Source organism: Pleurodeles waltl, chromosome 6, assembly GCF_031143425.1.
Source record: "Pleurodeles waltl isolate 20211129_DDA chromosome 6, aPleWal1.hap1.20221129, whole genome shotgun sequence".
NCBI lineage: Eukaryota > Metazoa > Chordata > Amphibia > Caudata > Salamandridae > Pleurodeles > Pleurodeles waltl.
Genome location: NC_090445.1, coordinates 1,640,426,509 through 1,641,579,941, shown reverse-complemented (window position 1 = coordinate 1,641,579,941; position 1,153,433 = coordinate 1,640,426,509). Strand labels below are relative to the sequence as shown.

The following is a 1,153,433-nucleotide window of genomic DNA, read 5'->3' as shown; positions in this document are numbered from 1 at the left end:
ATCATACCTGCATCCACATGTGTGCATTCGGCAGTGACATACGAGTACAGAAAGAGGCTGGAGTGGACACAGTGTTTGGACAGCATGTTTTCAAGTACTTAATTAAAGTTTTCCTCGACACCTGCCGACAGGTCAGCAGACATGCGTTAAAGTAGGGACTCACTGGAGTCCTGGCTTGTCTCTTGGTTAAACCAGAAGAATAACGCAGCCCCAAGTGCTGCGGACCAGTAGTGAGTGAAGAAAACATAGTCCCTGCCAGTAAGTGCTGATAAAAAGCACAATCTTAGCCACTAGAGAATTTACTTCTGTGCATTTACAAAGTAGCATGTTCTAAAGGCATCTGAATTAAAAATATATATATAGTAAGGATAGTATTGTGTTTAGTTAAAGATGCTCTACTCATCATATTCCCGTGGAAGATGCATGCCTCAGCGCTGACCAGAAAGCGCAGGTATATGGGCGATATGGGCGATAGGTCCAAACTGATGGGAAGACCTTACTATCGACCTAATCTTGATAATTGTCTGATCTCTAATTATACATGCTTAACAATAAAGGGGTGTAGAGTCTTATGACGGAAGGTGCTAGCAGGATATATCTCTGACGGGCGGAAAGGCACGAGTACATGTGAGCTAAACTGATTTCTCTCTCTCCCTTTTCATTCAAGGTAGTGATAAATAAGAAAAGCTATATAAAAATCTCTTTGCCAATGTCAGGTTTCATCTTTGGCACAGGCTGCCTCTGCAGGTTAAGTAGTGATGGCTGAGAACTCCATAACTGTTTGGGGGGAAATTCCAGTCCCTCTTTAAGCATGGTTACTTTTGACAAATTGGTGCTACTGAAACTGACAGTTATCTCAGTTGTAAAGAAAACACGTTCTGAGGGTACAATGACTGCAGGACAGGAATCACATATTATTGTTAGTTTGCTGAGTTCTGTCCAGTCAGTTTTCCCTGCCAGTATATCATTGGCTCTCGAACAAGTGGGTGTGTTTCCTTTCATGTATGTCTGTACAATATTCTCTTATGTGATTTTTGACATTATAGCTGATTGAGTTTCCTCCCAAGTTTGAGATTGTTGCCAGTCATGTCCCTGAGGTAAAATTGTCAAAAATGGATCATACTTAGATGAAGACGATGCTGGCATTGATTTAGATCAGGATATTGACAGTGCTTAGTCGGAATGTCAGCTGCTAGTGTCTCTGGGAATCTCACTGTTACGGGCAGGTGATGTTTGCTGCCCGGGCAAGAGTGTGATTCTACTGATGCAGCTATTGCTCGCTGTATGGGTCGACGAAGAGGGCACTGGTTCTACAAGTTGGAGTGTTTCATTTTCAGCACTTATGACAGACCACCTAATTAACCTATTGAGATTATGTTCTGACAAGACCATGAAAGAAAACAGCTCAAGTTGGATAAGAAGCATGATTTGTCCCTAGACACAGGAGTGTTCTGTCGACAAAATTTCAACTTCGTAATCCTTGTTGTCTCCAAGTGTTTCCCAGTGTACACAAAGGCCATATTGATACTTTTTTAGAGCCGCATTTGCGTCATTTATTGTATTTTGTAATTTTGCGCTGATTTGGCGTCAAAAAATGACGCAAATGCGGCGCTAAAAAAGTATAATTATGGGCCCAAGTGTTCTTAGGCACTTTCATTATCCCCCTGCTGACATAGTGACAAACTCAAAGGGTAAAAGAAGAACATATAATTTTCAACAAACATGCTGGGGATGTAGATCATGAAATGCCAGCAGATTAGCACCAATTTACTGCATTGGTGAAAATACGACAAGCTTATTGAACACCTTTAAGGGTTTCCAGCTATAAATGAATAGCTAAATGAACACCAGTCCTGCAACAGATGTCATGGGTTGCTGCATCCTTTTTGACAAAGCCCTGCTCAATGAGGTTTGTGCAATAAACATCCTCATGTGTCCACTAGCTGATACGGCACGGACAGTGTTACTGCCATTGTCTATAAAACATAGGGGCATATTTAAGAGCCCCTAGTGCCACCTTAGCGCTGTCATAGAGTCATTCTTTTTATGCTAAGGTGGTGCTAGATTGGCTTTTCTGCCATGACAAATTTACAAAGTGAAGTGGTGGGAGGCATGCATTGCACCACTTTGTAACCCCTTGCACCACATTATGCCTGCATCAGGCATAATGAATGCAAGAGGGATGTTCCGGCAATAGGAGGCCCTCAAAAATGGCACAGTGAAATTTAAAAGGTTTCACTGCGCTTTATTTGGTGTCATTTTAACGCATACTCAGAGCATAAATTAAAATGACACTCCCATATAAACCTATGGACCTCCTTGCACTTTGCTGCACTAGCGTCAAAATATTTGCCCCTACTGTAGCAAAGCGCTACAATAGCGTCAAAAATGTTGATGCTATTGTGCTAATAATCGTCATGGTGTGCAACCATGGTGTTGTTAGGTGCCAGTGGGAGGGGGGGGTGCAAGAAAAGTGGCGCATCACAGCTGATGTGCCACTTTTTCTTAAATATGGGCCATAGTTCCAAGCCACTGTGAAAATGCAAGATTTCAATTCTGTGTGCTTTCTCCATGCTAAGCTTTGTGATTGCTGCATGCTGACAAATATCTTCCATGGCAGTGCAATGTTGTTGCCTGAGAGTAGGTCACCTTAAAAGTGAAACAATGGACGTTGATGTGTATGTTGAAGGTGTAACATGCCTGTTGTCAGGAGAATGGGTTTGCATGACCATTTTCATCAGTGCTCTTACAACCAAGGCAGGCCTTGTCCTATGACGTTTTACTATAGCAAATGTGAGAAATAGGTCTGGCTCATAACTTTCCAATTTTGAGTGTCTGCTAGCCTAATGACATGGTATTTATTAACTTTTCATTAACTGTATTCAAATAATTTGCCCAAGAAAGGTTTGCCAACATTTGAACAAATGGAATCCTTGGGAAGAAGCACAGTACAAACTAAGTGCAAAGACTCTTTACACACAGTGAATCCCCAGCCCCTCCGTTTTCAAATAGTCAACATAATTTCCAACTGCAGAAGGATTCTGTGTTCAGTGGAAGCCTAATTAACTCACATTACATCATGTATGGGTGCTTAATAATATTCCTAAAATAAATGTATAATACATTTGAAACCAAGCGTACAATGTATTTAACATACAACGCACTAAAGAAGAAAATTAAAGTACAAAATTGGAAAGACTAACTTCACAACTGCCCATCATGGATTCACTATGTGAAAAAACATTGGGTTTGTGCAATGCTTCTTATTATTATTATTTTGTTGCTTGTGCTCCAACTAATTTCAGTGAACACTGGGTGCTAGAGCAGGCACTGTGGATGAAAAAGCTGAACTAAAATCTGCCCTGATCTACATTTTCCATAAATGTCTATGTTTGCCTTTCAAGGAGAGTACTTAGCTCCTTGTGCCAAGATGGTTGCTGGCTTCCAACAATGCACTGAAGCATGGACAGTGGTCCACCCTGCACTGTGTTTATGACTCTTAAGAATGTAAAAGAAATCTGAAACCTGCCATATGTTCTTTCTAGCCGTGACTGAATTTAGTGCTTTTGTGATGCCATCCTTAGTGACAGTGGGCCTAAACGAACAACAAAAATAGACTCACCTTAATGCACCCAGACCAGACTGGTTTCATACCTCAATGACATATAGAGGACAACAAAATAAAATGTCCTGCATATTTGGGATGAAACACCCATAAATAGTCTTTTATGTAGTTCCCATACAAATAACAGCCAAAATGAGGACTTCTCCTTTGAAAGTGCAGTTTTGATTGCAATTTACCAACTAAAGACAGGAAACCTGGTGGATTGTAGTCCACAAAACACCTGAGCATTACATGAGGATGGGGCATTTTAGGCAACAACCAGTCCAGTGAGACCCACTGGTATATTTTCTGTTAATGGGTTCCAAATACTATTTATCAAGAATAGAGAAACTCAAGAACACAATAGGAATAACGTTTTTATGATACAAATCATGTGTTTACTTGTAACTATAAAAATGAATAAAAAAATGGCAATGAAAAAAATAATAAAGAAAATATTAGAAAGAATTGTAACCGTATTTCAGAATGTCACTTTATGTAAAACACAGAAGCAGTCTCTGTTCTCCAACCCTCCCTTCTTGCATTTAGTCAAGCTGTCTTTGTGCCAAAATGGCCTGTATGAATTTCTAAGGTGGCTTCTCAACTGCATACGTCAGTGGAGCAATAGAAGTGTGTTATGTATGAAGAAGGTCATTGTCTATCTCTGCATTCAATAGCTGTGGTGTCTCCAGCAATCCCATAAGGTCAGGCTGGCTCCAAGGTGCCTGCCTGTGGCTTTCACAAAGGATGTTTACAGCTTCTGCTTGTGAAATCTCAGTCTTCCAGGAAGATTAAGATTCCTCTCTTCTTTATACTCTTTATACCCAGGTTAAATATACTTTTCTAATTATTTTGAAAAGGTCAGGCCTCGCATCTTTGAAAGATGTCAAATTGAAAAATCAACAAGTTAGTCTTGTTGAACCTTCACTTAATTCTTTAAAAACCTTCTAAATCAAGTGAATATATATGTTAATAATTGATACACTATCATATCTCTACTAAAGCAAATATTATACATGTGCAAACAATACTAAATATAGTACACATTATAAATGAGATGTTCACTCTAAATAAATTACAATATGAAAGGCAATGGGGAACATAATCAATTCTAATATATATATATATATATATATATATATATATATATATATATATATATATGGACATTGGGAGATGAAAAATCTTGGCAAACATCCCTTATGACTAATTTGACTATACTTCTTGGTGCAAAAGCCAAAACTGAATCCAAAAAAGAATAAAAAATAAAAAATCTGGTTTAAAATGGCTATGCAGGCAAACAGCAGCAGGTTATGTTTGTCTGAGTTTGTATCATTCGGAAAACAGATGGAAACTCTCAAACTTGTAGCTTCAGATAGCAAATTCTTAGATGGAGATAATGGGGGTCATTACGACCCTGGTGGAAGGCAGAGAACCGGCGGTAAGACCGCCAACAGGCTGGCGTTCTTACCTTGTGGAATTATGACCATGGCGGTTACCACCATGGTCATCCGCCGGTTCTCTGTTCCGCCCGCCAGGGTCTTCCGCACGGCGGTCTTGTAAAAAGACCGCCGAGGTTGTAATGACCCCCGATGGGTTTTTTTCAAGACTCATTCGTAACAGAAAAGTAGGAAATGGTAGAGGTAAAGTGCAGTGATATTGGTACTCACAACCACTGAGGAAGATATACATAGGATGTGATTAGAGATGTTGAAATTGCTAATGAATACAGCATCAGGGGTGGCACAGCTGTAGCTGTTGAAATGCTCCTTGAGGCAATGCTAAAGGTTTCTGCGAATTGTGAGATTGTTTGACCCATTTATGTCAGCTCAGGTGAAGACTCAGACACAGCAGCCTTTGATGATGAGTAACAAAATGTTCAGGATCACAGTTTGAAAAACAATTCAAGCATTGAAACACAGATCTCACCAGAGCAGGTTGAAGTATATAAAACAAAATCAAGTGCACAGTTAGCTCAACAAGCAATTCTCATATGACATATAATGCAATACCTTTCCAGCACTGATATCAGTTGGATAGGGTGCGTTAGCATTCATGTTGACTTATATTTCTTTACAAGGATAAATAAACATTGCCTGCCCCATAGTTTATATACCACCAAACATGTCTAAAAACAAAGAACCTAAATAGGAAGGGATGAATCCAATAACTGTTTCAAAGCCAGTCAGCAAGCCAGATCCAGTGTTTTTTTTAATGAGTGATGCTGATTGTGTTTGAGACATGAAACACAGTATGCAGAATGTGTTGCCATCCACTCAGGCTCCCCCACGGACCCCTGCCCCCATCATGTTTTCAACTCAGCCAACGCCACCATCGCCCCCGAACTCCGCAAGATCATCAACCTCTCCTTCACTTCTGCCACCTTCCCGGACAGCTGGAAACACGCAGAAATCCAACCCCTCCTCAAAAAACCCAAGGCTGACCCCAACGACCTCAAAAACTTCCGTCCGATCTCTCTCCTCCCTTTTCCAGCGAAAGTCATCGAGAAGATCACCAACACCCAGCTCACCCACTTCCTCGAAGACAATTCCATCCTGGACCCCTCACAATCCGGATTCAGACGAAACCACAGCACTGAGACTGCCCTCCTCGCCGCCACAGATGACATCAGACATCAAATGGACAACGGCGAAACCTCAGCCCTCATCCTCCTCGACCTATCAGCCGCCTTTGACACCGTCTGCCACCGCACCCTACTGACCCGCCTCCAGGAAGCCGGCATCCAAGATAAAGCCCTCCACTGGATCTCATCCTTCCTCTCCGACAGAACGCAGAGAGTCCGTCTCTCCCCTTTCCGCTCCAAAGCCACCAACCTCATCTGCGGCGTCCCCCAAGGATCCTCCCTCAGCCCTACGTTGTTCAACGTCTACATGGCCCCCCTCGCTCAACTGGCCCGCCAACATCATCTCAGCATCATCTCCTACGCCGACGATACCCAGCTCGTCCTCTCCCTGACCAAAGACCCGCTCACCGCCAAAACAAACCTCCACGAGGGACTAAAATCCATCGCCGATTGGATGAACAACAGTCGCCTGAAACTCAACTCCGACAAGACGGAAGTCCTCATCCTCGGACGCACTCCCTCGGCCTGGGACGACTCATGGTGGCCCTCCGTCCTCGGACCCCCACCCACCCCTGCCAGCCACGCAAGAAACCTCGGCTTCATCCTGGACTCCGCCCTCACCATGTCCAAACAGGTCAGCGCCGTCTCCTCCTCCTGTTTCAACACCCTTCGAATGCTCCGCAGAATCTTCAAATGGATTCCAACAGAAACCAGAAAGACGGTGACCCAGGCCCTCGTCAGCAGCAGACTTGACTACGGCAACGCACTCTACACAGGCATCCCAACCAAAGACATCAAACGACTCCAACGTATCCAAAATGCCTCCGCCCGACTGATCCTCAACATACCCCGCCGAAGCCACATCTCCCCCCACCTAAAGGAACTCCACTGGCTCCCGGTAGACAAGAGGATCACCTTTAAACTCCTGACCCACGCTCACAAGGCACTTCACAACACCGGACCCTCCTACCTCAACACCAGACTTAACTTCTACACTCCAACGCGTCAACTCCGATCCGCCAACCTCGCCCTCGTACCCCGAATCCAGCGCAAGACATCCGGCGGCAGATCCTTCTCCTTCCTCGCCGCCAAGACCTGGAACTCTCTCCCCACATCTCTCCGCCAGACCCAGGACCTCCTCGCATTCAGAAGGCTTCTCAAGACCTGGCTCTTCGACCACTAAATCAGCAGCGCTCCCCCCCCCCCCCCCCCCTCAGCGCCTCGAAACCCTGACGGGTACATAGCGCGCTTTATAAATTTTATGATTGATTGATTGATTGATTGATTGAAAATTGGGTTTGTAAATGTTCCCGGATCTCGGACTCAAAATGGGAATGGGACATTTGAAGGCCAAAGATTTCAGCTGCAGAAGTTAAAGCTATCTCTTTCACAGTTAAAACTGCAATATGCTTGTTTAATTTATCAAAGAACATATTTATTATCTACTTTTGGCCATGCAGCACTTTCAAAAACTTTCATCTGGGAGGATAAAATGTAGCACCATAGCAATTCTAATACTTTCTAGAACAGTTAAAACATATAATTAACCCTGGGCCAACCCACAGTACGATTCATTTGTTCGAGTTATGTAGGATCCATTACTAAAAACTGTGTACTAAGACAGAATGAAAGAGCAAGGTGCTGCAAGGAGTGTAAAAGCAAGGCTGGGTGGCAAATGATTACATACACCATGTATGGTAAAAGAATCATAAAGAAGCAAGTGTCTTAGAGTATTAGTGCACTAAGATGATGGAACTTCAATGGGAATTTCCAGTGTGTCATAGAAATGTGTTGTGCATGATTTCATACCATCCGAACGATGTATGTTTCTGACAGTCATAGAAATGAAATGCAATGATAGGCAGATAAATTACTCCATGCTAGAGACACAATCTGTGGATCTTCATCAACAAAAAAAGAAGTTCTCTGTTTGGTTAAGAGAATATTGTGCTGTGCTTCTTTTTTTAGAGATTGTTATCTGTCTCAAAATAAGACTGTATGGGAGAAAGAAAGTAGACTTGTTTATAATTGACTATGTTGCCTAAGGGACTTAAGTTTTTGTAGTAACCAACTCAATTATGTCAGCGACTGCATTTGAGCTTGCCTATGTTGCAAATAATTAAAATTTTCCTCAAAAGATATATAGCATACAAGTTGATAAAAGAGATTGTGTGTATGCTTTATAAATAGTCTGGAAGCCATTGTCAATAACTTTGAAAAGGGTTTGTATTATTTCCCCATCAACTTCCCCAATTCTTTCTGTAGCTTCTCTTTGAGAGTATGCCTGTTTTTCTTTGCTAGCCCCTTTAATCATAGCTACAAAACTTTGATTCTTTACTGGGTGCAGTCCCAAGAAGAAACTACTTAAATCCATATTTCACTGAGCTTTGACAAATGTATCTTTACAGTACTCAAATTAGGTTTGGCCAGTCATCTTTGGCACAACTTCCCTAGACTAGAAGTATTTATAGTCATAGGGGAATATGTGTTATACCCCTGACCTGGTCTACTTGCTAATGGACCAGTCACTTTAGACAGAAAACTGTACATACATACATTATCAGTATCTGTTGAACTTAAGTATAAATTTAAACCAAGCAGTGTTAAATTGAATGTTCCATCCTCCATCAATTCATTCAAATGAGTGATGTTTTTACCTTAATTTCTCTATTTTCAAAGTGTAATGTGTGTCAAATTAATGTCAGCAACTGATGATGTGCTTGAATTTCTAAGAAATGCAAAACTCTTGCAGGTTGATTGCTGCACCGTCTTATTTATAAATTATATTTAACTAGAAATCATGAGACTGCATTTGTTGAAGCAGCAATTGTTGATATGGTAGCAGCAGGTTTGCTTGTTATAGATGATGCTTGCACCAAGTCTTGATCATTACTTGAAGTAATTGGTACCAGATGTAAAGCTGAAGACACAGAAGACTGATCAGCTCTGGAATGGGGCCAATTATTTAAATGCAGCTGTACTCTTCTTGGGGTAACTCCAGAATATAGAAAGGATGTACTTGACTAATCAAGAGTCCCTTTGGCATCGAAATGGGTAAGGTGAAGAGAATCAGCCACACAATGCTTTGATTTGATCGATTGATACCTTTCTGTTTTTCCTTTTCACTAGGAAGTGGTGGCAAGATTACAGTGTGTATGCCTCCTACCCCAGTACCTGGACCAGGTGGTCTGTAAGATGGTCCGAAGACTTGCCTGTCAGGGATCAATTCCTGAACTAGCTCTCCCACTCTGGGGGGCCACCCATCAGCAGCTATATCTTCAGTGGTGCCAAATTCCCTCTTTTCTAGAGTGTCTCGGATTTCTTGAGTATTCTGTAATAAATCTTGAAACAGGATAAGATAAATTTATTTGTGACTCTGCCCCCCTTCCAGGAAGACCAGGAGCTGGGACATACTTCAGGGTGCTGTTTGATTCTGGATGGAAAGGGTGCTAGCATAGAAGTCATACCTCCAATGCAGACATGGCATCCATTAACATGTTAGTGGCAGACGCAGAACTAGTGTCTGAATAAAAGGTATTGGTTGCTTCCATTCCTACTATGAACTGAAAGTCTTTAATGACTGCTCTAGCAGCAGTAGTCTTTTGTGGCTAAACCCAAAGGAATCTAGAACAGAAATCAACCACAACTACTATGTCCTTATATCGCTTGGCTATCAGTAATGGATAAATATGATTGAAAAACACAATTCCAAACAGTATGTTGGGTATTGTGAGTGGAGCAGGTACTAGTCTTACTGCAGTTAAAGTCTTTGGCACAGATTTATGAAAAGTGGCGCTGCACGTAGTGCAGCACCACTTTACTTGCACCCCTTAGCGCCCCCCCTAACGCCACCATGTGTACGCCGTATTTAAAATACGGCACACCATGGCGGTAGTCAGGGTGACTAACATCATAATTTTCTACGCTAGTCCGGTGCTTTGCAGACCTAGTGTCAAAAATGTTGCCCTAATCCTGCAAAGCACCCAGAGGCCCATTGAACACAATGGCAGCCTCCTTTTAATGCCTGCATTTAGCAGGCATTAAAAAATGCTTATAAAAATGGTGCAAAGGAATCTCATAGATTTCTTTACGCCATTTTTACGGCCCCCTAGCGTCAGAACACCCCCCTTGCATACATTGTGTCTGGCGCAGACACAATGTGGCGCAAGGGGTTTCAAAGTGGTGCAACGCAAGCATCACGTCTCGGTTCGCTGCAAACTACTTTTATTTCTCCTTTTCCTTTCTTCTTTGCTTTTGTGCTGAATTATACATTGTAAATCTGGGCCTTGGAATCTGATTACTGGTGCTCAGTGAGAGCCATAGATAACTATTTAATCGCTGCACCGATGCTTGTTGAGATACTTGATGTCCTCCATCTTCACAACTCATGATGCATAGAAGACATTGGATTATGATGCAGCAAGGCTATCAACCAGTTTTGGGAGGAATATATACAAAAGTACTATTGTCTAGTTACCTACAGAAAGGAGAGTCACCACTAGTTATGTACTAAAAATTACTGCATGAAATAAAGACAAGTGCTTGTGATGACTAGTCCGTAAACAGGAGTGGGAGACACTGGTCTACTGCAAAGGGGTATGTGTCTATACAATGCATGTCTTCACCACACATGCCTTTATCACACCAGTGCCTTTATCATGCATGCCTTTACCATGCTAAGTATTATAAGGTAAGTAAAACCCCTATATTTATGTATGTATGTATGCATATGTATATCACCATGGATTACCTATATCTTGGATTGTATTTCCATAGAAAAAGCATCTTTTGTTTTCCTAATAACATTTGCGCCATTTGACGAATCTTTACAAAACTTTCCCAATTTTTTTTTTCCACCTAAGCTCCTTCCAGGAACATTTTGGGATGATCCATCAAGCGAAGCTTAGTAAAAAGGAGTGAGTCCAAAAACGAGTTTTCCCCACCCACTCACTTTTCCATAGGAAATTTAGACAAAGCTACAGCCAAAATGGCTGAACGGATTACACCAAATTTGGCAGAAAGCTAGATGTTGGTCTGAAAAACATGCATTTTGTGATGTTGTGTAAACCTGTTCAGTAGAAGTAGAGAAATGAATGGTCAAACACATTATATATTTCATGCCATGAAGGATCCGCAGGGCCAACAGATCACAAAATGAGATCTGATTGGCTGCCACCACATCAACAACGATGTGGAGACAGCCACCTTCGGACTTGGGATGTCCAGACTCCTGGAAAAAGTGATATCGTCAATGATGTCATTTAAGATCTAATCAGTGATGTCATAGAACATGTTATGAGTGATGAGATATGCAAGATTATCATAAGGCCTGTGAATGTACTCACTACAGTGATGCCTCATTTCTTAAAACTCTAAAAATCACAATCTTTGCCTTGCATTAGTGTACATTAGACATTTTTTCTTTCGTGCAATTGTTTTGAAACGCATTGTAATTTCAATTGCGGTGCAGCCACTTTCCTGGGATTCTGTCTATCCATTTTCTGACTGCTCAGTGGGCACAACAGCACGAGGTGTTGTTTTCCGTCTGTCTAGCAATTCTATAGACATAAAACAGTAGATATTCACTGTATCAAGATAACATTATAAATTAGGTCCTGTAGTGTTTATTTTTAGAGAGGAGGGTTCCGAGAGCAGACAGTGAGCATTGCGAGGTGCTGTGTCCCATGCGGGTGGCAGTGTTGCCGCCAGCTCGATTGCAAGCTTGCAACAATGCTGCTGCCACTTTCCCGCTGGGAAGACGGGCAGAAACCTTGGTTTACCCCCGTCAGTCCAGCGAGAAAGTTGTAATGTTTTTGCTCCTGTGCTGAATTTTGTTTTTGCTGGCTTGAGGAATCTGGACATTTTACCACTGCTGACCAGTGCTAAAGTGAAAGTGCTCCCTATCTAACTTGTATTGGTGATTGGTTTATCCATTGTTGGCTTATTTGATTGGCTAATAAGTCCGTAGTATAGTGCACCATGTGCCCAGGGCCTGTAAATCAAATGCTACTAGTGGGTCTGTAGCACTGCTTGTGCCACCCATAGGAGTAGCACTGTAAATTTGTCTCAGACCTGCCACTGCAGTGTGTGTGTGTGTGTGTGTGTGTGTATGTGTGTGCGTGTGTGTCCTAAAGGAGGCCAGGCTGCAATGTATTTAAAAGGTAGGACATGTACTGGTGTATTGTACATGTCCTGGTAGTGAAATACTGCTAAATTCGTTTTTCACCATTGCAAGGCCTATCTCTCCTATAGGGTAACATGTGGATCGCCCTGAAATATCTTTTAAGTTTAATTTCCCATTGGGAGCAGATCGATTTGTGGAGTGTGGGGTCTCTGAACTCACAATCTAAAAATATATATTTTGGTGAAGTTGGTTTTTGAATTGTAGGTTCGCCAATGCCACTGTTTGTGGATTTACTGTAGGCAGGCACACAAAGGAAGCTGAGGTGTGCCCTGCATATCCTGATGGCCTATCACCATGCTGATGGGTCATCCTGAGCTAGTAGGGTGGGAGGAGCTGACACTTGCACCTGAATAGGGATGTGACTGTCCTCACACAAAGCAGTCTCCAACCCCCCCAGAGTGTGTCTGGAGACAGGGCAGGAAAAGCAGGGTCTTGTGCACTACAAAGACTTTTCTTTTAAGTTTGTCTACTTCAAAGACAGAAATGGGTATTAGTACCCCACAAAGTTAGAATCCTTCTAGAGTGAGGACATTCTTCCAGGAAGAAGAGCTGGATGCTGTAGGAGGGACTGCCACTCTGCTTGCCACTTGCTTCTTCTGTCCTGGGAGTAAAAGGACTGAACTCTTTCTACATTCTACTTTCCAAGGTTCTCCAAGGGCTCCTGTTATCTCTATCTCTGTTATCTGTCATCTCCTGTTAAGATGTCTCAGGGACATCAAAGACTTCATTTACTAGTGCCTGGGCTCTTCTGCTGAGAGTCCTGACTTGTCAAGTGGTGCCATCTCCAGTACCTGGGCCCTTGGAAGTGGAAGCTGGTGACCTGAAGGAGAAAATCCACGTATTGACGTGCCTCAACAGAAAAATTGATGCAGCACTTTTCCTGCAGCTGAAGAATTGATGCACGCTGGTCTCGGAGCAGAAGAATTGTCGCAGCGTCTGTTTCAGCGTGGATCTATCAACGCAGCATGTCTGGATTTTCCTCGCATCGTCCCTGGGTGTCATTTTCTCATTGACCCCACACCGCAGTAAGGAACCAATGCATTACCTTTTCTGCAAGGAAAGAATCAACTCATCGCCTCATCTGAGAGCTACGAATCAACACATTGCCTCCCCTGCCAGTGAGAAACTGAAACATCGACTCTCCTGCGAGGAAAGAATCAGCACCTCATCTCCCCTGTGGCCCGCATTGTCTTTGTTTTTGATTCATCTCAGGTACTTTATGTTAAAAAGATACACCCTTTGATTCCTATGAGTTGACTCATTTAAAATTCTAGAAAGTGCTATCTTGACTTGTTTATGTTGTATTTTTGTCATTTTGGTCTTGGTTTACTCAGATAAATATTGGCTATTTTGCTAAACTGGTGTGGAGTATGTTTGTGGTGTTTTCACTATGTTCTACTTTTGGAAAGGTAGCCATGTCAGAAGATGTTTTGGAGGAACAAACAAAGCCCATACAGGGCACAATTAGGTTATGTATTGCGAGAACTGTGTTTGATTCACAACAGTTTAATTCTCTTTTAAGTGTTTTACATTTGTGTTGTCACCAGATGATAATATGATTGGCCTATTATAGGCCGGACATGTTTGCCTATTTTTCTCGAGAGTACCTTTTTATTACTGTAAAGTATTTACTGGGTAAGGGGATTTTGATTGTTGAATTCAACTGAATGTATAGTATACTGGGATGAATTAATGCGTTGGAGTAAAATGAAATATCTTAATACGAATGTTTATCTTTGTTGACATGACAGCCATGTAATGGAGCACTTAATTATGTGATTATTTTCTTTCCTTGATTTCTTGGACTCATATGCTTACTTTATAATTTGAACTGTTACCATAATCAGTATGATCTAAGTATGTTATGAGGTAAATGCTGTTTATTTAGGAAACTCAATGTGTGTGTTATGGATTTGCGTACCTACAAATATGGTTGCCGTGGATGAACTGTGACAGCTTCAGTCCTCTCTTTGTTTTCATGATAGGGTATGTGTAAGCTTCCAATGATATTGTAGCAAGGTATTGAAATCATGTCCACCTCTTTGCTTCAAAAGCATTTACAAAGGCTCATAGCCGAAACACTGTTGTTTGCTGTTATAATTAGATGTAATGAATTCTGACCATGCGAGTGCCAGCTACTTTATTTTTTGAATTACAGATACATATATGTATATTTCACTGAAAAAAAACCTTTAAAAGTTACTGAAAAAAAAACTAAGGTAAAGTAACTTTATAGTTATGTGAATATGTTAGAGACAACATTAATGTTTTGAAAATGAAAGTTGACGACTTGTGTTCATCATGTTCCACACAAGTTTTCTGGTACTGCAGAAAAGGTTTCCAGCAGGGCAAATATTCAACATTCTATATACTAAGAATTGTAAGCAGACCTGAGTTATTACACTGAATCATCTCAGCATGACAATTTCTACTTAGCACAGAAGACTGTGTGTACCAGGTACATGTACATGTACTGGTGTTGCTTCAGAATATGAGCCATCTGTAAAATATACACCACAGTATGAAGGCTGCATGTAGTGTGATCATAAGCATCTTCATACCTTGGTTATTTGAAGTGAATAGTCACTCTTTGGACAAGTTTTGCAGAGTGTACACTGTTGTTAGTAGATACTTTATAATATTCTGTGGTGTATTTCTCATTAGAGTTTCACAGGCAAACAGAAAAACACTGCCAGACTCTCTCCATAGAGTAAACAGTGTTAACAGTACCTACTTTTCTACTCACACGTAATTTCTCACTGTCGGTTCAGTGACTGTCAGGGGTTAGATACAGGTAAATACTGTCCATAGTAGGGCATTATTAATGTAACAGGGCTTCAGTATCTGGAGGAACTTGTTTTTCCCAGATTGAACACAGTGTGCAAGATCAGTTACCGTATCATCCGTGGTTCATAGTCAACATGAATTTCGCTACCTATGAAGTGTATGGTAGAGGGTCAATGCTACACAACACAAGTTTGCTCTGCCCATCCAAAGCACTTTCATTTTTAATAAGAGGGGATGAGGGCTTCTAGTCCTCCACACTGAGCTTTATTAGGCCCTGGGGACCACTACTGAAATTAAAGGGGAGGGGGCCACTCAGCCCCCTCTCCTCAAACCTTTTCTGGAACTGTGGACCCCATCCCCTGGGGCCCACAGTTTGTTTTTTTACAGTGGGTGCCGTGGGGCTCACACAGGACACCAACCATATACTCGTTGGGGACTGCAGGGGGAGCCCCAAGGCCTCTTCGGCCCCAGCCAGCTCCACACATGCAGTTGGAGCCAACATTACTACCAACTGCATGGAGCGGCTGTTAATGCTGCTCCCTTCAGGTGGGAGCATTATCTTGATTTGTTTCCCTGCCCACATAAGGGAAACAAATCAAAAGTCTGGTGGGAGAACATTCAAAGCTTCAGCCTGCTGGGAGCAGACTTAGAGCCTAATTATGAGTTTGGCAGACCGAGGATGGTCAGACAGCCATCAGGCTGGCGGAGAGGACCGCCAAATTATGACTTTGGCGGTGATGCAAACAGAATATAGCCAAAGCACCACCGGCACGGCCAATGCGGTCACACCGCCGCACACAACTAAAGGCACCAGCAGGCCGGCGGAGAGCAAGATTCTGTCGGATTTATTACAAGGTTAGACACCGCCAACATTTCTGCTGCGATCGGACCACCACGGAAATCCAGGTGGAAACTAACAAGATAAAAGGAGACACTTACCTCTAGCAAGCCGTATGCGTCTGGAGCCGCCAAGGTGTCATCCAGCTGCTCCTGCTTGCCGAAAGTCAACAGAACCTGCGCCGCCGATGACGACAGCAACCCTAAGTACACACACCTGATACAGTTGTATATTGTGACAATTTTGTACAGTTACATAACATACCATAAGGAGGGGGCTGCGGAGACAACACTTACATGTAACAGTACAATGACACAAGCACTCACATACAACAACAAAGACACCCACACATACACAGCACACATACTGCAGCCAGCACACACACACACACCACAAGTCAAGAACACACTTATGCATGACAGTACAGCACAGGCCCAGTCTCACACACTCCCACTCAACATACCAACTCATCACAACAACACCACAACAGCAACATCGTAAACACTTTGTCAAGCACTCAAAACCGGCACTGGCCAGGGATTCATCACACATACAACACAATGTACAACCAACAGGGAATGAACACACACAATTATACAATCATACAACTTAGCAATCAACACACATATAATAGCATGCACAATAAATGCACACTCACATAGTCAAAGCACACAAAGCCACACACCACAACAACAAACACATTTCAACACAAACACCACACAATACCATCACTACAACTTATCTGCAGCATAGAAATGCTCATCACACAACACACACCCTATCCCTGGGGGGACAAAAGCAATGCACACACCCTCACATACCGCCCAAACATTACACGAAACACAAGCATCACATACATACAAATACTCACCCACAACCGATGTCAGACAGGAACAACTCAAACCTAGGAAAGGAAAAGCAGGACAAAGATGTAACCAGTAAACCAACAACTGGTTGGTCTGCATATACCGTAATTAATATGACTAATAAAAGCTCAAGGCCATTGGCCAGTCCCATATAATTACAAAGTTGTGCGCCAAAGGCACCATATGGTGCCCCAACTTGACTCCTAACTGCCAAGTAACTTCCACAGGTAGGGGTAACAAGGGGGCAAGCAGGCACCTCAGGGATGATCGATGACCTGGATGGGGTAGTGGTGGGGGGGTTGGGCTTAGGTCTGGGAGAGGTGGTGGGCTTTGGCTTGGGAGAGAGGGTTGGTTTTAGCTAGGGGGAGGGTTGGGTCATCTTGGGAGAGGTCAACTTTTTAGCGGGGGCAGGGGATGGGTACTGGCAAGGGGGCAGGGAAGGCCTTGGAGGTGGATGAGATGGCCTCGGCGAGGGAACCTGATCATCTAGGAGTGTCACAGTGGGAAGAGTAGGGAAAAGGTCAAACTTCAACAGGAAAGATTTTTTGCACACACAGGAACGATCATAACTAAAGGGTTTGGGTGTGGAGGGAGAGGGAGTGGTAGTCTGAGGTATTTGTGTGTGGAGGTCTTGGGTGCATGTTTGTGGGAGGTATGCTTGTGAGTGTCTTATGGGTGGGTGAGTGTTGATGTTTATGTGTCTTGGGCTGAGGGGTGGTGGAGGTTCTGGGGGATGCCGTGGTTGATGGGTGGCTATCTGTTGGAGTGGTGACTGTAGGTATGGTGGATGTGCTGCATGTAGGCATGTCTGTGGTGTCTGCGGGTGTGGTAACTGGGGTGGATGTCTGAGGGTCTGCTGGGGTAGGATGGGTGTGGTGGCTGGATAACTGAATGTTGGTGTGGTGCCTGCAGGTGTATCAGGTGTTCTGTCTGTGATGCTGGGGGTGGTGAGGGTGTTGGGACAGGTAGTGACTGATGCTGTGTGTGCAGGTGTATGTTGCTTGTGTGTATGCCGGCGGTGTGTCTTGTGGTGCTTGTGTCTGTCTGCGCTACCCTTGAATGGTGAGGTGGATGCATGCCTGTCTGTTTGTGTGCTTTGGCTGGGTCAAGGAAGGGGATATTGGGATTAGGTAGAGGAAGGTGGAGGGGGGACGGTAGACAAAGGGTGACTGGCTCCGTCAATGTGGAGGCCAGAGCCTGAAATGATCGTTGAAGGTCAGCCAGTGCACAGTGAATGCCCTCCAGGAACGCATTACTCTACTGTATCTGAGTTGCCAGTCCCTGGATGGCATTCACGATGGTCAACTGACCCACAAAGATTGACTTCAGGAGGACAATAGCCTCCTCACCGAGGGCAGCAGGGCCAACAAGGGCTGTGGCAGACGTGCCTGCGGCAAAGGAGACACCCACCCTCTGGGGTGAGCGGGCACGGCCAACTGGGTGGGGAGCTACAGGGAGGGTGGTGATCAAAAGAGGGGTGGCAGACAGGGATGGTCCACCACTGCCAGGAAGCATCCACTGGAGGAGGATTCCGAAGATGATAAACTGGATCCAGTCACCCTGTGGCACTCCACTCGTCCTCCAGGCCACTGGGTCCCTCGATGTCAGTGTCCTCATGACTGGAGGTCCTATGGGCAGAAGCTTCCCCACCCGTCTGTGCCCCGTGTCCCACACTTGCTGATGGTGATGCTGGGAAACAGAAAGTAAGGTAGGGTCATCACATTATTTACATACCACTTACATCACATTGTACACATCGCTAACATCACATCACATCACATCTAGTTGTACAACACCCCCAGGTTGTACCAGTTTAGTGCCAACGTCATTTCACAACAAGATAAAATGTACATCCCTCAATCATGACATAGTCACAGACCTGCTAAGCTACCTATCTCACACCTACAATAACATGATATCAGCAGAGCTATCACACTAACCATTCCACGCAAGGTGACTTGTCCACATGATACAGGATCCCTATTCTCAGCAATATAGACAACCTACAACCAAGCTATGGGAAATAGATGTAACATAGATTTCCACATATCACATACACAAACTAAACACATACCAACAAATTGGCCTGATGTCATGTATCAGGTAAGGAAACACAAGCCATGCCCACCTCATGTCACTAAGTACACAACGTTCACAATAGAAATGTGCAAACATCCAACTACTCTAATTGGCATAACCAAATGTTAGAAGATGAAAGAGTTAGAACACATGTCACCTACACATGTACCAATAGTGATGTAGGAAAGGATTATACATACTTTGTGGATCAAGTCATGTAAGTCATTGTCCTCCTGAAAACAAAGTATAGCACTCATATAAGGGCCTAATAAGCACAGAACATTTACTCACATACAACCACAGGTAGTATATCTACTATTTCAAGACAATGGACGCCTGTCATGTGCATGAAGGGGACTTACAGTACAACAAATTATGCAATTGTTCCATCAATTGCCCAATGTCTGAGTGGCAACCTCACTAATCACTAAACACACATCAGACATGACTAGCCTTACATCTGTTTGGGGAAAATTTCAGAGAGACAAACCACATTTGAGGCTACCATGACCGGTACACCCACCATGATGCAAGCCAAATGCCTGAATACACATACCATACCACTCTCATGTGCATGTCATCTACCACACCTGGACCACAATGGTGTCAGTGCAAACAATAGGTTTCCATACAACAAGGACTCAAAACATATCGAAAGTAGCAACAGAAAGAATGTTAAAAACTCTTTTCAATGTTGATTCATGACGTAACCTTCCTATGTAGACACAATTTTGGCAATAAAATTGATTGTAACTGTCAAGAATATGTCTTGGCCAATTTATCATGCCTACAACACTATGGCTAAGGAAATAGCTGTGTAGCCACCTCCCACCTACAGAACATAAACATGGTACTAACATTCATAGCCCTGACAGTAATGTATGTGATCCAATATTCTAGCAATACCTCCATGGTTTCCAACATGTAGGATGTCCACTCAGATGACCCATTACACAGGCCTATGTACATCCCTCACTTACCAAGGGTGTTCACCTTGTAACAGGTCTGAATAAGTCATGCAAGTATGGCATGTGAAATGTCAGATGGACATCACAGCCTCACATGTTGCGGTCACTCATCAGAAACCTTTTGAATAGTTGGAATCACTTCAAATTGTCAGACTCTATGTTGCACATAGATATGGATCAAGGAATATTGGAATTGACAGAGGGCGAAGACCAGGACAACTTACCATCATGATATTGGGAGTATTGACCTGTAGGTGGAAAGTAACAACCACCAGGGTATAAAAAGCTGTATAGTGGTACACATATTTGACACAGTCACATGTGCATCATCATATGCTTCTGTACAGAGAGGACAACATAGAAGAGTAAAATGTCCCTATACAAATTAGAATGTGCACACCTGTGTACCAATGTTGGGGAATGTACATCAATGTGTTCCTTCAAAATCCTTGACCCTTTGCGCTTACCACATTATCACAGCCTCACATAATACGCGAACCTGATAAAGAGATGAAAATGTGGCAATTCTGTACTTGATGAATTATGAGATGGCAGTCACGTCCGCCACGTAAAAGAGCGTCACCGCCAGTGGCCATCGCCATTGGCCCAAGAGACCCAAAGGCAGCATGTGTTCCAAAGGCAATGTCCATCAGGGTTCTATCTGCCCACCGCCATGACGACTTCTGCTGGCGGAATTAGGTCAGTTCCTAATGTCCAGTACAATAGGTCAGGCAGCTGCCATTTTAAGGCTCATATATGAACGAAAAAATTATTCTAAAGTTGCGTCACAAGCTGTGGAACCTTTCTATGACATTGTGTTCACTGCTGGCTTTGAGCAAACATGTAGCAATGTGCAAGAATTATGTAGGATGTCAAATTGATGTGTTTTAAGAATTGTAACTGTAGTAGCATAGTCAGCAGAGTAATTATAATCTGACATGTGGTATGTGTGTCCCATATATGGGCTACATGTTACTAATGTTAATGCCACATAAAATGTAAGTGGCATGCTTTCCCATTTCTAACATATGATAAAGGAAAGGGGATGTGAATGCAGTAATAAGCCTTTATTTGGCCAGGTATGTTCAGTGTACAAAGTTACAACTGCTTTATGTGACATTTTAGAGCACATATGTAACATAGGTATGATCATACTTATGATGTTCAGAATGAGTGATACACAAACATTCTGGTTTTCTCCCACATAGTCACACTGGTGTTGGACCTGGCCCTTTTTTACAGGGTGATCCCTAAACGTTTTGCCTTCCTCCTCCTATTTATTCTCACCTCTTGTTCTTGTCTCTAGGACTCTGAGCACCTTATTACTGCCGATCAGTGCTAAAGTGCAGGTGCGCTCCCTTCTAAAGTTGGGATGATTGGCTTACACCTAACTGGCACATTTAATTTACCTGTAAGTCCCTTGTACAGTGGTATTTCTATACCCATGGCCTGTAAATTAAATGCCTCTAGTGGACCTGCAGCGCTGCTTGCACCACCCACAGAAGTAGGCTTTCACACTTGTCACAGGGCTTCTAGCGCAGGGCGTGCGGGCGCAGTTTACTGCCCCAGGGACCGGGCATCTAAAGTTACTTGGCTGGCCTGGAACTCTTCTTGCACAACATGTAAGTCACCCCTAATGTAGGCCCTAGTTAGCCCTATAGGTAGGATGCTATGCATGTAGAAGGCAGAACATGTGCCTCGTTGTGTGGCCTGTCCTGGTAGTGACAAACAGCCTATATGATTTCTCACTGCTGTGAAGGCTGCCTTGCTCATAGGATTGTATTGGAAATGCCCTGCCTTATGTCCAGGGGGTATTGTCTGAATATGAGGGGCAGCGTAGGCATGTTTGGTGTGGTTGTGATGGTAGTGAGAAACACTGCTTACTGGTGCAGGTGGATTTTTTATAACCATTATAGAAATGCAACTTCTAGAAAGTCGGCATTACTCTGTGCTTATGACTCTGGTGTTTTGCAGCTTCACTCCAATCCACATCTGGGGCAGAGTGACAGCTGGGCTTTGTGCATACTTTTTAGACAGCCTGTACAAAGAGAGGGTGGAGGTGTCACAGAGGTGCATCTGCATATTGAATGATCTTCCTGGGCTGAGAGGAGAGGCTGTGCACACCTGCATTTGTAAAGGCTATGCCCTGACCACACACAAAGTGTTTGTTTACCCCCCACTGAAGTCTGGAGCCTGTGCTGGAGGGGAGAGGGGACACTCCTAGAACCAGTTAAGACTTGTTGGAACTTCTTCTCACCCCCCTTTTGTAAAGCTTGTACAAAATGAGTATAGGTACAGGGGGTTTTACCTGGACACAGGATGCTGCTGGAGGGACTCACCAGGAACCGCCTTAGACTGCTGCTGTTTTGCTGACCTGTAACCTGCTGGGTCACTAGGAGGAATTGCCACTGACTGCAACTCTTTGTGCTGGCCTGCTTGCTTGGACCCTGCTGCCCTGTGCCCCATCTGCTGTCTCCAGGAGCAGGTTGGTTTGCCCCTCTGTCCCCCCTGCAGCTCCTCATGCCTTGCAGCACTGGATAGCACTGCCACTGATTGTAGCCATAGCACAGGCAGAGCGCTTTGATTGCTGTGCCTTTCAGCGCGTGGAGAGCGTTTTGTGCCTCAGTATTAGGGAGCGCAGGACGAGAGATCACCAGTGGCTGCTTGTTTGCCCCTTTGGTGCAGGGAAATCCGTCCCCTGGTGTGTGGTCACTGCGGCGACCCGGGCAGATCATGAGGAGCTGCAGGTCAAGGTGTACTCGCTAAGATGCCACCTGGGCACGGGAGCACTTGGAACAGTGCCCCCGGGACACCTGCATGAACTGCTTTTAGGTGCCTCTGCCACAGCTCCAGTCTCTAGAGAAGTGGGTCTCTCCCTGTGTGGGATACCCGTCAACGAGGGCCTCCTGACCACTGACGATACTTGGGCCCTCCTGGGCAATGACTCTGGCGGTGGTCTCTGGACCAGTGACGACAGTGCTGGCGGTTGTGTCTCGACCGCCGGAAATGATGGCGCACTTCTCCACTGTGAAACTCACAACAGGCTGGCCAGACTTTCCCTGGCCCTTCCCCACCTTTGGTGGAGTCACAGCTGACTCTCCAATCCCCTTGGAACCCATGTGAGTTGTTTTCCCACCAGGAGTCTTCACACGGTCCCGTCGTCCACTCTCCAATTTTAGAGCCTTTACAGGGGGTGGGCTGCCAGTGCCTTGGCTCTGGGTCATACTGCCTGCCCTGGTGGCTGGTGCACTCCACAAACCTTGAACAGGCACCACTGGTATTGGAGGCTTTTTGGCTGAGGCACTACGACGGGACTGATGAATTGGAGGGGGGGAGCAAAAAGGTCAACTTTACAGAGGGACAGTTTCTGACGAACACTGGGATGGGTAGTTGGAGGGGGCCTGGGAGTGGAGGAAGAGGAGGTGGTTGTCGGAGGTGTCACTTTAGGTGTTTTAGGTGCAGGTACTGGAGGCTGTCGTGAGGTGGATGGATGTTGGGTGAGTGATTGCCGGCGGTTGTGTACTTTGGGAGGGGGCGTCACAGACACACTGGGAGAGGACACAGGGGACGTGTAAATGGGAGTGGAGGTGGTGAGTGCAGGTGAGCGGCTTGTGGTGCTGGGTCTCCTTGTGCGATTCATGGTGCCTGTAGATGTGGTGCATGCAGGTGTGTGTGTAGATGAGACTGAGAGGGAGGAGGGAGAAGAGGAGGAGGGGGACACAGTGGAGGCAGTGGATGTTGCTGTGTCTGTACGTGGGTGAGGCTTGCGTGAGTGCCTTTGGGTTGTGTGGTGCCAATGTTTGCTTGAGCTACCTGTGTGTGCTGACTTGTGTGCATGCTGGTCTGTAGGTGCGCTTGGGATAGGCTGGGGTACAGGAGATTGGGTCTGGGTGGAGGAGGTTGGAGGGGGAGGCTAGACACAGGGACAATGGCTGCCATCAGTGCTGAGGCCAGAGATTGCAGGGTTTGCTGAAGGACAGCCTGACCAGAATAAATGCCCTCCAGGAATGCATTACCGTGTTGCAACTCTTGTTCTACACCCTGGATGGCATTCACAATGGTAGACTGTCCAACAGTGAGTGACCTGAGGAGGTCAATGGCCTCCTCACTGAGGGCAGCAGGGATGACTGGGGCAGGGCCTGAGGTGCCTGGGGTGAAGGTGATGCCCACCCTCCTGGGTGAGCGGGCACGGGGCGAACGCTGAGGGGCTGCTGGGAGGGCGGTGCTGGTAGGGGAGGTGGCGGCTGTACCTGTAGAAGATGGTGCCGCCACCACAAGGGAGCCCCCATCGGCGGACGAGTCCGTGTCGCTGCTTGGTGATCCGACGTGAAGCTCCCCTCGCCCTCCGTTCCACTGGTGCATTCAGAGTCTGTGGTGTGGCCCTCCATGGCCATGTGGGATGTAGCTCCCTCGTCCTCCGGTGCCACTGTACCTCCGCCTGATGATGCTGATGTACAAAAGGACAGGGAGAGCAGAAAAAGGGGGGGAGACAGAAGAAAGAGAGTTTTAGTGCATGGCATACCGCTACCGTTGGTGGACAAGACAGACACAGCAGCCCCCTGCATTACGCCGTGCTCCTGCCCTCTGCACATGCAATTCCTGGGATATGGCCTACATGGCAATGGTGGACATCTGCGCACATGGATGCCACAGGGGCAACTATACCTCGACTTGGCACTCTGCTGAGGTGGGGTAGAGTGCCACATGGCCTACATTACGGAGGGGCCTTGCCTACCGAACTCACCCTTGCCTAGGGACACCCACAGCCCACCTCCCCCACCCACACACCTCCACTGTGCGCAATGTCCGCAGAATGAGGTTGTACTCATCCCCTTGTGTCTGCTGTGATGCCCTCAAGCGCCCATCCAAGTCCAGGTAGGCCACCGCCAGGATCCAGAACATCAGGGGGGTCATGGTGCGACGGGCACCCCTCCCACGTTGGGAGGCCATCCCCAGCTGAGCCTCTGGCGTCTTCTTGCTGCAGGGGCGAATGTCCTCCCATCTCTTACGGCAGTGGGTGCCTCGTCTCTGGTGGGCCCCCAGGGTCCGGACCTCCTTGGCGATGGCACGCCAAATGTCCCTCTTCTGGTGGGCGCTGACCTACATGACATGCACAAGGAAAGAGGAACAGTCATTAACAACTGCACCGTCATTCTGAGTGGCCCCCTCCCTACTCTGGCCATGTGGCCCATTCATTCCCATGCATTAATGTACTATGAACTCTGCCCCCTTCCCTCTTCCAACCAGCCCTCTCCACCCAGGCCTAGCCCATACCACGTGCTCCCTGTGTACTAACCTGTTGGTCTGGAGGACCGTAGAGTAGCGTGTACTGGGGGAGGACCCCGTCTACCAGTTTCTCCAACTCCTGTGCAGTGAAGGCAGGGGCCCTTCCCCCAGACGCAGCAGCCATCGTCACTTCCAGACCGAGGTCACAGCAGCACTTGCAGTGTAGGTCCTCTCCTGTCGAAGGTCAGGTATCTAGTGATTGAACAGATAGAAAATGGCGGTGACGTCCGCGGTGGTGACGTCCGCGGAGGTGCACATCATCACCGCCGGCGCACCTGTTCATTGGCTCCTGGGACCCATAGGGTCCAAAGTTAACCAATGCAGCATTGCGCCGCGGTCTACGACCGCCTGCCGCGACGGTGTGCAACGCCAGCCCAGTTACCCCACAATCTCATTGTCCCAGTTTAGAGGTCAGGCAGCCGCCATTTCAGGGGCCCACATGGCTTAATTTACCTCTGCGTCACACATAGCTAGGCCTACACTCAACACACATACAGGAAGGGTTCTGTGAGTGGTGTAGTCTTGTGTGTAACTGTGGGTACATACCTGGAGGAATAATGACTGATTCTTCGCTGTTGTCCTTCATAGGCACCGTCAGCTGGGACAGTTGAGAAGATGGCGGAATCCTCCGGTGTACCGACCGCTGGTGGACCTGTTGACAATGGAAGAGCGACATGTCATCGTCACCTACCGGTTTGACCGTGCCACAATCCAGGAACTATGTACTCAGTTGGAGCCATCCGACTGGAATCCCCCCTGACGTGCAGGTGCTGTCAGTGCTCCATTTCCTTGCAAGTGGGTCTTTTCAGACAACAGTGGCCATGGCATCAGGGATGTCCCAGCCTATGTTTTCTAACGTGTTGTCCAGAGTGCTGTCTGCCCTGCTGAAACACGTACGGAGATACATCATTTTCCCTGAGGTGGCAGATTTGCCTACAGTGAAAGGTGACTTCTATGCCCTTGGACATATCCCCAACGTCATAGGTGCCATTGATGGCACCCATGTAGCTCTCGTCCCCCCCAGAGGAGTGAACAGGTGTATAGGAACTGGAAGAGTTATCATTCAATGAATGTCCAGATGGTATGTTTGGCAGACCAGTACATCTCGCAGGTAAATGCTATGTTCCCTGGCTCAGTGCATGACTCCTACATCCTGCGAAATAGCAGCATCCCTGATATGATGGGTCAACTACAGAGGCACCGTGTATGGCTATTGGGGGACTCTGGTTACCCCAACCTTTCCTGGCTATTGACCCCAGTGAGGAATCCCAGGACCAGGGCAGAGGAACGCTACAATGAGGCCCATGGGCGGACTAGGAGGGTGATCGAACGCACCTTCGTCCTCCTGAAGGCCAGGTTCAGGTGCCTCCATATGACAGGTGGATCCCTATTCTACTCACCGAAGAAGGTGTGCGAGATCATCATTGCCTGCTCCATGCTCCATAATTTGGCTTTGCGACGCCAGGTGCCTTTTCTGCAGGAGGATGATCCAGATGACGGTGTTGTTGCAGCTGTGGAGCCTGTGGAGCCTGTGGACAGTGATGAGGAGGAAGCTGAGGAAGAAGACAACAACAACAGGGAGTCAGTCATACAGCAATATTTCCAGTGACACACAGGTGAGAAAATTTTCATGTTTAACATTACATTAACTTTCACACGTCTACCTCTATCCGGTTTGTCGATGGTAACTGAGTTGTACCTTTCCATTACGGTTTCACAGGTGTGGTTACCAACGTGTCATCTGCTTGCATCCTTCAAGGACTTGTGATGTGTGACATAGGTATGTTAGCCTTACAATGGGAAACGCATTATGACACTGTCATTGATAATACATAATTAGTAAATCACAGACTGACTCAAGATTGTTTTGTGTTTCAAGGGTGTTTATTGAAGTGCTGAGAAATGTGAGGGGGTTGTAAAAAGAGGATGGGTGATGGCTTAGGAATGTCCATGGCAGAGTCCAGTCTATTAGTCTCACAGATGCACTGCCCATCTGGGCATAGGAAGTGGCGCTGGGGCAGTTTAAGTATGGACAGGGTAATAAGGTGGTACAGTGGGAGGACAAACAGGGTGGTCTCATTTCCTGGCGGGGGTCTTGCCATCTTGCTCTGTCCTGTTCCTGGATCTCAGGGACCGCTTCCGTGGTGGTTGTCTGTCTGCAGGGGGTGGGGTGCTGGTGTGTTGGTCCTGTGGCGGGGCGTCCTGTCCACTAGTGCCGGCGGAGGTGGTGGGCAGTTCATCGTCCTGGCTAGTGTCAGGGGCCCCTTGGAGTGCCACGGTGTCCCTCATGGTGTTCTGTATGTCCTTCAGCATCCCTACGATGGTGCCCAAGGTGGAGCTGATGGTCCTGAGCTCCTCCCTGAACCCCAAATACTGTTCCTCCTGCAGGCGCAGGGTCTCCTGAAACTTGGCCAGGACCGTCGCCATTGTCTCCTGGAAGTGGTGGTAGGTTCCATGATGGAGGAGAGGGCCTTGTGGAGAGTGGGTTCCCTTGGCCTGTCCGCCCCCTGTCACACAGCAGCCCTCCCAGTTCCCCTGTGTTCCTCTGCCTCCGTCCCCTGGACCGTGTGCCCACTACCACTGCCCCCAGGTCCCTGTTGTTGTTTGGGTGGTGGGTTATCCTGGGTTCCCTGTAGTGGTGGACACACCGCTGATTGACCTGTCCTGGGTAGGGAGGTTTGGGCCCGCTGGGTGGGTGCTGGTGTTACCAGAGGGTGGAAGGTCAGTGTTGGGCTGTGCCTGTGCAAGGGGAACCGACTGTCCCGAGGCCCACGATGGTCCGGGCTGGTCATCAGGATCCAGTAGGGCAGAGCTGCTATCGTCACTGTGGGCCTCTTCTGGGGGTGGAGTGGTGTTGTCTGGACCCTCTGGTGTGGTGACGGTCCTTCGGGTTCCTGCAGGGGCATAAGAGCATGATTATTGCATGTGTGTGTGATGGTGTGCAATGGGTGGGTGTCTGTGTACCCCAGTGCAAGCATTCCTGTGTGGGGGCTTGTGTGATGATGGTTAGGGGATTGTTCTGGGTATGTGCAGTGAGCATGCGTTAGTGAGGGGTGACCATGCTTAGTTGTGTCATGCAGGGCTTGGTGTTGGGATGTGTGGTTTGTGTTATTAGTACATTAGTGAGGAGTTGGAGTGATATGGGAGGGGGTGAGGGTGGGGGGGTGTGAGAGCATGCAGGTAGGGTGGAGGATATGATAGTTAAGATTTGACTTACCAGTGTCCCATCCTCCATCGACTCCTCCGAGGCCCTCTGGATGCATGATGGTCAAGACTTGCTCCTCCCATGTTGTTAGTTGTGGGGAAGGAGGTGGGGGTCCGCCGCCAGTCTGCTGCACCGCGATGTTGTACCTGGAGACCGTTGAACGCACCTTCCCCCGTAGGTCGTTCCACCTCTTCCTGATGTCCTCCCTATTTCTTGGGTGCTGTCCCACGGCGTTGACCCTGTCCACTATTCTGCGCCATAACTCCATCTTCCTGGCTATTGATGTGTGCTGTACCTGTGAGCCAAATAGCTGTGGCTCTACCCGGATGATTTCCTCCACCATGACCCTGAGCTCCTCCTCGGAGAAGCGGGGGTGTCTTTGGCGTGACATGGGTTGGTGTGTGTGGGGTGGTGTATGTGGTGATGAGTGTGGTGATGTGTAGTGGTGTTTGGTGCGTGGATGTTGTGTGGGTGATGGTGTTGTGTGCCTCTGTGTGATGGGGTTGTCTATTCTGTGCTCTCTCTCTGGCCTTCGTTCGTGATTTTTCGGTCGTAGGGGTTTGCGGGTGATGTGGGTGTGTGTTTTATATTGTATTGGGTGTGTGGGAGTGGTGTGTGTATGTGTATAAGGTGTGTGTATTTTGAATTGTCCAATGTGGCGGTGTGTTGGAGATGTGTGTGTATTTTGAGCGCGGCGGTGTGTACCGCCAATGGAATACCACGGTTGAAAGACCGCCGCGTGGATTCGTGGGTCGTAATAGCATGGGCGTGTTTCTGTTGGCGTGGAGGTGGAGGTTTTGTTTTCGGCAGTTTATCACTGACCTTTGGTGTGGCGGAGTTGTGTGGGTGTCTGAATTTCAGCAGATTCCGAGCTGTGTGTCATAATAGCTGTGGAGGAATTTCGCGGCCGCGGCGGGGTATTGGTGGTCTTCTGCACGGCGGTAAGCGCCTTTTACCGCCAATTTTGTAATGACCCCCATGGTGTTGTTTTTCCTTTGTGGTGTATATTTTGCGTCGCATGTGTTGTGTGTGTTGCGCAATCGCTTTACACATTGCCTCTGGAATAGGCCTAACTGCTCGTGCCAAGCTATCAAGGGGGTGAGCAGGGGTTATCCTGGGTGTATAACTCCCTCACCCTGACTAGAGTGGATGGGTTCTGCCTGGCTTAGGTGCATAACCTAGCCAACCAGAAACCTCATTTCTAACACCTGGCATGAGAAGAGTGAGAGAACCTCCAGTGTACCATCCACTAGCACTCCTGCAGACCATGGAGGAGCGACGTGATTCATATCTACTGCCTAGATAGGCATACAATCATGGAACTCTGTCGTCAGTTGGAGCCAGATATGATGCCTGCCATTCGTAATCCCCATAGCATACCAGCCACAGTACAAGTTATGTCAGTGCTGAACTTACTGTCCACGGGCTCCTTTCAAAATACAGTGGCCCTAAATGCAGGGATGTCTCAATCTATGTTCAGTCTGGTCTTGAAGGGTGTACTGTCTGCATTGTTGAAACACCTGCACAGCTACTTCAGATTTTCACAACGTGAAGATTTGGCCCATATAAAGTCTGATTTTTATGCTTTAGGACATATTCCACATGTGTTTGGAGCTATAGATGGCATCCATGTAGCCTTGGTTCCCCCAAAAGCCAATGAACAGGTGTATAGGAAGAGGAAAAACTTCCTCTCCATCAATGTCCAAGTGGTCTGTTTGGCTGACCTCTACATTTCACAGGTTTGTGCAAGGTACCTGGGGGCAGTCCATGATTCCTTCGCCATGTGTAACAGCAATATCCCACTGCTGATGACACGACAACAACACACGCTGGTTGGTAAGTGACATATGTCATGTTTGTCTGTTACTTTTATCTGTAAACTAATGTGTGGATGTCTGTTACTTATGTTTGCCTTTTTAAACTCTTCTTTGCAGGGGACTTCGGTTACCAAAACCCTCCCTGGTTGTTGACACCAGTGAGGGACCCAACCATGCAAGGGTAAGTCAGCTTCATTGAGGTCCACAGAAGGACAAGGCGTGTCGTAGAGCCAACTTCTGGGCTCCTTAATGCAAGATTCCGTAGCATTGATATGTCTGGGGGAGCCCTACTCTACTCACCCACCAAAGTGTGTCAAATTACTGTTGCCTGCTGCATGCTCCACACCCTCGCCCTGAGACGTCAAATCCCATTCATACCAGATGAGGGGGAGCCAGCAGATGTGCCAAGTGAGGATGAGAATGATGAGGAAGAAGCTGGAGATATCAGGGTAGATCTCATCAATCAGTACTTCACCTGACTTTCAGTATGTGATGATACGTAATTTAAGTTACTCAGTGGGGTACTGGTGGGGTTGGAGATGCGTGATAAGGATCTTAGTATAACCATAAGACAGGTCATAAGTAGCTTCAAAACACATAATTCTGATGTACATGCAGAATGTTACATGTAGTAGTGTGCACGTTTTTGATCACCAGAGTCTTATTTTCTCACAATGCATAGTCAGAGTCACCATTGTACATGGGAACTGGCTGTATGATGTTTTAGTTTCAATGAAGCCCAACCCATTATGTTTAACATTTATAATTTGCAGATTACTTCACAAGCTTATCCTCATTTGGCAACATCTAACAGTGTCACAGGCAGGTGGAATTTGCAGACTGACAAGTGAAGTGAACATGGATTGTTCCAGGTACTGTCAGGCATGCGATTTGTGGTGTGCGAGTTCCATGCCCAGACTGTCAGGACAGTGGGATGGTAGTGTCCTATTCCACTCAATAGACCTGTATGGCATTGGAGGTTTGTTCAATGGTGCCATGTGTATGCTAATTTGTCTCTCACACGTCATCCTGTGCTAGCCATACCCTCAAACATCAGAATGGCTTGTATTGGTAATACGTAATTTGTATGTAGCTGTCACTGTGTTTCCTCACTGCAGGCCACTGTGGATGTGTATCAAGACTGACATAGGTGAGTGGCATGCCTACTGATACCTGACCATTGTAAGTGGAAAGTTCCATGACTGGGGGCATTTGTACTGACCTTTGTCTGTATCATGGTGTATGGGCAATTGGGAGCTATGGTATGGGTATGTGATAAGGCTTTAGCTGATGATACATTAAAACAATATTGGGATACTGAAAGACTGACAAGTCCATAACTTCAGGAGTCTGTGGGGTGGTAGTGTATGACACCTATGTTGATACACTGAAGTAAGCAGCAATATTTCACTGGGTGGTCATTGGCATTCTCCCAACCTGTATGTGAGAAAGGTCAATGAAAGTGATTAGAGTAATGTCTATCATTATTATTAAATGCAAAATCTACCCAGATTTAACAGTATATATCAGATGGAACATTACATTTGAGAGAAACTTCTTTGTGCCTGAGGTATTATAGATAACAGTAAAATATGGTTGATAAGTGACTCTCACACATGATCTGTGGTTAAGTAGTATTTATTGTGGAGTGCACAACAAAATTAGTGATTAATTTATATATAACAGAAAGGAAACAGTGAAGGGTTCTGTCACGGTGGATGAAATCATCAGGGTAGGTGCTACAACTTTTGGAGATACAAGCCCAGTGTTCTTGTACCGTAGGAACATGGTGATATGTTTCAGAAAAGCCAACAGAGTGTATCTGTGCCACATAAGGGGTACCAATCAGTAGAGGTTCACTTTCTGGCAGTGGTTTTGGTCTTGGCATCTGCTCCTCCAGCTACAGAAGCAGGGGTATCTGAGGCATGTCCTTCCCCTGGCAGGGCCTCCATTCCACTAGCAGCCACAGATGTCTAAGGGGTTGATGTCTCATTGCTAGTGGAAGGGACCAGCTGGTGAGTACAAAACCTACTTAGTGTGGTATTCATGTCTCTCAGCACCTCTGCAATGAAAGCCAAGTGGTCATTTTGGGCCTGCCACTGCTGCATGACGTCCTGGTGGTTGTCCCTCTGCAGGTGCTTTATCTTCCCCATCATGATAAGTACCTGGCCCATCATGCCTTGGGAATGTTGGTAAGGTCCCAAGCCATGTGAGATGGTGTCCTGGCCAGTTGTATCCCTAGGAGCTTCCAACCTTTGGCCCACGCCATCCCTCCTATGCACCCTACCCCCAAGTGCATGTGCCCCTTGGACAGTTTGCCCACTCCCACTGGTGCCAGGTCCATCATTGACTGGGTTAACGACAGGAGTCTCAGGTACCTGTCCTCAGGGGCACAAGATGGTAGACACTGTCCTTGGAACACAGGTTTTGGGGCATATAGGTTGCCTGTGATGTTGATGCAACAGGGCTGAGAAGAATCAATGTGGACAGGGTGAGGCTCACAGTTGTTGACTGACCAGGTGTCCCCGATGGGTCAGCTTCGTCCTCAATGTCCACAGATGTCCACAACATCTAGGGGTGTATTCCTCACTGAGGCTTCATTCAGAGGGATAGTGGCAGTCTCGGGTGTCCTTTCCATGGTGACATTGGATAGGTTACCTGTCGGAGAAGTAGAACACACATTTGCTGTCAGTATTGCAACAAGTGTTGTCAAAGTCTGACCACAAGATATGCTATGTGACAGGCACACAAGACCTTTAATTTATCCCCTGATATGACAATGATGCCTGCTCCTACATCTAGGTTAGGCCTATATGGGACACAGAGATCTCAAATTGCTACAGGATGTTGGAGCATCTTGGTTGGTAGATGACTGTTCATTGTCTCATATCTTGTCTGATTGATAACTTGATATTTTGAAGTGATCTCCAAGTTAGGTGTATAGCATCATTGACCCAACTAGCAGCTGCACAATGTACTATAGTAACAGAGCTGGCCCAAAGTAAAGGTATAACCATTATTCCTAGACCTCTATATGGGTGTACTCCGAGTATATCCAGCTTCCTATATTGGTGTCTCCCCATGGTGAGTACATGACATTGTCTGGATGGTGATTTAAAGGTCAGTTTAGTAGGGAACACAGCTGTAGCTGTGTGTTGCTTTTAATAGTACTGGGAGATGGCCATAGCATTGCTGTCATTGTCATGGACTGTACAATAGTGGAAGAGACAGGTGGGTTTTTTGATTGTTAGTTTCACATGCAAGGCTATTTAACTTGTAGCACAAAGTTCTGTTATCCTTAATGGTAGTACAGTGCATGCTGGGAGTTGTAGTGCTGTCAGTATCTGTACTGCCAATGTCATACACAGACAGTGTGCCCCCAGGTGAGTTTAGTTGACATGTGGTATGCCAGAGAGGAGTATTTGGACACAGGAGTGGTGAGTGGGTTGACTGTTAAGGTGGCCAAAGGTGATCAGTGAGCATGCAGGGCATAGCAGTTTGGTGACCTTTGTTGTATTGTGACTTACCCGACTCCACTCCCCCAGGTATTCCTGTCAAGCCCCCAGGATGCAGGATGTCCAAGACCTTCTCCTCCCATGATGTGAATTGTGGGGGAGGAGGTGGGGCCCACCGCCAGTCTTGTGGACTGCCAGCTGGTGCCTGGCGGCCATGGAACGCACCGTCCCCCTGAGGCTGTTCCACCTCTTTCTGATGTCCTCGCTTATGCGTGGGCAGCTGCCTACAGAACTGACCCTGTTGACTATTATTTGTCACAGCTCCATTTTCCTGGCTATAGATGTTTGCTGGACTTGTGCTCCAAATAGTTGTGGCTCTACTCTGATGATTTCGTCCACCATGACCCTCAATTCATCCTCTGTGAAACGGGGATGTTTTTACGGGGACATGGTAGTGGTGGACAAGACGGTGAGGAAGAATAAAATAATTAGGTAAATCAAAGGTGATGAGGTATGGGTGCTGTAATGTGAGTTGTTGACCGGTAGTGTTGAATGTGTGGGGTATTCATTTATGTGTTGGGTGTGTTGTGCAGGTGTGGGATGAGTCCTATGTGAAGCGTGTAGGGGTGCATATTCTATGGTTGATAAATATTTTTGTGTAGCCTCTATCTCGAGTTGTATGATGTTCTGGTTACAAGGAATTATGGGGTGTGAAGGAGTGTGTTTCATCGTGCAGTGTGTGGGTGTGTCAGGTGTCTGGATGTGTGTCAGGTGTGGGGTTTTCAAACTATCTAATGTGGTGTGGTGTGGTGTGGTGTATTACTGAAGTGACTGCCGACCGCCGCAGTTCGCACCACCATTGGTCTTCCACCGCGGAAGAACTGATATCGTGATTTGTGGGTCGTAATAGGATCTGAGGTTTTTTGGTGGGATGGCGGTGCTGGTGTGGGGACCGCCTCTATCTCACCCTCCCGTGTCCTGGCGGTTTCTGAATTTTGGCTGTCTTTGCTGTGTAACTCGTAATACGTTGGTCAGTATAACCGCCAACATGGCGGTCTTTTGGCAGCCGCCAAATTTGTAATGAAGCCCTTTATGTTTGCTCTTGCTTGGTGGAAGATTAAAAAATGCTCCTGCCAAGTCGGAGCAAACACAGGTTCCCCTGCCTGTGCTGGTGAAGTCAGGGAAAACGCTATGTCGCTGGTGTGGGCTCTCCGGGACACAGCTAGTGAGCTGGCCTGGAAGGATGGGGTGCCTGGGGCCAATTAAGGCTCAGGAAGGGAGCTGTATGTCCTCCCCTCCCTATTTTGAGAAATTGTTGCCCTGGGGTCGGCTCCCTGTGGCCTTTAGAGACTCAGGGAAGGGGGGCCACGCAGCACTTCTCTCCATTCTTAAAAATGTTGACCCTTGGGGTGGGCTGTGATGGTTCAGGGAGGGGGCACATGACCCCCCAATTGAGAAATTTTAGCCCCGGGGTGAGCTCCCTGGAATCTCTGATGGATCAGGGAGTGGCCCAGCCTCCCTCCCCATATTGATTAATTTTGGACCTGGGGATGGGCCCCCCGGGGTCTTTCATGGCTTGGGAGGGGGACACATGTCCCCCCTCCCCATATGCAAATTTGGCCCCGGTGGTGGGCTCCCTGGGGCATGTAAAGGCAAGAGGAGGGTGGCACCCTCCCATTAATAAAACAAAGCTGCCCCAGCCGCCACTTCTTTTTTTTTTTTTTTTACAATCATGCAGGATCGCAGCAATTTTTGTCAATTTATGTTTGGTCTTGGCCCCAGGTGGTTCCCTCCAGGTCTCCCCATAGGACCTATAGGATCAGAGTATACCTACCCTTTTTTTTCATTTGTTCAGGACAGAGGACTAAGGGTCTCATTCCGAGTCTGGTGCCAGACTTGTGGTGAGGAGACCGCTGCGGAGCTGGCGGTCTCCCCACCAGCCCCCCTACAAGGTTTCCACTGGTCTGATCAGCAGAAACCTTGGTGGAAACTGTGCATTGGAATTGGTCTCTGCTGTACATGGAGCTGAGGCAAATGCCGTCACACGGGGGCAGCACCCTCAGAATGCACACTGCCTGGGCATGGGTGAAGCAGTAACCCCCATAGCCCTTTGCACTGGCTTACCGCAAGCCTTTCCATGCCGGGCAGACTGCCATGGAAAGGCTGGCAGTAAGTAGAGTTGTAATCAGCCAGGTGGCGCTGAACTCAGCGGCGCCCTGGCTGAGTACAACTCAGACTGTCGTCGGATCGTCGGGAACCCTGAGTTCTGTTATGGCTGCCAGCAAAATTTGTCTCCTGATGCTGGCAGCCAATTAGAGCGCTCCCTTCCGCGGGAGTCTGACTCCTGCAAACTGAGATGGCCCAATGGAAGTAAAGCTACCTGACCCAATCAGAATGCTCCATTTTTTAACTTGCGCTCCTGCAAGAGTCTCTCGACTCTCTTGCGGATCTAACCATCCAGATGTAGACATATTTTTGACTTTTTTTTTATAAACTTTTTTTTATTGAGTTTAGAAAACATAACCAACAAAAACAATGCAGTGCAGTGTGTATCAATGCAAGATATTGCAGAATCTATTTTATCACATTCCTATAGAACGGAGCAAGCATACCATCTGAAACAAGAATCTGTGGCACCTACTGCTGCAGGAATTACCCTCCACCTTCCCACCGAAGGAGGATCCACATGAAATAAGGCCGTGCATATCTCATGAATCACATAATTACAACCTCAACACAGCTGGCCGTCACTTCTCTAATCAAAGCAAGGTGCACTTAATCAATAATCATCATCATCCGTGCTCCCCTCTGCACTTATTTTTTCTACACCAGTGAACCGTTCCAATAATGTCCCCCATGCAATCACATCCGTTAGTGACCCACCCTCTCTACGTGTCATCCGCATATATTGTTCTTCAGCAGCACTCCATTCCATTAAGTCTCAGATCCAGCAAGGGATGGAGGGGCTTCGATCGCTGATCCAACCAATGGCCACCCCTAAAAGACATGTCACAGGTGTTACTTCTAGCCCCAGACCGGTTACCTCCTCTACTCTCCCAACTAACTCCCGCCAGTATCAATGCACCATCTTACAGGACCAAGCCAAGTATAAAAAGAAAGCATTTAACACGCCACATCTGGGACACCGCGCCACTCTTGCTGGGTCAATCTTATTAAGATTATCAGATGTGATGTATGTCCTAGCACAAAGTTGAAGTGTAATAGTTTGAATCTGTTGTTGCAGGACACCTTACGCACCAGTGACAGCGCCATTGCCCACTCCACATCCTCCATAAGATCCCCCAGTTCACGCTCCCAGGCCCTGTGCGCAACACTCACAGCACCCGGTTGATCCTCCCGGAGAGCATTGTAAAACCGAGTGATCAAATGGGTCTCCTCACCCCAATTCAGCAACCCACTCAACACCGTTGATGCCTGAGGGGCCACCGGGAAACCTCACCAAGTCTCCCTAGCCACACTCTCCATTTTGGCATATTGCAAGAACTGACCTGGGCCCAATCTGAACGTGTCCTGTGCATCCGGGAATAAGATGAACTCTTCATTGGGGTATAAGTCCCCCGCCACTTCACATCCTCCCAACCTCTAACCTTCCATTGACACAAAGTCGTCCATATCCCTGAAGGGGGCTAAGTCCCAGATCTTTAATTCTCTATCAAACGGTTCATGTTGAAGAACTTTCTTGACAGCCTGCTCCCATATCCAGGCAGTAGTCTTGACCAGATATGGAACTTCTGACTCAGACCGGCCGCCCGACATCAATAGATGTCCCACCCAGCATTCCTACAAACAGTCTCTTATCCCAATTGTACGACACAGGCATCCACTTTGCAGCATGTTGTAAGTGTGCTACATAATAATGATATTTAATGTTAGGAATAGCCAATACTCCCGCTTCCATATCCCTCTGCAGCGTCGACAATGCCACCCTACTGCGCCGCCCAGCCCACACCAGCGAGATCAACAAGCTGGCAATTAAAAAGCCGAGCAGATAGTGGACACAGGGAGTTCTGAACCAGGTAAAGACACCGTCTTGGCCACAGCCACCCTCCCCATCACCAAAAGAGGTAGTCTGTTCCAAAACAAAACTGAGCGCTTAAGGCCAGTCACCACTTGTTCCACGTTATACTTTTCATGCGCCGCCACAGTATGAGTTACCCAAATATCTAAAGCTCCCACCGGAGCCCCACCCACCGTAACTGCTCCCGGGGGGCACCACAGAGAGAACCCAACGGGAACAGAAGTGACTTCTTCCTATTCACCTGAAGACCGGACGCAGCCCCAAAAGCCTCCAACAGCTGCAACAAGACCGAAACACTGGGCTCACGAAGATATACCAAAGCATTGTCTGCATATAGGGAAACAATGTGGGTGGTCCGCCCCACCCTGATACCCCAAGGCTCCAGTTCCTCTCTCAGCCAGATCGCCAGTGGCTCCACCGCCAAGGCAAAAAGGAGAGGTGAAAGCGGACAACCCCACCTAGTTCCCCTGCCAATCTTTCAGGATTCTGAGAGTTCTCCCCCCCCCCACCCGAACACGCGCGGAGGGAACAGTATATAGCAACTTCACCCATACACAAAATTGTGGGCCAAACCCCATACCTCGCAACACCACTGAAAGGTAGCCTCATTCGACCGTGTCGAAGGCCTTCTCCAGATCCAATTACACTAGTGCCAGTTCCTCCTCCTTACCCTCAGTTTCATGCAGCACATATGCCAGGCGACGTAAGTTATTATTAGTGCTACGACCAGGAATAAAACTACATTGATAATCATGCACCAAGCTCTGGATCACTCTTCGAAGCAGAGTGGCCAATATCTTGCAAAGGATCTTCACATCACTATTCAGCATAGTAAGCGGGCGATAGGAGGAGGGATCACCAGGATCCCACTCAGGTTTAAGCATCAAACAGACATTGCCTTGACGCATGGTTTCTGGCAATATGCCCAGCTGCTGCGCCTCCCCAAACACAACAATTTCTCACGCGGGAGAAGGGGAAATGCTTGATATAGCTCAATCAGGAACCCATCTCCCCCCGGTGACCTAGATTTCATCATTGCTTCCACCGCCTCACTCACTTCTTATACAGTTATCACAGCCTCACTCCAGCTCTAATCGCGGGAGCTGCATGAGCTGCAAAAATCCCCCCAACTTCTCATCTGAGACTAAAGCCCAAGCCCTCGACACTTGCTGCAGATGTTCCACCAGTACCTGAAGGATATCCTTGCGCTTGGCAATCGTCTCACCTTTGACTTCCCTGATATGCAGGATGGGAGGATTCTCTGCTTCACGTTTTAGGATCCACACCAATAATCTACCAGATTTATCCCCCTCCCTGTGCAAGCGCTCTCTATATGCTCTAAGTGTTATCTTACTTAGTGTGTCCCAACAGTTGTTCACCATCTTGTACAGCCGAAGTTGCTCCCTCTCAATCACCCGTGTTGTTGGTGTCTGGCCCTGCAGGACCGCCAACTTGTCCTCCCACTCAGAGAGTTCCTTCTCCATTTGTTTACGCACCCCACATGCTGTATCTATGCACACCCCTCTCACTACAGCCTTCCGTGCCTCCCAATCCGTGCCTCTAGAATCCGTAGTGGACCAATTCAGGTCCATGTAGTCTTTAATGGCAACCGCCACCTTATCACTACACCCAGCATCTGTCAAAAAAACGCAGGCACATGCCAACTACACATTACCCAGTGCTATCAGCTCCCCACTGCAACTGCATCAACACTGGTGCATGATTAGAGAGAAACCTGCCCAGATGTCTAATGTCCAGAATCTGTGAGGAGGTCAGTCCCCCCAAGAGGAACCGATCCAGCCGTCTGTACGTGTTATGTGTCTTAGAATGACAGGTATACTCCTTGCTCTCTAGGTGTAGTTCCCTCTATGTATCCCATAGCCCTAAATTGCGCATTACCTCAGTGAGAGACCTTATCATCAGGAGCTTAGGGCTACATCTATCAAAGTTCGGATTTGCGACTCAGAAATTGCGAGTCAGAGCGACTCGCAATTTGCGAGTTGCAAATCCGAATGTAGTATAGTGTCATTGACACTAATAGCAATTTGCAAGGGGGGTCGCAAATTTCCACCCCATGATTATTCATGAGGGAGGTCGCAATTTGCGACCCCCTTGGGAATGGCGGCCCTCAAAGGGCTTTTAAATAAAGCAGTTTTTTTTAAATGCAGCCTGATTTCCTTAAAGGAAAACAAGATGCATTTCAAAAACAAAAAAATAAACGTTTTTGTTTTCAGTTACATTTACAAAGGGGAAGGGGACCCCTTCCCGTTTGCGAATGGGTTAGCACCAGTGTGATTGTTTTGCGACCACATTCTCGGTCACAAAACAATCATACATGGGACTGCAATTAGGAAGGAAACACCCGATCCTAATTGCGAGTCGCAATCCTGTTTTGAGATTCGGTAAAAAGTTTACTGAATCGCAAAACTGGGTTTGAACATGGGGAAGTGCATTTTGCACGTCACAAACAGCCCGATTCGCTGTTTGCGATGTGCAAAAAACTTCTGACATGTGGCCCTTAGTCCCTAATCTAAGCGGGAGACGATCCTTCTCGCCATCCAAGATACAATTGGAATCGCCGGCCAATATGATTGGTGCGTCCACCCCGTCCCCCATAACCTCAGGCATACTATCATAATAGGAGTAATCATCCTCGTTGGGCGCATAAATGTTCAGAATAATGATGGGCGCTTCATCTAAGATGCCCTGAACAAGTACATATCTCCCCTCAACATCAGCTTCACTGTATACAAGGGTGAAGGGGATCCCAGGGACGACCCATATTGTCACCCCTTTTGGATAAGAGGAGAAGGATTAAGAGAACATTCGCCCGCCATTTCTTTGCTAGCTTTTGAGTTCCCTCCTCAGTCATATGCGTTTCTTGGAGTCAGACTATTTGAACTTTATGACGCTTCAAAAAGGAATGCACCCTGTAACGTGTAGTGTAATTCTTCAGTCCCCTGACGTTCCACGTCAGTATGTTAATCCATCGACACATGCCAAGACTTCATTGCCTTCCGTTCCCACTGGCCCTCCAACCCTCACCTCCTTCCCTGGGAGATAAAGCAGGATGAGTGCCCGTTGCACCTCTCACATACAGACATGCACTGCTGTTGCAAACTGCAAACATTTGTAAACCTGACCAACCAGATAACCCAACTCCCCATTACCCACCCCGGATGAACAGTATAACAAACACATCAACCATACGGTAGATCCATATTTGTGAATGCTGCCAGCACAACAGCCTAATCCCCAACTCCCCAGCTATGAGTTCCTACCACAACTGTGGAGTAACCACCCGCCATCCCGAATGCAATATTCTTATGGTTGAATACCTACCAGCAGGAATTAATACACATTTTTTGTCCCCACCCCCTTGTACAACCCACTTGCAAATTAAAAGTCAAGTAGTACCCCCTCAAGCACCTGATTTACATCACCATACCCCCCACATACAATCCAGGTGCCACCCGCAGAACCACAGGCCCCCCATCAGTCAAGCATGGTAACGGCCTTTCGGCATGAGGAACAAAGTCAAGTTTTCGCAGGCCTCTTCTCTGCCCCCTGATCCAACATTCCCATCGGCCCATCAGCCAGTTCAGGGGTTACCACTGCTATTGTCCCATCTTGTTGAATCTCAACTCTATTAGCAATATCAATGTCCACCACCTGTTCCGCTAGGCCCTCCATCTGTCTCTCTCCGCGAGTTCTCCAGTCCGATCTGGCCACACCAGAGGCTCGATGGACCTCAAAAGGGCTCCTCAGCAGACACCGGCGTGCTCAGAACATCCTCGGGCCCCCCCAAATAGAGTCTGGCACTGTGGGAGAGGCTCCAGGCGCAACCAGTCCACGCATCCCCGGAGAGTCCCATGCAGCGGGTCCAAGACTACTCCACTCGTTAGGCCCTCAACCAGGCCATGGCTTCCACGCCAGCAGCCAGCACCTCGCATCAGGGCCCACAGCCTTCCCAATCCTGGATGCACCTCAGTCCATTCAGCCGCTTCAGGACGTTCATCCACTGTCCCCACTCAGCCGGTCCACTGCCCACTGCCTGGCCCATGCTCCTCACCGTCTCGCCAGGCCGGCCTCCAGACCAGCCCGGGCTATCTGCTGGCTCCCAATCGCGTGGGCCAGATTACTGCCCTGACCCCAAATTTAGTGGCCGGGGCCGCCCAAGCTGCAGGGGCCCGCAAACCAATGGGCCATCAGGCACACAACTCCGCCACAGGGGCTGTCCGCCTGTCCGCACACTCCAGCTCCCCTGCAGCAAGCCCGACGGGGCTGCCGCGCCTGTGCCTCCGCGCAGCCCAGGCACACTCCATGCAGCACTTGCGGCCCCAAATCCAGCGATCCAGAACACCACAATGGGCTTGCAAGGTGCCAATAAGTCTGGGCACTGTCCCCTGCTGAAGGGGGGGGCTATAGTCGCAGGCACCCAGGATTGCATTTTGGGACCCACCTTTATTCTCTGCCCCTATTTGACAGATCATCCCTAAACTTACCATGCAGTCACTAGTCAAAAAGTAGCAAATTTTGTAAAGTTTTCTGGAGATATGTCTAACAGGGCAAAAGCTATTTGCAACACAAAAAAATGCTTTTCCTATGGAACCACTGACCTAACTATAATGACGCAGAGAGACAGAGATAGATTAAAGTAATGTAATAGTTGGGTAAAAATTTCAGTGATAACGCAACATTTTAAACTAAAAAAAAACACTGAAATTCAAATGTATCTAGTAACTATAGCTCATGTCCTAAAGTAGCTTGTGCCCCCGCCATACACAGTGTTGTCATCAACTATGTCATTTCAGATGTTGCAGTCATGTTATCAGTGATGACATAGATCATGTCATGAGTGTTGTAACATGTGGAGTAATTAGCAGTGAAGGGGTTGTCCCCCCCCCTTGCACCTCAGGGGTTACTCCCTGCATTTAAAAGTACTAGGATCGTGCTAAAAATTGCTCTTCACAAACTTACAAATGTAAATCTCCCCCTTTCCTATCTTTTCTATGGGGAGATCCTCACATTTGCAAGTTTACTACTTAGTAGAAAATGTGGGATGGGCCAGGGAGCGTGATTGAAAAATGGGGCATACATACTACTAAATAACTGGGGTTTAGGGTGCAGTAAGAAAGGGTTAAAGGGTGGTTAAGGAGGAAATTAAGGAGCGAGAGACATCCACCCAAAAAAGAGTAAACACATTGTTATTTACAAACTGCTCTTCTAAATATACTACAGCAAAAAGTTAACCAAAACAGTAGTGAATGTACTTCGTCACAGGGCTGGGTAAGTCAAGCACAGAGCTGGAGTAAGTTCCACACATGGCTATCCACTGATACTGCAATACCTTTCCAAAGAAATCAATGCAGGCAGGGACTTAAAATAAATCCCCATAAAAATAAAGTTAAAATAAATTATTCAAACAATTTAAAAAAATTGTTTAATTTGATCCTAGAAGAAATCTAAAAATACAACATAAGAAATATTTAATTTTAAAATATTTTAATAAACTGTTTGAATTTATAAATTAATGTGGGATAAATTTTTATCAAAATATAATTGCATTTAATTATTCTATATCACATTTTAATACGTTTTCATATAATATATATATATATATATATATATATATATATATATATATATTTTTTTTTTTTTAAGTTTAATCATTTTTTTTTTACTTTTCCCTATGATTACTTTTGAGAGATTGCCACTACTGGGGAAGAAATCTTCCTATGGTAAAGTATTGTGAAAATGTTAAGAGTTTCTTGGTTTCCTAAAAATGTTAAAAAGTAAAAATATTTTTTATGTTAAAAAATGTAGGTAAGTTAATTATGGATGAGAAATTCCATTGGAAACGTAGAGTGAAACCTTACAAAAAGTAAAAATATTTCATTTTACATATTAATGCAGGGTAATTATACATATATATATATATTTATTTAAAATGAAGTGTAAAACACAATAGTTAATCAATGTAAATATATTACTTAATTTAAAAAAAGTATAGATTTATTAAAAATCACACCTAAAGTAAAATGTTTACATCTACTAGTTATGTAGTAAAAATTACGAACAATTACGTATAGATTTCATTTAGATTAATTACTTTATTTAAAAAAAATCTTATTTATTTGTAAATAAAAAAGTTTAAGATTTTATAATTAAGGAATATTAATTTTAAAATATATATATAAATATATATATTTGTTTAACGTTCAATCAAAATGATATATTTTTTAAAAAAGTCACAATAAATTATTTTAATTTAACATTATTTTCTATGGGGTTCTTTTTTAAGTCCCTGCATCCATTATATTGTATGGGAGGGTGTTGTAGTATCAGTGGTTGGTCATGTGGGTTTATGTACTTACTACTACTCCTTTTTGGCCGTAGTAACTTTACATTCGCAAGTCTACACTTTTGAGTATTTTTACACGCTTGAATAATGATATTCAAAAGTAGTAAAGTTACTCCAAAAGTGTGAGTAAACTTTACTTGTATAAACCTTTACCTTTGTGAATCGGTCCCTAGGTATTTGAGAACTGGAGAGAATTGTCTGTTTGAGACAACATGATAATCCTTGCCATCTATACTGGTGCCATATAGAGTCTTTTATTCATTGGAAATTATATTCTTTCCTTACTAAAGAATAGTTAATTTGGGTTCAGAGTGAAATAGAAGTAACAATGCTTTGACCCTTATGGGTGAGTATTTATGACTTGTCTGTTGACTGCGAGTGCACTAACATAGAATATATCTGAAAACACCTGCAAAGTAACACAAATGGAATGTAAATAGATTTAACTAGTCTGATATGTCGTCCAAGCATTTAAGAAATTATAACAATACAAATATATTATTGAAATGAATACAAATAGATTTTCTCGTCTGCTGTATTGAAGCAAATGTAATAAAAAATAATTTACTTAAATAATGTGGTGTCGCTATGCTGAAATTACATATTTTTTTTATGTGTTCTAGCAGTGAGACCAAATGTTTGGGCTAGTACGTCATTCTTGATTATGGCTCTTACAAATAACTACCTGGATCGAAATGTCATCACTTTGGGCCTCATTTTAAGTTTGGCGGACAGGAAAGCCTATCCACCAAACTCCCAACATTGTGGCCACCACCATATAGTGGCGAACATCCGCCGGACCTATTAGGTGTTTTTCGCTAGGCTGACGGGCCAAAACAGAGGTTTCCACCTGTCAGCCTAGCGGGATACAGGCGGCAGCATTTTCTCCGGCTCGAAATCGAGCCGGCACCAATGCTGTCACCTGCAGAATGCTCCAGCACCCTTGCAATGTTCACTGTCTGCAGGCACAGTGGAATCTCTTGGATTCCACTGTGCCATTTTTGTGGTCCCCCTAATGGGGGAACCCCCCCCCATGAATACATTATGCCTGTCGCAGGCTTAATGTGGCGCAAGGGGTTACAAAGTGACGCAATGCATGCATTGCACCACTTTGTAAATATGGCGTGGTGAATTTGGACTTATTGGGCCACAATAGCGTCATAAAAAATTACACTAATGTGGCGCTTGGAGGCACTAGGCCCTCATAAATCTGGGCCTAAATAGTTTACTTTTCTAGATGTAGAATTACTCCTGGCACCCGCTTAGTTAAGATCTCCTCAAGAGAGGAAGATAGAGAAGTGCAATCAGGGATTGATTCATACTTTTTGTTTTTAGCATGCCTAAGTTGCCTCATGCACGTTAATATTCATAATATTCCCACGTGCAACATACGCATGCTCACATTGCACATGGACAAGGTGTTTATGTCCCTTCCACAAATGTGCTGCATGAAAGTATAGATTCGAAAGTTCTCATGGAAGTGCTAGGAGAGTGGTGAAGGAAATGGAATGCAAGTGAACTGTAAACCTGTGCCGCAGTAAGGTTACAGACATTTACCCATGTGCATATCTAAACTTAGCCGTGAGTGAGCGAGGTGCAACCAATGAGACAAACCACCAATAGGTGCCCTGCACCACAACTGTGTGTAGGAAGGAAAGACATTTTGTGGAATAGCATACATCAGGCAGAGGACACATATATATTTTTCAAATGCACTATTTTATGGCAATGTCGTGTAAGGGGAGCAGTGGAGGATAGGAAACCAGAGTACGGTGCAAGTGACATCTCAGAAATGATGACTTTCTGTAGGGATACGCCCGTGTGTGGATGTTGCTTTTTATATTGAAGTAATGACCCATGGTGGTGCTGCCATTTCTATAAAGGGCAATTACATTATTTAGGTGTCAAAAAATAAAACAGCTACCATCTTGGTATCCGTAGACGTCTCAAGAATGAGTCTAAAAATATGGCCTATATTTTATAAAGACTTCGGGCCTCATTTAGAATTTGGCGGTCGGGCCTGCTTTAGAGTTTGGAGGATGGGTTACTCCGTGACAAACGTAATGGATATCCGACCCGCTGTATTATGATTTCCATAGGACATAATGGAATCGTAATGGGCGGACGGAATATCCATCACGTTTGTCACGGAGTAATCCCCTCTGCAAACTGTAAATCAGGCCCTCCATCATCTAACTGCATTATTAAAGGAAATATGGCATTGGGAAACCTACAAGCTACCGTACCAATCACACATGCAGGGGAGAAAAAGGCAATGCATTTATATCATGAAAGGCAGAGTAAGCATATAAATCCAATACAATTTACAGTAAGATACACTTGCTGGATCCCAGCCCAAAATAGAATCGTACAAATAATGACGTCATTCGATGACACATTTTAATTTAAGAGATCTTTTCTGAAACCTTTGAAGTATGTATGCAGCTCAGTGTGTTCATATTACTTGCAACTTTAGGTAAATGCTAATATTATTTGAATCTAAATACATATGACACCTCATGTGACAGCTGATAAGCTTGCATGTTGCAGAGCAGATCAATAGAGGCTTTTAAGTTAGCAATGTTTGAAGTCAAAGGAACAATTCCAGAGATTTCTTTGGGGCTGCTGAGCCACTTCCCAGAGTGCTGAAAAATCAAGCACAGTCATAAATACTTCAGCAATGGTTCAACATCGCCACTGAAATCTAATCCAGTAGTGACAGCTTCCTTTCCAGAACATGGAGGGACAAGCAAAACAAGACCCTCATTAGCAACAGTGGACTGTGCACTCTTGTAAGAAAAATAAAATAAACAAGATGGCGGGTGCTGCTTTGGAATGCATAATGGTAATGCATTTTAATTGTGCGTTCCAAAAGAGTGCCAGGCATCCTATAAGCCAATCTTCTCGAATAGTAATATAGAGTAGAGAAAGTAGTGTAATGGCTAGAGAAGCTGACCTTGAAGCAGGGGAACAGGGCTCGGACTCGGCTAGGCTCAAGATCCTATGATTCTGGGCAAATCCCTTATATATAATCTTTCTGTGAATGTGTGAATCCATCTATCTCTACTGGAACTGGTGCTTGTGTAAAGCGCTCGGATCCCACTAAAATAGAATGAACAGTGGAGGAGATGGTAAACAATCCCAAGCAAAAAACAAGCACAGCAAGCGCTATGGAGGCAAAACATAAAAAAGTTCCACAAAAGCAGATGAAAACAGTATTTGGGCCATTTGACACTGACAAGAGAAACACACAAGGAACAACAGGAAATAGCCTACAGCCAATAGAAACAGAGGAAAAGTAAGTGACAACCACACAAACCAATGAAAAGTAAGGGCAGGCTGTAGGCCTCTTTAAAGATTTATATTAAATACAATAAATTTCACAAGCACAGCTCAAGCGCTATGCAGGCAAAACCTGAAAAGCAGTTAGCGAATTCTCACAATAATCCCACCCTCAGAGAGGGATAAAGCAGCCAAGCTCTCATTGAAGAAAAAAAGGGTGGCTGTGGCATGTGCGGCCTGTATGGTCTCTGAAAACAAAATCTATAAATTGTGAGACAAGGTAAGCATACTACTTTACTGTCTAGCCGAAAAGAAATTGAGGCCAGGATTGTCCCATCAGTACCAGGCCGTGGAGGAAAATTAATAGCAGACGCTACTGCAATAGCAGAAACGTTTAGGGGCATATATTTATGGGAAAGTGGCGCAGTGCAGTTCAGCAAGTCACATTGCTGTACTACATCACTGGGAAAGGGCAGGAATGCACTGTATTTAAAGCAACTAACACATTCCTGATTTTCCCTCCTGCACTGATGCACAATGGGCTGCCTAGCTCAATGCAGACACCCTTGCACCAAGGCATAGGATTTTGGTGTATTCTCAGGTTTACAAATTCTTGTAAATCTGGGAATGCATCAAAAATCATGGGAGTTGTATGGGAACACCATGCAACGCCCATGGTACACCTTCCCAGAGCAGAGTAACACAATGCAGCAATTTGTGTTGCGTTGCGTTGCATTACTCCAGATTATTGGAGGCATTCAGAGCCATGCAAAGTGGCTTTGCCTAGCTTCAAAATCCTGACTTAAGGGCTGTGCCATTCTTGCATTATGTTGCAACCCGGGTCATAAATATAGGCCTTAGTTGCTATGTAAGGTTATATAGAAAACAATCCCCGCCCTGGGCCAAAGATGAGAACCTCACCATGCGTGCATTGGCACTAGATGACCAACCGGATCTCCCCATACCTGCTGAGCAGATTCAACAGATTCAACAAGCCAGTATAAAAATCCCATCAGGAAAGACTTCTGGCCCAAATGTAGTCCGACTGAATTTTTTTAAAAATATGCCTTACTTTTAAAGCCACCTCTCTGGAGGAGATCCTAAAACCCGATGAACCACCAAATGAACACTCATCTCATTGTCCTATTATCGTGTTGATTAAAATTGATGCTACTTGCCAAAAAATTGTCTATTGTAATGTGAAAACTACACCATAGTGATCTAAATGGGGTTTTGTCTAATTGGAGCTCCTGCCATTTTTGGAGGCATTTTCACATGGAACTGGTGAGAAAGGATGAACTAATGGAAATGTGTGCATTAATACTGGTGGATTTTGATAGCCCTTTGATAGTGTCCACTGACATCATGTACCAGCTTCTTAAAAAATGTACTTAAGCCCATTTCTTACACAAAAGTATGTCTCAGTTCGCAGTGAGTGCAGGTTAGAATTAAGGGAGTCTTTTCTACCCCTTTTCCTTAAGAGAGGAGCACTGTTAGACCTGACAGCCTTAGGGTGGTCACCCCTAACTTTTTGCCTGCCTCCCTCCACTTTAGAGATACTGTTTTTGCTGGTTTTTAGACTCTGCGCACTTTACCGCTAACCAGTGCTAAAGTGCATATGCTCTCTCCCTTTAAACATGGTAACATTGGATCACACCTAAATGGACTATTTAATTTACTTATAAGTACCTAGTAGAGTGCACTATATGTGCCCAGGGCCTGTAGATTAAAAGCTACGAGTGGGCCTGCAGCACTGATTTGCCACCCACTTCAGTAGCCCCTTAACCTTGTCTCAGGCCTGCCATTGCAAGGCCTGCGTCTGCAGTTCCAAGCCACTCTTTGAAGTCTCCCCCATTTCAAAGGCACATTTGGGTATAAAAACAGAGCCTCTGCCCTACCACCTCAGACACTTTATGGAGAAGATACCTGAACCAGAACCTGCACCCTGACAAGAAGAACTGCCTGGCTGCCTGAAGGACTCACCTAACTGCTTTCTGAAGAGGACTGCTGCCTTGCTGTTGCCCTGCTGTCTTGCTGCTCTCTTGCTCTGCTGCAGAAGTGCTCTCCAAGGGCTTGGATAGAGCTTGCCCCCTGTTCCCTGAAGTCTCAGGACCAAAAAGACTTCTCTCCTGCAGCTGAAATCCCCGTGCAGCGAAAATTCGACACACCGCCTGCCAAAAACAACACACAGCCTGCTCGTGGTGAAAATTTCACCGCACGCCGAGTCCGGAACGACGCAGCCAGACTTCGCAACAGAAGATCGACGCAGCGCCAGCGACGTGACCGGTACTTCAACGCACAGCCCTACTGTATCGACGCAAGCCAACTCAGAACGATGACACCCGTCTTACTGAGAGGAATTGACGCAGCACCTGCCGTGCGGAAGAAAATTCCACACATCGCCTACCGGAATCGACGCAGCCGCTGTGACTTTGCTCCGCAAGCCCAGGATTCCCTTTGTTTTTGCAATTGTCCCCAGGGCGTCTGAAAACCCCACAACCCAAAGAGGATCCAAGTCCATGCACCGGAAACCAACGTAACGTCTTTCCTGCATGAAAAATAACGATGTAAGTCTGTGTGCGAAGGGGTGAAACTGACGAAGCAAAAACAACAAGTGATGGACGGAATGCTGAACATTGTCAAACACTCACCCCCAGTCATAGATCTGGGTTTAATCCATCGTTCTTTTGCTCACCAAGCCACCCCAGTTTGGACCCAGCCATATGCAAATCAGTCTTGACCCTGTTCCTCATGGGAACAGTCCAGACCGAACTGCCAAGCCAGGTCCTCACTGGACCGGAAACAAGCATCCTGGGACCGGTTTCGGGGTTTCACCCCTCATCAGCCAGGCTAGCTTGAATCCAGTGGCATGGGAAGCACGGGACCCACGTCTGGGCATACCCTTCCCACTTAGGGTGACAAAGCAAAAACAACAAGTGATGGACGGAATGCTGAACATTGTCAAACACTCACCCCCAGTCATAGATCTGGGTTTAATCCATCGTTCTTTTGCTCACCATGCCACCCCAGTTTGGACCCAGCCATATGCAAATCAGTCTTGACCCTGTTCCTCATGGGAACAGTCCAGACCGAACTGCCAAGCCAGGTCCTCACTGGACCGGAAACAAGCATCCTGGGACCGGTTTCGGGGTTTCACCCCTCATCAGCCAGGCTAGCTTGAATCCAGTGGCATGGGAAGCACGGGACCCACGTCTGGGCATACCCTTCCCACTTAGGGTGACAAAGCAAAAACAACAAGTGATGGACGGAATGCTGAACATTGTCAAACACTCACCCCCAGTCATAGATCTGGGTTTAATCCATCGTTCTTTTGCTCACCATGCCACCCCAGTTTGGACCCAGCCATATGCAAATCAGTCTTGACCCTGTTCCTCATGGGAACAGTCCAGACCGAACTGCCAAGCCAGGTCCTCAATGGACCGGAAACAAGCATCCTGGGACCGGTTTCGGGGTTTCACCCCTCATCAGCCAGGCTAGCTTGAATCCAGTGGCATGGGAAGCACGGGACCCACGTCTGGGCATACCCTTCCCACTTAGGGTGACAAAGCAAAAACAACAAGTGATGGACGGAATGCTGAACATTGTCAAACACTCACTGAAACTGAAGCACACTCACCGTTTTCCACGCATCTCCTCCTCTGCGGTCCCTTACGAGGATTTTTCAACACAAACCAGGTACTTTGCCCTGCAAGAGACACTTGTTGTTTCTAGGAGAACTTAAGACACTTTTTATTGCTTTTACAGTAATCTTTTAACTCCAAAGACACTTGATATCACTTTCAGTGATATCCCTACATTTGCTTATTTCATCTTTAATCGTTTTGACCTGCATTTACCCAGATAAATATTATATATTTTTCTAAACACTGTGTGGTGTATTTTTGTGGTGTTATATTGTGATATTGTATGATTTATTTCACAAATACTTTACACATTGCCTTCTAAGTTAAGCCTGACTGCTCAGTGCCAAGCTACCAGAGGGTGGGCACAGGATAACTTGGATTGTGTGTGACTTACCCTGACTAGAGTGAGGGTCCTTGCTTGGACAGGGGTAACGTGACTGCCAACCAAAGACCCCATTTCTAACAAGCACCCATCAGGGCTGCTTTCCCTCCCCCTTCTATCTGAGTTAGTTATGGAACCCCTCACAGAATGAGTAAAAAGAATCACCCAGGTAAAAGAATTTTGCTGGAGGAGTTGGCACTAGGACCCTCTGTGCTGATGATATGCTGCTGGTTGTGCAATTGCCAGGCAGTAGAATCAACAGACTAATATGGCTCCCGGTTTTGTGGTATTTATATTTGTAACATTTCCGTCTTTATTTATCCATATTTTCTTTTGGGCATCCTATTGGTATTTATCCATATTTGTTTTGTATCTTGAGAATAAATGGAGTAAAAAATTGTATATTTCCACATTTATTTCACTGAATAACATGCACTCATACTTTCATGCCTGTTGCTTCTTAGCAAATTAAGAATCAAAATATAGCAAACCATTACACCCACAGGTAAATATCAGCATCATACTACAAATATATGTTAACATGTGCCTGAATTTAGGGAAATCGCAACCTGTATTTTTTTTTTAACTCCCTATGCTATCTATCTGCTCAGCTGTCGTGAAAGTCACTCACAAGAAGCACAATTTTCAGTATTTTTCTGCTTCTAAAAATATGTACATAAAACATTTTGTTTTCTGTCTGTATTTACCTGTAAAAATCAGTAAAAACTGAAAACTGGAAGCCTTAATCATAATCAACATATGTTCCAGTAAAGGGAACCCCCTGAATACCCAACTACATATAGCAAGGGATCATTTCAAATATCTGAGAATGCAAGTAACAAGAGCCCACTGATGTTCCAGAATATAAATATTGCCCCATTGCTTCAATGCACAAGGCGGGATTTGGAGGATTGGATTTCCCTCCTATCTATAATAGGAGGGGAAACACTTTTTAAAATGTCTCATTACTCCATTTTCTATATAGCGCTAAAACTACCCTCATCCAATTCTACTCCAATTTTTACTGACCTGTAATCCTCAATTAATAAATTCTCATGGGCCAGCAGCCCCAAGAGAGTTTCCTTTCTAAGATGTGTAGAAGCCCCATATGATTGATGATTAGGAATAGAGACATCTGTTGGCAATACTGGGTTTCCTAGTTAATTTCTATTTCTGCATTAGACATGATCCTACAGTAAGTCCAGAATTAGATCTTGTAGAGATTCCCAACTTAGTCTCCTTACTATATGGAAGAGCTATCCCACACACAATTCCAGCTTTCACTAGGATAACTTCTCATGTGCCACCATAATGCCCTAAAATAATGAATGGCAAAGCACACTGACAAACTAAACCACATTATGGCATAACAGATGTCTCTCTCATACAGTGAAACTGAGCAGTAGGGCAAGGAATATATGAGCCTCCAGTCATATTATATCATTCAAACAATTCTCCACAGAATTTTCATCACACAAAACACAATACATCATACTTTATTTGAGCTGTGCCCTTCAACCCTACAAGAATAAATTAGAAGCTGTTAGAAGCTTAATCCTTTAGAACCGAAGTTGATAATAGGGCATTTCTATAATCTACAGATCCTTAGCATTAAACATACTAGATCCCTCAAAGATCTATGTTAGAACTGTCAGCCTCAGGGTGATCTTCCCCCAAATGTTTTGCCTGCTTGCCTCAAATTTTGTTGATTCATTTTTGTTGGCAGTCAGGCTAAACTTAGGGCAATGAGTGAAACATATGTGTAGCACTAAAACAGTAACAAAGTCAAAACACAACACAGTAAATGTCCCAAATTGATTTAGGAAAATAGAGTAAATTTCAATAAATAAAAAGACACCAAAATTCTTGAAATCCAATTAGGGATGTTCTGGAGATATGATTGTTTAAAATTTGTAAGTAAAAATAGCACCAGAAACTTTTAAGTGCCAACCGTGGTCACATGGTCACGGGTGCCAAGAACCTAGGCATGATTTGAAGGAGACTGTGATGGAGCATGGGTCACATACAGAAACCAGGTTAGACCTAGTCGGAGGATTTACCTTGGGAAGTAGTCTTAAAAAAAGTCAAGGATGTTCAGCAAGGCAAGGCATCAGGCTGTAGCCTAAAAAGGCTCCTCAATTTCAGATAGCAGTTGAACATGGTCATGGTGAAGCCGTTGGCTTTGGTGGGAAAAGCTCAGAGAAATCCAAACTTCGCACGCAGGGAAGTCCTTTCACCTTTTGGATATCTTTGGTGTCTTCACACAGTTAAGATTTCTACGTTGCCCTTTGTCACTTTTTGGGGGCTCGTAATCCTTTAGTGGGGCTAGACTGCAGGCTGTAGCCGAAGAGCGATCGAAGAAGCCAGATACTTTTTTATCGAGATCCCACGGAACAGGATACACTACTATGAAAAGTCTTCAAGTACAAGGAACCTAAATGTTCAGCCTAGCGGCAACGTACCTCATGCCAATTGGCTTAGTAGGTTTTTCCTGGTCCTGCAGAAACAATGAAACTGAAAAAGGTTCTAAAGCTTAGGTTTCTAAGGTGATTGGAGAAGTCCAGCCAGACACTGCAAAGGGTTCCAGGAATTCAGGAACAGCACTTCGGGGTCAGGACTCCAGCAGAGACCAACATTGGGGTTCAAGGCAGGTCCAGTTGATACTGGGTAGATGTTAATTTGCAGGAAAAAGCGTCTTGTAGCATGTTCTGTCAATGTAGCAGTATTAGGAGGCCAGTCTTCTTATTCTTGGAGTCCACTTCTTTGTCCTGGATACAAGAGGAAGGAGGTCAAGTTCTTAATGGCTCTTCAGGTCACAGACATAGATCCTTTTCTGTATTGCCTCAGGTCCAAGTAGTGTTCTGAAGAGGGTGCCTGAGAATGCTACATTTATCTCCGGTACTAACTTGTGGGTAGGTGACTCTAGGCTCCTCCCTAACCAATGGCATAAACGTTCTCAGGGGTAACTATACTTACTATGCAGAAGTTCCTCTCTGCCCTACTGAAGATAATCCCACAGTGCCCTTCAGTCCTAAAATCCAAATTGGTGAAGCCCTTCTTCCTTTGTGTGGAACCCGTGTGCTAGGTTAATGAGCAGCCCCCTCATCTCTGGTGTCTCTACACCAGTTCTGGGGACAGCTCCTCTACTTTGTGGAGTAGTGCCTGCTTCGTTAGGGGAACACCTGAAGGGTACCAATAGGTGTAATATGATATCTTCTTGTGATAGGGAAGGACCCTCTGAAGAAAATTAGGTTCCTGGGCACATTCCAAATGGTCATCTCGTCAGTGGAAAAAGATTTCCCCCACACCGAGGACTTTGTCTCTGCTTTGAAAGCAGATTTCACATCTCATTCAGGGCCAATCACTCAGAGTGCTACAGCTGAAGGATAATGCAAATTAGGATGCAGAAGCTTTTGACAAGTAAAAGGTAACTTTCTAAAAGTTACTTTTTTCTTAATATTTATTACAAATCCAACCTCATCATTAAGTTGAGTTTTTAATAAATATTAAAAATAGTTGTAGAATCTGAATTCTAGCAGGACACTACCCTATGACAGTCGAATTAGCATTTCATATTGTTTTCCTGTGTGTCCCTGTAGGTCAGCCAGCCTTCCCCGTATGAAAACAGCTTTTGGGTGCTGGTAACTGTAAGGACATATTATCATTATTTTCTAAATGTCCTACGTTTAAATATCATGCATCCTGTAGTGTGGGCTACAAGGCCTCTTAGTAATGGCTTGGTACATTTTTTAAAAGAAGACATTGGCCTGTCAAAAAGGGTTTAATTTGATGAGCCGAATTGCAGTTTTAACAGTTACAATCACTGCCACTGCAGTGGATTACACATGAGGTGATACAGTCCACCAGTGGCATTAAAATTCCAAGCCCACAGTACTCTTTGTAATTTATAGGAAAGTTAAATATACCAATTTAGAGTATGCCAATTCAGCCATGTTAAAAAGAGGGAGCACAAGCACTTTAGTACTGGTTAGCAGGAGTAAAGCACATACTTTTCTACAGCTAGAAACACAAATATAGCCCAGCAACGGTGAAAAATCCAGGGCAACCAATCAGAAACGGAGGATATTCTACATTTAGATTTAATACAAAGGACACCTCATGATTATTTATTTTACCAATTACAGAATACCCCAACTGTTTATGATTGTAATGTTGAAAAATATAAAAAGCAATTACAAGATGTAATTAAAAAAAAGAAAAATAGTTGCACGTTTTGGAAGCTAAAATCACCTGACCTCTTTATGCAGTGGTTAATTTGTGAAAGAATGAGTGCTGATGCCCAAAATGCTGCTCAGACGCCCACAGCCAGTGCAATGAATGTTAGTGTGCCGAATACCAAGGCTGGATTCCCTAGTAGAAATAGCTGACATGACTGCTTTACTGCCATGTTCGAGGTCTGGGGCCTGTTGGGCTATTGTATCCCAAAAAATAACCCAACACTAAAGGGCCCCCTAGAATCTGTTTCCACCTCATCAGCCACCATGTACTCAATGTGCTCAGTCCTGGCCTCATTAGCCCCCTCATTAGTCCTGCTAATATCTGTAATGTCTGTGAGGGGCTCAGAGACCAAACCCTCCGTCTGCCCTTCATCATTAACCAGCAGTACAGAAGTTGCAATAGGAACAATACCTTTGTGAGATGCTGCTACACTGTTACCTTGCTTCACAGTTGAGAGTTCACATGCAACATTATTGTCAATTGTTTCCGCCAGTGCAGGAGCCAGTAAAATAGGAGAATCATCCCCAGCGCTGACTACGGCCATTAATGCCTTGGTAACTGGTGATTCATTACATGGTCCCTGATGATTGTTCCTGCATTCCTGGAGCAGGCTTCCTGCCATGCCCGACACGAGAAACTTCAAGATTGGACATCCAACTTAGGGGACTAAGGGGGTCATTCTGACCGCCCAAACACCGCCCCGCGGTCAAATGACCGCGGGGAGCATTCCAACTTTCCCGCTGGGCCGACGGGCGATCTTCAAAAGATCGCCCGCTGGCCCAGCGGGAAAGCCCCAGCAAAGATGAAGCCGTCTCCATTCGGATTTGCTGGGGTGCGACGGGTGCAGTTGCATCCGTCGCGATTTTCAGTGTCTGCCAAGCTGCAGGATCCCAGACGTCTCCTGCAGCCTCGGACGACTGCCCACTTGGGATGATGTCCATGTCGGCTGTGGTGGCACAGTCTGAGTACGTCACGGGGCAGGTGGCGGTGGTTGCAGAGGTGTCAGCGGCAGACATGCTGGTGGTGGTGCATGTATCAGCACCTGTGGAGGGAGGCACCAGGACGTCTCCTGCAGCCTCGGACGGCTGCCCACTGGGGATGATGCTGGGGACTGGAGCAGAGGCAGCAGAGGTGCAGGTGGGCGTACAGGTGGCGGTGGTTGCAGCGGTGTCCACTGTAGTACAGGTTGCTGTTCTGACCTTCAGAAGGGGTGTCACCAGTCCCTCACCCCGAGGCTCCGTGCCCTGAGCTGACTTCCCTTTAGCCTTGTGTCCCTTCCCCACCTTGGAAGTCGCTGCTGGGACCTTGGCACTGTCCTCTTTTGTCTTGGAGGAGGCCTTGCTGCTTGGTTGGTGCGGCTTGTCCTTACGGCATGTTGTCCCCTTCTTCACCTTGGTATGTGGCAGAATAAGGTGATCCTTGGCCTCATTAGGTGGCGCACTGGCAGCCCTGATAGGTGCCGCCCGCGATGTTATAGGACTTGCAGGGACCACAGTGCTGGAGGATTTGGTGGCTGAGGTGCTGGGTTGGGATCTGGACATCCTGGCCCTAGGGTAAGGACGGGGGGGAAGGTATAGGGAAGAGGTAAAAGTTAGCGAGGAAAAGTTTTTTAGATACACTGGGACAGGAAGATGAAGGGGGTTTGGGAGTGGAGGATGAGGTAGTGGTTGTAGGAGGTGTACATCTGCTGAATTTGGGTGAGGGTGCATGGGCTGGAGGCTGTTGTGAGGTGAATGGCTGTTGAGTGGGTGTGTGCCGGCGTTTGTGTCGTTTGAGAGGAGGGCTCACAGACACACTGGGAGAGGACACAGGGAACGTGTGAATGGTAGTGGGGGTGGTGAGTGCACGTGAGCGGTGTGTGGTGATGGGCGTGCTGGTGATGGAGGTAGTGGCTGAGGATGTAGTGCATGCAGGTGTGAGTGGAGATGAGACTGGGAGGGAGGAGGAGGACATGGACGAGGGGGACACAGTGGAGGCAGGGGATGTTGGTGTGTCTGCTTGGGTATGGTGCTTGTGTGAGTGCCTGTGGGATGTGTGGTGCTTATGTTTGCCATGTCCACTCGTGTGTTGATGAGTGTGCATGCTGGTCTGATGGTGTGCTTGGGATAGACTGAGGTACAGGGGATTGGGTCTGAATAGTGGAAGTTTGAGGGGGAGGCTGGACACAGGGACAATGGCTGCCATCAGTGCTGAGGACAGAGCCTGAAATGCTCTCTGTTGGGCTGCCACGCCAGAAAGAATGCCCTCCAGGTATGCATTTGTTTGCTGCAAATGCCTCTTGACACCCTGGATGACATTCAAAATGGTTGATTGCCCAACAGTGAGGGATCTCAGGAGGTCAATAGCCTCCTCACTGCGGGCAGCAGGGCTGACTGGGGCAGGGCCTGAGGTGCCTGGGACGAATGAGATGCCCACCCTCCTGGGTGAGCAGGCGCGGGAAACTCGATTAGGGGCTGCTGGGAGGGCGGTGTTGGTAGGGGGGGTGGTGGCTTTACCTGTTGCTGCAGTGGGCACAGAGGAGCCTGCCACCACAAGGGAGCTCCCATCAGAGGAGGAGTCGCTGTTGCTGGTGTCTCCTCCCATCCCCGTCGTGGAGCTCCCCTCACCCTCCGTCCCCTGGTGCCTTCAGACTCCGTACATTCACCCTCCAGGGCCATGTGGGTTGCAGCTCCCTCTTGTTCCGGTGCCACTGCTCCTCCGCCAGATGATGCTAATGCACACAAGGACAGGGTGACAAAACAAAAAGGTGGGAAAGACAGAGGAGAGACATGGTCAATGCCTGCAACAACAACACCGTTGGCGGACACAACACACAGGGAGCAGCCCTATGCACTAGGCCATGCACTCACAGTTCAGGGGAAAATCACATGCACATGGTGAACTGTGCCTATACCCATTTGATGCACACCTGCAACCCACAGGAGCCTGACTAGGTGTAGAGGGCCACTACCACTTTTGGGGTTGGACTGGCACTGAGGCTGCCTAACAATGGATCTACCCTGGCATGCTTGCCCTGCCCTAGGGGAACCCGCAGCCCCCTTCCCACACCCAGAAACATCATAAAGCACACAGAGTCAGCTGCATGAGACAGTACTCACCCCCTTGTGGCTGCTGTGATGCCCTCAAGCGCCCATCCAACTCCGGATATGCCACCACCAGGATCCGGTACATCAGAGGGGTCATGAATGGACGGGCACCCCTTCCACGTTGAGAGGCCATCCCCAGCTGGGCACCCTCCATCTTCTTGGTCCAGCGGCGCAGGTCCTCCCATCTTTTGCGGCAGTGGGTGCTCCGTCCATGGTAGACCTCCAGGGTCCGCACTTTCTTGGCGATGGCAGGCCAAATACCCTTCTTCTGGTGGGTGCTGACCTAGAGGAAATGTAAAGTAGGAAGGGATTTTACTCCCCCATCCGGTTATTCTTACTCATTGGCCACAACCACCCACCCTAGCCCACAAACACTCACCATCCTCATATGCTGGCCTCTGCCCACCCCCCGACCTGTATCTTTCATCGACGCCACTCCATACATTCATGTCCCAACCTTCATGCTCACAGTGTACTCACCTGTTTGTCTGGTGGACCGTAGAGTTGCGCGTACTGGGGGAGGACCCCATCCACCAGTTTGTCCAATCCTCCGCAGTGAAGGCAGGGGCCCTTTCCCCAGACACTGTAGCCACTGTCGCTTCCAGACTCAGGTCACAGCAGCACTTGCAGTGTAGGTCGTCTCCTGTTGAAAGTCAGGTTTCAAGTGAGTAAACAGATAGAAAATGGCGGTAACGTCCGCGGCGGTGCGTACCGTCACCGCCAACGTACATCGTCATTGGCTCCTGGAACCCATAGGGCCCAATGATAACCAATGCTGAATTGCGCCACGGTCTTCGTCCGCCTACTGCGATGGTGTACAATGCCAGCGCAGTTACCTCATTTCCCCTTGTCCCTCCTTACAGCAGCCATTTCAGGTGGCCACATGGCAGGCCAACTAAATGCGTCACAGCAGTTTTGTGCAAGAATACGGACATACAGCGCTAAACACAGATTACATCACATTTGTTCTAAACACCCTTGTGAAACCTATGTGGTGTATGACCCTCTGCTCACCCTTCTCCTCCATAGGCCACGTCCGCTGGGGCAGATGATGAGATGGCGTCATCCTCCGGTATACAGACCCCTGGTGGACCTGTCAACAATGGAAGACAGACACATCATCATCACCCACAGACTTGATTGTGCCACAATTCATGAACTATGTGCCCAGTTGGAGCCAGACCTGATGTCAGCTATCCGCCATCCCACAGGAATCCCCCCTCTAGTGCATGACCTGTCAGTACTCCATTTCCTGGCCAGTGGGTCCTTTCAAACAACAGTGGCCATGGCATCAGGGATGTCACAGCCAATGTTCTCTAATGTGTTGTCCAGAGTGTTGTCTGCCCTGCTGAAACACATGCACAGCTACATCGAATTTCCCCAGGTGGAGGATTTGCCCACAGTGAAAGGTGACTTCTATGCCCTGGGACATATCCTCAACATCATTGGTGCCACTGATGGCACACATGTGGCATTTGCCCCCCTCCCCGCAGAAATGAACAGGTGTACAGAAACCGCAAAAGCTACCTTTCTATGAATGTGCAGATGGTGTGTTTGGCAGACCAGTACATCTCCCATGTGAATGCCAAGTACCCTGGCTCAGTGCATGACGCTTACCTTTTGAGGAATAGCTTATGTGATGGGGCAACTCCAGAGGCACTGTGTGTGGCTAATAGGTGAGCCCAAGGTCCCAACACAGATTACATAGGTGTCTGGCTATGGTAGAGTTCCTAATGGTTGGTGTATGTCTCACAGTTGTCCCTCTGTATTTGCAGGTGACTCTGGTTACCCCAACCTGTCATGGCTACTGACGCCAGTGAGGAATCCCAGGACAAGGGCAGAGGAACGCTACAATGAGGCACAGGGGAGGACTAGGAGGATAATTGAGCGTACTTTAAGCCTCCTGAAGGCCAGGTTCAGATGCCTCCATCTGACAAGTGGCTCCCTATACTACTCACCGAAGAAGGTGTGCCAGATCATCGTGGCATGCTGTATGTCGCACAACCTGGCTTTGTGACACCAGGTGCCTTTTCTGCAGCAGGATGGGCCTGATGTTGGTCTTGTGGCAGCTGTGGAGCCTGTGGACAGTGAAGAAGAGGAGGCAGAAGAAGAAGATATTGACAACCGAAACAATATCATCATGCAATACTTCCAGTGAGACACAGGTAAGAGACTGGCACTGCTCCTCTCATATCAGTCTACTGTAGGACATTGCATGATTCTGCCTTTTTGCCTCTGTGTATTGTCCCTGACAGTTCACTTTGGCTTTCCATTTTACAGATCTGTGTACCACTTTCTGCCTTCTGCCATGTTTACTGCTGCCCAACAACTGTCTAACATTGTTATGTGAAAATGAACATTGACATTGCTATTTTTCTGAAAGTTTGCAATAACACATTTGTGAAAGTACAGACTGACTCCAGATTGATTTGTGATTCAAGGGTGTTTATTTCTGTGCTAATAAGTGGAGGGGGCTGTTCAATGGGCTGGGGTGATGGTGGAGGAATGTCCATGGTGGAGTCCAGTCTATTGGCATCACAGGTGCATTGTCCAAGGGGGCATAGGAAGTGGAGTAATGGCAGTTGAAGGTGGACAGGGAAACAGACTGGGACAGAAGGGTGACTATGAGGAGAGTCCTATTTCCTGGCGGGGGTCTTGGCAATGTTCTCTGTCTTGTGCCTGGATCCCAGGGAGCGTTTGCGGGGTGGTTCTCCTTCTGCAGGGGGTGGGGTGCTGGTGACCTGTTGGTCCTGTGGCGGGACCTCCTGTCCACTAGCGCCGGCAGAGGTGGGGGGCTGTTCATCGTTCAGGCTAGTGTCAGGGGCTCGTTGGTGTGCCACTGTGTCCCTCTTTGTGTTGGCCATGTCTGCCAGCACCCCTGCAATGGTGACCAGGGTGTTGTTAATGGACTTCAAGTCCTCCCTGATCCCCAGGTAGTGTTCCTCCTGCAGCCGCTGGGTCTCCTGAAACTTGGCCAGTACCGTGCCCATGGTCTCCTGGGAATTATGGTATGCTCCCATGATGTTTGAGAGTGCCTCGTGGAAAGTGGGTTCCCTGGGCCTGTCCTCCCCCTGTTGCACAGCAGTCCTCCCAGCTTCCCTGTTATCCTGTGCCTCTGTCCCCTGAACCATGTGCCCACTGCCACTGACCCCAGGTCCCTGATTGTCTTGGGTTAGTGGGTTTGCCTGGGGCCCCTGTAGTGGTGGACACACTGCTGATTGACGTGTCCTGGGGACAGTGGCATGGGCCCGCTGGGTGGGTGCTGTGGTGGTGTTTCCTGAGGGAGGAGGTTCTGTGGTTGTTTGTTACAGTGGCAGGGGAACGGACTGTCCCGAGGTCCCTGATGGGCCGGGCTGGTCATCTTCATCCAGGCGTGCAGAGCTGCTGTCGTCACTGTGGGCCTCTTCTGTGGGGGGACTGGATATGGCTGGCACCTCCTGTCCGGTGACGTTGGGTAGGGGTCCTGTTGGGGGGTAAATGCATAGTTATTGTATCTGTGTGTGCCCTCTTGTCCTATGTGTGAGTTACCCTCCACTCCTGTGGTTGGCTTATTGTCTTTGGCCTTGTGTAATTGTTAATTTTGGGGCCTGAGTGAGTATCTGTACTGGACACGCTTTGGTGATGGGTGTCCATGCATTGGTGTGACATGCAGGGATTGGGATGTGTAGGTTGTGATAGTGGGGTATCTGTGGGGTGTTGGGGTGATGGGTGTGAGGGTAGAGGTAGGAGTTTGTGATGGCATGCAGGTAGGGTGGGGGGATATAGTAGTAAAGATCTGACTTACCAGAGTCCAGTCCTCCTGCCACTCCTGCGAGGCCCTCAGGATGCATGATTGCCAAGACTTGCTCCTCCCATGTTGTTAGTTGTGGGGGAGGAGGTAGGGGTCCACCGCCAGTCCTCTGTCCTGCTACCTGGTGTCTGGATACCACTGAACGCACCTTCCCCCGTAGGTCGTGCCACCTCTTCCTGATGTCATCCCGTGTTCTTGGATGCTGCCCCACTGCATTGACCCTGTTGACAATTCTCTGCCATAGCTCCATCTTCCTTGCAATGGATGTCAGCTGCACCTGTGATCCGAATAGCTGTGGCTCTACCCGGATGATTTCCTCCACCATGACCCTGAGCTCCTCCTCAGAAAACCTGGGGTGTCTTTGAGGTGCCATGATGTGGTGTGGGTGATGTGTGAGGTGCTGTCTGTTGTGATGTGTGGGGGGATGTGTTGGGGTGTGTTGTTTGAGGTGCATGGATGTTGTATGAGTGATGCTGTGTGTGCCTGTGGATGCTGGTGTTGTGTTTGCTATTCTCCCTCTGTGGGCTTCTTCCAAACAGGTCGTTGTAAGGGGTTGTACTGGATTGGGTGTGTGGTGTGTGTATGCGTGTCAGGTGTGTGTATTTTTAATTGTCCAATGTGGTTGTGTTTTGTAAGTGTGTGTGTATTTTGAGTGCATCGGTGTGTACCGCCAATGGATTACCGCGCTTGAATGACAGCTGCGTTGATTCGTGGGTCGTGATAGTGTGGGCGTAGTTCTGTTGGCGTGATGATGTAGGTTTTGCTATCGCCAGTTTATCACTGACCTTTGGTGTGGCAGACTTGTGTGGGTGTCTGTTTTGTGGCGGATTACGAGATGTGGACGGCCGTCAGCACGGCAGTAAGTGGGATTTACCGCCAGGGTTGTAATGAGGGCCATAGTATGGGAAAATTGTGCCAGCAATGGTTAAAATCATCCTCACTAGATGCGGTTAGAGAACACCTCAGTCTCCTGACTAACACCACTGATTTACAAGATTTCCTGTTAGGCCCCAGAACACCACGTAGGAAGCGTTTCTTATAAGCAGTATATAATGAAATTTGGAAACTTTCCCAACAAGATGCTGCTGCCCGGTTAAGCCAAATAGATCAGGAAAATCTAAAAAAGGCATTAGCTGTTGTGGATAATAGGATTAACACCTTGTCCGACCGCATATATACCATAAATAATATCGGCTCTTCTGCTATAAACATTATACAATCAGATATGTCTTCTTTACACCATGGACAGAGTCAGATCCGGTCCATTATGCAGTTGGGTTGGACGCTTCAAACATAGAAGGCCAGTCGCGTTCCCTGGCAGCATGTCAGTGCAAGGGAGATATTTTCTTCCTTTAATTTAACGCAACAACAACAACTAATGGCTAAGAAGGAAGCGACTTATGTCATGCTTAACATCGAGAAATTAGAAAAGTTGCTTTTTACTGTGGCCAAAATACCATCTGCTGAGTGGTTAATACATGGGGTTATTAATCTGCCTATTTCAACACTTCAATTCACCTCCTGTTTAAAACACATTCCGGTAGGCAGATATGAAAAGCTAGGAGATAGTTACATTCATGAGGTGTGGGAGCTTCCCTTCTCGTACAAATGCTTCAGTGGCATAAAAGAAGTCTTTCTTAGCGGTAGTGAATGCGAGACTTCAGTCAGCCATTCAATGGTTTGTAAACAGCTGTCCTTGCATGGGGCGTGTAACGCCTCTGCTGCAAACTTGGCTTGTTATCTGAAGGGAGTTGCAGTCCCCTTGATTAGACCTACCTTCTAGGTGCTTTTAAACGCCAGCTACATCCTCCTCAATGGTGAAGACTGGTGTGGCATGCAGGCTGGAATAGTTTATGTTGTTTCGGTCTCTAAGGTTGTTACATGCTGCAGGAACATACTCTTTCCCCCCACTAAAATTAGGGAGGTAGCTGATATTTGGCCTCACATTTCTACTTCAAACGTGAATTTTGATAAGTTAAGCAGACTCAAGGTTTTACTGTTTCAAAAGCATGTGGCCCTTACATCTGCACGCAAGACCTATGCACTTCAAGTGGCAAGATCATCGTCAGAAATACAGTCCCTGTTAAATACAAACTTTCTGCAACACTTTGGTGAACTCGTGGGACGAAGATTCAATGCGTCCAGTACAACTGGAATCGTGCATTTTTCAAAGCTGTTGGTTCTGGTTTCATTCACGCATTCTCCTCCGTATTCGGTTTGATACCTTCAGCTATCCACTCAATTATCGGTAGTATTTTCGGGGGATTTCTGATAACTTTGGCTTTATTCGCTGGCATCCTGCTGTTGCTGTTGTTCATGCGCAATGGCTGTCCCGCCACAACGAGGAGAAATGACGGCGCTCCCATCAGCGCAGCTGTGTCGTGAGCATATGATGCAGTATTTTGGAGCAACACTCCTGGAGCAATTGGAGTGTGGCTGGTCTTTGTCATTCAGACCGGTTCTGCATTGTGTGAAGCCCGTGTTTCGGTGCCTCTGGTGCTCTTTCTAACATGCACTGGAGATCTACCTTTCACTGCGGCGCCTTCCTGCAGTAGACGCTGATCTGTTGATGTTCTCGCTGAGGGTTCATCACCAGACATGCGCATTAAGGTTGCGTTTGCTATGTGAAGCTGATTATGAGTTACCCTTCCTGGAGGAAGTTGTTGACAACTCATCAATGGGCACACCACGGGATGCCGCCTTTTTAGCAATAACATTTTAGCTTTGGCTTTGAACCACTTTTAACCAACAAGGGGAGGGTGTTGTTTAGCCATTTTAGTTATAGCTCCATGCACGTTATTTTAACACACTAGACATCTGTGCACTTTAACCTAGATATATTTTATTCAGCGTCGTATTTCTATTTTTACAATAACCATTTTTACGGTCTTGATTTATTTTCATCTATCTAACTGTTTTTGCCTAGCCCAGCACTCTGTTCTCAAACAAGACATTCTTGATCACTCTGTGCTTCATTCAAGGCTACAGTTCAGTACATTGCCGGTGAATGTGGTAGAAATTTAGCCTCCAACATTCATAGAAAATACACATCCTTACGTAGGGACAGTTTCTCAGAACATCAGCTGTGTTGTTATATAAATACTTCCTTGTCCCTTACACGTTAGAGGGAGATTCCAGACAGGTAACCATGACTGTATGCTGATTGCTGAATGCTTCGCTACAGATGCTAACGCAGACCACAGGCCTTTGCTCAGGTATGGGGGTTGATGTCTTCCCAGGGGAACCTGAAAGGCAGAATTAGAGCTTAACATGCTTTGCTCAAATTACAACCTAGATAGGAAATAGTCCATCGATCCTAGTGACAATATGATAGCGTTGTTTTTATGCTTCACTCTTCTCGTCACAATTTTAATACTGTCATGTTGTATCGTCCTGGTTATTGCAGCTCACGCTTTGCTATTTAAGATGCAGTTGTTTTATTCAACTCATTATTGAAACATATACTGCCTCTGTTTGTCGTATATATATGAGACTGAATTGTAAATGAGAGAACCGGATGCGACCTGAGTGACCACGACTTCCCTGAGAAGCCTAGTATGTCATGCGCTCGGCTGCCCAATCATCACTATCCTCGGGTAGAGATGAGGCACTGCTAGTTAGCCGGAGCAAACACCGGATTTAGAGTGACAGGTGTCATCCGCAGTGGGTTAGACTCAGTCTCCCTCACCACGGACGATCCTACTGCTCAAAAATCCAGTAGTCTCATTAGAATAATGAGAGCCTACGCAGCACATCTATTCTAGCTTCCCCCAATATTCATCTGACCCACCGTGCCAAAGTTGCCACAGAGACTAGACCAAACGTCTTCTGTAAAGAAATTAGCAAATGCCCATGTGTATCTCTTCGAATCTCATGGGTGCACTCTTCATAAGCTTTCAAACATTTGACAATACATAGTTTCTGATGGTGAGGAAAAGCTGGATAAGTAACACATCTAGAAGCTGTCTTTGTATGACTTTGGATAGTAAAAGAAGCGTCCAAAGGAGTAAATACTTTACCTGCTAAATCCAGTGCACGAACATCTGAGACTCGTCGACATGACAGTAAACAAAGTAAAATAGTTAATTTTGCTGAGAGTTGTTTACGCGAAAGGTCTTCGTTACAAGGCCATGCTCTCAAAAACCGTAAGAATAGATCTACATCCCATAATGAGGAGTATCTGGGTTGAGGAGGCTTAACCATTCTAATACCACGCATCTATTTACATATTAAGTGGTGTTCGCCTACCGGTTTCCCTTCTAGATGAGGATGACCCACTGAAATTGCTGATCTAAAATTGTTAATGGTTCTGTAAGCCAAACCTTGTGATGCTAGGTCTGAAAGAAAATTAACCATCATACTAATCTTCGTTCCCAAGGGATCAACACATTGTTCACTACACCAATGAACACATCTTCTCCATGAAACCTCATATCTTTTGTAAGTGGAAGGGGCCCAAGACTGGGATAAGAAAAACAACGCTTCATCTGAAACTCCAGGCACTTGCCATCGTCTCTGGAAATCCTCCACTCCATAAGCGATAACTGCCCCATTAGCATCAGAGGATGCAGAGATCCCACTGGGTCTAGCAATAGACCCGGATCCCTCACGATCACAATTGGTTGTGCACACGACTTTGACATCGCAACTGGGAACCATGGTTGAGCGTTCCAAATGGGCGTCACCAAAATTTATTCCGCCTTCTGTCTCCTCACCTGAGAGAGTACTCTCTGGATAATGGAAATTGGGGGAAACACATAAAGCATCTCTCTCTCCCATGATTGCAGGAAGGCGTCCGTCCCCAATGCTAGAGGATCCGGTCTCCAACTGTAAAAATCGAGTCAGTTGAGTATTCAGTCTCGAGGCAAACAGATCTATCGAACAAGGGCCCCACTCAAGATTCAGCTTTTGAAACACTAGAGGGCTGAGTTTCCAATCGTTGACATCCCTGAGGAAACAGGAGTTCCAATCCACTACCAGATTGGCACGACCCGGAATATACTCCACCGTCACTGAAATGTAATGCTGGAGGCAAAACTGCCAGAATTCCTTCGCAATCTCCACCAGAAAACGAGATCTGGTCCCTCATAGGCGATTTATATACTGAACCACTGAAATGTTGTCCATGCACAGAAGAATGCAACATTTCGCTTGTCGAGGAGAAAGGGAGCGGGTCGCGAACAGTCCCATTAATAGTTCGAGACAGTTGATATGGAGTTTCAACTCCTCTGGAGACCACCGGCCTCCTGTCTGAATTGAACCACAATGAGCTCTCCAGCCCCATCAGCTGACATCTGACTCTATAATCATCTCTGGGACTGATGCAAAAATGGCTCTGCCGTTCCACGCATCCATGTGTGCCAGCCACCAACCGATCTGGCTTCCTCCGACAGTCTAATCTGGTCTGCATAGGATAAGCCCTTGCGAAGATGCATGATTTTCAGTCGTTGGAAGGCTCGGTAATGAAGAAGCCCCGGAAAAATCACCTGAATAGATGAGGCTAATAGACTCACCAAGCATGCTAGGGTTTTCAACTCCTCTTTGCGGGGGCAATAACAATTGGGCATTGACAGAATCTAGCTGAAAGCCTAAGAATCCTATGACTCTGGAAGGGGTCAATTAACCGATTTGTTTGAGTTGATAAGGAACCCTAGATCCTGCAGAAAGTGTACAGTTCAAGACAGATGTAACAAGACTGACTCTTCTGTTTGAGCCATGATCAGAATGTCGTCGAGATATATAATGAGGTGAACGCCTCTTTCTCTGAGGAACTGCACCAACGATCTTAATAGCTTGGTGAAACACCAGGGTGTGGAAGAAAGACCGAAAGGGAGAACGGCAAATTTGCACCATTGATCTTGCCAATGGAATTGGAGATATTGACGGTGTGGCTCGAGCATAGGCACTGTAAGATATGCGTCTTTGAGATCTAGTCACGCTAGATAGTCTCCTTCCTGAAGAAGATCTCTTAAGAGATGGATACCCTCCATCTTGAAATGACGGTAGACCACCCACAAGTTGAATTCCTTCAGAATTAGTTCAAGACGTGAATCCCCGCCTTTTTTCTGTACTAGGAAAATAGAACTGACAAACCTGGAAGGGTGGGGTCTCGTTCTGATGATGTCCCGTTTCTGTAGAAGGTTTTCTACCTCTCTGTCCATGAAAGTGTTCTCTAGCTTGAAAAAATGAATGGGTCAAGGAAGGGAGCTCTGGTGAGGGGAGGCGTAAAACTCAAATTTGTATCCCTGGACTGGCTGCAGAACCCAAGGGTCTTGGGAAATGTGTTCCCAAGCCATAATGTTTTCCTTCAATTTCCCCCCCGGAAAAAATTCTGTGAATGAATAATTCTCACCTGTAGATGTCCCTTCTAGGGCGTTGAAACCACCTTGGCTGTTTCTCAACCCAGAACCTCAGCCTCTCCGGGCTCTAGTAGAGTAGAATCCGGACCTGAAGTAAGAACATAGGCCTTGTTGATTGTAACCCCCAAAGGTCTGGTAGAATCTGCGGCCTGACGCTCAACCTTGTAACGTCCAGCCCTGATAAAAAAGCCCCTGTTGAACATCTTCTTCATCAAAGACTGGGCCTTGTCTAAAGCGGAAAATGTAGCTACATACTTACCCAAATCCTAGATGAATTTGTCACCAAAGAGCAAACCATTCACCAAAGAACCTGCCTCATTAGGGAATTATTCCACTAGCTTAGGATCAATGTGCATCAAGAAAAATCGCCTGCTCTCAGTAGAGATAGCGTAATTTGCGTTACCCAAAAGACAGACAGCTCGCTGAGCCAATTCGAACATAGTTTGGGGATCCAGAGGAGTATTGGATTCCTTAGACTGGAAAGCAAGCTCTAAAATCTTTGTGAGTGGGCCAGATATATCTAAATGTTTATCCTGACAGCTTTTTCAGGCCCGGTCTAAACCCTTTTTAGGGTCCTTAGAAAATCTTATAATGAAAGTCGCCATGCTTGGATCTGGATCAGGTGTATCTGCCACTTTGCCCAACAACGAGGGTTGAGGGCATTCAGAGCGCAGGATATTGCGCATGTCACGGTCAAAGACCTTTCTAAGACGGTCTTGCACATAATGTGCTACTTATGCACATGGAATCCACTCCGTGGAGCCTGGGCGAATAATGTTTTTGGGATCAAAGGATAAGGTGCGGGGAACCTGGTCACCTTCTAGTAGGTTGTGAGACTCACTCTTGCGCTTGCCTGACATCTTAGGTTTGTCATGTTCCTGGTCAGAACTTGATGAATGTGAGATTGAAGAGGGAACCCCTTCTTTCTAAATAGAAGATTCCATACTGGTCTCTGGGACCTCCAATGCATATTGACGCCCATTTGGAAATGCATATTCATGGTCCTTTTTAATGGAAGCAACCACTTGCGCTAGGATTTCTGCAGATGAGGCTGGTCCTCTTGAGGCTCGTCAGGCAAAGCCCACATCAGAAGTCTGGCCATGCTTGGAACCAGAGTCAGGGAGAGAGCACCCTCTCAATTCACGTTGGCCAAATCTTACAAGTGGCTGAGTAAAGGATTTCAATGCTTTGATAAGAGCCTGATTTACTGAGTCCTGGACATGATATCCCAGGGCTTCAACCAATCTCTCCGCCATATGATGCTCATCAGCTGTTTCAGAATAATCCTGAAAATATTCATCCTCCTCGGCGTAGTACGCCATGATTTTGATCAGGATGAGTAAAGGAGTTCATAATTGGGGGGTGAAGCCTCAGCAGGAAGAAGCTCAGAAAGTGAGTTAAACGACTGTGAGGCTCCCACATCAGTGCTTTCCCTTAGTCACACGTTCGCCACTCAGATGCCAAAATCAACTTCTGGATGTGGGTAGCGGGATGCAGTGGTGTAAGCAGTTGGATAATAGCAGTGGCGTCATCAGCCCACCATCTTCCTTTCCCTTGCACACAGCAGTAAAGCAGTCATGTCACTCGCTTCTACTAGGGAATTTACCAGTGTGTGCAGTATAGCAAGCAATGAGGAAGCACAGGCTGGAGCCCAGAAATTCAGTGACATGCCTAGTGGGATACTCTCCCCAGTGAAGGGGCCACAGGGGAGATGGGGCAAGTTGATGGTTTGGAAGGGCCGAGGCAACATGAGGATGAATGCAGGTATTCAAGGCAGCACTCGATATTGCAAGCCCCCGCAAGCACCAAAATCATCTCTAAAGGCTTATAGAGCTGGGCTGCTCCGGGGGGGTGTGGGGGGCAAAAACCTTGGCTTCACAGTTGTCTGCCCCCTACACAATGGACCAATCTGTAAGGAGGGCAGAGACTCAGTCACCTCCACCTCCCAGAGGCCACACAATGCTCCAGCACCCCTCATGGTAGTACCTCTTTAACTCCTGGTAGGAGCCCATCCCAGAGAGAAGTTCTGGATCTCTCTGGTACTAATTTAACAGGGCACTCTGAGCCTGGAGAATCAGCTAACAGCCCTGTACCGGCGGGGGTGCCGGAGGTATCACAGGCTGATATACTACCGTTTACGCAGATCCAGCAATCAAACGCACTGCAGTACTATGCCCAGGTCCAATCAGATAACCAGGCACTGCGACTATCCCTGGAGGAGGTGGTCGGAAAGGTAACAGTACTTGCTACAGAAGTCGCTGAGCTTCAGCAGAGGGTGACTGGGGATGAAGGAGTGGGAATAGCTGCAGTCAGGAGTCAGGAGAGTCGCCTGGTGCTGCTTCAATCTAAAGTCAAAGATCTGGAAAACTGCCAGCTCATAATAACCTGAGGGTCTTTGGGGTGCCTGAAGGAAGAGAGGGGGTGACCCATGGAAGTTCATTGTGAGATTGTTTGACAAGGCATTTCTGGAAATGGCTGATTGGGACATGGATTCCCAAATTCAGCACGCACATCGCCTGCCCATCACCTAGAACCACCCCAATGCTAACCAAAGGCATCCTCGGCCGTTTTTGATATGTGTGGGCAATTGCCTATTAAGGCAGGTGATCTCTCCCTAAAGCCCGTACTACAGCACCGTCACTGTTGACTTGATGTCTCAGTTTGTGCAATCAGACTTCTGCAAGCATACTATGGAATGTCGTTGGAAACTGCAACAAATGATAGATCCCTTGAAAGCTGCTAGGGCGCAGGTGTTGCTTCAGGAACCAGCCAGGTTGAAGATTACCAAGGATGGCGGAGCACAGGTCTGCCTCTCTGAGTCAGATGCAGCACAAGTACTCAGCCAAATGAAGGGATCATCCCTATATACTTGATTTCAAAGAATAATGTTTGGAATACTGCTTATGTCAAGACATTGTTAACTATAATATATATGCCTGATATATGCTAGTTTATACTAAGGTTTCCCCACTAAATTTCTTCTCTCAATTCTTTTTCCATTTTTGTACTCTTGTGTCTTCAGAGGTGTAGGGTGGGAGGAAGGGGGTCCCGGAGCTGAGACTTCACAGTACTGTCACATCAGGTAACAGCTTAGGGGAGGGAGGATTCCTTTCTGTAGGATGGGGGGCGGGCGTGCAGTCCATAAGCTGCCTACTGATTGGTAGTGGGCTCAGTAGGTCAGAGGGTAAAAGCAGTCACAATGATCACCTTCAATTTTGTTTTTTGTCAGTATGTGGGAAGTGACTTAGGAGTGGCTACACTGAACACTTATGATATATGGTCAAATTATGTGCTGGGAAGTGGATGGTCTGACAAGCTGTCAAGCAACAAGTGTGAGAAGAGATAATGTTCTACAAGCTGCAATTACTGGGCCCGATTCACAAAGGTAAACTTAGACCAAAAGTTTACGATTATACCAAAAGTCTAAACTTTGACCTAAAGTCTAACTTTACACGTAGAAAAATCAGACTTCAGTCTAAGTTTAGACATTTGGTCTAAGGGGCAGATTTATACTTTTTCACGCAAAACTGCATTAGCGAAGTTTGGCGTGAAAAAGTATAGCGCCGGCTGGCACTATTCCAAGACGCCAGCCGGGTGCCATATTTATGGAATGGCGCTTGCCGGCGCTAATGCCCTGTTACCGTCCTTGAAAGGACGCTAACAGGGCTGGGGAGGCGTTGGGAGAACCGGGGCTTGTGTGCTGAATTATGGCACTGCACTGTTTAGAGGCAAAAGAATTGCATCTAAGCAGTGTAGCGCCATTTTCTGGCGCACAACCCCCATGGACATGGCTCCTGTCTTACTAAACACAGGAACCATGCCCACCCCTGTGGAGGGGGCTCCAAGACAGGGCCCACGAGCGTTGTTGGGGGAAAAAAAAAAAAAATGCTCACCGGACTTACCTGGGATGGGTCCCCCATCCTTAGGTGTCCACCTGGTGTGGGTGTCCCTGTGGCCAAGGAAGGGCACCTGTGGGCAATTTCCATGGTCTCTGACCATGGAACTATGCCTTCAGGCCCCCTTACGCCTGCCCATACCCAGGCGTTAAATAATGGGACCAAGCAAGCTTAGCGCCATTATTTAAGGCCCCCATCCCCCCGTGCTGGATTTTAGCACGAGGTAGGTAGAAAATTATTTTATTAGTTAATAAAAACCATTAAAAAAAAAGAAAGGAATGCATTGGGAAGATACATCAGATACTTCCAAAGAGTGACCTAAGACAAATGTACAATAAAATATAGACAACATTAAAAATGAATAATAAAACTAGAGTGGACCCCTCTTGGTAATAATGGGGGTGCCCAAATGCAATTAGGCCCCAAAAACCTATAATGTTTGGGCAGGCAGATGAAATGAACTGAACTAACACTGGACAGGGCAGCCTGTTAACCAGACGATGGCTTCAGGATGTGCCGTGCCCCTAAATCCCCGATAGCTGGTATCCACGGGGGGAGTTCTAGTATTATGGGACTGGACAATTGCCTTTTACTAAACTGAATTTGCTGGGACCACCAGGGCTGTGAAAATTCTCAGAAACTGGATTAGTCTGGTATTCAGTTTCCCATTGCTTGGGTCAAGGGCTGTTATAACGGCCGACCTGCATGACCGGACTCCTAAGATGTTGAATTAATTCCTCAGCAGTTCCCTTCTCTGGCGTCCCATGACGGGCAGATGCAAACCACATAGATTAGGGTCTCCCTGGTCTGATGACAGTCTGCAAAACTGTGTTTGCCATCCTGGCTCTCTTTTCCATTTTGGAAGGAAGTCCAGAGTTGGTAGATCTCCCAACCTCATCCGTAGGAGGGCCAGCCTGGTTTCCCGTGGTAATGTGGTGGATAGGATACGAGGTTCATTATCCCGCACATATAAATTAAGGACTAGACATCCATGGGAACGGTTTGATAGCGCCTCCATATCTTCTAGTTGGGTTAAGATCTTAGCCGATTTGTTGGCTCCTTTTCTGAAGGCTAGTGCTGATAATGTGCTATCCCACAAAAAACCCAGTTTAAGCTGGGCAATGCTTTTTTCCTAGTGGTCCTTAAAATTATTGTTACCCCTCACAAGGGTAATTTCGTGCCAGACTAGGTTTGCTAAAGACCACATGTGCACGGATTAGAGTTTAAAGCAGCCGTTCGCAAAAGCTGCTGACCTTGCCAATGATTGCTTTGTTAGGGAAAACTCCAGCCTGACCTGTGCCGGAGATGCCGATCTAGGTAACTGGAGGACTTGCTTATGGGATTTCTCTAATAACTGGTCCAGTGTGGCCTCCTCCGCCCCACTCATTATTTCAGTCCCATATGCAAGGGTTGGCAATAATTTTGCTCGCATGATCATGGTCGTTGGTTTTAGGGGCCGCCCAAAGGTGGGTTTTGCCGGAATACCAAAAGCCCGGTTTAGAGCTTGTGCCTTCTCTCTTATTGCTTCTTTGTGCACTGAGAATGTGCCCCTGGAGTCAAACCTGACCCCTAAATATGTGTATACCGCTACCTCCTCAATGTACTGCCCATTTAACAGCCACTTACGGCGTGAGGTTGGTTTACAGCTAAGGGGGATTACTTCCCATAGTTAATTTCTAAGTCGTTGGCTAGCGCATAACCGCCTAGGCAGTTCAGGAGTTTCTGTAAGCCTACCCTGGTGTTGCTAAGCAGCAGCAGGTCATCTGCGTAGAGTAGTTGAGACACTTGACGACCCCCTCAGCATGGTGGATGGGCTGACTGCTCATCCAATGCTTGGGATAGGTCTGATATATACAGATTAAAGAGAAGCGGTGCTAATACACAACCCTGTTTCAGGCCAACAGTTGTTTTGACGGGCCAAGAAAAAAACGAGCCGTCCCCCAGTTTGATTTTAACCCAGGTGTCAGAGTAGAGCATGATAGCATTTAATAAATTTGTCTGCAGCCCCCACTGCTGTAATTTTAGCCATAATTTTTCTCTAGGGACGCAATCAAATGCAGCGTTAAAGTCCATAAAGCACATATAAAGGGGAGTCCCTGTGGCCCTTGCCCTATTCATTACCAGGCTTAAAGCCATAAGATTTGTCAGCGTGCCCTGTTTTTTTGTAAAGGCAGTTTGATTAATCAGGACCCTCCCCTTTTCCATGGCCCACCATTCTAAATGCTGCAGGATGCCTATTGAGAAATATTTCAGGTCTTCGTCTAGAAGAGCAATTAAGCGGTAGTTGGAAGGTAGGGAGGCCTTCCCTCCCTTGTAAATGGGGTGAATTATCGAGCACTTCCAACTAACTGGAACAGAGCCTGTTGTTAAAATATGATTGAACAATATGGCAAAAAAGGTCACCCATTTTGCTGCCTGACTTTAATTAGGACCTGAGGAAGGCCATTGGGTCCAGGCGCACAGTCTTGGTGTGATTTTTCTATTATCTTAGGTATTTCCGAAAGACTGAATGCGATGAGCTCCTCCTGTTCCCTGCTGACCTTGGTTACCTCCCAGAGGGAGATGTTGGCTTCTGTCGCAGATTTTTCTTTAAAGTGGGTTCTCAAATAACCCACTCATGCCTCCTCCGTCACATTTGCATTGTTCTCAGCTTTGGGACCTTTCTCGATATTATTGATCAGGCTCCAGAACCGGTTCGAGTTTGCCAGTGTTGCTGCATAGTGAAGTTTTGCCCATAATGTTTCCTGCTTTGTTCGTCTAAAAAGCCATGTAGCCCACTTTAGCAGTTTCCTTTCTTGCCGTAGGGTTTCTAACATTAGTTCATCGGTCGGATGTCTCTGTGACAGTCTTAAGAGCCTTCTTACTTCCGCTTTCCTCCTTCATATTGTCTGTGGCATAAGTGTGGTCTTTCTATGCCCCATTTTAACAGTTTTAAATTTTCTGAACAAAGATTCCCGTTAAGGAATTTTGCTTCTTCTTGAGTGGACCCCTGGCTCCAAATCGTGATTATTTGCGGATTGTGACCGCTTTCTGTATGGGCTTGGATTCTAAAGTTTCTCACAAATCTGAATAGGAGGGAGTTTACCAGGATGTAGCCCAAGTGTGAGATAGCCCTTTCAGTGGCTCTTGTCCAGGCCGGGGATATATCAGACGGGAGCCGCCCGTTTAGTGCAAAGAGGCCTGCTAGCTCACAGCTCTTGAATATAGTCTTTTCTGGATGGAAACACCTACCTTGCATCTCATTGACGCAAGGTAGGTTTTCCCCTCCAGAAAACAACATTAAATCCATAACTAGCGCCTAAGTATAAATATGGAGTTAGGTTTGCGCTGAATTAGAGTTAAAAAAAATGACACTAATTCAGCGCCAACCGAGTACAAATATGCCCCTCAGTTTAGACCAAAAGCTAAACTTAGACCAGAAGTCTAACTTTACTATTAGTAAAGTTAGACTTTTGGTCTAATTTTAGACCAAAAGTATAAATTTACACCAAAGATCTAACTTTACTAACAGTAAAGTTAGACTTTTAGTCTATGTTTACAGTGCTGGTCTAAACATAGACTTTTGGTCAAAGTTTTCTTTTGTGAATCGGGCCCAATGTGTTTAACTGAGACTCACTTTGCACATAAAGATCACTCATTGCAGAAACATCTGGGCTACAATACTCTCATCAGCACTTCACAACCTGTCTTTATTCAGGGGGTAGCAGAGGCTAAGGTACTTTAAAACTTCAGTTGATGCAAGGGGGAGGTGGGCGATTGCCCAGGTTTTGGCATATGGCTGAAAGTGGGCTATTTGTGTAGTGTTCTGCCCAGACTCTGATGATCTGGGGATTTTTGATCTGCTCTGTTTAGTACTGCTAGACTGAGAGGGGGATCTAATTTTGATGGGTGATTTTAATTGTGTGATAGACTACGGGATAGATTCTACTAATGGCCATGCACACCGACATGTGGCTAAAGCAAAAGCATCCATTCTGGAAGTTGCCCGCTTACACGGACTGATCGATGTGTGGAGGGCTCTACATTCCTTAAGCCCAGGGTACAGCTTCTATTTCTCGCCTCATAAATAATATTCAAGGATAGATATGATTTTTGCAGGGGCACAGTTAATATAAAATGCTGAGATTAAGGTATGTCCTAAGATTGCCCCTGATCATAATCCAGTCCTTCTCACACTCTGGGTACCCAGGGAAAGCCGTCATTTTACGTATCCCTATCAAATCCTTGTTAACTCTGATGATCAAATCTATATGTCAGGGCTAATGCAGGAGGGAATAAGGTTGAATACTGGAACAGCCCCACCACAGATGGTTTGGGATGCTATGAAAGCATTTATATGTGGATTCATTCTGCAGTTTATTCTTAACAGGAGTAGGGAAATGAAAGAGGGGGTAAATCAGCTGCATCAGAGCGTATGGGAACCAGAGAATTGGCATCCTGGGGCAATTTCAGCTGGAGATCCTGGGGAGCAAGCTTTATACCTGGAGTTAATCGAGAGCTGCTGTGTTTTAGATTGAGGGCTCAGGGAAAAGGTGGTCACTAGTTATACCAAAAACAAAGTACTTGAGCATGAATATGGTGAGACTGTTGGGCATGTGCTAGCGCATCAAAGGTACTATCGCAGAGAAGTTTACACTTTTCTACCAGGACCTTTATAGCCATCCCCAATCATTCAATCAGTCTGATCTAGTGGAATACTTCCAGGGTTTGTAGACTGAAACATCTCGAACACTAAGGTAATGGCCCTATATATGGGCATATCTGTGTCTGAACTATAGGATACTATTGAGGCTTTGTCTTCTGGAAAAGCTGTCAAAGATGACACTAACCCTCTCGAACTTTATAAACATTTAGTGATTTTATGGTGCCAGAATTGATAAAACTACTAGAGCATATATACAGAGGGGGAGAGATATACCCTACCTAGAATCACACCAACATTGCGCCTGGAGGACAGGTGCACCTATCGACCTATCTCTTTAATAAACTCAGACGCAAAAATATTTGCAAAGATATTTTCTACCCAACTGGCTTGCTAATGCCGTATCTGGTCTTGCCTCTACAGCATTGTTTGGTCCTGGGAAGAAACACAACTAGTCATACTAATTCGGCAGTCGCAGTGTTTGATGTAGCAGAGAGGACAGGTATAAGGATGGGCAAGATTTTATTAGATGCCAAGAAGGCTTTTGACTGGGTGGTGTGGGAATGCCTATGGGTAACGAATGGGGGAGTCCTTGATTTTGAGGGCCGATTCTTTAAGTGGATACAATCCCTTTACAAGAACTCAATGGCTAAACTAGTTTATGGAGGGAGTTGCTCTTCACCATTTAAGATCCTTAGGGGCACTCGACAAGGGTGCCTGCTCCCCTCACGCCGCTTTTCCTTGTATATTAAGTCCCTCCTTTTACATCAGGGGATACTGCCAGTGAGATCTAATGGCTGCAAGCTTAAAATCGCTGCCAATGCGGAGGATGTTGCTGTTTTCTCAGTAGACCCACTGGCGGCTATCAAACATGTGACAGATAAGGCCAATAGGTAAAACGCATTTTCAGCTTAATTTTAAGCCAGTGGATGGAATTCCCGGGGTGGGTTCAACCTCTACTTATTTGGGAGTCAGGATTAGCAGTCCAGTTGATGATATCTTTAAACTGAAATATGAGCCCTTACTCCATACTGTCACTGTTAAATTACGCCTTTGGAACCAGCTTATTATCATAATAGGGTGCTGTAACTTTATTAAAATGAATATCCTCCCAAAATTTCTGTACTTATTCCAAGCTATTCCAGTTCGAGTCCTGGATTCTTTTTTTAGGCGTCTTGAGTACGTTATAGGCAGTTTCACATGGGGGAATCAATCACTTGGTATTTGTACGCACAGCTTGCCTTTTGGGCAGGTATCCAGGTGTATGCTGCTTGTGTTATTTGAGATCCAGGTCTTCAGCCCCTTTCTGAAGTGGGTCAGTGATGATGGGGTGCAGAGGTGAAGGGGAGAGGGTTCCAGGCTTTGGGGACGAGGTGGGAGAAGGAGCCTCCTCCTGTGCGATAGCGGCGTATTCGAGGGATTTTTGCGAGGGCAAGGCGTGTGGAGTGGAGGTTCCTGGGAGGCTGGTGGAGGTTCAGGTGGTAGTTGAGGTAGGAGGGTCCTAGGCTGTGTAGGGCTTTGTAGGCATGGGTTAGGAGCTTGAATAGGCATTTCTTGTGGATCGGGAGCCAGTGGTGGTCCTTCAGGTGTTGGGTGATGTGGGTTCTCTTAGATAAGTTGAGGATTAGTCTGGCTGCAGCGTGCTGGGCTGTTAGGAGTCTCTGTGGTGTTGGTGCCTGTGTAGAGTACCTTGCCATAGTCTAGCAGGTTGTTTCACTCCAGGTGTTTGGTGAATTGGAGATTAACGGCCTTCTCCAGCACCTTGGCGGGAAATGAGAGCAGGGAGATGGGGTGGTAGTTTTGCAACTCATTGGGGTCTGCTGAGGGTTTCTTCAGGAGGCTTCTGAATTCGGCGTGTTTCCAGGCTTCGGGGTAAGTGGCTGTGGTGAGTGATGTGTTGATGATGGTTGTGAGCTGGTGACTGATCTTGTCTCTTCCGAGGTTGAAAATTCTGTGGGGGCAAGGATCGCAGGGTGATCCATAGAAGATGGAGCTCATGATGTTAGACGTGGTTGGGGCACTCAGTTGATCCCATGTGTGGAGTAGGTGGTCAGCCGTGGTTGTGGAAGGAAAGAGGGGGGGGGGTTCCTGGGGATGGGGTTCAAAGTTTTTGTAGATGGTTTCTATCTGTTTGTGGAAGTGTTCGGCTAGGGCCTCGCAGAGTGTATGAGTGAGTGGTAGAGTTCTCGACTGCCGATGGGCAAGAATGGGCAAGCAAAACATGTGATTAGATGGTCTATTAGGCTTCTAAAACTGCTGCACATACAAGAGGGGCTCCAACCACCCAACTTTAAATTATATTTCTGGGCATCCATCACAAGACACATACATAACTTGTTTACTGGGTGGGAGCCACAACAGTCTATTTTAGGATATCAATTGGCTTTAGAGGCAGACATTAGGTTTCTCCTGCATCGGCTCAGTGATTACTTCAAACGGGTGAATTTAAAGTGATTAGAGACATTGTTTGCATTTGGCGAGAGATTTGTGCTAAGTACTCACTTGCTACCCTGCACACTTGTATGATACTTTGGGGAAACCCAGCACCTTTGAAATACTCCACAACTCGATGGCCAAAGCCTCAGCAAGGCGGGGGTTGCTGACTCCTTGGACAGCTGTATGATAGAGATGGATTTTGTTCATTTGCTAGTTTACAGGCGCTATATCAGCTTCCCCCGCGTTTTTTTGAAAAATACTTACAGCTGCAGGGTTACAAATTGCATGGGTGCAAGGAGACAATTAATTGTGATGAATCTGGAATTCTCTCATACTTATATAGGGCACCTGGAAAGGCCTTGATCAGTGTGCTGTATCAGAGATTCAGCATGTACAGTAAAGATGGTAATCTGCTGCTCTTTTCCAAGTGGAGCAGGGCGCTTGCTACTGAGATCTTCCCAGATTAAATCCTGGATGCTCTACACATTTTTGAAAAATCTGTCCGCTCCATAAGCCTTAAACTACAGTAGTTCAAGACTCGTTGTAGGCTTTTTTATCCACCTGGTTGGGGTTCTAAATGGACAACAAACCTCAATTCAACTAAGACTCAGTGCCCGAGCTGTGGGTGGCATGCAGCTGACATAGTACATATGTTTGTGAATTGCCTTGTACTATATGAATTCTAGGCAGGTATTGTTTAGTTAGTAATAGATCGCTCAGGCTGTGACCTTGAGTTATCTGTTTTTTTCTTTTAAACCTTTACTTCCATTTTTTGAATAAACAAATACACAGCAGTATACAGAGTATCAGAAACATCATTTGTCATCAAAGACGAAGGAGTAATGTTAGGAAGCAAGCATCAAGCATATGATTCGTCGATCTCCCGCACAGGCTATGTTGAACATCTCCAATAAGAGCATGCTATGCTTCTGAGGTAAATCTCCCCCCCCATCATGCCTTCCTCCCCCTCGTTTGATATACTGTCTGAATCATAGGTGCTGATAAAATCATCTGGGTTCAGGAGTCTGTCACATAGCTCCCTCCAAATCTGCAGGTCCCCACCCACTTGGTCGTCCCTTTTACTCAATCTGATATGAATGTGTTCCACTAGGGCCCATTCCTTAATGTCACTCACTGTGCCAACATCGTATGTCTGATATTCATGTACCCATCTAGGAAATGGTGACCTGGAGACTCACAAACACTAGTGCCAACTGCAGGAATTTGTGCGACACCTTTTTCCCTTTCAGGCGTCTAATGTTCCCCAGTAGGCAGCAGGACGACGAGAGGTCTATTGGAAAGCCCACAGCTCTATTCAGGTCCGCAGCCTCTAGTTCCCAGAAACTATGCACCTCTCAACATCCCCATGCTAGGGATAAGAATACCGTGTCACCATCACCACATTGTGGACAAGTATCAGAATGGGCAGCGGACATCCTATGGAGGTCTCCGAGGGGGAGGTATGACCGGTGCAGGAAATTATAGTGAATTAACTTGAATCGGGTGTTACAGGAGACCGAATGGGTAAGGGAGTCGATACGTGTCCAGTCCACCTCTCCCAGTCAACCCCCAGGGTCACAATCGCAGGCACCTCTGTCCATCCTCATGGCCTTGTATAATATTGTGATTAAGTGGTGGAGAGGGAGAGAGGGAGAGGGAGAGGGAGAGGGAGAGGGAGAGAAAGAGAAAGAGAGAAAGAGAAAAAGAGTGTGTGTGTGTGTGTGTGTGTGTGTGTGTGTGTGTGTGTGTGTGGTCCCAGGGGCCTCCGGGAACGTGGGGCAAGTGCCCCTAGCTATGTCAGGCCCTGACCTAATGTGAAAGTGGTACAAGCGCCCTCAAAGAATATAAAGGTTTCCCCGGGCTCGAGGTCGCTGAATAGCCTGCAGGTGCCCGTGTTCCAATCTTGAAAGGACACTTGCACAATCAGTTGTCGGACGGGTTTCACTATCCAAACCAGTAGTTCCAAATGGAAAGGGGCCCTCTTTAAATCTTCTTTAACAAAACTTTGCCAGATGGAGGCTGTAACTTGCACTATCTGCGGGGCAGTCAGCAAGGCTCGGGGTTTCCAGTGCCCCCTCATCACAGGTCAATTTGAGAGTTGATAGGGCCATTCTTCGTCGTTTACCTGCCCATAATGGGGAAGCCAGCAAGGAGTCTAATTGTTTGAAGACCTGTGCTGGAATGGGGCATAATGAGTTTTGTAACACGTACAAACATCTGGGCAGAAGCACCATCTTAGATATGGCAAGGCGACCAATCAGTGAGAGGGGTAAGGTGTTCCAGAATGAGATGGAGGGTCTGAGGCTATTTATGACCCTGTCAATATTTAGGCTAAAGTGGTTAGCCACTGTGTGTGCCACTGACACACCTAGGTATCTAAAATTAGCTGTTTCCCAACCAGGCCCAGGGGCGGCAGCTCCCTTTCTGGTGTACTGGATAAAATGCAAGCAGAAATTGTAAGTACTTGCCCCTGTTAAAACACAGTCCAGAAAGACCCACAAAACTCTCCTACAGCATAAGTAACAATGATACGGATTCCAGAGGGGAAGACAGATACAACAAAGCGTTGTTGTCATAAAGCAAAGATTATGTGTTGCGCTTCCCCCAGTTGTATGCCCTGAGCATATATCACCTTGCGCAACCATATCACTAATGGCTCTATTATGAGTTCAAATAGGAGTGGTGACCATGGGCAACTCTGTCTTGTACCGCGTCCCAGTGTCCACTCCTCAGCGCAAGTTTACCCCATTCTAACCCTCGCACTTGGCTCAGAGTAAAGAAGGTCTATCCAGCCACATAACGAGGGCCGAACCCCATGACCCGAAGAACTTCAAGCAAATAGCCCCAATCCATGCTAGTAAACACTTTTTCCAGTTTGATCACGACTAGTGCCATCTCTTTGTCAAGGTCTTGCAACTCGTGCATAACATAAGTGAGCCGTCTAAGGTTCATGCCAGTATTGTGCCCTGGAATGAAGCCACATTGGTCTTCATGCACCAATTGGGTCATATAGGTAATCAAGCGCAATGCAAGCAGCTTGCAAAGTATCTTCATATCGCATTGATTATGGTGATGGGTCTGTATGCAGTCGGGTCATCCTGTGACTCTTCCGATTCTAAAAGCATGCAAATCGTCCCCTCTTTCATTAACGGTGGCAGTACACCTTTGTCCTTGGCCTCCAGGAGTACCTCTAGGAGACTCAGTGTCAGTGGAGCCTGGAATGTCTCATAGAAGTCAGGCGGGAAACCGTTGGCATCTTTGAGCGCAGGAGGCCTTTCAAAGCTGTCCGAAGCTCCTCTATGTCCAGGGGGGCCTCCAGCGCTTCTACTGCAAGAGGAGTAAGTTTAGGGATGTCCAACCCTTCCAGGAAACTAACATATCTCAGAGACTCTACACTCAAGTCAGCTGCATAAACTTTTTTGCTGTAGGTGCTGCGTGCACCTATTGGCAATTTCCGCTCTAGAGGTAACTTTCTTGCATTCAAGTGTCAATAGATAAGTTACGAGTGGAGGGGCAGTTTCTCTATACAGCATCCGGTGTAATCTTGGTCTGTATTGGAGTAAAGTGTATTTATCTAGCCGGTCTGTGATTCAACAGCAGACGTGTTGTTCCCTTTATTGTACCTTATGCTGAAAAGGGTCTGCAGCCTCGGTCTGTGCAAGATCGGCTTCCACCCTAAGGAATTTGGATTGCATTTGTCTGCCTACCCCATAGGTTAGGCCCATACATGTGCCCCCCTCTCTATAGCTTTTAGGACCTCCCATTCGGTGGATCGGAGAGTCGGGGATCCCCAATTTGTATCCCTGTACCTTGTGATCATGACCGACAAGGCCTCCAGCCCCTCTGGGTCTTCCAGTATGTCAACCGGCATCTGCCATGTTCTGGGCTTCCGCCTCGCTTCCCCCCTTGTTATCTTACAACTGACCGCGGAGTGGTCAGAGAGGAATCTTGCAAGGTGTGTAATCATAGCATTTTCGAGTTGTGGGAGCCTTGAGATCAAGACCCTGTTGAGGCTACTCTGAGTATTGTGGGTTAGTGAGTGACAGGTAAAGACACATTGGGTGGGGTGTTGCAGTTTTCATACATTTAGGAGCCACACAGAGTGCCTCTGTCATGCTAGGGTTTGTGCCGTCCCTCGGGGGTAATGTGTCCAGGGCAGGATCTAATACACAGTTGAAGTCACTCTGCCATAATTTTGGGGTTCCATGTCAAGCATCAGCAACTCTTGCATGATGTGGAAGACCCATGGGTCATTGGTGTTTGGGGCATAAGTGTTTAGTACAGTCAGTGGTAGGGCATCTAACTTGCCCTATCCCTGGCCACATGTCGTCGCGGGCCTCCACCTCTTGCTGCAACCTGTACTAGAGGATTCGACCTCGCTCCACAGTTCAGGCCACTCTCAAACCTCTTCCACGCTAGCGAAGAAGTGCATCTTGTCTTGGAATATGACCTTTAGTTTTGCTGGGTATATTAACATATACCTCAACTGCAGGGAGCGTAATTTCTACTGGACTCCTGAAAATGTTTTGCAGTGGTCCTGGACTTGCTTCGTGTAGTCTGAATATATGACTATGGTGCTAGTACTAAAGTGGGAGATTAATTTCTCTCTGGCTGCTCGAAGTATGCAGTCCCTGTAATTGAGCAGTTTAGCTATGATGGCCCTCAGTGGTGCCCCCGAGGGCAGGGGAGGCACCAGTGCTCTATGCGCCCTCTCTACCACAAACAGATCCTATAGGCCCCGAAATTGGATATTAACTTAATGGACTGGGAAAGCTGATATATATCTTTACATGTCACACTGCGCCCAGCAGGAGGGGCTCCGGGTGGATAGGGGTGGTCTGGGAACGTTGGGATTGCCGTGTGTGGTTCATATGGTCAAGATCAGATACTGCTAAATGATTATGTGACAACTGTGAATTGTGCACATTTAATGGTTCTCCTATGACTTCTTTTTTGTAAACAATAACATTTTTTTTTTTTTTTTTTAAACGTGCTGACCGGGATCCCTGAATGGCTGCCAGTAGTTCCGCACATGAGGGCTCTGCAGACTCCTCCGTCGGGTCACCTGCCTGCAGTGCACCAGTCTGGCGTGCAATTCATTGGGTAGGATGGCATGGGGTGGTATATTGAGTGATAGTATTAGAAGCATAAGTGCAGGCCTTTTTGTCCCTGCCATTGGCATTATTTAGTAAACCCCACTGGACTCCAGCAAGGCCCGTTGTCCCCCAGCCTCCGAGTTGTAGTGTTCAATTCTACTGGGGACTCACACCAAAATATGCATGAGGCCACATCCCGGGTCCAAGTTCTAGCCACACAGGCCCCTCCTTTCCTGGGAGGACCCCGACTTACAGAGGGCCCAGAGACCCCAAGGCTTTCTAGCTGTGGAGACCTTGCCACCAAGCAGTGTGTCCTGAGTGAGTTGGTCAATCCCCGGTCTAGCCAACCAAAGCAATTTAAACCTGCTGTAGGCGCAGGGGTGGCCACCCCTGAACAGGGCTCACAGACAGTGTGTGCATAATCTGCTGGCATGGTCCCAGACCAGGGATGCGTGTAAGATCAGCAGGAGGGCGTCCCCCTAGTTCCCATTCCAGGGATCACCGAGCCTCTCCAAACTTCCAACAGCAGCATTGAAGTCACCAGGTCTCCTCATGGAGAGTTTCATTACCCAAGGGGACCCTCCCCTACACCCGGGCACCTAGGTGTATCAATGAATAATGAAGCTGTTAATCAGTGTGGCCCGTGCTTCTGTGGAGGGTGGAGATGCCTGCTCATCATCCTGGTCCTCCTCACTCCCTCCCCCTCCCTCTCCCAGTAAGGCGCCCCCGCAACTTGACCTCTCTTTTCTATGTCAGGAGAAGGGTGCGGTGCATGTAGGGTCACCTCCTCTGAGGTATGGGTGACAGTCTTTTGGGGGACCCCAGTAGTACCGGTCTCACCCTCTGCAGGAACTCTCCAAGTCTCCGATTCCTTGGCAGACCAACTCAGCAGGGACCGCTACCCAGTACTCCATAGTCAGTTCAGCCGCAGGGCCAGCTCCTGTTCATTGTCAGAGCCAGCATTCCCCACAACCACTGGCTCCAAGTGTAATGGCTCGGGCCACACGCTGTGTTAGCCGGTGAAAAGAGACGCGTGCACACACAGACGCAGTGTCATGGGGAACTGCATAAAGGCAGCCCCAGCTTTATTACGTAACCTCGGTTCCGCGTTGCATCAGGCCACGCAGAACCGGTTACAACGTGAGGAGAGTCCGGGTGGCTCTCTACATCCCTCCCATGTTTTACCTCACACAGAAGAGGAAAGGAAAGAAAGAAATATACTATAAAACCAACAAAATGTACTACCAACAGAACAGAACAAAAAGATACAAAGTCCTGGGGATAACACCTCTCCGATGAGCAATGCAGCGATGGTACACCGTTGCTTCTTAGAGACCCATGGTACAGACAAAGTCTCTGAGCTGGCTGCTCGGCACTGGGTTTGGGCGTAGATGATAGCGTCCACCTCTAGGAAGTAATTCTCCCTGGCCGGCGTTTTCACCCAGAGGGTGTAGGGCACTGGACACTGATGCCTGAGCCCCTTCACTCTGTACTTCCTGCTCCGGGGGAACAACCATTGAGTCATTAATCTCCCCTTCTTCTTCAGACATGATGGACACCCCTGCACTTCGGAAGTGTGATACGTTTCTGGTTACCTTCTGCCTGCCTCGTGCAGCTGTTATCATTGGACCCCGCACACTGATAACCTGCCATGGTTCAGGCTCAAATGGAGTTTTGAGCTTCCCGCCTGGCCAGCGGTTCTTCACTACCACCATATCTCCTTTTTTAAAACTCCGGTATCGACCTCGCCGTCTTTCAGTGGCTTTCCGATTTGTGCGTTCTCTGCGCTGCTGAGTGGCGTCGACATCCAGCTCGGGTGATGTCCACTGAGGACCAGACGGGATGCAATCCCAAGGTGGAACTTTAAACATCAGGGCAGCCGGGGCACACCCTGTCGTACTGTGAGGTGTCTGGCGATAAGCACCCAGAAATAATTGTAGACATTGCTCACTGTCCACTTGTTGTTCAACGCCGATTCTGAGGGCTCGGTTTAAAGTTTGCATAAACCTCTTGACGTCCCCATTGGCCTGCGGCCAGTAACGCATGACCTTGCGGTGGCATATGGCTAATCCTTCCAGGTAAGATCGAAAATCCTGACCATTGAATGGCGGGCCATTGTCTGTTCTGACCTCGTCAGTAAGCCCAAACTTAGCAAACATCTTTTGAAGCACTGGCCTCACATTCTCGAAAGACGTGGATGACACATCATCAACGACCGGGAACTTTGTGCAAGAGTCAATGAGGACGATGGTCGCCGCCCATCCGGGAAGCTTCCAAAATCCATACTAACTTTTGTCCATGGTTTCATGCTAGCCGGCTCAGTGACTATTGGACAACAGGGTGGTTCCCCTGATGTGATGACGCATGAGTGGCATCTCCCCACCAATTCGTCCACCTGACTGTCCATACCAGGAAACCACACGTTGGCCCGCAATTTGGCCTTCGTCTTCGTTGTGCCTTGGTGGCCCTGATGTGCTAGCTCCACTGCTCTGGCCCACAAGCTCTGAGGCAGCACAATCCTCCTTCCTCGAAGAACCAGCCCCTGACTATCCGTGGACAACTCATCTCGCACCCTCCACATCCCTTGCATCACCAATTTGTACTTGTGATTGGCCACTTTAGTCTTTTCCAGGAAAAGCTTCCACTTCCAATAACCCAGTGCCTCTTTGACCTGGTTCAACACTGGGTCCACTTTGGTGGCGTCAATAATGCCTCGTACAGCCAGAGCATTGGGACATGCCGATTGGACCACCATGTTAACAAACACCTCAGTGCTCTCTTCATCTTTCTCTTGAGAGTCATCTGTAGTGGTTGGGGATGGGTGGTGAGATAAATAATCCGACGGGTTGTTCACTCCTGGTCGGTATACGACAGTAAAACGATAAGGTTGCAGCAGGACAGTCCAACGCTCTATTCGCGTGGGCGCCAGGCGAGGGCACCCTGCATATAGTGCAACTAGAGGCTTGTGATCGGTCACCACCTTGAATTCTTGGCCATACAGATACAGGTGAAAATGTTTACACGCCCACCGAATTGCCAAAGCTTCTCGTTCTATCTGGGCATATCGTGTTTCAACCGAAGACAATGCCCTGCTGGCATACACTACCGGAACCCACTCCAGCAGGTTCTGCTCCTGAAGAAGAACAGCGCCAAGAACTACTGGACTTGCATCCACCACCACTTCCGTACGTCTGTGAGGGTTGAAATAAGCCATTGTTGACTTATCTAGCAGCGCTGTCTTAATGTCAGTAAATGCTAAGTCTGCCATTGGGCTCCACTCCCAGCGATGCCCAACCTTGGTAAGCTGACGAAGGGGTTCCGCCTTGGTCGCAAGCTGCCGAATGAACCTCCCACAATAGGTGGCCATGCCCAGGAAGCTTCTCACTTCTGTAGGGTTTTTCGGAATCGGTGCTTGACGAATGGCATCAGCTTTACGAGGGTCCACCTGTAGACCATCTTTTGAAAAGACATATCCCAAAAAATCCACCGACGTCTGATAGAACGCGCATTTCTTCTTGTGGAGTGTTAATCCTGCTTCTGACAACCTCTGTAATGTCGCCCTGAGATGTCGATGATGTTCTTCTCTGGTTTTGGAGTAAAGGAGGATGTCATCACTTAGATTGATCACCCCTTGTAGTCCTGACAGCGTCTCCCTAATCATGTTTTGAAACACATTGGCTGCCGAGGACACCCCAAAACTCAGTCTCTTGTATCGCCGAAGCCCTATGTGCGTTGAAAAGGTGGTGATGTTTCTACTGTCGGGCTCCAGCTCCAGGTGATGATACCCAGCATTTAGGTCCAATTTCGAGAACCACTGTGCTCCATTCAGATCCGCTATGATGTCATCCATCGTAGAAGTTATATGCCTCTCTCTTTTAATGGCCTTGTTGGGAAGGCGCATATCGACACAGAAACGGATAGCGCCCGGCTGCTTGGGCTTTGATGCTATCACCAATGGCGACACCCACGGTGTAGGCCCTTCCACCTTCTCAATCACCCCTAGGTCTGCAAGGAGCTGTAGCCTCTTCTCCACAGCTGGTCGCAAATGGAATGGAACACGTCGGTGTCGTAGGGCAACGGGCATCACACTGTGATCTATGTGTAGCTTGACACTTTTACCTTTAAGTCTCCCCAATCCTTCAAAGAGCTTCGGAAAATCATTAACCAGGCGTTCAGCGTGGGAGTCATATATTTGTCGCGCAAAAAACACTAGTTCCAGTTCTTCGGCTCTGTGGCACCCCAACAGAGTGCCTCGGTCTCCAGTCACCACATAGAACCTTGTCTGTGTTGACACCTGCCCACTGGACACTGCCACTTCCACTGTGCCTTTTAGAGGAAGCGGCTCACGGCCCCCATAGTTGTATATTTTAGTGGTGGTCAGGACAAGTGATGGCGTCGGAGCCAACTGCTTGAATAGAGTCTCATCCATCACATTCACCGACGCTCCTGTATCTATAAGCACAGTTGCCGACTTGCCATCAATCTGCACGTTGCTCATCGGTGGTGGTTGCTTCTTCTGCTGTCTCCCACCAGTAAACGAGATCACAAAGATGTCTTCATCCTCATCTTCCTCGAAAACAGGAGTACCTTGAGCCGTGGCTTCACCAGATTCATCAGTCTCTTTGGTCACGCTTCTGACCCTGGTGACCTTTCCTTTCTGGCTTCCTTGCCAGCCCGTTCCTGACCTGCACACCTTCGCAAAATGATTGTCTTTTCCACACTTATTACACATTTTCCCTTTCGCCGAGCACACCATTGGTGATTTGTGGTCGTACCCACAGCTCCTGCAGGTGCGCGGGCCCTGTTTGACCAAACTCGCTCTTCGTCCCGGCGGTTGACGCGTCTGGATTGCGTCTACCTGCTCTTCCTTCACCTGGACTGGACGTGAGGTTGATGCAGCGGCCAGTGATTGTCCCCTTACCGCTGCCATGGCATCCGCCTGTACCGCTGATAGTTCATGTGAACGTGCCAAAACCAAAATGTCATTGAGGGGCATGCCTTGCTGTCGTAGAATAAGCTTCCGTAGTGCGTTCGATCGGCACCCTTGAATAATCTGTGCTCTGACCTCCTCTTGTTGATTTAGGCCTACACACGAGTTTGCTAGCTTCCTTAGTCGCGCATAGAACATGTCCATCGACTCAACGTCCGTCTGCTGAGCCTGCCGGAGTTTGAAGCGTTCAAAGTCTGAGTTCAGCTGTGGATCAAAATGCTTGTTCAGGGCTTCCACCGCTGCATTGAAATCCGACCTATCACCAGTGTTTGGGAGTGCGTCGAACAGTTCCTGCACTTCATCGCCCCCCCATGAGCAGCATGAGAGATCTGCGCACGGCCCCATCTGTCTCTCTTGTGGCACAAAGGTAGTTTTCTAATCGGTTTAGCCACAGGCGCCATCTTGGCGAAGCTGTGGCCGGGTCAATCAGTTGACTGAATGGGGGCAGCGCAGTGACTGAGGAGTGAGCACTGGGGCCTGCTTGCACAGGAAGCTGTGGATTTTCTTGCAGTGGGGCGCTCATGATGTCTCACTGTCTGTGGCTGTTTAGTTACTATGCTGCCGGTGCTTTTTTTATAGTGTCTTTCTAAAGCTTGTGGTGTCTACTTTTTTTTCAATGCAGTCCGCCCCCTTTCTTTTCTTCCAGGACCACTCTTTGTTATAGTCCATATTATTATAAGAAGAGAGCAAAAAAAAATGATGAGAGAAAAGAAAAAAAGCTTCCTTCTTTTCCTTTCCACTGTGTCTTTTTTTTTTTTTCAACAGTTTTTTTTTTCACCCTTTTCCAGGGACTATTAGGGCCTTCGTCTCTTCTTTCCTGTTCAATGTCTTTTTTTTCAACTGTTTTTTTTTTCTAGGGACTATTAGGGCCTTCTGCCCTTCTTTCCTTTTCAAAGTGTCTGTAGTTTTTCAACAGTTTTTTTTCTCAGTCCTCGTTTAGTACTCGGGGCTCCTGCCCCTCTGGCTCCTGTGCTGCGTTCCCCTCCCAGGGGAATGCAGCCAGAGCGTGGCGTTGCCAACTTCTGGGGTGTGTGTCGTGTTTATTTTCATGCGCACAGCCCCACGTGGTGCTTCAGGGCCGCCGGCGAAGGTGAGGCTGCTTCTATTGTTTGTTTTTCTTTTAGCGCGCGGGCCATGGCAAGGATTGTTCAACACAGGACATGGCCTGGGGCACTCACCGGAGAGGGGGGCGGGGCACACCTTCTTCTCACAGGGCGTGCCTCCTCTCCACACACGGCTGAGCGCCGTCCTGGCCGCATGATGTTCCTTGATTCCTCGCACAGCGGGAGGGCGCTGTGCCGGTAAGTTTCTCTTTTTTTTTATGTGCTTCAGATGTTACGGGCAGCTCAACCGCGACGCGGGAGTACTGGGATCCCGCTCGTCGCCATTGTAATAGCTCGGGCCACACGCTGTGTTAGCCGGTGAAAAGAGACACGTGCACACACGGACGCAGTGTCATGGGGAACTGCGTAAAGGCAGCCCCAGCTTTATTACGTAACCTCGGTTCCGCGTTGCATCAGGCCACGCAGAACTGGTTACAACGTGAGGAGAGTCCAGGTGGCTCTCTACACCAAGGACCTTGGCGGTGGAGAGGAGCCGCAAGAGATTGTAACTCCTCCCGTTAGTCTGGGGGACTCCCGATTCATAGCTGGCTGCCTCAGTGCCTGGGGCGCAGAGGCCAGAAATTACTGCTGAGAGGCCCTGTCCGGCTCTACTCAAGAGCCGATCCAGGAATCTTCAAGCAAGGCTACTTCAGCTACATACAGCCTGGCCCCGTCGCTGTGGCACCCACCTCCCCCCTCCTTGCGCCGCATGTCCTTCTCTGTGGTTGCGGCTCAGTTTCTTTTTGCTCTGCACAGCGCAGCTCCGGCCCGCGCCTCTGCTCACCAGGCTGTTGTGATTCCAGGGCCTGGTGCAGGCCATCGAGTCTCCGAGTCTCACAGGGCCCCCCCCCCACCCCCATAAACAACTTGGAGTGCCACTTGCGAAATCCTGAGTGTGTAGTGGGGGTATTAGTGCTTTTGGGGGGTCAGGATCATAAAGGATTAGGCAGAATTAGTACAATTAAAGGAGTAGGCCCAGCCTGGAGCTCTGGAGATTACGTCTTGGCGGCCATGCTCCCAGGCCACACTCCCACCTTGAGTTATCTGTTAGGGAGACCATGCTGGGCTACAAAACTATGCATAATGATAGCTTTAATATGTTGATTATTATTGTCTTGGCTCAGTTATTCACAGCTTAGACGTGGATATCTTCGCTGCTCCCGAAAGTGGCTGAGTGGTGGGCAATCACCTGCCAAATATATGAATGTGAGTCAGCTATTGCTAAGGCTAGAGTCCTAAGGTGATGGGCCGGTTCATGAAAATTTGGGCCGGTCTCAACTGGGATTAGGAGTAATCTTCAAATTCGATTGCTGGGGTAATATTTAGACAGGAGGTTATTATCTCCCTGATCGCATTGCTAAAGTGGGTGAACGTAAGGCAAATTATACTAAAGTCAGCAGCTCTTAAATTGTTGCTACTAGAACCAGGTTGGGTCTTTTTCGACCTGAAAAGCTGCTATGCAATTTTTGATGCTGTATACTTGATTTTGCTCTATTCTCTCTCTGAGATGTTGACCCCGATTTATTTTTTATTTTCATTTATATTCATTCTGCCACTGTCATGGTATTTGTTTATGTTATTAGGTTTTTGGTAAATTATTTGATGATCGCCAAATAGAAAATATTTTAAAAACGAATACCAAGACTGATAATCGTAAACCCACCTCACTCCTCTTTATTTCACTGCCAGACACCCCATGCCCCTTTATCTCACTCTTGTAGGTTCCTACACTCTCTCTTTGTGACATATTTTCTGTCTTTCTTTTTCATCCATTTTTCCACTTTTTGAGTTTTTCCATCTCTTGCTCTTCATAAAAATAAGTGGTGGTGCCCAGAAATAAGTGTCGGTGGCTCCCACTGGCAACACTGGTTCAAATTAAGGCCCAGATTTAAGAAGGCATAGCACCTCCTTGAGCCACATTAGCGCCATTTTTTGTTATGCTGATGTGGCCCAACGAGGCCAAAATCACCATGCCAGAGTTACAAAGTGGCACAATGCATACATTATGCCACTTTGTAACCCCTTGTGCCACATTACAACTGTGCCAGGTGTAATGTATGCAAAGGGGGCATTCGCCCGTTAGGGGGGGGCTGAAAAAAATGGTGCCAAGAAATCTAAACAATTTCTTTGCGCCATTTTTTGTGGCATTTTTAAAAAATTTCACAGAGCAAGAGTTGAAAGGAAGCAAACCATTTTTTATAATAGACATCAAATATGCTTGGCAGGATTAGCGGCAACATTTTTTACGTTGATCCTGCAGAGTGGCAAACCAGTATCAGAAATGTTGACACCAGTTTCCTAACTACTGCCGTGGTGCGCTGTATCTTAAGTACGGCGCACACATGGTGGTGTTAAGGGGTGCAAGAAAAGTGCAGCTGCATTGGATGCAGCGCCACTTTTCTTAAATCTACCCCCAAGTACTGTATTTATGTCAAGTACAGTTATTGTACTGAACGGATACACTTCAATACAAAATACTATGCCTAAACATAGTGTAAAACTTTTCCAAGTTATATGTGTACTGAACTTTAGAGTACAAATGCAAAGTTGAAAAAGTTTACAGCGAAGAAAACTTTTCATCAACATTATGCCTGCTTTCAGGAAGCATGAATCTCTGTCACAAAGCTCTGTCTACCATTTTTAGTAGATAGGGCTTTGTGTAAAAAAAACATTGGCGGTTGCATGGGAACGTCCCATGTACCCCTCATGGGATATCCTCTTGATGCAAAGAAGAGCCGAGCTATACTTTGCGTTAATTTCGGTCTTTTTTCCAAATCATAATTTTCGCTGGAGAGTAAACCAGAATTCCAGCTTTTGTGCAAGTTTATGTCACTTTTTGTGACACTGCACTGGCACAAAATTTTATCAAAGTCAAGTAGAAGTTTAACATACAAGGCCCTAAAGTCTCATAAATTAGTCTATACTCTTCACAAGCCAATCAGGGTGTTCCACAAGGATATCTAGAAAAGATCCTAAAGGTCAAAGACAAAGGGGCTCATTATGACCCTGATGGTCCTCAGACCACCATGGTCCCGGGGACTGTCTGACTGCCACCAAAGCGGTGGTCTGAATGCTCTGGAGATAGTTATAACGTGGTGGCCAAGCCACGATGGAACCGCCAGTTCTCCTACTCAGGAGGTACTGGCGGTCCGAATCCACCTGGGCAGCGCTGCAAGCAGTGCCGCCCTGGAGATTACAACCCCCTCCCATGTAAAAGATGGTGGAGGGGGGGTGGGGGGTGGAGGGTGCCCCACTTGGCATGGGAAGTGCAGGGACCCCCCTGGCCAGCCCCGTCACGATGTTCACTGTTTGCTTTGCAGACGGTGAACATCGCGATGGGTACTGGTGCACCCTACAAACTACATCATTGCCACTGGCTCTATTATGAGCCAGCGTCAATGTTGTAGGCCGTTCCCCTCTGATCCAGCGGGTAACACTTAATGGCAGCCGCACTGGCGCCAACCTGACTGTGGGACTTTGTCTGCCAAAGTCGTAAAACCCCCAAAATCAAGCAAAATTCCATGTTCTCCAAAAATATTAGCTAGAAAAATCTCAAAAATTCCGTCTAGGAAGAGCCAGGCTCTCTCTGGAGCTCAAATAATACCAAATGTCCAAGGTCTTATTACATTGGGACACAAAGAGCGATTTTACAAACTTTATAATCTCTTCAGCAGAATGTACCATGGAAAATTCTGGTATGAATTGTGTTGCCAGTCAGCCATATCATCATGTCCTACACCCCGATTATTCTAAGGTGTTCAAAAGAACCGAGACGAACTAGTTTTTGAGGGAGCATGCATTCAGAAAAACTGCCCAAATGCGCTAATGTCTATGCACAGCTTTGCACCCACACAGTGCCTCTCTAAAGCACTTGGAAGCCACTCGTTCTCCTTGTGATCCCGCCAACTTATCGGACTCCTGGGCCTAGGAAAAAACGATATTGGATTAAAACCCTGGGCATGTGCCTGATGGAGGCTACATTCCTGGTCAGGTGCCCTGTATACTGAGAGGACGTATTTCCTGACCCTTTTTAACCAGTAAGTGATTCTATCTGCATTTTGAAGCTCTATGATAGTGTAACCCTTGACTGTCTGTATACAGAGGAAACACTGGGGCAACTGTAGACATCTATGTCCAACGCAATAAGAGGAGTTTGAACTAAATTTGATCGTGGAAGCTAAAAGATTAATTGCATCCACCTGACTGTTTTGCTTTGAAGAGGGCATTTCTTCTGAGGACCAACTGTAAGGGTGTTAGTCCACTTACATCACCTGTAATCATGCCACATTTCCCACACCCATTCATCCTTACTGCCAGTGGCTCACAGAATTTCAAGGTTACTCTAAACAGTTCGTTGTCCAGTACAATCGCATCTGACTCTGCTCGGAAGCAAAGCTTCCCTTCCCGCTTGAGTCACTAAAATGATGAAAGACAGGGCGCCAGATTTATTAAAAGGTTACACAAAGCAGCAATCAAAGTTGCTAAGTTGTGTTGTGTAAAGGAGAACACACAGCGCAGAGCATTAAATACAAAGATATGGTGCTGCATGATTGAAAGGGCTCAGCTATGCAACTGTTTCCAGAGGCGACAAGCACTGCCCTGAGAGCGTCCTAGTGTCTACAGTGCCCCACCATCCTCTTCAGGCTATTGGTAGAGCCACTGCACAGTAAACCTATATGGAAAGCATATCCAGATCCAGACTGTATGCAAACATGCACATATTAGTATACCATAAAGTATTTACTATTCCACCAACATTCAATCTTGCAAACAGTGTCACACATTTCATGCTGACACACAACTCATCATGTTTACAGGGAAAGGAAGAGTTGTGCAGGTATACATAAAAGTTATCTGCATGCGCGACCACATTAAAGCCACAGCTATTGACTTTGCCAATGCTAGGTGTCCCAAGAGAGCAACAAGCTCAACACTTCAGTATCACAGGCTATTATGTCACTAGGTTCCTGAGAGTGAGCAGCTCAAACCATCTGTACCGCAAAAATTGACTAGGATGCCTGAGAGAACAGCACAAGTGTGCAGTGCCATGAGCATTACCAAGATTAAATAAGAACTGCTGTTATGTAAGATAGTGGCAATGCAAAGCAAGTGTGATATTACTTCAAACACTTGGAAAGTCATTTCGACTATGGCGGGAACTGAACCGCCATGCTTGTGACGGTCTTTTGGCTGCCGCTAGGGTGGCATATAACGAGAATGGCCTGTGCCAAATCGGCATTTTGTCGTTCCTACCGCCAGGGCAGTTGGACCCGCCGGGCCGGAGACGAGCATCTCCAACCCGGCGGGCCACCCAATACCGTCGCCCGTATTCAGAGTCCCCTTTCAGCAAGGGATTCTGTGGCGGTAGCAACTCACCCATCCCCCCCTACTCGCAGAAGTGACCTCCCCGATCCCCGTACTCAACCCGGCCCCAGCATACCCACACGCACTCACACCCTTACACAGACACATCATCATCACCACATTTACACACAGACACACATGCATGCACAAACACTCCCCTCCCACCCCCATTGATGACATGCATACACACTCACACACTCATTCACACACCCCACCCAACCCCCCCTTGCAGAGGACACTTAACTCATCCGACGAGGTGCTCCTCTTAGAGGGGACAGGACCCAGCTCTCTCGCCACCGGCCTTACCCCGCCATCTGGACACCACCAGGCCATATTACAGGTCGTAATACGGCTGCCGGAATCTTTTTGGCAGGGCTGGCAGTGGAACCGCCTCTGCACCGCCGACTGCCAGAACGACTACTGGAGGATTTCGACCCAAACTGTGGCGGAAACCCTTTAGTACTCGGAGTATGACAGTTGGAGGACCGCCAGCACTGGCGGTCCTCTGGCTCCCACGACTTCGGCAGTCTAAGCAAAAGACCGCTAAAGTCGGAATGAGCCCCTTAATAAATTAAGTAGTACATATATTAGTGAAAAGGATTATTAAGGACCATGAGAGCACATAGGGAGAGACAACAGTGGGACATACAAAGGGTAACATTAAAGAAGGACCAGAATGTCAGATTCGACCAGCATCAAGAAGGTCACAATGGCACATACAGGGCCTCATTTACAAGCCATTTGTCCCACCGCTGCTTCATTTTTTTTTTTTTACACAGCAGTGGCGCTAGCAGTGCACTACACTGCTCCATAGTTACAAATTGACACATTGGGCACAATGCGTCAGTTTGTATATCCCTGAGTTAAATTAAACCTGCACCAGGTATAATGTATGCAGGGTAGGCGCACCCACAGGAAAAGCCACACAGAACTGATGCAGTGAAATTCACAACATTTCACTGCATTATTCTGCAACTTCACTGCATCAAAATGTTACTGCCTACTCAGAGCAGGGTAAAAATGACGCAGGGCTTTTTCACATAGTTGGAGTTGCATCAGTTTAACGTCGCTACTCCAGCAATTCGTGAATTTCCGATTCATCTGTGAAAATGTATGGCATGGAGCTCTGTATTGTAAAAACAGCGCATTCATGGTGTTGTTAGGTGATATGTGGGAAGCACAAGAAATCTGACGCATCAATGGCAATGCTCCAGATTCTTGTAAAGGAGTCCCACAATCTTTTTGTGTGGCATTCTGACAATGAAAATAAAGCAGCCAATCCACTGTGAAGGAAGCACAAGCCTGAGAAAAGGCGTGACACCGGTCAGCAGAAAGGTATGCAGATGATGGGCAATATTTGTCAGGTGTCAATTTTAAATTACATAGGACTTTATCTAGCATTTCTTTCTCAAACCAATAATATTTTCTTTGAAAATAGCACAACACATAATAAATAGTATTTAGGGGTCTACATACAAACTGCATTTTGTAGTACTTTAGTAGTACAGCAATAGTACTACTAAAGTACTACAAAAATTGTATTCTTACACCTACAAATCTAAATCTCCACCTCAAGCTTTCATATCTTTTCTATGGGGAGATCCTCTCACATGTACTTTTACTACTTAGTAGTAAATGTGGAGGGACCAAGGGTGTGGATGGAAAAGGGGGCATACTTATTACTAAGTAGGAGGGTATAGAAAGTAGTTAGGAGTGGTTTAGGGAGGGGCCTGCACCCATCCATAAATTTGTAAGCTCACTGCTTCTCAAATCTATACTTCTAATGTTACTACAGCATAAAAGGGACCGAAAACTGTTGTGAATTACTCCACCTCAGAGCTGGAGTAAGTCTAGAACCACATACGGCCAACCACAGATACTGCTACAACCTTCCATTGAAAATGATAGGTTGGGACTTAAAGTAAAAACCCCTGGTAATTAATGTTAAATGAATTTAAATTATTTAAAAAGTAAACATATAAACATATAAACAAATATAGCGAAGCAAGCCGCTCAGACGAAACAGGACTGCTTTCAGCAACATCGTGAATGGCTGGGAACCTGTGCTGCCGAGAAGAGGACGGAGGGGAGATGAACATGTCTCCCCTCAAAGGGAATTGTTTTTTGTTTTTTTTTAATGTCTCCCCAGTCCCTTCGTCCACTCTCTCGCCATGCCACCCATGTTCAGTGACAGCCGCCACTGCTATGACCCACTATTTGAATTTACTAGAATTAAATCAGTATGAGAGGGAGATGTAATGAATAATAAAGAATATTTCACTACTCACTTGTCTAAATTCGCTCATTAGAGCTCTTTGTTTGAAACAGAATCATCATACCGTTTAGACCAGAATATGCAAAAAAATCTACATTTGTTGATTGTATTTTTTTCGTTAAACATGATTTTGTAGGATTCTTCTCAGCTACCCAAAGTTGACAAAAGTGAAGCTTTCTAATGTGTGACACCTCCACCTGTTTGTAGTCTGGTTTTATGAGGTATAAGGTAAGTGACAGCGAAACACGCAAAGAAATGACAGTGAACAATTCTAACTGAAAACAAAAACGATGATTATCACAGAAACTTCCATTGTTTTGTAAGTTTTCACTCCATAGTTAACTGCTGCAATTTTTTGACGTCGCTCAGTCAGATGGAAGGGACAGGAGGCAGCTGTGATTTGCCTTGACAACAATGTTTTCTTACACTGCACAAGCAGCACAAATAAACATTGATTTTGAGAGCTCATGATTGTGTGACTTCTTTGTGTTCTGTCTCTGTTGCTAATGTAAATCTATAAAAACAATCTACAGACTCGGTCCGTGGGAACTGATTTGTAGAACTTGCATTTTTTTCTGTTTTGGTTGGATAAGTTTCAGACCAGAATCTCTCTTTGCATTCATTTGGACATATGGAGGCTGAGTCACAAAGGCATGCAGGAGTATGAGATCCGGTGTTATAGGAGTGCACCATTAAAAATTCTTACTGCACCTTATATAACGTGTTATTTTACATCGGTACTGCCGAACTCTTAGAATGGCTCCATTTTGTAGCCAATTAACATTAAGTGTGACGTGCCTGACCCATACATACAGTTAACGCATGTTCGGCTTACTGGATGTGGGTAGGGGAGTATTTCAGAGAAGCTCACCTCTTGGGTCAGAGGTAAAAACGTTTGTCCTTTGGTTTCGGACTGGCTTTAGACTATCCAGCAGTTCCCTTAATAAGATCACTCCAAAGCAGTGCTTACTTTGAGCCGTTGGCTGTCGGTGGGGAGTCATCTGAGGGGGCAGGGAGTGGCTGTAAATGGTTTGAAGAGGCCCGAGATGGCTTTAGGATTACCTGCCGCAGTATTCTGTGCTCGTACATTTATTGGCAGCAGCCGCAAGTTTGAAATGAGAGCTTTGGGCACGTCACATTTTTATTTAAAAATTAAGCACTGAGCTAAAGGCGATCCCCTTTGAGCTACATATGAGAACAGACACTTCCCAACACTTTGTCGATTTTTTGCAATTTTAAAACTGTCTTAAATAGCATAAAAAGCCAAAGTTTGACTCGTGGAGCTTCCCCCACCAGCACTATGCTAAAAACAATCTCTCCAAGGTGTGACAACAAAATATCAGAGCAAAAATATTGTGTGGACAAAATATCCTGTCAAGAATATCACAGACAAAAATATTGTGAAGGTAAGTTTCTATAGTTAAGCAAAGTTTTACTATATATAACTGAACATATATGTAGCTTGTCAATATATAGATCTTCAAGGTACACAGCTGTAGAGTTAAGAATAGTACACCTATATTTACCTATTTGCACTTACCTTCCCGCTATTTTGGCATTCAATATTTTTGACAATACTCTGTGCACACTATATTCCTGTATCCGATATTCTGTCAGTGATAACTAAAGCAACCCACCATTTGTCCCCCAACCTATGCCGGCTGAAGACCATAAACTTTGAACAAAATAACGAAGGAAAAGTATGTTTGTGCAATTACTATATAATTGCAACCAATCCTCCTTTCAGACTGAGGTGACAGAGGCCAAAGTTTGTATGGGTACTTTGTTGAAGCTCCTTCAACATCCTATCCAGGGGTACCCAACAAAAATCAACCACAGAACTCCCAAAGTAAAAGTGGCCAACATAGCGCCAGATGTGAACAGATTTTCAGGATAGTGACGGATTATGTAAAATATTTCAATTTAGAGGCAATAGGTTCCATTAAAAAAAATTTGCAAGTAAGCTTTTAGTCATAAACGGCTTGATTCACAATAAAAAATGTACAAAACATGAATTTACACTTAAATAAAGTGACCCTGAAAACTGGGCAAGGTTGCTCTCCCCTCTTTTTAACTGAGCTTTTCTAATGGCGACGGTACCTGATGCCTGGCGGGAATCAACTTTGTGTTCTGTATATAAAATGGGAGACCGAATCGTGGCTGCAAATTATCGTCTGATTGCGCTCCTTGATGTGCAGGCAAACGCCTATGCCCGTAGTCTAGTAGGGCAGCTAGAGATGTGGATTCAAGAGCAAGAAATCTTACTGTTTTTTTGTCAATCAGAATTCAGAGCTGGAGCATCTACCATGGGCAATAATCTTGCACTATCCTTTTGAGGTATCAGGCTTCAAAGAACAAACACCCTGCCTCCATTTTGTTGCTTTATTGATTACAGTGCAGCATTTAATCGGGTAGACAGGCCATCTCTCTAGAGCAGAGATCTTCAAACTGGGGGGCGGGCCTCCCTAGGGGGGCCTCAAGTGATCCCAGGCGGGGGGGGGGGGGCCCAGACTCTGGCCAAAATAAATATTATACAGATAACAGGCCTTTGTTTTAAGCAGAAGCATGTTATTGTAGTTATAAAAAGGTAACAGTACTTAACTGCAATGTTTAAATAGGTTTAGACATATTTAAACATTGCCATGTTTATAAAATAATTGTGAAAAATTCTGAGGGGGCCCAATGATTTTTATTTTTCAACTGGGGGGGCACAGCATTAAAACGTTTGGAGACCTCTGCTCTAGAGGAAGCTTGCAGCATTGGCATACCCCCTACGTGCTATGAGTCATAATGTTGCTGTTTACTGGGTCATGGGTCCAAGTAAAAATGGGCCCTTGTACAGTTTCTCGAAAAATCAGAACAAATTGTGGCCTAAAGCAGAACTATGTCTTGGCCTCATTGCTATTTAACATGTGTACACTGACTTGGGTAAAATCTTGGAGCCCTGCAGTCTGGTTCCACTCAAACTAGGAGACATCAAGCTACAGATAAATCATTATGCAGATGAACCATCTCCAGGTAAATCAGGAAGAAACTAAGGGCCTTATCTACACATCTATTTAGCTGTCTTAAAAGGCGCAATTAGCCCTTTGTGACTGCTAAATTTCCTTGTACCATGTATCAACCCTATTTTGCGAGTCAGTAACCTATTACTGACTAGCAAAATAGGGTTTGCGACTCGCTATTAGGAAGAGGCATGCCAAGGCATCCCTTCCTAGTATCGAGTCATAGTGGAATGTATGATTGTTTTGTGACTGGGAATGCGGTTGCAAAACAATTGCAGTTACCACCAATTTCAAATTGGTGGTGTCCCATTTACAAACGGGAAGGGGTCTCCAAGGGACCCCTTTCCCTCTGTGAATGAAGGCACCAACATTTTGTCAGAGCAGGCGCAGTGGTTCCAGGGACCATTGCCTACTCTGAAAAAATGAAAAGGAAAGTTTAATTTTTTTTTGTAAATCATCCCGTTTTCTTTTAATGAAAACAGGCTGCATTTTTTTTTTTAAACTGCTTTATTAAAAAAGCAGTCACAAACATGTTTGTCTGCTGACCCCAGCAGGTCACCATCCCGGTGAGTGCTGCTCATTCCCAAATGGGTTGCAAAATGGGACCTGCCTCATGAACATTATCAAGGCTGGTCTCTTGCGACCCATTTGTGAATTGCAAACAGTGTCTGAGACACTGTTGTACATCAGCTGTTGCGACTCACAAATTGTGTATTGCTAAAAATCGCAATTTGTGAGTCGCAAATGCTAACTGTCATACATCTGGCCTTAAAGTCCTAATATTCAGAAGGTTCAGAATCAAAAAAGCTTCCCTATTGGTGCTTGGGCACCAAAACAATCAGTACCGCCAGGAAGCAAAAACGGTTCGCCAGTGACAGGAAAAAGTGTACTGTGATCACGTACAGGATTGGCCAACTGTACTGGAAGCGGAGTAGTGCCTCTGCTGCAGTGATATTAGGAGTGATGAAGACAACTCCTGTACCAGCTGTACAGTACAGTAATCATGCTTACCCAGACGCTTTAGATTCAACCTTGGAACAAATCCACTACACAGCCTTTAGAAATGTTTTCCAAAAAACGCGATATGCATGACGGTCCAGGATAAGGCTGGAACAGGGGTTGGTGAATAAAACACTAGATTGTCAAGCCCCCATGCTGAAATATTGCAGCCAGTCCACAAGGGCACAGTTGAAACCACTAAAAAGGGAGCTAAGATACATCTTTAAAACCTTAGTCAAACTTTGGCAACCATTCTTATGTATCCTGTCCGGGGAATTTTCAGAGCTGACATGCCCAATTTATTTGAGGGTTCTGAATTTGAATTGAGTGCAGGGCATTATATTTGCAAAGAGATCTGTATATGGGACAAGCTTTACATATGGTATTAGAGCCTGGGATTGTTTGACCATTGAATTGCTGGCCAGAAGTGGGGAAACGTAGTTGTATTAAATCATTAACCTAATTTGTTTTCTATTGTTTCGCATTAAGTAAGCTAATAACGAGCCTTCGGGCAATATTGTGATGTACTGCATATTCGACATTCGATAATTGAAATTAATAAACAGATTTGATCCATAAAACCTTAGTCAACCCTTGGTATGCCCTAATAAGAGACACAATAAAGACTATCAAGATTGAAGAGGCTGCCTTTCTAATAGGGGATGTCCTATTTAGCATTTGGAGTAGAGTTATCAATCGACAACTATAAGAGACCATATAGGAGCAAGATTTATCATCTTCAAAATAGTTATTGGTCAAGCCCCTGAACAATTCTTACCTTATAGGAAAACTTGAACCTTACATACTGATAGTCATGAGTGTGGGAATCTGCTGACAGATACTGTATATGAGAATGCTACTATTGTCAATTAGAGATTTTAATCCAAACTAGGCCAGCAACAGCAATAAAACAGAGTGCAGGTTATGGTCATACCATGAGGAATCTTGGATACATCTGGTATGCGGCTGCCCTGTGTTAGATCAGGAGACGAGGACCCGAATTAGATCCATCATCCTGGTCCTGGGGGTCTGAATATGTCAAGTCGCATCCTCAATTTGTTTTAAGAGCATTGCTCCGAGGGCCCTGGTGAGCTGTGCCAAATTTCTTAGTAAACTCAGGCAGAGGATCTGTCCTCTGGAGGAGAACAATCAAATGCAGAGTTAACAATTAATAACAAAGTATATGACTACAGTAGTGTCAGTTGTTTATTATCGGGTAACACACACTTTGAGGAGTTATTGTACCTTTCTGGCACCGGGGGACAGGCCCTCCAGTAGCAATTATATAACTGTTCTGTAATGCACTGACTAAACGTTCCGGCCCTTGGTTTATTAGCATGCATTTTTTAGTTATAGCCTTCCCTTTGCACTAGCTCTGATCACGTTCAGCTTTTTTATAAATGTTCAAACAATTTTACTAATGTTGTTTTTAACTAATTTATAAACTGTTTGTAATGGTTTTAATTAACTACGCAATAAAGTACTAGCTACCTAGTTCTTACAATAAAAGGCTAAGGCATTATGTTGCAGCTGAAGTCCTATAGGAGTGAGATCAAACACAACTAAATTGTTAGCGCCTCATAAAAGGTTCATTAGCCTTCCATGGGTGAAAATAATTTTTCATCACTGAAGCATGCCAGGAGATCGCTCAAAAATAAGGAAGAAGGAAGTGGGGTGGGGTGTAGGGGTGCAGCTTTGCTTCAACCCAACAAGGGTTTGTAGTTACTTTGTTTTTAATCCCTTATTACCAGCAAAACCCTTGGTCCTGGTTCCATGAATGTAAGCCCAATACAATGGGAAGCAGGCCCACTGTAATTCCTGTTTTATGACTAATTTAGATAAAATACTTGCCAATCAATAGAATGGAACGAGGATTTAAAATCTAATAAAAAAAACCTGCAAGGTTGTCAATCCAAGTAGTTTTATGTATAATAATATAATTAGGAGCAAAAATGTTATGCTGGACCAAGATAGTTATTACAATAAGAAATCCCACTCCTTCAACAGAAGCAGGTGGTTCACGGTGGACCCGCTCATCCAAAGCATGTAATAGGACCTTAACAAATATTTTAAAGACGACATCAAGCAAAGACATTAAGAGGTAAGCAGCAGGAATATTTGCATCACCTTTTCTAAAAATAGACTGATTAACAAATCTTTCTAGCTCTTCGGGATTTGACCCAAGTTTACTGAACAATTATACACAGGACAAATGAATGCAACCCATAGTCTTGGATTTACTTTAGATGGCATATAAAAATTGGATGGATGCTCAACTGGGCTTAAATTGTCTTATAATATGTTTAATTTGAGTATAGATAATCTCACCTTCATGAATTCCAGTTGAGTTATCTTTAGGAAAAAAGAAAGATCCAATATAAGATTTAGCATAAATCTGAACAACTTATAAGACAACTCACTGGGGTTAGTCTGTCCAGACACCAAGCTGCAATCAACAACCAACATTTCTTTATGTCCTTTCAACAGTAATTTCCATAGCTAAATCTTCTCTTTGAAATCATTTTTCTTTCTTCTTACTAGTGATTCAATCAGATCTTCAGGAGTTTCCAAAACACTCTTCTAACCTCATGTCTCTTTTTCTTACACACATGATCAAAACAAATAGCTATTGGTTTATGGCTTCCTCTTTTCAGTGGAACTTGGATTAGATCAACAATCTCTTTCATTTGTCATTCATAATCAAATAATACCGGTTTACAGAGGCTGCAGTTGATATTGTATCTGCATCCTGTATGTTTACAACTTATGTTTCACATTGGGTGCACTCATCTCAGAGACTACAATCGCCAATGGTATTTGTAAGTATTGTGCAAATGCCCAATTTGCACAGCTTAAGTTCCAAAGGGAAAATATTAGTTTAACCTGCACTAGGAGAAGCATTCACTCTCTTTATTTCTAATTTTAGTATGATGTAGTATTAATAGTAACACAGTAGATCATTGTTTGAAACTTCACAAAAATGTGTAGATTCCACATTTTAAGTATATTATGAAAATATCCTTTATCATTTTTGAAATTCTTCCATTATGCAAAACAAATCAGCCTAGCCAACATGTTTAGTTCCAACATTCCGAACTATTTCAGAACTAAAAAATGCATAATACAAAATCACTTTCCTTAAAACAACCATTAAAAACGTCATAATCACTATGTCATCGGTGGCCAAGATGGCGGTCGGAGCGGACGCTTGAACGAGGAGCTCTGCTCTCGGCCCACTAGAATCCTACATCGTTCCTGACCCCAGCGCCAAAATAATACTAAAGTTGTAAACCGGAGCCTCCCCTGAGTCCTCTCATAGGATTGCTAGGCTCCGTAACACATGCAACAACTAGAAACGTGCGACACGCGGTCCCATGGGGCCAGAGCCGAAGAGGATATCAATCGGCGTCCCGGCCGATAAGACGTCATGAGACTGGGATTGCGGCCCAGCCTTCCGGACGAAAGGGACGGATCTTCGGCAGAGTGTGGCTATGTAGATTAGAGCTCCTCACGACCACATACTCGTGGCACCAGAAGAGGTGTCGGCGGGACGAGGCAGAACACGTGGCTCAGGATGGGCCGGAGCAGACCATCGCAGAACTCGGAGCGACGGCCCGAGGTAAGAAGCGCAGTGGACACACTACGATCCCGGGGAAGCGCTTTCCACAAGCTGATTGCGGCTCGATCGGGGCTATGAACGGTGGGACGGCCTGATCCCCGCTGGGTGCTCCCCTTTGCATGGCGACCAGTAGGCCCGGAAATGGCGGAAGTGGTGGAATCGGGGCGAGGCGATGCCCGCGGCCCTGAATGAGCTAGGCCCGAGACGAGAAGAATAAAAGCATTTAAGCGGACTTGAGAGGCGTTCCCTGCTGCCGTTCGCGGCTCGCACTGGGCAGTGGACACAGAGCGTCGGCCCCGAAGCTGAGGGGGGGGCCATCGATCGTAGGAACAGTATCATGAGACCGGGTGCCCGCGACGCCGCGGACGCCCAAAAACAAACACAATGCCATGGCCCAAGTGCGCAAAATAAGCAATGACAACCCGTTCTAGCAGATAAACAACATGGGCCCTCTCGCATAGCCTACCACTTAAAAGCCGCCCGCTGGAAGACAACACCGCTTGACCGCAGCACTTAACGACCCCGTGTGGGCAAAGCACAATACCCTCGGATGTTCTACAAGCATACTACAGAAGGCTTAATGGTCAAACCAAAACTACCCAAATCGGGACCTAGCTCGGACAGCAGCACCCCACCAGAATCACAAAAGACAACAATATCACAAGTGAATGAGACACTTCGCAAGCACTCGTTACAATTCGAAAAACTGCTGCAAGCAGTCATGGATACCAAGACTTCCCTTGAGAGTAAAATTGACTTTGCAATCTCGGAAATCACCATTCTTCGAGCGGATCACCACAAACTTACAGATAGGGTTGCGGACACAGAAACAGCATTAGAAAATGTTCAACCAGAGGTAACTTTCATGAAAAACAAAATACAGCAACTAGAGGTGGAAATCACACAGCTACAGCAAAGAACTGAGGAGGCAGAGGGCCGCTCCAGACGCAATAACATCAGATTTTTGGGAAACCCAGAAAGAGCAGAAACATCACAGGCTGAAGTATTCCTGGAGAATTGGCTTAAAGACACAATGAAAATACAAGACTCTACTAAAGTTCCAATTATAGAAAGAGCTCACAGAATCCCAGGCAGACGACCTCGCCCGGGCGCCCCACCCCGCCCACTGATAGCGAGATTTCTAAATTGTAGAGACAGGGACCTCGTCTTACAGCATTTCAGAACCTCTGGCACGGCCAGCATGGAGAATTGCATTATCACTGCCTACCCGGACTATACGACTGAAGTTCAAAACAAAAGGGCCTCGTTCTTCAAAATCAAGCAAGTCTTAAGAGAGAATAAAATTACTTATTCACTCATGTTCCCAGCTCGCCTCCGGATAATTTCAGATGAAAAAACACTCATATTTCCAACGCCGGAGGACGCCTGGACCTGGGCATACGCGAAAGGCATAGTCGACCCAACTAAAGAAGACAAGCCAAAGGAAGAATGGATAACCCCATACCCCCATAGAGGAAAAAAAAAAAGAAAAACAACTTGGTGAGACCAACCAAAACACAAATGGCAGATGATTAGGCGCAAGCCTTAAAAGAGATCAGCACATTAGCACGTTCGCAACTGAGCACTAATAAGGAAGCAGAGTGTATCGATAGTAGCTCGCAACACAGTGATACCAGCCCCTCCCTCTCTCCGTTGGCGAGGGGGCCGAGCCTCACCCCACATGCGGCCGACGAAATATGAGAACCACTCTCTGGTATCCCCAAAGGGCCGAAACTAACAACACCTGCCCTAAAATGTCTGCGGACATAATACGAGGGAAAGCTCACTTCAAAAGTACACTGGTTGCATGCTGGCCCGGTTCGGCCACGCGCTGAAACTGAAATAACACCTAATTATAAGGAAACTCACATGCTGGCGCTGGGAACAACCTGTACTAATACGGACCAGGGGAAAGAGACTAGCCTTCATCTACGCACGCCCCCCACTACCTACACGGTACCTGAATGGAACAGTACCCCTTCGGACTCGATTTAGGCACTGGTTGTGCCAAAACACTTAAAGTTGGGCTTTGCCCAGTATATCCTTTATATTGGTTTCTGTTGCTTTCCTCTATTCTAATTTTCTTAGTAGGTTTTTACACCAATTTCTCGGGGCCATTAATATCCTACAAATGCAGGACGGTAATCGGGCGGAGGGCCAAAGCGTGCGATGAAACCATGCAGGGCAATGCAAAGAGGCAACATTACCCCCTGAGGCGGACCTTCAGGGCGTTAGCCAACATAACGTAAAATGACACATAAGGACACAACATACAACATAATAACATGGAATGTAAAAGGCATGGCCGGTGCAGTTAAACGCAATAGGGTACGGGCACACCTAAAATGCCATCATATACACATTGCTATATTACAGGAAACACACATCGCTCCAGCAGATGCCAAATCATTGGAAAAAGTTGGACGGGATAACTAAACACAGCAGGCACATCGTCTTTCGCGAGGGGGTTCATGATATGGATAGCGCCCGGGGTGCCATACTCTACAAAACATAATACAACAGATAAAGAAGGCAGGTATATCCAGTTGATTGGCACACTAGATGGAGAGCCAATAGCGATTACTGGGTTATACACCCCTAACGTTAAGCAGAGCGAATTTCTACAAACCACCATATCTCACCTATCAAACACCTTAAACATACACAATATTTGGGGTGGCGACATGAACTGCGTGCCACAAATAGATATGGACAGATCACACCTCCCACTGGTGGCTGCCCCAGTAAGGAAAAACTCACAAACACTGCAATCCTGGATGTCTGAGCGCCGATTGATTGACGTGTGGAGATACCTCCACCCATTGGACAGGGAATACTCTTACCACTCACCTGTGCACCTCCTACACACCCGCATAGACCTAAAACTCTGCTCACTTGAACTGACATACAAATTCACCAAAGCTGAATACTCCGCTAGAGTGTTCTCAGATCACAGTCCGCTCATAGCACAAATCAAGTGGGGTAGACCACGCACACGCATCCCAACGTTGCGTCTGCAACCACAATTTTTACTGGACCCCCCTTCAGGAAAGAGATAGCCACTCAAATGACCACATATTTTGCACTTAATAAAGGAACCTCGAAATCCAGAGCAAATGAATGGGACGCACATAAAGTGGTGGTCAGGGGCATATGCATGTCAATGTCCAAGGGGGTACGACAAACACTGACAAACGAAATCCGAATGCACAAGCAAAATGTAAGAACCGCAGAATGTAAATTCGCAGAGGGAGCAATAGACAATGTGGGCCTCACAGCTATGCGCACATTGTGGAAGGACGCAGACCACCGACTGAGACAATACGACTATAAGTATCATATGGCCCGTAGGCATTCAGAGGGCGATAGACCGGGCAGACTTCTGGCATGGCTCCTGAAAAACGAGAGACATAGTGCTCCTATCGGGGCGATATGGCTAAGCTCGGGAGCAATCGTAAACACCCAGGCTGAAATAAATGACGCCTTCAGAGAATATTATAGCACATTATATAGAGCACACCCCCCCCACACACAAGAACAACTGCTTAAGTTCCTTAGTGGAATACAAATGAAACAACTCACACTAATACAGGCCGAGGAACTAGATAGACCAATAGACATCGCGGAAGTGCAACAGGCATTACGTCAGCTGACACACGGTAAAGCACCGGGAAGTGATGGCCTCCCCATAGAATATTATAACACCTTCCAAACGCAAACGCTAGCGCCATGCTTTGAAATGTTGGGTGAAGCCCTAGAACGAGGTCAACTACCCGAATCACAACGTGAGGCAATAATAGTGGTGCTGCACAAGCCAGGCCGAGAACCAATGGATGTCCGCTCATACCGTCCTCTGTCACTATTAAACACAGATTGCAAACTACTAGGCAAAATACTAGCAAACCGCCTTCTCCCACTGCTGTCGACTCTGGTGCACCACGACCAATCGGGATTCATACCCGGCCGCAACACACGTCAATATTAGGAACTTACTACGATTAATGGCAAACACCCCTGAAAATGAATACGGACGAGTAGCAGTATCACTGGACATTGAAAAAGCGTTCAACACACTGGGTTGGCCTTTTCTGCTAGAAACACTTGAACTCATGGGCTTTGGCAAGGCATTCGTTGGGTGGATTAAAACTTTATACTCTGAACCGACAGCTAGAGTTAAAACAGGCAAAACTATATCTGAGAGGTTTAGAGTGGAAAGAGGCACAAGGCAGGGATGCCCATTATCTCCACTGCTGTTTTCTCTCGCCATCGAGCCTCTGGCCGCCCGACTTCGCACATATGCGTTCGACTGGGGCATTCCAGACGGCCCACAGCACTGTATAGTTTCTCTGTATGCAGACGATGCATTAATATTTTTGTGTGACTATGCCACCTCCCTTCCTGGTATACTCGAGCTACTAGATCAATTCGGTACTATATCCGGGCTTAAGGTCAACTGGTCGAAATCCTGTCTATTTCCAATGTGTGCGATTCCAGACTCCCGACTGAGCTGCAATGGTGCTACACTACATTTAAGTACTTGGGCATAAACATTTACCATGACCCCCAGGATCTAAAGGAAGGCAATCTAGGACGCGCGATCAGAGCCCTTCGCGGATCCTTACCCTTCTGGTGCTCGCTTCCACTCTCCCCTCTGGGCAGAGTGGCCATTGCAAAGATGGTGGTCCTACCACGTCTGCTATACTTTTTTTCTACGCTACCACTGACACTCCCTGCCTCCTTCTTTAAATCCCTATCCAGCATATTGTCAGACCTAATTTGGCGTAACGGCCGTCGTAGAGTGGCCCAAAACAAAATACATTACCCACTGGCACAGGGTGGGTTGGGGGTACCACGACTAGAACTATACTATGCATCCGCCCAGCTGCAGTGGGTGCTTAAATGGATACGCGACCCTGCAAACACAGAAGCACAAAGTGTATACAGCGAATTACGACATACTAACATAATACGCCACCTATCAGATAGGGACGACACATGGCGTATGCAAAATATACTACTGCATAATGCACGACGTATATGGCACAAATATGTGCTGTGTGGTGACAAGACACCACAATACTCCCCCAAGATACCCCTATTAGACATACCCAAAATTGAAATAATAGCTGCAAAACTTGATTTATCAACCTGGCCGGAGAAAGGCATTCAAACAGTGGGCGACTTATTCAACGACGGGCAACTAAGCACATATGAGGCACTAGATGCCGCTCACAATCTAGGACGAGGTGATTTCATCACATTCGGAGCGGTGCGACAATTAATACGTGCTACATGGAAATGCGGGAACAAAGAACCTACTGTAGCCCCAATCCTACACGAATTGTTAAATAACCTGCAAAACCTTCCGAATATCTCAGGAATATATAGAACCCTGACCACACAATTCACACAAGGCCAAGAACAAGCTAAAAGTAGATGGGACCAGACCCTCACTTACACTCTATCACAACACGAGTGGAACCAGGCCATAACATCGACACACAGAGTATCACGTAACCCCAGGCTAAGATACACACAGTTTAACTACTTACATTAGACATACTTATCACCACACCGACTCGCACAAATGTTTCCTCAATCAACCCAGAAATGCCCAAGATGAGACACCATCAGAGCTACTTTCTTTCACATGACATGGGAATGTCCCCCGATCCTGAATGCTTGGAGCAACATAATAACTCAAATAACTGCATGGCTCGAAGTTCCACTGGCCCTCAGCCCAGCGCTATGTTTACTGGGAATAAGAGAAAGACCTAAAGGCAAAAAGCAAATACACAAATGTATAGACTTAGCGTTAGTCTTGTACAGGCGATTAATAGCTATGCACTGGAAAGCTCCCAACGCACCAGGACAGACACTATGGCACACAGAACTATTGCACTGGGCAAAAGCAGAGACATACACACTGCAATTGCTACAGGATAGAGGGATCAAAGTGAAGGGCCTTACAACCTGGAACTCCTTTGTCACAACACTTGAAAGCAAGGACGATCGAAAGAAGCCGAATAACACCGCTACAACAATGAAGCCGATCCTCCTGGCTCCCTATTTCTGCCCCTTCCCTCGCTCTTTACCACTATTACATTTACCTTTTTTCTTCAGTTCCTATCCTTCTTCTCCCACTCAAACGATCTCCATGAATACTAGCAACAAACACCAAACTAGCCATTAATGTAAGAAAGCAGACCGCAAAGGTGTGACTGTAATATCGGTGCTATGCATAAGTGTATTACTCTCGCTCAAATGATGGAATTACTTCTTCCTCTTTTATAACAAAGATAGCCTACCAAGGGAGTCTCTTATCCAGGTGATCAAGCGATGAACTTGATAATTCCATTTTAGAAATGTCTTTACAAAATGTAGAAGTGTGTGCTCTTTGAGAAGAATTAGAAGTAAACTATTTCTTTTTCTTTTGACTTGATGGGCCTCTATGGCAGCATGTCTATTCTTTCCTAACCTTAGCATGCGTGATCAACCCCAGGAAAAAGTCAATTAGAGGTCAAGTGCCCAATGTTTTAAAATCTTAAAATCAACAGGCAGTGCCAACACAGCACCATTTATTTTTGCTTTTAAAAGGATCTGCTGCAGACAAGATGTCGGCAAGAGATTTTCTGGCACACTATCCCACTGGGTCAGTGCAAGGGTGCCTGCAGGTGAAGGCGGGATTGTTTTTGTGCAGAAAGAGATGCCTTCCTGCACAAATACAATCCTCAGAGGCATTTTCCAAATGAAGCACACGTAGAAAGAGGGAAAAACAAGGCAAAATATTTTTTTTCTCCTTGTTATGCCTCTTTTTGGGGAGGCATAGGATTTCGATGGATTCCCAGGTCTATCGTTAATGGTAAATCTGGAAATGCGGCAAAATAAATGGGTGGATGCATGGGAACACCCACACTCCACTGATATAATGCCCCCCTGGTGCTGAGTTACGCAAGGCAGAGATTTGCGCTGGCTTGTGTTACTTCACATTTACCAAGCCACAGAAGGCCACCTTGGCCATGCAAGGTGGCCTTGCGTGGCTTGGTAAATATCACTCAAGGTTTTATGTCACCCTTGCACCCCTTTGCGTGGCGGAAGAGCTACGCAAAACCATCACAAATATACCCCTAGATTCCTTGCTTGTCATGGATTGAATGTCGTTTGTGTACATAGTATCTGGTTAGAATTGCAGGTATGTGAAAGTATTCATATTTAGACTTTGAACTTCTTGTCTCGTATTGCTTGTGTGTCTTTGTGCCATATGCAGTGTTCTGTGTAAAGTGCTCTAGTTTTCTTGGGCCTGGTACACAATACATAAAATACTCGAGAATACATAAATAATGGGACACAGGCTTGAACACAAGGCTATATGGTGTGCGCAATATAGTGAAGGTGCACAAACACCAGAGATCTTGAGGGGCATATTTATTAGAAATTAATGCAGCGCATCAGGTCCCCTCGCTGCGCTGCACTGCATCACTGGAAAAAGGCAGGAATGTGCTGCATTCAAGGCATGCAGAGCATTCCTGACTTTTCCCCTTGTGTTGGCACACAATGGGCTGCTGAGCACCAACAAAGGCACCCTTGCACTGTGGTGCAAGGGTGCCTGCGTTGCATGCAGGATTGTTTTCGTGCAGGATGGGACACTTTCCTGCAAAAACAAAATCCTCAGAGGCTTTTTCCACTTTCTATGTGAACTGAAGAATGCAGCACATATAGAAAGAGAACAAAACGAGGAGAAATAAAGATATTTCTCCTTGTTATGCCTCTCCTGGGGAGGTGTAAGATTTTGGTGCATTCTGAGGTTTACAAGTCCTTGTAAATCTGAGAATACATCCAAATTGATAGGAGTTGCGTGAGAATAGCCACTGCGATGCCCATGCAATGCATACCCAGGACCAATTAAGGGAATGCAGCGCTTTGTGCTGCGTTGCCTTACTCCAGATATTTGATGCCACTCAAAGCCCCGCAAAATGGTTTTGCAAGGCTTCAAAAAATCTGACTTGGAGATTTGTGTCACGCATGTAACACTCTGCGTGATGCAAACATCACGCAATCTTCTCATAAATATGCCCCTGAGTGTTTGTACAAGTAGGAGCCCATAATGCTCCTATGTGTTTAGTCAACAAGGCTGAGCGCGTTCAAGTGTGTGCTCCTATGCATTTTTAGATTGGGGCAAATCTTAGTACATTTCCCTTGGACAAAGTTCAATTACAATTTTGCTTTAAAAATACATCGATATGTACTTCATCACAAGTACTGAAGGTCGGATAGCTGAAAATACTGTTGGGGGAAGGCTTCCTACATTACACTATATAAGAGCACATGTTGCCCGGTCCTCGGCGTAGCCGGTTAAAAAAAGAACTCTTCTTCCAACCCTTGTCAAGCTTGGCAACCAGCCATCACTGCTGAACTGCAACAGGCACTTCAGAGGTGAAGAGCATTTCGTGGTATCTACTTGGAACATCCCCAGCGAGAAAAGGTCAAGTGACACCCTTCCTGTGGCGGCTGAGGAGTGATCCATAGAAACCTTTGGCACATACAGTTTGTTGGCAGAAGCCCCATGGTCATTCCCTAAACCAAGGGTCTCAAAAGCAATCAATCACTTCCTTGGTATTCAAGTCAACACTTTTCATGCAAATTGAAATACATTAGCATGAAATGAAGCCATCTGTTCAAGAAAGAAAGATCTCAGAGCAACACGCTGATGGTTTATGGGCTGAACTGTCTGAAAATAAAGCACCAACTCAAAAAACATAACTGATTGAAATAAATCACTGCATGGTGCAGGTGCATAGAACAGGCGCTGGGCTCTGCGCTGCAATGGAAACGCCTATTATGTGATGGCCCCAAGCTGGTCCTGGAGATGAGGAAGACGTGTTTCACGGCCACGTACAACTCTGCAACAGTGTGAATGAGTGAATGAGTGAATGCAGGCATGCCTTTTATTGTAGAACACGGCAGTGAATCTGTCTAGTTGTCTACTTTCCTTAAATGTACAGACACTTCTCTCTAGGCTTTTTCAGAAAGTTTGCAAAGTTTATTTGAAGCTGAGCATCTATACGCTCCAACCATAACATACATGCCCACACCAAGTTAAACAAAAACAAATTAAAAAGAACAATGCTGGATGGCTTATCCTCGAACGAATGGGAGCCTCTGCAGCACATCCGAAGGCAGGTACTGAGGGGCATGGTGGAACCCACAACCTGAGGAAGGAAGGTAGTCTTCCCACACTTGACAGTATCATCTTAAGGACTGGGGGCCCTGGGCAAGGCACATTTTGATGGCCCCAGTACGGAACTAATTTTATTTTTGTCACCCATTCCATCCTAATTCAAGCCTGCATGATGCCAAATTATTATAAATAACAGGTTAAACTGTAATACAGTCAAACAAAACAATCGTAATATATCTTGCCCATGGCCCCAAAATTCCTAAGATGACGCTAGATAGAAACATTGTTGGAGATAGGTGTAGAAGGAGAGAGATTTAGATCAGTGGCAGCCTGTACGTACAAATGAGACGGGGTGGGAGTGGGAAGGCACATGCAGACATGCGCGCGCTCACACACTCATTCACAACACTCACAAATACACATACATTCATACATACACGCACGCACCAAACAGTCAATAAAAAACAATACTCAACTGGCAATGCAGCCCAGGAAGAGATGCCTCTGTAGTGCCAGGAGTATTGGGACTGGTGCCTCCCTTCATTGTCTTAGGTTAGCCAATGAGGGAAGGCAGCAGTCCCTAACTTGTCACAGAGCTGGATCGGGTCAGAAAAACTGCTGACCCCATCCATTCTTTTGACAAGGTGTCAGTGAGAGACACTCAGCCCTGGGCACTTCAGGGCTTAAATCCGAACCTGGGTATGCGGCTGTCACTGATGTTCTCCGTCGTCAGGAGGGAGCCTGGGAATTTAGTGCATGTCTCACTCCAGGTTGCCTGATCTGAAAATAAGGAGCCTCGGTCAGGCTGATCTTTGCTAAGCCTGAGAGACACTCTATGTCCAAAAGATGCAGGGGCGTGGCCCCTCTGGTCTTAAGGACGGGCCCTGCTGGTTTAGATACAGGAATATGATGGTCAGTGGTTAAATAGACAGAAAGTTAACTTTCCCAGGGGCCCTGAGCACTCATTTTGTAGAGGAAACACTTAAGGCAAAACGCAATGGGCCCTCTCAAGCATCAACTGTGGTTGTGAAAACTGAAGGCATTCTTGATCCAGGCAACGGGGGAGGCAGCAACAGGAGTCCCATCTGACGTCCTGTGCCCATATTACTAAAAAGGCACACGCTCCCTTTAGTTTCATCAGGTGCACTGGGTGCGAATAGGGAATGTGCGCTCTAGTTTGAAGAATGTGCTGCCCGCAGGGCAGCTGCAAACTCAAGGTGTCTATGAGCAGCTGTTTGAAAGCTGCTCTGTGTTTCTCTATACAGGCAACAACCTCCTGCACTTTCAAAAGGTATTGGATATTCCCCTGCAAGTGGGTACAGTGAGCGACTGCACCTGTCAGCAGGGAGCGACCTGGGGATCCATGGGACCCCCTTTCGCCCCTCAGGGGGTGCACTGAAATTGCTCAACTTTTTTGTTGAGCACTTTCAGTGCGCCTGTCAAGGGCATGTTTGCCTCTGCACCAATATTAATAATATGGCCCAGAGGCAAAGTGATTCCCTCATTTGCATGGGTCCATGGCACTATGCAAATGAGGAAACACTGTCTCATGATAGCACTGGCACAGTATTACAGGAGAAGCCACACAAGTGCCCGTGGCCCCTGCTGTAATACCAAAGTGCCCCGAAGGTCATAAAGCAGACACACATGCCTGTTGCATCCCTGCAGCACTTTCTGTAATATGGCCCTAGGGTCCAGCAAGAAATGTAGGTCTCCCTGAATTGATAAAAAAAATGGGCCGTCATAATTGCCCCGACTATTGTCACCTCACATAACAAAACCTAGGTCCCTTTGGAGGACCACAAATTGTATTGGTTTTTACATAGTGGAAACTAGCCCTAATGAGGTCCTGAAATGCACTTCAGATGAGTAGCGCACATTGTCAGAGTCAAGTGGTAGTGATTAGCTCATGCATACGACTTCAGTCGTATTATACTAATTCCCATGCAGCTGTCAAAGTGTTTGTTAAAACCTAAAGGAAGTTCCTTATAGTTAGAGCTGATATACTTTTTTTGTATTATCTGTTTATTATTTGGTAGGTATGCAGAGAAGTAGCTTCTAGAAAAGATTGTATTATAAGATCACTTTTTAATGGATGTGTGCAATGTTCAGTTGGAGTATAGCACAGATGATGCATGCTACAATGCTCAAGCAATTTATTAGTTAAGATTATATTACTGTTATTACGGTATTAGTGGTGTAACCCGCTTCTCAATTTGGGACTTAGGTTTTGAGTTGGGTGTTCTGTTCTTCATGAGATTTATCATTGAGGGGTCTATTCACAAAAGCATTTTTGAATATGCAAAGTACTAATCTTCTAGTATTTTACATATTCCTACGTGCCTTAGTGAGTTGTCCCCAAAGCATGTACAAAGGTAATAAAATAGAAAAATTCTAGGACTATGCATATAAAATTAGTATTAAAAAGGGGCAGTGTGCCCTACTTTACACTTTTAGCCATAGGATTTGTACATTTTGGGGGCAATTTACAAAGACATACAAGAGTACTTCTGTATTAGAACTATCTCATAAATGCTTTAGTGAATCAGCCCCTTGGAGTATTGTGATTTCTTAAATAGGTTTATAGTAGGATCCCAGGACTAACCCTTATATCGGAAGAACTGGGGTAATTCATAAACAAGAAAACATTGGTTCCCAATGACTTACTCAGTGCATATAATGAAGTATGTTATTTGCTTTTAACTAGGTATGTAAACTGCTCACTGTTGAATGCACTGAATACTAGCAAAAAGTTAAAAGAATTCTGCAGACAATCAATGCATCAAAAAATGAATCTGAGACAAGATAAAACAGGACCAAATGTAGATAAGTAGATGCGTGTTGTCATCATGTCAAATCCATTTTAGAAAAGTGACAATAGATTCTATTTAAAAAGTGCTGATGATGGAATTCTCTGTGGCAAGTGAAGCAATAGAAAAATCACAAACAATGGCTGAGCTGTAATTTCTTTCATTTTAACAAGACCAAAGTCCAAACTGATCTTAAAATGCTCATCACTGTTGTGTAGTGTAATGTCACAGTTGCATTTGGACCCTAAGAGTTGATCAGGAAGCCTCATCAGGATGATAAATTACCATTTGTCTAAGTCACATATTGATGGCAAACAGTCCAGAAGAAAGGGTCAGGCATGTATACTGATGGCAAAAAAAGCTCATAAGAAAAAATGGGTAACACCACTGTCCAAAAAAGGCTCCAGGCTTCTCCAGAGATGAGATATTACCTGTTACTGGAGAAAACTGCTCAGTGTAATCAGGCAAGAGTGGCATGTTCATGGACCCTTTTTATTTTTAACTGTTAGGGGAAGGGCCCATCCTGTTCTTACTAGGCCCCTCTGAAACCAGAAGGATTTTTATGGAGGTCTAGTAAAGAATCCATTACAAAAGACATCACTGACGATCAAGGGAAGAAGGCTCTAAGGATCCCACTGCTGGGGCTCAATAGTGAGGAAGGTGCATCAGTGGAGTACTACTGAGTTTGTGGTGATGAACATAACTACTATATATAGGCCTGAATTTAAGAGATGAAAACAGATGGAGATGAGCGCCAAATGGACGAGTCCTATGAGAATGAATCAATTTATCAAATAATCATTGAAAGGTCATATTCAGAGCCAAACATCATAGTCAGAGGCTACCGCAAGGCAATGGTTGGGAACACCTAGATAAAAGCATAATACATTAAAAAGAAGACTTCACTGGTCATCAGTCAAGTGTTTAACAACTGTGAACCGATTGCAAAAGAAGTGAGGCTCCAATGCAGCACCAGCAGCGGGATGGTGAACTGTTGGTCTACCATAAAAAAAGTCACCATTGAGAGGAGACTTATCTAAAGAGATAACAGCGAACATGGACGCTTCAGTATCTTACCTCATTGTTCCTTGATTCTCTGGACAGCAACAAAGACTTACATTTGGTAGGCAGCACTGCCTTGCATTGGTGAATTAGCAACTTAGAATTCTCCAAACCTTTCCGTTCTCCCTCCAACAAGGTTTCTTACTGCAGTCAGTTGGCGTACAGGAGGTACCTTTACAAGATGTTACCTTGGCCTGGTAACCATTAACAAAAAAAGTTCAGCAGAACTTTTGAGGGAGCAAAACTCAGCTTGATGTCTGAATTGGCTACTGAGACCAAGAAGACAAAACTAAGAGCGCCTGATCAGAAAATAATAAATCCAATGAGGAAAAAGTCTACTTTGTTCTTAGAAGTAGCAGAACTTCATTTCGATATAATGCAGGCCACATATGGAATGGCATGGTGTCCATTACTGGAGCACTGAACATCTCCAAACCAAGGTCCTGATTTACCATGATTTTGCTTCAAGGTTGCGTCACACTTGTGTTGCAGCCATATGACAAAATCCTTTCTGGCATATATAAAGCCACTTTGCTTGGTTTAGGAAATACAAAGTAACACAATGCATTGTACTGCCTTACATTAATTTGCCTTGGCTAGGTGTTACATTAGTGGACCATGGACGTTCTTATGCATTCACTCATGTATTCTGAGCAAACCCAGATTTACAAAGACTCGTAAACTTGGGTTTACGCCAAAATAGTGTGCCCAACTGACAGAGGTGTAATGAGAAGAAATAGCTTTATTTTCCCTTGTTACTTCCTTTTTCTATGTGTGCTGCATTCTGCAGTACACATAGAAAGAGGAATATGCCTATAAGTCTGTTTTTTGTGCAGGAAGGTATCCTGTCCTGCACAAAAGCAATCCTGCCTGAAAAGCAGGCACCCTTGCATTATGATGCGAGGGTGCCTGCGTTGGCATTAGGCAGCACACAGTGCACTAGCTTAAGGAGAAAGCAGAACTGCTCCATTTCCTCGTAAATTTGGAGCATTTTTTCTCTTTCCCTTTCAAGCATAGCAGCGCAGCAAGTGTGAAATAATGGTAAATGTGCCCACAAATTGCTTTGCGACCCAAAAAAACTCACAGCTGCTGTGTATATTTAGACTGCTGGACCACTGGTAAACCAGAGGGGGTTGAGGAAATATGAATCGTTTAATACGGACTGGCATCCAGTGCCAAAGGTGATGAACTCAGGATTTTCAGTGGCAGTGGTCATGTACTCTGAATTGATCCTAATAGCTGAGGCTGTGCCAGAGTCGGGGGTTAGATTCTACCATGAAACAGGTGATAGTGAGCGGAATGGTGTGGAGGGCACCGAGTGGTATGGTGCCTTTCAAATTCCCTAGGTGAAGGCCAAATGACCAATGGGGCCAGTTTACACTCCAGGTGTGTGTATGTATCTGCTGGATGTGTGGTATGGGATGAAGGATAGCAATGCAATATGGGGATGACTCTGCAACGTGTGGATGGAATAATAATATGGAGAGAATGCAATCACACCAGTTTGAGGATCAAGAGAATGAGAGCTTCTTTATCATCATTTGTGGCACGTAGATGGAAGAATATTTAAGGTATGTGTTTAAATACAAGGCCTTAGGTAGATGTGCTCCAAATGAGTGCATTATTTATAAATTCCATGCTTCTAACATAGTGCCCTCAACAGGTGACAATAAGCACCAAAGGAAAATATGGGTAAAATTCCGACATTTAGGATACAAGGCTTTCCACTGATGATAACAAGAGGTAATGTCTTACACCACAGTTTATACATAAAATATTGTTATGTGTTTCAATGTCTTCTTTTCAGATTCCTATTTCCTTTTCTAGAATAGATGTTTTGAGGTTTACTATATTTTGAATTGTAACTGAAAATTGTGTATCATGGCTAGAATACATGGGGCGATGTTAGACTATTGTTTGGCTATCTATTTCTATATATATATTGTATCACTGCATGTTACCTTTGGTTGTTAAATGTTTTTGTACTTAAGTGGGAGGTGTCCTACTGGGGGTAATGTTTTTAAAAGATGTATATATGTTGTTATTGTCTGATTATACTTTGTGTTTTTGTATGTGTTTACAACCCCGAAGAAGTTCAGTATATGAACAAAACACATTGGCTGTGGTTTTGCTAAATAAAGACGAGTTTTTACATAAAGTGAACATTTCTGAACTTTACCCTTCCATACTGCCTCTATAAGACAGGAAACTAAGCCTGCCTTGGCTAGCCACAGCTCTGGCAAGCAGTGGTAAAAGCACAATGAACGAACAGCTCGACTGATCATTAAGCAAATCTAATGAAGGCTCATACAGCTTAATTGATTTTGTACCTTTAATTCTTGAATAAATCCCCAGCCAACTGGCACGGAAACAAAGGCAAGTGCTCAGCTGTTGTCCTTCTCTCCAACTGCCACCCAAGTATATTGAAACACTTGCAAGCAAGTGTCCAATCTGCATGCGGCGGTAACATCACAACACAACAGATCTTCCCCCTTAATACTGAACAGAAATAAAGCATACAGTAAATTTAAACACAGTGACAAAAAATAAGTACAACTTATCTCTACATAAATGTCTGGGCATTACAGATGCTACATTAGCTAAGTTGGGAGGGTATGCAACAACAATGATAAGTGAAAGAAGTACATCTTTGTATAATTCCACTGTGGGGGGAAAAAGAAAATAAGTTACTTACCTGTAACTATAGTTCTCCAGTATTGGAATCTTTCATAGAGTCACATGCTTGAATCATTCCCCGTCGTCGAGATGGGAGTCCCCGGTACCTTAAAAAAAGACAATGTCTCAAAGATATAACATCTATAACAAAGAAATTCTCTTCATTTTATTAACCCATCCAAGTCTTTATGTAAAAAGGACCAAACTTGAACCGCAGCCAATCAGAGAGTGCCACCCTTTAGAACCCTCCTTAGAAAAGCTCCAGCACTTCAGATTTTCTGGGCACTAGTGCACCAATTGACGATTAAACATATGATATTCAAAGGTGAGCTTCCCCCGGGAGGCGGGTGGGTCGCATGTGAATCTATGAAAGTTTCCAATACTGGAGAACTATAGTTACAGGTAAGTAACTTATTTTCTTACTCCAGTATTGGAACTTTCATAGATTCACATGTTTGAATCAGACTAAAAAGCAGTATCAAGAGCACATTGCATTAAACATACTGTACATTCATAAACCTCTCAATCAGAGATTGTAGAGCTGATCCTAATAGCATGAAAACATTATGGGGGTTATTACAACTTTGGAGGAGGTGTTAATCCGGCCCAAAAGTGACAGTAAAGTGACAGATATACCACCAGCCGTATTACGAGTTCCAAAGGATATAATGGACTCGTAATACGGCTGGTGGTATATCCGTCACTTTTGGGACGGATTAACACCTCCTCCAAAGTTGGAATAACCCCCTATGTGCCGTAAATATAAACTCCTAAATTTTGATACACACTCATATCTTATGGTATAAGGAAAACATGTAAATATAGCAAAGCAAATACAAAAACATGCAATGTGTGAAGAAGAAAAAGTGGATGGAGGGAGGCAATGTGAGATCACCGTAACTGGAACAAATGTCGCAGAACTGCCTGACCAACCGCTGCATCTCCCTTAGGGATGGCATCCAGACAATAGTGTCTTGTAAAGGTGCGAGTTGTCTTCCAGGTGGCTGCTCTGCAAATGTCCTGCAGGGGTACACCTGCAAACAGTTCCATGGACGCCGAGACAGTCCTCGTTGAATGCGCCCTCACTGAGTATTTTAAAGGTTTTCCAGCTGCTTGATGGCAAAAGTGTGTAGCCGTTACATCCATCTGGCTATACTTAGTTTAGAAAGGGCCTGCCCTTTCCTAGGAGCACTGTATGTGATAAATAATTTAGTAGACTTCCTAAAAGTCTTGGATATCTCCAAGTAAAATGTAAGGTTCCTTTTCAGGTCCAACGAATGGAGAGCTCTCTCCGCGGGAGATGTTGGATTCGGAAAGAAAGATTTTTGAACCACCGGTTAGTTAATACAAACGTCTGATGGCACCTTTAGTACAAACTTGGGGTTTGTGCGAAGCGTGACTATCTTTTTAAATTGGATGAAAGGATCCTGAATAATGAACGCCTGGATCTCACTGACCCGCCTGGAAAAAGTAAGGGCTAGAAGCAGAGCCACCTTCCACGATAAATGCTTCAGATCCGCTCTGTGTATCTGTTCAAATGGGTGTTTCATAAGTTGAGAAAGAACTGTGCCGAGTTGCCAGGGCAGTGGCGGAGGCCTTACTGGCGGAAAAGCTTGAAAGAGTCCTTTGAGAAACTGTTTAATTAATCTAGATGACCACAGAGATGGAGCCATAGGCAAACGCCTGTAGCGCGATATCGCCGCCAAGTGCACCCTAATGGATGCATGTGCCAACCCTGTCAATGCCAGATGGAGGAGATAGGGTAGTGTTCGCTTCAGTGGTGCCAATAGTGGATCAATGCGCTCTTTGACACCACAAACAAAATCGTTTCCATTCCAACGAGTACGATTTGCTGGTACTCTCCTCTCTGGCCTTTGCCAGAATATCCCGACACTCAAGCCGAATGTCTAAATGGGCAAACTCATTGTGTTCAGGAGCCAGGCCGATAACTTGGGTGATCTGGGGTCTGGGTGTAGAATCTGGCCCTCGTTCCTCGTCAAGAGTTGTGGTGACACTTTCAGCGGAATGTGAGCCGCCTCCGAGAACAGAAGGAGCTCCGAGAACCAATGATGCGATGCCAATACGGAGCTATTAGGATGAGCCTGCAATGTTCCTGTTTGATCTTTGCAAGTACCCTTCATATTAGAGGAATGGGTGGAAAAGCGTAGGCAAATATTCCACACCATGCCATCGAAAACGCATTCCCGCAAGAGCCCGGATGGTGAACTCAACTTGTGTAATAGCAGCATTTGGTGTTCTGTGGGGTTGCAAACAGATCTAGTTTGGGTTTCCCCCGACCTTCTGAAGACCTGGTCGAGCACGTCCTGATTCAACTTCCATTCGTGACAGGAGAACGTCAGTCTGCTGAGAGTGTCTGCTGTCTCGTTCTGCCTTCCTGGTAGATGTCCTGTGTGTAGAGTGATGCCATTGCGAATGGCCCAATCCCAAATCGTCTGCGATTCCGAGACAGGCAATTTTGTTCCAATAATGCATGGCTGCAGTATTGTCGGTCCTTATGAGAACTCCTGTGTGCTCTATCCTTGGAAGGAAAGCCTGCAGGGCCAAGAAAATCGCTCTCAACTCCAGAAAGTTGATATGATACTTTTGGAAGGAGTTGCTCCACTTCCCACTGATTTGAATATCCTGAAGATGTGCTCCCCAGCCCTCTAGGGAAGCATCCGTGGTGATGACCAATGGGGGCCGAGGTGGTAGGAAGGGAAGACCTAATCCGAGGTTCCGCTGACTTTTCCACCAGTGGAGAGCCTGGACCATCCGAGGAGTTACACTGATCAGATTGTCGAACGAGTTGTCTCTCTGTATCCACTGTAGATCTAATTTCTCCTGCAGGGGACGCATTCTTAGGTGACAAAAGGGGACTAACTGTATGCAAGAAGACATCATCCCCAGAAGCGATTTGTAAGGGCGTACAGAAAGAGACTTTTTCTTTGCACTTTGCTTGTCAAGGAAACAAGTTTTGCTTGTCTCTCTATCGACGGGAAAGCTCTGTCCTTGATGGTGTCGATCTTTGCACCTAGGAAGGTTGTTACCCTTGTAGGTAAGATGTTTGACTTGTTGTGATTCAGAGTGAGACCCATCTCATCCACTAATGCTATGCAAGCTGTTGTTGAGTCACGAGCTGCTTGAGACGACCGCGTGTTGATGGGCCAATCGTCTAAGTAGGGAACAATTCGAATTTTCTTCTTTCTTAGGAAAGCCGCCACAGGAGCCAGGCACTTTGTAAAGATCCTGTGGGCGGACTTCAAGCCGCATGGAAGGGCTTTGAATTGGAAATGGCTGCTGCCTAACACGAAATGTAGATACTTCCTGTGGGCAAGGGAAATTGGAATATGGAAGCATGCGTTCTGGAGATCCAGAGATATCATAATTTCAGTGGTTCATGCGGAGAAGAATATCTTGCAATGTGACCATGCGAAAGGTTTGGCGTTTGAGGTACTTGTTTAGGCCCCTGAGATCTAGAATGGGATGTCAAGACTCCCAGTTCTTGCATACCAGGAAGAGTGGGAGTAAAAACCTTTGCCCTTCTCCGAAGAAGGAACTCTCTCTATTGCTCCCTTTTTGAGCATGGTCACAACCTCCAGCCAAAGTAGTTTTACTTGCTTCTTCACAAAGGTATGAGGAGGACAAGAAGGTGGGGGTAGAACGAACTCTAAAGTATGGCCAAATCGAACAATGTTTAAAACCCACTGGTCTGATGTAATTTGCTCCCACTTCCTGTAGAAGTGTAATATCCTTCCTCCTATCTTCCTGTTCTGTGACAAGGCCGTAGTCGGACCCTGAAAGTTGTCATTGACATCTGGCTGCCTCCTTTACCCTGACGCAATCTTCCCCTAGGAGGGGGTCTTGAATATGACGCCTGAGGTGGTCGCCTTTGGGTATATTGAGGCTGAAACTGTTGTGTAGCATAGGAGTGTTAACGAAAGGACTGGTAACCCCCTCGATAAGTCGAGACTCCCCGACCTCTGGAAGCACGAAAAGGAACCTTTTTAAATTGAAGGGTCCCTAAGGACCTTGCGGTGTCAGTATCTGTTTTTATAGCCTGCAAGGCTTAATCCACATGTGTGCCAAATACTGCTTCTCCATCAAAAGGGAGGTCTAACACCTTGTTCTGAACCTCCGGACGGACGGATGTTGCTCTTAACCAACCCTGACGCCTCAGAACTGCTCTGCCAGCTAGTTGTCGGAAAGCAGTTGTTGCAATGTCCATAGCACAGTCAATCACCTCAGCCGCAGTGCGCCCACCCTTCAAGAGGATCTTTTTTTATCTCTGCCTTAGACTCTTCCGAGACATGATCCAGGTACAGGGTAATATCTGCCCACAGTTGTCTATCGTACCTCCCAAGGATTGCTAATGAATTTGCTGCCCTCACTAGGAGGCCAGACACAGAAGAAAAATGCTTCCCAATGTTGTCCAGCCTTCTACCTTCTTTGTCCGGAGGAGCTGAAAGTGGCATTGATGGATTTTTAGAACGCCTTTGCGCTGCTTGGGTTATAACAGAGTCCGGTTTTGGGTGACTAACAAGACACGCTGGAGTCTCTTGCGAGGACTTATACTTTTTGTCCAACCTGGGCAAGACTGCCGTTACCATAGCTGGGTTTCTCATCACCTTGAGACCTTCCTCCCAGATGTATACGATAGGTATGGATCGAACACTCTTCTGATACGGCTCCTTGAAGTCGTATAAAAAACAGTCCATCTGTTTGGATGGCATGGGTATCCCAGATCTCATTACCGCCCTCTCAAGCAAATTGTGGAAATCCCCAATATCTCCAGGGGGAGAATCCACAGAGGTAGGTGACGGAGACGAGGGTGTGGGCAATACATAATTGTCCCAATCCGAGTTGTCCTATCATTCCCCTTCTCTCTCTTCATCCGAAGAGTCTGTAACTTGTATGATGGACCTTTGTGGGGTACTTCTGGTCAATCTAGGGGATGCTCTAGGCTGTGACACTGTAGTGGCAGGTATGGATGGAGGAGGTGCCGTCTGTATGTCAGGTTGCGGCACTGACAGAAATCTCCTTTTGTAATCTAACAACATACACTGTAGATCAGATATAATGGAACTCGGAACACAAACCATCTCCTCTGGAACATAGGTCTGCTGCCGCTGAGGAGAATAATACTGGTGATAATATTCTTCATCATCCTCTTGGCACTTTACATAAATCCGCGAAGGGCTATGGGCTGCCCAGAATGGCCCATCATCATTTGAATCCTCTTCTAGAAGATGAGTCGGGATTAATGGAGTGATCTTACTTGGGGATGTAGCTCCTGAAGTAATATTTCCCCATCCAGAGTGCAGACTGCATCTTCTTCGTCGACGGAGTCGTCTCCGATCTAGGTGCTCCTGTCGACGGTGTAGTTGACGACGGCATAGACAAAGGTATCGTCACCGTTGGCGGAGTCATTGATGGAATCGTCGTCGGAACCATCATCGTCTTGATCTTCAGCGTCGACGGTCTTGATTTTGTTAGTGTCGCCGTGGACGTTGTCACGGAAGAAGTCACCATTCCCAGAGAGGTTACCGTCTTTGTTGTCCCCACCGACGAAGCTGCTGTGTACGTCCTCGTCGACGACTGAGTCGACGACGATGATCTCGTTGAAGGTGGAATTGTCGTCGACGGTCTATCCTTAGAGGCTGAAGTAGGCTTTCTAAACATCAACACCTTTGGAGGGGGTGTAGAAGGCTCTGACGAGGATTTTGGGACCTCCTTCGATGTTGAAGGCCGATGGCTGGTTTTAGAGGAGGATCTTTTCTCCTGAGGTGAAGATGAGACTGTGGCCTTCACCAGACCCCTGTGAGGTCTTTATAAAAGTCTTTGAGGGTTTTCTCGAACCCTTTTCAGATTGAGGTGATCTATGCCTCTTTTGAGACTTCCTTGACGACCATGAAGACTCCTCACTGTCAGAGTCTGAGACAGGGTTTTTTCTTGTCTTCAGCTTTTGGAGCCAAATCAACAGCCTCCCCTCTCTATCTTTCAAAGTCTTTGATGAAAAGGTTCAACATACCTTATAATCAGCAGCAGAGTGTGCAGGATAGAGGCAATATATACACTCTGTATGAGGGTCCTCTGAATGGAGCCTTTTCTTTCCACAAGTGCTGCAGGCTCTAAAGAGACATTTCCTCTCCCTGTCTGACATCTTGCTGTTATAACAGGCTCCAGAAGGACTGAGTGTGTATCAGAGACACCCAATAAGCAAAAAGAATTCCAACATATCAAGAAAATCTTCTCTCACAAGAATAAACTGAGCAGAGCTCAGAGGAGACTCCGTAGTACGACGTGCGGTACAAAATCTAAGGTGCTGGAGCTTCTCTCAGGAGGGTTCTAAAGGGTGGCACTCTCTGATTGGCTGGGGTACAAGTTTGGTTCTTTTTACATAAAGACTTGGATGGGTTACTAAAATGAAGAGAATTTCTTTGTTATAGATGTCATGTCTTTGGGACATTGTCTTTTTTAAGGTCCCGGGGACTCCTATCTCGACGACGGGGAATGATTCAAGCATGTGAATCTATGAAAGTTCCAATACTGGAGTAACTACAATGCTGTCACTGTGGGTGAAATCACAGAGGGAAAAAATGTAAACTTGTACAAAAACTATTCAACTACACCCACTTAGAAATCGTCAAATCTTCCAGGCCTGTGTATTTTCCTACCTGACCTAGTGACATCTCCTCTTTCCCTCTTATTGATGGAATATCTGACAGAGCCATTACGCTCTGATTTTTTTAGGACAGAAATTTCCACACTCACTGCACAAGTGTGCTCACAACTCCCTAGATCGCTAGAGTAATTCAAATCTCTTGCATTCCTGAATTTACAGGGCTCATTCACGTTGCTAGGCCCATTTATATTTCCGGATACATCACATCTCTTTCCTCACCCTTATTAATTTCTCCAGAATTGTCTAACAACAAATTCCTGTTACTATTTTTCTGGTCTTGCTGTAGGTTGACTTTCGTCCCCTCTCTACACTTGGCCAATTTACTAAAATTCCACACATTCCCATCGGACAACTTAGCTGAATTTGTGAACAGTTGAGCTAATTGAAATGGGTCCCCAAACTTGTTGCTGCCCTTGATATTCTTGTGAGGCTCTTTTACCATAATCCAATCAAAGGAGTGTAATTTAACTTCCTGCACTACATGTTTGGAAGCATGGTGAATTTTGTAGTAATTCTAGGATGTAAGGATATTTTCTTTAACTTTCCCCAAAGGCCACTTATTAAGGATTTCATTCTTCATCTGGGTGTGATTATCCTTAGTGCAAGGAGATCTCCCTCTATTTGAAGGGTTCTACCCCATTACAGATGGTGTAGTGTGATAGGCCCATAATAGTTGTTTAACTTCAGTTTTTCAATTCTTACCGTTACGAATAGCCATGTGAATGCTGCCCATTATGACTGTATTGAATCATTCACAGCACTGTTCACTTCGGGATGATAAAGGGAAATGTGTTTCTATCCAATTCTATTCCTCCTTAAAATGTTTTGAAAAAGGTTTTAATTAAATTGAGTGTCGTTATCACTTAATAACGATGTAGGTATCCCGTCATGTAAAAATTCTTAGCCTAAAAATTAAATAGGTGCTTCTGAGGCTTTTTCTTTCAAAATCCAAATCACAGGCCAGTTGGTGAATAAATCTAAAATCACAACAATGTAACAACGTATGTTATTGGTGCTTACGATGTGACCCAGAATATCAAAGGCCAAAAACTCTCATGGACTTTCAGGACACTTGACAGGACACAATGGTGGCCTGAATGTGACCATAGTCTTGTGCGCATGTGCACATTCATGACAGCTCCTCACCAATGTTTCTATTTTAATGTCAATACCTGGCCCTAATACACAGTTTTATCTCTTTTTTTTTTTTTTCTTACCATCCCCAAGTGTCCTTCATGGTGAATTTCTAAAATGTTCTTCCTTAGATTCGAAGGAGGTTTTACTCTTTCAGCATTCATTAAAAAACAATCTCCCAAGAAAGTTCATTCCGGATTTCCCAATAGTCAGATTTCTTCATCCATACTCTTTTTTTAAAGGCCACCCTGTGGATATGTAACCACACACTTTGTTCAAAACAAAATCTGAATTAGATCCTTCCAATCACTCTTCTTTAGATACACACTTGCATTCTACTTTGTCCATTACAGCTACCCGATAACCACTACATCTGGCTTCACTGGTATTTGAGTCATCTATCAGTGGTGCTCTACTAAAAAAAAAAAATCAACAACTCGATTTTTCATGCCTGGATCTCTACTGTATAGTTATAATCAAGTAGACACAAGGTTATGCGTACCAATCTTGGTGTAATGACATTCATATCTGGTGATTACTTTAGTGAGGGATTTGAGATCTCTCCTGTTGACAAATTCTGAACTTTACACATATTGCCTAAACTTACCTATGCCCCACACACATGCTAGCATTTCTCTTTCTATGGTTGAGTATTTTTCTTCCACTGAAGTAAGGGAGCGAGAAGCAAATGAAATGGTAGATTTAACATTAACACTGTTTCTTTGTAACAAAATTGCCACAATACCTTTACCACTAGTATCTGTGGTGATAAAGGTGACATCATTATGATCAAAGCCTAAACAGAAATGGCATTACATATATATAGTTTTTACTGCTATTAAAACACAATTGATGAAACTCTTCCCATTCAAATGGCACTCGATTTTGCAGTAACTGTCTTAACTTGAATGTTTTGGTAGCAAAATCCTGCACAAATTTTAAATAAAATTCAGTTAATCCTAGAAAGGATCTCACATCATCCTTAGAAATGGGAGGAGTATTGTGTATAGCATCTAATGGGGCTTTTTGTGGAAAAATCCCTTTCTCGACGATTTCATGTCCCAGATATGTTACCAAATGAACAGAAAATTTGCATCTTCCTAGTTCCGCTGTAAGACCTTTTTCACTAAGTATACATGGCACCTCCTCAAGTCTACACTCATGTTCATTCCAGCCTTTTCCCATGAACAATATTTTGTCCTGAAAAAAGACTACTCCCTTAAGATCATTGAAGACTTGATACATTAATCTTTGAAATACTGCTGCTGATGCAAGCCCTATCAGCATGCTGAAAGCATCCAAAATGTGTTAAGAAGGCTGTGAGATATTTGTAATCTGAATGCAAAGGAACCTGATGGCCTGCTGATGTTTGATCCAGTAAGGTGAACCATTTGATCCCTTTGGTCATAGCAAGCATTTCATATATCTTAGGTAATGGAACCTTGTCAACTGAAATATTCAAATTCAAATCATGAAGATCAATTCACAAACAATTTGCCATTGGACTTGCGAGCTATAACAAAAGGTGTCCACTATATGCTTGATTCAATGCTTTCAATTATGTCATCCACAACTATTTTCTCCAACTTAAGCTTGACTTCTACCCTTACACTGAAAGGAATGGGTCTTGCCTTACGTGACACTGTTGTGTGTACTTCGTTTAGAACGAAATCCCTTAAAGCTCCCACTTTACCCAAACAATACATTGGGAAACTGTTCTTGTAACAACTGGGCTAACCTATGGTGTTGAGAAAACATAGGCAGGGCTCTCTGAGACTAGAACTTGATCAGGATTGTTGGGGTTCAACATAATACCTAACCTCCCTTGATCCATCCACCCTAACACTGAAGGGCTATTTCTCCCATACAGCTTGCCCTGAGTCTGTCTTCCCTTAAAATCAAAACGTAGTTCACAATACCGCATCATGTGTACAGTTTCACCAGTAAAGGTTACCAGATATACAACCGATGGTAAGAAAATATTGCCTAATGTTTCTTGAAACTTTTCTTCCAATACTATGCAGTTTATGATAGTGAAAGATGGCCTGAATCAACCACTATTTCAACAGGAATACTTCATAGAATGATAGAACAAGAAGATTTTTCTTACTATCTTTATTCTGGCCTAGCACATCATAATCAATACAAAGAACCCATTTTGTATCAACATATTCCTCTCCTGACGAGCCAGAATTCATCACACAGGTAACTGAGGCTGATGATCTTTTTTCACAACACACTTTTGTGAAGTGTCACATTATACCACACACGGAACAATGTTAAGAGCAGTGCATCATTTTAAGTATGACAGATGGTCTTGGCTCCCACACCTAAAGCATGACTTGGCAGTTAACGGTTTCTCCTAATGTTTCGGTATGTTTTGCTCTCTATTCCCTGCAGTTTTTGAAGTAACTTTCTTGCATTCGCTAAGAGAAACAATTGACGAATTAACAGCACATATGGGATCCTTTGTGTTCTGAAGGGCTGGTATGGCACATCATTTAGACAATTCAGTTTTTTATTTTGCAATAGCTTCCTTCAAAGTAGTTTCCTCATTAGCCCACAAACATTCCTAAACACTGGAATCTTTAGCATGCATGACACTCTGATCCCTTACCAACTCAACACGTAAAAGTCCAAAATTGAAGGGAATTGCTAATCTTTTTAAATCTGCCACAAAGTCATCAATAGATTCCTGAGCACCCTGACGCCTTTGAGAAAGAAAAAAAAGACGTCTATAGAAATACATATTGATGGTGTGAAATAGCTGTCTAAGTCTTCTAGTGAAAGAGCGGACAGATCAGTGCCATCCACAGACCTTGTCTTTTCTTCCACTTGATTATAAATTCTTAGACCCTCTGGGATAAAAGTGTGCAACAAAATAATCCTTTTCCTTCTTGCTGTAAATTCCTCTTCAGAATCATCCTCAATTGTGAAAATAGAGTTGAGGAAATAAGCTTTCCATTGAGGCAATTTCATCAACTGTTCCTCTGGATGCATTAGGAACGGTTGAGGAGGTGTCAAGGAAAATGTTTGCGCATACATTGTAATAACCAATAGAGCAAATGAAAATGTAACTCTATTCTTAGTGAAAGTATACATTCCTTGAAGGGACACTTGAACTGTTCACCAATTAAACAAATTAAATACTGAATAAGATTTAAAACACTATAGTGCTATTGGAAGGTTTCTTATGCACAAGTTTGTCACATAAAATAATAAAGTATTTCAAGGTGACCTCTTTGCTGGATTGTATTAGCCATTTCCATCTGAGGTTTTTTCTGAAGTCAAAACTAATATCTTAAATTCTAGGGCCCAAATGGGGAAAAAAAAGCCTCTGAGCATCTGGAAGGTATGTCTTTCCCAAAACAGCTGTCCAAGAACACCCCCCGAATGTTGAAAGACTTAGGGAAATTGATGACTTCATCTAAGAGGTGGAATCTATCTTTAATCCTGTGTCCAACCCTGATATGGTGAATAAAGGGAAACCTTTGGCAAAAATATTTGAGCCCAAAGTAAAAGATAAAAGAGCATCATCCACAGGTAAAAACTTTGCACACAAACTCAAGCCCCAAGCAAAGCCCAAGAAATAACAATACTAAATGGCTATCACCTCAGAAGGAAGTAGTTCGAACCACACTGACACCTCTTGCATTAATCAATTAATTTGCGAGAACCGCTTTGCTCTCTTGGCCACTTACAATGTGGACACTATAGTGAATTGCCCTGAAACCCGCAAACAAGCCCAAGGGCTGCCAGATAGCATAGTGGTGACAACAATGTTAGACACCTTAAGATCAGAGGTGAGTGATCTTAAGAGCAGGTCAAACTACTATCAACACAAGTTGTTTCCCTTACTCACCTTACATACCAATCACTCATTCATTCTCATCATTATGCCAGTAAAAACGCACAAAGTCGAGGCCATAGGGCTAGCATGGCAGCTACAGATCCTGATGGCTTGCAACAGAGACCTGATAATAGTTTGCTGCTTCCATGTGATTCCACCTTCACCATATCCTGCAACGGTTGGAATACCTTATCATGGGGCGGTGCGGACCTCAAATCCAGATTTGCCAATCTAGAGTGGGAAGAATTCATAGATCATTTTGATATCTGTATTTTCCAAGAGTCATGGTGCACAGACCCTATACATAGGTCAGGATTTACTAGCTATGCCTGCTCTGCCATCTCGGGGAGGGGCGCCCAGCTGGAGGGTTGGTAGTATAGGTCAAAACAACAATGAATTTTAGAGTGTTAAGGTTACATTTGAATTCCTCTGAAATCCTAGGTCTACAGTTAATTACCATCACAAGAGAGCCCATACACATTTTAAGGTATATAATATACCTTTAAGCCACCATAGAGAATCACCTACTTTGAAAGACTTAGAGGATTCTCTGAACGATACCCTAACAGGGGGGTGGTTTATTGTAGCAGGAGACTTCAATGTCACCTACGAGCCATTAGATAGTGCTGATTCTGGTATTACTGAGGGGAAGGACAGGGTGATAGGCATCCAACACCTGAACGTAGAGAATGAAGAGGTGTTCTGTTTTGGCAACACAACTTCTATGGCTAACGCTGACCTATGGGCTTAGAGCGTGCAATGGTATGATGCCCTCTGATCTGGGGGAACACATACTTTCAAGCGCTAAAAGTATACCAGTAGAATCGGCTATTTTAATCTCCCTGAATTTATGGTCCCTACTGAAAGACATGAGGATTAGTCCTAGGTCTGATAATGACTATAACGCCTTACACTTAACAATGAGAAATTTTCTTTTGATAATGCAGTTTTGACTGTGTCTAGGCATAAGGGAGAAAAAGCCCTTACTAACTATAAACAGGCTTCAAAGTGGCCCTTAGTTGCGTGTAACCCTGTAGCTATAGCACAGATATACGAGAAGGTCCCAGGTAGGCTCCAAAAATGTTAGTACTAATCCAGATAACCATGTAATAAATAGTCCATGATGACCTATTAGAGCTTTTAGGCACATTCTTTTAAAAAGAGAAAAAAGGCCTCCTCAAGACGGGGAAGAAGCATCCTGGTTTAATAAGCATTTTAGACTAGCAAAGTCAGCAGTAAATGATGCTATAAAATCAAATAACAGGGAGCCTATTGTTAAGGCAAGACGAGAATACAAGCTACATCTAAAAAAAAGGCAAAGTGGGATCATCTGTTAACCACAGTAAGAACTAGGGACACCAAAACTTTTTGGAGCATAGTAGCCAATGGCAGTTAAGCAGCAGTAAGCCATGTCAACTACTTTGTACAGTCCAAAGTGTGGGTTGACCACCTTCAAAACCTTTATTCTGATAAGGAAGCTTCCCCAACTGAGACCTCAATAGTGAGTATATCAGCTCCTTTGGAACGGAACAATGTTCTTGAAATTTCAGTTGAAGAATTCCTTGAGGCCCTGTTAGCCATTGCCCCAGGTAAAGCCCCTGGACTGGATGGCATTCCAGCGGATTTATTTGCCGGAGAGCCCCTAGTCTGGGCCCCCTTATTTAAATCTTATTTCCAACTTTATTCCAAGAGGTGTCCTTTTACCCCAGTCTTGGCAATCGGCTGAAATTTTATCCAACACAAAAAAGCAAGCTGTGAAGACCCACGTGACTACAGATCGATTAGACCAATTAGTCTGATGTGGGAGCTATAAAAACTCTTTTGCCTCCAAATTCTAAGGAAATTAACCAACTGGATTGTGGACAATAATATTCTTCCTTAATATCAAGATAGATTCCGACAGAATGTAAGTACCATCCACCTATTTTTTAGGCTCTGAACACTCTATTGGAAGACTGTGGTTAAAGAGAAGGGTTACCTATGCGTATTCTTTGTGAACTTGAAATTGGCCTTTGACTTAATTCCCAGATATAAATTGTGGTCGATTTTGAGCAACATGGGGGTCCCAAATGAGATCTTATCATAAGACTACATGAGGTGCACTACGCCTGGGTCAGATGCGGTAGGAGAGAGGAACCGACAACCTCTATTCGCATCCAGAAGGGAGTTCGTCAGGACTGTGTTTTAGCTCCAACTCTCTTCTCACTGTATAATTATGATCTAGTGAAGCATCTGGATATCCAGGGCAACGATGCCCCTAAGACTGAAAAGTCCCATCTTTGTTGTTTGCGGATGACACTTTCCTACTTTCAAAGATCCCCTGCAAATTCTAGTTGATCGTTTTTTACATGTCGGTAAAGAGAGGGGGGCTAGAGTAAAATGCTCAAAAGACTTGGGGGCAAATTTATGAAAAGTGGCGCATAATGCCATGATCCACCACTTTTTCATGCGCCCCCATTGCAGCCCCCAACGCCATCATGTTTGCACCCTATTCATGATACAGTGCACCACTGCGCACAATATGGAACTTACATCAATTATTTTGATGCTAGTTTGGCGCTTTGCAGGATTAGGGCCAAATATTTTGTTGCTAATACTGCAAAGTGAAAGGAGGCCCACTGAAAACAATGGAAGCATAATTTAAACTCCCACTTTAGGCAGGCGTTAAAAATTACGCAAAAAATGGTGCAGTGGAATCTCATATTTTCCACTATGCCATTATTCTGGGCATCCTAACGCCGGAACACCCCCTTCCATACATATTGCCCAGCACAGACAATGTGGTGCAAGGGTTTACAAAGTGGTGCAATGCTTGCATTGCTCCACTTTGTAAATATGGTGCGGTGTTTTTGCCAAACTAATGCCACATTAGCATAAAATATTGACGCTAATGTGGCACAAGGGACTTCTTAAATCTGGCCCTAAGTTTATGTCCCTTAACCAGTATAGCTCTTATAGGTGCAGTACACGGGTTGAGAATGATCCACTTGAACAAGTAAAGGACTTTGAGTATCTGGGGTTAAGCTTTCAAACAAGTTAACATGGCATTTACACATTTTCAAGAGTACACTTAAGTTACACTAAGAGTCAAGGGTGATTCCTTCTATGATCTACTAGACTAAATCCAGACCACTTTCTCCAGCAGTAGACGTTTGTGATGTTAAACCTAAGAGCTAGGCTTTATATGGTGTGGAGCTCTGGGGCCGGAAACTGCTAAATCCCTCACCTTAGCCAAAAATAAATTTGTTAGAGCTTTAATGAACCTACCTCAAAGCACCCCCTCCCTTCCACAGCTTACAGATGCAAGTGTGTTTCCCAACAGATTTGATATGCAAAATGCAACCTTTGGTTTACTGGCATAGGCTGTGGTCCAAGAAAGAAAGAATGGACTCCCTAAAGAATTTTGTTTACAGACCTTTATGTGCCCAGGTAGTTCGTTTAAGTTTATTATGTTACGGAACTCCGATGGAGATCCACATAAAGTAAAACATAAATATACAATGAAAAGAAATATAAGCATAGCGATTGAATTAAACTTTGATGAACAAAATGATTAAGTTAATACAAAGTTAAAAAAACACTTGAAATAGTTAAAAACTCTAGCACAAAACATTTCATTAGGCAGAATAAATAAGGCTTGAAGTAGATTAGAAGCAGATCTAAGTGAAAGAGAAAGACAAGTGGGGCGTAACCACTTATGACGATAAGGCAACAAGGCCGGACAGATTAAAACAACATGCTTCAAATCTTGGACGCCATTATGGCATAGATTGCAAATGGCGGAAGCGCCAAACCATTTTGCTTGTAATGTATTCAGGGGGAGCTGCCCATGTCGCAGCAGAAGCCAGAATCTTCTCCACCCATGAGGCAAGTTCCAAATGAGGTAGGGCTGTGTGATCCTTGGCCTTAAAGAATCAGATATTATATGAAAACTCTGACTATGTGTACAGGCCTGGCTCTCCTGGCGGAAGCTCACTGCCCAAGTTGCTTTCCTGAGTGCAGATTTAAGCTGTGCTGGAGAAAGTAAAAATTACAGAGGGATCTAATTGTAAAAGATCAATGTCATATAAAAAGTTCCTGCAGATTGTATATTTTACTTTATGACCGGCTAGTATTTCTTTTTGTAGCAGTGACCGCAAAGAGTCGTCACAGCACGTCATCAAATTAAACATCCAACGGATTATCGCGGCCAGGCCTTGTATAAAAGAGCTGCGCAGGCCCAACTCAAGTCTTAGAATCGGTACAGAGAAGGCAGAGTTCACAGTTAAGATATCTATTAGAACATGTCCCTCGAGTTTATTGAGAAAGATCCACCTAGAAACTGCAATATGCTCAATACCATACAGTAACGAAGGAGGTATTGTCGTGTAGGCTCTCATTATCTTAATGAGACTACTGGATTTTTGGGCGGCAGGATCGTTCGCAGTGTGGGGGACTAAGTCTGACCCACGGTGAAGGACACTTGTCACCCAAAATCCGGGTTTTGCTCCGGCTAACTAGCAGTGCCTCATCTCTCCCAAAGGGAAGAGACAATTGGGCAGCCGAGCGCATGACATCTTAATGCTTCCCAGGGAAGTCGGGGTCACTCAGGTCACAACCAGTTCTCTCGTACAAAGTGCGGTCTCATATATAAATGACAAAAGCAGTTTGAGTTTTAAAGATTGGTTTAATAAAACGACTGCATTTTAGATAACAAGGCGTGAGCCGCAATAACCGGAACCATACAACACAGTAGGATTGAAATAGTAACGAGGAGAGTGAAACATAAGAATAAGGCTATCATATTGCAACTAAATTATGTTCTCTCTAAGTTATATTTTGAGCACAGCATGTAAAGCTCTAAGCCTGCCTTTCTGGTTCCCCCGGGAGGACATCAACCCTCATACCTAAGCAAAGGCCTGTGAACTGGATCAGCATCTGCAACAGGGCAGTCAGCATCTTGTTGTGGGTTCCTGGTCGGAATCTCCCTCTTACGTGTATCAGGACTAGAAAGTGTTTTTATAACTAACACGCCGGTGTTCTAAGAAACGTCCCTACGTAAGGATGTGTACTTTCTACGATCCATAAAGACTAAACTTCTACCACGTCTATCAGCAATGTACCAGACTGTATCCTTGACTGAAGCACAGAGCGAGCAAGAATGAATTGTTTGAGAACACAGTGCTGAAGTAAGCCAAACAGTGTGATAGAAGGAAATAAAACAAGACCATGAAGGACACAGCTGCGCCGATGGGAGCGCCCACATTCATCCTTGTTGCGGTGGGACAGCCATTGCGGAAAAACAACAGCAATAGCAAAATGCCAGCTAATAAAGCCAAAGTTAATGGAAATCCCCCCAAAATGCTTCCGAAAATTGAATGAATAGCCAAACGTATTAAGCCAAATATGGAAGAGAAGGTGTGAACGAAACCAACACCAACAGCTTTGAAAAAATGTGCTAATCCAGCCGTGCTGGAAACATTAAATATACGTCCCACGAGTTCACCAAAGTGGCTCGGAAAGTTGGTATTTAACATGGACTGTATTTCCGCCGATGACCTTGCCACCTGAAGTGCGTAGGTCTCACGTGCAGATGTAAGGGCCACATGCTTCTGAAACAATAAAGCCTTCAGTCTACTTAGCTTGTCGAAATTTACCTTGGAAGTAGCAATTTGAGGCAAAATATCCGCTACCTCCCTAATTTTAGTGGGGGGAAGCAACGCACTCCTGCAGCAAGTAACGACCTTAGTGGCCGAAACAACGTAAACTATTCAGGCCCGCATGTCACAACAGTCTTCACTATTGAGGAGGACGTAGCTGCAGTTCGAAAGCACCTGGAATGTGTGTTTAATCAAGGGGACCGGAACTCCCTTCAGATAGCAAGCCAAGTTCGCCACTGAGGCATTACACAACCCATGCAAGGACAGCTGCTTACAAATCATCGAATGGCTGACCGAAGTCTTGCATTCACTACCGCTAACAAAGACCTCTTTCATACCATTGAGACATTTGTATAAGAAGGGAAGCTCCCACACCTCATGGATGTAACTGTCTCCCAACTTTTCATATCTGCCTACCAGAACATGTTTCAGACAAGAAGTGAATTGTAATGTAGAAATAGGCAGATTAACAACCCTGTGTAATAACCACTCTGCAGAGGGAATCTCGGCCATGGTAAAAGGCAATCTTTCTAACTTTTCAATGTTAAGCATGACATAAGTCGCCTCTTTCTTAGCCATCAGTAGTTGTTGTCGCATTAAATTAGAGGAAAAAAATATGTCCCTGGCACTGATGTGCTGCCACGGAACGCGACCCGCCTTCAATGTCTGAAGTGTCCAACCCAACTGCATAATGGACCTGGTCTGACTCTGTCCATGATATAAAGAAGACATCAGATCGTATAATGTCTATAGCAGAAGAAACAATGCTGTTAATTGTATATATTCGGTCGGTGTGAATTCCATTATCCACAACAGCTAATGCCTTTTTCAAATTGTCCTGATATATCTGCCTTAACCGGGCTGTAGCCTCCTGCTGGGAAGGTTTCCATATTTCATTGTATACTTCATACAAGAAACACTTCCTACGTGGTGTCTTCGGGCCTGACAACAAATCTTGTAAGTCAGTGTTATTAGACAGGAGAGCGAGATGTGTCTTAACTGCATCTAGCGAGGATGATTTTAACCATTGCTGGCACAATTTTCCCACACTATATGTAGTAATTATTTCAGCATGTTCTGGTGATATATAGCAAGGGTCTGACCTACTCGTCCGGAAACACCCCCCGAGGAGGTGTCAAAACGTTGATAACACCCATTGGTGTCTATGGGCCACAATAACCACCCGCCTGGACGTGTCAATGAAGTGTTAAATGTACCATTCTAGACCCATTCTGTAAGTTCACTAAAAGTGGCATTTATGTATTTCTGCCAGTTATTAATTTAATTTTGGCAGGGACAGGTATACTAGGCATGTTCAATTCTCCAATTGTTGCTAAGCCTAAACAGCTAGTCTGTTGTACTGTATCATTCAAAAAAATAATTTGGAAGGGAATGAGACATGCTCTAAACAATGTTTCTCTACCCTTCGTTTGCCAATGTTTTGTTCCCCAAACACTTTTCAAATCAATATTTTTTTACCAATATTCATAACCTTCAATTGACAGTCGGGAAACAAAGGAATCTGAATATATAAATTTTGTGTCAGTCAACAACATTTGTTTATCTTTAGACGGAGTTAACCTAAAATAATATGACTTAGCATTCGTTTGATGATGCCCAGAAAAATACGTAAATTTATCAAAGTAAGTTTTGGAACTCCCTTGCGGGGGAGTTGGGCAATGTTCCCATTGCATATAGTCAAATATTGTTTTTGGACTACTTGCTTTGTGTATGAAATGGTGCCCATAATAATTATAGCAAAACATGTCACCGTAATTGTCTTTAAACTGGTAAACATTTTCATTTTCATAGACCGTATAATATTGTAATTCTTTCATCATTGAATCAACTGTCTTCACATCCCAATCATCAGATACAATGCCTGGTATTACGATATAATTCATAGATAACTTTAGAAGATATGGTATTTGAATTACCTCAGTGGGGCCGTATATATCAAACATTACTTTATCCCACACAATCCCATCCGGAATTGGTACTGCAGAAATGTTCACAATGGACAAGTCTCTTCAGACCCTATGTGATGAAAAATGCGGTTTCAACACCTCCTCCACCTGTTCAACCGCTGATCTCTCAGGAAGAAAATGACCATGTATCAGCAGAAAAAAGGTAATCACAAACCCAATCCAAAGAAAAAATGCTAGCATAGTCAATAAGAGCCACAGATAATTCCATGGAAAAACAAAATACGTATCTTTAAGCCAACATATCAGCTTACATGGACCTGACAGGTCAGTAGTTGAAGAGGCAAACGAGTCTGATAGATCATCGTTGTTGTTGGCAAAGTACCCAGAGGCAGTTTGTGCAAAAGGTGTCGCCGTATTCAATGGAGGAGTTGGTGTTTCTCAGGCTGGTACACTGTAGACAGCACCATCCGTCACGTCAGTTGTCATGGTGACTCGATCAAATATTTCTAAGTTATTCGTTGTTAGAAGAACTAATGCAAGATCATCATCCACCCTCCCCAAGCTCGGAGAGGCAACAGTGTTGTTATAGATAACTTGAAGCGGAACATCTTCCCCAGTAGTGAGAGGGATTCGAGAACTACTGGATGTTCCACTTGGTCTGCTGTGCAGAATCGGCCACATGTTGTAACTTGACACTGTCAATAGAAACAAAGCGATTTTCTTTGGCACCTGGCAACGGTGGTAAAATAACAGTTCTCGTTCCGTGTATCCCCAACACAGGGACTGGTGCTCGATAAGAAGGGCCAAATTATTTTTTCACTGCAACCTTTTCACGCACAAGATCCCCAACCCTGGGAATCCAGCCGGTAGGTGTTACTGGCACATCCTTAATTCCTGTGGAGGCGGCACTTTTAGAAGAGTTATCTTCACGGAACTGCTGTAATTCCTGTAAAACAGTGACACGATCATTTATGTCAAAAGGCGTTTCTGCCGTCTCCACACCAGGACCATCAAGATCCGGAACAAACATTTGTGTTCCGAACAGGAACTCATATGAAGTACGGCTCCCCCCAGGGACCTTCTAGGCAGGTTATTGAGTGCTCTCTGAATTCCATACAGGTGGGTTAGCCAACTACGACCCGTACCTAAGACTCTGGCTGTTAAGGATTGCTTTAAATCACGGTATAATCGCTCCACAACAGAATTTCCCTCGGGATGAAAGGGAGACGAGTACTGGAGTTGGACCCCCAACTAAGCCATGGTGTCCCTGAATGCCCTTGAGGCAAAAGCAGGGCCCTGGTCCAAATGGAATGCCGCAACTGCATATGTACCGACAAAGACTCACAAATCTTTAATAACAATCCGAGCATCAGCCGAGCGCTGTGGCCACACCTACACAAATCTGGAACAAGAATCAACAGCGACTAGTATATATTTGTATGCACTATCAGGTGTTAGTGGACTGCAATGGTCCAAGTACACACATTGTAATGGTCTGTTTGATATTAAGAGGGGTGTCGGTGGCGGGCGCTTAGCTGTTGAAACTTTAATTTGTTGACAGATGTCACAACAAAGGACATCCTGCTTAGTCTCTTTATAGAGACCAGGCCACCAGTAACGGGCCTGTAATAGCGAAATTGTGGCGGCCACGCCAGCATGTGCAGATGCCACTCCCTCATGCGCTGCTTTAATCAATTGTAGTCTTACAGCTTTATTGGGGATGTCACGTACGCCTACGCTAGGAATTTTAACTTCAGCGTTCAGCATACTTCCCATGAAGTATTGGTATTTATTAGGAAATCCTTTAGGATAAGGCGTGCCATCAACCGTAGCCTTTATGGCAGCCATGATCTCTGTGTCTGGTTTGGAACTTGAAAGAGTTACTGCAGCTACAGTGGCAACTGCCACTGCGGACTTTGCGGCTTCATCAGCCAAAGTATTTCCAGCAACGTGTATTCCAACACGCTGGTGTCCAAGTGTATGTACAGCATGGACTTTGGATAGCGTCTCTTTCAAGTCTGCTACCTTCCCTCACAGTAGTCTGTGTTTTATGGTGTTGCCTTTTGAATCTCTGAACCCATTCAAGCGCCAGTAATGTAGATATTCATTAAAAGACTGGACGCAATAATACGAATCAGAAACAATCAGTGTGAACTGCGTTCGATCTGTATGTTTTAGTGCCATTAGTAGAGCTTTTAGCTCAGCTAATCGTGCTGTACAATCCCCTAAGGTCTGTGTATAAGTATGTTGGAGGCAGAATTTCTCCCCCTCCATAGAGCCGCTCACTACCGCACATGCAGCCGAATATTGGTGTTTTGTCCCAATCGCCGGTTGCGCAGAGCCATCGGTGTACATGACTACTTGATATTGATCAATAGGCAACGTGTCAGCGGGAACTGGATATTCAACTTCATATTGCAGAAATTCCTGAGTTTGTAACTTTGGGTCAAAGATGTAGTCAACATCAGTGGGTGTTAAAGATGTAGCCCATTGTATCCATCGCGGGTGAAGTGCTTTTGCGTTTGGAACGCTAGCTTTTGTAACAGCCTCTAGGGCCGGAATAGGAGAAACGACAATAATGCGTTTTCCCTGGGCAAGAGGTCTTTCTTTAATAACAGCCATCTGTACAGCAGTAAGAATTTTCTCTGTGGGTGCAAATCGTTGTTCAGCAGCCGAATACAAGTGTGACTTGTATCAAATCGGGACTGTCTCACCTTCATTAAATGTGACATAAGTAAACCCAATGGCCCCAGCTATCACCCTGATGACCAAATGCGTCTTATTGTCCCGTGTGTGTAAATGTTTTGTGGCTAGTAGATCTGCTTGTAAGTCTCGAAGAGTATGTGTATGTTCAATTGTCCAGAATTTGCTCGAAAAATCAGGACGTATCAATTCATATACTCAGGAATGTATGTTCTGCCAAAATTCAGAAAGCCCAACAATCATTGGAGTTTCTTAATCGTATTTGGTGGTTGCAATTGTGTGTACTTTTCTAAAAATTGTGGCACTAGGCTCTTACCTTCATTCGACAGCTCGTATCCAAGGAATATGACGCTGAGGAAGGCAATTTTCGATTTTTTAAAGTTAAATTGGTAGCTGACTTCGGCAAACCCTACAAAAATGCGGGCTACCCGTCTTAAATGTTGTAGCAACTCGTCATCTGTGATATATATATCATCCACATATGACAATGCTTCAGGGTCCAACTCGTGCAAAATTTCAGTCACACGATTGCAAACAGTCCTGGGCTGTTCTTATACCCCTGAGGCAAACTACAGAATTTTTCTGAGAGCCTAACGCGCTAAAGCTTGTTAAATCTCTGCTTTCAGGTGCTATATTCTGGCAGAAGAATCCATTCGAGATATCCAAAGTCGTTTTATACTTTTTCCGCACTATGTTGCTCATTAGTGCAGCACTATGCGAATTTTGTATAGCATATGTGCGTGTATGTCCGTTCAAATGTCTGCAGTTTAAGACAATTCTATATGGATGGTCCGGTACAGCTACAGGGAATAAGGGATTATTCATTGGTGAGACACAGGGTTCAATTACTCCCTGGTATTCTAATTGTGTAAGTATTTCTCTCACCGGTGCCCTTGCTTCATGTTTTATGGGATACTGCGGTTGTGGCGGAGGTTCACCTTTAATTGGAATTAAATGATATGGAGAAACCCTGTCCCACCCGACGTGATTTCTATATAAGGCAGGTGCTTGTGCTAGAGCCCATTTGATGTAATAGGACTCTGCGAGTTCCCCTGGAACAAGGGGCGAGAAGGAAGGTTTAATAACCTCCTCCCCAACTGGGCAGGTGCGGACAAAATCAGGTGGCCAATCTTGTACGGCCAGCAAGATGTCATATATGTTAACAACAAGATCCCAAAAGATTGCATGTATAGTGCGCTCAATGTCTCCCTTCCAATTGTAAAGTCACTGTATACACCCTATCGGGTTAGGAGACACGCATATCTGCTGTTTCAACTTTTATGAAGTCATCAGTTGCTTTCACCTCCAGATGCTCTAGAAGATTCCGGCAAACTATTGTGACCTCTGCCGCGCTGTCTAGCAGTGCTAGTGCCCATGTCTTATTCTTCAATAGAACTCTCTTCCTGAGTGGCATGTCTAACTGAGGCTGCCGCCACCTTTTTCTTTTTAAACTGTTGTTTTTGTTGTATCGGTTTCTCTTCCTTCTTGACAGAAACCTCCGAAGAGCATTGTGATTCCTGTCTCGTTTCACGTACTCTGTCCTCCGCTCTGACCGCCCACCTCTCTCATTTCCGATGAGTCCTGAAAAGAACGAGGTTGGCGTGTATCAGTATATTGATATCTATCAGGCGTTTTTATATTATCTCTATTTCTGAGATTATACCTATTCTGCGGGGTCTCCGTACGTGGAGATTCTCCCCTTTCTTTTTTAGGTGTTTGTTGTTTTTTCTCCCAGCACTTCTTATTACCCTCAGGTTGCTGTTTAGCATTTTCTTTACTAATATTTCCCTGAAATTGAGGTTTTTGTGGTCTAGCCCCTAGGCTATCTCGACCGATACTGGAATATGTTTCCGCTATTATTTTAGGCAGTTCCTGCTCCTGATCTTGTTGCGGGACGTCACGAAGATGCATGCGCACTGCAAGTGCAACCGCTTCCCCTTTAAGATTGCTTAGGATTATTGAAGAAACCGTGGCAAAGTTGCCCATCAGTTGCATTCCTAAATCTAAGGCCGGGGCTGCTCTGTATTCATCCTGAATTTGTTTAAGCACTTCCGGTAGGTTGGCCAATGTCGGTGTACCGAGTGCAGCAAACACCGTGCCCCATGTATTACAATGTTCCACTGTGGGAACCATCCCAAATGGTAAACACATAGGTAGTATTCTATGTTTATCCTGAGGTCCCTTATGGGGAAATACCGCCTCCAGCGTATTAATTTTCTGTGCCAGCCAAAATGGAGTCTCCTCCCGTTTTGCTGGGACTTTACTCATAATAGAGTGTACAGTCACCGGGTTTATACCTAGTGTTACTGCATGTGGTTGTGCTGGAGCAGCACGCGCTGGGTTTGTATTTAGTGTTTGCATCACAAATTGTACTAAGCTTCTATATGTAGCCGTTAAGTCTGTATAAAAACGTCGAATGTTAAGAGCTTTTTATATTACCTGGGGATTCGCCATTAGAAAAACAATGAGAGTTCAGAGAAGGCACACTAAGACGGGGTCTTTCCTTCTAAGGTTCAAGCTTGAACAACCATCTGCTTTAAATAGGATTACCTATACCGCGGTGGTGGAAATCCTCAGTGCCACGGACATCTCCGTTAAAGGAACTGAGGGATCATTATACTATATGAGACCGAGATAAACTGGTGGACCCGAAAATTAGAGCCAGACCAAACGTTGGCGGTGCCATGTCAAGTAGGCTCTCATTATCTTAATAAGACTACTGGATTTTTGGGTGGCAGGATCGTTCGCAGTGTGGGGGACTAAGTCTGACCCACGGTGAAGGACCCTTGTCACCCCAAATCCGGGTTATGCTCCAGCTAACTAGCAGTGCCTCATCTCTCCCAAAGGGAAGAGACAATTGGGCAGCCGAGCGCATGACATCTTAATGCTTCCCAGGGAAGTCGTGGTCACTCAGGTCACAACCAGTTCTCTTGTACAAAGTGCGGTCTCATATATAAATGACAAAAGCAGTTTGAGTTTTAAAGATTGGTTTAATAAAACAACTGCATTTTAGATAACAAGCCGTGAGTCACAATAACCAGAACCATACAACACAGTAGGATTGAAATAGTAACGAGGAGAGTGAAACATAAGAATAAGGCTATCATATTGCAACTAAATTATGTTCTCTCTAAGTTATATTTTGAGCACAGCATGTAAAGATCTAAGCCTGCCTTTCTGGTTCCGCCGGGAGGACATCAACCCTCATACCTGAGCAAAGGCTGGTGATCTGGATCAGCATCTGCAACAGGGCAGTCAGCATCTAATTGTGGGTTCCTGGTCGGAATCTCCCTTTTATGTGTATCAGGACTAGAAAGTGTTTTTATAACTAACACGCCGGTGTTCTAAGAAACGTCCCTACGTAAGGATGTGGACTTTCTACGAACCATAAAGACTAAACTTCTACCACGTCTATCGGCAATGTACCAGACTGTATCCTTGACTGAAGCACAGAGCGAGCAAGAATGTATTGTTTGAGAACACAGTGCTGAAGTAAGCTAAACAGTGTGATAGAAGGAAATAAAACAAGACTGTGAAACTGGCTATTGTAAAATAACAGTGCAAGGATAAATAAAATGCATCTATGGCAAAGTGCACAGAGGCCTAACACATTAAGCAAACGCGCAAAAAGCTACATTAAAAATGGCTACACTACAGTATCTTTACCCAATATACCTCTAAGAGATGTTTAAAATGCCTTCTGCCCGTTGCACTATAGAGGGTATTCAAATCATTGGCTTGAGATTGGGCCTTTCTTTGATTATGCTCTATATGCTCTCTTTCTTTGAGGTTCCCACAGACAATTTTACCCAGAAATGCGTAAGAGGTTACTCTTTCAAGCGGTTGTGCTCCCAAGGTCAAGTTAAAATTGCTGTACTTTTTTTGTTCCTGTGAAAGCACAAGATTTTGCTTTTTGAGGAATTTATTTTTAAAAAGTGCGCTTCAGTGTATTGTTCAAGGGCTTTTAGTCTGTTATCAAGCCCCATTGGGGTACGATCTAAAATAATTATGCTTAAAGTAGACAGCATAGCAATCTACCTCCTAATTTGGGAGAAAAACCCTCACATGTAGTTAAATGTGCTGGTAAATCCGAAAGATACAGAGAAAATAACAGTGGAGCCAACATACAACCTTGTTTTAGGCCATTTTTGGTTAATATTACATGAGATAGACCTTGTTCACCCCCTAGCAAAACTCAGTACCAGGTGGAGGAGTAAAGAGCTACCACAAGGTCAAAGAGGAAGCTTCTTCCATAACAGAACATGGTCTACCTTATCAAATGCTGTGGAGAAGCCTATGAAGGCTGCATAGATCCGCTCCCCTTTCAGCGAGACATATTTTTCATTAATTACTTGCAAAACTGAAATGTTGTCAATTGTGCCATGATTTCTCCTAAAGCCTGACTGCGCTAAGGGGATAATTTTGTACCTTTCTGCCCAATCAATAATCTGTGACAACAGGAATTTAGCAAACAAAATTCCGACCGCATCCAAAAGTGCAATCTGGTGGTAATTTTTTTTATACAAGGGAACAATAACGCTACCCTTCCAAGATTGGGGGACTTCCCTAACTTCATAGCAATACTGGAACACCGGGAATAAAATCTTGCACCAAGAGGATATGTTGTGTTTTATTAACAGTATTGGGATTTCATCTAGTCCCATTGCGGCGGAACTACGCATTCCTCTTATTGTAGCCTCAATTTATTTTAGGGTTGGATAGGAGTATGAGGAATCGAATCTGGTTTGAGGGATTTCCATAGTAGTCCCATTAAAAGCATAAAGGTCGGATAGGAAAGTTGACCAGCTTAGCTCACTAATAGATATTGGAAGGGGCTTGGTTCTAGTACCACACCCCATGGCAATCAGGGACCAAAACCGCCTAGTATGGCCGGAAGAGGCTGCTTCTCTTATTGCAACCTAGAATCTATCAGCAGCGTCCTTTTTTAGACGCACTCTTAACCTCCTTCTTTTTAGAATATCTAGCTGGGATTGCCTCGTAGATGTATGATCCCTATGCTGTTTATGACTAAGAGCATTAATTTCTCTATTTACTAATAAAAGGGAGCAGTGTTTTGCTATATATTTATTCTGAGGCTTTTGACTGGGAATTGAAGCAACCAGTTGCATGATGCTAGAGAAACTCTTCATTTCATTCCCTACCCAGCTATTAAGGTCATTCAGGGTACTTTCCAGAATTCCTTTAAGCCCCTTAAAACTATTTGGGGACCAATATGTTCTACCGTTTTCAACGTTTAGCTGGGGATACTGCCCTGCTAGACTCCATGAATCAGTGCATTGTGCCTTCAGAACAAGAGATGCTACCAGAACATTGTGAACACTGAGGGTGGTCTGTACTACTAATAAATCCTTTAATAGAGAGAAAGACTGATAGTTTGTTATCACATAGTCCAGGATTGCAGCACCCCCAGGCGATTTATGAGTCGAATGGGCTGGGGAGTCAGATGGGAGTCTACCATTAGCAATAATACAATCATTCTCTCTCAAGCACTCTAGAAGGAGAATCCCACGCTTATCAGGCTTTGTTTTGTGGGGAAAAATGCAAGGCGGTAATCTAAATGCTTCTTCATTTTCCTCATCCCAGAAGGATGCCAGCCCCAGGTTAGAAATCTTACAATTTAGGTGTCCTACCAGAATGATTTGGGTTCCTGGGTCCCTGTCACAAAGTTCCTTAATGTACAGAAATACCCTAAATAGGAGATTATTTAAAGGGACGCCAGGAGGGACATAAGAGTCAACCAAAGTGAGGGAGATTACCTTGTCTACAGCTCCAATGCAGTGTAAAGTTACTGCTAAAAACAAATGACTAGGATCCCTAAAACATTCCTGCTGCCAGTGCAGTCTATTTGACAGCAAACATGCGACCCTTCCTTTTCCGTGACCCCTTGTTGAGGGGGGAGGCCTTACAGCAGAAGGAATCATTATTTTCAAACTACAACTCCCCAATCGACCAGGTTTCTTGAAGACAAATTATAATCAGGATTGAGGGAGTTCAAAAAAATCTATTTTTTCCCCTTTATACCTGCCACATTCCAAGATACAAGGGTAAGCTCATTGCTACATTAATAGTACTGTTGGTCTAGAGGTTTTGGTAGAACTACTTAAAACTGATGGTAACCAATTCCAAGAGTAGTGATTGATGCTTAAGTCAGGAGGTGGACACACGGGAGGGTCCCTAAATAATACTTCTCACCCACAGGCCCCCAGGTGAATTTTTAGATCCTGGTAAGTGTGACAGTTAGTGTTGTGTTTAACCAAAGGGATGCCTGAGGAAAGAGGTTTCCACACCCCATCTGAAGATTGGAGATCCCGCTTGGTTAGCCTTAAACCGGTCTCCCTGAAAATGGGGACTACATCAATACCTTTACGTTGCAACGACTAAGTTGCTTCATATTTTGTTAACAGTCAAATTGGAGAAAAATGATACACAAGACAACGGACCAGGTTCTGCGACCTCCAAGGAGACCAAACGTATGTCCTTTCTTACGATCATTCTAAAAGGTTCAATATCAGAGAAACATTTTAATAATTGAGATCTGTTGAAGAGATCATTGTCAAATAAAAGCATGAAATCTAATGTTAAAGTGTCCACAGGGTAGCGACCCTGTCCTCTTCTAATAGGATGCAGCCAAGTCTGAGCGGGTGTTAGTCCTGTGGTGGCTTCAAAGGTTTGAGCAAGGGGATTCAAGGATGACCTAGTTGATTGAGAAGTAGCTGGCTCACAAGTTGGAATTAGGTTGACCATTTCGGGATTACTGATAGATGGATGGAGGTCGCATGTTGACGAAGAGGCAGAGGGTGCGAGGCAAGAATGTAAAACTGGGGCCTCCTGGTTTAAAGAATCTTGCAGGCCAGATTGGTCTTTGGAAAAACATATCTTTCTCTGACCTTTTTGGGATGTCTCCGGGTTGATTTTTTGGACTTTTTTCCTTTTGTGTATTGGAGGCTCCTCAGGGGTATCTGAGGTGTTAGTTAAGATGTTTGCCTTTGAACGAGCTTTAAAGATTGGAAACATAACCGTCTCAGAGTTTTGGCAAACTGGTTCCAAGTCTGTCTCTGTTTTAAAGTCTCTTAGTACAAATATAATGGATTTGACAGGGCTCTCAATTGACATAGGATTCGTGAGGGATTGTCCCACCTGCGGTGCTCCAGCCTGGGAGCAAAAGTCAATACCAGCAGGTGTTTCACTGTTTACGATAGTGTGATTCTGTGCTAAGAGGTCATTACAATGATGCATGCAGAAACCAGGGTATATTCCGTTGCCAGTTGTAAATTCTTTTAAAATGGCAGTTACGGAGTCGAGAATACAATTGGACCCGCCAACCAACTTTTCTAAAAGGTTCAAAATGGAGAATAGGAGACGCTCTAGGCTTGCGAGCGAAGAGGAGACCAAGGTATGTTGATCAGGATTATTGCTTAAAGGATTAATATTTAGGCTCAGGTCATATGTTATTGAAAGATGAGAACAAAGAGAGGAATGGTTGGAGGGTGTGCTACTGAAAAACTATAGTCCCTTGGGTAAAGGGAGAAGCGATGGTGGGGGCAAATTTGCTTCCTGGTGTGATCCATATCTTTGGATAAGTTCTAAATCTAGATCCAGAAGAGTAAAGTCCCCAGGAAGATTGTCCAGGTTGGTACATGGAACTTGAGCATCAGTGCCAGGTTCATGAGATGAGGTTTCCTTTGCAGGGGATAAGCTAGTCATTTCATAATTTGGTGGAGGGATTATAGCTGAAGCGGGTGAAGAAGCTTTACGAAGAGACGAAGGATCAAGAATAAAGGAAGATGTAAACAAGGATGGGCTCTTCTTTAGATCTGCAGAGACATGTGCAAGGGCTGATTCCTTGTGATAATCACAGGTGGAGAGGGGTTCTCCTGGTGAAGAAAAACCCTTACGATCAGAAAAGCCTGGCTTTGAAGAAGGGGGGGGGGCCTTCTCTTTATCCCATTGGGAAACATTTTGATTTCTGCACTTTAGACCTAAGGTATTTGTGACTTTATTGCACAAGGGATTAGATTTTGTTTTAGAACATGATCTCCCAAAACCAGTCGGCCGGATCTCAATTTTCTTTGCAGTCATTGTGTTCAACGGTGCAATGCTTAATGTTTCATTAGTTTCAAGTTGGGAAATGTACCGTATTGCACCCACAGTGTTCCTGCAATCTCTGTGTGCCCGAAGGATAAGGCCCTCCGTGGGGAAATGAGGCCTACGTAAAATTTAAAGGGACAACAGTACCTTATTGTTCCACCTTATGGAGGGGCCATCTGTGTAAAGGCCTGTTGATATTGCCAGTTCTTCTTTATTGCCACCGGTGTTTGGGTCCTGCTGCAGGAGGGACTGGTCGGCCTCCGTACGTTGGTCCCCAGTCCTTTCAGTGTCGTGCCACCAAAGCCTCTCTCGTGGCCTCCACGGCTCTTAGAACTGGGGGTCTGAAGGTCTCCAATTTGCTACGCAGTATCGTTGGTGTATCGCCCACAGCCTCTGTGAGGTCCTGAGAGCTATCTTTAACTGTGGTGAGGCGATGGGAGGGAGTGTGGCAGTTCACTGTGTACGTGAACACCAGCTGTGATCCTCCCTCCTCTCGAAGCTCAATATGGTGTGGGGTAGCTCCAAGATGCCAAAACGCCGCTCCAATCCTCCGAACTGCAGTAAGGTGGCCAGGTAATGTGATGTCTATGGACGGGCTGCTTGCACTCCCCCACAACCACCGCAGTCTCAACAGCCCCATCCGCGGGTACCAGATGGACTCCTTATCTGCAATGGGGCATCAATCGGGCAAGGCGGCGGGGAAGAAAGACAGCCCCCAGTGGGGAGTGGTAACTTGCTGCACTTGCGGCCTCTATAGTCCACTCTGCAAGTTCTTGATGGGCTCCTTGCCTATGGCGTAACAGCTGGCGTAATGGTGAGGGGAGAAGAGGCAGCAGAAGGGGAGAAGGTGGCAAGGCGGTCAAGTGCCCACATAAAAGGAACAGGGCACAAAAAACGGTAGGTATTTTTTTTTTTTCTCTTTGCAGTTTTCTGTGGGCAGGAAGATGGCCTTGAACAGGAAGACAGCCCTCAGACAGCAAGCAGTGGTCTACGGTGGCTTACTGCGCTGGTGGATCTGACTGGGCCACCAACTTGCTCCCCTGCACCGTGGGGCAATCCCTCTGCACGGACCTGCGGGCCCTTGATGGGGATAGCTGGTCGACCGGGCCGGTGGACGATCTACCCTTCTGCTCCTGGGGCAGTCCGCGATTCGCGCACGATCCTGCAGATCAATTTTGCATGGCCTTGATGTGGAGGGGGGGGGGGCCTCGGGGGAGAGTGACCCCCCAGTGGTAGTTGGCGGCAGCTAGCGGACCAGCTTGCAGACTGGGTTGCGGCTTACGGACTGGCCGCCGATCAATTCCCCTGTGGTGCAGCCCTGTGACGTCAGACGTCAGCATATGTGCCCAGGCTTTTCCAGGAAGATCCCATGGCTCAAGCATATAAAAAGATATACTTGTCAAAGTAAAGTTGCCTTCCCCATGGGGCATACCCCAGAGACTGCATCTGCTCTTTTGAGGTCCATGTTAAAAAAGATTTTAAATCTCTGCTTTGTGATGAGGAGACTAGGAAAAAAAAGTTTGGGGCATAGTTTTGATGGATTATTGGATTTTAAATCTATTTTCCTCTTTGAATCCTTATTAGACAAGATATCCTCTCCTTTAGCCAAGCAACTATTCCTTCAGTTTTGATATGGCGTATTACCCATCATTAGTTTCTCTATTAGATAGTATTGTACCTGCACTTTAAGCCCCTCATGTAAATGCAAAGAAGAATCTTTATTTTCTTTGGCCAAGCCTATGCCCCAGGCAGCAAGAAGTGGATAAGACCAATGTGTCTTCTGCTGGATGTATGGAAAATCAAACAAGCCTTGAAGATAATAAGGTCGGACACTGATGAGAAGATCTACACCAGTTCCTCAAATCTTTAAGAATAGCGTCCACTTAATGACAAATTTACTTACTTGTCTCACTCACAAAGTCATTGTAGATGTTACCATTTTTTCTGCTTTTATTACAAATCTCTTAATTTTTATTGTTTTATGAAACTATTTTATGTGGGTTTTAAGAATGTTTTAATCTGACATAAACTTTGATGATGACTACAAGGCTGTGTTGATAAGGAAATATTTGAAATGAGGCGCAAGCTGCTTTCGGATCAAGGGTATGAACTGTAGATCAATTGTTCGCCTGTATATGATTTGTTAAAAATATGCAATGAAAAGTAAGTCTTCATTGTATTTTTCCTTTGTTGATCTGAAGTCAGCATTTTACCTCATTCTTCGAAAAAGGATATGAAGATCCTTGGTAGAGCAAGGGATAGAGGTCTCCCTTGTGCGAGCAGTAATGGCACTTCATACCAATAATACAGATGGGGTTAGGTATGGAACGGCAGGTGAAGGCTGTGAAACATTCCCAATCGAAAGGGATGTACAGCAGGGATGTGTGCTGCTCCCCCTATGTTTTAGTCTCTTTTTAAATGATGCTGTAGTCAATTTACTGGGAAAAACCTTTGATGATCCTATAATTGCTGGACGAAATACAGTACACAATCCTGCTCTTCGCTGACAATGCAGTTTTGCTAGCTCAAACAGAAAGTGCAATGCATACATTGTTACGAAGATTAACAGATTATTGCAACAAGAAGGCTACGAATAATTATTGTGATAAATCAAAGAGTATGGCATTAAAAACCTCCCTGGAACAAAGAGGAGGTTAAAGATAAATTATGAGTTTGTGTCAAACATTATGACTACCTGGGGATAGGATTTACTGAACAATTTAGTTGGCAGGACCGGATATTGAGGGCAAGCACAACCCTATCACAGACGTCTAAGGTGGTAATAAAATTTAGGCAAAAAACAGCTGCATAATGCATTAGTAAAATTCTCCAAATTTACAAGCAGAAAACAGTAGCGGCCGCGCTTTATGGGGCCGGGGTTTGGGGGTATGGAAATTTATGTCCACTGCAAGTAGCCAAAAATAATTTCCTAAGGGCTCTGCTAAATTGGAGCCGGGCACTCCCCTGTTAGCATTCTATGTGAAACTTGGCCTTACGCCAATTACTGAATTAGCAGTATTAAAACCAGTGTTATACTAAATTAAGTTGGTGAGGAACCCTAAAGCAACAATCTACTTAAAATCCTTGGAAGATGTAGATAGTTCCAGCAGCCTGAGACAAAGTAATTGGTTGGCTTATATGAAGATTTTATTGAGTAATTTTTAACCACGGTTCCTACGGACTGATCCAAGCCGGGTAGGACTATCAATATATTCTATGGTGTGAGATGAAGTGATTATTTCGACAGCAGGCAAGGCTTGGGGAGGAAGTTGTATCTGTACCTGAATTGAAATGTACATTGTATACCAAGTTCAGATTAAGGACCTTGCCTACTAGGGAATAAATTGCCAGGTGTACAAGGCTTCAGACGAGAAGTGAATTCTGTGATTGTATGTTTGGGGGGGGGGGTAATATTTTGCACCTCCTGCTCTTTTGCACAAAATGTGTATGGCACATACAAAATTTATTATGTCTCCATTTAGACTTTATGGTATCAGTTATGTACTACCTTTCTGTTCTAGGACAGATTAATTTATTTTTAATTCTATAGCTTCTTGCCTATGGGCAGTCTTTCTATAGCTTCTTGCCTATGGGCAGTCTGGCTACAAGTGAAAGAGTCATGCCACGGTCAATTGACCTGTGCATTCTGAGAATACCAAATGGTATAATGGATTTTAAGCTGCTACCAATGACATTACTTTAGGTGAGACGTGGCTGATTTACACGTTACAGCATTTGGTTTTTAATTATATAACGGATTTGTTTGGGAAACAGTTCTTAAATTGTAAATATTTTAATTGAGCTATGCTGCTTCTACTACTGTGCCAAGAAAATTGAATCGGTCTTGTGATATGCTTGTGGCATATATACTGATGGTGAAAATATGTAGGAAAGAGGAGACTAGTGGAAACAACAAAAAAAATATTTAGGTTACATTTTATTTGAACTAATATAGATGTAACTTAAATTACAATTTTCTTTGAACTGTATACGTTCTTGCACTTTTTAAAGACATTGGTAGTCAGATGCACTGGGATTAGATGTTGTAGTAATTGTAATCGTCCCATTCTTAGATTCCATTAGGTGAAAAATGATTTAGGTCTTGGATTGTTGCTTCATGTTTATAACTCTATCTACATTAAGATAATATATTTTTGTGTCAATTTCAAGGCTAACAATTGAATCAATAAAGATATTTCATTTCGAAGAGGAAGATAAACTCCATTGTTTGAACACCAAAAGAGCTCTGAACTTTTGCAGTGACCGAAACAAGGACCTCGGGGTAGGCGACCAACTCTTTGTGGGCTTCTCTGGAGGAAAGAAAGGTGAGGTGTTGCAAAGTGCATCATCTCACAATGCTTAGACCTCTTCTTTAAGATCTGTACGCATTGGTTAAGAAGCATCCTCCAGAAGGTCTGAGGGCTTATTCCGCCACAGCCAAAGATGTTACCAGTGAGGTGGCATGCAGATACCTGTCCTGGATAGCCACATGTTTATGAAGCCTTTACAGTCAGATCCATCATGATGGGCATATCCTCTGCTACATCCTGCAGGACTTTTTGGTCTGAGCCATCCCACAGATCCACCACCCTGGCAAAAGCTGCTTCCTTATTTGTTCACAAGATGAGAAATCTGTAGTTAGACGTATCCATCAGAATAACAAGTTACTTGCTTTTTGTAACACTCTTTCTGGTGGATACTCCAACCACAGACTCCTCACTGCCCTGCCACGTCTCAATTCTGTGCAACTTTCTGTTTCTCCATGCATAAAAAGGCCCCAATTTAGAGATCTTTACACTGTCACATCTGATCAGTTATTGAGATTCGTGTCTGAGTGTGTGGACAGAGTAAAGACAAATACTGATATCAACATGCATGGGTGGTGCTTATACGCACCTCAGATGTCACTTCCAGGACAGGAAAAGCCAACACATAGCTGCATGATGCCTCCTGTTGGTGTGTGCGAGCAATACTCCGAAAAATCTCTGGTGCCTGGGTGTATTTCCAAGGTGAGGAATCTGTGGTTAGAAAGAGTATCCACCAGAAAGAGGGTACCAAAGGTAAACTAACATGCTCGTTGAGTGTCTTGGCTTTAGTTGTTTGAAGCCTTTGAACCATGAGACTGTGTTGGTATGGGGGATTGTGTGTAAGAACCATTGGGTAAAGCAGTATTAGCAGTGCATTAAGATCTACCATATAATTAGCAACCCTCTCTAGATGGAATGTTTGAGTTCTGTAAATACAATATCTAAATATATTGAGCCAACGTCACAGTGCTCAGTCCAGCTCAGACCCCTCTGAGAAAATATTATGAAACTTTAGCCTTATCATAATAAATACAGAGAACTGAAAACCAAACTGACTACTGAAACAATACAGCTACCAAACTATCTTAAGTCTCACATAATCCTGTGTATTTGAGAACGTGTGTTATGTGGGTTCAACTGTGGCTTCACTCGTAGGTGCCCAGATGATGTATTGCCCACCAACTCAATCTAGTGTGTAAGAACATGACATCTGAAGGTTGTGCCAAGTTCGGCAGCCCACAATGGTCAGTGTATTACACAGGTGTGTCTGAAAAAGAGTTCCTTACTTTACTCTCAGTGGGCTAGGAAGCAAGTGGTTAGAGTTTCATAAATGGCATATTGCCCTGCTTAAAGATGGCAGCCATGCAAGAGTGTGAGTGCTTAAACTGGGCTCTCAGGGGAGCCAGTGTCATTCCAGGTATGTGCTGTTGGCACTACTCATATCTTATTCATAAATATCAATACTTTGGGCAGTGCAGTGACACTTGACAGACAGTGCATTGCAATGAAAGCTTTCCGCGGGTGAACTTGTAGGCCTAATGCACCAATGAAGTGACTGGAGGCTGGAAAAGAAAGATAGGACAGTGAGTGAAGCCACAGTATACATGAGACTTTTACCAGCAATGTCTAAAGAGAGCCGACCCAAGGGAACGGCTGGGTGAAAAGGCCTGACAAAAAGTCTCTCTCGCACCGTAGTTTTTCCCCCCCATGACACAGGCTTAAAAATGAAAGAAATATCATCATGGTGAAAACAGGGACTGTCCATTCAGATTGTCACACGTATGACTTAATTATTTGAAGTTGAGTTAAATGTGTGGCATTTTGACTGCCATGGAAATTTAAGTTGGTGGAATGGACATTTTTAGTTTTCGCCTGGCCAGCGCTTGTGCTGTGCTTGCAGAGTCTTATGCATAAAAACAAATAATCTTAAAATGGGTTTAGAGCCCGCCCATTACTTACCTGTACTTATAACTGGCTGGCTCCCAGGTCGCTCATTGTTCCTGTCTTCTTATTTGTCAGCACTCCTCCTGGGCTCCAGCTTCCGCCTAGGCTCTGAGCAGAGTCTTCATCTGTGGAGCTTGGACCAAGTACTCCTTCCGGTGGCCAGTCCTTACACATAATGAATTTCATTGGAAATAATGAGCATTTTTGTCAGTTACCCCCTGAAAACTGATATATGATCAGTGGAAGAGTCTAACCCTCGCTTCTGTAGACTGGTGGTGGAGGACTGGACTGATCACATTTGGGTCAAACGCTCCTCTGCCGCCTCCCCTCCTCCCTGATACACAGATGCACACAACTCCCTCGGGTCTAAAATCCAAAGCTCTGTGTAGCTACTGTAATTATAAACTCTCTGAGCTCTGTCGTAATGTACAGGTAATTGCCCCCATCCCTGCTGCTGATGCCCTGCTGGAACCCCCTTCTTCCTGGAATCACAGTGCTCTACACACCCTGGCCGAGGACACACAGGCAGAGCATGCAAGGGATCTACCATGCCAACATGGCAATTCCCATCCACTTCTCCATCTTCCTTGCAAAGTGCCTTCTTCCTGAATAAAGAAGAAATTGACGTCAAGATATAGAGGGTGGTATTGGTGTGCACAGGGAGGTTTGGGGGCGTATAACAGGATGGGCCCTTGCCCTCATCAGGAGAGTTGCCAGAACTACATTTGACTGTGTCCCAACTAGAGGTGGCACCCTCCCCGGGTGGTTGACATCTGCATTCAGATGTATGAGTAGAGCTGAAGGGCAAGCTCCAAATGAGGACTTTAACCACTGGATGTGAGATTTGTGGAGGCGAGGGGTGGGTGAGGGGGGGCTGTAACTCCTTGCGAGGGATGGTTTAAGACTGTGCGGCAGCGCCCGTCCGCCAAGGGTGCGGTCAACCTGTGTTATCAGAGCAGCTGAACCTGGAGAGTGAGCTTCAGAGAGTAGAACTTTCATCCCTGGGGCTGAGATTCAAGCGGGCATCCATTCCAATTACTTGGCACACAACCCATCCACTACAGCTGCTACCCTTGATGGCCTCCTCCACTATGCTTAATCTCTCCCTGTTGGTAACCACTCCTTCCTTCCCTTTTAGCAACTCTCCATCTCTCTCTGTTATCCCTCCTTTATAGACCACCTCTTGTTTTCTGTTGCCTCTGTCTCAGGCTAACACATCCTCTTTCCTCTTCAATCACTCCTTCTGTCTTTTTGATTCCGTTCACCTTCCTTTGTACCACCCTAAACCCCACTCTTTCCCAACATCTCTCTACCTGATCCCTGATCTCCACACCCCATCCTCTTCTCTCTTCCTCTCGCTCCTCTTCTATCCCCCCCCCCCACCCACCCTTCAGATATGTCAGGTAGCCAGTGTCCTTACACAGGCCACAGGCTCCTGCAGGTACTCTTTTTTTTACTTTTCAGATCGACCTCCAGACCCTTCTCTTCATATTTTGAAAACCTACCAGCTATGTTAATGTGGCCTCGGCAATTGAAACGTCCACAAAAACTTTAAAGCTGCTTACTGAAGTAACAGTCCATTGAGAGTTCTGCTTCCAAATGGGGAGCTGCTATGTCCGTTGATGTAACAACGATGTAGATTTAGCTTGTTCGTTTTTGATACTTCCACACTGCTAGCTGCTTTGGCAGTACCATGCCAAGATGGCCACAGTGTTAGAGCACATCACGGCCAATAGTGAGTAATGTTCTGCTACTTACAGGTAATCTTCATTACCCCAAATAGGGGTCCATCTTGTCCCAGTCCTAACTAGTGAGGCTTGCCCTCCTCCCGACAGGAGCAACACTGTAGTCCTTTTCCTATATATTTTATTTTATTTTATTTTATATACGTACCACTCCTCTTCCCTGCCTCGTCCTGTATATTACCAAGAAAAGCCAGACAAGGTGCAACAGGGAGGAAGGAAGGGAAGAGGACTAGGACGAGGACCCCCCCTATTTGAGGTAATGAAGATTACCGGTAAGTAACAGAAGGTTACCCCTCATAGGGTCCTCCTTGTCACAGTCCTAACCAATGAAGATGTAACCAAGTAGAAAGGAAACACGGTTGCACCAAAAGAAATAAGCAAACATGTTTATTGAAGGAAACAGAATTTCTTAGCAGGAGCAGACAAAACAGCAGAATCAAAATGGCCATCAAGATCCTCACACACAGAAAGACAGTAATGAGTGAGGAACGTATGAGGAGACAACCATGTGGCCGCCAGCAAATCTCCAAAAAGAACCCAGTCTCTGCCAAGGAAGTGGACACTGCCTGAGTGGACCTTCCCTGGAAATCAGGAAGAGACTCCCCCACAGCACAATAAGCGCGGGCGATAGCCTGCCTGACCCATCTACTCAGAGTCTGGGTGGAAACTTGGAACCCTTGAAGACAGAACCACAAGCAACAAACAGGGATTGAGACAACCTGAATGATTTTGTACGATCCAAATAGATCAGAAGAGCCCTCCTGACATCCAGGGAAGAGGGAAGGGGTGAAGAGGAGTCAGAAAAAACAGGCAAAACAAATTCCTGTGAAAAATGAAACAAAGAAGAAACCTTAGGTATAAATCTAGAAACCAAACGGAGCACTATCCAATCCTGGAAGAATTTCAAGTAGGGAAAAACAGCCATAAGGACATCCAACTCACCCAACCGGCTGAGATAATGGCCACCAGGAAAACCACTTTAGCACACAGCCAAACTAAATCAGCCTCCTCCAGAGGCTCAAATGGTGCCTCCTGAAACCCCCTCAGGACAATGGTCAAAGCCCATGAAGGAACCAACTGTCAGACAGGAGGCTGCTGCATCCTGAAGCTCCAAAGTAATTTCAAGACCAGGTGAAATAAGGCAGGCCAGTCATCTGAAAAAAGCAACAAGTGCGGACAGCAGCCCACTGAGGAGAAAGAGTGCTGGGGGCCAAACTCTTCAAAAATCCATCTTGTAAAAAGTCCAGGATCTTAAATAATCAACACTATCAGGATCCACAGAACGGACATTGCAACAAGAAGAAAAAGACCCTCAATGCTTTTTATAAGACTTCTAGGTAGACTGTTTTTGGGAAGACTGAATGTCCAAAGCAACCTGCGAAGAACATCCTAACTGAACCAAACCTACCCGTTCAAGAGCCAAGCCGTCAGACATAATCGAGATGCCATCAGCTGAGGAAACTAATGCCGAGAGGTCTTGTGAGGAAGAGCCAGAGATCGCCCCTTGACCAGAGACAGAAGGATGGCAAACCAGTGATGGCGGGGCCAGTAAGGAGAAATGAGGATCACATGAGACCTTTCCACCCTGACTTACTGCAGGACTCCGGGCAGGAGAGGAATTGGAGGAAACGCATATAGCAGCCCCTATGGCCATGGTATGGACAGACCATCCACTGCCCAGACCAGAGGAGAAGGAAGTTCAGTGAAAAAGTGAGGGCGATGGGCATTATCTCGGGATCTAGCTAGGGAACCCCAAACCTCCAGCACACCATGAGGAACAAGGTGATACATCACAGAGGATGAAAGGTTTCTGCTGAGACTGTCCGCCCAGTAATTCATCTCCCCTGATGTACACCACCTTCAGATGCAGAATATGTGCTTCTGACCGGGTAAATATCTAGGAAGCAACCTGATTGAGGTACCTGCACCTCGTACCCCCTTGCCTGTTAAGGTAAGCGCTGGCAAATTGGTTGTCTTTCCTGACCACCACATTCTGATCCTGAAGATAAGGTTGAAAAGTAAGCAAGGCCAGCATCACCACCATGAGTTCCCTTCAATTCAAGGATTGCTGACCCTCTTCTGGAGACCAAGGGGTCCCCCTCTCTAGGTGACCTAGAACAGCACCCCCAACCCACTCACTGGCATCGGTCGCCAAGAGAACTGGGGGCTGAAGTTGGAAAAGCACTCCTTTCAAAAGACTGTCCCTGACCAGCCACCATGACAGAGCCAGAGTCACATGATCTGAGAGAGGACTCGGAACCCTTTAGTCCCTGGATATGTGATCCCAGTGTCTTAGGATGTGATTCACAACAGGCTTCAAATGAAACCTTGCCCAGATGACAACAGTAGTGGAGGATGCCAACAGGCCTTGCATGCTCAACCAGGACCTTGCAGAAGTCAACAAGTCTGATACTGCGATCTGAAGAGAAAGAATCCTGTCGTGTGGAAGAAAATAAGCACCCAGGTGAGTATCCAGACAAGCGCTGATGAACCTCTTCAAATGGGAGGAAACAACGTGAGACTTCAGAAAATTTACCGGGAGACCAAAGTCGTTCAAGGTCCCGAGCACCAATTCCTCATCTTGTTGAGCCTTCAAAAAAGAGAGCAGTAAGCAAAAAATAATCCGGATAAGGGACAACACTTTTCAAATGCAAGAAAGCAACAAAAGGGCCTACATCTGCTTGGGGAGATGTAACCAAACCAAAAGGGAGGACTTGAAACTGAAAGTGCTGGTCAAAGACTGCAAACCGCAGGCACGGCTGACTCTCCACATGTATCAGCACATGAAAGAAAGCAATCTGGAGATCCAGAGTGGCTAATAAATCCCCCTTCATGAGAAAAGGAATTATTGATTGTAGGGACACTGTAGGAAAATGGCTCCCCCCACATTTTGCCTGATATTGATGCTGACTTGACTGAGAAGTGTGCTGGGACCCTGCTGACCAGGCCCTAGCACCAGTGTTCTTTCACTGTAAAATTTACCATTGTTCCACAAATGGCACATCCCTGGCTCTCAGATAAGTCTCTTGTAAAAGGTACCAGTGGTACCAAGGGCCCTGTGACCAGGGAAGGTCCCTAAGGGCTGCAGCATGTGTTGTGCCACCCTAAGGGACCCCTCATTTAACACATGCACACTGCCATTGCAGATTGTGGGCCTCATTCCGACCCTGGCGGTCATGGACCGCCAGGGCCGGGGACGGAGGAAGCACCGCCAACAGGCTGGTGGTGCTTCAGGGTCAATTCTGACAGCGGCGGTAAAGACGCGGTCAGAAAAGGGAAACCGGTGGTTTCCCGCCGGTTCCGACCCCCTTCCCGCCAGCCTGTTCCTGGCGGTTTACACCGTCAGGAAGAGGCTGGCGGGAACGGGTGTCGTGGGGCCCGCAGTACGGTCGTCATTTGACCGCAGTACGGTCTTTTGGCGGTCTCCGCCTGGCGGGCAGCGCCCGGCGGGGTCGGAATGACCCCCTGTGTGTGTTGGTGGGGAGAAAAAGGCAACGTCGACATGGCATCCCCCTCAGGATGCCATGCACCCAAAATACTGCCTGTGGCATAGGTAAGTCACCCCTCTAGTAGCCCTTAAGGCCCTAAGGCAGGGTGCACTATACCACAGGTGAGGGCATAGCTGCATGAGCAATATGCCCCTACAGTGTCTAAGTCCATTCTTAGACATTGTAAGTACAGTGTGGCCATATTAAGTATAAGGTCTGGGAGTTTGTCAAAATAAACTTCACAGCTCCACAATGGCCACACTGAATACTGGGAAGTTTGGTATCAAACTTCTCAGAATAATAAACCCACACTGATGCCAGTGCTAGATTTATTACAAAATGCACACAGAGGGCATCTTAGAGATGCCCCCTGTATTTTTACGCAATCCTTCAGTGCAGGACTGACTGGTCTGTGCCAGCATGCCACAGACGAGTTTCTGACCACATGGGGTGAGAGCCTTTGTGCTCTCTGAGGCCAGAAAAAAAGCCTGCACTGGGTGGAGGTGGTTCACACCTCCCCCCTGCAGGAACTGTAACACCTGGCAGTAAGCCTCAAAGGCTCAGGCCTCTTGTTTCAGCTACTGGAGATGCCTACCCCCCCCGGACAAAGCCCCACTTTTGGCAGCAAGACTGGCGGGAAAATTAGGGAAACAAGGAGAAGTGACCACTTCAGCTGGGACCACCCCTGAGCTCTCCAGAGCTAAAGTGACCCCCTCCCTACAAAATCCTCCATCATGGTTTGGAGGACAGGGACCAATAGGGCTTGGTCTGTTCCTTTGTGCTCTCTGAGGCCAGAAAAAAAGCCTGCACTGGGGTTCACACCTCCCCCCTGCTGGAACTGTAACACCTAGCAGTGAGCCTCAAAGGCTCAGTCTTCGTGTTACAATGCCCCAGGGCACTCCAGCTACTGGAGTTGAATCCCCTCCCCCCCCCCCCCGGAAACAGCCCCCACTTTTGGCGGCAAGTCCAGAGGAGATAATGAGAAAAACAAGGAGGAGTCACCCACCAGTCAGGACAGCCCCTACGGTGTCCTGAGCAGAGGTGACCCCTGCCTTAAGAAATCCTCCATCATTCCCTCAATAGGAATAGGGAGGGGGCACAAAGAGGGTGTAGCCACCCTCCAGGGGAGTAGCCATTGGCTACTTGCCCCCAGACCTAAACACCCCTAAATTGAGTATTTAGGGGCGACCATGAACCCAGGAAATCAGATTCCTGCAACTTACAACAAAAAGAGGGACTGCTGACCTAAAAGCCCTGCAGAGATGACAACTGACTTGGCCCCAGCCCTACCGGCAGGTCTCCAGACTCAAAGAACCTGCACAGCAAAGCATCCAGCAGGACCAGCGACGTCTGAGGACTCGGAGGACTGACCTGCACCTGAAGGACCAAGAACCTCCTGAGGACAGCGGCTCTGTCCAGAAACAGCAACAAAATTGCAACAAAGAAGCAACTTTAAAGAGACTCATTTCCCACCAGAAGCGCGAGTCTTCACACTCTGCACCCAACACCCCCGGCTCAAGTTCAGGACAGCCAACACTGCAGAGAGGACTCCCAGGTGACTCCAATGACGTAGACACCATGAGGTAGACCCCACTGTGCCCCCACAGAGACGCCTGCAGAGAGGATCCAGTGGCTCCCCGACCGATACTTCCTGGTAACAAAGGAACCAGACGCCTGGACCAAGCACTGCACCAGCAGCCCCCAGGACTTAGAGGAACCACCTACCTGTGCAGGAGTGACCAGCAGGCGGCCCTCATCCTAGCCCAGTTGGTGGCTGGTCTGAGAAGCCTCCTTGTGCTCTGCCTGCATCGCCAGAGTGACCCCCGGGTTCCTTCACTGATTTCTACATAAAATCCGATGCCTACTTTGCACACTGCACCTGGCCACCCCTGTGCCGCTGAGGGTGTGTTTTGTACACTTGTGTGTGTCCCCACCATTGCTCTACAAAACCACCCTTGTCTGCTCACCGAGGACACAGGACACTTACCTGCTAGCAGACTGGAACCGGAGCACCCCTGTTCTCCATAGGCGCCTATGTGTTTTGTGCCCTCCTTTGACCTTTGCACCTGACCGTCCCTGTGTTGCTGGTTGCCTGGAGTTGCCTTGAACACCCAATGGTGGGCTGCCTATGCCCAGGAGACTGACTGTGTAAGTGCTTTACTTACCTGAGAAACTAACCAAAAGTTACCTCCCCCAGGAACTGCTGATTTTTGCACTGTCCACTTTTTAAAATAGCTTATTGCCATTTTAACCAAAACTGTGTGTACTACTGTTTTAAATCAAAGTTCTATACTTACCTGTGTACTTATCTCAAATTTGAATCTTGTGGTTCAAAAAATAAAGAAAATATATTTTTCTATATAAAAACCTATTGGCCTGGAGTTAAGTCTGAGTGTGTGTTCCTCATTTATTGCCTGTGTGTGTGTACAACAAATGCTCGACCACACTACCACAAAATAGAGCATTAGTATTATCTAATTTTGCCACTATCAACCTCTAAGCGGAACCTTTGGACTGTGCACACTATCTCTCACTTTGAGATAGTATATACAGAGCCAACTTCCTACAGACACCATCCTAAAACTTGTTCAGAGACTGGAGGTTGACGATGGGGTGAAAGTAACTGTCTGGTTTTGGGACCAAAATCAGGGTCTAGTAGAACCCGAAACCCTGCTGATCTTCTGGAACAATTGCTCGTTTCAGCAACAGCAACTCGATGCCCACCTTGAAACTGCACAACTGCTCGAGGTCCTTTGGGGAAGAAGTAACCCTGAATCGTGGAGGCGGAATGTGATCTTTGAATTGCATCTGATAACCATGTTCCACTACTGAAAGAACCCAGGCGTCGGACACAACCTATTTCCACTGCGGAAGAAAAGCCTTGAGGTGACCCCCTGCTGACAAATAGTCATTTCTGCTGTTGGACAGAAGACGCATCGGAGGAAGAGGGTCGGGCATTATTAAAGAAGGCAGCCCCCAGACCAAGGGCCCATCCTCAAAAGGGGCGACGATCCGTTGTCTGAAAAGCACCACGTCTGAAAAACCCTTGCTTGTCATCCATCCTCTGTTTAAAAGGGCCAAATATTTTCTTCTCCTCAGCAGCCTTCTCAATCATGTTGTTTAGTTCAGGGGTGAACAACTTTTGTCCCAAAAAAGGCAGTTTACAAATGAGGGAACAGTGGCCTGATACCAGCTTCAAAGACTTTAACCACAAGGAGCACCTGCCTGCAATTGAAGCAGCAGCAGTGGAGGCCCAAAGACTGTCAAAAGTAGTATCAGAAAAGAACTGAGACATAAGTTCCATAATGGCCAACAAGTCAGTAGGGTCCACGTGAGCCTGGAGACAATCAAACGAAGCATGAGTCTTTCAGAAGAACTTGTGTGACATGCAGAATAAGCATTGGCGTGGATTCCTTAATTAGAGGCAGGATAAGCCCGCTTCAAGGAAGACTCCACCTTTTTATCTGCTGCATCAGAGAGAACAGCATCCTCAGAAGCCAAGGCGGAAGATGAGGACATAGATGCTAAAACTGTATTCACCTTAGGTAGTTGAGGGAATTTATCCTCCAAACCTTCCAACAGATACCATTTATGAAGAAAACGAGGAATAGCTGCCTTATCAATATCACTCCACTCCTTAAGCAGCAGATTATAAATAACCTCATGGAAAGGCAAGCGATCAGAAGGGTAAGTATTGTATTGTGATAAAAAGTCCACCTCAGCCAGCTGCGGAGCAGGAAATCCCAACTGCTCCCTGATATGAGTCAAAACCTCCTTAATTTGATCAGACTAGATATACTGCCCTCTACAGTCATCTTGATCATTGGCATCCTCATGCAATCTGACACTTAGCAGGCAGGTCTTTTTCCTTAAGGCAGCATCCATGGCCTACTTAATCAAGGAATGCAAATCATTTCTAGAAATATGCAAGAGTTCCTCAGTGTCCTCCTGCTCAGAAACCCGGGAATGGTGCCGTTTCACCACACGTTTTGCCATAATGCCTCCAGGAAAAGCAGCCCACACCATACACAGAAACACTAAAACATGTTACAGCAGCGCCCGTGCTTCCTCTTATAAAGGGTACCCAGGGCAAGCAGATCTCGCCTCGCGAGATTGAGTGGCTTAGAAAGAGCAAAATGCCGAAAAGCGTCAGAGAAGAGAGAAACGCCAAAACGAGGAAGCCGTCAAAATGGGCCCTGCATCATCCATGGTCCGGACGCCATCGTAGCTCTCTGCCCCAGCTCAGCACATGGACAAGGAGCGTGTTGGAGCGGGGAAATAGAACACTGCTGCGCACCCTTGCCGCATGGACCACAAAGAACAAGTTACTTACCGTCGGTAACAAATTATCTGGTAGAGACTATCTACCTGCAGATTCCTTACCTTAGTATTCCCTGGCATCAGCTTCGAATCCAGAATTTTTCTGCTGAGCAATACCCTGCGGGTGCCATCGGGTGGCGTCGTTCGGATCCGTGTGCATCGTCTGGCTAAGCTTGGCGTCGTTGGAGACATCTGTGACGTCACGGTCTTCTATATAGGCACCACCCCGGCACACAAGTCAGTTCTTTTCCACAACTTCTCACACTATAAGCACAGTCATGGAAGAACCAACTTTCTCTGTTTGTGCGAAATGACATACCTTGAAAAAAGGGTAAAAATTAGAAAATACATGATATATCCGCAGAGCGGAGAAGCATGGGTAGGTGTAAGAAATCTGCAGCTAGATAGAGTCTCTACCATTTAATTCGTTAACAAAGGGAGGTAACTTGTTCATCTGATAGACTTCTAGCTGCAGATTCCTTACCTTAGAATAGATACCCAAGCCATAACCTCCTAGCGGTGGGCTGCGGACGTATACTTTATACAAGAAAGACCTGTAGGAACGAGCGAGCAAAATGCCCATCTCTCCTCACCTGGCTAGCTAGGCAGTAGTGCCATGCGAACGTGTGCAAGGAAGCCCACGTTGCCGCCTGGCAGACGTCTAGGACCAACACGCCTCAAGCCATCTCCGTGGTAGCAGCTTTCCCCCTTGTAGAGTGAGCTCTCAAGCCCTCAGCAGACTGTGTCTTAGCCAACACGTAGCAGATTTTAATGCAGAGAATGGCCCATTACAAAATGGTTAGTTTCTGAACTGCCCAATCCTTCTTTGCACCAACGTACCCCACAAAAAGTTGATCATCCACCCGGGAACTCTTTTGTGCGGTCAAGGTAGAACGACAATACTCTTTTTGGGTCCAGACGGTGGAGACGCTCCTTTTCTTTAGAGGGATGAGGTGGGGCAAAGAAGGTGGGCAGGGTGATGTTCTGACCCAGATGGAAAGGGGTCACCACCTTGGGGAGGAAAGAGTTCTGAGGACTACCCTATCAGGATATATTGTGAGATTCAGCTGTTTCGATGATAAAGCCTGCATCTCCCTTACTCTCCTGGCAGATGTGATCACCACTAAAAAGGCTGTTTTGATAGTGATGAGCCGCAGAGGACAATTATGTAAAGGCTCAAAAGGAGCACACACAAAAAAAGTGAGCACAAGACTAAGGTCCCACTGGGGCATAACAAAAAGCATAGATGGAAACATATGTACAAGCCCTTTTAAGAATCTCTGTACAATAGGAGACTTAAGGACTGTTGATCAGGCAGTCGAAGGAAAGCCAATAAGGCAGAAAGATAGCCCTTAAGAGTCCCTAAGGAGGAACCCTATTGGGCGAGTGTCAGAATGAAAAGAAGGATATTAGAAAGAGAAGAAGAAAGAGGATCAATTGACCTCTCTGTACAATATAATACAAAACGCTTACAACAGCATGCGTAAACAGTCTTGGTAGAGGGACGCCTGGCTGCCAGAATGACATCACAGACTTTGGGAGGGAGGTCATAAACCATCAACTGCCACCGCTCAATCTCCACGCATGAAGCCGCAGAGTTGACAGGTTCGGGTGGAGAACCTTCCCCTGCTGCTGCAACAGAAGATCCTCCAGAAGAGGCAAACTGATTGGAGGATTGATGCTCATTTTGAGAAGCTCTGGATACCAGAATCTTCGTGCACAATCTGGAGCCACAAGGATTACTTGGGCCTGGTCGTTCTTGATTTTCTTGAGAACTCTGGGCAAAAGTGGTATGGTCGGAAAGGTGTACACAGGAGGCCTGAACTCCACTTGTGATGAAAAGCGTCACCTAGCGATAGCCGCCTTGGAAACTCCAAAGCACACTCATGACATTCAAACATGAATGCACACACCAAACATTAATTTTAAAAGATCTCACACACACTTACCTTCAGCCTCGGAGGTCCCAGGAGGGTTGGGACTGCTGCTAAGGTCAGCCAATGAGGGAAGGGAGCAGTCCCAGCCTCGTCACAGAGTGGGATGGGGTCAGTGAGACTTCCGAACCCACCCCACTCTGTGACGAAGTCTCACTGATTAACATTCACCCTGGGCGCTTCAGGGCTTAAACCTGAAGCGCCCAGGTCGAAGTCAATGGATGACGCTTTCCTCGTCACCCAGGGGAGGGCCTAGAGGCACCTTTGCTGAGACGATGAGGCCATGCCCATAGGAGATGTGACCTCAGCCCAGCAAAGTTCAGCTCAGGCAGCCAGGAATCTGCACAAATTGCGCATGTCTGCTCCTGGCTGCCTGAACATGAAGAGTGTCTGTCAGGCTGACCTTTGTTCAGCCTGACAGACACTCTTCATGAGGGGCCAAAGGTGGGGGGGTGTGGCCCCTAAGCCCTAAAGGAGGAGCCGCACCTGTTTGTGACCTCAAACAAGCTCAGCCTCAGTGCCAAGTAACAAAATGACACTCAAAGGATCTATTTTAGTAATCTCACCGAAAGCTTTCACTTTCGTTATCTAACCATATTAGATGAGACAAACAGCGACACAACCCAAGCGGCAAATTTAAAGCATGAAAACAACTCCTGCCCTAACAAATATTGAATATGGATTGCAAAATTGGCAAAGGCAATGGGTCTCACTTATGAGAACTATCGGCTTGGCAAAGTTTTGCAGCCATGCTGTAAAGCAGTGCAGATGCCCTGCAGTGTGAATAAAACTACTTTTAATAAAAGCTACGATGCAGCCAGGACTAAAGGATATCTGGGGGTGGGGCAGTGGGGGAGGGGGCTTTACCGCTAGACGCATCATAGTTATTTTATTATTATTATTAGCTATGCTACACAGCAGCCACACTGCTATAGAGCATGGCTACAAATCATTGCCAAAGTTGGCAATGCCTATGCTGTATAGTAGGAAAATAAGGCAGTGGCAGAACCAATAGATGAAACCTATTGGTTTTGCCAATGTTTGTTAAGTTAGGCATTGTTCCGCCGGTTCAGTTTGTTAGAGGGACCATGCAAGCTGGGGCTGACAATTAAAGAATATCTATATACACGTGTTCTTCAGGACACAACGCTGTAGCATAGTGCTAATTTTGAGCCGATGCTTTCCGGTGAGGGGCAGTGGCATTTATTTTTCTGCATCAAGCATTTACTGCGAGCAAAAGACATATGGTAAAGACGGATGAAGAGAAAGCCGAAAAGCGTCACAAAGGGAGAAAGAAGAAAACTGCAGGAGTGACCTGAAGGGGCAGGGAGTGGCTGTACATGGATTAAAGAGGACCGACATGGTTTTAAGGATTACGCAGCCTTTGTATCCTGTACTTGCGCATTTAATTGAAGCAGCCGCGTGTTTCAGAGGAGAGAGTTGGGCACGTTTTTTTTTTACAAATTAAGCACTGCTGTTGCACATATTTTACACAGCCTCGTAGGAGCAACTAACTACAGCGTGTAATGTACGGGAAGTCTGGGCACCGACGCACCGCTTGGTAGCAGATTACAATGGTTCGGGCTGTAATTAGGAGCAGCAGGCCTGGCTTCGGTTTCTGCTCGCTGGGCTGCACCCGTTCCGGAAATACTTCTTCCAGCCGATAGTGGGATAAGGTCAGTCATTAGGCGCCAAGGGGACAGCTCGCGGATTAGGCAGCATTCGCGTTTGTGAAGTTACTGCTTGGTGCAGTACTACCACTGTAGGGAATCTAATTCGACACGAGAAGGAAGGACAGCACGCTGACGCTGCACGAACTTTGAGGAGCTGGCGGTCTCTCAGTTCCACTGGCAGGCGCGACCGAACTTGACTGGACGCAATAGCAGGCTTTCTATCAGAGCTGGGGCCGGACTGGGAAAGAAAAGCAAACCTGGCAAGTTTACAAGACCAGGCAGCACCCATACTGCACTTAGTGTGCGAGCCTGACCCCTGCAAGGTGAATTTGTGGAATCGCCTTTCAAGACATCTTGGGAAATAAATGGGGTGCATTTTACAATTCGTTATTGAAACTTGGCCAATCATTGAATGGGTGGAGATAATGGCTGCATGGCTCAAATAATGAATGAATGAATAGTGAGATGGGCGAGGAGCGGGTGGATCAATTCAACAGTGGATGACCATGAATAAAGACTTTTACCCATATGAAGTAAATTGTCTCAATGAATTGACAAGGGTGGGTGATTTTGTTTCATTTTAGCTTCGGCTTTAAAACATCACCTCCACCAATTCTTGTGAAACATGCATCGACCAGATTTATTTAACACAGTGCGCTGCTATAGCTTCTCGAAGAATTAAATACAAAGCTTTAAGCTTTGATCTAAAACAAGATAACATCAGATACCCATGTAGTGGCTAAATTGCATAATGTCAAACCAGAAAACCTTGCATCAATTCCAGCTTCCACTTGACCACACTGTGCGATCATAGGTAATTACTTTTTTCACACCACCTCCTTTTCCTTCATCATCACATGAAAGCGTCTTGACATGCACCAGATTCAGGTGTGTTGACCGCAAATGCATATTGTAATGTTACTCCATTTATAGTTGTACCATAGACCACTACATTTCTTGCTGGTTCACTAATATAACAGTAGTCAGGGCAGCGGAGGATCGGTAAGAATGCTTCAAAGTTTACAATTAGCATCACTTCTAACAATTGTAACTAAATGCAATGTTGTAATTTAGTAATCTAATTTATACACTGCTTGGATTTTTGAAGAGATTTTATTTTCAAAAATCAAAACAACTAAGTGTCCAAGCTGGCTCGTTGAGCCAAGCAATAAACAAACCCTACCACCTCCCCCAGAAAAGCCATGAAGATCAGCACTTCTAGTGGTGAGCTTGCAGGAGAGAGGAGTCATCCAAATGCCAGAATTTGAAGCAGGGCTTCCAATCATTTGTTTGCATTTTTCAAAGTGCACAATCTATGCTAGCAGGAAACAACCTGCTCGGCCCCAGCAATTAAAAAAAACACATTTGCAATGCAATGGCATCACTTTTGCTCAAGTTAGAGCTATTAGTGTTGTAAATTCCTAACTGGACTTTTCTTGCCACATAAATTGAAAATAAAAACTAAAACAGGTGACATAAGCAAGCTGATTAAAAGCGCCATGGCCGTCATGAGCACGAAGGAGAGACACAAAAGGAAAAAAGTTAGCTCACAGTCAAAAGTATCAGCAAAAGTGCAACTATCCATGTAACAGGGTCGATGGCCAAGGCAGTAACAAAACTGCCCCAAGGAGGGACAAACGTCAAGCATTTACCATTGATAACAAAGGATTTTTGAAAGGCAAGGCAATGAACGAGTGATAGTGATGGGTGTGCAGTGGGAGTTGTTAAAAGCCCAGAGATAGATTACAACACATCAGAGCGCTTATGCGCTTGACCTAATAGCCCCCCTGTAGGAAGCTGGCTCTGTGTATACTATATTAAAATGAGATATAATGTGCACAGAGTCCAGGGGTTTCCCAAGAGGCTTGACAGAGGCAATAATAGATAATACTAATGCTCTATTTGTGGTAGTGTGGTCGAGCAGTTAGGCTTATCAGAGGGTAGTGTTAAGTATTTGTTGTACACACACAAGCAATAAGTGAACACACAATGACTTAACTCCAGGCCAGTAGGTTTTTATAAAGAAAAATATTATTTTGTTAATTTAATTTTAAAACCCACAACATTCATTTAGCAGGTAGGTACATTAAATGAAAGGTACTTTGCATAGTAATACTTAGGACCTTGAACACAATCGATATTGTACACAGTTTTCTTTAAAATGGCAAAAAGCTATTTTAAAAGTGGACACTGCAATTTTCAAAATTTCCTTGGGGGGTGGGGGGGATGGGGGGACAAGTAAAGTACAGTTTCTGAGGTAAGTACCACACTTAGGGTGTCAATCTCCGGGGCCTAGGTAGCCCACTGTTGGGGTTCAAGGCAACCCCAAACACCTAGCACCAGCAATACAGGGCTCGTCAGGAGCAGAGGTCAAACAGGAGCCAAAATAACATGGGCAAATTTGGAGACAGGGGGTACTCCGGTTTCTGTCTGCTTGCAGGTAAGTACCCACGTTGTCGGAGGGCAGACCAGGGAGGTTTGCTGGAGCACTGGAGGGGCCCCAACTAGGCACAAAAACCATACCCTCAGCGGCACGGGGGCGGCCGGGTGCAGTGTGCGAACAGGGCGTTGGGTTCTCAATAGAACTCTGTGGAGGGACCCAGGGGCCACTTATGCGCTGCAGGCAGGGCACAGGGGGGCCTCTCGGGCAAGCCACCAACTGTGCAAGGGTGAGGGCTGCCTGCTGGTCGTTGGTGCACCAGTGGTCAGTTTTATCACGGGCCTGGGGGCTGCGGGTGCAGTGCTTCTCCAGGCGTCAGATATCTTCATCCCAGGCAGTTTCAGTCAGAGGGGTCCTCGGGATTCTCTCTGCAGCCGTCATCCTGGAGGTGCAGAGAGGTCAGCCCAGGCTGAACACGTCTGAGTCGCCTGGGGGTCCTCTCTGGATAGCTGGTTCCTCTGGACACGGCCAGGGGCGTCCGGTGCAGAGTAATTGGACTCAAGCTTCTGGAGTGAGTTGGGAGTCCCTTTAGTTTCTTGGTCTACTTTTTGGACAGGTACACTGTCCACAGGAGTATTTTGGTCCTCAGTGATGCAGGCATTCCCCTGGAGGCTTTTCAGGGGCTGCTGAGCCTGCAGAAAACATTGCTTCTTTTCTTGCAGCTTTTCGAAGCAGGAGATGGGCCGGTAGGGCTGGACCGAGTCAGTTGGTGTCTCCTTTTCTTCTCTGCAGGGTTTTCAGCTCAGCAGCCCTTCTTTCATGAGGTCATCAGGAAATCTGAAAAGCTGGGTTCAGGGTTGCCCCTAAATACTAAATTTAGGGGTGTGTTAGGGTCATAGGCCAGTAGTCAATGGCTACTGTCCCTGAGGGTAGCTACACCCTCCTTGTGCCCACTCCCTCTGTGGAGGGGTGCACATCCCTATCCCTATTGGTCCTAATCCTCCAAAGCAAGATGGAGGATTTCTCAAGGAGGGGGTCACTTCAGCTCTGGTCGCCTTAGGAGTGAACCAGGCTGGAGGGGTGATTCGTGTTTTTCTCATTATCCTTCCGGACTTGCTGCCAAAAGTGGGGGGCTCATCAGAGGGGGCGGGCATCTCCACTAGCTGGAGTGCCCTGGGGCACTGTAACACCAGTCTTGAGCCTTTGAGGCTCAGCACCAGGTGTTACAGTTCCTGCAGAGGGAGGTGTGAAGCACCTCCACCCAGGACAGACTTTGTTTTTGACCACAGTGTGCACAAAGGCACTCACCCCATGTGGTCAGAAACTCGTCTGGAAGTGGCAGGCTGGCACAGACCGGTCAGCCTTGCACTAGCAGTTGGGCTAACATACAGGGGGCATCTCTAGGAAGCCCTCTGTGTGCATTTTTCAATAAAGTCCACACTGGCATCAGTGTGGGTTTATTGTGTTGAGAAGTTTGATACCAAACTTCCTAGTATTCAGTGTAGCCATTATGGTGCAGTGGAGTTCGCAATGACAGACACCCAGGCCATTTACTCAGTATGGCTACCCTGCACTTACAATGTCTAAGAATTGACTTAAAACACTGTAGGAGCATAGTGCTCATGCATCTATGCCCTAACCTGTGGTATAGTGCACCCTGCCTTATGGCTGTAAGGCCTGCTAGAGGGGTGAACTACCTATGCCACAAACCACTGCCTGCGTCTGAGGGGAGTGCCATGTCGACTTTTTTTTTTCTCCCCACTAGCACACACAAGCTGCAAGGCAGTGCGCATGTACTGAGTGAGGGGTCCCTAAGGGTGGCATAGTACATACTTCAGCGCTTCGGGACCTTCCCTGGCCACAGGGCCCTGGGTACCTGAGGTAACTTTTACAAGGGACAACTGTGTGCCAGGGCTGTGCCAATTGTGGAAACAAAGGTACAGTTTTAGGGAAAGAACACTGGTGATGGGGCCTGGTTAGCAGGGACCCAGCACACTTCCAAATAAAGCTAGCATCAACACTAGGCAAAAAGTGGGAGGTGACCATGCCAACAGTGGGATTTTCCTACACCCCTACTAGCAGCGAGACTGGCCCTCACCCTGCCAGCCAACCAGGAAAATGTATGCAGCTCTGTAACGGCTATCCGGGCCCGATCAGAGGAGGTTGCCGCAGCACTACCCTTGTCATGGACGTAGGAGACACTAAGGGCCACATTTATGATGGGGTTGCATCGCACTTGAAGCATACAATGTGGTGCATGCATGATGCAGCTCCAAAATGCAGTTTATGAAACCACACAAGGCCACCTTCTCTGGTCCTCAGTGGCTTCATAAAGGTGGAATAATGCAGCACAAATCATTGCCTCACTCAGCTCCAGGAAAGCATTCCATGGGTGCAGTTTGGGTGTTTCCACACAACATCCATGGATTTTGACGCATTCCCAGATTTACCAAAAGTGGTAGACCTGGAAATGTGCCGAAATGGGGTACACCTTCCTGCACACAAAAAAAAATCTTCTTTACAAAGCTGGCACCCTTGCACCATGGAATAGGGTGCCTGCGTTGCGCTAGGAAGCCAAAACTGCAACAGGGACAAAGACAGGAATGCATCTTATTCTTTTAAATATGGCACATTCCTGCCCTTTTCCTGTGACGCAGCAAGGTGACTTGCTGTGTTACTTTCCCATAAATATGCCCCAAACATTATAGGGGTAAGTGACATTACAATGTACAAGTACCAACCAATCTCAAATCAAGGAGGGCTTTTTAAAAAAAAAAAAAAAAAAAAATCTTTTTATTAAACAACGAAACAGCCATTGCACAATGTAGCATGTCGCAATAAAGAAAATAACCGGTAACAACCACTCGGAGACAAATTGCAATTTGTGGCCATCACCCAAAGTGTAGTTTTCTGGTCAGGAATCACCAAAGTATGACAGTCAAATACAGTTGATTCGCTGACCCTCCACACACCTGTGGAATTCTACTTGGAGAATCACTTCCCGTTCCTGTAGGCTTCCCACCCTCCCCAAATTTTCTTCCACTTTTTCAGGCAACCCCTGCTCTGGTAAATTACTTTCTCTACACCCTGGCACCAGTCCAGATAGTTATGCCACTCCAGTACACTGGGCGGAGATTCAGCACCCAACGTTCGTGCTATATTGTGTTTAGCAACCGCTGCCACTATGGCCAACCACAAACCCTGATACTTCGGCCAGGAGTCTTCCCCTTCTATGTTGAGTAGGAACAACTTGGGATCCAAGGGGACCTCCTTCCCAAGCGTCCAAACCATTGCCCTGGCGATCCCCTGCCAGTAAGCCTGTATTGCAGGGTATGACCATATAATGAGATAGAAGGTGCCTTCCTGTCCACAGCCTCTCAGACATTGTGGGGTCTGTGCCCTGCCCCTCTTGCATAACACAACCCTGGAATAATATGCCCTGTGTAGGATTCGCAGCTGGATCAACCTAAACCAGGCCCTAATCCCACCATCCTAGGACTCTGCCTCGCCTCCACCCAGTCCTCATTATCCAGTGCTCCCAGGTCCGCCTCCCATTTGGTGTGCAAAGATATCAATGGGTCTGGGGAATCGCACAATAATTTCTTATACATCAGAGATATGGCCTTTTCTTCCAAAGGTTCTGCCAGCAGGCGGCCCTCAAGCAGTGCTGAGTCCGGCAGTTGCTCATCTCCCAGGACATGTCAGCAAAAAGCCTGTCGCAGCTGCAGGTACCTATATTGCTCAGCTTCTACCAGGGCATCTTCTTGTTGAAGGGCTTCGAAAGTTACCTGTGCATGACCCCTCTGGACGTCCCCCAGGTGTTTGATTCCCAGAAGAGCCCATTTGCTAAACCCACCCAGGGTTCTAAGGCTTCTCAATAAATCGCTACACCACAATAGAGTTCGGTCCGTCAAGGTAGATCCCCACCCCAGATAACCAGTGGCGTCACGCCAAGCTCTCACCACTGTTGCGGTGTATGACGGCAATGATCGCAGGCTTGCACGGTCTTAAAGGGCAGGCTCATAATCCTTCCTACCCATCATCTCTCTGTCCACCCAAAACGCCAGGTCTCCCTGGTCAGCAAAGGCCCAGTCATTGATGGTGTCCAATTGAGTCACCCAGTAGTAGCGCTGGGGGTACAGGATGGCCAGCCCACCCTCATGTGCCCCCAGTTTCAACTTCGGCAATGCTATGTCGGAACAACCACTGTCCCATAGCAGCAGTCTGATTTCCCGGTCCAGTCGCTGAAACACCTCAGTCGATATTCTGAAAAATATATAAAAGCTGCAGCAGTGTCATAATTTTGTAGAAAGCTGCTCTGCCCATCTGGGAGAATAGTAGTGTCCCCCAATTAGCCACATCTCTATGGAATCTATCGAATTGGGGCTAAAGATTTTTTTGAAGGAAGCATTCGTGGCTCCCAGTAACATTTTCTCAAATATTCAATGCCATCCTGGCAAATCGGTACCATGCAGACCGGGGACCGATAGGAGGGGCCCACGACAGGGGGAAAACCAACTATTTGTCCCAATTAGTCTGATTGCCAGAGTATTCCCCAAATATTTGGAGAACCTGCATTATCCTATCTATGGACCAATATAGGTTGGTGACATAGCAAAATATTGTCTGCGTAAAAGGAACTATGCTCCTCCCACGTTGTGCTGGAATCTATACCCCTAACTATATATATCAAGGTATCTTGCCAGATCCACACAGCTAAGGGCTCAAGCACCAGCGCAAACAGGATAGGTGAGAGTGGGCACCTCTGCCAGGTGCCTCTGTGTAGGACAAAGGGCAGTGAGAGCGCAGCACTGACTCTCACCCTGGCCACTGGCTCCAGGTATAATAGTCTGATACAGTCTAGGAATCTTGGCCCCAGACCAAACCTCTAAAGAGGGCCATTCCATGCTGTCAAAAGCCATTTTGACATCCAGCGACAAGAGTGCTGCCTGCTGTCATGACCACACAAACTTGCCAAGTCAAATCAAAGAAGTGCATGAGAAAAGCAAAGAGATATCCTCAGTGGAGACAGCAAAGCCCAAACTGGAAGAAGGTTTGCAGAGTAATATTGCGCTTATTTCAAAGGAAGAATCAAGAAGAGAAGATCCAAGATGGCCGCTGTGAGTCCTGAAGGTTAGTTACAGTTCTAGTCTTGCAATCGGTTGGTTGCTAGGTTACGAGCTCTCCAGCTGGAAGCCTTGCACTTCAACTGAGGTCTGACAGGAATCAGCTGTGTGGAGAGAGAGCGCGCTTCAGAACAGAAACTCCTGTGAGGTAAAATTACATTTGAAGATTATATTACAGAAAACGGATAAATATTGTCAAGGTTTATTCGAAGAGTTTGATAGTAGACCGTTCCTGTGGAAGTCGGCAAGGCTACAGAGTTAATGTATGAATTAACCTTATGTTTACAAGGTTCTTGTTTAAGATATTAAAGTCAAAGAAAAAACGAACTTTAAAAGAACAAGTATCTACAAATGTCAAGGTTATAAACAAAGGCCAAGTTTAAAGGAGAAACAAACTGTTAACAAATAAGCATTTACAAATTCAATGGTAATAAACCAAAATAGAGTTTAAAAGAGAAACAAACTTAAATAAACAAGCATTTACAACTACAAGTTATCGACAGATGTCGAAGTAAGGAAGGAGAAACTAACTGTAATAAACAAGCATTTACAAATACAAGTTATCAACAAATGTCGAAGTAAGAAAGGAGAAACGAACTTTAATAAACAAGCATTTACAAATACAAGTATTGACAGAAGTCCCAATAAGACAGGAGAAATTAAATAACATCAGCTGATTTGAAGAACGCATTATCACCAACTATATATATATATATATAGCAGCATAAAACCAATCTCTAACAAAGGTTGAGAAGTTCTTCCAGAATCAGTAATAAGCATTTTTTTTAAGAAGAGCTATCATTTATAGAGAGAAGCAAGGCTACAGAGAACTCAGGGTGAGTGAAGAAATAATAGAATTAAAGAGAATTAAGTGTTGAGAGTAGAAAGTGAAAAACTGATGTTGTATGTCCCTAGTAATTGCAACTGTGACTCTTGCAGGTGCTGTATCCAATCTTAGATGTGAAGAGGCAGACTGAGTACTGGCGTTCATCATCTCTGTGGCAGTCTCTCTACCATCCCATTCCCCTTCCCCCCTCTGGGGTACTCAGCACGAAGGATTAATATTCGTTGTGAGTAGCTCGGGTCGGGACTGAGGAGTTATCTTCTGCTTCTGAGGAAATCGAATTGAAGTATCCTGACACCTGCTCACTGATCTGGCTTTGTGTCATGTGTAGGACCCTGTATAGTCTGCGCAGATTCAGGCGTGTATTTGTGATGGCATAAAGCCAGATTGGTCCGGGTGGAGCAACTTTGGAACAACTGCACGCAATCTGGTTGCCAAGACCTTCGCCAAGACCTTAATCTCCATATTAAGAAGGGAGATGAGCCTATAAGAGGCACGCCCAGATGTCACAATTCATTGAAGACAATTCTATACTTTCAGACTTCCAAACTGGATTCCGCCCAGGAAGAAGCACTGAATCAGCACTCATGGCAATCTGGGACGATCTTAAAAACACAGTCGACCGAAATGGAGTTGCTGCACTACTTCTCTTGGACCTCTCAGCTGCCTTTGATACGGTTGTCCATGACACCCTAACTCAAAGACTCCACGAAGCCGGCATACAAGGGATTGCTCTCGACTGGATTACTTCCTATGTTCAAAAAAGATCGAATATCATCCACTCGCCCCCCTTCTGGTCCGAACCCTACCTCACAAAAGCAGGGGTCCCCCAAGGGTCAATCATCTCACCTTTGCTTTTCAACATCTACATGATATCTTTACCAGAACTGATCAATGATTTCCATCTCACATGCTACAACTATGCAGATGACACACAAATACTACTGAAATTAGAATGCCCCCAAAACATTGAAAACTCACAAATCTTCAGTTGCCTCAGAGCCATTGATCAGTGGATGACCTGGAGCCATCTCAAACTAAATACCTCCAAAACAGAAATACTCATATGTGGTGACTGGAAACATTATGACTATCACCATGGATTCCAAGTTAACTATGAATGCCCAAGTAGACAAATTAGCACGCACAAGCTTCATCACCTTAAAGACTTTACAACGCATCTTCCCCCACCTCGGATTTCCACACAAGGTGCAAGCTACTATCTCTCTGGTACTATCCAAACTGGATTATGCCAATAGCCTCTACCATGGATCATCTCTATCTGTTATGAAAAAACTACAACGTATCCCGAATTCCGCAGCCAGGCTACTATTACATATAAAGCTGCAAGCCCATATCTCCCCTGCCTTAAGAGCACTACACTGGTTACCCGTTGCCAGAAGATGCACTTTCAAGCTGCTTTGTATCACCCACAAAGCTATACATGGAACAGGACCGCTTTTTATCAGAAAGAAAATTACCAAATACATTCAACAAAGAACCCTCCGCTCAAGATTGGCACCCCGCCTTAGAAAACCACCATACAAGAAAAAGACTATAGGTGGTACACCCTTCTCCGTCCAAGCAGCCAAACTATGGAATTCATTACCCCCAACTATAAGTGCCACAGATAACTTTCTTGTCTTCAGAAAACTACTCAAGAGTTGGCTCTTTCCCTCATAACCACCTTATTCAAACAACTATGAACTGCATATGCCTATGTTGATGAATATTCTTTTTCAGATTATATGTATATTTCTATTTGTTTATAGTTTCTTTAGAAAAAATGTATTGCTACTATGTCATAACAATAAAATACACACACACTCTTTAAGCCTGTTTGACTAAGTATTTTTACCCATGATTCTAATTATGTATTGTATGTGCATATGTGTGTGTGTGTGTATATATATGTGTATATATATGTTGTTTCTGTGCTTGGCATGGCTTCTGGGTGGGTTGTTATACTAGATATCTATGAATTCCTGCTCTCATCTTATCACACACATCTACTCATCACTCTTATGTCATGTCTCTATCAAACTATCCTCCATTCTCACTCTGACTCATCCCAAATCCCTTCTACCACTTTCATCTCCTAAATATCTCTGCCTAAGCTCTTCCCTCCGCTTCCACATCTAACTCACCAAACCTCACTCTACTACTGTGACCTCCCACACAACCCTACTAAATTATCCTGCATTTATCTCACCCTGCTACTATGCTCTCCCTAACCCTTCCACATAGGGGCCGATTCTAACCTTGGCGGACGGCGGAGGCCGTCCGCCAAGGTTCCGCCGTCAGAACACCGCACCGCGGTCGAAAGACCGCGGCGGTGATTCTGAGATTTGCCCTGGGCTGGCGGGCGGCCGCCAAAAGGCCGCCCGCCAGCCCAGGGCAAATCAACCTTCCCACTAGGATGCCGGCTCAGAATTGAGCCGGCGGAGTGGGAAGGTGCGACGGGTGCAGTTGCACCCGTCGCGTATTTCAGTGTCTGCTAGGCAGACACTGAAATACTTTGTGGGGCCCTCTTACGGGGGCCCCTGCCGTGCCCATGCCAGTGGCATGGGCACGGCAGGGGCCCCCAGGGGCCCCGCGGCACCCCCTACCGCCATCCTGTTCCTGGCGGGCGAACCGCCAGGAACAGGATGGCGGTAGGGGGTGTCAGAATCCCCCATGGCGGCGCAGCAAGCTGCGCCGCCATGGGGGATTCTAAGGGCAGCGGTAAACCGGCGGGAGACCGCCGGTTTACCCTTTCTGGCCGCGGCTGAACTGCCGCGGTCAGAATGTCCTGCGGGGCACCGCCGGCCTGTCGGCGGTGCTCCCGCCGACCCTGGCCCCGGCGGTCTTAGACCGCCGGGGTCAGAATGACCCCCATAGTCTTCCCCCTCTGCCCCCTTTACTCATCCCAAGCCTTTGGGTTGAGTAAATGAAGGATATACTCCCAATTAACACTTCTGGATTTCTTTCCTCCTCCACCCCTCCATTACTCCAGTCAATCTAACAAACTCTCATATCCGCGGCTAAAATTAACTCATAATAATACTAAAACTGTACTCATTATTTAATGATACTAATCCATCACTAATTCTTGTTGGGTTCCAGAGTAGCGTGCTACTCATCGAAAAGCACTTTGACACCTCGTCAGGGGTAGTAAGCGCTATATAAATATGATTACAATACAATACAATACATTCCTCTGGAGGCCTACCTTTTTTTGCAATCACAACAATGGTTGCAGTTCTATGATCCACCTGCAGCTGCCCCACCTCCTTTGCCTCCCGAAACATGACCAACATGTGCTTGGCAACCTTGCTCCCCATGCACTTAAACAGCTCCGCTGGGAGTCCATTTGATCCTGCCGCCTTACCCGTTTGCAACACCTGCATGGCCGAAACAACTTCATCCTCGGTTAACTAAGAGTCTAATATTCCCCTTTCTTGTTCTGAAAGCAGAGTCAGTGGTATGTCGCGCAGAAGGTCCCTGCAGTCCTCCCCGGTCATCTGTCTCGCCGAGGCATAGACACCCTCATAGTATTTAGCGAATGCTTCCACTATAGCCTCATTTGATCTGCGGGGAGGGCACTCTCTTTGTTCCAAATCTCCCTGACCCATGATCGTTCACTGTCCCTCCTATTCAACCAAGCCAGTAGCTTATTTTCTTTATCGCCCACATCGTATAATCGGCGCAGAGACATCAACGCATAAGCCTGCGCCTGTTGTTCAGCTAGTTTATGCAGTTCCTGCCGCTTTAGGCACAGTTGGTGTAGAAGACCACTTTCCACCTCCCCCCCTGGATTATGACAGGCCTCCACAACTGCAATTTCTCACTCCAGTTCTGCGCACTGTAAGCTACGTTCCTTTTTCTTGCCCCCTAGCACATCCTGTGCATGTCCACTAATTACAGTTTTAAATGCCTCCCACAAAACACATGCTGAGTCTCCACAGACCCTAGATTTTCCTCAAAGTATTGCATAGCCTCTCCCTAATATTCTCACTGAAGGACTTATCCGTCAGGTGCCAGGGGTCCAGTCTGGGTGGCAGGTAATGGGACTGCATGGGCCCCAGTAGCGTGACTCCCATCAAGGAGGGATCCGAGATCCCTCTCAGGTAATGCGTGGCCTCCCTAAACCTCCCTGTGTGTGCCTGTGTGGGGAGTAGGTAGTCCAGCCTCGACGAGCTACCACGGGGCATGGAGGAATAAATAAATTGCCTCTTCCCTGGGTTGTGCTCCCTTCACAGGTCCGCCAGGCCAAATGAGCCCAAAAAGGACCACATCATCACAGAAGTGTTCGGCACCTTCAGACGTGAGACTCTGTCAAACCCCCATGTCAACCACAAGATTCAGATCACCTCCTACAATCAGTATCCCTGTCGGGAGACCCACCAACAGTGCCCCTAGAACCGCTAGAGTAGATCCCTGTAGTCTCGGCGGGGCATAAACTGAACATATATTGAGCATGTGTCCCACCCAGTCCTGTGAGATTGCCACATACCGCCCAATGTGTCCCACCAGGTGTGAGTCAGCATGAATGGTATATATGTTTTAAGCAGGATGCCTACTCTTGTAGAGTCCATTGTGTAACCCGCATGTGCTACTAGCTGATAGCCAAACCTGCCTAGAGCCTTGTATTGATTCTCTTTAAGATGTGTTTCCTTTAACAGGATGAGGTCTGGGCCATGTCTGCGCAGGTTTGAAGGACTACGGTGCGTTTGATACGATTCCCCAGTCCATTCACGTTCCCCGTCAGGACCTTAAAGGTGGACACCGTCATACCTGCCATTGGGGAACTCTTCTAAGTCTAGGCCGGTTACAGCACCTGGCCTCCAGCGTCATGGTCCTTCACATGCCCCCCTCCCCTCCACCCACAACCCCTCCCCCCCCCACCGGGTGGTGACCCAGGTCACCATTTTGCTGCGCAATAGCATATAAACACCATATAACATAAAATTGTGGATTAAAATTCCCCTAACAGGAACTTCCCTCACCCTGCGACCCTGCAAAGCAGGCTTTGAACTGCCCCCCCTACAACCCACGGAGCACCTGTCACCCTAAAGAACTCAAACTGTTGTGTGGGTGTGCTTGTGCCACCAAGTCGGACCATCATAGTTAGCTATCAGCAATCAGTTCAATCCCCCAACAAGCATATCCATATTTTATGCCACCCACCTGTTTTGACCAGTCTCTGGCAAGCGGCCAGAACCTACTCCGAGTGTGTTGGAAGCCACCATCAGTTCCCAGCCGGTAGCACCAGCTGTCGTCTCAGCCCAAGGATCAAGGGAGGCACATCCTCCAAACCGCCCCCGGTAAGACACAAAATATCTTCTGTGTCCGTACTTAGCATGTTCCACTAGGGGCCATACCAGACCGGCCATCTAGAAAGTCAGAGATCACGTTGCCCCAGTTCCGGATTCTTGTTGCTGCAATGGGGGGGGGTCCACCTTCCCCCCTCCACAATGTCCTCCTCTCATGCCCCGCTGGCCAGAGCGTCCCGCGGCTCAGGACCTCTCCAGCCACTCCCAGGCCTCTTCTGGCACGTCAAAGGGCCATATTCTGTCAGCTTCAACAACTAGAGGGTGCGCTGGGTAGAGCATCATGTATTTAAGTTCACGGTCTTGAAGTGCTTTTTTGACCTCTTGGACACTTTGTCGTCGTCACTGGACCCTGAGCATGAAGTCTGGGAAAAAGCAGACGGTGGCACACTCACACTGGAGATCCCAGCAGGATCTAGCAGCCTGCAGAATGGCATCTCTATCTCGATAGTTGAATAGTCTCACAATAAGTGTCCTCAGAGCAGCTCCCGGTCTTGAGGGGGGAATTGGTGCCCTGTGCTCCCATTCCACGGTACAAACTGTAGATAGTCTGTTAGGGCAAAGATGGTCAGTGACTAGGGACTCCAGAAAGAGCTCAACACTCGGGCTTTTGACCCCTTCTGGCACCCACACCACTCTAATATTGTTTCTCCGTGCCCTCCCCTCCCGATCCTTATGGTGCACCACAATTGTCTCATGTTCTGTAGTGAGAAATTACACCTGGTCCTCAAGGATCCTGGATGTAGACTGTAAACGGGCAATATCTGTCTCCGCAGTTGTGACTTTCTCTGATATTTTCTTAAGGTCTGCATGAAAGGGAGTTACGTCTACTGTTACTGCGTCGAGTGTAGGCTCCAATGTTCCCTTCAGGTCTTGAATGGCTGCCATAATTGCACCTAGCGAGGGTTCACTCGGGTGGGGGACTCTCATCCGCCTCTTGTTCCCCCGGCATCTTCCTATGTCACAGGTCCCCACCTGCTTCGGGACAGTGTACTTTTCCATTATGTCTGCTGCGTGGGCTGTCCTTTGTTCCTGACCATACAGGAGGGATGCCAGCTTAGCAGACACTCCCCCCACCATCACCCAGGGGTCCATTTAGGGTCCTCTGACTGGAGTTTCTTCCAGTACTCACCACTCCAACTGTCAGATTCTGGTGTGGGTCCACCAAATTGGAGTGGACACTCTCCTCCAGTCCAGCGGCATCTCGCCAGCTCTCCTTCGTCACTCGCATCAGCTGGAGCCAGCGGCCCCCTCATCACCAGCCTTACGGCCGGGTACTTAGGAGGAGGGCCCAGCCTCTCCCTCCAGCTCAGGTCCCGCTGCCCGCAGCACAGCCAGCGCACGGTCATGTCACCGGGCCCGATGCTGGGTGGGACACTTCACTGTCTCCTTCAAGGGATCAAACCGGTTCTCTTAGGGGCAGACGGCAGACAGACACCCCACTCACCTCCCGTACCTCCTCCGTAGCAAGCCCGTCGTTCAACACAGTCCTGGGCCCCCTCAACTCTGTACACTCTTGTTCTGCGCTATGTGTATTTCTCCTTGTTGTTTCAGCTTTCCCAGTGTGCAGCACACTTAGAAAGAGGCAAATACTTCTGAGGATTCTTTTTGCGCAGGAAGGTGTCCCTTCCTGAACAAAAAATCCTTCGTGCAATGCAGACACCCTTCCAACATGATGCAAAGGTGCTTGCATTGGCGCTAGGCAGCCCAATGTGTGCAGCACTAGGAAAGAACAGGAATGTGCTGTATAATGGTAAATAAGACACATTCCTTCCCTTTCACGCAGCGCAAGAAGGTGACTTGTAGCATTGCATGAATCTTTGCTAAATACCGACCCGGCTTTAATGGTGGTCTAATGTGGTCTGTGTCGAGGCAGTTTCATTTCTATCCTATTTGTATATTGGGGTTCTCTGTCCTATTTGCCTCGAAGTTATGTGTAGAGGTGCATTTCTACAGCACAGAGTGGAATGAGGAGTCTCCCTGAATATCAAAGACACTTCTGGATGATGCCCGCACTGCAAGAGTAGTACAGTACTCTTCAGGAAAACTCCGACTGCTAGAATTCTCATGCAAAGAGAAAGCACAGCAGAAGAAAATTAGACGCTCACCTGTCTGGATGGAACTTTCTAGGTCTGTGAAGGCCCTCCTGTGGATACCTGATGTCTATCATATACAGGGCTTCCGTTTTTTTTTTTTTTTTTTGTTTTTTTTAACATTCCCGTCTATTTATCCATATTTATTTTTTGGCCATCTTATTGGTATTTATCCATATTTATCTTGTATTTTGAGAATAAATTGAGTCCAAAAATTGACTCTTTCCACATTTAAATGATAAACATGTACTCATATTTTAATGCCTGTCCCATTTTTGCAAATTAAGAATCAAAATATAGCAAACCATTACCCCACAAGTAAATATCAACATTATGCTCCAAATATATGTCAACATGCCCGCATTTAGGTCACTCTCAATCTGTTTTTTGTTTTTGTTTTTTTAACTCCTCATTGCTCAGCTTTTCGGGAATTCACAAAAGTCAGTATGGATAGTCACTCACACTGTTCACAATTTTCAATATTTTTCTGCTTTTTAAAAATACATACAGACAGAAAACATTGTTTTCTGTCTGTATTTATCTGTGAAAAATTAGTAAAAAGGGAAAACTGAAAGCCCTAATCATAACGCACCCAGAAGGCACCGTATCCAGGGGCGTAACTCAGACCTTCAAGCCCCCTGCCCTCCCAAATTAAGCCAGAGGTCTATAAATACTGTTTTGCGTTACGCCACTGACCGTACCAGTCACACTCCATACTCCTACCAATAAATTCTCCCTGTGCTCCTGATAGAAAGCAAACGATCGGAACTAAGTGCTGGAAAAACATTTAAGGTGGACTGCAAAGCTTCTGCAAAACTAGCACATGTATTACAGATAGTGGGTACAGGCGTGCCCTGCATTGTCATTAAAATTGAGGAGTATCAGCTGACTGCTGCCCAGAAAACCACAGACTAGCACAGTAGACCCCTTGACTGCAGGCCAGGACAACAGTGTCATGAAAACAGAGGCACACACAAAGGTGATTGGTGGAATGCTTGCAAATGTCTAATCTGATGTATCTAAATCAATGTAAAAACGAAAACTGAGAACCCACGTTGGAGGAAACCAAATCGTGGCAAACCAATTTTAAAGAAAAACATTTTAAGGAAATACAAATAAATCAAAGATTAAAGGAACATTTTAAAGGAAAGCTCATTTTAAGAAAACATCAGAAATCACACACGAGTTAATGAGAATTTTTTTTACGTTTAGGGATGGATATTCTTTAGGGGCGATGATGGTTTTTTAAGGTTCAGGAATGGGTGGAGTTTACAGTGGTGAGGAGTGTTTAGTCTTGGATGAGTGGAGTTCAGGGATGGTGAGGGTTTTTAGGATTCAAGGATGGGTGGCGTGTAAGGGTGTTCAAATTTGTTAGGTTTTTACGGATTGCTGGAGTCGGGCTGGTGAATATTTTTAAGGTTCAGTGATGGCTGGAGTTTTGGTGTGATAAAGAGTATTTAGTGATTGAGAATCTGTGGAGTTAGGGTGGTGTAGGGGTTTTAGGGTTCAGGGATAGATGGAGTTTACATTACACATTGCCGCTTAAGTTAAGCCTGTCTGCTCTGTGCCAAGCTACCAGAGTGTAAGCACAGGTTAATTTAGATTGTGCATCTGACTTACCCTGTCTAGGAACGTGGTCCCTACTTGGACAGGGTGCATAACTCTGCTAACTAGAGACCCAATTCCTAACTGTCCACCCTCTTAACTCCTCTTTGCACTTCACTTACCCCTGCTTCTTCCTAACTCCCTTTCTCCCACTTAACCAACTCTACAAATTCGGCCCCTCAACTGCCTGCTTCCAAACGACAACTCTTACTATAGAACACAATTCCGAAACATTTCTCATATCCTACAATGAATACTAGGCGACTGTTCCCAAAACCCTTTAACAGGGAGGGTGGTGAGCTCTCAACTCAGAAGTGAGTGGAAAAGTGCTATTCGGATGCTCCCTCCAACGCAGTGACGTGCCCGTGACTAAAAGGCCGTCCACTTCATTTTGTGGCGTCATCCTCCTCCTCGCATATCTCTAGGGGATTAAAATGTTACATGCTCCCCTGCCCAAGATCCTCATTATTAGGAAATCATTACACCACTGCATTGACTTCAGTTTGCAAAAGGCTACTTTACTGGGAGCAAGCTCGGGAATCTCCTTCTGTTGTGACACACATAGTAATTAATCTAACAAGTTACTAACATTATTTTACTAACCCCTCACTTGCCCCAAAAACTCTCCCCAACTCCCTACCCACCCCACTTCAGAAAGAGTGACATCAATCCTCGACTGCATATCCTGAATTATACTTGCTTTCTCGTATTCATCATTTTTCAAACCATTCTCTTGCTCGTCTTGCCTGCCCACCTTTGGATCAGGCCCACCCCCTTGATTTCTCTTTCCTTTTCACCCTTGCCTGCTTTATGCCTCTCTTTATCCTGCTAAACCAGCTCTCCGAATTTGGCCCCAGTGTATTATTTCTGTCCACCGCCACCACAATTCTCCTCTACCCATTCCTCGTCACTTTAAAGGTGTCCAGATACAATTTATCATCTAGAGTGGACTTGTCCAACCCATCATTTTGAAATAGTCCTGGGCATTTGTAAACAATCGCCCTGTAGCCATGGACTCTAATCCCCCTTGTTCTGCAAAGCCCAGACATTTCATTATTCACTTGTTCCCTTGCCCTGTTAATCATTACCAGCTTTTAAGCTCCTCTCCAAAGCCTACTGGGCAATAACTGCATTCACCAAAACAATGTCCCTTCCACTTGTGTCTCTGGAGCACAAAATCCTTCCTCGTCAACTTACTCAGTTCTAAGCCCACTTAATGCACCAGATCATTCTTCCCCCAGATGTATCACCACCATGCCTGACTTCCAGCTTTTCTCCTCAAGGATCCAAAATGCCTGCATCAACTCGCCCTATTTCATGCTAGACATGTCATCCCAACAAATTTTTACCCTATCTCCAGACCCTGTTGCGATCCATCAAATTGCTTCTCAGCCTGGACCCTGTCCCACTTCACGACAGAATAGCCACAGATTCATACTTCTATCTTTTTTCCTGGTTCCTCCAACACACCTGCAGAAGTAAAGCATAGCAGTTACTTCAACTCACATCCCTCCCCCACCATCCCTTGCCGGACTTCGCTCCAGACACAATCATTTTTCCATTACCCCAAAACTTCCAATCTCCAGCCATTTATTCCCAGCCTAAAACCTGTAGCTGTCCCAATAATGAAAAACATCCCAAACTCTTTTATCAATCCAATATCCTGGCTGACCCAGGCATAACCTCATGACCCAGAGGACCTGGCTGGCTAACACTATAGACACGGTCTCATGCCATAATACTGGCTCTGACTCCCTAGCTTGTACTCAAAAATTCTCCCAGCGAGTAGAGCAGGCAAACCCCCGGCTTGCCTGCTTTCCTCAGCCACATAGTAGTCCCTCTCCCTTTCTGATCTTTGTCCTGCACAACTTCATCCAATTGGATCTCACACTTATGTCTCTCCTTTCCGAACCCCCACCACCAGATCTGACACTTGAAATGCCCCAAAAACATCATGGTAAACATTGTCTCGAACAACACTGCTTCCCCGACAGGTACACATGCAGTTCTCACCCGGGTCACCAGACACCTCAAAACTTCAGTCGTTACTGGATGACTACATCTCATCAACTCTTTTCTCTGACCCAATCCCTCTACATTCTACTCCCTAATACAATAAACATTCTCACCAGCCCACTGTATATGACCTTCTTGTAGATTTTGCCAACGAGATCTCCGCATGTTGCCATGCATTCACATCTCAATCCACCACAGATCATCCGGGATGTTCAAACCCTTCTTTGCTGCACCCTGGGCCAAACCATTGAATCTCATCCACTGCAAACAAGATAGCACATCAAGCTCCTTATATTCAAGTCCTGCAACGTACTTAGCCCTGAACAGAATGTTGCTCACCAGAAACTGCAATAACAGCTATCACAAAATGTGCAACACATACTTGTCTTTCATAGTCAGCCTATTAACCACAGGTACCAATGCTTGATTGTCAGTTGCAAGTTGCACCTCCCGATTCCTCAGCTCATCTCTCTACAACTGTACCACCAGCAGTACTGGGAAATATTGGAGAAAGGCAATGCTATGGTGTTTATCCTTCTTCATCTGTGGCCATTTCTTGGTGCACCATTTGCAGCCCCTATATACTTCAAACTCTTCTGCTCCTAATGCATCAGAAAATATCTCAACTGTGCACTCCAATGGGTCGGTCAGGAGCCACATCGTAACTCCTTTATATCTGACTGGAAATTGCAGCCACAGCTGTACATCTCAAGGCAGTCTCTTTGTCAACTATATCCTGTGGTGGGGCTTTGATGCCACCTCACTGAAAAAGCCATGTGCCTCCAAAATGCTCACCAAGGAGCCAATACTTCCACACAAAACGTAAGTGTCCCAGCAGTTGTTGCATCCCCTTTAGCTCATATGTGTCACCCCCCCATATTAAAAGTCTCGATTCAGACAGTTTATCCTCAGGCTACCTCAACACCAAGGCCACAGAGTCCAACTCAATATCTTCCATGACTGCTATAATAACGAGTCCAGTGCTGTATCATAACACCCAGATTCGGATTCCAATGTTCAAAACGATTTGGACATGAGCAAAAGCAAACTCAATGTATCACCCAAATTTCCATGAGTAAATAAAAACATCCTTAGATGGCATCTGCGATATCTTTTTGATATTTCTGGGGAACCTCTTTTTGACCCATCATTGTTATACCATCCTTGGTCTTCAGGTTGGTCTACGGGTTCTTTTGTGGAGAAATGTATACAATCAGGCAAGCGCTAGATGAGATTATAAGGAATACATTGAAATCTGAATGTTCTTTCCCAATCGTCGCTGACCAGGTCCTAGCAAAACCCGTCAGACTCAAACTTTTTCTTCCTATATGGCAAAAACTCAGATTTGTGTACTCTTCAATTGCCAGGCTCAAAACTTGTCACTGCCAAGAAAGAATTCTCTGGGAGCATCTACCCAGACATCTCAACAGTTCCAAAGTGGGATTCCCACCATATCAAGAATTGCAGTGACTGGGATCTCTGTGTTCCAGTATACCTGTACACTAAAAATATGTGAGATCCTCTGTGAATAGATTGGTTTGCACCTAGACTTAACATCTAGCTTCCCCAGTTTTACAGATGGAGATCAGATCCTTTACAGTAGCTACGGATGCGTTTCTTAGTTTGTGGAATCTGGGTCTCACATGTTTTCTCCTCTTCTGTGTCCCCCAAATGAAGTCAGTTTAACTTATAATAAAACTGTTTTGCCAATACCAAATCGTTTTACTGATCATCTACAAATGTTGGTATACATTCCTGTTCCGTCACCTCAGTAACCCAATCTCCCTTAAAAATAAATAAAAGAAAATAGAAAAAACCATCAGAACAGTAGCACAGCCTTGCACATTCAGGAAGTCTCAACCTAATTGTTTGGAAGGGGTGATTGCTTCCTGGTCTGTCCCATGACTTTCATAAAAGAAAAAAATCTTTCCATTTTATCAATAACGTATGGCCTCCAGGAACAGCAAAGCCTACCAATCAACTTGGTATTCTTGGTGCTTGTGAGGCCACAAACGAATCCTGCTTTGTCAAACATCACTCCAATGCAAGCTATTTAGGTAATCTGGCCTCTTCAGGTAAGTCAACATGCACATGTCAATGTCAGCCATTTCATTATAAATATGTTGATGGATTAGTATACCTACTACATCTAAATATAAATGTTTGTGGGACATTAATTTAATTCAGCTTACTACTTGTTTTAATAGGCCTCATCAGTGACAATGTAATCGGATAAACTGGCAATCTTGTTGTCTTTAATTTAATTAAAAAATGGATTACAATGTGAAAGTCTTGTATTTTTCAGGCAGGCAATGTCCTCTATCAGGAGGAGTCATTTCCGTATTTTGAACAAAACCCCGATTTCTTCAGTGGGGTATTCCTGTTTCTCTGAGACATCCAGAGCTCGGTGTAGTAAAATGTTTGAAAGTTTACAAATGTCACACAGCGCCTCTTTGTGCATCTTGTGCTCAGTTGCTCATTTCTTTACAGAAAAAACCATTCCACAGTGTCTTTGGCCACTTTAACCAAGTGGGGATTAAATGGCTTATATCCCAAGTTGGTTTGACATTTCCACTTTTAGGGGCTAATTTTATGGTGTCTAACTCTTTCTGAGCTGGTGCCAAGCTAGAAGACAATCTAAGAGCAACCAATTGGTCAGCATCATCTACTTGTACAGCTTCCGGGAGATATTGCTGAAACGTCCTACTTTTATTACAGGCACTGAGTGGAGAATTATCTCATCTTCTATCAATGAAATACCAGTATATTTCTGCTAACTTTCTCTCCCTTTTCGGATACTATTCACATTTTTTTGTTTTCAAACAGTTTCACACTAAATCGTGCCCCCAATCGACACAGTGATTCAAAAGAACTGGGAGAATGTATGCTTTTTCTTTGTTTTGCATCCTGTTATACATTGGATGAACCAATTCTACAGCATCAAGAAAGAGCAAGTGATGGAACTATGGAAATGATTTCTAGAAGGTTAATGATACACGTGTGTAGTTTACATTAGTAGTCCAGCAACAGAGTGCTACTGGAATTGTAGTCCTTCGTTTCTGCTGCTGTCACTATCTGGCTGTGGTAGAATACCACAGCGGGGAGACACCAAACACTCCCTGTCCATGTCTTTGAGAAAATCAGGACTTTCCAGCAAAAGCTCCTTGGAAATCTGCACTGTATTGCTGAAATCCAACTATATCACCCCCAAACCCCCTTAGTTTTGGTGAGGCATTAGATCTTTTCATGTAACTCAGATAAGGGCAAGGGTTATTTAATTCAAAGAAAAGTATATTCAATATTTTTTTTAAAGGGTGAGGGGAGTGTGCGTGAATCATTCGGCCCCTAGAAGGCCATGCCCCACGATGTAGTGAAGATAAAATAGTGGTAGTGATCATGTGTTGTACAAGCGAACGCCTGTGGGTCTTTTGTGTATACACGAGTGCCCGTGTGTGTATATTTTCTAATATTTGATGGTATGCATGCTCGAGTTCACAAACGTATCTTTTTGTGACCAGTGCCTGTATACGTTGGTCTGTGTACATAGGAGCCTTTAGGTATACTGATGTTTGTTTCTTTATGCGTACTTGCAAGAGTTTAGCTGTGCATGTCAGTGTGAATATTACGGTGGGCATGTACGTGCGCTTCAGAGGAGCAAGACCTAGTGAATTTGCTAATGCACGTTTTATTACTGTAGGAGTTCGAGAGGAATGTCTCGTCCTTTTTACTTCTATAAACGGGAGGAAATGGAGTGAAAACAAGACCAGCCATTTGGTAACACGTAATTTACACAGGCAACTTCATGGGCAAATCAAATGAAATATGAGAAAGGTTCATTGATTTTTTGGAAGGGCACCCTGGCGATCCTTTCTTTCCATTACCCATGGGAGGCTCTGGATTGACAAATTCACTGCAAGTTTACGCCAGCTTCATGTGAGATTGCAGACGCCTACTCTGCAACTGTGCAAATGTTTCCAGGAAGACATGAGTGAAACCTAATAATGCCAACTACATGCTGTTGGAAATGATTTTACAGCATCCTGTCACTTCAGATTGGCAGAGTTAGAGTTTCTTATTCCTGACCTTACACTGAAATTCAAAAATAAAACAACTAGCCTCCTGGCTTTGCCACTGCTTATTTTGTTTCGTCATTGCTTTTGCAATTTTGGAGAGCTGCTGAGCCCTTAACATATGAAAAGAAATGCCTAGAAGCAAAAATATGTTTTGGTTTGAAACCGCAGATATTTCTACAATACAAAGTACCTCTACCAGAAAGGGAACCACTGTGTACGAAATGTGCCCCTGAAAGCCATTGAATGGCCAGTGACTAAAATGTGCCGACCAGACGCCCCATTCTGCATTCAAAAGATGGGGAAAATGGGAAATAACTGATCAGATCAGCAGATGAAGAGGGCTGACTGAAAACCCCGTGAGTATGTATATAATATATGTAATTTTAATAAAATCAGAAGATCTTGGCTAATGCCAGATGCAAACCAGCTTTGGAAAAACTAATACGTTTGGCAGTGGCTGCCAGCCTTTCGGCTCTGTGAAGGCCTCCTTTTGTCAAGACATTTGTAAAACACAATCGCTCGGGGAGTCCGAGCACCCTCGTCAACATCACAAAAAAATGGCTAACAGCAAAAACATAGTTTTACCCTCAAAATGCACTTTTTATCATAGTAGACCTTGGCACTGAAAGGAACTAGTGTGTGCGTGGACGTGCTTACTGCGAAAGCGGAATAAAAAGGTTGCTTACCTTCGGCAATGCTCTTCCTAGTTTTGACTATCTAGCTGCAAATTGTTCACGTTTGGAATATTCCCAGGCGTCAGACTGGATCCGGAAACCTTTCAGCAGTACCCCTGCATGCAGCAAGGTGGCAGCTTGGAGGTCCACACAAAAGCTGTTCCTCACCAGACAGTACGTGCAGGGACTAAATAGGCGCCACTCCCGAACGCAGTCAGTTGCTTCCGAGACTGCCCACGGCCCTGGACAGTGCGCCAAAGGCAAACTGGTAGACAGGGTGTAGATTCCTGGACTTATTAAAGCATACACTGCAACCAGAGAACAGGAAGGATGGGAGGGTTGGTGAGGAATCTGCAGCTGAAGAGTATCTAACACAATGGAGCTTTACCGAAGGTAAGTAATTTGTTCTTCTGATGGAGACTTCAAGACACAGATTCCTCAACTTTTAAATAGATATCAAAGTAATACATATTCAAAGGTGGGTCTGTGGGTAGACTCAAACCAGATAGTCCTACAAGACCAAGCGGGCAACTTGAATGTCCAGGCAATAGTGCTGCATGAACATATGGAGGATGCCTGGCAAATGTGTAGACCAGGGACTCCACATGCCAAACCAGTGGTAGAAGCTTTGGCGCTGGTAGAATGAGCACGCAGTCCTTCTGGTGGCTGCTTCTATGGCAATGCGTAGCAGATCTTGATGCAGAGCATGATACAGTGGGGGATTGTTCTCTTCTGCACTGCCTTCCTTTTTTTCACTCCAGCAAACTCCATGAACAGCTGAACGTCCACCCAGTGGGCTTTGGTGCGGTGTATGTATGTACGTACGTACGTAGAAGCTCAGTGCTCCTGCAGTGAGGCCCTCTTGAACCTAAGTTGGTTCCTCATTTTTAGCTTAGCTTTAGGTTTCATATTTTACACCTTTTAGCGGCAGTGTTTTTTGCAGCAGTGAACTTTTACACACTGAATGATGTTATTCTAGGAATACATTATACAAGTTGCTTGTGATAGGTAGCCTTTCCTCAACATATAAGACCAGGAACACAGTATATAACATGCTAATGCTTGCACTGCCCGTTTGGAGACAGCTTCTAATACTTAGACGTATCAGTGCTTCAGAGCTGTGTCTTTAACAGTGTTGCTTTGATTATCTAAATGATGCACTGATCTGGACGAGGCAGAGGGGCACTCCAGCTGCGATAGTCCTGGGACAAATGCAGTTCGCCTTGTAGCTCTGCTGGCACTAATTTAACAGCTTCTCGAAGGGATTGCCATCCATATTACAGGCTGAATCCTGATGCTGTTCGACAGGTATGAGGCCAAGGCTAACCTCTTAAATCGGGCAGAGGATACATCCACTATGCTCTCAGTATAGGCTTAGGGTCATGTAGGAACATCTAGAAATCTTTAAATATGGTTGGTTTGCTCATTCTCTTTACCATGTTCGTAATTCTGGATACTTTGCTTTGTTTCCTGTGCCTAATTATCACATCTCATTCTTTCTATGCCAGAATACGATTGTTTCAATAAATGTATCAAAACTTATCTTGTATATCACGTGCATGGGTAATACAATGAAAGGGTGAAATCTGTTTCCACAACTTTCTTGGGAGTCAGAGTGTCATGTTGAGGTTGCCACAATCCCCTCCCACCCCGGTAAGACAAGGGGTTTAGGTGAGGCACTGAGCTAGCCAGGAACTGGGCCAACAGTTCCTGATGGGCTTAGTCCCTCACATTCTGAAGTTCTGTCGTCCTAATACAGAGGCCTATATCTTAGTAGGAACCATATAAAACTCTCCAGGAGTCCAAGCAATGAAGTTTCCCATCTTCAGAGTGATAAGGTGGAGCACAGAACATCAGCATTGTGATGGTGACTGGGGTGGAATGGCATCACAAATTTGTGCAGGAAGAATGCCCATATACGCAGAACCAGTTTGTCTGGGAACACGGACGTATATGGTGTATTGACACAGAGCCTCCAGACACAGATCCGGAGCTCCTTCTCGTCTCTCAAAGACATTCACCTCATTTTTTCAAATCAAATTTCTACAGTGTGCAAGGGATGTCGCCCACAAAAACAAGTTTTAAGCTCTGTAGGGACCGTTGAAACAATTTCTGTGACAGATAACTATCAGGTGTGCCTGTGGTGTCTGAGGTCGAACCACAACTCCAAGGCTGGTTGAGACTGCGCATCAATGAAACTGATGGCCATTAGCAAATGCATTCCAAGACCCAATCCGAGTCCAAACTTCGCTGTTGGGACCATTCCCAGAGTTGTTTGTGTGGCTCTAGGGGTTGATCTTAGTTGCACTTCAAGTTCCCAGGTAGACAAAAACCACAGAACCTCTAAGCGGGAATCTGCTCCCTTGTGCCACTTGCATTCACCTGAAAAGGCTCTGGGGATTGCGCTGCCCTGCTTGATCTAGTTCGTGAAATCAGATGACTTCAGAGCAGACTTAACACCTGGTTCTGGCACAACCAACTTACCAGGGCTTTCAGCCATGCAGCGTCTCATCTCAGTTCAGTGCAGCCATGCTCTCTGCTGACTCCCTTTGGCACCAAGAGGTCTTCCCATCTGGGATACCACCAGGAGGTGGGCGGGGTGGTGTGGATTCACCCTCATTGCCAGCTGGACTCTCCACTCTTACCTTTCCGCTACCTCTTTATCCAACTCCGCCGCCAGCTCCATAACAAATGCCAGTCCCTTGCACGTGAATGCTGATGGCAGCTTCACTGCCTGAATACGGGGCCCCATTTGTCCTTCCTGATTCGAAGCCAGTCTGACCTCAGGTGACATTACGCTTATTCCGTTCGAGGTGGCACTTCCCCTCTCGACTTATAGAAGCCTAGACAACATGCTCTAGATTCCCTTTTGGGACAGACTCTGATAATGATTATGACCTGGATGATGAGTTTGCTCAGCCCTACCAATAGGAATATTGTTATAAGGCATATAAGGAGTCTAGTGGCCTCGGTACTCCGATGACAGGTAGGTTACTCTCCCTGGTCCAGCCACAGTACAGGTCTCCTACACCATGGTAATGCGTAGGGTGGGCGATGGACTTGACCACCAGGCCCACACCTTAAAGGTAAAGACTGTCTTGATGGGAGTCCTTCAACTGGGGCAAATGTCCAAGCCCCTTCTTACTTTTCACGAGGCACTGATGGATACCTTATTGGTGGGGGCTTGGGCCAAACCTTGCTCTGGCCTACCTCAGTTAATAGACAAATTATCAGATCCCATCAATCTGCTCCTGGCTTTCCGTTCGCAGCACCCCTGGCTGGAAAAGCCTAGTACAGCAAGCTTCCTCCTGCAGCTCTAAATCCAAAACATTTCTATCCACTCCCCAAATAAAGGGAATCTAAGTGACTAGAAACATTTGGCAAATGCCAGCTATCTGTTGGGACACTATTCACATACCCTTTCGGATTCAATGGCTCATGCCCTTCCCAGTGTGCCAGAAGACCTTTGCCCTGTATTCTCTCAGGTGATTCAAGATAGTCATGATGCTGCGAAGTTCATGGTACATTGTGGCTCAAATACCACCAATTTCATTGGGTGGGCTATAGGCATCAGTATTGCCTTTCACTGCCATTTGTGGGTACAATGAACTGGATTCTCGGGTGAGGTGCAGTCCCTCCTTGATGGACATGCCCATTGATGGGGCTTGCCTGTTTAGTGAGAAAGCCGATTCCACTCGATTGCTTTAAGGAGAGCAGGGCTACTGCTTGCTCTCTGGGCATTTCTTTCCCCCCAACCACAACAGTTGCACCATTGCTTTTTTGGCTTTGGCAAGGGCTTCCTTTACCACCAACCCACACAGCCTTCATAGGAAACCCAGCAGTTTTGTGGTAAAGGCCATGGTGCTTACTGCCCCCGCGATCAAGGTCAGTGTACTGCCCAGCTTACCCAAAATACCCCTTCCTGACCAAACACCTTTAGGAGGTCTTGCAGGGACACAGCCAAGCAATAGGAGGTAGAATCTGCTGATCCTTACAGGGTTGGCAAACGATCACAATGGAAAGGTAGGTCCTCCAGTTTGTTCACAATGGGTATGCCTTAGCAATTTTTTTACTCTCTTTGCTGCTGCATTTTCCACCACCTCCTCAGCAAATGACTGAGGACCAGCTCTCTGTTTTTGAGGCAGGAAGTCCAAGCTTTCTTGGACAAAGGGTCCGTCAAAAGAGTACTGTTGCCAGAAGGAAGTGGTTGTTACTACAGCTGCTATATGGTGCCCAGGAAGGACAGAGGTCTTCAGTCTATTCCAGATCTGTGCCCTCAATACCTTCCTTCAGGAGGAGGAGTTCAAAATGCTCACCCTGGAAACTGAGTAGTAGCTTTGTACCTGTAGGGCGACTAATTTCGATCTTCTGGCCCACCAGCATTAGCTGCGGTTCGGGGTGGGAGAGGAGCATTTTTAGTTTGCTGTACTCCGCTTTGGTCTCATCAGTCTACCTTGGGTGTTCACAAAAGTGATGTCAGTACACCTTTAAAGGTCAGGGTGCCACTCTTTCCCCATCTCGACAACTGGATGCTGAAAGCGGGCTCACCCCAGGCAGTCATCAACGAACTCCAGACTACGGCTAACCTCTGGTCTTCCTCCTGACTCCTCCTCAGGTGCTCCCCTTCAATGAAGCCATTCCGGACACACTTCGTTTTTTTGCCTTTCCTCAGGAAAGAGAGTCTAGGACATTCAAATTATGATCCCAATCTTTCAGGCTCAGCCATGAATTTCAATGAGGTCGACTCAGAGGCTGACTGAGCTCATGCCCTCCTGTATCCTGCTGGTCAAACACACCAGGTGGCATATGCAGGATCTCCAGTGGGATCGAAGTCAGAGTTCAGAATTTGGAGGAGACATGAAAAGACCTGCTGTGGTGGTTACTGGACCGCGATTGGGTCAGTGGCAGACCACTCTCCCTTCCCCACAGAAAGCTAACAGTGGTGACCGATGCACCACTTCCAGGCTAGAGTGGCCATTTGGGCGAGGCGGAGATTAAAAGCATTTGGTCTCTGGTGGAAGTCCAGCTCCACATCAATCTCCAGGAGGTGGACTTATCTGCTTGACATTGAAAGCCTTTCTGTCATCCATCAAAGGGAGGCTGGTGCAGTTGCTTAGAGGCAACACCAACACCATGTGGTACGGCAACAAGCAGGGCAGGGTGGGGTGGGGTGGGGTACTGGCCCTTTGTTGGAAGGCACTACTCCTCAGGAAGTGGGTGGGGCACCAGGTGACATTACTGGTGGTAGACTAAGTTGGGGGGATTTCAAACTGCCCGGATGGACAAACTCAGCCACCGATGCCTAGCAGATCACAAATAGTAGTTGCAGCCACAGGGGACACAAAGTATCTTCCACGAATGGTGAGAACCTTTGGGCATTCTCACGATGGCAACCAGATCATGCAATGACTGTACTTTTGCACACTGGAATTTCCCAGATGGCTCTCTCAGAGATGCTTTCCACCTAGACTGGAGCTCTGAACTCCTGCACACCTTTCCTCCACTAAGACTCCGGAACCAAGTTCTGAAGAAGATCAGGAATGATCAGGCCAAAGTTATCCTGTTGGCGCTGGATTAGGCCAGGAGAGTGCGGTACTTGGATCCTGGGCACGGCCACCTGTCCTTTGATCTGGCTGCTGATTCAGTAGTACCTTCTGCTGGCACAGCAAGGCAGGCTTCTGCAACTGCACTTGCACACTCCTCTCCATGCTTGGAGATTGAGCCACAGCAGTTGACTGCATTCAGCCTCCCTCCCGGATCTGGGCGTTTTCTTGGCAGCCAGTCATCTTGCCACTAAATCTGTATTCCCCTGCAGTAAGAACACATCTGCGGCTTCATGTGGTACTTGGCAAACTGACCCACTTCAGGCCAAACTTTATGAAGTGTTGTGTTTTGTCCGTTGTCAGTGTCATCCAGTTGGGAATGATGTTGCGGGTCCTACATACGCAACACTCAGGCGGGCCAACAGTGTCTTTTCACAGCTTTCCATGCCTGAAGAGCAGAACCATAAAGAACACAGACTACTGATGTTTCAAAACTAAGGCCTTGAAAGGGAGTCTCTGCCCCTAGAAATCAGTCCGCAGGGTGGGGAGGATGGATGGGTCAGTAACAAATCTGCAGCTAGATATTGTCTCTACCAGATAAGACGTTACCGAACTTAAGTAACTTGTCCATCTGATAGAGACTTCTTACTGCAGATCCTTACCTTTAAATAGCTACCCAAGCAATACCATCCCCAGAGGTGGGTCTGTGAACCAAGTTCAAACTTGCCGAACAGGCAAAGTGCCCGTCCTTAAGGAACTGACTGTCCAGGCGGTAGTGTTTGGTAAACATATAAAGAGATGCCCACGTTGCCGCCTGACAGATGTCAAGGACTGGAACTCCTTGTGCTAATGCAGTGGTTGCAGTTTTACCTCGGGATAGAATGAGAACGGAAACCCTCAGGGGGTTGCTTTTTGGCCAGTGCGTAGCAGATCAATGCAGAGTACAGCCCATCTGGTGATGGTCCGCTTTTGCACTACCCCACCTTGTAGGGTATGTGGGTGTTAAATAAGGAGTTGGTCATCCATCTGAAACTCTTTTGTACAATCAAAGTAAAACGTAAATGCTCTTTTTGGGTCCAGGCGGTGGAGTGTCTCCTCTTCCTTAGAAGTATGTGGAGGTGTGTAAAAAGTAGGTAAGGTGATGGATTGGCCTACTTGTCAGAGCATAAACACTTTTGGCACAAAACAGTCCCTAGTATGAAGCACCACTTTGTCAGGATAGATGTAAAGGTGGGGGGGCTTAGATGATGAGTGCTGCAGCTCACTCCCTCTGTGGGCAGATGCGATTACCACAAGGAAGGCAGTTTTCAAATTGACAAGCCTGAGAGGACAATTATGAAGAGGCTCAAAAGGAGCACACATTAAAAAAAGGTCAGAACCAAATTCAGATCCCATTGGGCATAATGAATGTGGATAGACGAAAGATGCACAAGACATTGGCGGAACCTATGTACAAAAGGAGACAAACAAGGTTGATCAGGCAACCTCAAAAAAGCAGAAATAACAGACAAATGTCCCTTAGGAGAGCCTAGAGCTGAGCCCTGCTGCGCAAAGGAAAGGAGGAACAACAGGAAATCAGAGAGAGGGGCCTAAAGGGGGTCAACAAACTTGTCTGTGCACCATGCCACGATTTGTTTCCCCAACAATAGGAGTATACTGTTTTGGTGGAGGGACCCCTGGCTGCCAAGATAACATTACAGACTTCTGGAGGAAGGTCAAAGGCTGTCAACCACTGCTGCTAAATCTCCACGCAAGAAGGCGTAGAGTGGACAGGTTCGGGTGAAAAACCATCCCCTGCTGCTGTGACAGAAGATCCTTCCAAATGGACAGTCTGACCAGAGGATCGATGTGCAGCAGCTCAATATACAAGACTCTCCATACTCAGTCTAGAGCCACAAGGATCCGGATCTTCTTGAGAACTCTGGGCAGGAGTGGTATGGACGGAGCAGCTGACACTGTATGTTCTTGGTGGAGGCAAGCAGGTCTAACCAGTGCTCTTACCACTGATGAAAGACCTTGCGTCACCTCTGCATGGAGACTCCATTAGTGATCCTCTATGCATTTTCGGCTGAGTTTGTCCAAGTTGGCGTTCAGAGGGCCTGCCAGATGTTGAACCACCAGGGATATGCCCTGCTGTTCCAGCCATGTCCAAAGGCGCAGAGCCTCCTGACAAAGGGTCCACGACCCCACCCCGCCCTGCTTATTGCAGTATCACATGGCAGTGGTGTTGTCCGTGATACATGCACCATCTTTCCTTTGATGGAGGGAAGAAAGGCTTTCAATGCCAGCCGGATTGCATTGAGCACCATCATGTTGATATGGAGTCCCTTTCTGCTGAGAGACCAAGTGTGTGTGATCTCCACCTCTCCCAGATGTCTGCCCCATTCCAGCAGTGACACATGTGTCACTACTGTCAGATATGGTTGGAGAAAGGGAGAGGGGATCTACCTCTAGCTGAATTGCAGTTCGCTAACCACCACTGCAGATCTTCCCCAGTTCCCTCTGAGATCTGAACCATATTGGAGAGATTCCCCCGATGATTTACACACTGGAACTTCAGGTCCTACTGCAGAGCCCGCATAAGCCATCTGGCATGTGTCACCAGAAGAATGCAGATGGTCATGAGGCCCAGCAGCCTCAGATTAATTCTCACCGAAATCCAGGACAGAGGCTGAAACATCGGTATCCTGGACTCGCCGGACAGGAGGATATGACTGAGCTGAACTGTGTCCAAAACAGCTCTGATGAAAAGAAGAGTCTGAGAGGGAGTAAAGTGTGACAACCACATGTTTATAGCGAACCCCAGCAAATGCAGGAGGTCTGCCGTAGTCTGAAGGTGGGAGACAACAGCCTGGGGTGAGCTTGACTTCAACAGCCAGTTGTCGAGAAAGGGAAAGACTAAAGTCCCTCAACTCTGCAGGTGAGCAGCAACCACCGGCATCACCTTGGTGAACACCCGAGGGGCGATTGTAAGACCAAAGGGGAGCATGGTTAACTGAAAGTGCTTGTGGCTTACAGTGAACCGCAAGTAACTGCTGTGGACAGGTAGGCCAGGGATGTGGAATTAAGCGTCCTGCAAGTCCAATGCTATCATCCAGTCTATGGGGCAAGACTTGAGCCAACATGAACATCTTTAACTTCTCCTTCCTAAGGTAGAGATTGAGGGATCAAAAATCTAGGATAGGGTGAAGAACCTTGTCATTTTTGGGGGCCATGAAAGTAGCACAAATAGCAACCACAGCCCACTTCTGGCACTGGAACCCTCTCTGTGGCTCTCTTGCCAAGACAGCCTCAACTTCCTAGCTGAGAAAGGGCAAATGACCTCCATCATCTTTGGATCTCCTTGGCACCAGGGCTGGAGCTTCCGGCATGGAACCCGAAGGTGCTCCAAGCATGGTCGTACTGCCCAAAAATGAGGCACATGGCCTCATAAAACTCTGAGTTGGGCAGGGGTCGCATGGAACGAGGCCTAGAGTGTCATCGCTCCCTCATCTCATTGGTTTACGGATGAGAAGTTGAAGAGCACTTTTTTCTTGTCCCTCGACTCACTCGATTTGCCTAAGGACTTCGATGACTTTGGACTCCGTGACTGGTCCCGGGACTTTCCTCTCTAACGAGACCTTGACCTGCATGGACTTGCACGCCAGAGCCACCATCAGCTTTAGGGACCACTCCCTCAAAGCCTTCAAATGCATGGCCCAGCACTCGAAGTTCATTGTCCAACAACCACAAACACACAAGGTGTGGATCCGTCACAGACATAGCTCGATGACAGGATGCTCAGGGCTTGAATCCTGTCTTCCTAGAAGCTGTCCCTCGACACAACAGGAGAAAGTTCTAAAACAAAAGTTGAAAAAGACAAGTCAAAAATTGACTGAAGGGTATCTCTCTTCGAATCAGCACTGGCTGGCATGAAAAGAACTGATGTCAGCAGGCTTGGGTGGCACCTATATAGGACCCACAACGTCATTTTAGGCGCAGCTAACAGACACAAAGCCGATCGACACCACCTACTGGCATGCAGTTTTACTGCTCATGAAAATATTCCAGATCCAGTCCGACACCTGGGGAGAATTTAAAGGTAAGGAATCTGCAAGCAGAAGTCTTTATCAGATGTTGTATGACAACATGCTTAATATGACAGGAGTACTTGGTCCTAGGTTACAAACATGTAAGTAAATATTAAGAACACTTAGGTCATAACAGCCATATATGCAAATATAGGTAATTAAGGAGCAATGTATAAGTAAGATAGCCCTTAGGGTAAAGCCCACTTATTTGAATGCAGATTTTAACGTGGGGGGTAGTACTATCCGTATGCTGGTTCAAAGCTGCCTGCATATTCTATCAACAGCAAGTGAGAGCTTTCATTGAGGAGGAAGGTGGGCTAGCTGAATCACCAGATTTTCAGAGTACTCTACTGGCTAGCGTGTGTCTGTGGGTTCCCTCAATCAGGCAGATCTTATTTGAATTCTTGCTAGTGTAGCAGTGTCCCATTCTATTGCTATGGGGACACTCTGCAGGCCTTGGGTCTCATCTTGCCTAAGGGACATGGATTCAGCCCTGCCTCATTTAAGTGTCGCTGGGCACCAATATTTTAAACCTGGTAATATGATGGTATTCCAGTGCATATCAATGGATCACAGTACTATGTGCAGCGCCAAATCAGTAAATCGTTTGGTAGCACCCCCAGCCTTTTTACGCCCAGGACTCCGCACTTCATGGAGCATAGACCTGTGTGTTCTGTGATTTTGGTCAATGCGCCCGTGACTTCAAGCCACAATGATGCTACCACTGGACAGCTCCAGAACATGTAGGTTAAATCCTCGCCCAACGCACTGCGTCTAGTGCAGCCTGAGATGGAGGGAAGGGCTTGTGCAAACACACTGGGGTGAAATAGGCCCTGTGTAGGATACTGAAGTGGATCTATTGGAACTTAAAGTTATGAGTGTTTCTGTGGATATGCCAAAGCCCTATCCATTCTTTTGGAGTCAGTTCTCGGCCTTTGTCATGTTCACCCTTCTGTCTAGTTGACTGCAAGGGAACATGCAGTGTTTATGCTGAGGACTGGGTGAACCATGTGATCAGTCTGGGGCAGCAGCCTATAGTGTGGAGCGTGTGTACCATGGTATGCAATTTCAGCTTTTTGTCATCTGCCAGTTGTTGCATTTTGGCCACCAACCGATATGCCAGGAAGTGACAGCTGCCAATTCACAATCTGTCTATAACTCCACAAATGGGATAAGCACACCGTATTGGAACAGGGTGCCCAGGGGGTCAACCCCCGCAAACTCCCATGTCACCAATTCCTCTTTCCCGGCCATGTCCCGGTAGGGCCGTATGGAACTAATGTGGATCTCTGGTGAGTACTGTGTTAGGACCAGCATTAAGTGCAAACTCCTGCAATAGCGGACGTGCGCTACTTGTAGGAGGTTATTGGGTTTACAGGAAACTCTTCCTGTAGTAGAAAAACCTCTTGCACTATGTGCCATGCTCGTTCAGGCATGGAGGATCCCAGTTCTTCTGGTAGGCATCCTGCTAAGCATCAGGAAAGCCACTGCAATTGCACCACCATGTAATAATGTTCAAAGTTGGTGGCTCCAAAGCCTCCATTTTCCAATGGAAGCTGGAGCTTGAGTAGTGCAACAGAGCGCTTACACTTATTCCAGAGTAAGCCCCCAAAACACTATTTAAAGCGCAAAATGTACGACGAGATATGTGCAATGGAAGGTTGTGGAAAAAATATAGCAGGTGTTAGTGAACCACCATTTTGGATAGGGACACTGAGTGGCAGCGTGCTGCAGAGCACCATTTGGGGGTGTAGGGAGGCAATTGCCACAGTAAGATTGCCATCTGTAAGGTCTTGTGTGGTAGATTTGGATGCCCAAGTATCAGAAGGTGCGCAGTTCCCAGCACAGAAGATGCGTGAACACTGTTAAGTGCTGTGGTGGGCAATCTGAGGAGAATGGGAACAAATATTATTTAGCCCAGGGCACCCCAAAACCAGAAGCGGCCTGGAACTCCACCAGGATATCTCTGACCTCTGTTATCCCATTTTGTATGTCTCGCATACAGTCTATTATTTTGTCTGTATAGAGGGAGACAATGTGTATTTTGTCACCGATCAGTATGCCCCACGTCTACCCCTGTTATCTGAGTTGCTGTGCCATTGGCTTCATCTTTAGAGCAAAGACGAGCGGGGATAGGGGACATCCCTGACGTGTTCCTCTGCTTACCATAATACGGTCTGAGATGCACGGTCTGATCTTCCCCCGGCCGTGGGGTCCGTGAAGAAGCATCTGATGAGAGGCTGGAGCATAACTGTGATGCCCATAGAGGATAATGTTGCAAACAAACTCCCAGTTTTCTAACTCGCAAAACAGAACCCCCAAATCCGTTCCCAGGGCAGCCATGAAAACGTAAACTGCCCAAACACACAACAGACCTGTAGGTGGGGGATCTCCAGGACGTAAAGTTGCATACAGAAATCCAGCCCGGGAGGGGTGAACAAAGATCTCATGTTAGTGTCGTCCTACTGTCAGCGGGCTTGAGTTCTGGGCATTCCAGCAACGAGGCTCTCCCTCCATGCCACCTCATCACTGAGGGGGGCGCCTGTTAGCACCGAAGTGATAGCAGTATTTTCGGGGTAGGAAGATACCATGTGGGGGCGGGCGATGGGAGGGAAAGAGACAAGAGGTGCGCCACCATATGATGGATGTCTGACCACTGTGGACACGCCTGTCCCCTGGCCCTCGTCCGGGACCTCTTCCCAGGGTGGCACGAACAGTCACAACAGTGTGAGGTCCACCCTACCACTTCTCTCTGCGATGTGTTCTAGCCATGGCACAGCTCTGCCCTGTTCAATCAGGGATCGGAGGGGGGTTGACAGGTGTTGTCCAGCGCAGGTTGGTCGCCACTCATTGTACTGGAGGATTACGAGAAAGGTTCTCTGTTAGCTCTAGACCATTGCAACGACAGGATCCCCCTGCACGGTCCAGGTGCGGCCAGGGGGCACGAACAGTCCCAACTCCTCTTTGGCATCTGACATGGTCGATGGCGTCGGAGGGAGAATGACAGGCTCCAGTTCACCTCCCAGGCCACAAGGCTGCCGCAGTGTGCCCTCGCTGCCTCCAGGTGGGGCCTCCCACCCACTCATGGACCTCTATTTAGTGTAGGACAGGTATACACGCAAGTCCTTAATGGTGGGGGAAGCTGTGGGGCGTCGAGACATGGCTTATAGTAGGAGACCCCTAGTATTAATGAATGCTGGTGGGTAATGGAAAGAAAGATCTTCAGCTGGGCGAGACAAAGGCATCAGGGGGAAGAGGCATTTGCCCCACTCCGCAGATAGGCCCTGAAGCGTGCAGATCCTTGTATACTGCACCCACAAGTTCTAAGTATCAGAGACATTTTAAGTTGCTCAGTTAGCGCAGTACCTCCCAGCTGCATCTTGTTGGGGAGAGTTTTACCACCCAAGAAGGTATGCCACGCTCTGGGAAGGACTTGCAGCCAGGTGTAAAGGGGCCACCTCATAAGTGTCAAAGCCGCCTGCTCAGTGACATTAGCAGTTTGAGTTGTGAGGAACAGTTTTGGCACCCCCATCCCTAACAGATGTACTCACTGCAGTCCTCAGGCCATTGATGGGAGGGTGCAGTCCATGTGTCAGCTACTAGGGAATGAGGAGGCATGCAACACTACTGAAGATAAGTAACATGTTTGGCACACTCTAAAAAAATGGTTGAGTGAACTGGGAGAAAACACTCCAACTGATTTGCTTAATTGATATGGCCTTCAACATCTACTGTAAAATAGTATTGCCTTTAGTAGAGGATTGGGAATAAACTTACTGGTACTGCAGCATCGGCCACAAAAAGGCTCGAGGGACTGCTGCGCTGGTTGCATGGGCTTGCGGTACTAAATACCTCTATCAGCCACGAAGGGGCTTTCTGGTGTCGGATGCTTTTTTTATTTTTTTTTATTTTTTAGGAAAGACAGGTAAGGCAGGGCAGTGTCACCTCACTATTTGCCTATTTACTGGGGATCCAGAAAATGGCTTTGCCCATGCCCCAAGAAGCGGGTCTGTGAGGGCATCACTAAAAAGCAGCAGGAGCACAGCAGTAGTTTGTCCGGGTTGGCGGACTTCGAAGAGAACACTGGTTTTCGTCTCCATAGTGGACAACTGGAGGTCAAGAAATTCAGCTGCCCTTCCCATTACCACTGTGAATGAGGCACTTTATTCGGTAGCCAGCCCAGATTAAAAGACTGAATTGGTTTCTGGAAAAGTATCTGGGCCAATGGCATCCTGTAAATAATCACAAATTCATCCCCTTCACCATAACGCTCATTATTACAGTATGTGCCAAAATTATTGTGGATAACCCGGGCCCTTCTTTTAATGTGTCAGACTTATGGGTTTCCAGAAGGCCGCGGCCCAGTGGCATCAGAGAGTGGACTCAATTGAAGTCAAGGTGTAGTCAGCTCAGAATTGGAGAGGACTATTGGTTGCTCTGCATCATCTGGCGTCAATAGCATTGGTGCTCCGGGGTCTGGAATGGGTTGTGGCACTTTTGGGCAATGGCCTTCTCTGAAGGGTCACCCCTGTTTGCCTTCTTTCTACTCTTTTTTTCCGACCTTGTTTTTGTTGGTTTTAGCACTCTGAGCACTTTACCCACTGATAACCAGTGATAAAGTGACGTGCTCCCATCTAAACATGGTACTTTTGGCCCATAACCAATTGGCATACTTAATTTACTAATAAGTCCCTAGTAAAGTGCACTATATGTTCCCAAGGCCTGTAAATGAAATGCTACTAGTAGGCCAGCAGCACTGATTGTGCCACCCACTTAAGTAGCCCCTTAAACTTGCCTCAGGTCTGCGATTGCAGAGCCTGTCTGTGCAGTTGTAAGCTGCCATGCTGACCTGGCAAATGAAACCTCTTGCCAGGCCTAAACCTTCCTTTTTAATACATACAGGTCACCCCTAAAGTAGGCCCTTGGCAGCCTATGGGTGGGCGCAAAGTATATAAAAGACAGGACATGTACTTTAAGTTTTAGATGCCCTGTTAGCGAAAAGTTCCCAAATTCATTTTTCACTACTGCAAGGCCTATCTCTCCTATAGGATAACATAGGGATTATCGTATTACATCTTGTAAGTGTAATTCACAATCTGGAAGAGATAGATGTGTCAAGTTTGGTGTCGCTAGACTCACAATGTAAAATCCCAACTTATGGTGAAGTCTGATTATAAATTGCAGGTCTGAAAATGCCACTTTTAGAAAGTTGGCTTTTTCTTACTTTAGCCATTTGGTGCCTACTGCCTGTCATCACTACAGGTCTGGGGTGGGGAGTTGATAGTGGGGCCTGTACATTCCTTCTACAGAGTCACACACAAAGGGAGCTTTGGTGTGACTGATAGGTCATCCACAGCCTGGTGGGCCAGCCTGGGAGGGAGGGTTTGACACACCTGAATGGGCAGTGCCCTGCTGCACACAAAGGGTTGCATACCTCCCTTTAGTGAGTCTGGAGCCAGGGCAGGAAGGAAGGACCTCTGCGCACTTCAGAGACCTTTCTTTGAGCCTCCCCACTTCATAGGGGCAACTGGATCTTTGGGTACTCTGCCATGAAGGACTGCTGTGTTACTACAAAGAATGCTACTCTGCTGAGCTGCTCCACTGCTGGACTCTTGCTTTGCTGGACTGACCTGCTCCCCTCTTGCCTAGCAGTGAGATGGGCAGGGCCTGCATCCCTACATCCAAGAACCAAAGTGACTCCTAGGGCTTGCCTTCTGTTTTATGAAGTCTCAGGGACAGGAAAGACTTAACTCACGTGTTACAGCTCCTGGACCAGTCTTCAACCAGCTCCTGACCCCCAAGAGGCACCCCCTCCAGACCTGGGCCCTTGAAGGTGGTTTTGTGGCTCCTGAAAATCAAGTTTTTGGGCTCTTTGTGAACGAGAATAGGTCAGCTCGCACCGGAACTGCACTGCTCGCACGAAGAATCAGCACATGCTGCAGCAAGTTTGTCTCTTCGCACAGTAAGCATTGCCACTCACGACTGAGGCTCCAGTCTGCTCTTCCGCAACACCCGGCCGACTCTTCGGCTCCGTGGACCACGGCATTCTCCTGCCAAACTTTTTTGCCTCAATTCCGAGAAGGTAAAACTTCAGCTGGACTTATCTGGACTGTATCCGACCAGCGCTCCAGCAAGGATGGCCTGAATTTCTACATTTCACCTAGCCAGTGCAACCAGATAGCCCTGGTTGGTGCTTTATGCTATTAATTTTATAGTTTACATTTTAATCTTTAAAAATTCATCTCATGACTTCAACATTGAATTCTTGCCGTTTGTCTTGTTTTACTCATAAAATTAAGCTCTATTTTTAACTAGGTGTGCTGACTTTACTGTTTTACTGTATGAAGTGTTGAACAAACACTTTATACATTGCCTCTTAAGTTAAGCCTGACTGCTCTGTGCCAATCTACCAGAGGGTTAGCACAGGTTAATTTATGGTGTGTATCTGAATTACCCTGACTAGGACAGTGATTCCTGCTAGGACAGGGTGCATACCTCTGCCAACCAGAATGAAAATGTCACTTACCCAGTGTACATCTGTTCGTGGCATCAGTCGCTGGAGATTCACATGTTCAGCATAGCTCGCCATCTGGTGTTGGGTCGGAGTGTTACAAGTTGTTTTTCTTCGAAGAAGTCTTTCGAGTCACGGGACCGAGTGACTCCTCCTTTTGTCTCCATTGCGCATGGGCGTCGACTCCATCTTCGATTGTTTTCCCCGCAGAGGGTGAGGTAGGAGTTGTGTTGTAGTAATAGTGCCCATGCAATGGAGTGACTAAGTATGTACCTATTTAAGGCTAAAATAATATATATACAAATATACAAAGTTGAAGCTAACTTCCGAATTGCTACAGGCTCCCGGGGAGGTGGGTGGGCACATGTGAATCTCCAGCGACTGATGCCACGAACAGATGTACACTGGGTAAGTGACATTTTCAGTTCGATGGCATCTGTCGCTGTAGATACACATGTTCTGCATAGACTAGTAAGCAGTTATCTCCCCAAAAGCGGTGGCTCAGCCTGTAGGAATGGAAGTGGTTTGAAATAACTTTCTTAACACGGCTTGACCTACTGTGGTTTGCTGTGCGGATAGCACGTCTACACAGTAGTGCTTGGTGAACGTGTGTGGCGTAGACCATGTGGCTGCCTTACATATTTCTTGCATTGGGATGTTTCCTAGAAAGGCCATGGTAGCACCTTTTTTTCTGGTTGAGTGTGCCCTTGGTGTAATGGGCAGTTGTCGTTTTGCTTTAAGGTAGCAGATTTGGATGCATTTAACTATCCATCTGGCTATACCTTGTTTTGATATTGGGTTTCCTGCATGAGGTTTTTGGAATGCAATAAATAGTTGTTTAGTCTTTCTGATGTTTTTCGTTCTGTCAATGTAGTACATTAATGCTCTTTTGACATCTAATGTATGTAGTGCCCTCTCAGCTACGGAATCTGGCTGTGGGAAGAACACTGGTAGTTCCACTGTTTGATTTAGGTGGAACGGTGAAATAACCTTTGGTAAAAATTTCGGATTAGTCCTTAGGACGACTTTATTTTTGTGTAGTTGTATAAAAGGTTCTTGTATTGTAAACGCCTGAATTTCGCTTACTCTTCTTAGAGATGTAATGGCGATGAGAAATGCAACCTTCCAGGTGAGGAACTGTATTTCGCAAGAGTGCATGGGTTCAAAAGGTGGACCCATGAGTCTTGTTAAGACAACATTTAAGTTCCATGAAGGAACAGGTGGTGTTCTTGGTGGTATAATTCTTTTAAGCCCTTCCATGAATGCTTTAATGACTGGTATCCTATATAGGGAAGTTGAATAGGTAGTCTGCAGGTATGCAGATATTGCCGCAAGGTGTATTTTAATGGAAGAGAAGGCTAGGCTAGATTTCTGTAAGTGAAGCAAGTAACCCACTACATCCTTTGGAGTTGCGTGTATAGGTTGGATATGATTATGATGGCAGTAACAGACAAACCTCTTCCATTTACTTGCATAGCAGTGCCTAGTGGACGGCCTTCTGGCTTGCTTTAGGACTTCCATACATTCTTGGGTAAGTTGTAAGTGTCAGAATTCTAGGATTTCAGGAGCCAGATTGCTAGATTCAGCGATGCTGGATGTCTGATCTGTCGGTTGTGTTGTGTTAACAGATCCGGCCTGTTGGGCAATTTGATGTGGGGTACTACTGATAGGTCTAGCAGTGTTGTGTACCAGGGTTGCCTTGCCCAAGTTGGTGCTATTAAAATGAGTTTGAGTTTGTTTTGACTCAATTTGTTTACCAGATAAGGAAGGAGAGGGAGAGGAGGAAAAGCGTAGGCAAATATCCCTGACCAGTTCATCCATAGGGCATTGCCTTGGGACTGCCTGTGTGGGTATCTGGATGCGAAGTTTTGGCATTTTGCGTTCTCTCTTGTTGCAAACAAGTCTATTTGAGGTGTTCCCCAGAGTCTGAAGTAAGTGTTTAGAACTTGGGGGTGAATTTCCCATTCGTGGACTTGTTGGTGATCTCGAGAGAGATTGTCTGCAAGTTGATTCTGGATCCCTGGAATAAACTGCGCTATTAGGCGAATGTGGTTGTGAATTGCCCATCGCCATATTTTCTGTGCTAGAAGACTCAACTGCGTTGAGTGTGTCCCCCCCTGTTTGTTTAGATAATACATAGTTGTCATGTTGTCTGTTTTGACAAGAATGTATTTGTGAGTTATAATTGGTTGGAAAGCCCGCAATGCGTGAAAAACTGCTAGCATTTCTAGGTGATTTATATGCAGTTTTGTTTGATGTACATTCCATTGTCCTTGTATGCTGTGTTGATCGAGGTGTGCTCCCCACCCTGTCATGGAAGCATCTGTTGTTATTACGTATTGTGGCACTGGGTCTTGGAATGGCCGCCCTTTGTTTAAATGTATACTGTTCCACCATAGAAGCGAGAGGTAAGTTTGGCGGTCTATCAACACCAGATCTAGAAGGTGACCCTGTGCTTGTGACCATTGTGATGCTAGGCACTGTTGTAAGGGCCTCATGTGTAGTCTTGCGTTTGGGACAATGGCTATGCATGAAGACATCATGCCTAGGAGTTGTAATATCATCTTTGCTTGTATTGTTTGTGTTGGATACATGCGTTGTATGATCTTGTTGAAATTTTGAATTCTTTGTGGACTTGGAGTGGCTACTCCTTTTGTTGTGTCTATTATGGCTCCCAGGTATTGTTGTACTTTGCACGGCAAAATGTTGGATTTTGCAAAGTTGACGGTGAAACCTAGTTTGTAGAGGGTTTGTATGATTTGATTTGTGTGTTGTAAGCACTTTGTTAGTGAATTGGTTTTGATTAGCCAATCGTCTAGATACGGGAATACATGTATTTGCTGCCTTCTGATGTGTGCAGCCACTACTGCTAGACATTTTGTAAAGACTCTTGGTGCGGTTGTTAAACCAAAAGGCAATACTTTGAATTGGTAATGTATTCCTTTGAATACGAACCGTAGGTATTTTCTGTGAGATGGATGTATTGGTATATGGAAATACGCGTCTTTGAGGTCTAAGGTTGTCATGTAGTCCTGTAGTTTTAGCAATGGTAACACCTCTTGTAGCGTGACCATGTGAAAGTGGTCTGATTTGATGTAGGTGTTTAGTATTCTGAGGTCTAGGATTGGTCTCAGTGTTTTGTCCTTTTTTGGTATTAAGAAGTACAGTGAATAGACTCCTGTGTTTGTGTGATTGGTACTAATTCGATTGCATTCTTTTGCAATAGTGCTTGAACTTCTATTTCCAGAAGGTCGGAATGTTGTTTTGACAATTTCTGTGCTTTTGGTGGTATGTTTGGAGGGAATTGTAGGAATTCTATGCAATAACCATGTTGGATAATTGCTAAGACCCAAGTGTCTGTAGTTATTTCCTCCCATGCTTTGTAATAATGACCTATTCTTCCCCCCACTGGTGTTGTGTGACATCTGAGTCACTGCTTGGTTTTAGGGGTTTTGGGGCTTTGAAATTTTCCTCTATTCCTAGGGAATTGCCCTCCTCTGTATTGACCCCGAAAGCCTCCCCTGTACTGTCCCTGGTAGCTGGACGGTGTTGCCTGCGAGGTGCTGGCTTGTGTGGCCTGACCCCGAAACCCCCCTCAAAAGGGTGTCTTGCGGAAGGTGCTGTAGGTTCCTCTGCTCTGCGGGGAGTAGAGTGCGCCCATGGCTTTAGCAGGGTCAGTGTCTTTTTAAAGTTTTTCGATTGCCGTGTCCACTTCTGGTCCGAACAGTTGTTTTTCGTTGAATGGCATATTGAGCACTGCCTGCTGTATCTCTGGTTTGAACCCAGACGTTCTTAGCCATGCGTGCCTTCTAATGGTCACAGATGTATTAACTGTTCTTGCAGCTGTGTCTGCTGCGTCCATAGAAGATCGTATCTGGTTATTTGATATGTTCTGTCCTTCCTCAACCACCTGCTTTGCCCTTTTTTGAAGTTCCTTGGGTAGATGCTCGATGAGGTGTTGCATCTCATCCCAATGGGCTCTGTCATAGCGCGCAAGTAGTGCTTGAGAGTTAGCGATGCGCCACTGGTTTGCAGCTTGTACTGCGACTCTTTTCCCAGCTGCATCGAACTTGCGGCTCTCTTTATCTGGGGGTGGTGCGTCCCCAGATGTGTGGGAGTTGGCTCTCTTCCGAGCTGCTCCCACTACGACGGAATCTGGTGGCAGCTGTGTGGTGATGAAAACAGGGTCTGTAGGAGGTGCTTTATATTTCTTGTCCACCCTTGGCGTTATTGCCCTACTTTTGACCGGCTCCTTGAAGATTTCCTTTGCGTGCCGAAGCATACCTGGCAGCATAGGCAGGCTTTGGTAGGAGCTGTGGGTGGAGGAGAGGGTGTTGAATAAAAAGTCATCCTCGACTTGTTCTGAGTGGAGGTTTACGTTGTGGAATTGTGCTGCTCTAGCCACCACTTGAGAATATGCTGTGCTGTCTTCAGATGGTGAGGGCTTTGTTGGATATGCCTCCAGACTGTTGTCCGACACTGGGGCGTCATATAAGTCCCAAGCGTCTTGATCCTGGTCACCTTGGCTCATGGTGGTGTGAGCCGGGGAATGTGACGGAGTTTGCGTTGGTGAGACGTTAATTACAGGTGGAGGAGAGGGTGGCGGAGTCACCTTTTTCACCATTTTTGTTTGTGGCGCCTGGTCTGTTTGAAACTCCAGTCTCCTTTTTCTCCTAATAGGGGGAAGGGTGCTTATTCTTCCTGTTCCCTGCTGTATGAAAATACGTTTTTGCGTATGGTCCACTTCGGTGGATTGCAGCTCTTCCTCAAACCTATGCTTTCGCATCTGAGAGGACAGTGATTGCTCCTCTGTATAAGAGCCTGGACCTGGGTCGGTTACGGGTTGTTTCGGCGCCGAAACCCTGCCTGTATCTTTTTTCGGCTCCGAGGTGGCTTTTTTCTTTTTTGGAGTCGAAACCTCTCGGCGTCGATCTTCGTCGGTGCCGTTGTCTCGGCGTCGAGCCGTTTCTACACCGCTATCTCGGTGTCGTTGCTTCTCTCCAGCACTTTCTCGATCCCGAGAAGGCTGCGTGCCGGTGTCTCGACCGGAGTCGGACGATCTCGGCACTGTTTTGGCCTTTTTCGGTGCCGATGGTCGGTCACCGAACTTATGGGTGGAGCCATGGCCTGGTGGCAGTGGCGTCCCCTGGGCCTTGTCACTTTTCTTATGTGTTGTTTTTGACGTCTTACTCACGGTTCTTTGATCGTCGAATTCCTCGGAGTCCGATTCGTGGATCGAAAAGGTTTCTTCTTCCTCTTGTTCCTCGAACTCTCGGTACGCTGTCGGCGTGGACGCCATCTGAAGTCTCCTGGCTCGACGGTCACGGAGTGTCTCCTCACTGTGCTCAGGTGACAGGCACAGGTTACAGACCAAATGTTGGTCTGTATACGGGTATTTGTTGTGGCATTTGGGACAAAAACGGAACGGGGTCCGTTCCATCGGCGGTGTTGGACACGCGGTCGGGCCGACCAGGCCCCGACGGGGGCTCGAAAACTACCCCGAAGGGCACCGGAGCGCGTCGATCTTCAATGCGGTGTTGAATCTAACTACGCCGATCCCGAACGCAACAATACCGACGAAAATCTTCCGAAATCTACTAACTTTCCGTTCCGAAACTCGGAGCGACAGGAACACGTCCGAACCCGATGGCGGAAAAAAAACAATCGAAGATGGAGTCGACGCCCATGCGCAATGGAGACAAAAGGAGGAGTCACTCGGTCCCGTGACTCGAAAGACTTCTTCGAAGAAAAACAACTTGTAACACTCCGACCCAACACCAGATGGCGAGCTATGCAGAACATGTGTATCTACAGCGACAGATGCCATCGAACACCTAATTTCTAAGAGGCGCCAAGACAGTGTCACCAACAGAGCTTGTGCAGGGCCCCCTAATGGGTCTAGGAGTTCCAGGTGGTGGCGAGTGTTGAGCCACTAGCGGAGTTCCAGATGGAGATCCCTGTGGTTCCTTGGAGCCCAGAAGCACACCAGAGGGAGCCAGCAGAAAGTCAAACAGACGCAGCATAACTTCACAGAACTCGTGGATTTGCTGACACAGATTCTCTGGTTTCCCTAAGACAAAAGTAGGTCGGCTCCAAAGGAGACCGAGTGAGGGAGCGAGACTGAAAGGCATGATTACACTTTTGCGTCTTCTCAGGAGTTGAAGAGTAGTAGGAAGGGGGTTGAGTCCAACTTGGACTGCTTATGCTTCTTTTTTGACTAACCTGAGAATTTGGACTGCTATGAAGATCTGCTGTGCAAATGAGTTGGGGAGTGGGACTTTACCTTAGACCTTTAACGGTCACATAATGGGGTCTTCTGGAGCTTGGCAACATACAGCTTTATCTCACGGTCTCAAATGCCCATCAAATTTAACAGTCACCAGAAGTGTAAGTTGTGGTCCAATCCAGAGTAGAAAAGAAAATTTTGTGGGGGATTTGTCAGACATTTGCTTGGGACAGTCCCTAAAAGTATTAAACCTCGTAGTTTTTATCTTGCACACTGCATTTAAGAACAAATTCTGAGAAAGTGTTCTAAGGAAGAGGTGAAGGGAAGCTCCGGATCCACTCCGGGTGAAGCAGAAAGAAAGGAACTGAAATCAGCATGCATGGGTGGCACTTATATGCATCTTCCCATGTCACTTCCTGAGCAGAAAAACATTGGCTTGGAGCTGCACAATGCCACTTACGGCTGCACAGGGGTACTACTGAAAATTTTCCGATCCAGTCTGAATCAAGGGTAATATTAAAAATGGGAGGAATATGCCGTTAGAAGTATCTATCAGAAACCTATACTATTATGCCATTAATTAGGAAAACATTATCTTGAAATTCACAGTTCGCCTGAACACCGAACTGTATAACATTTAATGATTTCAAGGGGAAATCAAGCTTGGGTCTGGTGACTTTTGGTCCACTAACATTAGTAGAATTTTCTTGACTTGATCCCTAGAAAATAGGAATTTCAAAATCATCTGGTGTCCCAGAGACATCTATAGGAGGGGTCTTGACAAATAATTTCTTGAGTTTTTCCATTTGATAATAGTACATTCTTTGCCTTTGAAGATTTTACTGAAAATTTGCATTCATCTCAGTTTGGAAATATTTGCCAACACACTGCAGGTAGCGCAATCAAGTGTCACAGAAATGAATTTGCAAAACTATTCTAGGCATTTTTATTTTGCAACATGTTACATTTGTTTCCATTTACTTCTAATGAAGGCCTCATTTTTAGTTTAACCAACAACTTAAAAGCTTTTATGACTGAACATATCAATGGGACCTCAAGTTTTTGGGGGAACATGAGTTATCAAATCAGTATGCCTGATTCATGGGGTTTGATTTACTTCCCAGATAGTTTTTCATCTCTGTGGTCCAAGGCCTATTAAAAGACAACATCATCCATTGAATGCATCAAAACTTCCTTCTGTATCATACTTGCTCTGTCATAAACTAAAGCTGAACCAGAAGGTGAGATTGACAAGAGACAGTCTCTCCTTTATTTTATGTAGCCTTATGCAGTTTTTAGCTTAATGGAAGATTATTTTTACCAATCTCATAGTGGGGCAATATCTGTCTTTTTTAATAAGATCTATTTCCAATACTTAACAAGCCAGTATATTTGATCATTTTAAAAAACGTTTCAGAAGGTAAAACTTTTTATAAGCATACTTCAGTTTGCCCTCATTAGGGTGGAGCCTGCGTTGCATGGGCTCGCGCATCGCAGCGAGACGCTTTAGGTATTAGAAAAGGGCTCAGAGCCCTGTCGACGTCACGTCAGTGTTTTTCATTGGTTCGTGGGCTTGCCTATTAAAATCTGCTTGCTTTCATTAGTCGAAGGCATGCATACGCCATGCCTTTTCTGGTGGCTAGCCCTGCTCGAGCGCATCAACCAAGTACAGAAAACATGCGAGGCTCGCTGTTTTCTGTCCGGCTCCTGGACTACTTTTTCTCTATTTTACTAGCGCAATTTTGCTTGGCAGAAGTCGAGTGCTTTACACAGTTAATTGCACTTTTTCAGGTTACGTACATAAATGCACTTTTGCCGATAGGTGAAAAGTCGGGTTAGGAGTTTACAACGCTATCAGCTCTAACATGAGCAAACGCAAGACCCGTTGCATTGCAAATGCTTGTTTTCTCTGGCTGCCGCTGTGTCACCTCAGGTCAGTGTTCAGAGGCTGGTGGTAGCAGGGGCGGCAGTAGCCATTTTTACTTAGGTCTTTTGGCACCTGATCAGACGCCATCTTTGAAGGTCGGCGTTCTAGTGGCCTGACTCTCCTAGACCGAGAAACCTAATTTTTTTCCCAGAAATGCGGCGACCGTGTAGCGGGCGCGCCTAAGGCAAACCCGACTGCTCCCGTCCACGCCAAGCCTGGACCAGGGGTCAGTAACCATGCCCAAATCAGGTCAGAATGAATAACCTACAATGCAGATTTTTTACGTTCTCTTAGGCACCCTTCTTCACCTATAGCTAAGGGATGGGAGACAGCACACAGGATGAGTTCAGGCATCTCAACTACAGGACTCCCATATACTGGGAATCGTTCTCATAATTCTCCACAAAGCAGGTTTCTATTGATTAATTGCAGATCATTAGCTGCCCACAAGCTAGACATTAATCTTCTCCTGGACACCCAGAAACCAACAGCACTGTCCTTAACCGAAACCTGGCTACACGAGGGCTCAGGACCAGATGTGTCACTGGCTTTGCCCAGTGACTACTCAATCATTAGGGTGGACAGAGAGGGGGGGGGAAGGGGCAGGAACTGCCATTATTTTTAAGGACACGCTTAAGGTGACCTCATCCCCCCTTGACATTCCAGACTGTGGGGGTTTATTCTTTTCTTTTTTCTTAACCCCCAGCTTTAGTTTTTCAGGAGCCCTAATCTACCGTCCTCCGGGATCAGTGCAACGTTTTATACAATTATTTCCAGAATATGTTGCTGAGTTAATTTGTAATAAGCCTAATTTTACTGTTTTAGGAGATTTTAATGTACATGCAGAAAACGAGGACAAGACCATGGTCCAGAAATTTCTGTCTGATATGAAAGCTCTGGACCTTTCACAATGAATTACAGGTCCGACACAAAGGCCACACAATCGATCTGATTTTTAGTAATATAACGAATCTTACGGTCTCTCCTTCGACCCCCTTAGCATGGTCCGACCACTTTTTAATCGATTTTAGTTTTCCTATCCAGCAGGCTGCAAAATCCCTGCCGACTATATTTCAACCCTACAGACATTGGCATACGCTTAATGTTACTGACTGGTCTAATATATTAACCAGCACTAAACCCACTGTGAATAGGAACTTGAATAGTTCCATAGATTCTGTAAATAATTGGATCACAAATAGTTTGGACGCCCTCATACCTTACACTGTAAGGCGGGGGTCATATAACAGAAAGAAAAGGGAACCTTGGTTCTCTTCTCAGTTGCAAGCAGTCAAAAGAGACTGCAAAAGGTTGGAAAGGGGATGGATACAATCATATAGTGCTGCTGCTAAACAAGACTATAGGAAAGGCATGAGACATTTCCATTTGGAAATTAAAGCAGCTCAAAGAATTTATTATTTGGCAATAATTGAACAGAATGCTAACTCTCCTAAAGCAATCTTTCAGTGCTAAAATATATTGCTTCCTCTCAGCTTCATGTAGAAGGGGTATAAGCTATTTATAAACCTAGTAATGATTTAGCCTCCTTTTTTCAGGATAAAATCACTGAGATCTATTCAGGTTTTCAGGCCAACCCCACGAGTCATGCAAATATGGAGGTACAATCTTTTCACGAGACAGTCAGGTTCTCAGATTTCCTCCTGATCACGCTTGAAAGTGTCATAAGATCTATGGGCAGTCTTAAATCAGGCTCCCCCCTCGATCCTGTCCCTCAGGCGATCCTAGCACAAGGATCACCAATAATAGCACCAATTCTCACTGAGTTATTGAATCTGTCACTGAGAATGGCATTTTTCCTTCTCAATGGAAACATGCGATTGTTAAACCCCTCCTCAAAAAACCTAATTTAGACCCCTTAATTTTACAAAACTATAGACCCATCTCTCTGCTACCAGTCTTTGCTAAAATATTAGAAAAACATGTCAATAGCCAGCTGTCTATCTATCTTAAGGACAATAACATTTTACACCCCTCTCAAATGGGTTTTAGACCCTTGCACAGTACTGAATCGGCTCTGATCGCAGTGATGGAATGGGATAGACCGTGCCTCGATGATGGTCAGGCATCGGCAGTAGTGATACTGGACTTGAGTGCTGCCTTTGATACAGTAGACCATCGGATCCTTCTCCAGCGGATGAAGGAGATAGGAGTAACAGGGTCTGTGCTAAGTAGGTTTAGTGAGTTTTTAAGCACACGGTCATTCCAGGTATTGGATAGATCTTGCGACTCACGTAGTCTTAATAGTAGATGGGGTCTACCTCAGGGCTCCTCCCTTAGCCCTTCACTGTTCAATATCTATATGCTGCCTCTTGCTAAGGTAGTGGAGCCTTTTGGCCTCTCTCTGATAATCTACGCTGATGATACACAATTAGTGTTTTCTCTGACTTCAAACTTCAACTATTTAGACATCTCGCTTGGTCCCTGCTTATGTGCAATATCTAATTGGATGTCAGATTGTAAACTTAAACTTAATGCAGACAAAACAGAGGTCATGTTTTTGGGCTCTCAAGTTCATTTAAAGCCATCTCCCTCTGCTCTGTCTCCTTTAAGAGAGCTTCCAGGACCCAAGGAACATATTAAGAGTCTCGGGATCTGGCTTGACCCATGGCTAGCCATGGATCAACAGGCAAATAAAACCTCGGCCTCGTGCTTTGGTATATTCAGACTCCTTAGGAAGGTGTTTAAAATCCTTCCGTTCGTGGCCAAGAGATTAATTATACAGGTATTGATTAGTTCACGCCTGGATTATAGGAATGCCCTCTTCCTTGGGTCCCCAAAGTATGTGAAGAGGAAACTTCAAGTGGTACAGAATACCGCCGCTAGACTGCTTTTTAATATCCCCAAATATGAATCAGTTAAATCTGCATTTCTTACCCTGCAATGGCTCCCAGTCAAGTAGCAAATTAAATTCAAGGACATAGAGCCCTACATGATAAAGGGACCTCACAGCTGCTCTCTTTGGCCACTTTCTATAAGCTTTTTAGACACCTTAGGTCTTCATCTGCAGCTTTGGCAGCAATCCCCTCTGTAAAAAAGGCCAGATGGGGTGGAATGTCTTTGTCGTATCTAGGTACGAAGCTATGGAATTCATTGCCTTTATCATTGCGGCTCACCCACCAGGAATTAATTTTTAGGCGGTTGCTGAAAACCTGGCTATACTGATCTCTTTATGTATTCGCTGATAGGTTCTGCTGAAGCTCTCGGAGGCCTTCAGATAGCTATGCGCTATATAAATTAACATAACAAATTCCCTGGTCAGATGCAATTTCCAGCCTCCCCACTTGCTCCTACCGTTTTTATTCGGAGATTATAGCAGTCAGATTTTCTCCCCCAAATGTCTACTCTTAACTGAACTTTTTCAATTATAATCTGTTAAAGGAAACACCCACTAGGCTGACTGCAGGTTGCCTTTTATGTTGATTAGGAGAACATAGTGATCACTTTACCTTTCACAGCAACTAATTTCCATTTTCAAATCTAATCATTTAGCCCTTCTCTTATAAGATCTGATTAACCACTGTCCATGCATTGAGTGCACTGAAAGTTGAAACATCATGGTGACAAGCCTTAAATGACGTGTAGGTTAAGGCCAGTAATTTCACACAACAGAGTGCTCACAGTATTACCTTCCTTGAGAAAGAGAGGCTCAGGATGAGGAGTCTGAGTGTTCCCCTGAACGCTTCTAGATGAGATAACACATCTCCTCGTTAGCTAAAATTATACTGAAGTACCCAATGATGAAGGGGATAAGCAGCTACAGAGTCGCAGATGAATTCATAGTTGGTAGAAGGCTATCGTAATCTCATTCAACATCATGCATGGAGCCTGTGGAGGGTGGACCATGACTGGGCTTTTACAGTAGTTGAGAAGGCAGTGAACAATCACTAAACAAAAAAAAAAAAATCAACACCCGACTAGGCATTTGGCTGCAGAAGCCATAGTCCTCTGCGACTTTATCTGAACCAAAAGTACAAACACTTTTTGTTCAGGTCTTGGTACACATTTCCATGGCACAGGTAACCTTTTTGGATGAACTACTGTACTTTAATGGTAAAGAATTAGAAATAATGCAAAACAGAAATGGCAAATAAAATTTTACTAGCTTATGTATCAGGTCATAAAGTTTACACATTGTCGCACCTATACTATCACAATGTTCACACTGAGTATTGGATGAATGTACAGTATTTTTGGTATTAAACAAAAAGGACAGTCATAGCATAAATTAAAAAAGCATTGGCATTACGTGTAATGTTGGTAGTAACTTATTACAATAGACAATATTAGTAAAGGAATCAAGAAAAGTAGAAATACAAAATAAATCAATTATATTTTATGTACAAACCAGTGCTTCATTGTTTAATTAACCACTCACACTGCACATAACATGTACTCACTGATGCATTAGATATGCCAGCATAATACAATCCATTATAAATAGTAAACACATACAAGGTGTGAAAACCTCCATTTTACAGTTTTCCGGTAAGAATTTAACACCACAATTTAAAGCATGAGGAGTCCAAGACCATTTCAGTTTAATTGTCTAATAGTGCAGTCTTATATAAATCACTCACAATCCTCATTCATTGAAGTCCTTAAAATGTGCCCATCAATGTACATACAGAGACAAATCTGGTCTATACATTTTAACAATTTTCCCTATATATTTTAAGTTTACTTTTCATTCACACATGTGCAAAATGAGTGTTATAACCCCGAGGTGATCTCACAGAATATTAAAGACAAGACTGTGTGAAGGAAGCGTGCTACAAACACTAAAAAAAAGTTAACATAGTTCTTATACAGTGCATTTTTCTCCAAGAGATTACTACCTTTAGTGTCCATATTAGCATAAGATGAAAACCTGGGAATTATTTGGCAGACTCAAGTAGGAGAACAGAGAACAATACAGCACAAAATCTAACATGAAATCAAACCAAGCATAAAAAATCCTCAATCCCATTCTCTGGTTCATGTCATTACAACATATACATAAAAGAAATCTAAAAGCTCTGAAAGGAACAGGAATGCATTACAGATTCAACTTAATCCACATAAAGTATTGCTGTTGACTAAAACAATTTTAGTGGAATCTTTTTGGATCTCTGAAAAGGTACCCAGAACATCAGATGCAAACTTACCTTGGGTAAAACAGGATAAACCCTACAGGTCCCACTTTGTTTGCCTCCTAAATATTGACCCCTAACTCTTACGTCCTTAAATTCATGCTCACTGACGACTCTGCATGGAAAGTCGAGCTTTTTCTATAATCAGTGCTTCCACCTTCAACAGTCTCCCTCTCATATTATGTTCTCAACCCAAACAACTCAGTTTTGTAGATTACTGAATAGCCATCTCTTTTCCTTGTAACTGCTAATCTTAAATTCAGTTCTATTGCTACTTCTTTGAGCTCAGTACACTCTCAGGTATTTACATGCTTTTATAAATAAATCATCATCATAAAGATGCTCAAAGTCCTGAACCCCAGTAAAATACACAAACAATCCATAAAATCTAAACACATTAAAAACCTTTGCTATTTTTGCCACCTTATTAGATGCAAGACTTTTACCCTTGGAGTACAGCCCGCAAGAAAAAGGAATACTGCCCTCTATCTAATCAATCAATCACACAACTTACATCTTATAAATTTCAAGATTAGTCGAATTAGGGCAATGCAGGAATGTGATACTTTCCCAAATGGGAGAGAAAAATATTAAATAAAGTAAAGTCGCAACTTTATTCTGATTTTCTCCACACAATGATGCCTTTGACACTAATTCGATTTATCTGACTCATGAACTTCAGAAATAGTCTTCACTCCAGTAGACAGTTTTCATTGCACAGGTTTTTGTCTGTCCAAATACAGTACACATGAACACTGGCTGTGTACACAAACAGTGATAAACTTGATATTTCAGTAGTGTGCAAATCACATTACCCTACAAATTGTACTGTCCTACTAAGCTTTACTTGGTAAGAGTAACGGTACAACATGAACAAGGCTCACTGCTATCATGTATCAAGTGTTCAAAAGATGTACCGGAGGATTAGAGATCCACATGCACACATGGGAATTTGTGCATTCAGAACAAATTTTCACTTCAAAATGGCACATTGATAGAAAATGTTTTAAAAAATATAACTCTCTAAAAGGTTTCTAATACCTGTTTACCATTCTTAGAGCAAATACTTTATGTAAACTATTGCTCAAAGGTTAATGACTAGCCTGTGTAGATTTCAGAACCAAAACCTCAGACTTGCACTGACTGGGGAAGATAAGCGCAGAAAGAGCTAGCATAGGTACTAAATATATAACAAGAGTAAGAACAGGCCGCTTATCAGAAAGAATCCTCAGCAATCAACATTAGTGAAGCCCTACCACCTTTCCACAATGAAGGACAAAACCAGAGTCTCAAAATATCTCTGGCAGTCTAAAGTGATATTTCCAAATTTAAATATTTAGTTTCACTTCAATTAATTATGTTGAACCACAACTCATGGGATATATTCATAACTACCTAGGTAGAACTTCTAACAAAACTTGTGCGGGCAAGCACATCTGGAAGGTGGCAATTATTCCAGAAAAACAAAATGGAAAGACCCGATTTAAAGCAGTAGGTAATTCTAAAGATGTTCAATGTGTTTAGAGACTTTTCAGATTACTGATGTGCAGTACCAAAAATATTAGAGTCACATTTCCGTGCACATATAATCAACCTTACAAGCTCATGTTTGGGCAATTATTTGGTGCTCATCCTTCACAACACTAAACACAATGGGCTGATGGAACACTAGAAGCTAGATATACCGAGTGGCCAACTGACCGTGCAAAAACTATAAGGGACAAAATGGAAGCATCCTTCATATGACAGAAGAAAACCTTTCATTTCAACAAAACCCATCCTGACTTACAAAAGGAAGCAGGGGCTCAGGGAAATACCAAGATTCACGACAAACTAGATAAAAAGGTACAAACAATCAGGCTCCAAACCTCTGTTTCTGGTAGTACAAAAGAATCTACAACGGGATACATTGCAGGCAAACAACTGCACTACACAACAAATGATATTATACATAAAAAGCAATGGGAGGTTTCTGAGAAAAACTAAATTCAGGGTCTTCAGAGTTTGAAAGTACATCCACATGGCGGAATTGTACATAGGGTATAATACAATATTGCTGGGACTGAAAATTGGTACTAGGACTGCTGCAGTCTCATAATATAGGGTGGGCAGTCATCCAAAACCCTACAAAGGTGTTCATATACACTAGTTACTCGGGGTCACTGTGTTTTACTTCTCCCACTTACCCAACAATAACAGGATACAAGCTAGGCTAGGATTATTTATCTGCAATTGTATGTAAGAGCATTAGCTCTCAAATATTTAACAGATGATAAATAGTGCATTAGTAAGAAAAACACTAATATATATGCACATTTAGGAACTCCCATCAGTCTCTCCCTCCAAATTTATTTACTAGGGCCTTGAAACAAAATGTAAGTTCCATGGTACTACTTAGATTCCGTGGCCAATGACAAAAAAATCCCCAACTAAATCTGAAATCTTCAGAAAACTAGGCTTTTCTCCAGACCACCAGAGAAAGGCAATATGTCAACATAGGTGTCCCAGTGCCTCAGAACATGAATCAATGTCTTTATTTTGCTACATTTGTTCACTTAAACTGTAAAAAATAATGCAATTACAATAAGAAAGTAATAACCTCAAGAGAGCAGACTACCTTGAAATTAGATGCAATGGAATTTGTCAATGCAACGTGTGTCAGACTGAAATGAATAACTGAATCTCATTTTTGAGCCTGGGAGGAAAAAAGATATGTGACAAGTAATCGAACAGAAATGCCAACAGAACCTTTCAACAACTCTTCCTTAGTTGTACCATGACAAAAAATAAATCTCTCCAAGTAAGTTAAGAATTCTGTGACATCCATACACCAAAGAAACGCCAGATTGACAATTCTTCAAGAACACATACACAAATTCCTTCTAACAAAAAACATGATATATGTTGGGGTGATAGAGTTCATGCTAGTTGATGTCAGGGGCCACCTAAGGAGCACCAATACCTACAATATGTGAAAACAGGATCCTCACCAGATATAGGAGGAGAATCATAAATGTAGGACTATCAGATAGGTATCATATAAACAACTTCGGACAAACCAAATAAAGAACAATCTAAATTAAACAGTTTAGGTAAATATTCTTAAAGAAGATCGAGAAACAATAGTGCAGCATATGTGCTATAATGACTGATCATCAGATTGCTAGACAGCGTAACTTAAAAAAGAGTTGCATAGAATAAGAACAAGAAATGCAAATTATACAATTGTGAAAAACACATATACCTTTAACTGTAACAGTTGTTTTTGAAAGCACTATTTCAAGGGGCAAACCATTTGAACTTCAAAAAGACAGGTAAGCTGAAAAATTAAACTGCAATCTTAAAACAAATCATCAAAAATGCTGCTCTGAGAGTATTTTGGAAATTGGATCTTTTCATAAAACAAATAACTTGACCTCCACCAATTCGTAGCAAATACATACCTACATGTATGGATATTTGTCACCGAAATAGCTCTTAAAAATGTGCACTCCTTTCCTTAGTGATCTCATTAAAATCAAATATTTTTACAAAAGTTTATATCATTAAAAAAAACTGTTACAATTCTTATGTAAATGCAAGATTATGGTTTGTTAAGTACCTACAGTCAGCCTGTTTTCATTTGTAAATTCTGGAAAAGTAATGCAGAAAAGAGTGATTAGCTACAGTTCTACAATAAACTTTCCTCATGGTTTCCGATTGTATCGATAACCATATTCTACAAATATTAAAATTACTTTTGACTGTACTGTAGGGTAGTATAAATGTAGTTGGATTGTATTAACTTTGAGCTCACTATATAACATTTTAAATATCAGTAGTATGACAATTCAATGACTAGCACTAAATAATCTTTGTAAGCACAAGTGAATGTTTCCATTCTCTTTATTAATGACCTAATAAAATTCTGACATGTTGTGTTTGTTATATTTACATTCTGATCCTCCTACAGATCCCTGGAGTAAGACATCCAGGCAAGGAAGGCAACAAAAGGTATATTTAAGAAGAGGGTGCATTTGATGAACATTTGTTTTAAGAAGTCTCCTTTCCCTGGACTCCAGTCGCTGTTTTTATGGAACTGATTGTCCTGTTGAACCAAGTCTTCTTGGTTGCTTGGACTTCATTTAATGCAAGACCCAGATGATGCTCCAAATCCTGAAAAACAAGTTAACTTATTTAGTGACTGAGCAAGCAAGCAAAAATGCATAAAATATTCATACTCCGTTTAAGCAAAAAAGAGAAAAAAAAATGATGTATACCTTGTCATGAGGACAAAATAATTATTTGTCTCATGAGCGAAGAGTATTTATTTATGATACTACATGGAAATGCGTGCTTTGGCATAAATCTTACTTGAACACCTCATCCAAAGTGCTCGGCTGGAGCTGGATTCTTTCTACTACTATGCCACATGTGGCACTGATCAACATCTGTAGTACCATTGCACAACCTCACCTTAAGCTGTGCCCCATACATAGCCCAAGCGCAACAGTGATTTGAGCTTCCTGTTTACTTAAGTGTGAAACTTTCAAAACCTATAAAGAGTACATCATCAATTCTGAATAACTACAATATGTGACTAAGGGCTTCCCAAGTCTTAATAACTTTTTCAGTAGCCACTTTCAGCAAAAGAGGCTTTCAGCTGAAGAACCACTATCATTTCACAACCAAATCAAGAGAGCACTGGCACGAAGGACTCACATGTACGGCTGAAGTTTTGGCACCATAAGAACAAGGTACTTACTTTTGTTAAAACTCTTTCAGATAGATACTCTAACTGGCTGCATATTCCTCACCTTTAGAATATAACCAGACACAAGACTACATCAGGAGAATTCTTCAAGAATGCTCTGTACTACAGCGGAAGTGATACAGCATAGGTGCATAAAAGTACCAGCCCTGCACGCCCATGACAGTATTTTTTCTCCTTCCGTACATTCAGATGAGAATTATTGGCGACAGTGTGTAAAAATCTAACCTGGAATCTTGCGATGGGCAGAATTCAACTGCACAGAATGAGGAGCTGGGAGGGAAGTGAAGAATTTGCAGCTAGACCAATTACCCACGAGAAAGATTGTTACTCAAGGTAAGTGACTGGTTCTTCTGATGATTGCTTCCTACTGCAGATTACTCACTTTTAGAATATTGGGCCTGGCACACTCTTACCTTAAACTTTTGATATTGCATATCTCTGGTTCTATTGATTGGATGTGTGTTTTTTAGCATCAATTAATTTATTAAAATTCACTCTATTCTCCTAAATTGGTGTGGGGTTTTCCTGTGTTTTCACTTTATTACTGTTCAGTGCTGCATAAAATACTTTACAAATTGCCTCTAAGTTAAGACGGAGAGTTTGTGCAGTGTTCCCAGAGGATTAAGCACAAGTTAATTTAGTGCCTTTTTGTGGTTCACCCTGACAAGGATTGTGTCCTTGGGTAGGGTTTCACCTTCCTCAACCAACAGCCCAATTCCTCAATATCATAGCATTACCACTCGCAATACTGGAGGTCTGTGGAGCCGACTCTTACCAAAAAGTCTTGCATGACCAAGTGAGAGAGGTGGCCTTCTCACCGGACCATAGCATCAAGGCATTAGTGATTCATGAACGTGCACATTAACGCCCAGGTTGAAGCCTGACAAATGTGTATCACCTGCAACCCTCTGGCCAATGCTACTATAGAGACCGTGACCCTGCAGGAATGAGCAAGCAGGCCTTCTAGGGATTGCTTCTTTGTCAGAGCACATCAGATTTTGCTACAGATGATTATTCATCTTGACAGGTTCTTTTTTGGCACCATCTTCACTTTCTCTGCTCAGAGAAAGCTACAAAAGATCTTGTTATACACATGATGGTCTTTTGCGGGGTCAGTGTAGAAACTCAAAGCTGATGGAGCAGAAGGATCATCTTTTCCTCTTTTGAAGGCTCAGTGGGAGCAAAACAATTTTGGCAGAATGACAGATTGGGAGACATGAAAAGGAGTCACGACTTTGGGTAAGAAGGCTATCTGGTTCCCCATCAATAATTAGTTCAGGAAGGTGGAGGTGTAAAGTTGTTGCACCAGTAGAACATGCCATACACTCACACGGTACGTTCTGATTACAGCAATCAGGAGACTGTTCTGTAGATCAGTAGTCCCAGTAAACAACTTTGCATCAGCTTAAGTACATCTATGCTGAGGACGGTTTGGAGCCATCCTCAGACATGGTGGGCTTGTGCTGAGGACGGCTCCAAGTCGTCCTCACATACACACATCTGTGCTGAGAGTGCAACAGGGCTCTATTAGAGATGGCAGCGGAAGCACTTTTTCTGCCATCCCCAATTCTTCCATGTTGATCTGATGATGTTGGCGCGCAAAGTGTGCAGACGTCATCAAATGCTACTGGTGACACCGGAAGCCATTTGCTTCCAGCATGTCAGGAAAGAGAACCTCCCACAGGAAAGTCCTTCTCAGGCTGGGGTGGTCTTTTTTGGAAAACAGACACAGGAAAGAGTATTTTCCTTTCCCCCTGTGTCTGTTTGAAGTTGATTCCTGCTCCACGATCGCGGTGAGGGCCCCGATCGTGGAGCATGAATCCTACCACCAGGGATTTCTTCTGTGTTGGGGAGTGAACCATTCAGCAAGAGTCACTCCCCATGGGGGCCTTATTATTTAGCCATAGTGCTTGCTGTGTCTGTGCAGAGGAAGTGCAGTTGATCCTCAGTCTTGCTCTCTCTGGCAAGTGAGTGGTATTATTTTTCAGTTTATAGGTCTTTGTGTGTTTTTGTATTGATTGACATTTCCTTCCAGATAACTATATGTCAACCGTTTCTTTCAGTTTGGTAAAACCACTCTTTGTTACTTATTTTACACAGTGCTGGGAACTGCAGACCCAGTTATTGTGCTACTTTTATTAGTAAGGTTTATGGTTAGCTGTAGGATTACCACTCAGCAGGTTGTTAGCCTGCTTTTTGTGTCTTCCTCTGACCACGGTTCTGAGACTGACTGCATCAGAGGCAGAATAGGAAGTCCAAGATTCTGGCAGTGAAGTTTCTGTCTGAGGGGAATCATCTGATGAAGCCATTCTCAGTGCGGAGGAAGTACCTCTTTTAGAGGAGGACACTGATATGCCGAACGTGCAGCAAGAGGAATCTGGAGTGCAGCCTGGGGCTCAATATTGGGTTGTCCCAGACATGTTGCAGCCTCTGTTGCCTGCCTTAACTGGTGTCGCAGGGTGTATAGTGAATACTGAAAACATTTTGCCTATAAATTTATTTCAGTTGTTTATTGACAAAGTATTTTTGGTGAGATAGTCGACCAAACAAATTTGTATGCTGAACAGTATTTGAGGGACAACAGTACCAGACTTAAGACCCACTCTAGAGCCAGCTGGTGAACTCCCACAAATCTGGATGAGTTGAAGTTCTTGGGTTCAACTTTCTTGATGGGCTTGATGAGAAAGCTGCTGCTGTCTTCATATTGGTCTACTAGTCCCTTGATTGCAATGGCTATTTTTTCCTGCAACCATGAATCGTGATAAGGTATTTGCATCTGCTTCTGATGCTGCAGTTTGAAGTTAATGCTTTAGCATTACCATGAGATCACCCTCATTGTGACTGTCCCTTCAAGATTCAGCCTGTCCTTGAACGACGTGCCACCCGCTTCACAGCTAAAATCGACGCTCCACCTGCATTGCAGCACAGAGAAAGACGCATTGCGGCTGGAGAAACGATGCAACACATGCTTGCAGCTGTTGATGATAATGCAAACCCCACCAGTGCGGTTTTCCCACACGATGCGAACGGATTTCTCACGCATCATCGCTTGGTGTCAAAAATCCACGCAAGCCTGCACAAATCAGAGTTGCCCGTCCGGAAAAACAGATCAGAGTTGCCCGTCCGGAAATCGACGCATCTCTCTTACGGGAGAGAAAAATTATGCATCGCTGACCCGACCAGAGAAGAAACGACGCACCGCCTCACTTGCGAGTAAGTAATCTATGCATCGCTGACTTTTCTGATGCACGCTCTTCTGTGTGGCTTTATTTTTGACACAAACCAATGTTTTGTTTTTTAGTTTATGTTTGAGGTTTGCAAGAGAGCCTTCATTCTGGTGGGAACCGCGCAAATCACCCCATCCTGGATTCCACAAGGTGTCTAGTTTTTAAAATTTACACGTTTGCTGGGTTTTCCTAGGTACCGACAGAGCCAGGTCCCTAAATCTACAACTAGGCACATTGCAAAAAAAAAAGGGTCCATTTTAAGTTGAAACGTGACGAGTCCAAGATGTGATGTAGGCCATTTCCTGATGCAGGCACTTAAGGCCTACCCACAAGTAGAGTACCATTTTTATCGAGAGACTAAAGGGAACACAGAATAGTAGAACAAGTGTTATTACCAAATGTATTTCTCTGTATTTGTACCTATCAAACGTAAGACAATGTGTAGGAAAGACGTCAATTTGAGAAATGCTCTCTAACTGATGTTTGCATTGGTACCCACAAATTTAGAGATGTGCAAATAACCACTGCTTCTAAACTCCATATGTTGTGCCCATTTCGAAAATATATAGGTTTCCTTGACACCTATTTTTCACTATTTATACCAGAGCAAGGTGCAGCTCGGTTATTGGGTCTGGGTACCTTAGGTTCTTGGAAAAACCACAAACACTATATATCCCCGCAAGCAGAATGGTCTAGCAGATGTAACGGTATATTGCTTTTGTAAACAGGCCTTCGTGATGAGAAGTTACAAACGAAAATATTGTCTCAAATTTTCAATATTTTATTTCAAAACTTAAGGTTCTTTGAAGGATCTACACAAACAACCCCTTGCTGAATTCAGAATTTTGTCTATTTTTCATAAATGTATAGCTTTCCGGGATCTACCATGGGTTTTTCACACCCGTTTCCACCACAAACTGAAATGAGATTGAAAGCACAAACAATAGGACAAAATTGGCTATCCTGCAGTAAAATGCCAAAAAGGTGTTAAATAATGTAATTTTCTGAATCAAGTCTTCCTGTTCCTTAAAGCTGGCAAATATGGCATGGATAGCATATGTGGACAAAAAGTTATGGAAGCCTAAGATCAAACTACCCCAAATAGCCAAAAAAAACTTAACACTGGGGATGTGTTTGGGTTGAAGGGGGTGGAGGAGGGGGGGTGGTGGGGGGGGGGGGAGAATGTGGTGAGAAGAAACTACATCACTACAGGTGATGTAATTAGTGAGGGTTCCTCAGGAAAACACAAGAAGCAGAATTGGTAGACATAGCATAAACAACGTCTGAAAAGAGTACCTCCTGACATAGTAGTGGGTTCAGAGAGCACTCTGGAATGCTTAAGGACTCAGTTCCAGTGTGTTCTGACTTTCCCCCGAACTTGAAGCAGGAGATGTAGCTTTGAAAATGCATGCAGAAGGGCAGAGTCCCACCACAGACGATCCCTGAGGGGGCCCTGTAGGAAATTTCAGCGCACAAAACTTTTGACAGTGCATGTTCGTGTGTAGTCAACAGATCTAGCCAGGGTGGACACCCTGCGTCACCAAAGGATAGAGAAGCCAGTTGACGTTTGCTTGGCTGTTCTGCTCCAGCCTTTAAGGATCCCATCAGATAGTTGACGACCAGGAAGATATTCTACTGATCAAGAATTGTCCAAAGGCATACGGTCTCCTGGCACACAATGTAGGACTCCATTTTGTCTTGCTTGTAACAATACCACATAGTGATTGTATTGTCTGAGAGGACCTGCACCACCCTTCCCTTGATGGATGTTGGGAAAGCTATCAGAGCCAGGCCAATTGCTCAAAGCTTCAGAAGATTTATGTTGAGCTGGCCCTCCACTGGATACCAGAGGCATCTGATACCCACCTCTTTGAGGTGAACTCCCCTCCAGCAGAGATGCACATGTCACAACAATGGAGTCTGGGAGGGCCAAGGACAGATCAAGTATGTTTTCGTCTTCCATCCACTGAAGATCCTGCACTGTCTCCTACAAGATCGGAATGGAATCTAAAAGACAGCACTGATGCTGAGCTCACTAGAGCCTGAGGCTCCATGCAAGGCCAGCATACATCTCTTGGCGTTTGGAATCAAAGGGATGCATAAGGCCAGGAGTCCAAGAAGCCTCTGAGTCATCCTCACTGAGACACAGGATTAAGTGCAAAACATTGGGATCATATCCTGAATGTCACAGAATTGCTGCAGTCGTGGGTATACCATGAATGTCACTGTGTCTGGGACAGCCCCAAAAAAGGGAATCCCCTATGTAGTGCTCAAGAGGGACTATGTCTCAATGGAAAATCCCAAAAGAATAAGTTATTTACCTTCGGTAATGCCTTAATTTGTAGATACTATCTAGCCACAGATTCCTTACTTTAGAATATTCCGCAGACATCAGATTGGATCTGGAAACTTTTTGAGCAGTACAGCGTGCTGGTAGGTGGCATCATTTGGCTTCGCATCAGCATCTGCGTCAGAAGTGACGTTCACAGTACCTATACAGGCGCCACCCCAGTGTGCTGACATCAGTTACTTTTTGCAACCTTTCCCTGCCAGAAGTGTGGAGCCACAAAGTTTGCTGATATACCAGTGTGCAGACACTATGGACCTCATAACTTTACCCCATAAAGAGAAATCTGTTCAGAGAGGGGAGGTTGGGTGGGTTGATGAGGAATTTGCAGCCACATTGTGCGTCTACCAGATAAAGCGATACCAAAGGTAAGTAACTTGTTTATCTGACATAGACTTCTAGCAGCAGATTTCTTACCTTAGGATACCCAAGCAATACCTCCCCAAAGTGGGCATGAAAACAAATTAGACCAAAAATCCTGTAGGACCGAGTGGGCAAAATGCCCATCACAAAGGACCTGACTGTCCAGGCAGTAGTGCCTAGTAAATGTGTGCAAAGATGCTCACGTTGTAGCCTGACAGATATCCAGGACAGGAACTCCGTGAGCTACCAGTGGTTACAACCTGGGCTCTGGTGGAATGCGTTCGCAAGCACTCAAGGGGTTGTTTCTTGGCCAGTGTGTTGCAGATTTTAATGCCGAGCATAATCCATAGTGAGATGTTCAATTTCTGCACAGCATTTCCTTTCTTTGCTCCAACACACCCAACGATGAGTTGATTGTTCACATGGAACTCTCTGGTAGGATCAATGTATGATGACAATGCTCTTTTGGGGTCCAGGAGGTGGAGTCTCTCCTCTTCTTTGTAAGGATGAGCAGAAGCAAAGAAGAAAGGCAAGGTGATGATTTGGCCTACATGAACGGTGTCACCACTTTCGGAAGAAAGGAAGCACGAGTCCTCAACGCCAGTCTGAATAGGTAGAATGTTATATATAGAGGGCCCACAGAAAGTGCTTGCAGGTCACTAACCTTCCTGGCCGATGTAAATGGTCACTAGAAAAGCTGTTTTGATGGTTAAAAAAAGTAAAAGGCAAAGTGTGTAAGGGCTTGAAGGGCACACCACACACTTCAGGAAAGTTAGTATCAGGATAAGCTCCAATTGGGGGTATGCTGACCAACTCTGCATTGAGAATACCTCCCAGAAAGGGCTCAACCTGAAGAGGTTGAAGTTGGGATGTGAGAAAGATGATTGTGAACCCTAACATGTGAAGCAGGCTTACTGTGGTTTGAGTGCTCTGAGAGAATGTAGTAGTTTAATGGTTTGAAATCCAAAATAGGCCTGGAGATCCATCCATTTTGGAGATGAGAAAGTATAGGCAGTATACACCTGTACCCAGGTACTGTAATACAAAAGGCTCTATGGCACCTTTGAGACTGTACCTCCTGTTTTATAAGGGTGAGATGTTGGTGGGATAACCTGCGAGAATGAGGGAGAATTTTGGGAGGTGTGGTAGTGAGTTCCAGACAATAACCATGTTGTATTAAGAAAAGGACCTGTTGTTCTGATTTATGTTTACAAAGCTGTGTGTGGAAATTTTGAAGTCATCCCTTAACAGATGGGGTATGGGGCTCGGGGAGATGTATTTAGTCACTGTTTAGATGTTGAGGAACAGCCATGCGTGGTAGTGCTCTTGCCTCTGCTTGTGTTGTTGTTGCCTCTATAGATTTCTCTGAAAAACTTAGAGACTCTGAGGGTCAGGGTTGTCTAGCTTGGGAGGTAGATGGTTCTGAGGTTGTCACTTTGTAACCTCCACTAATTCTCGGGCGACAAAAATTGCCTCTATGTATTTGAGCTGGATGAGCGCCCATGGCTTTTGCGGGGTTTCTTTTTTGAGCTTCTCAAGAGTGCAGTCCACTTGAGGGCCGAAAAGGTGCTCCTTGCTGAAGGGCATGTTGAGCACGCTTGCTGTACCTCTGGCTCCAAGCCAGAACATTTAAGCCAGGCATGTCTCCTTAAAAGTATGCTCAGGTTTATACTGCGTGCAGCTCTGTCTGCGGTATCTATTGCACAGCGTATAGAATTTTTGTAGATTGTTCTTTACCAATCTGCTGGCCTCATTTGCGGTGCTCATCTGGGAGATATTGGAGGAGCTCCTCCAGCTCATCCCAGTGAGCCTGATCATACCTTGATAACAAGGCCTGTGAATTGGCAATGCACCAATGATTTGCTGCTTGTGCAGCAACTATTTTGTCTGCCGCATATAGCCGTTTGCTCTCTTTGTCTGGTGGAGAGTACCCTGTGGCCTGGCTGCTGGCTCGCTTTATTGCAGTGGTGGCCACCTATTAAATCTGGTGGACATGAGACCTGATGTATAGTGGATCAGGAGCAGGTTTATACTTTTTGCCTACTCTAGGAGTGATAATTCTAGACCAAACTGGCTACTTAAAAATGTCATCTGCATGCCAAGTCATGCCAGGGAGCATGGGAAAAAATTACTATCCTTGTGTGTGGTAGTTAAAGGATCAAACAGAAAATCCTGTTCGATTGGATCCCTATGGAGCCTAACATTATGAAAGGCAGCTTCTCTTGCTGTGATCTGCTGGTAACTAGTGGGGAGGGTTTTGCAGGATATAAATCGGGGCCCGTATTTATCATGGGATCGGGGTTATATGAATGCCATGGGTCTGGGTCGTGATGTGTTTCACCCAAATATACCCCAATAAATAAAGGAGAACCCTGAGTGGTGAGGTCTCATGCAGTAGGAGAGGCAGGAGGACGAGGACAGGAAGGGGATGGAGGAGAAGCAGGGAGCGGAGGTGGTGAGGAAGGTGGTTCAAGAGGAGGAGGAGGAAAAGGCTTAGTCAAAGTAGTGGTATCCTTTTCCTTAGAGACCTTTTTGGAGGTAGTGCAGTGTCCAAAGACTCTTTGAAGGATAACTTCCTACAGGAATGTGACGGGGAAGCAATAATATGCCCCATACCCTTCCTGGATATGGAGGCGATGGTGTTTAGCATTCACAATCTCCAATACAGGTTGAACTGGAGATGGTGTAGTGGAGGATTAACTTGGGTCCATGTGCTCCGAAGGAGTTGGTTCCTTTGCTTTCGCCACCAATGGTTTCGTCTGGTAACTCTGTTGGTACCGAAGCACCTGTTGAGACTGTTCGGCTCTGAGCCAAGGTCCTTGGTGCCAAAGGTTTGCTGGAAGTAGCTCGGACCAAGGTGCTGGAGGTCAATGCCGAAGACGATGTTATAGTCTTGGGTGGTTTCTGAGTCGAGCCGAAGGTCAGAACAGCCGAAGTAGCTTTTTTAAACTGGCCATAGCCTGGTGGCAGTCTGGCAACCTCTGTAAGGGTATTATTATTATTTTTTTTTTTTTTTAAAGTCTTTGGGTGGGCAGGAGTGATCACAGTACTCACTGGCTTTTCTGATGTCACCCCGTGGCTCTCAATGGCCTACTGAATGTCTGCATCTTGAATGATGAAGGCCTCGTCTTGTCCGGGCTCCTCCTGTGCGTGCACCTCCCCAAAGATGTCCGGGGTGTCTTCTGGCAAATTATGCGCCATCGCCAACCTACGAGCTCTTTGGTCCCGATGGTTCTTCTTTGATCTGAGGGACTTGCAGGCGGTGCTGGCAGCTTCTTGGAGATCAGTGGAGAGGCACAGATAACACATTTGATGAAGGTCGGTGTGGGGGAATTTGGAATGGCACCAAAGGCAGAAGCAAAATAGTGTCCGTTCCATCAGCTCGACATTCTCTCTGGGGTAGTGTGGAGGAAGGCTTGAAAATAGGTGAGACAGCCCAGGTAGGCGCTCGGTCGGTACTTGACCCGACAACTGGAAAGAATAAACGCAAAGGTGGAATTTCGCAAGCAAAATAACAATACCGTTGAATAAAAGAAAGATGAAGGAAAGTTTTGAACCAGAGTGAGTCGAAGATGGAGCGAAGATACACACGTCCGAACCAGACGTTGGAGAGGAAACAATTTAACAAAGGACTCCATGGTCATGCACAGTATCTCTGAGAAGGAGATGTAAATCAATCCCATGACTCGAAAATGCTTCTTTGAAGAAAAACAACTGGTAGCACTCCGGACCCAACACTAGATAGCATAAATATGCAGAGCATGTGTATCTACAGCCACACATGCCATAAAGTATACAATATCCACTTCAGAAGTAGTTTTGAAGACTGAGCATCTGAATATTCCATAGAAATTGGTCTGGATTTTAGTAGATCATGGTAAAGGGAGCACAGAGGGCATCAGAGGCGCACTAGACACCACAGAGGCCAACACTGATGCACCAGAGAGTGGAGCTGCAAATGCACCGAGAATGGCTTTCTGGAAAGGCACTATTTGGCTAGCTGAGCCACTCCCTGAAGGAATACTCACCTGTGGAACTGGGTGAAGAGGTGGTATGTATCTAGATAGATCTCAATCTCAATTGAAGGTCCCCTTGCAATGATGTGAAGAGGATCTTTCTTTGTTATTCAGAGAAGGGGTCCATGACCAAGTACAGGAGTGGGTCCGGGCTTTTGGAGAGTTTTTTGACCTGACCCTAATGAAAGCCATAAACATCCCAGCTTTTCATGAATAGTCTTAGGATGCATAAGTGGCCAGAGGTATCACTTTCATGTTTTGTGCTTTTCCAAGACACCACAGGCATATGGTGCAAGTGTCAGTCATGGGTTTTTAAGACAATTTACAGGGCTTGAGCCCTAAAACAAAGAAGACATGAGTCTATTAGAAGAAACACAACAACAAATGTCGAAGAAAAGATGAAATCTCTCTGTGGCAAACTAGGCTTCCTATGTGGAATACTGCACAACTTCTGACCGAGTCTTGAAATGCTACTGCTGGAGCATGGGAGACAATCAAGTTGGTTACATGACAGGATAGAAATAAAATTGCCAGATCCCCTCTCACGTTTGGTAAGTGGTTTAAGTAATGAATCTGCATGAGCTAATATCCACTAGATATAAAATTGTAACCTCCAAAATACATTACCAGTTTATAAATACACAAATCACACTCCACACAATCACTATTCCAAATAGATTTCTTTGGCAAAAGACTTTATAATGTATTAAAGTCATGGCAGAATCCAGAAAGATGATAATTCAACTACTTTTCATGGGCCAGTATATGCCTGCCAAACATGGAGATGTCATATCACACTTTGCCAAAGGTACTACACAAATGTAGGATGTCTTAATGTCCAGAAAACAAAGAAAGGTCCTTGCAGAAGGGTACTGCACTACAAGACAATGATCAAGTCTCCACTACAAAACATAATGGATATTACTTCTTACAGATTCTTTATCTTTGAATTTTTCACCATGCTGAGTAAATCCAGATTTTTTTCAATTTCACAATAGCACCAGCAGGTGCCTTGAGGTGTTTCTGCAGGTGTATTTGCCTTAACTACACAGCAATTCTGTGGACATATGACAACATCTGCACTAGTGATGATAGTTACTTATCTTCCACTCACCATAGACCTAGGAATCCAATATACCTGTGGCTATTTTAAATGTGTTTTCTCCTGAGTTTTCTTTCAGAACGTTATTCTACTTACCACTCTGAGAAAAAGCTGCTTGAAGACACAGGTAGAAAAAAGGCCACCAAATAATACCACACTCCCACCCACTTCAGCAGGGTGGTCCGAGAGGATTCCTCTTGTAGGACAGGAGACCCCGGTGAGCGAGGGGCAGTGAAGGAGGTGATTACATCCAAGCTTTGGTGTTCAATGCGGCAATCACTGTTCGTTATCCCTTATATATGAGTGGCATCTCTCCTACTAACTGAGGTGCCAATGACTGAATTAGAAAATGTATCTTTTACCCGTCCAGCACTGCTTAACACCATTGCCAAACAGCATTCGTCCAGCAAGCCTTCCAACGACACAGACACATATGGCACATTAAAGACTGCAGGAGGGTAACCATTTTCTTTGGCCAATGAAAAGAATACTCTGGTTATGCTCACCATCGGTCACCTAAATTCCCATACGGTACTTTGATCTGTGCGTTGGCTGCTAACCGCACAACAAAGCAGCACCAATATGAAATGAGATGTTCACATTACCAGGCTGTTCATTTGCATGCTTGATGGCGTTCACTCAAACAGTGATAAATATTGCTAAGCAATGCTAAATAACACTGAGATGTCAGTTTAAACATCATATCCCTGTCACCACTATTTTGCAAGCACTATTTCAAAAACTCACCTCAAAATAGCTGTGCTACCTTACTTTAAGACAGGCCTGTGTCACGGCGATTCTTCATGGGCATTTTCAAGCACACTCAAAGTAGCAATGAGTGGGTAGTGATATCTTGTTTTAAGGCAGACTTGATACATTCCCTGGATACTTATGTTCTGGTATGCCATCAACTCTTACACTGTGGATGAACAAAATCACCAATCTACAAACTTCCACCACTGTTAGGCACCTTGTCCCATGACTCAATCTTTGCCTCTACGCTTCTACATAGCCTTTACCACGTAAGCTACACATATTTAATTAATTCAGAGAGTTGGTAGGCCTGCATGTAGACATCCAGTAACCTGACAGCACAAAAAAATGATATACCTGCAATGCACCTACATAACACAGATCTGAAGACAAGGCTCAACATATACTAAGCAGAAGGTGGCGGAAACCAAAGGGGGGTAAAAGCACAACAGAAACAAATGAACTCAAGGCTATGCGCAAAGTGTTCTAAACAAGAACATACAATTCTAGATTATCCTTTCAAAAGCAAAGGAGACAATAAGACAATAGTATCTCCGTGGAACTGATTTTCATAGATTAGCAACACTACACGATCTTGCACAATCCAGCAAGACCAACACAGAAATGATGCAAAACGAAATCACAGGTAAGAGAAAGGATCTCTGAGACCTAGTGGCAGAGTTAGATTCAATATTCAGCAGCGTGGAAGATGGCAAACTGAAAACAAAGTGTCAAACCGGTGAATACAATTATGTCAATTTAAAGAGGACAGAGAGCTGGAAAAATGCAACAACTTTTTGGTCTCTAGGAGGGCTCAGAAGACTCAGGGACCTGTGGTCTTTCTTGAAATTTGACAACATTTTGAAATTGGGAGCGCCCACCGATCCCATTTGGATTAATTTAAAAATGTCTCCGGACATCAACCACTCCCTAGCCGCTAAGAGAAAGGCATGCCAAATTGATCAATTGCACATTACGAAAAAATATCAGCAAGTAATGAATACTGGAGGCAAAATAGTTATACTCCAAAACTACTCTGAAGAGAGTCAAAATACAAAAGGCAATTTTTGCGAACAGCAAAAACTCAGTGAGCACTCAATCCGTTTTCCCCTCGCCAACCCAGTACATTTCAGGATCATAGACAAGGACGAAACCTATTTTTGTGTGGATTTGGTTTCCTTGGTCACTTACATTGAACATTACGGAGTGAAACTACTACAAAACAGGGCTTATTGCTCTCTCTGCTAAAATTGCCATGCTCCTGTAGGACAAGTTACTCGACTTCGGTAATGCTCCTTCTGGTGGACACACTATCAAACCGCAGATTCCTTACATTTTGAATATTCCCCAGGCAACAGTGAGGATCTGGTAGTTTTCACAGCAGCTGCTAGGAGGCACTGTGCGGCTCTGCACTGGCCTCATTCTGACCCAGAAGTGATGGAGCCCATCAGTTGCACGATCGCCTCTTTCCATGCCCTAAGACCGGAGCACAAAACAGTAGCAAGTATCGGTGTACAGATCTCTAAATTAGGACCTTTTTAGACAAAAAAAGAGACCACTCCAAGGAACAAGTGGGAAAAGGGCAGTGATGAATCTGCAGTTAGAGATTCCACCAGAAGGAAAATGTTACTTACGCTATAACCATAGGTTTGTGGCATGTAGTGCTGTAGATTCACATGCTGGGCATATTCCTACCATCTATTGTTGGGCCCAGATGTGTACAAGTTATTTTTCTTTGAAGAAGTCTTTCAAGACAGTACTGCAACTCTTACTTTTGGTGTCAATGCGCATGGTCATCGACTCCATTGTTTTCCCACACAGCGGCTCAGGATGGTAATTGAAGCCAGACAAAATCTCTCTCTCTCTCTATATATATATATATATATATATATACACACACACACACCTCTCTCTCTCTATATATGTAAATGTCACTTACCCAGTGTACATCTGTTCGGGGCACGAGACGCTGCAGATTCACATGCTGTGCACATCCCGCCATCTAGTGTTGGGCTCGGAGTGTTACAAGTTGTTTTTCTTCAAAGAAGTCTTTTCGAGTCACGAGATCGAGGGACTCCTCCCCTTTCAGCTCCATTGCGCATGGGCGTCTACTCCATCTTAGATTGTTTCCCCCGCAGAGGGTGAGGTAGAAGTTGTGTATATAGTAATAGTGCCCATGCAATGGAGTAAATATGTATGTACATAATGTGGTTAAAAGTGATATATTTACAAATTTACAAATGTTCAAGACTAATTTTTCTCAACTTAAAAACGGCTACAGGCTCCCGGGGAGGTGGGAGGGCGCATGTGAATCTTATGTGAATCTGCAGCGTCTCATGCCACGAACAGATGTACACTGGGTAAGTGACATTTTCCGTTCGATGGCATGTGTAGCTGCAGATACACATGCTGTGCATAGACTAGTAAGCAGTTATCTCCCCAAAAAGCGGTGGTTCAGCCTGTAGGAGTTGAAGTTGTTTGGAATAAAGTCAGTAATACTGCTTGTCCTACTGTGGCTTGCTGTGTTAACACATCCACGCAGTAATGCTTGGCAAATGTATGAGGCGTAGACCATGTGGCTGCCTTACAGATTTCAGTCATTGGTATGTTTCCTAGAAAGGCCATGGTAGCAACTTTCTTTCTAGTTGAGTGTGCCTTTGGTGTAATAGGCAGTTGTATTTTTGCTTTTATATAACAGGTTTGAATTCATTTAACTATCCATCTGGCAATGCCTTGTTTGGATATTGGATTCCCTGTATGAGGTTTTTGGAAAGCAATAAACAATTGTTTTGTTTTGCGAATTAGTTTTGTTCTATCAATGTAGTACATTAGTGCCCTTTTGATGTCTAATGTATGTAATGCTCTCTCAGCTACAGAATCTGGTTCTGGAAAGAACACTGGGAGTTCCACTGTTTGATTTACAGGGAGTGCAGAATTATTAGGCAAGTTGTATTTTTGAGGATTAATTTTATTATTGAACAACAACCATGTTCTCAATGAACCCAAAAAACTCATAAATATCAAAGCTGAATATTTTTGGAAGTAGTTTTTAGTTTGTTTTTAGTTTTAGCTATGTTAGGGGCAATATCTGTGTGTGCAGGTGACTATTACTGTGCATAATTATTAGGCAACTGAACAAAAAACAAATATATACCCATTTCAATTATTTATTATTACCAGTGAAACCAATATAACATCTCAACATTCACAAATATACATTTCTGACATTCAAAAACAAAACAAAAACAAATCAGTGACCAATATAGCCACCTTTCTTTGCAAGGACACTCAAAAGCCTGCCATCCATGGATTCTGTCAGTGTTTTGATCTGTTCACCATCAACATTGCGTGCAGCAGCAACCACAGCCTCCCAGACACTGTTCAGAGAGGTGTACTGTTTTCCCTCCTTGTAAATCTCACATTTGATGATGGACCACAGGTTCTCAATGGGGTTCAGATCAGGTGAACAAGGAGGCCATGTCATTAGATTTCCTTCTTTTATACCCTTTCTTGCCAGCCACGCTGTGGAGTACTTGGACGCGTGTGATGGAGCATTGTCCTGCATGAAAATCATGTTTTTCTTGAAGGATGCAGACTTCTTCCTGTACCACTGCTTGAAGAAGGTGTCTTCCAGGAACTGGCAGTAGGACTGGGAGTTGAGCTGGACTCCATCCTCAACCCGAAAAGGCCCCACAAGCTCATCTTTGATGATACCAGCCCAAACCAGTACTCCACCTCCACCTTGCTGGCGTCTGAGTCGGACTGGAGCTCTCTGCCCTTTACCAATCCAGCCACGGGCCCATCCATCTGGCCCATCAAGACTCACTCTCATTTCATCAGTCCATAAAACCTTAGAAAAATCAGTCTTGAGATATTTCTTGGCCCAGTCTTCTTGTGTGTCTTGTTCAGTTGTGGTCGTCTTTCAGCCTTTCTTACCTTGGCCATGTCTCGGAGTATTGCACACCTTGTGCTTTTGGGCACTCCAGTGATGTTGCAGCTCTGAAATATGGCCAAACTGGTGGCAAGTGGCATCGTGGCAGCTGCACGCTTGACTTTTCTCAGTTCATGGGCAGTTATTTTGCGCCTTGGTTTTTCCACACGCTTCTTGCGACCCTATTGACTATTTTGAATGAAACGCTTGATTGTTCGATGATCACGCTTCAGAAGCTTTGCAATTTTAAGAGTGCTGCATCCCTCTGCAAGATATCTCTCTATTTTTGACTTTTCTGAGCCTGTCAAGTCCTTCTTTTGACCCATTTTGCCAAAGGAAAGGAAGTTGCCTAATAATTATGCACACCTGATATAGGGTGTTGATGTCATTAGACCACACCCCTTCTCATTAAAGAGATGCACATCACCTAATATGCTTAATTGGTAGTAGGCTTTCGAGCCTATACAGCTTGGAGTAAGACAACATGCATGAAGAGGATGATGTGGTCAAAATACTAATTTGCCTAATAATTCTGCACTCCCTGTAAGTGGAACGGTGATATGACCTTAGGTAAGAATTTAGGATTTGTTCGTAGAACTACTTTATGTTTGTGTATCCGAACAAAGGGTTCTTGTATGGTAAAGGCTTGTATTTCACTTACTCTTCTGAGAGATGTGACAGCTATTAGAAATGCTACTTTCCATGTTAAGTACTGTATCTCCCATGAGTGCATGGGTTCAAAAGGTGGACCCATGAGTCGTGTTAATACAATGTTGAGGTTCCACAAAGGAACTGGTGGTGTTCTTGGTGGGATAATCCTTTTCAGACCCTCCATAAATGCTTTTATGACTGGGATTCTGAATAATGAAGTTGAGTGCGTAATTTGCAGATAAGCTGAAATTGCAGTGAGATGTATTTTAATGGATGAAAAAGCTAACTTGGACTTTTGTAAGTGTAGTAGGTAGCTTATGATGTTTTTAGCAGATGCGTGTAATGGTTGAATTTGATTATTATGGCAGTAATAAACAAATCTTTTCCACTTATTTGCGTAGCAATGTCTTGTGGTTGGTTTCGTAGCTTGTTTTATGACCTCCATACATTCTTGTGTAAGGTCTAGGTGTCCGAATTCTAAGATTTCAGGAGCCAAATTGCTAGATTCAGCGATGCTGGATTTGGGTGTCTGATCTGTTGTTTGTGTTAAGTTAACAGATCTGGTCTGTTTGGCAGTTTGATATGAGGCACTACTGAGAGGTCTAGTAGTGTTGTGTACCAAGGTTGTTGTGCCCAAGTTGGTGCTATTAGTATGAATTTGAGTTTGTTTTGACTCAATTTGTTTATTAGATACGGAAGGAGTGGGAGAGGGGGAAAAGCGTATGCAAATATCCCTGACCAACTCATCCATAACGCATTGCCTTGAGAGTGAGCCTGTGGGTACCTGGATGCGAAGTTTTGGCATTTTGCGTTTTCTTTTGTTGCAAATAGGTCTATTTGCGGTGTTCCCCATCTTTGGAAGTAAGTCTTTAGTATTTGGGGATGAATTCCCCATTCGTGGATCTGTTGGTGATCCCGAGAGAGATTGTCGGCTAACTGGTTTTGAATTCCCAGTATGAACTGCGCTATTAGGCGAATGTGGTTGTGAATCGCCCAATGCCATCTCTTTTGTGCTAAGAGACACAACTGTGTCGAGTGTGTCCCTCCCTGTTTGTTCAGATAATACATTGTTGTCATGTTGTCTGTTTTGACAAGAATGTGTTTGTAGGTTATTATAGGTTGAAATGCTTTCAGCGCTAGAAATACTGCTAGTAGTTCTAAGTGATTTATGTGAAGCTGTCTCTGCTGATTGTCCCATTGTCCTTGGATGCTGTGTTGGTTGAGGTGTGCTCCCCACCCTATCATGGAAGCTTCCGTTGTGATTACGTACTGAGGCACTGGGTCTTGAAAAGGCCGCCCCATGTTTAAATTTATATTGTTCCACCATTGAAGCGAGGTGTATGTTTGGCGGTCTATCAACACTAGATCTAGAAGTTGACCCTGTGCCTGTGACCATTGTGATGCTAGGCACTGTTGTAAGGGCCGCATGTGCAACCTTGCGTTTGGGACAATGGCTATGCAGGAGGACATCATGCCTAAGAGTGTCATCACCATTTTGACTTGTATCTTTTGTCTTGGATACATGGCCTGTATTACATTGTGAAATGCCTGTACTCTTTGTGGACTTGGAGTGGCAATCCCTTTTGCTGTGTTGATTGTCGCCCCTAAGTATTGCTGTGTTTGACACGGCTGAAAGTGTGACTTTGTGTAGTTGATTGAGAAACTTAGTTTGTGGAGGGTTTCTACGACATACTTAGTGTGTAGTGAACACCGTTCTAGCGTGTTGGTTTTGATTAACCAATCGTCTAGGTACGGGAACACATGTATTTGTTGACTTCTGATATGTGCGGCCACTACTGCCAGGCATTTTGTAAAAACTCTTGGCGCAGTTGTTAGCCTGAATGGCAACACTTTGAATTGGTAATGTACCCCTTGGAATACAAACCTTAAGTACTGTTGGAAAATGGGTTATTGGTAAGGGCAGGTAGGTACCTACACCTAGCAACAAGCCACTAACCTCCACTTAGGTCCAGTTAGGTCTCAGTAAATTAACCCCAGCTCAACCCTTGGTAGCTTGGCAACGAGCGTCAAGGCTTAACTTAGGAGACAATGTGTAAAGCATTCAAATATCACAATACAGTAATTAAATAAAACACAGGAAACAGTTTAAAAATCCAAAACCAATTCATAAAAATAGTTTATATTTTTATCTTTAAAATGACACAAAAACAAATAAAATCGGATAAAGGGAACCGGAGATATGAATTTTTAAAGAATTATTATTTTTCTAGCGCTTAGAAACAAAAAGCGCCAATCGGGTCATCTGGTTGCACCTCGACCGGGGCAAAGTCAAAGTTTCAGGCCGACCGCGATGGAGCCCTGCTCGGCTACAGGTCGCGGGAGGCCTCGGTTAAAAAGTTACCTTCTGACTTAGTCTTTATTTTGAAGATTTTCTTCAGCGGGACGAGCCTGCCAGTCCAATCCGACCTCCTGGAGCCCTTCTCCGGATACGCGATGCTGGATTCCTCGGTGGCGATTTTTACCTTCGGACTTGGTCGTTTTTTCGAGGTGAAAATCCTTCGACCGGGGTAAACCTGGATCTTGATCTGACGTCCATGGAGCCCTTCTCAGATACGATGGCTGGGAGGTCCCGGTCAACTTTTTACCTTCGGACTTAGTCTCTTTTTCTGAGATTTTTCTTTACCGGGACGAACCACCAAGTCAGGCCGGGTCGCGGTTGAGGCAAGCCAGCTAGAATTTCCGCGGCGGGTCGGTCCCTCTATGGAGCTTTTTTACAAAAATTCTCAAATCTTCTCCAAACTTCTGGGGCTTCCCCCATATGTCCTTTTAAGGTTCTTTTGGGGTCCACAGCTCACCCCAAGGGTCCAGAAGTTCTGTGATGGTCCTTGGGGGTTGCGGACTACAACTCCCAGAATGCACCTGCCGCAAACTCCTTTTTGGCCACTGGGCAGTGGTCAGCTGGTCGCTTTCTTCAGGAGTTGGTGCAGGGGACTCTGGTTAGCAATTTTTCACCTGTAGCAAACAGGGAGTCCCTCCTTGAACCAGTTGAAGTCAGGCAAAGTCCTTCTTGTGGTGAAGCCCAAGTGTGCAGCTGGTGCAGTCCTTCTGAGTGCAGGTTCCAGGTGCAGGCCAGGGGTCCAGCAGGGCAGTCCTTCTCCTTTAGTTCTTCCTTGTTGGAATCTGATGGGGATCTGAGGTGTGGGTGCAGGTCTGCCAGTTTTATCCTTGCTCCTGGGTGAAAAGCAGGGGGGTCCTGGTTCTCCAATCATGTACAGGGTCGTCCCCCTGAGATGACCACTTCCTGGGAAGTGTGGCAAAAATCCATCCCAGAAGGCAACATTCTCCAAAAATCCAACATGGCTGAATCTGATTTTTGGAGGTTACATCTGGCTGAGCCCACCCACTGGTGTGGCTAAAAATCATAAACACACCCCTCTACTGCCCTCTCCTAATCTAATCAAGGGGGCACCTAGTTGTCTGGGGTTGCAGGATGTGGGGGTGTTGCTGGTTGCTCCAAATGTCCTTCTCTGCCTTTGAAGACCAGTTTGGCAGCCCTCCCCCTTCCTGCCTCACCATCTGCTGAGGGGAGATTCTCTCCCACAGGCACATTCCTTTGTGTGAAGCCAGGCCACTTCACACCTCATCAAGGCAGCTTGGCTAAGCTGCTGCAGGCTGGCCAATCAGAGCACAGCAGCAAAAACAATGCAGGGCTGAAATTGGCAACTTTTTAGGTAAAGTCTAAAACTTTTTACCTGAACAAGTTATATTAAATCCAACAACTGGAAGTTGTGGGATTTATTACAACAATTAATTTGATACCAAATTCTTGGTATGCAACATTTAAGGAGACTTTAAAATTTAAAATAAAGTCTCCCCATTCTAGCCTATGAAGGCCATTTACTTCAATGAGGGAAAAACGAATTTGGCTGTTTTTACCTCACCAGGGTTTATAAATCTATTTTTATAAAGTCCCTGCTTATAGTTACATGGCACCCAGCCCTAGGGGCACATAGGGCACACCTTAGGGGTGACTTATATGTAAAAATAAGGTAGTTTAAGACTTTGGAACTACTTTTAATTCCAAAGTCGAATTTGCATATAACTTTAATTTAAAAGCAGCCAGCAAGGCAGGCCTGCCTTTAAAATGACACTGGGCACCTCAGCAGTGCACCTATGGGTGCACTACCTATGCTGTGGTCCCTAAACCTACATGCCCTACCATATACTAGGGACTTATAGGTAGGTTAACTTAGCCAATTATAATTAGCCTAATTTGCATATTGATTTTACACAGAGCACAGGCCATGGGACTGGTTAGCAGTACCCAGGGCACCATCAGAGTCAGGAAAACACCAGCAAAAAGTGGAAAATGGGGGCAAAAAGTTTGGGGGCCTCTGCAATCAGCCCTGTTTTCTCACAAGTACTTTCTGTGTGAAGGATGTATCGGTATATGGAAATATGCATCCTTTAGGCCTAGTGTTGGTCATGTAGTCTTGTTGTTTGAGCAGTGGGATTACGTCCTGTAATGTCACCATGTGGAAGTGATCTGATTTGATGTAGGTATTTAACGTTCTGAGATCTAATATAGGTCTTAGAGTTTTGTCCTTTTTGGGTATGAGAAAGTACAGAGAGTAAACTCCTGTTCCTTTCTGATGAATTGGTACCAACTCTATTGCATCTTTTTGCAACAATGCCTGAACTTCTAGTTGTAGAAGATCTATGTGTTGTTTTGACATGTTGTGTGTTTTCGGTGGGACATTTGGAGGGAATTCTAGAAATTCTATGCAATAACCATGCTGAATAATGGCTAGGACCCACATGTCTGTTGTTATTTCCTCCCAGTTTTTGTAGAACTTGGTTAGTCTCCCCCCCCCCCACTGGTGTTGTGTGTTGGGGATTTGTGACATGTAAGTCACTGTTTGTTTTGTGGAGTTTTGGGACTTTGGAACTTCCCTCTATTCTTTGGGAATTGTCCCCCTCTATATTGTCCCCGAAAAGTTCCCCGCTGGTATTGGCTCTGATAAGTGGGCCTTGTTTGTGAGGTTGTGGGTTCAGTGCTTTGTCCTCGAAACCCCCCTCGAAATTGTGATCTTCGAAATGTGCCTCTGCTCTGTGGGGAGTAGAGTGCGCCCATGGCTTTGGCCGTATCAGTGTCTTTTTTTAAGTTTTTCGATAGCAGTGTCCACCTACGGCCCAAACAACTGCTGTCGGTTAAATGGCATATTCAGCACGGCTTGTTGTATTTCCGGCTTGAATCCAGATGTACGCAGCCATGCATGTCTCCTTATTGTTACTGCTGTATTGACAGTCCTAGCAGCTGTGTCTGCTGCATCCATTGCTGACCGTATCGGATTGTTCGAGATACAATGTCCTTCCTCTACCACTTGTTGCGCTCTTTTTTGAAACTCCTTGGGCAAATGTTCTATAAAATGTTGCATTTCGTCCCAATGAGCCCTGTCATATCTCGCCAACAAGGCTTGTGAATTGGCAATGGGCCATTGTTTGGCTGCTTGTGCCGCCACTCTTTTCCCAGCCGCATCGAACTTACGACTCTCCTTGTCTGGAGGTGGTGCGTCTCCTGAGGTGTGAGTTCGCCCTCTTGCGTGCTGCACCTACTACCACAGAGTCTGGTGTTAACTGTTGTGTGATGTACACAGGGTCTGTTGGTGGCGGTTTGTACTTCTTCTCCACCCTTGGAGTAATGGCCCTGCCCTTCACAGGCTCCTGAAACACTTGTTTGGAATGTTTCAGCATTCCCGGTAGCATAGGGAGACTTTGGTACTGGCTATGTGTGGACGATAGCGTGTTAAATAAAAAGTCATCCTCGATAGGTTCTGCATGCAGGGTGACATTATGAAACGCCGCTGCTCTTGACACCACCTGTGTGTAGGCTGTACTGTCCTCAGGTGGTGACGGTCTGGCTGGATAACAGTCGGGACTGTTATCTGACACTGGCGCATCATAAAGATCCCACGCATCTGGATCATCCTGACATCCCTGTATGAGTTGGGGATTGCATCATTGGTGGAGTAGCTACCGGTGATGGCTGTGGAGAGCGTTGTGGAGATGGTGGCGGGGTTACTTGTTTAGCCACCTTTGCCTGTGGCGGCTTGTCTTTCTCTTGGAAGGCAAGTTTTCGTTTCATCCAAATAGGAGGGAGAGTACTGATCTTTCCTGTTTCTTTTTGGATGTGGAGCCTTCTTTGTGTGTAATCTGGCTCCATTGACTCTAGTTCCTGTCCAAACCTATGTGTTTGCATTTGTGAGGACAGGTCTTGTTCCTCTGTGTAGGAACTTGTTTTCGGTTCCGAGGCCGGATGTTTCGGTACCGAAACCTTTTCGGCTGCCTTTTTCGGGTCCGACGCCACTTTTTTGCTCTTCGGCGTCGTGATCTCTCGGTGCCGACTTGCCTCGGTGCCGTGCTCTCGGTGCCGAGATTGCTCTGACCCGGTGTCTCGGGGTCGAGTCTGCTCTGTGCCGGTATCTCGACCGGAGTCGGATGACTTCGACACATGCATGCCCTTTTTCGGTGCCAATGCTCGGTCACCTAATTTTCGGGTTAAGCCATTGCCTGCCGGCGGTGGCGTCCCCTGGGCTTTCATGGTCTTTGCGTGAGTTTTGTGTATCGACGTCTTACTCACGGTTTTCGACGTCTGTTCAGGTTCGACCTCTTCCGAGTCCGAATCCTCGATGGAGAAGGCTTCCTCTTCTTCTTCCATCTGTTTTTGTCCTGTCAGCACCGACGCCATCTGTAGTCTTCTTGCTCTTCGGTCCCTTAAAGTCTTTCTGGACCGAAATGCTCGACAGGCCTCACAAGTACCCTCCTTGTGTTCTGGAGACAGACACAAATGACAGACCAGATGCTGACCTGTATAAGGATACTTGTTGTGACATTTGGGGCAGAAGCGGAATGGGGTCCGTTCCATTAGCCTTGAAGACGCATGTGGTCGGGCCAACCAGGCCCCGCCGGGGAATCGAAAACCCCCGAAGGGCCACCAGAGCTCTTCCAAATTCGGTGTCGATCTGTTGTAACTAACCCGATACCGAACGCAAACAATACCGTCGAATTTTCCGAGATTTTCACTAACTTTCCGAACCGAAGCGCGGAGCGAAAAGGAACACGTCCGAACCCGATGGCAGAAAGAAAACAATCTAAGATGGAGTCATGCGCAATGGAGCCGAAAGGGGAGGAGTCCCTCGATCTCGTGACTCGAAAAGACTTCTTTGAAGAAAAACAACTTGTAACACTCCGAGCCCAACACTAGATGGCGGGATGTGCAAAGCATGTGTATCTGCAGCTACACATGCCATCGAACATACATATATATAGAGAGAGAGAGAGAGGTGTCCATGCATAAGAGGAAAAAAAATAGTAAGAGACATTACAACTGCCACAGAGAGGGCACGTGGGTCTACAATAGACCAGAAACCTGCAAATGGATTAAGTGCTGATAGTCTCCTGCACTGTGGCTTCAAAAGAATCAATATATTTGGAGTGCCAGACACAAATCTTTTTCACTTGGCCACATATAGTAAGTCCAAATGGTAGGTCTGCTCGCTTTTTGAGAATGCTCATGCATTCAGATATAAGATTAAGGTCCCCAAATTCTATGACCTCAGGAGCCAAAATAGCAAGGTTGAGGATCTGGGTGCCAGATTTCTCCATGGTTCTGTGTGAGAAGATCCCGCTTGTAGGGGACCACTTTTGCAGAACAAGAGACCTCAAGCAGAGTTGTGAACCAGGGCTGGCAGGCCCATGTGGATACCACCCGGATGAAAGTGAGGGGCATCTGCCAAAGCCTTTGATCCATAAACTGAAGGAGAGGCAGAAAAGCATAGGCAAATATCTCTGACTAATTCATCCACAGTGCATTGCTGCTGGACTGTAGGTGTGGTAACCTGAAAGCGAAGTTTGACCATTCAGCATTTTCTTCTGTTGCTAACAGGTCTGTCTGTAGGAATCCCCATCTGTGAAAGTAGTGGAGGAGGACTAGCAGGTGGAGTTCCCATTCATGGACTTGTTGCCTGCATCCTGCTGAGGTCACCAAAATCGTTGTGCATCTCCGGAGGGTACTCTACTAGCAATAGAATTTCGTGGCTGAGAGCCCACCGCCAAAGGCTCTGGGATAGCTGCGAGAGTTGAGGAGAGTGTGTGCCACTCTGTTTCTTAAGGTAATACATGACTGTCATATTGTCCATCTGAACAGAACAAATTGCCTGTCAGGAGAGGTAGGCCAGCCTTCAAGGCTAGGTGAACGGCTAGAAGTTCCAGGTAGTTGATGTGGAGACCCTGGTGTTTGGGTTCCCACTGTCCCTGGACAGTCAGATCTTGTAAGTGTGCACCCCAACCCATAAAGGAGATATCTGTTGTACCAATCCTCTACAGCCCTGGGTCAAGGAACAGCCACCCCTGCAACAGGTTGTTGGTGTTCCACCACAACAGAGAGAGACAAGTACAGCGATCAATCAACACTAGATCGTCCCAAAGACCCTCCGCATGAGGCCACTGTTTCGCTAAGCATTCCTGCAATAGACACTTGTAGCCTGGCAGGGGGCACCATAGCAATACCTGAGGCCATCATGCTTAGTGAGTTGTTGATTTGGTTGGAAAAGAGGGAGTCTTAAAGGACTGGATCCTGGCAGGGTGGGTTTTTAAAGTCTATGAGTACCTCTGAATTGAGAATAGCTCCTAGGTAGGGTTGAATCTGGATGGTCTGGTGGTGGGATTTTGTGACGGTAAACTCTAACCTATTGTGACTTGTGTTGTTTTGCGGCATTGCTGGCAGAAGATACTTTTGATCAGCCGGTCATCTAGATAAAGAAAAACATGGACACCCTGCACAGGGAAGCCATAAAAACAGATCCCACCCTTTTATCATATTACTCATGCATGCCAAGGGGAAAACACAAAGAAGATACATGATGGGTTTTGAATGCATTTATTGAAACTAATGTAATCTTATATATAGAGTGAGCTGCAATGATTAGGCAGACGTAACAGAGCAAAATAAACAGCATTATGAACAGGTTGAAAACAATGAACATTCCCACCATTGTGCGCTGATACTAGAATTTCTAGAGATTCCTACTCGACCCTAATACACTAAAGAGAGTGCAGGGAGTTGGCTCTTTAAATAGTGGACCAAAATGAGGTACACTCCGCAAAGAGTGGACGGGATCACCAGAGTTATCAGAGAGGCACAAATGACCTCCCAAATGCTCTTTTTAAGCAGTGTGGTCGAGCAGTTAGGCATATTAGAGGGTACTGCTAAGCATGTAAGGCGCACACTCCTGTAGTAAGCAATACACACACTCAAAAAAATCCAACACCAATTTATAAAAAATAACACATACTTAAAAATAAACTTTGATACCAGGATCACTGGAATTAGGGGAGTACTTTGAGATATGGATTTTTACAGTTTTTAAAAGTTGACAGTTAGTGCAATTTGCGGGTATGGTAATGTTGTTCTATAGGGGAAAAACATACTGCATTCAGACAATTCACAGCAACTTATGGGACTGTTCTCCAGGACTTAAGATGAGTATGGGGCAGGGTCCAAGTCCAAGGACACACCAACAGGTCACCTCGTGAGGCTCTGCTGCGTCCTGGTGCAGAGGTGTGTTACGGCGTTTGGTGTCCCATTCACTTCAACAGGAAACAGTCCAGTCACAAAGCTGCTGCTGGCATGGACTGGACGGTCAGTCCAGTAGATCCCCAGGGAGGCTTGACCCTTTAGGGCCTTGAGCACGTGGGGACACTGTTGGTCCACTTCTCAGGATGTGGTGCAGGTGCTGGAGTGCTGCGATTGCAGGAGGGCCTGCAGAATCAGTCTGCAGGCATAGATTAGGGGCCAAGTCCCACCAAGCCAACAAATGGGCTAAGGTCTCACAGGGCTGGGAGACATGGGGACAACCCTTGGTTTTCTTCTCCTTAGTCCGGGTGGATGAGTGAAGAGGTGTCCTGAGGCATTAGGATTCTGTCGCCTGGTCATCATGGTTGCAGCGTTACCTACAGAAACATGCTGCAGACTCTGTTGTGAGGTTCACAGTGGCCCCACTCATGGTGGGCTTCGTCTCTGGAAGGCCTGGGGACCATGCTGACACCACTGGCCCACTTCAGCACGGACTATGTGGCTCGGGCGCAGTAGTGATATCCGGTGTCGGGTTTTTGGTAATCTGTATATTTAACAGTTCTTTCTTGGGTGCTGAGGATGCAGGAGAGCAGCTCTTCTACTCCAAGGGAGTTCTTCCTGGTGATTTGTGAAGCACTGGCAGCTCTGCTAGTTTCTTGAAGGCGGCAGGACAGGTCAGTTGCTCCTTGAGGGTGGGGTGCAGCAGGCAGCCCAGTAGGGTTGACGCCATGTCAGTCGTGCTCCTAAGTTCTGGGGTTCAGCAGGCTTCTTGTCCACTCCTTTTGTGTCCAGCAAAGATCTTAGATCCTTGTATCAGGGGGTCCCCTAAATACTCAATGTAGGAGGTGCTAAGGGGAATGAAGGGCAGTAGCCAAAGGTCTACTTACCCTTGAGTCACTACAGCCTCTAGATGACCACTTCATGTGGGGAGTGAACATCACCCTGTCTAGAGTTCCTAAATTCCACCACACACAAGATGGAAGAATTTCCTAAGTCGTGTCCACTTCAGGCTGGCAACCCAGGAGTGTTCCCAGTCTGGAAATTAACACACCTCCTGCATAGATAATTTTCCTGCCTGTCCAGGTGCCAGATGGGACCTGGGGAAGAGGGCTGGAATCGTCCCATGAGGAAAGCCATATCTGCATACCAAAGGCGGTGCGGTTCTTTGAAGCTCCCTGCCTTGGAATGCAGATCACCATGTGGGATGCGTGTTCCACACCCGAACCCAGACAGGCTTTGGTTTCTGACCTCTAGAAAGCCAAGGCAATCACCCTGGGGTGTCAGATTCTCATCTGCTGGTGGCAGACTGGCCAGAAATTGCCAGTGAGCTCAACATTGGTTGGTAGGTTTTAGGGGGCACCTCTAAAGTGCCCTCTTGGTGCATGCATTAATAAATCTGTCACTGGAATCAGTGAGGGATTATGATTATGATATGTTTGATACCAAATATCCCCATATTCACAGAAGGCATCATGTAGCTGGGTAACTCATATTGACCAGTGTCCAGCACATGTGTTTAAAATCGCTTCCCTGCAATCTTACTATGTATAATAATCGACAGACATATTAGTAGCATAGTTGCTCATGAATATATGTCCTCACTGGTAATATAATGCAGCCTGCCTTAGGGCTGAAAGGCCTGCTGTAAGGGGTGACTTACAAATATTACAAGCAGTGTTTAGATGGCATGGCACACAAGTGTGTGCCATTTTGTGCTTTCACTTTTAGAGAGTGCCTTTTCACACAGCCTGGAATGGCAGTCTGCATGACGTTGGTGTGCCATCCCTTAGTGGCACAAGTTGTGCTGCAGCTCTTAGGAACTCTCTTTAGTAACCATGCCATAGGTACTAGGGGTACCATTTACTGGGGACTTAGAGGTACTAATGGGCTTGGCCACTTGAGGATCAAGTTACCAGGTGTCTTGTTTTGGGGAAGGAACACTGGGGTCTGGTTGGTAGGAACCCAGGGCACTCCAGTCAAAGTTGCATCCAAAACCAGGCAAAAAGTGTGTGTATGTGATTTGAGGGGAATGGGGTGTATCCTTCTTCCTGCTCAATCCAAGGGATGAGCCTTAGCCTCATACCTGAAACTGGTGTTAGGAGTTTGTCTGTGTGATGAATGGCAATCTTAATCAGGAGGCTTGGGGATCAGTGCCAGTAAAGCTGCATTGTCAAGCACAGCCATCCCAGGATGGTTGCGGCTGAAATGCTCATTTGACCGTTCCGATCAGCGCATTGCTTATATAATAAAACTGCACTGTGTTCGAAGCTGCAGCTATGACGTGATACTTTGTCTTTGCATTAGAAGCGGTTGCTGAAACTGGCAACATGGCACCCAGAATATCTCACAGAGTATGTAGCTTTGGACAATTGTGTGTCAAGAAAGCTAACTAGAAACAAATGTTATGTACACTGCCTTCTCAGAATAATATTGTGTAAGTTTATACATACAAAATAATACTGCTAAGACGCAATGTCTAAAATGTTCGACATGTAAAAAGTGCAAGTGCGAAAAGCTAAAAAAATAGGGGGAACTAACTTGGTCCAAGAAGGACATCACCACAGAGGTGCAACAGTAACTCCCAAAGGGGAGCACCTTGAATTGGTAATGCTGTCCGCTGACCACAAACCTGAGATATCGGCCATGGGCTGGTTGTATTGGTATGCGCTGACATATGCGTACTTTTGAGTAAGGCCGGTCACAAAGTCCCTTTGCTAGAGCAGCGGAATGACATCCTGGAGAGTCACCATATGTAAGTGCTCTGGAAGGATGTATTCGTTTAGGGGCCAGAGGTCCAGAATGTGTCTGAGGGATCCATTCTTTCTGAGTGTCAGGAAGTAAAGAGAGTACCCGGGTTCTATAATCCTCTTGAGAAGGAGCAGTTGATCTCCTCTCTGAGTAGCTTTTGGTGTTCCGGTGAGAGTCTGTTTGCAAGGTGGAATGGTGGGAGGTGTGGAAGTGAGCTCCAGGCAATAAACATATTGGATAATATCCAAAACCCACCGGTCTCAGGTGACTGTTTGCCATTTAGGAAAGAAGCCTTGTAGATGCTTCCTCCCCCCCACCTCCCGAAGCCGGTGTTGTGCAGTCAGGTGGGAGAGAGGCAAGCCAGAGTTTGGCGGTGGCTGTAGCTCCTACTGGTGAGCCACCTTTACCGGTGTCTCTAAAGCTGTTGACCCTGTTGAACCCTCTAAAATAACCCCTGGCAGAGGAATGTTGGCCCTGGGTGCGCTGGTAGGAAGTGTAAGCTTCAGGCATTTACTGTAAAGTGTGCCGAGAAAGGAGCTCGGGAAGCAGGTGTCTGAAGTGCAACCATTGCTTTAGCTGCCCCTTTTAATCTTTTCTAACATTTGGTCCATTAGTGTACCAAACAGATGCTGGCCATTAAAAGGCATCTTCAACAGGTTCTGCTGAACTTCTACCTTAAAGCCGGAGATAAAGAGCCAGACTTAATTGCATAGAACAACATTGGAATTTCCCCCGTAGCAGAGGTGTCTGCTGCATCTAGGGCACAGTGAATTGAGGTGTTCTATATCTGCTTGTCCTCAGAGACTATTTCTGTCCCCTTAATCTGGGCTCCTCTGGGAGGTATCGGAGGAGCTCCTTCATCTCACCCCAGTGGGTATGATCATATCTTGCAAAAAGGCCGATACAATTCGCTATAAGGAATTGTCTGGTAGATTATGCAGCCACCCTTTTTCCACCCGTATTTATGCATTTACTTTCCTTCTCTGGTGGCAAGGCATCCCCACTGGCCTGGGAGTTGGCTCTCTTATGAGCAATGGTGACCACCTCAGAGTTGGGCTAGAGCTAAACAGAAATGGGGTCAGTAGGGGAGGATCTATACTCTTTATTCATCCTAGGTTTGGCTCAAACAGGGTCTTTAGAGATGTTGGGAGTGTGGCGTATCATGCCCTTGATCATGGGGAGGTACTGAGTAGAGCGGCGAGTGGAGAAGAGAGTTTTAAAAAAAAGGTAGTCATTAGGGAGCTGGGTTCCCCCCACCCTTCCTTGTGTTATAGATGCAACTTCGACTCAAGTGCACTCGGTTCCTGCTAACAAGGTTCCCAGTGCCAGCGTTCCTTCCCTAAAACAAGACACTTGGTCACTTGATCCCCAATTGACCAGGCCCTTCAGCCCCCTATAAGTCCCTAGTAATGGTACCCCTGGTACCTGGGGAATGGGTACTGAGAAGGGGCCCCCAGAGCTGCAGCGCAACTTGTGCCACTCTAAGGGACCCAGCACCAACCTTAAGCAGACTGCCATTTAGGCGGTGTGACAAGGTGCTCCCAAAATTGAAAACATGACATGGCACACAGTCTGTGTGCAATGTCCCCTAAACAATGCATGCAATATTTCCAAGTCACCCCTGTAGCAGACCTTACAGCCCTAAGGCAGGGCGCATTATATTACAGGTGAGGGCATATCAGCCTCAGCAGATAGGTCCCTGCTATGTCTGTCAATTCTCAGACACAGTAAGTGTCCAGGGAAGCCATTTTCAGTGATGGATTTATTAAAAAATATATATAGGGCACTTCAGAGGTGCCCACTGAAAACCTACAAGCTACTAGTGTGCTGACCACCCCCTCTCCCTTCCCTCCCCCACAAGGTGAGAGCAAGGGCTCTGGAGGGCCTGAGACAAAGGACTGCTCTGGGCAGAGGTGTGACGACCTCTCCAAGGCATGATGGAAATTCCAGGGCATGGAGCTTCAAAGGCCCTGCCACCTTTGTAATGGGACCCAGGTCTCTCCAGAAGGTGGCGATGGCCAACCCCCCCTGTTCTGACCCCACTTTTGGCAGCAGCACAGGCAGGAAAATTAGTACCCACCTCATGCCAGTCCCACCCCTAAGGTGGACGAACTGAAGTGGACACTGCTTTTTAAATTTCTCCATCTTGTTTGGAAGGAATTAGGCCACTAGGGTTAGGGTTATTCCCACTTCCCAGCAGAAGTGGTCATAAGAAGGGTGTAGTCATCCTGAAGATGGTCAGCCCATTGGCTACCGCCTGGTACTCCATGTAACCCCCGTAAATTGAGTTTTTAGGTGGCACCCCTGAACCCTAGAAGTCAGATCCTGACTACCTACGAAGGACAAAGAAGGGTAGCACCCACAGATGAAGAGGAAGAAGAAGCAGCTGACCCGGTACCAACCCTTCTGGCCCTTCTGCTGACCTCAACGGACTCTGCACAAAAAGATTCATCCGCGAGCTGCAGCTTCAAGAACCTCAGGAAGCCGGTCTGCCTCCTAAAAAGACTCAGACTCCTGTGAGCTGCAGACCTGCTAAGCAACAAAGTAACCAACAAGGATTCTGCCGCCTGGAGACCAGACACCTGAAGTGACCTCTGCACTCGATGAACTTGACCCGGTGTGAAGCCCAGAAACCGTGCCAGCAGGGCTCTCCAGCTGTCCTGAGTCTGAGTCCACCTCAGTGTCACTCCTTATGCACTCATTCAAGTTGCCTGCACGCAGGCCCCCTCTCCCACAGCCTGGTGGTGAGAGATAACCAGACACCTACAGCTCCCCCTTTGTTGACCACCTGCTGGACTCCCAGACAACACCTGCATCCTCAACACAAAGGACCCCCTGACCCCACGTGTACTCCCGGACGGTGAAATTAGACGCCAAAAGGACACCCCTGCATCCATTGGCCCTGGAGACTAGTTACCGGACTACGAAGTTCTTGGGTTTGAAACATATATAAAAAGAAGAATTTTTCTAAATTGGTCTCGGATTATTCTTTGAGTGTGTGTCTAATTGATTGCTTCTGTGAATACAACAAATGCTTTGCACTACTCTGATAAGCCTACCTGCTCGCCCACATTACCTCAAATAGAGCATTAGTCCTATCTACTTTCTGACTCTGCAATACCAATTGGGTATCCATTGGACTCTATGCACATTATAGATCATTTTAGTGCATTATATAGAGAGCCAGCTTCCTACAGTCCTTCTCTAGGGGCTCTGTATGAAGATCCACTTTATGAAATAAGGCAGACCTAATCATTGAGTTCTTGATAAGACGTGAAATTGTCCGGAGGGGAGGGACGTAGGGTAAAGGTCAGGGTCTGTTTCACAGGAGTCCCATGTCTAATGTGCTGTCTGTGCCCTCTCCCACGTCCACCCATGTCAGAGACTGGAGACATCTGAGGTAGAATGTCAAAGGGGTCACTGGTGGAGCAGGCGGGGAGGGCAAAGGCTGCAGAGCAGGGTGAGGTAATGGTTGTGTATGTGGTAAGGGAATATGTGCACAAGTTTTTACACTGTGTGTTTTTGACAGTGGCAAAAATATCAAGCCAGGGCTTTCCTGCTGTTGGAAGATGCCCAGTGCCATATCTAGGGATGCAACTGCCAGCCGTGAACAGTCAGCTGTTGCCAGCTTAGCTTGTCCACCCTAGTGTATAAAAATCCCACCAGGTGATTAACATTTAGGGAAATGCCCTGACAACTCAGCCAACTTTAGCAGCATAGCGTTTCAGGACGCCGGATGAAGAACCCCACTCCACACTGCATGTTTTAGTACCACAAAGCAGTGATGATGTTGGCAAGAAGCTGCATTCGTTTTTCATTCATGGATGGCAGGAAGGCCAGCTGGATAGCTTGCAGCACCAACAGATTTATGTGGAGCCAAGTTTCTTCTGGAGACCAGAGTCCTATGATCTCCATCTCCCCTAGATGACCTCCTGAGCTCAGCAGGGACACATCTCTCATCACCATGAGCTCTGGGTGGGAAGTGATAGGGTTCTGCCACTGGTCAGGTTGCAGTCGAGCAGCCACCATGACCCACAGCCACCATGACCCTATGGAGTCTCCTCTGAAACCATGATCACATTAGACTGGTTTTCTTGTTGCTACGGCCACTGAAACTGCAGAACCCACATATGCCACCTGGTATTGTTGACTAGCAAGATGCAGTGGGCCAATAAACAAAGAAGTGTCAGAGTAACTCTCAATGCGACCCAGGCTTGAACACTGATCAAAGCACAAATGCCTTGGTCTTGTTGGCATGCAGTGAAGGCCCAAAACAGCACCACATCCAGAATGACTCTGAGAAAAAGGAGCCTTTGCGAAAGAGTCAGGTGTGACTTCAGACATGTTGATTGTTTACCCTAATAATAAACCTACCCCCACTTCCAAGGTCAGCACCTTCAATATGTATCCTTTGGCAAGGAAGGCCTGTTCTTCTTGGAGCAAGATGAGGTGCTCCTCTGAAAGCTGCTCTGATGGGGACGAAAAGTGTGGTGAGTCAGAGAGAAACAGAAGGGCATTTCCTGCTGGAAGATCTGGAGGACCCATCTGTCAATTGTGATGACTGCCACCCTAGGAAAAAAATTCTGAACCTGCTTCTCACAGCGTGGTTGCAAGCCACTAAGGGCAAACTAAAGTGGTTTTAAGGTTGATGCTGCAGAAGCAGGGGTCTGAGCAAGGCATTGCCACTGGTGACCTGCACAATGTCTCCTTGATTTCGGTTATGGATGGACCTGGATGGCTGTTGCAGCGGTGGCAGGGGCGGACGTCGTCTAAAGGCTCTGCAGTAATCTCTGAAGGAGCTATACCGAAGGGATGCTAACAAACAGGGATTGAAGGACTCAAAGACTACACAAGGACCACACCATTGCTCTGCTATCCTTAAACCGCTCAACGGCAGAGTCAGACTTCTCACCAAGTAGGCGGGACCCATCAAAAGGCCATTAGGGATGCTTGCAAATGTCCAAAAAAGCCAGTGGATCATATCCACATGTTGGATAAGCACCACATGAATGCCCATCATTCGCCCCAAGCAATCCGTAGTATCAAGACCAGGCTTACTTACATACATGGAGATATCCAGACCTTTTTGAATGGTTTGAGGCAAAGAGGCTCAAAACTCCTCCAGGCCCACCAGGAAGATTTTGCTCGTCATCTCCCAGAGGGCATGGGAATAAAAGTCTAACAGACAAACTACACTGACTGACCACAATGCCTAGCTAGCCTAAGAGAATGTTTGCTTTCAGAATGTGTCAATTTTTCACTCCTTGTCTAGGGGGCAGCTGTGGGAAACAAATTAGTATTTATGTTGATGGCAGAGGCTTCTATCGTCAAATTCTCAGGAGTATGATGCTGGGTGGGAAAACCAAGGTCACCAGGTGCTTAACTGTGGCATCTGGAACTCGCCTGTTCACTGATGGGTAAAAGCAAGCCTTTGTCCAAGTGCCCAGAAGGATGACCATTAGGTTTCATTAAACTGAATTAATGGCTCAGATGAGCCTGGCCTAGGGTGGAAAACTCAGTAATGATGTCTTAACTTCAGCAAAAGACAGATGTAGGTCTAGGACATTAGCCATATGTATAATTACATTAGTAAATGAAGCACTCTCCTCTGTTGAGGCTGCCGCAGGGGGGAGGGTGGAATCAAACCAGTATAAGTGGAAGAATCAAGGCAACTGGCCTCCTACAAATCAATGTATACACTGCTATCATAATCGTCCCAACCACTGAAGGCAAACTCAGGTCACAGTTCAAGCCAAAAAGATAACTGAGCCTCTGAGGAACACATTGTGGTAGAAGTGTGTTGTCCAAGTCAGAATGTATAGGACCCGTATGCACTGGAATGGAGCCTTGTTTTGATAGGTGTGAAGACTGATCTAGCTCTGGGTCGGACAGCAGGGACTCTACTTTCAGTGCAGGTCCTGGATCTGGAGTGGAAATAGTCACCAGAGTTGGTGTTGAACTCAAGTCAGTTTTGAGAGGCTTAGGTGGTGCAGAGGGCAGACTCGTTGGCAGTAACCCAGCCAGAAGGCACACCAGAGGAACATGGAAGAGTGCCAAGAATGTGCAGCATGGTCTCCTTAAAGGGCCTGACCTGCTGCAGCGTCACTGATGGCCCAGGAAATTCGGTGGCGCAGCATAACCAGTTGTGGAATTGGATCCTTGAGCGGGGGGATGGCAGCAACATCCATTGGCTCCTTGAAACCCTTCAGACTTCTCTTCAAACAGAGCATTGAGAATGGTGTTGAGCCCTGCTTCAAGTTCTTATGTTGCTGCTTCGATTTTTGACATCGACATACTTAGTGGGCGGCTTTGATTGCAAAGAAGACCTGAAGAGAGGGAGCAGGTTTGCATTCTTAACTTGGAGGGGGAGTCAGAGTTGTGCACGGTCCACAACTTCCTTGGGTGCTCAACGGGGTTCATCTTCACTTCACTGTCCTGGATCACCTTTAGGGTGCATGATGGCACATTCTGCACATATGTTGGAGTTGTGCCCTGAGCCCAAGTACCAAAGTCCTTGTGCATGTTTGATACTGACATCTGTTTGACAGTCACAGCACAGTTTGAGCCATGGAGTGCTCCATGAGACCACATTTCACTTGCACACTGGAAAAAAGTATTTTGAAAGGATTCGTCAACTGATGAAAAAGGGAGCAGTACTCTACGTCTGATGTTCACAGGTGTGGAATGAAAGGAACAGACACTGGAACGTACAGGTGGGGCCTATATGTGGCTCTGTTTCATCACGATTGGCCGGAACGTAGCCAATGCCGAGCCACACACCACCACCTAGCACTGTGCGGGAGCACTCCTGTGAAAAGTTCCAGATCCACTGTGGTGCCTGGGGAATATTCTAAATGTGAGAAATGTGCCATTAGAAGCATCCTTCAGGAAGTCTTTTTCCAAAGTCTATTCTTTGGATTATCATTTGATTACACTATATCCACTATTATATTGCTAGTTTAGTAGATCAAAGAGGTACTGTTGAGGATTTTCATGGTTTGTTCTAGAATGTTCCTCTAGAGCTATTTCTTTTCACTGCGGTGTCCTGCGCATGCTGACATTTACTTATAGTGGAAAATATCCACTGTTTGTGCTAGGATGTTCTTCTATGGCTATTGTTCTATTTACACTGTAACAAGATTGCTGGCATGGTTGCCCGACTCATTATGTTTAGCAGTAAAGGATAAATTTATCTCCAATATACATGCATTCTTTCAGGTGATAGGGAAGAATTTGTTTTCTATTAGCGAGAAAGTTATATTATACATGGCAAGAGTTGTACTGTCAATTTAGGTTGGTTGCAATACCTTCTGCTTGATGGCCAATCTAGGCCTTCACTGTTCGTTCCAACCTTTGTAAAATTTGGGGTGGGCATGGGAGTAGGATGGGGTTCTAAGGCAGGGCCTATCTTCTTGATATATATGATTATTTGTATATTATTTTGCTATATGTCGTTGTACTTTCTCTTTTCCACTCTTCGTCAGTCTTTGAGCAGGTTAACTCTGCACTGTGTCACCTGTACTCATCTGGGTTCCTCAGGACAAATATCTATCCAGTGATTGCCACACCGGGAAAGATTATTGCAACTACTTTGTCTCCTGAAGAGTTTCAAAAAGGGCGACTCAGGTCTTTATGCCCTAAATATTTATGCCCCAGTGTCAGATTGAGAGTTTTTTGTTGCATCCAAAAATCTGACCTATTTCCTGAGGAAATACTTATTATAAGGGAGGGGAATTTAATCTACCATGCAACGGTATCCTGGACAGAATCTCAACATGTCAATTTAGGCTACACAGATCCCATAAACAATTAATTTGCTGTAGGTCACACGATCTTAAAGAAATGCGGGAGTATTATGACCCAGCAGAGAAAGACTTCACCTACTACCTGTGTCCATACCATTTATTCTCCAAGACAAACTATATTTATGTAGAAGGAAACCATACTTAGAATTCCTCTACCCTTAATATTGAACCTATGCTATCCTCAGACCAGTCGTGTATCTGGAAATTTTGCAGCATGGCCTCTGTGAAGGATGCCACCGGCTGCAGTTTAGGGACCCTGCTGTTCAGGAAGGAGCGAGATCAAGCATGTCCCAGGTGGCTCTGGAAGGAGGGGCCTTGGGATGGGTAGGGGAGAGACTCAGAAAAAGCAAACTTCTGGAGAGCGATCCTGAGGTGCTGGGTGTCACAGGACCTTTGGAGATGCTGCCAACAGTTCCAGATGGGAATATAGAATATGCAACAACATGATTGCCGAGACCCAGTCAGGACTGATTGCATGTTGCTCATCAGCCAGTGTGGGGCTGCATCTACTGAATTCCTGACAAATAAGTTACTTCTATCCGATAATACTCTTTTTGGTGGATGTTCTACCTAATTGCAGATTATTCACCTTGTGAAGTTCCCCAGGCATCAGACTGGATCTGTAAACTCAAAAAGCAGTGCTTAAAATGTCATAAAAAAGTAAAAAGCACTGGGAAAGTACTAACCCAAGCAAGCAGAAATAAAAAAAAACAATTAAAGCAAACAAAATCAAAAATGTCAGTGACCATGTTACCACTATCCACAAAAAAAAAATTAATCCAAGCTTCATGGGTGCCTCCTAAATCGAAGGGACTCAGGAGATAACATGAAGTCTTTTAGGTGGTTAATGCCTGAAAGAGTATGATAGCAACATTTAATTTGTTAAATTAGTGTGCTGGATTGGTAGCTACCTATGTGCAAGACATTTTCTGATAGGATGATCATTTTATTACTGGAAAGAGAGGAGGGACCAAAGTGTGATCACAAACTGTAAAAATAGATGTTGGTAAAACAGTAGTGTTTTGCAGCACTGAATAATTAGTAATCATACATTGTCTGGACATCAATAGAAACATGCCTACCTGGATTTTGCATTCTGCTTCAACTAATTGCAGCTTTGTTTGGGCCAATTCAAGCTCCATTTCACGCAGCTGATTTTTCAGAGCCTCCTTTTCCTCATCTGCGTCCTCATCAGAACCCTCTGAGGCAGAAATCACAATCTTCACATGTCCCTCTTTGCTGAAAAATTCACTGCACCGTTCACAGCCATCAACCTTTTGCTAAAACCAAGAACGTTGGTTACAAGAGATTTCAATTTTTAGTTTTATAGTTTAGTGTTCACCCTCATTCAAAGGAGCACTGTCATAATGGTGAACTAATAAAAATCATATTTTATCACTCAAACAAAATCAAAGGAATCATGAAATAATTTATAAAAAAGCATGTTCTTGAGGCTTACACAGCAACCCAAACAAAAAAACATCCAAAGCATATCTTGCTTATGTACTTTAGAATGGCCCATTGCCAAGTTTCAGTCTGGTGCAGATTCCCAGTCACAGTAGTGGAAAACTGCTCTGAGGATCTAGGGGTATTGTAGGCATTTTTTTTTTTTTTTTTTTAAAGTCCGGTGCTTAACTATTTAAGATTCAAGACCCTGCTTAAGCGATATATGGCTCAAAAAGGCTGACTTGAACAGAAAATGTTACTTACCCAGTAGACATCTGTTCATGGCATGTAGTGCTGTAGATTCACATGCTTTGCATTATCCTGCTATCTAGTGTTGGGTCGACATCTCACAAGAAGCCTTCTGATGATCCAGTGAGAGGCACAGGTTACACACCCAATGGTGATCGGTCTGAGGGTACTTCGAGTGACACCGACAGAATCAAAACTGTGTCCGTTCCATCAAGATTACATTCTTTTTGGCACCATGAGTACATATAGGCCTGAAGGCCGACTTGGTCCGCCCCAAAGGGCGTGCAGTCGAAAAAACTGGCCCCTACGAGTTTGAAAAATCTTTGTGTGAAGAGAAACCGTAGAATATATAGAAGACCGAGAGAACGTCTCGGACTGGAGCAGGTCGAAGATGGAGCGAAAGATTAAATGTTCAAACCAGATGGAGGAGAGAAAATCTAACAAAGGACTCAATGTCCATGAGCAGTATCACCGAAAGGGAGGAGTCATTTGATCCTGTGACTCGAAAAAGAACTTATTCAAAGAAAAACAACTTGGAAAGCTCTGGACCCAGCACTAGATGGCAGGATAATGCAAAGCATGTGTATCTACAGTCACATGCCATCAAACACACATTCTAGTCAAGTGCTCACTCCTAAAGCAAATCTTGATATTCAGTAATACATAGTTGACTTTGCTACTGAAGACAACCATTTTCAAAAGCCAATAGGATGTGAAGGCCTTCAAAAGGTATGTGAAAGAACAATTTTAAAATTTAAGTGATTTACAGTAAAAAGCTGAAGAAACCCTGGGTCAGATTCAAGACAATAAAAAAAAAAAACATTCTCAAAATAGTATTTCTCTTATTGCAAACATTAACTTAAAATAAGCAAAATTGTTTCACATAATTTGACAAAATACATTATAGAGGCAATAAAATGAAAATGTCACTTACCCAGTGTACATCTGTTCGTGGCATCAGTCGCAGTAGATTCGCATGTTTTGCAATAGCTCGCCATCTGGTGTTGGGCCGGAGTGTTACAAGTTGTTTTTCTTCGAAGAAGTCTTTCGAGTCACGGGACCGAGTGACTCCTCCTTTTGTCTCCATTGCGCATGGGCGTCGACTCCATCTTCGATTGTTTTCCCCGCAGAGGGTGAGGTAGGAGTTGAATTGTAGTAATAGTGCCCATGCAATGGAGTGACTAAGTATGCACCTATTTAAGGTTGAGATGATACATATATAAATAATTGAAGGTAACTTCCAAACTGCTACAGGCTCCCGGGGAGGCGGGTGGGCACATGCGAATCTACTGCGACTGATGCCACGAACAGATGTACACTGGGTAAGTGACATTTTCAGTTCGATGGCATCTGTCGCTGTAGATACGCATGTTTTGCATAGACTAGTAAGCAGTTATCTCCCCAAAAGCGGTGGATCAGCCTGTAGGAGTGGAAGTAGTCTGAAATAATGTTCTTAATACGGCTTGACCTACTGTGGCTTGTTGTGCGGATAACACGTCTACACAGTAGTGCTTGGTGAATGTGTGAGGCGTAGACCATGTGGCTGCCTTACATATTTCTTGCATTGGGATGTTTCCTAGAAAGGCCATGGTAGCACCCTTCTTTCTGGTTGAGTGTGCCCTTGGTGTAATGGGCAGCTGTCGTTTAGCTTTAAGGTAGCAGATTTGGATGCATTTAACTATCCATCTGGCTATACCTTGTTTTGATATTGGGTTTCCTGCATGAGGTTTTTGAAATGCAATAAATAGTTGTTTAGTCTTTCTGATGTTTTTTGTTCTGTCAATGTAATACATCAATGCTCTTTTAACATCTAATGTATGTAGTGCCCTTTCAGCTACGGTATCTGGCTGTGGAAAGAACACTGGAAGTTCCACTGTTTGATTTAGATGGAACGGTGAAATAACCTTTGGCAAAAATTTAGGATTGGTCCTTAGGACGACCTTATTCTTGTGTAGTTGTATAAAAGGTTCCTGTATTGTAAACGCCTGAATCTCGCTTACTCTTCTTAGGGAAGTAATGGCGATGAGAAATGCCACCTTCCAGGTTAGGAACTGTATGTCGCAGGAATGCATGGGTTCAAAAGGTGGACCCATAAGTCTAGTTAGGACAACATTTAGGTTCCATGAAGGAACAGGTGGTGTTCTTGGTGGTATAATTCTCCTAAGGCCCTCCATGAATGCTTTAATGACTGGTATCTTATATAGGGAAGTTGAATAGGTAGTCTGCAGGTATGCAGATATTGCTGCAAGGTGTATTTTAATGGAAGAGAAAGCCAGGTTAGATTTTTGTAAGTGAAGCAAGTAACCCACTACATGTTCTGGAGTTGTGTGTAATGGTTGTATTTGATTAATATGGCAGTAGCAAACAAACCTCTTCCATTTACTTGCATAGCAGTGCCTGGTGGATGGCCTTCTGGCTTGTTTTATGACTTCCATACATTCTTGGGTAAGTTGTAAGTGCCCGAATTCTAGGATTTCAGGAGCCAGATTGCTAGATTCAGCGATGCTGGATCTGGGTGTCTGATCTTTTGGTTGTGCTGTGTCAACAGATCTGGCCTGTTGGGCAATTTGATGCAGGGTACTACTGATAGGTCTAGCAGCGTTGTGTACCAGGGTTGCCTTGCCCAAGTTGGTGCTATCAATATGAGTTTGAGTTTGTTTTGACTGAGTTTGTTTACCAGGTAAGGAAGGAGAGGGAGAGGAGGAAAAGCGTAAGCAAATATCCCTGACCAGTTCATCCATAGGGCATTGCCTTGGGACTGTTTGTGTGGGTATCTGGATGCGAAGTTTTGGCATTTTGCGTTCCCCCTTGTCGCAAACAAGTCTATCTGAGGTGTTCCCCAGAGTTTGAAATAAGTGTTCAGAATTTGGGGGTGAATTTCCCATTCGTGGACCTGTTGGTGATCTCGAGAGAGATTGTCTGCGAGTTGATTTTGGATCCCTGGTATAAATTGTGCTATTAGGCGAATTTGGTTGTGAATTGCCAAACGCCAAATCTTTTGTGCTAGCAGGCTTAACTGCGTGGAGTGCGTCCCCCCTTGCTTGTTTAGATAATACATTGTTGTCATGTTGTCTGTTTTGACGAGGATGTATTTGTGAACTATTATTGGTTGGAAAGCTTTTAGTGCTTGAAAAACTGCTAGAAGTTCTAGGTGATTTATATGCAGTTTTGTTTGATGTATGTTCCATTGTCCTTGTATGCTGTGTTGATCGAGGTGTGCTCCCCACCCTGTCATGGAAGCATCTGTTGTTATTACGTATTGTGGCACTGGGTCTTGGAAAGGCCGCCCTTTGTTTAAATTTATGTTGTTCCACCACAGAAGCGAGAGGTAAGTTTGGCGGTCTATTAACACCAGATCTAGAAGGTGACCCTGTGCTTGCGACCATTGTGATGCTAGGCACTGTTGTAAGGGCCTCATGTGCAGTCTTGCGTTTGGGACAATGGCTATGCATGAAGACATCATGCCTAGGAGTTGTAGTACCATCTTTGCGTGTATCCTTTGTGTTGGATACATGCGTTGTATGATGGTGTTGAAATTTCGAATTCTTTGTGGACTTGGAGTGGCTACTCCTTTTGATGTGTCTATTATGGCTCCCAGGTATTGTTGTACCTTGCGCGGCAGAATTTTGGATTTTGTGAAATTGACGGTGAACCCTAGTTTGAAGAGGGTTTGTATGATATGATTTGTGTGATTTGAGCACTGTATTAACGAATGGGCCTTGATTAGCCAGTCGTCTAGATATGGGAACACATGTATTTGCTGCCTTCTTATGTGTGCAGCGACTACCGCTAGACATTTGGTAAAGACTCTTGGTGCGGTTGTTAATCCGAAAGGCAGTACCTTGAATTGGTAATGTATTCCCTTGAATACAAACCTTAGGTATTTCCTGTGCGATGGGTGTATTGGTATATGGAAATAAGCATCCTTGAGGTCTAGAGTTGCCATGTAGTCGTGTAGTTTTAGCAATGGCAATACTTCTTGTAGTGTGACCATGTGAAAGTGGTCTGATTTGATGAAAGTGTTCCCTACTCTGAGGTCTAGGATTGGTCTCAGCGTTTTGTCCTTCTTTGGTATCAGAAAGTACAGTGAGTAAACTCCTGTGTTTATTTGTGTGTTTGGCACTAATTCGATTGCATTCTTTTGCAATAGTGCCTGCACTTCTATCTCCAGGAGATTGGAATGGTGTGTTGTCAAATTTTGTGCTTTTGGTGGTATGTTTGGAGGGAATTGTAGAAATTCTATGCAATAACCATGTTGGATAATTGCTAGAACCCAAGTGTCTGTAGTGATTTCCTCCCATGCTTTGTAATAATGACTTGTTCTTCCCCCCACTGGTGTTGTGTGGAGGGGGTGAGTGACATGTGAGTCACTGTTTAGTAGTAGGGGTTTTGGGGCTCTGAAATCTTCCTCTATTTCTAGGGAATTGCCCTCCTCTATATTGTCCCCTAAAACCTCCTCTATACTGTCCCTGGTAACTGGACGGTGTTGCTTGTGAGGTGCTGGCTTGTGTGCTCTGACCCCGAAATCCCCCTCGAAAGGGTGTTTTACGGAATGTGTTGTAATTCCCTCTGCTCTGCGGGGAGTAGAGTGCGCCCATGGCTTTGGCAGTGTCCGTATCTTTTTTGAGTTTCTCAATCGCTGTGTCCACTTCTGGACCGAACAGTTCTTTTTCATTAAAAGGCATATTGAGAACTGCTTGTTGAATCTCTGGTTTAAATCCAGACGTTCGGAGCCATGCATGGCTTCTGATAGTTACAGATGTATTAATTGTCCGTGCAGCTGTATCTGCAGCGTCCATGGAGGAGCGGATCTGGTTGTTGGAAATGGTCTGTCCCTCCTCAACCACTTGTTTTGCCCTATTTTGTAAGTCCTTGGGCAGATGTTCAATGAGATGTTGCATCTCGTCCCAGTGGGCTCTGTCATAGCGCGCAAGTAGTGCCTGGGAGTTCGCGATGCGCCACTGGTTTGCAGCTTGTGCTGCGACTCTTTTACCAGCTGCATCGAACTTGCGGCTTTCTTTATCTGGGGGTGGTGCATCACCAGATGTGTGAGAGTTGGCCCTTTTACTAGCTGCTCCTACAACGACAGAGTCTGGCGGCAGCTGTGTAGTGATGAAAACCGGGTCTGTAGGAGGCGCCTTATACTTTTTTTCCACCCTTGGTGTGATTGCCCTACTTTTGACCGGCTCCTTAAAGATTTCTTTCGCGTGCCGGAGCATACCAGGGAGCATAGGCAGGCTTTGGTATGAGCTGTGGGTGGAGGAGAGTGTGTTGAATAAAAAATCATCCTCGACCTGTTCTGAGTGGAGGCTTACGTTGTGAAATTGTGCTGCTCTAGCCACCACTTGAGAATACGCGGTGCTGTCTTCTGGTGGAGATGGCTTCGTAGGGTATGCCTCCGGACTGTTATCTGACACTGGGGCGTCGTATAGGTCCCATGCGTCTTGATCTTGGTCACCCTGGCTTATGGTGGTGTGAGCTGGGGAGTGTGATGGAGTTCGTGCTGGTGAGACGTTAATCACGGGCGGAGGAGAAGGTGGTGGGGTAACTCTTTTCACCACTTTTGGTTGTGGTGTCTGTTCAGTTTGGAACTCCAACCTTCTCTTTCTTCTAATGGGGGGAAGGGTGCTTATTTTTCCTGTCCCCTGCTGTATGAAGATACGCTTTTGCGTATGGTCCACATCAGTTGATTGTAGCTCTTCCTCAAACCTATGCTTTTGCATTTGGGAGGTTAGCGAGTGCTCTTCTGTATAAGAGCCTGAAGCTGGGTCGCTTGCAGTTTGTTTCGGCACCGAAACCCTGTCTGCGTGTTTTTTCGGCTCCGAGGTGACTTTTTTCTTTTTCGGGGCCGAAACCTCTCGGCGTCGATCTTCTTCGGTGCCGCTGTCTCGGCGTCGAGCCGTGTCCACACCGGCATCTCGGTGTCGAGGCTTGTCTCCAGCACTTTCTCGGTCCCGAGAAGGCTGCGTGCCGGTGTCTCGACCGGAGTCGGACGATCTCGGCACTGTTTGGGCCTTTTTCGGTGCCGACGGTCGGTCACCGAATTTATGGGTGGAGCCATGGCCTGATGGCAGTGGCGTCCCCTGGGCCTTGTAAATTTTCCTCTGTGTGGTTTTCGACGTCTTACTCACGGTTTGTGTATCGTCGAATCCTTCGGAGTCCGATTCTTGGATCGAGAAGGTACCTTCCTCTTCCTGCTCCTCGAACTCTCGGTGGGCTGTCGGCGCGGACGCCATCTGAAGTCTTCTGGCTCGACGGTCTCGGAGTGTCTTTCGGGACCGGAACGCACCACAGGCCTCACAGGTGTCTTCACTGTGCTCAGGTGACAGGCACAGGTTACAGACCAAGTGTTGGTCTGTATAGGGGTATTTATTGTGGCATTTGGGGCAGAAACGGAACGGGGTCCGTTCCATCGGCGTTCTTCAGCACGCGGTCGGGCCGACCAGGCCCCGACGGGGGATCGAAAAACTACCCTGAAGGGCACCGGAGCTCTTCGATCTTTGATGTGGTGTTGAATCTAAGTACGCCGATCCCGAACGCAACAATACCGACGAAAATCTTCCGAAATTAGCTAATTTTCCGTTCCGAAACTCGGAGCGACAGGAACACGTCCAAACCCGATGGCGGAAAAAAAACAATCGAAGATGGAGTCGACGCCCATGCGCAATGGAGACAAAAGGAGGAGTCACTCGGTCCCGTGACTCGAAAGACTTCTTCGAAGAAAAACAACTTGTAACACTCCGGCCCAACACCAGATGGCGAGCTATTGCAAAACATGCGTATCTACAGCGACAGATGCCATCGAACACAGTGTTTAAGTTGTAAAAGAATAAAATCCAAGGTCCTTGTAGGTAGGCCACTGTAGCTTGCACCACCCACTGCCCCTGCATGCGCTGCCAATACCAGTACCAACACAACAGACTAACACGTTAGAAATTGGGTCTCTAGTTGGTAGAGGTATGCACCCTGTTCAAATAGGGACCACAATCCTAGTCAGGGTGAGTCAGATACACAACCTATATTAACCTGTTCTCACCCACTAGTGGCCTGGCACAGACCAGTCAGGCTTAATGTACAAGTCACTTACCTTCCGTAACACAATATCTGGTAGAGACATATTCTAGCTGCAGAATCCTTGCCTTAGAATTTCCCCCAGAAGTCAGACGGGATCCGAAGATTTTTCTTTGAGTAATGCCTTTGCGCATCGGTAGGTGGCGTCAGTCGTCTTCACAGGAGTCATTGGCGTTGTAGATGCCACCCCAGCGCAGTGACGTCAGTTTCTTTTAACAACTAAGAACACGGAGATTGGTGCGCCAGAGCTAAGGACCTGAAGGGGGAATCCCTGTCCCTAGAAATCAGTTCATAAGCAGGGAGGATGGGTGGGTTGGTAAGGAATCTGCAACTAGAACACGTCTCTACCAGATATTTTGTTACCAAAGGTAAGTAACTTGTACATCTGATAGAGACTTCTAGTTGCAGGTTCCTTACCTTAGAATAGATACGCAAGCAATGCCATCCTCGGAGGTGGGCTGCGAACCAAGATTATATTAGAAAGTCCTGCAGGACCGAACGACCAAAGTAGCCATCCCGACGAACCTGACAGGAACTCCGTGTGCTAAGGCAGTGGATGCAGCAGTCGCTCAGGTTGAATGAGCGCGCAAGCCCTCAGGGGGTTGCTTCTTGGCCAAAGCGTAGCACATCTTGATGCAAAGAAGTACCCATCGAGAGATGGTACGTTTTTGCACCGCCTTCCCGTTCTTCGCACCCACATACCCAACAGAGTTGATCGTCCACCCGGAAATCTTTAGTACGATTAAGAAAGAACGACAACACTTATTTTGGGTCCAGACGGTGGAGTCTCTCCTCCTCATGGGAAGGATGTCAGGGTGCGTAAAAAGTAAGCAAGGTGATCGACTGGCCTACATGAAAAGGTGTAGCCACCTTGGGAAAGAAGGAAGTCTTAGTGCGCAACAACACTTTGTCAGGGTGCAAAGACAAGAATGGAGGTTTGGACGAAAGGGCCTGAAGCTCACTCACCCTGCGAGCAGAAGTGATGGCAACAAGAAAGACAGTCTTGAAAGTGAGGAGCCGTAAAGGGCAATTGTGCATCAGCTCAAGGGGAGTACACATTAAGTAAGGACAAGATTGAGGTCTCACTGAGGCATGATAAATGGAGTGGGAGGAAATAAATGGATGAGACCTTTTAGGAATATATTAAAAACAGGAGATTTAAAGAGTGAGGGCTGATCAGGTAACCCAAGAAAGGCCGAAAAGGCAGATAAACACCCTTTAAGGGTGCCCAAAGCAGAGCCCTGCTGGGCCAAAGAAAGAATGAACAGAAGAACATCAGATAGAGGGGCAGAAAGGGGAACAACAGATTTGTTGGCACATCATGCCACAAATTTATTCTAACAACAGCGTCTACCATTTTGGTGGAGGTACGCCTGGCTGCCAAATATAACATCACAGACTTCGGGTGGAAGATCAAAAGTCGTCAACTGTCGCTGCTCAATCTCCACGCATGAAGGTGGAGAGTGGACAGGTTCGGGTGGAGAACCATCCCCTGCTGCTGCGTTAGAAAATCCACCAGAAGAGGCAGTCTGAGTGGAGGATCGATGGCAATACTGAATAGCCCTGGATACCATACTCTCCGTTCCCAGTCCGGAGCCACCCAGGTGACTTAGGCCCGGTCGTTCCTGATCTTCTTGAGAACTCTGGGCAGAAGCTGTATAAGCGGAAAGGAGGCTGGAGTTCCACTCAAGACTAAAAGCGTCTCAGAGCGAGTGGCGCCTTGGAAACTCCAATGTGCAAAACAGCTGACATTGTGCGTTCTCTGCGGAGATGAACAGATCTAACCAAGGCTCTCACCACTGTAGAAATAGACCTTGCGCCACCTTCGGATGGAGATGCCATTCGTGATCGGCTGTGCATCAACGGCTGAGTTCGTCCGCTCTGGCGTTGAGAGAACCCACCAGATGTTGAACCACCAAGGTAATGTCCTGATGTTCCAGCCATGTCCAGAGCCGTAGTGCCTCCTGACAGAGTTCAGGACCCTACTCTGCCCTATTTGCTGCAGTACCACATAGCAGTAGTATTGTCCGTGAACACCTGCACTACTTTCCGAGGGAAGAAATGCTTTCAACGCTAGCTTGATTGCCTGGAGCTCCAGAAGATTAATATGGAGCCCAGACTTCACCGGAGACCAGAGGCCTCTGATCTCCGCCTCTCCCATGTGGTCGCCCAAACCCAGAAGTGACGCATCTGTCACTATAGATAGATCTGGCTGGGGAAGGAAGAGGGGATCTGCCGTGGATCCAATGCGGAATCGAAAGCCACCACTGCAGGTCTTTTGCCGTCTCTGCCGAGATCTTGACCATGTCAGAGAGATTCCTCTGGTGCTGCACCCACTGGAACTTCAAGTCCCACTGCAGAGCCCGCATAGGTCATCTGGCATGGGTCACTATCAGGATGCAGAAGGCCATGAGGCCCAGCAGCCTCAGAGTCAGTCTCTCCGAAACCCAAGACAGAGGCTGAAAGACCGAACCATAGCCCAAGTATCTTGGACTCTCTTTTCAGGAGGATAAGCCCAAAACTTCACTGTCTCCAGAACAGCTCCGATGAAAGGGAGAGTCTGAGAGGAAGTCAGGTGTGACTTCGACACATTGATAGTGAACCCCAGCGTTTGCAGGAGGCTCGCAGTAGTCCGAAGGTGGGAGATGACTTTCTGGGGCAAGTCCACCTTCAACAGCCAGTCGAGGTAGGGAAAGACTGAGACCCCTAACCTGTAGAGATGAGCTGCAACCACCGTCATCACTTTCGTGAACACCCGAGGGGCACTGGTAAGGCCAAAGGGAAGCATGGTAAACTGATAGTGCTTGTGGTCTACCACGAATCGTTGGTAACGTCTGTGGGCAGGCAGGATGGGAATGTGGAAATAAGCGTCCTGCAAGTCCAACGCTACCATCCAGTCTCCTGGGTCTAAGGTAGACAGAACCTGAGCCAGGGTGAGCATTCTGAATTTCTCCTTCTTGAGGAAGTAGTTGAAGTCCCAAAGGTCTAGAATAGGATGTAAGCCCTTGTCCTTTTACGGCACCAGAAAGTAGCGGGAATAACCACCACAACCTACTTCTGGCACAGGGACCTTTTCTGTAGCTCCCTTAGCCAAGAGAGCTGCGACTTCCTGGCGGAGAAGTGCCAAATGACCCTCCAGAAGTTGGCTGAGTGACGGAGGCATGGCCGGTGGGGCAGATTCGAAAGGGAGGGAATAGCCCTTTCGAACTATCTGCAAAATCCACCTGTTCGTAGTGATGGATTCCCAATGGGGCAGGTGATGGCGAATCTTGCTGCCAACTGGATCTGAGTGAGGGGATGGACAAAACCCCCCTGGTCTGCCCCCCCGAGGACGCAAGTACCTACCTGCTGGCAGACTGGAACCCGGAGCACCCCTGTTCCCCATAGGCACCTATGTGTTTTGGGCACCTCTTTGATCTCTGCACCTGACCGGCCCAGAGCTGCTGGTGTGGTAACTTTGGGGTTGTCTTGAACCCCCAACGGAGGGCTGCCTATGCCCCAAACTTGAGATGTGTAAGTGTTTTACTTACCTTCAAAGCAAACCTTTACTTACCTCCCCCGGAACTGTTGATTTTTGCACTGTGTCCACTTTGAAAATAGCTTATTGCCATTTTTACCAAGACTGTACATGATATTGTTTTCATTCAAAGTTCCTAAAGTATCTAAGTGAAGTACCTTACATTTAAAGTATTAAATGTAAATCTTGAACCTGTGGTTCTTAAAATAAACTAAGAAAATATATTTTTCAATATAAAAACCTTATTGGCCTGGAGTAAGAGTGTGTATTCCTCATTTATTGCCTGTGTGTGTACAACAAATGCTTAACACTACCCTCTGATAAGCCTACTGCTCGACCACACTACCACAAAATAGAGCATTAGAATTATCTACTTTTGCCACTATCTTACCTCTAAGGGGAACCCTTGGACTCTGTGCACACTATTCCTTACTTTAAAATAGTATATACAGAGCCAACTTCCTACAACATGCAAAAGAAAAAGGTATTTAAGTCTGATTGAGGTAGTACTAGGAGAGTAAATCGAAGTTCTGCAGAAAAAGGGTATTTTTAATCTATAATTTGGTCTCTGCTAGTTACTTTGTACAGTGAAAGATTTTGTGGTAAATACAGCAGATTTTTGAGGCCCCATACTAAACTGGTACTGGGGTGGAGGGGGTTGCGCTACCACTTTGTTTTGTATTATACACACACACAAATAAATATATACATACACACACACACTTATCTCTATCTAAATACAGACATACATATACAAACACACACACACACACTTTACACACACATTTTGTGTATGTGCCTTTGTTAAGGATTGTCTTCTCTCCTAGCCCAGGGATCAGGTTTTTTTTTTTGTTTGTTTCTTTTACGGTGGAAATAAAAAGCAAAGGAGTTGACAGAACGTCCCCTCCTTTTCCATTCCAAAAATAACGAATGAAAAGGCGGAGTCTGTTGGAGAACTTTAGTTTAAAGTTAATTTCATCTCCAAAGCTGCTTCTCTCCTCCCTTCAACCCAAGCTCTCCCACCTCCTCCTGACTGCTCTCTTGATGAACAAGTTACTTACCTTCAGTAACAATATATCTGGTAGAGACATTCTAGTTGATTCTTCACCTCAGAATTTCCCAAGGTGTCAAGACTGGATCCGGAGATTTTTCTTTGAGCTGTACCCCTGCGTGGTGTTGTCGCCGTGATGATGACGCTGTCATATTTAGGCGTCACCCCGGCGCGCTGACAGTTCTTTTCTTTCTGTGAGCCACTGGCAAAGGGGGGAGATCGCTGCACTTGGATATTGGAGTTATGGGCAAAAAAAAAAAAAAAAGGAAGCTACCAGGGTCTCGGAAAATGGTGCTTCTCTTTTGCAAGTTTTTTTTTGGGGGTAATGATGGACGTTGGGGCTCCCGGCATATACTATTCTTTCATTCATGCCATTATGTAGTGGCCTCTGGGTAAACGTTAAAAATGGAAAGCCTCGCTCAAGTCTGGCTGCAGAAACATTTTTTTCCTATTGAACAAATAAACATCTTGACATTAAACTTCTCTGAAATGACTGGAGATCGGCTTCGTTGCTGTCAAATGTGCATGGTGATGAATTAAGAGGGTTAATGAAAAGGTAGGGAAAGCAGTGTTTTCTTGGCCACATATTTATATAGAACCGAAGGAATTTACAGAACACATGTTACAACAACGTTGCCAGGTGATACTAGCCCGAACCTGCAATTCAGCAGACGGCAGTTGCCTGCAGTCTTTATGCCTCCGCACCTCCCATTTTGAAATGGTTTCCAAGCGCACTGAAGAAATGTGGACAAAAACGTTTACAGTTGGACTCTGCATTAATAATTAAACAAGCTTATAACTTTTCTGCACTCTGATTTATTTGCGTTCACTGATTTTTCTTTTTGAGTTCTCAGAGTGAGTAGCATTGGTAATCCGTCTGACTGAGTGGTGGGTTGGGGGTGGTGTTGGGGGAGGGTGGTAGGGGATGTTGGTTTAAGAAGCAGGCACCTGATTAAGGCCAACAGTTTTTTTCCACTTCTCCAGAGAGCTCCCTTGCGGCATGCATAGAAGTGGCACAAGATTTAAAGAGTTGGTCAGCCTGACAGTGGCTGGTGACCATGAACATAAACTGTCAGTGCCACTGTGAAGTTCCTCACTCCGCTCGAGGCATGTCCTGCTTACATTTTGGAAACAAGCATACCAATTAAAACACGATGTGGGCAGCATACTAAAACAAGCATTTGCAATGCAATGGGTCTCACGTTTGCTCGAGTTAGAGCTATTAGTGTTGTTAGTTCCTAACTGGACTTTTCTTGCCACTTAAATTGAAAATGAAAACTAGAACAGTTGACGTAGGCAAGCAGATTCAAAGCGCCACTACCGCCATGAGCAAGAGCGCAAAGGAGAGAGACAAAAAGAACAATAAGTTGTCTCACAGTCAAAAGTTTCATCAATCATGCAATTAACCATGTAACCGGGTGAGTCTACAAGGCGGTAACAAAACCGGCCCAAGGAGGGACAAACAAAGCATTTACCAATTGTAACAAAGGATTTCTGAAAGGCAAGCCCACACACGAGTGAAAGGGATGGGTATGCGTTTGGCATGGTTAAAAGCCCACAATACTTCCACAGGTCAAAGTGCTTGCACACTCGACATAAAAAACAGTAAGTGGCAGCAATAACATGTCTGCAGAGGGAGGCTCAGAATAGAACTATGATAAGTATGTACCTGCACACAGGCGAGGGCACATTAAAATAGCGTGCCTTCACTTTAGCCAGCTGTACCTGCTTGTGTGTGGGGTTCTATTAGCACAAGACAGCGTTTCTTCTTGATCCCAACGCTAATTAACGAAGTGACATTGCGCCATTGAAGGCAGAATCCAAACAGCAACTTCATGACAAAGGAAACAACCATGGGACAACGGGAGGCGGGTATGACGGAGGCAAGCAAACAATGAGAAAAGCAGGGTCGGGGAGGAGGGGTTTTGGACAGTAATGGGAGGTCAGAGGGAGCAAGGAGCAATGCGTGGGAGGTGCTGGGGAAGACTTGGGCAATAAACAACAGGAAGACCGAACACATGCTGTTGTATGGAGTGTGGGACTGAAATTAAAAAAGAAGTACCTCAGAAGTGTGGGCGGCGAGCGGAAGGACACTGGTGGCCAGCCACTGATTGCCAACCCGAAAGAGTACTCCGTGGAGTCTCCAAAGAACGGCCGACGGAGAAGAGAGGAACTACATCCTGATGACGTGAGGATGCCTTCAAACCAATTAGAAGCAAGAAAAAGAGTGACCAGAAAAGCATACCAATGGTAAGTAATGGGAAGGCTGTGGGCGGGCTGAAGCATGTGAGGGGGCAGTAAGGATAAGTTACTTACTTGTAAATCCTAGTTCTCTTCCAAGGGTATCCTCATCAAAGTCATAAACATTGAATATTCCCGTCCTTGTGCGGGGACCCCGGAGCATATATAAAATACACACATATAAAGTATGAAATATGCACGAAAAATATATATATAACATTTTTAGTAGACAAATTTTCATACTAAACTCATATATACATGTGTAAAAGAGCAATGCAGACTATAATTATAAACAGGCTAAAATGCTTAATTTCTATGGAGTTTTTTTTTTTTTTTTTTTTTAAATAGTCCTTTTCAAAATTACAATAAGAGAAAATAATATTTACCAAAGCACCATAACTGGGCCTAGGGAAATAAGCAGTAGTAACATCAGAGAAAAAAGAAGAAAAAACTACATTGAAAAACAATGGAGCATTCTTAGCCAATATGCTGCATGCAGGTTAACACAGGATAACCATAAAAGTTCTGGCACCGTGCCTTTAAGACCCTGAGCACCTCCAGTATCCCACCATGCCTCAGGGGTGAAGGAGAGGTGACAGTTGGTTCACAGTTAGGTCAGTACTTTTTTACGGTGACAAGCTGTGCAGCAGATTCAAAAGATAGTCTGTCCTGCACTTCTAGGAGACGTGCGTCCGGGGAGGAGGGTGGGTTGTTTATGACTTTGATGAGGATACCCCTGGAAGAGAACTAGGATTTACAGGTAAGTAACTTATCCTTCTCTTCCAGGGGATCCTCATCAATAGTCAAACATTGAATAGATTAGCAAGCCCATCCCTTGACTCAGCGGACTGTCCAATAGAAGTGCAGGAACAGACATGTATCATGCAAACAAATTTCTCAGAGAAGCTTGCTCTTGCATCTGAGTCCAAACAGTAATGCCTAGTAAATGTACGTACAGACTTCCATGTAGCAGCTTTACAAATTTCAGAGATTGGAACATTATTAAGGAGGGCAGCAGTAGCTAGCAAGTAGTTGCTTGTTAGCCAATTGATATGCATTAACAATACAAGAAACTATCCATCTAGATATGGTGCGTTTTGATGCCGCCTCTCCTGTTCTCAAATGACCATAATTTACAAACAAGTGGTTGGAATGTCTAATTAGTTTGGTCTTATCCAGGTAAAATTTTAGCACTCTTCTCAAATCTAGGGAGTGCAAGGCTTTCTCCGCCGGAGTCTCCGGATTGGGGAAAAAAGTTGGTAGAGAAATAGTCTGATTGATGTGAAATTCTGACACCACCTTCGGTAGGAATGATGGGTGAGTTCGCAGAACTACTCTATTCTCGTGGAAGACTGTGTACGGTTCTTTGGAGGACAAAGCCTGAATCTCACTGACCCTCCTTGCGGAAGTAATGGCTACCAAAAATGCCGTCTTCCACGTAAGGTGTTGCAAAGAGGCTTTGTGTATAGGTTCGAAAGGAGGGCCCATAAGTTTTGATAGCACTATGTTCAGCTCCCATGGAGGGGAGGGTTTCCGAATGGGTGGAAAAACTTTTTTCAAACCTTCTAAGAAATCCTTGACTACTGGTCTTGTAAAAAAGGATTCCTGAGAAGGTGACTTACGATAGGCTGTAGTGGCCGATAAATGTACCTTAATAGATGATACCTGCAGACCCGACTTTGCCAGATGGAGTAGGTAAGACAGTATGACCTCCTCCTGAGCCAGTATAGGATTCTGACCTTGCTGACGACACCATATGTAGAACCTCTTCCACTTGAAGGCATAAGAACGCCGCGTGGAAGGTCGTCTGGACTCCTTCAAGATGTTCATGCACTCCTGCGAGAGCCCTAGGTGCCAATACTGCAGGAATTCAGGAGCCATGCCGTCAAGCTCAGAGAGGGTAGGTTGGGGTGAAGTATCCTGCCCCCCAGCCTGCAAAGGAGATCCGGTCTGCACGGCAACCTCCTGTGAGGTTGTTCCGACAGGTTGAGGAGATCTGTGTACCAGAATTGACGAGGCCATTGCGGAGCTATGAGAATCATTCTGGTGCTGGATCTGTAAAGTTTGTTGATCACCGCAGGTATGAGGGGGATCGGTGGAAAAGCGTAGAGAAATATCCCTGACCAGTCGATCAATAGGGCATTCCCTCGAGATCCCGGACGGTAGAACCTGGACGCAAAGTCTGGGCATTTCCTGTTTACCTTGTCTGCGAAGAGATCCAATTGAGGCCGACCCCATTGAGCGAAGATGTCTTCGACGACTTCGTCGTGCAGGACCCAATCGTGGGAAGCCTCGAAGTGTCTGCTCAGGAAGTCTGCCTCCACATTTTGTTGACCTGGTAAGTGAACCGCTGTAGGTGACATTCCTCTCGCTAGGAGCCAATGCCAGATTGTCTGAGACTCCCGAGATAGGGGCAGGGATCTTGTTTCCCCTTGTCTGTTCAAATAATACATTGTGGTCGTATTGTCCGTCTGCACTATGAGAGATTTCCCCTGAATCGATGGAGCGAAAGACTTGAGAGCCAGATGGACTGCTCTGAGCTCCAGCAGGTTGATGTGGTACTCTCTTTCGTTGTCGGACCACAGGCCCTGAGTCTGAAGGGAACCTAGATGAGCTCCCCATCCCTGAAGAGACGCATCCGTTACCAGCTTGTCGGACGGGATTACCTGGTGAAACGGAGCCCCTACTGACAGGTGGGGTCTGTGCATCCACCATTGCAATGACTGATGTGCTACTATCGGAAGTCGCACTCTGTCCTCCCAGCGGCCTGTGCTCTGGTTCCAGTTGTTCTCCAGCGCCTCTTGGTGAGGCCTCATATGTAGCCTGGCATTCGGGACAATGAAAAGGCACGAGGCCATGGAGCCCAGTAGAGATGTCACCTGACGGGCCGTAGGTGCGTTGGACTTCAGCAGGTCTTGACACTTTCTCTTTATTGATAATAGTCGTTCCTCCGAAGGATACACTGTTTCGAGCTCTGTATCCAGTATTGCTCCCAGGTAGTGGAGATTTTGCGTTGGAATCAAGGTGGACTTTTGGTAATTGACTTGTAGACCTAGAGACCTGAAAACACTGAGCACAATGTCCCGATGGCTTCTCGCCTGTTCCGGAGAGGAGGCCTTCAGTAGCCAGTCGTCTAGGTATGGGTAAATTAAGATTTTTTGCTTTCTTAGATGTGCCGCTACCACTGCTACGCATTTTGAGAAAATGCGAGGGGCAGATTTCAGGCCGAATGGTAGCACCTTGAACTGATAGTGCTGTGAGGCTATCCGGAAGCGTAGGAATTTCCGATGCTTGGGAATGATCGGGATGTGAAAATACGCATCCTGCAGGTCGATGGAGCACATCCAGTCTCCCCGATGTAGCTGAGGGAAAATCTGGTGAAGAGCCAGCATCCTGAACTTTTGCTTTTTTATGAACTTGTTCAGTAGTCGTAAGTCCAGAATCGGTTTGAAAACTCCCTCTCGACCTTTTTTCGCTACCAGAAAATAACGGGAGTAGACCCCCTTCCCTCTGTGCGCGACTGGAACTTTCTCTATTGCTTTTTTCCGTAAAAGGGCGTGAGCCTCTTTGCGCAATAGGCTCCTGTGAGACGGATTGCATTTGGTTGGTGGCAAGTGAGGAGGAGGTTGTCGGCAAAGAAGAGAGTACCCATTCTCGACAATGTTGAGCACCCATTTGTCTTTTGTTATATCACGCTACTTGTGAATGAACTCTGTGATACTTCCCCCCACCGGAGTGGTGCACGGTGTTAAGCGAAGTGAGTCCTCATTGTTTTGCTGGAGTTTTGGGTGTGGACTGCTGTGGTCTACTTGACCCTCGGTCCCTCGTGGCCTTACGAGATTGAAAAAGTGGGCGTCCTTGCCTCTGCTGTGGCCTCTGGGACCAATGAGGGGTTTAAACCCTCTGCTGAAAAGGGCGCCTGTCGTAAGGCCTATATCTTCGCCTGAAGTCCTTTTTTCTCTCCAGGCCTACTGCTCTCATGGTATCCACTTCCGTCTTCATGCGCGCCATCTCCTCGTCTGTGTGGGTACCAAACTGAGTTCCCGTTGAACGGAAGATTTAGGATACGCTGTTGCGCTTCCTGCTTCAATCCTGTCAGTCTCAACCAGGAAAACCTTCTTGCACAAACCCCATGTGCGTACCCATGTGCAGCTAAGTCTGCCCCATCTGCTGCTGTGCTGATGACCCGATTGGAGACCAGACATCCCTCTTGAAGGATCTCCTGGAAATCCTGCCTGTCCTCCCTAGGCAATTTGTCTGCGAACCTGTTGAGAGAGTCCCAGAGTAAACGATCATATCTGCCTAGGAGTGCAGAAGCGCTGGATACCTTCATCATGGACGCCGCCGTGCGACACATTTTCCTCCCCAGAGAGTCTAGATGCCTGCTCTCCTTGTCAGGTGGAACCGTGGAGGATGATGCCACTGAGTGCGTTTTTCGGGCTGCGGCCAAAATGACTGACTCCGGCGGCGGATCCGTCCTGAGAAACAAAGGATCTTGTTCAGGCGCTTTATATTTCTTCAAGATCCTAGCCGGAGCTGATCTGAGGGTGGCCGGTGCTAAAAAGGTGTCCATGGTTGGCTGTAACAGACCAGGCACTAGCGGCAGCAGCTTTTTTGAAACCGCCCTATGTTGCAGGGTTTCAAAGATGACGGATGAGGAGGTTGAAGGTTCTGGAACCTCCATGTTTCGTTTTTGTGCTCCCCTGAGAAGAACCTCGTTAAAGGTTGTGATGTAATCCACCGGAGAGACTCTAGCTGGTGGAGAATCTGTTAAGGTGGGGGAGTATTGTCTGACAGAGGACCCCGACGATGACCAAGAGGGAGACCTTCTGTGATGGCGTAACCTTGACCTAGATCGTCTCTGGGAGCGTGACCTGCTCAGAGATGCTGTAGCCGAGCGCCCAGGCCGCACGGTCGACTGGTGAGAAGCAGAACAAGCCCGTCCTGCCCGTGCTGTTGGCGATGGTGTTCTCGGAGGCCGAGGGAGAGTAAATCCTCGAATACTGCGAGTCTGGGGAGGCAGTCGGTCTATTAAGGCTCTCCAACTACCTCGGTGACAAGTTGATGGGCGAGACATGCCCAGACGATGCAGCTCTCGACCGAGATCAACCACTTCTTATGGAGACCACCGGAGATGTTGGAGTGGTCTTATCCACCGGCGGAAGCCGATGCTCTGCTCCCTGTAAGACAGGTAAAACCTACGTCGACAGCTGCAACGACGAAGGGAGCGTTGCAGGTTGCCCTGGCCTCGACGTCGAGTGCCTCGTTGACTGGCGATCCCTTCACCGCGACCTGCTCGCCGTTGTGTGCCTCGTCGTCGAGTGGTGGACCGATGACAGCGGATGTCCTCGTTCTCGCCGCTGAGGCGATTTCGACGTCGCCTTCCTTGACGTCGAGGGGAGCGAGGCCTTCGGCGGCGAATGGGCACGCCGGTGATGGCTCAACGTCGATCGGAGATCTGCCCCTGCGGTGGCCATGTTCTCTCGACGCCGTGTCCTTCGACGTCGGTCGGGTCGCCATCGACGGCGATCTATGACGGCGTGATGGTGGCAGCGATGACGTCGACTGGGAACAAACAGGTATTTTCCTACCTGCTGACGTTGATCTAGCCTGTCTCTCCTGAGAATGGCTTGTTGGCTGCCTGGGAAGCGAAGAGGATGATGTTTTCTGCCTCTCATGAAGACCATGAAGCCTGATCTTCTCCCTGTCCTTCAGAGTTCTTTTTGACATGTTCTTGCAGTGTTTGCAAGTGTCAGGGCAGTGACTCTGAGGCAAGCACACAATGCAGAGAGTGTGTGGATCTGACTGGGCCTTCTTCTTCCCACAGGAGGGGCACTTCACAAAAAGGGAAGGCATTTTTCAGTCAGGAAAAAGCTTCCAGACTCAGACAAAGATGTTAGATGTCGAATAAAGGCGGAAAAAACTCTGCTCTGAAGTATTTTTCTGAGAAAAACTCAGAAAAACTGAGAGCTCAATGCTCCAGGATCCTCAGAAGATGCCAGAAAAAAGAACTGACCTAACTGTGAACCAACTGTCACCTCTCCTTCACCCTTGAGGCATGGTGGGATACTGGAGGTGCTCAGGGTCTTAAAGGCACGGTGGCAGAATTTTTATGGTTCTCCTGTGTTAACCTGCATGCAGCCTATTGGCTAAGAATGCTCCATTGTTTTTCAATGTAGTTTTTACTTCTTTTTCTCTGATGTTACTACTGCTTATTTCCCTAGGCCCAGTTATGGGGCTTTGGTAAATATTATTTTCTCTTATTGTAATTTTGAAAAGGACTATTTAAAAAAAAAAAAAGAACTCCATAGAAATAAAGCATTTTAGCCCGTTTATAATTATAGTCTGCATTGCTGTTTTACACATGTATATATGAGTTTAGTATGAAAATTTGTCTACTAAAAATGTTCTATATATATTTTTCGTGCATATTTCATACTTTATATGTGTGTATTTTATATATGCTCCGGGGTCCCCGCACAAGGGCGGGAATATTCAATGTTTATGACTATTGATGAGGATCCACTGGAAGAGAAGCACCTTTTAAGTTTTGTTTTTTTCAGATACAAAATATTTCACCACAGCGCAAGCGCTACAGAGGCGAAACCTAAAAAGTAGTGGTACACTGTGAGGGTTCTTTCTTTTGGAGGGTTTTTGCAGCAGTTGCTGCCGGAGTGTTGAGGTTCATAGTCAATGAAGTTGCACTTACCTGTTGGAGACTGAGCATATTTTCAAACAGAAACAAGCTTTGTCCAATAAACATGTCTACCTAACTGCTAGGAGCGTCTGAGTATTAGGTTTGAAACCAGCAGTACTCAAGCATATAGTGGTCATAAAGCAAGACTCTAAAACATTAACAGTCATCCAGAGGCTGTGAGGAAGGGTGGAGATCTTTATAGATGTGTTTCTTAGAGGGGTGAGATTTGGAAGTTAAAAATACTCGTGAAAACCAGAGTAACACATACCATTTTTACATAATTAACTTAAACTGTGTTAATGTCCTGATCTACAAGTTACTTACCTTAGGTAACAATATATCTGGTAGAGACATTCTCGTTGTAGATTCCTTACCTTAGAATTTTTACCCAGGCACCAGACAGGATCCGGAGATTTTTTTCTTTCAAGAAATACCCTTGCGTGTCGGTAGGTGGCGTCAGTCGACTACGCGTGCGTCGTCGTAGTCGCCGTGATGACGTCTGGAGTGGTACATAGATGCCGCCTCATCGCAGTGACGTCAGTTTCTTTTCTTGACTTTCCACACCACAGCGCAGAGCAGTAAAGAACACTGAAATAGGTGTGCCAGAGCCAAAGTCCTGAATGGGAAAGCCCTGTCTCTAGAAGTCAGTTCCCAAGCAGGGAGGAAGGGTTGGTCGGTAAGGAATCTGCAACCAGAATATGTCTCTACCAGATATATTGTTACTGAAGGCAAGTAACTTGTACATCTGATAGAGAGTTCTAGTTGCATATTCCTTACCTTAGAATAGATACCCAAGAAATGCCATCCTCGGAGGTGGGCTGCAAACCAAGATCATACTAGAAGGTCCTGCAGGACCGAATGACTAAAGAAGCCGCCCGACTGACGTCACTGTCCAAGCAGTAATGTTTACTAAGCGTGTGCAAGGATGCCCACATAGCTGCCTGGCAGATATCCAGGGCACAAACTCCACGAGCTAACGCAGTGGAAGCAGCAGTTGCTATGGTGGAATGAGCGCACAAGCCGTCATGGGGCTGCTTCTTTGCCAAAGCGTAGCACATCTTGTACATCGAGAGATCGTACGTTTTTGCACCACCTTCCCTTTCTTCACACCCACATTATCAAACAAAGTTGATCGTCCACCTGGAAATCTTTAGTACAATTGAGCTCACTCACTCTGGGGGGAGAAGTGATGGCAACAAGAAAAACAGTCTTGAAAGTAAGGAGCCGTAAGGGACAATTGTGCATCGGCTCAAAGGGAGTACACGTTAAGTAAGCACAAGATTGAGGTCCCACTGAGGCATGATAAATTGAGTGGGAGGAAACAAATGGGTGAGACCCTTAAGGAATCGACTAACAATAGGAAACTTAAAGAGTGAAGGCTGATCAGGCAACCTAATAAAGGCTGAAATAGCTGATAAATAACATTCAAGAGCCCCCAAAGCAGAGCCCTGTTGGGCTAAAGAGAGAATGAACAAAAAAAACTCAGAAAGAGGAGCAGAGAGGGGATCAACAGATTTGTTGGTACACCATGCCACAAATTTATGCCAACAACAGGTGTACACCGTTTTGGTGGAGGGACGTCTGGCTGCCAAGATAACATCACAGACTTTGGTTGGAAGGTCAAAAGCAGTCAACTGCTGTCGCTCAATCTCCACGCATAAAGGCAGAGATTGGACAGGTTCGGGTGGAAAACTGTCCCCTGCTGCGACAGAAGATCCTCCCGAGGAGGCAGTCTGAGTGGAGGATTGGTGGCCATGCTCAATATCTCTAGATTCCATACTCTCGGTCCCCAGTCCGGAGCCACCAAAATGATTTGGGCCCGGTCGTTCCTGATCTTCTTGAGAACTCTGGGCAGAAGTGGTGTTGGCATAGGCAGAAAGGCATGAAAGAGGCCGGAGTTCCACTTGAGGCGAAAAGCGTCTCAGAGCGAGTGCTGACTTGGAAACTCCAATGCGCAAAACAGCTGACATTGCCCGTTCTCTGCGGAGGTGAACAGATCTAACCAAGGCTCTCCCCACTGCTGAAAGACCTTGCGCCATCTCTGGATGGAGACGCCATTTGTGATCGGCTATTCATCGACGGCTGAGTTAGTCTGCTCTGGCGTTCACAGAGCCTGCGAGATGTCGAACCACCAGGGTAATGTACTGATGTGCCAGCCATGTCTAGACAAAAGGTCCAGGACCCTACTCCACCATGTTTGCTGCAGTACCACATGGCGGTAGTGTTATCTGAACACTTGCTCTACTTTCCCTTTGAGAGAGGGATGACATGCTTTCAATGCGAGCCTGAACGCCTGGAGCTCCAGAGTCCTCTAATCTCCGCCTCTCCCATGTGGCCGTCCCATCCCAGAAGTGACTCGTCCGTCACTATGGATAGATCTGGTTGGGGAAGGGAGAGTGTAGAAAAATGCCACTGTTGGCATGGTCTCCCCCCCCCCCCCCCCCTTTTTTTGCCTAGTGTTGATGCCAGCTTTGATTGGAAGTGTGCTGGGACCCTCCTAACCAGGCCCTAGCACCAGTGTTCTTTCCCTAAAACTGTACCTTAGTTCCCACAACTGGAACAGCCCTGGTACACAGTCAAGTCCCTTATAAGAGGTACCCCTGGTACCAAGGGCCCTGTGGCCAGGGAAGGTCCCTAAGAGCTGCAGCATTTATTATGCCACCCTCAGAGACGCCGCACTCACTACATGAACAATGCTTTGCAGCTTGTGTGTGCAGGTGGGGAGAAAAGAAAAAGTCGACATGGCACACCCCTCAGAGTGCCATGCCCACAAACCACTGCCAGTGGCATAGGTAACATTTTAAATAGCTTTTTGCCATTTTAAAGAAAACGGTGTACAATTGTGATTCTATTTAAAGTCCTAAGTACTGCTATGCAAAGTACCTTTCATTTAATGTACTTACCTGCTAAATGAATCTTGTGGTTCTAGAAATAAATTAAGAAAATAATATTTTTCTATATGAAAACCTATTGGCCTGGATTTAAGTAATTGAGTGTGTGTTTTCACTTACTGCTTGTGTGTGTACAACAAATGCATAACACTACCCTCTGATAAGCCTAATTGCTTGACCACACTACCACAAATAGAGCATTAGTATTATCTATTATTGACTCTGTCAAGCCTCTTGGTGAACCCCTGGACTCTGCACACTATATCTCATTTTGATATAGTATATACAGAGCCACCTTCCTATAGAGAGGGATCTGCCGTTGACCCAATGCAGATTCGAAAGTCACCACTACATGTCTTTTGTGGATTCCCCGGATGCTGCGCCAACTGGAACTTCAAGTCCCACTGTAGAGCCCGCATATACCATCTGGCAAGTGTCACTAGCAGGAGGCCATGAGGCCCAGCAGCCTCAGTCAGTCTCACCGAAACCCAAGATACAGGCTGAAAGATCTGAATCATAGCCTGAATATCCTGAATTCGCTTTTCGGGAGGATAGGCCTGAAACTGCAGTGTCCAGAACAGCTGAGATGAAAGGGAGCGTCTGAGAGGAAGTCAGGTGTGACTTCTGCACGTTTACAGTGAACCCCAGCATGTGCAGGAGGTTCGCTGTAGTCTGAAGGTGGGAGATGACTTTCTGAGGCGAGTCCACCTTCAACAGCCAGTTGTCGAGGTAGGGGAATACTGAAACCCCCAACCTGCGCAAATGAGCTGCAACTACCACCATCCGAAAGGGAGCACAGAAAACGGAAAGTCCTCGAGACCTAGCACGAATCGTAGGTGTGACTTTGCCACATTTATAGTGAACCCCAGCAAAGGTAGGAGGTCTGCCATAGTCTGGAGGTGGGAGAAAAAAGTCTGGGGAGAGCCTGCCTTCAACAGCTAGTCACTGAGATAGTGGAAGACTGAAACACCTGATCTGTGCAGATGAGTTGTAACCACCCCAATCACCTTGGTGAACACCCAAGGAGTGCTGGTAAGCCCAAAGGGAAGCAGAGTTAACTGCTCGTGACCTATCGTGAAACGCAAGTAACGTCTGTGGGCAGGATGGACAGGGATGTGGAAATAGGCGTCCGGCAAGTCCAATGCTACCATCCAGTCTCGTGGGTCCAGGGCAGGAAGAACTTGAGGTAGAGTGAGCGTTCTGAACTTCTTCTTGAGGAAGAGATTGAGGGATTGAAGGTCTAGGATAGGGAGGAGGCCCTTGTCCTTTTTGGGTACTTGAAAGCAGCGGGAATAGCAACCATGACCTACTTTTGGCACAGGACTACTCTCTCTATGGCTCCCTTGGCCAAAAGAGCCAAAACTTATCCTAGGAAAGATGCCAAGTGATCCTTCGTCATCTGATCCTAGGATGGTGGCATGGTTGGAGGGGTAAGCTCAAAAGGGAATAAGTAGCCCCTCTGGACTATCTACAAAGCCCACCTGTCTGATGTGATGGACTACCAGCGGAGCAGGTGACAGTGGTCCTGCCTCCGACTGGTCCCTTATGGGGAAGAGTCATACTAGGAAGGTTTGGAGGCAACGGCAGGGGGGATGGGGGTTAGTGGAGGTGGACTGGCCAGACCGCTGGCTCCCTGATACACAAGGTTGGTAGATCTCATGGCCCCAGACATGTAGAGGCTGGGCAGCATGCACAGCACCTGGACGGGAACAGACGTGGCTGGGTCCCCCTTCCATAGCCACGAAAGGGGTGAAAAGCAGACTGAGGGGGACAAGGGGTTGTCGCGACGCCGCAAGACCTGGCAATAGCACGAGAATCCTTGAAGCACTTGAGCACAGAGTCTGCTTTTTCTCTGAAGAGATGGGTGCCATCAAGGGGCATGTTCATAAGATTAGCTTGGACATCCCCCGAAAAACCAGACATCGTCAACCAGGCGTAGGCATAGGCAGGCTTGCCAACAACAGCCGCAAACTACACTAGTACCTGGCCTGGCTGTCTCTGTGGGGATTTCTGCCTGCATGCAGCCTCTCCAATAGCTAGCAAACCGGGGAGGCCTTGCACGTGATGTGCTGGTACTTCATCTGCTTGTCTTGCTTGGTGGCACACTGAGCTCCGTCGCAGGCATACAGTGGCAGATTGCAAAGCGGGAGCTCCTCCTCCTGTCTTTGCTGATGGAGAACTGCCGGGGGCCTGAAGACATATTGTGCTCCACAAGCAAGCAGACAGTCAGTCCAGTCCTTTCATTATTGTATTCAGCCCATGAGTTCCCTTTTAGTCTCCTTTTTGTGTCCTCACCCCCATCATTGCCCAGATGTTGAAGTAAGAGCTCAAAAAGATTATGCTTTCCCTGTTGCAGCATTTACATATCACCAGTAGAGCGTGGGAAGACATGCTGTCCCCAATTAATAGCTAATCTGAGTGATCTAAGAAAATCTAGACAAGTGGGGACTTCTGTGTGCCCCCACTTTACAAATCACGCAGACTAAGAGCACTATATGACTCAGAAACAAACAGTGAAGCAATGAGACAAACAAAATAGCTTTACTGTACAATTGTTTGGATAATGGAGGGCAAGGAAAACTCTTCCAAGCAGACACTGCTTCAGTTATTAAGGACTCTGGTGGTGGTGATCTGGTTTGGCCGACGTGTAAGTAAAATGCCTATTTTATATGCTACATGTATAGTGTATCTTTGGCTTGTATGTTACAGTGCAGGCCATTTGTTTTGATGAAGGGCAGTACTCAAAACACAAGGGGAAGGAATAACAGATTCTGTTGTGCTGCATCTACCACTGGGGAAATACAAAAGCCTGCTTGATCTCATGTGTGTGCTACTGAGAATATCATGCTATAAAATTTTTTCAAGGCAAACCTTGTTCTCTTTCTGTTACTGGGCCTTCTCATTTTTAACAAATTTGGGTAAATGACTTGAAACTAACAGGTTGGGGTGTTGACAATGGGTTATGTGTGTGAGAGAGGAGAGGTAGGGGGATTCTTTGGTATAGAATAACAGACATTGTTTGCGGATGAAAAACAGACAACTCGACTTAAAACGAAATGGCTGAAAGTAGTGTGATGTGTACGCTCTCTTGATCAACACCACTGCACAGCTCCTGCCTGATTTTTCCCCAATGTCTCTCCTCATTGAAATTATGCCTCTTTAGTGAAAGGATGGACCTCACCCACATCTGTTAAATATTGTTACCATGTCTTATCCATAAGCCCCGCAGACACCTCATTGTGCCCTGCGTACCTACTCCGGAGCAAAAATCACTGGTGAAACCGTAGTAATTCCAAATGCATACAGCAGCTTTTGGGAGCTTAAACAAATCAAATCGTCCCTTTACAGGGGCAGCAATGTGCTGTGCACCCAACGTGGCTAGCCGTTTACAGGCTTCGGGTTGGTGGCTTTAAACTCTGAAAATAAGCTTGCTTGGTAAGGGTTCTGTTAGATGGTAACGAAAGACTGGTGTGTTGTGAGGATGCAGCCACCCACTGATGCCCAACGGCCAGATTATACAATCAATTAACATCTAAATCTCAAGAACTGAGGAGCAACTTGTAAAGCGGCTCGCTTTTCACCCAAAGAATGGAAGTCTGACACAAAAGGTACCCTCAGATGGACTTGGGAGCGGAGCCTGGTAGCTCTGCGGAGAAAAGACTGTGCCTGCCAGATTCAAAAAGGGCAGTGCTGTGTGACTGTAGCTGCGACGTGGAGTTAAGTGAGGCTGCATCAAGATTGAGACAGCAGCTTCAAGCTTCAGCTGAAAGCAAGACCTGAGCAGGCTGGAGCTCGTATGCACCACACTGCTGCTTCCAGGGCACAGCTAGAGGGGAGATGAGATCACCGGCGGATCAAGGTGGGGTGAGGAGCTCTCCAGTTGGTGAAATAAAACAGCCTATTTGTACAACTAAGGGCAGGGTTGTACTGATCCGTTTGGCTTTTATCAGCCACAAGGAAGGGTTACGATTCCATCTATGGTCCCAATTATGCAGATTGTATGCCCATCTGTTATTCCAATCAGCAATCATTATGCACCCTTCTCTCTGACATTCATGAAGTTGACTCCACAACACAGTAGAGGATTCATCGGAGGCTGTAGTTATGCCCACAGCTGGGGTGAAGGTGAAGTCTAGGTCATGGCCTCACTTTGCAGCGATGGAAGAACAGCCCTTCCCTAATATTTCAGCCTTAGATGGATCCAAACAGGGACCTCGGGTGGTCTCTCCCTCTGGACTTGCTGCAGAACCCAATGGGCCTACTAGCAAAGAATGCAATGTTTCCTGGAACATAGAAGGTCTCTTTTCCAAGCTGGCTGACCCAAAATGGGGTGCTTTAATTGACTGATTTGACCTGTGTGTTGCAGGAGACATGGGCCACAGAAAACTAGGACAGTGACGGTTTTCAAAGTTAAAGCAAATTTGCCACTTCTCAAGTGGGCGACCGCCCTTCTGCTGGCCTGTTAATATGGGTCAAAACTACTTTGAGGGTGAAAATGAGTGAGATTCTAGTACAGTCCCTTAATATAGTGGGGTTAGAGGTTGTCAAGCCCAGTTGGAAAGTCTTGCCCATTTATTAGGGCCCTCAAGTGGAATGCCATTGCTACCTCTGGTGATGCCATTGCAAACATTTATGACATTTTAATTTCCAAATCAAATTCAGTATCTGACAAGCTAGACAATAGTCAACTCCTTTTAGAAAGCCATAATGTTTGCTTCACTATGCTGAAGGAGTTTTTTTTTTTTTTTTAAATAAGATTTCAAGTCTCCTAGCCCCTTGATAGAGGGGGAACGACTGCTTGTCCGAACCGCTTCTACAGTTTTCCTCAACTGATACTGAGAGGGCTGTGACCATGCAATGGAAGGGGAAGGCTGCTGATCTAGATAAGATTCCTGTGGACCTTTTTCAATCGAATCTGGATGTTTGGGTCCTATATATTAACACAATCTTGAATGCCATCCTTGCTGGCGCTACTATAACTCAAACTTGGAAAAGTGTGGAGATTGTCCCTTTATATAAAAAAAAGGACTCTGGGATCTGCCACAGAACTATTGCTCCATTAGTTTGATAGATTTATTCCCAAAAAAAATTGTAGGCAAATTCTTGATAAACTTAATGGATGGCTAGCTGACATCCAAGTGATAGCCCACTTTCAAGCTGGCTCCCAAGATAATGTGGGTACTGTCGACCAAACCCTTAAATTCTTGGTTACAAAGTGAAAGATGGAGGACATCAGCAGCAACAACTTGTTTGTTGCCTTTGTTGACTTCCGTTCTGCCTTGGACATGGTCCCGATAGAGAAATTGTGGAGCGTATTGAGGGAGCACGCAATGCCCCTTTAGATATTTTAATCAGACTGCATAAGTGCATTCATGCCCAAGTTAGATAAGGTCCTAATGGGGAATGGGCTATGTGTATTCCTGTAGAAACAGGGGTCGTCAGTGCTGTGTCCTGGCCCCCAACCTGTTATTTATGAATGGGTTTGTGGATTTAGTTTTTTACTTGATTGTCAGAATAACCCCCATTTCAGCTATAACTATGGTCCCTGCATTGCTGTTTCCTGATGACACCCTCCTACTGTCAAAGACTTCCGGGGGGTTTGTCAATTTGTTTGCAGCAACTATTCCCCTTGTGATCAGGGTGGCCTTGGGTTAAATACAGCTAAGACCAAGCACATGGCCTTGAATCCACGCAAAAACTTTAGTGGGGAGATTAACACTGAAGAATGTTTCCTTTGATTGAGTGTTTGTTGCTACATTAAAACACAGGGCCTTACTTAGGTTAACAAAACCAGCCAAGTCTTACCCTATAAACCCCCCTTCAAAATATATAGGGCACAGGTTCTAACTGCTGTACTATATGGAAGTGGATTATGGCCCCATTCAGACTTGATTAATCTGGGTTGTGAGGAAAATAAGTTTGTGCGGTCACAACTATGACTCCCCCAAAGCTGCCCTTTGTTGCCTTTATGGCTTGATCTTGAATTAAGGCCTTTGGGCCTGGTGGCCAAGTTGAGCACATTAGCTTATTGGGTGCATATCTTGAAGTTGTATGAAACCATACAGGAAAGGGCTTGCTGACATCCCTGGAAGTCTAGGAGTTTTAAGGAAGATCCCCAGGCTAAGGGAAATCTAGGTGAACTTGATGGAGGTTAGCTTGGAAGATTTCATGGAGTCCCCTGAACTCACTGGCCAGGGCCTGGAATTGTTAAAAACAAGGTTTTGGGAAAGGTTTTTGTGCCAAATGGTGTGAATAGCAGGGTGGCAAGCAGGGAAAGGTGGCAAGCAGGGAAATGAGGGTGCAGGCAAGAGGGTGCAGGACGAGGAGAGGCTGCAGAATGTAGCAAGAGGAAGAAAGGGTTTAAGAAAATCAGGGGAGGTGGACAAATGAAACAATTCGTTCTATAGGTAGCACGGTCTCTGCAGAAGCAGGAGCTCCTGCCAGCTCTGCAAGACATTGAACTGCGAGGCAACTGTGTTTGCAAAGATAAACCGTCTGCGGGAGCGCCATATGGCTAGTGCAGCGTTCAGCCTGGCACTAGCCAAGCTGCCTCCACCTCTATAAACTGACCCGCATGCATTAGTCACTAAGCAGCTTTTAACCGAGGTCTGCTCCTCTAGTGGGCTCGATGCGCTAATAGCCAAAGAGCCTCCCTTTGTCCTTGCACAGAAGTCACTCTGCGCTTCTTTGTGTAAAGCAACTGGTGCTCATGTAAACTTCTCCAATACCTTTGGGTCGAGTTTGCGCTATATAAAACTACAGAAAAAATTGAGATGCGCTAACTCAGTAGTGACTGAAAACACAAGCAATGAAAACACAAAGTGATCAATAAACCAGAACGACTGAAAACACGAGCAATCATGTTACAGCCACAAAACAGAAAATAAACAGGAACGGAGCGACTAAAAACATGAGCGCTTGTGTTATGGCCTAGAAACCAACAACAAAACAATAGAGTGCTGAAAGTAATATAAATAGCCAGACGTGAAATGATACATGTAACAGGGCCAGCGCCCATGGAAGGGAACACCACACCAAAAGGATGGACATATTTGCACAGGTTCACCACTGAAAAGAAAGGAAATTCTAAAGGGACACAAAAGAACGAATGAAAAGCAGTAGGCATGTGGGGTCCTCATCTATGGCTGGAGGTAATAGGTACTATCCCATACCCAGTTCCAGTGGTCAAGAATTTAGGAGTCTCGCTAGATACTGAGTTATCGAAGGGCCACCAAATTACAAAAGTTGCTGCCACCTGCTATGGCATCCTAAGATGGATGGAAAAAAATGTTGTGCTGTCTTCCTAGCTCTGCCCAAAGAACCATCATCCAAGCTTTAGTTACCTCAAAGTTAGATTATGGTAGCATTCTTTATCAAGGTGTCAAGAAAACATTAATTAGGTGCTTGAAGGCTGTGCAAAATGTGGCAGCTAGATTACTACTTCATCCCCAAAGATCTATCCCACTGTCTGTATGCTTCTCAAACTTAATTGTCTCCCAACTGAGTGCCGCAATCAGTTCAAAGCTCTGAGATATGTCTACAATGCCTATCCAATTCTGGTCTGAACTATCCCAGGCCATTAGTGTCACCTTATATTTCTAATCAGCCTTTGCGCACAAGCGATCAGGACCTTGAGTTAGTTCTCAGAATCAAGAAGGCCCGGCTGGGAGGAAGATCATTTTCCTTTCTAGGCCCAAAGCTTTGGAATTCCCTCCCCTCCGGTCTGAGTACCTGTGGGTTCCTTCTGACATTCTGGAAAAGGCTAAAAACTCGTTTCTTTTAAACCTCTTTGAATAATATCCCATATTAGCCTCTAATTCCATCAGGTAGCATAGCGTTGGGAAACCCTGTCTGGAGTAGCCATGGGCTCTACAAATGACAATACAAAGTTGTGGACTGGCTATGCGATGCTGCAGCTGCCAGGAGCATCTCTCCAATTACTGGGAGCTTATGCCAATGCGCTCTTGTACGAAAGACATCTGGGGGCCCCCGGTATTTCATCTCAGACAGAGGGAAGCAAATGGAACTTCACCCTCTGCAGTCTCTGCCCACTCCCCCTCATAGGCTCTGTTAGGACAATTGGTTATATCTCTGTATTCTGTTGCTGGGTCTATGTGCTATTCGACCCAATCTTTTTTTTTTTTTTTTTTAATTACTCTTCAACTTTGCTGACTTGTACCCATCTTGAATTCAAGAGAACATGGTTTAATGTGTAATGCATATAACCTGTCGCACCCCCCAACTCTCCCCCGGTGGACCTTACCTTGTTGTTGTTGTTTTTTTAAAAAGCCAATTTAAAAAAAACAAAAAAACTTTTAAATCTGATAAACTTCGAGCAGAATATTCCTCTCCATAGAATATATACCAAAGTAATACCGCCTCTGTGGTGGGTATGCAAACTAGCTCAGACCAAAAGTCCTGGAGGACCGAACGGGAAAAGTGCCTGTTATGCCAGACTGGACTGTCAAGGCAGTAGTGTTTTGTAAACATGTACAGAGATGCCCAAGTAGGAGACTGCTGTTGTGCAGGAAGGAGACTCAGCAAGCTATGCATTGGTTGCAGCTTTGGATCTGGAGGAATGAGACCTCAGGCAGTTGCTTCTTGGCCAGTGCGTAGCACACCTTAATGCAGAGTACAAACCATCTGGAGATGGTCCATTTCTGCACTGCTTTTCCCTTCTTCACTCCCATGAACCAATGAAGAGCTGATAGTCCACCTGGTCCCATTGGGGCATAACAAAAGGTTTGGGGGAAGCACAGGTTGAAGACCTTTTAGAAAATGTGTCAACAGGTGAGTTGAACACAAAGGGCAGACCCGGCAACTACAAAACGCTGAGATGGCCAAAACATATTTATTAACAGTGCCCGGGCAAAGCCTTGCTGAGCCAATGGTAGAACAAAACCCATCACTTCAGACGAACAAGTTACTTATCTTCGGTAACGCATTATCTTGTAGAGAAAATATTTAGTTGCAGATTCCTTACATTAGAATTTCCCCAGGCATCAGTCAGCATCTGGAGATTTTTCTTGAGCAGTACCCCTGCGAGCCGTTAGGTGGCATCGATCGGCAAACCATCAGTCGTTGTTGTGCGCACTGAATAGGATGTTGGAGGTCCTATATATGTACCATTCCAGCATAAAGACGTCAGTTTTGCTTCACGACTTTCCACAACAGAAAGCAGAGCCATGAAGCACACTGACCACTGGTGGGTCAAAACTAGGGCCCTGAAAGGGTCCCTGTCTCTAGAAATCAGTTTGTAGAGTGGGGAGAATGGGATGGGATAGTAACGCATCTGCAGATAGATATTGTCTCTACCAGATAAGGCATTAGCGAAGGTAAGTAACTTGTCCATCTGATAGAGACATCTAGTTACAGATTCCTTACCTTAGAATAGATACCCAAGCAATACCATCCCTGGAGGTGGGTCTGCAAACTAAGATCATACTAGAAAGTCTAGCAGGACCTAACGAGCAAAGTGCCAGTTCCTAAGGATCTGACTGTTCTGGCAGTAGTGCTTGGTAAATATGTGCAGAGATGCCCACGTTGCAGCCTGACAGATATCAAGAACTGGAACTCTGCATGCTAACGCACTTTTTGCATCTTTAGCTCTGGTAGTATGAGCATGCAAGCCCTCAGAGGGTTGCTTCTTAGCCAGTGCGTAGCACATTTTAATGAAGAGTACGACCCATCTGGAGATGATTCTCTTCTGCGCTGCCAGACCTTCCTTTGCACCCACATAACCAATGAAGAGTTGGTAGGGCATAATGACTTGGCAGAAAGGAGGCCGTAGTGCAAAGCAATACTTTGTCAGGATAGATGGAAAGGTAGGGCGGCTTAGATGACAATGGCTGCAGCTCAATCACCATGTGAGCAGAAGTAATGGCCAGAAGTAAAGCGGTCTTCGAAGTGAGAAACCTGAGATGACAATTGTAGAGAGGCTTGGAAGGAGGGCACTCCAGAAATGTCAAAACTAAATTTAAATCCCACTGGGGTATAATGAATGGAGATGGAGGAAACATACGCACAATGCCTTTAAGAAATCTATTTACAATTGGGGACTTAAACAAAGAAGGTCGATCAGGCAACCGCAAAAAGGCAGAAATGGCAGACGGATAACCTTTTGCGAGTGCCCGTAGCAGAGCCTCCTGAGCAAGAGAAAGAATAAATAATAAAACCTTGGAAAAAGAGCAGAAAGAGCCTCAACAGACTTGTCTGTGCACCAAACCACAAATTTGTTCCAACGACGGGCATATACAGTTTTTATTGGAGGGATGCCTGGGTGCCAAGATTACATTAGAGACTTTAGGTGGAAGGTCAAAAGCTGTCAACTGCTGCCACTCAATCTCCAGACAAGAAGCCAGAGCCTGGACAGGTTCAGGTGGAGAACCCTCCCCTGCTACTGAGACAGAAGATCTTCATAAAGGGGCAGTCTGATCGGAGGATCGTTGGCCATGCTTAACAGCTCGGGATACCAGACTCTTCGTACCCAGTCTCGAGACACCAGAATTGCTTGGGCACAGTCGTTCTTTATCTTTTTGAGAACTCTGTGTCACAGGTGTGGGAGGAAAGGTGTAAAGGAGGCCAGAGTTTCACTCGAAATGGAAAGCGTTGCTCAGCAATTGCTGCCTTGGAAACTCCAACGTGTAAAACCATTGACATTGCGTGTTCTCTGCAGAGGCTAACAGATCTAACCAAGGCTCTAACCGCTGCTGAAAGAGACATTGCACCACCTAAGTAGACCGGCCATTGCAGTCTGCATGATATGGTGCATCCACCTTTCACTTTAGATATGAGGTTTGCCTTATATTGCGGTCACTGCACTTAGTAACATTAGGTTACCAATATGGTAGCCCCTTCGGCCCAAGGGCAGGGTGCATGGTCCTGAGTCTGAAGGCACCTCTGCATGAGCAAAAGTGCCCCTACAAACCCCAGACTCAATTTCCTGGGCTTTGTAAGTGCAGAGAAGCCATTTCAGAGTATGTAGTGGACACTGGTCAACACGAGTAGTTCAACTACATAATTGCCTCACCAAATCTAGGCATGTTTGGTGTCAAACTTGTAGGAATCATGCAACTACACTGATGTTAAGTGTTACTTGCGTAATACCATGTACTCTGGGGGTTTCTCAGAGGAATATCCAGATCTGCCTGTACAGGCTTGCACGGTCTGCCTGCCAGCCTGCGCTGCTGCAGACCCCAGACACTGTTCTGCCCTCCTGCTGCTGAGCCTAATTCGAAAAGGCACGGAACCCCTGTGCACCACGACTGTTGCTCTTACCAAGGCTTGTTGACTCTTCCTCCAGAAGACCTTCAAGCCCCAAGAAGCCCCAGCCTCCAGCACTCTGCAACTTTATGTTCAGCTTCCACTCTGCAACTCCTGGAGCTTGGGAGTCCTGCTTTGTTGTGCTGCTGAGGCTTCCTGCGACTACCTGTGCCTACTGTCAGTGGGTCGGTGGGGAATCGTCAGACCAGGGAGGTTTGGTGGTAGCTGCAGAGGTGGGGGAGGGGTGTGGCAGACTAACTAGACTGCTGGCTCCCTGATCCACGAGGACTGTGAATCTCACGTCCCCAGCCACGCAGTGGCTGGGCAGCATGTGTGGCACGGTGGCTAGAGGGAAACTGATGTGGCTGGGTGCTCCTTCCATAGCCACGAAATGGGTAGAAAGCAGACAGGGGGATGAGGGGCCAACGCAAGGCTCTGCTCGAGTGCCGAGCCCGCTTTCTCTCTTAAGAGACGGGTGGCATCAAAGGGCATGTGCATAAAATGAGCTTGGGCATCCATGAAAAGCAGGACGTCCTCTACCAGGTGTGGTGCCTCAAGGTCAGTCTCGAAGCAACTCTTCTGCCCAGTGAAACGGTCGTGTCCAGTCCATATGAGATAGTGAACTTTGCTGAGCCTCGCACATCAGCAACTCTCCTTGGGAAAGTGCAGCCCGTGCCTCCTCCGGGACCTGTGGCATAACCTATGCAACCGTATCCCACTGCATGTGGAAATAATGGTCTGAAAGGCATGTAGTGTTCACGGACCTCATAGCCAGGATGGCCAAAGAAAATACATCTTCCCAAGTGTGTCCAGCCTCTTGGATTCCCAGTCTGGGGCTCCGGTAGGGAATGCACCCTGACAGATGGAGGCTCTCAGGGTGGGTTCTGCATCACAAAACCTGCCTCACCCGGTGCTGGGCGATGGCGGCGGGCAATTGTCCTGTTCACAAGGGCCCTTGTGCTGGGTTGGAACTGGTACCCTGTAGGACATCCGTAAGGGCTTCATTAAAAGGGAAGCAGGGGTTCAGAGGATAAAGACCCAGGTTAAAGCACCTCCGTCAGGACGTTAGTCCTCGCTGCCACTGAAGACAACTGAAGGTCTAGGACCTGGGCAGCTCTCAGCACTACGGTAGAATATGAAGCTCCCTCCATCATAGCCAAGGGAGAGAGCATGTCCACTGGCTTCACCCAGGTCCGTACGACAGTCTATGGGGCCTTGGAGCTGGTATTCTAAAGGGTCCAGGGACTCCTCCCGTTCCTCACGTAACCTAGCCCAAAAGAATAAGGCTCAGGATTAGACATAGGGCAAGGCCTCTGTAGATACCGGGTTTGGCATCATACAATGCCCATCTATCTCAGTGTCGGAGTCGGCTATAAGGATGGGACGGCATGGCCCAGGGACATGGGTTGTGCAGGAGCATTGACATCGGAGCTGGCGTGGGGGAAGGTCGAAGTGGTGCAAACAGCACTGGTCCGGATCCAGAAATGGATCCATGAGTGCCCCTCAGAGCCTGAGCCGCAGTGCAGAAACCAAACGGTCTCTTTCCGACTCCCCAGGGCCTGAAGGTGCACCAGCAGAGCCTTGAGTTGGGTAGGAGTCGCTCTAGCTTCTGGAAACTTGTGGAGAAGTGTGGTACAATGGTTAGAGCAGCAGACCCTGAAGCAGAGATCTGGCTCAAGACCAGGGTTCAAGTCCTGCTTCTGCAGGTCTTGGGCTCAATTCCCTTGGACCAGATAATTCTCGCCTCGGTGCCTAATCTAATTAATGAGTCCCACTCTGCAACTCTGGGCAATAGCTTGCTTAATCTCCACAACGGCCCCAACAGTGCTTGGATGCCTGGCTTCACCCTGGGGGTGCCCAGGAGGGGGCACCTCACAGGGAAAAGCCAGGAGGGGTTCCATAGCGGTATGAGTACAGCGCCTTGAGACCCTAACGGGTGAGTAGTGCGCTATACAAGTGCAAAGTTTACAGTTTACTTGGGGAGGCGCGGAGTGGACCTAGATGCAGGCTCAGCAGAGGAAGGCCTAGAATGAGAGACGCTCCCTCATCTCGATGGGGCTTCGCCGTCTTCAGGACTTGTAATGGGATGGCTCTGGGGAGGCAGGGGAGAGAAGAACTCTGGGTCTGATCTAGAAACCTTCCTCTTGACTGAGACTGGGACTTCCGCGGAGCCCAGCACCAGGCTGCCATGACCTTTAGAGACCACTCCCTCACAGCTATCAGATTCATGGAACGGAACTTGGAGCACGACTTTGGGTCATGGTCGCACTCCAACACCAAAGGCACCCGAGGTGCATATCCATCATGGACATCGCCTGATGACGGGATTCATAGGGCTTGATACCGGTCTTATGAGAAGACATCCCTCGACGCACCAGGAGTAAAATACTCAAAAAAGCTTTGACAACGGTCGAAAAAAGGCCAGTCAAAAATTACTGAGGGGTAGCTCTTTCTTCGGATCAGTGCTGGCTGCTGCAGGAAGAAAAGAAGTGATGTCAGCATGCTGAGGTAGGTGCCTATTTAGGACCTGCAATGTCATTTCTGGTGTGGATGGCGCCAACGACAGATACAGAGCCGAACAATGCAATCTAACGGCATGCAAGGGTATTGCTCAAGAAAAATCTCCGGATCTATACTGACGCCTGCGGAAATTTTAAGTTAAGGGAATCTGCAACTATCAGATAAGGATGCAACAAGAGTGTTAATGTGTTTTGCAGGGCACAAGGCCACAAACTTATTGCAACAGCAAGTGTAGAATTTTAGTGGACGGGCGCCTGGTTGTCAGAATAACCTGCTACATCTTACGAGGGAGATCAAAAACTCTCAGTTGCCGCTGCTCCATCTCCACGCATGACAGTGGAAAGTGAGCAGATTTAGGATCAAAACCCTGACTTGTTGCTGCAACAGGAGATCTTCCCAAAGGAGCAACCTGACTGATGCTCACACACAGGAGTTTAGGATACCATGCTCTTCATGCCTAGTTGAAAGCCGCAAGGATGATCCGCCCTGATGATCTTCAGAACTGGTAGCGGCTGGAAGGAGCACAGGAGAGCACAGTCCCACTCGAAATTAAAAGCATCACTGAGCAAGAACAGCCTTCGAACTCCAACCTGAAGAAGTGCTAACATTGCACTTTCTCTGTGGTGGTGAACAGATCTAACCAAGGTTCTCCGCAGTTGTGGAAGAGGGCCTTTCACCATATCCAGGTGAAGGCACCACTCAAGAGCCGCAGGGCATTGACGGCTGAGTAGGTCTGCCATGGTGGGGTAACGATCCCATCAGGTGCTGCATGGCGAGGAAAAATTGTCCTGACTATCCAGCCGTGTCCAGAGGCGCAGGATCTCCTGGCCAGGACCCCACCTGCACTGCTTGTTGCAGTACCACATGGTGGAAGTGTTATCTGAACAACTGAATTGACCTCCCTTGATGGATGGAAGGAAAGCTTTCAATGCCAAGTGGATTGCACTCAACTCCAACAGGTTAATGTGAAGCTGAGACTCCACTCGAGACCAGAGTCCACTGATCTCTCAGAGATGGCGGTTTCAACCTAGATGTGACATTTGAGACACATGGTTGGGGATGGGAGAGGGGTCTGCCACTTGCCCAATTACAGTTGTTTAGCAACCTCTGCGAGTCTTCTGTAGTTCCCTCCAATATTATCTGGACAAGGTCAGAGTGATGCCCCTGAAGCTGCGCCCACTGGCTCTTCAGTTCCCAATGCACAGCCTACACATGACAGTGGGCATGCTTTACCAGCAGGATGCAGGAAACTATGAGGCCCAGCAGCCTCAGCCAGTATTACCGAAATCCAGTACAGAGGCTGAAACATCGGTATCAAAGCTTGAATATCCTGGATTGACAACTCCGGGGTAAGACCATAACTGCTCTGTGTGCAGAACACCTCTGATAAAGAGAGGGAGTCAAGTGTGACTTCCATATGTTGGTAGTGAACCCCATTCAGTACAGAAGGTTGCTGTAGTCAGCGGTGGGAGACTACAGTCTGGGGCAAGCCCTCCTTGTTCAGCCAGTCGTCAAGGTAGGGAATGACTGGTGAGCCGCAGCCACCACCATCACTTCTGTGAACATCAGAGGGGCATTTGTAAGCCATAGGGGGAGCACAGAGGACTGAAAGAGTTCATGGCCCACTGTGATATGCAGTTAGGGTTATGGGCCGGCAGAAAGGGGATGTGGGAATACACGGTCTGCAAGTCAAACGATACCATCCAGTCTCGAGGGTCCAAGGCAGACAGGACATGAGCATCTTGAATTTCTTCCTTTTTAGAAATTAGTCGCAATTTAGGACAGAAGTCTGCATCCTCCTTCAGCACCAGAAAGTAGCAGGAATAGCATCCACAACCTACTTATAATGTTGGCACCCTCTTGATGGCTCCTTTAGCCAAAAGAGCAGCACTTTCTGATGCAACAGGGAGAGATGGTGTTCAGTCAGCTGAGCTAAGGGCAGTAGCACAGGTAGTGGCATTTCCGTGAATGGAAGGGAGTTACCCCATTGGACAATTTGGAGCACTAACTTGAACAAGGTTATTGCTTGCCAGTGGGGCAGGTAGTGTTTGATCCTCTCGTTAACCAGTTGCCTGTGATGTTGGGAGTGCATACTCACAGGGTTTGGAGATTGCAGCTGCTGGGTAGATGGCGGCTTGTGGAAGCCTAGTCAGCAACCATAAAAGGACTGGGGAGCTTGTTAGTCGTGGGGGTTCAGAGCTCCTACCATAGTCACAGAAGGAACGTAATGCAGAATGAGGCTGGTGTGGGACCATGGTGAGTGTAAATGACCTTGTGGTATCCCAACTGTCTTTGAAGTGCTAAACCCGCCTCATTGCCAAACATGTGAGTGCTGTCAAAGGGCATGTCTATAAGGGATGCCTGGACATCGCCGAGAAGCCAGTTGACCTCAGCCAGATGTGGCAACGAAGTGCCAGAGAAGCTTTTCGCTCTACCTAGTGAGTCAGTCATGTCCAGTCCACAGCGTATCATGATTTTTGCTGCGTCCTTGCCATTGGATATATCCTGGGTCAGGATGGCTCAGGCCTACTTGAAGACCACAGGAAGCACTTGATACTGGTCCACGCATGTGGTGTTCACAGACCGCAGTGCAAGGCTAGCGGAAGAGAAGGTTGTGTTGCCAAAGGTGACTATCCTCTTGGATTACCTTTCTATGTTGTGTTAGAGAATGCACCAGGGTTAACATTGGGCATGGACAACCAGACTCACCAGAGTGCAGTACTGGGTGAGGAAAGCTGGATCCCCAGGAGCATGGCAGCAGGCAATTGTCCTGTGCAAAGTAGTGCCTGGAAGGGCTTGGCGCCGAGGTCCCAAGCAGGACATCAGTTAGCACTTCATTAAAAGGGAGGAGAGGTTCTGAATAGGACATCTTGGGTTGAAGCACCTCCAACAAGACATTGGTCTTGACCTCTACCGAGGGTGGCGTAACATCTAGGACTGAAAATGGAGGCTCCGTCTCTGACTGGAGCATAGTGGTTCGGTTTGTGCCAGAGTGAACTTTGGATGATGCCGTTCCGGCTTTGAATCTGATTCAGGAATAACTACTGGGTCTGTGCCACTGCTTGGCATCAATAGCGCCCAGAATGGGACAAATGAGCCTAACCCCGGTGAAGGTTGTGGATTCGTGACCAGGGCCGATCTGGATTGAGAGACAGATCCAACAGGCCTGACTGGCACTGAGGGCAAACCTGCCAGCAGAAATGCAGTTAGGGGTGCAGTCTGAATCCGGACAGCGCACTGGAGGGCAGAAGGGGCAGGGTGTGTGTGTGTGTTATGTCAGCTTGCCCACTGATGAGTTGCAAAGCCTCAGAGAATTCTTTCAGTTGGGTGGGGGTCGGTCTGGGAGATTCAAGGAGGTGCAAAGCAGAACAAGATTTAGGCTCTGGGAGGGGGAAGATGAGTGTGAGAGTGAGGCTTAAGCTTGTGATGTTGTTCAAGTGCCTCGTCTGACGACTTGGACCAGAGTGGTGAAGTCTAAGAATGCCTTGACTTCTTGGTCTTTACCAGGTGGTGGTCTGTCACAGGCATCTGTGACATACTGCACTTGTTTTTTTGGAGGACATCACTAAGGCACACTGGGAGCTAAAGAAAAAAATAGTAGACAAAGTTGTAAAAAAGTATTTAAAAAAAAAGAAAAAAAAAAAAAGGATCACCACTGAGGTAGAGTTAATGGATCTGCGCTGATGGTGCAAAAAATACTAATGTCAGCACGCTGGGGTGGAGTCTATATAGGCAAAGAGCACGTCACATCCATCGCGGACGATGCAGTTGACCGGCGCTACCTTTAGTCCTTGAGCAGCAGAGTTTAACAGTTTTCAGAACCAGACCTATGCCTGGGGATATCTCTACAAATAAGGAATCTGCAGAAAATATATTTTAAAAGCTGGAAGAGCAACTTTAAGTGATCGCATTCGAGTGCAGTAGGGCTCATTACATAAACAGAGCATGATACAAAAGTATGTGGCCATGACATGTAATTATTGGCTTACCCGAATTTTCTCAATTTCAGTTTTATTTGAAGACTGCTGTTTTTCAAGTCTTTCGCTCAACTGGGAGCAAATCTGAAAGAAAACATTTTTGAATTACAAAGATAAATACTGTACTCCCATTACATAATTCAGAAAAACAGTTAACATTAAACAAACAGAATAAAGCCAATACACAAAATTACATCATAGGCTGGTTTCCGAGAACAGTGATTGTCTATCCGGTATGCGAATTTCCATATATTCGCCGACAAAAACTATCGATATAGTTTCCATGGTATTCGATCGATACAAATTAAACTTGCCATATAGACCAGCTAGAAAACGAATTGACCACTAGATATAGAGGGTTGATTCAGAAGCAGATGATTAGGGAGCTTCCTAAAATGGATAATTTCCAATGTGTGCCCAATGAGTTGGCCAGCCTGCTACTCTCTTGTTGTGTGCTGTAGTGAGTGGATACAAATTTAGAATAACAAATGACCAATTGATAGAGGGGTCGCTGAAAGACCCTTTAACTATGTATATTATACATATAATTTTAGTAAAATCAAACGTTCTTGGCTAATGCCAGACCTAAAAATGAGGCACACAAGGAGAAACCATGTAGCACAGAAGGGTGGTACTCCTTCTCAGCCTATGTCTGCTGAAATTCTTTCCTTGCTGATTTTTTAGGAAAGGTGAGGCAGGACAAAGAATGCTGGTAGAGTTATCAATTGGCCAGCGTGGAAGGACATACCAGCTTTGGGATGGAAGGTCACCCATTTCCTATGCAACAACTTGCCTGGAAAGAAAGCGATGTAGGGTAGCTGTACCTACAAGGTCTGCAGTTCACTCAGATGGCACGCTGATGTGATGGCAAAAAGAAACACTGCTTTTAACTTGAAGAGTAGCTGTGCAGAGGCTCTACTTGCGTGCACATATTAACTTTTTAGGGCCCACTGAGACATCATGCAGTGTGGGTGGGGCCATGTAGGTCAAACCTTTAATGAAAAGCATCACAACCAATGACTTAAACAAGCAGGCCTGGTAAACTCAGAAATGCTAAGAGAGCTGAAAGAGAACTATATATAGTGCAAGACGTTGTGGGGCTAACGAAAGAAAAATCAAAAGGCCAAAGAGTTCTGCATATGAGGGGTTGGTATTTCAGGCACCACACCAGGTAATACATTTTTCCTGAACAGAAGGACTTTGCGGCAGGCGTCTGGCTGTGAGAATGACAAACCACCACGCACAGCAAATCAAAAGCATTCAGGCACTGCCATTCAACATACTTGCATGGAGGTACAGGTTGTGGAGACTCAGATACAGGACCCTGCCCTGTTGCTGAGAAAGGTCTTCTCAAAGAGCTAACTGGCCAGAGTAAAAAATTCTTATGAGCTCTTGGTACCTCCTGGCCAAAGTAGGAACGATTAGGATGACTTGCATCCAATCCATCATGATCTTCAAGACTTGCGGTGGGAGAGGGCAGTGGAAACTCATACAGCAGTCCTTTGATAAATTCCAGCTGCAACATGACTCCGAGCAAATACCTTGGAGGAAACTTCAAAGAGCAAAATTGTTGCCATTTCATTTTGTGGAAGATGGTGAACAGCTCTAGCCAGGATGAACTCATTGGTTGAGGATGCTCTATGCCGACTCAGGATGGTGGTGGGACAAGTGGTTTTCCACACATCTTCTCAGTTGGTCCACCTGGGCATTCAGGAGCCCCACTAATTAGTTAGCGACCAGCGAGATGTTACGTAGGTCTAGCTATTTCCAGAAACTAAGTGCCTCCTGGCTGTTTGTTACAGTACCACATGGTGGTTGTGTTGTGGGTGAGGAGTTGTACGAATGTCCCTTGACGAATGACAAAAGGAGCTGTAGGGCTAAATGGGCCACCAGAAGATCCAGAAAAGTTATATTGAGCAGGGCCTCCACTGGAGACCACGGGCCTCTTATCCCAATTCCCTCAGATGACTTCCTGAGGCAGCAGCAATATGTCTGGTGCAACTGTGAACTATGAAAGGGAAAGGGAGCAGGTCTGCTGCAGGTCAGACTAACATATGTCAGCCACAAGCAGAGCCTGCACCCTCTCTTGAAATCCTAATGGAGTGGGAGAGGTAGTCAGGATGTTGAACCCACTGAGAGCCGTGTCTACTGCATGTGCCACCTGGCGTTCATAACAAGGAGTATAAATGAGGCCAAGAGAACAATAAAATTCAAAGTCCTCCTCATGAAGGCCTAAAACTGATCCCAAAACATTTGGATCATATCCTAAATGCCCGAGACTCGCTGCATGGAGGAAAGGCTATGAATGTCCTTTTCTGGAATTGCCTAAGAGTGGAAGCTCTTGCATGGGGCTCAAATGTTTGTTTATGGTGAACCCCAACAATCTCAGGAGTTCTGCAGTTCTTTGGATGTGGTCTACAACTGACTGTGGTAAGGCCGCTTTTAGTTGCCAGTTGTCGGGGTATGGGAACACATACACCCAAACTCGGAAAATATCCAGCGACCACAGCCATCACGTTCATAAACATTTGAGGAGCAAAGGTTAAGCTAAAGGGAAACAGACCAAACAAATGGTCTTTGCCCTCCTTGACAAATGTGGGACTGCAGGATGTTTTTTGGAAATACGCGTCCTGCGAGTCCAAAGACACTATCCAGTCACCAGGGTGTAGAGCTGTAAGGCATTCAATTGGCATAGGTCCAAATTAGGCCTATGTTCATCTTCAGAACAGGGAAGCAGCACGAATAGCACAATGTCTCTCTTTCTGATTCTGAAAAACGTTCAATGGCAGCTTTGCAGTGCAAAGGTTTTACAGCCTGCACCAAAACTGCAGAGATTCTTGTATGGGATTGAAATGGATTGGGGAGGAAATGAAGGAAAGGGGCATTACCCTTGATAAGAACCTAAAAGCGCTATTTGCCTAACATGCAGATTTCCTGTTGGGGAGATGTTGGATGCTGTCTTCTACTGACCCGGCAGGAGTCGTTAAAGGGAAACTAAAGCAGCTCTATAGCTGATGCCGCCAGGGAGGAGGAAATGAAAGACTGTAGTCCTGGCTTTCCTGCATGACTCCAACCAGTGATGCGGCCATGCATCTAAATAACTGGGCTTGCTGCTGTACAATCGCCCAAGAGGGCTGGCGCTGCCTGTAAGTAAGCCCATAGAGTAAACCCTGAAATTCTTCAACTGGAGGGGAAATTGTTTTGAAGGCATTAATGGGCTCAAGAATAATGTGGTGGTGCAATTGTCCATGAACCATTAAAGGCTTTGATTTGAAGAGCTTGGACGTATCAAGGGAATATCTATTAAGGATGTGCGCACAATACAGGAAAACCCAAACGAACAAGCCCAGACGTGCTGTCTGAGCACAACACTGATGGCCATCCTGGGGTACATATTTTGCTGCATTCTGGCTGTCATGTATCCCCTGGCCAGTAAACCTCTGGGGTCCTCGGACTGCTGGTTAGACATCGCTGGCCAGGTCCAATAATGTGTGTGTTTACCTGCCCCATAAGCAAACCACATTGATTGATCTAAGTGCCAGGCTAGCGGGTGAAAACGTTCTCTTCCTGAAATAATCAATTTTTGGGGGAAAGAATTTGGGTTGACCTTAATTGTCGAGGTCTGTTCAATCAGGCTCTTTGGTGTATGGTGTTTACTCAGAAAATAAAGATGACCAGGAGAAGACCTGTCCCCATGCTACAGGTCAAGACTGACTGAGGGGAATAAACATGGTTTGGCCTAGCTAGTTATTAGACCATTGGTAAGGGCTTCATATAATGACAATAATGGGTCTGATAAAGAGGGCGTTTTTAGTAGGAATCAGTCAATGTTCTTTTTTGCCACTATTGTGGGCAATTGCAGTTCTAGTGTTCCCCCCTGCCCTCCATACCACCACCACAAATGAGATAGTGTTGATTGCCCATTTGGCGAATCTAGATCCAGTGTCAGAGGATGTATCTAGTGCACTAGCACTTTGCAGGACTAGATACAAAGCATTATTTGTGAATTGAGGAAAGAGAAGTCCATCCATATCATGTGTGCCTTGTGTACTGGTCAGAATCAAGTGCCAAAAAGACAATTGAGTCTCTGCTGGTAGTGGTATCAAGGCAGAAGTCTTGAATTAGAATCAGGATGTGGTGCTGAGGAGGCACCGGGGCGGACTTACCAGCAGCATGCTGACTGGAGACACCTGTGTTGCTCCTTGGGACCCGAAAGCACACCAGGGGGAGCAAAAGCACATCAAAAACCTGCAGCATGGTGTTCCCTATCTGCTAAGGAGTCATCAACGTCCCAGGAAACTCTGGCCATTGAAGCAGCAATTGTGAAATAGGTACCGATGGTAGGGACATCGAAGGAGTGTGCTCTTTAGCCATGTTGGTCCATGACCAACATCGGCTTTGTGCAACCTCAGCACAGCTTGAAAACTATTGTGTTTAAAGGGGACATATAGGCATAGCACACTGTTGTCGACAATTTCCAAACAGTGTCAGAAGACTGACAAATTTGTGAGTGAAGAACACAGAAAGGAACTCAGCACTTAGGAGTGGAGCTTACATGTTGCTCCCTTCCGTCACATCTGAAGGTGAGGAATCTACAGTTAGAAGTATCCACCCAAAGAATACACGTTATATCACTTCTTAGCGAACCATATTATTCACCTATCTCATTAAGTCCTGTTGGCAAAATATATACCAAGCATTTTAAAAAGAAAACAGTCCAAAGAAAACCGCAAAGCAATAAATGAAATTGACTGTTTAGAAACCCTTAACAGCAATATTATTCAGAACACTGGACAATACTGACCACACAAAAATAGCCTCCCGCCCCCAAACACAATGGACTAGAAGAACGAGTTACTTACCTTCGGTAACGACTTTTCTGGTGGATACATTAGCTACCTGTGGATTCCTCACCTGATGAATACTCCCATGGCGCCAGCATTCGACGGAAATCTTCTTACTAGTCTCTGCACGTCGACGAGGACGTCACTCTAGCCCACGCGACGCCGTCTGACGTCATACAGGCAATAAGAGGTCCTCGCCGACGTGCCGATGACCGTACCAACATTTTTTACGTGCATGAGAATAATAATAACCCAATGTAATGAAAGAGCAAAGCAACATCTCTTAATATTGTAAATCACACAACATTGCAATAAAATAGCTGCAGATTTAATATAACCTTTTTTTTTTAATTTTATTTTTTTTAAACAAATAAATATATTTATACATACGAATCATGTATATACACAATATATATAGATTTATATATAAATATACACATATATACAAATATCATATATGCAAAATGTATTGCAACTTTGAAGACCAAAAGGAGCACACTCAAGGATTGCTTGGAGAGACCAAAAAGGCAACGGGGAGGCGGGTGGGACCGTGAGGAATCCACAGGTAGCTAATGTATCCACCAGAAAAGTCGTTACCGAAGGTAAGTAACTCGTTCTTCTGATGGATACAACTGCCTGTGGATTCCTCACCTGATGAATAGAGTCCCAAAGCAGTACCACGCCCGGCGGTGGGTGCCTAAATGGTCAAACCAAGAAATCCTGCAGCACTGACCGTGCAAAATGACCGTCCCTTCTGACCTCAGAGTCCAAACAGTAATGTTTCACAAAAGTGTGAAGGGACGACCAAGTTGCGGCCTTGCAGATGTCGACCACAGGAACACCCCTGGCCAAGGCCGAAGAGGCCGACTTAGCTCTGGTGGAGTGAGCTCTAATGCCCTCAGGCGGATCCTTCTTTGCCAAAGAGTAACAGATTTTAATGCAAAGAACAACCCACCTGGAGAGTGTTCTCTTGTGGACTGCCTTTCCTCTCCTCTTGCCCACGTATCCGACAAACAGCTGATCCTCCAGCCTGATATCCTTCATTCTGTCGATATAGAAGCTCAACGCCCTTTTTGGGTCCAGGCGATGTAGTCTTTCTTCCTCCTTTGAAGGATGAGGCGGAGGATAAAACGTGGACAAAGTGATTGTCTGAGCCAAATGGAAGGGTGAAACAACCTTCGGAAGGAAAGCAGCCTTGGTCCTCAACACCACCTTATCCCCATAAAACGTTATATAAGGGGGTTTAACCGATAAGGCCTGCAACTCACTCACTCTCCTTGCAGATGTTATAGCTACCAGGAATACTGTTTTAATAACCAAATACCTTAAGGGGCAAGAATGCATAGGCTCAAAAGGGGACCCCATAAGGAAAGTCAGGACCAAGGACAAATCCCATTGAGGCATAACGAATGGTTTTGGAGGATATTGATTCAGAAGACCTTTCAAGAATCTGAGAACAATAGGGGATTTAAATAACGATGGTTGGTCTGGAAGACAAATGAAGGCTGACAAGGCCGACAAATAACCCTTAATGGTAGCCACTGCACAACCTTTCTGCGCTAGAGACAGTGCAAAAGACAAAACATGTGACAGATGAGCATGTAAGGGATCAATCTGTCTCTCTCCACACCACATAAATTTAGACCACCTATTAGCGTAGATAGATTTAGTGGAGTGTCGCCTGGCCGCTAAGATAACATCCACTACATCAGGCGGGAGAGAGAAGGAACTCAGGTTGCCCCGTTCAATCTCCAAGCATGTAGGTGCAGACTCTGGAGGTTGGGGTGTAAAACCTGCCCCTGCGACTGCGAGAGGAGGTCTGCCCTGAGAGGGAGACGGAGCGGAGGGCACAGTGAGAGTTGGAGAAGGTCGGAGTACCATACCCTCCTTGGCCAATCCGGAGCTATTAAGATGACTTGGGCCCGGTCTTGGCGAATTTTCCTCAACACTCGAGGAATCAAGGATATGGGGGGAAACGCATAAAGCAACTGGTCGCACCAGGTTATCTGAAACGCGTCCCCCAACGCTCCCTGCATCGGATACTGGAGGCTGCAGAATAACGGGCAATGCGCGTTCTCCCGAGTGGCAAACAGATCTATCCGAGGAAACCCCCACATCTGGAAGATTAAACAGACTTGATCTGGATGGAGACGCCACTCGTGGTCTGCCGAGAATTGGCGACTGAGACTGTCCGCACGTACATTCAAGACCCCGGCCAGATGATTTGCCACCAAGCAAATCTGATGGTCCTTTGCCCAGGACCATAGCCGAAGAGCTTCTCTGCAGAGAAGGTACGACCCTACTCCTCCCTGTTTGTTTATGTACCACATCGTGGTAGTATTGTCCGTCAGGACCTGTACCGACTGACCACGAAGGGATCGGAGGAAGGCCTTGAGAGCCAGACGTACAGCCCGTAACTCCAAAAGATTGATATGAAACACCTGTTCCTCTGGAGACCAAAGCCCTTTGATCTCCAGATCCCCCAGATGAGCTCCCCATCCTAGGGTGGAAGCATCCGTTATGACCGTGGCCACTGGTGGCGACTGCGCGAACGGCTTTCCCTGTGAAAGATTGTTGCCCGCAATCCACCACTTCAATTCCACAGCAGCATCTCTGGAGATCTTGACAGTACCTTCTAAATCTCCCTTGTGTTGAGACCACTGCCTTCGGAGGCACCACTGAAGAGCCCTCATGTGCCAGCGAGCATGCGTGACCAACAGAATGCAGGAGGCGAACAGACCGAGCAGACGAAGGACCTTGAGGACTGGAACTACCGCTCCATTTCGAAACATTGGAACCAATTCCTGAATATCTTGAATCCGCTGAGGCGGAGGAAAGGCTCGACTCAATGTTGTATCCAGTACTGCCCCTATGAACAGGAGGCGCTGAGAGGGCTCCAGGTGAGATTTGGGAACGTTCTCCGAAAAGCACAGGTCGAACAACAACTGGGTTGTTGACTGCAGATGATGCGACACAAGCTCCGGGGACTTGGCTTTGATCAACCAGTCGTCCAAGTAAGGGAATACTGCTATCCCCTTCCTTCTGAGCTCCACCGCAACCACTGACATCACCTTTGTGAAGACTCGAGGTGCTGAAGTAAGACCAAACGGGAGGACCGCAAACTGATAGTGCTGCGACCCTACCACAAACCGGAGATACTTCCTGTGCGACTTGAGTATCGGGATATGAAAGTAAGCATCCTGCAAGTCGACAGACACCATCCAATCTTCCTTGTTCAATGCCAAAAGCACCTGTGCTAGGGTCAGCATCTTGAACTTTTCCTGTTTGAGGAACCAATTCAAGATCCTCAGATCCAGGATTGGTCTCAACTGAAAATCCTTTTTGGGAATCAGGAAGTATCTTGAGTAACAACCTCGACCCTTTTCCTGCTCTGGGACCAACTCTACCGCGCCCTTTGAAAGGAGGACTTGAACCTCCTGTTCTAGCAACAGGAGGTGTTCTTCTGAACAATAAGATGGGCGGGGCGGGATGAGGGGCGGGAACTCCCGAAAGGGAAGGGCGTAGCCTTTCCCCACAATGCCGAGAACCCAAGTGTCCGTGGTGATAGACTTCCACTTGTGGAGAAAATGCTGTAATCTTCCCCCTACAGGAGAGGAGTGAGTGGGAAACGGTGGAAGCCTAAGGCTGCTTCCCCTGCTGCACCCCTCCAGAGGACGAGGAAGAGGCAGAGTGCTGTTGAGAGGCTCCTCTGGTACGGGCCCCACCCCTCCCCCTCCCTCTAAATGACCTATAGGGGAGGGAAGAGGCGGGTTGCTGGAACCTCCCCCGAAAGGAAGAGGAAGAAGAGCCACGCCCAAATCCCCGAAACCTCCTGAAAAATCTAGAAGAGGCAGAGGAAGAAGGAGCTTGCAGTCCTAACGATTTGGCTGTGGCTCTGCTCTCCTTAAATCGTTCCAAGGCCGAATCTGCCTTGGCTCCAAACAGTCTGTCCCCATCAAACGGGAGGTCCAGCAGGGTCGACTGCACATCCGCCGAAAACCCTGAGTTTCGGAGCCAGGCCTGTCTTCTTGCCACCACAGCCGTGCCCATCGCCCTGGCCACCGAGTCGGTCGTGTCCAGCCCAGACTGGATAATCTGGGTCGCGGCAGCCTGGGCGTCCGAGACCACATCCAAGAGACCCTGGGGGAGCTCCGTAAATGAAGACGAAATATCATCCATCAGAGCATGGATGTACCTCCCCAGAATGCACGTTGCGTTGGTGGCCTTCAACGCCAAACTGCATGACGAAAATATTTTCTTGGACTGCGCATCCAGTTTCTTGGAGTCTCTGTCTCCAGGCACCGTCGGGAAGGAACCAGGCGCTGACTTTGAGGAACAGGAGGCTTGCACCACCAAGCTCTCCGGCGTAGGGTGTCTAGAGAGAAAGCCAGGGTCAGATGGTGCAGCTCGATACCTCCTGGCCACAGCCCTATGAACGGCAGAGGAAGACACCGGCTTCTTCCACACCTCCAACACCGGATCCAGCAAAGCCTCATTAAATGGCAAGAGAGGCTCAGCTGCAGCAGAGGCCGGATGCAATACCTCTGTCAGCAAATTCTGCTTCGCCTCTGCCACCGGCAAAGGCAGGTCCAAAAAGCTCGCTGCCTTCCTCACCACAGCATGAAAGGAAGCAGCCTCCTCCGTATATTCCCCTGGAGATGAAAGGTCCCACTCAGGGGAAGTGTCCAGCCCACTGGCTGTATCCAGACCATGTAGTCCGTCTCCAGAGTCCTCAATCTCTCCCTCCTCTAAGACTCGCTGGTACTCCTGCTCTTCTAAAAGACGGAGAGCACGCCTCCTCGAATGAAGTCTCTCCTCGATACACGGAGTCGACATGGCCTCCGCCGACGTCGAAGAACGGTGCCGATCTCCAGAAGCATCTGACGCCGCGTCCGGCGCCACAGGCAGCTTCGGCGCCGAGGTAGGAGCCGGAGGACGAGGTCTTGGAGCCGATGGACCAACCGGAGTCACAGGGCAAAATCCTGACTTCGACGGAAGGGCAACCTCCGGGGCCGAAACATCCGAAGCCACCGGAGCGGCCACCGACGCCGGCACCGGCGCCGAGCCCACATTCCCAAAAGGGAGAAAGGGCATAAAGGGTGCCGACCGAAGAGGCGCAGGATCACCCAACGAAAAGGCCAAGGGCCCCGAAGGACCAGCCGGAGCAGCTCCTGGAGCCATCTGCTGAAAGATGGTATACATCGCATTAAGAAACGCTGTACTATCGGCTCCAGGAGTGGGAAAAGCCGGATACTGGGGTGCCTGGATCGAGGGCGACCCCGACGCCGGCCTCGACGTCTGCGACGCCGGAGAAAACACAAGAGGCTGCACCACCTCAATCACTGACGCCTGACCAGGCGAAGTCGGTGACGCCGGAGAGGGCAACGGCGTCGATGGATGCGGCGTGACCGTGGGGCTGACCTCCCAAGTCCTCCGACGCCGAGCCGAAGGTGACCTCGAACGAGACTCCTTGCTGGAATGACGTCGTGAGTCTCTACGGCGCGGGGAGTCTCGATGACGCCGGTGAGACCTTGGCGAAGAAGACTTCTTATGATGTTTCTCCTTCTTCTTTGACTTTGCCATGAATAACTTGGCCTCACGCTCTTTGAGGGCCTTCGGATTCATGTGTTGACATGAATCGCAAGTCGAGGCGTCGTGGTCGGAGCTCAAACACCATAGACAGTCGGAGTGAGGATCTGTAACTGACATCTTGCCCCCACACTCTCGACAGGGCTTGAAACCCGACTTCCTCTGAGACATTATTACCGCAGAGAAGACTACGCAGCAGACAATACACTGTAACCACGAAGGTAACAGTAGCTCCCTCGAAGATAACCGTTTCGAATGCACGGAAAAAAGGGAACTGTCATCGGCACGTCGGCGAGGACCTCTTATTGCCTGTATGACGTCAGACGGCGTCGCGTGGGCTAGAGTGACGTCCTCGTCGACGTGCAGAGACTAGTAAGAAGATTTCCGTTGAATGCTGGCGCCATGGGAGTATTCATCAGGTGAGGAATCCACAGGTAGTTGTATCCATCAGAATAAACTGCTCTACGTGTACCTGATGCAAATAGTGCAGAAGATGTTATTACAGAGCAGCACAATGGGGGAAAAACATTGATTGCTAATTGGTTTAACACCCATTCATCTAATCACAAGAAATATTCCACCTGGCGAGCCAAAGAGAACATTTGTTTTCCTAACGCCTTAATCCTCTTGGACTCCCTATGTTGAAGGGTTGTAGGGTATGAATTGATGCTCACTTTGCTAGTTGGAGCATGAACCACCAGGCTCTCTGAGGCATGGGAAAGAAAGAAAGAAAGAAAGAAAGAAAGAAAGAAAGAAAGAAAGAAAGAAAGGAAGAAATCGAGGAACTTGCTTCAAATGGTTGTCCAAGTGACGATTCCAAACCCATGTCAGGAGAGGTATAAAGCACACTGGCGTCATCCAAGTGAAAAATTGTCATTGTCATAATGAGAGGTGAGATCACCATCATCTCCTTCTAGCTGCGTTCCTTGTTCAGCATCAGAGCCAAAAATAGAATGGAGCATCTGCTGGTGAGTCGGCCCTGGAAGAGGTATTGATACAGACTCATGCTGTATGACAACTGGTTGCACTTTAGTAATTTCGTAAGGCAACATGAGTAGAGATTGGGCTTAAGTGAGTGCAGGGTCAGATGTAGGAATCCATGCCAGATTCTCTTCCAGCACCGGTGACGTCAATGAGGTACGGCCCAACTGGTCTTGGAGCCACAGTAGCCATACGTACTGTAGTCGGTATGGTCTGGAATAAGTCCTAAAGGGTAAGACAGCACCGGTGAAAGATCTGCTGGCAGGAACCCGACTGGAGGTCCCTATGGCTTCTTGGGGCCTGAAGGAGCACCAAAGGTAGCCAGAAGTGTGCCAAAGCACAAATTACTTACATTCGGTAATGAATTATCTGGTAGAGACATATTATAGTTGCAGATTCTTTACCTTAGAATCTCCCCCAGGTGTAAGACTGGATCTGGAGATTTTTCTTTGAGCGGTACCCTTGCACGCCATCAGGTGGCGTTGGTCGACACCACGTGCGTCATTGGTGTCACGTTTGCAGTGATGACGTTGCGTCGTATATAGATTCCACCCTGGTGCACTAACATCAGTTTCTTTTCACGACTTTCCACACCAGTAGTGCGGCGCCATTAAGAACACTGATACTGGTGTGTCAAAACTAGTGCCCTGAAAAGGGAGTCCCTATCCCTAGAAATCAGTTCACAAGCAGGAAGGATGGGTGGGTGGGTCGGTAAGGAATCTACAACTAGAATATGTCCCAACCAGATAATCTGTTACCAAAGCTAAGTAACTTGTTCATCTGATAGAGACTTCTAGTTGCAGATTCCTTACCTTAGAATAGATACCCAAGCGATACTCTGTGGTGGGCTGCGAACCAAGATCAGACTGAAGAGTCCTGCAGGACCGAATGGCCAATGTAGCCGTCTCTGCAGACCTGACTGTCCAGGAGGCAGCGCTTTGTGAACGTGTGCACGTTGCTGCCTGGCGGATGTCCAGGACCGGAACTCCGCGTGCCAATGCAGTAGTTGCAACAGTTGCTCTCATGGAATGAGCATGCACACCCTCAGGGGGTTGCTTTTTTGCCAAAGCACTGCACGTCTTGATGCAGAGAGATGGTAAGCTTCTGCACAGCCCATCCTAACTTCACACCCCCATAACCAACAAAGAGTTGATTGTCCACCCAGAAGTCTTTCCTACGATTGAGGTAGAACACCAACGCTCTTTGTGGATCCAGGCAGTGGAGTCTCTCCTCTTCATGACAAGGATGTGGGGGTGCATACAAAGTAGGCAAAGTGATGAATTGGCCTACATGAACGGGCGTGACCACTTTAGGGAGGAACGAGGCCCTGGTAGGAAGCACCACTTTGTCAGGATGGACAGATAGCTTGAAGCTCACTCACTCTGTGAGCACACATAAGGTATGTAAGTACCAGGTACCAGGATCAAATCCCACAGAGGCATTACGAATGGGGAAGGTGGGAACATGTGTCTGAGTCCCTTAAGAAACCTCCCAATGAGCCTCTGAACAAGGATGGTTGATCTGGCAGTCTGAGGAAGGCAGAGATGGCAGACAGGTACAAAGGGGAACCACAGATTTGTTGGTACACCATGACACAAATTTCTTCCAACAACAGGCATATACCGCTTTGGTGGAGGGACGCCTAGCTGCCAAGATAGCATTGCAGACTTTGGGCGGAAGGTCGAAAGTAGTCAACTGCCACCGCTCATTCTCCATGCAAGGAGGCAGAGACCGGACAAGTTTGGGTGGAGAACCGTACCCTGCTGCTGTAACAGAAGATCCTTCTGAAGGGGCAGACTGATCGATTGCCATACTCAGAAGCTCAGGATACCATACTCTTCGTGCCCATTCTGGAGCCACAAGAATGACTTGGGCCCAGTCGTTCTTGATCTTCTTCAGAACTCTGGGCAGAAGTGGTATTGGAGGGAAGGAGTAAATGAGGCCTGAGTTCCACTCGAGACGAAAGGCATCGGCAAGCAAATGCTGCCTTGGAAACTCCAACACACAAAACAGCTGACATTGCGCGTTCTCTTCTAAGGCAAACAAATCTAACCAAGGCTCTCCCCAGTGCTGAAAGAGACCTTGCACCACCGGATGGAGACGCCCTTCGTGATCGCCCATGCCTCGCTCAGAGAGCCCACTAGATGTTGACTCACCAGGGATATGCCCTGACATTCCAGCCATGTCCAGAGGTGCAGAGCCTCTTGACAAAGGGTCCATGACCCTACTCTGCCCTGCTTGTTCCAGTACCACATGGCAGTGGTGTTGTCTGTGAACCCCTGCACCATTTTCCCTTGGAGAGAGGGAGGAATGCTTTAAATGCAAGCCTGATCGCCTTGAGCTCCAGAAGACAGATGTGGTGCCCAGACTCCGCTGGAGACCAGACTCCTCTGATCTCCGCCTCCCCCCATCCCAGAAGTGACATCTGTCACTACTGTGAGATCTGGCTAGGGATGGGAGAGGGATCTGCCTCTGACCCACATCGTGATTCGGAAGCCACCACTGTAGACGTCAAAGCCCCCTCCTGACCAATACCCCTTTCAGAGCTACTTAGGGTCTCTCTCTTGGGTGAGTCCTCAGATTTGGCTTGCAAGATTCCATCAGGACTCCTGTGCAACCTCTACTTCAACTTCTAGCCACTGGAACCACGACTGGACCCTCCAGGAACTGACAATCTGCACCTATGACAAAGACTCTGCTTGCAACATTGTTTCCACTGCTCCTTCAGCTTCTGCAACATTTCCCCAGCTGTGCATCCTCTGAGGGTGGCTAGTCTTCAGTCTGCACGAGAAGGAAGAAGGAATCTCCCTTTGAGTGAAGGAGTCACACCCCTGCATCCGCAAGCACAAACTGCAATGACGACCGGCTGCGTGCATCTCCTCTCATCCTGAGCTGCGTGGATCCTGCATCATAGGTGGTGGTCCGGAGTAGTCCTCTTGGTCCTCTCTGCAAGCTGTCTACCAATGCTGGAGAGTAAGCCCTTGCTTTCCCACGCAGGATCGTACTCCTGTGCACTGCGTTTCTTACAACTACCAAGGCTTGATGGCATCTCCTCCAAGGCATCGTCAGGCTCTGTGTAGCCCCAGCCCCCAGCACTCCTTCCTGCAACTCACAGTCCACTGTATACTTCTCCTGTGTGGGACCCTTCTCCAGTTGTGCTGCGTGGGCTCCTCTGCCACTCCTGGTTCCTCTTCCAGTGGAGTCTCCTGTGGAGGCTTGTCTCTTCTTCTGTGGACTCTCTGCCTTACTGAGGGTCCCTCTAGGACTCCCCCGTGGGTTGAGTCCTCCTGGACCTTGCTGGACCCTGGCAGATCCACTTTTGCCGAGGAGGCCTAGAGAATCAACGCTCTTCATGCGTTGCTTCGTCCGAGCGATGGGGCGAAGTCAAAGAACGTTTGTTTTTCTTCAGCTTCTTCTTCTTATGACCCGAATGTCCAGAGGACTTCGAGTGGGACGAAGAATAGTGGCGATGGCTCCGCGGTCTTGTGACCTTCTTCTCGATCCAGACTGGGAGCGATGTGGAGTTGTGCGCCGGGCCGCCATGGCTTTAGGGACCGCTCCCTCAAAGCCTTCTGGTTCATGGCCTGACACTCGAAGCACGACTTCGGGTTGTGGTCGCGCTCCAGGCACCACAAGCACACAAGGTGCGGATCCATCACTGACATCATGCAGTGACATGAGTCACACGGCTTGAAACCAGTCTTCCGTTACATTCTCGACACACCAAAAAAAGTGTCCAAAAACTCAACAAAGTGGTCAAAGTCAATAAAAAAAATGACTGAGGTCAGCTCTTCCCGAATCTGCGAGTAGGCTGGCGCAGAAATGAAAAAACTGACGTCATTGCACCAAGGTGGTACCTATATACGACTGTGACAAAATCACGGCAGACACGACGCACGCAGAGTCGACCAACGCCACCTAACAGTGTGCAAGGGTACTGCTCTAAGAAAAATCTCCGGATCCAGTCTGACACCTGGGGGAAATTCTAAGGTAAGGAATCTGCACCTACAAGTCTATCCAATATACTGCATCATGGCTTTGTTGAAGGCCTCTATCTACTCAGTTGTCACTGATGTGATTAGTTTGTAAATTGGCTCTGTGCCTGGGAACCTTAGAGAGAACAACAAGACATTGTGACAGTCTGGTGTTCTCTTCTCGAGTATGGTGTGGTGTAATGGGGTTGGGGTTAAGTCACACTTCACATTATGTTTTGGTATGGACTTCGATTTAGATTTACCAGAGTACTTCAACCGCAAGGCTGATCTCTTGTATGAGCGACCCGTGGACTGAAGATAGAATATTGCAAAGGTCAACTTCTTATGTAGTGCGAAGTACAGCTTTGTGTCTCGGTCAAGGATCACCTTAGGGTACATGAGGACACACTTGTCGCATTACTTCGAGTTGTGTTCCAAAGCCAAACACCTGGTACTGGTCAGTGACAGACATCAGTTTTCTATAGTCATAGCCTGTTTGAAACCTGTTGTTTTAGGAGGGTATTCTGCTCTGGAGCACACTGAATTTTGTTTTTATGAATCATCTGCAGATTAACAAATTTGGAAGCTCCAGATCCGTGTTGAAGGCATGGAAAGAAAGTATCTGACCTCAGCGTGTAGGGGTGGTGCTAACATGTAACTCTACTTCATTACTTCTGGGGTGGTCCAGAGTCAGTATGGAGTCAAACAGCCCCACCTAGTGTTGTGTGGGAGCATTGCTGGAAAATGTTTCTGGATCCAGTCTGGCACCTGGAGAATATTCAAAGCTGAGGGATCTTCAGTTTAAATGGTCGATCAAAAACTTTCAGTTAGTCATGGCATGGGTAGCTAAAACTCCACTATTCAGGAAATCACTCCAAACCGAACCAATCAGATAATCATATGCCTGAGAACAGTGACCTCTAACAGGGTAACAAATATAAGAGGATAAGAGGAATAAACTGTGGAAGGGCAATACAAAAATATACCCTACAAATCCACTAGCTATGCATGTGCATGCAAGTACACACACACACAAAACCATAGCTCCACAACTAACCACAGTATATCCAATGCATAGTCAAACTGTTGCAGACCTTGTAGTCAATTGTCAATGTTTGTCAAATTTCAAATCCAGTAAACCGACATTCTACTCTACTGCATGCTGTCCGAAAGTGGCTGAAAATTTGTATGTTACAATGACTCTAATCATCCAGCTAAATACTTGATTGAAATTGTTTCCAATAAGTTACAAAGCTTTATGAAATATTTCCAATTTGTTTTAATAGTGCCAACCTACTCAAACTCTAAATAACTGCTAATTAGTAATCACAAATTTAATGTGAATTTTAATTGAAAATATATTTCATGTAAAAAAAAAAAATCTGAAGTACATTCATATAGATATGTACATATTACACTTATACTATACCTGTTTATAGTCACCAATTATAGAGCTGTTCTTCTTAATTTCTGACTCTGCTTTGTCTAGTTCTCTACGACACATTTCTTTGAGCTGCAGGAAAAATACAACTTTAATAAATGTATTTGGAATTACAGCCAGTTAATGATATATCGCACAAACTGCCACGGATCACATAGTAATAATCATTAAAAAAAACAACAAAGAAAAGGAATGGTCTTATACATTGTAACAAATAACCATATTTTTGATACAAGGTACACCTTCAGCCTATTGCTGAAAAAGTTATGATTCTCTACCCCTGGCACCATGATGCAAATAGGTTGTTTGTGGGTGAGTAGTGATCATACACTTCCTTTAGGTACAAGCTTTTTAGTGGCATCACCACTGTGAATAAAGTGATTTTTGGAATTCCATTCCCATAACAATGCAATTGGTTATACTACCATTCTTAAATAAAACCAAGAACCGCGAAGCCGTTGCACTTCAGATGATGCAGTGAGACAGGTAGTTAAGTTAAATCTTGTGAGGCAAAAAGTTTACCTGTAGTATAGGAACCACTGACAATATGGGAGCATCACTGAACAAATAGGAGTGGGAAAACGTTGGTCAAGTTTCAAGGCACTATACATTAACTTCTGTACAACCACAAATTTCAGCTGTTCTAAAACAGAAAGTGAACCAAAGTCCTTTAAGTCACATTTGACTTTACTGTTGGTAGATTGGTAAACTTTGGGATTCATCATGTAACGGCCACTGTGGCATATTGAAGAAAACTTACAAGTAAAGGATATAACGTTCTGATACAGGAAATTCAAATATAGGCATGAAACACAAATACTCAGAATATCAAGGAACCACAAATGGCTTCAAACAGGAAAAGAAGTGAGGCTAAGCAGGCTGGACCTGGATGTATATAAAAAAAAAAGCCAAATAAGTCAACAATGACATGCGCTGTCTTAGCTAATGTAGGAAGCTGGCCTGGTGTGTGGTGAGTATTTATGGTATTATCACTTTATACCAGGTCCAGGTGTACCCTTATTAGTAAAGTGTAGGCAGTGTCTAGAAGCCAGGATCTCTAGAGGTAGCTGTGGATGAGCAGCCAAGGCTTCTCTAGAAGACTTGCAAAGCTCATGCAATACCACTGTAGTCACATGGAACTCACACACCTAAAAGAACCACACAGTGTTGCAAAAATAAAGGTACTTTATTTTAGTGACACAAGTACTAGATAGGCAATTCTTCAATAGGAGATAAGTAAACACACTATATATGTATTATGTACATATATAAGACATGTATGTAACAAGGAAAAAAAAGTAATAGAAAACAGTGAAAAGCAATAGGCAATAATGAAGGCCTGAGGGAAGACCAAACCTAATACTAAGAAAGTGGCATGAGAAGATCGGTTCCCCACCCAAGGAAGTGGAATCAGTATAGGGGAGCTGGAGGTACAAGGAAACCCCAAAGTTAAGTACTGGAGTTTCTTGTCATGCGGCCGGTTGCCACAATCATCCCTGCTCCACGTCACATGGTGTGGAATTATACTTAGTTCCCCACAATCTATGTGATTCTGCCACCCAAACCCAGTAGCCTCATTAGGATAATGAGAACCTATGCGACACCGGGGATCAGCAAGTTCCAGGGGGGGGCTCAACTTACGGGAGGAGTCCCAGGCAACCCTGAGCAGTATAGAGAGTCCAAAGAAGAAGCAGCAGCACCCACAGAAAACCCACAGGCGAGGAGCCCAGAAGTCGCAGAGAGGCCCAGCAGCACACCTGGGAAGAGGTCGCAGGAGAAGCACGCAGAGGGCTGTGCATTGCAGGGAAGAGTGATGGGCACGGGAGTGGTCAACCCCCTTTCCAGTGTCCAGTTTCGTGCCAGAGCAGGGACTGGAGTTCCCCAAACTGGTGTAGACTGGTTTATGCAAGGAGGGCACCAAATGTGCCCTTTAAAGCATACCAGTGACTTGGGGAGGGTACTCCTTCCAAGCCATGTAACACCTATTTCCAAAGGGAGAGGGTGTTCCCTCCCACACCCAAAAAAAATCCTTTGTTCTGCCTTCCTGGGCTTGAGCTGTTCAAGCAGCAGGAGGGCAGAAACCAGTCTGAGGGGTGGCAGCAGTTTGGTCTGTCTGGAAAACCCCAGAAAGTTGGTAGGAGCAATGCTGCGGGTCATCTAAGGAGCCCCCCAGAGTGCATGGAATCATACTTCCAATACTGGCAACAGTAGTGAGGTCTGATTCCGCCATGTTTGATACCAAACATGACCAGGTTCTGAGTTACCACTATGCATCTGGACATAGGTGATGATCCATGTCCAGTATGCACATAAAATGGCATCCCCACACTAATGAAGACCAGGAAAATTGAACAGGAGTTCGAGGGGGCATCTCTGCTAGTGCAGGGGTGTCCCCACACACAGGTACCAGCACCCTGCCCTCTGGGCAAGGAGGGCCTACCATAGGGGTGACTTACAGTAACCTGGTGCAGTGACCTGTAGTGAAAAGGGCGCATGCACCCTTTCACACATGCTGCAATGGCAGGCCTGCAGATACACTTTGCACGGGCTCCCCATGGATGGCATAATACATGCTGCAGCCCATGGGGAACCCCTGGTGCCCCAGTGTCCTGGGTACCTAGGTACCATATACTAGTGTTTTATAAGGGGGCACCAGTATGCCAAATGTGGGGTGTCCGAGATCCAAGCAACAACGTTTAAAGGGAGAGAGCACACTCACTGGGTTCCTGGTTAGAAGGATCCCAGTGCACACAGTCAAAAACATACTGACAACAGGCAAAAAGTGGGGGTAACCATGCCAGAAAGAGGGTACTTTCCTAAAGCTTCATCAAAAGCTTGCTTTACCTTAGTTTCATTCTAGATGTTTGATAGCATTTTAAGCAACGGGGTTACAGTAACTCTGGCAATTTGCAAAAAACGGTTCCAATAATGAAATACAGCATAAAAAGTTTTTTTCAATTTTACACCTTGAGGACTAGAAACACTCTGATGCTAAAGAGGCCCTGATTTGTCAAGGAAGACACTGGCCCTCAATGCTGGAACATCCCTGCAAGTGGCCCAAATTATCCCAGTCAATCAGGTTAGGGATATCCTATTACAGAATCTATTAGTCCTGGATAAATCAATGGTTACTAGGCTATATCTTTGTTGGTTACTGTTGTTTATCACTGGTGTCACAGGGAATAATGCACCTTTGTTTTCCAACTGGCTTTTTGTAAACTTAACAACCCAAAGGCAGCTTTGCCAAGCAGTCAACTATACTTCACACTGAGTGAGTAAGCTTGAACTGAGTACAACACAGCAATTAAACAAAAACAGATTCGATGTACACCAATAATTTCAGAACCAAAAATAGTTTGGTAAACGTAGGACAGTTCAAAGGGTTAACAATGAAACAAATATGTTCAAGAGCAGGTTTAATCTCAAAGAGTTTTATGAGCAGCTACGTACTGTAACACAAATAAGGTATGAACAATGCTGAGACATAAATTGCAAGTGGTCTGATTTTTTTCTGGCCTTGGATATTGTAGTATTGCAGCAGTTCTTAACAGAAATCACAGCAAAATTTTAGTTTGTTATCAAGGACACTATGCTAAATCTGCTGTTTGTTCTAGATTATCAAAGAGTTTGAGCCCATGTGGCTGAGCATCTACAAAGCAGGGTTCTAAAAAACACAAAAAAAGGAAAGAAAATCATCACCCTAAAGTGAAATTGGATTTCCAACTCACAGATAAGTTGGTTTTGGAGGTTCAAATAGCTTACTTTAAAAGTAAAAGTTTCCTTACTCAGAAACAATAGTCACCTGAGGAAACCAGTGATCAGTGAATAGGGCGATTCACTCAGCAATTAACAGCTCCAAATTACGTACAATGTCAGTGTTCCTACAGGGAGAATTAGAGTCCACAGTAGGTTTTATGAAGTAAACCATTTATGGAACTTGCATCTCTTGAACAGCTGAAACTTTCAGTTGGTAAAGCACCCTGAATAAAGTTGGCAAACCTAGGTGCCACTAGTCACTCAAACTCTGATTTTGGAGTGGGTGTCCTACTGCATCTTTAACCAGGTCATCTTTGAAAATATGATAATAACTGACAGCAAAGTTGTTAAGGCACATTTCTGTTTCAGTTTGGTGAATCCTTCAAACCTCTCCACACGCGAATGCCAACAGCCATCAGGTGCCCAATTATAAAATTAATTTGAATTGTAGTTCAGTGAAGAATGCAAGGTGCTAAGAATGTGTGTAAAAAGGCAGTGGGTGACAACCTCACAGACACATTTTACCCTCACTGTGCTCCTTCAAGATTTCATGATCAGCACTGAAGATCTGTTTTACAGTCACAGGACGAATTACGTACAGATGTCTCCCCCAAATGGAGCATATCACATCTGATGCACAGTGCTTCATATGAATACATATCATATCATACTTGAATCATAATAATTCTGCTTCCAACAGTGACACTGTGCACATGGGATTGAAATTAACATCTACATTTTGATGTTACGTTCCCAGGTTAAGTTGTCCAACAGGACAAACAAAATGTACACTCAGGAAAAGTTAATTCCAGTATTAATAAACCTACCATAAGCATATATCCCTGCATAGATTTAATGTCATGACCATCAGTTATTCAAAAATAAAAGCTTCAAATACTACAACGCTCTATTCAAGTACCCATTTGTGATTGCAATGGATATAACTACACAGAGAAGCAGGAACATATATCAATTAGTTACATTTTTGTACAAAAGGCCATAACTGACATCCATACACCCTACTAATAATGACCACACAGTAATATAAATCTTTATGAAAATTCAAGCTATTGGTTTTATTGTGCATAACAGAATGATAACCTCCACTATAATTACCTTAACTTGAGCTCATAGTTACCACCTCTCCGGTATTCAGATTTGCTTGCAATCTGAATAGTCATTGGTAAGAAATTCATTAAAATGCATAGCAATAGGATATCACTCAAATTGCCTCTTAACAGCACCATCGTATTGAGTGATTTTAAAACTTAGCTGATGTGTAGCACTCACTAGTTACTGATGTCCAAAGGGACACTAAAAGACATGGAACACGCGTGTTTGGCAATTTAAGAATGACCCTATAGAGATTAATTTACCATTAGTACCCCCAAGTTAAAACATGAATATTATGTAACCAGGTCCTTGTGTTTTTCGTAGGCATAAAGAGTCCTAGTGTCAAGAGTGGTAATATTTTCAGCTTGCAAGGGTAAGACACTTGCTTTCACTGGCAAATTATTCTTTAGAATAGGAACCTTTAACAGTGCAGAACAGTGCTTGCTAACAATCAGGTAGAACTCACCACCTTGGTTGCAATATCACGTTAAAAGGCATCTGTGACAACTTTCAACTTTTTTAGAGATGTATGCATTTTTATTTCTATTAACCAGCAGATCCTGCCTATGATTCTGACTGGCTCTGAGTTTATCATGACAAAGTGTAGTCTCATAATAGCCTCTGTTTTTAAATGTATCAATATCATCACTGGCCATGTTTACATATTTATAACTTGACAAACATGTTACTTACCATCTGTAACACATTATCTGGTAGAGACACAATCTAGCCGCAGATTCCTTACTTTAGAATCCTCCCAAGGCACAAGACTGGATCTGGAATATGTTTTTCCCCGCACGTCTGTGCATCGGAAGAGGGCGTCCCGCAACCCCGTACTAATGTCGCCCGCCAGATGTGAGGTCAATGGAGTCCATATAACCTCCTCTCCAATGTCAGTTTCTTCCCTGACTATTTTCTGTTCCCAAAATGTGGAACCACAGATAGGAACTGCCTATCAAAACAGTATCCTAAAATATAAGACAACCCATTGTCAAATAATCACTAAATTCTCAATTCAGGATATGAATTTCCCTAATAAAATCTTTGAGACGAAAGAGGTCTCAGTTCGCAGAGCAGGGAGGGTCCTTAGAAACCTTAGGCTAGATGCTGTCCCTACCAGCTAACGCATTACTGAAGGTAAGTAACTTGTTCATCTGATACAGACATCTAGCCTCAGATTCCTTACTTTAGGCCCACAAGATGGTTACTTTCTGTTTTATAATGTACTAAATGTAGCAAAAGTAGAAAACATTTACTACTAAACATAAGCAATGTCATGAGACAGACACCCTCAGTGCTGTATAATTCCATCAATGGAATATCATTCTGCAGATGAACGCCCATAAATTAAGTATACAGTCACACAAATACCACATAGAAGTATATGAGACACTTCTACATAAAAACCATAACAAGAGTATTTTAAATAAACTCTCCTATGAGAAGGTAAATAATATGAGACTACCATGGACTTGCCAATATCAAAAGTCCCCTATAACGATACTAAATCTCATGAATTTATGATAACTTAAGTTAGAAAAAAATAACACTTTACAGAGGGTGGAACTCTGTACTCTCAAATGAGGGTCTAATAGTTCACAAGCTGGGCAATCCTGGCTCAGCATATTTATATGAATGCTCACCAGGCAGGTATCAATGCTTGAGCTCAAGCTCTTCTTCAGAGTAAAGAAAACTGAATGACCTGTATATCAGGGATGATCAAGAACCAAAAAACAAAAATACCTGAAGAGCTGCCATCGACAAACCTCAAGTGGAGAGCCAACACTTCTGTGCCAAGTAGTAAATAATAATAATGTACGCCACCTAACATAGAACAGGGAACAAGGCAACGGAGAACCCGAACAATGCTAGCAAAAACACCCACTATGAAAGTAGCCTTGAAGAGGTAAGCATGAAAACCCACATAGGGTCCCAAGGCATTATACACCGCAGGGAAGGCAAAAATACCAATAACCTGTCATTGACAGTATAAGAAGGAATAACACCTGCAGAAGGCAGGAACACCCCACCGGGTGCCACCATTAGGTGGAACAGGTGTAGGAAAGAAGGAACCTCACGAGCACTGGCAAAGCATGGCTCATGCGTGAGAAAAGGCAAAGTCAAATTTCCCCCCTACAAGCCAGTACAAGAGAAACTGGCATGGCAGAGAGGAACAGAGGTAATTCGCTGTTCCACCCCAAATGTCTCAAAAACACCTTAAAGCAGAATCAGCCGATGCGCCAAATAAATGGGTGCCATCAAATGGCATGGCAATCAAAGTGGCTTGAACAGCCTCTGAAGATCTGGATGTGCATAAGCCTGTATGGCAACTTAGTGCAACTGAAGAGGCCATAGCCAGCCTTACAATCAGTGGAATCTACACCATAGCAAATGATCAATCTAGTTGTCTGCTGGCCATCTCTGAGGGGCAACGTTGTCCCGGATGTCTTCCGAAAGCGGTGGCAAGATGCGCGCCAATGAGTCCCACAATGAATGGGAAAAACATCCAAGAATGCAAGACTTATTAGAAGAGCGCAGACAAGACTCCTGGAATCTCTGTCGGACAGGACATATGGAAGAGAGGCAAAATCATGGGAGGCCAGAGCAGCCTGTACCACCAAACTATGAGGAGTGTGATGCCTGTGGAGTCTGGGCTGATCACTGGGGGCAGGTCGGTGCCTATGAGATATAGCCCGAACAACAGGGGCCCATGTACCAGGCTTACCCAAGCCACCAACAAAACGTCATGCAGAGCTTCACTATAAGGAAGCACCAGCTCAACCCCTGTCCGGCCTTGATGGAGGACATCAATCAGAGGACCAGGAGTCCATGCCATGGAGGGAAGTGTCCGATCCAAAACCACAGTAGCCCGCCTCAGCATGTCAGCCAGCGAGGAACTTGCATCTGTGGCAAGGCTCAGAGGGAAGTAGCGGGAGGGGGGGGCAGCAGGGTGGTCCTGAGGCTGGGGAAGAGTCCAAGCCACTACTCACCCCCTAGGTCAGTCATCGAGCTGTCCTCCGTAGGAGGCTGAGCAGCATGAGAAATGGGTGGCAGACACCCAAACTCTTCCCCAGCAGCTCAAAATCATGTCCCTCAGAAGGACAAATATGAGGGGACTCTACAGAAAGCAGAAGGAGGATGTCAAAGACCACTGGCATGACTGACACCGTATCAGATGTCGACTGGCACCGACAGGGCGATGTCTCGACATCAGACAGGGAGTGCGGTATGATGTTAATCAGCGTCGCCAGAGTTGACACAGGCACCAAAGGTGGAAACCCCAAAGGGCTGTGCACTGGTGCTGCAATGGCTTCGACATTAGAAGCAGAAGGCCTAACTGAAGCCGAGGCTGAACCAGACAGCGTTGACAAAGTCAAGGCACTTTGCACCTCCTTGGGCCCAAAGGTGCCCCAGGGGAAGGTGATTTTCCAAGGATCGTGTGAAGAGAATCACAATATTCAGGCATCTGCGTCAGAATCGGTCCGGGAAAGGGAGGGAAACGCAGGGTAGACTTGGGCCTTGCATTCTACAGAGTCATGGTGCTCACCCAGGCACCACATATAAAGAGAGTGGGAGTTTGTGGCAGGCATTTGTTGTCCACAGGGTTTGAACACTCAAAACAGACAGAAAAAAAGCACACTATTCCTTTGCTAAAAACGCCGAAATAGGCTGAAAATGGCCAGATGAACTGTTACTGGATCTAGGCTGCAAGCGCAGAAAAGGAGGAACTGACATCAGCGCCTCAAAGAGGAAGTTATAAGGACTTCGGCGACGTCACATCAAGTGAACGATGTTGGGACAGAGCAGCGCGTTGCCTTTTTCTGACTCGCAGACTTGATGGAGGAATTTTTTTTCTAGATCCAGTCTTGTGCTTGTGGAGGATTCTAAAGTAAGGAATCTGCATCAGGATGTCTATCAGATGTAAGTTTCTCATTCCATTTATGAATTTGCTATACAGAATGGTGTTAAATGTTCTACTTGAATGGTAACTTTGAGCCTAGAGAATTGAATGAGAGGCCCTTTCTGTTATAAATGATACATAAATCAGAGAGATTTACACTGCCATTGGAAATGGAACTAGCAAACATAAAACCCTCAAGGGTCATTTCTCTTCTGTGGTACTTAAAACATTAAAAGACTTGTCAATAGAGCGGATTCATATCTGTACATCCCTATGATTATCAAAGCCTCCATTCTAATAGCATTTCCCCAAAGACCCCATCATTATATTTGCATTTCATGGGGAAAAGGGAGGTGACCCTGCCAACACTCCGGGTAATAAGTAGTGATAATCTAACAGAAAATTATTCCCAAAAGTGAATCTAGCTATTTCAATAAGCATTTTGGTACGCACTGCCAATTATACAGGTCTACGGCTAAAAATATTTCTATACAATATGGTATTCAATATATAAATTGAGCCTTTGTAGATGTGTTAAACATGCACTCATTTTGGGATCTGAGGAATTAGTTTGGGAACATTGTACTCAAACTTCCTTTAATCAGTCTAAAACCCATTAATAGTATAAGCTCTCCTTAATACACTGAAAATAGATTAATCATTAATAATTAGAGCCCCTGGCAAGGGTTGGCAATGTGATTTTGATGTTGAAGCAACAATATCTAGGAAAGCCATACAATAAAATATGTGGCAGGCATTGCTATATAAAGCCTCAATACAAACAAGATTTGAAAAACTGTTTGCAGTAGACATCACTGATGGAGAGAAGTTAAAATTCCATTGCCGGAAATACCGATAGGAAGGGCTATTTATTTATTCCCTAAAAGACATGAATCTCTTACTACATTTCTAGGGATACCAACAGTGAGTACTAATGGGGTCTCCCTGAGAACTAGACAAAAATACTAAATGTTATATGTTACAGTTATATTAAAGGTACAGTGGATATGGTCGGCAAACTAAAGTTATGAGATGCACTATATCAGATATATATGGAAAATGTCACTTACCCAATGTACATCTGTTCGTGGCATGTTCCGCTGCAGATTCAAATGCTATGCATATGTCTGCCATCTAGTGTTGGGCTCGGAGTGTTACAAGTTGTTTTTCTTCGAAGAAGTGTTTTCGAATTACGGGATCGAGTGACTCCTCCTCTTCGGCTCCTTTGTGCATGGGCATCAACTCCATGTTAGATTGTTTTCCCGCAGAGGGTAAGGTAGGAATGATAAGAGTATAAAGAAAAAAGATGTCCATGCTAATGGAATGTTAAATATATATAAATATCTACATATGTACAAGTATTGTTTTACTTATATGACTATAGGCTACCGGGGAGATGGGAGGGTGCATGTGAATCTGCAGCGGAACATGCCACGAACAGATGTACACTAGGTAAGTGACATTTTCCGTTCAATGGCATGTGTAGCTGCAAATACACATGCTGTGCATAGACTACAAAGCAGTTAGTCCTCCCATAAAAGCGGCGGTCAGCCTGTGGGAGTTGAAGTTGTTTGAAATAATGTTCTAAGTGCAGCTTGACCTACTGTGGCTTGCTGTGTTACGAAAACATCTACACAATTGTGTTTAGTAAATGTATGTGGTGTTGACCAAGTAGCTGCCTTACATATTTCAGCCATTGGTATGTTTCCTAAAAAGGCCACTGTAGCACCTTTTTTCTTGTAGAATGTGCCTTAGGAGCAACTAAAAGTTGTCTTTTAGCTTTAAGGTAACATGTTTGGATGCATTTTACTATCTATCGTGCTAAACCTTGTTTTGCAATGGAATTACCAGTATGAGGTTTTTGAAAAGCTACAAATAACTGTTTTGTTTTCCTGAAAGGTTTTGTTCTATCTATGTAGTACATTAGAGCTCTTTTAATGTCTAATGTATGTAGAGCTCCTTCTGCCATAGAATCTGGCTGTGGGAAGAAGACTGGTGGTTCCACTGTTTGATTGTTATGAAAAGGTGCTAATACTTTAGGAAGAAATTTCTGTTTGAGTAATAGAGATTTGACTTCTTCCTGTAACTGAGTGATATGGACTGTGGATAGCCTGTGTGGTTTTGGTGGAATGTTTGGTGGAGTTTATTGCCTAGAATTGATACAGCCATTGCGGGTAATTGATAATACCCAGTTGTCTGTGGTAATGTTTAGCCAATTGTTGTGGAACTTTTTGCAGTCTTCCTTCCACAGGGGAGGTGTGGATTGGAAAGGAATGGTAACTTGTACTGTTTACTTTGTTGTGAGGCTTGTTTTGGTATTTGATATTTTCCCCTGCCTCTGGAGTACTGGCCTCTATAAGTGCTTTCGAAACTTCCTCGTTGGTATTGAGGTTGGTAGGCAGGCTTTAGCTGTAATGTGGATGCCTCCGCAGGTTGGGCTCTAAATCCACCTCTAAACTGGGGTTTGCGAAAGGATCCCCGGTATTGTGTGGTGTATAGTGCACTCATGGCTTTTGCAGTGTCTGAATCTTTCCGCATTTTTTCTATAGCAGTGTCGACCTCTGGACCGAAAAGCTGTTTTTTGTTGAATGGCATATTCAACACTGCCATTTGGATTTCAGGTTTGAATCCTGAGGACCTAAGCCATGCATGCCTCCTTATGGTTACAGCAGTGTTGATGCTTCTGGCCGCTGTATCTGCTGAGTCCAGGGCAGACCTGATCTGATTGTCAGTGATGGCTTGGCCTTCCTCCACTATTTGCTGTGCCCTCTTTTGCTCTTCTTTGGGGAGATGCTGGATTATACCTTTCATCTCGTCCCCATGGGCCCGTCATATCTAGCCACCAACGCCTGTGAGTTGGCTATTCTCCATTGGTTGGCTGCCTGAGATGCCACCCTCTTCCCTGCAGCATCAAACTTCCTACTCTCTTTGTCTGGTGGGGGTGCATCACCTGATGACTGCGAGTTTGCCCTCTTCCTGGCAGCGCTTACCACTACTGAGTATGGAGGTGGTTGCTGGGTAATATAGACAGGATCCGAAGGAGGTGGCTTCTATTTCTTCTCTACTCTAGGAGTAATTATTCTTGCCTTAACAGGCTTGCTAAATATTTGGTCAGCATGTTTTAGCATGCCGGGGAGCATAGGGAGCAACTGATATGTTGCATGCATGGAGGAGAGTGTATTAAATAGGAAATCATTCTCTAATGGCTCAGTGTGCATGGTGACATTATGATATGCTGCCGCCTTATCACTTGAGTGTAGCCTGTACTATCTTCTGGTGGTGAAGGCTTAGAGGGATAGCAATCTGGGTTATTGTCCGGAATGGGGTCTGGATCATGAAGATCTCATGGATCCACATTGTCCTGCTATGAATCAAATGAGTGTGATGGTGACTGCATAGGTGTAGGACTAGTAGGAGGAGAGATATGTAGATGTGGAGAGTGAGGAGGAGACTGAGGAGGAGAAAATTGAGGAGGTGGAGGTCTCTCTTCTTTTTGGCTCTTTAGCTGGCAGCTGTGTAGTGTCCAATTCCTGAAAGGCTAATTTCCCCTTTGGTTTTGGAGGAGGTGCAGTTAAAATTCTGCCAGTTTCTTTATGGATATGAATCCTGGCTTGCCTTTCATCCATTACTTCCATGATTGGTTGCATTTGTGAGTCCTCCTAAGTAGATTTATGGCTTTCTCTAAGTGTTTTTGAAAGTCCGTGCTCCTCAGTATAACTTGGTCTTTTCGGCTCCGAAGCTGCCTTCGGTTCGGAGACAGAGCTTCGGCTCAAGTCTGATGGCTTCGGAGGGGTGGCCTTCTTCGGTGCCGAGCTGGTGGGTTGGTCACCAAGCGTCTTATTTTGGGTCGAGCCATGGCCTTACGGCAGTGGCGTCCCCAACGCCTTATGTTTGGGCTTAGATGGTACAGGGGCAGGAGTACTCATGTGCTGTCCTGCCGTGACCGGTCTGTCATCCTCAGAACCCTGGTCTGAGTCGGATCCTCGAACGGAGACTGCAGTCTGCATGATCTCTTCCTCTTCGATGTCGAGTTGTTCGGAGCTATTTGATGCCATATCGAGCCTCTGTGCTCTTCTGTCGCAGAGAGTCTTTTTCAACCGGAAGGATCTGCAGGCCTCGCAATTTTCTTCCCGATGGTCGGGGAAAAGGCAGAGATTACAGATGAGGTGTTGGTCTGTATAGGGGAATTTAGTGTGGCACCGAGGACAGAATCAGAATGGAGTCCAATCCATGAGGCTTCGACGCGGTCGGCAAGACCAGTTTGTTCCGACGGTCCTGCAGTGTGGATCGAAGGTGTAACGCGATCGAAACAATACAGACGGGAAATGAAGAGTTTAAGGTTTTCCAAATCAAACTATCAGAGCGAAAGGAAACACGTCCTAACCCGATGCCGGAAAGAAAACAATCTAACATGGAGTTGATGCCCATGCGCAATGGTGCCGAAGAGGAGGATTCACTCGATCCCGTGACTCAAAAACAGTTCTTCGAAGAAAAACAACTTGTAACACTCCGAGCCCAACACTAGATGGCAGACGTATGCACAGCATGTGTATCTGCAGCTACACATGCCATCGAACATATATATATATATATATATATATATATATATATATATATATATATATAAAAAAATCTAGAATGTTACTAGATATCAGATACAAAATCACTTCGCAAAGCGTTGTCAGGCATGGGCTCTGATTCATAATTCATGTATTTTTTGTGCATTAAGGAGAGAATAAACTGAAACTGGGTTTTAGACCAAATCATTAGAGAAAGTGTGAGTACAATCTTCCCTAGCTAATTACTCAAATGTCAAAATTAATGCATTTTCAACACGGGGACAAAGGGTCAGTTAGACACTGTCAGCTAGAGACTTAGTAATGCCTCAGTCTTCCTTTTCAACATCTGAACAACAAATGGAAGGTATACTTGCCTCACATGAGTCTAACTAAGCAACAGATACAATACTGATTTTGTAGGTGCCAGTAACTATTATTGTTGACTATTGTCTGGTAGATTAAAAACAACTTTAATGCAATTTGGTGTAAATTTCAACAAGTCACTATGAAATGTCTTGTCAAATTAATGTTTTTTGGGGCTGAAAAACATGCCACCTGATAATACATTCCTATCGGTTTCAGTTAAAGTCCTGCAGTACAAATTAATGACTACCAAACAGTTTTCATCATAAGTGTGATTATTGCTTTTCCTGCCCCAACTAGAATATTTGTTGCTTGTACTTCGGTTGTAGCTGTCTGCTATGTTTCTTTCTTTGCTTCCTTTTTCACTTCTTTGGCCACTTTCACTTCCTATTTGTTGATGCGCGCAATATATTCATTTTAAGCACAGCAAAAATCTGACTTTTCTGCTCCCTTGTACTGTTTTCTGTTAGCAGAAAAAACAACATCAGATGAAAACTGAACGCTCACTTGGAATGCAAGGATAGGTTATATCATTTTTATTGCTGTGATGATCACATTTTTCTGAAGGGTATAAACTCTTCCTAATTTATAATCCTCAACATCAGTTCAAACTTACATTGCTTACTTATCCTAAACTCATTTACTAGTCTTTTAAATGACTAAATATTTTGGTGTGATAATAAATGAATACTTTATCTTGGGATCTTAAATCTTATTTGTTTTTTTAATTTCAACAACTAATTTCCCCCCATTCAGTTTGGCATGTTTGAGAACAGTAAGGGAATTAAAGATTCATTCAAGCCAGTCTCCCATTCTTTGGGTAGGATTTCTCTCTGCCTAACTGTGGAAAATCAAATTCCTTGGTCTTCTCAGTATAATAATGTAGTTCATATAATTGTAAAGCAAAGCTGCCCCAGCAATTCTTAATTTCTTTAAACGTTAATGTATCCAACTGTAGTACTTGTGCTTTACATTTCCCATTAACATCTGTTACGGATTTATGTGCCTTATTCAGATTTTCTGCTATACTTACCTTAGTAGTAGATAGTAAAGAAGCGGCTAGATACAGAGGGCATAGGTAAGTAACTCATCCACTATGGCCCATCGTTACGGATAACCTGATGTTTTAGTATAGCGCTTAATACAGTAGTTCTTTATGCTGGTACGGGGTACTATTACCCAATTTAATGGTACTCTATCTGAAGGATGGAAGCTTGGTTGGCTTTGCCATATTTCGAGCTTGTGTCCTATATTTTACAGTAAAAGTCACGAGCCATGTTCTCAGAAAGATCATACAGTGGTTAAAAAGGGTCACGTGCCTCAGAATAAAAAGATAAAAACGTTTTAGGCTATGGACTTGAAACAGAATCAAAAGGATGCCTCATCACTATGATGGAATGGAGTCGGAAAGTGAATGCAGTCAGATTTTCGCAAGTACATACGTACAGTTGATTATGTGAAAATGTAATGTGGTGTTTTTATCTGCTCAATTGCACGTCAGCCCACCAGACGTATTAAAGCAAGGTTATTAGGATTAAGGCATGCATTAAATCATAAAGAGAGAAGAGGAGTTTTTAAGTGCTTCTTGCAGGTAATGAGGGTGGACGCCAATCGGTTGCTTGAGTGTATGATGGTCCAAGTCAGTAGTCACAGCCCCAATGAAAGATGTTTTCTGGGAGAGAGATGTTCTGAATATCCTGACCTCAAGAAGTACAAAATTCATACTTAGGTGGCCTCTTTTTCACAAATGACATACGTTCAGAAAGATATGGAGGGTTGTTCTGGTGGATAGTCTTAAGCAAGGTAAAAGAGATTGAATTTGATTCATACATTTATAGACAACCACATTTTAGAATCACATCAACAAACTGTCCACAACTTGGTTTTTTCTTTGAAAGGGGATGTGAAAGAATCTTCTTGTATTGCCATATCCTTATTGTGAACTGTCTCTCAGGTGATGCACATCAGAATTAACAGTATGTTATTATGTTCAGAGTCAAATAGATAAGGCACATAAAACAATTAAATGCCCTTTTAATAGTAAACACAGAAATGCAAAACATTTATTAGTCCATGTAAGAACAATATTTTATATTTGCATTGAACAAAGGTTTTACAACATCAAATATTACAACTATGAATCAAAAAGTGCACATTACCTGTGCAGATTCCTCTTCTAATCGCCTTTTTTCATCCTCAGAATCAATTAGCTTTTGTTTTGTCATTAATAATTCCTTATTCAATGCGTCTGCCTTTTCTTCAGCCTAAAAAAAAGACAGTTTGAGAGATGTTCACTTATCTTTTACCTCGAACCTGAAGCAGCTACACATTACCTTAAGTAAACTCAAAATATGCATAATTTATCACACAAGAAGTCAAGTGACAGTTACACCAACAGGATAAAATATTTTCTATTTTAAATAAGGAACCATACTGCTTTTCACTGTTGCCGCTGCCTTTTAAACAGAATGGGAAATGGTGCACCAATTTTAGTGTGCTACTTGGGGTTCTGGTCCACAGACACCTTGATATCATTCTACACAATCAAACTTCTAGGGCTGAGGCACAATAGATTATCCTTCCATTATCAATTACAGGCTGCACTGCATTGATTACAATTGTGGTGGTTCCCCATATTCCTTTACCTTTTTGGGGGTAACTTGGGGTCCTGGATTTCACAGCTTATTTCACTGCAGAACATGCTTATTACGCCCTGCAATGGTACTGCCTCATCACTTCTGACACATTTGATGGTTAAGGGCAAAGTAGTAGTCTGCAGTGCATTTGATATAGTCCTGGCTTTTTGTCTAACTCAGCCTACATTTTTTAATAATACAGTGTCCTGCACTAGCAGTGCAATGCAGTGAGTGCAGGAGTAAAGCACTCTGACAGCCCAGCAACTCAAAACCAGGTAAGATATCTTCCCTTGGTGGGGGGGGGGTGGGGGGGGGGGGGGGGAGGGAGGGGGGGAGGGGGAGGGGGGGGATGGGCAGGGGATGGCTGTGATGCGGTTGGTAGAGCACCTCCGAACAAGGGGTGGATTCACCTCATTTGTTATGTGATGGTAAACAATTTTATAAAGCAAGACTGCTGCTAGGTGTCCCGGCACTGAGAAAGTGAGCAGAGAGAGTAACAGAAGGAAAAACTGGCAGATCTAGACGATAGTGAATGCTAAGTGATATTATACAGCCAACTCATTTTTGAAAAGCAAGGTTTTCAAGGCCTTTCTGAATTTAAGAAGGGTGGATGCAAGATGTAAGGCCATTGGGTGACATGCACTAACCTGTTCGTCCCAGGGAGACACAATGCTGACCCAAGTTGCTTGTTTCCAACCACAGATGTTGCGTGCCTCCCACTTACTTGTATGTGATCGGCATGGTAACGTTCCAGGGGAAAGGGGAAAAGGGGTAAGGGAACAGATCTAGAGAGAGATCATGTGGCAAGATCTGGATGGCTAGCGTTGATCTACGAAGAGCAGATATCTCCTATGATGAATTAAACATTTAGTCAAATAACACTTTTCATGTAACCACTATACTAAAATCACTCTTTGCCAATTCCCCCAAACTAGGTGTACCTGTCAGGGACCCCTTTCCCACTTTTTATGGCTCTCTCCTCTCTCTAGAGATCTTCAAGAAACAGTATGGAACCTGCAACCTGATACAATGTTTAGCCTTCTCTACTAACTACATGTATTCCCACCTTGTTCCCAAGTCATGTGACCCCACTGGAAAACCTAACTAAAGTGTTCCAGAAATTCAGTGTACGTCTTGCTCCTTGAGTGTTGATGAGACTTTCTAAAACACAGTCACACTTACAATCACAGACATGTAAAAGGCAATAAAGAATGAAAATCCATTCTTAAGTATTTAGATTTCTCAAATATTCAGGGATTAATCAGTGCAGCGTGTTAGTATCGGAAAGAATACAGTTCAGTGTTTTAACCACACTGAGAGCATATGGTTAATATACTAAAGCTCATTTTCCTATGTAATTGGTGTCATCACTGTTACATCACATTGACAATTGAACATGGAATAACAGACCTTTGATTCACCTTTTGAAACTAGTGTGTGCCAAGCACTGAGTATTCTTTATCATAGGCAATGATTGGTATTACTAAAATGCTACATAAAACGGAACTGTAATAAACACGTTCATAGTACATCGTTAAAATAACAATTGTTCAACATGCACTCCAACCTGTACGGTCATTGAAAGCTAACAATAAGCGCTATTATTCGGCAGACAGCAGGTATTCAAGTAACCAAGGACACTGATAACAAGCCCTTCTAGAGTGTGCTGAACATCTGGCAATCAACTATCAAAGGTAATCAGTAACGAGCCTTTCAAGCGTGTGCAGCCGTTAGAGCCTTTTATGATGCAAATCTTCTTAATCTCTTCTTTTCTAGGATTGGCATCAATGACGCTGGTCTGTGGAATAGACTATTCATTAACAAGCGTGGAGGAGCAGAGAATCCCACTCTGCATCTGAAGACATCTGACAGCAAGCAACACCTCAAGACTGATAGGGCTTTAAATATCTGCCGTACCTGGCCACACCCACTCCAAGTCATGAGGATGCCACAAGCTCAGGTAGCAAGTTGACACATGCCCCAGATTCCTACATGAGTTCTAAAACAACCGTTGGATCAAGTAAACATTTATCAAAGACGACAACAATCATTGGCCAATACAAGAGCATGCAATTTGCTTAGGGGCACACTTTACTAAACACCAGATGTGGGTTCTGGAGCATATTCGGGTTTTTCCAGTCACTACTACCATTTTAGCTCCACTTGATTGTAAATTGAGGGCTGGAATGTACTGATAGAACTTTTACTCCAAATAATCAGGGCCACTAGGATGGACAGCTATGTATTCTAGATAAAGCAATTTAAACATCACTCTTTTGCTCAATGGCAACGAATGAAGGGCCTTTAATGAACCGATCAAAGAAGAACATGGCCACCTAAGTACTAACTTGACAGACACGTTCTGTGTTCTTTGTAGTTTCTACAAAGGCCCCACATCAAGGCCTAAGAAAACGGAGTTCCAACAGTCCAAGTGACTCGAGACTTTCACCTGGATCACCAACTGATGAACAGGCCGGGGCAAGAGAGGCAGCATCTTCCTCAGCTGTTTTGAAAGAAAGGACATTGATGCATGGTGATTATCCTGGCTCTCTAAGGAGAGCTCTGGGTCCAGGTATAGCCCTAGGTTTTTTTTTAACCATTTTTGCAGAAGATGGACATGGGATCCAGCAATTGGGGCAAATGTTGGGCAGCATTGGATCAGACATACAGGGATTTCTTACCCACAGAACCTCTTTTGTCGGAGTTGAATTTGAGTGAGTTTAAATGTAACAACTTATGGCTTGATACTGCAGCTGTAGAATGGTGAAAGGATTGTGGGTTTTCAGCCGTTGGATCCAGAGTGATGAACAGCTGGGTGTCATCTACATATTTCATCACATTGAGACCAGAAGATTTTCCTTCACAGGTGGACAGATGTATTTATTAAAAATGTCTGGCTCAAAGCTGATCCCTGCGGCACTTCTTGACTCAACTACTTAAACTCAGATGTACAGGGTGGTAGAAGACTGTTTGTGATCTCCCCAGTAGATAATACATACACAATTCAAGTGCCTTTCCAGTTATGCCAATCTCCTTCAGCCTAGTAAGGTAGACGGTATGAGACACCATATCAAATGCTGTGGACAGACCTAATAGCATCAAGGACACGCATTGTGCTTGGCTTGGTCTGCCAGCATTCAAAGGTCTACTACTGTTACAAGGGCTGTCTCTGTGCTGTGAAACCGGTAAATTCCAGGCTGAGATGTCTCAGGAAGTTTGTTTTTAAGCACCCATTCCAATAATAAAAAGGTTGACATGTTTTCCCACGAGTTTTCCAGCAAAAGGCAGGAGGGAAATAGAGTGGTAGTTCGACAATCCTGGTCTGCAGGTTTTTTTTTTTATTTTTTTTTAAAGGAGCAGCACCACCGAGGACCTTTTCCACTCCACAGGTAACATTACAACTATTAAGTGAGTAATTGGAGATGTCCAGCAGTGGTGGACCAAGGACCTCTGCGACTGCTTTTCACAAAATGGATGGCAGAGGATCTAATCGGGGTCCAGTCTTCAACACTAGTGAGAGCCGTCAAATGTGATCAAGGTAGAACAACAATGCTTTTTTTGGGGTCCCTTCTCTTCTTTGGAAGGGTGAGGCAGAGCATAAAAGGTAGACAGTGATGGAAAGGCCTACATGAAAAGGGCTAAGATGCCCCAGTTCAAAGAAACAGTTGGTTGGGGAAGAAAGTGAGGTATGGAGGAGGCACAGAAAGCGCCTCTAGCTCACTGACCCTCTAAGCAGACTGGGAAAGCAGTTTTGAGGGTGAAAAGTCTGAGTGGGCAGTTGTGAGCGGTTCAAAGGGAGTGCATATCGCAATCGTAAGAACCACATTAAGTCCCACTAGGGCAGACTAAAAAGGCACTGGTGGGATCATGTGTTGTAGATATTTTAAGAACCTAAGTACAATAAGGGATCTGAGAAGGGATGGCTGATATGGCAACTGCAGAAAGGTAACCTTTTAACGTGCCCAGACCAGAATCCTGCTGTCCAAGGAAATAATTGAGAACCTGAAATGGGTGCGGACAGAGGGTCAAAATGCTTATCAGCACACCCTGCCATGAACTTATTCTAATGGCAGGCATAAGAGATCCTCGTCAGCTCTAGATACCAGAATGTCCATGTCCAATCTAAAGCCATAAGAATGACTTTAATCTAGTAGTTCCAGATCTTGAGAACTCTGAACAGGAGGGGTATTGGCAGAAAGGCATACAGAATGCCAGAGATCAACTTAAGACAATAAATGTCTCCAAGCGAGAGATGCCTTGAAAACTCCAGTACACAAAGTTACTGACGTTGCCTGTTCCACAGAGATGAACAGATCTACCCGGTGTCTCTCCATTCTTGGAAGAGACACCACACCACCTCTGGATTGAAACGCTGTTTGTGATCCGCTAGGCATAAGCAGCTGAGTTCGTCCATCCCGGTATTTACAGAACCATCCAGGTGTTGAACCACCAGGGATATGCTAGACCTTTCAGTCATCCCTTTAATACCAAATGGATCGCCCCAAAACACCAACAGATTATTGTGGAGTCCAGATTCCACCAGAAACCAGAGACCTCTGATTGCCACCCCTCCCAGATGGCTGTCCCAACCCAGGAGTGACGTATCTATCACAATAGTCAGCTCTGGTTGGGGAAGGGAAGTGGGTCTACCACTGAACCAATTGTGGTTTGATAGCCACCACTGCAGATCTTTTTCAGTTTCCTCAGTGATCTGGACCTTGTTGGAGATTCCCCTGATGGTGCGCCCACTGAGAGACCAGATCCCATTGCAGAGTATGCAGGTATGTGTTACAAGCAGTACGCAGGAGGCAATGAGGCCCAGCAACCTCAGTCATTCTCAACGAAATCCAGGATACAGGGAGAAACATCTGTATCATAGGCTGAATATCCTGGACTCACTTCCCGGGAGGATAAGACCAAAACCTCACTGTGTCCAGAACAGTTCCAATGAAAGGCAGCATCAGAGAGAAATCTGGTATGACTTCAGCCTGTTGATAGTGAACCCCAGCAAGTACAGAAGTTTCACTGTAGTCTGAGGTGGGAGACAACGGTCTGGGGTGAACTCTCCTTCAACAGCCAATCATCATGGTAGGGAAAGACTGGGACCTCTGAACTTCACAGATGAGCTTAAAACACCACCCATCACTTTTGCAAACACCAGAGGGGCGGTGTTAAGGCTGAATGAGTGCACAGCAAACTGAAAGCGCTATTGGCACACTGTGACATACTGGTAACATCTGTGTGCGGGCAGGATAGGAATGTGGAAATAGGCGTCCTGCAAGTCCAAAGCTACCATCCAGACTCCCGGATCTAGGGCAGGCAGGACTTGTTTGAGTGTTAGCATCTTGAATGGTTCCTTTATCAGGAAGAGGTTGAGAAGGTGCAGGTCTAGGATAGGATGGAAGCCTGTGTCTTTCTTGGGAACCAGAAATTAGCGGGAATAGCAACAACCTACTTCTGGTGCGGGCATCCTCTCTATAGCTCCCTTGGCCAAGAGAGCTAACACTCCCTTCAGCTTGTTGGAACTAGATGGCATGGGAAACGAAGTGATCACAAAGGGGGGGGGGGGGGGGGGGGGGGAGTAGACCCTTTGGACGAGCTGCAAAACCCAACTGTTGGATGTTATTTACATCCAGTGGTGCAGGTGATGGCGTATCCTGGCACCCCACTGGATGCCTATGATGTTTGGAAGGCAAACTAGAGAGGTTTGGAGGCTGTGGCTGCGGGGTTTCAGGAGTTGACTGACCAGTCCTCTGGCTGCCTGTCCCATGTGGTCTGTGGGAACCACGTACTTCACCACAGAAGGACTGCAAAAGTTGCTGGGTGTGATGGCTAGGCGTATAGACACGCAGTTGGAAACATTTTTAGTGGCCAAAAGGTGGACTGGGGTTGGTGAAGGGCTTTATAAAGGTCTAAGGACAGGCCATATCCCTAATCCCCTTGAAGCATTCAAGCGTTGAGTTTGCCTTCTCACCGAAGAGATGGGAGTCAAAGGGCATGAGCAAAGCTTGGACAGCCCCCAAAAAGGCATTTGTTCTCAGTCAGGTGTCACACCTTAGGGCCACTGACAAGGAAATCACTCTGCCCAGCGAGTGAGTCATATCCAGGCCACATTTTATGGTGAACTTGGCTGCATCTCTCCCATCAGCAATTGCCTGAGAGAGTATGGCTTGGGCCTCCTCCTAGATAATGGGCAGTACCTGCGTAACAGAGTATCAGATTGTATGGAAGTATCGGGACTAGAGGCATGCGGTTTTCACTCACCGCAATGCCAGGCTGGCAGAAGAGAATATATTTTTGAAGTTATAAAAGCCTTTGGATTCCCTATCCGGTGAGGTGGTAGGGAATGCACCCAAGTGAATTTTGCACATGGAGGCCTGGTCCACCATGATCTCGGGACGGGGTGCTGTGTGAGAAAACCGGGGCCCCTTGGGGCATGATGATGCCGGCAGACAATTGTCCTATGCACAGTAGCCCCTGTGCAGGATTGGGCCAGGACCGAGAATAACAGCTGTAAGTGCTTCATTAAATGGGAGCAGTGATTCTGTGGGAACGACTCCTGGTTGTAGCACCCTAGTCAAGACGTTTGCCTTGACTGCCACTGAGGGCAGTGTAAAGTCCAGGACCTTAACCACTACCCACACCACCATAGCAAATGAGGCACCCTCCCCCTAGCCACAGTAGGAGGAGAGACCAGGCCAGTGTCTGAGAAGGTATCCAGACCACGGGCAACCACCAAATCCTCATAGCAGGTTTGATAGCCATTAGGGTATGCAGACCCCTCCCACTCATCACCCAATCCAGGCCTGCTGTAGTAATAAGGAGCTGGATCTGGTATGGAGAGTCTCCCCTGGTCAGTGCTGGAGCCGGCATCGGACAACAACTATCCAGCTCCGTATCGTAGTGGGGAATGATGGAGGAGGTGTCATTGCTGGGAGTTGGTGGCACCACGGGCGTGGACACCGGAGCGGGCGTCATGGAAGGTCTAGGTAGCTCGACTACGCCGTGGGCAAGCCCACCAGCGGAAGACCGGTAAGGGCCCACCCAGGACTCATGGGGCCTAAGGACACTCCAAAAGAGTGGGGTCGCCCAAAAATGAGGTGCATGGCCTCAAATCTCTTTCTGTTGGGCGGGAAGGTTCCTCCAGTTCACCAAAACTCAAGAAGGAGCAGAGACGGGCCATGCGCCGGCTCCACCACCACAGAGGCAAGCCTTGAGTACTGACTTGTCCAAAGACTTGCACGTCAAAGTTGAAGATCTTAGATTACTTTCTTCTGGGACTTCCCCGACAACTTGGAATGGGATGACAATTGCCATGTTTGACTTCACAAACGATCTTGGGACCTTCCTCTCACCTGAGAACTAGGGAATTGCTGTCATTAGACGTCAGGCGACAAGGTTCTTGAAGGACCACTTCCTGAGCACATTGGGGTGCATTGAGCATTAATTCTCACATTTTGGCGTCGTAGTTGCGCTCAAGACACCAGATGCAAACCAAGTGCATGTGTGTCAAGGACTTTTGCTGGTGACAGGCGGCGCAAGTTTTAAAACCTGCTCTCTGCAGGACATCCTACACACCCAGAGACAAAGTCTCAAAAATTCTTTAAAAAAGGTCGAAGAAAGGTCTAACAATAAGTGACTGGGGGGTAGCTCTCTCTGCATCTGTGATAACTGGTGCAGAAAGAAAACTGATGACAGAGTATGGGGTGGCACTCATGGAGGCACTGTGCACATCACTTCCAGTGCCGATGACGCAGCTCAAAGCCGAACAATGCCACCTACCAGTGAGCAGGTTGTACTGCTCAAACATTTCTGGATCCAGTCTGACACCCGGTAAATATTCTAAGGTAAGGAATCTGCAGCTAGGAGTCTCTATCAGATGAACGTATGTTAATGGCACCCATTTTTCAAGATCGTTCTTTAGAGCATTACTCATTCGCCTTTGAAGCCATTCTTAGACCTTGCTGCCCAAACAGTGGTTGTAGAGGATAATCTACTGTCCTCTCTAAAGTGTCTACCATGTCTACCGATTTTAGGATTTTCAAGATGGTGGTAATTTTGTCAAAGAAATTTGGCAGCTGTCTGCCAGCTCCAGAGCCAATTTATTCCAAACACATTTTGGGGTGGAGGACTGATGAACAGTAGAAAATACTTCATTTGAGCAGTCTTCTGAATCCAGAACTTTGTCCGTAAAGCAGGCTGCTTTAGCGACAAGAACCTGCCTTTTATATTTCCTTAATCCCTCTAATTTTGTCCCCCTTGACTCTGCAATAGTGCATTCTACAAAGTCTCTCTAGTTTCTTGCAACCTAGTGTGGCCTCACTCAGGGAAGATGAGAGCCAAGGGCCTGTCACAGAAGCTCTTAGTTTCTTGACCACACTGTATGGCAGAATATCATCAAGCACATCCTCAGTCCAGGTTGTATAGCCTGAGTAGGCCACCTCAGCCAAAGCCGATTTCACGGCAGGTTCGTCTTGTTTCAGGAGTTAATTAGATCTGGTTAGACAGTTGGGCCCATGGATGAAACTTCTGATGCTTTTCTGGTGGATTAGTGTGTCTGATGTTTGCAACAAACCTCTGGCGAGTAGATCCTTAAAAGAACCAGACAATGGTCTGACCAGAACAAAGGATGGCATCTTTGCCCTCTAGAACACTTCTGGCCACAAAGATAAAATCTAGCATATCCCTCTTAATGTGCATTGGGCCTGAAGACAACAAGTCCAGACCCAAAGGATCCATAACGGCAATGAACTTCTCTGCTGCAGGGCTAAGAGGTTTGTCAGCCCAAATATTAAAGTCACCAACTACAAAGAAGTTAGTATGTTTTTAGGGAGAGTGAAAGTACCAGGTCCAAGAAGGGATCACAGAAGTTTTCTGAAGTCCCCACTGGGCAGTTACATATTAGCCCAGTTAGTGTGCAGTTTTCTGGGAATATAAAGTGAAGCCTAAGAGTTCCACCAAAGCTAACTCAGTAATTTGAAGCTCCTTTAGGGTAAACATATCTCGAAAGATGACTACGACCACCACCACCGCCACACCTGGGTGACTTGGGCGAGCACGATGTAGTATATTAAAACTAAGTGGACACATTGTACTAAGCCCTGGGCTACACATCAGTGAGCCAGGTTTTAGTGATGCATAATATATATTTTTTAAACTCCTGTAAAGGTCATGGATCTCCAAGCCATGTTCACAGCTGACATGATATTTAACAGGCCTTATTCAATAGGTTTCACAGTATGTTCTTCTTACCCCAGTTTACAACTAATACCCACGCCCTCCACCACCCCTGTCCTGTGTACCTCCCCAGCACGCGCTTCCACAGATTGAGAGTGGGAAAGTACCTGCCACCATTACATAACCTGGGTATATTTGCAGCTTTCTTGCTGGGATTAGTCCTCTCTTCTTGGGGAGCCTGAGGCCATGTTGCTTTACTCCGCTGTGAAAGACAACCCTGGTGGCCTAGCCAGATCTCTCATCTTTCAAACTACCTTTACATTAAGGCTACTGGTTGCTCTGCAGCTAGGCAACGATTGAGAGCCAATATTGGGACCTTAGAAGCACAAAGACAATTTTGTTGTCTGCAAATTAAAGATAACTAATGATATCTCTGTAAAGAGTAGACACCATAGGGTGACTATATCTTGATGGTGCTTAGGTCAGCTGATGTAGATGAGTCTGCCTCAAATATAATAAACCCTGGATCGAAGACCGAATATACAATACCAACATGATGGAAATGTATACAACATTGCAACTGCCCACGGCCTGCCTGAGAGATAACTCAGGACCCTCTTTGGTGTTACTTTTTATAGCAAAGTAGGAGAGCACTCAGGTGGTCCTTAAGAAGCTCTTGTTTTTTAGGAGACTTGCACAGTCATTATCCTAGTGGTGAGTGGGATTCTGCTGGGCAATCTTGAATGGAGCATGACTCTGGCCTCAAAATTCACATGATGACAAGAGCTTGTAATAGTTGCACAAACGTGATCTGTAACAGTGTCATTGTTTGAGGAATTTGTTTTTAATCAAATACACAGTGTTTTTTGTGCTGCAAAGGATCTTTTATTGTGCAAAAGAGTAAGAGTAGGGAAATAAACACTCATCCCAAATTCAGAAATCAAATGAATTGTGGCCCCACCTAACCCAGCAAACTACACTGGATTTCACAGCACAATTTCTAAAACAGACTGACTATAAACCCACAAGTCATACAGGTGAAATCAGAATATGCATTTTGATCATTTGAATCAGTTGTCATAAAGAATAACCAATCCCCTTTCACTTCCAGCTTGCATTTGGATATTCTGTGAAGTAAACCACACCACAAAGAAAGTTCATCAGCGTTACATTTGGAAAAATAGACTAATGCCCGTTTTTAAAACCAAAATGCGAAGCCTTCAAAGTTGGGTGAAATGACAAACTACATGACTTTCAGAGAACTCTCTTGCTGCAGGGTAAAATCTACTCAAATATATGCTTTGGCATGTCCCTATTTAAAACCTTTTGGAAGTCTTCATGCTTGTCATGTGGAATATCCTTTTCCTATTTTGTCGGAGATTCTCAGAGGGAACCGCTGTATCTTCCCAAGAGTGTCACTGCATTTACTACCTTTATGGATGCTGAGTAGTGTCAAACCTTTCTCAGTACCAATTCACATTATGTTAATGTGCTGTGCTTTCTTTTTTGATGAAGGAAGAATGGCATATATTTTCCTGGTAGCACAGACAATTTTGAATGTGGCTTAGGATCTATTCTCAAATATCAAAGATCTTGGTCATGTGCCCTGCACTTTAAGACGAAGCAGGAAAGGGAAGAGATCTTAGCTGACGATGGAGTTAGATACCTTCAATGGTAGATTTAAGCAAGTCAAACAGCACAAGAAGCCTTGTCTTCAATGAGGATCTCCATTGTGGAGTTTTCAATGTAACCAAATACTTGATTGGAGGACTAGGCTTTAGAACATGGTATTTTTTAGCTCCCCAACCAATACCTTATGAAAGGTTTTAATGTTGTTAACACTTTCCACAAAGAGGTCGAGCAATTGTGGTATTGAATCTCCCTGTAGAACTGCCGGAGGAAAAGGCTGGTGAGGAATAAGGGCAATATGAACATCTTGCCTTGATTATACGACTAGATTGGGCCAGTTTTTATCTGACACTATGCAGCGATTTTGACTTTCTTCGAGAGGCTGCATATGCTGACCTTGGGCACTTGGATATTGCCAGACACAAGATGGATCTAAATACTATTAAAGTCAAGAACTGAAAGAGAATTATGTTTTGAGAGATGATTAGTTAAATATGAAATTTATTTCGCTTTGTCACAGCTTCTAGTGTTTCAATTGCACATTAGCCATTCCCTGGAGGATGGGACAGATAGTTCTGAAACACGTTGAGGTCAGGCTATATGAACGTAACGCATGTTCAATTGAAAGACCTTATTATGGGACCTCATATGAAAGAAACAATTTCCAACTTCAAGTATCTAATGTTTCAAAATTAAAATGAAATATTTAGGAAATCTTCAAGGACGCGTGTCTTTACTAAGATGAGACGCAGATACAGGTGACTCTTAGCTCTCAAAGGACAGCGATGATTGTCAGCCTCTGCAGGCTGCAGCCTAGCTGACCACATTACCATTCATTTTCTTTAGTTCAATTGAAGGTTTGTGACAGAGGTTTCTAGTGAGTAGTTTATACATTAATAGATTTTTAAGTTGAAATATAATCCTTTTCCATTAACAGTAAATGGAATTTTAAGTGTAGCTTTACAAAGATATTTCCCATAGAAAACAACACGCACACATACACATGCTTGAAAGTGTGGCATGATCCCATGCACAAGCCAGACTGTTCCCCACTTATGATTATCCATCAACATCCCTTGAAGACCTCTAAAGTGTTACATTTGTCTTGAGTGCTGTCACCTAGAGGAATACAGTGTGTATTACGAAGCTCAGTCGAAGAACAAAAGACCCATGAACTCTTCACTGTAAATGGCAGGCACTGGCTTTTACACAGATCTTTAAGCATCCCTAAGAAACTAAATTGTACCAATCTTTACAATGAAAATAGACAATTTATTCAAACAATCTAGCCATTTCTAACATGGAGATATCTCTTTCTCCCGTGTGTGTGTGTGTGTGTGTGTGTGTGTGTAGTTTTCTGACTTGGCTATATCTTTGGCACCGTTTGATGAATCGCCATGAAGTTTTCCAAAATAAAAGTGGGTCTTGTTGTGCATGGAAAGTTTCAGGGCAATCTGTCAAGCGGGTGTCGCGAAAAACAGGGGGTCAAAAAGAGTGTTTCCTATGTTAATTCCCACAGAGTCTTTCTGCACGGCTGCAGCCTGAACCGCAGGATGGAATTACACCAAATTAGGCAGAAAGGTAGCTTTTGGCCCGAGATCATGCTTTGTTATTTGGTGTTAATCCATTCAGTAGCTTGAGATATTAAAGGTAAAATAACTATAGAACTCCAGAGCCATGGAGCCTGGAGAGCTCCTGCAGGGATCTGATTTGCTGCATATGGCCCCAGAGTCCACAACCTCCATTGGGCTAACCAGTGCATAAAAAGGGGGGGCCACTTTACCCCACCTCCTGGAACCACATATGGTCCTGGGATCAACCCCCACCTCCACCCCCTCCCCAAGGCCAGCTCGAGCTACCTCCCAAGGTGCCCACCGTCGGGAGGTACTTGCTTGCTTGTACTTGGTGGGAGCTGTGACAGGGGGCTGCCTTTTCAGGAGCTCCCTGTATGAGGCAGCAACGCTGGCTCCCACAGGAAGCAGGGAGTCGGCTCGGACCACGGGGGCCTGGAGGCCACATCAAGGCATACTGGGTGCTATGGATGGAGCCAGGGCACCCAAGAGGACTTGGCTGGGCCCTGGGAGTTGGGATCCCCGGGGACAAAAATCAGCCCAAAAAGTGCAAAAATGGTCCCGAAGAGGTGGTGGTCCCCAGGGTCCAGGTGGGTTTTGCGCGGGAGGGAAAAGGGGCCTGTATGGCCTCCCGGACAATTTTGTTTTTTAAGGTAGCCCAGGGGAGGTGGTCAACACCCACCATGCACAGCCAAAGGCAGTGCATGCCTTGGGGTTTGGAGCTTAAAGGTGGGGTTGACCACAGGCCATCCCCTGCTGCACACAGCCAAAAGCACAGGGTACAAAGCAGGGCTTGACTCCCAAAAACAGTCCAATTCAACTCAGTGTTGACAAAGAGAAGGGGCATGCGTGTATGGCTCCACTGCCACCTCACAACTCCCTAATGTGCAAGTGGCTGCCAAATGAAGTGCACCACACCAATCTGGACAGCAGTGTATAGTCTGGGGTGAAAAGCACAGCCTGCAGCTGAGGGAGATACAAAGGAATGCAGTTAAGCATGTACTTGCCCCGATCTGAGCAGGGCCAAGAGGCAGGTGCAAGTCAAAAAGAAAAGAAACCCTCCAGAACTCAGCAGTGATTAATGATATCAACACCCTATCTTGCATCAAAGAACAGTCATTGATCAACAACACAGTTAATTAAAAAATGTCATCTTAACACCAGTAGTGAATCAACCTAACACCAAAGAATCCTCAATGGAACAGGATCACATATTTGGCTGCTGTGAAAGACAACCCTGGTGGCCATGGACAGGTCTCATCTTTCAAACTATCTTTACACTAAGGCTACTGGTTGCTCTACAGCTAGGTGACGATTGAGAGCCAATATTGGGACCTTGGAAGCACAAAGACAATTTTGTTGTCTGCAAATTAAAGATAACTAATGATATCTCTGTAAAGAGTAGACACAGAATACTTCACTACATATTTCTCCACAGGGTGACTATATCTTGATGGTGCTTAGGTCAGCTGATGTAGAAGAGGCTGCCTCAAATATAATAAACCCTGGATCGAAGACCAAATATACAATACCAACACGATGGAAATGTAGACAACATTGCAACTGCCCACGGCCTGCCTAAGAGATACTCGGGACCCTCGTTGGTGTTACTTTTTACGTAGCAAAGTAGAGGAGCACTCAGGTGGTCTTAAGAAGATCTTGTTTTTTAGGAGACTTGCACAGTTATTATCCTAGTGGTGAGTGGGATTCTGCTGGGCAATCTTGAATGGAGCATGACTCGGGCCTCGAAATTCACAGCTGTGACAAGATCTTGTAAATGGGGTAATGTAATGTTTTTTTTTGGTTGGCTGTGTTTAGTATACACAGCTGTAAAGAATAATCCTTGCCTCCTGTAGGAAGTTGGCTCTGTATGTGCTATTTCAAAGTAAGGAATAGCATGCACAGAGTCCAAGGGTTCCCCTTAGAGGTAAGATAGTGGCACAAAGAGATAATACTAATGCTCTATTTTGTGGTAGTGTGGTCGAGCAGTAGGCTTATCCAAGGAGTAGTGTTAAGCATTTGTTGTACATACACATAGACAATAAATGAGGTACACACACTCAGAGACAAATCCAGCCAATAGGTTTTTATATAGAAAAATATCTTTTCTTAGTTTATTTTAAGAACCACAGGTTCAGATTCTACATGTAATATCTCATTTGAAAGGTATTGCAGGTAAGTACTTTAGGAACTTTAAATCATAAAAATTGCATGTATACTTTACAAGTTATTGACAAATAGCCGTTTTAAAAGTGGACACTTAGTGCAATTTTCACAGTTCCTAGGGGAGGTAAGTTTTTGTTAGTTTTACCAGGTAAGTAAGACACTTACAGGGTTCAGTTCTTGGTCCAAGGTAGCCCACCGTTGGGGGTTCAGAGCAACCCCAAAGTCACCACACCAGCAGCTCAGGGCCGGTCAGGTGCAGAGTTCGAAGTGGTGCCCAAAACACATAGGCTAGAATGGAGAGAAGGGGGTGCCCCGGTTCCGGTCTGCTTGCAGGTAAGTACCCGCGTCTTCGGAGGGCAGACCAGGGGGGTTTTGTAGGGCACCGGGGGGGACACAAGTCCACACAGAAATTTCACCCTCAGCAGCGCGGGGGCGGCCGGGTGCAGTGTAGAAACAAGCGTCGGGTTGGTAATGGAAGTCAATGGGAGATCTCGGGATCTCTTCAGCGCTGCAGGCAGGCAAGGGGGGGGTTCCTCGGGGAAACCTCCACTTGGTCAAGGGAGAGGGACTCCTGGGGGTCACTTCTCCAGTGAAAGTCCGGTCCTTCAGGTCCTGGGGGCTGCGGGTGCAGGGTCTCTCCCAGGCGTCGGGTTTTGGATTCAAGGAGTCGCGGTCAGGGGAAGCCTCGGGGTTCCCTCTGCAGGCGGCGCTGTGGGTGCTCAGGGGGGACAGGTTTTGGTACTCACAGTATCAGAGTAGTCCTGGGGTCCCTCCTGAGGTGTTGGATCTCCACCAGCCGAGTCGGGGTCGCCGGGTGCAGTGTTGCAAGTCTCACGCTTCTTGCGGGGAGCTTGCAGGGTTCTTTCAAGGCTGCTGGAAACAAAGTTGCAGCCTTTCTTGGAGCAGGTCCGCTGTCCTCGGGAGTTTCTTGTCTTTTCGAAGCAGGGGCAGTCCTCAGAGGATGTCGAGGTCGCTGGTCCCTTTGGAAGGCGTCGCTGGAACAGGATCTTTGGAAGGCAGGAGACAGGCCGGTGAGTTTCTGGAGCCAAGGCAGTTGTCGTCTTCTGGTCTTCCTCTGCAGGGGTTTTCAGCTAGGCAGTCCTTCTTGTAGTTGCAGGAATCTAATTTTCTAGGGTTCAGGGTAGCCCTTAAATACTAAATTTAAGGGCGTGTTTAGGTCTGGGGGGTTAGTAGCCAATGGCTACTAGCCCTGAGGGTGGGTACACCCTCTTTGTGCCTCCTCCCAAGGGGAGGGGGTCACAATCCTAACCCTATTGGGGGAATCCTCCATCTGCAAGATGGAGGATTTCTAAAAGTCAGAGTCACCTCAGCTCAGGACACCTTAAGGGCTGTCCTGACTGGCCAGTGACTCCTCCTTGTTTTTCTCATTATTTTCTCCGGCCTTGCCGCCAAAAGTGGGGCCTGGCCGGAGGGGGCGGGCAACTCCACTAGCTGGAGTGTCCTGCTGGGTTGGCACAAAGGAGGTGAGCCTTTGAGGCTCACCGCCAGGTGTGACAATTCCTGCCTGGGGGAGGTGTTAGCATCTCCACCCAGTGCAGGCTTTGTTACTGGCCTCAGAGTGACAAAGGCACTCTCCCCATGGGGCCAGCAACATGTCTCGGTTTGTGGCAGGCTGCTAAAACTAGTCAGCCTACACAGATAGTCGGTTAAGTTTCAGGGGGCACCTCTAAGGTGCCCTCTGGGGTGTATTTTACAATAAAATGTGCACTGGCATCAGTGTGCATTTATTGTGCTGAGAAGTTTGATACCAAACTTCCCAGTTTTCAGTGTAGCCATTATGGTGCTGTGGAGTTCGTGTTTGACAAACTCCCAGACCATATACTCTTATGGCTACCCTGCACTTACAATGTCTAAGGTTTTGTTTAGACACTGTAGGGGTACCATGCTCATGCACTGGTACCCTCACCTATGGTATAGTGCACCCTGCCTTAGGGCTGGAAGGCCTGCTAGAGGGGTGTCTTACCTATACTGCATAGGCAGTGAGAGGCTGGCATGGCACCCTGAGGGGGGTGCCATGTCGACTTACTCGTTTTGTCCTCACTAGCACACACAAGCTGGCAAGCAGGGTGTCTGTGCTGAGTGAGAGGTCTCCAGGGTGGCATAAGACATGCTGCAGCCCTTAGAGACCTTCCTTGGCATCAGGGCCCTTGGTACTAGAAGTACCAGTTACAAGGGACTTATCTGGATGCCAGGGTCTGCCAATTGTGGATACAAAAGTACAGGTTAGGGAAAGAACACTGGTGCTGGGGCCTGGTTAGCAGGCCTCAGCACACTTTCAATTGTAAACATAGCATCAGCAAAGGCAAAAAGTCAGGGGGCAACCATGCCAAGGAGGCATTTCCTTACACAACCCCCCCCCAAACGAAAGAGGATGAGACTAACCTTTCCCAAGAGAGTCTTCATTTTCTAAGTGGAAGAACCTGGAAAGGCCATCTGCATTGGCATGGGCAGTCCCAGGTCGGTGTTCCACTATAAAGTCCATTCCCTGTAGGGAGATGGACCACCTCAACAGTTTAGGATTTTCACCTTTCATTTGCATCAGCCATTTGAGAGGTCTGTGGTCAGTTTGAACTAGGAAGTGAGTCCCAAAGAGGTATGGTCTCAGCTTCTTCAGGGACCAAACCACAGCAAAGGCCTCCCTCTCAATGGCACTCCAACGCTGCTCCCTGGGGAGTAACCTCCTGCTAATGAAAGCAACAGGCTGGTCAAGGCCATCATCATTTGTTTGGGACAAAACTGCCCCTATCCCATGTTCAGAGGCATCAGTCTGCACAATGAACTGCTTAGAATAATCTGGAGCTTTGAGAACTGGTGCTGAGCACATTGCTTGTTTCAGGGTGTCAAAGGCCTGTTGGCATTCCACAGTCCAGTTCACTTTCTTGGGCATTTTCTTGGAGGTTAGTTCAGTGAGGGCTGTCACAATGGATCCATATCCCTTCACAAACCTCCTGTAATACCCAGTCAAGCCAAGGAATGCCCTGACTTGAGTCTGGGTTTTTGGAGCTACCCAGTCCAGAATAGTCTGGATCTTGGGTTGGAGTGGCTGAACTTGGCCTCCACCTACAAGGTGTCCCAAGTAAACCACAGTTCCCTGCCCTATCTGGCATTTGGATGCCTTGATAGAGAGGCCTGCAGATTGCAGAGCCTTCAAAACCTTCTTCAGGTGGACCAGGTGATCCTGCCAGGTGGAGCTAAAGACAGCAATATCATCAAGATAAGCTGTGCTAAAGGGCTCCAAGCCAGCAAGGACTTGATTCACCAACCTTTGGAAGGTGGCAGGGGCATTCTTTAAACCAAAGGGCATAACAGTAAACTGATAATGCCCATCAGGTGTGGAGAATGCTGTTTTCTCTTTTGCTCCAGGTGCCATTTTTATTTGCCAGTACCCTGCTGTCAAGTCAAAGGTACTTAAGAATTTGGCAGCACCTAATTTATCTATGAGCTCATCAGCTCTTGGAATTGGATGAGCATCTGTCTTGGTGACAGAATTGAGCCCTCTGTAGTCCACACAAAACCTCATCTCTTTCTTTCCATCTTTGGTGTGAGGTTTGGGGACTAAGACCACTGGGCTAGCCCAGGGGCTGTCAGAGCGCTCAATTACTCCCAATTCCAGCATCTTGTGGACTTCCACCTTGATGCTTTCCTTAACATGGTCAGACTGTCTAAAGATTTTGTTTTTGACAGGCATGCTGTCTCCTGTGTCCACATCATGGGTACACAGGTGTGTCTGACCAGGGGTTAAGGAGAAGAGTTCAGGAAACTGTTGTAGGACTCTCCTACAATCAGCTTGCTGTTGGCCAGAGAGGGTGTCTGAGTAGATCACTCCATCTACTGTGCCATCTTTTGGGTCTGATGACAGAAGATCAGGGAGAGGTTCACTCTCTGCCTCCTGATCCTCATCTGTTACCATCAACAGATTCACATCAGCCCTGTCATGGAAGAGCTTAAGGCGGTTCACATGGATCACCCTCTTGGGGCTCCTGCTTGTGCCCAGGTCCACCAGGTAGGTGACCTGACTCTTCCTCTCTAGCACTGGGTAAGGGCCACTCCATTTGTCCTGGAGTGCCCTGGGAGCCACAGGCTCCAGAACCCAGACTTTCTGCCCTGGTTGGAACTCAACCAGTGCAGCCTTTTGGTCATACCAAAACTTCTGGAGCTGTTGGCTGGCCTCAAGGTTTTTGGTTGCCTTTTCCATGTACTCTGCCATTCTAGAGCGAAGGCCAAGTACATAGTCCACTATGTCCTGTTTAGGCTCATGGAGAGGTCTCTCCCAGCCTTCTTTAACAAGGGCAAGTGGTCCCCTTACAGGATGACCAAACAGAAGTTCAAAGGGTGAGAATCCTACTCCCTTCTGTGGCACCTCTCTGTAAGCGAAAAGCAGACATGGCAAGAGGACATCCCATCTCCTTTTGAGTTTTTCTGGGAGCCCCATGATCATGCCTTTTAATGTCTTGTTGAATCTCTCAACCAAGCCATTAGTTTGTGGATGGTATGGTGTAGTGAATTTATAAGTCACTCCACACTCATTCCACATGTGCTTTAGGTATGCTGACATGAAGTTGGTACCTCTGTCAGACACCACCTCCTTAGGGAAACCCACTCTGGTAAAGATACCAATGAGGGCCTTGGCTACTGCAGGGGCAGTAGTCGACCTAAGGGGAATAGCTTCAGGGTACCTGGTAGCATGATCCACTACTACCAGGATATACATATTTCCTGAGGCTGTGGGAGGTTCTAGTGGACCAACTATGTCCACACCCACTCTTTCAAAGGGAACCCCCACCACTGGAAGTGGAATGAGGGGGGCCTTTGGATGTCCACCTGTCTTACCACTGGCTTGACAGGTGGGGCAGGAGAGGCAAAACTCCTTAACCATGTTGGACATATTGGGCCAGTAGAAGTGGTTGACTAACCTCTCCCACGTCTTGGTTTGTCCCAAATGTCCAGCAAGGGGAATGTCATGGGCCAATGTTAGGATGAACTTCCTGAACAGCTGAGGCACTACCACTCTCCTAGTGGCACCAGGTTTGGGGTCTCTGGCCTCAGTGTACAGGAGTCCACCCTCCCAATAGACCCTATGCGTTCCATTTTTCTTGCCTTTGGACTCTTCAGCAGCTTGCTGCCTAAGGCCTTCAAGAGAGGGACAGGTTTCTTGTCCCTTACACAGCTCCTCCCTTGAGGGTCCCCCTGGGCCTAAGAGCTCAACCTGATAAGGTTCAAGCTCCAAAGGCTCAGTTCCCTCAGAGGGCAGAACTTCTTCCTGAGAAGAGAGGTTCCCTTTCTTTTGCTGTGTTGCAGTTGGTTTCCCAACTGACTTTCCTGTTCTCTTGGTAGGCTGGGCCATTCTTCCAGACTCCAGCTCTACTTGTTCACCCTGTGCCTTGCACCGTGCTCTTGTTTTCACACACACCAGTTCAGGGATACCCAGCATTGCTGCATGGGTTTTTAGTTCTACCTCAGCCCATGCTGAGGACTCCAGGTCATTTCCAAGCAGACAGTCCACTGGGATATTTGAGGAGACCACCACCTGTTTCAGGCCATTGACCCCTCCCCATTCTAAAGTAACCATTGCCATGGGATGTACTTTTCTCTGATTGTCAGCGTTGGTGACTGTGTAAGTTTTTCCAGTCAGGTATTGGCCAGGGGAAACCAGTTTCTCTGTCACCATGGTGACACTGGCACCTGTATCCCTCAGGCCCTCTATTCTAGTCCCATTAATTAAGAGTTGCTGTCTGTATTTTTGCATGTTAGGCGGCCAGACAGCTAGTGTGGCTAAATCCACCCCACCCTCAGAAACTAGAATAGCTTCAGTGTGGACCCTGATTTGCTCTGGGCACACTGTTGATCCCACTTGGAGACTAGCCATACCAGTGTTACCTGGATGGGAGTTTGGAGTGGAACCTTTCTTGGGACAGGCCTTGTCTCCAGTTTGGTGTCCATGCTGTTTACAGCTATGACACCAGGCCTTTTTGGGATCAAAGTTTTTACCCTTGTACCCATTGTTTTGTGAAGAGGCTCTGGGCCCACCCTCCTCTGCAGGTTTTTGGGGGCCTGTAGAAGACTCTTTACTATTTTTAGTTTTGGTTGTCTCATCACCCTTCCCCTGGGGAGTCTTTGTGACCCCTTTCTTTTGGTCACCCCCTGTTGAAGTCTTGGACACCCTTGTCTTGACCCAATGGTCCGCCTTCTTTCCCAATTCTTGGGGAGAAATTGGTCCTAGGTCTACCAGATGCTGATGCAGTTTATCATTGAAACAATTACTTAACAGGTGTTCTTTCACAAATAAATTGTACAGCCCATCATAATTACTTACGCCACTGCCTTGAATCCAACCATCTAGTGTTTTCACTGAGTAGTCTACAAAGTCAACCCAGGTCTGGCTCGAGGATTTTTGAGCCCCCCTGAATCTAATCCTATACTCCTCAGTGGAGAATCCAAAGCCCTCAATCAGGGTACCCTTCATGAGGTCATAAGATTCTGCATCTTGTCCAGAGAGTGTGAGGAGTCTATCCCTACACTTTCCTGTGAACATTTCCCAAAGGAGAGCACCCCAGTGAGATCTGTTCACTTTTCTGGTTACACAAGCCCTCTCAAAAGCTGTGAACCATTTGGTGATGTCATCACCATCTTCATATTTAGTTACAATCCCTTTAGGGATTTTCAACATGTCAGGAGAATCTCTGACCCTATTTATGTTGCTGCCACCATTGATGGGTCCTAGGCCCATCTCTTGTCTTTCCCTCTCTATGGCTAGGATCTGTCTTTCCAAAGCCAATCTTTTGGCCATCCTGGCTAACTGGATGTCCTCTTCACTGGGGCTATCCTCAGTGATTTCAGAGGTGTTGGTCTCTCCTGTGAGGGAACCAGCATCTCTGACTATTATTTTAGGAGTCAGGGTTTGAGGGACCCTGTTCTCCCTAGATAGGACTGGTAGGGGGGAATTTTCCTCCAAGTCACTATCCTCTTCCTCTGAGTTGCCACCCTCAGAGGGGTTGGCCTTTTCAAACTCTGCCAAAAGCTCCTGGAGCTGTATTTTGGTAGGTTTGGGGCCCATTGTTATTTTCTTTATTTTACAGAGTGACCTTAGCTCCCTCATCTTAAGATGGAGGTAAGGTGTGGTGTCGAGTTCCACCACAGTCACATCTGTGCTAGACATTTTGCTTCTAAAAGTTGGAATACTTTTTAAGAATCTACAACTGGTTCTAGAATCTAATTCAAACTTTTACAAACTTTTAAACTCTAAAAGAAATGCTAAACAGGATCTAACACAAGGCCCTAGCAGGTCTTTTAAGAATTTAGAAAACTTTTCAAATTGCAAAAATCAATTTCTAATGACAATTTTGGAATTTGTCGTGTGATCAGGTATTGGCTGAGTAGTCCAGCAAATGCAAAGTCTTGTACCCCACCGCTGATCCACCAATGTAGGAAGTTGGCTCTGTATGTGCTATTTCAAAGTAAGGAATAGCATGCACAGAGTCCAAGGGTTCCCCTTAGAGGTAAGATAGTGGCACAAAGAGATAATACTAATGCTCTATTTTGTGGTAGTGTGGTCGAGCAGTAGGCTTATCCAAGGAGTAGTGTTAAGCATTTGTTGTACATACACATAGACAATAAATGAGGTACACACACTCAGAGACAAATCCAGCCAATAGGTTTTTATATAGAAAAATATCTTTTCTTAGTTTATTTTAAGAACCACAGGTTCAGATTCTACATGTAATATCTCATTTGAAAGGTATTGCAGGTAAGTACTTTAGGAACTTTAAATCATAAAAATTGCATGTATACTTTACAAGTTATTGACAAATAGCTGTTTTAAAAGTGGACACTTAGTGCAATTTTCACAGTTCCTAGGGGAGGTAAGTTTTTGTTAGTTTTACCAGGTAAGTAAGACACTTACAGGGTTCAGTTCTTGGTCCAAGGTAGCCCACCGTTGGGGGTTCAGAGCAACCCCAAAGTCACCACACCAGCAGCTCAGGGCCGGTCAGGTGCAGAGTTCGAAGTGGTGCCCAAAACACATAGGCTAGAATGGAGAGAAGGGGGTGCCCCGGTTCCGGTCTGCTTGCAGGTAAGTACCCGCGTCTTCGGAGGGCAGACCAGGGGGGTTTTGTAGGGCACCGGGGGGGACACAAGTCCACACAGAAATTTCACCCTCAGCAGCGCGGGGGCGGCCGGGTGCAGTGTAGAAACAAGCGTCGGGTTGGTAATGGAAGTCAATGGGAGATCTCGGGATCTCTTCAGCGCTGCAGGCAGGCAAGGGGGGGGTTCCTCGGGGAAACCTCCACTTGGTCAAGGGAGAGGGACTCCTGGGGGTCACTTCTCCAGTGAAAGTCCGGTCCTTCAGGTCCTGGGGGCTGCGGGTGCAGGGTCTCTCCCAGGCGTCGGGTTTTGGATTCAAGGAGTCGCGGTCAGGGGAAGCCTCAGGGTTCCCTCTGCAGGCGGCGCTGTGGGTGCTCAGGGGGGACAGGTTTTGGTACTCACAGTATCAGAGTAGTCCTGGGGTCCCTCCTGAGGTGTTGGATCTCCACCAGCCGAGTCGGGGTCGCCGGGTGCAGTGTTGCAAGTCTCACGCTTCTTGCGGGGAGCTTGCAGGGTTCTTTCAAGGCTGCTGGAAACAAAGTTGCAGCCTTTCTTGGAGCAGGTCCGCTGTCCTCGGGAGTTTCTTGTCTTTTCGAAGCAGGGGCAGTCCTCAGAGGATGTCGAGGTCGCTGGTCCCTTTGGAAGGCGTCGCTGGAGCAGGATCTTTGGAAGGCAGGAGACAGGCCGGTGAGTTTCTGGAGCCAAGGCAGTTGTCGTCTTCTGGTCTTCCTCTGCAGGGGTTTTCAGCTAGGCAGTCCTTCTTCTTGTAGTTGCAGGAATCTAATTTTCTAGGGTTCAGGGTAGCCCTTAAATACTAAATTTAAGGGCGTGTTTAGGTCTGGGGGGTTAGTAGCCAATGGCTACTAGCCCTGAGGGTGGGTACACCCTCTTTGTGCCTCCTCCCAAGGGGAGGGGGTCACAATCCTAACCCTATTGGGGGAATCCTCCATCTGCAAGATGGAGGATTTCTAAAAGTCAGAGTCACCTCAGCTCAGGACACCTTAAGGGCTGTCCTGACTGGCCAGTGACTCCTCCTTGTTTTTCTCATTATTTTCTCCGGCCTTGCCGCCAAAAGTGGGGCCTGGCCGGAGGGGGCGGGCAACTCCACTAGCTGGAGTGTCCTGCTGGGTTGGCACAAAGGAGGTGAGCCTTTGAGGCTCACCGCCAGGTGTGACAATTCCTGCCTGGGGGAGGTGTTAGCATCTCCACCCAGTGCAGGCTTTGTTACTGGCCTCAGAGTGACAAAGGCACTCTCCCCATGGGGCCAGCAACATGTCTCGGTTTGTGGCAGGCTGCTAAAACTAGTCAGCCTACACAGATAGTCGGTTAAGTTTCAGGGGGCACCTCTAAGGTGCCCTCTGGGGTGTATTTTACAATAAAATGTGCACTGGCATCAGTGTGCATTTATTGTGCTGAGAAGTTTGATACCAAACTTCCCAGTTTTCAGTGTAGCCATTATGGTGCTGTGGAGTTCGTGTTTGACAAACTCCCAGACCATATACTCTTATGGCTACCCTGCACTTACAATGTCTAAGGTTTTGTTTAGACACTGTAGGGGTACCATGCTCATGCACTGGTACCCTCACCTATGGTATAGTGCACCCTGCCTTAGGGCTGGAAGGCCTGCTAGAGGGGTGTCTTACCTATACTGCATAGGCAGTGAGAGGCTGGCATGGCACCCTGAGGGGGGTGCCATGTCGACTTACTCGTTTTGTCCTCACTAGCACACACAAGCTGGCAAGCAGGGTGTCTGTGCTGAGTGAGAGGTCTCCAGGGTGGCATAAGACATGCTGCAGCCCTTAGAGACCTTCCTTGGCATCAGGGCCCTTGGTACTAGAAGTACCAGTTACAAGGGACTTATCTGGATGCCAGGGTCTGCCAATTGTGGATACAAAAGTACAGGTTAGGGAAAGAACACTGGTGCTGGGGCCTGGTTAGCAGGCCTCAGCACACTTTCAATTGTAAACATAGCATCAGCAAAGGCAAAAAGTCAGGGGGCAACCATGCCAAGGAGGCATTTCCTTACACCTCCCAACCCAAAAGCGTTGGAAACAAACTGAAACTTTGCTGCAGAACTCAGTCACAATAACTACAACTGTAACACAATCATGTAAAACAGCCATCAGAAAGGTAAGCACTGGCAAAGGCACTAGGTCTCACTTTATGTCCAATTGGCTTTTCTAATGCCTTTTGGCGACGTTGCTTTCCATGACAAGGGGAGGGGGGAGGGGACGTTTTCAGCCAATGCTGAGCAGCATCAGCCAAAAAAGACGCCCCAAAATGAAGACTGTGTGGAGGGGAGATAGAAAAAATAACAACATAACCATGTAAGGGAAATCACACATTACACAAGGGATAGAGCAACACTGAGCGCAGGTTGAGGAAACAAGAAAATTAAAGCGTTTGGAGCATGCACGGTAAAGAGGGAGAGGTATTAGGGAGAGGAGAAGCACATGTGGAAACGAGATAAAAAAAAATGCAGGAATGTAAAGAATGTATGCTCCAGGGAAGGGGCAAACACAAGATGGGATAAGGAAGGCCACCAAAGAAAAAAAAAAAAGGCAAGCACATCAGAGTAACACTAAAGCCAAAGAACGGTAAGCAACAGGCAGATTTGCCCACAAATGGTCTTTCACAACCAGACAGCTGGCTCTGCCTAGTAGGCTAGACGTAATGTCTTACACCTGCAAAAACAAAGAAATCTAAACAACGGGATTAACCATCAACAAAAATTCTTTGTTGAGAAAAAAAGGGAGCTTCCAGGGATATCTAATAGGACTCTATCCTCAAAGAGTAGGTTATCAAAATAATTGCTAAAATTGTTTCACCGTGATCTACTAAAATAGTCATGCCCCACTTCTCCATAATATGCATAATAGTGAGGCGTGGAGAGCTGTACTATACACATTTAGCATTTTTTTCATGGTTATTTTCAACAGATAATCAACATATAATTCACCCTTTGAATCACTTGTTTTTGCTGTGGGTCTACCACATTATGGAGATTGTATATAGATTTTCTTTTTTGCTTACTACTCGCAACAGGTGTTAATGTCTTGTGATACTATAGCAGTAATTGATGGTTATAGCTTGGAAATAAAGAAAACATTACTCAACTTCGGTGGCTCTATCCAGTGGATACTTCAGCTGGAGGCTCCTTACCTTTAGAATATTCTCAGGTGGCAGACTGGGTCTGGAAAATGTTTCAGCACTGCCCCTTCATGCCAGTAGATGACGTCATGCAGCTGCGCTCAACCCCAGATGTAGTAGCTGGAGCTGCATACAAGCAACCAACCTAGTGTGCCAACATCAGTTTCATTCTGAGTCACCTTCACTGAAACACAGAACAGAGGCTAAAGGATTGGGATCCAAGCCTTTATGCCATGAACTTGTGGATCTTGAGAGAAGGCCTTAAAGTGCACTATGTTCAGGATGGCTCTGATGCAAGGAAGCCTCTGCGAAGGAGTTAGGTAATCATGTCATGTTGAATGTGAACCCCAGTGATGTAAGGAGATTCACCACTGTCAAGAGGTAGTCCACGACTGACTGCGGTAAGCACGCTTTTAAGAGCCAGCCATTGAGGTAGGGGAAGCCATGTAACCCCAACAGTGTGCTGAGACCACTGCCATCACCTTCGTGAACACTCAAGGTGCACTAGTGAAGTCATAAGGGATCACAGGACACTGAAAACCCTGAACTGCAGGTAGCACCTGTGGACATGGAAGCCAGCTACCTGTAGGAATAACACTACCATCCAGTCCCCTGGATCCTGGGCTGCATGAGCATCCTGATTTTGTCCTGTTGCAGGACTAAATTGAGAGGTGGAATATCTAAAATAAGGCTAAGGCCTCTGCCCTTTCCCGGCACGAGGAAATAACAGGAGTGACACCCATTTTCGATATTTGAGGCCAAGACTTTCACTATAGTGCCTTTCTTGAAAGGAGCTGGAAATTACTAGTCAAATAGTATTTGAAAGCTGCTCTGAGGTGGATAAGAATGGCAGAGTGTAGCCCCATTGGGACTGTCTGCAGGACCCACCTGCCACATGTTATGGCTTGCCATCAATGTACACAATGACTCATTCTGCCTCCCAAAGGGTGATTGCATGCCACTAAGGGGAAAACTAAAGCCGCTTGGAGGCTGCTGCAGGGACTGGGAAGTTTGGTGTCTCTGTGAGCCTGGAGCTTGTCTGCTGGACCTCCTATACCAACCTCAAAAGTACTAAGATGGTAGGCCTCGATGCTGCGTTTAGGCAAAACCCCTTGCGATCTCTCAAAAGCAGCAAAAGTGTTGGAGATACAGCCTTGTGAGTTTGGCAGTACAGACAGAGCATGCACTGGCTGTACTCCCTTTGAAACTCTTGGGGGCAGAGTCTACATTCTCACCAAACAAGACAAGACACACCAAAAGGCATATCCATGAATGTGACACTTGAGCATCACCCATAAAGGTTGTGAATCTCATCCATGCATGAAGCTGGAGAAACACACTGGTTTCAACCACCCTATCTAAACGGTTGGTTGTGTCTAGGCCTGATCGTATGACTGCATCCTGGCCATATAGAATGGCTTGTGTCAAGTTGGCTCAGAATTCTTCTTCAACTGTTGGCAAGATCTGTGACCATGCAGTGTCGGACTGGCTCATAGGGCAATCAGACAGTGCCCGAGGGGCTGGTCTGTCACTGTGTTACCCTTTTTTTTTTTTTTTTTAAAGGTTTTTGGGCATATTTTGTGGTGTTGGTTTTTACTGTTGATTTCCCTGATATTACTCCAAGCATTGCTTAGAGCAAGCACAAATGCATGCAGTCACCCATCATAACAGCTATACAACATGTCTTTACGAGTTACAAACTGCCCTTTTTGCAAATGTGAGCGATATTTTTGTTTAGCTATCGAATTTGCTAAGGAGGGCCACTTTTATTTTGTGTCCATGGCCTAGTTTCTGCCCCAGTCCAGCCACAGCCCAAAATGCATAGGAGTAACTACCCAGAAAGCAGCTGGTACTGACTTACCGAAGGGCTGGATTATCTGATGAAAACATACTCTTTCCAAATGCCTCAAATATTCTTGACATAAGGCGGGGGGACGGGTTTGGGGGGACATTGTGGGAAATTAATTCGGATTAAGTATGCTAATAGATGCCTGCACTTTGGGCTCTCAAGGGTAGGGTGCTGCATCAGGAAAGCAGTATCACTCGGGGTGGTTCTGGGGAGTTGTCACCTGTCTGCCACAGGCAGGCAGGCGCATGTTTAGTCAAACCAACCATGAGGGTGTCAGACAGGAAAAGGATCAAATGAGGTCAGTTCGAGTTGTAAAATTCCATTAGAATGAAAATGTCACTTACCCAGTGTACATCTGTTCGTGGCATCAGTCGCTGAAGATTCACATGTTGTGCATAGCCCGCCATCTGGTGTTGGGTCGGAGTGTTACAAGTTGTTTTTCTTCGAAGAAGTCTTTCGAGTCACAGGACCGAGGGACTCCTCCTCTTTGTCTCCATTGCGCATGGGCGTCGACTCCATCTTCGATTGTTTTCCCCGCAGAGGGTGAGGTAGGAGTTGTTTGTTAGTAATAGTGCCCATGCAATGGAGGGAATAAGTATGTACCTATTTAAGATTTAATATATTTACAAATGTACAAAGTTGAAGCTAACTTCCAAACGGCTACAGGCTCCCGGGGAGGTGGGTGGGCACATGTGAATCTTCAGCGACTGATGCCACGAACAGATGTACACTGGGTAAGTGACATTTTCAGTTCGATGGCATCTGTCGCTGTAGATACACATGTTGTGCATAGACTAGTAAGCAGTTATCTCCCCAAAAGCGGTGGCTCAGCCTGTAGGAGTGGAAGTAGTCTGAAATAAGGTTTTTAGTACGGCTTGACCTACTGTGGCTTGTTGTGCGGATAGCACGTCTACACAGTAGTGCTTGGTAAATGTGTGAGGCGTAGACCATGTGGCTGCCTTACATATTTCGTGCATTGGAATATTCCCTAGGAAGGCCATGGTAGCGCCTTTCTTTCTGGTTGAGTGTGCCCTTGGTGTAATGGGCAGTTGTCTTTTTGCTTTAAGGTAGCAGATTTGGATGCACTTAACTATCCATCTGGCTATATCCTGTTTCGATATTGGGTTTCCTGCGTGAGGTTTTTGAAATGCAATAAACAGTTGTTTAGTTTTTCTGATGTTTTTAGTTCTGTCGATGTAGTACATTAGTGCTCTTTTGACGTCTAATGTATGTATGTAGTGCCCTTTCAGCTATGGAATCTGGCTGTGGGAAGAACACTGGTAGCTCTACCGTTTGATTTAGGTGGAACGGTGAAATAACCTTTGGCAAAAATGTAGGATTGGTCCTTAGGACTACTTTATTTTTGTGTAGTTGGATAAAAGGTTCTTGTATTGTAAACGCCTGAATTTCACTTACTCTTCTTAGAGATGTGATGGCGATGAGAAATGCAACTTTCCAGGTTAGGAATTGTATTTCGCAAGAATGCATAGGTTCAAAGGGTGGACCCATGAGTCTTGTTAAGACGATGTTGAGGTTCCATGAAGGAACAGGTGGTGTCCTTGGTGGTATAATTCTTTTGAGGCCTTCCATAAACACTTTAATGACAGGTATCCTAAATAGTGAAGTTGAATGGGTAATCTGCAGGTATGCAGATATTGCTGCGAGGTGTATTTTAATGGAAGAGAAGGCCAGGTTCGATTTTTGTAAGTGTAGTAAGTAACCCACTCCATCCTTTGGAGATGCGTGTAATGGTTGAATTTGATTATGATGGCAGTAGCAAACAAACCTTTTCCATTTGCTTGCATAGCAGTGTCTAGTGGATGGTCTTCTAGCTTGCTTTATGACTTCCATACATTCTTGTGTGAGGTTTAAGTGTCCGAATTCTAGGATTTCAGAAGCCAGATTGCTAGATTCAGCGATGCTGGGTTTGGATGCCTGATCTGTTGTTTGTGTTGTGTTAACAGATCTGGCCTGTTGGGCAACTTGACGTGGGGTACTACTGATAGGTCTAGCAGTGTTGTGTACCATGGTTGCCTTGCCCATGTTGGTGCTATCAGTATGAGTTTGAGTTTGTTTTGACTCAATTTGTTTACTAGATATGGAAGGAGAGGGAGAGGGGGGAAAAGCGTACGCAAATATCCCTGACCAGTTCATCCATAGGGCATTGCCTTGAGACTGCCTGTGTGGGTATCTGGATGCGAAGTTTTGGCATTTTGCGTTCTCCTTTGTTGCAAATAAGTCTATTTGAGGTGTTCCCCCAACGTTTGAAGTAAGTGTTTAGAATTTGGGGGTGAATTTCCAATTCGTGGACCTGTTGGTGATCTCGAGAGAGATTGTCTGCAAGTTGATTCTGGATCCCTGGAATAAACTGTGCTATTAGGCGAATGTGGTTGTGAATTGCCCATTGCCATATTTTTTGTGCCAGAAGGCACAGCTGTGTCGAGTGTGTCCCCCCCCTGTTTGTTTAGATAATACATTGTTGTCATGTTGTCCGTTTTGACAAGAATGTATTTGTGAGTTATGATTGGTTGAAATGCTTTTAATGCTTGGAAAACTGCTAGTAGTTCAAGGTGATTTATATGCAGCTTTCTTTGATGTACGTCCCATTGTCCTTGTATGCTGTGTTGATTGAGGTGTGCTCCCCACCCTGTCATGGAAGCATCTGTTGTTATCACGTATTGTGGCACTGGGTCTTGGAAAGGCCGCCCTTTGTTTAAATTTATATTGTTCCACCATAGAAGCGAGAGGTATGTTAGGCGGTCTATCAACACCAGATCTAGAAGCTGACCCTGTGCTTGTGACCATTGTGATGCTAGGCACTGTTGTAAGGGCCGCATGTGCAACCTTGCGTTTGGGACAATGGCTATGCATGAGGACATCATGCCTAGGAGTTGTAATATCATCTTCGCCTGTATTCTTTGTGTTGGATACATGCGTTGTATAATCTTTTGGAAATTTTGAACCCTTTGTGGACTTGGAGTGGCTATTCCCCTTGTTGTGTCTATTGTCGCTCCTAGGTATTGTTGTACCTTGCACGGCAGAATGTGTGATTGCGCATAGTTGATGGTGAAATCGAGTTTGTAGAGGGTTTGTATGACCTGATCTGTGTGGTGTGAGCACCTTGTCAGTGAGTCGGTCTTGATTAGCCAGTCGTCTAGATACGGGAATACGTGTATTTGCTGCCTTCTGATGTGTGCAGCCACTACTGCTAGGCATTTTGTGAAGACTCTTGGTGCAGTTGTTAAACCGAACGACAATACTTTGAATTGGTAATGTATTCCTTTGAATACGAACCTTAGGTATTTTCTGTGCGACGGATGTATTGGTATGTGGAAATACGCGTCTTTGAGATCTAAGGTTGTCATGTAATCTTGCTGCTTTAGCAATGGTAACACTTCCTGTAACGTGACCATGTGAAAGTGTTCTGATTTGATATATGTATTTAGTGTTCTGAGGTCTAGGATTGGTCTCAGTGTTTTGTCCTTCTTTGGTATTAGAAAGTACAGCGAGTAAACCCCTGTATTTGTTTGTGTATCTGGTACCAGTTCTATTGCGTTCTTTTGCAGTAATGCCTGAACTTCTATTTCTAGGAGGTCCGAATGTTGTTTTGATATATTCTGTGTTTTTGGTGGTATGTTTGGAGGGATTTGTAGAAATTCTATGCAATAACCATGTTGGATAATTGCTAAGACCCAAGTGCCTGTTATTTTCTCCCACGCTTGGTAATACTGACTTATTATTCCCCCCACTGGTGTTGTGTGGAGGGGATGAGTGACGTGTGAGTCACTGTTTGGTTGTAGGTGTTTTGGGGCTTTGAAATTTTCCCCTGCTTCTAGGGAATTGTCCTCCTCTGTACTGGCCCCGAAAGCCTCCCCTTTGGTACTGTCCCTGGTAGGTGGACGGTGTTGAATGTGAGGTACTGGCTTGTGTGGCTTGACCCCGAAACCCCCCTCTAAAGGTTGACTTGCGGAAGGTGTTGAAAGTGCCTCTGCTCTGCGGGGAGTAGAGCGCGCCCATGGCTTTTGCAGTGTCAGTGTCCTTTTTTAGCTTCTCAATTGCCGTGTCCACTTCAGGTCCGAACAATTGTTGCTCATTGAATGGCATATTGAGCACCGCCTGCTGTATCTCTGGTTTAAAACCAGATGTTCGTAGCCACGCGTGCCTTCGTATGGTTACTGCTGTGTTAATTGTTCTTGCTGCTGTGTCCGCTGCGTCCATAGAGGAGCGTATCTGGTTATTGGAGATGTTTTGGCCCTCCTCAACCACTTGTTTCGCCCTCTTTTGCAGTTCTGTGGGTAGATGCTCAATGAGGTGTTGCATCTCGTCCCAGTGGGCTCTGTCATATCGCGCTAGGAGCGCTTGAGAGTTAGCGATGCGCCACTGGTTTGCAGCCTGTACTGCGACCCTTTTACCGGCTGCATCGAACTTGCGGCTCTCCTTATCTGGGGGCGGTGCATCGCCCGATGTGTGAGAGTTTGCTCTCTTGCGAGCTGCCCCTACCACAACCGAATCTGGTGGCAGTTGTGAGGTGATGAAAGCTGGGTCTGTGGGAGGTGCTTTATATTTCTTTTCTACCCTCGGTGTTATTGCCCTACTCTTGACAGGCTCTTTGAATATGTCCTTTGCGTGCCTTAGCATTCCTGGGAGCATAGGCAGGCTTTGGTAGGTGCTATGTGTGGAAGAGAGGGTGTTGAAGAGGAAGTCATCCTCGACAGGCTCCGAGTGTAGAGACACGTTGTGGAACTCTGCTGCTCTAGCCACCACTTGTGAATATGCTGTGCTGTCTTCTGGTGGTGAGGGCTTTGTAGGATACGCCTCTGGACTGTTGTCCGACACTGGGGCGTCGTATAAGTCCCAAGCATCTTGGTCCTGGTCACCTTGGCTTAAGGTAGTGTGAGCCGGTGAATGTGACGGAGTCTGTGCCGGTGAAATGTGAGCTACAGGTGGAGGAGAGGGTGGCGGAGTTACCTTCTTCACCAGTTTTGTTTGTGGTGCTTGTTCTTGTTGGAATTCAAGTCTCCTCTTCCTCCTAATAGGGGGAAGGGTGCTTATTTTCCCTGTTCCACTCTGTATAAAAATCCGTTTTTGAGTGTGGTCCACCTCGGTAGATTGTAATTCCTCCTCGAATCTATGCTTTCGCATTTGAGAGGACAGTGATTGTTCCTCTGAATAGGAACCGGTAGTTGGCTCGGTTGCGGGTCGTTTTGGCACCGAAACTATGTCCACGCTCTTTTTCGGCTCCGAGGAGACTTCTCTTTTTTGGAGTCGAACCCTCTCGGCGTCGATCCTCCTCGGTGCCGCTGTCTCTGCGTCGAGCAGCTTCGGCTCCGCTATCTCGGCGTCGATCTTTGCCGGCAGCACTATCTCGGTCCCGAGATGGCTGGGTGCCTGTGTCTCGACCCGAGTCGGACGATCTCGGCACTATTTCGGCCTTCTTCGGTGCCGATGGTCGGTCACCGATTTTATGGGTTGAGCCATGGCCTGATGGCAGTGGCGTCCCCTGGGCCTTGTCAGTTTTCTTATGTGCTATCTTCGACGTCTTACTCACTGTTTCATGGTCGTCGAATTCGTCTGAGTCCGATTCATGGATCGAGAAGGCTTCTACTTCTTCTTGTTCCTCGAATTCTCGGTGTCCTGTCGGCGTGGACGCCATTTGCAGTCTTCTGGCTCGGCGGTCACGGAGCGTTTTTCGGGACCGGAACGCACGACAGGCCTCACAAGTTTCTTCCCTGTGCTCGGGCGACAGGCACAGGTTACAGACCGAATGTTGGTCTGTATATGGGTATTTGTTGTGGCATTTAGGACAGAATCGGAACGGGGTCCGTTCCATCAGCGTCGATGTCACACGCGGTCGGGCCGACCAGGCCCCGACGGGGGATCGAAAACTACCCCGAAGGGCAACGGAGATGTTATCGTATCGATTCGATGTTGTTGCTATCTAATCCGATCCCGAACGCAACAATACCGACGTAATTTTCCGATTTTAAGCTAACTTTCCGTTCCGAAACCCGGAGCGAAAGGAACACGTCCGAACCCGATGGCGGAAAGAAAACAATCGAAGATGGAGTCAACGCCCATGCGCAATGGAGACAAAGAGGAGGAGTCCCTCGGTCCCGTGACTCGAAAGACTTCTTCGAAGAAAAACAACTTGTAACACTCCGACCCAACACCAGATGGCGGGCTATGCACAACATGTGTATCTACAGCGACAGATGCCATCGAACCTTTAGTTTTCACCTCCACAAAAGGTAACTGCAGGTCTAGCACCGCAGCCGCTTCTCTAATGACTATGGTGAATGAGGCAGAGTCATCTGTGGAAGGGCCAGAAGGAGAACCCAGCCTTGTGGTAGGCGAAGTATCCACTCCACTGGCCTCTTGTAGGTCCAGATAAAAATTGTCATTGTCATATTCTAGGGAAAATTTGTCCCCACCACTGCCATCATCACCAAACCTGCTTGACCCCTGTCAGAGTCTGACCCAAAAAGTTGGTATAGCACTGCAGGATGACTCCTGTCTTATCAGAGTCAGAATTAACTGGGCCTGGGAGCATCAGAATTGTACCAGACCATGACTTCAGCTGAGGTGAGATAGATTAAGTCTGGAGCTGGATAAGACAATGGGAACAGCGTTTCTGGTGTCAGCGGAACCAGCATGGAATGTGGTGCTGGGTGTGGAGTCGGCACCAAACTCCAAGCTGAACCCGAAGCAGCTTCAGGAGCTTAAGACAACCCCAAAGGGTGGACCAGCTGAAGGTAACCTGACTGTAGGCTTCAGTGGATCAGTGTGGCTCAAAGGCACACCACAGGGAGCTGGTAAGGTGCCCAAACTTTGAAGCATAGGTCCCTTAAATGCCTCAAACTGCTGATATATCACCAATGACCTTGAAAATTCAGGGCTAACTGGATCAGTTGTGGAATCATCTGCCTGATGTAGGGGACAAGAAGCGAGAAAGAGGCACCTTGATGCTCTTGCAACTTCTCAGATGGAGAGTGGTGACGGTGAAACAAAACCTGCTTGGACTTCTTGTGTTTGTCTTTGGATTGGACTTACCCAAAGACTTAGAATGGGATGATGACCTGATGCTGGAATGGCCAAGAGAGCATGAATGGGTCTGCATCCTCAACTTCAAGTGGGTGTGGACATTATGTGACTTGCTGCCATGTTCAGCAACATACAGCTTGGCTTTGCATTCCTGAATTGCCTTCTGGTATATCAGGGTACAATCCTCGTGTGACTTGGAGACGTGGTAAGTCCCCAAATACCAGAGACACCTCATGGGGATCTGTCACAGACAGCTGTTTGTGAACATGCCTTCAAGGCTTAAACCTTGTAGTTTTAGGAGGGGGCATGTCCCCTTGCACAATCAGAGAGAAAAAAAACCTTCAACTGATGAAGTCAGGAGCTAGCTGCATATACATGTACTAGAGGTTGGCAAGAAATGAACTGGCATCACAACTCTTGGGTGTGGCCTACATGCAGCTGCAGCCAGTTCTGGGGCATAACAGAGTTGATGCGGAGCACACACCACCACCTACTGCCGCATAGGGCTATGCTGAAATACCTTTAGATTTAGTCCAGTGCCTCGGATATTCTAAAGAGGAGGACTCTGTGGTTAGAAGTAACTGTCAGAATATATTATATCTAATATCTAAAGGCGGGTTACAGAAAGTACTTAAAGTAATGATCAAATTTATGTTAACTATTAAGTGGTAAACAGAACAGAATCACTGTGAATCTCAGTAGCTGCGTTGAACATAATGTATCAAGAGACCCTAGCGGTTCTAGTTTACACAGAGATTTTCTTTTCTTGAAGAATCACACACTTGTTTCAGCATCTGACACAGGTATCCTAGCATGTTTGTGAAACAGAAAGAAGGGAATGTAACAAACACATTAAAAGCTGTCAATCAATTCACAAATGTATGGAGAGTAGAACACTTTCCAACTGTCTATTGTAATACACTCATTGAAGCTTAAAATAATGTATGTATATTGTATGGGAGGAATTACTTTGTCTTAACACAAATATAAACCTGTAACTTTGGAAAGACATCTTACAAGTTTGGAAAAAGCCAGGAACTTTAGCCAGCACATAAAATAAACATACATCTAATTAGCGTCAAAATGTGTGGAAAATACAAATCCTAGTTTAAGTTAGACTTACATTATCCAAATCCTTCCGTAATGCTATCTTGCTTGTAACTAATTCATGGGCAAGGTCGTCATTTTCTTGTTCAAGTCTCATGTTTGCTTCTTGAAGGCGTCTGTTCTCGCGCTGAAGACAAATGGATAAATTATTTGTTAACATTTATTCCTAGACCAATCACAAATAAATGGGACTTAAATCACCAAAACCATTCAATATGCTTTAATGCCATTTTGAAGTGACAAAACTATCCCTGAAAGCCTCCTACTTTGTTACTTTCAAAATTCAATATCCCACTGCACTTGTCACAACAACCCTTTGTCAATTACCATAATAAATTATTTGAAAGTGTGTGATCCTTAAAGGTTGTAGTTTCTCTGACAGTCAACAGATGTCACTCCCCCATGCCACATTGACGGTGTCATTCCTAAGGTCATGTGCAGTGCTATGGAGAAGTCGGATATGGTTTCATGGGAAAACATTTCAGTGGTTTTGGGATTTAGACTGTTACCGTAACATCTATCTAACTCAAGGTTGTTCAACCTAATATGTCCATGTAGTGCAAAGTTGTCTCTTAGTTAAACTATTCCTAATGAAACCAGATTATCACTTTCCTAAAAACATTATGTAATGTGACATGAATGACTAATACAAGACTACTTTTAGCTACAGAAGCTAAACACATTTTTATCGTTCTCCTGAATGTTTTACACTAACGAGAAGATGAATACAACCACTGGTATCAACCAAATAATAGTAGCAGTTACGCAGTATAGGTCTGACCAAAGCAAACTGTTTTAATTTGTATGATCTGTACTATGACCCTGTGATGTCGTTTTCTTCTTCTTGTCACAGCTATTTCAGATTAGAAATTTGAGTCTTTTAGTTTCTTATAAATGCATAGACAAGTGATTATTTGCCCTGCCTTTGTCACAACTGAATCTCATGTACTGGGTGACGAAAATGAGATAGGTTTCTATTTAGAGCATATTTTAAAAAGTTGCAGCACAATAAGTGGGACTGTATTACACAGCAGTTGCCTAAAATGTGTGCGGCAATAAGGATTAATTTTATGTCTCAGGAGCCCATTCTAAGGAAGTCTGATGAAAGCAGACAAGCTCTCTGACTCTGTCCCTACTTCTATTGCTTATGAACAATGATACTGGCACTCCCAACTAAAGTCTAAATTATTAATTCACCTATGAATCCCCAAACAAACCACCAAGAGATTATCATTCCTCTTGCACACACATAATGAAAAAAAGTCACCAATCCTTCCAGTGACTTCCATACTATATATGCATCAACGCACAGTTTTATGCTACATGCCTTTGCATGCTACAACAAAAGAAACAATGGAATGAAGTATCAATTTTTAGAAGTCAAGAAATTGTTGATACATAAATAAATAACCATTCCACTGCCCTTCATTGGTTACTATGAATATACGGATACTGGCAGAACAGAAAGTATTTTTCGTTTCAGAAGGGCATTTCACAGCAATTGCTGGTTACTCATGGCCCAAGACAAAGCAGACACCACTGTGCAACAGCCATTAGCTTTGTGATCAAACCTGTTGAATATATTTTGCAAGCTTCTAAACAGTCACAATTATGCAGTGAACATATGTGATGAAAAGGAAAGAATGAAGAGATTTTCTATCTCATATCTGCCATCACCCAGCATTAAGAATGTAGCTGAACAAAGTGATCCTGTCACATATTTGCTCAAGTGTAGTCATGGATACAACTTCACTACACAAGTGCATGAATACTTCTTTGTTCAAGCACTATATAAATCCATACAACATTTGCATAGCATTAGAATGGCAAGCAAAGCCAGGCACACGAGTGAATTTCATTTTTGTGCAGAGCCTTAATAAGGCCACAATATGATGCTATTTTTAATTTGAAGCCTGTAGATAAAGCAACAGTGTATAAGGAGAGTCTTTCCAGTCAGTGACATGTAATCTAATATAACACAGATACAAAGGCCAAGTTCTGAAACAAAAGACATTTAACCTAAGAAAGAAAAAGTAAGGGTCATGTTAATGCGTGCTTCATGCAACACCATTAGAGTCGGGTAAACACGCCATTGGTACCTACGCGTGGAAACGTTTTTTTTTTTTTTTTTTTAAACTGGTTCAGCATTGATGGAAGTGCTCAGCTTATCTTGGGATCTGCATTAAATAAAATTGCTCATAATAAGATTTGAAAAAATTTCATTGGCAAGGTATTCTTCTGAAACAGAATAATCAAAGATAATCCAGGCCTCTCTGTGTACACCATATATGCTTTTGCAATGTTGTTCATATCACTGTGTACTATTTGAGCAAACTAGAAGGTTGCAATTTCAAGTCCTCAGGATCAATTCCATGTTAGAATTTTGAAACTGGAGAAACACTCAAAACAATGAATTAAAGCAGAAATTACATTTGAGCATAATTAATGAAATGTCCGTTTTTGGCAGCTAGAAGAACATACCTCAAATCTTTCTACAGGATCCTCCTGTTCAGCTTGCTGTTCCCTCATAGTATGGTACTCTTTTTCATATTTCTTTAATTTTTTTAGACCAATCTGTAGATAAACAAACGTCAGCTGGGTAATACATTTTAAAGCATAAATCACAAGTATTTGCATGAACAGTATCAGTTTGAAAAAGTGAAGATGACTAAGTGCTTTGAAGTTATTTTTATAACAGCAGATTATATACTTATTGAACTTCGACAAAGGTTACTGTCAAAGCACACAGTACTTGGCCAATAAAGTGTAATTCATTAGCACTTATACAATGCAACTGCTGTAACGCTGACAAGCATACTGATAGCAATATCTGCATCATCATTACTTGATTACTGTAATTTTTCCAAATAGTATAATCCCATGCTGCTTTAATTTCCTTAAGTAAGATTTGGTGACTGTTTTGTTCAGGAAAGCTTTGGGTCAGGTACATCTCTGACCCTTACTAAATAGCCGTATTTCAGCTTCTTAGATCCGTTTCATACCAACAGACTGTATTAAGTAGCATTTCATTATGCAAGAGTGCTATCCTGGTCCGGTTTTCAAGCACTTATAAATGGTTTGCCATCACAGGATTTACAGTTTTTAATGTAAAGAGCTAGCCTGCAGCATACTAAAGAACGTGATGGTTTATATACCCAGTGACTAACTTGCACATTCAGAATTCCTAAGAGCTCAGTATCAAGGTTCTGTAATAGGACTATAAAGTAAAATATTGCAATATTACACATACAGTTGTGCTGGTATTCGAGTGAAATGTTAAGTCATACATAACAAAAAAGCCACTTGTGTAAAGCCCATGGGCTATACCAAGAAAAGTTTTTAAGTCCTCTCTAAGGTACATACAATTTTAAATGGCTACTTGGCTGCTCCCACTCCTGCTTCACTAATTAAGTATCAACATACATTCTGACAGGGAACTACATCTTTGTGAAACTCATATTATAATTATTCATCTGTGCTTAAGGCAATGATCCCAACCGATATATTAACAGAAAAGCAAGTCATTTTGTTTTGTTTAGTGATGGCTATCTTCCTGCAGATTCATCATCTTTTGATATATCGCCATGTGAAAAACAGGATCTGTAAGATTTAAGTTTCTGACGGATAGATGTTAGATATGCTTCAGAAGCAGAGCTGAATAGGCACGGCTAGCGGATGTCACTTATTGACTCGATAAACGTAACGTGTCAAGCGCATGAGTTCTCTCTAAAAGTCCAAAACTATATTGATACTGCTGTCTGACAACTATCAACTGCTTGAAGCACTTCTCACCCTCCAGACCTAAAGGACAGAAAAAAAAAAATATATATATATATATATATATACACACAGGGAGTGCAGAATTATTAGGCAAGTTGTATTTTTGAGGATTCATTTTATTATTGAACAACAACCATGTTCTCAATGAACCCAAAAAACTCATTAATATCAAAGCTGAATATTTTTGGAAGTAGTTTTTAGTTTGTTTTTAGTTTTAGCTATGTTAGGGGGATATCTGTGTGTGCAGGTGACTATTACTGTGCATAATTATTAGGCAACTTAACAAAAAACAAATATTTACCCATTTCAATTATTTATTATTACCAGTGAAACCAATATAACATCTCAACATTCACAAATATACATTTCTGACATTCAAAAACAAAACAAAAACAAATCAGTGACCAATATAGCCACCTTTCTTTGCAAGGACACTCAAAAGCCTGCCATCCATGGATTCTGTCAGTGTTTTGATCGGTTCACCATCAACATTGCGTGCAGCAGCAACCACAGCCTCCCAGACACTGTTCAGAGAGGTGTACTGTTTTCCCTCCTTGTAAATCTCACATTTGATGATGGACCACAGGTTCTCAATGGGGTTCAGATCAGGTGAACAAGGAGGCCATGTCATTAGATTTCCTTCTTTTATACCCTTTCTTGCCAGCCACGCTGTGGAGTACTTGGACGCGTGTGATGGAGCATTGTCCTGCATGAAAATCATGTTTTTCTTGAAGGATGCAGACTTCTTCCTGTACCACTGCTTGAAGAAGGTGTCTTCCAGGAACTGGCAGTAGGACTGGGAGTTGAGCTTGACTCCATCCTCAACCCGAAAAGGCCCCACAAGCTCATCTTTGATGATACCAGCCCAAACCAGTACTCCACCTCCACCTTGCTGGCGTCTGAGTCGGACTGGAGCTCTCTGCCCTTTACCAATCCAGCCACGGGCCCATCCATCTGGCCCATCAAGACTCACTCTCATTTCATCAGTCCATAAAACCTTAGCAAAATCAGTCTTGAGATATTTCTTGGCCCAGTCTTGACGTTTCAGCTTGTGTGTCTTGTTCAGTGGTGGTCGTCTTTCAGCCTTTCTTACCTTGGCCATGTCTCTGAGTATTGCACACCTTGTGCTTTTGGGCACTCCAGTGATGTTGCAGCTCTGAAATATGGCCAAACTGGTGGCAAGTGGCATCGTGGCAGCTGCACGCTTGACTTTTCTCAGTACATGGGCAGTTATTTTGCGCCTTGGTTTTTCCACACGCTTCTTGCGACCCTGTTGACTATTTTGAATGAAACGCTTGATTGTTCGATGATCACGCTTCAGAAGCTTTGCAATTTTAAGAGTGCTGCATCCCTCTGCAAGATATCTCACTATTTTTGACTTTTCTGAGCCTGTCAAGTCCTTCTTTTGACCCATTTTGCCAAAGGAAAGGAAGTTGCCTAATAATTATGCACACCTGATATAGGGTGTTGATGTCATTAGACCACACCCCTTCTCATTACAGAGATGCACATCACCTAATATGCTTAATTGGTAGTAGGCTTTCGAGCCTATACAGCTTGGAGTAAGACAACATGCATAAAGAGGATGATGTGGTCAAAATACTAATTTGCCTAATAATTTTGCACTCCCTGTGTATATATATATATATATATATATATATATATATATATATGTGGAAAATGTCACTTACCCAGTGTACATCTGTTCGTGGCATGAGACGCTGCAGATTCACATGCTGTGCATCTAGTGTTGGGCTCGGAGTGTTACAAGTTGTTTTTCTTCTAAGAAGTCTTTTCGAGTCACAAGATCGAGGGACTCCTCCCATTTCGGCTCCATTGTGCATGGGCGTCGACTCCATCTTAGATTGTTTTCCCCCGCAGAGGGTGAGGTAGGAGTTGTGTATATAGTAATAGTGCCCATGCAATGGAGTAAGTATGTATGTACATATTGTGACTAAAAGTGTTATATTTACAAATTTACAAATGTACAAGTTTAATTTTAATCAACTTATAACGGCTACAGGCTCCCGGGGAGGTGGGAGGGTGCATGTGAATCTGCAGCGTCTCATGCCACGAACAGATGTACACTGGGTAAGTGACATTTTCCGTTCGATGGCATGTGTAGCTGCAGATACACATGCTGTGCATAGACTAGTAAGCAGTTATCTCCCCAAAAGCGATGGTTTAGCCTGTAGGAGTTGAAGTTGTTTGAAATAATGTTCTTAGTACTGCTTGTCCTACTGTGGCTTGTTGTGTTGTTAACACATCCACGCAGTAATGTTTAGTGAATGTATGAGGCGTAGACCATGTGGCTGCCTTACAGATTTCTGTCATTGGTATATTTTCTAGAAAGGTCATTGTGGCGCCTTTCTTTCTAGTGGAGTGTGCCTTTGGTGTAATAGGCAGTTCTCTTTTAGCTTTAACATAACAGGTTTGAATACATTTAACTATCCATCTGGCAATGTCTTGTTTGGATATTGGATTTCCTGCATGAGGTTTTTGGAAAGCTACAAACAATTATTTTGTTTTGCGAAACTGCTTGGTTCTATCAATGTAGTACATTAGAGCTCTTTTTATGTCTAATGTATGTAATGCTCTTTCAGCTACAGAGTCTGGTTGTGGAAAAAACACTGGGAGTTCCACAGTTTGGTTTAAGTGGAACGGTGATATAACTTTTGGCAAAAATTTGGGATTTGTGCGTAGAACCACTTTATGTTTGTGTATTTGTATAAAGGGTTCCTGTATGGTAAAGGCTTGTCTTTCACTTACTCTTCTGAGCGATGTGATAGCTATTAGGAAGGCTACTTTCCAAGTTAAGTATTGCATTTCACAAGAGTGCATGGGTTCGAATGGTGGACCCATGAGTCGCGTTAATACAATATTGAGGTTCCACGAAGGAACTGGTGGTGTTCTTGGTGGAATGATCCTTTTTAGACCCTCCATAAATGCTTTTATGACTGGGATTCTAAATAGTGAAGTTGAAGTTGAATGTGTAATTTGCAGATAGGCAGAAATTGCTGTGAGATGTATTTTAATGGATGAAAAAGCTAATGAAAATGTCACTTACCCAGTGTACATCTGTTCGTGGCATCAGTCGCTGGAGATTCACATGTTCAGCATAGCTCGCCATCTGGTGTTGGGTCGGAGTGTTACAAGTTGTTTTTCTTCAAAGAAGTCTTTCGAGTCACGGGACCGAGTGACTCCTCCTTTTGTCTCCATTGCGCATGGGCGTCGACTCCATCTTCGATTGTTTTCCCCGCAGAGGGTGAGGTAGGAGTTGTGTTGTAGTAATAGTGCCCATGCAATGGAGTGACTAAGTATGTACCTATTTAAGGCTAAAATAATATATATACAAATATACAAAGTTGAAGCTAACTTCCGAATTGCTACAGGCTCCCGGGGAGGTGGGTGGGCACATGTGAATCTCCAGCGACTGATGCCACGAACAGATGTACACTGGGTAAGTGACATTTTCAGTTCGATGGCATCTGTCGCTGTAGATACATATGTTCTGCATAGACTAGTAAGCAGTTATCTCCCCAAAAGCGGTGGTTCAGCCTGTAGGAATGGAAGTGGTTTGAAATAACGTTCTTAACACGGCTTGACCTACTGTGGCTTGCTGTGCGGATAGCACGTCTACACAGTAGTGCTTGGTGAACGTGTGTGGCGTAGACCATGTGGCTGCCTTACATATTTCTTGCATTGTGATGTTTCCTAGAAAGGCCATGGTAGCACCTTTTTTTCTGGTTGAGTGTGCCCTTGGTGTAATGGGCAGTTGTCGTTTTGCTTTAAGGTAGCAGATTTGGATGCATTTAACTATCCATCTGGCTATACCTTGTTTTGATATTGGGTTTCCTGCATGAGGTTTTTGGAATGCAATAAATAGTTGTTTAGTCTTTCTGATGTTTTTCGTTCTGTCAATGTAGTACATTAATGCTCTTTTGACATCTAATGTATGTAGTGCCCTCTCAGCTACGGAATCTGGCTGTGGGAAGAACACTGGTAGTTCCACTGTTTGATTTAGATGGAACGGTGAAATAACCTTTGGTAAAAATTTCGGATTAGTCCTTAGGACGACTTTATTTTTGTGTAGTTGTATAAAAGGTTCTTGTATTGTAAACGCCTGAATTTCGCTTACTCTTCTTAGAGATGTAATGGCGATGAGAAATGCAACCTTCCAGGTGAGGAACTGTATTTCGCAAGAGTGCATGGGTTCAAAAGGTGGACCCATGAGTCTTGTTAAGACAACATTTAAGTTCCATGAAGGAACAGGTGGTGTTCTTGGTGGTATAATTCTTTTAAGCCCTTCCATGAATGCTTTAATGACTGGTATCCTATATAGGGAAGTTGAATAGGTAGTCTGCAGGTATGCAGATATTGCCGCAAGGTGTATTTTAATGGAAGAGAAGGCTAGGCTAGATTTCTGTAAGTGAAGCAAGTAACCCACTACATCCTTTGGAGTTGCGTGTATAGGTTGGATCTGATTATGATGGCAGTAACAGACAAACCTCTTCCATTTACTTGCATAGCAGTGCCTAGTGGACGGCCTTCTGGCTTGCTTTATGACTTCCATACATTCTTGGGTAAGTTGTAAGTGTCCGAATTCTAGGATTTCAGGAGCCAGATTGCTAGATTCAGCGATGCTGGATCTGGATGTCTGATCTGTCGGTTGTGTTGTGTTAACAGATCCGGCCTTTTGGGCAATTTGATGTGGGGTACTACTGATAGGTCTAGCAGTGTTGTGTACCAGGGTTGCCTTGCCCAAGTTGGTGCTATTAAAATGAGTTTGAGTTTGTTTTGACTCAATTTGTTTACCAGATAAGGAAGGAGAGGGAGAGGAGGAAAAGCGTAGGCAAATATCCCTGACCAGTTCATCCATAGGGCATTGCCTTGGGACTGCCTGTGTGGGTATCTGGATGCGAAGTTTTGGCATTTTGCGTTCTCTCTTGTTGCAAACAAGTCTATTTGAGGTGTTCCCCAGAGTCTGAAGTAAGTGTTTAGAACTTGGGGGTGAATTTCCCATTCGTGGAATTGTTGGTGATCTCGAGAGAGATTGTCTGCAAGTTGATTCTGGATCCCTGGAATAAACTGCTCTATTAGGCGAATGTGGTTGTGAATTGCCCATCGCCATATTTTCTGTGCTAGAAGACTCAACTGCGTTGAGTGTGTCCCCCCCTGTTTGTTTAGATAATACATAGTTGTCATGTTGTCTGTTTTGACAAGAATGTATTTGTGAGTTATAATTGGTTGGAAAGCCCGCAATGCGTGAAAAACTGCTAGCATTTCTAGGTGATTTATATGCAGTTTTGTTTGATGTACGTTCCATTGTCCTTGTATGCTGTGTTGATTGAGGTGTGCTCCCCACCCTGTCATGGAAGCATCTGTTGTTATTACGTATTGTGGCACTGGGTCTTGGAATGGCCGCCCTTTGTTTAAATTTATACTGTTCCACCATAGAAGCGAGAGGTAAGTTTGGCGGTCTATCAACACCAGATCTAGAAGGTGACCCTGTGCTTGTGACCATTGTGATGCTAGGCACTGTTGTAAGGGCCTCATGTGTAGTCTTGCGTTTGGGACAATGGCTATGCATGAAGACATCATGCCTAGGAGTTGTAATATCATCTTTGCTTGTATTGTTTGTGTTGGATACATGCATTGTATGATCTTGTTGAAATTTTGAATTCTTTGTGGACTTGGAGTGGCTACTCCTTTTGTTGTGTCTATTATGGCTCCCAGGTATTGTTGTACTTTGCACGGCAAAATGTTGGATTTTGCAAAGTTGACGGTGAAACCTAGTTTGTAGAGGGTTTGTATGATTTGATTTGTGTGTTGTAAGCACTTTGTTAGTGAATTGGTTTTGATTAGCCAATCGTCTAGATACGGGAATACATGTATTTGCTGCCTTCTGATGTGTGCAGCCACTACTGCTAGACATTTTGTAAAGACTCTTGGTGCGGTTGTTAAACCAAAAGGCAATACTTTGAATTGGTAATGTATTCCTTTGAATACGAACCGTAGGTATTTTCTGTGAGATGGATGTATTGGTATATGGAAATACGCGTCTTTGAGGTCTAAGGTTGTCATGTAGTCCTGTAGTTTTAGCAATGGTAACACCTCTTGTAGCGTGACCATGTGAAAGTGGTCTGATTTGATGTAGGTGTTTAGTATTCTGAGGTCTAGGATTGGTCTCAGTGTTTTGTCCTTTTTTGGTATTAAGAAGTACAGTGAATAGACTCCTGTGTTTGTTTGTGTGATTGGTACTAATTCGATTGCATTCTTTTGCAATAGTGCTTGAACTTCTATTTCCAGAAGGTCGGAATGTTGTTTTGACAATTTCTGTGCTTTTGGTGGTATGTTTGGAGGGAATTGTAGGAATTCTATGCAATAACCATGTTGGATAATTGCTAAGACCCAAGTGTCTGTAGTTATTTCCTCCCATGCTTTGTAATAATGACCTATTCTACCCCCCACTGGTGTTGTGTGGAGGGGGTGAGTGACATCTGAGTCACTGCTTGGTTGTAGGGGTTTTGGGGCTTTGAAATTTTCCTCTATTCCTAGGGAATTGCCCTCCTCTGTATTGGCCCCGAAAGCCTCCCCTGTACTGTCCCTGGACGGTGTTGCCTGCGAGGTGCTGGCTTGTGTGGCCTGACCCCGAAACCCCCCTCGAAAGGGTGTCTTGCGGAAGGTGCTGTAGGTTCCTCTGCTCTGCGGGGAGTAGAGTGCGCCCATGGCTTTAGCAGTGTCAGTGTCTTTTTTAAGTTTTTCGATTGCCGTGTCCACTTCTGGTCCGAACAGTTGTTTTTCGTTGAATGGCATATTGAGCACTGCCTGCTGTATCTCTGGTTTGAACCCAGACGTTCTTAGCCATGCGTGCCTTCTAATGGTCACAGATGTATTAACTGTTCTTGCAGCTGTGTCTGCTGCGTCCATAGAAGATCGTATCTGGTTATTTGATATGTTCTGTCCTTCCTCAACCACCTGCTTTGCCCTTTTTGAAGTTCCTTGGGTAGATGCTCGATGAGGTGTTGCATCTCATCCCAATGGGCTCTGTCATAGCGCGCAAGTAGTGCTTGAGAGTTAGCGATGCGCCACTGGTTTGCAGCTTGTACTGCGACTCTTTTCCCAGCTGCATCGAACTTGCGGCTCTCTTTATCTGGGGGTGGTGCGTCCCCAGATGTGTGGGAGTTGGCTCTCTTCCGAGCTGCTCCCACTACGACGGAATCTGGTGGCAGCTGTGTGGTGATGAAAACAGGGTCTGTAGGAGGTGCTTTATATTTCTTGTCCACCCTTGGCGTTATTGCCCTACTTTTGACCGGCTCCTTGAAGATTTCCTTTGCGTGCCGAAGCATACCTGGCAGCATAGGCAGGCTTTGGTAGGAGCTGTGGGTGGAGGAGAGGGTGTTGAATAAAAAGTCATCCTCGACTTGTTCTGAGTGGAGGTTTACGTTGTGGAATTGTGCTGCTCTAGCCACCACTTGAGAATATGCTGTGCTGTCTTCAGGTGGTGAGGGCTTTGTTGGATATGCCTCCGGACTGTTGTCCGACACTGGGGCGTCATATAAGTCCCAAGCGTCTTGATCCTGGTCACCTTGGCTCATGGTGGTGTGAGCCGGGGAATGTGACGGAGTTTGCGCTGGTGAGAAGTTAATTACAGGTGGAGGAGAGGGTGGCAGAGTCACCTTTTTCACCATTTTTGTTTGTGGCGCCTGGTCTGTTTGAAACTCCAGTCTCCTTTTTCTCCTAATAGGGGGAAGGGTGCTTATTCTTCCTGTTCCCTGCTGTATGAAAATACGTTTTTGCGTATGGTCCACTTCGGTGGATTGCAGCTCTTCCTCAAACCTATGCTTTCGCATCTGAGAGGACAGTGATTGCTCCTCTGTATAAGAGCCTGGACCTGGGTCGGTTACGGGTTGTTTCGGCACCGAAACCCTGCCTGTATCTTTTTTCGGCTCCGAGGTGGCTTTTTTCGAGTCGAAACCTCTCGGCGTCGATCTTCGTCGGTGCCGCTGTCTCGGCGTCGAGCCGTTTCTACACCGCTATCTCGGTGTCGTTGCTTCTCTCCAGAACTTTCTCGATCCCGAGAAGGCTGCGTGCCGGTGTCTCGACCGGAGTCGGACGATCTCGGCACTGTTTTGGCCTTTTTCGGTGCCGATGGTCGGTCACCGAACTTATGGGTGGAGCCATGGCCTGGTGGCAGTGGCGTCCCCTGGGCCTTGTCACTTTTCTTATGTGTTGTTTTCGACGTCTTACTCCCGGTTCTTTGATCGTCGAATTCCTCGGAGTCCGATTCGTGGATCGAAAAGGTTTCTTCTTCCTCTTGTTCCTCGAACTCTCGGTGCGCTGTCGGCGTGGACGCCATCTGAAGTCTCCTGGCTCGACGGTCACGGAGTGTCTTTCGGGACCGGAACGCGCGACAGGCTTCGCAAGTCTCCTCACTGTGCTCAGGTGACAGGCACAGGTTACAGACCAAATGTTGGTCTGTATACGGGTATTTGTTGTGGCATTTGGGACAAAAACGGAACGGGTCCGTTCCATCAGCGGTGTTGGACACGCGGTCGGGCCGACCAGGCCCCAACGGGGGCTCGAAAACTACCCCGAAGGGCACCGGAGCGCGTCGATCTTCGATGCGGTGTTGAATCTAACTACGCCGATCCCGAACGCAACAATACCGACGAAAATCTTCCGAAATCTACTAACTTTCCGTTCCGAAACTCGGAGCGACAGGAACACGTCCGAACCCGATGGCGGAAAAAAAACAATCGAAGATGGAGTCGACGCCCATGCGCAATGGAGACAAAAGGAGGAGTCACTCGGTCCCGTGACTCGAAAGACTTCTTCGAAGAAAAACAACTTGTAACACTCCAACCCAACACCAGATGGCGAGCTATGCTGAACATGTGTATCTACAGCGACAGATGCCATCGAACCTTAGGTTTTTGTAAGTGTAGTAAGTAGCTTACAATGTCTTTAGCGGACGCGTGTAATGGTTGAATTTGATTATTATGACAGTAATAAACAAATCATTTCCATTTATTTGCATAGCAGTATCTTGTAGTAGGTTTTCTAGCCTGTTTGATGACCTCCATACATTCTTGTGTAAGGTCTAGATGTCCGAATTCTAAGACTTCAGGAGCCAGATTGCTAGATTGAGCGATGCTGGATTCGGGTGTCTGATCTGCTGTTTGTGTTGAGTTAACAGATCTGGTCTGTTTGGTAGTTTGATATGAGGCACTACTGACAGGTCTAGTAGTGTTGTGTACCAAGGTTGTCGTGCCCAAGTTGGTGCTATTAGTATTAGTTTGAGTTTGTTTTGACTCAATTTGTTTACTAGATACGGAAGGAGTGGGAGAGGGGGAAAAGCGTAAGCAAATATCCCTGACCAACTCATCCATAACGCATTGCCCTTGGAGTGAGGCTGTGGGTACCTGGATGCGAAGTTTTGGCATTTTGCATTTTCTTTTGTTGCGAATAGGTCTATTTGCGGTGTTCCCCAGTTTTGGAAGTAGGTTTGTAGTATCTGGGGATGAATCTCCCATTCGTGGATTTGTTGGTGATCTCGACTGAGATTGTCGGCCAACTGATTTTGAATTCCTGGGATGTATTGCGCTATTAGGCGAATGTGATTGTGAATCGCCCAATGCCAAATCTTCTGTGCTAAGAGACACAGTTGTGATGAGTGTGTGCCTCCCTGTTTGTTTAGGTAATACATTGTTGTCATGTTGTCTGTTTTGACAAGAATATGTTTGTGGGCTATTAGCGGTTGAAATGCTTTCAACGCTAGAAACACTGCTAGTAGTTCTAGCTGATTTATATGAAGTTGTTTCTGCTGAGTGTCTCCTTGTCCTTGGATGCTGTGTTGGTTGAGGTGTGCTCCCCACCCTACCATGGAAGCATCTGTTGTGATCACGTATTGAGGCACTGGGTCTTGGAAAGGCCGCCCTTGATTTAAATTTACATGATTCCACCATTGAAGCGAGGTGTGTGTTTGGCGGTCTATCAACACTAGATCTTGAAGTTGACCCTGTGCTTGTGTCCATTGTGTTGCTAGGCACTGTTGTAAGGGCTGCATGTGTAATCTTGCGTTTGGGACAATGGCTATGCATGAGGACATCATGCCTAGTAGTTTCATCACTAATTTTACCTGAGATTTTGGTTTGGGTGCATGTTTTGTATTACGTTCTGGAATGCTTGTACCCTTTGTGGACTTGGAGTGGCAATCCCTTTTTTTGTGGTGATTGTTACTCCTAAGTATTGTTGTATTTGACACGGCTGTAAGTGTGATTTCTGGTAGTTTAGTGAGAAACCCAGTTTGTGAAGGGTTTCTATGACGTATTTTGTGTGTTGAAGACACTGTTCTTGAGTGTTGTTTTTGATTAACCAATCGTCTAGATACGGGAATACGTGTATGTGCTGTCTTCTGATATGTGCAGCTACTACTGCAAGGCATTTTGTAAATACCCTTGGTGCTGTTGTTATCCAGAATGGTAACACTTTGAACTGGTAATGTACTCCTTGGATTACAAACCTTAAGTATTTTCTGTGTGAAGGATGTATGGGTATATGGAAGTACGCATCCTTGAGATCTAAAGTTGACATGTAGTCTTGTTGTTTAAGCAAGGGGATTATGTCTTGAAGTGTCACCATGTGAAAGTGATCTGATTTGCTGTAAAGATTTAGTGTTCTGAGATCTAATATGGGTCTCAGAGTTTTGCCCTTTTTGGGTATTAGAAAATACAGGGAATAAACACCTGTTCCTTTCTGATGGTTGGGTACTAGCTCTATTGCGTCTTTTTGTAACAACGCTTGGACTTCTAGTTGTAATAGATCCAAGTGCTGTCTGAGTTCTTGGAGGCACATTTGGTGGTAATTGTAGGAATTCTATGCAATAACCATGTTGGATAATGGCTAGGACCCACGAGTCTGTTGTTATTTCCTCCCAATTTTGGTAATATTCTGCGAGTCTCCCCGCCACTGGTGTTGTGTTGGGGATTTGTGACACTGAAGTCATTGTTTAGTTTGAGGGGGCTTTGGAAATTTCCCCTAGTTTTAGGGAACTGTCCACCTCTGTATTGTCCCCGAAAGCCTCCTCTTTGATACTGGCCCAGGTATGTGGGTCTGGTTTGTGAGGTTGAGGGTTCTGTGCTTTGGGCCCGAAACCCCCCTCTAAATTGTGTCTTCCTAAATGTGCCTCTGCTCTGTGGGGAGTAGAGCGCGCCCATGGCCTTGGCCGTATCAGTGTCCTTCTTCAGCTTCTCTATAGCGGTGTCCACCTCCGGCCCAAACAACTGCTGTCCATTAAAAGGCATATTAAGCACAACCTGCTGGATCTCTGGCTTAAACCCGGAGGTGCGTAGCCATGCGTGTCTCCGAATAGCGACCGCTGTATTCACAGTTCTTGCAGCTGTGTCCGCTGCATCCATTGCCGGTCCTATCTGGTTGTTCGAGATACTTTGGCCCTCTTCCACCACCTGTTGTGCACGCTTTTGGAACTCCTTGGGAAGATGTTCTATAAAGTGCTGCATTTCATCCCAATGAGCTCTGTCATATCTTGACAATAAAGCTTGGGAATTGGCAATGCGCCATTGATTGGCCGCTTGTGCTGCAACTCTTTTTCCCGCAGCATCAAACTTTCGACTTTCCTTGTCGGGTGGTGGTGCATCTCCAGGTGTGTGAATTAGCCCTTTTACGTGCTGCGCCCACTACTACTGAGTCTGGTGTCAGCTGTTGTGTGATGTACACGGGGTCTGTAGGGGGAGGCTTGTACTTTTTCTCCACCCTAGGTGTGATGGCTCTGCCTTTGACGGGTTCTTGAAATACTTGTTTCGCGTGTTTCAACATCCCTGGTAACATTGGGAGACTTTGGTACTGACTGTGTGTCGACGACAAAGTATTAAATAAAAAGTCATCCTCAATGGGTTCAGCGTGCAGTGCAACATTGTGAAAAGCCGCCGCTCTGGACACCACCTGCGTGTAGGCAGTAACATCTTCAAGTGGTGATGGTCTTGCTGGGTAGCAGTCTGGACTATTGTCTGATACAGGCGCATCATAGAGTTCCCAGGCATCTGGGTCATCCTGGCTCATCCCTGTGTGCGTTGGAGATTGCATCATAGGGGGTGTTGCAATTGGTGACAGTTGCGGTGAGTGGTGTGGTGACGGTTGTGGCGAAGAGTGAGGTGGAGTTACTGCTTTTGCTTGAGGTTGTTTTTCTTTGTCTTGGAAAGCAAGTTTCCTTTTCATCCTTATAGGAGGGAGAGTTCTTATTTTCCCTGTATCCTTTTGAATATGGAGCCTTCTTTGTGTATAATCTGGCTCCCCTGCTTCTAGCTCTTGTTCAAATTTATGGCCTTTTAGTTGTGCTGAAAGGCCTTGTTCTTCAGAGTAGGAGCTTGTTTTCGGCTCCGAAGCCACTTTTTTCGGTTTCGGTGTGCCGATCTCTCAGTGCCAACTTATCTCGGTGCCGGTATCTCGATGTCAAGTTTGGTCGGAACCAGGGTCTCGGTGTCGAGTATGTACTGTGCCGGGATCTCGACTGGAGTCGGATGACTTCGACACGTGTGTGCCCTTTTTCGGTGCCGATGGACGGTCACCGATTTTACGGGTTAAGCCATGGTCTGCCGGCAGTGGCGTCCCCTGGGCCTTCATGATTTTGGTGTGAGTTTTGTCCGGGGCTGTTTTACTCACGGTTTTCGGCGTCTGCTCTGTCTCGGGCTCGTCCGAGTCAGAGTCAGCAATGGAGAAAGTCTCTTCTTCCTCGACGCCATTTGAAGCCTTCGTGCTCTCCGGTCCCGTAGCGTTTTCTTCGACCGAAATGCCCGACAGGCCTCGCAAGTATCCTCTTTGTGTTCGGGGGACAAACACAAATTACAGACCAGATGTTGATCTGTGTATGGATACTTGTTATGGCATTCGGGGCAGAAGCGGAATGGGGTCCGTTCCATGAGCCTTGAAGACGCACGCGGTCGGGCCAACCAGGCCCCGCCGGGGGATAGAAGCCCCGAAGGGCTACCGGAGCTCTTCTTTAATTCGGTGTTGATATGCGTTAACTAACCCGATACCGAACGTAAACAATACTGTAGAATTTTCTGAGATTTAACTAACTTTCTGAACCGAAAAACTGAGCGAAGAGGAACACGTCCGAACCCGATGGCGGAAAGAAAACAATCTAAGATGGAGTCGACGCCCATGCGCAATGGAGCCGAAATGGGAGGAGTCCCTCGATCTTGTGACTCGAAAAGACTTCTTCGAAGAAAAACAAATTGTAACACTCCGAGCCCAACACTAGATGGCGCGATATGCACTGCATGTGTATCTGCAGCTACACATGTCATCGAACATATATATATATATATATATATATATATATATATTTGGGTTGACACACTTTCATATTGTATTAGACTGAATGCCGAGAGAGAGAGAGAGGTTGAAGGGGTTGAGCTCCAGTAGGTCCCAGAACCACATAGCCTTTCGGGTGATGGGTTTTTATTTCCCTAATGAGAAAGAATGACAGTTAAGTGGGAACATACAGTGCATAATAGGTTCTAACTTATCAGGAAGGAAAAGGGAAGAAGAAAATGTAACATTTTATTTGTTAGCATTATTTCTGGTAGACGCAATTTTCCTAGAAATTGCTTCCCTTATGAGTATTCCTCCAGGAGTCAGGCTGTTCTAGAAAACTTATAAACAAGCAATATCTTTTTAAGCAAAACCACGTGGGCTATGAGATTTCAACTGCAACTTCTCCCGATATAGCATCAGACTACATCAGGGTACACCCAGCACTCTTGCATCCCCATTGAGGTATGCAGAGAAAGGGCCCAACTGCACATCAGTAACAATAACAGTGCATAAAAGGTTCAGATATATTGAAATCTTTTTATTCAGAGCACTAAATCAATAGTGAGGTCGAGGACAGTGAGGACTCTGCAGTAAGATTATGTATCAACTAGAAATATATTTTCTAAATCTAAGCAACCTTGCCTTTTGATGATTATATCTTACCACAGAATATTCACCTTATTTGTTCCAAAGTGACAACTCCCTGGGTGGTGGAACTAACTACTGCAGATTAAACAGCCATCTTATGTAATGGAGAGAGCCATGGAAGCAGCCACGGCCCTAGTGGATTAGGCACAAACATCCTAGAGCCCATCTTCACAGCCAGCAACAAGATTCACTTCTCCCACACAACAGAGCTCACTTAGATGGACCATCACCCGGTACAATTTACCGTAACCAGCAAACCGGAACATCCCACCACTACTCCTCCTCCTCCTCCCCACCTCTGCAGATGGGGAAAAATAATCACTAACTCAATAGATCCTCTACAACAGCAAACCCACCCTCTCTGGCGAACCTGAGCAAGACACCCGCAAGCTATCAGGATGGATCTCCAATGGGAAAAAGTCACCCCCACAAGTAGCTCCACTGCCATAAGATCCAGCAGAATATCCAGCAAATCCTCTAGGTGTTAAACCCACAAACTCTGCACACTCAAGAGGGAACGCAAATGGCTAGAAAGGCCCATAAGTAGAGACCACGCCGACTGTGCCACCTTCAAAGAAGCTCTGAAAACATACCATCTCAGCCTAAAGAAACCAAAAAGATCGCCCTTCTCAACCGCGGAAAGCTACAATCACCCGAAAAAAACTCTTAATGTTCGTCAACGAGTTCTCCTGTAGCTACTGAAAATACAATCCAACCTTCTCAGGCCCTCTGCAACCCACTAGCAGACAACTTCCACAACAAAGTTACTGCCATCTACAGAAACTTCCAGCCCCAACCCACCGACATCGATTAACTCCTGTCCGCAAGGAACAACTTCCCCCAACCACCTGCTTAGAGCCAGGAAGACACTTTCCGCCAAGAACACTGCAGCCTTCATGGGTAGGACCCACTCTGGCTCACCCAGCGACCCATGCCCCCTACTACATCTTCAACATGGGCCAGAAGGAAATCAGCAGCATCCTCTCCCCAATCCTCAACACGTCCATCAGGACAGCCACTATCCCTGAACCATAGAAGCAAGCAGAGATCATGCCACTCCTCAAGAAACCCATCGCTGACCCCACACTCTCAAAAATTACCACTCATTTCCCTGCTTCCCTTCCAAGCCAAGGTCCTAGAAAGAGCTGATCAACAGCTCTCTGAACACCTGGAAAGGCACAACCTTCTGGACCCCTTCCCAATGCGGCTTCCACACCAAATACAGCACAGAAACTGTCCTATTGCTGCGACGGAAACATCTGGACCCTCCTAGATCATGGAGAAAAGGCCGGCCTGATCCTCATAGACCTCTGTGCACGTTCAACACCATCTCCCACTAAACCCTCACCTCCACACTCCACCACATTAGGTTCAGAGGCAATGCTCTCAAATGGATCCACGCCTTCCTCACAGGATGCACCTGAGAGTCAATCTCCCACCATTCATTTTGAACCCAAGAGCACCATTTGCAGCGTCTCCCAGGGGTCTTTACTCAGCCCTACCCTTTTTAACACCTACACGACGCCACTGGCCGAGATTGTGCGCTCCCATGGACTCCACATCATCTCATACGTTGACGAAACCCTGCTCATCATCATCTTCTCCAATGATCACGCCACCCCCAGAGACAATTTCTGCAACGCCATGTCCCAAGTCGCTGAGTGAATGCAAGCCAACTGCCTGAAACTGAACTCAGACAAGACAGAGGTGATCATCTTCAGAAACAACACATCCCCCCTGGAACTACTCCTGGTGGCCCTCCACACTCGGACAGCCCTCTGCCCTGTTTGACTACACCCGCAACCTCTGCGTCATCATCGACAGTAAACTCCCCTTCAAGCGCCAGATAAACTCATCAGCCTCCACCAGTTTCCACAACTTCTGTTTGCTACGCAAGATCTACAGATGGATCCCCACTGAATCCAGAAAGACGCCACAAGCCATCATCACCAACCAACCATTTTATGGGAACACCCTCTACATCGGACTGCCCGCCCAGCTCTTCCACCGCTTCAAGGCCATCCAGAACGCAGCATCAAGACTTGTCCTAAACCTCCGCAGCCAGACCAGCATCACCCACCACGTCAGAAGTCTTCACTGGCTGCCTATACACAAGAGGTACAAATTCAAGGTTCTCACCCTTGCATACAAGGCCCACCATGACATTGACCCAAACTCATCAACCACACTCTCCTTCCACCAGCCCACCAAGAAACTCTGATCCTCCTCCCTCGCCCAAGTCCCAAGAGTCCATTACAGCTGCTGCGGTGGACGCACCTTCTTCCATCTCTCCACCAAGCTCTGGAACAACTCCCCCTCCTCACTGCCTTTATGACACCCAAAACCTCCTTGACTTCAGGAGAACCTGGCTCTTCGACAAGTAGCCACCAATGCACTGCAATCTCCTACAGCGCCTAGATAACCCCCGGGGTGGGAAGTTGCGCTTTAGAATTCCCTTGATTGATTGACTGATTGATGTGTATTTTGCCAAGGCTTTGCAGATTTTGATACAGAGGAAGACCAATGAGAAATGCTGAATTTGGTCACTTCGTTGTCTTTTTTCAAGCTCTGTCAAAGTCCACAAAGAACTGATCTTCCACTCTATCGTAAGTCCGACAAATCTAACAGGATGCAGCAAGGATAAGGGTCAGTCCAAGTAGCAACTCCTCATGGAAGGGCAATACACAGAGCCATGGGAATGGGAGATAGTACCTTGGGTAGCAAGCATGGACAGGACCGAAGGACAGATATGTATTAAAGACCGCTTATCCAGGTAGAAACACGTGAACTGAGGGGACCTCCAATAATACTAAATTCAGAGTAAGGAACCAAACCGGATAACTATGCATCAGCTTGAAGGTGGGAGCCATCAAAGTCAACACACAATTCATATAACACCGAGGAACAATGAAGGGAGAGGGAGAAAAGTAAAGTACACATTTCATAAAAAGCACCACTAGTGGTGCTCTACACAGGAATTTCTGGTCAGAAAAACAAATGACGGCAGACAGGGCAGTCAAATAGCCCTTAATTGTAGACGTTACCAGACCCTGCTGTACAAGTGGAAAAACAAATCACAGGATACTCTCCAAAACAATCAAGACATTTGTTTCAGGGACTATCTAGATGATTGCCAATGAGACATCTGTTACTTCATCAGGAAGGCAAAAAGACTCTAGCTACACTAGTCAATCTCCACGAGTGCAGCTGCAGCATTTGAGGATTGGGGTGGAGGACATGACTGTACTACAGCACAAGCCTGTCCATCCTGTGGGGGAGAGTAAGATGTGGTCAAATGCTGAGTGCTAACAGACTGGTGTATTAAATCTCCTTATCCAATCCAGAATAATCAGCATCAGCTGTAATCTACTCCCACACACCTTCTGAAGGACTTTCAAGAGAAGCAGAATCAGTAGAAAAGTCACAGCAGATCCAAGACCAGCTGATCCTGAAGGCATTTCCAAAAGATTCATTTAGAGCGAAGTGAATGGCACAGAACTGAGGACAATTCCTGTAAAGGGCCATAACAAACAACCACTCATGAGGACTCTCAATCCGTAGAACAACACTCATATGACATCAGGGTCTAGTTCCCACTCAGTTTTCCAGTGAGAGGTGACAGAGCAACAGCTCTCTTGTGAGAGCATGTAAAATATGCAGCTACAGGGAAAATTCAGAGTGACTGCACCAAATGCTACAAGCAAATCATCTCCCAACACAACACAAAGGTCTATCACCCCTAAAAACTCTGCCTGTTGATATAATAGAGTGTGGTGATGCTATCAGACAATCTCAGCGGTGCATTTTAAGATGGAAGAGAGAATTGCCTTAATGGTAAGGTCAACCGCCCACAGCTCAGCACATTTATATGCAGGTGATGCTAAGATGCAGACCAAAGATCTTGAGCCATCTTGTCACCCAGATGCTCAACCCAGCAGAGTGTTTATGTGTTTTTTACAGAAAGATCATTTTGGAGGATGTTATCCGACTGGGCACATCGGTGAAGGAGATCACTTCGGCGTATAATTGTACATCTTGGCCAAAAATACTTTGGCCTCCCACACTTCTTGGGTGCATCAAACATGCATGGCAGCAGACATGATTCAGGTGGGAGCTCCTGATTTATTATGCCATAAATGGCCTAATTTTAGCTGTCTACCCCACAAAAATGTCTTTGCTTCATTGCACAGCAGTGGGAAAAAATAAGTCCCCCTATTTGTTTTTCAAAATCTTCCACTTTGTTTCAAACTTTTGGTATGCATGATCAAAACACAAGCTGCAAGACAAGGTGATGCGTTTCAAAATTAAACACCACATGGAAGACGTCATGTGAGTCCTACAAGGATTTGCAGCATTAGTGATAAAGTTTACACCTTTTGATATTTGATCTTGATGTTGGTCAATATACTGAGAAATGTAATCAGTGAAGCACAGGGTCCTGGAAATGTGTTGATGAAGAACAGTTAACAGAGTAACATCTGTGAACTGGTTGGGGATTCATTTACTCTGATGTTGACAGTGAAGCTGCAATATTCCCACCTGACTGCACGAGAGAGTTGTTGCAGGAGATAAGTTTTCTGGACCAGTCCGTGTGGGAAGATATTGATAAGGGGAGGAGGGAGGAAGATGTTTCCATAAGACACACGGAGTTGGGCAAGCTCATCTACTACAGCAGATTTACACATACGTCCTAGGAGAAAGGTACATTAATGAGTAGGTAACATTAATAGCATGGTCTGCTTTTACTTTTGTCATTCGTCTCTTGCATTCTGAAATTATTTTCACAGAGAAATTCCTTCAAGTGCATGCACCAGAGGATTTTCTCCTTGAATGCTAAGGACGCAATGCTCATGTCCTTTGTATCCCAAGGGAGGACAAACATCACATCCTCCACATTAGAGAGGCTGAAATCAATCTCTGATGTACTCTCCTTAACGTTTTCAGTGAGCTAACATTTTGGTTTGTTCAAATTTTCAGATCCTTCTTTTTTCCATCTGCTTCCCGTGTTCAATCTTTAATCATTTAAAGCCCTGCCTCAGCTCAGTGTCAGTGATATTAGCTTGTTCTCACATAGGCAGTCCTAGCAGAACATACACTGACCAAATCACACCACTGTCTCGGTTAGCGGAAACTGCTAAACACCAGTCTGCCAAATGATCACAAGATCACCGTGATGACTGCTCACCCTAATGATGGTGGGCAAGCGCAAGTAATTTTTACTGCATGTCGGACATAAAAACTCCCTGCTTGTCAGAACATTCGTTTTTTGATTCTTTTTAAACATATAAGCTTGTCAAGCAGTATTGTGAAGGGAACTGCTGCTGTTGGCTTCCTTCACCGCACAGAGACCCTGCGAGGCAGGCGAAAATGTCTAAATACGGTCGTCAGTCCTGCACCAGGAGTGTGGAAATCACAGTCATTGCTGTCCTGGGGGGCACCCGAGTATATCACAAGTATCTAAATGACTCCCTTAGTCTCAATGCAAACCTGGTTCACCCTAGAAGATCAGCATGTTTAGATGACAGACATATTTTGCCACATGAACTCAAATAGATCATAACAACCAGACATAGGCAAACCACCTTAATTCTAGTAAGCAAAATGAAAAAAAAAAGAAGACAATTGCATCTACAAAGTTTGGAGAATCTTCCACTGCTTTTCACACTAAAGACCACAAATTAAAAAAATTCAAACAAGCACAGCAAGAAATTCAGTACAAATCCAAGCAGCAGGAAAACCGGAGAGATTACAATCAATAAATAAAGGACATGCTGCAGAACAACAGGGCCATGCTGTAGTATATCAAGTAAAGGACTAAGTCCCAGCAGGCCCCAGACAGGGGGCTGAGCCACCACCAGCACCAACAGGCAAACGCTTTTAAGCACCTTGGGACCCTCACACCACGGGACACGCCCGGGCCAAGGGCAGGCCCGTCCGTGCCCATCCGTGACAGTGAGAGGCCAGGCTGGGCCACCCCTCTTGATTGCAAGGTATGGTCTATATATTTGCCATACTGATTTATTGTCTGCAACTAAAGTCATCATTAATTCCATCATAGACTAAATGATGGGGAAGCGTAAAGCCCAAGGGAGCCCCGTGGCGGCCGCTGCTTTATCTAAAATTCCCAAATTACTCAAAGCCTCAAATATATCCTCTGTGTCACCAATGAAATTGACACCTTAATTGAAGAGGTTGAGTCTATGTTGAAAGGGAAAGAAAGACGACCCACCGAGACCAAAAAGTGACTCTCTTACTTTTTTTTTTTTTTAACCCAGATCGCCCAAAAAGGGTGCAACAGCTTCTAACACAGATGCCATCATAGCATTGCCAACGCCAGGGGGCAGCGTTGATTAAGTCAATGTAGAGGTTGCCCCAGATAGAAATATAGTAGTGCATGACGTACCTTGCTCAAATCGGTATTCCCTACTGACAGACCTTGATCACTCACCTGGCAAAGGCCGCTCTGACACGAATTTGGATACATCTAGCCACCAGGCCAAAAGTGATAACTTCCAGACTAAAGTGGCTAACCTTATCACTGGTCTAAAACAAGAGGTAAAGGAACTAAAACAAATATTGACAGCCGCACTAATTTTACTTCGAACAGCAGTAATGGGAGGTGCTCTAAACGCACCTTGCCCATCCCCCAAGAGCTGAGAAATGTATCGGCGTGGGTCCTGCCAAGCCAGTAGACAGGCCAACATCCCTAAGCAGTAGTAAAAACGGTTCCAGGGCAAACAGCTACAGTAGCCCTCCTCCACAGCCTCGCCATTGAGTGAGAGAGGCATGGTATACCACTGCAGGGCAGCCCCCAGCAAGCAAACACAATAGTGAATACCCAATTTATATGCGTAAGGTTCCAACGTAACCACCAAATACACAAAAAGGTAGCTCGTCATTAAAAAATAAAGCCATCCATTGGATAAGAGATGTCAGACAATGTGTATCTATTGTACATTCAAATATCATCTCCGCTAAGCGTTATACATGAGAGACAGGGCACTGGGACACAATTGAGTTAATGTTAGCCACCCCGATCTGGTTAAAGGTCTGATATCCCTGAAGGACCGCAATCCATTACACAATGGCTCAAATATAGTTCTTAAAAAAACCTGGCCCGAACGAAGAACTTCAGCCAAGGGGCTACTTCCTACCCCTGAAAAGGGGATATCTATTATGGGTCCTTTGGAGCTAGTTCAATCTCCAAGAGCCCATCCTACAGGTACTACCAGCAGGAAGCGTGCAAACCTGGACAAAAAGCAGAGATCGACTAGCAAAATGCAAGGCGATCTCTCAGATATTGATCGACTATGGGTAGCAGCTGCCCCTCTGAACATTATTCCATTGCCCGAGGGTGGTAACTCCCAAATGGTATTAAAAGGGTATTCTGAACTGAATATCCTGAGGGGGAGGGGGGGGGGGGGGGCACGAACAGGACGGGAGTTCCAACGTAGCAGATGACACTAGAAGATCGGACACAACACCTAGCTTTATGGCCTCTTGTTATATGCTTGCAGGAACTAGGTGCTTCCACCCGGCATTAATTACATGGAATGTAGCGGGGATACAGAACAAGATTGATGATGCTGAATGGGGGTTGTTTATTGACACCTATGGTATTTGTTTATTCCAGGAAACATGGGCTACCACAAATATGCATAGGCAGGGGTATACTTCATTTTGTAAGGAGGCCAGCACTTCATCTGCAGGGAGGGCAGGAGGGGCCTCATTACGTGGATAAAAATTTCCCCAGGTGGGAAAAGTGAAGGAAATCCATGTTGAATCAGCTGAAATTTTTGCAGTCTCAATCAATCAAGCTAAAGCAGGGACCCCTGCTCATGTGTGTTAACCTTTACAATCGACCAGGTCCTCCTAGTCAAACAACAAAAGCCATCAGCCTAATAAATGCTCTTGTGGCAGAATTACTTCCCTCACACTGCCATCATAGCTGGAGATCTTTAGTGTATTTTTAGAGCCTATCTCCCTTTTTTCTGAGTTAACGCAGGAAGAGGACGCCATATGGAGAATTCCACCCCTCGCTACGATGAGGAAACAGCCTAAGTCCAGTACCAGGGAGCTGAACGTCATGGATTTAATGCGGACACAGCCTATAGCCAGGAAATGGGCGCTTTCCCTCAGATACCCCAGCAAATCCCACTTTCTCCAGAGGGACTTCTAGAGGTCTAATCGATTACTTTCTTATAGATGTAAGGAGATCAAGGATCTCAGGGTGGGAGAGCAACGCAACAGCAACCATCCCCCCTCATGGTAGAGTGGGAGAGGTGGTTGTCTGATAACGGGGCAAGTCAACGAGAACAAGAGGCCATGCCTCCTTTAGTGGTGGCAAGTAACCAGCGTACATTAAGATGGGAAACTTTTAACTAAGGTGTTTTAGTTGCTAGAATGCAAGATTTAATTTCCAATCAACTACCAGCCCATACATCTAGTGCACATTCATCAACTCAGATCATGGCAAAACATGCAGAGCTGTTTGCCCCCCTGGAAGCTCTTTTTACCAGAGAGATAAAGGAAGCAAAAAGTTCAGAGCGGGCAATCATAGCAGATGGTTTGATAATACTTGCAAAAAAGCCAAGACCAACGATAATCTTGACAAGGCGCAAGTATGCTGTTGCAATAAAGACGAGTAAGGCGCAGTGGGAGGAGGCCACATGGCAGGAATTGTTGATAGCAGTTAAGGGTAATAACGCAAAGCGGTTTTGGTCTCTGGTTTCCCAAAACGGGCGCAATGAAAGTTCCAGACCTGACTGCCATATGTCTGCAGAAAACTGGATTCTCCACTTCACTGAACTCTATAGTCAGGAGTCCGTTTCCCAAAAGGGTATAGAGAGCCTAGATGCGAGTCAGATTAAACGGGAAGATGTGATCACTATTTATCATGAGAGAAACTGAGGCAGCCATCATGGCTCAAAAACCTGGGAAGGTGCCTGGGTTAGACGGGGTATCATCTGACCTGAAACTCTGGGGCCCCTATATAAATGGCGAGTTTAATGGCATCTTAGAGGGTAGCAATCTCCCTCGCTCTTGCAAAGGTGCAATTATTTGTTCCTATTCACAAAAAATGGGACAAATTGGTCCTGGACAATTATAGACAGATTAGTCTCCTAGTCCTCTTCGAGCTGGACTGTTCCCATGGGGAACAGGGTCAAGACTGATTTGCATATGGCTGGGTCCAAACCGGGGTGACATGGCAAGCAAAATAACTATGGATTAAACCCAGATCTGTAACTGGGGGTGAGTGTTTGAAAAGTTTCAACACTCCGTCCATCATTTTATTTTGTTTTGTGATGTTGGTCTCCTAGATAACCTGCAGAAAATATTCTCCCACCAAGTCTTGGGTAGACTTAGGGGATGGATAGATAAGAACGAGATCCTAAGCCACCTGCAGTCGGGCTTCAGTTGGAAGACTGCCACAGTGGACCAGATCTTCCGCTTTCCTACAATTAAGTAGAAGATGTTGGATCTGGATGCTGGGAGGTTGTTGTCGCCTTTGTGGACCTCAAGTCTGCTTTTGACTTGGTTCCCCAGCGCAAACTATGGGAGATCTTGGGTAAAACTGGTGTGCCTGGGCCTTTGTTAAATCTGATCCGGGAACTGCATTCCGAGAGTTTCGCTAGAATAAGGTGGGGAATGGACGGGTAACTATTGGAAGAGTTCCCCATACAGAAAGGTGTTGTGTGTTGGCCCCCACGCTTTTTCTACTTAAACGCCTGTATCCTTTATATGACTGTGAAAACTATGCCCCCAAACTGGGTGGGTCAAAGACACTGTGGGGGTCATTCCGACCCCGGCGGTCATTCTGACTTTCCCGCTGGGCGGGCGGGCGACCGCCAAAAGGCCGCCCGCCCGCCCAACGGGAAAGCCCCAGCAACGATGAAGCCGGCTCCGAATGGAGCCGGCGGAGTTGCTGGTGTGCGACGGGTGCAGTGGCACCCGTCGCGATTTTCAGTGTCTGCTTTGCAGACACTGAAAATCTTAATGGGGCCCTGTTAGGGGGCCCCTGCAGTGCCCATGCCAGTGGCATGGGCACTGCAGGGGCCCCCAGGGGCCCCCGACACCCGTTCCCGCCATCCTCTTCCTGGCGGTGTAAACCGTCAGGAACAGGCTGGCGGGAAGGGGGTCGGAATCCCCATGGCGGCGCTGCTTGCAGCGCCGCCGTGGAGGATTCCCTGGGGCAGGGGAAAACCGGCAGGAAACTGCCGCTTTCCCTTTTCTGACCGCGGCTTTACCGCCGCGGTCAGAATTGCCCCAGAAGCACCGCCAGCCTGTTGGCGGTGCTTCCTCCGTCCCCGGCCCTGGCGGTCCATGACCGCCAGGGTCGGAATGACCCCCTGTGTCTACTGTTTGCTGATGACACTATTATTATTTCAAACTGCCTCTGGACTATCCAGGCTCCTGGAGACATTTTGGGGTTTTTGTGGGGATCATGGTCTACAAATAATTATCACCATAACCAAATATATGGTTTTTGGTGATCCAAAGCATACTATTAGAGGGTGAGATTCTCGAACGGGTAACTGACTGACTATTTGGGTGTTAGACTAGAGAATTCCCACAAATGGACAGCCCAGCTGCAACAGTGCATAATGTCCCTAAAACAAAAGACAGGTGGCATCTTGAGATTTGCCCTCAGATTGCCCAGTTTCCCCATTACGTCAGCGTTAGAAATTTACAAAAGCCAAGCTAGAGGGGCGGGTCCTGTATGGGGCTGAGCCAATGGGGCCATGGCAAACTACATGATATTAAAAGAGTAGAGAAATCATTTCTAAAGGCTCTGCTAAAAATTCCCTCAAGCTCACCTACGCTGCCTATTCGAATAAACTGTCAACTGTAAAGTTTGCACTTGTATAGCACACTACTCACCCGTTAGAGTCTCAAGGCGCTGTACGCATACCACTGTGGAACCCCTCCTGGATTTTCCCTGTGAGGCACCCACTCCTGGACAGCCCTAGGGTGAAGCCAAGCATCCAAGCGCTGTGAGGGCCGTTGTGGAGATTAAGCAAGCTATTGCCCAGAGTTACAGAGTGGGACCCATTAATTAGATAAGGCACCGAGGCGAGAATTATCTGGTTCAAGGGAATTGGGCCCAAGACCTGCCGAGGTGGGAATTGAACCCTGGTCCCGGACCAGATCTATGCATCAGGGTCTGCCGCTCTAACCATTGTGCCACACTTCTCCACTGGACCTGAATCTGCATTCTGTTGCAGACATAACTGCCTTGAGGCCACTGCAGAATTGGATCCGGATCTGGTCCGTAGATACTCTAGATCCTTTCTAGGACATGGCTAGGAGCGCTTCTGGGTGCCCCACAAGTTGAAAGAATTGTATGGTGTTGCTACGTAAAAATCGGCTTTTTTTAAACTTGGGTTGGGCTCCTACTGGTTAGATCCCTCACACCTCTCAAAGAATGCCCCACAACGCCTGAAAGACGCATACTGGGCGAGTGTGCAAATGGCAGAGTTAGCATTAGCTCCATCTGGCAGAATGACGAACAGCTTTCGATCAGTCAAGTGTCACTATGAATTTGAGCATTATAATAGACATCATTTTACATCCTTAAGCACTTGCACTTTACGTCAGATTTAGATTCGGTTCCTTACCGTTATGTGATCTGACCTCTAAATGAAATCAAACTGTCAGCCTAACAGACTCTTGTCCGACGGGATGGAAGGCCAAAGAAAACATCAGTCACATTCTATTCCACTGTCCTGCGTACAAGAAGCAGAGGGCTTACTGGATAAGACCACTCTGCAACTCCTGGGTGTCAGGGATTGCCACTTGGCCCTTAGGATCTGCAGAACAAATACCCACGGGCCCGTGGTGTGTACTGTGGCAAAGTTTTTAGCAGCGATTTGACACACTAGAACAAGATCCTTAAGCACTAATATACATTATTTTATTAAATGACTTAAATTGCGATTATCTAGTATTGCTTATTTTAATTATTTGTGAATATATTCACATTTATTAAGCACAGAATTTTACGTAGAGCAGGAGAATTAACATTTGTTACTGATCCTCGAACTTATCTGGTAATGTTCCCGCTGCTCTCTTTTAGAACTATAGGAGGGACAACTTTCAAACATATCACTCTATTGCACAAATTTAAATTTTTAATTCATATTTTAGATATAGGTATATAGTGATCTTGAACTCTGTGCGCAAACTTCATGTCTTGGGACCTGGTCATAGTGGTATTTATTATTGCAAGGTCTTTATTATAGTTTCTTATTTGTCTTAAAATTAATTATTGGTCTTATTGTGTATATATGTTGTGCTTTTTTGGCACTTGTTGCTGAAATAAAGCTTAATTGAACTGAATTGAATTGAATAGAAACATAAAATAAAATCAAAAGCGTAGGATGTCACTTAAATTAAGGTGGCCTTCACAAGCCTATTGTTCCTTGGATTAAATGTAATGGGTGGAGGAGAGAAAGGTGATTTTCTCCAATATAACTCAGCAGTCACAGAAAAACTCAAACACTGAAAACTAATTTCCCTACAAAACAGTTAATTAAAACAAAGCGAAAAGCAAACCATGCGACCAACAACAAACCAGAGTTGCAATCTCCTTACCAAACGCTCGCAGCTTTGATGTTTCTCTTTGACATAAGGGCCAAATGAGGTACCACTGACATTCTTGGACGAGAGGAGGTGACTAGTTTTTTTTCGGAATGATCAAAGTAGTCTATTGCAAAGCTGAGAAAACAGATACTGGGCATCTGTGAGGCCGCAACAAGGAAGGCACCCAATGATGTTTCAGAGAACACTCCCCTCATTGGCTGAATCCTGGGTGTTTTTAAGTAAGGTGCATATATGCTACTGATTATTCAGTACTTATATACCACAGAGGGTAACCCAAAACCCCGACAGGGCTGGGTAGAAAGTAATCATTACATACAACAATGCCCAGATAGGGAAGGAACAACAAATTATTTATAACTCATAAAACAACATAGGTGAACAGAAACACTATTTATTCATATAAATATATTCATTCATTTACTTTCACATAAATATCAATTTAATATATTATACGGACAACCCATCTTAAAAAACAGCACACCGAGGGAAAGATAGTGTGAGAAAAAGTGCTCAAGATAAATAGAAAGAAGAATAATACATATTCAAATAGATCAAAACACCTACACAAAAAACATTAAAAACAGTCGGTTGGTTCTATTTTGCTGCATGGACTCCATTCCTTATACTGAAAGAGTCTAAATCAGTTCCTTCAATCCTCCACAGGTTCTATGCAGAAACCAATCCAAACTATGATATAACCGTCGACGTTTCGACCCCTCTATATCTTGGGCCACATCACAGCTCCACATTGGGTCTTCTTCAGGACTAGTATGATGGGAGTCCCTAAATATATCCTCTGACTCGTCCACTTTTTTCTTTATATATTTATGAGGGGATCAAATCTTCTTCCAAAATGCCATTTGCCCCCATATATCAGGTCACCAGTCAACTCCAATGCACTCTTCATTGATATATGACCCTTCGAAAGTCTGAGCGTTTGAGATGCAATCTTTTTGCATCTTGAACGCTCAGACTTTCGAAGGGTCGTATATGAATGATGTGGCCCAAGATATAGAGGGGTCGAAACGTCGACGGTTATATCATAGTTTGGATTGGTTTCTATCTTTCCCTCAGTGTGCTGTTTTTTAGATGGGTTGTCCGTATGGTATATTAAATTGATATTTATGTGAAAGTAAATGAATGGATATATTTATATTTATATGAATAAATAGTGTTTCTGTTCACCTATGTTGTTTTATGAGCTATAAATAATTTGTTGTTCCTTCCCTGTCTGGGCATTGTTGTATGTAATGATTACTTATTATTCAGTGGCATTTCAGGCATGCTAGCACTGGTAACTATTGTAGATTGAAAATTATCACAGGATTTTAAACTTGACAATGGGGAACGATTCCAGCATGTAAATCTATGATAGAGCCAATTTTGGATAAGTAAATAGTGTTTTTTATTAAACATATTGAAAAAGTAACAAGATGAGAATCCATTTACGGAGCACAAGAACAACATTTGCACGTGGAACGGCAAACCAACGATTGTCACATATTTTTTTTAAAGTTGCAACATTAACCCTTTACTTTTTCGGATTCTTGATGTATTTCTAAAACCAACAAGAAGGAGGTGTCAGAAGCAACATATCAGGATGAGACAATTATTTGAAAGACTTTAATCAAATCAACACTTTCCTTCTACTATTCTAGTTAGGACACTCATTCTACCTCTTGTAGTTGCAGATAGGAGATAAAATTGTAGTTTATTGTTTTAGGGATCATAAAATACTCTACTGTAGGGAAGGCCTATACTTGAAAAGCACAAAGCTTGCAGTATTGTTGATTAGTATAGCAACCTTTGAACGTATTTTGTGAGAAAATACAGAGAGAAAATAATACAAGTCAAATATAAGTGTTGTATTGTAATGCTTTTTCAAGAAGATCTCTGATAAGATGATATTTAAACCAACTGCTTTGATTTATAATATAAATATATATATATATATATAAAAATAAAAAAAATTGGCAAGTGCTGGTCTCACAATCAGCAAGTTGGTGGGTTTAACACTGCAGTAACAGTGTCTAAACTCCTGATCTAAAGGCTGATCAGCAAGTGATTTTCCAGTTACTGATCACCAATAGCAGAGACCATAGGTTTTTGACCGGTTTCAAAAGGCATGGATAAGTTCAGAATTTAGGGTAACAAAAAACAATCTACTGATTTAGGGTAACTGTAGTCTATGTAATACATGTGCATTTTTAAGCCAGTAGCTACCGTAGCCTACATTTTACTTTAATCCTCAAATGTGAAAAACATAAGTAGATGGAAGCAAAATGACTTGAAGTTCATTTTCATTGACTGAAAATCACACAGCCGATGCACTTTTTAGTTTCAAAAGGTTGAAAGCTAGCTGATTTAGAGGGTTAAATTTACTTGCTCAACTTGAAGAGATTGGGATACAAGACCAATAGTTCAGACTAATGTTGTCAGATCCATGCATTAAGCAAGAACTTTTTCTCGAATATTAGTATTTTATACCAGTGAGCAATTTCCACCTTGATAACAATCTAACTGACCTGATGGATTTGGTTGCGCATCTAGGGGTAGGAGTTGACTTGACGCCCTTCCCCAGTAGAGCCCCTAAATTGCTGTCATGTCTGCATTTTGTGTCTTTAGAGCCTTGGTACTTGACGTTGGGAGTAGCAGCTGCATTGTCCTTTAAGAGGAAGGAACCTTTAACAAGTCGTACCTTTTAAGATTGGTAAACTGTGAAAATTTAGCGAGAATGTGTTTGTGGACTAGAAGGGGTTGAAAAACTTTTAGTGCTAGAAAGACTGTAGTAGTTCTAAGAGATTTATGTGAAGTTGTTTTTGTTGATTGTCCCACTAACCTTGTATACTGTGATTGTTGAAGTGTGCTCCCCACCCAATCATGGAAGCGTCTGTTGTGATAATGGCGTGAGGCACTGGGTCTTGAAATGGCCACCCTCTGTTTAAATTTACAGGGTTCCACCATTGCAGCGAAGAGTGTGTTTTGCGGTCTATCAACACTAGATCTTGAAGTTGACCCTGTGCCTGCGTCCATTGTTTTGCTAGGCACTGTTGTAAGGGCCGCATGTGTAGCTGTGCGTTTGGGACAATAGCGATGCATGAGGACATCTTGCTTAGTAGTTTCATTACAAACCTGACCATGTATTGGTTTAGTTGTATGCTTGACCTTATATTCTGAAACGATTGAACTCTTTGTGGACTTGGAGTGGCAATTTTTTTTTGCATGTTGAGTGTGGCTCCCAAGTATTGTTGTATTTGGGATGGTTGCAAGTGAGATTTTTGGTAATTTATAGAAAACCCTAGTTTGTGTAGAGTATCTATTACATATTGCGTGTGACTGACACCGGTGTTGAGTGTTGGCTTTTATTAGCCAATCATCTAGATACGGGAATACGTGCATGTGATGTCTTCTTATATGAGCTGCTACTACAGCTAGGCATTTTGTGAATACTCTGAGGGCTGTTGTTATCCCGAAGGGCAATACTTTGAATTGGTAATGGTTGCCCTGCATTACAAATCTGAGGTACTTCCTGTGAGATGGATGAATGGGTATGTGGAAATATGCATCCTTTAGATCCAGTGTTGCCATGTATTCTCCCTGTTTTAGTAAGGGAACTACGTCTTGTAGTGTGACCATGTGGAAATTATCTGATTTGATGAAGATTTAACGTCCTGAGATCTAGAATTGGTCTTAGTGTTTTGTTTTTTTTGGGGAGTAAACCCCTGTTCCTTTTTGATGGTGGGTGTAAGGAAATGGCTCCCTGTCGCAGTTACCCCCCACTTTTTGCCTGATACTGATGCTGACTTGACTGAGAAGCGTGCTGGGACCCTGCTAACCAGGCCCCAGCACCATTGTTCTTTCACCTAAAATGTACCATAGTTTCCACAATTGGCACACAGATAAGTCCCTTGTAAAAGGTACCGGTGGTAGCAAGGGCCCTGTGACCAGGGAAGGTCCCTAAGGGCTGCAGTATATGTTGTGCCACCCTAAGGGACCCCTCACCTAACACATGCACACTGCCATTGCAGATTGTGTGTGTTGGTGGGGAGAAAAAGGCAAAGTCGACATGGCATCCCCCTCAAGATGCCATGCACACAAAATACTGCCTGTGGCATAGGTAAGTCACTCCTCTAACAGGCCTTAGAGCCCTAAGGCAGGGTGCACTATACCACAGGTGAGAGCATAGCTGCATGAACAATATGCCCCTACAGTGTCTAAGTCTATTCTTAGACATTGTAAGTACAGTTGTGGTCATATTAAGTATATGGTCTGGGAGTTGGTCAAAAATGAACTCCACAGCTCCATAATGGCTACACTGAATACTGGGAAGTTTGGTATCAAACTTCTCAGAATAATAAACCCACACTGAGGCCAGTGTTGGATTTATTAAAAAATGCACACAGAGGGCATCTTAGAGATGCCCCCTGTATTTTACCCAATTGTTCAGTGCAGGACTGACTGGTCTGTGCCAGCCTGCTGCTGAGACGAGTTTCTGACCCCATGTGGTGAGGGCCTTTGTGCTCTCTGAGGACAGAAATAAAAGCCTGCTCTGTGTAGAGGTGCTTCACACCTCCCCCTGCAGGAACTGTAACACCTTTCAGTGAGCCTCAAATGCTCAGGCTTCATGTTACAATGCTCCAGGGCAATCCAGCTAGTGGAGATGCCTGCACCCTGGACACAGCCCCCACTTTTGGCTGCAAGTCCAGGGGAGATAATGAGAAAAACAAGGAGGAGTCACCCACCAGTCAGGACAGCCCCTAAGGTGTCCTGAGCTGAGGTGACCCCTGCCTTTAGAAATCCTCCATCTTGATTTTGGAGAATTCCCCCAATAGGAATGTGCCCCCCTCCCCTCAGGGAGGAGGCACAAAGAGGGTGTAGCCACCCTCAAGGACAGTTGCCATTGGCTACTGCCCTCCCAGACCTAAACACACCCCTAAATTCAGTATTTAGGGGACTCCCCAGAACCTAGGAAACTAGATTTCTGCAACCTGAAGACGAAGGAGACACCAACTGCTTTGGCCCCAGCCCTACCGGTCTGTCTCCCCACTTCAAGAAAAACTGCAACAGCGACGCATCCCCCAGGGTCCAGCGACCTCTGAAGCCTCAGAGGACTACCCTGCATCTAAAAGGACCAAGAACTCCCGAGGACAGCGGCTCTGTTCACCAAAGACTGCAACTTTGCAACAAAGAAGCAACTTTGAAACAACACACGTTTCCCGCCGGAAGCGTGAGCATTTGCACTCTGCACCCGACGCCCCCGGCTCGACTTGTGGAGAACAAACACTACAGGGAGGACTCCCTGGCGACTGCGAGCCCGTGAGTAGCCAGAGTTGACCCCCCCCCCCCGAGCCCCCACAGCGACGCCTGCAGAGGGAATCCTGAGGCTCCCCCTGACCGCGACTGCCTGCTTCAAAGACCTGACGCCTGGTAAAGACGATGCACCCGCAGCCCCCAGGACCTGAAGGATCCGACCTCCAGTGCAGGAGCGACCCCCAGGTGGCCCTCTCCCTTGCCCAGGTGGCGGCTACCCCGAGGAGCCCCCCCCCCCTTGCCTGCCTGCTTTGCTGAAGAGACCCCTGGGTCTCCCATGGAACTCCATTGCAAACCCAACGCCTGTTTGCACTCTGCACCCGGCCGCCCCCGGGTGTACTTTTTGTGCTGACTTGTGCCCCCCCTCCCGGTGCCCTAAAAAAAACCCCTGGTCTGCCCTCTGAAGTCGCGGGTACCTACCTGCTGGCAGACTGGAACCGGGGCACCCCCTTCTCCACTGAAGCCTATGCATTTTGGGCACCACTTTGACCTCTGCACCTGACCGGCCCTGAGCTGCTGGTGTGGTAACTTTGGGGTTGCTCTGAACCCCCAACGGTGGGCTACTTTGGACCCAAACTTTAACCCCGTAGGTGGTTTACTTACCTGCAAAAACTAACAATCACTTACCTCCCCCAGGAACTGTTGAAAATTGCACTGTCTAGTTTTAAAATAGCTATGTATCATTTATGTGAAAACTGTATATGCTATTTTGCTAATTCAAAGTTCCTAACGTTCCTAAGTGAAGTAACTTTCATTTAAAGCATAACTTGTAAATCTTGAACCTGTGGTTCTTAAAATAAACTAAGAAATGAAAATGTCACTTACCCAGTGTACATCTGTTCGTGGCATCAGTCGCTGAGATTCACATGGTATGCATGAGCTCGCCATCTGGTGTTGGGTCGGAGTGTTACAAGTTGTTTTTCTTCGAAGAAGTGTTTTCGAGTCACGGGACCGAGTGACTCCACCTTCTGTGCTCATTGCGCATGGGCGTCGACTCCATCTTCGATTGTTTTCCCCGCAGAGGGTGAGGTAGGAGTTGTACTATAGTAATAGTGCCCGCGCAATGAAAATGTAAGTATGTACCTATTAAAGGATTAAGTAATATATATACAAATGTACAAAATTGAAGGTAACTTCTGAACTGCTACAGGCTTCCGGGGAGGTGGGTGGGTCCATGTGAATCTCAGCGACTGATGCCACGAACAGATGTACACTGGGTAAGTGACATTTTCAGTTCGATGGCATCTGTCGCTGTAGATACACATGGTATGCATAGACTAGTAAGCAGTTAGTTCCCCATAAGCGGTGGTTTAGCCTGTAGGAGTAGAAGTTGTCTGAAATAGAGTTCTTAATACAGCTTGACCTACTGTAGCTTGTTGTGCGGATAGCACATCTATACAGTAGTGTTTGGTGAATGTGTGAGGCGTAGACCAAGTGGCTGCCTTACAAATTTCTTGCATTGGGATGTTTCCTAAAAAGGCCATTGAAGCACCTTTTTTCCTTGTTGAATGTGCCCTGGGAGTAATGGGCAGTTGTCTTTTTGCTTTAAGGTAGCAGATTTGGATGCATTTAACTATCCATCTGGCTATACCTTGTTTTGATATTGGGTTACCTGCATGAGGTTTTTGGAATGCAATAAATAGCTGTTTAGTTTTTCTGATGTTCTTCGTTCTGTCAATGTAGTACATTAATGCTCTTTTGACATCTAATGTATGTAGTGCTCTTTCAGCCACAGAATCTGGCTGTGGGAAGAATACTGGTAGTTCTACCGTTTGATTTAGATGGAATGGAGAAATAACTTTTGGTAAAAATTTTGGATTAGGTCGTAGGACGACCTTATTTTTATGTATTTGTATAAAAGGTTCTTGTGTTGTGAACGCTTGAATTTCACTTACTCTTCTTAGAGATGTAATGGCGATGAGAAAGGCAACTTTCCAGGTGAGGAATTGTATTCCGCAAGAGTGCATGGGTTCGAAAGGTGGGCCCATGAGTCTTGTTAGAACCACGTTTAGGTTCCATGAAGGAACAGGTGGTGTTCTTGGTGGTATAATTCTTTTAAGCCCTTCTATGAATGCTTTGATAACTGGTATCCTATACAAGGAAGTTGAATATGTAGTTTGCAGGTATGCAGATATTGCTGCAAGGTGTATTTTAATAGAAGAGAAGGCTAGCTTTGCTTTTTGTAAATGGAGCAAGTAATTTACTATATGTTTTGGAGTTGCCTCTAGTGGTTGTATCTGATTATGATGGCAGTACCAAACAAATCTTTTCCACTTACTTGCGTAGCAGTGTCTAGTGGATGGCCTTCTGGCCTGCTTTATGACTTCCATACACTCTTGGCTAAGTTGTAAGTGTCCGAATTCTAGGATCTCAGGAGCCAGATTGCTAGATTCAGCGATGCTGGGTCCGGGTGTCTGATCTGTTGGTTGTGTTGCGTTAACAGATCTGGTTTGTTGGGCAGTTTGATGTGTGGTACTACAGACAGATCTAGCAGTGTTGTGTACCAGGGTTGTCTTGCCCACGTTGGTGCTATTAAAATGAGTTTGAGTTTGTTTTGACTCAATTTGTTTACTAGGTAAGGAAGGAGAGGGAGAGGAGGAAAAGCGTAAGCAAATATTCCTGACCAGTTCATCCATAGGGCATTGCCTTGGGATTGCTTGTGTGGGTATCTGGACGCGAAGTTTTGGCATTTTGCGTTCTCTTTTGTTGCAAATAAGTCTATTTGTGGTGTTCCCCAGAGTGTGAAGTAGGTGTTCAGAATTTGTGGGTGGATTTCCCATTCGTGGACTTGCTGGTGATCTCGAGAGAGATTGTCTGCCAGCTGATTCTGGATCCCCGGAATAAACTGTGCTATTAGACCAATTTGATGGTGGATTGCCCACTTCCATATTTTTTGAGCTAACAAGCTTAACTGCGTTGAATGTGTTCCTCCTTGTTTGTTTAGATAATACATCGTTGTCATGTTGTCTGTTTTGACAAGGATGTATTTGTGGGTTATGATTGGTTGGAAAGCTTTTAGTGCTTGAAAAACTGCTAATAATTCTAGATGATTTATATGCAGTTTTGTTTGATGTATGTTCCATTGTCCTCTTATGTTGTGTTGATTGAGATGTGCTCCCCACCCTGTCATGGAAGCATCTGTTGTTATTACGTACTGTGGCACTGGGTCTTGGAAAGGCCGCCCTCTGTTTAAATTTATACTGTTCCACCATAGAAGCGATAGGTAAGTTTGGCGGTCTAGCAACACCAGATCTAGAAGGTGACCCTGTGCTTGAGACCACTGTGAGGCTAGGCACTGTTGTAAGGGCCTCATGTGCAGTCTTGCGTTTGGGACAATGGCTATGCATGAGGACATCATGCCTAGGAGCTGTAGTATTGTTCTTGCTTGTATTGTTTGGTTTGGAGACATGTGTTGAATGACCCTGTTGAAATTGTGGATCCTTTGTGGAGTTGGCGTTGCTACTCCTTTTGTCGTGTCTATTATGGCTCCTAGATATTGCTGTACTTTGCTTGGCAGAATGTTTGATTTTGCAAAGTTGACGGTGAACCCTAGATTGTAGAGGGTTTGTATGACTTGATTTGTGTGGTTTGAGCATTGTGTGAGCGAACTGGTTTTGATTAGCCAGTCGTCTAGATACGGGAACACATGTATTTGCTGCCTTCTGATGTGTGCAGCGACTACTGCTAGGCATTTTGTGAATACTCTTGGAGCGGTTGTTAAACCAAAAGGCAATACTTTGAATTGGTAATGTATTCCTTTGAATACAAACCTTAGATATTTCCTGTGTGATTGATGTATTGGTATATGGAAATATGAGTCCTTGAGGTCTAGGGTTGTCATGTAGTCGTGTTTTCTGAGCAATGGTAACACTTCTTGTAGTGTGACCATGTGAAAGTGGTCTGATTTGATGAATGTGTTTACTACCCTGAGGTCTAGAATTGGTCTCAGTGTTTCGTCCTTTTTTGGTATCAAGAAGTACAGTGAATAAACTCCTGTGTTTATTTGTGTGCTTGGTACTAATTCTATTGCATTTTTTTGCAGTAGTGCTTGAACTTCTATCTCTAGAAGCTGTGAATGGTATTTTGATAAATTTTGTGATTTTGGTGGTATGTCTGGAGGGAATTGCATGAATTCTATGCAATAACCATGTTGGATAATTGCTAGGACCCATGTGTCTGTAGTTATTTTGTCCCATGCTTCGTAATATTGATGTATCCTCCCCCCCACTGGTGTTGTGTGGGAGGGGTGAGTGACGTGTGAGTCACTGCTTGTTGGTAGTGGTTTTGGGGCTTTGAAATCTTCCTCTATTTCTAGGAAATTGCCCCCCTCTATACTGGCCCCGAAAACCTCCCCTGTACTGTCCCTGGTAGGTGGGCGGTGCGGACTGTGAGGTGCTAGCTTGTGTGGCCTGACCCCGAAACCCTCCTCTAAAAGGTGTTTTGCGGAAGGTGTTATAAGATCCTCTGCTCTGCGGGGAGTAGAGTGCGCCCATGGCCTTGGCAGTGTCAGTGTCCTTCTTGAGCTTTTCTATGGCTGTGTCGACCTCCGGACCGAACAGAAGTTTCTCGTTTACTGGCATGTTAAGCACTGCCTGCTGAATTTCTGGCTTGAATCCAGACGTTCTGAGCCATGCGTGCCTACGGATGGTAACCGACGTATTAATGGTTCTTGCGGCCGTGTCTGCTGCATCCATGGAGGAGCGTATTTGATTGTTGGAAATGTTTTGACCCTCCTCAACAACCTGTTTTGCTCTTTTTTGCAGATCTTTTGGGAGATGTTCAATGAGATGCTGCATCTCATCCCAGTGGGCTCTGTCGTATCGCGCTAGCAGCGCTTGTGAATTTGCGATGCGCCACTGGTTTGCTGCTTGGACAGCAACCCTCTTCCCGGCTGCATCGAACTTCCTACTTTCTTTATCTGGGGGAGGTGCATCCCCAGAAGTGTGTGAGTTTGCCCGTTTTCTGGCAGCCCCTACCACCACAGAGTCTGGTGGCAGCTGAGAGGTGATGAATACAGGGTCCGTAGGAGGCGCCTTATACTTTTTGTCCACCCTAGGCGTCACTGCCCTACTTTTAACTGGCTCCTTGAAAATGTCCTTTGCATGGCGTAGCATGCCTGGGAGCATCGGCAGGCTTTGGTAGGAGCTGTGGGTTGAGGAGAGGGTGTTAAATAAAAAATCATCCTCTACTTGTTCCGAGTGTAGTTCCACATTATGGAATAATGCTGCTCTAGCCACCACTTGTGAGTAGGCTGTGCTGTCTTCCGGTGGTGATGGCCTAGTTGGGTATGTGTCTGGGCTGTTATCAGACACTGGTGCGTCATACAAGTCCCACGCATCCTGATCTTGGTCATCGTGGCTCATGGCGGTGTGAGCTGGCGAATGTGACGGGGTGTAAGTTGGCGAAGCCGGAGTTACAGGTGGAGGCGAGGGAGGAGGTGTTACCTTTTGTGCTGTTTGTTGCTGAGGAGTAAACTGAAGCGTTCTCTTTCGTTTGACAGGTGGAAGGGTACTGATCTTCCCAGTCCCCTGCTGAATAAAGATACGCTTTTGCGTGTGATCCACGTCAGTGGATTGCAGTTCTTGTTCAAATCTATGTTTCTTCATTTGAGAAGACATAGAATGCTCTTCAGTGTAGGAGCCAGAAACAGGGTCTGATGTCGCTTTTTTCGGCTCCGAAAACCCAGTCGATTTTTTCGGCTCCGAGGTAACCTTCCTCTTTTTCTGTGCCGAAAATTCTTGGCCTCTATGGTCTTCGGCGCCACTGTCTCGGCGTCGATCCGTGTCGACACCGAACTCTCGGTGTCGATGCTTCTGTTTAGCACTCTCTCGGTCCCGAGGAGGCTGCGTGCCGGTGTCTCGACCGAAGTCGGACGATCTCGACACTGAATGGGCCTTTTTCGGTGCCGATTGTTGGTCACCGAGAATTTGGGTGGAGCCATGGCCGGTTGGCAGTGGCGTCCCCTGGGCCTTCTTTCCTTTTTTAAGGTTTGATCTCGACGTCTTACTCACAGTTCTTGTAGAGTGTAGCTCGTCGGAGTCTGAGTCCTGGATGGAAAAGGATTCCTCCTGTTCCTCTTCTGTCTCGAACTGTCGACGCTCTTTTGGCGTGGACGCCATCTGGAGTCTTCTCGCTCGACGGTCGCGCAGAGTTTTTCGGGACCGGAACGCCCGACAGGCCTCACAGGATTCTTCGCTGTGCTCGGGTGACAGGCACAGATTACAGACCGAGTGTAGGTCCGTATAAGGATATTTGTTGTGGCATTCGGGGCAGAATCGAAACGGGGTCCGATCCATCGGCGTTGTCCTCCACGCGGTCGGGCCGACTAGGCCCCGACGGGGTGCCGAAATCTACCCCGAAGGGCACCGAGGCGCTTCGATGTTCAACGCGTCGTCGTATGTGTTTATCTCTAACCGGATCGCAACGATACCGTCGAAAATCTTCCGTCTTCAGCTATCTTTCCGTTCCGAAACTCGGAGCGACAGGAACACGTCCGAACCCGATGGCGGAAAGAAAACAATCGAAGATGGAGTCGACGCCCATGCGCAATGAGCACAGAAGGTGGAGTCACTCGGTCCCGTGACTCGAAAACACTTCTTCGAAGAAAAACAACTTGTAACACTCCGACCCAACACCAGATGGCGAGCTCATGCATACCATGTGTATCTACAGCGACAGATGCCATCGAACATATATTTTTCTATACAAAAACCTATTGGCCTGGGATTGTCTCCGAGTGTGTGTTCCTCATTTATTGCCTGTGTGTGTACAACAAATGCTTAACACTACCCTCTGATAAGCCTACTGCTCGACCACACTACCACAAAATAGAGCATTAGAATTATCTCTTTTTGCCACTATCTTACCTCTAAGGGGAACCCTTGGACTCTGTGCATACTATTCCTTACTTTGAAATAGTGCATACAGAGCCAACTTCCTACAGTAGAGCAGAGGGGTGCTAAAGGTGGTGCGCTTGAGAAAGGGCTACCTCGACTCTGCGAATGAAGTGTTGGGTGCTTGGGGCCAGAATAAAGCCAGACTGATCAGGACAGACAAGATAAGAGTCTGTCAAAACCTTTGCAAATATTTTAACTTCGAAGTTAGTAAGTGAGATGGTCTATATGAGGAGCAGTTGTCCAACTGTTGGCCCACTTCAGAAATTAACACTATTTTGGCGGTGTCCAGGTCTGGAAGAAAAGCGCCTAGTCCCAAGGCTCCAGTGCACATGGCCAGCAGAGCGGACCCAGCGTGTTGCGGAAATTGAAGTAGTACTCAACTGACAAACCTTCTGGGCCCGGATTCTTACGTAGGGGCATATCTGACAGCGCTGCATCGATTTCTTCAGCTGTGAGTGGCTGGCCCAACTTACAGGCAAGTGCTCAGGGGATTGATGGCAGGGAGATCTCAGTCAGGTGTGAGAGGGCCACCTGCCTACAGGGTCTTGGCCACTCTAAGTGGTAATTGACGATCTCTCGTACAATACTGAGGGTGCAGGTCCCAGGGCAACCCTCAGAATCAATAACCCGGAGGACCAATCTGGAGATCATCCAGTAAAGGAGCTTCCCAGACTTGTCTCCGTGCTCATACATTTGCCAGGTTGTTGCCCTTCAACATTATTGGGTCTATTCTAATGACATTTGCTTCACTGATGCATTTGCTGCTGCCAGCCAGCAGATAAAGTTCACCGAGGCCTGTGTGAGGGCCTGAAGTCTCAGGGCAAGGATGCAGGCCTCTAAGGTAGTGATATGAACCAATTCCCTCTCTCCGTGCCCCAGATATCCCCTTTCAGTAGACCTCTAATTGTAGATCTGCTGGCTGCCCAGAGGGGCTCGATCCCTGGTTATTCTCAAAGTAGGATTGGTGCTTGGATTCTATATATTCAGACAAGTTTGGGTCGGTTAGGTACCAGGCGCCTCCACTAGTCACATTTGGGAACTCTAAACGTAGAATGAGCGGCGCGTTGTCAGAGATCCCCCTTGGAAGAGTGTCAACCCTGGACAGCTGCAGGTCATCCGCGGCCGGGGTGAGCAAGAGGCAAATGAGCGATGCAGTTTTGTTGATGTAGAAGTGCAAGTATACACAGAATGACAGGGGTTCCATACCGTCCATGCATTACACAACGGTGGTGCCCTGCAGAAAACTCAGGGAGCTCAATGTGTGGGAGAGCAGATGATTTAGTACCTAGACTGACAAGACGTTATCCTGTCCAATGTACTTCCCGTAGGGATCCGAGTGTGACACCGCCAAAGGGAACCCTTTGCATTGCAGAATGGCAATATCCGAGACCCTTGAGTAAACCACTAATGATAAACACTGTCATATCCATATCTATGGAGGAATGGGCAGTGTTCACCCACTAAGTGGGTCTCCTGCAACATTAATATGGCAGAGAGGAAACATTTACCATATTGGAGAACTGCTACATGCTTGATGCAGTCCAATAAACTATTTACATTCCAGGAAATTACCCTGACCAGTCATGGAGATGGCAAGTCCAGTAGGGCAAAGCTGGTACTGCGCAGGAGCACCAGTGCTCCGCTCACGGGCCAGCAGGATCTTATGAACTGGGCATGAGATTGTGGTGTTTGTGACTGTTGTACAGGGAAACCACTGCAAACTAGCGTAATTCCCCTTCCTCCGAACTGCCCCCTCCTCATTCTTCTACCCCTGGAGCATCTGTCGCCATAAATTTATACACAGCGCAACCCAAAACACAAAACTCAGCAAAGACATAAGGAAAGACTTCTTCTTTTATCGGATTACCTACCTAAACCTGTACTTATGTATAGCATGTTGTAAGAACAGTGCTTCTCTCCTAACCTATCCCCCCCAACAGATGGTTTGTCACCAAGTAGAGGCAGTGAAATCCTGCAGATCATCATAATGGGTCCCTTTGGTTACCAGACTGGGATACGTGGAGCTCTGGCATGCTTGAGGGTCGCGTAGCTCCGTTGTCTTCACCAGTGGCAGGGCGCTCCGTATCTGAGTCAGAGGACCCCAGGGCAGGCGCACGTGTGTGAACAATGCCTACGGGATCGTGTTTGTTTCTTCCTCTGAGCATGTAGGTTTGGACGGAGAGCGCTCCTTAGAGCACTTGACCCAGATTTGCCACTTTCTCCAAGCAGCCGAGTCTCTACCCTCTCAGTTGCCCACTCCCAGGCCTCCTAAGGAGTCTCAAAGAAGTGTGCTGTGGAGGTAAAGGTTACTTTTAACTTTGCAGGAAAAATTATCATATACTGGAGATAAAAGGCACAGAGCTATTGTTTGACCTCTTCAAAGAAGCGTCGACACTGCTGGACAGCCCTTGTGTAGTCTTAGAAGCAAAGGTCAGTCTGGCTCCTGGCCTCCGCAGTATGGTGTCTCTGTCTTGACAATTAAGGACTCGGACGATCAGTGGGCACGGAGGTTCCTGGGAGGTGGCCTCTGGGGCAAGGAATGAGGAGGCTGTTCCTCCACAAACCACAGAGACAGCTTGTCCTTAGGGATCCAGGACCGCAGTCAACGCTCCAGAAATCTGATCAATCAAAGATTGTTCCTGCGTGATCTGTTCCCAGCATGTTCTTGGAGGGTCACCATTGCAGAGAGTAGTTTTGAGACCTACTTTTTAATGGTGGCCATGCCATCCTTCACTTAGGACACCCGTCCCTCTCACTGACCAGATTGGCAACATTCCTGAGGGCTTGGCACAGGAGCGCAATGTCAAACCCAAACCTCGGCCAGCTTGGTCTCCGTCGCATTCCTTGAGCCCTGGATGGCCTAAAGAATCATAGCAAGGATGGAGGATTGAGGTTCCGTTGTGACCCTGGAAGGCTGCAAGTGGCCTCCGTAGGGGAGGTCATGTATGGCTCAAACTTTGTCTGCGCCGGCGGTGGTCTGTCTCTCCCTAAGTCTCTGCCCGACAGAATGACTAATGCTAGTGCCTGGCAGCTACTTTAGTGAGGTTCTGTTGTTTTGCATGTGTAGAGGGCAGGTAGGGGAGTTACAAATTTGACCATTTTTCCCCAGAGAAGAACATAATCTGGGTGCTGTGTTTTATTATTTGACTGGTCCTTCCCAAATAGGCTAGGATTCTGCTGTCTACTTCCCCAAGCAGAGATAAACTCATCACGATCTGGACATGGTGCTCATCTACCAATAACAAATGGCAGATTTGGGTTGTCCTCCTTGCGAGCTAGGTCAAGACAGAGGTGAGGACTATAATTAAGGACTGTGTGGGACTGGGGTCGGATATTTCACTGTGAATTAATATCGAAGTATGGAAACACCACACACTGCATTTAGTTTATAATTAGTAGCCCTACGAACTCAAGGCATTTTTACTGCAGGGTAACGTCACCTTGTTTAATGCTATAGAAAACTGATAGTATTTGGGTCGCATACCCCCATTCAAGGGCTTACAGTATCCCTTCTACTAGAAAAATTGACCCTGCCCACTTTCTTCAGTATACAGGTAGCACGGACACCATTCAAATGAGCAATTGCTGTTTGAAAAAAGTTACTTCCAGAAACCCTTTAAACCTTCGGTATAAAGTCTCAAAACAGGCAAATGAACAAATATTTTAAAATTATAACAGCATGCAATCATTTTGCCAAGTTTATGAAAAACAGGTAAAAGATTGAACAACAATACAGAGCTTTACTTGGAAAGAAGCAAAGACTCCTAAAGTACCTAGTCATCAGTCTGAAGTAAACCAGACTGATCTGCATATGGCTGGGCCTAATCTGAGGTGGCATTGTGGGCAAAAGAATGATGGATTAAATGCAGTCCGAGTAATTACCAGCGGCTGAGATTAATTTAAGCATCCAACCCATCATTTTTTGTGTACTTTAGAGCGATGCCCTAAGTGCAAAGGCTATGCCCACATGGAGGTCCCACTAGAACCAAGATGCCTCTGATTGAAGAGCCCCAGCTCGGATGATACCAGTCTTGCATTGTTTCTGTTCTATTAGATATCTGGCTTGGCAGCTGGAGCTCGACTGTTCCTACTGGAGCTGAAGGCTGATTTGCATATGGCTGGGTGGCACTGTTAGGCAAGCGAATAATTGACAGATGTGGCCCATGTAATCACCAGTGGCTAAGATTAATTCAAGCAAACTACACATCCTTTTTTTGTTTACTTTAGTCAGCAGTTTGACACTAATATGAAGAATGCCTTTATCAAAGTTAGTAAACTGGAAATGAGATTATGATTTAATGCAGTTTTCCATAATTAGCATACTGCGTAGGTCAATTTTAGCAAACAACCCTATAAAATAATTTTATACAAGTATATGTTTTTTTTTTAATTTACATTAATTTGAAAAGTGAACAGCTTTTGAAATTTGCTGAGGATGCTTACAATTAAGATCTACTTGTAAGCAACCAATGCAGCATAGCTAACAGAGTAGATCTGCCAAACGGTTTACCTTTAAGTTGCAAGCTAGCTCCATCAGTTTTTTGGCGTTCTCTTCTGAACGATACCTCTTCGGCAGTTGTACCCGGAAAAACTTCAAAGCACCTTCAAAGTCAGTTAACAACAAGTCATCCTTTGAAGTCTATAAAATGAAAAATGATATGGGTGAGCCATTTGTAGAAAGTAGACAAAACACTGAAAAAATGTCAACTTTGAATGCTTAACAGTACCACAGGTACGACAAATATACCGCAGTGCTCCCTAATACACCTACTGTCAAAATCCCTGAGACGTACATTTTAGGGAACTAGTTCCACTCCACTGATAAACACTTGCAAGCTTGTGTTAAATTCTGTAATTAACACCCTTTTCTTCAGCACTGAGGTTGGCAGCAGTCCTATCACTTAGAATGGTCTTGGTTTACTCGAAAGGAAGCTTCTGAGATATCCCACAGTACATCTACTATTTCAAGCATCAGAGATTCCCACAAAATAGGATTCTTAATTTTTTAATCATAAACATCTGAATAAAATCTCAGATAAATTTTCTGGTCCAAAGGATGGAAGCACTCATTTGTCTTTAAAGAGTGAAGGGGACTATAAAAACAAGGTAAAGTATTTTTTGGGAATCCAGAAACCACTTTTGGGGAACAAGTAGGTATGAACCTGCAGAACAACAATTTATGCATCTATGAGCAACTTTCTGAAGCACAGCTTAAACAACATGGCTTTACGCAGCACTTCACAAAGCCAAGATACCAGTTACAGGTCAAGAGAGACTACATATAATACGAGAACAAATACAGCAAAAGTAGGAAGAACAAAATAACATGAAAAACTGCAAGTTACCAGTTACATTGGTGGGCGCTAAATATAATATACAGGCAGTAAGTTGACACTGAGGTAGCATCATGTACTAATCAGTATTTAATCGGGGGGACTTAACAGTCACAATTATCCTGACACAGATCTTCCAATCAAAAACGCTTGCCATGGATAAAAGAATAGACTTTTTCAAGTTATCGTAAGACAGTCTGGATGTCTGGTGGAACTATGTTTGGACCCTTGGGGCACTCCCGGAGGATTGCTTAGGTGTGAGAAAGTGAATTATTCATTGCAGTTGGGTGGTAGTCCACCACAAGTAATAGTGTCACTATACTTAAGTCCATTAAAGGTTTCAGTGATGTAAACATGAGCTCAATCCTTGGCATCTATGACACAAAGCAGATACACTTAACTTCAGAAACTGTGTAAAGTACCAAAACAGTTAAAAAGATGAAAAACCAACAGAATAAAAATCCCACTCCAATTAATAAATAAAAAAAAAGAGAATTAGTTAATGAACAAAATTACACCTAGAAAAATCCAATAAGGGGAACAGGAGGTATGAATTGTTAAAGTTTAAATCTAACCATGTCAGGAAAAAGCATTATGTGCCAACCACAGTCATCTGGTTGCCCCTGACCAGGACCGAGGGGCAACTTAAGGCTGACTGCAATGGAGCATGTGTCAGATACAGAAACCAGCTTTGTCCCATCAGACGTTTTATCTTCTGACTTAGTCTCTGAAATGGAAGCCAAAAATCCTCAGCAGGACAAGTAAGAGGATGTGGCCGACAAAGGCTCTATGAAGCGGGACAGCTGCTGGATGGGATGGAGTGTAGCCAATGACTTTTAGCAGGAAAGCTCCAAGCAACAGAAAAATCTAAATTTTCACCCAAGGAAGGGCCAGTGTCAACCTGATACATTTGGTGTCTCCGCCCATTAAAGATTTCTACATTCGGACTAACACATTTTTTTTTAGAGCTTGTTGTCAAACAGGGTTTCACGCTCTCTCCACGACGTCCCTCTAAAATGGATTTACTGCTGTATAATAGTTTAGAGCGGGATTCATCTGAATATCTGCCCCAGCGACAACACACCTTTACCTAACTGCCTTAGGGGATTTGTCCCAGTCCTCCAGAGGCCTATGGAGCCAAAAGGTTTCTAAGTTCCAGGTTTTTCAGGATGTTTAGTAATACACATTGACACAGCCAAGGGTCCTAGGACCTCCGGAACAGCACCTTGGGTTGAGACTCACTCCAGCATAAGCCATGAGCAGAGGCCAGAGCAGATCCGGTTGGAAGTGGTCAGATAGTTTTCTCCCTAGATTGCAAGGCTTTAGAATGTCAGGCTTCCAGGAAGACCCCTCCCCACCCCAAACATAAGACATACAGCTGAGATGAGTGTCAGTTTTAGACATCACATTGCACATACTGCACCTTTTAAAGCACAAAGGTCTTTTATGCATGATGAAAAGGGACCAACTAAATGTTAACTTCTATGGAGAGAGGAGGCACCAGAAATAAGGCTAGAGGTTGGAGTGTGATGCATGAGTGTTTAAAACTGCAGTAGCTACTGATATGAAGGCGGACTGTGTAAATGAGCATATTCGGTAAGCGAAAGAATGATGGACTAAGATGTGGCCCCATGTAATCACCACTGGCTGCGATTAAAGTAACCTCCTCATCACTTTTTTGTATACTTTACAAGTTTGACAAGTTCTATGTTTCTCTCACTGAAGCATGTGTGTTTTGTGAAAAGCAATCTAAATGAATCAACTAGGGGTAGCGAGTCAACATCACAATAAAGGAGTGAGGATGAAGTATGCACAACGCTATTGTTAGACTGGCTTCTTTTTATCTAGAAGGTGGCTCCTCCTAGGTACCTGGTACCATACTCTCTAGGCGCAGATAGGGCAAACCAGTGTTTCAGACAATAGGTGAAATGGAAGGAACCACCACTTGAATGCCAGTAGGTAAATGGCCTTGGAAAGGAGCGCACCATTGTTCGCCTTGTTATAGGGTTAACCTGGAGGAATCCTCTGAGGCATCATGCAGATTTTTTGGTGCTCTCTGAAGCCGTCTACAATATTGTGCCTGACAATGTACAAGATGGTGCGGTTACCCCAAATATTATATTATTTTGTAAACCTACCAGTTTGTATTTCCTGCTCTTGGTTCAAGGCACTGAATATGTCCTTGAGGGAGCGGATCCGGGGTGGCAGGTGCTGCAGGGTTTTGCTGGAGATATTGAGAAGACCTACTCAGGAGGGTGGATTTAGCACCCTGGACTTCAAGGTGTACTATCTGGCAGCTCAACTACAGTGGATGGCTAGGTAGCGGGATGACCAGGGATTGGCAGAGCTGGAGATGTCAAATGGGCAGGGGGAGAAGCGGGGAAGGGGACTGGGAATGTACCCTTGGTGCTGCGGCTGATGGACTCCAAGGTCCTGACTGATGAACTCCAACGACTACTTAAAATTACGATATGCTGTTGAAAGAAAATAGAGATTAGCCTGCCAGCCACTGCATGCACCACCACTTCCGTTAGTGGGACTTTCCACAACACAGGGAGGGGGAGGGCAGGGTCTTTACAGCTGGGTGACAGAACATGGACAGTAGTGGGGCTTCCGATGAAATTTTGAGAGGTCAAGGATATGTTCACCAAGCTCTCAAACCCACGTTTTCTGGTACATGCAACCCTGAGGCACTCACTGGGGACGCTGTGGGAGGACTGTCACAATGAAGCAGCACAGCGTGAAACACTGCAAATGCTGCTTACATTTGGAGGGGGCTGCAACCTCCCTTCCTGGATATATAGGTTGCTGTTGGCAGCGACAATGCCACCCCTGACAAGGTTAAGGGTCTACTGGGGGCAGCAGTGGGGAGAGACCTAAGAGATGCCATATGGGCTACAGTACACTAGATTGGTTTCCAGTAACACCAGGTTCAAATATATGCATTTCAATTACCCTCAGACCACATACTTAACACTCCATAGACTGAACAATATTAGTAGCCCTGATGACAAAGGTTGCCCTACTAGAACCCTAAGGAACGCAGACTTTCTTCACATGACATGGAAATGCCTGGTGATTGTAGCCTATTGGCAGGCTTTGCCTTGAAGCTGGAAACAGTGATGAACAGGAGGTTGCACTCTCTGGAGATCTGTCTCTTAAGCTTATACACGCACCTGAAACCCAGCAGAGTTAGCTCAAAGTTTCTGGGCATGGATTTGGTGCTCGCTAGACAGTATATAGCAATGCATTGGAGATCCCCAGTGTGCCTAATGCCGATGGAAAGAAGAGGTGAGGAAGTAGGTTGTAGTAGAGGGCAGAGCCGTACATAGAGAGGAAAGATTGGGACTACGTAACTACTTTATTGCAGACCGATGCATTGAACTTGCTTAACTTTTTACTGAAAATACCAGACTGACTGAGGATAGCCTGCAAACCTGATAGGTCCCTAGTGGGAGAAGCGAGTGAGGATACCACTAACCAGGGTGACAGTGGAGACCATGGACATGGTGGGAGAGAGAGCGATTTATGTACAATATGGCACGAGGTAATGTTGGAGATGAACGGACAAAGCCAAGAGGGGAGCGTTACTTTGAATTTCACATTGAACTTTATTTTTTATTAGCGTTCATTTACGTATGTACTTTGCAACATGTGGACTTTACATTAAAAGCAGCATGCCAGTTCCTCTCACCAGTGGACTACATTACATTGCTTTGAGAGTGTTAAAGTGAGCAACAGACTGAATGGCCACGAGAAAGTGTTGGACACAATTATGCTCCCACTAACTACTCATATGTGTTATGCTTGCAGTGTAGCATGCATGGCAAAATAAACATACTGAAAGATTATATATATATATATTCATATTATATATATTCGAGTCCGAAGGCTTCGTAACGGGCGTGGCCTTTTTCGGTGCCGAAGATGTTACTTGGTCACCGGTTGATTTTTTACGGGTGGAGCCATGGCCTTCAGGCAGTGGCGTCCCCGAGGCCTTATGTTTAGGCTTGGTCTGGGTCGGGGCAAGCGTACTCACATGTTGGCCCGCTGTTAGTGGTCGGTCGACGCCGGACTCTTCGGAATCGGATCCCTGAACGGAGATGGCAGTGTGAATCATCTCCTCCTCTCCTGCATCGAGGCGTTTGGTGCTTCTGGACACCATCTGTAACCTTCTCGCTCTTCGGTCTCGTAAAGCCTTTTTCGAACAGAAGGATTTGCAGGCTTCACAAGTATCCTCTCGATCTGTGGATAAACACAGATTACAAACCAGATGTTGATCTGTGTAGGGATACTTGGCGTGGCACAGAGGGCAGAATCTGAACGGGGTCCGGTCCATGAGGCTTTGACGATACTTGTGGTCAGGCCGACCAGGCCCAAGTTGGGCGCGGGTGCCCCGAAGGGCAACCGAAGATGTGTATCCGCCAGTACCGAGGTGTCGATGCTGGATGAGACGCGATCGAAAACAATACTGACGATTTTCGATGGATTATAAGTTTTTTTGACTCGAACAACCGGAGTGAAGAGGAACAAGTCCGAACCCAATGGCAGAAAGAAAACAATCTAAGATGGAGTCAATGCCCATGCGCAATGGAGCCGAAAAGGAGGAGTCACTCGGTCCCGTGACTCAAAAAGACTTCTTCGAAGAAAAACAACTTGTAACACTTCGAGGCCAACACTAGATGGCAGGACCTGTGCATAGCATGTGTATCTGCAGCTACACATGCCATTGAAAATATATATATATATATATATATATATATATATATATATATATACACACACACATACACACACACACACACACACACACACACATTTACACACATATATACATAGACAAACACACACTTTTTGTACAAATTACTTACCTTCAGTAACTAATTATTTGGTGGAGACAACATCTAGCTGAAGATTCCTTATCTTTGAATTTTTGAGGCGTCAGACTGGATCTGAAAGATTATGGCACAAGCAGTACCCTTGCGTGCAGTCAGGTGGCTTTGCTCGGTTTTGCACATCGTCAGAAGTGACAGTTGCGGTCACCTTTATATTTGTCACTCGGGACATAGACGTCAGTTACTTTTCATGACTTTCCACATCAGGAGCGTAGAGCCATGAAGAGCATTGACATTGGTGTGTCCAAACTAGGGCCCTGAAAGAGATCATCCTTAACTGTAGAAATGTGTCCACAGAGCTGGGAGGAATGGGTGGGTCTGTAAGGAATCAGCAGCTAGATATTATCTACCAGATAAGAGGTTACCAAAGGAAATTAACTTGTTCATCTGATAGAGACTTCTAGCTACAGATTCCTTATCTTTGATTAGATATCCAACTAATACCATCTCCGGCAGTGGGCTGCGTACAAATTTTCTAAACTAAGAAGTCCTGCAGGACTAAACAGGTGAAAGGCTAATCCCTGTGGACCAGAATGTCCAGGCAGTAGTGTTTGGCAAACAAGTGTAGGGATGCCCATGTTGCTGCCTGGCAGATGTCCCGGACGGGACTCCACTAATGCCGAGGTAACAGCCTTTCCTCTGGTGGAATGGGCCCTTAAGCCCTTGAGAGGCTGTTTCCTGGCCAAGATGTAGCAGATTTTAATACAGAGAATGACCCCGCATGAAATGGTTGACGTCTGGCCTGCCCAACCTTTATTTGCTCCAAAATACTCTATGAACAGTTGGTAATCCCCCCGGAACTCTTTTGTGCAGTCAAGGAAGAACAGTAACACTCTTTTTGGGTCCAGACGGTAGAGTCGCTCCTCTTCTTTAGAGGGATTTGGAGGAGTGTAAAAGGTGGGCAGGGTGACATTGTCCCCAATGGAATGGGTCACCTCTTTTGGAAGGAAAGAGGCCCTAGTACAAAGCACCATGTTGACTGGAAACAGTCAAGTAAGGAGGGCTGGATGACAAAGCCTGCAGCTCACTCATCCTCTTGGCAGATGTTACTGCCACTAAAAAAGGTTGTCTTGATTGTAGGCAGCTGAAGGGACAAATTTGTAGCGGCTCGGAGGGAGCACACAGGTGGTATGTAAGAACCAAATTAAGGTTCCACTGAGGTATGATAAAGGGTGAAGGGGGACACATATGTACAAGCCCTTCAAGAAACTTATTTATGGCAGGAGACTTGAATAATGAGGGTTGGTCAGGCAGCCGCAGGAAAGCAGACATAGCAGAAAGATTGCTCCAACTCTGAATGTAGATGCCATTTGTGATCTGCTAGGCATCGATGGCTGAGTTTGTCCCCCCTGATGTTCAGAGAACCTTTAAGGTGTTGAACTACCAGTGTTATGCCCTGCTGTTCCAGTCATGTCCAGAGACAGGGTCCACGATCCCACCCTGCCCCGCTAGTCGCAGTACCACATGCAGTGGTTTTGTCCATCAACACCAGCACTATCATCCCCTTGAAAGAGGGAAGGAATGCTTTCAACACTAGCAGGATCACAGATCTCCAACAAGTTGACGTGGAGTCTGGATTTCACCAGGGACCAGAGTCCTGTGATCTCCACCTCTCCCAGATTGCTGCCCGACACCCAAGGAGTGACGCATCTGTCACTACTGTCAGATCTGGTTGGGGATGGGCAAGGAGTTTGCCTTTGACCCAATGGCAGTTTGGCAGGCACCACAGCAGATCTTTAGCAGTTCCCTTCGAGATCTGGACCATAGTGGAGAGATTCCCACGATTCTACACCATTAGAACGTCACTGCCTGTATAGGTCATGTGACATGATTCACCAACAGGATGTGGAGGCCATGAGGCCCAGCAGCCTCAGTTATTCTCATGGAAATCCAGGACAGAGGCTGAAACATTGGTATCACAGCATGTAGGAAAGTAGCCTCTTTTTAGCATCATTACCCCCACTTTTTGCCTGTTTGCCAGTGTATTTGACTGTGTTCACTGGGATCCTGCTAACCAGGACCCCATGATTATGCTCTCTCCCTTCAAACCTGATTATCTTAACCATTTACACCCCACATTTGGCATACTGGTGCCCCCATGTAAGTCACTAGTATATGGTACCCAGGTACTGAGGGCACTGCTGTACAGGTGATCCCCCTGGGATGCAGCATGTATTATGCCACCCATGGGGGGCCCATGCAAAGGGTATCTGCAGGCCTGCCATTTCAGCCTCGTGAAAGGGTGAATGCACCCTTTTCCCTACAGGACACTGCACCAGGTCACTGTATGTCACCCCTATATTAGGCCCTCCTAGCCCAGAGGGCCGGGTGAAGACACCCCTGCACTAGCACATGTGCCCCCACAAACTCCAGTTCCATTTTCATGGACTTCATTAGTGCGGGGATGCCATTTTATGCGTGTACTGGACATAGGTCACTACCTATGTCCAGCTACATAATGGAAACTCTGACCCTAGGCATGTCTGGTATCAAACATGGCAGAATCATACCCCAATAATGTTGCCAGTATTAAAAGTACGATTCCATGCACTCTGGGGGCTCCTTAGAGAACCCCCAGCATTGCTCCCTACCGGTTTTCTGGGAAGTCCAAGCTGCTGTCATCCCTCAGACAGATTTCTGCCCATTTGCTGCTTGAACAGCTCAAGTCCAGGAAGGCAGAACAAAGGATTTCCTTTGGGAGATGGGGGTAACACCCTCTCCCTTTGGAAACAGGTGTTACATGGCTTGGGAGAGGTAGCCTCCCCAAGCCACTGGTATGCTTTGAAGGGCACATTTGGTGCCCTTTGTGCATAAACCAAGTCTACACCGGTTGAGGGACCTCCAGTCCCTGCTCTGGTGCAAAACTGGACAATCGAAAGGGGAGCGACTTCTCCCCTGTCCATCACCATCCCAGTGGTGGTGCCCAGAGCTCCTCCAGAGGGTCCCTGGGTTCTGCAATCTTGAATCCAAGGTTGGCAGGGAACTCTGGGAACATATGAGTGGTCAGGACAGGCAGGTGATGTCAGAGCCCCCTTCTCATAGGTGGTCATCTGGATAGGTGACCAATCCCCCTTTCAGGGCTATTTAGTTTCTCTCTCTTGGGTGGGTCCTCAGATTCAGCTTGCAAAGATTCCAGCAGGACTCCTCTGCAAGCTCTACTTTGACTTCTAGCCATTGGAACCGTGACTAGACCCTCTAGGAATTGACAATCTGCATCCATAACGAAGACTCTGCTTGCAACATTGTTTCCACTGCTCCTTCTAGCTTCTACAACATTTCCCCAACTGTGCATCCTCTGAGGGCGGCAAGTGTTCAGTCTGCGCGAGAAGGAAGAAGAAATCTACTTTGGAGTGAAGGTGGCACTCCCCTGCATCCGCAGGCACCAACTGCAACATCGACCGGCTGTGTGGATCTCTTCTCATTCTGAGCTGCTTGGATCCTGCATCACGGGTGGTGGTCTGGGGTAGTCCTCTTGGTCCTCTCTGCCAGCTGTCCAACTTTGGTGTAGGTAAGCCCTTGTCTTCCCACGCAGGACAGTACCTCATGTGCACTGAGTCTTTTGCAGCTACCAAGGCTTGTTTGCAGCTCCTCCAAGAGATCTTCAGGCTCCATGTAGCCCCAGCACACAGCACTCCTTCCTGCGACACACAGCCCTCTGATTGCTTCTCTTGCGGCGTGGGACCCTTCTCCCGTAGTGCTGCGTCAGCTCCCCCGGACCTCCTAGTTCCTTGTCCAGCGGGTCTCCTGTGGGGGCTGCCTCTTCTTCTTTGGACTTTCGGCCTTGCTGAGGGTCCCTCCTCCCCAGGACTCCATGTGGGGAGAGTACTCCTGGACCTTGCTGGTCCCCAACAGCTCCACTTTCGCTTCACAGTGACTTCTGCCTTTGCCAAGGCTTGCTGGTGGCTTTTCCACACCACTGACTGCAATCATCCATCCGGCGAGGGATGTAGACTGCATCCTCCAGGAAAACTTCACCTGCTCCAGGGCTGCATTCCTGGCCATCTTTGCCCTACCGCCGACCAACTCCTGCAGCCACAGCTGGGTGAGTAGTAGCTCCTGCTACTCCTGGACTCTTATGTGACTTCTGGACTTGGTCCTCTTCTTCCACAGGTCTTCCTATTCAGGAATCCACCACTGGTTTCTTGCAGTCTTGTCTGGGTGTTGCATTTTCTCTTCTTTTCCTACATTTTTGGTGGTTTGGGGGAAATCCAGTAACTTACTCCTTTCTTCCTGGTCACTAGGGGGCATTATGGTACTTACCTTTGGGGTTTCCTAGTAAGCCAGCTCCCCTCTACACATTCCACTTACCTATGTGGGGGTCCTGTGTTCGCATTCCATTTATTTAGTATATGGTGTGGGCTCCCTCTAAGGTCACTATTGTCTATTTGCATTTGCACTGTTTTCTATCAATTACTATGCCTATTGCTGATTACTAGTGTACATATCTAGTGTGTTACTTACCTTTTAAAGGAAGTACCTTTTTTTGTAACACTGAGTGTTTTCTTTCATGTGTGTAAGTGCTGTGTGACTACAGTGGTAATGCATGAGCTTTGCATGTCTCCTAGTATGCCTTGGCTGCTCATCCACAGCTACCTCTAGAGAGACTGGCTTCTAGACACTGCCTACACTACACTAAAAGGGGATACCTGGACCTGGTATGAGGTGTAAGTGCCTCAGGTACCCACCACACACCAGACTAACTTCCTACATAGCCTGAAGATCCTGACACACTGCTCGGTAGGATAAACCCAAAACTGCAATGGATCCAGAACTGCTCCTATGAAATGGAGCGCCTGGGAAGGACTCAGGTGCGACTTTGGCAAGTTTATAGTGAACCCCAGCGAATACAGAATGTCCGCTGTAGTTTGAAGGTGGGAGACAACCGCCTAGGGCGAGCCCGCCTTTAACAGCCAGTCGTCGAATTAGGGTAAACCTGAAACCACTAAGATGAGCTGCGACCACTGTATTACTTTGGTGAACACCCGAGGGGGCGCCAGTAAGGCCAAAGGGGAGTGCGGTAAACTGAAAGTGCTTATGACCTACCTTGAACCGCAGGTAACGCCTGTGGGCAGACAGGATAGGGATATGGAAGTACGCATCCTTTGAGTCCAATGCTATCAACCAGTCTCCTTTGTCTAGGGCTAGACAAGAGTTGAGCAAAAGTGAGCATCATGAATTTTTCCTTCTTGAGGTTGACGGTTCTGAGGTCTAGAATATGTTGAAGACCTTTGTTCTTTTTGGGGATCAGAAAGTAGCAAAAATTACAACCACTGCCTACTTCTGAAACCAGAGCACTTCATAGCTTCCTTGGCGAAGAGAGCCATACCTTCCACTCGGAGCAAGGTTAAATAATCCTCTGTCATCCAATCGTGCGTTGGCGGTATAGGGGGATGGGAGGATTCAAAGAGGAGGGAGCAGCCCCTCCTGTCTGATGTAATCGAATGCCATTGGGGGAGATGATGACAAAAGCTCCCACCAACTGGACAACCATGACCCCTTATTAGAAGACTAGGAGGGCTTAGAAGCTGCAGGAGTTGGTAGTGGACGACTTCTGGTTACCTGACCCACAGTGTCAGAATGCACCACATACACATCCACGCAAGGCTTGGGAAGCTTGTGCAGATCAGTGGCTGGCATAGAGTTGATGCAGTTGCTTGCCCCTTATGTAGTCACGAGAGGGGTGAGAGTCAGTGTGAGGCCCAAGGACTTGGCCGTAACCCACGAGTCCACAAAGCACTCTAGTGCAGAGTCTGCCTTCTCTTCGAAGAGACATGTCCCATTGAATGGCACGTAGATGAGGTTGGCCTGAACATCCCCTAAAAAGCCATATGTTATCAGCCAGGGGTGGCGTCTCAGAATCGCTGTTGACGAAACCATTCTGCCCAGTGAGTCTGTCATGTCCAATTCACACCCGATGGTGAGCTTTGCTGCATCCCTCCCATTCTTCACTGATAGGGAGCGGGTGGTACGGGCCTCCCCTGGAACCTGTGGCAGCACTTGCGAAAAGGTATCACTCAATGTGTGGGAATAATGGCCCAAAAGGCAAGCAGTGTTCACCAACTGCAATGCTAGGCTGGTGGTAGAAAACATTCTTTCCCAAGGTGTCCAGCCTTTTGGATTCCCTGCCTGGGAGTGGCAGGAAATAGGCCATGGTCTACCAAGCTCTCAGGGGTAGGATGTTAGGTGAGGAAACTCTGGTCACCTGGGGCAGGGCAATGGTGGCAGGAAATTGTCCTGTACTCAGGAGTCCCTGTGCTGGGCTCAGACCAGGTTCCCAGCAGGACATAAGTCAATGCTTTGCTGAAGGGGGGGCAGAGGTACTGATGAGGAAGCCTCAGGCTGAAGCACTTCTGTCAAGAGGTTAGTCTTGACTGCCACAGAGGAAGTTTGAGATGGAAGACCTCTGCTGCCCTCTTTACCACCATTACATATGATGCTCCCTCCTCCGTAGCAATGGTTGGGCGAGAGAGCAAACCAGTATCTGGAGAGGCGTTCAGTTCACTTGCATCACCCCATTCCTCATACGAGTCATTTGTTGTTTCCAACTGGTGTTATAAAGGGTTACCTATGCCTGGCTACTCAGAAAAATGCTCAGGCAACAACCAAGGAACTATTGGTCCTTTTAGCGCCGAAGTTGGTGATTGACGTCATTGTGACTCAGAGTAGTCAGGAATTAGAATAGGGCTAGTGGCCACCTATTTCGCTTAGAGCATCGGCATAGAGATCAGCACTGGAGAAGGTTGCGCTGGTAGGACCAGTGCCAATCCAGATCTTTTATTGGATCCGTGAGACCCCAATGGAGCCAAGACTGGGGCCCCAGGTTTTGCTTCGGAGAGGACGGCCTGCTCAAATGTGTGGCGCATAGAACTTTCACCTGAGCAGGGTTCGCACGACCTTCCAGAAATGCAGGTAGGTTCGGAACCTGACATGGCAATGGCTATGTGGAATCTTGCCTGGAATGCCAATGTTCTTAAGTCATCGTGTCAGCAGATGGATGGAGAGAAGTTGAAGAATGCTTCGACTTCCTCTTATGCCTCTTCCGATGACTGACTAGGGCGAAGAGGATTTGTGGCTCCTGGAGTGGTCTTTCGACCTTCTCCTTGATCGGGACCGAGACCTCAAAGAAGTTACGTTAAGTGGCATCGACTGCCAGATCACAAGAAGCTTCAGGGATCGCTCCCTCAAAACCTTTGGCGCCATGGCCCGGCAGTCTGAGCTACCTAGAGTCGCTCTCAAGGCCCAACAAACAGAGCAGATGGGGTCTGCAACCAATATGGCCCAATGACAGGCGCCACACAGTTTAAAACCTGCCTTCCTCGAGGACAGGGGGAGGGAAAAAAAAAACCGATAAAGTGTCAAAAATGACCTGTCAAAAAGCGACAGAGGGTAACTCTTTCCCTGGATCAGTGCAAACTGGTGCTGAACAAAATAACTGACATTCGTACACCTGGATGGCATGAATATATAGGTGACTATAGGAAGCTGGCTCTCTATATACTATACCAAAATGTGCACATAGTCCAGTGGCTCCCCAAAGGGTTAACAGAGGCTAAACTAGATAATAATGCTCTCTTTTGTGGCACCATAGTTGAGTAGTTAGGATTATCAAAGGGTAGTGCAAAGCATTTGTTCTACACACAATCAAGAAATGAGGCACACACTCAATGACTAACTCCAGGCCAATGTCTTTATATAGCAAAAATATACTTTGTTACGGTATTTATAGAACCAAAAGGATATTTGGTTGCAGGTAAGTACAGTTGTAAGTTTGTATCAAACTTATATATCAGAGGTACTTTGTTTAGGTTTTGCAGATCAAACAGTTTGCAAGTAAGTAATATGTTTCAATTTCAAAAGTAGACACTGCAATTTCTCATAGGAAACAATATAGTCCTGGGGGAGGAAAAGAGTTAACACATTTTACAGTAAGTAGTCGGCTTACGATCCCAGTCTTCAGGAGTTAGGTCAATGTTGGTGTTGGGTTTTTAATGGAATCCTATGGAGACTTGGGGTACTGAAAGAAACAGGTTGTAGGTAAAGACCCGTAACTTCAGGGCACAGTCCTGTGGGGGTTTAGATGAGCACAGTGCGGTGTGGGGGGACCACAGGTCAGCACAAAACACACATCCTTAGCTGCACAGGGGCAGCCAGGTGCAGGGTGTAAACACAGTGTCTGGCACCGTATGCTTTTCAATAGGGGAATCCCGGGGGTCACAAAGATGCCACAGGCTGGGTCTAGAGAATCTGCTGCGGAAAACCAAAGGCTGGATAGGTAGAAGAGGAACGCTGGATGTTGCTGGACCGTCTGTCGGATTCCCCAAGGCCTGGGGGATGCAGATGAGGTGGTACCTTTGGGCGTCAGAAATCTGTCAGATCCGGTCGCGATCAGGGGGAAGTCCTCCGGATTTAGGCTGCAGGCAGCGTCGTGTTGGCCAGGAGGGGTCAACCAAGGGTGGCACAAGGTTAGAATCACCCAGAGACCTTCTCTGGATCGGTGAGCCACCTGGACTTGAGCCATGGGAGTCTGGTGCAGAGTGGGCAGGGCATTTGGATCCAGGGCCATTCTGGAGTTCTATTTGGTGTTTCTTATGGACTGGGCTGCTGTCCTTGGTAGTTCTTGGTCCTCTTTTGGGCAGGCAGTCCTCTGAGAGTTGGTAGAAGTTTCTGGTCCTGCAGGATGCATCGCCTTGTTGTAGCAGGCGTTCTGAAGCTGCAGACATGGCGGTAGGGCAGGGGCCAAGTCAGTTGCTGTTGAGTCTTCACTGCTAGAGCCTGTTCTTCAATCCTCCTTCTTGAGGTTGTCAGGAATGTGAAACGTAAGGTTCAGGGGTGCCCCTAAATACTGGATGTAACACTTGGGGGTGACCCCTGTAACACTTAGGGGTGTTACAGGGGTCAGTACCGAATGGCCACTGTCCCTGAGGGTGGCTACACCCTTCCTGTGCCCACTTCCCTTGGAGAGGGGGGCACATTCCTATCCCTATTGGCTACTCTCCTCCAAAGTAAGATGGAGGATTCTGCAAGAAGAGGGTCACTTCAGCTCTGGACACCCTAGAGGTGGTCGAGCTACAGTGGTCACTGTTTTTCTTAATTTTCCTGCCGGACCTGCCGCCAAAACAGGTGCTTGGAAGGGGGGGGGGGCATCCCCACTACCTGGAGTGCGTTGAGACAGTGTAACAGGAGGCCTGTGCCTTTGAGGCTCATCATCAAGTGTTGCAGTTCCTGCAAAGGAGGGGGGGGGGGCATTTGAAGCACCTCCATCCAGAGCAGGCTTTGTTCCTGACCCCAGAGCACAAAGGCTCTCACCACATGAGGTCAGAAACTTGTCTGTTAGTGGTAGGCTGGCACAGACCAGTCAGCCTTACACTAAAGGGTTGGGTGAAATACAGGGGGCATCTCTAAGATGCCCTCTGTGTGCATTTTTCAATAAATCCAACACTGGCATCAGCGTGGGTATATTTGATATCAAACTTACCAGTCTTCAGTGAAGCCATCATGGAGCTGTGGAGTTTGAAATGACATGCTCCCAGCTCATGTACTTAATATGGGCACACTGCACTTACACTGTCTAAGAATGGAGTAAGATATTGTAGGGGCATATTGCTCCTGCAGCTATGCCCTCACCTGTGGTACAGTGCACCCTTCCTTGGGGTGTAGGCCTGCTAGAGGGGTGACTTACTTATGCCACAGGCAGTGGTTTGTAGGCTAGGCACTCAGAGAGGGATGCCATGTGGACTTTATCTTTTTCTCCCCAGCACACAAGCTGCAATGGCAGTGTGCATGTGTTTGGCGACGGGTCTCCTTGGGGTGGTATAATACATGCTGCAGCACTTAGGGACCCTGCCTGGTCATAGAGTCCTTGGTACCACTGGTACCTTTTACAAGGGACTTAGCTATGTGCCAGGGGTGTGCCAATTGTGGAAATAATGGTACAGTTTAGGGTGCTAGGATACTGGTTAGCAGGATCCCAGCACACACTCAGTTAAGTTAGCAACAACATCAGTCAAAAAAGTGAGAGTGAGAGAGTGTGTGTGTGTGTGTATGTGTATGTGTGTATATATATATAAAACAAAGTTGTCCTCATGTGAAAGCGCACTCCCAACAGGTTATATAAACGGGAAGAAAAAAGCAAAGCCAGCAACTCCCAGTGAATTCTTTAAGCAGTTTCATTATTCCAGGCCTTGGGTTTCACCCTCGTAGGTGCAGCCAGTGCTGGAAGTGTTCCAGGCATTTCTTTCTTCTTGAAAAGACCGGCATGGCTTCAGCTTATCTAATTGCAGGCACCTGATTAGTCTCTTTAAATACCAGTCCGCACCAGCACCACTGCACATCGAAGCAGGTCTGTGTGACTAAAAATGGATTGTCACATAAGAGCAATCAGGTTGGGCTATTCACAGCAAATCTGACAATTTTACTTTGGATTCGCCTACATAGGTTTTGCACTTGGGTTCATTATTTCGTTTGGCTCCAGCAACCCACTTGGGGCAAAATGAAAAAATTGCAGGACCACCATAACCAGCATGCACTGTTACTCACTTGAGAGGCCCACTGGGGCGGACTGGTATTTAAAGAGACTAATCCGGTGCCTGTAATTAGACAAGCTGAAGCCATGCCGGTCTTTGCAGTAAGAAAGAAATGCCTGGAACACTTCCAGCACTGGCTGCACCTACGAGGGTGAAACACTTTTATATTTTTCTCTGCTGAAGAAAGGATTGACCTAGAAACACGTGTCCAGAGATGATTTTACAACCAAAGGCCTGGAATAATGAAACTGCTTAAAGAAATTCACTGTGAGTTGCTGGTTTTGCTTTTTCTTCCCGTTTATATAACCTGTTGGGAGTGCGCTTTCACATGAGGACAACTTCGTTTTTGAGATTATATATATATATATATATATATATATATATATATATATATATATATATATACATACATGGGCGTAGGAAGTGTGGGGGACGCGGGGGATGTATCCCCCCCCAGATTGTGGAGGGTGGGGGACACGGGGGACGAAGGTGGGGGGGACAAGGGGACACAATAATTTCCCCTCTCACATCTGTCATTCAGAGGGCCATTAGCGCACAAAAGCGCTACTTACGATAGCCCTGTACAGTCAAATCCTCCAAGCTGATGGTAACCAAATGAAGGTGAGCCAGGAGGCCCCCTGTGCCCTCTGCCCTTTTGTCCTGTTCTAAGGGTGCTCATAAGAACAATGGGCACAGGAGGAGAAAAGAGTTTTGGATGATTACTGTCACCTGCTGCCTTGAAGAGGAGCACTGCAGGATGCCTTCAAGAGGAGCTGCAAAACAATGAGGAAGATCTAAAGAGAGAACAGAGTCCCACTCACTGTGATGCCTGCAGGCTAGAAAGGAGACTCTGTGAAACACAATATTTGTATTTGCCTAAGATCACACCAGTTGGTGAAACAGTGAAGTCGAGACTGAGCCCAGATTTTACATTTTTACACAACAATTTAGCTATTAGAAGGGAATATTTTTCTAACATTTATGTTAAATGTTTTGTTTTCTAGGTAATGAAGTGCTTGATTACAGCGTGGCTAACAGGGAGAAGCCATATTTCATTTTGGGCCGTTATGCCTAGCGTTATTATTTATGTTGTTGTTATTGTTACATACTTCAGCATATTGAAGTATATTATCTTTTCTCTAACTTTTCTTCACTCTACACTGAAACAATCTACCCTATGCCACTGCACCCTACACCACTTTTCTCCACTCTGTGCCACTCTACGCCACTGCAATCTATGCTGTACCACTCCACTCTACACCACTGCAATGTATGCTATTCTACTCTAACCATTGTACACTACACCCCTGCACTCTGCCAGTGCACTATTCACCACTTTACTCAAAACCAATGCACTCTATCACACTGCCAATCTACTCTGCACCACAGCACTCTATTCCACTGCTTTCAATGCCACTGTACTCTGCACCACAGTACTCTGCACCCTATGTCACTCTACAATACACCACTGTACTCTGCGACCCTCTAATCTGCAACATTGCACTTTCTGCCACTGAACTCCACGCCACTCTACTCTGCACCACTGCACTCAATGCCACTGTGCTCTGTCCCACTGCACTCTTTTCTGCACCACTGCACTGTAATCTACTCTACACCACTCCACTGTAGGGCACTTCACTCTACTTTGAAATCATCTCCTCTATGCCACTGCAATCTACGCAAATCTACTCTATGCTATGCCAGTCTAATCTATCTTGCACCACGCCAATGTACCCTGCACCACTCCAATCTGCTATGCACCGCTCTATGCTACTGCACTCTACATCACTATGCTCCACTCTGCAACAATCTACTCTTCACCACTATACTGTACTCTGCAGCAATCTACTCTATGCCACGGCACTCTATGCAACTCTAATCTACTCTGCACCTCTGTACTCTAAGCCACTCTTCTCTACTCTGCATCACTGCAGTCTACACCAATGCATTCTATGCCACTCTACTCTACACCACTGCCCTTTATGACACTCTACTCTGCAACACTGCACTCTGCCACTGAACTATAATCCTCTCTACTCTGCACCACAGCACTCTACTCTGCACCGCTCAACTATATGCCACTCTACTGCACTCTACACCAGCGTACTATATGCCACTACACTCTATGCCACTCTACTCTGCATCACTGCACTCCATCACTGCACTCCACCACTGCACTCTACACTAGTCTACTCTACCTTGCACCACTTCACTCTACCATGCACCACATCACTCTGACACAGTACTCTGAACCACTGCAATCTATTCTGTGCTCCCCTCTACTCTTCACCACTCGACGCTACTGCACTGTACGCTAAACCAGTGCAGTATTCGCCAATGCACTCTACACCACTTTACTCAAAACCAATGCACTCTATACCACTACACTCTACACCAATCTAGTTTGCACCACTGTACTCTATGCCACTTCACTCTAGACCACCCAACTCCACTCTATGACACTTCACTATGACATTACACTCCATGATATTAGACTCTGACACTCTATTCCATTAAACTCTAACACTTTCTCCACTCTGTAACTCCCTACACAACTCCCTATACGCCACTCCATTCCACTTTACTCCACTGTATGCCACTCCACACCACTCTATGCCACTTCAATCTACGATACTCTGCTCAATGCCACTGCACAACCCTTTACGCCACTCCAATATACAACAATGTACTGTGCTCAACAACACTCTACCCAACTTTCTCTATGCTAGTTCATGTTACTTTACTTCACTCTACTCCAGTTCACTCTTCTTTATGCCTTTCCACTCTACGACACTCTGCCACTCCACTCTATGACACTCTATTACACTGTGACACTACTCCACTCTAATACTACTTTATGGCACTGGCGCTTGATTAGAGATTCAGATCTCCATTGATTGCCTTCTCACTCATATGAGACGTGAGTCCGATTTATCTTCGCCGTTATGGTTACAAGCACTCTGTAACCCTTTTAACTCAAGCTTAACGAAGGCTTAGGATGATCCTGATACTTGTCTAGGGGATCAAAATATTGACGGCCAAAGTACCTTGACTTGAATTTGTGATATTGTACATAAGTTGGCATATGAGCTAATGACTTCTTGATTCACTATTTGAGTCATTCATGTAAAAGTCGGTGTATAAAAACTTGTAAATCATTGTTGTGGATGCTAACCTTGTAGGAAAGTAGTCTCTTTCTAGCTTGGTTACCCCCACATTTGGCCTGTTTGCCAGTGTGTTTGCGTGTGTCTACTGGGATCCTGCTAATCAGGACCCCAGTAGTTATGCTCTCTCCCTTAAATTATGTTTTTTGCATACTGGTGACCCAGTATTTCACCCAAAATTGGCATATTGGTGCCCCCTTATAAGTCCCTAGTATATGGTACTTAGGTACCCAGGGCATTGGGGTTCCAGGAGATCCATATGGGCTGCAGCATTTCTTTTGCCACCCATAGGGAGCCCATGCAAAGGCTTCTGCAGGACTGCTATTGCAGCCTGCGTGAAAAGGTGCATGCACCCTTTCACTGCCAGTTGCACTGCACCAGGTCACTTATAAGTCACCCCTATAGCAGGCCCTCCAGCCCTGAGGGCAGGGTGCAGAGTAACTGTGTGTGAGGGCATCTCTGCACTAGCAGAGGTGCCCCCACGACCTCCAGGACCATTTTCCCAGACTTCCTGAGTGCGGGATGCCATTTTACACATGTACTTGAAATAGGTCACTACCTATTCCCAGCTACATAATGGTAATTCGGATCATAGGTATGTTTAGTATCAAACATGTTGGAATCATAACCCAAGGCTTTTGCAAGCATTGGTTGTATGATTTTATGCACTCTGGGGGCTCCTTAGAGGACCCCCAGTATTGCCATTCCAGCCTTCTGAGGTTTTCCAGGCAGGCCCAGCTGCTGCCACCTCTCGGACAGGTTTCTGCTCTCTTGTTGCTTGAGAAGCTCAAGCCCATGAAGGCAGAATAAAGGATTTCCTTTGGGAGAGGGGTGTTAGACCCTCTCCCTTTGGAAATAGGAGTTACAGGCTTGGGAGGGGAGCCTCCCCAAGCTACTGCCAATGCTTTGAAGGGCACATTTGGTGCCCTCCTTGCATAATCCAGTCTATACCGGTTCAGGTACCCCCTGTCCCTGCTCTGGCACGAAACTGGACAAAGGAAAGGGGAGTGACCACTCCCCTGTCCATCACCACCCCAGGTGTGGAGCTCAGAGCTCCTCCAGAGGGTCCCTGTGTTTTGCCATCTTGGATTCCAAGTTGGCAGCAAACTCTGGGAGCATCTGAGTGGGCAGTGCCAGCAGGTGGTGTCTGAGCCGTCCCCTGATAGGTGCTTACCTGTTTAGCTGACCAATCCCCCTTTCATGGCTATTTAGGGTCTCTCCTTTGGGAGGATCTTCAGATTCGGATTGCAAGACTCCAGCAGGAATCCTCTGCATCCTTTACTTCACCTTTTCACTGAAGAAACTGCATCTGGACCCTCCAGGAACTCCACAAACTGCAACAACGAAGCAAAGATGACTTCTGCAACATTGTATCTTCAGCTCTTGCCAGCATATGCAACTGTTTCCCGGTCGTGCATCCTCAGAGGACAGCCTGTCTTCAGCCTGCACCAGAAGAATGAACGAATCTCCCTTGGAGTGAAGGAGTCACTCCCCTGCTTCAGCAGGCACCTCTCTTCAACGACGACCATCTGCTTGGGTCCCCTCTCCTGTTGAGTTGCATGGATCCTACATCACGGGTGGTGGACTGAAGTGGTTCCGATGGTCCTGACGTCCTACTGTCCAACTTTGGTGGAGGTAAGAGCTTGCCTTCCCACGCAAGACAGTAACCCTGTTCACCACGTGTTTTTCAGTTGCCAAGGCTTGTTGGCATCCTTCTATGAAATTATTTGTGCACAATGTAACTCTGGCCCCCAGCACTCCTTCCGGCAATGCACAGCTTCCTGAGCGGTTCTCTGGCGATGTGGGATCCTTTGTTTTTGTGCTGCGTCGGCCTCCTTTTGCAACTCCTTTGTCCCTGTGCTGGAGGACTCCTGTGTGCACTGGCTGGTCTTCTGTGGGCTCTCTGAGTTGCTGAGAGCCCAATCTGACTCCTCCTTCTGGGTAGAGTCCACCAGGTCCCTCCTGGTCCCAGGCAGTGCCATTTTCCACTAACCGTGAGCTTTGCGTGTGCCAAGGTTTGTTGGCAGAATCCAGCGACGCAACCAGACTGCAATCATCCATCCGGTGTGGGATATCATCTGCACCAACCAGGAACCCGCATCCATCTTCTTGGGTGCAGTACTGACTGTTGTTCTTCACCAGAGGTTCTTCTTTTGCACCTTGATTCGGGTTAGCAGGGGCTCCTGTCCTCCCTGGACTCTTCTGTGCTTCTTGGACTTAGTCCCATTCTTCCACAGGTCTTTAGGTCCAGGAATCCACCCTTTGTGTCTTGAAGTATCTTCTGGTTCTTGCATTATCTTCTTTCTCATGTTCGTGTGTGTTCTAGGAAAGTTACTGTCATTTACTCCTGTTTTCCTGGGCTCTGAGGTGGGTTCTATTACTTACCTTTGGTGTTTTCTAATACTCCCAGCGCCCCTCTACACACCACACTTGTCTAGGTGGAAAACCGACATTCGCATTCTACTTTCTTAGTATATGGTTTGTGTTTACCCTAGGCCCATTTCTAACCATTGTGATTTTCACTAATTGCACTTTTCTAACTTTTTATTGCTATTGCTGCATACTAGTGTATATAATTGGTGTATTACTTACCTCCTAAGGGAGTATAGTCTCTATGGTATTTTGGGCATTTGTGTCACTAAAATAAAGTACCTTTATTTTTGTAACACTGAGTATTTTCTTTCATGTGTGTGAGTGCTGTGTGACTACAGTGGTATTGCATGAGCTTTGCACGTCTCCTAGATAAGCCTTGGCTACAGCTACCCCTAGAGAGCCTGGCTTCTAGACACTGCCTACATTTCACTAATAAGGGATAACTGGACCTGGTATAAGGTGTAAGTACCATAGGTACCCAATACAAACCAGGCCAGCTTCCTCTAAACTACTGTACTATATAGGTTACTTTTTACATTTTTCTTGTAATTGGTGAAATTGGGTCATCCAGATAACTTGTGTAATGCCCGAATACGAGTCTTTCTCGATTTCCCCTGTTGATGTTTTCCCACTACATTTGATCTTTTATATTGTGATTGAATAAATGTATGACACAATCCATTTGCATACTACTTTAATATCATTCTTTATGGGAGTGGTGTTGCATTTTATTCAAGGGACCCCTGTTCCTTTAAAGTTAGTTTACTGCTCCATTTTAGGACACTCTACTTACTCCATGACACTACACCACACCAGTCGATGACACATCATTCTCCTTTATGCCATTAACTTTGAGCCATGCTGAATAGTAGTCTCACTAGTGTACAGCATGGCTAAAACACATTGGCAAAGGCAATAGAACTTGCATAGGCGAGACCTATTGGCTTTGCCAATGCTTGTTTATAAGGTATGAACTTCAAGGTGACTTGCAATATCCTTATGTACGCAGGGGGTATTTTACCCCATATAATACATGGTCACACCACCAACTTTCCCACAAACCACTTAAAACCTTAGTGCATAGCTTCTGACATTCAAAGCTATGAAAGTAGAGCAGAAGAAAGAAAAGCAACATTCCATTTTTTGCTTTAAACAGCTGCATTAATTATGCTCTGTGACCTGGTCTGCCTTTTACCTTGGCTGCTAGCTCTGGCAGAAGGCATTGCAATGTCAGAACTCGACTGTAATAACCCTATCATAGTCATTTTCCGATGTCTTTTCTTTATAATCAGTGAATGTCTTTTCTTTAAACGCAGTGACTTGGTGCATCACAAACAGCCGTTTCTAGAGAAATTAGTGACTGCAGTTTATACAGAGATTAGAGAATCCATGTTTATATAGCCTGTAACTGCAAGAGCTTCTTCAGTTGAAATGCTTCAAGTTATGACTGATGTGGAGCTGAGCTGCCCAAGATCACACACAGGAGTAGAAGTGTTATTAGAACTATGGTTTCCGAGCACAGTTTACAACTCTTGTACGTAATCGCTTTTGATATCTCCAGTGCGGTTCCAATTGGCATGAGGCGAAGAGCATGGTGGGTGTGGGGCGCAAAGGGTATGTTCTTCCTTTTTACCCTCCTACCTTTAATTGCTTGGTGCATGAAGATGCAAGGTTAATCAACATGTTATTTTCACATTTTAGCTAATTACTTTGTGAATGTAAATAACAATTAAAGATACTTTCAGACTGTGAAAACATGCCTTCCTTTCTCCCTATTTCACTTCCAATACATATGATTGTGTATATTTATCGGAGCCTGCAGTTCGTAAACAACGAGCGATTTGTATAGGGTTGATTGAAAGTCCCCAAGGCTGTCCCTGTCCCCCCCCAGAAATGTATGGTCTCCTACGCCCCTGTGTGTGTGTATATATATATATATATATATATATATATATATATATTCCGGGGCTAACAGTGAAGCGCTGACCTGAATTAAGCCACCTAACGGCGTGCAAGGGTACTGCTCATGCAAAAATCTTCTGGATCCAGTCTCATGCCTTGGACATTCAAAGGTAAGGAATCTGCAGCTAGAAGTTCATCAGATAAAGGGTTCCTACTACTTCGTTGCACTTTGTTTTGTCTGATGAAGAGATTAACTGGTCCAACGTGAAGTTCCAGCAGCACACGTGGCTGTACTACTGCTGGGTGAAGGAAGACGCTCAATGTAGAAACGCGTTTCTGCATGGCGCAATGGACGCGCATTGCAAACAGATGAGAAATGCGGAGGAACTTACAGGCCTGTGAAGCAAACTATCAGAAGCTGGTTCCGGACCATATCCGTCTTTTAAACCCTGATGTGAATGGCTGAGCAGGTGTAATCACTCGGCGACGGGCGTGAAGCAGCACAGCAAAGTGCACTATTTATTTTTATATAACTCTTTGAGGACGCAGTTCTAGATGATTCCAGAAGGTGGCGTTTGCCCCTCACAAGAGTAGTACAATGGATAAACACGCAGCCGAAATTTGACCAAAATTATACTCTGTGCTATTTTCTGCTTTCACTCTTTGAAATTGTGAACCTCAACAATTACGCCCAGATCGTACCGCGTTCTCTCAGGTACTTCAACAATTCTTCCATTCTTTTGAGTATATGAGGCTCATCAAATTTGCACTGTGAACAAGTGCGAATCGTCTTTAAGTGTGTCAAAGCAACAGAAGCGACCAAGTATTCGGCGACAGTTCTGCTCTATTCAGTCCAGTGGGATTTCGTACACTGTTCTTCCAAAAAGCATGTGAAATGTTTTTTTGAGCCGACACGGTTTGTGATTACACATATACATTAGCTGCCAGAGAGGTTTATCGGAAATTACTAATCTAGAGTATCGCTACAAAGGAACGGTTGTCCTTGAACTAGTCTTCTCCAAGAGCCCCAGAATGAGTTGGGAAAAAGAGTGGAAGTGCGCGAATGGCACGGATGTAGACCCATGGTGGTCTGATTAACTATTAGATCACTGGAGTGTTAGGGGCTCCATTGAAGAAAATGGACCAGCAGCGGCCTACAGAAATTGGTCTAGGCTCGCTGTTCTTAACACTGCAATGACCTAATACACATCTCCCTCTCCCCCTGCCTCTCCTTAACATATGGATTGGGCAGGCACACACAGGAGCACCACTACTAAATGCCCCCCCCCCCCCCAATTCCCGGCTACACTTCCCCACCCCCCGCCCTAGTAGTTCACAGTGTCAACAGAGCATTAAGTCCTCAACTCTTGGGTCTCCCTAGCTATGCTGAAGGCAGAAAAGCAGTTTAGCCAAGCCCACGCGGAGCCAGGGGCTGGATTTAGCTCCTTTCACAGATACTGCTGTGAATGTCCAACAATGAGCAGTCCTGGCTGCGAATGTGTCTAATATTTACTGCAAAAGCTGAAAAACACAGGCGTTAATGGTGTGGGTGATTTCAACACCGTCGGTCTCAGGGAGGCCTTTGTTTCCTTGGGACTCTCTGCCTTCAGAGGGAGGCGTGTTCTAACAGCATTACAGCTCCCTGTAGCAGGCTATACCGGCCATTAAAGGCCCGCTACAGAGTTCAAGGCCTGAGCCAGAGGCTTGGGCTGTTAACCAGTTTGACTCATAATGGCAGATTTGAAGTCTATAAGAAGTCATTGTCTACATAGTGAAGTGCTTCCATTGCATTTCCAGTGCAAGAGTGGATGGCTCAGAGCTAGAACCGTAAGCAACGTGCACGGGGGAGTTCGAAAGATAAGCAGGGACAAGGACGCATACATGCCAAGTGGGAGATTTTGAAAACAAACTGGGAATTGTATATTTCCCAATGACTTCTACTGAAGAAGCGGCAATTTTAGATGGGAAATACCTAAAATAAAGTAATTTTTGCTTTAAAAAAAAAAAAAAAATTGTCAGCCTCCTGTCTGAATAGGGTCGATTAGCATATGAAGGACGCCTCACTCCTTGATCAACATGCAATATTTTAATTTTTGCAGCCAGAAGCTACTGCAGTTACATACCGCAAGTGCACCCAAGATTGGCACGATTTTCGTGAGAGGGACCTCGGTGGAGTGATTAAGGCCCTACTAAAATTAACAAAGGCATGCTGGAGAGGTGAAGCGGGTTTTCCTCCACACTCCATGTACCAACATGATCAATACTACTGAACTATGAAGAGAGGAAACACTTTCTCAAAGTCACTTTGGGTCACTGGAAGGATCAACTTTACATAGGCAAAATCAACCAGTAAGACCCTGGCAAATATTTGTGCACAGCTAATCATTGACAGAAATGACAATTATAGCACATAAGATTTATCATGGTTTTTATTATCAAAATATGGGACAATTATTGGTTCTTTCTAACTGAGAAGAGGTGCTTTGTCTCCTGAATAGCTTTCAACCAGACTTCCTGGTTTAACTTTGAAACATAAGAATAACGATCAAAGGAGTGCTTGGATCCATCATGTCACTAGGTTACAGAGCATCAGGAGGTCTAGACCCAAAACTCTAGAAATGTATAAGGCCGTAGCTGCCTGATCAGAATAACTCAATCAGCTCATCCTTCAATCTTTAGCTATTCTGTACAACCAGCGAGGTACTAGACAGTCTGTTCACCATTATACACCATTTTTTCACAATAAGTAATTCTGTTCCACTTGATAAAGTTTAATAACAATTCTCCCAACAATACTGTATATAAATACGGACAGAGAATGATCAAAGGTTTAATTTGAACAAATCCATTTGCATACGTATCCTTTTCATCGAACAGCCTTATCAGCGAACACTATTTTGACTATCACACAGGATGCACCAAAAAAATCCTTAACCATTCGCTGGTAAGGGTGTACTAAGGAGGCTTGGAGTTTGTGGCTGGAGGGGCGGAACATTGGGATGAACACCTCCATGTTGGCCTGGTTGTCGTCTGTTGGACCCACAGCCCCAACATCAAAATGGCTGGGAAGCCTGTTCAGGTGGAGGAGCCTAACATTTCTCATACGCCAAGCCCTTGGCCAATCTCCAAAATGGAAAAAACGGTTGGGAGGGATTCCTTGACAGGAGTTGACAGGCCTGAGGAGTGTGTCAGCCCATGGATATCCTTAAACACTCCAGGGCCAAATCAATCTTCTCACCAAACAGACGGGTACTGTTGAAAGAACAGTGTATCAAAGACACCTGGACATCTCTTGAAATGCCAGTGGACCTCATCCAAGCTTGGCTTCAAACCACCATGCTGGATCCCACTAACCCTACATTGACAGTCCGTGGTGTCCAGGCCCCAGTGGATGACAAATTTGGCCACATCCTGGCCATTCTGCATAGTCGGGCTAGAAAAGCCCATAAGACTTCAGGGAACAGGGGCGCGATCTCACCTCACCCACCATGTCCCACAGTGCATGAGAGTTGCAGCCCAATAAACAACTCTCGATGACTGTACCGGTAGGCGCCTGGACCACCTGAGTTTCAGGTGCTGGGTGCTATGTGAGGAAATCTGGGTCTCCTGATGCCAGTCTATGGCAGTGGGCAACCTGTCAGTTCAATGGGGTCCAGAGCATGGTTAAGCCCAAGTGCTTAGTAGCGTGTCAGTGGGGACTCAATTGAATTACAAGAGGGGTTTGGTCAAAGGACCTCAGTCAACATGTTAGTTTTTACTTCCAAACTGAGGAGGTGAAGTTCAAGGTCCCCAGCAGCCCTCCTTACTACTGTGGCAAATTAAGTGCTTCCACATATTGTGGACCGGAGGCTGTGGGGTGGAACCAGACACCCAGACCAGTATTGTTTGAGGTGTCCAGCCCACCGGCATAATGTAGCTCCATATAGCAATTATCATCCTCATCACCACAGGGTGGGGAAAATCCTTCCCCATCCCCACCAATGTTGTCACCATAAAAGTGGCTCTGGATGGAGTCTGATCCAAAAGCTGGTATAATTTTGGTGTGCAACTGTGCTGCAGGGGAACAGTGTCTGAGTTCATCAGGGCCTGCAACACATCAAGATCTAGATGTGGTTGCAGGCAAGCTCAAGACTATGGCACCTGGAAGACACCATGATTATTTACAGGCCTTTCTCGAGCAGTAAAGGGTGGGGGGGGTTTAAAGGGTAATTGGCATAGGTATCGACTCTGAAGCAGCTTACAATGATTTTAGTGCCAGTCTTAACACCAGCACAGAACCCTCAATGGGCCCAGATGGCATCAAGAGCGCACCCGTCAGTAGCAACCCATGTGGTAGTGACAGAGGAACGCTGGGGGCCTAAAGGTACACCAATGGGAGCCAGAAGTGTGCCCAAGATATGCAGCATGGCTCCATGAAAGGCCACTACCGGGTGCAGTGTCACCAATGGGCTGGATAACTTGGACGCTAGTCGTAGTTTTAACTTCATTAGGATGTTTCCTTAAGTAAATGTAAAGAGGGTTATCTTTTTGTAGTGATTCCTTCCCACCTTTTCAAATTCATTTCGCTGGTAATAGGACTCTGATATAACAGTGTAATGTTCTGTAAAACGGTTTAAAACTCGTTACACAAACGTTTGGCTTGTTTAACTTTCGGGTAATTATTGAACACAGTAAATGCCCCAGTGGAGTGGAAGTTTAAAGTCTTATGTAGGCAGCAGTGCACCACAGTACCCACATATGTGCTACCAAAAAACACCACTGTATCTTGGCTGGCTACAGTTTTATAGCTCTGCAGTAACACATGGCAGAGGAAACTGCTCTGTCATTTAAGAATCCTACTTTTATGCATTAAGAGAGGCCTCTAAGCGTGTCTTTAAGCCCACACGGCTGTGTGTTTTATGTTCAATGAGTGAGGCATACTAGTGTTTTTCAGTTATCGATCTATAATTGTCTATAAAAACTGTTTCTTTATGTCTAGTGATACGGATACCCATATATTTCACTGAGGCTTCCCTCCAAGGTGCAGCACTGGGCTAGTAGTGTTATTGGTGACTATTCTGACGGTATTGGAATTGTTACTTTTGCTGGGATTAGAACCAGCCACAACAGAATCTAGTGTTAAGTTTAAATCTGCCCCCCACACCAACACTCAGCCCAACCCTCTCCGCAGTGTTAACATTATGATGTTGCAACAATGGTGAATAATGTTATGAAAAACCCTGGGGAATCAGTGTAGGGGAACGTGTGTTCAAATGTGACTGGACAGTCTCGTGTTATCCCTAAAACGTATATGTATCTCCCGACATGTGAGTAAACACATCTAGGTTAAGGTATAAAGTCTTGCGAATCAAAAGAATTGCCCCTTAAGTAAATGAGCTGTAAGAAGTAAACCAGTTTGAATGCCCCCACTGTGCGCTGAAATTAGGTATTTTGTTACGGACAGTACGGGTTCTCCTTGTAGAACAATCTCAATGTAGTGGTGTTCAGGGTACAATCCCATCAGTTGCTTCTCCTTTGGTTTGTCAGTCCTCGTATATTCAGAATAAGCATGTTAATGATACCTGCCAGGTGTACAAGGCAAGTTCTAAATGAAAAGGTGACGCCGACACAGTGTTATAGCAGGGTAACCCGTACAGGTGTAGTATAATTGCCTAGCTTGCATCTGGATAGTGTTATATTCTCAAAAAAATCTAATCTGCTCGCAGACAGCCCTCTACTCCACGAACACTGAAATTCAACAACTATCAATAAATAAATATGCTGCTATATCTCATCCACTTGTAGTGCATGCAAGGCCTTATGGCCACATCTAGGCATCATGTCGCCTCCGGACCAATCCTGTACAGAAGCAGTGTCATCAACAAAGACTTAAGAGAGGCTGTTATTTAGGTTAATTTATCCTGTTTAAGATCTGTTTTGTTGATTTTGTGGTCACAAATTTAGGGAGTCACAGTAAAGGGAAGGGAGCCCAGAGGCATGCTATATCGCATGGTTCTCAGGCAGCGTTGTTGCAGAGGATCTTAACTAGAAGCAAATCCAGGGTGCATGCAGATTGTTTCTAGCCTATCTTAGTCTCTGGGTCAGCCTCTCCCACTGTAGACTGACAAAATGCTTGTCAAGTGGCCAAATGGAGCATCACTGTTCGTTAGCTATCATGCCATTTTTATCACAGAGCTCACCAAGCGAGTGACCAGAGGTAAACAGCTGGATCATCAGAGGACCGGGGATCACACCCTGTGCCCCGGAATCCAGCTCTCAGCACATCTGTTCCCTCTGGTAAGCATGGCTTGGCATTGATGGCCCAGCCGCGGTCCCGACGGATTGCCAGGCTTTAGCCAGCTCACATGCCAAGGCAGACTTTAAGGGGCCACCCCCTACATCTCCTGCTTCAGACAGTGGGTGAAGCGGCCAGGCAGTACTTCAGGGAGTCCATTGAACTCCACCTGCTGCAAATTCTCACAGAAGCCAGGAAACGAACCATCACAACTGCTGCAGTTGAGTGTGGTGTCCCAGCCCACCGCATGTTTATGTGCCCGCCGACGCTCTAATCAGAAACACCAGGCAAGACATGATGGCAGAAAGCGACGAATAGAGACGACCATCCACAGCAGCTGCACTTCCCTTTGTCCGGTCATCTAATGGTGCATACTTTCGAGGGTTTTTGGTAGATATTATGTTTGTGGACAAGAGCTCTCAGTGTATGCAGAATCTTGGTCTTGCTCGGCCACACCCCCTCCAATCTGTATGCATTTTAATGTATTTCTCATTTATTTAAACTGCTATAGCACACTTGTTAAAGTATTTACCAGTAGCAAAAAATGTCTTTCTGATGAAATACAAAATTATTCATTTAGAAGCAGAAGGTTGGCCATGGTTTTGGGAAACCGCTGGCTTTAAGATTTGCAGGGTGAGGGAGGAGAATATGTCGAAGAGAAAAAGAACACTAATGAGTGATGCAAGGAGTATAATGGAGTTGAAAGAAGAAAGAGGTAGTGGAAAGAGATGTGGGACAAACTATACAGTAGACTAAAAGGGTGAGCAATGAGAAAATGGGAGCCAGGAAAGATGTCCGCAAAAGTCCATGGAAGACACACTGGACAGCAGTTGTTCTAGGTAAGTTCAAGCAGAATATGCACAGGAGGGTTGAAAAATAAACTGGAGGCAGTAATAATCAAGGCGAACAGCATCAACCTTAGGGTATTGTCACAATTGAGGAGAAAGCAAGTCAATGCTTTAAAAAAAACACACTATTTATCAGTAAAAAGAAAACTAACGTTGCATAACACACAAACAAAACGTGACCATTTACAGTTCAGAATACAGACTATAGGATATAAGAGAAACTAAACCCAATGTATAGACCTGAGCGACTCGAAAAGTCATAAATATGTAAAGATTAAATATCCAAAGATAAAAGCACCCAGAAGTAAAGGTTAGTCCAACTGAAAGAAAAGTTAGTGAAAAGCACTAGAAGGATGAACACAGGAATGTTTGAAATGGATGGCAAACGTCAAGGCACCAGAGACAAAAATACAAATAAGGTGAAGGGGAATAAATACCCTTTGAGGTTATTACTTACTTTTAATAAACCAAGGGCAACATTGAAAATGACACTGATTCCCTGGAAAAAAAGAAAACTATTAGCAATGCAAAAATTAGCAGAGTGATACGACAAAAGTAAAAACATTTTTCAGTTTAAAAGTAGCATCTACGTTAAGTATAATTATGGAACGCATTTTGAAAATAGCTAAACAACCACAAAAATACTGCACACATGGCACTCATAAGTTTACACAAACATAGGTCAGATAAATTTCTTTCAAGTTGCAAAGTGAAAGGAAAACATTGTTAAAACATTGGCTGCCCCACCTCGGTTTGTCAAACACCATAGTAATACACTGAGAATGCACACAAGTTACAGTTTGTGACCCATGGTTCTAGACTTGCAGCTCCACCGTCCATCTGCATGCATGGGATGTTTTCCTGAACCAGAAGGATCCTGGATTATCTTGCACAAAAATAGACGAAAGCATGCAGAGAGCACAGTGCACATGGTTGCCCATCTTCGTAGGTCATGTATAAACTAAGTGTACACGAGCTGTGGGTAATAACTTGTACATACTCCGACACCTGCAGTACCTTACCGCTATACAAATGGCTAGATTCCATTCATAGAAAACACTCATCCAGATTTGCTATTAGCATCCGTTAACAGATCTGTACACCTCTGTTGTAAACTTTGTCAGCTTTCTTAAGTAGAAAGGTACAGAGATCCCATAAAAAAAAACAAAAAAAAAACACAAAAAAAAAAAACACACACACAAGAACTTAGTGGTACATGAAAACAAAATTAGGCATTTGGGAGAGAAAAGTGGGTGATATCACAAAATGTGCAAAAAATAAATATTTGTTTGTCCTCAGAAGCAGTAAGGGTTAGATGTACTATGCACTGTAATGGACACAAACACTGCTGTTGATTTACTAATCCCAGCTTGGCAAGCTTTTCCAACTCCTAATATAGGATTCCAAACAGATAACCATTCGTTAGAAGATATGTATGGTACGCGCCCCTTCAAAACACAGTAAATGTACCTAATTTATCTAAGTTTTGCAACAGAAGGTCGTTAACCCCTTCGCTGCCAGGACTTTTTCCCCCTAAGATGCTGAGACTTTTTTGGCTATTTGAGGTAGTTCGCGCATAGGCCCTCACAACGTTTTGTCCACATAAGCTACCCACACCAAATTTGCGTCCTTTTTTCCCAATATCCTAGGAATTCTAGAGGTACTCAGAGTTTGTGGGTTCCCCTGGAGGAGACCAAGAAATTAGCCAAAATACAGCAAGAATTTCCTTCATTTAAAAAAATAAAAATAAAAAAAATAATGGGAAAAAGTGTTGCAGAAGAAAGCATGTGAAAGCATGCATCCTGAAAATGCATCCCAAAGCATCCTGAAAATGGCATCACAAAGGTTTTGCGGTGCTAAAATCACCACCTTCCCAGCTTTCAAGAACAGCCAAATTTGAATCAGAAAACCACATTTTTCAACACAATTTTGGCATTTTACTAGGAAATACCCCATTTTTACTATTTTTTGTGCTTTCAGCCTCCTTCCAGTTAGTGACAGAAATGGGTGTGAAACAATACTGGATCGCAGACAGCTAAACATTTCTGAAAAGTAGACACAATTCTGAATTTAGCAAGGAGTCATATGTTAGATCCTTCAAGGGTTTCCTGCAGAAAGTAACACCTAAAATAAAAAGAAAATTGAATTTGAGGTGGAAAAAAGCAATTTGCATGAAAGTTTTCTTCTATAACCTTTTCCAGATATGGCAGATTTTTTTTAAAGCAACATACCGTTTTGTCTACTGGTCTCTTCTGGTTGTGTGGATATATAGGGCTTGTAGGTTCATCAAGAAACCTAGGTACCCAGAGCCAATAAATGAGCTGCACCTTGCAATAGGTTTTCATTGTATACCGGATATACCGCAATTCATTGGTGAAATATAAAGAATGAAAAATAGGTATCAAGGAAACCTTTGTATTTCCAAAATGGGCACGAGATAAGGTGTTGAGAAGCAGTGGTTATTTGCACTTCTCTGAATTTCGAGGTCTCCATACTAGCATGTGAAATACAGGGCATTTCTCCAATAGACTTCTTTTTTACACACTGTCTTACATTTGGAAGGAAAATATGTAGAGAAAGACAAGGGGCAATAACACTTGTTCTTCTATTCCGTGTTTCCCCAAGTCTCCCGATAAAAATGGTACCTCATTTGCGTGGGTAGTCCTAGTGCCTGCGACTGGAAACACAACATGGACATCAATTTTTTACATTGAAATTTGATTTTTTTTTTTTTGGAAAGAGCCTAGCTGTGGATTTTGGCCTCTAGCTCAGCTGGCACCTAGGGAAACCTAGCAAACCTATACATGTATTAAAACTAGACACCTAGGGGAATTCAGAATGGAGTGACTTGTGGGGTTCTCTCCAGGTTGTATTACCAATAATCCTTTGCAAACTTCAATTTAGCAAAAAACACACTTTTTCCTCACATTTCAGTGAGAGAAAGTTCTGGACTCAGAGGAGCCACAAATTTTCTTCCACCCGGCATTACTTACCCCAAGTCTCCTGATAAAAATGGGACCTCACTGGTGTGGGTAGGCCTAGTGCCTGCTGCAGGAAATGCCCCTAAGCACAACATGGACACATCAAATATTCCTTATGAAAACTGCCATTTTGTTTGCAAAGTGCTGTGCTTTTTGGCCTCTAGCTCATCCGGCACCTAGGAAAAGCTAGCAAACCTGGACACTGCTGAAAACTAGACACCTAGGAGGACCAAGGATGGGGTAACTTATGGAGCTCTCACCAGGTTCTGTTACCCAGAATCCTTAGCAAACCTCAAAATTAGATTAAAAAAGAAAACATTTCAGTGATAGAAAGTTCTGGAATCTGAGGGGAGCCACAAACATCCTTCTACCCATCATCCCCCCACATCTCCCAATAAAAATAGTACCTCACTTGTGTGGGTAGGCCTAGTGCCCGCAACAAGAAATGCCCCAAAACACAAAGTTGCCACATCACCTTTTCCCAAAGAAAACTGACTTGTTTTTTGCAAAGTGTCTACCCTACCAGATCCAGACATTTCTGAAAAATAGACACCACAGGGAGTCCAGGGAGGTGTGACTTGCATGTATCCCCCAGTGTTTTCTTAGCCAGAATCCTCAGCAAACCTCAAATTTAACAAAAAAAAAGAAATAACATTTTACCCAGATTTCTGTGTGGGATCACCGCACCGGCAAAATTTCCTACCACCCAATATCCCTCAGTCTCCCGATAGAAATGATCCCTCAGTTTTATAGGTGGGCCAAGTGCCTGTGACAGGGAAGAGCCAAAAACGTGTTGAAATTGAGGGGGGAACCAAAGCGGGTCCAAAAGGGAAGTTTGAACAAAAACTTTTTAGCTGACACGTGGGCAGAATTTTTATTGGTATAGATGCGACAATGCTGGGTGGTAGGAATTCTGTGGATTCCTGCAGTTTCTGGAAAGTTCCTTCACAAAAAATGTGGGGAAAATGTGTGATTTTAAGCAAAGTTGGAGGTTTTCAGGGCACTGTGGGTAAGAAAATGGTGTGCGGTGCATGTGAAGCACACCACCCTGGACTCACCCAGATGGTTAGTTTTCAGATGTGTTTAGTTCTCACAGATTTTTCTAGATGGCAGCGTCCCGAAGTCCAAAAAGTGCAGCCCTCACCATTCCAAGTGGGACGATTTTGGGAGTTAGCCAAGCTCTCATGGCCCAAATGTAAAATCAAAATCCAAAATAATCAAAGGTCCTCTTGGTTGGGATAAGATCTTTTAGTGTGCGGGGTGGGGAGTGAGAGCTGAAAGACTTATCTCCTTCAGATGGGGTGGGGGCATAACCATGCCCAAACTGGTTGTTAGCCACCACCCCACTTTTTTTTTTCTTCTTCTTCTTTTTAAATCCCTGGCATCTACAGGGAGTGCAGAATTATTAGGCAAATGAGTATTTTGACCACATCATCCTCTTTATGCATGTTGTCTTACTCCAAGCTGTATAGGCTCGAAAGCCTACTACCAATTAAGCATATTAGGTGATGTGCATCTCTGTAATGAGAAGGGGTGTGGTCTAATGACATCAACCCCCTATATCAGGTGTGCATAATTATTAGGCAACTTTCTTTCCTTTGGCAAAATGGGTCAAAAGAAGGACTTGACAGGCTCCGAAAAGTAAAAAATAGTGAGATATCTTGCAGAGGGATGCAGCACTCTTAAAATTGCAAAGCTTCTGAAGCGTGATCATCGAACAATCAAGCGTTTCATTCAAAATAGTCAACAGGGTCGCAAGAAGCGTGTGGAAAAACCAAGCCGCAAAATAACTGCCCATGAACTGAAAAAAGTCAAGCGTGCAGCTGCCACGATGCCACTTGCCACCAGTTTAACCATATTTCAGAGCTGCAACATCACTGGAGTGCCCAAAAGCACAAGGTGTGCAATACTCAGAGACATGGCCAAGGTAAGAAAGGCTGAAAGACGACCACCACTGAACAAGACACATAAGCTGAAACGTCAAGACTGGGCCAATAAATATCTCAAGACTGATTTTTCTAAGGTTTTATGGACTGATGAAATGAGAGTGAGTCTTGATGGGCCAGATGGATGGGCCCGTGGCTGGATTGGTAAAGGGCAGAGAGCTCCAGTCCGACTCAGACGCCAGCTAGGTGGAGGTGGAGTACTGGTTTGGGCTGGTATCATCAAAGATGAGCTTGTGGGGCCTTTTCGGGTTGAGGATGGAGTGAAGCTCAACTCCCAGTCCTACTGCCAGTTCCTGGAAGACACCTTCTTCAAGCAGTGGTACAGGAAGAAGTCTGCATCCTTCAAGAAAAACATGATTTTCATGCAGGACAATGCTCCATCACACGCGTCCAAGTACTCCACAGCGTGGCTGGCAAGAAAGGGTATAAAAGAAGGAAATCGAATGACATGGCCTCCTTGTTCACCTGATCTGAACCCCATTGAGAACCTGTGGTCCATCATCAAATGTGAGATTTACAAGGAGGGAAAACAGTACACCTCTCTGAACAGTGTCTGGGAGGCTGTGGTTGCTGCTGCACGCAATGTTGATGGTGAACAGATCAAAACACTGACAGAATCCATGGATGGCAGGCTTTTGAGTGTCCTTGCAAAGAAAGGTGGCTATATTGGTCACTGATTTGTTTTTGTTTTGTTTTTGAATGTCAGAAATGTATATTTGTGAATGTTGAGATGTTATATTGGTTTCACTGGTAATAATAAATAATTGAAATGGGTATATATATTTTTTTTGTTACGTTGCCTAATAATTATGCACAGTAATAGTCACCTGCACACACAGATATCCCCCTAACATAGCTAAAACTAAAAACAAACTAAAAACTACTTCCAAAAATATTCAGCTTTGATATTAATGAGTTTTTTGGGTTCATTGAGAACATGGTTGTTGTTCAATAATAAAATTAATCCTCAAAAATACAACTTGCCTAATAATTCTGCACTCCCTGTAGTAGGCTTTCTGATTTCCCCCCCCACCCCCTCCCAGGAAGCGGATGGGAGGTAATTGCCCCATCTGCCCACCGGTGGGCAGAACAACTTTCTCCCCATTTATTTGGAGTGGGGGTATGGCCACACCGCCACCCTTTTTTTATTTTGGAACAAATTCTTCACTGGTGTCTAGTGGGGTTTCTGGCCCCCTTGCGGACAGATGGGCCTTACATAAAACGGCTGATCAGCCCCCAAGGGGGCAGAAATGGCTAACAATAAGCTGCCTCCATTGGGAGCGTCCCTTCCCCAAGGGGCTGCCCCCCACCCAAAACAAAACACACACACCAATCTCTGGTGCCTAAGTGGTCCCCCCCCCCCCCCCCCCCCCCCCCTCAGGGAATGGCCTAAAATAAAATGCCCCCAGGGGATCGACCTTTGCCTAAGGGGTCAGGCCCCATCTGTAAAAAAAAAAAAAAAGTCCCTGGTGTCTAGTGATTTCTGCCTCCCTTGGGGGCAGATTGGTCTAATAAAAGTAGGCTGATTACCCCCAAGGAGTGCAGAAATGACCTAAAATAAAATTGCCCACCAGGGGAGGGACCTTTGCCTAAGGGATCACTTCCCTTGTGTAAAATTGGCGCAAAAAATAAAAATAAAAATCTCTGGTGGCTAATGGTTTCTGCCCCGTTTAGGGCAGATTCGCCTAATAAAAATAGGCTGATCTCTCCCCCAAAGTGGGCCGAAATGGCCTAAAAATTGTCCCCAGTCGAGCGACACTTGCCTAAGCGGTCACTTTCAATCTGTTAAAAACAAATAAAAATAATAATAATCCCTAGTGCCTAGTGGTTTGGGCCCCCCATGGGGGCAGATGGGCCTAATTAACATAGGTCGATCTGCCCCCAAGCGGGGCAGAAATGGCCTTATAATAAATTGCCTCCCTTGGAGCGCGACACTTGCCCAAGGTTCCACTCCCCTTCTTTGTTTACCTATGGTAAACAAAATCCCTGTTGTCTAGTGGGCACTCCAGCACGAAAAGCGATTCCCCTTCCAACCCTGCGTAGGGGAGGGGTGGAAGGAGGCTCGCGAGGTGAGTGCTTGAGCTGGGTGCAGGACCTTGGCACCCGAGCACCGTGGCTGAGGACGTAATTGTCCCAGGCACCAAATATTCCTACTGACACCTTAAAGGAGGTGGTAACATTCACAAATGGGAAGGGCTTTGGGAACCAAGCACCACTGATGCCTCTTAACATTTGGAAAAAAAAATAGTTTACTTTTAAAACTTGCTTCCCTTTAAGGAAAACTGTCTGCATTTAAAATACAATAGTCTGCTTTCTTAAAAAGCAAAACCAAAAATTGAGATTTGGTGACCTCACTTGGCCACTATCCACGTGATGACACCCCTCCTCCATCCAAGTGATCTGGAATTTGCAATTTACCTCATTAATATGCATGCGATAGGCTAGATTTCGACCCATTACGATTCGGAATTTTAAAAACCTACCTATCAGTTCACAGGTCAAATTGCGACCAGTAAATAGTACATATAGTGCAAGATTCTTCGGTAGCGGTGCCTGATGTTTTTAGATTTTTAGGTCTTTTTGTGGGATACATTGTGTAGACCTCATTTAATTAGTAGTCAACAGCACTGTGTTTAGATTTAGGAATTGAACCATTTCATTCTTTTACATATTAATTTTAAATAGTATTTTTGTTTGTAGGTTTCACACAACTTTTTTGCCAGTCCTCAGTTTTAGTTTACTTAGAGAGTTGTGTTTCAATTTCCTCATCCAATGTTTTTGGCACTTTAAACAGTTCTGCTACAATTGACATAATGTCTTAAACATGACTAGAGACAATATGATTAAAGAGAAAGCTAAAACAACTAAAGACTTTTCCCCTCATATACTTAACACAAAGCAACAAGATCAAATAAACTATTGTGGAATCTTGACCATTACTATAAAACGGAACAGATTACAGTGAAAACATCTTTAATCGAGCATGAATCTATAACGAAAGTGCTTACATAAAACAAAACTAATATGAAAATAGGACCAAAGGAGCTATATTTCCTTGCCATTACTGGAGTCACTGCAATGCAGTCATAACAGGAAACTAAATCGCACATCGTGTCTGGCCACAAATACACATGCTATACCAGTAACAGCATTTAGTTTCTGAAATGTCATGCTGTGAAGTGTATTTAGATACGACAGAACACAATATTAAAGCTAGACTTCAGGATCACAAAAGGAGCATTAGAAACTACTCCGAAAAATCGCTTTTCTTCACACAAAATCTGTCAACTAGATGTTGAAATACCAAAACAAATAGAACAGAAAATAGAAAGAAACAAGTGGCTACTGCAGGGGCACATCTTGTGGAGTAAAAGATTCACTAGTCAAGTGCTGAACAGCCTCAAAGCATTTCAGCGTCATGTTTTTATGACACTTGCGTTATATGTTAATATGTTCACTATATAAATTCCTAGTCATGTACCATCTTAGGTGAATCTGGTGAATTATAACCTCATTTTTCTTACCCTGAAATATCTACATAATACTTGCTATAATGTAATTCTTGAACTACCATGTAGTACATTTTTCTCATCATCATGCAACCCTCAGTTTCTTTTCTGTGCCACCACAGCCCCAGTCAAGAATTGTAGCAGAAATGTATAAATATGCTACAGGTCACCATCAACAGGGCACCAATACAAAATGCTACATAAGAATCCTGCCCCAGTGTCCTCGACTCGGTGTGAAGGATTGGCTCAAAAGTACACTGTATCCAGTATGGCCCCAAAGAAAGTCTCTGTGAAAGAGTCCAGTGTGATGTACTAGGTTATGCTAGTGTATAGGTGTAGCATGTTAAACACTTTATGTAATGTATGCTGCACATATATTATTATGTTACTCTGATCTTAAGAACATCTGGTATGTTCTTAGAACATCAGTGGTCATTTTCCTGCGGTCCTGTGAGTTAGGAAGATGTTCTAAGGCTGTGGGTTCGCTGCTGCTTAAAGAAATAAAGAAGAAACAACTTATACTTCAGTATTTGTCTCCAGGATTATTCGTATGGTGTTTGTATCGTCCACAGTACTTCATTTGGTACCAGGAGTGGGGTAAGGCCATTTCCTATCTTGCCGGTTCTGTCATGGTCAGCGAACCCACCGACATGCAGAACATACAGCATAGAGGACTTGGGAGATTAAGAAAAATAACATTGACCAATAGAACATTGGAGGACTTTCCCTTAAACTGCTTGCGGGGTGAGTCTTAAAAATATCTTGCCCTCCCATTCGGCACAGTTTTGGTCTTACGCCACAGCATAACTGTCAAAGAGTGTTTGATAACTTACCCGTAGTGCCCGCGCCTACTGTTAAGAACACACCTTGAGATGTTTACCTTGAAGCTCAAGAGTATATGCGTAAACATTATTCACAGGAACCAAGTGACCTCTATGAGAGCTATAATTTCTTTAAATGCAGACTGTAGAAGGCTACATTCCTACATTAAGAGTTCTGGCTTCCAAGGGCGAATTTGAGAATAATGTGGATTATTTTATCAGAGACCAATTTGTATTTAACTGCCATTCAAAATAAAAATACAGGAGAGGTTCCGAACCTGCAGGAACCCCTCTTTGTCAGAGACTATTGACGCTGCCAAAAATACTGAGAGATCCATTTGAATTACATAACTCATGTCGAACCAAAGTCTTGATCATGTTTCTAATTCAGGAGGTCACTCCCAGTTAATTACCTCTCAGAAGAGTCTCAAATTTGTGCTGTTGGAACAGGTAACAGATTTACTAAAGGAAATAGTGCCTGCTACAGCTGTGGTTCCAGAAACCACAAGGGAAACCACCCTTCGTGTCCGGTGATTCATAAAAAGTGCAACTGTTGCCAGAAAATTGGTAATTTCCAAGCAGTTTGTGAAAGGGTTACAGGATCGTCAAAAAACAAAGAATCATAATGTTAATGTTGCAGATACCTCTACAGAGCTTCAGGAATGCACCACCGACGTCTCCAATGCATTGTTAACTATAGACACAGATTCTCATATGTCTATTGATCAGAGTTGTAAGAAAATTAAGGGGTCATTTTGTCAAGCAAATATTGATGGTATGGTAATTACGGTCATAGCAGACTCTGGTGTGTCTGCCATCATATTAGCAGACTCCTTGTTTTTCAAATTGTGTCTGGAGAATACCATTTTGAGCCCAGCAGATATAAATCCCAAGGCATTTGGAGACGTAAAGTTACTTGGGTACTTTGTGTCTTCTCTTGAATGTCTTGGCAGAAAAACTTGCACAAAAGTATATGTGGCTATTAAGGTGCTTAATATCGTAGGACGGAGGGACTTGGCTAAATTGGAAAATCTATCTATGTTCAGGACATGAGGTGCCAACTGTATTAGGGGAAATGCCAGTTCTTCATCTATACACTGAATGTGATACAGCAGATGTTATAGAAGTTTCCTAAAGTTTATCAACACCATTGGCACAGTGAAGGGTTTTCAAACTGTCATTAAGGTGAAAGAGAATGCTATGCCTGTAATACACAAGGTGAGATCTGTCACCATGAGTGTGAGAGGCAATTTAAAAATACATTTTTAGAAAAACTCACCTACGAGGAAGTGATTGCTGCCACATATTCTTCAGAGTGGGTCCCATCATTCTACTAAAAAATTGTCTGATTTGATATTGTTGATCTGAGATCACTTAATCAGAACATTGTGGACTGTCATCCCTTACCACGCACCAAAGAAATGGTGGCAACAATTGGTGGTACCGAGTATATCTCAACCACTGACCCCTACCCAGCTTATAACCAGATTGCTCTTAGTCCAGAGCTGCAAGTCTTGACAAACTTTGTCACACCTTCTGGTGCTTATAAATATATGAGACTTCCATTTAACTGTGTCTCAGATGCAAGTGCCTTTTAAAAGCTAATAGATAATCTGTTTCAGGATGAGACTCGGTGCAATCTTTCTAGGACAACATTTTTGTCTTTATGAAAACCAAGGCGGAACATATTGTTGGGCTGGAAAGTGTGCTCAGGTTCCTGGAAGATTGTGGCATGACTGGAAAAAAATAAAAATAAATAAATAAGACAACTGTATTCTAATGGCACAGCAGTTTTGAATATCTGGGTCACACTACATCAGGAATGGGAATAAGACCAAAGGCCTGCAACGTAGAGGCTATCAGAACAGCACCTCCATCCATGGTTAAGGTGACTCTGAAGTCCTTTCTGGGCCTTTGCGAATATAATTCACGTTTTGTATCCAGTCATGCCCTCTTAGTGCAACCTTTGCACTCTCTTCTCAAGAAAGGAGAGGATTTTATAGGTCTGAGCAGTTAAACCAGGTATTTGAGAATGTCAAAGATTTAGTCATCAAACCGCCTACTTTGTGACCATATGAGCCAAGTGGAAGGTCCTTTGATATCGTAGATGCCAGCCTGAAAAGGCACAGGGGTGCTGTTTGTACAATAGGAGAGAAAATACTGTAGCTTTTGCTTCTAGAACACTTACACAAGTGGAAGCAAAATACAGCACTATTGAAAGAGAAGCACTTGCCTGTGTGTGGGCAGGGGGAAAAATTGTAAACACATATCTGGGGTACCTCCATTTGAATTACACACTGACCACAAACCCCTTGCGTACTTCTTGAGAGGTAATGGACTTGGCAAAGCTTCTGCATGATTGGTTTGGTTACTCTCCACTGCAAGAATACAACTTTAATGTAAAGTACGTACAAGGAGGTAAGAACTATTGTGCAGCCTGCTTGGTTAACTTACCTTTACCTGCATCTGATGACTTCAAAGAAAATGATGATTAACATGTTGTAACTGTAATGGATGTAGTTGTTGCATGCAATGATGCTATCACAGAGGAAGAGCGAACGTATGCCATACAACAAGATGATACTCTACAGAAAGTTTTCAATGACATGAGAGTTGGCTTGCCACCTGGAAGACCCTGTCAGGAGAACTGAGATGCTTTGCACAGGTTTCAGCTGAACTATTGTGTGCAAATCAAATTTGTTTTTGTAACAATGTATTTATTCCACTGTCTAGGTGACAGGAACATGTTATGTTAATGGCACAAACAGATCACCTAAGTATTTTGGCAACCTGCAAGAAATTGAAACAATATTTCTAGTGGCCATGTCTACACGAATCAGTTTCATTTTTAATTGAAAAATTTTCACACTGCATTGTTTCTGGCAAACAACTAACAAACCACTGTCTCAAGTGAGGTTCCCTAGAGGACCATGGATTAAAGTTGCTATGGACTTCTCAGGCCCTTTTAACCGCTTACTCACAGAACAGTGATTCTTAATAGTACTAGTTAACTATTTTATAAGTGGATTTACTATGATTATGTTGATTCACCTAGTACTGAGTCAGTTATTGACTTTAAAAAAAAAAATGTCTTCTGTGTTGAAGGAAATCTGCAATTTAATGTGACAGACAATGGGATGCATTTTGTTTCCAAGGAAATGACTAACTTCATGACTAGTTTAGATATTGCCCATTTACAAGTGTGCTATATAGTCCATCTTCTAACGGAGTTGAGAAGGCAAACAGTATTCTTAAAGCGGGTATTCAAACTGGTCTTTTGTCTAACTTGAATGTAGCACAGTTTTTGGAAGAAAGCTATGGGCCTACCTAACCACATCTCACTCGACCACTGAAGTCTCCCCTTTCAAGAGCTTCCGTGGTACAGAAGCTAGAACTAAACTTATACTAGGATGTTTAGAAACAACTTCTGGGAAAACTATTCAGAAGTACTTTAGTACTCCCAATGACTGCACTTTCAGGGAAGAGGTGGTGAACAGAGACAGTGTCGTTCCCATTTCCAAAGCCAGGCTGACCCTTACTCAAACACATGCCAAGCTAATAACTCTGATGATTCCATGTTGAATACCAATGTATGTCATTCAGAGAGTCAGTCTGAACTCACTTCTGTAGTGCCTCGCAGGTATGTAGAAGTTCTGCTGGAAAATCTGTACCTATCATTAAGCACCGGCAAACCATGAATGCTTGCGTGAAATATCACAGTGCTAGATCTGGGAATTCAAGACCCGTGAGACTGGCAGTTAGATTGAGACTGAGTCGTATTAGTTTTTTAATCTTTGTGCTTGTTATTTCCCTTCATATTGGTATTTACTCTTGTTTAAAGTTCTTGTTTTGTATATGGGGGAGGGGGGGTAGTGTGTTATGCTAGTGTATAGGTGTAGTATGTTAAACATTGTGTGTAATGTATGATGTGCATGTATTATGTCACTCCGAACTCCACAACATCTGGTAGGTTCTTAGAACTTCAGTGGTCACTGCCATGCGGTCCTGCCTTGTGGTCCTGTGAGCTAGCCAGGTTGTGGATTTGCTCCTGCTTAAAGAAATAAAGATGAAACACCTTATACTTCAGTGTTTGTCTCCAGGATTATTCGTATGGTGTTTATTATTGTCCACAATACTTCATGTGACGTTGGCAAGTTGATCATGAACTCAACCGACGTCAGGAGGGTCGCAGTCATTTGGAGGTGGTCTGCGACTGACTGTGGCAAACTCACCTTGACAATCGTTGATATAGGGGAAAACATACCCTCAGGCTGCAAAGGTGTGCTTTGACAACCACTATCACTTTCATGAACCCGAGGAGCACTGGTGAAGTCAAAAGTTGAGCACAACAAACTGCAGGTCCAAAGCAACAATACAGTCACCCACATCCAGGGTAGACAGAACGTAGGCCAGTGTGATTTTGTCCATCTGCAAGGCGGCGTTGAGAGGGCAGAAATCTAAAATTGGATGGAGGCCTTGGTCTTTATTCAACATATAGGAATAGCAGGAGTAACAACCAGTACCTATTTCCGAGGCTAGGAGCCGCTCTTAACCAACAAACTTTCACACGTAGGCTGCTGCATTAAAATATTCAGGATTGCCATAACCAGTCTGTGGAATGTTGCAACTTTCTGATCAATGGTGGACAGGAACAGGGCTTAGACGCGGTGCTCATAAGGATGTCAGTCAGGGCTCCAATTAAATGATGAAATGGAAGTACAGGTTTTGATGAAGTTTGTCCCAGTTGCAAAACATTGATTAGTATGTTACCTTTGACTTCCATAGTTGGTAGCAGAAAGTACAGTACCTCCATTGGACACATTACCATGCAAAAAAAGGCACTTTCTTCAGTTTGTGGCCCAGGAGGAGTGACAATTGAGGGAAGTATTCAATCCACTGGCCTCATTCAAGTCCATATGGGAATTGTCCTCATCATAATGTTGGGGAAAATAATCCCCCTAATCTAAGTTGTCATCTCCAAAGACTGGCTTGTCTGATCAGAGACCAAACTAAAAAAGTTGTTGTATAGTTCTGTCAAATGTAATTGGAGAGAGGCAAAGGTATCAATCTGTCATACCTTACTGGAGACAAATTAGGGGTGTATGTACAGCGTCAGGATGACACCTCAGTTGGGCCAAGCATAATTTGGCTCAGGGTCTGATAAGACTATAGGAAACAGGTCTTCCTCCTGCACCAGTGATGCCTGTACTGGCATCCATGTCAAAGGGACTGGCATAGATTTCTCTGCAAGACTGGAAGCTCTGACAGAGTGGAATCAGAGGCGTAATCATGAAGCACAAACAATGCAGAGAACAACACACAAGCAGTAACCAGACTGGAGGCCTCCATAGATCCTTAGGGCCAGAAGGTGCACCTGAAGAGGGACAAAACTCAGAACACGGCCTCACAACTGTCCTCAATTTATTGTGCTGTAACAGATGGACCTGAAAACTCTGAGATCGTACTGATCAGCTGCAAAAGTGGCTCCTCGGCAGATGACTGGAAGAGAGACAGCGAGGTACTCTGATATCCTCCCGACCTCTCATGGTGAGAGTGGGAGGACTAAGCTGAACTGTGCTTGGTGTTTTGTGCATCCACTTTGACTTCTACTTGCAGGAAGACTTGGACTGCAAAGTGGACTTGTCCCCGGAAATGGTCTCACCCTCTACTTCAAGCTGGACTTCATAAACTTCTTTCAGTATTTGCTGACATACAGCTTTGCTTTGTGTTCCCTGATTGCCTTCTAGTTCATAAAGGCATACTCCTCTCAGGTCTTGCATTGAACCTAGACACACCTAAATGGGATCTGTCACAAAACGTTCTTCGCAACAGTCCATACCAAGGTTTAAACCCCATAGTTTTAAGAGGGGGATATATTTTTCTTGGACAGTTAGAAAAAGATTTTCCTAAAAAAAAAAACTGGTCAATGGATGAGGAATGGACGAGGAAAAAGTTAGGAGTATGTTCACGATCTGCATCCAAAGGCACAGAAAGAAATAAACAGACGTCAATGTGCAGGGGCAGCACTTACGTGCAGCTAAGTTGTCACTTTCGGGGCAGAGCAAAGTCAATACACAGGCAAGTGCTGTCACCTACAGACGTCTGAGTATTGATGGTAAAAACTTTGAAATCCACTCTGACGCCTGAGGAATTTGAGGTTAAAAGTATCCATCAGAAAAATATTGCAGCACACCTAAAGTCCGATCAGTTGGAGATTTGTTATTCTTTTACAAGCCAGAGCCACCTTTCTTCGGTTGTGGTCTTAATGTTGTGTATTTTATACTTCTACAACTCTATTGGTTCATATTTTTTCGATTCCCAATTAAAACTTTTTTTTCAGGAGCCAGTTAACAGTTTTGCCGGTTGCAAAACATGGTAAAATGAAAACTTCTGAACTCATAATGAAGGACTTGCATCAATCGGCAGTAAAGACAAAATTACTTTTTCTGTTGCAGTAGTAAGTTTGATTTCTTTTGTTTTCACTATATATATTTGGAAAATGCCACTTCCCCAGTGTTCATCTGTTTGTGGCATGTAGTGCTGCAGATTCACATGCTGTGCATGCCCTGCCATCTAGTGTTGGGCTCGGAGTGTTACAAGTTGTTTTTCTTTGAACTACTTTTTCGATTCATGGGATGGAATGACTCCTCTCGGTGATAGTGTGCATGGGCAGCGACTCCTTTGTTAGACTGTTTTCCCGGTAAAGGGTATAGGAAGGAGTGAGAGTAAAAGAATGTAAACGTACAACTACATGTAATCAGTAAATAAGATGTCCATGCAAATATAAGGAAAATGTCACTTACCCAGTGTACATCTGTTCGTGGAATGAGACGCTGCAGATTCACATGCTGTGCATTATCCTGCCATCTAGTGTTGGGCTCGGAGTGTTACAAGTTGTTTCTCTTCGAAGAAGTCTTTTCGAGTCACGAGACCGAGTGACGCCTCCCTTTCGGCTCCATCTTAGATTGTTTTCCCCGCAAAGGGTGAGGTAGGAGTTGAGAGTATACTAGAGGTGCCCATGCAATGGAGTAGTAATGTATGTACATAGTGTGTATTAAAATAATATTTATTTACATATTTACAATTTTTATGCAACTAAAAACGGCTACAGGCTACCGGGGAGGTGGGAGGGCGCATGTAAATCTGCAGCATCTCATGCCACGAACAGATGTACACTGGGTAAGTGACATTTTCCCTTCGATGGCATGTGTAGCTGCAGATACACATGCTGTGCATAGACTACAAAGCAGTAATATCCCCAAAAGCGGTGGTTAGCCTGTAGGAGTTGAAGTTGTCTGAAATAATGTTCTTAATACAGCCTGTCCTACTGTGGCTTGTTGTGTTGCTAACACGTCTACACAATAATGCTTAGTAAATGTATGAGGCGTAGACCAGGTGGCTGCCTTACAAATTTCTGCCATTGGTATATTTCCAAGAAAAGCCATTGTGGCGCCTTTCTTTCTAGTGGAATGTGCTCTTGGTGTAATATGGGTAATTCTCTTTTTGCTTTAAGGTAACAGGTTTGAATGCATTTAACTATCCATCTGGCAATGCCTTCTTGGGATATAGGGTTACCTGCATGAGGTTTTTGGAAAGCTACAGACAATTGTTTTGTTTTACGAAATTGTTTCGTTCTGTCAATGTAATACATTAGTGCTCTTTTTATGTCTAATGTATGCAAGGCCCTTTCAGCTACTGAGTCTGGTTGTGGAAAGAAGACTGGGAGTTCCACAGTCTGGTTTAGATGGAATGGGGATACGACCTTTGGTAAGAATTTTGGATTTGTACGGAGAACCATTTTATGTTTATATATTTGTATAAAGGGTTCTTGAATAGTAAATGCTTGTATTTCACTCACTCTTCTAAGTGATGTGATGGCTATTAGAAAGGCTACTTTCCAAGTCAGAAATTGGATTTGACAAGAATGCATGGGTTCGAATGGTGGGCCCATGAGTCGTGTTAATACAATATTAAGGTTCCACGGAGGTACTGGTGGTGTCCTTGGGGGTATGATTCTTTTTAGTCCTTCCATAAATGCTTTAATAACTGGGATTTTAAAAAGCGATGTTGTATGTGTAATCTGCAGATAGGCAGATATTGCAGTGAGTTGGATTTTAATGGAAGAGAAAGCTAGATTAGACTTTTGTAAGTGTAATAAATAAATGATGTCTTTTGTGGAGGCATTTAGTGGCAGTAGCAAACAAATCTTTTCCATTTGTTTGCGTAACAATGTCTTGTTGTAGGTTTTCTCGCTTGTTTAATGACCTCCATACACTTTTGTGAAAGGTTCAAATGTCCGAATTCTAAGACTTCAGGAGCCAGATTGCTAGATTGAGCAAAGCTGGATTCGGGTGTCTGATCTGTTGTTTGTGTTGTGTTAACAGATCTGGTCTGTTTGGTAGTTTGATGTGATGTACTACTGATCGGTCCAACAGTGTTGTGTACCACGGTTGGCGAGCCCATGTTGGTGCTATGAGTATTAGTTTGAGTTTGTTTTGACTCAGTTTGTTGACCAGATAAGGAATGAGCGGGAGAGGGGGGAAAAGCGTATGCAAATATCCCTGACCAGCTGATCCATAGAGCATTGCCCTTGGACTGAGAGTGTGGGTACCTGGACGCGAAGTTTTGTCATTTTGCGTTTTCTTTTGTTGCAAATAGGTCTATGTTTGGTGTTCCCCAGCAGTGGAAGTGATCCTGTAGGATTTGGGAATGTATTTCCCATTCGTGAGTTTGCTGTTGATCTCGACTGAGATTGTCGGCTAACTGATTTTGAATGCCTGGTATGTATTGTGCTATTAAGCGAATGTTGTTGTGAATTGCCCAATGCCAAATCCTTTGTGCCAAGAGACACAGTTGTGACGAGTGTGCCCCCCCCCCTGTTTGTTGAGATAATACATTGTTGTCATATTGTCTGTCTTGACAAGAATGTGTTTGTGTGCTATTAGTGGGTGAAACTCTTTTAATGCTAGAAATATCGCTAGAAGTTCCAAGTGACTTATGTGAAGTAGTTTTTGTTGATTGTCCCATTGACCTTGTATGCTGTGATTGTTGAGGTGTGCTCCCCACCCAACCATGGAAGCATCTGTTGTGATAATAGCGTGAGGCACTGGGTCTTGGAATGGCGACCCTTTGTTTAAATTTATAGGGTTCCACCCTTGAAGCGAAGAGTGTGTTGGGCAGTCTATCAACACTAGATCTTGTAGTTGACCCTGTGCTTGCGTCCATTGTTTTGCTAGGCACTGTTGTAAGGGCCGCATGTGTAGTCTTGCGTTTGGGACAATGGCTATGCATGAGGACATCATGCCTAGTAGGTTCATTATAAACCTTACCATGTATTGTTGGTTTGGTTGTATGCTTGATCTTACATTTTGGAACTATTGGACTCTTTGTGGACTTGGAGTGGCAATTGCTCTTTGTGTGTTGCTCCCAAGTATTGTTGTATTTGGGATGGTTGCAGATGTGATTTTTGGTAACTTATAGAGAACCCTAGTTTGTGTAGAGTTTCTATTGCGTGTGAAATTGACATTTTTGTTGAGTGTTGGCTTTTATTAGCCAGTCGTCCAAATATGGGAATACGTGCATCTGCTGTCTCCTTATGTGAGCTGCTACTACTGCTAGGCATTATGGGAATACTCTGGGGGCTGTTGTTATCCCGAACTGTAGCACTTTGAATTGATAATGTTTGCCTTGAATTACAAACCTTAGGTATTTTCTGTGAGAAGAAGGGATGGGTATGTGTAAATACGCATCCTTGAGATCCAGTGTTGTCATGTATTCCCCCTTTTTTAGTAAGGGACCTACGTCTTTAAGTGTTACCATGTGGAAATGATCTGATTTGATGAAGAGATTCAGTGTTCTGAGATCTAAGATAGGCCTTAACGTTTTGTCCTTTTTTGGAATGAGGAAATATAGTGAGTAACGCCTGTTCCTTTTTGGTGATTGGGTACGAGCTCTATTGCTTGTTTTTGTAACAGTGCTTGGACCTCTATATGTAATAGGTCTAAGTGTTGTTGAGACAGTCTGTGCGTTTTTGGTGGCACATCTGGAGGGAATGTTGTGAATTCTATGCAATAACCATGTTGGATAATTGATAGGACCCATGTGTCTGTGGTAATATGTGTCCAATTGTGGTAGTAGTTGGTTAGCCTCCCCCCCCACTGGTGACAAGTGTTTGGGTGTTGTGACATTGAAGTCACTGCTTGCTAGGGCTTGGTTTGGCGGGCTGGAATTTTCCCCTTCCTCTTGGGAATTGTCCTCTATAGGAACCACGAAACCCCCCCTCTGGTATTGTGATTGATAGGTGGGTTTTGTTTGGGAGGTGGAAGGTTCAGATGTTTGTTGCCGAAACCCCCCTCTAAATTGTGGTTTCCTAAAGGTGCCCCTGAATTGTGGGGAATAGAGTGCGCCCATGGCTTTGGCTGTGTCTTTTTTCATTTTTTCAATGGCAGTATCGACTTCCGGCCCAAACAACTGTTGTTGGTTAAACAGCATATTTAATACCGCCTATTGAATTTCTGGTTTGAATCCAGAACTCCGCAGCCATGCATGCCTGCGAATGGTTACAGCCGTGTTGACAGTCCGTGCTGCTGTGTCTGCCGAGTCTAATGCGGACCTTATCTGATTGTTTGATATGGCCTGTCCCTCTTCAACTACTTGCTGGGCACGTTTTTGGTGTTCCTTGGGCAAGTGCTGTATGATGTCTTGCATCTCGTCCCAGTGTGCCCTGTCATAGCGTGCAAGTAGGGCTTGCAAATTTGCAATTCGCCATTGATTGGCTGCTTGTGATGCCACTCGCTTGCCTGCTGCGTCGAATTTCTGACTTTCTTTGTCAGGTGGTGGAGCATCCCCTGACGATTGAGAGTTTGCTCTTTTCCTTGCTGATCCTACAACCACTGAGTCCGGTGTGAGCTGCTGCGTTATAAACACTGGGTCTGTTGGAGGGGGTCTGTATTTCTTTTTGACCCTAGGCGTGATACCTCTTCCTTTTACAGGCTCTTGGAAGACCTGTTGTGCGTGCTTGAGCATGCCCGGTAGCATTGGCAGGCTTTGATAGGATGCGTGGGTGGATGCCAGAGTGCTAAAAAGGAAGTCATCCTCCACTGGCTCAGTGTGCATTGCAAGGTTGTGGAACGTAGCTGCCCTGGCTAGTACCTGCGTATATACAGTACTGTCCTCTGGTGGTGACTGCTTGGTTGGATAAAATTCTGGGCTGTTATCCGATATTGGTGGATCATACAAATCCCATGCATCAGCATCATCTGGGGTCATCCCAGTATGTGTGGGTGACTGCATTATTGGTGTTCCCACTGGTGACAATTGTGGTGAGTGCAGTGGGGATGGTTGTGGTGAGACCTGTGGTGTTGGTGACTTGTCTCTAACCACTTTGGCCTTTGATTGCATTTCTGTTTCTTTAAATGCAAGTTTTCTTTTAGATTTGAGTGGAGGTAAAGTCTGAATCTTGCCAGTATCTTTTTGGAAATGTAACCTCTGTTTTCTTTGGTCAGGTTCTTCCATATCCAACTCTTGCTCAAATCTATGTCTTTCCTTGAGCTTTTACAGGGTTTGTTCGATTCGATCACTCGGTGTCTAAATCTTTCGGTGCCGGAATCTCGACCAGAGTCGGAAGTCTTCGGCAACTCTTTGGCCTTTTTCGGTGCCGATGTCTTGTCGCCTTCCTTTCGGTGGGTTGAGCCATGGCCTGCTGGCGGTGGCGTCCCCATGGCCTTAAGTTTTTTGGTGTGACCCTGAGTTTGGGACGGGGCAGGTTTACTCACGGTTTGTTGCACCGTCGAGGGTCGTTCACTGTTGGATTCATCCGAGTCCGTCTCTGGGATCGAGATTCTTTCCTCCTCCTCGACGTCGAGCTGTTCTTTCGGTTTCAATGCCATTTGCAGTCTTCTTGCTCGTAGATCTCTCAAGGTCTTCTTTGATCGAAACGCTCGGCAAGCTTCACAAGTATTCTCTCTGTGTTCGGGTGACAAACACAGATTACAGACCCAGTGCTGGTCTGTATAAGGATACTTTGCGTGACACTTAGGACAGAACGGAAGGGGGTCCGGTCCATTAGTTTGGGATGACGGGTGTGGTCGGGCCGACCAGGCCTCGGTGAAGACTGGAAGCCCCGAAGGGCTGTCGAAGCGGTCTTGATGTCGGTGCCGATACACTAACACTAAACCGGTACCGAGCGATAATACCGTCGAATTTTCGATACTTTAGCTAACTTTCCCGATTCGAAATATGGAGCGAAGAGGAACGTGTCCGAAATCGATGGTGGAAAGAAAACAATCTAAAATGAAGTCGACGCCCATACGCAATGGAGCCAAAAGGGAGGAGTCACTCGGTCCCGTGACTCGAAAAGACTTCTTCAAAGAAAAACAACTTGTAACACTCCGAGCCCAACACTAGATGGCAGGATAATGCACAGCATGTGTATCTGCAGCTACACATGCCATCAAACATATATATATACATATTTACAAATGAGTACTGCAACGACTACAGGCTCCCGGGGAGGTGGGAGGGCACATGTGAATCTGCAGCACTACATACCACAAACAGATGTACACTGGGTAAGTGACATTATCCATTTGGTGGCATGTGTAGCTGCAGATACACATGCTGTGCATAGACTAAAAAGCAGTTATCCTCCCAATAAAGCGGTGGCTAGCCTGTAGGTGGTCTGAAATAGTGCTTTTAGCATTGCTTGCCCAATATTGGTTTGTTGTTTTGATAAAACATCCACACAGTAATGCTTTGTGAATGTATGTGGTGTGGACTATGTGGCAGCCTTGCATTTGTCTGCCTTTGATATGTTCCCTACGAATACCGTAGAGGCACCATTTTTCCTAATGGAATGTGCTTTAGGAGTTATCAAAAGTTGTTTTTTTGCTTTAATGTAACATGTTTGAATACATCTCACAATCCATCTAGCTAATCTTTGTTTTGAGATTACCTTAATGTGGTTGTTGGAAAGCAACAAAAAGCAGTTTAGTTTTCCTAAAATCTTTTGTTCTGTCAACGTAGTACATTAGAGCTCTTTTAAGGTCAAGAGTGTGTAGAGCTCTTTCAGCAGTTGAGTCTGGCTGTGGAAAGAAGACTGGCAAATCCACTGACTGATTAATGTGAAAAGGTAAAACTACTTTTGGTAATAATTTTGGGTTTGTCCTAAGTACAACTTTATGTTTGTGTACTTGGAAAAACTTGGTCCATGTGAGAAACTGAATATCACGAGTGCATGGGCTCGAATTGTGGTCCCATTAGTCTTGTGAGTACAATATTAAGATTCCATGCAGGAACTGGTGAAGTTCTAGGTGGAATAATACATTTAAGTCCTTCCATAAAAGCTTTTATGACAGGAACTCTAAATAGAGAAGTATGTTGTATGGTTTGTAGGTATGCTGATATAGCTGTTAGATGAATTTTAATAGAGGCAAAAGCTAAGTTTGCTTTTTGTGAATAAAGCAAGTAGCCCACAATCTCTTGTACTGATGCTCTAAGTGGATCTATATTTTTAGGTTGGCAGTAGGAAACAAACAATTTCCACTTGTTTGCATAGCATTGTCGGGTTGTTGGTTTGCGTGCTTGTTTTAGAACTTCCATACATGCTAAGGGATAGTGTAAATATCCAAACTCTGACTTCAGGAGCCAAATCGCTGAGTTGAGTACACTGAGATTGGGATGCCTGATTTGACATTTGTAGTATGTTAACAGATCTGGTCTGTTTGGAAGTTTGTGATGGGGCACTACTGAGAGATCCAGGAGTGTTGTGTACCAGTGTTGGCGTGGCATGGTGAGAGGTGTAACGCATTTTGTTGACCAGAAATGGAATTAACAGGAGGGTGGGAGGGGGAGCGTAAGCAAATATCCCTCACCGGTTGATCCATAGAGCATTGCGCCTTTGGACAGAGGGTGTGGGAGTCTGGATGCGAAGCTTTGGCATTTTGTGTTTTTGCTTGTTGCAAAAAGGTCTATGTCTGGTGTTCCCCACATTTGAAAGTAATGTTGAAGTACCTGTGGGTGAATCTCCCACTTGTGTATTTGTTGCTGCATCCTGCCTAGTAGGTCTGCTAACTGGTTGTGTATCCCTGGGATGTATTCCACCAGTAAGTAAATCTGATTGTGAATTGCCCATTTCCATTTTGTTTAGGCTAGAAGGGACAATTGGGACGAATGTGTCCCCCTTAGTTTTTGAAGATAATACATTGTTGTCATGTTGTCCGTTCCTATTAAGACTGTCTTGTTTGTGATCTGAGGTTGAAATGCTTTTAGGGCCAAGAACACAGCTAACAATTCTAAATGATTTATGTGATAAATTAATTGTGTTGAGTTCCATTCCCCTTGTATGGTTAGGTTGTTGAGATGAGCTCCCCAACCTATCATGGACGCATCTGTTGTGATTATGGTCTGTGGCACTGGGTCCTGAAGTGGCTGCCCTTTTATTAAGTTGTTGTGATTCCACCACTGTAGAGATTTGTAGGTTTGGCGGTCTAACAACACTAAATCCTGTAACTGACCATGTGCCTGAGACTATTGTGAGAGACACTGTTGCAGTGGTCTCATGTTTAGTCTTGCATGCAGTACTATTGCTATGCATGATGCCATCATTCCCAATAGTTTCTTGATAAATCTCACAGTGTAATTTTGATTGACCTGTCTTTGTGATATGAGGTATTGAAAAGCCTATATCTTCTGTGGATTTGGGTAGGGTAATGCTTTTTGAGTATTGAGAACTGCACCTAGATAAGGTTGAACCTGTGCTGGTTCAAGATGAAATTTTTGGTATTTGATTGTGAACCATAATGTGTGTAGGGTATCTATGGTGCATTGAGTGTTTTTGACACTGTAGAATATTGCTGGATTTTATTAGCCAATCGTGTAGATAAGGTAAGACATGTATGTGTTGTCTTCTGAGGTGAGCTGCTACTACAGCTAGACATTTTGTAAAAACCCTTGGAGCTGTTGTTATGCCGAAGGGAAGTACTTTGAATTGGTAGTGTTAGCCTGATATTATGATTCTTAAGTATTTGCGGTGAGCTAGATGTATGGGAATATGGAAGTAGGCGTCCTTGTGGTCTAAAGCAGTAATGTAATCGTGTTTTTGTAGTAGGGGAATTACATCCTGTAGAGTGACCATGTGAAAATGTTCTGACAGGATGTATAGATTCAGAGGTCCGAGATCTAGGATGGGTCTGCAAGTACCATCCTTTTTTGGTATAAGGAAATATAGTGACTATACTCTGTGCCTTGTTGTTTTATTGGAACCATTTCTATTGCTCCTTTTAGTAATAAGGATTGCACCTCTTGTTTTTGCAGAACAATGTGTTCTGGAGCGAGCCTGAGAATGAGGGGGAATATTTGGTGGAGTAGAAATGAGTTCTAGGCAATAACCATTGGGGATAATTGAAAGTACCCACTCATCTGTGGTGAGGTTTTGCCAGTGAGAGTGGAATTGTTGCAGGCTTCCTCCCATAGGAGACACGTGGGATTGTGGGATGTTGAGGAAGTCATTGTTTTGTGGGAGTGGTAGCACTTTTAGAGGTATTAGACTTTCCTCTGGCTCTAAAGTTTTGGCCTCTGTAAGAGCCTCTAAATGACCCTCTTGAATACTATTGTTGCATTTGTTTGGGATGGGAGGTAGAAGCCTCTGTAGTTTGGGGTTTGAAGCCTCTCCTAAACTGTTGTTTCCGAAAGGAACCCCGAAAAGGTGTGGTATCTAGGGCTCCCAAGGCTTTTGTGGTGTCAGAATCCTTTTGGAGTTTCTCAATAGTAGTATCTGCTTTCGGTCCGAATAGATGCTGTTTATCGAAAGGCATGTTAAGTACTGCCTGTTGTATTTCGGTTTTAAACCCAGAGCACCTCAGCCATGCATGTCGTTGAATTGTTACGCTAGTGTTAATACTTCTAGCTGCAGTGTCGGCTGCATCTAGGGCAGATCTAATCTGGTTTGTTGGCGCAGGCTTATATGTCTTGTCAATACTTGGATTTGGAACCCTAGCTTTAACTGGTTCTTTAAATATGTCGTCTGCATGCCTAAGCATACCAGGAAGCATTGGTAAGCACTGGTAGTGTTTATGGGTAGAGGATAGTGTTTTAAAAATAAAATCCTCTTCCAAAGGTTCTGCATGCATTTGGACCCCATAGTATGCAGCTGCCCTACATATAACTTGGGTATAAGCTGTACTATCCCCTGCTGGTGATGGTTTAGTAGGGTAGAGATCTGGGTCACTGGACGGTATGGGATCCGAATAATACATATCCCATGGGTCCACAGTGTTTCTCTGTGAAGTATGGGAGTGTGATAGTGAGTAGTGGTGGTGGGGTAGTAGGTGGTGGAGGAAAGAATCAATCAATCAATCACAATATTTATAGAGCGCACTACGTATCCGTTAGGGTTTCAAGGCGCTGAGGGGGGGGAGGGGGGGGGGGGGGGTGTTTGCTGCTACTGGTCGAAGAGCCAGATCTTGAGGAGTCGCCTGAAGGTGAGAAGGTCCTGGGTCTGTCGCAGGGCGGTCGGGAGGGCATTCCAGGTCTTGGCGGCGAGATGTGAGAAGGATCTGCCGCCGGAGGTCTTGCAATGGAAGCGGGGAACTATGGCAAGGGCGGCGGAGCGGAGTTTGCGGGAGGGGACGTAGAAGTTGAGTCTGTTGTTCAGGTAGACTGGTCCGACGTTGTGGAGTGCCTTGTGTGCGTGGATGAGGAGTTTGAAGGTGATCCTTTTGTCCACGGGGAGCCAGTGTAGGTCTTTCAGGTGGTGGGAGATGGGGCATCGGCGGGGTATGTCGAGGACCAGTCGGGCGGAGGCGTTTTGGATGCGTTGTAGGTGTCGGAGGTCTTTTGCTGGGATGCCTGTGTAGAGTGCGTTGCCGTAGTCTAGTCTACTGCTGACGAGGGCCTGGGTCACCGTTTTTCTGGTGTCCGTCGGGATCCATTTGTAGATTCTACAGAGCATGCAGAGGGTGTTGTAGCAGGAGGAGGACATGGTGAGGGAGGAGTCGAGGACGAAGCCCAGGTTGCGTGCGTGGTTGGTTGGTTGGTGTTGGAGGGGGGCCCAGCGTGGTGGGCCACCAGGAGTCGTCCCAGGCCAAAGGGGTGCGTCCGAGGATGAGGACCTCCGTCTTGTCGGAATTCAACTTCAGGCGGCTTTTTCTCATCCATTCGGCGATGGACTTCATTACCTCTTGGAGGCTGGTTTTGGCGGTGAGTGGGTCTTTGGTGAGGGAGAGGATAAGCTGGGTGTCGTCGGCGTAGGAGAGAATGTTGAGGTTGTGCTGACGGGCCAGTTGTGCAAGGGGGGCCATGTAGATGCTGAACAGCGTCGGGCTTAGGGAGGAGCCTTAGGGTACGCCGCAGATGATGTTGGTGGCTTTGGAGCGGAAGGGAGGGAGTCGGACTCTCTGGGTTCTGCCGGAGAGGAAGGAGGAGATCCAGCTGAGGGCTTTCTCTTGTATGCCGGCTTCATGGAGGCGTGTTAGTAGGGTGTGGTGGCAAACCGTGTCGAAGGCTGCGGAGAGGTCCAGGAGGATGAGGGCCGATGTTTCGCCGTTGTCCATTTGCTGTCTGATGTCGTCTGTGGCGGTGAGGAGAGCAGTCTAGGTGCTGTGGTTGCGTCTGAAACCGGACTGGGAGGGGTCCAGGATGGAGTTGTCCTCGAGGTGGTGGGTGAGCTGAGCGTTGACGATCTTCTCGATGACCTTCGCTGGGAAGGGGAGGAGGGAGATCGGGCGGAAGTTTTTGAGGTCATTGGGGTCTGCCTTGGGTTTTTTGAGGAGGGCGTGGATTTCGGCGTGTTTCCAGCTTTCCGGGAAGGTTGCGGTTTCGAATGATAAGTTGATGATCTTTCGAAGTTGGGGGGCGATGGTGGAGTCGGCTTTGTTGTAGACGTGGTGGGGGCATGGGTCTGAAGGGGATCCTGAGTGGATGGAGTTCTTGATTTTGCAAGTTTCTGAGTCATCTACGTGGGTCCAGGAGGTCAGGCGGTTGGTGTAGGTGGAGCTGTCGGGGGTGGGGTCTGGCGGAGGCGAGGTGTTGAGGCTGTCGTGGATGTCGGCGATTTTCTGATAGAAGGAGGACAGGGTGTCGCAGAGTTCTTGTGAGGGAGGGATGTCGCTGGCGTTGGCGCTGGGGTTGGATAACTCTTTCACGATGCAGAAGAGTTCTTTGCTGTTGTGTGCCTTGTTGTTCAGGCGATCTGTGAAGTGGGAACGTTTGGCGAGTCGGATTAGCTGGTGGTGCTTGCGGGTGGCTTCCTTGTGGGCTGTTAGGCTGTCTGGTGTGCGTTCGAGGAGCCATTTCTTCTTTAGTTTCTGGCAGGTGCGTTTGGAGGTGACGAGTTTGTCTGTGAACCAGGCGACTTTTTTCTTTCCTTGGTTGTCGGCGGGTCTTTTGAGAGGTGCAAGGGTGTTGGCGCAGTCGTTGATCCATTGTCGTAGGTTGAGAGCGGCGGTGTCTGGGTTGGTGGGGTCGGTAGGCGGGTTCTGGGCGAGGGTGCTGGTCAGTTGGTCTTCGGAGACTTTGCTCCAGCGGCGGTGGGGTGGTAGTTGGGTGCGGTGGTGCTCAATGTGCTTCTTGAAAGTGAAGTGGATGCAGTGGTGGTCGGTCCAGTGGAGTTCGGTGGTGTGGCTGAAGGTGACGTGGTTGCTTGCAGAGAAGATCGGGTCGAGTGTGTGGCCGGCGATGTGGGTGGGTGTGTTGACCAGTTGTTTGAGGCCGAGGTTGGAGAGGTTGTCGATCAGGGCTGTGGTGTTGGCGTCGTTGTTGTTCTCCAGGTGGAAATTGAGGTCTCCAAGGAGGATGTAGTCTGTGGAGGCGAGGGTGTGGGTGCTCGTGAGGTCGGCGATGGAGTCGCTGAAGGGAGCTCGTGGTCCTGGGGGGCGGTAGATGAGTGTTCCCCTGAGAGTAGTGTTGGGATCGGTGTGGATCCGGAAGTGCAGGTGTTCGGCGGTCTTGAGGGTGTTGTCCGTGTGGGTGTGGATCTTGAGGGTAGATTTGTGGGCGATGGATATTCCTCCTCAGATTCCGTTGGGGCGATCCCTTCTGGTGATCTTGTAGCCGTCAGGGATGGCTATAGCGATGTCGGGTGCTGAGGAGTCATTCCACCAGGTTTCGGTCAGGAATGCTACGTCTGGGGCGGTGGTGTCGAGCAGGTCCCAGAGCTCGATGGCGTGCTTTCGTGCGGAGCATGTGTTGAGTATGCAGTGGAGGTGGTTTGTGCTGGTTGTTGCAGGTTTCCTTGTTCTGTTGCAGGTGAAGTTGCAGGTGAAGTTGCAGGCGAGGCAGGAGAAGGGTCCTTTGGTGTTCTTCGGTGTGGCCTGGAAGCATGTTGTGGAGGAACCGGGGTTGAGAGCGATGAGTTCGTTGGCCGAGTAGCGGCGTCTGTTGGTGCGGGGGTGGCGCTGGGCACGGTCCAGGCGCGGACGGGCGCAGACAGGCTTGCCTCTGGCGCGCGGATGCGCAGCGCCAGCCATTAAGAAGGGAGGGGGGAGGGAGGAGCAGCTGGGAGGGAGCGGTGAATGGGGCGGGGCCGCAGCGAGGCAGCGGCAGGGGAAAGTGGCAGAGGGAGCAGCCCAAGGGGCGAAAACCAAGCGGAGAAGCACAAAAAAGTGAAAAAAGGGACAAGGCAATCAGAAAATACGGAAATACAGTCACAAATACGGTAAACGGCACAACACAGCAATTTAAAAGGCACAAATGGGGGCAGAAGCGCTTGGAAGCAAGGCGCAGAAAACAGAATACAGTAAAAAGATACGGCGAATACGGCACAATGCACACAAGTCTAGCGACGCTTACCAGAAGCCCACTAGACACCAGGGATGAGGCGCAGGAGGAGGCCTGCGGGTGGAGGAGGGCCTCGAACACGCTAGCAGCAGCGTGGGCGGGGGTCAGGGACACGGAGACAGCAGGGTGGTGCTGCGGACGTGGGGGGCGAGCTCTTGACCAAAAACAGGACACAGAAAGCTGTGGCGAATGTGTAGGAGAAAGCTGGAGAGGTAGAGGCTTCTCCTTTCTCTTAAATTCTTTTTGCTGGTGGTGGAGCAGTATCAAGAGTCCATACGGTCAGCTTTCTTCTGGTCTGTGGATGTGGTGAAACACTAATTTTCCCTGTCTCCTTATGGATACGTATCCTTCTCTGTTTACTGTCCATAACCTCCAATAATGGTTGGATATCAGTGTCCTCTGTTTGATATTCAGATGGTTTTATGCCTTTAGAGGATTGTTCAGTAGTTGTTTTTTTCATATGCTTTAGACGGCTCGAAAGTCGTCTCTTCTGTATAGAAGGATGTTTTCGGCTCCAAAATGGTACTGAGTTTTTTAGGTCACGAAGATAGCAGCCGAGGTTTCGACTCCGAAGCCGGACGGTGTATTTTAGACTCCAAAGAATCTAGACATCTGCTCGGCTCAGAGGAGGAGCTTTTTATCTTTTTGCTTGACTCCGGCACTGAAACAGGCGTGGCCTGTTGATGGGGTGACTTGGCCTTTTTCGGCGCCAAACCAGATGGTCAGACACCGACAAATTTCTTTCGGGTGGGACCATGGCTTTCCAGCAGTGGTGCCCCTAAGGCCTTAGTAGAATTTTTGGAAGTGGGACTAGTTCTACAGGGAGGACTCCCCGGTGACTGCGAGCCCGTGCCTTTCTCCTGAACATCCAGAGGAAGATTGTGAAGCCTGTTGGTCGAAAAAGACACTGCGCAACCAGAGACCAAGAAGACTCGAAATGGCGTCAAAATATACAGAGTCCACCGACAACTTAGAGGAAGAGCAGGCACAGACGGCTGTTTCGATTCAGGACTCCAAAGCCGGATTAGAAGAAGACAGCCAACCTATCACAGCAGCTGAGCATTAGAGTACACCTGCCCCTAGTCCCACTTCCAAAAATTCTACTCACGGGCTCGCAGTCACCGGGGAGTCCTCCCTGTAGAATTAGTTTTCAGCAGGTCGAGCTGGGGGCGTCGGGTGCAGAGTGGAAAGTCTCACGCTTCCGGTGGGAAACGTGTGGTCTTTAAAAGTTGCTTCTTTGTTGCAAAGTTGCAGTTTCTTTGGAACAAAGCCGCTGTCCTCAGGAGTTCTAGGTCCTTTTAGATGCAGGGAAGTCCTCTGAGGCTTCTCTCCAGGGCTTCAGGTCAGCAGTCCTTCTTCGTCTTCTGGTTGCAGGAATCTAGTTTCCTAGGTTCTGGGGAGCCCCTAAATACTGCAATTAGGGGTGTGTTTAGGTCTGGGAAGGCATTAGCCAATGGCTACTGTCCTTGAGGGTGGCTACACCCTCTTTGTGCCTCCTCCCTGAGGGGAGGGTGGCACATCCCTAATCCTATTGGGGGAATCCTCCAAAACCAAGATGGAGGATTTCTAAAGGCAGGGGTCACCTCAGCTCAGGGCACCTTAGGGGCTGTCCTGACTGGTGGGTGACTCCTCCTTGTTTTTCTCATTATCTCCTCTGGACTTGCCGCCAAAAGTGGGGGCTGTGTTCAGGGGCCTTTGAGGCTCACTGCTAGGTGTTACAGTTCCTGCAGGAGGGAGGTGCGAAGCACCTCGACCCAGAGCAGGCTTTTGTTTCTGTCCCCAGAGAGCACAAAGGCCCTCACCACATGGGTTCAGAAACTCGTCTCTCAGCAGCAGGCTGGCACAGACCAGTCAGTCCTGTACTGAACAATTGGGTAAAATACAGGGGGCATCTCTAAGATGCCCTTTGTGTGCATTGTTTAATAAATCCAACACTTGTATCAGTGTGGATTTATTATTCTGAGAAGTTTGATACCAAACTTCCCAGTATTCAGTGTAGCCATTATGGAGCTGTGGAGTTCGTTTTTGACCAACTCCCGGACCATATACTTAATATGGCCACACTGTACTTACAATGTCTAAGAATAGACTTAGACACTGTAGGGGCATATTGCTCATGTAGCTATGCCTTCACCTGTGGTATAGTGCACCCTGCCTTAGGGCTGTAAGGCCTGCTAGAGGGGTGACTTACCTATGCCACAGGCAGCATTTTGTGTGCATGGCATCCTGAGAGGGATGCCATGTCGACTTTGCCTTTTTCTCCCCACCAACACAAACAATCTGCAATGGCAGTGTGCATGTGTTAGGTGAGGGGTCCCTGAGGGTGGCACAACATATGCTGCAGCCCTTCGGGACCTTCCCTGGTCACAGGGCCCTTGGTACCACTGGTACCTTTTACAAGGGACTTAACTGTGTGCCAGGGGTGTGCCAATTGTGGAAACAATGGTACATTTTAGGTGAAAGAACACTGGTGCTGGGGCCTGGTTAGCAGGGTCCCAGCACACTTCTTCTCAGTCAAGTCAGCATCAGTCAAAAACTGTGTGTGTGTGGGGGGGGGGGGGGGAACTGCAACAGGGAGCCATTTATATATATATATATATATATATATATATATATATATATAGATATATATATATGGGAAATGTCACTTACCCAGTAACCCAGTGTACATCTGTTCGTGGCATGTTCCGCTGCAGATTCACATGCTGTGCACTGTTCCTGCCATCAAGTGTTGGGCTCGGAGTGTTACAAGTTGTTTTTCTTCAAAGAAGTCTTTTCGGGCCACGGGACTGAGTGACTCCTCCCTTTCGGCTCCATTGCGCATGGGCATCGACTCCATCTTAGATTGTTTTCCCGCAGAGGGTGAGGTAGGAGTGGTAGAGTGAGAATAGTAAAGATGTCCATGCAATGGAATAGATATGTATGTAGATAGTTTGAGGTAAAGGAATGTTTATTTACATATATACAATTTCTAATTGCAACTGTAACGGCTACAGGCTCCCGGGGAGGTGGGAGGGCGCATGTGAATCTGCAGCGGAACATGCCACGAACAGATGTACACTGGGTAAGTGACATTTTCGGTTCTGTGGCATGTGTAGCTGCAGAATCACATGCTGTGCATACACTACAAAGCAGTAATCCTCTCGAAAGCGGTGGTCAGCCTGTAGGAGTTGAAGTTGTTTGAAATAATATTCTTAGTACAGCCTGTCCTACTGTGGTTTGTTGTGTTGCTAACACATCTACACAGTAGTATTTGGTAAAAGTATGAGGTATGGACCAAGTGGCTGCCTTACAAATCTCTGTCTTTGGAATATTACCTAGAAAGGCCATTGTTGCTCCTTTCTTTCTAGTGGAGTGTGCCTTTGGTGTAATAAGTAGTTCTCTTTTAGCTTTTAGGTAACAAGTTTGTATGCATTTAACTATCCATCTGGCTATGCCTTGTTTGGATATAGGGTTACCTGCATGGGGTTTCTGGAATGTGACGAACAATTGTTTAGTTTTACGAAATGGTTTTGTTCAGTCTATATAATACTTTAGAGCTCTTTTTATGTCTAATGTATGCAGTGCCCTTTCTGCCACTGAGTCTGGCTGTGGAAAGAAGACTGGGAGTTCCACTGTTTGGTTTAAATGAAACGGTGAAATGACTTTTGGTAGAAATTTTGGATTTGAGCAGAGAACAACTTTATGTTTGTGTACTTGTAGAAAGGGTTCCTCAATAGTGAAAGCCTGTATTTCACTAACTCTTCGTAACGAAGTGATAGCTACTAGAAATGCTACTTTCCAAGTTAAGAATTGGATTTGACAAAAATGCACGGGTTCAAAAGGTGGACCCATGAGTCGTGTAAGTACAATATTAAGGTTCCACGAGGGTACTCGTGGAGTTCTTGGAGGTATGATCTGCTTTAGTCATTCCATGAAGGCTTTAATGACTGGTATTCTAAATAGTGATTTTGTGTGCTTGATTTGCAAGTAAGCCGAAATTGCAGTGAGGTGTATTTTGATGGATGAAAAGGCAAGATTTACTTTTTGTAGGTGCAGTAAATAACCTATGATATCCTGTATGGACTCATCCAATGGTGTGATGTGTTTTGCTTGGCAGTAGAAAACAAATCTTTTCCATTTATTAGCATAGTAATGCCTGCTGGTAGGTTTCTTGCCTGTTTAATGACTTCCATACAGTCGTTTGGAAGATTTAGATAGCCAAACTCAGACTTCAGGAGACAGACTGCTAGATTGAGCATTGCTGGATTGGGTGTCTGATCTGCTGTTTGTATTGCGTTAACAGGTCTGGTCTGTTTGGAAGTTTGATGTGATGTACTACTGATAGGTCCAACGGTGTGGTGTACCACGGTTGGCGAGCCCACGTTGGCGCTATGAGTATTAGTTTGAGTGTGTTTTGACGCAGTTTGTTGACTAGAAACGGATTGAGTGGGAGGGAGGAAAAGCGTAAGCAAATATCCCTGAACAAGCATTGCCCATGGACTGAGGGTGTGGGTACCTGGACGCGAAGTTTTGGCATTTTGCATTTTGGTTTGTGGCAAACAGATCTATGTCTGGTGTCCCCCACTGGCGAAAGTATTTTTGTAGTACCTGGGGATGTATTTCCCACTCGTGAGTTTGCTGGCGATCTCAACTGAGATTGTCCGCTAATTGATTGTGAATGCCTGGGATGTATTGCGCTATTAGGCGAATATTGTGAATTGCCCAATGCCAATTTTTTTGTGCTAGTAGGCAAAGTTGTGATGAGTGCGTCCCCCCTGTTTAAGTAGTACATTGTTGTCATCTTGTCTGTTTTGACAAGAATGTGGTTTGTGAGCTAGAAGAGGTTGAAAAGCTTTTAGTGCTTGAAAAACTGCTAGTAGCTCTAAGTGGTTTATGTGTAGCTGTTTTTGTTGATTGTCCCACTGTCCTTGTATACTGTGATTGTTGAGGTGTGCTCCCCATCCAATCATTGATACGTCTGTTGTGAGAATGGCGTGAGGCGTAGGGTCTTGAAAAGGCCGCCCTTTGTTTAAATTTATGGGGTTCCACCACTGAAGCGAATAGTGTGTTTGGCGGTCTATCAACACTAGATCTTGGAGGTGACCCTGTGCCTGTAACCATTGTTTTGCAAGGCACTGCTGTAAGGGGCGCATGTGTAACCGTGCGTTTATGACAATTGCGATGCAGGATGCCATCATGCCTAGTATTCTCATCACTAATCTCACTGTGTAATGTTGATTTGGTTGTATTTTTGGTACCATGGTGTGGAATGATTGTACACTTTGTGGGCTTGGACTTGCAATCGCTTTTTGAGTGTTGAGTGTAGCTCCCAAGTATTGCTGAGTTTAGGATGGTTGCAAGTGTGACTTTTGGTAATTTATAGAGAACCCTAGTGTATGTAGGGTATCTATTACTTAACGTGTGTGATTTTGACACTGCTGTTGAGGGTTGGCCTTTATTAGCCAATCGTCGAGATATGGGAATACATGCATGTGTTGTCTCCTTATGTATGCCGCTACCACGGCAAGGCATTTTGTAAATACTCTGGGGGCTGTTATCCCAAAGGGTAATACCTTGAATTGGTAATGTTTTCCTAATATAACAAACCTGAGGTATTTTCTGTGAGATGGAGGGATGGGTATATGAAAATATGCATCTTTTAAGTCCAGTGTTGACATGTATTCTCCCTGTTTTAGTAATGGGACTACATCTTGTAGTGTCACCATGTGAAAGTGTTCTGATTTGATGTATAGGTTGAGGGTCCTGAGATCTAATATTGGTCTTAGTGTTTTGTCCTTTTTTGGAATAAGGAAGTACAGGGAATAGACCCCTGTTACTTTTTGTAGGTGAGGTACTAATTCTATGGCATGTTTTGTTAAAAGTGCTTGAACCTCGGTTTTTAACAAGGTTAGATTTTGCGACGATAGTTTGTGTGCTTTTGGGGGTGTGTGAATTCTATGCAGTAACCATGTTGGATAATTGATAGTACCCATGTGTCCGTTATGTTTGACCATTGATTATGGAACATTTCCAATCTCCCTCCCACAGGGGATGTGTGTTGGGGGAAGGTGATGGCAAAGTCACTGCTTGGTGTTAGTGGCCTGCTTTGTGCTTTGGAATTTTTCCCTGGACCGTGGGAATTTTCCTCTAAAGGACCCGCGAAACCCCCCTCTCTGATATTGTGATTGGTAGGAGGGTTTTGTCTGAGAGGTGGATGGTTCTGCTGACTGTGGTCTAAAACTTCCCCTATACTGCGGTTTTCTTAATGTCCCTCTGTATTGGGACGAGTAAAGCGCTCCCATCACTTTGGCTGTATCTGTGTCCTTTTTCATTTTTTTCAATGGCTGTGTCGACTTGTGTGCCTTATAGCTGTTGCTGGTTGAATGGCATGTTGAGGACAGCCTGTTGAATCTCTGGCCTGAAGCCTGAGGATCTAAGCTATGCATGGCGTCTAATTGTCACTGCAGTGTTCACTGTTCTTGCGGCAGTGTCGGTGGAATCTAAGGCAGATCTTATTTGATTATTAGATATGGCCTGTCCCTTCTCTACCACTTGCTAAGCTCTTTTCTGGTATTCCTTGGGAAGATGTTGGATAATGTCACTCATCTCGTCCCAATGAGGTCAGCCATATCTTGCGAGGAGGGCCTGAGAGTTTGCTATGCGCCACTGATTGGCAGCCTGTGACGCTACACTCTTTCCTGTTGCGTCAAACTTCTTACTCTCCTTATCTGGAGGTGGTGCATCTCCCGATGACTGCGAGTTGGATCACTTCCTCGCTCAGCTGACCACTACCGAGTCTGGGAGCAGCTGCTGGGTGATGAATACTAGGTCTGACTGTGGTGGTTTGTATTTCTTTTCCACTCTTGGTGTTATGGGTCTTCCCTTAACAGGCTCCTGAAACATCTGTTGGGCATGTTTAAGCATGTCTGGGAGCATGGGCAGACTTTGGTAAGAAGCATGCACTGAGGACAAGGTATTAAAAAGAAAGTCGTCTTCTAATGGTTGTGTGCGCATGTTCACATTGTGGAATGCAGCCGCCCTAGCCAAGACCTGAGTGTAGGAGGTGCTATCTTCGGGTGGAGAGGGTTTAGAAGGATAGCACTCCGGGCTATTGTCCGACACAGGGTCATCATAGAGGTTCCATGGGTCTGTATCTTGTTGCGACTGCACAGTATGTGCGGGTGACTGCAGTGGGTGTGGCAAGGGTAGAAATCATTCTTTGAGGCGAATGAGGAGGAGAATGTGCTGGGGAAAACTGGTGTGGCAGAGATTGTTCTCTGGGCACTTTAGCCTTCGGCTGCTCAGTGTCTGAACGTCCTTGGAAAGCCAGTTTCCTTTTAAATTTGAGAGGAGGTGCTGTTTGGATTTTCCCAGTATCCTTATGGATCTGTATCCTTGCCTGTGTCTCATCAAACTCCTCCATTTGGTGAAGTTCCTCCTCAAACCTGTCTCTCTCTTTCATTTGTTTCGAAAGTCCATGTTCCTCGGTATATGAGGCTTTTTTCGGCTCTGAAGCTGTTTTTTTTGGCAGCGAAATACCCATGCTGACAGTGGGCCTCAGCTCCGAAAGACTCTTTCGAGGTTTCGACTCGACGAGTCGATGTTGAGTTTTCTCGGACACGGTTTCTCTGCTTGAGTCCGAAGACTTCAGCACGGATTCGGCCTTTTTCGGTGCTGAAGGTGTTGCTTGGTCACCCCTTGATTTGTGGGTAGAGCCATGGTCTTCCGGCAGTGGCGTCCCCGAGGCCTTTTGTTTTGGACTGACTCTGGGCTTGGGTCGGGGCAGGCGTACTCACATGCTGGCCTGCACTGGGGTAGTCGGTCTGCGTCAGTCGTCCAAATCGGAAACTTGGATTGAGATGGCCATCTCCACTTCCTCGACGTCGAGGTGCTCGGACCTTTTCGACGCCATTTGCAGTCTCGCCCTTCGATCCCTCAAGGTCTTCTTCGATCGGAAGGACCTGCAGGCCTCACAAGTATCCTCTCGGTGGTCCGGTGACAAACACAGATTACAGTACCAGTGTTGATCTGTGTAGGGATACTTGGCGTGGCACAGTGGACAGAATCGGAACAAGGTCCAGTCTATGAGGCTTTGACGCTTCCTGCGGTCGGGCCGACCAGGCCCTGGATGGGTGCGGGAGCCCCGAAGGGCAACCGAAGGTGTGTTTCGCCGGTGCCGAGGTGTCGATGCAAGATGTTTCGCGATCGAAAACAATACCAACGATTTTCAGTGAATTTAGTCTTTTTCTGAATCAAATAACCGGAGCAAAGAGGAACACGTCCGAACCCAATGGTGGAAAGAAAACAATTTAAGATGGAGTCGATGCCCATGCGCTATGGAGCCGAAAGGGAGGAGTCACTCGGTCCCGTGACTCGAAAAGACTTCTTCGAAGAAAAACAACTTTTAACACTCCGAGCCCAACACTAGATGGCAGGAACAGTGCACAGTATGTGTATCTGCAGCTACACATGCCACCGAACATATATTTATACACATTTACACACACATAGATACACACACACACTATATATATATATATATATATATATATTGGTCTACTCAGAAAGGTATTTGAATTACCCTCAAAGCATCTGTTTCTTCAAAGACTTAAGTCACAAGGTCTTGTGGCCACTTCTCTGGTTGCAGATGCACATGATCACCAACTCTCCTGTTATATTGCTTTTTGTCCAACGGGTGAGAGTGAGTATGGAGCATTGTGTACAGATGAAATAGTTATCACCCAAGTAGAAAAGAATAATTTTAAAGTGAAAGATATCTGGAAGAACCACTTGCTTCTGGGGACGAGGGTGGGTGCATGCAAATCTACAGCACTACATGCAAAAAACAAACAAATGAATTTCCTTCGCTTGTGCATTATCTGGTAGAGACTACATCTAGCCCAGATTCCCTACCTTTGAATTTCCCAAGCTCCAGGCTGGATCCGGAAACTTTAGCTTAAGCAATACCCCTGCGCATGCCGTCAGATGGCTCGGTTTGGTTCCACGTGGCCCCAGATGTGGCCCCAGACGTCCACCCCCAGATGTGACATCACTGTCACTTATATAGGCGCCACCCAGGCACGCAGACGTCCGTTACTTTCTTCATGACTTTCCATTCTAGGAGGGCAGAGCCATTAAGTAAACAGACAATTGTGTGTCAAATCTTGGGCCCTGAAAAGGGATCACCCTGGCCCTAAGCAAATGAGTCCACAGAGCAGGGAGGCATGGGTAGGTGTAAGGAATCTGCAGCTATGTGTAGTCTCTACCAGATAATGGGTTGCTGAAGGCAAGAAACTTGTTCATCTGAGAGAGACTTCTAGCTGCAGATTCCTTACCTTTGAATAGATACCCAAAGCCATATACTGTGGTCAGTGGGCTGAGGACACATTTTCTAAACTAGAATGTCCTGCAGGACCAAATGAGCAAAATGCCTATCCCAGAAGACCTGAGTGTCCAGGCAATAGCGTTTGACAAACATGTGCAGGAACACCCACGTTGCTGCCTGACAGATGTCCAGGACTGAGACTCCACGAGCTAGCACCATGGCTGCAGCTTTTCTTCTGGTAGAATGGGCTCATAAGCCTTCAGGAGGCTGCTTCTTTGCGAGAGTGTAGCAGATTTTAATACAGAGAACAACTCAGTGCGAAATGGTTTGTTTCTTTACTGCCCGACCTTTGTTTGCTCTCACATATCCCACAAATAGCTAGTTGACCACCCAGAAATGTTGTGTGGTCAAGGTAGAATGACAACACTCTTTTTGGATCTAGCCGGTGGAGTCGCTCCTCTTCCTTATAGGGATGCAGGGGAGCAAAGAAGGTGTGCCGGGTGATTGTCTGTCTCAAATGATATGGGGTCACCACTTATGGAAGGAAAGAGGCAAGGGTGCGAAGCAACACTTTATCTGGAAACACAGAGATATGGAGGCTTGGATGACCAGGCCTGCAGCTTACTCACCCTCTGGGCAGATATTATGGCCAAGAGAAAGGCTGTTTTGATGGTAAGCAGCTTGAGGGGGGAGTTGAGAAGTGGCTCAAACAGAGCACACATGAGGCACGTGAGAACCAGGTTCAGGTCTCACTGAGGCAAAATGGAAGGCGTAAACAAATGTACAAGCCATTTTAGAATGAAAATGTCACTTACCCAGTGTACATCTGTTCGTGGCATTAGTCGCTGCAGATTCACATGTTGAGCACAGTCCGCTGCCTGGTGTTGGGCTCGGAGTATTACAAGTTGTTTTTCTTCGAAGAAGTCTTTTTTGGTCACGGGACCGAAGGACTCCTCCCTCTTCGGCTCCATTGCGCATGGGCGTCGACTCCATCTTAGATTGTTTTTTTCCGCTGTCGGGTTCAGACGTATTCCTTTTCGCTCCGTGGGACTTAAACAAAAAGGGTTGGTCGGGCAGCCGCAGAAAAGCAGATGAAGCAGACAGATAACCCTTTAGAGTGCCCAATGAAGTACCTTGCTGGCAAGAGAGAACGAAAAGACTAACACCAGAGAAAGAAGCAGAAAGAGGATCTAAAGACTTCTCTATACAATATTTTACAAATCCCGGACAACAGCAGGCGTATACCATTTTTGTGGAGGAACACATGGCTGCTAAAATAACATCACAAACTTCAGGGGGAAGGTCAAAGGCAGTCAACTGTCGCCGCTCAATCTCCATGCATGAAGGCACAGAGTGCACAGTTTCGGATGGAGCACCCTCCCATGCTGCTGCAACAGAAGATTCTCCCGAAGGAGCAGCCTGTTCGAGGGATCGATGCTCATTCTCAAAAGCTCGGAATATCAAACTTTCTTTGGCCAGTCCAGGGCCAGAAGGATAATTTGGGCCCAGTTCTTGATTTTCTTGAGAACTCTGGGCAGAAGTGGTATAGGCAGAAGGGCATACAGCAGGCCTGACCTCTACTCACACTCAAAAAGTGTTACCGAGCAGTTGCTGCCTTGGAAACTCCAGTGCACAATACTGCTGACTGAGTGTTCTCGTCAGAGGCGAACAGATGTAACCAAGACTCTCCCCACTGCTGAAAGAGTCCTTATGCCACATCAAAGTGGAGACACCACTTTTGATCCGCTAGGCATTGACGGCTGAGTTTGTCCACCTTGGCGTTCAGAGAACCTGCCAAGTGTTGAACCACCAGGGTTATGCGCCTGGCTGTTTCAGCCACGTCCGGAGACACAGGGCCTCTTGACAAAGGGTCCCTGATCCCACTCCATCCTGCTTGTTGCAGTACCACATGGCAGTGGTTTCATCCATCAACACATGCACTATCTTCCCCTTGAAAGAGGGAAGAAATGCTTTCAATGATAGTCGGATGGCCCGGAACTCCAACAGGTTGATGAGGAGCCCGGAACCTGCCGGAGACCAGAGTCCTCTGATCTACACCTCTCCGAGATGGCCACCCCATCCCAGAAGAGTCGCATCTGTCACTACTTTTTGATCTGGTTGGAGCAAGGGGGAAGACACTGCCTCTGACCCAATCGCAGTTTGTAATCCCCCACAGTCTTTTGCAGTTCCCTCCAAGATCTGCACCCACTGAAACTTCAGGTCCCACTGCAGAGCTCGCATACGTCATCTGGCATGATTTACCAGCAGGATGCAGGTGGCCATGAGGCCCAGCAGCCTTAGAGTCAGTTTCACCGAAACCAAGGCTAGAGGCCAAAACATCAGTATCATAACCGGAATATCATGGACTCGCTGCTCGGGAGGATAAACCCGAATCTTCACTGAGTCCAGAACAGCTCCTATGCAAGAGGGAGTCTGAGAGGAAGTGAGGTGTGACTTCAGCTGATTTATAGTGAACCCCAGTGAATTCAGGTTTGTCGTAGTCTGAAAGTGGGAGACGACAGCCTGGGGCGAGCCCGCCTTTAACAGCCAGTCGTTGAGGTAGGGTAAGAAACCCTTGGCCTGTGGAAATGAGCTGCAACCACCACCATCACCTTGAACACCTGAGGGGCACTGGTAAGGCCAAATGGCAGGCATGGTGAACTGAAAGTGCTTGTGGGCCTACCTTGAAATGCATGCAACTTCTGTGGGCAGGCAAGATGGGAATGTGGAAATACACATCCTGTAAGTCCAGCCCTACCAACCAGTCTTCTAGGTCAAGGGCAGACCAGATCTGAGCCAACGTGAGCATCTTGAACTTCTTGCAGAAGAGATTTACGGTCTGCTGATCTAGAATAGGGCAAAGACCTTTGTACTTTTTGGGTATCAGAAAGTAGTGTGAATAACAACCACTGCCTACTTCTGAAATTTAGACCATTTGTATGGCTCTCTTGGCCAAGAGAGCTGTAATGTCCTCAGAGAAGAGACATGATCATCTGCCAACTGTTTGGATGTTGGTGGTATTAGGGGAGGAAAGAATTGGAAAGGCAGGGCATAGCCCTTCTGAATGATCTGCAGTACCCAAGGGTCCGATGTAATGGACTGCCAGTGGAGGAGATGACATTGAATTCTCCCTCCACCTGTGCAAGCATAGTTCTGCAGAACTAAACTAGGAGGGCTTGGAGGCTGCAGCTGCCAGGGGCTGGGTAGCAGACGACTTCTGGCTTCCAGACCCTCTAGATCTGAAGACACCGTGCCAACTTCCTCCTATAGCTTGGAGAGCGTGTGCAGGATGGTGGCTGGCATAGGGATATGGCGGTGGTACGCCCCTTCTGTGGCCATGAATGGGGCGAAAGGCAGACTATGGACTAGGGGTCACCGAGAAGCCCAGGGAATTGGCTGTAGTCCGAGAGTCCTTAAAGCACTCTAGCGCAGAGCCTGCCTTCTCGACAAACAAGCAAGTCCTAGTGAAGGGCATATCCATAAGATTTGCCTGGACATCCCCTGAAAAGACAGATATTACAGCCAGGTGTGGCGCAACAAGGCCACTGTCAACAAAACTGCTCTGCCCAGCGAGTCCTTCGTAACAATGCCACAGCGAATGGTGAACTTCGCTGCGCCTCTCCCATCTTTCACCGCTTGGGAGATAAAGACCAGGACCACCTCCAGGACCTGTGGCAGCACTTGCACATCCGTATCCCATAAGGTGTGCGAGAAACAGCCCAATAAGCATGAGGTGGTCATTGACGTCAATACCAGGCTGGTGGAAGAAATCAGCTTCTTACCAAGCTGGTCCAGCCTCTTGGATTCCCTGTCAGGGGAAGCAGAAGGAAATGCCCCACAGGAAGTTAAGGCTTGGATGTTAGAAATGGGGTCTTTGGTTGACAGTCAGGTTCCCCCCTGTTCAAGCAAGCACCCTCACTCTAGTCAGGGTAAAAGAGAATCACCCTCAGCTAACCCCTGCTTACCCCCTTGGTAGCTTGGCAGAGCAGTAGGCTTAACTTCAGAGCGCTAGGTGTAAAGTATTTGTACCAACACACACAGTAACTTCATGAAAACACTACAAAATGACAACACTGGTTTAGAAAAATAGGAAATATTTATCTAAACAAAACAAGACCAAAACGACAAAAATCCGACATACACAAGTCAAGTTATGAATTTTTAGAGATTAAACTCAAAAATAGCGCTTAGAAACAAAAATGCTTCGATGAGATGTTAACACGGCATAGTGACGGAGTCGTTCCCAACAAGCAGACACCAGCGGCGCCGAACTCTGAGTCGTGTAGACCCCCAAGTACAGTACCTTTGGTGAAGAGTGAAAACAAGCCGATGCGCGAAGTCGGGGATCGCGGCGTCTGTGCAAAACGTTGAATCCGTGCACATCGAGCGGCGTCGGTCACGACGTGGTGCGGCGACTTCTACGGAGTCGCAGACTTCAGCGGCATCGGGCCTGCGAAGAGCGTCGCGTTCCAGCGAAGGTCACGGCGTTAGGTGCAGGCGTGTTACCGGATTCAGCAGCGGTGTTGGTCCGGAGTCGTCCGAAGTCGATTTTCTTGGATTTCTACCAGCTTTCCTTTCAAGGGCCCAGGGACTGGATAGGGCACTACTTGTCGGGGCAGGAGTCTCTCCAGAGACTCCAGGTGCTGGCAGAGAGAAGTCTTTGCTGTCCCTGAGACTTCAAACAACAGGAGGCAAGCTCTAACTCAAGCCCTTGGAGATTTCTTCACAAGATGGAAGGCACACAAAGTCAAGTCTTTGCCCTCTTACTCTGGCAGAAGCATCACTGCAGGAAAGCTCCACAAAGCACAGTCACAGGCAGGGCAGCACTTCTTCCTCAGCTATCAGCTCTTATCCAGGCAGAGGTTCCTCTTGGTTCCAGAAGTGTTTCTAAAGTCTGTAGGTTTGGGTGCCCTTCTTATACCCACTTTAGTCTTTGAAGTCACCTTTCTTCAAAGGGAACTCACACCTACTTGTGAAATCCTGCCTTGCCCAGGCAAGGCCTCAGACACACACCAGGGGGTTGGAGCTGGCATTGTCAGAGGCAGGAACAGTCCTTTCAGATGAGTGACCACTCCACCCCTCCCTCCTAGCAGAGATGGCTAATCAGGAAATGCAGGTTACACCCCAGCCCCCTTTGTGTCACTGTCTAGTGCGAGGTGAAAAACAACCCAACTGTCAAACTGACCCAGACAGGGAATCCACAAACAAGGCAGAGTCACAGAATGGTTTAAGCAAGAAAATGCTCACTTTCTAAAAAGTGGCATTTTCAAACGCACAATCTTAAAATCAACTTTACTAAAAGATGTATTTTTAAATTGTGAGTTCAGGGACCCCAAACTCCACATGTCCATCTACTCTCTAGGGGAATCTACACTTTAATCATATTTAAAAGGTAGCCCCCATATTATCCTATGAGAGAGACAGGCCTTGCAACAGTGAAAAACGAAATTGGCAGTATTTCACTGTCAGGACATATAAACCACATTACTATATGTCCTACCTTATCCATACACTGCACCCTGCCCTTGGGGCTCCCTAGGGCCTACCTTAGGGGTGCCTTACATGTAAGAAAAGGGAAGGTTTTAGGCCTGGCAAGTGGGTACACTTGCCAAGTCGAATTTACAGTGTAAAAATACACTTACAGACACTGCAGTGGCAGGTCTGAGACATGATTACAGGGTTACTTGTGTGGGCGGCACAACCAGTGCTGCAGGCCCACTAGTAACATTTGATTTATAGGCCCTGGGCACCTCTAGTGCACTTTACTAGGGACTTAACAGTAAAACAAATATGCCAATCATGGAGAACCAATTACGTACACATTTTAAACAGGAGCACTTCCACTTTAGCACTGGTTAGCAGTGCTAAAGTGCCCAGAGTAACAAAAACAGTAAAATCAGAGTCCAGCACACATCAACAACCTGGGGAACAGAGGCAAAAAGTTAAGGGAGACCACGCCAAGGATGAAAAGTCTAACATTGGACTACCAAGCTCTAAGGGTTGGGTGTTGGCTGAGGAAACTAGGGTCGCCCAGTGCAGGTCGATAGCAGGTGGCAGTCCTATTTACAGGAGCCCCTGTGATGAGCTTGGACCAATTCCCAGCAGGACATCCGTAAGTGCCTCAATAAAGGGTAGAGGTGGTTCGGAAGAGGAAGACCCAGGTTGAAACACTTCAGTCAAGATGTCCATCTTGACAGCACAGAGGGCTTTTTGAGGTCGAGGACCTCTGCTGTCCTACGCACCACCATTGCATAAGAAGCTCCCTCCTCCATAGCCACAGAGGGAGGAGAGAGCAAGCCAGTATAGGGAGAGGTGTCCAGTCCTCATACCAGTCCATAGACTTTTCAAACTGGTGTTCTAAAGGGTTCAGTGACCCACCCCACTCTTCTACCATGCCTGACTGCTGAAAATAAGCTCAGGCGACGATCTGGCACCTGTGGCCACCATCGGGTCAGAATCGTCGTTGTGCAACGCCGTTCCATCTCACCCTGAATCAAAATGGGGCTGGCGGCGCCAGGAGCATCCGAGTCGTGATAGGTGAAGGAGAAGATTGTGTGGGTACAACCGGCACCAGTTCGGATCCTGAATTGGATCCACGAGGCTCCATTAGAGCTGAAGCCACCAGCGCAAAACCTGATAGGACCTCCTCAGACCCTGTGGGGGCAGAAGGCACTCTGGAGGGGACGGCACGCTCAAATATGTGGCACATGGCCTCGTAAAAGCCCTTGTTGAGCGGGGGTCACATTGGCTCCCAAAAATGGAGGGAAGCACGGAGTCAGACCCCGGCATTGATTCCGTGCAACTGGGACTTCCACGACGATGTTCTGAACTCATGTCAGCCGACGGACAAAGCGAAGTCAAAGTCCGTTTAGACTTCTCTTCATCTTGTGCCACTTTCCAATGTGTTCCGAGGACCTCGAATGGGAAGAAGAGGACTTGGGGGTCCTGGATCATTACCTTGATCACCTCATCAACCGGGCCCATGATCTCCTAGAGCCACGCCGGATGGCATCGACTGCCGGTCCACAAGCAGATTTAGGGACCACTCCCTCACAGCCTTCTGCGCCATGGTCAGGCAGTCTGAGCACGACGGAGTCGTGGCCACACCTTGAAACACCATACGGAGAGTAGCTGAAGGTCTGTAACCGAGAAGGTGAGGTGACAGGCACCACACAGTTTAAACTCTAGCTTCCTAGATCTCATCTCAACACACTCACAAAATAAATCTTCAACAAAACACCGAAAAGAGCTTGTCAAAAAGAGACAGAGGGGTAGTTGGGTCCGGATCTGCGCTACCTGCGTGGAAAAAAAATAACTGTTTGGGTGGCGCCTATATAGGTTACCACGACATCACATTTAGTGCCAATGATGCCAACATCATCACACAGAATCAAACAGTCACCCAACAGAGCGTGCAGGGGTATTGCTCAAGCACAAGTTTCTGGATCCAGCCTGACACCTGGGAAATTCAAAGGTAAGGAATCTGCAGCTAGAAGTCTCTATCAGATAGATGCTTACAGCATAAATAACATGTTCTGTACGTAGCATGCATGGCTGTAGATAAACATGCTGTGCATAGACTATAAAGCAATAATCCCCTAAAATGTGGATTGCCAGTGTATGGTGCAGAAGACAGCTTGACCTGCTCTGGCCTGCTCTCGTCAGGACGTCCATACAGTAGTGTTTTGTAAATTTGTGGAGTGGGCCGCATTGCATCTCTACAAACGTCTGCTATTGGTACATTCTCCAGGAAAGCCAAAGCAGTGCCCTGGTGGCAGGTAGAGTGTGGCCTGGAGATAGAAGGTTGAACTCTTAGCTTTAGCGTAACAGGTCAGCAGGCATTTGGTGATCCACCTTTGAAACGGCCAGGCATTCATGAGGCTGAGAGAAAGCTACAAACATCTGTTCTGTGTGAAATTATTTGGTTAAGCTCGCTTAACATCAAGCATGTGGAGTGCTCTTTCAGCTACTGGGTCAAGTCATGGAAAAAGTTGGGAAGCTCTATATATTAAGGCAGCCCATCAGTCTAGAAAGGACAAAACTAAGGTGCCAGACAGGGACGGAGCACCCCTCGGGAAATTATACACTTAAGGCCCACAATACATGCTTTGATAACTGAGATTTTGAAGAGGGAAGATTTTTCCTTGGTCTGCATATATGCAGCAATGGCAGCTAGGTGTCGCCTGAATGAAGTGTAAGCCAACCCCGATGTTTGAAAGTATAGGAGGTAACAAATGAACTGCTTGTAGGAAGTTGGCTCTGTATGTACTATTTCAAAGTAAGAAATAGCATGCACAGAGTCCAAGGGTTCCCCTTAGAGGTAAGATAGTGGCAAAAAGAGATAATTCTAATGCTCTATTTTGTGGTAGTGTGGTCGAGCAGTGGGCTTATCAGAGGGTAGTGTTAAGCATTTGTTGTACACACACAGGCAATAAATGAGGAACACACACTCAAAGACAATTCCAGGCCAATAGGTTTTTATATAGAAAAATATATTTTCTTAGTTTATTTTAAGAACCACAGGTTCAAGATTTACAAACAGTACTTTAAATGAAAGGTATTTCACTTGGGTATCTTAGGAACTTTGAATCATCACAATAGCATTTACAGTTTTGGCAAAAATGGCAATAAGCTATTTTAAAATTGGACACTGCAAAACTTCAACAGTTCCTGGGGGAGGTAAGTATTTGTTAGTTTTTCAGGTAAGTAAACCACCTACAGGGTTCAAAGTTGGGTCCAAGGTAGCCCACCGTTGGGGTTCAGGGCAACCCCAAAGTTACCACACCAGCAGCTCAGGACCAGTCAGGTGCAGAGGTCAAAGTGGTGCCCAAAACGCATAGGCTTCAATGGAAATAGGGGTGCCCCGGTTCCAGTCTGCCAGCAGGTAAGTACCCGCGACTTCGGAGGGCAGACCAGGTGGGGTTTTGTAGGGCAGTGGGGAAGACACAAGTCAGCACAGAAAGTACACCCTCAGCGGCACGGGGGCAGCTGGGTGCAGTGTGCAAACAGGCGTCGGGTTCGCAATAGGTTTCAATGGTAGACCCAGGGGTCTCTTCAGCGATGCAGGCAGGCAAGGGTGGGGCTCCTCGGGGGAGCCATCACCTGGGCTAGAGAGAGGGCCTCCTGGGGGTCACTCCTGCACTGGAAGTCTGATCCTTCAGGTCCTGGGGGCTGCGGGTGCAGTGTCTTTACCAGGCGTCAGGTTCCTTGAAGCAGGCAGTCGCAGTCAGGGGGAGCCTCTGGATTCCCTCTGCAGGCGTCGCTGTGGGGGCTCAGGGGGGTCAACTCTGGCTACTCACGGGCTCGCAGTCACCAGGGAGTCCTCCCTGTAGAGTTAGTTTTCCGCAGGTCGAGCCAGGGGAGTCGGATGCAGAGAGGAAAGTCTCACGCTTCCGGCGGGAAACGTGTGGTCTTTAAAAGTTGCTTCTTTGTTGGAACAGGGCCGCTGTCCTCGGGAGTTCTTGGTCCTTTTAGATGCATGGTAGTCCTCTGAGGACTCAGCAGTCGCTGGACCCTGGGGGACGCGTCGCTGTTGCAGTTTTTCTTGAAGTGGGGAGACAGGCCGGTAGGGCTGTGGCCAAAACAGTTGGTGTCTCCATCTTCTCTGCATGGCTTCAGGGCAGCAGTCCTTCGTCTTCAGGTTGCAGGAATCTATCTTCCTAGGTTCTGGGGGCCCCTAAATACTCAATTTAGGGGTGTGTTTAGGTCTGGGAGGTTAGTAGCCAATGGCTACTAGCCCGGAGGGTGGCTACACCCTCTTTGTGCCTCCTCCCCAAGGGGAAGGGGGCACATCCCTAATCCTATTGGGGGAATCCTCCATCTGCAAGATGGAGGATTTCTAAAAGTCAGAGTCACCTCAGTTCAGGGCAACTTAAGGGTTGTCCTGACTGGCCAGTGACAACTCCTTTTTCTCATTATCTCCTCCGGCCTTGCCACCAAAGTGGGGCCGTGGCCGAAGGGGGCAGGCATCTCCACTAGTTGGGATGCCCTGTGGATCTGTAACAAAGGGGGTGAGCCTTTGAGGCTCACCGCCAGGTGTTACAGTTCCTGCAGGGGGAGGTGAGAAGCACCTCCACCCAGTACAGGCTTTGTTACTAGCCACAGAGTGACAAAGGCACTCTCCCCATGTTGCCAGCAACATGTCTGGTGTGTGGCAGGCTGGCAAAACTAGTCAGCCCACACTGGAAGTCGGGTATGTTTTCAGGGGGCACCTCTAAGATGCCCTCTGGGTGTATTTCACAATAAAATGTACACTGGCATCAGTGTGCATTTATTTTGCTGAGAGTTTGATACCACAATTCCCAGTTTTCAGTGTAGCCATTATGGTGCTGTGGAGTTCGTGTATGACAGACTCCCAGACCATATATACTCTTATGGCTACCCTGCACTTACAATGTCTAAGGTTTTGCTTAGACACTGTAGGGGCATAGTGCTCATGCACCTATGCCCTCACCTGTGGTATAGTGCACCCTGCCTTAGGGCTGTAAGGCCTGCTAGAGGGGTGACTATCTATGCCATAGGCAGTGTGAGGTTGGCATGACACTCTGAGGGGAGTGCCATGTCGACTTAGTCATTTTCTCCCCACCAGCACACACAAGCTGGCAAGCAGTGTGTATGTGCTGAGTGAGGGGTCACCAGGGTGGCATAAGACATGCTGCAGCCCTTAGAGACCTTCCCTGGCATCAGGGCCCTTGGTACCAGGGGTACCAGTTACAAGGGACTTACCTGGAGGCCATGGTGTACCAATTGTGGAGACAAAGGTACAGTTTTAGGGAAAGAACACTGGTGCTGGGGCCTGGTTAGCAGGCCTCAGCACACTTTCAAATCATAACTTGGCATCAGCAAAGGCAAAAAGTCAGGGGGTAACCGTGCCAAGGAGGCATTTCCTTACACTGCTGCACTGTAGGAGTGGGTGGAATTATGATGTTATGGGTACAGTAGTGAACAAAGCGCTTAAACTTAGCAGTGTAGCAAGTGGGTTTGGTTACCTTAAGGGCTTCTTGGAGTATGCCCATGCAAACTCGCAGCAAACAAAGGTAACCATACTTTAATATCTCAGAAACCAAATGGCTAGGTTGAGCTGCATGGGGTCTCGGTGCCTGATCTAGCTGTGGTATTGACTGAGAAGGTCAGGCCTGTTGGGGAGCTTCTCGTGAGGGGCATCTGAAGCAGAGATGAGAGACAAGGTTGTCTGGTCTACATTGGAGTTACTAGGATGAGACTACGGAATGCTTCCTGACCTCGTACAGAATAAGTGGGAATAGAGGAAAAGCATAGGCAAAGATCCTTCACCAGTTCTTCCACAAAGCACTGCCTATGGACTGGGACTTGGGAACGTGGCCTTGAAGTTTTGGCATTTTGCCGTGGCAAAAAGGTCTGTCTGGTGTGCCCCATCTGCAATAGTAAAGAGGCAGGACTTTTGGGTGGAGTTCATACTGGTGGACGTGTTGCTGAGTGCTGGTGAGCAGGTCTGCAAAGTTATTGTTAACTCTTGGATAGTGTTCTGTCAGGTGGTGAATCCGGTGATGGATGGCCCAATGCCAAATCTGTTGAGCTAGGGCTGACAGGTGAGGTGAGTGTGTACTTCCTGGTTTATGAAGATGGAGCATGTTGGGTATGCCCTCAGTATGCACCAGCCCTAAGATGTCAAATGTGTAGCTTTGAGAACTAGAGTAACAGCTCCAAGTAATTTATATGGAGATCCCTCAGATGAGGTGGCTACAGAGCTTGGACTGTCGACTTGTTGCGAAAAGTCCTCAAGTCGGTTAGGGATGAGTCTGTGGTGGTCAGCTGAGTAATTGGATCTGCAAAGGGCAGGCTCTACAACAGGTTTTTGCTGTTTCACCACTGTAGAGAGTGGTGGGTGATGGCCCTCACCAACACCATATCCTCCATTTGACACTCTGCTTGTGAACACTGGCTTTAGAGGCACTCCTGAAGCAGGCACCGTTTAAGCATGGCGTGGGGCACTGTGGTAATACATGAGGCTATCATTCACTGCAACCATAACGGTGTAAACTGGAAGCTTACAGTGGCTAAAAAAGAAGCAGAAGTAGTTGCAACACCTACACTCGGAGGGCTGCAAAGGCTTTGCCCAAGACCGAGTTGAGGTCTACCCAAGGAAGGGCTGGAACTGAAATGGCTCTAAATGGGATTTTGTGGTTTTCACTGTGAACCCTAGGCTGTGTACAAGGGAGACTGGACCCTGGGTGTAAGCTAGACATTCCTGTCTGCTTGCACTCTTGAGCAGCCAGTTGCCTAGAAAGGAGAAGACAAATTCCTCTCCTTCTAAGGAGAGCGGCTACCACCACTAAGCACTTGTTAAGACCCTTGCGCTGTGGTGACTCCAAAGGGAAGCACTTTAAACTGGTAGTGTTAGTCATGAAGCTGAGGAGGTGCAGATGAGCTGAATGAGCCAGGATGTGAAATATAGGTGTCCTTCAGGTCGAGGGTGGCCATGAAGTTGCCTTGCTGCACCAGGCAGGTGACATCCTTAAGTATGATTATGTGGAAGTGTTCCGACAGTATAGATCTGTTGAAAGGACGGAGGTCAAGAATTAGCCAGAGAGATCAGTCCTTCCTGGGAATGAGGAAATATAGGGAGTAGACAGCTTTGCCCTAATGTTGGGGCACTGGCTCTATGGCTCCTTCAGGGAGGAGCACCTTCGTGTAGCAGTGTAAGGTGTTCCTGGCTGAGGGTGTGGGGGGGAATGTTTGGTGGAGTTGCGAAGAGCTCCAGGCTGTAGCCATGCTCCTTGATGGACAAGATCTTCCAGTCTGAGGTGATCTCCTCCCAACAAAGAACACATTTTTGAAGTCCCATCTCAACATGTGGTGTGCAATTTGGGGGATGCAGGGCAAGTCAATTCTTGAAGTTAGAGGCTCCCTTACTAGGGGGTGCCTCTGCCCTTAGAACTATTCCCTTTAAAAGAGCCTTGTGTGAAATCCCGGCCACCCTCCAGGTGACAGACCTGTTGCTGCCTCTGGCAGGACTATGTAGGATCTGGGAAAGTGGCTTTTGAGCCCCCTCAGGATTGTTGTCTCCGAAAGGAGCCCCTGTCGGAAGTGACCTGCAAGGAGTCTACTACGTCTTTCTTGATTTTCTCGAACATGCCAATCTAAGGTCGAAAGAGGTGCTCCCCATTAAACAGGAGGTTGACCAGGTGCGTGCACCTCCGGCTTTAAGTCCGACACAAGGAGCCAGGAATGGCCCGCAGGATGACAGAGGTGTTCATGCCCCTGGCAGCAGTACCAGCCTCATCCAAAGCACACTTAATGGTGGTACTGGAAATGGCCTTGCCTTTGTCAACCTTCTCTCCCACCCTTACAATACTGGTGAGTGAGGTGCTGCAAGAGCCCCTCCATCTCCTCTGAGAGGATTCTGTCATACTAGAAAGAAGGCCTACTGAGCTGGTGATGCACCAGAGAGTGGCCATGCCCATCACTACTCTGTTCCCTGCAGCATCGATCCATGTGTGTTGACCACTAGGGAGCCAGGTGGGAGATTAACCCTAATGTAAAGTGAGTCAAAGGGGACCAGCTTATATTTTTTCTCAATTTGTGGCATGACCACATGAGGTTTGACTGCCTTCTTAAATATCTCTAGGGCATATTTAATCACCTACTTGAGCATTGGGAGGTTCTGTACAGAACAGTCTTGGAGAGAGTGTCCACCAGGAAGACATCTTCAGGGGTGGCATGCATCTCTACCTTATGGTAGGCAGCTGCACAATTGATAAGGCTGTGGTATTGACTGAGTTGACTAGGAATGTGTGTGTGTGTGTGTGGGGGGGGGGGGGGGTGAATGTGGTCAGGTTCAGGGGTAGCGGGGCTGAGGCCCAGACAGGGACATCGTTTATGTCAGGATCTGTCTGAGGGCCTCATCGTATTCCTCCCAAGGATCGTCTGAAGCACTAGGGTAAACCAGGACAAAGTCCTCAGCTGGAGAATAAAGGCTTGGGCTACTGATGCTAGAGTAAGACATTAGAGAGCACTAAGGATAAGGCATAGAAGTTGAGGGAGGAGGCATTGGGAGAGAAGGTGGAGATGGTGGAAGAGGAACAGAAAGTTTGTCCTTAGGGATCCTGAGGGGCAAGAGGGGCACAGGAGATTCCAATGGCTGGACTTCCTACAAGGCAAGTCTGCTTTTTTGGGGCAGAACCTTCTCCTAAGTCGAAATCTTGACTGTGCACGAGTGGATGATGATCCTCCTTTGTTTCTCTTCCATCTCTGCTGAAGTCTCTCAAAATGGGGCATTCCTCAATGTTGAGGGCAGGAGGCTTCAGGATGGACAGTGGTTTTGTCCATCACTATGGCTTCGGAGCTGAGGGCAGATAATGCTTCTGTGTCTTCGCCAGTAGAGCTGGTGTCACTGTCTAGGCGCTGGCTGGCATCCTTGGGCTTTTGGCCGGTTGAGAATTGAGGGCCTTGATTGTGTCTTTCTTCTGCTCCAAGGCCTTTGCTTTGTGTCGATCAGCCCTTGGAGGTGGGGGCACAACTAAATATAGCGGCGGTTTCAGCTCTGGGCTCATTGCCTGCCCCAGAGGGGTGATGCTCAGGTCTGATGTGCAGCAACTTATGGGGTTGGTGACAGCAGAGGAGTAAACAGTATTCACGTGTGGCATGGTCTTCATGCGTGGACTGGAGCTGACTAATGTATGCCGAGCATCTTCAGAAGACTCTTCCTCCTCCAGGAACTCCTCCTCCCATGACTCAGATGTTGGAGCTGATGTATTTGGGCAGAAGCTCTCGCAATTCACCCAACACCTTCTACTCTTCAGCAGTCAGAGGGTCGGCCTCACTGTAGATATTAGGCGTCTCCGAAGCGGACTGGGCGATCCTGCAGTGTGCCTCCCGCCCACTATCAGCGCTGGTGTATGGTCTCCTTGCAGCAGAACTGTTGAGCAAAAGTTGCAGCGCCTCTTATTGTGCTCCAGCGAGAGGCACAATTTGCAGGTGGTGCAGAGGTTGTCTCAGGGATATTTAGAGTGGCACAGAGGTAATCTCTTGAAGGGTTTCTACTCCATTACCTCAGGAGCATCTTCATTCACCAAATGATAATTCAGAGCGTGCTGTGGCCTGAACTGCCCAGAAGGTCAGGAGGCCCAGTCGCCCATTGGCAATGAGATCAAAGGATGGAATCAGCGGCACAAGTCAAAAACGCATCAAAAAATCTTCTTGCGACTGGGCAGAACACAGCAGACTCGAGGTCACAACAGGCACAGACGAACTTGTCAAGACCAAGCATACACCGGATCACGTCCAAGCTAGCAGAGAAAAACAATCTAGCAATTGAGTCAGTGACCATTGGCATATACAACCAGTGGACGAATCAACAAGACCTCGTGACTCGAAAAACAACTTGCAATATCTGAGCCCAACACTAGATGGTTGGAGTATGCAGAGCATGCGTATCTACAGTTACACGTTAGCACAAAATGTATTCCAATAGCTCATTCAGTCTGTATAAATACAAGTGCAGGTTATGCATGTTCTAATTCACAAACCGCAATAAGGCTTGCACAAAGATGCAGGGCATGTGCTAATTTGCCCATAAAAGGCTGCAGTTTACCCATAAGAAAGTCACAGTATACAGTCATGTGTATGCGCCGATAGAGGCCCCTACAGAAAACATGTACTGCATGAGCTTGGTGTATATGATGCAATGTCTATCACCCCATCTTTTGCCTGGTTTCTGGTGCAATTTCGACGGTCTGTGCACTGGGTCCTTACTAAACAGTTCCACAGTGCCAGATCTCTTTCCCTTCTAAATGGTACCCCTGATACCTAAGGCATGTGGTATTACAGGAAAGCCCCCGAGGGCTGCAGCATCAATTGTGCCACTCTCTGAGACCGCCTCACTAACATCCACAACATACAGGTCCTGTGTGCGATTTCTGACACCCTGTAAGTAACACATACTAATCAATATATTAGATAAATAACCCTTACCTTATACAGTAATCTTGTCTTTAAGAACCCTCAAAAACGTAATGACTAGCAGGGCAAACCAATTAGTCCTTCTCTCTGCTGCTCATTTAACTACATATGGAACAAACTCAATGTCTTTGTTCACTAGTAGCTTTGCAAGCACTTTATAAGAACATGGTGAAAATGTATGTCAATCACTGAGTAGATCAATCTCAAACAACTTCAAGCCGGGTAACGCAAGGTCCTTACTTTGCTCACCATTTAAAAAAAAAAAAAAAAAACGTTAGTCTGCTCTACAAAATTCTTCGAGACTATGAACTAATTTCTCAGTTCAGTATACAGAGAATATTACTGCTTCATCACTATAGGCTTACTTCTCATTCAAAGCTGCCACAAGAACCCTCAATTTAAAAAAGTGAACTTCATTTAATTCTCAAATTCAAGGCACTCCATCTCCTGGACTTCATTATTCCTTAAAGCCATCTACAGAGACATAGGGTGTTCATTCTACTCCTATGTCTGTTGCAAGAAACAATATATCAAAGTCTACTTATCAAATAACAGATTTTCCCTGCTAATTAGACAATTGCAAAGACCAGATAACCACAATGGAGTTTCGCCAAGTCCTACTCCTCGTCCCATATCACATGTACATTTTCCACCCAGTGACATATTTTCTTTTTTATTAAACATACCTGCCTCATTCATACCACATGCTAAACATTTCAGGAAAAACTTTTCTATGGTTACAGAAACTAAAATGTTAACCTAGAGTGCATCGACCATCTCTGGCAACTGAAGAGGACCAGAGTTGTACTCCGTACATCAAACATAACCCTGGTCCTCAGAATCAGAACATACACACTGGATGAGACCAAAATACCACATTGTGAACTAACTAATTAGCAACTGCACACACCAGAGCAGTATAGAACACTGCAAGCAAACGAAGAGGCAGCATAAAAATAAACATCATGGAAGAGAATTCAAAATAGTGTGCTGGGTGTTTTTTGTGTAGATGAAGGGTGGCATTTACATGTGACCCTGGCTTAACAGTGGTCTTGAACTTGGTAAGATTTTTTTGGGAGTGAATCTGTGACGGTATATTTGAAGGACCAGCACTCTTGGTTTTCTGATTTAGGGTAGTCTTGCTGTAATGCTGTGGTGTGGGGAAGGGAGAAAGGAATAAGGTGATTATAGGTTAAGCCTCTGGTTATGAGGGGCATGCAACAGAGTGATGGAAAGGCAACTATGAAGTCAAGTGTGTTGCAGATGAGCAAGCTTGATCACATGTTACTTGATGTCTAGTGAGTCAAGGAGTGTGATGGTGAAGTCCTAATTTCTTGGTACTGAAAATCAGAGGAAGAGAAATTCTCCAAAGAACATAGATTGAATGTACTCAACAGGCCTGAGATTCAATTATGTCTTTGGTGAGGCCAGTGGTTTGTAGATCAAGTTGAAGATGCCTGCCTGATGCGATAACACTGGAAATTGACATGCACTGGGGAAAAAATGGCTCGGGTGTTCTTTGCAAAATTAACATCAAAACCTCTTCCATGCTGCACTGAATAAGGTTGGAGAAAAGGGTATAGTATACACACACATATATCCACAACAACCAACAGTAAGACGCACACTCAGGGCACTATCCTCGATGCAGAAGTAAAGTTTATTGGAAAATATCACAACACGTTTCCTTGATCACGAGAGATATCAACAACTCCTGTGCAAATTTATACAATGTGCCACATACATCAACAAAGGACAATATATGTACAACCTTCCCATAGTTAGATCGAGAGCAGGGGTCATATTATAATGTTGTATTACTCCTCCAAACTTTATATGCTAAGGATATGTCCGGATATAAACAACTTTGAGACATGTTACAACAAATAATCATTAACACCTTGGGTGCCAAGGACGTATCGGTTATGTCCTCAGCTGCACCACTGGGTGCTGAGGACGTAACCGTTACGAACTGGACCCAGCCTATGGGGGGAGCGCTGCCCTACGCTGGGATGGAAGGGGAATCACTTCCCTCCCCCAACCCAGTGACGTTTGATGACGTCAGCGCGCAATCACACGCTGAACTCATCAGAAGCCCCCCCATCTCACTGTGGAAGAGAAATGCTTGCATTTCTCTTCTGATTGGGGGTGGGGAAGGGCAGAGAGAGACATGAAAGGCCTTTCCTTTCATGTCTTTCTGAGCATTCCTGCAGCCCAATCGAATAGCGATCGGAATTTAGGAATGCCCTCTTGACACCAGGAATTTGTGTTTACTTTTATAAACACATGAGGGGTGCGGCCCCTTGGGCAAGGGCCGCTCCCCAAGGGGGACATTTCTGAATTAGGCCTTTTCTGTCTCTCTCCCACCCCCCCCACCCCATCCCCCTGGCAGATTGGCCTAGGTCGCCAGGGTTGCTCTCCTGGGAGACAAATTGTTTTTAGGTCATTACTATTCCTCTTGGGGGCAGATTGGCCTATTTTTATTAGGCCAATCTGCCCCAAGGGGGGCAGAAACCACTAGACACCATGGATTTTTTTTGCCACATCATTTCACGCAAGGAAAGCGACCCTTTAGGAAAGGGTCGCTCCCCGTGGGGGCTAATTTAGGCCATTTCTGCCCCCATATCGGCCAATTTCTATTAGGCCGATCTGCCCCCAGGGGGGAAGAAACCACTTAGGCACTGGTGGGGTGTGGGCAGGGGTGGGAGGGAAGAGAGCGTGTGTGTGTCTCTCTCTTCTCTCCCTCCCCATGGGGGCACATTACTGTTGGAGAAAACCCACCAGAGACCAGGGAAGAATTGTTGGGGGGAAAAAAAAAAGAAACCATACCCCCACCCCAAATAAATGGGGACAAAGTTGTTCTGCCCACCGGTGGGTAGATAGGACAATTAGCCCCGATCCACTCCCCAGGGGGGCACAACGCCTACTAGATGCCAGGGAATTTAATAAAATAAAAAAAAATTTAAAAAAAAGGGGTGGGGGGTGTGGGATGATGGTGGCTACAAACCAGTGTGGGCATGGTTATGCCCCCACCCCAACTGAACGGGGTAACAGTCTTTCAAGCTCTCCCCCGCACACTAGAAGATCTTATCCCAACGGCAAACAAGAGGATATACAAGTATTCTGGGTTTTGGTTTTACATTTGGGCCATGAGAGCTTGTCCAACTCTCAAAATTGAACCACTTGGCATGGTGAGGGCGGCACTTTTTGGACTTTGGGACACTGCCATGTAGAAGTATCTACAAGACCTAGACATATCTGAAAACTAAACAACGGGGTGAATCCAGGGTGGTGTGCTTCACATGCACCCCACACCATTTTCTTACCCACAATGCCCTGCAAAACTCCTACTTTGCTTGAAATCACACATTTTTCCACATTTGTGTGACGGAACCTTCAGAAATCTGCAGGAATCCACAAAATTCCTAGCACCCAGAATTATCGCATCTATACCGATAGAAATTCTGCCCCACTTGTCAGCCTAAAACATTTTTTTTTTCAAACTGCCCTTTTGAACCCGCTTTGGTTCCCCCTTAATTTCAACATGTTTTTGGCTCTTCCCTGTCACAGGCACTCGGCCCACCTACACAAGTGTGGTATCACTTATCGAAAGACTGAAAGGGAACGTTGGGTGGTAGGAAATTTGTGTTTGTGCTGTGATCCCACACAGAAATGTGGGGAAAATTAGATTGTTTTTCTTTAGGTAAATTTTAGATAGCTGAGGATTCTGGGTAAGAAAAGTCACACCTCCCTGGACTCCCACGGGTGTCTAGTTTTCAGAAATGTCTGGGTTTGGTAGGTTTCCCTAGATGGTTGCAGAGCCGAGGACCAAAAACGCAAGTGAACCCTCCCCAAAAAATATAAAAATGTGATGTGTCCATGTTGCGGACATTAGTCCTACCTACACAAGTGAGGTACCATTTTTTTTTTTTATCGGCAGACTTGGGGTGACACAGAATGGAAGAACAAGTGTTATTGCCCCTTGTGTCTCTCTACGTTTTTCCTTCCAAATGTAAAACAGTGTGTAAAAAAGACGTCTGTTTGAGAAATGCCCTGTAATTCACATGCTAGTATGGAGACCCCGGAATTCAGAGATGTGCAAATAACCACTGCTTCGCAACACCTTATCTTGTGCCATTTGGTATTCTTGCTACCTATTTTTCACTTTCTATATTTCACCAAATGAATTGCTGTATACCTGGTATACAATGAAAACCCATTGCAAGATGCAGCTCCTTTATTAGCTCTGGGTACCTATGGTTCTTGATGAACGCACAAGCCCTATATATTCCTGCAACCAAAAGAGTCCAGCAGGCATAACAGTATATTGCTTTCAAAAATTTGCCATAGCTGGAAAAAGTTATAGAAGAAAACATGGACAGAAATGGCTTTTTTTCACGTCAATTTCAATATTTTCTATTTTAGTTGTTACTTTCTGTAGAAAAACCTTGATGATCTACACAAATGACCCCTTGCTGAATTCAGAATTCTGTCTACTTTTCAGAAATGTTGAGCTGTCCAGGATCCAGCACTGGTTTCACGCTCATTTCTTTCACTAACTGGAAGGAGGCTGCAAGCACAAAAAATTGTAAAAATGGGGTATGTCCCAGTAAAATACCAAAATTGTGTTGAAAAATGTTGTTTTCCGATTCAAGTCTGCCTGTTCCTGAAAGCTGGGAAGATGATGATTTTAGCACTGCAAACCATTTTCAGGAAAAAAAAAAGCTTTCTTCTGCAGCCCTTTTTCCACCCATTAAATTTTTTTTTTTTTTTTAAAGAAATAGCTGCATTTTGGCTAATTTCTTGTTCTCCTCCAGGGGAACCCACAAACTCTGGGTACCTCCAGAATCCCTAGGATGTTGGAAAAAAAAAACAAAAAAAGTATACACATTTGGCGTTGGTAACTTATGTGGACAAAATGTTAGGAGGGCCTAAGCGCAAACTGCCCCAAATAGCCAAAAAAAGGGGTCGCCACCTGGGGGGAAAAGGCCTTGCAGCGAAGGGGTTAAGACATGCATAACCAGTATGAAAAATATTACTGTCTATAATACTCACTGTCCAAACAATGTTCAAAATATCACAACGCAAATTATTTTGTGTGACCAAATCATAACATGTCAACTTATAATTTACCCAAAGTACGTTAATGATCCTCTGTCAAGTTGGTCCTATAGATAATTACTCTTGTGCGTACTAAGATGATACAACATGAGTGGGAGAGCTGCACACCTCACGGGGAAGGAGAGAGGGAAGAGAGCATAGTGCAGAGCACAGAGATCTTCAATTACGTAAAATGCAGTACACTCATGCTGAAGGTATCAGCTGAGTGGGTGGTCAAGGAATTTTGCAAAGGACGAGTGTACGTCAATGGTGCCTAGATGGGTGAAGTGCAACATGTGCTATTCCTTATCAAAAAATCCTTTCTCTATTCATCATTGCCCACATAGCATGCAAATCAATCACACCCCAGTGGGCTATCATAGAGTTGAGTGAAAACCTAGCAACTAGAGAGGGTCGTAAAATTCCTTGGGGGGACACAAATCATAGTGCCTCATTCATAGTGCCCTGTGGGCAATATACAGCATATATTACTACACGGTCAGCATGAACCTGTCACTGGGCACAACCCAATACGACACAACCGAACCAAACTTGACAATGGTGAAGACACAAAGATCCATGGGTTGCCTTTTAAAACCAAATCACAGAAAGAGTTTCATGTATAGCCCAGGGATCTCTGTACCACGGGACATTCACAATGAATCAATCTCATGGAGGCAGCACATCCCAGCTCCAAATACACCTGTAATCTATGGTGAGGCAGGCTGTGGCACAACGTCTCACTGGAAACTGCTTCAAAAAGCTGCAAAACCAAGAAGAGGATGGAGAAGGTATATTGAACTTATCTGCCTCACTAGTCAGTCCAACCATGCCCGGCTGTAGAGCAAGAGTCTAGCAGCTCTTAACTCCGCAGGTATATGACCAAAGGTACAGCAGACCATGGCCCTAGACACCCTAGTATTTATCAGTGAGACATACTAACGACATTTGTGAAACTGGGATAAACTGAAGGTGTAAAACCAAATTCTGTTTATAAAAATAACTAACATTTCTTTACACATTTTTGTGAATGATGTACTCTGAGGCAATCTATGTAACAAAACCAATACACCTTGATTTCTTTAAAAGTTATTAACTGTTTTTATCCGTGACTGGCTTAATAAATAAAAAAAGTGGAGTCATCTGGATGAAGTTAACATATCAGCCTGGTGGCCCACTCTTCCTACCCTTATAGTTGTTGTCACCAATTTTTGATGAGCAACTCCATATCACAAATGCAATTAAGGAAAACATTTTCACAGAACATTTTTTAAAAAATTAAGGAGGAGGGGGAAGGACTTATCAAGTGCTTTGTATACTATATCTACAAATGGGAAAAAGTAGAAATCATTCTGTTTAACAAATGCTACACTGAAATGTTGGGTAATGGCTACAGTCCGAAGAGCAGAACTGAAGAAAAAAGTTTTAGGTTTAATATTGCACTAACCTCGCAAAGAAGCAAATCAATGATGTGGAAGACCATATAGAGAGGAAACTTTGCAGTAAACAGAGTAAGAAACCACTGGGAGGCATACATGTGTGCTTCAAGGCTGATTTCCAAGAAATGGTTATACAAATCAGGGATGTACTCCTGAAAAAAGAAATCATAGATTGCAATAAAAACTTTTCATGTTACATTTTATTAGGTGCCAACAGCAACAGTCACAGAACTAATAAAGGTTATATTCTATTGACAAAACAAAAATCAGCATTTTCATCCTCAGAATCAATAACTAACAATTCCTGCTTTCTAGGAAAAAGACTCTTAATGAAGAGTACAAACAGTACAATTTTTAACTCTTAAAAGTGCAGATCTTGGACTAGAGGTATTAAAACCACCAACACGCCAAACACATAGTTTGACTCTTCAAATAAAAATATCAATGCTGCGTTCTTGGCAAGCTGTTACAGAACCAAAGTAAAATGTGTTATTCCAAATGTGTTAATAACAAACACAGACATCTTTATTCTTTGATGGTGTTTTAGAGGGTAAAATGTTCTCACAAAGACGAAGTAGGGCCGTGAAAAGTTCTACGAAAAGTATAGGGAAAAGACAACCCTATTTGCATTTACATATAATTCTTTGATGTAACAAACTGCAACCCAAAAGCTGTAGACAATGTAACAGAAGTTGGTGTGAGGGCAGAAATAGGAACGTGGAATGCATTCAAAAGGTTTGCATTGTTAAGCCTTTTGAGCCTTTGTGTTGAAAAGCTTGCTAAGCAGTCATAAATGCCGAATTTTCCCTACTGTTCTCTTGCATGAATTTGCAGACCATGGATCAATTTTTTTTAATTTTTTTTAGTACAACAATGCGGGAAATGTGCGACATACTATAATGTTAATTCACTCATTTCATGAAGACAGATTTGTATGAATCTTAATTCTACCATGTAAGGTGGAATGCAATGAGGAATGGTTGGTTGGTCATTGGAGAGCTGTCTACTGTACTGGTCCAAGAAAGTGAGAGGGAGGAAGAGCAGCAATGAGGTGCGGGACAGGTTGCAGTCTCTTTAAAAAGGGAAAGAATAACCAGATTTTATCATCTAAAGGACCCACTCATCCAAAGTTCTTCCCCCCAACCTGGAACTGAAACACTTCACCCATCCACCTCCACCCACAACAGTAATATGAATGTCAGGAATGGAGTACTGAGAGCAGTTTTGGAGCTATGGTAGTGCGAAAATATGAAGAATGAATCTATTTATTACCTGCAACTCAACCTCTATAAGGACAGCTACTCAGTTTGGATCTCCAGTCTGAGGCCTGTTAAAATAATAGCACTACCCCTAAAATTTACAGTATAGCTTGTGGAATTTCTTGGCAGGGGAAGCATGACAGAGCTCTCATCATAGCATGACTTTAAAAGCAGTCTCCAAAGAGCGTTCCACCTTCTCCCTGATGTGCAGTTGGCCAACAGATGCCCATCAAAAATCTGGGTCGGGATATCTAATTCATGCATAGCACCTAAGAACTATGCCTGTGTCACTGAAATGGGCAGCAATTTTGACTTAGTGGAGTTCCATTTCCATGATCTGTATGGTTAGACCCACTACATCCAGGCTAAATTAATGTTGACGTTTTTGAGGTTGAAGACACTGTCAATTCCACACACTGTCACATAGTAGTTCATCCACGAGGGAACAAATGAGGTCGCATAACCTAGACATTCAGATTTATCCTCCGAACATAGGGGAAAAAAGTGAAGATACGTTTGAGATCCAAGATGTACTTTTATGATCCTTCAGAGCCCATTTCTCTTTTGGAGAGAAAACCATCAAAACGTTAGTTTCATTCTTGTTAGAGGTTATTTTATCTGGAATGATTGCTTCTTAGTCCCTTTTGGCTGTTTTTACAGCTCAAAAACCCACTGCGAGGTCTTGGGGAGCGGGTACAGTCTGTCACTGCATTGTACACAATTTGTATTCTCTGCAGCACTTGTGGCTTTAACCTGGAGCCACCTTACCTTCTGTCTCTGTTGATTGCAACAAACAAGTTACACTCTCTTCCATTTTGTCATTGTAGTTGATGCATACAGTGCAGTTCTGGTTGTCTGCTTCAAAGACATCCAAGCCATTCAAGATGCAGACTGCAGAACGTGTTCTGCATTCTGCTAAGATAATGGGTGCTGCCTAACCTTAGACACAAGAGGTAATGAAAATGCTCCTTAAAAACCCTGTGGCTTTCTCTAGATTTCAAGACCTTTTAAACTGAATACAGAATATTTTCCAGTGTCTGTTCTACCAGAGATGAAGATGATAGAGAAGCAGACAATTTCTTTTCTCAGCAACAAACTGATTCTGGCATGTATGTTGACCAGCAGCATGATAGTGGGTTGGACAGAGACTCTTTTCAAAAGTTAATTTCCTGTCCCTAATGGTGCATGTACATCTGAATAGGTATATTTTTTATGTTTTCTTACCAGTCATAAAGAAGGAAGTCCATTCGAACCCACAAAAGTGTAATCTCTTTATGGAGATTTTCTCAGAGCAAACTTTAGAATCAGTTTTGTTTTTCAATGAGGCTCTAATGAAGGTACTTGAAAAGATTGATAAACAACACCTATTAACCCCTTCATTCTCAATATGCCTCTATTAAGCATAGTTGTCAATCTTCTGATGCTCATCTTTGCTAGTGCATGTGTCATCTCTCTATCCACTATTCTGTTACACCTGACAGATATGCCTTAAAGCTTTTGGTGGGAAGATTTGTTTTCTGTATCTGTGCTTTGAAGGGAAGAAATGCTATACATCTGCAAGCTACATATTCTGTGCTACATGGGAATGTGGTGGCACTTGCAATAGCCATCTTGTGAGATACTTTGTAGGACTAGTCACTGCATTGGCACAGTATTTCTTGAACGGCCTTCAAGTGTATATGGACACATTAGATGTACAACAAGCAGTTGTGTGGTCTACCCAGAAAATAAATGCCTTTATTATTCAGCTGAAGTGCACAAATACCTAATACCCTAGGACATTCAAAGGAAAAAAAGACAGAACTAATAACTGTGCCAGGATCTGAAGAAAAGACCCTGAATACCTCAAACATCGTACAGCTTACAAAGCCAAACTCTAAATACATTGAATAATGTGGTAGCAGAGAAACAGTTATTTCAATTTTGTAACCATATTTCTGGTGCACACTATGGGGCCTCATTACGAGTCTGGCTGTACATGGACCGCCAGACTCGTGGTGGCGCTCGGACCGCCGCTGACAGGGGCGGTCCGACCACCATATTATGACCATGGCGGAGCCGCCACGTTCCGACCGCTGGCACTGCCAGGTTGCTGTCAGCTGATGGCCTGGCGGTATCAATTCGCCAGGGCAGCGCTCTCCAGATTATGACCCGCGTTTCCGGCAGCCTTTGCATGGCGGTCTGACTGCCAAGCAAAGGCTGGCAGAAACGGGGTGTCGGGCCCTGTGGGGGCCCATGGACTTGGCATGGGCAGTGCAGGGGCCCTCATGGACAGCCCCATTGCGCTTTTCATACCCGAATTATGGGCAGTGAAAAGCACAACAGTTGTGCTGTCGCACCCGATGCACCGCAACATTGCCGCTGGCTCAATGTTGTGGTGTGTTTCCCGCTGGGCCGGCAGGCAGAAACGCTGTTTCCGCCTACCAGCCCAGCAGGAAACTTATAATAGGTACCGCGGAGGGACGGCTGCATATGTGGTCATCCAGACAAGACTTTGGCAGGCGGCTTCCGCCACCTGCCAAAGTCATAATGAGGGCCAATATCTTCCTGCTTGGCCTCATATTTTAAAGATCATCCAGACATCACGCTCGATCTGAAAACGATTCCCCCCCCCCCCAAGCCTCCCACCCCCAGCCCCCCCCCAACTAAAAGTTCACCAGCAATCAAAACAGAGTTTAACAAGTTGCTTACCTGCGGTAATGCCTTATATGGTATCAACAGGATCTAGCTGCAGATTACGTACTTCAGAATTTTTCCCAGACTAGATCCAGATTTTTTTTTGGCATTACCTCTGCGCATCAGAAGAGGGTATCTTACTACTCCGTAGCGACATCATCCACCGGATGTGATGTTGACAGAGTCCATGTAATCCCATCTGACGTCCGTTTCTTCCGTGACTGTTCTAAGCACCAAAAACATAGAGCCACTTATAGTAACTGCCTATGTAAACAGTGTGCCAAAAAAAGACATCTCCGTGTCAATTAATTACGAACTTTCAATGAAGGCATCTTAATGCCAAGAATAGGATCTTTGAGAGAAAAAAAAAAAAAAAAACAGTTTGCAGAGCTTCCCCTGTAAATACAGTCTCTGCCCTTAGAAATCAGTTAGCAGAGCAGGGAGAATGGGTGGGTCGGTAAGGAATCTGCGGCTATATCTTGTCTCTACCAGATAAGGGGTTACAGAAGGTAAGTAACTTGTTCATCTGATAAAGACATTTAGCTGCAGAGTCCTTAACTTAGAACTAGATACCACAGCAATATCATCCCCGGAGGTGGGTCTGTGGACCAATTTGAAACAAGGGAGTGCTGCAGGGCCGAATGGGCAAAATAATGTCACAACGAACCGGACTGTCCAGACGGTAATATTAGGTAAACATGTACAGGGAAGCCCATGTCCTGGCAAATAGCCAGGACTGGAGCTCCACATTCGAAGGCAGTAGTCGCAGATCTGACTCTGGTAGAATGAGCATGTAAAGCCCTCAGGGAGTTGCCTCTTGGACATTGTGTAGCAGATTTTAATGCAGATCACAGCTGATCCTACTTAAAGTCACTGACTAGAACAAGCCGGACTAGAGAAAAGACCCAATACTCTAAGGAATCCAGGGGAGTAAGCACATACCCCACATTAAAAGAACTCTGGAAAAACCCACAGGCAAGTTAAGTCATAAAGGCATTGAAAAGCAGGGGAATAACGTTACCATGGCAGTGGGCAAAAATGCATCTGAAGACAGACAATATGAACGTAAAAACTACTTGTTCCCAAAGTGGGAAAGAACCCATGTTCAGCCAATACATGGGGTCCCTGCGTCAACAGGCAACCCCTCGGAGATGTAGCTCTTTGCCATAGAAAGCCATATTTTAGTCAAACCTGCTCTGTAAAAGAACAAATAAATGGGGGGAACCCAAGAACCCCTCTGTGATGGAGAAAGCATCAAACAATTCTTTAATAGAAATACAGCGAAGACAACAGCAGCAACTATTGGCACAGAAACAACACTTTTCCTAAGAACAAACTGCCAGAGATAATGTTAACACCCCTGGGACCATCTAGAAAGTATAACGCACAGAGGAGGAAAAGAAAAATAATTGCCTATGTAGCAACAGAAAGGAAATAATACTATATATATATATATATATATATATATATATATATATATATATATATGCGCCATAGACAGAAGTAGTCACTACAATGAGATCAAATATATATGAGGACTGAGCAATCAGTTTAAGAGGATGGAAAGTGTGGAGGACATCACACCCCACAGCAAAAACAAGCATTTGCAATGCATCCGGTCTTACATTTGCTTGAGTTAGAGCTATCGGCACTGTAAATTCATAACTGGACTTTTCTTGGCACATAAACTGGTCAACCCTGCCTCACAATTTGGTCCTTTCCTGTCACATAAGTCCAGGGGTCCTGCATATAACTAAAGCGCTCCCATTTACCTTTGTCCTCTATTTGCAGCCCAAAAATGTTTTTTGCTATTTAGCATCCTAATTTAAACCTGCCATGCTAGTTCTCATAGAATACCACTTTCACCACCCCACCATCAGAGTTGTTGGCTGGCTAACACAATTCCCAAAACAAGACAGCTGCGGAGGAGTACTGAGAGAAATAAACTAGAAGGGTCACCCAAACATATTAGGAGTGTTCAAACAGTCACAGTGTAAATGTTAGGTTAGCCTGAATCAAGGTCATAATTGCCATAAGGAGAGGCTAAAAAAAACCATATACAATTATCACGTAAACCCAATAAAAGCCCTTATCAGAAATAAAAGTTTGGCACTAGACTGTAATGCTCCAAAACAGCCACAGGAGGACACCACAAGCATTTGTAAGAAACATGGTCATGTTACCATGTAGTTATCCCCTAGAGGGCATAACCCTCATGAAAAGAAAATGACTGAACGCATTGCAGTATAACCATATATTTAGACCGTAGAGGGCATGGTGTGTTACACATTTTCAGGGCTAGCAGGCCTAGTACAATTATATTATAAACAAGAACCTCAAAACACAAATTACTCTCAGCTGTAAAACAAAAGTTCCAGCTATGAGAGAGGTTAAAAGGACACTGAATGGAGGGAGGGGTTATTTTGGGGTCCCTTCTAACCCAGCGTGGGGACCGAGAGATGATCTAGACAGAAACAGCAGGTTTTGGTGAACGTTTTGAAGGTGGTCCCCATAGTCCTAGGACCACCACAGGCTGAGTTATGAGCAGAAATGTTTTGTAAAAGAATGCCCTGCAAAGCATTATGGGATGACCGAGTGCAGCAAATATTGTAGAATGTTGACTATAACGCTCAGAACAACCACTATAGGACACCACAATAAAAATGTCATTTATAAGAAAGATGGTCAAATCCATACAATTAGCCCCTAAAGAGCATAACTACATGAGAATAAAGTGGCACAAAGTCATGTAGTGTAACCGTATATTTAACACCTAGAGGGCGTAGTGCCTTACATATTTTGAGGCCTAGCAGGCCTATTGCCATACTCAGGCCCTTAGACCACAAACTAATCCAAGCTGGAAAACAAAAGTTCCAGCTATAAGAGCTTAAAAGGGGACTGAATGGTGGGAGGGGTTAAGAGTGCATCATGCTGAACGTGTTGGTGATGGTCCCATTGTCCTAGGACCACCACAAGCTGAGATATGGGCAAACATGTTTTTAAAAGGAATGCTTTCAACGGCTTATGGGGCGACTTTTCCTGCGTGCAGGGAATATTGTAGTATAGGCTCTTCTGCGGTGCTGGAGAGTTGCGTTGTGGATGTCCGTGTTTTTTTAGTAAAACATTTATCAATCCTAAGTATTTTTGAGAAAGGTATGGAGCGTGAAGGGGAGAACCAAAAGAAATGACTCTGATTAGAAACAGTGTGAACAATGTGACCAGCGCTCCAATACCACCGATGAAGTTTGCGCTGTTGGCACTGTGACCGCCATGGAGCAAAAAGGGGAGAGACAAAAGAAAAAAATAGTTCCCCCACGCTAAAGTATATCAGCAATCATCCATGTAACAGGGTCAGTCTGCAAGTCTGTAACAAAACCGCCCCAAGGCAGGACAAATGTAAAGCAATTACCAAGGACATCAAGGGATTTTTGAAAGGCAGGCCCACAAACAAGTGAAAGTGATGGACGTGAGGTGGGTGCGGTTAAAAGCTCCCAATACTTACAACAGGTGAAAGCGCTTGTGCTACACCTAAAAAAAGGCTACTGAAGCATTTAAATCAATGCCCACTGACTGAGTAGTCCACAATCAGGTCGCTGATTTCAAAAGCTTAAAAGATGACAGCAGGTGTGAAACCTGGCTGAAGTGCAGAATGAAAGGTAAAATACATAGACTTCTAGGGACGAAACACCACAAAGTGGGTGTCCACAAACTGAAAATGAAGTACTAAAAGCTGAATCAACAAAAGGAGTTGCAACCTATAGCTCATTATAGGAAATAATGTTCCTACAGGAAACAGTAAAGGACAAAGCACACCCATCGCCTTCATTACACCAATGTATATTGGCATCTTTCGAAGGAAGTGAGGTACTCAGCAAGAGGAGAATATTCCCTTATGTAGTAAGGGATGTAGGAGGCTGGCTCGCTATAAAGTGCACTAAAATGAAGTACACTATGCGGAGAGTCCAGTAGATCCCCAAAGGCTTGCACAGGCAAAAATAGACAGATCAAATGCCACATGTGGTAGTGTGGCCAAGCAGTTAAGCTTATCCAGAAGTCGTGTTAAGCATTTGTTGTACTCAAGGGCAGTAAATGAGACACACACTCAAAAGAATAAATCAGAGACCAATTTAGAAAATAGCAGTTGCTTTATATATACACTTTGAACCAAAGAACTTCGTGTGTAAGGTAAGCAGTTTTATAATTAAAAATACTTTTCAGTTTCAAAATATCGACAGTGCAATTTTTGGAGTCTTCCCTATGGTAACCTATGGTAGGAAAACAAGAATGCAGTTTTGCAGACTTACAAATCCAGTCTTCAGGGTTTTAGGTCTACATGAGGCAATGGCAAAATCAGCACCAAGAGTGCACCCCAGCAGCACTAGGGAGGTCGGGTGCAGAGGTCGAATTCGGGTGCCCAGTGTTAACCAATGGAGGCAGGGGGTAAATGAAGATGCGCTGCTCACAGGTAAGTAAAAGTGGTGTCAGAGGTCTGTCTCCAGGGGTCGAGGTAAGCACAGGTGGGGGGGGGGGGGGGGTGAGATCACAAGGCAGCACCAAACTTACACCTTCAGCTGCACAGGGGGCCCAGGTGCAGAGTGCCAACACACCGTTGGGCGCCCAACTTTATCCAATGGAGGAAATCAGTTTCAGAAATAGACTGCAGCCTCTGGCATGCGGGAGGACAACCCACAGCTGCCCAGAGATGCCAGGGGTCGAAGAAACACAGACAGTCCAGCTCCCCCAAGTTCAAGGAGTTCTGGGTGTTGGGGAGTCTTTGGGCATCGGAATCAGCTTACCAGGCAGGTCACGGTCAGCGGAAGTTCTAGGATTTGGGCTGCAGGCACCGCTGTGGAGCCCAGCAGGGGTCATCACATCGTGGACTCTTGTTCAAAAGCACTGGGGAACCTTCATGTGACTGGTGGGCCACTTGGACTTAGGCCGTGTGCGTCGGGGGCAGAGGTGGTTCTGGCAGCAGTTTCGTGGTTCCTCACGCAGACTTCTTCCTTGAAGTTGTTTTCTTTTGGACAGGTCCGCTGTCCATGGGAGTTCTTGGTCCTTATCAAAGGCCGACAGACTTCCCAAGGCTTTGGAGGTCGCAGGGCTGCAGGACAAGTCGTGTTTTCGGTGCAAGTTCTTTGAGGGCTGCGGACAGGCCTGAAGGGCTAGGGCCAAGTCAGTTGGTGTCTTCAGTCTTCTCTGCTGGTGCGACTTGTGTTGTCCGACTCTTGTTAGGTCAACAGGATTCTCAGGTCTATGGTTCAGGGGTGCCACCTAAATAATGAATTTGGGGGCATTACGGGGAGTGCCAGGTGGTAGCCAATGGGCTACTCACATTTAGAGTGACTACACCCTTCCAATGACCACTTCCTTTGTGAGGTGGGAATTGCCCTAACCCTATTGGCCTAATTTCTTGCGCACAAGATAGAGGAAATCAAAAAGTAGCGTCCAGTTCAGCTCGTCCATCCCAGGGGTGAGACGGGTATGAAGTGGGCACTCCTGATTTAGCTAATTTTCCCACCAGTCCTGCCGCCAAAAGTGGGGTCAGGAACTGGGGGTCGGCCTTCTCTACCATTTGGAGAGGACTGGGTCACAATTTAAAGGTGGCAAGGCCTTTGAAGATCCCCGCCCTGGAATGTCCATCCTGCCTGGGAGAAGAGGTCACACCTCCGCTCAGAACAAAGGACTGCTCTGTGCAATCAGGAGCATTGGCTCTCACCTCAGGGGGCCAGAACTCTGTATAAAGTGCCCACACTAGGAGTTGGCAGGTTTTTAGGGGGCACCTCTAACGTGCCCTGTGAGTGCATGTATTAATAAATCCATCAATGGATTCAGTGAGGGCTTATTAATATGAAATATTTGATTCCAAATATCCCAATTTTGTGTGAACCCATCATGTAGCTGGGGAACTCGTAATGCTGGTGTCCAGCACATGTACTTAGAATGGCTTCCCTGTTCACTGACTATGTCTGAGAATTGACAAAGACATAGCAGGGGCATGTCTGCTCATGCAGGTATGCCCTCACATGTAACATAATGTACTCTGCCTTTAGGGCTGGAAGGCCTGCTAGAGAGGTGACTAACATGTATTGCATGGAGTCTAAAGGGGACAGGACACACAGGCTGTGTGCCATGTTGAGTTTTCATTTAAGTTCTGCACCAAGACACACAGCCTGCGAAAACAGCACTGTGTGCACTTAGTGAGAGGGTACCTATGGGTGGCACAATTTGCGCTGCAGCCCTCAGGGGCCTTCCTTTAGTACCCCGTGCCCTAGGTACTAGGGGTACCATTTACTACGGACTTGTAAGGTTTGTCAATTTGGAAAAACAATAGTGCAGTTTTGGGGAAAGATATCTGGCACTGAGGACATATTTAGCAGGGACCCAAGGTGCTTTCAGTCACAAATGCACCAGAAACCAGGCAAACCGTGTCGGTGGTGGAAGGGGGTGGTGGGGGGAAGAAGGGGTGTGCTTACCATGTTAAAAGAGGCACTTCCATACAAGGAACCTTAATAATAATGCAGAGGCATTATAACTACCCCCATAGGGTTAGAAACAGTATGACATCCTATAGAATAGAAGGAAAGGACCGACCAGGGAGATTGTGTCCGAAGTGAGTAACCAATCCTCATTATGAACAAATCACAAACGAGGCAAAACCATAATGTTCAATGAACATGCGTAAAAAACCAGGATTCCACTGTAAGATGGAAGATAGCCATCAACACAGAAGATGACCAGTTCCAACAGGTGCTAAACCCACTTAGGGCCACAAAGAATATGCCTCCCTGATACCAACAATAAAATGAGTCATTGACAGCCGTATTAAATAATAGTAATACCTGCAGAAGGCAGGAAAATCACACCAAGTGCCACCAGAAGGAGGAATAGTGTAACTGAAGTGAAAAAAGGGAGCTGAAACTTGGACTCAACAGGAAGTATAGGACTCCAGTCTGGAATGGGTCGATTTGTAAGAATAGGAATATACATATTCAAGAGTCTTTTCCACCTCTACTGTTCCTAACGTGTTGTGATGCATAATTGGCAGGTATGCCGAACAGCTGGATGCTATCAAAGGGCATGTCTTTCAGGGTGGATCGGACAGCCTCTGAAAAGCCAGAGTGGAGTAGCTAGGCATGATTGTGCAGCACTGCAAAATGAGCCATGGCTTGGCCTACTGAGTCACTGGTATCACTACTACATTTTATTGTAAAGCTAGCTGGCTCTCACCCACCCTGGAGTGTTTGGGCGAGTTTGAGCCAGCTCTCCTCTGGAAGTGAGGGCAGCAGGCGCACCACAGAACCCCACAATGCATGGGAAAAGCGGCCCAGAATACAAAGTGTTTACTGTAGAGCTGAGTTGGCTGAGGACAAAGTTTCATTCAAAAGTTTCCAGACATCTGGACTCCATGCTTGGATAAAAGTTAGGTAGGATGCCGGGATTAGAAGAGGCCGTATCAGCCTGCACTACAAAACTCCTTGGAGTTGGGTACCGGAAAAGACACGCTGGGTCTCCGAGGGCGGGCCGGTGTCTATGGGCCGGTCCACATGGGCCCCCATGGTAGGATTAGGCCAGGCTCCTATTAAAAAATCATAGTGCTTCACTACGTGGGAGCACAAGCTCTATTTCTGTTTGGCCCTCATGAAGCAATGTTGTCAAGGAGTCATTGGTCACCTTCACAGAGGCAAGCTGTAAATCTAGGACCGCAGCTGCCCTCTTCAGCACCTCAGTAATTGAGGAGCTCACCTCTGTATCAAGGCTGCGGAGGTAAAGGTCCAAAGCCAGCAAGGACTCAAGGCCAGTAGACTGACTCAGCTCCGTCAGTCAACTACCTTCTAGAGGAGACCGTCTCGTCCATGGGGCTGATAAACTCCAGCTCCTCTCCTTCACCTCCAAAAATCTGTTCCCCTGGAGGAAAAACAGCAAGGGACAATTTAGAAGAAGGAGGGAAGATATCTGGGTTGGATGGCACCACTGGCACCAACTAGACACCATTCGGCTTGTGGTACCGGCTCGGCGTCGACCGGCACAACCGATATCGGTTGATCGAACTCCAGTGTCTCAGGTGGGAACCCCAAAGGGATGTGCACCGGAGCCAGTACTGATTACAGTATGAATCCAGAGGGCCTATCTGACGTCGAGGGCGAAGTTACTGGCATGTAGGCAGGTAGGATACCTCTCCACTCCTTGGGGTTCGAAAGGGCAACAGAGGGAGGTAGGGGACCAAAGATGGCACTGAGGGAATGATAATAAATGCTGTATCTGGGCCAGAGTCACCCCGGCTCCAGGGAAAGCAGGGTATGGGTGGGGTGGTTGGGGTGAATGACTCATACACAGACTCCTCAGCCCGAGATTGGGGAGGGGGGTGGGAGGGGGGGGGGGGGGGATTTGGTATCAGAACGCAGGACTTAGTTGACGCTAGTGGATGCCGCGACTTAGAATGCCTGCATATTGAAGTCTGCTCATTCAACGTCAAGGGTGATGTACGCTCACGGGAACGGCTCCTGGAACGAACTTGCGACCACTCCCTGAGCCTAGAATGAGAGAGACAACAACACAGGGCCTCTGGCGAAGGCGACTGCAGGAGCCGCAGTCCTTGGAGTTGTGATGTTCCCCGAGACACCACTTCCAAACAGTATGAGGGCCTTTTGCGGACATCTGCCTGCCAAAGGACCCACAAGGTTTGAACCCGGAGGACATGAGAAAAAGGGTGATACACTGCTCCTTCGCCAAAAAATTGTTGCGATAGGCCAAAAACGGCCTCAGGAACCTCCCCGGATCCGTGTTGTAAGTGCAGAAAAGATGAACTGACATTGGCATATTGGAGAGAGGATTTTATGGAATCCATCAACATCACATCCAGTGGGCAATGTAGCTATGGAGTCGCACAACAGTCTTTTATGACACGCAGAGGTACTGCTGGAAACAAATTCCGGATCCAGTCTGGCACCTGGGGGAGAATTCTAAGGTAAGGAATCTGCAGCTAAATGTCTATCAGATATGCTGCTTCAGTCACAGCTTCTCAGGTCCAGTATGTGATGGCACAAAGACACACAATTCGTCAACTGGCATGATGGAATTCGTTTTTGGCAGTCTTTCCTCGCCTCCTTGAAATATGTGGAGAGGAACAGAGACAGAATAAACAGATGATAACAGTAGGCAACACCTTGCAAGCTATGAGGTCTTAACACCGGTGGGGGCATGGGTGGGGGCGATTTGGGCAGGGGGGAGAAGTTATTGGTGAAGAATCTGTGGGAAGATATTGTATCCACCAGAAAAAAAGTTACTTCCTGGTTGATACTCTTTGTACCTGCAAATTACTCACCAACTGAGCACCCCGTTGCCAGATGGATTCAGACACTTAAGATACTGCTTTCCCACAGTGACAGAGGTAGCTGGCTCCAACTCAACATCAGAAGCAAGATTTTAGTGATGTCATTGCCGCAATATAACATCCACCCCATATGCCCTAATAGGCCGAGCCAAGGCAATCAATTATTGTGGCAGGTGTGCACAGTACTCTAAGTTGAGACCTTAGTAACAAACTATTCTCCTCTTCTGTACAACCTATAAATCTACTTTAATTCCCCCTTGAAGCAGCATGTGAGGCATTTTAGGGTGATGGAAAACCTCCTTTCCACAGGCCTCGAATGCCATAACATCGAACCAGTTTATCTTTCAAATTGTAGAATGTGGGTATAATGTACCGTTCCAACAAAACACTCCACCCCTTCCATCACATCCCACCCTAACACTTCCTTCAGTCGGAGAACCATTTATAAACTCTGCAGCAGAATATGTTAGCACTGTTTCAAAAGGAGAGACATACTTGATGTCAGAGCAGAATATTGGGGTACTATTCTTGGTATTTCTTGGTTCCCAAGATGGATGGTGGTCTTTGTTCGATCCTTCATGTCTGGTTCTTGTAAGGAAAAGTTTGTGATTATGTCCCTGGTCGTGCATGCATGCTGTCACATGAAGACTTCCCAGTGGTGCTTTCTAGGCAGTCTTTCCAGTACGAGGGAGATCTTGTGTGCACCATAGTGATTATCCAAGACACTGACATTTCAAGAGATGCTCTTCTTCACTTCACCAGCCATGGCCATACTAGTGACAAATGCAACTGTCCTCGGTAGATCTGATAGAATTGGTGATTAAGGGACCTTTAGTCTCCAGGGCAATTCAGCTGGCACTCAAGGACTTCTTCCCTACCCTTTGCAGTCAGTCCAACTTATGTGGTTACATGAACTAGCAGGGGTTACAAAATATTGGTTCTGGCATTCTAGAGGTAACAGTTGGCATAAGGGACACCCATGGCAAAATGCTGGTGCTAGCATAATTGTTGGTATGGGTCATCCTCTGACAGGAATGGTGGCAACCTGCATCCTGGAAGAATTTATTTTCATAGTGGGCACCTGTGACATAAATGTTGCCAAGAGTACACTGAAGGCAATTCTTGTCATACGGGAGGACATCTGTGGCATATGGGAGGGAGCAACCATGACATACTAGGAGGTAACTATTGAGGCAAGGGTCACCCCATGGTATAAGAACGGCAATAAGGGGAAACTTCTGGCACTGGTGTATTGTACATACATTTGGGCCAGTGTGCGCTCCAATTGCATTTTTTGAAGGAGGCTTACATGATAAATGCCGACCCTGGCACAGTGACAGTAATGTTTCATACAAGGACAACACAGCACATTTTGGGGAAAAATGTGTGGGCGCGCTTTGGGGGGGGGGGGAGGGGTAGGGGTGTCTGTGTGTGTGTGTGTGTGTTGGGGGGAGGGGGTGATGGGGAAACAATTCCTGGGAACGTCAGGAGTTCTTGGCTATAATCACCCTGAAACAAGCTGAATATATAGCGAGAGCCTTTTCAAAGCGTGTGTCTTTTCAGCAAAATTATGTAGAAATTGTGCATAAAAATACACTATTTGACCATTTTTTCCAAAATGTTCCCCACATGGTAACGCCCTTTTAACCAGACTCCCCTTAGAAGTGGTTTGGCTCACTCACTTTGCTCACTTAATTCAGGGTAAATACTAAATCCCACCATTTTCAAAGATAATCAGCTGATACTGCAAGAACAGCTACTGTAGTAAACATAGTCTTGATGTGCACGGTTTACTTTAGGACCACAACTTTACAGCCTTCTGAATAAATAAATACCTAAAAAAAAATCAACTAGTTGTTGCCATGTTTCATTATTGTGAATATATTAATTATAAGGAATATAAGGAATAATTTAAGCCAGTAGCATAGTTCATATTTAATATATGGTGTACATGAAATACTAGACTTGGAAGTAACTACTACTGCTTTTGAAAACTCCCTTTGATTTATCATACGTTTCTCACTCAGTTAAGGGAACTATTAAATCATGACAGGTTGTGCTATAAATAGTTCAATGATTTAAATGATAGTACTGTGGCACTATGTCCTCTTCCTGCGTACACATTTTTCATGTAATATAAAGACAGACAAGTAATGTTGCCCGGCATATCATAGCAGTACCCTACCATAGGAGGTATCTATGATAGACATGTATCAGTGTTGTTTTATATTAATCATGCAATTACGGAACTTCAGACGTCAATTATGTCACCACGGTATGGTCAGGGTAACATCAATTCCCGGGAAGACTTAGGGTTAACGGTCATACGTCACTTCCTCTTATATCATTAAAATATAAGAGGAAGTGACGTATGACCGTTAACCCTAAGTCTTCCCGGGAATTGATGTTACCCTGACCATACCGTGGTGACATAATTGACGTCTGAAGTTCCGTAATTGCATGATTAATATAAAACAACACTGATACATGTCTATCATAAATGCTCCACTTTAATGAAGAAAATGCGTACAAAAATAAGCATCCAAATTATTTCACGTTTGTACTTTTAAGAACGTTTTATGGCAGTAAAACAAGACATCTTTGGAGTAATAAAATGTACAAAAGTAACAGTAAGTTCAATTTACAGGACATAAAAACATTAGTTAAACATTGAGCAGCTCAGACTGCTCCAGTGATAGAGGACACTTCAGTTAAGTGCCATCTAGACCCATACCTGCATGAGGCGCTCCAGCTGATAAAACTTGCAGTGCAGATCTTCAAAGTTTTGTTTGAAAAGTTCCCTGAGTCCATAATCAAACATGATTTTCACCAGAACACTAAAAGCCTGTTCTTCAGGCATCTGCAAAAATATAAATACAACGAGCAACAGTTGTTAAAACAAGTCTCATCCGTGCTTCCCTCATCTTGCCTCATCTAAATCAACGTGCTTTGTACACAATGCTTGAAAAGACACTGCTCTGGCAAACTGTTTTACTTAGTTCACTATTCTACCAAACAGCCAATTTCCTGCTGTTAAGGGGAATGAAAATAACTCATGTTTGAAAGTCATGACAATATTCCATGGAAGTTAGACATCGATCATGAATGAAGAAGTGACTCACCTTCCGGAATGATCTGTCTGGTGCATATTCTACTTACCTGAAGATTCCTCACTTGTTTAGTATCCACATGCGCTCGACTGATCTGGAAACTTTGCGTTAGCTCTCCTACACTGGTAGGGGGCACTCAGCTCCGTCTCTATGTCCGGTACAAGACATTACCACAGCTATACAGCACTTCCTCGGCACCCTGTCGGTTCTTTCGCCATTTTTCCGAGCCCTTAGAGGCAGAGGCAAGGACAGCCCTAATTGACAGTTGTTATCCAACACAACAATCTAATTTGTAAACTTCTTAATGTTGTTACAATGACCGTACCTCAGAATGAGAAAGATGTTGTATTGCTGATTCATTTGCACATAAATTATTCACCATAAAGATTGGTACCCAAAGTAAGTAACTTATTCTTCTGATGGATTCTTCTTCCTCCTGTTAATTAGATACTACAGCAATAATGCTTGCAAGTGGTGCATGTGAATGAACGGTCACACCATAAAGACCTGGAGTATAGTAATAACGAAATGCCCATCCCTTCTTACTTCAGAATGCAAGTGATGTTTTGCGAATGTAAGTCAATGCACAGGTCACCGTATGGCATAAATCTGGAATAGGCACCATCCTGGACAATGCCAAAAAGTCGCCTTTGCCTGGTAGAGTGAGCCCAAAGCCTTCGGGGAGTTCACCTACAGCATCATCATATCTGCTTGATACTCCTTTTGACAGCCTTGCCCTTCTTGCTGCCGACATAGCTCACAAACAGCTGATCATGAAAATGAAATCCCTTGGCCCTATCGATACACTAGCAGACCATTCTACGAGGGTCCAGCCTATGGAGCCTCTCCTCCTTCATGACGTGGTGGAGAGAAAACAAGGAAAGAATAATGGACTGACACATGAAGGGGGCAACTACCTTTAGCTGGAAGGATGCCTCAGCTCTTGTTAGAAATGGGGTCTCAAGTTGGCAGTAGTTTGCTCCCTGTCCATGCATGGACCCTCACTCTAGTCAGGGTATGGGAGTCACACAGCTAAGCTAACCCTTGCTCACCCTTTTGATAACTTGGCTCAAGCAGTCAAGCTTGTCTCAGAGGCAATGTGTAAAGTATTTGTACACAGTAACAGTGAAAAACCACAAAAGTACTCCACTTCAGTTGAGAAAAATAGTCAATATTTATCTGAGTAAAACAAGACCAAACAACAAAAATCCAACAAACACAAGTAAAGATATCACTTTTAAAAGATCAAATGTAATTATAGTTCCTTAAAACCAATGAAGCGCTTGACTGAGGCAAAGTAACTGAGATGCGTCATAAACAAAGACGATGCGGGTCGCAGTGGAGGTAATGCACCGAAAGAGCAGGAGATGCGGTGGTTCCTTACTGTCGCAGGGAAGTGATGCATCGGTTCCGTACTGCTAGGCAGGGGAGGTGATGCGTTGGTTCCCTAATGCCACAGGGGAGGTGATGAGGCGTTTGCGGGAGAAAGCATTGGTTCCCTATAGCGTTGCGGTGTCAATGAAGAAAATGGCGCCCAGGGACAATCCGCGAATGTCAAGCTGCGATGCGTCATTCTCACAGTGATGAAGCAGGCGATGAGTTGGCGTTAGGGCAGTGCATCACGGACTTTGGTGATGTGGTGCTCAAAACTCATGCAGCAGTGATTCTTTTGATGCACTGCAACGGAAAACGGGGGCCTGCATTGTAAACCTCTGTTGATGCATCAAGCAGGGACCACGCTCAGGTTTGGGTAGTGGCAATGTGTCAAATACTTAGAGCGATGCGTTGATTCGTTATGAGGCTGTGAGTCAGTGCGTGGATTTTCTTCTTGTAGCACCAAAAACCTCCTCCAAGGGCCAAGAACTGGATTTGGCACCACTTGACAGGTGCTGGCAAATGAAGTCTCTGATGTAGCTGAGACTTAACAGGAGACAAGCTCAAAAAAAGCCCATGGACAACCTTGGAAAGCAGAATGTAGAAAGCAAAGTGCAGTCCTTTCACTCCCAGGACAGAAGCAGGAAACAGCAGGCCAGCACAATACAGCAACAGGCAGTGGCTGCCCCCCCCCCCCCCTACAGCATCCAGCCCTTCTTTCTGGCAGAATGTCCTCAGTCCAGAAGTGTTCCAAATATGTGGGGTCAGAGGTCAAGTACTTATACCATTTCTGTCTTTGAAGTAGGCAAACTTCAAAGAGAAGTCTTTGTAGTGCACAAGACCCTGCCTTTACCTGCCCTGGCCCAGACACACTCCAGGGGGTTGGAGACTGCTTTGTGTGATGAAAGGTACAGCCCTGTTCAAGTGCAAGTGTCAGCTCCTCCCACCACTCTAGCTCAGGAAGACATCAGCCTGGAAATGAGCCATTGGGATATGCAGGGTACACCTCAGCTCCCTTTATGTGACTGTCTAGGGTGAATGCACATATAGCCCAACTGCCATCCTGACGCAGACATGTATTCAGCAGACACGCAGAGACACAGAATGGGAGAGCAAGAAAATGCCTACTTTCTGAAAGTGGCATTTTAAAACTTACAATTCAAAAATCAACTTCACCAAAAGATGCATTTTTAAATTTTGAGTTCAGAGACCCTAACCTCTATATCTCTATGTGCTTCCAATGAGAAATTACACTTAAGATGCTTCAAGGCAATCTCCATGTTACCCTATGGGAGGGATAGGCCCGGCAATAGTGAAAACCTAATTTAACAGTATTTCACTATCACGACATGTAAAACACACCAGTACATGTTCTACCGTTTAGATACTCTGCATTCTGACCAGGGGGTTGCCTTGAACCTACTTTAGGGGTGACTTACATTTAGTAACAGGGAAGGTTTGGGCCTGGCAAGTGGGTGCACTTGTCAGGTCGAAATAGCAGTTTAAAACTGCACACGGGGACTGCAGTGGCAGGTCTGAGATGTTTACAGGGTTACTCATGTGGGTGGCACAAACAGTGCTGCAGGGACTCTAGTAGCATTTGATTTACAGACCCTGGGGGCACACAATGCACTTTATTAAGGACTTACTAGTAAATCAAATAGGCCAATCATTGAAAACCCAATCACCAATACATTTCAGACAGAGAATATATGCACTTTAGCACTGGTTAGCAGTGGTAAAGTGCCCAGAGACCTAAAGCCAACAAAACAGGTCAGACCAAATAGGAGGAAGAAGGCAAAAGGCTTGGGGATAACCTTTGCAGAAAGGGCCAGGCCCAACAAAAACAGTTTGTTTGGGAAGAAGCATATAAAGTGAAGCCTGACCCACTTATAGCTCACTGATTTGATGGCTTCTAAGAAATACAATTTTAAATGTGAACAGCCACAAACAGCAATGCTGGGTTCAAAAGGAGCCCCCTGTCAAGAAGTTGAGATCCAAGTTAAGGCCCCACTGAGGTACAATAAAAGGGGAAGGAGGGAACATATGAAAAAACATCATAGCCACAGGGATGGTTGGTTAGGTAAATACATAATAAATTAAAGCTGAAAAGGCTGCAACGTAGTTCCTAACTTTGCCCGCGGCTTAAAATTGCTGGGTGAATAAATGCACAAAGCACAACGTATCAGAAAGATGTGCCTTCATCAGATCAATGCTCTACTCTGAGCTCCCGAATTACAACACGGTTCACTATTTTTCATAAAAAGAATTAATGGAAGGGATGCACACTGACAGAATGGTGCCCAACACGGCCAACAATAGATGTTAAGAGCTCAAATTGACCTACTTAGTCTACATGAATGAAGATGGAGGCTCTGGAGGTTGGGCTGCAGAACCTGCCCTTGACTCCAAGAGGATGTCCACCATTAGCACAGACAGGGAGGTGCAGGAAAAATCCCATGTCAAACAAAATGCATCTATAACAAGCTTTTTAGAGTGGAAACTGGAAGGCACAGGACACCATGGGCATTCTAGCAAGTGGCACAATCTCCTGAAGGGTGTCCTAAGGGAAAGATGGTTTGTACCACCTCTGGGGGAAGCTGCTACTTGTGGTCAACAAGATGACATATTAAAGCTGTTGGCTCCCATGTTCAAGAAGCCTACAAGGTGGCTTGCAACCAGCCAAATCCCATGCTCCTGAGCCCAAGTCCAGAGCCTCTCAGCTTCCTGTACAGGAGTTGAGATCACTGTGCCCTTCTGGGTCACACCCCACATTACAGTTGTGTTCTCAGTAAAAAATCACTAAAAGAGGACAGGAAGACAGGGCCTGGCAAATCACCTGCATTTCAGACAAACTGATAAAAATCCTTGTTGCTGTGGCTATCAAGAGTCTTTTGGTCTTCAAGTCCTCCGGGGGGTGCATACATCAACACCATGGGACATGTTTTCCTCCACTGACCACCACTGGAGATATGTCCTGGTTTCTGGGGAGGTTACGTATCAACACAGAAGAGTGACGTACAGCATGAGCCAGCAGACCTAGCAGGCAAGGGACAATAAGGGATGGAATCAGAGGTCCCCTGTGAAACATTAGAATCATATTCTGAATTTCCCTAATCTCCTGGGGAAGAGGGAAAGTTCTGACATAGGGCACATACAGTACTCCCCCTATGAACATGAGGTGCTCCAAGATATTTATACGCCACTTGGGCATGCTTATTGAAAAAAAACTAAGTTGTATTACAGGGAACTGCAGCGTTCAGGTGGTTCAACACCAGCAAAATCATCAGTTTAAAGGCATACTGAGATCCCCATCTTGTGCAGAAGGAACACAACCATTATCACCTGGTGGAGACCTCTGGAATAGATTTTAGCCTGAAAGGGAAGACAGCAAGCTGGTTGTGCTTGGAGGATACTGCAAGTATCTTCTTCTGTGTGGCTGCATATACATGTACTCTGCAATATGAGAGACAACATCCAGGGTTCATTCTAGGATTTGTAGGAGCCACCAGTCTGTCCTGACAGCCTGCAAGCCCTTCAAATGGAGGGATACCCTTCCAACTTCACATGCTGCATGTAATCCAGAGGGGAAGCTTCTTCCTTCTGGGGCTGCAGAGGAAGAAGGCTGTAGTGCCTGCCTGGCACTGGAAATGCCACATCCTCTGTATTGCCTCAGAAACTGCTTTGGCTGTTGGACTGGTGGGGAAAGCTGGTGATGACAAAAGGGTGTACCTTATTGGAAGAACCACAAAACATGTTCTACTGCCAGTGAAAATCACAGGTGGGAGATGCCAATCCCTATAAATAGGTGATAGCCTGACCACATTTTAAACATCTTGAGGGTCGAATCAGATTTGTCCCCAAAAAGGCCACACCCAATAAAAGGCATGTCAATCAAACTTGTCTGGACATCTCTTAAGAAGCTTGGTGAGCACAGCTCACCTTTCTGTTCCAGACAAAATAACAAAAAGCTGATCATTCTTTATGATGGTCTTTGCTGCAATCAATGTAAAAGCTTGAGGCTTCTTTTGGGTTCACAAAGGGTGGGATAAGGGGGGTGGGGCGGGGGTTTAAAGAATGTTGGGAGAAAGATGGATTGTCCAAAGTAAAAAGGCACCATGACATCAATCAAGAATGCTGCCCTGGTCTTTAAAGCCTTTTTGTCAGGTAAAAAGGTGGTGTAGGCAGGCTGTACCAAGGAAGCTTGGAGCTCACTCTGGTGAAGAGCTGAAGTGATGAGGAAGACTATTTTGAGGAAAGTCAATAGAGCAACAAACAGCTGTGCATAGGCTCGAAGTGTTCCACAGGAGGAACAGCAGAACCAAATTAAAATGCCACTGTGATATCAACCTTCAGAAGAGGGCCAACAAAGACTTCTAGAACCACTTTTTGAGTGTAGATCGAAGTCATCTATTATTTTAGAAGATTCATGTTTTTGGGCTGCTACGTGTAACATCATCCAGTGCAAGACAATACATTACACTCACAACAGAACCTTTCATTATGATGGATCACAAATCCTTATGACTGGGGGGAACTAGAAAGATCTTTGATGACATTATTTTGAGTTCTCAAATGAAAGAACTACTGGGCCAGGTACAGAAACACAATTTTCTGTATTTTTCATTGTCACTCTATAGATTTTTTTTTTGAATTGGGAAAGTTTAGCCCAGAGTTCATTCAATCAGCTTTCCAATGCTGGTGGGAAGTTGAGGAGGTCTTGAATGGGGTTATAGTGTCATGGTGAGATGTCAGCCAAAAGTGGACGTGGTGAACTGAATTGCTGGCTGGTATGATAGGGGCTATTTTAGTATAGAATGTCAAATGTTTTTTTAAGCTCTATCAATTGTAATATTACTTGGCAGTAGTCTCCACTGAAGGAGGGAAAATTTGTTAATGTTGATCAGAATTGTAACATGATCAATCCAGGAAAAGCATTCAATTTTCACAGTGATTGAGTACGAGAGGCAAATATTTTAAGTGTACGTAGGACACGTGCAAGTAGGACAAGCGATTAGTTGATTGAATAGCAGGAATTTGGTTATGAACAATTCAAATTTGTCAAGCCAGGTACTAAAGTCTTCAAATAGGCAATGATTGGAATGTTTTAAAATATCAGAGACAAAGTCAAGGAAAAGGTCCAAAGATGAAAGTTGAGAGTGGAGGTCTTAAGATAAGAAATGCACATTTATGAAGGATACAGTCAGAGAATATTAGATGAGCGGGGATTTGCATTCTCGGGTAGTATAGTCAACAATATATTTTATAAACCGTTTTTGAGAACAAATAAAAGCTGTGCAACCAGTGTGTCCGGTGTCATGTATGATTTGTGCCACATCAATCCTTAGCCAAGTTCCAGTGATAAAGAGAAAGTCAAGGCTAGTATTAGAGTTTAGTTTGGGCTGGACTGTTCATATTGGAGCAGGGTCAAGCCTGATTTGCATATGGTTGGGTCCAAACTGAGGTAGCATGGACAGCAAAGGAACGATGGGTCGGAATGCAACCCAGAGCAATTGCCAGTAGTTACAAAACTGTGAAGCATTCATCCCATAACCTTTTGTGTGTTTAATGTACAGCCTTAAGTAGCAAGGGAGTGCCCAGGTGGTTCCTCAGCTCACTGTGCCACTGGAACTAAGTTGCACACAACTGACGAGCCCCAATCGGGGTGAAACCAGTCTTAGGTTGCTTGTGTTCCAGTTCAGGGAGGACCTGGCCTGGCAGTTCACGCTGGACTGGTCCTACTAGAGCAGTATCAAGACTGATTTGCTTATGACTGGATCTAAAGTGAGCTGACATGGTGAGCAAGAACAAGGGCCTGGAATGCTATCAGAGCGTCTGCCAGTGGTTAGACAAATTGCAAGCATTACTCCAATCACCATTTGTGTTTTTGATTGATGTGTGAATGAACTGATTGTATTGCAAAATATGTTACATTCTCACATAGAATTTTATGCATCCACTCCAAGACTGTTTTTTTGTAGCCAAAACACTAGAAGAAACATAGCAAATGGCAGGAAAGACATTTCCCTCTGGTGTACTTTGAACATTGGTATTGTTACACAAAATCAGTCAGTTTTACTTGTACTCTTTGACAGTTGTTCATCGCACACATCTCCACAGCAGCAGGTTTGACTTAAGGCTGAATACTACCAGTGTGCTGGACACAAACTTTATAAAATGTCAGAGTAATGCCCCAGCAATTTTTTTGTTTGTTTTTTGGAGGGGGCGGGGGACAGGGGAGGGTGCCTTGAAAATTTACTGCAGTGGAAGTCCAGGACTACACTTCCCCTTTGGGGACCGCTTGTGTCCTAAAAACGGGGCCCTGGGTTATTACCCCTTTTTCTAAAAATAATTACAAAGAAAAAGCCAAGCTTAAACTGAGAAATGATGTATAATGGACAAAAATTAACATGCTCAAACAAAACAATTATTTAACTGTAGTCAAGACAAACAGGCTGTTCATTTTTAATTGATTTTAAATACTGAAGATTTACACATTTACATGAAATAGGAATTTGGCCAATTTTGTCACACACAATAAGAAAAATAAACACTCCAAGAACGTCTGTAAAACAAAGCAAAGAAATTCAAAATAAACTTGAGCCATAAACCAAGGTTGACCAAAAATAAATTCAGTCTGCACCTTTCTACACAATTCTGGCAATTGGAGTTTTCAGCAGCGTGGACTATCCGCACTACGAACTTGCGCTTTTTAAAGATCTAGCATACACGACATTGCTGGTCCAAAATTTACAATAGGGAAAATTTAAGTAGATCTGCTGGAACCTACAGGCTGCCAAATAATTGGACATATATTTTCCTTTGATCTTTGGAACCAGACACACTGGAAAACAGCCGGCCGGATAAAATCCTGTAGCGGGCCATAGTTGAGACCCCTTTCTAGGCTGACCTACAGACAATCCATTATGACATTTCTGCTAGCTTCCATTGATTCACTTCAGATTGCTCAACTAAATATCCTGAAGGAGCATAAAAAATAGGTATACACTACAAAAGTACGTCCTAGAAGCTCTGCACAAGCAGCTCCAGACAACACCAATACCAAAACACTGGCCTTCCAATCACACATTTCTACTAAACAAGCTTCTGAAGCTCCAGGACTAAATGCTACATCCCAATTCAAAACATTAACTGGATTTCAAACAAAAATATACGTGGTCATGATAGCTGGGCATCAGCGACGTCAGACCTAACCACCACTTCCCAACTGAAAAAAGGAACCTCTGTCAGTCTCCAACTTTAATTGTTGCATATAATTTCAACTAAACTTAAGTTCTCCAGAATGAGTGCACACTTACACTGTGCTAGACTGAATCATTAGTTCACAACAAACTTACGTTGAACTTGTAGCTAAATAGTATTAACTTTGCAGTTAAGCTTAGGATGCAATTCATAAAAACCAGAACCACGATCTGATTACCACCAAAGTATCTAACTGGAGACCTGCTTTTCTAGGTTTTCCGATGGTATCTTATTTAATTTCCGTCACTAAGGAAAGGGTTAATTTGATGATGTTCACCGGTACAGCTGGTCAACAAAACAGTTATATGAAAATGAGCAGCTTTGGAAAATTTAGAGGACCATTATTTTTTATTTATTCTCACAAACAACAAACAAAGCAGAATCAACTAGAAGTGAGAGAATTCTGGGGGCCTACGAAAATGCAGCAATACTTAGACATCAATTAGGTACAAAAACACATCGGAATTCAAATGTCTAAACGTATTAAAAAGGTAAGCAACAAATGATGATAATTTACTTGACTTAAGATGCCAAGAGTTGGACACAGTTGTTTTCCATAAGGTGTTTCCTCTAGACAATGAAGTCTTCCATTCACCTGAATACTAAGGACCATATATCTCTTTTGTATATATTTAAAACATGTTCCAAGGTCTATGTTTTAGTTGCTGAATGACATTTTCCCGTTTCTCCATCTTTTATCTCTCTTCCAACTCCCACTTATTCATTACTGTTACCTAAACCAGGCCATCGTTGGGAAAAAAAACATTTAGACTACTGAGATCACAGTATTGTTAAATAATGTCGCTTATATCTATATATTATTTCAGTGTTGAGAGTTTATAAATATCTCTAAGCTAACCATAGGTTTTCCCTGTTGTGACCTATCGGGTAAGCTGTATATCCTTGCAGCAGTGGAATCTGCCAATTTATGGTGCATGTTCTAAAATATATCCGCAAGTACTATTCAACAAAAAATACGTCTTTGTAAAATTGTGCAGCTCTAAAGAATACATCGGATGGACGAGTTCACGTTCTTCAAAAATAACATTTCTTTCTTGCATATGGCTTCTGCTATGACGATAACTTGTTAAACGCCGATTGTTAATCTTAACTATTTAGACTTGCAAATAACAATGCTGTATATCAACCTGAGTTGCACAACTTGGCCAGTAATAAACTAAACATGAAGCATTCCAATAGTGATACCATTCATACCATGAATGTAATTGTTTTTATATACAAGGAAATGGACAGCACAATTTTCTCTGTACTCTATCAGTCAAGGTTTAGAAATGGTGTTTTTTTCTTTCAAACTGGAGTAAGGTTTGGCTTTTACTGAAATGCATGGAAGGTTTTTAAGTTCAAATAACGGAAGATAGAAGAATACGGGATCAGCTTAAGTGTCTCACACACACACCCACACCAAAAAAAAAAAAAAGAAAAATCAGAGTTGAATATTCCTGGGTCAATAACAGAAATATAATTTCTATTCTAGTTCGCAATACTATTTTAAGCAGGGCACATGCTACTCTGAATCAGCAAATTACTTTTGTAATACTGAGTAATTTAACCATTGAGAGTAAATTTCTTTGGGTCCATTTTATCCTTGTGCGTTTACAGTCACTGACTGTTTGACACATCTTGACTAGGTGCTCAAAGAAATTTCTGCCTTTTGGACACATCTTTGCAAAATTTGAAGGCCTTCGAGCTCTCCTAAAGGATGGTTAGATTTTAACAAGCATTCTTAACAATTACAGCATGACCAAAATCATAACTTAAAGGACAAGTTACTTACCTTTGGTAATGCCTTATCTGGTAGAGACATATACTAGTTGCAGATTCCTTACCTTAGAATTTCTGCAGGCATCAGTCTGGATCCAGGGATTTTTTTTCCTCAAACAGTACCCATGAACCCCGTAGAGAGCATCAGTCAGAACCGCGTCCATCATGTGCACCCAACGTGACATTGTGGGTCTTTTATAGGCACCACCTGGCACACTGACATCAGCTTCTTTTCATGACTATACATGCCAGAAGCGTGGAGCCATAAAGAACAATGACCACTGGTGCATCAAAATTAGGGCCCTGAAAAGGAAGTCCCTGTCCCTAGAAATCACTTCGCAGATGGGCGAGGATGGGTGGGGATCAGTAAGGAAACTGCAACTAGAATATGTCTCTACCAGATAAGACATTACAGAAGGTCAGTAACTTGCACGTTTGATAGAGACTTCTAGTTGCAGATTCTTTACTTTAGAATGGACACCCAAGCAATACCGTCCCCGGAGGTGGGTCTGTGAACCAAGATCAAACTAGGAAGCCCTGCAGGACCGAACGGGCAAAGTACCCACCCCTTCGGACCAGACTGTCCAGGCAGTATTGTTTGATGAACGTGTGTAAGGATGTCCACGTTGCTGATGTACAGGACTGGAACTCTGCATGCTAATGCAGTGGTTGCAGCTGTTGTACTGGTAGAGTGAGCACGCACTTTGGCGGTTGCTTTTTAGCCAATGAGTAGCACATTTAAATGCAGAGAACAACCCATCTGGAGAAGGTTCTCTTCTGCACTGCTCGAACTTTCTTCGCACTCATATAACCAATAATAAGGTGTTGCGTAGGTTCTCATTATCCTAATGAGGCTACTGGATTTGGGCGGCAGAATCACCTGAATTGTAGGGTACTGAGTACAATTCCTCAGCATGTGACACCTGCAGGCCTAATCCAGCGCCTCATCTCTGCCCTACAGCAGAGATGATTGTGGCAACCGGGTGCATGACAAGAAAGACTCCTCAGGAGAATCATGGCCGATCAGATCTCACCCCTTTCTCTCGATTAGGTTAGTCTCACACAGGCAAAGACAAACAGAGGCAGAATACAGTTCAATAAGGGTTTACTGAAGTAACTGCATCTTAGATAAAATGGCATGTATTGCAATAACAAGGATGATAAAACACAATAGAAGCAAAATTGTGACAAGGAGAGGGAAACACAAAATTAGTCCCACCATACTGTTACTAAGAATGATATATATCTATCCTACCTAAGCTATGTTAGAGCACAGCTTGAAAAGCCCTACCGCCCTTCAGGTTCCCCCCCGAGGAAGAAATCATCCCCCATACCTGAGCAGGGAAGCCTGCTGTCTAAAAAGATACTGTCCCCAGATAGGCCAGTGATTTGGTAGTCTAAGCAAGCAGCTGTAGCCAAGACAATCAGCATGCAGTCGTGTTCATCTTGTTGGAATCTCCCTCTAATCTGTATGGGTCAAAGAAGTGTTTTTATAATAAAACAATGGATGCTCTAGGAAAAATGTCACAACATAAGGGTGTGTATATTTCTGTGAATGTTGGAGACACAGTGCACCACTTTTGCCGGCAAGCCTATCGGACTACAGCCTTAATAAGAATGTGATGCTTTCCTAGGCGAAAGTACAATTAGATAGAGAAAATAAAAACACTGCAAATGTGGCTAATGCTAGAAAAACAAAGTGATGCTGAATAGAATGTAACTGGGCTAAAGTGCGCAACAGCAGGCTTAGTTTGCTAAAATAACGGGTGTAAAATATGGCTAAAATAGCTATACAACAAAGGACCCCAGAACTTTTTGGTACGATCAAGGTAGAACACCAACACTCTTTTTGGGTCCAGGCGGTGGAGTCTCTCCTCTTCCTTAGAAGTGTGTAGTGGTGCACAAAAAGTAGGCAAAGTGATTGACTGGTCTACATGAAAGGGTGTAACCACTTTAGGGAGTAAAGAAGCCCTAGTATGATGCACCACTTTGTCAGGATAAATGGAAAGATAAGGTGGCTTAGACGAAAATGCCTGCAGCTCACACATCCTGCAGACTGAGGTAATGGCCATACAGACGCCTGTCTTTAACATCAGAAGCCTGAGAGAACAATTATGGAGCAGCTCAAAGGGACCCCATATTAGGAAGGTCAGAACTAAATTCAAATCCCATTGGTGCATGATCAAAGGGAATGGAGGAAACGTGGGTAAGACCATTATGGAAACTACTAACAATAGGAGACTGTTGATCGGGTAATCTAAAAAATGCAGACATAGCAAACAGATAACATTTGAGGGTGCTCAAAGCAGAGCCCTGCTGGGCCAAAGAAAGTATCAACAAGAGGACCTTGGAAGGAGGGAAAGGGGGAGAGGGAGGGTCAACAGACTTGTATGAACAACATTCCACAAATCTGTTTGAACAACAGGCATATTACGTTTTGGTGGAGGGATGTCTGGCTGCCAAGATAACATTACAGACTTCAGGCGTAAGGTCAAAAGCTGTCAACTGCCACCATTCAATCTTCACAGAAGAAAGCGAAGACTGAACAGATTTGGGTAGTGAACCTCTGCTGCAGCTGAAACAGAAGATCCTCCTGAAGGGGCAGTTAGATCAGAGGATCGATGGCTATGCTCCATAGCCTGGGATACCAGACTCTTCGTGCCCAGTCCAGAGCCACAAAGATTACTTGGACCCAATTGTTCTTGATCTTTTTGAGAACTCTGGGCAGAAGTGGTATGGCAGGAAAGGTGTAAGGAAGGCCTGACCTCCACCTGCGACGAAAAGCATCACAGAGCGTCTGTTACCTTAGAAACTCCAACGTGCAAAACTGCTGACATTCTGCATTCTCTGCAGATCTAACCAAGCTCTCCCCACTGCTGAAAGAGACCTTGCACCATCTCTGGATGGGGACACCATTCGTGATCAACCAAGCACAGTCGGCTGATTTCATGCACTCTGGCATTCAGAGAGCCCGCCAGGTGTTGAACCACCATGTCCAGAGGGGCAGAGCCTTCCGACAAGGGGTCCACAACCCTACCTGCTCTACTTGTTGCAGTACCACATGGTGGTGGTGTTGTCTGTGAACACCTGCACTACTTTCCCTTTGAGAGAGGGAAGAAATGCTTTCAATGACAGTCTGATTGCCTGGAGCTCCAAAAAGATGATGTGGATTCCAGACTCTGCCAAAGACCAGACGCCTCTTATCTCTGCCTCTCTCAGGTGACCACCTCAGCCCGGGAGTGACACATCTGTCGGGTTGGGGAAGGGAGAGAGATCTGCTTCTGACCCAATCTTGGTTTGTTAGCCACCACTGCAGATCCTGCGCAATTCCCTCCAAGATCTGTGCTACGTTGGAGAGATTCCCCTGATGCTGCACCCACTAGAACTTCAGGTCCCACTGCAAAGCCCGAATATGCCATCTGGCATGTTTCACCAACAGAAGTCCATGAGGCTGCGCAGCGTAACAGTGATTCTTACCGAAATCCAGGATAGAGGCTGAAACATCTGTATCATAGCCTGAATATCCTGGACTTGCCGTTCAGGAGGATAAGCCCGAAACTGCACTGTGTCAAGAACAGCTCTGATGGAAGGAAATGTCTGAGAGGGAGGCAGGTGTGACTTTGGCACGTTTATAGTGAACCCCAGTGAATGCAGGAGGTTTGCCGTAGTCTGAAGGTGGGAGACTACAGCCGTGGGAGAGCCCGCCTGTAACAGGCAGTTGTCGAGGTAGGGAAAGACAAACCCCTGACCTGTGCAGATGAGCTGCGACCACTACCATCACCTGGGTGAACGCCAGAGTGGAGAAAACTACTATATGAGCTACTCAAATGCACATGAAGATACCATGATCTTCATAAAAACAACAATAAGGTGAAGGATAATACGAACTAAGTATAATAAGCCAATTATACACACATGATATCGGACTGCTATTCTCTTATTATTATTAGTTACAGATAAATTAATCCCATTATATGATTTTATATATGTTTTTTATTTTTGTTATTGTCATTCAATAATAATACAATTATAAAAGAATTATTTTTAATTATATACATCATTTGATAAAGAAAACAAAAATATCTAAATCAGACATACCACACACATGCACTAAACACGACAGATAAGAAAGAAATCTTATTAACTAGTGAAACATAACGTCAATAAGGCTGCTAAGACTAGATCACTATTGAACAGTGCCACTGGGAACGGCCCTGAAGAAGGTGACCTACAACATCACGAAACACCGAAACACGCGTAGGCCTTTTGGTCCCTACGGTACCATTCAGATAGAACCACGTTAGCATTATCTTTTCCTTTATGTATTAGACTATCAATAATGTATTAGAAGAATTTATGTCAATATATCTTCATTATTAAAAATTGTTTTAGCTTCACTATGATATTAGGATTAGCCTTATTGACGTTATGTTTCACTAGTTAATAAGATTTCTTTCTTATCTGTCGTGTTTAGTGCATGTGTGTGGTATGTCTGATTTAGATATTTTTGTTTTCTTTATCAAATGATGTATATAATTAAAAATAATTATTTTATAATTGTATTATTATTGAATGACAATAACAAAAATAAAAAACATATATAAAATCATATAATGGGATTACTTTATCTGTAACTAATAATAAGAGTATAGCAGTCCGATATCATGTGTGTATAATTGGCTTATTATACTTAGTTCGTATTATCCTTCACCTTATTGTTGTTTTAATGAAGATCATGGTATCTTCATGTGCATTTGAGTAGCTCATATAGTAGTTTTCTCTACATTGGTTTATTCCCTGCTTGAGCTACACTCATTGGTACAGGGAATCCCCTTATAACTATTTTCCTATGAACGCCAGAGTGGCACTGGTAAGGCCAAAGGGGGGCACGGTGAACTGAAAGTGCGCGTGGCTCACCGCAAGTAACATCAGTGGGCAGACAGGACAGGGTTGTGAAATAAGCCTCCTGCAAGACCAACGCTATCATCCAGTCTCCAGGGTTCAGGGCTTATAGAACCTGAGCCAGAGTGAGCATTTTGAACTTCTCCTTTCAGAGGAAGAGATTGAGTTACTGAAGGTCTAGGATAAGACGCAAGTCATTGTACTTTTTGGGTTTCAAAAGCAGTGGTAATAACAACCACTACCTACTTCTGGCACAGGGACCCTCTCTATGGCTCCCTTGACCAAGAGCCGTAACCTCCTCGCGGAGAAGTACCAACTATTTTCAAAACCCACCTGTCTGAGGCGATGGACTGCCAGCGGAGCAGGTGATGTAGAATCCTGCCTCTGACTGGCCCCTGGTGGATAAGCATCAGACTAGGAAGATTTGGAGGCATCTGCAGGGGAGGTGGAAGGCAATGGGTTGACGGTGCATCTCACGTTCTCGGCCATGCAGAGACCGGGTAGGCGATGTAGCACGGTGACTGGAGTGGAACAGATGTGATGCGATGCCCCTTCCGTGGTCAAGAAAGGGGTGAAAGGAAGACTGAAGGGGGCAAGGGGCAGCTGTGAGGCCCAAGGACATAGCATGACTCTCCTTTAAGTGAACGGGCGCTGAGTCTGCTTTCTCTCTGGAGAGATGAGTGCCATCAAAGGGCATGTCTAAAAGGGTAGATTGGACAACCCCCAAAAAGCCAGACCTCCTCAACCAAGCGTGGCACCACAAAGCCACCACTGACAACCGCTCTGCCCAGTGAGTCGGTCGTGTCCTGCCAACATCTGATTGTTAATTACGCTGCATCCCTCCCATCAGCAACAGCTTGGGAGAGAAGAACGAGTTACTTACCTTCGGTAACGACTTTTCTGGTGGCTACATTAGCTACCTGTGGATTCCTCACCTAATGAATACTCCCATGGCGCCAGCATTCGACGGAAATCTTCTTCCTAGTCTCTGCACGTCGACGAGGACGTCACTCTAGCCCACGCGACGCCATCTGACATCATACAGGCAATAAGAGGTCCTCGACGACTTGCCGACGTCAGTACCAACATTTTTTACGTGCATGAGAACAACCACCCAATGCAATGAAAGAGCAAGGCAACATCCCATAACCTTGTAAAATACACAATAATGCAATGAATAGCTGTAAATTTAATATAACGAACAAATATATGCAAATCATGTATGTACACAAAGATATATACACATATATATATATACAGATAAATATACACAAGTATCCATATATACAACGTCTATTGCAACCTTGAAAACCAAGAGGAGCGCACTCAAGGATTACTTGGTAAGACCAGAAAGGCAACGGGGAGGCGGGTGGGACCGTGAGGAATCCACAGGTAGCTAATGTATCCACCAGAAAAGTCGTTACCAAAGGTAAGTAACTCGTTCTTCTGATGGATACAACTACCTGTGGATTCCTCACCTAATGAATAGAGTCCCAAAGCAGTACCACGCCAGGTGGCGGGTGCCTAAAAGGTCAAACCAAGAAATCCTGCAGCACTGACCGTGCAAAATGGCCGTCCCTTCTGACCTCAGAGTCCAAACAGTAATGTTTCGCAAAAGTGTGAAGGGACGACCAAGTTGCGGCCTTGCAGATGTCAACCACAGGAACACCCCTGGCCAAGGCCGAAGTGGCCGACTTAGCTCTGGTGGAATGAGCTCTAATGCCCTCAGGAGGGTCCTTCTTTGCCAAAGAGTAACAGATTTTAATGCAAAGAACCACCCACCTGGAGAGTGTTCTCTTGTGGACTGCCTTTCCTCTCCTCTTGCCCACGTACCCGATGAACAGCTGATCCTCCAGCCTGAAATCCTTTGTTCTATCAATAAAGAAGCTCAACGCCCTCTTTGGGTCCAGACGGTGCAGTCTTTCTTCCTCTTTAGAAGGATGAGGCGGAGGATAGAACGTGGACAAAGTAATTGTCTGAGCCAAATGGAAGGGTGAAACAACCTTCGGGAGGAAAGCAGCCTTGGTCCTCAACACCACCTTATCCCCATAAAAAGTTGTATAAGGGGGCTTTACCGATAAGGCCTGCAACTCACTCACTCTCCTTGCAGATGTTATAGCTACCAGGAAAACTGTTTTTATAACCAAATACCTTAAGGGGCAAGAATGCATAGGCTCAAAAGGGGACCCCATAAGGAAAGTCAGGACCAAGGACAAATCCCATTGCGGCATAACGAATGGTTTTGGAGGATATTTATTTAGAAGACCTTTCAAGAATCTGATAACAATAGGGGATTTAAATAACGATGGTTGGTCTGGAAGACAAATGAAGGCTGACAAGGCCGACAAATAACCCTTAATGGTAGCCACTGCACAACCTTTCTGCGCTGGAGAGAGAGCAAAAGACAAAACGTCCGATAGATGAGCATGTAAGGGATCAATCTGCCTCTCTCCACACCACGCAACAAATTTAGACCACCTATTAGCGTAGACAGATTTAGTGGAGTGTCGCCTGGCCGCTAATATAACATCCACTACATCAGGCGGGAGAGAGAAGGAACTCAGGTTGCCCCGTTCAATCTCCAGGCATGTAGGTGCAGACTCTGGAGGTTGGGGTGTAAAACCTGCCCCTGCGACAGCGAGAGGAGGTCTGCCCTGAAAGGGAGACGGAGCGGAGGGCACATTGAGAGTTGGAGAAGGTCGGAGTACCACACCCTCCTTGGCCAATCCGGAGCTATTAGGATGACTAGCGCCCGGTCTTGGCGAATCTTCCTCAATACTCGAGGAATCAAGGGTATGGGAGGAAACGCGTAAAGCAACTGGCCGCACCAGGTTATTTGAAACGCGTCCCCCCAACGCTCCCTGCATCGGATACTGGAGGCTGCAGAATAACGGACAATGCGCGTTCTCCAGAGTGGCAAACAGATCTACCTGAGGAAACCCCCACCTTTGGAAGATCAAACGGGCTTGATCTGGATGGAGACGCCACTCGTGGTCTGCCGAGAATTGGCGACTGAGACCGTCCGCACGTACATTCAAGACCCCGGCCAGATGATTTGCTAACAAGCAAATCTGATGGTCCTTTGCCCAGGACCATAGTCGAAGAGCTTCTCTGCAGAGAAGGTACGACCCTACTCCTCCCTGTTTGTTTATGTACCACATCGTGGTAGTATTGTCCGTCAGGACCTGTACCGACTGACCACGAAGGGAAGGGAGGAAGGCCTTGAGAGCCAGACGTACAGCCCGTAACTCTAACAGATTGATATGAAACATCTGCTCCTCTGGAGACCAAAGGCCTTTGATCTCCAGATCCCCCTAGATGAGCTCCCCACCCTAGAGTGGAAGCATCCGTTATGACCGTGGCCACTGGTGGCAACTGCGCGAACGGCTTTCCTTGTGAAAGATTGTTGCTCGCAATCCACCACTTCAAGTCCACAGCAGCATCTCTGGAGATCTTGACAGCACCTTCCAGATCTCCTTTGTGTTGAGACCACAGGCCTTCGGAGGCACCACTGAAGAGCCCTCATGTGCCAGCGAGCATGCGTGACCAACAGAATGCAGGAGGCAAACAGACCGAGCAGACGAAGGACCTTGAGGACTGGAACTACCGCTCCATTTCGAAACATTGGACCAATTCCTGAATATCTTGAATCCGCTGAGGCGGAGGAAAGGCTCGACTCAATGTTGTATCCAGTACTGCCCCTATGAACAGGAGGCGCTGAGAGGGCTCCAGGTGAGATTTGGGCTCGTTCACCGAAAAACCCAGGTCGAACAACAACTGAGTCGTTGACTGCAGTTGATGCGACACAAGCTCCGGCGACTTGGCTTTGATCAACCAGTCGTCCAAGTAAGGGAATACTGCTATCCCCTTCCTTCTGAGCTCTGCCGCAACCACCGACATCACCTTCGTGAAGACTCGAGGTGCTGAAGTAAGACCAAACGGAAGGACCGCAAACTGATAGTGCTGCGATCCCACCATAAACCGGAGATACTTCCTGTGTGACTTGAGTATCGGGATATGAAAGTAAGCATCCTGCAAGTCGACAGACACCATCCAATCTTCCTTGTTCAACACCAAAAGCACCTGAGCTAGGGTCAGCATCTTGAACTTTTCCTGTTTGAGGAACCAATTCAAGATCCTCAGGTCTAGGATTGGTCTCAACCGACCATCCTTCTTGGGAATCAGGAAATACCTTGAGTAACAACCTCGACCCCTTTCCTGCTCTGGGACCAACTCTACCGCGCCCTTTGAAAGGAGGACTTGTACCTCCTGTTCTAGCAACAGGAGGTGTTCTTCTGAACAATAAGATGGGCGGGGCGGGATGAGGGGCGGGAACTCCCGAAAGGGAAGGGTGTAGCCTTTTCCCCACAATACTAAGAACCCAAGTGTCCGTTGTAATAGTCTTCCACTTGCGGAGAAAATGCCGTAATCTTCCCCCTACAGGAGAGGAGTGAGTGGGAAATGGTGGAAGCCTAAGGCTGCTTTCCCTGCTGCACCCCTCCAGAGGACGAGGAAGAGGCAAAGTGCTGCTGAGAGGCTCCTTTGGTGCGAGCCCTCCCTCTCCCTCTGAAAGATCTATAGGGATGGGAAGAGGTAGGTTGCTGGAATCTCCCCCGAAAGGAAGAGGAGGAAGAGCCACGCCCAAATCCCCGAAACCTCCTAAAAATCCTAGAAGAGGCAGAGGAAGGAGGAGCTTGGAGTCCTAGCGATTTGGCTGTGGCCCTGCTCTCCTTAAAACGTTCCAAGGCCGAATCTGCCTAGGCGCCAAACAGCTTGTCCCCATCAAAAGGGAGATCCAATAGGGTTGACTGCACATCTGCAGAAAACCCCGAATTACGGAGCCAGGCCTGTCTCCTTGCCACCACAGTCGTGCCCATTGCTCTGGCCACCAAGTCGGTCGTGTCCAGCCCAGACTGAATAATCTGGGACGCGGCAGCCTGGGCATCTGAAACAACATCCAAAAGACCCTGGGGAAGCTCCGTAAATGATGAGGAAATGTCATCCATAAGAGCATGAATATATCTCCCCAGGATACAAGTTGCGTTGGTGGCCTTCAACGCCAGACTGCAGGACGAAAAGATTTTCTTGGACTGCGCATCCAGTTTCTTCGAGTCTCTGTCCCCAGGCACCGTCGGGAAAGAACCAGGCGCTGATTTGGATGAACAGGAGGCCTGCACCACCAAGCTCTCCGGTGTAGGGTGCCTAGAAAGAAAGCCAGGGTCAGTTGGTGCAGCTCGATACCTCCTGGCTACGGCTCTATGAACCGCTGGGGAAGATACTGGTCTCTTCCACACCTCTAGCACCGGATCCAGCAAAGCGTCATTAAAGGGCAATAGAGGCTCTGCCGCAGCTGAGGCCGGATGAAGCACCTCTGTCAGAAGGTTCTGTTTTGTCTCTGCCACCGGCAAAGGCAGGTCCAGAAAACTAGATGCCTTCCGTACCACTGCGTGAAAGGAAGCAGCCTCCTCCGTGTATTCCCCTGGAGACGAAAGATCCCACTCAGGGGAAGTGTCCAGCCCACTGGCTGTATCTAGACCATGCAGTCCATCACCCGAGTCCTCTAGTTCTCCTTCTTCCAGGACTCGTTGGTACTCCTGCTCCTCTAATAAACGGAGAGCACGTCTCCTCGAATGAAGCCTCTGCTCGATACGCGGAGTCGACAATGCCTCTGCCGAAGCCGAAGATCGGCGCCGATCTTCAGAAGCCACCGACGCCGCATCCGGCGCCACAGGTAACTTCGGCGCCGATGAAAGAGCACTCTGAGCGGATGGACCCACCGGAGTCACAGGACGAAATCCCGACGTCGACGGGATGGAAATCTCCGGGGCCAATCTCTCCGAAGCCACCGGAGCGGCCACCGGCGCCGAGCCCACGTTCCCAAAAGGGAGAAAGGGCATAAAGGGTGCCGGCCGTAGAGGCGCAGGATCACCCAATGAAAAGGCCAAAGGGCCAGCCGGAGCACCCCCTGGAGCCATCTGTTGGAAGATGGTATACATCGCATTTAGGAATGCGGTACTATCGGCTCCAGGGGTGGGAAAAGCCGGATACTGGGGTGCCTGTATCGAAGGCGACCCCGAAGCCGGCCTCGACGTCTGCGACGCCGGGGACAACACCAGAGGCTGCACCACTTCAATCACCGACGCCTGTCCAGGTGAAGTCGGTGACGCCGGAGAGGGCAACGGCGTCGATGGATGCGGCGTGACCGTGGGACTGACCTCCCAAGTCCTCCGGCGCTGATCCGAAGACCTGGAACGAGTCTCCTTGCTCGAATGGCGCCGTGATTCTCTACGGCGCCGGGAGTCTCGATGACGCCGATGCCTTGGCGAAGAAGACTTCTTATGATGTTTTTCTTTCTTCGACTTCGCCATAAACAACTTCGCCTCACATTCCTTGAGGGCCTTTGGATTCATGTGCTGGCATGAATCGCAAGTCGAGACGTCGTGGTCGGAGCTTAAACACCAAAGACAGTCGGAGTGAGGATCCATAACTGACATCTTGCCCCCACACTCACGACAAGGCTTAAAACCCGACTTTCTCTGCGACATTATTACTGCAGCGAAGGACTACGCAGCAAAAAAATACACTGTAACCACGAAAGTAACAGTTGCTCCCTCGAAGATAACCGTTTCGAATGCACGGAAAAAAGGGAACTGACGTCGGCACGTCGTCGAGGACCTCTTATTGCCTGTATGACGTCAGACGGCGTCGCGTGGGCTAGAGTGACGTCCTCGTCGACGTGCAGAGACTAGGAAGAAGATTTCCGTCGAATGCTGGCGCCATGGGAGTATTCATTAGGTGAGGAATCCACAGGTAGTTGTATCCATCAGAATGGCCCAGGCCTTCTCCGGAATCTGTGGCAGCATTTGCACAACCGTGCCCAATACAGCATGGGTATAAAGGCCCAAAAGGCATGCAATGTTCATGGACTGCAAGGCCAGGCTGGAGGAAGAGAACATTTTCTTCCCAAGATGGTCCAGCCTCTTGGATTCCATATCCGGGGTTGTGGAAGAGAATGTGCCCTGGGACGTAGAGGCTTGGATAATCAAGCTTGCATCAGGAATGCTGGGACATTTGGAGAATGTCTGTGGTGACTGGCAAGTGTCCTGTTCACAGGAGACCTTTGGCTGGGTTTGGATGAGTTACCCACCAGGACATCTGTGAGGGCTTCGTTGAAGGGCAAAAGGGGTTCAGAGGAGGAAACCCCAGGCTGAAGCACCTCTGTTGTCAGGAGGTTAGTTCTGACTGCCAGTGAAGGTAGCTCGAGGTCAAGAACCACAGCCACTCTTTGCAACATCACTGAATAGGACACTCCCACTGCTGTTGCCACGGTAGGGGGAGAAAGCATGCCAGTGTCTGGGGAAGTATCTAGAACACTGGCCTCACCTAAGTCCATCCGCCAGCATATAGGGTCTTGGAGCTGAGGTTCTAAAGGGTCCAGAGACCCCTTCCATCCTTCATCTTACCCCAACCTGTAAGAATAAGGGTCAGGATCTGACACAGGGAGCAAGGCCCCTGCCCAAGTTTCTGTCGGCCCCATGCTACGCCGATCCGGCTCTGTGACAGAGTTGACAATAAGGATGGGGTCAACGCCGGCTGGGGGCATGGGCAGATTCAAGAGCGTCGACGTCAGAACCAGTATCGGGGAAGGCCGAGGTGGTATGGATCTTGGAACACATTCCTGGGTGCCCCTGGACCTGGGGCCAAAGACTAAGTTGGGCAGGGGTTGCTTCGGCTACCAGAAACTCATGGAGGCGCAGAGCTGACCCAGACACTGTCTCAGAGGAAGGAGGCCTTGAGCGACAGTCGCTTTCCCCTGCCTCGTTGGCCGACCGACGGGGTGAAGTCGAAGAATGCTTGTTCTTCTTAGACGACTTATTGTGCCACTTACCTGACTGTCCCAAGGACTTGAAGTGTGACGACAAGCAATGGGGGATCTGCAACCATTCTCAGGACCTTCCTCTCCACTACAAGAGACACGGAGCTGAACACCGGGCCACAAGGAGCTTTAGGGACCGCTCCCTCAAAGTTTTTAGATTCATGACCCAACACTCTGAGCACGACTTTGGGTTGCAGTCATGCTCCAAACACCACAATCACACAAGGTGCAGATCCGTCACAGACTTTGCCAGTTGACAGAATCTGCAGGGCTTGAACCCACTCTTAAGTGATGACTTCCTTGACGCACCAGGAGTGTAGACACTCAAAACTCTTTGACAAAAAGTTTAAAAAGACCAGTCAAAAGTGACTGATGTGTAGCTCTTATTTGGACAAACGCTGGCTGGTGTGGAAAGAAAAGATCTGACATTAGCGCGCCAGAGTGGCACCTATACAGGACTCTAGAAGACATGTCTGGCTCGCACAGACAACAGACGTGTAGCTAATCCGCACCACCTAACGTCGTGCAGGGGTACTGCTCGAGAAAAAAAATCTCTGGATCCAGACTGATGTCTGGGGCGATTGTAAGGTAAGGAATCTGCAACTTTAAGTCTTTACCCGATTATTTTTATATTTCTATGGTGCTGCTCTGCAACCTGAGTTGCTTTTTGCACTTACCAAAGAATGTCCAAAATCAAAACGCTGATCATGTCAATGAAAGCGTTAGTTTTCACTATTTAATCATTGTAGACATCGAAACTGTCCTGCTTTTGCAACCAAGTCGGAATATATGGTTATCTTAAGGGTGGGTTTCTCATTAGAACTCTGCGGCCACGTTGGCTGCTTGCTGTTAGCTGCAAATTTCCTCCCCCATTCCTATTTCTTCTCTTACTAATTCTCAATCAGAGAAAGCTGCAGTTGAGAGAACTCTACAAGTGAAAAGTTTGGACAGAGGTCAGAGTTAAAGCTGCCTCCCTTTGTTCAGTTCTATATTTGAACATAACAGGTTGGCTCTGTTTCAGAGAGAGCTGCTGAGAGGCTTTGATTTGAGCAATTTGATCAGTCAGTGGAGTTTTACCTACAAAGGTTTTTTAATATACTTAATATACGTAACAATTTCACAGATTGATATTATTTGTATATATCTCTATCAAGACAGGTAGCCAAGAACATGGGTGAAGTGGGTGGAAAGGTGGGAGGGAATATATCCATCCCACATTACCATGGGACTGCCCCCTCCAATTCTTCACAACAAATCTGGAACAAGATCTCATAAGAAACCTGGCCACAGAAACTCCTAGACCACCTACTGCAACTCTCCAATGACCTCTTACATCCATTCCTCTAGTCAATATCTGGACTTTGTCCTGCACAGACCTCCTGGCCCCACTCAAAATCATCAAGATCACCAGGCCGCCATTAAGATGCTATACACAAGAATTAATAGCCAAACACCACTGGAAGCAGCGCAAATGCAGATAGTGGCAGAGCAATTAAGAAATATAAAAGAGCACCTTAGATCAGCCCTCAGACGCTACCAAAAAAAAAAAAAAAAAAAAAAAAGAAGAAGATTTTTACATGCCAGCAGCAAACTCCATAAGTATTACAGCTGCCCCTCTCCAGTGGCAAAATCCGCATCATCTACAATAACTTCGAATCCAAGCTGTCCAATCATCCCTCGTACCCGTCATAACTATCCCTCAGAATATCACCTTGATAACCTAAGAAACCACAGTAACCATGCAGGCCTTGCACTCTGGAGCACCCTTTGACCCTTGCCCTCACCACATCTTTGCCAAAGGACTCACCCCATCTGGACAGATTTTACCCCGCTACCGAATGACTCAATCAAGGCAGCCAGTTTCCACAGTGTCTGGAAGGATGCCGCAGTAAAATCCTTCCTAAAAAAAAAAGAAGACCTCATGACGCTAGTCAACTACTAACCAATCTTCCTGCTACACTACACAGCAAAAGAATCATTGAGATCATTATCAACAAAGCAACTAGCCACCCTACTCAATAATGACCACCTCCTAGTCCTCCGGATTCAGGCCCAACCAAAGCACCAAGACTACTCTGATCACCATCACACTTGACATTCAACTGACAATGAACAGAGGAGACACTGCTACCCTCATCCTACTGTCCCTATCCGCTCTGCACAGTCTCCCAACCTCATTGAATGCCTCCACAAAACCGGCATACAAGGACATGCACTACTGGACCTTCTTGTTCCCTTGAAAAAAAATTGTTTTTAACACAAACATTTATTGCATTTTTTGTTAAACTTATTATTACATCCACTTGACAGTTCTGTTGGCAGACAGTATTACTCATACAACAAAGTAGTATCAATCTATTGTAGGAAATTCAAAACATATAACATGGCATACTAAATGTTCATACATGTGGTGTATCGTATACAATCCTACCCATCCCTACTCCCAGCAAACCAAACACGTCACACACCATATGTAAGCTAGTATGGGTGGAGGCATGTGTAAAGTGTGCGAGATCATGCTAGTGGTGCATTTCAGGAAGCAGGCAACAGGGACTCTGGCATTTCTCCTGGGAGGAATCATATACCTTAGGTCTCTGAATTAGATGCCACTCCATTGCCTTAAATCCATCCAGGAGGGCAACCCATTCAAGCGAAATGCTTTTTTCCTGTATTCTGCCCCACGCAGAGTATTGCTCACCGCCAGGCCCAAGTGTTTCACCTCCTCTCACCACTGGTCACCCTAGGGGCCCTCGGGGATTTCCAGTGTTATGTCATGACTCGTTTAGCCAGTAACAGGACTAAATCAGCAAACCTTACGGTTACTCTGGACTGGACCTTCTCTTTCCTGACAGACCACACCCAATCAGTCATCCTCACTTTCATCTCAGCCACCTCCAACCTCATCTGCAGTGCCCCAAGGATCATTGTCCAGCTGCACACTATTCAACCCTACATCTCCCACTCGCCAACATCATCAGCACCCACAGGATCAAGTCATCACCTATGTAAACATCCTCTCCCTTGCCAACAAAACACCAAGCACCCAAAACAGTTTCACCTCCTCAATGTCCCAAGTCACCAGGATATATTAAAACCACCTGTCAAACTAAATAAAAATAAAATAAAAAAAGAAGTAGTACTCTTAAGCACCGACACCGCGGACCCACACCCAAACAAGCAACCTAAGCCATGAATCTCGATATAGTGCTCAATAACCTGCTTGGTGTGGCTGGCCAAGCAAACCCAGTCTCCACTTGCCTCCACATCCAAAGAATGCTGAACGAAGAATATGCAGGTGGTACCCAGCCAACACACGTAGAACCGTAATGCAGGCCCTCATTACCAGCAAACTAGACTATAGTAACACATTGTCTGAATCAAGCCCAACTGATCAGAAGACTTAAGACCATACAGAATTCTTAGCCAGTATAACAAACAGACTACCTCCCTGCACTCATTATCACCCTACACCTTAAAAGACCTCCACTGGCTCCTAATCTACAAACGAAAGAGGGGGTAGTAAAAGTAATTAAATCTTGTAATTTCTACAGCCACAGAATAAAGGGCTGCACAATCCAATTTCACTCAAAGTTCAAAGGAGTTCAGGAACTGCTATCACAGGGAATATGTTCTTTTCTCCTCTAAATGCTAGGCTGAAGAGTTACACTACAAACAAGCCACTTCTACAGAAGGTTCAAGAACTGATGGGCAGGTCTCGTTTGCTGCACACTCTCTGAAATGCTCATCAGCAGATGAAAATACTCTGAAATTCTGCTCTTTCGTAGGATAATTATCTAGAAATAACTCAGAAAAAAACACAACAATAGAGTCCAGCCCAGATTTTGATGTTGGGAAACATTTATTATTATGTGACTATATATAAGACATATTTGGACCATTCAAGCAGTCGTGTTTCGCGTCTTTTTATGTTTTCCATCTCTTTAGGGTGAAATCATCTCTAGGGTATAATAGCAGAGAGTGAATGAGGCTCGGTGCGTCACAGAAATGTATGTTCGGCTGCTGCTCGCTCCAGTTGCTATTTGACTTTTCTTCTTTATTCAAGACGCTCAAGAAGGTGCCAACGAGATCAGTGCTTTACAGGCTGTTTTAATATTTTTGAAGAGGCTCCTTTTAGTTCCCAGTCTGGCTTTGGTAACAATGCTTACACAAGGAATATCTCAACTTAATTTATGTCGGGCAATGGGGGCTGGATACTGAGAAGGAAAGATGAAAGGGTGATACACAGGCCCACATGAAATGAAGAAAACACCTTGATGGTCAGATATGAAGGGACAATTTATCTGTAGGATTGAGGTCTTCAGACCACACTGAACACAGTTATTCAAGCAGCATGGGTAGAATAACTTAGCAGCAAACTGCCTCGTCATCTGCAAAATAGTGTGGAAGGTTAAAGGATTCTAGCTGGTACCACTCGATCTCCATGCGTGCAGCAGCAGTTTATGCAGACAGCAGTAGAGGACCTGCTCACTCTCCCACTCCTTGCAGGAAGGCAAGAGGAGGTCTAATGCCAGTTCTCCTCAGATCAGCAAACAAGATCCTCCGTGTCCAGTTTATAGTGAAAAAAACATCAGTACCTAATCCTCCCACTGTTTCTGAAGCACCTTGACACAGGGTGAAATTGCAGAAGTGTACAGCAGGCCCAAGGCGCAGATAAACATGAAGGCATCCCCAGGGAACCATCCAGTGGGAAGTGTATTTCAAAAACTAGGGACATTTTGTTCTGGGCTGTAGTCTTGAGAAGCTAGAACAGAAATCTCAATCTAGACAAAATCACCTTTATCACTTGAGGCTGCAGCTCCCAAATGTGGTCCTCTAGCAAGAAGCAATAAAGGGTCCTCCTCACACTGAGGGAGACTGAGTTTTGTGTGTTTACTAGGAAGACTGCCATTGCTTAACAAGCTTCCAAAGATGAATCATTTATCTACATTGAACTCCCACCCCCCACACTGCCCGATCGTTAGTGCAATGGACAGTAGTGGTACTGTTTGAAAGAATCAATGTTTCTCCCTGAAATTGAAAGGAGAAGGGTGCTCATTTCACCACTGACTGCCGCAACTCACGCAGGTATATATGCTGCTTTGATGCAGACCAAAGCTGAACCCATAGACCAAGCAAAGGCATGACCTGTTTGGAAATATCTAGGACATCACTAGTTAGGTCAGAAAATGGCTTTTTTATGTGGTCTAGCCAACTATAAAGAATGGCTAGACCAAATATTTTACCATGACATCACATTGATGAAGTACCCAGAGCTGTGGCCATACCCATACAATATATATGCACACACACACACAAACCTAGTTACCATAGGAGAAGGATGTTTTGTTTAGCTAATACCTCTAATCTTCACAAAACGTTCTAGAGAGAAAAAAAAAAAGAAGAAAAAAAAAAAAACTTCATCCACCTCAGCTTCTTCCTGGAAAATTTCGGTGTGATCCTCCAAACAGGGGCTGAGAAAACAGAATGGTCCCCAAAACACATTTTCCCCCATGCAATTTCCATAGGAATTTTTGAACAGCAATGCAGCCAAAATGGCTGAACTGAATTGCATCTAATTTGGCAGAAAGCTAGAGCCTTACCCAAAAAGGTGTCTTTTTTTAGTTTTGGTGTCAGTAGTTTGAGAAATTAAGGTTTAAAATGTATAGCTATCTGGTCCGTTGGGCTGAAATTAAAAACTTCAAGCCTTCTGATAGGCTGAGGGGGCTTTTTCAGAGCGAGGACTATGATTGGCAGGCTGCAACATGTAGAGAAATGTTGTTGACTTGGTCCCCTGTCCTGAAAAGAACCTCAGAAAGGACTGGGAAAATGTGGGCTCGGGTGTCTATGGGCAGTGTGTGTGTGTGTGTGTGTGTGTGTGTGTGTGTGTGTGTGTGTGTGTGTGTGTGTGTGTGTGTGTGTGTGTGTGTGGGGGGGGGGGGGGGGGGGGGGGGCGGTGGAATTATATGTTATGGCATGACTATGGTGCTCCGACCATGCTCTGCTTATGGCCTCAAAGAATGCATCACTCATGAAATGTTCAGTTACATCTATGATGACATCATTGATGAACTCTCAAATGACATCACTGATGAAAACACTGGGCATGGTGTAGGAACACGTTCCAGTCATGGCAGTAAACTATAACCAGTGAATTTCAGTGTTTTTTATATAACATATATTGTTATAACTGCACTGTCACAACTATAATCTCACTTTAATCTTAGATTTTGAGTTATATAAATATATATGTGTATGTTACCCCCGTCAGTACATTACACGGATATTGCAAGTCACCAAGCATGTCCTTTATATGGCTGTGGAACTTTAAAGTGACTTGCAATATCCTCATCATTTAAGGCAGCAGATAATTTTTTTCTTAAAATACATGGTCTAACCATCACCTTTCCTACAAACCACCTAAATCCTTGGAGCACAGCTCTTTCATATGAAAGAGTGAGCATGTTTCCAAACATGAAGAATAAAAATATAAACTGCACTGCAAAATAAAAGCAGCAAAAAAGATGTTAGATATCTGTTACAAAAAGATATTTGTTTCAAAAAGATATTATAATCAGTTTAATACAAGTCTGGTTAAAAAAGGCACATGAGCTTGGAATGTGTAGAAACATACATAAAAAGTCTAACTTTTCTATAATTACCTAAGAAATGCCAAAAAAAAAAATGTTGCCACAAATATCTCCTTTCTGCTTTTCACTGTATAGCTATAAAAACAGAGCAGAAAAAGCAACATTTCATTTTCATTCTTTAATTATTCTCTGTGACTTGATCTGCCTCTCTACTTGGCTCCTGGTGTCAGAACTCAACTGTAAGAACTTCTTACCGTTTAGTGACTGTCATTTCTTTATGATAGGAAACTGCATGCGTCAGAAGTTGCTGATACCAAAGAAGTTTGAAAGTTGATAATACCTTTGGCTCTGTTTGACGAAGCTTCACAAAACTTTCCAAAGAAAAGGCTCATCCACCTCAGCTCATTCCTGGAAAGTTTTGGCTGATACGTTAAGCGGAGGCCAAGAAAAAAGGGGGTCACAAAGTGTAAAATAACCCATGCGTTTTCCATAGACTCCATTAGACACGGCTACAGCAAAAACAGCTGAATAGAGTTATACTAAATTCGCAGGAAGCTAGATATTGGGACGCAGATTGTGCATTGTGGGATTTGGAATAAATACGTACAGTAGTTTTTGAGAAATTAAGAGTAAAAAAAATTGCATATTTTGGCAGTTGGGCTTGCATGAGTCCCATGAACCTTCTGCGACAGCGCAAAATCAAAAATGGAGCCCTGTGATTAGTCACAAGGCCTGTTTTCTCCCCAGTAGCTTCCACATTCCAGCTAGAGAGTCCCTCAAGTGCTCAGATTACCTGGCTGCTGGAATTTTAGCAATGAAATATTTGACATTACTCTTTACTGTGAAAAATTGGAGGTGGTGTGGAAATTAAATAAAATAGGTGTACAAGGGGGGGGAGCAGAAATGCATGCTGCCCCCCTAAATTTAGAAAGGCGGTGTCTAAGGGCTAACTACTATGAAGAATATAAATGTATATAGTTTCAAACAAATTCTTATGATTTGGCGGGACTCAAGGAGAGGTCTGACAGGAGAGGTTAGTCCATGCACACACTACTACGCACAGCCATCATCTGAGAGAGGTCTGACAGAAGAGGCCAGCCCATATTCACACCAGAGTAAGTACACCCATCATGTGAGACTGATATCAGTTGAGAGGCCAGTCTCTCTCCACACACCCAGCATCTATGACAGAGGTCTGTCTGAGGAGGCCAGTCATTGTACACAGCCTTATAAGCACACCTGTCATCTGAGATGGAGGTCTGCCATGAGAAGCTAGTCTATGTGCACACCCTAATATGTACGGCTGTCATGGGAGGGAGGTCTGGCAGGAAAGGGTAGTCTATCTCCACTCACTAATAAACAAATCGGTCATCCGAGAGAGGTGTGTACAGGGAGTACCCTCTCCTTCCACGCCTCTTACAATGCACACCCTTCATATGAGATTGAGGTCTGACAGGAAAGGCCAGTCCATGTACACATCCTAATATGCACATAGGTCATCTGAGAGACAGGTCTGACAGGAGGGGGCAGTGTATGTACACATTCTAATACTTACAACTGTCATCTCAGTGGGAGGTCTGCCAGGAGAGACTAGTCTATGCATACAATATAATGCACTCCCCCTGTCAAGTCTGAGAGGAAAGATCAGTCCCTCTCCTATTACACACACCCGTTATCTCAGAAAAAGATTTTAGTGGAGACCGTAAAAGAAATTCCTTCATATTTTCTCCAGAACTGTACACAATTCATTGTTCTACCTTGATCTATTGTGTTGACAATTACAGTAAAACATTGTAATTACTTTAATTCTAAATGTATGATCTCGTGAGTGGTTCGCGAGAGCCAAACAGGAAATACAGCCCCCTTTGAGTCCACACAAGAGGTTGTGCATCCAGTTCTAGTGAGCGTCTCGTGAGAGCCATAATTTAAAAAACTAAATAAATATCCACTTTCATTCACTACTGTACTATATATTACCCCTAAATAATTCATTAATTTACTTTAAAAAAAAAAAACTAGAAATTCACTGGAAAAAAACAAAGGTTTTTGTTTAAAAAAAAAAAGCTTTGAAATTCAAAAAACAAACAAAAAGGTTAAAGAAACGTTATAGTTAGGTGAATTTTTCACTGGCAATATTAACATTTTGAACTTAAAAAAAGAAACAAAAAAAAAAAAGAAATTCAGCAGTTATAATTGGCAGTACTAACTAAATTGTGTGCCCTCGCCATTCACTGCTTATCCCCTCACATATTACATCACCCATGACATGTTCTATGACATACTGATGTCATCATCCAAAGAATGTGCTAGTTTGTTTTACAGTTTACATAGTGGGGAGTAACTACCATATTAATTGTAAGCAATTTTGTACATAGCTGTGTAAAGGTGTAGAACACATTACAAATGTTTGCATTCAATAGTAGCTCTGTGTGCAAGTGACCGTCTACTTTTATTCATTATACTCCACACACCTTTTTAGTTCTGCAGAAAGTTTCCAACAGAAGAAAGATTCTACGTAGCAGATACTAACTTTTGTAAGCAGTCTTGAGTTATTAGATAGTATTGTGTCGACATCAACATTTCTAGATTACAAAGAAAGGTGTGCGCTCCAAGAACTAACCTATAAAAGTGTGCTTATTTTGCTTCAGAAGATGGGTTACCTGTACATTTTTCATCACAGTATGAAAGGTGCAGGTAGTATGATCTTAAGTGCCTATTGTTATTTCTAGGAAATATCACCCTTGACAACTGTTGCACAGAATGTACACTGTTGGTAGTTTCTTTTTAATACTCTGTAGTGTATTTCTCATGAGACTTTCACTGTTTAGAAACAGTGTGGTATAGAATGAACCCTCTCCATAGAGAGAACAGTTTTTACATTCCTCTACTGATAGCAATTTCATTCTTAACATAGGTTTGGTTTGTGTCTGGAGTTTGATACAGATAAAACCTGTCTGTAGTATGACAGTTGTTCTGGAAATGGCATTCAATATTTTGGGATTCTGTGAACAGCTGTATACAGATTGAACACCATACTCAGTGAGGGTTTCCCGTAAATATGTAGTTGATTGTTATTAGGAATTCTGTTATGTGTAATATCATAGTACATAATACAGCAATATGGGCATTATACAGCATCAAGATGATGTCATAAATTATGTGGGATTATGAGTGACGTCATATGTGCAGCCATAAGCAGTGCATGGCGGTGGTGCAAGTTATAGTTAGTGCTGCTAACTAACTCCTGAATTAGTGTTTTTTTTTTTTATTTTTTTTTTTAGTTCAAAACGTTAATGTTGTCAGTGAGAAATCCCCCAACCTAATAACTATTTTAACCTTTGGTTTTTTCAGTACATCTCGAAGATTTAAAAAAAAATTAAAACATTTAAATTGATATTTTTATAACACCTAACTATGACGTTACTTTAACACACACACACATATATATATGAAAAGCATGTGTGTGTTGCTAATAACTTTGGCACTGTTTGACAAATCTTACAAAAATATCCAGAAAAGGTCCTACTTTTTGACTAGTTTGTGCATAGAAAGTTTTGGGGTGATTCGTCAAGCAGGGGCTTAAGAAAAAGCGGGGTGTCAATGATGACATTTTCGATGTCATCAGTGATGGCATAAACAATGTCATAGAACATGTCATGAGTTGGGTCATATGTGAGGTCATAAGCAGTGAATGGCGGGGTGCAAGTTATAGTTAGTACTGCTATCTATAAATGCTGACGTTAACATATTCACTGAGAAATTTAACTAAATCTAAGTTTTTTTTTTTTTTTTTTTTTTAAACAAAGATACTTTTACTACTAGTTTTTTTAATTTTTTTTGTTTTTTTTTAAAGTAAAATTATTTTTGGTGAATGTATGGTAGAATGGCTTTAACATATAGGTTGTGTTCAGACATTTTGTAAAAATAATGTTTTCTTACTGTAACATAACAGGGCAGGGTTCACAGTTTGCAAACTTCTTCAAGAATGTAGTATTAAACCAATAAATATTCAACATTTCAATACAAATTGTTTATTTGCTCAGTTATTGTAAATTATATTGAGGCATGTCACCAGCAATCTTTTTATGAGGTGTCATTACACCTGCAAAAGCTTTGTGAGATGCCTGCGGCACACAGGATCATATAGTTTAAAATTTCATTGTCAACTATTTTATATAGCTCTTTAGTATTAAAAAATAATTGAAAATATGATAATCTACAAAAGTGTAGCAAAAGAGTAGTGAGCAAAAGATGGTTGGATATTTATTTTAAACGTGGGGGCTTGCGTGAGGTGCTCAGGGAACCTGATGCATAATCTCCTGCGTGGAGTCTGACCGGGATGTACTTCCTGTTTGGCTCTCGAGAACCACTAGTGAGATCGTACATTTACGATTACGTTAATTACAGTGTTTTACTATCATTTTCAACCACACAGAACATTAGACATGTTCCTTAAGGTAGAAGAACAAGTTACTTAACTTTGGTAATAAATGAACTGGTAGAGACAACATCTCGCTGCAGATTCCTTACCTTTGAATTTCCCAGGTGTCAGACTGGACCCAGAAGATTTTTGTGCGAGTATTACCCCTGCGCACCATCAGGTGGCTTCATTTGGTGCCATGCGGTGTCGGTGCCAGAAGTGACATTGCGGTCACCTATATAGGCGCCACCCAGGTGCACGGATGTCAGTTACTTTTCATGACTTTCCACACCAGAAGCGCAGAGCCATGAAGTGCACAAACATTTGTGAATCGAAACTAGGGCCCTAAAAGTGATCATCCCTAACCCTAGAAATCTGTCCGCAAAGCAGGAAAGAATGGACAGGACTGTAAGGAACCTGCAGCAAGATATTGATATAGAGTGTGTGGAGGGACTGCCCTCTCCAGTCAGACCTCTCTCTTAGGTGACAGGTGTGCATAGTAGTGTGGTGTGGTAGATGCACTGGCTTCTCCTTTCACACCCCTCTCAAACAATGGGTGTGTGGATAGAGACTGGCCTCTCCACTGAGACCTCTCTTTTGGATGATGGGTGTGCATAGTATGCTCTGTCCAGGGACGGCACTCCCCATTGACACCACTCTCTTGGACAATGTGTGTGGACAGTAGGGTGTAGGAATAGACTGTACTCTACTCAACTCTTACCAAGCTGAAAGGCATAAATAGTAGACTCTGATAAACACCATCTGCAGTAAAAGTCCTTCCTCCAATATCAAGTGTTCATTCTACAGTGTATTCAAAGATCACCTACTTCCTTCTACTTTTCACGATCCCACGAATCCTGCAACATTGTAACATTTTTAAAATAAAAATCAATGATCTAGTCACCACAGTACATATCTTACAATCAAAATAAGGACCACAATATGTACTCCTACTAATAGAGTGTATTGGGAACTCATCTCCTCTTTTTGACTATTCACAACCCCGCAAGATCGTAAAAATTACTAAAAAACAATAGACATTTATTTTCTTCACAGTAGTTATCCATTAGACACCACCTCCCTAAATCTAAGGGAACAGCATGCCTTTCTGCTGCCCCGTTATATACTTCATTTTCACAACACCTAATTTTTCCTAGCATACAGTAAGGGTGGCCACTTCATGCCTAAAAGCCAGCTAATCAGCGCACTTGTGGGAGCACCTTGCTCCAGCTAGAGCATTAAGGTTCACTGGAAAAATAGGGCTCTTGACCAATCACAGGGTTCAATTTTTGATTGTGCGCCCTGTGGGAGGCTCAGCGGACTCTCACAAGCCCAACTGCCAAAATATACAATTATGTTTGAACCACAAACTGCTTTCATCTGGAGGTAGCAGCATAAACAACCCCTTGACTGTGTCAAGGCAACAGAGCCTGAAATACAGACTGCCTTTCATTTATTTGGCTTTAGTAGGAGTACCATGCATGCTTTGGCACACTAAATTCAGACCTATAGGTTTTGCCAATGCTTGTTCTGAGGAGAAGGGAGATTTTCCAGCATTCAAGTATTTAATTCCTTGAAGTTGAGCCTTTAATTTTGATATCCAGAAGATTCATAGTTTGACTTTCACCGAGGATCGTCCCACAAAACAATGACAGGCAAGAAAATTGCCCTGCACTGACAATCCAACAATGCATGACCAGGCACAATATACCAAAGAAGCATGGGCTCACACCCCACAGCTTCCTCTGTAGCAAACTTGTTAATCAATCTGATAAAGGGACTTCACACCACAGATCTCCCACCATGCACCTTCACTACATGGTTCATTACAGAGAAAACACATTAGGGGTGTTGTGAAGGACTCTGCCCTGAGAAGCTATAAGAGCTTAATGAAAATGAGAAAAAGATGTAGCTGAATAAAATGGAGTCAAATAAAAACCTATTCCCAAACTAGTGTAAAGGGAGAATATGAAAATGTTGCTGAAATACACATACAGTAAAATATATTGCACAAGAACTATCTCCATTAAAACAGCTTTTTGCTGTGGTTTCAAGCCTGGGATTCATAATGGTGTTTTGTCACAATGAGGCTACTATTTTGTCATGTTTTTCAGACTTTTCACTCCTTCTAAGAAATGTCTCACATACTGAATTTCCAAATTCAAAATAATAAAGAGCAACAGCAACCAAAACCCTACCACACGGCTGACACAATGAAAGCAACGGTGCGGAATGGGCTATAGGGTGAAGGAATAGAAAGTGAAAGGCAACTGCTAATAAATGCCAGGTGACTAATCAGAGATATTGCATATAGGAAGGCCAGTCCCACTTCACTACTGCCTCCCTAGCAATTCACAAATTCTGCACAATCTGAGGCAGCAAACACATTAACACAAAACTTCAACCAAATTTACTTAAAACATGCATGATTCCAGGTTCATCTCAAGATGAGGGCAAAAATACTGAATTTGGGGCCAGATGTAGCAAAGGTTTTTACCCATTCTGTGTCTATGGGAAAAAGTGTTCGTACATATGGCCCTAAATCCATAATAATGCACTGCCAAGAGAATAGTTATAGTTATTGTTAAATCAACTTACATGTAGTAGAAGTACAGCGGCAAGAAATGACTGGCCTTGACAATAACCGATTTCTTCATCATATACAGAATACGCCTGAAAGAACAAAATAAACTGAGTAAAGGTGCATCTTTTAAAATGACATTTTATACACATCTCCTGTACAAAAACCAGACTGTTGGTGGTCCTGACTTCGCTCTCTGTGTGCAACAGATTAGGGTAAGCATCAACAATTTAATAAGCAACCCTGAGGTTTCATGATGCAGCATACCGGACAGGTAGCCCCAGATCCAAGTACACGCTCTAACTAGAATTGTTTCCATGGTACTAAAAAGATTTAGTTACTCGCGTAATGGTGTTTCAATATCATGCTCATCCATTCTTCGATGATAAATATGTGGAGAGAATCGGTTGCATATATCTTGTGTGTGCAGTGTACACTGGATGCTTTCAGCTATTTCCCTTGCTCATGCACCACTTTGACAGCACACTGCATACAGCTGACAACCAACAGGCTTTGGCTACTTGTGAACTTTGCCTTTAGGCTCTGTATTACAGATGCGGTTGCCAAGCTTACTGGAAAGAGACAAGAGCCATTTAATGGCATGTCCATCAAGGACAACTGGATATCCCCGGAGGGCCCAGTGGATAGCAACCAGACAGGGTGATGCGGCAAAAGTAGAAGCTATGGTTCTACGTAGAGAGTCTGTGGTATCCGGCTCTCACCAGTTGGCAAACTTTGTAGCATCCCGACCATCCACTTAGGCTTGGTTAGGGATGGCTCAGTCCTCTCTGGGAAGAACGGGAAGCAGCTGTGAAACAGAGTCTCAGAATGCATGGGAATAGCATCCCAAGAGGCATGCTGTGTTCACCGACCACAAGGCTAGACTGGTGGAAGAGAAAATACACTTCCCAAATGTGTTCAAGACTCTTGGATCCCATGTCCAGTGGAGTGGAAGGGAAAACATTTGGGTTGAGCTTGACTCTTGAGGCCTATACAACCAGGCTCTAAGGGGAGGGATGGTGGGACATAAAGGATGGGTCTGCTGGGCGGGAAAATGGCATTGGATAATCATACAGTGCACAAGAGCCCCTGTGCAAAGTTTGGCGCAGGCCTCATTGGAAGGGAGCGAAGGCTCAGCCGAATGCCAACCTGCATAAAGCACCTTTGTCAAGACATAGGGCTTAACCTTCAGTGCTGGCAACTGTAAGTCAAAGAACCGCAGGTATCCTCTGTGGGACTATAGGGCACATGAAGAAGGCAATCTGCAGGCCGAAGGCTAACAACCAGTTGTCTGTATCCAGGACCCACTGATCCACGGCCAATGTGTGCATTCTGAATTCATGCTTCTGCAGGAAAGCATTCAGAGGGCAAAGATATAAAAAGGAACAAAGGCCCCTAATTCTTCTTTGCACAAGGAAACAGCAGGACAACCAGTCCCTATTTCTTAGTCTGGCCCCTTGGACAGTCAAAGCATGCACCTCTTTCAGTGCGATGGATGGGTGTGCCCCTTCAGGAGTCATTCTGATGTTGAGGAAAATGTGGCGGGTCAGAAAGAAATGGAAGAGCATAGCCCTGCTGGATCATTTCTATGACAAATCTGCCACAAGTAATGATTGCGACCCTGGGACAAAGTGTCAGATTGGCCCTCCCAAAGAGTGTTGTGTGGTGCTAAGGGCAAACTAAAGCTCCTCTGTGGTTGCTGCCACAGGGGATGGGGACAATCAATGCCAATTGTGATCTGCATGTTGCCTACCCGATCAACATCTTTGGCCATGGAAGGATGGGGTGGTGACTGCAGCAGGGGTGGTGGGGGCCTGGCCTGGTGTTGCCTGTATGTCAAACCTCTAGAATCCTCACAGACGTGGTTAAACTGATGAGGAAACTGTCTGGCAGAGGTCAAAAGGCCCACAGAATGTGATGTGTGCCAGCTTTCCTAGTAAAGTTCTGGCAAATCAACTTTTTCACCAAATAGACGGAATCCCTAAAAAAGATTATCCATAAGGGATACCTGTGCATCTCCAGAAAAGCCTGTGGATCACACATGGTAAAGGGCACCATACTAGTGCACATAGCTTGCACCAAACAATCAATAGTACTAAAACCAGTGCTTAATTCAAGCCAGTGGTTTCTGGTGCTCGGCATCAGCACTCAATTGTCAACACAGGCACTTATGACAGTCTGCCACATGGTGGCGATCTTTGTCTAATTTAGAGAAGAGCATAACAACTGTTGTTTAATGATTTAATACACATTATAAATGATTAATACCTGTTGCCCGAACAGTTCATAGCTTTGGGGGTATGGAATAGTCTGGTTTATCACACTTGTAGGAGTGTGAGGGTTAGTAGTTGTGTTGGTACTGTCACTGGCAGCAGTAATGGGTGACGTAAGAAGCAGTGACCTTTTGACAAGGGCCCTGGCACTTATTTTTATTTATTTATTTTATACATTGGGCACTGACTAAATCACAGATTTGAATGCATTCTGACCACCCTGAATGGTTTTGGTTAAAAATTTCCAGAGCGGTCAGCAAAGATCTTACTGGCCATGTCCCATGCATGCATATAACGACCTAGTAGGCAAATTGAGTTTACTGACTTTAGTACTAGGCTGGCTGTACAGGACATTCATTTATCAAATGTCTCAATCCCTTTCGACTGCCTCTCCTGGGTGGTATTATGTGAACAGAATTACGATTTATCGTGCTGGTGAAAACCTGGAATGCCAAAATCTAAGGAGTAGCATGCTGCATAAGAAGGTCGTTGGCTTAAGGAAGCTGGCCTGGTGTGTGGTGCATACTTGAGGTACTTACACTTTATTCCGGGTCTAGGTATCCCCTATTGGTGCAATGTAGGCAGAGTCTAGAAGCCAGGCTCCCTAGAGGTAGTTGTGGATGAGCAGCCAGGGCTTATCTACCAGACATGCAAAGCTTATGCAAAACCACTGTAGTCACACAACACTTCAACACATGAAAAAAACCACACAGTGTTACAAAAATTAAGGTACTTTATTTTAGTGACACAAATACCAAAAAGTACTAGAGAGGCAACCCTCCAATAGGAGGTAAGTAACACACTAGATATGTACACTAGTAATCAGCAATAGGCATAGAAAGTACAAATGCAGATAGACAATAGTGACCCTACAGTGGCCCAAGCCATATACTAAAAAAATAGAATGCAAACACAGGACCCCCACCTAGGTAAGTGGAATGTGTAGAGGGGAGCTGGAGGTAGTAAGAAACCCCAGAGGTGAGTACCACAGTGCCCCCTAGTGACCAGGAGGAAAGGTGTGAATTACTGTATTTTCCCCAAACCACCCAAAAAGAAGACAATGAAGAGGATGCAACACCCAGACAAGACTGCAAGAAACCAGTGGTGGATTCCTGAAGAGGAAGACCTGTGGAAGAAGGGGACCAAGTCAGAAGTGACAAGAGTCCAGGAGGGGTAGTGGCTACTAACAACCCAGCTGTGGATGCAGGAGTTAGTCAACGGTACGACAAAGACGGTCAGGAATGCAGGCCTGGAGCAGGCAAAGAGTTCCTGGTGGATGCAGTCAACATCCCACACCGGATGGATGATTGCAGTCGGTCAGTGGCATGAAAAAGCCACCAACAAGCCTTGTCAAAGGCCAGTGTCATAGTGAAGCAAAAGTGGAGCTGCCGGGGACCAGCAAGGTCCAGAAGGACTCAATCTGGGCGGGAGGGGGTATGAAATCCTAGGGGGAACCTCAGCATGGCAGAGAGTCCAAAGAAGAAGAGCCAGCCCCCACAGGAGACCCCGTGCACGAGGCACAGTCACAAAGGAGCCCACGCAGCACTACCTGAGAAGGGTCTTGCGCTGCAGGAGAAGCACACAGAGGGCTGTGCGTTGCAGGAAGGAGTGCTGGGGGCCTGAAGACCCTTTAGCGAAGAAGCAACCAAGTCTTGGCAGCTGCAATAGAGACAGAGCACGGGGGTACTATCTTGTGTGGGAAGGCAAGGGCTTACCTCCACCAAAGTTGGACAGCTGGCTGAGAGGGCCGTGATGCAGGATCCACACAGCTCAGGATGAGAGGAGATCCATGCACCCAGTCATCGTTGCAGTTGGTGCCTGCGGATGCAGGGGAGTGGATGCTTCACTCCAAGGGAGACTCCTTCTTCCTTCTCGTGCAGACTGAAGGCTTTCCACCCTCAGAGGATGCACAGCCAAGGAAATGTTGCAGAAACTGGAAGGAGCAGTGGAATTTTTTTTGTAAGCAGAGTCTTCAAGTGGATGCAGTTTGTCAGTTTCTGGAGGGTCCAGTTGCGGTTCCAGTGGCTAGAAGTCAAAGTATCTGAGCACCCACCCAAGAGAGAGAGCCCTGAAAGGGGGATTAGTCACCTAGCCAGGTAACGACCTATCAGGAGGGAGCTCTGATGTCAGCTGCCTGACCGGGCCACCTATTTGCTTCCAGACGCCCCTATCAACCTTGGATTCAAGATGGCAGAACCCAGGGACACACTGAGGGAGCTTTGGACACCACCCCGGGGGTGGTGATGGACAGGGGAGTAGTCACTTCCCTTTCCATTGTCCAGTTTTGGGTCAAAGCAGGGTCTGGAGGCCCCTGAACCGGTGTTGACTGGTTTATGCGCGGAGGACACCAAATGTGCCCTTCAAAGCATACCAGTGGCTTGGGGAGGCTATCCCTCCCACGCCATGTAACACCTGTTTCCAAAGGGAGAGGGTGTTACTCATTTCCCAAAGGAAATCCTTAGTTCTGCTTTCCTGGGCTTGAGCTGTTCAAGCAGCAGAAGGGCAGAAACCTGTCTGAGGGGTGGCAGCAGGTTGGGCCACCCAGAAAACCCCAGAAGGCTCGTAGGTGCAATGCTGGGTAGTGACCTATGTCCAAAACAAGTATAAAATGGCATCCCGGCACTCACGAAGTCCAGGAAAATGGAAATGGAGTTTGTGGGGCACCCCTGCTAGTGCAGGGGTGCCCTCACACAGAGGAACTTGCACCCTACCCTCTAGGCTAGGAGTGCCTGCTATAGGGGTGACTTAGTGACCTGGTGCAGTGACCTGTAGTCAAAAGGCTGCATGCACCCTCTCATGCAGGCTGCAATGTCAGGCCTGCAGACACACTTTGCATGGGCTCTCCACGGGTGGTATAATAGATGCTGCAGCCCATGGGGGTCCCCTGGTACCCCAATGCCCTTGGTATCTGGGTACCATATACTAGGGGCTTACATGGGGGCACCAGTATGCCAAATGTGGGGTGTAAGTAACAGATTTATCAAGTTAGAAGGGAGTGAGAATAATCACTGGGGTCCTGGTTAGCTGGATCCCAGTGAACACAGTCAAACACACTGACAACAGGCAAAAAGTGGGGGTAACCATGCCAAGAAAGAGGGTACTTTCTACATTGGCGCTTGGCCATGTGCCAGTTATCCAGTGGGCAACAGCAAGGTTTAGACCAAGTGCCCATAAGAGTGTCAGTTACGGCGTTGTAGAATGGGAATAAGGGGTCGGAAACAGGCCCAGGTTGCAGAACATCTGCACGAACATGTGCTAACCTCATTTGAAGAAGGCAGTTTTAAGCCCAGGACATTAGGGCACATCTGACCTCTACAGCAAAGGAATCACATTTGTAAGAACATTTGTGTTAACCTCATCAGAAGGCAGTTGTAAGTCCAGGACCTCAGGAGCATGTGTAATGCTACAGCAAAGGTAGCATTCTCTACCCCTGGCAGGCCAAGGGGGGGAAAAACCCTGTGTTAGGGGAAATGAGCAAGTTACTTACCTTCGGTAACGCTTTTTCTGGTTGATACACTAGCTACCTGTGGATTGCTCACCTAATGAATTCTCCCCAATGCGCAGCATTCAACGGAAACTTCTTTCCAACTCTGCACGTCAGCGAGGACGTCACAATTGCCCGACTCCACGTGACTCCATCTGACATCATCGTGGCAATAGGAGGTCCCCGCCGGCGTGCGGACGTCAGTTTACACCATTTTTTACATGCCTTTGAGGCCAACAGGTGAATACCGACATTCCATACTCATCATTATTGTATCCAAGAAAGCTTTTATACAAAAGGTAAACAAACGGGAATAGCAAACAATATCAATATGTATCTGCAAAAATACATAATCAAATATATACAAATACACACACACACACACACACACACACACACACACATCCTCTCAATTCAGCAAAATACAAATATGGAAAATGTCACTTACCCAGTGTACATCTGTTCGTGGCATGAGACGCTGCAGATTCACATGCTTTGCACATCCCGCCATCTAGCGTTGGGTTCGGAGTGTTACAAGTTGTTTTTCTTCGAAGAAGTCTTTTCGAGTCACGAGATCGAGGGACTCCTCCCCTTCCGGCTCCATTGCGCATGGGCGTCGACTCCATCTTAGATTGTTTTCCCCGCAGAGGGTGAGGTAGGAGTTGTGTATTATAGTAATAGTGCCCATGCAATGGAGTAAATACGTATGTACATAATGTGGTTTAAAGTGATATATTTACAAATTTACAAATGTTCAAGATCAACTTCAAAACGGCTACAGACTCCCGGGGAGGCGGGCGGGCGCATGTGAATCTGCAGTGTCTCATGCCACGAACAGATGTACACTGGGTAAGTGACATTTTCCGTTGGATGGCATGTGTATCTCCCCAAAAGCGGTGGCTCAGCCTGTAGGAGTTGAAGTTGTTTGAAATAAAGTTCGTAGTACTGCTTGTCCTACTGTGGCTTGCTGTGTTGTTAACACATCCACGCAGTAATGCTTGGTAAACGTATGAGGCGTAGACCATGTGGCTGCCTTACATATTTCAGTCATTGGAATGTTTCCTAGAAAGGCCATGGTAGCACCTTTCTTTCTAGTTGAATGTGCCTTTGGTGTTATAGGCAGTTCTCTTTTTGCTTTGAGATAACAGGTTTGAATGCATTTAACTATCCATCTGGCAATGCCTTGTTTGGATATTGGATTCCCTGTATGAGGTTTTTGGAAAGCAACAAATAATTGTTTTGTTTTTCGAATTTGTTTTGTTCTGTCAATGTAGTACATTAATGCTCTTTTGATGTCTAATTTATGTAGTGCTCTTTCAGCTACAGAATCTGGTTCTGGAAAGAACACTGGTAGTTCTACCGTTTGATTTAAGTGGAACGGTGATATGACTTTTGGTAAGAACTTAGGATTTGTTCTTAAAACTACTTTATGCTTGTGTATTTGAATAAAGGGTTCTTGTATGGTAAATGCTTGTATTTCACTTACTCTTCTTAGAGATGTGATGGCAATTAGAAATGTTACTTTCCATGTTAAATATTGTATCTCACATGAGTGCATGGGTTCAAACGGAGGACCCATGAGCCGTGTTAAGACGTTGTTGAGGTTCCACGAAGGAACTGGTGGTGTTCTTGGTGGGATAATTCTTTTCATGCCCTCCATAAAAGCCTTTATGACTGGGATCCTAAATAGTGAAGTTGAGTGCATAATTTGCAGATAAGCTGAAATTGCGGTGAGATGTATCTTAATGGATGAAAAAGCTAGCTTTGACTTTTGTAAGTGCAGTAGGTAGCTGACTATGTCTTTAGCAGATGCGTAAAAGGGTTGAATTTGTTTATTATGGCAGTAATAAACAAATCTTTTCCACTTATTTGCATAGCAATGTCTTGTGGTTGGTTTTCTAGCTTGTTTTATGACCTCCATACATTCCTGTGTAAGGTCTAGATGTCCGAATTCTAAGACTTCAGGAGCCAAATTGCTAGATTCAGCGATGCTGGATTTGGTTGTCTGATCTGTTGTTTGTGTTGAGTTAACAGATCTGGTCTGTTTGGTAGTTTGACATGAGGCACTACTGAGAGGTCTAGTAGTGTTGTGTACCAAGATTGTCTTGCCCAAGTTGGTGCTATTAGTATGAGTTTGAGTTTGTTTTGACTCAATTTGTTTACCAGATATGGAAGGAGTGGGAGAGGGGGAAAAGCGTATGCAAATATCCCTGACCAACTCATCCATAACGCATTGCCCTGAGACTGATCCTGTGGGTACCTGGATGCGAAGTTTTGGCATTTTGCGTTTTCTTTTGTTGCAAATAGGTCTATTTGTGGTGTTCCCCATCTTTGGAAGTAAGTGTTTAGTATTTGGGGTTGAATTGCCCATTCGTGGATCTGTTGGTGATCCCGAGAGAGATTGTCTGCTAACTGGTTCTGAATTCCTGGAATGAACTGCGCTATTAGGCGAATGTGGTTGTGAATCGCCCAATGCCATATTTTCTGTGCCAGGAGACACAACTGTGTTGAGTGTGTTCCTCCCTGTTTGTTCAGATAATACATCATTGTCATGTTGTCTGTTTTGACAAGAATGTGTTTGTGGGTTATTATAGGTTGAAATGCTTTCATCGCTAGAAATACTGCAAGTAGTTCTAAGTGATTTATGTGAAACTGACTCTGCTGAGTGTCCCATTGTCCTTGGATGCTGTGTTGGTTGAGGTGTGCTCCCCACCCTATCATGGAGGCATCCGTTATTACGTATTGAGGCACTGGGTCTTGAAAAGGCCGCCCTTTGTTTAAATTTATAGTGTTTCACCATTGAAGCGAGGTGTATGTTTGGCGGTCTATCAACACTAGATCTTGAAGTTGACCCTGTGCCTGTGACCATTGTGATGCTAGGCACTGTTGTAATGGCCGCATGTACAATCTTGCGTTTGGGACAATGGCTATGCATGAGGACATCATGCCTAGTAGTTTCATCACCATCTTGACTTGTATCTTTTGTTTTGGGTGCATGGCCTGTATTACATTGTGAAATGCCTGTACCCTTTGTGGACTTGGAGTGGCAATCCCTTTTGTTGTGTTGATTGTCGCTCCTAAGTATTGTTGTATTTGACACAGCTGAAGGTGTGACTTGTTGTAGTTGAGTGAGAAACCTAGTTTGTGAAGGGTTTCTATGACATACTGTGTGCGTTGTGAACACCGTTCCTGCGTGTTGGTTTTGATTAACCAATCGTCTAGGTACGGGAACACATGTATTTGCTGTCTTCTGATATGAGCAGCCACTACTGCCAGGCATTTTGTAAAAACTCTTGGCCCAGTTGTTATCCCGAATGGCAACACTTTGAATTGGTAATGTACCCCTTGGAATACAAACCTTAAGTATTTTCTGTGTGAAGGATGTATCGGTATATGGAAGTATGCATCATTTAGGTCTAGTGTTGTCATGTAGTCTTGTTGTTTGAGCAATGGGATTATGTCCTGCAGTGTCACCATGTGAAAGTGATCTGATTTGATGTAGATATTTAATGTTCTGAGATCTAATATAGGTCTTAGAGTTTTGTCTTTTTTGGGTATGAGAAAGTACAGTGAGTAAACTCCTGTTCCTCTCTGATGTATTGGTACCAACTCTATTGCCTCTTTTTGCAACAATGCTTGGACCTCCAGTTGTAGAAGATCCATGTATTGTTTTGACATTGTGTGTTTTCAGTGGGACATTTGGAGGGAATTCTAGAAATTCTATGCAATAACCACACTGGATAATGGCTAGGACCCACGTGTCTGTTATTTCCTCCCAGTTTTTGTAGAACTTGGTTATTCTCCTCCCCACTGGTGTTATGTGTTGGGGATTTGTGACGCCGAAGTCACTGTTTATTTTGTGGAGTTTTGGGACTTTGGAACTTCCCTCTACTCTTTGGGAACTGTCCCCCTCTATATTGTCCCCGAAAACTTCCACTGGTATTGGCTCTGGTAAGTGGGCCTTGTTTGTGAGGTTGTGGGTTCTGTGCCTTGTCCTCGAAACCCCCCTCGAAACTGATTTGCGAAATGTGCCTCTGCTCTGTGGGGAGTAGAGTGCGCCCATGGCTTTGTCCGTATCCGTGTCCTTTTTAAGTTTTTCAATAGCAGTGTCCACCTCCGGCCCAAACAACTGCTGTCCGTTAAATGGCATATTCAGCACGGCTTGTTGTATTTCCTGCTTCAATCCTGATGTACGCAGCCATGCATGTCTCCGTATTGTCACTGCTGTATTTACAGTCCTAGCAGCTGTGTCTGCTGCATCCATTGCTGACCGTATCTGATTGTTCGAGATACTCTGTCCTTCCTCCACCACTTGTTGTGCTCTCTTTTGGAACTCCTTGGGAAAATGTTCTATAAAATGTTGCATTTCGTCCCATCATATCATCCCTATCATATCTCGCCAACAAGGCCTGTGAGTTGGCAATGCGCCATTGGTTGGCTGCTTGTGCCGCCACTCTTTTCCCCGCCGAACTTACGACTCTCTTTGTCCGGAGGCGGTGCATCTCCTGAGGTGTGTGAGTTTGCCCTCTTGCGAGCTGCCCCTACTACCACTGAGTCCGGTATTAACTGTTGTGTGATGTACACAGGGTCTGTTGGTGGCGGTTTATATTTTTTCTCCACCCTTGGAGTAATGGCCCTTCCTTTCACAGGCTCCTCAAACACTTGTTTGGAGTGTTTTAGCATTCCAGGTAGCATGGGGAGGCTCTGGTACTGGCTATGTGTGGACGACAGTGTGTTAAATAAGAAGTCGTCTTCAATTGGCTCTGCATGCAGGGTGACATTATGAAACGCTGCTGCTCTTGACACCATCTGTGTGTAGGCGGTACTGTCCTCTGGTGGTGATGGTCTAGCTGGATAACAGTTGGGACTGTTATCGGACACTGGTGCATCATAAAGATCCCACGCGTCTGGATCATCCTGACTCATCCCTGTAGGAGTTGGGGACTGCATCATTGGTGGGGTGGCTACCGGTGAGGGCTGTGAAGAGCGTTGTGGAGATGGTGGCGGGGTTACTTGTTTAGCCACCTTTGCCTGTGGCTGCTTGTCTTTCTCTTGGAAGGCAAGTTTTCGTTTCATTCGTATCGGAGGGAGAGTACTGATCTTCCCTGTGTCCTTTTGAATGTGGAGCCTTCTTTGGGTGTAACCTGGCTCCATTGTCTAGCTCCTGTCCAAATCTATGTGTTTGCATTTGTGAGGACAGTCCTTGTTCCTCTGTGTAGGAACTTGTTTTCGGTTCCGAGGCCGGATGTTTCGGTACCGAAACCTTTTCGGCTGCTTTTGTCGGTTCCAACAACACTTTTTTGCTCTTCGGCGTACTGATCTCTCAGTGCTGACTTGGTTCGGTGCTGCTCTCTCGGTGCCGAGATTGCTCTGACCCGGTGTCTCGGGGTCGAGTCTGCTCTGTGCCGGTATCTCGACCGGAGTCGGATGACTTCGACACATGCATGCCCTTTTTCGGTGCCGATGCTCGGTCACCTATTTTTCGGGTTAAGCCATGGCCTGCCGGCGGTGGCGTCCCCTGGGCTTTAGCGGTCTTTGCGTGAGTTTTGTGTATCGACGTCTTACTCACGGTTTTCGCCGTCTGTTCAGGATCGACATCTTCCGAGTCTGAATCCTCGATGGAGAAGGTTTCCTCTTCTTCCTCCATGTGTTTTGGTCCTGTTGGCACCGACGCCATCTGTAGTCTCCTTGCTCTTCGGTCCCTTAAGGTCTTCATGGACCGAAATGCTCGACAGGCCTCACAGGTAGACTCCTTGTGTTCTGGAGACAAACACAAATTACAGACCAGATGCTGATCTGTATAAGGATACTTGTTGTGACATTCGGGGCAGAAGCGGAATGGGGTCCGTTCCATTAGCCTTGAAGACGCAAGTGGTCGGGCCGACCAGGCCCCGCCGGGGAATCAAAAACCCCAAAGGGCCGCCGGAGCTCTTCAAAATTCGGTGTTGATCTGTTGCAACTAACCCGATACCGAACGCAAACAATACCGTCGAATTTTCCAAAATTTTCACTAACTTTCCGAACCAAAACGCGGAGCGAAAATGAACACGCCCGAACCCGATGGCGGAAAGAAAACAATCTAAGATGGAGTCGACGCCCATGCACAATGGAGCCGAAAGGGGAGGAGTCCCTCGATCTCGTGACTCGAAAAGACTTCTGCGAAGAAAAACAACTTGTAACACTCCGAGCCCAACACTAGATGGCGGGATGTGCAAAGCATGTGTATCTGCAGCTACACATGCCATCGAACACATATATACACCCAAGGAAATCTCGGTATGACCAGACAGACTACGGGGAGGCGGGTGGGACCCTGAGGAATCCACAGGTAGCTAGTGTATGCACCAGAAAAAGCGGTACCAAAGGTAACTTTCTCTTCTGATGGATACAACTACCTGTGGATTCCTCACCTAATTAATAGAGTCCCAAAGCAGTACCGCCTCGGAGGTGGGTGTCTGACTGATCATACCAAGATATCCTGCAGCACACACCGTGCAAAATGGCCATCCCTCCTCACCTCCGAGTCCAAGCAATAATGCTTTACAAAGGTGTGGAGGGATGTCCCAGCCTTACAAATGTCTGCCACTGGAACACCTCTAGCCAGGGCCGATGTGGCCGACTTAGCCCTGGTGGAATGGGCTCTTATACCAACAGGAGCAACTTTCTTTGCTAATGAATAACAGATCATAATACAAAGAACATCCCACTGGACAGTGTTCGTTTGTGGACAGCCTTCCCCTTCCTTTTCCCCACGTATCCGACAAAGAGTTGGTCGTCCAAGCGGAACTCTCTTGTCCTGTCTATGTAAAAGCTCAAGGCCCTCCTTGTGTCCAGTCGATGTAGTCTCTCCTACTCCTTAGATGGATGTGGAGGAGGATAGAATGACAAGAGTGTGATAGACTGCCCCAAATGAAAAGGATTTACTACCCTGGGGAGGAAAGCCGCCCTGGTCCTCCGCACCACCTTGTCCGCACGAAAGGTCGTAAAAGGAGGGTGAACACAGAGCTTGAAGCTCACTTACATGCCTAGCAGACGTGATCGCCGTAAGAGAAACAGTCTTTAAGACTAAGAATCTCAAAGGGCAAGAATGTAAAGGTTCAAAGGGCAAGAATGTAAAGGTTCAAAAGGCGAACCCATTAAAAAGGTTAGAACCAGATTTAAATCCCACTGGGGCATAAGAAACAGAGTGGGAGGAAACTTATTGGTAAGCCCCTTCAAGAACCTCAATACTAAAGGGGATTTGAACAAAGAGGATTGATCAGGTAGGCATAAGAAGGATGAGAGAGACAAAAGATAGCCTTTGACAGTAGCAACAGCGCTGCCTTGCTGAGCCAAAGACAATGCAAACACAAAATATGTCTGACAAATGAGCAATTAAGGGATTAATTTGCCTCTCTCCACACCAAGTAACGAATTTAGCCCATCTGCTCGCATAGGTACATTTGGTGGAGTGTCGCCTGGCTGATAAAATAACGTCCACCACATCCGGTGGGAGAGAAAAAGAACTCAGATTGCCCCATTCAATCTCCAGACATGAAGGTGCAGACTCTGGAGGTGGGGAGTGTAGAACCTGCCCCTGCAACTGCGAGAGGAGGTCTGCCCTGTAAGGGAGACAGAGCGGAGGGTACAGTGAGTTGGAGAAGGTCTGTGTACCATACCCTTCTTGGTCAATCCGGAGTTATTAAGATGACTTGGGCCCGGTCCTGGCGAATCTTTCTCAGAACCCGAGGAATCAAGGGTATGGGGGGGAAACGCGTAAAGCAACTGGCCGTTCCAGGACATCTGAAACATGTCCCACAACGCTTCCTGCACCGGATACTGGAGGGTGCAGAATGATGGGCAGTGCGCATTCTCCCGAGTGGCAAATAGGTCTACCTGGGGAAATCCCCACATCCGAAAGATGTAAAGGACCAGATCTGGAGGAAGATGCCACTCGTGATCGACAGAGGAGCCGACAGACTGTCCGCACGTACGTTTTGAACCCCGGCCGGTGGTTTGCCATTAAGCAAATCCAATGGTCCCGTGCCCAGGACCACAGCCACAGAGCCTCTCTGCAGAGAAGGTACGACCCTACTCCTCCCTGCTTGTTGATGTACCACATCGCGGTCGTGTTGTCCGTCAGGACTTGAACCGACTGACCGCGAAGGGAAGGGAGGAAGGCCTTGAGAGCCAAACGGATCACCTGCAATTCCAGCAGATTGATATGAAACATCTGCTCCACCGGAGACCAATGACCTTTGATCTCCAGGTCCCCCAGATGAGCTCCCCACCCCAGAGTGGAAGCATCCGTTATCACCGTGGCCACTGAAGGTGGTAGTGAAAAAGACCTTCCTTGAGAAAGGTTGCCTTCCAGAGACCACCATCGTAGATCCGCTGCAGTGTCTCTGGAGATCTTTATCGACTCTGCGAGATCCCCTTTGTGCTAAAACCACTGCCTGCGGAGGCACCACTGAAGAGCCCTCATGTGCCAGCGTGCATGAGTGACCAACAGAATGCATGAAGCGAACAGACTGAGCAGACCAAGGACCTTGAGGACTGGAACAACTGCTCCCTCTCGAAACATTGGAATCAACGCCTGAATGTCCTGAATCCACTGTGGCGGAGGAAAGGCTTGATTCAATGTTGTTTCCAGTACTGCCCCTATGAACAGGAGGCGTTGAGGGCTCCAGGTGAGACTTGAGCACGTTTATCGAAAAGCCCAGACTGAACAACAACTGGGTTGTCATCTGCAGGTGATGCAGCACGAGCTCCGGAGACTTGGCTTTGATCAACCAATCATCCATGTAAGGGACTACTGCTATTCCCTTCCTCCTGAGATTTGCTGAAACCACCGCCATCACCTTCGTGAAGGCTCGAGGCGTGGAAGTAAGACCAAAAGGAAGGACAGCAAACTAGTATTGTCGCGACCCCACCACAAACCGGAAATGCTTCCTGTGTGACTTGAGAATGGGAATATGGAAATCAGCATCCTGCAAGTCGACAGACAACATCCAATCCTCCTTGTTCAACGCCATAAGCACCTGTGCTAGGGGCAACATTTTGAATTTCTCCTGTTTGAGGAACCAATTCAAAATCCTCAGGTCCAGGATAGGTCTCAAACGTCCATCCTTTTTGGGGATCAGAAAATACCTTGAATAACATCCCTGACCCCTCTCCTGCTCAGGAACCAACTCCACTGCACATTTTGACAATAGGAATAGAACCTCCTGTTCTAACAACAGGAGATGGTCTTCTGAACAAAAGGAAAGACGGGGAGGGAAGGGAGGAGGAATCTCCCGAAAGGGAAGGGCATACCCTTTCCTCACAACATTGATGACCCAGGAGTCTGATGTGATCGACTCCCACATGGGAAGAAAAAGAGACAACCTTGACAGATAATTGGGATGCAATGGTTAGAGGACTAGGGTTGCTTCCCCTGTTGCACCCGCCCTGAGGAAGAGGAAGAGGCAGGGTGCTTCTGTTGGGTGGCCCCTCTAGTGCGGACTCTACCCCTTCCCCCTAAAAGATCTGTAAGGGAGACTTGAGGGCTGCTGGCCTGTCTGCTGCGATCTTCCACGAAAAAACGCCCCTCGTCCAAACACCCTAAAACGTCTAAACGACCTAAAAGGTGTCGAAGCAGCTTTGCCGTTGCCCTACACTCTCTGAAGCGCTCCAATGCAGAGTCAGCCTTAGTGCCAAATAACTTATCGCCATCAAAGGGCAAGTCTAACAGAGTGGGTTGGACATCTGAAGAGAACACAGACGTACGTAACCAGGCATGACGTCTGGTAGCGATGGATGTTCCTATGGCTCTAGCAACTGAGTCCGTGGTGTCCAGTCCTGACTGTATGACTTGTGTCGCTGCAGCCTGGGCATCCGTAAGGAGTCCTTACAAGTCCTGGGGCATATCTGGCAACGCAGCTTTAGGCGCATCCATGACAGCATGAATGTATCTACCCAGGACACACGTGGCATTTGCCGACTTAAGCGCCATGCTGCAGGACGAGAAAACCTTCTTTGCAAACTGGTCCATCCTTTTGGACACCCTGTCGGACGGCACACCAGGGAAGGAGCCAGGAGCAGACCGCGATGAACAAGACGCCTGTACCACCAGACTCCCCAGAGACCGGTGTTTTTTCGAAAGGAACCCAGGGTCCCCTGGAGCCGATTTATATCTTCTGGCCACCGACCTGTTCTAAGATCTAAGATCTAAGAATTCAGCAGCCTTTCTTATCACAGAATGAAACTAGGCTGCCTCCTCAGTAAACTCCCCTGGTGAAGCTAAATCCCATTCACGGGAAGTATCCAGCCCACTGGCAGCGTCTAACCCCTGAAAGTCACCCAGAGGTTCCACAATCTCCCCTTCCTCAAGGAGCTGTCTCCGATACTCTCCTTCGTCCAACAAGGTCAGGGCCTTCCTTCGGGAGCGCAACCTTGCCTCCAGCCCCGGAGTCGACAAAGTTGACTGACGTCGAAGAACCGTGTATCGTAGGTGTCACTACTCGATCTCCGGACCCATCCGACGCCGGAGATGGATCCATCAGCGCCGTGGACAGCTGACCTCTACCAACTGACGCCATCCGGCTTCAGGACGACTCCATCTGGATAGACACCCGCGTCAAAGGCCTTTCCACCGACGTCGACGGCTGCACAGCTGGCACCAGCGCCAGACTAGCGTCCCCTACCGGACAGAATGGCATGAATGGCGTCGGTCTATAAGGAGCCAGAGCGCCTAAATTAAATGCCAAGGGACCAGTGGGGCCAGCCGGCGCACCACCTCCCGGCGCCATGTTCTGAAACATGGCAAACATGGCATTAAGGAATGCCGCTGGATCCGATCCCGGAGTAGGGAAAACAGGATACTCCTGTGGAGCCGGAGTCAGATCCTGTATATCCAGATGCGTTGGGGAAAAGTGAGGTTCCACCACCTCAAAGACCAACGGCACCGGAGAAGTCTGCGGAGTCGAAGGCTGAGGAGTCACCTTCGGGTTGACCTCCCATGACTTATGACGTCTAGCAGATGAGATCTCGACCTCTAACGGCTTCCTCTGGAACGACGCCGGGAATCGTGATGGCGCCGCTTCCTATGACTCTTCGCCGACTTCCCCGACGAAGATCTATGATGACTCCTCTTCTCCTTTTTAGCCTTTGCTAAAAACAACTTGGCTTCACGCTCCTTAAGAGCCTTAGGATTCATTTTCTGGCACGAACCACACTCCTGAACGTGGTGGTCCGAGCTTAGACACCAGAGGCAGTCATTATGCAGGTCAGAAACTGACATCCGACCTCCACATTCTCTGCAAGGCTTCAACCCTGACTTCTTTGGAGCAGACATTTCCGAAAACACAAAGTATCCCTTTCAACAGCAATCGATACAAGAGCTGGAGAAATAACCGCTATCGAAGACACGGAAAAAAGGGAACTGACGTCAGCACGTCGGCGAGGACCTCTTATTGCCACGATGATGTCAGATGGAGTCGCGTGGAGTCGGGCCATTGTGACGTCCTCGCCGACGTGCAGAGTTCGAAAGAGGTTTCTGTCGAATGCTGCGCATTGGGGAGAACTCATTAGGTGAGGAATCCACAGGAAGTTGTATCCATCAGAAATCTAGCATACTAGCCTCCTGTAAATCCATCTATAGACTGATATCATAATGTGGTGGTAAATCATCCCCATCATCACCAGTGTAAGCTCCGAATGGTGGCAAACGCTGGTCAGAATCGGAACCAAAAAGCTGATCGAGCCCAGAAGATGGCTACAAGGTAGTGGAAGTGTTTCGCAGAAATTAGGTTGTACAGGAACCATGTTCGCCTGAGACGCTTCACAGTATGGCCCTGGTCGGTCTCAAGATTGATTCAGCTCATGGTCGAACATCAGAGTTGATAACGGATGCCCCTGTAGCAGTGGTGATATTGGGACCAGTGTTGATGTAGGAGTGTAATGGAATTCGCACCAGGGTTGGTGCCAAAGCAGAGACAGATACGAGGGGCTCAGGTCCTCAGGGTTGAAGTGGAACTTACGTCAAGTCTTCTTTCAGTGTTCATAGATGTGCAACTTCACTTCAGAGTTTTGTACCGCCTTATGGTGCATGAGGTCACATTCACCACACGACTGGAATCATCCTCTGAGCCCAAATACCAAAGTCACACCTTGGGCGGGTCTGTCACGGACATCTATTTTCAAAAGTTGCAGCGTGGCTTGAACCCTTGAGTTTTAGATGGGGGCCATCCTTTGCTTGCACATAGGAATTTAGTTTTCAAAGCTTGTAAAACTGAAGAAAACTGGAAAAGAGCTCCAGATCCACATTTGAAGACGTGCAAAGAAAGGAACGGATATAGGCGCAGAGGGGTGGCACTTATATGCACCTACGCTCCATTTTGTGGCATAAGAACGTTAACGTGAAGTCTCATTGGTGCCACCTAGTCATATGTGGGAGCACAGCTATATTATCTCATAGGTCCAATCTGGCACCTGGGGAATATTATGAAGATGAGGAATCTGCAGTTAGACGTATCCATCAGAACTAAATTATCACAGTGGTACAGAAAGTGGGGCAAACAGAAAGGTATCTTACCTGTTCAACAAGCAGCAATAAATTGAAGCTGTTACAGAATGGTTGGAATGTCACAGGTATTACTCTTACTGTTTATAACTATTCCTTACTCAGTTGAGAAAAGCAGTACAGAAATATGATTTTGGTTCCAATATTAGATCACATCGCTTTTTAACATAAGTTTTGGAACTATTACTATTAAAAAAAAAATCAATTGCTGCTTCTTGTGCTCATATTTGACTTCAGACATATAAACTCTACTGCAGGATTATGCTCAGGCTTTGATCTGCTTGTCTAAAGACAACTCTTGAGACACATGAGGCAACAAATTGATACGACCGGGGTATGCTGCACCAGATTTGCTGAGCTAAGGAGCAAACTTCTCCATAAAAACATTTGAGATATGCTCTGTTCTAATAAATCACAACTTGGAAGAGGATGGAGATAGTAAACTTGTTTGTATTTTTTATATACTTATAATTGTGAGTCTGCTATAGCCATTTCAGATACAAGATAAAAGTCCAACACTTAAAAAAAGTGACTGTTTAAGTTAATTAGGTTATTAGAAATGAACATTAGCTGGAGAGGAATTCTGTCCCCAGAGCAGATCGAGCCTTGTAGTACCTGTTGTGGATAAAACTGTCTAGATGAGGCATTTTGGTATTAATATAGAAATAACTGGCAATTAGGTAAAATTCCAATGATTATACTATTCAAATTGGAGTGACTACACTTCGTACGTGAGACAAGTGGATGGCATGCCAGCAGAAAAGCACTACACACAATACTATGAAAGAAAAAAAATGGTACTGCAAAACTGATTAGTTAACAACAGAAGAATTTTGAAGGGCGACGGAAAAATTGTACTTAGGTCCTTCATAAAGAAATAAATTAGGAAGGCCACTTCAAGTTAATAGCTAACATCAAATAAAATCATCTTGATGCGGGGTATTGCTGAAGCAATAGCCGCCGCAGACCTGAAGGCCGGATACCTGAATCAGGTCCCACTGGCGCTCTTGAGGTTTCCCTGTGAAAATGTTTTGCATTACAGCTAAGAATGGGACTTAGGGCCTGATTTAGAATTTATCAGAGGTGTTACCCTGTTACAACGGTGACTGATATCCCGCTGCGGAAATAAAATCCCATAAGATATGAGATTTATATTTTGGCAGATGGGATATCAGTCACCGTTGTGACAAAGTAACCTCTCCATCAAACTCTAAATCAGGCCCTTAGTTTATTTTCAGCGGTGTGGATATCTCCATATAGGACGAAGATGAAATCCAATCCAACGCTGTGGATCTGCAGGCTAGACTTTTCTGCTTGGTACTGCTGAAGCTCTGGAATAATGATTTCAGAAGTTCCCATACTTTCTTCTGGTGCCCCAACAGCCACAGAATCCCCAAAGGACTTCAGGAGGAGGCACTAAGACTCAGGTTAGCAGGCAAACTCTAAAAGCAAAACCCAGGCCCAGTCAAGTTGCCACTGGTATTCTTAATAGGAATATCGTCTTCAGCTAATTTATGTTCTAGATTCCACCTGGGGGATCAACCCTGTGATCTTTGGAGATCAAGTGGAAAGTGGTTCAACCGCTTTAGGTACCTCTGACAGGTCATGAATGCCAAGTGCAGCATGTTCAGTCTACCTGGTGTCCTTTCACAAGTTCAGCAGCGTTCTGGGGAAGGCTGGGTGAGGGTCCAACTTTGTAGGGCTCACCAGCCTGTGGGTGGAGGACACCCTAAGTCACTCCTAGTCCCTCTGTGACCAATGAAGTAAAGGTTTCAAGGATCTGATCTATTTATTTTTTCAGTAGTTCCTGGTTGCTTTCTGCAAATAGACTGAAAAAAGTCTTGAGCCACAATAAACATAGGTTTGAGAGCTGGGGATGTGTAGAGGCAGTGCGCGATGGAAATGACTAGTGTACTCAACATCTAACACTAAAATACATTTTGAAGCAGGAACTGGACCCACATTATCGAATGAGACAGAAGCCTAGTAAGACAAAGCATGTTCCTCAGTAACCCGACAGAGGATGCACAAGAACTATGATCTGGGCCTGTTTGATCCCTTTCAAAAGGTGCAAACGTTATACATGTGCCTCAGACAGGCCGGTTATGCATGACTTAACACTGTTGTACTAACAGTCAGCAAGGGGAGACTTAATAACCCCCACTCTGAATATTCCAAGTTCAGATAGGTCACCCTAAATGGGCAGTGGTGACCAGTCCATCAAAGTGGTCTACTACATGGCTCCAGGAAGGTATTTCAAACCTCATTACAGGGAGGGCAGCAGCTACTTGTCCTACAGTGGCGCTAGCTAGTAGAACTAAAAGTTAAATTTCTTAGCTAGTTTTAAAAATCCAATTCATCGGTGGAGTCAGATTTTTCTAAGCACTTAGGAAAAGTTCTTAAACATTTTCTGTAGCGGATTCCTAATTGACCATGCAAAAATTGTAATTTAATCTGCTTTACCATTATTATCTGACAGAACAGCTAATCCAATAGCTTTTGGTGATATACTTAATGTAGGTACATACAAGTATACATTTAAACATGTATCGCTTCTAGGCACTATTCTTATAGGCAACAGGGTAACTTTAGACGCAACTTATTTAGCACGTAGAAGCAAGTTGTTAGTTGTGTAAAGAGTTTAATTTTACAGGTCTATCTGCAACCATAAGAACTTGCAGTCTGCGTGGGACCAGGCCTCAGTGGAGGCCTGTGTCATGTTTTCAGGGTTGCAAAGTGGATGGCACAATATGGTGCGTCAGTCCATATGTGACATTTGATTTTACATGTAAAAGGTGTCATTTTTACACCATTTATAATAGCCTTGTAGCAAAAATTAAATAAGTCAAAAGGGGGTTTTAAGCCAATTTGGACTTTGTTTTCGGTGCTAGAGCACATTCAATGGGTAACAGTATCCTACTGTCAGAGTTCAGGTTTACCAGCACGTCAGTCTCAAAAACAAACATGAAAAACTGGCGGTGACCATCCACAAAGGTGTCATTTTGCGATATGGACCATCACTTCAGGACAGGAAATAGAGGACAGGAAATAGGGAACAGGAGATGGGTTTGCAGAAGGCAGAAATGTTTTTCCAGAGGACAAGTTTAAAAACTCTGACTAAATGATGGCAGAGGCTGGGTCCAGATGGGAATTTTCCTAGTTTAGGAGGCACCTATGCTTACTTGAATTTATTGAAGAGTTGGATAAAGCACTCCTGACCACAGTGGTTTTAAAGCATTATAAAAAGACGTAGGCATAAAAAAGAAAATATCAGATAATACAAGGTGTATACACGATCAATGAAAAATGTGTTTGAATTATGAAAATTCATGCGTATTTCAAGAAAAGACATACAATGGAGGAATAAGCCATTTCCTGAGTGTAGAAGAGCAGGCTAGGTTCAAAGTTGAAAAATAGATGGTTCCAAAGTGTAGATGTTGCACCTGTGAAAACTTGGTTTTGCTTTAAGAGGATTTTAATCCATGGTTCTGAAGGTGGGAGGTAACTACCAGTATGCCTTGAGTTGCCTTTAGTTGAGAACGAGCAATGACCAGCCAACAGTCCAGGAAAGGATCGACATGAATGCACTCCCAAAGAATAATCTCCACCAAATGAAGACAGAGCTTTGGTGAAAATCAGAGAGGCAGACTTAAGGCAAGAGGGGAGGATATGGAACTGATTATGGCCATGCAGTTTAACAAAGCACAGAAGCCATTAGTAGAGATGTTGACAGGAAAAGCCTCTGAAGTGTCCACCCATAAGGAGAAGGCCCAAACACATTCACATGGCTGAAGTTGATGGCCAGGTGTACATGATTTCGCAGATCATCTCTAAACTACTCAAATAATGCACAGGGCTCTGATGTGTCTTAGGTATATTTGGAAAAAAAATGCCAATGCATACAGGATTTATTGTGAGAACAAATTCAAAGTAAAGAGTGGAAAAAATAAGTAGAGGGAGAACAAGAAGCAATAGAGAAGGAAAGAGACCAAAGCGATGCCAAGTAAGGTTTCGTTAGTGGAACAAAACAGAAGTATGTTGCAGGGGGGTGGTATGAAAGAGATTAAATCAAGAATGAACATGTGGTTGAGCGACAGATTATTTGTAGTAGTAGATAACACTTAAACTTTAAGTTAAAACCCATATACACCTGCAGAACCTCACTTTGATTTATTTGTGACATGCTGACACCAAGTACAGAATCTAATCAGCAGACTGCCACAAACAGTCAATATCGGAGTCAATGCAATGTCTCATTACCCGATTAAGGACCTATGTTTCTAGAGTCACTGGGTGAAGACCATAAGGGAGAGGAAAAGGCACAGAGTAAAGTGTTGCATGAAGAAGGGACTGAACAGTCGCAATCGGAAAGTGGCATTTATTTTGTCTATGATGCTCGTGCTAATGCTCACCATCCCACATGCTATTCCCAACACAGGGAGGTTTCGGCCTCCTGCACAGTGCATCTGTCAGCTTAGCAGCAGATGGCAAATCATCACAGAGTACCGCCAGGCTGCATTCATTTAGCACAGCAATCATTCCTGTGAAAGTCCCTTTTGATACAACTGCACACCTTGTCACACATCTTGTCCTACCGCTAGAGAGTCAGTAGCATGAACTTAGGGGGGTTCTCTGCCTGATCTACACACTCTGAAGTCAATCAACCTTCTTACCAGAGGCACTGGGGCCCAGACATGAAATCAAGGCTGCTCCAGGCTGCATCTCTCTCCTCTGCACACAGTGTTGTCACCTCATTCCCCATATTATAACTATAACTCATGTTTTCTCCATGCACTGGTTCTACCCTTGCATATTATATAACTTATAGCATGTGAAATCATAGCATGCATAACACTTATGACATCTCAAATGCCATCATTTCTGAGAACACAGTGCACAACAGAGCACAAATTATAGTTAATATAGTGAGGCAAGAGAACTGACAGAAAATTATTTTCCTAACTATAACTCATCCTTAACATTTGTGTTTTTCACTGAATTTTTTTGTTTTTATATCTGTTTCAAATCATAGTGTTGAGTCATTCAGTGTTGTTAAGTGGAGTGCTGTTCAGTGGAGTGCTGTTCAGTGGAGTGTTATAATAGAGTACAGTGAACAGAGTTCTACAGTCTAGTGTCAGAGTGTAGTCATGTAGAGCGGTATAGGATGGAGTAGAGTGTAGTGTTGTAGCGTACTGTAAAGTGTTAAGCAGTGCAGTGGCTTGGTGTGTTTTATAGTGGAGTAGAATATCAGATTAGTAGTGGGTGGTACAGTGGAGTGGTGAGTCGTACTATATAGTTGAGTGTGGCACACTGGACAGTCATTGAAATCAGTGTTGTGAAGTGTCATCGACTGCAGTGTCGTTGAGTAGTGTGGCATACAGTGTAGAAGAGTTTCATACAATGTAATGGCATAGAGTGGAGGACAGTGCAGTAAAGTGTCGTACAGTAGAGTGACGGAGTCTCGTACAGTGGAGTGCTGTAGTGTGGCATGTTGAACAGTTGACTGTCGTTCACTGGAGGAGTGTCGTAGAATGGCATGTTGTGTCATAGTGGAGTGGCATGTCAGAAAGGAGTAGTGTGCTACAGTGTCCTACAGTGGCATAGAGTAGATGGGCATAGAATGGAGTAGTGTGGCATTGAGTGTAGTAAAGTCTTGTAGAGTGGATATGAGTAGGGTGTTGTAAAGTGGAGCGGTAGAGTGGATTGTCATGCAGTGGCATAGAGTGAGGTAAAGTGTATTTGAGTATACTAAGTGGAGTGGCGTAAGCGTGTAGTAAAGTTTAATAGAGTGGATTTGTGTGTTGTACATTAGAGCGGAGTGTTGTAGCATGAAGTCGAGAAAACTGTCAAACTGGAGTGGCGGCTCATATAGTAGAGTGGATTTCTGTGTGGTAGTGTGTTGAAGTCTTAAAGTTGGATAGAGAGTTGTACACTGGAATGTATCAGCACAGAGTTGAGTACAGAGCTGTACAGTGGAGTACACAGGGATAAAGTGTAGTTGAGTTTTGTAGGGAGGAGTTATATAGAATGGAGGAGTATGATGTAGCGAGGAGCAGCAAAGTGTGGTGTGGAACAGTAGCAAAGAGAAGGGTTTAGTATTGTATATGGAGTTGAGTTGAGTTGAGTACAATAAAGTGGACTAAAGTTTAAGAGTGGAAAGTTTTGTTGTAGAGCAGAGTAGAATGGAGTAGTCTACCCTGGCATATCATACAGTGAAGTAAATTGTCAGAGTGGAGTGCTGCCTTGTACAGTGGAGTGGACTGCAGTGTCAGAGTGTTAAAAAGTGTTGTCGAGTGGAGTACAGTGGCTGCCACAAAGGTGAATAGAGCTCTACAGATTAGTGGAGTACAGTGTGATACAGTCTGTAGAGTGGAGTGGCAAAGAGTCTAGTAGAGGTGAGTGGAACAGAGTGGAGTAGTTTAGACTGGTGTAGAAGAGTGGAGTAGTGTGTCTGAGTATAGTGCAGTAAAGTGAGGTGGAGTGCCCTAGGGTGAAGTAGAGTGCTGTACAGTGGCACAGAGTAAACTAGAAAGGGGCAAACTTGAATACAGTGAAATACACTGTTGTATAGTGCAATGCTACAGAATGGAATACGGAGTGGTAGAGTTGAGGGGCGTAGTGTGTCGCTGAGTGGAGTACAGTGTTGTAGGGTGGAGTACAGTGGAGCTGGGTAAGTGAAGTGATATTCACTGAAGCAGTGTAGTGGAATGGTGCAGAGTTCACTGGCATAGAATGGAGTGGCATGGAGTGGCATACAGTACAGTGTGGTAGAGTGTAGTGGTAAAGAGTGCTGTAGAGTCGAGTGGCATAGAGTTGAGCGGTACACAGTGGCAGAGTGAAGTGGAGTAGAGTAAACTGAAATGGAATGGCATACAGGGAGTTGCGTAGTGTGTCTTAGAGTGAACAAGAGTGTCATATAGCTGCACAGAGTGGAGAATAGTGTTGTGCAATGGAGTGTAGGGGCATAGAGTGTAGTACAGTGTCAGTGTGCTGGAGAGTGGAGCAGCATAGAGTGGCGTGCCGTACAGTGTGGTTAATGGTCATACACTGGAGTGACTTGTGTACAGTACAGTGCCATGGAGTACAGTGTAGCGGCACAGCATAGACTGGAGTAAAGTGTTATAGAGTGGACTGTCATGTTGTATAGTGGAGTGGGATGCTGTGTTGGAGAGTGTGAGAAACTGTCATGGAGTGGCATTGAGTGGAGTACAGTTTTGTAGAGTGGAGGAATGTACAGTGTGGTAATGTGGAGTGCTTTAGATTGAAGTGGCACACAGTGTGGTTGATGGTTCTAGAGCAGAGGGTCGTAGAGCAGAGTAGACTGGCATGGTGTAGTGTCATGTTAAATAAAGTATTGTGGCGTAGGGTGAACTGACAGAGTGGGATATAGTGGAGTAGTGAGTGGAATGGAGTGGCGTAGAGTACAGTAGCATAGAGTGGAGTAGCATGGAGTGGGGAAGAGTGGAATGGGGTAGAGTGGAATAAGTGGAGTGGCGTGAAGTAGAGTTGTGTACAGTGGAACAGCGAAGAGTGCTGAGGAGTGGCACAGAGTGGAGTGGACTAGCGTAAAGTGACGTGGAGTGGATTGGCATACAGTGGAGTAAAGTGGCATGGAGCGGTATGGCATAGAGTTCAGTGGTGTACAGTAGAATAACATATAATGGAGTGGGGGTACAGTGGACTGGTATAGGATGGTGTACAGTGGAATGGTGTACAGTGATATACCGTGGAGTGGCATACTGATGTTCAGCAAATTTGGAACAAATGTAAAATATGGTATGCAGAGTAATCTAAGACAGCGATTTACCCTGCCTGCTGCAAGCAACACAGGGCCAACCATTATAACCTTGTGTTATTTTATAAATCTGACTTAGGTATAGCGTTGCCCATCTGAGACCATGCATAATACAAGAGTAACACAATAAAAGACATATGGGCCTTAGTTATACATTGGGCCAAAGTATACCACAGTAACTCTGCAGTACACTGTGGTACATGGTGATGGCAAGGCAGTATATACTTGGCGAATGGCTGCCTTCACAAAATTAAAAAGGCAACTATATTTTTACTACACTTTGCCTCTGTTCTGGGTTAGGGCCATAAATACAGGTAAGTAGAAGGTTTTATTGTTGATCCCTACTTATTACCACTTCGTTAAAGTAGTAATAGGTAGTGAAATGTATTTAGATTTTGTTATATATATTTTTTTGTTTTACAAAGTTTACAGAGTACTGTGCTAGTACCATGTTTAACAAAAAAAACTAAGTAGCACAGTGATCTGCAGGTATTACCGCGGCACTCTGTAGTCTTTTTTTGTTAACAATATGTAAAAAATTGCAATTATGCTATAGTACACTATTCATGAAATACAGTGTGGTAGTGTATTTTCAATTGTTTAACATTTATTCATTTTTAATTTTAAGAACCACAGTACTTTCTAGCAAGTATTGTGGTACTCCATGATTTTTTTGATATTTCTTTTTATATATATGGAAATAATTTTCTCCCCCTTAATAATGTGTCAATCAGTATGAAAAAATCTATAGAACTTAATGCTTATCTCTACAGTATGTAAGGCTCTAACCTAGAACAAATGCAAACTGTACTTAAAACAACATGGCTGCCTTTAACTTTTGTAAAAGCAGTCATTAGCCAATGACATAATGCCTTGTCATTGGTATGTAGTGCTGTACATTTGCAAAATTTCACAAAACTACTGCAACATCCGATATCACCAAGTTAAAAGAACATATAACTTTAAAAAAATCTCACCCTACTTACCAGTACCAAAAAGAATCATCTGCATGCTATAATCTATGATACTACTACATTTTATGTAAATCCGACCTGGTGTTTGGTTGCTATGTGAGAGTACAAAGTCTATGGGAAAATGCATTGGTGTCAAAACCTGTTCTGGAACCCCCTTTATTTCCTCTGTATCCCCTTAACGAATCAACTCAAAAGTCTGCATCATCCACCAATGTAGAAAAAGAAATAGGTCTTCAACGTTTGGTGGCAACTGGTAAAATGGGGGGGCAAAATTTTAAGCAAGCAAAAATCTGAGAACTTCCCATCTCTCCCACTCCTAATTAACCACAGAGTAGCCACTGCCACTCTAATAAAATGGCTAACTGTGCCTGCTTTTGTGGGAGGGTCAACCCCACAGATAAGAACAGACAAGGAAGAAAGACAGTCGAAATTCAAATATTTCTGCAGGTAAAGACATGCATTCACAAATGAAGTTAAGGCCATGAATACTAACTGCATTTAAAAAAAAATTAGTTTCCTTTTGTAGCACATATGAGTGAATTATAAATATCACAGTTGCAATGCTGTACCTTGCATATTTTGTACAAGGAATCTTGACCATCTCCTCCGGTATCTTTAAAATAATCATGAGCTGGGAACGTTCGATTGATATCTCTTGTAATTGCACTGTCTTGAGGTGACTCCTGTGTGAAGAAAACATATCGCATTTTCATGTTACAACAGCAGAAACACAATGTAGAAAGACATATTTATCATTTTGAATTACCAAGTCATATTACTTGGTTTATGCTATAGATCAAAATATTTTGGGTGAGCAAGGATTTGTCCTGTACTGGGTTTAATTTGCTAGTTGCCAATATTTGTGCAGATTCAACAGCACCAAAGTTATTGCAAATGAAACATTTATTGCCCCTCACCCCCCATCCCTCCCATCTCCCCCTGTGGATCTGCTCAAAATAAGACATAACCAACAGAAAGCTAAGTGTCTACCAAGTCTTATAAGGTACCATCAAACAAATACAACATTTATTAGCAAACACCCTTTTTACCCAACCCTTAAAATCTGCTTCTCTCCACAACTGACCTGCATGACCCTGAAAAAACAGTAGGCTAAATATGCTAAATCTCTTCAATATCATGTTTAGATCCCTCAAGCAGTGTGAAAGTTTACTAATAAATGAAAAATGTTTTTACCATCCCTCCCTTTCTTTTATTTCTCCCAATTGGATCTGCATGAGACCTCATACCTGCACGTAACTTAGCACCCCCCTCCCCACCCATCCCCTCCCATGACCTCCATTCCCAGGCACAAAACGTGACATACCAATAAGCCTTCCATGCTTCAGGAAACCTTTGTACAGATTCTTCACACAGTACTAATGTTTTTTAAGCAAATGAACACTTGTGCCCCTCTCCTGTGTAACTGCCCCCCTTGACAGATACCCACAAGCCTAAAAATATCAAGTGAAGGCTGAACATGCTACGACTCTGCCAAATTCTGCGCCGATCCAACCATAAATCTCAATATTCGTAAATCTAAAGTCCTTTGGACTCTTCCCTTTATTTTTGATCACTGCCTGGCATTTTCACAAATCCTGAAATACGAGCACTGGGTGTAACTTGCTAATTGCCTGCCCCATTCAATGCAGGTCCAAAAACAATGTTATACGCAAACCAAAATTGTATTGACCCACTCAATGAATTGGCATAAAAAAAGAGACATAATGGAAGACCAATTCTTTCAAAAGTTTGTCAAATGTGTAAATTCATCACACAGTGTCAAACCTATTAGCAAATGATTATTTGTTAAGTCACCCTTGATGGATTTGCCTAAATTTACAAATACCAACAGTGATCTCAGCATGCTAAGTGTCTGCCAAATTTCATGCATATTCGTCTAACACTGCTAAAGCTATAAGCAAATCGACAAATGGCTTATCATTTGACAAGATATACAACAGGGTTAAACCATCTGGCATCTTTTTCCTTTGCTAAAAACTCAAGCTACTGAATGGATTTACACTAAACCAACAAAAACACGCTTTGATTAGAGTTCTTATTTGTATTCGCCGTTTGGTGTAAAGTGGTTCAGTGGTTTTGGATGTAAGCGTGGACATAATTTCCTATGGAGGCTTTTTGGACCACCCCCCTTGTTCACTTATTTGCTCGTACATGAAACCGCACGAAATCAGACATGGTGGTCCCTTTGCCGACTACACTAAGCAAGTGTCGAAGTTATAGGTAAATCATAAAAATAATTTTCAGTCGAAAGGGTAGCTGAGCCAAAATTAATCAGTGACGAGACGGGCCAAATGCACATCTTATGACCTCACAAAATTTATATAGCTACACAAGACCACAACCTCATTAAATAACATACACAATTCCAATAAGTACTACATTCATAGTGTTCTTGTTCATACTGTTAATGGTAATATATGTATTCTAAACTGTAAGCTCTATGACTTCTCTAAATTAATCTGTCACAGCTAGAGGGAGGGCATGAGCATTGCATTTGGTACAGATTCATGTCTGTTGTGTGAATTAGACTGCGGAGCGAACAATTAACACAAGAATGCGTGTTTTTAAAATGTTTTGTAAACATAAATGCACTTTTACTGTGTTTAAGTGAACCTCCATTTAATTTGTTTAATAAAACACTTATTAAAGTGTTATAATCAACCCAAACTGTAACTTCACTGACTGTAGCTCTGTTCAATAAATTTCTAGTGTTTTGTTGAAGAAATACCACTTGAAATGATTCCCTTCAATTCTGCAGCTGACTCACGCGGAGCATGGCCTCAAAACATGCAGAAAGATGGGTCTGGCTGCGTGGTACGGCATGAGGACAGGTCATTTATTCAATATGCTGTTGGCAACCAAACCCTACTTGGCATGTGCTTTGGTCATGCACAGCAGGGTTTTGCCACAAGGTCAGGTGTAGGGGCAAGACTTTTGCCCAACTTGCCATGGGCAGGCAATCGTGCGCCACACGTCTTTTGATTGACCAAGCGAGAGATGGTCCCTTTTATATTATTTTGCTTCTCAAGAGACCTGTGGCCCTTGATGGGCCTTCTGCAGTATAGCAAACACATTCCAGGGTTTGCAAGCCCATCAGAGATCCACAGTAAAGATCAGGCTGAAGCAAAGTTTGAGAACGTTAGAGCCAGACTGCAGATTCACAAAACTTTCATCTGGGTCTAAGACTCACCCCCCTCCCTTTAAAAAAATAAAAAATAATAATAATAATAATAATAACTGACAAACTGGGTGTCTCTTTTAGGCTATCCTCACCTAAACCAGGGGACCGGGAAAATAGTTTGCCTGCCCTCTTATGTCTCGATTTTGTTTTTTCAGAAACCAGGGACCGAACCCTGTGAGATTTAATAGTAGCCACAACAGATTTTTTTCCTCTCTTGTGGCCAGCCAACAAGAGCCTCTGGGCACAGAGACCTGGCATTGTGTGTGGACCTGGTATCGATGATGGATGAGAAGTTCTTGATGGTAAGAACGATAGAGAAAATCTCACATTCCTTTTTCTTAAATATATTTTGGAACGTGGATGACTTGGGTTTTCAGACCAGGACAGTTAAATCTAACTTGGTATCCATTTCAAGTCCATCAACATTTTCAAAAAGGTAAATTAAAAAATTTAAAAAAATAAAAACACACACACACACATATATATATATATATATATATATATATATATATATATATATATATATATATATATATATGTATATATATATATATATATATATATATATATATATATATATATATATATATATATATATACTGAGAGGTTCTAATCTTATCCCATGTTTGGTGTCATTCCAGTCAGAATTTTAGTCTGCAGTCGACAGCAAACATTCCAAAGGGAGTTAAAATAAAGGCTGGCACTATTTTCACCCTTCTCTCTTTTTTTTTTAAATCTTCACCAACCTGGCGGATCTGCAAGACATTTACCATGACAATCCTCACTCAGAACAGTTACTAGAAAGCACTGTGTAGATTGAGAATAAAACTCAATTAATGAAACAAAAAATTCTTCACATTTATACACTACATAAATAGAAGTATGAAATACAATACACACACAAGTATAAAACTGAAGAACAAATTATAGGCCTACCTCTTAAATCGCCATCTAAAAGCGTCAAAGATTAGGTAACTTGTTCAGTCATGTAAGAAGAATAAAACAGGACAGTTTTCTTCTGAAACATCGAGACCGCCCTTTACACAAAGAACAGTATTGGAACTATGTGAGCTAATTCAGTGGTCATAGTCTTGGTTCTAGTGGAATAAGCCTGCAGGCCCTCGGGGATTCCTGCTTAGACAATTTTAATGCAAAGTACAATCTGTTGTGAGATGGCCCGTTTCTATATGGCCTTTCCTTTCTTCATCCCGACAAACTCAATGAAGAGTTAATTGTCCAGCAGAAATAACTGGTACAATCAATGTAAAACAACAATGCTCTTTTAGGGATCAGTCAGTGGAGTCTCTTCTCCTCTTTGAAAGGGTGAGGTTGAGCAAAGAAGGTAGGCAAGGTGATGGTCTGGAGTACATGAAAGGGTGCCACCACTTCTGGAAGGAAAAAGGTACGCGTTCTAAACACCAGTCTGTCTGGGAAGAATTTGTGCAAGGAGGGTGCACAGAAAGAGCTTGCAGATCACTAACCCTCCGAGTCAATGTCATGGTCACTAGAAAGGCAGTTTTATGGTCAACAAATGAAGAGGACAAATGTGTAAGAGCTCAAAGGGTGCACACATCAGGAAAGATGCATTGAGTGCATGAGGGGTTTTGAAGGTAACATGCTGTGGTCCTTTGAGAAAAAGAGTCATAACTGGTGTTTTGAACAAGGAGGGCTGATGCGGCAACTGCAAGAATGCTGAAAGGTACCCTTTAAAAGTGTTGAAAGCAAGGCCTTGCTGGACCAATGATAAAACAAACAACAAAACCACATACAAGGGTGCAGAAACAGTTCTGGAAGCACACCAAGCCACTAATTTGTCCCAACAGCAGGTGTAGACCGTTGGTTGAGAGATGCACGGCTGCCAGAATGATATCAGACTTCAAGAGGTAGGAAAAAAACTGTCAACTGCCACTGCTAAATACCCATGTATGCATGAAGGTGGAGTGTGCACAAGTTTGGGTACAAGACCCTGGCGTGCTGCTGCAACATTAGTTACTCCCAAAGAGGAAGCATAATCGAAAGACCGATGCTCATGCTTAGGAGTTTGTGATCCCATAATCTCCAAGCCCAAACCAGAGCCAAAAGAATAACTTGTGCCCGGTCATTCCTGATCTTCTTGAGAATTCTAAGGAGGAGTGGTATTGGAAGAAAAGCTAACATGGATGCCTGACTTCCTTTCAAAACTAAACAAAACATGTCTCCGATTCGCCTTGGAAACTCCATCATGCAGAAGTGCTGACATTGAGTGTTCTCAGTAGTGACGCACAGATAGATCTAACCAAGGTTCTCTCCAATCTCTGGAGAGATCTTACACCACTTCTGGGTGTAGATGTCATTCAGGATCAGTTAGGTATTGACAGTGATGTTCGTCCGCTCTGAAGTTTACAGATGTTGAACCACCTGTTCCAGCCATGTCTAGAAATGCAGGACTCATGACCCCACGGTGCCCTGCTTGTTGAAATACCACTTACCAGGGTTGTTGTCTGAACACCCAAACCAGCCTTCCCTTGATAAAAAGAAAAAAGGCTTTCAATGCTAAGAGAATTTCTCTCAACTCCAACAGGCTGAGGCAAAGTTGAGTTTCCGCTGGAGACCAGAGTCCTCCGATATCCCCTCAACTTATTAGCAAACATAAGCAAGGCTTTCAGCATATACCCAGGCTTCATTAAATGGCAGCAACGGTTCAGATAAAGCTGACCCTAGTTGAAGTTTTGTATTCATCTCAACAGTGAGCAACTACAATTCTAATGATTCAGCAGTTTCCGAATCACCAATGGAAACAAAGCACTCTTCTCCATTCGTGGCCAAGTGGATAGACTTGTGCAGTTTTAGGGGATGTGCCCTGCCCACTGAGTCTAAAAATCTAAATACAATGCATCCTTAGTATAAAGAGGAGACAGCATTTTGTCCTTTTCTCATCATCATTGTCCTGAAGGATATTGGTCACTTGGACTGGGTTCAAATCAGAATCATCTGCTGATGATAACTGGAGGTAAAGGTTTGAGACTGGAATCTGGCTGTATAATCACTGGTTCTATGTCCGGCATCTGGACTGGATCTTCACCCCATGGAATCAGTGACGGCATGGAAGAAACAAACATGGACCTTAACACTGGAGAAGTCAGTAACTGAATCAGTATAGGCCCAGTTGTGGTTCCAGAGGGGGAAGACCGGGTCAGGGCTGAACCTGCCAGCAGAAGTTCAACTAGGGACCCCTGTGGGTCCATGATGCCCAAAGACATGCCAAAGGGAGGCTAAATCACACCAACAATCCACAGCATGGGCTCTTTGAAGTCCAGTATTTGCTCAGGGTAGATTATGTCCCCGGAAACTCAGCAGGCATCAGGATGCAGTGTGGGACCAGTTCAGACTCAGGAGACAATGGGGGAGTGTGTTTTTTATCCAGACGCCCTCGCACCTTATTTGTAGACTGAGTGGCGGGATGGGGTTGAGTCCCGCTTGACCTTCTTAAACTTATGACTAAACTTTGACTTCCTGGAGATTTATTTTTTTGTTGTAGAAAGTTGACTTTTCACAGGAGCAGGGACTCATGACTGCATTCAGGCCCATGACCAGGAATAGAGCAGGAACAATGCCTTCCGTTCCCAAATCATCTTAGGGTGCATACGAGTACACTTGAACCATAACACCACAGGCATAACTCGTCTGTGTCTGTGACCAACATCTGCTTCCTGTGTCCTTAGCATGGCTTTAATCTGGTTAGTTTTTGGTAGGGACAACATGCCCTAGTCAGTCATAAAAAAGGTCTTTGGAGCTGTCCAATACCGATAAAGCTGGGACTGGAGTTCCAGATCAGCGACAAAGGGCACAGAAAGAAAGGTGCTGAATATCAGCTCTTAGGAGTGACTTCACTTCTTCATTTCTGGGGCACCACTGAGGCATCACAAAGCCATACTCTGCCACCTACTGGTGAGCAGGAGCACTGGCACTGACGAAAGAATTCTCTGTGACAAGTTTAGCGCATTAAGATATACATAACGTGAGAAATCTACTGCTAAAAAGTATTGATCAGCTCCTAATACTGACAACTATTTAGCGCTTTTTTAATTTTAAGATGATTTAGGTAAATAAAATGGAAATACAATAATCTGTACTGGACCATGCAGTGAATAAGGGGGGGCGCATAAAGAGGCAAAAAGAGAGCCATGATTAGAACCATATGTGAAGCAATACTTCACAGCATAATTAAGTCACTACATGGCATATTCTCTTGCAGAGTTCAAGTCCAAGAAAAACATGAAAATGCTTTATACTCGGGTAATTCTAATATGACCCAATGTTTAGGGCAGAATCAGTCACAAATGCATATCGAGCATATAACTAAATATTCCAAAACATAGCAGATTTCCATATTGTCTACTCACAGCTTTTGCAGTGCAAGCGCCAGCGAACATTACTTTTTATACATATGCTATTTGGGTTCTTAGATAATTTGGTGTTTATGTATTTTCAGCATGCAACAGGATGTCCAAAACAAATACAGGATGAAGCACACATGCTAAATTTGAATGGCAAATGTATACCTAAATTTGAGAACATGAATCAGGTCTGGTAATCACAGTAAGGAGGTTTAGTTCTGTTTATCGTTTAACAAACGTTAATATTGGAACTTAGCCCACGCATACGTGCTCCCAATTATGGCTGATAATGGTACTTTATGTAGTGTGTCAAGTAATTTGCCAAGGTCACAAAGTGGTAAATGGGTAAGCAAGAATTAGAACCTAGTCAACCCTTATCAACCAGGTTCGTTACCAGGCTACATTATCTCCCAAGTAAATTGAAAAGTGGAGACGTCCCAATGTGCTGAAAGGCTGGACAGTATCAGTAATGTCATTGACGGATTGTCTCCCAGGTCAAAAATACGGTCCAGTCGGTTTCTGCATAAATAGTACATGCCATTAGGACACTTTTGCGCACCTATGCAACCTGGTTTTTATATATTCTAGTTGGGTTCACACATGCAGTGCAAATAAGCAGCACTAGAATTTTTAACATATGTAAAACCATGAACTAGTGCTACGTTAATACCAAAGTTACACCTGTCTAGTTATTCTTTTTATTTTTTGACTATTGATTGATTTCATAAACCTTTACTGGTATAGTGTTCTCATTCAAGATGTGTGTACTTGGGCCTAAAGTGGAGGAGTGGCATTGCCACTCTGCAGCAGCAAGTGATCACACATGAGAAGCACACCTTTACACTTTGGTAACTGTGGGGGAGTAACTGGATTCATGCATCAGGTTCATTTAGCCACTGGGATCTCAAGGAGTGCTAGTAACTTTGGTGAGAAAAGTTGCCAGAAAAATAATATTTGTGGGATGTTGAGGATGGTTTTAGATTTGTTTGATCTCATGCCAATTCACTCTGTTAGAAAAAGCAGTTTACGTTGGTGGGAAATACTTTAAAGAGAAATGCAGCCGATGAAAAAACAGTAACAAAGATGGGAAGCACGCTGTCACAAAACTCTGTTTACAAAGGAGTCTGGGCATGCAGCCACAACATTTGGGGTATGGGGCAACAACACTTAGAAATATTTTCAAACTTAGTACAAAGTGTACCAAAAAGTCCACAGGACTGAGAAAAAAAAGCAGAGCAGTTTCAGTGCGTCGTTTTAGAGTTCAAAGAACAGACAGGGCCAAATGTTAGTCATATTTTATACATCAAAATATCATGATTAGTGCCCTGGTGGGATCCAAGTGTGTCATTCGATGCATTGTGCCCGCTTCCAGCAAAGCGTCAAAGCCTGCAAACAAGCAACGTCATTTCGAGATGTAATCCATCCAACTGTTGGGAACAGCCGAGAACCCAACAAAGTTTGCGTTAACTACACCACTAAAGCCAACAGGGCAGAGGGAAGCAGTGGCTGTGACAATCAACCAAGGCGGGAGACCAGGGATTGGTGCTACAAAGCGCAGGGAAAAACAAGTATACATGATTAATCGCCCAAATGCGAACCAAAATCAAGGCATCAATGACCTCTGTAAACCAGGAGCACAATAGGAAAGCTGTTATATGCCGAGGAATCTTATTATGCGTTTACATTCCTGCCATTAACGTTGCTTTGCATATTGTACCGCTTATCGTCTGGAATGAATATCCTGAAAAATATTCGGGAATGATCAGGATCCTAAGTGATGTGGGACTACTGCTACAGGAAATGTAATCAGCTCAAGGCCGGTGCGATATTCAGGTGAAAGTCTGCCTGTAGAATGGGGAAACATCTGGAAATCAGTGGATAAACCATGATCCCTGCGTGTTATTTTTTCACATCAACAGCCAAGCTCTGGTTAGCTAGGCAAAGTTGCAGCAATACTATGCAGTATCAGCAATACATAGGCGGTATTAGGGTGCCACATTACTACTACGCTATTCATAACGAGGGCCAAAATGCATGATTATGTTCACGCTGAGCACCGAGGATGAATACAGACTGTAGAAATGTTAAACCATACTGTGAGAGTGAACTCTTGCACATTACGTTGATCCATGATAGCCTTCCAACCAGCAGATGAAGGCATCAAAGAAATGTGGAAAGGGATTTAAAAGTGAATTCAGGTACCAACCCAGATGTCAATGTCACAAAGTTTATAAAGCGCACAGCTACCCATAAGGGATTCCCAGCGCGAACAGGAACAGGAAAAGATGGGACACTGCTTATGTAAAAAGATATGTCTTTGGTTTGTTTCTAAAACTGAGCAAGTTGGGATTGGCTCTTAATTCAATAGGAATGGAGTTCCAGAGCTTAGCTGCCAGGAAGGCAGAGGATTTGCCACCTCTCCTTGTTCTATAAAACCTGAGAATGGCCACGAGATACTGATTATTAGACCTTAATCCTTGTGTTGTACAATAAAGGGCAATGAGGTGCCCAAGAATGTGTGGTGTCAGTGCATATTTTACTTTGTGAACAATAGAGTTTTTAAATACATCCTTTTTTATTTACTGGTAACCAATGCATGTTGACCAAGGACAACTGAGATCTAGGGATTATGTAGCAACACTCTGGCTACCGCATTTAGAATAATCTGCAGCTTCCAAATGACATTCTGTCTCAACTGGATTATGGCAATTCACTCTTCCTGGGAAGTCCAGAGTATGAGTCCTTGAATTACTATTCTCATTGTTTCTTCAGAGAGCCATCTGACCATTTCTTAAGGGCTCTTGTCACCTTCCTGGCCTGGAATGCCATCATAAGATCTTTAACAAAGGGAATTCCTGGGCTCTTAACCCCATCTCTCAGGGTGGGACGTTCCCCCAGACACATGGGCCCACTAAATTGATCTCACAAGGAGAGGTTATTTCCGATCACTATCACCTCAGTCTTCTCGCCATTCAATTTAAAGCAACTCTTAGTCATCCAACTATGTACTTGTTCCAGACCAGTAGACAAAGTATCACAAGTATCCCTTGAGTTAGGAGTCAAGGTGATGACAATCTGGGTGTCGTCTACATAAGACACAATTGAGAAACCAGCAAAACAAATAATATCCACTAAGGGACGTACATAAATATTGAAAAGAGACTCAGGGATCAGCCTTGAGGTGCACCACATTTGAGCTTATGACTGAGAATAAAGGACATTCTTTGACCTGAAAAGTTCTATTATCCAAAAAGGGTGACAGCCCGTTTAGTGCCCTACCCTTGATTCCAAGCGCTTCTATTCTGTACCTAACAATGGAAGGGATACCGTATCAAAAGCTGCACTCAAATCAAGGAGAATAAGTTCAGCCGACCATGGAGATCTCACATTTTCCGTATCTCTTCAGTGGCAAGTAGAAGAGAATTCTCCGTACAGTACTCCAGACGAAGCCTGCTTGTGTCTAATGTAAAAGGTTCTGAGTTTCCAAGAAATTAATCAGATGCTTATTGACCAATTTCTCAATAATCTTACTAATGCCAGGCAGCAAAGAAATTTGTCTATAATTCTCTGCTTATCCGGGTCTCGGGAGGGTTTTTACAGCAAAGGACTGAAAATGTCATGCTTCCAGAGGTCCGGTACTTGTACCTTTTCAAAAGGCAGATTATACGAGGTGGTCAGCGTAGATAAAATTATATCACCACCTGTTAACATATCAACAGGAGCTGGGTCCACCGGAGAACCAGATTTAATAGTAATGGCTACTTCCCTGACCACATTACAGTTTAGCTGGGGAAAGACAGATAGAATAGGCGAAGTTTGATTTTCTAAAGGACCATCTTCCCTCTTACCTCAGAAAGAATTGAATTTCCTCCTAAGGAATCGTAGTAAGATTAACCTTATTAGTGAAGAACTTAGCAAATTCCTGCCACTTTAGGTTTCAAAAAAGAGTTTACAATTGTAAAGATTTCTTTGGAGGCATTCAAAGACTGAGCAACCTTAATGGCAAGGTCCATGGTTCTGGCCTTCCTGAATGTGTACTGATAGGTTTTCAGAGCTTTTTTTGATTTTTATAAATAGTCTTTCTCTCATCATCATATGCACTCCCCATCCTTCTCTTTTACATTGTTTTTTAAGTTACCTAATCTCAGGAGTGAACCATGTACAGTGGCTCTAATCCGGGCAGAATTCTTCACTTTTCTGGGAACCAGCTTGTCTAGTGATATTTCAATCCAATACTCAAATGCCTTATAATCCAGATTGACATCACCCACCCGGCTACAGACCCTATCCATTGTTCATGGTCGAATTTTGACCATTGTCTAGTCGGTGTAGGAGAGGGGGGGCCTTCAGACTCAAAGTATCCGATTTTAAGATATAAAATCCGATCAAAATATGGTCTGTCCAAGGAAAGGGCAGAGGATCATGGTTATTCAAGATAGACTTATTAGTAAAAATGGTGTACATAAAATGCCCTTTATTGTGGATGGGAAGGATAACTTGCAGCAGCTGTACTGATGTAAGATCATTGAGCAAAATACGTGCAGATGAGCAAGAGGATTCGTCTAGATTAATATTTCAATCACCCAACAAGGTAAAATTTGCTGAGTTCAGACTCTGGGACACCACAATTTCCAGAATAATCTGTATGAAACCTGTGGCAGGATCAGGAAGTCTGTATAAAAGTAGGCCTGAGAAAGTGAAAGAATGTGAGAGCTTCATAGAAAACACTGAATGTTCACAATATGCAATCAGTATAGGGGTGGGGCTGCATTCCAAATTAACTTTAAACACAATAGCAACCCCTCCCCCTTTCTTTCCTAATCTGTCATGTCTTACTATTGTATAACCAGGGGGAAGCGCAGGCGCAACGTAAGGCCCACTTTCCTCATTTAACTACGTTTCCGTAAGGAAGATGTCTGCAGGTTGCAGGCCTTCCAGAAGGGCAAATAGCTCCAGTCTATGTTTAGGCAAAGATCTACAACTAATAAGGAACATGGTCCAGAGAGTGTTACACGAGCTCCTGGAGTTCGTATTTACCAGGAAGGGCAAAGGTTGAGGACTTTCAACAGAAATTACCCTATTGAAATAATCTGAGCATAAAGTATACCCACATCCGTGATATTTACTGGACACACTATTAGGTACTTACGAGTGATTGCATGCTTTCTCCAGGAAGAAGTTGAAGCTTTTTAAGGTTTTCGAGGTATAATTCAACCCTTTCAGCCCCTGGCCCCAGACGGACTTGCCTTTAGTGCACCTCTGTCCACCGGTCCTCATTAAGGGCGTGATGCAAGGAAGCTAGAACGCCGACCAAAATGGCACTCGCCTCTGGGCTGATGGGCAGGCTCTAGACACAGCCAAGGAGAAAGTTTCTCCTGCACGCCCCAAAACAGCAGGAGGGCGCACTATTGTAAAAGTATACCCAGACTCGAATGTCCCAAAAAGCCCCCGGTTCCTATCTTTCCATTGTTACCCCACGCAAGAGAAAGCCACACATGCGTATGCCTCAGTATTAAAAGAGACATACCGCAATTTTAAAAATGAAATGAGTGCATTTATAAGCATAAAAATTATTAAAAATTAGTAAGAAGCGTTTCAGACAAAATCACTCACAGTCCTGTATCAATATACACTTTGCATAAGGGCAATACCCTTGCAGACTTCAGTTTGCCAAAGGGTTCTTTCTAACAGAGCAAAACTGGTAAACCCAAATCAGAACTTCGATGTCCCGGTCTTGGATTTCAGGGGTCCAAAAGCATCACCTCATGCAAAACTACAAACCTAGACTTCCTTTCTGATCTGAAGGCCTTCAAAATGATAAACATTCAGTAAATGTCTTCCCACGTTATTAGTCTGAGGCTTGGCTTGTTGTGAATTATTTCAGTGCACACAGGGAAGATGGAGAATATACAATCTGCACTCGGGAAAAGGTGTAGAAAGAAAAATTAAAAAAAGGTTCTTTGGTGCCATAGTATGGAAATGTTCTAATACAGCGCTGATAGGGTCAATGGTTATGCCAAGGCTTAATTTAGGTCAAGGGATGGATTCTATTAAGGCTCCAATAATGCCACCCTTCCAATTGGGAGTGTTTAGGAGAGGATGTGGCGTAACAGCCAGAGCTGCAGACATTTGAGCGAGTGAACCAGGTTTGAGTCTCTGCGTTGGCTCAACATCCTGTGATTCCTGGCAAATCACTTAATCTCCCCATGCCTAACAAAAATTAATGGGTCCTTGTGTAAAGTAATAGGTGCTCATGTAAAGCGCTTCAAAACCTTCGGGTTAGGTTCATGCTATATAAAACCGCAAAACAATTATAGCAGACTGATAACATCATGGCTTTATTTAGGTCTAATATTTGAATATTCTCAAGCTCTGGATATGCAGAGGCTTGATTTAAGAATGAGTTCGGTCAAGGCTAATTTTCACATTACAATAGGACTCTAAATTTGCCAGCACATTCACTATGTAACAACGAAGATTATAGGACAGCTTGGGACAGATCATTGCTGTAATTGTATCACTGCTCTAACTGCATCATTGCGCTCTCATACTTTAGTTTCTGAGGCAGCATCTTGTGAATTGTGCTGGAAAGTTAACAGTGATGCATTCACACCACTTTACAACATGATGCTGTAAACCGGCTTAAAAATCATCTTGTGGTCTAGTACCCTAGTTGCAAACCGAGGATGAAGTAGATCAGCAGCACTATGGCATTCCCCTTTTGACCACACTGTATACCTTTTGGGTAGGTCACTTCATCTCACTGTGCCATAAGCTTCTAGTTTACTCTAATTGTGAACATATACCAAACACTGTATCAATGACTACATTTATATAAGGCAAACTCTACAAAATCTTGTCAGATTCAAAATGGTAGGGCCTACCTGCACAAGCAACTTTTGCTTGCAAGTTCGAAAGTTAGTTTACACTTTAAAAAAATGTACACACATGACTATTATTATGTCAGCAAACCTACTCACAAGGGCTGGATGTAAGCCAGAAGTGGCTGTTCTAGGGCTAGTATGCTCTGTGGTATTAGCACTCCCTCATGAACTTACATATTTAAGGGTATTCAAAAACTTCTCTTCAAACACATTTCCTCCCTGGAAAAGATTAACAAATTACCAACCTCTATTAATGCTTTTTCTGGTGGATACTCTACCTGCAGATTCCTCGCCTTAGAGCATCACCAAGTTACCAGACTGCATCTGGAGATTTCCCCATGCACTGCTTTGGTTCTATACAGCTGCGAAGTGAAGGAGCAAGGAATACGCGTACTGACATCAGTTTTTGTCTTCTCCCTTTCTGCACCTCAGACCGGACGCATGAACAACTGCTGGTGTAAGTGTGTGACTCTAAAAAGGTCCTAAATTGGTACTGAGTAAAGAGGCCACGCCACAGAACAGGAAGGCATGACGGAAATGAGAAAACTATGGTTAGAGAGTGTATACATCAGTAAGATCATTACAAAGCTAAGTAACTTGGTCCTCTGATGGATACTTCTAAATGCGGATGCTTCACTTTAGAAAAGGCGCCAAAGCAGTACCTTGCCAAGCTGGAGGGTCTGTTATGTGGGCTCAGACCAAAAAGGCTTGCAGGTCAAAGAGGATCAAACCTACTTCCTGTGGGACCAGGATGTCAAGGCAATAGTGGTTTGTGAACAAATGCACGAACGCCCACTACGCACCCTGGCAGATGTCAAGAACAGACACTCAATGTGAGCATTTTGACTCTGTCCTTCTGCTGAAAGGCATACAAGGGTCGAAGGGCAAGCCTATGCCAAAGGGCCTTGTCCTTTTTTGACAACAGGAAATATGGAGAGTAAGAATCCCCACCTTTATTAGAGTCTGGCACTGACTCTACGGCACACTTAAAGAGCAACAGGCGCACCTTGTCGGGGAAAATTGAAAAGGTAGGACATAACCTTTTAAAAAAATGTGCATGACCCATCTGTTGGAAGTGATATAGCACCAACCCAGGAGAAAGTTTCAGATCTTGCCTCACACTGGCAGGGAATGCACTACTAAGTGCAAACAAAAGTGGATTGTTGGCAGTTTTAGCAAGGCAGGAGTTGGAAGACTGGTACTCCAGCTGGCCCAGATGCTGCCTAAAATAAAAAAAATAAAAAATATATAATAATCAACCGCAACAGCCTTGAAAGCACTAGACTGTCTGCTTAATCACTGGTTGTGAAGGCTGACTTTGCCTCGCTGCCAGCCTTCTGGAATAGCCCCTACATTTCAAGGACTGATGCAGAAATTGTTTGGCAGGGGTCAACAGCCTCAAGGAATACAATGTAGCTCTGCTGTGCTTAAAGGACTCCTAAGCAAAGCCTGCCTACACTCTGAAGAGGCAAGATCCATCAAAAGGCATGTCCACTAGTAAAGCCTGATTATCTCCAGACAACCAAGTGGAGCTCATTCGGGCATGTCTGCCAAGGACAACACTAGTACCAACAGCGCTTCAATGGGAATTCATGGTATCCAGACCTGCGCAGACAACTTACTTGGTCGTGTCCTGCCCATCATGTATTGTCTCGGCCAACAATCCCCCCTAAGGGCCTCTGGAACTGCCAGAGATCTTGGTGGCTATGTCCTAATGGACATGTGCATACTACTCCAACAGAAGGAGTTTATAGAACACAGTGCCAGACTGTAGGAAGAAAGCATGTGTTTGTCAAAGGCATCAGTCCTTTTGGATTCTCTATTGGAAGTATGGATGGAAATTAGCTAGGCTTCACCTTATTGGTTGAGGTCTGTTCATTAAGAATATCTGGATTAGGGTGCTTGGTTAGAAAATCCAGGTCACCGGGGCCAGTCTATGACACGTGGCCACTTACCTGTTCACAAGCAGACAGAACATGATTTTGACTAAGTAGCCACCAGAGTATCCGTGAGGGTGTCAAATAAAAGTAAGGGCTCAAATGCTGCTGGCCTAGGCTGTAGAATTTCCATCAAAATATTTATATTGGTCTTAGTACTTTGGTTGCTCTAAAACCAATACTGCAAATGAGACACCTTCTTTTGCTGGTGATCCATATGTGCAATCAAGCTCTGTCAGGGGGGTGGGGGTGAGGGAAGCTATCAAAGCTATTGATATTTTGTTAATAAGGAGCCATTAGTGTAACAAGGGTGGAGCTGGCACTACTCCCCACCATTATCAATATCCTGGGGTTCAAACCTGCGAGGCAAAGGATCAAAGTCTGAGCCAAAAAGATAATGGAGCCTACGTTGATAGTTGTTACACAGGAGAGGTACAGGCTTAGAGTCAGGGTGCATGACTGTGGGTTGTGCTTTAGTAATCTCATAGCGTTGACATCAGTCAAGCTCTGAAATACACAGCTTGAGGATCCAACATGGTCACTGGCATCAGGGTGGTGGGAATCGATGCAGACCCTGGGACTGAAGTAGAAGTCTCTACAATTCTGTACAATGTCAGACGATGCAGGAGACGCTGTCACCGGTAAACCAAATGGTGAGTCCTCCGATTTTATAGCACCGAAGATGCTCTACAGGGTTCTGGGAGGGCAATGAAAATTTGCAGTATGGCTTTTTTGAGAGCCCCATCTGCTGAGGGATCGATTATGGCCCAAAAAAATCAGGGCATGTTTAAATCAACTGAGGAATCAGGTTCATGGTCCATGACCACCACTGAGTGCGACTGACCTATCAAAACCCTTGCTCCCTCTCTTCGGAGTCCAAGTGATGGGAAGGGTTTCAATAACCCTTCGCTTTCTATGCTTGCATTCGGACTCTGCATTATCAGAGGTCTTCTAGTGGGATGTGCTGCAGTACCTGGAGTGGTCCAATGCCCTGGAACAGGCCAGCAACTTAGAACAGGATTTACTTGAAGCCTGGGACTTCTTGTTCTGTTTGAGGACACACGACTTTGCCTGCTGGTCTTGAACTGCCTTCTGAAGCATTTAGGTACACTGTCACAAGACAGTCGTGTCCTGAGCCAGGGACCAAAAGCACAGCTTGTGCAGATCCATGACTGGCATCTGCTTCCAACAGTTGTGGCACAGTTTGAATCCAGTCTTTTTCTGCAGAGACATCATTACTTAGCACACTGTACAAAAGTTTGGACTCATAAACAGACACGCTGGGAGGGAAGCCCCGAATCCCCTCCTGAAGCAACGAAAAGGAGAGAGCTATTGTCAACCTGTAGGGGTGGCTTTTTTGAGACTCTTCTCCTTCACTTCCAAAGCAGTATAGAGGCAAAGAAGAGTGGTTAGACATCACCTGAAGGTGCATGGAAGCAATGCTATGACAAAACCTCCAGATTCATTCTGGCACTTGAGTGATATTTTAAGGAAAGGAATCTGCACATTAACATTTACTCATGACAGGTGAATAGATGGTCTACAAACGTTGGGGCTGTAGAGAACAGTTTACCCATGGGGAAAATATTTCATTATTTGAGAAAAAAGGAAATAAAAGTTTAAACCAGTGAAGTTTCATTCACATGGCAGAAACAAATGAATTCCCAAATGTTTGTTAGGAGTACACCTTGAAACCTACAACGGTTGCAGCTTCCATGCCTACTTCTGCAAACTCTTGAGAATTGTGAAAGTTGTAATTCCGCACCCATCCAAGGTAATAGATTGGCAGGCGCAAATATGTGAGTACCATCTATTTTGAAAGCAAACATTTTTTTATGGTTGAACACACCTGCAATTACTGAGTATATTGCTTTCTTTTAAAGTAAAATCAGCCATCTTGCTTCCATTTGTCTGCATGTATTTGAAAACAAAGAGCCTTCTTGAAGAATTATAAAGAGCCACCAAATTGTTACATTTGAACCACATGCACTACAAACTAATCAGAACTAAAGTAATTAGAATCCGTGTTTAACAAACCATGATCGAAGGAAAATACTTTAACATAAGAGCACCTATCAGAAGAAAAAAAAACAGTCCTATCAACAAGACAGATTTCACTGTCTAGGGCTCCTTCCAGTTAATCGGCTTACCCTCAATGTCAAAGCGATAGAAAGATAAAAGAAGTTATGGGAATTTGAGTGCATGGCATGACTTGTTTATTAAAGGTATAACTGTGCATTGTTTTAACATTTGTGCCAAGGGAAGGTACAGAATCGTACTTGGTCAGTTTAACCTAATAGTGAGAGCCAATTTTTCTGCACTTATTCAATGTATGGTCAAAAAAACGTGCGAAAGTAAATTTGAGTTTACTAGTATTACCACGTTTTGAACTTAGTGAACACTAAGCAGTGCCAAAACAAAAAATATTTGCTTGCTCCAAAGGAAGCACTGAAACAATGATCATGTATTTTGAAAAAATTTAGGCTTTAAATATCTTGTCATCGGAAACCTCGAAATGATTAACAGATGTAAAGATTCATGTGGTTCCAAAATTGTGAACGTGTGACTTGGATAGAAAAAATGTGAACTAAACGTTTAAGATAGAGGAACAGCAGCGAATAACCTACCAAACAATGGTTTACAAATAACAAAAATACAGTCGTACAGTAAGAAAAATCTAAACCACCTATTGCAAATTGCACGTTTAGTCGCCAATCTTCCTGTTCTCTTTCCCATCTCATAAATGTTAGTCTTTCACCTCTGCAGTCAGTTGCCTTGCTGTGCTGGCGTTCAACTGTATGCACCCTTTCTGCTGACCCCCTTTCTCATGTTCTCTTCCGCTGGTCTTTTCTACTTTCTCCCAACTTTTTTTTTTAGTTCCCCAGAATGTGCTTTTGAAATACCACTCTTCGCCATTCCACACCCTACACTACTTACCTATTATACACTTCTGTCCTTTCAGAAGTCTAAATGTTGATTATTTTTTTTTAACCATTGACAAGCTGTGTGACTTTACTGAGTTTGAATTGGGTTCAACCTTAGATTCCTATTTACTAATCTCAAAGTGTATATATAGTACACGTACAGATATCCTAAATGTAATATGCTGTTGAGTGTTGGGAGAGGTCACGTTGACACAGTCCTCCCTAAACAATCTTTATATATAACATGCTTTCTCCCTATGGATCTGCATACATAGTTTTTCATGTTTAGAAGTTATAAACAAAACGATAAACCAGCACCAGCGCACAACCTACTAAATCCGTACATAAACATAAAACTGCATTAACTGACCTCGTGAGTATGCCCTGAATTGACGATCCCAGTAAAGCAATCGTAACATGCAATCTATGAAATAGAATATAATGACTTGTAAAGTTAGGCTGCACCATTGTAATAACGGGGAATCTTAGCTTTGCACTGTACTATTAACGTGTATTTGTATTTTGGTACACTTTCTCCAAATGTTTTACTCCGCCACATTTAATTTTCATTAGCTTGGCATGGCATAAAAATACACGTAATGGTTACATTTCAAACACACAAGTTCAACAGTTAAAGGTTAGATATTCGAACATGACTTCGCCCAAAGTACTACTCAAAACCACCCAAATGTATCAAAAGTGACATCAGAAATATCATCCAGGAGCCTGGTCTAGTGGGTTACTGTGATCTCATTAAAAGCGAGCAGTGGACAACAACCTCTAAGTTTATTTCCAAGCAGGCAAACAATACAGATTCTCCTCTAGCCCAGTCTGCAATTGACTGATCTAACAATGTAGCCCTCCATATTGGCGATTGGTACATAAAACCTTTGCATTCATCTGCATCTTGCATACCATGGACCACTTCCTACTCAAAAAAATAAGAAAAAAAATGCATACCATTTTCCTTTTAAAAAACAGTCACAGACATGGTGGTCCTAGCAAGCCACCATCCCTGGGAGTGCTGCCGTTCCCAATGGGGTCGCAAATTGCGACTTACCTCATGAACATTGATGAGGTAGGTCTTTGGACCACATTGGGAACCACTAACAGTGTGCTTAACACTGTTGTACATTTTGTTTGGTGACTTGCAATTTGTGATTCCCAAATGGATGCGAACTGAGTCGCAAAACAAAAACGTATACATCTGGCCCAGTGTGGACAATGTGACAAGCGCTCCAATGCCGCCAATGAAGTTGCACTGTTGGTGCTGGAAACGATGTGAGCGCCATGGCTGCCATGGAGCGAGAAAGGGAGACACAAAAGAAAAATAGCTAGCCCACGCTGAAGTATATCTGCAATGATGCAATTATCCATGTAACAGGATCGGTCTGCAAGGCATGACAAAACAGCCTCAAGGCGGGACAATCGTAAAGCATTTACCAATTACATTAAGGGATTTTTGCAAGGCAAGCCCAAGAACAAATGAAAGTGATGAGCGTGAGGTGGGCGTGGTTAAAGCCCACAGACAGATAACATGTTGAAAAGCAGCGCTTGAGCGCTGCTATGCTCAATCTAAAAAGTTTAAGTACAATTATGGTTAAGAAAAGGTACAAATTATTGTTAGCTCCACAATCCATACAGCCATTACTCGCACACTAAATGCAATGCTCATGATATCATCCTTGATGCAACAGATGATTACTAACGCCTTAAATCTTACAAATGAGGTGTAATATCTCATTGTCCTTAAAACTATGAAAGAAAGGACTATGAAAGTACTACTATTTTGTGATTATATTGTACTTTTTGATGTCGCTTAGTGCATGGTTATAAGCAATGCAACCGTTGTACCAGTTATGGTTTACACAATTGTTGTGTGAGCTATGGATTGCACAGCCAACCATAACATTCATTTTTAATTTGTAACCATAATTGTTCTTTAACTGTGGATTTTTAAGTGAACAGCTGAGGTTTCTTTTAAGTATATACATTGAATAAGTGCAGAAAATTTGGCTCTCACTATTAGGTTAAACTGACCAAGTAGGATTCTGTACCTTATAAACAATGCAAAGTTATACCTTTAATAATCAAGTATTAGGGTGCTATTACTAAAGCTAACCATGGGTAACCATATTTTTATCTTAAACTTGGTTTGCTCAGTAATTAACTCACATTTTTTAAATCATATACCACATCCACTTTGAAACTCTATCCTACCCCCACTGTTCACAGCCTTTTGCCATGTGCAGTTGGGATTGGCAACAGGTACTGAGGCCATGCGTCCAACCCACTACAGGTGCCTAACACATGAAGTGCACAGTGTACAAGTGCAGGTGGGTAACCACAGAAGCACTTGGCTACGAATCCTTTGGCCAGATGTGTAACTCACCAGGAGGATGGTTTCAGTGCCTGTGTCCACCCTGCTGTGGTCAGATAAGTGCAGTACGAGTTGGCTGAAAGCCTTGGTCTAGTGCAAGCCTTGTACGCAACCCACTAGGGGTCGACAATCTGCTGCTGCGCACAACATTAGGGAAAAATGAACAGATGATGGACAGCATTTTCCCTAATGCTGCGCACAACATTAGGGAAAAATGAACAGATGATGGACAGAATGCTGAACAATGCAAACATTCACCCACCCAGTCACAAAGATCTGGGTTTAATCCATCGTTTTTTTGCCCGCCACCCCAGTTCGGACCCAGCAATATGCAAATCAGCCTTGACCCTGTTCCCAGTGGGAACCAACCAGCTCGAACTGCCAGATTCTCACTAGACCGGAAACAAGCATCCTGGGACTGGTTTTGGGGTATCACCCCTCACCAACCAGGCTAGCTTGAATCCAGTAGAGCAGTGAGCACGAGACCCACGTCTGGACATACCCTTCCCACTGAGGACAACAAAGACAAAAAGAGCAGATGATGGACGGAATGTTGAACAATGCAAACATTCACCCCAAAAAAATGATGGATTAAACCCAGGTCTTTGTGGGTGGGGGCGAATGTTTTATCTAAGCTTTTTCGAGTATCTCTACGCCGGGTGGTCAAGGTATGTCTTCACATAAGACTGGGATCAAGTCCTGTGGTTCCTTCCATCTGGCGATGTCCGTGACAGACCCGCACCTCGTATGCCTTCGGTGTCTGGAGCGCAATCACGACCCGAAGTCAAGCTCCAAGTGCCAGGCCATGAATCCGAAGGCTTTGAGGGAAAGGTCCCTAATGGTGATGGCGGCCTGAAGCTCAGCATAAGTCCTGGTCTCGGCCAAGAGGAAGGTCTCAGGATTGATCGCGAAGCCCCCCTTTTTGTTGTCCCACTCCAAGTCCTCAGGTAAGTTGAGGCATAAGAAGTAGTAAAAGAAAGCAAAACTTTCTTAGACTTCATCTAGTCTGTCAGACTAGAGACAAGGGAGCACTGTCAATCTAGGCCTCCTTCTGCGGAGCCTGTGTCTGGGCCAACTCCACGCCTCCCCGAGTTCGAGAGCCGGAGAGACCCCTTGCCCAATTTAATTATTTTTATGAGGCCATGCGCCTCAATTGTGGGCAGTCTGACTCTGAACAGGACAGCTGCCTGCCACCATCGACCAGCACTCGAGAAAAATCTCTGGACCTCGACTGACGCCTGGGGCAATTCTAAGCAAAGAAATGTGCAACTAGATGGCTCTATCAGATAATTTTATTAACTTAATTGAAACACGCATTCAACTCCATTTTGGGAATTATAAAGCATGACCATGATAACCGGTACACTAATTACATATAATAAACTTCTCAACACCATATCACTCATATCACGTTATGTAAGGCACACAAAATATAATATACATTCAAACCTACTGAATCTATGACAAACTATAAAAATGCCTGTAAATAAAGAGGTTATATATATATAATTGTGGCATGTAGTGCTGCAGATTCACATGCTTTGCATAAGTCCGCCATCTAGTGTTGGGCTCGGAGTGTTACAAGTTGTTTCTCTTCAAAGAAGGTTTTTCGAGTGAGAAGATCGAGTCACTCCTCCTCTCGGTCATAGTACGCATGGGGATGGAGTCCTTTGTTAGATCATTTTCCCGCAGGAGGGTGAAGTAAAGAGTGAAGAAATCTGTGTATATGTATGCGTGTATATATATATATATATATATATATATATATATATAGTAAGAAAAGAAGATGTCCATGCAGTGCATGGAAAATGTCACTTACCCATTATATATCTGTTTGTGGCATGTAGTGTTGCAGATTCACAGGCTATGCATAGCTCTTACGACATCTGTTTTTCTTCGAAGAAGTCTTTTCGGAGTCACAGGATCGAGTGACTCCTCCTCTCGGTTCCAGTGTGCATGTCCATCGACTCTACTGTTAGATTGTTTTCCTGCTAAGGATGAAGGAAGGAGTGATAGAGTATAAGAATATAAAGAGATGTGCCTGCAAATTTGTTAAAAAGTAATCGCTACAAGAAAGGCAACCTTCCATGTTAAAAATTGAATTTGACAAGAGTGCATGGGTTCAAAGGGTGGGCCCATGAGTCTGGTAAGTACGATATTTAAGTTCCAAGAAGGAACAGGTGGTGTTCTAGATGGAATAATGCATTTTAATCCTTCAATGAAGCTTTAATAACGGGAACTCTGACTAGAGAAGTGTGCTGAATAGTTTGTAAATACGCAGATATTGCAGTAAGGTGGATTTTGATGGATGAGAAAGCTAAATTTGATTTTTGCAAATGAAGTAAGTAGCATACAATATCTTGTATAGATGCTGTAAGCGGATCAGTGTTTTTGGATTGACAGTAGTAGACAAATCTTTTCCATTTGTTAGCATAACATTGTCTAATAGTAGATTTACGTACCTGCTTAATCACTTCCATATATTCAGATGGAAGTTTTAGGTAACCAAATTCTATGGCTTCAGGAGCCAAATTGCTAAATTGAGAGCATTGGTGTTTGTTCTGTGTTAACAAATCTGGTCTGTTTGGGAGTTTGGAATGAGGTACTAGAGACAGGTCTAGGAGTATTGTGTACCAATGTTGAAGTGCCCATGTTGGGGCTATGAGTATCATGGTCAGAAATGTCTGACGTAGTTTGCTGACCAGAAAAGGAAGGAGCGGGAGAGGGGGAAAAGCGAAAGCAAATATCCTTGACCAATTGATCCATAGAGCATTGCCCTTGGACAGGGGATGTGGGTGTCTGGATGCAAAGTTTTGGCATTTTGCGTTTTCGCCTGTTGGGAATAGGTCTATTTCTGGAGTTCCCCACTTTTGGAAGTACTTTTGAAGTACTTTGGAGTGAATCTCCCATTCGTGAGTTTGATGGTGATTCCTGCTTAGGAGATCCACTAACTGATTGATCTATTAGCAGAATAGATTCCAGGAATAGACAATGTAAAAAAGATGAATGTGATTGTGAATTGCCCATTTCCATATTGTCTGGGTTAGCAGAGACAGGCAGAGACAGTTGAGATTAATGTCTCCCGCCCTGTTTTTGGAGGTAATACATGGTCGTCATGTTGTCTTTTTTAATCAGAACAGTCTTCTGTTTGAGAAAGGGTTGAAACGCTTTTAGGACAAGGAACACAGCCAATAATTCTAGGTGGTTTATGTGAAATTGTTTCTGTTTGGGATCCCATCCCCCTTGAATGGTATGATTGTTTAGATGAGCTCCCCAGCCTATCATTGATGCATCTGTTGTTATTATGGTCTGAGGCAAAGGGTCTTGAAATGACCGCCCCTTAATTAGATTGCTGAGATTCCACCATTGAAGGGACATGTGCGTTTGGTGGTCCATCAACACTAGATCTTGAAGTTGACCGTGTGCCTGAGACCATTGTTGTGAGAGTCATTGTTTTAAAGGCCTCATGTTTAGTCTTGCAAGTGGAACTATGGCTATGCAAGATGCCATCATCCCGAGAATTTTCATGACAAATCTTAGTGTATTGTTGATTTGGTTGTATATGTGGGATGAGATTTTGGAAAGCCTGTGTCCTTTGTGTATTTGGATATGCTAGGGCTTTTTGAGTATTTAGAACAGCACCTAGGTAAGGTTGTACCTGTGCTGGTTGAAGGTGTGATTTCTGATAATTTAGAGTGAACCCTAGTGTATGCAGGGTTTCTATTCCATACTGAGTGTGTTGTTGGCATTGTAGAAAATTGCTTGAATTTATTAACCAATCGTCTAGATATGGAAAGACGTGAATTTGTTGTCTTCTTAAGAAGGCTGTTACTACTGCTAGACATTTTGTGAACACTCTTGGAGAGGTCATGCCGAAAGGCAAAACTTTGAACTGGTAATGTTTTCCTGCTATGACGAACCTGAGGTATTTTCTGTGAGCTGGATGGACGGGTATATGGAAATACACATCTGAGATCTAAAGCATCATGTAATCTTGTTTCTGTAGTAGTTGAATGACATCCTTAAGGGTTACCATGTGAAAATATTCTGACAGGATGTATAGATTGAGAGGCCTGAGGTCCAGGATAGGCCTTAGAGTACCATCTTTATTGGTAATGAGGAAGTACAGTGAGTATACCCCTGTTCCTTGCTGAGAATGTGGGACCAATTCTATTGCTTGTTTTATTAGTAGGGAGTGTACCTCCTGTTGCAACAGAACATTGTGTTCTGGGGACAGTTTGTGGTAACGTGGTGGAATATTTGGCGGGGTGGAGATTAATTCTAGGCAATAGCCATTGCGGATAATTGATAACACCCAATTGTCTGTTGTGATATTTTGCCAATGAGAGTGGAATTGCTGTAGTTTTCCCCCCCTCCCCCACCCACATGAGATGTGTGTGGTGGAGGGGTGGGAAAGAAGTCACTGTTTGGATGGTGTAGTGGCTTGTTGGGACGCTTGGAACTTGCCTCCGTTTCTGAAATATTGTCCTCTATAGGACCCTCTAAACCCTCCTCTTTGATATTGTTGCTGCTGTTGTCCCTGCTTTGCCTGGGAGGTAGAAGCGTCAGAGGATTGTGGTTTGAATCCTCCTCTAAACTGTGACCTGCGAAAGGAGCCTCTATATGGTGTGGTATATAATGCTCCCATTGCTTTGGCAGTATCAGAGTCTTTCCTTAATTTTTTTTAATGGTGGTATCTACTTCAGGCCCAAATAAGTGTTTTTTAATCAAAAGGCATGCTAAGTACTGCCTGCTGAATTTCTGGTTTAAAACCAGACAACCATGACCATGCATGCCTTCTTATTGTAATGGCAGTATTTAACTCCTTGCAGCTCTATCAGTGGCATTGAGGGCAGACCTTAGCTGGTTGTTACTTATGGCCTGTCCCTGTTCTACAGCCTGTTGTGCTCTCTTTTGATGCTATTTTGGGAGGTGCTGTATTAATTCTTGCATCTCATCCCAGTGGGCTCTATAATATCTGGCAAGAAGTGCTTGCGAATTTGCAATTCGCCATTGGTTAGCCACTTGCATGGCTACTCTCTTGCCAGCACCATCAAACTTTCTACTCTCTTTATCAGGTTGAGGAGCATCCCCTGATGGTTGGCTGTTAGCTCTTTTCCTAGCCACACTCACCACTACTGAGTCTGGTGGAACTTGATGTGTGATGTAGTCTTGGCCTGTAGGAGCAGGTTTGTATTTTTTGTCAATTCTGGGAGTAATTACTCTAGCTTTGACGGGCTCACAAAAAATATGGTCCGTATGTTTGACCATTCCAGGTAACATGGGGGGCACTGGTATCTAGAGTGAGTGGAAGACAGAGTGTTGATCAAGAAGTCCTCCTCTAGTGGCACTGTGTGCATAAGCACCCCATGATAAGCAGCTGCCCTAGAAACGACTTGAGTGTATGCAGTAGTGTCCTCTGGTGGAGAAGGCTTGGAGGGGTATAGGTCAGGATCATTATCCGGAATAGGATCTGGGTCATATAGATCCCAAGGATCCACTGTTTCTCCATGAGAGTATTGTGAGTGTGGTGAAGAAGGCAATGGTGGTGGACTATTGTGTGGAGATGAAAAATAAAGCTCTGGAGAAAGAGGAGGAGAAGTAGGGACAGGTGCTGGTTTCTTCCCTTTTGAACTTTTGCTGGTAGTTGAGCAGAGTCTAATTCCTCTTGAAAAGTCAGTTTTCTTTTAGTTTTTAAAGGGGGTGCAGTAATAATTCTGCCAGTCTCTTTATGTATATGGATTCTAGATTGTCTTTCATCCATAACCTCCAATATTGGCTGAATCTGAGTGTCCTCATCAGAAGGCTTATAAGATTCTTGCATCGGCTTCGAGATTTAAGTCTGCTCCAAAGTCCTTGTTCCTCTGTGTAGGAGGATTTTTTTGGTTCCAAAGTTTGAATCTTTTTCGGTCCCAAAAATGAAGTCTGCTGTTTCAGCTCTGAAGCTGGGTGTCGAATCTTCGACTCAGAGGAGTGATGATGCTTACTGGAGTCCGAAGTGGAAATCTTAACCGGCTTGCTCGACTCCAAAGTGGATGGAGTGACCTTTTTCGGCGCCAAACCTGAAGGTCGGTCAATGACATTCTTTTTTCAGGCCGAACCATGGCCTTCCGGCAGTGGTGTACCCAAGGCCTTCAGTAGTTTTTTTTATATATGGGCGTAGGGGCAGACATACTCATGTGCTGGCAAGCAGTGATAGACCTATTTTCTTCCAATTCTTGCTCGGAGTCGGTATCTCGGATGGAGGCTGCTGTCTGCGCCTGTTTTTCTTCCATGACGTCGAAATGTCCTGTACTTGGACGCTATTTCTAATCTTCGGGCTCTGCGATCTCTTAAGGTCTTCTTGGATCGAAGCGATCAACAGGCCTCGCAATCTTCTTGTTGGTCTGGAGAAAGGCACAAATTACAAACCAGATGTTGGTCTGTATATGGGAACTTGCGTGGCACCGAGGGCAGAATAGAAATGGAGCCCGATCCATCAGGCTTCCAAGCGGTAGGCCCGTACAGGCCTGAGTCGGGTGCACGCGCCCAGAAGGGCAAAATCCAGATTCCGTTGGTACTATCGGTTCGATGCTAGATGGAAAACGTGATCTAAACAATACAGATGATTAAATAGGTTTTCTAAGGTTTTCCGATTCGAAATCTCGGAGCGAGAGGAAATATGTCCGAACCAGACAGTGGAATGACAACAATCTAACAATGGAGTTGATGCCCATGCGCACTGTAACCGAGAGGAGGAGTCACGCTTATCCCGTGACTCAGAAAAGGCTTCTTAGAAGAAAAACAACTTGTAACACTCCGAGCCCAACACCAGATGTTGGAAGAGCTATGCACAGAAAGTGTATCTACAGCTACACATGCCATCGAACATACATATTTACATAAAGAAAGTACTACAACAGCTAGAGGCTTCCGGGGAGGAGGAAGGACGCATGTGAATCTGCAGCACTACATGCCACAAACAGATGTCTAATGGATGAGTAACATTTTCCGTTCAATGGCATGTGTAGCTGCAGATACACATGCTTTGCATTGACTGAAAAGCAGTCATCTCCCACAATAAGCGGTGGCTAGCCTGCAGGAGTTGGAGTAGTTTGAAATAGTGTTTTAAGCACTGCTTGACCAAAATTTGCTAGTTGGCGAGATAACACATCCACACAGTAGTGTTTAGTAAATGTGTGTGGTGTGGACCATCTGGCTGCTTTGCATATCTCTGCCTTCAGTACATTTCCTAAGAATGCCATTTAAGCTCCTTTCTTTCGAGTAGAATATGCTTTAGGAGTTACTAATAGCTGTCTTTTAGCTTTAAGATAGCAAGTCTGAATACACTTTACTATCTATCTAGCTAATCTTTGTTTTGAAATAGGATTACCCTTACGAAGTAGTTGAAAAGCCATAAAAACTTGTTTAGATTTTATGAAATCTTTTGTTCTATCTACATAATACATGAGAGCTCTTTTAACATCAAGAGTGTGAAGAGCTCTTTCAGCAAATGAATCTAGCTGTGGAAAGAAGACTGGCAATTCCACTGACTGACTGATGTGAAATGGGAAAACTACTTTAGGTAGCAATTTAGGGTTTGTCCTAAGTACTATTTTATTTTTGTGAATTTTAAATAGGTTCTTCTAAAGTGAATGCTTGAATTGCACTAACTCTTCTTAAGGACGTAAATGCTACTTGGAAAGCAACCTTCCATGAGAGAAACTGAAGAGTGCAAGACTGCATGAGTTCAAATGATGGACCCACAGCCTTGTGAGTAAGATGTTAAGATTCCAGGCAGGAGCTGGTGGAACTCTAGGTGGAATAATTACTTTAAGGCCTTCCATAAAAGCTTTTATGACAGGGATCCTAAATAGAGAAGTATGCAGTATGTTTTGGAGGTAAGCAGCTATTGCTGTTAAATGAATTTTAATAGAGGAGTATTCAAGATTTACATTTTTTTTTTTTTTTTTTAAAAAGAAGCAAATAACAGACAATATCCTGTACTGATGCTTTAAGCAGATTAGGGTTTTTGGGTTGACAGTAATATACAAAACGTTTCCATTTAGCTGCATAGCAATGTCTGGTTGTAGGTTTGCGTGTTTCTTTTAGAATGTCCATACATTCTGTTGGAAGCTGTAGATATCCAAACTATGACCACAGGAGCCAAATCGGCAGATTGAGCACCCTGGAATTGGGATGCCTGATTTGAACTACAGACAGATCCAACAGTGTTGTATACCAGTATTGACGTGCCCACGTGGGAGCTATGAGTATTATAGTGAAGAAGGTGTGACGGATCTTGTTGACCAGAAATGGAATTAGTGGGAGAGTGGGAAAAGCGTAAGCAAATATCCCTGACCAATTGATGCATACAGAGCATTGCCCTTAGATCGAGGGTGTCGGTACCTGGATGTGAAGTTTGGGCATTTTGCATTTTCACTTGTTGCGAAGCAGTCTATGTCTGGTTTTCCCCACATGTGGCAGTATTGTTGAATCACTTGTGGGCAAATCTCCCATTTGTGTATTTGTTGCTGCGTCCTGCTTAAGAGTTCCGCTAGTTGGTTGTGTATCCCTGGGATATACTCTGCTAGTAGTTTAATGTGATTGTGAATTGCCCACTTCCAAATTGTCTGTGCTAGAAGGGACAACTGAGATGAGTGTTCTCCTCCCCCCCCCTGTTTTGCAGATAGTACATTGTGGTCATGTTGTCTGTCCTTATCAACACTGTTTTGTGGGTGATCTGTGGTTTAAAAGCTTTGAGTGCTAGGAACACTGCTAGCAATTCCAAATGGTTTATGTGATAGTTTTGCTGAATTAAGTCCCATTCCCCTTGTATGGTAAGGTTGTTGAGATGGGCTCCCCAACCTAGCATTGATTCATCAGCTGTGATTATGGTCTGTGGCACAGGGTCCTGAAATGGCTGCCCTTTTTTTTTTTGTTTTTTTTTTTAAGTTGATGCGATTCCACCATTGCAGAGAGTTGTAAGTTTGGCGGTCCAACAACACTAGATGGTGAAGTTGACCCTGTGCCTGAGACCAGTGCTGCAAGTGACTCATGTTTAAACATACATTTCGTACTATTGCTATGCACAATGCCATCATTCCCAAACGTTTCATGATAAACCTTCCTGTGAAAGTGTGATTGTATTGTAGTTGAGTTATGAGATTGTGGAAAAGCTTGAATTCTCAGTGGGTTTGGGTACGCTAATGCTGATTGAGTGCTCCCAGATACAGTCGTATTTGCGTTGGTTGCAGATGAGATTGTGAACCCTAGATTGTGTAGGGTATCCACTGTGTACTGTTTGCTGTTGACAGGTTTGAATGGTGCTGGCTTTTATGAGGTAGTTGTCCAGATAAGGAAAGACATGTATATGTTGCCTTCGGAGGTATGTTGCAAACACTGCGAGGCATTTGGAGAATACCCTTGGTGCTGTTGTTACTCCAAAGGGTAGTACTTTGAACTGGTTGTGCTTGCCTGCTAGCACAAAAAATCTTTAAAATTTGGATTGTAGGAAAATGCTTCTCATGGCACGGTTACCCCCTAACCTTTTGCTGATGCTAGTTATGACCTAAAGTGTGCTGAGACCCTGCTAACCACGCCTCAGCACCAGTGTTCTTTCCCTAAACTCTACCTTTGTCTCCACAGATGGCACAGCCCTGGCACACAGATAAGTCCCTTGTAAATGGTACACCCTGGTACCAAGGGACATGAGGTCTCTAAGGGCTGCAGCATGTATTTATGCCACCCTGGGGACCCCTCACTCAGCACATGAACACTGCCTTACAGCTTGTGTGTGCTGGTGGGGAGAAAATGACTAAGTTGACATGGCACTCCCCTCAGAATGCCATACCCACAACCCACTGCCTATGGCATAGGTACGTCACCCCTCTAGCAGGCCTTAAAGCCCTAAGGCAGGGTGAACTATACCACAGGTGAGGGCATAGTTGCATGGCACTATGCCCCTACAGTGTCTAAGCCAATTCTTAGACATTGTAAGTGCAGGGTAGCCATTAGGAGTATATGGTCTGGGAGTTGGTCAAACACGAACTCCACAGTTCCATAATGGCTACACTGAATACTGGGAAGTTTGGTATCAAACCTCTCAGCACAATAAATCCACACTGATGCCAGTGTGGGATGTATTGAGAAATACACACAGAGGGCATCTTAGAGATGCCACCTTGATACCAGTCCAACTACTACTGCTAGGCTGACCGGTTTCTGCCAGCCTGCCACATCCAGACGGGTTTCTGGCCACATGGGGTGAGTGCCTTTGTCAATCTGTGGCCAGGAACAAAGCCTGTACTGGGTGGAGGTGCTTCACACCTCTCCCTGCAGGGACTTTAACACCTGGCGGTGAGCCTCAAAGGCTTAAGCCTAGTGTTACAGAGCCCCAGGGCACTCCAGCCAGTGGAGATGCCCACCCCCGGACACAGCACCCACATTTGGCGGCAAGTCCGGAGGAGTTCATGAGAAAAACAAGGAGGAGGAGTCACCCTCCAGTCAGAACAGCTCCTAAGGTGTCCTGAGCTGAGGTGACCCCTGCCTTAGGAAATCCATCATCTTGTTTTGGAGGATTTCCCCCAATAGGATTAGGGCTGTGCCGACCTTCCCACAGGGAGGAGGCGCAAAGAGGGTGTAGCCACCCTCAAGGACAGTAGCCATTGTCTACTGCCCCCCAGACCTAAACACACCTCTAAATTGAGTATTTAGGGACGACCCTGAACCCAGGAAACCAGGTTCCTGACGACCTGCAACAAGAAGGACTGCTGACCTGAAAGCCCGGCAGAGACCACAACTGACTTGGCCCCAGCCCTATCGGCCTGTCTCCAGACAGAAAGAACCTGCACAGTGACACATCCAGCAGACCAACGACCTCTGAGGATTCAGATGACTGACTGCACCCAAAGGACCAAGAAACTCCTGTGGACAGCGTCTCTGTCCAAACAGCTACAAAAAAAACATCTTTAAAGGGACTCCAGCCTCACGCCTGAACGTGAGTCCCCAACACACTGAACCTGACGCACCCGGCTTGTGTCCAGAAGAACTAACACTGCAGAGAGGACACCCAGGCGACTGCAAAGACGTGGACACCCTGAGTCGACCTCCCTGCACCCCCACAGCGACATCTGCAGAGAGGATCCAGAGGCTCCCCCTGACTGCGACTGACCGGTAACAAAGGAACCCGACGTCTGGAAGAAGCACGGCACCAGCAGCCCCCAGGCCTGAGGGAAACTAACTACCGGTGTAGGTAGCTGCCCAGTCGGTGGCTGGCCTAAGAAGCCCCCCTGTGACCTGCCTGCATCGCCAGAGTGACCCCAGGATCCTTCCATTGATTCCGACCTACTTCACACACTGCACCCAGCTGCCACTGTGCCGCTGAGGGTGTATTTTGTGTGCCTGTCTGTGACATCCCCTACCCCCACACCCCTCTCAGTGCTCCACAAAACCCTCCAGGTCTGCTCCCCGAGGACTCGGGTACTTACCTGCCAGCAGACTGGAACCGGAGCACTCCTGGTCTCCATAGGCCCCTATGCTATTTAGGCCCTACTTTGACCTCTGCACCTGACCGGCCCTGTGTTGCTGGTGCTTGGTGTTTTGGGTTGCCTTGAACCCCCAACGGTGGGCTGTCTATGCCCAGAAGACTGAACTTGTAAATGTTTTACTTACCTGAAAAACTAAACAATACTTACCTCCCCCAGGAACTGTTGATTTTTGCAGTGTCCACTTTTGAAATAACTATTTGCTATTTTTGCCAAAACTGTGTACATTACTGTTTTAATTCAGGGTTCCATATTTACCTATGCCAAGTACCTTACAATGTATGTACTTACCTGAATTCTGAATCTTGTGGTTATAAAATAAAGAAAGAAAAAAGTCACTTACCCAGTGTACATCTGTTCGTGGCATGTTCCGCTGCATATTCACATGCTATGCACAGGTCCTGCCATCTAGTTTTGGACTCAGAGTGTTACAAGTTGTTTTTCTTCTTAGAAGTCTTTTTGAGTCACGGGACCGAAGGAGTCCTCCTTTTCAGCTCCATTGCGCATGGGCATCGACTCCATCTTAGATTGTTTTCCCGCAGAGGGTAAGGTAGGAGTGATAGAGTGAGAATAGAAAGATGTCCATGCAATGGAATAGATATGTATGTACAACGTTTAAATAAAGGAATGTTTATATATACATATGTACAATATTTTAATTATAACTTAGATGGCTACAGGCTCCCGGGGAGGAGGGAGTGCGCATGTGAATCTGCAGCGGAACATGCCAAGAACAGATGTACACTGGGTAAGTGACATTTTCCATTTGGTGGCATGTGTAGCTGCAGATACACATGCTATGCATAGACTACAAAGCAGTAATCCTCCTCAAAGCGGTGGTCAGCCTGTAGGAGTTGAAGTTGTCATAAATAATGTTCTTAGTACAGCCTGTCCTACTGTGGCTTGTTGTGTTGCTAACACATCTACACAGTAATGCTTGGTAAAAGTATGAGGTGTGGACCAAGTGGCTGCCTTACAGAGCTCTGTCATTGGTATGTTTCCCAGAAAGACCATTGTTGCTCCTTTCTTTCTAGTGGAGTGTGCCTTTGGTGTAATGAGTAGTCGTCTTTTAGCTTTCAGGTAATGCAAGGAAATGGCTCCCTGTTGCAATTACCCCCCACTTTTTGCCTGATACGGACTTGACTGAGAAGTGTGCTGGGACACTGCTAACCAGGCCCCAGCACCAGTGTTCTTTCACCTAAAATGTACCATTGTCTCCACAATTGGCACAACCCTGGCACCCAGGTAAGTCCCTTGTAACTGGTACCCCTGGTACCAAGGGCCCTGATGCCAGGGAAGGTCTCTAAGGGCTGCAGCATGTCTTATGCCACCCTAGGGACCACTCACTCAGCACAGACACACTGCTTGCCAGCTTGTGTGTGCAGTGAGGAGAAAATGACTAAGTCGACATGGCACTCCCCTCAGGGTGCCATGCCAACCTCACACTGCCTATGGCATAGGTAAGTCACCCCTCTAACAGGCCCTACAGCCCTAAGGCAGGGTGCACTATACCACAGGTGAGGGCATAGGTGCATGAGCACTATGCCCCTACAGTGTCTAAGAAAACCTTAGACATTGTAAGTGCAGGGTAGCCATAAGAGTATATGGTCTGGGAGTCTGTCAAAAACGAACTCCACAGCTCCATAATGGCTACACTGAATACTGGGAACTTTGGTATCAAACGTCTCAGAATAATAAACCCACACTGATGCCAGTGTTGGATTTATTACAAAATGCACACATCTTCGAGATGCCCCCTGTATTTTACCCAATTGTTCAGTGCAGGACTGACTGGTCTGTGCCAGCCTGCTGCTGAGAGACGAGTTTCTGACCCCATGTGGTGAGGGTCTTTGTGCTCTGAGGACAGAAACAAGAGCCTGCTCTGGGTGGAGGTGCTTCACACCTCCCCATGCAGGAACTGTAACTCCTAGCAGTGAGCCTCAAAAGCTCAGGCTTCGTGTTACAATGCCCCAGGGCACTCCAGCTAGTGGAGATGCCCGCCCACTGGACAGAGCCCCCACTTTTGGCGGCAAGTCCAGGAGAGATAATGAGAAAAACAAGGAGGAGTCACCCACCAGTCAGGACAGCCCCTAAGGTGTCCTGAGCTGAGGTGACCACTGCCTTTAGAAATCCTCCATCTTGATTTTGGAGGATTCCCCCAATAGGAATAGGGATGTGCCCCCCTCCACTCAGGGAGGAGGCACAAAGAGGGTGTAGCCACCCTCAAGGACAGTAGCCATTGGCTACTCCCCTCCCAGACCTAAACACACCCCTAAATACAGTATTTAGGGGCTCCCCAGAACCTAGGAAACTAGATTCCTGCAACCTGAAGACGAAGGAGGACTGCTGGCCTGAAGCCCTGCAGAGACGACGGAGACACCAAATGCTTTGGCCCCAGCCCCACCGGCCTGTCTCCCCACTTCAGCAAAAACTGCAACAGCGAAGCGTCCCCCAGGGTCCAGCGACCTCTGAAGCCTCAGAGGACTACCCTGCATCTAAAAGGACCAAGAACTCCTGAGGACAGCGGCCCTGTTCCACAAAGACTGCAACTTTGTAATAAAGAAGCAACTTTTAAAGACCACACGGTTCCCGCCGGAAGCGTGAGACTTTCCACTCTGCACCCGACTCGACCTGCGGAGAACCAACACTACAGGGAGGACTCCCCGGCGACTGCGACCCAGTGAGTAGCCAGAGCTGACCCCCATGAGCCCCCCCCCCCAGCGACGCCTGCAGAGGGAATCCAGAGGCGCCCCCTGACCGCGACTGCCTGCTTCAAAGAACCCGACGCCTGGTAAAGACACTGCACCCGCAGCCCCCAGGACCTGAAGGATCCGACCTCCAGTGCAGAAGCGACCCCCAGGTGGCCCTCTCCCTTGCCCAGGTGGTGGCTACCCCGAGGAGCACCCCCCCCTTGCCTGCCTGCTTCGGTGAAGAGACCCCTGGGTCTCCCATTGAAACCTATTGCAAACCCGATGCCTGTTTGCACTCTGCACCCAGCCGCCCCAGTGCCGCTGAGGGTGTACTTTTTGTGCTGACTTGTGTCCCCCCCGGTACCCTACAAAACCCCCCTGGTCTGCCCTCTGAAGACACAGGTACTTACCTGCTGGCAGACTGGAACCGGGGCACCCCCTTCTCCATTGAAACCTATGCGTTTTGGACACCACTTTGACCTCTGCACCTGACCGGCCCTGAGCTGCTGCTGTGATAACTTTGGGGTTGCTCTGAACCACCAACGGTGGGCTACCTTGACCCAACTTTGTTAGTTTTGCATGTAAGTAAACCACCTACAGGGTTCAAACACTTACCTCCCCCAGGAGCTGTTGAAAATTGCACTGTCTAGTTTTAAAATAGCTTATTGCCATTTTCGTGAAAACTGTACAGGCTATTTTGCTGATTCAAAGTTCCTGAAGTACCTAAGTGAAATACCTTTCATTTGAAGTATTACCTGTAAATCCTGAATCTGTGGTTCTTAAAATAAACTAAGAAAATATATTTCTATACAAAAACCTATTGGCCTGGAATTGTCTCTGAGTGTGTGATTCTCATTTATTGCCTGTGTGTGTACAACAAATGCTTAACACTACCCTCTGATAAGCCTACTGCTTGACCACACTATCACAAAATAGAGCATTAGAATTATCTCTTTTTGCCACTATCTTACCTCTAAGGGGAACATACAGAGCCAACTTCCTACAGGTAACAAGTTTGTATACATTTCACTATCCATCTGGCTATGCCTTGTTTGGATATAGGGTTACCAGTATGGGGTTTTTGAAATGCGACAAACACCTGTTTAGTTTTACGAAATGCTTTTGTTCTGTCGATGTAATACATTAGAGCTCTTTTTATATCTAATGTATGCAGTGCTCTTTCTGCCACTGAGTCTGGCTGTGGGAAGAAGACTGGGAGTTCCACTGTTTGGTTTAGATGAAACGGTGAGATGACGTAGTACAACTTTATGTTTGTGTACTTGTATAAAGGGTTCTTGAATAGTGAAATCTTGTATTTCACTAACTCTTTGTAATGAAGTGAATGCCACTAGAAATGCTACTTTCCAAGTTTAGAATTAGATCTGTCAAGTGTGCATGGGTTCAAATGGTGGGCCCATGAGTCGTGTAAGTACAATATTAAGATTCCACGAGGGTACTGGTGGAGTTCTTGGAGGTATGATTCGTTTTAGGCCTTCCATGAATGCTTTAATGACTGGTATTCTAAATAGGGATTTTGTCTGTTTATTTTGCAAAAATGCAGAAATTGCAGTGAGATGTATTTTGTTGGATGAAAAAGCTAGATTTGCTTTTTGTAGGTGGAGTAAATAACCTACGATGTCTTGTATGGAGGCATCCAAAGGTGTTGTGTTTTGCTTGGCAATAGAAAACACATCTTTTCTATTTGTTAGCATAACACTGCCTGGTGGTAGGTTTTGTTGCTTCTTTAATGACTTCCATACACTCATTTGGAAGATTCAGCCAAACACTAAGATTTCAGGGGCCAGATTGCTAGATTGAGCATCGCTGGATTGGGGTGCCTGATCTGCTATATGTGTTGTGTTAACAGATCTGGCCTGTTTGGGAGCTTGACGTGTGGTACTATTGAGAGGTCCAACAGTGTGGTGTACCATGGTTGGCGTGCCCACGTTGGTGCTATAAGTCTTAGTTTGAGTTTGTTTTGACATAGTTTGTTGACTAGAAATGGATTGAGTGGGAGAGGGGGAAAAGCGAAAGCAAATATCCCTGACCAGTTGATCCATAGAGCATTGCCCTTTTACTGAGGGTGTGGGGGTACCTGGACGCAAATTTCTGGCATTTTGCATTTTAGTTTGTGGCGAACAGATCTATGTCTGGTGTCCCCACTGATGAAAATGTTTGTTGTGTAGTACTTGGGGGTGCATTTCCCACTCGTGAGTTTGCTGGTAATCTCAACTGAGGTTGTCTGCTAATTGATTGCGAATCCCTGGGATGTATTGAGCTATCAGGTGAATGTTGTTGTGAATTGCCCAACGCCAAACTTTTTGTGCTAGGAGGCAAAGTTGCAATGAGTGTGCTCCCCCCTGTTTAAGTAGCAAATTGTTGTCATATTGTCTGTTCTGACAAGAATGTGTTTGTAAGCCAGAAGAGGTTGAAAGGCTCTTAGAGCTAGAGAGACTGCTAGCAGCTCTAAGTGATTTATGTGTAGCTGCTTTTGCTTGCTGTCCCACTGTCCCTGAATACTGTGATTGTTGAGGTGTGCTCCCCACCCAATCAATCAATGATGCATCTGTTGTGAGAGTGGAGTGAGGCACAGGGTCTTGAAAAGGCTGCCCTTTGTTTAAATTTGTGGGATTTGTGGGATTCCACCACTGAAGCGAATAGTGTGTTTGGCGGTCTATCAACACTAGATCTTGGAGATGACCCTGTGCCTACGACCATTGTTTTGCAAGGCACTGTTGTAAGGGCCGCATGTGTAACCGTGCGTTTTGGACAATTCTGGTGCATGATGCCATCATACCTAGCAGTTTCATCACAAAACTGACTGTGTAGTGATGATTTGGCTGTATTTTTGGCAACATGGTGTGGAATGATTGCACCCTTTGTGGGCTTGGACTTGCAAGCACCTGTTGAGTGTAGCTCCCAAGTACTGCTGAATTTGGGATGGTTGCAGGTGTTATTTTTGATAATTTATCGAAAACCTGCTGCTACTACGGCAAGGCATTTTGTAAAGACTCTGGGGGCTGTTATCCCGAAGGGTAACACCTTGAATTGGTAATGTTTTCCTTGTATAACAAACCTGAGGTATTTTCTGTGAGCTGGATGGATGGGTATGTGAAAATATGCATTTTTAAATCCAGTGTTGACATGTATTCTCCCTGTTGCAGTAATGGGACTACATCTTGTAGTGTCACCATGTGGAAGTGTTCTGATCGAATGTAGAGGTTGAGAGTCCTGAGATCTAATATTGGCCTTAGTGTTTTGGCTTTTTTGGGAATGAGGAAGTACAGGGAATAGACCCCTGTTCCTTTTTGATGATGAAGCACTAGTTCTATGGCTTGTTTGATTAACTGTGCCTGCACCTCTGTTTGTAACTCTGCAAGATGTTGCGATGAAAGTTTGTGCGCTGGGGAATGTCTGGAGGAAAATGTGTGAATTCTATGCGGTAACCATGTTGGATAATTGATAGTACCCATGTGTCTGTTGAGATGTTTAACCATTGGTCCCCACAGGGGATGTGTGCTGGGGGAAGGTTGATGACAAAGTCACTGTTTGTTGTTAGTGGCTTGCTTTGCGGATTGGAATTTTCCCCTGGATTTGGCAAATTGCCCTCTGCAGGACCCTCGAAATACCCCTCTTTGATATTGTGTTTGGTATGAGGGCTTTGTTTGTGAGGTGGATGGCTCAGAGGGCTGTGGCCTGAAGCCTCCCCTATACTGAGGCTTCCGAAATGTCCCTCTGTATTGGGATGAATAAAGCGCTCCCATCGCTTTAGCATTGTCGCCATCTTTTTTCATTTTATCAATGGCTGTGTCCACCTGTGTGCCGAATAATTGCTGTTGGTTGAAGGGCATGTTGAGGACAGCATGTTGGATTTCAGGTTTAAAACCTGATCTGAGCCATGTATGGCACCTAATTGTAACTGCTGTATTTATGGTTCTTGCGGCTGTATCTAGCGCTGATCTTATCTGGTTATTTGTTATCGCCTGTCCCTCCTCTACTACCTGCTGAGCTCTCTTTTGGTGTTCCCTGGGGAGATGTTGAATACTGTCCTTCATCTCATCCCAATGAGCCCTGTCGTATCTATCGAGGAGGGCCTGTGAGTTCGCTATGCGCCACTGATTGGCTGCTTGTGACGCTACCCTTTTTCCTGCTGCATCAAACTTTTTACTTTCCTTATCTGGAGGGGGTGCATCTCCAGAGGACTGCGAGTTAGGTCTCTTCCTTGCCGCGCTGACCACTACCGAATCTGGGGGCAGCTGTTGCGTGATATAAACTGGGTCTGAAGGTGGTGTTTTTTTGTTGTTGTTTATAGCCCTTCCTTTAACCGGCTCCTGGAATATCTGTTGGGCATGTTTGAGCATACCTGGGAGCATGGGTAGACTTTGGTATGTTACGTGTGTTGAGGACAATGTATTGAATAGAAAGTCGTCCTCAAATGGTTCCTTGTCCATGCTTACATTGTGGAAAGCTGCTGCCCTCGCCAAAACTTGTGTGTAGGAGGTGCTATCTTCAGGTGGAGAGGGCTTAGATGGATATCACTCTGGGCTGTTGTCTGACACACAGTCATCAAAGACCCCATGGATCTGTGTCTTGATGTGACTGCATAGTGTGTGTGTAGGAGACTGTGCAGTGGGTGTAGCAGGTGGAGAGACAGTTCATTGAGGAGAATGAGGAGGAGACTGGGCAGGAGAAAACTGGTGAGGCGGAGATTTCTCTCTAGGCACGTTAACCTTTGGCTGATCAGTGTCCATACGTCCATGTAATGCCAGCTTTCTTTTAATTTTGAGGGGAGGTGCTGTGAGGATATTGCCAGTATCCTTGTGGATCTGTATCCTGGCTTGTCTGTCATCGAAATCCTCCATTTGTTGTAGCTCTTCCTCAAATCTATGGCTTTCTTTAAGCTGTTTTGAAAGTCCATGTTCCTCTGTGTATGACTGTCTTTTCAGCTCCGATGCCGGTTTCTTCGGCACCGAAATGCCCGGGGTGGTAGTAGGCCTCAGTTCCGAAAGGGACTTTCGGGGTCTCGACTCGATAGGTCGGTGCCGTATGTTTTCAGAGCCTGTGTCTCGACTCGAGTCGAGTCCGAAGACTTCGATGCGGGTGTGGCCTTTTTCGGTGCAGAAGGTGTTACTTGGTCACCGCTTGATTTTTTTCCGGGTGGAGCCATGGCCTTCCGGCAGTGGCGTCCCCGAGGCCTTTTGTTTGGTCTGGGTCGGGGCAAGCGTACTCACATGCGTGGTCCGTCGACGTCCGATTCATCCGAATCGGATCCTTCAACGGAGATGGCTATGTGGATCATCTCCTCCTCTTCCGCGTCGAGGTGTTCGGTGCTTTTGGACGCCATCTGTAGCCTTTTCGCCCTTCGGTCTCTTAAGGTCTTCTTGGAACGGAAGGATCTGCAGGCCTCAGAAGAATCCTCTCGGTGATCTGGAGACCAACACAGATTACAGACCCGATGTTGATCTGTGTAGGGATACTTAGCGTGGCACCGAGGGCAGAATCGGAACGGGTCTGATCCATGAGGCTTCGACACTTCTTGCGGTCGGGCCGACCAGGCCCAAGTTGGGCGCAGGTGCCCTGAAGGAAGAGGAACACGTCCGAACCCGATGGCGGAAAGAAAACAATTAAGATGGAGTCGATGCCCATGCGCAATGGAGCCGAAAAGGAGGAGTCACTCGGTCCAGTGACTCGAAAAGACTTCTTAGAAGAAAAACAACTTGTAACACTCCAAGCCCAACACTAAATGGCAGGACCTGTGCATAGCATGTGTATCTGCAGCTACACATGCCACCGAACATAATATTTTTCTATATAAAAACCTATTGGCCTGGAGTTAAGTCTTTCAGTGTGTGTTTTCATTTATTGCCTTTGTGTGTGTGTACAACAAATGCTTAACACTACACCCTCTGATAAGCCTACTGCTCGACCACACTACCACAAAATAGATCATTAGTATTATCTAATTTTGCCACTATCAACCTTTAAGGGGAACCCTTGGACTCAGTATATACAGTACTATCCCAAAGTGATAGTGTGCACAGAGCCAACTTCCTACATGGATTGTGCTGGATGTATGGGAATGTGGAAGTAAAAACTTTTAGATCTAATGCTGTCATGTAGTCTTGTTTTTGTAACCAGGGAATTATATCCTGAAGAGTGACCATGTGGAAATGCTCTGACAGGATGTACTGATTGAGGGGTCTGAAATCCAGGATTGGTCTGAGAGTACCATCCTTTTTTGGTATGAGGAAGTATAGAGAGTATACTCCAGCACCTTGTTGGGATATACATACCATCTCTATTGCACCTTTGAGTAGAAGTGATTATACCTCTTGTTTTAATAAATTTAGGAGTTCCAGAGAAAGCCTGTGCGAGCGAGGGGGAATGTTTAGTGGAGTAAAAATGAGTTCTAGGCAATAACCATTCCGGATAATTGACAGCACTCATTGATCTGTTGTAATGTTGTGCCATTGTTGGTAGAAATGTGCCAGTCTTTCTCCCATAGGAGATGTATGCTGTGTGGGGATATGCAGAAAGTCAGTGTTTGTTTGAGGAACCTCTTGTGGTGGTGGGTTTACCTCTAAAGTTATTTCCTTTGTAGGAGGCCTCTGAAAGAACCTCTATTGTAAAACAGGTGTCCGTCCAGGTTTCTGGTGGAATATGGACGGCTCTCAGGTTGATGGTGTAAAACCACCTCTGAACTGAGGCCTACGAAAAATTCCCCAAGGAGGGGTAGTGTAAAGGGCACCCATAGCCTTAACTGCATCAGTCTTTCTTTAGTTTCTCTATGGTGGTATCTACTTCTGGGCCAAATAAGTGTTGCCTATCAAAAGGCATATTGAGTGCTGCCTGTTGTATTTCAGGCTTAAACCCTGAAGTTCTTAACAATGCGTGCCTTCTAATAATCACACTGGTGTTGATACCCAGAATGCCTCTTTACAATAGTAATAAATAGCATATTACACTAGCGTCTTTAGGTATGGTTTATGCCATGCAGCTTTTTCATGTGCAGCAGTTATAAACTATGGGGGTTAACCTTAAACAAAACACAAGAGCAGTGACAAAGAATCACATTAACTATGCTTTGTGATTATGGTTGCAGAAGTATTTTTCTGTAAACTGTTTCTATAGTGGATTATGTGAGACATTCAGCAGGTCTTTTGGAGTCAGTCAAATGCTACTCTGGTAGTAAAGTGCCTTTGCATTGAAGATACAAACACTAAAACGCCTTTAGAAGTATTATTTTTAAAAATTACCTTATTGGGTCTTTCATTTTCATTCACATGGCATAACTATTTTATATACATATGCACAAATATATGATTTGAACCTTATATAACGGGTTTCTATCATTGATTTGGTTTTACATCTGCGGTCTCAAAACTGCAAACCCATCCATGACCAAATTCCTTCCTTCACACGTTCGAATATGTCAACATAGTTTTAGCTGACATACTTATTCAAACCATTTCCACAAGTGGATTGAAATAGAACCTTTAATTTAAATCTGCAAAAATACATACTAAAGGACTTTGATAAAACATTTTATTAAATAAAGCATTCTTTACCAATGCCATTATTAATCATAAGTATTTCTGAGTGCTCTAGTGGATATGTGGAGGACAGTCCTGCTTCTTGTTTGGTTGTCTGGATGATCCCTTTTATTTTCTGTAATAATTTTAGAAAATGTGGAAATTATATAATAGACACACACACACACAACATACCCATAGATAATAAAGTCGAAATCAAACAATCACCTCCTAGAATATTTTTAGAATTTAATCGACAACATGGTTCATTGCAAAACATCCTACAAAACAACTGGCATATTTTACAGAATGATCCAAACATCAGGGACAGCATTGGCCAACATCCTTCCATTACTTATCGTAAGGCTCACTCATTAGGAGACCATCTCACCCAAAGTTTCTTTTCTATGAAAGACAATACATCTTGGTTGAGTAAAAAAAAGTCTGGGGTTCTGGAAATGTGGCAATTGCAAGGCATTTAAATATGCACAGAATATGCAAAACTATCAGACATTTGATGGACGTTATTGTGAGATCAAGGATTGGATCACGTATGAAACTGAATATGTGGTCTATGTTGTTGAATGTGGTTGTCAAAATAAATATATAGGTAGTACCATCCATACATTGAAGATCAGATTTTTACAACATTTTAGAGCCATCAAAAATCATGATAGAACATATCCTTTGGCTAAACACTTCTGGGATATACATAATGGTGATTGTAGCACTTTAGTATTCTATGGAATCAAATTCATTAAAAGTAATCCCAGGGCTGGTGACAGAACTTTAGAACTTAGACAAATGGAATCCAAGATGATTTTTTTACTTGGATCCGAATCTCCTTGGGGTCACAATCTTGATGCTGAATTACATGTTCATTTATGAAATACTATATAAATTGAATTTCAACTAGAACTTGATCACAGTGGAAAATGACAATTGTAGTTGAAGCAGTCAGTATCTATTGGATTATGTATACCGCAAAAGGTCTGCATTTGCTATGAATTAATGGGGATTTGAACTTTTCTCTATGTTGCCTTGACAAATATATTTTGATTTTTGATTTCTCTTCCTACATTTATATGTTGCTAAGGGAAGCAAATTCTCCATCACTGTTTTCAAATATGTGATGTTCACATTATTATTTATATAGATGTGTGTTTGATTGATTTTTTGCACTTTGAACTGTATCCAAGCGGCCTTTTTTGCACATTCATATATTAGGATATTGAATAAGTGATGAAGAATTATTATATTGCGCTTTAAATTTCATTGCATGCTTGGGGCACTAGGCACTTTAAATGACAATTGTAAAGTATAAGTTGAAGGATCTGAATGATAAAAGGCTCTCTTGTAAGAGTTAAAGTTTATGATGCTACTTGTGAAAGGATTCTAGACTAATACCTTTTTTAAAAAATATATTTTAGCATTATGTCTAGACTATTTATAAATATTTAATATTTTAAGCACATGACACTTTAACTCTAATTTCAACTTTAGAGAATAATAGTGACTTTTTCTATTTTCTAATTTGATTAAGAATGTGAGTCAATTGAAGCATTTTATAATATGATAACGATTATTTATATTCTTTATGACCATATTTATAAATAGCTGATATAAAATCTGTTGAGAATATTGAAAAATACTCTATATTAAAGTTATTGATAGATGTTTCTTTTGGGGCTCCTATATGATATAGTATAGTCATCTAGATTAGTGATTTAATTGTTCTTACCTTTATTTCTTCGTCTTCCGCCATTATCATCACTGATGTGTGCCTTAAATTGTCATACTTTTTATTAGTGTCCATTTTAGCATGATACAATACACGCAAATCGCTTTGAAGGCAGTATAATGCTAATAATATGAATGTTTACTTTAGTTAACTGTATGTTAAAAGATGGCCGCACTTTTAGTCTGCACTAGCATGGCATGGAAACAAATGATGTTTTTTAAAGTGTGTATATATGATGCCGTTTTATCGGGCGAATTTGTCCAGTAGAAGGCGTTTGCATTCTTTGCAGGAGATTATGGTTTAATTATATGGAATAAAGCGGATGAAATTTACTTTTGAATATTGATTCTTCTTCTTCGTCCTCATGAGCCGGTGAAGGAATCGGTGCAGCCGTTTGGTGGGTATCGTCCCACCAGCTGTGGATATATATATATATATATATATATATATATATATATATATATATATATATATATATATATATATATATATATACATATATACATACACACACACACACACACACACACACACACACATACATATATATATATATATATATATATATTCACTTTAAGGGGGAAAAAAACGAAGGTTACAGGGATGTTATAGTTAGGCTCACATTTTAAACGTACAAAACCATAGAAATTCAGCAGTTATAATTACAGGTATTTCAAGTAACTGTGACCCTGTCATGCACAGTTTTCACCTCAATAGTTTTACTACAAATATTGCATTGATATTATCAATGATGTTATCAAAGATGTCATGAGTGTTTCAATGTGTGGTAATCAGCAGAGTTATAGTTACTTGAAATCACTAACTATAACATCCCTGTAACCTTTGCATTTTTAAGAGAATTTCTATGTTTTTTCTTCCTAACTTCAAGTAATTTTAATTACTATACATTAATATAACTGCCAGTGCACACGTCCTTTGGACCTGGGCAGAGGAGGCTGCCTGCAGGGCCTGTGGCCAACCCCCTATAACACCCAACCTTGCACAACACACAGCCTTTGGCTGTACGTGGCAGGGACTGGCTGCAGGCCCTGGCCTGGGGCCAGCCTTGCGGGCAACCCCCTATATCCATCCAACCCTGTGTCACGCACAGCCTTCGGCTGTGCCCAGCGGGGTTGACGCAAGGCCTGGCCTGCGGCCAACCTCATATAACCGTCCAACCCTATGTCACTTAGAATTAGAAATATTCTGACAAATTGAACAAAAATTTATTTGACAAGTACAAAAAGTGAGATCACCTTTTTGTATACACCTTAAATATTTGAAGTTGAAAATAATTTAAAGCTCACAAATAACTAACACACCTAGACTGTACCACTCAATCTTCTGTGTGAGGGTCTGAAAACTAACCACTAGGCCAAAGGTGACTCCTTACTACGCAGTGTCCAGACAGCTCCATGACATTCAATCCAGGGGTGTGGAATTTAATAATATATCTATTTGTCCATGGGACAGGTTACTTCTTAAATCTACTTGTCCTGTAAAAAAATCAAAACTCTACTTGTCCCTTTGGTGCCATGTAGTGCGGCCACAAATTATGGCAGCAATGTCATTATGTAAGAGCTCTAATAATAGCCTCTCTGATTATGTCAGGGCTACTACTATAGTAGAGCTTGAATACCTGCAATTTAAATCCGTACTATAGCAATTTCCATGTTTTGCCACCTTTCTACAGATCTACATACTGGGGCTGGAGGAAGCAGTAAGCAATAGCTCCAGGGTTGGAATGCCTTTGAGCCTGCAGACCTACTAACTTGCATGTTTTAAGGATTTTCACCAGCTCTTCTTTAATCTTTTCCCATAATGAGAAAGGTTGGAAATGTACTTATGACAAGGGCAGAAGTAGAAGTTCTTCCAGGGTTGGGAAAAAAAGAGGTTGGATGGAAAGTGTACTTGTAAACGCTCAATAGATTTTCACAACAGCAAATCTACACATGCATTTTTGCTTGTGCTAAACTACAGTTTGCAAATATTTTCTAGGAGTAAAATTTTCTGGTCTACACCTCTGTACGTTTTTGAGAATTCATGAAAAACACTAATTCAAAGACATAACATGGTGCACTTTAGTGACTTTCCTTAAGAATTGAGTCCCTATTTAGGTCTGGTGTTGAAGACATTTTAGCCCAGATTCAAGAAAAGAAAAGTGGTGCTTAACATTGTGAAACGTCACCTTTCTTGTGCCCTTCCCTCCCCAACACCACCATGTGTGCATCTTATTTAAGACCACCACGCGTGCGTCGCATTTAAAGATACAACGCACCATGGCGGTATTAGGTACAATAGCGTAAAATTTGTATGCTATTGTGGTGCTTGAGTGCGCCCTTTTAAAAATGATCTTGTAGATTTCATTGCGACATCTTTGCGGACCTCCTTGTGCCAGAACGCCCCCTTTGCATACATTACGCATGGCACATGCATAATGTGGCGCAAATGGTCGTAGAGTGGTGCAATGCAATCATTGTGCCACTTTGTAGATATGGTGCGCCGTTTTTGGCAATCTAATGCCACAGCATCAGAAAAATTAACCTACTGTGGCGTTAGATGGCATAAGGCCATCCTCAAATTTGGGCCTTTGTTTTTATAAAACTTCTATTTCTCTATCTATTGGCTGGCTTTACTGTGAGCGGCTGCATTCTGCTCTTCTGCATATTGGCACATAAAGTTTTGTTCAGTGCCAGGAACCACTGTGGCAATCAGTGGCGTAACAAAACTGGAGGGGTGGTGGGAGGGATGGGGGGCACTTCAAAGAATATGGAGGGCCCCTCCAGACTCACTCAGGGCAGATGCTGGGCTGAGGGCCCCGTGTTTGTTACAAATGTAAGGGCCTTGCAGCTCCCACAATAATAAAGTGTTAAACAAAAGCCATGCCAAAGCAACACACACACTGACAAAATCAAAAGTCACAAAAAAAATGTTGGATCGGTTGGCTTTGCCAGTGCTTGTTATTGCTATGCTTCTCATAATCTTGTTGAAAATGGTTACATTAACTTTCCATCAGGAATATTTTTGGGAAATACTAGCATGCATCAACACATTTTACCTCATGACGCTTCAAAGAAATAGCACCTAAAATTTCATAGTTGCGAAACATTTTTTCTGAACAATGAATTTAGAAAACAAAGAATCATCACTCTTGCTTACAAACGGCTGCAAACATTTGCATCTAATCAGAGAGCATTCTGGGAGCATTATACTTAGTCCCATATTGTTAAACCTTTCAAACAAGTGGGTACACTTTTTTTTAACTAGAGCAACTGTCAGTAGTGCAGTGTGACCTTAAAACGTTTATTTACAGTGCTCATCCTAATAATGAAGGGTTTTAATTAATGAAACATAAATACAAATTCGAACTGCACTAACTTTTGGACACACACATTACCACAATTGAAGACAATTACCTTCTCTATAAATTGGCAGCCAAAGGGTTTGTGCTGCAGGGGGGTTGGGCCTACTTGTCCCAAGCACAAAATAAACATGAAAAACTGTTGCCCTTGACCCCAAACAATATGTCCCGAGGGTAAGGCAATAGGAATTCCACATCCCTGCAATCCATAAAAGATGGGAAAAAGACGTAAATACAGTAGGCCAGAGGTGACTATTCTGCTGTGCATCAAAACGTATACCAACCAAACATCTTGGCTAGTGTAACGCTGTGAAGACACTGTATGGAGAGACCATTGAAATAATCTCTCTCTCTCTCTCTTCCATCCGGTTATGAGGTGTGAGAGAGAGAGAGAGAAAATAAGACCTTGAGCGAGAGAGAGCGCGAGAGAGATTTAGAGACAAATTTAGACAGGTTTTTTTTTTTAGGCTTTGATGAATGATATACTCAGAATGAGACATTATAATACAAATTGAAATGAAAAATGCATTTGGCAAGTAACTAGAGTGTGATCACCTTTTCCTATGTAACTTAAATATGTGAAGTTGAAATAAAAGCAGAGATATGGCCAGTGACACCCAGACTTGAGCCCTCAACCTCAGTGTGTGGGGTTGAGATCTTAACCACTAGGCCACAGGTGACAGCCTCAAGGCCCCGGCAGTCCCAGCAGGTTACCATCTCTTGTGGGAGCCAGCATTGCTCCCGCAAGCAGAGAGCTGCTTTAAATAGCAGCCTCCTGCTTATGGGAGCAATGTTTTTATCTTTTTCCCTGCACATGTTAGCTTGCAGGGAAAGAGATGAAAACTCCACTTTCAGCAAGCAGGAGCTGTTTGACAGCCCTCGCTGGCTGAAAGTGGAGTTAAGTTTGCTTTTGCTGTCAGCTCCCACCAAGCAAAAGCAAACAGCTACCTCCTGACGGTGGCCACCTCCGGAGGTAGCAGGAGCCAACCCTAGGGGATGGCGGACTCCCTTCATCTTTTACATTTTGCCCCAGTGAGGTGGACATGGACCCCCCCCCCCCACATATTTCTAAATTATAGCCACGAGGCTCGCCCCGCATACTTTATTAAAATAAGCCCCCGCATATTTTAAGCGCATAGTCACATGGAGGTGGTGGTCCTCGGGGCTTCTGTAAGCCATAGGAGGTGGGCCTGTGTGCTCCCCTCCTATTTTATCCACAATCTCCCTAGGACCTGGCCCGCCTGGGGAGGGGGCACAATTAAAAGCAAAAGCAGGAGACCGCACTTTTCACCCCGCCAACACCCCAAAATTATGGCGAAATTCTGAATTGTCCCCATGATTTCAAAGAAAAATTGCTTATTAGCCTGGGGGGGGGGGGGTGCAGGTTGGAAATTACCCCTGGTCGAAGGGTAGGGGTTTTCTTTTCTTCTGAAGGTTGGCATGATCCAGCATTCTGCCTTGAAGTGGTCCGGATAGAACGATGCTGAATACTTAATATACTCTATGATGGACTGATTGTGCAATCCCTCCCTGTCATCACCAGTGCAGTCCTTAGGTCTTGGCGCACTACACTGAAATGTGCTGGTTGGGACCGAACAAATTACTGTTGAATCTCCACTCTGGACAGTAAATGGTAACACAATATAACAAAGCTCAAGGGATTCAAGAAGTGGGACCTCATGGGAATCTCCACAGGACGCAATATTTGGCAGGGTTCCCATTTAAAATTATTCCAACAGCCCCACGAGGAATACTCTTCACATAAATCCCAAGTCTTCATTACTTATAATTACAACATGCACTCCACTCCCAGCGCTTACTCCTGGATGCCAAACATTGCTCCACTTGTGCAGCTCAAAACGCTGCACCACTTGCATGGTTAGGCCTAGTGCCAGTGACAGGAACAAATCAAACAGAGATCAATAGCTGGGTGGTAGGACTTTTGTGGACTCATGCGGATTCCAGATGTTTCTATCACAGCAATGTAAGAAAAATGCGTGATTTCAGGCAAAGTTTGAGGTTTGCAGGGGTAGAAAAAAAAAAAATCCTCATGGGATTCACACAAGGTACACCACCCTGGAATCTTCTGGTTGTCTACTTTTCAAAAATGTCTGTAGTTGGTAGGTTTCCATGGATAGTAGCCAAGCATGGCCCCAAATCCAGCAGCTATTCCTATTGCTGATCTCTCCATGTAGCACTTTAGGGCCTTTTGTGTCAAGGTCTCTTGGCCCACCCACACAAGTGAGGCACAATTGTTATCGGGAGACTTGGGGGAATACCGTGTGGTAGGAAATTTGTGGCTCTCCGCAGATTCCAGCGGTTTTCATCACAGAAATGTGAAGAAAACTGATGTTTTAGTCAACGTTTGAGTTTAGCCTACTCAAGCCCAAAACATGCAGCTGTTCACCATTGCAAGTGGGCTGATACTTTCAGTTAGCCAAACTCTCCTGGCCCATTTGTAAAAACAATGCCCAAAAGAATCAAATGTCCTCTTGCTCGCCATTGGGATGGGATGCCTTTGTCCGGACGGGAGCAGAAAGACTGTTGAGGTTTTAGGGGTGAGGGTGGAGCCTGATGCTAGGCTGGGAAAGACCCACCCCATTATTTTATTTATTTTTAAAAAAAATACTGCTGCCATACAGTGTGCTTTCCGACCCTCAGTGATGGGAGATCAGGTGCAATTATCCCATCTGCCCAGTGGGTGGGGTGGCAGAAAGACTGTTGACCCATTTACTTGGGGTGGTGGCAGCCCCCACACCTACAATCCTAATAAAATAGGTGGAAGAGCAGGGGTTATGCCCACCATATGCTTGGGTGGGGGGTCAGTGGGGGGGCCGATGAAAGAGAAATAAGGAAGGTGGAACACAAGCTCTTGCCCAAGGGGCCGCTCCCCCAATCCCTTGTGTCTAGTGGATGAATACCTGCTTGGAGATTGCTCTCCTGTGGCAATCCCCAAACAGAGGTGCCACTGGCAAGAAGATTTCCCCCTTTCCAATGGTAACTTTCCTGCTAGAGTCAGTCTGTGGGGGACAGAGATATCCACCCCAAGCACTGATTCAGTGAAAGTAAAACAAGCTTATCAGCTCGTTTAACTTTCACTTTTACTGCAAAGACATCAGCGCACTGATCGTCATAGTAAAAAATAAAATAAAAAAAAGAAAGACTGCTCGGGCATCTTTCCCCAGGCAGCTTGATGTGAAAAAATAAAAATAAAATAAAAAATAAAGGACACCCTTTGGGGCAGTCCACTCAAGGGGCCTTTTTTTTTTACCTCCCCTTCACTGGGAAGGTAGTGCGGGTGTCGACCATTGGCCGACACCCTCACCAATAGGGTTAACGTGTCAAGCTGGAGCTGAAGGCTAGTGCTCCATGTCAAGGTGACACAAATTGTCCTATAAGATCACAGTAACACAGCATTTGTTTGCTAGGTGAAGGGAACTCCATTACTAATTGCTATTAGTACGGAGTCCTAAGGCTACAACACAATATATCGAAGGGAAATCAAGGAATTGACCGAATGTGTAAATGCACACAGAGTACACTTTGCCTCTGTGTGCAATAGAAAGCTGTGTGATTAAACACAAAAAGAAAAAGCCATATTGAGAAATTCAAATACGTTTTGCTATTTTACCCACAGAATAGCTCACTGGGTGCGGTGACTGTAAAATGAGAAAACGTACTTTACGATAAACACCAAATATAGACTAAGTGCACACAATTCAATCAATCAGCCACAACAAAGAAATCTAATAATTATATAAACTTTCGCTATTACATGAGAAAAAATAAACACAAGTTTGGATTATAATAAATGCTAATGCGGCCTTATGTCCAACTAAGTTCTTCTGACAGCCATCAACACATACTTCGCTTTCACTAAAAAGAAATCCAAATTAGTTGTTTTCCTGTTCGTTTATTTGAGAGAACCGCATTTGTGTAGACCAGATTAAATTGCAATCTTGAACAAATCTATTTGCAGGAAAATTCAAGGAAGTGAAAGGATTTAAAAATAATTACACAAATGTTTTCTTTAGCATTGTTTTGAAGAGTACCCACTAACGCTAAGTTGCCACTGCTGGGCATCGTGTAACCTTTTCTTTACTATTTTTATACCTTTCTGTGAGAATTGGCCCACTGTATGATTTCTCATGCTTTCTGGGTAGTGGGAACGTAGGAAACCCTTCTGAGTGCACACCCTCAATCGGCTTAGGACGAAAAATAGAAAGCTAAGAATCACAGGAAGAAAGAGAAAGTAATAAACAAAGAAAATACGGTGGACAGCTGCCATGAGAAATAAAACACTACTGTGAAGATTACAGTTCCCTTAATAGCGAGCTAAAATGCTCAAAATAAGAAAAATGAAGGTATACATGAGCTGACGAAAAAAAATCAAAACAAAACTTTTGTTGCAATATTCACTGTTACAACGGACAGTGTCGGTTGGAACGAAAGGGCAAATTGTGCTCAACATTGTACAGTGCGCTGAGCCCTGTAAACAAAAAGCTTGGAAACATTTGAACAGGGATTGGCAAAGCCAAAAGGCCTCTCATTGGCTTTTCCAATGGCTTTTGCTAACGCACTGGCAAACGATAATACAAAATGTTTTTTTTAACCAATTTTGAGCATCACAGAGGGGGTCTAGGAGCTGTAATTAGCTGTACCTGCACACACACGTTAGTGGGTCATGATACTATGGCTGCCCAGCGTGATGATGTATGCTCATGCATACGTCACTACACATATGGGTGACTATAACATGATGCTGAAAACATTTTCTGTGTATCGTTCCACAATGCCAGACGGCGTTATGTATTTTGAGTGGTAAATAAAACAAAGAAGAATTTACGTCTTGTAGAGGACCGGAGGAGGGAGGGAGGTGGGGCTTGCTGAGTTTGTTAGAACAAGGCTGGTCGTTTTGCTCAGGGACTCATCGGCCCTATGGGGACAAGCATGTTTCATGATCCACTAGCCTCTCACAAACACTGGGCTTCTAGGTTATTCTTAGGCTAGTATCACATTTCTGGCTGTTGTCACCTACCTCTAAACACCACATACAGCATTTTACGAGTGTTAATTTTAGATATCAACTCCTTGCACTTAGTATAAATGCTAAACAACAAAGACCACTAAGTTTTGTCTAAATAATTAGAAAAACAAGAAAAAAAGTTATTTAAATGTGAAATTGTGTGACTTCTGTTTTACCGCGCTCCCAATTGAGAGTCCCAATATCAGGGAAATGAGAAGGGGTTCAATAGGCCAGCACCATCTGTGTGTTCAAAGACGACTCGTCCGTTTGGCTTTCCCAAACCTACGTGTGACACTACAGACATAAGTAAAAAAAACAGCTGTGACAGCATGGGAAAACAAGATGCTATGGTCCATGCATGCTGCTAGACTGAGCTACCGGCGCAAGCAGTATACATTAAAATAACATTTGTTTAGATTTCCATGCTACATGAACAGCATTTTGTGCAACCAATTAAATATGCACATAATAAAATGAAGTAGTATATTCGCAAGTATTGATTCTAAACGCACCATAACAATATAGTTTGTTTTATACTGCTTGCCAAAACACTAAACTTTTAGAGCAGCAGGAAGTTTGCAGGCAAATAAAACATCTGATTGAGGTAAAAGGCACTGAGAGGGGAAGCATCACAAAAATGAACATTCTCAACATGAGCCAAACCAGGAATTTTACCAAGGTCAATTTGATTCATTTATATGTCAGGGATGTGGAATTTAATAAAATATCTACTTGTCCATGTGACAAGTTGTTTATTAATCTACTTGTTCTGTAAACAAATCTACTTGTCCCTTTGCTGCCATAATTTGTCGCTGAGGTACATGGCACCAATATCATTATGTAAGAGCTCTGATAATAGCTTTGCGGATTCTGTCAGGACTAACACTATAGTAGGTCTTGAATACAAGCAATTTCCTTATTTTGTCACCCTTCCCCAGATCTACATATGTATCCCAAGATTAGGATAAACAAATGGTTGAAGTGAAAGTGAACTTTAAACGCTCAACAGATTTTCACATGAGCAAACCTAGACATGCATATTTGCTAGTGCTAAAATCCAGTTCACAAATATTTACTAGGAGCCAATAGTCTGGTCTACTTGTGTAAATTCTTGTGAATTCCTGAAATACATAAGTCTGCACCAATGAAAAAGAAATCCACTGGTGCACTTTTGTGACTTTCGGTAACAATTAGGCCCCTAATTTGGTCTGGTGTTAACCAAGACCTTTTGTTTTTATTAAATTCTCTCTCTCTCTATCCTTGTGTTGACTTGCTTCATTGTGAGTGATAGCAATATGCTGCTTCAGGACACAAAGTAGTTTTGTTCAGTGTCAGGAACTACTGCGGGCAAAGTGTGCTTGTCGAGACCCAAAAATATTTCTGCTGTTTGCCAATGTTTGTTACAATAGTGACTGCCCGGCAACTCCGACAAAAATAAAGTTTTACAAAAGCCATGTCAAAACAATACACGCACTGATAAAATCAAAAGACTGACTACAATGTCAGACCTATTGGCTTTGCCAATGCTTGTTTATCCTCATGTTTCCCGTTATCTTGTTGAAACTGGTTACACTGATTTTTCCATTATGACTTTTTTTGGAACTACACCATGCATCAACACATTTTACTGAATGATGCTTCAAAGAAATGGTACCTAAAATTTAAAAGTAATTTAGCTAAATATTTTTTCCTAGTTGCATTTTTTGTGAACATTTTATTTTGAAAGCAAAGTATCAATCTTATTACTTACAAGCTTCTGCAAATATCTATGTAATCAGAGGGCATTCTGGGACCGTTACACATAGCCTCACATTGTTGAACTTTGTAAACGTGTGTACACTTTTTTTTACTGGAATCTGTCAGTAGTGCAGTCCGAGCTCACATTTAATTAGAGCAGTCACCCTAATAATAAAGGCTTTCCATTAATGAAGCATGAATACAAGTGTGAAAAGCATTAGCATAAGGACAAAAATATTACTTCAACTGCAGATAATTCCCGTTCTTGCTCCATAATCTGGTACTGTAAACTGGCAGCCAAATAGTTTGTGCTGCTGGGGGTTGGGCCTGCTAGCCCAAGGGCAAAATAAACAATACGCCCTGGGTGTCAGGAAATAGGAATGCCACACCCCTCTAGGTAGTGTGTGCAACTGGCTTATCAATTCTAAACCCAGGTTCTGAGTAAATTTAGCCTTGCTAACTCATTTGATTTTCTGGAAGTTTTAAATTGATTCTGGATACCAACACTATACATAGACAGTATCCTGACATTTTAAACTTTTGGATACTTACTGTTGAGTTATTTCTGTAGGGCTAAATGCCTCTCTACATTTAGGGGTATCAGTTAAATAAAACTACATGAAGAATGGTCTTAAAAAATACCAGCTGCTGAAGTCTGCAAAAGGTCATTTTAGTATCTAGAGTAACCTAAAAATTATCAGATGCAGAAATAGTGGTTTCACTGAGCATTCCAGGCATAAAATGATGACTAGATACCACACAAAAGTTTCATTCAAAACATGTATCTTTCATCTGATTAAATCATTCTGTTCTGTATTTCGTAGGGGAATGGGAGAGAAAAGGGAAAAATATCCTATCATTGCAAAAATGCAAAAGGAAAATTGGGAAATATTGGGCAAGATCAAAAGTCTAAAAATACGACCTATCGAAGACGGACATGTTGAAAGGGGCACTGGCAGAAAAGTAGTATGTAAAGCCCATTTGATTGGACAATACACTAATGAAGGACCTGGCTGAATGGCCTGAGATGTGAAAGAGGAGAGGGAGCAGCTCCTACTGGAACCCCTTTGATGTCATGAAAATATAAGACCAAAAAATTGGCAGTAATGAATGAAGCTGGGGAAATATTTGACAAATCTGAATGTAATAGCACATTAAAAATGGCATAAGAAGGAACTTAGTAGGAGAAATAGTGAACAGAGCAGTGAACGACAACTAGAGCTGGGAAGGAATGCGGAAAGAAAGCAGATTTTGTGTTAGTGCTGTTGAGTAAGTTATGAGGTACTTCATTGGACCTACTGTAGATGTACTGTTTATTCTCAAGGTATGCTTGTGCGTATGAAATGTGTTGGAAGAAGTACAATAAACACATGTATGTTATGTCATGTTATATTGATTTGTCCAGCACAATTATCACCCGAGACAGAATGCAGGTACTTGGGCAGGTGTGTAGGTTTGTGGTCACTAAAGTGCTTATATGAAGAATTCTTGCGGAACTCAAGAAGTGAAGAGGAGGTTCTGATGTACTAAGGGAGGTAATTTCATGTCTTGGGTGTGATGTAGGAAAATGAGCGACCTCCAATTTTCCTTTTTCAGATTTGGGGATATGTGCCATTGAGAATGAGGCAGAGCATAGGAGTCAGGTGAGTTGGTGAAAGTGTATGTGGCTGTTCAGGTATTCTAGTCCTGTGTTGTGAAGGGCTTTGTATATGTGCACAAGAAGTTTTAATTCACTGCACTTCTAAATGGGGAGCCAGTGAAGCTTTTTGAGGTGTGGTGTGATGGGGTGCAGCATTGGAAGAAGAGCATGAGTCTTGCATCGGTGTTCTAGATGTTATGGAGTCTGTGTAAGAGTTGTTTGGAGAACCTGGAAGAGTGTTGCTGGAGTCCAGCCTGCTGGTGAGGAGTGCTTGCCTGACAGTCCGTCTGGTGTTCTGATGCAACCATTTGAAGACGTTTCCCAATACGCGTAGGATGTGTACGCAGGAGGTGCAGACTGTGTTGACTTGAGCCATCATGTTGAGCTTGTCTAGGATGATCCACAAATTTCTTACGTGGCTTGTGGGTGTTGGTCCTAGTTCTGATGCCACCAGGTGGAGTCCCATGTGGAGGTCTCGCTGCTGAAGACCAGTACTTCTGCCTTATCGGAGTTGACCTGCAGGCAGTTGGTTCTCATCCAGTCTGCTACCATTGTCATAAAGTTGGTTATGGCGATAGTTGTTTTGTCAGTCAGTGAAAGGATGAGTTAGGTGTCAACGGCATAGGAGACTAAAAAAAGAACATTTAACAAAAATGCTAGTCTGAGACTTATTGGAATTTAAAGTTGGTTTGGATAGACAGGAGCCAAGGATAAAGTTTAAACAGAGCACAGTAAAGGAAGGCAGAGAGATGGGCAAGGAGAGGCAGACACAAAAAAAACACCAGCAAATTAGATCGTTTAACCAGTCTGGCTAATAGCGTATTTGTCATTGTAATGCCAAATTCTAAGTACTGGATCAGCCAGGAGATGACATGGCCACTTCTGAATTAAGATTCGAGACTGGGAGCTCATTATGTTTACCATGAGCTGAACAAAGCAAGCTCCAATTGACAGACAGAAAATAATTATTTTTTCCAGTATTTTATTGCCATTAGTGTAGAAAAGATAAATGATTTAGAATAACGGTGCTGCAATATTCTTTTGAAGTTAACATGCTGCAACACAAGGATATTAAAACAAACTACCCAAATACATTTTAAACGAGTCATTCAAGAGACCTCATAAGAATGGAGTACCCATTCTACCAATACCATTGTTTTCACTAATGAAGACAAAAGGAGTTGGACACTGACAAGGGAAAGCACACATGCAAACGTTTATTAGGAATTTCTCTTGTAATTTGTATTTTGTTAGACATACGACGTCACAAATTATTGAATGTATAGGTGAACCATGCTCCACAAGAATAGTGAAAATCCTCTGAAGATGCATCACTTTCTTGGTTTTAACTAAATCTGCGTACAATTATTATATTAAACTGTAATAGAAATTAACTCTGTCCAAAGTGTGGCACAATGGCTGTTAAACTATGTAGACTCAGCTTCTATTATGATGATAGAGATGGTTTTAAGTTATGAAAAATATTTTCCCAACAATGTGTTCTTACTCGTCTGATGTGAACCGGTGTTAGTATTTAGGACAACTCTAAAATTGTATAATTTCAATGCTAGCCCCATGGGTTGTACATATCAAAACTGCTTTCTGTAAAATGCATTCTGAGAATTACACGGTAACAGTACAAACACACAGAATAGTGCAGTGAGACAAAAATAAAAGGGCTATGTATGAATGACAATAGTAAAATTTTAAATCGCGGTAGTAGGGTCACTAACATTTTACAACCAAGTACTTCAAAAATTCAGTAAAACTACGGGAATGTGTAAAATCCTGTATCCACTGTCCACCGCGTCTACACTGTCATAAAACAAAAAGGCAATTTATGTATAGAAATGATAAACACATTTTATGGTTCCAGGACTTGAAATCTTTCATCCAACAATTCACCAGACCCCGGTTGCCTTCTAAATCTGTTAATCATACTTTTCAAAGTAAATATTTGTAGAACGTGAAGCCAGGGAGCAGAAAGAGGAGAAATAATAATAGTGATAAAGGTCAGGCAGAAAGCCGGAAAGGCGCACAATTGAATGAATCACCGCTCTGGCGATGAACAATTAGCGCTGCTCATAAGCGGTGACGACTAATTCCAAAGGCCATAAAGCAGAGAAACAAACCAGGATTTTTAATGAAACTACACCTTAATGAGACTGTCAGTATAAGGTAATATGATAAAACAAACGGGTTGTTTGAATAACTTCACTAAGTTTTCTGTTCCAGCCACAGTGAATATAACTGACAAAGGCAAGACTTTCGCAAGTGCTTCAAATGTAAGACATGTTCATTTACACTTAAGTTTCAAGAGGACACTATGTACACATCACCTCCTTTACAATACACAACATAATATTTGAAACTCTGGGGTAAACTTGTCAGATCAAAACCGAAGTACTAGTCCATTCTGGCATTACTGGAAATGTATTTACATTTATTGCTATAACGGTTTTAATAGTTCCATTTAAAGCGACTGCACCAAAATAGTATTTTCACATATAAAAAATGACAAAGGAAATCCCTTCAACTTTCTTTGCTTAGCCAGGAGAAACAGACCTTTTTAGGCTTGCATCGCAAAGCTTTTCAAATCACAAAATAAAAAAAGATTAACACTGCAAGCACGTTATGAATCTTTTGCAGTCCGGCTAAACAGAATTTCGTACAACACTGAACCTGCTAAAGCTGCACAATAGTGCGTGTTCTAAGTTCTGCATTAGTTTTTTCATTCACCCATAAAAGCTGGTGACTGTTCATGTTCCATCTTTATGAGGCATTTCATGGCAACAAACTGGTATGAGCGTGGGTAACACATACAATATAAAAATGCCACCCAGATGGATTGCTGATGAACTGACCTGGGCTGTGGAGACATTTGAGCGAATGGCTGAGTAGTTTTGCACCAAAACTGCTGTCACAACACAAACTAATTACAATTTCCTACCCAACATGGAGGAAGTCCGCATTTTACATGGAGGCGTGGAGGTTAATATTTTGCAAGCTCAGAGCCCGAACAACATTTCAGCAGGTCTAACAGAATGTTTTGAACTGGAAAGTCCTATCCTCTGTTTATACATCTAAAGTATTAGACAACGCACATGGATAGCTTAAAGAAACAAAAAACAGGAACAAAGTGTGTGGTACAACCGGCCAGGCGTATATAAAAATTCTGTGTTGATAAAAGATCACTAAATAAACCTTACTGTGGGTACATCCAAGACCCTCTGGTACGAAACGATGCACAACACTGCCATTTCCAAGACTGTCTTAAGGCCCATCACATTGTTAGGCAGATGACCAACCAACAGTGACAAAGGGAAAATTACTTACATCTAATCCTAGTACTGCATGGTGGGAATCCTAATTTAAGACAGGAGCGAATATTCCTTGCCTACATAAGGAGATCCACAAACACTACAAATCCATATCTGTAAAAAAAAAAAAAAAAAAAAAAAAAAAAAAAAAAACACCTGCAAAGCCACAACGTATAACCTATGTGAGTTATTGGCTTTGTCTATGTTTAAGTCATGTTGTACAGCAGCTTGGCTTAAAGTTTAAAAAGAAAAAGTGCAGTTGGGCGCTTTATAGCACTTTTTTATTTCAATTGCTGGTATGAGAGGGGAGGGTAACATGGACAACGAAGGATGTGGGGAAAAGGCGCTATAACATGGCCAGCACTGTCTGCACTAGAGATTTTTTTCTAACTAGCATTGGAGGAAACAGATGAGAGGGTCAACATGGACAAAGGATGGTGCGGGGGACAAAGTGCTATTACGCAGCCAGAGGTGCCTGCAACATTTCACTACTTTTTTGTTTTGGGAGCTGGGCAGGTAACATGGACAAAAGTCGGAGAGGCAATACCAAAACACGGCAATGGAGGGAGGGGCAACAACAAAACCTAGACAACAGAAGGAGGACGAGTGAGTGGAGGGAATAACACACAAACAATGGAAGGCGGGAGGGCAGGTGAGGAAACAAAACATGGACAATGGAAGGAGGGAGGGCAGGAATAACACAAAGGGGAAGAACTACACAAGTAAATAAGCTGAAAAAAACACTCTCGTACAGTGTTTAAACACAAAGAAATAAACACTGACCCAACACAAGAAATGTGTTACTCTCCAGAAGCGGGACAAACAGAGAGATAGGAAGCCTTCAGCAGCTGATAAGAAGCTTGTAAATCAAAGTCAATCAATGGTAAGAAATGGGCAGCTCTAAGTCCATTGATCGAAAACAATGCATCTCGCAAGAGAGAGTACATGGGTCATGCTGGGCGGGATCTAAAAATGTATTTGTTGTAGAGGTTAGATTTTGCATTATTTTCAGACTGATGCATAAACAACTTCTAAAGCCCATGGAGACATTATTTCCAGTGTCTTTTTGTCATACCGGATTACATTGCACAGAGGAGACATAAGGTCAGATTTGTAAAGCAGAAGCAAAGGGGAGATAAAGCCTGACAGATGACATCAAGAGAGGGCAGACTGGCAGTGACCTGACTGGTGGCCCGTACAACTCTGTGGGGCTTGTAGGCGTGCCAGAGTCTCTAGACTGTACTAAATGAACATGTTAGTTACCTTTGTGAATACTCTTTCTGATGAATACTCTACCCACAGAAATATCACCTTCAGAATATTCCCCAGATGCCAAACTGGATCCAGACATTTTCACATCATTGCTTCCAGGTGCCGCTAGCTAGCACTGTGCAACTCTGCAATGGAATTGTTCTGCCCAAACAGTGATAGAGCAGAGCCACATATAAGCACCAGTCCTACTCGATGTCAGTGTCTTCCATGAAAAGTTGGAGGTACCAGTAAGCAGATCTCTAATTTGTGACCTTTTAAGATGTTAAAAAGAAAGGAGGGGTGGGAGGGCAATAAGGAACTGATAGTTAAAGTATTCACCAGAAACCGCATTACCAATGGTAACTTGATCTTCTGATGGATATTTCTAATTGCAGATCCCTTACCTTTAGAACAGATACAATAGCAGTACTTCCCAATGTAGAGTTTTTGTACAGTAAGCTCATACTAAAAGTCCTGCAAGACCAAACGGGTGAAATGCTTTCTCTGTCGGACCTGGCTGTCAAGGCAGTAGTGCTTCAAAAATGTATGTACTGATGTCCACGTTGCAGCATGACAGATGTAAAGAATAGGCACTCCGTGTGCTAAAGCAGTGGTAGCAGACTTTTACCAGGTGGAATTAGCCCTCAATCCATCTGGAAGATGTTTCTTGGCCATTACGCAGTAGATCTAAATACAGAGTACTAATCATCTAAACAAACACCTTTTCTGTAATGCCATACAGTTCCCTTGGTCCCAAGAACCCAACTAAAATCTGACTGGCCATACGACGATCTTTTGGTGTGATTGATGTAAAATATTATGTTTACTTTGGCATCCAGTCGATGGAGTCTCTCCTTTTTCGAGGGGTAAGGCAGAGCAAAGGATGTTGGGAGTTTAAGGGACTGCCCAACGCAAAAAGAGGTCACTACTTTTGGTAAAAAGGCTGTCATGGTGCTCAACACCAATTTGTTTGGGAAAATGGAGGTGTAGGGCTACTGGGCCGAGAGATTCTCGGGCTCATTCATGTAACAAGCTTAAGTGATCCCAATTTTTAAGGTAGTTTTGAGTGACGATAGTTTTAAGAGTAAGAAAATTCAACAAGTAGCTGTGCATCGTCCCGAAGGGGGGTGCATGTGAATGTTGACCCACAGCCACACTAAGCACCCATACCAGAAACCTCAGAATCATCATCAACAACAAACTGGACATGCTTACACAGGTCTAGTAGTAACTGCATTCTGCTTCCAACACCCTAAAGATGCTGAGGAAGATCTGAAAATGGCTCTCAAGCAACGTCACCAGCAAGCTAGACTATGGGAACACACTATCCTGGTATAACCAAGCAACTTACTAGAAGACTAGAAACTATCCAGAACTCAGCAGCCAGACTCATGCTCAACATCCCACAAAGAACTCACATCACAACATACCTCCGGGAGCGTCACAGGCTCAAGATACACAAATGTACTCATTTCAAAAACACAAACATTCAAGGTACTAAACAACTGAGACCCCACCTACCCGAACAGCTACAGCTCCCTACATTAACCACCCAGACAACTCCGCTCCACTGGACTCACACACATAATACACAGGACCAGATCAGGACAGCGGGCATTCTCTTACATCACTCCTAAAGCATGGAACAAACTCTCACTCCACATAAATGCCTTCTCTCCTTGAATTCCACAAGAAGAGGTAAACCTTGCTTTTCTATTAACCAACCTAACCTAGGCACATCTATGCACACACAGGCACCATGGCATCACAAAATGTTTGGGCTTGTGGGAACTTGCGTGAACAATTAATACTCTGAATCACAACAGGTGATTTCATCAAGAACAGAAAAATGTAAAAAGGCTGAAAGGGTCAACAAATAACCTTTAATATTGCACACTGCAAGAAATTGCTTGGTCAAAGACAGAACAAAACATCAAATAACCAACAATATATCTTGTAACAGGTCTGTGTTGCTGACTTCACACCATACTACAAATCTGCACCTGAGCAAGCACAACTGGACTTTGTTGAGGTAAGCCTGGCAGGAGGATGAGATTGCTGCTCACAGGCGGCAGATCAAACACAGTCAATTGCTGCCTCTCAATTTCCAAGCATGGTGATGTAGATTTCGCAGGTTCGGATGCAGAAAATCTGTTCAAAGCAGTAACCTAATTGAAGGACAGATGCTTATGCCCAGAAGTTATGAGTGCCTGGCCTAATCTGGAGCCACAAATATGACTTGGCCCCAGTCGTTCCTGACCTTCTTTAGAACTAGGGCACGTGAGGCAGTGGCAGAAAGGCAAAGAGGAGTCCTTGTTCCATTCTAACCTGAATGGATCTACTAGACAGCTTTCGTGGGAACTCAAATAGACATATGTTTTTGACACTGCACATTCAAAGGTGGCGAATAGATTCAGACAGAGCTTTCCCACTTGTTAAACTATTTCCTGGGTCACCTTGGGATGCAACTGCCATTTGTGATCTGCTAAGCATGGCCAGCTCAGCTCCCTCACTCTGGCATTTAAATATCCCACCAGGTTCACAATCATGGAGATGTCCTGACCCTCCGGCCAAATTCCGAGGCACAGAGCTTCTTGGAACAGGACCCAGGACTCCACTCTGTCCTGTTTTCTGCAGTAGCACATGGCAGCGGTGTTGTCTGTGGGAACCTTCAGGAGGACTTGATGCACTGCAGGAAGATCTCTAACTCCAGGCAGTGGCCCACAGATCCAACAGATATAAGTAAAGTTGGGTTTGGGCTGGAGACCAGAGTCCTCGGATCTCCATCTGTCCCAGAGGACATCCCCAGTCCAGCAGGGACACATACGGCAACAATATCAATGCTGGGTGAGGAAGGGAGAGGGGTCAGTTACTGGTCAGGTTGTGTCCAACCAGCCATCACTGCAGTCTTCTCTGACACCTGAATGACATCCAACAGTTTCAATAGCGCTAGGACCTCTGAGACTTCAGATCCAATTGAAGAGCCCATATTTACCATCTGGCAAAATGGACAAGCAGGATGCACGATGCTAGTAGGCCTCAGAACTGCTCTCATAGATCCAGAACCAAGGCTATCAGGACGTTAGTCATGCTTTATTAAGTGGGAGTAAAGATCAGACAAGGCTGGCTCAGGGTCCTCGGTAAGGACATTTGCCTTTAATTCAACGGAAGTCAGCTGTAGGTTGATCAGCTAAGCTGCACATCTAACAATTATGGCAAAGGAAGTGATCTCCTCCAAGGGGTGACATCAACCCCATATAAAGAGATTATTAAGCCCATTGACTGCCTGCAGTCCACATGATAATTACTTTCCTGTGGACTCAATCTTTCCGGTGGATACTGTACCTGAAGATTCCTCTCAGGTAGAATCGAAGACATCAGACTGGATCTGGAAAGCTTAACGCTGTCATGTCGCCACTTGGGGGTGGGGGGGGTTCGGGGGCATCAGCTCCAGATGTGGAGTCAGATAACATAATTGAAGCCACATAGTACAAACTCCAGCGTAATGCAGGATTCAATCAATTTTTTCCTACCTTTTGAGTTAAGTGGCAGTGCCTTTATATATATTCATTGAAAAAACTAAGGTAACAAGGATGTATAGTTGGGTTCTGAATTTACTCATGGAAAACCATAGAAATTTACCAGTTAGAGTGGTTTCAAGCAACTATAACTCGTGCCCCCACCGTGTACAACTGTCTATTAAAAAATATGACTGCTAATGTTTCACTGATATTTTTAATGATGTTATAAAAGTTGTCATGAGTGCTGAAATATCTGGAGTAATCAGCAATGCATGGTGACGGCGCAAGTTAAAGTTACTTGAAATCACGAACTACAACTGGTGAATTTCTATGGTTTTCTATGAGTAAATTCAGAACCTAACTAGAACATCCCTGTAGGCTTGGTTTTTGTCAGTGAATTTCTATGTTTTTTAAAATTCTATTTCCTAATTATAACGTTCCTGTAACCGTTGTTTTTTTCTGTGAATTTCTAAAAACATTTTTCACGCAAAGTAATATTCATTACCATACTTTAACCCAGCCACCACCTGCGGGCAACCTCTAGAACCACCCAAACATGCGCAGCACACTGTCTTCGGCCAGTCCCTGCAGCCAACCCCTATACGAACCAAACCCTGTAAGCCCCCATCCCTCCACAGGCCGATCTCAGCCCCGGAGACCCCATGCCCCAGCCTAAATTTTTTATTTATTACTTTATTTATTTTTTTAGGATGGGGCTGTGGGGTCCTCTGTCCAGGCCTATCGCAGCCCCGGGTACTCCATTCCACCAGGGCCCAGCCTAATTATTACTTTTTTGGGGGGGTGGGGATAGCGTGGTCCCACCTGCCTAGGGCCGATCTCGGCCTGGGGACCCCATCCCTTGGGATCAGGCCTAATTATTATTTATTCATTTTTAATTGGTAGGGGAGCCGCTTGCCCCCCTCACCAGGGCCGATCTCATCTTCGGGGACCCTATCCTCCGGGGACTGCCCATGTGACCTGTTTGGGATAGTCGGGGGAGTCTGGTCCCATCTGAGTCCTAACCTACTGTGGGAGCCAGCATTGCCATCAGAGGAAGCTGCTAAAGCAGCCTGTCGGCCTCTCCACGGGCAGGCAGACAGAGGAACCTCCACTCAGATGAAGGGAGAGCTTGGGGTGGGGATGGGGGATGTTAGTGCGGCCCCGTCTCCTACAAAAATAGTGGTGGCTGTGGTCTTTAGGGCTTCAGGGGGTTCAAGATGGACCTCCTTTCTATTTTTTAGTGTTTGCCCCAGGGGCTGTGGAGTGACTGCCCGAACCCACAGAATTAAATTGAAGCCCCAGGGTGCTGGTCCCTGGGGTGTTGGGGGTGGGGGTGTGGGGGGAGGGGGGGGGAAATGTTCCCCCTCCCCGCACACAATCCCATAATTGCCCTGGGGAGGGTGCCGCACCGCATTTCTTTTGTTTTTAGCCCCCTGGGGATCCGCATTATATAAGCGATGCCCTTGGGATTTGGCCCTTCCGGGGGTCCAGAATTACGAAGTGCGGAGCCCCGTGCTTAATATTATTTTATACGTTTCCACCAAATACACGAATCCGCTGAGACTCCTGGCGAAAATTCCCCCCAAGAATTGCTTTTTAGCTCTTGGGGTGTTCCCTTTGGGACTTACCGCACCAGAGCTAAAGGTTCAGGGTGTCCGTACCCCAGCCCCCTTTTGTTTTTTTGTGGGACTCTTTTCCGAACATGGCTGCCAACACTTCCTTGTTGAAGTGTTGGCAGCCAATCAGATCTCAGCACGAGATCATGAGGGGTCATGAATCCTTTGTGTCCCTATATATACAAATATATATATATATATGTATATAATTACACAAATATCTATACACACAAATATATATATATATACATATATATACATACACACACACACACAAATATGGATTGTCTTTAATTTCTCAATAACTACTGAAAAGATTTACACCAAATAAAAACTGCCTTTTCAGGACCAAGAGCTATCTTTCTGCAAAATTTGGTGTAATTCCGCCCAGTGATTTGGGCGCTATCGGTGTGGAAAATCCCTATGGAAAAATAAATCAGGAAAACACGTTTTGAGGCCCCCCCTCCTTTTCACTAAGTAATTATATATATATATATATATATATATATATATATATATATATATATATATATATATATATATGAGCAAAGAAAAGTGCTGCTTGTCACAGGTACCTAAAAAACTTGCACTCCAAATACAGATGAAGAGGTTTAATGGCAATGCTTTTCGATCTTACAAAAATCTTACTCATGGCCTATACCATGCAATGTGCAGCACCGCATATAAAAACAAAATGACCCACCAAAAATGAGCCCTGCACTCATTGTCACAGGACTCCAGTATGGTTATTAAGCCTTCTGACAAGGGGGCAACATAGTCCTGTGGGATGTTCACTAATATTTATAGGAGGCTAATAGATAACTCACAAGGATGAGCGTTATGAGGCTTACAAACAGTCTATTTCACAATATCACATTCAGCTTGGAGAATGGAGAGAAAGAGGTCTACTTAGTACAGATGAATTTCAATTTCTGTATGTGCTAAAAACTGTGGCGCCCTGTTTTTACATGCTCCCTAAGATACACAAAAACAAATGTAATCTCCCTGGCCGACCAATCATTTCAGCCAATGACAGTCTAAGAACCCAACTCAATTATTTTGATTTTTATCTGTTACCGTATGTTTTGAACTTACCCTCATATTGTAGGGTCAGTGCAGATTTCAACACTAAGATTGACAAAGATACCTTGGCAGCCCTCATATCTTCTTGCAACTATTGATGTGGTCTCATTGTATAAATGTATCAATCACAATTTAGGCATTGGGGCTTGCAAACATTTCTTTCAAGACAAAGCTATTTATAAGACCACACCATGATGGTACTGGACATGTTGAAGATTTGCTACAAAACATTTTTTTTTCTTTTCAATGATTTATGGTACAGGCAGATTACCGGCACTGCGGTGGGCAGCTGCTTTGCCTCAAGTTTTGCAGGCATTTTTATGGCCTGGTGGGAGGAGCAACACATTTGGACAGAAGAAAATGTGAGGTACACAACACTCTGGACAAGATACAATGATTATCTTTTCATCATATGGTATTTTAACACACGTCTCACACAATGATTTGAACTTATCATTCAGACACCATATCCATAGCAGTGAAATGGATTTTCTGGATGTGCATGTTGAGATCAAGGAGGGCAGGGTCCATACTGCCCTTTTTTTGGAAAGAAAAAGGGGCAGGTAATAGCTAACGACATGCTCACAGTCATCATGCGACTAAGCTGAAGTGGTGTTTTCCCTTTGGGAAACTCCTTGGGGCCAGACGGAATTGCAGCAGTACAGAGGCATAAGAGAAAGAAGGGAAAACCATTTTAGCAACATTCAGAGCCAGAGGTTATCCCTGGAAGGTACTGCTGGCTGCTAAAGAGGGGGGGGGGGGAAATGAGGAGGTAAGGTGATCACAACATACAACGCAGAATCAGTTAAAAGCAAAAGTGTTAAAGTGTCTAGCCACTGGATAGTGTGAATCATTGGATGCAATAGCTCGCATGTGTTCAAGAATGCATTTTTTTTCACACTATGTTTGGTACTTACCACATACCACCGGTGGCAAGGGCACTCTAACACATAAAAAGTAAACAGAGTACTACATGTAAGAAACTGCTTAATCTGTCTCAAATCTCCTGGTTTACATGTAGGATATTGTTTCCGCATAACACTACTGCGGCAGGCCTTACAGTGTCCACATGGGAAAAATCCCTGTAGATCATGATCTCCAATTTGAGAAATCGTAGTGATGTCATCAGTTCTCAGAATATCGCGTAAACTACGCCCCCTTTTATAAGTGATTCAGTGTGGGAAGTACCAAACAGTGTGAAAAAACGCATTCTTGAACACATGGGAGCTATTACATCTAATGATTCACACTATCCAGGAGCTAGACACTTTCAGGATAAACATAATTCTGACAATTCTTTATTGTTATATTTTGGTATTGAGCATTTGCCATCCTACCACAAGGGTAGGGACGAGAATAATTCTTACAGAAAAAGGAATCCAGATATATTCTAGATTTGGAAACTAAGATACCTAAGGGATTAAATACGGGTGCGGAATTAAATACTCACCTATATATGAGGGCTGATGGATCACCGATTTCTCCAACTATCTGCCAATGTAATTTTAGAAAATGGAGAAAAAATATTTTAACTTGATATTTTAGTGTATTGTTTTGTATACATAGTGCTTTTGTGACTAGATGAGAATTATTTCAAAAAAAGTTTCTTTATTATGTATTTTTGTGTTGTTACAGGTAGAATGGGGGCAGGATGGACATATATTTGGCTTTTCCTTGACTTCTCCCCTTCCTCCTTATATTTAATGATATGGTCTGCACTGGGTGTAATGATATGCAGATAAGGATTTTTTGCACTTATTTCTTTATTTTTCTTTTTGCACGTTTATTTTAGTATTGATTATATTATAGTTTAGTATGACATCCCTGATAGTGAACAAGCTAAGACCATTAATTGACATCTATTTATTTTTTAAAAGATATTTGGGATTCCCCGTAGTATGATTTATAATATAAGCGTGAGCTGGTTAGATGGATAATGGGATTCATAATGTATAATACTGCATTGGCTTGATGATTATAATACAATTGGACTTTAGTAGTCAAGCCTTATGCTGGTTATATATATGTAGTTTACATATATTTATGAAGTTATATTTTGCCCTTTATTCATATCTGATCATTATATAATAATGGATTAGAGCTTATTTATTTGTTGACTCGGACGTGATAAGCCACACTTATATTAGTAATTATGGTAAGTGAGACTAATACAACGTTTTAACTTCTTCTCCGTAGTCCTGTTCTATGAGACTGAATATAATTCTATTTAAAATGTTCATGATTGGTTGTGTAATACACGTGATCAAGGCTGCAGGGACAGCCGAAACGCGCTGTGTTTTGGATTAAAGCTCGCTTCTCGCACTTCATTTCCTGGACGTCCTGAGTGTGCGTAAACACCTGTTTGGATTCTCACCGGCTTGCTCTGCGCACCACCCCTTGCGGGCCGCCCGGCATGTTCCACTGCAGATTCACATGCTGTGCACACGTCTGCCATCTAGTGTTGCGCTCTGAGTGTTACAAGTTGTTTTTCTTCGAAGAAGTGTTTTCGAGTCACGGGATCGAGTGACTCCTCCTTTTCGGCTCCATTGCGCATGGGCATCGACTCCATGTTAGATTGTTTTCCCGCAGAGGGTAAGGTAGGAGTGATAGAGTATAAAGAAAAGAGATGTCCATGCTAATGGAATGGTAAGTATAAATATATATATATATACATATGTACAAATGTGGTTAACTTAAACAACTACAGGCTTCCGGGGAGGTGGGAGAGTGCATGTGAATCTGCAGCGGAACATACCACGAACAGATGTACACTGGGTAAGTGATATTTTCTGTTCGATGGCATGTGTAGCTGCATATACACATGCTGTGCATAGACTACAAAGCAGTTAGTCCTCCCATAAACGCGGTGGTTAGCCTGTAGGAGTTGAAGTTGTTTGAAATAATGTTCTGAGTACAGCTTGACCTACTGTGGCTTGCTGTGTTGCTAAAACATCTACACAATAGTGTTTAGTAAATGTATGCGGTGTTGACCAAGTAGCTGCTTTACATAATTCAGCCATTGGTATATTTCCTAAGAAGGCCATTGTAGCACCTTTCTTCCTTGTGGAATGTGCTTTAGGAACAACTAGGAGTTGTCTTTTAGCTTTAAGGTAACATGTTTGGATGCATTTTACTATCCATCTTGCTATACCTTGTTTTGAAATGGGGTTACCAGTATGAGGTATTTAAAAAGCTACAAATAGCTGTTTAGTTTTCCTGAATGGTTTTGTTCTATGTAGTACATTAGAGCTCTTTTAATGTCTAATGTATGTAGAGCTCTTTCTGCTACAGAATCTGGTTGAGGGAAGAAGACTGGTAGTTCCACTGTTTGATGTGAAAAGGTGATACTACTTTAGGAAGAAATGTAGGGTTAGTTCGTAGTACAACTTTATGTTTGTGTACCTGTATGAATGGTTCTTCAATAGTGAAAGCTTTAATTTCACTAACTCTTCGCAATGATGTAATTGCGACTAGGAAGGCAACTTTCCATGTTAAAAATTGCATTTGACTTGAGTGCATAGGTTCAAATGGTGGGCCCATAAGTCGCGTATGTACTATGTTTAAATTCCAAGAAGGAACTGGAGGTGTTCTGGGTGGAATGATGCGTTTTAAGCCTACCATGAAGGCTTTGATAACAGGTACTCTAAATAAAGACGTGCACTGTATATTTTGCAAATATGCAGAAATTGCAGTGAGATGTATTTTTATGGAAGAAAATGCTAGATTGATTTTTGCAAATTAAGCAAACATACGGTATCTTGTATTAATGCTGAAAGAGGGGCAATTTGTTTAGACTGACCGTAATATACCAATCTTTCCATTTGTTGGCATAGCACTATCTGGTAGTGGGTTTTCCTGCTTGCTTTATTACTTCCAAACATTCAGTTGGTAGTTGTAAATACCCAAATTCTATGATCTCTGGAGCCAAATCTCTAGAATGAGTGTGGTGGGATTTGGGTGCCTGATCTGCCCTTTGTTTTGTGTCAACAGATCTGGTCTGTTTGGGAGTTGAGTGTGGTCCTACTGACGGGTCTAGTAGTGTTGTGTACCACGGTTGACGTGCTCACGCTGGCGCTAGGAGTATCAGATTGAGCGTGTTTTGACGCAATTTGTTGGTTAGAAATGGAACGAGATGGGGAAAAGCGTAAGCAAATATCCCTGACCAATTCATCCATAGAGCAATGCCCTTGGATAGGGGATGTAGGTATCTTGATGCAAAGTTTTGGCATTTTGCGTTTTTGCTGGTGGCGAACAGATCTGTGTCTGGTGTTCCCCATTGTTGAAAGTATTTTTGAAGTACTTGGGGGTGAATCTCCCACTCGTGTGCCTGTTGATGATTTCTGCTGAGAACATCTGCAAGCTGGTTGTGTATCCCTGGAATGTATTGTGCTACCAGGTGAATTTGATTGTGTATTGTCCATTTCCAATTTTTTTGAGTTAGGAGGGAGAGTTGGGACGAATGTGTCCCTCCTTGTTTGTTTAGGTAATACATAATGGTCATGTTGTCTGTTTTGATCAGGACATTCTTGTGAATAAGGAGAGGCTGAAAAGCCTAGGAAGACAGCTAACAGCTCTAAGTGATTTATGTGTAGCTGTTTGTGTTGTGAATCCCATTGTCCTTGAATGTTGCGATTGTTGAGGTGAGCTCCCCAGCCAATCATTGATGCATCTGTTGTAACTATGGTCTGAGGCACATAGTCTTGAAGTGGCCACCCTTTGTTGAGATTTTTGGAGTTCCATCACTGAAGGGACATGTATGTTTGGCGGTCTATCAACACTAGATCTTGAAGTTGACTCTGTGCTTGTGACCATTATTGTGCAAGGCACTGTTGCAAAGGCCGCATGTTTAGCAATATGGAACAATTGCAATACATGATGACATCATACCTAATAGTCTCATGACAAATTTGACAGTGTATTGTTGACCTGTCTGTATTTGTGCTAATATATTGTGGAATGCTTGTATTCTCTGCGTATTTGGACTTGCAAGCGCTGTTTGAGTATTTAGTATTGCCCCTAAACACGGTTGTATTTGCGCAGGCTGTAGTTGTGATTTTTGTTAGTTTATTGAGGACCCTAGCGTGTGCAGGGTTTGTATTACATAATGTGCATGGTTTTGACACTGTGTATGACTGTTTGATTTTATCAGCCAATCGTCTAGATATGGAAAGACATGTATGTGTTGTCTTCTTAGGTAGGCTGTGACTACCGCTAGGCACTTTGTGAATACCCTTGGAGCTGTTATTCCAAAGGGTAACACTTTGAACTGATAGTGCTTTCCTTGAATGACAAACCTGAGATATTTTCTTTGTGCAGGACGCATGGGTATGTGAAAATACGCATCTTTGAGGTCTAATGTTGCCATGAAATCGTGTTGCTGTAGTAGTGGGATAACTTCCTGTAGTGTTACCATATGATAGCCTGTGTGGTTTTGGTGGAATGGTTGGTGGAGTTTGTATCAATCCTAGGCAATAGCCATTGTGAATAATTGATAATACCCAGTTGTCTGTGGTAATGTTTAGCCAGTTGTTGTGGAACCTTTGCAGTCTTCCCCCCCACAGGGGAGGTGTGAATTGAAAAGGAATGGTACAAGTCACTGTTCACCTTGTGAGGCTTGTTTTGATGTCTGATATTTTCCACTTCCTCTGAGGTACTGGCCTCTATAACCTCTGAAACTACCTCTGATATTGGGGTTGGTAGGGTGATTTTGGCTTTGATGTGGATGGCTCTGTACTCTGGGGCCTAAATCCACCTCTAAACTGTGGTTTCCGAAAGGAACCCCTGTATTGTGTGGTGTATAGCGCACCCATGGCCTTTACAGTGTCTGAGTCTTTACGCAATGTTTCAATTGCAGTGTCCACCTCTGGGCCGAAACTTATTGAACAGCATATTCAACACTGCTTGCTGAATTTCAGGTTTGAACCCGGAAGACCTGAGCCATGCGTTCCTCCTGATTGTTACAGCAGTGTTGATGCTCCTGGCAGCTGTGTCTGTTGAGTCCAGGGCAGACCTAATTTTGTTATTGGAGATGGCTTACCCTTCCTCAACTATCTGCTGTGCCCTCTTTTGATGTTCCTTCGGGAGATGCTGAATTATATCTTTCATCTCATCCCAATGTGCCCTATCGTATCTAGCCAACAACGCCCAAGAGTTGGCTATTCTCCATTGGTTGGCCGCTTTCTTCCCTGCAGCATCAAATTTTCTGCTCTCTTTGTCTGGTGGGGGTGCATCACCTGACGACTGCGAGTTTGCACTCTTCCTAGCTGCGCTTACTACTACAGAGTCTGGAGGGAGTTGCTGAGTTATATACACAGGATCAGAGGGAGGTGGCTTGTATTTCTTCTCTACCTTGGGAGTTATTATTCTCGCTTTGACAGCATCGCAAAAAATTTGATCAGCATGTTTTTGCATGCCTGGGAGCATAGGGAGCGACTGGTATGTTGTGTGCGTGGAGGAGAGTGTATTAAATAAGAAATCGTCCTCCAACTGTTCATGGTGAGAACTATGGTATGCTGCAGCCCTGGATAGAACTTGATTGAACCCTGTACTATCTTCAGGTGGTGAAGGCTTTGAGGGATAGCAGTCTGGGTTGTTATCGGGAATAGGATCTGGATCATAAAGATCCCACGGATCTATATTGTCATGCTGTGAATCAAATGAATGTGATGGTGACTGCATAGGTGTAGGACTGGTAGTAGGAGAGATATGTGGAGTGTGAGAAGAAGACTGCGAAGGAGGAAAATTGAGGAGGAAGAGGTCTCTCCTTTGTTCTTGGCACTTTAGCTGGAGGCTGTGCAGTGTCCAATTCCTCCTGAAAGGCTAATTTCCTCTTTGGTTTTGGAGGAGGTGCAGTCAAAATTCTGCCAGTTTCTTTGTGGATATGAATCCTGGCTTGCCTTTCATCCATTTGCTCTATGATAGGCTGCATTTGTGAGTCCTCCTCAGTAGATTTTTGGCTTTCTCTAAGTACTTTTGAAAGTCTATGCTCCTCAGCGTAAGCCGTTTTTTTCGGCTCCGAAACTGGCTTTTTCAGGACCGAAAAAGATTGAGTCGAAGATGGTCTCGGTTCCGATAAAGATTTGAGATTTCGATTCGGAAGAGCAGTGTTCGCTCGGTTCGGAAACGGAGCTTCGACTCGAGTCCGATGGCTTCAGAGGATTGGCCTTTTTTGGTGCCGAACTTGTGGTTTGGTCACTGAAGGTCTTTTTTCGGGTCGAGCCATGGCCTTCAGGCAGTGGCGACCCCAAGGCCTTATGTTTCGGCTTGGATGGGATAGGGGCAGGTGTACTCATGTGCTGTCCTGCCATGACCGGTCTGGCCTCCTCGGATTCCTGCTCGGAGTCAGATCCTCGAACAGAGACAGCGGTCTGCATGATCTCCTCCTCTTCGACGTTGAGATGTTCAGTGCTTTTGGATGCCATCTCGAGCCTCCATGCTCTTCTGTCTCGGAGGATCTTCTTGGATCAGAAGGATCTGCAGGCCTCGCAATTTTCTTCCCGATGCTCTTGGGGAAAGGCAGAGATTAGAGACGAGATGTTGGTCCGTATAAGGGAATTTAGCGTGGCACCAAGGACAGATTCGGAATGGAGTCCGGTCCATGAGGCTTCCACGCGGTCAGCCCGACAAGGCCTGAGTTGGGCGCGGGCGCCCTGCAAGGGCGAGTAAAGATGTTTGATCCGACTGTACCGAAGTGTCGATAGAAGGTGTAACGCGATCGAAACAATACTGACGAGAAATAAAGAGTTTTCAAGCTTTTCCGAATCGAACTATCGGAGTGAAAGGAAACACATCCGAACCCGATGGCGGAAAGAAAACAATCTAAAATGGAGTTGATGCCCATGCACAATGGAGCCGAAGAGGAGTCACTCGATCCTGTGACTCGAAAACACTTCTTCGAAGAAAAGCAACTTGTAACACTCTGAGCCCAACTCTAGATGGCAGACGTATGCACAGCATGTGTATCTGCAGCTACACATGCCATCGAATATATATCTCTTCCCAAGTATATAAACGCACATATTTGGGATCTTTTTAACCTTTCCCTATAAATATTCATCACACGGGAAAAGGGCAGTTCTGTGAGAAACCTGCAACAAGATAGAAGATTCACCAGAAAGATCATTACCATAGTAACTTTCTTCAAATGAGTACCTCTACCTGCAGATTTCTCACCTGTAGAATAGATTTCAGAGGCATAAGCTAATTAGGAGGAGGGTTGATGGATGGTTAAACCAGGAAATCCTACAAAAGGGATCTAGCAAAATGACAGTCTATGCATCTCAGAATCTAGACAGTAATGCTTGGCGAAGGTGTGCAGAAACGCCCACGTATCTGTCTTGTAAATTTCTGCAATTGATACTGCTCTTCCAAGAACACAAGTGAATGCTTTGGCCCTGATGAAATGGGCCATCATCTTTTCTGGCGGTTCCTTCTTCGCCAGCGCGTAGAAGGTTTTAACACAGAAAATGATCTATTCCAAGCGGGTCCTTTTCTGCATTGCTTTGCCTTTCTTGGCCCCCAAAGTCCCCAATGAAGGGCTGGTCAGCAAGTTGCACGTGTCCTTGGTAGGGGTCCAGGTAGTACTTCTTTGACAATCCGGGACAAAGACATTAACATGGGCCAGGTCTTGGTGAATCTTCCTCAGAACCTAAGTAATCAAGGTCCAGTCCATTCTCATTCACGTAGTTTATACAGATGACATCACATGATCCACACAGAGGAATGGCAGCTTCCTCACACACAAATGCTTTGGAATTTACTTTCATGTCCTGGAATGTACGTGGTCTAAATAATCCCCATAAATGCAGGATGGTGTTGCAGTGCCTTCGAATGCATGCACGTGGTGCAGGTTGTGTTCCTGTAGGAGAGACCCCGTGCGGCTGGGGAGGCACCCCATTTGCAACCACTTGTGGCCCCCACAGGTACATTACAAGCTACAGCATCTACACCCGTGGGGTTTGTATTCTAGTCCAGAAATCAGTGGCTTTCCGGCCTCTGTTGACCCGGGTGGATCCTGCGGGAAGATATTTAATGGTTGTAGGGCTGCTGGAGAAGCAGAAGATCTTGTTAGTCAACGTGAATGCACCCACTATTGATGTCCCTGAATATTCATTCCCATATTGAACGTTTTGATGTAGATCATATTCTACTGGGCGGTAGACTTCAATTTAGCAACAGAATTAGCGTTGGATACCACTTCTCATGCCCCGTCCTCTAAGCCCCTCTCCCTTATAGCACTGAAGGAACTCTGTTCCGCTTTCGGGTTTCAGGACCATTGGCAACTGCATGGTTCTGGTGCGTTAGAATATACTTTTCACTCTGAACCATATGGCACCTGGTCCCACACAGACTACTGGCTCCTTGCGGGTACTGCTGCACGGTGGGTTAAAGCGGTTCAGCATATCCCGCGGATGCCATCTGACCACTCCCCGGTATTGTTAACTCTTTCTATATCTGGAGGTTCCCGGACATGGCATTATTGGACGCACCTTTCTCTTCATCTCTGCGCGAATCAGTGCTCGACTTTTTAAATGAAATGAGGGAACAGTGGGTACTTGGGCAGTGTTGTGGGATGCCTTCAAAGCATATATCAGAGGTATTTGCATTTCAACACGCTGGTGTTCTACGTGACATACACAATGGTCTTACATGGGCTGAGGAGTGGCTCACTGACTTCGACCTTGATTCCACTGATGTCGAGGCTACCTCCCATCTGGGTCCTCATAGGCTTCTGCTTGAGGAGTTCAATTACTTAGCAGAGCGTGAGGTGCAATACATGAGCAAGTATACTAAAGCCTGTAGATACGGGGAAGGACATAGGCAAGGGAGACTACTTGCCAGATTAATCCGACCACCTTGTTCCGTATCCCATATACTCGCAATTCAAAGACCTGATGGCAGCGTTTCTGCCTACACCACTGAGGTCCTGGCAGAGTTTAAATGTTACTCCAGTCTTTATGCTGCGAGAACTGAGCCTTTGGGTTAGACACTACAGGACTATCTTGACAATATCGCTATGGTCTGGTTGCCTTCTGTACATCAGCAATTACTCAGTAAGCCCTTTGTTGCTGAAGAGATCTCACAAGCGATAGATTCTTTGGCCGGGGTGCACGCCCCGGGGTTGGATGGGTTCACTAGAGCATTCTACAAGCAATTTAAGAACATTCTTCTCCTCACTCCCTCTCGATGTATGCCAAGGCCCTTGAGATTGGGGCCTTGCCGGAATCAATGAGAGAGGCGGTCATAGCTCTGTTGCCGTAACTTGGTAAAGACCCTCTAAATTGTGGGTCTTACCACCCTCTCGCCTTGATTTATTCTGACAACAAGATTTTAGCCAAAATGATAGCCATGCGTCTATCCCTTTTGGTAGAGATGGTCATCTTCCCCACTCAATCCGGCTTTATCCCACTCCACTCCACTTCTATTAACCTACGCACTATATTTGCAGTGCTAAACAGAGTGCCCCCTGAAGTTCCGGCTGCGGTGGTCTTATCAGACACTGAAAAGGCTTTTGACTCGCTCAAGTGGCCTTTTCTACACACAGTCCTGCGAAAGCTCGGGTTCCCCAAGGGCGATACCAAATTGATCTCTCTGCTCTATTCGCAGCCCACGGCAGCTATACAGCTCAATGGCAACTTGGGTACTTTTTTCTCCAGTAATGTGGGGCACTCGGCAGGGTTGCCCATCTATCACCCTTACTAGTGCGCCATTTGTGCGAGGGTCAAATTCATAGAGGGCTGCGATGGACCACAGGACCGTTGCTGGTGTTGCTATATGCGGATGAATTCTTGTTGTGCGTCCCTCATCCAGAGATCAACCTTGCACCAATACTGGAAGAGGTGACTTGTTTTGGCACATTCTCAGGGCTCCATATCAATTGGGCTAAATCAGACCTTTTCCCATTGACTGATGCTACCCAATCGCCTGCGACAGGGTTACCCTTGCGCTGCTGCTCTGACTGTGAAATACCTCATTATTCACTTACACAGAGACAGGAAGCAGGTGCTGCGGCTCAATTACGGGCCTGCGGTGGACAGACTTGCTGCCCTGGTAGACAGATCGGTGAAACTACTGATATCCATGGCGGGCCGAATATCACTCCTTAAAAAGGTGGTTCTCCCACAATTTTTATCTCTGTTTCTAAACATTCCGATCCCGCTTACCAATTCCTTTTTTGCAACGCTCCGTAGTCTCACTACTGGTCTGGCTCCACAAACGCGGGACGTAAAGCCAGCCGGGAGGTTTCTTCTCTGATTGCCATATCTTTCCAAAAATATGTATGAGGAGACAGCAGTGAAGTGGTGATAATATTGACGCCACCTTGAAACCCAGATTTAAATTATTCTTTGGTCTTTAGACTCCACGTATCCTGAAGAGGCCCATACTTATACGGGCCGAAATGCGTCGACCATTACATAAGGAGGTTGTCACTTAAAATATTAACAATATTTGGACAATATGTACAGTTTATATCCCTCGGCAAATAAATGCTTTGTGGAAGCAGGATTATTGGATGTAATCACTTTTGCAACCATCTCGCTTAAATGTGGATCATAGTTTTAATATACTTTGTGACCTCAGTTGCAAAAAAATGTTGGAGAGTGATGAAGAGCTATTCGAATAACGTGTGTAGGTGTGAAAAATGTGTTGTAACTAAGATTTTGCAAATATGTGCATATAATTTTATGTATAGAATGTCTCAGTTCATTGATTAACTTAGGGTGTCATTGTCCTTAACAATTCACTAAGAGTTTGTTATAATTAAAATACATTACCAATATTCAATTGATAGGTTCATTGTCAGCAAGTCATTATTTGTATTCGTCCCTACTATCTACTTTTTACCTCATCTTGAATACATTCTTTCTACCCAGGTTAGTAGGGTTATTAGGGTAGACCCCGTTGTTTTTGATTTGTTACTGGTCTGGTATTGGCTGATCATCATTGGTGCATTCGCTGGAAGGTCCAGACTCTCCCGTATGAGCGCGGTGGCTTCAGTGTCCCGCACTTCCAGCTCTACTACCTTGTGGCAGAGTGCCTCTATACATACCATTAGTATCATCCAGCTGCTCGTATCCCGTACTCTTTCCCGAAGAGAGACCGTTCTGCCCCAGTCCCGTTGAATGTCCTCCTGCCTGTGGGTGTCTCGTTGCATTGCAGCGATATTCAAACTCTCTCTACCACCAACTGGGCATGGCACAAGCTTGCTTGTGTGCTTCACTGCGACATGCTTTACTGTCCTGCCTTGGTAGTTATAAATAATCCATTTATGCCCATCACTCAAGAGACACTAGTCCAACGCACACTGCGCACTTTCCATCTGGAAAACTTTGAAGATGTTTTCCCAGATGATCACATTCTCACACACCACAGACATTCGATTCACTGATGCCACAGACTGACAACACTTTGTACTCTGCCGGCTGCAGTGCTCTGTGCAGGCACGCTTCGCCACAAATCCTTTGGCTCCTGCAGAGTTCGCTCCTCTTACCCTGGTGGCCACTCTGGACCCATAGCAAGCTTGGTATCCAAACTTTATTTATCCTGGATCAAAGCTCTCCCAATACTGGACCCTCAACTCAGGGAATCCTGGGAGAGGGATCTGGGTTGTCCCTTGTCGCAGAAGGTTTGGGACGTGAGCTGTGCGCAGACCAGGTTTGTCTCACCCAATCAGAGTCATAAATTAGTCCACTTTAAATTCCTTAGGAGAATATACATCATGCCCACAAATATTGCCTGTATAGACTAGAACTGCTCCTCTGCCTGCCCCAAATGCAGTGCTCAGACTGCTGATTTTATACATATGGCCTGGACCGGTGATCAGTTCTTTTTGGTGCGAGGTGTATGACAAAATGTCGGCCATTGTCGACTGGCCTCTGCGACCCGACCCGCTCATGGCCCTTCTTGGCTACACAGGCGGCTTACCAAAGACCATTAGACGCCTCACTGCACTTTCCCTCCTGCTGGCTAAACGAGAGATAGTGCTTGGATGGAGTTCCAAACATGTGCCCAATACCCACTCTTTGCTGGTCAGCCTCACATATTAATACAAACAGTGAATTGTACGCTACTTTACAACCTGTGAGTTCCAGACCTAAGTATATCTGGCAACTGCTGAGAAATTGCACTTTCCACTTCTCCTCCAACGTCCCAGGCATCTGTTGATACCAGTCAAGGTTGAGTCCAGCCTACTTACGTTATTCACTCTGTGTGAAGTTTAATGTACTTCTGTCCGCATGCATAGCTTGTTTGTGATTTGTAATTGACATTGATATGCAGGACATGTACTGATTCTTATCTGTCTATCTCTGCGATATCGCTCCCCTGCTTTAACTGCATTTCTGTTTGTTTGTTCCCTGCATATATCAAAATGATACATAAAAATGTTTTTAAAAAACAACAAGCAGCAAAACTGATAATAGTCCCTCTAGGGTAGAGGCTACTGGAGATTTAGTAATCTGGCTGTTGGTTTGCTGACTTTGAAAACGTTTGCGACTGCATCAGGTTTGTCTCCAAATAATTAAGCATCATCTAAAGGAACATCCATAAATTTGGCCCGCATGTTACTGGAAAATCAGGACATCCTGAGCCAGGTATGGTGGCAGATGGAGTAAGACGTGTCCATTGCTCTAGCTACGGAGCGGAGGTGTCAAGGAGGACTTAAACACATATCTGGAGGCATTCCGTCGATCCCTTAACACCTCCTCAAAGTCTGTATGCATGTTATCTGGGCCACGCCCCACAGAGCGTGTCACAGCTTTAGGTGGTTGGCATTCAAAAATGTCATCGCTATACTGCCAGCAGGGAAGATCTTCCTCCCCCATGCCTCTAATTGTTGGGACTCCCTGTCCAATGCAACTGTCCCAAACATACCTTGTGAACAGCTTGAGGAACCAGATGCTCCGCTCACCAGACTCTCTGGTGAAGAGTGAGCCAAATGGAAGGTCAGGTCTCCTGAAGTAGGGGAGATACCATCAGGCAAATAGCCTACTGACCACACGGAATATGGTGGCTATTCCCAAGCTGCTATTAATCCGTATATTTTTTGCCTGTCATTAGAAGACGCATCAGCAGGAAATTTCCACCTCAATATAATTTTGTGAAAGAGATAGAATAAAGCAGCACTTTGAGGAAAAGTATCTGCAATGGCCCCATCACTGCCACACATCCTAAGATGTGATGTAAAGGCAAGGTAAGCAATAAGAATGGCCGTAGAAACTCAGGACTGTGCCAGATACATGTCCAATCACAAAGGTTCTTAGTGTCGCTGAAAGGGCATCAAATGTTTTTGAGGTTAAGTAATATCGGCATCCTTCAAAGGGAAATTCAGGCATGGCCTAATGTGTTTTTTTTTTTTTTTTTAAGTTGTGCGCCAAAGAGAAACACCAATCAAACATAAGCTTTTGTTTTGCTTTTGCAATAAGGACACGAAAAGACACCAGTGTCCCTGATTCAGTGTTCCTTGCAGGTAATTTATTTTGCAGAGATTTTTTGTGAGCAAATGCTGCTCACTACTGCTGTCAAATCAGTGCTACCCACTATTACAATTTGTGTGTGCTGCCCACTTACTACATGGGGTTCCCTTCAACCCCTAGGCCTGCACAGTGCATTTCCTCCTGCAAGAGCTGTTGCTTATATTTCTGATCCAGTATTCCCACGCTTTTGCTCCTGTCACACCACTGCTGCAACAAACTTGTTTTCTTGTTATCTCACCAATATCTAGGAACAACTCTCCTTCCACCTATGATTTCACAAACTGGCAATAATAAAGAGTCGGTAGGATGATCCAAGTGTGCCTTAAAGGTACTCCAACAACTGATTCTTGAGGAAATTCCACTGTAACTGTCAACAGCACCAACATTTCAGAGAAATGCAGCAAATGGTACAAGTGCAATTACTGAGTGGTCTGTGATGCTATTATTGGTAAGAGCCATCAGTAACCTGGCTGGGATGGCTTGTAGCACATTCCTCCTAATAATAAAATCTCATGCAACAGGTTAGGTGATATTTCCACATGATGGGAGTGTTAATTCAATGAAGCGGTCCCAATCCACAATATGGTGGAAGATGTATTATCAACATTCTTGCCAGTTTCCCATCCAAATCACTCAACCACCATTGTCGGATCTTGATGTACATCTCCCATGAAGTTCCCATGGCAATATAAGCTGTGTCAGCAGCGACACCTCTTCACTGGTGTACAAACTGTTTACTGGCCATCCGCTACCTGTCCCTTATCTTCATTTGGCAATGCAAACACCAACTTGCCCAGTTCACTTGAATACCGTTCTGACCTTATTTCTCCTCAAAAGATATGCACTGCCTCTTGCTGCATTTCCTTCCCAAATTCTCAATAGACAAGACTATTCGTTCTGGCTTTAAAAAGCAAATCTCCTACCCTGCACCGGGCTCCTTCAACTGGCTCTTTAACATTTTCAGCAGTCTTAATGTGCCCTCATGCTCAGACTTATTCTTGGAACATAACATCTTCTAATCCTCGTAGCCAATCCGTCCTGACAAACAGAACACTTATTTTCTACACACAGTTTTATACGCATAGTTTTAAATTCATTTTAATTTGGGCAAGGCAAACAATACTATTATTTTGAGTGAATGTGTGCCAAATTCAGAAACAATCTCGGTGGATTGAACGTAATGCACCCAAATGCATCTTACCTAATAAATTTGAATTTTAGTTCATCCGATGAAACAGACCTTTTTGTTCTGCTTAAAGCTAAAAATACTTGAAAGATAAACGTATAATGCCTCTACATCTTAAAGTTAAAACGTACTCCGTCAAACACCAAACTACAGCACCCATGACTTCACACTGTATGCTAAGGCATTGCACGTGTTCAAGTCACACATTAACGTGCAGCAATTGTGTGATCTTCTTACTGACTCAAAAAAGCCACTCCCCCTCGGCAATACACGTTTCACCGAACCACCAATATATATGCCACTTTTATCCCAAGTATGGCATCACAATGTAGTTCTAAAAATAATACGGAGTCTCTGGTGATAACATTTACCTCAGTTGAGTTTCATTTCCTTTAAAGGAAAATGCTTTACACAGCAAAATTACGTGATTTCCGAAATACAGCATTTGAACATATGTAGTTAATTTATAAATGCAAACCATACAGTGTTTTCATGACCACTAACAACTTATCACCCCTTAGCTACTGAGGCATTTCTGCCCCAGTGCTGAGCATTTTTTTAAATGCTTGGGGCACTGCGCTTAAGCCTTAATACCTTCCCCCTTGCCCCTCACATGAGGTACCCAGACGAAGCTGCTTCCTTTTTTCCCCCTTCACATTTTAGGGATTCTGAAGATGCCCAGGGTTTGAGAATAACCGAATACCCCGGGATAGGACTGAGAAAATAGCCAAAATAAAGTAAAATTAGTTTGTTTTTTAAATGGAAAAAGTGATGTGGAACAAAGCATGTGTTTTTTCCCCCGAAAATAACATTAACAAATCGTTTGCAGTGCTAAAACCACCATCTTTGCAGTTTTCAGGAACATTCAGCAGAAAAGAAAAAACATTTTTTTATTTACCGCTGTGCACACTTTTTGCATTTTCCTATTTTTTGTGGTTTTACATAGTGACAGTTTGTTGTGGAAACAGGTGTGAAACCCACTGGGGAACCTGGGGACCAATACATTTCGGAAAATTATGCTAAATGTTTATCACGATAAGTGTGGGGACAGTGGCCTGGCTAATGCATATTGGGCCTATACCTGAGCCCCAAATGGCCGAAATTAGTGGTATGCTTTGCACATTTAGCACTGTTACTGGTGAAAAGATTACTCACAAGACAATGGAAATCCCCACTACCCCTTACAGTAGATATATGGATTCAGGCAGACAGCGATGCAACACAGTGAGAAGAGTATAGGGGACTACATAAGAACCCCATCTCAATGGAATGGGACACATTCCTAGAGAGGCTCAGACCACAAACATTGGAAGATGCAACAGAGGGATAAACACTGCACCTGAGCCTGTGCTGCTTTGATCCCACTGGCACAATCACATACTTCTGTAACACGGTGTACTCCACACCTTGAATCGACATTGCATACCTACCATACACGTACACCACAAGCCAACCAAACACAAGCATATCCCACCACACTGCTGACTCAGTCTGAGCGCTAGGTGACACATCCAAGTTACATTACACCAAAGGGAGGGGTGAGGGGAGTTTATGGTTATTCTAACTGTAAGCAGCAGACACTATTTCTTACCATTGATAGTATATATCCACACGTCGTATGAGAAGGCGCGGATACCATGATATTCATAATGCAATATACACTTATGCCAATTTGTATACTGCTGTAAATATTTGATAAAAAACAAAGTTTTGTTTTTAACACAAAGAGTGGGAACAGAGTGGTAGGAATTGTGTGGATCCTTGGAAATTCAGAGAAATTAGGAAAATTAATAATTTTAGCCAAACTGCGTCTACAGGTCAATCTGGGTAAAAAAGAGATCTGGGGTTTGGTGTGTTGGGGGGGGGGGGGGGGGGTGGGGTGGGGGGGGGGGGTTGTACGACCCAAAACACATACCTGTCCTGCCACTGACACTGCCGTGCCTCTTTCCTGCTGTTGATGATGTCCCAGCAGCCCCTGGGACCCCACAACAGGCTCCCCACGCAGTCCTGGCACTGCTCATGCTATTGCTAGCATGAGAAGAGAGGCAGGATTGGTCTGAGTAGTGTACGGGAGTCTGTGCTGTTTCTCCAACCCAGCTGTGCAACACAGCTGGGTTGGAGAAACCTAAGTGTGCATGTCTGTTTGGCCGGCCTCAGACAGACGGCCAAACCGACATGCGCACACTCCACTCCACTCCTTCCTGCACACACTGGCTCAGCCAGCAGCTGAAAAATAAAACAATAAAGGAATATTGTTTTATTTTTCAGCTGCTGGCTCTGAGCCAGTGGGGAGACGCTCCTCCAACATTAAATGTTGGTTCACAAATGGCTTGATTTAGAAGGTAAAATAATGTCTGGTATTCACAAAATGTGAATATACACTATAGTAAACACATTTGGTTTCATTTTTCATTTGAGAAAATCTACTCATTTGTGTGAGGGAGTGGGTGTACGTGTGCCAGGATGAAGGGAAGCTTAACACCATCAACTTGCGAGTATCTGTGTATTCACAAACTTTTGCAAGCCACAGTCTTTTCTTGAATATTGTCAAGATATTTACTCCTGTCTCAGTGGGAATGCAGAAGAGCCATCAACAATATATTTTTCCCACTGAGAAAGTAAAATAAACATTTTAAAGCCCAAAGGCACTTCACAAAGTAGCTGTAGTGTGAATGTGCTGCAACATTTATGACTGTATAAACACCTCTTCGTGTGATTACTTAAAAACGGGAGTACTAGAAACGGTCTAGTGGCTCAGCTGCTGATATTTTATCTCCTTCCTGGACACCTAAGGTGTTTTATCATAACTCGAAAAAAGCGTCAATGGGTAGGTTATGGGTAGTTTTGGTGGATCAGATCAAGAAGTACCCTGATAGACTTGACAGTGTGCTTTGAGTTATGGTGAGTTGACGTTTTCGGGTTTAGAACGTTTTTATTGCTTTTCAAGTAATTAAAAAGACAAGGGGCAACATAAAAAAAGAAACAAGTAAGAAAACCAGCCTCCCGACCCCACCCACCCCCGGGCCAAGCAGACCTTATGCACAATTAACGATCCAGTTACATGGGTCGTGCATATTAATTTTACCAGTCAAGTCATGCTCATGTCTATTACTTGTAGCGCCCTGAGGAATCTGGGGCATGTCAAAGTTCTATACTCTTTAGCGAGCAGCTTTATAATGGGTCTCACATCTTTGTGAATCTATGGTCCTTGCCATTAAGAGCTGACGTAATCTTTTCCATACCTAAGTGATGGTGATTTTTATAGTAGTATTACTCCAGCGATAGAGCAGCTTAACAATCCTGGCTATCAGGGCAGTGTCAGAGGACTGGGGACTGTTGAAGGGTGAATGAGATAGTATCTTAGATTTTTAAAAATGGTCAAAGGTGTTACCAAGAGCGATGAAAGGAGAGGCGATAATACAGATCTGGGTTTGATCTGGGGCGAATTAGGCAATGTTGGCTGTTAGTCTAGATCACTGATGAATCATGTAGTTGTAGCATTGACATTAGATAAGTAAGGTGCATACATCTGAATTGCAAGATGATAGCTCCTCAAACGTACACTGTTTTTCACCAGGACGAGGTGCTAGTAGTCTAGTGTTTCTCCTTCATCCAAAGATGCCGCACATTTAAGTGATATTTAGTCAGCATCCCCGTTATTTTGTGTATTCTCAAGTTACCTCAGCTGAAGAAACTTTACATAAAGTTGGTATCAACTGCACTGGGTATTATCTGGACACAAGCGGGAACCTGCCTTCTTTTAGTCATCTTTTTTTATATACAATTGCCTAGACACAGGCTCAAGCTGCTTCCAATAATGTCTTTACCAGATAGGTTACCATTTTATATTCCACTACTGTTTGGACTGGTGATGTCCTGTAACTAAAATGACTGCACATTCCACCATAGCGGGGTCTGTGCTGAAGGTATTCTCTGTGCATACCCCGAGAGAGGGCCAGGCAGGGCAGCTCCGCAAGCCATGCGTGCATTCCAATCAACACGCGGTGTCATTGACACTTTGTGATGCAGCCATGTACAATCTGACTACGAAGCGTAGGAAAGATGTCAGCCATTGGCGACTCATTCCGGTCTTTTCCCTTGCCATTAAAAGAGAAAAGAGCAAAACTTGTAGGGAGGATGTGGTGAATGTATGCTCAGTCCGTTTGCTGTCGCTTTTACCACAACAATAAGCTAATTTGTAAAGAAGGAACTAGCAAGTGTGTCCACATGAGAAAGAAAGTGCCATGTATATTATCACGCATATATAGCGGATAGAATTGAATTTGCTGAACACCAAAAAGCCCTATAGAATCAGGGACTTGGAACTACTTCCATCCACTATGGGCTGGAATGCGTCGAGAACGGAGCACCCTTTTCAGGAAAATTAATTAATATACTTCAGGTGTAGTAAACTCCAATATACTGCTTTATGTAATTACGGGGGGGGGAAATGATCCATTTACAACGGAACTGCAGTGTGGAAGAGAAATTTCAGTCAGAACTTAGGACAATTGAACACAGGTTCCTCAATAGGGGTTCTACTCATGACTTGATTTCTTAAGGTAGGGACAGTATTAATCCAGATGACAGATCATCCGTACTCTCCACACAGCTTAGACACTAAAAAGAGGCATCCTGCTCTAATCACATCTTTTAACAGGAATAGCAATGACATATACAACATCTTACACAGACACTGGCACATCCTTTCTGTTGATAGTAATTTGAAACTCATCATTCTCTCGAGACCGAGCACTGTATTTAAACAAGCATTTGCAATGCAACGGGTCTCGCGTTTGCTCATGTTAGAGCTGATCGCGTTGTAAACTCCTAACCCGACTTTTCATCTATCGGCAAAAGTGCTTTTATGTACGTAACCCGAAAAAGTGAAATTAACTGTGTAAAGCGCTCGACTTCTGCCAAGCGAAATCGCACTAGGAAAATAGAGAAAAAGTAGTCCACGATCCGACAGAAAACAGCGAGCCTCGCATGTTTTCTGTACTTGGTCGCTGCGCTCGAGGAGGGCTAACCACTGGAAAAGGCGTGACGTGTACATGCCTTCCACTAATGAAAGCAAGCAGATTTTACTAGGCAAGCCCACGAACCAATCAAACACACTGACGTGACGTCGAAAGGGCTCCAAGCACTTTTCTAAGAACTAAAGCGTCTCGCTGCGATACGCATGCGCGAGCGCATGCAACGCAGACTCGACCCTAAAAAAGGGAAGAAACATACGGGAGCAACTAGGTCGTAGCTTCCTACCTCCCTTGCCTCCGATAGCTTCTATGCCTTGGCTACCTCTTTAACCAAAAGTGTTTTTTTTTTTTAATTTTATGTGTGGGAAATGTAACACTTGTCAGTTTACTCTAGACAAAATTACTCAGTTTCAATACAACAGTGTGCAATACTGTTTTTGTGATTTTATCAACTGTGGCTCTATATTTATTGTATATACCATCATATGTCACTGCTCCCTCATTTATGCTGGCAGCACAATCAGATGCTTCAGGGAGAGGATTCAAGAGTACATAAGCTATTCACAATAGAGATGACAAATATCCCCTTGCTGTACATTATAATCCATGCCGATAGTAATGATATCAAAATTAAATGTCCTGCTTTAAATGTTAATATGCCACAATACGGTGGCATTATTACGCAAACTAGGGTCCAAATGGCTCATCAGGTTTAGGGCTGTTGATTACGGCATAAATGTTAATGAGAATTGTACAACTCCCTGGGTACATGTTAATCTGATTAGCACAATAGGAATGTAAAGGGCCTATTGTCGAACTAGGCTACTAATGACAATTACAATTGTTGCTTGCTGTTAAATCCAATCTTTACAATAGTCACATTGGCAAGTTTCTGTATACATTTTTGAATGTCTGTTCATTATTATTAGAATCTTTTTCTGCCTTAACACATACTAATTCATACTTTTCTCTAGTTTGCAATTATTAACAATATGCATTGGGCCTTCCCAAATTAACATCATTGTGGGGTACCCAAGACCAGCATATATTTATGACTATGAGCTATTTTTGCTTCTTCTTTGATTTGATCTCTGTGGCTTTCATTTCCATTAGAGCCCAAACTTATTAGTGATTGGGCTTTTTATTAGCAGACCATTATTACTGGGTTTGGAGTGCTTTCTCCTCAGATACCACTTACTACCCTTCTCTCTAGAAGAGTCTGTGCACATGTTCCAAGATGGCAGCGATTTGCTTTCCCCGCTATCATGTGACTGCAATGACTAGGTATTTCAATTTTGTTGATATTTCTTTCTTTGGTGTTGCAAACAGTTTAATAGAAGTTTCGATTAGGCAAAGATACCAATTAATGAAGATTTTGGGATTGGGGCTCTTCCTCTTAATATCCCTTACGCTATTTTTTTTCCTTAAAACTGATTTTTGTTTTAATATACTTTATGATGGTAGTGACCTTTGCTCCACTTAAAATGTGCTCCTAGCCTGTGCTGTAACTTGTCCTTCTTTAGTTTTTGACCTCTGAGTATCCTTCTGTGTCAAGTAGGTTGCTCTGTTACTTCTGGTGCGGCGTGGGAAAATCTGTTTGTTGATTCGGACTTCGGGGTGACTACATTATGCATGAAGCCTCAGTCCTTTCGACGATTTAGGACATTTTCTGATTGCGTGGTTAGCAAGCTTTCTGAATAATCGCGGACCATTTTTCATGCTAAAAAAAACATTACAAGTTGCTTCGGTACCACTTTCATTTTTAGTAATTAGCACAATTAAGTGCAACATGAATTCGTGCCGCGTACTGACAACTAATTTCATTTAAAGCCAAGTAATGTTATATGCTGTTATGGCTCCGCTTTACTCTGCTTCAATTAGCATAACGAAGCGTGGCTCTCTGGCTTCATTTGGTAATGGCTTTCCCTGAAAGCGTAATTGCGGTGCATGCTGCCTCTGTGGTGCTTTCTTCTGTACTGATTAACATAATGAAGCATGACCCCCCTGGCTTTATTGTGATAACTTTCTCCTAATTCTGGAATAACTTGCAAGAATGTGGATACATGGCAGGCCCGGCTCCAGGAATTTTTATCTGGATATGCGAAGGGTGCAGTAGGGTGGGCCGCTGTGGATCTACTTTCAAACCGGCATCATGGTACAAACAATGGATTCTGAGTGTATGCAAAGCTTGTAGAAGGTAGGGTAGTGGTGAACTGAGCTAAGGTTAATTTTAGGGTTTAAGGGTGGGTTTTGGTAAACTGAACTAAGGGTAATTTTAGGGTTTAGGGATGGGCAGCAGTAAAGGGATGTATGGGTGATTTTACGGTTTTGGGGTGGTTAGTGGTAAAGGGATGTAATCATTTTGTGTGTTGTACTCTGTTTGCATTTAATCAAATTAATTAGGTACAATCTGAATACCAATGACTCGTGCGTTTAAAGTGTAGGGCTGAAAACGTTTGTGATTACATAGAGGGAAGTTGTCATCCTACACACAGGCAAATGCTTTTAGTACCTCAATACTTGTGTGGGAGAAAGCTTACTAAATGGAATGGGTCCTAGACAGAACTGCTGGAAATGGGATTGAAATCACCAACTCTCCAGGCTGCAATCCTCCCGTCCTCTGAGCAGGAGTATGAGTACACCATATTATGTGGAAATGTTAAAATATCATTTCCCTAGCTCAGACAATCAAGTAAAAGAAGTAGATAATGTAAGCGAGAGTAGGTTAACATAACTGAAATCTACAAGAACTGGTGGAAAAGCAGACTCAAAGTGAAGATGTGCATAAGAAAATCCTTAAGATTTAATGTTAAGGGTCCGAAAGAAGTGAGTGAACCCAGAGTAACCACAGTTTACCTCCAGAGGTTCCCATCCCACGAAATTCAAGAGGCCATTTAATCAATTTCCAGATACGCCCATCAACAAGATGCCACCTTTCATCCCAGACAAACTTGAAGCTGGGTGCAGGCAGCATAGCACAAAGCCATCAGATTCAAGGTAGCTCACTCTGGATTAATCTCTCCCTTAATCAGTTAGTGCAACTATTCAAAACTTTGAAGTGATGCTGACTGTGGATTAGAGCCAAAAGCAACTAATCGCCACAAGCACAAGCCTGCAACTGCTCACAGGCTGGTCTACATCAACTTTAGGGTGATGCCTCTTTCACAAGAGTTGGTTGCCACTTACCAGAGGAGCTCAAACCCTATGCCCAGAAGCAGGCGCTAAACTTCGTCTTCTAGTTTCGAGTGACCACTCCAACATGCAATGACCTCGGATTCTGCATTAAATGGTCTGTGCATTTCCACCAATCAGAATCCCAAAAACCTGATTAAAAAGTGTCTGTTCTATTTATGACGGCATGCAAAACGTTTCATGGCTAAACTCCAAATTTCCTTTTGTAATTTATGTTTGAGAGCTGTGTCCCAGAACATCTTAATTCTGCATATTTCTACACTTGTTATAGCTTAGGATAGAATGCTCACAGGTGTAAAGAGGCCTCTGCAGCCCGTGCAGTGTGGGAGGGCCCCCACAACCCTTCAGAGGACCCCATTCATCCCAAAGTCAATAAATACCTGTGAGATATGGGTGGTTCAGGGGCCCCTCATAACATCCCGCGAGAGGGCCCCATAAGTTTATGCTGCTTCTGGAGATGATCCGATTCTATGAGGGTCCAGGTGATATCACCACACCAGTCTGCCGACACCACTGCAGTCCTGAGAAAGGTGCACTGTGTGCTCATGACACAAAACCTAGTTGAAGAAAAACTTAGTGTTCGGCTATTTAACTATGGAAAAAAGTAAAAGGCCTCACTTCCAAGAGTCTTCATTACCTTTTTAAAATAATGCAATTACCAAGGTACTGTGGCCCCCTTTTGCTTCTAGGCCTGGTGTGACTGCACCTGCTGCACCCTGGTATCTCTTGTCTTCTGCTTACCAGGGTACCCGTCTTATCCTCAACTCAACATCCCTAGCCTTCATCCAAAGTATCCAGTCTCTTTAAAATAGATCATTGCCTCACTGTTTATAGCCTGCATCTCAATTTTCAAACAGACCGCTCCCTTAAAGCTTTCAGATTCATGGCACAGCACTCTGAGCATGAATTCAGGTCGTGGTCATGCTCAAGGCAGATGAGGTGTGCATCTGTCATGGACACTACCAGATGACAATTCACAGGGCTTGAACCTGGTCTTACACAAAGACATCTTTGATGCACCAGAAATGTTGACACTCAAAAAACGTCTACAAAAAGCTGAAAGTGATCAATTAAAAACCAACTGAGGGGTAGCTCTTCATATCAGAGCTAGGCTGGCATGGAAAGAAAAGAACTAACATCAGTGTGCCGGGGGTGGCGTCTATATAGGACCCATGATGTCATATCCAGTGGGGACAAAGGACGCAGAGCCGATCAACTGTTTTTTGATTCCAGACTGACGCCTGAGGAAATTTCTAAGGTAAGGAATCTGCAACTAAATGTTACTATCAGATATATACCTTTAAAACAATTGTGATAACCATATTGGTGTTTTATAAATGCATTATTTCTAAAGAAAAGTATCCGTAAATTAAAATACTACTAACATTTCCAAGTTACAATCAGCAATTTGAAAAGAATGCAACATTCCCATAACCAGGTAGGACTTATTTCACTCCACCAGGCTAGGCTTGAACAAGAGCATACACACCTGGTCACCTCCATTATTGTGCATTTAATAAGATGCTTATTGCAATTTGCACTTTAAAAAAATTATAATTCTGAAATATTTCACCACTGCCTTTGTAGCGCATGTGAGCCAATATGTTATAAACACACTGATATATATATATATATATATATATATATTTAACTACAAACAAGCAATTAAAAACGGTTAGATACTACAGAACACCAGGGTTATTTCGTGACAATCACTGCATACTACTGGACTATGTATTGTTATTTCTTATTAAAACTACATAAAATTATTCTCATATTTTTAGTTTTGACATCCGTGTCCTTTGTCTGAAGTAGTTTAACTGCTGCAAACTCTGTTATTTAACAATTTCTATTGTTCACATGCTGGCATTCACTGCAATTAATGCTCTGTAAATGCTGCATCTACTGACATAAAACTGGTGTCTATAAAACAGTACATTTAAGCAGTTTTGTTTGTAGCCCACAGCAAAGAAACTATGGGAATTAGAATGGGAAATGGACAGGTTAGACACGAAGTACTGGCCTATGTAGCGTACTTAACAACATTTTCAATAAAATTGTAAGTAGCATACTCTTCGTGGATATGTGGCGTTGAACACATACAAGACATACAAATTATTTCTTGACTGTGGAAAAAAAATTAAAAAAAGTTATTTAACTTAAGTAACGCCTCATCTGTTAGGCACTATCTAACCACAGGTTCTTCATCTTAGAATTATCCCCAGTTGTCAGGCTTTTTTTAAATTATTATTATTTTTTATTGAGGTATCAAAACTAAGACAGCAGAACAGTATGAACCAATAGCAGGTTTAGGGCAGTACACAACAGGACTGGTCAATGAGGCATAATCAAAGCAAGTCATCACAGACAATTAGTAATTGGGACCAAGTGCCAGATGTAGCAAAGGGTTTTTCCCATTCTGTGTCAATGGGAAAATGTGTTCATACATATGGCACCAAATCACATACAAGCCCACAGTGCCCATCCAAACACTATGCACTTCCCACCAAGAGGTTATCCAGCCATCCCGCAAAATTCCCATTATAGCGACCAGAATTATTCCCATTGTCTGGGGCATCCTCTTTCAGTGTATATCGTTTTTTTCCGCTAACATGCACAAAACCATGTCTTTCTTCTAATCTTTCACCTCCGGTGCACTTCACAACCCAACTTTGAGCAATGTTCCGCTTGGCCACCCCCAGGACCAGAAACAACCAAAGCCTGCCATATCTGGATGGGGGACCATCTTCCCAAATATGCAGGAAACTCAACTTGGCCATGTCAGGGACTGCTATGGTCAGGGCCTCTCTCAATCTCCTGAAGCTCTGTCCGGTAAGGTCTTCTCTCCAGACAGGACCATATGATATGAAGAAATTTACCCACCTGCCCACATCCCTGAGGGAGAAGAGAGAGAGGAGTACAGGGGGGAGGGGGGGGGGGGGGCAATCTGTCTGCCCAAAGAGGAGGCGCATGGCCTCGTAAAACTTTCATCTGGGCAGGGGTGGCTCCGGCTCCCAGGAAGTCGGGGAGGCGCAGTGCAGACCCGGGAGTAGGCTCCGCGGAGAGAAGCCTGCAGCATCAATGCTCTTCCCGTGGCGCATCAGCCAAGCGAAAGGGCGAAGTTGAAGAACATTTGTCCCTCTTCTAATTATGAACAGGGTGTCCTGAAGATTTAGAATGGGAAAATAAAGAGTGGTGATGACTCCGCTAGCGGTCTTGTGACCTTCCTCTTGAACGAGAATGGGAGCCATGCTGAGTCGATTGCCGGGCCGCCATGTGCTTCAAGGATGGCTCTCTCAAAACCTTTGGGTTCATGGCCCTGCACTCTGAGCACAACTCGGTTTGGGGTTGCACTCTGGACACCACAAACACACGAGATGCGGATCAGTCACTGACATAATTCGGTGACAGGAGTCACATGGTTTGAACCCAGTCTTCCTTGACACACCAAAAAGTAAAAAAACAAAACTAACAAAAGAAAGGTTGAGGCTAGTCAAAAAATAACTAAGGGTAGCTCTTCTACGGACCTGTGCATGGCACGGAAAGAAAAGAACTGACGTCAGAGTCCAGGGTGGTGCCTAGATACGACGGCAACATTTTCACCGCAACCATGACACACAAGGAGTCGACCTACGCCACCTGATGGCGCGCAAAAGTACTGCTCTAAGAAATATCTCAAGATCCAGTCTGCACCTGGAGAAATTCTAAGGTATGAATCTGCAACAAGAAGTCTCTATCAGATAGCCTGGTTTAATTTCATTTACTACTGCAGGACAACTAACCCGTGCAAGCTTGGTCAAATTAAAACTCTGTCAGGCCTACTAGGCAACTAGATGGGCAAGCCAGGTCTTCACCAAATGTTATAGGCCCACTAAGGATACAGCACATTAATAATGATGACGATCCTACTAAAAGAGTACTACATTTGAAAATGTAATTTTAAAGAAACTATTTCAGAAGATACTAGTTGCATTAAGTACACTTGGATAGTATATTCACACCATTTGCATAGTCCCAAAGTGCTTTCAGATTCTACAGATACTCATTCACTAGAGCCAAAGCTGCCAGCTTTGGTTATGTTTCACGCTGTTTAGAACAAAGCCTTATTGGCTACTGGTGAGCAAGGGTACAAAACCAGCATGCTGTTTGGTATGAAATATAATAGATAGTGGCCATTAATATCCTGTTCTCACTATGTATGGAGCATTACATGCTTGGATGAGTTTGCATATAAAAAGACAATGTGCCTTTTTCTGATAGGGTGTTTGGTTGTCTGTTGCTCGGCTTCAAGTGATGTTTTTGTTTCAAGGCACCATTATCTGTTATCATGCTTTGATGCCATTCTGGGTCTGCGAATGTGGTCAGGATAACTTGCCTTCTTCAGGCTGGTTAACATGCAAATAACTGAAAAAATAATGGAGTGTTTAGAAACTTGACAGAATGCACTAGTGTTATACAACAAATGCTTAACCTCATTAGTGCGGGTGTCGGCCTCTGGCAGATGCCCACACTGCCCCCCCTGGTGCAGATAATCATCAGTGGCTGACACCAGGGAGGGGGTTAAAAAAAAAACTCCAATGTGTTGCATGGGAGGATTAAAAAAAATATATATTAATAAAAAAAAAACGGGAGACATGGAAGATCTTCTGTCTCTCACTCCCCGTACACCCACCCGCCCCTTTGTGACGTCAGCGCGCCTCACTGTTTGTTTTCTCCACCGGAGCGGGAAGAGGCCTTGCGGATTTGTGTGTCCCCCTCCCACCCCCCCCCATACCATGGCATATTTTTTTTCTTAAAGGTAAGTTTACCCCCCCGGAGTGCAATTACACCCCCCCAGGGTGGTAAATAAAATTGATGCGCTCAATATATATATATATATATATATATATATATATATATATATATATATATATATATTTTTTTTTTTTTTTAACAGCTGTATGGTTTCCCTGGGGGCCACTATGGAACCCAAATATATCCAAAACGTTTTGCCTTCTTCCTCCTATTTTTTCAGGTCTGTTTTTGCTGGTTTATTGTCTTTACCACTGCTAATCAGTGCAAAAGTGCAAGTGCTCCCTGTAGAAATTGTACTGTTGATTGGTTCATCCATGATTGGCATATTTGATTTACTGATAAGTCCCTAGTTAAGTGCAATAGAGGTGCACAGGGCCTGTAAATCAAATTCTACTAGTGGGCCTGCAGCACTGGTTGTGCCACCCACATAAGTAAATTAGTAGCCCTGTAGCCATGGCTCAGACCTGCCACTGCAGTTTGTGTGTGTGCAGTTTTAAACTGCCAATTCGACTTGGCAAGTGTACCCTCTTGCCAGGCCTAAACCTTCCCTTTTCATACATGTAAGGAACCCCTAAGGTAGGCCCTAGGTAGCCCAATGGGCATGGTGCAGTGTATGTTTAAGGTAGGACATGTACTGGTGTGTTTTACATGTCCTAACAGTGAAATACTGCCAAATTCGTTTTTCACTGTTGCAATACCTATCTCTCTCATAGGTTAACATGGGGGGCTGCCTTTAAATAACTTTAAAGCGCAGGTTCCCTTTGGGAGCAGATACAATATTTTAGGGTCTCTGAACTCACAATTTAAAAATAAGTCTTTTAGTAAAGTTGGTTTTTAGATTGTTAGTTTGCAAATGCCACTTTTAGAAAGTAGGGATTTTCTTGCTTAATCCATTCTGTGACTCTGCCTATTTGTGGATTGCCCGTCTGGGTTAGTGCGACAGTTGGGCTGTTCACACCTCTCCTCTGGACAGTGACACAAAGGGGGCTGGGGTGTAGCCTGTACTCACACCAGAAAGCACTGTGCCTTCCCTCACACAATGCAGACTCCCCCTGGTGTGTCTGGGGCCTGGCCTGGGCAAGGAATGATCTTGCAAACACTGGAGACTTTGCTTTGAAGTTTGCTAGCTTCAAAGGCAGAAAGGGGTATAAGAAGAAGACCCAGAAACCCCATACTTTTAACATCATTCTAAAATCAAGAGCAACCTCTGCCAAGGAGAAGAGCTGAAGATCTGGAGGACTACTGTCCCTTTGCTGTACTGCTTTGCTGGACTGGCCTGCAGTTGCTGCTTCTGCCTGAAAAGAGTGCAAAGGGTGAACTTTGCTATGTGTCCTGTTGAGAAAGTTCTCCAAGGGCTTGGAGTAGAGCTTGCCTCCTGCTGGAAGTCTCTGGGACACCAAAGACTTCAGTTTCCTTAACCTGCAGCACTGGGAACTGTGTGTTTTGTGCTGTTCAAGGGGAGAAACCACTGGGACGCCACAGCGACGCAGCTGGCCTGCACCGTGACCTGCCGATGCCGCACGGAGTTGCATTGCTGCGCTTTGCACCACGACCCTGGTCTCACCGACGCAGTCATCAGATGACTTCACGAGCTGCTGCTCGCACCACGATCTGTGGGCCCCGCACTCCGGTATCACCTGCTCACACCACAGCCTGGGCCTCCCAGATGACGACGCTCCTGCTGACACCAATGCCGCTGCCTGCACCGTGGCCTGTGGACACCGCTCGTGAGGAGCACGAAGCACCGTCCCGCACTGTAGCCCCAGTACACTGACGCCAGCACCATCGACTCCAGTGTCATCACCAGGTATCTCTGCCTGCATCTTGGCCTGTGGAAACCGCTCGAGGGTCACGAATCACCATCCTGTCCCGCACCACTGGCTTGGGACTACCTATGATGCCGCTGCCTGCACCGTGGCCTGTGGACACTGCACGTTGCACAGCCCCACTTTACACCGCAGCCCTGGTCTCACCAACGCCACTGGATGCAGTCACCGAGCCGCTGACTGCACAGTGACCTGTGGGCACCGCATGTCGCATCGTCCCGCTTCGCATCGCAGCCCCGATGCCATCAATGCCGGCGCACCTGACTTCATCAGCCCGGAGTTCGATCTGCAAGGCGTGTGACTTCAAGGGCCCGATGACTCCTGCACTGACTCTGGAACTGACACCATGACGCCGCTCTCCGGAGCTCACCACGAGGATCACGACGCCCTACAAATCCAAGGTATTGTTTGCAGGTCTTCCCGACACCGTAGCTGGCCCGCGACGCTGCGGCCAGCCTCAACTGTTGGTTTTGTTGATCACGACGCCGTGATAGCCCCAGGTGGAGCTGCTGACTTCAAGGAACTGTATTTTTGAGTAAATCTTGCAGAATTCATATTTTTATTACTGTATGTCAGATTTTTAATCGAATTTAGTCTTGTTTTAAATAGATAAATGTTGGGTATTTTTCTAAAACTGGTGTGGTGTCCTTTTGTAGTGTTTTTACTGTGTTACTGTGTATAATGTGGAAATTCTTTATTCATTGCTTCTGAGATAAGCCTGACTGCTTGTGCCAAGCTACCAAGGGGGTGAGCAGCGGTTATCCGAGCATGTATCTCCCTTATCCTGACTAGAGTGAGGGTCCCTACTTGGACAGGGTGCAAACAGACTTCCAACTAGAGACCCCATTTCCAACAATATGTGTGTGATATATATATCGATGTAGAAGTCACTTACTTTCTGTAACAAAATATCTGGTAGAGACATTCTAGTTGCAGATTCCTTACCTTAGAATTTCCCCCAGGCGTCAGACTGGATCCGGATATTTTTCTTCGAGCAATACCCTTTTGCATCGGTCAACTCCGCGGGCGTTCTAGTCGCTGTGATGACATCAGGAGTAGTATAAAGATGCCACCTGTGCACAGTGACGTCAGTTTCTTTTAACGACTTTCCATGCCAAAGCACAGAGCTGCTAAGAACATTGAGATTGGTACGCCAGAGCTAAGGACCTGAAAGTGGAATCCCTGTCCCTAGAAATCAGTTCGCAAGCGGGGAGGATGGATGGGCAGTAAGGAATCTGCAACTAGAATATGTCTCTACCAGATATTATTTTACTGAAGGTAAGTAACTTGTACATCTGATAGAGACTTCTAGTTGCAGATTCCTTACCTTAGAATACATACCCAAGCAATACCATCCTCTGTGGTGGGCTGCAAACCAAGATCATACTAGGAAATCCTGCAGGACCGAACGACCAAAGCCGCCATCCCGACAGACCTGACTGTCCAGACAGTAGTGTTTAGCAAACGTGTGCAGGGACGCCCACATAGCTGCCTGGCAGATATCCAGGACAGGAACTCTGCGTGCTAACGCAGTGGAAGTAGCAGTTGCTCTGGTGGAATGAGCACGCAAGGCCTCAGGACGTTGCTTCTTGGCCAAAGCATAGCACATTTTGATGCAAAGAAGCACCCATTGAGAGATGGTCCACTTTTGCACCGCCTTCCCTATTTTGCACCCACATACCCAAGAGAGTTGATCTTCCACCTGGTTCAAGATTTGAAGTAAATACATAAAATGCAAGGAACTCCACACAGGTAAGTTAGGAACTATGAATTTGAGCAGTATCATACACAGTTTTTGTTAAAATGCAATAGGACACAGTGCAAAAATCAACAGTTCCTGAGCGAGGTAAGTAATGGTTAGATTGTGAGGTAGGTAAGGCACTTACAAGTCTCAGTTCCTGGGCATAGGCAGCCCTCCGTTGGGGGTTCAAGGCAACCCCAAAGTTCCCACACCAGCAGCTCAGGGCTGGGGACGGGGGGGTTTGTAGAGCACGGGGGGGCAACACAAGTAGGCACACAAAACACACCCTCAAGCAGCTAAGGGGCGGCATGGTGCAGTGTGCAAAGCAGGTGTCTGGTTTTGTATAGGTTTCAATGGAGGGACTCAGGGGTCACTCTAGCGGTCCAGGCAGGCACAGGGGGGGCTTCTCGGGCCAGCCACCACATGGGCTAAGCAGAGGGTCACCTGGGAGGTCACTCTTGCGCGGAGGTTCGGTTCCTTCAGGTCCTGGGGGCTGCAGGTGCAGTGCTTGGTCCAGGGATTGGGTCCCTTGTTACAGGCAGTCGCAGTCAGGGGGAGCCTCTGGGGTCTCTCTGAAGGAGTTGCTGTGAGGCTCCAGGGGGGGGTCATCTCCGGCTCTTCACGGGGTCGCAGTCGCCGGGGAGTCCTCCCTGTTGTGTTCGTTCTCTGGAACTCGAGCCGGGGGCGTCGGGTGCAGAGTGTGAAGTCTCAAGCTTCCAGCGGGAAGAGTGAAGTTCTTTAAAGTTGCAAAGTTGTTGTTGAAGTTGAGCAGAGCCGCTGCTCTCAGGAGTTTCTTGGTCCTTAGGTTCAGGGCAGTCCTCTAAGGCTTCAGAGGTCACAGGTCCCTCTCGGATGAGTCACAGGTTGCAGGTTTTCGAGTCAGGAGACAGGCCGGTAGGGCTGGGGCCAAAGCAGTTGTCGTCTTCTGTCTTATCGGCAGGCTTGTAGGTCAGCGGTCCTTGTTTCTTCAGGTTGCAGGAACCTGATTTACTGGGTTCAGGGTCACCCCTGAATACTCAATTTAGGGGTGTGTTTAGGTCTGGGAGGGCAGTAGCCAATGGCTACTGTCCTTGAGGGTGCCTACACCCTCCTTGTGCCTCCTCCCTGAGGGGGAGTGGGCACATCCCTATTCTTATTGGGGGAATCCTCCAAAATCAAGATGGAGGATTTCTAAAGCCAGGGGTCACCTCAGCTTAGGACACCTTAGGGGCTGGTTTTTCTCATTATCTCCCTTGGACTTGCCGCCAAAAGTGTGGGCTGTGTCCAGGGGGGACGGGGGCATCTCCACTAGCTGAAGCACCTCCACCCAGAGCAGGCTTTGTTTCTGGCCTCAAAGCACAAAGGCCCTCACCCCAGGGGGTCAGAAACTCGGCTATCACCAGCAGGCTGGCCCAGACCATTCAGTCCTGCATTGAAGGGATGGGTAAAATACAGGGGGCATCTCCAAGATGCCCTCTGTGTCCTTTTTTTAAATAAATCCATCACTGGCATCAGTGTGGGTTTATTATTCTGAGAAGTTTGATACCAAACGTCCCAGTATTCAGTGTAGCCATTATTGAACTGTGGAGTTCGTTTTTGGTCTAAGAATAGACTTAGACTCTATAGGGGCATATTGCTCATGCAGCTATGCCCTCACCTGTGGTATAGTGCACCCTGCCTTAGGGCTTTAAGGCCTGCTAGAGGGGTGACTTATCTATGCCACAGGCAGTATTTTGGGTGCATGGCATCCTGAAGGGGATGCCATGTCGACTTGGCCTTTTTCTCCCCACCAACACACACAATCTGTAATGGCAGTGTTCCTGTGTTAGGTGAGGTGTCCATTAGGGTGGCACAACACATGCTGCAGCCCTTAGGGACCTTCCCTGGTCACAGGACCCTTGGTACCACTGGTAGCTTTTAAAATGGACTTATCTGTGTGCCAGGGGTGTGCCAATTGTGGAAATAATAGTATATTTTTAGTGAAGGAAAACGGGTGCTGGGACCTGGTTAGCAGAGTCCCAGCACACTTCAAGTCTGCATCAATATCAGGAAAAAAGTGGGGGGGGGGTAACTGCAACCGGGAGCCATTTTCCTACAAACGCCAATGCTCTTTTTGGGTCCAGAAGGTGGAGTCTCTCCTGTTCATGGGAAGGATGCAGGGTGCGTAGAAAGTAAGCAAGGTGATGGACTGGCCTACATGAAAAGGTGTAACCACTTTAGGAAAGAAGGAAGCCTTAGTGCGCAACACTACTTTGTCAGGGTGCACAGACAAGTATGGAGGTTTTGAGGAAAGGGCCTGAAGCTCGCTCACCCTGCAAGCAGAGGTGATAGCAAAAAGAAAGACAGTTTTGAAGGTGAAGAGCCGCAAGGGACAATTATACATTGACTCAAAGGGAGTACCCATCAAATAAGTAAGGACAAGATTGAGGTCCCACTGAGGCATGATAAATGGAGTAGGAGGAAATAAATGGGTGAGGCCTTTTAGGAATCGACTCACAACAGGAGATTTAAAAAGTGAGGGCTCATCAGGTAACCTGAGGAAGACCGAAATGGCAGATAAATACCCTTTAATGGCGCCCAAAGCAGAGCCCTGCTGGGCCAAAGAAAGAATGAACAGAAGAACCTTGCATAGAGGGGCAGAAAGGGGATCAACAGATTTGTTGGTACACCATGCCACAAATGTATTCCAACAGGGGTATACAGTTTTGGTAGAGGGACTCCTGGCTGCCAAGATAACATCACAGACTTCGGTTGGAAGGTCAAAAGTCGTCAACTGTCGCCGCTCAATCTCCATGCATGAATGCGGAGGTTGGACAGGCTCGGGTGAAGAACTGTACCCTGTTGCTGCGACAGAAGATCCGCCCGAAGAGGCAGTCTGAGTGGAGGATTGATGGGCATGCTTAATAGCTATGGATATCATACTCTCCGTGCCCAGTCCGGAGCCACCAAGATGACTTGGGCCCGGTCGTTCCTGATCTTCTTGAGAACTCTGGGCAGAAGAGGTATTGGTGTAAAGGAGGCTGGAGTTCCACTTGAGACGAAAGGCGTCTCCGAGAGAGTGCCGCCTTGGAAACTCCAAACGCGCAAAACCACTGACATTGTGCGTTCTCTGAGGAGGCAGACAGATCTAACCAAGGGTCTCCACATTGCTGAAAGAGACCTTGCGACACCTACGGAAGGAGATGCCATTCATGATTGGCTGTGCATCAACGGCTGAATTTGTCCGCTCTAGCGTTGAGGGAATCCGCCAGATGTTGAACCATCAGGGTAATGACCAGATGTTCCAGCCATGTCAAGAGGGGTAGTGCCTCCTGACAAAGGGACCAGGACCCTACTCTGCCCTGTTTGTTGCAGTACCACATGGCAGTAGTATTGTCCGTGAACACCTGCACCACTTCCCTTTGAGAGAGGGAAGGGATGCTTTCAACGCAAGCCTGATTGCCCGGAGCTCCTGAAGATTGATATGGAGCCCAGACTCTGACAGAGACCAGAGCACTCTGATCTCCACCTCTCCCATGTGGCCACCCCAACCCAGAAGTGACGCATCTGTCACTATAGAGAGATCTGGTTGAAGAAGTGAGAGGGATCTGCAGTGGACCCAATGCGGATTCAAAAGCCACCACTGCAGGTCTTTCGCAGTCCCCTCCGAGATTTGGACCATGTCGGAGAGATTCTCCTGATGCTGCACCCACTGAACTTCAGGTCCCACTGCAGAGCCCGCATATGCCATCTGGCATGTGTTACTAGCAGGATGCAGGAGGCCATGAGGCCCAGCAGCCTCTGAGTCAGTCTCACCGAAACCCAAGACAGAGGCCGAAAGATTGGAATCACAGCCTGAATGTCTTGGCCTCGCCTTTCGGGAGAATAAGCCCAAAACTGCACTGTGTCCAGAACAGCTCCGATGAAAGTGAGCGTCTGAGAGGAAGTCAGGTGTGACTTCGGTACGTTTATAGTGAACCCCAGTGTGTGCGGGAGGTTCACCGTAGTCCGAAGGTGGGAGACGACTTTCTGAGGCGAGTCCACCTTCAACAGCCAGTCGTCGAGGTAGGGGAAGACTGAGACCCCCTAACCTGCGCAGATGAGCTGCAACCACCGCCATCACTTTCATGAACATCCGAGGGGCGCTGGTAAGGCCGAAGGGGAGCACAAACTGAAAGTGCTTGGGACCTACCACGAATCGTAGGTAACGTCTGTGGGCAGGCAGGATGGGGATGTGGATATGAGCCATCCTGCAAGACAAACGCTACCATCCAGTCTCCTGGGTCCAAGGTAAAAGAAACTGAGCCACAGTGAGCATTTTGAACTTCTTCTTGAGGAAGTAGTTTAGGTTCCTAAGGTCTAGGATAGGACGTAAGCCCTTGTCCTTTTTTGGTATCAGAAAGTAGCGGGAATAACAACCACAACTTACTTCAGGCACAGGGACCTTTTCTAGCTCCCCTGGCCAAGAGAGCTGAGACTTCCTGGCGGAGATGCGCCAAATGATCCTCTGGAAGGTGACTGAAGGATGGAGGCATGGTTGGTGGAGAAGATTTATTAGGGAGAGAGTAGCCCTTTTGAACTATCTGCAAAACCCACCTGTCCGTGGTGATGTATTCCCAGTGGGGCAGGTGAAGGCGAATCCTGTCACCAACTGGACGGGAGTGAGGGGATGGACTAGAAGGGTTTGGAGGCTGCAGCGGGGGCAGAGGTGGACTGGGCAGACCTCTGGTTCCCTGGCTGAACAGCATGAGTGGCACGGTGGCTGGGTGGATGACGCAACAGTTAGCCCCTTCGTGGCCACGAAAGGGGCGAAATGCGGACTGTGTGGGGGGAATCTCAACAGTGGGAAGCTCAAGACCAAGGACCTCAGCTGCCCTACTGACCACCATACCATAAGTTGTTCCCTCCGCCGTAGCCACGGTAAGAGAAGACGGCATGCCAGTGTCAGGAGAAGTATTCAGACCACTGGCGTCACCCAATTCCTGAGCCCAGTCCAAAGATGGGTCATCCTGGTATTCATGAAGGTCCAGGGGCCCCTCCAATCCCTCCCCATGTTCGTACCCATAAGAAAAAAGGTCCGAATCCGACCTGGGGGCGGATAGGCTCCATCGAAGGCAGAGGCGGCGGCGGCCGATGCCGCTCCGACTCAGAGTCGTCGGTGACCAGAATCGGGTCGACGTCGCTAGAAGGCACTACTGACCTCAGGAGCGTCAACAATCGACCTGGCGCCGGGGAAGGTCTCAAGAGTGCGACTGGCGCAGATCCGGAGGGGACCTCGGTGGCCAGAGCCGAAGCCACCAATGCGGAACCCGAAGGCCTCTCATCTGAACCCCTTGGGCCTCATAAAACTCTTTAAGCTGGGCGGGGGTCGCTCCGGCAAACTTGGGGAAGCGCGGAGCCGACCCAGACGCAGGCTCAGAGGACGGAGGCCTTGTGCGTGGACGCTCCTCCTGCATTGTGTCAGTCGAGCTACGGGGCGAAGTCGGAGAGCGATGGGATCTCTTCGACGACTTCTTACCTTGACCCGAGGATTTGGAAGAAGACGAGTGGTGATGGCTCCGCGACCGGTCTCAAGACCTTCCTCTCGATCGAGACCGGGACTTACACGGAGTCGAGTGCCGGGCCGCCATGAGCTTTAGGGACCGCTCCCTCAAAGCCTTCAGGTGCATGGCCCGGCACTCGGAGAACAACTTCGGGTCATGGTCGTGCTCGAAACACCACAGACAAGCCCGTTGAGGATCCGTCACCGACATTGTACGATGACAGTCTTTGCGCGGCTTGAAACCTGTCTTCAGGGACATCCCTGACGCACAAAATTTCTCACAGAAACTCGACAAAACGGTCGAAGTCAGTCAAAAAGAGACCAAAGTAGCTCTTCTCCGGATCAGCGCGTGGCGCAGAAAGAAAAGAACTGACGTCACTGCGCGAAGGTGGCATCTATATACTACTCCCGACATCATCACGGCGACTAAGACGCCAACGACGCTCGCGGAGTCAACCAACGCCACCTGACGCGCAAGGGTATTGCTCGAAGAAAAATCTCCACTTCCAGTCTGACGCCTGGGGGAAATTCTAAGGTAAGGAATCTGCAGCTAGAAGTCTCTTTTAGATATGTCTATAGATGGCTAGCTATGTCTATAGATAGATCGATATGTCTATAGATAGATAGGACTATAGTTAGATAGACCAATATATATGGAAAATGTCACTTACCCAGTGTACATCTGTTCGTGGCATGTTCCGCTGCAGATTCACATGCTATGATAAGGTCCTGCCATCTAGTGTTGGGCTCAGAGTGTTACAAGTTGTTTTTCTTCAAAGAAGTTTTTTTGAGTCACGGGATCGAGTGACTCTTCCTCTTCGGCTCCATTGCGCATGGGAATCTACTACCTTTTAGATTGTTTTCCCACAGAGGGTAAGGTAGGAGAGATAGAGTATAAAGAAAAGAGATGTCCATGCTAATGGAATAGAAATATATATACATATGTACAAATGCTTGTTTTAACTTAAACGCCTACAGGCTCCCGGGGAGGAGGGAGGGTGCATGTGAATCTGCAGCAGAATATGCCACTAACAGATGTACACTGGGTAAGTGACATTTTCCGTTCAATGGCATGTGTAGCTGCAGATACACATGCTTTGCATAGACTACAAAGCAGTTTTCCTCCCATAAGCGGTGGTCAGCCTGTAGGAGTTGAAGTTGAATCTGCAGAGTGTACTGGAGACTGTGCAGGTGTAGGGGTAGTAGGTGGAGAGACAGTCAGGTGAGGAGAATGAGGAGGAGACTGATGAGGTGAGAATTGCAGAGGTGGAGTTTTTTGTTTGGGCCTTGGCACTTTAGCTGGTGGCTGATCAGAGTCCAATTGTCCTTCAAAGGCTAGTTTTCTCTTAGTTTTCAGAGGAGGTACAGTTAGGATCTTGCCGGTGTCTTTTGATATGAATTCATACTCCTCCATTTGTTTGAGTTCCTCCAAAAATGTATGGCTTTCTTTAAGTTGTTTTGAAAGTCCAAGCTCCTCTGTGTAGATGGGTCCTTTTGGCTCCGAAGCTGGTTTTCTCAGGATCGAAAGGCCTGGAGTGGATGTTGGCCTCGGCTCCGACAGGGATTCTCGAGGCTTCGAATTGATTGGTCGGTGTTTGACTCGAGCAGAAGCACAGGCTCTCAAACAGGCAGACGGCTTCGGTGGCGTGGCCTTTCTCGGTGACGAAGTTGTTGCTTGGTCGCCAGAAGTCTTTTTTGCAGGTGGAGCCATGGCCTTCCGGCAGTGGTGTTCCAGAGGCCTTGTGCTTGGACTTGGATTGGACCAGGGCAGGCGTACTCACGTGCTGTCCTGCCGTGACCGGTCTGTCCTCCTCAGACTCGTGCTTGGAGGTGGAGCCTCGAACAGAGACTGCTATGTGCATAATCTCCTCTTCCTCCACGTAGAGACGTTCGGTGCTTCTCAATGCCATTTCCAACCTTCACACCCTTCTGTCTCGGAGTCTTCTTCGAGCTGAAGGATCTGCAGGCCACGCAAGTATCCTCTCGATGATCTGGAGATAGACAAAGGTTACAGATGAGATGTTGGTCTGTATATGGGAACTTGGCGTGGCAACGAGGGCAGAAGTGAAATGGGGTCCGGTTCATGAGGCTTCGGTCGGCCCGACCAGGCGAGATTTGGGCACGGGTGCCCCGAAGGGCGAGTAAAGAAGTTGGATCCACGGCTACCGAAGTGTCGATGATAGAGGATACGCAATCGAAACAATACCAACAAATTAGGGAGTTTTGAGGACTTTTCCAACTCGAACTACCGGAGCGAAAAGAAACACGTCCGAACCCGATGGCGGAAAGAAAACAATCTAAGATGGAGTCGAGCCCAACACTAGTTGGCAGGACCTATGCATAGCATGTGTATCTGCAGCTACACATGCCATCAGACATCTTTTGTCAACGTGTGCGGTTTCCCTGGGGGCTTCAACCAGCCCCCAGGAAAACCACACCCACATATAAAAGTGATCTCTTTACGTATATAAGGAAAATGTTACTTACCCAGTGTACATCTGTTCATGGCATGTAGTGCTGCAGATTCACATGCTGTGCATATCTCGCCATCTTGTGTTGGGCTTGGAGTGTTACAAGTTGTTTTTCTTCGAAGAAGTCTTTTTTCCGAGTCACGGGCTCAAGAGACTCCTCCTCTCGGTGATAGTGCGCATGGGCATAAACTCCTTTGTTAGATTGTTTTCCTGCAGGAGGGTGAAGTAAGGAGTGAAAGATTGTGTATGTACAACTATAGATGTATAAAAAGTAACTAAGATGCCCATGCAAATATATATACATGTGTACAAATAAGTACTACAACAACTACAGGCTCCCGGGGAGGAGGGAGGGTGCATGTGAATCTGCAGCACTACATGCCACGAACAGAGGTACACTGGGTAAGTGACATATTCCATTCAATGGCATCTGTAGCTGCAGATACACATGCTGTGCATTGAATAAAACGGAGTTCTCCTCCCAGATAAGCGGTGGTTAGCCCCTAGGAGTTGAAGTAGTTTGAAATAGTGTTTTTTAACACTGCTTGTCCAATATTGGCTTGTCTAGATAACACGTCCAAACAGCAGAGTTTAGTAAATTTGTGTGGTGTGGACCATGTGGCTGCTTTGCATATGTCTGCCATTGGTATATTTCCTAAGAATGCCATGGAGGCACCCTTTTTGCTAGTGGAATGTGCTTTTGGAGTTAATAGCTGCCTTTTTACTTTAAGGTAGCATGTTTGAATACATCTTACAATCTATCCAGCTAATCCTCGTTTTGAAATAGGATTACCTTTATGGGGCTGTTGGAAAGCAACAAAAAGTTGTTTAGTTTTCCTAAAGTCCTTTGCTCTGTCTACATAATACATTAGAGCTCTTAAGATCAACAGTGTGTAGAGCTCTTTCAGCAGTAGAGCCTGGATGTGGAAAGAAGACTGACAATTCCACTGACTGATTAATGTGTAAAGGTGAAACCACATTAGGCAAAAAAAATAGATTTGCCATAAGTACTACTTTGCGTTTGTGTACTTGGAAGAGTAAATGCCTGAATTTCACTTACTCTTCTCAAGGAAGTAATTGCTACTAAGAAAGCAACCTTCCATGTTAGAAATTGAATAGCACAAGAGTGCATGGGTTCGAATGGGGGACCCATAAGTCTTGCGAGTACAATGTTATGATTCCATTCTGGAACTGGTGGAGTTCTGGGTGGAATAATGTGTTTAAGTCCTTCCATAAATGCGATTATGACAGGAACTGTAAACGGAGAGGTATTTTGTATGTTTTGTAGGTAGGCTGATATGGCCGTTAGATGAATCTTAATAGAGGAAAAGGCAAGATTTGCTTTTTGTAAATAAAGCAAGTAACACACAATGTCTTGTACTAATGCTTTAAGTGGATCTATATGTTTAGGTCGACCGTAGTATACAAACTGTTTCCATTTATTTGCATAGCACTGCCTGGTTGTTGGTTTACGCGCTCGTTGCGAAAAGGTCTATGTTTGGTGTTCCCCACATCTGAAAGTAATATTGAACTACCTGTGGGTGAATCTCCCATTCGTGTATTTGTTGCTGCTTCCTGCTTAGAAGGTCTGCTAGCTGCTTGAGTATTCCTGGGATGTATTTCGCTAGCAGGTTAATGTGTTTGTGAATTGCCCATTTCCATATTGTTTGAGCTAGAAGGGACAACTGGTATGAGTGTGTTTCTCTTCCCCCGCTGTTTTTTTCAGATAAAACATTGTTGTCATGTTGTCTGTCCTTAGTAAGATTGCTTATGTATGATCTGAGGTTGAAATGCTTTGATGGCTAAGAACACAGCTAATAATTCCAAGTGGTATATGTGGTAAGTTTTTTGTATTGAGTCCCATTCCCCTTGTATCGTTAGATTTTTTAGATGAGCTACCCAACCTGCCATTAACACATCTGTTGCGATTGGCCTGTGGAACTGGGTCTTGAAATGGCCGCTCCTTTGTTAAGTTGCTGTGATTCCACCACTGCAGAGATTTGTATGTTTGGTGGTCTAACACTAGTTCCTGTAACCAACCCTGTCCCTGAGACCATTGTTGTGAGACACTGTTGCAGTGGTCTCATGTTTAGCCTTGCATTTGGTACGATTGCTATGCATGATGCCATCATTCCCAATAATTTCATGACAAATCTTACTGTGTAAATTTGATTGACCTGCATTTGTGATATGAGGTATTGAAAAGCCTGTATCCGTTGTGGATTTCGCTAGGCCAATGCTGAGTGAGTATTGAGAATTGCGCCTAGATAAGGATGAATTTGTGCTGGCTAAAGATGAGATTTTTGGTAATTGATTGTGAACCCTAATGTGTGTAGGGTATTTATTGTGTATTGTGTGTGTTGTTGGCATTTAAGAATGGTGCCGGATTTTATTAACCAATCATCTAGATAAGGTAAGACATGTATGTGGTATCTTCTGAAGTATTCTGCTACTACAGCTAGATATTTTGTGAACACTCTTAGTGCTGTTGTTACCCCAAAGGGTAGTTCTTTGAACTGGGGGCAGTTGCTTGATATTACGAGCGTTAAATACTTGCAGGGAGCTGGATGTATGGGACTGTGGAAGTAAGCGCCCTTTAGATCTAACAAGGTCATGTAATCTTGTTTTTGTAGCAGGGAAATTACATCCTGTGGAGTGACCATGTGAAAATGTTCTGACAGGATATATAGATGTAGAGGTCTGAGATCGAGAATGGGTCTGAGAGTACCATCCTTTTTTGGTATAAGGAAGTTTAGCGAGTATACTCCTGTCCCTTGCTGTGAGATGGGAACCATTTCTATTGCCCCTTCGAGTAATAGAGGTTGTACCTCTTGTTTTAGTAGAATAGTGTGTTCTGGAGAGAGTTTGTGAGAACGAGGGGGAGCAGAGATGAGCTCTAGGTAATAACCATTGCGGATAATTGAGAGTACCCATTGATCTGTGGTAATTTTTTGCCAGTGAGAATGGAATTGTTTCAGTCTTCCTCCCACAAGAGACGTATGGGATTATAGGATGTTTGGGAAGTCACTGTTTAGTGGGTGTGGAAGCACCCTTTGAGGCTGCAAGTTTTCCTTGGCCCTGAAATTTTTTACTCTGTAAGAGCCTCTAAATGACCCTCTTGAGTAGTACTGCTGTCCATGTTTTGGATGGGAGGTGGAAGCCTCTGCAGTCTGGGTTTTAAAACCTCCTTTAAATTGCGGTTTCTGAAAGGAACCCCGAAATGGTGTGGTATAAAGGGCTCCCATGGCTTTTGCTGTGTCAGAGTCTTTCCTGAGTTTTTCAATGGTTGTATCCACCTCTGGTCTAAAAAGCTGCTGTTTATTAAACGGCATATTAAGGACCACCTGTTGTATTTCAGGTTTAAAACCTGAGGACCTCAACCATGCATGTCATCTAATTGTGAAGCTGGTATTAATGTTTCTAACTGCAGTGTCAGCTGCATCTAGAGCAGACCTAATCTGATTATTTGATATAGACTGACCCTCTTCCACAATTTCCTGCATCCACTTTTGGTGTTCTTTGGGTAGGTATTGCAAGAAATCTTGCATCTCATCCCAATGTGCCCTGTCATATCTTGCCAACAGGGCCTGGGAGTTGGCAAAAGGCCACTGGTTGGCTGCTTGTGTTGCCACCCTTATGCCAGCAGCATCAAATTTTTTGCTTTCTTTGTCAGGGGGGTGGAGTATCCCGTGAAGACAGACTACTGGCACGCTTCCTGGCAGCACTAACCACAATAGAATCGGGTGGTAATTGTTGTGTAATGTAAATTGGATCTGTTGGTGCAGGCTTATATTTTTTGTCAATCCTCTGTGTTAGAACCCTAGCTATCACTGGTTCTTTAAATATTTCCTCTGCGTGCCTAAGCATACCAGGAAGCATTGGGAAACACTGGAATTGCTTATGAGTTGAGGGCAGTGTATTAAAGAGAAAATCCTCTTCTAAAGGTTCCGCATGCATTTGTACCCCATGGTATGAAGCTACCCTAGATATTACTTGGTTATAAACTGTACTATCCTCTCGTAGTGATGGTTTAGTAGGGTAGATATCTGGATCATTAGATGGTAAAGTTTGAGTCATACATGTCCCATGGGCCTACAGTGTCTCCTTGTGAATAAGTATGAGTGTGATGGTGACAGTGGTGGTGGAGTGGAGTTGTGGTGAAAAAGAAAGCTGTAGTGAATGTGGTGGAGAAAGCTCAAGAGGTTTCGGCTTTTCCTTCCGCTTGAAATTTTTTGCTGGTGGTGGTGCAGGATCTAGAGTCTCTTGAAATGCTAGCTTTCTTTTAGTGTGTGGAGGTGGAGAAGTAATTTTTCCAGTCTGGATTTGTATTCTTCTCAGCTTGCTGTCCATAACCTCTAAAATAGGCTGAAAGTCCGATTCCTCCATTTGATGTTCAGATGTATGTTTTGTGCCCTTAGAGGAAAGTTCAGTGAATGTTTTGGGCACCTGCTTCATTTGAGCCGAGAGTCCTGTTTTCTCTGTATAGGATGATGTTTTCGCCTCCGAAGTCGCACCAAGGTGTTTCGGTTCTAAAGCTGTTGGCCAAGGTTTCGGTTCCAAAGCAGAGCGCACTCTTTTCGGATCCCATAATTCTGGGCGTCGGCTCGGTTCGGAGGTGGAGGTTTGAATTTTTTAGCCCGACCCCAACACCGTAACACGTGTGGCCTGTTCAGTGCTGAACCCAAGGGTCGGTCGACAATTAGTCTTTTTCGGGTGGAACCATAGCTTGACAGCAATGATGCACCCAAGGCCTAGCCTGATTTTTGAAAAGTGGGTGTTGGGGCAGGTGTACTCACATACTGCGCCGCTGCTATTGGTGGGCTGTCATTGTCTAAACCTTGTTCGGAGTCGGAATCTGGGATTGAAATAGCTGTCTGTGTCTTCTCCTCTTCGAGGGTGTCGGTGGTGGACTGTGTGCTTGGACGCCATCTTGTGTCTTTGTGCCCTTCGATCGCATAGTGTTTTCTTCGATTGAAAAGACAGACTTCGCAGCTTTCCTCACGATGTCCCGGAGAAAGGCAGAGATTCTAGACCAAGTTCTGGTCGGTGTAAGGAAATTTAGTGTGCCACCGACGACAGAATCGGTATGGAGTCCGATCCATCAGGCTATGACTCAGTAGGACCTGATCAGGCCTAAGGAGGGTGTGAGCACCAAAAGGGCGTTTCCTTGACCCCAACGGTACTATCAGATCGAGTGCAGAAGAAACTGCGTTCGAAACAATACCGACTGTATGAGAAAAGTTTGAGATAATATAGAGTTGCTGAATCGAAAGTCCTGTAGCGAGAGGGAACACGTCCGAACCAAACGGCGGAAAGAAAATCTAACAAAGGAGTCGATGCCCATGCACACTATCACCGAGAGGAGGAGTCACTCGATTCCATGACTCGAAAAAAGGCTTTGAGGAAAAACAACTTGTAACACTTCGAGCCCAACACTAGATGGCAAGATATGCACAAGCATGGGTATCTGCAGCTCCACATGTGTGTGTATACAGGGAAAATGTCACTTACCCAGTGTACATCTGTTCGTGGCATGTTTCGCTGCAGACTCGCAGTCATGGGATCGAGTGACTACTCATCTTCAGCTCCATTGTGGATGGGCATCAGCTCCATGTTAGATTGTTTTCCTGCAGAGGGTAAGGTAGGAGTGATAGAGTATAACAAAAAGATGTCCATGCTAATGGAATGGTATATATATATATATATATATATATATATATATATATATATATATATATATACACACATACACACACACACACACACACACACGTACAAATGTGGTTAATTTAAACGATACAGGCTTCCGGGGAGGTGGGAGGGTGCATGTGAATCTGCAGCGGAACATGCCACGAACAAATGTACACTGGGTAAGTTACATTTTCTGTTCGATGGCATGTGTAGCTGCAGATACACATGCTGTGCATAGACTACAAAGCAGTTAGTCCTCCCATAAACGCGGTGGATAGCCTGTAGGAGTTGAAGTTGTTTGAAATAATGTTCTGAGTACAGCTTGCTGTGTTGCTAAAACATCTAAACAATAGTGTTTAGTAAATGTATGCGGTGTTGACCAAGTAGCTGCTTTACATATTTCAGCCCCTGGTATATTTCCTAAGAAGGTCATTGTAGCACCTTTCTTCCTTGTGGAACGTGCTTTAGGAACAACTAGGAGTTGTCTTTTAGCTTTAAGGTAACATGTTTGGATGCATTTTACTATCCATCTTGCTAAACCTTGTTTTGAAATGGGGTTACCAGTATGAGGTTTTTGAAAAGCTACAAATAGCGGTTTAGTTTTCCTGAATTATTTTGTTCTATCTATGTAGTACATTAGAGCTCTTTTAATGTCTAATGTATGTAGAGCTCTTTCTGCTACAGAATCTGGTTGTGGGAAGAAGACTGGTAGTTCCAATGTTTAATTGATATGAAAAAGTGATACTACTTTAGGAAGAAATTTGGGGTTAGTTCTTAGTACAACTTTATGTTTGTGTACCTGTATGAAAGGTTCTTCAATAGTGAAAGCTTGAATTTCAATAACTCTTCGCAATTATGTAATTGCGACTAGGAAGGCAACTTTCCATGTTATCAATTGCATCTGACATGAGTGCATAGGTTCAAATAGTGGGCCCATAAGTCGTGTAAGCACTATGTTTAAATTCCAAGAAGGAACTGGAGGTGGTTTGGGTAGAATGATGCATTTTAAGCCTTCCATGAAGGCTTTGATAACAGGTACTCTAAATAAAGACGTGCGCTGTATATTTTGCAAATATGCAGAAATTGCAGTGAGATGTATTTTTATGGAAGAGAATGCTAGATTTGATTTTTGCAAATGAAGCAAATAACATACAATATCTTGTATTGATGCTGAAGGAGGGGCACTTTGTTTAGACTGACAGTAATATACACATCTTTTCCATTTGTTGGTATAGCACTGTCTGGTAGTGGGTTTTCTTGCTTGCTTAATTACTTCCATACATTCAGTTGGTAACTGTAAATACCCAAATTCAATGATTTCAGGAGCCAAATCGCTAGATTGAGTGTGCTGGGATTTGGGTGCCTGATGTACCCTTTGTTTTGTGTCAACAGATCTGGTCTGTTTGGGAGTTTGGTACTACTGACAGGTCTAGTAGTGTTGTGTGCCACGGTTGATGTGCCCAAGTTGGTGCTATGAGTGTCAGATTGAGCGTGTTTTGATGCAATTTGTTGACTAGAAATGGAATGAGCGGGAGAGGGGGAAAAGCATAAGCAAATATCCCTGACCTTAGAGAGGGGATATGGGTATCTGGATGCGAAGTTTTGGCATTTTGCATTTTTGTTGTGGTGAGCTCCCAAGCCAATCATTGATGCATCTGTTGTAACTATGGTCTGAGGCACAGGGTCTTGAAATGGCCACCCTTTGTTGAGATTTGTGGAATTCCACTACTGAAGGGACATGTATGTTTGGCGGTCTATCAACACTAGATCTTGAAGTTGACCCTGTGCTTGTGACCATTGTTGTGCACGGCACTGTTGCAAAGGCTGCATGTTTAGTCTTGCATATGGAACAATTGCAATACATGATGCCATCATACCCGATAGTCTCATGACAAATTTGACAGTGTATTGTTGACCTGTCTGTATTTGTGTTAATATATTGTGGAATGCTTGTATTCTCTGCGTATTTGGACTTGCAAGCGCTGTTTGAGTATTTAGTATTGCCCCTAAATACGGTTGTATTTGCGCAGGCTGTAGTTGTGATTTTTGGTAGTTTATTGAGAACCCTAGCGTGTGCAGGGTTTTTATTACACAATGCACATGGTTTTGACACTGTGTATGACTGTTTGATTTTATTAGCGAATCGTCTAGATATGGAAAGACATGTATGTGTTGTCTTCTTAGGTAGGCTGTGACTACCGCTAGGCACTTTGTGAATACCCTTGGAGCTGTTGTTATTCCAAAGGGTAACAACTTTGAACTGATAGGTTTGTCATTCAAGGAAAGCACTGAGATATTTTCTGTGCGCAGGATGCATGGGTATGTGACAAAACGCAACTTTGAGGTCTAATGTTGCCATGAAATCGTGTTGCTGAAGTAGTGGGATAACATCCTGTGGTGTTACCATATGTAAGTGTTTTGACAGAATGTAAAGATTGAGGGTTCTGAGATCTAATATTGGCCTTAAGGTGCCATCATTTTTGGGAATGAGGAAATACAGTGAGTAAACTCCAGTTCCTACTTGAATTTGTGGCACAGGTTCTATTGCTCGTTTGAATAAGAGATTTGACCTCTTCCTGTAACAGAATGATATGGTCTGTGGATAGCGTGTGTGGTTTTGGTGGAGTTTGCATCAATTCTAGGCAATAGTCATTGCGGATAATTGATAATACCTAGTTGTTAGTGGTAATGTTTAGCCAATTGTTGTGGAGAGTGAGGAGGAGACTGAGAAGGAGACAATTGAGGAAGTGGGAGGTCTCTCCTTTGACACTGCACAGCCTCCAACTTAAGTGCCAAGAACAAATTCCTCCTGAAAGGCTAATTTCCTATTTGGTTTTGGAGGAGGTGTAGTCAACATTCTGCCAGTTTCTTTGTGAATATGAATCCTGCTTGCCTTTCATCCATTTATTCTATGATAGGCGACATTTGTTAATCTTCCTCAGTAGATTTTCGGCTTTAAGTACTTTTGAAAGTCCATGCTCCTCAGTGTAAGCTAGTTTTTTTGGCTCTGAAACTTGCTTTTTCGGGATTGAAAAAGATGGAGTCGAAGATGGTCTCGGTTCCGAAAAAGATTGAGATTTCAACTCGGAAGAGGGTGTTTGCTCGGTTCGGAAACGAAGCTTTGACTCGAGTCCGATGGCTTCGGAGGAGTGCCCTTTTTCGGTGCTGAACTTGTGGGTTGGTCACCGAAGGTCTTTTTTCAGGTCGAGCCATGGCCTTCAGGCAGTGGCGTACCCAAGGCCTTATGTTTCGGCTAGGATGGGACAGGGGCAGGCGTACTCATGTGCTGTCCTGCCGTAACCGGTCTGTCCTCTGATTCCTGCTCGGAGTCGGATCCTCAAATGGAGACAGAGGTCTGCATGATCTCCTCCTCTTCGATGTCGAGATGTTCGGTGCTTTTGGATGCCATCTCGAGTCTCCGTGCTCTTCTGTTTCAGAGCGTCTTCTTGGATCAGAAGGATCAGCAGGCCTCCAAATTTTCTTCCCAATGGTCTGGGGAAAGGCAGAGATTACAGATGAGATGTTGGTCCGTATAAGGGAATTTAGCGTGGCACGGAGGACAGAATCGGAATGGAGACCATGAGCTTCCACGCAGTCGGGCCGACGAGGCGTGAGTTGGGTGTGGGCTTTTCCGAATCGAACTATCGGAGTGAAAGGAAACCCGTCCGAACCAGATGGCGGAAAGAAAACAATCTAACATGGAGTCGATGCTCCTTGCGCAGTGGAGCCGAAGAGGAGGAGTCACTCGATCCTGTGACTCGAAAACACTTCTTTGAAGAAAAACAACTTTAAACACTCCAAGCCCAACACTAGATGGCAGACGTATGCACAGCATGTGTATCTGCATCTACACGTCATTGAACACACATAGATATATATATATATATATATATATATATATATATATATATATATATATTCGTAACCAAGTCCCGGAATGCAGGAGCTCCACACAGCGGTCCTGGATGGGTTCCGAGAGACCCTAATATAACCTTAGACACTCCTTCAAATATCAGGAGAACCAGGACACCTCCAATATGAAAATTCAATTTATTTCAGCACAAAATCCAACGCGTTTCGGCAACAGCCTTACTCATGGACCATGAGTAAGGCTGTTGCCGAAACGCGTTGGATTTTGTGCTGAAATAAATTGAATTTTCATATTGGAGGTGTCCTGGTTCTCCTGATATTTGAAGGAGTGTCTAAGGTTATATATATATATATTTGCCACCAGTTCTCTTGCAGTTGCAGCTCGGGTCTTCAAAGCAATGCACATACTTCAACTGAGGCATTTCAACTGTAGCTTTTAGGCAGCAATAAAAAAGTCAAGTAACTTGTGATTATCTTTCTGCTAGAAAAGGATCGGACTTTAGTCTAGTGGCAGTTTTGATGCCATAAAGTAGCGCAGAAGGTTTATATGCCTACTGAAAGGATCAAAACCGTATTAAATGTGAATAGCTGAGTGGATTAGTAAAGCCAGTCATTACCTGCGCTATAATACAAATGAAATGTATGTGCGGGGGGCTATGGAGAGACAAAATGCACTTTTGCTAGGTGGTAGGGAGGGAATTGGAGGAGGAGGTAATGTGAGTGGGAGAACCAATGACAACTGTTGGAGTGGGCGCTAAAGACTGGCGATTGGTATTTGACAAGGTGTTGTAATAGTGTGTCTTTTTTTTTTTTTTTTTTTTTAGTGTCTTGAGAGAGCATGCTGATTGAGGGAAGAAGCGAAGGTAAGGTGGCCTCTACTGTTGCAGGTATCACATACACCCACCAGCAATTTTGTGACTGTCTACATAGGCTAGAGTTTTAGAGCAACAGTTTAGCCAGTAGCAGAGATAGTATCTCGTTGGAGGACTGCTGCTCAAGCCGTACATCAGGTTATAAAGGACAGCTCTGACGTAGGATCAGAGACTGAGACAGCATCTGAAGGATAGGGCAATGGCGCAGACCCTGGCAGTGATTTTTATTTATTTATTTTTAGTCGGAGAAGTCCCATTCAATAACTCCTCTTCCAGTGGTTATGAGGGAGGTGATGAGGACAGTCCTGTTGTCCCTTCGCAAGCACAGACTGTGCAGCGGGACAATAGCGGGTTAGCCCAACCCAGAGAGCAGGTGCATGCCGCGGCAAGCACAGAGAGAGTGCTCTCTTGGGAGCTCCCCAATTTAGTTCAGCTCCAAGTTCCATTGTAATGTGGAGACATCAAAATGAGCTATCACAACTTGGTTTTCTAAGGCAGGCACCTGCGTTTTTGGTCCTGGGCTCGGCGGCCATATAGGGAAACCTAACAAACCCAGACATTTCTGTATACTAGAGGTGTGACTTGTGTGGATTCTCCAAAGTTTTTACCCAGAATACCCTGCAAAGCTGAAATGTTTAATAAAAACGATTTTCTTGCATTTCCGTCACACAAACTATGGGAATATCCTGGGATCCACAAAAATCCTACCACCCAGTGTTTCCCCACCTGTCCTGATAAAAAACGCTACCCCACTTGAGTGCCTGTATCTAGTGCCTGTGTCAGGAACGGATCACCCCAGGGTAAACAGTTGCCCTCATATAAGGACTAACATTGACCGTTGTGTGATCTATTCCTCACACAGGCACTAGGCCTACCCACACAAGTGAGATACCATTTTTATCGGGAGACTTGGGGGGATGCTGGGTGGAAGGAAATTTGTGGCTCCTCTCCGATTCCATAACTTTCTGTCACCGAAATGTGAGCAAAGTGTTTTTTTGCCTAATTGAGGTTTGCAAAGGATTCTGGGTAACAGAACCGGGTGAGAGTGCCACAAGTGATCCCATCCTTGGCTTCCCTAGGTGTCTAGTTTTAAAAAATGTGCAGGTTTGGTAGGTTTCCTTACGTACTGACTGAGTTAGAGGCCAAAGACCACAGTTAGGCACTTTGCAAAAAAACAGGTTAGTTTTCTTTGGGAAAATGTGATGTGCCCCTGTTGTGTTTTGGGGCATTTCCTGTCGCGGGCACTAGGCTTACCCACACAAGTGAGGTACCATTTCTATCAGAAGACTTGGGGGAAATGCTGAGTGGAAGGAAGTTTGTGGCTCCTCAGATTCCAGAACTCTGCAGCACCGAAATGTGAGGGAAAAGTGTTTTATTTGCTAAATTTTTATGTTTGCAAAGGATTATGGTTAACAGAACCTGGTGCGATCCCCACAAGTTATCCCGTCCTAGATTCCCCTAGGTGTCTAGTTTTTAGAAATGCACAGGTTTGATAGGTTTCCCTAGGTGCCCGCTGAGCTAGAGGCCAAAAACCACAGTTAGACACTTTCCAAAAAACACGTCAGATTTCAATGTAAAAATGTGATGTGTCCATGTTGCGTTTCCTGTCGCGGGCAGTAGGCCTACCCACACAAGTGAAGTACCATTTTTATCAGGAGACTTGGGGAAACACAGAATAGCACAACAAGTGTTATTACCCCTTGTCTTTCTCTACATTTTTCCTTCCAAATGTAAGACAGTGTGCAAAAAGCAAGTCTATTTGAGAAATGTCCTGTAATTCACACGCTAGTATGGGAACCCCAGATTTCAGAGATGTGTAAATAACCACTGCTTCTCAACACCTTATCTTGTACCCATTTTGGAAAAACAAAGGTTTCCTTGATACCTATTTTTCACCAAATGAATTGTTGTATACCCGGTATACAATGAAAACCCATATCAAGGTGCAGCTCATTTATTGGCTCTGGGTACCTGTGGTTCTTTATGAACCTACAAGCCCAATATATCCCCGCAACAAAAGAGTCCAGCAGACATAACGGTATGTTGCTTTTGAGAATTTGACATCGCAGGAAAAAGTTCGAGAGTAAAATATCGAGAAAAATGGCGGGTTTTTTCAGCTCACTTTCAATTTATTTTTATTTTAGCTGTTAGTTTCTATAGGAAAACCTTGAAGGATCTACACAAATAGCTCCTTGCTGAATTCAGAATTTTGTCTACCTTTCAGAAATGTTTAGATGTCTGGGATCCAGCACTGGTGTCACACCCATATCTGTCACTAACTGGAAGGAGACGGAAAGCACAAAAAAATAGTAAAAATGGGCTATGTCCCAGTGTTGAAAAATGTTGTTTTCTGATTCAAGACTGCCTGTTCCTGAAAGCTGGGAAAATGGTGATTTTAGCACCACAAAACCATTGTTGATGTCATTTTCAGGGGGAAAACCACATGCTTTCTTCTGCAGCCCTTTTTTCAGAAAAAAATGTACCTTTAGAATCCCTAGGATGTTGGAAAAAAGGATGCAAATTTAGCGTGGATAGCTTATGTGGACAAAAAGTTATGAAGGCCTAAGTGCGAACTACTCCAATTTGCCAAAAAAGGACTCCGCACTGGGGGGAGGGGTTGTTAGGGGAAGGGGTCGGGGGGGGGGGGGGGACCAGCAGCTAAGGGGTTAACCAGCATATATTAGTACATAATGTAAGTATTGTGACTAGATTCCCTAGGCCCGCCAAAAACACTGATTAAATGCAGATGGCTGTAAAAACAGCTTAATCAAGCGGATTCTTCCCTGCCTTTTCATCCATGACTGAAAAATGTTCTCAAAGGAATCCCAAAGGCTCCGGATAAATATTGTTCTTGTCAGACACCCTCCCCCTTTTATTCAATTATCCATCTGACAGCAGAACCTATTTTGTACAATTGATCTATGTGAAGACAGACCCAGAGGTACTGAGAGGCGGCTGACCGAAGAGGCGGCACTAGCTGGAACATTACAAGTACGATCAATGACGTCAACAAAGGAAGGTAAAGCATCATCCAGGTAAACCCTTTCTGTCCACAACAAAGGTCAAGTTAGTCTAGTTCATTTCACTGAAACTCCCAACTTAGGGACTCATTTAGAGTTTAGCAGACGGGAAACACAAATGTGACGAATATCCTTCCCACCTTATTACAACTGCTATCGGATGGGCTATACTGGCAATTAAAGGCCCACTCCAGCACTGACGACCAAAGTCGAAGGAGAGCCTTTAACAAGGGATAGGGACTTTAATGCCAGCATAGCCCAGCTACGGAGGGCTATAAAGCTATTAGAACATTCAGCCACTAGAGGGGAATCCTCTTGGGCTCCGTGAGGCCTTTGTTTACAGAAACAACTGTGAACAAAAACACTGGAATGTTGGAGCTCTGGGCTTATACCAGCCATTAGAAGCTCAGAGCACTCTATTGTTTTCAATGGTGCTCCCAACATTCCAGTGTTCTAATAAACTTGTAAATAAGGCAGACAGGATATCCGTCATACTTGTGATAGAGTAACCCATTTCCCAACTCTAAATATTGCCCTTAGTGGGCTTGAAATGTATGCCAAATATGCAAATATGTACTTTTGTTTCAATTAATGCATCAGGATTGATGTTCATGAACTTAACTCCTAGGAGTGTTACTTACATTTAACAACTGAGCTAAACAAAAAAAAAACCACCTTTGGATTAATAGATTTCCAATTATTCTTTTCACTTGCCCTCAGCAATTCAAGGGAAATATGCTGCCCTGCCTTAGTCCCAATAGCTACAGAGATGCAAGGATGAGATGTCCATACCAACTTGGGATGCTGATCATTAGGCAAAGAACCTGGCTGAGCAGCCAACTTGGGCAGACCTTTTTTCAATTGTTTTTCCTTAGGGCAACTCAGATCCAAGACATTATCTTTTTATAGTAGACTTTCCTACTTACACTAGCTAAATGACAACCTTTGTAAATACTACAACTCTAATCTAAGAGGCAGTAATCTTGTCCACGTGCCTTGTGCAGATTAACACTCGAGAATAACATAGTAAACACAAAAAGTTCAGCAAGCTTAACAGCCAATCATTACTGCACCGCTTTACCTCAGAGGTCTAGGATCAAATGTAAAGAGCACAGAGGAAGGATCAGCCAAGCCAATCAAACAACCTTATCTTATAACCCAAACATCTGCAGCATTAGCCTTCCTTTCAACGCAAAAATGTTCATGCCTGAACACATGCCACGTAGGAAAAAGTTGACCCCTGAATCATACACTATTGCACTGCCTTGACAACATCCACTCGCTCGGCATCTTATGAATAGCGTCAGAACAATCAAGTTACTTTAATGGGCATTACTATCTAGCCCGCTTTGACAGATTTTGACCTAACTGATACAGGTTCAGTGACTTACCCTGCTAAATCTCTACAAATATATATATATATATATATTTTTTTTTTTTTTACTAATGATTGACAGATAATATTTTTCAATTCTTCCCCTCACATCCAAATTCCATTTCTGCTAAGAAAAAAATACATACTAAGGCATGGATATTTCTTATTGTCCACTTAGTTAAAAAAGACAACCTGTGGATAAATGACTTATGATGTATGGTAAATTATTACTCTTTAAATATATTTCTTTATGCATACATTATTTTTCTCTCAACTGTTCAAAATGACGTGCGTCAAATTGAATTTGATACATCAAAAGCTGTCAAATCAAATCCTAGGGAAGAGCTGATTAATCACTGTCCAGGATCAAGTGTATACCAGTATGGAGGAAGTTCGGGTGGGGTCAGATCGATGCCTTTGAACTCTCTTCCCAAGCCACTGCGCCAATGAGGACCTCAGACCAACTATAGTACTTCAGTGGTGCTACTTTAATCGCTATACGCTTTCTATTTTCTCTGCAGCTTATGCCAGCAACGTATGGTCATAATTTGCATAACAACGTTTGTTCTTTAGCTCTTCATTTTTACCTGGTTTAACTATGCTGCTCATCTCTACACACTGATTACGCAAACACAGAAAATGTTGTTATCTGGAGGGAAAAAAACTATTTTTGGTATTCTATTTTCTAAATATGAGATTCCATTGATCTGTTCTCCATGCATCTTTTAAGTGGTGCGTTTTACTCCGGTTTGACTAGGTTACTGTGAACCTTTGAATTTCAAAATGTTATTGTATTACTTGTGTAACTGGTGTTCCAATATATCGGAGCTTCAATTCATAATGTAACTGGTGATATTACATAATAGAGGAGATCAATGACCTCCGATCTCAATTCACAGATGTAATTTAAGATGCAGCAGTAAGTTACTGGAGCAACCAAAATTGGGTTGCTTTTTTAAAGTTTTATTTTTTAACTACTGAGCTTAGGTCATGACAGAACTACAGTTTTTAAATGAACTGTTACATCTGTAGAGCTGAAGTTAATTTGTCATTAACAAACATTCTAGGGAGCATGATTCTAAACGTCTATAACTCAGAAGTAATGCCTAGAGGGAAATCAGACAGGGAACTGGTCAAAAATGTACAATAACAAAATCATTGTCCAACACAAGCTCGGGATTCCAAAATCATTTTTTGTAGTTGTTATTTTCACTTCGTTCATCATGAATACACAAAGATGCACTTCTGACCTGAGAGAACATCTGACATTAACATCTCCAAAGGTTTGTTTCTTCTGCACTGTAAAGAAACGAACCACTTTGTTTACTGAATTGATTTTATAAAGTAATTATGTCTCTCTATCCACAGGATGTGTGAAAGGGACAGGTTCCTAATGTTAACTTTTCCTGTTTCTTTAATAGGTAATCTAGCACTGTATGGGTGGATGTTGTGATATTACACTTTTGAGGCCTGCCTTTACCGTTGCTGGTACTAGTGATCAATTGTTTCTTTCTTGTGTTTAGTATGATGTGCCTTAATAAGACTGCAAACCTTGTTAATTGTGGCAAGAGCAAGTGGTTTATAAAACTCAGAGATTAGTTGTGAATCCCAAATAGAACCCTATTTCTGCCGATTGTACTTGCTAAGCAATATTGGTTAGCAGGTATTGCTACATGAGATCAGATTACCATTCTGATTTGCTAGCGGAACATTACCATAGACTTCAGAATTGTGGCAAGTTGATCCGTTATTAGTAAGGTCTTAAAAGAAAGTGAATGTTTCAAAGTTGTTTAAAAATGCACTTGTTGGCAAACCTCTCAACGTAAATCTTAGATATGCTGACAGTATGGTAACTTATAGATGGGGAGTGTACAACATTAATATAAGGACATGCCCCTTATCATTTATTACATTTCATTTCATTTTTTTTTTTTATATATACTAGCTTGATCTTTATCACTTCCGAGTATTCAGTAGCGGGTCACCTGTCCAAGTTGCAAAACAGCTTTTTTCATTAGTACAGAACATTGGAGATAATCGTAAAGGGAAATATCCAAGAAAACGTGCAAGATTCTAACATTCTCATAGTTGCAAGACAGCTAGTTAATCATTAAACACAGATTCCTTCCCAGGTTGTTTCCAATCTTGGACTGATAAGTAACAACTTTTCAGGTGTTATCTATTATATGTTATGCACTGTAAATATATTTTTTATTATAGCACTTGGCTGTGTACAAAATATTGTTCAATTACAACAAACACAGGAAAGAGGTCACACTAAGACTCCTCTCCAAAAAAAAAAACAGACCCAACAACAGATAAATAAAAAGCATTTAAACGTTACATTCACAATGATCCTTCCTTGAAATGTCTATGGGTTTAATAAAACAAAAGGCTGTGGCATAAAAAGAGCAGGATTTTCATTATGGTCTCCCTTTTAAAAGGCAGTGGCTTATAGAGACTGCAGTAATGACCAATGTTGTTGTGTTACAACATCACTTTGATACAATTATTAATCTGCTAAAATGTTAATTACGGTTTGAATATCAGTTTAATATGAACATACAGGAATTCGATTCCATATTTGAAGTACTCCAAATCAGCCCAAAACACAACGCAAAACAAAGGGAGTTGCACAATGCATTTATTATTCATAGCATAGAATAGCCTGTAACAGCATGTCCACTGACTGAATGTAAGGCCACACTGATCTAGCAGACCTATTATCTCTAAGATGGGGGCACTGAAAGTAAGTTAAAGAGCTACAAATAGCACTAAGATTCTAACTGACTTGCTTCTTCCTGCACTCTTACCCCTGTGACCAAACCATAAATTAGCAAAAGATTAGATAGAAAATATTCCAGAGAACAAATTACAACAATTATACAGTGGAGCTCTATGACAAAATAGTTGTGTCAATGAACAATTTAGTAGAAAAATTATGTTGACAAATGCAAGTTAATATCACAAAATAAAATGGACTGAAAAGTTTCCACACTCCAACACTCACCCAGAGATCTGGGTTTAATCCATAGTTATTTTGCTTGCCACGTCACCCCAGTTCGGACCCCTCTATATGCAAATCAGTCTTGACCCTGCTCAGCACTCCGTCCATTATCCTTTTGTGTTGTTAAAGTTGCTCTAAGTGGGAAAGGTATGCCCAGACGTGGGTTCCGTGCTCACTGCACCACTGGATTTAAGGTTGCCTGGCTGATGAAGGGCGATACCCTGAAACCGGTCCCAGGATGCTTGTTTCCGGTCCAGGGAGGACCTGGTCTAGCAGTTCAGGCTAAACTGTTCCCATGAGGAACAGGATCAAGACTAATTTGCATATGGTTGGATCTAAACTGAACAAAAGAACGATGGATTAAAAATGCAAGTTAAACTGAATTGGAGTTGAAAAATGTGTGTTGAAACTTCGTCAATGATATGTACGGATGCTAACTTTTATTTCATGTGGGGTTATTTTATGAATTTATTAAGACATTTTATGAAATGGTGTGACTGGTATATAAAAAAAAAAAAAGCAGCTTGCTTAAGTCAGCCAACATTTCATTCAATACTGCATTCCAAACACACTCTAAAGTATTTTTTTTTTTATATAAAATGTGCATCTAGACTTGATTCTATTTTCCGGATACAACAAATAAATAAACGGAGTAGATGTTTTATTCTAAGGCCTAAGGTAATTGTATTAATGCAAAATGCTACAGTAAGAAAGTAATTGCATGTTTCCAAGGAATAAACATTTCTACAGAATAACATCATGCAGAGCATGAAATGAGGTGGCTCACACATCTTTCTGCTAAGTTTAGATTCAACATGGATTTAGTCAAATTGTTTTAAACACCCTAAAAAAACCACATCTTGACTGGAAAAACAATATTCATCAAATATTGTGAACATTGGTTTCTATGGCTCAATGCTATACATCAATTGACCAAGTAATCAACCTAAAAAGTGTTGAGTAAACTTCACCATCGACTTGCCAGCAAGTAACACTCTGAATTTACATTTAGGCTACACTGGTGAGAGTAAATGAAGTACAATAAACAATGATTTTAATAAGCTCCCGTGTGACTCTGATGGAACCATGTGACAAACTATACAAGCAGCACTACACAGTATAAAATCACATTCAATACACGGCTTAAGTGATGGGTAGGCTGAAGGAGGGCAAGACTCACATTCCCATTCACTTCATCAACGGAAAGCACGTTAATCTTCTCCAAAACACGTCATACTGGTGACAGTATTTAACCTTATTAACACTACCGCCCTTATTTTGTTTTGGTTGCTAAACCTAACAGTGCGTGCGCTACAGCTGGACGGTACTGCTGGATTTAGATCCTGGCTTAAAAGAAGGTGAATAGGCAGAAGTAACAAGTCTACTACTGGTGAATTCTGAAAGTTTATTTCCATTCTTCATTGCTAGTCTTTGGCTTGTGGTTATCACTGACTGAATCAGGAAGATCTCTGCCAATTCAGAGAGCGTAAATCACCAGTAATGGTAAAAATATGCTGTTTGTACTTCTCAGCTAACTTACCACGCTTTTTTATCCTCATTTTAGGCAGATATAAACAAAAAATGCCTACGTAGGCACTGTAATAAATAAAAGCATAGTCTCTAAGAATCTGACAACTATGCTTTATTAATTAGCTAGTGTGGCATCACTCTGAATTCTACAAATGGATAAAATTTCATTACATCCTATTTCATGGGTTTAACTCTCCCACCACCTTCACTGCATCACCATTTCATCAGCGAAGACTAGGGGATATTTTATCCTATGTTGAAGCAACCCATACTTTGGCCAGCATGTGTGTTTCTATTACAAAGAGTAGCATTTTGAACAGCATTCTTCCCCACTGATGGCTCACTGTAAATTGTTCTCTGGATCTAGAGGTCTTTCCGGAACGATCAGAGTCAAAAAACATGTTGGCCCGTTAAATTATGGTGTTAATACAAGCTAAACAAATCCTTTGGTATACACAAAATCTTTGTAGAGGCCCTTAGTACTAGAAAACACCAACACTGATTCATGTGTAACTTAAAAATATTTTTTGCTCATGTCTGCCTGTGACAGCATTCTGCCATAGCAAGCACTACAGACCGGTATCAAAACATGTACCTATTCAACTTCTCATGTCTTCTTGTAGAATCATGAGTCTGGATTACTACTTTTGATGGTTTGTCCTTATACAGCATCACCCCTACTCCACGCAGTGTCATACAGAATGATTTGTAAAGAAGGATATTATTTCTTTGCCCACTAATGTGAAGTAAGGCATGCTCTCCAGTTAGATGCTGTGGGCATCAGCTGGTCTTTTGGTGGCATGAACTGAAGGATCCTTGCACTCTGCCCGTCTTGGGCAGGATGCACAGATTACCCCAGACAGTCGCTTGAGTCCTTTCTGAAAGACGCTGTTAGACAGGCTGTAGATAACACAGTTACAGAAGCTGTTGCTTATGGCCAGCCAGGTGGTCACAAATGAAGCAACATGATTGCTGTAAGCACCTGAGCTCTCGAGCAAAAAGTATATTATGTAGGGCAACCACAAAATATAAAAAACACTGGTGATGCGAAACAAGACCATGGCATAACGTTTGTCTGGGCTTGGTTGGCTCTCAGTGGAATCACCATCCTGGGAACTAAATCGCACACGTCTCTCATTGATCTCTCTTGTGTGCTGCTGGCAGATGCGGAAAATGTTGAAGTAAGTGAAGCAGACGACAGAAGCAGCCGGTGCGTACAGCATCACCACGATGAAGGATGTGAAATAGGCATTTGTGTCCCAAGAGTTTGCGCACCATTGGAATACGTCTCCGTGATACCCAGGCTTTCCCCAGCCAAAGAAAGAGGGCAGGAAGACCAGGCAGGAGTAGGCCCAGATGAGAAGAATACAGGCCCTGAGCCTGCAGGCAGTCACCAACGTGTTGTAAGTCAGAGGTTTTGTGATGGCCAGATATCGATCCACACTGATAAAAGCCAAGGAGGTCATGGACACGCTCTTGAGAACAGATACCACAAATCCAAAGACCTTGCACAGGACCATCTCGGGTAGGACAGTAAGGTGGTGAAGAAGGGAGAAGGAAGGTAGCAAGCAGCTGACGCCCACCAGAAGGTCGGCGTAAGCCATTGTTTGGATGAAATAGCTAGTGGTATGATGATTCAGCAGAGGGGCACAATGAAATACAAAAATGACTATTAAGTTCCCGGAAATGATCAGAACTGTCAGAAAAAGGATGATGACTGCTTCCAAGATGCAAAAATGAATTGTCTCGAAATAGGTGATTCCCAGGAGGCAGAAAGGATGGCTGCTGTTGTCCCCATGCCAGGAGGAAGAGTTCATTTTGGGAAGGCTGCTTACTGGGGGTTCTACATTTTAACTCGTGCTGCAGCCAGGTCCTCTTCTAACCTCGAGCCTGCTGCACAGAGAGGCATGGACAAAGCATCTAATATCATGGGAGCCTATCACCGATGTTTCGCTCTGAGCTCTCAATGACTCTCCCCTCTAATGCAGAGCACACTGGGCTGGGTTCTCCCTGCGGCTGTCACCACCAGGCAGGTGCAGAGCAACTAGAGTTCCTACAGGGCTCCTGCCCCTCCACCAAGGTCAGAATGAAGTCGTGCCATTCTGTGCTGCAGGCTCCAAGCTCCTTGGCGTCCACCATTTCAGGATCCAGATTCCATGCACCCCATCCCAACAGATTTGCATATCTCTGAACTCCTTGGTACTCCCCTCCAGATATGAATGCAGGGCCAGCGTCTCTGCATCTCGTCTCAAGAGGTGTGCACCTGCACACACAGTAGTCTTAGCAGTTCATCCTCGCAGCTGATGCCCAGCCGGTCCGTACACAGGCTCCGGGCCCCCTGCAGTTCATCCCTTGGAAGGGAAACACAAGCTACAGGCGTCCTGCTGCTCTGTCCTAACGACACAAGTCCCTATCGGTGCGGAGCTGCTCAGGCTCCTTGTTACTCCCCCGTGCAGTGCAGAAGCCGCCCTGACAGACACATGGCGCCCCTTATTTTAAGGCGGTCCTGCTTCCTTGGCCGGTGCAGAGGCGACGTGCCTGCAGTCCGCATCTCTTGGCAGGGACACCCGCGGCCTCTTGGCTCACTGGCCCTTCCCTCACGCTGAGGTACACGGGATTTCGGTGCGCCAGTCTCCTGCGGCTCGGACTCCCTTCGGTCCGGCCCGAGACCCTCCCGGACGAAGGTTAGGGCAGCACAAACCTAACTCCGGCTTCGAGCAGTCCCCGCCTCCTGCTGGTACAGTGGTAGTAAGTTCCCGCCGCCGGTAGACGCTCCCTGCAGAGGTTACCTGCTGAAGGACGCCGGCGGCAGCTCCCGTGCCCCGTTCTCCGGTGGGAACAGCGCCCCCCTGCACACAGCCGCCTTCCCTCCGGCCGGCTCGCGAGAAGCACTCTCGGCCCCCTTGGCTCTCAGCGGCCCCTGCGCATCGTCCTCTGCAGTGCGAATCTCCTTCTGTCCTGACCCAGCGTCTGCACCCGCTCCTCCCGGCCGCCGCCGCCGCACCGGCGCAGCAGGATGCTGTGCCCGGCAGCGCAGACCATGTCACGGCCAACTTCTCCCTCTTCATGGGCGGGTGGCGCGACGCAGGACTCTTACCACAGCCGTGTCAGCAAGCAGTGCTGGTCAGTCCGGAGTGTCTCAGGCCAAGCGGAGCCCAGTTCTCCGAAGTTTATGCATTTCACCCATAAAACTGAGAAAAAAAAAGGGCGAATGTGTTTTACAGGATCTGGTCAATGATTACACCACTGTGACAAACGTTCTGCTTGCACGTAGATCTAAACACATCTCTAGGTATTTATTAAGGCCTTTACAAACGTAAATAATATATTTCACTATCATTTTGCCGAAATAATCTAATAAAACGACACTAAAGTAGCCTATTAAGAAATGACAGAAAGATATCTCTCATTTCACGACACTGTTTGAAAATGTTGTGCTCAAAGCTTACTTAGATACAGTTATACATATTCCAGATTGGAGAAGATCGAGGACAGTCGATACCCATCCTCTAACGCATGGCAGCAGTTTCGGAGAGCCTACCTGTTCTCTGTATTCTGCACGCCACGGCAATCGGAGCTGTGATGCTAAAACTGGAATCCCTGCAGCAACAACTATTGGCAAGGCCAATAGGTTGCGCCTACACAAAATCTATTGGCTTTGTCAATGTTTTTACACGCTGTATAGCAGCACGAGCTGTGTGCAACATGGCTTAAAGAATATAAATAAAAGCACTGGGATAAGGCCAGAACTGACCCGGTCATAGCGGTATTTTTTTTTTTTTTTAAACTTTAAGCTATATATGTAAAAATGATAAAGAACACTGTGCCACATAATTTGCCTTTTCAGGAGGAAACCTCAAGCCACTCACCTTGAGCCTGGTGTAGAGTGCTAGTGTAATTTGAGAAGTGTGGGCAGGAGCTAACAGGGGGGGTATGAAAGGCTGCACAAAGAGCAGCGCAAGTCGCACAGCACACTTCTGGTGCCTGGTAGTGCCTGCAGCCTCTCAGAGCCAGCAGTAACCTGCAAGAAGAGCCCTTACCCTCCCCACTGACCTGTGGTGGAAGACCTGACCCTGCCCGGCCTATCAGATAACAGCGGTCTTCGGGAACCAGAGAGAGGAAGCGCACAGGAGGGAGTGCGCCACCCAAAGCCAGGCCAGAATACAAAGTGGTCGTGCTGGGCTCAGTCAGAGTTGGGAAGTCAGCGCTGACCATCCAGTCTGGCTGTAAATGGATGCTCTAAATGTGTGCAGCCAAGGGAAAATGAGTAAAGGTAAACAAACACTGTGCAGCCTTAACTTAAAAAGTTCCACCGACCAAAGCTGTTGAGAATGAGTACTTGGGCGATGGGATACTGATAAGAGAAACACACAAGGGAATCGAGCATTGGTAAATGCAGAAACTATGCTACAGCCAATAGAAACAGAGGAAAAGTAAATGGCAAGCCCAGGAACCAATGAAAAGCAAGGGTGGGATTTAAGACCCTTTTAAGATTTATATTGAGTACAATAGATTTCACAAGTACAGTGCAAGCGCTGTGCAGGCAACACCTAAAAGTGAACCCTATAGGGGCAGCTGGAGAGAGGGAGCCCCTTTCTAGCAGCAACTCCCTCCTGCTCCACTGCACAGGAATGCTTTTCTATCCAGAACTATACCTCAAGGGGGATTCTTCAACACTGGCGAGCCATGGAAGCTTATTAAGCACATATCCATGCCTGCAGTATGGTCCTTTATTTCAATTTGTTAAGATATTTAAGGAAAATTAAGTCAGGTAATGTAGAGGTACAATACACAAAGTAACATCTTAAATTTTACCCATAACAGCACATGCAGTGTCACTTGCGACAATCTTTTGTTTCTTTAAAAAAAAAAAAAAAAAACTCTACAAAGAGGCTTAGAGCCCTCCCATTATTACCGTTGTTTGGATACATCATCACTCATTTTCTTGCTGGTCTGCAAGTCTGATTTCACTTTTTTTTTTGCATGCTTGTCCTGTGATAGAGCATGGACCAAGTACTAATTGATGTCTTTCTAGGTGTCCTTTCACTGGTCGTGCTGGGCTTGAAAAACTTTTTTTTTTTTTTTTTTTAGTTACCTTGTAGTACTAGAGAAGAATGCATGTATTTGTAGGACATACACACAAACATACACATGTTGTAAAGTGTACACATTATAAATGCAATTATACTTCAGAGGAAATCGGTTTTGCATGCTGGGTGTTCAAAGATGTGAATCAGAGGAAAACATTGGACTCAAATTAAAATGTACCCCAACAACAGTAAACTCCCCCCAATGAACAATAAACAGAATATTCACAAGTGCACGAGCAGTGTCTTTCAAATCACCTTTTCTGGTCTGAGATACACAGCTGCATTAATGCAAACACCTTAACCGAGCTAGTACCTAACGCCTATTTTGTAAACACAGAGCTACACTGTTTCTAACAGAAATGAAGTGGTCTTAGAGTTAGAATCCATATATAGTTTAAGCTGAGCTGCAGTAAACTGGAAGCTTCTTCCTACAGCATGGAAGCGAGTAACTCAAACTTTGCTGCTTTCCTTGATATCTTCACATCCAACACCTATGTAATGGTTAATATGTCAGACAAATCTATCCATGAGTGGAGTATGGAGACTAATTTATCATTCATTCTACTTCCATGTAGGACTTCTTGCAAGATTGTCTTTCTTAATTTCCCTTCCAGCTTTTATCAGAAATATGCACAATCCTGTTTTTACTTCTGTTTGAGCTGGTTAGAATTTTAGGTTGTAGCCTTATTGGAATGACAATCCCCAGAGCGATCCTTCAAGCATGAACCCAAGGAAGTGGGGGCAAAAACAAAGCTGTAACAGCGATCATTTTAGGACTTGTGGACTCAGGCCCTCATTACAACTTCGGGGTCTTTTTGCAAGAGTGCCAAAGCCGCTGCCAACAACAGACCGCCAGTGTTGGCGGTCTGAAGGCGGCCATATCTAGAGTTGCTTTGGATTTCCACCAGTTTAGGGGTGGAAATCCGACCCTGTCAGCCTGGCTGACAGAGGAAAATAGGTGGTACCGCCGCCATGCCAACAAGACTGCCCGCCGTATTTCAATGCGTAATACGGTGTGGCGGTGTCCTGTATGGCGATGCTGGCAGTGGCAGATGCCAGGACCCATCCTGGACGACCATCTTGCTGAAACAGGGAAGTAGGCGGTCCGAAAGGGGGGTTGAGGTGTTGGGTACCTGTGTGGTTTGTGTATTTATGTGTAACCAAATGTATATATATATATGTGTGTGTGTGTGTGTGTGTGTGTGTGTAGGGGTGTGTGTAGGGGTGTGTGTAGGGGTGTGTGTGTGTGTGTAGGGGTGTGTGTAGGGGTGTGTGTGTGTGTAGGGGTGTGTGTAGGGGTGTGTGTAGGGGTGTGTGTAGGGGTGTGTGTAGGGGTGTGTGTAGGGGTGTGTGTAGGGGTGTGTGGAGGGGTGTGTGGAGGGGTGTGTGGAGGGGTGTGTGGAGGGGTGTGTGGAGGGGTGTGTGGAGGGGTGTGTGGAGGGGTGTGTGGAGGGGTGTGTGGAGGGGTGTGTGTGTGGAGGGGTGTGTGTGTGGAGGGGTGTGTGTGTGTGTGTGGAGGGGTGTGTGTGTGTGTGGAGGGGTGTGTGTGTGTGTGGAGGGGTGTGACAGTCCAAATGGAACCCTAGGGGGGTATTTCGGGGTGTGAGTGTGTTTGTGTGCAGCGGGGTGGGGATATCTGAGTGCATGTATGTGTGTGAATGGGGGTGTCTGTGTGCAAGAGTGCAGATGAGGGTGTGTGTGTGCGCGCAAGAGTGCAGATTAAGTGTGTGTCAAAGCGTGTGCGTATAGGGGTGGGAGTGTGAATTTTTGCGGAGGAGGAGTACATATGTGTGAGTGCGAGTGGGGATGTGTGTATGTCAGAGTGAGAGCGGGTGGGGGTGTTTGTATGGATGTGTGCGGTTGGGGGGGTGTCTGCATGTGTGTGGACGTGTAGGGGTGTGTGTGCCGGCGAGAGGAATGGGGGATTCCTGTTGCCAGGTGCATTACCGCCAGGGTTTTCGTGGAGGGGCAACCGCTTCGAAAAGCCTGGGGGTTTGAGGTCTCTTAATACGGTCAGTGGCCTTAGGCCTGCCACGAGCCCGGAGGAACTCACCACCGGCCACGGCGGTCTGACCAGACAGACTGACAGTGTTGGGGCTTCAGCCAAACCACACAACTCGTAATGAGACAGTCTTTACCACTGGGACCGCAGCAGTTAGACCGCCATCGTGAGTTTGGTGGTCTCATTGGGATACAGCATTTTTTTTTTTTTGGGGGGGGGGGGGTTAAAGAGCAACTCTCCCATCAGCTTGTTTTAGGTACTGAAGACCCCATTCCCCAAGACTGCATTGCATTTAATGGGGAGAGGAGCATGTGCCCCCCCCCACCCACCCTAAGCCTTTTTAAGTTTCTTGGTGACCACGTCCACTGGGGCTGATTTTTTTAAATTTTTTTTTTAAGTAAGGGGGGAGCGGCCCCCTTCTCTACCCTCATGGAGACCCCGTAGACCCCATCACCCTCTGTAGAAAGGAAAACAAAAAACCTTTGACTGTCTCCAATGCAGATACTATACATGATGGCACCATGCATGTAATGTGCACATTATTTTCTATGTATGACCAACCTAATTTGAAATTTTGGATGATAAAGAATGTGCGGATTTGCTGTAATGTATATAATAACATGTTTTATGTGATACATTCAACTGCACTACTGAAGTTTGAGCACTGTAAATAACGAATGTACCCAAAATATTAGTACTATGGTTACTAATGGCAAGATGGAGGGCTGGCTGTATTTTCAAGTAGTAGAAACACAGGGTGTTATGGGCAAGCTGTTAACTCGCTGAGATTTCAGGCAAACTTAACTGGTATAAAAAGAGAAAAGAAAATGCAACTAATTCTCCCTACTCAAATCTGAATCATATACAAACGCTAATACGATTACAGGAAGTGCTATTGTTTGATGGAGTCTGGGTGCCACTGACTCCGTGTGTGACAACTCATTGGGTTGACCATTTAAAATGAAGGCTGCTTTCCAGCTAACTTCTTTCTTAATGCCTACACACCTGCCACTCTGCTGGAATACTGAAGGAGAAAGAAGTTAAGCGGAGTCCCTTATCTCCCATGTGTTTGAAGTCAATCGATGTCTACGTCGGCCTGACAACCCTCCTCCACCCTGCCCCATCACTCATTGGCTGTGAAAGTCCGAGTATTCTTCCAGACCTCAGATGGCTGACCTTGTTCACTTTGGGACCAGGAGGCCAGACTTCTACATCTGGCTTCCCCACCGTTCACATGCGAGTGATCTTGGGCAAGACTTGTCTCGGTTCAACTACTTCCTATTTAAGTTCGTTATAAATAGCAAAGCGGGCTCTTCACATCATTAGAACTCGCCTCCAACAGTTTCTGCATTCATACTGTAAGGATTTAAAACTCTGGTTTATTAACACTGCAGCGTTAAACCCAGTTATAAAACGAAACAGTAAAAAAATGTAGCATACACTTCCACAACACATTGATGTTATCTAGGAAGGGCACGTTTATTGGGTGGCTACCATAGTATTAGAACTACATAGTGTAAATGCGTGCTTTACTGTGGGACCCACATTATGAAACCTGTGTGAAACTGCTATATGGTTTTCAAACACTGCCTGCAAGGTAAATGCATCTTGATGGCCGTTCTTTTGGATCACAGATTAATACAATTTAGCGTCACTACATGCTTTCTTAAATTGCTAGCACTAAGAGATAAGAATATTTTGTTTGAAACCATCAGAGCCTAGCACTGTATATTTGCTCTGAACCTAGACTTGCCTAACACTCTGTAGTTAAGGATGCTTTAGCCATCTAGGTAGCACAATGAGTTGAAGAAATTATGTGGTCTCGCACTGGACCACGTGTTCGAATCCAGGCAAGCCGGAGTCAGACTTCCCTCCTGTTATGGCCAGTTAATGAAGTACTGCTGAGGGAGTGGTAATATTAATACCGGTTATCTGTAGCGGTTTTTAAGGGCAGAACTGCGGCATAAAACCCTATATTAAAAAGTATAGCTACAATTACACTTCTAGCAGAGGTAATGCAATACGAAAAAAATAGAGTTATACCCGCGAATAATTTAAAACAATAGAATTAACTGAAATGTTTTATTCAGAAGTTTATGTATTTATTTAGTTTGCTTCAATTCATGTGTTTCACATTGTGCCTGTGAGCTCTAAACAGAGGTCGGTGACAGCATTGTGCATACTCACTGATAAAGATTGTGTAAAACCGTCACAAGGGACTTTCAACCCAATTAGGCGACTTTCCATAGAGAATAACCAAATGTAACAAACCTTCACACATATAAAAATAAACAAGCATTGGCAAAGCCAATATATCTGGCACATGCAAGAATTACTGGTTTTGACAATCTTTATTTAGCCATGTCCTGTGGCAGCATGGCTAAAAATTAATTGAAGAAAAACCCCTATGACATGGTCAGCACCAATGTGCATAGCTCTAGTTATTCTTCACTTTCAGCCATGTGGCATAGTAGATAAGCTATTGTACTAATATAGCTAAACCACACAATGCCAATACCTCTTGCATGAGCAAGACCTACTCGTTTTTCCAATGCTTTTTCAAGCACAGCTCAGATGACCAGTTCGTGTGGAATTACTGCCACTCCTGTTAAGGACAAGTGTATATCTCAGATCTAGGTCTTCAAAAAACAAAACATGGTTGAAAAAGTCACCCCAAACAAGTACTAAATCAATGAAGGGTTCAATTCAACCACCCAAAACACATTCAGACTATGGTTAATGACATGCCAGAACAACACCCAAGATTTGAGTATAGATGAATTACAAAAATATTGCCCTTCCAGGCAGTAACTAGGACTTAGCCACAAACTTCCAATATAGCACATTAAACAGAGTACCTCTCATACATCCAAAGCATTCAGCGTGAACATTTTCTCTGGTTGATACCAACAATATAAAATAAAATGAATAGAATAGATTAGATACATCCAGCACAACTATAAAGCTACGGCATCCTAGCAGTTATCGCAATGGCTGCAACAGCAGTTCCCACCATTATATGCCACTCTAATATCCAACAGATCTACTTAAATACACCAGAATTGGTCAAAATAGGGAATATTTTAGGCTGCTACAGTACCCAGCAGCACACACCAACCCTCCATCAACTGAGCAATGGGCCTGTAACGACTTAGAGGACGTGTAAATAAAAGGCAAACCCTATCAATCTCAATCCACCAAAATCATGCCTAAGAAGCCTTCTAATGAAGGAAAAGGCAAGTACACAAGATTCACAACATACCAGAAGCCGAATCAGCCTTTAGTCTGCTATGGTAACCCCAGAACCATGTGGCCAGTCATTGTGAATGCCCATAAAATAGGAAAAAAATATCAAGCAGACTAAGCACTAAAGTGTGGTTTTGAGCAGGTGACACTGGAATTTGACAGTCTAGTAAGTCTCAAACTTGTCAGGAAGTAAACTAGGGTATTTTCCAACAACAATGACAATTTGACCTACAAACACATTCTTAGGTCTTGCTGTCCGCAGGCAAAAGCCTCTTCTGGACCATACCAAAAAGTTACATAAGACATAGCTCCCCATTGGTTTCTTCTGGTTAGCTATGTCCATTTTATTTACTTGCTTCTTATTTAATGGTTTGATTTCCCCTTCTTGTGTTTGTCCCTCCTCTGAACCATTGTTTATTTGCCATCCTTTTGACAGGCTGACTTGGCACAGTTCTGCTGCTCGCATTTTGGTAGCTACTTTTTTTCTTCCCTTCAATACTCCTTGAGAGTGCATATGTTTCCTTGCTCTCGCATGCAGCTTTGCTCCACCAAAGACCCCTCCACGTGCTCATGGTGCTACCCTTTCGCACCCCTCTAACTCATTAATTACTTTTCTGACCCTTCCTCAACACTGTTTCCCTTTCCCCACCACACACATCCCAACCAAATCATAAGTTTCTACCCGAATATTCAGCAACTTTTTTTTTTTTTAAATTATTTTTTATTATTATGTTTCTTTTTGTCGGTGTTGGGCCCAGCAGCTGCCATTTGTTGCGTTCCACACTCCAGTACTAAAAGTGCTTTCTTGCTACTACAAGTATATTTTTTATTCACAAAGCAAATGGTGTCCGCCATCATGGCTCAGAAAATAAACAACTCGCTCATGTCATTCCCTAATTATGCACATTCCTCGTAAAGCATGTATGCACATACATCCTCGCACATGCCTAGGGAATGACCGGGCTGCCAGAAGTGGTTGTGATCTACCACCGCAGCCGCTCTCCCTTTTTTTTCCAGGAACGACAAAAAGCACACTGCTTTTTACAGAGGATGCACAGCATCAGCGAAAATCTATGGCAAAGTCAATATATCACAGAGAGGAGATCTGTTTGCTTTGGCACAGCTTGTAAAATAATGTAATGACTGAATGGAAACTATAGTCATCCAGTAAGCATGGTCTGTGTTGGTGGGACATGCAGGTGAATTATAACTAGAGGAAGGTTCAAAACATTGGTTTGTTTGACTGAATACGAAATCTGGGATTCATCTGATAAAAGCCACAGCCCTGTATTTTAGGATGGGTCAACATTTTAATAGCCACGGCCAACCACTAGCTATTCAAAAAGTATAGTAGAACAATGTGCATGCATTCATTTACTTATCGGTTAGTCGTTCCCACTGACTGTTTGCTGGAGGAATCATCATGGCTTCAAGAGGGTTTTCTTAGTACCCCATAAGCTTGACCAACTTGGTAACTCAAGCGAAGCTTCCAAAGTTCACCAATAATCACGTGATGTAATTCAAGCATTTACTACTCAACTTCAAAGTGTTGCTATGAAAGTAATAATATTAATACTGTATGCTTGCATTCACGTATTTCCAGCACAGAAGTATACACTCCCTTCGGTTATTTATTAGGGTGAATGTCAATCTACCCTTTACATCAGGTAGAGTGGAATGAACTTTGGGTGCATTCTGATAATTTACCACATGAATTGGGAGTACTTTACTAATAAATGGTCCTATTTCAAAATATATCTGTTTCTATTCTTTTCAGGCTGACTGATTCGTCGCTGTGTCCTGTATTTAGTTTTATCTTTGTAAGACGTGTGTAATTTATCTTTCATGCAGTGAAATAATTGGTGGGGCAGTGGGGACCGCTTCTGCAAATATTCTCGGTAGGTTTTGGGTAGGTGTGGCAATACCAAGACATTTAAAATGTTCTTAATTTTATACATTACCTAATTCAGTTATGAAAGGCTAACTAAAAGTAAATTTGACATTTGTCCCACCCAAACAAGTGGTTCACATGTAGGCATGCGGTACCAACACAACATTTTCACAATCAGCGAATACAGCCAGATAAGACAACCTTGAGACCAAGAAAATAAAGGTGCGACCGAACCTCTCCAAACACCAATGTTGTTGCTGTATACACCTACTTTTCATTGTGATCTGGAATGCGGTTCAGAAATCTTACTTCGAAACCGATTTTAAAATAATGTATTTAAAGCAAGGCAGAAGTGGTGCGTTTTTCCATGTGAGCCAAAACAAGAGTTATTTTACGGCCTACTGGTGGATGTGATGAATAGTGGCTGATAAAAAAACTTAAAAGCACACAAGGGCACTCGGCGGAGGTTCAACAGGACAGTCTGTCCCAGGTCTGTAGTATGAAACTTACATCTCGTTATTTATTGACATAAAACAGTGCCTTTTAAATCTAAAAGCTCACAAGGCTAAACAGATCGTCAAGCGATGCCGGCATCTTACTAAATTTTATTGTCCATCTGTGTGTCAACATAACTATATTCTGTTCCCTCAACACACTGGAAATAAACAGCTGATTTTACTTTTTAAAATTTGGAAAATTTATGTTTACCTCATGAGATCCGCCCCCATTTCACCGTAAAAATAATATATGCTATGCTCTTCTGAATAGCTGTGCAAAAGCATTTATGTAGGTAGAATTGGGCGACTAGATTTACAATCTTATCTTTTTACAGTTCCCCTTACACATTACGAACGTTATTTCCTGCTGTGTCATGTCAAGAATAGATCAAATTGTCAATGATTGATCATTTCCAGGCAACTTAGTGGCTATTTGATCCATCTTGAGTTCTAGACATACACCACAATTTCAGTTTTTACTTATGCGTTAAATTAGTTTAGGGCTTATAAACATATAATTGTCTACACTTCAACAGGGGAGAGTGGTGGGAGGGGAACTGTTAGGCTGATGGTTGCTATGGAGGAGTAAACATACAACCACATATGAACACTGGAACTTCTCTTACAAACTACAATATTTCAGCATCCATATTCATCGATCCTCACCATCCATCCATCCATCCATTCAGGCTAGGATCTATCCATCCTTTAAGCAAACCTATAGCAAAGAGAAGTCAAGTCTAATTTCATCAACATATCAGATGGGGCTAGTTCATGGTAAAATGAAGTTGAGTGCACTGTCGTGCCCTGCCAATTTTTCAATCACAGAGAAAGGTCTCTGTAACAATTCATTAACCACTGTTCTTAATGTACCCCAATCAACAAATTCTAATAATTAATGTATAAGTTACATAAAAATAAGCATCTTTTGCAACACAAAATAAGGAAAAAAATGATTGGCAAAATAACCCAATACAAACCGAACAATTTGCTGAATTATGCCACGTTCCTCCTACAGGGGAAGCAGTGATGAATCGGAATCTATATAAATGTTTAATGAATATAAGGTAACTCACATTGCAGCTTGCAAATGTCAAGAACTGGGATTACTCTGGCCAAAGCAGCAGTAGTAGTGTTGCTTCAATCTTTCATGAACATTTTTTTAGCAGAAGCACAGCAAGTTATTAGAGACCATGACCAATATTGATATAATGAATTTGCACTAATACCAATAGTTGACTATCAACTGTAAAACGTGCGGTTCAAAAAAAATCTGCAAATTTAAATCTCTTTGGATTTTGTCCATCGTTCAATGGATTAAGAATATTTTTGAACAAGATGAAAGGACAAAATTATCATAAATTGAAAGGAAGGTCTTGAACAAATAATCACGTTCAGTAGAAGGTGGTTTACCTATTGACATTGTCTAGAGTTTCCCACTTTGCTTGCAAATTTGGGTGCTATAAAGACCATCTTAAGTGTGAGGCGTCTTGGTGGATAAGAATGCTATGGTGTAAAGTGGTCAGCCAATGGAGAAGCTAACACCAGGTTCAAGTTCCAGGGCATCAGTATCGAGGGAATGGAAGAATACATTTGCCAAACCTTAAATAATTGAGTAGCCTGAGGTAACAGGTGAAATTGGCAACTTGTGTGGTAGCCACTAAAAAAGCAGAAATTGTCACAAAGAAGCCCTCTCTACCTTGCCATGTTGAAGCGTTCTCTGGAATTAGCAAGAGTGAACCACAAAAGGTTTCCAAAATCTGCTTCAAGAGAAATTATCTTTATCAGCATACAGTAATTTGCAATCATCATCCATCTTGATATAAACAGCCTTTGTGGACGTTTTTGCAGTCAAGAGATTATCTGCCAAATCGTCAGGAACAGCTTATGACTTCAGTTTTCTCCTCTGAACCAAGGCTGAAGGTCGACAGCACTCAGGTTGTTTGGTAGCCATTTTAGTTATAGCTTCATACACGTTATTTTAGCAAACTAGGCCTGCCACTGTGCACTTTAACCTAGACATATTTTATTCAGCTTTGTTTTATTATGTTAATAGTAGCAACATTTGCGGTCTTGTTTTATTTTCTCTATCTAGCTGTTCTTTGCTTAGGCCAGCAATGCATTATTAAACAATGTTTTCAAAAAAATGAGGCAAAACCCAATAACCTTTGGACCTGGGTACATAAACATTAGTAGTAATATATGGTCAAAGAAGGGGGAAGTATACCTAGACTTCCACAGTAAAATTAATTTCTCAAGGAAGGAACTACATTTATTTCATCCAGTAACCTTGGATTAATTTATATTTTCTTTTCTTTATCAAATCAATTACTACAATCTTTTAATCTGATCACAGACTTCTTATGATTATTATAAAATTCTAGGTGCTCCTAAACATACAAAATATTTATTGTGGATGGATGTTAAATTATATAGTGACTTCAGGACTCCTGGATTGAAAGAGCCTTTGGAAGCTCACGATTTATTGTTTTTAACCACATATTTTGTATATATTTTATATAACACTGACACTTTTTTCACAATATTCACTTTCACTGTGTTTGTATGTTTAGGAGCACCTAGGATTTTATAATAATCTAGGTAATCTTCCCCCTTTTTTTTGACCATATATTACTTCTAGGGTTCTTAAAAAAGACATTTCTTTCACCCTGTGCTTCTCAAAGCTGCAGTAAGATGGGTTGCGGGCAAACGTGGTATGCTTTGTCTCTTATGTTCACAGAAACATACACACTCTTACGTGGGGTTCCTTTCTTGGAACATCAGCTGTTTCATTATAAAAACACTACTTTGACGCAAGTACGTTTAGAGGGACATTCCACCTAGATGACCTCAACTGTATGCTGATTGCTTCGCTGCAGCTGCTTATGTAGACTACAGGCCTCTTGCTCAGGTATGAGGGATGGTGTCTTCCCAGAGGAACCTGAAGGGCAGAATTAGAGCTTAACATGCTGTGCTGTAACACAGCCCAGGTAGGAGCTATTTTAACGATTCTAGTGACAATACGGTAACGTTATTTTTATGTTTCACTATTCTTGTCACAATTTTAATCCTGTCATGCTTCATCGTCCTAGTTATTGCAGTACACGCTTTATTATCTAAGATGCAGTTACTTTAATAAAACCTTATTGAACTCTATTCTGCCTCGGATTGTCCTTGTATATGTGAGACTAATGTAACTGAGAGAAACCGACTAGATCTGAGTGACCACAATTTCCCTGAGGAGTCAATTGTGTCATGCGCCTGGTTGCCCAATCAACCCTGCTCTTGGGTGGAGTCGAGGCACTGCTAGTCCGCCAGAGTAAAAACCGAGATTAGGCAGACAGGTGTCACCTGTAGTGGGTTCAGATTCAGTCCCCCACAGTGCAAGTGATTCTGCCGCCCAAACCCAGTAGTCTCATTAGAATAATGAGAGCCTACGTGACCTGGCACCACCAGCGTTTGGTCAGGCTCTAATTTTCGAGTCCACTTGAGTATCTCTGTCTCACTACATGCAAAGACACCTCAGTACTATATACGGAGACGTCCGTGGATTTGGGGATTTTCCTCCTCAGCTAAGTAGGGAGTACCTAACTAATGCTGTAGGTTGTTCAAGCTTGAACTCTAAAAGGATAATCCCCGTTTGGTGTGCTTTTCTCTGAAAAAACTCACCGTTCATTATGACGAACCCACAACAGGTAGCAACTGCAGTCAATATGCGACCAACCCTTACTGCACATTTATCCGCACACAGCCTAACGACCCGGGGGTCCAGTTAACATTTGTTGTTGAGGCTCATCCAGCCTACAGAACATACATTTTTCATTCTTGAGTCACATTTCCATCAGCTGATGGAAACACAAATATATTTGATCACTATATACCTGCAAATATACCTGCACAGTACAGAGCACTAGCATATCTAGGAATACCTCTATCTTATGAAGAATATAATAATTGGCTTGATAGCGCCCTACCTATTACAGTTCTACATGTTAGGTTAGGTCGTCTAAGCAATGATGGTCCTACCTGGCCTTTATTGGCCACATATACACCTCACCCTGCTGCAGCAAACTTAACGGTAGCTGAAGTCCGTCACTTATATGCTGAGATTTCGGCAATATACAGACAATTAGTACAGTTTGTAATGCAGACATTTAATACAAACCCAGCACATGCTGCCCAGGCGCAACCACATGCAGTAGCACTAGGCATTAATCCTGCGACTGTACATTTGATCATGTGTAAAGTACCCCCCAAATGAGAAGAGATTCAGTTTGGCTAGCTCAAAAAATAAATGCACTGGAAGCAGTATTTCCCCATACGGGACCTCAGGATAAGCACAGAATTTTAACTAAGTGCTTGCCATTTGGGATGGTTCCCACAGTAGATAACTGCAATACTTGGGGCACGGTATTTGCCACGCTCTATACTACTGCACACAGTACATCAACAGTTGCCAATTTACTGGAAGTGTTGAAACAAATTCAAGATGAATTCAGGGCTGCCCCGGCCCTGGACTTGGGGATGCAACTCATGGGCAATTTCGCCACTGTATCTTCAATGATATTAAATAACCTTACAAGGGAAGCAGTTGCACTAGCAGTGCGCATGCGGCTACGGGATGTTCCTCCACAGGATCAGGAACATGAGCTGCTAAAGATTATCGCAGACCTCTACCCTTGTATTGGTCGAGATAGTCTGGGGGCCAGACCTACAAAACCACAATTTCAGGGTAAATCTAATAAAGATTCAACCAAGCAAGCTCCTAAGGGTTCTAAGAAACACTGGGATAAAAATAATCTCATAAATAGAGATAATATAAAAATACCTAACATCTCAATATACTGATACATGCCAATCTCGTTCCTTTCAGGAATCACCAGAAAAACACAGTGAGAGGTGGGCGGTAGGAGCAAAGAACTGAGTACGTGAAACCGAGACAGGAATCACAATGCTCTACAGACGTGAAAAAAAAAAAAAAGAAAAAGAGAAACTTCCCCAACAAAAATCTCAATTTAAAAAGGAAAAAAGTGGCAGCAGTTGCAGTTTGTCATGCCACTCAAGAAGAGGGCTCTATTGAAGAACAAGAAGTGGGCATTAGCGCTATTAGACAGGGCAAAAGAGGTCACTAGATCGCCAGAATCTTCGAGAGCATCTGGAGGTGAAAGCAACTGATGACTTCTTACAAGTTGAAACTGCAGACATGCAGGTCTCCACACCTGATAGGGTGTATAAAGTAATGTTACAGTTAGGAGACATTGAACGCACAATAGATGCTATCTTTTGGGACTGCGTCTTAAATGTATATGATATTCTACTAACCGAACGGGATTGGCCACCTGAAGTTTTCCGTACTTGCCCATATGGGGAAGATGTTATCAAAACGTCTTTCTCATCCCTTGTTCATGATGAGCTTGCAGAATCCTACGCCATCGATTGGGCATTGGCGGAGGCACCTGCGTTATATCGCAACCACGTAGGGTGGGATAAAGATTCTCCCTATCATGTAATTCCAATAAAAAATAAACCTCAACCGCAACCCCAGTATCCAATAAAACATGATGTTAAAGCACCCGTGAGGGAAATCCTCACACAATTGGAGTACCAGGGCGTAATCGAACCCTGCGTCTCACCAATGAATAATCCCCTATTCCCAGTAGCTAAACCAGACCATGCGTACATAATAGTCTTAGACTACAGGCATTTGAACAGTCCTACACGCACATATGCTATACAAAACTCACAGTACAGCACTTATGAACAACAGTGCACAAAAAATACAAAACACTGGATATTTCCAATGTTTTTTTTCGACCAAAATATGAAGCGCCTGAGAGAAGAGACCTAAAGTTTCAGCACACTGGGCTCCCACAAAATTTCTGTCATTTACCCCAGGGGTACAAGAACAGTCCAGGACTGTTCGCGGCTCATGTGACTTCAATATTGCACCACATTGACTCTGAAGCATTGTCCTATGTAGATGATATCTATCTCATGGATGATGAATTACTGAAGCAACTAAGACGGGAAGCCTGCGCTGTTGTAGGATTTGCCGAATTCGGCTATAAATTCAATTAAAAACAAAACAAAAATAGCCTTCCTTAGTGTCCTGTTTCTGGGATACGGATTATCAAGTGAAGGAAAGAGCCTAGCGCCACAATTCTTAGTAAAACGTGCACAGTTACAACCTCCAAATACCATTAAAAAACTCCAATCTCTATTGGGTTTCCTAAATTTTGACAGGATTTATATTCCAGATTACGCATCACGCATAAAACCCTTATATGACTTAATAAGTCCCAACTTTTCCAGTACATTTTGGACAGTCGAACACACACATTCTCAGAGCTTTGCAAAAAGACATGCTTGCAGCACAACACTTACACACAAGGGGCAATAAAAAAACATCGTCATCAGAGTAATTGCTGGTGCCATTGCTTTCACCTATGTAACTTTCAATGAGGGAGAGAGTCCCGATCGCATACAAATCTCATTTGTATTCAGGAGCAAAACAACGCTTTGCCCTCACTGGAAAAATTCTCACTGCTGATCAGATGGCTGCCATTAAAGAAAGACCACTGGCCCAGGGGAAACATATTGTTGTAACTCCAATTCCAGCCCTTGAGGCGGTTACCAAAGCCAGCGTTCCTAACGCTAAAGCATTACATCCACGTTGGATTCAATGGGCAACGTTCTCTGACAGCCACTGATGTTGAATACATTTTTGACCCAAAGTTACTAACTCAAGAATTCTTGCAATATGAACTAGAATACCCGGTTCTGGCAAACACATTGCCTATCGATCAGTATCAAAGTCATGTACACCGATGGCTATGCACTATGTGCAATAGGCACAAAGCATTAATACTTTGCTGCTTGCGCAGTCGTAAGTGGCTCTATGGAGGGTAATAAGTTTTGTCCACAACATACATTCACGCAAACCCTAGGGGATTGCACAGCACAACTAGCAGAGCTAAAGACTCTGGTGATGGCACTGGAACGTACGGATCCTGCACAGCTAACAGTGATTGTCTGATTCGTACTATTGTGTCCAGTCCTTCAATGAATACTTGCACTGATGGTGCCAGAATGGGTTCAGCAATTCTAAAGGTAACACCATCAAACACAGACTTCTGTAGGAAAAAGTAGCGGATCTGAAAGAAACGCTACCAAATGTCCATGCTGTACATATACTTGGACACCAGCGCGTTGGAATACACATTGCTGGAAATACACTGGCTGATGAAGCAGCCAAATCAGCAGTAGCTACAGCTTCTCTTGTTGCAGTAACTCGTTCTGGAATGAAACCGGACGATGACATATGGGCTGCCGTGAAAGCCAAGGCTGAAGGCATGCCCTATCCAAAAGCATTTCCCGCTAGATAGTCCAACCGAATAGGAGGCTTCCTTGACTCAGAAGTAAAAATACCAGGCGTGGGAGTTTGAGTAATTCCCAATAAACATATAAGATGAGAGTTGATTAAAGCAGAGCATGAGGGGGGATGCATCTGCCCATTCTGGTGCGGCAGCTACAATATCATTATTGCAAGCACGTTATTGATGGCCAGGTCTATATAAGCAGACCAAGCAGTATGTCCTTTGTTGTGACATCTGCCAACAAAGGAAGGGTTCCACCGTCAAATGCCCACCGAAAGACACCCCTCCTAATTTCCAACACACCTTTACAATGTGTGTACTTGGACCATTGCAGTCCCCTAACACCGGACAGTGCATACAAATACATCTTAGTGGCTGTTGACTCTTGCTCCAGATTTCTATGGGTGTTGCCACAACGCTCGGCTGACACTCGGACCATGGCCCTGCTTTTGCCTCAAGGGCATTCAGGGATGCCATGGGTTTGTTAGAGGTCCAACTCCATTACTCGTCTCCATTTCATCCAGAGGGAAAAAATGTCATGGAGTGACGAAACAGTGATTTAAATCAGTCCTTAACAGGCAGTGTTAGGTATGAGTCATAGTTGGCTTAATCACCTGCATGGAGTCCAGAAAGCACTTAATATTCTGCCTAGAAGGTCCCCCAGGGGTTGGGGGGGGACGTACTTCATAGGAGTGCCTGTTTGGAACTTTAATGTATGTTCCAGATCTTGATGGTCCTGGCGTGGGGGCAGCAGAAACACATTTCTTGACATAAATGCAAGTGTCACTGTCTTGCAGGAATTACAACAGTTCTGTGACAACAACGCTTTTGCCAGTGCTGCCTCTGCAAGAACTAAGGATGTACCAATAACATCTACCGGCTGGATTCCAAAGGTTGGGGATCTAGTATGTGAAAAAGTTGCTATAAAAAAAAAAAAGGAGTTTGGTCCTTCTTATCGTGCACCAATCCCAGTTTTCGAAATCCACGGTACCAGAAATGTCATTCTACCACCGTTGCCTGGCGCTAAAGAAAACCGCTTTGTATCTATCGACAATGTCAAGTTACACCATGTGGCCGATCCTGCACAGCAGACCAAAAGGAGAAGCCAGTAGTTTCCGAATCCCTCTCACTACTGGCCGAGATGTCCCTCTAAATGATTTGAGCAGCAACGCTGGCGTGGGGAGGGCGGAAAATGATCTTGCATTAGTTCCACTAACATGTTACGACAAATGATATAGAAAGTACTGATTAATTTGACACCTCGTCTACACAGACGGATGGCATAACTTCCTGTGAACCACCGTGGAAGACCCCTACCAGTTCTCCTCCTACAAATACAGCTCCAGCTTTTGCACAAACTGCTTCTGGATATTTTGCCGACAACACTTTCTCGGACTCATTTGCCTCTTCCACATCTGAACTTTCTGTTAATACATGATCATTACCTTCCTGAAAGAGCAACAGTTGAACTGGTGGATGAGGTCTTAAAACCCATTTTTTCTTCTCACAAGGTCCCCAGAGACTTGTATTTTGTGAACATTTCCGCTATACCAATTCCTGATGGGATTATTTGGGATAAAGTCACATTTGAAATATACGGCCTCACGGAAGTCATTCAAAAACCATATGTGTTTAAACTTTCTATGAACTATGTAATAATACCCAAATTTGTTTATGATGACTGGGATGTAAAACAGTTGGTTCCATGATGACTGAATTGCAAAATTTTACTGTATTTGAAAGTGAAGATGTTTATCAATCTAAAGAGAATTAGGGTGACATGTTTTTCTATAATTACTATGCACACCATTTCATTCATAGAGCAAGTACCCCCAAAACAATTTTTAATTACACACAATAGAAACATTGTCCAACTCCACCACAAGAGTTCTAAAACATTCTGAAAAATTTGCATATTTTTCTGTGCACAATTAAAAAAAATGCTGAGTCATATTATTTCAAATTACCATTGATGGAAAATGTACATATATTATTGACAGATCCAAAATTCATTTATTCGGATTACTTTATTTCCCGGTTGGCTATAGCAGGCTATGAATATTGGCTGAAGTTGACTGACTTAAAAAGTGTGTGAGGAACAAAACATTGGCAAATAAGGGGAAAGGAAGCTTTATTCAGAGCATGCCTGATACCTGTTCAAATGATATTTTTAAACGAAACCGTACAACAGACGTTGTTTAGGCTTAGCAAAAATTAAGGAATTGAATGCCCAGTATCCCTGCCCCTGCAAAATTTTACAAATGGCAAAAATATATAAATGCAACTGAAGATCAGCTTAATGAATGGGTCAAGAATGGCACGTTTAATGCTTCACTTTCACGTCCTGTTGGATAGTTATTGTGGCCAATAGATACCAACTGGTGCAATAAACGTTTTATAAACTCCACGGGGGTTTTAGAACAAGTAGGCCAGACCCTCGCTATGTATCATCTGAACATGCTCGTATAGTAACAACATACAGTGTAGGGAAACTATGCCAGCAATAGTTGAAGAACTCCTCACTAGATGCTGGTAGAGATCACCTCAGTCTCCACTTACCACTTAACACTGACTTACAGGATTTCCTATTATGCCCCAGAAAACATTGCAGAAAACGCTTCTTATACGCAGTTTATAATGAAATTTGGAAGCTTTCCCAACAAGAAGCTGCTGCCCGGTTAAGGCAAATAGATCAGGAAAACTTACAGAAGGTATTAGCTGTTGTAGATGATGGGATTAATACCATGTCCAACCGGATATACACCTTAAACAACATTGTTTCCTCTGCACTAGACATAATACAAAGTGACATGTCTTCTTTACACCATGGACAGAGTCAACTAAGGTCCATTATGCAGTTGGATTAGACACTACAAACACTGAAGGCAGGTTGCGATCCCTGTCAACACGTTCGCTCAAGGGACATATTTTCCACATTTCATTTCACGTGACAACAACAACTAATGGCTAAGAAAGAAGCGACCTATGTCATGTTAATTATTGAGAAATTAGAAAAGTTGCCTTTTACTGTGTGTAAGGAAATGCCTCCTTGGCATGGTTACCCCCTGACTTTTTGCCTTTGCTGATGCCAAGTTATGATTTGAAAGTGTGCTGAGGCCAGCTAATCAGGCCCCAGCACCAGTGTTCTTTCCCTAAAAACTGTACCTTTGTCTCCACAATTGGCACGACCCTGGCACCCAGGTTAAGTCCCTTGTAACTGGTACCCCTGGTACCAAGGGCCCTGGTGCCAGGGAAGGTCTCTAAGGGCTGCAGCATGTCTTATGCCACCCTGGGGACCCCCCACTCAGCACAGACACACTGCTTGCCAGCTTGTGTGTGCTGGTGGGGAGAAAATGACTAAGTCGACATGGCACTCCCCTCAAGGTGCCATGCCAACCTCACACTGCCTGTGGCATAGGTAAGTCACCCCTCTAGTAGGCCTTACAGCCCTAAGGCCGGGTGCACTATACCACAGGTGAGGGCATAGGTGCATGAGCACTATGCCCCTACAGTGTCTAAGCAAAACCTTAGACATTCTAAGTACAGGGTAGCCATAAGAGTATATGGTCTGGGAGTCTGTCAAACATGAACTCCACAGCACCATAATGGCTACACTAAAAACTGTGAAGTTTGGTATCAAACTTCTCAGCACAATAAATGCACACTGATGCCAGTGTACATTTTATTGTAAAAATACACCCAGAGGGCATCTTAGAGATGCCCCCTGAAAACATACCCGACTTCCAGTGTGGGCTGACTAGTTTTGCCAACCTGCCACACACCAGACATGTTGCTGGCCACAGGGAGAGAGTGCCTTTGTCACTCTGTGGCCAGGAACAAAGCTAGTACTGGGTGGAGGTGCTTCTCACCTCCCCCTGCAGGAACTAACACCTGGCGGTGAGCCTCAAAGGCTCACCCACTTTGTTACAGCGCCACAGGGCATCCCAGCTAGTGGAGATGCCCGCCCCTCCAGCCACTGCCCCCACCTTTGGCGGCAAGGCTGGAGGAGATAATGAGAAAAACAAGGAGTCACCACTCCCCAATCAGGACAGCCCCTAAGGTGTCCTGAGCTGAGGTGACTGACTTTTAGAAATTCTCCATCTTGCAGATGGAGGATTCCCCCAATAGAATTAGGGATGTGCCCCCCTCCCCACAGGAAGGAGGCACAAAGAGGGTGTAGCCACCCTCAGGGCTAGTAGCCATTAGCTACTAACCTCCCAGACCTAAACACACCCCTAAATTGAGTATTTAGGGGCTCCCAGAACCGAGGAAGATAGATTCCTGCAACCTGAAGATGAAGGACTGCTGACCTGAAGCCCTGCAGAGAAGACGGAGACACCAACTGCTTTGGCCCCAGCCCTACAGGCCTGTCTCCCCACTTCAAGAAAAACTGCAACAGCGACGCATCCCCCAGGGTCCAGCGACCTCTGAAGCCTCGGAGGACTACCCTGCATCTAAAAGGACCAAGAAGCTCCCGAGAACAGCGGCCCTGTTCAACAAACCTGCAACTTTGCAACAAAGAAGCAACTTTTAAAGTCCACACGTTTCCCGCCGGAAGCGTGAGACTTTTCGCTCTGCACCAGACGCCCCCGGCTCAACCTGCGGAAAACTAACACTACAGGGAGGACTCCCCGGCGACTGCGAGCCTGTGAGTAGCCAGAGTTGACCCCCCCCGAGTCCCCACAGCGACGCCTGCAGAGGAAATCCAGAGGCTCCCCCTGACCGCGACTGCCTGCTTCAAGGAACCCGACGCCTGGAAACCACACTGCACCCGCAGCCCCCAGGACCTGAAGGAACCAAACTCCAGTGCAGGAGCGACCCCCAGATGATACTCTGCCTAGCCCAGGTGGTGGCTACCCCGAGGACCCCCGTGCCTGCCTGCATCGTTCAAGAGACCCCCGGGTCTCCCCATTGATCTCTATTGAAAACCTGATGCCTGTTTGCACTCTGCACCCAGCCGCCCCGTGCCGCTGAGGGTGTACTTTCTGTGCCTGCTTGTGTCCCCCCTCCTGGTGCCCTACAAAACCCCCCCGGTCTGCCCTCCGAAGTCACAGGTACTTACCTGCTGGCAGACTGGAACCGGGGCACCCCTATTTCCATTGAAGCCCATGTGTTTTGGGCACCACTTTGACCTCTGCACCTGACCGTCCCTGAGCTGCTGATGTGGTAACTTTGGGGTTGCCTTGAACCCCCAACGGTGGGCTACCTTGGACCCAACTTTGAACCTGTAAGTGTTGTACTTACCTGTGAACTTAGCAAAACAAAATGATATGAGCAAAATAATGGATGGATTAAACCCAGATCTGTGACTGGGGGTGAATGTTTGATTGGTTCCGCATTCCGTCCATCCAGTTACGCTATCCCACAGCGTTTGTGTTTTGCTTTGCTCTTACCTGTGAACTTAACATTTACTCACCTCCACTTTTAAAATAGCTTATTGCCATTTTTGCCAAAACTGTACATACTATTGTGATAATTCAAAGTTCCTAAGATACCCGAGTGAAATACCTTTCATTTAAAATATTGTTTGTAAATCTTGAAACTGTGGACCTTAAAATAAGCTAAGAAAATATATTTTTCTATATAAAAACCTACTGGCCTGGAATTGTCTTTGAGTGTATGTTCCTCATTTATTGCGTGTGTGTACAACAAATGCTTAACACTACCGTCTGATAAGCCTACTGCTCGACCACACTACCACAAAACAGAATTATCTCTTTTTGCCACTATCTTACCTCTATGGGGAACCCTTGGACTTTGTGCATGCTATTTCTTACTTTGAAATAGTACATACAGAGCCAACTTCCTACACTGTGGCTGAAATACCATCTGATGAGTGGTTAATACACAGGGGTATTCATCTGCCTATTTCAACACTTCAATTCACGTCCTGCTTAAAACACATTCCAGTAGGCAGATATAAAAGGTTAGGAGATAGTTACATCCATGAAGCGTGGGAGTTACCCTTCTCATACAAATGTCTGTGGCATGAAAGAGGTCTTTCTTAGCAGTAGTAAATGCAAGACTTCTGTCAGCCATTCGATGATTTGTAAACAGCCGTACTTGCACGGGGCGTGTAACGCTTCAGCAGCAAACTTGGCTTGTTATCTGAAGGGAGTCCCAGTCTCTTTGATTAGACCTGCGTTCCAGGTGCTCTTGAATGGCAGCTATGTCCTCCTCAATAGTGAAAACTGTTGTGGGATGCAAGCCGGAATAGTTTATTTGATTTTGGTCTCTAAGACGGTTACATGCTGCGGGAACGTACTTTTTCCTCCTACACGACAAAGGGAAGTAGCTGAGATTTGGCCCCATATTGCTACTTCTAACGTGAATTTTGACAAGCTGAGCAGACTTGAGGCTTAATTGTTTCAAAAACATGTGGCGCTCACATCTGCACGCGAGACCTATGTGCTTCAGGTTGCAAGGGCAACCGCTCACAATTGTCAACTTCCCCGCACAGCAGTCAGACGCCAGAGCGGTTTGAAGATTCCTGTTGGCCCGCTGGCCTTCTTGACGGCAGCACAAGCACACAGCAGGTTAGGGTTTAAGACGTGAATCTGTTTAAGACTTGGCAGCATTTAGAATCCACGTAGAGTGTACATTAACCAAAACGAACAGCACTCTTAGGTGCCTCGTGTGGCAGATGCAAGGCAACATGCTGCATTAAAACAGAACTGAATAGGATTACGGATTTGTTATTTCTGTTTGAATCACAATTACAAAGACTCATTGATCATTTAGGTTGCTCATGTTAATGCAGAACCCCTTCAACCACCATACTGCAAGTACAAGGATTCTTGTTTTTTTTTTGTTTAATCATTCACGTTTTTGTTTATGCAGAACTCTAGAACTCAGTACTGCAATGCTATTATGGTTCAAGTTTATGATTACTAAGCTCTGAGTTAATCAAGAGACACTAATTGCATGGGAGAATGCATTGAGCAGATTACAGTAATAGAGATACAGAGAGATGCCAATTGTGCAGGTAAGAACTAAGAATTACAGTGTGTTAAAACTTTGTATAGTGATAGTTATGATACAGTGAGATAGCCACAAGCTGGTCTGCTAATCTGGATTCCCATCTCGTTCTAGGTCTCCCTCTCTGCAGCACCCTCCCTAAAACACTTATCCACGTCTGGCCACTTCAAACTTCTGTTTAACCACTACAGAATCGGTGCTGCCGGAAGGTGGGCACTTTGAGGGTACTGGCTCCTGAGGAACTACTGACCTTGACAGACTACGTCAAATTCAACGAGGGATCGGTGACTAAGATGGACATGCTGTGGGATGCCTTTAAGTTATACATACAAGGAATAGGTCTCCCTAAGGTGGTGTGTGGGGGGGAGAGATCCTTACAGCACTGCAAGATAAACTGGAAAGGCTTGAGGGTGGGATGAAACAACTATAATCCGACTTTGATGAAACTCATGAGCCCCCTCCCTGCTGACCTCTATACAAGAACACATGGAAGAATTCTGCGACGTTGCTGATCAAGAAATTCTGTATTTGGGGAAACACCTGAGGGAATGGGCATTTAGAGAGTGGGACAGGCAGGGCAGGATGCTTGTGTGGATATCTGGTACGCAGGGACCGCACATTTCTACCTGGAATACAAGGGCAAGATATGAACATGAAAACATTCCCTGGGGACATTCCAGTGGCCTTTGTAATTAAACAGGGACTTAAACACCTTCAGAGCATGTACTACACAATAGGAAATCGCTGAGGACCTTGGAAAAGTGGTGATGGCATGGGTGGACACAGACATACGCAAACCTCTTAATTCTCCCATTACTTTAGAAGACATAAAATTGGTCATAGCAGCATTGCCCAGTAGCAGGGTCTGAGGGCAAATGGCTTCCCTGTAGAATTATATAAAGAAAATGTGGATCTGTTGGCACCATGGCTATTGGCAGTTTATGAGGCTGCAGAAGAGGGTACACTGCCTCAATTGTTGCTGGAGGCTATTTTAACAGTATTACTGAAGTCAGGGCAAGACTATGTTCCTCCTACCAGCTCTAGTCATTACTAATTAAGATTCTTGCACAAATGCTGCCTCAAAGGCATGGATGCAACAGTTAGTCCCACTGGTTCAGGAGGGCTTTATTCTGCACCGGTCTATGGCACTTAATCTCCACACGCTGATGCCTTTTTTACATAGTGGATCAGGATTTAGCAGCAGCTGCGATCCTACTAGATGCTGAACCACTGTTTGATTCATTACAGTGAGCTTTCTTGTGGGAGGTTATGCAGCAACTAGGACTTGGGGTGCATTTCTTGAGGCTGGTCGATACACAGGAGAGGTGTCTGCTATGCCCTTTGATTTTTGCATTGGCATTCCTACATAGGGATAGGGATGGGGTGGCCCTGTCCTGCTGATATCATACCCTTTGGGAGTTACTGAGGTCCACAAATTAACTGGGACAAATCTGAAATATTCCCATTGACAGAGGGGGGACTACACCTTGGTAGGGGGAGTATCAGTTGTGCTGGATGGCAGATGGTACCAAGTACATAGGGATCCATGTAACAAGAGATGCTGGAGAACTGGCGTGACTGAACTTTTGTGTAGCACTCGAAGCATTTAAAACACAAGTGGATAGGTAGGTTTGTCTCTATATATCAATGCTGCAGAGGATCTCAATTACAAAAATTGTAATATTGCCTAAATTCCTAAGTTTATTCGTTAACATTCCAATTAACTTACCCAAGAGCTTTTGCCACCAGCCGCAGCACATACTTATCAGACTCGATTGTGGAGGGTGGCAACCATGTATTTGATGGTCAGTGCTGATGCAACTGCTTGAGAGGGGTGGACTGGCCCTTCCTGATTTGTATCTATTACTTAACACAGGACCGCCATGCATAATATTGGTATCATGGCACAGACTCATGCATGTGAAAATAGAGTGAACTCTTGTTCGCTCTCACTCTCCTTACTGTAATAGTCCATAAGCCCCGGGAAGCCTGGATGGAGGTGGATGTGACAGCCAACACGATCAGGGCATGGGGGCTCATAGCATATTACTTGGGTATGAACGGTATAGTCCCCGGTTCTGTCCATCGCAAATAACTCCATTCTTAACCCTCAGCTTTAACAGCAAGTTCACTGCTAGGGAAACTGCGGGTAGAGACCCTAGAAGACATTAACTGATGAACAGTTTATTACATTTCAGGAACAATCTGCTCAGGCTGTATTATTGCACCATAGGCTGCAAAATGCAGCGAAAGCAGCATTGAGCGACTTCTCTAAAGCCATGCCAAAATTGACAGTGCTCACTAAACTGATACTCAGAGGATATAGTTAAAAAATTTCTTTCCAATCTCAAGAAATGGTAAACAAGGCGCACAAATGTACACTGCCAGGAGGCAGTGGGAAACTATTTCAGGAGGGCGGTCATTGACCAGGATTGGCAGTATTGCTGTGCTCGGGTGAAAAACTGTGCCTTTACATACCAACACAAACAAACATTTCAAATATTTGCATCAGCTATATTATATACCCGCAAGTAATGCCTGTTTTACACCTGGGAGTGTCATACAATGCAGGAAATGTAAGATGATAAATGTATCATTCTTGCACATGGCTTGGACCTGCCTGGCTCTGCTCATATTGCAGAACTGTGCTCAATACACTGATTGGTTTGGAGGTCCATTTGGACCCTACCCAAGAAATGGCCTTATTAGGACTTGCTAGAGACTTGCCCAAGTCAATCCATCGGATCACGTGGCCCTACTGATAGCCAAACAACAAGTGGTGTTATGATGAACATCACCAAAGGCCTCCACTGACACTCCATGGTTAAAATACATGGCCTCCTAGCACACTAGTTTTGAGGAATACAGTGACCTGGTACACTTTAGGGCATGACCACAGGGCATGCCTGGGAACCCTACAGAAGTTACAATTGCATAACACCACTATGCCATCCCTACAAATCTCAGATAATGTGGAAGATGCTTATTTTGAACTATTTCCCCACCCAGCAGATAATGCCAGTGACACTGCTATTAAGAGTGGGAACATATATTGATTGTCGATTACTGAACTTTGATGTGCCTGTATACATGCCAATGGAAATGCGACATGGATATGTGCTTGCATACTTGGTATTACAATGTCAATTGTGAATGAGATGCATACATATTTTCTTTTCTTGTTGTTTATGCAAAAAACTAAAAGAAAAAAAAACAAAGACAGGCCAAAGGTCTTGGCAAAGGGCCATAGGTTTTCTGCCCTGGCAGGAATTTGTAGTGAAGCATGGCTTTTGAATACCACCCATTTTATGGGCATATTAAAGATTTAAGCAGGTCAAAAACAAGCAGAGCAAGAGGTATTTCATTAGGACCATACCAGGCTACCCCCATAGCAAAAGCCACTTGCACTGCCTAGTGTTTTTTGATTTTTTTTTTTTAAAAAGATTCCTGTGTTGGCAAATGTTCTGATTCGCCCAGTCGATTAAGGCTGGGGCTGAACTATGTGTGACTCAAATTAACAGGCACCTATCAGAGGTGTAATTCATGTTTTAAAGAACAGCTGTGAGGTAGAAGCTCAATTTAGGCCAACCAAAAAAAAAAAAGCTTGCTTTGCTCCCATTCAAACATAGGAATGCACTCCTTGGGTAACTCCTCACATTCTCAGTGCCTGCGGTTTACACTACTAATAAAGGTTGCCTTTAAGGGTCCTAACTGCAAAAGAAGAGGAGCAGAGTCCACCATTAGCGTTCAAGCTAAAGACTGCTTCAAATGAAAGCCGAAGCCCAGATTCAACAGTTCTTTCCTCCTTCGCCAAGTGGCACGTTTCAGCCTTGGCCTTGTTTTTGCCAGGTTGGATCTTCGAGAGGGAAGTCTCTGGAGGACCAAAGAAGTGTGCGCTATTTTAGAACCATTGAGAATGTTACGTATTTTGTCCCTTTCTGTCCTTTGGTAGACCAGCTCTGGCTTAAACCAGTCTCGCTGATAAGAGATAGGTGGCAAACAAGGGAAGATTTTTAGTTCTTTAGCTCCACAATTATCACTTTAAAGGTTTTGCTGTCTCAACGGTTTTCAATAGCCTGACAGAAATAGGGATTAGCCATGACCTTATTAGTCTACGTTTTTACTCAATTCTATTTTCTACTCTATTTTTTTCATACAGACGTGGAGTACTGTTGAATGCATTTACTGTTTTAGGCACCTGAAGTTTCTAACAGTAGTTTTTTTCCATTTTATTTATACAGTGTTTGGATTGTATTGCACATTACAATTATATACCATAAAGAATTATTTTTATTCAAAACACATGAATTCTTAGGAGTGTGTATGGCAAATAAAAGTGACAGTCATCCTGGATTCCCCTCACAGCCGATTTGTCAGACATGTGGTCTTTGATAGGTTACATTTGTTTCTGGCATCTTTTGAATAACAATCGCAAAATGAGGAATTTAGACTTCATGATTAGCTTAGTGTCCTTTTCCGCGGATAATAAAAACTGTCATTTAAGACCAGGAAGGAGACCAAGAGTTGTCCGGAGAAGTTCATATTTTCCCCATTCTCTTCCTTGTTGTAGATTCTGCAGCAAGTGTGGAGAAAGGAAAGACCAAAAAGCAGCATTCAGCGGCTCGGGTTCAGGCAAACTAGTTTCTGACTGTGAACTGGATTGAACTATTACTCACTAGGAGGGAGTTCATGGATTAATACCAATCCTCCAATCAACGAGCTTGTAAATAGGATTCCAATTAATAAAGACAGGCAATATGCAGATGCACGCATGCACTACAACTGACTGCTTCATTGTTTTGCCAATATCCACTTCTTGTCACTTTGCACGAGCACTTTTGTATCACTTTTTCACATTACAAGACAACCACTGTATTCTGGAATTACTGTATATTGTACCAAATACTAATATATATATATATATATACACACACACACACACACACACACACACACACACACACACACACACACACACACACACACATATTATACACACACACACACACCTCTGGTATTGTTTTTCATTTTTTTGTCATTAGATAAGTTATGAGTAAGTTGTTTGCGCTCTGAAAATTTGATTCCTTATGTTTAAGTAGCATATATTCTTTGTTACATCCGTGAGGACCATTTTTTTCCTTCTACTAGATTATACCCAGGTCCTACGGTTCATTGGGTCAACCCATTATGTTGTAATGCAGACAGACTAGGACCAGGGCAGGGTGGCAGGAAATTCTAGACACTTCAGTCTGGGGGAAAGACACCAGAAGCTTCTTCCATTTCAAAGTGGACACCGTGTATAAAAATGGGACACTCAGTCCCATTCTTCAGTACACTCCTGGACCTGTGGATACTACTGAAAAAGTACTTTCCGACAATCAGATGACTGCCTAGCTGCTTGAGGACTGCCTTGCTGCTTGAGGCCTGCCCTGCTATTTGAGAAGCAAGACTGGGCCTGAACCTTTCATCTCAGGCTACCCGAGGGACTCCAGGGGCAAGTTAGCTGGCCTCTTAAAAAGAGTTATAGGGTCAGTCAAAACAAGCTCCAGGGGTCTCCCTGCAACTGCCCTACTGACCTGACGGGACCTGCCTGAGCCCTGCTGGAGTGAGTTCCTGATCCCCTAAGAGGTACCTTACAGGACCCGGACCCTTGGTGCAGCATGAGTTAAGCTCTTAATTGAAGAAAAAGAGAAATCCTGAAGTTCTGGTCTCCTTGCTCCAAGACCTTGCCATGCGCACTGCCTACTGAAGTGGAGCTCTAGTGTCCCAGACTCTGCAGTACAGAGACCGCCAGCGACGACCGGAACCGCAAGATCTGCATTTCACTTCACAGCATTGACAGCCCACAGGAATCGGCAAAGCAACGCTCCAGCAATGACCAGAGAACCAAACAGGATCTTCATGCTGCAGCAATGACAGTCCGCGACACCTGGTAGACTCTCTGCACAATAGTGACGACCATGCGCGATGCTCTCCCTGATCGCGGTGGAGGAGGCCTTGAAGCACAGAACTCTTCGTGCTGGACTTTAGAAAGTAACTTCTTCAATATGACTAAGCTAGTCACTGTATCAGGCCAGCGTTACATTGCAGTCGGCCTGAACATGTGACTTCGACAGAGTCTAGCACGACCAGATAACTAGAAGTGTTTTTTCGTGCTTTTATGCACTATATGTAAAGTTAATCTTTGAAACTGAATATCTCCGGTTCTAATTATTGGATTTTTTGCATTTTTATGTCAAATAATTTATTAAATTGTACTTTATTTTTCTAAATTGGTGTGGGATTTTTCCTGTGCTGCGTTTTCACTTTATTACTTTGTGTGCTGCTTAAATACTTTACACATTGTCTCCAAGTTAAATCTGACTGCTTCTGTGCCAAGCTACCAGGAGCTTAATGCACAGGTTCATTTAGTGGCTTTTGTGGTGCACCCTGACCAGGATTGTGACTGTGGCTTGAGAAGGGCTCACACTCCCATCAACCAACAACCCAATTTATGACAGGACCAAATATATACTTATGCCTAAAAGGGGCAGATCTCATAAGTTATCTATGCTTCAAGTTTGGGAATTTTATTAAGCACACCATCACTCATCTACAGAACCTTAGTGCTAATACAGACTCAAAAGAAATATCAGCATAACGGGTCCACATTATCACTGCAAGTGTAAACAAGTTTAGAAGTGCCTGTAGAACTTAAGCAGACTGAATTCCAGTCGAAAGAGGAAGGCAGTGAAGTCTAAAATTCCACCGCCCCAGTTTTGCAGCTTGTAACTTGGAATTGTAAAGGTTGGAGTAGAAGAAATTCTCAATAGGAGAGAGAGGGTCACATTTTTTTTTCTTTTTACTTTCCTCATAGAAAGGTAGTGCAGACACATGAAACACCTAGCACATTGGGCATGCAGTCTCATTGTTCATACGCACGGATGTGAAACCAATAAGTTGGACACAATAAGGAGTAACATGGTCAAATTAAACAGAAGAGTGATCTTTCTAGTGGATACTTTAACTGCAGATAACTCATCTTTAGAATAGAGAGCCAAACAGTACAACCATTTGGAGGTGAATTTTATGAATAGCTCAGGTCAAAGAGTTGTGCAGGACTGAACGGATGAAATGCCTTTCCCGTCAGGTCTGTCAAGGCAGTAGTGCTTCATGAATGTGTGCACTGATGCCCATCTCGTACCCTGGCTGATCTCAAGAACATGCACAGTGTGTTTCAATGCAGTGGTAGCAGCCTTGGCAGAATGGGCTCTCAGTCCTTCTGTGGGCAGCTTTTTGGCCAATGTCCTTTTGACCATTGCCTTACCTTCCTTTGCTCCAGTGAACCTCACAAAAAGCTGATTATCTGCGCAATGGTCTTTGATACAGTCGATTTAGAAACTCAAGACTGTCTTAGGGTCTAACTCTAGGAACAAAATCAAGGATTTGTAACGCGCGGAAAAATCACCTACGAGGGTCTCAAGGCACTGAATTGTAGGCACAGGAAGATTAAGTGATTTGCAAAGAATCACAGGATGTTGAGCCAACGTCGAGGCTACAACCTAGTTCCCACTGGCTACGATACAGGCAGCTTAGGGTGTTACCCACATCCTATCCCTCAAAAGCCACCCAGGCCCTCAACTCCACTTCATATGAAAAAATGGTGGTGCAAAGCAGCTGCATTAGGAGTTTGGAGTTCACTCATGTGGCACGTTGAGGTTATCAAGACTAGGAATTAAGTCTTCAGAGTCACAAGACATAGTAGACGGCTGTGCAGTGGCTCAAAGGGAGTACATGAGGAGTGTGAGGACTAAACTGAGATCTCACAAATCAATCACAAAGGGGTGAGGAAGACACAAATGTGTCAAATGGTTAGGAAACTTCATCACAACAGGTGATTCGAACAAGGGCTACTGGTTTTGGCAAGCACAAAAATGCTGATGGTGTCCACTGCAGGTCTTTGCTGGGCCAGAGTAAATAAAACAACAAGACACCTATCTGGCCTCCAATGGGTCCTTACTGAGGGTGCCACAGCAGACCAGAGAGTAATCCCAAACCCCCGTGAAGGTAGACTTTGTGGAAAAGTGCCTGGCAGCAAAGATGACATGCACAACTTCAGGAGAAAGATCAAATACAGTCAACTGACTCAACTCAATTTTCACACATGAAGGTGCCGACTGTGTAAGTTTGGGTGCAGGAACTGGCCCGATGCTTTGAAAGGAGAGGTCCCTGAAGGGGTAGGTGGAGTGCAAATACTCATCCCCAGAAGTTCCAGGCACCACACTGTCTTTGCCCAATCTGGAGACACTAGAATGACTTGGGCTCGGTCAATCCTGATCTTCAGGATCCATGGCAGAAGAGGGAGTGGCAGAAAGGTACACAGTCCCGGTGCTCTACTCTCCGCAGAATGAGTCTCCTTCTTAGAAACTCCAGCGTGCAAACAATTTGACACTGTACGGTCCACGGTCGCAAAGAGATCCAAATAGGGTTTTCCCGATTTTTGAAAAATGTCCTGTGTCACCTCAGAAAGTAGTCGCCATTCGTGATCTGCCAGGGACATCTGACTGAGTTAGTCTGCCCTGGCATTCATGTGGTTCAGGACCAGGGATATGCCCTGACAGTTCTGCCATCTTCACAGGTGAAGAGCCTATTGTCACAGGACCCCACCCCACATGCTGCAATGCTACCTGGTGGTGTTCTTGTCCATGAGAATTTGTACCAGCCTTATTTTGATGGACGAAAGCAATGCTTTGAGCATCAGGCAAATGGCCGATAACGTCAAGAGGATGATGTGGAGATGGGTCTCTGCCACAGACCAGATTCCTCTGATCACTAACTCTCCCAGATGAGCACACCAACATAGCAATGGCTGTTCCATCACCACAGTCCACTTTGGGTGAAGCAGAGAGGGGTTTGCAGTTAGTTCAATTGCGGTCAAGCAGCCACCACAGCAGGTGTTTTGCAGTTTCCTTTGAAATCTGGATGGAATCCTAGAGGCTCCACTAGTGCTGTGCCTACTAAGCCTTCAGCCTCCACTGCAGAGCTCACATATGCCACCTGGTATGGTAAACTTGGAGAAGAACAATTGATCAATAAGTTTCACAAACGCTCTCCCTAAGACCCAGGCCAGAGGCTGACACATCAGGATCATAGCCTGAATGTCCTGGACCTGTCATGGAGGAGTGAATGTCTGAAAGAGAACTTTATTCAGAAAGCAAGACTTTGCAAAGGAGCCAGGTGTGAATTTGGCACATTGATGGTGAACCCTAATGAAGCATGGAAATTCACCAACAGGAGGTGTTCTACGACTACTGTGGCAAGGCCACCAGCAATAGCCAGACGCAGACATAGACGAAAAGTAGAATCCCCAACCTCCGGAGGTGTTCAGTGACCACAGTCATCACTTTCATGAACACTCAAAGGCACTTTTGAGGCCGAAGGCGAGCATTACAAACTAAAAGCACTCTTTACTCACCTTGAACCACAGGTAGGTTGGCGAGACTGCAAGACAGGAACATGAAAGTAGACGTCCTGCAGGTTCAAAGCCTCCATGCAGTTGCCTATATCCAGGGCAGACAGAACCTGGGCTAATGAAAGCATTTTGTATTTGCCCTTCCACAAGAAGGCATTAAGACCGACGGATATCTAAAATAGGACATAGGCCTTCCTCCTTCTTTGGTATGAGGCCAGTACTCTCTTCAAGGCTCCTTTAAAAGCCACTCCAATGTTGATGGAAGACATGGCGGGATGGAAAGGAATGCCGCATAACTCCGCAGAACAATGTGAAGAATCCATCCTGTCATATGTTATATTTTGCAACCTTTGGAGAAAATCACTGATCCTGCCACCGACAGGGTGAGCATTTGCCACAAAGGACAAATTAAAGTAGTTTGGAGGCAGGGCCTTGATGTTGCTGGTATGCCACACCTGTGGAGTAGCCTCAGAAGGTAGGCAGTTGCTGAGGGTAGGTACTGTCCAGTTGGGGAAGAAAGGCCTAAGTAATGTGCCATGGGCTGGCTCTCTTTGAAATCGTTCCAAAGTGGAATCCCCTTTTCACCAAACAGTTGAGATCCATTGAAAGGCATTTCCATCAAGCAGGCCAGAATGTCACCAGAAAAGCCAGTGGATCTTATTCCAGCATTACACAGCAGCAACATGCTGGTGCGAAATGCTCTAGCCAAACGATCTGTAATATCAAGTCCAGAGCAATCATATTTGGCTGCATCCTGACCATCTTGCAGCATTTGAGCCATGATGGCTTGAAATTCCTCAGGGACTGCCAGCAAGATCTCCCTCATCAACCATAAAGTGTGGAAACATCTTGGAAAAGCTGGCACTGACTGACTGGAGGACTAGGTGAGCCAATAAAATATTCATTTCCCCAATGCCTCAATTTGCTTTGACTGTCTTCAGGAGGTGTGATTGGTGGGGGTTAGGGGGTGTCACTGTTCACTGGAGGGCAGAAGCAAGGTGTAGATCAGGTGCCTATGAAGTCAGTGAGGGCTTCACTGAATGGCAGAAAAGGCTCAGGGGAAATCTACCCAGGTTGCAAAGATTCTCTTAAAACATTACTTTTAAATCCATGAGATGTGCAGCAGAGGTATTAGAAGGACTGCCGTCTTATCCCCTCAGTAAAGGAAGCCCCCTCTTCCGTTGATGTTACAGGGGGAGAACAAAACCCAGTGTCCAGCCTACTGCAAATTAAGTGTAAGTTGTCTTCATCCTATTGTGTGGGAAACATTCCTCATCATCTCCACTGTTATCCCCGAAAGCTGGCTGACTTTGATCAGAGTCGGAACCAACACATTGTTGGAGCGCTGGTTTGTGGTTCAGACGTAAAGCCAGGGAAGTGTCGGAGCCAGATTGGACTAGGACCTGGTGTGTCAGAGCAGCTTCAGGATACAACCTTGGTCATGGTCTAGACATATTTGGGTCAGGGTCACAAAGAACTATTGGCATAAGGTCTTCCTCTAGCACCAGCATCTGTGTTGTTGTCTACAGTAAAAAGACTGGTGTGGAGTTTGTTGCCAGATTGGCATTCGTTCCTGGTGTTGGAGTGGAACGAGAGGTGGGTTCAGGAGGCACAGACAGCACCAACAGCAAATCTGCTGGTGGTCACCTGACAGAAGGCTCACATCGATTCTTGGGGCCCCAAAGGTGTGCCAGAGGGAACAGCAAGAGTGCATAAGATTTGTTACATAAAATCTCTAAAGGCTTTGACTGTTGAAGCATTGCCAATGGCCCCGGAAACTTGAGTTACACTGGGATCAGCTCCTCAGCTAGCAATTAGGAGAGAGAAAGATCGCATCCCCCCCCTATCCCCTTTACCCCAATGTGGCTGCAATTTCTCTGGCACAATGTGGCAGGTAGGTGAGAAGTCTAGTTTTGCTTTCTTGCGCTTCCACTTCAATTTACTGAAAGACTTGGGTCAAGGTAAGCATCTTTCGCTGGAAGAGTCCAGAGAGTGGGAGCAGCTCTGCGCTATAGACTTCAAGCAGGACTTCTGGGACTTCTTTCAGTCCTTTGTGACTGGCAGCTTTGCTTCATATTCTTGGATTGCCTTTAGATTCAAAAGGGCACACTCCTCTCATGACTTGGAGTCGTGCCCTGAATCCAAACACCACTGGTATACCTCTTGACGGTCTGTCAAAGACATCTATTAGCTACAGCCCCTACAATGTTTGAAACCTGTAGTTTTGAGAGGGACTAAAGTTCCCTTGAGGATTGGAAATAGGAAGAATTATTTTAGGGGCAAATTTGCCGACTGGCCTAAAAAAAAAATATATATATATATATTTTTAAAGGGGAGCGAGCTTTGGATCTGTGGATGAAATCGCAGAAAGAAAAGAACTGACCCTAATGGAAATGGATGACACTTATGTGGGGCTCCATCGTCACTTCCACAGCAGAATGAATACAATGCAGGCTACACAGTGCCATCAATCAGGGCACAATAGCAATGCTGTATAATTCTTCCAGATCTAGTCCAGCACATGGGCTATTGGAAAGGTGAGGAATCTGTGGTTAGAAGTATTCCAGTTAGTGGCTGAATTGCACTATGAAGCCAGAAAAACTGGGATCAATCCTGGCTTCCTCAATTGACAGATCTGTGATACTCTAGGTAAACAGCTCTCTTGTGTTTGATGCAATACACATCTGGGTTGCATGACTATTGACGTGGCTCTTAGTTCCTAACCACATTGTTGACAGTGGAGGGATGAACATTTGTAAATTAATGTTTGAAAAGCATCTCTTTTAGTAAATGCCTTCAATGCATTTATATAACCTGATTTACTAAGGTGAAAAAGTTCAACATGTTAAAGAAAAACTTTTTTGACTTTTGAAGTGTATCATTTTTATATGGCTCGGTTGGTGCACAGGCTCTAAAAAAGTTGACACTTGGCTCAGATCTGGCTTGACTTTCCCTGTTAACATGTTTGCTCGCCCTACTCTAAAACATTAGCAAAAAACAAATAATTGAATTCCAATATTAATATAATGTACACATGGAGGGATGTTTTATTCCATATTTAAACCTTGAGAGGGGGCTAGTAAGTAAATTGCCAAACAATCCCCAGGGATAAAAATCAATGAAAGCATCGATTTGAAATCCAAATCAAAAGCTTCTTTTAGAGCTTTCTTGGAACTTTTCTAGCACTCATACAGCATAATCACACATTGTCATTTAACGAACTCTCATGCTTTGATGCAAAAAGCACACATCCAAACAAGTGCGTGAAATCTAAGTATTTGGCTGCAGATACATGTACTGACTTATTTATTTATCGACTTGGTAAATACGACATACCACAATAAAACATACATCAGTAATATACTGTAAAAACAAGACTGAAGTTAATCAGCTGAAAAGCATTTTAAACAAATAAAATATTTACCAAACAAAAGGTAATTCATTTTGTGCACAAGACGGGTCTTCAAGGTGCTAAATATACTTTTTAACAACGGTAAGCATTTTTAGGACTTTACCACGCCACCAACTGTCTTCACTCAATAGCGGCCTCCTAAAATAATTTTCTTCCGGTGAAGGAAGAGTTCAACATTATCTCATGATATAAACAACATTTGTCTTCCAAGTATCCCCCTGCTTTCACTCAGTTCGCATGTTAGAAAATAAGCTCTTCTTTCAAACTTTCTATTTTCAACAACCTACCAGCCACAAGAAATCAATCCTGCGAATGTGCGTTTTAAAAAACACTCACCAAAAAGGAAATGTGCAAAACATTCCATTTCAGACATTAACTAAGTTACAAAAGTCCTTAAAAACAGGCAGGCACGTCTCTTTCTACACGTGAATGTGTGCGTCTCTGTGTACGTGTGTCACTAGCTGTTCCATCTCAACGCACGATATGTATTAACAAAAGGCAATTTCAAGGTATCTTCCGAGAAAATTCACCTACATTTTCCCGAGCGTTTACGTATCTCAACCCTCCTAAATTTAGCAATTTACTTAGCCACGAGAAAATACACTATGTCCAGCGTCAGTTAAAGAAAAGGATGGGCACCACGTTTAAATAAAGGCCATTTGAAAACATTAATTGACTGAAAAAAACGTGTTTTACTGTTTAGAATTTGTATGTAGGGACGTTTTCCGGCATCAAACTCGCATCGCAATTCCTCATAAAGCTATGGCAACATTCAAAGGTACTGAAAATCATTTACGATCCTGAAATCAGTAATACCGGTCTTGGCATTTGGTATTGGCCAACATTCCTTTGGTATCACTTTTTATTACGCTGCGATGGATTTAGTTTCATCCTTTGGGCTTTAACAGTGATCTGGGGTTAGTACACATTTTAGATTCAGCAGCCGAGACATGACATTAATGATCCATCTGTTTATTCATGTCTTCCTTACCAACTGCAAATTCCTAACAACCGTTTTTAATGCCATTTTAACCTTTAGCATTTAGGACAAGGAGCCAGAAGGCAGATTCAAATCGGCATAAGTACCTTGAGTCAAAGTTTGCTTACAAAAGAAAAAAAAAAAAATTGTACAGCAAAAATGTATGAATGAACGAGAAGGCAAATTTCTACCATATATTTCGAACCTAGTATTAAATATTGTTAATTATTCATCTACTGTGCTAATGTGTTTTGACCAAGAGTTAAATACATTTGTTAAACATTAAACAGACTGCAGCATTTGTAATTTATGTGCACTTTAAACGCCCTAATCAGGTTAATAAAATAGCGAAATGACCATAAATATTATGTATGATGAAACTCCTTGTTACTTGAGAATATATATATATATATTCCCTATATCGGGCACTTTCACTGCTTGCAATGGTCAGATGTGGTGACCTAATGGGAGAGCTGCACATCCACACGTTTCTGCTGCAAAACACATTAAAAAGCAAGAGGTGCCGAAACGGCAAGAGTACACAGGCCATCCAGGCAGACAGACTGCCTAGAAAAAATGCACTCTTGCAAGCGATTACTTCAAGTGAAAAGTATCCATAAATTTACAAGATGCAAGAGTGAACAGTACTCCAGATTGTATTGGGCTGAATATTTCTTATAATATGCAGAAAGACATTATTTTAAGTGCTTATTTAGATAAAGAGAATTATTTAGATTTTTCATACCAAACAGATACTTGATTAAACAAATCCACTACAGGACATTCATAGGACACAAGACATACTGAAAACGGGCTGCAAGGTGCTGCACACCATTCATGCTTCTGTACTAACACACTGCACTGGACAGACCAGTGTTCCTTTTCACCTTGGGACATTCAAATATTCTGAATTAGCTAAAGTGTCCTTCAGCAACCATCATCCTCGAGGAAAAACTATTCTTGGGGCTCCCACTCCTTACCTCCGAGACCCATTGCAACTATCTTGATTTTATTATAAGATCTGAGGCTAACAACATTTTGCATTCAGAATCTTTAATTCCACCTCACTGCAAGACTTAACAGAACACAACAACACTTAATGCATAACAGAACTAAAATGGACTCAGACCACCACTACATAAACTGCAAATTAATGAATCGTTCTTTGTTATGGTACTTCTCTGCAGATGAGTATATTTTCATTCCAACCACTATTTTCCCCATTTGACAATTTATTCAAGTGGAGTTTAGCATTATTATCTTGATTTATTTTATTTAGGTTTTTTTTAAGGGAGATTGTGTACCACGGTATCTGAAGCAGCAGAGCATTCCAATTTATTGAACATGCGTGGTTATTTCAATCAGGAACCTCTAAGGGTTAGTTTTTTTAGTTTTTTTTAAAAACGAATGTGTCCTTAATTGTGTACACTTACAGCTTTTTGTTTTTTAAGAGATTCCTCATTTAGAGTCTGCCAAATCAATCAAGTACATTGCTTACCATTTGGAAAGAAAATGGGAGTCGTGCTCAACTGCTGTTCGGCTGAATTCTGATACATGAATGGTTGAGAGGTGAAGCAGTGGGCAGACCTTCCCCTATAACGAATGGAGCAGCCTCGGGCAAAAGGGCTGCCTCAGGGCACTCACGGAAGTGTGCATGAAATCCTCAAGGCCCAGCGATTGTCGTAACGTGAGAGAAACGCACTGCAATTGTTAAAGCTTGGTTGGGTCTTGCAGGAGTGAGTGGCCATGTTTGACTTAGGTTTTCCATGGTAAGTTAAACGTTGCACAGACTTAGAGCAGAGATATCAAAAATGACTAGCAGATGCCAATCAATTATGACGCATTTCACAGTCTGTGCAATTTATCACAGAAATATCAGACTTGGAATGCTTTAGTACTGCAGACCCCAACAAGGTTTAGGATAATCTGAAGAAAAGACTGTTACAAAAGGAAATAAAGGAATTTATAAAGGAAGTACTAGAAGAGATTTTGCAAAAAAAAGAGGAAATTAAGATCAGAGGAGTAATACTAGTCTTTTGGTGACCAGAATGAGACTGAAATGAAAGAAAAAAAGGTGTCAGTTGACCAGCTAGTCCTGATGTAGGAGGAGTTTATTATCGTTTTTAGAGGCAAATATGCCCATAGCTGGACAAACAGAAAAGGTGTACCAAGCGGCACAAAGGACTACCAAATGAATCGTAATGAAGAGGAAAACTGAGCATTTCAATGGGTTGGGTGATGGCAATGAAATTCATGAGTACATCCTGGATATAAATGCTAATTTTGTTCAGCAAAGAGGATCACTGGATGTCGTTCTTAAAAAGAGCACAAGACTCCCTAAGGGCAGTTTACTTTTCTGTCTGACGGATATTCAGCACCCAAGAAGTGCAAATTGGTGGCTGATGGATCATGCAAGCCAGTATATAAAAGAATCTATTACGAATCCCTTAAAAAGAAGGTGGATAGTGATACAAGGGCAGATTATTCCTGCCTCATGACCCATGAGAAAATATGCTCGACTTATCTCTAGACCCAGAGAGGATTACATTTTTATTTAAACTGCACGGAGATTTAGAAAATAGTTGGAACGATCCGCTGAGCAGTGTCAAGACAAGCTGCATAATGTACTGGATCTCCTAGCATGCATGTTTGATATGGCTGGTGGGCTACTTAAAGGATATTAAGGTAGATTTAGACCTATTATGGAATTACTGGTGGTGGATGTGGAGATAGAGGAGACTTCGTAGGTGGCTGAGGAGAAAGAAGCAGATGAGGTGGTGTTGGTGGGGGAGAGGGCAAATCTGGTAAGAGGACTAGAGAAGCCATTCTAGAAGGAGACTGTACCCTGGACAATTCAATCCGACTCTGAAGGAAGTTTACGTGCCTTTATCCTAGTAAGTTATTTACCTGTCTTCTCTACAGCTGCTTGGGGATGTCTCAACCTCTCAATCAACATATCTAAAGACTGTAGAAGAATTAGGCATCTAGATTCAACTCTTAAAAACTGCTTCATTTTTATTTCTTCTGACTGTGTAAAATTTGTCTTGTTTCTAGTAAATATTTTTATGCTGACATTCGAGTTTTTTTTTTTTCTTCAAATCTTTGACTGTTATTTTTAAAAATGCCCTCTGTACTATCCACTTAATAAGATGGACTTGTTTTGTCAATCAAAATTTAAATATCACCAATAAGCACAAGACTAATGAAAAAAGTTAACTAAAGTGAAACAAAATGCTACTATGCAAAGCTGTGAGAAAATAATGAGGTGTACAATATACAAAAAACACTGGATAAGGACTAATTCACTTGAGTTTTTAACAGCCATAAAAAAACGCTTTTCTCACCTTTGTGATCAGGATTCGGTACTTTTCTACCAGATCGTCATTGTTGTGACATCCTGCTAGCAGCTGCCAAACCTCCCCTCTTAGTGCTTCTGGAACTCCACTTCTTACCAATGATGGTAATGGCCTAGGCCTCACGCTCAAATTAAGGTGCCTAAACAAAATATAGCATACCAAGTAGTGATTATTTAGGCCTAATAAATGTATACTAAGGCATCACCACAACTATTACACTTAAGTATTTAAAAAAAAAAAAATCGAATTGTGGTACACAGAAAAGTAAAGGAGTTACTCCGTCACCACTCGCAAGAAACTAAATAGATACAGCAAAAAATATGAAATATTTTTCCTTAACACTACCCAAATGTGTGCAATTCTTATAGAAGAGGAAGGACTCGTGTTATGCATCAAAGACACTTTAGTATTCAAAGTCTCTCAGCCCTCCTCCTTAATACTAATCAGATGCACTAATGGTATAAACGGTAATAGCACTTCTGTACAGAATAAAAAAAAAGTTACTTACCTGCGGTAACTATCTTTCTTACAGATACTCCATCTAACTCCATATTCCTCATCTATAGAATAATCCCAGGCGTCAGACTGGATTAGGCAACTTCAAAGCTCTGGAGACGTCAGCAGGGGGCGCTGGCTTCCTATCAATGCAGGAAGTGATGTCTGATACAACACTGAAGCCATATATCACCTACCTCGGCTCAACATCAATTACCATCATTTTATTCCAAGCCTTCGAGGCGATCGGATGAACTTTCATCGACAATCATCAGTGCAACATCCAACTGGTAATTAGGATCTTATTAAGCTTTCCCTTATTAATGAGGGGATCGTTGTGGAATCTGCAGGTAGACAGAATATCCAACAGAAAGATAGTCAAAACAGATAATAACTTTTCTTGTAAGGGACACTTCTACCTGCAGATTCCTCACTGGTAGAATAGATTCTCAAGCAGTATCGTTCGCAGGAGGAGGGTTGATGGGTTAAATGAGGAAGTCCTTCAAGAGTGACCTGGCAAAGTAGCCATCCTTACGCATTTCAGAATCCAGGCAGTAATGCTTGGTGAAAGTGAGGAGGAACATTCACATAAATGCCTTGCAGCTGTCTGCAATAGGAACTCTAGCAAGTGAGGAGGATAATGATTTGGCTCTGGTGGGGGAAACGAGCCATATTCCCTAAGGGGCATCTCCTTTGCAAGAGCATAAATGTTGATGATAGATAAACCACTGCACCATAACCCTCTTAGATGCAGTAATTTCTTAGAATCACACTAGCCAATGAAAAGCTGGCCATCCAGACACGTTAGTTTGGCTACGCAGAAGCTGACCATCTGGCTAGGATCCAACCAGTGAAGCCTCCTCATTGGTGGGATAGAGCCAGGGAAAAGGTTGGTAGAATGATAGACTTGCCTAAATGAAAAGGTCCCACCAATTTAGGAAGGAAAGCAGCCTTGGTTTACAACACCAATTTGTCAAGGAAAAAGGAAGTAAATGGCAGGCAGGCATTTAGGGCTCGTAACCCACTGCCTTACACGCCAAAGTAATTGCCGATAAGAACTCAGTTTTCATGGTCAATTAGCATAACTGACAACTGTTAAGTGGCTCAAACGCTAATCCCATGAAAAACGTCAAAAGAAAATTAAGGTCTCACTGGGGCATAGCAAAAGAAGTTGGCAGGTACGCGTTGATCAACCATTTGCGGAACCGTATCACATTATGAGGTTTGAACAAAGAACACTAATCTGAAGGCAAAGAACACCAACAGTGCAGCAAAACCCCCCTTGATTGTGCCAATCGCACATCCTCTTTGATGTGGAGAGAGCTTTTACTGAAGAGTTTGTGACAACTGGGACTGTAAGGGATCCATGTTGTTATCAGCAGTGTCATAAAACTGTTTCACCTTCCAGCATAAACCGATTTTGTGGAGTCCACAAGCCCTGGTAGCAGGAGAAAGGACCTTAAATGTCCATGCTCAACCTTAAGACACAAGAGTGGAGGCCTTGGAGATTGGGTGCAGTATCATTTCCCCGACAGGGAGAGAAGGTCCAGTCCGAATGGCATAAAGAGCAGAGTCCATAGTGATAAGCTTTGGAGATTTGCATACCAGACCCTTCCTGACCAAACTGAGGATATCAGAATCAAATGGGCTAGCCCAGGCAAATACTCATCAGGACTTGAGGAATCAAGGATATGGGTTAAACATGAAATGCAACTAAATGTTCCACTTCAACTGAAACATGTTTTCTAAGACTCCCCTCAAGACAAAATTGAGGGCACAGAACTGTTGGCCATGAGCACACTCCAACTAGTCCAACTGAAGAGTGCTCCACTAGGCAAAGACATTCTAGGCTATTTCCGGTAGAAGATGTCACTAGTGATCAGCAACAGCACGTCTGCTTAGACGGTCTAATCTGACATTCAGAGACACTGCCAGGTGACTGGCTGTTAAACAGATCCTCTGGCAGTGCGTCCAACACCACAGGCTCAAAGTTTGCAGGCAAAGGAGTTGAGACCCCACTCCACCTGCTTGTCTGCATACCACATTGCAGATGTGTTGTGTGCCAAGATCTGAGCAGGCTGTCTTTGGACAGAGGGGAGGAAAGCCATGAGTGCAAGCTGAATTGCCTGCTGTTCTAGCAGGAGGCTATGAAGCATCTGCTCTTTTGAGGCCGAATGCCTCTAATCTCCAGATTCTTCAGACAAGTTCCCCCCCCAAGAGTGGATGCATCTGTCACTACTGTGGCCACAAATGGAGGGAAACCAAAGGGTTCAACTCATTCTCCGACCAAGCTGCATCTGCTTTTGCGTTTGAAAAGACCACACTAGTTTGCAACAGGTCCCACCTGTGCTGGAAACACTGCCTGCACAGGCCCTCATATGCCAACATGCATGCGTGACGATAAGTAATGTGAGCAACCAACCAAAAAAAGAGAACTTCTAAGAGGGCAACCAAAAAGACAAGCAGGATGTGAAATTGTACATCGTGTTGGTCGAGACACAATGCAGTCTCGTGCTTTCAGTGCCAGCAAAGCCTGGGCTGGGATCAGCATCTTTAATTTCTCCTTCATTAGGAAAACAATTCAAGTCACTGAGGTCTAGGATCAGACTTAGATCGCTGTCCTTCCTGAGAACAAGGAAATAATGGGAGTACTGTCCTTGCCCAATCTTCTACTCTGGTACTAATTCCACAGCTCCTTTCAAGAGAATGGAAAGGTGGTCATGCAGAAAGGAAGAGGGTGGTGGATCTGTGGAAGGTGGAGCGTGAGGGAAAGGTAGGATATATCCAACTTTCTATTATTTGAAGGACCGACTGGTCAAAAGTAATGGCCTTCAAGGCTGGTAGAAAGACAGAGCCCCCCCCATCAGTTCCACGTGGGCTTGCAGAAGCAAACTAGACCTGCTTTCCAAGTGGTGCAGTGGAGGAGGAAGACACTTGCCGGAAACATCCACTGCCTTTGCCTCACTCTACCTCTGAAGGGCCTCTCAAGAGGATTTAGGGGTCTGCTGTGCTTAGACTGCATGAACTGGTTCTGCCAGAGAAAAAAACTCTCAAAAATCCTTGAAAGGAAACTGTCTAATCTTTTGGAAGCTGGGGATTCTGCAGATCCAATGACCTGCCTGTGGCCTTACCAACCTTGAATTGCTCCAAATCAGCATCCACTTTGTCACCAAACAGACGTACACCATAAAAACAAAGATCTAAAAGCGTGGCATGGATATCTGATCTGTTGAGAAGTCTGATGTGCAAAGCAAGGAATGGTGGCAAACCATTACTGAAGGACCCAAGGCATTCTCTACAGAATTTGCTGAGTCAGGACAGGCATGTGGTGCAATGAATTCTGTTCATCCCTAATGACTTGCACGTGCAGGGTAACCAGCTGAGCACCAATGACACTTGCCCTGCGCTGGAGGGGGTGGGGTCAGTGTTTTCTGCAGTGGGGCCAGCCACAGCTATGGCCATTGTGGAGCACTGCATCTCAGTGTGGGGGTGATGGAAGCTGAAACATTTGCAGGTGCGGAGGGCCCGGAGCCAAACAGGGTTGGGATCGGAGGCATAAAATTAGGTGGCTCATACAGCACTACAGGCTTGTGGGCACTCCAGATGCAACCATTACTTAGTCAAAGATGGACAACATTGCTTTAAGGGATGCTGCTGGGTGCAAACTCAGTGCTGAGAATTCGGGAAATGAGGGAGTCGATGTCCCGCAGTTCAGGAATGCCAGGGACCAGCATTGAAGAATCCAAGAATGTCAGTGATAGTGCACATCGAGATCCACGTGCCTCCGAGGCTGTATCCAGCTGACCTAATGGGCTGCTTAGAGGAGGATACCTTGGCTTCACCACAACTAACTGAACCTAAATAGTGAGAAGGTGACCTGGAGAGTGTGCCTGAGGGATGGCAGTTCCACCTGTCATCCCAGGCCTGGGACATGAATAGCTTGGCCTCCCTATCCTTGATCACGGAAGGATGCATGGTAAGGCATGAGATGCAGGATCTCGATTTATGCCCAACAGCAGCCACCAAATGCAGATGGTATGAGGGTCTGTGTTGAAATTCTGACCCTCACTCTCCCTAAATGGCTTAAAGCCAGAGCGCTTTGGAGAAGACAGATTACTGCACTGTGATGAAATTGTTTGCAAGGAAAGCTCAAGACTCTGGAGAAAGTGTGCTTCAAATCCACACTGAAGGCGAGGAAAAAAAAGAACTGATGTTGCACTATGGTGAGCACCATATGGCTTTGTTGCTGTCATCAGACAGCACTTCCAGTGTTAATACGAAGCCAGCAATTCCTATTAACACATTGAGAGCTTTGAAGTTTCCGGACTCAGTCCGATGCCTGAGATTATTTTACAGGTGAGGATTCTGCAGGTAGAAATAAACATCAAAAGTAAATGTTCTCATCAGAGGATGTGTGCAGATTTGGAGAGCAACTGGTGAACCATCCCGTTGGCCTTTTCTACAGTATTCCCAGCTACATTCATTCTTCATATAAGATTCATACCAAAGTCAAGAATACATGGCTGTAGCAAAGAGAGCTAAACTGCAGAAGGGCTGGCCAGTCTACAATTTTATCTGCCCCCCAGACAAAAAAAACTGAAAAACATTATATACACACTATATATATATATATATATATATATATATATATATATATATCAATATATATCAATATAATATACACACATATATATACACACAAAAGTATATACATATACACACACATACACACATATATGGAAAATGTCACTTACCCAGTGCACATCTGTTCGTGGCATGTCGTGCTGCAGATTCACATGATTTGCATAAGTCTGCCATCTAGTGTTGGGCTCGGAGTGTTACAGGTTGTTTTTCTTCGAAGAAGCTTTTTCGAGTCATGAGATCGGTGACGACTCCTCTCGGTGACAGTGCACATGGGCATCGAGTCCTTTGTTAGATTGTTTTCCCGCAGGAGGGAAAAGTACAGAGTGAAGAAATGTATATGTACAAATATATAGTGAAAAAAGATGTCCATGCAATGTATATACATGTTTATATAAAGAAATTACTACAACGGCTACAGGCTTCCAGGGCAGAGGGAGAGGGAGAGGGCAGAGGGAGGGCGCATTTGAATCTGCAGCACTACATGCCACGAACAGATGTCTACTAGTTAAGTGATAGTTTCCGTTAGATGGTATGTGTAGCTGCAAATACACATGCTTTGCATAGACTGAAAAGCTGTCCCCCTCCTAAAATATGCAGTGGCTAGCCTGTTGGAGTAGTTTGAAATTGAAATAAGTGTTTTAAGCACTGCTTGACCAACATTTACTTGGCGAGATAGCACGTCCACACAGTAGTGTTTAGTAAATGTGTGTGCTGTGGACCATGTGGCTGCTTTGCATGTCTGCCATTGGTATATTTCCTAAGAATGCCATTGAAGTTCCTTTTTTTCCTAGCAGAATGGGCTTTAAGAGTAACTAATAATTGCCTTTTAGCTTTAAGATAGCAAGTTTGAATACACTTTACTGTCCATCTGGCTAATCCCCATTTTGGAATAGGATTACCCTTATAAGGCTGCTGAAAAGCAGCAAGAATTTGTTCAGATTTTCTGAAATCTTATGTTCTGTCTATATAATACATGAGAGCTCTTAACATCAAGAGTGTGAAGAGCTCTTTCAGCAACTGAATCCGGCTGTGGAAAGACTGGCAATTCCACTGACTGATTGATGTGAAATGGTGAAACCACTTTGGGTAGGAATTTTGGATTTGTCCGAAGTACTATTTTGTGTTTGTGAATTTGGAAGAAAGGTTCTTCTAACATGAATGCTTGAATTTCAGTAAATCTCCTTAAGGAAGTGATTGCTAACAGGAAATCAACTTTCCATGAGAGCAACTGAAGAGTGCAAGAATGCATGGGTTCAAATGGTGGACACAAGCCTTGAGAGCACAATGTTAAGATTCCAGGCAGGAGCTGGTGGTGCTCTAGTTGGAATAACTCTTTTAAGGCCTTCCATGAAAGCTTTTATGACAGGAATTCTAAACCAAGAAGTATGCGGTCTGTTTTGGAGGTAGGCTGATATTGCTATTAAATGTATTTTAAGAGATGAATATGCAAGATTTGCTTTTTGTAAGTAAAGCAAATAAACAATATCCTGTACTGATGCTTTAAGTGGATCAATGTTTTTGGGTTAACAGTAATATATAAAAAGTTTCCATTTCGCTGCATAGCACTGTCTATTTGTTTGTTTACGCGCTTCTTTTAGAATGTCCATACATTCTGATGGAAGCTGCAGATATCCAAACTCTGACTTCAGGAGCCAAATCGCTAGGCTGAGCACACTGGGATTGGGATGCCTGATCTGACCTTTGTTTTGAGTCAATAGGTCTGGTCTGTTTGGGAGCTTGTGATGTGGTACTACAGATAGATCCAACAGTGTTGTGTACCAGTATTGACGTGCCCACCTGGGAGCTATGAGTATCATAGCGAGGGAAGTGTGATGGATCTTGTTGACCGGGAATGGAATTAGTGGGAGAGGGGGAAAAGCATAAGCAAATATCCCTGACCAATTGATCCATAGAGCATTGCCCTTGGATCGAGGGTGTGGGTACCTGGATACGACGTTTGGGCATTTTGCGTTTTCACTTGTTGCGAAGAGGTCTGTGTGTGGAGTTCCCCACATGCAAAAGTACTGTTGAATCACTTGTGGGTGAATTTCCCATTCGTGTATTTGTTGCTGCACACTGCTTAAGAGGTCCGCTAGTTGGCTGTGTATCCCTGCGATATACTCTGCTAGTAGTTGAATGCGATTGTGAATTGCCCAAATCCAAATTGTCTTTGCTAGAAGGGACAATTGAGATGAATGTCCCGCTACTGTTTTTGCAAATAAGACATTGTTATGTTGTCTGTCGTCATTAACACTGTTTTGTGTGTGATCTGTGGTTTGCTGGATTGAGTCCCATTCTCCCTGTATAGTAAGATTGTTGAGATGGGCTCCCCAATCTGTCATTGAGGCATCAGTGGTGATTATGGTCTGTGGCAAAGGGTCCTGAAATAGCTGCCCTTTTGCAAAGTTGGTGTAATTCCACCATTGCAGAGAGTTGTAAGTCTTGCGGTCCAACAACACTAGATCGGGAAGATGACCCTGTGCCTGAGACCATTGTTGTGAAAGACACTGTTATAGGGGTCTCATGTTTAGACGTGCATTGGGTACTATTGCTATGCACGATGCCATAATTTCCAACAGTTTCATGATAAACCTTACTGTGTAGGTTTGATTGTATTGTAGCCGAGATATGAGATTGTAGAAAGCTTGAATTCTCTGTGGATTTGGGTAAGCCAACGCTGACTGAGTGTTGAGAATTGCTCCCAGATATGGTTGTATTTGCACTGGTTGCAGATGAGATTTTTGGTAATTGGTTGTGAACCCTAGACTGTGTAGGGTATTGATTGTGTATGCTGTTGACAAGTTTGAATGTTGCTGGCTTTTATGAGCCAGTCGTCCAGATAGGGAAATACATGTATATGTTGCCCTCTGAGGTATGCTGCAACCACTGCTAGACATTTTGTGAATAGCCTTGGTGCTGTTACTCCAAAAGGTAGCAGTTTGAATTGGTAGTGCACAAATCTTAAGTATTTGCGATGTGCTGGATGTATGGGAATATGGAAGTAAGCATCTTTTAGAGCTAATGCGATCATGTAGTCCTGTTTTTGTAATAAGGGAATGACATCCTGAAGAGTGACCAAGTAGAAATGCTCTGAGAGAATGTACTGATTGAGTGGTCTGAGATCCAGGACTGGTCTGAGAGTACCATCCTTTTTTGGTATGAGGAAGTATAGAGAATATACCCCTGTCCCTCGTTGAGGTATGGGTACGATCTCTACTTTCAACTTTGCGTAGCAGTGATTGTTATTCTTGTTTTAACAAAATGAGGTGTTCTAGAGAAAGCCTGTGCAAGCAAGGGGGAATGTTTGGTGGAGCAGAGATAAGTTCTAGGCAATAACCATTGTGGATAATTGATCGGATGTTATGTTGTGACACTGATGGTAGAAATGTTCCAGTCTTCCTCCCACAGGAGATGTACATTGTGTGGGGTTGTGGAGAGAATCACTGTTTTGATGAAGTGGGGGCACCTCTTGTGGCAGTGCATTTTCCTGTACCCCTTAAGTTGTTTCTTCTGTAGGATCCTCTGAAAGACCCTCTGGAGCAATATTATTGTCCCTGCTTTTGTGACTATTTGCCCTTTTTCCTTGCTGCACTAACAGCAATAGAATCGGGGGGCAGTTGTTGTGTGATGAAGTGGATCTCATGGTGCAGCTTTGTATTTTTTGTCCACCCTTGGTGTAAGTACCCTAGCCTTTACTGGCTCTTTAACTAGGTCATCTGCCTGTTTAAGCATGCCTGGGAGCATTGGTACTCTGTGTGTAGAGGATAGTGTGTTAAATAAAAAATTAATCCTCTATGGAATCTAAGTGCAACTGCGCATTGTGATATGCAGCTGCCCTAGCAATGACCTGATTATAAGCCGTGGTGTCTTCAGGTGGAGAGGAGATGGCCTGGTGGGGTGTACATCAGGATCATTAGATGGAATAGGGTCTAGGTCATACAAATCCCATGGGTCTACATTGTAAGGATTGTCACCCATGTGAGGAAACAGGATTGATGAAAACTGTAGGTGGTGGAGTACCAGGTGGTGGAGAAGTGGGAAGCAAAGGAGAATGTGGTGGTAAAGGCTGATGTACTGCTTTTGGTTTCTCCTTGTGTTTGAAAATCTTGACAGGTGAAGGTCCAGCTTTCAAAGTATCTTGGAAAGATAGTTACCTTTTAATTAAGGAAGGAGGAGAAGCAATAATCCTTTCAGTATCCTTATGGATTTGGATTTTGTGCTGTTTATCATCCATCACTTCAAGTATGGGTCAAACGTCTAATTCTTCTGCAGTTGGAGCATATTTCTTGCCCACACGATTGAGCTCCGAAAGCTTGTAGACCAATTGTTTTAATCGGCCTGAGAATGTCAACTAAAACTGATAGAAGCTTTTTCGGCTCCGAAATAGATGTTAGGTGTTTTGGCTCCGAGGTGGAAGCCGCCACTCTTCGAGTCGATCCTGAAACAGGTGTGGAACGCTGTTCGGTCGACACCAAATACATTTTGGACTTTTTTGATGTCGAACCCGAGGGCTGGTCGTAGAGATGTATCTTTCCGGTCCGACTATGGCCGGCAAGCAGTGTGGGACAAAAGACCAGTTGCAATGACTTTTTGGCTGTTTTTTGGTGATGGGAAGGGGCTGGCGTACTCACGCTGGAATCACTTGGCTGTCCCCATCGGAGTCACGGTCAGAATGAGAATCTGCAATGGAAATTGCAGTCTGCGCTTGCTCCTCACCGAAAATGTCAGGCATTTGTTTGGTCAACTTGGATGCCATCTCTAACCGAGGCGCTCTTCGATCCTGCAGAGTTTTCTTGGGGAGAAAGGATCAACACGCCTCACAGGTTTTCTCCTTGTGATTGGGAGCGAGGCAGAGGTTGCACACTGAGTGTTGTTCGGTGTAGGGGAACTTGGCATGGCACCGAGGACAAAAGTGAAACGGAGTCCGATCCATCAGCCTGTGTCGAAGTAGGCCCGAGAAGGGCACGGTCACCCGAAAGGGTGTTTAATCGATCGCAACGCTGCAAATCGGATCAAGTGTAGTCCGAAAACGTGATTGAAAAATGATACCAACATTTAGAGAAAACATAAAGAAGTTCAGATAATACCGAACCGAGATCTACCAGAGCGAGAGGGAACAGGTCCGAACCAGATGGCGGAAAGAAAACAATTTAACAAAGGACTCGATGCCCATGTGCACTATCACCGAGAGGAGTCATCATTCGATCTTGTGACTCGAAAAAGCTTCTTCAAAGAAAAAAACAACTTGTAACACTCCGAGCTCAACACTAGATGGCGGACTTATGCAAAGCATGTGTATCTGCAGCAACACGTCAACGAATGAAAATATATATATGTACGTATGTACAAATGTTGTTAACTTAAACAACTACAGGCTGCCAGGGAGGTGGGAGGGTGCATGTGAATCTGCAGTGGAACATGCCACAAACAGATGTGCACTGGGTAAGTGACATTTTCTGTTCAATGGCATGTGTAGCTGCAGATACACATGCTGTGCATAGACTACAAAGCAGTTAGTCCTCCCATAAAAGCTGTGGTTAGCCTGTTGGAGTTGAAGTTGTTTGAAATAATGCTCAGAGTACAGCTTGACCTACTGTGGCTTGCTGTGTTGCTAAAACATCTACACAATTGTGTTTAGTAAATGTATGTGGCGTTGACCAAGTAGCTGCTTTACATATTTCAGCCATTGGTACGTTTCCTAAAAAAGCCATTGTAGCACATTTCTTCCTTGTGGAATGTGCTTTAGGAGTAACTAAGAGTTGTCTTTTGGGTTTAACGTAGCATGTTTGGATGCATCTTACTATCCATCTTGCTAATCCTGGTTTTGAAATGGGGTTACCAGTATGAGGCTTTTGAAAGGCTACAAACAGCTGTTTAGTTTTTCAGAATGGTTTTGTTCTATCTTGTAGTACATTAGTGCTCTTAATGTCTGATGTATGAAGAGCTCTTTCTGCCACAGAATCTGGCTGTGGGAAGAAGACTGGTAGTTCCACTGTTTGTTTGATATGAAAAGGTGATACAACTTTTGGAAGAAATTTAGGGTTAGTTCTTAGTACGACTTCATGTTTGTGTATAGTTGTATGAACGGTTCTTCAATAGTGAAAGCTTGAATTTCATTGACCCTTCGCAATGATGTAACTGCGACTAGGAAGGCAACCTTCCATGTTAAGAATTACATTTGACATGAGTGCATAGGTTCAAATGGTGGGCCCATAAGTCGCGTAAGCACTATGTTTAAATTCCAAGAAGGAACTGGAGGTGTTCTGGGTGGAATGATGCGTTTTAAGCCTTCCATGAAGGCTTTAATAACAGGAACTCTAATTAAAGAGCTGTGCTGTACATTTTGCAAATATGCTGACATTGCAGTAAGATGTATTTTTAAGGAAGAGAATGCTAACTTTTAGTTTTGTAAATGAAGTAAATAGCATACAGTATCTTCTATTGATGCTGTAAGAGGGGCAATCTGTTTAGATTGACAATAATATACAAATCTTTTCCATTTGTTAGCATAGCATTGTCTAGTAGTGGGTTTTCTTGCTTGTTTAATCACTTCCATACATTCTGATGGTAGTTGTAAATGCCCAAACCCTATGACCTCAGGAGCCAAATCGCCAGATTGAGTGTGTTGGGATTTGGGTGCTGATCTGTCCTTTGTTTTGTGTCAACAGGTCTGGTCTGTTTAGGAGTTTGGAGTGTGGAACTACTGATAGGTCTAATAATGTGTACCACGGTTGACGGGCCCACGTTGGCGCTATGAGTATCAAATTGAGTGTGTGTTGACGTAATTTGTGGACTACAAATGGAATGAGTGGGAGAGGGGGAAAGCGTAAGCAAATATCCCTGACCAATTGATCTATAGAGCATTGCCCTTGGATAGGGGATGTGGGTGTCAGGATGCAAAGTTTTGGCATTTTGCGTTTTTGCTTGTGGCGAACAGATCTATGTTTGGTGTTCCCCATTGTTGAAAGTATTTTTGAAGTACTTGAGGGTGAATCTCCCACTTGTGTTTGTTGATGATTTCTGCTGAGAACATCTGCTAGTTGGTTGTGTATCCCTGGAATGTATTGTGCTACCAGGTGAATTTGGTTGTGTATGGCCCATTTCCACATTTTTTGAGCTAGGAGGGAGAGTTGGGACGTATGAGTCCCTCCTTGCTTGTTTAGGTAATACATGGTGGTCATGTTGTCTGTTTTGATTAGGACATTCTTTTCAGTGAGAAGAGGCTAAAAAGCTTTGAGTGCTAGGTAGACAGCTAACAGCTCTAAGTGATTTATGTGTAGCTGTTTGTGTTGGGTATCCCATTGTCCTTGGATGTTGTGATTGTTGAGGTGAGCTCCCCAGCCAATCATTAATGCATCTGTTGTAATTATGGTCTGAGGCACAGGGACTTGAAAAGGCCGCCCCTTGTTTAGATTTGTGGAATTCCACCACTGAAGGGACATGTATGTTTGGCGGTCTATCAACACTAGATCTTGAAGTTGACCGTGTGCCTGTGACCATTGTTGTGCAAGGCACTGTTGTAAGGGCAGCATGTTTAGTCTTGCATGTGGAACTATTGCAATACATGATGCCATCATCCCTAATATTTTCATAACAAATCTGACAGTGTTCTGTTGACCTATGTGTGTCTGTGCGATTATATTTTGGAATGCTTGTACTTTTGCGTATTTGGCCTTGCTAGCGATTTTTGAGTATTTAGTATTGCACCTAAGTACTGTTGTATTTGCGCAGGTTGCAGGTGCGACTTTTGGTAATTTATTGAGAACCCTAGCGTGTGCAGGGTTTGTATTACGTAATGCGCATGTTTTTGACATTGCGTATGACTGTTTGATTTTATCAGCCAATCGACTAGATATGGAAAGACATGTATATGTTGACTTATTAGGAAGGCCGCGACTACTGCTAGGCACTTTGTGAACACCCTTGGAGCTGTTGTTATTCCGAAGGGTAACACTTTGAACTGATAGTGCTTTCCTTGAATGACAAATCTGAGATATTTTCTGTGCGCCGGATGGATGAGTATGTGAAAATATGCATCCTTGAGGTCTAATGCTGCCATGAAATCGTGTTTTTGAAGTAGTGGGATAACATCCTGGAGAGTTACCATGTGAAAGTGTTCTGACAGGATGTAAAGGATGAGGGTCCTGAAATCTAATATTGCGCTTAGGGTGCCATCCTTTTTGGCAATCAGAAAGTATAGGTAGTAAACTCCCATCCCTACTTGATTTTGTGGCACGGGTTCTATTGCTTGTTTGAGTAACGGAGATCTGACTTCTTCATGTAACAGACTGATGTGTTCTGTGGATAATTTGTGTGGTTTTGGTGGAATGATTGGGGGAGTTTGTATAAATTCTAGGCAATAACCATTGTGGATAATTGATAGTACCCAATTGTCTGAGGTAATGTTTGGCCAATTGGTATGGAACTTTTGTAGTCTTCCTCCCACAGGGGAGGTGTGGAGTGGAAAGGAATGAAACAAGTCACTGTTTAGTGTGTTGTGAGTTTTTTTTAGCTGTTTGACACTTCCCTCTACTTCTGGAATACTGTCCTCTATATGTGCTCTTAAAACCACCTCTCTGGTATTGAGGTTGTTAGGCTGGTTTTGGTTGCGATGTCGATGCCTCTGCAGCCCTAAATCCACCTCTAAACTGTGATTTCCAAAAGGAGCCCCCATATTGTGTGGTGTATAGTGCACCCATAGCTTTTGCGGCGTCTGAGTCCTTCCGCAATTTTTCAACTGCAGTGTCCACTTCTGGGCGGAAAGTTGTCTTTTGTTGAACGGCATATTCAACACCGCTTGTTGGATTTCAGGTATGAAACTGGAGGACCTGAGCCATGCATGCCTCATTGTTACAGCAGTGTTGACACTCCTGGCAGCTGTGTCTGCTGAGTCTAGGGCAGACCTAATCGGATTATTGGTGATGGCTTGCCCTTCCTCCACTATTTGCTGTGCCCTTTTTTGATGTTCCTTGGGGAGATGCTGAATTATACCTTTCATCTCGTCCCAATGGGCCCGGTCATATCTATCCAACAACGCCTGTGAGTTGGCTATTCTCCATTGGTTAGCTGCCTGGGATGTAACTCTTCCCTGTAGCATCGAATTTCCTACTCTTTGTCTGGTGGGGGTGCATCACCTGATGACTGAGTTTGCCCTCTTTCTGGCAGCGCTTACCACTACTGAGACTGGAGGGAGTTGCTGAGTTACATAGACAGGATCAGAGGGAGGTGGCTTATATTTCTTTTCTACCCTGGGAGTTATTATCCTTGCCTTGACTGGCTCGCTAAATATTTGATCAGCATGTTTTAGCATGCCAGGAAGCATAGGAAGCAACTGGTATGTTATATGCGTGGAGGAGAGTTTATTAAAACAAAAAATCGTCCTCCAACGGTTGTGTGTATGGTGACATTATGGTATGCTGCACCCTAGCTAACACTTGATTGTACCCTGTACTATCCTCAGGTGGTGAAGGCTTAGAGGGATAGCAGTCTGGGTCGTTGTCTGGAATGGGATCTGGATCATAAAGATCCCATGATTCTACTTTGTCTTGTTGCGAGTCAAACGAATGTGATGGTGACTGCATTGGTGTAGGACTGGTAGGAGGAGAGATATGCAGGTGTGGAGAGTGAGGAGGAGAACGAGGAGGAGAACATTGAGGAGGTGGTGGTCTCTTCTTTGGCACTTTAGCTGGAGGTTGTGTAGTGTCCAATTCCTCCTGAAAGGCTAATTTCTTATTAGGTTTTAGAGGAGGTGCTGTTAAGATTCTGCCAGTTTCTTTGTGGATATGAATCCTGGCTTGCCTTTTGTCCATTATTTCAAGTATTGGCTGTACTTGGGAGTCCTCCTCAGAAGTCTAATGGCTTTGTTTGAGTGTCTTAGAAAGTTCTGCTCCTCGGTGTAACCTGCTCTTTTCGGCTCCAAAGCCGGCTTTTTCGGTATCGAAAAAGACAGTGTTGCGGATGGTCTCTGTTCCAAAAGTGATTTCCGAAATTTCGACTCCGGAGAGCAGTGTTTGCTCGAGTCGGACACCAAGCCTTTCGTCGACTCCGATGGTTTCGGAGGAGTGTCCTTTTTCAGTGCCGAACTGGCGGTTTGGTCATCGGTGGCTTCTTTCGGGTGGGGCGCTGGCCTTCCGGCAGTGGCGTACCCAAGGCCTTATATTTCGGTCTTTGGGATGGTACAGGGGCAGGCGTACTCATGTGTTGTCCTGCCGTGACTGGTCTGTCTTTGACGGATTCCTGGTCGGAGTCGGAAACTCGAACGGAGACTGCTGTCTGCATGATCTCTTCCTCTTCGAGATGTTCAGAGCTTTTGGACACCATCTCAAGCCTTCGTGCTCTTGTCCCTAAGTGTCTTTTTTGATCGGAATGATCGGCAGGACTCGCAATTTTCTTCCCAATGATCTGGGGAAAGGCAAAGATTACAGACGAGGTGTTGGTCTGTATAAGGGAATTTGGAGTGGCACCAGGGGGCAGAATTGGAATGGAGTCCGATCCATGATGCTTCCACGCGGTCGGCCCGACCAGGACCGAGTTGGGCACGCGCGCCCCAAAGGGCGAGTAGAGATGTCTGTTCCGATGGCACCGAAGTGTCGATAGAAGATGTAACCCGATCAATAAAATACAGCGTTTTCAAAGTTTTCCGAATCGAACTATTGGAGCGAAAGGAAACCACGTCCTAACCCGACGGTGGAAAGAAAACAATCTAACATGGAGTCGATGCCTATGCGCAATGGAGCCCAAGAGGAGGAGTCACTCGATCCCGTGATTCGAAAACACTTCTTCGAAGAAAAACAACTTGTAACACTCCGAGCCCAACACTAGATGGCAGCACTATATGCACAGCATGTGTATCTGCAGCTACACATGCCATCGAACATATATATATATATATATATATATATATATAGTTGTTATTTTGGAATAAATTGCACTATTGAGACCTCGTGGAGTGCGGTGAAACCTTCTTTGTACCTTACAAGACTGGTTCTCTCCGTCACTGGGCACTGGCAGTGGAGTGCGCCGCCCAGCAACCTTCAGACCACTTTGTTTGACGCACACACACACACACATATATATATATACATATATACACACATATATATATACACACACACATATATATATCTCCTGTGTTTGAAGTTTAGCCTCTTTACACACTCAAGTGGATCTGATTGGGTTTTAACTGACAAGAGACCAGATGAGGCTGAGCAAAGGTGAGGGACTATATGGGGGCATACACCTGCTTGGCTCTTCTGCAGATCAATCACCAGAAGCCCTTGCCAAATGAAGGGCCTCAGTGCATAGTTTATTACACCCTAACTGCCACTGTAGCTTCTCTGCGTGCATTTAGCCTGGTGATGTCTTCCATGCACTTCCCACATGGCAGCCTAGTCAAAATAGTCTAAGAGCAGGATGATGGTTCAGAGGAAGCAAAGTAGGCTGCAGTAACACCGATTGCAACTCTGGCACTGACCACCAATGTAGGGGAAAAGAAACTCCTAGACGTGAGGTGAGGATACAGTGCATTTCTAACAAAGCTGCTATTTGAGTATCACCACAAGCACTTTGCGCTCAAGGGAGCTGTGGCTGTTTCAGTTAACCATAACTAGCCAAAATGCTAATTTGTTTCACAAGGAGCTGGTAAAAAGAACAGAAGGCCCAAATGCTGCATGAAGGAATTGGGTGCCCAATTACACCATTAAAATCACAGCGCATTTGTTTCTTAGTTCTCTACAGAGACTGCACACCTATGACATTTCCTTTTCAATTTGTACAAAAATAATAATATTGTGATAAAAAGGGGTAGCAATGTCACTTTGTTTCTTTACCCTTGTTCAACTTTTTTTTTTTTTTTTTTTTTTTTTTTTTTTTTTTTTTTAAAACTGTTCCCATTTTTGGTTTCTACATAAAAAAAAAATATTCAGAACTAAAAGCAAAGTTTGCCATTAGGTTGGCATTTTGTTTGATCCAGTTTTTTCACTGTTTTTTGTTAAACATTGTTTAGGGGGTCCCACACGTCAACTGGAGTATTAATTTGTTATTATTATTGAAGATTCCCCAATGGAGATCCAGAAGGAAAGGAAAATGTTACTCATCCAGTAGACAACTGTTAGTGGCATATGGTTCTGTAGATTAACATGATTTGCATAAGTCTGCTATCTAGTGTTTGGTTTCGGAGTGTTACAAGCTGTTTTTGTCTGAAGAATCTTTTTGAGCCACAGGATGGAGTGACCGCTCCTCTTGTTGATACTGCTCATGGGCACTGAGTCCCTTGTTAGATTGTATTCCTGCAGGCGGGTGAGGAAGGAGTGTATAGAGAGTAAAGAGAAAGTCCATGCATATTTACATATGTACAATAGTTATGTTTGTAGCAGGGTTGACGATAACCCGCTTCATGCCAGTTCCCCAGAGGACAAGAAAAGATACCCCGGGGGCGCCTTACAGAGCGCGGACGCAATGTCGGCTGACATCATCCCGGAAATAAAGGAAACGAGGGAAAGCACGAAGTGGTCAGCGGTGTGTGAGGAGAGAGAGAGGAGGCCGTTGCAGAGTCAAGAGAACAGGAGAGGAACAGGAGTGCGACTTTGACGGAGCAGAGGACGACTGAGACACCAAGCCGGACATCGCGAGCCGAACCTCTGTCCGTCAACGAGCGGACAGGCACCAGAACCGTCCACGTCCCCGGAGGGACGTGGCTTACAAAGGGTCCCACAACGGAGAGACGATCCAACCACGGTCCTCTACAAACAAAAAAGGAAGGAAAACCTTAAAAAGATATCCCGACCCAGAGAAGGAAAGTCGGAGGGGAGAACTGAGGGAAGGAAGGAGAGGAAAGACAAGACAAGAGAAGGAAGAAGGAGAGGAGAGACAGATTCAAGAGAAGAAAAGTAATTGGACAATTTAAAGAATATACAGTTACGACCATGTAAACAAAGGAAAATAAATAAACTGTATCAAAACCCCTAAGCAGAATTGGCGTATTCCATTACTACAGAAGCAGCCCCCCCTACAATGTTTAAGTAACTACAATGGGTAAAGGTGTTTGTGGAGAAGAGAGGGCGCGCATGTGAATCTACAGCACAACATGCCACAAACCCATGTGTACTGGGTAAGTAACATTTTCCGTTCAATGGCAAGTGTGGCTGTAGATACACATGCTTTGCATAGACTGTACAGCAGTCCCTCCATATAAGCGGTAGCTAGCTTGTAGGAGTAGCAGTTGAAAGAAAAAGTGTTCTGAGCACTGCCTAGCCAACACCGGTCTGTTGACATGCTAATACATCTACACAATAGTGCTTAGTAAATGTATGTGGGTGTAGACCACGAAGCAGCTTTACATATATCTGCTATGGGATATTACCTAGAAAAACCATAGAAGCACTTTTCTTCCTAGTGGAGTGTGCCTTGGAGGTAATAGGTAACTGCCTTTTGGCTTTGGTATAGCAAGTTCGAATACATTTGATTATCTATTTGGCGATACCATTATTTGATATTGGGTTCCTCTTATGAGGTGTTGAAAATGCTACAAAAAGTTGTTTTGATTTCCTAAACTCTGGCTCTGTCAATATAATACATGGGAGCCATTTTCACATCTAGTGTGTGAAGAGCACTTTTGGCTACCGAGTCTGGTGGCAGAAAACAGACTGGTAATTCAATAGGCTGGTTGATTTGGGACTGAGAGACAATTTTTGGAAGGAATTTAGGGTTTGTTCAAAGAACTTCTATATCCCTGTATATTTGGAAGAATGGTTCTTCTAAAGTTAAAACTTGGAGCTCACTTACACACCCTAGGGAAGTGATAGCCACTTGGAAAGCCACTTTACATGAGAGGAACTGTAACTGACATGAATGCATTGGCTCAAAAGCTGGACCCCTGAGCCTAGTGAGGATAACCTTATGATTTCAGGACGGTGCTGGAGGTACAAGGGATGGAATGACTTTTATGGCCTTACATGAAAGCCTTAATAACTGGTTTTCTGAAGAGAGAGGTGTGATGTCTGTTTTGGAGATATGCAGCTGTAGCTGCTAAATGAAGACAAATTGATGAATATGCTAATTTAGCTTTTTGCAATGCAGCAAATAAACAATGTCTTGAACCAAAGCTTTGAGTGGAGTCAATGTGTTTAGGTTGACAGAAACATATAAAACGTTTCCATTTTGCAGCATAACAATGTCTGGTTGTGCTGTGCTTCTCTTAGAATGTCCATACAATCTTGCGGTATTTTTCAGTAATCAAACTGACTTCAGGAGCTATATCACAAGGTTGAGAGATTTGGGGTCCGGTTGCACTTGATTCGGAGTGAGAAGGTCAGGCCTATTGGGGAGCTTCTTGTGTGGAACTAGTGATAGATCCAGAAGTGTTGTGAACAAAGGTTGACATGCCCGTGTGGGAGCTAGAATGCTCAAAGAAAGAGGTTTGCCTCAGTCTGGGACCTAGGAATGGGATGAATGAGAGGCGGAAAACCATAAGGAAATTTCCCTGACCAATTCATCCATAGACCATTGCCCTTGGACTGAGGGTGTGGGTATCTCGAAGCGAAGCTTTGGTGTTTTGTATTTTCTGCAGTGGCGCAGAGGTCTATTTGGGGTGTTCGCCACTTTAGGAAGTACTGTTGAAGAACTTGTGGTTGGAGTTCCCATTCATGGACTTGTTGCTGCATCCTGATGAGCAGGTTTGTAAATTGGTTGTCCGTGCCTGGGAAATACTCTGCCACTAAGTTAATGTGGTGGTGAATTGCCCATTTCCATATTGTTTAAGCAAGATGTGACAGCTGAGATGAACGTGTTTCCCTCCCCCCCCCCCATTCTTGCAGATAAAACATGGCTGTCAATTTGTCCGTACAAACTAGATCCACTTTGTGCAAGAGGTGTGAAAGAAAAGCCTCCAATGTTAGTAAGACTGCTTGAAGTTCCAAGTAATTGATATGTGAAGACTGATGACTGGGACCCCATAGACTTTTTATTGGGAGGTTGTGGAGATGATCTCCCCAACCTGTCTGTGATGAGTCTGTAGTCAGAATGACTTGAGGCACAGGGTCTAAAAAGGGCTGCCCCTTTGTGAGGTTGGAGGAATTCCACCATTGCAGAGAGTGGCGAGTCTGGTGGTGCAACAACACTAGATCTTCCAGATGACCCTGTGACAAACTACTGATGAGACAGACACGTGCAATCTGGCATAAGGTACTATGGAAATTCAAGACACCATCATTCCTAATAGTCGCATCATACTTTTCACTGTGTAAGTGTGGTCTTCCTGTAACTCTGAAATCAAGGTTTGAAAAGTTTGAATTTGAGATGGACTTGAATATGCTAACCCTAACTGCGCATTAAGCACTGCTCCTAGATAAGGTTGTAACTGCAAAGGTTGGAGATGGAATTTTTGGAAGTTGATCATGAATCCTAGAGTGTGAAGGAGATATACTGTTGGATGAGTGTGTAGCTGACAGTTTTGTAACATACTGGCTTTGATGAGCCAATCATCCAAGAAGTGGAAGACATGAATGTGCTGAAATCTGAGAAATGCAGCAGCTACTGCTAGGCACTTTGTGAAGACCCTGGGAGCGGTTTGGATCCCTTAAGTTAAAACCTTGAACAGGTAATGCTTTCCTGCAATTACGAATCTGAGATATTTGTGGTGTGCTGGATGAATGGGAATATAAAAGTAAGCATTCTTTAGATCTAACACTGTCATAAAGTCGCCTTGCTGTATCACTGAAATGACATCTTGGAGGCTGACCCTGTGGAAATGCTCTGAAAAAGGTAGAGATTTAACAGTCTGAGATCTAGGATTGACCCGGGTGATGCGTCCTTCTTTGGCTTAAGGAAGTATAGGGAGCATACTCCTGATCTTTGATGTGACAAGGGGACTGGTTATATGGCCCCTTTGAAAAGGAGGGATTGAACCTCTTTTTTGAGAAGTGTAAAGTGTTCTTATGAGAATTTGTGAGTGCGAGGGGGAATGTTTAGTGGATTGGAAGTGAGCTCCAGACAACCATGTTGGATAATTGAAAGGACCCACTGGTCTGTGTGATATCAGACCATTGTGGGTAAAAATCTTTTAGACTTCCCCCTCCCAGAGATGGGTGAGGTGGTGGAAGTTGAAGGTAGTCAATGACTGGTATTGGAGGCAGATCCTCAGGAGGTGGATGCCTTACCTACACCTTTGGTATTTATGCCTCTGTATGATCCTCTAACAGAACCTTAGTTATAAAAGTGGAAGGCTGGCTTGGTTTTGAAGGGGCGGGGGGGAAATGGAAGCTCTGTAGACAATGGTTTGAAGCCTCCCCTGAATGGTGGTGGACAAACATTACCATGTTGTGTAGTGGTTAGTAGTGTCCCTATTGCTTTAGTTGTCTCAGATTCTTTTTTAAGTATTTCTAGTGTGGTATCTACCTGTTGTCTAATAGATGCTCCCTATCAAATGGCACGAAGCATGAACACCTATGCCAAGCATGCCTGGGTATGATGATGCTTGCGTTAATACCATGTGCTGCTGTATCTGTGGCATCTATTGCATAACATTTTGAATGTCGTCTGGAGTTTTGGATGCTATTTCCAACTGATGAGCTCTTCGGTCCTGGAGTGTCTTCTTCAAGCTAAAGGAACGGCAGGCATCACAACTCTGTTAGTTGTGGTCCAGGGAAAGACACAAATTACACATCAGATGTTAGTCGGTGAGGGCATTGAGGGCAAAACTGAAATGAGAAAGTGCCATTTGCCCTGCACAGTCTGACTCCACACGGAGGAGTAGGCCTGAGACGGGCGAGGATGCCCTGAACGGTGGTGAATAGGCTCCCAGAGCTGAAATTCGGACCGACGAAGCAATAGAGAGAAAATGAGATTGAGGTACGATACCATCGCTGACAGAAAGACAGAAAAGAATGGTTTGGAATGGATTGGGCCGAGAGAAATTGGAGCGATAGGAACACATGTCCGATGCAAACAGTGGAGAGAAAACAATCTAACAAAGGAATCGATGCCCATACACAGTATCACCTGGAGGAGGAGTCACTCCATCCTGCGACTCGAAAAGATTCTTAGAACAAAAAAAAAAAACTTGTAACACTCCGGACCCAACACTAGATGGCGGACTTATGCAAAGCATGTGTATCTACAGCCACACATGCCATCAAACACTCTACTTACTTGTTATCCCAGTTTTTCACTATGGGTATTCATATGAATTCATAATAAGTTTAATTTCTCCTTGTTAGTGCAAGATCCCCCAACACATTTTTTAAAGGTTTACCAATTATCCAAATACATAGAAAGCATTCCAAAATAGGCAACAAACTTGTCCTTTTTTTTCTAAATAGCCTATTTACTACACACAGTAATGGTAGATGGCATTTTGCAGCTCTGCATCGGTTCCATATCAGCCCAGAAGTGACGCCGGAGCCACATACAAATGCCACCGCTACGTGTCGATGTTGGGCTCCTATGATATCAGTCCACGCCTTAGGAAACTGAGCCCTCATTACTTTATTTTGACAGTGTGCAGGTCTCTAAATAGAACCATTTTAAGATGGAGAAAGGAACTTATTCCACAGAATGGGGAGGCTCTGTGAGAAGTTTCTTACCTGTAGGAGTAGTTTTGCAGCTTGAAGAATTTTCTGGATTTACATGCTATGCATTTTTCCGCCATCTAGTGGTTGGGTCCAGAATTCTCTCCTGTAATGGTGGTTCTTATCTTTCTCTTTTTTGTTGCTGGGCGTCGAAGTTTCCACCATTTTGTGTCCCAGCCTGCCACCTTTGACGTCATATGCCCTTACCAGAAGCTACCCCTTGCGTCGCCATCTTCAGATTCTCTCTCTTTTTTTGTCTTCTATCTTCTAGTGGAGGTGGGTGAATCATTTGTGAATCCAGAACATTCTTCAGTTAAGAAACCATTTTATTTTGCAGTGTGAATCTTTTCTGGATTCACACGCTGTGCATTGATTTTATATATATATATATATATATTTTTTTTTAGTCTTGAGGAAGTTGGGCTGAAGATCGATTTAAGTTAGTAAATAGAAGTTTGGGCACTTTTTGTCCCACTTGAGCTTCCTTGTTCACTTGAATGTCTACGCAATAATGAATAGTAACTGTATGGCCTGATGACCAAGTACCTGCCATACAAATGTCCTGTAAGGGTATATTTGCTAGAAAATCAATGGTGGCTTCTTTTTTCCTTGAAGAGTGCACTTCTGGTTTGCTGTTGAACTAATTCTGCATTTGTGTGGCATATTTGAATGGTTTTTTAAATCCATTTAGCAACTGTATCTTTTGTTACTGGTTTACCCAGGTTGTTGTTCGCAAAGGAAACAAATAAGTGTTCTGCTTATCTATTTGTTTTTTTTTCTTTCCATATAGTACATGATAGATGTTCATGCGTCTTGTGTGTGTAAAGCTCTTTTCGCTTGATTTTTGGGGTTCTTGGAAAAAGCTTGAAATTTGAATTGTTTGATTTATATGGAAATTAGAAATTACCTTGGGTAGGAAATGAGGATCTGTTCTCATAACCATTCTGTCTTAGTGTACTTGCAGGTACAGTTCCTGGATTTTAAGCGCCTGTAGTTCATTAACTCTGCAGAGTGATGGAATTGCCACTAGAAAGGCGATTTTCAGCATTAGCATCTTAAGTGAAGCCTTGTGTAGCAGATCAAAAGGGTTTCTAATTAGTTGTTAGTAAAAGATTAAGGTTCCAAGAGATTTCTGGTGCTTGCCAGAGTCGTGCTATTCTCTTTGCCCCCTCCACGAAACAAACACTGTGACTGGTATACTGAAGACGTTGCTTCCTACATGTCCTCTTGATTATGCTACAATTGCTGCTAGATGTACCTTTAACGATGTATATTTGAGCTTGGACTCTAGTAGATGTGTAAGGTATTTTAAGACTGTAGTTTCCTTAGTGTTTTGGTGTAGCAGGTCAATTTTTTGGCACCACCGGATCTTTCCTACTTCACTATATAATATTTCCTAGTTGTCAGCCATCTTGCTTCTCTTGGCACTGCCATTGTCTTTTCTGGTTCGTCTAGATGGCCAAGCTCTGGCCCCAATTCAGAGTTTGGTGGAGAGGTTACTCTGTCACAAACAAGAGGGATAGTCCGTCCACCGCATTACATGTTCCACAGGCTGTCATGGAATTGTAATACAGTGGGCTCAATATCTCTCACATCTGTGACAGAGTAACCCCCTCTGCCCAACTTTAAATCAGGTCATCTATGCCTTCAGGAGCCATGCTGCAAATTAAGCAAGACTAGTTCTGGACGGAACACAACCCCCCCCCCCTTGCATTGACAGTAGGTCTTGATGTTATGGTAATTTCTGGATGTTGCCCTGCGCATCTGTATTAGTTCTGAGTACCACGTTTGTCTTGACCACTGACGAGGCAATAAGTATTAGCTTCATCTTGTCATGTTTGCATTTGTTGAATCTTCTTGTGTTTACATTTGTTGACTAGCCTGTGTAACAAAGGTATTGGGGGTAGGGTGAAGTATGTCTGCGTAATTTGTCTGTTGGACATGGTCATTCCCTGGAAGATGAATTGCAGTTAGGAAAATATTTTCTCTATTGTGCCCAACCTAGATTTCCTGCACTAGTCTTGACAGAACAAAGGATTACGTCTTCCCAGTTTGTTGATGAAGAACATCGTTGTGGTATTGCCTGTTTGGATCACTATGGATTACCCCCTACAGCTCTTTCTGAAAGTCTTAAGGCTAGGCACACTGTATTTAGTTCCAGAACAATTATATATTGAACTGCCTCTTGTTCCTTCCATACACCTCTGACCTTGCGTGAGCCCATATGAGCTCTCCAACCCATATGTGAGGAGTCTGTAGTATTGGTCACTGTTGGAGTTGGCTCTTCTTGCTGTTAAATGTGATCTGTTCCACCACACCATGTCCTCCTGTAGATTGTGCCTGACAACCAGTAGATCCTCCCAACTCCCTGTAGCTTGTGACCATGTGGGATGAGAAGTATGCATGATGACATTTTCCTCATGATTTTCCCTACAGTCCTGCCCCTTCTGGAGAAAGTTTTCTGCAGTATTGATGGTATCCTTTACTCAAAGGGATATCCCTTTGCCTGTATTGAGTTGAGTCTTGCTCCTAGAAAGGTTTTGTTCTGGCTTTGTGTGTAGATTTTCATGTATTTATTGAAAAACCTAGTTTGAATAGTGTTAATGCTTTTTGTTTATCTGTACTGCATTTGTTTGATGAGTGTGCTCTTATTAGCTAGTCATCAAGGTATGGGTACCCATGTATCCCTGGCCTTCACAAATGTGCTGCTACAGCTGCTAGGCATTTTGTGAAAACCCTCAGTGGGGATTTTGTGCCAAAGGTCAGCACCTTGAATTGATAATGTGTTCACCACAAACGACAAGTATTTCTTGTGTCCGTGATTCATTGGGTTGTGCAAGTATGCCTCCTTTAGGTGTATGTTTGCCATATAGTTTCCTTCTTTTAATTGCAGAATAACTTCTTGCAGAGTTGTCATTTAGAATTTTTTGTTCTTTATGAATTTGTTTATGAACTGTGGGTCTAGCTTTGGATGTAGGGTTCAGTCTAGTTTTGGAATTAGAAAATATGTTGAATAATTTCCCTGATTGATCTCTTTCTTGGCAACTCTTTCTATTGCTCCCTTCTTCGGTAATTCCTTTACTTCTTTGAGTAGGTGTGATGCTCCCTCCTTTGAGGGCACTCTTTTCTTAGGTCCCCTTACTGGTGGTGTTTTTACCAATTCTATGCAATATCCGAATTTTAGGATGTTTAAAATCCAATTGTCTGACGTAGTCTCCGTCCACTCCTGAAGGAAGTATTTTATCCTCACTCCCACTGGTGTTGTGTGAAAGAGGTGTTAGAGGTCTGCTAAGTCCCTATCCGGAGGTTATGCTCTTCCCCAATCCAGTCCCCAAAAGGGCTGTTGTGCCAGAGTCTGATATTGCCATTGTCTGCAGGTGACTGGGTTTGGCAAGTGCTTTTAAACCCCTGATGCAACGATAAGCTAGGGGAACTTCAGCTTCCTACTGGCTTTCTGCTCATTGGTGTTCCTTTCCACAAATTCCCTCTGAATTGCAATGCTCCTATGTATTTTGCAATTTCATGGTCCTTTTTATAACTGCTGCATCTAGCACTGATTGAGGTATGTGTTAGAGATATTTCTTCTCTCCTCTGCCAAGGAAGCTGCTCTCTTACTGTACTGTTCAGGCAGGTATTTCATTAGCTCCCCTGTCTCTTCCCAGTGTTGCTAAGAGCACCTATTCAAGAGAGCACAGGGATGTGGAATTCCTATCGCCCGACGCCCGGGACATATTGTTTGGGGTCAAGGGCAACAAGTTTTTATGTTTACTTTGTCCTTGGGACAAGTAGGCCCATCCCTCTGCAGCACAAACCCTTTGGCTGCCTGTTTACAGAGAGTGGAACTCTCTGCAGTTGAGGTAATGTGTTTCCAAAAGATAATGCTGTTCAAACTTGTATTTATGGTTCATTATTTGAAAACCTTCATTATTAGGGTGAGTGCTGTAAATAAATGTTTTAAGGTCACACTTCACTACTGACGTTGGTTCCAGTACCAAAAAAAAAAAAAAGTGTATACACATGTTTGAAAAGTTTAGGCTATGAGGCTAAGTATAATGCTCCCAGAATGCTCTCTGATTAGATGCAAATGAAGTGTCATTTAGTAAAATGTTTTGATGCATGCTAGTATTTCCCAAAAATATTTTAATGGAAAATCAGTGTAACCATTTTCAACACCATTATGGGAAGCATGAAAATAAACAAACACTGACAAAGCCAACTGATCTGACATATTTTTATAAGTCTTTTAGTTTCATCAATGCGTGTCTTGTTTTGACATGGCTTTTGTAACACTTTATTGTTGTGGGAGCTACCAGGCCCTCAACATTGTAACAAACACTGGCAAAAAAAAACCAAAACGTTTTTGAACTCTAAAAGCACACGTTGCCACCAGTGGCATAACAAAGGCCCCGCAGCCGCACTCCAGGGGGCCCCTTCAGCACAGCACCTGCCCTGAGTGAGTCTGGAGAGGGGGCTCCTCCATGTTCTTTGCAAAGGGGCACCCTCCAGTTTCGTTACGTCACTGATTGCCACTGTAGTTCCTGACACTAAACAAAACTACTTTGTGTGCCAATATGCTCCTTGTGGAAGAGCAGAATGCGATCACTCACAGTAAAGCCAGCCGAAAGAGAGAGAAATAGAAGTTTAATAAAAACAAAATGTCTTTGTTAACACCAGACCTAATTAGGGACCAAGACCCACATGTAGGTAGCTTTTTGCATGTCGCAAACAGCGACTTTCGCTGTTTGCGATGTGCAAAAAGCACATTGCGATGCACAAACCCAGTTTTGCGATTCGGTAACCTGGTTACCGAATCGCAAAACGGGTTTGCGACTCGCAATTAGGAAGGGGTGTTCCCTTCCTAATTGCGACTCGCAATGTAGGATTGTTTTGCGAACGCGGGCGCAAACCAATCGCAGTTTGCACCCATTTCAAATGGGTGCTAACACTTTCACAAAAGGGAAGGGGTCCCCCTGGGACCCCTTCCCCATTGTGAATGTCACTGTAAACATTTTTTCAGAGCAGGCAGTGGTCCTGCGGACCACTGCCTGCTCTGAAAAAATGAAACAAAAACGTTTCATTTTTCGTTTTTGTAATGCATCTCGTTTTCCTTTAAGGAAAACGGGCTGCATTACAAAAAAAAACTAAAAAACTGCTTTATTGAAAAGCAGTCACAGACATGGTGGTCTGCGGTCTCCAGCAGGCCACCATCCCTGTGAGGCCGTCATTCGCAAGGGGGTCGCAAATTGCAACCCACCTCATGATTATTCATGAGGTGTGGAATTGCGAAGCCCTTGCGAATCACAGATGGTGTCAGGGACACCATCCTACATTCGGATTTGCGACTCGCAATTTGCGTGTCGCAAATCTGAACCTACCTACATGTGGCCCCAAATTCTTAAAGAAAGTCACAAAAGTGCACCCATGGTATATGTCGTACCCCTATAAAATATTTGTGAACTGTATTTTAGCATGGGTAAATACGATGTGTAGATTTGCTCATGTGAAAATCTATTGAGCATTTGCAAGTTCATTTTCCCTCCAGCCACTTTCTTCCCAACCCTGGAAGAAGTTCTAATTCTGCCATTGTCAGGAGTAAATGTCCAACCTTTCTTATTATGGGAAAATATTAGAGAGAAGCTGGTGAAAATCTTTAAAACATGCAGGTTAGTAGGTTTGCAGACTCAAAGGCATTCCAGCCCTGGAACTATTGCTTACTGCTTCCTCCAGCCCCAGTATGCAGATCTGCAGAAAGGTGGAAAAATAAGGAAATTGCTACAGTAGGGATCGAAACTGCAAGTATTCAAGCCCTACTATGGTAGTAGCCCTGGCATAATCAGAGAGGCTATTATCAGAGCTCTTACATAATGAGATTGCTGCCATAATTTGGCGCCACACTACATGGCACCAAAGGGACAAGTAGATCTTTTTACAGGACAAGTAGATTTGAGAAGCAACCTGTCCTGTGGACAAGTAGATATTTTAATAAATTCCACACCCCTGGAGCATTAGAACTGGCTATTCTCCACTGGGTAGCCGCCTCTCCCTCAAATGTTCTGCCCACTGTAGGAAAGTGACCCTTTTGGACATGGTCATCCCCAATTATTACTCATTGGTACAGAGGTTAACTGGACAAACTTATCCAGTCATCAACACTGACAACACTGTCAAGGTCCATGCCATGGCTATGGTGAGTGGGGAGGGGTTACTGGCCAAAAGAAGGTGGTTGTGTCCTCTGCAATTCAAGTAGAGTGTATGTTAAGGAATGTTCTGGAAGCCTCAGCATGGGCTGAGGTACAGATAAACACATGCAGCCATACTGAGAATACCTGAATGGGCGTGCGTAAAAAACAGAGCAAAGCCCAGTGTAATAGATGTGTTAGAGTGTGGAATAATGGCCTAAACCTGCAAGAGAAAAGGCAAGAAGTCAGGGAAACCAACATACGAGGAGGCACAAGCTCAAGTCCACTCTCCTCAACACAGCAGAGCTCCTAGGCCCAGGGGAACCCTCTGGGGAAGATCTCTGCCAGGAACAGAGGACCTGTACAGCTCTTGAAAGCCCCAGATGGCAAGCTGCTGAGCAGGAAAAGGGAGAGGCCAGTGGCTCCCACAGGACTTATTGGCAGGATGGGCTGCTTTACACTGAGGCCAGAGACCCCAAACTGGTGCCACTAGGAGATTGGTAGTGTCTCAGCAGTACAAAGAGTTCTTACTTACATTGGACCATGACATCCCCCTAGCTGGGAATCGTGGCCAGACCAAAACTTGGAGCAGATTGATGGACCACTTCTGCTGGCCAGCTATGTCCCAGAAAGTGAAGGATATTTGCAACTCCTGTGTCACCTGTTAGGCAAGTGGCAAGACAGGTGGCAAACCAAAGGCCCGACTAATTTCAGTACCAGTGGCTGGGATACCATTTGAAAAGGTAAGGGTTGACATTGTTGCCCCCTGGAGCCTCAAACACCATCAGGGAACAGATTTATACTGGTGGTAGTGGATCATGTCACCAGGTACCTGGAGGCAAATCACCTTAGGACTGCCTCTGCAGTTGCCAGAGCCCTCTTCAGTATCTTTACTAGAGTTGGCATCCCTAAAAAGGTGGTTTCAGACAGATTCAAACCTCATGTCTGCTTACCTCAAAGCAATGTGGAAATAATGTGGTTTGACCTATAAGTTAACAACCCCATACTATCTACAAACATATGGTTTAGTAGAAAGGTTCAACAAAACCATGAAAGGTATGATCACGGGGCTCCCTAAAAATTTCAGAAAGACATGAAATGTCTTCTTGCCATGCCTGCTTTTTGCCTACAGAGAGGTGCCTCAAATGTGAGTGGGCTTTACTCCCTTTGAAGTTTTGTTTAGCCATCCTGTTAGGGGACCACTCTGATCTGGTAAGGGAAAGCTGGGGGACGCGTCAAAAAGAGGCACAAACAAGACATAGTGGACTATGTGCTTGGCCTACATTCCCGGACGGCGGAGTACAAGAATAAAGGCAACAAAAACCTTGAGCCAAACCAAGAGCTCCAGAAGCATTGGTTTGACGAAAATGGTGGAATGGTGGAATACCAATCAGAGCAGAAGTATGGGTGTTGTAGATTCGAGGGCACCCTCCAGGACAAGTGAAGTGGGCCCTACCCTATCCTTAAAAAAAAAAAAAAAGGGGACGTTGACACTCCCAGGAGCCCTCATAGGGTCATCCATGTGAACCGCCTTAAACCCCATCATGACAGGGCTGATGTGACCATGCGAATGGTCACTGATGAGTCAGGAAGGAGAGAGTGAACCTCTCCCTGACCTTTCCCACAAGTCTGCAGATGGGTCAGTTGAAGGAGTGGTCTTATCAGACATCCTCACTGACCAACAGCAAGCTGACTGCAGGCAAGTCCTGAGGCTATACTGGGCTCTTCTCTTTGACCGCTGGTCAGAATACCTGGTGTACTCATGATGTGGGCACTACAGATAGCATGCATGTCAAAAGTAAAATTCACAAGACAGTCTGATCAAGTCAGAGAAAGCATCAGAGGTGAAGTAAGCAAGATGCTGGAACTTGGGGTGATCAAGCCCTCTGAAAGTCCCTGGGCTAGCCCAGTGAACTTAGTCCCCAAACCTCATTCCAAGGGAGGTAAACCAGAATTGAGGTTTTCTGTGGATTACAGGCCTCAAAGCGGTCACAAAGACACTTGTTCATCCCTTTCCAAGGGCTGACAAATTAATTGACAAGCTAGATGCAGCCACGTTTCTCAGTACTTTTGATTTAACATCAGGGTACTGACACAAATAGGGTTAACCCCATGAGCCAAAGGAAAAAAAGCATTCTTGACCCAAAGGTGCACATTACCAATTCAATGTATTGCCATTTGGATTAAAGAATGCCCCTGCCACCATCCAAAGGTTTATGAAGAAAGTCCTTTCTGGGTTGGAGTCTTTAAAGCAGCATATCTTGATGATATTGCTGTCCATAGCTCTGCTTGGTAGGATCACCTGATCCACCTTGGAAAGGTCCTTGAGGATCTGCAGCAGATAGGCCTCACTATCAAGGCAAGCAAGACCAGATAGGGCAGGTCACTGTTGTATACTAGGTCCAGATAATTCTGGACTGGGGGGGCCTCAGCAACCCAGACCCAAGTCAGGACATTCCTTGGTTTGACTGGGTACCAGAGGAGGATGGTGAAGGGGTATAGCACTATTGTGACACCCCTCATGTACCTCGCTTCCAGGAAACAACCAAGGAAAGTGAACTGGACAGAGATTTGTGAAAAGGCTTCTACACCCTGAAGGATGCACTAAGTTTGGCACCCGTTCTAAAAGCTCCAGATTATACCAAACAGTAAACTGTGCAGACAGATGCCTCCGAACATGGGATAGGAGCATTCCAGACCAATTATGATGGCCAGGACCAGCCTGTCGCTTTTATTAGATTACTCCCCAGGGACCAGCGTTGGAGTGCCATTGAGAGGGAAGCCTTTGCTGCAGTCTGGTCCCTGAAGTAGCTGAGACCATACTTGTTTGGTATTCACTTCATTGTTTAAACTGACCACAGGCATCTCAGATGGCTGATGCAAATGAAGAGGGAAAAGACTAAACTATTGAGGTGGTCCATCTCCCTATAGGGTATGGCCTTTCCAGTGGAACACCGACAAGAGGCTGACCATGTCAATGCAGATGGCCTTTCCCGGTTTTTCCACTTCGAAAATGGAGACCCTCTTGGGAAAGGTTAGTCTAATTCTCTTTTGTTTGTTGGCGGGAGGGGTGTAGGAATGTGCCCTTTTTGGACATGGTCACCCTCACTTTTTGCGCACTGCCACAGGTAGGCAGTGCCAGTGCTCTTTCCCTAAAACAAGTAAAATGTGTACAATTGGCACACTCTCCTCTACCTCTGTAAGTACCTAGTAAATGGTATCCATGGGACCTAGGGTCTAGATAGTGGAGAGGGTCCCTAAGGGCTGCAGCAAGCATTGTGCTGGGACCCTCATGAAACAAGTTGCACACAGCTGGCATTGCAGATTGAACGTCTTGGTGCAGGCCATGTGAAAACATGATATGGCACACCCACTGTATGCCATACCTGCCTCACTGCATTTAGATATAGGTAAATCACCCCTACAGCAGACCTTAGAGCCCTAAGGCAGAGTGCATTAGATCTGATTTGAGGACATCTCTGCACAAGCAGATATGCCTGTGACATCTAGTTCAAGTGCTGGACATTGCAAGTGAACAGGGAAGCCATCTTGAGGTATGTACTGGACTCTCAACGTTATGAGTTCCCCAGCTACATAATGGCTTCACTTAAACATATGGTGTTTGGCATTAAACACCTCGTCTTAATAGATCCAGACTGATGTCAGTCTTAGATTTATTGTGAAGTGCACCCAGAGGGCACCTTGGAGGTTTTCTTTTTTAGTCTGTTTGCCTTCAGTCAGGGATTTCCCCATCACCGAGGCAGCTTTAGGTGTTTTAGATTGTTCAGTCTTAAATTCTCTCATGTATGTTTTTTCGGGATTACCTGAGGTGTCTTTTCTCTTGATTTCTGATGTTCCCTCTCGACGTCGATGATTTATAGCTCCACATCCAAGCCTTCCACTTCTGACCCTTCTGAAAGGATGTCTCTGCACGACAGACCCAGGTCTTTCAAGGATGGTGTTGTCTCTAGCCTTGCATGGCGGAGTGCATCTGTCTCAATCTTTCTAGTCTTCACTTTGATGGTCGAGGGGTAGACAGAGGTTACACACCTGGTGCTGGTCCTTCTACACAACTTTACGATGGCAGTTCGAGCAGAATTGAAATGGGGTCTTCATCATGCGGATAAGGGATCCCCCTGTATGGGCATTCTCTAAACCACCTCAAAACTCTTTCTCACTACAGGATTCCTCTGCGGTACCTTTTTCCTGTGGTCCTAAGGGATTGTCTGAATTTCTCCACAAAACTCCATCCAAACTTCACTTTCTTTCATGAATTAGAGAGTCTTCAGCTAGGCTTTCAAGCGGCAGAAAAAAAGAATCTAAAGATGGCAACCACGAACAGGAGCTTACAGGGAAGGTGTAGGACATCAGAGGAAGAGGATAGGACATCAAACGGTGGAACCTTTGACACCCATCAAACATACCAAAAAAAAAAAAAAAAAAAGAAGGAGAAAAGATGGTTAATACAGGTTAGAATTCCAGACCCAACCACTGGATGACAGAATAATGCACAGCATGTGAATCCAGAAAAGACTCACGCTGCAAAGGTAAATTGTTCTGATAGATACTTCTAACTGCAGATTCCTCATCTTATGAAAAGCTACCAAAACAGTACCTCTGTAGGTAGTGGGTTGGTGTAAGGCTTAGACAAAGAAGTACTGCAGGACTAGATGGACAAAATGCCGCTCCCGTCAGACCTGGCTATCCAAGCAGTAAGGCTTTGTAAACCTGTACACTAAAGCCCATATAGCAGTCTGGCAGATGTCCAAGAGAGGCACTCCACATGCCAGAGAGGTGGTAGCAGCATTGACGCTGTGAAATCAGTCTGCAGGCCTTAGGAAGCCGTTTCTTGACCAATACATAGCAGATCTATCTAGAGATGGCCCACATTTATACCGTTTCCCCCCTTCTTTGTCTCAAGGAACCACACAAAGCGTTGATCATCCAACCGATGGCTCTTGGTGCAATCGATAAAAAAAAAAGCTTAAGGCTGTCTTAGGGTCCCACTGCTCAAATCTTTTTTCCTCCTTGGCTGGATGAGCCGACACTCTCCAATTTGTAAAGACATCACAACTTTTGTAGGAACACCACTTCAGTTCTTAGCACCAATGTGTCTGGAAAAAAGTAGTGTGTGACTGCTGGACAGAGAACTTGCAGCTGATTCATGCGACACGCTGACCTGATCGTTATTAAAAACACTGTGTTCAAGGTTAATAACCTTTGAGGGTAACTGCACATTGGCTCAAATGGGGCTCTGAAGTGTTAAAACCAAATTCAGTTCTTACTGAGGTATCACAAACAGTGTTGGCAGGAACATGTTGGTCAGCTCAATTTAAAAAAACGCATCACAAGAGGTGACTTAAACTAGAGACTGCAGATTAGGCAAGTGAAAGAAAAAAAAAGGCCATAACTGCCAACAATGAACCTTTAACAACTGCCAGAGTAGCCTCCATAACAAAACGGTATTGGCAGGAACATGGTGGTCAGCCCTTTAAGGGCATCTTTCTGGGCTAAGGCTAAGGAGAAAAGAAGGACATCAGATATCTGGGCTAGTAAGGGTTGTATATACACTGATAACATCAAACAAACCCCTCTCTGTGTCCTCCATAAATGGTTTTGGTTGAAGACTTCTGCAGGAAAGTCAAAGGGAGTTAGCTGTTGCTGCTCAGTCTCCAAGTACGCATGTGTTAGTTGTACAGGCTCGGGTGCAAGACCCTGCCTTGTTGCTGTGACAGAAGGTCCTACCGAAACAGCCACCAAATCGGAGGTGAGATGAAGACATATGGTAGTCCTGAGTCCCACTGCAGCTGAAAGGCATCTCAGAGGGAGGATCGTCTTGGAAACTCCAGGACACAAAATGTTGAGCACTGCGCATTCTCAGCAGTGATGAAAAGATTGAGCAAGGGCTCTCTCCATTGTTAGATGCCCTGCTCCACTTCTGAATGAAGTCGACATTCATGATCCAATAGGCAACGTCAGCTGAGTCCGCCCTGGCCTTTAAAGATCATGCCAGGTTCTGTACGAGCAGGGAAATGGCCTGACAGCTCAGCTAGTTCCAGAGGTGTACATCTTCCTGGCACAGAGCCCACCACCCGTCTCCACCTGCTTGTTGCAGAACCCCATGACCTGCATCAGTTCCCTTTTAATGGTTGAAATTTGAGTTTTAATGCCAAAAGAATCATCTACAACTTTAACAGACTGATGTAGAAATTAGTTCTGCCAGAGAACAGAGTCCTCTATTCTATACCTGTGCCAGATGACCTCTCCAACCCAACAACACATTCCTCATGACCATTATCTCTGGGTGGAGTGGGGAGAGGCATCTGCCAGTGGTCTAACTGCGGTCCAGCAACCACAACTCCAGCTTGTTTGCAATCTTCCCCGACACTTGGATAGAAACTGACAGGTTTCCCTGGAGCCTAGCAGCCCACAGAAACTTCGGATCCCACTGCAGAGCCTGCATGTGCCACCTGTTATGGTCTATTAACAGGATGAAGGACGTCATTAAGTCTTGACGTGCTCATGAGATCGAGGTCAAAAGTTGAAACGTCCTGATCACAAGCAAAATGTCCTAACTTGTTGAGGTGGAGGTAAGGCCTGGAACAGCACCAAATCCAGGATGGTTCCAATGAACAGGAGCCTCTGAAGAACTCCGGTACTACCTATGCACACTGATTGAGAAATCCAAGGATATTAGATGGAGGTGGCTTAAGCCTGTTTTGGTAAAGCCGGCATTAGGCAACCAGTCATTGAGGTAAGGGTAGACTGGTTTCCCAACCTTCAATGATCTGCAGCTCCCACCACCATCACTTTTGTGAACGCTCAATGGGCACTGGTGAGGCCAAAGGGGAGCACCAAAATCTGAAAGTGCTAGTGGTGTACATGAAACCAAATGCAACACCTGTGAGACTACAGGATGGGGATATGAAAAAAGGCATCCTGCAAATTCAACAATGTTATCCAGACGGTTGGATTCAGGACAGACAGAAGTTGTGCCAGATTGAGCTTCTTGAACTAGTCATTTTTGAGGAAGAAGTTCAAAGTGCAGAAATCTAAAATATGTCAAATTCCTCTGTTCTTTTTCGGCACAAGAAAGTAACAGGAGCAACTAGTTTTAATTTCTAATCCCTGCACCTTGTCCAAGAGAACCTCAACTTCCTTCTGTAAATCAACAATTTGTACTCTGAACATGGCTCCTACACAACAACAACTTACAGAGGGGTTGACAGGAAGGGTAGGGCGTAACAGTCCAGAATGATATGGTGCACTCATCTGTAAAATGTGATGCTTTAACTTACCCTGTCTCCAACTGGGTGACGGTGTGCCAGAGGGCAAACTGAAGGTGTATTGCGGCAGACGCAGCACAAGAGATGGGGATTTGGTAGTGCATTGTCCTGAGAATCTGGACACAGTCAGTCAGATCGGACTTCTACCACAAAAGGGTTGGGAGGCCTGTTGAAACAGGTTTTGGCAGTGCCTTTGCTGGATAGACTGTCTGAACACTCGAAAAGGGCTATATTTTTGAGGGAACTGTATCATGTTGCTAAAAGGCTGAGGGACTGCACTATAACTGAACACTCTTAAAAGGGCTCCAGGGCAAGTCTGCCTAGTCCCCAAAGAGACGGGTGCCATCAAACGGCATGTCTATAAGTGATGCTTGAACATCTTTGGAGAAGCCTTTGCATCTGATCCATACATGGCATGAAGCACTACACCGGTACCCATTGTCCTACCCAAACGCTACCTAGGATCCAGGCCTGACCTAATAATGTACTTCACCACGTCTTGGCCACCTTGTATAACCTGTTGCAGATTGGCTTTGAGGTCATCAGGGACCATGGGCAAGATGTTGCTTACCATGTCCCACAAAGCTTGTGAGTAACGCCCCAAGAGGCAAACTGAGTTCACGGGTATGAGGGCGAGACGGGCAGAGGAGAACATCCTTTTTCCAAAGGCCTCCATGCATTTGGCATAAGTCATTCTGATATGCTGTTGGGAAACATTTAAACAGTATTCTCGAGTAGGAAGAGTACCCAAATGGAATTTAAGATAAAGGATGCAAGAAGCTTCAGGGTAAATGTTATCATGCTATTGCTTGCAATCTAAATATTCTTTGTAAGTAAGGTAGCAAGAAGTCAAAGGCTCACACTCTACTTCATACAAAGCTTCCAATACCTATTGTGCCAGTATTTTATCTTCAACAGTTTAGTGGAATAACATTTTCCACTATTTAGGTCAGACCACAACATCCTCCAGACGTTTCCCCTAAATTGGATTCCTCATACTGAACGATGATTATCTGTTAGTGTTTTGAAGCACAACAACCTCGAGCATAGCTGTACAATAGACCTCAGCATGCAGATTCTTGCATAAAGGCAGCCAGTAGAGGATCACACGCAATGGAATTCCACCCCCTACTGAATTATTACCAAGCTAGAGGTAGACAGGAATTAGGGGAGTACCTTGGCTAAGCTAACAATGATCTTAAAAAGTTATTCTCCACTCTAAGGATTTCACATTCATGTAACTGCAAAGCTGTGTTCCACATAACAGTTCTGCAACAGCCCTCGTTTTATAAACATGTAATGTGGTGGTAATAGGTTGGTCTCCCAGGCTAGCTGTACACCTTAATACTGCAGCAGCTTGTATCAACAGGGTAGTGGATTTTTCTTTTTGTTTCACACATGTTAACTTGGAGTCAAAACAGAATTGTAAATAGTCAAAATGTCCCACTCTTCTAATATACTCACCAAAGCTATCAAATGTTTTCAGAAAGGGTGTTTTTGGTTTCAGGAACTTAAATTTGGTTTTAGCAAAATTTATAGTTATAGGTTTCTGATACAGTAACTAACAAACCCCACTTAGCAGATTTTCCATAGATGTCTCGGTCCTGGATTATAACACAGCATTGTCGGCAAAGAGAAGGAGTAGCACATTTTCGATACTGATCACTGGGATAAGCAAGGTTTAAATCAGCGAGGAAAGTTCCCACATCATTCAGAAGAAGACTAAATATTCTAGGTACAAGTACACAACATTGCCATACCACTCTCATAATAAAGACAAACAATGCCTCCAGGCTTTCTCTTTGATGCCCATATAGTACTCCTGCAATAGTTCTTCTGTGTAAATGCCAGACAACGGTTGGCAATCACATCTTTAAGCTTCGAATATAAGCCACAATTCCTCTCTGATTAGAAGGAGATTTCAGATCGATAAAGGTCATTCACAGATGAACTTTCAGCAGCTGACTGTATCTTATATAAATGAGCTGGAGCCTCATGGTCCAATCAAAACTGCCAATACCAGTCCTGAAACAAGCTTGTAGTTTGGAAAGATCATATCTTTCTCCAGCCAATACTGAATATGGTTCACTATGACAATCAGCAACTTTCCATGCACCATCCTGTAGTGAAATAAGCCTATAAATGCCTGTATTGCCAAGAAAAGACCTGCTACCATGCGGGGAAACAACTGTGGCATTACATCATTTATTATTTAGACTAAAAAAAATAATTTAAAAAAAATAAAAAACTGAAAGCAAATATTGACTTCAGAGTACGTTTTGTCTGTCTTACATAAAAAACTGTTTGGGGATCCCATATGGGGAGAAGAGTATTTCGTTTTAATGATTATTAATGAAGATTCAGTAACAGAGAACCAGAAGGAAAACTTTACTTACTTGTAATCATAGTTCTTCACTATGGGTATTACTTCTGAATTCATAAAACATTTAAGGTCATCTTGCTTGTCGTCTTGTTTGCGCTTTTAAATGTTTACGAACGATACAAATAATAAGTAAACATTCTTTAATATGAAACAAGCATGACTCTTAAATAGCCAATTTACTACACAGAGTATGTCTGAATGAACACCAGAGTGAACCAAAGAAAAAACGAAAACAGTAACTGTACACACTGTGAAAAAATATTAAAAGCCTTAGAAGCTGTACTCTCCCAACATGACTTGCAGCGTAACAGATAGGCGGTCTGTTCTTTAGAGCATAAAGGAAGACACATTCCAAAATCATGTGTGAAATCTGTGGCTCCAGAAGTATGGGGGAGAGGAGGAATACCAATACTAGGATTACAAGTAACTACTTTAGCATTGGATTACCTTTCTCTTCGTAAAAGGAAGAATGGTGTAGTAAGCTAACAATCCTAGACGCCAGAAACAGACATTTCTCAAAGTTGAAGTAGTCACATCCCTCCATCATAGAATAAGCCCTATGCTTGGCAGAGAACAGCCTATTGTCTTTATCATAACAGGCAATAATTCAGGAAACAATCCAACTTTATTGGTTTATTTAGAAGAAGCCAGGACTGCCCTAACACCACCAGAGCTGCTTGACCTTACAAATCTCTTTAGTTTTATCTAAATTAAAATGTAATGCCTTTGACATTGAATGTATGTAACTACCTCTGCTAGGGAAAATGGATTTTGGGAAAAAGTAGGCAATTACCTAAAACAATGTATGTGAAAACCGGATGCCACTTTTGTCAGAAAGGAAGGATGAGTTCTTAATGACATCTCTAACCTGGAGTTCCGGAGTAGCTTGCTACCTCACTGAAAAGCAATTCAACACCTTGTCAGGGCAGTAGGCGCTATAAATACAATTGCAATTACACTGTTGTGATGAAACCCAAATATATTTCATTAGTACATGGACTCTGAAGCTCACTCAGCAGCTTCTAAAAAGGCAATCTTCAAAAAAACATGTTATATGTCAGACTTTGCATCGTAATTCAAGGACACATCAGTTTGGAAAGTACAACTTTCAATTCTTAAGAATGAGAAGGCCTTTGAAATGGAGGAAACACCTTCTTAAGATCCTCCAGGAAATCTTTAAATCACTAAAATAGTGAAGAAAGAAACCTGAGAAAGTTGCTCACGATATGCAGGGAAGGCAGTCAAAGGCACTTTATTGAAAGAAAATTCTAGTCCAGATTTCACCAGATAAAGAAGATAGTTTTGCCCTATCACTTCTTGGATTATTCTCTGCTCCACTTGCCAGTTTATTTACCATGCAAAATCTCTTCTTTTTCATTGCACATGAAAAAGCAGTTATCTTGCAATGCCAGACATGAGGCACCAGGCAGTCAAGTCCAAGAAAAGAAGGCTGTGAGGGAAGATTCTGCTCAACATTCTGGAAAGCAGGTCCAACCTGACTGGCATCCTGCTTGGCTGAATGGATAGCTAGAGGAGTTCAGGATGCAAATATTGAGGAAGTCGATCCAGTGAGATGTGTATCATCTTCACATTGCTGGCCATAAACTTGGCAGTAATGTTTGAAAGAAGTGGTGCCCGAGAATACCGTAGAGATATTACCTTTGGATGAACTGATTGAAGGGAAGTGCTCAAAATGAGGGTGAGCCCTTTGTAAAGAGTTGAGATCCAACAAGTCTGACTGAACATCCTAAGCTGAAAGGACAGCATCGGCTATTGCAGGAGGCAATGTGTAAACTTCCTTGTCTACTTTCAAGCAAGTGACTGAAGGGAATCTGCTCTTGTCAAAAAAGAAGCAGCTCAGCAAATCTCCAATGTCAAAATGTGTCTCAACATGGAGTGGTGCCTTAACATCAACCCCAAGTATTCCAAACCTCTCTACATCAAGATATGGGAGTGACTCAATGAATGATGATCCGAAGGATCTCTCAATGTTAACCGTCTCAGTTTCGGAGTCTAGATGCTGCCTACCCACCTCCTGAAGTGGCAGAAGCAGTTGCCTGGGTGAGAGACTGGGTGGAAAACTAGAGCCCTTTCCCTGGAGGCTGATGTTCAGACATTCTTAGCCCTAGGTTAGACAACTGCCCTGTCCCTCAATCTCCTATACAGCATCTTCTTGCAATTTACAGTTCTCAATGGAGAGTCACAGACACTGTGGTTGTCATTCCTAGATGTCTTTTCTCCAAACCGGCACTCTATGCCACTGCACCACTGCTCTCTACAACACTATTTTGCAACACTGCACTCTTCGCCACTCTACACTACTGTACCCTACGCCATTGCACTCAGCACTCCACTATTCACCACTGCACTATATGAATGTATTCTGCACCACTGTACTCTATACTACTCCACTGCACTCTGATATGCACCACTCTAATCCAGTGATTAGAACACTGCACTCTCTGCCACTGAGCTGTATGCACTCTACGCTGCACCCTACACCATTGTGCTCAGCAGCACTCCACTGCACTGTATGCCACTGAACACTACTGCATTCTGCACTCTACACATTGTACTCTTTACCACTCCACACCACTGCACTATTATGCACCACTCTAATCCAACGCTACTGCATTCTGTACTGCTACATTATATGACATGGAATTCTATGCAGATGCACTCGACACTACTGTACTACATGCCAATGCACTCTACACCAGTCCACCCTATACTACTCTACTGTAATCCACATCCATGCACTACTGTACTCAGTGCCACTGCACTCTACTCTTGACAACAGCGTTTTATGCCTCTGCATTCTACATCACTCTATTCTGAAGCACTCCACTCTGCGCCACTGCGCTCTGGCACTATACTCTACACCACTCTATGTCACGCTAGGCGGCAACACGGCCCACCAGTCACCTCTATGCCACTCCAATGCTACTCCACTCTACACTTTACTTCACTCTCCGTCATTCAACTCTATGACACTCCAGACCACTCTCCCCTAAGCCACTAGCTTCTAGTCATGCTGACCAGCAGTTGTGTTAGTGTACAACATGGCTAAAACACATTGGCAAAGCCAATCGCTCTTGCATAGTAAGACCTATCGCCTTTGCCTATACTTATTAGAGAAGGCTGGTGGGAATCCTACCCTCGTGCCTGACTCTCCAAATAGTTAAACTGCCTGTTACCTTGCTGGATATGATGGGATATTATTTCACTGCATCTAGTGTTTTAATTATGAAAGCATAATTCCTCCTTTCTTGAAATTACTTTGTTTGGTAGAGTGATGTTTATCCAAATGTGCATTGTGTGTAGTTAGTAGGTTACATTAAAAAAAAAAACAATGTTGCCTATTTCCTTAATTTTTGTTTATTTGATAAAACTAGAAAACATTAAAAAAAAAAAAAAAAAAAAAACTCTAAAACCGTGTTACCGGATCTCACACATGTGGAAATATTCAACCTTTTATTAATATCAGAGTGAATCCCATGGTAAACACCTAGAATTAGACATTATAAGCACACAGGGTATTACAGGGCATTGTCTACTTGAAAACTGGGTAAGTAAAAACAAAAATACTTGTAGCCTCAATTAAGTAGAATTCAAACCATTAAAGGATAAGGTTGGGCCAAAAATGGAAACTAAATGTAAACAATTGGTGTGCAATTCAAGGGCCTATGCAGAAGTGACAAAGGAGAAAATGCAGACAGGAATGTTAAAGAATAACTGTAAAGAAATGGCTCCCTGTTGCAGTTACCCCCCACTTTTTGCCTGATACTGATGCTGACTTGACTGAGAAGTGTGCTGGGACCCTGCTAACCAGGCCCCAGCACCAGTGTTCTTTCACCTAAAATGTACCATTGTTTCCACAATTGGCACAACCCTGGCACCTAAGTAAGTCCCTTGTAACTGGTACCCTGGTACCAAGGGCCCTGATGCCAGGGAAGGTCTAAGGGCTGCAGCATGTCTTATGCCACCCTAGGGACCCCTCACTCAGCACAGGCACACTGCTTGCCAGCTTGTGTGTGCTGGTGGGGAGAAAATGACTAAGTCGGCATGGCACTCCCCTCAGGGTGCCATGCCAACCTCACACTGCCTGTGGCATAGGTAAGTCACCCCCCTAGCAGGCCTTACAGCCCTAAGGCAGGGTGCACTATACCACAGGTGAGGGCATAGGTGCATGAGCACTATGCCCCTACAGTGTCTAAGCAAAACCTTAGACATTGTAAGTGCAGGGTAGCCATAAGAGTATATGGGCTGGGAGTCTGTCAAAAACGAACTCCACAGCTCCATAATGGCTACACTGAAAACTGGGAAGTTTGGTATCAAACTTCTCAGAATAATAAACCCACACTGATGCCAGTGTTGGATTTATTAAACAAATGCACACAGAGGGCCTCTTAGAGATGCCCCCTGTATTTTACCCAATTGTTCAGTGCAGGACTGACTGGTCTGTGCCAGCCTGCTGCTGAGAGACAAGTTTCTGACCTCATGCGGTGAGAGCCTTTGTGCTCTCTGAGGACAGAAACAAAGCCTGCTCTGGGTGGAGGTACTTCACACCTCCCCCCTGCAGGAACTAACACCTAGCAGTGAGCTTCAAAGGCTCAAGCTTCGTGTTACAATGCCCCAGGGCACTCCAGCTAGTGGAGATGCCCGCCCCCTGGACACAGCCCCCACTTTTGGCGGCAAGTCCAGGAGAGATAATGAGAAAAACAAGGAGGAGTCACTGGCCAGTCAGGACAGCCCCTAAGGTGTCCTGAGCTGAGGTGACTCTGACTTTTAGAAATCCTCCATCTTGCAGATGGAGGATTCCCCCAATAGGGATAGGATTGTGACCCCCTCCCCTTGGGAGGAGGCACAAAGAGGGTGTACCCACCCTCAGGGCTAGTAGCCATTGGCTACTAACCCCCCAGACCTAAACACACCCTTAAATTTAGTATTTAAGGGCTTCCCTGAACCTAAGAATGTAGATTCCTGCAACTTACCGAAGAAGAAGACTGCGGAGCTGAAAACCCCTGCAGAAGAAGAAGGAAGACACCAACTGCTTTGGCCCCAGTCCTACCGGCCTGTCTCCTGCCTTCTAAAGAAACCTGCTCCAGCGACGCTTTCTCAAGGACCAGCGACCTCTGAATCCTCAGAGGACTGCCCTGCTTCAAGAGGAACAAGAAACTCCAGAGGACAGCGGACCTGCTCCAAAAAGACTGCAACTTTGTTTCAAAGGAGCAGATTTAAAGACCCCTGCAATCCCCGCAAGAAGCGTGAGACTTGCAACACTGCACCCGGCGACCCCGACTCGACTGGTGGAGAACCAACACCTCAGGGAGGACCCTTCGGCGACTCCGAGACTGAGTAACCAAAGTTGTCCCCCCTGAACCCCCACAGCGACGCCTGCAGAGGGAATCCCCAGGCTCCCCCTGACCGCGACTGCCTGACTCTAAAATCCCGACGGCTGGAAAAGACCCTGCACCCGCAGCCCCCAGCACCTGAAGGATCGGAACTTCAGTGCAGGAGTGACCCCCAGGAGGCCCTCTCCCTTGCCCAGGTGGCGGCTACCCCGAGGAGCCCCCCCCCCTTGCCTGCATCGCTGAAGAGACCCCTTGGTCTCCCATTGATTTACATTGGAAACCCGACGCTTGTTTCTACACTGCACCCGGCCGCCCCAGTGCCGCTGAGGATGTACTTTTTGTGTGAACTTGTGTCCCCCCCGGTGCCCTACAAAACCCCTTTGGTCTGCCCTCCGAAGACGGGGGGTACTTACCTGCTGGCAGACTGGAACCGGGGCACCCCCTTCTCTCCATTGAAGCCTATGCGTTTTGGGCACCGCTTCGAACTCTGCACCTGAACGGCCCTGAGCTGCTGGTGTGGTAACTTTGTGGTTGCTCTGAACCCCCAACGGTGGGCTACCTTGGACCCCAATCTTAACCCCGTAGGTGGTTTACTTACCTGCAAAACCTAACAATACTTTACCTCCCCCAGGAACTGTGAAAATTGCACTGTGTCCACTTTTAAAACAGCTAATTGTGTTTTATGTGAAAAGTATATATGCTACTGTAATTATTCAAAGTTCCTAAAGTACTTACCTGCAATACCTTTCAAATGAGATATTACATGTAGAATTTGAACCTGTGGTTCTTAAAATAAACTAAGAAAATATATTTTTCTATAACAAAACCTATTGGCTGGATTTGTCTCTGAGTGTGTGTTCCTCATTTATTGCCTGTGTGTATGTACAACAAATGCTTAACACTACTCCTTTGATAAGCCTACTGCTCGACCACACTACCACAAAATAGAGCATTAGTATTATCTCTTTTTGCCACTATCTTACCTCTAAGGGGAACCCTTGGACTCTGTGCATACTATTCCTTACTTTGAAATAGTGCATACAGAGCCAGCTTCCTACAATAACATTCAAGTTATTTGCTATAACAAAGATATACTGTGAAAAACGATTTTACATTGTGTGAAATAAAAATGCTACTTACTCCTTAAGCATATGCTCATATCAAGCAGTGCTATAGATTCACATGCTTAGCATAGTTCTGCCATCTAATGTTGGACTCAGGCATTTGCAGTAGATTTTAATTGACAAAGATTCAAGTCACAAGATGTGGTGCCACTCGGTGTACATTGTGAATGAGTACTGACTCCATGTTAGATAGTTTTTCACACACTGGTTAAGCGTAGGTATGGAGTATGAACATAAATAATGTGCGTTAAACTATGTCCAATTTAGCTTGCAGAGACATCTGCAAAAAAAAAAACAAAAAAACGGGTTTTTAGGGAGAACGGCGTGTACATGTAAATTTACAGCACTACATGCTACAAACAGTTTCTTTGTAGAGTAGGTGCATTTTTAATTTGTGGAATGTGTGGCTGTAGAAACATATCTTAGCATAGACAATAAAGAGTGCCCTCTAGAAGTAGTGGCTAGCTTGAGGATCATGCAGATGTCTGAAACAAGGTTATTAATGCCATCTAGTGCACCACTGCCTTTTGAAGTATTAAAATGTCCACACATTAGTGCTTGGTAAAATTGTGTGGTGTTGACCAGGTGGCCTTACAAATATCCGCTAGTGGAATCTTTCCTAGGAAGGCCAACTTTGCTCCTTTCTTGCAGGTGTAGTGCACCCTGGGAGGGGCAGGTAGAACTCTCTTTGCTTTAAGGTAGCAGGTGTGAACATATTTCATTATCCACTAAGTGTTGCCTGCCTTTGAGATAGAATTCCCTCTTGGAAGCTTTGTAAAGGAGACAAAACAAAAGGTCAATTTGGGGAACGGCTTGGTCCTGTCACTGTAGTACACAAGAGCTTGTCTGACATCTACAGTGTAGCGTACTCAGTCCGCTTAGGTGCCTGGTTTTGTGAAGACACCTGGGAGAGCTCTTGTCTGGTTAAGGTGGAAAGGTGATACCACCTTACAGAGAAACTTAGAATTAGTCCTAACAACAACCCTGTCCTTGTGAACCTGGATGAATGTCTTACAGGGTGAAAACGTACAGTTTGCTAATGTGTCTAAGCAATATAACTGAAAGCAGGAAGGACACATTTCAGGAAAGAAACTGAAGGGGGAATGAAGGCAAAAGTTCAAATAGTAGTCCCATGGGCCTGGAGAGGACTACAGTGTGATTCCACATGGGAAGAAGAGGTACTATAAAGGGGTATTATCCTCTTGAGATAGATCATGAAGGCCTCTGGAATTCTGAAGAGAGGGGAACATTTGTTCAGAAGGTAGAGGAACTTGGAGATTCTAGGACCTAAGGTGGCAAATCACAATGTTGAGCTGTATGGGATCCGTGTGCCACACCTGACTTTGCCTCTGCGAAAGAAGGTCCAGCCTGCAGTCAAGCCCCTTGCGATGCTGATGGACAGCTCCAGGACGGTGGTGCACCACAGCTGTCGGTTTCAGGTTGTGCTACTAGAATGAGGGTTAGTGATGTATACCTGAGTTTCTTCGTAAGGAAGTGTCAGGAGAGATGGAAAAGCATAGGGAAATATCACTGACCAGTTAATCCACAGTGCATTGCCCATGGACTATGGGTACCTGGCAGCGAGGCTTGGACATTGGGTGTTTTCTGGGAAGGCAAATAGGTCTATCTGCAAGGTGCCCAAACTCTTGAATATGTGCCAAAGACCTGGTGTTGGCGTTCCTACCCACAGACTTGCTAATGAGCCCTGCTGAGCAGGTCCATCCCTGGGTAATGCACCACCATGAAGTGAGTGTGGAAGAGTGCTCAATGGTCCTGGGAGAGTTGGGGGGGGTTTAGTCTGTCCTCATGCAGGGCAGGTTGTTATTCCACCGTTGTAGAGAGTGGTGCACCTAGGACTGTACCAACACTTTACCTTATCAGTGACCCAATACCCCCAATTGAGACTACTGTCCCAAAAGGCACTCTTGAATGGGGTGCACTGAAGGTGTGCGAGAGGAACAGTGGGCATGCAGGAAGCTAGACAGCGCACACCACTGCTTACTGGGAGCCCACGTTAGGGCCTAAAAAAATTGAATCAAGTGTTGAATGGCTGTCTGTTGACTATGGTAAGCTTTCCCTGTTACTATGTCCAAAATGTACCCTACGACGGGTTGGATTTCAAGAGTCTGCAAGTGGGACTTGGAAGAATTTATGGTAAAGATCAAGCTGTTGAGCAGGGGCAATGTTTGGTAATAAGCTAGGCACTTGCTGCCACTCCTGATTAGCTAATCATCGACTTAAGGGGGGGGGGGGAGGGAGTAGACATTAATGCTCTTCCTTTGCATGCGCAGAGTCAACACTATTAGGCACTTCGTAAACACTGGAGCTGTGGTGACCCCGAAAATAAGTCCTTTGAAGCAGTGGTTCCCAACCTGTGGTCAGGGGGTCCGCGACGGCTTAGAAAATTAAATAATATTAGCATATTAGGTCCCCAGCTTTCAGTTATGACTGAGTGGGGGGTCCTCGGGTTCCAAACATATTTCAGTGGGGGTCCCAGAGTTCCAGTTATGCTAAAATGGGGGTCCACAGAAGTGAAAAGGTTGGGAACCACTGCTTTGAAGCAGTAGTGTTGTTAACTTACCAGAAAGTGAAGACACGGTCAATCGGCACGGTGGACTGGGTTGTGGAAACAGGCCTTGAGATCAAGCACTGTCATAAAAATTGCCATGGTGGAGGAGGGGGTGGCACTGTGCAAAGTTGCCATGTGAAATGTTCTAATAGGATGTAGTGGTTGAGAGGACACAGGTCGAGACTGGGCCTAAGAGTTGCCCTTCTTGGGTATGAGGAAGCAGAGTGAGTATACTGCACTCCACTGATGCTGCAGGGGGAGAGCTCCCTTTTGTAGAAGGGCCTGCTCTACTTCCTGGAGGGAGGTGTTCTTTGCTGAGGGTGTGTTAATAGCGAGGGATTTTGGGAGCGGCAGTATGCGGCAAAAGCTGTGTTGAACTTTGGCCAGGGCCCAGTTGTTGTTTGTGATTTCCTCTCAAAGAGAGAGGATGCCACATATCTATCCCCCCTACCCATAGTTCACTCCCTACCCTTCAGCTTGCCAGTGGCGAGACTGTGCTGCCTCTGGAAGGAGTGAGATTGCCAGAGTGGGTTTTCCCTTCCCTGGGTCCAAAAATGTGCGCCCAGTCAGACAGGAGGTTAAGGAGCTGCTGTGGAACCTTAAGACTGAACCTGGAGAAATGGAGCTAGAAGTGTTATCGTAGAATGATTCTTGTGTTGATACCCCTTAAGGCAGATACTGGCACCGGGAGAGGCGACACTATCTCCTCCCCACCGCTTTCTGTACTGCTTTGGAAGGTGCGTAAGAAGCTCTTGTAACTCCTTCCACTGTCCCCTGTCGCAGTATGATCGATGTACCACAGTACTGACTATCCGCCAATGTGTGCAATTTGAGCTGCCAACTCTTTCACCCACTGCATCTATTTTCTTGCTGTCCTTGTCTGAAGAAGTAGCATCGCTGGTGTCCTGGGCAGAAACAAGCTTGCACGTGGTGTGCACCACCAGGGTGTCGAAGGGAACCAGGCACTTAATTTAGGTTGGCTGGACAGCACGCTCAGATTTGGAGAGACTATTCAAGAGAAAGGTCTTCTGAGGGAGAAGCATGTCAAACTTGTGGAAGGCTGTGGCCCTCTGAAGTTCCTCATGGTAGTCAGTGGTATAATCAAGGAGTGAAGTCCTGAAAGGGTAATGTTGTAGATTGGGGGAGTTGGGGGCCTGGAAGAAGTTTATCCCCTGGAAGGACAGCACGTGATAGAGATGTCATCTTGGTTAGGGAACAGGTAGTGATGTGCCATTGGACAATTTGATTGGGACTGACAGGAGTTCTGGAAAGGTGTCAGTTCCACCCATGCAGCATTCTCTGGCAAAAAAGGACTGAAGGCGGTTCTTGGTCCCTAAGGGGTGCGAGTTTCTCGGCATCCAGGGGCATCAGTGACGGTCTTTGGTGTTGCTATAGATGCCCATGCATGGGGGAGGCTAAGACACTGGAACCTGGTCAAATCTGATGCAATAAAGAAAGGGGTGAGGAAATGCCCTTCCTGAGGTATCAGTCCCAGTTTTTGCTAGATTCAGTGCTTGTTTACTTACTCTGAATACTGGGGCACGGACGTCTGACGCCAAGTGTATATGCTCTGACCCCTAAAGTATGTGTAATTGTCCAATACCTGAATGTAATTTTTAACTTAACTATAAGTCACTAGCATATGGCACTCTGTGTACACAGGGCCTGTAAGTTAAATGTCACAGAGCCACTGTCACAGACATTTAATTCACACCTAGGCCTGCCCTTGCCATTGTCTAATTAGAGTGGCACCAATCCCAGTGGGGGAGGAACCTGTCCCAGGACTAGTTTTGCAGAGGGAGTTCCTCATTTCCCTAGTCACACCTCAGAGTTGTGTTCATACCTCTGATCCAAGAACAGAATGTTCTGACATCTTGGATGTGGTCAGAGATGCACTGTAGCATTGTTTAGTGACAAACTCCCAGGAAGTAGTGTAAGAATGGGTAGGGTTTCCCAGGGGAATTTTACTCCTATTGCTAAGGGAGGTTCTCTCATCCACAAGTTAGTGCCAGACGTAAAAGTGGCACCACTGGCTACTTTCCTCAAACATTGCTGGACCTTTGGAAAACAGAAGGAGGACTGCACCTGCTAAAGCAAAGGACTGGAAATCAGAATCAGGACAGAACCTGCTATTTTACCTATTGAAAGAAACCCCAGGACCTGCTCCCAAATGAACCCAGGTCTTCCAGGTTTAATTGGCTAGCCTCTTGTTAAGCAACAGGAAGACAAAAGCTACAAGAAGCCTGCAACAAAGGGCCCAGCTGACCATTTTCAACTGGACTTGCCCTGAGCCTTGCTGATGGCTTCTGGGAGACTGAGTGTTGCCCATAAGATTCTGGACCCTTAGCTGGTGTTCGAGTCTACTCTTTGCCTGACTGCAAAAGTGGACACTTACAAACTTTTTCTGAACTTTTCCATTAAAGGACCAGAGGTTACCATGGATTTCCAGTGAAATGCAGCCACTGTCGTTACATCACCCATCAGATTCAACTTCCTTGTTTGCCCTGCTGAAATAAGCTCTACTTCTTCCACATTAGGATTTAGAAATTTTTGTAGATTTCACAGGGACCAATGCCGAGCACCAACCCTCTAACATCTAGCCCTCCATCGGGGCCAGTCCACCTACAAGAGAATTCCATCAGAAAAAATAAGTTTATCAGAACGAACATGACCCCTGTAGCAGATCCCGGCTCCATCGCAGTCAGCCTTACCTTTTGACACGATATAGAGCAAACCGATAACTGCTGTTGGGGCTTTGCACTTTTTGCCACTAGAGACAACTCTAAAACTTACAAATCATATCTTCAGTTCCATGATCCGATTTCTGTCATCTTGGTGTCTATCTGCTCAGCAAAATGTATACCATTCTTATAACTTGGAGTGGGATGTTTATTGTGTTGTCTTTTCAGTTTGTCAACTGTTTTGCTACTGATAAAGCTTTATACTTGTTTTTCTTTGAGTTAAGCCTGCCTGTTCTGTGCCACAGCTACCCAGAGCTGAAGTTTAAACTGAACATAGCTGCCACGGTTTCGGATTGCTTATGTGTGACATTTTCATAATTTCACTGTAACAAGGAGTGACACTTTCTCGATAGCAAAATCAAGCGATGAAGATGAGAAACAAATATCAGAAATTACACTCATTTAAGTGATGAGAAGATCTTAAAAATGCTGCAAAGCACCAGAAATAGAGGGGGCACTAACCTAGTACCCAGTTTACTTAGGCCAATTATCATGGCGTGCTAAAACTAAATTAAGTAAGGCTTGGAGAAGGTATTAGAGGAACTTACTTGTCCGAAGCGAGCAGCATAATGACAAGGTATTGGATTTATTTTGCCACCCACATGCTACATCTCTACAGTCGGCAAGTGTTAAGCCGCCCCACCTACTAGGCCCCAATACGCTTACCAGCAGCTGCAACATAGTTCTGAAACACTCTCAGGCCTGGTCAGGTAAAAGCGCCTCTTCTCAGGTGCTTATGAAGTAAGCTTTTCTATGTATCAGGTGCACTCTTGGGATTGTTTTGACCAATTAAGTTGGCTGCCACAAGGTGTCACTGTATGGCAGCTAACTGAAAAGAGTAGAGCCATTCACAACAAGGCACGGAATTAGAAATATCCTGTTTAGCTTTCTTTTCCTCTTGTTTGCCTGACAAATTACCGATCATGCGGTAATGCGGGATCTTAACTTAAACTGCGTTACCCGAACACGAAATGCGTGGCACTTGGCAGCACGGACTGAAGTGACCCAACTGAACCAGACAGAGAATATGGACATTACTTGCTGAAGTCTCTCACAAAAGGTACTTCAACGGGCACACCGGAAACATGTATTCTAGAAACTCTGTGCACGCCCAAACACAAGGACACAAAAAATATAAAGGAACAAAAAAAATAAAGAAAAATAAATTAGGTGGCCATGTGCAATATACATAGGAGGCGTAACATCACATCTCTCGACTCGAGAGACTTCAAACAAAAACAACTTGCAAACGTCCAAGGCCAACACTAGATGGCAGCACTATGCTAAGCATGTGTATCTACAGCCACCCATGCTACTAAAAGAAGATTTCCACCAAAGTCTACTTAAAACTACTTTACTGAGATTAATGAAGAATTTTGTTTCGTTTTGGTTCCTTACCATTTTGATAGAAGGTCTCCCCAGGTTTCAAGAATCTTTTCAGCACACTCTTTAGAAACATCCCCAGAGCCACTCAGAAGAGGTTCATCATTATCTTTGCAAAAAAAAAAATACAACATGTAAGTAAAAGCGTAGCATCTATGTTAAAGAACACCTACAAAGCTGAACTAAAATCTAATGATATTAAATATGCATGTTGTAAATAAATGGAATCCAACTTCAATACGTAGTAATATGGTCCGTCCCCATTTGATATTCACAGGGCAGAGACAAGATACTAGACCCAGTTGTGGTGTTTAATACAGTTTGCCGTTGGTCTCCTGGGGCTTGTCAAGTATGTCTCTGCAATCTGGGCAAAATTCAGCCATTTCTTCACTTGACTCTTAAAGCAGCAAGGGCGAGCAGCCACCACATTCTCACGGAGGCAGTGTGGGAGGCCAAAGCTCAGAATTCAACAATCAACCAATAGACATAATAATAAGTCAAAAGAAAGTACTTAATCACGCAAGATTCAAAAATTCTACACAGCACAACAAGGGCAATGCAATATAGAGATATAACCCTGCTTGTGACTAGGTGCTATACTCTGCTATGCCTACGTCTGCTGTGAAATTCCCCAGCATCTCTGATCTTTGATGTATAATCAGGGACTTAAGGTCTGATTTAGAGTTGGCAGTCAGAACACAAGCGGTCCAGCGAAGGGACAGAATAGGCGCATAGCGAGCACCCCCTTTGGAGTTTGTGTGACAATAAGGTGTCACTCCCCCTCCTGGAGTCCTGGGGCTAGTTGCCTTCAGGTGTAGGGCCTCCACTAGGTAATTCCTTGTTCAAGGTAGGCCCTTTTTCCTTCTCTTCACCTTTCCTCACGTATTCTCCCAGTGCACGGAGAACTTATAGTCCCTCATCTTCTATGAGGCGCAGGGATCCGAGGCCCTGATGAATGCCCTGAGACCTTCCTTGGCTCAACTGAATGGTTAGAAACATGTTGGCCATTGACTTTTAAATAGGTGACCCTGTGAGTCCTTGCTCTCACAGAGGTGTCCCATTTTTGTTTTTAACCACACCAACAGTCACCACTATTAAAAGTGTACTTCTACACAGGTAGCTGCTTAGGTGTTAAATATTCCCTAGATTAGCTGGATCCCACACCTTTCCAGAACAGTGATAATTTACGCACTCCCTCTTGTTCTTTTAACAGTGAGGTTGAGTCCACCCAGGTGGCATTGTCCTACCTGGGTGGGGCTAGGTGGTCAGATGATGAAGCATGACACTATATAGTGTGTGAGACCACCTAGTCCGTAAAGGAAACTTTCCCCATCTCCCCCTCTTTTGAATCTCAACTCTACACAGTTCTCACTAGCACCAGCTTACCTAATGAGGTGCAAGAGCCACTAGGAATTCCCTGTTGTTAGAGCTCTGCAATGATCTTGTGAACGCCGTACTTTTTTGTGTGATTATGAGTCAGATAACTTAGTCTCAAATGCAGCGGAGTAGCTTGTACACCAAACTCTGTCCGCCTGCCTCATTTAGGATGGGTGGCCTTTAAATATTTTATTGACAAAACCGCTGTTGGCTCAGTCGACTGAATAATTCCTCCAATGACCCAACAGAGTAGGGGGTATAGGAGGAACAACATTACACCACCCTCCCTATTTAGGGGAGCTGGTATAGTGTCTCCCTCCCCCCCCCCCCCCCCCCAAGGGTCTCCATCAGGAAAAACCTAGTGGTGACAGACAGGAAAAAACATAATGGCTGTCACATCCTGGGAGAAAGTAATAGGATGTCAGGATCATTATTTTGTTTTTGTTTTTCCAAACCAAACTTCCACTTGTAAAAAACAAAAAGTTGTGAACTTTGATGAAAGTCCGTCAAAACAGACCACGGCTGTTCACAAAAGCTTTAGTACATTGAAAGGAACAGCCATGACGGTGATTCCTTTCAATGTACAGAGAGGACCATTGGGCCTGCGATCAACTCTAAATTTAGTGGACAGAGTACCATCAGGATGAATAGGTAGTCGCTCCCCAAATTCGCATCCTGGCAGTCCTTCACTCTCTTTGGTTAGCGCCAAGCCTGGAACATATTGGATTTTTCTCCTGTAGTCTGTCCTCCTGCCCTGCGCAGGTGGACTCCTTTCCTCACCCAGCAGGTAGACAATTCTAAGCAGATCCTCTGTGCCTCTAGAAGAAAGTGCAGACTTCAAGTGATTTCCCTTCACCTCTATGGGGGAGACTGGCTGTCAGGCAGACAGCAACCCTTGTTGCCGAGCAGTGCTCGAGTACTATGCAGAGTGCTCCATTCCTCTGTCACAAAGAAATTGAAAATGGAACCAAGTAGGGTGGTTTGGGGCTCATTTTCATACACTGTCCAGACAGAGGGAGTGGACCCGCTGAGACCGCAGAAGATTGGAGTTGGTTCTCTTTCAATCCCATTCTGAGGCTGCTCACCAGGCGCAGTTCATGTGTAAAGTTATGTCTTTCACGGCAGGTAAAATGGGACTTGCTTGAAGCAGGCGTACCAAAACGGGCACAATGATGCAAGTTCTTTGCACTGGCTGCCATCAGCCTCCTGAAGCACAAATTAAAGACAGACTAAAGGAAATGTCATGCATAGAAACTTCCATACCTTGAACAGAAACTGCAGTCTCACCCCTCATCCCTACCATCCACCAAAAGGCTGTGCTCAGGAAGGTCTCATCAGCACATCTTTGCTCACAAGGCCCTCGAGAATTTCTAAGTGCAACCCTGTCTACATCCTCCTCACTTTACTGCGTGGGTCTTCCCCTTCAGCTCAGGAATACCTTTCATTGTCTGATGAAGCTACTTAAACTTCCATCTGTAGCATGCTAAAATCGCGGGCATCCACATTGGATCCCACTACCCACAGTACTCGCTCATACACACTCCGCATCCACACAGAATGATGGTACTAATTTCTGGGTATCACTTAACAAGCAAAACTTAGTGCTCGAGTGGGTTCTGTAGACAGAGAAAAAGGCCTGATCATACAACAAATTCACAAACCACGGTACATTGACACCACCCCTTTACATGATGTACCCAGGGAAAAGACAGCAGTACATTGGTTCATATGCAGTCATGCTTGGTGGGCCCCTACAAGTTACAGGGCACGTCCTGGAAGCGATCCTTGCATTGTCTGGGACATGCCTCATCCTCAGCACAATAGAATACAGGATACCAGTTTCATATGCAGTCAGGGACTAGCAGCAGGGGCACACAGCTGTTGGCCAAATACGAGACATTTCTATCCCAAAAACCTATGCACTTATTTTACCTTTCCCTATATCTTTCGCATCAGAGCATTGAACTACTGTGCCGAGTTGGTGTTCGTTAAATGCACTGTAAGGAACACAGCGAGATACAGGTTATGCAATAGAGACTAAAACTGAGCAAGCACGTTAAAGAGTTTAATATTGGCACAAGCATCGATAAAGAGCGCCTAATGTTATGCTCGGTTATGGATATTTACATAAAATGTGTGCCCATTTTCTGGCAGCCATCAGTGAGTGTATTGGGTTAGGGCCAGTCCAGGCATGCCGAAGGTAGAGGGACGTTGGGTGAGAACTTGTCATGTAGAGAGAAGATGAATATGGGCAATATGATCGGAAAAGACTACAGGTGACACACCAGAGTCGACCAGGTCAATCCTAGTAGTTTAAACCAACACCTGACAAACAGTGTATAGTTCTGAAACTGAAACTGCTTTCAGGGTTAGCTAACTGAGGTACCTCAGTACAGGAGGGAAAAAGGGATGAGAACATTAAGAACGTAGGTGACCCAATCACTTGGGGAAGCCAAGCAACTCCATGAGCAGTTTAGCCGTAGCAAGCGAGGAAAGGTAAAAAGGTGGGTAAAATAATGACCTCCAAGCTAAAGCAACAGAGTAACTGTGAGCCTTAGAAAGGAGTGGGAACGGACACATGACAGATGAAACCTTTAGATGTTGAGGGAGAAAGAACCAGTAAGAAACAACTCGTATGTAGAGCTGATTCTCAATCCTAGTTATCCTTTGTGAATTCATGAACACTAAATATCTTCCCCTTACTGGGACATCATGGACCAATTTTATACAACAGAAACCACTTTCTAAAAACGTTTAAAACCGTAATAAAGCATTAAGACTATGAAGCTACGAATTAACATTTGTTTTATGAATCACAATAATGCCTTAATTAAAAGGAAGCTTACCTAAAAGTATTAAAGTAATACAGATCACAAACCTTTCTCTAAATTAATCACCATTTTCTTTCTTAGTTGGGAAATCAATGCAAATGGTCTCATATGGATAAATCTCTAAAGTTATAAAAGAATAAAGTGTGCTGTGACTTTAAGACTGCTGGCAGACTCTGAAACCCTGGGAGGCACAGCTCCAGGCACCTGGTCTCCAGTTCATACTTTAAAGCTCTACTGTGAGGAACCCTGAAACTGGGTTCTATCCACTATCCATACAACTTATTGATTTTTAGTCTCTCTACTTCAAACGCTGTTTCGGGGACATCCTTCTAGTTGTGCATTTTCAATCTACTGAAGCGCCCACAACGTGGGGGAAAGAAATCGATAAAGATCCACACTCTCTCTACAGCAAGCATCTGCCTAGCAAGTAACAACCTCATATAATGTGAGATCTGCTTTAAAACATCCAGGAGGAAACTGACAGAAGAGACATCTATTTGAGGTGGAGATTGCTCAAGACCTCATTCATACACTGCTTCTGTGGTTCCAAAGCAGAACACCTAGGGGGACTTCTGTCTCCACCTCACACAGTCTGAAATCTCTCTGGATTAGCCAAGAAAGCACAAATGAAGAGATGTGCGTTCCAGCACAAGCAGCTCTCCTATTTGCAGTTAAAAGGATCAACAAAGAAGATATTGGCATGCTCACCGTTATACCGATTAACATCAAAAGGTAAGGTGAAAAAGTCTTTAGCAATGACAAGGAAGCCCTCAAACTCACACCACAGCACAGTCATCCATGACATTCATACTTATAGTTTAATCACTTCAAAGTAACCCCTTCCCAGATGGATACTCTTATATTATTCCATGTTACCAAAAAGCTAACAGAACCTTAACTGGTACACTGAAAGCTCAATTTATTAATACTCCTGCCTTATTAAAAAATGTCCATTCTGCAAGCCAGCTACTTTGCCCATACGTGTACAGAAAATCAGGCTAACTTCAGAAACCCCTTTGAGTGGTGCATGACTTCGTTTATTTTTCTTTCACTGCTTTTCCAAATTAAAGCTTTTTGTTTTTATAGCTTTCTATTAATGACGGTCCCCCTACAGGAGAAGGAAAAGTTACTTTTCATTCTAGAACTTTTTTCGGAGTAAGTCATAAATAACCTTCCTCCTCCTGATGAAAAGAAGAAGAGATGTGTAGCTTACTAAGCAGGTTTCTAAATATCCGTAATGGCTGCACATGATGGGATACAAGAGGTGTGCACACTGTTAAAGAAGCATTATCAGTTTACAGTTTCAGAAACAAGCAGCTTATCTTCTTTCATTGCTCGGCTATCTTTAATTGTTTGTTCAAAATAGGCTTGTAAAATATGTTTATGGCTACTTAATTTTTTAATTTAAATTAGCTCCTTTAGTTAAAATGACCATATCTGGCCAATATAGCAAATAAAAAGGCTGACAAAATTAACTTTTTTTTTTTCAAAATTAACTTTCCCAAGTTAAAGTGTTTATCTCAATTGTATTTTGCAAAAACAGTGCTACGGGATGCCCCAAAAGGAAAGACTGTGCAGTGCGTATGAGTAAGAAATGATAGTCCTCGAAAGAGAATATCATCTGTCATGCCCCACATTGTTAATCTTTTACTGCTTGTGAGGCAGGCATGGACAACCGGGAGGAGAAGCAGTTTTGCCATTTTTGAAAAAGTATGCCAATAGCTGGCACTTCAAGCTACATTTTTACTTCCTTAGTGAGCTGAAAGAAACAGAATTCTTGATGTAAACAAGCCAAAAGAACAAGTTACTTATCTTCGGTAATGCATTTTCGGGTGGATACAGTATCCACATATTGATTCCTCACCCTTTGGATTCTCCCAGTGCACCAGCATTTAACGAAAATCTTTTCTTTCTAACTCTCCACGTCAACGAGGACGCCAGAATGGAACCGCTCTGCACGCGACTCCATCTGACATCATCAGAGCCATAAGAAGTCCTCACCTACGTGTTGACGTCAGTTTCACCCACTTTTTCTTACTGTGCCTTCGAGGCGAATGGGTGAAAACCAACATAGCAAGCACAACCTATGCAAACTCAACTAATTAATATATATATCTCCATATGTAAACATACATTCTGTACATACAACATGCCAGAAATACATATAACTACAATTTATACAAATAATATCCTTCTTGGCATAACCAGACAGGCGACGGGGAGGTGTGTGGGACCATGAGGAATCCACAGGTAGATACTATATCCACCAGAAAACACATTACAGAAGGTAAGTAACTCATGTTTTGGATGGCTACAACTACAACTACCTATGGATTGCTCACCTTTTGAATAGAATCCCAAAGCAGTCCCGCACTCGGAGGTGGGTGCCTGTCTGACTAAACCAGGAAATCCTTCAGCACTGAACGGACAGAATGGCCATCCCTCCTCATTTCCGAGTCCAAGCAGTGTTGCTTTGCTAAAGTGTGGAGGGAAGCCCAAGTTGCTGCTTTGCAAATATCTACACAAGGACACCTCTAGCCAAAGCAGAAGTAGTAGACTTCGCTCTGGTAGAATGAACTCTAATGCCCTCTGGAGGATCTTTCATTGTCAGTGCATAACATATTTTAATGCAAAGAATGATCCACCTTGATCACGTTCTTTTGTGAACAGCCTTGCCCTTCATCTTGTCCACATAGCCAACAAAGAGCAGATCGTGTGTCCTAAACTCTCTCGTACTGTCCACATAGAAGCTCAACGCTGTTTGGATCCAGACGTGCAGATTTTCCTCCTCCTTAGAAGGATGGGGAGGAGGGTAAAAGGACAGAAGGGTGAGGGGCTGCCCTAAATGAAAAGGCATCACCACCTTCGACAGGAAAGACGCCCTGGCTCTCAAAACCACCTTGTTAGCATGGAAAGTGGTAAACAGGGGTTTTACACCCAGAGCTTGTAGCTCACTAACACGCCTAGCAGACATGATTGCTATGAGAACAACAGTTTTAAACATTAAGAGCCTCAATTGGCATCTACGCAATGGTTCAAATGGTGTACCCATCAAGTACGTTAAAACCAAATTTAAATCCCACTGGGGAATTATAAACTGAGTTGGAGGAAACCTATTAGTCAAACCCTTAAGAAACCTTAGAACTATAGGGGGGGGGAGACTTGAAGAGGGGCATTAAGGTAAGCAAATAAATGCCAACAGTGCAGACAGATAGCCCTTCACTGTTGCAACTGCACAACCGTGTGGTGCCAATGAGAGAGCAAATTGTAAAACATTGGACAAATGGGCCTTCAAATGATCAACATGCCTCTCCCCACACCATTTACCAAACTTGGCCCATCTACCAGCATAGACAGTTTTGGTGGAGTGTTGTCTGGTTGATAATATAACATCCACCACTTCAGGGGGAAGTGAAAATGAATTCAGATTTCCCCATTCGATGTCCAGGCATGTAAGTGCAAGCACTGGAAGTGGGGGTGTAGAACCTGCCCCTGCAAGAGGAGGTCTGCCGGATGAGGGAGACGGAGCGGTGGACACAGTGAGAGGTGCAGGAGGTCCATGTGCCACACCCTTTGCAGTCAATTTGGGGCTATTATTATGACTTGGTCCCAGTCTTGGCAAATCTTCCTCAAAACCAGAGGAATTAAGGGTATGGGAGGAAATGAGTAAAGTAGCCAGTTGCCCAAGCTCAACAGAAACGCACCCCCCAATGCTCCCTGAATCAGGTACTGGAGGCTGCAGAATGACGGGCAGTGTGTGTTCTTGTGAGGCAAACAGGTCTATCTGAGGCATCCCCCACAACAACTGAAGATGTGAAGAACCAACCCCGGATGGAGACGCCACTTGTGATCATCTGAGAAGTGCCAGCTGAGGACTAGAGTCGAAGAGCCTCTCTGCAGAGAAGATACAATCCTACCCATCCCTGTTTGTTAATGTACCACATCACTGCAGTGTTGCCCGTCAAGACTTGAATCGCGAATGGAAAGGAGGAATGCCTTGAGAGTCAGAAATATCACCGGAACTCTAACAGACTGATGTGAAACATCTGTTCCACTGGCGACCAAAGATCTGGGGGATCTGGAGATCAAAGATGCACTCCCCCACCCTAGAGTGGAAGCATCAGTTATGACGGAGGTCTCTGGAGATCGAAGACAAAATGGCCTTCCCTGCAATAGGTCACCGTCTACACTCCACCACTGAAGATCCACTGCAGTGTCTCTGGAGACTGTTATTGACTCCTTGAGATCTCCTTTGTGTTGAAACCACTGCTTGCAGAGGCACCACTGGAGAGCCCTCATGTGGCAACATGCGTGAGTGACTAACAGAATACAGGAAGCGAACAGACCTAACAGGTGTAGGACCTTTAGGACCGAAACAGCCGCTCCATTCTGAAACACTGGAATCATAGCCTGAATGTCAAATCCTCAGAGGAGTGGGGTAGGCATGATGCAATGTTGTGTCTAGTACTGCCCCTATGAAAGGAGGCACTGCAAGGGCTCCAGGTGAGATTTGGGCACATTCAGCTAAAAGCCCAGGTTGAATAACAACTGGGCTATCACCTGCAAATGATGCAGTACCAACTCTGACGTCTGGGCGTAGAGCCGCCAATCGTCCAGGTAAGGGAATACAGATATTCCCCTTTTTCTGAGATGAACTGCAACCACTGCTGTCACCCTTGTGAAGTCTTGGGTGTAGAAGTAAGACCAAAAGGAAGAGCCGCAAACTGGTAGTGCTGTGATTCTACCACGAACAGAAGATTCCTCCAGTGCGACTGCAGAATAGGGATGTGAAAATAAGCATCCTACAAGTCAATAGAAACCATCCAGTTTTCCTTGCCCAGAGCAAGAAGCACCTGAGCTAGGGTTAGCATTCAACTTCAACTGTTTGAGGAACCAATTCAAAATCCTCAGGTCTAATACCCCTGACCCATTTGCTGATCCGGAACCAAATCCACTGTGCCCTTTAACAGCAGATTTTGTACTTCCTGCTGAAACAACTGCAGGTTATCCTCTGAACCAAAAGAATGCTGGAGAGGGACGGGACAGGACAGGGAAATTCAAGAAAAGAAAGGGCATACCCATTTCCTAAAATGCTCAACACCTGGCAGTCTGATATTATTAACACACACTCTTGGGGAAAACGAATTAATCTTCCCCCTACAGGCAAGACATACTGCTGAAAGGGGAGATAACTAGGGCTGCTTTCCCGACAGGTTCCCAGTGGAAGATGAGGAGGAGAACGGCTGCTGGGCAGCCCCATGTTGCCTAAGTCTACTCGGAATCCTGTAGGATCTGTAGAGGGGGCTGGCAGATTGTTGTCCCCAGATCTGCTTCCTCCCATGAAAGGAGGAGCCGCAGCCAAGCCCCCTAAACCTTCGGAAAGGTCTATAGGCTGAGAAGAGAGACTGGAGACCCAGAGACTTAGCCATGGGCCTTAATCTCCTTAAACCTCTCTAGTGCTGAGAGAATTTTCTCTCCAAATAGTCTCGACCCATCAAAAGGGAGATCCATTAACACTGACAGAACATCAGGGGAGAACCTCAATCCTCTTAACCATACATGTCTTCTGTTAGCCACCGATGTACCCATGGCCCTAGCAACCAAGTCCGCAGTGTCCAGGCCCGATTGGATGGCCTGCTTAGCCACTGCTTGACGGTTCTGCAGAAACCCGTTAAAATGCTCTTACACATCTTGTGGTAGTTTAGGAACCACTTCCTTAGCACAGTCCATCAGCGCATGGACGTACCTGCCCAAGACACATGTAGCTTTCAGCTATTTCAATGCCATGCTACATGACAAAAACACCTTTTTAGCAGACTATTCCATGCGCTTTGATTCCCTATCTGCAGGAGATGTAAGGAAGAAGCAGTTTTAGCAGAATGGACCACCAGACTTTCAGGTGTCGGATGCTGGCTGATGAATTGCGGGTCACCTAGTGCAACCCTACATCTCCCAGCGATGACCTTGGATACCACAGGAGTAGACACAGGCTTCGACCACAAATCCAGAACAGGCTCTGACAAGGCCTCATTAAAAGCGTAGCAAAGGTTCTGACGTAACAGAGGAGAAGTGGAGAACCTCCATCAGTGTGTTGGAATTTAGCTCAGAAGTTGGCAATAGCAACTCTAAAAAGGTCAGCAGCCTTCCTGATCACACTGTGATATGAAGTAACCTCGTTAGGTGGAATACCGCCAGGAGATAGCAATTCCCACTCAGTAGAAGTGTCTAGACTGCTTGCCACTTCCGTCCTTTCAAAACCATGAGCATGTAAAGGGATTTCTCCTTCCTCCAAATACTGATGCTCCTCTAGAAGTCTCAATGCCTCTCTGCTGGATCTTAATCTAGACTCCACCGAGGACGTATGTTGTGACTCCTCTGACGCCGGGGATGCCAGACCTGGGACCTTTCCCTGGGTAGGCATTGAATGAATCAACACCGAACTAGTATTATCCGGCATGAGTATCAGCGCCGTCATCCCCAAAAGAGATGGAGCGGTGAGCAAAAAGGGCATAAATGGAGCCTGTGCATATGGTGCCGGGATGCCTAGACTGCAGGGTTAATGGACCCGTGGGACCCACAGACGCTCCAGCAGGGGTCATGGTCCTGTTAAAAATGCTGAACATAGCATTAAAAAAAAGCAGAAGGATCTGCACCAGGAGTCTGAAAGGCCGCATATTGTGTTTGAGGCTGGACCCCACATGACTCCCACTCCTCAATCTCCTGTTCAGGAGAAATAACAGGAGAGAACTGCACCACAGGACTTGCAGGTGACTCCAAAATCTCGACCAAAGACAGTGCTGGTGACATCTGTTGACTTCGGTTGTGGAGGTGAAAGGGTAGGGCTCACCTCCCAGGTCAAACAGCGCTGTGATTTGGATGCTCGTGACAAAGACCTTGGGCTGACATCGAGACGAGCGACACAGAGAACTGTGGCCACGCCGCTTATTATGTGAACAAGAAGACTTATGGAATGAAGGCTGCTCTGGAGGCCTGGATGTTCGACGGCCCCACTTTTCCTTTCCCATCTTCACCAGGAACAGCTTTGCTTCGGTTTCTTTAAGTGCCTTCAGGTTCATCCTCTGGCATGAAGAGGACCCCCGACGTCTTGGTCAGAACTTGGGCACCCATGATAGCTCTCGTGCAGGTCAGTCACAAACATATAACCTCCAAATTCCCTACCAGGCTTAAAGTCTGACTTCTTCAGCAGAGAATTTGTTGCATGAAGAATATTCGTACAAAGAAGCTCCCTCGACACAGTGTAACACCTGGACAGGTTGGAAAACCGTAAGCATAGAAGCCGCGGAAAAAAGGGAACCCAAGTCAGCATGGGGGTGAGGACTACTTATGGCTCAGATGACGTCTGACGGACTAGAGGAGCCGTTCCACTGTGATGTTCACGTTGAGGTGGAGAGCTAGAAAGAAAAGATTTCCGTTGAATGCTGGCGCAATGGGGGAATCCAAATGGTGGGGAATCCAAAAAGTGGATGTATCCATCAGAAGAAGAGGTTAACTAGGAAATTATGTGATGAAGGCCTTCCTGCCGCCCACCTGATGACTGAGCCTTACTCACCATTCGGCTTACATCGTGCTGCACTTGGTAAACAGTCACATTTTATTTTGCAAATGGTGTATACTGTGGTAGCTAGTTTGTTCAGGCAAAAAAATTCAAACAGACTTATTTATTCCCCAAGAAGCAGATATTTGTAACTTAATAGCCAGAGAATAAAACGGCAGATGAGATCTTTTTCTATTCACACACCCACCTACTTAGGCAGAACAAAGAGCATGATAAATGTACATTTCTGACCTTCTTCTTCATCATCGTCTGGGGGCGATGGAATAATTGATCCCTGTGATCCCGAATGTGGAAGCCTAATTGATGGGCTTGCTGTTGTTTTTCTTCTTTCTCTCTCTGATTCACTTTCTAAACATACAACTTCATACAAAGTGTCAGTATTGCTTTTTCTTTCTTTATTGTCCAGCTGAAAAAACAAGTATGAAATGTAGGTTTCATTTCTGCATTGACTGCACAACAGTTAAAACAAACTGCCCTCCACAAATATACATTCAAGAGCCACACTGTCCTTTAAAATAAAGAAAACATCGATATTGCCATGCAATGAAACAGCTGAAAAATGGAAAAAGTTGAACGGACATTCATGATACAATAAAAACATGATTTGGTATTTCAACTTCTGAGCATTACCACCATTTAGGTCAGAGCAATACAGGAAAGTCTATATTATGGATAATAAATAAACATTCTTTTTGTGAAAGGCTGATGAGTGTGGTTTTGTCAATGTTTAAAATACGACCTACCTGGGGAAGGGGAAAGACAGTTTTCCACAGACTGATAAGGACAATTTAGAATAACTTTAGCGCTGACCAGGGCCTGCAGCCCTTTCTCCGTTGCCCTAGCTGGGGTGTTACGTTGTCGCCCAACTCTTTCTGCTCTTCCAGCTGTACCTCTCAGAAGGAGGGGCCATAGTGCATTAAAGCAAAGGACTTTCCACAGCAAGGTCAAACTACCCAGAGCCTGAACCCCTTTCACCTGTTACTTTCGCCGTGGCCCTAGCTGGAGAGGGACTTGGTCCTCCAGCTCTCCCTGCTGTTCCTGGGGGAAAGAGGGGTGTATGAAAGTGCCATCTTTCTTGGCATGTTACCCCCATTATTACCTGTATGTCAGTATGTGTCTGCCTGTCTCACTGGGATCCTGCTGGTCAGGACCCCAGTGCACATAGTTTATGGCCTAATGTGTGTCTGTATAGTGCTTAACTGTGTCACTGAGGCTCTGCTAATCAGTACCTCAGTGCTTATGTTTTCTCTGCTTTTAAATTTGTCACTATAGGCTAGTGACTTAATTTACCAATTTCAATTGGCACACTGGACCCCCCTTATAAGCCCCTAGTATATGGTGCCTAGGTACCCAGGGCATTGGAGCTCCAGGAGTTCCTTATGGGCTGCAGCATTTCTTTTGCCATCCATAGGGAGCTCAGACAAACCCTTTCACAGGATTGCCACTGCAGCCTGCGTGAAATAGTGCACACATTATTTCACAGCTATTTTCACTGCACTTAAGTAACTTATAAGTCACCTATATGTTTAACCTTCACTTGCTGAAGGTTAGGTGCAAAGTTACTAAGTGTTAGGGTACCCTTGCACTAGCAAAGGTGCCCCCACATAGTTCAGGGCCATTTCCTGGGACTTTGTGAGGGCGGGACGCCATTACACGCATGCACTACATATAGGTCAATACCTAAATGTAGCTTCACAATGGTAACTCTGAATATGGCCATGTAAGGTGTCTAGGATCATGGAATTGTCCACACATTCCAAATATAGTATTGGGAGCCAATTCCATGCATCATGGCGGCTCCACTCTGGACCCCCAGTACTGCCAAACCAGCTCTCTGGGGATATCATGATCTGCATTCCACTTTCTTAGAATATGGTTTGTGTTGCCCCTAGACCTATTTTCTCCCATTGCATTCTATAGCATTTCCTATTGTTTGCACTATCCTATGCCTAATCACAACTTATTTTGGTGTCTAATGTATATATTGTGTATAATACTTACTTCCAGAAGGAGTATTGTCTCAAAGATATTTTTGGCCTTGTGTCACCCAAGTAAATAACTTACATTTTGTAACATTGAGTATTGTCTTTACTTGTGTAAGTACTGTGCGACTATAAGTGGGTTTGCAGGAGCTTTGCATCTCTCCTAGTTCAGCCTAAGCTGCTCTTCTATAGCCAACTATCAGCCTAAGCTGCTAGAACTCTACATTTCAGTGATAAGGGAATAACTGGACCTGGTATAAGGTGTAGGTACCCACTACAAACCAGGCCAGCCTCCTACAATGGGCCATAGCACATTAAAGCGCTGGAATTTCCCAACATCACAGAATGTGCCCGGGCAAAAACTGGGCCAGTATCTGCCAGGATGAGGCTGGGATAGGACACTCCTCTTGGTGTCATGATCTGCTGGTGTCCCTGTGGTGGATGTTATCGCTTTGGAGGGTCCACAGTTTTTTCTCAAATTTGATGGTGATCTTGCCTGCCAGATTCTATGTGGAGGACTACATCTTGTCTTTTTGATCTGACTGCAGTATTATTCAGGAGCTGACAGAAACCTTATTTGGTGTTCTCCTGTGCTACCGCTGCTGTATCTTGGACTCCCTGAATGTGGTTCACTATGGGGAAGCGCAAGGTACAATCCAAATCGGCGACAACTATTGATGCTTTTTTTGAATATGGCAACAGGCATCCTTGACAAGGAAATTGATTTAGCCGCACAAGGCTCTCATTCCCAGTCTTTGGACTTGCCTGTGGAGTGGTCAGCCCTCATTGCTCCTGCACCTGTAAATTCAGACCTGGGAACGTTTTTGGCGTTGTCTGCTTCAAGTGGAAGCTTAAAGCCCCTTTCCCTGCGTTAGCATCTACCATGGCTCAGCCCAACAACCCCCCCCCCCCCCCCTTCTCCTTTCAGCCCTGGTCCCTCTGGCAGTAACATGACTGCATGGGTGACTGATGCTCCAAAGATGGGCCTCCGAATCACTGGAAAGAGGAAGAGATTAGAGCCTAATGGGAACCAAGCGCACCAGGGCCAATTCGGGCCATACTGCAAGGGCAATTAGGCAGGGGGTGGAAGCTAATCTGGATTCTTTGATTTACTCTGTTCGCTCCATCATAGATACAGCCCTGGAGGTGAAGCTAGAACCTATTTTACAGCTTTTGACAGCTACAGAGTCAGCACTCTCCAAAGTTACTTCCCCTATTTGTTATTCGCAGCATATGGATGCACCTGTATCCAACTCAGTTACCGTTGGTTTACCTAATCATGTCCCTCTGAGTCCTAGGCAGACTATGGCAAACAGCATGGAGGAACACAGGATAACGAGTGTGGTGAGGTCAGACAGGCCCATGGTTGTTGAAGAGTCAAATTCCCTTTCCCTAGGACCTGCAGGAGGTATTGTGGACAGCGAGGTCCTTACCCGTTTACAAGGCCGTGGCCTGGATTTTACAAACAGGTGTAGCAGGAGTGGTGGAGAGGCCCTTAGAAGTCAGCCTACGAGATCTTTGTCCAGACCTATGCACCTTAACTTACCCTAGGAAGCAACACCTTATGATGTAATTTTGGGCAATGACGTCCCCTCCTCCCCTCTCCCCCTAACCCCACCCTCCTTTGAAGGGTTCTGTGGAGTCATTTTATCATCAACTGAGGACGGTGGTGCACTGGCTGAGTAAGAACACTTTAACGGGGCCTGTGCCGGGGCCCATATTAATATAGTTTGGCGAGTGAGTTAGCTTGGGCATGGGGAGAAAGGTTTGAAAGGTGACTGTGGTGATACATTTTAACAGTCCACAAGTGGCTGGGATGAGTCTGGATTGTTTTAGGGGTGGGTCATTCAATGGCTTGAGTTAATCAATTGTGACTCTCCCGATTTCTTTTTTTAATTTTTTTTAAATAGGCCCCTGACTAGTGCCCCTGTGGTAGACCACTGGCTATTACCAAGAAGGCAGACACAGGCTAGGGAAGGGCACCTTTTGGCACAATTTGATTTGTCTCTTTCTATCAGGTTTACTTCCTTGTCTTTCCTGGAAACTTGTGATTGACTCCAAAGGGACGTTGCCCATATTAAAACAGCTAGTGCAGAAAAGGATCTTGTAATAATTACCAAGGGGGCCAATATAGCAATGATAGGGGCTAGGGTAGAAAGTAACTTCACCTGGCAGCAAAAAATGAGCCAGCTGGCTGGTATTTCTAGGAAAGACTAAGTTTATTAGCTGGAACTTTGCTGGCATTGTGGGGACATTTGTTGATGTCAATTGGCTGGCTTTTATTTTTGTATCTATCACTTTTGCCTTGTATCCTCGAGTCTTGGATCTGTGTCCTCTTTCAGTGATCATAGCCCAGTTTGTGCCTTTTTGCTGGTCTCCTCTGCGCCCTAGGGTATGTGTTGCCAGGGCTGTTAGCGGCACTAGTCAAGGGAGGAGGCTAAAGTGGCCCCAGGTTATTTCAGAGGACTTTTATACATAATTATATTCCAGTTGTGCCAAGACGTTTGACATCTGTATATCTTCCACTAGTATCCCTAGTGACATTGTGAAGTCCTTCACTGAGTTCAGTAAAGCTGTGTCTATTCTCATGGTTGTGCCTATGTCTAATAAGGGCAAACGGTTCCCCAGATGGTTTGACTACGGCTGTTCAAGGGCATGTAATGACCTGAAATGTGCCTAATGCAATAAGCCTAGGGACTAAGCCCTGTTTAAGCAGTATCATAGCCTGTAAAATAGGGAATTGGCTAGATGTTAATATGACCTAAGGGAGGAGGCCTGGGTGGATTTATCTGGGGTTAGTACCTTGAACTGTAGTGCAAAATTTGGGGGGGATCATTAATGGACCTCTATTTGTCCCAGAGCTGTCTGCCTCTGTAAAGGCAGGAATCACGGAAGACACTTGGGTGGTTCATTTCGAGTACATCTACAGTTTGGCTAACCTGGAAGCACAGGGGAAGGTGCAAGAGCTGCCAGGTGCTTCTATGTTAATTTTCTCCAGAGAGGAAGTGAGGAAGGGTATTTTGGGCCTATCAACCAACAAGACCCAGAGTCCAGACAGAATTCTGCCTGATGTTTATGTTAATGATGTGTGTATGGGTCCCTATTTTGACAGCTCTCATTTATGCAGCATGTTGGTAGGCCCGCCACAGTCATGGGCTGTGTACACCATTGTACCAATTTTCAAGAAGGCGGATAAAGATAGTCCGTTATGTTACAGGCCTATCTCCCTTCTTGATTCAGTGTTCAAAGTAGTTGTCCGAATCCTTTTGGAGAGGCTTTCAGTGTGGGCTGAGGTCAGTAATGTGTGGTCAGAAGTTCAATATGGTTTTGTGCAAAGAGAGCCACTGTCGATCAATATTTGAATTTGTATTTGAAATACAAAGTTGCCAACCCGGGTGCCAACTATTTAGGTTTCATTGATCTCTCATCCACGTTTGATCAAGTTAATAGATCTAAGTTGTGGAAGACCATCTTGAAATTGGGAATGGACATTGTTCTGTTTTTACGTGATCTTCAAAGGGATACCAAGGCTGTGTCTGCTTCTCCAAAAACCTTAACTTTTCACATAGTTTTAGTATCAGAGGTGGGCGTCAGGGTTCCATCCTGGCCCCATTTTTATTCAACCTATATATTAACAACTTCGAGCCAGTTTTGGTGGATGTGAAAGCACTGTCCAAACATGGGGCCTCACTGCCTCCCAGTTTTACTTTACACGGATGAAGTGGTTCTTATGGCTAGAACCGCTAGAGGTCTCCAGTCCCTGATGAATTCTTTTGTTAGGTTTATAGAAGCCCTGGATATATCCATCAACCAAAAGAAATCTTATGTGATGGTAATTGGATCTTGCCACATCAAACCAACTAAGTTTACTTTAGGTCCTACTGCCCTTCCAAAGACTGTAGCCTTTTTCTATCTGGGGTTGTTTGATTGGCGCCCCCCCGGACCCCTTTATTAATAGGAAAAGGGAGGATTTTACACATGCTAACATGTCTGTTTTTTAGTTTTGCATCTTGTAGGAAAGTGCCACTATTGGCATGTTTACCCCCGACCTTTTGCCTGATGTTGATGCCAACTTTGATTGCAAGTGTGCTGGGATCCTGCTAAACAGGTCCCAGCACCAGGGTTCTTTCACAAAATCTGCACCTTTGTTTCTACAATTGACACACCCCTGGCACACAGATAAGTCCCTTGTAAAAGGCACCCATGGTACCAAGGGCCCTGTGGCCAGGGATAGTCCCTAAGGGCTGCAGCATGTATTATGCCACCCTGGGGACCCCTCACTCAGCACATGCACACTGCCTATGCAACTTGTGTGCCCTAATGGGGGGGAAAAAAGGCAAAGTCGCTATCCCACTGGCACAAGTTCATGCAGAAGCAGTAGCCCTCATGAATCATCATCAGGCTCTGCTCCACATCAGACTGGCACTGCAATGTCCGACGGGGTCCTACAAAGGACCAACAAGCCAAAACAAAGTTCTATTTGTGTATTTCAGCACCAACAACAGTCTTGGTTTGCTAAGAAGCAACTGGAGAGAATGAAATAAAATTAAATTGGCTCGGGTACCTCCTCAATGCAAACAATTGTTTTAATGAAAATGGAGGTCCCAGTCAAGATTAAAAACACAAAAGGAAAATGAAAGGAAAATGATGGTTCCACACTTTCTGTAATCGCAGGAAAAAGTATAGTAACTTCTGCCTCTAGAATTAAGTCAACATGTTTTGGTCCTTCAAATTGTCAAAAAAGATCTAATGCATGGATCCTCAAAGTACGGCCCGGGGGCTGCATGCAGCCCACTTGACCTTTGCATGCGGCCCCCTGGACAACAGGAGTACAGGGTTGCTCTTCACTCGATCGTAAATGAAGAGGCAATGGTTTATTTGAAGGTTAACTGGTGTTAAGGAAAGAAAGTAACCAGGGAGTCCTCAGCTTCACTTTAGAAGCAAGTTCATTTTTAAAGACATCTTGCAGCAAAAGTGTACAAATATAACACTCACTTCAACATTCAAAAAATGTATTAAGTTAACACGCAGACCAATTCACCTAAGTATAATTTATTGTATCAGTGTAATGAGAAATATTAATTTAAATGTGATAGTTTTCAAACAAGAATTTAGAAACATTAATTTTCACTTCTACCCTGACAAATACGCCAGTAGTGAATTAAACAAGCAAGTCAGATGTTATGTGCACTTTTTGAGTGGCCTGGGTTCCTATCATAGATGAACAACATTATTGTTTATTAAATCATACACAGAAGCAGATTTGTAGGATGCAGACCCTGAACCTAAAATTAAGCAATTGCCTAGGATCACACAATTTGGAAAAGTGGGGAAGCTAAGATTAATCCCAGGTTTTCTAGTTTCATATTGCTCAGTTCAGCCACTAGATGTATACCCTTCGCTTCACCTACCAATACTTAATGCCAGTCCTCCCAACTCCCTCGCCCAACAGCCATTCCGCTGGCATTGATGCGGCCCTCGGTCACATCACAGAACACACTTTTTGTCCCCTGGGAAAATGTTTGAGAGTACCCAGGATCTAATGGCACTTCATCAGGACTAAGCATTAATCTCCAGTGTATCACGTAAATGTAGACGATGTGGTCAAATTCTACCTTAATAAGGGGCAAAAAATTGTTTTACTCACTACGGTTCTGTGCACATTAGTACAAGGACTACTGGTGATCTGTGAACACAAAACACAAGATGTGCCAAACGCAATATGAATCACTAAAAAACAATCAAATGAGATGACATAGAAATAACTGGAAGTGCAATACCACAATGACAACAACATGTTTACGTATATTTCAGTAAACATTCATAAAAGAAGTGAGGAGTGATGTGAATACTTGCACTACTCTAGATAAGGGCAATATCTCTCATAAGGTGCTCAACAAGAATCTGTTAGACAAGGACCAACATAGGCAATGCAAGCCACCCATTACCTCCAGCAGAATCTCCATGAGATCAGGGGTTTATGCACAAAGTGATCAAAAGCAGTTTAGCAATTATTTTCCTACCCAAGCATGAGAATAATCAGGAAGGTTTGACAGAGTTAATGTGAGAAGTGTCAACGCATACCCATCAGGATTCCACAAAAAAAGTATTCCTGAGCAGTTGGGAGCTTCTGACCCAAGTCACTTGGTACTGCAAAGGGTTTGAGGTTTTCAGATATAGTTCTTCAGTATAAAATTCTCCTTTGAAGAACTAAATTTAGTAGAGAAAGAGGCAAACAGCCTTTTAGAAAATGAGCAGTCCCACCCACCCCTAACACTCAAGAGTTTAATGAAGGACATTACAGCTAATCAACCGGAACATCCAGTACTGCCTTGCTGCTCCTTCCACAGGACTGTTCAATAGCCAAATGGAAACATGAGACCTATCAAATGTGTTAGAACTGGAGATTCTGGGTGTCAGAGTATGCACCCTGTACAAGCAGGAACCAACACTTTAGTCCGGGTAAGCTAGATACACACTTTTTAAAGAATAAACCATAAATAGTACTTAGAATTCAATAGTGCTAAACGATTACTTGAGGTCACAGTATACTAGGGTAAATCCAAAGTTCAGGCTAACTGTTTGGAGGGTAGGCTGGCTACAGAACTCAGAGGGTCCACTTAGAAAGTACCTTGGATGGAAGAACTGTTGACGTTGAGGACTCAATGCTTAGAGCAGAGAAGGAGAAAAGTCGCTGTTGATCAAGGAGATGTTAGAGATGCATCGGTTCAGAGATGCGCAGCATTGAGTATGTGTCTAATATCAAGTAGTGCTGGGCGTTGTGGTGATGCGTTGCTGTCCAACCACTGGGTTAGAGTGATGTGTTGACACAGAGCTGCGCAAGGTTGAAGATGCATTTGAATCCGGGGACGATATGTCACACAGTCAGCAATGCAGAGTCCATGGCTCGTGCAACAGCGGTGATGCACCAACGTCGAGTGGAAATGCGCTGGTTCTGATTGGCACAATCTCATTGAAGCGTTGGTTTTCTTGAACTGCAGCACAGAAACTCACTACCAAGAGTCCAGGACTGGACAGGTGCCACCTGCAGAGCAGGACTCACAGCAGACAGAGTACAGGTGCTGGCAGCAGGTAGTCTTTGATGTGCCAGAGACTGCAGAAGAACAGGGTCAAGCCAACAAGCCCTGTGAGTCACTCTGGGTTCAGATGAGGGATCCAGTCCTTCCTCAGAAGGGCAGAGATCAGCCGGCTGCAGGGTAACACATCAAAGCAGAGAGCACTACTTACTGGAAAGCAGTCCAGAAGAGTGGCACTCCTTGTAGTATAGCAGTCCTTATTCCTGGCAGAGTTCTCCAACGGACTAGTAGTGTACTCTTGGTAGGGTCAGAGGCCCAGTACGTATACCTAAAGATGCCTATGAAGTGGGGATACTTCGAAAAAGAGTCTTTGAAGTGTACAGAGGTCCTTTCTTTCAAGCCCTGGATCCAGACTAACAGTAGGGGGTAATCAGCCCTCTGGGTGTGGACTGGCACACCCTATTCAGATGTCTTAGCTGCCCCATTCTCTTCCTTCCCAGGAAGAGGTATCAGAATGCAGATGAATGAAGACAAGTTCTCTGTCACACCCACCCTTCCTTTGTGGCGGTCTAGAAGGAATGCACAAAGTGTAGCGGTCACTAGGGGTGGCCGGTGAACTCCGCTCCGCTTGAGTAGTTTTCAAAGTATTTCCCACTCAACGTTAAGTTTGCGAGTGCGAGCGAAAGAATCTTACTCCAGACCACCTCCCAGCAAGATTTCGCAACACAGGCGGTAGCGGATGGTTGCTACCACTCGCGTTGAGAAACCTTCTGTTTGTGTTTAGGAACCTGCAGCTCGAGTGGAAAAATCTACTTGAGTGGCAGAAAAGAAGCAGTGCCCTCTTGTGCTGCACGTGGTGCCATCTGCACTGATTTTACAGTACAGGACAAACATCCTTCGCTACAAAATCAGCATGAACGGCATAACCTAACACACTCCTCCGGGTTATGTGGAGATCAGTGAAGCGCCGGAGTTTTTTGGTCACTTCGCAGAGTTTCGCACAGCAGCAGTCTGAACTCCGGCCAGGCCTAGCTGTCACCTATTAGAGGCAGGCTGCAAGCAGAGAAACACCTACTTTCTAAAAGTGGCATTTCAACAATAGTAATATTAATCTCAACTTTCCCATTAAAGAGGATTTATCATTACTATTGCAAAGATATGAAGAATGATGCAGCTATTCCTTTCTGATCAGGAAATCTGGCTCAAAAGTGTATTAAGGAAATCTCAATGCTAGCCTGGTAGAGGAGTAAGCCTAAGTGGTGAAAAACAGAATTAGATGTCCGTCACTACCAGGAAACGTAAAACTTAAAAGTACATGTCCTGCCTCTTACTTACACAGCACCCTGCCCTTAGGGGTACCTAGGGCCTCCCTTAAGGGTGACGTGTAATTAAAGGGGAGATTAAGGTGTGGCAAGAAGTTTCAAATGCCAAGTCGAAGCAGAGTTAAACTGCACACACAACCCCTGCAATGACTGAGACAGGTTTGAAAGGCTACTTGTTTGGGTGGCACAACCAGTGCTGCAGGCCCACTAGTAGCATTTAATTTCAAGGCCCTGGGTACATGGTATACTACTTTACAAGGGACTTACAAGTAAATTAAATATGTCAATTGTATATACACCAATGTTACCATGTTTTAAGGAACAAGCACGAGCACTTCTTGCGTGGTTAGCAGTGTTAAAGTCAGAGTTCTAAAGCCAACAAAAGCGTGGTAAGAAAAAGGGGAGGAGGAAGGCAAAAAGTCTGAGGTGACCCTTTAGAGAGGGCTATTTTCCAACAACACACATTTAAAAATGAGCCCATGCTCTGCTAGTATGTAGCTCATGAAAGAATAGTGCAGTACAGCATGTACCTTACAGAGGGGTGGGATCGATTGTTACATTTTATAGGTAATCAGCACTAACTACTAAACCAAAGCACACAGGCATCCAAAAGAATACTTTACAAACATCCAACCAAGCCTGTACATGCAAAATGCTTGCATATTACCAAGCTCACAACAGCATTTCCGATCATGAAGTAAGTCAAAAGAACTCTCAACATACATTCAACAACGCTCAGATGTGCCCTACAACAACCACCAACAGGAAATGCTACCTACATGAGCACACAATACATCTGCGGAACATTAGGCGTGTCCGATGGCTTAGGCTGGCAGACACTGCTAACTGCTTATGCAGCTTCTAAGCACTTAAAAACCAAAATCATACATCTACAACTTCAATGACTAAGACAGCCACCAAACGAAGACTACACCAGAAAACACAATCTGAATTAAACAGCATTATTTCATGCTAAATTGCCATGTGGAAAGTCACCAAACCGTTGAGAACTATAGACTATACCAGTAGCATACTATGCTCCATGCAAATGTAGATAACATAAAACAAGTACTTAGAAAGTGCCAATGAATCTACAATTTATCATGAACAATGGGTCAAAATGGATATAAGTTGGTACCAATGGCCTGATCATAATGTTGTGGTACTCTGACTTACTTTAAAATAACAAGTAAAGATGCAAACATTTTGGAAAATGTTTTAAGTGTCCATGCTGATACTAGGCCCATGTAGGTGGTTTTAAGAGGGGACAGTGATGCTAGAACTTTGCTGTAGAGGGAGTGAACTCGTATGATGGGAAGGCTCACATTCTTAATTGGATTTAAAGATTTAGAGGCTTCACATTCACTAGTCACCTTCACGCCCCCACTTTAAAAATGTCATTTTTGTCACCAAAAAAAACAGCTATTTAATTACATTAGGTCTCAGAAGGAACAGCTTAAGCAGTGAAGTTCTGTAACTAGCTGTTTTGCTGGCAGTAGGTGCTTGTACAATTTTATCGTCTGTCACAGTCAATTTTTTAAGGGTATGATTTGGTGTACAACATAGGGAAGACAATGACTAGAACACTATTGGAGGAAGAACAATGTTGGGTTTACAAATTAGAGACCCACAAGACGAGCCTCAATGAGGAAATCCTGTGGAATAAGTTGAACTCCTCATACTCATGAATGAGCTTTTTGACATTCGAAGCAACATGAGAGTGCAGTTCGAGTCCAACTATTCCCATACAGAGTTTAACATAGTAGACATTCCCTGCCCACTCCTGGAGTCTATGTTCAGTTTTTTTGGCACCATCCTTGAATAATTTGACATGAATGAGGATTGCCCATACTTTGGCACTAAACTTCATTTAAGTACAGAGCTAGGAACCTCACAAGGTTCAGAAACGGATAGCAGATTCAGGGACTTCATTTCATAAAAATACTTTAAGTGCTTTGATCAAAATTGCTCAATACAGAGTGCTGTTTAAACAAACGTGTTTTAGCGCAAGAATGCATTTCCCAAAAACCTTTTCCGATTCAACTTGTATCAAGGAACACAAGCCATTATGATGTTGATTCCAACAACAACTCCTACCAATGGGCTTACTTTGATAGAATTCCAAATCCTTAACCCACACTGGGCCCACATACAACAGATGCAGGGATGTCATTTCATAAAAACATTGTAAGTGATCAAAACACTAACAAAACATTGTTAGTGCGGTGATCAAAACTGCCCAAAATAGACAGCTTTTTAAATAAATGTGTATTAGCATGAGACTACATTTCCCGAAAACCCCTTTCCAATGCATTCTGTATCAAGGAACACGAGCAATTATGATTTTGGTTCCAATAACTCATACTGATGGGTTTACTTTAGTAAAATTCCAAATCCTTGACCAACACTGGGCTTTCATTATTTAATTCCTAATATCCGTCTTCACATGCACAAAAGTTGGCTCTGCAAAGAGCTGCATGCGGAGAGGACTCAACTTCCCATAAATCCATGCACAAGTGTCCGATGCCATCATGCGGCCAAAGCACCGGTGTCCATCGGATGCCTAAAGGGCTTTTAAAGTACAAGCATGTCAAATAGGTAACAAAACGGCACTTTACACTTGACAAAGTAAGTACGGCACATGGCCTTACGGGAACCCATTGCTTTATTGGTTATGTTATGAACGACACTTAGTGGTAATTATGACTTTACTTTTTATGTACCCACCACCATTATGAGCCTCTTCAACATGGTTATGTCTTCACTGATGGCAATTTGTCAATAGTGTGTGACTACAGAAACAAGCCACTCACTCTCCCCCAAGTGGTGAGATAAGATCCCCAAGTAGGAAAAGTCCACTATGCTGTGAGTGGTTGTGGATGTACCTCAAAGAGAAGGTGCCAGTCAGGGCTGGCCTTTAACATGGGCGAGCTGGGACCAGGCCGCCAATATTGTTAGGGGCGCACGGAGTTGTGTGCATTAAGGTTATGCTAACAGCAGTGCCCTTCTCATCTTGCTCCAGCCTTGTTCATGGCTGTTCATTTCTGTATGATTTGCCAGTTGAAAGTGTTTTTTTCCCCCTTCATTATCAAACTTCGGGTGAATTTTTTTAACATGCCTTTGGGACCCTTCCTTGCCTTCCCTTCCCTTCCCCCTCTGACCCCTGCTGACATCTGAAACCATCATCTGCACGAGGCAGCTAAGCTATCAGTGATTTAGGTGGGCTGGGGGAGGTCCGTGAATGTCTGTTCAGGGGCTAGTAGCGGTTCACCCAGGTACTGACCAGTGAACACAGAAGGGCCTCATTTAATTCTCTACCATCAGCAAGGGGAACAAATTCTCTCTGCCCATGCTGCCAACTTAAAGACTAGCTCTGGTGCCAGTTTCACTACTAATGCATGGTGTTTTAAGTTGTTTTCAGGCATGACATAGCGAACACAAATTAGGTGACACACCACAAATACTCAACAAGTGACATGCATTTAGCACAGTTTGGTATACAGCATGTTTTTTATTTTTTTATTTCAAGATAATGTTTTGGCACAGTGTGATCAAATGTGAGATATAAATTGCTTCATGAAGTAAGAAACAATTGATGTTTTACTTTCCAGATGACTACCCTAATAACTGAATATGAATTATTTCCTTTCTCTTAGGAATCAAGTTGCTACAAACAGGTGAGTAAAACACTCACCTTGCATGCTAGTTAGCATTGCATGCTTTTCTCTAATTAAGTGATTGCGTTGCCAAAGCAGAGCATTATTGATGTCCTACTGAAAACCGTGGACCCAAGAGGCCTGAGCATAGGCGCTAAAACATGCTGACAATGAATTGGGAGTCATAGAACAATAATGACTCCCTGACTAAGATATTTGTAACCCAAACAACTGCTAATAAAGGGAAACCGTGGTAGGTCTGAGGTATTTTGATCTATTCTATATTCAAAGTGTACTGTGGAGTACAGTCGAGCCCACCCTGGTTTTTAGGGACCAGGACGAGATGAAGAAGCATGCCAGCACTAGAGTGGGTGAGGGTCTAATATAATAAAATGGCTTGTTTTTCCTTGAAAATATCAGATAGGGTATTTAGTTAGGAAAGGAAAGTGTTCAGTAAAGGCAGGGGATACCCTTTTGTTGAGAGTTGCTGCATAGCTTTCAACTCTGCCTGAGTAGTTGGCGACACTGATGCAGGAGACCCGAAGGTAAAGGTTGTGAAAGAAGAAAAAAAAAATATGTACACTTAGAGTTGAACTACTGTTCAATCATTAGAAACAGATTCTTCATTTTGAATTGTGCTTTTAGAATAGTTTGAAGACCTACTCAAATTCCTGTGAAAATGGCCACTTAAGATAAAAAGCTTTAGTCTTCCTGGATTAATTTTAAAATGCAGGTGCAAGGGTGTAGGCACACAAGGCCGTCTTATCTCAACTCTGTGTATGCTTTGTAACCCTGAACCCTGAGAAACCCTAGAAAATAAATGGCTAATTTGCAATGAACATCTTCCAGAGCACTCACTTGTGAGAATGGTATTTTTTAGTTTAGATAAAAGTGACATGTGCCAAAATTATAGCTTTTTACAACATGTAACCATAATGTGACCCGTTAGGGAGGCTAGGTTGTTACATATGAAATACAAATTTGCCCCAAACAGGGGCCTTGAAATTGAGATGTCACTGTCCTATTGATAAGCTTGTTTTTCTTTAAAATGTAATAATTTTTCTGTCAATTATAGGCCTTGCAGGTGCTCGTAGATGATGAAATAGTGCTTGTAATGCAAACCCATGAGTGTTGAAACCCATAAAAGGTCCCTTCCAACTTGATAAGCTTGATGTACCCCACAGTGCTGCTGCTCTTTGGGCTCCTCCTCCTATTCCTCCTCCTCCTCCACTTCCTCCTCCTCCTGCTCCTCATTCTCGTGCTCCTCCTCCTGGACTGAAGCAAATAAACTTTTGCTTCTCTTCATCACCATGACTGTGCATTAACTTATTTCTCTTACAGACAAATTTTTCTTGGACAAGGTGTACTAAGGGGGGGTGGGCTGGAGCAGTCATAACTGTGTCAACAACTGCCTGACTGACTGCTGGCACCTGTGAGACACATGGTTCTGTGAACTCCAGCCTAGGCCTTTTCAGAAACTGGCTGAAATTGCAATGTAGACTTCCAGACTGGTCCAAATAACAGGATCTTTTATGAGAAGGGGACGAGCTCACATTCTGATGCCATATATTTTTGGTGATAGGAGGAAACCCAGGTAAAATGCTCCCCCTATGACTAAACTCAGGCCCTGGGAGACCAGCTTACCGAATTTACTGAATACTTCACTTATAATCTGGGGTCCGTACCGTCCCCTGGTACAATCTGGGCTGCTTACAAGGCCACCCTCAGGGGACATGCCAGACAACTCTATCGCGTGCGGGAGTGCGCGCATAACCAAAAGGTGTCGGGACTCGAGGCCAGGGCTTTGCGACTGGAGAGCCAACTCACCGTCTCCACACACGCATCCATTACAAAACAGCTAGCCTTAGTTAGGGAGGAGATTAGACACATTAATCTCGAAACAGCGAAGCACATGTGGCGAGCCTCGGTGGGGGGACAAGAATGGCAAGCTCTTGCATTGGCCTGCAACTCTAACTATGGCGAACAGAATCCTTCCGGAAGTCATTGCCGTATCGGGAACCATCTCCCAGACGCCGTACAAAACAGTGCAAAGTTTTGCCACCTACTACACAAGACTCTATGAAGAGCGGCCTAGGCCCCAAGTGGAGAGTGAGACCCCATTGTTGGGGGAGGTGTCCTTTCCAGAGATCTCAGCGGTGGAAAGACAGGACCTAGATTAACCCATTGGGCTTGAGGAAGTTGGGACCGCCATATCGACGCTGGCAAAACCCCAGGCCCCAATGGTTTCCCAGCGGAGCTTTACCGTAAGTTTTGCGATATACCAGCTCCCCACCTACTCTCATGTTTGAAGAGGCTGAACAGATGGGTAGTTTTCCCCGGGCTTTGACCAGGCCACCAGAGTGGTGATTCCAAAGACCAGCCCCCCTTCACAGCAATGTTCTGTGTATCGCCCTACCTCACTCCTGAATACCGAATTTAAGATATTGTCTACGATACTGGCCACTAGAATGAAAAGAGTGTTGTCCTCGTTGATCCACCTGGACCAGTGCGGCTTTATGCCAGCTAGAAGTACTAGACACTGCATTAGACGACTGCACATGGCACTGGCTAACCGGGCCCTTTTAACCCCTCCCATGGTGCTCCTCCTTTTGGATTTTGAAAAGGCGTGTGACAGTGGACTGGTCCTACCTTCATCGGGTGCTCTTGAGCGCTGGGTTTGGCCCTCGATTACGTGGACTAGTGAGACTCCTCTATTCTAATCAACGGCACGGGTGCAGGTTGACAGGGCAGTGTCAGTTTCCTATCCGCCAGGGAACACGTCAGGGGTGTCCCCTGTCCCCGCTCCTATTTGCACTGGCGATGGAGTTGCTTGTGAAGCTCATAAAGGAGGGTCCCTTGATAGACGGTTGGTCTTGGCCCACCGGGAGAGAAGACCGCATTGCTTTGTACGCAGACGATGTACTCTTGTTTCTGGCCAATTCAGCCAGCAGTGGACCTAGGGTGATGCAGCTGCTGGGGCTGTTTGCTGAGGCCTCGGGTTTGATACTTAACCCCAGTAAATCTCTATTAGTTGCGCTATGCCCCACAAGGGATTGTTATGATTGGCCATCCCTATCCGACGCAACAGCTTCCGGTATCTGGGGATGAATATAGCTCTGCTACCCAAACTGGCATGGTCACTTAATGTCTCGCCAGAGTCAAGGAGGACCTCCAGAGATGGCGGTCTCTGGTCCTCAACATCCTGGGACTGATAGCACTGTATAAAATGATGGTACTTCCCAGATTCCACTATCTGCGCCAGTATTTCCCCTACAACATTCCCAAGCGATGGTTCAAAGAAATGGAAGCTGCTGTGCGGCAATTCTTATGGCACAATTCCCACCCCCGGCTGGAGTTTCATGCTTGCCAGGGTAATGTGTACGAAGGCGGTCTGGGGATGTCCAACCTCTATCTTTACTACCTAGCGATGCACCTACTGGTTAACGACTGGTTGTGGGGGGCTGGGTGGAGGGCATGGGTGGCTGGTGGGATCCTGCATACCAACTAGAACTTCTGACGATGGGCTTTCCCGGCCTGTTCGGGATGCTGTATGGTGACCCCTTGCCGCGTAGGGTCCCTGAGGTGACACGTGTGGTACTGATGGGGTGGAGAGCGGCGCAGAGGGTGATGGGTTGGTGGCGCCGTATCACCCAGCAAACCCCCCTGTGGCATGGGTCGTGGCTAGGGGAGGTCTCGGCACTAGAGGGGTTCCATAAATGGGACCTTATAGGCATTTCACTGTTGGGTGACATCTGGGAGGGCTCCCATATGCGGTCCTTCCAGTAGCTTCAGCAGAAGTTTTCGCTTGCCAGGACCCAGTTCCATAAATAACTACAACTTAGACACACGTTAAACGGGCATATTCAGGCAGGGGTGGTCCTTCCCGAGTTTAGTCCTGTAGAAGCAAAGACACTGATGGGCAGCTTGGGTAGAGGGGGAGTGTCGCGCATATATCGCACCCTATCCACTAAAACAACACCGACTTTTGACAAGCTCCGAGAGCGGTGGGAGCAATGGCTGGGTCCGATGGAGGACGAGGACTGGAGAGATGCATTGATGGCCCCGAGAACATGGACTATGACCTCCTGTCTGCGGGTGGTGCAGACCTATTACCTTCACTCGGCTTACCTTACTCCTGACAGGTTGCATAGAGCAGGTCTCCAAACCCATGCTGATTGTCCTCGCAGACTTCTACCATATGGTGTGGAGCTGCCCCCACATAGCAACCTATTGACGAGCAGTGGTGACAGATTTCTAGAGTCCTACAGGCAGAGGTTGAGGTTGCCCCGTTGCACATTTTATTAGGGGTCCTGGAGGGGGTGGGGTCCAGTAGAGCAGACCGGGCCTTGGTGGGAGTGGCATGCTTAGTGGCCAAGAGACATAGCAGTGGGTTGGAAGGTGGAGGTGGCACCTGCTGTTGCGAAATGGAGGCGAGGGGTAGACCGGTGCGCCCAACAGGAAAAACTAGTATTTGTGGCGAGAGGCTGCCCTGCTTAATACGACAGAGTGAAGGGGAAATTGATGGGGACCTGGGGAGATTGTTCTGCTGACATGTCTTAGATGTAGCGATTGTTGTGTGCGCGGTCTTTGACAAATACTACGGCTGCTCCTGATCATATGTCTCTGTTACCTGCATGGGACTTGTGCAATGTTCAAGTCAACAAAGTGCGGTTGTGACCTGTTGGGTTTTATGTTGCCATACAAAATTAATAAAATTGATTATAAAAAAAAATGCTCCCCTTAAGGGGACTTTTTTGCTGTGCTGGCATATTCCCACTTGGTAACGGAAGATGGGACAGCACTCTTCCATTCCATAATAATATTGTGCTGAGCAAGTAGAAGAGCTAAATCAATAAAGGGCACCAGTGTTTTGTCCGATTTAGGTCTTCTAAACAATCCTAGCAGGCAGGCAAACCTCTGCAGAATAGAGGTCACTGTATTGGAGAGAGTACCGGTGACACATCACCAGTAGTGAATGAGCACAGGGGAAGCCATAGCATATGAAGAAAGCCAGCCACTTGGGTAGGGCATCTGGGGAAATGAGCCAGGGCTCTAGGAAAGATCTTGCCAATCTTTGCTGGGGTAAAGTATGCTCTATGTAGCATGTAAAATTGAATCAGCTGAAAGCCAGAGTGCACAACACTTAAGGCAGATATTGTAGCACCCTCCCCCCCACTCTTTCATTAAATGCCCTAACAATATCAGTCTCTCATTTACCCATAAGCAAGGATAATTCTGTGGTGGTCGGCTGCAGTAGAGTCCTAGAAAACCACCAGACAAGTTTATGTTCCATTTCGAAAGTGAACATGGTTTGGAGACGTTCAGGCCTTTGTGTGACAGCTTTCCAGAGAGTGTGAAGCACAGCCGTGATACATCTGTATGCTGCACTGGTCACAGAGTTTGAGGAAAGCCATTAGGGTGCCCTCACTAAAGAGCTCCCTCATTTGGGTAATGTTTCTATCAAACCATTGAGACAGTGCCTTACGGGATAGCCACCCGGGTTGTAAAGGGAGACCCACCAAAGACAAGGTTGGTGCACATGGAGGATGAGGCAGAGGCAGGAGGAGCCTACATCTCAACACAATAACTGCAACAGACAGCTTCAAAACCTAAGAAGGCCATGAAACAGGAAATAAAGACGCACAGAGCCTCCCAAATGCTAGTTCCATCTGAAGCAGCATTGTTTCAGTCCAGGAGTGATTTGCGAACAAGTACACTACTGCAACTGGGCCGCCACATAGTATTTCTCATAGTCTGAGACTCCCAAACACACTCCATCAGTGGGTAACCTAAGTTTAAAAACTTCTCTGTCCAACACCCCACAACAGATTCACCAACAGCTGGTCCAATCTTCTAAAAAAGTATCTAGGTAACACTAGAAGTATGTTAATAAATAATAGAGAAGTCCGGCATCATGACCATCTTGGCAATCGCCACACAACCTGCCATGTAGTCCAGAATTTGATATGTGCTTTCCTGAACGCACAGCTACCTCTAGATTGCCTTAAATGTTGTCCATGTCACAGTGGTAAACCTTCACTCCAAGGCATCAGAAGCAGTCTGATGCCCAACAAAAGCACGCAACCATGCACACAGCGATCTATGGATGGCACCCCTGCAAGAGGGGAAGATACAGGATTTGCCCCAATTTATTTTAGGTTCAAGGTCCAGGTGGAGCTGCTGCAGAATCTCTTCAATCTTGGTCAGGTCAGCCGAGATACTGCTGATGTAGACCAATAAGTCATCTGCATAAAACGTGATCATGTGCGTAGACCCAGCCATTAGTATACTCAGAGCTGCTCCAGTTCCACATAGGAACACAACAGGAGGTTCAATAGCCAATGCAAAAAGCAGAGGGGAGAGTGGACACCGGACACCCTGCAGTATGCCTCTGTACAGAAAGGGAGGCCACAAACACAGCAGCTCCTCTTAACCCTAGCTCTGGGGCTGGAGTGTAGTATTTTAAGCCAAGTCTTACCACACCTACTAAAGCCAAATGTACTCAAGACTAACTGTATTTATGTCCAATCAAGGGATTCAAATGCCTTTTCCAGTGAGAAGGCAAGACAGTCGGGATAACAGGAGGGCACATAGTCGTGGATATAGAAGAATCATCTGATATTGAGGAAAGTGCTGCATCCCGTACAAACCCACATTGATCGATGTAGATCAAGTCTGGGAGTTAAAGGCGTATTCTAGTTGCTAGCAGTTTCAGTTCACTTTTATGATCTGTTTTCAAAGCCAGTCTTAAAGGACAATCTATTAAAGCACGGCACAGCTTTTCCACTTTCGTAATGCGTTGCTTCCATTAAGCAAACACAAAGGAAATGTATGTAAATCAAAGCAATAAAACAATGTAAATACTCTGTTAAGGTATTCTTTTCTATAACTGCGTGCAAATATAAAAGGACAAACATGAAAGACAAGTATTTCTCACTGATCCATGCCTGTAAACATAAAAAAACTACCAATTTGCTGACGCTTTGTGAAGAAAAATAAACAAATAAATTTATGCTTGAGAAAAATACCTGTTTTAATTTTAGAAAGAAATTCTCTGTTGAACTTCGTTTGCTGAAGGGCCAGAACAATCGCTCACTGGGTGGGCAAACTCGGACTTTCGATTCCAAAAGAAACCTCACAGGTTCCTGGACCTCAGTAATCACAAGATCAACTGCAGTTGTCATGAACAGTGCTTTATCTGCAAGAAAATGAAACAAAACAAAAAAAAAATCTGATGTTACATCCAAAGATCATTTTTTTTATTAAAGGTTTTGCAGGTACAAATTGGCATCTTGGCAATTCATTACTAGACGTTAACTGTGTTTTGTATTGAATAAATATTTGCAGTGTAGCTTTTAGTTACAGATAAGTTATAGTGACAGGAAAATGAAGTATCCACTTCTCTTCACATTGAGCATTAAAAAGGCTGGAGCTTGATAAAAACAGGTATTAAACAGTGAAAGACCAGCACTGCCAAAGTCAAGTCTGTTTGATGTGGCAGACAGTCTTTTGGCTTGGTCAATGTTTGCTTTGCTACGCCTCAAAAACCACATCTTACTATAGTAGCCACAGCACTGAAAGGAACTATCTTCTGAATGGATGTGCTACTTGTGAAAGAGTAGAATGAAGCGACTCAGTAACCCACTTCCATATGCAGAAGCAGGAGGGAAAAACTGAAATGGTTGAAGAGGGAGCACAAAGACACTAAGCATATAGGTATATTTTTGTAAAGTCAAAAAAGTCTTAGTTTCTTAGACCTGTTTTCGGTCAAGAGCTCTCCCCCCCACTTCCGCAGCACCACCTTGCTGTCTCCATGGCCCTGACCCCCGGCCACGCTGCTGCTAGCGTGTTCGAGACCCTCCTCCACCCGCAGGCATCCTCCTGCGCCTCATCCCTGGTGTCTAGTGGGCTTCTGGTAAGCGTCGCTAGACTCGTGTGCATTGTGCCGTTTTCGCCGTATTTGTGACTGTATTCTGTTTTCTGCGCCTTGCTTCCTTGCGCTTTTTTGCCCCCATTTGTGCCTTTTTCAGATTGCTGTAATCCGCTTGTGCATTGTGCTGTTTCACCGTATTTGTGACTGTATTCCGTATTCTGTGACTTGCTTTTGTGCCTTTGTGCTTTTTCTTCCAAATTGTGCCTTTTTGCTGTTTTCCGCTTTTTTCGCCCCTTGTGCGCTCCCCCTTGCCGCTTTTCCCTGCCGCTTCCTCCCTGCGGCCCCACCCCCCTCGCGCCCCCATTCGCCGCTCCCTCCCGCCTCCCAGCTGCTCCTCCCTCCCCCCTCCTTTCTTAATGGCTGGCGCTGCGCGTCCGTGCCTGGACCGCGCCCAGCGCCACCCCACCTGGTCCGCATACCCCCCGCACCACCTGACGTCGCTACTCGGCCAGCGAACTCATCGCCCTCAACCCCGGCCCCTCCACAACTTGCTTCCAGGCCACACCGAAGAACACCAAAGGACCCTTCTCCTGCCACGCCTGCAACTTCACCTGCAACAGAACAAGGAAACCTGCAACAACCAGCAAAAGCCACCTCCACTGCATACTCATCACACGCTCCGCACGAAAGCACGCCATCGAGCTCTGGGACCTGCTCGACACCACCGCCCCAGACGTAGCTTTCCTGACCGAAACCTGGTGGAACGACTCCTCAGCACCTGACATCGCCATAGCCATCCCGGATGGCTACAAGATCACCAGAAGAGATCGCCCCAACGGAATCGGAGGAGGAATAGCCATCGCCCACAAATCCACCCTCAAAATCCACACCAACACGGACGACACCCTCAAGACCGCCGAACACCTGCACTTCCGGATCCACACTGACGTCAACACCACCCTCAGGGGAACGCTCATCTACCGACCCCCCAGGACCACGAGCACCCTTCAGCGACTCCATCGCCGACCTCACGAGCACCCACGCCCTCACCTCTACGGACTACATCCTCCTTGGAGACCTCAATTTCCACTTGGAGAACAACAACGACCCCAACACCACATCCCTGATTGACAACCTCTCCAACCTCGGCCTCAGACAACTGGTCAACACACCCACCCACTTCGCCGGCCACACGCTTGATCCAATCTTCTCCGCAAGCAACCACGTCACCTTTAGCCACACCACCGAACTCCACTGGACCAACCACCACTGCATCCACTTCACATTCAAGAAGCACATCGAACACCACCGCACCCAGCTACCACCTCACCGCCGCTGGAGCAAAGTCACCGAAGACCAACTGACCAGCACCCTCGCCAAGAACCCGCCCACCGACCCAGACACCACCGCTCTCAAACTACGACAGTGGATCAACGACTGCTCCAACACCCTCGCACCTCTCAAGAGGCCCACCGACAACCAAGGAAAGAAAAGAAGCCGCCTGGTCCACAGGCGAACTCCTCACCTCCAAACGCACCTGCCAGAAACTAAAGAAGAAATGGCTCCTCGAACACACCCAACAGCCTAGCAGCCCACAAGGAAGCCACCCGCAAGCACCACCAGCTAATCCGTCTCGCCAAACGTTCCCACTCCACAGAACGCCTGAACAACAACGCACATGACAGCAAAGAACTCTTCCGCATCGTGAAAGAGCTCTCCAACCCCAGCACCAACGTCAACAACATCCCACCATCCCAAGAACTCTGCAACGCCCTGTCCACCTTCTTCTACCAGAAGATCGGCGACATCCACGACAGCCTCAACACCACGCCTCCGCCAGACCCCACCCCCGACAGCTCCACCTGCACCAACCACCTGGACCCCCGTAGACGACACGGAAACTTGCAAGATCATGAACTCCATCCACTCAGGATCCCCTTTAGACCCTTGCCCCCACCACGTTTACAACAAAGCCGACTCTACCATCGCCCCCCCAACTTCGAAAGGTCATCAACTTATCCTTCGAAACCACAACCTTCCCGGAAAGCTGGAAGCACGCCGAAATCCACGCCCTCCTCAAGAAACCCAAGGCAGACCCCCAACGACCTCAAAAACGTCCACCCGATCTCCCTCCTCTCCTTCCCGGCGAAGTTAATTGAGAAGATGGTCAACGCTCAGCTTACCCACCACCTCGAGGACAACTCCATCCTGGACCCCTCCCAGTCCGGTTTCAGACGCAACCACAGCACCGAGACAGCTCTCCTCGCCGCTATAGATGACATCAGACAGCAAATGGACAACGGCGAAACATCAGCCCTCATCCTCCTGGACCTTTCCGCAGCCTTCGACACGGTTTGCCACCACACCCTACTAACACGCCTCCACAAAGCCGGAATACAAGAAAAAGCCCTCAACTGGATCTCCTCTTTCCTCTCCGGCAGAACCCAGAGAGTCCGACTCCCACCCTTCCGCTCCAAAGCCACCAACATCATCTGCGGCGTACCCAGAGGCTCCTCCCTAAGCCCGACACCGTTCAACGTCTACATGGCCCCCCTCGCACAACTGGTCCGTCAGCACAACCTCAACATTCTCTCCTACGCCGACGACACCCAGCTCATCCTCTCCCTCACCAAAGACCCACACACCGCCAAAGCCAACCTCCACGAGGGAATGGAATCCATCGCCGAATGGATGAGAAATAGCCACCTGAAATTGAACTCCGATAAGACGGAGGTCCTCATCCTCAGACGCACCCCCTCGGCCTGGAACGACTCCTGGTGGCCCACCACGCTGGGACCCCCTCCAATGCCAGCCAACCATGCACGCAACCTGGGTTTCGTCCTCGACTCTGCCCTCACCATGTCCAAGCAGGTCAACGCAGTTTCCTCCTCCTGCTACAACACCCTCCGCATGCTCTGTAGAATCTACAAATGGATCCCAACGGAAACCAGAAAAACTGTGACCCAGGCACTCGTCAGCAGTAGACTAGACTACGGCAACGCACTCTACACAGGCATCCCAGCAAAAGACATCCGACGCCTCCAACGCATCCAAAATGCCTCCGCCCGACTGGTCCTCGACGTATCCCGCCGAAGCCACATCTCCCACCACCTGAAAGACCTCCACTGGCTCCCCGTGGACAAGAGGATCACCTTCAAGCTCCTCACCCATGCTCACAAGGCACTCCACAACACCGGACCAGCCTACCTGAACAACAGACTCAACTTCTACGTCCCCTCCCGCCAACTCCGCTCCGCCAACCTCGCACTCGCCATCGCCATCGTTCCCCGCTTCCAACGCAAGACCTCCGGCGGCAGATCCTTCTCCTATCTCGCCGCCAAGACCTGGAACGCCCTCCCGACCCCCCTGCGGCAGACCCAGGACCTTCTCACCTTCAGGAGACTCCTCAAGACCTGGCTCTTCGACCAGTAGCAGCAGCAGCCCCCCCCCCCCCAGCGCCTTGAAACCCTAACGGGTACGTAGTGTGCTCTATAAATATTCTGATAGATTGATTAGTTAATGCCGGACCTTAAAAAAAAAGGCCTACTCTAGAGTAGTAGATGCATACATTATGGAAATATGCAATTCAGCTTTAACACATGCCCAACGAAGAAAGCAAAGGGAAAATAGTGCACATTTTCTTTTGGCTTGAGAAGTTTGCTGATCGTTTTACGAATCCATTAATTTGTTAGGTGATTGACTACACCATCCCAGCCCCAAACAAAAATGTTAAGAAATAAAGAAAGTGTTTGCCATTGGTCAAAATCATCTGTGCGGCTTCCTTGATGATGGCAAGTTCACAATAATGGTAATTACACTCACAAAAATCAGCCAAGTAAAAATGCTACAACGTAGGAGGATACGCATACTCCACTGACTATTTAATAAATTAGATATTCTGTACCTTTGAGACTATAAAGCAGTAAACCTTAAGTGAGTTTAATGACATGATTTTATGCTACGTGAAGTAAAACACAAAGGTAGGAGTTTCAGAACTCACCAAAACAAGTCAGTGAATACAAACACTGCTCTTACCAGTAATTCCTTGAATCACCCTGAACTGTAAGTAGATATTTCCACCACTGAGGCAGTCCATTTAAATATGCAGGTACAGAGTGTTTTTGCAGATTGAGAAAGAACTACAGATGAACGATAACTATGGGCAGTAAAACCTTTGGTCCATTGGCCAGTAAAACCTTTGGTCCATTGGCCAGTAAAACCTTTGGTCCATTGGCCAGTAAAACCTTTGGTCCATTGGCCAGTAAAACCTTTGGTCCATTGGCCAGTAAAACCTTTGGTCCATTGGCCAGTAAAACCTTTGGTCCATTGGCCAGTAAAACCTTTGGTCCATTGGCCAGTAAGTTATGAACTAACTTTACAGGTTTATCAGCCTGAGACGTTGTTCCTGAATGGAACATAACAACTAGTCACACAGTAATGTTAAAAATGTGGACTCCATCAAAAGAACCGTCCAGTGTATATTGAGACAGCTACGATATTTGCTGTTTTTGGCGGCTCTGTAATAAGGCACAGAATGCATGATGGTTGCTAAATCTCTAAAGACAGTTGTCTTAACTTAGAAGGATACAAGGTTTAATGTAATCTATCAACATCAAGCCATAAGTAAGCACAAATCCCGGAAAGGGCAGTGGAAGTGCTAGACTAATTCCGAACCACTGTCACACTGGTTTCAGCCTGCTCCAAGAGAGAGGGGGGAGGGGAGATGTAACATGACAACCCTGAAGAACAGGGCAGTCGCTCTGCGACAGAGCACCGCCACCACCCATGCAGGCCATCTGGTTAATACAGCCGCACCCCGGGGGCTTTGAGCGGGTAGAGCACACAGGTGGTCAACATCCATGTGCAGATCGCCCACAGGGCCCAATTCGGTCTACAGTTGGTCAGCGGAATAAGGTGACCACCTGGTATCAAAGCAAATTCTGGACAGGACTGTAAAAAATTCAGGAGAAAGGGTCAAAATTCAGGACAAAAATGTAAGAACGTCACTTTTATAGACACACCCAAGAAAGGCCATACCCCATTACGTTATCAGTGCATTTATTTACTCTTTTTACATAGCACTATTTATTAACTGTGGTCTTTTTGAGATTGCCTCCTGATATGCTACATTCAGGTGTCACATTACATCCTTGTTCAATAGTAAATTAATGGCCTTCATCACTGTGTCAAGGCCATCACCATCACCCAAATCTACCCAATCTTTCTTAAAGGGAAAGCAACACCAAAATTTTGAGTACGTTTCAAAATATTTTAAAACCCATGGCAAACAGTTTGTGAAACATTAAGGTAAGTAACCTTATGCTAGTTTAAACAAGTTGAACAAAAACATCTGGCTTACCTGACCCTCCAATGGAATTTCAACCTAAAAAAATAATAATAAGGCAGAGTAGATGGTGTGGGTGACAGTCTCACACCTAATGTCAGGAAGTGAGGTACCCACTACTTGTCTGTAGTCTCACAGCACTAGAGTGTATGCCCAGGACTCTACATTTATCTCAGAAATTTGAGGCCAGACTACAAATCAAAGATAATAAAAGAGGAGGATGAAACAGATCAAATGGGACATCCACAGGAACTGATTCAAAGTGTTGTTGCTAAGACTTGGATAAATGAGGAAGAGAAGAACAAGGTGGGACAATTCCTAAAATCAGACAAGATGGGTTTACCAAGACTAAAGGAAGGTATTGCGTGCCTGGGGAGTTGTCGCTGCAGACAGGAGAGAAACAGAAGAGGCACGGTCAAGTAGTTGAACAAGCAGCACTAACCCATTGTGGCAAACTCCTCTGGTGCAATGGTCCGCTGTTCGTGCTTGTGAAGGGTGAGCAGGGGCCAAACCTCTTGCAAGGCAATTGTCTGTTCTGTCCATGTCTTAAAATGGTTTTGCAATAGAGCAAAAGCTAAACCAGTGATCTGGGTACTTATTGAATCTTCAAAATATTTGTAATGTACATTGCACAAACAAAACGTACGAACATGAGAGATTTTAAAATGTAATTAGTGTTGCTTTAACATATGGTGCTGTTTTCCCCTTTATCTACAATTAGACCTCAGATTGAACTGGGAACCAGTTACTTTTCTATACCTAGGGATTAAGGTCTACCATTTCCCCACTGATTTGCAGGATGGAAATCTCAGCAGTGCGTCACAGTCCCTGCGAGCCCAGTTTGCTTTTTGGTCTTCTCTTCTGCTTTCTGTAGTGGGCCACGTGGCACTGGTGAAGATGGTGTGCTACCCCCGATGATAGTATTTTTTGCAAACCTTCCCCTGCTCGTCCTTCATTCCTTCTTTAGACGCACCACACATCTAATTTGGTCGCTGGGGAGCCATCAGGTAGCTCCTTCCACTCTAAAGCTACCCATGACTGCTGGTGGATTAGGTCTTCTGGACTTTAAAAAAAACTATTATTTAGCTTGAGAGGTCCAATTGGTGGCTCGTTGCCTGTCTACCTGCCCCCCATGCATGAGAATGGGTTTATCCGTAAAGAATTTTAGGGAGGGCTTCCTGCATTGCTCATTGTTTCCTCCTGCCCATTCTACGGAACATCATCTGGGATTATCATGCCCAGCTTTCTTTTGCCTTGCTATAACCTGTAAACTCAGACACAAAGAAAGCTTGTGCTCCTGCACTACCTTTGCTAGGCCTTCGTACTTGCACAGGAAGGCTGTGCTCAGAGTGCTCTATGCTACTCTGCATCACTCCACTCTATGCAAATGCACTGTACAGCACTATACTCTACGCCACTCGAGCCTATGCTGTACTCTACGCTACTGCACTATAAACCACTCTACAGTACTGCACACTGCCACTATTGTACGTCACTCTACGCCGCTTCACTCTATGCCACTCTACTCTGCACCACTCCACCCCACACTCTACTGTGCACCACTCTAATCTATGCTTCTGCATTCTATGACCCTACATTGTATGCCACTGAATTCTATGCCGCTGCATTTAATGCAGCTTCACTCTATACCACTATATTCTGCAACACTCTACACCAATGCACTCTACATCAGTCAACTCCACTGCATACCACCACATTATATGCCACTACACGACTCCATAGCGTGCCATTCCTAAACAGGACACGACACTCCACAAAACTCTACTCTTTGCCATTCCACTCTTCAGCACTTCCCACTACTCTCCTCTATGCCACCAACGTTTTAGCCATGCTGAACAGCAGCCACTATGGTGTATAACATGGCTAAAACGCATTGGCAAAACCAATAATTTGCGTAGGCAAAACCTATTGGCTTTGCCATTGTCTGCTAGTACTATGAGGTACCGAGGTACCTCAAAGCACTGAATGTGTACGTCCTTATTTTAAACATGCATTACACACATCATAATATAGGCTGCTACAAAATACGCAAATAAATGTAGGTGAAATTTAAAACACAGATTTCATTAATCTACAGATTAGACCTAGTGCAAACATTTTTTTAACAGTTCATTAAATCCACGCCTTCCACAGCTCAACTTGGAACACCCTTACAATAACTCTCTAAAAGAAAATATATTTGCCACCAGAAAGATTCAAGTGACTCCTTTTATTAAAGTCAATACAGGCTTCCAAGTCCCTTTGGATTTGCAGATTTGCCAGGTGCGCACATTTGCATTTCTTTAGGGAAGGAGACACCCTGGCAAGAAGGCCTGTTTCTTATCTGTCTGCCCCTCCCAACAACTTCCCTCAGTGTGATCTACCAATGTACCCCAGTGCTGATTTTCCCAGACTTTACTTTGAAAGTGCAACAACAACAACGCTCCTTTAAAGAGACCAAGAAAAAGCTCACCGCCAAGGACCTCACATAAATGCTTCTATTTCTGGCCCACCTAAAGGTCATCTTTCAAGGTAAATCCTATTTTTTCGACTCTCAAGAAGTGGCGTGGAACTGGACTGAGATAAGAACACTTCGCCATTCTCACTTACCTTCTGAGCAGAGACACATTTTGGGAGGGGGGCACAGAAGGAATGGCACACAGCCTTGTGCAGGCACAGGTCGTGACACAGCGAGAAAAGGGGACGATCATTAGTTACATCAAAAGCCATAAGGAAAAGGATTAGCAAAAGGTCAAGGATCTTGAGGAGCGAATCTTAGATCTGGAAAGCTGTTTTGCTGGCTTAAGGCAGGAGGAGCTTCTGAGGAACTTGCTGCATAACAAGACTGTGCTCCATCAGGAGCTAACGCAAGAGGCATGGATTGCCACTCGCAGCACAATCTATCAGTGGGGAGATGAGTCCTGCAAGACCTTGCACTGGCTCTGCACTCTCAAATTAGTAGCAGCCCGTAGCGTACCTTCAAAAATGTGACGGATTGCGGGTGGTGGGGTGCAAGCCAATAGCTAGGGCCCTTTTAGACTACTACAGGACCTTATATCAAGTGAACCCAGGGGTGTGTCCGCAAGATGATTTATAGCAGTTTGTGCAGGACCTGCGGATGCCCACTGTCTCTGAAAGATGGGGAAACCTTGGAAGCTGAAGTAACTAGTGAGGAGGTGAGGGCCGCTTAGGCGCAGTGCAATCAGGTAAGGCACCCAAGCCCAATGGGTTCCCACCTGAATACTGAAGCTCTGTGTGGCCTCAGTTGGGTTAGTTAATGTTAGAAATGGTTCAGGAGGCGTTAGAGAGAGGCGAACTACCTTCTGACCTCAGGAGGTCAGACACTGTGGTGCTCCTGAAACAAAATACAGAGGGCACAAGATGTGAACATTTTTGGACAATCTTGCTCTTAAATGTGGAAGTAAAGTATGGCCCAAAGTGCTGGTAATCGGCTGGGAAAAGTCATCGCACATCTGGTTTATCCTGATCAGTCAGGGTTCATGCCGCTGAGGGACAAACACCACAATTTGAGGAGGGTGTATATTACAATCGCCTTAATGATGGTCACAGGAGGAACACAGACCCTTAATATCAGTCGACTGTCGTATGGGCCTTTAGTTGGCTTTTCTTTACCCGAGTGGGGTGTCTTGGGTCTCAGACTGGTTTCTAGTGATGAGGGGTACCAGTCAGGGGTGCCTCTTGTCACCCTTTTTATTTGCAGTAGTATTTCAACCATTGACAGCTTGGGTACAGATAGACACATTGTATAGAGCCTTTCAGTGTGACAATACGTTGAGCGACTGGATATCTCTGTACGCAGATGATGTTCTTCTGTATGTGGGGGAAATCAGGGCAAGGGGTGCTGCAGAAGCTAGATGTATTCGGCACATACTCAGGCCTACGGTAACCCCATAGCTCCATTCCCTGCTGATATGCCACTGCCGTCAGGGTATACCAAGCCAACCCTCAATTTTCCAGTATTTGGAAGTCTTTGTTACTGGGAATGCGAAGTGTTCATTTGATGGCAACATGGTCCTTTGCCTTTATCAAAGGATGTTTTGGTGCTCGAGAAAGGCCTTTTGGCATATGAGGTGCTGCTGAGGCAAGTTGAGTTGACCTGGTCTTCAGCTCCGAAGCAGACGTGCTGTCCTGCAGGCTCGAGGAACTCTACCTTCTCCTCGACGTCACAAACCAATGAAAAGATTATCTCCAGACTCTTTTCTGTCAGACCTGCCCGCATACCAGAGTGTCCGTCTTCCTTTTCTTCTGGGTCTAGCATGCCTTTGGCTCCGAAATAGACACCTTCAACAAAGCTTCCCTCTGTATCCTACGGTAAGCCCACCTTTCTTCCCTCCAGTACCATAGGATTCTCTTGCAGCAGAAGGCAAGGGAGGCTTAGCACAAGGCTTCCTGAGGGTCTGGGGCGGGGTAGAGATTACTGCCCTTGTGATTGTCACTCCAGGGGTTTTCACTGCTATACCTAGAGCAGAACTGGAAAGGTGCATGTTCCATAGCCTTGCCCTAGGTACATTATTTGATAAAGGACTATGAAAACTGAAGGTTAGCCGAGAATTAAGTCCTGACAGAATGCTAGGTCAAGGGATAATGGGTGGTGACCTTCTGTTCCAAAGAACTGGCATTATAAGCAGACGATCTTGGTGGTTCAATAACCATGTTTGTCACTCAGCTGGAAGGGCGAGTAGCTGAGACAGAGATAAATGGTGTAGAAACATTGATATACACACTTTTTTGTTATTTTTGTCATTCATTCCGCTGTCCTGCCACATAATTCACCAGTGGGACGCCGATATGTAGACTGAAATGATTCTTTATTTCGTGCACACCAAACACTGTCAGCAATGATGTGCTTCGGCCTCATTGTTCACATTACATGAAGTAATATCACTAGCACACTTGTATATGCCGACGTGTCCATTGCAAAGTGCTAAACATAGAAAGAATACTTTGATATATGCCCTCTAGATTTTTAACCCCGCAAAAAAGTGCTACTAGTGCAAAAATATTTTTCAAATTAATTATCTGTTCATTTTCACAGTATTCACTGATTCTATTCATTTCATGAAACGAAAATTTAAATTAAAAAGAAATTCAAATAAATCCAAATGCCGTGGCATTATTTTGCTGCAATAGATAGATAGAAATTAGAAAACCTGCTGGTGGTCACCAGTAGAGAGTTATAGTTAGGACTTAGTTTTCATAGGAAAAGCATTTTTTATTTTGCTAAACACATTTGAGCTGTTTGACGAATATTCATGAAATTTTCAAACGCTAGTTAGCCACTGACTTCAGCTGCATGACTACAGCCCAAACTACTGTACAGAATCACACCAAATTTGGCAGAAAGACAAATCTTGGTCCAGAAAGATCCTTTTTAAGTATAGTATAGTTATACTTATCTCAAGAAACTAAAACATTTTCCCTAAGGGCCCTCGCCATGTACTTTTAAATACCCCACATATTACATCAGTCATGACATCTTTTATGACATCATTAATAATATCACTGCAACATTTGCAGTAATGTTATTGATAAGAAAATTGTGCATGGTAGAGCAAGACTCAGTTACTTTAGGGAACGAGTTGTAGTTTCTCAGATAAGCATAACTAAAACTGCTGAATTTCTATGATCTTGTGTGTGTAAAATCTGAACCCAACTATAACGTCCCTGTAACCCGGCATGTTCTGCTGCAGATTCACATGCTGTGCATTAGTCCACCATCTAGTGTTGGGCTCTGAGTGTTACAAGTTGTTTTTCTACGAAGAAGTCTTTTAGAGTCACAGGATCGAGTGACTCCTCTTCGATTCCACTGCGCATGGGCATCGACTCCATTGTTAGATTGTTTTCCCAAAGAGGGTAAAGGAAGGAGTTATAGAGTATATAGGTATAAAGTAAGATGTCCATGCAAATGTAAATGTATGTACATTTGTACAATTGTTTGTAACTTAAACGATTACAGGCTTCTGGGGAAGAGGGAGGGTGCATGTGAATCTGCAGCAGAACATGCCACAAACAGATGTACACAGGGTAAGTGATATTTTCCGTTTGATGGGATGTGTAGCTGCAGATACACATGCTGTGCATAGACTACAAAGCAGTTTGTCCTCCCATAAATTAGCAGTGGTCAGCCTGTAGGAGTTGAAGTTGTTTGAAATAATGTTCTTAGAACAACTTGACCTACTGTGGCTTGTTGTGTTGCTAAAATATCTACACAGTAGTGTTTAGTAAATGTATGCGGTGTTGACCAAGTAGCTGCTTTACATATTTCAGCCATTGGTATATTTCCTAAAAAAGCCATTGTTGCACCTTTTGTCCTTGTAGAATGTGCTTTATGAGTAACTAAAAGTTGTCTTTTTACTTTAATATAGCATTTTTGGATGCATCTTACAATCCATCGTGCTAAGCCTTGTTTTGATATGAGATTGCCTGTATAAGGTTTTTGAAAAGCAACAAATAGTTGGTTAGTCTTTCTAAACGGTTTAGTTTTGTCTATATGGTACATTAAAGCTCTTTTGATGTCAAATGTATGTAGAGCTCTTTCTGCCACAGAATCTGGCTGTGGGAAGAAGACTTGCAGTTTCACTGTTTGATTTATATGAAATGGTGATACAACTTTTGGTAAGAATTTTGTGTTTGTTCTTAGTACAACTTTATGTTCGTGTACTTGGAAGAAAGGTTCTTCAAGAGTAAAGGCTTGGATTTCACTTACTCTTCTTAAAGAAGTAATTGCCACTAGGAAGGGAACTTTCCATGTTAGAAATTGAATTTTGCGCGAGTGCATAGGCTCAAATGGTAGTCCCATAAGTTGTGTAAGCACTATATTTAGATTCCAAGAAGGAACTGGTGGTGTTCTGGGTGGAATGATGCGTTTTAAACTTTCCATGAAAGCTTATATGACAGGGACTCTAAATAAAAGAGCTATGTTGTATGTTTTGCAAATATGCTGAAATTGCAGTAAGATTAATTTTTATTGAAGAGAATGCTAAGTTTGATTTTTGTAAATGAAGTAAATAACATACAATATCTTGTATTGATGCTGTAAGAGGGTCTATATTTTTGGACTGACAGTAATATACAAACCTTTTTCATTTGTTTGCATAGCACTGTCTAGTAGTGGGTTTTCTTGCTTGCTTAATAACTTCCATACATTCTGATGGGAGTTGTAAATATCCATATTCTATGACCTCAGGATTGAGTGTCTTGGGATTTGGATGCCTGATTTGGCCTCTGTTTTGTGTCAACAGATCTGGTCTGTATGGGAGTTTGGTACTACCGACAGATCAAATAATGTTGTGTACCACAGTTGACCTTCCCAAGTTGGTGCTATGAGTATCATTTTGAGTGAAGTTTAACGCAATTTGTTGACTAGGAATGGAAGGAGTGGGAGAGGGGGAAAAGCTTATGCAAATATCCCGGACCAACTGATCCATAGAGCATTCCCCTTGGATATGGGATGTGGGTGTCTGGATGCAAAGTTTTGGCATTTTGTGTTTTCGCTTGTTGTGAACAGGTCTATGTTTGGAGTTTCCCACTTTTGAAAGTATTTTTGAAGTACTTGAGGATGAAGTTCCCATTCTTGAGTTTGTTGGTGATTTCTGCTGAGGTTATCTGCCAACTGATTGTCTATCCCTGGAATGTATTGAGCTAATAGATGGATTTGATTGTGGACTGCCCATTTCCAAATTTTCTGGGCTAGAAGGGACAGTTGGGATGAATGTGTCCCTCCCTGTTTGTTGAGATAATACATGGTTGTCATGTTGTCTGTTTTGATAAGAACATTCTTCTGTGTGAGAAGAGGTTATAAAGCTTTGAGTGCTAGAAAGACAGCTAGTAACTCCAAGTGATTTATGTATAGCTGTTTGTGTTTGACATCCCATGGCCCTTGAATGTTGTGAATGTTTAGGTGAGCTCCCCAACCAATCATTGATGCATCTGTTGTAATTATGGTCTGAGGCACAGGGTATTGAAATGGCTGCCCTCTGCTTAGATTTGTGGAATTCCACCACTGAAGGGACACGTATGTTTGGAGGTCTATCAACACTAGACCTTGAAGTTGACCTAGTGCCTATGACCATTGTTGTGCAAGGCACTGTTGTATGGGCTGCATGTTTAGTCTTGCGTGTGGTACAACTGCAATACATGATGCCATAATTCCTAACATTTTCATAACAAATCTGAGTATATTGTGGATTTGTTTGTATTTGTGTGATTATATTTTGGGAAGCTTGTATCCTTTGTGTATTTGGATATGCTAGAGCTTGGTGAGTGTTTAGTATTGCACCCAAATACCGTTGTATTTGTGCTGCTTGAAGGTGTGATTTCTGGTTGTTTATTGAGAAGCCTAGTATGTGCACGGTTTGTATTACATAATGTGTATGATTTTGGCATTGTGTATGACTGTTTGATTTTATTAGCCAATCGTCTAGATATGGAAAGACATGCATTTGTTGTCTTCTTGGGTAGGCTGCTACTACTGCAAAGCACTTTGGGAATACCCTTGGTGCTGGTGTTATTCCAAAGGGCAACACTTTGATTTGGTAGTGTTTTCCCTGAATGACAAACCTGATATATTTTCTGTTGCAGGATGGATGGGTATGTTAAAAGTACGCATCTTTGAGGTCTAAGGCGGTCATCAAATCTTGTTTTTGTAGTAGTGGGATGACATCCTGTAAAGTTACCATGTGAAAATGTTCTGACAGGATGTAAAGACTGAGGGGCCTGAGGTCTAATATTGGCCTGAAGGTGCCATCTTTTTTAGGAATTAGAAAATATAGTGAATAAACTCCTGCTCGAGACTGTGGAACCAATTCTATTGCTTGTTTGAGAAGTAGAGATTGGACCTCTTCCTGTAACAAAGAGGTGTGTTCTGTGGATAGTTTGTGTGACCTTGGTGGAATATTTGGAGGAGTGTTTATCAATTCTAGGCAATAGCCACTGCGGATAATTGAATTGACAGCACCCAGCTGTCTGTGGTAATATTTTGCCAATTTGTGTGGAACTGTTGTAGTTCCCCCCCCTCCCCCCCCCCCCCCCCCCCCCCCGGAAAGGTGTGGATGGAGTGGAAGGGAATGAGGGAAGTCACTGTTTTGGTGCTGTGGAGGCTGCTTAGAGGCCTGAAATTTCCCTCTATTTTTGGGGTATTGTCCTCTATATGTGCCTCTAAAACTACCACGTTGGTATTGCGGTTGGCAGGTTGGCTTTGTCTGTGAGGTGGATGCCTCTGAGGGCTGTGTTCTAAAACCACCTCGATACTGAGGTTTACGAAAGGACCCCCTGTATGGTGCAGAGTACAGTGCACCCATTGCCTTTGCTGTGTCAGAGTCTTTTCACAATTTTTCTATGGCTGTGTCTACTTCTGCCCCAAAAAGATGTGTTTTGTCGAATGGAATGTTCAACACAGCTTGCTGTATTTCTGGTTTGAATCCAGAAGATCGGAGCCATGCATGTCTGAGTATACTGACTGCAGTGTTGACACTCCTAGCAGCGGTATCTGCTGAGTCTAGGGCAGATCTTATCTGGTTGTTTGTAATGGCCTGCCCTTCCTCCCCTACCTGTTGTGCCCTTTTCTGGTGTTCGTTGGGGAGAGGCTGTATTATGTCCTGCATCTCGTCCCAGTGGGCTCTGTCATAGCGAGCTAATAGTGCTTGCGAGTTGGCAATCCTCTACTGATTTGCTGCCTGGGATGCAACTCTTTTCCCTGCAGCATCAAATTTTCTGCTTTCTTTTTCAGGAGGGGGTGCAGCTCCTGATGACTATTTGCCCTCTTCCTGGCAGCGCTAACTACCACAGAATCAGGAGGTACCTTATGGGTGATATAATCCGGGTCGGATGGTGCAGGTTTATATTTCTTCTCTATCCTAGATGTTATGATGCATGTCTTTACTGGTTCATTAAAGATCTGATCTGCATGTTTTACAATGCCTGGGAGCATCAGGAGGCATTGGTACCTAGAACGTGTTGAGGACAGAGTGTTACATAAAAAATCCTCTTCTAGAGGCTCTGTATGCATGGTAACACAATGATATGCTGCAGCCATAGCTATGACCTGACTAAAGACAGTACTATCCTCAGGTGGTGATGGTTTAGAGGGATAGCTCTCTGGATCATTACTTGGAATGGGATCAGGGTCATAAAGATCCCATGGATCAACATTGACCAGTTGTGAATCGTATGAATGAGTGGGTGACTGCACTGGTGTGGGGCTGGTAGGATGAGAGGTAGGTAGAATGAGGAGGAGAAGATTGAGGAGGTGGTTGTTTCTCCTTCTGCTTTGGCACTTTAGCTGGAGGCTGTATAGTGTCCAATTCCTCCTGAAAAGCTAGCATCCTCTTTGTCTTTAGAGGAGGTGCTGTAAGAATTCTCCCGGTTTCCTTATGGGTGTGGATCCTAGATTGTCTCTCATCCAGGATTTCTAGAATTGGTTGAATTTCTAACTCTTCAGAGGTTCTGTGGCTTTATTTAAGTCTCTTTGAAAGTCCATGCTCCTCTGTGTATGCTGGCCTTTTCGGCTCCGAAGCGTGCTTTTCGGGACCAAAAAAAGATGAAGAGGATTATGGTTTTGGCTCCGAAACTGGCTTTCTGAATTTCGATTCTGAAAATTGGTGTTTAGTGGAGTCGGAAGCAGAGCTTTTTGTTGCCTCCGATGTTTTCAAAGGAGTGGCCTTTTTCGGTGCTGGAGGGGGAGGGTCGGTCACAGAAAGTCTTTTTTTGGGCCGAGCCATGGCCTTCTGGCAGTGGCGTACCCAAGGTCTTGTGTTTTTCTTTCGTAAGGGTGCAGGGGAAGACGTACTCGCATGTTGTCCTGCTGTGACTGGTCTGTCTTCGTCCTCGGAATCTTGAACTGAGACTGCAGTCTGCATCAATTCTTCCTCTTCTACGTCGAAATGTTCCCCGCTCCTCGACGTCATTTCGAGCCTTCTTCCTCTTCGGTCTATAAGTCTTTTTCAATCGGAAGGATCGACAGGCCTCGCAGTTTTCTTCCCGATGGTCTGCGGAAAGGCAGAGGTTGCAAACCAGATGATGATCTGTGTACGGGTATTTCGCGTGGCACTGAGGACAGAATCGGAATGGAGTCCGATCCATGAGGCTTCCACGCGACCGGCCAGAGTTTGTCACGTGCGCTGCAGGTTAAACTAAGTTGTTATCCCGACGGAAGTGCTGCGTCGATGAAAGATTATGAACCTGATCGATACAATACTGACGAAAAGAGAGTTTTACAAAGTTTTCCGAATCGAAATCTCAGAGCAAGAGGAAACACGTCCAAACCCAACAGCGGAAAGAAAACAATCTAACAATGGAGTCGATGTCCATGCGCAATGGAACCGAAGAGGAGGAGTCACTCAATCCCGTGACTCGAAAAGACTTCTTCGAAGAAAAAAAACTTGTAACACTCCGAGCCCAACACTAGATGGTGGACTAATGCACACCATGTGTATCTGCAGCTACACATGCCATCGAACATACATATACATACATACATACACATACATACATACTCCTGAGATATAAAGCAGTACCACAAGTACTGATAAAACGTGGGCACAACAAAAGACAACAATACAAGCACTAGAAACCGTGATGACCAAAACTGCCCATCAGTGCGCTACTTGCAACCATCACATCCCATCCCATTAGGAAAGATGGGGTTATTGCTTTGGTAGATCAAATTTGGTTCTGAAATCCCCATAAATTCACTCAGTATAGATGATAATGCCTAAAGAACCCCCGGAGAAGGACTTTCATATACAGTTATCTGAAATGGAATTTTCAAAAATAGAACTAGTCACTGGACAAATTCGGGGAAAAATAATTGCACAAAAGCATTCCTGAAAAAAGAAAACTAGTACCAAGTAAGTTTCAATGTACACTGTAGACTTAGTAACGTACTATTCTGAAAGGATTAAAGTAATACAAAGCTGAATACACTGAATATAAATCATGTTGTTGTCCTGTGAAAGTATTACCTTTAGGAGTTTCTTCATTGACAATTTGGAAGTGTGGTGACTTTGGATTCCAGCTGCCTGTAATGACATAGGATTTCCCATCTGAACTTTTACCCATAGACTCCTGAAAAGGAAAACGAGCAACAAAAGAATGCTTTAGAGAATTATACAATAAATTTTTGTACCCAAATGGGAATAACCAAAGTAAGGATTTAGTTACTTACCATGTAAGCATGCTTGTTGCATGTAGTGCTCTAGATTCACATGCTCTCCCTGCCATCGGCTCCATCGAATAGTTTTTTGCTTTGGCTGCAGGTGTAGTGGAGCTAGAGATTGTCCACAGTGATACACATTGTAAGGAAATGTCTCCTTTGCATGGTTACCCCCTGACTTTTTGCCTTTTGCTGAGGCCAAGTTATGACTGAAAGTGTGCTGGGACCCTGCTAACCAGGCCCCAGCACCAGTGTTCTTTCCCTAAACTGTCCCTTTGCTTCCACAATTGGCACAACCCTGGCACCCAGGTAAGTCCCTTGTAAATGGTACCCCTGGTACCAAGGGCCCTGATGCCAGGGAAGGTCTCTAAGGGCTGCAGCATGTCTTATGCCACCCTGGGGACCCCTCACTCAGCACATGCACACTGCCTCACAGCCTGTGTGTGCTGGTGGGGAGAAAATGACTAAGCCGAGTTAGAGAGTGCCATGCCAACCTCACACTGCCTGCGGCATAGGTAAGTCACCCCTCTAGCAGGCCTTACAGCCCTAAGGCAGGGTGCACTATACCACAGGTGAGGGCATTGTGTATAAGCACTATGCCCCTACAGTGTCTAAGCAAAACCTTAGACATTGTAAGTGCAGGGTAGCCATAAGAGTATATGGTCTGGGAGTCTGTCATGCACGAACTCCACAGCACCATAATGGCTACACTGAAAACTGGGAAGTTTGGTATCAAACTTCTCAGCACAATAAATGCACACCGATGCCAGAGTGGAATGTATTGTAAAATGCACCCAGAGGACATCTTAGAGATGCCCCCTGAATACCAATCCGACTTCTAGTGTTAGGCTGACCAGTTGTTGCCAGCCTGCCACAACCAGACGATTTGCTTGCCACATGGGGAGAGTACCTTTGTCACTCTGTGGCCAGGAACAAAGTCTGTATTGGGTGGAGGTGCTTCTCACCTCCCCCTGCAAGAACTCTAACACCTGGTGGTGAGCCTCAAAGGCTCACCCCCTTTGTTACAGCACCACAGGGCATCCCAGCTGGATGAGATGCCTGCCATTCCGGCCACCGGTCCCACTTTTGGCGGCAAGGCTGGAGGAGATGATTAGAAAACCAAGGAGGAGTCACCCACCAGTCAGGAAAACCCCTAAGGTGCCCTGAGCTGAGGTGACCCCTGCCTTTAGAAATCCTCCATCTTTAGTTTGGAGGATTCCCCCAATAGGGTTAGGGATGTGTCCCCCTCCCCTCAGGGAGGGGGCACAAAGAGGGAGTAGCCACCCTCCAAGACAGTAGCCATTGGCTACTGCCCTCCCAGACCTAAACACGCCGCTAAAATGTTGTATTTAGGGGCACCCCAGAACCCAGGAAATCAGATTCCTGCAACCTGAACTAAGAAGACAGACTGGTGACCTGCAAGCCTGCAGAGACGATGGAAGACAACTGCTTTGGCCCCAGTCCTACCAGCCTGTCTCCTGACTCGAAAAACTGCAACAGCGACGCATCCAACAGGGACAAGCGATCTCTGAAGCCTTAGAGGACTGCTCTGAACCCCAGGACCAAGAAACTCCTGTGAGCAGCAGCTATGCTCAACAAACAGCAACAATCGTGCAACTTTTCTGCAACTTTCAAAGCCCTCACTCTTCCCGCCGGAAGCGTGAGACTTCACCCTCTGCACCCGACACCCCCAGCTCGAGAACCAACACCACAGGGAGGACTCCCAGGCGACTGCGACCCCGTGAGTAGCCCAAGACGACCCCCCCTGGATCCCCACAGCAACGCCTGCAGACAGAATCCAGAGGCGCCCCCTGACCGCAACTGCCTGTAACAAGGAACCCGACGCCTGGACCAAGCACTGCACCCACTGCCCCCAGGACCAGAAGGAACCAAACCTCAGTGCAAGAGTGACCACCAGGTGACCCTCTGCCTAGCCCAGGTGGTGGCTGGCCCGAGAAGCCCCCCTGTGCCCTGCCTGCACCGCTAGAGTGACCCCTGGGTCCCTCCACTGAATCCAATACAAAACCAGACGCCTGCTTTGCGCACAGTCCCCCCCGCCCAGTGCTCTACAAAACTCCCCTGGTTTGCCCCCCGAGGACGCGGGTACTTACCTGCTATCATACTGGAACCTGAGCACCCCTGTTCTCCATAGACGCCTATGTGTTTTGGGAACCTCTTTGACCTCTGCACCTGACCAGCCCTGAGCTGCTGGTGTGGTAACTTTGGGGTTGCCTTGAACCCCCAACAGTGGGCTGCCTATGCCCAGGAACTGAGACTTGTAAGTGTCTTACTTACCTCACAACCTGACCAATACTTACCTCCCCCAGGAATTGTTGATTTTTGCACTGTCTACTTTTAAAATAGCTTATTGCCATTTTAACAAAGTGTATATGTTATTGCTCTAATTCAAAGTTCCTAACTTACCTGTGTGGAGTACCTTGCATTTTATGTATTTACTTCAAATCTTGACCTTGTGGTTCTAAAAATAAAGAACATATATTTTTCTATATAAAAACTACTGGCCTGGAGTTAAGTCTGAGTGTGTTCCTCATTTATTGCCTGTGTGTGTACAACAAATGCTTAACACTACCCTCTGATAAGCGTACTGCTCGACCACACTACCACAAAATAGAGCATTAGAATTATCTCTTTTTGCCACTATCTTACCTTTAAGGGGAACCCTTGGACTCTGTGCACACTATCTTTTACTTTGAGATAGTATATACAGAGCCAACTTCCTACACACATGTAATGTGAATATTCGAGTTTTATCTTAAACAACCAATAACTTCATGGGAGGTATGCACATGTGACTCTACGCACTAAATGCAATGAACAGGCACTTACAAGATAAGTAACAATCCATTTGTAGTATTTGTGGCTGTAGATACACATGCTCTGGATAGGCAGTTAAGCAGTTCCCCCTTCTGGTGGCTAGTCACTAGTTGTTGAGGTTTGAAACAAAGTTCTGAGTACAGCTTGCCCTACACAAGCCTGATGGCATGCAAGGACATCCACACAATACTGTTCGGTAAATGTGTGTGGAGCAGACCAAGTCATTGCCTTGGAAACGTCAGTTACAGGAATATTAACAAAGAAAGCCATAGAACCACCTTTCTTTCTAGTGGAACGTACTCTTGGAAGAACTTGTAAGGTCCTATCGGCCTTGCCATAACATGTTTGGATTCATATGACTATCCATCTAGCAATACCAGCTTTGGATATTGGCTGACCGAGTCTAGGGTTGAAAAAGGCTCCAAATAGTTGTTGTGCTTTCTGAAAAGTTTAGAACACTCTTGACATCTAAAGTGTGAAGTGCTCTTTCTGCTACTAAATCTAGGTTCAGAAAGAAAACTGGCATCTCAAAAGTCTGATTCACATGAAAAGATGACAACTTTAGAGACACACTTTGGATTGGGTCTCGGTACTACTCTGCCATGATGTATTTGAAAGAAAGGCTCTTGTAGAGTGAGTGTTTGTATTTCAACATCTCTTCTCAACCAGGTAATTGCTACTAGAAAAGCAACCTTCCTTGGAAGGTACTGAAGTGGAGAGGAATGTAATGACTCGAACAGAGGACCCATGAGTCTAGTTACTACCACACAAAAGCAGGTGGTGTTCTTGTAGGTATTAATCTTTTTGAACCTTTCATGAACCCTTTGACAAATGGAATTTAAAGCCGTGAACTATGTTCCCTGTTTCCTAGGTACACAGTAACAGCTACAAGGTGAAGACATATAGATATGTAGGCTAGACCGGATTGTTGTAGATCTAGTATGTAACATAGCAGGTTTTGTACTGTAGGGTTGATAGGATCAATGGGCTGTGAAAAACAATTGCACACAAACCTTTTCCACTTAGCTGCATAGCAGGTCCTAGAGGTAGGTTGCCTTATTTACTCAAGGATGTCAATGTATTTAGAGGGCTGTTTAAGGTACCCAAACAAACTCCAGGACTTCAAAAGTCAGATTGCTAGATTGAGTTGTCTTGGATCTCTGTGTCTGATTGTCTGATGGGAAGCTTCTTATGAGGAACTATCAACAAGCCAAGAAGGGTGGAGTACCATGGCCGTCTTGCCCACGTGGGAGCTACTATATTAAGGGTGAGAGTTGTTTGCCTGAGCTTCTTCACCACATATGGAAAGAGTAGGAGAGGAGGAAAAGCGTAGGCAAATATCCCTGACCCACTGCATTGCCCTGTAACCTTTCGTAAAGAAGCTTGGAGGTGAAGTATCTGACAAGAGATCTGTGTCTTGTGTTACCCAAATCTGAAAGTACTGCTGAATGACTGGTGAGTGAAGTTCCCACTCATGGACTAGTTACTGCGTCCAGCTTAATAGGTCTGCAACATTGCTCTCTGCTCCCAAGAGATGTTCTGCCAGGAGATTAATGTGATGTCGTACTGCCCCTTTCCATATGCTCTGTGCTAACTGAGATAGAAGATGAGTGCCTACATGTCTACTGTATGTTATACATTGCTGTTATATTGTGTCTTTAAGAGGACTACATTATGGTGTATGTACTAGAAGAATGCCTTGAGCACCATCTGTATCGCTAGGAGCTCTAAAAAGTTGATGTGATGAGTTTTTTGTTGAGCAGTCCATACCGCTTGGCCAGTCAACTCCAATATGTTCACCTCCCAACCCTTGAGGAATGTGCCTGTTGTAATGGTCACCTGTGGTAATGGGGACAGAAAAGCCTTTACCTGCAATAGAATGCTACTGTTCCACCACTGCACACAGCTATGGACTGTGGGCCAAATAAACACTAGATCTAAATTTCCCCCATCTGTGACCACTGAAATGCCAAACAAGGGAGCATATGTAGGTGGCACACCTAGCTGCCATGCCATAGGCACCATCGCTGCGGAGCTCTTCATTCAACCTGTGTTTCATTGGGCCCCTCACAGCCCCCACAAGCATTTGAAATCGCGGTTCCTGGGGGCCCCCACTGCAGTCATAACAGGAGTGACCACAGATGTCGAGAACAATGCAGGGGCACGGCAGAGAGCCTGGATGAGGCGAGTATGAACGGTAACACCAGCAGAGGCAAAATGGCGGCCCTGTAATAGTGCAAACAATGTGGTGCTCGCCTGTGTTCCATCTCCGCCCTCCTGAATCAGCACAGGCAGGGCGAGTGAAATGCGCATTACATGGGCACAGGCTTGCTTTCCCCCTCCCCCAATCGACTGAACCAGCACAATTGTTGGACCGTTGCGGGCCTCGCCCCCCTCTTCAGGTGGGGAGGTCACATTGGATTGGTGGGGGCCACGGTGGTGCGCCGGAAAGGATTACCCGTCCAACACTCCTTTCCTAGGCCCTAAAGTTTGAAATGAGGGCTTCTGGGCCTAAAGACTAGAGGCCACATCTAGCACCATTGCGCCCGGTGGCCATGACACTGGGCTGCATTACAGTAAGTTGCATTACAGTAACTTGCTCAGTATTAGTGGCCTGCCTGTTGAATCCATCGACTGATGGCGGTCAGCGTCACTGTGAGGGAGCGCTTGCTGGAAGAGTAAGGGTGTACCCTGTTTGCAGGAGGACTATCACAGCACCTTGCCAAGGGGAGACTGCTGTCGAGCCTGTAGGCCCTCGCTGAACATATTGCCCTCATGTGGTGACAGATGTGCCCTGGAAGGTAGATAACTGGCGGTGTACAGTGCACTTACCTGCCTGGAGGACACTGAGACTGCCCCTGTAGGGTGCAAAGTGTGTGAGCACCTTGCCAGTGAACCCTGGTGGTTGCCCCCCCCCCGGGCTGTGTTGGCCCCTGCCGGCCTGCCTATCCCTACCACTCACACTGCGGACGAGTTGGCTCCTACAGTGCCTTGGTCCCTGGGGTTTGCCATGATTTGACTTACCTTATACTTTAGCATTATGGGTTGTTTCCAGAGACTGAAGGATGATGCCTGGGCGGGTGCCTCCCAAGAGGTGATCAAGCAGGGCGCCAGATGTAGTAAGACTTCACAACTTGATAGTAAATGTGAAAAACTGCGGATGTGATTGATGCTACTGGAGAACACCTGGAAGGCAACCTGATGTTGGTGGAGCTAGACCCCATTCAGGAGAACTCAAGGAAAATTTCAGAAGGAGTGTCCGTCCTGAAGACCTCTGTCCAAACCCTTCAACTCAAGATGTTAAGCATGGACTGCCGCCTCACTAACTTGGAGGCCCACAGTCGCCGACTGGAGTTCGAGCTGCAACATTAATATTGTTGGTCTGCCGGAGAGAGTGGAGAGCGAGTCCATGCTTGGTCTTCTGGAGGACTGGCTGCAGGAGGTCGTGGCCCTGATGACCTGTCCAAGTTCTATGCACTGGAACCTGCCAAGCTACCACCCCCCCAGAACTATAGAGCTATAATTATTGGCTAGAGAATGCATGAAAGGTATCATCGGTCGGGATTGATTGGGAGGCCCTCAAGGTGGTCCTACAGGGGTCACTGTATTTCTAATAAGATGTGCACTCACACTCAACTGCACACTGATATCAAGTGGCAGGAAGGAGTACTGAATGGTGTGCCACTGGATGTCAGAGTGATGGTGGCCAAAGGTACGGTGCGGCTGTTGGAAGAAAGGAAGAAATTATTCATTCTGGTAGAATGCTTACAGCAGTACAAGTACAAATATTGCGCAGGACCATGCGGATAGAGATATGTTGGGGAGTATGCTGGCTTGGCTCCTGAGGAGGAGACCAGAGGATAAACTACTCTCGCAGATTTGGGATTCTGTTGGCCGGGAAGTGTTCTCGCAGGAGGAATGTATAGGATATTTACCCAGTATTATTGCGAGTTGTATAATATTGGTGCAGAAGTTCCACCGACCAACATTTTGCAGTACATTGGAGATTCTTCCCCTCGTGTTCTGGGCCCAAAGACGGTGGAGAAGCTTGGCGCCGAAATTTCTGTTCAGGAGGTGACTTTCGCGATTAAGGAATTTGCACAGGGCAAGATCCCCTGTCCGGATGGGCTGCCTATTGAGTTCTATGCTACTTATGCTGTGACCCTAGCCTCTAAATTAGCGGACGTCTTCGATGGGGAGCTGACACCGGGCCTGCTCCCGTCTTCATTGCAAGAAGCCATGATTGTGTTTTTGCCTAAGAAAGAAACGGACCCTGAACTGGTCAAATCGTATTGCCCCCTTTCCATGCTCAATGTAGATTACACAATTCTGAGCAGGGTTCTGGCAAATAGGAGCTTGCCTCAAATTGGTAAACTCATACATCCTGACAAGAAAGGGTTTGTCCCCATTTGTAGCACCCTGCCTAACATAAGCCAACTGATCCATGTCTTGGACATGCATGGGTGTTTCCCTCCAGATTCTCTAGTGCTGTCCGTGAACCTTAAGAAAGCGTTTACCTCTGGGAATTCCTCCACACTACCCTACTCGGGATGGGCTTTGGGCTCCAATTTGTTAAATGAATCCGGCTGTTATATACTAAGCCAATGGAGACGGTCAAAAGAAGGTCGTGATATTGGATTCCTATCAGGTCGAGTCGGGTACCAGGCAGGGCTGCCTGCTCTCCCCACTGTTATTTGCCCTGGCTATGGAGCCTTTTGTCTGAACTGTAAGGTGGGACAGGCATTACAGAGGGCTGCGGCTCACGGTGGATAAACTGTATATCTCGTTATATGCAGATGAGGTGCTTTTATATATGAGTGGCAAGATGTCTGACTTGGGGCGGGGGGGGGGGGGTTTGCGGCCCTATTGACATTTGGGGAACCGCCAGGTCTTTCAGTCAATTGGCATAAATCTAGTGCTCATCCTCTGCATTCCACCACTGAGGAGTAGCCGGTCCTATGGATCGCACTGGAGATGCAGTGGGAACAGACTACCATTCGATACTGGGAGGTGGCGATATACAGATCGGCGAACAAGAGCTTTGAGGATAATTATGGTAGAGGCCTCACTAAGCTGCAATGCTCGGTTGACTTCTGGAGCACTCTCCATCTTTCTGTAAGTGACCGGATCATGGTCTTGAAGATGGTGATCCTACTGCACTTTCTTTACCGGTTTGCTGCCCTACCGGTGGAACTCTTGGGGGGGGGGGGGAACAAGTCTGAGTCATGAGGTAGAGTGATGACTCCTTCATGGTGATACTGTGCAAGGGCATCAACTCCATTGTTAGATTGTTTTCCCACAGGTGGTGAGAATGGAGTGTAGATAAGTGAAAATAATGAGGTCCATGTGAAAAAATGTGAGTAGAAACTGCAACGGGCACAAGCGTCTTGGGAGGAGGGTGGGTACATGTTAATCTACAGCACTACATGCCACAAACAGATGCTTACAGGGTAAGTAACCTCTTCCATTTGAGGCATGTGTGGCTGTAGTTACACATGGTTTGCATTGACTGGAAAGCTGTCCACCTCAGAAGCAGTGGCTGACCTCAGGGTGTTGCAGTGGTTTGCAAAAGGGTACATATCACTGCCTGACCTAAATTGACTCGCTGAAACAGCCAGACAATACTGCTTTGTGAAGGTGTGTGGTGTGGACCATGTCGCCGTTTGCCAGCCAAGGGGATGTTTCCTAGGAAAGCCATGGATGCACCTTTCTTCCTTGTAGTGCGCTCTAAGAGGTGTAGGGAAGGTTCTTTTAGCTTCAAAACAGCATGTTTGAATACATGTTACTATCCAGCTGGCTATGCCTCATTTGGGTATAGAGTTCCCTTTATGAGGTGGTGAAAAGGCAACAAAAAGTTGCTTGTGGTTTCTGAAAGTTTTAGTTCTATCAATGTAGACCATAAAGACCCTTTTAACATCTAATGTATAGAGGGCCCAATCTACAACAGAATCTGGTTGTAGGAAAAACCAGTAACTCAATTGATTGGTCGAGGTGAAAATGGGGAAACCACTTTAGGAAGAAATTTAAGGTTGGTGCGAAGAACTACTCTCTCTGTGCAGATGGAAGAAAGATTCTTCTAAGGTTAAAGCCTGGGGCTCACTTACACGTCTGGCTGAAGTGAAAGCAACTAGAAATGCCACTCTCCAAGAAAGGAACTAAAGAGGACATGTGTAGGGATTCAAATGGGGGGCCCATAAGTCATGTGAGAACTACGTTAAGATTCCATGAGGGTGCAGGTGAAACCCCTGGTGGAATAATTCCTTGGAGCCTCTCCATGAGCTAAGTTTCTTTTATAGAACCTCTGCGCCTCCTCTGTAACGTGAACCCCCAAGTACTCAAATCCAGAGGACAATTTTGATATCCATGATGCCCATAGCATATCCATATGGCAGGGGGTTATAGGCTATATGTAAGATTTATTAAAATTCACCTGGAGGCCAGAGTATGTTCCGAAAATTTGAAGAATTTCTAAAGATCTGGGCCCCATTGACTCCGGATCACCCAAACACAGCAGCACATCATCTGCATATAGCAAGACAGTCACTCATCTCAGGGGTCCACTGAAACCCCCGAACGAGTTGTCAGCATCTTAGCTCATATTTTCACCTCTGCATTTAACAAGGAGAACAGTTGGATATCTCCACAATGTGTTCCCTCCATATGAGGCTTGGGAATTGCCATTATTTGAGCGGTTGTATGGGCATCTGGCAACTCCCTTCTCCAGTGCTTCCCTAAAGCCCTTTAGCAGCAGAGGGCCCTTCTGAGGCATACCAACTGCCAGAATTCCACCTGGAATCCATTAGGACCCGGCACCTTACCTGCCTGTAACTGTGCCAAGACTGTGCGCAACATCACAGGTGACGTCTGCCTCCAGGGAGTTGCAGTCCTCTGGGGACAATCTGGGCATTGGCAGGTCATGTATGAATGTACGCAAATCCTCTTGAGGACTTGTGCGGTCCCCCATACAATGCCTAGTAATATGCTGTCGAAGCTTGCACAATGGGTACAGTTCCCGTTATTCAAGAGCCTCCTCAGCCACCAAATAAGCCACCGGGGCTCCGGCCTCTCTAGACGTGCACAGCCAGTATAAGGTCCTACTGGCCTTGTCCCTCTACTGCTAAATTCAAGTGGCCACTCAAGCCTTTCTTGCCTCTCGTGTGAGCTCCTGCCTAGGTAATGTCTGCGTATGTAGCGAATAACTTAGCAGGGACTCCTGCATTGATGACAGTGGCTCTCTAGATCGAATATACATTCCTCCAGGTCTGCAACTTTCCGTCTGACACTTTCTCACCCTGGGACATCACTGACCCTTTGTTTTCAGTGAGGAATCGTTGGCACGCTTGTTGACATTTCCTGAAAGTCCTCTTTTTTTCCACCATCGCTCTTCTGGGATCCTAAGTTCAATCCACTACCACCGATGAATGATTAAAGAAACCTCGATGACCGAATAGAAAAACTTTGAACTGATAATGTTTCCTACCAATCACAAACCTGAGTTATTTGTGATGTGTTGGGTGTATTGAGGCATTCTTTAGATAGAGGGCTTAGACAAAATCCCTTGTTGGAGGAGTGGGATCATATAATAATTCTGACAGGATGTAGTGGTTTAGGGGCCTTAGATCTAGAATGGGCGTAAGGATCAGTCCTTTATGGGGTTTAGGAACTATAGGTAGTATGTTACTGAATCTTCATGTTGTAGAGAGACAGGTTCTATAGCTCCTTTGAGAAAAAGAGCTTGAACTTCCTGTTTGAGCAGAGTTTGATGTTCCAAGGGTAACTTATGTGACGTGGTATGTTGGGAGGTGTGGTAACGAGCTTCAGAGAGTAACCATGTTGGATAATATTCAACACCAACTGGGCTGATGTTATTGATTGCCATGTAGGTAGAAAATGTTGTATATGAACAACAAGTGTTGTATGGTCGGGGGAATGTGAGGGAAGTCATTCTTTGATGATCGGAGTTCCACCACGTGGGGAAGCACCTTTGACACTACACTTGCCACTGTTACCCCTGTAGAAGCCTCTCTTTGGAGGAGTTATATTGATGTCAACTAGGTTGGTCGGAGATGGAGGCTTCTGTAGTGGCAGTTTTGGAACCCCCACAATAGCTGGAATTGCAAATGAAGCCTACAGGTGTAGATGTTTGGAGGTCCCTCGTGGACTTGGCCGTGTGTGTCTTTTTTAATTTTCTCGAAGGCCTCCTCAACTTGGGGCAAAAAGAGATGTTCCTTGTCAAAATGAACATTTAGGAGGTTTTGCTGTACATCTGGCTTGAACCCTGAAATATGCAGCAGTGCGTGTTGACGGAGCAGGAGGCGTGTATTAATCACTCTTGCTGCAGTGCTGGCAGCATCTATGGCATAACGTATAGAGGTGTTGCAAATAGGTGTGCCCTCTGCGACAATTTCTTGCCCCCTTTTTCTGTGCTCATCTGGGAGATATTTGGCGAGCTCTTCTATTTCCTCCCAGTGAGCACAGTCATATCTTGCTAGCAAACACATCGTATTGGTGACACAGCAATGGTTTGTAGATTGGGCCGCAAGCCTTTTCCCTACAGCATCAATGTGCTTCCTTTCCTTGTTTGGTGGTGGGGCATCACCAGTAGTTTGTGAATTAGCTCTTTTACGGTGGCTGGTGACTAATAGAGAGTCCAGTGGTACCTCTACTCTAACATATATGGTATCTGATGGAGAGGCTTTGTATTTTTTATAGCCCCAGGAGTAAGTAGCCCTTTTCAAGGGTCTTTGAAGATGTCATCTGTGTGGAATAACATGCCTTTTAGCATAGTAAGTATTGTAGATGACTGGTTCAAAAAGGAACTTGTCTTCTAGGGGGTTCTTTGTCTAGCTACACGTCACGGAAAGTAGCATCCCTACCTATTAACTCCTGATATGCAGTGGAATCATCAGAAGTGGATGAATGTGCGGGGAATAAGTAAGGGTCAGTGTTCCCTGGAGGATCTACATCATAGGTGTCCCGTTGTCTTTATATGATGGTGCACCAAAAGCATTATCTCCTGCATCATGTCCACCTGTGCCATTACCAGGGGTCCCGAATTGTGATCACAGACTGTGGTGGAGATGGTGAGTCTGATGGTGGTGGAGGAGGTGGTAGAGGTGATGAGGGTGGTCAAAAAGGCACAGAACTAGTGGCTTTGTCAACCTTCTTTTTTTCGGTGGAGTAGGGGAATCAAATGCCTCTTCAAAAGAAAGCGGTCTCTTAGAAGATGGCAGTATTGTAGATGGAGTCTGTTGTTGAGCATCGAATTTCTCCTGTAATTTATGGAGAACAGGCTCCACTATTTTTTCAGTGGGCTTTTTCAGGGTCGGCCTTGAAGCTTTCGATCTGAACTGTGCTTGTGTTTCACTGTCGAAGTTTCACTCATCGTTGAAGCAGTGGATGTCGACAGTTGGATCGGCACAGATATGCGGGTAGGTGACAAAGTTGTTGGCTCTGAAGGCTTTGGTGCTGAGCCAGAGGGCAGGCCATCCAAACTAGTCTATCAGTACCGACCATGGGCAGAGGCATGACTGAAGGCCTCTTGTTCAAGATGTGCTGTGTGTTTACTGAAGTGTTCAAAATGGTGTTGAGGGGCAGGGGGTACAGTACTCACTGTTCGAGTCTCCTGTGCGACATCAGTTGTTTCAACTTCAAATTCAAATTCAGAACTGTCCTCAACAGAGAACACCTCCTCTTCCACTACAAGAACTTCAGGGTGTTGTTCCTCACTGATGTCTTTCTACCCAAAGAGGTCAGGAGTGCCCTCTGTGCTCCTCTACTGCATGTCGAGGCGGCATGCCCAACAGTCTGAGGATTTTCTTCAAGTGGGAAGACTGGCAGGCCTCACAATCCGTTCCCCTGTGTTCGGGTGACTAACAGGTTACAGACCTGAGGGAAGTCCATACACAGATATTTGGCATGGCAATGAGGCCAGAAACAGAAAGGTGTACGTTCCATTACCAAGAGGGCATTCGATCCTGATGGAGACTGAGTTGGGGGGCCCCAAAGGGCAAGGCCCTGTAGAGGGCTTGGTCGAAGCGCATCGGTTCGACAGGCGATTAAACCTTTGTACTCCAAGATGTGACGTGTGATCGTAAACAAAACCGGTGAGGGTTAGAGTGTATTAGGAACCAGAGTGATCGTTGATCATATAGACCTGGAGAGCAAGCATACACGTCCGTACTTGACCACGGAAAGAAAATCTAACAAAGGAGTTGATGCACATGTGCAGTATCACCGAGAAGGAGGAGCCACACTACTTTGTGATTCAAAAGACTTCTTTGAAGTCATACGTCCAGATGCACACATGCCTTGAAAATGAGTTTTCCTTCACTTACTAGATCCTCTCCTTTTTTCCTACACTCATCTGGAAGATTTGAGGCGATTGTCCACTGTGTCCCACTGTGTTCTTTTGTATCTCGAGAGCAGCCCTACAGAGCTGTCAATCTGCTAGTGATTCGCACAGCCTACAGCGACCCTCTTCCCTACAGTTTCAATCCAATTGCTTTCTTTGTCAGGAGGAGGAGAATCCTCTGTTGCTTATGCAGGTGTTTGTGTCCATGTGGTAGCCACCACTAACTAATCAGGGGTGGGTGCCCCTAATGTAGATCATTCTTAGGATGATGGTTTATATTTCCTCTCTACACTGGCAGTTAGTAAACTACTTTCGACAGGGTCTTTAAAAAGGTCTGCTGACGGTTTCAGCGTGGACCATGTTCATAGGTAGGTAATGAGAGGTTCCTTACCTTCTGGATAAGATATCTAATAAAAAAAAGTCCTCTTCAGGGGTGATATGTATATTTACCTTGTAGTATGTTGATGCTCTTTGTATTATACTATGGCAACGCATGGTGTCATCTGGCAAGATGATTTTATGGGACTTTGTTCTAAATTTGGATCATCCTTTGGGTTGACAGTCTGCCAAGGATTAACAGTGTTCTGTGGGTAACCTGAGGGCCCTTCCAAATCATCGTCTCAGGGAAAAAAAAGATCTACACTCCCTGTGGTTGAATGCCTAGGAAAGTGTGATGTAAGTGAATGTGCTAGCGAGCTGTGAGGTAATGGTAATGGGGGTAGTGGAGGACTTGTGCCATTGTTGACTACAGGTCTCTTTGGTGGCAGCATTATCAAAGGCTCTTTGGATCAGTAGTCCACCCACTTTTATCGAAAAACTAATGGAGCTTTGAGGATTGGACCCTCTTCTTCAGCAGTATGTTGTTTTGGAGCCAACTTCGCCTTCAGTGCCAAATTGTCCATGTGTGGGCTTTTTAAATATCCCTTTGGCATCGGGTATTCAAAGGGTTGTGGCTGAAAGCCGGATCAGGATCGAGATGTCTCTTATCCTTTCTCGTCCACGGAATATTGACTGTGTGGACTGTAACCAAATGGTCATGGAGCACCGAGACCCGTGTGGTACAACTGGCTGCCGGGCCGATCCACTCTAGGGCCTAGCTCGGTGAAGTCTTGCATTCCTGGTTTGTGTGTCAGAGGTGCAACAGTACTCCTGACCTTTAACATAGTCTTCGTCTTTGGGTACGAGGTTGTCTCCAAATCGATGTCCGAACTCTTACGGAAGGAGATCGATGGCTGCCTATCGTCATCGCTGCATCCATGTCAATGTTGGAGTCTCCAGAACAGTGCTTAATTTGCAAATAAAAACGTGCCAGTGCCCAAAGCTCTCCTCTGAAACATGCAGCTGCTACAATTAAATGTGCAAGCACGAATACTGAGGCAGCGTCATCCTGAAGCCATCTCGGGCCTCTTCAATTTAAAGCCACTTCCGGTCCCTTTAGCTCACTCTTGCAGCTTTCTGCTTTCTCCCTTTGTGATGCTTTTTTGTTTTTCTCTTCCTCCATCTTTCCCATATGTGTCTTTTGCTCACAGTAAATGCTTGAGGCAGAAAAATAAGTGTCAGCCCAGCACCAGCAACCACCGGCTCAAATTAAGCACGGCTCCAGATGCAATGTAGAATGGGCTACCTGACAACTCTGCTCTTTCATACTTTTTCTCCTCATTAGCACATATGATCTCATCTCCCTCTAATACCTCCATCTCAGACAGTCTACATACTGTGAGCGAGTTGTCGTGTCCGAACGTATCTTAACATCTTGACCTGCAGGCAAGCCACACAGTTGTGTTCTGGGGAGAGGTACAATTTACAGACCAGCTGTTGATCATTGTCCAGGCATTTCACTCTGCACTGAGGGCCCCTTCAAAATGGGATCCATTCCATAACCATCCTATAGCATTCTCCACTCCAGGTAAAAAAAAAAAAAAAAAAAAAAAAGCTTTGATAATTCAACAAGTCAGATCTTTGGAGACTCATCAGCAATGCTTTGTTCCAATCGTGGGGTGAATCCTCTAGGACTGCGTGTGCTTATCTGGGTTTAAAAGGTCTTGAGAAAGGACGTCGAGTAAGCTTCGACAAACATATCCAACCCCGAAAGTGAAGAAAAACAAATCTAAAGATGGAACCGATGACCATGTGGATTACCTCGAAGAGGTGAAGTCGTAGGATCTTATGACGTAAACGACTTCGAAGAAAAACAAGTTATACACATCCAAGTCCAACAGTAGACGGCAGGTGTATGCCAATGTGTATTCACAGCCACTCATGCTACGAATAGTCACAAGGCAGTTTGTCCAGGTAGAAGAAAGTGAAATGTAGGCGGACACAGAGTCAAGTCACTTACAGACACACCCCACTAAGATAATGGTCAGAAGAAAACTAGTCCTAAAGGACAAACATAACTGACAAAGGTGTAACGGTTCAAACTGAGACCCATCAAAACTGTAAAGACCAAATTCAAATCACACTGGGGCCTAATAAAATATTTATAAGTCAGTCCCTCCAGAAATCTGATGTCTATTAGTGACGTAAATATAGAGGTTTGTTCAGGTAGGCAAATAAATTCTTCGAGAACAAATTAACCCTTGGCCGTGTCCACCATACTATGGTGCAGGGAGAGATGGAAGGGAGAGAGTGAAAGAAGCACAGTACATCAGAAAGATGCACATTGTGCTCTATATACCATGCAACAAAATGGTTCCCCCTCCCAAATAGGGAGACTTCGTAAAAGGGCAATGAACTGACAATATGACATGGACCACTTCTGCTGGAAGCAGGGAAGAGCTAATGTGACAGACTCACTCTCCAGGCATGAAGTCCTAGACTTTGGAGGTTGAAATGCAGAACCAGACCCTCCCCGACTGAGAAAAGTGGTCCAGACTGAGCACAAGACACCAGGAGCTCCATGGGAGGTCTGCGCAACAAGCCCTTGCTTTTGGATAGTTCGGGTGGTCAGAATGGCTTAGGTCTGGTCCTGATGAATCAGAGATTGAGTAATCAAGGGTATCAGAGGAAATCAGCAGGGAAGAGGTAGGGTGCAGTTAACTTCCCCTTACCTAAACAGCTCCCCCAAGGCTCCCTGCAGCAGTTACGCATTACTAAGTGGATGGCTGAAAAGAGGTAAATGCTGTTTGAACGCACTCCTCTAGGCTTATGAAAAGCTTGCCCCAAGTCTATGTTTTGATCTGACGCTAGGAAGGGTTGGACTTTGAGTGGTTCCAAGGGAGATTTTGCATTATTTAATCTGAATTCTAGGCTGTGCAGGAGGGGGACTGGCCTGGGTGTGGGCTAGGCATTCCCATTTGCTAGAACTCTTGATCAGCTGGTCTTCTAGGGAGGGAAAGACGTGGGTTTTCTCCCCTCTTGAGGTGAGTGGCCACCCTCACTAGACATTTGGTGAAGACCCTTGGGGTCGTGATGACATCGAAGGGCAGAACCCTGAACTGGTGAAGTAGACCACTTACAATGAAGTGAAGGTAGAGCCGATGTGCTAGATGGATTGGGATGTTAAAGTGGGCAACCTTAAGGTCCAGTTTGGCCATGAAGTCGCCATTCTGCAAAAGGGTGACCATGAAAAGGAGTTCTGACAGGATGCATCTGGAGAGAGCGGAGGTCGAGGATAGGGCCAAGAGATCCCTAATTCTCAGTTATGAGGAGGTATAGGGAGTAAACTGCATTGCTCTGGTGTTGATGGGGTACTAGCTCAGTGGCTCCTTTGAGTAAGAGCATCTAAACCTCGCCTTGCAGTAACCCAAGGTGTTCTGGGAGTGGGTATGACGTGGGGGGGTTTGGTGGGGGAGATGAGCTTGAGGCAGTAGCCGTTGTCAGTAATGACTAGGACCTATTGGTCTGTTGTGATGTTCTCACAGCAGGAAAGAAATCTCTAAAGTCTAACATCCCCCCCTCCCCTTCCCTGGACAGGTATTGAGTGATTGGAGGGGATGAAGGGCAAGTCAGTTTTTAGAGGTAGAAGCTCCCTTACTAATAGTGCCTCTGCTTCTGCCTTTGTAGCTATTCCCCTTACAGGGACCCTGTGAGAAGCCTCTGCCATTGTGTTGGCCATAACCCTGGTGCTGCTGAAGGTAGGACTGGGTTGGTTCTGAGTAAGTGGCCTGGACCCACCTGTAGCCTGTTCCTAAAAGAACCCTGTCAGCAGGGTCCTAGAGGGCACCCAATTACCTTAGCAATCTCCATGTCCTTCTCAATTTTCCTCAAACACAGTGTTAACCTGAGGTCCATAAAGGTGCTCCCCATCAAACGGTAGGTTAAACAAGGTGTTGTTGCACCACCAGCTTGAACCTGGACACACTGAACCAGGAATAGAGCTGGAGAATTATGAATAAGTTCACTACTCTGGCATCTGTGTCTGCTGGAACCAAGGCACACCTGACAGTAGCAATGGGAATGGCTTTCCTTTCTTCAGCAAGTACCTCCCCCCCACCCCCCCATTTACAGTACTAGTCAGGGAGATACTGTAGGAGCCCCTCCATCTGTGGCCTGGCCTGGGCTGCTTCCTTTTTCCTAGTAGTGGTGACAACCAGGGTGCCTGGTGGGAAACACCCTTGATGTAGAGCTGATCAGAGGGTGCTGTCATATATATTTTCTCTATACGAGGTCTGACTACCCAGGATATGACTGGGTCTTTGAAAATATCTGGGATGGATTTTATCATCTTCTTGAGCACAGGGATGTATGGAATGGAACAATCATTCTTTAAAAGCGCCTCCACCAAACAGTTGTGATCCTCAGTCACACAGAGGACCACCCAATGGTAGGACTCTGCATGTTGACTAATGCTGTGGTACACGTGGTGTAATCCAGCAAGGAGGCCCTGACTGGGTCATACTCTAGAGCTGGATCTGTCAGACAGTCCACATCAAAATCCTCTCAAGAATCACCTGAGGGGCCAATGTAGACTGGGGCAAAACCCTCAGTCGAAGAGTATGGGTCTGTACTGCCCATGTCAGAGTGTAACTGGACACCTCTGTGGGGAAGTAATAGGAGACAAGGGCCTAGGTGGTAGTGGTGGAGGAGAAGGAAGAAAAGCTTTATCCTTAGACCTCTTGTAAAGCAAGAGAGGTGCAAGGGTGTCCTATGTAGAGGAAGAGAATGATCCTCCTTTGTCTTTTGTCCAGCTCCTGCTGGAGTGTACAGGATTGGGATTTCGTCGAGCTTGTGAGCAGAGGGCTTTGGAGCAGACTGATTTTTGCATTGAAGGCAGCTGTTTTGGTGCCAAAGGTGCTTTCGGCCTCAAAGACAGGGTCAGATTTGAGGTTTTGGTGCCAATGGGCATCTGCAGACTAAGCTTGTTGAGGCTCCTTGAAGGATCTTTCCTCAGATTCCTCTTCTACAGCGCTGAGCGGATCAGCCTCGCCAATGATGTCTGGCGTTACAGAGGAGGACTTCAACATTCTGCTTTGGGCTCACCATCTGTCACATCGCTGACACAGTTTTCTTTCTGCAGAATGCCAAGCAGGAGTTGCACAAGCACTGGTCATGGTCCAGCGAATGGCAGAGATTTCAGATGCCGTGGAGATGGACCCAGGGGTATTTAGAATGGTACTGTTGGCATATTCAGTCAGGGGAGGTGTTTAGGGGAGGTGTTGGAGGTGGGGGAGTGGACAACTAACGACTATGTTCAGGTACCGGATGGTCTATAAAGTTTAGATTGACATTAAAGTGGTTATTGGACTCAGCTAACTGATTATGTTATACTATTTGCAGAAGGCTGTCCCTCAAATTTTAGAATCAATGCTATCCCCAGAGTATGAGCTAAAATGGGGCCTTTCCTTCCCTTGGTGTTCTAGCCACTTAGAGACTGGTACACTACAAAGTGGGTGTCACCAATGGTTACTGCCCTGTGCAAAAAAAGTACGCTGGGATAAAAATTCAATGCCACTTGTTATTCAATTGAGAGGTAAACCACAAGTTCAAAAGCATTATCCAATCAAACATGAAGCCCAAATTTGACCTCAAACATATTCTAGACTAATACCATTATCAGGGAATTGTTACCCCATGCTCATCTACCTTGAACATTCCGATTTTCCCAGTATTGAATCTAGGCAGGTACTGGAGATTAGGAATGGACTGTCACAATTTAAGCCAACATTGCTAAACTTCTGCAGTACAAAAGATACAAAGTACAAGATTGATGATGCAGAAAACGTAAAAAAAAAAAAAAAAAAAACAGATTCATTTATCTGCCTTCCTCTACGCTCGCCGGCACACAGCATGGCTTTATGAGATTACATAGACGGTACAAAACGCACTCAGGAATCTTTTCAGCCAAAATAAATTCACACACTTTTCTGGGTTATTTTGCATAATTTGTCCATTACAGTTACATAAATTCCGCTCAGGGTTAATATTGTATACAATAAAATCAGGCGACACCAACTGCTACAAATCCCATCTATATTCTGCGACAGGGGAGCGTTTCAGTCAAATAAAGTTCTCATAGAAGTTACAACAGCAATCATTAAAGAAAGACCACGCGAACATGATTGGGTTAATAACTGTACCATTACTAAATCAGGCATACCAAATGTACTTTACATTTACACTGGGTGCAATCGGGTGTGAGTCAGGCCAGTTAGATGTATAATCTGAATATGATGCAACAATAAACAGGTCTTTCTTCAATATCAGAAAGCAGTCCCTAAAGCCTTGTTAATTAAACCACTGCATGACAATTACACAGTCTTTTACATGGAATAAATAGGTGCAATAGGAAGTGGGCACTAAACAGCGTTAATCCCATGCTTGTGCAGCTGTGCAAGAGTAATGCAAGGACCTTATGCAAAGACCTCAACTGCAAAAGTTTCAGGTTTATTCACTTATTCGAGAACAGCCATCTTACACAGTAAAAATACAATAAAAACGGCAGTAAAAACCTAACAAAAAAAAAAAAACAAAAAAAAAAACTTTACCTCAACTGCAAAAACAATAGAATGAAATGCTCTAATCCCAGCACAACAGAAAGCTGATGTTTCATTGTTTACATTAATAGTATCTGACAGTTGGGATTCAACTATACAAATTACAATACAAATACCCAGGAAAAATAAATGTTTACGGAGACTCAGAGGAAAGCGACGAGAGCTAAACAGCTTCAAGTGCAGATATCCTGCAGCGACTGACTGCTTGTTAAAGGTCAGAGAGCTCAGGGCTGAGGTTCTGAGGAAGGAGGAGCAGTGAGGTCCTGTCTATTGGGCGCCAGTGCTAGCAACAAAAGGAACACAAATGCTCACCAGTTGTATAATATTATCATGTCTGATTTCTTTCTGAAAGAAGAGTAACCATGTGCAAGCACAGATTATGCGGGAAGCACTGAACTTGCGTTGAATGCATGATCAGCAACACCACTGTCAGTAAGTTTTTAACGTTTTCCCAGCATCACAAAATTCTAATTTTGATTTATCAGACTGTGAGCCTTCTGTGGTTAATGATTTGTCTATAGTGAAGTCAAGTCCTATGTTTGAAATTATTGTTCCAGAGAAAAAGAACGTAAGAACGTAGGCATGTTAGATATTTTTTAAAACTCCCCCTTGGACTTATATCTGGATAATGATGACACTGACACCATTCTTGATCTGGCCAACAATGGTGGTGTTCTTAATAAGGATGATGCAAGGCAAATATATTCTAGAGACGGAGGATCCTGTATGGCAGCAAGGAAGACAGACAAGTAGGAAGGATTATGTAGTCACTAGGAAATAATTGAATGAATTTCCATTTAACCTGTCACCCCGCTACAGGATGGTTTTTCTGCAGGATTTGGAGCTTTAAATAATACTAGGACCAGCACAGACTGCGCAGGTACTACACATCTTCCATCTGAACCCAGGTTACATTCTACCTCCATAGTTATTGAGTTATGAACATGGTTACGAATTTGTTTGCAGATCTACAGTCATATGCCTTCATGTATGATGTAGATCATTATCTTACAGCCAAAAACTACATACACATTTGTATTGCTATAATCAACATGCCAATTGGATCTTACATACATCCAGTGCCACAAGGACGGTGTTCCTCCACCATCAGTGTGAGCATTACTCTGTACCTATGAGAGGAAGTAAACCTGAAAACAACCAAAGCATAGATTTCACCCGGACACTTATCACTACAACCAAAATAAGACTTATGGATTTCTTTCGAGAAATAAAATTACATCTTCACTTGTCCCAGACTCTTCTCCTTATTGAATGCTGGTGTTTAGCTGTGGTTATTATAATAAGGTTTAGGTCTAGGTTTTGCACTGTACCTCGTCAAACTGATGTCCAAATAGAGGGGGAAAATAACTGACGGGAGGACTTCTGAAGGGACACTTCATGCCTCCATTAACATCATACAGGCATAGTTGCTGGTGCCGAGATGAAGACAGCACCCCCTACCGGCACAGAGAGAATTAAAGTTTCCAGATCTAGCCTGATGCCAGGGACAAAGATTTAGTTAAGGAGTTGCAGGACCACTTGAGAATGTGTATCCTTGATATGATAAGGTCCATATTAAGACCTATTGTATTGATAAACTGTGCCAACATTTGCGTCAATGATTCACTAACGCCATCACTGAACACATGGAAAAGTGTTGTGTAGAAACTAATCTGAACGTTTTTTTTCCTTGAAGGACTAAAGCAAAGCAATAGGTCTAAAAGAGATTTGATATTGTAGGTTTCCATGACCTTTAAGCAGAAATCCGCTACTTCAACAAGGAAAACTGCAAAGAATGTTAGTAAAGACTATAAAGCAATATGTGCAGAGCACTCTTCCAAAAAGGTGTCAAAATCACTAAAGGTGCCTTAGAGCCTTAATAACGATTCTATAATCTTTGAGTCCAATTTGAATCAGCATAAATGAGTATGTTACTTACCCCGAAGGTGTCTATTCGTAGTGAGTAGTGTTACGGATTCACGAGCTATGCACACTCCTGCCATCTAGTGCTGGGTTTGACTTTGCAAGTTGTTTTTATCAAGGAAGTCTTATTGTCAACATAGTGCCACTATTTGCCTGGTATCGGATGTGGTTGCTAAACAGGTCCCTAGTGCCAGATCTCTTTCACCAAAACTCAGTTGTTTTGCCCACTTTAGCACACACAATAAATTCCTAGTAAATGGTATCCTAGTACCTAGGGCCTGAGGTAATAAAGAAGGTCTCTGAGGGCTTCAGCACCAGTTGTGTCAACCCCCCGCCCACCCCGGATCCTTCAACCAAACCCACACAGTGCTACGATTGCAGACTGCGTGCATTGGTGCAGGCTAAATTGAAAACATGACCTGGCTCACAATCCTGTGTGCCAAGTCACCTATCACTGCATGTGCCAGGTGCAGGTCACTCCTAAATCAGGGTGCATCAGGGCATTTGTGAGGGCATATATGCACGAGCAGATATACCCCTTTTATGTCTGTCAATTTAGAGGCATAGTAAATGAACAGGGAAGCCATTTTAAATACATGTACTGGTCATTACAAGCTCCCCAGCAGCACAATGGTTTCACTGAAACTTGGGATGGATTTATTAAAAAAAAATAAAAAATAAAAAATATCACAGGTGCCCCCCTGAAAACCTACCAGCTACTAGTACTAGTGTACTTCCTGACTGGGCCTGACCGGTTCAGCCACCACAGACTCATTCTAACCTCCCCCCATATGCCCCCCAAGGTTAGAGCCATCGCTCTCGAGGGCCAGAGACCAAAGCCTGCATTGGGCAAGGGTGTTATCACCTCACCCAGGCAGGATGGACATTCCAGGGCGGAAGCTTCAAAGGCCTAGCTGCCTTTGTATTGAGACCTAGGTCTCTCTAGATAGCAGAAATAACCGACCCCCCCTGTCCGGACCCCACTTTTGGCAGAAGCACAGGTGGGAAAATTAGGCAGATAAGATGTGCCCACTTCATGCCAGTCCTATCCCTAAAGTGGACGAACTCAAGTGGACACTACAACTCCTCCAACTTGTTTGGAAGGAATTAGGCCACTAGGTTATGCCTACGACCCAGTGAAAGTGGTCATAGAAAGAGTGTAGTCAACCTAAACCTGAAGTGAGCATTGCCCCCAATGTCCATGACCCAAGGTGAAGCCAGTCAATAGTGCCAAAGTCCAATGTGGTCTTACCCATCTTGGACTCACCTGACACCTCTGCAGCTTCTGCACGCAGGGCACCTCTCCCGCAGCCTTGTGGTGAGAGAAAACCCAAAGCCACCAGCAACCACTTCAACCTGTCGCCCCTGACCCCATCTGAGGTGGGTCACTGGTGCAACTATGTCCCCTAGCTCATAAGCGCTCTAGTTCACCCTGGGTCCACCCCTGATGGACTCCCCGACGGTGCCTGCAGCCTCAACATGCAGGATTCCCTTACCGCCAGTGTTCTGTGATGAGAAAACACAACAACTAAGGACAACCCTGCATCTGGCGCCCCTGGGCCCTGGAGAATAGGACCAAAGGGGCACATACGTCCCGAGCAAACCAAGTCTACTACCTACCTGCTTGTTGTCCGTGACTGGCTTCCTAACCAGAGCCTGCCGCTTGCCTTCACAAAAACCAAACTCCCATAGGAAACTATTAGGCACCCAATGCCTTACTTCACCCCTGCACCCGGCTGGCCCATCTCTGTCTGGAGTGACCCGCTGGTGTGGTTCTGATCAGTGCTCAGTATGTACCTTAACTCCCTGAGATTGGCTTTGTAAGTCATTGTTAATCCAGTGTTTGCTGAACATTGTTTTTCCTCAATAGGATAACAATGAAAGAACTCTGAAAATTACAAGTGTTGATTTCTGAATCTGCAAAGTATTTATGCTTAAAATTCTACTTACTCGATTTCGAAGTTCTTGGGTTTGAAACACATAAAAAGTTGTGATTTTTCTAAACTTGTCTTGGATTTATTCTTTGAATGTATGTCACATTTATTGCCTCAGAGTACAACAAATGTTTAGCACTACCCTCTGATGAGCCTATCTGCTTGCCCACACTACCACAAAACAGAGCATTAGTCCTACCTACTTTAGCCTCTGCAAAACGAATTGGGGGTCCACTGGACTCTCTACAGTGTACTTCATTTTAGTGCACTATATAGAAAGCCAGCTGCCTACATTGCCCATGTGTGTATATGGCAAAATCTCATATTTGCCGGGGAGGAGGGAGGGCGCATGTGAATCTGCAGTACTACACACTACGAATAGATGCTTACAGGGTAACATACTCCATTCGGAGCATGTGTTGGCTGCAGATATACAGGCTATGCATAGACTGTAAAGCAGTATTCCTCTTGTGGTGGCTTTAGGCATCAGATGGTTCATTTACTTGAAATAATGTGCGTAGAACTGTTTGTTCCACCAGAGACTGTTGTCTGGACTGCACACCCACACTGTAGTGTTTGGTGAGCGTGTGCAGGTTTGTTCATGTAGCCACCACACACTCGGTTAGCGGACTATTCCCAGGAAAACCATTGATGATCCTTTTTTATGTTGTGGAATAAGACCTTTGAACTGTAGGGAGGGTTATTGTTTGTTTTAATGGAGCAAAACTTGATGTACTTGACAATTCATCTTGCAATACCAGCTTTTGAAATGGTGTTATATTTCCTTTGAGAAAGCCACAAACAGTTGTTGTGTTCTTTCTATTTAATACACAAGGGCCCTTTTAACATCAAGTGTATGCAGAGCCCGTTCTACCACTGTCTCAGGGCTTAAGAAGAACACCAGCATATCTAGTCTGATTTAATTGAAAAGTTGAGATGATTTTTGGCAGAAACCTTGGGTTTGTGCATAGCCTAAATTTGTCTTGGAATACCTAGAAGTAGGGTTCCTCTATAGTTAGTGAGTGAATTTTGCGAACTCTTCTTAGTGATGTTATTGCAATCAGGAAGGCCACTTTCCATGTTAGAAATTGTAAGAGACATGAATGTAGTGGTTTGTGTGAACATTTGATGTGTCAACACTATATTTAAGTTCCATGAAGGCACAGGAAGTGTATGCGGTGGCATTACTCCAACCCTTACATGAAAGTCTTTATTACTGGTATCCAAAAAAGTGACTGACGTTTCCTGTTTTGGACATGAGCTGCATGCGCTTTTAGATGCAGTCTAATTTAAGTGTATGCTAGATTTGATTTCTGGAGGTGTTACAAGTAGCACACAAACTATTGTCCAGTTGTGTACTGCGCATAACAGTCTCTTGTGGTTGGCTGCCTTTAGAATGTTCATGCATTCTGGAGGCAACAGGAAGTTACCAAACTCTACAACTTCAGGAGCCACATTGCTAGGGTGAGTTGCCTTGCATTTGGGTGCCTGACTTTGTCTTTGCTTTGTGTGAGAAGATCTGGAATATGGAGAAGGTTCTAGGGACTATTCTATTAGCGTTGCGTACCAAGGTTGGCATGCCCATGTTGGAGCTATGAAGGTCATTTTAAGTGATGTCTGTCTGAGTTTCCTGACCAGATATTGAATGAGTGGGAGAGGTGGAAAAGCATATGTAAATACCCCAGTTTATCCATAGAGCATTGTCCTTGAACTGTGGATGTGGGTGCCTGGATGCAAAGTTTTGGCCTTTTGCATTTTCTGCGGTGGCGAAGCGATCTATCTCTGGTGTTCCACACTTTCTAAACTATTTGTGTATTACTCTAGCTTGGACTTTCCACTCGTGGACCTGTTGCTGCATTCTGCTTAGTAGGTCTGCTTCTGAACTGTCCACTCATTAAGTGTTAAGCATTCTGCCAGGGGGTGGATGCCTTTGATAGCCCATTTCCATATAGTGTGTGCTAGTTGAGACAATTGTACTGAATGTGTACCCATAAAGCAGCCATCAGCAACTACCACGCATCAAGAAAGCCAAGAAAGCAGCCTTCACAGCCCGCACCCAACACGGCGGCCAACCACGCAAAGGAACTCTTCAAGATAGTCAAGGAATTCTCCACGAGACAGCCACAGAAAACACCATCCACCCCTCCCAAGAACTGAGACTCCCTCTCAGAATACTTCCACACCATGATTGCCTCCATCTACAACTATTTGGACCCTCAACCCATGTATCTAAACCTCAAGCACCTCAACACACACCAGCCAAATTATCACCACCTAGTCTCTGTTCACTACTCAGACCACCGCGGCCATCAAGTATTCAATCCACTCTGGCACGCCCACTGACCCCTGCCGCAACATAGTCTTCAAACTTAAAACACCCAAATCAGCACTAAACTTGCCAGAATCATCAACTCCTCCATCTCCATGGCAGCCTTCCTGGATGGCTGGAAAAACGCCACGGTCAGACCCCTCTTTAAGAAAGCCTCCGCCGACCCCAGTGATCTCAAAAACTACCACCCGATCTTCCTGCTCCCCTACTCGGCGATAGTTCTGGAGAAAGACATCAACCAACAACTCACCGAACACCTGGAACAAAACTACTTACTTTAGTTCTCACATTCAGGTTTCCGAGCCAACCACAGTACTGAGACTGCACTGATCAAAAAATTGGGGCCCTGATCATCCTCGACCTCTCTGCTGTGTTCAACAGATTCCCACCACACCCTCATCAACAGATTCCCACCACACCCTCATCAACAGATTCCCACCACACCCTCATCAACAGATTCCCACCACACCCTCATCAACAGACTACAACATTGGCATACAGCAAAACGTCGTCAAGTGGATGGCCACTTTCCCTTACACATAGGGCATTTTCTGCACATTTTCCGCACATAGGGCATCCAGCTGAATCCCTACACCTCGGAACCCAAGGACATCATATACGGCATACCCCAAAGAGCTTAGTCAGCCCCACCCTGTTCAACATCTATATGACCTTGCTCTCCTCAGCCATCATTAGGATTCACAGACTCAATATACGCAGATCACATTCAACTAATCCTATCGCTCACCAAGGACCCCTCCAACGCCAAAAATAACTTCTGCAACGCCATGATTAACAGTCAACTGGATGAGAAATAACTGCCTCAAACTCAACTCCAGAAAGACAGAAGCGCTGATCTTAGGGAAGAGGACCTCCGCTTGGGACAACAGCTGGTGGCCAGCAGAACTTCGACCAACAGACACTCCCACAGACCATGCACCAACCTAGAAATCACCCTCAACAAAAAACTGACTATGAAACAAGTCAATGCAGTCACCTCCTCCTGCTTCCACACCCTGCGCATTATCCACAGTATCTTCAGATCGATCCTACTCAACACCAGAAAAACTATCACCAAGGCCCTTGTCAACTAGCCACCTCAACTACAGCAACTCTCTACGCAGGCATTTCCTCCCAGACCATACAGAATGCAGCAGCCAGACTCATCCTGGACCTCCCCAAACGGACCCACATCACCCTCCACCTCCGAACCCTGCACTGGCTCCCCAACCAGAAGAGATGCAAGTTCAAGAGCCTCACCCTCGCCTACTAAGCTCTACACAATCAAGGACCTTCCTAAATCAACCTTTGAATGAAATTCCATCTCCCCTCAAGACACCTGCACTCCTAGTCTCTTGCCCTTGCAAACCTCCCCCCCCTGCATTCATCATAGCTGCATCCTCTTACATCACGCCAAGACCAGGAATGACCTCCACATCCTCCCTCCCCCTCCATTCAATTCCCTCCCCCGCTCCCCTTTGAACAGCAGTCTCCCTGGAAGACTTCAGAAAGAAACTCAAAACCTGGCTATTCGACTGAGATTAGGCACCCAGATACCCAAAGGGTGACAGTGCTGAGCTGTCTGATTGTTACTGGATGTAGTACATTGCTGTACTATTGTCTGTGCAGAGAAGTACATTTACCCTACTATGTTGGGAAGGAATTCTGTGAGAGCCAGTTGGAAGGCTACTAGTTCTAAAACTTTGATGTGGAATGTTTGTTGATGAGCAGACCACTGACCCTGCACTGCGATGTCCTCCAAGTGTCAAGTGTGCACCCCAGCACACCAGTGAAATATCTGAAGTGACTCACTTGTGAGACTGGGTGAATAAAGGCTCTGCCCTTCAGTATGTTTTGTACATTTCCCCACTTCAGCGATTGGACGCAGGGTGAAATCAATACTAGATTTCCCAGACACCACCCCCCCCCTTCACCCCCCCCCCCCCCCCCCCCCCCAAGTTGCACACCACTTATGACGATTGAGACGCTATACACTACTGCAATGGTGGCATGTGTAGTTTTGATTGAGGAACAATTGCTATACAGGGTGCCATTATGCCACCTAGCCGCATCAGCATCCCGACTGACGACGATGTGGCTGAAAAAAAGCCAGTTGGTTCTGGAGATTGAGAATCCTCTGCAGATTGAGGTTAACTTTTTGCTTGGTTAGAGTGCAGTATTGCCCCCAGGTAAGGCTGTGTCTGGAAAGGTAATTGGGATTTTGGAACATTTATTGTGAATCCCAGTTTGTGTAACAGGTTGATTTTATCCTGTGTGTCTTGCAAACATTTTTGTTTGCAGGAACACTTGATCAGCCAAGGTATGGGAGGACATGAACGTTTTGCCTCCTCAAAACTAGATGCCACAACTTATAAACATCAGGTGAACACCCTTGGGGCTGCTGTTACTCCAAATGATAGAACGTTGAATTGATAATGACGTACACTTACCACAAACTGGAGGCACCAGCAACACACAGGGTGGACGTTGAGTTCTATGCAGTACCCCTTGCGGACAATGTCCAATACCCACTGGTTTGACGTTACTTCTGGCCACAACTGTGGGAACTGCTGTAGCCTTCCCCCAACAGGTGATGTGTGATGGACAACTATAGGTAAGTCATTGTTTTGAGGTGGAGTCTCCCCTTAGCTGGTCTACCTCTACCTTTGGCTTTAAGTTTATAGCCTCCTCTGGAATACCCTTTTCCTGCTTGATGGTGGTATTGTTGGTGTTGCTTTTGGCAAGTTTGGGTCTCAGAAGTGTTGTTCTTTGAGGCCCCTTTTCCCTGGTATCTCTGAACAGATTTTGAAGTCTTAGGATCCTTGAGGTTTTTTTAATTGTGTGTACTTCTGGACCAAAGAGCTTGTCTCCATTAAATGGGACATTTAGAAGGTGTTGCTGAACCTCTGGTTTGAAACTAGAGATGCATACCTATGCAAGTCTATGCAGTAGTACTAAGGAATGTATTCCTCGTGCAGCTGTGTCTGCGCTGTCTAGGGCACAATATTGTGGCATTAGATAGCTATCTCCTCTCTGCAACTAGATCTTCTCCCTTTTAGTATTGGTTGGGGAGATGTTGTAAGATGTCCTCCATCTCATCCCATGTGTTGCTCTGCATGGGGGAGGAGGTTAAACTGTGCTCATAGCCCTTGGTGTCCCCCTCATCATGGGCCCCAGCTGTAGGTGTTCGTGCGGGGTCTATAACCAGCATGCAAGACCTCTTATCCTGGCTGGATTCGTCAGATGCAATGAAGTGTGGGTTGTCTACGATATACCCTGTCTGATAGGGACGTCCACGTCTTCTTCACCCTCAATGGATTGAAGCAGTTGTCCTTTTTCTGGCGATAACTGCTTCTGCTCAATTTCCATGTTATGTGCCAGTCTGCAGTTGTGTCTGGTTTTAGTCTTTATTTTTGAACAGGCTGCAGGCGGTGCAATCCTGTTCCTTGTGCTCCAGCGACAGGCAGAGGTTGCAGACGTTGTGAGAATATGAATAAGCATATTTAGCCCAGCACTGAGGGCATTTACTGAAAAGTCTGTCCTTTTCCCCCTTCATTACCCAGAGATGAAAATTCTTGACGGATCTTGGGAGGGAGGGCTTTCCGAAGTCGAGTGAAGGCCTTTTGCCATTGAGAAAGTACCTCACGACCCACTGGTCGACTGAGCCGTGTCAGGGTAGTTTTCATCGTGAAGGATTCTTCTGAACCATTTAGATGTCCACAGGCCAATATGGCATTGAAGCTGCAAGGAGCTCTGGCACAGTCCATCTGAACCCGATGCCGAAAAAATATAAATCTAACAAACGAGCGGTTGAACATGCGCATTCCCTTCGAGGAGGAGGAGACAACATATGACGTCAGCAATAAAAGACTACTTCAAGAAAAAACAATTGTAAAGTCCAAGTCCAACACTAGATAGCAGGAGTGTGCATAGTATATGTATCTGCAGCCAATACATGCTACAAATTACACCTTACGTAAATGTGATTCAACGTAGTTCAGTCTCAGGACAGGAGTTGGAAATGTCACTGTTTACTCCGTATAACAAAACAAGTATTATGTGACGGATACACTGTATCATTACAATACCGATCAATGCTTTGATTGCCACTTGAGGAATGAAACAGGATAACATGCACAACTGTGAAATCTCTCGCACATTATTCTTGGGAAATGTAATTTTCATTGCTTTGTTTGCTAAACAGCCTAAGTATGTAAATGCAAAGCAAATACCATTTAAGTATTTCTAACAATGACAAACAGTTTATATTTAGTGAGATTTGCAAAAAAAAGTGTGATCCTATGAAAACAGGCTATAATTAACTGACTGGGAGTCGTAAGTATAAATTATATCGAACATCACAAGGAGCGGTTACTGTGGAATAGCTAGTTGGAATAGTTTATTACTGAAACAAGATTAAACCACAGAATCTGGAAGTAAATACTAAATAGAACGAGTTGTATACAGTAAAGCACAGTTGATATTAATAAGTTATATACCAGCTTTTATTGAGAACTTTGAAGCATGAAAGATACTAAACCCATTGTGTTGGAAATGTATTATACATCAAAAGTTATTTTAAGGTATATTAGATGCATTCAAGTATACATGTGGATCATCTTCACAAGAGTATCTATCATCTATATTATCACAGGTTTGGCGTTGATTCTAATAGTGGGTGGAAAAGCACATATCGTGGTTTCGGTGTTGAATAAATAGATGACCACAGCAGACTAAAGAAGGTGCCCAAAGTGTGAACAAAGAAATGAAAGAACATGGGTTGAAGACAACACATAAATGCACTGGCTGTATGTACTGATGCCAGTACGTTTGATAATTTTGGACTTGAGTAATCATTCTACAAGGGTACTTCAGGAAAGAAACAGCACTCCACTGATTCACTGAAGAAACAATGGTCTGAAGCACCGAGTGGTTTTCTGAATACCCACAGAGGACCCTTTCTTCTGGTAAAGATGCATATCCAGTGATAAATATACTAAGGAAAATGTTACTTACCGTGTAAGCATCTGTAACGTGTAGTGCTATAAATTCACATGCTCTGCATACCCCTGCCATCTAGCTTAGGGCTTGCATGTTTGTAAACTATTTTTCTTCTAAGAAGTCTTTTGAGTCATGACTTCTCCGTCAGCGGACAATTTGCACGGCACTTACTCCATGTAAAATTGTTTTCCACACAGCAGATGAGTAGTATGAAGTGATAAGTGAAGATCACATGATGCACAAGTGTATTGCACAAAAGAGACAAGTGAAAAAGAAAAGATTGGTGAACAGAGCCACACGTGTCCAGGTAGGAGGGTGGATAAATGAGAATCTACACTACTACTTGCTATTAACAGATGCTTACAGGCTAAGTAGCACTGCCCATTTGTAGAATGTGTTGCTGTAGATACCATGCTCTGCATAGACTCTAAAGTAGTATTCTCTTGTAACCTGTGTCTACGTTGTGGATGATGCAGAGAAATTAAATAAAGCCCTGAGGGCCACCTTTTCAACCACAGCCTGTTGCCTGGCTAGAAGATCCACACAAGTGTTTAGTGAATGTGTGTGAGGTTGACCATGTGGCCACCTTACACATGTTGGCTAGGGGAATGTTTCCTCAGAAGGTGATGGTTGTAGAAGTTGAGTAGATTGAGCACTATGGATAAAGAGGAGGGTTTACTTAGCCTTTTGATAGCAAGTTTGGATACACTTAATTATCCATCTAGCAATTCCTGATTTAGATTATAGGATGTCCCTAGTGAAGCTGAGTAAAGGTCATAAACAGTTGGTCTGCTTTGCAAGAGGGCTTAGTTCTGTCTATGTTGCACATGCAAGCACGTGTTACATCTCGGGTATGAAGTGCCCTCTCTGCTCCTGAATCTGGTTGGGAAAGAAGACCGAGACTTCTATGGTCTAACTGAAATGCAAGGAAACTACATTGGGAAGGAACTAAGGGTTTGTCCTGAGTACCCCAACTACCCTGTCTCTGTGAACCTTTAAGGGTTCTTACAGTTCAAGTGCATGCAGCTCGCTAAAGTGGCGTGAGGGAATTATTGCCACCAGGAAGTTTGCCTTCCAGGAGAGGTACTGAAGTGGTCAAGAATGTGAGGGGTGAAATAGGGGACCCATGAGTCACCTGAGGACAATATTGAAGTTCCACATTGGTTCTGATGGGAAGAACCCTGGGAGAAATGACTTTTGATGCCTTTCATGAAGGACTTAAATACAGGTATTCGTAATACAAAAACACTACTGTGTACCTTTTACTCTCCTTGTCCAAAGGGACAGCATCTCCTGTGGTCTTGGCATTTGCATGCGCTTACGTGCAGTGTGGACCCCAAGAGAGTCAGGGTTTGGAGCGTGGCCGCCTATGTGTGTGTGAGTGGGGGGGGGGGGGGTCGTAGGGAGTGGACTTTTATTTCTGGTCTTCCTGGGGTGTGACTATTCTTACCTTCATAGGCTCTTTTTAAAGATGTCTGTGGCAGTCTTAAGCATACACCCCCCCCCCCCCCCACCCGAGTACAGGATGGAATTTGCACTATGAGAGTTGGGTCTTCGAGTATCAGGAAGTTGTTATCTTCCTAAAGGACATGCATATCCACCTTATAATATGTGGGTGCCTTCTGCATCACCTCGTGGTAAGCAGGAGTGTTATCAAGGGGACAGGGTTGCTTAGGAAGAGGAGGCCCAGCTGGGTACAGATGTGGGTCTGTTTCGCCTAGAGGATCATCATTGAAGTCATCACATGGGTCATCATTACGCACCAGGTTGGGAGGTGCGTCGTAGGGGTAGAAGCATGAAGTGTGCTGCCCTCTCCAAAAGATGAGTGGGGTGAACCCTCTTCTGAATACGGAGGAGGTTTGCGGTGGAGCAGGAAAAAGAAAGCGTGGGGGGAGGAAGAGGTAGTTATAACAGAGTGGACAGGTCCCCCTGTCCTTGTATCTCTTGAGCTTCGGAGATCCTGCTTGACTGTGAGCTTCATTATTCTTGTCCGAGGATGGACGACCACATGTTTCTGATCCAGGCTCCTCCTGCAGCTTCTGGAGAATGAGTTGCACAGTTTTCAGAGCTAGCCATAGAGGGTGCTTTTCAATTCATTGTGGAGGCGGATTTCAGAGTCAACGTGGTTTTGGTGCCAAAGCAGGGTTCGGTGCCAGTGCCAAAGGATCTTTCGGCTTCAAATGCTCATGAAGGATCTTCAGGCTTCATAGACAAGCTGGATCGACACCCAGCAGAAAGAGGGTTGTCAGCTCCAAAGGCTTTGGTGAGTGTTAACCACAGCTAGGGTGAAATAATGGAGGTTTTTACCTCAAGCCTAGATGGCCAGAAAACACACTAGACACGAGGGAGTTTTTAATAGTCATAAATGGGTGGGGAGACCCACCCAGGCATACGAGCTAGCCCCATACTTTTTAAATATCCCCAGTCTTTCACTGCAGTGTTAAGTAGACTACAGAGGAATAAGAACGTATTCCTCATTACAACAAATTAATTGTACACCATTATGTAACTTGACCAATGTTATGTAGGACCCAATAATGACGTATGGTATTACATTTTAAGGAGGTTCCATTTTATCCACACCATCCTCTTAGGCTCCTAACAAAAAAAAACTGAAATGTTGAAGAATGAAGCACTTGTCCACCTCTTAAGTATTTGTCCCAGATTAGCTGAAATTGGACATTTATCCATTATGAATGCTTAAAAGGACAACAATATCAGGAAAACTGATAAAACCTTAACGTTTAATTATTTAATGGTGTGCAATCAATACATTGCACATCTTGTGTGCTTTCTGGAATTACGACAAACTGTCCACAAAAACTGGATACAGATCCTAATCCTTATCATCAAACATGTGGTAACTTTTCAAATTAAAAAACAAGAGCCTCTTTATACAAGATACTGAAATTTACAAAGTACTTTATACTGAATTTTGTGTTCTTTTAAAATAAATTATGTGGATGAGCATCTGAACCTATGAATTACTAGGATGTTGGCCGGGTCTGAATTTCCACAAAGAATTACTGTCCTTAGTTTATGTGAATCAAAAGTGTCTGCACCACCAGAAACCAAATGATTTTTTTTTTTTTGCCTTGTGGGGGACTTGTGGCACATTCTCAAATGTACTTTTTCTTTTGATTCAGAGAATGTTTTAATCACCGATCGGTAACTAACATGATTTGAGATTCTGGATTTTGGAAGACAGATGGGGGGATAACTGGTTCTCCTCTTTTACGGGAAACTACAACTGGGATTGTCTTTGTTCACTGAGGATTGCTAAAATTAACTTGATCTGATGATGCTCAATTACATGTAACAGTTTGTAAAAGGGGTATGTTACATGGAATGCAAAAAAACGGAATAAAGTTTGGTCTTGGAGTGAATTTGCTGGGAATCGACTCCTGGTTTGATCTTCAACTTCCTCCATCTGTAAATACTCCTTGTTGCTATGAACAAGGTACTTCATACTGTTTGGAAATGATATAAACTTCCCAGTCTGATTTCTAGAAACACAAACATGTTGTGACCTAGGGCTAAATGCTCCAGGTCAAACAGATTTTATATATGGGTAGGACTTCTTCCTGATGATTACGTAATCATCCGTACTTGCTTACCATCAACTGACAAGGGAGAAATAAGGGTACACTGAAGATTTTACACAAGGTGTCTGAATGTTGGATAATAATCTGGCTTAAGGCATTTTGACAAAGTGAAATGTGTGTGTTCTTAGTAATAGGAGGTTAGGTGCATCTACTATTGGAATGTGAAAAGGACTGGATGAATTTCATATATAAATTAATTTGTAAAACCACCATTATAACATGGCAAGCTTCCTTTTTCAATGTATATTCTATGCCTCTCCAGAGGAGAAAGCCACAATTTCAGCTTATGGCTCCACCCTTCATTCAAAAAGGTTTGCAGACCTTCCTGAAGTGAAAGGTTAAGAATCGATGGGCAGAAGGGTTCTGCTTATATCCCGTACTGTGGCAGTTGTGCGCCAAAAGCCTACACTAAATCAAGTAGATCTAAACATTTAGAGGGAGCCAATCAGTTAAAAGTGCATTTCTTCAGGTATGCCACAGCTCTACAGCAGCTGTCATTCTCTAGTTTTGATCTGTTTAAAGAGGGCTCCAGCCAATAAAAGGCTGGTGCTGAGTCCTGCTTTTTTCATCAGGACAAATGTTGCTCCCCTCAGACCCCAAGTTGTCCTTTAAGAACCAGTTTTGTTCAGAGAAGTTCCCACAAAAGAATGTTCCTGCTCCGTTAAAGTGTGTGCTATTCCTATGCAGACACACTCTGCTTTACAATGATGGAATGAGAAGAAAGGTGCAAGGGAAGCAGACCATGATAAGGCGAGAAAGCAAATAAAACTAACAAAAAAATCATGTGCCAAACCCAAAATCCTTCAACTGTATATACAGAGGGGGTCTAACCGGACACTCCACCTCTTATGAACCCAAAAAATTCAAGACATTTGCAGACAGGTATTCTTACCAAATCTAAAAGGTGCATATCACTATTTCGGACATCCTTTCCAGGGCTAAGAAGAAGTCCAAAACATCTGCAATAAATGAATAAAAGTTAAACACACAATCCATTAAAAAAAAAAAAAGCTACAATCATATACAAATATGTTAACATGAATGATACACTGAAAGCAAAACGTACACCCAAAAGACATCAATTTTACTACAGATAAAGGTTAAGGAACAGCGCTCTAGATATTACATACATCAATCATAACAATGATACTCAAGGATTGCCCTTTCATAATATCTGACTGGGTAATGAAAGAGACAGGTGCAATGTTTCTCCAATGTAGACAGAGCCTGACATTTTTCAAAATATGTTCATTTAGACATGCTGAATTACGTCTCAAGATTTGACACTTGAAAAGACAGAAGAACTTCCCATGTAGTTTGGAGTAAAGGGAAATTGTTCACAGAGAGAAAACATTTGTGGATTAAAGAAAAGTCAGCTTTTCTGATCATCTTGGGCAGGTACGCAGGTATGAGAAGACATTTCTCTTTCTAACCACCTACCCACCTTTGTGGAGATCAGAAAATCCCTCTACTCCTTTGTCTCGGGGAACAGAAGACACCCCAAACACAAGATTATTTTCCCCATTACGGGAAAGGATCTGTGTCCACAAAATCAACTGGTTTCAGAATACAAGTGGTTGCAAATGTTCCATCTTATTCCAAGCAAATAAGGAAACCTCTGTTGGTCTTATATGAAGATTATTGAACTTTGAGATTATACCTCTAAAGCCTTGGTAACTACTCAATACAACACATTTTAATAGAGGCACTACAACAAAATATACCTTTCAATAGCAAGTTCTTTGTTTGAGGTTTGTTGAACATAAATGACAATCTTCTTGTCTACTCCCTGTCGAAGTTTGAAACACTGCTTATCCTTTTCCTTTGGAACCGCACTGGAATTGTAAAAGAAATCAACCATTATTTATGAACGTTTTTGAAGTGAATAGTACATAATTGCAGATATCAGGCTGCTGCACAAATCCAGTCATCAAGGTAGCTTGTTAGCCACTTTGTTTCAGTTCAATAGTTTTATTAGATTTTTATGGAGAACAAAAGCAACAATCAGAGCATTAGGAGATAAACAGAATCAAACATTTTATTCAATTAAAGATATGGTACACATAAAGCACCCATGAAAAACAATACATATAATAAAGTCATCAGACAAAAAGTGTTATGTAACTATCTATATTCATAGATTATTGTATAAAACAAATTATGATTATAAATGTGGCATATACTGAGAGGCTGTAAGAACAAAAACATTAAAACTATGCTTACTTAAAAATGCCATATAGGTAGACTGGAGCACAAAGAAAAGTAGGGATAAAGATATGGAAGAACAGAAGTAAGGCAGGGTGTGATCATAAAATGGTATTTGATAAATAATACATAAAGCAATGACCGGAAACACTCAACAGGGATACTTCCTAGGGGCTTAAAAACCTCAACCAGCTGAGTGATAAAAAAAGAAACTAAGATTTTGAGGTATAGAAGCACATGACCCAAAAATCCATCCCACTCTGAAAGAAAATATAATTAAGAGAAATCTTTCCAACATGAGGATATTGGCTGAAAGGAACAAAAAACTAAAGATATGTAATAGCTTATGGTCAATAACACATCTCTAACAAAGAAGAAGAACCCAAGGTTATGATATCTTATTAAACATCATCATAATATATAAGGGATGGGATAAAGTGCCTCATACCTTAGGTTGCAATGTTTGAGCAAGTCATCCAAGATTTAATTAGCCCTAGAGAAGCTCAAAACTAAAAGGTCATCTTGTTCCATAAAAATAGATAACTCAAAGATTACCTGCATTACTGAGCACTTTTAGTCTTATAATACATGGTGACCACTGTTACTTGGAGTCACTGATAGTCTGTCATAAAAAATGTTTCAAGTGGACATTGTTTTTTTAATCTGTGCTAAGCAGCATCTGAATTCTGGCAAGCAAATGTTTGAATAAAGGTACTTGTATGGCGACTCAGTCACTTAGTCCTGCCACTTAATGACAGCGTTAGAAATCCCTTTTATAGCTGCTAATCTCAAGCATACATCATATGATAAACCCTCCTGTTCCATAATGTATGAGTTGCCCTATCAGTTTTCTTGGAGGAAAAAGGTAGCCTATGTATGTGTATGTGTGAGGAATAGGTTTGAAGGAGGAAATCATAATAGGGAAAAGCCTAATGGCTAATAGTAATGTGTTGCATAAATAACAAATCTTATGCTGCTCCACCCCAGCTTTTGCCTACTCTCAGCTTGAAGGTAGACTACAGCAACTGAGAATTAGAAGGGAAAGAAGAGAATACAGCATCAAGCAGGACAGGGTTCCAAAAATAGTTTGCAATGAAATTCCTGGACAAATCTTTTTGCTATGGGAAAAAAACTTAAAGAGCATAAGATCATCAACGCGACAGGACACATAGCTGCCCACCATAGGTCCCTGATAAGTACATATCTAGAGAATGCCAGTCCAGTCCTGAGGGAGCGTGACCAGAGACCAGATGGAGGATGGGGTCTACTAATGTTCTAATAATGAGTAATTGACACTATGTGCAAAAGCCAAAAAAGGCCGTCAGTAGTGCACAGCTCTTTGGCTCAGTCGAGGTAATAAAATGCAAGGTGCACCAGATATCCAATCTTTGTAATGTCTTTTCAGGGGAGGTTAGAAGGTGATGAGTAAAACGTAAAACATGGCAAGAGAATTAGTTCATCATTAAGGTGGAACTCAGACAGTATTATTGGGACAAAGGCGTATGGAAATCCATTAAAGTTTCAAAGGACTTGTAGCTCCCTAATGCACTTGGCTAATGACATGCCCACCGAGAGAGAATTCTGCTAAAGAAGGATTAACTCAGTATGCGACTGGCTTAAATGGTTTGTGCATCTACCTTCCCAGGACAGGGTTCACATCCTAAGAGGCAGTGAAGCACATAACAAGAGGAAACAAATATATTAGCCTAGTCAGATGAATTTTGAGGACTTCAGTGGTAGAAGAGGTCTAAACATACCTTTTCCAGAAGACCCGAACAGACTCATGGCACATCCTCCTATATCTCTGCCTGAGGTAGGAGATGCAAAGAAATACATATTAGCCACTGAACCTATGAAATATTATTTGTTAAAGTTCAGTAGCAGAACCTCAGCCATTTGCTTTTAGACTACTACCTGTTCACCAGGACCTCCAAGATCTCAGAATACTGACCTACATGTGCAAACATTAGCTTCAAATGTGTTCAAGCTGAGGAATGGTAAGAGTGCGTCAATCTCCTCTCCCTCCATGAAAAGGAGGTCCCCCAGCTTTCTGTTCTGGAGGAAAAATGATACTTTCAAGTTCCCAGGAGTTACTCATATAAGCATTCATCACTTATAGGTCACTTATAAAGTCCCAATATAATGTTTTCTGGAACTTAGATATTCTGTCCTAGATATACCATGCTCCCTGTAATCATAAATTCAATAGATAATTCTATATATTCTACTGATTAAATTATTTCACATAGAACCATTATGAAGGACTCTCTATGATATTAGTGATTTTTTTAAATACTAATAGGTAAAGCCCAAAGTAGCTGAGCTTGGATGTTTTTGCACCATTGCTATTGGACTAGAGGAAAATTACAGGGAGTGTGGTGAAGCGTGTTCTCAAAAGTCAATTATAAATGAATCGGTGTTATTCATACCAGCTGCACAGAGTCGGTGTGGGTGACCACCATTAAGTACGAGGATTGTTCCTGAAAGCGGATACACTTGCTATGTCACCAGCAGAAAGTGTACTCAGTACCAAATCAGGTGGCTTGTACCATACACTTAATCTCCTGAGTCTTTAACCTTAAGATGACAAATGCAGTTTGTGGCATCACACACATGGCTTAAAACAAGAAAGTTGATGTAGAAGTCAGCTGACAGAAGGAATATTGGGGGCGGGCGGGGCAGAGGGTGGAGGCATCCAAAAAGATGAAGATGTGGGTGGCTGGGTTCAGAATTAGGAATTTTCTAAGAGAAATAGAAGATTCTGATCCACTTATTTCACTGAAAAGAATGGAGTGGCAAGTGTACATATATTCTTGGGGACGGTGTGCACAGAGTATGACACACATTCCTGTAAAGTACTGGCACAAAAATATCTGAAATTAACAGGTGTAGAAGCAGTTCCCAGATTCCGGTCCTTGGCTGACCGTAACCACAAAGCAAGAATGGGAATAGGTCCGGAATGTAGGAGTGTAGTCAGGTAACATGTTACAATGAAAGTAAGTTTTAACTTATGGCATAACATCCAGGTAAACTGTTGCTCTAATCGCCAGAAGCACACTAAGTAAACTGAGCACCATAATGGTTTCCCCATTAGCTCATTTCTATGGCCTATCAGAGAAACAAAGTTCAAATATTAGTCTGCAAAGAGTGAACTGACAAAGTGGTCAGTTAGTGTTGTTCTCAGAGAGATGTTTTTAACAATGTGCTTATGTTGGCAAGTGTCAGCACATTGTTAAAAGACCAGACATTGTTAGAAGCCCAGACAATATGATTTCCAACAGCAACTTCAACTATCAGATATCACAGAAATTATGGAACAAATAAGATTTATCTGCAAAAACCTAACCCGCTAAAGCAATATCCCACACCTGGCATTCCTTAGGGCCGACCATAAGCTAAATGGCAAAGGTGTTAATATGACTAAATACGGGTCATACACCTTATCTAACCCACTTCTCAGATGATACAATAATACATTTGACACCATCCATTTACTGACTTGTCTTTAACTCTGACATCTCTCTCTATCTTTCCCTCTTATTTCTATCCTCCCTTTCTTCCCTGGGACATGCATATGTTTCTCCCCTCATCCCTCTTTCCCTATCTTTCTTCTTTTTCTCCCTTCTTTCGGATTTTACAAGATCTAATATATAAAACAGTCATATTGTGGATCCCTCTATACCGTGATGCTGCACTATATTACTACAGATTACAAGATGTGACCTCAAATCCCTCCCTTTTTACTCCAAGCCCTTCAGAATCTCATTATGTCCAGTAGGAGGCAGTTCCCTTTTTTTCTTAAGGAATCCAGTAAAGGATAAAATGACATACAGAGCAGTAATACACTAATCATATCAGTTCTCTTTATTGTGTGTGGGGGTGGTTGCTTATGGATTTCAAAAGAGATTCCCTCAGACTTAATGATTTACCGGAGGATTTTAAGTTAGTTAACTATTGGGATCCTGAAAAAAGGTTTACAAAAGACATTTCTTATAGACAGTGATGGCTGCTAAGTGGCTTCTATTGAAGAAAACTTCACAAATAATCTTGCCAATAAGAAGATACAGAGGTAACGTTTCTTCTTGACGGGTGGTAGCATCAACATTCTGAGACCTCGACACAAGAATCCCTTCCATTTAAAAGAATAGGAAGTTCTGGTGGAAAGGTATAAAGCTTCCCTTAAAAAGTCCATTCAATCCTGTGGGCGGGTTAAATGGCTATGTTATAGGAGTTCAGGATACAGGCTGTCTAACTCAATTATTGTAGGTTGGGATGCACTATCTGACCCTCAAATTTATGCAGAAAGTCATGTCAGCACAGCAATCTCCTGTATGGTTGTTTTGAAAGGTGAAGGAGGTACGTTAACAACCTGTGATTGGGCCACTTGAGTGCAACAAGACTCAATCAGGGTCTTGAGTACTCAAACTTGATAACAGCTGCTTGGATCCAGGGAATCATCAGAAAGTTTAGAGATCTGTCTTGGACGGTTGATCCATAGGGAATTCCCTTTAGTTGCTGGTTGGCTAAACATTGAGATGAAGTCTAGGCATTCTTTTGTTCTGAGTTTGCAAGAAATCTCACTGAGGGAATCCCCAGTCACAATAGAGGCTGAGCAGGATGGAGTCATTTAGAGCAGACTTGTGATTCTCATGAACACATCTACCCAAACTCCACTTCAGCATTCTGGACCCCTGGAAGGCAATCTGAGGTTGTGATCAGTTTCCTGCCCATTAACAACTTCGATGTGGTTTGTACTTCCAGGGACAAGGCTCCAGATCTCGTTCCACCGTGCACTGTCAGGTAATGCGTGGTTGTTGTGCAGTACATCTGGACATGCAGAAAGTGTGTAGCGAGAGATGGAAGAAGGCTTTCCAGGCCATGGGAACCACCCTCAATTTTAGCAGACTGATGTGATACACCCCTTTCATTTGGAGACCAAGAACCTTGGATTTGTAGGTGGCCTACGTATGAACCCCAACCTAGGAGGGAGGCATAGGTTACTATCATGGAGCTGGAATGTCAAGATTGAAACTCATTCCACAAAGATGATTCTCTGGATGATACCACCAACTGAGGGGACTGTACTGTCTGTGGAATCAGGATGAGATTGGTCACCCACCTGACTGAGAACTAGACCCAGATCCAAATAAGGGAATTATTAAATCAGTTACACATTTGTCACAGCTACTGAAATGCTGATGGCTAAGGACCAACATTATTAAAAATAAAAAAATCTTAATTTTGCATACTGGATATGTAGAATTTTTATTAGAATAAATGGCAATTGGAAACATCTCCACTGGATGGAGCGTGTGCTTGGTTGTTGTGCTTTTTAGTGGCAACAAAGCTAAAAGCATCTATAGCGTGAGGTTTGTGTAGCAGCGGGGTTTCTACACCTTCCGGTCTGTATGGGGCCTGCAAAACATGTTTCAGTTCTCAACACCATGGCAAAAATTTTTCAACTTGTGCACATCCTTATCTATTTGGGTGACAAGAATAATATCATATACTTTAGCCCTATAACTTTATGCTCAGTTATGATATTCTGCAATAGTACAGTTCACCTCAGTAAGTGTTCCATACTCTAGGTAGGTTTACACTTAAGCATCTCTCTCATCATGAAAAACAACACACACTATATATATATATATATATATATATATATATATATATATATATATATATATATGGAAAATGTCACTTACCCAGTGTACATCTGTTCGTGGCATGAGAAGCTGCAGATTCACATGCTGTGCATTATCCTGCCATCTAGTGTTGGGCTCGGAGTGTTACAAGTTGTTTTTCTTCGAAGAAGTCTTTTCGAGTCACGAGACCGAGGGACTCCTCCCTTTCGGCTCCATTGAGCATGGGCGTCGACTTCATCTTAGATTGTTTTCCCCCGCAGAGGGCGAGGTAGGAGTTGTGAGTATACTAGATGTGCCCGTGCAATGGAGAAGGTATGTATACATAATGTGTATCAAAAGAATATTTATTTACAAATTACCAATTTTCATTCAACTAATAATGGATACAGGCTCCCGGGGAGGTGGGAGGGCGCACGTCAATCTGCAGCGTCTCATGCCACGAACAGATGTACACTGGGTAAGTGACATTTTCCGGTCGGTGGCATGTGTAGCTGCAGATACACATGCTGTGCATAGACTAACGAGCAGTAATCTCCCCAAAAAGCAGTGGTTTAGCCTGTAGGAGTTGAAGTTGTCTGAAATAATGTTCTTACTACAGCCTGTCCTACTGTGGCTTGTTGTGTTGCTAACACATCTACACAGTAATGCTTAGTTAATGTATGAGGCATAGACCAGGTGGCTGCCTTACAAATTTCTGTCATAGGTATATTTCCAAGAAAAGCCATTGTGGCGCCTTTCTTCCTAGTGGAATGTGCCCTTGGTGTAATAGGTAAATCTCTTTTTGCTTTAATATAGCAAGTTTGAATACATTTAACTATCCATCTGGCGATGCCTTGTTTGGATATAGGATTACCTGCATGAGGTTTTTGGAAGGCTACAAACAATTGTTTTGTTTTACGAAATTGTTTTGTTCTGTCAATGTAATACATTAGTGCTCTTTTTAGGTTTAATGTATGTAAGGCTCTTTCGGCTACTGAGTCTGGTTGCGGAAAGACGACTGGGAGTTCCACAGTTTGGTTTAGGTGGAATGGTGATATGACCTTTGGTAAGAAATTGGGATTTGTACGGAGAACCACTTTATGTTTATATATTTGTATAAAGGGTTCTTGAATAGTAAATGCTTGTATCTCACTTACTCTTCTAAGTGATACGATAGCTATTAGAAAGGCTACTTTCCAAGTCAAGTATTGCATTTCACAAGAGTGCATGGGTTTGAATGGTGGTCCCATGAGTCGTGTTAATACAATATTAAGGTTCCACGAAGGTACTGGTGGTGTCCTTGGGGGTTTGATTCTTTTTAGTCCCTCCATAAATGTTTTAATGACTGGGATTCTAAAAAGCGATGTTGTATGTGTAATCTGCAGATAGGCAGATATTGCAGTGAGATGGATTTTAATGGAAGAGAATGCTAGATTAGACTTTTGTAAGTGTAATAAGTAACTTACAATGTCCTTTGTGGAGGCATGTAGTGGTTGAATCGGATTAGTGTGGCAGTAGCCAACAAATATTTTCCATTTGTTTGCATAACAATGTCTTGTTGTAGGTTTTCTAGCTTGTTTAATGACCTCCATACACTCTTGTGTAAGGTTTAAATGTCCGAATTCTAAGACTTCAGGAGCCAGATTGCTAGATTGAGCGATGCTGGACTGGGGTGTCTGATCTGTTGTTTGTGTTGTGTTAACAGATCTGGTATGTTTGGTAATTTGATGTGAGGTACCACTGATAAGTACAACAGTGTTGTGTACCACGGTTGGCGAGCCCAGGTTGGTGCTATGAGTATTAGTTTGAGTTTGTTTTGACTTAGTTTGTTGACCAGATAAGGAATGAGTGGGAGAGGGGGGAAAAGCGTAAGCAAATATCCCTGACCAACTGATCCATAGTGCATTGCCCTTGGATTGAGGGTGTGGGTACCTGGACGCGAAGTTTTGGCATTTTGCGTTTTCTTTTGTTGCAGATAGGTCTGTGTTTGGTGTTCCCCAGCGGAGGAAGTGATCCTGTAGGATCTGGGGATGAATTTCACATTCGTGAGTTTGCTGGTGACCTGGACTGAGATTGTCGGCTAACTGGTTCTGAATCCCTTGGTTGGGTACTAGCTCTATTGCTTGTTTTTGTAATAGTGCTTGTACTTCTATTTGTAATAGGTCTAAGTGTTGTTTGGACAGATTGTGTGCTCTTGGTGGCACATCTGGCGGGAAATTTGTGAATTCTATGCAATAACCATGTTGGATAATGGCTAGGACCCATGCGTCTGTGGTAATGTGTGTCCAGTTTTGATAGTATGCGGTCAGTCTCCCCCCCACTGGTGATAAGTGTTGGGGTTTTGTGACATTGAAGTCACTGTTTGGTTCGGCTTGTTTTGGGTGTCTGGAACTTTCCCCTTCCTCTTGGGAATTGTCGTCCTCTATAGGAGCCACGAAACCCTCCCCTTTGGTATTGTGCCCGATAGGTGGGTCTGGTTTGAGAGGTGGAAGGCTCTGGTGTTTGCATTCGAAAACCTCCTCTGAATTGTGGCTTTCTAAATGTGCCTCTGCCTTGTGGGGAGTAGAGCGTGCCAATGGCTTTGGCCGTGTCAGTGTCTTTTTTTTTTTTTTAAACTTTCCAATTGCTGTGTCCACTTCCGGGCCAAACAATTGTTCTTGGTTAAATGGCATGTTCAACACCGCTTGTTGGATTTCTGGCTTGAATCCAGAGCTTCTTAACCATGCATGCCTGCGAATGGTTACCGCAGTGTTGACCGTTCGTGCTGCCGTGTCTCCCGAGTCTAGTGGGGACCTTATTTGGTTGTTGGATATTGCCTGTCCTTCTTCCACAACCTGCTGGGCACGTTTCTGGTGGTCTTTGGGCAAGTGTTGTATAATGTGTTACATCTCGTCCCAGTGTGCCCGGTCGTAGCGAGCAAGTAGGGCTTGCGAATTAGCAATCCGCCATGGATTGGCTGCCTGTGCTGCCACTCGTTTGCCCGCTGCGTCAAACTTTCTACTCTCTTTGTCAGGCGGTGGTGCGTCTCCTGACGATTGAGAATTTGCTCTCTTTCTTGCTGCTCCTAAAACCACCAAGTCTGGTGTAAGTTGTTGTGTTATGAACACAGGATCCGTTGGGGGAGGCTTGTACTTCTTCTCCACCCTAGGCGTGATAGCCCTTCCTTTAACTGGCTCCTGGAATACTTGTTTTGCGTGTTTGAGCATACACGGGAGCATTGGCAGACTCTGGTAGGAAGCGTGGGTGGATGCCAAGTTGTTGAACAGGAAATCATCCTCTATTGGCTCAGAATGCATTGGTATGTTGTGGAACGTAGCTGCCCTGGATAGTACCTGCGTATATGCAGTACTGTCCTCTGGATGGGACGGCTTTGTTGGGTAACAATCCAGACTGTTATCCGATACTGGTGCATCATATAAGTCCCATGCATCAGGATCATCCTGTGTCATCCCTGTATGTGTGGGTGACTGCATTGGAGGTGTTCCCACTGGAGACAGTTGTGGTGAGTGTGGTGGGGAAGGTTGTGGTGAAAACCTTGGCGGTGGGGATTTTTCTCTAACCAACTTCGCCTTCGGCTGCATTTCTGTCTCCTGAAATGCCAGTTTTCTTTTGGTCTTAATTGCAGGGAGAGTTTGTATTTTTCCAGTCTCTTTCTGGATATGCAACCTCCTTTGTGTATGGTCTGGTTCATCCATACTTATTTCCTGCTCAAACCTATGTCTTTCCTTCATTTGGCTGGAAAGTCCTTGCTCTTCTGTGTAATAGCTTCTTTTCGGCTCCGAAGCGGTACTGATGTTTCAGAAAATGTCTTTTTCAGTTCAGATGTTATTTTTCTCACTTTGGGTGAGTCGAACTCTCAGTGTCGAGATCGTTCAGTGCCGGAATCTCGACCGGAGTCGGAAGTCTTTGGCAAATCTCTGGCCTTTTTCGGTGCCGATGTTTGGTCACCTTCTTTTCGATGGGTTAAGCCATGGTCTGATGGCGGTGGTGTCCCCTTGGCCTTAAAAATCTTTGTGTGAGTTTTGGACAGGGCAGGTTTACTCACTGTTTGCTGCACCGTCGAGGTTCGGTCACTTTCGGATTCATCCGAGTCCGATCCCTGGATGGAAATTCTTTCCTCCTCTCCGACGTCGAGTTGCTCTCGGTGTCGAGGCCATTTGCAGTCTTCTCGCTCGATCACGTAGGGTCTTTTTAGATCAAAACTCTCGACAAGCCTCGCAAGTATCCTCCCTGTGTTCTGGTGATAAACACAGATTACAGACCAGGTGCTGGTCTGTATAGGGATACTTCAACAGTTTGGGATTCTCACCCCTCATCTGCATTAACCATCTGAGGGGCCTGTAGTATGTCTGAACCCGGAAGGGAGTCCCAAACAGGTAGGGTCTTAGCTTCTTTAGTGCCCAGACCACAGCAAAAGCTTCACATTCAATTGCACTCCACCTATGTTCCCTGGGAAGTAACCTCCTGCTAATGAAGGCTACATGTTGATCTAGGCCCTCTTCATTCAACTGAGAGTACTGCTCCAATACCATGCTCTGAGGCATCTTTTGCACAACAAATTCCTTGGAATAGTCAGATGCCTTCAGCACAGGTGCTGTGCACATGCCAGCCTTCAGGGCATCAAAAGTAGTCTAGCAAGACTCAGTCCAGATCACATTTCTGGGCTGCTTTTTGGGTGTTAACTCAGTCGAGAGCAACATTTGTGCCATACCCCTGACAAACCTCCTATAGTATCCAGTGGGACCTAAAAAGGCTCTAATCTCAGTCTGGGTCTCGGGGGGCTTCCAGGCCAGAATGGTTTCAATTTTTGGCTGTATGGGTGACACCTGGCCACTCCCCACCTGTTGTCCCAAGTACACCACAGACCCTGCCCTATTTGGCACCTGCTTGCCTTAATATTAAGGCCTGCCTTCTGGAGGGCCTCCAACACTTTACAGAGGTGTTGCAAGTGTTCCTCCCATGTGGAACTAAAGACAGCAATATCATCCAGTTAGGTGGCACTGAAATCATCCAATCCAGCCAACACCTGGTTGACCAATCTCAGAAAGGTGGCAGGGGCATTCTTCATTGCAAAGGGCATCACCCTAAACTGGTAGTGTCCATCTGGTGTGGAGAATACAGACCTCTCCTTAGCACCCTGAGTCAGGGCAATCTGCCAGTACCCGAAAGTAAGATCAAACGTACTTAGCAGCTCCCAACCGGTCAATGAGCTCATCAGCTCGGAGGACGGGGTGCGATCTAGTCTTGGTGACCACATTGAGTCCCCGGTAATCCACACAGAACTTGAGTTCTGGAGTGGCACCAGGAGCAGCAGGCTTTTGGAACAAAACCACTGGGCTGGCCCAAGGGCTGCTGGAGAACTCAATAACCCCCAATGCTAAAACCTTAGGGACTAATGTTAGCCCTTACCCTGTCAGTCACTCTGAAAACTTTGTGCTTAACAGGAGGACTGTCCAGTGTCCACATCATATGTACACAAGTGTGTGCCCCCTGGGATCAGGGAGAACAGGGAGGCCAACTGACCCAACACCTAGCGACAGCCCCTCTGCTGCTCTGGGGTAAGGGAGGGGGAGAGGATCACTTCCTCCACAGACCCATCTTTTTCACCAGCAGACAGGAGGTCAGGAAGAGGCTCACTCTCTTCCTCCACCCCATCATCTGTTGCTAGGAGAATGGACAATTCAGTCCGCTCAAACTGTGGCTTGAGCCGGTTCACGTGCAGGACCCTCAAGGGGTTCCTGAGAGTCCACCAGATAGGAGGATTTACTCTTGCTCTTCCCCACCTTAAATGGTCCAGTCAACTTGTCCTGGAGCACCGTAAGCTCCACTGGCACTATCACCCACACTTTCTGACCAGGCTGAAACTAGACCAGAGTGGCATTCTGGTCATACCAGCGTTTCATGTCTTTCTGGCTTGCTTCCAGGTTCTCCTGTGCAAGACTCCTGAAGCGGGCAGTCTGGTTTCTCAGAGCCAGCACGTAACTGAATACATCCTGGGTGGGTTTACTAGGGTCTTTCTCCAAAACCTCCTTTACCAGACTCAAAGGTCCTTGCACAGAGTGGCCATACAACAGATCAAAAAGACTAAAGCCACGCAATTTTTGCACCCCTCTGTAAGAGAACAGAAGGCATGGCAAGAGGATATCCCACTTCCGCCTCAAGGGCTCTGACAGGCCCATTATAATGCCCTTAAAGGTGCGGTTGAATCTCTCAATCAGACCATTGCTTTGGGGGTGGTAAGGTGTGGTAAACTTGTAGGTTAACCCACACACCTTCCATAGGGACCTCATTTATGTTGATATGAAGTTGGTACCCCTATCAGACACCATCTCCTTGGGGAACCCCATGCGGGTAAAAACTCCCATCAATGCACGGGCCACCACAGGAGCAGTGATCGATCTCAAAGGAATGGCTTCTGGGTGGCATGGTCCACCAAGACCAGGATAAACCTGTTGCCCATGGCTGTCTTGGGATCCAGAGGCCCCACAATGTCAATGCCAACCCTTTCAAAGGTGGTACTAACCACAGGGAACGGTTGGAGGGGAGCCTTGCATTTCCAACCACTCTTGCCACTTGCCTAACAAGTTGGGCAAGACCTACAATGAGCATCAGAGTGCCTGTGCATTTGGGGCCAATAGAAGTGTGCGACAAGCCGATCAAAGATCTTGTGCTTCCCCAAATGACAAGCTAAATGTACATCATGAGCCAGACCCAGTATGAAGGCTCTGAAGCACTGGGGGACCCTCAGCACACGGGCTGACCCAGGCTCAGGAACCTTAGGCTCACTATATAGAAGGCCATCCTCCCAGTAAATCACATGCAATCCAGGCTCCTTGCCGGACGCCTGGTCTGCATCCTGCTGCCACAAACCCTCAAGAGTAGGGCATGTTTTCTGTGCCTCACAGAATGCTTCACTGGTGGCCCCCCCCCTTCCTGCTGCCACTGTGACAGCTCGGGGACCTCGCCACCTGTTCTCCTGCAGGCTCCAGGGCCTAACCCTCAGGTTCACCCTCCTCCTGGAACGTGGGAACTTCTGGGGCCAGTTTCCAACGTCCCTTTCCCTTCCTCCTTTTGGCAGGCACGTGGGCCACTCTTTCAGGCTCCAGGATCTCCTGATTACCCTGACGAGCTGCCATACACTGGGTAGAGACACACACCCACCTCCTGCCAAGGGAAATCCTCCAGGTCATTGCCAAGCAAACAATCTACAGGCACGGTTGGATTCACATTTACCTTCAAGGAACCTGAGAGCCCCACTCCCACTATTCAAAGGGAACCTGCACCACTCTGCACAGCTGCTTTGAGTTGTCCACTGCAACTACCTGGTTAAGTACACAGGGATTGATCTGCTCTTCAGACACTAGGTGACTCCTCACTGTAGTCACACTGGCTCCTGTGTCTCTTAGAGTCTCCACCCTCTGACCACTGATGGTCACCCACTGCCTGTACTTCTTAGTGTTATTAGGCATGAGGGTCCTCTGGACCATTTCACTGTCCCCTAGTGAGACAAGGGTCATCTCAGCTGGCTCCCACCCACCTGGAACCAACTCCTCCCGAAGCACTACACTGGCCAAACCCTGTGACTGAGTACCAGTGGGTGCCGGTGTCCGCTTGGGACATTTGGGGTCCCCCCTCATGTGACCCTCCTGATCACATGCAAAGCACTTGCGGGATTCCCTTCTCTGCAGGTTTCCCTCTAGAGACCATAGTTTCTTTTCTACTGGGGCCTGGGATTCTTTACCCTAAGAACTAGGTTGGGCCCCTTTTGAGAACTCCCCCTGCTTACACTTACACCTCCCCCCACTTACCCTTAAGCCCCTCTTCTGATGGGGATCCTACCCACCCTTGGCATGGTCTCCCCATACCTCTTTTGGACCCTCGTGCTCTCCCAACATTCCTCTTCCTGCGCAAGCTTCCTGGGGTCAGTCAGCTTGCTGTCAATTAGGTGCTGGCGCAGCTCTGGAAAACACACTGTACAAGTGCTCCCAAACAATCAGATTGTAAAGCCCCTCATACGTGGTTACCTTACTGCCCTTCACCCAACCATCCAGTGACCCGCAAAAAAAAAAATCAACACATTCCAACCATGTTTGGGATTCCTTCTTCTTATAGGACCTAAACTTGTCCTTATACTGATCAGGGGTGAGACCATACCAAGTGATCAGGGCATCTTTCATGATAGGACAATCTTCTTCCAGAATGTCGTTTAAGGTCCTTTAGAAGTCCACAGCTCACCCCAAGGTTTCAGAAGCTCGGAGTTGCTCCTGGAGGGTGCGGACTTCAACTCCCAGAATACACCTGGCTCAAACTCTAAAACGGCCACTGGACACTGGTCAGCTTCTTCAGGATCTGAGACAAGGGACGCTGGTTAGCAATTTTCACCGGTAGCAAATAGGGAGTCCCTCCTTGAACCGGTTGAAGCCAGGTAAAGTCCTTCTTGTGATGAAGCCCAAGTGTGCGGCTGGTGCAGTCCTTCAGAGTGAAGTGTCCAGGTGCAGGTCAGGGGTCCAGCAGGGCAGTCCTTCTGATGCTCTTCCTTGTAGGGATCTGAGGTGCGGGTGCAGCTCTGCCATATTTATCCTTGCGCCTGGGTGAAAAACAGGGATGTTCTCGCTGTCCAATCGGGGGTCCTTCCCCCTGTGATGACCACTTCCTGGTAAGTGTGGCAAAAATCAATCCCAGGGAGCAACATTCTTCAAAAATCCAACACTGCTTAAAATGATTTTTGGAGGTTGGATCTTGCTGAGCCCACCCACTGGTGTGGGTAAAAATCCTAAACACACCCCTCTCCTAATCTAATCAAGAGGGCACCTAATTCTCTGGGGTTGCAGGATGTGAGGGAGGTGCTGGGTTGCTTCAAATGTCCTTCTCTGTCTTTGAAGACAAGTTTGGCAGCCCCCCCACCCTTCCTGTTTCTCTACCTGCTGACGCAGATCTCCTCCCCAGCACATCCTTTGTGTTCAGCCCCGGACACTTCACCCATCAAGGCAGCCTTGCCAATCCGAGAAGGGCACTACAGAGCTGAAGTTGCCAACTTTTCAGGTAGAGTTTAAAACTGTAAGTTGTGGGATTTATTATAACAATTAATTTGATACCAAATTCGAGGTATCTGACACTTAAGGGGCCTATGGAGGCCATTCACTACAGTGAGGGGAAAAACAAATTTGGCTATTTCACCAGGGATTACACAACAATTGCATAAGGTCCCTGCTTATAGTTACATGGCACCCAGCCCTAGAGGCACACAGGGCACACCTCAGGGGTGACATATGTAAAAATAAGGTACTTTAAGACTTTAGAAGTATTTTTAATTCAGAAGTCGAAATTGCATATAATTTAAAAGCAGCCAGCAAGGCAGGCCTGCCTTTAAAATGACACTGGGCACCTCAGCAGTGCACCTATGGGTGCACTACCTATGCTGTGGTCCCTAAACCTACATGCCCAACCATATACTAGGGATTTATAGGTAGGTTAATATTACCAATTATAATTAGCCTAATTTGAATATCTACTTTACACAGAGCACTGGCCCTGGACTAGTAAGCAGTATCCAGGTCACAGCCAAGAGTCAGTAATCACCAGTATCTGTCCAAAAACGTTTGGGGGCGACCAGGGCAAAAAGGAGGACTTTCCTACAACCTGTATCACTCAGTCTCAATTTCTCTCTCTCTCAATCTCTCAGGGTAGGGTTGTTAGGTGGGGTTGGCTGCAGGGACAGCGGCCAACACAACTGTGCACGGCCAAGGATGGGTGGTTATAAGGGGTTGGCAACAGGGCGAGCGTGAGTTATAGTTACCTTAGGGCATGAGTTATAGTTACTTGAAATAACTCTCACTATAACAGGTGAATTTCTATGGTTTTGTACATTTAAAACATGAGCCTAACTATAACATTTGTTTTTTCCCCAATGTGTGTATGTAAATATAATATATATATATATATATATATATATATATATATATATATATATATATATATGAAAAATGTCACTTACCCAGGGCTCATCTGTTTGTGGCATGTTCCGCTGCAGATTCACATGCTGTGCATTATCCTGCCATCTAGTGTTGGGCTCTGAGTGTTACAAGTTATTTTTCCTTCGAAGAAGTGTTTGAGTCACAGGATCAAGTGACTCCTTCTCTTCGGTTCCTTTGAGCATGGGCATCGACTCCGTTGTTAGATTGTTTTCCCGCAGAGGGTAAAGACGTGTTTCCTCTTGCTCTGAGATTTCGATTCGGAAAACATTGTAAAACTCTTTTCGTCTGTATTGTATCGATCAGATTTATAATCTTCCATCGACACATTACTACCGTCGGAAAAACAACTTTGTTCGCCCTTTGGGGTGCGCACGCCTCATGGATAGGACTCCATCGTGATTCTGTCTACACTTTTTATATGAACTGGAGATTTATAACGTGCAGGTACTTATTTACAGAATTTCAGTGAGAATTCTGAGGCAATATACATTGCTGAAGAATGTATAATGTGTTGGTGAATCACAAGTGGATCATGTCGCATTATGAATCTAAGGAATAGACATAGTACAGCAATAGGTGCAAACTGAGCGGAGACTGGAGCTGGATTTGGATTTAATCTCCTACACGGCAAAACCTGTTTTGTGATACAGAGAGGGTTTCCGCTGACGTAGTGGACATCCTTGAGCTGGGGGCAAAACACCAGATGTCGATTGTAGCGGTCGGTAGGTGCAGCGGGGGTGCCTAGGGTCGCAGAAGCTGACCTTTAGCGACACGGACCCACTGGCACTACCAGCGATAGGCACCTTGCAGAGGGAGGCACAGGGGCATGGCTGAGAGGAACATCCATGTCTCCAGTGACAGCACCAGAGGTTGGTAGGAGCTTTTTTGCAACAGAGGGAATACCATTGTGATTGGGGAGGCTCTGGGCTCCAAAGCATAATCCCTAGAGGAAAAAGATCCCTCCACTATGACCTCAACCCCTATCCTCTGCAGAAGGAACCAGTGTCTCCGCAACCCCAGTGTGTATTGGACCTTGTGGGCCCACTGCTTCAGCAGCAACAGGTCCAGTATCACAGATTCAGGGGACAGCTTGACAGTCCCACTGACAGAAAAGGACCTAGGAACCTCATCATTGGGAGGGGGCCCCAAGGGGGACCTTATAACTTTGCCTCACTGGAATCGACCCTGCACATGGCAGGTCTTTACAGCTGAATCTTTGATCAAAGGGAATCCCTAATTGGCAGGGAAAACACAAATGAACATTTGCAGAGGTGGAGCAGGTGAACTTTGATCTCCAGCTATCATTTCACCCCCGTTCGATGGTTAGACCTGATTTTAAAATGTCCACTCACCACAACAACAAACCACCTTAAACAACATACCCAGTACACCCACCTCCGCACCTTCACCAAAAAAGCTGAACAACATTGGGACACCTCACCTGTGGTGCCTACCACACTGCAACAGCAATGGGCCCACCTCAGAGGAGGAAGCACCAGTCACTCTCTTTTTTGGAGACCCTTTTCAGCACTCTAAGGGATGACATTGTTGCCCTCAAGCAAAATATGGCAGCGGACATCATGGACATTAGGAGGGATCCAGGGGAGCTAGGTCTAAGGGTAGTCACCGTGAAACAAGCTAGTGATTACAGGGAAGAGGAGCCCAATGACCATCGATGGCAACTATTGGAACTATGCCACAGAAATGAGGAATTGCAGTACCACTTGGAGGACCTTGAAAACATGTTCTGCCGTTCCAACATTAGAATTAAGGAGGTAACTCTTCAGGCGAACTTTGGGAAACTGGAGGACTATGTAATCCGTCTAGTTTGCCAGATGACACCGTATCTTGCAGATAAGAACATCGTCCTGGACCGCGCACCCACATAGTGGGCTGCCCAGCTAAATCCCAAGGTATACCTCCGGACATTTTGACCTGCTTACACCACTATCGTCAGAAAGAAGCCATAATTTCTCCAGAGCAAGATCGGAACTCCAATACCTTTGAGGGAATGAAGGTAAGGTTGTACCACGACCTACAATGCTCCAGTAGGGCCACCCCTTACAGCTAATCTTTATCTGGAATGATAAAACACAGGAGATCTGCACTTTAGGGAAGACACGCTCAGTACTGGGCATGGAGGTGCCACAAAAGGTGGAAAATGAGGACCGGAGGCCATGGAGCCCAGCCCACTCATCTGCCACACTGCAACATCCCTCTTGCACAGTGAAAAAGCACCATGTGGTACCCATATGTGATGCCTCCTTTTCACCACTCTTTTTTGCCATCTATATAGAGCAGTTTGCGGACAGGGTGCACAGACATCCTCACATAGCGGGAATCACTATTGAGTGTTGGCAATACAAACCTGCATTATAAGCAGACGATGTGATAGCTGTCACACAACCCTTCACGTCCCTCCCCCTGTTGATGCAAGAACTAGAATCCTTTGGGAGAGCCTTCGGTTTTAAGGTAAACCTCCAGAAATCACAGGCCCCTAATCTTACCATCCCACACGCAGACCAACTCCAGCTGGAGCACATTTTCCCCTTACCTTGGGCCACTCATGGCGTTACCTACATGGGACTGCAAATCATCCCCACATTAGAAGACATTGTGGAGCATGACTACATTGCATTGCTTTCTACTGCCCAATCAGACCTAGAGCCCTTGAACGGAGGATCCCTCTCTTGGTTGGGACAGCTTGTATCGGTTAAGATGACGTTACTACCCGAGATACTCTACGTTATGTGGACATTGCCACTGCAGCCTTCCCCGCACGTTCTGGGTAAACTACAACATCTAACTGAAGATTATATATGGGGTGGCAGAAAGGCACACATGTCAAAAAAGGAAAATATCACTTACTCAGTGTATATCTGTTTGTGGTATGTAGTGCTGCAGATTCAAATGTTTTGCATAAGTTCACCATCTAGTGTTGGGCTCGGAGTGTTACAAGTTTGTTTTCTTCGATGAAGCTTTTTCGGGTCACGAGATCAAGTGACTCCTCCTCTCGGTGATAGTGTGCATGGGTATAGAGTCCTTTGTTAGATTGTTTTCACGCAGGAGGGTGAAGTAAGGAGTGAAAAAATTATATATGTACATTTATAGAGTAAGGAAAGAAGATGTCCATGTAATGTATATGGAAAATGTCACTTACCATCTGTTCGTGGCATGAGACGCTGCAGATTCACATGCTGTGCATTATCCTGCCATCTAGTGTTGGGCTCGGAGTGTTACAAGTTGTTTTTCTTCGAAGAAGTCTTTTCGCGTCACGAGACCCAGGGACTCCTCCCTTTCGGCTCCATTGTGCATGGGTGTCGACTCCATCTTAGATTGTTTTCCCCGCAGAGGGTGAGGTAGGAGTTGTGTATATAGTAAAGGTGCCCATGCAATGGAGTGAGTATGTATGTACATAATGTGCATAAAAATAGTATATATTTACAAATTTTCAAATGTACAAGATTCATCAACTTATAGCGGCTACAGACTCCCGGGGAGGTGGGAGGGCGCATGTGAATCTGCAGCATCTCATGCCACGAACAGATGTACACTGGGTAAGTGACATTTTCCGTTTGATGGCATGTGTAGCTGCAGATACACATGCTGTGCATAGACTAGTAAGCAGTTATCTCCCCAAAAGCAGTGGCTTAGCCTGTAGGAGTTGAAGTTGTCTGAAATAATGTTCGTAATACAGTCTGTCCTACTGTGGCTTGTTGTGTTGTTAACACATCTACACAGTAATGTTTTGTGAATGTATGAGGCGTAGACCATGTGGCTTCCTTACAGATTTCTGTCAGGTATATTTCCTAGAAAGGCCATTGTGTCGCCTTTCTTCCTAGTGAAGTGCGCCTTTGGCATAATAGGTAGATCTCCTTTTGCTTTAATATAGCAGGTCTGAATACATTTCACTATCCATCTGGCAATGCCTTGTTTGGATATTAGATTTCCTGCATGAGGTTTTTGGAAGGCTACAAACAATTGTTTTGTCTTGCGAAATTGTTTTGTTCTATCAATGCAATACATTACTGCTCTTTTAATGTCTAACGTATGTAAGGCTCTTTCAGCTACTGAGTCTGGTTGTGAAAAAAAGACTGGGAGTTCCACTGTTTGGTTTAGGTGGAATGGTGATATGACCTTTGGTAAGAAATTGGGATTTGTACGGAGAACCACTATGTTTATGTATTTGTATAAAGGGTTCTTGTATAGTAAATGCTTGTATTTCAGTTACTCTTCTAAGAGATGTGATAGCTATTAGGAAGGCTACTTTCCAGGTTAAGTACTGCATGTCACAGGAGTGCATGGGTTCAAATGGTGGACCCATGAGTCGTGTCAATACAATATTGAGGTTCCACGAGGGGACTGGTGGTGTTCTCGGGGGTGTGATTCTTTTTAAACCCTCTATAAATGCTTTGATGACTGGGATTCTAAAACGTGATGTTGAATGTGTAATCTGCAGATAGGCAGATATTGCTGTGAGATGTATTTTGATAGAATAAAATGCTAGTTTTGATTTTTGTAAGTGTAATAAATAGCTTACAATGTTTTTTGCAGAAGCATGTAGTGGTTGAATTTGATTATTATGGCAGTAATAAACAAATCTTTTCCATTTGTTTGCGTAACAATTTCTTGTAGTAGGTTTTCTAGCTTGCTTAATGACTTCCATACATTCTTGTGTAAGGTGTAAATGTCCTGTAGGAAGTTGGCTCTGTATGTGCTATTTCAAAGTAAGGAATAGCATGCACAGAGTCCAAGGGTTCCCCTTAGAGGTAAAATAGTGGTAAAAATAGATAATACTAATGCTCTATTTTGTGGTAGTGTGGTCGAGCAGTAGGCTTATCCAAGGAGTAGTGTTAAGCATTTGTTGTACATACACATAGACAATAAATGAGGTACACACACTCAGAGACAAATCCAGCCAATAGGTTTTGTTATAGAAAAATATCTTTTCTTAGTTTATTTTAAGAACCACAGGTTCAAATTCTACATGTAATATCTCATTCGAAAGGTATTGCAGGTAAGTACTTTAGGAACTTTAAATCATAAAAATTGCATGTATACTTTACAAGTTATTGACAAATAGCTGTTTTAAAAGTGGACACTTAGTGCAATTTTCACAGTTCCTGGGGGAGGTAAGTTTTTGTTAGTTTTACCAGGTAAGTAAGACACTTACAGGGTTCAGTTCTTGGTCCAAGGTAGCCCACCGTTGGGGGTTCAGAGCAACCCCAAAGTCACCACACCAGCAGCTCAGGGCCGGTCAGGTGCAGAGTTCAAAGTGGTGCCCAAAACACATAGGCTAGAATGGAGAGAAGGGGGTGCCCCGGTTCCGGTCTGCTTGCAGGTAAGTACCCGCGTCTTCGGAGGGCAGACCAGGGGGGTTTTGTAGGGCACCGGGGGGGGACACAAGCCCACACAGAAATTTCACCCTCAGCAGCGCGGGGGCGGCCGGGTGCAGTGTAGAAACAAGCGTCGGGTTTGTAATGGAAGTCAATGGGAGATCTAGGGATCTCTTTAGCGCTGCAGGCAGGCAAGGGGGGGGTTCCTCGGGGAAACCTCCACTTGGTCAAGGGAGAGGGACTCCTGGGGGTCACTCCTCCAGTGAAAGTCCGGTCCTTCAGGTCCTGGGGGCTGCGGGTGCAGGGTCTCTCCCAGGTGTCGGGACTTAGGATTCAAAGAGTCGCGGTCAGGGGAAGCCTCGGGATTCCCTCTGCAGGCGGCGCTGTGGGGGCTCAGGGGGGACAGGTTTTTGTACTCACAGTCTTAGAGTAGTCCTGGGGTCCCTCCTGAGGTGTTGGATCGCCACCAGCCGAGTCGGGGTCGCCGGGTGCAGTGTTGCAAGTCTCACGCTTCTTGCGGGGAGCTTGCAGGGTTCTTTAAAGCTGCTGGAAACAAAGTTACAGCTTTTCTTGGAGCAGGTCCGCTGTCCTCGGGAGTTTCTTGTCTTTTCGAAGCAGGGGCAGTCCTCAGAGGGTGTCGAGGTCGCTGGTCCCTTTGGAAGGCGTCGCTGGAGCAGGATCTTTGGAAGGCAGGAGACAGGCCGGTGAGTTTCTGGAGCCAAGTCAGTTGTCGTCTTCTGGTCTTCCTCTGCAGGGGTTTTTCAGCTAGGCAGTCCTTCTTCTTGTAGTTGCAGGAATCTAATTTTCTAGGGTTCAGGGTAGCCCTTAAATACTAAATTTAAGGGCGTGTTTAGGTCTGGGGGGTTAGTAGCCAATGGCTACTAGCCCTGAGGGTGGGTACACCCTCTTTGTGCCTCCTCCCAAGGGGAGGGGGGCACAATCCTAACCCTATTGGGGGAATCCTCCATCTGCAAGATGGAGGATTTCTAAAAGTTAGAGTCAGCTCAGGACACCTTAGGGGCTGTCCTGACTGGCCAGTGACTCCTCCTTGTTACTTTCTTTGTTCCCTCCAGCCTTGCCGCCAAAAGTGGGGGCCGTGGCCGGAGGGGGCGGGCAACTCCACTAAGCTGGAGTGCCCTGCTGGGCTGTGACAAAGGGGTGAGCCTTTGAGGCTCACCGCCAGGTGTCACAGCTCCTGCCTGGGGGAGGTGTTAGCATCTCCACCCAGTGCAGGCTTTGTTACTGGCCTCAGAGTGACAAAGGCACTCTCCCCATGGGGCCAGCAACATGTCTCTGGTGTGGCAGGCTGCTGGAACTAGTCAGCCTACACAGACAGTCGGTTAAGTTTCAGGGGGCACCTCTAAGGTGCCCTCTGTGGTGTATTTTACAATAAAATGTACACTGGCATCAGTGTGCATTTATTGTGCTGAGAAGTTTGATACCAAACTTCCCAGTTTTCAGTGTAGCCATTATGGTGCTGTGGAGTTCGTGTTTGACAGACTCCCAGACCATATACTCTTATGGCTACCCTGCACTTACAATGTCTAAGGTTTTGTTTAGACACTGTAGGGGTACCATGCTCATGCACTGGTACCCTCACCTATGGTATAGTGCACCCTGCCTTAGGGCTGTAAGGCCTGCTAGAGGGGTGTCTTACCTATACTGCATAGGCAGTGAGAGGCTGGCATGGCACCCTGAGGGGAGTGCCATGTCGACTTACTCGTTTTGTCCTCACTAGCACACACAAGCTGGCAAGCAGTGTGTCTGTGCTGAGTGAGAGGTCTCCAGGGTGGCATAAGACATGCTGCAGCCCTTAGAGACCTTCCTTGGCATCAGGGCCCTTGGTACTAGAAGTACCAGTTACAAGGGACTTATCTGGATGCCAGGGTCTGCCAATTGTGGATACAAAAGTACAGGTTAGGGAAAGAACACTGGTGCTGGGGCCTGGTTAGCAGGCCTCAGCACACTTTCAATTGTAAACATAGCATCAGCAAAGGGAAAAAGTCAGGGGGCAACCATGCCAAGGAGGCATTTCCTTACACAACCCCCCCCCAAACGAAAGAGGATGAGACTAACCTTTCCCAAGAGAGTCTTCATTTTCTAAGTGGAAGAACCTGGAAAGGCCATCTGCATTGGCATGGGCAGTCCCAGGTCTGTGTTCCACTATAAAGTCCATTCCCTGTAGGGAGATGGACCACCTCAACAGTTTAGGATTTTCACCTTTCATTTGCATCAGCCATTTGAGAGGCCTGTGGTCAGTTTGAACTAGGAAGTGAGTCCCAAAGAGGTATGGTCTCAGCTTCTTCAGGGACCAAACCACAGCAAAGGCCTCCCTCTCAATGGCACTCCAACGCTGCTCCCTGGGGAGTAACCTCCTGCTAATGAAAGCAACAGGCTGGTCAAGGCCATCATCATTTGTTTGGGACAAAACTGCCCCTATCCCATGTTCAGAGGCATCAGTCTGCACAATGAACTGCTTAGAATAATCTGGAGCTTTTAGAACTGGTGCTGAGCACATTGCTTGTTTCAGGGTGTCAAAGGCCTGTTGGCATTCCACAGTCCAGTTCACTTTCTTGGGCATTTTCTTGGAGGTGAGTTCAGTGAGGGCTGTCACAATGGATCCATATCCCTTCACAAACCTCCTGTAATACCCAGTCAAGCCAAGGAATGCCCTGACTTGAGTCTGGGTTTTTGGAGCTACCCAGTCCAGAATAGTCTGGATCTTGGGTTGGAGTGGCTGAACTTGGCCTCCACCTACAAGGTGGCCCAAGTAAACCACAGTTCCCTGCCCTATCTGGCATTTGGATGCCTTGATAGAGAGGCCTGCAGATTGCAGAGCCTTCAAAACCTTCTTCAGGTGGACCAGGTGATCCTGCCAGTTGGAGCTAAAGACAGCAATATCATCAAGATAAGCTGTGCTAAAGGACTCCAAGCCAGCAAGGACTTGATTCACCAACCTTTGGAAGGTGGCAGGGGCATTCTTTAAACCAAAGGGCATAACAGTAAACTGATAATGCCCATCAGGTGTGGAGAATGCTGTTTTCTCTTTTGCTCCAGGTGCCATTTTTATTTGCCAGTACCCTGCTGTCAAGTCAAAGGTACTTAAGAATTTGGCAGCACCTAATTTATCTATGAGCTCATCAGCTCTTGGAATTGGATGAGCATCTGTCTTGGTGACAGAATTGAGCCCTCTGTAGTCCACACAAAACCTCATCTCTTTCTTTCCATATTTGGTGTGAGGTTTGGGGACTAAGACCACTGGGCTAGCCCAGGGGCTGTCAGAGCGCTCAATTACTCCCAATTCCAGCATCTTGGGGACTTCCACCTTGATGCTTTCCTTAACATGGTCAGACTGTCTAAAGATTTTGTTTTTGACAGGCATGCTGTCTCCTGTGTCCACATCATGGGTACACAGGTGTGTCTGACCAGGGGTTAAGGAGAAGAGTTCAGGAAACTGTTGTAGGACTCTCCTACAATCAGCTTGCTGTTGGCCAGAGAGGGTGTCTGAGTAGATCACTCCATCTACTGTGCCATCTTTTGGGTCTGATGACAGAAGATCAGGGAGAGGTTCACTCTCTGCCTCCTGATCCTCATCTGTTACCATCAACAGATTCACATCAGCCCTGTCATGGAAGAGCTTAAGGCGGTTCACATGGATCACCCTCTTGGGGCTCCTGCTTGTGCCCAGGTCCACCAGGTAGGTGACCTGACTCTTCCTTTCTAGCACTGGGTAAGGGCCACTCCATTTGTCCTGGAGTGCCCTGGGAGCCACAGGCTCCAGAACCCAGACTTTCTGCCCTGGTTGGAACTCAACCAGTGCAGCCTTTTGGTCATACCAAAACTTCTGGAGCTGTTGGCTGGCCTCAAGGTTTTTGGTTGCCTTTTCCATGTACTCTGCCATTCTAGAGCGAAGGCCAAGTACATAGTCCACTATGTCCTGTTTAGGCTCATGGAGAGGTCTCTCCCAGCCTTCTTTAACAAGAGCAAGTGGTCCTCTTACAGGATGACCAAACAGAAGTTCAAAGGGTGAGAATCCTACTCCCTTCTGTGGCACCTCTCTGTAAGCGAAAAGCAGACATGGCAAGAGGACATCCCATCTCCTTTTGAGTTTTTCTGGGAGCCCCATGATCATGCCTTTTAATGTCTTGTTGAATCTCTCAACCAAGCCATTAGTTTGTGGATGGTATGGTGTAGTGAATTTATAAGTCACTCCACACTCATTCCACATGTGCTTTAGGTATGCTGACATGAAGTTGGTACCTCTGTCAGACACCACCTCCTTAGGGAAACCCACTCTGGTAAAGATACCAATGAGGGCCTTGGCTACTGCAGGGGCAGTAGTCGACCTAAGGGGAATAGCTTCAGGATACCTGGTAGCATGATCCACTACTACCAGGATATACATATTTCCTGAGGCTGTGGGAGGTTCTAGTGGACCAACTATGTCCACACCCACTCTTTCAAAGGGAACCCCCACCACTGGAAGTGGAATGAGGGGGGCCTTTGGATGCCCACCTGTCTTACCACTGGCTTGACAGGTGGGGCAGGAGAGGCAAAACTCCTTAACCATGTTGGACATATTGGGCCAGTAGAAGTGGTTGACTAACCTCTCCCACGTCTTGGTTTGTCCCAAATGTCCAGCAAGGGGAATGTCATGGGCCAATGTTAGGATGAACTTCCTGAACAGCTGAGGCACTACCACTCTCCTAGTGGCACCAGGTTTGGGGTCTCTGGCCTCAGTGTACAGGAGTCCATCTTCCCAATAGACCCTATGTGTTCCATTTTTCTTGCCTTTGGACTCTTCAGCAGCTTGCTGCCTAAGGCCTTCAAGAGAGGGACAGGTTTCTTGTCCCTTACACAGCTCCTCCCTTGAGGGTCCCCCTGGGCCTAAGAGCTCAACCTGATAAGGTTCAAGCTCCAAAGGCTCAGTTCCCTCAGAGGGCAGAACTTCTTCCTGAGAAGAGAGGTTCCCTTTCTTTTGCTGTGTTGCAGTAGGTTTCCCAACTGACTTTCCTGTTCTCTTGGTAGGCTGGGCCATTTTTCCAGACTCCAGCTCTACTTTTTCACCCTGTGCCTTGCATTGTGCTCTTGTTTTCACACACACCAGTTCAGGGATACCCAGCATTGCTGCATGGGTTTTTAGTTCTACCTCAGCCCATGCTGAGGACTCCAGGTCATTTCCAAGCAGACAGTCCACTGGGATATTTGAGGAGACCACCACCTGTTTCAGGCCATTGACCCCTCCCCATTCTAAAGTAACCATTGCCATGGGATGTACTTTTCTCTGATTGTCAGCGTTGGTGACTGTGTAAGTTTTTCCAGTCAGGTATTGGCCAGGGGAAACCAGTTTCTCTGTCACCATGGTGACACTGGCACCTGTATCCCTCAGGCCCTCTATTCTAGTCTCATTAATTAAGAGTTGCTGTCTGTATTTTTGCATGTTAGGCGGCCAGACAGCTAGTGTGGCTAAATCCACCCCACCCTCAGAAACTAGAGTAGCTTCAGTGTGGACCCTGATTTGCTCTGGGCACACTGTTGATCCCACTTGGAGACTAGCCATACCAGTGTTACCTGGATGGGAGTTTGGAGTGGAACCTTTCTTGGGACAGGCCTTGTCTCCAGTTTGGTGTCCATGCTGTTTACAGCTATGACACCAGGCCTTTTTGGGATCAAAGTTTTTACCCTTGTACCCATTGTTTTGTGAAGAGGCTCTGGGCCCACCCTCCTCTGCAGGTTTTTGGGGGCCTGTAGAAGACTCTTTACTATTTTTAGTTTTGGTTGTCTCATCACCCTTCCCCTGGGGAGTCTTTGTGACCCCTTTCTTTTGGTCACCCCCTGTTGAAGTCTTGGACACCCTTGTCTTGACCCAATGGTCCGCCTTCTTTCCCAATTCTTGGGGAGAAATTGGTCCTAGGTCTACCAGATGCTGATGCAGTTTATCATTGAAACAATTACTTAACAGGTGTTCTTTCACAAATAAATTGTACAGCCCATCATAATTACTTACACCACTGCCTTGAATCCAACCATCTAGTGTTTTCACTGAGTAGTCTACAAAGTCAACCCAGGTCTGGCTCGAGGATTTTTGAGCCCCCCTGAATCTAATCCTATACTCCTCAGTGGAGAATCCAAAGCCCTCAATCAGGGTGCCCTTCATGAGGTCATAAGATTCTGCATCTTGTCCAGAGAGTGTGAGGAGTCTATCCCTACACTTTCCTGTGAACATTTCCCAAAGGAGAGCACCCCAGTGAGATCTGTTCACTTTTCTGGTTACACAAGCCCTCTCAAAAGCTGTGAACCATTTGGTGATGTCATCACCATCTTCATATTTAGTTACAATCCCTTTAGGGATTTTCAACATGTCAGGAGAATCTCTGACCCTATTTATGTTGCTGCCACCATTGATGGGTCCTAGGCCCATCTCTTGTCTTTCCCTCTCTATGGCTAGGATCTGTCTTTCCAAAGCCAATCTTTTGGCCATCCTGGCTAACTGGATGTCCTCTTCACTGGGGCTATCCTCAGTGATTTCAGAGGTGTTGGTCTCTCCTGTGAGGGAACCAGCATCTCTGACTATTATTTTTGGAGTCAGGGTTTGAGGGACCCTGTTCTCCCTAGATAGGATTGGTAGGGGGGAATTGTCCTTGTAGGAGGCTGGACTGGCTTGTAGTGAGTACCAAGGGGTACTTGCACCTTGCACCAGGCCCAGTTATCCCTTATTAGTGTATAGGGTGTCTAGCAGCTTAGGCTGATAGATAATGGTAGCTTAGCAAAGCAGCTCAGGCTGAACTAGGAGACGTGTGAAGCTACTACAGTACCACTTAGTGTCATATGCACAATATCATAAGAAAACACAATACACAGTTATACTAAAAATAAAGGTACTTTATTTTTATGACAATATGCCAAAGTATCTTAGAGTGTACCCTCAGTGAGAGGATAGGAAATATACACAAGATATATATACACAATAGCAAAAATATGCAGTATAGTCTTAGAAAACAGTGCAAACAATGTATAGTTACAATAGGATGCAATGGGGAAACATAGGGATAGGGGCAACACAAACCATATACTCCAGAAGTGGAATGCGAACCACGAATGGACCCCAAACCTATGTGACCTTGTAGAGGGTCGCTGGGACTATTAGAAAATAGTGAGAGTTAGCAAAATAACCCACCCCAAGACCCTGAAAAGTGAGTACAAAGTGCACCAAAGTTCCCCTAAGGACAAAATAGTCGTGTTAGAGGGAAAATGCAAGGAAAACACAAATCAGCAATGCAACAACGATGGATTCCTGACTGAGGGTACCTGTGGAACAAGGGGACCAAGTCCAAAAGTCACAAGCAACTCGGAGATGGGCAGATGCCCAAGAAATGCCAGCGGTTGGTGCAAAGAAGCTCTTACTAGGCTGAAGAACTGTGAATACTGCAGGAACGACAAGGGCTAGAGACTTCCCCTTTGGAGGATGGATCCCCCACGCCTTGGAGAGTCGTGCAGAAGTGTTTTCCCGCCGGATGGACGCCAACAAGCCTTGCTACACGCAAATCGTGCATTTGGCGTTTTTGGACGCTGCTGGGGCCCAGGAGGGACCAGGAGGCCGCAAATTGGACCTGCAGAGAGAGGGGACGTCGAGCAAGACAAAGAGCCCTCACTGAAGCAGGTAGCACCCGGAGAAGTGCCAGAAACAGGCACTACGAGGATGCGTGAAACGGTGCTCGCCGAAGTTGCACAAAGGAGTCCCACGTCGCCGGAGACCAACTTAGAAAGTCGTGCAATGCAGGTTAGAGTGCCGTGGACCCAGGCTTGGCTGTGCACACAGGATTTCCGCCGGAAGTGCACAGGGGCCGGAGAAGCTTGCAAAGTCGCGGTTCCCAGCAATGCAGCCCAGCGAGGTGAGGCAAGGACTTACCTCCACCAAACTTGGGCTGAAGAGTTACTGGACTGTGGGGGTCACTTGGACGGTGTCGCTGGATTCGAGGGACCTCGCTCGTCGTGCTGAGAGGAGACCCAAGGGACCGGTAATGCAGCTTTTTGGTGCCTGCGGTTGCAGGGGGAAGATTCCGTCGACCCACGGGAGATTTCTTCGGAGCTTCTGGTGCAGAGAGGAGGCAGACTACCCCCACAGCATGCACAAGCAGGAAAACAGTCGAGAAGGCGGCAGGATCAGCGTTACAGAGTTGCAGTAGTCGTCTTTGCTACTATGTTGCAGGTTTGCAGGCTTCCAGCGCGGTCAGCGGTCGTTTCCTTATCAGAAGGTGAAGAGGGAGATGCAGAGGAACTCGGCTGAGCTCATGCATTCGTTATCTAAAGTTTCCCCAGAGACAGAGACCCTAAATAGCCAGAAAAGAGGGTTTGGCTACCTAGGAGAGAGGAAAGGCCACTAACACCTGAAGGAGCCTATCAGCAGGAGTCTCTGACGTCACCTGGTGGCACTGGCCACTCAGAGCAGTCCAGTGTGCCAGCAGCACCTCTGTTTCCAAGATGGCAGAGGTCTGGAGCACACTGGAGGAGCTCTGGACACCTCCCAGGGGAGGTGCAGGTCAGGGGAGTGGTCACTCCCCTTTCCTTTGTCCAGTTTCGCGCCAGAGCAGGGGCTAAGGGGTCCCTGAACCGGTGTAGACTGGCTTATGCAGAATTGGGCACATCTGTGCCCAACAAAGCATTTCCAGAGGCTGGGGGAGGCTACTCCTCCCCTGCCTTCACACCATTTTCCAAAGGGAGAGGGTGTCACACCCTCTCTCAGAGGAAGTTCTTTGTCCTGCCATCCTGGGCCAGGCCTGGCTGGACCCCAGGAGGGCAGATGCCTGTCTGAGGGGTTGGCAGCAGCAGCAGCTGCAGTGAAACCCCAGGAAGGGCAGTTTGGCAGTACCAGGGTCTGTGCTACAGACCACTGGGATCATGGGATTGTGCCAACTATGCCAGGATGGCATAGAGGGGGCAATTCCATGATCATAGACATGTTACATGGCCATATTCGGAGTTACCATTGTGAAGCTACATATAGGTAGTGACCTATATGTAGTGCACGCGTGTAATGGTGTCCCCGCACTCACAAAGTTCAGTGAATTGGCTCTGAACAATGTGGGGGCACCTTGGCTAGTGCCAGGGTGCCCTCACACTAAGTAACTTAGCACCCAACCTTTACCAGGTAAAGGTTAGACATATAGGTGACTTATAAGTTACTTAAGTGCAGTGAAAAATGGCTGTGAAATAACGTGGACGTTATTTCACTCAGGCTGCAGTGGCAGGCCTGTGTAAGAATTGTCAGAGCTCCCTATGGGTGGCAAAAGAAATGCTGCAGCCCATAGGGATCTCCTGGAACCCCAATACCCTGGGTACCTCAGTACCATATACTAGGGAATTATAAGGGTGTTCCAGTAAGCCAATGTAAATTGGTAAAATTGGTCACTAGCCTGTTAGTGACAATTTGAAAGTAATGAGAGAGCATAACCACTGAGGTTCTGGTTAGCAGAGCCTCAGTGAGACAGTTAGGCACCACACAGGGAACATATACATGCACACCTATGAGCACTGGGGCCCTGTGTGACAGGGTCCCAGTGACACATACATATAGGCCACAAACCTATGAGCACTGGGGTCCTGACCAGCAGGATCCCAGTGACACATAACAAACATACTGAAAACATAGTGTTTTCACTATGAGCACTGAGGCCTGGCTATCAGGATCCCAGTGAGACAGTGAAAACAGTGACAAACACCCTGACATACACTCACAAACAGGCCAAAAGTGGGGGTAACAAGGCTAGAAAGAGGCTACCTTCTCACAGTCCTCCAAGTCACTATCCTCTTCCTCTGAGTTGCCACCCTCAGAGGGGTTGGCCTTTTCAAACTCTGCCAAAAGCTCCTGGAGCTGTATTTTGGTAGGTTTGGGGCCCATTGTTATTTTCTTTATTTTACAGAGTGACCTTAGCTCCCTCATCTTAAGATGGAGGTAAGGTGTGGTGTCGAGTTCCACCACAGTCACATCTGTGCTAGACATTTTGCTTCTAAAAGTTGGAATACTTTTTAAGAATCTACAACTGGTTCTAGAATCTAATTCAAACTTTTACAAACTTTTAAACTCTAAAAGAAATGCTAAACAGGATCTAACACAAGGCCCTAGCAGGTCTTTTAAGAATTTAGAAAACTTTTCAAATTGCAAAAATCAAGTTCTAATGACAATTTTGGAATTTGCCGTGTGATCAGGTATTGGCTGAGTAGTCCAGCAAATGCAAAGTCTTGTACCCCACCGCTGATCCACCAATGTAGGAAGTTGGCTCTGTATGTGCTATTTCAAAGTAAGGAATAGCATGCACAGAGTCCAAGGGTTCCCCTTAGAGGTAAAATAGTGGTAAAAATAGATAATACTAATGCTCTATTTTGTGGTAGTGTGGTCGAGCAGTAGGCTTATCCAAGGAGTAGTGTTAAGCATTTGTTGTACATACACATAGACAATAAATGAGGTACACACACTCAGAGACAAATCCAGCCAATAGGTTTTGTTATAGAAAAATATCTTTTCTTAGTTTATTTTAAGAACCACAGGTTCAAATTCTACATGTAATATCTCATTCGAAAGGTATTGCAGGTAAGTACTTTAGGAACTTTAAATCATAAAAATTGCATGTATACTTTACAAGTTATTGACAAATAGCTGTTTTAAAAGTGGACACTTAGTGCAATTTTCACAGTTCCTGGGGGAGGTAAGTTTTTGTTAGTTTTACCAGGTAAGTAAGACACTTACAGGGTTCAGTTCTTGGTCCAAGGTAGCCCACCGTTGGGGGTTCAGAGCAACCCCAAAGTCACCACACCAGCAGCTCAGGGCCGGTCAGGTGCAGAGTTCAAAGTGGTGCCCAAAACACATAGGCTAGAATGGAGAGAAGGGGGTGCCCCGGTTCCGGTCTGCTTGCAGGTAAGTACCCGCGTCTTCGGAGGGCAGACCAGGGGGGTTTTGTAGGGCACCAGGGGGGACACAAGCCCACACAGAAATTTCACCCTCAGCAGCGCGGTGGCGGCCGGGTGCAGTGTAGAAACAAGCGTCGGGTTTGTAATGGAAGTCAATGGGAGATCTAGGGATCTCTTTAGCGCTGCAGGCAGGCAAGGGGGGGGTTCCTCGGGGAAACCTCCACTTGGTCAAGGGAGAGGGACTCCTGGGGGTCACTCCTCCAGTGAAAGTCCGGTCCTTCAGGTCCTGGGGGCTGCGGGTGCAGGGTCTCTCCCAGGTGTCGGGACTTAGGATTCAAAGAGTCGCGGTCAGGGGAAGCCCCGGGATTCCCTCTGCAGGCGGCGCTGTGGGGGCTCAGGGGGGACAGGTTTTTGTACTCACAGTCTTAGAGTAGTCCTGGGGTCCCTCCTGAGGTGTTGGATCGCCACCAGCCGAGTCGGGGTCGCCGGGTGCAGTGTTGCAAGTCTCACGCTTCTTGCGGGGAGCTTGCAGGGTTCTTTAAAGCTGCTGGAAACAAAGTTACAGCTTTTCTTGGAGCAGGTCCGCTGTCCTCTGGAGTTTCTTGTCTTTTCGAAGCAGGGGCAGTCCTCAGAGGGTGTCGAGGTCGCTGGTCCCTTTGGAAGGCGTCGCTGGAGCAGGATCTTTGGAAGGCAGGAGACAGGCCGGTGAGTTTCTGGAGCCAAGGCAGTTGTCGTCTTCTGGTCTTCCTCTGCAGGGGTTTTTCAGCTAGGCAGTCCTTCTTCTTGTAGTTGCAGGAATCTAATTTTCTAGGGTTCAGGGTAGCCCTTAAATACTAAATTTAAGGGCGTGTTTAGGTCTGGGGGGTTAGTAGCCAATGGCTACTAGCCCTGAGGGTGGGTACACCCTCTTTGTGCCTCCTCCCAAGGGGAGGGGGGCACAATCCTAACCCTATTGGGGGAATCCTCCATCTGCAAGATGGAGGATTTCTAAAAGTTAGAGTCACCTCAGCTCAGGACACCTTAGGGGCTGTCCTGACTGGCCAGTGACTCCTCCTTGTTACTTTCTTTGTTCCCTCCAGCCTTGCCGCCAAAAGTGGGGGCCGTGGCCGGAGGGGGCGGGCAACTCCACTAAGCTGGAGTGCCCTGCTGGGCTGTGACAAAGGGGTGAGCCTTTGAGGCTCACCGCCAGGTGTCACAGCTCCTGCCTGGGGGAGGTGTTAGCATCTCCACCCAGTGCAGGCTTTGTTACTGGCCTCAGAGTGACAAAGGCACTCTCCCCATGGGGCCAGCAACATGTCTCTGGTGTGGCAGGCTGCTGGAACTAGTCAGCCTACACAGACAGTCGGTTAAGTTTCAGGGGGCACCTCTAAGGTGCCCTCTGTGGTGTATTTTACAATAAAATGTACACTGGCATCAGTGTGCATTTATTGTGCTGAGAAGTTTGATACCAAACTTCCCAGTTTTCAGTGTAGCCATTATGGTGCTGTGGAGTTCGTGTTTGACAGACTCCCAGACCATATACTCTTATGGCTACCCTGCACTTACAATGTCTAAGGTTTTGTTTAGACACTGTAGGGGTACCATGCTCATGCACTGGTACCCTCACCTATGGTATAGTGCACCCTGCCTTAGGGCTGTAAGGCCTGCTAGAGGGGTGTCTTACCTATACTGCATAGGCAGTGAGAGGCTGGCATGGCACCCTGAGGGGAGTGCCATGTCGACTTACTCGTTTTGTCCTCACTAGCACACACAAGCTGGCAAGCAGTGTGTCTGTGCTGAGTGAGAGGTCTCCAGGGTGGCATAAGACATGCTGCAGCCCTTAGAGACCTTCCTTGGCATCAGGGCCCTTGGTACTAGAAGTACCAGTTACAAGGGACTTATCTGGATGCCAGGGTCTGACAATTGTGGATACAAAAGTACAGGTTAGGGAAAGAACACTGGTGCTGGGGCCTGGTTAGCAGGCCTCAGCACACTTTCAATTGTAAACATAGCATCAGCAAAGGCAAAAAGTCAGGGGGCAACCATGCCAAGGAGGCATTTCCTTACATGTCCAAATTCTAAGACTTCAGGAGCCAGATTGCTAGATTGAGCAATGCTGGATTCGGGTGTCTGATTTGTTGTTTGTGTTGAGTTAACAGATCTGGTCTGTTTGGTAGTTTGATATGAGGTACTACTGACAGGTCCAGTAGTGTTGTATACCATGGTTGGCGAGCCCAGGTTGGTGCTATTAGTATTAGTTTGAGTTTGTTTTGACTCAATTTGTTTACCAGATAAGGAAGGAGTGGGAGAGGGGGAAAAGCATAAGCAAATATCCCTGACCAACTCATCCATAACGCATTGCCCTTGGACGGAGGGTGTGGATACCTGGACGCGAAGTCTTGGCATTTTGCGTTTTCTTTTGTTGCGAATAGGTCCATCTCTGGTGTTCCCCAGTGTAGAAAGTAAGTTTGTAGTATCTGGGGATGAATTTCTCATTCGTGTGTCTGTGGTGATCTCGACTGAGATTGTCGGCCAACTGGTTTTGAATCCCTTGGATGTACTGTGCTATTAGGCGAATGTGATTGTGAATCGCCCAATGCCAAATCTTTTGTGCTAAGAGACACAGTTGTGATGAGTGTGTCCCTCCTTGTTTGTTTAAGTAATACATTCTTGTCAAAACAGACAACATGACAACAATGTGTTTGTGGACTATTAGCGGTTGAAATGCTTTCAATGCTAGAAACACTGCTAACAGCTCTAAAAGATTTATATGCAGTTGCCTTTGTTGAACGTCCCATTGCCCCTGTATACTGTGCTGGTTGAGGTGTGCTCCCCACCCCATCATGGAAGCATCTGTTGTGATTACGTATTGAGGCACTGGGTCTTGGAATGGCCGCCCTTGGTTTAAATTTATAGGATTCCACCATTGAAGCGAGAAGTGTGTTTGGCGGTCTATCAACACTAGATCTTGAAGTTGGCCCTGTGCTTGTGTCCATTGTGTTGCTAGGCACTGTTGTAAGGGCCTCATGTGTAGTCTTGCGTTTGGGACAATGGCTATGCATGAAGACATCATGCCTAGGAGTTTCATTACAAACCTCACTTGATAGTGTTGGTTTGGGTACATGTTTAGTATTACATTTTGGAAGGCTTGTACCCTTTGTGGACTTGGAGTGGCAATCCCCTTTTGTGTGTGGATTGTTGCTCCTAAGTATTGTTGTATTTGACACGGTTGTAGATGTGATATTTGGTAGTTTATAGAGAACCCTAGTTTGTGAAGGGTTTCTAGGACGTATTTTGTGTGTAGAAGACACTGTTCCTGAGTGCTGGTTTTTATTAACCAATCGTCTAAGTAAGGGAATACGTGCATGTGCTGTCTCCTGATGTGAGCGGCTACTACTGCAAGGCATTTTGTGAATACCCTTGGGGCTGTTATGCCGAATGGTAACACTTTGAATTGGTAATGCACGCCTTGGATTACAAACCTTAAGTATTTCCTGTGGGAAGGATGCATGGGTATGTGGAAATAAGCATCCTCGAGATCTAATGTTGACATGTAGTCCGGTTGTTTGAGCAAGGGAATCACGTCTTGAAGTGTCACCATGTGAAAGTGATCTGATTTGATGTAAAGATTCAGTGTTCTGAGGTCTAATATGGGTCTCAGTGTTTTGTCCTTTTTTGGAATTAGGAAATACAGGGAGTAAACACCTGTTCCTTTTTGATGGTTGGGTACTAGTTCTATTGCCTCTTTTTGTAACAATGCTAGGACTTCTAGTTGTAACAGGTCTAAGTGTTGTTTGGACATACTGTGTGCTCTTGGAGGCACAGCTGGTGGCAAATGTAGGAATTCTATGCAATAACCATGTTGGATAATGGCTAGGACCCACGCATCCGTAGTTATGTGTTCCCAGTTGTGGTAATCTATAAGTCTCCCCCCACTGGTGTTGTGTGGTGGGGGTTTGTGACACTGAAGTCACTGTTTGGTTTGTGGGGTTTTTGGGCTCTGGAATTTCCCTCTTGTTTTAGGGAACTGTCCACCCCTATATTGTCCTCGTAAACCTCCTCTCTGATACTGGCCCTGATATGTGGGTCTGACTTGTGAGGTGGAAGGCTCTGTGGTTTGGGCACGAAACCCCCCTCTAAAGTGTAGCTTCCTAAAAGTGCCTCTGCTCTGTGGGGAGTAGAGCGCGCCCATGGCTTTGGCCGTGTCCGTGTCTTTTTTCAGTTTTTCTATTGCCGTATCCACCTCCGGCCCAAACAATTGTTGTTCGTTGAAAGGCATATTCAGCACAGCCTGATGGATTTCTGGCTTAAATCCAGAGGTTCGTAACCATGCGTGTCTACGAATGGTTACTGCCGTGTTCACTGTCCTTGCCGCCATGTCTGCTGAGTCCATAGCCAACCTTATTTGGTTGTTCGAGATAGTTTGGCCCTCCTCAACAACCTGTTGGGCACGTTTGTGGAACTCTTTGGGAAGGTGTTGAATGAGATGTTGCATTTCATCCCAATGTGCCCTGTCGTATCGAGCCAGTAGAGCTTGGGAATTGGCAATCCGCCATTGATTGGCTGCCTGTGCTGCCACCCTCTTGCCTGCTGCATCGAATTTCTGACTTTCTTTGTCGGGCGGTGGTGCGTCCCCTGAGGTTTGCAAATTTGCCCTTTTCCGGGCTGCTCCCACTACCACCGAATCAGGAGTTAATTATTGTGTGATATAAACAGGGTCAGTAGGGGAGGTTTATATTTCTTCTCCACCCTAGGCGTGATGGCTCTGCCTTTTACTGGGTCCTGATACACTTGTTTGGCGTGTTTTAACATGCCTGGCAGCATTGGCAAGCTTTGGTATTGGCTGTGTGTAGATGACAGGGTGTTGAACAAAAAGTCGTCCTCGATGGGCTCTGCATGTAATGCTACATTATGGAATGTAGCTGCCCTTGCAACCACCTGCATGTATGCAGTGCTGTCCTCAGGTGGTGACGGCCTTGCAAGGTAGCAATCAGAACTATTGTCTGAGACCGGTGCATCATACAAATCCCATGCATCCGGGTCATCTTGGGACATCCCCGTGTGTGTCGGTGAATGCATCATTGGGGGTGTTGCTACCAGGGACAGATGTGGCAAATGTGCTGGCGATTGCTGTGGCGAGAATTGTGGTGGTGTCTTTTCTTTAGCCACTTTAGCTTTTGGCTGCATTTCCGTTTCTTGGAATGCGAGCTTGCGCTTCATCTGTATTGGAGGAAGAGTTCTTATTTTCCCTGTGTCCTTTTGTATATGCAACCTTCTCTGGGTGTGTTCTGGCTCTCCCATGCCCAGTTCTTGTTCGAATCTGTGACCTTGTAATTGTGTTGAAAGGCCTTGTTCTTCTGTATAGGAGCCTGGTTTCGGCTCTGAGGCTGCATATTTCGGCACCAAATTCTTTTCGACAGTCTTTTTTGGCTCAGAGGAAACCTTTTTGACTTTCGGGGTGCCGAATTCTCGGTGTCGAGTTTGGTCGGAGCCAGTATCTCGACCGGAGTCGGATGTCTTCGGCTGCTGGGAGGCCTTTTTTTGTGCCGATGTTTGGTCACCGTGTTTTCGGGTTAAGCCATGGCCTGTTGGCGGTGGCGTCCACTTGGCCTTCTTTATTTTGGAGTGAGTTTTTGCCGGGGCAGGTTTACTCACGGTTTGCTGCGTCTTCGGCTGCTCACTCTCAGACTAGTCCGAGTCTGAATCTCGAATGGAGAATCTCTCCTCTTCTTCGACGTCGATGTGCCCGGCCGGTGTCGACGCCATCTGGAGTCTTCGAGCTCTTCGATCTCGCAGTGTTTTCTTGGATCGAAATGCCCGACAGGCCTCGCAAGTATCCTCTTAGTGTTCGGGGGACAAACACAGATTACAGACCAAGTGTTGGTCTGTATAAGGATACTTTGCGTGGCAGCTGGGGCAGAAGCGGAAGGGGGTCCAGTCCATGAGGTTTGAAGATGGACGTGGTCGGGCCGACCAGGCCCCGCCGAGCAGTGGAAGCCCTGAAGGGCCGCCGGAGCTCTTCTTTCTTCGGTGTCGATTTGCTAGCACTAACCAGATACCGAGCGCAAACAATACAGTCGAGTTTTCCGATGGATAACTATTTTTTATGAACCGAAATACGGAGCAAAGAGGAACACGTCCGAACCCGATGGCGGAAAGAAAACAATCTAAGATGGAGTCGACGCCCATGCGCAATGGAGCCGAAAGGGAGAAGTCCCTCGGTCTCGTGACTCGAAAAGATTTCTTCTAAGGAAAACAACTTGTAACACTCCGAGCCCAACACTAGATGGCAGGATAATGCACAGCATGTGTATCTGCAGCTACACATGCCATCGAACACATTTACATAAGAAAGTACCACAACGGCTACAGGCTTCTGGAGACGAGGGAGGGTGCATGTGAATCTGCAGCACTACATGCCACAACAGATATAACTTACCCAGTGTACAATTTCTGTTCGATGGCATGTGTACCTGCAGATACACATGCTTTGCATAGACTGAAAAGTAGCCCCCTCCTAAGTAATTGTAATCGTATTTATATAGCGCTTACTACCCCTGACGAGGCGTCGAAGCGCTTTTCGATGAGTAGCACGCTACTCTGGTACCCAACAAGAATTAGTGATGGATTAGTATAATTTAATAAGGAGTACAGTTTTAGTATTATTATGAGTTAATTTGAGTTGCGGATATGAGAGTTTGTTAGTTAGATTGACTGGAGTAATGGAGGGGTGGAGGAGGAAAGAAATCCAGAAGTGTTAATTGGGAGTTTATCCTTCATTTCCTCAATCCAAAGGCTTGAGATGAATAAAAGGGGAGCGGAGGGGAAGAGGATGTGGAAGGGTTAGGGAGAGCATAGTAGCAGGGTGAGATGAATGCAGGAAAATTTAGTAGGGTTGTGTGGGAGGTCACAGAGGTAGAGTGAGGTTTGGTGAGTTAGATGTGGAGGGAAGAGCTTAGGCAGAGATATTTAGGAGATGAAAGTGGTCGAAGGGATTTGGGAGGAGTCCGAGTGAGAATGGAGGATAGTTTGATAGAGACATGACATAAGAATGATGAGTAGATAAGTGTGATAAAAGAGAGCAGAAATTCATAGATATCTAGTATAACAACCCAAAAAAACCAGGAGCCATGCAATGATCCACAAACATGCCAGGCACAGAAACAACATATATACATACATACACATATATATATATATATATTTATACACACACACATGAAATACACACACATATGCATATACAATACATAATTAGAATCATGGGTAAAAAATACTTAGTCAGACAGGTTTAAAAGAGTGTGTGTGTATTTTATTGTTATTGGTTTAGTTTCTGTAAAATGAGCATCGTGGCCTACCCAACCGGAGTATTTTCTACGAGTATGTCAGTAAGCGTTACCTAGTATGTTTTATACCCCCGTTTATATTGTACACTAAGGGTACGTGATGGGCCACGGGGTAAACGTCTCCAGCAACCTTGTGTGCCTTTGGCAATGTGATTGTTACTAGTGCGTCTTTGTGGAGATGTCCTTGTGCTTCTGAGCATCAACAACGCACCACCGGAATTGGCGGTAAACGCATTGGGGTCGTTTTGGAAAGCTGTCCATCATCCTGGTAAAAGGCGGGAAATTCCTTTACCTACTTCGAGGGTGGACGGGGCGTGGCTCAGCGGGCGGAGCTTACAGGTGCTTTATAAAGGGAGAAACCTTCTACTCTGTGTCTCCAGCAGAGGAAGATAGAACCTGCGCGTCTCAGTCAGATACAGATTACGCTCCAGTACATCATCAGTTCACCTCCAGGATGGATTCTAGATCTTTTCCTGCTATGGGATCTCTGAGCGCACAGCCTTGCTTTATCTTTGCCAAGCCCAAGAGTTAGGGTGGCTTGTCCTTTCCAGAAGCTGAGCTTCAACTGCGGCACCTGCTACGATTATATTTGTAAGTGCTTCCTTTGAGGTTTAGTTTCTGTAAAATGAGCATCGTGGCCTACCCAACCGGAGTATTTTCTACGAGTATGTCAGTATGCATAACCTAGCATGTTTTATACGCCCCGTTTATATTGTACACTAAGGGTACGTGATGGGCCACGGGGTAAACGTCTCCAGCAACCTTGTGTTCCTTTGGCAATGTGATTGTTACTAGTGCGTCTTTGTGGAGATGTCCTCGTGCTTCTGCGCATCAACAACGCACCACCGGAATCGGCGGTAAACGGAGTGGGGTCGTTTTGGAAAGCTGTCCATCATCCTGGTAAAAGGCGGGAAATTCCTTTACCTACTTTGAGGGTGGACGGGGCGTGGCTCAGCAGGCGGAGCTTACAGGTGCTTTATAAAGGGAGAACCTTCTACTCTGTCTCCAGCAGAGGAAGATAGAACCCGCGCGTCACAGTCAGATACAGATTACGCTCCAGTACATCATCAGTTCACCTCCAGTATGGATTCTAGATCTTTTCTGCTATGGGATCTCTGAGCGCACAGCCGTGCTTTATCTTTGCCAAGCCCAAGAGTTAGGGTGGCTTGTCCTTTCCAGAAGCTGAGCTTCAACTGCGGCACCTGCTACGATTATATTTGTAAGTGCTTCCTTTGAGGTTTAGTTTCTGTAAAATGAGCATCGTGGCCTACCCAACCGGAGTATTTTCTACGAGTATGTCAGTAAGCGTTACCTAGCATGTTTTATACGCCCCGTTTATATTGTACACTAAGGGTACGTGATGGGCCACGGGGTAAAACGTCATGGTCAACCGTATCAAAGGCAGCTGAGAGGTCCAAGAGAAGTAGTGCGGCAACTCCATTTCGGTCAACTGTGTTTTTAAGATCGTCCCAGATTGCCATGAGTGCTGATTCAGTGCTTCTTCCTGGGCGGAATCCAGTTTGGAAGTCTGAAAGTATAGAATTGTCTTCAATGAATTGTGACATCTGGGCGAATGCTGCTCTTTCTATCAATTTGCCCAGGAAAGGTCCATTTGTGATAGGTCTGTAGTTGTTGGGGTCTTGCGGGTCTAGATTTGTTTTCTTTAATAATGGTCGTATGTATGCCTTTTTCAGGTCTGTAGGAAAAGTTCCTGAAGTTAAAGAGTTGTTGATGATTCTTCTTACAGGTGTGGCAGTGGAAGTAGATAGCAGGATGTTCTTGAAGATCTGTGGTGGGCAAGGGTCAGAAGGGCAACCAGAAGGTCTGCTTGCTTTGACCAAATCCATAAATTCATCCTGGGATATTTGTTTGAAGGACTGTAGAGGTTGGGATGGTTTATTCTTAAAGGGTATTTTAGTAAAGGGGTTGGTGCTGATGGTTTTCTTCTGTTTTAAATAGGAGTCCAATGTGTCTGCCTTGGTTGTGTAGTGAGTTGCCAATTTGTTTGTGAAATCTTGAGTGGTGGGATGACTTCCTTCCATGCATGTGGGTTTTCGAAATTCATTGAGAATTTTGAAAAATTCCTTGGTTGTAGATTGAGCATTTAGAATTCTGTCTGAGTAGTATCTTTTTTTTTAGCTTTTTTGATCGATGATTTGTATATCCTGTTAAGTTTGTGTAGCTGCAGTTTGTCTTGACTGTTTGTTTTGAGCCAGGTCCGCTGCAACTTTCTGATTTGTTTCTTTATCTTTTTAAGTTCTGTGTTTCTCCAAGGTGTTGGTTTTCTTTTGTCATGTTTAGTTTTTAGTTTTGTTTTAAGCACTGCTTGACCAACATTTGCTTGGTGGCAAGATAGAACAGCCACACAGTAGTGTTTAGTAAATGTGTGTGGTGTGGACCATTGTGGCTGCTTTGCATATGTCTGCCATTGGTATATTTCCTAAACATGCCATTGAAGCTCTTTTCTTTCTAGTAGAACGTGCTTTAGGAGTTACTAATAGTTGCCTTTTTGCTTTAAGAAAGCAAGTTTGATTACAATTTACTATCCATCTAGCCAATCCTTGTTTTGCAATAGTATTACCTTTATGAGGCTGTTGAAAAGCTAAAAAAAGCTGTTTAGTTTTCCTGAAATCTTTTGTTCGGTCTATATAATACACGACAGCTCTTTTGAGATCAAGAGTGTGGAGAGTTCTTTCAGCAACTGACTCTGCGTGTGGAAAGAAGACTGGCTATTCTACTGACTGATGTGAAATAGTGAAACCACTTTGGATAGAAATGCTGGATTAGTCCAAAGTACTATTTTGTGTTTGTGAATTTGGAAGAAAGGTCTTCTGAAGTGAATGCTTGAATTTCACTAACTCCCCTTAAGGAAGTAATTGCTACCAGGAAAGCAACTTTCCATGAGAGAAACTGAAGAGCGCAAGAATGCATGGGTTCAAATGGTTGACCCATAAGTCTTGTGAGCACAATGTTAAGGTTCCAGGTAGGAGTCGGTGGAGCTCTAGGTGGAATAACTCTTTTAAGGCCTTCCATAAAAGCTTTTATGACAGGAATTCTAAACCAAGAATACAGTGTTTTGGAGGTACGCTGATATTGCTGTTAAATGAATTTTAATAGAGGAATATTCAAGATTTGCTTTTTGTAAGTAAAGCAAATAACATACAATATCCTATACTGATGCTTTAAGTGGATCAATGTTTTTGGGTTGACAGTAGTATAACAAAACGTTTCCATTTAGTTGCATAGCACTGTCTGGTTATAGGATTACGTGCTTCCCTTACAATGTCCATACATTCTGATGGAAGCAGTAGGTATCCAAATTCTATGATCTCAGGAGCCAAATCGCCAGGTTGAGCATATTGGGATTGGGATGCCTGATCTGACCTTTCTTTTGAGTCAATAGGTCTGGTCTGTTTGGGAGCTTGTGATGTGGCACTACAACTAGATCCAATAGTGTTGTGTACCAGTGTTGACGTGCTTACGTGGGAGCTAGGAGTATCATAGAGAGGGAAGTGTGATGGATCTGGTTGACCAGGAATGGAATTAGTGGGAATAACGTAAGCAAATATCCCTGACCAATTGATCCATAGAGCATTGCCCTGGATCAAGGGTGTGGGTACCTGGATCCGAAGTTTGGGCATTTTGCATTTTCGCTTGCTGCGAAGAGATCTACGTTTGGTGTTCCCTACAAGTGAACGTACTGTTGAATTACTTGTGGGTGAATCTCCCATTTGCGTATTTGTTGTTGCGTCCTGCTTAAGAGGCCTGGTAATTGGTTATGTATCCCTGGGATATATTCTGCTAATAGTTGAATGCGATTTTGAATTGCCCACTTCCAAACTGTCTGTGGTACAAGGGACAACTGAGATGAGTTTGTCCCCCTTGTTTCGGCAGATAATACATTGTTGCCATGTTGTCTGTCCTTATTAACACTGTATTCTGCGCGATCTGTGGCTGGAATGCTTTGAGTGCTAAGAACAATGCCAGCAATTCCAAGTGGTTTATGTGGTAAGTCTGCTTGATTGAGTCCCATTCTCCCTGTATAGTCAGATTGTTGAGATGGGTCCCCCAACCTATCATTGATGCATCTGTGGTGATTATGGTCTGTGGCACAGGGTCCTGAAATGGCCACCCTTTTGATAAGTTGGTGTGATTCCACCATTGCAGAGAGTTGCAAGTCTGGCGGTCCAACAACACTAGATCATAAAGTTGAACCTGTGCCGGAGACCATTGTTGTGAAAGACACTGTTGTAGGGGTCTCATGTTTAGATGTGCATTGGGCACTATTGATATGCACAATGCCATCATTCCCAATAGTTTCATATTAAACCTTACTGTGTAAGTTTGACTTTATTGTAGCTAAGATATGAGGCTGTGGAAAGCTTGAATTCTCTGCGGATTTGGGAAAAAACAATCTAACAAAGGACTCGATGCCCCTGCGCACTATCACCAAGAGGAGGGGGTCACTCAATCTTGTGACTCGAAAAAGCTTCTTTGAAGAAAAACAACGTGTAACACTCCAAGCCAAACACTAGATGGCGAACTTATGCAAAGCATGTGTATATGCAGCTACAGAGGTCATCGAACACAAGCATACTTCGCGGTAGCGGAGGGTGGTTTGGGTATTCCTAACTTTACACATCATTATCAAGCCGCACAACTCCATTACCTGGTGGAGTGAGAGATGAATAAAAGTATGACCAACAATGACCTACGGCTCTGTGTGCTGTATTACCAGGGCCTACCAGACACTGGCGATGAGGAGGGCCATGCGGCTGCCCTAGTCTACGTCCTCTCACGGTGAAGGATTTGTGCTGCATTACCTGGGCAACTCCTGCATGATGCTGCCTGCTGCCTGCTCGAGAAAAGCAACAGTGTAAGCTTGCGTCCATACAGGACTCAGCCCGGAGCGGCCTGTCATCTGCCAATGGCCACCCGTGTGCGCAGTCCTGCCTAAGCCTGGGATCCTCCCGTGGACACACATGCCACGCTCCTCTGGCCCCCATCTCACACAGCCTCACCAGTTTCTCCTCCTAGCCCCAGGGGTTCTCCCAGTCATTCTACCTTGGGCCTGCTCCTGCCAATTCTGCCTTGTGCTCACAGCCTGCCTGCTAGAGTTTAACAGCCTCTGCAAGGTGTGGTGCACGCCCGAGAGAGGAACAGAGCAAATCAACACCCCACAGCCAACAGTTACCCAGAGTACAAAATTAGTAAAGAGAAACAGACTTTACTGCACAGAGCTTAGAGTGGGCAGGACTAGAGTGACCATTAAGCCATCCAACACTGCCCGCATCTGCAATGGCCAACATCCCAGCCATCAAACCTTTCACAATTACTGCCCCCCCACCCCAAGCAGGCAGCTCGCTGGCAAGCCTTGGTTGAGCACCTCCAGACCTACTTCGAAGCCCTAGAGATGAAAGAAAGTGACAACTACTTCTACACCTAGGAGGGGTGGACAGTCACAAAATCTCCAAGCAGGTGGCCGAAGCGACATCACACCTACACCATGCTCAAGGATGCAGTCACTGCGCTTTTGAACCCTACGGCAACCCTGACTACAAACGGTTCCTACTTTGCCAGGCACACCAGAAACCTGACGAGTCAGTAGATGTCTTCTACGCTTGTTTGAGAGAACTGGCCAGGAGCTGCACCTTACCTGACGAAGATGATGAAGTCAGAGTTCAGTTCATACAAGGGTGCACCTCCTCTAAGCTCCGTGAGGGCATCCTGCAGGAGCCAAACATGGACATTCTCACCCTGGACCACTCGAAGGAGCTTTCGAAAGCTCATGCAGTGCAAATGGAACTGACACCAGCCGTCTAAATCCGAGCTGAACCCATCAATGCTGTGGTCTGAGAGACCACCAAAGCCAAAACTGAATGCACAAGATCAAAGTCGGCATACTGACTTTGCAGGTGGTGCTAAGGCCCCCTGCCACACCCCAGCAGCTGCCCAGCTAGGGAAGAGACCTGCAGTGTGTGTGGCAAACTGAACCATTTCACATGCTCATCGCCCAAGGTGGCACTAACCACGCCCAAGAAAGTAGTTAAAGCAATAGCAGTGCTCCCTGCCACCTCAGACAGCAACATGGATGATGACCAAGAGGTGATTGATATAGTGAGAGCAGGGGATGAAGGGAGAAACAAAGAGCTGCTGGCTGCCTACCTGCCAAGTTGTGGTGCACGGACACCCCTTTCCAGCTCTAATAGACACAGGGGCCTCAATCAATTTAATGGATGCAGAGATGTACCGCAGTCTGCCTGACCCTCTGACTCTCAAGTCCACACGAGTGAAAGTATATGCTTTCCGAAACACCGGGCCCCTACAGACAGCTGGCACCCTTCATGACAGACATTGTACACAAAACAGCCAAACTCATGACCAAGCTCTATGCGTCGCAAGAAGGGTCTGGGTTCCTACAGAGCTGCCAAACAGCATACAGTTTGAGTCTCTTCAGCGTCCATGCCAGCAGCCTAGGAGGCATCACCAAAGCATTTGAGACATTTTAGGCATCAGGTGCCTAAAAGGCACTCTCCTCCAGCTGCAGGTTGGAGATTCAGTAGCCACTGTCGCTCTAAGGCAGAGACGGGTGCCTTTCTATTTTTGGCCAAAAGTGGAGCGGGAGCTATGACTCCTAGAGCAAGCTGGAATTATAGAAAAGGTACCCTGACCCATGTTCTGTGTCCCGATTAGTCTTAGCAAAGAAACCCAAACAGCACAATGCAGTGCGCACCTGCGTGGACATGCGGCTGCCCAACCAAGCCATCAAGCGTGAGAGGCACCTGACCACGACCATAGACAACATCATCGGGGAACTCTCCAGTTTTAAATGGTTCTCTAAAATGGACCTGTTTCATGGGAGCACTGGAGGTGCCCCAAGTAGGCATCAAACCCACACCTTCAGTTGCAGTAGGGCGGCCGGGTGCAGGGGACAAACAGGGCGTCGGGCTTCAATGCAACTCTATTGGGGGACCCGGAGGGTCCTCTGAGGCTGCAGACGAGGTCCAGGGGGGCTTCTCAGGCAAACCACCGGCTGGGCAGGGAGGAGGGCCACCAGCTGGTCGATGCTGCACTTGGGGTCAGGTTCTCCAAGGCCTGGGGGCTACAAGTGCAGTGGGTCCTTTAGGCGTCTGATATCTTCGTCCGGAGCTCACGGTCAGGGGGTCCTCTGGATTCTCTCTGCAGGCATCGTTGTGGACATTTTGAGGGGTCAACCCAAGAGGGGCTCTTGCTCCCAATTGCCTGGGGACCCTTTCTCGCTGGGTGGACCACCTGGATCCGGGCCATGGGTGACAGGTGCACAGTGGTCAGTATCTGGAGTGATGTGGAAGTCCTTAGCTGTAGGTTTCTTTGTGGCAGAGCCGCTATCCTCAGGAGTTCTTGGTCCTTCTGGGTGCAGGGCAGTCCTCTGGAGTTGTCAGAGGTCGGTGGGCCCACTGGACGTGTCGCTGTTCTTGTTGCAGGTTGTTTTAAGCAGGAGACAGACCGGTAGGGCTGGGGCCAAAGCAGTCGTCTTCCTTCTTCTCTGCTGGGGTTTTCAGCTTAGCAGTCCTTCTTGTAGGTCTCCAGGAATCTGGTGAGCTGGGTTCATGGAGGCCCGTAAGCCTGGATTTAGAGGCGTGTTAGGGGTGACACACCTCCACCCAGGACAGGCTTTGTTTCTGACCGCAGAGTGCACAAAGGAACTCACTCCATGTGGTCAGAAACTCGTCTGGAAGTGGCAGGCTGGCACAGACCGGTCAGTCCTACACGAGCAGTTGGGCTAACATACAGCGGGCATCTCTAATATGCCCTGTGTGCATTTTTCAATAAATCCCACACTGGCATCAGTGTGGGTTTATTGTGCTGAGAAGTTTGATACCAAACTACCCAGTATTCAACAAAACCATTATGGCGCAGTGGTGTTCGTAATGACAAACACCCAGACTATATACTTAATGTGGCTACACTGCACCTACAATGTCTAAGAATGGACTTGGACACTATAGGGGCATATTGCTCATGCAGCTATGCCATCACCTGTGGTATAGTGCACCCTGCCTTAGGGCTGTATGGCCTGCTGGAGGGGTGACTTACCTATGCCATAAACAGTGGTTTGTGGGCATGGCACCCTGAGAGGGGTGCCATGTCTACTTTGCCTTTTTCTCCCCACCAGCGCACACAAGCTGCAAGGCAGTGTGCATGGGCTGAGTGAAGGTCCACCAGGGTGGCATAATACATGCTGAAGCCCTTAGGGACCTTACCTGGCCACAGGTCCCTTGGTACCAGGGGTACCTTTTACAAGGGACTTAACTGTGTGCCAGGGCTGTGTCAATTGTGGAAACAAAGGTACAGTTTTAGGGAAAGAACACTGGGGCTGGGGCCTGGTTAGCAGGGTCCCAGCACACTTTTAATCAAAGTTGGCATCAACACTAGACAAAAAGTGTGTGGGGTGAGGTTTGGGGAACCATGCCAACAGTGGCACTTTCCTACAGTCGTTTTCCAAACCGCCACTGGGGATTGATAAGTGGATACTACAGTTACAAGAGTTTAACTTCAATGTTGAGTACCAGCCTGCTACACAGAACTCAGCCGACTTCCTAACACTCCATGCACGCTAAGCCACCCTCCGGGAGGCTGAAGCTCTTGAGACATCAGCCTGGTGTTGGATCGAGGGACGCCACTGCCCATACCTCTCGCTGAGGTCCCGGAAGCCACCAGTCAAGACAACCATGTACAAATGGCCATGGAGGCCATTCGATCCTGCGACTGGCGTCCTCTACAACACCTTCCGCACAACTGACGCCAGAGCCACACTACAAGCTCTTTATCATATATGCAATGAGCTCTCCGTAAGTGAAGAAGGCTGTCTGCTGCGAGGTCCCCGCTTCATGCTACCCACCTGCCGAGACATCAGGCAAGTTCTAGCACATGGGGTTCACCAAGGAATTGTGAAACTGAAGACCCGGCACAAGGTCTGGACAAACGAGTAGAAGATGCGATTAAAGGTAGTCCTGCCTGTCAAGCGAGCGGAATACCTGATCCACCAGCACTGGCTATCACTGAAGATGGCCCCACGGCATGTGGTGACTTTCGGAGCCTTCCCAACGGACCAGACATGCTGACAGTAGTAGATGACTACTCCAGGTACCCAGAGGCAGAGATTGTACCGTCTGATGTCATACCAAAAAGAAAGAAAATGATGGCTACCCTTGGACTCTTTGATGCGATCCGCACCAACAATGGACCTCAGTTTAAGTCATGAGTGGTCTGAATTCCTGAAGTCCCGAAACACTAAACACCGGAGGGTCTTGCCAAGGTGGTACAATGCAAACAGAGAAATCAAAAGGTTTGTAAAGACTTTATCAGAGACTATTTGCATAGTCTCACGGAATCCCAGAACTTCTACAGGAGTCATCCCAAGCCATCTGGGTTTTGGGAGAGCAGTGACTGATTCCATCCCACACCACCCTCTGTGTGTTACTCAGGCACATCCCCCCCGAACCGATCTATAGAACAGAGGTCTCATTACAACAACATGCTATGCGGAAGCGGATAGCACAGAAAAGCACCATCCGAGTGAGGGACACTGTGCTGGTCAAAGACCATGATCCGCGAGAGACGTTTTGGTTACCTTTCAAAGCTGAACTGTGGACAGTGACTGCCATCAAAGGAACCTTGATAAATGCAGAGAAATGACAAAAGTGTCACAAGGAACGTATCCCAGTTCAAGAAGTTCTCAATGTTCTCACCCCCAGTGGACCGGGATGATAGTTCACTGAGAGATGATACCCTGAATGATAATGAAGACATTGCCCCTCCCCATGAGTCACTATTGCGAATATCACACTCATGAGAAGGCCGTTTGGCATGAGGACTGCAGTCCTCGCCTGGACCTCCTACTTCGACGGCTGGTAAGACCCAGAATCCAGCAGTAGAAGTACCATTCGCTACAGAGACCCAAGAACTACTGTCAGGAAGATCTGGAATGGGAAGCTACAGTTTGAAGTCCAATCCTAACCCATCCATGAGATATGCTGACTTTATGACTGATTATAAGAATGTCCTCCGCGGGTGTACCTCTTGCATCCGGTCACCTGCTAGGTTTTTCTTTTGGTGTTCCAATATGGTTATGTGCTACTCTTATCCAGGAGTGTGTTGTTGTTTAGTTTTGTTTTCATTTTTAGTTAGGGCGGAACGTAGACTTGCCTGTAACCGGGCAACCCCATAAGGTGGTCCCCATTTAGGGAGAAACACTAGGTCACACCCCTGATTATGTGTGCATTGGTCGAGCCGACGCAGAGCCGGCTGAAAGACCGTGATGTGGGTGGTGAGTGAGAGAATAAAAGTATGACCAACACTCGCCTACAGCTCTGTGTGTTGTATTAATGGGACCTACCCGACAGGGACCTAGAACAAAGTGCTGTTGACACAGAAGCTCTCCACCTGCATTTCACCACAGATAATTGGGAACCCAGATTTCCCTCCAGCTTTCCAGAGGGGGGGAATCACGTTTTCACAGTGGCAATAAGCTAATTATAAAAGGGTGGTGGACCTCTTCGACCATGATGGTCTTATGGACTTCATACAAATCCAATTTAATTATGGCATCACTTCCAGTGCACACTTGCAGTATGTTGCTAATAGGAATTGGGTTACACTGCCACACGTAAGCCTGCACACTAGCCGAACCCTCACATCTTTTGAGGTGTGTCTACTCAATCGCTATACAGATAAAGGCCTTCTGTAAGAAGTTGGCTCTGTATAAACTATTTCAAAGTAAGAAGGTTTTTTGTAGAGCACTGGAGGGGACACAAGTAGGCACACAAAACACACCCTCAGCGTCACAGGGGTGGCCGGGGTGCAGTGTGCAAAGTAGGCGCCTGGTTTTAGGTAGGACACAATGGAGGGACCCAGGGGTCACTAGCAGTGCAGGCAGGCACGGGGGCTTCTCAGGACAGCCACCACCTGGGTTAGGCAGAGGGTCGCCTGGGGGTCACTCCTGCGTCGAAGTTCGGTTCCTTCAGGTCCTGGGGGCTGCAGGTGCAGAGTTGGTTCCAGGCGTCGGGTCCCTTGTTACAGGTAGTCGCGTCAGGGGGAGCCTCTGGATTCTCTCTGCAGGCATCACTGTGGGGGCTCAGGGGAGTCGTCTCTGGTTACTGACGAGCTCGCAGTCGCCGGGGAGTCCTCCTTGAGGTGTTTGTTCTCCGGATGTCGAGCCAGGGGCGTCAGGTGCAGTGTGTGAAGTCTCACGCTTCCGGGGGGAAACGTGCAGTCTTTGAAAGTTGCTTCTTTGTTGCAAAGAAGTAGCTGTTTTGAACAGGGCCGATGTTCACAGGAGTTTCTTGGTCCTTTGGTGCTGTGTGAGGGGTCCCCAGGGTGGCATAGGACATGCTGCAGCCCTTAAGAGACCTTCCCTGGCATCAGGGCCCTTGGTACCAGGGGTACCAGTTACAAGGGACTTACCTGAGTGCCAGGGGTTGTGCCAATTGTGGAGACAAAGGTACAGTTTAGGGGAAGAACACTGGTGCTGGGGCCTGGTTAGCAGGGTCCCAGCACACTTTCAAATCATAACTTAGCATCAGCAAAGGCAAAAGGTTAGGGGGGGGTAACCATGCCAAGGAGGCATTTCCATACACCTTCTGTCAAACATATATGCCTTTAACACCTTGATAACCAATAGTAAATCTTCTGTGCAGCTGTGATGGTGAAAGACAGTTTAATCCTAAAGACTGGTCTATTCTTTTACACTGGACCCATACCTCTTCTTGTAGTGCCTCCAGTAAGTAGGCTTTACCCAAGATTATGCATTATTGGTAATACACCCCAGTTAGAAGAACTAAATAGAAATGGAGTGGGGATGACAGATGCTGGAGGCAATGCAGGCATTTAGACACATTGGCACACATTCTTTGGCATTACCCAAAAATACAGCAATACTGGATGGATGTTTTGGCTGACACTGACAGGATGTACGACAGCAACCTCCCCAAATTCCCCAGGTACATTGTACTGGTCTCCCCAATGCTTTACTGTACCCCTTATAACTGGCGAAGGGGAGGGTTATTACCCTTGCCCTCTGTGCAGCTAATCAAATCAATCTATCCAAATGGTGTACAGATAAAAAGCTATTGCAGCTAGATTAACAACATAAATTGTGGGAACTTTTTGGCATGGCGAAGCTTACGGCAATAATTGACCGGAAATTGACACAATTTGATAATACCTGGGGGCCCTGCATACTGCTTCCATCGCAAGAATTAATGGAACTGTCCTGACCAATCTTTTCGCGGGTCCTTCTCACAAATCTGGCTCAGGATGCCACCTGAGGGGTGTGGAAGCAGCAACTCATCTGGTCTTGTTAACCACACAACCCCCCCCCCCCCGTCTACACATACTGTATTTCCTGATATCGAGTAAGAGCAGATCCTCCCCAACCCTCCTTCCTGGACATGCCTTCCTTCCTTACCCACCTCTACCAATCTCTTCTTCTATCCTCCCTTCTCTTTGGTTCATCTTCACCTCCCTTGTTATGCCTCACTGGCCTAAGGATGTAGGTGAGGAGATTGTTCTGTATGGTTTATTCTTTGAAAATGAATAAAACAGATTTAAACCTAAAAACGTTTCACCACATTCCTCTTTGTAGAAGTAGCCTAGATTTACAAAATCCTTCAGTGAAGCAGATAATACAATTGAGTTTGCAGAACAAGTATCACAAGAAAATAACAAATTACCTAAAATAACCTTTTCCGTCATCCTCTTTAATTTCCAGAGACACTGAAAAGGTGAATATATCACTGTCTGGGGTCTGTGGTGGCAAACCAGTATTATGTTTGGCAGATCGTCGGAAGGCTGTTGCAAAGCTGTAAAGTATACGACTGACCTGAAATAGGAGACAAAATATTGTCAAACATTCAATCTTCTGTGGTTGAGGTACGGCAAGTAGTAAACATCACTTTAAATAGCTGAAACGTCAATGAGGTAGCAGAGAAAAACAATGTAAATAATTGACATTGGTGTGTAGCCATTTTAGTTATAGCTTCATACATGTTATTTTAGCAAACTAGTAATGCCGCTGTGTACTTTAACCTAGATATATTTTATTCAGCTTTGTTTTATTATTTTAACAAGAGCCACATTTGCGGTCTTGTTTTATTTTCTCTATGTAGCTGTTCTTTGACTAGGCCAGCATTCCATTCTTAAACAAGACATTACTTTCACTCTTTGCTTTTCTCAAGGTTGCAGTAAGATAGGTTGCGGGCAAAAAGTATTACGCTTTGTCTCTAGTGTTCACAGAAACGTACACACTCTTACGTGGGGATCCTTTCTTGCAACGTCAGCTGTTTTATTATAAAAACACTACTTTAACCCATGTACGTTAGAGGGAGATTCCAGCCAGATGACCACAACTGTATGCCGATTGATGAGTGCTTCACTGCAGCTGCTTATGTAGACTACCGGCCTCTGGTATGTTTTCCCAGGGGAACCTGAAGGGCAGAATTGGAGCTTAACATGCTGTGCTCTAACATAGCCTAGGTAGAACTATTCGTAACGATCGTAGTGACAATAAGGTTGAGTTATTTTTATTCTTTACTCTCCTTGTCACAATTTGAAACTTGTCATGCATCATCGTCCTAGTTATTGCATTGCATGCTTTATTATCTAAGATGCAGTTACTTCAATAAAACTTTATTGAACTATATTCTGCCTCGGATTGTCCTTGCATATGTGAGGCTAATGTAACTGAGAGAAACAGATGAAATCTGAGTGACCACGATTTCCATGAGGAGTCAATTGTGTGATGCGCTCGGTTGCCCAATCATCCCTGCTCCTGGGTGGAGATAAGGCACTACTAGTTAGCCGGTACAAAATCCGGATTAGGCTGACAGGTGTCACCTGTAGTAGGTTCAGACTCAGTCCCCCACAGTACAAATGATTCTGCCGGCCAAATCGAGTACTCTCATTAGAATGAGAACCTACGTGACCTGGCGCCGCTAGCGTTTGGTCAGGCTCTAATTTTCAGGTCCTCTTGAGTATCTGTCATTACATGCAAAGACACCTCAGTACTATATACTGAGACATCTGTGGCATTGAGGATTTTCCTCCTCATCTAAGTAGGGAGTACCTAACTAATGTTGTAGGTTGTTCAAGCTTGAACTCAAAGGATAATCCCTACTTGGTGTGCTTACCTTTGAACATTTGACTTTACTACTGATCATGGCACACCCGCAACAGGTAGCAATTGCAGTCAATATGCGACCACCCCGAACTGCACATTTATTGGCACATGGCCTAACAGCCCAGTGGGGTCCTGTTACACTTGTTGGTGAGGCTCATCCAGCCTATAGAAGAGAAATGTTCTATTCTGGAGTCACATTTCCAACAGTTGATGGGAACACAAATACATTTCACCACAACACACCTGCAAACATACCTGTACAATATAGAGCACCCTCCCCCATACAATTTTACATGTTAGGTTAGGTCCTCTAAGTATTGATGGTCCTATCTGTCCTTTATTGGCCACATATACACCGCACCTTGCTGCAGCTACCTCGATGGTAGCTGAAGTCCGTCGCTTATATGATAAGCTTACTGCAATATACAGACTATTAGTAAGGTTTGTAATGCAAACATTAAACTCAAACCCAGCTAGTGCTGCCCAGGCAGAACCACATGCAGTAAAGCCAGGCATTAATCCTGCAACTGTACATTTGATTACGGGTAAAGTACCCGCCAAACAAGAAGGGACTCCATTTTGGTTAGCACAAAAAATAAATGCACTGGAAGCAGTATTTCCCCAAACGGGACCACAGGATAAGCACAGAATATTAACTATTTGCTTGCCATTTGGGATGGTTCCCACAGTAGATCGCTGCAATACTTGGGGCACGGTATTTGCCACGCTCTATACTACCGCACATGGTACATCAACACTTGTCAATCTACCAGAAGTGTTGAAACAAATTCAAGATTAATATGGGGGTGTCCCGGCCCTGGACTTGGGGATGCAACTCATGAGCAATTTTGCCATTGTATCTTCAATCATATTAAGTAACCTTAAAAGGGAGGCAGTTGCACTAGCAGTGCGCATGCAGTTCTGGGATGTTCCTCCACAGGATTAAGAACGTGAGCTGCCAAAGATTATTGCGGAGACATATTCTAGCATTAATCAAATAGTTTGGGGGCCAGACCCACAAAACCACAGTTTAAGGGTAAATCTAATAAAGATTCTACCAAGCAAGCTCCTGAGGGTTCGAAAAAAACCACTGGGATAAAAAACAACAAACCCCTAAAAAAGAAAGCAGAGAATCTCTGCATACGGAGACCCCACAGAATAGATTTAATCTCAGAAATAGAGACAATATAAAAACGTCTGACAGATATCAATATACTGATACACGCACATCTCGTTCCTTTCAGGACTCACTGGAAAAACGCAGTGAGAAGTGGGTGGTCAGAGCAAAGAACAGAGTATGTGAAACCAAGACAGGAATCACAACGCTCGACAGAAGTTTGTTAAATTAAAAAATAATAATAAAAAAAAAATAAAAGAAGAAGAAGAGAAACTTACCCAACAAAAACCCCAATTAAAAAAGAAGAAAGTGGCAGCAGTTGCAATTCGTCATGCCACTCAAAAAGAGGGCTCTATTGAAGAACAAGAAATGGGCACTAGCTCTGTTAGACAGCGCAGCAGAAGTCACAATAGTTTGCCGCAATCTTCAAGAGCATCTGGAGGTGAAAGCAATTGATGACTTCTTGCAAGTTGAAACTGCGGACACGTGCATCTCCATGCCTGCTAGGGTGTACAAAGTAATGATACACTTAGGAGACATTGAACACACAATCGACACAATCTTTTGGGATTGCATCGTAAATATATATGATATTCTACTGGCCAAAAGGGATTGGCCACCAGATTTTGTCCGTACTTGCCCATATGGGGAAGATGTTATCAAACCTTCTTTCTCACCTCTTGTTCCCGGTGAGCTCGCAGAATCCTACGCCATTGATTGGGCATTGGTGCAGGGACCCGCGTTACATCGCAACAACATAGGGTGGGATAAAGATTCCCCCTATCATGCAATTCCAATTTAAAAAAAATCAACCTCAACCCCTGTATCCAATAAAACATAATGCTAAAGAACCCTTGAGGGAAATCCTCACACAGCTAGAGTACCAGGGCATAATCGAACCCTGTGTATCACCAATGGATAATACTTTATTCCCAGTAGCTAAACCGGACCATTCGTACAGAAGAGTCTTAGACTACAGACATTTAAACAGTCATACACGCACATATGCTATGCAAAACTCACAGCACAGCAGTTATGAACAACATACTGTGCAAAAAATACAAAACACTGGACATTTCCAATGTTTTTTTTCTGCCAGAATATAGCACCTGAGAGTAGAGACCTAAAGCTTCAGTGCACTAGGCTCCCAGAAAAAAATCTGTCATTTACCATAGGGGTACATGAACAGTCCAGGACTGTTCGCGGCTTGTGTAACTTCAAAATTGCACTACATTGACCCTGAAGCATTGCCCTCTGTAGATGATATCTATCTCACGGATGATGAATTACTGCAACATCTAAAACGGGTAAGCCCGCATTGTTGAAGGATTTGCCAAATTCGGTTATAAATTCAACGTAAAAAAAATAAAATGCCTTCCTGAGCGCCCTGTTTTGGGTATACAAGCTATCAAGTGAAGGAAATAGCCTAGTGCCACAATTCTTAGAGAAATGCGCACAGTTACAACCTCCAAATACCATTAAAAAACTCCAATCTCTATTGGGTTTCTTAAATCTTGGCAGAACTTACATTCCAGATTACGCATCACGCATAAAACCCTAATATGACAATGCGTCCTGACTTTTCCAGTAAATTTTGGACAGTCGAACACACACGCATTCATAGAGCTTTGCAAACAGACATGCTTACAACAACACCTACACAGAGGGGACAATAAAAAAAAAAAACATCTGGTCAGAGTATTTGCTGGTGCCTTTGGTTTCACCTATGTAACTTTCAATTAGGGTGATACAGTCCTGATTGCATACAAATTACATTTGTACTCTATAGCAGAACAACGCCTCGCTCCCACTGAGAAAGTGCTCACTGCTGTTCAGATGGCTGTCAATAAAGAAAGACCACTGGCCCAGGTGAAACGCATTGTCATATCTACAATTCCAGCCCTTGAGGCTGTTACCAAAGCCAGTGTTCCAAACGCTAAACCATTACATCCACACTGGATTCAATGGGCAACGTCTTTGACAAATGCAAAAACAACAAGTGATGGACGGAATGCTGAACATTGTCAAACATTCACCCCCAGTCACAGATCTGGGTTTAATCCATCGTTTTTTTGCTGCCCATGCCCTTCCAGTTTGGACCCAGCCATATGCAAATCAGTCTTGACCCTGTTCCCCATGGGAATGATGAGGGGTGAACCCCCGAAACCGGTCCCAGGATGCTTGTTTCCGGTCCAGGTGGGACCTGGCCTGGCAGTTCGGGCTGGACTGTTCCCATGAGGAACAGGGTCAAGACTGATTTGCATATGGCTGGGTCCAAACTGGGGTGGCATGGTGAGCAAAAGAACGATGGATTAAACCCCGATCTGTGACTGGGGGTGAGTGTTTGCATTGTCAGCACTACGTCCATCATCCTTTTGTGGTGTTAAGGTTGCCCTAAGTGGGAAGGGTATGCCCAGACGTGGGTCCCTTGCTCACTGTGCCACTGGAATCAAGCTAGCCTGGCTGATGAGGGGTGAAACCCCGAAACCGGTCCCAGGATGCTTGTTTCCGGTCCAGGGAGGACATGGCCTGGCAGTTCGGGCTGGACTGTTCTCATGAGGAACAGGGTCAAGACTGATTTGCATATGGCTGGGTCCAAACTGGGGTGGCATGGTGAGCAAAAGAACGATGGATTAAACCCCGATCTGTGACTGGGGGTGAGTGTTTGCATTGTCAGCACTACGTCCATCATCCTTTTGTGGTGTTAAGGTTGCCCTAAGTGGGAAGGGTATGCCCAGACGTGGGTCCCTTGCTCACTGTGCCACTGGAATCAAGCTAGCCTGGCTGATGAGGGGTGAAACCCCGAAACCGGTCCCAGGATGCTTGTTTCCGGTCCAGGGAGGACATGGCCTGGCAGTTCGGGCTGGACTGTTCTCATGAGGAACAGGGTCAAGACTGATTTGCATATGGCTGGGTCCAAACTGGGGTGGCATGGTGAGCAAAAGAACGATGGATTAAACCCAGATCTGTGACTGGGGGTGAGTGTTTGCATTGTCAGCACTCCGTCCATCATCCTTTTGTGGTGTTCAACGTCTTTGACAGCCACTGATGTCGACAACGTTTTTAACCCAAGTTAAAAACTCAAGAATTTTTGCAGTATGAACTAGAATACCCAGTTCCGGCAGATTCATTGCCTATTGATCAATATCAAAGAGTCACTTACACCGATAGCGCAGCACAACCTGCAATAGGCACAAAGCATCAACACTCCGCTGCTTGCACAGTAGTAAGCAGCTATATGGAGGATAATACCCTTGGGCATTGCATTACTAGCAGAGCTAAAGGCTTTGGTGAGGGCACTGGAACATACGGATCCTGCACAGCTAACCCAGATTGTCTGTGATTCATACTATTGTGTCCGGTCCTTCAATAAATACTTGCATTAATGGTGCCAGAATGGGTTCAGAGATTCTAAAGGTAACACCAAACAGACTTCTGTGGGGGAAAGTAGCAGATCTGAAGGAAACGCTACCAAAAGCTTCTGTTGCAGTAACTCGTTCTGGAACGAAACCGGACGATGACATATGGGCTGCCGTGAAAGCCACGGCTGAAGGCATGCCCTATCCAAAAGCATTTCCCACTAAATATTCCTACAGAATGGGAGGCTTCCTTGACTCAGAAGTAAAAAAAAAAAATACGAGTCATGGGAGTTCGAGTAATTCCCAATAAAGATATAAGATGTTTCTGGTATGTAACTTAATTATTAAATAAAACCTACACATTGTTGGAAATACACTGGCTGATGAAGCAGTCAAATCTCGCTCTTATGTTTACAGTCCACCAGTTATTGTTGATTACTGTGGACTTCCTGTTAATGGTTGAAAGGTTTGTCACAAAAGATATGCATTTAAAAAAAAAAAAAAAAAAATTTAAAGTCTTTGTATTATTGAAACCTCAATACGATGGCACATGGGCTGCCGTGAACGCCACAGCTGAAGGCACGCCCTTTCGAAAAGCATTTCCCGCTAAATATTCCTACCAAATAGGAGGATCTCTTGAAGCAGGGGTTTAGATAATTCCCAATAAAGACCAGAGTTGATTAAAGCAGGGCATGAAAAGGCTGCATTTGCCCATGCTGGTGTGGCGGCTACTATATCATTATTGCAAGCACGTTATTGGTGGCCAGGTCTATACAAACAGACCAAGCAGTATGTACTTTGTTGTGACATTTGCCAACAAATGGAGGGCTCAGTCAACCGCCCAACGCAGACACTCCTCCTAATTTCCAACAAATCTTTACAAAGTGTGTACTTGGACCATTGTGGTCCCCCAACAACAGACAGTGCATACAAATACATCTTAGTCGCTGTTGACTCTTGCTCTAGATTTCTATGGGCTGCAACGATCGGCTGATGCTCAATCTGTTATAAAAGATTTGCAAGTCTTTGTCGGACATATTACATCACAGGAAGCACATTAAAATGGTTATCATCGATTTTAACCAACAGAAGCTTCCAAATCAGCAAACGGTTATTCTGCTCTAGAATTCATCAGCTAAAATGTGGCATGCCACAGGGTTCCTCCCTTAGTCCCACACTTTATAATATTTACATTTGACATCTATCTGATATTATATGCTCACTAGGTTTTACAATGGTATCATGCAGATACCCAGATTGTCGTCTTTTCTCTCAACATCCGCTCCACATCACAAAACTAAATATCTGCTTAGAGCAAGTTCAGAAATGGATAGCTGTGGGTTGCCTAAAGTTAAACAGGACAACACAGAGGTGTTGGTAGTTGGTAACAATCCATTCCTATGGGACTTTCCTGGCCTCTATGCCTGGGTGATCGCCCACTCCCCAAGCCAGAACTGAAAAGCCTGTGTGCTATTTTGGTCTGTTACTTTACAATGGCTTCCCTAGGAAAAAAGGTCACCGTTTTCTGCAGGGCCCGGAGAAGACCGAAACAACTAGCTATTAAATGGCTCCCCATGGACATACGCAAAACAGTGGTTCAGGGCCTGATACAATGCTACCATGTTTATGGCAACTCTTTCTATTTAGCCAGCCCGCTCTACGTGACTAACAAACTTCAAACCATTCAAAATGCAGCTACCCAAATATTAATGGGTCTTCCTAAGACCCAAACAGCACGCCCAGTGCTTGGCACTCTTAACTGGCTATCAATAAACAAAGTAATTCAATTCAAGGCACTCTGCATTGCTCAGTGTGTCAAACATAATGTAGGTCTACAAATTCTTCACCATCTTATCAACCTTTATCAGGCCAACAGAGAACTAAGGTCAGCCAAACTAGGTCTTTTCACCATCCCTAGAATAAAGAGAACCAGGGGGGTGGGCAATCATTTTCCTATCTTGTTTGTAAGCTGTGGAATTCCCTACCTATAAGCCTTACACTTAATGATATTTTGTCTAGCCTGAGGAAATATCTGAAAACGTATCTGTATCCTAAATGGTTATTTCCTATTTTTGGGCTGTCAAAGATGGAAAGCCTAATTTGGGTACCCATGCGCTTCAGAAAACCTGTTAATAATATGCAATCCTGGCATTCCACGCGGATCAGGGCCCTACTTTTGCCTCCAAGGCATACAGGGACTCCATGGGAACACTGGGGGTCGCAGTGCATTTCTCTTCAACCTACCATCTAGAGGGAAATGTGGTAGTGGAAAGGAAAAAAACGTGAATTAAAGCAATCCTTAACAGCTAGGGTACTAGGTTCAGGTCGTAGTTTAATCCATCACTTGTATGGAGTCCAGAGAGCATTAAATCTTCCAAAATGGTCTTTGGCAGGTCATACACCTTATGAGTTCCTGGTTGTCATCCCTATATATGTCCCAGATCTTGATGATCCTGGTGCACTGGCGGCAGAAATACCTTTTGACAGAAATGGAAGTAGTTCCTTGATAAGCATTCATCAGCACATGCCGCCACCCTGCGAATAAGGGATTTAACAACACCTACAGGCTGGACTCCAAATGGGTATCTACTTTGATAAGAGATACCTATGAAGGAGTTTGGCCCATACTACCCGGCACCGGCTTTTGGAATACCCAGCACCAGAACTCTCATTCTACCACTACTGCCTGGTTCTAAAGATAATTGTTTTGTCTCCATTTACCACATCAAATTACATCTTGTGGCTGATCCTACACAGTAGACCACGAGGATTCCTGAGTAGTTCCATTGCCTCTCACTACCATACACAATATAGTTCTTCAAGCATTAAATAATGCTGAGATAGTTTCCCCGAGTATGGCGAGGGTGAAGAATTTACTTCGGTTGATTCCAGTCACCGCTACATTGACAAGAAATGTCCAAAAGATGAATAAGCAGTTTTCCAATGCAACTAAAATGGATTGTTAGTTTATGATGACCCACCTTTAGATACATCTACCAATTCTCTTTCACCAGCAACGGCTCCAGTTTTTGCACAGACTACTTCTGGGTATTTTGCAGACATTGGTGATTTTTCTGCAGATTCTTCCACACCAGCTATGGCACTGGCACATCATATACGTAAGCTCTTAAACTGGCTAAAAACTAAATTATTTGATTCACAAGTGGTACTGTCTGTGGATCATATTGACACTGCTTTCCTTTCTTCTATAGATTGGGTTTATCTTTTTGCTGATACACGGTGACTAACTTCCTGAACGCTCTGCTGTTTAACTGGTGGATGAGGTTTTAAAGCCTTACTGTACCTCATACAAAGTGCGAAGAGACGTGTCCCTTGTGAACATATATGCTGTTCCGGTTCCTGATGGGATTGTTTGGGATAAAGTACCTTTTATTACATTTGGTCCTACTGAAAGGATTAAAATTCCATATGTTTTCAACATTTTCTATGAATTACATCAAGGGTTGTTTCTGATGACTGGGATGTAAAACAACTGATTCTATGCTTTCTGAGCTTTGTGTTTAAATTGAAGATGAATCTATGAATACTTCACATTGTGGGGACATTTGCTGCTACCATCATTATGAACACCATTATTTACATTGAGCAAGTATTCCAAGACTAGGTTTAAATCACACACAATGGGAACATTGCTTGACCCCACCAGTGGGGAGTTCAGAAACATACGGAGAGAAATTCTCAGGATGCCAAAAAGTCAAACAAAAAGCAAGCAGAGTCCTAGTATTTCAATTTACCAAATTCGAAAGCCAAGAAAATAGTGTTAACTGACACTAAAATAATTTATTCAGATTCCTTTGTCTCACAGTTGGTCATAGAAGGTTATGAATATTGGAAAAAGTCAACTGACTTAAAAAAAGTGTTTAGGGAACAAAAGACTGGCAGATACAAGACACAGAGGCTTCATTTACAGCATGTTTAATTCCACTGCAAATGATTTTTCTGAATGACACTGTTCAGCAAAAGAACTGCCTTGGGTTAGCAAAAGTAAAAGAAACGAATGTGCCCAGTATTCCATCGATAGCTACATTAGAAAATTGGCAAAATGTGAATGTTACAGAAGAACAGCTCAATTGTTGGGTTAAAAATGATACCTTTAATTCAATACTTTCACGTCCCAACGGGTGGCTATTGTGGCCATTGGCCACAAATAGATGCCATGCACATTCTATCAACTCTACATGGGGTTTTATAGCGACCAGACCCTTGTTACGTCATCACACAGCACTCATGTATCGTTACCACATACAGCGTGGGTAAATTATGTCAACAATGGATGCAGTCCTCCACATTAACAGCTGTAAAAGAACAGCTTTCTCTCCTTTCTGAAGACACTGACATACAGGATTTCTTGTTAGGTCTCAGAAAACCACGCTCTAAAAGACTTCTGTAACAATATACAATGAACTTTGGAAGCTTTCACAAGTGGAAGTTGCTGTACTTTTACAGCAGATAGATAAGGAAACTCTAGAGAAAGCCTTAGCAGTTGTCGATAATGGTATGAACACACTGTCCACTAGCAGTTACACATTACAAAACATCGTGTCCTCTTCTATTGTCATTATTTAAAGTGATATGTCATTTTTACATCATGGACAAAGCCGGCTTAGGTCCATTATGCAGCGGAGTTGAACTTTGCAAGTTCTGAAAACTGCAGTGTGCCTGGAAAGCACATTAACTCTAAGGAGTTATATGCTGCATTTAACCTCACACGTAAACACATAATGGCTAAGAAGGAAGCTACTTACATCATGCTCAATATTGAGAAATTGGAAAAGTTGCCTTTTACTGTAGCCGAAACACCATCAGTGTGGTTATTCATGGAGTGATCTTCCCTGCCAACATCCACATTTCAATTCACTTTGTATTGGAAACACATTCCTGCTGGCAGGTTTGAGCAGTTAGGAGACAGCTACATCCATGAGGTGTGGGAGTTGTCCTTTGATTTCAAATGCTTGAATGGCATCAGGGAGGTTTTCATCAGCAGAAGCGAATGTAAAAGTTCTGCAAGTCACTGTAAAGTTTGCAAACAGTTGGCATTGCATAGCACATGCAATGCGTCGGTAGCGAACTTAGCTTGCTACTTGAAGGGTACTGCTGTCCCTATGATTCGCCAATTGGTTCACTTACTTGATGCCGAGTGATCAAGGATATTGTGGGATGAGAGCAGATGTCACATACGTGATTTCTGTTTCTGAAATACTGAGCTGCTGTGGAAATGTGCTTTTCCCGCCCACGCACAAGATAAAAGTAGAGAATTTGTAGACTCACATTGCTGCTTATGACAATTTCATCAAGCTGAGCAGAATAAAAGCATTTTTGTTTCAAAAACACCTATCACTCACATCTGCCCGTGAAACATATGACCGGCAAGTGGCAAGGTCATCCGCAGAGATACAGTCCCTTTAAAATACAAACTTTCCAAGGCACTTTGGTGAACTGCTCAATCAAATTTGTATGCATCCAACACTGCAGAGATTGTACACTTTAATGCTGTAGGATCTGGATTTGTTCACACCTTCCAGACTGTTTAGTTATACCTTCAGCCATTAACTAAATTTTTACAAGTGTTTTTTTAGATTTCCAGATTGTTTTCGTATTATTGGTGGTACTGTGCTGTTGCTATTTTTAATTCGCAATGGCTGCCTCATCCAAACTAAGAGGAGTGATAGAGCTCCCACCAGCCCAACTGTGGTGTGAATTCATGATGTAGTACTTTGGAGCAGCAATACTGGAGGAACTTGACGAGAACTGGTCATTGTCATTTCAATCTGTTTTCTGCTTGTGAAGTCTGTCTTCTATTGCTTATGGTGCTCTTTCGAACACTCAGTGGAAGTGCCTTGCTTTGCAACATGTACTTTCTGTGGACATTAAACTGATGTCCTCAATGAGGGTGCCGGAGCTGCCCTACGAGACTACAGCTGCTATGCAACCCCTCCTATGAGCTGCCCTTTGTGGATCTAGTCACTCCCAGTATCAAAACACCTGGCACAGCAAACAAATCTGCCCCATCGGCCATGACTGGCTGAGACAACGGATTACATGTGTTCCTTCCACCAGTTGAACAAGGCTTTGGTGGTTTTATTGTATGCTGAAGTGCAGTCTACCCTGGATTCCATCTACACTGATGTGTTTAATGATCTCACATGGGATTCCAATGTTTTTTTAAATGGCACCTTTTTCACAAATAGACTTGTTTAATCTCTTTAATGTATTTATTTTTGATCACAATCGCTTTTAAGTTAGTAGTTTTAGATTTTTATTAGTTTAGGTCCTGGGCAAAACACTCCTATACTGGCAAGGGTTCTTCTTAGTGCCTTGGTTGGACACCCTTATTTTAGCACTAGACCCATTAGCCTGTGCCTTTTACATGTAGACACGTTTTTATTCAAAATAAATATATATATGGAAAATGTCACTTACCCAGTGTACATCTGTTCGTGGCATGAGACGCTGCAGATTCACATGCTGTGCACATCCCGCCATCTAGTGTTGGGCTCGGAGTGTTACAAGTTGTTTTTCTTCGAAGAAGTCTTTTCGAGTCACGAGATCGAGGGACTCCTCCCCTTTCGGCTCCATTGCGCATGGGCGTCGACTCCATCTTAGATTGTTTGTCCCGCAGAGGGTGAGGTAGGAGTTGTGTATATAGTAATAGTGCCCATGCAATGGAGTAAATATGTATGTACATAATGTGGTTAAAAGTGATATATTTACAGATTTACAAATGTACAAGTCTACTTTTTCTCAACTAAAAACGGCTACAGGCTCCCGGGGAGGTGGGAGGGCGCATGTAAATCTGCAGCATCTTATGCCACGAACAGATGTACACTGGGTAAGTGACATTTTCCGTTCAATGGCATGTGTAGCTGCAGATACACATGCTGTGCATAGACTAGTAAGCAGTTATCTCCCCAAAAGCGGTGGTTCAGCCTGTAGGAATTGAAGTTGTTTGAAATAAAGTCCGTAATACTGCTTGTCCTACTGTGGCTTGCTGTGTTGTTAACACATCCACGCAGTAATGCTTGGTAAATGTATGAGGCATAGACCATGTGGCTGCCTTACAGATTTCAGTCATTGGTATGTTTCCTAGAAAGGCCATGGTAGCACCTTTCTTTCTAGTGGAGTGTGCCTTTGGTGTAATAGGCAGTTCTCTTTTTGCTTTTATATAACAGGTTTAAATACATTTAACTATCCATCTGGCAATGCCTTGTTTCGATATTGGATTCCCTGTATGAGGTATTTGGAAAGCAACAAACAATTGTTATGTTTTGCGAATTTGTTTTGTCCTATCAATGTAGTACATTAGTGCCCTTTTGATGTCTAATGTATGTAATGCTCTCTCAGCTACAGAATCTGGTTCTGTAAAGAACACTGGGAGTTCCACTGTTTGATTTAAGTGGAACTGTGATATGACTTTAGATAAGAATTTAGGATTTGTTTGTAGAACTACTTTATGTTTGTGTATTTGAATAAAGGGTTCTTGTATGGTAAAGGCTTGTATTTCACTTACTCTTCTGAGAGATGTGATAGCTATTAGAAAGGCTACTTTCCATGTTAAGTACTGTATCTCACATGAGTGCATGGGTTCAAATGGTGGACCCATGAAAACGATGTTGAGGTTCCACGAAGGAATTGGTGGTGTTCTTGGTGGGATAATCCTTTTCAGACCCTCCATAAATGCTTTTATGACTGGGATTCTGAATAATGAAGTTGAATACGTAATTTGCAGATAAGCTGAAATTGCAGTGAGATGTATTTTAATGGATGAAAAAGCTAACTTGGACTTTTGTAAGTGTAGTAGGTAGCTTACGATGTTTTTAGCAGATGCGTGTAATGGTTGAATTTTATTATTATAGCAGTAATAAACAAATCTTTTCCACTTATTTGCGTAGCAATGTCTTGTGGTTGGTTTCCTAGCTTGTTTTATGACCTCCATGCATTCTTGTGTAAGGTCTAGGTGTCCGAATTCTACGATTTCAGGAGCCAAATTGCTAGATTGAGCGATGCTGGATTTGGGTGTCTGATCTGTTGTTTGTGTTGAGTTAACAGATCTGGTCTGTTTGGCAGTTTGATATGAGGCACTACTGAGAGGTCTAGTAGTGTTGTGTACCAAGGTTGTCGTGCCCATGTTGGTGCTATTAGTATGAGTTTGAGTTAGTTTTGACTCAATTTGTTTACTAGATAGGGAATGAGTGGGAGAGAGGGAAAAGCGTATGCAAATATCCCTGACCAACTCATCCATAACGCATTGCCTTGAGAGTGAGCCTGTGGGTACCTGGATGCAAAGTTTTGGCATTTTGCGTTTTCTTTTGTTGCAAATAGGTCTATTTGCGGTGTTCCCCATCTTTGGAAGTAAGTTTTTAGTATTTGGGAATGAATTTCCCATTCGTGGATCTGTTGGTGATCCCGAGAGAGATTGTCGGCTAACTGGTTTTGCTTTCCTGGTATGAACTGCGCTATTAGGCGAATGTGGTTGTGAATCGCCCAATGCCATATCTTTTGTGCTAAGAGACACAACTGTGTCGAGTGTGTCCCTCCCTGATTGTTCAGATAATACATTGTTGTGATGTTTCCGTTTTGACAAGAATGTGTGTGTGGGTTATTATAGGTTGAAATGCTTTCAACGCTAGAAATACTGCTAGTAGTTCTAAGTGATTTATATGAAGCGGTCTCTGCTGAGTGTCCCATTGTCCTTGTATGCTGTGTTGGTTGAGGTGTGCTCCCCACCCTATCATGGAAGCATCCGTTGTGATTACGTATTGAGGCACTGGGTCTTGAAAAGGCCTCCCTTTGTTTAAGTTTATAGTATTCCACCATTGAAGCGAGGTGTATGTTTGGCGGTCTATCAACACTAGATCTTGAAGTTGACCCTGTGCTTGTGACCATTGTGATGCTAGGCACTGTTGTAAGGGCCGCATGTGTAATCTTGCGTTTGGGACAATGGCTATGCATGAGGACATCATGCCTAGTAGTTTCATTACTAATTTTACCTGGAACTTTTGGTTTGGGTACATGGCCTGTATTACGTTTTGGAATGCCTGTACCCTTTGTGGACTTGGAGTGGCAATCCCTTTTGTTGTGTTGATTGTTGCTCCTAAGTACTGTTGTATGTGACACGGCTGTAGGTTTGATTTGTTGTAGTTGATTGAGAAACCTAGCTTGTGAAGGGTTTCTAGGACATACTTTGTGTGTTGGGAGCACAGTTCTTGCGTATTGGTTTTGATTAACCAATCGTCTAGGTACGGGAACACATGTATTTGCTGCCTTCTGATATGGGCTGCCACTACGGCAAGGCATTATGTAAAAACTCTTGGCACTGTTGTTATTCCGAATGGCAACACTTTGAACTGGTAATGTACTCCTTGGATTACAAACCTTAAGTACTTTCTGTGGGAAGGATGTATGGGTATATGGAAATACGCATCCTTGAGGTCTAGTGTTGTCATGTAGTCTTGTTGTTTGAGCAATGGGATCACGTCTTGCAGTGTCACCATGTGAAAGTGATCTGATTTGATGTTAATGTTTAATGTTCTGAGATCTAGGATAGGTCTTAGAGTTTTGTCTTTTTTGGGTATGAGAAAGTACAGGGAGTAAACCCCTGTTCCTTTCTGATGAATTGGTACTAGTTCTATTGCATCTTTTTGTAACAACGCTTGGACCTCCAGTTGTAATAGATCCATGTGTAGTTTGGACATGTGTGTTTTCTGTGGGACATTTTGAGGGAATTGTAGAAATTCTATGCAATAACCATGTTGGATAATGGCTAGGACCCACGTGTCTGTTGTTATTTCCTCCCAGTTTTTGTAAAAATTGGTTAGTCTCCCCCCCACTGGTGTTGTGTTGGGGATTTGTGACGCTAAAGTCACTGTTTATTTTGCGGTGTCTTGGGACTTTGGAACTTCCCTCTAGTTTTAGGGAACTGTCCCCCTCTGTATTGTCCCCGAAAACTTCCCCTCTGATATTGACTCTGGTAAGTGGGTCTTGTTTGTGAGGTTGAGGGTTCTGTGCTCTGTCCTCGAAACCCCCCTCTAAACTGTGATTTACGAAATGTGCCTCTGCTCTGTGGGGAGTAGAGTGCGCCCATGGCTTTGGCCGTATCTGTGTCCTTTTTAAGTTTCTCGATAGCAGTGTCCACCTCCGGCCCAAACAACTGTTGTCCGTTAAAAGGCATATTCAGCACCGCTTGTTGAATTTCCGGCTTGAATCCTGAGGTGCGTAGCCATGCATGCCTCCATATGGTGACCGCTGTATTTACAGTCCTAGCAGCAGTGTCAGCAGCATCCATTGCCGACCGTATCTGATTGTTAGAGATACTTTGGCCTTCTTCCACCACTTGCTGTGCCCTCTTTTGGAACTCTTTGGGTAGATGTTCTATGAAATGTTGCATTTCGTCCCAATGAGCCCTATCATATCTAGCCAGCAAGGCCTGTGAATTGGCAATGCGCCATTGGTTGGCTGCTTGTGCCGCAACCCTTTTCCCCGCTGCGTCGAACTTGCGACTTTCCTTGTCGGGTGGTGGTGCATCTCCCGAGGTGTGTGAGTTCGCCCTTTTGCGAGCTGCCCCTACTACCACTGAGTCCGGTGTTAATTGCTGCGTGATGTACACAGGGTCTGTTGGTGGAGGTTTGTACTTTTTCTCCACCCTTGGAGTGATGGCCCTGCCTTTCACAGGCTCTTGAAACACTTGCTTTGAGTGTTTCAGCATTCCCGGTAACATAGGGAGACTCTGGTACTGGCTATGTGTGGACGACAGCGAATTAAACAAAGTCATCTTCTATTGGTTCTGCGTGCAGGGTGACATTGTGAAACGCGGCTGCTCTTGACACCACCTGTGTGTAGGCAGTACTGTCCTCAGGTGGTGAAGGTCTCACTGGATAACAGTCGGGACTGTTATCGGATACTGGTGCATCATAAAGATCCCATGCATCAGGATCATCCTGACTCATTCCTGTATGAGTTGCAGACTGCATCATTGGTGGAGTGGCTACTGGTGATGGTTGTGGTGAGCGTTGTGGTGATGGTGGCGGAGTTATTTGTTTTGCCACCTTTGCTTGGGGTTGCTTGTCCTTCTCTTGGAAGGCAAGTTTCCTTTTAATTCGGATTGGAGGGAGAGTACGGATTTTTCCTGTGTCCTTCTGAATGTGGAGCCTTCTTTGAGTGTAATCTGGCTCCCCTGCCTCTAGCTCCTGTCCGAATCTGTGTCCTTGCATCTGTGAGGACAGGCCCTGTTCCTCAGTGTAGGAACTTGGTTTCTGCTCAGAGGCCGGATGTTTCGGTATCGAAACCTTTTCGACCGTCTTTTTCTGCTCCGAAGACATTTTTTTGCCTTTCGGTGTTCCGATCTCTCGGTGCCGACTCGTTTCGGTGCCGCTCTCTCGATGTCAAGATTGCTCTGACCCAGTGTCTCGGGGTCGAGTCTGTTCTGTGCTGGTATCTCGACCAGAGTTGGATGACTTCGACACATGTGTGCCCTTTTTCGGTGCCGATGGCCGGTCACCTAATTTTCAGGTTAAGCCATGGCCTGTTGGCGGTGGCGTCCCCTGGGCTTTAGTGAATTTTCCGTGAGTTTTGGGCAGGGGCGTCTTTACTCACGGTTCTCGGCATCTGTTCGGAATCAACCTCGTCAGAGTCCGAATCCGCGATGTAGAAGGTTTCTTCTTCCTCCAAGTGTTGGTGTTCTGCAGACGCCATTTGAAGTCTTCTTGCTCTTCGGTCTCTCAGCGTTTTCCTCGACCGAAACGCTCGACAGGCCTCGCAGGCATCCTCTTTGTGTTCGGGAGACAAACACAAATTACAGACCAGATGCTGATCTGTGTAAGGATACTTGTTGTGACATTCGGGGCAGAAGCGGAATGGGGTCCGTTCCATTAGCCTTGAAGACGCACGAGGTCGGGCCGAGCAGGCCCCGCTGGGGAATCGAAAACCCCGAAGGGCCACCGGAGCTGTTCAAAATTCAGGGTCGATCTGTTTTAACTAACCCGATACCGAACGCAAACAATACCGTCGAATTTTCCGAGATTTAACTAACTTTCCGAACCGAAACACGGAACGATGAGGAACACGTCCGAACCCAATGGCGGAAAGAAAACAATCTAAGATTGAGTCGATGCCCATGCGCAATGGAGCCGAAAGGGGAGGAGTCCCTCGATCTCGTGACTCGAAAAGACTTCTTCGAAGAAAAACAATATATATATATATATATATATATATATATATATATATATATATATATATATATGCTCGGAGTGTTACAAGTTGTTTTTCTTCAAAGAAGTCTTTTCGAGTCACGAGACCGAGGGACTCCTCCCATTTCGATTCCATTGCGCATGGGCGTCGACTCCATCTTAGATTGTTTGCCCCGCAGAGGGTGAGGTTGGAGTTGTGTATGTTAGTAATAGTGCCCATGCAATGGAATGAATACGTATGTACATAATAAAGGTTAAAGTAATATATTTACAAATGTACAAATGTTCAAGATCTACTTCTAAACGGCTACAGGCTCCCGGGGAGGCGGGTGGGCGCATGTGAATCTGCAGCGACTAATGCCACGAACAGATGTACACTGGGTAAGTGACATTTTCCGTTCGATGGCATGTGTAGCTGCAGATACACATGCTGTGCATAGACTAGTAAGCAGTTACCTCCCCAAAAGCGGTGGTTTAGACTGTAGGAGTTGAAGTAGTTTGAAATAATGTTCTTAGTACAGCTTGACCTACTGTGGCTTGTTGTGCAGTTAACACATCTACACAGTAGTGCTTGGTAAATGTATGAGGCGTAGACCATGTTGCTGCCTTACATATTTCGTTCATTGGAATATTTCCTAGAAAGGCCATGGTAGCACCTTTCTTTCTGGTTGAGTGTGCCTTTGGTGTAATAGACAGCTCTCTCTTTGCTTTAAGATAGCAGGTTTGAATACACTTAACTATCCACCTAGCAATGCCTTGTTTTGAAATTGGATTTCCTGTATGAGGTTTTTGAAAGGCAATAAATAGTTGTTTTGTTTTTCTAATTAGTTTTGTTCTGTCAATGTAGTACATTAGTGCTCTTTTGATGTCTAATGTATGTAGTGCTCTTTCAGCTACAGAATCTGGCTGTGGGAAGAACACTGGTAATTCTACTGTTTGATTTAAGTGGAACGGTGAGATAACCTTTGGTAAAAATTTTGGATTTGTCCTTAGAACTACTTTATTTTTATGTATTTGAATAAATGGTTCTTGTATGGTAAATGCTTGAATCTCACTCACTCTTCTTAGAGATGTGATGGCAATCAAAAATGCAACTTTCCACTTTAAGTATTGCATTTCACAAGAATGCATGGGCTCGAAAGGTGGACCCATGAGTCTTAACACAATGTTGAGGTTCCATGAAGGAACAGGTGGTGTTCTTGGTGGTATAATTCTCTTTAGGCCTTCCATAAACGCTTTAATGACTGGTATTCTAAATAGTGAAGTTGAATGAGTAATTTGCAGGTAAGCTGATATTGCGGTGAGATGTATCTTTATGGAAGAGAAAGCTAGATTTGATTTTTGCAAATTTAGTAAATATCCTACTATATCTTTTGGAGATGCGTGTAATGGCTGAATTTGATTATTCTGGCAGTAATACACAAATCTTTTCCACTTATTTGCATAGCAGTGTCTAGTGGTAGGTTTTCTAGCTTGTTTTATGACCTCCATACATTCTTGTGTGAGGTCTAAGTGTCCGAATTCTAGGATTTCAGGAGCCAAATTGCTAGATTCAAAGATGCTGGATTTGGATGTCTGATCTGTTGTTTGTGTTGTGTTAACAGATCTGGTCTGTTGGGTAGTTTGACATGAGGTACTACTGAAAGGTCTAGTAGTGTTGTGTACCAAGGTTGCCTTGCCCATGTTGGTGCTATTAGTATGAGTTTGAGTTTGTTTTGACTCAACCTGTTTACTAGATATGGAAGGAGAGGGAGAGGGGGAAAGCGTACGCAAATATCCCTGACCAGTTCATCCATAGAGCATTGCCTTGGGATTGATCTTGTGGGTACCTGGATGCGAAGTTTTGGCATTTTGAGTTTTCCTTTGTTGCAAATAGATCTATTTGAGGTGTCCCCCAAATTTGAAAGTAATTGTTTAGTATTTGGGGGTGAATTTCCCATTCGTGGGTTTGTTGGTGATCGAGAGAGATTGTCTGCCAACTGGTTCTGAATCCCTGGAATAAATTGTGCTATTAGGCGAATGTGGTTGTGAATCGCCCAATGCCATATTTTTTGTGTTAGGAGGCACAACTGCGTCGAGTGTGTCCCTCCTTGTTTGTTTAGATAATACATTGTTGTCATGTTGTCTGTTTTGACAAGAATGTATTTTTGGGTTATTATGGGTTGAAATGCTTTCAGCGCCAGAAATACTGCTAACAGTTCTAAGTGATTTATGTGAAACTGCCTCTGATGTATGTCCCATTGTCCTTGGATGCTGTGTTGATTGAGGTGTGCTCCCCACCCTGTCATGGAAGCATCCGTCGTTATGACGTATTGTGGCACTGGGTCTTGGAAAGGCCGCCCTTGGTTTAAATTTGTACTGTTCCACCATAGAAGCGAGATGTATGTTTGGCGGTCTATCAACACCAGATCTAGAAGTTGACCCTGTGCTTGTGACCATTGTGATGCTAGGCACTGTTGTAAGGGCCGCATGTGCAATCTTGCGTTTGGGACAATGGCTATGCATGAAGACATCATGCCTAGGAGTTTCATTACCGTTTTGACTTGTATCTTTTGTGTTGGATACATGGCCTGTATTACTTTGTGAAATGTTTGAACCCTTTGTGGACTTGGAGTGGCAATCCCTTTTGCTGTGTTGATTGTCGCTCCTAAGTATTGCTGTGTTTGACACGGCAAAAGGTGTGACTTCGCGTAGTTGATGGAGAAACCTAGCCTGTGAAGGGTCTGTATGACATATTTTGTGTGCTGTGAACACTGTCTTAGCGTGTTGGTTTTGATTAACCAGTCGTCTAAGTACGGGAACACATGTGTTTGCTGCCTTCTGATATGTGCAGCTACTACTGCCAGGCATTTTGTAAAAACTCTTGGATCAGTTTTTCCGAATGGCAACACTTTGAATTGGTAATGTATTCCTTGGAATACAAACCTTAGGTATTTCCTGTGTGAAGGATGTATTGGTATATGGAAATACGCATCTTTTAGGTCTAATGTTGTCATGTAGTCTTGCTGTTTGAGCAGTGGGATTACATCTTGTAATGTGACCATGTGAAAGTGGTCTGATTTGATGTAGGTATTTAGTGTTCTGAGATCTAGTATTGGTCTCAGAGTTTTGTCCTTTTTGGGTATCAGAAAGTACAGTGAGTAAACTCCTGTGTTTTTTTGTAGATTTGGTACTAATTCTATTGCGTCCTTTTGTAGCAATGCTTGAACTTCTAGTCCTAGAAGATCTATATGTTGTTTTGACATATTGTGTGTATTCGGTGGGACGTTTGGAGGGAATTGGAGAAATTCTATGCAATAACCATGCTGGATAATTGCTAAGACCCAAGTGTCTGTTGTTATTTCCTCCCAAAGTTTGTAAAATTGGCTTAGTCTTCCCCCCACAGGTGTTATGTGATGGGGTTGTGTGACTTGTGAGTCACTGTTTATTTTGAGGAGTTTTGGGGCCTTGGAATTTTCCTCGATTTCTTGGGAATTGGCCCCCTCTATATTTCCCCCGAAAACCTCCCCTCTGATATTGACCCTGGTAAGTAGGCCTTGTTTGTGAGGTTGTGGCTTCTGTGGGTTGACCTCGAAACCCTCCCCTAAAAGGTGTTTCTCGAAATGTGCCTCTGCTCTGCGGGGAGTAGAGTGCGCCCATGGCTTTGGCTGTATCGGTGTCTTTTTTGAGTTTGTCAATGGCAGTGTCCACCTCCGGCCCAAACAATTGCTGTTCATTAAATGGCATATGGAGCACAGCTTGTTGGATTTCCGGCTTGAACCCTGAAGTGCGCAGCCATGCGTGCCTTCGTATCGTGATTGCAGTGTTTATTGTCCTCGCAGCTGTATCTGCTGCATCCATGGAAGACCGTATCTGATTATTTGAGATACTTTGTCCCTCTTCCACCACCTGTTGCGCTCTTTTTTGGAACTCCTTGGGTAAGTGTTCGATGAAATGTTGCATTTCATCCCAATGAACTCTGTCGTATCTTGCCAAAAGTGCTTGTGAATTGGCAATACGCCATTGATTTGCTGCAACCCTTTTTCCCGCAGCATCAAATTTGCGACTCTCCTTGTCTGGAGGTGGTGCGTCTCCTGAGGTATGAGAGTTGGCTCTCTTACGAGCTGCCCCGACAACTACCGAGTCTGGTGTTAGTTGTGTTGTAATATAGATTGGATCTGTTGGCGGTGGCTTGTACTTTTTCTCCACCCTTGGAGCAAGGGAAGGCTTTGGTACTGGCTATGGGTGGAGGATAGGGTGTTAAACAGAAAGTCATCCTCAATTGGTTCAGAATGTAAGGTGACGTTGTGAAATTCGGCTGCCCTTGCAACCACCTGTGTGTAGGATGTACTGTCCTCAGGTGGTGACGGTTTTGTAGGATAGGAGTCTGGGCTGTTGTCAGACACTGGAGCATCGTAAAGGTCCCATGCATCGGGATCATCCGGACTCATTGTAGTATGAGCTGGTGAGTGCATCAGTGGTGGAGTTGTTGCTGGTGATGCATGTATTGATGGTGGTGGGGTTGTTTTCCTTGCCACCTTTGCCTGTGGTTGCTTGTCCTTTTGTTGAAAGGCAAGTTTCCTTTTTATTTTGATTGGGGGAAGAGTGGTTATCTTCCCTGTGTCCTCATGAATATGAAGCCTTCTTTGCGTGTAGTCAGGCTCTACAGCTTGAAGCTCCTCTCCAAATCTATGTAATTGGGAGGTTAATCCTTGTTCCTCTGTACAGGGAGTGCAGAATTATTAGGCAAATGAGTATTTTGACCACATCATCCTCTTTATGCATGTTGTCTTACTCCAAGCTGTATAGGCTCGAAAGCCTACTACCAATTAAGCATATTAGGTGATGTGCATCTCTGTAATGAGAAGGGGTGTGGTCTAATGACATCAACACCCTATATCAGGTGTGCATAATTATTAGGCAACTTCCTTTCCTTTGGCAAAATGGGTCAAAAGAAGGACTTGACAGGCTCAGAAAAGTCAAAAATAGTGAGATATCTTGCAGAGGGATGCAGCACTCTTAAAATTGCAAAGCTTCTGAAGCGTGATCATCGAACAATCAAGCGTTTCATTCAAAATAGTCAACAGGGTCGCAAGAAGCGTGTGGAAAAACCAAGGCGCAAATTAACTGCCCATGAACTGAGAAAAGTCAAGCGTGCAGCTGCCACGATGCCACTTGCCACCAGTTTAGCCATATTTCAGAGCTGCAACATCACTGGAGTGCCCAAAAGCACAAGGTGTGCAATACTCAGAGACATGGCCAAGGTAAGAAAGGCTGAAAGACGACCACCACTGAACAAGACACACAAGCTGAAACGTCAAGACTGGGCCAAGAAATATCTCAAGACTGATTTTCCTAAGGTTTTATGGACTGATGAAATGAGAGTGAGTCTTGATGGGCCAGATGGATGGGCCCGTGGCTGGATTGGTAAAGGGCAGAGAGCTCCAGTCCGACTCAGACGCCAGCAAGGTGGAGGTGGAGTACTGGTTTGGGCTGGTATCATCAAAGATGAGCTTGTGGGGCCTTTTCGGGTTGAGGATGGAGTCAAGCTCAACTCCCAGTCCTACTGCCAGTTCCTGGAAGACACCTTCTTCAAGCAGTGGTACAGGAAGAAGTCTGCATCCTTCAAGAAAAACATGATTTTCATGCAGGACAATGCTCCATCACACGCGTCCAAGTACTCCACAGCGTGGCTGGCAAGAAAGGGTATAAAAGAAGGAAATCTAATGACATGGCCTCCTTGTTCACCTGATCTGAACCCCATTGAGAACCTGTGGTCCATCATCAAATGTGAGATTTACAAGGAGGGAAAACAGTACACCTCTCTGAACAGTGTCTGGGAGGCTGTGGTTGCTGCTGCACGCAATGTTGATGGTGAACAGATCAAAACACTGACAGAATCCATGGATGGCAGGCTTTTGAGTGTCCTTGCAAAGAAAGGTGGCTATATTGGTCACTGATTTGTTTTTGTTTTGTTTTTGAATGTCAGAAATGTATATTTGTGAATGTTGAGATGTTATATTGGTTTCACTGGTAATAATAAATAATTGAAAAGGGTATATATTTTTTTTTGTTAAGTTGCCTAATAATTATGCACAGTAATAGTCACCTGCACACACAGATATCCCCCTAACATAGCTAAAACTAAAAACAAACTAAAAACTACTTCCAAAAATTTCAGCTTTGATATTAATGAGTTTTTTGGGTTCATTGAGAACATGGTTGTTGTTCAATAATAAAATTAATCCTCAAAAATACAACTTGCCTAATAATTCTGCACTCCCTGTATAGGAACTAGTTTTCGGCTCCGAGGCTGGATGTTTCGGAACCGAAACCTTTCCGGAAGTCTTTTTAGGCTCCGAAGAAACCTTCTTTGTTTTCGGCGTGGTGTCTCGGTGCCGAAATTCTTCGGTGCCGCTGTCTCTGTGCCGAAGTTTCTCGGAGCCGCTGTCTCGGCTCCGAGGTTGCTGTGTGGCGGTATCTCGACCGGAGTCGGATGACTTCAACACCAGCATGCCCTTTTTCGGTGCCTTGGATGGGTCACCTAGTTTTCGGGTTAAGCCATGGCCTGTTGGCGGTGGCGTCCCCTGGGCTTTTGTGGACTTCTCGTGAGTCTTGATTTTCGACGTCTTACTCACGGTTTTGGGTGTTTCTTCGGCGTCGAGTTCTTCAGAATCCGACTCGTGGACGGAGAAAGCTTCTTCTTCCTCCTCGAAACGATCTTGACCTGTCGGCGTGGACGCCATTTGTAGTCTCCTGGCTCTTCGGTCTCTCAGCGTCTTCCTCGACCGAAACGCTCGACAGGCTTCACAAGTAACCTCCTTGTGCTCGGGGGACAAGCACAAGTTACAGACCAGATGGTGATCCGTATATGGATACTTGTGATGGCATTTTGGGCAGAAGCGGAATGGGGTCCGTTCCATCAGCCTTGAAGTCGCACGTTGCCGGGCCGACCAGGCCCCGACGGGGGATCGAAAAAACCCTGAAGGGCCACCGGAGCTCTTCAAAATTCGGTGTCGATTTGTTCTAACTTACCCGATACCGAACGCAAACAATACAGACGTTTTTTTCCGAGATTCTAACTAACTTTCCGACCCGAAACACGGAGCGAAAAGGAACACGTCTGAACCCGATGGCGGAAAAAAAACAATCTAAGATGGAGTCGACGCCCATGCGCAATGGAATCGTAATGGGAGGAGTCCCTCGGTCTCGTGACTCGAAAAGACTTCTTCGAAGAAAAACAACTTGTAACACTCAGAGCCCAACACCAGATGGCGGACTGTGCACAGCATGTGTATCTGCAGCTACACATGCCATTGAACATATATATATATAATATTTTATTTTTAGCACAGCCAACCTTTAGCTTGTTCTTTTTATATTTTAATCAGCTGCTTCATTCTGAGAAGATATGGTTGTTCTCTCTGCACATTTAATCAGCCCTTTGTACACATTTCACTTTATGCCCTGTTCAAGGCGGTCATTTTCGGTACATGATATTCCAACTCGTATTACCGCACCAGGAGCCCAGGAGTCAGTCTCCAATTTCTAGACATATTATTACGTCAGGCCTATTCTTAAAACACTGCAGGCTTTAATATATAGACACCACATAGGCCTAAATGGGGCAGAGGGCATTCCAATCATGGCCATCTTGGTTTGCACATCATTCTATTGACAGCTTTGCTGATCCTGGCGCCAAACAACAGGTAGGCCCTTGCCTGCCTCTTAAGGTTCGGGGTCGGGGTTCCTCCCTTAGATTGGGGCAGGTAGAAGGGTTACCACCACTATGCTCTCAGGTTATAGACATACGGTGTAGATAGGAATGTCTAGGCTTTTAGGATCATACAAAAATGGTGGGGCTGTTTGGGGCTGTTTATCTTCTCCAAAGTAATTGTATTGATGATCACTGCTTTATGTTTCATCTGCCTAATTATCGCAGCCCAAGCTTTCTATAATGGGATGCAATTGCTTCAATAAATCCATATAAATCCATTTTGCATTCTGCATTCTGCCTTGCCATGTGTGAATTTGATGACAGTGAAAGGGGTATGAACTGTTCTGACGAATTTCCAAAATGTGAGGCGCTAGGAAAAATTGGAGTCAGCTGGGAAAATGATCAAATAAAACATCACCTAATACTCCACCTAAAGGTAGCTTGCTTGGACAAAGCCTGACCTTTCCTAGAAAAGGCATAATGCACAAGAAGACTGTACGCAAGACTGGCATGTCTTTGGATAAACTCTAAAGACATGTCATCTAGATCTCATCTATGAAAGCATTTCTTAGAGGGTGGAGGAGGAATACAAAAGACAGGCAATAATATTTTCAGAGATCAAAGAAATTCAGAAACCAGTTCTGGAGCACAGAAGACTGACTCTCAGGAACACGTTTTAGAATGATAGGTAGCAAAGAGGAGAGGAAATGGTTGGTACGAACATTCTAAAGTTCTCACACTCTAAAGCAAGTTTAAATGATCACAGAGCGAGACCGTGTTTCAGTTTAAGCTCATGCATTCTAGCTCATTGCTTTCAAACAGAGCTCCAATTAAATGACGAATACTGAATTCTGTCACACTACTGGGAAACAGAATAGATCTATTGACCTTCCAAGCAACATTAAACAAGGGAAAGCTTAAGAAGGTAACCATCAAGATTCATCCGAGGCATCCAGCCAGGTCTTTGAGGCCATCTACCACTGAACTGCCCCTCCTGGCGGGCTTATACCACTTGCCACATTTCTAATCTCACCAAACTATGAAGGTGATGTTCTGTGACAGGACCCAATGTGGCACAATTGATTATGGGGCTCTGAAGGCTGGGTTAAAATATGCCCTGCTATACCTCAGAATTGAGGAGTTTTGCGAGCAACAACCCACGAGATTTGGTGGCCATCTTGGTAGGGAACTCATTACTTAAGGAAGCTCCATCCCTACAATAACCATCAGTTTTTGCAGATTTCAGCAGCAGTAATGGCTTGGAAACCTCACTGAAGTTGAACTATTGTTTGCTGCTGTGAGATATTCAGTGATGTTTAACCATTGTAGTGAGACTTCTCAGGTAGGAGAGGTCTTCATTTTAGTGGAAGAGTTTTGTGCAACAGCATAGTCTCTCCTGATATCTGGTAACCCACCTAGAAAGACAGATTCTTGATCAACAGTCACAGTTGTAGTGCTCTAGGATTGCAACTTTAACCAAGACCAACAGGGGAGCATGGTGGAAATGAAAGGACTCTAAAGGTTGTGATTTGTTTTAGGAAAGAGATGAAGTACTCAAGGAGGCTTCAAGTAAAGTCATCTTGCAACTTGGAGTTATTTTTGGACTTTAGGAACTTACTGGTTTCTAGTTGAGGAAGGAATAGATCTCAAAGTTGTGGAGATGGTCACTGGAACCCCTCGGAGAAATCCAAAGTCTCTATTAGACCATTCTTTAAATTCCATAACTTTGTTGCAAGCCATCTTCTGCATTAAAAAGATACTGATATACATGTAAGCCTGGGTGCAATCTAGTGTGAACACTAGTTCAGAACTAAGGGATGGAGGAACAACTACAGTCAAAGTGTAAGAGTGAGTCAAACTGATGTATACAACAGTTACCAATGGCAAAGTTTGTACAGGGTCTCAGTTCAGCCACTCCCCATTTCAAATCTCTTCTCCAATGTTAAGGAGTAAATTTTTATCAGCCTTCCTTTGTCATCACTGTAAGTAAGACATGTTGGGGTTCGGATCTTCAAGTAATGATATTCCCTCTCCACAGAATATATTCCCCAGAGAACCATTTCTGTATGCTGACTCAATGTTTAAGAGATTACTTTGGGCCAGATGTATGAAGCGTTTTGCGCTAGCAAATGGCCCAATTCATATAATGAGGCCATTTGTGAATGCAAAAAGACAGTTTTAAAAGTACCAAGTCCAAACTGCAATTCGGTAACCGGTTACCAAATCGCAATATGGGATTGTGAATCGGTATTTGGAAGGGGCGTGTTTAGGGCATACCTTGTGTAGGAAGTTGGCTCTGTATGTGCTATTTCAAAGTAAGGAATAGCATGCACAGAGTCCAAGGGTTCCCCTTAGAGGTAAAATAGTGGTAAAAAGAGATAATACTAATGCTCTATTTTGTGGTAGTGTGGTCGAGCAGTAGGCTTATCCAAGGAGTAGTGTTAAGCATTTGTTGTACATACACATAGACAATAAATGAGGTACACACACTCAGAGACAAATTCAGCCAATAGGTTTTTGTATAGAAAAATATCTTTTCTTAGTTTATTTTAAGAACCACAGGTTCAAATTCTACATGTAATATCTCATTCGAAAGGTATTGCAGGTAAGTACTTTAGGAACTTTAAATCATAAAAATTGCATGTATACTTTTCAAGTTATTGACAAATAGCTGTTTTAAAAGTGGACACAGTGCAATTTTTACAGTTCCTAGGGGAGGTAAGTTTTTGTTAGTTTTACCAGGTAAGTAAGACACTTACAGGGTTCAGTTCTTGGTCCAAGGTAGCCCACCGTTGGGGGTTCAGAGCAACCCCAAAGTCACCACACCAGCAGCTCAGGGCCGGTCAGGTGCAGAGTTCAAAGTGGTGCCCAAAACACATAGGCTAGAATGGAGAGAAGGGGGTGCCCCGGTTCCGGTCTGCTTGCAGGTAAGTACCCGCGTCTTCGGAGGGCAGACCAGGGGGGTTTTGTAGGGCACCGGGGGGGACACAAGTCCACACAGAAATTTCACCCTCAGCAGCGCGGGGGCGGCCGGGTGCAGTGTAGGAACAGGCGTCGGGTTCGCAATGTTAGTCTATGAGAGATCTCGGGATCTCTTCAGCGCTGCAGGCAGGCAAGGGGGGGGGGGGTTCCTCGGGGAAACCTCCACTTGGGCAAGGGAGAGGGACTCCTGGGGGTCACTTCTCCAGTGAAAGTCCGGTCCTTCAGGTCCTGGGGGCTGCGGGTGCAGGGTCTCTCCCAGGCGTCGGGACTTAGGATTCAAAGAGTCGCGGTCAGGGGAAGCCTCGGGATTCCCTCTGCAGGCGGCGCTGTGGGGGCTCAGGGGGGACAGGTTTTGGTACTCACAGTATCAGAGTAGTCCTGGGGTCCCTCCTGAGGTGTTGGATCTCCACCAGCCGAGTCGGGGTCGCCGGGTGCAGTGTTGCAAGTCTCACGCTTCTTGCGGGGAGCTTGCAGGGTTCTTTCCAGGCTGCTGGAAACAAAGTTGCAGCCTTTCTTGGAGCAGGTCCGCTGTCCTCGGGAGTTTCTTGTCTTTTCGAAGCAGGGGCAGTCCTCAGAGGATGTCGAGGTCGCTGGTCCCTTTGGAAGGCGTCGCTGGAGCAGGATCTTTGGAAGGCAGGAGACAGGCCGGTGAGTTTCTGGAGCCAAGGCAGTTGTCGTCTTCTGGTCTTCCTCTGCAGGGGTTTTCAGCTAGGCAGTCCTTCTTCTTGTAGTTGCAGGAATCTAATTTTCTAGGGTTCAGGGTAGCCCTTAAATACTAAATTTAATTGCGTGTTTAGGTCTGGGGGGTTAGTAGCCAATGGCTACTAGCCCTGAGGGTGGGTACACCCTCTTTGTGCCTCCTCCCAAGGGGAGGGGGTCACAATCCTAACCCTATTGGGGGAATCCTCCATCTGCAAGATGGAGGATTTCTAAAAGTTAGAGTCACCTCAGCTCAGGACACCTTAGGGGCTGTCCTGACTGGCCAGTGACTCCTCCTTGTTGCTTTCTTTGTTCCCTCCAGCCTTGCCGCCAAAAGTGGGGGCCGTGGCCGGAGGGGGCGGGCAACTCCACTAAGCTGGAGTGCCCTGCTGGGCTGTGACAAAGGGGTGAGCCTTTGAGGCTCACCGCCAGGTGTTACAGCTCCTGCCTGGGGGAGGTGTTAGCATCTCCACCCAGTGCAGGCTTTGTTACTGGCCTCAGAGTGACAAAGGCACTCTCCCCATGGGGCCAGCAACATGTCTCTGGTGTGGCAGGCTGCTGGAACTAGTCAGCCTACACAGACAGTCGGTTAAGTTTCAGGGGGCACCTCTAAGGTGCCCTCTGGGGTGTATTTTGCAATAAAATGTACACTGGCATCAGTGTGCATTTATTGTGCTGAGAAGTTTGATACCAAACTTCCCAGTTTTCAGTGTAGCCATTATGGTGCTGTGGAGTTCGTGTTTGACAGACTCCCAGACCATATACTCTTATGGCTACCCTGCACTTACAATGTCTAAGGTTTTGTTTAGACACTGTAGGGGTACCATGCTCATGCACTGGTACCCTCACCTATGGTATAGTGCACCCTGCCTTAGGGCTGTAAGGCCTGCTAGAGGGGTGTCTTACCTATACTGCATAGGCAGTGAGAGGCTGGCATGGCACCCTGAGGGGAGTGCCATGTCGACTTACTCGTTTTGTCCTCACTAGCACACACAAGCTGGCAAGCAGTGTGTCTGTGCTGAGTGAGAGGTCTCCAGGGTGGCATAAGACATGCTGCAGCCCTTAGAGACCTTCCTTGGCACCAGGGCCCTTGGTACTAGAAGTACCAGTTACAAGGGACTTATCTGGATGCCAGGGTCTGCCAATTGTGGATACAAAAGTACAGGTTAGGGAAAGAACACTGGTGCTGGGGCCTGGTTAGCAGGCCTCAGCACACTTTCAATTGTAAACATAGCATCAGCAAAGGCAAAAAGTCAGGGGGCAACCATGCCAAGGAGGCATTTCCTTACACCTTGCTAATAGCTGACGGCAACCCATTCACAAATGGGAAGGTATCCTTACGGGACCCCTTCCCCTTTGAGAAGGGTTGAAAACAAATTTAAGAGCAGGCAGTAGTTCCATGGACCACTGCCTACTATTGACAAAAATGAAGAAAATGGATTTTGTTTTGCAAAGCATCCCGTTTTCCTGAATTTAAAAAAAAAAAAAATAATAATTTAAAAGCAGTCAGAGACATGTTGGTCTGCTGACCCCATCAGGCCACCATCCATGTGATTTTTGCGATTCCCAATAGGTCGCAAACTGAGACCGACAATTAATATTCATGAGGTCTGTCTATAGGCGACCCACTGGGAATCACAGAAAGTGAAAAATACACTTTCAAACATTAATGTTTGTGATTACCAAATAGCGAATAGCAAAAAATTGCAATTTGGTAATCACCAACACTAATCTTCGTACACTTGGCCCTTTATTGCCTTCTATTTCAAGCAGGTAGGGAGGAAACTATAAGCCCACTTCAGATCGATAAAGCTTATGGAGTCCACCTGTTTGTTACCTCTTACAATATTTCTTGTGAAAGGGGCACATTGATAATAAAAGCGCTACATTCTTAGCAGAAGTTAAAGTGATTGTTGCACGGAGACATCCATGCATGCATTACTCACTTCTGAAACTGTAGTCAGAAAATAGTTCTTGTCTACACTTTTGTAGATTATAGGCATAATTTTATACTGTAGTCGAAATGGTGAATGCCCACTGCGTTCAAGTTAATACAGCACATGCATACAACGGTGGTAAGAGGACTTCATATACTGGTGAAGTAGTAGGCGTCAGACATGGAATACAAATTCACTGGTGCACCAGATTAATTACATAACTGGGAAAATGGCACCCTAGACAAGCCTTGTGACGTTTCTAAACTGAGACAACCAACTAGTAATCCTTTCAACTAAAGGCAGACCTTAGAAAACGAGTTTATCAGTTTCACGAATATCTTATTTATAACGGCTTGATCAGAAGGGAAAAGCCACTGTGATTCACTAAGCTACATCGGTAAATGAGATGGTTTAACAGAAAATGTCCAACTTCACACAAAGAAACTATGAGAGTAGAGCATAGAGCAATTCAATTTGTTTTTTACAAGGCTATTGCACTCTCCAGTCACCCTGGTATTATTGGGTCTCTTGTAACCCTGCCCCCCTCCCTCCATCTCCACCCAGGAGGTCCCTACTGTTTGGCAAGCGAGCCTGCCTCCCCTTCAGGGGTACTCCAGGTACCTCTGCTACAATGAATTGACCTGCTTGAGGGATCAGATACTTCAACATGCGTAGTTTGCCCCGTAGCTAGCCAGAAGCCACCACACTCTTACCATGGGCAGACCCAAGCCAGAACTTCCAGTGTCTGGCACCTCCTCCCTGATGCCCTGGAGGGCTGCTGAGTCACCTCAGAGATCAATTTAACACACTCCTATAGGCTATGAATTCTTCACGAGTTGAAACTGAGTCTAAGGTTAATGCCATTACCATAGATCTCTGCTTCCTTCATGCGAACCATAAGGAACCAGCGGAGAAAACAGAGGGTATCATCGCTGAGCTCTCTCCAGTTGTCCATGATAAACTCCATTAGCCGCAGGACCACACGGCTCGTGTACGTTTTATTGAGGTCAGACAGAGGATGCCGAGGGCCGTTAACGGCAAAACAATCTGCACACTGTTCGCCTTTCAAAGGGAACTGAGGGTAAAGACTCTGAATCGACATGAAAGACCTAATCCACATTTCACCAACCTCTGCAGTCTGACCTTTTCTTCTGAGTACAGTGTGCCCACCGTTTCCTGGCCCGACACCCACCTCCCGGAGCTGTACCATGTCCTGTTTTGGTCTGCTAGCTACACTACTGAGGCAGGGACGAGGCACAGAGTGGGCTGTCGAGCTGGGTTCCTCAAACACGAAAACCATGAAATTCCTTTATTTTCCAATTACACTTTGGCGGTCCAGTGCCAGTAGTCTTCCTCCTCGGGTGTCAAGCATAAGATACATGGGATTCACATCGGTTTTTCCAGCAAAAATTTAAATTCAGAGGGCAAGAATCACTTTTTCACTGACCCAGAGGCCACTTGGGCCTGAGAGTCATGTTTTCAGCCATTCGCATCTCGGCTTTGGGTCACTGCAAGGGTGGCTTGAGCTCTTCTAGATTCCTGTTCTCGATGCAGACTCCAGCGCAGGCTCAGCACAGCCAACAGGTGGTGCTGGCAATAGCAACCTCCTTCCGTATCCCACCACACATTCCACATCACTATCAGTATCTGACATTGAAGATACTTCCCTGTCCCAATTCCCTACAGGGAATTGTGACTCGATCCTCCCACACCCCTCAGCTGTTACTTCACAAACAGCAGATTAACTCATTTGATCCTTTTATAGGTTCCTAACTCACAGTCTTATTTGAGGGCCTCCAGAGGCACTCCTTGGTGCAGGAAATTACTGGCTGAACAGAAGTTATGCACCACTCTGTGGCCCTGATTGCCACAATCCCCCATTGGTGAAACGTACCTGGGCTGGCAACCCTGTTAATGTTTTCCTCCTCCTACATAGGTTAGCTGTTAATTCTCTATTTCTATACACTTTCTATTTTACTACCCCCATTCTCGAATGGAGCTTCCAGAGCTCTGGGCCCAGTAAAACTGTGGTAGTATCCTCTTGTCTTAATTAAAAGGTCCTTTTCCCATTGGTACTTGGGAGCATCTATGCTATGCCCACAGTACAGACCAGTACGCATTCCTGGCACACCAGTCTAGTCTCCTAGTTCCGGCTATCTCTGGGTCCTGGGCGGTGACTTTAAAGCAGTCCTGGATCCAAACCTCCATATATCTCATACTCCCCTTCCCCAAGCCCCAATGATCACTTATGGCCATTTTCTACATGATTGGATGGGTCACTGGTACCTAGTAGATCTGAGGAGACACCATAACCCTACATTCAGACTGTACTCCTTTTATTTTAGAATAGGACCTATACATCCGCCTTGATCCTAATTCTCTTCACAACATCTTTTCTGCCCTTCTTTTACATATACCCACTACCAAAGTAGACATATCTCAGATCAGAACCCAGTAACTGCCTCCTTTCTGTGGGGTTGAGTCATTCCCTTCCATCCCTACCTGGTGTCTGCAGGGAGTGACCCTGGAGGACCCTTCCTTCAGGGAGTCTCTGGTAGCAGCAATGATGGATTACTATTACCTTAACCACAAAACTGCCTCCTTCATGCTATTAAGTGGGAAGGCTCAAGGCTTCAGTCCGCGGCCATTACATTGGCTACTAGGAGACAGCTCAAGAAAGATCTTACATGTGCAGAGGCCCTCACATCCGGACATTCGGTGTGAGACTGTTGCCCACGCCACCTGCCCTGACTCTTTACATTTTTATTTGGGTTGAAAGTACATGGGTGGTTGGGGTGAGCCAAATGTTTTTGTTCAGTTTGTTTAAGCTAGCATGAGGTTAATTACCTTAATGTTTCCCAAACTGTAAGGAAATGGCTCCCTGTTGCAGTTACCCCCCACTTTTTGCCTGATACTGATGCTGCCTTGACTGAGAAGTGTGCTGGGACCCTGCTAACCAGGCCCCAGCACCAGTGTTCTTTCACCTAAAATGTACCATTGTTTCCACAATTGGCACACCCCAGGCACACAGATAAGTCCCTTGTAAAAGGTACCAGTGGTACCAAGGGCCCTGTGACCAGGGAAGGTCCCTAAGGGCTGCAGCATATGTTGTGCCACCCTAAGGGACCCCTTACCTAACACATGCACACTGCCATTGTAGATTGTGTATGTTAGTGGGGAGAAAAAGGCAAAGTCGACATGGCATCCCCCTCAGGATACCATTCCCACAAAATACTGCCTGTGGCATAGGTAAGTCACCCCTCTAGCAGGCCTTACAGCCCTAAGGCAGGGTGCACTATACCACAGGTGAGGGCATAGCTGCATGAGCAATATGCCCCTACATTGTCTAAGTCCATTCTTAGAGATTGTAAGTACAGTGTGGCCATATTAAGTATATGGTCTGGGAGTTTGTCAAAAACGAACTCCACAGCTCCATAAAGACTACACTGAATACTGGGAAGTTTGGTATCAAACTTCTCAGAATAATAAACCCAGACTGATGCCAGTGTTGGATTTATTAAAAAATGCACACAGAGGGCATCTTAGAGATGCCCCATGTATTTTACCCAATTGTTCAGTGCAGGACTGACTGGTCTGTGCCAGCCTGCTGCTGAGAGACGAGTTTCTGACCCCATGTGGTGAGGGCCTTTGTGCTCTCCGAGGACAGAAACAAAAGCCTGCTCTGGGTGGAGGTGCTTCACACCTCCTCCCTGCAGGAACTGTAACACCTAGCAGTGAGCCTCAAAGGCTCATGCTTCATGTTACAATGCCCCAGGGCACTCCAGCTACTGGAGATGCCCGCCCCCCTGGACACAGCCCCCACTTTTGACGGCAAGTCCAGGGGAGATAATGAGAAAAAACAAGGAGGAGTCACCCACCAGTCAGGACAGCCCCTAAGGTGTCCTGAACTGAGGTGACCTCTGCCTTTAGAAATCCTCCATCTTGGTTTTGGAGGATTCCCCCAATAGGAATAAGGATGTGCCCCCCTGCCCTCAGGGAGGAGGCACAAAGAGGGTGTAGCCACCCTCAAGGACAGTAGCCATTGGCTACTGCCCTCCCAGACCTAAACACACCCCTAATTTAAGTATTTAGGGGCTCCCCAGAACCTAGGAAACTAGATTCCTGCAACCTGAAGACGAAGAAGGACTGCTGACCTGAAAGCCCTGCAGAGAAGACAGACACCAACTGCTTTGGCCCCAGCCCTACCGACCTGTCTCCCCACTTCAAGAAAAACTGCAACAGCAACGCGTTCCCCAGGGTCCAGCGACCTCTGAAGCCTCAGAGGACTACCCTGCATCTAAAAGGACCAAGAACTCCTGAGGACAGCGGCTCTGCTCCAAAGAAGAAACAACTTTGCAACAAAGAAACAAACTATAAAGGACTGCACGTTTCCCGCCGGAAGTGTGAGACTTTCCACTCTGCACCCGACGCCCCAGGCTCGACTTGCAGAGAAACACTACAGGGAGGACTCCCCAGCGACTGCGACCTGTGATAGGCCAGAGTTGACCCCCCTGACCCCCCCACCCCCCCAGCGACACCTGAGGGAATCCAAAGGCTCCCCCTGACCGACCTCCAGTGCAGAAGCGACCCCCAGGTGGCCCTCTCCCTTGCCCAGGTGGTGGCTACCCCGAGGAGGCACCCCCCCCCCCTTGCCTGCTTCACTGAAGAGACCCCCGGGTCTCCCATTGAACTCCATTGCAAACCCAACGCCTGTTTGCACTCTGCATCCGGCCGCCCCCGTGCTGCTGAGAGTGCACTTTTGGTGCGGACTTGTGTTCCCCCCCCCCCCCCCCCCCCCAGTGCCCTACAAAACCCCCCTGGTCTGCCCTCCGAAGACGCAAGTACTTACCTGCTGGCAGACTGGAACTGGGGCACCCCCTTCTCCATTGAAGCCTATGCATTTTGGGCACCACTTTGACCTCTGCACCAGACCGGCCCTGAGCTGCTGGTGTGGTAACTTTGGGGTTGCCCTGAACCCCCAACGGTGGGCTACCTTGGACCCAACTTTGAACCCTGTAGGTGGTTTACTTACCTGCAAAACTAACAAATACTTACCTCCCCCAGGAACTGTTGAAAATTGCACGGTCTAGTTTTAAAATAGCTTATTGCCATTTTTGTCAAAACTGTACATGCTATTTTGCTGATTCAAAGTTCCTATGATACCTGAGTGAAGTACCTTTCATTTAAAGTATTGATTGTAAATCTTGAACCTGTGGTTCTTAAAATAAAATATATTTTTCTATACAAAAACCTATTGGCCTGGAATTGTCTGAGTGTGTTCCTCATTTATTTACAGCAAATGCTTGACACTACCCTCTGATAAGCCTACTGCTCAACCACACTACCACAAAATAGAGCATTAGAATTATCTCTTTTTGCCACTATCTTATCTCTAAGGGGAACCCTTGGACTCTGTGCATGCTATTTCTTACTTTGAAATAGTACATACAGAGCCAACTTCCTACACAAACTGTTTGTCAGGGGTTTTAAAATGTTCAGAAACTTAATCAAAATGTTGCTGTTACTTTCTCTTTAAGAAAGATTGGGTAGATTTGGGTAGGGGTGATGGCCTTGACAGTGCCGAAGGGCATTATTTACTACTGAACAAGGACGTAATGTGACACCTGAATGTAGCATACCAGGAGGCAATCACAAAAAGACCACTCTTCAAGCTAAGTTCAAGGCACAAACTGCTGGTTTATATGGAGCAGAAATATCGGGAAATCGCCAAAGTGGATAGCCTAACAAAGGAGAATTTTGCTTAAATCTCTTCCCCATAGTTTGCCAAAGTTACCTTTGACCCTTGACACTAGGCTAAACCCGATGAAAAATACTTGAATCAACACCTACTGGAACTTTATGATTGAACAGTGGCATTGATCTGGAACCCATATAGATCAGCTCCTGAGCCACAAGTGTACTCTCAAGTTTGAATACTTTTTAAATTAGATTTATCCACACCTTCCAAAGAGAAACTACACCAAATTTCCATTTGGTACTTTACCTGTAAATGCCTTTTTTTCCTAAATGGCACTCTACCTCCGGTGATTCTTCTTGTTGCAAAAAAACTGCATTAATGCAAATGAAAATATTGGGACCTTTCCTCCCTTTTGCTCTCGATATTCCAAAGCAAGATACAAATGGATTTTCCTTTATGTTTCAATCTTGGTGTAAGAAACTTTGGTGTCGCACGCTGGATTTTTATATACAATACTAGAAGACTTGTTGAATTTGGGCTGAGCAGATGCCTGTTTTCTGCGTAGATCTTGAGAGTGCTGCAATGTGAAGATTTTTTCGACTAAGAAAATTCATTGGTTTATAAATGGATTTAATTGCTGTCCTGCGTTTTTATGTGCATTTAAATGTTTTTTAATTTGTTTGCAGCACAGATTTGGTAAACTATTTTACGTTGCAGGCAGTTTAAGCCTTCTTCTTGAACCCTCAAAGATCAATTCTTTTCTATAGAGCTGTGCCATGTTTTTATGCTAATGTGTATATTAGTCAAATATTGCTTTCATCCATATTGTGCCTAATGAACTGTGTTTATTAGTTATGGTGTTTTAATGCAATTTGATATTGACACCATGTACTTCTTGAAAGTGAGTAAACGTTTTCTAAAGTTGATTTTAAAACATGATGAAATGGATAAATGGAATTTTGGGGATGCAACAAGCAGACTTTCAATCCCACTCTTGTAGAACTGATATCATGGCATTACATAAAGCTTACTTTCAAGAGTAACCACTTGCACAAAAATGTGTAATGTTGCCTAGTTGACTTCTCAAATTCTTTTCACTGTGCACGTGGGAATGGCCTATGAAATGAGCTGGAAGATTTGGGCCCTGGCCTTTTAAAGTTAATCCAAAGGCTGCAGGATGATACTTAGGTGGCCATCTAAACAGGGAAGGCAGAAGATTGTACAGCACAGTTTAAAACAGCAAATGGTCTTACACAAGGCTGTGCACTTGCTCCTACCATTTTGTTTTAACTATAGCTAGAGGATCTCCAGAGACATACTTCATGGCTTCTAATGGTCTTCATGCAAATGTGGGTAGATTTCATCTTTTCTTTTGGACCATGGGGTCTGGTAAACAGCTTAGCAAGCTGCACGATTTCAATTATATAGCTAGTAAGTTGATGCAAGCTAAAATATTAAAATTAGATTAAAAAGTTCATGTACATGAAGTTTTGAAGGAACCACCAACAAACAGGTTCACAGAACTACCTGGGAATGGCACTTAATTATACTTTGATAAGCAAACACAACTAAAAGTAATTATCAGCAAGGTTCACACAGCAGTATCTAGTTTGAAATCATTCAACAGACAGCTTGGTGACTTGTCCTGGTACCTAAAGCCTCCGACTCACAAGTAAATGCTACCATGTTAAATGGTGTAGTCTTCATGGGTTTTACTAAGCTTGATCTGATGAACGGCTTAAGACATGTGCCTATGGCTGTTTTCAATGTTATTTGAGTGTTTGCTGTGTTACTAGTGACTACAAAGGGTGCATGACAGCAGGGGCTATTCAAACCTGCAAATCAATGAAAAATCTAATGCTGGAGAGAATTCTATGTGCTTTTGATGTTTTCCATTGTTCGCCCTATAGCTAGGCTAGTCCTCCTTGTATGTGCAATGACCTATCAAAATACTTGGGGGTGCTTGGGGGGGGGGGGGGGGTAGAAGGTGTGTACAGCCTTGTTGAATCTGTGGTTCCCTCACTAACTACTGAAGGACTAGATCAAAGCCTGAAGGTTTGTATTGAATTAGAGCACGCTCAAATGATACTCCAAACTTAACTGTATTAGATTTACTGACTCTAGACCTGTTCCTAGAAGCAGCTAATTCCATTGCTTAAGGCTCACCTCCTTAATCTGGAAAGCAATGTCTGCCTCTAAGACCTTTCGACCCTTACCCATTTGCAACAATTCTTTCTCAGAAGCTTCAGTGCCAGATAAATGGAAAAGTGCACTGGTACTTCCCTTATCGTAGAAGCCCACTGATGACCAGTCTGTTTTGTGCAATGTTCACAATATATCACTATTGCCACTTCCAGTGAAAATCATGGAAAAATGTTAAGACGAGTCTCTGGCTTCAATGAACAGCATCAGAGGGTGTTCCATCAGGTTTTAAGCCCTTCACCCGCCTCACAACACTGAAGCAGCCCAAATCGCTGTTCTGGCCCAAGAATGTCGACAGACAAGAGTCATTTTGTGGCTCTTGTATTATTCATTTTTGCCTGCCACATTCGATACAGTATCCCATGCCATCCTGCTCACAAGACTGGCAGAGGCAGGTGTGAAGGGAAAGCCTTGAAATGGTGTAGCTTTAATCTGGAATGTAGATATCGGGTGTTTTTTTTTTTATCTACCTCCCTTACAGTCGCAATGTAAGACTGAGTCAAGTTGTTCCTCAAGGATCCCCCTTAACCCCAACGCTGTTTAATCTATGCTTATGTCCTTTGGCACTATATCAGTTAGTTCATTTCTCAAACTATACAGATGACATGCAATTAATAATATCAACTGATTACACATTGCCTTACTTTTTCATGTTTCCCATCAATACATGCACAAAATTACCTCCTGGGTGTCTCAAAACTGAATGAAATTCAATGGAGACAAAACGGAGATTGTGCTGTTCCTACATTTAATATCAGATTTTAGTCCAACATCCTGGAACTTCAGTCCACCTCCATTGGCCTGAGTTTGGAATTTGGGTTTCCATATAGATGATATTCTCTCCTTGGCCATTCTTGTAAATAAGCAGTCACCCTCCTGCTTTTCCTTGTTGTGTGTATTAGGAAAAAGCTTGCTCCCACGAGACAGTCAGTAATCCTTAGTACACTGGACAATTTTAACAAGTTATTTTTGGGTGCTCCAATTTTTATTCTGAATCAGCTTTGAAAGTATTCACACTGTTGCTACCAGACTAGCTTCATAACATCCACAACAATCATCTGTGTCAAGTCCACTTGATCTTCTACACTGTTCTATGCTGTGTTCATGGATCTGGTCCATTAGCATTCCTTTAATTGTCATACCTATTACTTTCTGCTGAAGTGAAGTTGGTGGTTGTTCCAAAATAAAGACTAGACCGAATGGTAGTCTGAGCCTTTTCGCTTATGGAGCAGTCTTCCTCAATCCTTGGGAACCACACATGAGCTGCTGGCTTTCAGAAAAGCCTTAAAGCCAGGCTTTATACGCTTTAGAAATTACCACCTGTGTTGTGTTTTGTTGTGATGGCCAGTACCTAGCACCACAACACCTGTGTGGGTAATAGTTGAGCTCTATAAATTTGTTAACATATTATAATCTTCTGGAGTAGAAGAAGGTTTCATTGGATTTCACTTGTACCAATGGTACAGCTTGCCTTTAACCACGTGGTTCTTAGAGTAAACAAACTAAGACATTTAGGCTTTGCAGAATAGATGAAGAAAATCTAGTTTGGGAGTATATAGCTAGGATTATTTCACCTAAGGAATAATTTTCTAATTAGAGAGTTGATCAATTGCATGCACACCACTTTTGCAACTCTCGCGATTCTTGAGCAAGCAGACCCCCAATAAGTAGTATGTCTTATTGGCTAGATTTTCAAAACTCGCATTGCCAGTGCCTCTAGAACTAGAAACCAAATGGCTCCTGAATATAAATCAGAGCTTTACTAAAGTAGTGAAGACAGTATTTATTTTATCCAAGTAAAGCATTGTTTTGAGAAACTTTAATCTAGGACAACTACATTGATAGGACAACTATATTGATGGAACCACTTGACTGACAGGGATTTCCCCATGACCTTGAACCTTTTTGCAAGTGGTGGTCAATATTTTCTATTTTGTGGTTTCTGCTTACTTGAGGTTTGTGGTGGAGAGATGTGTCTGCAAGAAGTAATTTATGTAGATTGCTCAAGGTTTCCACAGAAACCAAATTGCTAAAATAAAAAAATAACAGTGAAAATAAATGGGAAAGAGAAACAAGTGACATGGTTTTAATTTTGAGGTTTTTTTGCACTGAAGGCCAATCAACAAAAGTAATATACTGTTTATCTATGAGACTCATCCAGTCACAAATATCTATAGTTTGTTTGTGGCTCAAATACCTATGATACACAAGACAAATAAGAGTTTCTCATTTTGTACCAGCCATGTATTTTATTAAATCTAACGAAAAATTCAAGTTTAGGGATATTGATGGTATGTGATGTCCCTATATTATTAATTGCCCATTATGCCTTGTCAAACCATGTTTATATGCACATACTCTTACATTTGAAAGGCAAATTATATAGAGATTTGATACAAAATAACAAATGTCCCACCCTTCTGTATTCCTACACTTCTGGAGAGCCCGTCGGCCAGGAAAAGGTCACAAACTGTTTTATATTCAAACATTCTTGCAATGTGGGTAACTGAGGTGTTTTTGCCCATGTTCAGAGTTCACCCAGAGTAACCTGCCGACTAGACATGGTTTTTAAAAGTCAGACACTGGGAGTGGGGGGCAGAGGTGGTGGGGTAGGAAGGAGGGAGGAGAGTCTGGGCAGGAGACTCTCTCCGCTCACAATGACTGCAGGCCACCCATCAGGCATTCACTTTTGAAAAATGTTTAGATATAATTTCTGTGGAGAAACAAAATAGTATAACGTTTAAAAAAAAAAAAAAAATTGTGGGTGGTTACTTCATCAGCACTTACTGCTTCTTGGATCTCACATCGGAAGACATGAATTCTGAAAAGTTCAGCGTTGTAATGACTTTCAGTAAAAGCAAAACAGTCACTCTCTGGTGTCCCATCATGACCTCTAACACAGAAAAGAATCTTGTAGATTGGATATCTTGCAATTTCTGTGTGGGTTTGTGGATCTAAAAGTCTGGAAAAAAAAAAAAGCAACAAACCCTTTAAAATTTACAACACCTATTATACATTGTGCATTTATTCTCTTGCCTTTTCTAGTCTTTAGGTTGTGATCCTAATGGCTAAAAGTAAATTAAATGGACAAACTAAAATAAAACTCTCAATGTTATGAAATGCACGTATACTACTAGTGTTATGTGAAGGTCTACAAGTGCAGGTCAAAGTGATCAATGAAAAATGGATTCAATAAAACCTAATTCACATTTGTCCTACATAGGCATCATGTGACCTCCACTTACAGATGATCAAGATTATATATATATATATATATATATAGATATATATATATACACACACACACACACACACACACACCCATACATACATACATACATATAATAATGTTTCTTACCCAGTAGACATCTGTTTGTGGCATGCAGTGCTGTAGATTCACATACTTTGCATAAGTCCACCATCTAGTGTTGGAAGTTGTTTTTGTTCGAAGAATCTTTTTGAGTCACGGGATGGAGTGACTCCTCTCGGTAATAGTGCACATGAGCATCGAGTCCTTTGGTAGATTGCTTTCCCGCAGGCGGGTGAGGAAGGAGTGTATAGAGAGTAAAGAGAAAGATGTCCAAACAATGTATTTACATATGCACAATAGCTATATGTTAACTTAACTACAAAGGCTACAGGCGTCCGGAGAGGAGGAGGGCATATGTGAATCTACAGCACTACATGCCACGGACAGATGTTTATTGGGTAAGTAACATTTTCCATTCAATGGCATGTGTTGCTTGAGATACACATGCTTTGCATAGGCTGTAAAGCAGTCCCTACATATAAGCGGGGCTAGCCTGTAGGAGTTGCAGTTGACTGAAAAACTGTTCTGAGCACTGCCTGGCCAACACTGGCTTATTGACGTGGCAATACATCTACACAATAGTGCTTAGTAAATGTATGTGGTGTACACCATGTAGCAGCTTTACAGATACCCGCTATGGGGATATTACCTAGAAAAGCCATGAAAGCACCTTTCTTTCTAGTGGAGGGTGCACTAAGAGGCAATAGGTAACTGCCTTTTGCACTGCACGTTTAAATACAGTTGATTATCCATCTGGCTATACCATTTTTTGATATTGGGTTACCCTTATGAGGTATTGAAATTGCTACAAAATGTTATTTTGATGTCAAACTCTTTGGTTCTGTCAATATAATACAAGAGAGCTCTTTCAACATCTATTGTGTGAAGTGCTCTTTCTGCTACCAAGTCTGGTAGTGGAAAGAAGACTGTAGGAAAGTGCCCCTTTTAGCGTGGTTACCACCCCCCCACACACACACACACACACACACTTTTTCCCTGATATTTGATGCTAACTTGACTGAGTGTGTGCTGTAATCCTACTAAACAGGCCCCAGCACCAGTGTTCTTTCCCTAAACTATACCATTGCCTCCACAATTGTCACACCTCTGGCACACAGCTAAGACCCTTGTACAAAATGGTACCAGTGGTACAAGGGCCCTGTGATCAGGAAGTATCCCTAAGAGCTCCAGCATGTATTGTGCCACGCTACGGGACCCCCTCACCAAACATGCACACTGCCATTGTAGATTGGGTGTGTTGGTGGGGAGAAAAAGGTAAAGTCGACATGGCATCCCTCCCTTGGTGCCATGACCACAAACCACTGCCTATGGCATAGTTAAGACACCCTTCTAGCAGGTCTCCCTAAGGCAGGGTACACTACACCACAGGTGAGGGCACAGCTGCATGAGCGAAATGCCCCTACAGTCCATTCCTGGACACCAAGTACAGTGTAGCCATATTGAGTAGTTGGGCTGGGAGGTGGTCATTACCAACTCCACAGCTCCATGATGACTTCACTGAATGCTAGGAAGTTTGGTATCAAACGTCTCAGCTGAATAAACCCACAATGTGCCAGTGATGGATTTATTGTAAAATGAACACAAGAGGGCATGTTAGAGATTCCCTTTGAAATTCACCCAACACTTTAGTGGGTGGCTAGCCGGTCTTTGACAGCCTGATGCCACCAGACAAGTTTATGACCCCATGGGGTGGGAGCCTTTGTGCTCTCCGGGGTTAGGGACAAAGCCTCTTATGGGTGGAGGTCCTTCACACCTTCCCCCTGCAGGAACAGCAACACTTGGCAGTGGGCCTCAAAGTTTCCTGCCTTTTGTTCTGCTGCCTCAGGGCACTCCAGCTAGTGGAGATGCCTACCCCTCAACCCCCAACACCATGGCTCACATATAGTGGTAGGACCAGCAGCAAAATTAGTGGACACCAGAATGAGTGTGCCCAGAGCGGAGGTGAACCTCTCCTGGCAGAATCCTCAAACTTGGTTTGGAGGGAGATAGCCAATAAGGTTAGTAATGTGTCCTCTCCCCAAAAGGAGTGTTTAGAGAAAGGGTGTAGCGTCCGTCCGGGTCAGTAGCCATTGGCTACTTCCCTCTGACCCCTGTAACCCCCCTAAATCTAGTATTAGAACCCCCTCAACCTTGCTCTTCAGATTTCTGGCAACCTTAAAAAAAAAAAAAAAAAAAAAAAAAAAAAAAAAAAAAAAAGGAGGATTGAAGAGGTACACCTGCAGTGAAGACTCCAGATGACAACTGACTTGGCCCCAGCCCTACCGGCCTGTCTGCAGCTCCAAGACTCCTGCTACAAGAAGATGATTCATCCTGCAAGACGAGGGACCTCTACAAAGCCCCCCCTCCCTACCCCTCCCTCCCCTCAGAGGACTGCCTGCCTACCTAGGGACCAAGAACTCCCAAGAACAGAGGCCCTGCCCACAAAGAAAACGCCAACAAGGACTCCAGAGCCGCCAGATCCTTGAGTCATGTACACTCAGCACCAGACACCAACGGCCTGAGTCCAGGTGCCCCACCTGACCAGACAAAGTCCCCAGGCAATTCTGACCTGAAGTCGGCCCCGGGTTGCCCCCACCCTGTTTTCACCCTGCACCCAGCTGCCCCTGGGCCGCTGAGGGTTTGGTGTTTACATGTGCTCCCCCCCATCCCACACCCACCAGGTACTGATCTAAATCCCCTCTGGCCCATTACCCCACCCCGCGGGTACTTACCTGCAAACAGTTCTCTTTGAAGTGTCCCCAGTCTCCATTGCTTTCCATTGGGCGCGCAACATCAACTTTCACCTCTGCATCTGACCGGCCCAGTGTAGCTGGTGGTGCACTTTGTGTCTTCCTAAAAACTCTGCCCTGTGGATATCTTAACCCCAGAAGACTGGGACCGGAAGTCTAGTACTTACCTGAAAAGTGTGTATATACTTTTCCTCCCCTAGGACTGCAGTGCATTCGATGAAAACTGTACTGTCTACTTTTGATATTGAAAAGTATTACTTACCTGAAAACTGTTTTAACTGTGAATTACAAACAAAGTGCATTTGACAGTTGAAAGTGATACATTCTTGAAACTGTACTTATCTGAAACAAAAGATCATTTTGGTTCTAGAAAAAGAGCATCAAAGTATACTTTTTTTCTGATACATAAACCATTAGACTAGTCTTAGTCATTGAGTGTGTGCCTCATTTCTTGACACTGTGTACAATAAATGCTTAGCACTACACTCTGATAAGCCTAACTGCTAGACCACATTACTACAAAAAAAGAGCATTAGTATTATCTACTTTAGCTTCTGTGAAGCCTCTGGTGAACCCCTAGACCCTGTGTAGGAAGTTGGCTCTGTATGTGCTATTTCAAAGTAAGGAATAGCATGCACAGAGTCCAAGGGTTCCCCTTAGAGGTAAAATAGTGGTAAAAAGAGATAATACTAATGCTCTATTTTGTGGTAGTGTGGTCGAGCAGTAGGCTTATCCAAGGAGTAGTGTTAAGCATTTGTTGTACATACACATAGACAATAAATGAGGTACACACACTCAGAGACAAATCCAGCCAATAGGTTTTGTTATAGAAAAATATCTTTTCTTAGTTTATTTTAAGAACCACAGGTTCAAATTTAACATGTAATATCTTGTTCGAAAGGTATTGCAGGTAAGTATATTAGGAACTTTGAATCACTTCAATTGCATGTATACTTTCCAAGTTATTGACAAATAGCTACTTAAAAAGTGGACACTTAGTGCAATTTTCACAGTTCCTGGGGGAGGTAAGTTTTTGTTAGTTTTACCAGGTAAGTAAGACACTTACAGGGTTCAGTTCTTGGTCCAAAGTAGCCCACCGTTGGGGGTTCAGAGCAACCCCAAAGTTACCACACCAGCAGCTCAGGGCCGGTCAGGTGCAGAGTTCAAAGTGGTGCCCAAACACATAGGCTTCAATGGAGAAGGGGGTGCCCCGGTTCCAGTCTGCCAGCAGGTAAGTACCCGCGTCTTCGGGGGGCAGACCAGGGGGGTTTTCTAGGGCACCGGGGGGGACACAAGCCCACACAGGAATTTCACCCTCAGCGGCGCGGGGGCAGCCGGGTGCAGTGTTAGAACAAGCGCCGGGTTTGTAGTGTTAGTCTATGGGAGATCTAGGGATCTCTTCAGCGCTGCAGGCAGGCAAGGGGGGGGTTCCTCGGGGAAACCTCCACTTGGGCAAGGGAGAGGGACTCCTGGGGGTCACTTCTCCAGTGAAAGTCCGGTCCTTCAGGTCCTGGGGGCTGCGGGTGCAGGGTCTCTCCCAGGCGTCGGGTTTTGGATTCAAGGAGTCGCGGTCAGGGGAAGCCTCGGGATTCCCTCTGCAGGCGGCGCTGTGGGTGCTCAGGGGGGACAGGTTTTGGTACTCACAGTATCAGAGTAGTCCTGGGGTCCCTCCTGAGGTGTTGGATCTCCACCAGCCGAGTCGGGGTCGCCGGGTGCAGTGTTGCAAGTCTCACGCTTCTTGCGGGGAGCTTGCAGGGTTCTTTCAAGGCTGCTGGAAACAAAGTTGCAGCCTTTCTTGGAGCAGGTCTGCTGTCCTCGGGAGTTTCTTGTCTTTTCGAAGCAGGGGCAGTCCTCAGAGGATGTCGAGGTCGCTGGTCCCTTTGGAAGGCGTCGCTGGAGCAGGATCTTTGGAAGGCAGGAGACAGGCCGGTGAGTTTCTGGAGCCAAGGCAGTTGTCGTCTTCTGGTCTTCCTCTGCAGGGGTTTTCAGCTAGGCAGTCCTTCTTCTTGTAGTTGCAGGAATCTAATTTTCTAGGGTTCAGGGTAGCCCTTAAATACTAAATTTAAGGGCGTGTTTTAGGTCTGGGGGGTTAGTAGCCAATGGCTACTAGCCCTGAGGGTGGGTACACCCTCTTTGTGCCTCCTCCCAAGGGGAGGGGGTCACATCCCTAATCCTATTGGGGGAATCCTCCATCTGCAAGATGGAGGATTTCTAAAAGTTAGAGTCACCTCAGCTCAGGACACCTTAGGGGCTGTCCTGACTGGCCAGTGACTCCTCCTTGTTGCTTTCTTTGTTCCCTCCAGCCTTGCCGCCAAAAGTGGGGGCCGTGGCCGGAGGGGGCGGGCAACTCCACTAAGCTGGAGTGCCCTGCTGGGCTGTGACAAAGGGGTGAGCCTTTGAGGCTCACCGCCAGGAGTCACAGCTCCTGCCTGGGGGAGGTGTTAGCATCTCCACCCAGTGCAGGCTTTGTTACTGGCCTCAGAGTGACAAAGGCACTCGCCCCATGGGGCCAGCAACATGTCTCTGGTGTGGCAGGCTGCTGGAACTAGTCAGCCTACACAGACAGTCGGTTAAGTTTCAGGGGGCACCTCTAAGGTGCCCTCTGGGGTGTATTTTGCAATAAAATGTACACTGGCATCAGTGTGCATTTATTGTGCTGAGAAGTTTGATACCAAACTTCCCAGTTTTCAGTGTAGCCATTATGGTGCTGTGGAGTTCGTGTTTGACAGACTCCCAGACCATATACTCTTATGGCTACCCTGCACTTACAATGTCTAAGGTTTTGTTTAGACACTGTAGGGGTACCATGCTCATGCACTGGTACCCTCACCTATGGTATAGTGCACCCTGCCTTAGGGCTGTAAGGCCTGCTAGAGGGGAGTCTTACCTATACTGCATAGGCAGTGAGAGGCTGGCATGGCACCCTGAGGGGAGTGCCATGTCGACTTACTCGTTTTGTCCTCACTAGCACACACAAGCTGGCAAGCAGTGTGTCTGTGCTGAGTGAGAGGTCTCCAGGGTGGCATAAGACATGCTGCAGCCCTTAGAGACCTTCCTTGGCATCAGGGCCCTTGGTACTAGAAGTACCAGTTACAAGGGACTTATCTGGATGCCAGGGTCTGCCAATTGTGGATACAAAAGTACAGGTTAGGGAAAGAACACTGGTGCTGGGGCCTGGTTAGCAGGCCTCAGCACACTTTCAATTGTAAACATAGCATCAGCAAAGGCAAAAAGTCAGGGGGCAACCATGCCAAGGAGGCATTTCCTTACACCCTGTGCACACTATACATCACTTTGGCATAGTATATACAGAGGCAGTTTCTTACAAAGACTGGTAATTCAATAGACTGGTTGATATGGAATTGTGAGACAACTTTTGAAGGAATGTAGCGTTTGTTTGAAAAATTACTCTATCCCTGTGCATTTGTAAGAATGGTTCTTGTAAAGTTAAAACCTGGAGCTCACTTACACGTCTTAGAGAAGTGATAGCCACTAGGAAAGACACTTTACATGAAAGAAACTAAGTTATATGAATGCATTTACTCAGATGGTGCTGGAGGTACTCTGGGTGGAATTACTCTTTTAAGGCCTTCCATGAAAGCCTTAACTGGTATTCTGAACAGAGAGGTGTTTTTGTCTGTTTTGGAGATATGCAGCTATAGCTGCAAAATGAAGACGAATAGATGAATATGCTAATTTTGCAATGATTCTTCCAGTTTCTTTTTTAATGTGAGATGACAAGTGTCCATGACCTCTAAAATTGGTTCCACCCACTGGTGAAGGAGTGCCAGAAGAGTCACTAAATTCCTTATGAGGCACAGTCTTGTGTTTTGAAATTTTGTGTACCGCAGACTTAAGTAGATGCGGAGGGGGTCAGCTCCAAAGCTGAAGTGGAGGCCTTCTTGGTCGCTGGCAAAGCACTCAAGTTGACGGGTCAGCTCAATCCCAAAGCTTTATGTGAACCAACTTAGCTGGAGGTCGATGTCAAAGAAAACTTAATCTTGGCTATCTTTGGTGCCGGCCCGGGAGCTGGGGCAACCGAAGAAGAGTTTTCAGATCTGAGCATGGCTTAAAAGCAGTGGCAGTCAAGTAACCTCTTTGTGGTGCTTGATCAAAGTCTTTGTTTAGGGAGTAGGGGTTATTCTACTCGCAGGTTGCGCAGACATCACCAGTTGACATTCAATGACGTATTGTCCATCTGACTCGGAGTTCTCGATGGAGAAGGCCTCCTCTTGGTGCGGTTCCTCCTATGCATGTTCTTCCCCAAAGATATCAGGTGTGTCGTCTGGAGTTTGGGTCACCATTTCCAACAAACGAGCACTTCAGTACCGGAGCATAGTCTTCGAGCAAAGGGAAAGCCAGGAGTCACAACTCTGTTTGTTGTGTCCCGGGAGAGACACAAATTATAGACAAAATGTTGGTTGGTGTAGGGAAATTTAGAGTGGCATTGAGGGCAAAACCAAGCTGGAGCATGTTTTATTAGCCCTGCATAATCCGACTCCACATGGAGGAGTAGGCCCAAGACAGGCTAGGACACCCCGAAGGGTGGTGAGTCTGCTCCCGGAGTTGAAATTCAGACAGACGAAGCACTAGAGAGAAAATGTGATTGAGGTATAATACGATTGCTGAAAGAAAGATGGAAAATAATGGTTCGGAACGGACCGAGCCAAGAGAAATCAGAGCAAGAGGAACACATATCCGAACCAGACAGCGGAGAGAAAACAATCTAACAAAGGACTCAAAGGTCATGGTCAGTTACACTTAGAGGAGGAGTCACTTGATCTTGTGACTCAAAAAGATTCTTCAAACAAAAACAACTTGTAACGCTCCGGACCCAACACTAGATGGCGGACTTATGCAAAGCATGTATATCAACAGTCACACATGCCATTGAAAATATATATAACAGGAGAGTATGCTTGCTTTGCTAATAGACATTATGTAGAACGAACATTCAAAACACTAAAATACTACAGGAGCCGAACATGGCCAGCTCAAAATAATTACCCCCCCCCCCTCCCATGTCAAACAAGCAATATAAATTTGAACAGTACAAAAACATTTAGGAGTGAATTGAAGTATGTTGAAACATTTACCTTTTATCCATTCAAAACAAGTAATGCAAATGATCAGGTAATGATCGTTGACACTAAACAACTATGTGCAACTGATACCACTGTAATGGTAAACCAGATTCAAGTCAATTACGCACCTCACAGTTCCTTCAGAAACATTAGGCACTGAAAGTGTGACATCTAAAGACGTTTCACACTGGCTTCGTAGTATTGACATCATCCTTAGAGCTTCCAATTCACTTCGAGGTGCATTTACGGAAGCACATCCCAGGTAGGTGAGCTTACTGAAAACCACACTGTCTTCATCTGCCATTGGGGTGAAAGGGCTAGACTCATCTTCCACTGCAATACAACAACAACAAAACACACAAATGTTCAACTTAAGTTAATGTTAACACCATTAATAATCATTTTATGGCCAGATGCTTTATTTTCTTTTGAAATCTATTTCCTACTTGGGACCTAGGGGACCATAGTGAGACAGGTGGTGCTGAGGGACCCAATATAGCTGTAATGCTAGATTAGTAAAATCAAACAAATAATGGATTTCAGGTCATTGTTGGGATTTAGTGAAATATTCCTCTTTGTCCTCAAAGTATGTATTCTAATCTTTCACAAAATGTTTTGTTTCTTGCTCTACCACAAGAAGTTAAAAATCAAGATCTATAATAGTATTGGCGAAGCTACCTTTAGGAAGCAAGATATCCTGTTACATTAGTTAACAAATACCACTGCCTGAATTTACCTTTGCCACCATGTCCAAGCTCACAACCAAATAAATGTGTTACTCTGCAGACTTAGCAACAAACCTGGCTGCTTATTCAAAGCACAGGGATGGTATGTTTAACACATCTGCTAACAATCCACTCCTCACATTTATCAGACAACACCACAGTAGACCTAATATAACTGGCAAAAAGATCACTAAGGTTTTATCATTTTCTTTCTATATGCTTTATTCTAGGTCATCAGTTTATATTATTCAAATAATATCAAAACAATGCGATAGGCCTTTATGCTGGAAACAAATGCATCAGGTATCAAGATGCAACATAAGTACCAAACCCGTTCATAGCTTCAAGAGTGAAGTCTGAGACTACTATTTATTTGATGTAAAAATCTCAGAAGATAGTCACAATCTCACTTGGGATTCCACTTCCAAACTATTTAAAATTATAATTGTCATGCTTCCCATATAGAATCATGAATCTCAGCATCAACATTAGCATCTTCATCACCACAATCAAGGATAGAGACAGTAGATAGTCATTAAAGGATCAAACAGTATGGATGAATACAGAATGTCAGACATTCTAGAATATGGCCTCCAATGAAACTATTTGCTCGTTAGACATAGTTACCCACCCCTACACCCAGTTTCAGAATTCTTAATATTCATCAAATCCAAGCTCTTATTCATATATAATGCTACAATTGTTATTACTGACTTGATACCAGCATATAAAATGGATTAATAAAATAAAGTATAAGTTAGGGCACACGGAACCACTATGTAGACGCAAAAGACTTGTGGCCCCCTTAAGGTGCGGGTTGGTGTTCTCTCCATCACAAGATCTAAGTTCTCAGTATGCCCTGGTATTTGGGAAGGAGGTCAGTCCACTTGCTGGTTTAGGTGCCTGTGTGCTAGACCATTCTGTCCTTTCAATCACCAAGTCCACAGCCTCTATCTGAAGGGAGGCTTTTAAGTTTTGTGAAAGTCTGTTTAAGTCTTCCATTTCTTACAGGATGGGCATCAAAGGTTGCTACATTGAGATCTAGTTCTTAAATTGTCACATTTCAACATAAGAGTTTTCTCTCTCAAATCGCTAGGTCAATGAGTGGGTAATAAGTAATCATTTTCAATCCCGCTGATCCTCATGTAATTTTCTTCAGTCTGTCTTGTTGCACCATCCTCAGATGAATATATTTTATCTCCTACCTAGAGGAACCTTCAATTTTTTAACACTTAAATTCTGAATCTCACTTAGGATAAAATTATTATTCCCATGGTGCTGACATTTCTGTACATAACCACTAACATCAGGCTGAAGCAGTATTACGCTCCCGCCTAGTTCTGCTTAAATTAGGGTAGATATAGCACTTTGTTAAACGATCTTTAGTTGACTACCTTGTGCTGCAAGAGTGGAATTAGAGTCAATAATCATTCTAAAACGGTTTACTAAGCTTGAGAGGTTTGGCAATGTGCAAAGTTCTTTAGGCAAGTTGGTGGATGGGTAATGGCTGCACCATTTCCACATGCTAGTATCTAGTATCTCTGGGTCTAAAGTATATAACTTGAAATGTGTTCTTAAAATCAAAATTCAACAGCTTGGTTGCATTGGTCTTTGGCACAAGAATGGAGATTTGAGGGAATGTTCAAGTTTTGAAGGATATGGGCGTCACTGGTGCAATGCCAGCATTTCAGTTGAGAGGAGATGATGAGATCAGGCGGAGGACTAAGGTATAGTGTAAAATGGGAGGGGCAACTGTGAGGCCTTGAAGGACTCCAGGAAAAGGAGAGGAGAAAAGGTAAGTGACATGATCAGGTTATGTGCTGGATAGGAAGAAAACAGTCCAGCATAATGAAATACACTCCTATGATTTGGAGTCACTGTAGCAATGTAGGGTGATTAACAGTATTGAAGGCTGCGGAAATGTGAAGGAATAAGCGCAGAAAATAAAGATGAATCAACAGTGGACTTGATGCGCCAAGCAGCAATCAAAGATGTTTCCTTATGGCCACCACTTCGGAAGCTGGTTTCAGTCATAAAGGCTGTTTATTTTGATGAATGCTTAGAATGGTCTAAAGACAAATCTGTGTGTCTAGATGCAAATGGGTTACTGCACATTGGCAGATAGATAGAATAATCTGTTTCTACCAATTAGTAAGAGGCGGGCAGACCTCCAGTGATAGACATCTTCTGAAATTTAGCCAGGCCTTACATACACTGTTCTTGTGGAAGAAACAGGATGATATTGTTTAAGTAGTTGTAGGCATAATTTATAGTTCATTATTTCTCAAAATGTTTAATTCCATAATAAATAGTACCAACAGACTGTGAAACAAGCATTGGCAAAGCCAATAGGTTTTACCTTTGTGACTGTGTTTTAGCCATGCTGTACACCAGTGTGGCTGTGTTTCAGCATGGCTAAACGTTAGTGACGTGGGGTGGGATATGTAGGAATGTGTTAGACTTGGATAGAGTGGAATAGGGTAGAGTGGGTAGACTGGAGAGGAGTGGGGTGGAACGAGCTATATTAGAGTGGGGGTGTTGGGTAGATCAGCATGGTAGATTGGAGCGGGATAGATTCTATTAGGCTGGGGTAGATTAGAGTGAGGTAGATTGGAGTGGAGGCAGGTAAATGGGCAAGAGTGAACTGCAGTGGATTGGAATAGATTGAAGTGGGGTAGACTGGAGTGAAGCGGGGCAGATTGGAGTGAGAGATAAGAATGGGGAAGATTTTGGTAGATTGGAGTGGGGTAGACTGGAGTGGAGAAGGTTGAAGTGAAGTGTACAGTGGTGTGGGGCAGACTGGGATAGGGTGGTATAGACTGGAGTGGAGTGACGTAGATTGGAATGGAGTAGACTGGGTAGATTGGAGTGGGGTAATTTGGGGTGGGGTAGATTGGAGTAGGTTTATGTGGAGGGTAGATGGCAATGAAGTGGAGTAGAGCTGGGTAAAGTACAGTGTGGCAGAGTAGAGTGGGGCAGATTGCGGGAAGGGGTGGAGTGGTATGTTGTCAGGTAGAGAGGTGTGAGGTAGATTGGGCAGAACGGAGTTGGGTAGATTGAACTGTGTAGATTGGGGTGAAGCGAGGTAGATTTAATTAGGGTAGAATGGGATTGGGTAGACTAGATTGGGGTGGAGCGGGGTAGAGTGAATTGGGGGTAGATTTAATTGGGGTGGAGTGGGCCCGATTAGACAGGGTGCAGATCAGAGAGGGGGCCAATCAGAATGGAGAGAGGTAGACTGGAATGGAGTGGGGTAAACGGAGTCGAATAAATTGGGTGGATTACGGTGTGATAGAGTGAAGTCCAGTAGAGCAGACTGGAGTGAGATAGAGAGGAGTGGGGTAGACTGGAGTGGTGTGTGGTAGAGTGGAGTTGGATAGAGTGGTGTGAAGTTTGTCAGGATGGTGTGGGGGTAGACTGAAATGGGGTACATTGGGCATAGTGTGGTAGATTGAGTGTAAATTTGAGTAGAGTGTAGTACATGACAGTGGGGTAGACTGGAGTGAAGTGGAGTGGGGTAGACTTGGGTAGAGTGAAATGTGATGGACTGGAGTGTGGTAGGCTGGAATGGAGTGGGGGAGATTAGAGTGGTGGAGAATAGAGTGGAGAGGAGTTGGGCAGATTGCAGTGGAGCTCGGAGTGGGGGTAAACTAGAATGGAGTGGGGTGAACTGGACGTGTGTAGATTGGAGGGAAATAGATTGCAGTGGGATTGACTGGAGTGGATTTGGGTTGGAGTGGATTGCATTGGATTGGGGTACATTGGAGTGGGATGGCAGATTGGAGTGGGGTATATAGGGGCAGAGTTGGGTAGATTGGAGTGCAGTAGAATGGAGTAGTTTGGTGTGGAGTAGTGGGGAAGATTGTTTTGGAGTGGGGCAAATTTGGGTGGAGTGAGGTAGATTATAGTGGAGTGGGGTACATTGGATCGTAGTAGAGTGGATTGGGTAGACTGGGTTGGAGTGAGGTAGACTGAAATGGGGTAGGGTGAAATGGTGTGGGGTACATTGGGGTGGGTAAATTGGAGAGGGGTAGACTGAGTAGGATAGACTGGAGTGGATTACATTGGGGTAGATTATGGTAGAGTGGAGTGGGGCCGATTGGAGTGGATTAGATTGGGGTAGATTATAGCGAAGTGTGGTAGATTGTGGTACATTGGAGTGGAGTGGAATAGATTGGAGGGGCGTAGGGTAGAGTGGCTTATATCGTGGAGTGAGCGGCATAGATTGGCGTGGAGTTGAGTAGCATGGTGTGTCAGTGTCAGAGTGGGGGGGCGTAGAATGGAGTGGCATGTCGAAGAGTGGCGTGCAGTGGTATAGCATAGAGTGGAAGGGTGTAGAATGGAGTGGAGTAAAGTTGGTAGTGTGGTAGTGCACTGCCATTACTGACAACACATTTCAATTGAAATGACCATTACATTTGCACCAAAATACGGTTTTACTGCACGTAAATGAGGTGTGTGCAAGTGTCATCATCACCTAGTTTACTGATGTGTTTTGATAATATTCAAAAATGTGTTTTCACACCACACTTCAGAATTACAAAAAAAGTGCTTCACTTGTATTATTTCGATGTATTCTGAAACAGCACAGTTTTTTTTTTTCTAGCAAACAAAAAGGAAAAGAACTTCCCTTCTTGTCTTACATGAGTACTCGGCAGGACTGTCACATAAATTCTCTCACTTTGAAGACAGAGAAAGAAAAATAAACACCAATCTCCTTGGAAGAAACAGCCTGACATCTGACCTCTGTCTTTGAATGCACAGAAATGTGAAAAGATAAGAACAAGATTTAAAGGCCTGTTTACAGAAAGCAAGTTTGTGGAAGAATACAGTAAACAAGGTCCAGGCAAAGGGAACCAACGAAATGAAGCAGGACAGGCTAAAGCAAATAAAGCCAGCATATAGGAAGCCAAAAAATGTGAGTTACAGACCACAAAGCCAATAGTAAGCAACAGGTTAAATGCATTCCTAGTTGTGGTAGGCTATGGCATAAACAAAATGTTATTTTTTCCAAAGAAAGCCTATGCAGCAAAGGCTCTGCTTACCTTCTTGCGATGGCATCACTGTAAGGTTCATATCTGGTTTCTGAAGACCTAATGTTAAAGCTGGGTTAATGGAGGAAGATGCTGAAGAGGCTTCATCAAAGGAGTCAGAGGTTCCATGGTCGCCATCACCAAGTGATTGTTCCAGAGATCGCTTATGGCTTTCATTGTCTTCTGTTGGTGTATCCATCAGAACATCTTCAAGCTCCTTTTGAAGCTGTTGTTCACTTCCGTTTCCCACAATCTAAATATTCATTCCAACATATGAAAGATGTTCATCAATTGGTTATATAAATAACATATTAAACACTAATAATGCACAGAATTATTTTGATGAATGTTTTTTGTCACAGATATAGCATTGAAGTTCTACACAGAATTATTGGGTTATAAATGCCCGCCACGAAAGTTGGGTCATGCGTTGAAGGGTTAGCACAGAAGAAAGGCAGCTGTCCCATGACAAAGTCAGATAGAACCTCATCCCTCACTGGGAGCAGATGCTTACTAAAATGTTTTAGGTAAAATACATCTTACAAAACGAGGAATGTTGCTGAACTATCTTTCTAAACTATGTTACCACAGAAGCAATGGTGTGATGAAATATAACAATCACCTTGGAATCAGCCAAACACCTACAACAGCGAAGAAAAGTTGTAACATGAACCTGTCTGGTGGCCCAACATAGTAAAAATTGGTCTTGGTTGTGAAAAACAGGCTCATGCTACCAGTTAAAACAACAAGTGATGGAAGGAATGCTGAACAATGTCAAACATTCACTCCCAGTACAGTGATCTGGGCCTAAATCCATCGTTTTTTTGCTGCCAATGCCATTCCAGTTTGGACCCAGCCATATGCAAATCAGTCTTGACCCTGTTCCTCATGGGAACAGTCCAGCCCGAACTGCTAGGCCAGGTCTTCCCTGGACTGGAAACAAGCATCCTGGGACCGGTTTCGGGGTTTCACCCCTCATCAGCCAGGCTAGCTTGAATCCAGTGGCATGGGAAGCACGGCACCCACGTCTGGGCATACCCTTCCCATTTAGGGCGACAAAGCAAAAACAACAAGTGATGGACGGAATGCTGAACATTGTCAAACACTCACCCCCAGCCTGGCTGATGAGGGGTGAAACCCCAAAACCGGTCCCAGGATGCTTGCTTCCGGACCAGTGAGGACCTGGCTTGGCAGTTTGGGCTGGACTGTTCCCATGAGGAACAGGGTCAAGACTGATTTGCATACGGCTGGGTCCAAACTGGGGTGGCATGGTGAGCAAAAGAACGATGGATTAAACCCAGATCTGTGACTGGGGGTGAGTGTTTGACAATGTTCAGCATTCCGTCCATCACTTGTTGTTTTTGCTCATGCTACCAATTAACACTTTATTTATGAGGAAGCCTGTGGCCAGAACAGCCTCAGTATTATGCAAATTCTTGAGAGAATCTAGTAGTCTGTAGTGTCACACCGTCTATAAAACATTTCTAGAACTGTAAATGGACATTTTGCAGAAAACATGATAAGACAGTAAGGAAGTTGAGTTAAACGGACTCAAGCTTTCATCCTTTTGGTCAGCGGGGCAATGAATTAAACACCATTATATTGAGTTAAACAGCAATTGTAATTTACAGTCAATTGGCCTGACAAACCTGCTGCAGTATATGCTAGAAATAAGTTATGTTTAAAAGGTTGTATGGCTGCTGTTTATTCCTAATAACAAAGACTTTCAGGAGTAAAAAAAACATTTAATACAGTTGGTCTTTCAGAAAGAACAATTTATATACTAAATCAATGTACTTACTGAAGCTTATGGAGCAAGGTAATCTCCTCAGATAAATACAGGCTCTGTGGGACATGGCCTAAGCTAAAATAGCACTGGGAGTGTGACTGCTGGTCTGCTCGGATTGTGGGCCTGGCAGGACATCTTGCACCATTCCACAACAGATCAAAGGTGGATCTGGGCTCTAGAAATGAAGCAAAGCCTGATCCTGACAACAGGGTGGGGTTACAATGCTCTGAGGCACCAGAAGAATACACTGCAGTAAGTGCAGTGCATCCCCATTAATGTGGCTGCCATGAAAGCCACATAGCACCAGGACCAACTAATGTTGTGGACCCAGCCACAGAAATGGTGAGACCAGAGACCTGCTGGGCAAAGGGCCATCCTGGAGTGTGGACAGAGACATCACTGAGGGGATATGGCAAATGGGACTCGGCCCAGTCCAATAACTGAAACGATGTCCCTGTGCAAGTTAGAGCATGGGAGGTGCTCACAGTTGATAACACCTGAAAAACAGGGGGAACTGAAAGACAGCTGCATGGCCTATGGAGGACAGTGCTAAAGAAGAGCCTGGATGGAGGATGCGGATGCTTGGGGGCTACTAAGCTCATGTGGAGGAGGTAGGGGGCACGATTCTCAAAATATTGTAGTGCACTCCACACTGTTACAGTGCTCGGCCCTGTGGTTCCTCCTGAGACTGTGCAGACTCAGGACAAGCAGAGGTTGAAAAAGGAGGGACACAAAGTTAAGGCATCCCTACTGGGCATCGATGAACAAAACCACCCGCTCAGAAGCTCTGGTGGAGAAAACAGACTCTCCAGTCAGAGAAAAACAGGACTATGTTTTAGACCAACAAGCCAGGATATCGCAAGGCTCCATACTCCACGATACCGCTTCATCTTGTTGGTAGCTAGCAGGATTAGATGAGGAAAAAAAAAAAATATATATATATATATATAAAATAATGCCACTTACCCAGTGTACATCTGTTCGTGGCATGTTCCACTGCAGATTCACATGCTATGCATACCGTCTGCCATCTAGTGTTGGGCTCGGAGTGTTACAAGTTGTTTTTCTTCGAGGAAGTGTTTGAGTACACACACACACACATACGTAAAAATAAATGTTCACCTTAAACGGCTACAGGCGTCTGGGGAGGAGGGAGGGTGCATGTGAATCTGCAGTGGAACATGCCACGAACAGATGTACACTGGGTAAGTGACATTTTCCGTCAACATGAAGTTGATGCCCATGCGCAATGGAGCCGAAGAGGAGGAGTCACTGGATCCTGTGACTCAAAAACACTTCTTCGAAGAAAAACTTGAAACACTCCGAGCCCAACACTAGATGGCAGACGGTATGCATAGCATGAGTATCTGCAGCTACACATGCCATCGAACACACACACTATATATATATATATATATATATATATATATATTGAAAATGTCACTTACCCAGTGTACATCTGTTCATGGCATTAGTCGCTGCAGATTCACATGCTGTGCATAGTCCGCAGTCTGGTGTTGGGTCGGAGTGTTACAAGTTGTTTTTCTTCGAAGAAGTCTTTTCGAGTCACGAGACCGAGGGACTCCTCCTCCTTTGTTTCCATTGCGCATGGGCGTCGACTCCATCTTCGATTGTTTTACCCGCAGAGGGTGAGGTAGGAGTTGTGTATGTTAGTAATAGTGCCCATGCAATGGAATGAATAAGTATGTACAAAATAAAGTTTAAGTAATATATTTACAAATGTACAAATGTTGAAGATTACTTCCAAACGGCTACAGGCTCCCGGGGAGGCGGGTGGGCGCATGTGAATCTGCAGCGACTAATGCCACGAACAGATGTACACTGGGTAAGTGACATTTTCAGTTCGGTGGCATGTGTAGCTGCAGATACACATGCTGTGCATAGACTAGTAAGCAGTTATCTCCCCAAAAGCGGTGGCTCAGCCTGTAGGAGTGGAAGTAGTTTGAAATAAAGTTCTTAGTACGGCTTGAACTACTGTGGCTTGTTGTGCGGATAACACGTCTACACAGTAGTGCTTAGTAAATGTGTGAGGCATAGACCATGTGGCTGCTTTACATATTTCGTTCATTGGGATATTTCCTAGGAAGGCCATGGTAGCGCCTTTCTTTCTGGTTGAGTGTGCCTTTGGTGTAATGGGCAGCTCTCTCTTTGCTTTAAGGTAGCAGGTTTGGATACACTTAACTATCCATCTGGCTATACCCTGTTTTGATATTGGGTTTCCTGTATGAGGTTTTTGAAATGCAATAAACAGTTGTTTTGTTTTCCTAATTAGTTTTGTTCTGTCAATGTAGTACATTAGTGCTCTTCTGATGTCTAATGTATGTAGTGCCCTTTCAGCTACTGAGTCTGGCTGTGGAAAGAACACTGGTAGTTCTACTGTTTGATTTAAGTGGAACAGTGAAATAACTTTTGGTAAAAATTTAGGATTAGTTCTTAGAACTACCTTATTTTTGTGTATTTGAATAAAAGGTTCCTGTATAGTAAACGCTTGAATTTCGCTTACTCTTCTTAGAGATGTAATGGCAACGAGAAATGCAACCTTCCACGTTAAGAATTGCATTTTGCAAGAATGCATGGGTTCGAAAGGTGGACCCATGAGTCTTGTTAAGACGATGTTGAGGTTCCATGAAGGAACAGGTGGTGTTCTTGGTGGTATAATTCTTTTTAAGCCTTCCATAAACGCTTTAATGACAGGTATCCTAAATAGTGAAGTTGAATGGGTAATCTGCAGGTATGCAGAAATTGCCGCGAGGTGTATCTTTATGGAAGAGAAGGCCAGATTTGATTTCTGCAAATGTAGTAAGTATCCTACTACATCCTTTGGAGATGCATGTAATGGTTGAACTTGATTACTATGGCAGTAGCAAACAAACCTTTTCCATTTACTTGCATAGCAGTGTCTAGTGGATGGCCTTCTAGCCTGTTTTATGACCTCCATACATTCTTGGGTGAGGTTTAAATGTCCGAATTCTAGGATTTCAGGAGCCAGATTGCTAGATTCAGCGATGCTGGGTTTAGATGCCTGATCTGTTGTTTGTGTTGTGTTAGCAGATCTGGCCTGTTGGGTAGCTTGACATGGGGTACTACTGACATGTCTAGTAGTGTTGTGTACCAGGGTTGTCTTGCCCATGTTGGTGCTATTAGTATGAGTTTGAGTTTGTTTTGACTCAATTTGTTTACCAGATATGGAAGGAGAGGGAGAGGGGGAAAAGCGTATGCAAATATCCCTGACCAATTCATCCATAGAGCATTGCCTTGAGACTGCCTGTGTGGGTACCTGGATGCGAAGTTTTGGCATTTTGCGTTCTCCTTTGTTGCAAATAGGTCTATTTGAGGTGTTCCCCAAATGTGGAAGTAAGTGTTTAGAATTTGGGGGTGAATCTCCCATTCGTGGACTTGTTGGTGATCTCGAGAGAGGTTGTCTGCTAGTTGATTCTGGATCCCTGGAATAAACTGTGCTATTAGGCGAATGTGGCTGTAAATCGCCCATTGCCATATCTTTTGTGCCAGGAGGCACAGCTGTGTCGAGTGTGTCCCCCCCTGTTTGTTTAGATAATACATTGTTGCCATGTTGTCTGTTTTGACAAGAATGTATTTGTGTGTTATGATGAGTTGAAATGCTTTCAACGCTAGGAATACTGCTAACAATTCGAGGTGATTAATATGCAACTTTGTTTGATGTACGTCCCATTGTCCTTGGATGCTGTGTTGATTGAGGTGTGCTCCCCACCCTGTCATGGAAGCATCTGTTGTTATCACGTATTGTGGTACTGGGTCTTGGAAAGGCCGCCCTTTGTTTAAATTTATACTGTTCCACCATAGAAGCGAGATGTATGTTTGACGGTCTATCAACACCAGATCTAGAAGGTGACCCTGTGCCTGTGACCATTGCGATGCTAGGCACTGTTGTAAGGGCCTCATGTGCAGTCTTGCGTTTGGGACAATGGCTATGCATGAAGACATCATGCCTAGGAGTTTTAATACCATCTTTGCATGTATTTTTTGTGTCGGATACATGGCTTGTATAACCTTGTAAAAATTTTGAACCCTTTGTGGACTTGGAGTGGCTATCCCCTTTGTTGTGTTGATTGTCGCTCCTAAGTATTGCTGTGTTTTGCACGGCAGAATGTGTGATTTTGCATAGTTGATGGAGAAACCGAGTTTGTAGAGGGTTTGTATGACATACTCTGTGTGGTGTGAACACTTTGTTAGGGAGTTGGTTTTGATTAGCCAATCGTCTAGGTAGGGGAACACGTGTATTTGCTGCCTTTGATATGTGCAGCTACTACTGCTAGGCATTTTGTAAATACTCTTGGTGCGTTGTTATACCGAACGGCAACACTTTGAATTGGTAATGTATTCCCTTGAATACGAACCTTAGGTATTTCCTGTGCGAGGGATGCATCGGTATGTGGAAATACGCGTCCTTTAGATCTAAGGTTGTCATATAGTCTTGTTGTTTTAGCAGTGGTAATACGTTTTGTAGCGTGACCATGTGAAAGTGTTCCGATTTGATGTAGATGTTTAGTGTTCTGAGATCTAAGATTGGTCTCAGTGTTTTGTCTTTTTTTGGTATTAGAAAGTACAGTGAGTAAACTCCTGTGTTCCTTTGTGTACGTGGTACAAGTTCTATTGCGTCCTTTTGCAGTAATGCCTGAACTTCTAATTCCAGAAGGTCTAAATGCTGTTTTGACATGTTTTGTGTTTTTGGTGGGACATTTGGAGGGATTTGGAGAAATTCTATGCAATAACCATGTTGGATAATTGCTAAGACCCAAGTGTCTGTTATCTCCTCCCAAGCTTTGTAAAACTGGCTTAGTCTTCCCCCCACTGGTGTTGTGTGAAGGGGTTGAGTGACTTGTGAGTCACTGTTTGGTTGTAGGGGTTTTGGGACCTTGAAATTTTCCCCGGTTTCTAGGGAATTGTCCCCCTCTGTACTGGCCCCGAAAGCCTCCCCTTTGGTACTGTCCCTGGTAGGTAGACGGTGTCGATTGCAAGGTGCTGGCTTGTGTGGCTTGACCCCGAAACCCCCCTCTGAAGGGTGGTCTGCGAAATGTGCCAAAAGTGCCTCTGCCCTGCGGGGAATAGAGTGCGCCCATGGCCTTGGCTGTGTCAGTGTCCTTTTTCAATTTCTCAATTGCCGTGTCCACATCGGGTCCAAACAATTGTTGTTCGTTGAACGGCATATTGAGCACTGCCTGTTGGATCTCGGGTTTAAACCCGGATGTGCGCAACCATGCGTGCCTTCTTATGGTTACTGCGGTATTTATTGTTCTTGCAGCTGTATCCGCTGCATCCATAGAGGAGCGTATTTGATTATTAGAGATATTTTGTCCCTCCTCAACTACTTGTTTTGCCCGTTTCTGTAATTCTTTGGGCAGATGCTCGATGAGATGCTGCATCTCATCCCAATGGGCTCTGTCATATCGCGCTAGGAGCGCCTGAGAGTTCGCGATGCGCCACTGGTTTGCAGCTTGTACAGCAACCCTTTTTCCAGCTGCGTCGAACTTGCGGCTCTCTTTGTCCGGAGGTGGGGCGTCGCCTGATGTGTGCGAGTTGGCTCTCTTGCGAGCTGCCCCTACTACAACTGAATCTGGTGGCAGTTGTGATGTGATAAAAGCAGGGTCCGTGGGCGGTGCTTTATATTTTTTCTCCACCCGTGGAGTTATCGCTCTGCTTTTGACAGGTTCTTTAAAGATCTGTTTTGCGTGCCTTAGCATTCCCGGGAGCGTAGGCAGGCTTTGATAGGTGCTATGGGTGGAGGAGAGGGTGTTGAAAAGGAAGTCATCCTCGACAGGTTCTGAGTGTAACGACACGTTATGGAACTCTGCTGCCCTAGCTACCACCTGTGCATACGCTGTGCTGTCCTCAGGTGGTGAGGGCTTGGTAGGGTACGACTCAGGACTATTGTCTGATACTGGGGCGTCGTATAGGTCCCAAGCGTCCTGGTCATCTTGGCTCATGGTGGTATGAGCTGGTGAATGTGACGGAGTTTGTGCCGGTGATGTATGAGTTACAGGTGGAGGAGAGGGTGGTGGAGTTACTTTCTTCACCACTTTTGCTTGTGGTGTTTGTTATGGGGTTTGGAACTCGAGTCTCCTTTTCCTCCTGATTGGGGGGAAGAGTGCTGATCTTCCCTGTCCCACTCTGTATGAAGATCCGCTTCTGGGTGTGGTCTACGTCAGTGGTTTGTAACTCTTCTTCAAATCTGTGTTTGCGCATTTGAGAGGACAGTGATTGTTCCTCTGAATACGAGCTGGCAGTCGGTTCGGTTGCTGGGCGTTTTGGCACCGAAACTGTGTCTGATTATTTTCGGCTCCGAGGAGAATTTTCTCTTTTTTGTAGTCGAGCCTTCTCGGCGTCGATCATCCTCGGTGCCGCTGTCTCTGCGTCTAGCAGCTTCGGTTCCGCTGTCTCGGCGTCGACCCTTTTCGGCAGCACTTTCTCGGTCCCGAGATTGCTGCGTGCCTGTGTCTCGACCCGAGTCGGACGATCTCGGAACCGGTTCGCCCTTTTTCGGTGCCGATGGACGGTCACCTGTTTTATGGGTTGAGCCATGGCCTGTTGGCAGTGGCGTCCCCTGGGCCTTGTCTGTTTTCCCGTGTGGTGCTTGTTTCGACGTCTTACTCACGGTTTCTTCGACGTCGAATTCCTCAGAGTCCGATTCATGGATGGAGAAGGCTTCCTCTTCTTCTCCTTGTTCCTCGAACCCTCGTTGTCCTGTCGGCGTGGACACCATTTGCAACCTTCTGGCTCTTCGGTCACGGAGCGTCTTTCGGGACCGAAACGCACGACAGGCCTCACACGTTTCTTCCTTGTGCTCGGGCGACCGGCACAAGTTACAGACCAAATGTTGGTCTGTATATGGTTATTTGCTGTGGCATTTAGGACAGAATCGGAACGGGGTCCGTTCCATCGGTGTCGATGTTACACGCGGTCGGGCCGACCAGGCCCCGACGGGGGGGTCGAAGTTACCCCGAAGGGCTACCGGAGCTCTTCACGATTCGGTGTCGATTCTATCGAACCCGATACCGAACGAAACAATACCGACGCAGTTTTTCGAAGTTTTGACTATCTTTCCGTCCCGAAACCCAGAGCGAAAAGGAACACGTCCGAACCCGATGGTGGAAAAAAAAAACAATCGAAGATGAGTCGACGCCCATGCGCAATGGAAACAAAGGACAAGGAGTCCCTCGGTCTCGTGACTCGAAAAGACTTCTTCGAAAAAAAATCAACTTGTAACACTCCGACCCAACACCAGACAGCGGATTATGCACAGCATGTGTATCTGCAGCTACACATGCCACCGAACATATGTTACCCAGTGTACATCTGTTCGTGGCATGTGTAGCTGCAGATTCACATGCTGTGCATTATCCTGCCATCTAGTGTTGGGCTCGGAGTGTTACAAGTTGTTTTTCTTCGAAGAAGTCTTTGAGTCACGAGACCGAGTGACTCCTCCCTTTCAGCTCCATTGCGCATGGGCGTCGACTCAATCTTAGATTGTTTTCCCCACAGAGGGTGAGGTAGGAGTTGTGAGTATACTAGAGGTGCCCATGCAATGGAGTAAGTAAGTATGTACATAATGTGTATTAGAAGAATATTTATTTACATATTTACAATTTTCATTCAACTAAAAAAGTCAACAGGCTACCGGGGAGGTGGGAGGGCGCATGTGAATCTGCAGCGTCTCATTCCACAAACAGATGTACACTGGGTAAGTGACATTTTCCGTTCGGTGGCATGTGTAGCTGCAGATACACATGCTGTGCATAGACTACCAAGCAGTAATCTCCCCAAAAAACGATGGTTTAGCCCGTAGGAGTTGAAGTTGTCTGAAATAATGTTCTTAATACAGCCTGTCCTACTGTGGATTGTTGCGCTGCTAAGACATCTACACAGTAATGCTTAGTAAATGTATGAGGCGTAGACCAGGTGGCTGCCTTACAAATTTCTGTCATAGGTATATTCCCAAGAAAAGCCATTGTGGCGCCTTTCTTTTTAGTGGAATGTGCTCTTGGAGTAATCGGTAATTCTCTTTTTGCTTAAATGTATTCAAACTTGCTATATTAAACTATCCATCTGGCGATGCCTTGTTTGGATATAGGATTACCTTCATGAGGTTTTTGGAAGGCTACAAACAATTGTTTTGTTTTGCGAAATTGTTTCGTTCTGTCAATGTAATACATTAGTGCTCTTTTTATGTCTAATGTATGCAAGGCTCTTTCGGCTACTGAGTCTGGTTGTGGAAAGAAGACTGAGTTCCACAGTTTCGTTTAGGTGGAATGGTGATATGACCTTTGGTAAGAATTTTGGATTTGTACGGAGAACCACTTTGTTTATGTATTTGTATAAAGGGTTCTTGAATAGTAAATGCTTGTATCTCACTTACTCTGAGTGATGTGATAGCTATTAGAAAGGCTACTTTCCAAGTCAGATATTGCATGGGTTCGAATGGTGGTGGTACTGGTGGTGTCCTTGGGGGTAGGATTCTTTTTAGTCTCTCCATAAATGCTTTAATGACTGGGATTCTAAAAAGTGATGTTGTATGTGTAATCTGCAGATAGGCAGATATTGCAGCGAGATGGATTTTAATGGAAGTGAATGCTAGATTAGACTTTTGTAAGTGTAATAAGTAGCTTACAATGTCCTTTGTGGAGGCATGTAGTGGTTGAATTTGATTAGTGTGGCAGTAGCAAACAAATCTTTTCCATTTGTTTGCGTAACAATATCTTGTTGTAGGTTTTCTCGCTTGTTTAATGACCTCCATACACTCATGTGTAAGATGTAAATGTCCGAATTCTAAGACTTCAGGAGTCAGATTGCTAGATTGAGCGATGCTGGATTCGGGTGTCTGATCTGTTGTTTGTGTTGTGTTAACAGATCTGGTATGTTTGGTAATTTGATGTGGGGTACAACTGATAAGTCCAACAGTGTTGTGTACCACGGTTGGCGAGCCCAGGTTGGTGCTATGAGTATTTGTATGAGTTTGTTTTGACTTAGTTTGTTGACCAGATAAGGAAGGAGTGGGACAGGGGGAAAAGCGTAAGCAAATATCCCCGACCAACTGATCCATAGTGCATTGCCCTTGGATTGAGGGTGTGGGTACCAGGACACGAAGTTTTGGCATTTTGTGTGAGTTTGCTGGTGATCTCGACTGAGATTGTCGGCTAACTGATATGTATTGTGCTATCAGGCGAATGTGATTGTGAATTGCCCAATGCCAAATCTTTTGTGCTAGGAGACACAGTTGTGACAAGTGTTTCCCCCCTTGTTTGTTGAGATAATACATTGTTGTCATGTTGTCGGTTTTGACAAGGATGTGTTTGTGAGCTACCAGTGGTTGAAATGCTTTTAATGCTATAAAAAAGACTAGCAGTTCCAAATGATTTATGCGAAGTTGTTTTTGTTGATTGTCCCATTGACCCTGTATGCTGTGCTTGTTGAGGTGTGCTCCCCACCCCATCATGGAAGCATCTGTTGTGATAACAGCTTGAGGCACTGGGTCTCGGAATGGCCGTCCCTTGTTTAAATTTATAGGGTTCCACCATTGAAGCGATGAGTTTGTTGGCGGTCTATCAACACTAGATCTTGAAGTTGACCCAGTGCTTGTGTCCATGGTTTTGCTAGGAACTGTTGTAAGGGCCGCATGTGTAATCTTGCATTTGGGACAATGGCTATGCATGAAGACATCATGCCTAGAAGTTTCATTACAAACCCCACTGGGTAGTGTTGGTTTGACTGTATGCTTGATCTTACATTTTGGAATGATTGGACCCTTTGTGGACTTGGAGTGGCAATTGCCCTTTGTGTGTTGAGTGTTGCTCCCAAATATTGTTGTATTTGGGATGGTTGCAGATGTGATTTCTGGTAATTTATAGAGAACCCCAGTTTGTGTAGAGTTTCTATAACGTATTGCGTGTGAAGAAGACACTGTTGTTGAGTGTTGGTTTTTATTAGCCAGTCGTCTAAACATGGGAATACGTGCATGTGCTGTTTCCTTATGTGAGCGGCTACTACTGCTAGGCATTTTGTGAATACCCTTGGGGCTGTTGTTATTCCGAACAGTAGCACTTTGAATTGATAGTGTACGCCGTGCATTACAAACCTTAAGTATTTTCTGTGAGAAGGATGGATGGGTATGTGGAAATAAGCATCCTTGAGATCCAATGTTGTCTTGTATTCCTCCTTTTTCAATAAGGGAACCACGTCTTGAAGTGTTACCATGTGGAAGTGGTCCGATTTGATGAAGAGATTCAGTGTTCTGAGATCCAAGATAGGTCTGAACGTTTTGTCCTTTTTTGGAATTAGGAAATATAGTGAGTAGACGCCTGTTCCTTTCAGATGATTGGGTACGAGCTCTATTGCTTGTGTTTGTAGTAGTGCTTGGACCTCTATTTCTAATATGTCTAAGTGTTGTTGGGACAAATTGTGGATTCTTGGCGGCACATCTGGCGGGAATTGTGTGAATTCTATGCAATAACCATGTTGGATAATTGATAGGACCCATGCGTCTGTGGTAATATGTGTCCAGTTTTGATAATATGTGGTTAATCTCCCCCCCACTGGTGACAAGTGTTGTGGTTTTGTGACATTGAAGTCACGGTTTGGTCTGGCTTGGTTTGGTTGTTTGGAACTTTACCCTTCCTCTTGGGAATTGTCCTCTATAGGAACCACAAAACCCTTCCCTTTGGTATTGTGCCTGATAGGTGGGTCTGGTTTGAGAGGTGGAAGGCTCTGATGTTTGTTGCAGAAAACCTCCTCTGAATTGTGGTTTCCTAAAGGTGCCTCTGACTTGTGGGGAATAGAGCGCACCCATGGCTTTGGCCGTGTCCGGGTCTTTTTTTAACTTCAATTGCTGTGTCAACTTCCGGCCCAAACAACTGTTCTTGATTAAACGGTATGTTCAACACCGCTTGTTGAATCTCCGGCTTGAATCATGCGTGCTGCCGTGTCTGCAGAGTCTAGTGCGGACCTTATCTGTTTGTGAGATATGGCCGGTCCTTCTTCCACTACCTGTTGGGCACGTTTCTGGTGTTCTTTGGGCAAGTGCTGTATGACGTGTTGCATCTCGTCCCAGTGTGCCCTGTTGTAGCGAGCCAGTAGGGCTTGTGAATTTGCAATCCGTCATTGATTGGCTGCTTGTGTTGCCACTCGTTTGCCCGCTGCGTCAAACTTTCTGCTTTCTTTGTCAGGCGGTGGAGCGTCTCCTGACAATTGAGAGTTTGCTCTCTTTCTTGCCACCCCTACAACCACTGAGTCCGGTGTAAGTTGTTGTGTTATGAACACAGGATCTGTTGGGGGAGGTTTGTACTTCTCAACTCTAGGCGTGATAGCCCTTCCCTTTACAGGCTCCTGGAAGACCTGTTTCACATGTTTGAGCATGCCCGGGAGCATTGGCAGACTCTGATAGGAAGCGTGGGTGGATGCCAAGGTGTTAAACAGGAAGTCATCCTCCACTGGCTCTGTGTGCATTGCTAAGTTGTGGAACGTAGCTGCCCTGGATAGTACCTGCGTATATGCAGTACTGTCTTCTGGTGATGACGGCTTTGTTGGATAACAATCAGGACTGTTACCCGATACTGGTGCATTATATAAGTCCCATGCATCAGCATCATCCATTGTCATCCCAGTATGTGTGGGTGACTGCATTGGAGGTGTTCCCACTGGTGACAGTTGTGGTGAGTGCGGTGGGGACGGTTGTGGTGATAACCTTGGTGGTGCGGATTTGTCTCTAACCACCTTTGCCTTAGGATGCATTTCTGTTTGCTGAAATGCAAGTTTCCTTTTAGATTTGAGTGGAGGTAAAGTTTGTATTTGTCCAGTCTCTTTCTGGATATGGAACCTCCTTTGTGTGTGGTCCGGTTCTTCCATACCCAACTACTGCTCAAATCTATGTCTTTCCTTAAATTGGTTGGAAAGTCCTTGCTCTTCTGTATAAGAGCTTCTTCTTGGCTCCGAAGCAGCTTTTTCGGTACCAAGGTTTCAGGTATAGTCTTTTTCGGTTCTGAAGATATTTTCCTCACTTTGGGGGAATCGAGCTCTCGGTGTCGAGATCGTTCGGTGCCAGAATCTCGTCCGGAGTCGGAAGTCTTCTGCAATTCTCTGGCCTTTCGGTGCCTATGTTTGGTCACCTTCTTTTCGCTGGGTTAAGCCATGGCCTGCAGGCGTTGGCGTCCCCATGGCCTTAAATGCCTTTGTGTGAGTTTTGGACGGGGCAGGTTTACTCACTGTTCCTGCACCGTCGAGGTTCATTCACTCTCGGATTCGTCCGAGTCAGTCCCCTGGATGGAGATGCTTTCCTCCTCTCCGACGTAGAGTTGCTCTTTCGGTGTCGACGCCATCTGTAGTCTTCTTGCGCGTCGATCTCTCAGGGTCTTTTTCGATCGAAACGCTAGACAAGCCTTGCAAGTATCCTCCCTGTGTTCAGGTGATAAACACAGAATACAGACCCGGTGCTGGTCTGTATAAGGATACTTTGAATGGCACTTAGGACAGAAGCGGAAGGGTGTCCGGTACCATTAGTCTGGGATGACGGGTGTGGTCGGGCCGACCAGGCCTCGGTGAAGAACGGAAGCCCCGAAGGGCCGCTGGAGCGCTCTTGATGTCGGCGCGATACACTACCACTAACCCAGTACCGAACGATAACAATACCATTGAATTTTCGATAATTTAGCTAACTTTCCCGATTCGAAATACGGAGCGAAGAGGAACACGTCCAAACCCGATGGCGGAAAGAAAACAATCTAAGATTGAGTCGACGCCCATGCGCAATGGAGCCGAAAGGGAGGAGTCACTCGGTCTCGTGACTTGAAGACTTCTTCGAAGAAAAACAACTTGTAACACTCAGAGCCCAACACTAGATGGCAGGATAATGCACAGCATGTGTATCTGCAGCTACACATGCCACCGAACATATACATACACATATACATATATATACACACACACACATACACACATACAAACGTGGCATTATGGAAAACAAATTTTTATTTTTTACCTGTAGAAGTAGTTTTGCAGCTTGAAGAATTTTCTTGACTCAAATGCTGTGTATTATTCCAACATCTAGTGTCTGGGTCCGGAAATCTAATTTTTTTTTTACCTTCTATTGTTATGTTGGACGCTGATGGGTTCCCCTTTCTGTGCTTCCTTTCACCTTGTACGCCCCTGCCCCCGAAGCTCCCACTCCTGGTTCCCATCATCAGATTATTTTTCTCTGTTGTCTCCTATCTTTTTTGTGTAGGTGGGTTTGTCGCTTTTGAATCCAGAAAATTCTTCAAGCTGCAAAACTACACCAACAGGGAGGAAACTATTTGTATTGCAGCATGCGTCTTTTCTGGATTCAAATGCTGTGCACCGAATTAGTAGCGGTTTTGTTAGTTTAGCGGTGGTTGAGTTGAAGAGGAACTTACATATGTAAACAGGTGTTATAACACTCTGTCCTACTTGAGCTTCATTGTTCTTTTGAATGTCTATCCAGTAGTGTTTTGTGAATGTATGTGGAGATGACCAAGTTGTTGCCATACATATATCCTGTAAAGGTGTATTTGCTGGAGAGGCTACGGTTGCTCTTTATTTCCTTGTTGAGTGTGCTTTTGGGGTAGAGTTTAGTTTCTCCTCTGTACTTGTGTAGCACAGCTGAATAGTTTGTGTGACCCATCTGGAAACTGTGCCCTTCGTTACAGGTTTACACATTGTTCTCGGCAAACAAGACAAATAGTTGCTTTGTCTTCCTGCTTGCCTTTGCCTTTTCAATATAGTACATTATGGTGCATCTTGCATCCAGCAGGTGTAACGCCCTCTGCTTGATTTTTTGGGTGCTGGAAAAAAAAAAATATATATATATATATATGAAATTTGTATTGTTTTATTTATGTATCAAACTATCTTGGGTAAAAACTGTATCTTTCCTCATGACAATTTTGTCTTTGTGAACCTGTAAATATTGTTATTGAATTGTGAGCCCTTGTATTTCACTCACCCTCCAAAGAGATGTTATGGCTACCAGGAATTCGGTCTTTAGCATTATCATCTTTAATGTGGCTTTGTGTAAAGGTTCCAAAGGGGCCTTCATTAATTGAGTGGGTACCTCATTTAGATTTAGTTTATGAAAAGAGAAATGAGGGCAGTAAGGGTGAGAGGCGCCGCACTTCTAGGCAGTAAACATATAGTTTAAACAAAATAAATAAGTACAAGTAAAGTCCGGTGCAAAACGGCCCGGTGCCTTACTGCCCGGTAGGCACCAAATCGGGTACTAGGTGTACCCTAGAACAAAATGGGACAAAATGGCCACAGCACACAGAGAGTAATGTCCAACAGTAAAGCAAGAAAAGATATTCCCGGTGTGGTTCTGTGGGTTGGGAGAAGTATGAAGTTGAAACGAGTCTCAAATCCTGTTTGCAGATGGTGTCTTTATTTGTAGGTGCTTAGAAAGCATTGAGTCATCGTGGAGATACAGCCAACACGTGTTTCGTCACACAGGTGACTTCATCAAGGCTGAGTTAAATGGTAAAGAACTGTAATTAGTGTGGCTGCGCGAGAACGTTCTCGCGACTACCGGATAGCTCACCGCTACGCTTCTTCCTGGTCATGTTTACAGGCTTATCAGGGCCTCCTCAATCTTCATTATCACACAAGCCTTTTACCTACGTACCTGCAGCTGCCTGGCGCAGCCACACTAATTACAGTTCTTTACCATTTATCTCAGCCTTGATGAAGTCACCTGTGTGACGAAACACGTGTTGGCTGTATCTCCACGATGACTCAATGCTTTCTAAGCACCTACAAATAAAGACACCATCTGCACAGGATTTGAGACTCGTTTCAACTTCATACTTCTCCCAACCCACAGAACCACACCGGGAATATCTTTTCTTGCTTTACTGTTGGACATTACTCTCTGTGTGCTGTGGCCATTTTGTCCCATTAGATTTAGTTTATGTTCAGATACCTTTCTCAGTAGTGCAATTATCTTTGCCACCTCAGAAAACCGTTTAATTACCGAAAATGTAAAGAAGCTCCTTCCATGTAGGCCACTATTGCAACTTAGTGTACTTTTAAAGCTGCATGTTAGTTTGGAGTCCCGTAAGTGTGTTAGACACTTTTGCATGCTTAAGTGTTTTTTCCTTAGTAAGTCCTTTCTAAGACACCCTAAAGGGTATCTTATCCATTTAGCAATCGAGCACTTCCTTGTTGTTGGCTTTCTTGCTTTTCTAAAAACAGCCATTGTGTTCTCTGGTAGCTTTAGATGACCAAAATCAAAGTCTTCAGGAGCCGGGCTGCCAGGCTCACAGACTCTGGTTCAGATTGTAGCATTATTCCTTCTTCCATTGACAAAAGGTACGGTTGTGTTGGTAGTTTTAGAATGCTCCCTTGTGCTATTTTCATTAGCTCTGAAAACCATGCCTGCCTCGCCCGCTGAGGGGCAATTAGTATTAGAGACATTCTGCTCCTCCTGCGTTTGTCTCTCACCCTGTGTAACAGTGATACCGGGGAAAAGTATATGCAACTATCCCTGACCAGTCTATTGACAGAGCATTCCCTAGGGATTAGTGGTATGGTAGTCTGGACGTAAGGTTTTTGCATTTTGTGTTCCTTGGGGTTACAGATAGAAAGATCTTCTGCAGTTGGGGAACACCAAAAATAGATCTGAGTACTCCTTCAATGAGTTCCTATTCATGAGAACACTATTCTTGTCTGCTCAGTCTGTCCGCTTCTACACTGTTCCTGCTTGGTAGATGAACTGCTGTTATCGCCATTTTTGTCTGTATTGCCTACTTCCAGATTTCTTGGGCTACTTTTGGTAGGGCAAAGGATTGCGTTCCCACCCTTGCTTTTTAGTTGTAAAAACATTGCAGTTGTACTGTGTTTGGCTCAATGTGGTCTTTGCCTATAGCTCTTTCTGAAAGGCTTTTAAGGCTAGGAACACAGTTTTTAGTTCCAAAATATTGATATGACATACGGAATCCTGGTCCTTTCGCACTCCTCATACTTTGAGGTTTCGCATATAAGCTCATCAGCACATCTGAGAAGCATCTGTTGTAATCGTTACTGTTGGAGTTGGAGTTGGTTGTGCGAATTTCCTAACTTGTGTTACAATTCATCTGTCCACCACTCCATCTCCTCCTGTAGCTTCTAAGTGTTAACCACTAGATCCTTCTAACTCCATGTGGCTTGTGACTATTGATTCTGAAGCCACTCCGGAATTGATTTTGTGTAATCTTGCATATGAAATCGAAGGGAAGCATGAAGCCATCTTGCCTAACAACTTACTCAGAGGACCTCACTGTTAGAACTTTTCCCTTCTGATAAAAGGTGAGTTTCCAGAAATAGCGACTGTATTCTCTTTTCGCTGGGATATACTTTCCCTTGGATGGAGTTTCACCTTGATACAAGAACCATTTCTAATTCCTCCAATGATGATGACTTCTCCGTTTATAGAGAAACCCAATGTGAATAGTGTCCTGATTACCTGCTGGATATGATCATTGCACTTGTGTGAGTTTGCTCTTATTAACCAGTTGTCCAGGTAGATACACATGTATGCCTTGTCTTCTTGAGTGAGCTGCTACGGCTGCCAGGTGCTTTGTAAAGACTCTTGGCACGGATTTAATCCCGAATGCCAGCACTGTGAACTGGTAGTGTGTCTTGTTCACCACAAAACTCAGGTATTTTTTTTTTTGCCTTTGTTGGGATGTGCAAGTAGGTGTCCCTTAGATCTATTGTTGCCATGTAATCCCCTTTTTGCAATTGTGGGATGACTTCCTGTAAGGTTGACATCTTGAATCTTTGGGCTTTTATAAACTTTTTTTTAATATATTTTTTTTCAAATGAGGTCTAGAATTGGGTGCAGAAACCAGTCTACCTTTGGTACTAGGAAATATGTGGAGTAATTTCCCTTGTTGATCTCTGTTCTGGACACCTTTTCTGTTGCTCTTTTTCCTACAATTGGTCTACCTCCTTGAGTGGACGTGATGTTCCTTCCACTCAATGGACATTTTCTGGTCCCCTTGCTGAACGCATCTTGTCCAAATCTAAGCAATATCCACACTCGGTCTCCCACTAGTGTTGTGTGTGTGAGAGGCTGTGTGTTTGGAAATTCACTTGTTAGTAGGGATGTTGTCCCTCTCCTCGGAGGCTGTCTGTCCCCTTACCGACGCTCTTCCTTGAAAGGACTGATGTCTTTTCTGCCTGTACAGCCAGTGCTGCTGGGGTGCAGAAGATTGTCTGCTTTCCTGCACGGTCTGGCATGATATGCCAGTTTCGAAGCTGCCCTTTCACAAAGGCCTACTTGGTGCTGCCCTTCTTCGTATATTTCATCTAAACTGCAACACCCCATGGACTTCGAAGTCTCTTTGTCCTTTTTGGGTTGGTTTAAGGAGTCATCGACAGTGCACCTGAACAAATAATCTCCAGTGAACTGAGTATTTATGATATTTGACTATCTCCTGCTTGAACCCGGATATTCTCAGCCATGAATAATAGCATAGTGTGATACCTGCCATCATTCGCCCGCTTGCTGAGTCAGCTGCATCCACTGCTGATTTCAGGCATGTACTGGCAATACTGTTCCCCTCTTCTGACAGGTGTGCAGCACTCTTTTTGTATTGTGCTGACAGATGTTCCATAAGCTCAGCCATTACCTTCCAGTGCTGGTAGGCATATCTGTTTGCGGCCCATGAGGTTCATCCTTTTGCTCTCCTTGTCAGGAGGAGGCCCAGATGTGGACATAATGTTGGCCCTCTTCCGTGCCATAGAGGTGATAACTGAATCAGCCAGTACTATACCTTTGATGTAAGCTGGGAGTTGTGATAACTAGGGGCCATATGTACTACAGCATTTTCCCATAGACACAGAATGGGTAAAACCCTTTGATACATCTGGCCCTAGATTTCTTCTACCCCTTGGAGTCACAGTTCTAAAAGTGGTGGGTTTCTTAAATGCCTCCCTTCCTTGGTCCAGGACACTAGATAGCACTGGGAAGAATTGGTTCCTGGTTTGGGATGGGAACAGAGTTTCCAGCTGGAAACAGGACTGACTTTTCCTCCTCCAGCTGTACACCATACTTGTCAGCAGCCTTCTTGATAATCTGGTTGTACATCCCAATGTCATCCAAAGGCGTCAGACTAGCTGGGTAGCAGTCGACCCTTTCCTCCGGGGAGTATCTCTCTAGCTCTTGCCACTGAGATTCTATGTACTCAGGCTCTTCTGAGCCCCGAAACATACCAAAGTCCTTCTTGCTCCTCTTACTCATAGAATAGATCTTCTTTTCTTCGTTCTCCTCCAGAGGTTCAGGTGTTAAAGGAAGTTCGATATCTTGGACATGCTTCTTGCCCAAGTCTTACGGCGGCGAAGTTTTCAGAGCAATTTTATATTCACTTAAGGATGCCTCAAAGCACCTCTTCTTCCTCTCAACCTCCACCAAGCCTCCTTTTGGATAGAGGGTCAATATCTATTTCCTCTCCACCTTAGAAGATTTCTTTGATGACGTATCTGTCATCGAGCTTCTTTGTTCGTCCCCAGACCTTGCTCGCTTCAATTTTGAAGCGTCTTGACCTTGTCAGTCTTTTGACGATGGTGTCTTTTTGAGAGACTTTCCTCCTGCGGTGTCCCTTTCAAGGGATTCTTTGTATCGGCCTGCCTTCGGTTAGCGAATGTCTCAACGTAGGGCTCCCTTTGCTGCCTTCGAGTCCAATTTCCGAGACTCGTGCAATTTTTCAGGCGCTGTGGGTCTTTTACCTCTATTGTCTTTCTTGGTAGTCTGGGCTTCGACTTCAACAATTCTCAGGTCAGCATTGGATGTTTCTCCCTTTGCACCGTCGGCAACATTTTCATCATTGCTTGACAGACCCAGGTCTCTCAGGGATGTAGTTGTTTTTTGTCCCTGCATGGTGTAGTGTGCCCGTCTCTGCTTCTCCCAGGCACTCCGCATCTTCAGCTTGAACCGGGCACAGGCGTTTCAGTGACCAATTCGATGATCTATTGGCAGGAAGAGGTTGCAAACTAGGTGTTGATCCTTTTGCATGAATTTGTAGTGGCAGCTTGGGTGGAACTAGAATGGAGTCTTCCCCATTATGCCGCACAGGGAGCCCCCCTGCCAGGACATTCTCGAACCCGTAGAGGAAAAACATCTCCTTCACTCTAGGAATCTTCTCCAGTACCTCTTCTTCAATGTTCTCCTCTCAACTTTGTCCAAAGCAAACTTCTAAGAAACCTCTCCCGAACTTTTTTCTTCCCTGTTTTGGAGACTTCAGCTAAGCATCCAGACCCAAAGGCAAATAAAAAAATAAAAAAATAAAAAATTTAAAAAAAGAGAATCAGAAGATGGCGAACAAGAGTGGGAACTTCCGGGGGAGGGTGTACAATGTGACAGACAGGAAGCCCCAAATAGAAGGGGATCCATCACACAAAATAAAAGAAAAAAAGTCATAAATAAAAGAAAAAAAAAAAAACAGGACTACAAAAAAGTGGAACATTTTGGACCCATCCACCAGATGGCAGAATAATGCACAGCATGCGAGTCTAGAAAATATTCATGCTGCAAAAGTAGCACCATTAGTTGTTTGTGATTACCAGACTACTTTCCAATAATGACCTGGAATGTTCCCTAATTAAGGGTCATCCCTTTTTAGGATATAGTCACTCACCCACTGAAGTGGCATGCTTAATCATTAGGCCTGTTTCTCGTTGGGTGGAGGTGTAATATCCGGTCAGGCGTCCTTTCAGAGCTCTTTAAATCGGAGCTCTTTTATCTCACATATAAGAAGTCAATATGGTCTAACGAACTGCACCAAGTGAAAATGCATCTCTTTTCATTTGGAGGGTAGACAGTCAATTAGTTGGGCAAAAGACATCAGGTGGTTAAAATTACCTATTGCAAACCTGGGTTAGAAATTTCTTAAACACACTGAAATTCTGTAGAAAATATTCCCCTTTCTGGGAGAAGTCATGGTTTATTGGAAAGCAGATTTTGGTGTTGCCGTATGAAGATATATTTTTCCTCACATGTAGGCCAAGCTTTGATTTCACCTCTGTGTACCAGTCCATACCTGAACTTTCATGTGAGATTACTGAAATTCACAAGATTAGATTAGGGCTTTTTTGTGAGGTCCCAACGAATGCAACTGACCTTTCGGGGCCATTGGAGGCAATAAACATGGTGACTGCTTAGGACTCCATAACTAATAGTGCCCATGGAATCCCGTTTCTATTTTTAATCTTACCATGGAATCCAATCATGTTTAAAAAAATTCTAAACATGGATTGCCATAGGAAATTTTAACCTCTAGGTCTTTTTGGCCAGTCTACTGACCAACTACCCTCAGAATGAAGAAAGAAATTCTCACTTGGGGGCAGTTCATAAGGGCAGATCATAAATTCCACATGGGAAAGGGCTGTGGGGCGGAGGGGTGGGGGGAGTCTGAGGTCACCCTTTCAAGATCAATTTTGATTGGCAAGGAAGACAATGGTGGTTAAAGAAGTATGGTTACGTTTAGAAATAAACCTGGCTAAAAGCAATTTGGACGGCTTACACCAACTAGCACTCGTGTTCTAAAAGCCCAGAATGGAAAAGCATGAAGCGGCAAAGGACCTATAAGAAAGGGGAAAATACTGACAGGACCCAGAGCGGCATTGAAATACCTCCAAAGAGCTAATATCCACAACTTGCAAGAGACCTGATTTAACACCTGCAGAGAACACAGGAACGTTGGCTGCAATCTGAAACACCATACTGATCAAGACAGGTTAGTCGCAACAACCATGTAGGATTCATAGCCACTTATTTCTAGAAATCAACAGATGGCCTTCAGCAGAGTACACTTCAGAGGTGTCCAACAGAGGCACCCCGTCTCAATATCCTTTATTATTTTTCCAACTGAATGGTTGGACTTGCATTTGTTGTTAGTGTATGGTGTTGTGGTGAGGAGAGGTTCGGAGGGAGAGTTTATGAGACAAGTTGTTTGGGGATGGGAAGAACCAATTTCCAAGTCGCTGTCTGCATACCTGATGTGAAGAGATGCAGGTACCAGGCAACTGACCCCTCCTCCACCCCCGAACTGCAACTGAACCTAAATCATACAACAGGACATAACGCTATCAACCACAACTTATGTCAGAAGACTAATTAGCCTAGTCAAATGCTGCAGTATTATAATAGAGTTATTCGTTCTGAATACGGACGTAGCTCTATTTCAGCTATGTTATGGGTATCTGAATGGCACACATCACCTGGGAGAGTGTTTTGGCACCACAAGGATGGTGCAGACCTGGCGAGGTTTACAGTTTTCAGAGGCAGGTTTTCAGTTTTTTTTATAGTTTTTTTTGCAAAAATCAAAGACTGAGCTGGTGGCTCCAATATCTAGGGAATGTAGGTGAATAGGAGACGGACCAGGGAATGTGTAATTGTAGAGATGTGGAAGCTGATCTGGCTGTCCAGGTATCCTGGCCTTGATTCTGCAAGGTTTTGCACGTGTGCGAGGAGCTTGGAGAGTGTGATCTTGTGGAATGGAAGCCAGTAGAAGTCTTTGAGTGAGATGTATGGACATGTGGGAGCGGGGTTGGAATTCTAACGGGTGCCTGACTGCTGCATTTGATAATTTGAACTCTTGGTGAAATGTGTAGAGATGCAAAAAAAGTGCATTCCTGTAGTCCAGCTTGCTGGTGACCAGGGCTTGTGTGATGGTTCCAAGAGTGTTAAGCAGGCGTCCTCAGAAGGTTTCAGTGGTGCTTGAGGGCGTGGAAACAGGAGGAGGCAAATTGATCTGGTTGGTCATCAAGAGTTCATTGTTTACCACTTTTCCTAGGTTGCTGGCTTGCTTAAACGGGGAAGCTGCAGGTCCTAGTTCGGTTGGACACAAGGCTGCGGTCCACAGCGAGGTGTGTTTCATGAGGATACCACCTCAGTCTTGTCAGTACTGATCTTCAGACGGTTGGACTTCACCCAACTAACCGGGTAAGCCTAGGGAGGAAGGATGTATCAGAGGGCGGGTATATATGATTTAGTTTTGTGGAAGCCTTGGATCAGGTGGGGTTGGGTGACCATCTTGACTGCACTGGAGCGGTCGAGTAGGACGAGTGCTCCTGTCTCTCCTCTGTCCATGATCATTTGGACATAATCGCTGGCGGTAATGAGGGTGGGTCTTGGGGCAGTGATTAGGAATCTGCAGATGGTTCCTTCTGAAGCAGTAGTGTGGCTGCGGGTTTCCAGGCATTCGGAAAGGATCAGGGCTGGTCAGGGAGTATCAGAGAATTCAGCGCAGATGGGGAGAACTAAGTGGGGAGGGTCAACCCACTGGTGAAGGGTGGGCTTTGGCCGACAGGGCTCCCAAATGTGCACGTAGGGCATTGTGATGGTGGGCCAGTAGGTTACTGCAGTTTCCAAAGTGTTTGTCTTGCCGGGTTGAAGATGTACAAGGTTGGCACGGGTATGTAAATCTGGACAGGGAGCAAAGGTAGTATATGATGCTGAATCTGTTGCTAAGTAAACAGGAGATCTGGTTGCACAGATCTTGTGACTGTCGTGGAGCTGGGTGTGGAGGATCCTTTCGAAATGAGAAAATCTTTTCTGTCGTTAGAGAGGTTCTCAATTTGTTTGGATCTTAGGAGCACGTATAGATCAGCTGCCTGGGCCTACCATGGAAAACTAACGTAAACTTGGACGAACAGGACACCTCATGAATTTATATGCTGGAGGGGATGGGAAGAAACTGGTATGCTAATGTGTATGATGTGGACATGTATAAAACTGCACCCATTTTGTGAATGTGTGCTTAATGCCATCGAAAAAATATCTGGTTACCATATGGCAGAATGCCCACAGATGATTTAAGGTTGAAGCATAGCAGAGGAAGTTGTGTCAATCCTACCGCCCCCTCCTTCACGCAAAATTATTTCCTTTGTATTTGTGGTGGCGAAACAAGTAATATTGGGGCTGTGGGTGTTGGTGGTAATACCAACAGGAGTTGTGGATGGCTAAGATTTGGTGGATTTTTTTGTATGGGAAAGATGAGACCGCTCACAAGAAAAAGGAGTTTTGAAAGCGATGGAGCATGGTTTCTGCAATGTCCAAGCAAAAACTAAGGAACTGCTTTGCCCTAAAAGACAGAGTGCTACACATCCTAGAGGAAAAGAAGTGGACTATTAGAACACTAGGAGAGAAATGATGCTGGACATCAACTGTTCGGTACAATTCAGCTTATTGTGTGAGGATAACAGTTGAACCATGCATAAATGAGTTACCATATTTAGCAGGAGTGGCATCATTTTAATGGAAGTGGGGCAGGGTGTAACCGTATAGGGGGAGGGGGGTGTTGTTGATATTTTGCTACTGCTGATATATTGATGTGTATCAAAGAAACTCAATATAAATTTGTTTGAAAAATTTACAGTCATTTTCTCATACCGTCATGATTTCCCCAGGCTTGCAAAAACTGAGAAATGAAAAGGTTACTTACCCTGAAAGCATCTTTTCATGGCATTAGTGCTATAGATTCACATGCTCTGCATACTCCTGCCATCTAGTGTTGGGGCGTAAGTGGTGTTTCTTCGAAGAAGTCTTTCAAGTCATGGGACCGAATAACTCCTCCTCTCGATGATATTGCACATGGGCATCGACTCCTTTGTTAGATTCTACAGCACTACATGCCACAAACAGATGCTTAATGGGTAAGTAACATTTTCCGCTCTACGACATGTGTGGCTGTGGACACATGCTCTGCATAGACTGTAAAGCAGTCCCTCCTTAGAAGCAATGGCTAGCCTGTAGGAGTTGCCGTGGATTGGAAAAAATGAACCTAGCACAGCCTGACCTACATTGGCCTACTTGTGCGATAGCTCATCCAGACAGTAGTGTTTTATGAAAAAAGTGTGGTGTGGACCATGTAGCTGCCTTACAAATGTCAGTTAAAGGAATGTTACTTAGAAAAAGCAACCGTAGCACCCATTTTCCTAATAGAGTGTACTCCAGGGGTAACAGACAAAGGCGTCTTAGCCTTAGCATAACACTTCTGTATACACTTGACTATCCATCTGGCTTTGCAAGATTTGGACATTGGGCTGCCTTTATGAGGTGGTGAAAAGCTAGAAATAGTTGCTCTGTTTTCACAAACTCTTTGGTTCTGTCAATAGGGAACATTAGTGCTATTGTTACATCAAAGGTGTGAAGGCTTCTTTCTACAACAGTCTGGCTGTGGGAAGAAGACTGGTAAGTTCAATGGACTGGTTAATGTGAAACTGGGAAACCAGTTGGAATTAGTGTGATAAACTACTTTATCCCTATGAATTTGGAAGAAAGGTTCTTCCAAGGTCAGTGCTTCACCTGCCTTAGTGAAGTGATGGCAACTATAGGGCACTCTCCACGAGAGGACTAAAGTGGACATAAATGTAGTGGTTCAAAAGGTGGATCCATGAGTCTAGTAACAGTGGTGTGACAAAACTTAAGGGGTCCCCCCTGCAAAGTACATGGAGCCCCCGACTCAGTCAGGAGCTCTCAGGCCAGTGCACTGTGCTGAGGAGGAGGGTTGGGGGGGCCCCTAGAGCTCTGCCACCCCCGCACCGCAGGTGCTATTGTTCTGTCACTGTCTGGTAAGTACAATGTTGAGGTACCACGATGGTGCAAGGGGTACCCTAGGTGGAATAACACGTTTAAGATCTTCCATGAAAGCCTTAATAATGAAAATGTCACTTACCCAGTGTACATCTGTTCGTGGGATTGGTCGCTGCAGATTCACATGTTGTGCACAGTCCGCCATCTGGTGTTGGGTCGGAGTGTTACAAGTTGTTTTTCTTCGAAGAAGTCTTTCGAGTCACGAGACCGAGGGACTCCTCCTCTTTGCTTCCATTGTGCATGGGCGTCGGTTCCATCTTAGATTGTTTTCCCCGCAGAGGGTGAGGTAGTAGTTGTGTGTGTTAGTAATAGTGCCCATGCAATGGAATGAATAAGTATGTACAAATTAAGGTTAAGTAATATATATATATATATATATATATATATATATATATATATATATATATATATACAGATGTTGAAGATAACTTCCGACGGCTACAGGCTCCCGGGGAGGCGGGTGGGCACATGTGAATCTGCAGCGACCAATGCCACGAACAGATGTACACTGGGTAAGTGACATTTTCAGTTCGATGGCATCTGTTGCTGCAGATACACATGTTGTGCATAGACTAGTAAGCAGTTATCTCCCCAAAAGTGGTGGCTCAGCCTGTAGGAGTGGAAGTAGTCTGAAACAAAGTTCTCAGTACGGCTTGACCTACTGTGGCCTGTTGTGCGGATAGCACGTCTACACAGTAGTGTTTAGTAAATGTGTGAGGCGTGGACCATGTGGCTGCCTTACATATTTCGTGCATTGGAATATTTCCTAGGAATGCCATGGTAGCGCCTTTTTTCCTGGTTGAGTGTGCCCTTGGTGTAATGGGCAGTTGTCTCTTTGCTTTAAGATAGCAGGTTTGGATGCATTTAACTATCCATCTGGCTATACCTTGTTTTGATATTGGGTTTCCTGTATGAGGTTTTTGAAATGCAATAAACAGTTGCTTTGTTTTCCTAACCTCCTTTGTTCTGTCGATGTAGTACATTAGTGCTCTTTTGACATCTAATGTATGTAGTGCTCTTTCAGCTACTGAGTCTGGCTGTGGGAAGAACACTGGTAACTCTACCGTTTGATTTAAGTGGAACAGTGAAATAACCTTTGGTAGGAATTTAGGATTGGTTCTTAGTACAACCTTATTTTTGTGTATTTGGATAAAAGGTTCTTGTATTGTAAATGCCTGAAGTTCACTTACTCTTCTTAGAGATGTGATGGCAATGAGAAATGCAACTTTCCAGGTTAAGAATTGTATTTCACAAGAATGCATGGGTTCAAAAGGTGGTCCCATGAGTCTTGTCAAGACGATGGTAAGGTTCCACGAAGGAACTGGTGGTGTTCTTGGTGGTATTATTCTTCTTAGGCCCTCCATAAATGCTTTAATGACGGGTATCCTAAACAGTGAAGTTGAATGAGTAATCTGCAGATATGCAGATATTGCTGCCAGGTGTATTTTTATGGAAGAGAAGGCTAGATTTGACTTTTGTAAGTGTAGTAAGTATCCCACTACATCTTTTGGGGATGCGTGTAATGGATGAACTTGATTATTATGGCAGTAGCAAACAAACCTTTTCCATTTGCTTGCATAGCAGTGTCTAGTGGATGGCCTTCTAGCTTGTTTTATGACTTCCATACATTCTTGAGTGAGGTTTAAATGTCCGAATTCTAGGATTTCAGGAGCCAGATTGCTAGATTGAGCGATGCTGGGTTTGGATGCCTGATCTGCTGTTTGTGTTGTGTTAACAGATCTGGCCTGTTGGGTAACTTGACGTGTGGTACTACGGACAGGTCTAGTAGTGTTGTGTACCAAGGTTGTCTTGCCCATGTTGGTGCTATTAATATGAGTTTGAGTTTGTTTTGACTCAATTTGTTTACTAGATATGGAAGGAGAGGGAGAGGGGGAAAAGCGTATGCAAATATCCCTGACCAGTTCATCCATAGGGCATTGCCTTGAGACTGTCTGTGTGGGTACCTGGATGCGAAGTCTCGGCATTTTGCGTTCTCCTTTGTGGCAAATAGGTCTATTTGCGGTGTACCCCAAATTTTGAAGTAAGTGTTTAGGATTTGGGGGTGAATCTCCCATTCGTGGACCTGTTGGTGATCTCGAGAGAGATTGTCTGCTAGTTGATTTTGGATCCCTGGAATAAACTGTGCTATTAGGCGAATGTGGTTGTGAATTGCCCATTGCCATATCTTTTGTGCTAGGAGACATAGCTGTGTCGAGTGTGTTCCCCCTTGCTTGTTTAGGTAATACATTGTTGTCATGTTATCTGTTTTGACAAGAACGTATTTGTGGGTTATGATGGGTTGAAATGCTTTTAGCGCCAGGAATACTGCTAGTAATTCGAGGTGATTTATATGCAGTTTTGTTTGATGTACGTCCCATTGTCCTTGGATGCTGTGGTGATCGAGGTGTGCTCCCCACCCTGTCATGGAAGCATCTGTTGTTATTACGTATTGTGGCACTGGGTCTTGGAACGGCCGCCCTTTGTTTAAATTTGTACTGTTCCACCATAGAAGCGAGATGTATGTTTGGCGGTCTATCAACACCAGATCTAGAAGGTGACCCTGTGCATGTGACCATTGTGATGCTAGGCACTGTTGTAAGGGCCTCATGTGCAGTCTTGCGTTTGGGACAATGGCTATGCAGGAGGACATCATGCCTAGGAGTTTTAAAACCACTTTTGCCTGTATTTTTAGTGTTGGATACATGGCCTGTATGACCTTGTGAAAATTTTGAACCCTTTGTGGACTCGGAGTGGCTAATCCTTTTGTTGTGTTGATTACCGCTCCTAAGTAGTGCTGTATTTTGCACGGCACATTGTTTGATTTTGTGTAGTTGAGGGAGAACCCGAATTTGTAGAGGGTTTGTATGACATACTCTGTGTGTTGTGAACACTTTGTTAGCGAGTTGGTCTTGATTAGCCAATCGTCTAGATACGGGAATACGTGTATTTGCTGCCTTCTGATGTGTGCGGCTACTACTGCTAGGCATTTGGTAAACACCCTTGGTGCGGTTGTTATACCGAACGGTAAGACTTTGAATTGATAGTGTATCCCCTTGAATACAAACCTTAGGTATTTCCTGTGCGAAGGATGTATCGGTATGTGGAAATACGCGTCTTTGAGATCTAAGGTTGTCATGTAATCTTGTTGCTTTAGCAGTGGTAACACTTCTTGTAGCGTGACCATGTGAAAGTGGTCTGATTTGATGTAGGTGTTTAGTATTCTGAGATCTAAGATTGGCCTCAGTGTTTTGTCCTTTTTAGGTATTAGAAAATACAGTGAATAGACTCCTGTGTTTATTTCTGTACATGGTACCAGTTCTATTGCTTCTTTTTGCAGTAGTGCTTGAACTTCTATTTCTAGGAGGTCTAAATGCTGTTTTGACATTTTTTGTGTTTTGGGTGGGATATTTGGAGGGATCTGTAGAAATTCTATGCAATAACCATGTTGGATAATTGCTAAGACCCAAGTGTCTGTTGTTATATTCACCCATGATTGATAAAACTGACTTAGTCTTCCCTCCACTGGTGTTATGTGGAGGGGTTGAGTGACCTGTAAGTCACTGTTTGGTTGTTGGGGTTTTGGGGCTTTGAAATTTCCCCCGGTTTCTCAGGAATTGTCCTCCTCTGTACTGGCCCCGAAAACCTCCCCTTTGGTACTGTCCCTGGTAGGTAGACGGTGTTGATTGTGAGGTGCTGGCTTGTGTGGCCTGACCCCGAAACCCTCCTCTGAATGTTGTTTTACGGAAGGTGCCGAAAGTGCCTCTGCTCTGCGGGGCTTAGAGCGCGCCCATGGCCTTGGCTGTGTCAGTGTCCTTTTTCAGCTTCTCAATCGCCGTGTCAACCTCTGGTCCGAACAATTGTTGTTCGTTGAACGGCATATTGAGTACTGCTTGCTGTATTTCTGGCTTAAAGCCAGATGTGCGCAACCATGCGTGCCGTCTGATGGTAACTGCAGTGTTTATTGTTCTTGCAGCTGTGTCCGCTGCATCCATAGAGGAGCGTATTTGGTTATTGGAGATGTTTTGTCCCTCCTCAACCACTTGTTTTGCCCGCTTCTGAAATTCCTTGGGTAGATGCTCGATGAGATGCTGCATCTCATCCCAATGGGCTCTGTCATAGCGCGCTAGGAGCGCCTGAGAGTTGGCGATGCGCCACTGGCTGGCAGCTTGTACAGCGACTCTTTTCCCAGCTGCGTCGAATTTTCGGCTTTCCTTATCCGGGGGTGGTGCATCGCCCGATGTGTGTGAATTGGCTCGTTTGCGAGCTGCTCCTACCACGACTGAGTCTGGTGGCAGTTGAGAGGTGATAAAAGCAGGGTCTGTGGGAGGTGCTTTATATTTCTTCTCTACCCTTGGAGTGATTGCTCTACTCTTGACGGGGTCTTTGAAGATTTGCTTCGCGTGCCTTAGCATTCCCGGAAGCATAGGCAGGCTTTGGTAGTTGCTATGGGTGGAGGAGAGGGTGTTAAAAAGGAAGCCATCCTCGACAGGTTCTGTGTGTAACGACACGTTGTGGAATTCTGCTGCCCTAGCTACCACCTGCGCATACGCTGTGCTGTCCTCGGGTGGTGATGGCTTGGTAGGGTATGACTCTGGGCTATTGTCTGACACTGGTGCGTCGTATAGGTCCCAAGCATCTTGGTCATCTTGGCTCATGGTGGTGTGAGCCGGTGAATGTGACGGAGTTTGTGCCGGTGATATTTGAGTTACAGGTGGAGGAGAGGGTGGCAGAGTTGCTTTCTTTGCCACCTTTGCTTGTGGTGTTAGTTGTTCAGTTTGGAACTCTAGTCTCCTTTTTCTCTTGATTGGTGGAAGAGTGCTAATCTTCCCCGTTCCACTCTGGATGAAGATCCTCTTTTGTGTATGGTCTACATCAGTAGTCTGTAGCTCCTCTTCAAACCTGTGTTTACGCATTTGAGAGGACAATGAATGTTCCTCTGAATATGAGCCGGTAGTGGTTTCGGTTGCCGATTGTTTTGGCACCAAAACTGTGTCCTTTTTTGTTTTCGGCTCCGAGGCGAATCTCTTCTTTTTCGGAGTCGAGCCTTCTCGGCGTCGATCATCCTCGGTGCCGCTGTCTCTGCGTCGAGCAGCGTCGGCTCCGCCTTCTCGGCGTCGATCTTTTTCGGCAACACTTTCTCGGTCCTGAGAATGTTGCGTGCCTGTGTCTCGACCCGAGTCGGACGATCTGGGCACCGGTTCGGCCTTTTTCGGTGCCGATAGACGGTCACCTTTATGGGTTGAGCCATGGCCAGTTGGCAGTGGCGTCCCCTGGGCCTTGTCTATTTTATTGTGCTGTGTGCTTTTCGACGTCTTACTCACAGTTTCGCCGACGTTGAATTCATCTGAGTCCGTTTCATGGATGGAGAAGGCTTCCTCCTCTTCTCCTTGTTCCTCGAACTCTCGGTGTTCTGTCGGCGTGGACGCCATCTGTAGTCTTCTGGCTCGACGGTCACGGAGCGTTTTTCGGGACCGGAACGCACGACAGGCCTCACAAGTTTCTTCCTTGTGCTCGGGTGACAGGCACAAGTTACAGACCAAATGTTGGTCCGTATATGGATATTTATTGTGGCATTTAGGACAGAATCGGAATGGGGTCCATTCCATCAGTGTCGATGTTACACGCGGTCGGGCCGACCAGGCCCCGACAGGGGATCAAAATTACCCCGAAGGGCTACCGGAGCTCTTCACGATTCGGTGTCCATTCTAACTATCCCGAGCGAAACAATACCGACGTAATTTTTAGAAGTTTTGACTATCTTTCCGTCCCGAAACCCGGAGCGAAAAGGAACACGTCCGAACCCGAGGGCGGAAAAAAAAAACAATCTAAGATGGAGCCGACGCCCATGCGCAATGGAAGCAAAAAGGAGGAGTCCCTCGGTCTCGTGACTCGAAAGACTTCTTCGAAGAAAAACAACTTGTAACACTCCGACCCAACACCAGATGGCGGACTGTGCACAACATGTGTATCTGCAGCAACAGATGCCATCGAACCTGGGATTCTGAACAGGGAAACATGTTGTCTGTTCTGTATATACACGTCTATGACTACGAGATGTGACTTAATAGAACTGTAGACTAAGTTTACTCTCTGCAAGTGGAGCTGATAATGTCTAGAACTGCGGCTTTGATAGAGTCAATGTGCTTAGGTTGGCAGCAGCAAACAAAAAACGTTTCCTTTTTCAAGCGAAACATTCTAGTAGTGGGTTTGTGGGGTTCCTTATGAATGTCCATATACTCTGTAGGCAAGCCCAAGTAGCTAAACTCTGACCTTAGGAGCCATTTTGCAAGGTTGAGTGACTTTGGGGTCTGGATGCCTGATCTGTCCTCAATTCTGGGTGGGAAGGTGCAGCCTGTTGGGGAGTCTCTAGTGTGGGACTACTGAGAGATCTAGTAGCGTGGTGAACCAGGATTTGCGTGCCCATGTGGAGGCCACAAGGATCATGATGAGATGTTTGTTTGATCCTACGAACCAGAAAAGGAATGAGTAAGTAAATATTCCTGACTAAGTAATCCATACAGCGTTGCCCTTGGATAGAGGGTGTGGATACCTGGAGGCGAGGTTTGGCCTTTTTTTGCGATTCTGCTGTGGCAAACCGGTCTATATGAGGTGTACCCCACAACTGAAGGACTTGTGGGTGGAGTTCCCACTCGTGGACTTGTTGCATCCTGCTGAGCAGGTCTACAAAGTAGTTGTCCGTCCAGGGGAGATACTCCGCCACCAGGTGAATGTGGTGGTGAAGAGCCCACTTCCATATGGTCTGAGGGAGTTGAGAAGACAGTTTCCTCTCCCCCACCCAACACACCATGCTTCTGTAACTAATATATGGTTGTCATGTTGTCCGGATGGACTAAAACAATCTTGTGAGACAGACGGGGTAGGAAGGCTTTCAGTGCTAGGAATACCGCTTGAAGCTCCAGGTAATTGATGTGTAGGAACTGGAGGTTGGCATCCCGGAGGGCCTGTATTGTCAGATCTTGGATGTGAGCACCCCGACCTGTGAGTGATGCGTCTGGTCAGTGTGTATTCAGGTACGGGATCCAGAAAAGGCCACTCTTTCAAGAGGTGTTGGTGTCCCACCATTGAGGAGAACAGAGTCTGGCAGTCTAACACTAGATCTTCCAGGTGACCCTACGACTGAGACCACTGACTAGACAGACACTGCTGAAGGGACACGTGTAGTCTGCGAATGTGATGTGAATGGTTAATGTGAAAGTGGGTATCCTTTAGTTCTAGAGCTCGCATACAGTCGCCTTACTGTAGGAGCAGGATGACATCCAGAAGGGTGACCATCTGGAAGTGTTCTGAAAGGATGTATTCGTTCAGGGGCTGAAGGTCTAATGTAGGTCTGAGAGAGCAGTCCTTTTCGGGAATCAGGAAGTAGAGGGATAATACTCCTGTCCCTTGATGCTGTGGCTGAATTGGCTCTATGGCCCCCTTGAGAAGTAAGGCTTGGACCTCCTGTTTGAGATGGGTTAAGTGTTCCTGAGACAGCCTCAGAGTGAGAGGGGACATATTGGGAGGAGTGGTGATGAGCTCCAGACATTAACCATGTTGGAGTGTGAGTGTGTGACCTTTTTTGAGCTTCTCTAAGGTGGTGTCTACCTGTGACCCAAACAGGTGCTCCTTGTCAAAGGGCAGGTTGAGGACCGCCTGCTGGACTTAAGGTTTGAGCCCTGAGCAACTTAGCCATACATGACGTGTGAGAATGACACTGGTGTTTACGCCGCAAGCTGCTCTGTCAGCACATCTAGGGTGCACCTGATGGAATTGTTGGAGATAGTTTGACCCTCAGCAACAATCTGTTGTTCCCCTCTTACGATGCTTATCAGGCAAGTATTGGAGGAACTCCTCCATTTCGTCCCAATAAGCCTGGTTGTTCCGGGCTATTAGGACTTGAGAAATGGCTATATGCCAATGGTTTTCAGATTGCACTGCCACTCTTTTCTAAATAGCATCTATTTTCATAATCTCCTTGTGTGGGGGAGGAGAATACCCAGTGGACTGACTATTAGCTTGTTTACGAGCTGTAGTTGCAACAATGGAATCGGGTGGAACTTGTGCCCTGATGTAAAGCATGTCAGAAGGAGGCGCCTTATACTTTTAGTCCACCCGTGGCATGATAACTCTGGAATGGACAGGCTCCATGAAGATGTCCTCTGCAAGTCAAAGCATGCCAGGGTGCACAGGACGATATTGGGTCTACCTGTGAGTGGTGGTAAGAGTATCTAACAAGAAATCCTGCTCTATAGGATCCATATGCTGCTTGACGTGAAATGCAGCTGCTCGAGCAACCACTTGCTTGTAAGAGGTAGCGTACTCACGTGGTGAGGGGCGTGCAGGGTAGAGGTCAGGGTCCTTTGAAAAAATAGGATCACTATCACAGGCATTCCAAGGGTCAGTGCCAATACTGATGACCCCTAAAGCCCTGGTAGGGAACGTGAAGAACCCAGACGTGTCATCCCCTTGGATGGGTGATGTAGGCGAGTGTGGAGGGAAGGGAGGTGAAGATGGAGGAGGAGAGGAGGCTTGCGGGGAGGGATTGTAGCCTGGTCCTTTGTTCTCCTCTTAGGAGGGACAGGGTCATCCAAAGACTATAATAAAGACCGTTCACGTTTAGGGAATAGCGGAGAGGAAGGAGTGGTAATAATCCGACCTTTGCCCTCTTGTATCTAGAGTCTACACTGGTGAGCATCTATTGTCTCTAGAATCAGCTAGACCGGCTATGGGCTGGTGGAAGGCTGACCAGGGTCTCTTGATTCCGAAGTCTTTGGGTCCGGGATTTTCTGTGCCACACTTTTCAGTGCCAAAGTATGGGCTGATGTGCGCTCGGTCCCGAGGTTCGGCTCAAAACAGAAACAATCTTTTTGTCTGGAGAAATGGAGGTCAAAGCCAAGGAGGTGGCTTTGGTCTTATTGACTTTTCGGTGCCGAGCCAGAGGGCGGGCCATCCAGAGACATTTTTTGGTGCAGACCATAGCTTGGTGGCAGTGGCGGACTGGTGACCTCAACAATTAGGTGGAAAGTCTTCAGCAGGGCAGGAAGGGCCAGAGTACTCACACGCTGGGCAGAGGTGATTGTGACTTTTGAAATTGGATTTGACATCCGAATTGGAGCAGTCCTGTATGGAGGAGAAGGCCTCCTTCTCCTGCACAGGTTCCTCCTGAGCATGCTTCTGACCGAACATGTCCAGGGTAGAGTCCAACGTCTTCAAGGCCATCTCCAGTTCTTCGGTCCCAAATAGGCTCCTTAGAGCAAAAGGACTTACAGGTGTCTCAGTCAGCCTTGCAATGATCTAGAGAGAGAGGCAAAGGTTGCACATAAGGTGGTTGGTCGGTGTGCGGAAACTTGGCATGGCACCTAGGACAGGAATAGAGACCTTTCCATCAGGGAATGATTCCAGTCAGGGCCACGTGGAAGTTAGGCCAGAGGCAGGCTCTGGTGCCCCAAAGGGTGGGCAGTCTGAACATGAGCTGATGTGAGCACTAAGATGAGGAAAGCGCAAATGATAATACCGTTGAAGTGAGACTGCGTTGCAAAAAAGAAACCAAACTGAAGCAGGTATATATACGGAGCAACGGCACACACATCCGAACCAGACAGCAGAGAGAAAACAATCTAACAAAGGAGTCGATGCCCATGTGCAATATCACAGAGGAGGAGTCACTCGATCCTGTGACTCAAAAAAATTATTCGAACAAACAATTTGTAACTCTACGGACCCAGCACTAGACAGCGGACTTATGCAAAGTATGTGAATCTACAGCACCGCATGTCGCAAAAGAGGTCTACTCTACTTGGTATATATCTTGATCATCAGTAAGTGGCGGTAACCTGATGCCTATACAGAGCAAATGTGAATTAGATTTTATTGGACCTATTTTACATGGATTACTTTGTTCTGCACTTGTAGACCTTTACATACCACTAATAATACAAGTGCATGTCATAACATTGAGAGTTTTATTTTAATTTGCCCATTTAATTTACCTTTAGCCATTAGGATCACAACCTAACGACTAGAAAAAGGCAAGAAGAGAATAAATGCACGATGTATGATAGGCGTTCCAAATTTTAAAGGGTTTGTTGTTTTTTATTTTCCAGACTTATAAATACACAACCCCCCCAGAGAAATTGCAAGATATTCAATCTACGAAATTATTTTCTGTGTTAGAGGTCATGATGGGACACCAGAGAGTGACTGTTTTGCTTTTACGGAAAGCCATTACAACACTGAACTCTTCAGAATTAATGTCTTCCGATGTGAGATGCAAGAAGCAGTAAGTACTGATGAAGTAACAGCCCACACGATTTTTTTTAAAAATGTTAAACTATTTTGTTTCTCCACAGAAATGATATCTAAATGTATTATAAAGAGAATGCCTGACTGGTTGGTCTGCAGTCATTGTGAGCGGAGAGCATCTCCTGCCCCGACATCCCTCCCCCTTTCCTGCCCCACCAGCTCTGCCCCCCAGGTCCAGTGTCGGACTTTAAAAACCATGTGCAGTCGGCAGGTTTCCCTGGGTGACCACTAGTCATGGGCACAAACCTCAGTTAGCCACATTGCAAGAATGTTTGTATATAAAACAAATATCTTGATATTTCCTTACTGTTCGTGCGGAAACTTGGCGTGGCAAAGAGGACAGAAGTGGAACGGAGTCCTTTACATCAAGGAATCATTCCAAGTCAGTGCCATGTGGTAGGTAGGCCCATAGCGGGTTCTGGTGCCTGAAGGGCAGGCAGTCAAAACCTGAACTGACATGAGCGCCTAAGATAAGGAAAGCTCAAATGATGATAATACCATTGAAGTGAGACTAGGTTGCAAAAAAGAAACCAAACTGAAGCAAGTATATAGACTGAGCGAAGGCACACAAGTCCGAACCAGACGGCGGAGAGAAAAGCAATCTAACAAAGGAGTCGATGTCCACACGGAATATCACAGAGAGGAGGAGTCACTCGATCCCATGACTCGAAAGACTTCTTTGAAGTAAAATTTTTAAAAAAATTACAAAAAAGAAAAAAAGAAATAAAAAAAATAAAAAACACAAGCACCGCCCTGGACCCAACACTAGATGGCAGGAGTATGCAGAACACGTGCGTCTACCGCCACACATGCCATAGAACATTTTATTTACCCAAACTGTGTGAGGAATTTCATCTTGACAGACTCTGATGCAATCTAATCGTGCTTAAAAGGCCCCTACTAATAAGGTTGCCAAAATTTGTTATTGAAGCAATTTAATTTTACTTGAGCACTGTTTATGTTGAGAAGGCCATAACTGGCTGCCATGCTTTAGGTTAGTGATATTTTCAGATCTAAAATAATTAGCACACTGCATGTATAAGAGCACTAATCATTAATGGCTGTTTCAGGTTTTTAGATAAGCGGGACGTTGTTTTAGGCTTGAGGTACATATGACCTTGAAGTAATAATATCACGAAATGTATGCATAGCTTTTTGATGTTTTAATCTAATTTTAGCTAAATTCTTGCTTTATATCATGCTCTTATTCTTAGCATAAATGCATAACAGCCTGCAATTATGCTAACAAAGCAAACTGGAACACACTGACAGGATGATGTACAACCATACTACCTCTGCTGCGTTATTATGGTGTCTAAGTTATGGAGTGTCTAGAAGGGGGCCAGATTGGGTTCAGGCCCCCAGCAATTTGTGTCCTGACCCCATTTTGTGCATTAGCATCACAGCTGCTGCCAGAAGGCACACAGAAAAAACAACACCTCACCAGTCACATTAACTTGTCCAAGTATCTCATTCTAAACCAGTTTTGTTTGCTTAAAATGTTTACACTGGTCTTTGTAAGTATGTGTGCATATCTAAATCCAACTATGCATCTATAGATATATACATACAAAGTCATATGGAAACATTTTAAACTAACATGTACATACCTGTCAATAGCTGTAGATCTATCTACCTAGATCTAGAGTCACTGAAAAATAAAGGTTAAATTGATATTACAGTTAGGTGTTGAGCTAACAAAAAACTAATATTTAAAAAACAAAAAAAATGACATTTACAAATTATAGTTCACCAAGCTAACTATAATTTATGCCCTGCCATCTCACATATTATCACTTACGGTAAATTACATCATGATGTCATCAATACAATTACTGTGACACTACCTACAAGGTTTATGGATGTGAGTTAATTCACCACGCTACACATGGAAAAAGATTTTGTTCACCTTAATGAGATTACTCACTTAACAACCCACAATTTTTTACTACTTTGTTTTACACTAGTTCATGACACTGGTAGTGAGCCCCTGTGTCCTAAAATGGTGGTTCTAAAAAGGTTTGTCAAGTTGAAGCAGGCAATCAGAGCGGTTGATCCTGAGGGAACGAAATGGCCAGCAGTAAAAAAAAAAAATCTCTTGGCAAATCAGAGGCCCTTATCTTATTTTTTTAAGCAGTACTGCTGGACCAACTGTCAAGATGTCGCATAATTTTTAACCCCTTCATGACCACCCCAAGCCTCTTTAAATGCACATTTGTCAACAGCTGAATGGATTTACACCAAAGTCATTAGCAAAACAAAAAATGATCTTCCTATGGAAACTCTTATTTAACTATAACTAAAATGTGGTGACAACCACTGAATAATATCTCTAGACAGCATTTGTTGATGGCTCTACCATGTTTGTTTTTTTTTGTGGCTCAATGTAGGTCACCCCGAAAATGTATTTCTAGGGATGGCACTCACTGCGACAGAATGTTCTATTATTGACTTTTGATTCAGGTCCTGGATACACCTTGCATGATAAGCACGCTATACAAATCCTCATAACAAAGCAGAGTGAGCCTAAGGTGATGCAAGTTAAAAGATCTGTATTAAGGATATGGGTCAGGTTGGTGAAGAACTGTGTTACTGAGGCAGTTGTTGAGCCTCAATTGAAAAACTACCAAAGGGATAATATAAGGACGCAAAATTAATACATTTCATAAATTCACTGCATCTGTACCTTTAGTCCTGGCTTTTCATCATCACTTCCATTATTTGTGGAAGGTGTCTCATCCCCTTGCCTGGAAACTAAGACAAAATCTTCACTATTCAGAGTGGAAACCGAGTCGGACGAGACACTTATTTTCCCAACAGAAGCCTTGTCATCCATGGCTCACAATGAAGGCTGGATTCATGAATTAGCTTTTAACATCTGGAAAAAATGGAATTTTGCCATTAAAACAAATACATTCAAGGCATTTGTTTCTTTTTGGATAAGTAATGATGAGGTAAAGCAACATTCAATTTACAAAGAAAAAGGCGAGTGGACAGTAACTGGTAACTGTGCATCCATATAGTTCCACATGCATGTCCATCTACACACACAATGTAAATGTACAACAATGTTAGTCTTCTACGTACTGCTTTATAGAACCAATTTCTGGGAAGTGTCACCACCTGTAGGACACGTTGGGAAATTGTAAAGGCGCTTTAAATCGAATTGCGCACACCTCCATGACCTCAATAAAGTCTACAGAACACAACAGTTTCATACAAACAGTTGATTGCAAGCGCTGCCAATATTAGGAAAGGTTAGTATTTGGGGACCAAAAGATTTAACTCATACAAAGAGTAATGTCCGTATGTTAACTGTTTTCCACTCACATGGTCTAGGAGCTACTCATCAATGCTTAAGGAACAAGAGGTGCTAACAAAATAGGTTCACACAAGGCTTTTGGATGAGAAGACATTAAGCAACTTAGGTCCTTTTTAAGTAAATTTCCTATCCCCAAATTACAATAAAGTCAAGCTCATGCTTTGGTGGCCAAATTCTCGTTAGAGGAGATAGAGGTGATTGTGAAGTCACTAGCTAATGGGAACGCACCTGGTGATGATGGCTTACCAGCCAAATTTTATAAGAAATTTGCAAGGGAGTTAAACCCTGAAATATAACTGGCTAACCATATACTGGAGGTTGAGGAAGTCCAGACTTCTTTTCATACATTTGTAGTACTTAGCTTTCTAAAGAAGGGTAAGGATAAGGTAAACATGAACTCTTATAGACCTATCAGCCTGTTAAATGTCAATAACAAAATGTTTGCTAAATTATTAGCAAACCATATGCATAGGATTACGGGCTCCATCGTTCATGTCGATCAGTGTGGCTTTGTGCCAGATAGGCAACTATTCACCAACACAAATTTTGTAACTGAAGCTTTAGATTAATTTGGACAAAAACAAAATACCAGCCAGGTCATTTTTTTAGATGCCGAGAAGGCGTCTGATTTGGTGTGCTGGGAAAGCCCTTTTCTTTCTTCAGAAAGCCTCAAGACATGCCTGTTCGAACAGTGACCCTTCCCTGCCCCCCTCCCCCTCCTTTTTCATCCTCTAATGTAACTTTGTTTGCTTCTCTTCCTTGGGCTCTGCAGATTACAATTTTAAGGAGCTGGAAGGAATGTTTTCCTCCTTTGTATGGGCTAATAAAATTCCTAGATTGTCTCTGGATACATTATGTCGACCTACAAGAGAAGCAGTTCTTGGTCTACCAGATCGAAGGGAATATTATTTTGTGAACTTTGCACAAATTACATACAGATTTAATAATTACTCAAATGTAAATCTAGGCAATAATATTTTTCTTGATTTGAATTTCCAAGAATTCGATTTTTGATTTTCTCAGGCTTACGAAAGCCCCTAAGAAAGTTAGATACAAGACCCTACAGTGGCTGTTACAAAGTAAAGTACAATTGTGCAAGCATTTTCTTGTGCCCATTATTAAAGGTGTCACTTATCTGGTGGACATATTTATCAGAGATCGACCCCTCCTTGAGAAAAATATAGTTTCTAAATGGGAGAGCAACGGCTACAGCACAATTAGGGATTTTATACAATTTGAATCCTGGAAGGTCTGGAGTGAAGTAGAACCTAATATTAGACATTTTAAAGTTGTGCTGGAATGGTCTTATATTCAAGTTTGACATTTTTTAAACAGAATGGAGCGAATTATGATAGATAGTCTCATGTTTAGATTTGGCAGAAGAATTAATGGAGTCTAGAACTCGCAGGTCAATCCTTTGCTGGGTTGCTCTCTTTAGACAGCAGAAAGCAAATCTATTATATCATAAAGCTAAATACGATCTCCAGCTCACAGCTGCTGCCTGGAATAAGATTAGTGAGTTTAATGAAGGGCGAGAATTTCAGGTGCGTGCAATTCTGTACTAAATGGCTTTTGTATAGAACGCCAGCTTTCCAGCATTAAATGTATCCTCCAGTTCCTGATAAATGCTTTTGTTGCAAAATGGAGGCGGCAGGTGGTTGGACTCGTCCTGTGGGCCTGCTCCAAAATAAGGATATTGTGGGAAGAATTTGCAAGGTATTGCTCCTATACGCTGGGATTGGAACAGCCGCTAGATATTCAGAGTGTAGTGCTTGGATATTCATCCGAAATTAATATTAGTTCCCTGCAAGCAAAACGTTACTTTATTATTGGCTTGACTGCCAGGTCGTTAATTCTTCAGAACTGGTGCACGGAAATAGTTCCGAAGTTTTAACAATGGTGGTCTAAATTTGGCAAAACTAAGGAGCTTGAAAGGAAATATGCTTTAAGATCTGGATCCTATGACAGATTTTTGAAGTTGTGAGAGGGGTCTGGGATGAGGAAGTCAAATGTCATAGTTGATTGCCCATTGCACTTTGTTTTTTTACTAAAAGAGAACAACGTACAATGATACTCTTTGGTGCTATGATATGTTTCTCTCCACGGAGACAGATGGCCATCATATCTCAGATTGTAATGTATGCAGATTTATGATTTATGTTAACTATTTATCTAACGTGTTAATGATTAGTTTATTGAACTCTCAATTAAAAAAAAAAAAAAGGGCTTTGGATGAACAGCCAGCAAAAAGATGATGGCAGATAGGTTTGATTCAATCCAGCAATGACCTTCAACACCCCTGGGCACATTCTATTTTAAACTTGTATATATCATTACAGAAAGGGACCAAACCTAAACAAAAACTCTTGGCACGCTCTGTGTTAATAACCGCTCACAAGACATACTAATTAAATTAGAATCCTAACTGTATAGGTTCCATAATGCATGTCAAGCAGCCAACGTGGTTCACTTGCATATTTTTGATGGGGAAAAATAAAAAAAAACAATTTGAAAATCCTCTGGATCACTCAAGACTTCAAAGTTACAGCAGTGGGAGATACAAGACAAACTTCAGGCATTATATGAAAAAAAAAAATGAAAAAAAAAATGGGGACAAGCAACTATCTCAGCATTTCTCATACGCAGATTGTACGGCAATTTGGCGCAATTAAATTGGGGTCTAGTGGTGATAAAATGAGAATTTGTGATTTTTAATTACATAATGGAAGAGAGTCATAAAATTCACGATGCAACGCAGCAGCCCCTCCTCCTGCTAATTGCTGGATAGTCCTCTTTATTGTATGTTTGATTAGCTGCATCCTGATGTGGCTGTGCTCTGTGGCACAGAAGCGTGCAACGAGATTATCTTCCTCTTGTGAGGTAGGCAAGCACAATCAGGCTACCGTGAAAATGCACCAAGATTTACATCACTATTAGATCTGTCTCTGTTAGACTATACCCAGTGACTAACTGTGTGAGTGGTGGTTGTACCCATGATTCAGTTCCAACTGACTGGGAAAAACATTCCACATACTTGCATTTACTTGACGATTTATTTGCAGAGTGTGAAATAAATATATACAGGTCTCATTCTCAAAAATATAGTGCTGCCCCTTCCAGACTATGAGATATCCTTTATTATTCACCTATGAGTCATTGCACAAGGACTGATTTGTAGGTAAAGAAAATGACAGTGTATTTGGAAGTTAACAGTTGCAATCACACCATCAGCAAGAGAAAGAAGCAGGTTCCTTCCCTTATCTTTTCACAAATAGACTATTACAGAACTATGTGCCCTCAGGAGTCATCTTCATCCAAACAAGCACATGAGCTCAAATAGGAGCCTATTAGTCTTGCGGAAACAAGGCTTATATTTGAATGCTTAAATGTTGGTTGGTTCTTGTAATCTTGATTCTGTGGTCCCAGTCATCTGACACAGTCTTCTTTACATGGACCCGAAAAATAACTAAATAGCAAGGGAATTTCAGAGACTGCGGCAATTCAGTTTCCAAAATATGGGATTGGCCTCTTAAGTGATTTGAAAGGTGGCTAATATAAGCACAAACACTCTCGAAACTATTTCCATTCAACTGACTGCCCAGAGAACTGTTACCACTACCGTGGAACCTGAATGATGCCCAAGTAAAAACCTTACAATTCGCAATCAATTCACCAGCAAGTTACAAATATTCAGAGCCAAGTGATAGGGCTAAATGCGATGAAGGATATCCTTAAATGGTGAGATTTGTTGTCAGAACTGACAAAATTCGTTGGTTGCTGTGGATTGAAGGTATTGAAGCTTCTATTTCTTGCTGTTTTTGTAGGCACACATTCCTCTACAGAATTTTGAAGGCCTATTGCTCGGAATTTGGGATACCAATCACTTAACACTTACACACGTTTGTAGAAAAACTAAATGTAAACATACGTGACTTTTCTCCAGCACCTTGTCAATCAGAGTATAAATGTTTACTCTACTCTTCAACTCCTGTCCTTGGCAAATGCTGGATAGACTTGTGTCTGATTTTTCTGTGATCAATGTTTTTTTTAAGTCTGGCTTGACAACACAGCTGATGTCATGTTATGTGATCAACCTATCCCAAAAAAAAAAAAAATTATAATAACTTTGAGGAATACTACAGAGAGAAAAAAAAAAAAAGAGAGAGAGAGAGACTTTAGCTCCATTAAGATGTAGGGGGAAATGGAGAACAACTTTGGATTCAGCAATGATGCATGCTTCCACAGAAAGAGTGCTTGTACGGCACTCCTATTGGTTTCGGAGGGATTCACCTCACCCAATACAGTTTCAGCATAAAAACACAACAACAAGAAGGCCTGCAAAGGGAACATCCAAGATGCCTTAATGTCATTTGCAGAGAATCTCCTTTCCGTATCCTGTGTCTGCCAGCAGCATTATGGCTGGCTAAATGAAGCAGTAATTTCTTCCCTGATGTGCCAAAGACCATCCACTTGGATCAGGATGCCCAAACGACCGAGCGAACTGGGATCAGAGCACAAAGACATGCCCTGGGAAAGAGAAAGGGAGTGGGTCAGACTTGCTCCGAGGCTGGTTTCAGGCTGCCAACACATTAATTGGGAGAAGCTTTAAGAGGGCAAACAGTGTTGGCTCTCAAAGTAGTGCACAGGCTGCGCAGTAATATGGCATGGCACCTGTTGTACAGTGTTACTATACGTTTTTCGCTTTTGAGGTGGGCAAATGCTGCTCTGGTTCCGCTCCATTAGTTCTGCCAGGCTTCTGAGAGTGTCTGAAGAAGAACGCATCTTAGAGGATGTTCTCAACTGCTTGTAGGGCTTATACAGTATGCCTGAGATGAGCATGTTCCTCGAGTTGAACTGGACGGCCCATCACCACCAACTTGTGTGCTGTGCCTGTGATGAACAAAGTGCTGTGTCTGCATTGAGCCCATGCAGATGAGTTTACCAGCCTGCGTAAAAGAACTTGTTTGTCTCTAAGGTGAATGAGTTTGTACCTTCTTGTAAGCTCTAGAATGAAAGCATGCTTTACTGACAGTAACCTTGCCTGTCCGTATGTGTGCACCCTTTCTGCCCCACATCCTTCTGATGTGCCTCCTAACAGGCTTTTTCGTGCCCCAGCGGTAAGTGCTGCACCAACACTCCCATATTGTGCACCTTTTGGGACATTAGTGCAAGCTGGACCTCAAATTCCATCAATTACAGCGCACTTTCTCCCCACCCTCGTGTTGTGCCCTGTAACAAAATGCACACTTCACCCATGTTACAGTGCAGACCTCTTGAAGTGACCTATTTGCCCCGTTATATAGCCCACCCATGTTCTTGCACATGTTGAGAGCCACCATACTGGCAAAAACAAATACATAAATAAATAAAAACCTTCCTACGTCCGATAGAGCACATTTCACTCTTTCATATAGTTCACATCACCCTCTGGTCCCTGTGTTTTGTACACTTCTGGACTGTCTTTTGCTACAGTGTTAAAGTGCACCAATTATTTGGAAACAATCATTTCTTTTGTGCACCAACTCTGGAGAGATCAGTGAAGACAAAATGAAATATTTGTAGCTGTAGGCGCCGGACCTGCTGATGATGTGCAAAACGTTTTGCACGTTACACAGACCCCTCATAGTAATGACAACTCAGTGAGGTTTATGCATCTGCTGTGAAGATGTGAGAAGTCACTGGTTCCAATTACAGAGTGCCCATTTATGCTGCCTACCAAACCTCCTGTTGATTTAGTAAAGCGTACTGAAGCCTTGAAAGGGATACTGTACACTAGGATACAGTTACCATTAATATCAGATGCCTAACACTATCCACAGCCAGCATGTTAGAATCTGCAAAGGTGGCCCTCCATTCTTACCTGTTGCCCTATTCTCTGCCTTACTCAACAGACATTTACTCATTTTCTCACCATTCTTATGAACTGTCGTCTTGGTATACTTGCTCAAGGTTAAAGCCACGGGCGGGAGGAGGAACCAACAGGCCGAGGCACCCCCATCTTGATGCTTGGCACCCCTAAACGTTCTTGGCAGTTGACAGTCACAATGAGATTTTTAAAGAAATGCTCAGTTGCATCCAGGCATTGTTCACCGCAAATACAGTGTGTAAGTTAAAGTGTGCTCTAGTTAAGAATAAATATTTAAGTTCAAAGCTTAGCATTCTATCATGATCAGAGGCGTTTCAGGGTATAGGCAAGGTGGGTTCTAGCCTAGAGCCACGTGTTTCAAGAGGCCCTAATAGAGCCACCTCTGTCCCGCAGACAGGTCTGACCTGAGGACCTTGAATCGTCTTAAACAGACTGTTTTAAATACGGTTTTCCTTAAATGTATTTTAATCTGGGTAATGTGTTAGAGTTTTACAACATTTAGCAGAAAAATGTTGTATTGATGTTTTTCACACCTTGCAACATCCATAAGAAAGTTTTTTTTTTTTTTTTTTAAGATAGAAACAAGATCTCACAGATGAGAAATTGGAGGGGGTCACCGATTAATTGCAGTAGTATTAGTAAGCTGCTACTGTATTACGCCACTGAAAACACATGACTATTAGAAGGAAATACATTTAGAATTTGGACCAGTGTGCCGGTGCACTGTCAGTGAACTGGTCAAGGAGTGCATGAAATAGCTCCAACTGGATCATGAATTCAAAGCTGTTCTGAACAGGGACCCCAAATATACGTTTGGTCCAGGGACCAGAAAATCCTTAAGATGTCCCTGATCATGATTTGTACTCTAGAAAGTGGTGGGGAACTGTACAATTCACAAGTATAATACATGCAATCTGGACTAGAGTAAGATGTTCTTAATGGGTATTGTAGCTAAAAAAAACACAGCAAGTGTGCTTTAAATGAAGGCTGGACCTGGAAAGCCCTTCCATGAATGCATGAACTGCAGATTGGTATAAAAACCTCAATGCGTGGCTACATTAAATATGAGCAGTTAAATATGGTTGGGCCTAGAAACAAGATAAATGAAAGCATAAAAGCAGTCAGGCTGTGGGACACAACATTAGAATACATAAAATAAAGACTGGACTTTGGAAAACAAATGTATTGAATTGTACTGGTTTTTATGTAGCACTGAGCCTGTTCCTTGCAAGGCCTAAATTATGTTTCTGGGTTGTCTGGTTTCATTATTTATATACAGCTTCATACCAGTGACAAGGATACTGAAGCGCACCAATTCGTAACAAATGCTTGATGCATTGTTAAAAGGGTGGTTGTGTGGTTTGGCCTTTGTTGGACATGTTAGGTGAAGAGTGTGAAGTATGATAGGAGAGGATGTGCTGACGATTTTGGAACTGGGGAACAAGACACGAGTCTCGGCATCAGCTAATTCTGGGCAAATCACTTAATCTCTGTGCGCCTAAAATAAAAATAAATGCACATTTTTAATCTAATTTGTGCTCATGTGAAGCGCTCTATCACCTTCTGGTTGAGTTTTCACAATATAAAACTGCAAAAATAAAAAAAATTACAATAAAAAAACCCAACTATGATGACATAGTGGGCACATGGAATGTTGCTGCACATAGGTGTTGCAGAGGGTGTGAGAAAGACTCAGCGGCACTTGCATGCACTATACATGAAATCCACAGTTGATATGCATCAGAAATGTCCATTATGGTATTTGGAGCTCATCAACTACCATCCAGAGACCATGCGTATTTTGGAGGCATTGTTAAACCACCATGTAGTATTATAAATGGGATAAAGTTTCCCTGCCGCACATTATAAGTCTATTGCAAGTCACCAAGGAGTTCCCAGACCATATGGAGGAACAAAGCCAAAGGACAAGCATAACATCCCCTTTCCCACAAACCTCTTAAAACCTTGGTCCCAGATTATCAAAAGTGTTACACAATGCATCACAGCAACTAAAGTTGCTGCGCTGTTTCACATGACAAGGAGGAGTCAGGCAACCGAGTGCCATGCACACACCTTTGCACCATTGTGCAAGGGTGTTTGCACGAGTCTTGGGTAGGTTTTGTACTGGAAGGGCACTTTTCCAGTAGAAAATACTGTGCCAAGACCAACTTTAAAAGTTTTCCCACTTCGGATGTGTACTGTGCAGTACAGCACACATGCAAAGTGGGAAAAGTTATGAGAAATAAAAACATTTCTCCTTTTTAGTGTCAGTGGACTTTTTTGGCACGAAACCCTGTCTACAATTGTTAGTTGATAGGATTTTACGGAAAACAGTTAGGAAAAATAAAAGCATTTCTTCTTTAACGCCTGCAACCCATGTAACACCCTCCTTTGCAAAGCAATGCAAGGGTTTCTTTGCAGTTCTTTGAGGAAACTCGTTTTGTGCTAGAAAGTAAATTAAAAAAGCATTTTGCACAGGTCTGCATGACTTTTGTGACACAAACCCAGCAAAAAGTGTTTGGTTATCTGGGCCTTGGTGTCTTGCTCTTTCTTGTTCATTACAGAGAAGAAGTATAAAAGTATAATCTGTACTGCGAAATTAAGCGCTCCAAACGCACATACCATTTTTTCCCAAAATTATAATAGAATGAGTTTAATGCAAGTCAGGTTAAAAAGGTTGTGGATCAGATTGTGTAGAAGCTTCTATAAGATCACCTGATGTCCTTCTCTACATCTGATGATATCTGCTCCCCTGAAACAAAGCTATAAGGTAATTATTTACAACAAAGCTGAGGAGATGCTAAGTTCTGGGTTCAAATACCAGATCTGCAACATCTTTCAGAACCTGAGAAGCACCTTACTGATGACGTTAAAGGAAGTTGGGTTTAGTATTGCTTTTCCATCCACTATCTTCAGTTACAGTGAGGCTTGTTTTATACTGAAATCACAAATACTGGTGTTGCAGCTGTATTTCAGGATATGTAAACTTGCAAGGTGGTCTCAACTTGGGACTATTTTGGCATTTATGTTTTTTTATGTCTAATGAGACACTCCACCTGTTGCTGTACATTATGTTGTCAACAGAAAGCTTTCAGAAGCACAACTGATAGGATTCAAGTGGATTACAGCAGGATACCCATAGACCATGGACAATGGACAGGGTGTGAGTTAGAGTAAACTCTGAATTCTTAGATGCAGAACAAGTCGGAGAGGCTTTCTCTTCCCACACTCCTACTATAGAGTCTCTTATCAACCGAATTTGAAATATTATGTAAATTGGGATCAAGATATGTTAATATGAATTAAAGCTTGCAATATATTTTGACTGAGTTTAATCTCTTTGGTGAACCCAATGATGTCTGACCACCCACCTCTCTCCCACCCAGCCCCTGTCAGAAAGCAGATATCCTTATTTTAGTAATCAACACCGAACATGGGCTTCTACCTAAAATCTGACCACCACTACAGTGGTTTTATAGACACCATCTCTTTGGAAGTCTGAGGGGCCCTAGGTCACCCACAGATAGTGTAGCAACCCACAACTAGTGAAGGAGACTAGTACAGATCTGTAGTTCTTTTGTAATGGAGCTTTGATCTGGAAAGGAAGGGTTGAGACTGAAGAAGATTGCACAAGGAATGCATTTCAGGTAGTTTCTGTAGCAATACCAATACATATCTCTGATCACACAAGGACGCAATTCAATTCAATTCATATGGGCAGGAAGGACCCAGAGAATGGCAGAGGCAGCTGACTGCAGCAAGGGTGAAGATGAGAATATGCATGGACATAGAAGAAAAGTCTGAGAATAGATGTGGCTGCATACGTGGATACCCACCACCATCTCTGGAGTAGTCTGTATCATATAGTCTAAACCACTTTGAGTATGCATATTAAGAACCTTGAGGAGAAGGGCACTGCTGTTGGGAGGTGCATTCTTTCCTCAATCGGACACCTGTGCTGGAGCCCATCCAGACCTAGCAGATCTGCAACTAGCAGCAACTGTGATTATAGCACCCTGCGATGCTAGATGCTTTGTGGACTCCTCCCTGTAGTGACAGGGTGCACCCCATTGGAACGGGCATCATATAACCAACAATAATCTTACCCAAGATATGGTGACCACCAAGGAGCAGGCAAGGAGGAACCAAAAAGGCTGGGAAGTGTACATTCTGCACGACAAATGCCTGAGGAGCCTACCAAGGAGCAGAAGAGGGACAACCATTATATAACAATCCATAGAAAGCCTTAGCAGTCTACCAAATTGCAAGTGGGTGCAATCCAGAAAAATGGGTAAAATAGAAGCAGCTATGGCATATGGTCAGAGGGGGCCACCAAGGAGTGGCAGAGATGCAACCTACAGAAGAGTGATACATGGGTTGAAGTTTGTGTGTATGTGGATTGGTGACCAATACTTTATTACAATGCAACAAGATAAAGAACAATAAAGAGGACGGCACTAATAAAATGGATATAGGGAGAAGAGGGAAGAAGGTGTAGCCTTAGGCTAAAACCGCTAAGATGACATACATAGACATCCTTACCTTTTCCGCCTTTTACCTCGATGTTCTGTAAGGTTAGGAGAAGGGAAAGGGGCTTTGAAGTGGGCTGCCTGTGTTTTTAAGCAATAAAAACACTTTACAAGCAGGGTGCATTTACCTGTTGCTCGAGGGAAGGAGAGGGCTGGAAGGCGATTTCTTGGCATCTCCCCCTGGCGGCAATCCAACAAGCCTCTGTAACTGGACTGAAGGCTAGGGGGAGAGCCGGAACTCAGTAGGGAGCAGGTCACCTGATCAGAAGGTCAGCCCCATGAAGCATCCTAAACACTCTCCGAGTCACCTGTGAAGGGGAAAAGACACAACATAAGCAGCTTTGTAGTGTTATGGTTACAAACTAAAGAGCAGACGACTAAGTGTAAAAGTCTTCTGAGATACTGAAAAAGTGAGTGACACACTAAAGATCAGAATCCATCAGGCAGATATCTGCATTGCCAGGAAAACCATTACCAGGGTGAAAAGGAAAGAGGTAAGTGAGATCAGTGGTGCAAAGGGTAATACAGCTCAACCACTCAGCTCCGACTGAATGTAAAAAACACTTGTCATTAGACCAGTCTAGTGAAAGCCAATTGCAATGCTAAGAGGCACACTGCAAACATCAACAATAAAAACGTTTTGTGGGCACAGGGTTGATTTTTGTGACAAGTCACTTCAGATAAAACACACTTAGCAGATTTGCATTAACAAATTGCTGCCACGAAGAGTGCACCCACAGCAGAGATAGTTCTCGTAAACACCTACCTTCACCCCAAACTCAAACTCAGTGATGCCAATAATTTAGTGGCTCTACTCGAGAACTACATAAGCAGCTGCGTCATAGCCATCATCATCATCATCATCATCTCAAGTGACTTCAATTTGCACCTAATAGGATCCTCAACAGATGAAACCACAACTGCCCTTTCAAGCGCTTGGGACCTCCCCATACAAGGGGCCAACAAACATGGCCGACCGACAAAGATCAGCAGGACTCTGCTCAGTAGCTTAGAACTGTTACAGCCAAGTGCCCTGAACGGCAGATTTACTGAGGACTTGCCTCCGGCAGCACCATATTTTTCAACAGTATCCACCACAATTGACTACACGTTTGTTTCTCTTCCACTATTCAAGCAAGTAGCCTCTTTTCAGCTAGGCAACAGGTGCGAGAGCGATAACTGCCCACAGGAACTATTCATCATCCTGGGAATAACCAAAATGGGGAAAACTAATATTGCACACATCACCACTTTCACCACAAATTGTAAACGTGTCAAATGTGGGCAAACAAACATTGATCAACTCAAAGCAGCAACAGAATTCACACTCTAACTAGAAACAAATAATGACAACCAAGTGCAGAAATGGGAACAACTCAACCAGGCTTAGTGGAATGTTTGCAGTACCAATCACCAACAGGTGACTACCACCTCCTGCAGCTGTAACTCGCCGGGAACAAGCCCACAGGACAGCACTACGAGATACAAGGAGAAAAATCAACTCCAGTATAAGGCGACTCCGTGGCAGGCCAGGAAATCTAGACCTTCTGACAATCCTAGGGCACCACAAAAAGGTACTGAAGAAGCTAAAATGGGCGATCAATAGGAGCTGCAACGAAGACTTGTGGGCCAGGCTACACCCGGTTGCAAGGAGCAACAACAGAGCACGCTTCTGGCGTACAATATGCAACCTCACACACCCATACCATGGTGCCATTACATCGCATATACCAGAAGCCGTCGGGGCGAATTATCTTTGAGCCCATTTCAATGGACCAATATCAGTTAGCATGGTCACACAAAGCATGACCTCACCAGGAAGTCTTCCTCTACACAGGTCCTCACTAAAGACTACGCACACATTACTCACTGACTCGGTCACTATACATAATCAGTTAGCCACTGGCCGGAGAGAAGGTGCCAAGGGGCGGAGAGAAGGTGCCCCGGGACCAAAGGGCCTCCCACCCGCAGTCTTCAAGCACAATAGATCCTTCTGGGAAAAGATTCTCAAACCCCTCTACCTGGAAATAGGTCTGACAGGAACGATACCGCAGTCCTGCAAGGGGTCCATAATCTCCCCCATTTTTAAAAACAGGGGACAGGTCGCTCCCTGATAGCTATCGTCTGATTGCCTTAATTGACAACAACGCAAAGTACTTTGCAGGCCTGTTATTGGATCATCTGCTTGCATGGTCTACTGAAAAGAGAATAATCCCTACGATTCAAACAGGATTCTCCAAACATATCGGCACCATCACGAACATCATGGCCATTTCCCTCCTAACCGACAAAGCTATAACACTGAAACGTCAGCTCCATCTATGCTTTGCTGACTTCAAGGCTGCATTTGACCATGTGGACAGGAACCTGTTGTGGAAGAAGCTTGAAACCTGGGGGGGGGGGGCTCCCACATCCACTTCTACGCCTGATAATAGCCCTTCACACGGTCACAAGGGTCCAGATAAAATTGGGCACAGGCACTCATCTCTCAAGGTGGATCCATACTACCAAAGGCCTAAAACAGGGCTGAGTTCTGGCCCCCAAACTGTTTAATCTATATCTAGCAGACTTAGTGGGTGCATTCACCCTCACAAACTCTCACCCTCCAAATATTGGGGACCCTGAGCTACCGTGCCTGATGTACGCCGACGATCTCGTACTACTCAGCCACATGGAAATAGGCCTTCAGAGACTAGTCAACGCCACTCAGCACTACAAAGCAACGAATGCCTTGACAGCAAACTTTGGCAAAACATGCACACTGTCAATTAGATCAAAGGCACCCTCGAGAGCCTTGTTTTGGGGGTGAGACACAACTTGTTCAAACAAGTAAAAATATCTTGGAGTCAAGGTTGACAAATCGGGGAACTTTGTGCATCAAAGGAAAAGCCTAATGGGAAAAAGTCTAGCCATAGCACTATCTCTATAAAAAAAATAAAAAAAAATTTTTTTTTTAAAAACGGGCCCTCATACACCTCCCTCTTAATAGTGCTAAAAGCAAAGCTCCTCCCCACAATAACATACTGGAGCAAAGTACAAAGAGGCAGGGACTCTGATATCTTAAACCATGCAGTGAGCAAAGCTTACCGGATGATCTTCAACATCCCCAGATTCACCACCCCTGCCCAAGTGAGACTGGAGTTTGGTCTGCTGAACCAATCCCTGGTTCGACGCGTCACCTATATAAATGTCTGGAGCAAAGCCTGTGGTGCCTCCCTGGGCACTCTCAACTATCATATGTGGCAAGAGCTTGAACGCAAGAACACCTCCCCGTTCAGAATCCATTTAGATGATTCACTTATGGAGACCGGGCTCCCCGACTTGTGGAGGATCCCAATCCCGCACAATGCCTTTAAGAAAGCAGCTGGGAAATCACTTCGGCTCCAGTCACTACTGGAGGACAAAGCAGCCTTCTCACTGATTTCTCACGCCTGGGTGACTTCGACACCACAATCATACCTAGGCCAGGGCTTCTTGGGACGAACAAAGGACAAATTCTTAAAGTATCAAATAGGACTCCTACCTCTTACTATAAATGCAGCCCTCTGGTTGAGGGACGTAACCAACTCTGCCATCTGTGCGGTGAGGACACAGAAGATCTCCTCCAAGTCCTCTGTTCATGCAATCATCTTGCACTAGAACGAAAGCTCTACTAAAGAGCAATTTTAATGAAAAAGGCATACGGAGACAAGCAGTGATGGCATGTTTTGCACCTGGTGACCTACCGCTGAAATGTGCTTTGGTGAAGGTTCTATTGCAGGTGTCACGAAAGCAGGATTTAATTAATAAGCACTGCCCCCCTTGTGAACCATAGGAGGATAGCTCACAGCTCAATGCCTGACAATGGACTATAATGGCATCAAGCGATGCTCTACTCACACAGAAGCAAGCAAAATCTTAAGTAGCAACACTCAACTATGTTTTAAAATGTGCTCCTATGGAGCTCCAATCGAAATGACTGGACAATGTATATAATCACTTGATGGATACTTAGTAACATCAGAAATGGGATTTTTTCTTTTTACATAGTGTTCCTGTTTTTTTTGTTATGGTTTTAAGTAACTAAACAATAAATCTTCAGGATTAACAAATGTGCGAAACAGTTTCAATATGAATTCCCCCAATAGAGGCACATTATTTAAGACACATGCCTTGAACCTGGGAACCCTCATATTTATAGCCACAAGATTCAATAGTTCAGAGACTGAAAATGCAGGAAGCAATCCCCATTCATTTTTGATGGGCAACAAAATGGAACAGCAATGCCACAGAATGCCTTACACCCTAGTTAAAGACAGACTCAAACTTTGTAAGTGTGTGAGCCTCTTTCCTGACATGTATAGATGACAAGCTTGGTGCAAACAGACCTTGTATTTTTCAGTCAGTTGTGGTCTCAAGTTCTGAATTCTTTGAAGGTGAGATGCAGGGACGAGAGAGAATGGTTTATTTGATCTATTGTATCCACGATTTAACAATGATGCCTGGTAAACTAGATATGCACCTGGCATTCAAGAGCCACAGCGATAATAAACCGTTGAACGAGTGGAGTTTAGACAGATACAAGCTGTTGCAAACCTTTTATCACCTGCAATGGTTACTGATTACTTGCTTTTATGCCATACCAAGCCTATACGTAGTTTGATATATGCAGCCTAATTCCTGAAAACAAAAATATCGTTTTTTTTTAATTTTATTTTTTAAAACGTACATGCCTGGGCATATGGAGTACAGATATTAATCCAAACACCAACACCTTAGTCACTTAAGACATGCCTGGCAGTAAAGAACCCTTGAGGTAAACTACAGAATTATCGTTTTGTAATACTCCTTTGACTTGCATAGTTATTTGCTGGACTAAAGAAATCTAGTGTAGACGGAAAAGTAGAAGAAAATAAAAAGGTGACGCATTCCATTTCTCGTCTTTCCCACAAACAATTTTCTGTGCTTTCTTACCAAATATTTTTGGCCAATGACATGTCACACAAATAATTGTAAAGGTAGAACCCAACGAAGCACAATCAAGGCATCAACTCACGTTTCTAAACTTTACAGTGCTAATGCACCCACCCACGATAGTCTGGCCCTTTAATAGTATTTCAAAGAGCATACTAAAGGCTGCACCGAGTGCAATTAAGTGAATGTAACATCTTAAAAATTTTAACGTCTAGGTGCTTAAATGTGTGTCAAGTGGTTTGTGGCTAAACAAGTTTTTTTTTTTTACATTTTATTTTAATCAAAAGATATGGAACGTGTTTTGCAGGTTGGCATGTTACCATTGTTTAGCCCATCACTCTTTACAATTGAACAGACATTCACTATTTTCTGCACAATCCATCAATGACCTACGTACTAACTACACATGAAGACATATTGATATGCTGAGCAGTGAAAAAATTCCAGAGACCTTCATTAATAGCATACAAGGCATGGTCAGTGGCATTGCTGAATCTGTGTTTTGCTCTGGAACAGAGCCCGGGATAAATTACAAAATTCAAAGAAGGCTCAACTTCACAGCTGAAAAATTACTTTAATTCTAAAATAATAAACAATTTACTGCACTGCAGAGGTGCATATTACTGCAGAGTTTGAGCTCGTTCTTTTGAAAGTCATGCTAATTTTATTCTACGATTTCAAACACCTACCACTGAATTTATAGAACAGGTTGAGACTACTTGTCTTGGCCTCACACACTGCTTTTTCAGAGGACAGACTACAGGGAAATACAGCAAAACGCAGTATGTGTATCAAAGTCTACAATCTAAATAAATGCAGTGGTAAGTTATTTATATTTCCTGTGTCAGGCTGATAAACTCATGCAAGAAATCAACATCATTATCTTAATTTTGCTGCAAAGATTCTATCAAAACCAAACATTTTATTATTTCTACCCCAACTCTTTACATTTTAAAATGTGGCATAACTGATTTGAATATTGGAACTATAAGAAATACACTTTGTATGTTATTTATTTTTACCTGCATTAATCAATGTGTTCTGCTACTCTGCCAAGAAGCAATTATATATTTTTCTTGTGCCAGAATCCTGCAAGTATGAAAAAGATTTACAAGCACTGGTAAAATCAAAAGGTCGGGCATTGGCTACCACCCTTTTGGTTTGGCCAGTGCTTCTTTTGTTTTGTATCAGTTTTCGCAAATCTTTGTTGTGGTCCATCTGCTGACCCGTTAACAATATACAAACAATACGGCTAACAAACAAACACATGTTTTGTCTCCAAAGAAAACATATGTTGCCTTAGTAGTTTCCTTAAGGGGTAGAAACTACTTGGTGTGTTGGTAAACTCATTGTGAAAGAGCAGACTCCAGTCACTCACAGTGAAGTTAGCCAATGGCTGAAGTGGGCTGATCACCTACTCCTTGCTGCAGTCAGCAGGGAATATGTCAACTACCCAACAATAGATCAATGGATGATCAGGGCTGGCAAAGAACCCCCGTAAGTAAATATAAATCTATATAATTTAAGTAAAATCAAAAGGTCTTGGCTGAAGGCTAAGAGAACAATAAAAATACTGAAACTCGGAAGAGGGGAGTGAATGAAACACTCCTCTTCCTCCCTCTGCCCGAACTCCTCCGACCCCCTTCCAAAAAAAAAATATATATATTACATGCAAAAGCCTCATTCACAGCTAATGGTTGTAAACACTGATGATTATCGAAGGGTGGGGAATAACGTGCCAGTCTTATTACAAAATTGGACTATTTATTTTTCCATGCAATTGTGTATAAAATATGAAATATTTATTTATGCTTAACCATTTGCACTTCATTCTAAATAATGAAAGGATTCTCACAAACACAATGAAGGTAAATGGGTTATTAAAATGTTACTTATAATTATTTCAGTCTTTCAACATTATCATATTTTCTCCTGCAAACAGGATGGTGTTATCTGACACAAACACACTTAATGACTGTAAAACAAAATAACAAAAATGAAATGATAATAATGAACAGTATTTAATAGTACCCTAAGTGAGACTCTCTTGCACCACCGCCTTGTGTTACAACTGTGAAGTTGACCACAGGTGTTGAAATATGGAACACACCAACACTACTATGCTAGTCTTGCCTTGTGAAAACAAGCATGGGCAATTCTAATAGGTCTTGTCTATGCGAGAGTTATTGGCTTTGGCAATGTGAATATGCTTTAGCCACGCTGTAGACCAGTGTGGCGTCTACTCAGCATGGCTAAAAGTGAGTAGACTGAAGGATGCATTCAAGTGGAATGGATTAGAGAGGAAGAAAGTGGACTAGAGTAATAGAGTGGACTAGAGAGGAGAAGAGAGGTGCACCATGGATTAGATAACCCTGGAAGGGATTACAATGGAGTAGAGTGGATTACAGTAGAGTGAATTACAGTGAGATTACACTGAATCACAGTAGAAAGGATTACAGCAAAGTGAATTACGTGAACTGAACGGGTTACAATCGAGTGGATGACAGTGGAACCTATTGGAAGGGATTACAGTGGAGTACAGTAGTTTACAGTGCAATGAATTGGAGTAGATTACAGTGAAGTAGGTTACAGTGGATTAAAGTGAATCACAGTGGAGTGGATTACAGTGGCATGGATTACAGTGTATTTGAGTGGGTTACCTTGGGGTAGATCACAGTGAAGTGGGTTACAGAGGAGTGGATTACAGTACAGTGCTTAACAGTGGGATGAATTACAGTGCTGTGGATTTCAGTGGGGGGTGTGGGGGGATTTCATTGGATTGCAGTGGAGTAGATTATAGTGGGATAGGGTGGAGTGGATTATAGTGGGATAGGGTTGAGTGGATAACAGTTGACTGCGTGGATCACAGTTGGGTGGGTTAGAGTGTTTATCACAACATAGTATATAGAACATTCTCAAATATGCCCTTCTTTGTAATTGTGTGGAATGAATAACACCCCTTTAATTCTACCGTATAGCCTGCAATAAAAAACACCCAAAACCTCTGCCCTTGTGCGGAATAAATACAGCCTATTCTAACAGCATTTAATTAAGAAGCACTGTCCCATCTCGCTGTACTTCTGCTTGCAATAAAGAGCCCCACATATCTGTCCAAGGTTACAGTATCACTGCATGGGATATCACCTTGACTATATATAAACATAATATTAATACTCTTGGCTCAACATGCTGCGATTTTAGGCAAATCATCTAATCTCCCAGTAGCTTAGAAAAAATAAAAAAGGGCCCTCATTCGTGATGTGGTCGTTTAAAAAAAAATATATATATATATAAATAAATAAATAAATAAATAAATAAATAATCTCAATTTTACCATCATTTCAATGCTGATTTAGAGATGACCATCATGTTCTTTCCGCGAAACCAGACTAACTTTCATCCAAACATTCCCAAATAAACTGTCTAAGCCATGGCCTTCTGCTGTAAACCAGCCAGTCTTGCCCCCTTTATTTCTAGGTTACAGGGGAAAAAAAAAGTACGACAGCAAACACTAATTAAAAGGTTAAAAATTAAAATGCAGAATGACAGAAAACGAAACCATCAAAAACTGCCTATATAAAGTAATGTTGCCAAGCTGCACTCGGTTACAGATGCAGAAACATAGAAAGAAAAGGAAAGAAAAAAATGCAACTCAAGGTTTTCCTTTCAGCAAGAGCAGGCTAATTTTCATTCAAACATTCCTGGAAAGAAAACCCACAAGCAGGGCTCCCGCTGTAAAATAGCTCGGCGTATAACCTGGCCGCTAGTATCCATGCCTTCATTTCTAGTTTAGTGGGGGGAAAAAAAACAAATATATACAAACATGCTCGAGGAGCAATAGGAAATACTATATAGAGGTAAACAATTAAATTGCAAGATGACAGACAATGAAGCCATCACACTTTGCCCACATAAAGGAATGTAGCCAAGCTGGACTCCAACAAAAGATAACAAGCATTTGCGATGCAATAGGTCTCGCATTTTCTTGAGTTAGAGCTATTGGCATTGTAAATTCAAAACTGGACTCTCTGGCCACATAAATTGGTCAACCCTGCTCATAATTTCATCTTTTCCTGCAATATAATTCCAGTGTCCCAGCATTTAACTAAAGCGCTTCGATTTACCTTTGTCCTCCATCTAAAACATATACAATTATCATATAAAACTTTATCGGAAATAAAAATTTGGAATTAAAGTGTAATGCTCAAAACACCATAAAAATATAACTTGGGACGGATTGGAGGGTGAAAGGAAAGAAGTAGCCAGGAGTCAAGATGGCGAGGACAAGTGGCGTAGTAAAGGTGTCATGGGCCCTGGAGTAAGAAAGGAAAATGGTTGACTGCAATTTCGGTTGGAAAATACAGCAGTAACTAGAGTTGAGTGCGGTCCATGGGTGTCTAGGCCCTGGTGTCACTGCACCTGTTTCTCCATTGATAACTAGGCCTCAGGAGAGAAACCTGATGGGGCAGAAAAAGAAAAGCAAAAGGAATACAACAGACAAAAAGGAACAATGAGAAGGGGGGTCGCAAAGAAATAAAAAGAAAGAATAAGAAAAAAAAACACAACTAAGAAGAAATAGAGCAAACATGTGAGACAAAAGAAAAAGGTAAGGAAGCTAGCGAATGAAAGATAAGGAGGAAAAAAGAATGAAAGAAGTGTGAAAAGAAAGAGAACTGAACAGAGAAAAAAAAAAAAAAAGAAGATGGTGAGAGAAACATGCAGCGAAAGAATCAGGGCATGTATGTACTGACACATTTCTCACAGAAGGGGAAAAACACTTTGACACTTCAGATCCTGACAAGTAACTTGTGGCTTCCATATACAGACGAGAAAAATAGGGATTTATAGTAAAATGTGAATTGACAGATAAAGATAAGAGAAACACCAAGGAAAGGAAGGAAGAACGATAAAAAAAAAAAAAAAAAAAAAAAAAAGGACAAAGAAAGAATTAACACCGGATGAAGAAAAAAAAAGAGGAACGAAACAAGGAAAGAAATAACCACGTTTTTTCAAGATTGGAAGCGAAGGTATCAAGAGGAAGAGGGAAATACAAAAAAGGAGAGGAGTAGAAATAAACAGTTGAAAGAAAGAGTGCATCTTTTAATGTGTGGGTTTTAAAAGATGGAAAGAGAAAAGTGGGGGAGAAAGAAAACATTGAGTAAACATATGAGTAGCAGAGCTGAAAGATCAGGGACGCCTTACAAAGATTTCCCAGGTGACATCAAGTTACATCTGGGGGCGGGGCATCTGGATGGGGAACATTCCTGTATGCTTGCTGGGACAAAAAGTGGGGGTAGCAGGTTAATTTACAACGCCACTGAATTACTTAATTAGGAAAGGTCTGGCACATCTGACTAAGAAAGCTGGAAATGTCAAGCAGTCACTGTTTATTGCAAAGTTCATTAAAACAATGCTGTGGTGTGCAGATAACACTGCTAATTTTATTGCAGACCCTGATGTAAGAAGCCCTGGGCGGCTAGGCTATAAGCAATTACAAGCCATACTCCCTTGCTCTCAGCACCAGGGACCACAGGCAGTCAGACCAAATGTGACCAAGATAACAGCCCGATTCATAGCCTTGTTTACAGCTAAGCTCAGAAACTGAGGTGATGTGGCAGACAGGATGTGTGAGGTTCTGCCAGAGGTACAGCTGAGGGCTTGGGGTGTATGTGAACTGAGGTGCACTGATGGAGATGCACCCGAGGTCCCCGTACTGGAGCAGTAGAGTGAACAGACTGGAAGAACTGAGGTGCTATAGCACAGCATGTGTGGGGTTACTGGCACAGCTGAGGGCTTGGAGTGTGTGGAGTGAGGTGCACTGATGGAGCTGTGCCTGAGATCCCAGTACTGGAGCAGCAGAGTGTAATGATTGCAAGAACTGAGGTGCTCTGGCAGACAGCGTGTGTGAGGTTCCTGGCACTGGCACAGCTGAGGGATGGGAGTGTTTGAACTGCGGTGCACTGATTGAGATGCGCCTAAGGCCCCAGCACTGGTGCAGCAGAGTGTACTGTCTGCAAGAACTGAGGTGCACTGGCAGACAGCGTGTGTGGGGTTCATGTCACTGGCACAGCTGAGGACTTGGAGTGAGTGAACTGAGGTGCACTGATGGAGCTGCGAGTGGGATCCCAGTATGGAACAAAAGTGTGCAGTCTCCAAGGTTTGCGGAGCCCTGGTAGAGCTGTGTGCCGATGCTATAGGCAATTACAAGTGATCCTCCCCCTTGCTCTGAGCACACAGGTAGGCACACTTGGTAAAGAAAATCCAAGCCAAGGAAGGGCAGGAGCCAGGCAGCTGAGAGAGGGTGCAGAGAGCCCACAAAGACCAAATGTGACCAAGATAGAATCCTCATTTATAGCCCTGTTTACAGATAAGCTCAGAGGAAGAATGCTCTGAAAATGAAAAGAGAAGCTTCCCTGGACAGGAGCAGGAAACAAAGTTTAAAAAAAATAAATAAATAAGTCCCTTACTGACCAGATAAACAGGACAAAGCATAATTCTACAGTAGTTAGTCCCTGCTCCCACACAGAAGAAGGAGGGACAAAGAGTCATGACTGACAACTATCAAGCAAGGATATTTAAATGACACAAACTAAGAAATGAAATAGCTAGAAGCCCACAGAAGAAATATACAAGAGGTAGTACGCTTACGCTCGACCTAAAATGTAGCTCCCACAAACAAAGCAGTCGAAGGGCACATGTAATTGGGCGATGCCCCGTGGGAGGGTTCAAAAGATGAAACGGAGGAGGGCACTCTAGCATGCGCAAACAACCTAAAAGCAAGCACTTTAAAAGTGACTTTGAACACAACAAACAGAAAGCAATGGGTGGGCTGTAAACCCACCGACTGTAAACAATATGTCTTGAAGAGACAGTGCATGTGCCATCTAGGCAAGGCCTAAATATGACCCCGAACATCTACCAGCAAGCACTGGCAAAGCCAACAGGTCTGGTGTTGATTGGGTAGAAGTAAAATTTGACTGAGACAACAACTGACCAATGGATGAAGAGGGCTGGCTGACAGCACCTATAAATAAGGAAACTATATCAACTCTAAAAATAGGGCAAAAAAATAAAATAAATGGAAACACCCCTGTATCATCACCTACCACCATTCTCTATCTGGATACAAATATCAAGCATCAACAGACTCCAGGGCTGAGACCTCTGCATACCTACTCACAAATCCTGAAAGTTTCTTGCAACTGATTCTACATCACAAGTACATTTAGAATTTGAACCAATCAGAATGTGGGGTGTGGGCATGGATAAAGTGGACAGTTAACACTATAGTTAGACAGGGATGTAAAGTGTACAAGTCTTGCCTGAATACACTGGAAAGGTAGACCACTAAATGTATTCTACATATTTTCTGGACTGTTTGAATCACTTGCAATCCAATGTAGCCACTGCTGACAGTCTCATGCACCCCAGCACATGTTTGAAAATGAAGCAAGTAGCTGTAATTCAGCCTTTTGCTGAAGTCAGGACAATAATGGTATACAATAATGCATCATGATTGTGGACATGGCCAGTCTGACAATTCTACTACTCTGGCAGCAAGCTAAGGGGCTACTTTGATGCATTCATGGGCTGCCATGACCCAAACATGCCCCCCATGGATCTATCCTAGTTATGAGCTCCTGCAGTATGGGTCACATTTGAATGAGTTTGCCATGACCTCTTTGGGTTTCATGTCAAGTCTCTGGCAACTAAAGAGGTTATACCTCACACAAAGAGAACAAGATAATTTAACGGATATCAACTTCACACAATTGTTCAATAAATTAATAATTCATTTGTCATCATGGTTTTCCTAGTTGCTTTATCAGCTATATACTCCTTCAAAGTTTGTTCTAAATTTGTCAGTATTCACAAAAAAATATTTGTAGGCTTTCCTGTTTTCAGTGATTTGTAGTGGGGTTTTTCAGTATGTTTCTAACGTTTCCAAAAGTTGGGAAAACAATTGTGGGTATTAGTGTTTACTCTTTTTTTTTTTCCCCCTCAGAAATATGAAAAAAAAAAAAAAAAAACACACACACACACACACACACACACACACACACACGGGGAAAGTGTTTTTCCAGTTCTTATAGGAAAGTTAGCTTTCAAGTCTTTCCCTCCTTCATGCCTCCTGTCATTTTTTCTCCATGTACAGAGAAAAGAAATAGGAGCATCTGACTTGAAGGTGCTCTTTCAAGTAACTTTAGTGGTGTAGAATTTAATATAAATATCTACTTGTCTGTGGGACAGTTAGCTTTATTAGTCTGCTTGTCCTATTTATTAAAAAAAAAAAAAAAAAAAAAAAAAAAAAAAAAAGTCCACTTGTCTCTTTGGAGCCATGTAGTGCAGCAACAAATTATGGCAGCAATCTCATAAGAATTCCGATAAGGCTCATTTTATAGTCTGGTTTGAATACTAGCAATTCCCTTATTTTTCCACCTTTCTGCAGATCTACATACTGGGGCTGGAAGTAGTGAAGTGATGTTGTATGTGGTTTTTTTTTTTTTAAAAACAAGCTCTTTTTTAATTATTTCCTATAATAATGAGAAAGGTTGGAAATTTACTCCAGGCTAAGTCAGAAGTAAAACTTTGGGGGAAAAAAAGTGCTTGGAGGGAAAGCAAACTTGTAAACGCTCAACAGATTATCGCATTATCAAACCTACAAATGCATATTTGCTCATGTTAAAGTGCAGTTCATAAATAATTTCCAAGAGTACGATTTCCTGGCCTACTTCTTTAAATTCATAACCTGCAGTAATGAAAGGACATATACCATAGGTACAGTAGTTTTGTGACTTTCTTTAACCCCTTCGCTGCCAGGCCTTTTCCCCTCCTGTGCCGAGCCTTTTTTTTGGGGCTATTTGGGGCAGTTCGGGCTTAGGCCCTCATAACTTTCTGTCCACATAAGCTACCCACGCCAAATGTGTGCCCTTTTTTCCCCCCAACATCCTAGAGGAACCCAGAGTTTGTGGGTCCCCTGAAGGAGACAAGAAATTAACCAAAACACAGCGACATTTTCATTATTTAAAAAAAAAACTAAAAAACAAAAAACACAAAGGCTGCAGAAAAAAAGCTTGTTTTTTTCCCCCCTGAAAATGGCATCAACAAAGGGTTTTCTATGCAAAAATAACCATCTTCCCAGCTTTCAGGAACAGGCAGATTTGAATCAGAAAACCAAATTTTTCAACACAATATTGGTATTTTACTGGGACATACCCCATTTTTACTATTTTTTGTGCTTTTAGCCTCCTTCCAGTTAGTGACAGAAATGAGTGTGAAACCAATGCTGGATGGTGGAAAGCTAAACATCTCTGAAAAGTAGGCCACATTCTGAATTCACCAAGGGGTCATTTGTGTAGATCCTACAAGGTTTTCCTACAGAACATAACAGCTAAAATAAACAAAATATTGAAATTGAGGTGGGGAAAAAAAAAAAAGCCATCTCTCTCCACATTTACTCTAACTTTTTCCTGTGAAGTCAGATTTTTTTAAAGCACTATACCCATTACGTCTGCAGGACTCTGGGTTGCGGGGATATATAGGGCTTGTGCTTGTGGGTGCATCAAGAACCCTAGATACCTAGAGCCAATAAATGAGCTGCACCTTGCAATGGGTTTTCATTCTATACTGGGTATGCAGCAATTAAGTTGTGGAAGTATAAAGAACGAAAAATAGGCATCAAGGAAACCTTTGTATTTTCAAAATGGGCACAAGATAAGGTGTTGCGAAACAGTGGTTATTTGCACATCTCTGAATTCCGGGGTACCCATACTAGCATGTGAATTAGTGTGTTTCTCAAATAGACGACTTTTTTTTTTTTACACACTGTCTTAGATTTGGAAGGCAAAAAGCTAGAGAAAGAAAAGGGGCATTAACACTTGTTCTTCTATTCATGGTTCCCCCAAGTCTCCCGATACAAAATGGTACCTCGCTTGCACGGGTAGGCCCAATGCCTGCGACAGGAAATGCAACATGGACACATCAGATTTTTACATTGAAATCTGATGTGTTGTTTGGAAAGAGCCTAGCTGTGGATTTTGGCATCTAGCTCAGCTGGCACCTAGGGAAACCTACCAAACCTGTGCATTTTTTAAAACTAGACACCTAGGGGAATCCAAGATGGGGTGACTTGTAGTGCTCTCATCGGGTTCTGGTACCCAGAATCCTTTGCAAACCTCATAATTTGGCGACAACAACAACAACAACAAAAAACGAACGCACACACGCCACTTTTTCCCTCAGATTTCAGTGACAAAGTTCTGGAATCTGAGAGGAGCCACAGATTTCCATCCACTCAGCATTACCCCAAGTCTCCCGATACAAATGGTACCTCACTTGTGATGGTAGGCCTGGTGCCTGCAAAAGGATATGCCTCAAAACACTATGTGGACACAAAATCATCAAATACAAAACTACCTTTTTTTTTTTTTTTTTTTTTTTTTTTTTTAAAGGGTGGGGGGGGGGGGGGGGAGAGCAACTGCATTTTTGGTCCTGGGCTCAGCAGTCATATAGGGAAACCTACCAAACCCAAACATTTCTGAAAACTAGACACCCGAGGGATTCCAGGGAGGTGTGACTTACGTGGATCCCCCAGTGTTTTCTTACCCAGAATCCTCAGCAAACATCAAATTTAGCTAAAAACAACAACAACAACAAAAAACACTTTTTTCCAACATTTGTGTAGGGGAATCACAGCACCGGCACAAATTTCCTACCACCCAACGTTCCCCTCAGTCTCCCGGTAAAAATTAAACCTCAATTGTGTAGGTGGGCCAAGTGCCTGTGACAGGGAAGAGCCAAAAACATGTAAAAAAAAAAAAAAAAAAAAATGAGGGGGAACCAAAGCAGGTCCAAAAGGGAAGTTTGAAGAAAAAAGGAAAAAAAATATTGTTTTTAGGCTGACAAGTAGGGCAGAATTTTTATTGGTATAGATTAGACCATGCTGGGTGGTAGGAATTTTGTGGATTCTTGCAGATTCCGGAAGGTTCCATCTCAAAAAATGTGGGGAAAAATGTGTGATTTCCAGAAAAGATGGAAGTGTGCAGAGCTTTGTGGGTAAGAAAATGGTGCAGGGTGCATGTGGAGCACACTACCCTGGACTCAGCCAGATGTTTAGTTTTTAGATGTGTCAAGGTCTCGTAGATTTTTCTACATGCCAGTGACTCAAAGTCCAAAAAGTGCAGCCCACACCATTCCAAGTGGGATGATTTTGAGAACTAGGCAAGCTCTCATGGCCCAAATGAGAAACTAAAACCCAAAATCAAATATCCTCTTGCTTGCCGTGGGATAAGATGTTTTAGTGTAGCCGCCACCACAGTATTTTTTTTTTTTTAAATTCCCTGGCATTTAGTAGGCTTTATCCCCTGCCCGGGAGTGGATCGGGGGTAACTTCCCCATCTGCCCACAGGTGGGCAGAACAACTTTGTCCCCATTTATTTAGGGGGTTGCTCGCCTTGTGTAAAATTGGTGAAAAAAGTAAATAAATAAAAAAAGGTGTCTAGTGGTGTAAAAATCCCTGGTGTCTAGTGGTTTGGCTTGAGAAAAAATAGGCCGATCTGCCCCCAAGGAGGGCAGAAATGGCCTAAAAACAATTATTCTCCCCCCCCCCCCCCCGGGGAGAGACCTTTGTCTAAGGGGTCGCTCCCCTTATCAATTTAAACAACAACAAAAAATCCCCGGTGTCTAGTGGCTTCTGCCCCCCCCCCCTTGGGGGCAGATCAGCCTAGTCAGTGTAGGCCGATCTGCCCCCAGGGGGGGCAGAAAAGGCCTAATAAAGCAATTGACCCCTGGTGAACGACCCTTGCCAAAAGGGTCGCTCCCCTTATGCCAATTTCATAAGAGAAAACAAATAATTATATATATCTATATCTATCTATCCCTGGTGTCTAGTGGCTTATCGATCTGCCCCCGTGGCGGGCAGAAAAGGCCTAATCAAATTATTGCCCCCTAAGGGGGGGGCGACCCTTTCCTAAGGTGTCGCTCCCCTTATAAAACAAAAACAGAGGAAAAAAAGAAAAAGAAAAAAAAAAAAAAAAAAAAAAAAAACACGTGTCCAGTGGCTCGTGACCTCCAACCCCCACCCCTCCACCCCACATGCTGACATCATCAGCTGTCATTGGCGGGGCTGGGGGTGTCGGGGGTGGAAGGGGAAGATATTCACCTTCCAGCCCTGCCCTCGGGGTGGGGGTGCCCATGGAGGGAGCGGTGCCAGGACGTAATGGTTACGTCCTCGGCACAGGAGCACTGTGCCGCGGGACGTAACCATTAGATCCACAGCACAGAACTGGTTAAGAAGTAGGTCCCTATTTAGGTTTGGTGTTAACCAAGACCATTTATTTTTATTAAGTTCCATCTCTCTCGATCTATTGGCTGGCTTCACTGTGAGTGACAGCATTCTGCTCTTTCACAAGGAGCATATCAGCACACAAAGTAGCTTTGTTCAGTGCCAGGGACTACTGTGGCAATGTGCGCTTTTTGAGACCAAAAAATATTTTTGCCAATGTTTTTTTTACATTGGTGATGGCTCGCCAGCTCTCATAACTATAAAGTTTTAAAAAAACATGTCAATACAAGACACACAGTGAAGAAAAAAAAAGGGGGGGGGGGGGGTCGACTATCAACGCCAGACCCACTGGCTTTTCCAATGCTGGTTTATTTTCATGTTTCCGATCTTGTTGAAATTGGTTACATTGATTTACAAATATATGTATTTTTTTGAAATACTAGTAATCATTAACACAATTGGCTAGAAATGGTATCTAAATTTTCAAAGTAGTTTAGCAAAATGTCGGTGATCATTTTATTTTGAAATCAAAGAATAATAAAATCTTGCTTTCAAGCTTTTGCAAAGATTTGTATCCTACCAAAGAGCATTCTGGGAGTATTACACATAGCCTCATATTGGTAAACGTGTGTACACATTTTTATACTGGAACAACTGTCAGTAGTGCAGTCCTTGCTTACAGCATTTCCTTGGAGCACTCACCTTAATAAAAAAAGGCTTTGCAGTAATGCGCCATTGATACACGTTCGAACATCATTAACATATTGACACAAATATTACCTTAACTGCAGACAATGCCCTTCCATAAATCGATAATGGGGTACAGTAAACCGATAGCCAAAGTGTTTGGGCTGCAGGGGGTTGGGTCTACTTTTCCCAAGGCCAAAGTATAAACCAGCATTTGCAATGCAATTGGTCTAAGCTTTGCTCGAGTAAGATGTATTAGCATTGTAAATTTTTAACTGGACTTTTCTTGCCACATAAATTGAAAATGAAAAGTACAACAGTTGACATAAGCAAGCCGATTTAAAGCACTACAGCCGCTATGAGCATGACCGCAAAGGAGAGACACAAAAGGAAAACAAGTTTACTCACAGTCAAACACATCGGCAAACATGCAATTATCCATGTAACCGGGGTGATGGCCAAGGCGGTAAAAAACACTGCCCCAAGGAGGGACAAACGTAAAGCATTTACCAATGATAAAGGATATTTGAAAGGCAAACCCATGAACAAGTGATAGTGATGGGCGTGAAGTGGTTAAAAGCCCACAGATAGATTACAACAGGCCAGAGTGCTTGCACGCTCGACCTAATGAATACTTGTTGTCCTTGATCCCAAACAATATGTCCTGGGCATCAGCCTATTCCACATCTGTGCCTTTTCACTATTTCCCTCATCTCCAAATTGTCTCATTCCCCAACACGCAAACGCCTCTCTGCAGCATGCCAAGCCCACCTCATATACAGGATGTATACAAGTAGTATATGCTTACACCTCAGTTAAATTTGATTGCTGTGGGGTGGCGTGGCCGGCAAGATAGCCGATCAGCAGAACTAGAAGAGCACTCCTGGCCCCCTTATCCGGCACAACCCTACCACCCCGGTCCCCAGCGGACGTAGCAGCTGGGTCCTGGTGACCCCCGGGGCAGAGAGGAGGATGAGGAGAACAGCAGAAAAACAGAACCGAGCACCGCAGTTGGGCCGCAGGGGAGCGCGTGGGAAGAGCGCCTGACCCAAACATGGCGGGCGCAAGCGTGATCTGAAACTCAGCGAAAAATCGACCACGTGAGGCAGTGGATTGGCGCGATCTAGAGGGGGGGGTGATCCTGACAGGGGGGCCCCCCTCGTGGTGGAGTCGATTGGAATTTGGTGCCGCACCCACCTCTCCCCCCCCTCCCCCCCCACCCGAAATTGAGCGCAGAGCTGGAGTTGGGCCTTCCCGCTGGACTGGAGGCCCACTGAGGTGAACGGGCAGCGACGGGTGTGGTTTGCTTGCCTCCTGAGGTGGGCATCCGGGCGTTTGGGGCAGACAGCGCTGCACTGGGAATAACGCAATAGTTGGAGCTGTTGCTGAACTGGTTTTTGGGGGTGCACTCCCCTGCGATGGTGTTCTGACCTCGTGGCCCTGGGTTGTACAGCTCTGGAGTGCGAGACTAGCAGGATCTGAGACGGATACATCAGACCGAGTGCGCCGCTTACACTGCTCCTGCCTGTGCCGGCAGAAAGAGCTGATCTGAGGGTGGTTGCGGAAAGATTGGTGGCCACTGAAAACAAGTGACTTGCCTGCAGCCTGATATGGACACGCTGAAGGCCTCGGTGGCCATCCTTGAAGCTAAAGCACACAAACTGGAAGCGAGGGTCGAGGATGCAGAGGGTAGGGCGAGACGATGTAACATCCGTATAGTTGGCTTCCCCGAAGGTGTAGAGGGGGCAAATGTTGATGCTTTCCTAGAAGACCGGATCCGTAAAACATTGCCTGATTCCCCCTTGTCGGCTATATTTGTGGTGTAGCATGCGCACAGGGCCTTAGCAGCGCCAGTGCTGCCGGGAGGTCCTTAACTACAGAGGCGTAATTTTGCAGGAGGTGCGCAAACATGGAGATCCCACATTTGAAAATCTGTTTTTTTCCTGATTACACTAGGGCAGTGCAGCTCCAGAGACAACCATATATTGGTGTTAAACGTAAGCTAAAAGAACTGGGCTATCCTTATATGCTGCTGTATCCAGCCAATTTGAAAGTTCTCCATGTGGGCCGCTCGCATTTCTTTCAGTCTTCTGAAGCGGCGTGGGACTGGTTGGAACGGAATGATGAGACAGGAACGCCGGACTCCCTGCATGGGGAGGGTGGGAGGAGACCACGAGGGACAGCCGAGATGCATACTGCAGGCCGCAGAAGCACCAGACGCTCCGAGGAAGCCGAATGATTGTTCACTTGGACGGTACCATGAGTCTTGAATGTCAGAGACAGGAGCGCGAGGAGGCTAAACTGTTGGTTCAAACTGTCACGTTAGAGGCGTCCTCACACTCCGGGTCCCCCTGTGTTACGGGCAGACTGTTTTCAGAAGTAGGAAGGAGGATACCGGTTTGAAGATTGTTCTGGGGGCTGCGGCAGAGTGGTGGACCTGAGCTCACCCCCCCTATTGTTGGTTTGTGTGTGTGGGTGGGGTGTGTGTGTGTGTGTGGGGGGGGGGGGGGGGGGTGGGGGTGTGTGTGGGGGGGGTGTGAGGGTGTGTGGGGGGGTGGGTGTGTGTGTGTGGGGGGGGTGGGTGTGTGTGTGTGGGGGGGGTGGGTGTAGGCCAGACGATTAATGTGTGGGACTGTCGGAGCGCAGTAAGGACCTGAATCTAGCTATAAAGTGGGAACAGAGACTGCTCCCCACTTCTGGGCTATAGAAATGATAGCGGGGTACCACACGATTGGGCAGACACTAGTTGTGGAAGGTGTTTACCTGGGGAGGGATGGGGAAATTTTATGCGGGTTCTAGTTTGAGTTGGAGGTCTGTATTGGACACTTCTTCTGTTTAGGGGGCATCGACTTACCTGGTTGCGCATGCAACAGACCGGGGGATTGTGCTGTGGGGGCTGCGTGTGGGTGGGTGGGGAGTTGAGGGGACGGACGGGAGATGTGGAGGGGCGTGTGGATTGGATCAGAATATGGTGGGTACCCTGACACGCACAGTTACATGGAACATTAGGGGGTTAAACTCCTTTGTGAAGCGATACAGAGTACATACGTACCTTAGATGGCTTGGCGTACATATTGTTCTCCTGCAGGAGACTCATTTGGTGGAGAATGAAGTGCAAAAAGTGCAGAAAAAGTGGAGGGGGCAGCTTTATTCGGCGACCTATTCCTCCTATGCTAGGGGGGTTTCTATTTGGGGGGGGGGGGGGCCTTAAACTCCCTCTACATTAAGAAGCCTAAAAGCGGATGTGCAAGGTCGATACGTATTTCTGCAAGGCATACTAGATAGCCGTGAGCTCGGTCTTTTGAATATTTTTTCCTCCAATACTGATGATGCGGGGTTCTATCAGCTCCAACATGAATTCAGATCTTACACTGGGATGCCCATCGTTTGGGCTGGCGACTAACTGTGTCCTAGATGGAGAGCTAGATAGGGACCCGCCGAAGAGGAATACAAAAACGCATATGACTGCCAAACTGAGGAGCGTTATGAGGAATCTACACTTAGTAGATGTGTGGAGAGAAATTTACCCCACATCTAAAGTATTTTCGTGTTATACACCCACCCCTGGGGCCTACAGCCGTCTGGATAGATTTCTCCTTGCCAAGATGGCTCACTGGACGCTCGCTGAGTCGTTTACCAGGTCCGGTTTTTGTCAGACCATGCCCCCCTCCTTTTGGAATGTGAAACACACATGCCCAAGCCTGCGATCCCCCTGTGGCGTTTGCGTCCGGACTCACTAGGAGATCCTAAATACAAAAAAGATCTTCAGGGTGTGCTGGATGGATATCTTCGTACGAATTGGGGTACGGCAACGACTCGAGGTTTAGAATGGGAGGCAATGAAAGTAGTTATCAGAGGGGAAAGCCTTAGTAAAACATATGGTATCAGGCAATGCCTGGACCGGGAGCACGCGCAGCAGGAGGAAGTATTGGTAGCCATACAGCGACAAGTCGATAATGGTGACGTTTCGGAGGCGAATTGCCTTGAGGTGCAAGGTAGAATTGTGGACCTCTGGGATAGACTGGCTAATTATGTCCGCTGGAACTATAGGCAGCGACTATTTTGGGAAGGGGACCGCTCCAAGCATGTGTTGGCTTGGCTCCTCTGGCACGAGCGGCCCATCCCCACTATCCAGATGCTCCGCGGCTCTTCTGGGGAAAAGAGTTAAGGGCAGTTGCGGGTGAATTCGCACCTGCGTGAACACTTGCAAAATATCTATGCCGCACCATGGAGTGTGGGCGTGACCCAGATTCAGGAGTACTTGCATGGTCTCCGGATGCCTCACCTTAAGGCGGCCCAGGTGGAGGAACTGGAGGGGGAGGGGTCATTGGAAGCCCTAGTGAAGGCGTTGGGTGGTATAGCGACCGAGATAGCACCTGGTCCAGACGGGTTACCAGTCAAATTTTATCATACCTATTCTGCTGTGCTTCTTCCACAGTTGTTGGAAATACTCCATGAGGCGCGAAGTGAGGTCTTCTGCCAGAGCATATGCGAGAAGCTTTGATAGTCATGCTACTGAAGCCAGGAAAGAAGGCTGATGACCCGGGCTTGTTTAGGCCGTTGTCCATGCTAAATGTTGATGTTAAATTATTAGCTAAAGTTTTGGCCTCTCATTTGAATCGAGTGGTGACGCATTTAGTACAGGGAGATCAACGCGGTTTTATACCGGGGAGGGGAACTCAAATGAATAAACGGTGATTACTGCATATACTGCACAAGACTCGTGGCTATGCGCTTCCCGCAAAGCTAGTGGCTCTAGATATGGAGAAAGCGTTTGGCACCTTATCCTGTGGCTACCTATGGGAGGTGATGTGCAGGATGGGCAAAGGCCCGGTCTTCTTAGCTTGGGTGCGTCTTTTGTACTCAGGGTGAGAGTGTCAGATTCCTTTATTATCAAATGAGGCACACGGCAGGGATGCCCCTGGTCGCCACTGCTGTTCGCGTTGGCCATGGAATCTCTAGCCATACAAATACGGACGGGCATCCATGTGGGGACGAAAGCGCACATAATATCATTGTATGCAGATGATGCTCTAGTGTAAGTCACAAACCCTAAACGGGCGATCCCCCTCTTGTTGGGCACGATGGACATTTTTGGGCAGGTGTCGGGCCTCCGTGTTAACGGCACAAAAACTGTTATTCCCGATGGCAGGTCTGTCGGCGATAGCGGTGTCAGAGTTGCCCCGATTGGGCCTATCCTGGGAGACTGAGTCCATTTCATAATTAGGCATCCGGGTTGCGCACTCCCTGCTACTGCAATTCAATTTAAACATGGGAAGAGTACTGGTGGGCCTCCGTGCCTCTGTTCAGTTTTGGACCTCTCTTCCATTATCGATTATGGGTAGAATCGCACTTAGTAAAATGATCTTGCTACCTCGTTGCCCGTATGTTATGCAGAATTCCCTCTGTGAGCTCCCCCTTTCGATATTCCAGCATTTTAATAAATTGCTATTATTCCTAGTCTGGGCGGGCAAAAGATGTAGAGTCTGCATGGAAGTTTTGAAATTGGACCTGGTTGGTGGAGGCATGGGACTGCCAGATCTATATTTATACTACTTCGCCGGGTTACTACAGCATGCAGTCTGGTGGTTTGAGGATGTTTTGTGGAGTGCCTCCCGCATGTACTAATGGGTGGCTCTGGGGTTCCGCAGGGTGCCCCCTATCTGGTGGTACAGGTGTTGAGAGCTTGGGAGAGTGCAGTAGTGTGGGTTTTGCACAAGGCCCCACACGCGCACCTGCTTCCACTATGGTGGGTCCAACCTTTTGCCAAGGCTGCTGAGGTGATGGATTTTGTGAAATGGCGTGCAGGGGGTTGCAATAATGCAGGTGACTTATTTCACAATGGTACGTTCATTACGAGGGATGAGGCAGAATCCCTCTTTGGAATAGGTCCAAGGCAGTTCCTACAATATGTGAATATTTCGTAGACGGTCAGAGGTTTTTGGACGACCTTTCCGGAAGAGCCAGTTGAATCTCATCTCCTGGTGACGCTACTTGATCCTGGAGGTGACCGCGGTCTCCTGTCCCGAACTAACAAAGCTCTTAAGGGTGACAGACTAACTGGCACTCAAGGGGTTAGAGACCGTTGGGAAGCTAGCCTCTGAACGGCACTCACTGATGGGGACTGGAGTAGGGCCTGTTCTCTGGTGCGAGTCGAGACTAGCAACGCTAGATTTAAGTTGACACACTTCTATTACTTGCATAGAGCATACCTGACACCTCAACGCTTAAATAGAATATTTCCCTCAAGGCTGGATAGCTGTGGCTGTTGTGCAGTACCGTCGGCTTCATTTGATCACATGGCGTGGGTCTGTTGCTCTGTCCAATCCTATTGGCATAGAGTGGTGAAGACGCCGAGGGAGGTGATGGCTGTGAGTGCAGTATACGAGGACACTCCCTGCTGGGCCTGATTCCAGTCCCTAAAAAGGGTCGTAAAATGGTGTATAGATTCTCACAGCTGGGGCTTATATTGGCGAAAAGGCACATTGCGATCCGATGGGCCAGCGAGAACCCCCCCCATTGCATGTTACCTGGCTCAGTGATTTAGCTGAATGGGCTGCCGTGGAGGAATGCCGCTTACGAAAGGTTCGATTGGATGAGCATGCGGACCATGATTTGGAGATCTGGCGTGCCAGGGTTAATGAGTTAGCTGGTGTGCAGGAGAGCGAGCGAGAGGGCCCTTTAACGGATGTGCCCGCTAGCTGATCCCTGGTCATGCTTGGGCCCTTGGAGGACTAGGTTTGGGGGTTATTGAGGCATGGATGTGAGCTTTGGTGTTCATGGGAGAGTGTGTTCCCAGTCTTTGCTTCAGGAAAGGAGTCGTCATGAATGAGCACCCCCCCTCTGTTCCGGTTTTGTTTCTGGGATGCTGCTGCGATACCTCTCTGGGCGTCCCCTCAGCCGCATTTGCTTGATGCACTGGATGAATGATGGTCATTCGTAGCACTATCTTTTGGTCTGTCGATGCTTACTATAATTACAGTGTTCTGTTGTTGGTTAATATATTGAAATGTACTGTACCGATTCTGTAGGGGTGGGCACCGCTCTATCGGTGTGCTTCCGGAAGTTGTAGTGGTTGGGTCGACCTAGCCTAATACCATTAATGTATTATCTCTTCATGCACACTAAGTTAGAGCAAAATGTGTAGACTCGGACCGGGAGTCTCTGAACGGTTACTGACATTGACGGTGCGGTTGAATTGATAATTCTCCCTAAAGTAATATGCTATAATATAGTACATAGTTGTATGTGTTCTTTTATGCATAAACAAACAATTTAAAAACTGTGATTGCTGCAGATACATGGGTAATTATAAGCATTTAGCACATCTTCCTGCTATTCTATTCTTAAGAAAAATAAAGATTAATTGATGATTCTCTATATGATTAATAATATGATGGGGTGCTCTGTGTTCTATTATTACAAGACAGTGTGTAATGTAGATTTAATGTCTGGTCTTACCAATACATGGCCATAGTAGAAAGGTTTGCTAAGAAATTAATAAGTATACTGTTAACTATAGGTGTTAGTAACAGCAAACTCTGTGGATGTATAAAGAAGAAGCTAAGTTAGCAACAAAAAAAAGTTCATGACCTGCAGGATTGCTTTGGGTTGTTTGCCTTTGTAGTGGACACCTTGAAGTTTATTTCACATTGTTGAGCCTGTCTGATTTTTTGGTTACATAGACCCTAGTACAAGGATGGAAAATTAACTAATTAGTAGATAGTTTTATATCAGGATAGGTGGAAAAATTGGCTAATTAGCCAAACAATCAAGCTGCTACAGGGTTGGTGTCCTTCCTTGGGATTGTAAGACAGAACTATGTTCTGTCAGGTCATATTAGACCCATTTAACAGCAAAGTGCTTTGAGTTACTGATCTTTTAAATTGCATAGTTTCAGTTCCCAAAATTTCTAAGGGTCGGTGTCAGAAAGGTCCTACTGATTTTACCCATGGTAACAATGTGACAATATTTATTCATATTACCAAAACTGGAAAATAGGGCAGCACGATTGGCCAGAAGGGATAACTTCACAACAATTTAGTGCCTAGCATCTACAAACATCCAGTCAAGTACCCTGTACATTTACTTTACTAAGTAGAGTGTATGAAGAGAAGGACAATGACTCCCATTCAAACTCTGACCGAAAAAAAAAAAGTATATATATTATATCTATCAATGGCCTATCCATGTGTGAAAGACCGCTGAATACAAGATGCCTCCCCATGACATGCCACGTTATAATATTTATGACTATAAAACTGCACCAACAGCTTTCATTGAAATCCCCAGTAAGTAACCAACTGTAACTGACACAATAAAATCATTCTGCAGAGCAGTGGTCATAGCACCTACTGGAAAACCAACAATCATTGAATCAACCTGTCCCATCTGCTTAATTTAACATTCAGCTACTAAGAGATCATTTTTCCCCAGTACTACACATTATGAAACTTCCAAGCTGCACAGAACACCTAATCAAAATACACATCTGGGGTCTCCATAAGGGTTTAGCGAATCTTTTCCACATTTGGTAGCCACTAAGTGCAAACACTGCCAGGTTTCTTGGGCACACGTAAATTAAATAAACCAAAATAACGAAAACTTGCAATGGTGACAAATGGTTTTCCCACACTCCAATATTCCACAACAATATATATATGCCAATATGTATTGCTATCCAAATTATAATGTATATATTTACACTAAGATCTCCTTTGCACAACAGTGCAGGCAACTGGATTTAAAATTGTATTTCGTCCTCACATCTAGTACATGGCCTGTGTCAATAATTACACTGGCTATGCAATTTCTATCCTCAATCTTCCTTTCCCCTCAAAATCTGTTGAATTTCTAATTTGTATTATTCGTTTCGGTCCTATACCCTTACTTGAATTAGTTAACAGCTAAGCTGTCATATCAGAGTCAATAGACTTAATTGGTTTTACCTTGACACTCTACAGTTAATAGCTCCAAATCTTTCAAGTAAAAGTTTATGATTTTCCTTCCTTCCTAGCATATGATCCAATACAGACTGGTTTTGACATTGAAGAATGGCTGTTCCTCCGACCCAATTCCCATGTCCAATAGCAGCTGCTAAAGTGAAGTCAATCTGTGAGTCTGGTATTGTTACCTATGTACCATCAGGTAGACTATATTTAGTTGACACAAATCCTACTGAAGTAAAATTGTAAGACTTTATAGTATCAGGACCACATGCAAAGTTTGTTAAAATTAACAGGTCTGCTCGGTTTAAAAAAAAAAAAAAACACACAAGTCAAATAGTCCCTGTAAATCAAACAGTGGAGTAGAAAAAACATCTGTCCATGCATGTTTTTTGTGCCCCTCTTTCGTTGACCTTGGCTACTCCTAAACGTTTAAAGAAGACTTCAAGTCAGAGTTAGCATGTAGATTATATTTCCTAGGTGAGAAATTAAATTCTTCAATGGTACATAACATGTTGTTTTGGTTCTCCACTGCCCATATGTCCTGGAACACCATTAGCCATGCCTTCAGAGTGGATATTGTTAGAAACTGAAATGAAGACTAACTTTCCAGCAGCTGGGGAACAAATCCCACGCAGAACGACTACTTAATGGTCAGTACTGGTACCAAACTGGCCCCTGCAGTAAAATACTAACATAAATGTATGTCTTTGTAGGGCTAGACATTCAATTTTTTAATATGCAGCAGTGTTTGAAGACCAGAAGAGCAGTAATTCAGGAAACAAACATTCCCCAATGGTAGTGTTTACTTAAAACGTTGATAAGGATAGACCACTTAAAAATACCTGAATGGATTGGCCCACTACCAAGGCTAATGAGCCCCTGGTCACAAATCTTAACACCTTCACAGGGAGCTGAACATTCAAACACAATCTACAGTGTCAATAAAATACAAAAGGCAATGTAAGTGTTTGTAGTGATCATCTTTTGATGTGTGTTTGGAGACCAGAGAAGCAGTAATTCAGTAAAACACATGCACGTCTCGCAACATATTGTACACACACTCCTGGTACTTCTTAAAACATTTAAGACTATTTGCAGCTATGGAAATATGCTTACTAACTTTGCAATGTCTCACAACATAAACCACAGTTGCTTCAATTAGTATTGCATATGTTCAGTAACTAAATGTGTGTCACTGCAGGTCCATGTATACAGAGGCTAACATTCTGTTGCAACAAGAGCAATCTAGGACATATAACCAAAATACAGATTGGTGCAAGTAACTGCAATCCCACAGTGTGGCATGTTACTCGAGGCTGCAGCACTGTGCAGTTTTCAGAGGGAAGTGAACAAGGGGACTAGGCTACCAGTTTATGCATAGTTATGGCAGCAGAATCTCTTCATAGTTCCCATGCAAATAGGGATCAGCAAAGGTGTAGTTTAGCATGCAAAGTATTTGAAGAATAAAATGGGCTTGGGAAGGCAGAGACTAAATGGACATCACATCTGTTAATGCCACTGACGTATGGGAGAGCCTCCTGCCACCCTCCCCCCAACAAGTTGCAGTAAGCCATAGCAGCTTTTGGGTTCAATGACAAATGCAGAGGCCAATAATAAGCTTCATGCAGGGAGTTACTGCAGTCAGCAGACTTGCTTTTCGAGTTGCTCACCACAGTGCTCTTGAGATATACAGCTATTCTTCCTCGTCTCCTTCCACTTTTCCCAAGTATCTATCTCTCTCTCTCACATCTTAATCTCTCTTTGGCAACCAGCCATGTAGGGATGTTGCACAGCCTGTCTGTGATAAGACTCCAATGTTAATAATGAGTTTAAATCTGAACAATCTCAATGCATCACATAGCAAGTGTGATATCCTAGTGCAGCATAAAGCTGCAGAACCCTAGATGCAAATCTTGGGCAAAGCCAATACTTCAAATTTTTAAAAAAAATAATAAAAAAATGACAATTTGTTAAGGCTTTACAACTACACTGGTCTAACCTCAAGAAGTTAAACCTCTGCCCTTTTTAAGTGAAGGCGACTACATTGTTAGATTGCCATCTTATTTAATTCTCCTGGAAGGTGAATTGCTATTATAAGCAAGTAGAGTGAAAGTGATACCACGGGTGCTACTGATTAATCTAGGATTCTGTTGGAAGCAAGTTTCAAGAGTCCTCGATCTAATCTCATAAAACCAATACATTGCTAGATACAAACAACCCTCAGGTAACATTGTGTAAATATGGTCAGTCTAGACAAATAAAATTTCTCAAGCCGGCCAGCTTCTGCAATATATACAACCATGTCGGATATGCCAGATCCCAGTAAACAATCATCTCCTTCTCATTCTGAAAAGGTGAAGAAAATAATTGTGGGTAGCAGTAGAGCACAAAATAGATACTGTCCCCATTTAATGGCTTATCAGAGCAGACCTTAGAAAGGTACTCAACATTACAAATACAACTGAAGATGCATTGAAACAATCATTAATAACATGTCTCACATACATGCCTCCATTATTTAGCTCTAAGTGACTGCAAGGGTGCTGCTATGAACAACCGTCAATGCACTGAAAGGAGGGGTTCACACAAACAATTTACACTTTCTAAGGGGGATTTTTTCTAGAAAAATGGATTCTAGGGACCTTTGAATCTAATGGACTTTCTAAACATTTTTCCATAAAAAGAGCTCCTGGATTGCTAGTACCATTTCCAAAACAAAGTTCCCCAGCTAACCCCCCCCCCCCCCCCCCCCCCCAATGCGCTATACTAGCTAGTTTCTTTGAATTATTGTGACATAGAGGTTTCCTTCAATGAGGTACAAAGAACACATCAAAAAGGTCAAAGGTGGTGGATCACATTCTGGTTTTTTTTTTTTAACTCCACGGAAACCATCTGGGACACAGTAGACGGATAGCAAAAATCAGCAAACAAAGAGCCACAGGAAAGAAGGTCCAGTAAATGAGGTCCCTCTGGTGGGTAACAGATGACTGACTCGAATCCTACCAGGAATGTTTGAGAGACACCATTTGTAGATCCCGCTTCCCATCCCACAAACTACTAGTAAACTAAGATGGAACACAGAGTTGATTGTTGGAACCAGAGAGGACCTGTGTTTTGATCTGTTGCGTGCAGAGGACGGAACGGTTCAGTCCTCAGCCATGGTGGGCTTTTGCTGAGGACTGACCTGTTCCATCCTCGCTCCCATCCACGGGGGAAGCGCTGGTACTCCTCCATGAGCCACCCCTATAAACACCCACCCAGGATGGCAGCTGAAGTGCTTCCACAGCCACCCCCAACCTCATATTAGTGATCTGATGATGACGACGCACGCCAATGCCATCAAATGCAGCCATTACTTCTGGAAGCCTTGGTGTCCCGGACTTCGAGTTCTATCATCTAGCAGCACACCTGCAGTGGATAGCCACCTGTCTGGATGGTGAGGGGAGAGGCAAGCTGGGTCAGGTGTGTAATGACCCCAGTAAGAGAACCCTGGTGGCCCTCTTGCTGGTACAGAAACCAGCACCACAGACTACACCGATATTACTGTCCATAGTGCGGATGAGCTGGAGGAAATGTAATAAACTGATGACACTACCCCCTTTACTTGCTGGCAATGCCACTGGCAGGCCTCTTAGGGGCAGGAACAACTTTGTTGCTCAAGGCCACACATCTGACACAATGGACTGAACCACACTGTGACAGTAGGGGAATGCTACCAAAATATAGAGACCCTGACTATGGACCAACTAATAGAGGACTATGATCTCCGTCCTGGGCAATTTTTTTACGTACATGGTTGTAACCCAAACCTTCACACAACTGTGGGATCTGAAAAAGGGATGCCCCACAAAATATGATGTCCTGAATTTACTCAGAATGATTGGAGGCAGTAAACACATTATTACACAGCTATATAATGCACTCAACACCATGTTATTAAGACAACCACTTAAGGGCAAGGCAAAACGGGAGGCAGACTTAGGGCACAAAATCACAGATAAGTAGTAGTACTGGATTTTGGAATACACAAAAAAGTGTCATATAACATACAGCTAAAGTTCACACAATTTAATTTCCTCCATCAAACATATCTCCCACCCAAGACAAGTGGCGGCCTGCATGGGGGAAGGGATGATGGTGGAGAGCCTAGCTACTGTCCAGATGCTTGACGCAGTCAGCTTGCTTTCTGCATATGGTTTGGAGGTGCCCTGAGATGGAACCTTACTGGGTTAATATTGTCAAACATTTTGGGGGTTGGGGTGGGGGAATCTGAGCAGAACACTGGAGCTGGTACCAGAGGTCTATTTGCTGGGAGGGTTGCACAGACCGACAACAAATCAATCAGGCAATAAACTGCTGGATTTAGCCTGGCCTTAGTCACGAAACAGATTGCCAGAGCCTGAAAATTAGCACAAGGTATGACCTATGTCAGGTGGAAAGGAGAAGTGGAGTACCGGGCAAGTGCGGAGGAGGAAGCCCTCGGTAGGGAGGCAGCGAGCAGAACATGAAGGCAACCTCTCTTGATCATATTCAGAGAAGCCCTACAATCAGTCATTCATATACTAACCAAACAGATGCCTGCAACATCGCAGGGTCTACAGACAGCACTCAAGAGATGGTAGAGGAGCGACCCACATAGGTTGGTGCCTACTGGTCCCAGAGACAACAGCTAATCTACCTGTGGCTGGGCCCAGATGGTCATGACCTGTTCAATCCCTACAGCCCTAAATAAACTGCAGCAGACTAGAACCCAAGATAAGACCCGCTTGTATACCTGTTCAGTTCACAGTTTGGTTGTTTACTTCTGCTGAACCTTCAAGATAAAAATCTGAAGCGTACAAGATAGTCGAATAATACTTTACAATGCAAGATGATTGATTGTAACTTATGCGAAAAATAAAATAAAAAAAGAGGTTTGAAAATCTTTAACAGGAAATAGAGTTACACAAGAGTCATCAGGGAAAATAAGCCATTCCAATCGGTTCAATAATGAGTAGAATATTTTGCATTCCGGTTAAAAAAAAAATAAGATAACTTTACAATGGAACAATATGCACACTGCTGAAGTTAACAAAGACATTGAAATACCTATGTGACTTCCATTTTGAACTAAGAGAAACTATCAAGATGATTAATATACTTCAATCACTACATTTTCCAAGCCCTCCAAATATGTAGAGTGAAATGGATACATAAAAACATATATACAGGCATAGCTACTGAAATTCATACAAGGAGTTTAGAGAAGACACCAAGACAATGTAGACTAACTTGACAGAAATGTTGTATGCAACAGCATGGTTATGCACATACTGAAGTACGCATTTCACAATCATTCAGTGCACCACAGCATTCATCCTGGTCATAGCAAGGAACCCATTCCTGAAATGGGAGTGAAGCACAATACAGAGCAAACGAGACATGTTTAATAACAGATATAGAAAGCTGAACAACATTAAAGGGATTGAGTACTCCAAGGAACACAAAGGCTGACATAAATTACCAATAACACAATACAATGAGGAACACATTTGCAAAGTTGGAATAACATGCAATATTTTCTTCAAGAAACTGTGAAAGAAGAAAATAAATAGACCTATAGATTTTAACCATTGTTCAAACATTAGCAATAGATTCTCCATTTTTGTGCTTTTAGACTAGTTTGCAAAGACATGCTCATATTCCTGTGAAAAATGCCACTTAAGATAAGATACAAAGCTTTAGTCTTGCTGAATTAATTTATTATAACATGCAGGTGCAAGAGTGTGGGCATACAAGGCCCTCCTATCCCAACTCTGTGTATGCTTTGTAACCCTGAACTCTGAGAAACCTAAGAAAATAATTGGATAATTTGCAATTAACATCCTGCAAGAGCACTGTAGGAAGTTGGCTCTGTATGTGCTATTTCAAAGTAAGGAATAGCATGCACAGAGTCCAAGGGTTCCCCTTAGAGGTAAAATAGTGGTAAAAATAGATAATACTAATGCTCTATTTTGTGGTAGTGTGGTCGAGCAGTAGGCTTATCCAAGGAGTAGTGTTAAGCATTTGTTGTACATACACATAGACAATAAATGAGGTACACACACTCAGAGACAAATCCAGCCAATAGGTTTTGTATAGAAAAATATCTTTTCTTAGTTTATTTTAAGAACCACAGGTTCAAATGTAACATGTAATATCTTGTTTGAAAGGTATTGCAGGTAAGTACATTAGGAACTTTGAATCATTTCAATTGCATGTATACTTTTCAAGTTATTCACAAATAGCTATTTTAAAAGTGGACACAGTGCAATTTTCACAGTTCCTGGGGGAGGTAAGTTGTTGTTAGTTTTACCAGGTAAGTAAGACACTTACAGGGTTCAGTTCTTGGTCCAAGGTAGCCCACCGTTGGGGGTTCAGAGCAACCCCAAAGTTACCACACCAGCAGCTCAGGGACTGTCAGGTGCAGAGTTCAAAGTGGTGCCCAAAACGCATAGGCTCCAATGGAGAGAAGGGGGTGCCCCGGTTCCGGTCTGCTTGCAGGTAAGTACCCGCGTCTTCGGAGGGCAGACCAGGGGGGTTTTGTAGGGCACCGGGGGGAACACAAGCCCACACAGAAATTTCACCCTCAGCGGCGCGGGGGCGGCCGGGTGCAGTGTTAGAACAAGCGTCGGGTTCGCAATGTAAGTCAATGAGAGATCAAGGGATCTCTTCAGCGCTGCAGGCAGGCAAGGGGGACTTCCTCGGGGAAACCTCCACTTGGGCAAGGGAGAGGGACTCCTGGGGGTCACTTCTGCAGTGAAAGTCCGGTCCTTCAGGTCCTGGGGGCTGCGGGTGCAGGGTCTTTTCCAGGCGTCGGGACTTAGGTTTCAGAGAGTCGCGGTCAGGGGAAGCCTCGGGATTCCCTCTGCAGGCGGCGCTGTGGGGGCTCAGGGGGGACAGGTTTTGGTACTCACAGTCGTAGAGTAGTCCGGGGGTCCTCCCTGAGGTGTTGGTTCTCCACCGGCCGAGTCGGGGTCGCTGGGTGCAGTGTTGCAAGTCTCACGCTTCTTGCGGGGAGTTGCAGGGTTCTTTAAAGCTGCTTCTTGAAACAAAGTTGCAGCCTTTCTTGGAGCAGGTCCGCTGTCCTCGGGAGTTTCTTGTCTTTTCGAAGCAGGGGCAGTCCTCAGAGGATGTCGAGGTCGCTGGTCCCTTTGGAAGGCGTCGCTGGAGCAGGATCTTTGGAAGGCAGGAGACAGGCCGGTGAGTTTCTGGAGCCAAGGCAGTTGTCTTCTGGTCTTCCTCTGCAGGGGTTTTCAGCTAGGCAGTCCTTCTTGTAGTTGCAGGAATCTAATTTTCTAGGGTTCAGGGTAGCCCTTAAATACTAAATTTAAGGGCGTGTTTAGGTCTGGGGGGTTAGTAGCCAATGGCTACTAGCCCTGAGGGTGGGTACACCCTCTTTGTGCCTCCTCCCAAGGGGAGGGGGTCACAATCCTAACCCTATTGGGGGAATCCTCCATCTGCAAGATGGAGGATTTCTAAAAGTTAGAGTCACTTCAGCTCAGGACACCTTAGGGGCTGTCCTGACTGGCCAGTGACTCCTCCTTGTTGCTTTCTTTGTTCCCTCCAGCCTTGCCGCCAAAAGTGGGGGCCGTGGCCGGAGGGGGCGGGCAACTCCACTAAGCTGGAGTGCCCTGCTGGGCTGTGACAAAGGGGTGAGCCTTTGAGGCTCACCGCCAGGTGTCACAGCTCCTGCCTGGGGGAGGTGTTAGCATCTCCACCCAGTGCAGGCTTTGTTACTGGCCTCAGAGTGACAAAGGCACTCTCCCCATGGGGCCAGCAACATGTCTCTGGTGTGGCAGGCTGCTGGAACTAGTCAGCCTACACAGACAGTCAGTTAAGTTTCAGGGGGCACCTCTAAGGTGCCCTCTGGGGTGTATTTTGCAATAAAATGTACACTGGCATCAGTGTGCATTTATTGTGCTGTGAAGTTTGATACCAAACTTCCCAGTTTTCAGTGTAGCCATTATGGTGCTGTGGAGTTCGTGTTTGACAGACTCCCAGACCATATACTCTTATGGCTACCCTGCACTTACAATGTCTAAGGTTTTGTCTAGACACTGTAGGGGTACCATGCTCATGCACTGGTACCCTCACCTATGGTATAGTGCACCCTGCCTTAGGGCTGTAAGGCCTGCTAGAGGGGTGTCTTACCTATACTGCATAGGCAGTGAGAGGCTGGCATGGCACCCTGAGGGGAGTGCTATGTCGACTTACTCGTTTTGTCCTCACTAGCACACACAAGCTGGCAAGCAGTGTGTCTGTGCTGAGTGAGAGGTCTCCAGGGTGGCATAAGACATGCTGCAGCCCTTAGAGACCTTCCTTGGCATCAGGGCCCTTGGTACCAGAAGTACCAGTTACAAGGGACTTATCTGGATGCCAGGGTCTGCCAATTGTGGATACAAAAGTACAGGCTAGGGAAAGAACACTGGTGCTGGGGCCTGGTTAGCAGGCCTCAGCACACTTTCAATTGTAAACATAGCATCAGCAAAGGCAAAAAGTCAGGGGGCAACCATGCCAAGGAGGCATTTCCTTACACAACCCCCCCCCCCCAAACGAAAGAGGATGAGACTAACCTTTCCCAAGAGAGTCTTCATTTTCTAAGTGGAAGAACCTGGAAAGGCCATCTGCATTGGCATGGGCAGTCCCAGGTCTGTGTTCCACTATAAAGTCCATTCCCTGTAGGGAGATGGACCACCTCAACAGTTTAGGATTTTCACCTTTCATTTGCATCAGCCATTTGAGAGGTCTGTGGTCAGTTTGAACTAGGAAGTGAGTCCCAAAGAGGTATGGTCTCAGCTTCTTCAGGGACCAAACCACAGCAAAGGCCTCCCTCTCAATGGCACTCCAACGCTGCTCCCTGGGGAGTAACCTCCTGCTAATGAAAGCAACAGGCTGGTCAAGGCCATCATCATTTGTTTGGGACAAAACTGCCCCTATCCCATGTTCAGAGGCATCTGTCTGCACAATGAACTGCTTAGAATAATCTGGAGCTTTTAGAACTGGTGCTGAGCACATTGCTTGTTTCAGGGTGTCAAAGGCCTGTTGGCATTCCACAGTCCAGTTCACTTTCTTGGGCATTTTCTTGGAGGTGAGTTCAGTGAGGGCTGTCACAATGGATCCATATCCCTTCACAAACCTCCTGTAATACCCAGTCAAGCCAAGGAATGCCCTGACTTGAGTCTGGGTTTTTGGAGCTACCCAGTCCAGAATAGTCTGGATCTTGGGTTGGAGTGGCTGAACTTGGCCTCCACCTACAAGGTGGCCCAAGTAAACCACTGTTCCCTGCCCTATCTGGCATTTGGATGCCTTGATAGAGAGGCCTGCAGATTGCAGAGCCTTCAAAACCTTCTTCAGGTGGACCAGGTGATCCTGCCAGGTGGAGCTAAAGACAGCAATATCATCAAGATAAGCTGTGCTAAAGGACTCCAAGCCAGCAAGGAATTGATTCACCAACCTTTGGAAGGTGGCAGGGGCATTCTTTAAACCAAAGGGCATAACAGTAAACTGATAATGCCCATCAGGTGTGGAGAATGCTGTTTTCTCTTTTGCTCCAGGTGCCATTTTTATTTGCCAGTACCCTGCTGTCAAGTCAAAGGTACTTAAGAATTTGGCAGCACCTAATTTATCTATGAGCTCATCAGCTCTAGGAATTGGATGAGCATCTGTCTTGGTGACAGAATTGAGCCCTCTGTAGTCCACACAAAACCTCATCTCTTTCTTTCCATCTTTGGTGTGAGGTTTGGGGACTAAGACCACTGGGCTAGCCCAGGGGCTGTCAGAGCGCTCAATTACTCCCAATTCCAGCATCTTGTGGACTTCCACCTTGATGCTTTCCTTAACATGGTCAGACTGTCTAAAGATTTTGTTTTTGACAGGCATGCTGTCTCCTGTGTCCACATCATGGGTACACAGGTGTGTCTGACCAGGGGTTAAGGAGAAGAGTTCAGGAAACTGTTGTAGGACTCTCCTACAATCAGCTTGCTGTTGGCCAGAGAGGGTGTCTGAGTAGATCACTCCATCTACTGAGCCATCTTTTGGGTCTGATGACAGAAGATCAGGGAGAGGTTCACTCTCTGCCTCCTGATCCTCATCTGTTACCATCAACAGATTCACATCAGCCCTGTCATGGAAGAGTTTCAGGCGGTTCACATGGATCACCCTCTTGGGGCTCCTGCTTGTGCCCAGGTCCACCAGGTAGGTGACCTGACTCTTCCTCTCTAGCACTGGGTAAGGGCCACTCCATTTGTCCTGGAGTGCCCTGGGAGCCACAGGCTCCAGAACCCAGACTTTCTGCCCTGGTTGGAACTCAACCAGTGCAGCCTTTTGGTCATACCAAAACTTCTGGAGCTGTTGGCTGGCCTCAAGGTTTTTGGTTGCCTTTTCCATGTACTCTGCCATTCTAGAGCGAAGGCCAAGTACATAGTCCACTATGTCTTGTTTAGGCTCATGAAGAGGTCTCTCCCAGCCTTCTTTAACAAGAGCAAGTGGTCCCCTTACAGGATGGCCAAACAGAAGTTCAAAGGGTGAGAATCCTACTCCCTTCTGTGGCACCTCTCTGTAAGCGAAAAGCAGACATGGCAAGAGGACATCCCATCTCCTTTTGAGTTTTTCTGGGAGCCCCATGATCATGCCCTTTAATGTCTTGTTGAATCTCTCAACTAAGCCATTAGTTTGTGGATGGTATGGTGTAGTGAATTTGTAAGTCACTCCACACTCATTCCACATGTGTTTTAGGTATGCTGACATGAAGTTGGTACCTCTGTCAGACACCACCTCCTTAGGAAAACCCACTCTGGTAAAGATACCAATGAGGGCCTTGGCTACTGCAGGGGCAGTAGTCGACCTAAGGGGAATAGCTTCAGGATACCTAGTAGCATGATCCACTACTACTAGGATGTACATATTTCCTGAGGCTGTGGGAGGTTCCAGTGGACCAACTATGTCCACACCCACTCTTTCAAAGGGGACCCCCACCACTGGAAGTGGAATAAGGGGGGCCTTTGGGTGCCCACCTGTCTTACCACTGGATTGACAGGTGGGGAGGAGAGGCAAAACTCCTTAACCTTCTGGAACATATTGGGCCAGTAGAAGTGGTTGACTAACCTCTCCCACGTCTTGGTTTGTCCCAAATGCCCAGCAAGGGGAATATCATGGGCTAAGGTCAGAATAAACTCTCTGAACGACTGAGGCACTACCACTCTCCTAGTGGCACCAGGTTTGGGGTCTCTGGCCTCAGTGTACAGGAGTCCATCTTCCCAATAGACCCTATGTGTTCCATTTTTCTTGCCCTTGGACTCTTCAGCAGCTTGCTGCCTAAGGCCTTCAAGAGAGGGACAGGTTTCTTGTCCCTTACACAGCTCCTCCCTTGAGGGTCCCCCTGGGCCTAAGAGCTCAACCTGATAAGGTTCAAGTTCCAAAGGCTCAGTTCCCTCAGAGGGCAGAACTTCTTCCTGAGAAGAGAGGTTCCCTTTTTCTGACTGTGTTGCAGTTGGTTTCCCAACTGACTTTCCTTTTCTCTTGGTAGGCTGGGCCATTTTTCCAGACTCCAGCTCTACTTTTTCACCCTGTGCCTTGCATTGTGCTCTTGCTTTTACACACACCAGTTCAGGGATACCCAGCATGGCTGCATGGGTTTTTAGTTCTACCTCAGCCCATGCTGAGGACTCCAGGTCATTTCCAAGCAGACAGTCTACTGGGATGTTTGAGGAGACCACCACCTGTTTCAGGCCATTGACCCCTCCCCATTCTAAAGTTACCATTGCCATGGGATGTGCTTTAGTTTGATTGTCAGCATTGGTGACTGTATAAGTTTTTCCAGTCAGGTATTGGCCAGGGGAAACCAGTTTTTCTGTCACCATGGTGACACTGGCACCTGTATCCCTCAGGCCCTCTACACTTGCCCCATTAATAAAGAGCTGCTGCCTGTATTTTTGCATGTTAGGGGGCCAGGCAGCTAGTGTGGCTAAATCCACCCCACCCTCAGAGACTAGAGTAGCTTCAGTGTGGACCCTGATTTGCCCTGGGCACACTGTTGATCCCACTTGGAGACTAGCCATTCCAGTGTTACCTGGATTGGAGTGGAACTTTTCTTGGGACAGGCCTTGTCTCCAGTTTGGTGTCCAGACTGACTACAGTTTCGACACCAGGCCTTTTTGGGATCAAAGTTTTTACCCTTGTACCCAGGATTGGTTTGTGAAGAGGCTCTGGGCCCACCCTCCTGTGCAGGTTTTTGGGGGCCTTTAGAAGACTCTTGACTATTTTTATTTTTGGCTGACATTTTGGGAGAATAGTACTTTTTAGTTAAGATAAATGGTATGTGTTCCAAAATTATAGCTTTTTACTCCATGTAACCGGAATGTGACCTGTAGGGAGGCTAGGTTGCTACATATGAAATGCAATTTGCCTCAAACAGGGGCCTCGAAATTAAGATAAGAGGTCATTGTCCTAATTTACCCTACTGTTAAGCTTGTTTTTCTTAAAAAGGTTTTTCTGTCAATTATAGGCCTTGCAGGTGCTTGTAGATGATGAAATAGTGCTTGTAATGCAAACAAATGAGTGTTGAAACATATAAAAGGTTCCTCCCAACTTGAGAAGCTTGAAATACCCACAGTGCGCCACTGTGTGCGTCTTCCTCCTTGGGTTTAAGCAAATAAACATTTGCTGCTCTTCATCACAATGACAGTGTATGGACTGTTTATCTTTCAGACAAATTTCGCTTTGACAAAACTAAGAAAGACAAACACTAGATTAAAAGTATGAGTCTCATATCTCTGTGTTCCTAGTAAACAGAACAGAAAAAACACACTGACATAAGGAGCAATGGGGGAAAAGAGCTTGCTAAACTGAAGATAGATGATATGTAACAAGAAAACAATTTCAAAACAAGCCTTAGCAAATGCAACTCATATGGCTTGGATTCTGAACATATGTCGTTAATACACAGTCTGCCATACATTGTGCCATTAAAACAAGCATGCTAAACTGTATGCAGTACTTCATATCACTAAGAAGCCATAGTGTTTGTCAGTGGTACAGTGTGTAAATATCCTCGATATGCTAATGCCCTGTATACTTAATGACAGCATGAACGATCGGCAATAGACAGCTAAATCTGCCATTGTCTGAGACCTAATAAAGTACACCCCAAAATTGCATAAAAATTGTCCGGCGGTAAACAAGTCAGAAAAATTTAATGGTAAGATGGCAAGACACACCTGGAAAGCAGCTAAAAAAATAAACAAAAAGAACTTCGCTTTAATAAACAATATAATTGCAATACTGTTCCGAGAAGAACCAGTAAAATAAAAGTTTGGCTCTCGTGGATGAAAAACGTTAGCTGAACAAAAAACTGATCCTAATGAAAAAGTGGAAAAATGAAGCAGCATCTACTCCACTCAGACACCACTTTAAAAAAAATCCTCAAACGCGAGGCCTCTCGTGAATAGAAATCAATTTGCTCATGAGAAGCCCCGGATACGTTCCAATTATAACAAAAACTGAGACCTGGCATAGCTAGTCAGACAGCGAGTAGATCTTAGGTAGAGAATCTTCAATAAAAATGCCATCGTAGGCAAATCATTTTTCACAGAATGAACAGACAATAGAGGCCTATATGAGAGCACGGAAAGTGGAAGGAATGAAAGGGGTCAAGGGATACGTCACGTTAAAAAAAAAAAAAAAAAAAAAAAAAAGCACATCAAAGAAAGAGGGGAGCACAACTTACCCACTAAATTAGGTTTAACAAGTTATTCAAGTGTATTCAGATTAAATGTAATAATGTATGTGCTGAAGACAATACAACATTAAAAAATGAAAGCTAATTTAATAAGGAAAGCCAAGGATAAGGAAGCCCAGCCTTGCAACCAACAATAATGTCAAATTTGGAATGTAGCTAAACGTGTCAAGTAAAAGAGTTTAACAGTGATTTTAAAGTTTAAGATGCGACGTAATAAATGTGTTCATTTACCTTTCTGTACGTGTTGTGTTCTAATGGTAAAGTAGAAATAGATAGATTATGGTTATAATCCTCCTGCCCCGCTTTACTTGTACTCACACGCCTTGTACGTTCGCATAAGCTATCAAAATATAAAGAGTGAGTAAACACTATAATACAATTTGAAGTATTTTACTTCAAACTAAAACAATAATACAACTCAAGGCTACTCCTGCCTTCATTACGTTCATGAATGGGCTCTTTGTAATGTTTATGGCTTTAACATACAAGGTGTGATACAGAAATAAAGTTACCAGCTGCTGATTAGGTCAAGAATTGACTCTCCTGGAACATGATGGCACGACACTACATAAATAACTAATTAGAGAAGACAACGTATTTTAAACGTGTTTCAGGGTTCGGTGTATTATAAGCACAGGTAGTTAGAACTGTACTTATTTTGCATATAAAGAATGTTATGTACATAGAAGCCTAGTTCGGCAGAACGAGGGCCACCTTACTATATCTCCTGGAGAGCCCCCACCCCACCCCCACAGATTTTACCCATGTGCCGTAACGATATCTGAAAGCAGAAAACCATCACCACTCGCTGAATAAGCAGTTAAACTCTACACAAATCAAATCAACTTTTTAAAAAAAAACAAATAGGTAAACTTGGGCAACTAGACAGAGAGACTGAATATGGAAACGAAGGGCCACTGGGCAAGACTGTTATCCAAGACCGTTCAGCCTGGGAAACAAAATCAACAACATGAGTCTACAGCTGCGAACGACAAGCAGGTCAAACCTATTCGAAAGAAACGATACAGACCAACGTCCCAATGACCTGGTTCATTGTTGGAACCCCATACACACCTAGGAAAGTTTAGTAAATAACCTGTAGAATATGTGGTCTGAAATAACACCAAACGGATATACATATTAGCCATACTGCTGACACGGGACCAGGAGGAGTGGTCACAAAACCTCCAGCTCCCCATCCCCCCACGGCATCCTAACCATGCCCCGATGACCACCAATCCACCACTTACACGGATGGTCTGTGCTGTGAAATCAGTATTACATCTCTCGCCCGTACCTGGTCTTTTAACGGATATCATATATCTGTAAATTTAGCACTTCCGGGTCGCATAAGAACCAATCCCACAGCTGACCATGTTTTGGGATATGTCTGGCTGAGGGCGGCTCTTCTAAAGTGTAAGGTGGCCCGGGATTGAACCAACGAGGACCTCCCAGCCAATCCAGGTACCCCATACGTAATACCGTACACCGATTGGCTGTACAGACTGCACGTGCCATTGTCCAAGCCATCCCCTGAAAACTCGGCGGCTGGTAGTAGGAAACGGCTGGTGACAGCCTGTCTTGCTCGGTATGGCAGGCTGCTTGTACCTGCCGTTATCGATAGGAAGGAGGGAGAGCCGAATGTGCCAACCCCATGTGGCTCCGCCAGGCCATTTTAGGAAAAAGTATTTGAGTTGGCTAACTTACATTGTGTAGTGTGGTATGCTTATAACGGGTCCGTTTGATGTGCGACACTGGTTCTGCTTTGCACCGTGCTACAACTACTACTACTGCTTACTGGTATGTTTGACAGCACTTCAAACTTTTGTGATGTTACGGATTGGGTGGGTCCGATTCTCATGGTGCCCCCTACACATGCCGATTTGTATTATCCCTTAGTGTTTGTTATGAGTTACAATGGTCGTTCCTTTTCCTGTCCTCGTACTCTTCTGCCTTTTTTCCATCTCAATACATTGTTTACAATGACACGTATGGCTGTCATAAAGAGCTATCATTTATTTCAGTTTCTAAATCTGATATTTCACTGCTATGATGTAGCAACAGTTTATAACAGAGCTCCTTACCCACTCTTGATACGTCTTAAGGGCCTTCCAGCCTATGCTGACAGAGCTCTCTGACAGCCTTTCAGTGCATCACTGCTTTGAATGACACCACGGAGGGGGTGGGGGGATGAAGCAGGGCATGTAAGGTGCACTACCCACTTCCTCTGTCTACCCTCTCCCATGGAGGCCTCAAACATGTGATAGCACAACATACCCTGTTCAGGCCCTATTTATAATGTACTGAGGGTGATTTGTGTAGGAGGCTGGCCTGGTTTGTAGCTGGTACCACAGGTACGTACAGCTTATACCAGGTCCAGTTATCCCTTATTAGTGAAATGTAGTCAGTGTCTAGAAGACAGGCAGTTTAGAGGTAGCTGTAGGCAGGGCAGCCAAGGCTCAACTCGGAGACATGCAAAGCTCTTCCAGTATCACTGTAGTCGCACAGTACTTACACACATGAAAGACAATTCTCAGTGTTACCAAAAATAAAGGTACTTTATTTTAGTGTCACAAGACCAAATATATCTTAGAGGCTATACTCCGTTAGGAGGTAAGTGTTATGCATAAAAACTACACTACTAACCAAAATCGGATAAGTAAACAATCATGAAATAGTGCAAAACACCATAGGTTACAATGGGCCTAGGGGGAACACAAACCATATACTAAAATAGTGGAATGCAAATGTCGGTTTCCCCCCAAGGCAAGAATAGTGTGTAGAGGGGTGCTGGGAGTGTAAGAAAACACTAAAGGTATGTAAAGTACCCCACCCCAGAGCCCAGGAAAGCAGGAATAAAGTACAGCAAGTTTCCTCAGAACACACTAGAAGTCGTGATAAAGAACAATGCAAAAACCAAGCAAGACTGCAAGACACCAACAATGGATTCCTTAACCTAAAGACCTGCTGAGAGAAAAGACGAATTCAAAGAGCTGCTGAAGAGTCCAGGGAAAACAGGAGCCCATGCTAACCCAGATGGAGGTGCAAAAATGAAACCTCCGGTTGGAAGAAAAAGTCAGCAAACCACCAAAGAAGACAGCTGCGGGTTCCAGCTTGGTGCAAAAGATGTCCCACGCCGAGTCGATGGATGCAGGCTGGTTTTTGTCGTTGGTTTCCGTCAACATGCCTTGGCTCACGCAAGAGACACATTTGGCGGGAAAAGGCGCTGCCTAGGCCCAGGAGGTACCTGGAGGTCTAAACTCGGACTGAGGAGACAGAGGGGGCTCTCAGCACTTCGGAGAGCCCCCAGAAGACCAGGCAGCACCCACAGGAGTCCCAGGACACGGGGACAAAGGAGTGGCAAGTTGCAGTCATCGCAGCACTACACAAAGGGATCCCATGCCGCCGAAGAACAACTCAGGGAGCTGAGCGTCGCAGGATAGAGTGCTGGGGTCCTGGGCTAGGCTGTGCATGGAGGATTCCTTGGAGAAGTGCACAGAAGCCTTAGGAGCAGCAAAACAGTCGGTGCACAGGGGTATTGTCTGGCGCGGCGAGGCAAGCTCTTATTTCCACCAAATTTGGAAAGTTGGACCTTTGGACATTCAGGGTCGCTTCAGTCCACCACCTGTGTTCCAGGATCCAAGCTCGTCGCCAGTAGAGGGGACCCAGAGTACTGGTCATTGCTGCAGAGAAGTGCCTGCTGATGCAGGGAAGGGACTCCGTCACTCCACGGAAGAGTCTTTTGGTCCTTCTGGTGCAGGATGAAGACAGGCAGTCCTCGGAGCTTGCACAACCTGGAAACTGTTGCAGTTGTTGGCAGGAGCTGACGTTACAGAGTTGCAGGTTGTAGAGGTCCTGGAGCAGTTCTGCGGTTGATCCGACGGTAGAAGATGAAGCAAAGGATGCAGAGGACTCCTGCTGGAGTCTTGCAATCCGAATCTAAGGAAACACCCAGAGGACAGACCCTAAATAGCCCTGAGAGGGGGATTGGCTACCTTATCAGGTAAGGACCTATCAGGAGGGTCTCTGACGTCACCTGCTAGCACTGGACACTCAGGAGGAGCTCTGGGCACCACCCCTGGGGTGGTGATAGGCAGGGGAGTGGTCACTCCCCTTTCCTTTGTCCAGTTTCTCACCAGAGCAGGGACTGGGGTCCCTGAACCGGTGTAGACTGGGTTATGCAAGAAGGCACCATCTGTGTCCTTCAAAGCATGTCCAGAGGCTCTGGGAGAATAACCCTCCCATGCCTGTAACACCTATTTCCAAAGGGAGAGGGTGTAACACCCCTCTCCTAAAGGAAATGCATTGTTCTGCCTTCCTGGGATTGAGCTGCTCAAGCCCCAGGACGGCAGAAGCCTGTCTGTGAGATGGCAGCAGCTAGGGCTTTTAGGGGGGAAAACCTCAGATGGCTGGGGTGGCAGTACTGGGGGTCCATGGTGGAGCCCCCAGCGCAAATGGAATTGGCCCCATACCAGAATCAGTATGGGGTTACAATTTCCAGTTCTTAGGCACATCACATGGCCATATTTGGAGTTACCATTGTGAAGCTAGATATATGTATTAACCTATGTGTAGTGCACACTTATAATGGCGTCCCTGCCCTCACAAAGTCCAGGAAAAATGGGCCTGGACGACATGGGGGCACCTCTGCTAGTGCAAGGGTGCCCTCACACACAGGTACTATGCACCTAGCCTTCAGGGCCTGAAGGTTAGACATATAGGTGACTTATAAGGGACCTGGTGCAGTGAAAATGGCTGTGAAATAGTGCACGCACTATTTCACACACGCTGCAATAGCAGTCCTGAAGAACTGTTTGTATGGTCTCCTTATGGGTTGCAAAAGAAATGCTACAACCCATAAGGATTTCCTGGAACCCCAATGCCCTGGGTACCTATTTACCATATACTAGGGACTTATAAGAGGGGTCCAGTATGCCATTTTGGAGTGGAATACTGGGTTACCAGTATGTAAGTACAAATTTGGAACCAGAGAGAGCATAAGCACTGGAGTTCTGATTAGCAGGACTCTAGTGACAAAGTTAGGCACACTGACAAAAACAATGAAACAGACTGACAAGTAGGCCACAAACTATGAGCACTGGGGTCCTGACTAGCAGGATTCCTGTGACACAGAAAAAACCCACTGACAAACAGCCCAAAAATCGGGGAAACCATGCTAGAAAGAGGCTACTTTCTCACAGTTTGTCATCCGACTTTGACTCTAATTTGATGGCATAACCGTCCCAAACTGTTATACTTGACACCTTCCCCTTCTGTTTGCAAGCATTGTGTAAGGCAGTCTGTTCAGCCAGCACCCATTTCTGGAAGTTGGTTAGCCAGATTGATGTTGGTGGAGGTTCAGGGGCGTTCCCGGCCATTGCGATGCAGCATCTGTACAATATCAGTGCAAGGGTCTATCGTGCAGCACTCCAACTTGTTTTTAGTCCTGGACATTTAGCCAAGAAGGCAGAGACCTGGATGAGGAAACAGTTCCTTCCCCACCAATTTTGATACATTCATCATTACCTCTGTACAGGCATGTGCGATGCTCTGGCAATCCCACATCATGCGGAAGCAACTGGCTTCCACTGCACCACACCTGGGGCAGACTGCAGATTAAACCAAAACATTCTAGCTATGCAGCTTGGGGACAGGTGCGTTCGATGACTCAACATTGGGTGAATGAGGGACTATTTTCAATTAATTCAACAATATGTTTTTTTGACACACAGTCTCTTAAACAAAAAACACACCATAACGTCCATTAAATAACCACTGGAACTGAAACAATTGATATTCAGCAATACAACTTAAAAAAATCAGTCAAGTTGCAAAATCTTTTAGAGCCATTCACAATCTAGCCAGAGCACGTTAGGCCCATGTATTGAATTTGGAATAAAATACTGCAGTGTTGACCAAACACATCTATATTTCTTTCTACCAAAAGCAATGACTTTCATTTTGTCGAAATTGATTGTTAATTTGTTTGAATGGCAGTACTTATCAAAATTGGTTAATTTCCTTTTTTGGCCGACTGGAACCGGAGTCCTATCCATGATTACGAAGTCATCCATGTAGAGAAGACAGGCGATGTGAAAACCTCCCATTTTGGGAGCAAATGAGTGTGTACCTAAAAAAAAAAGAAATTCTGTGAGGTCTACCAAGTAGAGGGCAGCGCTGTTAATATAAGGCAGTGTGTCCCTAAAGATAAGTTTCAAAATAGCATTTCAAAATACAGTAAAAAGAAAGGACTGACTCAAAAGGAAAGTTCAAGAGTGAAACTTCGGGAAACCATGAAAGTTGATTAAAAAAAATCAGTAATAGAATATGGAAATAATGGAATGCAGATTCAGCACAGCTACATAGAAGTCATTTGCCATTAACGCCATCGGTTGCAGAATAATGCAAAGTAATGGTCACAATAGGAGATAAATTAAGATAGATTTAGGATCCTTTATAGGCTCATATTTCCCTCAGTTAGATTGTAGTAAGACAGATTCTCAGGCGGATGTGCACAAGCTATTCATTGACTACGCTAATGCTGTTGTCCTGTGCTAAGGAGTTGATGTAATGATTGAAATGTGTTTCGTCCTGAAGGTGTTTATCAGGGTGGCTATGTGGTTGTGGTAACAAAGTATTCTAGATTAATGTGTCTTGCGGTTCTGTGTGCCAACAGTTTAATGGTTTTCAGTAATAGATGAAAACTTCTGTCCATGTCAAGGACCTTGCTATGTGGAGGATGTACTGATAGCATGCTGGGATAAAACAATCTTGCTTTTATGTATTTATGTCAAAGTAAGTGTTTATGATTGGCAGTGCTGCCCAATGATTAGTTCCCTGTTGGATGTCTATATTCTTTGATTTTTTTCATTGCTAATAGTGTGCTTATGAATTGATGGATGGGGAACCCCAATGATGGGATTAGGGAAATGTAGGTCTTCATCTGGTATTGGTTTTCTACATCTGTCTAGTGAAGTAATATCTGAATTTGGCTTGGGGTTGGCTTTGTATATCTGGTAGGTGGTAACGGTATGTTTTATATAGGATTCTGGCAGATTAGGGCGGAAGAGGAACTTTTCACGATCTGTATTTGTGGTTTGAGACTTTTGGTAGACAATGGAATGAAGATATCGTACAGTAGGCCTTGACATTCTTGGATAGTTTTGATTGGGTGCAGGAGACTAGGTTGATGCTATGACCAAGGCAAGGACAGTAAGTTTCACACGTTCAACTGTGTGAATACTCTGATCTTGGTTTCATGAGTTCTTAATTACAGCATGGCTATATCAGAAAGAGATGGAGTTGTATTAAGTGCTTGTGTTGGTATTCATGCATATTACTGGTAGTCCCCTTAGGCACAATGTTTAATTTCAAGAGTGTGTTGAAGTATTGAGGGGTTGATGACTGTTGTATATTTGCCTTTATCTCTGAATGCACGAATGTTAGTTTCTGTTTCAAGATTCTGTGTACTTTAACCTCCATTTTCTTTTACATTTGTGTCTTTTATGTGACCTCACATAGAATAGTTATGGGGTGATGGTCATAAGTTTGGACAAACTATCTGTCCCAACGTGAGCCTTCACAATGTGTGTATGAGAGTTTTTTCTTACTGAACTTCATTTATTAGATGTAGTGCTAGTATTCTCTTAATCTTGAATGTTACTGTTTAGCACTAGCGGTGATGTTGATATAGATTGTTGAGCCACTTTCGCAACAGAAGATTCTTTTATAAAACATGGGAGCCTGAAATCTGTTTAAAAGTTAGGCTCTCATTCCCTTATTATAGTTGAGTTGTGACATATCTAGTCAGCTATAACAATGAAAATATGTAGCTCCTCAGCTGTAATAAATTATTACAGTTGAATTGTGACATTCTAATGCCAACTGACAGAGCTATCAGCCAATGAGAAAGGCAGGTCACAGAGCATAATTACATCTACGGTTTAAAGAAGTAATGGGAGAACTGACTTTTTTTCTTCCGATCTGTTTTTCTTAAATGAACAGTGATCAGCAGAAAAGTGACATTTATGGGAGCATATTTATTTTTTCACACCATATGTCATTACAGGAACAATAACATCTCTTGGCATGCTTCAACTCATTCAGAGCTACATATTTTTTGTATCTGACTTACATTAAACTGATTTTACTATTTTTTTTGCAACAAATTACGTGATTTTTTATATTTTTAATTTCTCATTACAGATTTTTCTTTTATCCTTCATGTCTGCAACATTACTAGCATATAAAAGAGCAGGGCACAAGGGATTTGAGTGGTTTATGGGAAGGTTCAGGGTGAGCCCATGTATTATAAGAAATAAAGCCCCTCTATTGTATATTGATAGGATAATGCAAATCATCCCCAAAATTACACGACCTTATAAAACACCTCAGCCTTGGCCTCATTCCTCAGTTTGGTTATGGAACTCCTCAGGATTTGTAGCATCCTTATAATGTACAATGTACAGGAGGGTGTACCTTTTCTCGTACATTATGTATTTTGATTCTTACAGCACAACTCCTTTTCTAGTATAGAGTGTCCTACTCCTGGGGAAAAAAACAGAGGGATCAATGTAACTGCTCAGTTATCTGCAGATAAATTGAGAATGTTCGCCAATCATTGGAGCCAAGGACCTATTCAGAGCATCGTCAGTCAAAAGGGGATACTTTCATACATTGGGTAGGTCAAGGAGACAGCTAGACCCGAGATCCGAGTCTTGTGAAAAAGAGTGACAGAAAAGGAGCAATCAGAGGAGGAGCTTCAATTCCTGGATGGAATAGGCTGCTTAAGCAGAAGTCAAGTGAATAATTGACCTTTATTGTAGTTCGTGTGATATGCACTGTAAAGAGCCATAAAACAATCAGTTTTCTAACTGAAAATCAGGAGATGGGATATGATGGGCATTTTTTTGCCTAGTCCCAAATATGTCTGTCAGAAGACTATTTTCAATAATTTGAGGTCTCTGAACAATGTACTAAAACATCCTAATAATAACAAGTTGCAAATAGTCTAGAGTTTCCATAGTGGTAGATTGGACTTTGGTAGCCTGCACTATGGGTGACCCTGAAAGGGGATTTCCACAGCATATCTGGCAATTGATAGCACACTGACATTTATTTCCATGCAGTGCTAACTTTGTGTCGGATGGTGGGCACCAGCACTTATGTTTTTTTTTTTTTATCAGACAAAGACTCAGAGAGAGAACGGCAGAAAAAGAGGTGAGGAAAACAGTGATAAAGGGAGAAAGAAAGGATGTGAAAAAATCGCCAAGAAAGGTAAAAAAAAAAAAAAGACAGAAAGCGAAGGGACGTGGAACAAAGCGGATTGTGGTGAAATTAAGACTAGGCATCCCCGGCATTCAACTCTGCTGGTGGGGGTCCTAAGAAGCACTTTGAGCACCTGAATTTTTTTTTGTACACATTAAGCACATACATGCACCTGAAGGCTTACATTGGGGAAAAATATTTTTCAGAAATAGTATGTGCTATTGTTATGTACCAGAATCGGCAGAACCATCAATGACCTGAGTATTGTTGCTGAAAATAAGAACCTCAGTTTTTGTTGGAATTAATGTGGAACAAATTATCTTTCTTCCAGTTTGCTACCGATCTGAAGTAGCTCTTGGGATTGGTGTTGAGTAGTCATTCCAGTTAGTTTTATGATTATCTGGGTGTCTTCAGCATAGGCATAGCTTTAGTCCTGACAACCCTATAAGATGAGCAGGAGGCAACATAGTAACCATAAAAGATAGGATTTGTCTCAGGACAGCCTTGAGGAAGACCCTGAGAACCTTAGCAGCAAAGCCCCACTCATCCAGAATATACTACTGCCTGGTGCAGTAGGAAGTTCATCAAGTGTTTAACTCCAAGCTTAAAAGGATCCCGGGAAGACTGCATGATATTCAGAACTACCAGTGACAGAGTGTTTCTGTGTTACAGCTTTGGATAACAGCAACACTGTGAGAGACCCCTCAAAGTCAGGGAATTTAAGGGGGGTGGTGTGGAGAGCAAAATGTTACCAAATTACATTTTTTGTGATCTGTTTTAAAACAGAAAACAAGAGGATGGATTGTCTGTGGTGAACAGCGGCAAGGTCTCTCCTCCTATAAACATAGAGAATTGAAGATACATCCAATAAATCTAACTCTTTCAAATATTTCCTGAAAATTTTTATTTGACATTCCGTTATATATCACTTGTCTAAAAAAAACCCTGATAGCAGTGATCCGTGCACAAACTAGAGCTTGTGCCGGGGTTTGGATTCCAAGATGTACAGGAAACACTACACATCTAGAGTTTTCCCTGGCAGCATTGTGCCAGAAAGCCTGGTGAAACTTGTCTGATCGTCACTTCTTGGAAAGGCGGGAAAGAATGCAGAAATGTACAGCAAATCCATTTTCTGTCTTATCACAACAAAAAAATGTGGTGCCTGATGTGAAACCTTTGATGATTACGGACACCCATAAAGCTACATTAAGCACTTGGGACAATAGACGACGTAGGCAGAGAACAGGTCACTGGCGGCATATTAAAAGGACAGAGTAACTCTTGACATGGGACAATCACAGATTACTTTCAGTTTGAGTTGCTTGTTTCACTTCAAGGCCATGGGAGTTCCTTCCCTGTCAAATGTTGGGGGCAGTATTAATATGTGTGGTTCACAGACACTCTTGTTCTGGCAGCTTGTTCTTGCTTTCCAGTTTGCTCCAGGCTTTTGCATTGCTACACTTTAATAGTTTTTTCCCTCCTATTTGACTACAGACGTTTTACTACTTTGTCAGGTTGTTCCTTTTCCTTTTGTCTCTTCCCTTTTATTGATAGATGGCTGCTCTGGTCTGTTTTGGCTTCCAAGGCTCGGTGGATTTTGCTCCTAGTATTTCTCTTGATTTCTCATAGCATGGCCTTGCAGAAGTCAGTAAGCTAGGTACTCCTTCTACTATCTTGTATATTGTTTTCTTTGATTGTGTGATGAACTTCTTACATCCATACAAACAGGGGGCCTGAGCGCAGCTGCACATGGTTGAGGCAGTAATCTGCAATCATGAATAGTATTTAATATTAAGTTGTTTTTACTGTTTATGTTCATAAATATGAGTGAGGGTGGGGCACGCAACAAACTGCACCCAAGATGACTGTTAAAGTGGAGGTGTGTAAGGAATGAGTCGACACTACAGCTGTTTGATGATAAAGTGATGGAAATGGTTCGAAACAACATATAAATTTGCCAAAATATCTCCAATAGAAATGGAAACTTTCAATATAAATTGCAGAAATTGAAAAAAAAAATCAAAATAGAATGATGGTGGGAAAATGCATCATTAAAAAGTACTTGGAAATGGTCGGCTACCACAAGGGCTATGCATATAGATCCTCCCCAATTGCGGGAACAGTAGTCCAGATATCTTGAAAGAATGGTCTCAAAGCAGTGCTGCAGAATCTATGCAGATGTAAAAATCCTGATCAAATATGCGATTATTGATGGAGAGAAAAGCCCAAAAGGAAATTAAAACCTTAAGAAATGAAATATGAGGATTATGTGAAAATTAGCAGGCTGTTATGAATGAATGATTAAGTACATTGGAAGACATCATCAAAAGTTAAAAGGCTCAGAAATATCAAAGGATCAAGATAGATTATGAAATATGGAAAGTATATACATTTGTAAATCAATAATTGTACAAAAAACCACATGAATATGAAAAGAGTGAAAAGTTGAAATTGATCGAGAGAAACAAGAAGCCATTGTTTTGATCTTAGCTCCGACGTGAGTTACAAAGTTGAACGGGTGAAGGTGCATCTGTCCTACACCATACAAATAACATTCACTAGTGGCTAAATTACATTTTTTAAGAACAGACAAAAGTCAAACTCTGAAGGCGAGAAGGGATTGCTCATGAAACATCAAATGAAAAAGGAAATGCAGGAGGTGTGGTCAAGGGAGGTGAAGGGAAAGAGGACAATGTGATGAAAAAAAACCAAATACAATTGAAGAAATGATGGTGGATAATAAAACTATAGTTAATTTGACAAACCTAACCTTGTTTAATGCTGAACAACAATTCTTGTCATTGCTATTTCTTTTTTGTCCAGAAATATCTTTTAATTACACCTATACACATATTGAGGTCTTTAAATGTAAAGGAAATTAAAATTGTTAAAACCTTGAAACAGTCAGATCACTGGAAGACTTTAGCAGAGAGATTAACTTCGAGATTTTACAAACTGCTGATTTAGAAAACCCAGGGAGATTGAAAATCCTTGGAGAATGAATTAGGAGGTGATCATATAAGGCATGATGATGAAAGAACAATAGCATCTTTGTGACTTGATTTGGGTTGCTGCTCAGAGACGAAATGTAGACAAATCATAACAAGTACCCCGATTTCTAGGGACTCACTGGACATATTTTCTGACTTTGGGATTACTGATTTTAAAATAGTATAGTCCTAGACTACTAAATATGTGAAACAAATTCTGCTTACTAAAACAACATGTTAAATCAAAATTGAAGTTAAAGCAACAGACAGTTACCAATATAAAACCTTCAGATAAAGGTAGAAACATTGTTTTGTGCCAAAGGAATGATTCACGAAAGAGGACAACTGAGGGATACCGGCTGTTATGTGATAAGTACCTTTGCAAATGAAACAGAGTCCCCATATTGAATAAGGGACTGGTAAGGACACCGTCTTTTGAGTTATGATTAATATTTACTTCTGGGCCCTATATTTTACCTACTAACTAAAGTACATAAAAATATAAAAACTCCACCAGGGAGACCTATCATCTCAGTACAGGGTAGTTTTTAAAAGCTATGTCACAATATGGTGATTATTTTCTTTTGCATGTGGTTCAAGGCTTACCCGTTTACGTCACAGATATCACAGACTCTCTTAAAATAGTTTTTTTTTAATGAACTGGGAGTCCTATTATGTGTTAATGACTTTAGATGTATTTTCCTTGTGCACAAGTGTTTCTCATAAAGGTAGTTATAAACATTTCTTGTGCTCCAGACCTCCAAAGTTGTATCAACACACTAGGTTGCTACTATGGATTATGGAGTTATGTTTGACGAAAAACATTTTTTTATTTAACCAATAATTGTTTTAGACAAATTTGTAATGCAGCAATGGCACCTGCTTTGTCACCAGCAATGCTAATTTGCATATGTGTTGACTGGAGTAGCAAGTGGTCAGTGGGGTTGCCATGCAACACTGGGCGAATTGTTTTGTTCTCTCCTTCATCAACTTTTTTTAATCATATGGCAAGGCAGCATCAATGAAGATACAGAATTTGTAAAGGAATCAAACCAAAATTCACTACATTTGACCTTTACTACAAGTGGAAGTAAGAATTAAGTAGAATTATTGAATTATGAAAGTGATAAAAAAGAACAACAAAGGTAGAAACATCACTTTATAGAAAACATTTTTTAAGCAACAGTGTATTATATGCCAGGAGTTTCCATCCATCCTCCTCAAAATGAAGCATACCTTATCAGGCCTCGAAAAATCATAAAAATGTTACTAAACCTGCAGGTCGAGTAGCCTGAATAATCTACTCGACCTAACTGCAATGTACTTGACCCGGAAACGGGCCTCAAATTGTGTGATCCTAGGCAAATATTGTATTTTACAGTCGCCTTTTTCTTGATTCTCATATATGAGTGCACCTTCAAATATGTGAGTTCAGCATTTCTGCTGTAAAAAATCCTCTTTTGTTTGATTAAATACACAAAACCTTTGCTCTATGTATAATCTAGCTAACAGATAGGGTACAGATGATCCATGCATTACTTGCCTCTTAGTTTACTAATAGGTTTGCCATCAGGGCAGGAGTGTTTCTCAGTTTATGCTTAAACACTCTCTTGTAATAAATGTATTACTAAAGCATGATGTGGTAGCGTACTGTCATTTACAGACGGTAAATTTCCAAGAAATGTCCAAAAACCTTCCCACTGAATTGCAGCTTTACTGATAAAACCATAAAATGTATTAAAAATAATCTGTGAAAATTGGGTTTCAGAAAACATTTATCATTTGCACATCACCAAGTAAAGTGTTCTGACTTTTTTTCATCCTATTAAAATATTATTTTCATCACGCAGAAGTACAAAAATGGTCTTTCACAGCTACTGAAATATATTTTGAAATGTTTGTAAAGTTGACTTAGTTATATAAATGTTGTGTGTTAGGAAAACGCTGATACCAAAAGCCTTTCACTTCACATAGGTCAGACAGTTCTTACAAAATCTGGAACTCTGCAGGCACAAGGAAAAGTATTTCCATTGCAAGAAAACAAACTGACATTTGACCTCTGTCTTTGAACACAGAGCAAATGTGACAAGAATAAGATGTAAAGGCATCTTAATTGCTAATTCAGTTTCTGACTGAACAGAACACCTGTTCCTTGTCCACTCGCCAGAAGGGTCCAGTGGAATCTAAAAATAACTCGACCTCATAAAATAAAAATCGACAATGCGAGTAGTCGATTTTTCGAGCCGAGTAGTAGATTTTTCGAGCCCTGCTTATGACGATCTCTTCAGAGCCACAAGAAATTGCAGCATGGATGAAAGTTTTCTCCTAGAGCAAATATAGTTAAATGCACTATATCTAGTGACTATCCTGAAGAGGTTCAAGAATCAGCAACTACCAGAATGTTAGGAAAGAAAAGACATACCCTTCTGTGTGAGAAGAACATTAAGGAAGATAAGATGGGCATCTGCTGTATAATCTCAGTGTTCAGCGCGGAACATGGGATCATTATAAATAAATCTGAAAACATTGGAACAGATTGAGCGGTGGAACAGATTGAGTCGGAAAGGACATTCTTTCAAGATCTAGACTTACATTTGGAAGAGTTAGATTCATGAGGGATCAGTTATCTAATAGCTAATTCAGTCAATTTAAGAAGTAAACTAGGTTGGATTCTAAACCACATTTCAAGGAAGTGCAAGGCATGTAGATATGGAGAAAACTGAACAACATACACCTTTCTCAAATGCTCCCAAATACATTAATTACTAAAACTCTGAATTGTAAAAAAAAAAACTGTGGTATATGTGTTTTCCTGTTCATGTCCTAAGAATTATATACAGAGCTGAGTCTAACCTGCCCATGAACAAGTATTGCAACATAGACGAGACATCTGAAATTTTGATCCTAATTACACAGTTGCAAGACATTTTCATAAATTCCACTAATACAATTGTGATTCATTAACATATTTTACAATTGAGGTATGTAGTGGAGTTAGATACCAAGGAACCAAATGATCTCAATATGGAGGTAGCTTTATTTGTACACTTTTAACAAATGACAGCTCCCTGAAACTTATGCTGTGCTGTAAGTCCAGTGAGATTACCATAAATACTGAAGTTTTAGGACTTGTGGTGGAAGATTTTGATGTGGGTGTTTTTAACTTTTCCCTACAGGAAGGGAAATGTACCATTGTGAAACAGATTAATGTATAATGGCAATTGAAGCAAACCACGTGTGCTATATGTCAGGGCTAAAACTCTTCACACGCTTATACACATCATATGATTTTGAAAATTAGCCCACTTAGGCGTGATAGAACCATGGACTGTTTTTTTCTACATGTGAAAGTGTTCTTAAAAGGAACTCATATTGGATGGAATATGTAAATATGATTTGTTCGACCTGTCAGCGTGAGGGTGGTTTTCCCCATACTTTTTGCCTTGCGCCTCTATTTTTGTTGACCTGGTTTTTGTTGGGCTTAGGACTCTGTGCAGTTTATTACTGCTGACCTGTGCTAAAATGTGTGTGCTTCCTCCCTAAAACATGGTTACATTGGCAGTTTAATTTACTTGTAAGACCCCGGTAAAGTGGTAGTACCTGTACCCATGGCTTGTACATTAAATTCTTCTTGTGAGCCTGCAGCATGTGTTGTGCCACCCACATAAGAACCCTCTTTAAAAGGTCTTAGGCCTGCCATTCAGCCTGGGTGTGCTGTTTTAAACAACCATTTCAACCTGGCAAAATAAACTTTTCACCAGTCCTAAACCTCCATTTTAATACATATAAGCCACCCCTAGGGTACGCATAAACAACCCAGAGGGCAGGGTGCAATGTATTTAAAAAGTAGGGCATGTATTTTTAACTTTTGTTGTGATAACTCTTACATTTGTTTTTCAATACTGCATGGCCTACCTCTTCAATACAGCCCACAGTCAAGCTGTGGCCAGGGAAGCGTGGAAGGAAATTCCAAACAAATCTGGGGTAGACCTCTCTAGAAAATTCTCCTACTTCACTATGGAATACACTTCCTCCTGAAACCAGATCTACCCTTCGACTACATCCTTAAAAAAAAGAAGTAAATCTGTTGTCAACAGTACACCTGAAGTCACTTAAATTGACTATTATTTTGTGCATACATCTCTGGCCTCTCAATCTACTAAGCTATTACTTACATTATATTTATTATGTCTCTTGTTCTTTTTCTCATTTGTATGCTTAACCTGTTTAATATATGTAGAGTATTTACTTTTTGTACATCTGCTTGTTTATCATGTCTGCTTTTTTGTGCAGCGCTCTGATACTAGTACTGGTCATGTTTGTGCTACATAAAACTCCTCAAATAAATAAAATACTTTGCAGTAGGAACACAAATATCTGTTTCACAGATAAGGAAGCCATTGATATCTTCCAGCAGTGGCAAAAGCAAAAAGAAGTGGGGGTGGTTGAATGATTAGCTAGCAAGTTGATTAGAGACTATATAATTGTTCATAATAACGGGGCCTGCTATTTCTTCTTCCTCAGGGAGTAATTTTGGTCTTGTTGTCTTCTCATATGGTACAGGTACATTTTTACTTTATATGTGGGCAGGCTGGGACAGGGTGGCTGGGGCGCACAAGGAGCTGTCTTCTCAAACAGCCAAGAAATGGGGATGATGTTTTGCTGGGCAATACGCAGGAGGGCATGATTTTTGGGAAGTGGGTGGGCTTTCTGGTGTTTATCTTTAATACGCTGCGACTTTAACTCCGGGATTTTGGGTAAAAATTGCAAGAGCGGACAATAATTGGAGTGGTTACTAGGTTCTATTTTCATTTGTGAAATGATGCTCTAATATTGGGTCCATGTTTATCTGTGGGATATGGGGAAATAATGTTATGATTATACTCTTGGCGGCAGAGAATTCTGGGATTATCCTCACCTCTTCTGCTTCGGTTTATAATAATGAGCTGGAATGTGGCAGGTCTAAATCATCCACTGAAACACTGGTTGGTTAAAGAGGAGGTACAAGTCCACAAACCCCATATTTTGTGTCTCATTGAGACTCATTTAGTATTCAAAGACAATACACTGCTCCGGCAACTTGGTTATAACATTGTCTCATGTACCGCTCAGCAGGTATCAATCTGAGGGGTAGCATTCTTAAGTCTTTGCTCATTCAAATGTAATGTTTTACATACCGCATCGGATCCACGTGGTAGATGGACAATTTCTCATCTTAGGGTGGATTGCCAAGTTTACACTATCTGTGTTGTCTATGATTCTAATGAAGATGATCCGAAGCTGTTAGATATGTTAAGTTTCAAACTAGCACACTGGGCACAAGAATGTTTGATTCTTGGTGATTTTTATTGCATCATGAGCTGTAAGCACAGCACAACAAATAGAACTGCTACTCCGTGCGTGATCAAAACTAGGTAGTCTATAAGGGAGCTAGCTAGTGTGCATGGCCTAGTAGACCTGTGGAGGACACTTCATCCAGCTATGTCTGTTTATACATATTGCTCTGCGCCTCCTGGCCTTTATTCTAGGTATAAATATGATATTTTCCTCCCACTGTATGGTTTTGGATTCTAGAATTGAGCTGTGCCCCAAGATCACTTCCGACCATAATCTTTTATTACTAACCTTCCAGCTTTCCAACAAAAAAAAAACATGAATATGGACTTTTCTTAGCTCACTCAATGGTGTAGCTTGGTCAGTACGTTTTGGGGGGGGGGGGGGGGTCGTGTCCGACAATCAGCCTGGCATATAAAGTTTAAATACATTATACGACAAGCAGGGTGCATGAGAGGGGTCTAGGGGGTAGCTGAAAGGGACGGGAATCCAATTTGGTAGGGGTACTAAGAGAGAAAAACACAATATTCTGTAAAATAACCAGTATGTTTGAGGACTTTCACACAGTGTGTGTGTGTTTTTTATCTGTGTGTATGTAAAAACGCCTGCTGAAATCAGTCTGATATGTAAGAGTACCCGACTGAAAGCACCTGTACCAAACTATTTATAAGAAAGTACTTTTGTTACCGGGAGTGTAACACTCCAAACGCCCCCCCCCCTGAAGCTACGACCCTGAACTCATTTCTGAGCAAAATAAGCTCCATAAGGGTCAAGCCCAACTTTTGTACTCAGAACTACTAAGGTGTAAGCAAAAACATCCAAATGAGCCAAAGATACAATTCAGTATGATTAAGTGCCAGTGTAGTGTTGAACGTATACAAAAAAAAAAGATTGTGTTGGTTTACATGGCTGGTAGCTTATCCTTGTTTGACTATAGGGAAAAAGTTGAGAAAGTGCTGGCTTACAAATTTGCTGAAAACAAGAATCAGAACATAGTTAAATGTAGTAAGGATAAGGATGGGAATAAGCATTATGAATCACAGGACATCCTCGATCAATTTAGGATCTTTTATCAAGAACTGTAAATGGAAACCTAGGCTCCGACCTTGGGGGAAATGGAATGGTACATATTAGCAGCTAATTCCCTGAGGCTGAGCCCACTGAAGCTAAAGGCACTTGAGGATGCGATCACTGTGGAGGAGTTAAAAGGGGCTACATGATCTCTTCACTCTTGTGAGGTGGTGGAGGAAGATGCCTTATCACAGGAGTTTTATAAAACATTTATAGATATGTTGGTGGCAGTTTTACTTACGGTTATTCTCCACGTTGACCAGGATGGTGATACTCCAGACTATTGAAGATATACTAATATTGTAATCTTTTTCAAGCAGAGTAAACCAGCTGAAGAAAAAAGGTCATATCAGGCAAGGACACCACTAATTATATTAACTGCTGCAGCAGCATTATCCGTTGCAGCTAATACTCTGGGAAGACCCGCCAGAGTGATTTTATTGGATGCCCAGAATTCGTTTGATATGGTTTTATGGGCTTATTTGTGTTTAACCCTCCAGACAATGAGCATCAGGATAGGTATCTAAACCGGATTCACAGCTTATATCGGGATCCAATAGCCCACGTAGTTTTAGCAGGACATAGCTCCTTGGTGTTTAAGATATCATATGGTACTTGGCAGAGGTGCCCATTATCCCCGCTTCTGTTTGCCTTGTATCTGGAACAGTATCTGCGACATCTAATTAACAACATGAGGATATTAGCAGTAGTGCTGAGTGCCACTGAGATTAAGAGCAGTGCTTCTAAGGATGATGTAGTTGTGTATTCTCGAGAGCCAGTCCAAGCCATTCAGCTAACTGTAAAAGTGGTAGAGAGGTGTGAGGCTCTTTTGGGATATTGCCTTAACCCTCAAACAACTCAAACTTCTTAATTTGTGCCCACTCCGAAAGAACCTAGCGTAGTTTGAGTCGTAACCTATCTTGGTGTGCAGATTATCTCTTCTTTTAGTAACATAAACGACCTAAACTATGAGCGATTTCTGCAGCAGTTTATTATCAAAATGCTTTAATGGTATAGGAAACCAATTAGTATTACTGATCACTGTAACATCATAAAAATGCATATTCTTCCTAAATTTCTCTATCTTTTCTGTATCATAGTTCTTCGTATGCCGGATTCTTTTTCCATCAGGCTTGAAGGAGCAGTTGGTTGCTTCTTAGGGGGATGTAAGAGGGCCATGTGGTCTATCCCATTTTTTTAATTGCCCCTATGTTCTTGACTTAAATATTTTTTTTTGGGCCACTTTTGGATCTCCTGTGAGGTTTCTCCTCGGAGATTGCCAACCGGATTCTAATGCGCTTGAGTATCAAAAAGTGGCAGGGAAAGAGTGTGGTTTTTTATTGAGAAGACAATCTCACTAATTCTTTCAAAAGGGTGCGCTTTGAGCTAGTCACTGATGTTCGGAAATACTGGGGAGATACCTGCTCGGTTTTTCAAGTTCCACTTTCACATTTTTACACACCTCACTGGGTGAACCCACAGTTACCAGTTATTTTTCGGGATACTGTTTTCAAATCTTGGCATTCTAGTGCAGTCAAAATGGTAGGGTAGTCACCAAGGCTTTAGTACTTTTGCTATGCTACAATTAGCATACGCCTTCCCCATACATAAATAACTGGAAGCTTTATCATTTAACGACTGAACACGGAGAACGATCTAAGTTGCCCTGTAGGTAAATGGAGCCTTAAGATTGGTTTGGATGCTCCTGCATCGGATATTATGGGGGCATTGGAAATAATTTATTCGGCAGCTGTTTCAGTTAATTTGAAGCTAACACAATTTAGAACCCTTTGAAGATGCATAATTACTCCAGTGAAGATTGCTAAATGGGATAATAAAAATGTAGTAATAGGAGTATCTGTCCAAGATGCGGGCTACATGCAGCAAACATAGTTCCTTTGTTTGTAGCTGTTCATATTTATAACAATACTAGAGTGATATAGCCTCAGCATTGGTACCAGCATCTACAACTTGATTTACATTTAACTGTGAGAGATATTACGCTGGGCTGAAAGAGGATGCTGGCCAATATATCTCCCCAGCTATATCTATTGCAATGACTACAGCGCGTCTATGCATTTCCAGAAAAAGTAGAGTGGCGGTACCCCCACAGTGTATCAGAGGCGTGCACTTCTTGGTCAGGTTTATGAGACAGAGGTTGCAGTTCTTCTCCACAGGGTTAAAAAGAGGGCCAGATGTATAAGTCAGATTTGGGCTCTCGATGGTAGAGATTTCTGCTCTTGCCCTTTTTTTCTTTTTTCTTCGTTTTGATTACTCGGACTTTCCCATGAACTTGAGGCATAACATTCGAAATTTGAATTGGGAAATGCTCAAGTGTTTTTTTATGGTCTTCATGTTTGACTACAACTTCGTTTTTAGTTTTCTTTCTCCTTTTTGCTTTTCTTTCTTTTTTTCCTTTTATGAATGTATGCTTACGTGCTTTGAACCACAACCAATCCAAATAAAAAATAATTTAAAAACACAAAATGATATTATGGAGTAGTTCCTCCAGGGTTTGTGTTTTCTATTTCTGTATCACACAATCTTGTACACACGTGGCGAAGAGGATGTTTATCACACTAAGCAATATGGTAATTCTGTCATGGGCAAGGCTTCGTTGATGCCAAAATACATTGGCCGATGGGTTAGAAATAAACGATATATTTCAACTTCCTGCCACAGTGACAGTGCTTTTGTTTTACAAGGAAGGTCAAAGGACTGAAATGAGTAACAAGCTTAGCGGTTTCTTTCAGCTGAGCCTTGGTCCTGCTCTGGAAGGTGTCAACAGGCCGTCCAATAGGAATGAAATCTATAAACGTAAGTATAGGTATACACATATATATTACATCCTCATCGACAGTACTGTATTCGGCTATATTAGGTCTTTAAAGATTCACATACATTCACAACATATTAAATATACAATTGATCAATAATAAATGCAATCAACTATTTATTTACCCGTAATAACAAGTTCCTAATCAGTGAGCATCAAGATTGCCCCTCTGCACATAACTAATCAATCAACAGCTCGCTGTAGCAATTTCCTTATTCTGATGGTGGACTGAACAAAGGTAATGACAGCCACAAAAATAGAGTCAGAACAAGAATAAGTGCAGTTCTACAATGCCTCATATTTAAAGTACGTAATAATGGTAACAAGGACTGTTTTCTGGGAACTGTATAAAATGTACGAAAAAACATAAATTGAAGTGTGATCTGGGGGGACTGTTATCACGAGGACAGCACAGATCTTCATACCAAGAACCATTCTTAGGAAAAGCCACTAAAATATGTACAGCATTCATCCTAAAACCAGTAAGATAAAATGTGTTTTGTGAATTAGTTACAAAGTTAAGAGCTCTATAACCCCCAGAGTCCATATCATGGCATGAGCTCTTACCGAATACTGACAACATTTACACAGTGCTTAAAAACAAATCGTTTTCAAAACATAAGTGGCGGCATTAATCAAATCTGTGTTGCCGAATTATTCAACGACACCCGTGTGGGAATAAACCATATTAATATAAGATAGCCATGGAACCCTTGACAATCTATCTAGGCTGAGCAATCCCTTTGTGTCGACCTTGTAAAGCTATCCTCTGGCTTCAGCTAGATTGAAACCTATAAAAGAAGTGGGAATAATTCGGTCAGAGCTTCTAAATAAGGGGTCCCCGGTTTCGCATGCTATAAGACGAGCAGGTATACAAAACGGCCAGCAATCTTCATAAAAACGATTTTAGGCTTTTTGTAGACTCTTTATGTCAGAGTAACTTCATGGGCTTGCACCATAACTTGACATAGATAAACATTTACTCTTATATACAGTAATCATTTCCTTAAAGGGTTTCACATCAAGTTTAGCTCGAACAATGAAAACAGCCTCTATTGGTCTATCAAATTATTACCATCAAACTGTGTATAAATGCCTCCAACTTAAATTTAAGTCCAAAGGTATTGCAAAGTAGGTGAAGGTTAGGAAACTCCTCACACTGGAGCCACCAATGTTATTGTGGCATCTCCTCGCAGGTTTGGGCCCACAGGTCATGGTAAAAGATTTGGTTATATTTCTCTTCCAATCTAACTAATCCATTAGAAGAGTAAGCATGACAGCCGCCTGTTAAACTTTTACAGCGTTTAATTTTTTTTTTTTGGGGGGGGGGAACTAATGGCCCTCGTACCATAGGGATTGTCTCCCATGGTGTGGGGGTCAAGATATATATATATGTAAAAAACCTAGTGGTGGTTGCCACTACATAGTTATAGTTAGGACCCTAGAAGATACTTTTTTGGGAAAATTTTCTGAAGATTCGTCAAATGGCGCCAAAGATATAGGCAAGAAAAAAAAAGCTTTTTCTACGGAAACTAGGTCCTAATTATAACTACCTATTGCCCTCTCAGCCAAACTCTAAATAAGCCCCTATGTCATTTTGCATTTATATATATTGACAACACATTCAGGGAATTTAATAATATCCATATTACTATAATCAAAAGTAATATACAAATGTATACGCAGACTATTAAATGAACCCTAAAATTAAATATGTGACAGTGTCAAGGCTCTCATTCAGCACAGAAACAGAATTCCTTAATCTCCAAGCTGGATGCTGACTAGTGTTTTTCTGTTTCACTTTAGCTCTGACTGATCTCAGTTGATTAATTACATTTACCATTTTACCTGTGGGGTTTCTTATGGCATGCAGTGTTCTGAAAAACTGCAGATAAAACTCTCAGTCAGAATAAGACAATCTAGCTGTCTCTGGACAAGGCTAGCCCATACACCTTTTACTCTGCCTGTTTTTGATAGGGTGGTTTAAGTATAAATAATACCCATCTAAATGGAAAGTACAAATTATACAGTCAGTAATGGCAGCTGGGTAGGTTATGGTTAAGTTTCACTTTCCGCTGAAAAGGTCTTTTTTATTTACTGCTAACTTTGCCACCTTTTGAGGAATCTTAATGGACTTTAGAAGACAGTTAGAATATCTTGCTAAGATTTGGTATGTCAATTGTCCTGCAAATCCAATTCAAGGGGAAGGGGGGGTTGAAGGTTTAAGGAGGGTCAAAACAGTAGTATTTTCCATGAAAGGGCCTGTGGGAGTTTTTGAACTCCACTTCATCAAACTCTGCTAAATGGAATTACGCCAAACTTGGCATGAAACTTGCACAATTCCTCAGAATAAGGTCTTTTTTTGTTGGTGCAAATACATCAGCATATTTTGATATCTGCAATAAAAAGATAAAAGACATATTGTTTGTTAATTTGTAGACCCACATTTGAAAACTAAATGAATCCAGTTGGGTCAGAGAGTATTTTCTAAAGGTTCGTTTTTGGGATCATCAGGCCCATGGAATGTGGTGTGCTGGCCTTAGCAGGACATTGCAGCAGCCATTGAGCAGTGCCATCTCAAAGCCCACATTGAAAACAAGGGTCAATGGGAAATAAAGAGGCAAGGGACATCCTGACCTCAGGTAGCATATGAGGGCCAAAATGGGCATACAGGAGGTAGTACCACAGACATACTCTTCTACATACTCTTACATGTCTTTGCAAATCAGTCCTGAAATGTCCAACTCCTTATTTTTTAAAAAGCAAAGAGGACACAGAATTTTCTATTTTCACTGAAGGAATAGTAAAGTTTACTGAAAATTCATGTTCTATTTCCATTTTAGATGTTTTAGGACACATTTGCAAAAGCGTGTAAGAATGCTAGAGGAGGACTAGTACCTTTGTGGATACACTTCATACTTCCTTGAAAATATGAAAATAATCTTGGTCTTGGTGCCATTTTGAGTCTGCAGACCTGGGGCCAAAGTCTGTGGTAATTGGGTCCACGTGGGTGCTGCAAACTCTGGGCTTTCCTTTGAGTCTACAGATCCAGAGAGTTTATGGACCCAAAAAAGCATTGTGTGTTTGTTGTAAACTCAGTGTTTGACAAAAAAACACACTGGTTTTAAGTTCTTCTACCAGGAAGAGTCCCACCACCCAGTTTATGAAAAAAACAGCAGCAGCTGAACTTCCTCTTTCTAGTACTTGGACTTAGAGCCTGGGAACGCAGACGTGGAGGAAACTTCCAAATAAAAAGGTATGTTTTCATTAGTTCAGAGCTTGCATAGCCCTTCATTTCAGAAACAAACTTTGGCAAAGTTGACAGGTCTTGTCTGTGTGAATTCTTCTGACTTTGACAGTGTTTTTAGACATTTGCACAGAAGAACGAGCTGTTGTACAGCATAGCTTGAAGTCAAAGGAAAAAAGTGCTATGATGCAGCTAGCGTTGACTGCACCCTAGCTCTGCTTTTTAAGCCATGATGCATAGCAGCCCGCACTACCGTGCAATATGTTAAAGAAAAAAAGTGAGGAAGGTGAGGTGTGGGTAGGAGGGTGGGAGCAGTAACAAAGGGAGAGGGGAAAAGCAAGAAAGGGGAGATTTGGTAAAAGGACAGAGGGTGCATAGGGATGGGGGCAGCAACACGGAAAAGGGATGGGTGGGAGGCGAAAGAAAAAATAGTACCTAAATCACAGCAGAGGACAGGTACTAATTAAGTAGAATTAATCTGTGTTTGGTAAATGCTCCACGTAAAGGAACGGAAGTGACACTTGTCCTGTGCTGGCAAATTAGGAGGCAGCAAAGCAGAGTGACACTGAAGCCAGCAAATGATAAGCAATGGGAGGCTTCAAGCCATTTGTTGTAAACAGTATGTCTTGCAGGCAAGAGCACATGAATCGAATGTGCTGTTGCAGGCTTGACCTAAAAAGTGCATGTTTCCTAAATGGTTCCGTCTCTGATCATTCTGTGCTGACTGCTGATTAGGAGAGACATCCCCGTTTTGATTCAGCAGGAGAAAAACATGATGTCCCTGAAAACAGGAAGCGGGCCTTTCTGGAGAGAAGAGTGCTGGTTCATCACAGGTATAGGAGCACAACAGCAGGAAGCTGGAGATTATGTTTGTTCTGGTAGAGGCATGACAACAGTCACATTCAAACTTACTGAGCAGTTTTTTGTTTTTTTTTAACCAGGAACATAGTGGACTGTGCTCGTTTCGAACCATGAAGGCATATTAAGGTAAGAGACAAGGCACCTTCTGGAAAAAAAGAGAAGAAACAAAGAACAAGCTGGGAAGTTGAGCACAACGCAGGCAAGCTCAAGTAATGTTCAAGTGAAAGCTTGCAGGAAAAACAGAAAGAGAACGATCCACGCCGATGTTAGCTGTAAAGTGTCTATAAACCCAATCTAAAGGATTAGTTCTGCAATGCCTATTCACAAAAATACAAATGTCCGAGGTACTGGCTTTGTGAGTGCCCATCTTTTAAGGCTGCCTCGTAATTCGGCTTCATTTTCAGCACGAGGAAGAGAGCAGTCTGCCTTGTCAAGCTATAGTAAGGTTGTGCACCCTGAAAAAGTGTTCTGAACTCAGTGCTTCTGCCAACTATCTTGCACAATCCTTTTTTGTTCCTGTTGCCTACTTACCTCTTCACTTCTGGCTTGTTCAGGCATGTATGCATCACCTTCTGGCTTCAACTTCAGGCCCTGTCGAAATCATCTACACACCCCTTTGGAATATGTATTCTTGCTGTGCTCAATGCAACGCTAGTGGATTCTAGTCCGACCTGATACCTCCTGTTGCAAGTTAACCGTGTGTCCAACCCTGTCTTCCGCACGCCTTCTTCTTGACGCGCCCATGTACTGTTTATTTATTTGCTTGTCGGTTTGTGATGGAATTTACACTTGACCAGTTATAAGTGGTTTCAACCGGATCCAAGTTAAAATATTTGCAGCTGGTGAACTGGAATTTTCGTCTGAGTATTTTACCTATCATTAAAACAGGATACTTTGTGTTTTTCTGTTTGACCATTTTCTACCCTCTGCATAAGTGACTTGGCCTATCTTCAAACTATAACCTGAGAGTTACATTATTCTCTACTACACATTTAATACTTCGAGGTATATGTGACGATATCCCCGGTATTCAAATGGTAGTGGTTTCCCGCAGTTATGTGTGCACGGTTGATTCTTGCAACTCACCTACTGTTGCTGGAAAACCACTCATACAAGGTAAGTACAAGTACAAAACTGAAAATATACTACAGGCATACATACCTCCAACGTGGATAATCTACCGACCACATCCAGCATGCCTGGAAACGTGGTCACTGTAACTTTGTTCCTAATGGTTTAATATGATGATGTTCCCTTTTTCTATGAGAACGTCTAAATTCAATTCTTAATGTACTGTACCTTGTGAATAGCCAATAAAAAGATCGAAGTAAAAAAAGTATGTTCTGTGTTGATTGGCTCTTGTTTTCTTGTTGCAGGCTTTAGGCATTCTTCTGTAGCCCTAAAGTTGTAGAGCCTCATAGGGGAGACGTCATGCCCTCCCTTGTGACCTGGATGACAGCCACTTGGTCTTTGAGCAGTCACAGCCTGAACTCTACAGGATAGTTCGGTCGATATATCAAAGCCCAGCTCTTGGGAGGAGGTGGTCTGCGGTCTAAGTCAGATACTGTAACGACTGCAAATATAATATATACACCTTTAGCCACTGTTCTAACTTGAAAGGAAATAGCATTTTAATAAACCTACATTGTAATAAAAAATGAAGGATGGTAATAGTCTCAGGGTTCTAAAAAAGAACAATTAAAATGCAATTAGGCAAACTGCACTTAGCATTAGTGCCCTTTCTCGTGCTTTGCAACTGGGTCTGGACACAGGAAGCCTCAAAGTTAGGGGCTCCCTGAGCATAAAGATCACAACTCCGGTGCCTTCGGAAGTGCCTCTCATTAGTAAAGGAATTGGACATTTGTCAACTCCCCAAGCAGGATGTTTGTGTTTTTTTCCTCGATGGCCCTAGGAGTCACAATTAGGCCTCGCTGACAGGCCCACGAGCTCTTGATTCAGGGACCAGTGACCATCTGGTTGTGGTATCCATGGACAGCGTCCTGCTCCCGTGAGGCCTCGCTGCCGCCCACCCGTCCCCTCGCCGCTCGCTGTTTGTTGTTCAAGCAGAGGCTGCTCCCCCGAACACCGTCAAGGCTAATGTTCCACAGACGGTGGCTGGAAATATTGATATGGTGAGCCGCCATGAAGGCTTATGGACTAGGCTTGAGGCTTACTTAATTGAACATGGACTGTGTTGTTTTGCCACACCCCCTGCCATTTCCCCAGGGCTTAATTTGTAAATAAAAACGTGCTGGTGCCCAAAGCTCTTAAACACGCAGCTGCTGCAGTTAAATGTGCGACCATGGGTGTAGGAACTGTGGGGGGGCACGGGGATTTATCCGCCCCAGATTTTGGAAGTGGGGGGAACACGAGGACAAATTATTCTGAAGTTTAAAAAGAGAGAGAGATGCAGTCCCCGTTTAAACTTCATTAGTTTTTCAGTGCATTAAAAGCAAAATAACTTAAAACAAATGCTGTTTAAACCGGGCTGCTGACTTTTCCGAATCCAGGCTGCTGCAGCTTCCATGACACAGAGGATCATCAAATCTGTGTGCTCTACTCTAGTATTTCACAGGTCGTTCAAAAGCCTTTCAAATGTAGAAGAGGCTTTGTTTTTTTAATTTCTTCTTGTGCCCCTTGCAGTTCACATTCTTTTCAGTCAACTTGCAAGGTGTCATTTAAAGACTTGGGGGCATATTTATTCTCCATTTGTGCTGAATTTGACTCTTTTTTTTTGTTTACTCAAATTTGGCGCAAAACAAACTCCATATTTATATTTTGACGCTGGACACATCCAACGTCAAAATATTGAAGTCTGCACCGTTTTTTAGATGTGTGAACCTACCTTGCGTCAATCAGATGCAAATTAGGCATTCCCATCTAAAAAAAATGGTGCTAAAACCCCATATTTGTCACCCTGTGCTAAAATGACGCACAGGTGGGATGAGGGGCTAAATAATGAATTATTTAATACCTGGGTAAGACGAGGCGATAGGGGACCTGTGGAACAATTTCCATGGTTGAACACCGTGGAATGGGTCCACAGGTGCCCTCCTCCAGCCCCAGGAACACACCCACCCACATCAGAGGGATACCGGAGGATAGGGGACCCCATCCCAGGTAAGTAGGATAAGTATAGGTAAGTATTTTATTTTTTAAATTGAAGTGCCATCGGGGGCCCAACTTTGGGCCCCCTACATGGCACAGCGTGCCATGGCCATGCCCAGGGGACACTGGTCCCCTGTGCTGGCCATTGGGATAGTAGGCATGACTGCTGTCTTTCCTAAGACAGGAGTCATGTGGTATAGATGGTTTTGTTTCAGAAAATGATGCTAGGCTGTTCAGAGGCATTTTTTTTGCCTCTAACCAGCCTAATGCCTTTTTTTGGTGCAACACCCCCTTCTCCCATACCGCAACCCGGCTAACATCATTTATTTATTTATTTATTATTATTATTTTTTTTACGCTAGCCCATGCTTTGTGCCGGATTGCGCCATATTAATTAATATGGTGCCTGGCTGGCATCCTGGAATGGCGAAGCCGGCGCTATACTTTGACTCAAAACTGTGCAAATGCAGTTTTGCGTCACAAAGTATAAATATGTGGTTTGGTGTGGCAGATAAACTGCTTCATTAGCATGTCTCTCCCCATTGACAAATGTACTGCATAAGTACCTTATCACACACTAATCTTCTACAAGGGAGAGGGTATCAAGTTCCCTTTAAAATACAAATGAGCAAGACAGTTACAATGTATTATTATTTTGGTATTTCTATAGCGCTTTCCTATTACCTGTGAGTCACAAGGAGCTGTAACATAAATATTTGAAAGAATATAAAAGTTAATGCCTTTTTTTTTTTTTTCTTAGCACCTTAAAATCATTCATAGCATATAAACTATTTAATCAGAATCTTTAATGAAAAAGTTTTATTCTGTCATCAGGTTCTATAGCAGATTTTATTTAATGGCCCAGCCCTCTATGTTCATCCTCTCTTCTCCTTCAAGGTAATTGTTGCATTTACCAAGGGGTATTATGAGTGGAATAGGCCCTGTTGCACTGTAAAGTGTATGTTGCATTTTCCTTCTACGGAAGATGCTTTGAGGGGAATTTTTGGGCCTTTTAATTGCATGAAGCACTGGGTGTGCACCTCTGAAGGTTGGTATCCTTCATCTTATACCACAATATTCCAAACATAGGCCACAAGGCATTCACACTCTTTCATCCATACATTAGAATCAGTCAAGAGCAGCCTATCTCTCATCCCTTTTATCCTCAAATCATGCATAAGAGCAGAAAAACCACATGGCAGGAGCACAACTCTGATCACCCCATACAATATATATGCAACATTTGGGCGTTAAACCTGTACTAATGAGGTGATACCTTTGCCCAAACAGTATTAGGATTCTAAAATTGGTAGTATAATGAAGTAATACCATCACAAAAAATGTCAGACTATGCAGCACAATTTGCTTTTTACTGCAGCATAATTTAGTCAGTATTGTCACATAATTTGGTCCTCCCTGATCTGTGGGCAATCCGGTGTTCTGAGAGTAAACCACAGTTGGTTAATTTAGAGGGGGTGAGCCAACAAATTAACAGCGAGAGCCGAGCCAAGGGTCTAGCTCGCATCATAGAGCCTGTGCATGAGCCAAGCCCTGAAAATATATTCTATGTAAATTATACAAAAAACATCACATAAAATAGGATAACGTCTCTTCACAATTGTGTATTTCTTTAAGATGTCAACGCTTCAACAATAACAGGGAGCATTATAGCACTCTATCAGGAACTACTTGTTACAAGTGATAGTATTCTACCACTGGTAGTCTGAACTCACATAATTGAATGTGCTCTCATTGGCTGTAATGAAGGAAAGAGAGTTTTGGTGGATTATTTGCGTAAAATCACACAATTTAAGCAGGGAAGCTGTGATGAATTCAATTTATTAAATGGGTATCTATGTGTTCATCCTTATGTTAAGGCTCTATTTTGACCTCTCAGTGCATTTTTCTGCAGTTTCCGAATTATAGCACAAACAACCCAAAGGTTTTGAAGCGCTTTATGTAAGCACCAGTTACATTATAGAAGATCACATGCATTTTTCATGCCATGGGGAGATTAAATGATTGGCCCCGAATCACAGGATGTTGAGCTGATGTGAGACTTGAACCTAGTTCCCCAGTCAGCAGCTCTGACCATAATGCCACAACCTGGGTAAAGGGAGGGTGGCAGACAGAAGCCAATGCTCAGCTCATTATGGGCTCGAGGTCCTAGCAGTATCTCAAGCAGGCTTGCCCACCTTTAATTGCCATACAACCATCCATGGTTTTTGATGCAAAGCCTTGTGTACTTAAAATAAATAAAAAAAAGGTAGATGGGCCCTTGTGCTAAAAATGTACACCTCCTCGAGGCAGGCATAAAGAATGAGTAAAGTTTTATTTTCTCTAAACTTTTTAAACTTTATACATGTACAGTATGTTACAGAAAACACACAGTGGTCAAAATATTAAAGTGTTAAAGCATAGTTTGTGTACAGAAGGGTACCCTTCCACTACAAAAACCTATACTTAACTTCAAACACACACTCCCATGCACCAAAGGGCATGGTTGTGTGCACTGGGGCAAGGAAGACAAATGTGCACCAGCAGAGGGAGAGACAAAACTGGTGTTATATCTTAGAAGAGATGGTGCAGGTCTAACCTCTCCAATTGATGCAGGAAAGCAACGTTGGTTACTGTGCTATGTTGTATCAAAAGTTACAAATTTGCCGCTCAATGTTTATTTGCTCACAGTGCTTTCAATTTTTTTTTTAGCACAACACATTCGGATTGTACCTAGTGCACAACTTTCCTGGACTGGTAATAATCTTAGAGAGCCTTTCAAAAAAAGAATAACTCTTTGACACCATGAAGCTTCAAATGATTCTATGAATTAAAGCCTGTACTGACTCCAAAGAAGACCTTAGATTTGCTTATGAACCAAGCATCACCCACACTCATCTCATCTGACATATTTACTATACTGAATTTCTGTGAGCATCTCACAAGCAGGTGCCACATTTCTCATTGTTTTAAAGGATCTCACAAGATAATGTACACTGGGTCTCAGACAGCAAGTGTTATGTGTTTTCCACCTCACATACTAAGTTTTATGTATCTCTTTCTTTCACATCAGGCTTTTCACATTTGTAAAGTATCTATCTCCAATACACACACACTGTGCATCTCATTTTGTGAGCATCTAATTCAGAAGGCATATTTCATATCACGTTTGTATACATCTTCAGCTTTTTAGTTTGTGATCACTCTAAACTCATGGCATCCATCTGCACTAATTGTACAGAAAAGTTCAAAGTTTTTTAATTGTTTTATATTTTGTGCTGCATTGAGTACATAAAGTGCCAGGATCTCCACCTTGCAGCCACTGGAGAGCAAGCAATACAGTTCAGCTGCCTGTGGTAGTATCCTCACTGCACCTCCTGTGCAAAGGTTAAGCAAATGGCAGCAAAGTTACATGCTGGAAATATTATTGACCATGAGTACACAATTTGTTAGTGGGGAGGCTGAGAATAATTATTTTTCTTGGTTCCACACCACTATAGTTACGGTGTTGGATGTTTTGATGAAAATGCCCAGAGACTGCCCTTGTGGACAAATGCTGCTGTTGGGAGGATTGTGCACACTTTAATGTAGTGCTTATTACATCATACTTTTATTTAAAAAGGAGAACTGGGATTATAAATCTTATAGTTCATTGCTAAAACATACACATAGAACCATGTTTAATGGAGTGGTGCTGTTTGCTAATGCTAGTGAATTACCAACTGGAGGTCTGGTCAAGGATTCTTTTAATAGCATTGTTTGTGAGTGCTTTTAATTCTTTGACAAGCCTCTTTTAGAGGCCTGAGTTAGTAGATGGTTATTGAATGGTGGATACTGTAAGAAATTGGGTTTTTGATTGAGTGGGGTGAAAATCTTTCTCAAGCAACAAACACAACCTTGGTCAGGGTGAACCGCAGAAGTCACTAAATTAACCTGTGCTTAATTCTCTGGTAGCTTGGCGCAAAAGCAATCAGGCTTAATTCAGAGGCACTGTGTTAAGTATTTATGCAGCACTCAAACTGTAGTAAAGTGAAAACACAATACAAAAAAACCCACACCTGTTTATAAAACAGAGTAAAATGTAATAAATAAAATGAGACAAAATTCCAATCGGGTAGCACTGAAGTATATGCAATTTTAAAGGTCTAAGTAAAAATAGCACCAAAAATCAGAAAGCTCAGCTTATGGCTATCTGGTCGGTAGACCGAAACAAAGTCATACATTCAGATTCAACGCAGCGGAGTGTGGGCCGGAAACATGGATCAGGTTAGTCCCACTAAAAAAAGGTTACCTCCTCAAAGTCAAAAGCGCAGAGTTCAATGAATCAGGATTTCACAGGAGCTCAACTAATGCCAGCCAGGGGTCCAAGACTTGAGGTGGGCACCTCTTGGGGATCAGGAACTCATTCCAGCAGAAATCAGCAGGCCTCAGGCAGGTTCGGCTGCAAGTCCAGAAAAGGCTAGTTGGAGCAGGTCAGCTGGGCAGGTGCAATGAGGCCCTTGAGCCTGGAGCCCTGGAGCCCATAAAAGGAGGGCGGCCACCTTACCATTGGAGTCACTCAGGTAGTCCTCAGTTCAAAGAGATGGTCCTCTCTCTTTCAAGAAACAGGGCAGGCCCCAATCAGCAGAGCAGTCTTCTTAAGAACAAGGCAGGCCTCAAGCGGCAGCCCAGTCCTGTGAGAAACAAGGCATACCATGGATTACAAGGCAGTCCTTCTATAGTCTTCCACAGTTCCAGGAGTGTATTGTAGAGTTGATTTGAGGGTCCAATATTTATAGCTGGTGCCCTCCTTTTGAAGTGGGAGAACCTTCTAGACTTCCCCCACATCTAGTTCTGGAATTTTCTTCCTTTCCCTCCCAGATTCCAAGGGATCTGGGGTGACACTAGACTGGTGTCAAGTTCTTTGTGAGTCTGCTGAGGCAAACCATTCTAAATGTGATTGGGCCAGGGAACAGCTCGGTCCATCCCATTCTGCCAACACCCTTGTCTTACTGTCTGGGAGAAATACTCAAAGGCCATCTACCAACTACATCCAGCCGTGTGACCCAGGGAACAGGCTGCAGGCACCACATGGTTAGAACCAGAACACTTCAACTTTCTAGGAGTGGTATTTTCAGAATTGCAGTTTAAAAATCCAACTTAACATTAAAAAGGGGTTTGAATTACAATTCTTTCGACGCCAAACTCGAACTTCCTACCTGTTCCCAATTGACATTATCCCTTTTTAAATGTAATAAGGTAACCCACTGTTAACCTATGGGAGAGGCAGGTGTTGCAGTAGTGAAAAATGAATTTCAGACGCTTTCACTATCAGCATGTGTAAAACTTAAAACCACATGGCCAACATTTTAAATATGCTCCACCCAGCCCTATGGGCTGTTTAGGGCCTATTCTAGGGGTGACATGTGAATTAGAAATCAAGGTTTATTTTGCCAGGTTGAAATGGCAGTTGAAAACTACACTATAATCTGCAGTTGATGGCGTGAGGCATGTTTGAAAGGGCTACCTAAGTGGGTGGCACAATAACTGCTGCAGGCCCACTAGCGGCATTTAATTTAAAGGTCCTGGGGACATGTAGTACCACTTTACTTGGGACTTATAAGTAAATAAACTGAGCCAATCAGATGTGAGCCTATTTTACCATGTGCAAAGAAGAGAGCACTATCACTTTACCATTGGTTAGCAGTGGTAAAGTGCTCAGAGTCCTAAAATCCAACAAAAACAGGTTTGGAAAACAGGAGAGGCGAAAGCAACAAGTTTGGAAGTGACCCTTCATAGAGGGCCAAGTACAACAGATACTTATTGGTGTCCCATGGCCTACAGTACTCTTAAATTCCAATTTACTAAGCCTTTATACAACTCACTCTTGAAGGGTAGCAACTGTGGGCAGCCAGGGTAATAAATAGAGGGGTGGTGACTTCCTTACAGCATGATACATTCATCAGACAAATAACATTAAATGAGTGATTACAGCTTTGTCTTTTAAAAGACTGACGGCTTATTGTAGAGAATTACAGTATGGACTGAAACCTCAAAAATGGACACAGAGACACACACAAGATACCTTTGCTCAATACCAAGAAATTGACAATTTGCTACCTTCACCTCAGTTACCTATATTATCAAGTATGTTTAGGTACTCTTCAAAGCCAGAACTAGCTGTCATACTTTGAGGCTGGATAAACATAATTGGGCTTCACCGACTGAAAACTTAAGTAAATTATGTTCCAGAAAAGACGGAATCATGCCATATGCAACATATATAAAGAGATGATAGAATCATTTGACATACAGACAACAGCAAAAGAATTTGCCCTAGAAAATATTTGTTTTTTTCAAATTTAAGTTCAGGATTTTATTCAAACTGCTTGCAGCAGAAAGAATGGCTTCTGATTAACCCAGTTGCATTTTGAGGTTTATGAATATCGCAAAATATTGTTTATTCTTACTTTTTTCTCTCCCATCCTTGTTGATCAGTCCATAAAGAAGCAAAAATCATATTTTTTTTTCACATATTTTCTAATCGTTTTCCAGAATGTAATTAACAATAAAGCACACTTACAAACTGTGATTACATATCCTCTTTTCCTGCTATTGCACCTCAGAGCTACGCAACTCTATACATTTATCAGCTGTTAGACAACGGGCACCTTGTATAGGGTCAATGAAAATTCCCCAAGGCTGTCCCTGCACCTCCCCGCCCTCCTCCCCCCTGAAATTTACTGTCTCCTGCGCCCCTGTGTGTGAGCACTGAATACTGAGGCAGTGTAATCTCAAAGCTATCTTGGGCCTCTTCAATTAATTTACAGCCACTCCCTGCCCCTTCAGCTCACTCTTGCAACCTTCTGATTTCTCCCTTTGTAAGGCTTTTTCATTTTGCTCTTTCTCCTCCTTTCCCATATGTGTCTTTTGCTTGCAATAAATGCCTGAGGCAGAAAAATAAGTGCCATCCCTCAAAAATAAGTGCTGGCGCCCCGCACTGGAAACCACCACCTCAAATTAAGCACTGCATTGCCCCATATTTACTTTTGACCGCATGCTTGTGGGTGGCTTGCAGTGGCTTCCTTGCTTTATGCTTGGGTTAGAGGCATTTGTCGCTTTACCTCGAGCCACCCCTTGGGTAGCTGCGGTGCAGGCGAATGGCAGGATGTGGGGCCACTGTGTCTGCTGACCCTTAGGCAATAGTTAAACCGGTCGAATCACAAGGAAGCCTGCAACTGGATGTGGTCAGGAAAGGGCAGTGGTAGTTTGGTTCTTTCATGACGAGACACCGTTGGATTGAGCGGCTAAAGGGTTGAGGCAGAGGTCCAGGAGAAGTTACGTGCTTTAGGGCACATTTATTTTTTATTTTTAAAGCATATCTTTGTCTTTTGTATGATGGTGATTTTGCAACATAACACAACTGACTTTGCCAGAAGGGGAACTAAGGAGTTCACATTATTGTGTTGTTTTGTTGGTGGAGAAACTCGCCCATAAATCCCTGCTCAAAAACAAGCCTTCAAAGGTGCATGGGGCCCAGCGAAAATGGGAGATTAGGTACCATTACAAATGGAACAGCATGTTTGTCCAGGGGGGCAAAGAGATAAGGGTTCACAGAGCTTCCAGAGCTCTTGCAGTGCCATCGATGTTCACCAGAACAAAGCTCCTTCCGCTCTCACCCTTCAACCTTGCACACCAGTTGTATCTTTATGACCCGCTATAAAGGATTCTCTGGGCAAACACTAAAACATGTGTGAGTCGCTTACTTCCTCTATCTTGCAGGCCACTGACATTTCTTCATCATCACAGTTGACTTTGCTATCCAAAGGGCTTTTGGAAGATCCTCAGGATGGTTGGCAAGTTTCAGGTGTTTTTGTGGAACTTCAGTTATCTGCCTCGGTGTTGTTTTTTTTTCAGCCCAAACTACCCCAGATGAGCTTCAGTCATCTGCAGAGCGAAAGCGCTCACACTCTTTGAAGTGAGCGTAGGGCAGTCTTTATGAGTGACTCCCTTCTTAAGTTAACTGGTAATGTCAACAGGTTCCTGGAAATGTGAAAATATCTAGAACAGCTCACCAAGAGAGTATCCTCTAACCTTCGAATTGAAAGACTTCTGTTTCTGGTCCCTTGCCCATTCTGGATGTTCTGCTCTTAATGAAAAAATCTGCATGAAATGTTTGAAGTAACAGAACCGGTAAATGACCATGTGAAAAATCAGAGAAGCTTCCTAAAAAAAAATTTACTCAGAATTTGAATTTGATCAATTTGTGTATGGGTGCCTTAGGCCAATACAGTACCCGAAGGAAGGGGTTGTTGATGAAAAAAATGTAAGAGAGAGAGGGGGTGGAGCCCTTGTCCATTTATGTTTGAAGGTTGGTAAAAAGAAGATACAATTCACATGCTTATAATTGCCATCTGTGCTACTATAGGCAAAGAAAGCACATGAAAAGACAGAAAAGTGTGAAACCCCTGTAAGCGGTACTCTGCTAATATGGTGAAAACTATTGAGTCTAGTTCTGTAGATGGCAGGTTGAAAAGAAGGTGGGTAATTAACAGAAAGTCACAAGTACTGGGGATGAAAGGGCAGCAATCAACAAAAGAACCAGAAAGTGAGAAGGGAGAGAAGCCTTAAGGGAAAGCAAAAAAAGGAGCGAATACATTACTGTCAGGTAGTCAAGCGCTGTATCATGGGCAAAAGGGCTCCATTGGTAGTGAGAAACCAGAAAGTGGTTTCTGAGAGGAACCCCAAAAATAGAATGAATCCCAAAGAAACTCCAATTAGGTCAGCCAAATCTCATTGGTTAGAATCCATGATAATTAAATCTATCTAGATGTACGAAAGCTGCTGCTGTAAACAAAGAAGATTGGAATGTTGGTGCTGTGAGCTTTTACCGTTCAGTAAAAGCCCGGAGCACTCCATTGTTTTCAGTGGAGCTGCCAACATTCCAGTGTTCTAATTAATGGCATTGAATGTTTCATATTGTTTAAATGTACGTCTCTTATGGAAAAAAGAGAGAGAGAGAGAGAGAAAGAGAGAGAGAGAGAGAGAGAGAGAGAGAGAGAGAGAGAGAGAGAGAGAGAGAGAGAGAGAGAGAGAGTGTGTGTGTGTGTGTGTGTGTGTGTGTGTGTGTATGTGTATGTGTGTGTGTATGTGTGTGTATATATATAGTTTTATAGGCGATGGTCTCAACCGACAATTTTCTTTTTATTACCACTACTTAGGACAGTGTTGCTGCCCTCACCACCCAAAACAACGCCCCCCGTGTGGCTTGGTATTTTCTTTCTGTAGCCAGGCTCAGTTTGGTAGAGCATGTACTCACAGAGGCTATGGAATCCTGGGGGTGAACGTGGGGAGGCATACTCTGTTCCTGAGGGCCACCTCACTTGCATTGTTGCTGTGATAACCTAAACCAGGGACTGCAGAAAGCTTTCATAAACGTTTTTAGAGGAACCTGTTAAACCTGAAAAGTTTGATGGCAACCTCCAGACAGCACAGAAAGAAAGAATTGGGACTGCGCCCAGAGCAGAGTTATATATACAAAAAAAAAAAAGGTTTCTCCCTAAATCCAGGAGTCATCACGGAAACCCACAGGGCAGGAGTATTCTTTTGAAAGGGGGAAGCTTCTTGCTCTCACATACACATTCATCCTAAGTTACACGTTCAGCTTAGGTAAGTTTACACGGTACACCCCTCCCGCTCCCAACACACACACATAGGAAAAAGCATCAATCTGTGGTGCATAGTCCACACAAAAAGCATCCAATATGTACTAAAATGGTTCAGGGCAGGCAGCGTCCTGGAGCCAGGTTCACGGTTCAAAGCTGATATACAGTACCGGGAGACCTAGTTAGCCCTTTGTACAAAGCATTCTTCCAGCCATCCACTGTTACAGAATCCTGCCATGCTCCATCTTATGCCCCAATAAAAAAGGCAATAGATCAGATCTAGCCTGCTACCGTCTAATACCCCTAATACACATGGAAGGCAAAGCTTATGAGAGGACCCTACCACAGGAATTAAAGACATGGATAGAGAGTAGGCAAATTATTACTTTTTTCCATCTGGCTTCAAACCTAATGGCAGCACCACGGACAACATCCTATCATTCTTGGCTCATCAACCAATCACACTGAAAGGTGGTCCCCTAGTCACCTGTACTATCGATTACTCAGCTGCCACTGACAACGCAGATCGGTAGATTGTATGGGGAAAAAAATCAACTTATCAGTTTTGGGAATTCTGCACCTTGTACTCTACACCATTATTTTGCAATATTCCAACATTTGGGTAAGAAACCGAATTGGTGCGGCCATGCCGTCTCAAAACAAACACTGATAGAGACCTCAAAGAGGGGTGTGTATTAGCCCCGTACTCTTTTCCTGGTTATTCTGCAACTAGATATGGCACAACCCAGCACTTTTAAAACGCTTGTAAATCTACTAAAGCACACATCAAGAGCACAACTATGCTTTGAATTTGACCTACTTAGATGGTATTCAGTATGTAAAGTCAACACCTTGAAATACTATCATCTTGTAACCAATGCAAAAAAAAAGAGAAAAAAAAAAAAAAAAGGTCGTCTGAAATATGTTATCAGTTCTATTAGAATTAGAGACGATAGCGATCAAACCAGCATCCAGGGTCTGGGTATCTATCAGATGCAAACCAGGATTTGGGTGTTGGCGCCTGTAGGAAGCTGGCTCTCTATATAGTGCACTAAAATGAAGTACACTATGCAGAGAGTACAGTGGATCCCCAAATGGTATTGCAGAGGCAAACGTAGATTGGACTAATTCTCTACTTGTGGGAGAGCAGTTAGACTTATCAGAGGGTAGTGCTAAGCATTTGTTGTATTCACATAGGCAATAAATGAGACACACACAAAGAATAAATCTGAGACCAATTTAGAAAAATAACATTCCTTTTTATATATGTTTCAAACCCAACAACTTCGTAATCAGGTAAGTCGAGTTACAAGCATAAATACTTTCCTGTTTCAAAAATCAACACAGTGCAATTTTTCAGGTCAGCAATGTTCAGTCAATCAATCAATCAATCAATCAGAATATTTCTAAAGCGCACTAATTACCCGTGAGGGTTTCATGGCGCTGGGGGAGTTGGAGGTGCTGCTACTGCTCGAAGAGCCAGGTCTTGAGGTGTCTTCTGAAGGTGAGCAGGTCCTGGGTCTGTCTCAGGCCAGAGGGGAGGGAGTTCCAGGTTTTGGCGGCAAGGTAGGAGAAAGATCTACCGCCGGAGGATCTGCGCCAGATGCGGGGGATGGAGGCGAGGTTGGCAGAGCGGAGTTGTCGGGGGGGTGTGTGTAAAAGCGGAGTCTGCTGTTCAGGTAGGTTGGTCCGGTGCCGGTGGTGTGAAGTGCTTTTTGCGCGTGGGTGAGGAGCTTAAAGGTGATCCTCTTGTCGACGGGGAGCCAGTGTAGGTCTCTTAGGTGTGGGGGGGGGGGTGATGTGGCTGTGGCGAGGGATGTTGAGGATGAGTCGGGCGGAGCCGTTTTGGATGCGTTGGAGGCGATGCAGATGTTTGGACGGGATGCCTGCGTAGAGAGCGTTGCCGTAGTCAAGCCTGCTGCTTACAAGGGCCTGAGTTACTGTTTTTCTTGTTTCGGTTGGGATCCATTTGTAGAGTCTGCGTAGCATGGGGAGGGTGTAGTAGCAGGAGGAGGAGACGGCGTTGACTTGTTTTGACATGGAGAGGGAAGAGTTGAGGATGAAGCCGAGGTTTGGTGCGTGGTAGGTCGGTGTTGGTTGGGTGCCTAGCATGGCTGGCCACCACGAGTTGTCCCAGACAGAGGGGGCGGGGTCCAAGGATGAGAACCTCTGTCTTGTCCGAGTTTCGTTTCAGCCGGCTGCATTTCATCCAGTCGGCGACGGCTTTCAGGCCTTCGTGGAGGTTGGTTTTGGCGGTGTGTGGGTCCTTGGTGAGGGAGAGGATGAGTTGGGTGTCGTCGGCGTAGGAGATGAGGTTGAGGTTGTGTTGGCAGGCCACTTGTGCGAGGGGGGCCATGTAGATGTTGAACAGCGTCGGGCTGAGGGATGAGCCCTGGGGTACGCCGCAGATGATGTTGAAGGCTTTGGATTGGAACGGGGGGAGGTGGACTCTCTGGGTTCTGCCGGAGAGGAAGGATGTGGTCCAGTCGAGGGCTTGGTCTTGGATCCCTGCTTCGAGGAGGCGGGTTTTCAGAGTGTGGTGGCAGACAGTGTCGAAGGCGGCTGACAGGTCTAGGAGGATGAGGGCTGATGTTTCTCCATTGTCGAGGTGGTTTCGGATGTCGTCTGTGGCGGCGAGGAGGGCGGTCTTGGTGCTGTGGTTACGTCTGAAGCCGGACTGGGGGGCGGGGGGCTCGAGGATGTTGTTGTCTTCGAGGTAGCGGGTGAGCTGAGCATTTACATTTTTCTCAATGACCTTTGCCGGGAATGGGAGCAGAGCGATTGGCCGGAAGTTCTTCGGGTCTCTGGGGTCCGCCTTTGGTTTTTTGAGTAGGGCGTTGAGTTCGGCGTGTTTCCAGCTTTCTGGGAATCTTGCTGTTTCGAAGGAGATGTTGATGGCCTTCCGTAGGTGTGGTGCGATGGCTGCGTTTGCCTTGTTGAAGACGTGGTGTGGGCAGGGGTCTGACGGTGATCCGGAGTGGATGGAATTCATGGTCTTGCAAGTTTCATCGTCGTCAATGGTGGTCCAGGAGGTCAGGCGGCTGGAGTTCGTGGGGAGCGGAGTTGGTGTGTGCGTGGTGCGGAGGGTGTCGAAGCTGTTGTGGATGTCTGTGACTTTTCAGTGGAAGGCGGTGGCTAGGGTGTTGCATAGTTCTTAGGAGGGGGGTTCTTAGGCGCTAGGGCTGGAGAGCTCTTTTACAATGTTAAAAAGTTCTTTGCAGTCGTGAGCGTTGTTTTCTAGGCGAGTTTTGAAGGAGGATCTTTTTGCTTGCCTGATGAGTTGGTGATGGCTGCGTGAGGCGTCCTTGAGTGCTGTGTGGTTGTTTGTTGTGCATTCGAGGAGCCACTTTGCTTGAGCTTACGGCAGTTGAGTTTGGAGGCCTGGAGGTCGCTGGTAAACCAGGGGGATTTTTTGTTGAGGTGGTTGTTGGAGGGTTTCTTGAGTGGTGCAAGGAGGTTGGTGCAGTCGTCGATCCATATCTTGAGGTTGTGGCCAGCGCTGTCAGGATCGGTGGGGCTGGGTGGTGGTTTCTGGGCTAGGGCGTTGGTTAGCTGATCTTCGGTGACTTTGCCCCAGCGTCGGCAGGGGGGTTGCTCGGTGCAGTGGTGTTCAGTTTGTTTCTTGAAGGTGAAGTGGACGCAGTGGTGGTCAGTCCAGTAGAGTTCGGTGGTGTGATTGAAGGTGATGTGGTCGCTTGTGGAGAAGATGGGGTCTAGAGTGTGACCGGCTGTGTGGGTGGGTACGTTGACGAGCTGTCTGAAGCCGAGGTTGGTGAAGTTGTCGATCAGGGTGGTGGAGTTGATGTCGTTGTTGTTTTCAAGGTGAAAGTTCAGGTCCCTGAGGAGGATGTAGTCCGTGGAGGCGAGTGTGTGGGTCCTGGGGGTCGATAGAAGAGCATTCCTCTGAGGGTGTTGTTTGGGTCGGTGTGGATTTGAAAGGGCAGGAGTTCGGCGGAGGTGATGGAGTCGTCCAGGAGGGTCTTGACTTAGAGGGTGGCTTTGTGGATGATGGCTATGCCTCCTCCGGTTCTGTTGGTGCGGTCTCTGCGAGAGACCTTGTATCCGTCAGGAATGGCTATGGCGATGTCAGGTGCTGAGGAGTAATTCCACCAGGTTTGGGTGAGGAAGGCTACATCTGGGGAGGTGGTGTCGAGCAGGTCCCAGAGCTCGATGGCGTTCTTGCGTGCGGAGCGGGTGTTGAGGAGTATGCAGCGGAGGTGGTTGGTCTTGGTCCTGGGAGGTTTGTGGGCTCTGGTGCAGGTGAAACTGCAGTTGTGGCAGGAGAAATGTCCGTGTGTGTTCTTTGGGGTGGCCTGGAAGCAGGTGGTGTGACGGCCAGTATTGAGTGCGCGGAGAGTGTCAGCATCGTAGCGGATGTTGGAGCTGTGGCTGTTGCGAGGTCCAGGGTTTCTGGCACTGGGCGCAGTCCAGGCGCAGACGGGCTTGCCTCTGGCACGCCAGCATTGCGGTCGCACAGCGACCGCCATTAAGAAGGGAGGGGGGAGGGAGGAGCAGCTGGGAGGCGGGAGGAGCGGGTGAATTGGGGCACGGGGAGCAGGGAAAGGAGCTGGAAAAAGGTGCAAAAATGCAAAGAGGGCAAAAGGCCCGAGATTATAGAAAGGAGTCAGAAAAAGAGTAAAAGGCTGAAAAAAAGGAAAAGAGCAAAAGGCTGAAAAAGTGGAAAAGAGCAAAGTGTTGGAAAAAGATGGAAAAGAGCAAAAGGCTGGAAAAGTGGAAAAGAGCAGAAAGGCAGCGAAAGCGGCAAAGAGCAAAAGGGAGCGAGAGCGGCAAAGAGCAAAAGGCAAAGAAAGTGGCAAAAAGAAAGAAGCAGGCCAAGAGTAGAGGCTGTAAAAAAGGCAGAAGAATAGAGAGGCAGAGGGAGCAGAGGAAGACCGAGGGACCAGATAGACACTCTAGCGGATCGGGTCCCAGAGGGCCTCGATCCCTAGAATCAGCGAGGGCGGGGAGGGGGAGACACGGGCACTGCTTGGTGGTGCTGTGCGCTCGGGAGTGTGTTACCTGGCCAAAATAGGTCAGGAGACACTCACCTTAGCACGCAGCGACCGCCATTAAGAAGGGAGGAGGGAGGGAGGAGCAGCTGGGAGGCGGGAGGAGCGGGGAAAGGAGCAGGAAAAAGGCGCAAAAATGAAAAGAGGGCAAAAGGCCAGAGATTATACAAAAGTCAGAAAAAGAGTAAAAGGCTGAAAAAAAAAGGAAAAGAGCAAAAGGCTGAAAAAGATGGAAAAGAGCAAAGGGCTGGAAAAAGATGGAAAAGAGCAAAAGGCTGGAAAAGTGGAAAAGAGCAAAAGGCTGGAAAAGTGGAAAAGAGCAAAAGGCAGCGAGAGCGGCAAAGAGCAAAAGGCAGCGAGAGCGGCAAAAAGAAAGAAGCAGAAAACAGGCCAAGAGTAGAGGCTGTAAAAAAGGCAGAAGAGTAGAGAGGCAGAGAGAGCAGAGGAAGACCGAGGGACCAGATAGACACTCTAGCGGATCGGGTCCCGGAGGGCCTCGATCCCTAGAAGCAGCGAGGGCGGGGAGGGGAGTGGAGGGGAGGGGCAGACATGGGCATGGCTTGGTGGTGCTGTGCACGCGGGGAGTGTGTTACCTGGACAAAATAGGTCAGGAGATGTTAACCTATGGGAGGAAAGCAAAAATGCAGTTTTGCAGATAAGTAAAAGTTTGGGGTTTTAGGTCAACACCAGACAAGGTTCAAATCAGTACCAAGAGTGCGCCCACAGCGGCCGGGTGCAGAGCCCAAATTCGGAGTCGGGTGCCCAATGTTAACCAATGGAGGCTGGGGGGTTAATGACGATGCGCTGCTCACGGGGGAATAAAGCGGTGTACGCTGTCGATCTCCAGGGGCTGAGGTGAGCACAGAGAAGGGGAGGAGGCCTTGGGGGCAGAAGGCAGCCCCAAACTTACTCCCTCAGCATCACAGGGGCGGCCAGATGCAGTGTGCCAACACCACATCGGGCACCCAATTAACCAATGGAGACTGGGGGTAACCGAAGATTCACTGCTCACTGGTGAGTGTAGCAGTGTCGGGGTCGATCTCCTGGGCTTGAGGCAAGCACACAGGTTGGTTGGGTTGGGGGGAGGGGTAGGGGGGCACAAGGCAGCACCGAACTTAGACCCTCAGCAGCACAGGGTCGGATGGGTGCAGAGTGCCGGCACATTGTCGGGCACCAAATGCAAATCAATGGGGGGAGATCATTTTTAGAAAAAGGCTGCAGTCTTGGGCCAGGAGGCTGAACGAAGAAAACCCACAGCTGGCCAGGTAAGTTCTGATGCTAGGGGATGTAGGGGCACAGACAGTCCAGCTCCCCAAGGCCCAGGGGCTCCGGGTGCAGGGGTGTCCTTTGGCGTCGGGACTAGCTCACTGGGCAGGTTGCGGTCAGGGGAAGTCTTCGGTTTACAGCTGCAGGCTTTGAGACAGAGTCCGTCGGGAGTCAGCCTACGGTGGACTTGGACTCAGAATCGCTAGAGAACCTTCGCTAGACTGGTGGGCCACTTGGACTTGAGCCATAGGCGACTGGTGCAGAGGTGGGTCAGGAGGCAGGTTTGCGGTCCCTCAGGCCAGAGTTCCTTTTCTTTTAAAGTTGGTTTCTACTTGGCAGGTCCACTGTTTTCAGAAAATCTTGAACTTTGTTGAAGGCAGGCAGTCCTCTCAAAGCTTTGGAGGTCGCAGGGCTGCAAGCAAGTCGTCTTTTAGCACAGGATAGTCAAAGGATAGAGAGAGGCCAGTAGGGCTGGCCCAAGCCAGTTAGTATATGCAGTTTTCTCTGCTGATGCGACTCTGTAGTGTCCAACTCTTCTTAGATCATCAGGCATCTGCCTTCTACTGTCCAGAAGTGCCACCTAAATAATGAATTTAGGGGTGTTACAGGGAGTGCCAGGTGACAGCTACTCACCTTTAGGGTGATTACACCCTTTTTATGACCACTTCCTTGGGGAATTGGGCATAGCCCGAAACCTAGTGGCCTGAATTCCTTCCAAACAAGATGCAGGAATTTAAAAGGTGGTGTCCACTTCAGCTCATCGACCTAAGATGTGGGACTGTCATGAAGTAGGCACACCTCCTAATCTGCCCAATTGTCCCACAAGTCCTGCCGCCAAACGTAGGGTCAGCAACTGGGGGATGGACTTCTCCACCGTTTGCAGAGGCCTGGGTTGCATTACAAAGGCATCAAGGACTTTGAAGCTCCCTTGTCCTGGAATGCCCATCCTGCCTGGAC

The 1,153,433-nt window shown here is 44.9% G+C and overlaps 2 protein-coding genes and 1 long non-coding RNA gene across 5 annotated transcripts; 1 reads left to right on the top strand and 2 right to left on the bottom strand.

The window, feature by feature from the left end:
- Nucleotides 1-223,963: 223,963 nt before the first annotated feature.
- On the bottom strand, nt 223,964-1,109,246 carry RABGAP1 (RAB GTPase activating protein 1). Of its 3 annotated transcripts, none has more exons than XM_069241548.1 (27): nt 1,109,144-1,109,246; nt 1,067,348-1,067,527; nt 1,056,189-1,056,380; nt 1,016,796-1,017,036; nt 1,011,154-1,011,358; nt 1,002,669-1,002,843; nt 960,544-960,692; nt 908,186-908,296; nt 907,354-907,420; nt 871,355-871,457; nt 853,185-853,354; nt 832,391-832,565; nt 820,391-820,484; nt 768,642-768,792; nt 597,675-597,788; nt 570,056-570,130; nt 532,878-533,003; nt 516,886-517,029; nt 456,520-456,561; nt 425,261-425,389; nt 380,657-380,749; nt 378,192-378,302; nt 341,909-342,013; nt 326,046-326,129; nt 309,241-309,312; nt 267,389-267,586; nt 223,964-229,170 (listed from the first exon to the last, which is right to left on the bottom strand). In XM_069241548.1, exons 3-27 carry the CDS (start codon nt 1,056,336-1,056,338, stop codon nt 229,048-229,050), a joined length of 3,207 nt encoding a protein of 1,068 aa, XP_069097649.1. In that variant the 5' UTR covers nt 1,056,339-1,056,380; nt 1,067,348-1,067,527; nt 1,109,144-1,109,246; the 3' UTR covers nt 223,964-229,047. The 3 variants fall into 3 exon arrangements, with proteins under 3 accessions (XP_069097649.1, XP_069097648.1, XP_069097650.1); XM_069241547.1 differs by having other exon boundaries at nt 1,109,097-1,109,212; XM_069241549.1 differs by lacking the exon at nt 1,067,348-1,067,527 and having other exon boundaries at nt 1,109,144-1,109,178.
- Nucleotides 722,478-727,364, bottom strand: GPR21 (G protein-coupled receptor 21). The gene has a single exon (XM_069241546.1). The coding sequence runs from the start codon at nt 726,190-726,192 to the stop codon at nt 725,140-725,142; it is 1,053 nt and encodes a 350-aa protein (XP_069097647.1). The 5' UTR covers nt 726,193-727,364; the 3' UTR covers nt 722,478-725,139.
- A 163-nt stretch (nt 1,109,247-1,109,409) lies between the features above and the next one.
- LOC138302195 (uncharacterized) lies at nt 1,109,410-1,134,759 on the top strand. The gene is made up of 3 exons (XR_011205330.1): nt 1,109,410-1,109,646; nt 1,129,262-1,129,325; nt 1,133,533-1,134,759. It is a non-coding gene; the product is annotated as an uncharacterized lncRNA (long non-coding RNA).
- The last annotated feature ends 18,674 nt before the right edge of the window (nt 1,134,760-1,153,433 follow it).

Bases quoted from the DNA above. Each gene is read 5' to 3' on its own strand.
- GPR21 (XM_069241546.1), bottom strand. From the start codon at position 726,192: ATGAACTCTTCCTCCTGGCATGGGGACAACAGCAGCCATCCTTTCTGC.
- RABGAP1 (XM_069241548.1), bottom strand. From the start codon at position 1,056,338: ATGGATGACAAGGCTTCTGTTGGGAAAATAAGTGTCTCGTCCGACTCG. The intron at 1,002,844-1,011,153 runs GTGCGTAATTGA...TTTTTTTTCCAG, and splicing joins GTTTCTGAAGGAACTGTGAG to ACTTTTAGATCCACAAACCC. The intron at 960,693-1,002,668 runs GTAAGTGCTGAT...CTCCTATTTCAG, and splicing joins GATGTGAGATCCAAGAAGCA to GTCAGTCGTATACTTTACAG.